The sequence below is a fragment of the Diabrotica virgifera genome, chromosome 10 (genome assembly GCF_917563875.1).
Source record: "Diabrotica virgifera virgifera chromosome 10, PGI_DIABVI_V3a".
NCBI lineage: Eukaryota > Metazoa > Arthropoda > Insecta > Coleoptera > Chrysomelidae > Diabrotica > Diabrotica virgifera.
Window position 1 is genome coordinate 39,218,505 of NC_065452.1, and position 1,153,433 is coordinate 40,371,937.

General features: G+C 33.3%; 5 protein-coding genes and 2 long non-coding RNA genes across 8 annotated transcripts; 5 read left to right on the forward strand and 2 right to left on the reverse strand.

The window, feature by feature from the left end:
- Window positions 1-116,978: 116,978 nt before the first annotated feature.
- LOC126878641 (homeobox protein dve-1) lies at window positions 116,979-605,232 on the reverse strand. The gene is made up of 5 exons (XM_050641470.1): window positions 604,974-605,232; window positions 376,503-376,698; window positions 176,643-177,079; window positions 135,819-136,628; window positions 116,979-118,858 (listed from the first exon to the last, which is right to left on the reverse strand). Exons 1-5 carry the CDS (start codon window positions 605,061-605,063, stop codon window positions 118,229-118,231), a joined length of 2,163 nt encoding a protein of 720 aa, XP_050497427.1. The 5' UTR covers window positions 605,064-605,232; the 3' UTR covers window positions 116,979-118,228.
- Window positions 295,840-299,862, forward strand: LOC126878645 (uncharacterized). The gene is made up of 2 exons (XR_007695720.1): window positions 295,840-295,980; window positions 299,627-299,862. It is a non-coding gene; the product is annotated as an uncharacterized LOC126878645 (long non-coding RNA).
- Window positions 362,663-364,787, forward strand: LOC126878643 (uncharacterized). The gene has a single exon (XM_050641471.1). The coding sequence runs from the start codon at window positions 362,999-363,001 to the stop codon at window positions 364,547-364,549; it is 1,551 nt and encodes a 516-aa protein (XP_050497428.1). The 5' UTR covers window positions 362,663-362,998; the 3' UTR covers window positions 364,550-364,787.
- LOC126878644 (uncharacterized) lies at window positions 588,706-589,606 on the forward strand. The gene is made up of 2 exons (XR_007695719.1): window positions 588,706-589,054; window positions 589,327-589,606. It is a non-coding gene; the product is annotated as an uncharacterized LOC126878644 (long non-coding RNA).
- A 319,092-nt stretch (window positions 605,233-924,324) lies between the features above and the next one.
- On the forward strand, window positions 924,325-996,548 carry LOC126893477 (solute carrier organic anion transporter family member 74D). Of its 2 annotated transcripts, XM_050663734.1 has the most exons (7): window positions 924,325-924,930; window positions 939,553-940,002; window positions 949,745-950,065; window positions 958,472-958,832; window positions 976,702-977,088; window positions 991,279-991,382; window positions 996,271-996,548. In XM_050663734.1, the coding sequence occupies exons 1-7, from the start codon at window positions 924,654-924,656 to the stop codon at window positions 996,480-996,482; spliced, it is 2,112 nt and encodes a 703-aa protein (XP_050519691.1). In that variant the 5' UTR covers window positions 924,325-924,653; the 3' UTR covers window positions 996,483-996,548. The 2 variants fall into 2 exon arrangements, with proteins under 2 accessions (XP_050519691.1, XP_050519692.1); XM_050663735.1 differs by lacking the exon at window positions 976,702-977,088.
- An 8,052-nt stretch (window positions 996,549-1,004,600) lies between these two features.
- LOC126893476 (solute carrier organic anion transporter family member 74D-like) lies at window positions 1,004,601-1,056,534 on the reverse strand. Its single transcript, XM_050663733.1, has 7 exons — window positions 1,056,213-1,056,534; window positions 1,042,139-1,042,330; window positions 1,032,952-1,033,263; window positions 1,027,210-1,027,365; window positions 1,010,566-1,011,083; window positions 1,007,372-1,007,630; window positions 1,004,601-1,005,484 (listed from the first exon to the last, which is right to left on the reverse strand). Exons 1-7 carry the CDS (start codon window positions 1,056,496-1,056,498, stop codon window positions 1,004,775-1,004,777), a joined length of 2,433 nt encoding a protein of 810 aa, XP_050519690.1. The 5' UTR covers window positions 1,056,499-1,056,534; the 3' UTR covers window positions 1,004,601-1,004,774.
- A 59,185-nt stretch (window positions 1,056,535-1,115,719) lies between these two features.
- On the forward strand, window positions 1,115,720-1,129,342 carry LOC126893479 (DNA-directed RNA polymerase II subunit RPB1-like). The gene is made up of 3 exons (XM_050663736.1): window positions 1,115,720-1,115,791; window positions 1,122,696-1,124,024; window positions 1,125,725-1,129,342. Exons 1-3 carry the CDS (start codon window positions 1,115,767-1,115,769, stop codon window positions 1,126,096-1,126,098), a joined length of 1,728 nt encoding a protein of 575 aa, XP_050519693.1. The 5' UTR covers window positions 1,115,720-1,115,766; the 3' UTR covers window positions 1,126,099-1,129,342.
- Window positions 1,129,343-1,153,433: the final 24,091 nt, after the last annotated feature.

Genomic DNA, 1,153,433 nt, shown 5'->3' on the forward strand with positions numbered 1-1,153,433 from the left:
GTGTGCATATTGAGTTCGTTCGTACGCGATTAATTTTTAATATTTTTCAATGCCTATTGGCTAGGTAATATGTAGATTATTTGGATTAGGGAAAGAAATTTTATTATTAAATATTAATTAATAATATATTTTCTTATATCGACGAATAAATAGGGAAGCGGCGCTTCCCCCGCTTCCATGGACCGCACGCCTCTGAAGCGGGCCTAAGTATTAGATTTGGTAGTTGCCTCATAAGCTTCATTGCAAGATTGTTAGGTTGGCTAGATTAAAACCTCTCCAAAATATTTACATTAGATCTGGACGCTGATCCCCACAGGTGAATCCCATAAAATCATATGGTTTTATGACTGATTTATTAACCAATATCTTATACAGAGAAGCCAAAAGCAGCAAATAAGAACCCGAGAAAAACAACAAAAATATAAAGACCTTAGAAGAGAAGAGAAGTGCATTCATAGAAGAAAAAAGAGAACTTATGAAAATAGAATACTGAAAGAACTTGAAGCATTAAAACAGGAAAATCGAACAAGAAAATTCTATAAAACTCTGAATAATGCAAGAAAGAAATTTAAACCAAGGCTAAGACTATGTAAAGATAAGGAGGGGTACATACTCAATACAAAAGAAGAAATATTGAAAAGGTGGGTGGGTGGTAAGAACTACTTACCATCGAAGTAAAAGATCCAAATCAACCACCTCCAGGAGCAACCAACAATACACCATTAGAGCCTCCATCAATTCAAGAAGTATGGGATGCAATAAAACACCTAAAAAATAATAAATCTCCAGGAAGTGATGGTATACCCGCGGAACTTATTAAATATGCAGTTGCTACTCTGACTAATCAAATATATAAAATAATACTGAGAGCCTGGAATGAGGAACAAATCCCGAAAGAGTGGTGTGTTGGAATTGTTTGCCCACTACACAAAAAGGGTGATCAATTGGAATGTAGAAACTATAGGGGAATAACTCTCCTTAATACAGCTTACAAAATATTTTCGAGTATCTTATATGGTCGCCTAAGTGCACATTCAGAGGAGCTTCTTGGAGAATATCAAAGTGGTTTTAGGCCTGGTCGATCAACAACAGACCAGATCTTTGTGCTAAGGCAAATACTAGAAAAACCCAATGAATTCAATATCGACACATACCATCTTTTCGTAGATTTTAAATGGGCCTATGATAGTGTCCTAAGAAATAAATTGTATGAAGCCATGGATGAATTCCACATCCCTGATAAACTGATAAGATTGGTTAAGGCTACAATGCGTAAAGTCGTTTGCAAAGTCGAAATTCAGGGTCACCAATTTACTGTTGATAACTCTACCTTTGAAGTGGTGGACTAATTCACATACTTAGGCTCCCTGATCACCAAGGAGAACGTCATGACGGAAGAAATCAAGCGAAGGATAATTCTAGCGAATAAATGCTATTTTGGACTGAGTAGAAATATATGAGAAGCAGAAACTTAAGCCAAAAAATAAAAATAACCATATACAAAACCCTTATACAACCAGTGTTGATATATGGATCGGAGACATGGACCATCTCCAAGGCAGATGAAAACCTTCTGCTTATATTTGAACGAAAGATCCTGAGAGGAATATTCGGTGGCATCTGTGAAAATGGTATTTGGAGGAGGAGGTACAACTACGAGGTATACCACAGATATAAACATATTGTTATGACAGTTCCGTAGATTGTTCCTACATAGAAAGAGTCCCTCGACGTGAAAGAAGAAGTAGTCACGTACGAGAATGTTCTGGATGTCATGGAATAACCCAGAAATGTCTGGTGACGTCTAGAACGTCAGAAAACTATATAAACATTGTGTTTGACATTTGATAGTTTAGTTGTATTTTGAGATTTTGAGTATTTAAAGTTGTCAGTTTGTTCAAGTTGTTAACGTATTGTAATATTGTATTGGAGTCTAAATAAAGTATTGTAAAGAACTTGTAACATTGGTGACAGCGGTGGGATAAGAAGACATTAAGTAATTTGTATATGGTCAATACAAGATCTACTAAATTCGAGAAAGAAATGGATACATCCGGACCACCAGAATGGTTTTTAAAAATGGAAGAGTTGAAAGAGAAACGTAGGCAAGCAGAGAAAGAAAATGAAGAGAAACGTAGGCAAGCAGAGAAAGAAAATGAAGAGAAACGTAGGCAAGAAGAGAAAGAAAATGAAGAGAAACGTAGGCAAGCAGAGAAAGAAAATGAAGAGAAACGTAGGCAAGAAGAGGAGGAGAGGCGTAGACAAGTAGAGGTAGAAATAATAAAAAGTTTGTCACAAATTCAAGAAAATTTTACATTAGAGGTAAGTCAAATTAATAGTAGAATTGACACATTAGAAGAAAAACAAAACTATTTAGATAATAAACTAGAACAGCAACAAAATGATTTAAAGCAACAACAAGATAATTTAAAATCTAGTTTAGAAAGACAAATAGTTATGTTAGAACGAAAAATTGATACCCAAGCTTCTTTATCTCGTATTGTTTCAGTAACGAATGTCGAATCTGAAACAGCCCCTTCATCTTCACATCCCCTAAATCTTCTTGAATCAGGCACAATCAGAAATAGCAAAATTTTGAAACCACCCACCTTCGATGGCCAAACAGCATGGGAAACGTATCGTTTCCAATTTGAAGCTGCAGCAAGAGCAAATGGCTGGACTGAGAGAGAAATGGCAGCTTCCTGGGTGGTGTCGCTTCGAGGCCAGGCAGCAACCGTCCTTCAATTTCTTCCTTAGGATTCACCTAGTTACGACTCACTTGTTCAAGCTTTAGAAACAAGATATGGCCAACAACATCTGAAGCAGGTTTTTCAAAGTCAGCTTAAAGTTCGGAATCAAAAACATAACGAGAGCCTACAAGAATTTGAAGCTGATATTAAAAGATTACTACATTTGGCATACTCTCAGGCACCTAAAGATTTTCTTGAACAAATCGGTATACAGGCATTCATAGACGGACTACATGATATCGAAATGCAACAGGCTCTCCGATTACAACAACACAAAACGCTAGATAAAGCACTAATATCAGCTCAGGAGTACGAAGCGGCGAAAAATATTTCTAGATCTCTTCCACAATTAAAAGAAATAAGATTTACAGAAAATAAGCAAGTCACAACCACAGATAATGAACAACTAGTTTTTTCCCAGATATTAAGCTTACTACAAAATATCCAACAAAAACCTCGAAATGAAAACAGAAGATGTTTTAACTGCGGAAGAATGGGACATCTAAAATCCAATTGCAGAAGCCGATCCCAAGCACGAAAAGAAGAATACAAGAATGAGATCAGAAGGTCGCCTAGTTCGACATCCAGAAGCCTGTCGCAAAGTCTCACTAGAAATGATGGTAGATGGTCACTAAGAAACAGATTTCCTACAACTGACCATAGAAGGGAAGAAAATACACTGGAAATTGAAGTTAGCCATTTGAAGGAACAACTAGCGATTAGTAAAAATAAAATAGAAAGATTAAGAGAACAGGTGACAATATTGCAAGAAGAGTGTAAGGTAATTCAAAATAATGCAAAAACTACACAGTCCAATCTGGAAAACGAATGTCAAAAACTGATGAAAGAGAAGAATGTGTTAAATAAACAATTTCAAGAATACCAAAATGCATTAAATGAATTACAAGTTCAAAGCCAACGTCAGCTAGCACAAAAAGAGAATGTAACCGAAGAAGTTAGTCTGCGGATGACCACAGCTGAACAGCAAGAAGATAATGACCAGATTTCTCTGGAAAACATTAAGAAGAGTCAAAAGAAAGATAACGACTTAAAAGTTATACGAGATTGGCTTAAAAATGGAGTAAGACCTCTTTGGCAGGAAATATCTAAATACAGTCGAACTATAAAGGCGTACTGGGCTCAATGGGAATCCTTGCATCTTTCGAATGGTTTGTTATATCGGAAGTGGGAAAGTTCCGATGGAGTACGTATAGTTCAACAGGTGGTACTGCCAAAATCACACATTAAAAGTGTGTTGGAAGACCTTCATAGCAGCCTGTCTGGAGGACATTTTGGGGTAAAAAGAACACTGGCCAGGGTTCGAGACAGATTTTATTGGATCAATTGTCGCCGAGATGTAGAAGAATGGTGTAAGAAATGCGACTTGTGTAACGGTAGAAAAGGCCCTAGAACAAGAAGTCGTGGTAAAATGGCACAATATCTTTCCGGAGAGCCTTTTGAACGACTTGCAGTTGATATTCTCGGTCCACTTCCAACGACAGAGAGAGGTAACAAGTACTTAATGGTTGCAATGGATTATTTTTCAAAATGGCCTGAAATTGCACCTCTTCCTAATCAAGAAGCGACGACTGTAGCGGAAGCATTCATAACACACGTCGTATCAAGACATGGAGTTCCTTTAGAGTTGCATTCTGATCAGGGACGAAATTTTGAATCCGAATTATGGCAAGAACTAATGAAAATCTTGGGTATTAAGAAAACTCGAACTACGCCTCTCCACCCACAATCAGACGGAATGATCGAAAGACATAATAGAACTATTTGTCAATACCTCTCAATGTTTGTTGCTGATAATCAAAAAGATTGGGATACCCTAATACCTCTATTCCTGTTAGCCTACAGAAGTTCTGAACATGAAGCAACCGGTTATTCTCCATCAATGATGATCACCGGAAGAGAAATGAAGCTTCCTCAAGATCTTATTTTCGGAAAATTGCCTACCTGTGAAGAAGAACCTTCATCCCTGACGTACCTAGAAAGCTTAAGAGAAAAACTGGAAAAAGTCCACGAATTTGCTCGTAAAAGTTTGAAGCTTCAAAGTGATAAAGCCAAGTCCAGGTTCGATGTGCAAGCTACTGGGACAATTTTCGAAAGGGGTGACCCAGTATGGCTATACAATCCCACACGCAAGAAAGGACTTTGTCCGAAACTTCAACGAAACTGGGAAGGCCCGTACACCGTCTTAAAGAAAATAAATGATCTAGTCCACCGCATCCAGTTTTCAGCGAGAAGTAAACCCAAGGTAGTTCACATTGAGAGATTAGCCCCATATCATGGAACTGATCGACCCTGTTGGCTTCAACCAGACCCTGATAGACCAGTTATTCGAGGCGAATAACTATAAAGGAGGGAGCAGTGTTATGACAGTTCCGTAGATTGTTCCTACATAGAAAGAGTCCCTCGACGTGAAAGAAGAAGTAGTCACGTACGAGAATGTTCTGGATGTCATGGAATAACCCAGAAATGTCTGGTGACGTCTAGAACGTCAGAAAACTATATAAACATTGTGTTTGACATTTGATAGTTCAGTTGTATTTTGAGATTTTGAGTATTTAAAGTTGTCAGTTTGTTCAAGTTGTTAACGTATTGTAATATTGTATTGGAGTCTAAATAAAGTATTGTAAAGAACTTGTAACAATATATTTGGTGGTAAAGACTATCTCTTATAAGAATAGGAAGACTAAGATGGGCAGGACATCTAGCAAGATCACAGCATAACAACCCTCCTAGAAGAATCCTTATGTCACAACCTGTGGGAAGTAGAAATAGGGGTAGGCCAAAACTTAGATGGAAGGATGGTGTCGATGAGGATGGGAGAAAAATAGGCGCAGCAAACTGGCAACGGTTGGCAATGGATAGGACTGACTAGCGTAATAGACTTGGGAAGGTTGAGGTCCCTTCATAGGACTGTAGCACCATTGATGATGATGATTGATCTTATACAGAGATAGTTGTGATCTTTTACCTAATAGTAACCAGTAAATTCTGCTGAGCTTACGGCACAGTTGTTTCTTTTCGTGAGTAGATGCTTCCTCCATGTTAAACGCCTGTCGAGATGCATATCCAAGTATTTGATTTGACCTTATTATTATAACTCTTGGTTATTTAAAGACACTGGTGGGAATGTGTTTTTTCTATTAGTTGATGTTATACGAAGCAACGTCGGGAGTTAAGTGTGAGGCTAAAATTGATTTGTTGTCTGCGTACCTTGCTGTGATGACGTTGTTGCTCGTAAGTAGATCGGCTGTAAATATTAGATGAAGAACAGGCCTCAGAACAATACCTTTTGGAACCCTGGTTTGAATGGATTTAGACTTGTGTACTGATCGTAATGTCTTACTAAGAAATGTCGTTCATAGAGGTAGGACTTAAGGATAAGGAAATAACTTAGGGGAAGGACTTATCTAAGTTTGTACAGTAGACCAGTGTGCCAAATTCCATCAAAGGCTTGAGAAGTATCCAAAAAGGCTGCTGAGCAGTATTTTCTTTCTTGTAGAGCTTCAAGAATAACAATACAGATAATACTTGCTAAGTGGTGGCATGTTGTTGTCTGAATCCAAACTGGTGGTTAGGAATTATGTAGTTGGCGTTCTGCTAGAATTGGTTGGAACCTATCCAACAATAGTTTTTCAAAAAGCTTTGACATCATTAGCTGTAGGCTAATTGTTGTATATGATTTAAGGTCTTCTGTAAGTTTACCTACTGCGAAGTTTCTGTGAAGAATGTGGACTAAAAATGAATATAAACAATACCAAACACATGATAATAACTAAGAAAACAAACACACAAACAAGCATACATTTGGGAAATGTACCGATATAAAGGGTTGATAAGTACAAATACCTAGGAACCAGAATTTCAAAGAAAAATGATCAAACAACAGAAATAAGGACCAGGATAGAAATAGCAAGAAATGCGTTAGTAGAAATAAAAATGAAAACAATTATCTGCAACAAAGACTTTAGATTAGAACTGAGAGTAAGAGCTTTGAGATGCTACGTGTTTGAGATGCAAGAACACATAAATAAGCTACAGTCATTTGAAATGTGGTGTTACAGAAGGATGCTTAGAATAGCATGGACACAGAAGAAAACGAACACGGAAGTATTGCGAGTAAAGAGCAAAGAATGTGAAATAATAAACACAATAAAGATAAGAAAGTTACAATATCTGGGGCACGTAATGAGGGGACAGCGATATGAAATGCTAAGACTGATAATACAGGGAAAGATAAGAGGCGGACGGAGTATAGGAAGAATAAGGGTGTTATGGTTGAAGAATTTAAGGGACTGGTTTAAATGCAGTTCTATACAACTCTTTAGAGCAGCGGTAGATAGGGTAAAGATAGTGATGATGATATCCAATCTCCGATTAGGAGATGGCACTTAAAAAAGAAGAAGAAGTAGGTTTACCTGGCTTAGGAAGTGTAATAATTCGGGCCACTTTCCAAGGAATAGTGTAATAGCTCGTTCTTAGGATTACATGGAATATATGTGTTAAGTAGAGGACTCCTTTTTTGGAAAGTTCTTTGGAAGTTTTTTCGATATCGCTCTGTATTCATTAGTTTGTTCCAAAAGTTTTATGTTATTTTTTTGCTTTGACTCACAGTCCAAGTGCTATACATTTATCCATGGCATACGATATTTTCTGGAAAGGGGTGTCTTATTGCCTTTTTTATCTTTGATAGAGATTCAAGTGTTTTCAGGATCACTATCATCTTGATCTAAAGACTGGTTTTCTTCGAAGTCTAGTTGGAATTAGTTAATATTTCAGAAGTTTAGGTACATGATCTTTCAAGGGTCTCCTTTTAAGGACTTTTGTATATAATAAATTATAATAAAATAAAATATAATCAATTTTAAGCATATGCTGTCAGTTATAGTGTTAAAATTGCGCCGCAAGACAAACATTTAATAACACAGGCGTGACATATTGTTCTTTTGAATAAAATTACTAAAATATTGGCATCAAATACATCATTGTAAACCTTTACGTGCCTTTACCAAAATATTTGTTTCTTCTATTAAAAAGGATTTCATGTTTTTAACGCATCTTTTGTTGGTGTTTAGCGGTGGATTTTCCTCGTATATACAAAGCGCATATAAATAAGAGTTTCAATTACTGTAAAACAGAGACATCAAATAATATTGAAAAGGTATAATAAGCTTACAAAGCTTGGAGTTCCTCCAAGCTTTGTTAGTCACTAACATTAGGTAACTACGAACACTGAGGATCCTAATTATTATTCGTCTGCAAGATAATACTTTTGTATTTCTATCTAATAACATAGGCGTAGGTAAACACGATGATAACAGGATTTAGATCTAGAGCTTTGGGAAATTTATAACATTAAATTGAGACTACTAAACATGAAACGACGATACTAAAGCCAGAAAGTCCACTAGTAGTAACCAAATAACAAAATCATCAAAAGAATTCACGTAAAAGTACTTTCCAAATTTCTCATACATAGCTCAGGAATACTTTTGAGCTAGCAAATATTCTTGGATTAGGGATGTGGAAATTGGCTGATGAGAATTTACTATGTTGGAAACATTTGAAATATGAGGCTATCGTGGAATTACGAAAATATTTCAGACAACACACACTACCAACAAAGAAGTGAGGAGTATTTTTGGAAGGAGTCTCTTAAACAAATGTTGTATCAACTTCCAGAAACCGCCTACAATCAGCCACTCAAAAATGACCAAAATAATAATCGGAAATTACGCTTTTCTTTAACGAATGTGTTAGAGTTTTTCAATTTTTTAACGAATGTGTGAGATTTTTGTATATTTAATCTGTCTAACAGTTTGTTTCGAATAACCCTTCGAGTTTGAATTTTTTTTATTTTTTTGCTTTTTAGTTGATTTTTTTATATTTTTAATTTTAGTCACTAGTAACTAAAGAAAAGCGTTTCCTAAAAATTATTTTTTCATATTTTTTATTATTTTTAAATTATGATATTTTGGCATATTATATCTAATATAAGTGACATCCATCTGGGCGTGATGACGTAATCGATGATTTTTTTAAATGATAATTATTCTCTCCCTATTATAGGGGTCGTGTGCTAGCTCATTTGAAAGGTCATTAAATTCTCTATTCAGTAATATAAACATTTACATACTTATTTATACAGGGTGTCAGAAATATTCTTTTAAATTAAATTTGGCAAAAAAAAGAAGAATGTGTGTAACTTATTAAATTTAAATTAAAATACATTTTACTGCTGTCAGAAACCAGACAAAAATGTTTATATCACAAGTAATCATTGCTTTTCGCGTAAATTAAATGTTAAAATTTCCAAGAGGTAGGTGGCTGGCGGAAGCTGGCTTGAATATTTAATTTAATCGAAAAGCAATGTTTATTTCTGAAATACACATTTTTTCTGTTTACGGGCAACTGTAAAATGTATTCTGAGTTAAATAAATTACATACATTCTTCTTTTTTGTCAAATAATTTAATAAAAAAATTGTTTTTGGACACCCTGTACAAATAATTATATAAATTTTTATATTACTGAATAAAAAATTGAATGACCTTTCAAATGAGCTATCGCATGTCCCCTATTCTCATTTAAAAAAATCATCGATTACGTCATCGCGTCCAGAAGGATGACGTCACTAGTATGACATATATGCCAAAATATCGTAATTTAAAAATAAAATCGACCTCTTTCGGGATTTTTCCTTAACCCTGGATTGCTACACTTATTTTCTAAACTCAATCTGCTACATCGAGGTACAGTGGTACCCCAAATAAAATCGACCTAAAATATTTATATATGTATGTTTTAAGAACTTATGACAAAAACAATCTTAAGATAACATGCTAAGAATTTATTTTGTATACAAAAATATTTTATTATATTATTATTCACAAGTTTATTTTCATATTTTCTACACCCACTACTGCAAATTGGTGTAACTTACAAACAAGGTTGGGGTACAAGTGTACCCCAGGTAGCATTCCAGGGTTCAAGTCGTCTTTTTACGAAATAACGAATTTATTCCTTTCACTTGCATCGTACTGTATAAACAAATATATGAGTGTTCAAAATTTAAAACTTTATTGTTTATTTATGACGCATACCGTAAACAATTAACGTAAAAAGTGAAATTATGTATAGATTATATCATTAGCTACATCCGTAAAAGTTTCAAGTTTCTACATTGTAAAAAACAAGAGAATTTAGGCCTTTTTCCATTAAAATCGTTTTTTTTTATTTAAACAATTAATAAACATAAACAAAAATTTTTTGTTGTCTATTCGTGTATTGTCACCGCGAATGCATATGTCTGCAAATTTTCATTCATTTGCATGGAAGAAAAGGTAGTCAAATTAACATCCAAAAATTTGACGCAATCTATTGAACTAAATAAAAGCGTTTAAAAAGTAAGTGAGTTTCGCTCAACATATTGTTGGTCCCTTTTATTTTTTGGTAAAAAAATCGCGAAACTCACTTCCTAATTAGCATCACAAATAAATTTGATCATTACCACTTCACAAGTTACTTTACTTATCTATTGTTTATATGATCTGTAAGTTTCATCGGTTCAAAGTGCTTATTTTTGAAAAAGCTGTAGTTAAAATGGTTTGAACGAGTAACTTTTCACGAGTTTAGGCAAATTTTGAACAGCCATAGCATAACCAATTTTTGTCTAACAAGAAAACAAAACAGCAAAAATATTCAGAAAAGCAAAACGTACAATTTATTACTCCTTAAGATTTTTGGTATTACTAGTAATTTTTAAGTTAATTCCATGAACAATTCCATTTTTTTTTCAAATTAAAAAAAAAATGTTTGATTTTAAACCCAATTTTTTTTTAAAGTGAGCACTTTGAACCAATGAAACTTATAGATAATATAAAAAATAGATAAGTAAAGTAACTTGTGAAGCGGTAACGATTAATTTTATTTGGGAAGCTAATTAGGGGGTGATATTCGCGATTTTTGTACCAAAAAATAAAAGAAACCAACAATATTTTGAGCGTAACTCACTTATTTTTATTGTCAGTAGTTTTTTTTTAAACAAAAATAAACCTTTTTTAAACACTTTAAAAAAGTTGTAATGAATTTTCCCCGAAAAATGCTCTGTTTTTTGATTATTTCACATTAAAATATTCCATTTGTAATTTGACGAAGAAGAACCTACTTTTCATTAGCTACAACTCTGATACTACTGTAGTCTAAGAGCTAGTGAACCCTCCGACTAACGGTCGTCCTGTAAGGCTACAAATTTGTCTAGTGATAATTCATAGCACACCCAGGCTAAAAACCATGACCTGGCAGGCATCAGCCGTGCACGTGTATCTACCAGGTGAATCGAAAGTGCAAATTTAGGAGGTAAAATAAACTTTCTCTTTTCTAAAAGATTAGGGGTTTTTCCTAAAATTATTTTTTCTGCATCGAAAAAAGTTTTTTAGGTTTTTTTGAATCATTCCAAACAGAAAAGGTCTCTAGTAATTTTTCTCTTAGGTTAATAGTTTTTGTTATATAAGCGATTAAAAATTTTGAAAATTGCGAAATCGGCCATTTTTAACCCTAAATCGGACATTTAACTAAAAATTTCAATGTTGCCAAGGTAGGTAGATATTCTTTAAATATTGATTGATGAAATCCCGAAGAGTTTTTTGCAATACAATATCGAAAACCCCTTTGTTTTTTAATTGCTAATCAATCGGGCGATCACACCGTAATATAAGTGACGACGTTTGAGTGTGCATAAATTCATATCTCGAGAATGGGCAAATTTAAAGAGAAATCCTCAGACAGGTCGATTTTTATTTTTAAATTAGGCCTTTTTGGCATATATATAATAATAGTGACGTCATCCATCTGGGCGTGATGACGTAATCGATGATTTTTTTAAATAAGAGTAGGGGTTGTGTGATAGCTCATTTGAAAGGTTATTTAGTTCTCTATTCAGTAATATAAACATTAACATAATTATTTATACAGGGTGTACAAAAATTTTTTTTCTTCTTTTTGTCTAAATTATTTTAATAAAAAAAAATGTTTTTGTACACCCTGTATAAATAATTATGTTAATGTTTATATTACTGAATAGAGAACTAAATAACCTTTCAAATGAGCTATCACACAACCCCTACTCTCATTTAAAGAAATCATCGATTACGTCATCACGTCCAGATGGATGACGTCACTATTATTATATATATGCCAAAAAGTCCTAATTTAAGAATAAAAATCGACCTCTCTGAGGATTTCTCTTCCAATTTGCCCATTCTCGAGATAATGAACTTATGCAAACTCAAACGTCATCACTTATACTACAGTGTGATCGCCCGCTTGATTAGCAATTAAAAAACAAAGGGGTTTTCGATATTGTATTGCAAAAATCTCTTCGGGATTTCATCAATCAATGTTTAAAGAATATCTACCTACCTTGGCAACATTGAAATTTTTAGTTAAATGTCCGATTTAGGGTTAAAAATGGACGATTTCGCAATTTTCAAAATTTTTAATCGCTTATATAACAAAAACAATTAACCTAAGAGAAAAATCACTAGAGACCTTTTCTGTTTGGAATGATTCAAAAAACCTAAAAATAATTTCGGAAAAACCCCTAATCTTTCCCCTCGCCTGGCAAGGTCTTGTGCTCTTCAGAATCACCTGTCATTGTACACATTTCTTCTAAATGACTTACTCAAACACATGCTTAAATTTAAACTTTACAGGAGAAAGTTTATTTTACCCCCTAAATTTGCACTTTTCGATTCACCTGGTAGATACACGTGCACGGCTGATGCCTGCCAGGTCATGGTTTTTAGCCTTGGTGTGCTATGAATTATCACTAGAAAAATTTCTAGCCTTACAGGACGACCGTTAGTCGGAGGGTTCACTAGCTCTTAGACTACTGGGTCTGCAGACCTCACGCGTACACAATTTTTTCCAATTTTTTATAAGCTACACTGATCGGCACAAAAAATGGCCACCCCACAAAATGGGTAATTTTTGATGTCGTGAATTTTCTAAATCTGTTATCCGATTTAAGTGATTTTTTTAAACATTTTATAGCCTTATTCTTTAACAATGTCGCTGTAGTAAAATTATTGCTAGACTGGTAAATGATCATTGTATACCGGGTGTACCAATCAAACTGTGTTTTATTCTCAAAGTTCACCACACCCTGTGTAATATTTTAGCATTTATAAAATATTGAAACTAAAACCCAACTATAGCCACAGGTTTTCTTAACATTCTGTTTTTTGATCCATTCGCTTATGTGGGATAATAAAAGAGTTAGGTACTTTAGCAACTAGCCATGTTCTTCATTAATTCAGGGTGTTTCTAAATAAGTGCGACAAACTTTAAGGGGCAAATCTGCATAAAAAAATAATGGCCGTTTGCTTTATAAACACATGTCGGCAAATGCTTCGTTTCCGAGATACTGGATGTTGAATTATTTTCTTACAAACTGACGATTTATTTATTGCTCTAAAACCGGTTGAGATATGTAAATGAAATTTGGTAGGTTTTAAGATACAGTTATTGCACATTTTTTGACATGCAATTAAGGATTTTATATTCTCCATTGGCGCGCATACGGGTAATATGACTGGTAATATTACCCGTATGCACGCCAATGGTGAATATAAAATTGTTAGTTGTATGTCAAAGAATGTGCAATAACTGTATCTTAAAACCTACCAAATTTCATTTTCATATCTCAACCGGTTTTAGAGCTATAAATAAATCGTCAGTTTGTAAGAAAATATTTCAAATCCAGTATCTCGGAAACGAAGCATTTGCCGACATGTGTTTATAAAGCAAACTGCCATTATTTTTTTTTATGCAGATTTGCCCCTTAAAGTTTGTCGCACTTATTTATAAACACCCTGTATTACTGAAGAACATGGGTAGTTGTTAAAGTACCTAACTTTTTTATTATCCAACATAAGCGAATAAATCAAAAAACAGAATGTTAAGAAAACCTGCGGCTATAGTTGGGTTTTAATTTCAATATTTTATAAATGCTAGAATATTACACAGGGTGTGGTGAACTTTGAGAATAAGACACAGTTTGATTGGTACACCCGGTATACAATGATCATTTAACTGTCTAGCAATAATTTTATTACAGCGATACTGCTAAAGGATAAGGCTCTAAAATGTTAAAAAAATCACTTAAATCGGACAACAGATTTAGAAAATTCACGACATCAAAAATTACCCATTTTGTGGGGTGGCCACTTTTTGTGCCGCTCAGTGTATATTGTTATAACTCGAAAAGTATTGACTTAGTGAAAAAACTCTGTAGAACAAAAGTTGCTTAGAATTAGTCATATTATCAAATTCCGGGCCTATTTTGAACGTATATTTTTTTACTCTTGAGAAAATATTTTTCACCGCGTATTTCCCAAATTTTGTAAAATGGAGGGGATGTAGAATTGTAAACTTTTTCTTATATAATAATACACAATTTCAACTACCTATTCCCAAATTTTCATCCTTCCTTTATTTTTTTGGAGGTTTTCGTAAAATTTTGTGTTTCTTAATCGGGCTAGTAGCTAACATGTTAAACAAAACAAGTGATATTGTCCCGATGTCTGTTTTTACCCTGGGAGTGAGTTTCACCCCTTTTCTGGGGTGAAAAAAGAAACCTTTAAAATAAGTCCCGAAGTGGATAAACTGATTAATTCTAAGCAACTTTTGTTCAATAAAGTTTTTTCACTAAATCAATACTTTTCGAGTTATTTGGTTTTTTTGCTGAAAAATGAACATATTCACTCGCAAATAACTCGAAAAGTATTGACTTAGTGAAAAAACTCTATAGAACAAAAGTTCTGGGGTTTCTGAAAGAAACTGGGGAAAACTCACCCCCAGGATAAAAGCAGACATCGGTACAATATCACTTGTTTTGCTTGACATGTTAGCTACGTGCATGCCAAATTTGATGTCATTCCATGTGATTTTTTAAAATTTAGAGCAAAAACCGTAAGTAAACGTACTATAAACCGTTATTTTTGCAATAATTTATTAATAACAAAGTCGGAACGTGGTTTAAGCTATCACGACTAGTGACAATCGATTTAGCGTATAAAAATACTATGAAAAAGACTACAAACTTGCTGTAGATAACGCATTTCGAGCTATTTAGCGAATAAACAATTATTTTGTTATTAACAAAATAAGAACATATTTTGAATAATCGCGACTAGTCGCATTCAGTTCAGCGACCAAAAATACACCAGAGAAGACCTTAACATTATCAATTTATTTACAGGGCTTCTAATAATTCCTGAAAAACCCCTAATTTTACCATAATTTGTTAATAACAATTAAACGGACCACATTTGGGCTTCCAGACCACTTCCATTGGATTCAACGACCCAAAAGTCCTATAATACCACCATCAAAGTTTTTAGCTCGTATAGAAATATTGAGAATACAAGTGCATTCGCCAATCTTATCCTGATTTTTTGAGAGATAGATCTGCCTTTTCAAATTTTAGTTAGGCGACCTATCGCATTTTTGAAATATCAATACGTCTCCGAACTTCTGCTTCGCAGTTGCCATTGTTAGTTATACTAGATCCGAGATAATTGAAGCTGGCTAGTAGCTGGTATTCCTGCAAGGATTATTCACCTGAGTAATAACAGAAGAAGGTAGCACAAAATGAATAATTGCAATATAAACAGGAGTGTCACAAGGCTATAGAGTACCCTGTCAACCATACTATTCAGTATAGCAGTAGACATACATAGTTCTTATGGCAAGAGACAAATAAATATTAGAAGCAGTAACAACCCTGGCCCATGAAGCAAAAGAGGTCTAGAAATTAACGAAGGAAAAACAAAATATCGACTCTGCCCTAGAAGAGAAGATAACAAGAGGAAAGAAATCAAGATATAAAGTTAGACTTTTGAAACAGTTTAACAATTTATATATTTGGGAGTAATTGTGAATGGCAAAAATAAGAGAAGTGAAGACGTAACAGAGCGAATACTAGCAGGCAACAAAACATACTGGAGATAGCATAGCGATACCTAAACTCCAAAACCTCTCAACTGTTTTTGTTCGTTTTTCATATTTTGGTCTTTTTTATGTATCAGAACTCCTGCAACCTTTTGTTAATGCATTGTGCATTAAGTTAAGACCTTAATAAAACAAACAAGATATATCTTTTTCGTCAATTTACTGCTATAAATAGTTTTTTGTCCATAAAGTACAATTGAAGATTTTCAGTTGAGAGGTTTTGGAGTTTAGGTATCGATTGGCTAATGAAGGACAAAATAAGAATGTGTGTGTAGGGGAAGGTGGGGCAAAATGATCCCCTTATGGAAAAAAAATATGTAAAAAGGAATCTGCAAATATTGTAACATCCGCCTTTTACTCAGGACGAAGTACACAATTTATCTACCTAAAACTCTATATGATTTGGAGGAAGTTTAATTAATACAACAAAAAACATCATGTTTTCAAAAAAGTGCGAAAGGATCGTTTTACCCCTAACGTGCGGGTAAAATGATCCCTATGAAAAAGAATCGTACAAAAAGGAACATTAAGCTTTTTACGTAACAGGACATGCTAAACACTAAAGTAATACAAGTAGAAAAAGTTATAGACTCAGTGTCCGTCGAACCTTACCTAAAGGTGAGTCAGAACATATGTCACACACAAAAGTTGAATCTTCTTCGTCGACTCCAGCGCACTGATCTATGGCCCACTTTGAACAGGTGGAACACTGGATCCATCCTTCTCCTCCTGCAGATCTAGAATACTCCTCGGAGCAATATAGACATATTGCATTTTGATCATCATCCTCTGTATCTGAAGAACTAGAAATATTTTGTTTCTTCGCCTTCACTGTTGTCTTAGCTACCTGAATGGCCCTTTTCTTTTTTCCTTTTGTTTCTTTCATCTTAATGTTATCTTCAAGTGCATCTTTATACGGCGTGCAGGTTAAAACTGAACTTCCATAAAACTTTCTTTGGGTGGTGTTGCGTTTGCCTTTAATTTTTGGAAGCGGATGGCAATCTTGAGGTGTTACAGAAAAGGACAAATTTGCTTCATCTCGAATCAACTCGTCCGCGTGATGCGAACTAGGTACTGGTATTGGATTTCTGAATGGATCATCAGGTTGAGGTAGTTCTTCAAGTGTCTCTTCGGTTACTTGTGCAGCTAAAAAATCACTTTCCTGGAAAACTTCAGGTTCATATGGAAAAATTCCTGTTTTACGGAATCCGTTAATTCCGTTGACTGGTATACAGGCTTTTAGATAACCTTCGTAGAATATTTGACTAATTTGAAACACGGTAACCGTTCTTCCAGGGTGATTATTTAACCACTTTTCCAGTGCCTGGTCTAAATAAGCACTTCTTCTTCTTCTTTGAGTGCCTCTCCTATCGGAGATTGAATATCATTAGGGCGATTCTAATTTTATTTACTGCTGTTTTGAACAATTCGTTAGTGGTACAGCTAAACCACTCTCTCAAATTTCTCATCCAGGACATTCTTCTACGGCCTGGATTTCTTCGTCCTTGGATTTTTCCTATATAAGCACTAATAGGACCCATAACTGCAACATCCAGAGGCTGGAGCTTGTGTGTGCAGTGAGGGGGAAGACATAATATAGTCACAAAATTTGCTCTGGCTTTCAAAATAACATCAAGATTTCTTGTATGCGACAAATGCCCATCTAATATGAGCAGAACTGGATCAGTCTCACTGGGTTTTACAAAGGACAGAAAGTGATCAAACCACTGTGTAAAAACTTCTATTCGCATCCATCCACTATCATTGCACGTAAAAACAGTACCTGGAGATGCACCATCTGTTAGCTCTGCCTTCATCCGTTTTCTGTTAAAAATCAGCATCGGTGGCACAAGAAAAATTTAACGACTGTGATTTAATTAAAAATAAAAAATGTACACTTTATGAGATACGGGGTAAAATGATCCCACTCGCGAGCAGGATCATTTTACCCCGCAGTAGAGGGATCATTTTAACCCATCATACACCAAATATCCTAACTTTGAATATAGCCTAAGTTATAACAATAATAAAATAAATGAACTTACACTTCAATACAGCTATTTAACCTCAACGAGTAATGCCCAACACAATCAGTTTTCAATTATTAAATAACTAGATATTAATCGTAAATTTAACAGCTTTTTTAGATCGGGGTGGAAAAATTTTAACTTTCGCTTGTGTTTTTTCGCTTTAATTTTCGCATTGTTGCTTGTCTGGTCGGAACTAAATCCCGGTCGGCTGAACCGCATACTGAAAGGTGGTGCAAGCTGCATAGTTGTTGTCATATCTCAGTACTTCGGTAGATTTGCGAATATGGCCAGAAAACGAGGGATCATTTGACCCGAAGGGATCATTTTACCCCACTCTCCCCTACTTTGTACGCACGTAAGAAGTTATTCTTCTATTATATAATTTTAACGAAGTAAATATATTTAACAGGTTATTTGTATTTCATTTAAATATTAAACTAACTTTCTTATCTACCACTCTCAAAAATTTTTTATTAAAACAACTAAAAATTAAAAAAATATATATGAACCGTCCAGGATTGGAAACCGCGACCTTCCGTGTGCTTCCGTTCTCTGACCCACCGCTCTACCAACTACGCCAGCGAGCCACTTGAATTGACACGTAAGTTTCGGATATAATTACAAAACACGGTGACAAATAGACATTATAAAAATGTTTACCTACATAATATTTTTTTATCTTACTACAGAGAAAGACAAATCCAAAAATTATAATAAATAATACATGTACTAAAAACACTAATATTCTTTTAATGACTTATTTGCGTTGATACATAATATACATACTGTTATGATCTGCTTTTTATTACTTTCATATCAATTAGTCTTTATTTGATTACTCCAAATAATTATTCAATTAATTATCCAATTGTTGCAAATCATTCAAAAAAAATTAAGAAAAAATCTCAGGGTGCCTTTTTTATAATACAAAAAAATATCTAAATTATCTTATGTTATACTTATCTTCTCTCGTGGTTTCAGTATCTCTTAGTTGATTCTTATCGGGAGAAAAATAGGAAAGGGAAATAAATAGAAATACATAAATAAACATACAGAAATATCTTTTATTATCAAATTCAATACTCTAAAAATAGATCAATTAAAACCTGTGGACATAGCTGTCCGAATGAAATTTTTACCACTTAAATTTATTCTAGTTCAAATAAAAATTTATCGGTTTGTTCCCGATGACTTTGATATAACAAGCTAAACAAACAAATTTAGGTATTCGCAAAAATTACTTATACTTCCTATTTAATTTTTGAAATATTGGAATCTTAATTCAAATGCTTTTACTTAAAATTTTAGTTTCCGAACATAAAAAAATCTTTCACATAAATTGACTGACCTTTTGCTTCACTCACAATGATGTCTCCTCTTGACCCAAACAGCTCTCCCTTGATGACTATGTTATGCTACCCATCAAAGCCCTCTCCGTTCTCAAGCTTCAATCCAGCAGCATACCAGCACTAATTCTCCAAAGAAACAACGAGCCAGGCCTCTTTTAACCAGTACTCGATTCAAACAACTCCAAAATTCTCTCCTCTCCTTCTCACAATAATACAGAATCAAAAAGGTATTTCTTCTCAATTTGATCTGTCTCTCGTTCCACTTTTCAGCTCCACTCTCCACTATCAAACAACCACTGGTACTTGCTTTTTAACTATCCACGAAAACGTTGACTGCTCTTCAGCGATGCCGATCACATAATAATTCCTCTTTCCAAAACTATCTGAAAATTCAACCTTCTCTCCTTCCCATTCCAAATTGCCAAACCAATCAGAGACATTTCTTCTTCCCCATTCCTTTTTTCATTCAAAAAAAACCCACGCATTCTTTCAAAAATATTCCTACCATCATAATAATTACTTTCGGGAAATTCTACAAAATTAACTCGGGGATAAACAAAAAGAGATTAAAATTCCAAACTTCCTTTTACATTATTTTCTAAAGATATCATTACCTGTGGCTTTTGGCCTCGTGCATAACCAAGCACCGTTATAATCTCCAAATACCCTGAACAATTATTGTCTATTCATATCACTTTCAGGGAAAAAACTCATTAACGATAACCCACTTCTTAAAAACTACTTATAATAAATAGTTACAAATCAATATACAGGGTGTATCAAATTTATGTGCCCGCGTTATATTAAAATTAATAAAGTTTTATTCTATATTTGATTGATAAATTGATACACAATAATACATACCTATCTTGAAAGATTAGCAACTAAACGCCATACTGTCTGTGTGCGCATGCGCGCAGATTTATGAAATTTTACTCTCAACCGCGCCAAAGAAGAATAACTTCAAAAACTTATCCAGAAATACAAAACTAAAAATATACAGAGTTACAATCAGACCAGGAGTAACATATGCAGCCGATGCAATATACCTCACAGATAAAGAAAAATTAAGAATATTCAAAAAGAAAATCCTCAGAAGAATTATGGGTTCTATAAGAATGGACCACGGAGAAATGAGAAGAGGAATGAACTATTAACTCGAAATTTATAACGGTGTAACTTCAAAGAACATATTGGAAAATTAAAAAGAAAGTTGTGGGATTCATTAGAAATACAAAACTTTATTCTAAAACTTTTATTGGAAATTGAATTCTCTAAAGTCAGAGTGTAATGTTACAAAACTGACTTGACTTTTTATGATCTTTTAGGCACTAATGTTTAATTTTACCTGACTTTATTTATTTTTAATAACTTACAACTAAACAAATGAAAAACACTGAATTTATATCTTTTATTTTACAAACTACGGTATCTAATTTATTTATTACACTTTATTTATATTTATTTATTACGATATCTACTAATTTATCTAATTTCAAATTCAAAAAATATACCGCGCCCGTTACATATCAAAGTACACCGACGGTTTCAAATTCACAACTGAACTCTAAGTCCAAAAATGTCTCTATTTATACAGGGTGATTGATTAGTGTAAGGAAGCTCAGTAGATCTGTTATAGTAAAAATTACAAAAAAAAGTTATTGACAAAAATTGTAGGCAGCTTTAAACTCCACATTTTAAAATTAGTTACAATCTTACAGGGTGTTCCATAAGATGGTGGCAGACCAAACTTATGTTTTTGTAAATAGAACAGCCTGTATTTTATTTTGAATTTGAAATCTACTTCACTTCCACATCACAACAATATAAAGTTTTATTATGTTATATCGGGTATTAAGTTATAACCAATATTACCTAAAAATCGTATCAAGTTTAACTCCCTGTATAATTAAAAAGGAGTATAGGAACATTGATCTATTGCAACCATAGTTTTTTAATAATTGTTAAAAATTGTAAAACATATTCGTTTTTATAATATTAGTTAAATCAAATACAGGGTAAGTTAAAATGCTAGTACATTATTTTCTTGGTAATTTTAAATAGAACACGCTGTATTTTATATCACTATCGAAAAGTACTAATATCGTACTTCAAATTTTATGAAGTACTCCCTATACCAAAAGTTATCAGTTTTCTAAATATTTTTATTTTTCCATCAAAGTATTAATTTGGTAGATATTTTAACGTTTACCAATAATTATTGTGAGCTGGCCATGATTGATTTGTCAGAAACTGACAGTTTGACATTAATTAGTAATTTTAACTTATCTTACTTAAGTAAGGTGTTCAAAATGACCTCCCAAAACATCTATGCATACTTGAAAGCGGTCATTAAAAGAGTTGCTTACATTACTAAGCATTTGTAAAGAAATATTTTGAAATGTAATTCGGATTCTATTTTTCATATCATCCCTTGTTGTTGGAGGTATTTTATATACTTCGTTCTTAACGAAACCCCAAAAAATGATTTTATTGAAATCTGGTGACCTAGAGGGCCACCTTACCGGTCCATCCCTTCCGATCCATCTTTCACCAAACTGATCATTAAGTTCACCACGTACTAATTCGTTGTGGTGCGCAGGAGCACCGTCATGTAGAAACCACATTTGTTCACGTATATTAAGTGGAACCTCTTCTAATAATATCGGTAACTGATTTACGATAAAATCTAAATCAATCTCACCATTTAAGTTATCTTCAAAAAAATAAGGTCCTATTACATGGTTACCGGCGATACCTCCCCACACATACCCTCCCCTACCCCAATAGTAGTGAAAGTTATGCCTATTAACAGAACCGTTTCGATGAAATGTAGCTTCATCACCCAATAGGACATAATCAAAAAAATCTCTCTGCTCATTAATTTTTTCTAAGGCCCTTTCACAAAATACTATTCGTTTCTGAAAATCATCATTATTTAATTCTTGGTACTTTTGAATATAAGGGTGCATCTTGTTTCCAGATAGAATGTTTTGAACAGAGTAGTAACTAAGTTCTTGTTCATTGGAAATACTCCTTATACTTGTGTGTGGGTTTTCTGTAACTGCCATCAACACACTCATTTCGTTTTCCTCTGTCACACTAGTTTTTGTTCGTTTATGTTTTTCATAATTCACTGAACCAGTGCGGTTAAATCGATCTTTCAATTTTTCAAATGTATCTTGTCTAGGTTGCCGCCTATCTGGAAACCGTTCTTGATAAATGCTAGCTGACAGTAATGAATTTTTATTGCATTCCCCCAAAATCCAGGTCATATCTACCATTTCATCAGTAGTAAAATTCATTATTGCTAATTTAAATTGAATTAATTACTGACTTATTAAATAATAATTGTTGCTTATTTACGGTGTATCTCAATACTGAATTAATAAACAATATTGTCAAACTGTCAGTTTCTGACAAATCAATCATGGCCAACTGACAATAATAATTATTGGTAAACGTTAAAATATCTACCAAATTAATACTTTGATGGAAAAATAAAAATATCTAGAAAACTGATAACTTTAGGTATAGGGAGTACTTCATAAAATTTGAAGTACGATATTAGTACTTTTTGACAGTGATATAAAATATAGGGTGTTCTATTTAAAATTACCAAGAAAATAATGTAATTGCATTTTGACTTACCCTGTATTTGATTTAACGAATATTATGAAAACGAATATGTTTTATAATTTTTAACAATTATTAAAAAACTATGGTTACAATAGATCAATGTTCCTATACTCCTTTTTAATTATACAGGGAGTTACAACTTGATACGATTTTCAGGTAATATTGATTATAACTTTTTAAATACCCGGTATAACGTAATAAACCTTAACATTGTTGTGATGTGGAAGTGAAGCAGATTTCAAATTTAAAATAAAATACAGGGTGTTCCATTTCAAAAAACATAAGTTTGGTCTGCCACCATCTTATGAAACACCCTGTAAGATTGTTACTGATTTTAAAATGTGGAGTTTAAAGCTGCCTACAATTTTTGTCAATAACTTTTTTTTTGTAATTTTTACTATAACAGATCTACTGAGCTTCCTCACACTAATCAATCACCCTGTATAGTTATGTACAATTAGTCTACTGATTTCCAGAAAAATCGAAAGGTAAATATTATTTACAGAACAATAAAAAAGGTTATGCGGCAAAATAAACAGTACTGGAATGCATATGCCTCAAATTTATATGTGTCAGGCGCCGAAACGTACCAAATGGTTTTCGAAAGTCGTTATAACGGATGTGAATGTCCTGATAATGTTAGATGCTTCGGAATGGTTCTCAGTTTTGCAGAAAAAATGTTTATGGTGGAGTAGTATGTTCGGTCATACGGAAAAGGTCACGAAATCCGCCCAAGCTTAAAATCAACAATGATATCAGCAGGACGGGACAACCTGTCACACTGCTAGGAAGTCTCTTCGAATACTGCGCGATTATTTTGGGAGTTACTACTTACCAGACCTAACGCCACCAGATGCGTGCATATGGGGAATGCTGAAGGAGTCTGTCACACACAGATCCACCGTCTGTCATTTCGGTATTGCGGACTAGAATTAAAGATTTTTCGTGGAGGCAATGGTGGATCCAGAAATTTACCTTGGGGGGGGGGAAATTTGCATTAGGAGGTACCTTCCAATGAGAAACCAAACAAAATATATAAAAAGATAAACTCAGATTACAGAAAAGACATAGATAACAACTTATAGGCATTAAGTTCCCTTACAACTTATAAGCATTAAGTTCCCTTAATTTTCCTAACTAACGTGTTTATTGGGTTGAATTTGCCTCTCTATGGTTTCGGTTTCATGTCAGCTAATATATTTTTGTGTTTGACTCAGGGCTGGATTTAAGGGAGGGCAGTCTGGGCAGCTGCCCGGGGCCCCCATATTCCGGGGGCCCCCACAAAATCCCAAACATTAAAAAGTCAGCACATTATTTATATAAAATAATTTTGGTTTTATGCAAACATCGTCATCTTGACTTGGCACTACGCCACTGAGTATAATAACATTGATCAAAACATTGCTTACTCCACATTGATAAAGTTGGAACTTAAATTTAAGCCAAACTTGCCTCTTACGCCTAAAATAATTTATTTGTCTTCTAAATCATATTTTACATGATGCTATTTTTGAATACCCTTTTTGCATGGATTGCAAAATATTCAGAATATAATCCAGTGGAATTCAGTCTTTTTTGTTGAGTCATAATTTGGTTACGAGTTTGACCTTAAATTATCCCGTTGACAAAAATTGTGGCATAAGCAAATCTGAAAATCTGGCACTAAACCACTCACACTCATTTGTTTTGTGACTTTGTTGCTACTTGCAGAAAGAATAATAATTGTCAGCTGTAATACAATTTACGATAATCTAGTAAAACAGCAATATTACTCAGCTGTTTGTATTACTTCGTACTGTTACCTCTGTTGAAAAAGGTAAGTTTTTTCTTTATTTTTGTGATAGCCTAGAAGTTTCCTATCTAGTATTTGGAGGGTTGGAGACTTTTAAAATATAAAAATTTAAATAAAGTCATGCTACTCATACAAACATGGTCAGGCCAGGCCGGAAAATATTTAAGTTGTACATTGGATTGGGATACAAATTTAAATGATAATTTCTAAAATCATTCAAAAGGTGCGTATTAAATAAAATTGTGCTGTGTGCTCTCATTGTTACTGGTACCTATAATAGTCCATTGGCTCCCGGTTTTTTCTGAAAATTTTAAAGAACCGCTTGAATTGACATGAAATTTGGCCAATGAATCCATCTCGAGGGTGGAAATTTTTTATTTTATTTTGACCGCAAAAGTTGGTAAACACATTCATTCTAAGCAAAAAACGTTCTATACATTTTTTTGATAAAAGTAATAGTTTTTGAATTATTCGCTATCGAACGTGTTGGTTTAAATCGCAAAATCATTGTTTTTAATCAGTTTTCTGCTAATAACTCAAAAAGTTTTCGTCCTATCAAAACAAGTTTTCTTAACAAAAATGTACCTTTTGAAAAAATAAACAAAACCGTTTTTTATAATTTGCTTTAAGACTAATAGTAATCGAGCTATACTTTATTATATGCTAACTCTTCTTCGTAAAATGCTAAATATTGTAGTTTCAAAGTCAAAAGACGGGAAAACTATGCATTTTTCGAGGATAACTTGTTCAAGCTAATTTAAAGTAGGTATTTAAAAATATCTATCTCCAGAAATAAAAAAATAGTCCCTAGCTCAAAAATGAAGTGACTTATAGTAAAAAGAATGTCAGTCCCTATTTTTTTTTCAGCGAAAAAGTGATCGGAAACTTCCCCCTACCTTCCACCCTAATTAAAATTGGTCATTAACCTTATTTGGTCTTCTTGATTTATGTATTATTAATAGGTTCTAGAGGTTTGACCGGCTTAGAATGATTACATAGTTTTAAAAAAAACTTGAGTTAAAAGCGAAAAACAAATTTTTGTAGTTTGGTAAAAAGTGCCTTTTCCTTCAGAATATAAAGATTAGCAACAGAGATACGAAAAAATATTTAAATATAAAATTGTAGCTTATTTAATTCCCAAGAACTTGGTTTGCAAAAATTTTTTCTACGGCAAAAATTGAGTGAGCTATTGAAAATTAAAACTTGTAATATCATGCAAAAACCATCTTTACTAACCCTTTCAAAGTCACCTCTTTTTGCGAATGACGATTTTAAAAGGATTTAATATTAATAGACTTATAGGTCCTGTAAAAACCTACAAAATTCTTTTTTAACAAACTTTCTAGGATAAAACAGTTACGGTTAAAAAATGAAAAAACCATCTTTACTAACCCTTTCAAAGTCACCTCTTTTTGCGAATGACGATTTTAAAAGGATTTAATATTAATAGACTTATAGGTCCTGTAAAAACCTACAAAATTCTTTTTTAACAAACTTTCTAGGATAGAACAGTTACGGTTAAAAAATGAATATATTTTTTTGAAAAAAAAAGGAGATATCCAATTGGAGGCATAATAATGTAAGTTAGCGGTGCTCTTAGTCATCAGCCTCATTCATTCTTCTTTATTTATGTATTATTAATAGACTCCAGAAGTTTGACTGGCTTAGAATGATTAGTTTTAAAAAAATGTAGTTAAAAGCGAATAACGAATTTTTGTAGTTTGGTAAAAAATTCCCTTTTCTTCAGAATAGAAAGATTAGCGTCAGAGATACGAAAAAATATTTAAATATAATATTGTAGCTTCTTTAATTCCCAAGAACTCGGATTGCAAAACTTTTTTCTACGGCAAAAATTGAGTGAATAGTAAATGAGTATAATACCGAAAAACATTGTGTTTTTTCGATATAAAACTAACACTTTTGACAGCGAATAAATCGAAAACTATTAATTTCATCAAAAAAATGTATAGAATATTTTTTGCTTAAAATGAATGTTTTTATCAACTTTTGCAGTCAAGATATAATAAAAAATTTGGTAAAAGCGCCTTTCGGCATTATATGGATTTTGATCCTTGGACTATCCACTATTTATTCTCAAATTTTCAAGCAAATCGATCCATTCTGTAAAAATTGCCTGGTGAAAAGCTTCGGTTCCTGGACTAAATATTTATTTTTAATATTTTACGGTAACAAGTTACACCTCTTGTATTTTTTATTATTTAAAAATATATTTATAAATGTAGATCAATATTTTTTTTAATTTTTAAATGGGAAAACTCTATACAGTGGAAACCCGATAAGTCAGCCTCCGATAACCCGGAAGTCCGGATAACACAGACCGATTTAATCAGACAAAACAAACATTTTTTCACTTTGACTGAGTTTTTTTACCAAGAAATAAACAATACCGTATACAACTGTACGTAATGTATGTACATGTACTGTGCATATGTATTTCATATTTTTGCAATTATAATCGAGTTTATCTGTAAGTATATTATTAATTATTTTTTATTTTATTTACATTACATTATTTTATTAATTTTTACCATATTTTCCGGCTAACCCGGATTTTCGATAACCCGGATCGGCCACGGTCCCGATTAATCCGACTTATCGAGGTTCCACTGTATTTGGCTGTATACCATAGTTACAACAACAATTTTTTAATGGTAGGAGGTAGGGTCCCAAACCAATTCTGCCCAGGGGCCCCCACTGCTTTAAATCCGGCTCTGATTTGAACAATTTTTTTTTTCGTTAATTTTATACTGTGGGACTTTGCACTTAGGGGGAAAATTTTCGTATTTTTCATCCCCGTAGATCCACCACTGACCAGAGGGCATCTTTAACATATATTTTATCGGGAACGTGCGTCGTCGTGAATAATGTTTGCAAGGCTATATCATGTATACTTGATATATAAATAATCATAAACATTTTCAAATATTCATTTCAGTACTGTTTATTTTGCCGCATACTAAATTTACTACATCGCAGAGACTGAGATGGCTAGGACATATAAAGATAAGGAAAAACGACCTACTGATTAAGGTCACCAGATGGAAGCCAGAAACTGAAAGACCAAGAGGAAGAGCCAAAGAGAGATAGGAGGACCTGAAAAGCGCCAAACATTCCATCTAGAATGAAAAACCTTGCTGATGATGAAATAACTATAATTGTGGCAAGTTTATGTATCTTTCTAAATAATTGTATAAATAATCAAAGAAATGATGAAAAAAAATGTATTGTATAGTCCCTTTTAACCCTACCATCAACTACGCCCTGGTTTAAGTCGAATCTAAGAAATCGTTTGTGCATAAAATCGCGTATTATTTCACAACAACACAAGTAAGGATCTTCTTGTATATAAATATTTGTCTTATTAAGCTATAAAAGCCGACGTTCCTCATTCTTAACAGATTCAAGCAAAATTTTAAACCAGCAATTCAAACAATGGAAGCAAGCCAATCCGCTTTGGCCAATTAAAAATGTTTTAATTCAAAATTGGCTGCCGCTCATATTCGTCTAAGAAACTGATGATGATTTCTAAACGATAATTTAATTCTTGGGATGAATTTTCTTATTTATTTCAACATAAACGATGTTAAAAACGTCGTGATTATAGTATTTATGTGGTATTATGTTTAGGTATACAGGGTATTTCATTAATAATTGTCCATATAGTAACTGGAGAAACCTTAGCACAAAATACGAATATTTAACCTAAAACACTTAAATAAATGTGGTTCCTTACTGAGTTACAGGGTGTTTTATCTAAAAATTTAAAAATTATTTTTGCTCATCATTTTAAAATAATTATTCGACGTATCCTTTTCATACTTTGCAAAAAGTGCGACTACTATACACCCTACTAAATTATGATAAACAAACGTTTCTGGCTATTACTAGAGGCGTACGACGGGGAAAGTCAGAGCCTATTTTACTTCAAATCGGGCCCGAGGCACTACACAATTTTCGGGCCCCTGAATATAATGTAATAATAATAATAAGTTTTTTAAATGTATTAATTATTTAATAGAAATATAGTTGCACAAGAAAATTAAATGTTTATTAACAATAAATAAAATTTATATTTAAACAATTAAACATTGTTTAAGGGGATAGGCGCCAACTTTTGCCTTCAATGCTATATAAATGCATTCGTTTTTTTTCGATGCCTGAGAAAACTAATAAGTATTTTTGAAAAATTTAAACGCAGAATGAAAGATTACGTTACTTCCGAGAAATCTTCGATAATGTTTATTTTAATAAGTTACAGGGGTGAAAAAAAGAGAAAATTGAGTGTGATTTTTAATTTTAAATACATATGTGATTCAAAAGAAACTTCTTATTTATTCTAAAGGATATTCGGCCCCATAGGCGTCATTTCACGAATTTCATTGGGGTGGCAAAACCTACCGGGGGGTTTGGGGAGTTTCCTCCCTCGGGAAAATTTTGTAAATTTTGATGCCAAATAGAAATGTTTAACGCAATTTATTTACTATTTTTTTATAACTATACACACTGGCTGTACACATCCTGATTTCCGATTTTTTTACAATATCTGCCCCAACCTTGTGTATCAACCTAGGATTCTACTGGATACAGGTCTATATCTTATAAATTCAATATAATAATTCAAATATTTAATAGGCTTCTATTTACAATAGTATTTTAGTAAGATAAGAGAAACAATGTGTGTTTTAGAGGTGATGGATTCAAATCTAAGTTAAATGAAGTCCTTTTCCGAATATTAAAAACATCAATGACACTTTCAATATCGATTGGAATTTTCCTTTCAATGTCTAGCCCCAATGCAGACATTCGTTCCTGGCCGCTAGCATTTCTGGTGTAGGTTTTTGATCTTCTCAGGCATGAAAAGGTCCTTTCACACCCAGCTGAGTTTAGTGGTATCGTGGAAAATAGCCTGAATATTTCAAACGTCATTTTTTAGAGCCTTTTCCACAAAAAATTACGATTTTTATTCAACTGTTTTGTTTCTCATTTCTTTCATGTTATAAAAAATTTTCATTTCGCAGAAAAATAAATCCTCGTCCTAAGATTAGTATGTATTTTGAAACAAACTTGATGCTTTCAATAATTTATTTATAAAATTTAGTTTTATGGGTCGATCTTTGGGGTGGCAAAATAGGAGGGTGCAAAACGTTGGGGTGGCAGCTGCCACTCCTTGCCACCCCCGAATTACGCCCATATTCGGCCCTCGGTAATAATGTAATCTTTCATACTGCGTCTAAATTTTTTAAAAATATTTATTAGTTTTTTGAGGATTCGAAAAAATGAATGCATTTAAAGAGCATTGAAGCCGAAAGTTTGCGCCTATCCACTTAATTATAACTCTTATGGTTATCATTTATTACTGCCTGTTCGTAAAATGAAAGAATTTTGAAAATTTGTTTTGTTATTGTAATAAACATGTTTTGTTTGGTGATCTTTCTGGGCCCCATTCAAATACGGGCCCGAGGCAGGTGCCTCACGGGCCTAGTGGTAAAATAGGCCCTGGGGAAAGTGAATGGTTGACCCTATCCAAATTCTACGCCACTGGCGGAATTGCTATTTTAGTTCAATTTTTGGATGCTCCAATACTTTTTATGAAAATAATATAATCTTCATTCGTAACGATAAAGTCATTAGTTTTCGAGATCTTTGAAGTTAAAAATGAAACGACACGGTTATTTTGATTAACGTATTGTGTCGCTTCATTTTTAATTTCAAATATCTCGAAAACTAATCATTTTATCGTTACGAATGAAGAGTATATTATTTACATTAAAAGTATTGGAAAATCAAAAAATGACACTAAAATAGTAATTTTGTCAGTGGCGTAGAATTTGGGAAGGGTCAACCAGTCATTATCCCCTACCGTACGCCTCTGGTAGTAGCTAGAAACGTTTATTTATCTTAATTTAGTAGGGTGTACAGTACCTACACTTTCTGAAAAGTATGATAAGGATACGCCAAATAGTTTTAAAGTACTGGGTACAAATAATTTTTAAATTTTAATCATATGAATTGTATCGTAAATTAAACAAAATAACTGTGATGTTTCATATTTAACTTCAAATATCTCGAAAACTAATGACTTTATCGTTACCAATAACGAGTATATTATTTACGTAGATAGTACTGGAGAATCTAAAATTGGAAGTAAAATAGTAATTCCTCCAGGGGCGTAGAATTTGAGAAGGGTCAACCATTCACTATCCCCTGTCGTACGCCTGTGGTAGTACGCCTGTAACTCAGTAAGGAACCACATTTTATTAAAGTGTTTTAGGTTACATCTTCGTATTTTGTGCTAAGGTTTCTCCAGTTACTATATGGACAATTATTAATGAAACACCCTGTATAATGGGCATTTATTGTGTTATTAAGCAGATTAAACACACAATATTCGTTAACAAAAGGAAAGAATAGTTGGAATATGCCAGGTGGAGAGTTTTGTTTTTTGGTTCTGCAATTTCCTTCTTCTTCTTTAAGTACATGGTCGTGTCGTGTCAAGAAAGGAATGACAGCGAGTAAGACAAAACATTACCATAAACGATCATAATTTTGAGGTTGTCAAAGAATTCAATTACCTAGGAACAACAACTACCATGACAACACAGGAGAACGGGAGGTCGAAATGAATGAAGCAGCAGATACAACAATTAGGGATGGCGGTTTTTGACAAAACACCGGTTTTCGGTTATACCGTTTTTTTTGCTTGCGGTTTAACCTGGCGGTTATAACCGGCTAAAAAAACCGATTTTTGAAAAAACCGGTTTTTGGTTTATTTAATCCAATAGTTTACAAAGTTACATTTACAATGCACTTTAGTTTGCGATACTCCATTCGACTCGATATCAATATGATCAGAATTAGTACTATCGAAAGGACATCAATATCAATATAAATAAAATACAATTTTTAATAAAACCATTTTATTCTATTAATTAATACATTTATTATTTTATTATTATTATTATATATTTATTGATTATTATTAAATATAATATAGCGTAAGATTAATACATACATTGGATCGAAATAAAATTTGATTTGTGTGAATCCCAAAGATTTGTGGATTTCAGTAGTCAGATGTAGAGAACAGTAAACCAAAATTATTATACTACTGCTCAACAGAGAGCGCTGAAATAATTCAGGTTCTATCGCCATTGCATATTTATGAGAGTAGAATATAATATGCAATTATTGTATTCAATTAATGATGCAAATTTAATTTACCATTTAAAAATATAATCCTCTAAAATACCCATCAATTTTCCTCTCCCTCCCAAACCCAAAAAAATCTCCAACCATTTCAACTTATAAAAAATTTCCCAGACTCTTTGAAATGGGATTTATAAAAAATAATATCAACATAAATATTTTACTTAATAATAAATTGGGTAATGCAATTTATCTTTTATTTTTACTGCCATCAAAAAAAATTATCATGTATTACTTTTAACACGTTTGTATATTTGTAAAATAGGTACATTTTAACTCATTTAATACTTCTTGTAAGGGTGCATCGTTTTGAAAACGTAGGAAAATTCTTGGAGATTCGTATTCGTAATCAGTAATTCGATATTCATAGTCAGAGCATTATTTTTGGTAATCAGAAAAATTCATTCACCCACTTTCAATTGTAACGGTCACGTTACGAAATTAGCTCTTTAATTATTATTATAATTATTTTCCCTCGGTCTCCATTTAAATTCTCTAATTTCTCGTATAGGACTACTGAGGTGACGTCATACCTCGGTGATGGAACGTACTCCACCTATCGAGAATTATTTTGTGTTCTGAGAGAATTTGACGTTCATCTTGGCGGAGAAACGTCTCTCGTTCGTCACTTGGTTTGTGGCTGCTAAGTGGGTTGGTTTGGTACTTGGTACTGGTACCATGAAATGGCGGATGAGTTCCATACACCCTATTTTATAACATCGATCCAGTTTTTAAAGTAAAAAGTTACCAGCAAGGGTTGTCTGGAGTTAGGGAGACATGTGTGTGACAACTCCTGTTGGAGCCTAATAGGAATCATTCGGTGAGATTTATTTTTTTTGTAATAATTTTTTAATTAGCCATTGTCATGCGTTTTTTGTTGTGGAATATTTAAAATATTAGTCCCATTGTTAAACTTTCTTAGTCAATCTATTAAGGGAAGGGTGTAGATGATTTCGATCTTTATATTATCTTTATATCGATCTTTATATTAATGGGGTTTTTGGTTTTACATAACCAAACATTTTTGGAAGTCCTCAAATTAATATTGGAAATAATTACCATTTCTCTGTAGGTTTTAAATTTATTGAACATCCAATATTTTATAAATTCAATATATTTTTACAGATATTTCCTCAAATAAATCATTTCAATGTCATTTATTCATGTCTTCACACTTAAAATAGTTCAAGGTTACCTGAGATTGGTTTTTTGTTCCATATTTAATGGCCGGTTTTTCTATACTATTGCTTCTAAAAAGTATTTCTTCTTCCCTTTACTTTTTGCTCATGTTTAAAATGGGAAATAAAACTGGGAATGTTTTTAGCCATTTGGAAGAAACCCTAACATGAAACCGTAGCCCTTTGACCACCCAGGGAAACCACTGCAGCCACGGCCAAGTCACCATTGGGAGTATGTCTAATTGGGAGCAAGCTATGGGAGCGTTCCAGCTCAATTTTCGTCTTGGCACCTGGGCCTACAGGAGTCATGGGGTCGCACCATCCTGGTGCATCATTTTCTAGGATGCAACCGCAACCTCGTTTGGGAACATTTAGTGAGGTGTTTTAGTAACTATTGGTTTTTTTATATTTCAGACTATCTGTTAAATACACTATGTTTTTTTTCCAGATTTAGGTTACCTCTGGTTTTTTTTGACATATTTGTATATTAGATTATTTGGTTCCCAAACTTTGTATCTACGGTAACTTCTTGTGCACAGGAATAAGCCTAGAGAAAATTAGGTTTTTAATACTTTATTATTGCTTTGATATTGGTTTATGTAATTCGGGTAAATTTATATTTTAATATTACTAGCTTGTTTCCCAAATATTTTATTGTTATTCGCTTTATTCCGTTTGTTCGGTTAATTTAGGTCATCGTCGGTATTTATCTCAACTTCATTTCTACTTTAGTCAATTGTATATTTAACTTTATTTATTCATTATTGTATTTTCCCTTAGTGAGGCTTGGGCCTATTTATTTGTAGTATTTTCATCTTTGTCAGTTTCCTTTAGTTGTGCGTAGCGGGCGTACTTTAACCATTTGGTAGAAGACTTAGGTAATTTTGTACCCTATATGTTAGTGAGAGGTACTTATACCTGTAATTTTGTAACAGATAACATTATTGTTGTTATCTTAGATATAACTTTTGTATAACTTATGTCATTTTAGAGTCACATGATATGCACTTTATGTAACTCAGAGATTGTCAAAGATCTAGCAGTTATTTTTAATAAATATGTATTTATTTTGTATATCAATTATTTTATTACTCCTTTATGTTCATTATTACAGGTTTGATATATTTAATATTTGACAGCAGTATAAGATACCTGGGAAAATGATCGAAGATCATTTTCATGGCGCCCATGATTTGTTAGATTTATTTATCTTGTTCGTCTTTAGCAATTATCCATCTTCATTCAGTTTCAGTACATTATTCTTATTTTATTATTTCATCTTTTAGTCATCATTACTATCTATATAGAGCTACTGTTCTTCGACAGGCATGCAAACGAGCCGTATCCATCCTTGAGTGTCAAGTGGTTTTCTTGCATCTCTTGCTAGCCAACTCTATTCAGTTTGCCTCTGTCTCTTCCCACTTCTACTTCTATCCCTTCTAATTCCTCTTTCTTCAGTACTACTGCACTTTAGTAGTATTTTTTTTTTATTTTTCCTATTGCGGCTTCTCAACGTAGAAGTCACTTCACCCTTTTCTTTACACACCGCACATTCTCTTCTTTTCAGCCACAACTATTTAGTTACCTAGTCTTTTCTTTTTTTTCCTTACTTCTGTTGGAGTACCTATATCTTTCTTTTTACTTTCACTCCAACAGAAGTTTTCTTATTTTTGTTACACTGGCTGCCCAATGCGTGGTGCCAACCGTTTTATGGTTCTAAGACAGTAGTTCTTTTAGTTCAATTTTCTTTTATTGGAATTTTCTGTTTTATTAACTTTTTGATATCTTTGTATACATGTTACTTCTGATTTATTTTTGGTCTTTAAAACTTTACGAATACTAAACAGGTAGACTTATGCTGCTTTTGGTTTTGATTAGTTTATTTCGATACTTCATTTTTAGTTTTAGTGGTACAGCTCATATCTTAGTTTGGATTTTGTATTTTTATTGGAAACTTATTTATGTATTTAGATTGAGTATACATAACTGACATTATGTTCTATTAGTTAAATTTTTATTCCTTCTACCAATGGTAGTACGTTTGCGCGTACAATTAATCGTTGAATATATGCATATTTTTTTTTCTAGTGTGGTTATATTTTACACCTAACTAGAAATTATTTTCAGTATTTAGGTATTTTATTTACTTTATTGATTTGATTATTTATATATTTTGCTGGCATTTTGATTTGTTGGTGTGTCGCTAATATTTTCTCCATATGTATCTTTGTCTTACAAACTTTAGATTATATTTTATATTTGTTATTTTTGATATTTGGGTTGTTTGGTAAAACAGGCACACACCACAAAGCAATATCAGTCCAGAAAATAACTTCTATACATGATACGTTGAATTCGCATGGTTCGGATGATTCGGATGGTTACAGATGGTCATCCAAATTATTTTTTTTTTCTTTAATTGGTAGTGTTAAACATAACGATTATAATTATTGTATGGTAAAGTAGTTCCATTATCCATCTCATCTTCTAGGTTGTTAATTTTGATAATATTATTATATCAGTGTGGGTACCATAATATAATTACTGCTATTATAAATAAGATAGATACTTTAGGTTGAGATTTAAATATAAATTCTTTATTAGTTAGGAAACATTGGTACTTTTTCTATTAAGTTTTAGAATAATCTTCAGAAGAAGATTACCTTAACAGTGTTGTTCAAGCTAATTCCTTCTTCTGTTTGTCTTCAGCTTAGCTCAATCTTTAGTATGGTTATAAATTTTAGTCCAATATTTTTTTTTAATCATCTGATAATGCAGGTACCCACATATATTGCTTGATTTCATCTTTGGCTTAGTTTTGATGACTTTTATTTATTACTTATTAATTTAATTATTATGTAGTACTTTATGTATGAGTTTATTTTTTTTTTTGGTATTAGGTATGGTGCATTTTAATTATTATTATGAGTCAATATTATTAATTGCTAATCCTGTCAGTAGGATTATACAATTAATAAGAACTTCACTTGTATTTTTGTCTAGTTTTTGCACACCTAACCCCTAAGTTAGAAGGGTTGTTGAGTATTATATATTTATATATTTGGATAGGTGAACTCATACAAGTACCTACTCTTGGTTAATATGTATATTATGATGGAACTATGTTACACTACCATATCTCAGGTTATGTGTTATATTATTTTGAATATTTGATTACTTACTAATTTTTTATTATTTTTATATCTTGTTATTGGATTTGCCATTTTGGAAAGATAGTGTATTTTTTAATTTGTTATTGGGTTACTCTATTGACATTTGTCTCCAATATCTTAAATGCTTTATAATAATTCAGATCCTTAGTTTCTACACAGTATGATTCTGGAATTAGTTTGGAATGTTGATGTATATGTGAATTCTTGAGTCTTCCATATTTCTACTTATGAATTAGTCTGTTGATACTCTGATTTGTGAATGCGTGGGTTCGAAGTTGTTGTTCGGTAACTGGCCAGTGCTGTTCGATTAAATTTCGTAATCTATGTCTTTCATGGCTGAGTATGCAGATGTTTATTTATCATAATATTTCTGGTCAGGAAATGTCTGCAACAGGTCCTAACCATTCTAGTGTTAGTCCAATTATTCCAGTTACATTTTTACCATTTGATAGGGAAGTGTTTAGTTGATACTACGTCTCGTACTTCATAGTATGTCTGTTTGTTGACTATCCCTATACATCGTCGATCCCTTAATTTAGTATTTGAGGTGTTTAGACAAATGAGTTGTTCATTTGAGTATATTCCCATTTCTTTCCTTAGGCATTAGTTTTGTTATTTAGATTTTGGAACATTTCCTGAATAATTCCATGTATGTGAGAACGCATGAATCTGCAGTTTTATTTAAAACTTGTTGCTCGTTCTCGTCAATTTTTTTTCTTATCACTTATCCTATTTTTTTTCCTATCACCTATCATATATTTTTTTTTGCCTATCACTTATCATAGTGTCATAGAACTTATGAGTTCATCATGTATTCTTTTTCTTTCTTACTTATTCTTACGTTATTAGTACTTTATCTGTGTCTGGTTATTCTCAGACATCTGTTGTAGCAACATGCTCTAGTTCGCGAATACCAGCATGAATTAAGTTATGTATTTTCTAGAATACTTTAGTCAATACACTTTAGGTATTTATCTTACCTTTAATTTAGTTTGGTTACATCTCTGTTACTTAGTCTGTTAGTAATTTTTTTTCTGACTTATTTTGATTACTTAGTTTGGATAGGTTCATATTACCGGATGAGGGGTATGTAGACCTAATTTATTTATTTTGTTCAGTATTAGTTACCATTGTATCCAATAATTTAGTTTATTTAGTATTAGTAAGAATTGGTCCATAAATTTGCCTGATCGTTCTTCTTTGGATATACTCCTATATAAATCTGGTGTCCATTGATAGTCCGATTCTGGATAAGTGTCCGATTCTTCATTTATTTTGTGTATTTGGTTGGATAGGTTCGTATTACCGGATGTGGGTGTACGTAGACCTGATCTGTTTATGTGGATTAGTATTGGTGTGAATTGGTCCATAAATTTGCCTGGTCGTTCTTCTTTGGATATGCCTTTTATGAATCTGGTGTCCACTGATAGTCCGACTTTGGATTAAGTGTCCGATTCCACATTTATTTTGGTTATTGAGTTTTGGATTCCTTTGGTATGTTCAGCATTGGTATTATTTGGCATTAGTGAGAATTGTTCCATAAATCTTCCTGATTGTTCTTCTCTGGATATACTATTATGAATCTGGTGTCCATTGTTAGTTCGGTTTTGGATAAAGTGTTCAAGTCTTTACTTATTTTAGTTACTGATTTTTTTTTTAATTTCACTTTGGTATATTTACTTGTGATGGTTCGAATTGGCTCACACCTTTTCCTGGTTGTTCCGTCCTTGGATATACCCTTTATAAATCTGATGTACATGGATAGTTCAATTTTGGTTTTGGTGCCCAGTTCGACACTTAGCATTATTATGAACTTTAGTGCAATATTTAGTTCTGTTTTGACTTTTAAGCAATATTATGTCAATATTTGGTAGCAGAGAGTAACATAGTAACATTTTAGCATGAGTTTGAGTCATATATTTATTTATTTTTCCTTGATCATTAAATTATGCTTATTGGTAATCTTGCGAATCAACGTGGATTGGTAGACCATTGTAAATTTAATTGTTAATATTTTGATATTTAGAAAAAAAAATTTTATGGATAAAATTTTTTTTCCCGAGTAGAAGGGGATTGTAACGGTCACGTTACGAAATTAGCTCTTTAATTATTATTATAATTATTTTCCCTCGGTCTCCATTTAAATTCTCTAATTTCTCGTATAGGACTACTGAGGTGACGTCATACCTCGGTGATGGAACGTACTCCACCTATCGAGAATTATTTTGTGTTCTGAGAGAATTTGACGTTCACCTTGGCGGAGAAACGTCTCTCGTTCGTCACTTGGTTTGTGGCTGCTAAGTGGGTTGGTTTGGTACTTGGTACTGGTACCATGAAATGGCGGATGAGTTCCATACACCCTATTTTATAACATCGATCCAGTTTTTAAAGTAAAAAGTTACCAGCAAGGGTTGTCTGGAGTTAGGGAGACATGTGTGTGACAACTCCTGTTGGAGCCTAATAGGAATCATTCGGTGAGATTTATTTTTTTTGTAATAATTTTTTAATTAGCCATTGTCATGTGTTTTTTGTTGTGGAATATTTAAAATATTAGTCCCATTGTTAAACTTTCTTAGTCAATCTATTAAGGGAAGGGTGTAGATGATTTCGATCTTTATATTATCTTTATATCGATCTTTATATTAATGGGGTTTTTGGTTTTACATAACCAAACATTTTTGGAAGTCCTCAAATTAATATTGGAAATAATTACCATTTCTCTGTAGGTTTTAAATTTATTGAACATCCAATATTTTATAAATTCAATATATTTTTAAAGATATTTCCTCAAATAAATCATTTCAATGTCATTTATTCATGTCTTCACACTTAAAATAGTTCAAGGTTACCTGAGATTGGTTTTTTGTTCCATATTTAATGGCGTTATAACCAGGACAAAAAACAACCGGTAAAACCGGTTATTGCGAAGTAAAAAAACTGGTAGGTTTTTCCCATCCCTAACAACAATTAGAGACTCTCTTCTCTTTTATGTATCGTGCGATACATAAAAGGCAATAGTCACGTGGTACCTAATAATGACGACTTGACGACAGACTGATTAGCAATGTGTTTTGGGAAAATCCAGACGCCAGAAGACCGGCAGGAGGGCCTAGAAAAAGGTGGGAAGATGCAGTTAGAGAAGACCTGGAGCAGAGCCGGATTAAGGCAGTGGGGGCCCCTGGGCAGAATTAATGTCGGGCCCTACCTCCTACGCAATAAAAAAATGTTGTTATAACTATGATATACAACCAATAACAGGGCTTTTCCTTTTAGAAATAAAAAAATGTTGATCTAGGTACTTTTATAAATATATTTTTAAATAATAAAAATATTAAAAGCTGTATCCTGTTACAGTAAAATATTAAAAATAAACACAATAAAATGTATGGTTAAAGTGCGGGTAATTTTTGAGATTTTTTAATTGAAAATTCCTTGATTATATCGGGCATGTCTAGTTGCTTTAAGAAGACATCGTGTTCAATGCTCATTGTAGGGAGATGATTCAAACGCTCATGGCGCATCATAGACCGAAGTCGATTTTTAATTAACTTAAATTTTGAGAATAATTCTCTCCACTCAGTTAGTTAGCATCAGAAATAAATATAAACGAAGTGTCATCTCAACGTTTGGAACCTCATCATTCACATTCTTCTCTTTTAACAGTCGGTACATTTGAAATTCTTAACTTATATTAATTTGATGAGCCGATTTCCTCTTTAAATAAATTGAAAATTTGTACATATTGTACCAGTCGACCACTAGATTTTCATCTTAATCATTGCTATAAGGTAAGCTTCAGTGAGTGAGCAGTGAAGTCAGTCGAATATTCTTAAAAGGAGTATAAATTCTTTAAGTGATTTAAGTGCCGCCACTACTGAATTAAGGTCAATAATTGGATTTTGGGGAATACGAATTTTGCTGTTTGTCATCTCTATTCATTCCAAAATATTGCGAATATTCCTGTTTCCAGTAAACAAATTCGATTATACAAACCATTTACATCGCTACGAGTTTTAAATAATTATTGTTGCTCATCGTCTTCTGAAATTTTGGATATTACTCCTTTAATCTGATTATAACCTTTAACTAGTGCTTTTGCGGCATCATTTCTAGATGATCATCTAGCAGTAGTATTTACTCTTTTAGGAAAAGTAATATTTCTGCAACGGTCGGCGTTGCTTTCTCTTAAAGGCGCAGCATTTAAACATCCGATTAACAAGATGTATATCTATGTAGAGGAAGTGAAAAATATATATAGTTCATATAGTTCTTCTAAGAAATCAAAGGATGCAGTGACAGCAGGACAACCCTCAGCTGCAGTTTTGCAACAAAATTTAGAGAGTGGACGACACACGGAATCCACGCGTTGTCGTAGGACTGTCCCCTGCAGCTTTTCAAATCGGTATCATGTTCTTGCAAGAATGTCATTATAGAATTAAATATATCTTCTGCTTTATGACCGTGATTTGGCAAAAATATAAGAAACCTTTTAACAGCAGTGAAACCTTTCATGTACCGAAATATCATAGTTTATCAATTCACAAAAATTATTATGTGTGAATAATTTTTTTTATTTATTTAATAAAACTCCAACAGGAATCTTATCGTTATTGCTATCTGATCATTGCTATGATCAATAAGCAAGTTAGTTCTATATACAAAATATTATAAAAAACTTCTCTAAGGTCATATTCAACAATATTGCTTAGGCTCTAATACATTACAGTGCTACTAGCTAACGTGTACACTTTAGCCGCACTTTGCTCTGCTTTTTCACTTTCACGCATTTGAACATTGCACTAACTCGAACGGCTTCGTTCTCTTAAGTCTTCTTATCTGGTTGGCGTTGTCTAGGAGATTGATGGCCTCGACATTCACATGGTTGGAGAGCCTTTGTTCATGACTCTCGGCAAACTTACTTATTGTCTGGATAACCGTATCCATCTGGAGGTCTCGATGACGATCACAGTTTCTGACGTACCATGGAGCTTTGACGATGTCCCTTAATACTTTATTCTGATATCGTTGTATAATTTGGATGTTACTTTCTTTTGTACAGCCCCATAGCTGTATCCCATATGTCCATATCAAGAATAAATAATCAAAATGTCAAAAAATGAAAAAAAAAAATTCAATTTTTTTCTTCGTTTTTTTATTATAACTTTAAAAGTATTCATTTACGAGAAAAGTTGCACCAACATAAAAGTTGCGCAATTAAATTTACTACTATATAGAATTGATCAAAAATTTTAAAAATTGTCACCTTTCGTTGCAAAATAGCAATATATGCGAAAAAACCATAACAAAACAATTATTCGAATTTTCCGTTTTTCAACCATTTATGCAACACTTAGGACATTCATATTTAACCCAAAAAATCTATATGATATAATAAAACAATACTGCAAATTTCATTAAGATTGGTTTAATGGATTTTACAAAATAAATTTTGAAATCCAGCTTTCGCAAAAAAAAATCGTTTTTTCAAAATGTTGCAGGACTGAAAATAAAGCAGACACCAAGTTGAATTTTTTTCCATATAGAAGAATACTGTACCTTTCATCTGCAATTTGCAAAATTAAAATCGATTAACTACCACGGCGTCAGGATTTTTTTTAAATAAACATTAATTTTTCATGCTACGAGCAGGACAGCGGTGTTCGATTCACACAAGTTGATTTCCACTAAAATTTCTTCCAACCTTTATCTAATATATTATTTTTTACTCTATATTTTGTTGTATTGTAATATTTTAATTCCACAAAAATCAAACTAATTTGATTATTGTTTGTGAAATATTATTTAAACAATTACATATGTTTAAAAATAATAAACTATTATTTTCTAAGTTAAAATATGAACAAAGAAAGATTTTGCTAAAAAAGTGTAATTTGAAAGGACAGAGTATGTGTTTTTATTATGCAATAAACAAATTTATTTATTTATATCGAAATGTACTAAAAATTAAAATTTATCAATCATTATCAAAAGTCATTGGAATGCCCAATCAGAGCAAACGTATCCGCTGTCCTGCGCGTAGCACCAAAAATTAATGTTTATTTAAAAAGTTACTTCGCCGTGGTAGTTAACCGATTTTAATTTTGCAAATTGCAAATGAAATGAACAGTATTCTTCTATATGTAAAAAAAAATTCAACTTGCTGTCTGCTTTATTTTCAGTCCTGCAACATTTTGAAAAAATGAATTTTTTTTGCGAAAGCTGGATTGCAAAGTTTATTAAACCGATCTTAATAACATTTACAGCATTGTTTTACTATATCATAAAGTTTTTCTGGGTGAAATATGAAGGTCCTAAGTGTAGCATAAATGGTTGAAAAACGTAAAATGCGAATACTTCTTTTTTTATAGTTTGCCGCAATTATTGCTATTTTGCAACAAGGGTGAAAATTATTAAAATTTTTAAATAATCCTATATTGTCGAAAATTTAATTACGCAACTTTTATGTTAGTGCAGCTTTTCTCGGAAATAAATACTTTTAAAGTTATAATCAAAAAACCAAGAACAAAATCGAATTTTTCCTTCGTTTTTTAACATTTTGATTATTTAAACAATATTCCGGACCTGTTTGAGTGGGAGGATAACTCAAATACAGTAGAACCTCGATTATCCGTCAGTGCACCGGAACAAGGGTATAACGGATAATCGAAAAGACGGTTAACAGAACATTAAAAAAAATTAAAAATTCATAGTACAACTCTCAAATTTCATGTGTATGTTCTGTTTGACAATATAAGAGTAATTTGTGTGCGTACAATCGAATCAATTTAAAATATTCTGAAATCTTTGTTTGTTTTACTGTTGCTTCACATTTTGCCACGGCTGAATTTCTTAATCGGCATAAGATCGTGTCGTAATCTACTCATCAATCTAATTTATTGGCTTCTTCTTGTTGAGAATACCACTCGATGAATTATTGCATGTGCGATGCAGCTTCTCTAGATTATTTACGCAAATCTTTGTCAGTTAAAATAGGTTCATCAACATATCTACAGTCAAATTCCAAGTCTCTGTCAGCTTCTGAATCTGTTTGGTCCGCCTTTGTTACCATTTCAACGATTTCTTTATCTGTCAGCCATGGATAGCCGTTTGTGTCGTCATCACAAATCAATTTAACTTTTTATTTTTTATTTTTTTTATATTAAAATATTTGCTTATATAGTCAATACTACGTCTGTATGTACCCTGACGGTTAACAGAGGTGACGGTTAATGGAGAGACGGATAATCGAGGTTCCACTGTATTATTATATGAGTTACTTTCAAGCAATTTCTGCAAAAAAATATGAGTCACCTCTCAACATCCAAATGTACTAATATTTTTACAGATGCGCCCTGTTCTATTATGTATATAATATAATATTGAAATGTAAAGACTGAAATAGTTTTGTACACACTTATGAATACAGGTAAATAGGGAGAAGTGTACTTTTGAAGTGTGTAAATTAAATAATTCCTAGCTGAGCGCTTTCGGCTTATAAAGCCATCTTCAGAGCCATAGTCAAAAGGTTCAAAATACCACTATGAAGAGAGATGGATCCTATGTATGATATAAAAATACTTCTATTTTTTATGCAGTTTTTTAATTGATGGAAAAAATTGGAAAAAACCTTGTCTGATTGTTGAAAAATGCTCAACCTAGCTATTGTTTTGAGGTCAGAAAAGTTAAAAACATCTATTACAAGCACAACGGACTTTCACACGAAAAATTACATTACATAAAACGAATATTTGATCATGGTAAGGTCAAGAAACCTTACCATCTGAAGTCTACGGTGTCAGCATGCAGAATATTCTGCATCAGATTCTCCGGATAAAATCTCCGGATTTTACAATATATATTGTAAAAACAATTGTACTCCGGATTTAAAATATTGTTTAGTATATTTTTATTTGAATTATTCTAATTGTTTAAGAGGTAGTAAACTTTGTATCTGGGGCTTTTCGTTGTTTTCCTAGTAATACGAGAGATGTCGCTAAATTGCGTCTCAAAAGGTGGGTTCATTGCATTGCGATGGTTTGCCTTAAAATAGGCAGAATGTTTATATTTATATTTCCTTCAGAGTTGTGACTGCATAAGCTTCACCGATGATGCATAAGGATGCTGCAAAAGCTATATGGAGATGGTGGTCCAACTCTGAATCAAATATAAACAAATCTTGCCTTGATCTTTTTTATCTTAGAAGTATTTTTATATCATACATGGGATCCATCTCTCTTCATAGTGGTATTTTGAACCTTTTGACCATATCTCTGAAGCTGGCTTTATAAGCCGAAAGCGCTCAGCTAGGGATTATTTAATTTACACACTTCAAAAGTCCACTTCTCCCTATTTACCTGTATATAATATTGACTCCGTATAGCGTGATTGTTTCCTATATTTTTTCAATTGTTGTTATTACTTTTGTTATAACAGCAAATACAACATAGTTTTTTATAACAGAGGTCCGCCAAGGAGGCTTTCTTCGTAGCGGAGCGAAGACACAATATTATTTTATTTTATTATTTTAATTTTAAACTGTATATGAATATCCCCAATGTATCTCAATACATTTGTTTCATTTTAATCTGTGTTTTACTGAGTCTGTTGTTATGAAAGAGCTACCCGTCATAACGTATTCTGTCTGATCACTGGCTCAGACTGATTATAGGACCCGTGTTGAGCTGCCCCCCCCCCACTTGCAACAATTAAAAAACAAATAGCCCCCCCCCTGCTTAAAAATAGGAATATTGAATCGATTTTTACGGCAGAATTACGAGCTATTTATGAGCTCTTAAAATGATATAGTTTCGATTTTTGAGCTCATCCCCTTCACCCCCAAACAACCCTTTAATTGATTTAACTTAAGAGAAAAATGCTGAGAAAACTTCAAATATATCGTATTGAGGATATAATTCCTATAGCTTTTATATTCTAAGAATAAACTATTAAATCACCTGCATTTCGATTATTGAGCTACAACCCCTTCCCAAGAAAACTACCCCATCTTCCCGGCTTAAGAGAGAGTTGTACTTAAAATGCATTAAATTAATTATTTGGCGACTACATATCATTTAATAATTTATGAGCTCCCAAATTACAGGCATTTAGATCAGTAAATTACAATTTATTTTGTATAGTGCGGTCACTGAAGGTAAAAATCAACGATTACCTTGAATTTCGGTGAACCTTCATCGATTTTCACGAAAATTGGTCAGTGGTTAGAGGATAGATCAGGAAACAAAGGTGACATGGTGCCACCTTGAGCCTTTACCCTGAGGGTGGATACCGCCCCTTCTCGGGAGTGAAAATTATTTTATAAAAAATAATTGCACAAATCAATAAAAGGACAAATTATAAGCAACATTTGTTATATAAAGTTATTAAAATAAGTCAATACTTTTTAAGTTATTAAAGATCAAAAATTTTAATTATTCTTGAAAAAAATACATGTTTTAAAGCGGTTTTTCGTAAATCACTGAAAAACTGTAAGTTTTTACAAAAAATTTAATAGTAGTTTAATTCGTATAACTTATATTCTAAGAATAAACTCTTAAATCACGAGCATTTCGACTATTGAGCTACAACCCCTTCGCAAGAAAACCATCCCATATTCCCGGCTTAAGAGAGAGTTGTACTTAATAGTTATTTATGGTATAAGTGTTAAAAGTACAATTTTAAGGCACGCATGTAAAAGTTCAACATGTAATTCACATGAGTGCCTTAAAAATGTACTTTTTAACACGTATATCATACAATATTTTTTCTACAAACGTTATAAATTTATAAAATACAATATTTTTGTTAATTTCTGAAACCATGAAACCTATGACCCGTAAAAGGTAGAACTGTTTGTCTACACTCAAGGGGAATGTCTAAAAATTCTTAGCGAAAATATTATACTATAACATAAACTTGTTTTTTCTACAAACGTGTCAAAAATGCAATAATACAGTTTAAATTAAATTTTAAAAAACCTTTTAAACCACCTTTTTCAAATTGCGCAAGTTGTACTATTAATATTAATGTTAATAAATGAAATATAAATATTTTGACGTTTCACAATTTGACAATTCACTTTTAGCTGCAGTGCCTTAAAAATTTTAAAGCAAAGCACTAGTGCCTTAAAGTAGCATTTTAACGCTCCTATGGAGTAGGGATGGGAAAAACCTACCGGTTTAAACCTAAAACTGGTTTTTTTACTTCGCAATAACCGGTTTTACTGGTTGTTTTTTGTCCCGGTTATAACCGATTTTTTCTTTTTAGTAAAAGCCGGTTATTAGGTTTTTACGGTGATTAGGATTAGGTTAGGTATTATTTTGGATCCCAATCATAATTATTATTCTCAAGTAATTATTCCAAACAAAACCATAATTCAAATTTTATTTTATTTTATAAAATACAGAAGCAAACTGAAAGTGCAATCTCACATCAGCCAGAAACAATTATTAAGTTTTATTATAATATTTCCTTGAAAAGGTATTTGTAATCATAATATTTACATAAGAAGTGATCTGGTTGAATTAGACGCAAACATCATCTATTTTTCACACTTAACTCTTGACATTGAAAGTGGGTGAATGACTTTTTCTGATTACCAAAAATAATGCTCTGACTATGAATATCGAATTACTGATTACGAATACGAATCTCCAAGAATTTCGCTACGTTTTCAAAACGATACACTCATACAGGAAGTATTAAATGAGTTAAAATGTACCTATTCTACAAATATACGAACGTGTTAAAAGTAATACATGTTCTTTCGATAGTACTAATTTTGATCATATTGATATCGAGTCGAATGGAGTATCGCACACTAAAGTGTATTGTAAATGTAGTTTTGTAACCTATTGGATTAAAAAAACCGAAAACCGGTTTTTACAAAAACCGTTTTTTTTTTGGCCGGTTATAACCGCCAGGTTAAGCCGTAAGAAAAAAAAACGGCATAACCGAAAACCGGTGTTTTTTCAAAAACCGCCATCCCTACTATGGGGCTCTGCCAAATTCAGTGAATACCTAGATCATCCAGAGATTCCAGAATAAAGTGTTAAATAACATCGTTGTTGCTCCTTGGTATATCATAAATGTCAAACGTCACAAGGACCTTGAGATGGAAGATGTAGATAAAGCTATCAAGAAGATGGCAGGTAGTCGTGAACAACCGCTCCATAGTCATGTAAACATCGAAGCCATCCAGCTCCTCGATAATACTGGGTTAGAAAGAAGACTCAAACGAAGAAAACCATTTTAGCTAGTGCAAAGTGTTAGCTAGTGTAAAAGCAGAGCATAGTGCTATGTTGTGTGTTAGCTATAGTGCATACTTGTTAGATAAAATAAGAGGACCCCATAGGGTTAATCTTTTAGAATTTATATATGATTTAGTAATTTAGGACAAAAAAAATTGGTGATTGGTCATCTGTAACCAGATTTTAATAGTGTAAACACAGTATAGGTGTTAAATAAAAAATATTGTTTTGTACAATAAGTTCTTTCTTAAGGTTGTGTATTTTTACGTATTACAGATGTAGCTTCTCCTAATTGATATAGCTGAAGATGACAGTCAAAGCTGAGATGTTGAAACTTTTTTTGGATTGAGTTGGAAAGTTTCTAAACCGACTAGGGAAGGTGTCCCTAGTACTATTGTATTCGATCCGGAAAGGAACACACGCTAGCACATAGCATCCAAAAATATAGATTACATGCGCCGAATGCAGCCCTGCCCAGTCGTATACCAACTAAAATCACCCCCTCTTCCGACAAGGCACACCCGGACGAGCTCAATCGGTGAACGAAACATTGGGATGCTTTGCGCTGTCTGAAAAATTGGAGAGAAGAAACTGGAAAAAGGTTCTTACCTAGAAGCGATAAGAAACCAGTCAAACTAACGCAAGGACGGTATCTATTGTAAGAAACAAACTACAGGGATGATCAAGAATACAGTTGTATGGGACCTGACAAGGGGGAATGTCAAATAAAAGAGAGGATGCACGAGGTCGTAAAACTATTGTACGTCATAACTACGCATTACAGATGTAGCTTCTCCTAATTGATATGGCTGAAGATGACAGTCGAAACTAAGATGTCGAAACGCATCCTGATTTTTTTTTAAATAAATATAGTTGTCCAATATCAAATATTCAGTATTCATATCCGAAATTGGACAGTATCATTTTATCACCCAGTAGATCGAATGCATTTATTTGTTATTAAACACACACACGTAATTAATTAAATTACATACACATTTGGTCAATTAACAATAATATAATTTGGACATCAGCCAAAAGTTGCTGACATAAGATAAACAATTTACCTTAATTAGATACACAAAATCACGCGGGGCCCGTGTTTACATTGACCCAATTTAAACTTATATAAAACTAAGATCTCTTGTCTAGAAATTCAATTATTATTAATTCATTAACGCGAGTGATTGTCTTCAACGCTCATCATTTAAGTCTCTACTCAAAGTACCCCGGGTCAACATCCATAGTGTAAGTCTCATCAATAAACTCTGTTACTATTATTTGGTGTTTTGGATATTGTTCATGGTCCTATCGAGAAAAAGAATACTTCAAGGAAGTTTGAGAAAGCCTATACAGTCCACACCAGCAACACCCTCAGAGAGAGACCACTAGACCCGGGAGAACGAGAGCCGATTGCAGAGCTAAGAGCAGTACCAAAGCCGAGAGCCGATTGCAGAGCAAAGAGCAGTACCATAGCCGAGAGCCGATTGCAGAGCTAAGAGCAGTACCAAAGCCGAGAGCCGATTGCAGAGCTAAGAGCAGTACCAAAGCCGAGAGCCGATTGCAGAGCTAAGAGCAGTACCATAGCCGAGAGCCGATTGCAGAGCTAAGAGCAGTACCAAAGCCGAGAGCCGATTGCAGAGCAAAGAGCAGTACCATAGCCGAGAGCCGATTGCAGAGCTAAGAGCAGTACCAAAGCCGAGAGCCGATTGCAGAGCTAAGAGCAGTACCATAGCCGAGAGCCGATTGCAGAGCTAAGAGCAGTACCAAAGCCGAGAGCCGATTGCAGAGCTAAGAGCAGTACCAAAGCCGAGAGCCGATTGCAGAGCTAAGAGCAGTACCAAAGCCGAGAGCCGATTGCAGAGCTAAGAGCAGTACCATAGCCGAGAGCCGATTGCAGAGCTAAGAGCAGTACCAAAGCCGAGAGCCGATTGCAGAGCTAAGAGCAGTACCATAGCCGAGAGCCGATTGCAGAGCTAAGAGCAGTACCAAAGCCGAGAGCCGATTGCAGAGCTAAGAGCAGTACCATAGCCGAGAGCCGATTGCAGAGCTAAGAGCAGTACCAAAGCCGAGAGCCGATTGCAGAGCTAAGAGCAGTACCAAAGCCGAGAGCCGATTGCAGAGCTAAGAGCAGTACCATAGCCGAGAGCCGATTGCAGAGCTAAGAGCAGTACCAAAGCCGAGAGCCGATTGCAGAGCTAAGAGCAGTACCATAGCCGAGAGCCGATTGCAGAGCTAAGAGCAGTACCAAAGCCGAGAGCCGATTGCAGAGCTAAGAGCAGTACCAAAGCCGAGAGCCGATTGCAGAGCTAAGAGCAGTACCATAGCCGAGAGCCGATTGCAGAGCTAAGAGCAGTACCAAAGCCGAGAGCCGATTGCAGAGCTAAGAGCAGTACCATAGCCGAGAGCCGATTGCAGAGCTAAGAGCAGTACCAAAGCCGAGAGCCGATTGCAGAGCTAAGAGCAGTACCAAAGCCGAGAGCCGATTGCAGAGCTAAGAGCAGTACCATAGCCGAGAGCCGATTGCAGAGCTAAGAGCAGTACCAAAGCCGAGAGCCGATTGCAGAGCTAAGAGCAGTACCAAAGCCGAGAGCCGATTGCAGAGCTAAGAGCAGTACCAAAGCCGAGAGCCGATTGCAGAGCTAAGAGCAGTACCATAGCCGAGAGCCGATTGCAGAGCTAAGAGCAGTACCAAAGCCGAGAGCCGATTGCAGAGCTAAGAGCAGTACCATAGCCGAGAGCCGATTGCAGAGCTAAGAGCAGTACCAAAGCCGAGAGCCGATTGCAGAGCTAAGAGCAGTACCAAAGCCGAGAGCCGATTGCAGAGCTAAGAGCAGTACCATAGCCGAGAGCCGATTGCAGAGCTAAGAGCAGTACCAAAGCCGAGAGCCGATTGCAGAGCTAAGAGCAGTACCATAGCCGAGGGCCGATTGCAGAGCCTACCAGAAGCGAGGGACCCTAGACGTCTAAGAAAACAAAAAAAAAACGTAAGTTTTTGAATAATTACAAAATCTTCCAACTGTTACAATCGTACAATTTAACAAGTTTGTATTTTATTATAATTCAACAATCTAGAACAACAATCTCCACTCTATCAATAGTAAAATAATGTACTTTAGAATGTATACCATATAAATAATAAAGAGACAAAAAAAATATATTTGAAAAATAATTTGAGAAAAAAAAAAAAGAAACGTTCATAAACATATAGCTTGCTTTAATTTCAATTAAATAATTTATTTCGAAAAAATTAAAATACTACGTAACTTATAGAACGATAAAAGTCCACTCTATATAATAATTTCAGTTAAATTTTCACTATTTTAGAAAATGAAAATATTTTACCTACTTCTGTAAAAATTAATCACATAGATATCTAATTGCCAAATTTGAATAAGATTCCAGTAGTAATATTAAATATATCATTTACAGATCTTTTATAAATACAAAGGTTCATTACATTATCCAACCAAAGAATTTCAATTTTAGCGTTAGTGAAATCGTAATACTATTCAGTTTATTTACAAACAGAAATCACTTAGTCAGGCAAGCGACCTACGGTAATGTTGAAAAAATTGCAAACTTGACAAGGGCATACAATTACATTTTTAATTATATACATTCTGGCTTACGAGAGAGCGTGATAGTACAGGTATAGAAAATTAATATAAGTGTTAATAAGCAGATATTTTTTTGTGTGAATTTGATGGCCTTGGACTAGCCAATTAGCCAGACATTATAGGCATATTTAAGTACATTGCTTAATAAATAAAATACAGTTCATATTGTTTAATATATTTACCGCTGAATTTAAAATTTTATAAAAATAACCATGGAAAGTGTATACGTTAAGCAAGCGGAGATAGGAGCAGAATTAGCGAAACTAGTTTCTAATACTAAAAAGGATTCTCAATCTCGGAGGACTCAACAATACATCCGGGATAGGCAGGAAAAATTAGAAGAATATTGGGCAAAATTTCTGAATAACCACGAAAAGCTGCTAGAAGGAGGTATAACGAAAGAAAAATATTTTGAAACAAAATACCATGATCAGGTATTTAAGACATATATTGAGGGGAAAACCCTGTTGGAAGAATATGGAAGGGTGCTGAAAAGAGGAAAAGCACCGAAAGTAAAGGAGATACAGATAAGGAAGCAAAGAATCGAGGAATTATTACGGCCAGAAAATGAACAAGATTTGCAGGAGGATGAAGAGCTGCAGTCAGAGTTAAGAGAATACATGAAAAAGGTGAATACACTAATAATTGAAGCAGCAGTAAATGAGGAACTAGACGCTATAGATAATGGAGAATTAGAGAGAATAAATCAACTAAAGAGGAGAGTCAGGGAAACCTTGAAGAAAATAAGGCCAGGAATGCAACGGCCAGAAAGCACACAGAGGAGGGACGGTGTGACATTACCGCAGGTAAAAATCCCTGTGTATGAAGGCAGGTATGAAACGTGGAGAACTTTCCACGATCTGTTTACTAAAGTAATACATGAAAACGACCAGTTATCAAACGCAGAAAAAATGCAGTACCTAAAAACTCAACTAAGAGGGGAAGCCAACAGAATGATACAACACTTAAACATATCCGAGGCCAACTACGAAGTGGCCTGGAACATGCTAAAAGATAGATATGAGAATCCAAGGATGATATTGTTTAAATTGATAGACAGGATGCTACTAGCACAGGAAGTAAAGGAATCTTCTGCTAGAGCATTGAAATCACTACATGACACCTTCCACGAAAGTCTGGAAGCCATAGGAGGGTTAGGAACAGACACGGAAGCGTGGAGCCCATTGGTAGCCCGAATTATCATAACGAAATGGGACAATGAAACCAGGAGGCTGTACGAAAACCACGTTGGAGACAGTAGAGAGATACCGACGTACAAATCGACACAAACATTCTTACAGCGAAGATTCCAGACACTGGAACTGCTGGAGTCAGAAAAAAGACAAGAGAAGCAAGGAGGATCTGGGAGGAAACCAAGAACACGTTGCGTGATATGCAACGGAGATCACGGAGTACCGAACTGCAGAGAATTTCAGGAACTCAATGTAAGAGACCGAAACAGGATGATAAAAGAGAAAGGATTGTGTGCAAACTGCCTAGCACATAAAAAAGAAAAACAATGTTATGTACAATATAGGTGCAGACACTGTGGCGGAGACCATCACCATATGTTGCATTATGAGAAAGGAACCACAGGCAACAAAAGAAACTCCAATGAAACGAAAGGAGAACAAACACAAGAAAGAAATGGAAGAGATTCGAATAATAGAAGAAACGGGTATCAAGCTAATAGGTACAGAGGAGGAAATAATAATCCATACAACGCCAGAGAACAAAATAACGGAAGGCGAGAAAATACACAAGATACCAATGGGCATAGGAATATCAACGACCACCAAAGAGGGCAGAATTCAGTAAACTGTGCAAGCCATAAGGAAGGTGAAGCATTACTAGCGACAGCTGTTGTACGCATAAGAGATGCGAAAGGAGATTCACACATAATGAGAGCATTAATCGACCAAGGGTCACAATGCGCATTTATAACGGAACAAGCTGCGACGACGCTAGGAACAACAAGGAAGCCTATACAGGCGACCATATCCGGGATAGGCTCGTCAGGAGAAAAAACAGCCAATTGGAGTATGAAACTTTTAATCGAAACTCATTACGAAAGTGACTTCGAGATGGAAATAGAAGCACTAGTATTACCGAAGATAACAAGGAATTTACCGGAACAGGATATAATTCTACCGGACTATAACGAGAAAAATGCAATACTGGCAGATCCAAGATATTACAAGGTAGGGAAAATAGACTTACTACTAGGAGTAAAAGAATACAGTTACATATTGACAGAAGGGATGCACAGAATAAGTAATGGACTCCTGAGTCAAAACACCAAACTAGGATGGATAGTTTCGGGGATAGCACGAGAGAAGGAGACTACAAAAGCAGAAGTATGCTGTATGATATCCAGACAAGAGATGGACATACAAATAAAGAAATTCTGGGAATTAGAAGAAGTAAATCAGGAAACAAGTTTGTCAGTAGAAGAACAAGAATGTGAAGAAATGTATCGACAGACAGTAAAAAGAGATGAAGACGGGAGATACGAAGTGAGAATTCCGTTTAAGGAAGACGTAACAAAGCTAGGAGAATCTAAGCAGCAGGCATTCGCCAGATTGATGCAACTAGAAAGAAAGTTTGCAAAAGACAAACAGTTAGAAGCGAATTACAGACAATTCATGGAAGATTACGAAAACCAAGGTCATATGGTAATAGCAGAAAACCAGGGAGATGGGTACTACCTACCTCATCATCCAGTGAGAAAAGAGGACAGTACTACAACGAAAATAAGAGCCGTGTTTGATGCATCAAGTAAAAGCTCATCGGCAGTAAGCCTGAATGATATTATGCACACAGGGCCGAAATTACAACAAGATTTGACAAATATACTATTACGATGGAGATCCAATAAGATAGCATACTCAGCGGATTTGGAAAAAATGTTTAGACAAATCAGAATGGCAGAAGAAGACCAAAAATATCAAAAAATTTTGTGGAGAAAGGACACAAAGGACCCAATACAAGAATATAACTTAACGACGGTGACATACGGCACGGCCGCAGCACCATTTTTAGCGTTGAGAACAATACAGCAATTACAAGAAGACGAAGGAGCGAGGTTCCCGTTGGCATCGAAAATTGTAAAAGAAAACATGTATGTAGACGATATACTAGGAGGAGCGGAGACAGTGCAGGAAGCAGAAATAGCCCAAAAGAAATTAATACAACTGTTCAGAAAAGGAGGTTTCATTCTCAGAAAATGGTTGAGCAACGAAGAGAAAATAATGGAGAACGTACCGGAGGAAATGAGGAACGTAGACTCCAAGGCATTCAAACAAGAAGAAGTACGGAAAACGTTAGGAATACACTGGTCCCCTAAAGAAGATATAATCACATTCAAAATAGGGATAACGACAGCAAAGAAAATAACGAAAAGACACGTACTGTCAGAAGTAGCAAAACTATACGACCCACTAGGGTGGATAGCACCTGTAGTAATTCAGGCGAAAATGTTCATACAGGAATTATGGGAGCAAAAAACCAGTTGGGATAAAGAATTAATTAGTAACCAACAAAGCAGGTGGAATACATACCAGGCGCAATTAGTAAATCTGGAGAAAATAACATTGCCCAGGTGGAACAACTTAAGCAAGACAAACAGAGTAGAACTACATGGATTTGCAGATGCATCTATGAAAGGATATGGAGCGGTAATCTACTCAAGGGTGTTAGGCCCAGAAATCAAAACGAATCTAATGATAGCAAAATCGAAAGTCGCACCATTGAAAGGAAAAACGACATTACCGAGGCTCGAGTTGTGTGCCGCGGTGCTATTAGCAAATTTAATGAAGAAAACCCTACAAGCATTGAATAGGGAAAACATTGAGGTATATGCATGGTCAGACTCAATGATAACCCTGGCTTGGATAAGGGGATCATCAAAAAGGTGGAAAATGTTCGTCGCCAACAGAGTAGAGGAAATAAGAGGCGTTATAGGACCGAAAAATTGGCATAAGGTAGATACGAAGGAAAACCCAGCGGACATCTTCTCACGTGGAAGTACAGCATCAGAATTATTAGAAGCAGAGCTATGGTGGAAGGAACCAACTTGGCTGACTAGTAACAAAACTTTAACGCAGGAATCAGAAGAAATACCAGAGACAAATGAGGAGGAAGTCAAAACGAAAATAACGGTGCACACGACAACGATAAAGGAGGACATATGCGAGAGATTCTCAAATTTAGAAAGAATGAGAAGAGTACTTGCATACTGTAGGAGATTTGCAGACAAATGCAGAAAAAAGAAGGACAGTGGACAAAGTCAGCTGACAGTCCAAGAATTAGAGGAAACGCTATTAAAGGTGATAAAGCACACACAGCACGCCTACTTCAAACAAGAAATAAAGAAGCTGGAGAAGAAACAGCAGTTAGACAAGAAAAATAAATTAGCGTCATTGGTACCATTCCTGGATAGACAAGGAATTCTAAGAGTCACCGGAAGACTGAGACACACGAATCTAAAGTACGGAGAAAAACATCCGAAGGATAGTGCATTAACAAAGTTACTTATAGCAGATAGTCACGCAAAAAATCTACATAGCGGATTACAACAAACACTACAGTATATAAAAAGGAAATACTGGATAATCAACGGCAGAAGAACCGTGAAAGATCATCTAGCAAAATGCTTAAGGTGCAGGAGGTATAAAAGCCAAGCAGCACAACAATTAATGGGAGATCTACCGAAAGACAGAGTGAACCCGAGTCATCCTTTTACTAACACAGGGATAGATTATGCCGGACCAACAAAAAATAAGTACCACGAGAGGCAGAGGACAGAGGAGCTATAAGGGCTACATCTCAGTATTTGTGTGTCTGTCAACGAAGGCAGTACACCTCGAAGTAGTAAGCGATATGTCTACGGATGCATTCATCGCGGCGTTCAAGAGATTTACGGCACGCAGAGGACAGTGCAACAACGTATACAGCGATAACGGAACCACATTCGTAGGAACAGCAAATTTGTTGAAAAAAGAAAATCAAAAAATAGATGACGAGATAAAACAAGGATTACTGGCACTAGGTACCCAATGGCATGTCATACCTGCATATGCACCACATTTCGGAGGACTATGGGAGAGCGCAGTGCGGATAATGAAATATCACTTGAAAAGAATCATCGGGGAAACAGTTCTAACATATGAAGAATTGAGTACGGTGCTGACACAAATAGAAGCATGTATGAACTCGAGACCATTATGTGGGTCATCAGAAGACCCTGAAGGGAAAATAGCCCTGACACCAGCTCACTTCCTTATAGGGAGAGAAATTATATCACCAAATCGGGAAGAAGAGCTTACGACTTATTTGAAGATGCCGACGAGGTGGAGATTATTGGAGAAAATAAAAAGAGACTTCTGGAAAATTTGGAATCAGGAATACCTGCACCAATTACAACAGAGAAATAGATGGCATAAGGCGCACTCTAACATAAAAGAAGAAGAAATAGTTATAATAAAAGAAGAAGATACACCTCCAGGCAGATGGCCATTAGCGAGGGTAACAGAAACACACCCTGGAGCGGAGGGACTAACCAGAGTCGTAACAGTGAGAAAGGCGAACGGGAAACTGACAAAAAGACCCATACATAAACTAATACGACTGGAAGAAGAGAAACAGGAAAAGCCGAAGAAGGCAGCAGCACTAAGATGGAAGAAAATACTAGTAGCTATAATGTTTTTAACGATGTTAAAACCCATAAAGGCAGAACCATATAAAATATATAATCCGGAACCAGGATTTTTCACAGAAGATCTTGGAGAGGTCGTTATAGACCGGGGAACATTTCGAATAAAGGTGTTACTAGAAAAGGGAAGAATTCGAACAGAGCACCAACTAATAGGAAATATGATACAAGGAGTACGAGAACTGTGTCAGGATATAAAAATCGTGAATTGTAATGATATAATAGGGAAGTTAGAGGAAGGACAAAGAAAGGCGGAATCAGTAAGCGAGGGGTTGACAGTAGAAATAAAAGCAAGGGAAAGAAGAGGAATATTAGGAACAATATTAACCTCAGTATTTGGAGTCAATGACGAAGCCTACAGTAACATTGAAGCATTAGACAATAACCAAAAGGAGCTAATAAAGGGATCACAGCATCAAGCGAAGATAATGTTAGAAACAATAACATCAATCAATCACACAGAGAACAGGATAAACGAGCAAATGAACAAGTTTAACAAAGCACTAATCACAGGCCTACAAGAAATACCTAAAGGACTTAACGAAGTAGAAGACAAAGCACAGAGACTAGAAACCGAATATAGCACGTTGCGAATACAAACGATAGCGTTGCAAGTTATGGAATTCATAAACGAATATACTCAATTTTACGAGGGAATATTAAACCTTCACTATAACCACGGACACTTCATTGATATAGTGAAACCGGGTGAGATAACCAAATTGATAGAGAAAGCAGGGCAGATACTGCCACAAGGGGTCGAAATACGACGACAGCCCATTATAGAAACAGAAGTCAGTCATGACGATAGATATATAACAGTCATCGGCTATTTCATAGTGACAGGGAAAATTAAGTACAGCATGCTGAAAGTCACGGCCATACCACTTAACGTTGAGGGGTCGGTGTTGCGCACATTTGTCGCCCCAAGGAATCTACTGGTCGTAGATTATAACACACTGCACTACTTCGAATTGACCGCAGAAGATAGGGAAAGATGTTTACTGTTGACAAAGACGCAGATAGCGTGCTCACCAACGGCTATAAGGAACAGGGATACCCAACCAAACTGCATACTTGAAGAAATTTATGAGCGATCTAAGAATAGCACATGTCCAGTGGTAGCCAGGACAATACAGACAGCTCAATGGAGTAAGATGGGTACCCCCAACCTCTGGCTCGTTATCACGCCAGTCACGATACACATATCCATTATTTGCGATGGAAATCGGAGCGAAAGAGTACTGGAACGAGTCACATTCCTGAAACTTTCACCCAAATGTATCGCCCAAACGAAAAATATTACATTACTCCCCACTAGCAGTGGGATGGAGAGAGCGGTAACAAGCTACCTGAAGGCGCCAATCCCTCCCGTGGCCCAATTGGTGGCGAGGACACCCCGCAGGTTTAACATGCCTCTAAACACCTACCTGGACATACCAGGAGGAGAGCTACGTCACGCGTTACTTGAGGAGGAAAGTCTAGAACAAGAAATGACGCATACGCAGTGGCAATCGATTCCAGAATCTAATTGGCATTATTTTGTAGCCACCGGGACCATTACTATAATGGTAATAATTGGGATACTCACGTTATGGAAATACCGTCCTGTTGTACGACTATGTCGTTCAGGGAATCCACATACTCAGACTAACGAACAGGAAGTACCTGTATTAAGTAGTAATCGGCATAACAATGTACCGTCGACTTCAAAGGCCGACCTCCCACTCTCCACATTTTCATCCAATTGCCCTAATTTTAATCTAGAGATAGAGTCGGACATTGATAGCTAGAGTACGGTTGGAAGATTGTTGATTATTCTTAAACTATTTATTTATTAACATGTTTGAATTTGACTATTTTATGTAATACTTATATGTAAACTTTGAGTATTGACACTTGGGCCAGTTTTTGCCCGAGTCCGCAGTATGTCCAATATCAAATATTCAGTATTCATATCCGAAATTGGACAGTATCATTTTATCACCCAGTAGATCGAATGCATTTATTTGTTATTAAACACACACACGTAATTAATTAAATTACATACACATTTGGTCAATTAACAATAATATAATTTGGACATCAGCCAAAAGTTGCTGACATAAGATAAACAATTTACCTTAATTAGATACACAAAATCACGCGGGGCCCGTGTTTACATTGACCCAATTTAAACTTATATAAAACTAAGATCTCTTGTCTAGAAATTCAATTATTATTAATTCATTAACGCGAGTGATTGTCTTCAACGCTCATCATTTAAGTCTCTACCCAAAGTACCCCGGGTCAACATCCATAGTGTAAGTCTCATCAATAAACTCTGTTACTATTATTCGGTGTTTCCATCACAACTTAAAGACCATCTACACTGAGCCAACGAAGGATATTGTTCAATAGTTTTTACAATTTCTGAGATTTAGGGTAAATATTGTTATTTTACTTATAGATTGACAATCGTTATCACTAAAATAATTTTGCTATCCAAGAATCCTTAAACACATAACACACTACCCGATATACCCGATATTATCCGATATAAGCATTTTCCAGCAGCCTATTTCTTTCAACGTTTATTTTTGAAGAGACGAAAATAAAAAAAAACATAAATCCTACACGTCGATAATCTCCTCTCGATCTTTAAGCCTAAGGATCCGTGGCACATATTACGAAAATCCGGATAAGGTATAACTGTAAACTGTATATTCGAGTATTTGCTGAATCTGAGTAGACGAAGTTAAAATTCAGAGAAAAATCCCTAGTAAATAGATTCTCTTCGAAAACCGCACTTTCCACTCAACATGAAAAAGTTTTACTTAACAGAGATGTGACTTTATTATTAGGTGCAGTTCCTATAACTTCTTCGAATCAATAGAGATCATATTCAGACAAAAATACGCTTTGATAAATGTGTAAAAAATTGTATTTAGACATTTTTAAATATTCTATATTGATATAAGTTTTCAGGAAAAGCCTGTCACAAGAAATATCATCCTGATTTTGATATCTGCTCTAGAGTTGCAAACATAAAACTCGACTCACTCGATGAATTGTAGTTTATGCTTAGTAATTTCACGTTGTCTTCTTTGAATTAAAATGTGGTCGTCTCAGTCACTTTTCAAACGTTGACGTGTGTGTTCACTTCGAATCTCAGTTAAGTCAATATTTAATAAATAGATTCTTCACCAGTGAAGACGGTCCGGTAATTGCATAATTACGAGAGCGCTATAGCCAGTGAACTGTCGCCCGTCGCCTCCTTATGAAGCAGTCTGGATTCTAAAGGCTTATCGTCGATACCAGGAGAGCAGTAGCTATAGTCGACGACCAGGTTCAGATCGGCGACGCACGAAAAAAAATTTAGTTCGTAATATTGATTAACAGTGCTTATTGAATAGTCTTTCGTTGTAACAACAATTTAATTTTTTGTTTCAACGAACTTTTAGACAATGAAGAATGTATTTGGTTATTGTCACAATGATTGAATAATAATTGTGAAAATAACTAGAGTACATTAATCAATAACACTCAGTTTATTCAGCCAATAACTTAGCTTCGTATATTTAATAAATAATGTTAATTCTGACAGTAACTGACTTTCTTGATTTCGTAGATGACAAGCAATTACCTTGGTGTATCGTGACAACGTACAGATTTCATTAAAACAATGTACAAATGTTGTTAATATAGAGTAATATGATTATTGTATAGATGTGAAATGATTGTTGTGACAACGAATGCATTAATCAATCTACTACTGTGTTTAATAACCACAATCAATGCGTTCATGGTGACAATAAACGTAGTTGTTTGTAACGACTTTTCCTTATCGTGATACCCCTAGCTTCTCTGTGTTACCATTGTTTAAAAAATAATTCTTTGTTAAACAATGCTGTTACCTCTGCCGAAGTGCCGCATAATAATTTCATTTCGTTTCCAAGTGTAGTCAGTAGTAGAAGGAAGTTTTCGAGTGTCTATTACCGTGACATTTCGGTCTAATTCTTTTTAAATTTTTTTCGAATCCTGAGAAAACTAATTAGTATATTTGAAAATTTAAACACAGAATAAAATATTACAGTATTATCAAGGGTCTGAAGTCCCTGAGAACTTCTATAATGATTATTTTAATAAGTCACAGGGGTGAAAAACAGAAAATTTAGTATGATTTTTAATTTCAAATATACTATTCAAAAGAAACTTTTTGTTTATTCTAAGGGACTTTCAGCCCTCGGTAATAATGTAATTTTTTATTCTGCTTTAAATTTTTTAAAAATACTTATTAGTTTTCTCAGGATTCCAAAAAAAATGAATGCGTTTAAAAATAATTCAATCGAAATTTTGCACCTGCGCTCTCAAAAAGGGTTAAAGTGTTATACATTTTTGGAATCACTATTTCAAACGTTTTTAAATGAGCTGTCACATGATGTACTTTCCCATTTAAAAAAATCAAATTTATGCCTGTCACCTGAAGAGGGATCGTGTAAAGTTCGAAACATTGATGTTATAATATACTTTGATTATTTTAAAAATCTACCTGTCCGAGCGTTTTGCTTATGTGCTAAAAATAAATAAGATAATACCGGGGGGGAGTGTAACACTTATTCCAGCGTACTGTATAAGTGAAATCATAATATTTTATGATTTTTCATATTATGAGAAGTCACACAGTGTAAAGTCCATTAGGTTTAGGACAAAAAAGGGGAATTTAAAAAATAATTATTAATAAATATCATACATTGGGCTAATGCATTCAGTAATTATTCACATAAAATACGTTCATAGTAGGAATGAACGGAATTAATTGTAAGAATAAACGGAAATAATTGTAGAAATAAACGAAATACGTTAGGAGAAATAACACTGTTATTGACACAACGAATAGTCTTCGTCGGTCAATTAACGACGTTGTTGTTTCAATGAATAGTGTTCGTTGACTCAATGAACAGGGTTCGTAATATCAATAAAGTGATATTATGGTATACATAATGAATGTTCATCCATTCAATAAACGTAATACATTGGCTCAACTAACGAAAATAATGAATTGATGAACATCGCTTTGTTGTTCCAATAAAACCAAGAATTGGACAAATTTTAAGTATTGCGTTTGTTGTCTGAATTAAAATTTTTATTGATATTACGTACCTTTTTCGTTGAGTGCGTGTAATGCCGGAGAGGGATGAGTGCGTGTAATGCCGGAGAGGGATGATCGATTCATTGTCCTGAATGCTTTACGGAATCGGCACGCGACCGTAGTTAAGCTTCGACAATCCTTGAGGAATGTTCGAGGGGTTACCGTCACTCAATGAATAGTTAGGAAAAGACTTACAATTAAGGCTGCCACTGTGTCTCCCAGACAAACTAACACAGGGCCCAAATTGAACACACGTCAAAAACAATCTCAACTTCAGTTTGCATTTGCCAATGGGGATCTTGGCCAATGGAGCTCCGACGAGAGTCAAATGTGCTTGTAAAGCAATTGCAGAAGACGACGCGTCTATCGAAGGCCCAGAGAACCATTTGCATAGTGCTGCAGTGTCAAAACAGTAAGCTACGAAGATGGTTCATGTATGTTTTGGGGTAGTATATCTTTAGAAGGAAAAGCAGAGCTTGTGTTCGTACCCGGTGGTGATTGCGGAGGGGATTTGGCAGTGGATCATTACATTAACCAAGGAAATTGGATATTCTCCAAGACCATGTTGTTCCTTACGCTGTCTACATAGGCGACGCGACGGATTCATGCTGGTGCATGATACCGCTCGATGTCACACATCGCGGATTAAGGAAGATTACTTAGCCCACACCAATATAACAAAAATGGACTGGCCTCCATTGAGTACGGATATGAATCCCATTGAGCACCTATGGGATGAACTCAAACGCAGCGTTCGGTACTCTACACCCAAACCAGACGCTAAATACCGGCGCAAATTGATCCTAAGCAGACACAACCTGGCACTGGTGAGTTGCGTAGACCGTTCTGCGCATCCTACTATCAGTTCATGCGTTCGCAGGTCGAGCTTGGGAAGGTTTGTCATCGACGTATAGTTTTCTTGGGCTTGGGACGGGTGACTCAGCGCCAGATGTTAATTTTTACGTGTTTTTGTTTTGCGAGATGGAAATATCTGAAATGAATAAGCGGCGATATATTTTACACTATCTTGAATGAATAACATTTTATTGCTCTGTTGTATCAATCAGCACTACTCTACAAGTTTTCGTTTATTTGTTTTAATATGTATTTTATTATATAATATAGTAGGCGCAATAGTAGGGAATATAATATATCTGATTAAAACAGTGAATTTTTTACATGTTAAGTATTTTAAATTTCTTGTGAAGTATCTAGTTAGTGTGGCTTTAGCAAATAAATCAAAGTTATGCGTTTACAAGTGCATATTATTTGAAAAATAAGGAGTACCATAATGTGTCATAATTATAATCTCCTTTATACAGATCAAAAAATTGTTTAGTATGTATTTCTAAATCCACACAATCATTGGAAAATGATTCATGGTAAAAAATATTTATTAATGACACTGTTATCGACAAAGTCGCTCAATTTTAAACTTGTCATCATATATTTATTAGACTTTTGTTTATCGTTAAAAATTAAACGATGGTTGGGAATTGTATTTTTTGTGTGATTTAATATTTTATCAAAAACATAATCAGCAAAAGAACCGTTTTTGCAATCACAATCAATGCAGTGTTTAACTTATGCTTGTTATTATAAAGGTATGTAGAAATAGAATACTCAGTGTAAGATATCTTTTTATGCACCCGCTTATGATCAAATTCGATGTTTTCGAAAGTCATACCACTACGACTACTAGGGACATGTAAGATATTTTTAAAACGTTACTAGTTACATGTACGGAACTACCGTTTTTTAGTTGCCTACTCAATTCAGTACAAGGAACAGATACATCAGTATTTTGTAATCAGTACCACTGAGAACCAGTATCAATAGTAACCGCTACACGTTTGCACTTATTTTGCCCGGCTCTATTCGTCACGGCGACAGCCGATGGTCAGGTTAACTTGTGTTCAATATGCGGCACGCTAGAAAAATAACTGCACAGGTCACCCGTCCCACCGGCGCAGGTTGTGACTCGCTTAGGTTCAATATACGCCGCGGCTAAGTGCCGGCGCAAATTGATCCTAAGCGAACACAACCTGGCACCGGCGAGGTGCGTAGAGAGTTCTGCGCATCCTAATATCAGTGAATACAGTGCCAGGTATAGCATGCGAACGTTTGTCATCGGCGTACAGTTTTCTGGTGTCGTGGGACGCGTGACTCAATTCTCAGTTGCGGTTTTGTTTTCGAGATGGACGTAGAAAAGCTAATAGAACTCGTTCGGAATTACTATTATTATGAACAACACTGATTGTGATTGGATTGTCGTTGCAAAAACTGCTTACCTATTACATATATTTATATCTTGTCTACATATTTTATTTTTAAGCATGAACAAGCCCGGTATGATGACACATTTTATTTGAGGGTTGTGTGATATTCACAGATATGCTTAACGGTTTTTAATGATAATGTTGTGTAGATTTAAGAAATGAATGATATTTACAAAAATTTTATATCTATGGAAAAGGGATTACGCCATCATGTGTGACATTGTTTTTCTAGGCCTGGATCCCGCGTACCAACAAAAAGTTGATTAATAGCAGGCTGAAAATTTGTTAATAGCTTAACGGTGTCTCGTCAGACAAACTTTGATGTACGGGAACACTGAAACAGGGGAAGTTTTAATTGTGGAAAAGGTTAAAAATTTGGAACGTCAGACTACAAAAACGTTCCATATATTTTGTCGGACAGAACTTCCAATTGATTTGTTACCATTTCATTAAACTCTCATGGAAAAATTAGACTGGTGTTTATCACTAACTGGGCATTTTAATGAGTCAAACAGAAAGAACATGTCAAATAACAGGAATAATGTTGGTTAGTAATAGCAGTCTGATTTTTGAATGAGAGTTTAATGATAGGGTAACAAATCGATTGGTTGTTCTGTCCGACAAAATACATGGGACGTTTTCGTAATGTGACGTTCCAAATTTTTAAACTGTTCCACTATTAAACCTTCCCCAGTTCCAGTGTTCCTGTACATCAAAGTTTGTCCGAATAGACACCGTTAAGCTACTAACAAATTTTCAGTTTGCCGGATCCAGGTCTATAAAGTATGTTTTGCTTTTAAAATAAAAGGTTTCCTTCATTTTGTGTAGGTTCATTTAATAAAAATAAAAGTTAAGTTTCTGTAATACTAAAGAGGCGGCATTTCGAAGACTTGCATCATATTGAAAAGATGTACCGCACGGCTCTGTAGTTAGTACGGCTTTTGCCAATAAATCAAAGTTATGCGTTTACAAGAGCATATTATTTGAAAAATAAGGAGTACCATAATGTGTCATAATTATAATCTCCTTTATACAGATCAAAAAATTGTTTAGTATGTATTTCTAAATCCACACAATCATTGGAAAATGATTCATGGTAAAAAATATCTATTAATGACACTGTTATCGACAAAGTCGATCAATTTTAAACTTGCCATCATATATATTTATTAGACCTTTGTTTATCGTTAAAAATTAAATGAATGTTGTGAATTGTATTTTTTGTGTTATTTAATATTTTAGCAAAAACATAATCAGCAAAAATCTTATTTAAAACATGCGAACCGTTTTTGCAATCACAATCAATGCAGTGTTTAACTTATGCTTGTTATTATAAAGGTATGTAGAAATATAATAATCAGTGTAAGATATCTTTTTATGCACCCCGCTTATGATCAAATTCGATGTTTTCGAAAGTCATACCGCTACGACTACTAGGGACGTGTAAGATATTTTTAAAACGTTACTAGTTACATGTACGGAACTACCGTTTTTTAGTTGCCTACTCAATTCAGTACAAGGAACAGTTACATCAGTATTTTGTAATCAATATTTGTACTCAGTACCACTGAGAACCGGTATCAATAGTAACCGTTACACGTTTGCACTTATTTTGCCCGTCTCTATTCGTTACGGCGATAGCCGACGGTCGGGTTAGCTTGTGTTTAGTATGCGGCACGCTAGAAAAATAACTGCACAGGTCACCCGTCCCACCGGCGCAGGTTGTGACTCGCTTAGGTTCAATATGCGCCGGGACTTAAGTGGAACTGGGCAGGGCACTTAGCTAGAACACAAGATGAATGGTGGACAAGACGAATCATGGAATGGAAGCCCAGAACTATAAAAGAAGCCAAGGACGAACACCGATTAGATGGACCGACGATATAAGAAGAGTAACGGGAAACTGGCTACAAGCAGCATAGTGTAGAGAAAGAAGACTGGAAAGAACTGAGGGAGCAGCAGTGGACGCGATTGGCTGATTGATGATGATGATTCGTCACACCTTCAGTGGGTTCTATGAGAAAATTATTAAAGAAAAGATGGAGGCACATCTGGACCGAACTTCCGAAGAATTGAGTGGTTTTCGTCCCGGACATACAACTCACATCAATGAACCTTTCTTAAATTTGAAAATAAAAAAATATGAAAAAAATTTTTAAGAAACGCTTTTCTTTAACGAATGGGTTATATTTTTTCAATTTTTTAACGAATGTGTGAGATCTTTGTATATTTAATCTGTCTAACAGTTTTTTTTTGAATAATCCTTCGAGTTTGATTTTTTTTTTATTTTTTGCTTTTTAGTTGATTTTTTATAATATTTTTAATTTTAGTCACTCGTAACTAAAGAAAGGCGTTTCTTAAAATTATCTTTTCATATTTTCTTATTTTTTACTTTTTACTCTTACACTTTTCAAACATTAAAATATATCTTCATGTTTAAAAAAAAAGATGAATATGATAGACACATTTTTTGCATTGATTTCAACATTTGATACATACCTACATTGTACATTTTCTGTAATTCCTTCATACATTTCTTAAATCAAAATCATTATTTACAACTACTACAGTTTTCGCAGTCTTTCCATCTCTTCTAATGCTTTACTATTGCACGGTGTAGACCCTGTTAATTTCTCGCGAATTACGAATTCTAATGTTAAAAACATCTCTATCGGTGGTTTTTCGAAGACTACGTAAAAAACACGAATTTTTTAAATTCTGAGTTTTGGTTGAAGTTTTGTTTCGTATCGTATTGAAATTTGACACGAATAAGCGCCGATGTTTATATAAACAAAAATATGAGCGTTCAAAATCGTCGCCGCTTAGAATGTTTATAAACATGATGTACAAACAAAAAAAGTAGTCGGAGTCGGCAAAAAGTTTGAAACTATATTGTTTATTTATGAAGCATAAAGTAAACAATTAACGTAAAAAGTGAAATTATGTAAAGTTCATATTATTAATAGCTATAAGCTGTAAAAGTTTCAAGTTTCTAAATTGTAAAAAACAGGATAATTAAAGCATTTTCCATTAAAATCGTTTTTTTATTTAAACATAAAAAAAAATTATTGACTATTTGTATATTGTTCCCGCGAATGCACATGTCTGCAAATTTTCATTCATTTGCATTGAAGAAAAGGCAGTCAAATTAACGTCTACAGATTTGACCCAAACGATTGATTGAACTAAAGAAAAGCGTTTAATAAATAGTTTGCATCTCCTCAAGAGTGAATCGGCATCATTTTAAGTTACCCTTTCCGAAGACCTGAAGATGGAGAGCGAATTTTAATGTCCGAAATCGGTTGTCCTAAGTTCAATAAAATAGATTGCAAGTAAGTCTTAATTTTATTTCAACAACTCATTTGAAATGGACTCACATGCGCAACCCTTTCATCATTTGACTAATAAATAACTTTAAAATATAACGGCTCCATCTCTGTTGATTAAGAGGCCAAACACAACCGTCTTCAATCCTGGAATGATTTAAAATTCAAATCAAGACTTGTTTCTATAACCGATCATTTGCCTCTAATTTCATTCCCTTAGCATTAAGCATTAGCCCCTTATCTGGCTGACATAACCGCGCTTGTACTCCAAATGAATTTTTCTTTCCTTCAATGTTGCCACGTGCCGTTCGTCACGAGGGACATCTCAACATCAGAACATAAATACATACAGACATATATATGTTGCTGATATAAACACTAAAATTTCTGTTTACATGATGTACTAAAAAAGAGAAATATTATTTGTATAAAATTCATAATGTCCACGAAATCAATAAAATTAGGGAATTAAGACATATTCCAGATGAATAATAATTAAGAAGCAATAGAGTAATATTTATTTACAAAATCAAAGGAGATATACAACATTGCACAAACTCTCTCTGTGTCTCTCTCTCTCTCTCTCTCTCTCTCTCTCTCTCTCTCTCTCTCTCTCTCTCTCTCTCTATCTCTCTCTGTCTCGCTCTCTCTCTGTCTCTCTCTCTGTCTCTCTCTCTCTGTCTCTCTCTCTCTCTGTCTCTCTCTTATGGCACTACAGCCCAAGTCGGGCCATGGTCTCCCCCAGCATCCGCCTCCAAGTGTCTCTTTCCTTTGCAGCTCTCTTCCAGTTACCACCATCAATACCTCTTTAGCACCGGTTCTCACTTCGTCAATCCACGTCTTCGTTGGTCTTCCTACTGGGCCACGTTCCATCATCGTTCCACTAGGTGTTCTGTCAGTACTCATTCTTATGAGGTGACCTGCCCAGCACAATCTTTATATTTTTGCACAATTTGGTACACAACTCGTGGTTGAACCTTCTCCACATACCGTTGTCGTACACTATCTATCTATAAGCGAGGTTCCTACAGCCTCTGTTGCTTCTCGCATTTCGACCGCCATCGTTTTCGGTCCATCCATTCGTCTTCTTTGATGGCTCTATCTTTCATGATGTGCCTTACATTTTCTTCCCAGGTAACTGAAGGTCTTCCCCTTCTTCTTCTTTGGTGTGGTAAGTAATTTCAAGCTTTCTTTGGCCATCTATCTTCATTCATTCGTTTCACGTGACCATACCACACTAGTTGTCTAGTTTCAATTCTATCTACACTGGAATATACAGTATGTGTCCTCCTTCTAATATCTTCATTCCTGATGTGATCTTTTTTAGATATACCACACGCTCTCCTTAGATAATCCATTTTTACTACTTCTATTCTTTTTCTATCTTTTTTTGTCATCTGCCAAACTTCTGCCCCATAAGTCATAATAGGCTCTACCAAGGTACGATAGATTGTCAATTTCGTTTTTTGTCTTATATCTTTAGACCACAGTAGAGAGCTTAGAAGGTTTACCGCTTTTTTGCCCTGTTGCGTTCTCTTTTCGATGTCTCTTTTGGTAGTGCCTTCTTTGGATATTATAGATCCGAGATATTTATATTCATTACTTCTTTTTGTGGTTCTAATTTCTAATTCTGGATCTTCTTCATCATCCCGTATTTTAAGATACTCTGTCTTTGACATATTCATATTGAGGCCACATTTTTCATATTCTTTCTTTAGTGTTCTAAACATGTAGTCCATGTCTTCCTCATCATTCGCGACAACTACCTGATCATCTGCAAAAAACAAAGTTGTTAGACATTTATCACTGCCATGTCTATTCCCATTCTGGATACTTGTTTCCTCCACTGCTCTAGCGATGATTGAATATATATTTTCAATAAAGTCGGAGACAGACAACATCCTTGTTTAAGCCCCTTTGATATAGGGAATGATTCAGATATAAAGTTTCCTTCTTTAACGACACTTCTTGCATTTTTGTATATATTTGCGATAGCATCCACATACTCTCTACTGAGACCTACCTTAATCAATGTTTGAAACAGTTTTTTCAAAGGTACCGTATCGTATGCCTTCTCCAAATCTACAAACAATAGGTGGGTAGGTAGATTCCTTGCCTTCCGTTTTTCTATTACCTGCTGCAGAACGAATATATTATCAGTGCACGATCTTCCTGCACGAAATCCACTTTGTTCTTCCATGTCTTCGTATTCTGATTCTATTCTTTTTTTTTATTATTCGACCGTACAACCTCCCTACTGAGCTGGTAACAGTTATTCCTCTATAATTAGATCATATGCGTTTATCCCCTTTCTTGTATACTGAGCTGATGTATCCAACATTCCAATCATCAGGGATATTTTGTCCTTTTAAGCATTTATTAAATAGTTGAACCAACATCTCATGTAATATGTTTGGTCCGTACTTTACCAACTCAATTGGGATGTCTCCAGGTCCTGCTGCTTTACCGTTTTTAGGTCTTTTGAGGGCCTTGCTTAACTCTCCGGTTGTTATCTCAACTATTTGTGTATGTTCGGATAAATCTTCCATTTCGATCTCTTGGAATTTACATCTATCTTCTCTCAGTAAAATCTCATAATGGTTTTTCCATGTTTCAGATCTATTAACTTTATGTAAGATTTTTTTCTTTACTTCCCTCCGGAGAGACTTAATTACCTTCCACGCTTGCCCAACTCTTGTTCCACCCATATACCTATCCACTTCTGCGCATTTTCGGTCCCACATCTCATTTTTACTTTTCACTACTTCTCTTTTTACATCTCGATTTAATGCTGCATATCTCTTTTGATCTTCCTCCTTTCTTGTTGACATCCATTTCTGATAAGCAGTTTTCTTCTTGTTTACTAAGGCAAGCCGCATACCAAAGAAACATGAAACGAAAAACATGAAACATGAAACGAAAAACATGTTTCATGAAAAGAAAACACTGCCAAACAAATCTCAAAGTCCGCCTACCAATGAAACGAGTGTGATCCATGCTCATGACACATTTTTATTTTCGGAGAGTTTAATAAATGGCCGGACGTATATTTGTTTAGCAGTGGTTTATTTCCATGAAACGTAATTTACGTTTCATGTTTCTTTGATGTGCCTAACGTTTGCATATTCTCCGACCACCATTCTTTATTTTTTGTTTCATGTTTGTCTTTATACCCCAACGCTTCACTTGCAGCCTCATGAATGTATTTTTTAATTTGCTGGTATAATTCTTCCGCTGTTATATTTTCTCGTCCCACATTTTGTAATTTTGTGGCCAGTCGTAATTTATAAAAAAAATTCGTTGAATCTTCTTTTAAGCTTTCTAGGTTATATTTAGGAGCTCTTACTTCTTGCCCCTTTTCTATATTCTGTACCTGAGTATGAAAAAATATTGACAGTTTGCTTTATAAACATATGTCCGCAAATGCTTTGTTTCCGAGATACGGGATGTTGAATGTTTTCTTACAAACTGCCGATTTATTTATTGCTCTAAAACCGGTTGACATATGCAAATGAAATTTGGTAGGTTTTAAGAGGTAGTTATTTCACATTTTTTGACATACAACTAAAAATTTTATATTCACCATTGGCGTGCATACAGGTAATATGACGGGGTAATATGACCCGCATGCACGCCAATGGTGAATATAAAATCGTCAATGTTTTGTATGTCCAAAAATGCGCAATAACTGCCTCTAAAAACCACCAAATTTCATTTGCATACCTCAACCGGCTTAAGAGCAATAAATAAATCGTTCGTGTGTAAGAAAAAGTTCAACATCCTGTACGGTCATTATTTTTTCATGCAGAATTGCCCCTTAAAGTTTGTCAAACTTATTTAGAAACACCCTGTATTGATGAAGAACATGGCTAGTTGTCAAAGTACCTAACTTTTTCATTATCCAACATAAGTGAATGAGTCAAAAAGCAGAATGTTAAGAAAGGCTAAGGCTACAATTGAGTTTTAATTTCAATATTTTTTAAATGCTAGAATATTCCACAGGGTGTTACCAACTTTCAGGAAAAAACACAGTATTATTGTTACACTCGGTATACAATGACATTTACCTGTTTAGCAACAACATTACTACATCCGTGTTCTTAGAGAATAAGCCTATAACATACTATAAAAATCACTAAAATCGGACAACAGGTTTAGGAGCTTCGAGACATCAAAAATGATCCATTTTTAAGGTGTCCCAATTTTTTTGGCCAGGAGTGTAGATGGGTGACAATATCCTTCTTAATATATTTTTTCAAAAGTATTGATAAGGTTTACTATCTTTTCTGCAAATTATAACATTAGCAGAAGAACAAGGTTTTAGGTCGGGAAGATTATGCACCTACGCCGACGCTATATTTATAATGAGGCAAGTTATTATTATTATTATTATTATTATAAATCAAATAAGGGCAGAGGAGCGAGCTCCTATTATGCCCAAAAACAAAGAGAAATATCATTTTACAACTAATACAAATTAAGAATAAAGTTAAAAATTAACAAACATCAAATAAAAATATTGAAACAATAAAACAATGTCGCCCTAAAACAATTCAATCCTGTAAAGCTCCCATAATGTTCAAAACAAAGAAAAATATCGTTATAAAACTAATAAAAATTTTAAAGATTACAATTTAAAACAAAATTTTGAAACAATAAATAATGCCCTCCTAAAATTATTCAGTCTTGCAAAGAAAATAAAGAATTATCAAGTCTATTTTTAAAAATGTTAACACTAGTTGCCGATATGGTGTCTTCATCTAAGTTATTCCAGATGTTAAATATTCTGTTTGGTAAAAAGTTCATTCTGGATCTTGTTGTCGTCTGTTCCCTCTTTAATTTATAACGATGACCTCTTGATCGTTCGTCTAGATTTAGCGTAAATATTGTGTTAGGGTTTCCAAAATTATATTTTAAAATACGGAAGGATATAATTAGGTCACCTCGAAGACGTCGATGTTCAAATGTTGTTAGATGAGCCAAGGATAGTCTGTCTTCATAATTAGGTCTTACACGGCCAAATGCCAGTCTTGTGGCTTTACGTTGAACATTTTCAAGTAAGACTTTATCACGGTTAAGATCTGGACTCCACACTGGTCCGGCAAACTCAAGAATAGGTCTGACGTATATAGAGTAAAGTTTACTCATTGAGGTTAGAGATATTCGTGTAAAACATTTGCGGATTAGAAACAGTTTGGAATTTGCACGTTTACACACGGACACTATATGGTCAGACCAATTTAAGTTACTGTTAACTATCACTCCAAGATCTTTGTGGGAGGTTACTGACTCTATGGGATGCCCATTAATAAAGTACGGTAGTAATGGGTTATTTTTGCCAATATGTAGTATGATGCATTTTTCAATATTCAGTGGAAGTAACCACTCTGAGGACCATTTGAATATTGCGTCAAGGCCGGTTTGAAGAACATGTTGGTCAATAATTGGATTCACATATAATTTAGTATCATCTGCGTAAATGGAAACCTTACTGGATACAACAAGAGGAAGATCACTAGTGTATATACAAAATAGTAGTGGTCCAAGTACTGATCCTTGTGGAACTCCACTCTTGACTGGTTTGTCCAGTGAATAAGCTTCCCCAACACGAACTCGGAAGTACCTGTCTGATAGAAAATTTTGAATCCAAAATTTAACTTTCCGCGGATACCATAGTGATCCAATTTAGCTAGTAATCGAAGTTTGGGAACACGATCGGAAGCTTTGGAGAAATCTAAGTAGACTACATCAACAGGATGTCGATTGTTTAAAGATGAAGACCAGTCACTTATACAATGAAGTAAGTTTGTGATCGTTGAACGACCCTTGATAAAACCATGCTGCTGGTGAGGGATGACATTTTCTTGAAGGAGGAATTCAGACATAGCTTCAGAAATAATGGATTCCATGACCTTGCCGACAATAGGAACTAGGCTGATTGGACGATAATTATTGCAGTCAAGTTTATTTCCTTTCTTGAATATAGGAGTAACCGAAGCAAATTTCCATGACGAGGGAAGAGAACCCTGATTAAAAGAAGTATTCATTATAAAGGATATAGGAATGGCTACAGACTCTGCACACTGTTTAAGGAAAAAGGAAGTTAGTCCATCTAATCCAGGTGATGAATTATTGCGTAGTTTCGACAAATGTTGTTTAATAACATCTGTAGTGAAAGAGATATTATCAAGAGTTATAAGGAGACGTGGACTCATTATTTGAGGAATGGTGTCATTTGGTTCGTCTGTAAAAACCTGAGAAAAAAATAAGGATAAATATTCCGAACATTCAGTTCAAGAGAAATCGTTAGAATACAACAAACCGACACATTTATGTTTCGTGGACCTTAAAAAAGCATTTGACAGGATCAAATTAAAGGTCGTTATCCATTTGTTATACTAAAGGGAGGTACCTGTACGAATAATTAAAACGATCGAATAAATCCAGATCTACCAGAACAACACAAAAATAAAAGTAGAAGATGAAGGCAATTGAAGCTGGCAATGAGATAGTAAGACAGGGGGATTCCTTGAGTCGTTTATTATTCAACCTGATCATGAATGAAATAATAAAAATTTAAGAACTAAAAAAGGATGCCAAATGGGAGAAAAACGACTTAAAATAATCTGCTATGAAGACGATGCAATAATAATCTCTCAAAGTGAAGATGATTTACAACGTAGTCTGCACCAATTTAATATAACCGCCAGAAAATGTAACATATCTTAATTTCCCAAAAAAGACAAACATGGCTCTAACAGCAAATCAAGTAAGATGTAAATTGGAACTGGAGGATCAGATAATAGAACAAGTGTTGGATGTTAAATATCTTGGCATCACATTACCTAGCTAAGAAAGCTCGAAACAGAAGTGGAAGATCAAGTGAAACAATACGAAGAAATAAAAATATCTGAAAATATTTTTTTTTTGTTTTGGCTTTAAGGTAAAACCCACACAGCCAGATACAAATTTTGTAAAAGAGAGGGCAAGGATTTGACACAAGGATTACACTCTTCTCGCCCAGAGGCCGATCAGGGCATTTTATAAACGATCAAAGGTAGGCCTCGGATCTGAAAAGAAATGAAAGGCAGAATTTACAAAACAGTTATCAGACAAATAATGACATACGCGGCAAAAACACGACCTGATACAGAGAGGCCAAAAGAATACTAAAAAGCAGCAGAGATCAAAACCTTTCGAAAAATCGATTCTTACTTTACTTTATCGTGTCCGGATATGTCATTTATAAAATTTCGGCCCAGTATCGGGCTACGTCGGTTCCATAATCGTTGGCGAGCCACAAATCTTCGAGGCTACACCGATAAGGAGAGTTTCTGCATGTAAAAAGATGTTCCATATTCTGCGTTTCTCCACAGTCACAGTTTACATCATCTTAGTCTATTTTCCCCATTTTACCATGTTTGATTTCACTGGAGCGACCCCCGTTCTTATCCTATTCATAGTTTTCCAAGTTTTAAAGTCTAAAGACTGGCCGGTCCATTGAACCTGAGGAAGAGGAAAATACTCAGGCGGTTCATCCTGCACTGTTCCAAGGAAGCTTTTCCTGGATTTTAGTCGCTTTCGTGGTGTTCGAGCTTTGTATAGGGCATGCCGCTCGTCCGCAATCTGTTTGATTTTCTCTAAGCACTCTGCAACGCCTCTGCGTGTTGAGCGTTCTGCAAAACCGGCTGCTTTATATAAGCTTGAGAGTGGTGTTGGTTTCATGCACTCCGTTACTATCCTGCATGTTTCATTTAGCGCAGTATTGACTTGTTTAGCGTGGGTAGATCTGCCCCAGACTGGGCACGCATATTCAGCAGTTGAAAAACACAGTGCCTGTGCCGTTGTCCTTAAGACGCCAGGACATGCACGCCATTTACTTCCCGTTAGCTTCTTGAGTATGCTGTTCCTAATTGTTACTTTCCCTCTAGTTTTTATGCAATGTTGTCTGTAGGTAAGGGACCGCTCCAGAGTTACTCCAAGATATATAGGTTGGTCTGTGTGCTCTAGTATATTACCATTCCACACAATTTGGAGTTTTCGCTTGGCTTCCTTTGCGCGAAGGTGGAAGGCGCAGACTTGTGTCTTAGAGGGATTGAGTCTTAGGGAATCTTGCAGATAGTACTTTGTCATTATTTTTAAGGTAGTTTCGAGCCTCTGCTCCACTTCTTCAAAGCTATTTCCTTGAGCACATATTGCGAGATCGTCAGCATAGAGGAAATGCTTGGTTTCAGGGTCGTTTGTAAATAGATTGAAAAGCATTTGTGCTAAAACACTTCCCTGTGGGAGGCCGTTCTTTTGGACTTTCCACCTACTTACTTTGCCCTCCAGCACAACGAAAAAACGTCTGTTTTGCAGTAAATAATATACGACCTTACCCAGATGGTGGTCATTGAGAGTGTCGTATAATTTGCGGAGTAATGTTTTGTGCCTTACTGTGTCATAGGCTGCTGTCAAATCTACGAAAGCAGCCCCTGTTATAAGTTTTTCTTCAAAGCCCTCTTCAATGTGTTTTGTTAGTGCGAGGACTTGACCGGCGCAAGATTTGCCGGGTCTGAATCCTCCTTGTTGTGAGATGAGGTGCTTGTCGACATTTTTTTCTATTCTGGCGAGGATAGGAGCAAAATCGATGCTAAGACACTGTGGGACAGAGCAGGAAATACAGATATACGATGGAGATACAAGGTGGTGACCATTAATACCTGGATAAAATACAGAAGAGTAGAATGGAATGACGACATCGGTCGGTTCCCCAATAGGAAGACGATTAGAGGGAAGACCACGAAAACGATGGAACGACAACTTGTTGGATATATTTTCCTTAATTACTTATATTACTTTCCTTTTCGTTTATAGTTTATAGAATTTTTCTTATTTTGTGCTATACGCTAAATACTGCCAAAATAAACAGTACCGAAATTAAGAGGGCTGTGAAATTTTGCCTTTATCATATTTGGTATACTTGTCATTAGTTGTCAATATGTTTAATGGTCTTCAGAAACGTTATGAAGCTTGTTTGCAATGCTATGATGCGCATTTTGAACATTATGTATTATAAAAATTAATTCATAAATATATTTTTTTATATTCGGTACTGTTTATTTTGGCGGATACTGTAAAATAACGTGATGTTATAATAAATCGAATCAAAGAAACATTATTAGTATTTATGTACCTTTAATAATAGTATTGGGGTAAACGATGATTTACAGCGAACGCGGCAACACGGCGTGGTGCTTTCTCGCCCTATTATCCCTAATTTTTATTGCCATTTTTATCATTACCGAGATTGCGTCGGTGGGGGCGAGTTAATCGGATCACAACTCGCCTCCTTAAGAACGTGATCAGGAGATGCGAAGGATTTGCTCTCTACGCCTGTCTTCATCTTAGTCTCACATATCTCTCGAAGTTACCGCGAAAACGCGAAAACGCGAAAAGCATCTTCGCCTTCGCTCTTGGCCGTGCCATGCCCTACCTCACCTCTTTCCGTCGCCTTTTTTCTTAGTCCCTTCCTTGTTTTCCTCCGCTCTTTACCCACGATTCCAGTGCCGAACTAATTATTATGCATCATGTATGTAAACACCAAAATGTTCCTAACAAGGTTTAAAATTTCTTATTAAGAAATTAAAAAATCTAAGAACTAAATACAAATCAGGGATGGGAAATTAATCTTTTTGGCATGTGATACGATACTGGGAATATAACTGTGGACAACAATAATATAGAAAAGGTTGAGTCGTATATACAGAGTGTCCAGAAACTCTACCGATAAACCAAGACAGGAGATTCCTTAGATAATTTTAAGATATTTTAACCCAATTGACCTAAAGGAGCTCTTTGAAGATGGCGTCTTCTAAGTAGTTTTTCTTAAATAACTCCAGAACGCTTCTATTGAGAACAACGAAAATTAGTACACATATTTATCTTCCAGAGATAAATCGACTCCATGCATTGCGAATTTCTAGTACCGGTCATAGGCGTCCGTTTTGGGTAGGGCAACAATTATTTTATCGCATAACTTTTTTATCTTAAAGTTTTAAGCATTTTTGACTCTGGATTATTAAATTGTGAGATATTCTACAACTAAAAGGTACTCTTGTTTTAGGTCGATAGAATACACCGTTTTCTAGATAAATCGATTTGAAAATTTTTCTTTTTCTGAATTTCCAAAAAAAAATTAAAAAGAAAAATATTTAGAAATCTGAAAACTGGTACGTTTATTTATATTTCAGAGATGAATCGATTTCATTAACTGCGAATTTACGTCTATTTACCTTTATAAGGTCAACGGTTATTTTATCGTATAACATTTTCGTCTTTCATTTTTAAGCATTTTTCACTCTAGATTATTAAGTTATGTGGTATTCTAGTACTAAAAGTTACTTTTGCTTTAAGTTGATAAAATACACCGTTTTTTTTTTTAAATTTACTTTTCAATTTCTATTCAAATTCAAAAAACGAAAAATTTTCAATTCGATTTTTCTAGAAAACCGTGTGTCATACGGACTTAAACCAAGAGTACCTTTTAATACTAGAATACCTCACAATTTAATAATCTAGTGTCAAAAATGCTAAAAAGTTGAAAACAAAAAAGTTATGTGATAAAATAACCGTTGACCTACCCAAAACGGACGCCTATGATCGGTACTAAAAATTGGCAATGGATGGAATCTATTTATCTATGAAAGATAAATATACGGTATGATAAATATTCTGGAGGTATTTAAGAAAAACTAATTACAAGAAGCCATCTTCACAGAACTCTAGCTCCTTTAGGAAATCAACCTTTAGGAAGCATTTTCGGACTAGGCGAATTGAGGTAAATTGTCGTTCTGGAGGTATTTAAGAAAAACTAATTACAAGAAGCCATCTTCAAAGAACTCTAGCTCCTTTAGGAAATCAACCTTTAGGAAGCATTTTCGGACTAGGCGAATTGAGGTAAATTGTCTTAAAATTATCTGAAGAATCTCCTGTCTTCGTTTGTCGCTAGAGTTTCTGGACACCCTGTATACGTAGGACAAAATATAGAACTGTCAAATCTTAACCTAAAGGCTGATTTAAATAGAAGATGTTCCTTAGCATGGACAGCATTTGGTCGATCACAAAAACAGTATTTAAATCAAACTTATCAAATACTTTAAAGTCAAAAACGTTCGATCAGTACGTGTTGCCAGTTCTAACATACGGAACTGAAACTTGGGCTTTTAACAACAGTGTAGTCCACAAATTTAAAGTGACTCAGAGAGCTATGGAACGGAGAATGCTCAACATTAAGCTCAGTGATCGCAAGTCCAATGAAGAGATAAGAAAACGATCAAAAGTAACAGATGTAATCCAGAAGATTGCCATGTTAAAATGGAACTGGGCAGGACACATAGGAAGAATGGAAGACAACCGTTTTACAAAGTGAATTCTGGAGTGGCGACCATGGGCAAGCAAAAGAAGTAGAGGCAGACCTCAAATAAGATGGACTGATGACATCAAGCGAATGGCTGATAACGAATGGATGCAAAAAACAACGAACAGATATGAATGGACACACCCAAGGGAGGCTTACATCCGATGATGGATGGAATAGCTGTTGATGATGATGATGACCATATTTGTCATAAATATACTAAAGAGATATTGAGGGTGAGTAGCTAGGGAAAGAGATACTAGAAGGCTGATTCTGGGGAAGGCCAGTGCCCGACTTGGACTGTAGCGCCACAGAAGAGAGAGAAAGTTATGGGGACAATATGAAGGCAGATACGTACGGATCATTTAGAGCACATGGAATCCGCTGCTATGGCATGAAACCGACAAGAATCATAACCAAACAACATACATATGATGAGAAATCAGCCCAATTTGCGGTGAAAAATACGAGATATGGACAAAGTTCAGATTTAAGAGAACTTGAATCCAGAAGCTGAGAATAAAAGGCAGAAAGAGGAATGAATCGAGAGGATGAATTGAACAGACCAAGGCCCAATGAGGACTCTTGAGTCAATAGTCTGTGCTTTCTGAGTCTACTGAATATCCTCAATGGAAATAATGTTGTTTGCTTTTGAATCTATTTAGAATATCCCATTTTTACTTTCAATTTTATATATATAGTCCCAAAGTGGACTATAGATCAGAGAATATCGAAAAGAACTGGACATACTGACAGAATATAAGAGTGTCACACGTATATGGGCACCAGGTCACTAGGGAGTAGAGACAATGAAAGAGCTTATGATATTGCCAGAAGAGGATTAGTTACGAAATAATTCGGTCTAGATTTGACCTTATGAGTGTCAATAAGTACCGTCAGCAACCGGAAAAAGGCTGGACCTACAGACAACATAACTCTCAATAGGCATATTGGACTGACATGCCTTAATAAGGCTGAAAGGAATAGATTTTCGTGATTTTTCTTGAGATCCTTTGGGATCTTTAATGTAGTCGTTTCCCCTTGCCTTCTACATCCTTATGCCGTTGACCATGATTTTGGTTCCTCCACCTTCGAGGCCGATTTCTCAATCCCAGGGTGCCCTACCACTTTCTAACTCTCCGCCCAAAGCAATCAACCAGTAAGTGGGGGATTGCTTATACCGGCAATCATTCGGTAATTAGAGTGTGTAGTAGAAGGAAATATAGTGACCCATCTGCCCTCGGAAACCTAATAGCAATAGCCATTCGGGGTCGCAAGGAACAAGAGTTAGCCAAGAGAGGCTGATATGAAAGATTAAAGACATTTTACTCAAGACAAGTTGAAAAAGAATAAAATGTGAAGGCACTTATGACCCACCAAGTGCGTTTCATAAGCGTATGAGTATTAATACACTTTGTGTTCTCGCTCAGACTTCGGGATGTTGACTACAGATTGTATGGCTCGTCCAGCATGCCATAACATGAGGAATAGGGTGCACGTCATTTTCACAATGTAGGCACCCCACATGTCCGACATGTAAAAAAAAACATCGTATTTGGGACATATACTTCGAAACGATAAACACTTTCTGTTACACGTCATCATGCAAGGAAGAGTAGAGGGGAAAAAGGCTTGGGAAGAAAGAAGAAATCTTGGCTGAGAAATATCAGACATTGGACCAACCTCAGTGTTAAACAGAGATTTCACTTTGCAAAAGATAGAGAAGCGTTTAAAGAAGTGATCGCCAACCTTCGTCAGAATACGGCATAAGAAGAAGAAGAAGAAGAAGAGGAATAAATAGAAAGATAAATTTGGTCCTAGTTTCTATAGTAACCAACTATTCATAGCAGTTTATTTTTGAACACCATTCAATATACCTTTACTTTGCAAGTTGCTATTCTCTTAGTCCTCTGACAGCAGTCTGTCAGGCTCAATCCCCATCACCAGTGCCGGCGCTAGGGTATAAGGTGCCCGCCCGCAAAACTAGCACAGGCGCCCCCCACTCCACACACATACACACAGATACTCATGCAACCCCAGCCTCGGGAACATTATGTGTGTTCAAATGGAACAGTAAGACCCACATGTCCGAAGATCAAACCGGTTACACTGCGTAACCTGACCCCGTATCAATCTGAACCCCAAGCTGTACCACCACCACCCTTCCCCATCGCAGTACATAATGAATAATGAAGCTTTGTACTGAACGTTATACCTTGGATGACCTGGGTAATGGAACATCCTCGGTATTGCTTTATGTGGTTAAACCACCTGATTTTAGGGGTAGCTAGAAGAGCTTTTCTCCCTATTAATGACTTAATTTTGGACTTATGTCCTAAAAATGTGTGTTCCTGGCAGCGAGGCACCGACTAAGTCGGTGTCCCGCTATCCGCAAATGTCCCCGGTAAATAAAGTTCAGTTACAGTTTTATTGGACCCATCATCTGACAAAATAACTTCACTTTACCTTTTTCAAGAAATTGGCTAAGAGAACTAAGATTGTTTTTTTATGCCATTTCTTCTTTTTCGATTTGTGCCCCAGATATTTTTTTTGAATCCATTTTTATTTAACTAAATAAAATAATAACTTAACCGTAAATTAATAATAGTACTGAGTAGGTACTTCTTCTTCTTCTTCTTCTTCTTCTTCTTCTTCTTCTTCTTCTTCTTCTTCTTCTTCTTCTTCTTCTTCTTCTTCTTGTAATAGGACTATGTCCTGTTTCTTCTGTTACAGTCTTTGCTGCGATCCGGAGCTCCAACTCTCGTACCATCGTTTTTTGGGTCTTCCTATGGGTCGCTTGGTGTTGGGCTTCTGTGTTTTCGCCCAATTCGCCATACGTTCAGGGTCCATCCGATCTACGTGGTCTCTCCACATGCGTCGTCGCGCTCTTGTCCATCTCACTACGTCTTGAACGCCTAGCTCTCTCAATGTGTCTTCGTTTCGTATTCTATCTCTGAGTGTGATACTTCTTATGGATCTTAGGGTTTTCATCTCTGTTGTTCTCATTATTTGTTTGGTCTTTGTTGTCTCGGCCCTTGTTTCAGCTGCGTATGTCAGTACGGGTCTAACACATGTCTTATAAATGCGGACTTTGCTTTCGGTGCTCATATATTTATTCCGCCAGATTATATCCCTCAGGAAACTAGATATTCTCGCTGCTTTCGTTGCCTGCTGTTTTGATTCTTGCCACAGATGCCTGTCGCTAGATATTTCCACACCTAAGTATCTGCAATCCATTACCTGTTCGATTATATGGTCGTCCACTGCTAATTTACATCTAATTGGGTTCCTGGATATTACCATCGATTGGGTTTTCTCGTTGGATAGTGTCAGGTTATACTTTTCGGCAGTTATTTTGAATTTTTGTAGTAGGCGTTGTAAGTCATCTTCGTTTTCGGCTATTAAGATTGCATCATCTGCGTAGCAAAGTATTCTCATGGTTCGGTTACCCATTTTGTATCCCTGATTCATTATGTTAACACTACCTATAACTTAATCCATTATTAAATTAAATAGGCATGGACTGAGACTGTCCCCTTGTCTAATGCCTGCATTGATTTTGATTTCTTCCGTGAGCCCGTGTGTGGTTTTAATTCGTGTTTTGTTGGATCTATTGAGCTCTTTGATTATGTTTCTATACCTCTGACCTATGTTTTTCTTTTCAAGGATAGTGAGCAGGTCCTTTAATCGTACTCTGTCGAATGCTTGTTTCAGATCTACAAAGCATGTGAACATGGGCTTGTCGAATTCTATTGATTTCTCAACTAATTGTCGCATTATGAAAATAGCTTCTATTGTAGATCTGTTTGGGCGAAAACCCTGTTGTTCTTCTGATACACCGGCTTTCTTATATATTTTTTGGGATAGAATTTTTGTCAATAGTTTTAATGTAGATTTGAGTAGTGTAATTCCTCGGTAGTTGGTAGGATCTGTCTTTACGCCTTTCTTGTAGATTGGTATTGTTATACTCTCTCTCCATTCCTCTGGTACTGTCGTTGTTTACAATTTTTTGGAATAATGTTGTTATCTCTTCTATTATTTTTGTACCTCCATATTTAATTAATTCATTTGGTATATTATCCGGACCTGGTGATTTTCTATTTTTTGATCTTTTGATTGCTTCGTTTACTTCTTCTTGGGTGATGTTGTCATTCTCTGTTTCTTCTTGGTGAATGTTTTGTAGGTCATTTCTTTGTACTTCATTATTATCGTCGTTATCGTCTTTGTATAGATTCTCGAAATGAGTTACCCATTCTTCTGGTTTTATTGCGTTAATTTGTAATTCTTCGGTAACCGGCTTCTTCCTGTTCCTCAACATGTTCCATACCTTCCTTTGACCTCCTCGTAAATCATGTTCCATGTCATTTGAGAATTTTTCCCAATATATTTGTTTTAGATCTTTGATTCTGTTAGTTGTTCTATTTCTTTCTGATTTATATCTTTGATACTCTTCTGGGGTCCTATTGTTAATATATCTTACGTATGCATCTTTCTTCTCTTTTGCTAAATCTTTGACTTCCTGTATGAACCATGGTTTTTGGTTTCTGCCGCTGTTTAAGTCAATTGTTCTTTCTCCAATGGCTTCTTTTGCACTACTAGTTATATGATTTTTTATTTTTTCCCATGCTTCGTTTATATTGTCTGTGATTTCAATAGGGCTAAGATTGATCTTTTCCTCAAGTCTTTTTTGGTAGAGATCCTTAGTACTTTCGTCTTGTAGGGATTCTATGTTGAACTTGATGATGTAGTTAGGTGGTTTCTTTCTCTCTATTATGTACGCGTGACGGTACTTACATATAACCATTCCGTGTTGCGTTCCCACATTCGCAGACGTCATTGTGCGTACGTCAAGTACTTCCCGTGGGTGAACTTTTCTGTTGGTTATCACATAGTCAATCATCGATCTGTGGCCCCTTGTGTTAGTGAATGTGAGTAGTACTTAACAAATATAATTTTATATTAATTGAATGCTAGATTCTTTAACTGCAGAGTACAACTGATAAACTATTCTGTATTATAATCACATAAAATAATACTAAATCGACTAAAATCTAAAGAGCTCTAAAATAAGTTTTATGTAAAATGTTTATTTTAAATATTATGTTGTTATGGGATTAATATATACTTAACTTGATACCTATTAATAGGTAATAATACTTTAGACAGGCGCAGGCGGCAAGAAAACAGTATCACAATCTTGTTTATTTTACTAGAAATCATTCATTTCCTCTCATAACTGCTGTTGATATAAAACAAAACTAACAACTTGCAAGGAATTTTAAGAACATAAACAAAGTGAGTAGTTGTTTGGTTGAAATATGATATCTTTGACCAATAAATTATATTGCTACCGATAAATTTAAACCACATTTAAAAAATGAATTTTTCTATTTTAATATTTTACATTTACATAATACCAGCAGAAAAAAAAGCTCATTCTGGCGCCCCCCAAACAGGGGCGCCCGCCTGCAATGCATCCCTTGCAGGCCCGTTATCGCCGGCCCTGCCCATCACCACGACAAGGTGGATTAGCACAATGGAGAATATCTAATGATTATTCTATTTATTAGAAGTAACTTCTTCGATCACTTTAGATAAGTTCAGTTCAGAAATTTTTAACTTACTACAATTATATGTGATCTACTCTATTTAACAGAAAAAATATTTGGAAAGCGAGTTACACGAAGAAGATCATCCTGGTGAAATAACCTCAGAATCTGGTTCAGCACAACATCTGTGATCATTTAGAATCCCTTAGAATCTTTAGGTCTTCTTTCACATCATCAATCCATCTTTGTCCTGGTCGTCCTCTACTTCTTGTGCTCCACGGATTAATGCAGAGTAATTTTTTCCCTTTGGGCGATTCCCTTCCTGGCTAAATCTCAATCCCATCTCGAAAAAAGTGTTAGCTCAGTAACTGACGAATTATTTTTATACATACCTCTTAACTTTAACTCTCCAATAAAGACTAAGCCCCAGGTTTTCATTTCAATTCCGGATTTATTTGATGCAATTTAAAAAAATGAAATATCCTTGTAGAAGCGATAACCCAGATTAGACATATAAGCAGAAAAACGTTAAGAGAATTTGTGGTTGAAGGTTGGTTAGGGATCACAAGGAAATAAAGGAATATATTTTGGATACTTATACAGGGTATTTCATTAACAATCTGCAGAGCAGATTTTCGAAAATTGGGAGAGATCAGGCATTAACAATAGATTGTGTTTACTGGTTTTTTGTTCGTAAATTTCAAGGTACGGATGGGAACGACACATTATGGCCAAGATGATTAGCTGCCATATAAACAAGTAAATTACTGAACGATTTATTGCCTAGTCCTAGAATTTCTTGTTTTGGTACTCAGATCATACAAATTCAAACCGTTAGCCTTTTTGTCTTTGGATTTTCTGAAGCTTATGCTATCAAGTTCACGATCTTCTCGCTGTAGATCAAGAAACTGATTGATGTTTTTATAAAATTCGCCATTATAGAAAAAAGGCAAATAAAAATAATAGAAACATATATTCATGTAGATCATTCTCCCTGGAGATCAGGAAGCGGATATTGATGTTTTTATAAAATTCTCCCATATTTATCCAAAATGGAAATGGAAAATACCGATAAAAAAGTCAAATAAAAATAATAGAAACATATATTCGTCATCAAAATTGTAATGATTAAAAATCAAGTAGGGGTAGAAATGAATAGATATGATTATAAGATTCGAGACTGTTCTGGGGAACTAAGAGAGAAATGGCATTTTTATACAGGGTGTTTCGTTAAAAATGTCCAATCTCTGAGTTGATAGATTCTAGATCTCAAAATATTAAGATTTAACCCAAATCACTTAAATAAAATGTGGCCCCATACTGAGTCGTGGGGTGTTTTATTTAAAAAAAATTTAAGAATTATGTTCGCTCAGTATTTTAAACTAGTCGACGTATCCTTTTCATACTTTCCAGTAAGTGTAGGTACTATACATCCTATGGAATTATGTTAAGTAAACGTCTCTGGCTATTACCAGAAGAGTACGACAGGGGACAGTGGATGGTTGACCCTTCCCAAATTCGACGCCACTGGCGGAATTGCCATTATAATGAAATTTTTAGATTCTCCGATACTTTATCTGTAAAAATATACTCGTCACTCGTAACGATAAAATCATTAGTTTTCCAGATATTTGAAGTCAAGCATGTAACGGCAACTTCGGTAATGATAGTTGAAGGCAACCTAGAGGGCAGAAGATCCAGAGGAAGATCTCCATTACGATGGTCGGACCAAATAATGATTGCTCATCCTCCGAAGCAAAACAACACGCGCAGGAGAAAGAGGATTTGACAGAAATAGTCAAACGACTTACATGACGCTACTACATCCTTACGAAGGAGAAAAGATAGAGGAGGGATGTAACGGCACAGATATTTTGATTAATTAAATGTATTGTGCAGCTTAATTTGAAATTTCAAATATCTCGAAAACTAATGATTTTATCGTTAAGACTGAAGACTATACATTATAACCGATAAAATCAGTGGTCAGACCATGGAGTTTAGGGTGTCTACATTGTAAAAATGACGTGAACCTTATCCTTCATGCTATGGCATGCTGGACGAGCCATACAGTCTGTAGTCAACACCCCGAAGTATGAGCGGGAACACAAAGCGTACCAATACTCATACGCTTATGAAACGCACCTGGCGGACCATAAGGGCCTTCACATTTTACTCTTCTTCAACTTGTCTTGAGTGAAATGTCTTTAATCTTTTATATCAGCCTCTCTTGGCTAACTCTTGTTTTTTTCCGACACCGAATGGCGATTAGGTTTCCGAAGGCAGACGGGTCACTCTATTTCTTTCTACTACAGATTCTTCCCATACACACCTTTTTTCCCTCCCCATCTTACCCAACAAAATATGGAGAAAACCAGATGCAAAAAAATCCGTGAATTAAGGTGGAAGCTATCGTGCTAAAAACTGAAGGGTCGCACGTCACGCGGTCGCTAACGATACTCTTGGGACACCGGGCGAAATCTTATTGAAAATTAGCCTTGTTCCTGTACGCGGGGCTCTACAGGAATCGACAACGATCCCCAGCAACTCGTGGGAATAAATATGAATACTCACCAACATGCAAGGCAAGCACGGTGTTTAAATGCCACAAACTCGACCAGTGTAAACCAACCCCATTCAAAGTGCGTCAAAAAATATAAACCTCAACATCGCCACATATAATGCTCGGTCGCTCTCTACCGAAGAAAGGTTCGAAGAAATGGAGGAAGAACTTTCAAAAGTGAATTGGGATATTGTGGGTATCAGCGAAGTTAGAAAAAAAGGAGAGAATCTTATCTCACTCCCATCAGACCGTCTGTGGTACTACAAAGGAGAAGAAGAATCGACAGTCGGAGGTGTCGGCTTCTTCATTCACAAGAATTGCGAACAGAATTATGTCAATAAACCAAATATCAACAAGGGCGGCCTATTTAAACATCAAAATGAGTACCAGATATATCCTAAAGTTCATTCAAGTGTACGCACCTACTACAGGCCATTCAGACGAAGAAGTCCAAATATTCTACGACCAAATATCCTGTGCAATCAAGGAAAATCCTGGCCACTTCTTAATAATAGGCGGTGATTTCAACGCCAAAATAGGTACCAAGGAAGACCCCTCTGAAATAATATTGGGAAATTTTGGAAGCGAAGGCAGAAATGATAGAGGCAAACAACTATTAACTTTTCTTTTGGAAAACAATCTCTATCAAATGAAAAGCTTCTTTAAAAGAAAACACACAGAAGATGGACCTGGGAAAGTCCTGATGGAAAAACAAGGAACCAAATCGACTATTTCTTAACAAACAAAAATAATTATTTAAAGACGTAAATGTATTAAACGAGTTCAGTACAAGCAGTGATCACAGGTTAGTAAGAGCTAAAATAACGATATCGATCGAAAAGGAAAGACTCAAAATGATAAATAAGAGACACCCAAATAAATGGGCAAAACCAACTAATATTCAGGAGTTCGAAAAATATATTGATGATACATTGAAAGATACAACAACAACAGACATTAATATATTGAATAAACAAATAATCACCACAATACAACAGGCTCAAACTAAATATTGTCCAACAAACCAAAAAGATGAAAAACTAAGTCAACCTATTAAAACCCTTATAGAACTAAGACGACAGATGAAAGGAGATACCAGCTCCAGCAAAGAAGCGCTAAATCAAATAGATAAGACGATCACAAAGGCAATAAGAAAAGACTAAAGAAACTACAATGTAGAAAAAACAAAACAAGCAATAGAGCAAAATAAGAACATGAAAGTTTTGAAGAAAAGCGTACAAAAATGAAAAATAGAAATCAACAAACTAAGAAACAGAACTGGAAAAGAAACTACAAACAGAGATGAAATATTAACAATAGTCGAAGAGTTCTACACAGAGTTATACAAATCAAGAAAAAAGATGACAATACGCAACCTCCAATTACAGTAAAAATTGGGGTATTAAATCAAGGATCAGATTTAATGCCCGATATAACAAAATCAGAAATCAAAGAGACTCTGAAGAAAATGAAAAATTATCGAACCCCAGGCAAAGATGGAATAGTCTCAGAAGCACTAAAAATTGGAGGAAATATACTACTTGAAAAAATTAAACTACTTTTTAATACCTGCCTTCACAACGCCAATATTACAACAGACTGGAACAACGCTACTATGATTCTATTACACAAAGCAAGAGACAAAGCCAATTTAGAGAACTACAGACCGATTAGCCTCCTCAGCCATTTATATAAGTTATTTACGTGAATAATAGTTAAGAGAATGGAAAGAAAGTTAGATACTTATCAACCAAGAGAACAGGCAGGATTCCGAAAAAGTTACGGAACAAATGACCATCTACAAAGTACAAAAATTTTAATAGAGAAAACAGTGGAATACAAAAAACCTCTAGTTCTAGTTTTTATCGATTTTCATAAAGCCTTTGACACAGTTGAGCTTAGCAAAATATTAGTCCCTTAAAGAATGCAGGCTAGATTATAGGTATACAAAAATTATTACACAAAATATACTTACAGGCAACAACCACTGTCAAATTACATACTAACAATAATCGCATAAAAATAGAACGGGGGGTTAGACAAGGAGACCCAATGTCACCTAAACTTTTTAATACGGTTTTAGAACATGCTTTCAAGAGGTTGGATTGGATGACAAAGGGAATAAAAATAGATGGAGAATACCTAAACAACTTACGCTTCGCCGATGATATAGTCATAGTAGCTGAGGATCTAGGTAAGAGAACAAGAACTCGTTGTGGCTACAGAAAATGTAGGTTTAAATATAAACATCTCGAAAACAAAAATTATGACAAATTTGGTACCCAACCAGTACATCAGTATTGTTGGGAAGAAAATAGAACTCGTAGATAGATATAAATACCTGGGACATGAAATTACGTTTAACAGGGATAACCAGACTCATGAACTGAAGAGAAGAATAGGTCTTGGGTGGACAGCATTTGGAAAACTGAGAGAAACTTTTAAGAGTGAGTTGCCCACATGCCTAAAGAGAAAGGTATTTGATCAGTGCGTCCTCCCAGTCTTGACATACGGATCAGAAACACTTACCTTAACTAAAGCCTCGGCTACCAAACTAAGAGTCACGTAGAGAAGAATGGAGCGGTCAATGTTAGGAATAACTCTGCGAGACAAAATCAGAAACAAAGAAATCAGGAGAAGAACAAAGGTGACTGACGTCATCGAGAGGATAGCCAGGTTGAAGTTGAGATGGGCAGGACACATAGCCAGAATTACAGATGGGCGATGGACGAAGAGGTTATTGGAATGGAGGCCAAGAGAAGACAAGAGAAGCGTCGGTCGACCGCCTACAAGATGGACTGACGACTTAAGAAAGGTAAATAAAAACTGGATGAGAGCGGCGCAGGATAGATGGGGTTGGAAACTAGGTGAGGAGGCCTATGTTCAGCAGTGGACTTTTGAGGCTGGATGATGAACGATAAAATCATGAGTTTTCGAAATATTTGAAATTAAAATTTAAGCGGCACAATACATTAATCAAAATAAATGCGGTGTTATATGTTTAACTTCAGATATCTCGAAAGCTAATGACTTTATGGTGACGAGTGAATGGTACGTTATTTACATAGAGAGTATTGGAGAATTGAAAAATTGCGCTGAAATAGCAATTCCGTCAGTGGGGTAGACCAGTGACGTAGACTTTGGGAAGGGTTATTGATTCACGGTCCCCTGTCGTATATCTCTGGTAATAACCAGAAATGATTATTTAACAAAATTTCATAGGATGTATAATACCTATACTTCCTGCGAAGTATGAAAAGGAAATGTCGAATAGTTTTAAAACACTGAGCAAAGATACTTTTTAGATTTTTAAATAAAACACCCCGTAACTCAGTAAATTCTTATTTAATTTAGGTTATTTTCCTTTCCTTTTTATTAATTCAATTGAGACCTTATCTAGTCCTTTGACTTTCTTGTTTTTATTCACTGTTTTTTTATTCTTCATATAGAAATTTTTTGCATTTTAAATTGTTCTCCCTTTAATTTTTTGCTTTTTCTTAGCCTTAAACATATTTTTAGCACTTCTGGACTATTTTGAGATCTACTGATCTTATGATTTACTGATCTATTGATTTTATCCAATGGTACTTTTTTATTGTGTGCTTTTTTCGATTTAAATAATTTTATTTTTATTCTATATGACTGCAAGAATCTAGATCGTAGTTATAAGCAATTTTTGAAGACTACCAAGTAAGTGATTCTATGTGGCATGTGGCCAGTGCCTGCGAAGCTAGGACAAATAATACCCGGACAAATAATCCCGGACAAAAAATCCCTACGAATTATCCCTGAGCAAAAAATCCCCACAAAATATCTCGGGCAAATAATTCCCACAAATTGTTTAGGACAAAATATTCCCACAAAAAATCCCGGACAAAAAATCCCCAAGAAATATTTGCTGCCGAATAGTTCTCTAAAAGTTTTCCCGAAATTTCGAATTCCAATTCCATGCTGAACTTCATATTTGGCAGAAGAGTGTGAGTTTTTTCAAAAATCGTGGAAGATATGGGGAATGAGCTAAGTCCCCGTTCTCATGACAGTCGCTTATCGCACGTTTGATAACGCGCGATTACAACTATGTACTTACCTACATTTTACTTGAGACCGTTCATATGCTAACGTGCGTTTTAGGTCATTAAAACGCGTCTTCACTAAAATGTATGTAGTTGTAATCGCGCGTTATCAAAACGCGCGTTAAGCACCTGTCATGAGAACGGAGCCTTAGCTCATTCCTAGTGTGACCAACTAGTCCGAAAAATCCGGGACATGGCCCCGAAATAAAAGTCGTGTCCCGGCGTCCTGGACAAATCTTCCGGGTCATCCGAATTTTCAACGTTTTCTTAAAAATCTATTTTGAATACGTTATTCTTCAAATAATTCACAGCAAATTGAATTGGTGGGACGAAAAAAGTCGACAATTTCTAGAGTGTAATGCTAACACTACATTCAAAACCGCATGCATTTTATATTCTGGTATTATTATAGTTCTACGAAAACTAAAACGGTGGAATTTTTTTCGTTTCTGTATTTTAATTTAATTTTAATTTTTCTCGAACGACGGAAAGCTACACTTAGATATTGCAAATAGGACAAAGAAAGCTACGAAAATATATATTATGCGATTAATAATACGATACTTGGAAAAAAGAAATCAGCCAGGAAACAAAAATACATGTAGGTATTATATTACAATCACAGTACCAACTCTTCTATATACAAGCGAGACATGGGTTAGAAATACAAGACATGAAAGTGCCACAAATGCAGCAGAAATGAAGCAGCTGAGAAAAATAGCTGGAAAGATGAAGCTGGACAGGGAAAGGAACGACAGGGAAAGACAGGAAGCAATAGAGAAAAAAATTGAAAAAAGAAAACTGAATTGATTTGGACATACATATAACTAGAATGAACGAGAACAGACTAGTAAAGAAGGAGACAGATGCGAAAAGACAAGGAAAAAGATGAAGGGGCAGACCTAGAAAGGGGTGGATGGAACAAATTCAGTAAATCGGGACCAAGAGAGGGAAAACAGTGCAACAGATTAAGGAAGTGGCAGGAGACCGGAAGGCGTGGAAGAAATGGGTAAAAGATAATTATAAGTATTATAATTATCGTCTCCTGAAAAAAACAATGGCCCGGTTTTCATTGAAAAGTCCCGGATTTTAGGTATTTTTTTCAGCCTTGTCCCGGATTCGACTGAATTGGAGTTGGTCACACTACTCATTCCCCATATTTTCCACGATTTTTGAAAAAACTCACTCTCACAAAAAACTCTTTTGTCCAGTAAAATTTGAAGTTTTCAGCATGGAATTGGAACTCGAAATTTGGTAAAATTTCGGGAAAACTTTTTGAGAACTATTCGGCAGCATATATTTCTTGGGGATTATTTTTCCGGGATTTTTTGTGGGAATTTTTTGTCCGGAGATTATTTGTCCGTGGATTTTTTGTCCGGGGATTTTTTGTCCAGGGATAATTTGTGGGAATTTTTTTCCGGGATTATTTGTCCGCGTATTATTTGTCTGGACCCTGAGGCTAGGACAAATAATCCCCGGACAAATATTCCCGGACAAAAAATCCCCACAAATTATCCCTGGACAAAAAATCCCCAGACAAAAAATCCCCACAAATAATCCCCGGACAAATAATCCCCGGACAAAAAATCCCCACAAAATTCCCGGACAAATAATCCCCAAAAATTTTTTTGAACAAAATATCCGCACAAAAAATTCCGGAAAAAAATCCCCAAGAAATATTATTTGCTGTCGAATAGTTCTCTAAAAGTTTTTCCGTGAATGCAATCAACTCAAATGGTTTTCAGCCTCACTGCATGAGAGTTATAGCAATCGCCATGAAACTTCTTTTCAGCACGAAAATAATGATTAGCAGAAAGACCTCTTCCTTTTTGGTAATTTAACGTCAAAAATATGTAGTCATCATCACGGTACACAGAGAACCGGTATGTTCGCACGCATGGAAGGCGAACGCGTGACGTCATATGGGAACCTTAATTTTCATCCGGCAATGCTAAATGAAGCGGTAATATTGTTTGAATTTTAAAATTATGTACCTATCATTGCTTTTTACATAAGAAATTGTATTGTATATTCTTTTTACTGTCATTTTCCAATGTGAATTTAATTTAAACATGAATTTCCGTTGAAAAATAAAGATTTTAGGTATCTGTTGTCCAATATACATTCACCATAGTATATTAAAAAAATAAAACAGAAATGATATAAACATTCACTTTACTACTGGGTCTGTAAAAATGTTTCACATAAAATTGTGTATACTTACTGTTATTCTAGATTGTTGAAAAAAATTTGACCAAAAATAAAAACTTCAAAAATAAACTAATCAATTAAGAAATTTGAAGTTTTCGATGAATAGGACCAATTACTTGATGACTTTCAAATTTTATTTACAAAATAGAAAAATGTTGATTTTAAGTTAAACCAGGTTAGGAATCTAAAATCAAAGAAAACAGTCCACCTCGATATTTGGCAGTATTTATTAGATTTTAAGAAAATGACGAAACAGGTCGATTTTTGATCTAAGTGGGACACATTTTTACGGTACATACATTGGTCATTTGTCAACCCCCTCCCTTCCACTCCCCCACACCTTATTTTTAAATAGGGAATAGGGGTCGTGTGCTAGCTCATTTAAAAGGTTACTATTCAGTAATATAAACATAATTATTTATACAGGGTGTTCAAGAAAAAATATTTTAATTCAATTAATTGACACAAAAAGAAGAATGTAAGAAAAAAATGTTTTTTGATAAATAAACATTGCTCTTCGCTTAATTTCAATATTCAAGCTGCCACCCATCTGCCTCTTGGTAGGTTGAATATTGAATTTAAGCGAAAAACAATATTTATTTATCAAATAAACATTTTTCTCTGTTTTCTGTCAGTAGTAGAATGTATTTTGATTTAAATAAATTGCATACATTCTTCTTTTTCTGTCAATTAATTTAATTCAAAATAATTTTTCTTTGACACCCTGTATAAATAATTATGTCAATGTTAATATTACTGAATAAGGAATTTAATAGCATTTCAAATGAGGTAGCACACGACCCGTATTCCCTATTTAAAAATAAGGGGTGGGGGAAATGGAAGGGAGGGGGTTGACAAATGACAGATGTATGTACCGTAAAAATGTATGCCCCTTAGATTAAAAATCGACCTGTTTCTTCATTTCCTTAAAATCTAATAAATACTGCCAAATATCGAGGTGGACTGTTTTCTTTGGCCCACTCTGTATATGTATGTATAAAATGTTCGCACTTTAAATTTACAGATTCCTAACCTGGTTTAACTTTAAATCAATTATGTATATTAATACTATGTATAATAAATATTATGTATATTATTAAAAAAACAAATTTGCGGGAAAAGTTTTATTAATAATATTAGAAGTAATATCTATAAATAAAATCATTTTTTAAAATTAGAAAATTTAGATATCTTTTTGTCAAGTGATCTCTGGCAGTTTTTAAAACTTTTTTCTGTTAATATCCCTCATTCTAATATATGTTCATATTCTGCACATGCATATATCACCTCAAATGGCATTATAGTCTCGGTTTTAATAAATTACTATAAAACTAATAGTTATATTATAATAATTTTAAAAATACACAGTTATGCTAATAAACAACAATTTGTAACTAAAATAATATAGAATTACTTCAATCGTTAACAGCTTAATATTTTAAAACCGCCTCAATCTATTCACTTTCAACGCCACCACATACGAAATAATGCATCCAAACAATAAGCAAATATCTGTTAGGTTCCCACGTGACGTGCTGCGCGGCCGAAACCAAATTTAGCGACGACAATCGGCATACCGGTTCTCTGTGTACCGTGGTCATCATCATCTCCAACTCTGTGTCATAACTCTTCCAGAATCTTTGCCGCGTTTACTATTGCCTTCCATGTTTGTCGGTTTTGTGCCACTATTTCCCATTGCCTCACTCACATGTTCTCCAGATCTCTGACTAAATCTTTCCACCTTTTTCTAGGCCATCATACAGACCTTCTCCTATCTGGCCTCTCCCCGAGCAGCTAATTTTAAAAGTTTATGGATTTATGGATGCACACAGATGCTTAATTACGTTTTTTAAAAACCGGATATCGAATAGTTATGCCCAATTTGTTCCCAAAGGCACCAAAAAAGTCAAAAAAATCGAAAAGCTTTGTATGAAAAACTTTCTTCGCGATGCGTGGTTCTGGCATTGGAATTGAAATTAGTGGAAAATTCAATTGTTTTGAAACATACACAATCTTAAACAAATATATCAGCTCTCATGCACTGAGGCTGAAAAACATTCAGCAGCAAATATTTCTTGGGGATTTTTTGTCCGGGATCTTTTTTGGGGTTATTTTGTCCAAAAAAAATTGTGAGGATTATTTATCTGGGATTTTTGTGGGGATTTTTTGTCCGGGATTATTTGTCCGGGGATTATTTGTCCTAGCCTCAGGGTCCAGACAAATAATCCGCGGACAAATAATCCCGGACAAAAAATTCCCACAAATTATCCCTGGACAAAAAATCCCCGGACAAAAAATCGACGGACAAATAATCCCCGGACAGAAAATCCCCACAAAAAATCCCGGAAAAATAATCTCCACAAATATTTTTTGACAAAAAATCCCCACAAAAAATCCCGTACAAAAAATCCCCAAGAAATATTTGCCGCCCAATAGTTCTCTAAAAGTTTTCCCGAAATTTTACCAAATATCGAATTCCAATTCCATGCTGAAAACTTAAAATTTTACGGGGCAAAAGAGTTTTTTGTGAGAGTGAGTTTTTTCAAAAATCGTGGAAGATATGGGGAATGAGCTAAGGCTCCGTTCTCATAACAGATGCTTAACGCGCGTTTTGATAACGCGCGATTACAACTACATACTTTTTGTGAAGACCGTTCACATGCTAACGCGCGTTTTAGGTCATTAAAATGCGTGTTGGCATGTGAACGGTCTCAAGTAAAATGTATGTAAGTACATACATAGTTGTAATCGCGCGTTATCAAAACGTGCCATAAGCGACTGTCATGAGAACGGGGACTTAGCTCATTCCCCATATCTTCCACGATTTTAAAAAAAACTCACACTCTTCTGCCATGTAAAATATGAAGTTCAGCATTGAATTGGAATTCGAAATTTCGGGAAAACTTTTAGAGAACTATTCGGCAGCAAATATTTCTTGGGTATTTTTTGTCCGGGATCTTTTTTGGGGATATTTTGTCCAAAAAAAAAAATTGTGGGGATTTGTCCGGGATTTTTGTGGGGATTATTTGTCCGGGGGATTATTTGTGGAGATTTTTGTCTGGGGATTTTTTTGTCCAGGGATAATTTGTGGGAATTCTTTGTCCGGGATTATTTGTCCGGGCCCTGTATGGAAAGTAGGCCAATTGGCAGCAGACTAAGACCGATATAGAACCGAGAGCTTCCAGTGAAAATATATTATTACATATTATTGTAATTATTAATATTTTGTATGTACTTACTTTTCAACAATTTCCTTTCTCTATAACTGCTAATTTTGTGAAAATGACACTCTTTATATTTTGAAGACTCCTCAAACGTTTTATCTTTTATACTTTCTTCTAACCAAATATTTCTTCTTCTTCTTCTTTTTATATAGATTTGACCCTGTTTTTCAATGTGCCTATAGTAAGCTGTCGCTCCATCGTTTACATGGTCTTCACACTATTGGAGAACCGTCTGTCGTCATTTTTACTGTTCTATTTGTTGTCATTCTGCTTATGGTGCATCCGCATTGGTAAAAATTTGCGTCGAACAAGCTGATCGTCGCAAATATTTGCGTGCTCGGAGTAAAATTTGCTAGTGTGGACATGTTCGTCGCATAAATCGGACGCAAGAATTTTCGACGCACACGCTCCATCGGTTGTCGGTCTTCGAGCGAAGATCAAATGATTTTAGCACCGCGTCCTCATTAGTAAAAATTTGCGACGCAAATTCTTGCGACGAACCATTAGATCAATACGCACGAAAAATTTACCAATGCGGACGCGCTATTATATGATCGTTTCAATCTACTCTTCCCTTTCTTAACCAGTTGTTAATGTTCACTTTGCATCTCCGTCCTATATCTGTACTTTTAGCTCTGTTCCATAGTGTCTTACCATCGATTTTTCTAAAAGTTTTCATCTCTGCATTCTTTTTGTTCTGCCTGTGTCAGGTCGTGTTTCTGACAAATATGGATTTATTATTTCATCCATGATCAAGGTATATATATTTATTCTTACTTAATTTAGGTTCTTTTTCTTGTCTTCTTATTAATTCAATTGAGACCTTATCTAGTCCTTTGACTTCTTTGTTGGCATGTTTTTTATTACTCCTATAGAAATTTTTTGCATTTTAAATTGTTTTCCCTTTCATTTTTTGCTTTTTCTTAGCCTTAAATATATTTTTAGCACTTCTGGACCATCTTGAGATCTCTTTTAACCAACTCCTTTTCTTATTGTGTACTTTTTTCGGTTTAAATAATTTTATTTTTATTCTGATGTTTAGTTTTAGCTCTGATATTGGATCTACGCAACCTGAGTGAATGGTACGAATGTACATCAAATGAACTTCTCAGAGCTCTCTCTCTCTCTCTCTCTCTCTCTCTCTCTCTCTCTCTCTCTCTCTCTCTCTCTCTCTCTCTCTCTCTCTCTCTATTTAATCCTGACCTCCCGGGGAGAGTGTAGTGGTCGACGAGTGTAGTGGTGATATCGTGTATTGTTGGTCTCCAAGATCTCTGTCTCTGGTCATTTCGACCATCTTCTTGGGGATCTTCCTCGTGATCTTCGGCCTTTCACCTTTTGTTGTATAATGAGTCTTTCCATGTTTGCTGTGTTTGCTCTCATAACGTGTCCAAAGTATTTTAATTGTTGGATATTGACTTTACTGGAGAGTCGTTGGCTAACTTTAAGCTCTCTTAAAATTGAATTATTTGTCCTATGGTCGGTCCAAGGAGTTCTTAACATTCGTCTCCAACAGAATATTTAAGTGGCGTCTATATTTCTTCTTTCTGATTGTCTCAGGGTCCAAGATTCACATCCGTAGGTCAGCATTGGGAATATGAAGCAGTTGACAGAGCCGCCGTCTCTAAAGTTCGAATAGCTATGATGATTGCCGAACTCCGTCGCGGAAATGGCACTTAAAAAGAAGATTGAATCTAGAGCACTTTATGCTAAAGTTCCTTGAGTCCTAGTTGTTCTAAATTTTATTTCTTTTCCTTTAGGGTTCAATTCTCTTTCTACACTCTTCTTTTTTTATTTCGTGGTTGTTTTTTCTTGAGATGCCTGTTGGGGTATTTTAATTCATTACACTTTTTCTGGATGTTATCATATTTTGACGGTATCAAATGGATTTTCATATCTTTGGAGTATCTGTTTTTATATGAGCAATCATGTACAGTTTCTAGAAATTCCACATTTTTCCTCCGCATTTCTTAGCCTTTATTTTATTTTTCATGAAAATATGGTGTTTTTTGATTAATCGTCACTCACAATTCATGTAACTTTTTAGGTAATGCTTTCCTTCTGTTATTCCATTTTCTTTTCCTCGATTTCTCCTCGTTTTCCTTTCCAATATTTATTTTAGTTGTTTTAGTTTTGGTTAAAAATTTGTAAATTTGTAAATTTGTGCTTCCGTTATTGGTGTTTGGGATGAATAAATATAAGGACTGAAGGATTCTGTAATTGTTTATTTACATACATACAGAATTACAAATGTTCAACATAGATATAACAAAAATTTGAAATGTACACAAGTAGACATTTTGTTTTATTGACTACAACATACACGACAACTAGTAAGTATGGAGAATAATACAAGTTTTTAGTATATTAGATATACTAAGTGTCAAGAATCGATTCTCGAGATTTAAGCTATTAACAATCTTTGGTACAATGCAAAAATAACACGTAAAGCTGGAAAGAGATTTCTATCTACTTAGTTATATACACAACACCATCGAAGAAGCCAAGAAAGGCGTATACAATTTATTATTCAGTTAAATAATGTGCTGTATGTACAAGTGTAATAGAAGAGTATTAAATACGGCGCATTACTAATACTAATTTTAACAATAGTCGACTCTATGGTTCAAATTAAGTCCAATATTGTGTAGAGGTGTATGAGCTGCGCTGTAAATGTAGTTCTTTTTTTTTAAGGTATCGAGATTTATAGGCTGATGTAGATTTCAGCTTTCATCTGAGACTTCAAGTAACACACGCCGGAAACTGCTCGCTATATACGTTAAACGTGACGGTAGCCATATTTGGCGAGAAAACTGAACATAGTAGAGTACAACAAGCTTCCATTGTTATATCTCAGACAAAAACAGTGCAGTGGTATCTACAATAAGGTTTCTCCTGTTCTCGGAGCCCAAGAGTAGGCAACCCAAAGGAGGCCAGGAAGACTCAAGAGAGTCAGACTCAAAGATATCTTTTGTATGACGAAACAGTTTACTTGAATATAATAAAAACTATTCAAAATATCTACCAAAACAAAAATACGAAAGTCAGAATAGATCGACAACGGCTCTATACTCCTTAACTCAATCATTAATGAAATAATCAAAACATCAACAAAGGAAGAGGATACAGAATAATGAACACAGAAGTCAAAACTCTTTCACAGTTGCAATAATAATAACCCAAGATGAAGACTGTCTACAAAGACTATTCTATAGACTTAATACAAAAACAGAAAATGTAAAAGGTATGACGACCTCATCTCAAAAAACCATGACATTGTAATTAGTAAAGAATCAATCAAATGTAAATTATAAATCGATGTCACTAAGTAAGTCATCTCCATTATTAATGCTGCAGTCCTATAGTAGTGGTGCCCTCTACCTTCACAAGCCAGCCATTGCCAATCATTGCCCATTTACTGCACCTATTTTTCTAGCAGATTCATCTACACCATCCTTCCGTCTAAGGTTTGGCCTACCTCTCAGTCTACTTCTCATTGGTTGTGACCTGAATATTCTTGGAGGGTTACTTTGCTTTTATCTTTCTAGATGTCCTGTCCATCTTAGTCTTCCTATTTTTAGAGAAAGATAGCAGTTCTTTAACACCAGATATTTGTTTGTATTTGTAGTATATCTAATAGTGGTAACTTCTCCTCCAAATACCATTTTCGAAGATGCCACCGAATATTTCAGGATTCTTCGTTCAAATATAAACAAGAGTTTTTATCTACCTTGGTTATAATCCATGTTTCCGATGGTAAGTTAAAACCAAGTGATCAGAATGTGGCGATTTCTGCAGACGTGATATCATCCTTCCAAGCAATTAAAAAATGCTCTCGGGTAATCCTCTCGTGAAATTATTACAAGACATGTGTAATAACTTACAAACCATGGGGTAATTAACACTATTGTCTGAATATCTGTACATTTTCAAGAGAAGAATCCACGATAAATGGAAATCTCACTTGAACACAAGTGTGAGGAGTCATTTACGTGATACACAGTCAATTATATCTTCGTCAAAGCTACCATCTATGTCCAGGAGAAACAAAATCATTCTAAGAAGACTGGGAATTGAACATACTATGCTTTCACATGGTTTTCTCATAGTATTGCAAGCAACAACCATCGCAACAGCACTTTAATCGTCAAGCATATCGTGAAAGAACGTTAACATTATTCTACGAAAAGAAAACATCATCAGAATTCAAAAAATATTGAATTAACACACGAACCACACAAATCTGTTCGAATACTACAGGGTATTCACATAGTTCATAAACTTTTAGAGTAAATATATAAGTAATAGTTTAATATCTATGCAAAAAATTAGTAGTTTATTGTAATATTCTAATATAGCACCATATTGTGATCGTATCAATTACCTCAAATAATATTTAATAATATAATATTTAACATTATAATATTTGGATATTATTTGCGACAAAAACAAGTCGTAGAAAAATATTAATAAATATTATATTAATTATACATGACGTATATTAATAAATATTAATGGAAATCGACTTGCCGAAGAAAGAAAAGAAGACTTCGCAAATCATAGAACATATAAATTAGTTAATCTACGCAAAAAGGAAATATGGAAGAAATTACATAGGTCTTCCAGATACGGAAACAGCTTCAGCAATAGCTGCAACAAACGAATAAGATAAAAAGATAAAATAAAAATTAAAATTTATGACCATTATTTATGTTAAAATATTAAAATCCGTAAAAATTGTGGTTCCATGACATCTCGTATTGCGCAGTTCGTAACCCCAAAAATAGTGACGGACAATTCGTAACGGCACCAATTCGTAACGGCGACCCTTCGTAACGGCGACAGGTCGTAACTATGCCTATTCGTAACGCCAACATTTAGTTTTTTTTAGCAAATTTAGCATTATTCAGTGTATAAAAATAAATGTATTTTGCCTACACTAAAAGTAATAGTAGGGGGAAGGGGGGCAGAACCGGATATCGAGGCACAACCGGATACCACTGCGATTTCTATACGCGTGCTTCTATCTGGTAGTTAGTAACTGAAATATGTTGAAAACAGCCTTGCCGACAGTCTACAGCTAGATTGTGAGTGCACGTGGCGAGTTAGTGTAGTGAGACGTTGACGTTTTGAACAATTTTTAAGGTATTTAATCTTATTTTAATGCATTTCCAAACGACCTGCAAATGGTGATGGCTGTAGTTAATATTATTTGATTCATATGTATCAATTAGTAGATCATTTGAACTTACTTTTCTTGTAGTATGCCAGTAAAATTAGGTTAGAATTGGGAGTAAAAATGTTCAAGTTTCAAATTTATATACTCTGGGGCAGAACCGGACGGGGCATAATCGGATACTATCCGATTATACCCCACAGCTATCCCTTATGCCTCATAATAATCGACTGGTATTCAGTTCAATCTTAACATGATGATCATTTTAATTTTTGTAATTCATGTCGCTTTACAGGGTAATACTCGATGCTTCAACATGCGTAATTATCAGAGGAAAACAGAAAGATAAAATTGGGATTCCGAGAACATGCGTTGAGCACTAGAAGCAATGCAGAGAAATGAAATGGGTTTCAAAAAAGCTTCTACAACTTTCACAGTGTTCCTAAGTCTACTTTAGAAGACAGACTCAAAAAAGTGAGAAATGGGATTAGCGTAGAAGAAGCCTGTACTAAAGGTAACAGACTATATTAGAAGTATTAAGTTTCATTGAATATTAATCACAGTGTAATTTTAGGAATGGGTAATTTCAGAAAAGTGTTTTCGGATGCCCAGGAAGTAGAATTAGTCAGTTATGTAAAACTGATGGAAAGCAGGCTGTTTTTTTTTTCACCACTAAGGATTTGAGACGCCTAGTCTTTGATTTAGCTGAACGGAACAAATTGAAACATAATTTTGCTACAAATGGTATTGCGGGTTTGGATTGGCTCAAGGGTTTCCTGAAACGTCATCCTGACCTGTCTTTGAGAAGTCCAGAGCCTACATCTGCTACCCGTGCTATGGGATTTAATCGAACAGCTGTTGCAAAGTGCTTTGAAAATCTTATGGAATGTATAAAAATGTACAAAATTAAACCTCATCGTATGTACAATGTCGACGAGACAGGAATAACAACGGTACCCAGAAGTCAATCAAAAATAATTGCTCAAAGGGGACGACGTCAGGTTGGAACACTTTCCTCTGCTGAGAGGGGGCAGACAGTCACAGCAGAACTGTGTATGTCCGCGACGGGGCATTATATTCCACCCCTCCTTATCTTTCCGAGAGTGCGGATGAAGCCTGAACTTTTAGACAATGCTCCAGTAGGCACTCGGGCTATATGCCATCCCTCGGGTTGGATGCAAGCTAATATTTTTTTGGAATGAATGAAGCATTTTAGAGCTCATGTGAAACCCTCTCCTGCAGACCCGGTTTTACTTCTCCTGAATAGTCACGCGACCAATACCAAAAACATAGAAGTGATTAACTATGCCCGTGATAATTCAATTGTCATGTTATGTTTCCCACCACACTGCACACACAGGTTACAGCCTTTGGATGTAAGTTCATGGGACCCTTGAGCACATTCTACAGACAAGAGGTGAAAACATGGCTCCGTAACAATCCAGGCAGAGTCGTAACCTAATTTCAAATTTCCAAGTTGTTTGGTTTAGCGTATGAGAAAAGCGCTACGGTCAAAACCGCATCGTCAGGATTTCGAAAAACAGGGATATTTCCAACCGATCCTAACATTTTCGGAGATGCTGACTTTGCTGCTGCTGAAACAACCGAAAGACCAGAAAGAAGTGAATTAGAAGATAATGAAATACAGCCTGTAGAAGGATTGGTTGTTGATCAAATAGAAGCTGAACAGAAAGCAAAACCAGAAGTGTCAAATAGTTCAGAAGAAGAAATTCAAAATGAAATACAAGTGCAAACTGACCTAAACCGTACAAATTAACAGCCAGGGCCATCAGGACTACAAACTTCAAATCGTAGACCTTCAACACGACGGCCAAAATCTCCAGTTTTAGAAACTTCCTTTGTTATATCACCACGAGAAATTATTACCGTACCTCATGCAATGAGACCTAGTGCCACAAACAATAGAAAACGAGGAAAAACTGTGATCTTAACCGGGTCGCCTTATAAAAATGAACTGTTAGAGGCATTAAATAAAAAACCAAAAAAAGAAAGTAGTTGCAGTAAAACGAAAGATACTGACTAAACTCAAGGTTAATAGGACTAAGAAGAGCAAGAAGGCTGGCGATTCAGATACCAACGAAGAAACAGAAGGAGAGAGCGAAGAAGACACCAAGGACGATGCACTCTGTATTTATTGTATGGAACGATACACAGCGACGAAAAAGGACGACGGATGGGTGCAATGCATAGGCCAATGCAAACAATGGGCGCATTCACATATGTAACAAGTGCTATGGGGTTTTCGGAGAATGAAGCATTGTACGAGTATGCAAGTTTCTATGCAATATTTGGCTTAAGTATCCGGTTTTGCCCCCCTTCCCCTACTTTTTTAAGACTACTTCTGTTTAAATATATTTTACACATATTTTTGTAAATATGACAACTAAAGAATGTAGGTGTTTTAATATTTTTCATTCTGAATTACCACTTTCACCCTTAACTACTGACATGGATGTTTCAGGACCTAAACTCTAGCATGCGGTATGTCATACCGTTGCCTATTCTCCTTTGTTTTCTATATTAATTTGCCTTATATCACTGTATTTGTTTTTTACATCAACTACGGAATGATTATTCACACTGCTGTCGAATAAAATACTGCTCCAAATAAAATAAACTTAATATTTTCAGGAAAATTATGAACGCATGCATAATATTAAAAAAAATATTGAAGGTTTTTACAAAATCCTTTATAAACTGAATTACAAAAAAACTTGAGTATTGGTAACTCAAAAATAGTAAAATAATGCTTTCCACTTGAAGGTAGAACAACTGGATGAACTTGCTGCCATAATAATAGCGAAAGAATCCACTAGACTGCTTTTAACCCTTAAGTACTAACACCCCGTCTCTCAGACGGCATCGCTTGTCGAAAGTAGGATATTTCCCTTCCTAGAAAATTTTAAAGGTCAGCAGTTTATGACTTTTCAAGTTGGGTTTTTCATTAGTAGTATTGAATTCGGCAATTTGCGGAAGGTTGTTATTCGAAAGATATTTAGGATCAAAGTGTGATTTCCGTCTAATAGACGGGGTATTAGTGTTTATGCCCAGTTCGTCATTACACATAACGTGCCCCAGTTTTGAAGTAGTTTGCTGAGGTAGAAGACGGCATAAGCGAAGTGGAATCAATTTGTGATGAAAATGTTGCCACTGACTACCATTGCTACACTGTACTAACTGTAGTACCTACCAGTTTTTTTTGTTTTAACATTTTTTTAAAACCTTTTTATTTTCATTTTTCTTGCTCGTTGTTTAATGATTATAAATTTTTAGATTCTTTAATTTGTATAATTTTTATCACACTTTTTTTCAGGAGTAAAAAGGTACACAAACAATCCTTCCATTCTTGCTAAAATGTTTTTTATTTTAATAAATACAGAAAAACTAGATCAATTACTGTCTTTTTAGATAATCAATACTTTCAGTAAGTCATCGAGATATTTTTTTGCGTTAAAATATTTAACAAAAACAAAAATTGCCACTAAAATGTTAAACCCGTCTGTCAGGCGGTTAGTTAGTGTTTACGTCATTGATTTAAGATGTTAATACTTAAGGGTTAACTATAGAAAAGTAAACATTGACATGTGATCACTACGTGATACCTCAAGAAAACTTTACGTCTACGTAGCTCAAAGACTGAACCATTAAAACTGCAGCAATTGGGAGCAGGTACAATTACATACCACTTGAAAGTACACAGATGGTGTTCTAGAAATCTTTTATAAAACACGTTTTAACCCTTAAGTACTAACATCTTAAATCAATTACGTAAATACTAACTAACCGCCTGAACGACGGGTTTAACATTTGACTGGTTATTTTTTTTTGTTAAATATTTTAATGCAAAAAAATATTTCGATGACTTACTGAAAGTAACACTTATCTAAAAAACACAGTAATTGATCTAGTTTTTCTGCATTTATTAAAATAAAAAACATTATTTTGCTGACTTTTTATTGCTGAAAAAAGGTGTGATAAAAATGAAACAAATTAAAGAATCTTGATAAAAATTTATAATCGAGTTAAACAAAGAGTAATAAACATGAAAATAAAAAAGCTTTTAAAGATGTTAAAACAAAAAAAACTGACAGGCACTAAAATTTGTACAGTGTAGCAATGGTAGTCAGTGGCAACATTTTCATCACAAATTGATCCTACTTTGCTTATGTCGTCTTCTACCTCATCAAGTAATTTCAAAAGAGTTTCTTCATAGTCTTTGTCCCCTTTAAAGATTGCAAATCCAGCAAGTCATGCTAAATCCAGCAGCGCGGATCCGCAAACTTGTCAAATTCGAAATAAGTTACTTAATGTCTTCATTAGCCTCTTTATTCAAAGCTGTGAGTCAGCAACTTGCCATTCTATCGCGCTGGCAGTAGCTCAGTATGCTGGAAAGTTTCTATAGCTTAAAAGTTTGCATCGATAAAGCGTTGATATACATTGATTCTGCGATAAAATTCTCTGCTGGCGAGTGGTCAATAAAATCAATGAGTTAATAGCCACTTTTAACCGGCTGTAGAGGCTCTTTACAGAATTGAGTCCACTTTGATAATGGCCGACACAACCATGAAATTTGTCTTAGACAAATTAAATACCCAGGACTTTAGCCTTAATGCTGATCTATCGGAAGCACTACGCAACAGAATCACGGAACGGCGTCTCTATGAGATTACAGGTACATTAGTGTATTTACAAAATTAAAATAAGTATGACGAAGGGCTAAACAATCCTGGTTACTTCCGCATGCCGAAAAAGAATGCAATGCGACAAGAGATGAAAAATTTGTTGATTAGTATAAATAAACAAGTAACTGTGGAACCAGTGCAAGAGATAATGGAAGAAGATAGGTCCTAAGAAGATAAGAACTAATCCGGAGTCCGTGAATTTTACTTTGGAACAAGAACTTGAGATTGAATTGAAACGAGAAAGAGAAAACATTTGTAGCCAAAAAACTGGTTTTCAAAAGGATTACGAAAAGATTTTGGAAAAGAATATAGCGGTTTATGAGCCCGAAGGAATGAAAAGCGAAAAATGGTCTATAACAATTTGATGCGGCTTTCTCCGCAACCAGCTATATGTGCAGTTCTGTGCGAAGTAGGTAAGGCATCATGTTTTTAAGGTATCACTTTCATAAAACTAAATAATTCATGTTTCTGTTGTTTACAAATTTAGCATACAGACAAAAAATCATTAAAATCATGTTTTTAGTTTGATTCCATATTTTGCTGGATCCGCGCTGGATCCAGCTGGATTCAGGCAAATCTTGCAAAAATCCAGCTGGATTGAAAATGCTGCTGGATTGCAATCCCTAATCCCCTTATTTGAACTTTTGACGAACTGGGGCACATTATGTTTAATGACGAACTGGGCACAAACACTAACGTATATTAGACGGAAATCACACTTTGAGTCTAAATATCTTTCGAATAACAACCTGCCGCAAATTGCCAAATTAAATAATACTAAATAACAACCCAACTTGAAAAGTCATAAACGGGTGACCTTTCCCATTTTCAACAAGCGATGCCGTCTGAGAGACGGTGGTGTGTTAGTACTTAAGGGTTAAAACAACATATATTTTCGGCAAGGTATGACCTATCGCATGTCAGTGGTTAAGGTGAAAGTAGTAAAACTACTGTTACCGGTAGATTATATTCTTTTTATAACACAAGTTTCAAAATAGATTTCTCCACGAACTAGGAGATGTGTTAAAAATGTTTATCCTGATGTTGGTTAGTTGAATTGATAAGTAATTTCAATTGCAAATTTAATAAAAGTTCGTTTCCACGTTAACCAAAAAACAGATAATACGAATAGATATAGTTATAGATCAGTGTCGCCGTTACGAATTGTCCGTTACAATTTGTGGGGTTACGAATTGTCGCGTTACGAGATGCCTTATCACGAAAAATTGTATACGTCTTTCCAGTTCACAGCAAAGTGCGTTGGGTTAGCTACCTCTACTATATTACAGAGTTAATAACGTTTGGTAGTTGTATCACTTTTGGCACTACATACAAATAACCATCCAATCCAAATACTGAAATATTAATTATAGTAGAAACCAGTACCAAATAAAATATAAAAAACGAACTCATTGGTACGTAATATTATTGTCTTAACACTAATCAGAATGTTTTTCACCGCTTAAAATCTGTTAAAAAGCTCAAAATGTTGAATACTGTTCGTTAGCAAAGTTATAACATAGGATAACATATTTTAAAATATACAGCCCTTATAATTTTCTCAAAGTGCGTACTGACTGGAGAATTTTATTCTGAACGAACCAAACGAACCGAACAAGCCGATCGCGCACAGGCAAGCAAATGCTTAGGTTATTCGAAATGTTCGTTCTATTCGCCGCGTTCCTATGTTCTGCTCTTTTTATTTCAGTGTTCGTCCGACCATGAAAGCAGAGAATCTGGTTATGGCTGCTGGAGCTTATTTTATTCAATTTATTATATTACAAATAGCAGGAAATTAAAGAAAAACATCAAAAAGACAATAGATAAGGAGGTTGTTTTTAAGTAGTAACAAAAAACTCTGTTAAGAGATATGGACTGTTTCATTTTAGAAATTTCACTCGAATGTCTGCAGAAGACTTTTAAAAATTACTATGTCTGGTAGGTCCTACAATTGCAAGAAAATATACAACGTTTCGAAAAGCTAGGAATCTTAAAATCGCTTACTTTGCGGCTGTTAGCAATAGGAGACTCATATTCGAGTTTAGAATATTTATTTGAAATTTCTAAACAACGTATTGATGGCATCGTGATAGAAACATATTAAGCCTTAATTCAAGAACTGAGGAATGCAATAACGCTAAAGTTATTGTCCTGTATCCGTAGATTTGTTACTATTTGCCTTTTATCTTCGGAAACTGGCAAGCCAACTATCATTTTTTTGATGGATTCGACCGTTACTTGATGGAAGTTCATTTTATCTAACAATAAAACACTGAAAACATTTGTTTGCTATACTTCCACAAAATTTATTACAACTATGTGGCTACAGCTGTTTCGGCAAAGTGCCTTTCTCAAGTGATTTAGTTTACAATGGTTTGCCTATTTAAAGTCTTTAACTGAAAAGGTTAAGGAGTGGGGAGCTGTTTGTCTCGAGTTGGTAATTCAGAATTATATCTGTATTTTTCAATTTATTAATTTCCATAGATTCTGATAAAGATAGCTTAAGGCCTTTATTTTGAATATGCAAAATTTGAAACTGTTCATTAAAAGAATGATTATGATCTAGAAGGTGAAGTGCGTATGTAGAAGTGTCTGTTTTTATATTGTTGAAAGCCCTTTTGTGTTCTGCTATCCGTTTGTCAAAAGTTCTGCCAGTTTGATCGATATAAGTTTTCGGACAGTCACCACAAGTTAGTTTGTAAACACCACTCTGTAGTTGTTTTCTTTTTCGGCTCTTATTGTTCTTAATATATTTGCTTAAGTTGTTGTTAGTTCTGAAAGCTGGTGTTATTCCTTTCTTTTTTATGTATCTGGCTATTTTTGTTGTTATCTTGCCAGTATATGTGATAGAGCAGAAGGTACTGGGTTCTTTCTGTGGTGGTCGATAGACTAATTTCAGGGCTTTCTTATGGAGTTTTTGGTTTAAAATTTTGTTAATTGTTTGTTTGTTATAGCCACTGTTTACTGCTATTGGTTTAATGATGTTCAGTTCTATCTCGAAGTTACTTTTTAACATGGGAATTTCTGTCAGTCTATGTATCATGCTATGGTAGGCTGCTAGTTTGTGTTGTGTAGAATGGGATGATGAATTGTGTATAGTTGTGTCAGTATGGGTAGGCTTATGATATACGGAGAATTTATATATACGGAGTTTATGATATAGGTTTATGATATACACAACAAACATGAGTTCTCCGTATATCATAAACCTACCCATACTGACACAACTAGACACAATTCATCATCCCATCCTACACAACACGAACTAGCAGCCTGCCATAGCATGATACATAGACTGACAGAAATTTCCATGTCAAAAAGTAACTTCGAGATATAACTGAATATCATTAAACAAATAGCAGTAAATAATGGCTATAACGAACAAACAATTAACAAAATTTTAAACCAAAAACTCCATAAGAAAGACCTGAAATTAGTCTATCCACCACCACAGAAAGAACCCAGTACCTTCTGCTCTATCACATATACTGGCAAGATAACAACAAAAATAGCCAGATACATAAAAAAGAAAGGAACAACACCAGCTTTCAGAACTAACAACAACTTAAGCAGATATATTAAGAACAATAAGGGCCGAAAAAGAAAACAAATACAGAGTGGTATTTACAAACTAACTTGTGGTGACTGTCCGAAAACGTACATCGGTCAAACTGGCAGAACTTTTGTCAAACGGATAGCACAACACAAAAGGGCTTTTAACAATAGAAAAACAGACACTTCTACATACGCACTTCACCTTCTAGATCATAATCATTCTTTTAATGAACAGTTTCAAATTTTGCATATTCAAAATTAAGGCCTTAAGCTATCTTTATTAGAATCTATGGAAATTAATAAATTGAAAAATACAGATATAATTCTGAATGACCAACTCGAGACAAACAGCTCCCCACTCCTCAACCTCTTCAGTTAAAGACTTTAAATAGGCAAACCATTGTAAACTAAATCACTTGAGAAAGGCACTCTGCCGAAAGAGCTGTAGTCACATAGTTATAATAAATTTTGTGGAAGTATAGAAAACAAACGTTTTCAGTGTTTTATTGTTAGATATCAATTTTTTCCATGCTTCTTCCCAGGTACAACCTACTTCTTCATCTCTCAATATCCATGTACCATTTTTTTATTTATTATAATATTGCCCGTGTTTTGATTCCATAATAAAGAGAGCGTTCATATAAGTCAATCGGATCTAAACAATTTTCTCTGTTCCATTCCAATTTTTGGTGTGCAGAACGAATCAAAGTTCTTTTTTAAATAAATATTTGCCACGAACACAACGAATATACTAAACGCCTGTACCCACTGAGCATCAACCAAAAATGCTTTTGATTTTTTCACGGTTTCTGACACTCCTCTGGAAATGACCGGCTCGTTCGCTTAGGCAGAATTTTGCTCACGAACACGTTAGAACAGACTAGAGCAACTTGTTACAGCGCGCCCTGCTCGTTCGGCTCGTTCGGAGAAAAAGTCTCAAGTCAGTACGCATCTATGGAGTTTTACTTTTACAAGTACGAGTTAACCTAAAACACTGATCTTACTGTTCAGATTTGCAGATTGAAACAAATATTAAGGATTTATCAGATGCATGATGTAACAACATGGTAACGTTATTGAAGAAATGGATCATGTACAGTAAAAAAATTTGTACCTAAAATGCTCAAAATATTTTTATGGTTTGATACGCCGTGACGCTAGCAGTGATTCGTGGTTATTCGTTAAAAATATTAAAGATTCTTCTTACATCATTGAGTGGCAGTTACGTTCTACCTATGTTAAGACCTACCTGTTCTGTGATTTAATTTTTCATATCTCCGGGTTTCCGAGACAATGATATATGCATTTCCCGATTAAGTAAACATAAAATTTAACAATTTGCTTTACAACACTCTCTAATATTAAGACCCTTGATCTACTTTGTCGTTATTATTTATCTTTTCTACGTGCGTACAAAAACACAATTTGATTGAACTTTATTTTAGTGAGAAAACTCAATCTTTATTGCACTAGTGTCATAAAAGTTTTATGCTTATTTGTCATTCTAATACGGTGTTCTGTGACCATCACAAACATAAACCATTCCAATTGACGCCATATTCAGTCCATTTTATGTTATATTTTCAACAAATACGTAGTTTAAATTATTTTCAATCATATTAATTACATAATAAGTATATTACAAAATTAGTAGAAAATGGAGTTCATTAAAATTTTATTAATATTATTAATTAATTGATTAATTAATTAATTTATTAATGTGTCATACGCCCCCATAGATAGTACAGTTCTCTTTAATAATGCAGTTATAGCAACCTACAGTTATAGAGCGGATTTAAATCTAAAAACAATTTCAGGACAGCATTTATTACAGGCTAGAGCAACCAGATCTCAATTATTTAGATCCAAGTGGACACGTGAAGGGGCGAAAGAGCTAGGTGGGAAAAAAAACTATGGTATGTACATATTAATATGCATGACTGCTGATAGATAAACGGAATATAACATGATAGGGGTTGTAAGCACGAAAAATACTGTCAGTGTAGTGTTAAGTCCTTATAAACAAAATCACGTATTACAGTCAACAATATGGACTCAATATAAACGTAAAGAAGACAAAGCTTATGATTATTAGCAAAAAAAGATAACAGAAGGTCAACTCTACATTAAACCCCTGTAAAAAGAGTAAAAAACTCGCATTCTTAGAAATCTCATTGATATGGAGTATAGGGAAAAGAAGAAGAATAACAGGTTGCTTTCCGTGCTGGAAGGACTTGCACAGATAATGTCTTCTGTCTAAAAGAATTAATTGAAAAAAAATTAGCAACCAATCAAGAGACCCATCTCATGTTTGTTGACCTGCGTAAAGCATACGACAGCGTTCCCGTGACTAAATTGTGGAAATCACTACAAGAAACTAACATCAGCTACACTATAACCAAAGCCTTAAAAAATCTGTATGAAAATTCTACATCACAAGTAAAAATTGGCAACACACTATCTAAAAATTTCATCGTTAACAAGGGTCTGCGCCAGGGCTGCTGTATTTCACTAACTTTGTTCAAGATATATGTTGCAAAAGCACTAAACCAGTGGAAACGTAAATGCCACGGTATGAGTATAGACCTCGGAGAGGTTTGGTTATATACCTTACAATTTGCTGATGACCAAGTCATCATAGCTAATGATAAAGACGATCTACAGTATATGGCTGGAGAACTAAAGGAGGAATATGAACAGTGGGGCTTGAAAATTAATGTGGAAAAAACTAAATACCTACCCATAGGAGCTGAGTTAACCAATATCGAACTAGAGGATAATAAAGAAATCACATCCTGTAGTGAATACACGTACCTGGGAGTAATTTTCGATAGGACGGGAAAAGACGATGAGGAAATAAAGAAAAGGGTAACACAAGCTAGAAGAACAATTGGCTGCTTAAATGGAATACTTTGGAGCTCCGAAATAGAAATACAGCAAAAATACAATATCTATGAAACACTTATTAAAAGCAGCCTACTTTACGGAGCAGAAAATTGGAGAATAACCGAGAACAACAGAAAAAAATTAGAAGCTGTAGAAATGGATGTGTCGTTAGTTATATACCGTATTGAAAGAGTTCGAAATGAGGAAGTAACACGACGAATTGGAATAGATGGTAACTTAACAACAGACATTGAGAGCAAACAGTTGATTTGGTATGGTCATGTTCAAAGAATGGAAGACACAAGATTGCCCAAAAAGATCATACAGTGGGTACCACCAAACCGCAAAAAACGAGGGAGACCCAAAAAGACATGGAAAGAAGGGGTAACCAAAGCAATGAGTGCAAGGGATCTTATAGAGATGGCCAATGGGATGATAGAAGGACGTGGAAGTTAGGCATCGGACCGATAGGCATTAAAACCGATACATATATAACTATCAGCTGGACAATAAGTAAAGGTGTTTTACTACAATGCTAATCCTTCAGACCTTCATTTGATTAAAAAATCTTTGTAAGCAGAAGAAAAGCAATGGCCAGTCAAATTATTATCAGAAAGATTCACTGAATTGGTACTTATGTTAATTTATCATAGAAAATGGCGGATCTAGATATTTGCCTTCCAATGGAACTTCCAATGAAACACCAACCAAAAGACATAAAAAAGATAAACCCAAAACTACAGAAAATATGTACATAAATAATAACTTATATGTATTGTTTTTATACTTATATCTTTCTAATTAGTGTGATTATTGATTTTTTTTTCTTTAATATTGGACCTTATTACGGGGGAAGGATTTTGGAATTTTCCCTGCCCGTAGATCCGCCACTGATCATATAAAAGTAAAACAAGTAGGGAAAACTGATGAAATTATTACAAAACTGTCCAGAAAGTGTCAGGTGTCCAGATCCAGATCCTTTGTAAATTATAATTTGTGACGACATACACAACATGAACAATCCTAAACAATTTTTTTACTCAAATTATAAATCCTTTTCAAATAAACTGTGCGGCCTTATAATGTATCCCTAAAAGGGGAATTAATATTGCATAATTTTAAATAATTTTCGAAAAATATATTTCCTACAACAGTTGTACATGAATTTTTTGAGTATTCTTATAGCATATTCTTTTAGACGTAAATCTCTTAAGATAGGCAACACTCAATACGCAAACGTATGCTTAGTTGCGTAAGTCTAGAGTAAGAATTGGTTAAATAATTATATAGAAAATGTTTATTTATTATTAATTAAACGTAGAGTAAAGTATTCTCAGCAACATTGTAATCCTAGCACTCCATTAAGGTCGGTAAAGGTACTGCTCGGCATAAGTCCCTCGTGATTTTGCAATTTTTTGTATTTTTAACAATTTCTTAGAGCTGTCCTCTACTAAAAATGAATTATTTTAAATTATTAACCTGCTTTAAGAAATAAATAAAATTTTAATGTCTATTAAATAGAGCGAAAAATAATATCAATAAAAATCAGTACGTTTGGAAATAAATATTTAGGTACCTACCTATCCTATAAGACTAATGAACAGTATTGATGATTACTGACTGATAGTTAACTACGTTTAAGAAACTGTAACATTAGGTTTACTTTCAACAAAAATACCATTTGTGGCGTGAAGATTATAAATTATTTAATGAAGTTTTATTAATTTGTAAATAATTGTTTACAAATTTAATGGGAACCCTAATTCGGTATAGATATGGCAACGTATTTTGAAAAGATAAAAACGAGTAAGAGACAAATGGAATTTGATTGAAAAACGGACTAGTTTTTTAAAATATTGTTTTCCTAAATGAAAAATACTGAAAACTATTTGCCATTTTACTTGATACTTACTGTTATCTCCAATGGATTTCAGTTTATGGAAATATGAACAGGTAGTGTTAGTGATATTGTTTTTGATTTTTTTTTTGTTACTTTTTCTACCTAATTTGTTCAGTAGAATGAGTAGTCAAACATTTATTTTACTTATATCAAGTCCAGAAAAGAGGAAAACGGTCCAGGGTCACAAAACAGACAAAATAACCGAGAAATTATACAAATCCTCATGGAGGTTTCTCGAATGATGAACATGACTAGAATATGGAAAAGAATTCATTCTGCGATTAGTCTATCCTATTGTATTAGATAAACAGATATAAGAGATAGAAAAGAGTATAAATAGAGGCTTTAAATATGACCTGATGAAATAGGTACCTGTAGAGGTTTGAAAGGCTTTAGAAGAGGAAGGGATTGATGTGTTGTGACATGATGAGTAAGATATATAAGGCAGAAGGGATTCCCAATGCAAGGAGGGAAATCGTGATAGTTCACTGTAAAAAGATAAAGAACTGTTGAGGACGACGGTCTTGTTTAATTTGAGAGAGTTGATAGAGAAATATTTAGAGAAAAAAGATAATTCGAAGCTGCATTTGGTATTTATAGATCTTAAGAAGGTATACAACACACTTCTTAAATAAGAGCTCTTAAGTACGTAAGGCTCGTGAAGAATTTGTATGAAGGAGCGTCCACCAAATAAGGACTTGATCCGTGTCAGCTTGACCGAAAGTTTGCCAGTGACAGTCCATTTACTTCAAGGCTCTTCATTGAGTTCTACCTGTTTAATCGTGTTATGGATATACTGACAGAGAAGGTAAGAGAGGTGGCTCGTAACTCATTACTCTTTGTAGTTGGTATCGTGTTAGCGATGATGAGCAGATATCGGAAAGGGGGAACTATGTAAGAAGAAGGATAAAGCTGTTGAAAGTTGAGGAAAATAGATATAGGGGACAACTAAGGAGAGGATGAAAAAACTGTATGGTAGAGAGAGAGGTTTAAAGGAACAGGATGGACAGAAATGAGTGGGGAAGATGAGCAAGAAACAACGTCCACTGAAATGGGACAAGCTGAGGAAGAACAAGAAGAAGACTATATAATCCATATTTTCTTCTGTTCTTTTCTCATAGTCTATCATAGTTTTCTCCTCTGCTTCCCTACCATACGTTTTTGGAGTCACTTTTTAGCCTCCAAAAAGTGTTGGAAATCTTTTAATGATGCACGTATCATGGTATCCTTCATAGATTGAGAGTATTTAACACACAAAAGCATATAATTGCCGAAGCCCATTTGGAGTTTCTGGGAGAGAATACTGGATGTAAATATCTGATACCTCAATCTCTTGATAAATTATATATTTGTAATTCTTTCTTATTTTTTTAACACCTGTATCATAGGTTATGGCTTCTTTATGTTTATTGCTTATCCATGTTTCAGTATTAACTTCATTGTATCTCACAATCCTTCTTGTAAGTTCCTTATTCCGATCAGGATAAGTGGCCTAAGCAGAGCAGCTTTTTGAAAAATGGGAGAGATCAGACCTTATCAATAGATTGTGTTTACTGGTTTTTTGTTCATAAATTTCAAGGTACGGATGGGAACGACACATGACCAAGATGATTAGCTGCCATAGAAACAAGTAAAATACTGAACGATTTATTTCCTAGTCGTAGAATTTTCGTATTTTGGTACTCAGACGATACAAATTCAAAACGTTAGTCTTTTTATCTTTGGATTTTCTGAAGCTTATGCTATCAAGTTCACGATCCTCTCCCTGTAAATCAAGAAACTGATTGATATTTTTATAAAATTCGCCCATATAGAAAAAAGTCAAATAGAAATAATAGAAACATAAATTCATAACCAAAATTGTAATGATTAAAAATCAAGTAGGGGTAGAAATGAACAGATATGATTATATGTAAGATTCGAGACTGTTCTGGAGAACTTAGAGAGACATGGCATTTTTATACAGGGTGTTTCGTTAAAAATGTCCAATCTCTGAGTCGTAGATTCTAGACCTGAAAATATTAAGATTTAAGCCAAATCACTTAAATAAAATGTGGCTCCTTACTGAGTTACAAGGTGTTTGATTTAAAAATCTAAGAACAATTTTTATTCAGCATTTTAAAACAATTCGACGTCTCCTTTTCATACTTGGCAGAAAGTGTAGGTACTACTTACACTATGAAATTATTTTATTAATGTTTCTGGCTATTACCAGAGGCGTACGACATGGGACAGTGAATGGTTGACCCTTCCCAAATTCTATGCCACTGACTGAATTGCCATTTTAGCGCAATTTTTAGATTCTCTAATACTCTCTATGTAAATAACATACTCTTCACTAGCAACGAGAAAGTCATTAGTTTACGAGATATTTGAAGTTAAACATGTAACGGCACATACATCTATATTAATGTATTTTGCCGCTTAATTTTAAACTTCAAATATCTCGAAAACTAATGATTTTATCGTTAAGACTGAATAGAATTTTATTCATTCATAAGGATAACATTATTGGCTTTCGAGACATTTGAAATTAACAATTAAGCGGCGCAATACATTAATCAAAATATCTGTGCCGTTACATGTTTAACTTCAAATATCTCAAAAACTAATGACTTTATCGTTTCAAGTGGAGAGTATATGAAGAGTGGAGATATAATAACGGGCCAAGTGACAAAAAATCAATATTTCTTTTTTTTTTCATTATACTGGTCTATGTAACAATGCCGTTAACCTGTATTATGGGACGAGTGAAAGTTGCATTAGAAACAGCTCTAAATAATAAATTCAACAGATAGCGTCCGCCGTTAAGTATAGTGTTCCGTTTCCTGATAAAAACTCATTTTTCTCGATTCTGTATTTTTGTCACTTGGCCCGTTATATATCTCCACTCTTCATATTATTTACATAGAGGGTATTGAAGAATCTAAAAATTACGCTAAAATGGCAATTCCGTCAGTGGCGTTAAGTATAGTGTTCCGTTTCCTGATAAAAACTCATTTTTCTCGATTCTGTATTTTTGTCACTTGGCCCGTTATATATCTCCACTCTTCATATTATTTACATAGAGGGTATTGAAGAATCTAAAAATTACGCTAAAATGGCAATTCCGTCAGTGGCGTAGAATTTGGGAAGGGTCAACCATTCACTGTCCCATGTCTACACCTCTAGTAATAGCCAGAAACATTTGTTTAACATAATTTCATAGTGTGAATAGTACCTACACTTTCTGCCAAGTATGAAAAGGATACGTCGAATTGTTTGAGAATACTGAGAAAAAATATTTATTAAATTTTTAAATAAAACACCATGTAAGAAGCCACATTTTATTTAGTGATTTGAGTTAAATCTTAATATTTTGAGGTCTAGAATCTACAACTCACAAATTGGACATTCTTAATGAAACACCCTGTATATACTTATATATGGCACTATGGATGTTTCTGTTGAAAGAAAATCTTGAAACAGCTTAGTTAAGTCAATATGCTTATTATAACTATTTTAAAATACATTTAATCACGATCATTATGGTGGTAAGTACCAGTTTGACTATCAAACAACGACATTTTGAGCCTCTTACACTTAGCCCTTCTATTTTTAAACCAGAATTGAACGTTTTTTGGCTCTAACCTAGGAAATTTCTGTCGATAGGCCATACAATTTAATTCCTCGGTATATTTAAGAATCAAATTGTGTGAGGGGTGTGTATTGAGTGCAAACCACTGTTCTAACCTTGGAACTTCGGTAACAGGATCTATAAACGTGCGATTCCTCTTCCTTCGTTCGTCAGCAGTTAAACTGGCCATGGCGAGGGACGAGCTGGGAGGGGTGGTGGCCGGGTGGGATAATCCCGGCATATAATGACTCATATACATAATACTATGGCTAAACATGGAGTTCGGGAGGACCGGGAATCCGGCGGCTAATCTATCCAAACCGTCTGGGGTTCGGGGTATAAGCTGATTATCCACGTCCGGCGGCGGGGAACAGTATCTCTGCATCAACGGCCGATTTCCTGCGGGCGATGGCGACGATTCGATCTCTTCGTCTTCTCCGTCCGACAGAGACGTTTTGGGGTTGATGTGGTCTCCAGGTTGGTTAAATGTGGGCTCGTCTTTCGGCTCTTCTTTGCAATTTTCAATCTGTAACAGTCAGTTGCTTACTTTCCGAGCTGCACAGGGAGCTGTAAAAGGGAGCGCTCACGTTATTGCACTTATTAACAGCCGTTTAGCTCTTAGAATGTTTCCACGATTCATTGCTTACAAAATAATTAAAAAAATATAATTTAAATAAATTTATATTTGCAATATTGGTGCATTATATTGTTGATCATTTTTGGAGGCAGAACTCTTTTATAAATGTTTAATTTCATTTAAAATTTCTACTTATACAATTATAACAATTATAAATTTTTAAAAATTAATAAGTTATTACCAAAAATTTTCACCAAACATTTAAAAATATATTTAGATGAGGCAACGAAGCATTAAACCTAGGAATTTTTTACAGTAAGATGAATCGTCATGCAACTTTTTGCATTCGATTCGTGAGAGTGTCAGGCTATTTTGTGAACTAAATTGATCTCTGGCAAAAAATTTTTTGCATTAGAAAAACCATATTTAAAGTGCATCTCGAAGGGATGGAAAATAAAAATTTAGGACTCAGGAAATATTTACGGAAATGAGTTCAATTTTTATACTTAAGGGTTTTGGAGGTCACTGAACACGAATTTCATGACGGCGATGGTCTCCGAGGTACCTGGTACCCAGGGTGGAACTCGTCGCCTGGGACGACTGAATATATCGCGGGACGATCGAATAATTCGCGAAATGAAAATTGGATCGAAAAAGTGAAAAATACGTGTTCAATATTTTTCAAAAATCTATCGAATGACACTAAATACAACCACCCCACCCAACCCCTGGAGGTGGGGTGGGGGTAACTTTAAAATCTTAAATAGAAATCCCATTTGTTATTGCACATTTGGATTGCTTACGTGAAAGTAAGCAACTCTTATTCAAGACATTTTTTAAAATTGTGCATAGATGGCGCTATATTTGGAAAAAACTATATTTTCGTGATACCATAGGTAAATTATAGAAACGGTCTAGTATCTCAAGAAATACACTTCCAAATAAAAAACCAAAAAATACGTATTTTATATTTTTTAAGAACCTATCGCATAACAAAGACGACCCTCCACTCCACCCCCTGGAGGTTGGGTGGGGTGTAACTTTAAAATCTTAAACAGGAGCCCCCATTTTTATTGCAGATTTGGATTCCTTGCGTAAAAATAAGTAACTTTTATTGGAGACTTTTTTCGAATTATGGATAGATGGCGCTATAATCGGAAAAACACTATTTATTAGCGCCATCTATTCTTCTTCTTCTTCAGGTGCCATCTCCGCTACGGAGGTTGGCAATCATCATAGCTATTTTAATTTTTGAGGTAATAGCTCTAAATAGTTGTTTTGAGCTGCATCCAAACCATTCTCTCAGGTTCTTCAACCATGAAATTCGTCTTCTTCTCGCCATACTTCTCGCCCCTCATCACATGTCCGAGATACTGTAGCTTCTTTTCTTTAATTTCTTTAACGTCTATTAACAACTCTAAAAAATGTTTCGAATAAATATTGCCATGCCATCTATTAACAACTCTAAAAAATGTTTCGAATAAATATTACTTATTTTTCATGAAGAATCCAAATCTGCAATAAAACATGGGGATTCCTATTTAAGATTTTAAAGTTAAACCCCACCTCACCTCCAGGGGGTGGAGTGGAGAGTCGTGTTTGATGTTATTCGATAGGTTCTTGAAAAATATTACATACGTATTTTTTAGTCTTTTATTTGGAAGTGTATTTCTTGAGATATTAGACCGTTTCTATAATTTACCTATGGTATCACGATAAATCGTTTTTCCGATTATAGCGCCATCTATCCACAATTCGAAAAAATTTCTCGAATAAAAGTTGCTTATTTTCAGGTAAGCAATCCAATTCTGTAATAACAGATAGGCGTTTCCGTTTAAAATTTTAATTTACCCACCCCCCACCTCCAGGGGATGGAGTGGGGGGCCTACTTTAGTGTCATTCGATAGATTTTTGAAAAATATTAAACGCATATTTTTCAGTTTTTCGATCCAATCTTCATTCCTCGAATTATTCGATCGTCCCGCGAATTATTCGACCGTCCCAGGCGACGAGCTCCACCCTGGGCTCCAGGTACCTCGGAGACCATCGCCGTCATGAAATTTGTGTTCACTGACCTCTAAAACCTCCAAATATAAAAACTGAACTCATTTCCGTCAATATTTCCTGAGTCCTAAATTTTTCATTTTCCATCTCTTCGAGATGCATTTTGAAAATGCATTTGCTCATGCACAAAATTTTTTGCCGGATATCAATTTAATTCACAAAATTGGCTAACACTCTCTAGAATTGAATGCAAAAAGTTGCATGACGATTCATCTTACTGCACAAAATTCCTAGGTTTTGGGCTGTTTAGTGCTTCGTTGCTTCGTCTAATTAGTTATCTCTAATTGACAGTAAAAATTCAGTCCATCAATTAGTGTATTTACATTCGAATAATAGTATTTGTTAAATGCATTAGAAGTCAAGTTTAGAGAAAAGGAAGGGAGGAAAGAGAGAGGAGAGAGAGAGAGAGAGAGAGAGAGAGAGAGAGAGAGAGAGAGAGAGAGAGAGAGAGAGAGTAAAACATCACTTGATAATCTGTCTGGATATGTAGAAGCATCTATATGGAAAAATCCAGAAATAATTTAAATTACGAAAAACCAGTCCTACCAGCAGCAAAACAATAAAACCATTTTGAAACCAATTAATATACTATCATCATCATTATTGGTATGCTATAGCCTACAGTAGAGCCTATATTAATATAAACGATTTATTCTGCTGCGATTTTTACTTACGTCTTTATCACCAGGTATATTCTGTTTGTATTTTTTGTACATCTTATAGTTGTACCTCTTCCAAATAACGTTTTCACAGATGCCATCGAATATTTCTCTCAGGATCCTTCTTTTCAATATGAACAAGAGATTTTCATCTGTTTTTGGAGATGGTTCATATTTCCGATCGATATGTCAACAATGACAGTAGGTATAAGGGTTTTGTATATTGTTATTTTTATTTTCTGGCTTAAGTTTCTATTATTCATGTATTTACGCAGCCCAAAATACCATTGTTTGCTAGAATTATTCTCCGTGTTTGATTTCTTCCGTTGTGGAGTTATCATTGGTCATCAGGGAGGTATCAGGATGTCAATTTGTCCACCACATCAAAGGTAGAGTTATTAACAGTGAAATGGGAACCGATGTTTCTAGATCTGTTGTTAGGTGTTGATGCAATCCTTTTAGTTTTTTCCTTATTTGCTGCTAGAGCCATATTTTTTGAGCCATTTAGAAAGTGGTGTACATTTCTTCTAGCTAGCCTGTCGTACTAGGTTTAGATCATCTGCGTAGACCATAATTTATAACAATTTATTAGAGATATTTTCGCATGGCTTCATACAATTTACTTCGTAGCACATTATCATAAGCTGTTTTAAAATCTATGAAGAGGTGGTAGATATCGGTATTGACTTCGTTGGGTTTTCCAATATCTGCTTCAGCACAACAATATGGTCCACTGCTGATCGACCAGACCTAAAACCAATTTAATATTCGCCAAGGAGCTCTTTCTATCTAAATGTACCACCAATCATATAAAAACGTCTGAAAAAGTTTTGCTATTGAGAATAGAGACTATTTCAGTTATTGAGCACGCTACAAGACTTTTAGTTTACGAAAAATACAGTAAATAGAAGATAGGTAATGCTGTTCTTGTATTTTCTTTAATTTTACACATCGCTTCCAGGAGTTTTTTTTTCTCCAGAATCAAATATCAGCAATCTTTTATAATAAATCAGAAAAAATCCTCCCGCGTTTTTTCTGGATCCTAAAAACCTGGATCCAAGTCTTTATGCCACCATGGCTTAGTGAATAGGTACTGGCTTAAAAATCGGGATGGCCAGGGCCGGGATAATCTAAACTGGTATTTCGCACGAAATTATTGATGCACTTGTCTTGTTTTGACATATTCAGAGATCGACCTATCTTCTTTTTTGTCAAATGAGGACTTGGTCTTTTGTAGTTTCTGCCACATCTCCAAGATGTAATGCCCATCTATTGCATGTCTATATATTGTTACTATACTATCTTGTCTTTTCCAGGATCTTGCGTTTGCACACCAAAATTGGCTCATCCTAACGGATATTTTTAACCAGGGATCACACCATGGTACCTACATAAAAGTGTTATTTACGCGAGCCCTTATAGCCCAGTAAAATAAAATATAATCAAAATGTAAATCCGTACAGGTTGGAATAAATTTTTTATCAGATATTTTCAAGAAAGTATATGATCCATATGAGGGGATCATTGTTTAAATAATTAAAAATGGGTAATATTTGCACAAAATTTACTTTTTTAATTGCTGCGGTAATTCATATTTTTATTAAGGTTTTTACAATTTTTTTCTGTAAAGCTGAAGAAACACCCTTTTTAATAAGACTTGCTAAATTAAATTTGACCCATAATTTATTTAAATAATGTTAAATCAAAATTGAAAAACAAATTTCCAAAAAAATATTATTTTCATTATAAATAAGCACTATAAAACATTTTGTTTTACATAAAAAGTTGGGCTAAGATATGCTGATGTATAAGCTGAAAAAAATTGGTTGATAAATTTTAAGTAGTTTATGAGAGATTTAATTTGTTTATAAAAAATTACAATTTTTTCAATTGCAAAAACGCGGTTGTTGCCGATGGAATATACAAGTTTTTAAGGTCTCATTTTTTTTGGCTTTTATACATATTTTCGATAAATGTATTGACAGATCAAAATTTCAATTAAACATTCCTCCAAAATGGCGTTTGAAAATTGGTGTAATTTGTTTGAAACTTGTTTTTTTAATACCATCGCCGGGGTTAAAAAATTTGAAAATATTTTCGATATTCGTATTCCTGGTAGTTTTTGACACATTCACTAAAGAAAAAAATTTTTAGAACCGTTTTTTGCCAACGAGATAACTTCCAAGTTTAGAAATTCATAATTTGTTTATTTATCAGTATTAACATTTAAAAGTGCGTGAGTACATAATATTAACATTAGTGTACATTGTGAGTACATTAAAAATTGTAGAATATTTTGAACAATAATGATTTTCGTAGCGACCTTAAATGAAAGCTTTTTGCATGAGCATGAGCTTTTTGCAGTAGTACTTTGCAATATATTCGTTAATAATGGACCAATTTCGATGTTTTTCTTTTTAGTTTAGGGTAGCATATAAAATAATACCATACAAATACACTTTTACAATAAATATTTGTCAGTTTGTTATAAACAATTTTTTTTTACTTTTTTTCTCTAGATCTGATAAATAAAAATCGACACAAAAGATTTTTTATAAACAATTAACAAAATAATACTGAACTATCATTAAAATTGTGTTAGAGACTTTGTTCTTTGTACAATATTAAAATATATATGATGTATTTTACGTTTAACTTTATAATCTTTATAACAGATAATACCCTAAAAATTTTGTATATACTTATTTGTTAATTTTTATTCACTTATATATACAATATTTGAGGTTGTCCTCCTTTTTCTATTATTTTTTTTTGTATTCACATTAACTTTGCGAGATTTTGCTAATGATTTGTACAAAGAAATAAGTTTTTATGTTTCTTTAACAAAATTTTACTATTTTGTTTAATTTTTAAAATAAACATTTGCTTTAATACTGTTTTGTGGTTATCTTAGGTGCTAACTTTTATTTAGTATCACAATATTAAAGAAAAAAATTATTGAAAAAAATATTGTTTATAACAAATTAATGAATATTTACTGCAAAAAGGGTCATACAGATGTTACTTTTATATGCTACCCAAATTAAAAAAAAAAACATTGAAATTGGCCCATTGCAAAGCCCAGATATTGCAAACAACTCCTCCGCCAATTTTCAGACAAAAACTTTTCATTTAAGGTGCTATGAAAACCATTATTTTTTAAAATATTCTACAATTTATATTATGTGTATAAACGACATTGTTAAGTAACAAACTTAATAGATGTACTCACGCACTTTTAAATGTTAATATTGATAAATAAACAAATTATGAATTTTTAAACTTGGAAAAGTTATCTCGGCAAAAAATGATTCTAGAAATTTTTTTTTATTTGGGAATGTGTCAAAACTACCGGGAACACGAATATCGAAAAACAATTTCAAAATTTTTAATCTCGGCGATCTTATTAAAAAACAAGTTTTAAACAAATTACACCAATTTTCAATCGCCATGTTAGATGAGTGTTTAACTGAAATTTTGATTTGTCAATACCGATATCAAAAATATGCATAAAAGCAAAAAAAGTGAGACCTTAAAAATTTGTATACTCTATCGGCAAAAACCGCGTTTTTGCAATTGAAAAATGGTAATTTTTTATAAACAAATTAAATGTCTCATAAACTACTTAAAATTTATCAACCATTTTTTTTTCAGTTTATACTTGTATTATAGCGCAACTTTTTCTGCTAAACAAAATGTTTTATAGTGCTTATTGATAACGCAAATAATATTTTTTTGGAAATTTGTTTTCCAATTTTGATTTACAATTATTTAAATAAATTAAGGGCCAAATTTAATTTAGTAAGTCTTATATAAAATATTGTTTCTTCAGATTTGCAGAAACAAATTATAAAAACCTTAATAAAAACATGAATTACCGCAGCGGTTAAAAAAGTAAATTTTGAGCAAAAATTACCAATTTTTAATTATTTAAACAATGATACCCTCATATGAATCATATACTTTCTTCACACTATCCTTTGTTTTGACCTAAACTTTGATAAAAAAATTATTCCAACCTGTACGGAATTACATTTTGATTTACATGTATTTTAATTTTATTTGATCGGTCTACTAGAGCATTCGGGATTAATAAATGAGCATTCACTCATAATTAAACGAAATTAATCATAAGCAGTCCTAAAGCTATATACTGTAGTCGATAAAATAATAAACCAGGGAGTGAAAAATAAAACAAACATAAAAATTCCCGCCAAAAACAACTTAATAGAAACACCAAGGCAATAGGCCTTAATCAAGCACTCATAAAGATAATTGAATTATTAGATGAGAATCAAGTCGGAATATTTTTTCATTTATTTAACACAATATATTTTATAAAACACAAATACCAAAAGAATGCCAGCGTCGGGGTCGCTTAAAAATCTAATAAATTTAACGAAGGCTGCGTTCAAAAGTAAAACCTGTCACATCCGGATCAATGTGGCGACAGACCGATCCGGATATGAAAAAATCCGGATATCAAGAACATTTAAAAATATGTATCTGTAAATGGTCTGAAATTTCTACAACAGTTTATAGCATTTTAGGCATTTAGCATCAGGACTAAAATACGGGACATACATACATTACATAGATAAGAAAGGTAAAACAGAAACCTAAACATCATAGCTGTATTTCTGTTTTTATAAACAAAAATTAAACGTTTATAAATTTAGTACATGCATCCCCTTCGTTGTTATAAGTTTTTATCATCATTCTTGCACACCATGTTCAATACCGTTCATTCACCGTCTGTTAATTAGTTCTGTTCATCTGCTCTCAATCACTTGTTAACATCGTCTTCCTTTATTTTTTCACATCTATTTCGTTGGATGTTTCACTGGTACCTTTCTCTCCCGTCCATTCATTAGATGCTTTCTGGTCTAACAGCTTCCTCCATAATCTTACCATTGTTATTGGTTTTATGTCATCCCATGCTTGGGCCACCCATATCACCACATCCAACATGTCCAATTTTTTTAGAGTCTATGTAACGTTTTCTCCTTCATCCATTCCAGCAATCAACGCCATCAGTAACTTTCGTCGATAGCACGTTTTATAGATTCTATAACAGCTTGGTCTATAGGCTGACAGAGGTATAAAAAATTTAGGGGCAAAAAGCTTGCAAAATCACTTCATTTCGGCATCTGTTCTTCTGGGTCGGGATGAGAGGGTGCGTTGTCCAACGGCAGGACTGCCTTTCTCGGCAGATCCGGACAGTAGAACCGTCCGGATATGGGGAGGTCCGGATATGACAGGTCCGGATGTGACAGATTATACTGGATTAAGATAATAAGATAACGGAAAAGAATACAAGCACGGAACAAGAATTAGAGGAGTATCAGGTAGAGTTGCGTTGTGTATTGCCCCTTATTCTATACCTGCATTAGGGGAAAATAATTCCATCAACATCTACATCTATATCTACATCAAAACTATACAATTTTCAGATCACAGAGTCCTAGTAACAAAGTATTTGGATTTTATAAGATATAAGATAAAAAGAACATAGTATGTATACGTTGATAGCAAAAATACAGAAACCTTAAGAGTTTAAGAATATAATATGCTCTTGAAAGCTATATCAATATAGTCTGTATGGGTACACATAAGCGCACTTAACAGTTATACAAATTTGTATAACTTAACAATTATAATCATTTAAGGATATCTCCTTCTACACACTTTTTTTATAATAACATACAGTTAGTAGTAAGTACACATAAATAAAAAAGAAATTAAAACGAACATGAAAATATACCGTAAACATAGTATTTATGGTTTATTCCATGTGAAATGAATCGTGAAATTAGTCTAAGAGTCAAACTTTTGCAATATCGTTGTCGCTGTCCATAGATATCGACAGTAATCCAAAAAAAATTTAAAAACGTAATGTTAGTAAGGCCTCATACATATAAGGGCGGTTTGCCAACGTTGACGTCGCGGTTTACCTGAAAACTCCAACCGCCGCAGTTCAAGTTAACATAGAAACAAATGCAACCGCTCAACTTCCTACATATGCAACCGCCAGTTTACCAGCGTTTAAACTGGTAAATCGCGGCGTCGACGTTGGCAAAACCTTGACGTTGGCTCTTATATGAACAAGCCCTCAGGATTAGTATAATGTTAGGTTAACTCTTCATAGGTTAAACGTAATGCTAACTAGTAAATGTATTAGAAATTATAGTTAAACTGTTATTTGGCTATTGGCTACTTTTGATTTGAGATAAGTGAGAGATAGGACTGTTTATTCTCTTTGTGTTTTTCATTTATCATTTGATAAAGTGAGAAGTTTTTTTAGATAAAATATCATGTAAAAAAGTGGTTTAAATTACATCATTTTTAATTTTGGGAGACTTTCTTAGTCTAGTCGCAACATACGGGATTCCGTGGGAAATTGTAGCTTGCCGTGATTTGCTGGTGGTATTATAGGTTTTTTGGGTTGCTGAATCCAATGGTCTGGAAGTGGTCTGGAAGCCCAAATGTGGTGCTTTAATTATTATTAACAAATTATGGTAAAATTAGGTATTTTTCAGGAAATATTAGAAGCCCTGTAAATAAATTGATAGTGTTAGGGTCTTCTCTGGTGTATTTTTGGTCGCTGAATCGAATGCGACTAGTCGCGATTACTCAAAATATGTTCTTATTATGTTAATAACAAAATAATTGTTTATTCGCCGAAAAGCTGGAAATAATGCGCTATCTACAGCAAGTTTGTAGTCTTTTTCATAGTATTTTTATACGCTAAATCGATTGCCACTAGTCGTGATAGCTTAAACCACGTTTTTACTTTATTATTAATAAATTATTGCAAAAATAACGGTTTATAGTACGTTAACTCACGGTTTTTGCGCTAAATTTTAAAAAACTTCTTGGATTGACATGAAATTTGGCACACACGTAGCTGACATATCAAACAAAACAAGTAATATTTTGCCGATGTGTGCTTTCTCCCTGGGGGTGAATTTCATCCCTTTCCGGGGGTGAAAAAGAAACCTTTCAAATAAGTCTGGAAGTGGGTAAACCGATTAGTTCTAAGCAACTTTTGTTCTATACAGTTTTTTCACTAAGTCAATACTTTTCGAGTTATTTGGGAGTGAATATGTTCATTTTTCAACAAAAACTCACGTTTTTGACGGTTTTTCGCAAATAACTCACAAAGTAAGAATTAAAAAAAAATTCTTAGCAAAAATGTAGACTATTAAAATGTGAAAAAATGGTGTATGTGTGAGGTCCGTAAACCCAGTAGAAACGGAGTTGTATCTAATGAACAACAGGTTCATATTCGTCAAATTCTAAATCAAATATTTGAACATAAAATAACCAAAAAATTAAGCACTTTTTAAAGAAAATTTATTTAATTTTTTTAAAGTTTAAAAAAAATTTATTCTTGTTTTTTGAAAAAGTATCCAGTATCAAAAATAAGCAGGTTACGCTCAAAATAAAGTTGGTCCCCTTTTTTTTTGTAAAAAAAAACTGGAAAATCACCCCCTAATTAGCATCTCAAATGAAATTAATCGTTACCGCTACACAAGTTGCTTTACTTATGTTGTATTTATATGATCTGTAAGTTTCATCAGTTAGAAAGTGCTTATAAAACAACCAAAAGCGCGTTTTTTTTGTTGAAAAATGAACATATTCACTCGCAAATGACTCGAAAAGTATTGACTTCGTGAAAAAATTGTATAGAACAAAAGTTGCTTACAATTAATCAGTTTATCCACTGCCGGATTTATTTTAAAGGTTTTTTTTTCACCCTCGAAAAGGGGTGAAACTCATCCCAGGGCAAAAGCACATATTGGCACAATATCACTTGTTTTGTTTGACATGTTAGCTACGTGTATGCCAAATTTGATGTGGATTTTTTATAATTTAGAGCAAAAACCGTGAGTAAACGTACTATAAACCGTTATTTTTACAATATTTATTAATAACAAAGTCGGAACGTGGTTTAAGTTATCACGACTAAGGCAATCGATTTAGCGTATAAAAGTACTATGAAAAAGACTACAAACTTGCTGTAGATAGCGCATTATTTCGAGCTTTTCGGCGAATAAACAATTATTTTGTTATTAACAAAATAAGAAAATATTTTGAGTAATCGTGACTAGTCGCATTCGATTCAGCGACCAAAAATACCACAGAGAAGACCTTAACACTATCAATTTCTTTACAGGGCTTCTAATAATACCTGAAAAATACCTAATTTTACCATAATTTGTTAATAACAATTAAACGCACCACCTTTGGGCTTCCAGACCACTTCAGACCATTTGATTCAGCGACCCAAAAAACCTATAATACCACCATCAAATCACGGCGAGCTAGAATTTCCCACGGGACCCCCTATGTTGCGACTAGGCTATCTGTCTTGTGCTTCTGTTTGATGAAAAATCTTCAGTCAAAACAAGGACTCTGTGTCACTAATACTTTAGAACTTTATCATCATCATCAATCTGTAAGCGTCCAGGTAGACACAGGTCTCCCTCAGTTCTTTGTATTTTTGTCTGTAGTCAATATCTGCACAGACCGCTAACACGGGATTTTGCAAGAAAACTTTTGATACGTTTTCATTAAACTTATTCCAGTTAAAATCACCACTCTGTATTCGATATAAGTCTTCTTTACCACTTTAATTTTTTTTCACGTTCGTTGTCAGCTTTTTATGAGTTTTCTTTTATAATTTTTAACATGTTTTCTTCATTCATAGCGACCTTAGAGCAGCATTTGACACCATAGACAGACGATTTATAGGGAAATGCTTGAGGAAAATAAATGTACCAAACACACTGATAAAAATTATAGAAGGTACTACAAGGAGATAAAAGAAAGAGTACAAATAACAGAGGGACGACCGCAAGAATTTAATTGGAAAAGAGGTTTAATACCTAACAAGGAAATAGTCGTAGTCCTTTGCTATTCATAATAGTAATGAACGAATTGATGCGAAATACTAGAGTAAGATCCAAACAACCATAGACAATAATAGGATACCATATTATATTACAACCAGTAACAATAGAGTCTTTAATGTATGCGGATGACATAGTACTAATAGCATATTTCGAGAATAAAATGCAGAAACTAATAGATATATTAGACGAGGGCATTTAGCACAAAATAAATAAATCTTTAAATACAGCACCTAGAGACTTGCAGTTTTTTCATTATGTTCAGGATGACGTCAGGAAAAAAGTCTACTATTCAAAAATTGGTGGAAATGAATAATTGCATTATAAATGCATAAAATGCATCCAATTGAATAAATATAAAAATAAAGTCAAAATCGGTATACTAAGGAACAAAGTTTATTACTTTAGGGGTGTTTGGGGTCACTGAATATGATTACGCCATCAGAACTTACCACCGGATCACCTGGTGTCCAAGGTCCGTGCAAGAGACGTCATCTTCTGGAGTTTCGATGGTTTTCGGCAGTAAATTGATGCAAACGGATTACTCACGAATTTTAGAGGTCACTAAGTACTGATATGCCATCAGAATTGACCTTCGGACTACCTGGTGCTCAGGGTCCCTACTAAGGCACTTAATCTTCTGGAGTTTTGAGGGATTTCGGCACTAAATTGATGCAACTGGACTATTCGGGGGGTTTTTGAGGTGGTTAAACACGAATATGCCATCAGAACAGACCTCTGGATCACCTGGTGCCAAGGTCACTGCAATGGACGTCATCTTCTATACTTTGGAGGGCTTTTGGTATTAAATTGGTACAAACGGATTATTAGGGGGATTTTTGAGGTCGCCAAACACGAATATGTCATCAGAATAGACCACCGGATTACCTGGTGCCGAAGGTCACTGCAAGAGACGTCATCTTCTGGAGTTTGGAGTGCTTTCGGTATTAAATTGATGCAAACGGATTACTTACGAGTTTTTGGGGTCGCTAAACACGAATATGCCATCAGAATTGAATTCCGGAGTACCTGGTGCCCAGGATCGCTATTAAGGCACGTAATCTTCTGGACTTTCGAGTATTTTCGGCATTAAGTTGATGTAAACGAATTACTTACTGGTTTTTTGGGGTCGGTAAACACGAATATGCTATCAGAACTAAACTCCGGAATATAGGGTGCCCAGGGTCGCTACTAGGGCACGTCATCTTCTGGGGATTCGAGGATTTTCGGCATTTAGTTGATGCAAATGGATTACTGGAGGGTTTTTGAGGTCTCTAAACACGAGTATGCCATCAGAATCGACACCCTGTGCACCTGGTGCCCAAGGTAACTGCAAGAGACGTCATCTTTTGAAGTTTTGAGGGATTTCGGCATTAAATTGATGAAAATGGATTAGTCGGGGGTTTTTAAAGTCGTTAAACACGAACATGCGATCAAAACAGACTATCGTAGCACCTGGTGTCGGCGGTCACTGCAAGGGGCGTCATCGTCTGGGCGAGGTTTTCGGTACTATATTGACGCAAACCGATTATTTATAGGTTTTTGGGGTTGCTGAATACAAATATGATATCAGAACAGACACCGGATCAGCTGATGCGTAGGGCACGCCATCTTCTGGAGTTTCGAAAGTTTTCGGTACTAAATTGAATCAACGGATTAGTCATGGCTTTTTAGGGTTGCTGAATACGAGTAAGCCGTTAGAACACACACTTTAGAGTTATCGGTACCAAATTCATGCAAACAAATTACTTTTGGGTTTTTGGGATTGTTAAACACGAGTATGACTTAGATGAAGGATTCTGAAGTACCTAGTGATTACGATGATCAATAATAACGCCAACACATAATAAAATTGTTCTATTAGAATATAGTAAATTGATCTGGAGATTCTGGAAATATATAAATTTATAGTATTATATTATATTAAATTTTATTTATATATACATAAGTAAGACAATTGAATAGCACAGTGACGTCCCTTGCAGCGACTATGGTCACCAGGCGCTCCGTGGGTCTATTCTAATGGCTTATTCGTGTTTGGTGACCTCAAAACCCCCCCGAGTAATCCATTTACATCCATTTTATGCCGAGAACCCTCGAAACTCCAGAAGATGACGGGCCTTAGTAGCGATCCTGGACAACAGGTGCTCCGAAATTAAATTCTGATGACATATTCGTGATTGACGACCCCAAAAACCCGCAAGTAATCCGTTTAAATCAATTTAATACCGAAAGCCCTCGAAACTCCAGAGGGTGACGTCCCTTGAAGTGAAATTGGGCACCAGGTGATCCAATGGTCTGTTTTGATGGCATATTCGTATTTAACGACTAAAAAACTCCCCGAGTAATCCATTTTCATCAACTTAATGCCGAAATCTCTCAAACTCCAGAAGAGGGCGCCCCTTGCAGTGAGTTTAGGCTCCAGGTGCACAGGGAGTCAGTTTTGATGGCATATTCGTGTTTAGCGACCTCAAAAACCCGTAAGTAATTTGTTTGCATCAATTTTATACCAAAAGCCCTCAAAACTCCAGAAGATGACGTCCCTTACAATGGCCTTGGGCACCAAGTAATCCTAAGGTGTGTCCTGATGTCATATTCGTTTTTAACCACCTCAAAAACCCCACGAGTAATGCATTTTTATCAATGTAATGCCGAAATATCTCAAACTCCAGAAGATGACGCCCCTTGGAGTGAGCTTGGGCTCCAGGTGCACAGAGAGTAGGTTTTGATGGCATATTCGTGTTTAGCGACCTCAAAACCCGTAAGTAATCCATTTGCATCAATTTGATATCGAAAGCCCTCGAAACTCCAGAAGATGACGTCCCTTACAGTGACCTTGGGTACCAGGTGATCCCAAGGTCTGTCCTGATGGCATCTTCGTATTTAACCACCTCAAAAATCCCTCGAGTAGTCCAGTTACATCAATTTAGTGCTGAAATCCCTCGAAACTCCAGAAGATGACGTGCCTTAGTAGCGACCCTGGGCACCAGGTACTCCGGAAGCCAATTCTGATGGCATATTCGTATTTAGCGACCCCTAAAATCCCTGAGTAATCCGTTTGCATCGATTTAATGCCGAAAACCATCGAAACTCCAGAAGATGACGTCTCTTGCCGTGACCTTGGGCACCAGGTGATCCGGGGGTCAGTTTCGATGGCGTAATCGTATTCAGTGACCCCAAAAACACCCCAAATAATAAATTTTGTTCCTTAGTATACTGATTTTGACTTTATTTGTATATTTATGCCATTTTGGATGCATTTTATACACTTTATAGTGCAATTATGCATTTCCACCTATTTTTGAATAGTGCACTGTTTTCCTGACGTCATCTTGAACATAATGCAAAAAACTGCAGGTCTCTAGGTGCTGTATTTAAAAATTTATTTATTCGGGTGTTTTTAGTGCTAAATGCCCTGGTCTATATGGGTAGACCAAATAGAAGAACTAAAAATGAAAATAAACGAGGAAAAAAGTAAGATAATGATAATCAGCGGCAAGGAAGATAAGGAAGAAAATAAAATTAAGACAAAATGTAAAAATACAAAACTGGAAACAGATACAACTTACGAATACCTGGGCAGTATAATTCCTAACGGCGGAAAAATAGACTGCGAAAAAGTAGAGCAAATAAATCAAACAAGTTATATTATGCTTTCGCCCCAGTACTGGGGAAAAGAGGACTTACAAGAGAGACAAGGATACAAATATATAATAGTGACACCGACTGTGCTCTATGAAAGTGAAAACAGGACAATTTTGGAAAACATAACAGCAAGAAAAATGCAATGGAGATGTGACACCTAAGAAGGATAGTTTTTTTTTATGGCCTTGGCATAGCCAATTAGCCAGAAGAAGGATAGTTGGAAAGACAAAATGGGATAGATTAAACAACGAAACTATTAGAAGAATGGCCAACCAAGAACCAATACTGAATAAAATAAAAAAGAAACAAATGAACTGGTATGGGCATTTGATGAGGATGAAACCCAACCGAATTACAAGAAAATTCCTAGAAGCAAAGAACATTGAAAAAAGAAAAAGGACAGACCACGAAAAAATGCATATAGCAAGCAGTAGAGGTGGGAAAAGTTAAACCAAAATTACTCGAGGAATTGAAAATAATGGCAGGAAACAGAAAATAATGGAAGAGGTGAGTGAACGGAAATTAAAATAGCTAGCCCAAATCCGATACCATGACAGGGTAACAGGAAGGGGAGAAAGAAAGAATGTGCTTTCTTGTTTTTTGCTATTTTTTACACTCCGTCCTCTTTTTTATTATTTTTCTTATTGTTCAATATAGTTTTAAGTTGACAAGGATAGGAGACAAGGATGCTGTATCTCCCTATACTTTGCAAGATTTACCTAAATGTCTATACAAGAAATGTAGCAAAATGATAGAAAAATGGGGGAGGAATTTTGTGAAGGACCAGCTTGTTTTGACGATTTTATATATTTGGTTAGAAAATTAGCAGAAAAAACACTAATTGGTATGAAATTAAGATATAGAATAAAGTATATGGCGGTAGTATGTGCAAAAAATATTTAATAAATGTGAATGGAAACGTGATTTGAAATACAAATATCTGAGAGCGATTGAAGAGAGAAACGATTGTAAAGACATACTGCTTAAAATAGGTAATCTGATCATCACAAGTCAGCTAAGCTCATTATTATAGGATATAAACACATATATAACACATTAATGGATGCCTAATGAGTAATAAAGTCCGAAGTTTGAAAATAAATTTATAAATATCAAAAAAATAATCAACGCAGTGAAAACCATATTTTGGCGGAGGTGCTGCGCAAATACATTTAAGTTCAAATAATAAAGAAAGAATCAAAGACATGGCATACGAAGGCAACCCTCACAGACACCATAGAAAGAAAATAGCTCTAGCTGTCTTTATAAGGCCATATAAGAAGAAAACCTGATAATAACCAATCGTAAAGAGATTAAGAGACTAAGAAGAGGGAAGACCAAAAATGCTTTTCGTGAATTGCTCTAAACTATATGTCTCGCTTTTTCGTCCTCGATTCTTAGATTGCTCAATTTGTCATTAACTTCAATTTCTTTCTCCTATTCATCATTAGTGCTTTTTTCTCTAGCCAATAAAACGTTTAGCATTCGCTCATGATATTGCTTGTAAGCAATCTTATTTTTTAATTTAAACTCACGTCTTTTAAAAACAAGATGCGTGTTTTCATTTACCTTGTGTTACTAAAGTTATAATTACCAAAAACAGTAACGTAGGAACATACTACCTACTTGTATGTCCGGTGGGGGTGGAGGGGTAGAAGATCGAGGGCTAGCCTCCCTGGAATCCTTGCGGGTGGTGAGCGACAAGGGTCCCGTGGGACTAGAAGGTTGTACCTCGTTCATATCTTCGTCTTCCATATCGGACCCGGCGTTGGAAAATTCGTCAGATGTGTGGGAATTTTGCAACTGTCTTCTAGTCAGGCTATTTTTCAACCTGTGTTCAGCCAGCCTATCGGAATTTAGATAGCTGTCAGCCAACAGAAACCCTCCGCCATTGGTAGGACTGTGGTTGCTATATCCATTCACACCCATGTGACATTGCAAATTTGGGGTCGACACATTCCTTATTTCAGCCCTTTTCTGAGCAGCTCTAGCGTTTTTAAACCAGTAAACAACATTATTAATGTCCAATGGTTTCCTACCCCTACGGGACTCCAAGCTATTCAATTCCTTAACATATTGCTGAATTTGTTGCCTACTTGGATGCTGGTTCTCTGTAAACCATCTTTGCAATTTTGGAAGCTCTAGCTCTGGATCAAAACTCGTCCTCATTCTTGTCTTTTGCGTTGGAAATTGACTGTGTACAGTTTGCATTGCTGGGTGGGTTTCAGGCAACCCTCGCTCCATTGGTGTAGCAGCCTGAGGTGGAACTGAATACTGGTTAGGGTAAGATGGCACGAACTGGGATCGTCCAGCAGGTGACTGGGGATTTATTTGTGTTGTCCACCACTGATCAAACTTGCGACGATTTTCTTCCGAGATCTCTGGAAGAGGGCCTGCTGACGGGTTTGTGCTCCGGCAGAGTTGAGATAGAAGAATCTGAAACAAATATCCCAGTTCAGTTCACTTCATTTTTAAATAAAAAAAAAAGAATAAACTTTTAGAAATTAAAAGGAACGAGAAATCTAAAAAATAATTATCTAAACGATTTCTTAAGTCGGAAACAAATTCTGATTTTTACATGTAGATAAAGATCAACAAATTTTGATTCCTAGTACCCTTTTCGTGAGTAAGAACGAAGGTAATACCGTTTTAGAGACCACCATCATCTGTTTACGTACCTTTCAACCTCTTGGTTTCTTCAGAAGAGCCCGGAGTGTGCTCTTTAACTGTCATGTAATCGGAACTAAATTAACTATCATGTAAGCAAATTAATAAGAAATAATTTGAAAATGGACGCAATAGCGACATCTATTAAAAGCAACGAGAAATCTATAAGAATTTAATTAATTTAAACTAAAAAGGGGTAGTTCCCTGGGTTAGCTGTATACCATATAGTTAAAAAACTCTAACATCGAAGTAAAACAACTTTTAAGTAGTAGGTATAATTTAATAAAATGCTAAAAAATCTAAAGAATTGCATAAAAATGTTCAAAACGAACATTTTCGGTCCTTTCAGTCCATCATCAGTGAACCCAAAATAGAATAAGTAATCCCACTAATAAAATTGATAAAGATGGTTGAAATTTTGAATGTTAAAAATGTGGTTATGATTACTTACTCGTATACTTGCTAACTAGCCCGAGAACCAAACAATGGTTATAATTTTCTACATTATCTACAATAATCTACATTCTAAAGTAGTAAAATTCAAATGTCTTAACTCCGATGTTAGTAGATAACCTCCGGGAACGTGATGAAACCCTAAAGGGAAAATTTACACAACCATCTCGGGCCACGAATGTCTGCCAAGTGTCAAAAGTTCATAAGGAAGTACTTGAAGTATCGGTGACAATTATAGTACAGGAAGAAGGTAGTCGATTTTAAAAGTTTTTAACAAAATGACTATGATCGCAATACTGGAGATCCCTCCTTTACATATAACAATAAGAGGTGAGGCGAGAATGGGATATTATAAACTGCGAGAAAAGAAACGTACCAGTTAAATCAGGACATAGTAGAATAACGAATGAAACTAATGATGCCGAATGGATGATGACATGATATATGACCATATGATGAATGACCATATGACATTAAGATACAAGCCTGAAGTACCTTTTCAAGTGGACATTTGCCCACGAGACGAATGGGAAAGAGGAAACTCTCGACCCAGACTGCAGGGTTACACCTGGTATACGGTCGGGTCTAAAACTGCAGACAGTTCGGGCGCAGGAATATTCGGTAGTAGTGGAAATTTCAACATTTCTATTCCACTGGGAGAATATACCTCCGTATTTCAGGCAGAGATTTTTGCAATCTTGCAATGTGCAAGAGAAAACAACCTGAGGGCATTCGAACTGCAGCGGGTTAGCCTATGCACAGATAGCCAAGCAGCCATTATAAAGCCTAAGATGAACTCTAGGCTGGTGTGGGAATGTCGACAAGAACATGACAGACTGACACAACATAACAGTGTTATACTGGTATGGGTTCCAGGTCATCGGGGCATATACGGCAATGAAAGAGCTGATGCACTTGCCAAGAGAGCATCAGCTACAAAATACCTGGGTCCAGAGCCGGCCGTGGGAGTGCCAAAAAGCACCGTCCGCGAACGAAAAAAAAAAGGCTGGATCCGAAGCCAACACAACTCACACTGGGAGAGTGTACCCGGTCAAACACATGGCAAGATGTATATCGGACGGGCATGTGTTAGTAGGGATGAGTTACTGCTGAAAACAAGCAGAAATCAGCTCAGAGTCACAACAGGTTTCCTCACTGGACATGCGCCAGTTAAGGGTCACCTGCATACAATGGGGCCGTTTCATGGAGACTTGAGCTGCAGACTCGGTAACAGAGATCGGAGACGGCAAACACTTTTCGGAGACATCGAAGTGACTCCAAATATATATGGCACCCACCCACTGGACCTGTACAAGCTGGTACAGGGTTCCAGAATTCTGGAATGGGTTTCATAAACAAATGGAAGATGTACGATAAGCCAAGTGGCTGCAGTACAACTGGTTCACAACAGACGGCTTCCAGGAAAAAAAATGATCGCAATAATGATATGATAAAATTTGTTTTATATCTGCAATTGTCTATCATTAAATCTATTATAATTAAAAGAAAAAGAGAAACTTTGTTCTACACAAATTTAAATTTATAATTGTTGATTAACTGTTGGCTATAAATTGACTATAAAATTAAACTGATTAAATTAGTTAAAAAAGAAGAAACGTGAACTAATTAGAAATATTGATGAACACGAGGATAAATGAGATGGTTGTGAGAGAAAAGGCAATTAATTAAAGTTAAATTGTGGGCTAGTATACTATTATAGAGAAAATACAATGAAAAAAGCCTGATGTAAACCTTGTGTTGTTGGTTGTATATATTAAGGAGGAATTTATATGGAGTGTAGATATAAACTAGAGTGTAGATATAGTCAATCGTATAGTAGGAAATATATAGTCCCTCCGTTATAACTTTTCCCATGAGGTACGATTCATTTTCAATCAAATTAAGTCAAAATATAAATTGAAACGAACGTTGATTTGTTGATTGAACGTACATTTTGTATACTGTATACTATATACTACACACATCGGCGAACGTTTCACTTTCTGTTTTGACTTAATTTGAATGAAAATGAATCGTACCGCATGGGAAAAGTTATAGCCGACGGACTATATACATATAAGTATGCTAGAAAAGATTGCAATGCTTAGGAAAAATTTTGTATAAAAATTATGGAAATTCTTGTGACAGTGTGGTGGGTGTGTAAAAAATTTAATCTGAAAGATTCCAAGATTGGAGATGAGTCCAGTTGATACAGGAAAGAGAATAACATTAATGGTGCAACAAGTGTAATGAATACAATAAAATACAATAAAATAAAATTAATAAAACAAAATTAAGAGAGAAAATTATTGACATAATTTTACTGTAATAAATGTCTGAGTTAAATGTGAGAAATTAAATTGAATGGTAAAATGCTGAAAGAAAAATATAAGAGATTATATTCGGAAATAATCAAAGACAAAAAGTATACGAAGTTGTAATGTAAAGTCAAAGGTAAAGTATAATTTGGACTGATAGGTACGAACACGTGTTACACTTAATGTAAACATTAATGTAGCATGTTTAATTTGTGTTTAAGTTTAATTTCAAACTTCTCAATATATTTCTCATTTTCAAATTTTATTTACCCGTTGTCGTCATATACTAGGCACGGCCAATTCTCGTCGATTAACTGGTTCCGTTAATACATAGATCGAAATAAATTATTTTAAACAATTTTATTCGGAGCTTTAGTTGTTCAGTCTGTGTTAGCTGCTCAAAGGCGATTGCAAGTACCTATTTCCAGCTTCGTTTTTTCCTTCATTAACCTTTAACTACCCGCGCATCAAGTTATAACATAACTACACGCGTGGCGTACTTTATACGTCACAAGAAAATACACTTAAAAACAGCGAATTTGTTTATTTTTTTTGAAAAAATACACTTAGTTGTTTGTTATAAACCTTATTCGGCATCAGTGATAGTCCAGGGCTCATCTGTTTTGAGATGGACGTTGAGAGGTGACTCAAATTTTTTTGCAGAAATTGCTTGAAAATAACTCAAATAATAATATTTGAGTTATCCTCCCTCTCAAAAAGGTCCGGAACATTGTTTAAATAATTAAAATGTCAAAAAATTCGATTTTTTTCTTCGTTTTTTGATTATAACTTTAAAAGTATTAATTTCCGATAAAAGTTGTACTAAGATAAAAGTTGCATAATTAAATTTCCTGCATTATAGAATTGGTTAAACATTTTAAAAATAGTTACCCTTGTTGAAAAATAGCAATAATTGCGAAAAAAACCATACAAAAACAAGTATTCGCATTTCACGTTTTTCAACCATTTATGCTACACTTAGAACCTTTATATTTTACCCAGAAAAACTATATGATATAGTAAAACAACACTATAAATTTCATTAAGATCGGTTTAACAGATTTTGCAAAATAAATTTTGCAATCCAGCTTTCGCAAAGAAAAATTCATTTTTTTAAATGTTGCAAGACTGAAAATAAAGCAGATAGCAAGTTGAATTTTTTTTGCTTATAGAAGTGCACTGTATCTTTCATTTACAATTTGCAAAATTAAAATCGATTAATTACCACGGCGTCAGGAAATTTTTTAAACAAACATTAATTTTTGGTGCTACGCGCAGGACAGAGGTGTTCGATTCAGACAATTGATTTCCACCAAAATTTCTTCCAATCTTTATCTAATATATTATTTTCTTAGTCTATATTTTGTTGTATTTTTATATTTTAATTCCACAAAAATCAAACTAATTTTATTATTGTTTGTGAAATATTGTTTAAACAATTGCATATGTTTAAAAATAATAAACTTTTATTCTCTAAGTTAAAATATATAAACAAAGAAAGTTTTTGCTAAAAAAAGTGTTATTTCAAAAGATAGAGTATGTGTTTTTATTTTGCAATAAACAAATTTATTTATATATATCGAAATGTAATAAAAATTAAAATGTATCAATAATTATCAAAGGTCATTGGAATGCCCAATCAGAGCAAATTATCCGCTGTCCTGCGCGTAGCACCAATAATTAATGTTTATTTAAAAAAATTCCTGACGCCGTGGTGGTTAATCGATTTTAATTTTACAAATTGCAAATGAAAGTTACAGTACACTTCTATACGCAAAAAAATTTCAACTTGCTATCTGCTTTATTTTCAGTCCTGTAACATTTTGAAAAAATGAATTTTTTTTGAGAAAGCTGGATTGCAAAATTTATTTTGCAAAATCTATTGAACCGATCTTAATGAAATTTACAGTGTTGTTTTAGTGTATCATAGACTTTTTTGGGTGAAATATGAAGGTCCTAAGTCTAGCATAAATGGTTGAAAAACGTAAAATGCGAATACTTGTTTTTGTATGGTTTTTTTCGCAATTATTGCTATTTTGCAACAAGGGTGACTATTTTTTAAATTTTCAACTAATTCTATATTATAGTAAATTTAATTACGCAACTTTTATTTTAGTACAACTTTTCTCGAAAATGAATACTTTTAAAGTTACAATCAAAAAACGAAGAAAAAAATCAAATTTTTCCTTCATTTTTTGACATTTGACAGTGAGTTTATGGCTATCTCTACTTCCTGAAAACTGATTTATATTTCGTGTTTTAATTCAGGTACGTTATTGTGTTGATTATTATATTCCTGTCCCTTAAACAGTTCCGTCATTAATGACAATGATATAAATATTTATTATAAGCATAAATCAAAACGGTTTCTACTTTTTAGTAACCATATGTGGAGGATTACTATAAAGATATGTTTACAGAGCTCTACTATAACAGACATTGTTGCATGTAGAAGTTTTTATAGCTTTTAAACACTATGTTGATATGCAGTTGAAATTTCCTTGAAATGCACAATGTAGTTAGTGAGATTAGCTAAGCCTAGCTATTAGCAACGACGTCAGTGGCTTGTCCTAGTAGATACCTTAAAGTAAAATCAATGTTACCTGTTGTAGACAGATAATTTTGTCTTGAAAAATTACATTTGTCGATAATCGGTTTGTCAAGGTTACAACATGTCGAAACAATGTTGCAAACAAATTAGAATCTATTAGAGAAATACATTTCGTTTATATAAATACTGTTTACATATGTATAGTTATATTTTTAATACTACCAAACACTACCAAAACATAAATTGACACCTAATCCACAGATCTACCTATTATTTTCAATACATGGTCAATGGACAAACGGTTAAGGCACCTATCTCAAGTAGCACCGAACGGGTTTATTAAGTATTTAAGGATGCTTTAAAACTGTAGAATAAAACTAAAATTGAAACCATGTGGTTTTTAAGTAAACCTTAAGGTTGCAATAAACCCGCTTTCACCATTAAAGGGCCCACACTGAAGGAGGCCAATAAATCCAAAAATAAAAACCTCCTTAAAACTTTCAGTTTCCTTTTGCTACTTTCCTTTGCTTCCTTTTGCTACTTTCAGCAAAGAGACAGAGCATGCAGAAAAAAGTAAGAAATTAGCCAAAAAAGGTAAAAAGTGCGTATGGAGATAAACATGAATAAAACTGAATTAATGAAGATTAACACACCGAGAGAAATGGGCATACAAATAGAAAACCAAGAGTTGAAATCAGTGGAAAGAGTTAATTACCTAGGAAGTATACTGAACACGACAAGAGGAGCAGAGGAGAATATCCATACACGAATTTGCAAAGCACAGACAGCATACTATATGTTAAATAATATATGGAAATCTAATGAGATAAAACTGGACACCAAAATAAAAATCTTCAATAGTAATTTAAAGGCAGTACTATTATACGGATCACAAACTTGGAGAATAACAAAACACAACACTGGAAAGATTCAATCCTTCATCAATAAATGCTTACGAAAAATTGTAAGAATATTTTGGCCCAATAGACTCACAAACTCAGACTTACGGAAAAAAACGAAGCAAGAACCAATACATAAGAAATAAGAAAGAGAATATGGAAATAGGTGGGCCATACTCTGCGAAAACCAGATACAGACATAACAAAACAAGCATTGGAATTCCAACCTCCAGGAAAACGGAAACAGGGGACGCCGATAAATACATGGAAGAAAACAATTATTAAAGAAGCAGAAAACGTCGGCCTAACCTGGAAAGAAGTTAGAGAAAAGGCACAGGATCGGCAAAAATGGAAAATGAGAGTAGATGCCCTATGTTCCAGTGGGAACGAAGAGGATAAGTAAGTAAGTAAGTTTTATAGCAAACTTAAAAAAGTTTCTTAAATGGAGACTTTTAAAGACAATTTACCTTATTATAAACATAAACTCTAAATTAAAATTATTCTTTAAAACCATATACTTCATATAGGCCAAAAATGTTGGCATGTGTTATGGTAGGTAGGTACGTATTTCTAACCACGAAATAATAAAAAGTACGTAGTTATCTCGAACTGTCAAGGTAGAAAAATACTTGCGCACCCAACTTAATGTTGTTGGTAAGGTTAACAATAGGTCTAAAAGACCCACGATCTCTAAAATTTCTGACTTTTGACGATTAAAAAATAATAATAAAAAAAATTAAATCCGAAAAATATAAATTTGAAAGAAAAATAATTTTATCTACAATTTTAATATTTTAATGTTAAAATAAATCGATTTTATGTTCTTAATACCTGGTTGCACCAACAGATCTTAAGCTCCAGCTTAGCTAAGCTCTACTTATAGATAGGGCCTCCTTGAGTATCACTTACGTTGCACCATAATTTTAGATTCTTACCTTATTATTAATTATATCTATTATTATATTATGGTATTCTTATTGTAATATATTATAATTATATTATATTAATTCTTATGATATTCTCGACTTAAGCCTAAGATATGTTGGTGCAACCGGGCATAAGTTACTTATTTATAATTTTTATGTAAGTCTTATGTTGTAATCTATCATGGCTTTCAGAATCTCGAGAAAGAAATATGTCCGAAAACAAAATAAAACTATTTAGTCTATCGACATAGAATTGTTAAGATCAAAGAGTTTTATTTTATACCTTTCCAAGAGCATACATATATCCTACATAAAAGCATTGTTGCCTTGGAATTAAAACCTTGTAGTTTTAATGCTGCTGTCAATAATGCCACTCGGTTATAATGTAAATCTAACCTTAAAATCGAGGCGTCGTCGTAATGCTGTGTGTGTTGTATTCTTTAAAAAATAAGCCGTAATGACCAGTTCGTTTATATTTTACGTACTTGAGACTTATTTTTTCCATACTAACTGTACTTCCACTTTTTACAACACACTACACCACTGTTTCGCTCTAGAAGAAATGGCCGACCATTTTGGACATGAAAGAAGAGGGGATGAGTTTAGTTTTATTATTTCTAATAAGAAGTATACTTTAGTCTTTACGATAACCACATTGATTCAGTTAAGAGCGTTCGGTTTTAATATAGCCCACTAATTGCAGCAAAGACAACTAAAAAATAGTTTTAAGGTATATGATTTAGGTACTGACATAATAGTCTTGAGATCAAGTAAACTTAATAATAGGTTTCATTAGTCAGATAAGGAGAATCTTTAAAACTGCAAAAAAACTACAACGTCACGAATTAAAATCTAATAAAATCAAACAGTCCGAAAGTTCTTCATAAAACTGAATAGTTTTAAAGCGAATTGAGAATAAACCAATTTAAAACTACAAGATAAATTATCTATTAAGATTAATTAGTGTTATTTGATAATCTAGGCTCCCTGATCACCAAGGAGAACGTCATGACGGAAGAAATCAAGTGAAGGATAATCCTAGCGAACAAATGCTATTTTGGACTGCGTAGACATATGAGAAGCAGATACTTAAGCCAAAAAACAAAAATAACCATAATATACAAAACCCTTATACAACCAGTGTTGACATATGGATCGGAGATATGGACCCTCTCCAAGGCAGATAAAAAGCTTCTGCTTATATTTGAACGAAGGATCCTGAGAGGAATATTCGGTGGCATCTGTGAAATAGGTATTTGGAGGAGGAGGTACAATTACGAGGTATACCACAGATCTAAACATATATTTGGTGGTAAAGACGCAGTATCTCTTATAAGAATAGGAAGACTAAGATGGGCAGGACATCTAGCAAGATCACAGCATGACAACCATCCTAGAAGAATCCTTATGTCACAACCTGTTGGAAGTAGAAATAGGGGTAGGCCAAAACTTAGATGGAAGGATGGTGTAGATGAGAATGGGAGAAAAATAGGCGCAGCAAACTGGCAATGGTTGGAAATGGATAGGACTGACTGGCGTAATAGACTTGGGAAGGTCGAGGCTCTTTCATAGGGCTGTAGCACCATTGATGATGATGATTAGATACTTAAAAACTAGTGCCAAAGAAATAGATCCTTCCATTCCATTCATTCCGGGCCTCAAAGAAATGGATTCCAAATGCCTCATGGCAATTTTTCGTGATGCATTTGGAAAAAAAAGGGATTTGAATCACCTTTTTTTACTCTTGGTAAAAGTGTTTGACTACAAAAACGCCACATTATTATTCAAATAAGATAAAGTTAAATTCATAATTTATTTGTCCAAAATGTTACACAAAAAAACTCTCAAAAGAATGTAAGTATTTTTCTGAGATATCCCAAACAAGAAACATCTGGACATGAGTACGCCACGCTGAATACGGAATTGGTCGCTAAATGAGATTTTCTCTCACGGTTTCAGAATATTGCATACAACTTTGTTCCTGGTAAATTGCACATGCTGTAGTTCCTTCTAGTCTCCTAATTATTCTTCCTCTACAATCGAATAGACTTGTCTGCTCAGATGGTGGTTCAGTTGACTTAGTGTGACCCGATTGTTAAGTCAGTGCACTTCACGTGAGATATTCTCTCATCGCGCGACCACCGTATATATTATTTAGCATTATTTTATAGCATTATTTAATATTGTAGCATTATTTTATTTTGTATTTGCAATATGAATCGTGCAACGATGCTTTTAGGGCTTGCCCTGTTGCAGAACAATAAAATAAAGGTACTAATAGTACAAATTTTAAATTTATATTGAAATATTAAAATTAATATTATTTCTACATTTTTAGATTAGATTAAAATGTACAAGCATATCAACAGTCACTTTGTGTAAAGCTAATAATAACTTTAAGTTTAAAATCTATTTTGAAAATTTCATTTCGTAAAAAAGGCAAAAGTTGGATATGTGAGACAAAATCTCACGCGCGACCACTCACGTAAAAATCAATCTATCGGCCAATGCCCGGTTAAAGATTAGAAATCAGCTGTCACTAAATTATTTATGTCTTCTCAGTATGAAGAAATATACATGAAAGCGAAACATGGGTTTCAAAACAAACTGAAACAAGAACAAAATAAATGTAATACTCCGGTCAACTTACACATCCGAGGTTACAAAAATTACCATCAAGCTGAAACTTGGCAGGATTGTTCAAAATACGATCATAAATGAAATCGAAAAGTCCTCATAAATCCGACCCGAGCTAAAAAATTTACGCGGGGTCAAAGGTCCTAAATATAGTTTTTAGCGATTTTCAGCGAAACGGTAAGTTTTATCATAAAATTAGTTGTAACAAAAAATGTAGATTAGATAATTATCCATAAAAAATGTTTTATTACTTTTTTACTAAGAGCCACCGTTTTTGAGATACAACGATTCAAAAAGTTGTAACACGTTTCCACACCACCTTTGAGGTAGTCCACGGATCTGTTATGATTCTGTTGAATTTGAAGCTATTGAATAATTGATATTTTCAAGGGTTAAAAATCATAAAAGTTATAAAAAGCGGTATGAATTAAAAAAAAAGGGAAATTTATCCAAGTGGTTCATAATTTTCTAATACTTCTGCTTCCTCTTCTCCTTGATCTTCTTATTCTTCACCTTCTAGTTCTTCTTCTTCTTTTTCTTGTTCTTCTTCTTCTTGTTCTCCATCTTCTTGTTCATCCTGGGTGCAAGTAAATTGCCCCAATAATGACACATCGCATGGCTCCTCGATAGAATCAGATGAATCCTCAATTGTTGGTGATTCAAAATTGGAGCACGACCGGTTTTGACAATTAGTGCATGCTACCGACCAAAACAGTCCAACTTTTTTGCAACCACATTTAGCGCTACATTCCTTTTTACAGTTGCAAAAAATTGTATTCAGAAGTTTTCTGGCGCAGCGTGGGAGTAAAGTTTGAATTGGTTCTAATGAACTGTCGACTAATTTCCATCCCCAGTCTTTTGGACCTAGCTGATAACCAAGCCACACTTGAACTTGGTAATATACCCGAAAAAGATGTTGATGCGCAGCCGCTGAGGTTGGAGGAAGACAAGATAATTGCACTTGTTATTTATTTCGAGTATTTTTAAAGAAACATGCATATCGAAACTTATCTAAGCACGTAGTTTTTTAGGCGCTCCACACATAGAGAGAAGAAAGCTTATTCCGTTGTAAATATCTTCTTGTGGAGTTGAATTAGTTTTTTTTTTAAAACTTCAGCACATTCAAGTAATATAATTAGGTTTAACACGTATTTTCACTCCGGAGTAGTACTCAAAACTAATTAATACCTCGAGGGTTCATCTACCTGAAGGATTTCGCCACCCAGGAAGATAACGGTGTAATTTGCATAATAGTAAACAAACTAAATTTGCATAAAGTTTATTGTATATTGAAATATTTATTAGTAGTTAGCAATAAACATTTTGCCTAGAAAGTTGGCTTTCATTATTATGTTCAAACCCTTATGAGAAAAGAATAGTTAGGGTGATTAGATTAGCAGAAGTACCGATAAAGCGTGTTTCGTCCGACTAAACCCATCTTTACAAATTGAATAAGACGCATAAGTAAGAGTAATTATTATAAGTGAATACTTTGTCATAACAATTTACTATTTTTGTTGGGAATAAGCGATAAAATTGAAATAATAATTCTTATTATTTTCGCGTTACATTCACTTTGTAATGATTTTTTTGTTGGAACTGTAATATAATACAGCTTATACGTTGCATCCCTCGGTAGACCGCAAGCTGTATAGTAGAAACATTATCATATTTATAATATCTTATATAATTACATGTAATGTAATTTAAGTTGAGCGATAGACTATTATGTTTACTTGTATTATAGCTTCAGTGATATATATATATATATATATATATATATATATATATATATATATATATATATATATATACGTGGTATACTAATACATATTATTATGACGATTAGAACTCTTTTAACTTTTTGAATCATTGTATCTCCAAAACCGTGGCTCTTACGAAAAAAAGTATTAAGATATTTTTTATAGATAATTATCTATCTAATCTACATTTCTTGTTACAACTAATTTTATGATAAAACTTACCGTTTCGCTGAAAATCGCTAAAAACTATATTTGGTGACCGTTGACCTCGCCTAAATTTTTTATCACGGGTCGGATTTATGAGGACTTTTTAGATTTCATTTATCACGGTATTTTGAATAATCCTGCTAATTTTCAGCTTGATGGTAATTATTATAACCTCACTCCTATTTTTGAGACTAACTAGGCCGGTCTATATAGAAAGAAAATTTTTGTAAATAATTTTTGGAGATATTAAACAAGCAAAGGGTAAATAATCAGCGGAAGTACGATTAAAGGACCTAGTTGTTCATAATATACATGTATTTATGACAGTATATGTCGTGGAGAACGATTTATCAGCCTTTGTATTTTAAATTGGAACCAGAACCGCACTTTGAATTTCGTTCTCATTAGAACTCATCAGGTACAGATTTCCGAATACAACCAAAGCCCAACAAACGTCCCCTAAATGTTTCCCACTCAAATGGTAATCCTACAATGGCGCCATCTACTTCGATAGTTGTGAACGAAAACATTTATTGAATATCACTTTTTTTTTAATTTACTGACTTGTTGTGGTTTAAAATTTAAAAAAAACATACCATTTGTTAACACCCTCTACAGTTGTTATGACTAGTGATACAAACCGCTGGATTACAAATAAAAACAAAGCATTTATAATAAATCCTTCCATTTGTTTCGTACATTAGAGATTAATAGACTAGAGCCACTCTGTTTTTGGAACATTTCAGCGGCTTATCCCATTCCTTTTTATCCACAAAGCTGCATGAACAGATTCAAAAATCCGTGGAACAGATATTCGAGCAGTGGAGCAACGAGTGGGCTAACGACGAGCTTATAAATCATAACACTTTGTGCTTTTCATTTGAATAGTAGCTGAACCTGAGATAAATCCGGGAAATAGGGTTTTCAACGTCTGCTTTTAAGCACCTAATCTCGCTACACATAAACATTTGCTAATATATGCTTCTTATTATTCCCATCTTATCTTCAAATCTCTGTTAACCGACTAATTCGGGAGTTTTCCTCATTTTAATCTTCGTAATTATATAAACTTTACCCTTGTGTATACGAGGATAACCTTTTCGAATGTGAAGAATAAGTTTAATAAAATATCTTTGTTGAAAAAGGTTTTATATTTTAAAAATACAGGAAGTCACAAAAGTAACGGCAAATACGAACATATTTTAATTAAACAAATTTACAATACCCGTTTTTTATTTTAAAAATCATAAAAACCATATACATCATAACTGGTATGCAGTTATGATATCGTCGGTCGCCTCAAAGCAACAGTAGGATATGTCAAATATTGTAGTTTCGAGAAAAACGCAATTGAAATTTTTACGAACTTTTCATTACTTAATAACTTTTTTATATTTGAATGGATTTACATGGAATTTTGTTTGAGTATATAACTTTACAGGCCTTACATAAATAATATTTATATTAATTCATAAAAAAGTTAAAAATAATTGGAAAAAAAGTTACTTGTCCTACTGTTGCTCTAAAGGTTAATCTGTTTTTTAACGATATCCGTAAATATGTGTTATAAAGTGTGCACGTTTGAGTTGGAATAAATTCATTATATGTAGAATGGGAGCATTTGGAGAGAAATCCTGAGACAGGTCGATTTTTATTTTTAAATTATGACTTTTTACCATATATATCATACTAATGACGTCATCCATCTGGTCTTGATGACGTAATCGATGATTTTTTTTAAATGAGGGTAGGGGTGGTGCGATAGCTCATGTGAAAGATTATTTAATTCTCTATTCATTAATATAAACGTTAACATAATTATTTATACAGGGTACCTAAAAAAAATTTTGTTTATTAAATTAATTGAGACAAAAAGAAGAGTGTATGTAATTCATTTACTTTAAAATACATTTGAGTCCTGTCAGAAAACAAAAAGAAATGTTTATTTCATAAATAAACATTGTTTTTCGCTTAAATTCAATGATAAATCTGCCACCCACCTGTCTCTTAGCAGCTTGAACATTGAATTTAAGCGTAATGTTTATTTTTGAGATAAACATTATCACCTGTTTTTCTGGAAACAGTAAAATGTATTTTTAATTAAATAAATTGCTTACATTCTTCTTTTTGTGTCAAAATAATTCAGTAAAAAAATATTTCTTGAACACACTGTATAAATAATTATGTTATTATTTACATTACTGAATAGAGAATTAAATAACCTTTCAAATGAGCTATAACACAATCCCTACTACCATTTAAAAAAAATCATCGATTACGTCATCACAACCAGATGGATGACGTCAGCAGTAAGATGTGTATGGCAAAAAGTCATAATTTAAAAATAAAAATCGAACTGTCTCAGGATTTCTCTCCAAATTCACCCCTTCTCGAGATAATGAATTTATTACAACTCAAACGTCCTCACTGTATGAACTTATTGTACTGAAGTTTTGTTTAATTTTACACATTTTATTATAAAAAACAAAACAACTTTGTTGTTCAAACATTTTATCAGATAAATCAAAAACTCAATATACATGTTATCCGACAATTTTAAAACTTGACAACGAAAATGACAAACAAAAGAGAATGAAAAATTAATCAGAATTAGTTGTGGTCACATCGGATGCAGATAACGATGTGAAAAAATTATGGTGTCTCTTTGGTATTCAGTAATCGTTGCACAAACTCACCAAATCATTCTTTTTTGTAATCGGTATCGGTGGTGCTTGCTCATAGGCAAGAATTAAATTTGGATTTTCTCTCTTGCCTCTTAACTTCTTGGTAATATTGATAACATCAAATTCTTCCTGTTTGAATGAAGATCTTATAGAAAATTTTTCCAGGTTCGCATTTCTTGACTTTAATTCATTTGATGTCGTTGATTAAAACTTTTTGGCCTTTTTCATTAACATTAAAGTTCGCTACCATGTCTTTGGCTATTTTTTTCCAATCAAAAAATTCTTCAGTTGATATCTCAGTAACTTCATATGGCTTATCTTTCTTTTTAGCTGACTTAGCAATGGTGGCCAATTCAGATGGAACATAAATTGGACCATTTTTAAGTATTCTTGTTCTTTCCTTTTCAATAAAATACCTATACTAAATATTGACTTCTACATGATATTTTAGATTTTTTATAACTTAAATTGGCTGATGCTGAATTATTCATTTTTATTGTCACAATACAACTTTTAATATGAATGTAATAGTAGAACTGTGGTAAGATTTCTGAAGATAATAAATATTGTGGGTGCAAGCCGTTTAATATAAACAAAGACAAATATTCGCAATCCGGCAATAACTACATTAACAGTAGGATGTGCGTGAGATAACTTAGTGTTGCATTAATATTTTGTGACCAAAATTAGTAAACGACAAAATACAACAGTAGGATATGTATGTTGTCTTAGTGTTACATTATAGCATATGAGTTAAAGAGAATTAAGCTACACAAGGATATGTAATATTGTGAAAAAAGTATTCCACTTTTTATTTATCTTAGTGTTACACTCAACAGAAAGGCTTATTTCCAATCATTTGAAATGGTTATCCCAAAAGTCATTTTTTTACATATCCTATTGTTGCTTTGAGGCGACGATATGCAAAATGTCCTCAGTCTAGAATTCAATTTATTTATTTTTTTTTTCGTTCTACATGATTAAAAAATAAGACTCAGCTTAATTTTAGACCGCAAGCCCTGCCACTCTCAGTATCATTTTCATTTTCCCGTTTTTATTTTTGTCGGTGGGTTGCAATAAATTAAAAATTTTCAAAAAATTCACATGCATCTGATACTTTTACAAAATTTATCTATTTTTTTAGATCTTTAGCTTAATAAGACATTACCTAAAAATGCATTTTTTTTCAAAAAAAAATATTTGGAGATGGCTGCAGGTTTTTTATTTTGTGTATTTTTTCAAAAAAAATATTTATGATTTTTCCGTAATGTGGGCCACCTCCGTGGGCTTACCTAAGTTTGCAAAAAAACTGGTTTTTAGGGGTTCTTGGGGATTTTCCCCATTTTATATACTTCAGAATAGATTAAATCACCGTTTGTTATAAGTTATATACACTGACCGGCACCAAAAACGGGCACCCCACAAAATGGGTCATTTTTGATGTCTCGAATTTCCTAAACCTGTTGTCCGATTTAAGTGATTTTTTTAATATGTTATAGCCTCATTCGTTATCAATATCGCTGTAATAATACTGTTGCTAGACAGGTAAATTGTCATTGTATACCGGGTGTACCAATCATACTGAATGAATACTGAAATTAGAACCCAACTATAGCCTCAGGTTTCAAAAAAGTTGGGTACTTTAACAACTAGCCATGTTCTTCATCAATACAGGGTGTTTCTAAATACGTGCGCGTGCGACACACTTTAAGAGGCAATTCTGCATGAAAAAATAATGACCGTTTGCTTTATAAACACATGTCCGCAAATGCTTCGTTTCCGAGATACGGGATGTTGAATTTATTCTTACAAACTGACGATATATTTATTGCTCTAAAACCGGTTGAGACATGCAAATGAAATTTGGTAGGTTTTAAGAGGCAGTTATTGATCATTTTTTGACATAAAATTAAGAATTTTATATTCACCATTGACGTGCATACGGGTCATTTTATCCGGTCATATTACCCGTATGCACGCCAATGGGGAATATAAAATTCTTAATTGTATGTCGAAAAATACGCAATAACTGCCTCTTAAAACCAACGAAATTTCATTTGTATATCTCAAACGGTTTTAGAGCAATAAATAAATCGTCAGTTTGTAAGAAAAATTCAACATCCCGTATCTTGGAAACGGAGCATTTGCCGACATGTGCTTATAAAACAAACGGTCATTATTATTTCATGCAGAATTACCCGTTAAAGTTTGGTATTTTATAAATGCTAGAATATTGCACAAGGTATGGTGAACTTTGAGAAAAAAAAACACAGTTTGATTGGTACACCCGATATACAATGACAGTTTACCTGTCTAGCAACAATATTATTACAGCGATATAGTTAAAGAATAAGGTTATAACATATTAAAAAATCACTTAAATCGGACAACAGGTTTAGGAAATTCGAGACATCGAAAATTACCCATTTAAGGCGGTGCGTTAGTTTCTTAGAGAAGTGTATATTATATTTATAGTTTCTTTAAAAAATCACTTAAATTGGACAACAGGTTTAGGAAATTCGAGACATCAGAAATGACCCATTTTGTGGGGTGCCCGTTTTTCGGGCCGGTCTGTATAATTTCAAGTAACTGAGTTCTTTAGGATATTCAAACATTTAGTAAAGCGCCTTTATACCTCCCAAAAATCATGTTTTTACGGGTTTTTGCGAGTTTTTTGGGGGTTAATAATATTTTTTGAGATCGATACAATCTGAAGCAATACTTCTCCAGTCTTATATTAAAAAAATATATAAAAGTGAATTATTTCAGGCCTAAAAGAAGCAAATGCAACATCGCTTAAGCGAAAAACAAGGTTTTCAAGAATTATTCGGGAATTTTTACTGGATTGATCCAAGTTTTTTTTACCTTTCTAGGTACCTCATTAACCAGTTTTTTTATAAACATAAGACGATGTATTTCCCACATTCAGAGAAGTTAAAGAGTTCTTAAAACAAGCGAAAATTTTATTTTAATAAGATTAAATTAAGATTAAAAATATAATTTTATTGGGACCAAGTTTTCTGGTAACACCCTTGTGGTTTCTAAAATTTTCAAACCAACGAATGCTAGAGCAAAGAAGGCTGAGGGAGATCTAAAAGTTGCATCTCACTTCCCGCCTGTACAGTGCGGTAAAATTGCAACGAAAAATGGTCTCGCATACTCAGTTAGGAGTAAAACTAATAGAAATAAATAATCATTTCGTTGTAAAACGAAACAAGAGCTTTCTTATATTTCAGTTCGTTCAGAGAGCAACATAAGCGCCTTAACCGGTTTCGAACCTTGTTATGTTCTCACCAGATGTAGTGCATAATATACAGGGTGTCCAGAAACTCTACCGATAAACGAAGACAGGAGATTCGTCAGATAATTTTAAGACAATTTAACCCAATTCACCTAGTCCGAAAATGCTTCCTAAGGGAGGTAGAGCTATTTGAAGATGGCTTTTGGTAATTAGTTTTTCTTAAATATCTCCAGAACGCTTCCATTTAGAAAAACGAAAATCGGTACGCGTATTTATCTTTCACAGATAAATAAACTCCATGCATTGCGAATTTCTAGTACAGGTCATAGCCGTCCGTTTTGGGTAGGGCAACGGTTATTTTATTCCAGAACTTTTTTGTCTTTAAGTTTTAAGCATTTTTGACCCTAAATTATTAAATTGTGAGGTATTCTAGCACTAAAAGGTAGTCTTTGCACTGTTTTCTAGAAAAATCGATTTGAAAATTTTTCGTCTCTTGAATTTGAAAAAAAAATTCAAAAAAACACTAGTTAGAAAAATGAAAATTAGTACGTTTATTTGTACTCCAGGGATGAATCTATTTCATTAATTGCGAATTTCTAGTACTGGTCATATGCGTCCGTTTTGGGTAGTTCAACGGTTATTTTATTCCATAACTATTTTGTCTTTAATTTTTAAGCATTTTTGACACGAGATTAGTAAATTATGAGGTATTTTAGTACTAAAAGTTACTTTTGCTTTAAGTTGGTAAAATATACCGTTCTTTTTTGATTTTTTTTTAAATTTTGTTTTCAAATTCAAGAAATGAAAAATTTTCAAATCGATTTTTCTAGGAAACTGTGTGTTCTACCGACTTAGAGCAAGAGTACCTTTTAGTACTAGAATAACTCACGATTTAATAATCCAAAGTCAAAGATGCTCAAAACTTAAACAGAAAAAAGTTATTGAATAAAATAACCGTTGCCCTAGCGAAAACGGATGCCTATGACCGGTACTAGAAATTCGCAATGGATGGAATCGATTAACCTCTGGAAGATAATTATGCGTACCAATTTTCGTTTTTCTAACTAGAAGCGTTCTGGAGCTATGTACGAAAAACTAATTACAGGACGCCATTTTCAAAGAGCTCTAGCTCCCTTAGGAAGCATTTTCGGACTAGGAGAATTTGGTTAAATTGTCTTAAAATTATCTGAGGAATCTCCTGTATTCGTTTGTCGGTAGAGTTTCTGGACACCCTGTATACAGTGTGTTTGGTAAAGAAAGGGCTATAACATAATCTTAGATTCATAAGCTTAAAATAGGTCCATTTAAGCTAACTTACCTTAGTACAAAAGTTGATAATAACCGAAATACAGGGTGTTAAATTTAAATTTTTATTTTATTTATTTTTGAATATTTCCCGACAGGCATGGGACAACAACACGAAATTTGGTAAGTGGTGCTGGTACTGCACACCCTACTAAATTATGTTAAACAAATGTTTCTGGCTACTACCAGAGGCGTACGACGGGGGAACGTGGATGGTTGACCCTTCCCAAATTCTACGCCACTAGCAGAATTTCTATTTTAGTACAATTTTTTGATTCTCCAATACCTTCCATGTAAATAATATATACTTCATTCGTAACGATAAAGCCATTAGTTTTCGAGATATTTCAAGCTAAAAACGAAGGAGCATAGTACATACATTAATCAAAATAAGTGTGCCTTTTTATTTTTAACTTCAAATATCTCGAAACCTAATGACTTTATCGTTACGAATGAAGAGCATATTATTTGCATAAAAAGTATTGGAGAATCTAAAAATTATGCTAAAATAGCAGTTTAGTAAGTGGCGTAGAATTTGGGAAGGGTCATCCATTCACTTTCTTCTGTCGTACGCCTCTAGTATTGACCAGATACGACTGTTTATCATAATTTAGTAGGGTGTACAATACCTAGACTTTCTGCCAAGTATCATATGGATATGTCAAATAGTTTTATTGTACCGGGCACACATATTTCTTAAAGTTTTAAATAAAGAATAAATTATTATAAAACAAGAATACTTTAAAATAATTTAACATATCCGTGTCATACTTGGCAGAAAGTGTAGGCACTGTACACCCTACTAAATTATGTTAAATAATCGTTTCTGGCTACTACCAGAGGCGTACGACAGGGGAAAGTGAATGGTTGACCCTTCCCAAATTCTACGCCACTAATGAAACTGCTATTTTAGCATAATTTTTATATTTTGCAATACTTTCTATGCAAATAATATACTATTCGTAACGATAAAGTCATTAATTTTCGAGATATTTTAAGTTAAAAATGAAAACGCACACTTATTTTGATTAATCTATTATGCTCCTTCGTTTTTATGTTGAAATATCTCGAAAACTAATGGCTTTATCGTTACGAATAAGGAGTATGTTATTTACATAGAAAGTATTGGAGAATCAAAGAATTGCACCAAAATAGCAATTCCGCCAGTGGCGTAAAATTTGGGAAGTCAACCATTCACGTTCCCCCGTCGTACGCCTCTGGTAGTAGCCAGAAACGTTTGTTTAACATAATTTAGTAGGATGTACAGTACTAGCACCACTTACCCAATTTCGTGTTGTTGTCCCATGCCAGTCAGAAAGTATTCAAAAATAAACAAAATAAAAGTTTAACTTTGACACCCTGTATTTCGGTTATTATCAACTTTTGTACTAAGGTAAGTTAGCTTAAATCGACCTATTTTAATCTCAGGAATCAAAGGTTAAGCCACGGCCCATTCTTTACCAAACACCCTGTATATGACTATTTTAAACATGCGTATTTATATTTCTTTAAAATGCGAAAATCCCGATTTTCAAGTGTTTGTATGTTTCTGAAAAACATGAGATGGTCTATTTTCCAGTTGTTGTAGAGATACGCAATCTCATCATATGCGAAATACCTAGTTTTAAAATGTTTTCGGAAGTTTTTACTAGATTTTTACATCTTTTATCACCTTGATATACTTATTGATTATTGTATTTTATTTTTTTTTATCCTACCCAAAATATGTAAAAATGACATATCCTTATTTTATACAAAAATATAGTAAGTAGATATGTTAAATTATTTTTTTAAAATGTAGTTTAATATAGTATAATATACTGAGTAACAGCTATACAACTTAATAGGAGGTTTTGTATAAATATCGGTACTTCAATAGAGGCCTAAAAAAGGTTGAAAACATAACCTCAAATATTAATATAAACGTGAATGTTCTCAATCAGTGCCTATGTATAACTCCATAGAGATTGTAAATTTTTCTTCCTGAAAATATTTATTCTACACATTTTTTATAATCTATAAACGTTATGTTAATGCAAAAAAGAATGAAAAACTCAAACATCATGAAACAGTTTACTAAATCATTGTGAAAAAGGCAAATTTTAATAGGTGGGACAAGTTCAATTATTTTGAAAAAGTCCTCATGTTTTGTAGTCAGATTCTTTGAAACTCACGCTGCTTAGTAGCATATTTACATTATAAAAGTGATAAGAGATGGAAAAATCAGTAAAATCCTCAAACACAGTTGAAAATCGGATTTTTCGCATTTTTCACGAAATCTGGCTTTTCTGAGAATGGGAAATACATCGTCTCATGTTATTTTATAACAAACTTGATAACATACCGTTTAATGATGTATAAAGGTAAATAAAAATAGGTAAATCCAGTAAGAACTCCCTCAGGCTTTATACAGGGTGTATCAATATTTTGCGGAATTAACATCGAATCGAAAAACTTACGTGTTCAATATTTTTTAAAAATCTATCGAATGATATCAAATGAAAACCCCTACTCCACCACCTGAAGGTGGGTTTGGGGGTAACTTTAAAATCTTAAATAGAAACCCCCACTTTTTATTGCAGATTTGGATTAGTTGCGTAAAAATAAATAACTTTTATTCGAGATATTTTTTCTAAATGTGCATAGATGTCGCTATAAACGGAAAAATCGATTTATCGTGATACTTTATGAATCACTATAATTCCTCAAATGAGAAGAGTGATATCATCGTTTAAAAGTGGAATCACCTCAAATTTAAATGTACACAGCGGCCCACGAAAACTACCTGCTTAATTTGCGTTTTCTCATAAGAAATCACGGAATGTATAATTACTACATTTATTTGTGCTTCTCTATAGCAGAATTGGTTTGCTATGGCCATAAAAACCCTGAATTTTGCCGACCCATCGATTATTACCGTCATAAAAATATCAAAAAAACATGTTTTTTACAATAGTAAAAATTAGTAAAAACTGACGCAATAAATCACGAATCCATAGATAAAAGGGTTAAGTTACAAAAAAAAACAGTTATTCTTTACCTCGTTCCAATAAGAGTAGCAATACACGTTCATTTACATATGCGGTTCTGTGGGAGTTGAATTTTCTGATTATTTATAGTGAATTTTTAATTATACATATTCTGTAATTATAAATAAATATAAATACAATGTGTAAATTATAAATACAATGGACGAACAACCGAATTGTTCTAAGGGCAGCAGCACTGCATTTTCAGATTTAGACAGCGATTAATATTTTCTATTAGTTTAGTAAGTTTGTAGTGCTTAGTGTTTGTAAAATAGGAAGTGGTTGAATGCTCAATTATATTAAATTTACGGAAATAAAAGGCAGATATCGAGCACTGAGTTTTATTAAATCTTACCCAAGTATAGTTTCGCTCCTAGAGCATCTTCAGGGGCATTTCGTTAAAAAAGGAAGGTATCATCGAATGTTATTAACATTAGTTTGAATTATGGTGGCATCTTATAACATATACATAAGTACTTAACATACACTAGCCACTAGACGAAAGACCAACAGATAAAAATCGATTGCCGGTACTTCAATATGCAGAAGTACCCAAGTATCGGCAATCAATTTTTATCTGTTTGTCCTTCGTCTAGTGTATGTTAAGTATATGTTATATTATGTTAAGTTAAGTTCCCACCATAATTCAGACAAATGTTACAATATATTAATTTATTTACATGTTTAACTTACTGACGTTTCGATCTCTACTCCACAGACTGCTTTCAAAGTTAAAAATAACATAGGAATATATAAATATATAATAAACAAATAAAATAAATATAACTATCATTTATATAATGAAATTAGTCTATCCATCATCACAGAAAAAACCCTGTATGGTATGTTTAACAGTAAATGGTTGAGTTCAATTAGTTACCACTATAAACATCCTGGATTAACCGATATTAGTATAATAGGCCCGGTTTCAGGTAAAATTTATTTCAGGCTTTATTATGGGAGTACCGTCTAGTCAGTGTTAATTGCAAAAGACCAACTCTGTCTACCTCGGTGGCTTATCGCTCCGGGTGGGTCTTAACAATGGGCCAGGTCAGATAAATTTAATAATATTTACGACCGCACTAATTGAACTCAACCATTTACTGCTAAACAAACCATACATTCTGCTCTATCACATAGGTATACAGGCAAGATATCAACAAAAATAGCCAGATACATAAAGAAGAAAGGAATAACACCAGCTTTCAGAACTAATAACAACTTAGGCAAATACATTAAGAACCATAAGAGCAGAAAGAGAAAGCAATTACAGAGTGGTGTTTACAAACTGGCATGTGGTGACTGTCCAAAAACTTACATCGGTCAAACTGGCGGAACCTTTGACAAACGAATAACAGAACACAAAAGGGCTTTCAACAATAGAAAAACAGACACTTCTACATACGCACTTCACCTTTTAGATCTTAATCATTCATTTAATGAACAGATTCAAATTTTTCATACTCAAAATAAAGGCCTGATAAGCTATCTAGATAGATATATTAGAATCTAGGGAAATTAATAAAATGAAAAATACAGATATAATTCTGAATGACCAACTTGAAACAAATAGCTCTCCACTCCTCAACCTATTCAGTTAGAGACTTTAAAATGCAAACACATCGTAAAATAAATCACTTGAGAAAGGGACTCTGCTGAAACAGCTGTAGTTACATAGTTTAAAAATAAATTTTGTGGAAGTAACGAAAACAAAAGTTGTCAGTGTTTTATTGTTAGACATAATTTATATCTATGAAAACGGTCTTTGGATATAGAGATCGAAACGCCAGTAAAAACCTGTAAATAAAAATATATTGTTACCAATTTTTACAAATAATATTTAAAAAATATAATATAATTAACGTTGAAATAATAGTGAGTGTACGCCACTGGATCTTCATTCGTCTTTCCGCGCTTCCCCACCTTTAAAGGATGATATCACTTTCCCCATATTCGTAACTTAAGCATAGGTAAATTATAGAAACAGTCTAATATCTCGAAAAATACACTTCCAAATAAAAAACCGCTAAACACGTATTTAATATTTTTCAAAAACCTGTTGAATGGCACCAAACACGACCTCTTATTCTCCCCTGGGAGGTAGGGTGAGAGGTAATTTTAAATCCTAAATAAGGACTACCATTTTTTATTGCAGATTTGTATGCCTCATGAAAAAATAAGTAACGTTTATTCGAGACATTTTTCGGATTGTGTATAGGTAGATGGTGCCACCATCACGATAACTGGTTTTTTTTTCATTATAGCACCATATCTTAACAATTCTAAAAAATGTATATATAGAGTAAAAATGTATAAAAATGTATAGAGTAATAATGTATTATTAGAGTTCCTAACTCTAATAATGAGTTTTTAGATCTACTATTTTCGAATGTGGAGAGTATTCTAGTTTCATCTGCAATATATCCTATTTTTTCTGAATCTACCCATCACAAACCATACTCCTTTGGTTTACCTATATCGGACATTACAAATAATTTACTGTGCCAAGAATTTTACTATGATTTCAGAAACGCTGATTATATTAGCTTACAGAATTTTTTGGGACCTATCAGTTGACACAAGTATTTAAATTTAAATGACATAAATATTGCAGTACACAATTTCTATCATATTCTGAGTATGGCATTAAATCTTTTTGTGCCCAAAAAGAAAAGTAAGGTATCAACTTTCCCAAAGTGGTTCAATGCTGAGTTGAGATATTTAATCATCCAAAAGAAAATAGCTCACAAAAATTACAAGAATACTGGCAATCGCTGTTATTACATTATAGAGTTTTCAAGGTTACGTAGTCAATGTAATATTTTATCTAAAGAATGTTTTGTGAATTACAAAAAAGACCTTGAAAATAATTTTAATACCGATCCCAGGTCATTTTGGAGCTTTTTTAGCCGAAAAAATAATCTATATGATGTTCTTAATAATATGTATCTAGCTGATAAAAAAGCTGTGAATGGTGATCAGATAAGTGAACTTTTTGCTCTTTAATTCTCTGAAGTTTATGTTTCTTCCCTGGATGTAAGTTATCATGACACATTTAATAATTATTCATTTATAAAGTTTGATTCTTTGACAGCGGAAGTTATTTATGACGGTTTGTCAAAACTTTCTAATAATGTAACAACTTAACCGGATGGACTTCCCGATTTTTTCTTGAAAAACTGTGAAAAATATTTTCACGGCAAACCTAATAAAATTTCACGTACTTTTTGTTGCAATTAATTTTTGGCTTAAAGAACTACGAATAACTTACAAATCAAAGCAGATAGGTATAGGAAATGCTTAAGAAATAAAAAAGTACTATAAAATATCATTTCATTACAATACTAAAATACAGGGTGTTCCATTTAAGAAAATTCAGAAAATACTCATTCCGAGTTTCAACCAACCCTGTATAGTAAAATAAAACATTTCGCTATATTAATAATTTTTAATAATAATAGACTATATTAAAAATCACCTGAATATAAACGGAGTTTTTGATATCAAATCACTACAATTCTACAGGGTGCGAAGTTTGCTACAAAATTTATAAAAAACCGTAATTATCTTTTAAACTACCCTGTATAATATTACTAAGCCTCATATTTTAAGAAAGAAGACGTCAAGCAGAATCCAAAAATGTAAAAATACACAGGGTGTCCCATTAAAAAAAACGAAGTTACAGTCAACTTCCGGTATAACCGGAAGTAGCAAAGAGGCCAAAATATTTTCATTAAATAGTTCATACCTCAATACCCCTGTGTTCCAATTCTTATGATTCTCATGCCTTTAGTTCTCGAGATATTTCTAATAGGCCCTTTATCTTCCTCACCCTATATATACATAATATCTTTAGAATTAAATTTTATGTATGTTTAATATTGTGAAAATATCTGAAAATATTTTTTTAGCCCGGTATATGCGTTACGAGTCGAGTTAAGAAAAAAATCAAGTTAAGCAGGATTTTCCTTGGTGTATGATGTAAAAGGCTTTTGATCTCATTAATACCATCAAATAATGCTAAATAATCTTATTAGAAGCAGGGTTACTGCCATTCTCTGCACCCTTAATACATTCGTTCTCATATTATAATTCTTAAGGCGGCGCGATGCGCGAGCCCGCTATAACCAACTCCTTTGGCATAATGCTCTCTCTATTACAATATGCACATTATTAAAGAAAATACTAGGCTTCAATTTGCAATTCCTTATGCATTTATGAACAGCTACCATCAGACCTGGCTTATTGTACTTTATCAAACAAAATGCACTATAATATATCTCGACATACTCCACCTATAGAAACGTTCAAAAAGTAGAAAACATAATCTGCACGATTTGCGTCCTTACGTTACGTTGCAATAAGATAAAAAGTGATATTTGAGTGTCTTTTAGTATGCAACACATGATGTTTTCATATAACCGGTTGGTAAAAAATGTATTTAAGTAACATTCTTTTGTTTAAACTAAGGTATGTATTGGCAATAGTAAAAAGGATGCACTATTGTCAAATAGCAGGAGCATAAAAACTTACTTAACCACGTAAGCTATACCGGGTGGTGAATTGGAAAACGGGCTATAGGAAACTCAATGTAAAATTCTAAACTGTTGAATTCCTGCTTCCCTAATTATTTTACATCAAAAGACATTAGAAACTATTCGTAGAGGATTGAAATATGTATTGAAAACATTTGTTAAAATTTTTCAACGAGTTAAACATATTCCACAATTTTGTAAAAATGGAATACATTTTTCAGTTTTTCAGCCCAAAATTATGCCACACACAGTGCAATAATGTGTCACAATGAAGTTATTATTTTCACATGTTTGAACTGTCAATATTTTTTTTTGTCATTTATTGTTTAAAAACAATACAGTTGATAAGATACCCTCAGTTGCGGAGAAAGTATTAATAATAAAGATTTTTTATTCAGTCAATGGTGTGAGCCCTGTCAGTTAATTCACTTTTGATTTTAATGCAGATTTCAATTCTCTACAAATATTCTCTCATGACTTTTGATGTAAAACAATTAGGGAAGCAGGAATTCAACAGTTTAGAATTTTACATTGAGTTTCACATGTCCCGTTTTACGATTCACCACCCGGTATATTGTATTTATTTGCGATTTAACCAGAATTTATTTTATTATAAATTACATTTTATCCAATCTCTCCAATACTCCAGAGTAATAAGCTAGAAATAGACCATGTTCTGGACACTCAAAAATCCAGGTAGCTGACTACTTTTTTAGTTATAGTACACCCCCTATAGGATGAAAACCTACCTGTTTCCTGCCTAGGGTTCGCGTCCGTTTTTTAATTATTAACAATTTAGTGCAAAAATCGCGATTTTTTCTATTTTTTGCACCCCATTCAAAAGCTAAATAGTTAACATAAAATTACAAAATTTAATTTTTTGGAACATTAAAAAAACTTCAAACTGCCGATTTTTGAAAGTTAAAAAATTAATTTGTTGCTACGCAAACTGCAAAATAAATGAAAATCGTTATTTGTTAATAACTTTTACTAAAACTATCTTAGAGCTTTATTGTTTCACCCAAATTTGGGTATTGGCGTACTTAACAAACACTCAAAATTTGAGACCGATCCATTAATTAACTTACGACTTATTCTAATTGTTTATCCCAGAGACCTTTATTTTGCAATAACATAAGACAGAAAATAATGAATATAGGGCAATTCTGCGTATGCCAAATGAAAGTAGAAAACTGATACTATCAAAATGTAACAAAAAATGATAAAAAAATTATCTATGTAATATAGTCAAAAATCCTAATGCCAAATCTGTGAAATTTTGTAGTTAATAAACATTTAGAATAACTTTAAAAATATTGTCCGTAGAAAAAGTCATATTTTACATATTAGAAAAGCTGGTATTTTACACGAGTTTTTAAAAATGTAGTTCAATTGGTGACTAGTCGTGGTAAGTGAAGGGGGAGCTGGGAGCCGACAAATGCACGAGTTCAAAAACTAAAAAAGGCAACTTAAAACTACTATCATTTTCTATATCTCGGGATCTACTTAATATTTTGATCGTTCTTTTTTAATTCGTATGTAATTTTTCTGTACATTACAAATATGAAATTTGTCTAGACATTTATTAATTAATAAACAGTCTAATTTGTTTAAACAATTTTTGAAAAAATATTTTTTTCCCAAAAATCCATGATTTTAATCATACTATCCCTATTAATCATAGAAAAAGTTAAGGTATACTTTAATAAATAAATTATCTTCAATAAATAATTATCTAATAAAAATCATATTTTTATATAAAGTTTACTTTAACTTTTTCTATGATCATTAATGATACTATGATTAAAAAAATAGATTTTTGTAAAAAAAAATATGTTTTCAAGAATTTTTTAAACAAATTAGACTGTTTATTAATTAATAAATTTATAAACAAATTGCATATTTGTAATGTAAGTAGAAATTAAATACAAATTAAAAAAAATGAAGATCAAAATTCATTGAGTTGATCCGGAGATACAGAAAATTGTATTAGTTTGAAATTGCTTTTTCGGTATTTTCACTCGCTGGATTTGTAGGTTCCCCCTAGTAATCGTTTGCACTACATTTTTGAAAAACGTAGAGGTGATGTGAAGGTATAATGTTTGTGCAAATTTTTTAAGAAAAAATACAAATCCCATTCTTTAAAATGGCATTAATGATATTCCTTAATTATTATAAGCAAATTAGCTGTGAATTAAAAAAGAACAAATTGAAGAATCTCAGATGCAGAATCCACCAATTTAATAAGAATTAAAATGGTAAATAGTATTTTAAAACTGAGATTTTTCGTGTTGAAAGTTCTTACTCGTACATCCTTAATCTGCGACTTTTTCAATTAATAAGACAGCAGACGACGAATATAGAAAACGAAAGGGAAACGATCACATTCCGCTTTCATTCGTCTAAGAAAAACGGACAGCAGAGGAACTTTCAGTACTCAAATCCGAGTAAAGGAAATAAAAATAATAAATGATGGTTTTGCTTGTTTTCGATTCAGAGGGTTGAACACCAGCTAGACAGGCTGTTTCTACCATTTCAGGCGTCCTCAGTAGCACTAACGAAAGCTACTGAGGACGCCTGAAATGGTAAAAACAGAGCCTGTCTAGCTGGTGTGCAACCCTCTGAATCGAAAACAAGCAAAACCATCATTTATTATTAAAAAAAAACATATGGCTAACTTTGTCCCAAATAAGCCCAGGCTAAATTTTTTTATTTTAAAATTCGTGTTAAAATACTATCTTTTCGAATACATAAAAATATTGTTTCTACGGACAACATTTTTAAAGTTATTCTAAATGTTTATAAACTACAAAATTTTAAAAATTTGGCATTAGGATTTTTGACTATGTAACTATTTTTTTATCTGTTTTTAATACATTTTGATACTATCACTCTTCTAATTTCATTTTGGCATACTCCGAATTGCTCTATCTTCATTATTTTCTGTCTTATCTTATTGCAAAATAAAGGTTTCTGGGATAAACAAATAGAATAGCTCTTAAACTAATTAATGGATCGGTCTTATATTTTGAGAATTTGTTAAGTACCCCAATACCCAACTTTGGGTGAAACACTAAAGTTCTAAGATAGTTTTAGTAAAAGTTATTAACAAATAACATATTTATTTATTTTTCAGTTTGCGTAGCAACAAATTAACTTTTTGACTAAAAATCGGCATTTTGAAGGTTTTTCAATGTTCTAAAAAACTGAATTTTGTAGTTTTATGTCAACTGTTTAGCTCTTTTGAATGGAGTGCAAAAAATCGAAAAAATCTCGATTTTTGCACAAAATTGTTAATAATTAAAAAGCAGACGCGAACTTTAGGCAGAAAACAGGTAGGTTTTCTTCCTGTAGGTCTACAATAACTAAAAAAGTACACTGAAAAAAATATTGTACATAGTACCAATGAACGCCAATCATTGACTTTTTTTACATTGATTCAATGAAAATTTCGTTAATACTATAAACATGTAGTCATTAAGTAACGACCATATTCATTATTACAATGTAATTCTATTCATTAAAAAATAATGAATAGAATCATTATTCCAATGAATCTTTTTATCTATCCAATGACTTTTTTCATAATACTAATAATTTGTTCATTATATATATGAAATTATACATCATGATTATGCGGTTAAATTAATGAATATAAAACGTTGCACTAATGCACAGTGTTCTTTAAATTACGAACTCGTTTATTGAATCAATGTTTCCGTAACATCAAATCAATGTTTTCGACTTTGATTAATAACTCGATACATTGTTTTAATGTAACGCAATCATTGTATTAATGTAATATACCTGAATCAATGATCAATTCATTCTAGCAATGATCTTGTACATAAACCTATACATTTCTTAAAACTCTATAAGTGTTTTTATTGGTGTAAACAAATCACGTGACAACAGTTGCAGCCTCCTAGCAGACAGTCACCCTGCAGACTCTGAGGAGCGGTGTTTGGCACTAGTGATTTGGTTGATTTTTCTAAGGTATGTATTTACATATATTTTTAACTGTTTATAAATTATTTTGTTGGATTTCTATAAAAATAAGTTGTACTTCTAGTTCCACTTTTGCAGATTGATGTGGACTTTGGAGTGGCATTTGGAAATAGAAATGGACTTATTGATGGATGAGACAGCAATAATTTCGAAAGAATTATCTCCTTTCTTCGGTTTGAAAGTCATATCAAAAATAAAACAAATAAATTTTTATTTGAAAAGATTTCCCATGAAGACATTACGGAATGTAAGTACCTATTTCATTATTCAATCCTGCATATTTAGTATATTAATTAATTTTTGTTCTCTGTAAATTTTTCAAAAGCTAATTCGACATATAGGTAAAAGAAAATATGAACCATTTGAAAATATTTCTAAATGGTATAATCTTATAAAAGATTAGTAAATTAAATCTGTGATTAAACGTTAATCTGTGTACGGTGATTAAACCGTAAATAATTGAAAAATATTATTAACTCTTGGAGTCGGTAGTATCTATCAAAGAAAAAATAAACATCTCAACATCAAGCAATTTTTTTCAGGATAAATTAAAATATTTCTATAAAAAAAGTGATACCCAAAAATAGAACCATGTTCACTATTTAGTTAGATTTATTTTTTTTATAATAATTATTAATATAAATTGTAGATGGCTAACATGCAGTTATTCTTTGGGTTCTACATCGATATTTTGTACGAACTAATAAAATATACCATCAGAGATTTCCAGTAATCATTCTTACATCGGGAAGACCCAGCAAGAAGTCGAAGATCATATTAGATTTTTGAAATCAAAGAAAAATGCCATTCAACCATTTGTTTTTTGTATGGGTGGTGATAATTAATCCCAGAGAGATGTTGTATTTATGGAGATGTTATTGTAGATGTATTTATTTTCACGATATCAGGTATACATTTTTTATATAATATAAATATATTTTTATATATTTTATAAAAAGAATAAATTTCTGTTATATTTAGTTATTCAGTTTTTTCCAAATTACATTATAAAAAGTTGTTTGTGTTAATTAAAAATATATGTTTTTTTTTCTTTAAACTTATAGATATTACTTAACATTAGTTTGAGAATCGGCAAAAAATCGTTGCTTCAACCTATATTTGTAATATTTATGTAGATATTAAGTCGTCATTTTGTTTACTTATTAACTAATTGTATGTTATATACAAATATACACGAAGATGACATTCACTGAACCAAAAAAGTACGTAAATATAATGAAAAAATATTTATTCAAAAACGGGGAGCATTAATTTTCGTCCAATGATCAGTATCGTTGGTCCAATGTAAGTAGATACATTAACTAATGCCCAAAAACATTGATTTTTATGAATTAGTACGTTCATTCAATGTACTTTCGAGTTAAGAATTAATGTACCGATACATTGATTCAATGTACCGATACATTGATTCTTAACTAGAAAGTACATTGAATGAACGTACTAATTCATAAAAATTAATGTTTTTGAGCATTAGTTAATGTATCTACTTACATTGCACCAATGATACTGATCTTTGGACGAAAATTAATGCTCCCCGTTTTTGAATCAATGTTTTTTTCATTATATTTACGTACTTTTTTGGTTCAGTGTAGTCAGCTACCTGTATTTTTGAGTGTCCCGAGAAAATCCTTATTACCCTGGACTACATCCAGAAAACGTTTTTAAAAATTATTCTAAATTAAGAAATTATTTTGCTTGTAAATGTTTATCAAATGGCGCTTTGTGTCAACCAAATTGACAGTTGACTTACTTGGCCTTGGTTTTGCAGGCTAATTTGCAATTAGCCACGTTCTGTGGGTGATTATATCAAATTCCGATTTTGTTTGTGTGATTATCTAGTTAATATAAGTCAAAATACCAAAAAACTCATAAGTAAAAGATAACAGCTGACGGAAAAATACGACTCCAACTACACAACAATGAAAACATTAACCCATTAACGCCCAAGTTTTTTTTTATTTAAAAATCTTTACTTTTAGGGTCAATTCGATGAAAATGTTAATAATATAATCCAAAAAACAAGTTTTTCGGTTTCCTGTCTTTTTTTTAAAAAATTATATGGTGTTACCATATGGTAACGCTGGGCGCTTAAGGAATTTTAGGATCGTTGAAACCAACATTTTTAATTTTTTTTAAATATTTATTTGAGAATATTTTCATCGTCTGGTGTGGTATCCTATAAAACAATTAACACACAAACCAACGTTGCATTTTTTACACATTGTTCGTTCAGATGTTGTACATCTGTCTCCAGCACATCGCCTTCTACTGCTTGATGTAACAAATGGTCGACGCAAGCAAAAGAAAGATCTGACAAGTTCTGTCTATGTAGACTAGGTCTTCCTGTATATAAGGGACGACATCCATATCTTGCGAGAAGAACTTGGGCCAATTCTCTCCTAAACGATAGCAAGGATATATATTTTTTATATAAATGCCATGAATTATGGACTGCAACATCCAACAACAATGTTACAATTTGCCAGTACCATTTTTTACTGCAAATTGCTACTCGGTAGGTTGAAACACCTTGACCCATCCAGTCGGTACCCACCATATTTTGTTGTATTCAGCAATATAGTGAGGCCGAGTTACTTGAATGTGGCCTTTTTCTTCATGAGAAAATCTTTTTACCGTGCCCAATGCTGAACCATCACAACTCGTAGATGCTATTGTAACAACAGAGTTATATTTCCATCGCTATCGCTTCTGCTAACAAAAATCCACGACTGAAAAAAAAATAAGATTATGACTCCGTAAGCGCCCACCGCAACCATATGGTAACGGCGTACTTTGACTATTCCTACCGAATTCGCTACATTTAATTGTTGATAAAATACAACGATTTATAATAAGTTGGGGTATTATTAACTTAGTTTTTTTTTTAAATATACAAATATAGTTACTAGAAGACTATCAAAAATTGCTTACGCAAAACGGACGTCCATCTTTTCCTATAAATTTAAACCACACTGTCATATGATTATCTCTCGACGGTTGAGAAAAGGCTAAAAAACGAATCCGTTACGTTTTATAGGTGCCTGAAATATTCCTAGAAACGATAGTTCTCAAAATATGTGCCTGACTAATTCCATGGGCATACCGCAGAATTTTTAAAAAGCATGTGTTTTACGTTACCATATGGTAACGCTGGGCGCTAATGGGTTAAATAAAGACATCCACCGATTAAATAGAAAAGACACAAAGGAAAACAATACAAGAAAGATAATAAAATAATTCAAGAAAACAAAAGTTTTGGGGCGGAATACAAAAAAACATAGACAACAAAAATATGTACAGAATAAGAAAAAAAGATGGAAACATCATTACGGATAGAACCAAAATCCTCGAAATTGTCGAATCCTTTTATCGCGTGATGTCTGAGAGAGCACCAACGGAAGACAAGATCGGCCCCTGCCCAAAATCGGCAAATTAGGGATAAGAAGGAATGTCAGAAATAACACCATGCGAAGTCAAAACGACTCTTTTAGAAACCCCTTTCCAATGGAAAAAGCTATCATTGTTTTATTACACAGAAAAGGAGACGTAACATACCTAAAAAACTAACATCCTATCAGTTTGTTATCACACATATACAGGGTGAGCCACCACTAACGGGACGGAAGATTACAGCGAAATGGTAAAAGATTTGAAAACATTTTTAAATTAGTAGTTTGTAATTTGATAAAATCTACATTTTAAAATTATTTTGAAATATACAGGGTGTCCCAATAAATGGCGGCGTATCAAAGTTTTATTTTTTCTTATGGGACACCCTATATTTTATTGCATTTTTTAATTGTCCGCAGAAAATAAGGTATAGTTTCATAAGGCTTCCCTATACCTATGTACGGAGTGTTCTGAGTTATGTTGACTTTTCTTAAAATGTAAAGTTTTAAAAGAAGGCTTATTCTCAAGTTATTTAAGAAATTATAAAAAAATTACTTTTATATTTAAGTATTTGGATATTGGTTGAATGTATTTCATGATTAATTATTACACATTTATTTACACGGTGTTCAAAATTTACAGTTTCATTATTAGATTATTCAATGTGCCACATGATTCTTATTTTAAATGGAACACCATGTATATTAATAAATAAATATACTAAACAATTTTACCTCTTTCGAATGGTATATGGATGTCATATACCTAGGTCTCATAGTTTTTGCGTAATTTAAAATTATTTAAATTCTTAATCTGTAAATCGATTTTAAAACAAAAGATGTAGTTAATTAATGGCATTGTATGACATTGTCACCTTATGAGAGTATGGTCTGATTTTTATTTTATAATTAATGTATTCCGTGATTGATTATTACACATTTATTTACAGGGTGTTCAAAATTTACAGTTTCATTATTGGATTATTTAATGTGTCATGATGCTTATTTTAAATAAAATACCATGTATATTAATAAATTATTGTACTAAGCACAGGTTCCTCTTTCGAATGGTGTAGGGATGTTCTATAACTAGGAGTCATAGTTTTTGCGTAATTTACAATTTTCTTAAACGGTAAATTGATTTTAAAAATAATATTTATAGTCACTCTCGATTTTTAAACAGTACGAAATAAATGTTTGTTTACTCTATCATAATGAAATAAAAATTACGTCTATTTACTAGACCATTATTATGAAAAGTAGGTATATTGGTCTGTATACAATACATTAAAAAAATCAGGATCTTCTATAAAGTCTAAAGTCCATAAACGATAAGTTAAATATTTATCATAATACTGTTTGGTCTAATACTGGTGTAGTTGAGTTTTATACGGATAATAATGGTTTTTCTTAAGTATTCTAACAGTCGTTTGACTGATTTACAATTCACCCGAAATTTTTTCTTTACTAGTATTTGGGTTTTCCGTAACAGAAAGCAGGACATCAGGCTCCTTGACGTCATCTAAAATAACTGGTTTATTTTTATTTAACTTTCCGTATGCAACATTTCCAGTAGCACGGAATCCATTGAAATCTCTCAAAAACGTCCTTTTTGGGTGTCTTCTATCAGGATACTTTTGAGCGTAAACTTAAGAAGGTAAGATACAATTTTGCAAACACTCCCCAATGCAAAGTAAGTACCATGTCTACTTTTTCGTAGATTATTCATTTTTAGGAACAATTAAATTTGAATTTCATACACGGATGTTTATATTTTTGATAATTACCAGACCGTACTGTCATAAAATGACGATGTCATACAATGAGATACATCTCTTGTTTTAAACTCGATTTACAGATTAAGAATTTAAATAATTTTAAATTACGCAAAAACTATTAGACCTAGGTGTGGGACATCCATATACCATTCGAAAGAGGTGACTCCGTTTAGTATAATGGTGTATTAATATACATGGTGTTCCATTTAAAATAAGCATCATAATATGACATATAGAATAATCCAATAATGAAACTGTAAATTTTGAACACCCTGTAAATAATTGTGTAATAATTAATTATGGAATACATTAAACCAATATCCAACTATTTAGATGTAAAAGTATTTTTTCATAATTTCTTAAATAACTTGAGAATAAGCCTTCTTTTAAAACTTTACATTTTAAGAAAAGTCACCATAACTCAGAACACTCTGTACATAGGTATAGGGAATCCTTATGAAACTATACCTTATTTTTTGCGGAAAATTAAAAAATGCAATAAAATATAGGGTGTTCCATAAGAAAAAATAAAACTTTGATACGCCGTCATTTATTGGGACACCCTGTATATTTTAAGATAATTTTAAAATGTAGATTTTATCAACTTACAGAATACTAATTTAAAAATTTTTTCAAATCTTTTACCATTTCGCTGTAATCTTCCGTCCCGTTAGAGGTGACTCACCCTGTATACACTTGTCACTAAACCTATCAAAAAAAGACCTGAGTCTAAGTTAGACTTCTTGAGCCTAGAGAAGAAGCTGGATTTAGATCGGGACCACTACTAGCATAGGCGTAATTCGGGGGTGGCAAGGGGTGGCAGCTGCCACCCCAAAGATCGACCCATGAAACTAAATTTTATAAATAAATTATTGAACGCATCAAGTTTGTTTCAAAATACATACTACTCTTTGGATGAGGAGTTATTTTTCTGCGAAATGAAAGTTTTTCATAACATGAACGAAATGAGAAACAAAACAGTTGAAGAAAAATCGTCATTTTTTGTGAAAAAGGCTCTAAAAATCGTCTTGCCCATGACGTTTGAAATATTCAGACTATTTTTCACGATACCACTAAACTCAGCTGGGTGTGAAAGGACCTTTTCATGCCTGAGAAGAATAAAAACCTACACCAGAAACGCTAGCAGCCTGGAAAGAATGTCTGAATTGGGGCTAGCCATTGAAAGGAAAATCCCAGTCGATATTAAAAGTGCCATTGATGTATTTAATATTCGGAAAAGGAGACTTCATTTAAGTTAGATTTGAATCCATCACCTCTAAAACACACATTGTTTCTCTTATCTTACTAAAATACTATTGTAAATAAATGCCTATTAAATATTTAAATTATTGTATTAAATTTATATTAAGATATAGACCTGTATCCAGTAGAATCCTAGGTTGGTACACAAGGTTGGGGCAGATATTGTACAAAATCGAAAATCAGGATGTGTACAGCCAGTGCGTATAGTTATAAAAAAATAGTGTATAAATTGCGCTAAACCCTTCTATTTGGCATCAAAATTTATATAATTTTCCCGGGGGAGGAAACTCCCCAAACCCCCCGGTAGGTTTTGCCACCCCAATGAAATTCGTGAAATGATGCCTATGCATACTAGTGATAAAGAACTTGGTAGAGTAGCCTGCAGAATACAATAAAACATTGGTACTAATATTAGTGAACTACGAGAATGTTACAGAAGTTAAAAGCATTGACAGGATGCCGAATAGACTATCGCTACACTAACATAATACATTCAACATTTCTACCAAAATGCCACGGCTAACGTTATACAGGATGCGGCAAAATAAACAAAATGAATATTGAAATGTTTATGATTATTTATATCTAATATACATGATATAGCCATGCAAACATTATTCACGACGACGCACGTTCCCGATAAAACAGACGTTCAAGATGCCTTTGGCTAGTGCCGGATCTACGTGGAGGGAAAATTAAGAAATTTTCCCTCCTAACAAGGTCCAAAATTAAAGAAAAAAAATTGTTTAAACATAAAAATATTATATTAGCTGACACGAAATCGAAACCACAGAATGACAAATTCAACCCAATAAATATGCTAGTTAAGAAAATTAAGGAAATTTAATGCCTATAAGTTATTATTTATGCCTTTTATGTCTGAATCTATAAATAAAAAAAAGATAAATCTGATATATCTTTTTTATGTCTTTTGGTTGGTTTTTCATTAGCAGTTCCCCCCTAAGGCAAATTTCCCCTCCCAAGACAAATTTCTACTGCCTCTGACACGAAAAAATCTTTAAAAATTTCATACAGAAGTAAAAACTTCAAATTGTATTCTGGTATAAAATCGTTTATTAAAAACTATCTAAAATGTCATCCAAATGTGCCTAGAATGAAGTATTGCTACGTTAGATTAAAGCCAAAACTTAAAATTGTGACTTAGAAAGAAAAAACATGTGGGAATACTTACATTCTGCTGAGTAGTTTGAAACTAGCACACTATTTAAAGTGGTAACCCCATAATATATACCTCATACCATATACTATATACCCCATAATTACCACTTTAAATAGTGTGCTAGTTTCAAACTACACAGCAGAATGTAAGTATTACCACATGTTTTTTCTTTCTAACAGTCACAATTTTAACTTTTTGCTTTAATCTAATGTGGAAATACTTCATTCTAGGCACTGAAGATGTTCTGAATTAGAACGAAAACGTTTTGAAATCCATTTGGATAACATTTTAGATAGCTTTTAATAAACAATTTTTTACCAGAATACAATTTGAAGTTTTTATTTCCGTATGAGTTTTTTAAACTATGGCATACAGCCAACTATTGGGATTTTCCCATTAATTTTTTAATTCTAGTCCGCAATTCCGAAATATCAGACGGTGGATCTGTCTGACTCTTTCAGCATTGCCCATATGTACGCATCTGGTGGCGTTAGATCTGGTGAGTGGCAACTCCCAAAATGATCGCGCAGTATTCGAAGAGACTCCCTGGCAGTGTGAGAGGTTGTCCCGTCCTGCTGAAACCATTGTTAATTTTCAGCTTCCATTTTCGTGACCTTTTCCGTATGACCGAAAATAGTACTCCACCATAAAATTATTTTCTGTAAAACTGAGAACCATTCTGAAGCATCTAACATTATCACGACATTCACATACGTTATAACGACGTTCGAAAACCACTCAGTACGTTTCGACGCCTGACATACAAATTTGAGACATACGAGTTTATTTTGCAGCATACGGTACTATCTGAACAAAATATAAATAAATTCTGTATAAAGCGAGGAGTACGGCAAGGAGACACCGTCTCTCCAAAGCTATTCACAACGCTGTTAGAACATACTTGTAAGAAGACAGATCTGAACGAGTATGGTATGAACATAAATGGAGAGAAGTTCAGTCATTTGAGATTCGCAGATGACATCGTCCTTGTAGCCGATCGTATATAGGCAGTGAATAAAATTAAGATAGCTATGATTGTAACCAACGTTCTGAAAGGACATGGTACATGAAGAAAATGCAGAAGTGACTCAGAGGGCTATGGAGCGCTAAAAGTTGGGTGTGTCTTTGAGAGACCGAATCCCAAACAAAGTCGTAGAACAAAAACAACAAACGCTATTAAAAAACTCAGGTCGCTAAAATTAAATTAGGCAAGGCACGTCGCTAGATTATCTCAAAAATGATGGATAAAAGGTATTGTTGAGTGGAAGCCAAGAGAAGAAGCAATACGGAGCAGGGGCTGCCCATCAACCAGATGGACCGACGACCTGAACTGTGTTCAGGTAACAGGATGCAAGCAACACAAGATAAAGACAGATGCAAAGAGATGAGGTATACCTATGTCAAGCAGTGGACGCGTAAAGTTTGATGATGATGATGCAGTGTATTGCAAATAACGTGTTTCTGACCTTCTATTAATTCATTAATCTTGGTATATTCTTATTGCTGGCTTTTTCTTTCAGCAGTAATTACATTTTAGTGATTTCAATAACAGCCAACAAACAAACCAAAATTTTTGTACAAATAAAAATCACTTACCTCATCCAAAGGGCATCCAGAAGATAACAGCAATCCGTGTGACTGCAGCAGCAAAAATCTAAGCAGCTTATCCTTAATCTCGTTGAGAACCCCAGGTCTTCCTCTAAACACCTGTATTCTCAGTGTAGCTACGGTGGAAAGTTCCCCCAATATATCCCCAACTGTAATAAGAGGGTCATCAGAAATCTGATCAAAGCTGAGGGCTTTCCAATTCTTGATAAGTATCGAGCCTTTGGCTGCAGCTGCACTTTCTGAGGAGTATCCTAAGCGGAAAAGAGCTGCCTGTACTAGATTATGGAAAGGAGTTCCTACGGGAATTATGACGTATGTGTCTATTTCGATCATTGGGCGCCTTCTCCAGACTCCATGTTGCAATGTCCGGCTTTCTTCTAATGAACATATCGCTTCTACTATGCAGTGGACTGGTAGAGACTTTGCTGAAATAAAAAAGGATGTTAAAACATACTTCAGTAATAAAACTAAATAAAAAAATTTTGTCAAGGAGAAAGAAATATATCCATCTTGGTGGACGAATGAAATTAAAGAATAAGTAAGAAAAAAGAAGAAAATATGGAAAGAATATTTAAATAATAGAACAGAAGCAAATTATGCAAGTAACAAGGAACAGAGAAACATAGTAAAACAAATGGTAGTGAGCGAGAAACAGAGAAGTTGGACAGAACCTAAAAAAAAACGGAAAGGGATAATAAATGTAATCAGAATCTATTCTATAAAGTTCTCAAAAATCTTAGAAAAGAAAAAGTAGATATAAATACAACTGCAATAAAAAACGAAATTGGGGAGATACTGATAGAGAAGGAAGAGATAATGGAAAGATGGAAAGAATACTTCAAGAATTTACTAAACACAGAACAGAAAACAGAAAATCAAGATAATGAATTGGAAGAGGAAGAATGGAATAGAGAAAGGGAGGTACTAAATGAAGAGATAACTAGAGAAGAGTTAGAAGAAGCAATAAGGAGTCTAAAGAACGGCTAAGCACCAGAATAGATAATATAACAACAGAAATTATAAAATATATGGGAAATAGTACAAAACTAGTATTATTGGATATATATAGACAAGCCTGGAGGGAAGAAACAACGCCTGAAGATTGGAGAATGGGCCTAATAATGCCAATACACAAGAAAGGTGATAGATAACAAAGATTGCAAAAATTATAGGGGACTAACATTATTAAGCACAACAACAAAAATATACGAGAAAATAATAGAGAAAAAATTGAGATTGATCACAGAAAACACATTAACAGAATCTCAAAGTGGATTTAGGGAAGGTAGATGTACACAGGATCATATATTCACTTTAAAAGAAGTTATTAGCAGGAAGAGGATGGCGGAGTAACCCATATATTTAGCCTTTATGAACATAGAAAAGGCATTTGATAAAGTAAATAGAGCAACAATTTGGAAATGTTTAAAAAGGGAAAATATAAATCAGAAACGAATAAGGGTAATACAAAGTTGATGTAAAGAAACAAATAACTGTGTAATAAGATAAAATATGATATCAGAAAAATTTGCTACAAATTCAGGAGTTAGATAGGGAGGGGGATGGAGTCCGCTTCTATTCATAATATTTATGGATGAAATAATAAGGGAAACTAAACAAAGAACTAAGCCAATATACATAGGATATAGGAAATTAGAACAAATAGGGATGACAGAATATGCATTTGCGGATGATGTAGTTTTTACAGCAGGAAACGAGAAAGACCTAAGAGAAAGCTTGATAGTATGGAATGAGGTATTAACAAAATACGGTATGAAATTGAATAAGAGTAAGACAAATACAATGGTAATAGATAGAAATAGGAACAGGATAAATATGAAAATAGATGGAGTAGAAATAGAGTAAGTCAGTAAATATCAATACCTAGGTGTAATATTTGAAGAAGAAGTAAAACAAGAAATAGATATAAACTATAGAATACAAAAAACAAATAGACTATATTATGCAATAAATCGTGGAGTTGTAAATAGACGAGAAATATCAAGAAAAACGAAAATGAGTGTATACAAAACTGTGTATAGACCTGAACTGTGGATGTAAATCGTGGATATTGTCAAAAAGGGATAAAAGTAAATTACAGGCAATAGAAATGAAATATCTAAGAAGAGTAATGGGAGTGACAAGAAGAGATAGAGTTAAGAATATAAAAATAATAGAAGAATTAGAAATAGAACAATTAGAAACTTATATAGAAGAAAGACAGCTGGGTTGGTGGGGACACCTTCAAAGAATCAGTGATAATATACCTGTTAAAAGAATTTGGAAAAGTAGAAATATAGAAAGGAAAAACGTGGTAGACCATGAAAACAATGGAATGCAGTAATAATAGATATTTTGGAAAAGAGAGGAACAACATGGAACGATGCCCAAAAACTAACAGAGAACAGAAAGATATGGAAGAAATTTGCGAAGAACAAAAAAGAATGAAAGAGTCAGAAACAGATCCCTACACCTCAGGGTAGAAGGGATAAATATTAGGTATATATATAACATCTCAGAATTAGGAAACCAGCAATTCAACCATCTTAAGTCTTTTCTATTTTGATTACATTTATTAGATTTCTTTTTATATCTTGGAATAGTTAATGAACGAATATCCAAACTAATTACATACGCAAGGAATTATTTTTACTGAGTATTTAAAGCATGGAGAAACAATCACCGGCGGTGGTTTCGCCAAGCGGTCGATGAAGACGATGTAAAAAATGTACGAATTGGGCTGTGAATTGCTTTCGCGTCCACCGTATAGTCCAGATCTAGCCCCGCTCGACTTCCATCTTTTTCCCTATCTAAAATAATGCTCTGTGGTAAGAGATAATACTCCAATGAGGCAGTAATCGTCGAAACTGAAGCCTGTTTTGAAGGCAAAGGTAAATAGTCCAGGGTAATAAAGCAGAAATAGACCATGTTCGGGGCACTCAAAGATCCAGGTAGCTGACTACTTTTTTAGTTATTATAGACCTATAGGAATAAAACCTACCTGTTTCCTGCCTAGAGTTCGCGTCCGTTTTTTAATTATTAACAATTTAGTGCAAAAATCGCGATTTTTCCGATTTTTTGCACCCAATGCAAAAGAGCTAAACAGTTGACATAAAACTACAAAATTTAATTTTTTAGAACATTGAAAAACCTTCAAAATGCCGATTGTTTAAAGTTAAAAAGTTAATTTGTTGCTACGCAAACTGCAAAATAAGTGAAAATCGTTACTTGTTAATAAGTTTTACTAAAACTTCTTTAGAGTTTTAGTGTTTCACCCAAAGTTGTGTATTGGGGTACTTAACAAACCCTCAAAACTTGAGACCGATCCATTAATTAGTTTAAAAGTTATTCTATTTGTTTATCCCAGAGACCTTTATTTTGAAATAACATAAGACAGAAAATAATAAAGATAAGGCAATTCTGCGTATGTCAAATGAAAGTGGAACAGTGATACTATCAAAATGTACTAAAAAAAGATAAAAAAATTATCTCATATAGTCAAATATACTAATGCCAAATTTTTTAAATTTTGTAGTTTATAAACATTTAGAACAACTTTAAAAATATTGTCCGTAGAAAAATCATTTTACATATTCGAAAAGTTGGTATTTTACACGAATTTCTAAAAATGTTGTTCAGTTGGTGACTAGTCGTGGTAAGTGAAGGGGGAGCTGGGATCCGACAAATGCACGAGTTCAAAAACTAAAAAAGACAACTTAAAACTACCATCATTTTCTATATCTCGGGATCTGCCGAATATATTTTGATCTTTCTTTTTTAATTTGCATGTAATTTTTCTGTACATTAAAAATATGTAATTGGTCTATTTGCAATTTGACATTTATTAATTAATAAAAAGTTTAATTTGTTTAAACAATTTTTGAAAAAATAATTTTTTCCCAAAAATCCATGTTTTTAATCAGACTATCATTATGAATCATACAAAAAGTTAAGGTATACTTTAATAAATAAATTATCTTCAATAAATAATTATCTAATAAAAATGTTTTATTTATTAAAGTGAACTTTAACTTTTTATATGATCATTAATGATACTATGATTAAAAAAATAGATTTTTGTAAAAAATATTTTTTCAAGTATTGTTTAAACAAATTAGACTGAATATTAATTAATAAATTTATAAACAAATTGCATATTTGTAATGTACGTAGAAATTACATACAAATTAAAAACAGAAAGATGAAAATCCATTGAGTGGATCCGGAGATACAGAAAATTGTATTAGTTGAAATTGCTTTTTCGGTATTTTAACTGGGTGGATTCGTAGGTTCCCGCTAGTAACCGTTTGAACTACAATTTTGAAAAATCGTAGAGGGTGCTGTGAAGACACATTGTTTATAAAAATTTGTTAACAAAAAATACAAATCCCATTATTTAAAATGGCATCAATGAATTTCCTTAATTATTATAAACAAATTAGCTGTGAATTAAAAAAACACATGGCTAACTTTGTCCCTAATGAACCCAGGCTAAATTTTTTTTGTTTGAAAATTCATGTTAAAATACTAGCTTTTCGAATATATAAAAATATTGTTCCTACGGACAATATTTGTAAAGTTATTCTAAATGTTTATAAACTACAAAATTTCAAAAATTTTGCATTAGGATTTTTGATTATATTGATTAATTTTTTTTATCTTTTTTAATACATTTTGATACTATTACTTTTCTACTTTCATTTAGCATACTCAGAATTGCCCTATCTTCATTATTTTCTGTCTTATGTTATTGCAAAATAAAGGTCTCTGGGATAAACAAATAGAATAACTCTTAAACTAATTAATGGATCAGTCTCAAATTTCAAAAGTTTGTTAGGTAACCCAATACCCAACTTTGGGTGAAACACTAAAGTTATAAGAGAGTTTTAGTAAAAGTTATTAACAAATAACGATTTTCACTTATTTTGCAGTTTGCTTAGCAACAAATTAATTTTTTAACTTTCAAAAATCGGCATTTTAATGGTATTTCAATGTTCTAAAAAATTGAATTTTGCAATTTTATGTCAACTATTTTGCTTTTAAATTGGGTGCAAAAAATCGAAAAAATCGCGATTTTTGCACTAAATTGTTAATAATTAAAAAACGGACGCGAACTTTAGGCACGAAACAGGTAGGTTTTCTTCCTATAGGTCTACTATAACTAAAAAAGTAGTCAGCTGCCTGGATCTTTGAGTGTCCCGAGAAAATCCTTATTACCCTGGACTAAAATTGTTTTACGAGAGCGGCATTGCAAAATTAGAAAAGCCTTAGATTGAGTGTATCGCCGCTAAATAAGATTATTTTGATGAATAAAGAATAACTTTTGCAAAAAAGATAATATTTTACTATTTATGCCCGGAACTTATTGACGGACGTATCTATTAATTAGTTTTTTAATAATAAAAAAATATTTATCTATTAAAACCTACCATCAAAAAAATTATTATAAATGATTTCTGTTTATATGGATAGATTGATTTAGAAAATAATATTCGGTTTAAAACATGATATATATTTCATTTTATTATTAAAACTCCCAACTCGCGGTTTACACTTATTCAAACGACAATTATTTATGTGTCATATTCGCCGAATACGCCGCCTCCTTTGCATCCCAAAATGCCGTCTCCGTCTGCTATCAATTGATCGTCCTCATTAAGGGGTTACTTCTCGTGGTACAGATTCCATTAAATTCAGGTTGAGCCCCGAAAGTATCGAATCATCTGCCCTTATGCCGCCTTCTTATTCTTTATCTTTCCATCGACTTTTTACTTCATGATGACGGATCATTTGCTAACTGAGATATGCCACTGCATGAATTAATGTTTCTTTTTGGACAGGGGCAAACTGGAACGTAGAGAATCTTTTAAAATAAATGAGTATTCATTTAGAGGTTTCACGTATAATTATTAGTATCTACTGTAAAATTTTATGGGAAAATTTTGGAAAATAAATTTATATCAGAGACCACGAGATCATAGATTTTCATCGCCCTGTATATGACCAAAAATTATAAATATTTTAATTTAGCTAGTAACTAGTGTTTTCGCGGAAAGTGAAATCGTTAAGTGATTTGTTAATGGTTCTTTGACCGGATATACAATTATGCGGTAAAAATTAGAAAGTATATTTATTTCGCGTTGGAATCGACAATAGGACATTTGTAAATGATTCGTAGAAGGAGAGACAATAAACAAATTTATTGAGTTTAGAATATAAAGTTTTTTGTTTAGCATATTGAAACTACGAAAAGTAATTTGGTATCTCCTAGAATTTAACAAAATGGAAAAGTTGTATACAAAATAAATGGGTTCTTAAGAAATGAAAACATGGATGTAGTGGGTAGACAGGATGTTTGTGATTGGCAGAGAATAATGGATGGAAGGGATGAGAGTTTTGAGTCTGATTTTGAGGAGAGAAAAAATGGTCACTGTGTAATTAATATCTGGAGAAGACAGTCCAGTTTTTAAAAAGTGAGAAGTCGGTGTAAAGTGGTGAAATTGGCCTTTGCGAGCAGATCGTGGTGAAACGAAATCGTTGACCGAGTTGAGAAATTAATTTTCCTTGTGTCCGAGGAGATTCCTGTGTTCTGTCTAGAACGAGTAGCAGCTGGGTATCAATTTGCACAAGATATCGAGCAGATAAAAAACCGAATAGAGATTTTGAGCGAGTCCCGTTGTTTGTTTGTTGGTGAAGCAGTTTGGACAGAAGGACCTTTTGCTACATCCTAGGAGCAAGTGTGAGAGAATCGAAGGCTGCGCAATCCAGGAAGAAGAAGTAAAGAAGAAACAAAAAGGTTAGTCAGAATTTTTGTGAAACGGAGAGAGTTTGTTTTATATCCACACCATATTTGTTTATTTTTTTATTGAGCATTTCTATAGCATAATTTAGTCATTCCAAAATTTAAAGAAGAGATAAGTAACCCATTCAAAAGGAGAAAAGTAAATTTTAGTATTTTTGTAAGATAGTCTAACGAATTATTTAAATAAAATTTTTGTTAAAACAAAGAAGATATCAGAATTAAAGCTTAATTTATTAGATGAGAAAAAGTTGCAACAGAATTAAAATTTAGTATAATTTTTAAATCTTATATTTATGGTATATTGGATAAATAAAAAATATTTATAACATTTATATGACATCGAGTGTGTTTAATTTCTCTGTTTTGTCCCTGAATGAAGTAAGCAACTAGAGATACTAGATTAGATTAGATTTAGAGAGGTGGCTTTCTGGCCTATTCCACTGCGACCTTTTCAAATCTATTGTGGCCCTCTAGTCCTAGATAACATTCTCTAGCCTGACCCTTTTTAAAAAGTCTAATATCTTCGAGACTGAACCTTCCATGTAGCTATTTGCCGTTGGATTTTGCTCTCCTAATGCAAAGAACCGCACATTTGCCAGACTGTCACAATGACATAAAATGTGCCCTGCTGTTTCTTCTTCGAGGTGACAGAATTTGCACAGGTCATCATCTGTCAATCCCTTCAGCTTTAAGTGCCTATTCAGCTTACAGTGCCCTGTTAGCAGACCTACTATGGCTTTGACTGTTTTCCTATCTTTGCTTATTAGGTCTGCCGTAAATTTTGGCGAATGTTCTGTAATGAACTGTTTGGCCTGTCTTTGACCTGGTGAATTTCTCCACCATTCCAAAGATTTGTGAGCTACCCACTTTCTTGAAGCCGTTCTTGTAACTGCCTTTGCAACGCCGCAGAAGGGTTCCGGTCCAACGAATTGCATTGATGAGCCTTGTTTGGCCATTTCATCTGCTTTTTCATTGCCCTTATGACCCTCGTGCCCCGGTACCCAGGCCACCGTAACCTTGCTACGATATCCTAGTTTATTTAGGGTACTCACACAATCCCATACTAGAAGATACTAGAAGCCACAAACCTAAGATAATGCATTAAAATTAAAATAGCCCTGAGAATAAAATTTATTAGAGAATTCAATTTAATTTTGGTTTTGTTTTACATAAGTAATAATTAAAATAATTAGGTAATTAATCAAAATAAGAATTTGCTGATCAATCTCATAAAAAGAGAGAAATACAGAACATAACACTACGTAGACACATTTTTTCTTCTTCAGACTTTCTTCAGACTTTTCCTGTTGTGTCAAAACCCTGTAAATGCCTTTGATAAAGTCAATCACGAAAAACTAATAGAATGTTTACAAAAAAGAACATCGATCCCAATGATATAAACATAATGTGTGAAACCAAATAAAAATAGACGGTTTCGTTTCGATTCAATTCGAGTCTCTTGTCATCCGCTGACACGTGTTTCTAGGTTTACCCGTTATCAGAAAGGCTTTGTAAGAAGACTGAATTAAACCAAAACGCAACGACTCGTTGGTAAATATATTTAAATATTCTCCAACTTATGCACTGAAAAAAATATTGTACATAGTACCAATGAACGCCAATCATTGAGTTTTTTTACATTGATTCGATGAAAATTTCGTTAATACTATAAACACGTAGTCATTAAGTAATGACCCTATTCGTAATTACAATGTAATTCTATTCATTAAAAAATAACGAATAGAATCATTAATTCAATGAATCGTTTTATCTATCCAATGACTTTTTTCATGATACTAATAATTTGTTCATTGTATATATGAAATTATACATCAGGATTATGCGGTTAAATTAATGAATATAAAACGTTGCACTAATGTACAGTGTTCTTTAAATTACGAACTTGTTTATTGAATCAATGTTTTCGTAACATTAAATTAATGTTTACGACTTTGATTAATAACTCGATACATTGTTTTGATGTAAAGCAATCATTGTTTTAATGTAATATACCTGAATCTATGATCAATACAAGTGTTTTTATTGATTTAAAAAATCACGTGACAACAGTTACAGCCTCCTAGCAGACAGTCGCCCTGCATACTCTGAAGAGCGGTGTATGGCACTTGTGCTTTGTGATTTGGTGATTTGGTTGATTTTCCTAGGGTATGTATTTACATATATTTTTAACTATTTATAAATTATTTTGTTGGATTTCTATAAAAAATGTTGTACTTCTATTTCCACTTTTGCAGATTGATATGGACATTGGAGTGGCATTTGGAAATGGGAATGGACTTACTGATGGATGGGACAGCAATTTCGAAAGAATTATCTCCTTTCTTCAGTGTGAAAGTCATATCAAGGATAAAACAAATAAATGTTTATTTGAAAAGATTACCCATGAAGACATTACGGAATGTAAGTACCTATTTCATTATTCAATCCTACATATCTCGTAATAATTAATTTTTGTTCTCTGTAAATTTTTTGAAAAGCTAATTCGACAAATAGGTAAAAGAAAATAGGAACCATTTGAAAATATTTCTAAATGGTATAATCTTATAAAATATTAGTAAATTAAATCTTTAGGTGATTAAACCGTAAAAAATTGAAAAATATTATTAACTCTTGCGGTCGGTAGTATCTATCAAAGTAAAAATAAACATCTCAACATCTAGCAATTTTTTTCAGGATAAATTGAAATATTTCTTAAAAAAAGATACCCAAAAATACAACTATGTTCACTATTTAGATTTATTTTTTTATAATAATTATTAATATAAATTGTAGATGGCTAACATGCAGTTCTTCTTTGGGTACTACATCGATATTTTGTACGAACTAATAAAATGGTTAAAAAAGATCTTAATGGACAACCAAATATAATAAAATATACCATCAGAGATTTCCAGTAATCCTTCTTACATCGGGTAGACCCAGCAAGAAGTCGAAGATCATATTAGATTTTTGAAATCAAAGAAAAATGCCATTTAACCATTTGTTATTTGTATGGGTGGTGATATAATTAATCCCAGAGAGATATATATTTATTTTCACGATATCAGGTATACATTTTTTATATAATATAAATATATATTATATTTTTATATATTTCATGAGAAGAATCAATTTCTGTTATATTTAGTTATTCAGTTTTTTAAACGCTTTTATTTAGTTCAATAGTTTGCGTCAAATTTTTATTATTAGACGTTAATTTGAGTGCCTTTTCTCCAATGCAAATGAATAAAAATCTGCAGACATATGCATTCGCGGGAACAATACACGAATAATCAATAATTTTTTTTTATGTTTATTAATTGTTTAAATAAAAAGAAACGATTTAAATGGAAAATGCTTAAATTTTCTTGTTTTTTACAATGTAAAAACTTGAAACTTTTACGTGTTGTAGCTAATGATATGAACTTTACATAATTTCACTTTTTACGTTAATTGTTTACGTTATGCTTCATAAATAAACAATAAAATTTCAAATTTTTTGCCGACTCCGATTACTTTTCATGTTAGTAAAAACATCATATTATGTTTTATACATATTTTAAGAAACATGACGATATATTTTAATGTTTGAAAAGTGTAAGACTAAAAAGTAAAAAATAAAAAAATATGAAAAAAAAATTTAGGAAACGCTTTTCTTTAGTTACGAGTGACTAAAATTAAAAATATAAAAAAATGAACTAAAAAGCAAAAAATAAAAAAATTGAAAAATCTAACACATTCGTTAAAGAAAAACGTGGGGCGAAAACCGTTTATTCGATGAAGACGCGCTACGGTTTTCTTTGACGAATGTGTTAGATTTTTTCACTTTTTTTTTATTTTTTGCTTTTTAGTTGATTTTGTTATATTTTTAATTTTAGTCACTCGTAACTAAAGAAAAGCGTTTCCTAAAATTTTTATTTTCATACTTTTTTATTCCAAATTACATTATAAAAAGATGTTTGTATTGATTAAAAATATATGTTTTTTTTTCTTTGAAGATAGATAGATTTTTTCTTATAGATACTTAATATTAGTTTGAGAATCGGCAAAAAATCGTTGCTTCAACCTATATTTGTAATATTTATGTAGATATTAAGTCGTCATTTTGTTTACATTAACTATTTGTATGTTATATACAAATATACATGAAGATGACATTCACTGAACCAACAATGTACGTAAATATAATAAAAAAAACATTAATTCAAAAACGAGGAGCGATAATTTTCGTCCAAAGATCGGTATCATTGGTCCAATGTAAGTAGATACATTAACTAATGATCAAAAACATTAACTTCTAGGAACTAGTACGTTCATTCAATGTACTTTCTAGTTAGGAATTTATGTACCGATACGTTGATTCAATTTACCGATCCATTGATTCAATGTACCGATACATTGATTCAATGTAGGGGAGACCGGGGTTGGTTGTTACAGATTTGGCTAAAAGAATAATATAACAAAAACTATTTTTAAGAAATGTGTTTTAAGTAAGTCAAACAAAATTTTAAAACTTCTTTTACTTATTAAAGAACTGAAATAAAACTTAAACACTATTGAGTTAGACAAAAAGTGTAAAATATATGCTGACGACAAACGTAACAACCAACCCCAAAAGCATGGTTTGTAAAAAATGCTGAATAACTTTAACAAAACTATATTTATTGAGCAACTATATAATAAAAAAGTAACATAATATACTGATGCATTTACAAGTCACAAGAATATTAATATCATTATGTATTACCAAAGATATTAATACTTACTTCGGCACATTAAATTATTTTATTCGGAGGCATGAAAACACATAACCACACTCTACGGGATTAAACGATGGACTGGCGCTGTGTCGTTTGGATATATTATAGGTAACAGACATGCGCAAAATTCTTCAGATTTGTTATGGAGTCAACGACTATTCGTAAGTAATAAAAGCGTCTGTAACAACCTGCCCCTGTAACAACCAACCCCGGTCTGCCCTACCGATACATTGATTCAATGTACCGATACATTGATTCTTAACTAGAAAGTACATTGAATGATTGTACTAATTCATAAAAATTAATGTTTTTGAGCATTAGTTAATGTATCTACTTACATTGGACCAATGATACTGATCTTTGGACGAAAATTAATGCTCCCCGTTTTCGAATCAATTGTTTTTCATTATATTTACTTACTTTTTTGGCTCCGTGTGCCTCCAGCGACCTCTAAAGAGGTAAGATGAAGTGAGTGTCATAAAAGATATGACATAAAAGATGAAAATACATTTACTAGAACGGAGATGGGGTCAACGAGACCATAAAAAGCCAAAAATAAGTTAGACAAGGTTGTATACTCTCGCTATATTATTATTCAACCTGTACGCAGAGGAACTATTTGCACGAATTTTGGATGAGGCACAAGAAATTATTATATAGATTAAGAAATGAGTGGAAATGAAGTAAGATATAATAGTCTACATCGAACAGAAGAGATTAACCTGGTACGGATATATCAGAAGAACAGACCAAAATTGTTGGAAAAATATAATAACGGAGTGGAGCTCGATGGGAAGAAGGAAAAGAGGTAGACCCCGAAGATCTTTCAGAGATAAAGTGGATCCTTCAGAGATCTTTCAGAGATAACGAGGCACTGGAAAAAATAAATCTGCAGGAAAGGGACGGGCACAACAAAAAAAACTGGAGAGAACGGTTGAGTGAAGGAATACAGTGAAAAATGTGGAAACCCTTAGTATATACAAGAAGGTATTAAAGTCAACGAAATATTTGTTAATAACATTCGATATGCTGACGATACGGTATTAATTCAAGTGAATAAGAACTACAAAATCTGCTGAAAATGTACTCCAAACATCAAGATATTAATAAATGACAAACTAATTGAATAAAAGAAACAGTTTAAATATCGAGAGACCCTAGGATGAAAATTAAAGGAAAAATAGAAGTAAGTGGTCGACGACAAATAACCAGGATTCCTAACATCAAAGATTGGACAGGACTAGACGTCCAAACTTTAATAAGTAAAGCAAAGAATACATATTAATATGCAGATGTTATCGCCAACCTCCACTAGAAACGGCACTTAAAGAAGAAGACCCTTTGAAGATCGTCTTTATTCTTCACAAGCAGGATATTTTTAGTTTGCATAAAATAACATAGTTTCACATTCTCATTCTCAATTCGATATCATTTTTCTTTGAGCTCTTCCATTATTTCCTCATCCAGATTGATATTAAACAGCAATGATCTAAGTAAGTGAATCACTTTGTCCACTGTACAATGGGAGAATTTATCATGTAAATTTCCATTGTGCATATAGTAATTTAGTACCATCCTTTAGCTCAATTCTATCAAAGTGTAAAGCCTTGGTTTCCTCGAAAGCGACACCGACAAATTGCGACCGTAACACTGCGATTAAGGGCGTCAGATTACGGTGAAAAATTCAAGGTTCTTCACTGCGGCAATGAAATGTCTAAACTCAGCAAGCGGTGGCTTCCAACACATCCTTGGAAACCTCTTCTATTATTTTGCGCGGTACAGTTTTTTATGACGTCATTCATCGCAGTGTTACGGTCGCAGTTGGTCGGTGCCGCTTTCGAGAAAACCCAGGCTTAAGACACGACTAAATTTTCTACTGATGTACAGTTACGGTCATTGAATAGCTTACAAGCTTACGTATCTAGGAGCCGATTTTTTAAATTTTTACCTCGTTTAAACGCACCTTTTACGTTAAAGTGACGTTACCAGTGGTGCACATAGAATAGGTTGATTAAAATTAAAACATCACAATAATATAAATATATTGTACAAAATTTAACAAAATGGAAAGTATAGAAAGCAGTTTTTTTGAATAAAATGGATTATGGTCTTAATAACGAAAATAAGTAAGTCTGGTTTTAAAATATCCATTTTATTTTAAATCTATTTTATATTAAATAACGATATCAAATGATAAATAATAAATAATAATTAATATTTGGTTACTGAGAATATTTTGGCCAAACAAAATCACTAATGACGAATTGTGGAGAATAACAAATTAATAAAGGATACAAAATCACTAATGACGAATTGTGGAGAATAACAAATGAAGAAAGGATACAACATACAATAAACAAACGGAAATGGAAGTGGATAGGATACACCTTACGAAAACCAGCAACAAATATTACTAGACAATAGGGTGGAACGAAAAATTCGAAGTCATTATTTTTTATGGGGCTAGTGCGAAAAAGTTGTGTTTTGATGTATAATAAAACTGTAAGAAATCTTTTTTGTTTTGGACCCTATCTTCAGGTTCCATATTAAATTTAAATTTTTGGGAATAACAAAAAAAAATTTAAAAACTTATTTTTTTATCAGTTCTTTGAAATCTAAATAATTGTTTTATGATGCAATATACTTTTTAAGATTGGTAGTCTGATTTTGTGTTAAAAAAAGGCATAATATTTCTAGACTGCAACCTTGAACAAATAAAGCCATCCCTTGATTCTGGTCCACAAACATCAGCTGATACTTCAGTTGCTAACTTAACAGTTCTTTCCACGGATTCTGTATGACAAGGGCAGTTTAAGACCTCTATATTGTTGTAATTCCCAGAATCAATCATATCCCTTACATCTTCATTGGAAATATGTTTTAACAACGGGGGAGCCGTAACTTTGAATCCACAAATAGAAATTAAGTCATTATAATCTGCAGCACTAAAATTTAATGTTGGTATTTTGAATCTCAGGATCTTTTTTCTTTCTGACTTTCTCTAGCTTTCGGCACTCTGCGTAGTCCTAGCTCTCGTATATGTTTTCGTTCATCTTTTATCATACCGAGTAATACATTTTCGAGATGGGCAAAATAAGCATTCCTTTGAATAACGGCATCAACAATTTTTCTTTGGTCAACTGGTAGAAATCGTGAATAATGGATCATTCGCCATAAATGTCTTGAACCATCAGAACAGCTAGGATACAGTTTTATATAAAACCAAACTGGTGCATACACTTTTTGGATGGAACTTACTAACATAATTAATTGGGGCTGGGACATTCAGTTCCAACATACAATCTAAGCAACCGATTATCAACTGTCAGCCACCTTGCGTGTGATATTTTCCCAGGTTTTTTAAGGCTCAAATAATTAGGACATTTTACCGCAGCAACTGCTTGACTGATTTGGTACAAGTACTTCTGATCGGTACTAAGGTCTGTTGTTTCTAATAATATTGCTAGGTTGTTATCTATTGCGACAAAATTGACAACAGCCTTCTCTTCACAGCGTTCCAGAAGTTTCCCTATTTGCCCTGAAAAACCAAGTGGTCCAGTGGTGCGTCCATCTAACTGTTGAATTAAATGACGTAGAGGTAGCTCATTGCAATAAAATAAGCATACTAGCCATTGAAGTGAAGTGCCGCAGTATTTGTGACGTAGATGGTTGGAATGTAACTGTTGACAAAGGAGCAATGAATTCTTCTTCATGATCATCTGCATCAGAAGAATTTGAGTCAGACAAGCTGCTACTTATGGAAGGATTAGAGGAATCAACGGTACATGCTTTAAGAACAACTTCGTCAGTATTATATTTTTGAGAACTTGCCTTTGCTTTCATGGTTCTTTCCATTTTCTTCCTTTTTGCTGCAGATCCTGCAATATCCACTGGTCCAATTGCTATTTTTCGACAGAATCGTTGATCTTGAAGAAAAATTCGCTCATTTTGTGGTACTTTCTTGATTTTATCACAAGTACACATACACAGTTCCAGTCATGTTGCACTTGCAAGCCGCGATATTCAATAACTTTTTACAATCCTTTCGAAACTGGCAAATCTTTTCTATTTATGAATCAGATGCTTGCTGAGTTTTTGTGTACCTATCGCTTAAAATTTTGATACTCTGTATAAATATTTTTAATCATATAGTCGAACCCGCTTATTAGAATACCGGTTAAAGGATTATCCCGGTTTAAGGAATAGAAATTTGAGGTCCCAAAACGTTTTTACTAGGCTTATATGATCGGTTATTAGAATATCCCTGTTATAAGAATACTTTTTCTTGGTACGACAGCTATTCCAATAAGCGGGTTCGACTGCATTGAATGCACTTATGCGATAATGTTGGAATAGAAGCTTTTATTCATATTTGTTCTACTTTCTTTGCAACGGCATTCAAGACGTCGGCGATAGATGGATCTTTATTATTATTTGTCAACTTAAGTTCATTACGAATAAAAAGAAAGCACTTTAGAATGCCCCATTAGTTGGTAAAACACGATCATTGAAATTTGATCAGAGCCATATTAATTCTTTCGACAAAAATATTTTTTTTGTTTTTTCATTTTTCAAATCCAATATGGAACCTCAAGATATTTTTGTATTTCAAAATGCTCTCGCACTAATTGTTTTCATCATCTGACACAACTTTTAAACGATAGCCACAAGAATTTTTCTTTTATTTTATGTTTTTGACCTTTTTCGTTCCACCTTACTAGACCAGCTCTATATTACAATGCTCAAGGCAAAAGAAGAAAAGGTAGACCATCTTATACGTGAAAAAGAACAATAGAGAAAGAACTCAAAGAAAATAATTTAACATGGAACGATGCAAAAAAGTTATCAAAAAACAGAAGGGAATGGAGAAAACTAGTAAACAAAATTGGACGTAACTCAACAGTTGATGCGTGGGACTAGCAACCTCACCATCATACCGCATACTGCTACTTGAAACACCGCAAGGTGCCCTTTGTTCCACTTGGAGATGCATGATTATGATGAAGTCATGATGAAGTCACGCAGTCTTCTGTTCATAGATAGCACCAATCCCCTTATAGTAAACAACATTGCGAAAGACACCTACATAAAAACCAGTTTGGATTTAGGAATGTGCTGGGTATCCGTAAGGGTACAAAGCGCATTATTTTAATACAAAAGATTACTCCTTTGGAGTAAAAATCAACCTGTTTTAGCATTTTCACAAAATCCAATGGATATTGCCAAATAGCAGAGTTGACTCTAGTGAGTGGGCAACCCTGTATATAATTTTATATTTTTTATTTAACACACTTTATTAGTTTTCCAAAAGTAGTAATATTTAAACACATCGGACAGTTTTTCTTGGCTGTGAAATTTTTATTATTCATTTGGAAAAATTTCAAGTCCGGTCCTTTACGAGGAATTGAAACGGAGTCATTACTTCTTTTATGATGTTTGCATATTCCTTATCCCCGTGGTTGTTAGGGAGGCACAGGCACAGCAATCTGAATTTCATCCAAATCAAATTTTCTGCTTATCGTTTTGAGTAGAGCCATTTATAATTTTCCTAACAGCTAAGTCAATAAAATTGTCGTATTTAGAGAAACTTGCAGTTGCGCTTAAATGTACTTGGTTGGGTATTTATTTATTTATCTTTGGAATGCCAGAGTGCTGTAATTTACGAATATTTACTCTTTTTACCTTTAGTTACTGTAACTTTGTTTATTTTACTATTTTGTTTATAATATTCCTCTTCCATTTTATTTGTAAGTCAATTTAATTTTAGCTTTTTTAGCATTTTTAGTATAGGTAAATGCTTTAACACTAATGAATTTTTTTAATCTCTTATAATTGATTAATATATCTTGTATATACAGTATGGTGCAAATGTTTGGAATAAATTCATTATTTCGTAAGCCAGGGACTTTAAGGAAAAATCCTGAAACAGGTCGATTTTTATTTTTAGATTATGATTTTTTGACATACCTATATCTATATATCATACTAGTGATGTCATCCATCTGGACGTGATGACGTAATCGATGATTTTTTAAAATGAAAATAGGGATCGTATGCTAGCTCGTTTGAAAAGTTATTCAATTCTCTATTCAGTAATATAAACATTAACATAATTATTTATGCAGGGTGTCCAAGAACAATTTTTTTGAATTAAATTAATTGACGTGACTATTGACGTAATTATTTGCGTTTAGCGTGACTCTCCACTTACAACACCAATCCCCGACCCCGTCCAACAGAGCCTGGGCTCTTCTGTGGATGAGTAATGGGTTGTATCGAGAGGTTGTCGTGAGTAGAGCCGTGTCGTCTGCATAGAGAAACAGCCGAGTGCCTGGGATATTTTGGTTTGTGATATCGCTGTTGTAGATGATGTACAACAGTGGTGCTAGGACTGAACCCTGGGGAACTCCAGCTTGTGGAGTGAAGGGGGTAGATTTTGATCGCTTATTTTCACTCTGACAGTTCGGTTGTGAAGGTATGAGTGTACAATTTTGGTAAATTGTAATGGTAGCCCGATGTCCAGAAGCTTCCGAACAAGTCCGTCGTGCCAGACCTGATCGAAAGCCTTGTGCACATCCAGGAATGTGGCTATGGCGAATGAACCATCGTTGATGGTTTGAGTAACTTTAGTTGTGAAATCTATTAATGCATGTTTAGTAGATTTACCAGACTGGAATCCGTATTGGAATTTTGGGATGATGTTGTGATTTTCGAGAAAGTTATTGAGCCTTTCTTTTAGGATTAGCTCAAGAACTTTACCCAGAATGTTTATTAAAGAGATTGGTCTGTAGGATTCCACGTCGGTTGGGGGTTTGCCTTTTTTCAAAAGCATGATGGTATTGGCCACTTTCCAAGGAGTAGGGAAGTGGCTGTTTTTGAGACATGCATTGAATATTTTAGTTAGAAGAGGGATGATACTCTCTGGAAGTTTTTTGAGGCACCTTCGGTTGATGCCATCAGGTCCGGGAGCGCTGTTTTTACCCATTTGGCAAAAGCTCTGCGTTTCACTGTTTGTGAGGGGGTCCATGATAGGATCATAGACTGGAACGTGGTAGTTGAGAGTAACATTTACTATGTATTCTGTGTGGAGTTTAAATAAGCGATCAAAGTTCGGGTTGTCTGGAATTTGAAAGTTGTTTTGAAGCGAATTTCTGAATGCTTCAGCTTTCCCGTCTGGGGAATTGACTATGTGATTGTTGACCAACAGATGAGATGGTTGAGATAGTTTTTGTTTTGTTAGGACTTTGAATTTGTGCCAGAATTTACTTCCGTCTCTGTAGTCCAGTTTTGAGGTAGCATCTTCCCACCGGCGAGCCGTTAGGTCAGATATCTCTCTCTTTATCCTGGCGCAGATTCGGTTGTATTCTGTTTTGATTAGTGGATTTCTGTTGGCCTTGTATTGACGTAGAATACGTCTTTTTTGTTGGATTTTGGCTATGATGTATTGTGGAAGTGCCGGAGATGTATGGGTTATTTGTTTAAGTGGGATTGCGTGCGTGATCGCCTCGGTGATGAGGTTCTCAATTTCTGTTGCACTGGTGTCGATACTATCGTTAGTATCGAGTTCGCCTAACATAGGGAGATTTTGCGTGATAAAATTTTGGAATTCAGTCCAGTTAGCGTGACGATAGTCTCTTATAGTTCTACCGCTTACAATACCGAGCCAAAGTCTCAATACCGGTATTTGGTATTTAAAATTTCAAATACCGGGATCCCGGTATTAAAACCGGTATTATGAATAAAAAATATACACGTTATATTTATACTATCCTCAGTTGTTATATCGACTTGTTATTAAATAATATATGAATCCTATTAAATTTTGTTTTGAAATGAGTAGATGTTGTTTATAACATTACATATAGAATAAAAATAAATAGATACAAAAAATGTGCAAATAGAAAAACTATATATTTGATTCTAGGATAAATTTTGCATAACAGGATAGTACTTTTACTTATGAAATTTGCTATTTGTAAATTAATTTAACTTTAAAATATATTAATACAAAGATTAACTTACTGTGACCAATATTTTATATGGAATACTCTGTATTTAGACCGCTATATATTTTCAATTATTAATAATTCAGAAAATAAGTGAGCCTAATTTATACACCACAATACACAAAAAAATGAAAAGTAGATCTGAAAATGTAAAAACAATTCTGATTAATAAATCTTACGGCTTACTTATAAAATAAAGTAGTCTAATTTTAAATATTTAAGAATTTTTGTATAACTCATTTTATGTATTTCTATAGATGAGATTTAATAATTTGGTTGTAGAAGCTGATATAACCCTTCGCCTTAAATTAACGACATTCACGCTTTTAGAAAGTGCTATACTTGACTTGTATGTGTAGTTAACGTGTTTTTCTACGACCGTTTAATAATATGCTCATTATTCGCTATTTTTTCATAGATAACAGCACCCATTACTGTACCCGTGAGTAATAGTTTATTACTCAAGGGCAGAAGTTACTCACAGGTCATTACTCACGGGCTGAAGTTAGATTCAAGTGGCGCATGCCATTTTTAGAGCAGCTGAAGATAGAGACCAATGGAGAAACATTGTTAGGAATATTGGAAGAAATCACGATTCTCAGTAATGGGGAAACGACAGGAGAGAGATGCCATTTTTAATATTAATCGTATATAAACTGTAAATAAAATTACTTAAACTTGTTTATTTATTACAATAATTATTGTAATTTATATCAATAATTAACTTTGAAAAATTTTTAAAGGAATTTTAACTGTAACAATGCCAGTATATTTTTGACGTTTATATATTGTTTACTAAAAATTTTGACGTTCATCATTTATTTTAGTGACAGTGACATTAGCGCCATTTGTTTGTGTTAATTGGAATTTATAACATAATATATACTGTTATTATGAAATATGTTATAACATAATATATACTGTTATATTATTACATTAGGTATATATAGTTAAATGTAAATAAACATTATAACCATATAAAATACTTAATACGTCCACCATTTCCTATTTATTAGATTCACTGACAGTAGGTACAAATTTATGCTTATAATTATTTTTCGGAAACGAATAGAACTTGGATTGACTATTTCTTGTTGTATTTTTACAATAAATAACAATTTGATAATAGTAGGCGACCAAATATTCAGCCACGTACTAGGGGTAAATAGCATTTAGGTATTTTTGTAAATTATTATAATTTAAATCTCGAGTAGTTGACGATTATATTTTTACTAATTAAAATAAAAAAAAAGTCGTAGAAAAAGTATAGTATTCTACTCGCATGTAATTAGGCGAGTGTCGTAATTCATCAGAGTGAGTAATAGCCATCATTACATGCTCGTTGAATAATATACTAATAATAAATATTTTTTACAATAATATTGGTTGTTTATCTTCAAAAATAATTTCTTGTAATAGCAAAAAATATCTTAGAAGAAAGTTTATTGTGCATCAATTCACTTTTTATAAATTAAGCTAATACCGAAATACCGGTATTTTTATTATAAATACCGGTATCGAATACCGGACAAAAATTGTCCGGGATCCCGGTATTGTAAGCTTTAATTTCGGGTCCGTACAAATACATCATACCGAGCGATAAGAAGTATTCACTATTCACTTCAAAAATCTAATTGTTATATTTTTATATTTTAATTAATTATCTAATTGTCCGTTTTTATTAGGTGCTAGTCCATTATACCGGACTACCTCCATCAAATAACTAATAAACCCACACGAAGATAAAGGAATTAGGCCTCCGGCAGTGTCGGTCTGGCCTGTCCTGTCTTCGTTAATCTCGTTAGGTTAAGAAGGTTTCTGCATATTAGAGAGCTTTAGCAGGAGAAACCTACGACCTAGCCTCTTAGCCCCTTTAGCCCCTTTAGCCCCGTAGCTTCGTCTTAAGGATTAGTTCAGTAGACTGAGCCTACTTGAATAGATGCCAAACAAAGGAGAGTATGTATGTGACGACGGTAAGTGAATGTATCAACCGGATTTCGTTCACCGACTCTTCGCTACACCGAGAAAAACTCATTTATCGCGATCAAAAAGGAATTGTCGATATTTTCTATATTTAAATGCCTATTTGGAAAATCAGATTTTTTATTTAAGGAACAATTAGAAAACTATTTTATTAAGAAATATTTATTTTTCGACTGCTCTTTATTTCAAAACATCAAATAGGTTTCGTAATAATAGACCAGATAAATTAGCAATTAAATGGCCTCTCTCGTGACATCCGTTGATACAGCTATCAAAGAACTGCTTTGGGTAAATTTAGTTACAACAATATCCAATATAAAAATTATGCAAAAGATTTACCGTACTTTTTAACTTATAAACAATTAAAAATCGCTGTATGGTCTTAAATACAAAAGGTGGAGACCGGTAAATTATATGAAATAGTGACACAATTTTTCTGAAGAAGCATAGAAAATTCTTTAAAATGAGAGCTTGCAAAGTTATTTTTGTTAATTTGTTGCTTAGTTATTGGGAAAATAGCTCCAAAAGTCTATTATTTGAGAATGATTAATAACTTTTCTAAAAATAAACAAAAAAATTTAATTTTGCGTCAGAGTAGGAACAATGTTACAAGCATTTTGTTATTAAAACTTCAAGAAGGTTCACTTAATAGTTATTGCAAAATTGCATTTGTTTTTCCCAAAAAGCTTTTATATACGTCTTTATGCGTAAACTGTTAGGTTTACATAAATTCTAAAGACACCAAAGTAAATAAAAAAGATCATTTTATTAAACTGAATCATTTAATGGTTGAAAAATGTATGCTAAACATTGTAAAATATTTTTGAAAAAGTGGTATGATTTTAAGCTTATAAACAATTAGAATAACTCAGACGCATTAACATGTAGCATTAATATTTTTAATTTGACATGATGGCATTTTCATACAAATTAAAACAAAAAAATAATGCCCTAAGGCCCTTAAGACCCGAGTTAACCATTTTTTTCTTCAAAAATTCACCGTAGCTTTGTTTATAAACATTAGGAAACTTAAAAAGTAACATTTAAAAGAATAGAAGTTCAAATATAAACAAAAAAATCAAAACGATTCTTCTAAAAGTGAGCCGTCCATGATGCGCCAAAAATGCAAGGTTTAAAAGCAAAACAATTGTTTGATTTTACTGTCGAAAAATGAATTCACAACTACACATTTACAAAAGTCGCAATAACTCCGGTTCTAATCAACGAAAATTGATGTTCTTTTTTTTAATTTGGGGTGCCTCGGTGCATATATTATAAAAATACGATCAGCTAATTTGTGATTTGTTTATTTAAGCCAGTATTTTGTTGAGTTAAGTGAAAATACACAAATTAATTCTTTGACAAGATTGTCAAAACCACCCTTTCAATGTAATGGGTTACCACGACGACGATATTGGTTTCCATGACGACCGACGATTCAATACCATGGTAATTGTCTACTGATCTGCCTTTTAAATATTATAAATAATTGTATTTCATCGGATTATCGAGCTAATTTCATTAAAACATGAACACAATAAGCTAAATTTGAAATAAATTAGTAAATAATATCTAAATATTATCTAGTTTATTGCATGTATTATAATACACTATATTGCCATATTACAAGGTATTTTACTTTCCCGCACGCCGTGCGGGAAAATTTACTTTCACGCACACCGTGCGGGAAACTTTCGGAAACGAAATGCGTGCGTGAAAATGGCTCTTTTAGCATGGCCGTAGAAAAATTAATTTTTTTTGTAAATTTTATTGTTAACCACTTAATGCACACATTAATTTCGAAGTGACTGTCAAAAAATGATTTATTTTTTTCATTTTATGATACGGTTATGCATTATAAGGTAATTAAAAAACAATTATCAGGGGCGTAGTAAGTGTATTTTTCATGACAAGGGCGTATTAAAAAAAATTAAAAATTGTTAGTATTTTTAATTTGGTAAATTAAATATATATTATATATTTTAAGTATTTTTATAGTACAAAATTTAATATTTATATACAATTAAAAGCAAAGATTTATAGGGGCGTAGAATTATAGTAAAGGCATAAATAAAAAAGGTTTTATTTGAAGTCTGATGATAAAGTTGTAAAAAGTTCAAAATATTTTGTGCACCGCTCTGTAATACTGTAAACACTGCAATTGTAGATAATACAATAAAGATCTACTACCTGACAGTAACAAAAATAAAATAAACTGTAAATATTGCAAACACACTACAAGAAACATTTACCAGCTGACAGAAACGAAAATAACCTAATAAATTCGTTATAAACCAAAAACGGACCTTAAAACATTTCAACGAAAGTACATTACCATTAAAGTTACCCAGTTTCCATCAAAAATAACATAATAAATTCGTTATAAACCAAAAACAGCCATACAATATTTGAATAGCGCTGTACTACGGTAGCCTGTGTGAGACACGTGCAAGTCCCAAATTTTTCGGCAAGCTGCTCCGTGTCAGACCCGGTATAATGCATCAAATGGTTAAAAGATATTATTTATAACTGTTATAGATAAACTTTAGGATATTTTTAACTTAACTTTTAATACTACTAATAATAAGAGAGATGCAAAATTTGGCAAAAAAAATATATTTTTTAAATGGTTTAAACAAAATACTGGCTTAAATAAACAAATCACAAATTAGCTGATCGTATTTTTATAATCTATGCATCGAGGCACCACAAATTAAAAAAAGAACATCAATTTTCGTTGATTAGAACCGGAGTTATTGCGACTTTTGTAAATGTGTAGTGGTGAATTCATTTTTCGACAGTAAAACCAAACAAATCGCTTTGCTTTTAAACCTTGCATTTTTGGCGCATCATGGACGGCTCACTTTTAGAAGAATCGTTTTGATTTTTTTTTGTTTATACTTGAACTTCTATTCTTTTTAAGTTTCCTAATGTTTATAAACAAAGTCACGGTGAATTTAAAAAAAAAATGGTTAACTCGGGTGTTAAGGGCCTTAGGGCATTATTTTTTTGTTTTAATTTGTATAAAAATTCCAGCATGTCAAATAAAAAATATTAACTTCCTACATGTTAATGCGTCTGAGTTATTCGAATTGTTTATAAGCTTAAAATCATACCACTTTTTCAAAAATATTTTACAATGTTTAGCATCCATTTTTTAACCATTAAATGAGTCAGTTTAATAAAATGATCTTTTTTCTTTAATTTGGTGGCTTTAGAATGTATGTTAACCTAACAGTTTACGCATAAAGACGTTGTAGATAAAAGCTTTTTGGGAAAAACAAATGCAATTTTGCAATAACTATTAAGTGAACCTTCTTGAAATTTTAATAACAAAATTCTTGTAACATTGTTCCTACTCTGACGCAAAATTAAAGTTTTTTGTTTATTTTCAGAAAAGTTATTAATCATTTCCAAATAATCGACTTTTGGAGCTATTTTCCCAATAACTAAGCAACAAAGTAACAAAAATAACTTTGCAAACTCTCATTTTAAAGAATTTTCTATGCTTCCTCAGAAAAATTGTGTCACTATTTCATATAATTTACCGGTCTCCACCTTTTGTATTTAAAATCAAACAGCGATTTTTAATTGTTTATATATTGTTTATAAGTTAAAAAGTTAAAATTTACCCAAAGCAGTTCTTAGATAGCTGTATCAACGGATGTCACGGAAAAATCCTTAGTTCTCTGGCCTATAATGAGACCAATAATAGGGTAAATGAATGAATGGGAAAAGAAAAGTATTTTAGAAGTGTGTAAAAAGACACTTCTTAAAATTTTTCTAAATTTTAAATTCTTTTAATTTTTTTACATACTTCTAAAATTCTTTTCTTTTCCCAGTCATTCATTTGTCATCAGTTTGTAGGTACATATTAAAAAAAACAGCACATACTATGAGTTTACAAGTTAATGTCTCAAAGATAAATTACATGAAAACAACTCGGGAAAAAGTACAAATAAAAGTCACTCATATATCATTGAGCGGAAAAATATTTGAAAGAGTAGACCATTTTAAATATTTAGAATCAATAGAAGGAAATAAAACAGTGATCAAATAAAGCTAGAATTTCACTCTACAGCCCACAGAATATTATAAAGCACAAATTAGTATCCTTTGACTCAGAAATAAAAATATACACTACAGTTAGGAGACACGTAGTAACGTGTTCATCAGAAACATGGACTTTGACTGGTGAACAAGAGAAACAACTTCTTAAATTTAAAAGAAAAATTTTAAGGAAAATATATGGATCTATATAAGAGAGTGGGTAATGGTGTACACACATCAAAATAATCTAGCGGACAAAAACAAAATGCGAGATTACAGACGGATTTCAAATAATTTATTTCAAATATTTAAAAAAGAGGTTATAAACAAGTGCCCCGAATATAAAATAAACATTTTTTTCTTAGAATTATCGCAACAGCTCTTAGAAAAACTAAGAGAGAACTCCAGAAGTCAAAAAATGCTAACATAAAAAAATTAAAAAACGAATTTATTGCCCCTCAACTCCCAACAAAGCAGTCTTTAGGTTAAGTTAGTATAGTGTATGACCTCTACGGTTGTTGATTACTGCCCTACATCTGTTAGTATAACTTATGATCAGATGGTCAGTGTTTTTCTGCGGTATTTTACTCCACTCCATTGAAAGGCCCTCAAAACAGTTACTGTCTTGTATTGAACGCTATATTTTGTTGTAAAATGCATCAGCCCAATATGTCCCATACATGCTCAATTGGGTTTAAATCTGGCGATTGTGTATGTATATAAGCTGTACACTCCCGTGGAAGTTATAGCTGTTTTTCACTTTAATGATCCGTTAAGACATGGGGGATCAGTCCACTTCTCTTCTAATCTATCACCTTAAAGCTTCTGGTGTGTTTTCGTTTCCGTCACTACTTTTCTCCACTCATTTCGGTTCTCGGTCTTTTTTTTCCAGTTTCGAATTCCCATAGTTTCCATCTTGCTTTTGGTCTGCCTCGTGCTCTTGTCTCAGGGGTATCCAGTTGGTAATGACTTTAATGGGATCATCTTCAATTTTTCTACTTATATGACCATACCACCTTATTCTTCATGCTTTTGCTTCTTTCACTATGTTTTCTCCTTCCATCCATTGTTCTATTTCGTGGTTCATCCAGGGTCTTCTTTCGTTTTCATTTATTACTTTTGGTCCCAGAATGCTGCGCATTATTTTTCTTTCAAATACTTTCAGCTGTTCTTCTTCTTTTAACGTTAGGGTGTTGGTTTCTATGGCGTACATTACCACTGGCCTTATGGTAGACTTATATATTTGCATCTTTGTATTTCTGCTTAATTTTTTATCTTTTATTATTTTTTTATTTTTGTGGTAAGCTCTATTTCCTGCTTGTAGTTTCTGTTTCAGGTCTATTCTTTCATTATCTCTACTAATAATCGTTCCCAAGTATTTGAATGTATCTACTTCCTCAAATCTGTAATTATCTATTATCATTTGTGTGAGTCTTGTTTTCTTGAATCTGCTTGCGCTCATGTACTTTGTTTTTTCCATTTGTGAAATTCCAATTTCCGATTGTGTAGGTCATGATAAACCTCAATTTCATTACCTTTGAGGAATGATTGCAAGACCCTGGCATTATGTGGACGCGCATTGTCGTGCACTAATTGAAATTGGGAACCAGCTTGTTATGCAAAGGGTACAACAATAGGTTCGAGAATAATATCGCAGTAGTCTGTTGCATTTTATAAACCGTTCCAGACAAACGAGATTGGTTATTACACCAAGAGTGATACCACCCCATACCATTATGCTGCCGCCTTGCTGACTATGAACCTCCTGCGCGGCGACCAATGGTTCAGCATTGCCAGATCGTCTCCAATTTCTTGTGAGTCTCGTTTCTGGTGGAAATCCAAATCGAGACTCATCTGTGAACAAAGTAGAGGCCCACTCACTTCTAACCCAATTTGCTTGTTCTTGTGCCCACTGAAGTCTTCGAGAGCGATTTCCTCTGGATAACACAGACACTCTCACAGGTTTACGAGCATGTAAACCTACTTCATGCAGTTTATTTCTAATAGTTTGGCAACTTACAAACACCTGATTGGTCTCTTGCAGCCTTATTTGTAATTGTGATGCAGTTATAGTGTGATCTCGCAAAGCCTGCAACCTAAGAAAACAGTCTCAAATCTGGTTGGTTATCCTTATACGGCCTGTATGACGTTCAGCAACGTCACCAGTTTCATTAAACCTTAACCACAAACACTTAATGATATTACTGTTCGTGTGGAGGACCTCAGCAACGTCTCTTTGACTTCTGCCAGGTCTAAGTATCCCGACAGCACGCCACTGAATCGCGATATAAATTGTATCTCTTCATTATTGGCAATTGCAAAACTAAATAAAAATTCACATAGACATCGAAAATCAAGTACCAATAACGAAATATTACTTCTTAGCTTGTAGACAAAAACGCATACTGAAGTTTTGCCATTCTTCTCGGCATTACCGGTCAAGTTGTTCTTCAGCATTACCATAATCGAAAAAATAACAATAACTATTCCAAAAATAATCACGACTTTTTCTCCAATAGACCTCGTACCGGAAAACCTTATTACATGCGAATAAGATCAATTTTAAATGAACTCGATGCAACAATTCCAGACGTGTTTCACTGTAACATCCAATATCCAACTCCATGGTTAATAGACATCCCAAATTGCAACACCTCTTTACTAGAGTTCTCCAAAAAATACACTAACACCTTACTTATAAAAAACAAACTGAACGGGATTCTTGACCGAGACTACCTAAACTGCACAAACATCTTCAGCGATGCCTCTAAGTCCAGTGAAGGTATTGGTTGTGCATTTGTAACTCCAACGTCTACTTTTCAATTTAAACTACCGCCTAGTTCAAGCGTTTTCACCGCTGAACTATTTGCTTTGTATCGCGCCCTAAAACATGCAAACCTTTCAAATATTTCAAAGCCTCTGTTTCTCACCGACTCGCTCAGCTCTCTTCTCGCAATCCAGCATCTGTATCCTGAAAGTCCTTTAGAGAAACTAATAAAAATTAAGCTACAAATTGCCCAAGAGAACAACACAACTCCGAAATTTATATGGATCCCATCACATATAGGGATTATGGGCAATGAAGAGGCAGACAGAAGTTCTCGTAATGCAGCAACAAGTGCGATGTCCGAATTAGTGCGCGAGTGTGTATCTAAAGATCTCAAAACGTTTTTTAAACAAAAAGTGATCGGTCAGTGGCAACGCGAATGGTTTCTATCGCAATCTAAACTAAAATCGGTAAAACCAGATACACGACAGTGGAAAACAAATATTAGTTCGAGGTTTATTCAAACGGTTCTAACGCGCCTCCGTATAGGGCACACCAAGATTACACACTCATATTTACTCTCGGCCAGTGAACGTCCCATGTGTGACCTATGTGCTACGCCTCTTACCGTCACCCATCTGTTAATCGAGTGTCCAAAATATCAACGTGAACGTTCAATGAACAATCTACCAAACACTCTACTAGCTTTATTAGGAGAAAACTGTCCAGTAAAAGACTTACTAACTATCTAATTTCTATCAATATTTTGTATCAAATCTAGTTATTTTTTTTACTTGTTAAAATAATTGTTAACCTTTGTTTATCAAGTAATGCCGCTAATAACCTGTTGGTGGATGCGGTAATTTTCTTTAATAAAAAAAAACAATAACTATTAAAATCATAAATTTATTTTTGTATTTGTAGCTAACATTGATTTAATGCTGTTAATGTGTGTCCTAGATTGTTTTGATGTGTGTATAAGAATTACCCACGAAATAAGTAGAATATTGAATAGACCGACTATCACAAAAAAAATAATTACGAAGTAAGCAACTCAGTTGGTTGGGACACGTAGAAAGAATGGATTATACTAAAACAGTACTTAGAAAAGAATTAAACAGGAAGATACCGAGAGATAGACCCAGAAAGAGACGGATTAATGGAATTAACCAAGATTTAAAAGAACTAGGAATACGAGATGGGAAAAACAAGCAAAAAGACGAAAAACATGGTCAAATATAGTCAAGGAAGGAAAATATACATGACACTGAAGTGATCTCCAAGAAGACCAACTAAGAGGGAACTATGTTAGATATAAACGTTGGACTCTTTGGGAAGTAATGCTTCCACACGATGTAAAAATTTAGAGCCTAGAAACTAGAGCGCGAACTCTTTTAGAAGAGACATTTTAAATTTCTTGGGAAAATCAAAAACAATCCAAAATGGCCAAAAATTACAAATTAACTGAAGTTAAATACACCAAAACATAGAAAAAAGTGTTGTGTGATTTGGTAGAATGCGATCTTACCCTTCAAAAAATATGTCACGTATTTCAGCACCTGGAAAATTGGAAGGATACTACAAATCTGGCCTCCACATAAGTGGTCTGTAGCTTCGACATGATAGGTGTGAAATTTTAAACGTTCTTGCTGTTGATTGGATAGGAAGGGTAGCGTTATCTAGCCTCCACGCTAGGTACACCATAGCCTCCATACAGTACTTCCAATATTTAATATTATTTTATTCAAGTGGACAATAAAGGTAAAACACAAACAACTTTTGTTTCTTAATTATTTATTTATACAATAATGTGACATTTTACATAGAAATATGAGTATTTAATTTCGATTAAATATATGTTTACTTGTTGAATTTATCGGCTGCACACAACAGCTGATCGGCCATTAGACCCAACAACAAAACGCGAAATAAAATGTGTATTTTAAAACTGTTGGATAAACAGTACCTACAATCAGAAAAACTTACCTTTAAAAAGGTACTCGATTATGAAATAACAAAAATATCAAAAAACACGACTGAATATCAGCTTTTTATGGTGACACAAACTAAACACAAACACCAAACACATCACATAACCGACCATATAAAATAAGTGAACGACAACGAACGAACACGAACACAGATTACAGATTCACAGATAGCCCAAGATTTGTCAAAAGTCATGTTCCACCAATCACAATGCCGACATCAGCGCCTCTGACTAAACGGAAGGAAAATAAATACGATTACATGTTTTTTATTAGAGTTAGCGGGGCATGCACCAAAATAAACTTTATCTTTCTTGCGAAAAAAAAGAAAAAAAATTCAGTTAAAGAAAAGATAACGTGGTAAAAACTTTATGACATGCATATACATGGTGATTCATTAAAAACGTCCAATCTCTAAGTTGTAGATTCTAGACTTCAAAATATGATTTAACTCAACTCACTTATATAAAATGTGACTCCGTACTGAGTTACAAGGTGTTTTATTTAAAAATTTAAAAACTCTTTGGTACTTTAACACCATTTGACATATATTCTTGCCATACTTGGTAGAAAGTAAATTCAAATATCTCGAAAACTATTGACTTTATCGTTTCGAGTGACGAGTATATTATTTATATAGGGGGTATTAGAGAATCGAAAAATTGCGCTAAAATAGCAATTTCGCCAGTGGCGTAGAATTTGGGAAGGGTCAACCATTCACTCTGCCCTGTGGTACGCCTCTGGTAGTAGCCAGAAACGTTATTTATCACAATTTAGTATAATGGATAAATAGTACCTAACGGCACAGATATTTTGATTAATGTATTGTGCCGCTTAATTTTTAATTTCAAATATCTCGAAAACTAATGATTTTATCGTTAAGACTCAAGAGTATATTATTCACTCTTAACGATAAAATCATTAGTTTTCAAGATATTTGGAATTAAAAATTAAACGGTACAATACATGAATCAAAATAACTGTGCCCTAATATGTTTAACTTCAAATATCTCGAAAAATAATGACTTTACCGTTACGAGTAAAGAGTATGTTATTTACATATACAGTATTAGAGAATAGAAAAAATGGGCTAAAATGGCAATCCCGCCAGTGGTGTAGAACTTGGGAAGGATCAACCATTGACTATCCCCTGTCATACGCCTCTGGTGGTAAGCAGAAACGTTTATTTATCACAGTTTAGTAGAGTGTACAGTCCCTACACTTTCTGTCAAGTATAACAAGGATATGTCAAATATTTTTAAAGTACTGGGTACAAATAGATTTTAAATTTTTAAATAAAACACCCTGTGCCTCAGTAACTCAGTAAGGAGTCACATTTTATATAAGTGATTTGAGTTCAATTTTAATATTTTTAATTCAATAATTTTAATATATTTTATGTTTTCATTCTGGTGGGGTGTAGAATAGCATTATGTTGTTTTATATGCCATTAGAGTGAAAACTTAGTCTTTTTGCTAGCAGTTGCCGCTAGGGCATCTATGCCATTTCGTTCGTTGCAATCCGGGACTGCACGCTAGGGTTTGTTTTGGTTGGATCGGGGAGAGCAGCATATGTGCCTCCTGATGAGAGACTAATAAGTTTCGAAACCGGTGGGGGTGCTTGCAGCACTCTCTGATTGGACTAGAATATGGATCGGCTCTGTTTTCGTTTTGCAACGAAATTGAAAATGGTTATTCATTTTTAATATTTTGAAGTCTAGAATCTACAACTTATACATTGGACATTCTTAATGAATTACCATGTATAGCGTTGAAGGCACTTACAGAATAACATTCTTTCTGCCCTTAAAAAAGTATAAAAAACACTGAGACCCGTTGATTTTTATTTATAAATGTGCCCTTTTTAGATACAAATTTAAATGTACAGGGTGATTCATGCAAGCCTAGCGTAGTTCATAAGCTTTATGGACTACGCTAGGCTTGCGTGAATCGCCCTGTACATTTAAATTTATGTTTAAAAACGCACATTTACATATAACAATTGACGTGTCTCAGCTTTTTTTATAATTTTTTAAAACAAGGAGAGAAATAAGTTTATTCCATAAGTGCCTTCCACACTGTATATTTTTAGATAAGACTTACTACAAGAAATACTAAATAGATAACCGGACACACAGTGTTAAATTTTTTGGCCATCAGTATATTTTGAAACAATTACATTCATTATACTTGATTTGGAACACATTAATGTTGTTCTGAAGCTATTTTCTTGTGGCATTTTTACAATTTTAACTATTTAGAATGGGAAATAAGCCACAATATTATTAAAAAATGATTTTTATTAACGTTTCGACGTCCAAATCGGGTGCCGTTGTCAAAATACAAAATACTATTAATATAAACAAAAATGTTGTTGCTTAGTAAAAAAATTCTTCTAATAATTTATTTAATTTGACTCATTTATATCGGCAATTCAGATACATATGATACATTTTAAAGTAGAAGACTTTAAAATGATATTGCCAATATTTATGAGTTGCGTTCCTGGGACGACTTTACTGAAAGATAGTTCATTCGATTACATGAAATCAACCCCAACTCAAGAATATCCGTCACAAAAAAATCATAGCATGTGATCTGTCTTTAAAAAGACAACCACATGCAACGGTGACATTAAAATTCTCGCGTTAGAGATCTCATAGTAAATCACGAGGGAAAACCAGGATATAAAAAGATATAAAAAAACCAGATCATAGCAACTCATAAATATTGGCAATATCATTTTAAAGTCTTCTACTTTAAAATGTATCATATGTATCTGAATTGCCGATATAAATGAGTCAAATTAAATAAATTATTAGAAGAATTTTTTTACTAAGCAACAACATTTTTGTTTATATTAATAGTATTTTGTATTTTGACAACGGCACCCGATTTGGGCGTCGAAACGTTAATAAAAATCATTTTTTAATAATATTGTGGCTTATTTCCCATTCTAAATAGTTAAAATTGGAACACATTATTGATTCAACCTTTCTTCTACGCATCGCAGACACTGTAGCAATATTCAGACACTTTTTAGCAAAGGTAATATTATAATACGAGTAATTGTCTAAGGTGTAACTAATACTGAATTTTAACCAAAAAGAAATTTACCCATATCCAATTATTCCCTAATCCTAGAATAGATCCTTCACAATAACCGATCGGTTCTCGATTCCCACCTGTTGGTCGGAGTAATCGACAATCCTCTTAGACATTTAGTTGTGATTTGATATTTGGCTGGATTGGATTAATGCATAAATGGTAATTAAACGAGTTTAGAATTTCATCATTGCTGGCGTTCAATCCAAATGAGCTTACGTGCTAAGCACGGGGATTAACGCTTGCAACTTAATACTCCTTTTTATCCAAACATTAATACCAAGATGAATGTGTAACTGCTAAATGTCTCTTCGAGGTATTACTGAAGCCATTCATGTTTGTTTAAAAGTTTGTAGCTGCATATTTTATACAGAGTGTCCCATTAAGTATAAAATAAGATGTTTTAACAAAAAATTCTTCGGTAGTTACTGATGACTAGAGAGCGGAATATATGCAAAGTGCATATAGATGCATATATTGCATATTTTCAGACAACAAACACAACATTGCATATTTAAGCTAAACACGATTTATTTTGCATATTTTAAAAATAAATTATATAAAAGTTTAAAATTTTCCTCTCTTAGTTGGAATTTTATAACTTCGATATGAACGAGCTCGTTATTTATCTGTATATCGCTCATTATTATCTATCTGGACTTTCCAATTACTACCTGAATTTAACAATTATGGGTGTTCCCAGAAAAATATTATTTTATTAGCGTAGCAAGTCGTAGGTACCTACCTGCTTTTAAGGGTCTAATATTTATTTTGTCAGTTTCCGGCCAACATTTGTTTAAAGTAAACGTTGTATCGTATTTAGTGTTTTTGAAGTGATTGGGATATATTAAATTTAAATATGTCTACCATTCAAAAAGGTGCTTGGATAAAGTGTTTTCATGAGTTAAAGCTAAGTGGAGACAAAGTATTTTGCAAGGCCTGTTCCAAAATCGTAAGTTACATTCATTTTCATATTTCATTTTTTAAATGAGGAACTGACAAACAAAAGCATCATGTCCCACAAAAGAAATTTTTCTGGAAAGAGTGTTTTTATTCAACAAATTCGCTTTTACTTAGAAGATCTTACGACTTGGCAAATTAGTTTACTGCCTAAATTAAAATATTGTCCTATAACATCAGTAGATGTAGAACAAACTTTTTCTGTGTCCAAACACGTTTTTAGTGATAGCAAAAGTTGCTAGTTGAAAATTTTAAAAAATATTTGATTATAAATTCATACTATAATTTAGATTCTTAATTTAATTATAATATCAGTTTTTGTGTGTCATTTCATTTGTTTTTATGTGAAAAGTAAATATGTATTAAACATAAATGTAGGTTTAATTTTTTAAACATAAATATTTATATTTAATATATTGTTTTATTTTTGAGTATTTTTAATATGCATTTGCATATTTAGACAAATTTAGAAAAAATACCTGCATATTTGTAGTAAAAGTAATGCATATATATGCGCATATTTTGGTAATGTTGTGTTGCATATATTCCGCTCTCTACTGATGACACTGGTCAACATGAATTTTGAGTCTGAGTTCTGTACCTCTGATTTTGATTACTTATGCCTAACTTTCTTTCTTTAGAAAGAAAAATATTTTTATTTAATAAAGTTTGCTTTTGTACTTACCAGAACGAAATTTCAAATTTTATGAAAAAGCTCTATTTTTTAATTTAAATTATTTTTAAAAGTACCTAAACAAATTTTTAATTAGGTATATATTTTTATTAACTTTAATTATAAAAGACGGCATATTTATAAAACCCCTGAATAAAAAAAACAATAAAAATAAGACTTTAAAACATGAACAGTTTTGGTATTTCTATTGTGTAAACAAGGACTGTCTCGTAGGAGCCCCCAAACGTACATAGTTACCATCATGTTCTCATTATATTCTCCTCGATACCGTTGATCGAAGTGCATTACATCTTAGTAAAGGCATTTCATCTGATTTTCTGAATATGCACCCAAATTATCTTTAACCTGACCCAAGTGAGCATGTAGCATGTGCACTTTAAAAGACATCCTGCAACCCATGACTTTGAAGCGAAGCTGTCAACCATATTAGAAATAAGCTCTTTGTAACTGTCAGCCTATAATAGTTTCGGAAAAATGTTTTAAAAATTGAAAGGCCTGAGAATCTTGACGAAGAGCCTTTACGAACTGCTTCATGTGACTTAATTTTATATGCAATGGAAGTATTGAAGCATGATGGGGATCCATATTTGAAACTCGCTCCGATGAGACCATGAGTACTGCTGGTAGTGAAGTACATCGGCTTTACTATCGTATAAGCAAAGGTAATATGGATATTTAGTGTGTCCGCCTTGCATTCACACTAGAAAACCAACCATGTTGAAATCCCTTATCACTGGTCAGACGTACTCTTCATATTTTAAAACTTAAAGCACCATTTTATTAACGCTCTCGTAATTTTCTTTAAGCAATACAAGGCGGAAAAAAACTACAACGGAAAATATACTACCTAATAATAAGGATTTGAGAAGAAGAAAGAATGCCCGAAGAATGGAAAACTGGATGGATATTTCCGATTCTTAAGAAAGGGGACACCACAAAATGTAACAACTATAGAGGAGTAACACTGTTAAACAGCTGCTACAAAATATTGACATCATTAATCAGACAAAAACTCTCAAAACACGTTGAAACTAAAATAGGAGACTACCAGTACGGATTTAGGGAGGGAAGGTCAACAATAGACGCAGTTCACATAATCACATAGTCAATTGAGAAATGTTACGAACATATCGACTTACACATCCTTTTCATAGACTTCAAGCAAGCCTTTGACAGCTTAACAAGACCCGACCTAACAGAAGACATGAAAAACCTAGATATACCAACGAAATTTATAAAGCTTACGAAAATGACAATGAAAGGATCGACTGCAGCAATAATTACAGATAACGGAATCACCAAAAATATAGAAATTGCAAGTGGAGTACGACAAGGCGACTCTCTATCAACGTCACTATTAATTTAATGTCGCTATAGAAGGAACAATAAGAGCTACAGAAATAAAAGGTACGATTGTAACATCGACGTCGTAACTTGTGGCGTATGCTGAGAACATAGCATTAATTAGCAGAAACCTAAACAGTTTAAAGGAAGAATTTACGAAGTTATGCAAAGAAGCATCCAAAAGGGGTTTAGAAATAAATCAAAACAAAACAAAATACCTAATATGCTCAAGAAAAAACCCAGTTAATATGATGAGCTTAAATATCGGTGAATATGAATTTGAAAAGGTAGAACATTTTAAATATCTTGGAGTCTCAGTCAATGGAACTAATGATAGAAGTATCGAAATTAATGAAAGAATCCAGGCAGGAAACAGAACCTACTGGAAATACAGTAACTTCCTCAAAGATAAGAAGCTTACTCAGAATACAAAACTGAAAATTTACAAAGCAGCAATTAGACCAGTAATCACATATGGTGCTGAAGTAATGTGTCTGACACAGAAGGAGGAAGAAAGATTGAGGATCCTAGAAAGGAAAATAATTCGGAGGATAGCAGGACCACTAAACTTAGGTAATAATGAATTTAGAAAACTCATGAACCACGAAGTAAGAGAACTTCTGAAAGGAGAAGACATCGTCAGATTTATTAAGGCACAGAGACTCAGATGGATGGGACATATAGAAAGGAGGAATCCAGAAGCCGTTATCAAGAAAATTGCCCAATGGAGACCTGTATCAGACACACCACGAGGAAGACCCAAAACTAGATGGGAGGACCAGATAGTGGAAGACATTAAGAAGATGGGAGTCAGAGAATGGGTAACCAGAAGCAAAAAGAGGAACGAATGGAGGAAAATTGTAGAAAATGCCAAGTCACACAACCAATTGTAAAACGAAAATGTTAATGCGGATTGATTCACCGCGATAAACGAATCGGAAGGGACCAAAGAGGGCGGCAATCACTCCGCTAGGAGTGTAGATGCCATGATGATGATTACAGAATGAGCCAGAGGAAGAGATGGAAATCTATTTCCATTGTGAAGAACTGTTTTAAGCTTCTTGTAGGCTCCCACTTTAATGGATTCGCCACAATTATAGCAAAAACAGCCCACGTCATTTTTAAACTTTTTGGAAAACATTTATAGGACTTGCGTCACATAAAATACGTTATTTCACTGCAATGCTCACGCGTACACTACCATGTCAGTGTGACACTTCTCGCTTTACACCCACAGTCCCCGCTCACCCCTTTCTTGCATCTTAAATACAACGGATCCTCAAAAAATCTGCCAAAACACAATAAGAATTGGCCATAGTAAATGCCATTGTACGTCATCGAACAGTTTTTCCTATTTTTCGATAAGCTCAAATTCAAAATTTTTGTCCGGCTTTTTCAAGAGCTATTTGTCTGGTGGTAAATTGATCTAATCTTCTGTGAATTATCTGTAAAAGGGTTTTACTTGCATGTGTTATAAATTAGATTAATCTATAATTGATGCGTTCTGTGGTGGAACTATTTTATGCAAAGGATCAATTACAGAAGTTATGCAATCATTAGAACATTTTTTAAGAGTTGTGCCTATGTGTACGACTTTTAAACCTGTCACACCCTTAGTTTTTAAAACTTCACATGAAAGTCAATTTTGAAATTCACTATGTATTGCAATAATATACAGTGCACTGGAATAAGTGTTACCCCCCCCCCCTATTGACTTTATTAATTTTTATTTTTAGCACATAGTGAAAATGCTCTCACAGGTCGATTTTTAAAAAAATCCTAGTATATTATAGCATCAATGTTTTGAACTTTACGCCATGTGATACCTCATTTAAAAGCTTTTGAAATACTGATTTCAAAAATGTTTTGTTCGAAGATTTACAGAATTTAAATTACGCGAAAAAGAATTTTGATACATACCTTACAACTGAATGAATGAATGAATTTTTGTCCGTTTGAGTTAATATTTTTTAGATGATAAAAGAGATTTTGCTTTAAATAGAAGTAAAAATTATTTGTTACAGTCTAAAGTCTAAATTATTACAACTAAGTTAATGATTCAAGATACGTAATGTACTGCAAGTTACAACTAATACTGAATAAACAAATTGCAGAGTAATTAGAAGTTAAAACTTATTTTAATGTCAAAGGTGTTCAAATTTTTTCCCATTTACTTCTTGGCAGTAATACAGTATATTTCTTGTATCTTCTCAAACGTTTTGCAACGTTCTCTTATTAATAGTACGGCATTCTGGGATAATTCTTTGGCGTAGTTGGTCAATTCTAGCCGATTGTGTCCGATATACATTGGATTTTAAGTTACCTCAAAGAAAAAATCTAATGAAGTTACGTCAGGGGATCGTGGTGGCCACTCTATATGTCCCGTCGGCCAGTCCATCTTACCGGAAAAACATTATCTAGATAACTTACTAAGGAAGTAAAACTTCACTTGTAGGTAGATGGTATATAAATTTATTAAAATTTTTATCTAAAATGATCCAAATTGGATTGAAGTGGGTACATCTATAGTACAAAAAACACACAAACGTTTTCAGACCAATCAGTCCATCATCAGGTAGAACCCTAAAATAAGCAAACCACTGTATTAAAAAAGGCCAAGATGAAATTTTGACTGTTAGAAAGTTAGCAAAAATTAAAACATGTGGTTACTTACTTTAGATCCAAAGTAGTTGGAACTAGCTACATAGTTAGGTCAAAAGACCTTAATATTACAATAATTAGGCCATTTAGGCTACAACAATGTCGACAATAAGTCGATGTTTAAAGAATTTAGAAATGTAGTGGTACTATAGTGTGGTCTTCATCTTGGCTTCAAACTGACAGACTGAAATATGACATTGAACGAATATTGACAAGACCTTCTAGGTAGGGAATTTTATGTGTATGCAGTTATTTTATATTTTAGAAATGCAAAAAATATTTTTTACTTAAATAAATGAATTTAATTGGCTATTAAATAAATGAGTGAGAATAAACAATTTGAATTATTAATAACATAAAATTATTTATGATAATTTTATGACGATTGAAAGCGAAAATTTTGCCAACAAGGTAATGACGTCACTTGTTCGAAAAGAAGAACAGAATAAAGAGAAATAAACTAAAGAAAAAAATAGTTTATTTATCTTTATTCTGTTCTTCTTTTCGAACAAGTGACGTCATTAACTTGTTGGCAAAATTTTCGCTTTCAATCGTCATAAAATTATCATAAATAATTTTATGTTATTATTAATTCAAATTGTTTATTCTCAATCATTTATTTAATAGCTAATTAAATTCATTTATTTAAGTAAAAAATATATTTTTGCATTTCTAAAATATAAAATAACTACATATGGGCAATTCCACGAACATACGTCTGTTTTGGATTACTTCGACAACGAATATTTTACTGTGCAACATAAGAAGTACGAAAGTAAGTGGCGCTAATAATTATTCCAATAAACCACAATGCAATTTGCAATTTACTTTCGTTCTTCTTATTTTGCACAGTAAAATATTCGTTGTCGAAGTAATCCAAAACAGGCGTATGTTCGTGGAATAGGGTATACACATAAAATTCCCTACCTAGAAGGTCTTGTCAATATTAGTTCAATGTCATATTTCAGTCTGTCAGTTTGAAGCCAAGATGAAGACCACACTATAGTACCACTACATTTCGAAATTATGTAAACATCGACTTATTGTCGACATTGTTGTAGCCGAAATGGCCTAATTATTGTAATATGAAGGTCTTTTGACTTAACTATGTAGCTAGTTCCAACTACTTTGGATCTAAAGTAAGTAACCACAAGTTTTAATTTTTCCTAACTTTCTAACAGTCAAAATTTCATCTTGGCCTTTTTTAATACAGTGGTTTGCTTATTTTAGGTTTCTACCTGATGATGGACTGATTGGTCCGAAAACGTTTGTGTGTTTTTTGTACTATAGATGTACCCACTTCAATCCGATTTGGATCATTTTAGATAAAAATTTAAATACATTTATAGGTGTACCATCTACCTACAAGTGAAGTTTTACTTCCTTAGTAAGTGTTTATTATGGTATACAGCCAATGAGAGGAATCTTTTCCTTTATAATATATTATCTTGATAATTTCGCACCCTAGCGGCATAGTGGGGCGTATCTCTATCTTGCTGAAATATGACGTTTTGAGGGAACTCTTGCGAATGATTTGTAATTATTATATCATTGATTGTCACCGTTATCTAGGTCTCCCAACATATCTAGGTAAGTTTCGCCATTTAAATTACCGTTAAAAAATATTGGCCTACAATATAGTTACCTAATATTTATGTCTGCCCAAACATTTAGTTTTTGTGGAAATTGCGTGTGACCTTCTCGAAATAATCTAGGATTTTCATCAGACCAGTACCTAACATTTTGACCATTCAAAAAATGTCGCTTCGTCATCTATATAGATGTGTTGAAGGTAATTAGGATTCTGTGCAATATTACTTATCATGGCTTCGCAATTTTTCATCCGTCTATTTGGGTCAGCCTCTGTTAATTCTTGAACCATTGATTTTGTAAGGATGAAATTAATTTTTTTTTCACAATCTTTAAAGTTGTTTTCGGATCTATTTCACAAACGTGAGCAACAGTAACAGTTTTAGTAGAGGTAGACTGATTAATGACAAACTGACAACACAGAAATCTGTTTATCTTAGGATAGACGTTTTCTTCCTGCCCGTTTCTTATTTTAAACACTATCAGTCTCAAAAAATGTTCTTTTACAACTGACTTATAATAGTGCCTATCTATTGGACGGTCAGCAGGATAGCCTTCATTAAAAATGTATACCGACTCACGGTAATTCCGGCGAGATTCACCATAAATTGTGGACATTTGGTATTTTTCTTGTAAATTACAAGGTTGTACCATTTTTAAAATTCACAATAAACAAATTTCTTTTGAAATAGCAACAAAACTATAGGTACTGTTACTATAACTATACTATTTACTTATGATAGCTGTTAAAAACAATTTAGTTACTATGCAACGGAAGAAGATCATTAGGCAAGTTTTTTGACCAGATCTATACTGAATTTACACAATCAAGATGCAGTAGAAATAAACAAACCAGGACACGTTAAATGCTACTAGGAGCACTCCCGAATCATAATTTACAATGTATGAAGTTTGGAAATCATGGTTTGGGATTTACAATGTATATAAATTGTAAATTATGATTCGTGAGTGCTCCTAGTAGCATTTAACGTGTCTTGGTTTGTTTATTTCTACTGCATCTTGATTGTAAATTTAGTATAGAGGTACGTAGCTCTTTCTCACATTATTTGGATTTTGTAAATTTTAGAACCAAAGTATTATACATTTTGTAAATTAATATTTCAAAAGCTTTTAAATGAGGTGTCACGTGATGTACTTTCCTTTAAAAAAAATCAAAGTTATGACTGTCACCTGAAGAGTGATCGTGTAAATTTCTAAACGTTGATGATATAATATACTATGATTATTTTAAAAATCGACCTCTCCGAGCGTTTTGCTTATGTGCTAAAAATAAATAAGTTAATAAGGAGGGATAACACTTATTCCAGCGCAGTGTACATGTTACAGTTCAAGTTGATTATCCAGTTGGAGTAGACTATTCCTAGTTCGAGTCAACTCAAACGGCTGGTTAGTAAAAGTTGATTATAAATATAAAATGACGATTGTTATTTAACATTTACTAGCAAATGTGGACTCCAACTAGAAAGAGTATACTCTTCACAATGTCATTTAGTAAGAGTTGATTCACACAAACAACCGATTCTAGGAATTAATGTTACTGGATTTGTTCAAATCGTGATAAGTAGTTGAAACGGTCAAAACAAAGAGACGCACACTCATCAAAAAAGCACGTGATATTATACTCGTATAATCTACATTTACTGAATCTATCCAGCAATAGTCGACTCAAACTAATAATAATATTTGATTCTATTTTCCCGCGATCTCCTTTTACTAACAAAGGTTAGGAAGAGTCTATTTCAGCTAGTAAAAGCCAAATTGAATTTTTCAAATCAACTCTTACTGCCCGTTTTAGTTGGAGTTGACTCGAACTAGGAATAGTCAACTCTAACTAAGAATCAACTTAAACTGTAAGATATAAGTTCACTAAACACAGCAATATAATAACCCTTCAGGAGCATTCAGAAGGTGACGAAATAACTGGAACCATCATTAATAATATAAAATAAAATATGCTGATGATATTGTGACATTAGCTGCATCAGAAGAACAACTAAAATAGCATTAATAAATATATTGTCAAAACGAGTACAAACAATTTTAAATAAATATTTAAAATGTTGTCGAAAGAACTTGCTAGCAAGCCCATATAAATAAAAATGAAATTAATCTTAAAAACCTAATGCAATTTATTATATCTCCACTTGCGGCGCTTGCTAGAGTGCTCTTGCGATTTACAGGCGAATTTTTTTATTAAAAAACTAAAACTAAACAAACTACTCAACCTGCTTTATTTAAAAAGCCAGTTCACGTTGAAGGCAAAAGCTGTTCAAATGTTAAGAATCACTAGTAATATTCGTCTGCGTCGATACGAAAAACTTTAGGGAAGGTAACGTCACAGCAATCTGGATTATATCCAGAGCAGGACTCCTGCCAGGGTTTAGACATTTTATAGCAAAGTTTGTAGATTAAGTATGGAGTTTTGGAGGATATGGAGTTTTAATCAAGTATGCACCTTTAATGCAGCGATATAACTCAATGCAACTCAATTTACATCCCACGTGTTAGGAAGGTCCATAACTTAGCTAAGGCCATTATTACTTTTTATCTATATCCATCCTATGGAGTTTTAATCAAGTATGCACCTTTAATGCAACTATATAATAGTGATGTTGATTATAGTTACTTTCGAGTATTCGTTACAAATCGTTACTTTTGTATAAAGTAATCATTTAGTATTCGTTAGTTTGATTACTATGATTACTTTTGTTACTTTTGTATTTGAGTACCGGTAATCGGTAATCATATCGGCAATGGTATTTTTCAGTAGGTAGATATTTTGTATAGTTATTCCGATATAACAACGACCTTCACCGATCTGTTTAAGGGATAAAAATGATTTGATTCCTTTGATTACTTTTGTTACTTTTGTATTTGAGTACCGGTAATCATATCGAGAATCGTATTTCCCAGTAGGTAGGTATTTTGTATAGGTATTCTGATATAACAACGACCTTCACCGATCTGTTTAAGGGATAAAATGATTTGATTACTATGATTATTTTTGTTATTTTTGAATTTGAGTACTGGTAATCATATCGAGAATCGTATTTCTCAGTAGGTACAGTTGAGTCCCTGAATCTTTACCCGTGCGTCATCATTTAAAGCATACGTCGATGATAAGTCAGAAATTGAAATTTACTAAAGGAAACAGCAAGTGACAGTAAGTGACTTGCTGTTGCGTTTAGTAAATTTCAATTTCCGACTAATCATTGACTTATTTCGTATGCTTTAATAGATGACGTAGGGGTAAAGATTCAGGGACCCAACTGTAGGTATTTTGTATAAGTATTCCGATATAACAACGACCTTCACCGATCTGTTTTTACTCGCTGGGATACGATTGGTAGAAAGTAATCAAGTATACAATAGTCGTTACTCGCTCTGATACGATTGGTACGAAGTAACGAAGTAATCAAAGTAGATACAATTAGTGTTGCCCAAAATCGGTCTTGGTCTTGCAGTCTTGGTCTTGTTCTTGCGTTTTCGCAAGACCAAGACCAAGACCGCTTTATTTTAGCAAGACCAAGACCAAGACTGACCGTGCACGTCTTGAGCAAGAACAAGACTAAGCCTGCGAGACTCTTGCGTCTTGCAGTTAGGATTGAGTGTCATTTTAGGGAATATAGCAGTTCGGATATATGCTTAGAGACTATAAGACGCAAAAAAATATGTAACAAAAATTTGTAAAATTGGATTTATATGGATTATGAGCAATACAATAAACATACATAGCGAATCAAAATATTCATTAAAACAACACTTGATATATTTATATGACACGTACTCAGAGGTCATAATAAATTATTACAATGTAAAAATAAAATATTTTGTAATACATGCTTTCTTAGCAGACGACGGCGACGCCTTCGATCTGAAATTAATTGTAATTGTCTAAATTTTGAAAATAGCTGTCCTTTCATAAAATAATCTGAGTCGTGATGCCGACAGTAATATTCTATTGAAAAACATAATACGACACACACTCAATTGTTTTTCCTTATCAGTTAGTAGGATTCTAAATACCACATTGTCATCGTAAAGATTAAACATCGTACTTGTATACTTTCTGCAGAGTGTGCAATTTTACATCAATAGGTCAAACAAAATTCCTTTCTAGTAGACAGAGAATGTTCTTTAATACAGTCAAGTTTATGTCATTTACTTTGTTTTTTTGTTTTAACCATGTATTAGCACATATAATAAATGTAAGGTTATTAAATGAAAATGTTTAAAGAAACAAACTGACTCCCGTGGGATATGGTAGATAGCTCAGTTAGTGAGAGTATAGGCAGGGATAGTTTAGTTCGTGGGTTCAAACCCCACCCGATGTGAGTTGTTTAGACATTCATTAATTTGGTTGGTTTTTACTATGGCTAAAGGGTGAGGCAGACAAATATCCAATTAGAAATATCTCGAGAATTAAAGGCAACAGAATCATGAAAATGGGAACGAAGGGGTTTTAAAGAGTGATCTATTTAATGAAAATATTATCATCTATTTCCTTTTTCCGGTTATACCGGATGTTGCTTATAGGTAACTTCGTTTTTTTTAATGGGGCACCCTGTATATTTTTACATTTTTAAATTCTCCTCGATGTCTTCGTTTTTAAAATATAAGGTTTTGTAATGTTATATAGGGTAGTTTAAAAGAGAATTACATTTTCTTTCTTAATTTTGTAGCAATATTCACACCCTGTAGAATTGTAGTAGTTTGACATCAAAAACTCTATTTGTGTTCATATGATTTTTAATATAGTCTACTATTGTTAAGAATTGTTAGTATAGCTAAATTTTCAATTTTAGAATAAAGGGTTGGTCGAAACCCGGAATGAGTATTTTCTGAGTTTTCTTAAATGGAACACCCTGTATTTTAGTATTGTAATGAAATGATATGTTATGGTAGTTTTTTATTTCTTAAGCATTCCCTATACCTAACTGCTTTAGTTTGTGAGTTATTAGTGGTTCAAGCCAAATATTAATTGCAAAAAAAATACGTGAAATTTTATTAGGTTGGTCGTGAACATATTCAATGGCAAATATTTTTCGGAAATAGATACATATTAATCTAGACTGATCCTAAAAATTACCAATAATGGTTGAGCTATTAAAATACCTACGTAGTTAAAATTATTAATGGTGCGATTAGCAGTTAGGTATAGGGAATGCTTAAGAAATAAAAAAGTATCATAAAATATCATTTCATTACAATACTAAAATACAGGGTGTTCCATTTAAGAAAACTCAGAAAATACTCATTCCGAGTTTCGACCAACCCTGTGTACTAAAATTAAAAATTTTGCTATACTAATGATTCTTAACAATAGTAGACTATATTAAAAATCATTTGAACGTAAATAAAGTTTTTGATGTCAAATAACTACAATTCTACAGGGTGTGAAAGTTGCTACGAGATTAAAAAGAAAACGTAATTATCTTTTAAACTACCCTATATAATATTACAAAACCTCATACTTTTAGAAAGAAAACATGGAATAGGATTCAGAAATGTAAAAATATACAGGGTGCCCCATTTTAAAAACGAAGTTATAAGCAACTTCCGGTATAACTTGAAGTAGGAAATAGATGATAATATTTTCATTAAATAGATCACTCTTCAAAACCCCTTTATTCCAAATTTCATGATTATGTTGTCTTTAGTTCTTGAGATATTTCTAATAGGAAGGTTATCTGCCTCACCCTGTATGTTAAGTCAAGCTGAAAATGTACCTATACTCTTACGTTGTTCTAAGATCTAAAGTAAAGTTTAATAAATAGCAATATGCTGGTGGGTAACTGCGAGACTTGCAAGACTCTTGCTGCAAGACCAAGACCAAGAGCAAGACCGGGAGTGCAATACCAAGAACAAGAACAAGACCAGGTGTATTGGTGCAAGACCAAGACCAAGACTCTCTAAGTCTCGTCTTGGTCTTGCATTTGGGCAACACTAGATACAATAGTCGTTACTCGCTCTGATACGATTGGTACGAAGTAACTAAGTAATCAGAGTAATAAAAGTAACGATTTGCCTGTCTGTATAGTAATCGTTACTTTCGGTATTCGTAAGTAACGAGTACTTTGTAATGAATAGATACTTTTCCACCATCTCTACTATATAAAATTTAAAGGTTTTTTACCCTAGTATTTCTTTGGTGGCTCAGCTGGCATCCAACCTGTTTTAACACTAATGATGATTTTTAATAAAATTGAAAACAAATAATGAATGGATTGCATGTGTGAGTCCATACTATTGTAGTAAAGAAAAGAGAGACGTTCTCACAAACAATTTATTTTACAACTGACGACCGGTTTCGCTATCTACAATATTCACAGCATCTTCAGGTCACGGTAAAAGTAAAATTAAATGCTACAAATAACAAAAAACCAGAGTTAGTTAAGTGGTCTGGTTGAAATCAAAAGGGTAATGATCAAGCCAATATTAAAGTATATATAAATTTATGCATACATATAAATACTAAAATGTACGTAAATATGGTTTAACAACCCTCACACTCACATACATGCAAGCATTCAAATGTAGTGGCAACTAAAGTATGTCAAGTATAAGTATAAAATGTACACTTACTTTCCGGTATAAGGGAAGAATATAGTAGTATTCAATATCATACTTTTTCTCCAAATTATGCTAAAGGGAGAGATGGTAGAGGGACAGATTTGATTGTAATGCACAAACAAAACAAAATAAATTGGCAGGATCTTGAGGGGATTAGTAAGGGAACACGACATTAAACCGTGAAACCAAAAATTGTTAGTTATATATAAAGTGATGTTATTTTTAAATTTTTAAATTAATAGTGTATATTTGTAATAGTGTACATTTTTAATTTTATTGGGATTATTAGATGTTGTTCTGGATGTTCAAGAACTGAAAGATGTAAGATTGGTTGTGCAATTTTCTTAAACCAGAATTGGTCAGTTGTGTATTAGTTGTGGTGTGATTGTGAAAAGTGTTTTAATTTTGATTTGTTGGAGACATTGAAATTAAACTGAACAATAGTAAATAGGTAAATTTTCTAAAATTTAAAAGTGTCAAACAATAAAATCATTAATAAATAATTCAGAATTAAATTCAAACGTGAAGGTAACTAACTGTACATGAAATTAAATTTATAGTAATATAAAGTTATGATGATTTGTGCAGCAATGAATGAGATTTTATGAGATATTACTAAAAAGTTAGAAAAAGGCAAATATGAAAAAATAGATGAAAAATGATTCATTTATGTTAATATCTGTTGAATGTAAAAAATAGTTGAGTAGATTGAAAATTAATCTCAAAAAATCTTTGAAAAAGTTACCTGGTTGAGCTGAATTATATGGTTCCTTTGTAAAGTAAAAAAGGTTTTGAAATATTTTTTGTTTTAAAGTCGATAAAAATAATAACACATAACAGATTCTCGAACGCACACAAAGGACGTGGACACAACGGGAGTTTGAGAGTTTTTTTTTTTTTGATGCGGAAAGCAAACTGTGTATTACTACATCTTATTTCTTTTTGATTTTTAAGAATTGTAAAAATTCCTCTAATTTGGTTTTATTTACAAATCTAGTAGTAGATCTTAGAAAATGTTTGAGTTCATAATAAAACACGTGTTCAGCAATTTAGTACAGTCTGAATGGGAATTTTTTGTATATTTAAATGGAATTCGAAAACATGTGCAGCTTCAATTCATGCAGTTACCAATGACAACTAAGTCTGATCAAACTCTGTAATCACAACCTCTGTTAATTCAACCATTTGGCACGCAATTCGGTCGATACAAGTCAAGTTTCCGTACCAAGGCTTTGAGTCTAATTTAATTTTAGTTTGTAGATAATGATAGATAATTCAGTTATATGTCAAGTAGCTCAGCACGTGTTTCCCATCCGGTGGTCTACGAAGAAAATTTGATGTACAAACTTGAGAAATTTTCAAGAAAAAACCCTTTGCATATCCAAATTGGTTAACCACGTGGTCCAAAATTGAAAACGTTCAGTTATGTTGCCCTTCAAGGGATTTTAATAAAATTTTATACCTTTTACAAATGTTTTTTTTTCCAATTTTTATTCTAAAGTGTTTTTAAAATGACCAATCTTGAATTATTGGCCTCATGGGCAAAGTTCGACTCTGCTTCGCAGTCAACAATCATTGGGTTCAGTGCGAGCCATAGAATTCATTGTTTAGATGAGCGCGTTTTTACGTACGACTCAAAAGTATGTCGGATTTCGTTCGACCACTCATTATGGATTATAAAAAATCTTGCTTTTAGTAATTCTCCTACAAAGGAGATCGCTCCAGATCCTCCTTATTCCTCCGATGTTCTGTAAGCTGAATGCAATCTTTCATCCTTCCACTTAGAGGCTTATCGCTGTCGATAGTCTATTTTTGTGTTGTTGAAGGTTTGTAATGTTTGTCCTATCACTCCCTCGATTTTTGATATTGCGGGATGTTTTTTGCTTTTGTCCTTTAATACGTATATTTTTTCAGTAAATCGTATTTGTCTTTTGCGTAAGCAAATCCCAGGATTGCTTTCAAAGCTAAAACTTTTGATGTCAGGTTAAATCAGAAATAAATTTTAAATCACAAATCGAGCTAAACTGAAATACGCGTGGAGCACTGAGAACTTCATAGTGGATTGTATTTTTATTGATGACCTATTTACTAGGACGTAAAAAAGTATTTCAATAATAGCAATTCCTACTAACATAATATATATATGTTACAGTTCAAGTTGATTCTAAGTTAGAGTTGACTTTTCCTAGTTCGAGTCAACTCCAACTGAAACGAGCAGTAAAAGTTGATATGAATAATTTAAATCAACTTTTACTAGTTGAAGTTGACTCTTCCTAACTCTTGTTAGTAAAAGTAGATTATACAATTTATACGAGTATAATCTCAAGTGCATTTTTGATGAGTGTGCGTCTCTTTGTTTTGACCGTTTCAACTACTTATTATTCCAGGCTCTAACGTCGCCCCCGTTAGGTAAATTATTCTGATTCGATTTTTTTGCACAAACTTACTCAAACAAATACATCCTTATAACAAATACACAATACACAGTGTCAGGCGGTACCGCGGTCGAAAAATTGTTTAACCAATTTTTGTTAACCAAATTCACAAAAATAATTCTTATCTACTCTACCTCATATTATGTATAAGTTTTTATTGTGTGAAAATTGTAAATATAGATAGCAGTACATGAAGGGTTTAAAGTGTGCCTGAAGTAATAATGTATTTTAAATGGGATTTACTTTTTCGCACTGTTTTTCAGCACACTTTCATATAATCAAATATCCTTAACTTTCGCCTTGTCATTGGGATGACATGTGAGCAATAAATTACAAAAAAAGTTTTGACAGTTTTGTGGTTTGACAGAAGTTTGAATTTTTAAATGTCAAAGTTCTAAAAAATTGTAAAATAGGAATGTATTTTGTTGTGACGAAGAGTTGCAGTTTTTTTATTTGTTTTTTGGTAGATAAAATATTGCATGAAACTGTGCGTGAAGTACTTTTTGCGCACTTAGGTGATGTATAGCACTCGGCCCGCTCGTGCTCTAAACATCGCGTGCGTGCGCAAAAGGCATACTTCACGAACTGTTTTATAAATAACTAAGTATTTCACACCGGACAAATTTTTTTAGATTATTTTGGTCATTCGGAGCAAAAAAGGTCTCTTACTTGGGATTTTTCTCTAAAATTGATAGTTTTTGAGTTATACGCGATTTAAAATTTGAAAAATGCGAAATGACCATTTTTAAGGCTTAATAACTCGATTAAAAACTATTATTATGAAAGTCAGAAAGTCACCTAATCAAAGTTTAAAGCCTCCTAAAACCTCCCCCCCCCCCCTACAGGATCCTGAAGAAATTTTTGTCATTATTTTATTACGAAGCTGTTATTTTTAATTATCAACATCATCATCATCATACAACCTCTTCTGTCCACTGCTGGACATAGGTCTCTCCCATTCTTCGCCACTCTTCACGGTTCTGTGCTTCTTGTTGCCATTTCTTGGATATTCGTTTAATGTCGTCCATCCAGCGTGTTGGTGGTCGTCCTCTGCTGCGTTTGTCTTCTCTTGGGCGCCAGTCAATTAGTTTTCTGGTCCATCGTGAGTCTTTCAGTCGCGCTATGTGACCTGCCCAATTCCATTTCAGCTTGGCTATACGTTCAACGACATCAGTGATACCTGTTCTTTTCCTTAAGTCTTGGTTCCTTATTTTGTCTTTTTTTGTCACGCCGAGAATCGATCTTTCCATGCGCCTTTGTGCCACTCGCATTTTTAGTGCTGTTGTTTTTGTGAGCGTGAGAGTTTCTGCTCCGTATGTCATAATAGGAAGAACGCATTGGTCAAATGTCTTCCGTTTCATAGCTGTCGGGATGTTGCTCTTAAAGATGTCTCTTAGTGATCCATACGCCGCCCAAGCAAGTGTTATTCGTCGTTGAAATTCGCAGGTCTGATTGTCCTTGCCTATTCTGACTTCATGACCGAGATATATGTACTTTTCTGCCAATTCTACCACTTGATTTTGGATGGTTAGGTGTTCGCTGGGAACTAAATTTGTCATAAATTTGGTCTTACTGATGTTCATTTTTAGACCTATTGTTGAAGACACGTTTTCTAATTCTAGTAGCATTTGTTGTGCTTCACCCAGATCTTCGGTAATAAGTACTATATCGTCGGCAAAACGCAGATGATTGAGCATTTCTCCATCTATCTTTATTCCTCTATTTTCCCACTTTAGCATTTTAAAGGCGTATTCGAGGACCGCTATAAATAATTTAGGTGAGAGAGTGTCGCCCTGTCTCACACCTCGCTTGATATGAATTTCTCTGGTAGTATCATGTAGTTTTACACGCATTGTGGCGTTTTGGTATAATGTTTGCACTAACTTTGTAAACCGGTAATCTATTCTACTATTGTTCAGAGCAGTTATAATGCTGTCTAATTCCACAGTGTCGAAGGCTTTGTGAAAGTCTACGAAGATAAGTACCAGTGGTTTGTTATATTCTATCGACTTTTCTATTAAGGTTTTTACTGTTTGTAGGTGATCGTTCGTTCCGAATTTTGAGCGGAATCCAGCTTGTTCTCGGGGTTGGTAGAAATCTAACTTTTTTTCTAGTCTTGTCGTAATTATTCGGGTAAACATTTTATAGATGTGGTTCAATAAGCTGATTGGTCTATAGTTTTCTAGGTGCGCCTTGTCTCCTTTCTTGTGTAGTAAAATTGTTACTGCATTGTTCCATGTTTCCGGTATGCAACAATCTGTTAGACAAAGGTTAAACAAAATTTTTATTTGGTTGAGAAGGACACGTCCACCCATCTTTATAGCTTCTATTACGACTCCATCTTCTCCTGGCGCTTTGTTGTTTTTCATCCTTTTCATTGCGTCCTGGATTTCGCTTAGTGTGATCTCTGGCATGAGCTCTGAACCCTGGTTGATAACTTTGCGTGATGCAGCGGCTTCTAAATTCTTTTGGTCTTCTCTTTGGCTTGTATATAGTTCTTGATAGAAGTCTTCAACTATGTGTAGTAGTTCTTCTCTATTTGATGTGGGGACTCCTTCTTTGTTCTTTAGTTTGTGTATTTCGCATTTTCCATTGTTTAGCCGCCTTCTCAGGACTTTCAGACTTTTATTCTCTTCTATAGTCCGCTGGACTTTTTCATTCTTAAATTTCCTTAAATCTTTCCTTATAGCTTTTGATACTTCTTTGTTTATTTTTCGCAGTTCTTCTTCGTCAGTGCTTTCGTTTTCTTTGATTTTTCTTCTAGTTTCCATTAGTTGCTTTGTTTCAATGGTTATTTTTTCGTCTTGGCTTCTTTTAGGACAGCATTTTACTTGAGCCTCTCGAATAGCTTCTACGATATTTTCGTTTAGGGCATCTACATTATTCATGCATTCATTTTGTTGTAGGATTTTATTGATATTGCCTTGGTATTCATTTAAATTCGTTGGGTCAATCCATATGTTGGGTCAATCTTAATTATCAACAATGAGCGCTAAAAGCGTATTGAGGCGGCCGTCAATGTGAGTGCGAGTAAGATCCTCCATTCCGACCGTCCAATGGTGCATCTCAGTCGCACTCACATTGACAGCCGCCTCAATACGCTCCTAGCGCTCATTGTTAATAATTAAAAATAACAGCTTAGTAATACAATAATGACAAATATTTCTTCAGTACCTTGTAGGAGGGTCGTTAAAATTTGATTTGGTGCCTTTCTGACTTTCATAATAATAATTTTTAACTGATTTATTAAGCCTTGAAAATGGTCATTTTCGCATTTCTCAAATTTTAAATCGCGTATAACTCGAGAACAATAAATTTTACAGAAAAATCACAAAAGACCTCTTTTGCTCCGAATGATGTAAAAAAATGTCTGAAGTGAATTTTTTTTGTGAATTTGTTTAAAAAAAAATGTTAAACAATTTTTCGATTACGGTACCAACTGACACCCTGTGGATTCGTTATAAGGACCTCTTTTTGAGTAAGTTTGTGCAAAAGTATCGAACTGGAATAATTTACCTAACGGGGGCGACGATACAGCTTGGACTATAAATATCACGATTTAAACATAATATACAGTAACATTTAATTTCTAGAATCGGTTGTTTGTGTGAATCAACTTTTAATAAATGGCATTGGGAAGAGTATACTTTAACTAGTTGGAGTCTACTTTTACTAGTAAATGTTGAATAAAATCTTCATTTTATATTTTTAATCAACTTTTACTAAAACCAGCCGTTTGAGTCGACTCGAACTAGGAAAAGTCAACTCCAACTGGATAATCAACTTGAACTGTAACATATAAATCCCAATGAAAAATTTTGCAAAAAAACTGTAGTATTCTAATGGGATATCTTATAAGACAGAATCAGATCTCACAAAGCAGATTATGAGATCTCACAATCAGTATAGAAACCCATTGTTTGTGGAGCTATATTTGAAAGTGAAATTCATCGAGACATATCAACGATACAGATAAGAATGATGATGAGCTATCAGCTTGAGCATGGACAGAAAAAGGATATTTTAAACTCATCCACCAAGAGTTAGGATCATTGATCACAACGGTAAACAGATCGTCTTCTTTTTGTGTAGACATGGCTCTATTTGTTTTTCAATGTGCCTCCAGTAATTTGTCATTCCATCGTTTTCGTTGTCTTCCCACTGATCGTCTTCCTATTGGAGAACCGTTTCTTGCCGTGTTTACTAATCTGTTTGTTGTCATCGCCGCCAGTTCATCGCCGCCGTTTCGATGCCGCCAGTTCATCGCCGGCCGATTCATCGCCGGCCGATTCATCACCGGCCGATTCATCGCCAGTCAGTTAATCGCTATCTGATATATTTCCGAATTTTCGACAGTTACATTTATTATTTATTTTTAGTATTAATTAGGAATTCTAGGAAATGCGAGATATGACCATTCCCGTTGCCATACTTGCCCGTTGACATACGGGATTGAACTGTGGGGAATTGCAGCAAATAGCAACATAGCCATATGAGAGCGATTTCAATCTGATTTAATATTATTGGTTTTAAAACCCTAAATATGAATTTATTCGTGATTTTATCTAGCAGTGTACAGAAAAATTACACAAACATTCTGAGAACCCTGTATTATAAAGAAGTCATATCTTGAAAGCCAAACAAAATGCCAGAAGATTATAGTATAAGAACATCGATTAAACCCTTATCCAGAGTCTACAATTTGTATCTGCCAACCTTGTAAGACTCTCAGACATTCCTTAATGCCTGAGTTGCGCCTTTTGACCGCTCTCGGACTACCAATATTTTGGAAATACCCCGGAAGGCACCGGTTCAGGAACAAGTAAAGCTAAACGGCCGGCACACAGCAGCATGCATTTCGTGTAAGTTTGAGTAATTTGAGAGAAGCAGTAAGGGTGTGCTAGAAGCCGGAAGGGGTTAAAGTAATTTCAGGGATGTTTCAGGTTTAGTGTTGATGTTAATAAATATAGTGTCATACGAAAGGGTTTTAGAATGATCAGGGGTAATCAACGCAATGGAGTCTTTTATTTCTTTTAAGGCGGTTAGTCTAGATTTTCTTAAGTTATACTGTGAGGCATCAGTTAGGGAAATGAGAAAATTATGCTCATTTTGATAGTTGATTTTCTCGTGAACATAATAATGGATTTCGCCAGTTTTTTTTATTATTTTAGATTTTGCTTTAGTATTTACACTGTTGTGCAATTGTTTACTCAAATTTCTTTTTTGTATTTGTACTTATACCGGGTGGAAGGGAAGAAGTGTTTTTCTTATATTAACTTTAAAACACCCTGTAGCGAGGACAAGGTACAACTGTGAGTATACATCGGAATCGTATTTTAATCTTCCGTTTTGTGAAAATTTTGTTTTTTTGGATATCCTAATATCTTTAAAAAGAAAATAGACGGTTTTTGTCTTAAACATGTATTTTACCGAAACAAAAATTTGAGACCCTCTGTAGGGAGGAAAAGGTACAAAAGTGGATATACATCGATATTATATTGTAATCTTATATTTTGTAAACATTTTATTTTTTTAAGTTCTCCGATATCTTTAGCAACAAAGAGACTAGACGGTTTTACTCGTTTATACCGGTTTTAACTGACGACATGCGATACCAAGATGAAACTATTTCCTATATATAGTGCGAAAGGAACAGAGTATTCCAAGAACAAAAATCTGTGTAATGTACCTCTCATTATTTAAAGAACCCCCACGTAGACACCAAATCCTTACTTACTTTTAAGGAAATTCCACCTCAAAATATCACAGAGCCTCCATTAAACAATCTCGTCTCTCGTATGTTGCGCTTTGCATACCGCTTAACCAGGTAGGCGAATAACTCTTGTATGTGTCAATAAGAACTGTTTATGTTATGTGCCTTTCTGTTTGTAAAGTTTTCTTAACTGTTATTTCTTATTGTTAATTTAGATTAGTTTTAGTTAATACACATCTTAATAAGTAAAACCACCTATTTTCTATATTTCTAAAGATATCAGGCACATTCAAAACAGAAAATGTTCACAAAACCTAAGACTACAATACGATTCCAATATATACCCACATTTGTACCTCGTCCTCCCTACAGGGTGTCATAAACTTAACATAAGAAAAACACTTCTTTTCTTGCGCCCGGTATAAATCCAAAAAAAGAAAAAACACTGAAAACGTTTGTTTTCTATACTTCCACAAAATTTATTACAACTATGTGACTACAGCTGTTTCGGCAGAGTGCCTTTCTCAAGTGATATAGTTTACGATGTGTTTGCCTTTTTAAGTCTTTAACTGAAGAGGTTGAGGAGTGGGGAGCTGTTTGTCTCGAGTTGGTCATTCAGAATTATATCTGTATTTTTCAGTTTATTAATTTCCGTATATTCTAAAAAAGATAGCTTAAGGCCTTTATTTTGGATATGCAGAATTTGAAACTCTTCATTGAAAGAATGATTATGATCTAGAAGGTGAAGTGCGTATGTAGAAGTGTCTGTTTTTCTATTGTTGAAAGCCCTTTTGTGTTCTGCTATCCGTTTGTCAAAAGTTCTGCCAGTTTGACCGATATACGTTTTCGGACAGTCACACAAGTTAGTTTGTACACACCACTCTGTAGTTGCTTTCTCTTTCGGCTTTTATTGTTCTTAATATATTTGCTTAAGTTGTTGTTAGTTCTAAAAGCTGGTGTTATTCCTTTCTTTTTTATGTATCTGGCTATTTTTGTTGTTATATTGCCAGTATATGTGAGAGAGCAGAAGGTACTGGGTTCTTTTTGTGGTGGTGGATACACTAATTTCAGGGCTTTCTTATGGAGTTTTTGGTTTAAAATTTTGTTAACTGTTTGTTCGTTATAGCCGTTGTTTACTGCTATTTGTTTAATGATGTTTAGTTCTATCTCGAAGTTATTTTTTGTCATGGGAATTTCTGTCAGTCTATGTATCATGCTATGGTAGGCTGCTAATTTGTGTTGTCTAGGATGGGATGATGAATTGTGTATAGTTGTGTTAGTATGGGTAGGTTTATGATATACGGAGAACTCATGTTTGTTGTGTAGTCTGGTAATCGTTACATCTAGAAAGTTTATGGAGTTATCCTGTTCTGTTTCTATTGTAAACTCAATACTACTATGAAGTGAATTAATGTATGATAGAAATTGGTCAAGTTGTCTGTTAGTTCCTGTAAAGCATACTAGTATACCATCCACTCCATACCATAGCATGATACGTAGACTGACAGAAATTCCCATGACAAAAAATAACTTCGAGATAGAACTAAACATCATTAAACAAATAGCAGTAAACAACGGCTATAACAAACAGTTAACAGACTATAAACAGTTAACAAAATTTTAAACCAAAAACTCCATAAGAAAGCCCTGAAATTAGTGTATCCACCACCACAAAAAGAACCCAGTACCTTCTGCTCTCTCACATACACTGGCAAGATAACAACAAAAATAGCCAGATACATAAAAAAAGGAATAACACCACCTTTCAGAACTAACAATAACTTAAGCAAATATATTAAGAACAATAAAAGCCGAAAGATAAAGCAACTACAGAGTGGTGTGTACAAACTAACTTGTAGTGACTGTCCGAAAACGTACATCGGTCAAACTGGCAGAACTTTTGACAAACGGATAGCAGAACACAAAAGGGCTTTCAACAATAGAAAAACAGACACTTCTACATACGCACTTCACCTTCTAGATCATCATCATTCTTTCAAGGAAGGGTTTCAAATTCTGCATATCCAAAATAAAGGCCTTAAACTATCTTTTTTAGAATCTATGGAAATTAATAAACTGAAAAATACAGATATAATTCTGAATGACCTACTCGAGACAAACAGCTCCCCACTCCTCAACCTCTTCAGTTAAAGACTTAAAAAGGCAAACACATTGTAAACTATATCACTTGAGAAAGGCACTCTGCCGAAACAGCTGTAGTCACATTGTTGTAATAAATTTTGTGGAAGTATAGAAAACAAACGTTTTCAGTGTTTTATTGTTAGATAAAATGAACTTCCGTCAAGTAACGGTCGAATCCATCAATTACAAAAAAAGAAGTTTGAGTAAACATTTGCACAACTTGTAAACACTAAAGACAAATCTAAAATAATAAAAAGAAATTAGCAGAATCCGTTTATCTGTTCACGAAAAAATCTAGTACGAAAAATGAGCATAATTTTCTATATCCCTAACTTATGCCTCGCAGTATAGGGAGTTATCCATTGTCCCATTATGTTTTTGTTAGTTTTCTATCGTCCGTTCAATTGTACATGTCCATACTTAATTAAGGAGAGTACAGTCTGGGGGAAGATCATAAAAGAGAAGAGCGATTGTTAAAAATTTTGCCAATATAACAATATGGCAGCAACAACGCAGTTGCTTTCAATTACTCGTAGATTACACAAGAAAAGCAATAACAGTATAATATGATCTTTAGTAAAATTCAAATTATTCATACGGCCATTACTATAAATAACATCGTCATTCAAATGGTGAATAATTACAAATAACTGGGAGCTACGATAAAAGAGAAAAGTGATCACAATATCGAGAACAAAAGATGTATTGAAATTGTTCCATTGGTCCATTTTCATAAAAATGGCTGTTTAATAATCGTGATATCAGTCTTTATTTACGAATAGGAATGTGTAATGTTAAGAACATATACAGTGTGGAAGGCACTTATGGAATAAAATTACTTCTGTTCTTGTCGTAAACAATTATATAAAACGCTGAGACCCCTCGATTTTTATAAATGTGTGCTTTTTAAACATGAATTTAAATGCACAGGGTGATTTACGCAAGCCTTGTATAGTAGGGTGGTCGAAAAAAATGTTTTATTTTTTAATCACTATACCGCGAAAAACTTGCCTTTGGGTATATAAGTAAAATTCAAAGTCAAATAAAGTTATATATTTAACCCCCAGCTAGCGCATCATACTTAAAATTTAGTTTTTTTCAGAAATAAAGACATTTTTATATTATTTTTACAATCTATAGCCAATAATATTTGAACGTGCTATAGAGAAAACTGTTTAGTTATTCCTTTAAAAAATTGGAAATAAATTTGAAACAGACAATATCTTTTAATTTGCGGTAGCGCAAAATATTCAAATATTGGTAAAATTCACATATTAGCACCTTAAAAGAAGGTGTGGTCTAGTATGTTGTGTTGAGTGTTAATAGCAAAATCCATGTTTTGTTCTTTTATTTTACACTCCATTTAATTGAAATAGAATTATTATAGTGTGTTTAAAGTTGTAAAGGATATAAATAAAACAACTTATAATTTTAATAACATGTTTAATTGAAACAAAAAAAAAACAAATTGTAGCCAAACAATGTCAACAAATTAAATGAAATTTTGACTTTAGAAAGAGTCTTTTACTCACTATTTCTGAGTGGATACGTTGAAGCTGCGATTGCTGTCAAATTTTGGCTTCGAAGCTCTGGAGGCTACGGAAACCAGCTCGTTCCTTAGCACCGACGACTTTTTTTAGATGCTTCAGTCACTAACTTGACGTAGCGTTCCACGGCTTGAGTATGACATGGAAATTTTCCAAAGTTGCAATCTTCGGGTGTTTCATCAGCAGTGATTTTAGCCCAAACTTCATCATCAGAGACTCCCCCGTAACAGTGGTGGTGGTGTAATTTCAGTTGTGTTTCAATTAATTAATTCAGTATAGTCAGTCGCAAGAAAGTTGATTTTTGGAGGTCGAAAAACCCTAATTGTTTTTGTTTTTGTAGCTAACATCCTTGCTTTGATTATTCTTTGGAATCCTAATTCTCTTATGTGCTTCCTTTCATCAACTATCATCCTCAGTAGCAAATTTTCTGGGTGGGAAAAAATGCATTTTTTTCGATTACAGGATTAACTACTTTAATCAAATTCTCTGATAGAAATCTGGTTGATTTGATAGCCTCAAGAACGTATTCAGGTCCATCTGTTATGTATTTGCTGCTCTTTATTTTGGACCATACAGGCATGCATGATTTAAGAATGAAGGAGACTAACAATTTATGTTCAACTGAAGGCGTCTCCACACTTACATACAGTCTCAAAACTCTGTTAGCCATCTCTGCAGTCAACCATCGAGAGTGGGAAAGTGGACCCGATTCTCGAACAGATAAGTCCACAGCGCAGTTGCCTGACTTTATTGCACAAGTTATGGCTAGAAGATACTGTTGATCTTTACTCAGAAGATTGCGATTAATGTCCGGTAATTCACAATCAACACTTACAAAATCAACAATTGGAAGTTTTTCACACTTACTAAGCTATTTGCCAATTAAGTGACTTTGGCCCAGTTGTTTCACCATCAAGGGTTTGAAATAAATTCCGGAACGGCACCTCGTTGCAATACAAAAGGCATTTTGCCCACTGCAGGGGTATTTTTACGTTTTCTTCAATAGAACGAATCACACCATTTTTCCAACCCGTGTTAGTAAGGGTACTGTCACACCCCATTACGTTAAGTTCATCTAAAAAAATGTCACCACCTTCAGTCATATAAGAGGTAAATACTATAAGCAATATTTTGAGCAGATCCACTTGAAGGTGTGAGATGGCAACAACAGGTTCTTGTATTATCGAATAATGTTCTTCTTTTATTGTTCTTTTAAAATGTTTTTTGTTGACTTTCCCAATTACAAGGGTGTTATTCTTCCTTATATTGAAGTAAAGATCGTGGAGGGATTTACGTTATTCTGTGCTCTGGTTTTGAAGTTCTCTGCGTTTACCTTTTCTTCCTTTTCTTATTTTACATTAATCCACACATGGAAGTTGTCATCATCAGTTATGATACCCATAACTTTCAGCACTCTTGAAGCTACAGTAGCTGCCGCTCTATCCGAAACACCAAAGCGCTCATAGGCCAAGCATTGTTCGTCATTTTTATGCGCATCTGCCAAGGTTTGTCTGTTTCATATTTATTTCCTATTTGTTAAACTATTAACTAAACAGTTTTCACTATAGCACGTTCAAATATTAAATGGCTAAAGATTGTCAAAAAGTCTTGATTTCTGAAAAAAACTAAATTTTAAGTACGATGCGCTAGCTGGGGGTTCAATATATAGCTTTATTTTACTTTGCATTTTACTTATATACCCCAAAGGCAAGTTTTCCGCGGTAAAGCGATTAAAAAATGAAACATTATTTTTTTTCGACCCACCCTATGTATAGTACATATTATGCTTTAAATTTAACGGATATTTTTATATTTTTAAAAATCTGCTTAACACCTGATAACAATAAACCATATCCTGTCGGGCGTATCATAAATAATACAGGGTGAAATTTTGAAATTATAAAATATGGAAACCACTTATGGAATGAAATTGTTTGTGACCGTATTTTCGAAAATTATAAAAAACGCCAGGATACGATTCAAGCAGTTCTAGCCTAGTCCATGATCTTTAGTCTTAGTGGAAAACCCTGTATATTTTTATGTTTTCAGAAGCTACTCATCACTCTTATCTCAAAAAAGTTTATTGTGTAGTGTCTACTATGAATAATACAAGGTGAAATTTTGAAATTAATAATTTATCACTCTTTAAATAAGGGTATTTATTATATTTTAAATTAGCTAAATAAAGACATCGATTTTCCCAAGTATCAATCTATTCCCAAGTAACCAATCTATTGGGTTTTGTATGTAATGTCTTGACGAAATTTATAAATAATTTTAAAATTTTACCTTGTATTATTTATAATAGACCCTTAATAATAAGCTTTTTTGAGATGAGGTTGTTAAAAGTAACTTCTTCAAACATCATCAGAAATATACAGTGTTTCATCAAACATAAAGATCATCAAGTATGCTAGACTTGCTTAAATCACCCTGTACATTTAAATTTATGTTTATAAAAAGCTCACTTAAATTTAAAAGTTGACGTATCCTATCGTTTTTTAGATTTTTTGAAAATACGGGCACAAACAATTTTGACATGATTTCATCGTTGAAATCAGGTTAAGCAGCTTTTAAAAATATGAAAATATACATGATGTTCCATTAAAAATAAAGCTTATGGACTATACTAGGCTTGCGTGAATCACCCTCTACATTTAAATTCATGTGTAAAAAGCATACATTAATATATAAAAATCGACGGGTCTGAGCGTGTTTTATAATTTTTTAAGAGGACATAAATACTTTTATTCCATAAGTGCCTTTCACCCTATATGTATTTAGTATATTGTTGTACGGCGTGGAAGTTTGGACTGCCAAACAGAAATAATACAAAAAGCTTTGATGGTTTTGAAATGTGCAGATATCGACAAATTATGATGAATAAATTAGGTCGACCGAGTCACAAATGAATACCTATCACCGATATATTTTCAGAATCCACGCTAATTTAGTTGTTGTTGGTTAGTATCCTGTTATGTCTAATCGAGGGTTATGTTTGTGTTCCTCTCTCTCTCTCTTTCTCTCTTTCTCTCTCTCTCTTTCTTCTCTCTCTCTCCCTCTCTCTCTCTCTCTCTCTCTCTCTCTCTCTCTCTCTCTCTCTCTCTCTCTCTCTCTCTCTCTCTCTCTCTCTCTCTCTATCTCTCTTTCCCTGTCCCTCTCTCTCGCTCCCTCTCTCTTCCTCTGCCTCTTGACATTATATTCATTTTCCTTTTTTGCCTTTTTATTTTATATTATATATTTTAAAAAATCCACGAGGAAAATAAACTTACTGTAGCTGGCTGTATACCATAAATCACAAAAATACCCAGTTTTTTGTAAAGGTATATATTAAAATACCCTAAATAAGGGTCACAATACAAAACGTTTTCGGATTAAGAAATCCATCATCCGTGTTTAAAAGCCAAAAATTGCATGCCTGAGCCACCAAAATGTATTTTTTTTTTAATTTTTGGTATTTTTTTGTTCTTTCTAAAATTAGTTTAATATTTAAATACAATACAAGAAACTGTTTAAAGTAGATAGGTATATTGATTTCGTTGAAATCATAATATGAAGTTAGATTATATTATAGTAGAAAGTTCTTACGTGCGTAAAAAGTACACACACATTCTTTTTTTATTTTTATTTTACTATGCTGTGGTGCATATCTTTTTTTTCTACGTGTAGATAAAACGACACAAAATATAACGATATAAACAATGTTATATTATTTGTAGACTTTAAAGCCGGCTCTACTATTGATGTCAGAAAATGGTTGTGTTACTTATACATATAATGATACATTAGCCACAAATTGAGTTATTGTTGTGTTTGAAGACTAAGAAAGTTCAGGCACGTGCTCGAATTTCTTAGCGCCGTCCCTGCGGATGCAGATGCGGCGGGCCACTGGAGAGAACAGAGGAAAATCTCGGAGATCCCGTTTCGAATCCAGGCCCGGTCCTAATCCCATCGGCTTACCGCGCTCTGTATAGTCCACTACTCGCTAATCCCACTAGCTCTAATCCAGGACGGCTGACCAGCGTCTTAACTGGGGCTCATATTGCCTTCCGGTCCTTTGTTCAGTCCCGCTTGATCAATAATGCAACCTTATAAATAATAAGACCGACTATAATAACTATGCCAGCCGTCCAGAACTTATTAAGCCAACGCCGAATTCGGCGTGCAATTGTTTAGCCATGACTCATTTACATATTACCCTTACGACTAATTATCCTATCTGCTTTGATAATTTCATTAACCTACGTCTTGTAGTTTGTGAACAATTTCTGAGGTGAAAATCAAGACGTCAAATATGGATTTTCAATTAACCTTCTGGTCGATTCCCATTAAATAAAGTTGATAACTAACCCAGATAGCACGTAAACTTGTGGCAAGTTTGATTCTTCTTTGATTTTAAATGGCTGCATCAAATATGACGAGGCAAGTTTGTGTCAAGTTTGCTGCAATATTGTTATGACAAAGATGATGATTCAAGTGTGTTGCAACTTTGCTGCAAGCTTACAGTCGCAAAGCCACGTCACGCGTGCCATCTATTTGGTTGACTTACACGTTACGGTCGGTTCGGTTCGTTTTCGTTCGGTCGGTACCCTGACTGATGTCACGCCCACGCCAACGAAAGTGTTGCCACCGGAGTGAAATTTCCCTTTTTGCGAGAATCTTCAACATAAAAGGGAAAAAGTTAACTTATAAGGGAAGCTGTGCTCCAGTCCAAATTGTAAAATATTTTAAAAAATCAAAATATTTGAAAATAATTCAACATATTTTCACAGATTTTGTAAATAGGAGAGACTTTTATCATAAAAGTGGGAATTTTTAAGGTACGTTGAGGGAAAAAGCTTACTCGACAGCTGCGGCTGGCAACACGGGAAAAGTAACCTGTCCGTCAACTACCAAGCGCGGTGATAATTTGTGGTTATGTCCTATCCTATGTTGTTATATTTTTCTTTGAGTTTTTTACAACTTTAATTTACCGTACAATTCTCCGGGACTATTACTTTAATTATTATTACTAAGCTGAAGCTTCTTTTATTCCGTTTTTTATTCCGTGAAGGCGTTTATTACACCCGCTGCAGGCACCAGGTACTTTGCACATTCTCGCCGACCTCATATTCATTTTCAGTGACCCCAAAACCCCCCCTCCCGAGTTACAAGTTTGGGCCAATTATTTAACAAATTACCATAATACTCTGAGTACTTTTTTGAGCAATGTACTCGGTACTCTGTACTCATTCCTCAAATATGAAAGGTACCCGGTACTCTGTACCCGAGTACAATTTATCAGTACCCGGCCCAGATCTGTTTCTATTACTTGCAAAACAAACGAACGATGAATGAAAGAAGACAACGGAAAAGACTAAAAGTTGCACTTCACTACTTGTCTATTCATCATGGCCAAATTCCAACAAAAACTTGGCTCCGATACTCAGTTATGAGTAAAACTAATACAAAATAATTCGCTGTAAAACGAAATTAAGAGAAATCTTATATTTCAGTTTGCTCAGAGAGGACCATAAACGCCCTTACGTACAGTTCTATGGCTACCTCTAAGGCAGGGGTCACCAATTAGTTTTCCTGAGGGTCCGTTTCGAAAACCGATGACACTTCCGGGGTCCGGATTTATGCTGCGTGCGTCTGGCTGTTCTGATTCGGTTTCTTTGTGGATTGTTGTTAAAAAATATCCCCTATAGAAAAATCAGAAGGGTGTCGGGTGAAATTTCTGGGCAGAAATTGTTTAATATATTTTTTTTACAAATTCAAATTCAATCACTTTTTTGCCCGCGAAAATATGTTTTTAGCATTTTTGGGTCATCTTAAATAAAAAAGATCTGTCATTTTATTAAAACTTTTCAAGCATCGCAAATGCATATTTTCGCATTTTTCATATTTTAAATCGCTTATAACTCGAAAACTATCGACTTTTCAGAAATATGACAAGAGACCTTTATTGTTTATAATTATCCAAGAAACCTAAAATACATTTTTCGATGCAAAAAAGTAATTCTGAATTTGCTTAAAAAATTGTTTCACCAGGCACCCTTCTGATTTGTTTAAAGGGGACATTTTTGAACAGGAATCCGCAAAGAAATCGAGTCAGAAACATTTTTCATACGAAAGTGGCCTCACACATGGACTAATATGGAAAGGAAAACTAATAATATCTGATTGTTTTTTGGTTACTGTATACTTTTCTGTAAGTTTTCCTGGTACAATAAATAAAATATAAAGTCATTGTGTATTGTTTTGATGTTATTATCAGTATATTTTGAAAACAGCAGTATTGTTAATTGTTACTGAGAATATTTTAAAAATCAGGAATTTATATTTTGAATGCTAATGAAGTTTTTAGACATCTTCAATTTTGTAGAAAGGAAACTGAGGAATTTAAAATAAATAATCATATCACAAAATGCTAATTAACATGTTATATTTTCTACATTAGTTTCAATGCAAGGTGTTTGTTGCAAACTTTTTAAATCTGAAAATTATTTTAATTAAATGCACATCTAAAAAGTACTCCTATTTAACATGTAGTAGAGTGGTAATGGATATAAAAAAATGCACATGACAATTTTATATTACAGCTTACTTAATTTCAAAATTAATGATTAGTAAGTATAACAATAAGGGGGAAAACTCTTTACAAAATTAAATTATCAGAGAGAAAAATGACACTTTTTTATGTACAACCTGTCTGAAGTTTGGAGTGAGTTTAGTGCAACTGAGTTTCATTAGGGAGTTGAGATATTCATCCGTTAAGTGATATCTCTACCGATTTTTAATAAAGGTCATTCTTGATAAAGCGGCTTTGCACACATAAGCTGAGCCAAACATAGTACACAATTTATTGGCCAAACATTTTCAAAATTTCCAAACACTAGGTATATTCTGAATTTATTGACGGTCCGCACAATGCGGATGCGGACTTCGGTCCGCTGATTGGTGACCCCTGCTCTAAGGTACTCAGAGTTATTTTTTAAAATTTTATAGTTTCTTAAAAACTCCATGAGATTTATACTAAAATCACAATAAAGATGCACTAGAAATAAACAAACCAAGACACGTTATATGTTACGAAGAGCACTCTCGAACCATGATTTACAATGTATATGTTACAGTTCAAGTTGATTCTCAGTTAGAGTTGACTCCAACTAGTTGGAGTCAACTCCAACTGAAACGAGCAATAAAAGTTGATTTTAAAAATTTAAATCAACTTTTACTAGTTGGAGTTGACTTTTCCTGGATAGATTCAGTAAATGTTAATTATACGAGAATCTCAAGTGCATTTTTGATGAGTGTGCGTTTCTTTGTTTTGACCGATTCAACTACTTATTAGTACAGTCTGTAATGTCGCCCCCGTTAGGTAAATTATTCTGATTCGATTTTTTGCACAAACTTACTCAAAGAAATACATCCGTATAACAATCCTTATAACAAATACACAGGGTGTCACGCGGTACCGCGGTCGAAAAATTGTTTAACCAATTTTTGTTTACCAAATTCACAAAAATAATTTTTATCTACTCTATCTCATATTATGTAAAGCAGCGGTTCTCAATCTGTGTTACATGTACCACTGGTGGTACATATCATTATTTGCGGTGGTACACAAAACACACAAAAACTTAAAATAGTAGTACATAGTAAGTCTTGATTATACAATCTAAAAATATAGAAATATAATAACACAAACTTTAGATGGTACATGACTCAAAAAGATTGAGAACCGCTGATGTAAAGGTTTTATTGTGTGAAAATTGTAAATATAGATAGCAGTACATGAAGGGTTTAAAGTGTGTCTGAAGTAACAATGTATCTTAAATGGGTTTTACTTTTTCGCACTGTTTTAGCACACTTTCATATAATTAAACATCCTTAACTTTCGCCTTCGGGAGGAAATCAGACACGCCCTTGCAACGGCAACTGAAATGCTCACAAAACAGCGACCACAGAAGCAAAGATGGATGACAGAAGAAATATTGGATTTAATGGATGAAAGAAGAAATTGCAAACAGCACAAAGCAATATACAAAGTAATAAATAGAACCATTAAACAAAAAATAAAAATTTCAAAAGAAAAATGGATAAAAGAACAATGTGAAAAAATCGAAAACTTATATAAAAAACATGATGACTTCCATCTGTATAAGAAACTCAAGGAATTCACAGGCACGACATACTCACAAGGACCAAATAATCTAATCAACGCAGAAGGCAAACTGATTTCAAGCCCTGAAGAACAAATAAACATGTGGGAAGACTATATAAAGGAACTCTTCTATGACATCAGAGAACCTCCTACATTAAATACCAGAAACGACAAAGGTCTTCCAATACTGAAGTCCGAACTGGAATATGCTCTACGTCAACTAAGAAACAACAAATCTGTAGGAAAAGATGAAATACCAGCTGATCTATTGAAGTTAATCAACGAGGAAAACTTAGACCTTCTTCTTGGACTATTTAATAATGTTTACAATACAGGGACTATCCCTAAAATATGGCTTGAATCAGTCTTCATACCACTGCCTAAAAAGAAGAACGCCAAATTATGCCAGGACTTCCGCTTTATAAGTCTATTAAATAACATTCTGAAGCTTTTCTTGCGTATCATACAGAACAGAATATATTATAAAAAATGTGACGAGGTCACCGGTCAAGAACAATTTGGCTTCAGGAAAGGTATGGGGACACGAGAAGTAATATTCTCTCTTCAAACTCTGGCACAAAGATACAAAGATCAGCAAGCAGACCTTTTTATTTGTTTCATAGATTTTGAGAAAGCGTTCGATAGGGTGAAGCACAAGACCTTGATAGAAAAATTGATCGACATCGGAGTCGACAAAAGAGATTCTAAAATTATAGAGGCTATTTATTGGAATCAGACAGCAATCATAAAGGCCAATGGTAATACGTCAAGGCCGATTGAAATACAACGAGGTGTTAGACAGGGTTGTGTACTATCACCCATACTTTTAACGTCTACTCTGAGGTAATATTTGCGAACTCTTTATCGCACTATTCAGAAGGAATCAGGATAAACGGTCAGAGACTAAATAACATCCGCTATGCAGACGACACAGTATTAGTGACTGATTCGGACCATAGTCTGCAGATACTGTTGGATAGGGATACTGAGAGTTGAGAAACTCTCAGTAACTACTGAGAACGGGTTACTAATCGCGGCAGGTAAAGTAACATTCTTCTTTCAATACAACAAAGTGTTACTTTACTGCCGAAAATGAGGGCAAATGAGTACAATAATGAATGATTTTAGTGACGTTTGGCGATAAACAATGATTTTAAACAAATTCGCAAAAATAATTTTTTCACTTCGTACAAATTTTTTTTTAGATATTTGGGGCTTTTTTTCTCTAAAATTGACTGTTGTCGAGTTATTAGCGACTTAAAATTTGAAAGACGCCAAAATAACCATTTTCAAGGTTTAATAACTCGGTTAAAGATAATTATTGTGAAAGTCAAGCGAGCAGCCGTGGAGTAACGGCATAATCGCTGGCCTCATACGCCAGTGCACGTGGGTTCGAGCCCTGCCAAAGACAAACCATTTTCATTTACAATAATGACACGAGCCGTCTCACCGTGCCTCGGAGAGCACGTTAAGCCGTCGGTCCCCCTGGGCTAGTGTACATCGACACTAGTTACTTGAAACAGGGTTAAATATGTAATTGGCGCCGGAACTGTCCGAAAGGCAAAAATGCCATACGATATTATGTATTATGAAAGTCAGAAACTAAAAAAGAATCAAAGATTTAAGCTACCTCTATAAGATCCTCAAGAGATTTTTGTCATTACAGTCGAACCCGCTTATTAGAATACCGGTTTAAGGAATAGAAATTTGAGGTCCCAAAACGTTTTTACTAGGTTTATATGATCGGTTATTAGAATATCCCTGTTATAGGAATACTTTTTCTTGGCACGACGGCTATTCCAATAAGCGGGTTCGACTGTATTTCATTAATAAGATATTATTAACGAACGAGATATTATTATTTCATTAGGAACGAATTGGAAATATGTTGCTCAGGATAGAGACCGATGGAAGGAGTTGAGAGAGGCCTATGTCCAAACGTGGACGATAGAAGGCTAAGAAGAAGAAGAAGATATTATTTTTAATTATCAACAATGAGCGCTAAGCGTGAATTGAGGCGGCCGTCAATGTGAGTGCGAGTGAGATTCACCATTGGACGGCCGTAATGGTGCATCTCTTTAGCACTCACCATTCTTCTTCTTCTTCTGTCACTCCTATCGGAGATTGGAAATCATCAAGGCTACTCTGACTTTGTTTACAGCTGACCTAAAAAGTTCATTAGTGGTGCAGCCAAACCACTCTCTCAAATTCCGCATCCACGACATTCTTCTACGGCCTGGATTCCGTTTTCCTTCTATTTTTCCTTGCATTATATTTTGAAGTAATGCGTATTTATGACCTCTCATTAGGTGACCCAAATACTCGAGTTTTCTTCGTTTTATCGTTAACAAAATTTTTGGGTCTCTTCCTATCCTTCGTATTACTTCAAGATTTGTGATTCTTTCAACCCAACTTATCTTCAGCATTCGATGGTAGCACCACATCTCGAAACTTTCAATATTTTTTATGTTGTTCTGTTTGAGAGTCCAGGCCTCTACACCGTACTCACCATTGACGGCCGCCTAATACGCACTTAGCGCTCATTGTTAATAATTAAAGATAACAGCTTAGTAATAAAATAGTGACAAACATTTCTGCTGGATCTTGTAGAGGAGGCTATAAACTTTGATTTGGTGATTTTCTGACTTTCATAATAATGGATTTTAAGTTAATGGAGTTATTAAGCCTTGAAAATGGCTATTTTCGCATTTTTCAAATTTTATATCGCGTGTAACTCGACAACAATCAATTTTAGAGAAAAATCACAAAATACCTTTTTTGCTCAGAATAACCCAAATGATCTAAAAAAAAAATATTCGAAGTGAAAAAATTATTTTTGTGAATTTGTCTAAAAAAATTGTTTAAACAATTTATCGATCAAGGTACTGCCTGGCACCCAGTAGATTTGTTATACGGACCTCGTTTTGAGTAAGTTTGTGCAAAAAATTCGAATCGGAGTAATTTACCTAACGGAGGCGACGATACAGCCTAGACTAATTTGAACATATTCAGTAACATTTAATTTCTAGAATCGGCTGTTTGTGTGAACCAGAATCAACTTTTACTAAATGGCATTGGGAAGAGTATACTTTCCTAGTTGGAGTCTACTTTTACTAGTAAATGTTGAATATAAATCTTCATTTTATATTTATAATCAACTTTTACTGAAACCAGCCGTTAGAGTTGACTCCAACTAGTTGGAGTCAACTCCAACTGGATAATCAACTTGAACTGTAACATATATACACTTTGTAAATCGGGAGTGCATGACTTGGACGCTAAATTTAAAATTCGACGCTGAAAAATAAAATTACCTGTTTCTGCATACACGATTTGGACGCTGGGTCTAATTGAAATGTAAATGGAAAGTCAGGTAATAAAATTCTAGAGATTAAGCTTGATAAGGTTTATTTGTCACTTTGAAATAAATACGACATACATTTTACGAAATGGTATCGATCGATACAGTTAGTTTGATACTCATGTATCCTATCTCTAACGAACATAATTTTTTTCTACTCTTTGGATGTTTAAGTCTATTACTTTCATGGACACTATTAATGTTAATGTAAGTTTCAGTTTCAAAATTTTTTTTAACGTCTTTAACAGTCATGTGGCTCAAGCAATCTACATTTTCTTTCAACGCACTATGTATGATTTTGGACGGCCTTTCGGTCAAATTATCCTTAGCCTTCCTTTTGGTACTGCTACGCACAATCTGTCTATTAAGTGTCTTGATATCACACTCGTGATTATGTTCTAGATTACTTCGGATCACTAACTTTTCTGGCCCTTTCGTGAATATCTTCGCTTTACACGACCGTTTTACGCACCTCCAATACGTTTCTCCCGATTTTAGTACTTTATCTTGAGAAAAAGTAAAACTGTTCACTTTGAGCAAAATTTTACCACGATTACTTACTAACGTTGAAATTTCCATATTCACTATTAGTTTATATTCCTGTCTAGTACATGAGTTATTGTAAATAGACACAGGTTTATGGATTACAAACAAATTACCAGTTTGTTTTTTGCGGGAAACGAAAGTAATTAGTTTCGGTAGTACCATAAATAAATTATCAATATGTCATCAGATGTTTCTATACAGAATGTCTCACCGAATAAATCCTATTCTACCTCTTACTCTACATCAGTGGAATTTATACAACCAGTTGGATGTGCATGATTTGGACGCTAAATTTAAAAGACCCAAAGGAGGAAGACCCAACCCTTCGGTCCTAACTTTACTTTCTGGCAGCGTCCAAAACACGGGTACTTTTAAGACCCTCAGGTACTTTAGCGTCGAAAACATGCCCGCCCTGTAAATCATGGTTTGGGAGTGCTTCTCATAGTATTCAACGTGTTTTGGTTTGTTTATTTCTAGCTCGTCTTTATTGTGATCGTAGTATATTTATTTCTTTGGATTTGGTGCTTTGGGTTTTAATCTCTATATTTGTAATCTATTATTATTCACATAATTCATTACAAAGAAATATTATTGAAATAGATCTTTGTACCTACTTACATGAAATTAAAATAATAAATATATATCTAGTAATGTTTTAATAGTGTTACTAATAATTTGATAATAGGTTTATTCCAAGTAACTCTTACTCCATGTTATTTTAACAGAAATGATTAAAAGCAATTTAAGAAATTAACCTACCTGTTCGTTGCCTAGAATTCGGAGCCGTTTTTTAATTATTAACAATTTAGTGCAAAAAACGCGATTATTTCGATTTTTTGTACCCCATAAAAAACCTAAACAATTAAAATAAAATTGCAAAATTTAATTTTTTAGAACAATGAAAAACCTTCAAAATGCCGATTTTTTAAAATTAAAAAGTCAATTTGTTGCTTCACAAACTTGAAGATAAGTGAAAATCGTAATTTTTAATAACGTTTACTTAAACTAACTTAGGAGTTTGACCCAAAGTTGGGTATTAGGGTACTAAACAAACTCTCAAAATTTGAGACCGATCCATTAATTAGTTTAAAATTTATTCTATTTCTTTATTCCAGAGTCCATTGTTTTGCAATAACATAAGACAGAAAATAATAAAGATAGTGCAATTCTGCGTATGTCAACTGAAAGTAGAAGAGTGCTAATATCAAAATGTATTAAAAAAGATAAAAAAATTACTCAACACCAAAAAAATCCAATGCCAAATTTTTGAATTTTTGTACTTCATAAACATTTAGAATAACTTTAAAAATAATGTCCGTAGAAATTTTTTTTTACATAATATTCGAAAAGCTGGTATTTGACACGAATTTGTAAAAATGTAGTTCAAATGGTGACTAGTCGTGGTAACTGAAGGGGAAGCTGGGAGCCGAAAAATGCACGAGTGCAAAAACTAAAAAAGCAACTTAAAACTACTATCATTTTCCATATCTCGGGATCTACTCAATGGATTTTAAACTTTATTTTTTAATGTGTATGTACTTTTTGTGTAAATTACAAATATGCAGTTTCTCTAGATATTTATTAATTAATCAACAGTCTCATTTGTTTAAACAATTTTTGAAAAAATAATTTTTTCCCAAAAGTCTTTTTTTTTAATCATACTATTATTATTAATCATAGAAAAAGTTAAGGTTTTCTTTAATTACTAAATTATCTTCAATAAATAATTATTAAATAAAAATAATTTATTTATTATTGTGTACTTTAACTTTTCTATGATTATTAATGATCATTAGCAGAAGAACAAAGGTTTTAGGTCGGGAAGATCAAGCACCGACGCTATATTTATACTGAAGCAGGATCAAGAGAATTTATCATCAAAATACAACAAACCTGTATATTTATGTTTAGTGGACTTTAAGAAGGCATTTGAAAGGGTAAAAACTTTGAGGACATTATCCATTGATTGTACGCAAGGTACCGCTAGGAATAATTAAAACGTTAGAAAATATCTACCAGAACAATACAATAAAAGTAAAAATAGAACAAGAACTAAATGACCTCTAGTGTTCCTCTAGTCCTCTAGAGGAACACTAGTTCTCTAGAGAAGTCCTCTATTGTTCAACTTGATCATGGATCACGTTCAACTTAAAAAAAAACAAGAACTAAAAGAGGATACCAAATGAGAGAAAAACAACTTAAAATAATCTGCTATGCGGACGATGCAATACTAATCTCTCAAAGCGAAGATGATTTACAACGTATGCTGCACCTAATATAACCGCTAGAAAATTTAACATCCTAATTTCCCTAAAAACGACCAAATTCACGGTTAAACCAGCAAATGTACTAAGATGTGCATAAATTAGAGTTGGAGGGTCAGATAATAGAACAAGTCATGTAGTTTAAGTATCTAGGCATCACAGTATCTAGCTACAGAAAGCTCGAAACAGAAGTGGAAGATGAAATGAATAAAGCAAACGGAAAATTAAACAATATGGTGTCAGAAAAGAAATAAAAGGCAGAATTAACAGACAAAGATTGCTAGAAAAAGCAGAGATGAAAACACTTCGAAAAATCGATGGTAAGACACTATGGGATAGAGCTAGAAGTACAGATATACGACGGAGAGGCAAGGTGGACAACATTAATAACTGGGTAATAAACAGAAGAACATATATACAATAGTATAAGGACGGCAAAAGACGGTTTCGCAATAGGAAGACGATGAATGGGAAGACCACCAAAGCCATGGAATGACAACTTACTGGAGGCACATTGAAAAACAGACAGAGTCATGTCTACATAAGTAGAAGAAGAAGAAAAAGATGTCGCTCTTACAAAAACGCTGCGGAACTAATAGAAGACGGTAAAAACCCTCTATGAAAAGCCTTACATGAAATTATATGTAACGTCTGAAATAATAATAATATGTGCTTCTATGGAATGCCATTATATACTTCAGCTGGGAAATTATCGATTCTGGGTGATTTGTTCCTAGCCGAATCTTCAACTGTATCTTTAATTTCAAGAATCTGTTTTTGTTCTGTTCCGATTAGCTCATCTCTTTTGTCTTCCACGTTTTTTTCTTCTTACTCTGTATTAAGGACCCAGTTAAAGTATTCCTCCCATCGATTCACTACAAATTTCCTTGTTGTTAATGGGTCCCTTTTTTCTCTCTATTAAGATTTTCTCTATATTTAAGTTCCTTTATATAGTTCCTCAACCACACCCCGAGTGTTATATGAGTCCTTTTGACCGTGTTTGAGTGGATGGGGTCCATTTTGCGCGGGGGGTGTGTGGCATGTACATGTCGCGCACCATACACACAAACTGCGTAACTTGCGCCTCTCCCCATTCACACACTCCTAAATTCCTCAAACTCTGACCGGAAGGTCGATAAACGTTCCTGACGGAGGGAAACAGTGACCGTCAGTACCAAGTTGAGGCGTATAGGAAATTATCCTGAACCGGCTTATCATTGGATTTTCACAAGCGGAGCTGTACCAACAGAAACGTTGTGATACTGCGATGAAATAGGGCAGGGGAAACCATTGCATAATCATTCCCAAGAAAGTTATGCGTGATGTCGTCGAATGAAATGCCGGGGATGTTGTCACGCAGCCCGGTTGACGACCGGCGCTACCGTGAGTCCGGGTCAAGTAGTGCAAAATTGGCCACCGGCCACGCAAATGTTAATGACCAGGCATCGTGTGGGAATTCAGCTACTGGTCTGCAAAAAGAAAAACTGAAACTCAGACAGATATTGAAGGTCGGTACATGGAACGTACAAGGGCTAAAGACGATCACAAGTAAGCTAGCAATTATTGAAAACGAGCTAGTAAGATACAATATAGAAATCTCTGGACTAGCTGAAACTCATTGGTTAGGAGAGGGCCATTTCAGAACACATAATGGCAATTATATTTACTTCTCTGGTGCTGAGACCCAGAACTATACAGGTGTTGCCATTCTGATCTCACCAAGATTACAAAAGTCTGTCGTCGAATTTAAATCTGTGAGCGATAGGATAGTTCTCCTTAAACTGGAAGGCAAACCACATAAACTTAATATCATACAAGTTTATGCGCCAACCAGCACATCAGATGACATAAAGATCGTGGAGTTCTACGAAAAACTGGAAATGACAATCGCCAACATACCAAATAAAGAGCTTACTTTAATATGTGGCGACTTCAATGCAAAAGTTGGCAACACTACACAGAATGACGACATTAAGAATGTACTGGGGAAGTTCGGTATAGGCCAGAGAAACGAAAGAGGTGACCGTTTAATCGAGTTTGCTATCACAAACAATTATTTTATCATGAATACTCGATTTAAACACCATGTACGTCGACTTTATACTTGGAAAAGTTCTGGAGATAGGTCTAGAAATCAAATAGATTACATCCTTACCAATATTCGCTGGAGATCGTCAATTCAAACAATCAGATCATATCCAGGGGCGATATGCGGATCCGATCATACTCTACTCGTAGCTAAAGTAAAGCTTAAACTTAAAGCGCCCAACAAACGAAAAGAGACAAATAGGATAGAACTCAGAAAGAAGGACGACCTTCTCCAGGAAGTTCATAAAATAATGCCCTATATTCCTAACGGCACATCACAAGAAATATGGGAGACTTTTAGACATTGTGTAACAACACCAATTGATCATCCAAAGATAAATAATCCTGTGAAACGAAAACACTGGATAACAGATGAAACCTTTCAAATCATTGAGAATAGAAGAAATCTTTGTCAAAGTGGCGTGCATAGTGAAAGGGAAAAAGCTAGTTTAAGAAACCTCAATAGAGAAATAAAACGAAGATGCAAGACAGACAAACACCAGTGCTACCAGGGTATATGCAAAGAAATTGAGAGACATGATCAGAATAATCAGCCGAGAGATCTATTTAGAAAAATTCGCTACTTAACAAGAGACTTTAAAGCCAGAACTTGGGCCATTGAAGACAACACGGGAACTCTGAGAACAAACAGAGAAGATATAGCAGAGACATGGAGATCGTATTGCAGGGACTTATATAAAGATGATCAACGCCAAGAACCTGTTAATTAAATCTCTGACGAAGTGGAAGAAGAACCTGATATACTTGAAAATGAAGTAAGACTCGCGATCAGTAAGCTCAAATATAATAAAGCACCAGGTCCAGATATGATAACAGCAGAAATGCTCAAAGCCACAGAAGAAACTGGCGTAAAACTACTTCATCTACTCTGTAACCAAATATGGCATTCAAAACAATGGCCTGAAGACTGGACAAAATCTACAATAACCACAATTCATAAAAAAGGCAGCTTCCATAAATGCGACAATTATAGAACTATTTATCTTATATCACATGCCAGTAAAATAATGCTACATATAATCAACGAGAGACTAAAAACATTCCTTCAAAGAGAAATTCCACAAGAGCAAACTGGATTTACCAAAGGTAGGGGTACTAAAGAACACCTGTTAAATATAAGACAGATAATTGAAAAATCTAGGGAATTCAATAATCCACTGTACATATCCTTTATAGATTATCGTAAGGCGTTCGACAGGGTCAAGTGGAGACACTTATGGCAAATACTAAAAGAAGTGGACGTACCCCAACACCTTATTTCGCTTATAACTGAACTATATGAACACACTACTGGATCAGTTAAAGTGCTTGACACACTTTCAAACGAATTTCATCCAGAACGGGGTGTCAGACAGGGATGTATGCTATCGCCACCATTATTCAATATATATGGAGAGCATATTATGAGAATAGCACTTGAAGGATGGGAATAAGTCATCTCAATAAATGGTCATAAAATAAACAACCTACGTTTCGCAGATGATACAGCCCTTCTTGCAAATAGTCAAGCAGAGCTGATTGATCTTATATGACTGGTTGAAAACGAAAGTCAAATATTTGGTCTGCAATTAAACATATCAAAGACAAAGATCATGATAGTGGATAGACTACATAACATTCATCCACATATAACCACAATTGATCGGTTTGAGGTTGTGAACTCATACTTATATCTGGGATCATTAATCACAAACACAGGGTCACTACAGGAGGAAATAAAACGTAGATGTGATCTAGCAAAAGTCGCCACAGCAAAAATGACCACAATATGGAAGGACTGTCAAATTTCAAGAGCGTTAAAGATGAGGTTGATCAACTGCTTAATATTCAAAATACTGACTTACGGATGATTTATCGTGATACCATAGGTAAATTATAGAAACGGTCTAATATCTCGAGAAATACACTTACAAATAGAAAAACAAAAAAATACGTGTTTAATATTTTTCAAGAACCTATCGAATAAGATCAAACACGACCCTCCACTCCACCCCCTGGAGGTGGGGTGGAAGGTAACTTTAAAATCAAATATAAATCCCCTTGTTTTATTGCAGATTTGGATTCCTCGTGAAAAAACGAGTAGCATTTATTCGAAATATTTTTTAGAATTGTTGATAGATGGCGCTAGTAAATATTTTTGTTCCCATTATGGCGTATTCTGTCCATAATTCGAAAAAATGTCACGAATAAAAGTTACTTATTTTTACGAAAAAAATCCAAATCTGCATTAAAATTGGAGGCTCCTATTTAAGGTTTTAAAATTACCCCCCACCACACTTTCAGAGGGTGGAGTGGAGAGTCGTGTTTGATGTTGTTGAATAGGTTCTTGAAAAATAATAAACACGTATTTTTTGGTTTTCTATCTGGAAGTGTATTTTTCGAGATATTAGACCGTTTCTGTAATTTACATATGGTATCACGATAAAATGCTCAAAATATAGCACAATGGACAAAAATGAGGTAAGTCTATGTCCAGCAGTGCAAAGGGCTGGATGATGATGATGATCACGATAAATCGTTTTATTTTAGATTGTAGCGCCATCTATCCACAATTCGAAAAAAAGGCTCGAATAAAAGTTGCTTATTTTTACGTAAGGAATTAAAATCTGCAATAACAAATGGGGATTTCTATTTAAGGTTTTAAAGTTACCCTTACCCCACCTCCAGCAGGTAGAGTGGGGGAGTCTTGTTTAGTGTCATTCGATAGATTTTTGAAAAATAATGAGCACGTATTTTCCAGTTTATCGATCCAATCTTCATTTCGCGAATTATTCGATCGTCCCTCGAATTATTCGATCGTCCCAGGCGATGAGTTCCACCCTGGGCACCAGATACCTCGGAGACCATCGCCGTCATGAAATTCGTATTCAGTGATCTACAAAACCCCCAAGTATAAAAATTGAACTCATTTCGGTCAATATTTCCAGAGTTCTAAATTTTTCATTTTCCATCTCTTTGAGATGCACTTTGAAAATGCATTTTCTTATGCACAACAATTTTTGCCGAAAATCAACTTAGTTCACAAAATTGCCTGATACTCTCTCGAATCGAATGCAAAAAGTTGCATGACGATTCATCTTACTGCTCAAAATTCCTAGGTTTTGGGCTTTTTAGTGCTTCGTTGCTTCGTCTATTATGGGTCGATCATTTTTCAGATTCGCTTTATCACTGATTTTCTTTTATTTCATTACTTTGTTTAGTAGTACATTAAAATATTATGTATTTATATAAAAAATACATACTCTAATATTATTAAGGGATATACTATACTTTTTAAGATAATTAAATGAATAAAGAAAAATAAAATGAGTCTGTGCAATATTTCTGCTCTTACAGCAAATAGAAAATGAATCAATGGATTTGATAAATCTCTAATGTCAATATCTATTAATTAAATGATGGCTTCGCGGTCGCTATCAAAGAAATTGAACGGAGCCCTCAACTTTCTTTATACACTCATTTTTGGTCTTAAACTGATTAGGCTTTTATATGGCTTGTTACCAAAAATCCTCTTAACTTTAAGACTTTCTTTTGTTTCTTTTCCTTAAAAAGCTTTTGCAAGCGAAATGTTAATTTGTGTATAATACATTTTTTGAAATATTCCTTCCCTGTTAACTTTATCTTCTTTGCTAAGAGAATCGACTTCCATCTCGGATAATGATCTCCAAATGCAGGAAGTTTAACACAAAAAACTTCTTAAATACAAACTGGATTCGTTTTAGAAACACAAAAGTATTTGAAATAATTATCAGTGTTTTCAGTTGCTCAAAAGGTTCTGTCTGTTTAAATCTTCCAGTAATGAGCAAGCGGTTTCTTACATTGTTCCTCGTACGTTCTAATACTCGGAAACAGGGTGATATTCTCCTTAGTTTTTGTTAGGATTTGGTAGTAGTTCATTTATCAAATTCATACAGATGCCTTTAGAGAGTGTTTTAAATTGCTGGTCATTTCTTGATAAAATTTTAGAACAGTTTTACTTATTGAAAAGTTTTTGAACGGAGGACGACCGCAGGTTCAGTCAATTGGCTGTTCTTTACTCCAGGTAAGTAAGCAAGAAATAGACCATGTTCGGGACACTGAAATATCCACGTAGCTGATAACTTTTTTACTTATTGTATGATTGGATGAAAACCTACCTGTTTCTGCTAGACTTCGCGTCCGTTTATTAAATATTAACAATTTAGTGCAAAAAATGCGATTTTTTCGATTTTTTGCACTCCATTAAACAGATAAATAGTAGATAAAAAGATAGATAAATAGATAAAAACCTTCAAAATGACGATTTTTAAAAGTTAAAGGAGTGTAGGAAATAGAGGTTGAACCTCGAAAAATGGACACAAGTCCGGTTTTATTTTTTTTATGCAAAATGAAGTGGACTATATTTCCTACTATTTATTTCCAGACAAAATATGTCTATCACCCACCGTTTAGCGGGGTGGGGGGGTGCCTTACAGTTGACAAATTTTTAAAAAAGAAAGGAACTCTGCGGCAATTATTAATCACAAATAAGTGGTAGGTCTCATTTAAGGGCAATTGCCCATTTTTTAAACCTTATAAAAACTCCTTTTTATACAACCTGAAGCGCTTATGCTAGAGTAAAAAAAAATTCAGCGATTATCCATGTACTGGTGTTATTTACAAATTTGTAACATGTACCCCCTTTTCCCCGGAACCACCCAAAAAAAAGGAGAATTAATAAAGAAAGAGACTTTCTTGGAATCCTTTACACACCATGCCTTTAATAAAATGTTTTATAATATATCATTTTGTTAACGTTCTTATTACCGATACATGGGACACCAAAAGCGATTTCTTGATGCAACTCCTGTAGCCAGAAAAAAATAAAATGGGGGTTAAAATAATTTTTTTTTGCTTTTTGACCCATATGGACATATGCTCCATCAATAGGGTTTTTCATAAATATATATGGTTATTGCAACATCCCTGCGTAAAATACCCCTATCCTTAAAAATAAACTGCAGAAACTACCCCTATCCGTTGGCCAGCATATTTTTACGATTTTCTCATTACCTATGCATTTTTTTGAAACAAAACTTACATAGAATTAAAGACCATTATTTTCTCTACAAATAAGGTCTACGCATTTTTTTCATATAAGCAACCGTTACGGCACAGTGGCGCCGTAAACCTCAGCCCCATACGTAAACGTACTTATGGAAAATAAAAGAACACACTGTCTGCTACACATTGTGACTTATGCATATTTTACTTTCTTTGCACCCTAAAGCCACATTATTTGTGGCCCGAAATAAATTTTTAATTATTTTCTTTATTAATTCTCCTTTTTTTGGGGTGGTTCTTGGAAAAATATGGGGGTGCATTATACCAATTTGTAAATAATACTTGTACATGGGTAATCGCTGAAAGTTTTTTTACTCTAGCATAAGCGGTTCAGATGGTATAAACGAGGATTTTTTAAAATGTAACACCCTGTAATTAAAAATGGGCAATTTCCTTTAAATGAAACCTATATCAAAAAATCAGACACTTATTTGTGATTAATTGCCGCATGGTTTCTTCTTGATTTCCATTAGAGTTAGGGGAAAATATTTTTATTTAAAAACATCTTTTTTAAAAACTGGCCAACTTTGGGGCGCCACCTCCGCTAAACGGTGGGTGATAGACATATGCTGTCGGGAAATAAATAGTAGGAAATATAGTCCTCTTCATTTTACTATTAAATAAATTTTTTTGCAAAACGTACAGAAGGCCTACGTTTCGAAAAACCACAAATTACCCCGTTTAAAGGGATGAAAAAGGGGGTTCCGGGGCGGGGTGAAATTTTTTAAGAAAAAGTTGGTCTCATAATTGGCACCCCTTTATATACCAGAAAAAAAAAATAAAACCGGACTTTCCGTACTGTCCATTTTGCGAGGTTTCACCTCTGTTTTCTACACTAAAAAGTTAATTTGTTGCTTTGCAAACTGCAAAATAAGTGAAAATCATTATCTGTTAATAACTTTTACTAAAACTAACTTAGAAACTTAGTGTTTCACCCAAGGTTGGGTATTGGGGTACTTAACAAACCCTCAAAATTTGAAACCGATCCATTAATTAGTTTAAAATTTATTTTATTTCTTTATCTCACAGACTTTTATTTTGTAGTAGCATAAGCCAGAAAATAATAAAGACAAGTGCACTTCTGCGTATGCCAAATGAAAATAAAAGAGTGATGCTATCAAAATGTATTGAAAAAAGATTAAAAATTATCTAATGTAGTCAAAAATCCTAATGCCAAATTTTTAATTTTTGAAATTTTGTAAATTATAAAGATTTAGAATAACCTAAAAATTTTGTCCGTAAAAAATTTATTTTTACATATTCCAAAACCTGATATATCACACGAAATTCTAAACATGTAGTTGAAATGGTGACTAGTCGTGGTAAGTGAAGGGGGAGCTGGGAGCCGACAAATGCACGAATTAATAAAACTAAAAAAGCAACTTAAAACTACTATCATTTTCTATATCTCGGGACCTAGTCAATGGATTTTGATCTTTCTTTTTTAATTTGTATAAAATTGTTGTCTATACATTTATTAATTAATAAACGTCTAATTTGTCTTAACAATTTTTGAAAAAATAATTTTTTTCCAAAAATCCATTTTATTAATCACACTATCATTATTAATCACAGTAAAAGTTAAGGTATATTTTAATAAATAAATTATCTTCAGTAAATAATTATTTAATAAAAATAATTTATTTATTAAAGTGTACTTTAAATTTTTCTATGATTATTAATAATACTATGATTAAAAAATATATTTTTGAAAAAAAAATATTTCTTCAAAAATTGTTTAAACAAATTAGACTGCATTAATTATTAAATGTACTTATAAACAAATTACATATTTGTAATGTACGTAGAAATTACATACAAATCAAAAAAAGAAGATCAAAATTTATTAAGTAGGTAGATCCGGAGATACAGACAATTGTATTAGTTTGAAATTGTTTCTTGGGTATTTGAACTCAATGGATTTGTAGGTTCTCCCTAGTAACCATTTGAATTACATTTTTGAAAATTCGTAGAGGGTCCAGTAAAGGTACAATGTCTGTGCATATTTTTTAACAAAAAATACAAATCCTATTCTTTAAAATGAAATTAATAAGATTTCTTAATTATTATAAACAAATTAGCCGTGAATTAAAAAAAAACTCATGGCTAACTTTGGCCCAAATAAACCTATACTAAATTTACAATCAAGATGCAGTAGAAATAAACAAACCAAGACACGTTAAATGCTGCTAGGAGCACTCCCGAATCATAATTCACAATGTATACATACAGGGTGAGCCACGCTCAACGGGACGGAGCCTACCGGGAAAACGGCTAAACGGCTATAATACGTAGGTCAGTACCGGCTACAAATTTAAATTTGTAAAATATATACAGGGTGTCCCAATTTAGCGTAATGATATAAAGTTATATATTTTTAAATGGAACAACCTATATTTCACTTTAATTTTGAATTCTACTGAACAAAATAATGTTATTTTATTCAACATTCCCTATACCTATTCTTGACAGATTTCGATTTATTTGGGTTTTTCTGAAAATGTACTATTCGCGAAATTAATTAATTACACATTATCGCATGGATTTTAATTAACGTCTTTTTGTCACTTAATTGTCAACTGTCCATGCTTTACATCAGAATATTTACCATTTGCAACTAATCTACAGAGTGTTCGCAATCTGAAGTGTCAATGCTGTACAATATTTTGTATAATTACTTTCTTAACTTAAATGGGACACCCTGTATTTTACTTTAATTTTGAATTCTAATCAAAAAAATAATATTACTTTATTAAACAATCCCTATACCTATCTTCGATAATTTTCGATTTATTTGCGTTTTTTTTGAAAATGCACTATTCTTGAAATTAATTAATTACACTTTATTACATAAAGTTAAACAAAACACACTGAAAAAAAATAATTTACATTCAATGTTCAAAATGGTGTCAATTTTCTTCAATACATAACCTCACTCTGTGTTCAAAATTTTGTTTTACTTTTCTTAACATTTCAGGAGTAACTGTTGCAAATGCATTACGAATACGCGTTTTCATGTCTTCTGCGGTTGTAGGTGGAGTTTGATAAACCAAACTTTTAATATATCCCCAAAAAAAACTACATTGATGTTAACCCAGGTGATCTAGGAGGCCAATTGACAGCACCACCCCTACCTATCCACTTTCCGGGAAATTTTCTGTCTAAATATTCTCTAACATTACGCGTGTAATGTGCTGGAGCACCGTCTAGCTGCAGAAACATTGTTCTTCTAATATTTAAAGGGATATTTTGCAAAAGTATGACTGTATGACTGCAAAAGTATAACGGATTGAATAACTTCTAATTCGGTATTTTCATCTTCAGTTATGGGATTTATCAATTTTCGTTTAGTATAAACAACACTGCCAGTTTCACGAAACCTTGTTAAAGACTCTTTCAAATACTTCTTTACGAGGATGACGTTTTAAGGGAAATCTCTCATATCTCTCATATCAGCATAGACTCTTGATGCTAACAAACTGTTTTGATCACATTCACCATGTATTAAAATCATATTTACTCGGTCTTCAATTGAATAATCTGCCATTTCTATTAATTGAGAACAATACAGTTAATAATGTGACTATTAGTTTGACAGCTAGGTACCTTTTGTTTTTCATGGCATTCTTTTTAATGTATAATGAGCTATGTAATTAACGACATTTAATGTTCCAGGAAACATAATGCAAATAGATCTGAAGATACTAGATATTAATAAAAATTTTATAATAGTTTCATTATAATAATTTTTACAGCATTCAAATATAGGGTATTTTGTTTAAGTTAGAACTTTATGTACCTAATAAAGTATAAGTAATTAATTTCTAGAATAGTGCATTTTCAAAAAAATGCAAATAAACCGAAAATTATTCAAGATAGGTATAGGGATTGTTTAATAAAGTAATATTATTTTTTTGATTAGAATTCAAAATTAAAGTAAAATACAGGGTGTCCCATTTAAGTTAAGAAAGTAATTATACAAAATATTGTACAGCATTGACACTTCAGATTGCGAACACTCTGTAGATTAGTTTCAAATGGTAATTATTCTTATGTAAAGCATGGACAGTTGACAATTAACTGAAAAAAAGACGTGAAATAAAATTCATGCGATAATGTGTAATTAATTAATTTCGCGAATAGTACATTTTCAGAAAAACCCACATAAATCGAAATCTGTCAAAAATAGGTATAGGGAATGTTGAATAAAATAACATTATTATGTTCAGTAGAATTCAAAATTAAAATAAAATATAGGTTGTTCCATTTAAAAATATATAACTTTATATTATTACGCTAAATTGGGACACCCTGTATATATTTCACAAATTTTAATTTGTAGCCAGTACTGACCTACGTATTCCCACGGAAGGAATTTTTAATATCTTTAGCCGTTTCCCCGGTAGGCTCCGTCCCGTTGAGCGTGGCTCACCCTGTATGTATACATTGTGAATTATGATTCGGGAGTGCTCCTAGCAGCATTTAACGTGTCTTGGTTTGTTTATTTCTACTGCATCTTGATTGTAAATTTAGTATAGGCTAAATTTTTTATTTGAAAATTCGTGTTTAAATAGGTACTAGCTTTTCGAATGTATACAAAGATTTTTTCTACGGACAATATTTTTAAAGTTATTCTAAATGTTTATAAATTACAAAATTTCAAACATTTTATTGAAGTAAAACTTTCGCTTGTCGTAAGCAGATGCCGCCACGTCACCCGTATCGCGTTATTTTGCTATAATTCGGTACTAGCAGTCGTACTTGTTTTGGTTCATTGAGAGAAAGTCATATTATACCAGTGTTGCCAACCGCCTTTCTCTAGATTATCCGATGATCGTTCGAAAAAGATCCGATTTGTCACGAAAAGATACGCTCATAGGCGTATTTCTCTAGATTATCCGATGATCGCTCGAAAATATCCGATTTGTCACGAAAAGATACGCTCATAGGCGTAATCAGGTGCTTTGACCTCTCTACGCTTAACACCATTACTATTCCATACGTCCATTCCTCTCAAAGGGGCGCGACCCAAAATAGTGACAATTCTACCTTATCGATAATAGTCTACGAGAAGTGCATGGTAAATTGAAGATGAAATTAAAAAAAAAATGTATGTCTTTATACTCACTTTATATTGATCAAAAAGATACAGGATCTGGATTTCAATGCATATTTTTTATACTTCTCTTATCAAAGTTGCGCGTGAAGTTAGGCGTGTTAATGACAGTAGCGATATTGGGGGCGACCCCGCCCAGAGACCGTCCAGTAGTTGTAACCCCCCCCCCCCATTAGGATCATCTCGCAGAGACCATCCAGTAGTCGTAACCCCCCTTTAGGATCATCCTGGTTTCTTTTATCTTTTTTTATATTGAATACATTACTGAAAACCATTTGTACTCCAACAAAAAAAACCAACAAAACTCTACACTATCGTTTGAAAATGGTAGAACGAATAGCAATGAAAATACTTTTTTTAAATTAGGAAATATATATTAGCTTCATTTGTTAATTTTACCATTTATCCATTAAAAAAAATATTTTCAGAAACCAAAACTTATTTCAACAGACGTTTACTTAAGCATTGCACTACATAAAATAAAAATAAAACTAAATCGTGCAGTAGCTACCAAAGACTAAAAGACCCATAAATAAAATCGGACGGCAGAATCCCTTTTTTGAAATTTGAATTGGATCAATATGCTTTAGTGGAAACATTTGTGCATTCAAATTCTAAACAAAACAATTCGGACAGGGCCCTTTTGCCCCTTCTTATCTTAGATAATTACCATGAAAAGTATCGGATGTCGCTAACATTCATCCAATTATAGGCTATTTATAGAAATTTGGGTGGAACCAAAGAAAATTAATGTGTTGTTGGGAATATATGAATGAGAAGCGGATTTTTTTAAGTTTATTTTTGTTATTAGTTTGTTGTAGTAGATTGGTAGATACACTGAAAAATATACGCAAATATCCAATTTATTTAAAGATACGAAGAAGATACGACAACGCTCAAAAAGATACGCAAATCGGATAATTATACGCCGATTGGCAACACTGTATTACACTCTATGATGATAGCTTAGGTGCTTGAAACCGGTTAGGGTGTTTATGGCACTCTCTGAATGAATTAAAATATAAGAGGTCTCTAGTTTTCGTTTTACAGCAAAATAATTATTTATTTCTATTAGGCTGTGGTCTATAATAAATGCAGGGCCGGATTTACCACTAGGCCGACAAGGCACTGGCCTAGAGCGCCAAATTTTTTAGGGCGCGGAACGGGCGGATTTTGTTCGCATTGCCTATCTCCGAGTACACGCTGGCACAGTTTACCACACATTAAAAGTTTAAAAAATATAAAAGCGATGGTTTAACATACCACTTTTAAACATACCTTACCGTGAGAATGTATTATTTAATAATTCTGTTACATTCTTTACGATATACCTGTAGACCGTGTCACAGCACAGGTAAGATGAATCCCGCTCGCTTTGCTATTTTTTGCGTATTATCTGTCTCATTAGTTATCGCCCCTGCCAACTGTCCCTCCAACCCCTCATTCTCCTTCCCGTTCATCGACATGACACTGCCTGCAGCTCAGGAAATATGTTTGTTTAAACCTGATTGGGCAGTCTTGGTATTTGTCTGTATCGTGTGTGTCGGTCGTGCTATAGCATCAGAGGTCGAGTTGTGTTTATTTTTCGAGTTTCTGTTGTTGCATTCTGAGAATGAGGGCGCTGTTATTTGTTTGATTTCGTTGTACAGTAATTGATTTTAATTTAGTTAATACTTATTTATTTATTTTTATTTTTTGTAGTATTATGTGTTATATCCAAAATGAGTTTAAGAAAATTCAGTGCTGTTAAAAACCAAGTGGTGCGCAGTACAAACACTCAGGCTAGAGCGGGAATTGAATAAAGAAAAATTTCCTAAACTAACAAAATTTTTTTCTAAAGAAAAAGAGCAAATAATGAGAAGGAAGAGGCCGGCCCGAGTGTTTTATCAGTTAAACTAGTGGTTTATCAGCTAAACAGTAGCGGTAAATGAAGAGGACAAAAACGATCAAGCTACGAAAACGAAAGCACTGTATTTATAGATGATGATACGAAGTGTAACGTATTTGTTGATTATGATGTTGGTGATAATGTCGGTTCTGATAACCGACGACAACATTATTAATGAGTTTGCTGCTGCAAAAAGTAGAAGAAAGCCCATAGTCTGATCTGTAACTTGATTTATAGCTACTGTAGGTTTAAGTTACAAACATTTTAAGGTAGCCATATTATTTATGTGTTTTTCAAGGAAACTGTAAGCACTCTCTGTGTATTATTTTAAGTTATATAATCACTATTAACTGTTATTATTAAAACCTTAGAATTAATTACGGTAATTTTGTATTTATTATTTTCAATCCTTAGTACACTTCTCTTTTATAAGCATAGAACCAGAGATCAAGGCGTGGGGCGCCAGAAATATTAATGCCTAGTCGGGTTCAACATGTAAATCAGGCCCTGAATAAATGCTGTAGATTGCGTACAATGTCACGCCGTAGGAAAATTGTTCATTTTCGCTACTTTTAATAAACTTTGAAGAACAAAAACTATCTTACAACCGAAAATAGTTAAAAAAAAAGAGTAATTCTAAAACAAATTCAAATTACGGGGTGAATTGTAGTGACCACCGACTTAGCCGGTGGTATCCAATATACGCCGTAGGCTGCGTACAGCGTGTATTGGAGACCACCGCCTTAGGTTACTAATAACAAAGACGTGGGACCCAGTTTTCGTTGAAATTTTTTCCACGCTGAGCAGGCAGGAAGTGAGATGCAATTATTAGATCTCCCGTAACCTTCTTTGCCTCAGTATTCGTATGGTTTGCAAATTATAGAAACCTCGAAGGCCTTTCCAGAAAATTGGTCTCAATAAAAGTTTTATTTTATTATTTTTTTTAAATTTTATTGAAGTAAAACTTTTGCTCTTTGTGAAAATTAATGAACCTCATAAAACCATTGCTAGGTATAGTCCAATAAAATAAAATAAAATCAAAATGTAATTCCGTACAGGTTGGAATAAATTTTTATCAAAGCTTAGGTCAAACAAAAGATATTTTCAAGAAAGTATATGATTCATATAAGGGGATCATTGTTTAAATAATTAAAAATGGTTAATTTTTCCACAAAATTTCCTTTTTTAACTGCTGCGGTAATTCATGTTTTTATTAAGGTTCTCACAATATTTTTCTGCAAAGCTGAATAAACGATCGTTTATATGAGACTTACTAAATTAAATTTGACCCTTAATTTATTTAAATAATTGTAAATCAAAATTGAAAAACAAATTTCAAAAAAAAATATTTGTATTATAAATAAGCACTATAAAACATTTTATTTTACAGAAAAAGTTGCCCTGTAGTACCAGTAAAAAAGTATAAAAAATTTGTTGATAAATATTAAGTAGTTTATGAAATATTTAATTTGTTTATTCAAAATTACCATTTTTACAATTGCAAAAACGCGGTTGTTGCCGATAGATTATACAAGGTTTTAAGGTCGCATTGTTTTGGCTTTTATGTATTTTTTCGATAAATGCATCGACAAATAAAAATTTTTGTAAACTCCCCTTAAAAATGGCGTTTGAAAATTGTTGTAATTTGTTTAAAACTTTTTTTTAATAACATCACCGGGATTAAAAATTTTAAAATAATTTTTCAATATTCGTGTTACTGGTTATTTTTAACACATTCACAAAAGAAATTTTTTTTCTAGAGCCGTTTTTTACCGAGATAGCTTTTTAAGTTTAAAAATGTATAATTTGTTTATTTATCAATATTAACATTTAAAAGTCCGTAAGTACATCTATCAACCCTACTACTCAACAGTGCCATTTACACAGAGAGTAAAAATTGTAGAATGTTTTAAAAAATAATGATTTTCGTAGCGACCTTAAATGAAAATTTTTGCATGTAGAGTGGTACAGTAGTTGTTTGCAATATCTTCGTTAATAATAGACCAATTTTAATGTTTTTTTTTTTTAGTTTATTGTAGCATATAAAAATAATAACATCTAAATGATCCTTTTTACAATAAATATTCATCAATTATTAAATTGCTATAAACAATTTAAAACTAAATTTTTCTCTAGATGTGATACTTAAATAAAAATTGGCACAAAAGATAACCCCAAAATAGTATTAAAATAAACTTTTTTTATAATACAGAATTAGCATTAAATTTGTTAAAGAGGCGTAAGAAACTTTTTTCTTTTTATAATAAAAAAATATTTATGAATTTTATATTTAATTTGTGAATTTTTGCCAATGATTTGTACAAACAATAAAGTTTTTATGTTTCTTTAACAAAAGATTAATTTTATTAAATTTTTAAAATAAAAATTTGTTTGAATACTGTTTTGCGGTTATCCTTGGTGCCAACTTTTATTTATCACAATATTAGAGAAAAAAAATTGAAAAAAAAAATGTTTATAACAAATTAATGAATATTTACTGCAAAAAAGGTCATGTAGATTTTGATATGCTACCCCAAATTAAAAAAGACATTGAAATTGGCCCATATTATTTACGGAGATATTGCAAATTACTCCTCCGCCAATTTTCAGGCAAAAAGTTTTCATTTAAGGTCGCTGCGAAAATCATTCTTTTTATAACAATCTACAATTTTTACTCTACAATTTATGTATAAATGGGATTGTTGAGTACTAGGGTTGATAGATGTACTTACGCACTTTTAAATGTTAATATTGATAAATAAACAAGTTAGGAATTTTTAAACTTAGGAAAGCTAACTCGGCAAAAAACAGTTCTAGAAAAATTTTTTCTTCTGTAAATGTGTGAAAAATTACCAGGAACACGAATGTCGGAAAATCATTTCAAAATTTTTAATCCCGGCGATGTTATTAAAAAAACAAATTTTAAACAAATTACAACAATTTTCAAACGCCATTTTGGAGCGGAGTTTAATTGAAATTTTGATTTGGCAATTCATTTGTGGAAAATATACTTAAAAACAAAAAATGAGACGTTAAAAACATGTATGCTCTATCAGCAACAACCGCGTTTTTGCAATTGAAAAATGGTCATTTTTAATAAACAAATTAAATATCTCATAAACTACTCAATATTTATCAACCATTTTTTTACACTATATACTGGTACTACCGTGCAACTTTTTTTTGTGAAACAAAATGTTTTATAGTGCTTATTTATAATGCAAATAATAATTTTTTGGAAATTTGTTTTTTAATTTTGATTCACAATTATTTACATAAATTAAGGGTCAAATTTAATTTAGTAAGTCTTATATAAAAGACTGTCTCTTCAGCTTAGCAGAAAAAAATTGTAAAAACCTTAATATGAACATAAATTACTGCAGCACTTAAAAAAGTTAATTTTGTGCAAAAATTACCCATTTTTAATTATTTAAACAATGGCCCCTCATAGTGATGTGAGTCGAGAATATTTCCAAGCGAATATTCGCGAACATTGGAAAGTTTCCGAGAATACTCGCCTAAAAAAAATGGAAATATTCTCCTGACCGCGAATATTACCGGAAAATGTCAATGGAAAATTCTCGAGAATATTTCCGAGAACTTTCCATAATATTTCCGAGAACTTTTGAGAATATAAATCATTTACATTAGGCATTCAGTGTAATGGCTGGTCAAATATAAGAAACCAATCTGTTATTAACTTCTTTAAGGGCGTTTAGACGCCGCGATACATGCGAGCAATTTATTGTGACGATAAATTGCTACAATTTATTGATTTTTTAAAGCTATTTAGACGCTGCGATAAATTGTTGCGATCAATTAAGTGGCGTTGAGGCGCCATGACAAATCCGAGAAATTTATTGTGACGATAAATTGCTACGATTTATTGATTTTTATAAAGCTGTTTAGAAGCTGCGATATATTGTCGCGATTGATTATAAACTAAAACAACTCGATCGTTACAATAAATTGATGCAATCCGATAGGTACCAACTCCAATCCAATTTCAATCCCGATAAATCGCTGCGATGTACCGTTTACGCACAACGATAAATTGAAACAACTTGATTGACATCGATAAATTGCACGGATTTATCGCTGTATCTAAACGCTGTCTTATAAACTGAAACAACTCGATCATTACAATAAATTGATGCAATCCGATACCAAATCCAATCCCCCAATTCCGATAAATCGCTGTAATGTACAGTTTACACTCAACGATAAATTGAAACAACTCGATTGATATCGATAAATTGCTGCGATTTATAGCGGTGTCTAAACGCGGCTTTACAACACCTGAACCAGTAATGTGTATACTTAACACTTTTTACAGATTGTGAAAGGCACACAGCTGAATATATTTCACAAGAAATAATAAATAATATAATATAAAGGAAGACGGCCCAGAAATATTTTGTGGATTGCCAAAGGCAAAATGATCGATAAAAAAACAAATATAATTTTATTGAAGCATATTCCTGTGTTTCTCATACATTAAATTTGTTGATGTCTGATTTGATGAACCTACATTCTTTTAAAAATGTTGAGGCATGTTGTAAAGAAATTGTTAAAAAGGTAACTAATTCCCACATATCTCTTGCCCGATTTAATACAATCTAGCTTCAAAATTACAATAAAGTTATATCATTAACACTTCCTGTAAAAACTAGATCGGGTTCAATCCTTAATAATTGTAAAATAGTCTTATTGTGTTTGAAAGTGCTTTACAAAAATGTTTATGGTCATAAAGGGAGAAAATTTAAAATTTTTACGGAATTTTAAATAAAACTGTTTGGATGATGAAATATTTTGAACAAAGTTGCAAAAAGTAGCAGTTTTGCAAACACCAATAATAATTGGAAAATGGATTACTTTATTGGAAGGTAATATGTTTAAAATATCCCAGGTTGTCGAGGCATTTAAGGACATAGCAAATATTTTTACTGAGAATATTCCATTACTTCCAATCAGTAAGCCCGAGGAAAAGGAATGCTTATATCTAAATTAGAAAAAAAATGGCAGTGAAGCCTGTGCACTATGCTGCAAACTTACTTGATTCTTTTAACAAGACAAAGCATCACTGGTAAAGAGCATAATATGCTATATATAGCATAATATATAAAGAGCATATATGCTATAATATAATATATTATATTAGCTAAGCAGTGTCTAGACAAAATATTAACCAACCATCCCAAGTTTATTGACAAAAAGAAAACTTTTTACAGAACTAACATACAATAGACATACAACATACATACAATACACACTAACATACAATAGACTAACAAGAAAAAATATAATATTTCCATAAGTTTCCGAAAGTTTCCAATATTCTCGGAAAGTTTCCGGAAACTTTCCGGCGTTTGAATCTTCCCGGAAATTTTACGTCACTAGCCCCTCATATGAATCATATACTTTCTTGAAAATATCTTTTGTCTTGACCTAAAGTTTGATAAAAAAAATTATTCCAACCTGTACGGAATTACATTTTGTTTTACATGTAGTGTAACTTTATTTGATCGGGCTAGTATTACACTGTACAGCTATGGAGACGTTAAATAAAAAGTAAGAGATCAAGTATAAAGATTATAAGTAAGAGATCAAGTATAAAGATTACAAGTAAGAGATCAAGTATAAATATAAAATCTTTTTATCCAAAAATTACGAACAAAGATGCTCAAGTAACATATTTATGTATATTTTTTCAGGATTTATACCTTAATCCTGTTTATCCCGTCGGCTGACCCGTCTCTCACGAGATTTCAATACGCCCGATAATATTCGCTTTTACTTTTGATAGAACTTTTCCAAAAAGTATCTGTCTACGTGCAAAGAATTAATGCTTTCTCCACTAGTCTGTATGTGAAAAATTCACCATTCGACGGATTATTTCATCGGAGAGGTTTCATCTGTTTGATTTCGTACGAGTGGTCGTTAAACTATTAACTTTGGATCTTTTGATCACTGAGTGTGTTTCAAAGATCTACATCTTATGTTTTTAAACATATATTTTACTTACTTTAAGTAATTAGGGAATTAAAACTTGAGACTGTCATTTTCGGATTTGCCGTAGATTTACGCTCCTTCTATGTCTAGGTCTCGAATGTTGTTTTTTGATTGGAATGTGTCTAAAGATATTCAACCTCTCATCTTTACTGATGAGCCCAGAGAAGTTGAAGAGGGCGAAACACATTTCTAAGAACTGGTGTTTGGATCTTTGATTCTATTCGAAAAATTTTTCCCAGCCCGAAATGGTGGATGTGTGAATTGTTCGTAAGGGGATTTTTCCACATTCTATATTTCATCTGTTTGATTTCGTACGAGTGGTCGTTAAACCATTAACCTTGGATCTTTTGATCACTGAGTGTGTTTCAAAGATCTACATCTTATGTTTTTAAACATATATTTTACTTACTTTAAGTAATTAGGGAATTAAAACTTGAGACTGTCATTGTCGGATTTGCCGTAGATTTACGTTCCTTCTATGTCTAGGTCTCGAATGTTGTTTTTTGATTGGAATGTGTCTAAAGATATTCAACCTCTCATCTTTACTGATGAGCCCAGAGAAGTTGAAGAGAGTTGCAGCTACGAGAGATTCAGTTGAATCAGAACAAGATTTTTTGTCACATACACCTGCACAGAAACTGTTCCATAAACAGATGCAAGTGCAAGAAGACAATGCTATTCCACAATTTTAAGTGTCACCAAAGCATTCCATGAAAAAATAAATAAATTTTTTTATAATTGAGGTATAATTAGTGTTTTTATAAAAAACCACTGATTATTTGGACATCTTGGATTTTAAAGCACCCTAATATGTCTGTGTAGATATTGGCATTGAATCCGACCCGGGCCGACCGTCACATGTAACACCGTTGCCGTATCCTCTATTTTTTCATACTATCACGTTACAATTTTTTGTGATATTATATTTGTGTGTGAAATGTATAATTTTTGAGTATTTTAGGTATGTTCTAATATGTTATGTATATATAGGTTTTTACTTGATTATTTTAGCTAGAAACCTTGTAATATTGTGTACCTAATGTGTTAAAAGTAAGTAGTTTTGAAACACCAATTAAGTAAAGTTTATTATGTTGTTGTTTTCACCAATTTTGAAAAAATGTGAAAACATTGAATTGTCCACGTCCGTCTGTCCGTCGGTCCGTCTTGTCTGTCTGTTTGCAAACTCAACTCCTTCGTCATAATACCAGGTAGAATGACAAATGAGGTGTCTAATGACAGCTTATCCAAGGATGGTACTAAAGGTGAGAAATTTAACCTAGGCTGTCTGTCCGTCTGTCTGTCCGACCGCGTATATGATTCCTTCGTCACTGTACCAGGTAGAATGACAAATAAGGTGTCAAATGAAAGCTTATAATCCAAGGATGGTACTAAAGATGAGAAGTTTGACATAGGCTGTCTGTCCGCCTGTCCGCCCGACCTGCTATAGTGACGGAGGAGTTATATTTGCGGACAGACAGACAGACGGACAGAAAACCTAGGTCTAATTTCTCACCTTTACTACTATCCTTGGATTATAAACTTTCAGTTGACACCTCATTTGTCATTCTACCTGGTATAGTGACGGATGAGTTATACTCGCGGTCGGACGGACAGACGGACAGACAGCCTACATCAAATTTCTCACCTTTAGTACCATCCTTGTATTATAAGCTTTCATTTGACACCTCATTTGTCATTCTACCTGGTGTAGTGACGAAGGAGTTATATTCGCGGTCGGACGGACAGACGGACAGACAGCCTATGTCAAATTTCTCACCTTTAGTACGATCCTCGTATTATAAGCTTTCATTTGACACCTCATTTGTCATTCTACCTGCTATAGTGACGGATGAGTTATATTCGTGGTTGGACGGACAGGCTGACAGACAGACAGCCCATGTCAAATTTCTCACTTTTAGTACCATCCTTGCATTATAAGCTTTCATTTGACACCTCATTTGTCATTATACCTGGTATAGTGACGAAGGAGTTATATTCGAGGTCGGACGGACAGACGAACAGACAGCCTATGTCAAATTTCTCACCTTTAGTACCATCCTTGTATTATAAGCTTTCATTTGACACCTCATTTGTCATTCTACCTGCTATAGTGACGAAGGAGTTATATTCGCAGTCGGACGGACAGGCGGACAGACAACCTATGTCAAATTTCTCACCTTCAGTACCATCCTTGGATTATAAGCTTTCATTTGACACCTCATTGGTCATTCTGCCTGTTATAGTAACGGAGGAGTTATATTCGCGGTCAGACAGACAGACGGACAGACAACTTAGGTGTAATTTCTTACCTTTAGTGCTTTCCTTGGATTATAAGCTTTAATTTGATACCTCATTTATAATTATACCTAGTATAATGACGGAGAAGTAAATGTTATTATTCTATTATTCTTGTAGGTATATTTAACATTGATTGAAATTATGAAAGAAATATATAGAAAACAGCATGGCAACACTGTGATGCACAAACATAAAAATGCAGCCACATTCAGCTGTGCCAGCTGTGCGTTACATAGGGTGCTTTAAAATCCAAGATGTCCGATTATTTTTTATGTGACTGTTTGTATTTCCAATTATTGTCCATTAGTTTATGCCGAATCATTATAGTTTTAATAAAAATGATTGTCTTACATCCAATTAAATACAAAGTATTTTTTTCAGTTTATTTATTTATTTTGGTTTATATCAGGTATACTATACTATTTATACTAGGCCGTGCTACTCTATCCTGCAGTGTCCATATTAATATTAGGATAAACTACTTTGGCCTAGGCTAAACTAGTTTATCCTATCCCGTTTAGAACAAACTAGTTAAGCCTAGGCCAAACTAGTTTATCCTATCGCGTTCAGGACAAACTACATAATTTGGCCTAGGCCACACTAGTTTGACCGGTAACATATAAATTGTGACGGACTAACATTCTAAGCTGTAAGATTGCATTCAGGATGGAAGATTCTCATCCTTGACACTGATATATTACCCTCTGTAACTTTTAACACACTTTATGAACTAACAATGAACAAGAAAGAACAAAGAATTGTATTTATAAAATACCTTGTGAATGCGAACAATTTTATTTATGTGAAACACCAAGACTATTAAACGTTAGAATAAGTGAATATCAATCTTATATTAAAAATAGAAGAATCTGATATATCTCAAATATGTAAGCACGCTTTGGACCACGAACATAGAGTTAAGTGGAAAGATATAGTCTAGAAAACAGAAGAGATGGTAGAAAGAGAAAAAGTAAAGAAGCGGCTCTAAGTACATTAAATAAAACCAATTATTTCGCAAGTTCCTCGACAGAATGCAGTAAGATGTGGTTACTCATATAAAAAGCGGAAATCAATATTAAGTTAATAACGTATCAAGTTTATGTCATCTATATTTTAAAATAACATAAAATCGAAGTTTGGTGTTAATTTTGAGAGTAAACTAAATGTAAGATCAAATACTTACAATGTCGCTATAGTTTCATGAGATTTTTTCCTTGTGATTTACTAGGAATCAGTAACACGACAATTTTACTGTCAAAACAAAATGATGCGAACCATCGTTGATACACCTTTCTACATCCCTAATAGGGTAATTATACACGACGTCAAGTTGGAATCCATCAAGGAAGTGATCTACCAGTTCAGTGTTCGATACAGTGAAAGAGTGTCACTGCACCTTAACGTTTTGGCCTCCACGTGGTGCACCCTTGGTAACGCTAAATGGTCTATCAATTTTAGGACGCCAAACTAGCCGCTGAGCTCTCCTGGCAACCAGTACGATAAAGAAAAGCAAGAAAAGGAATCTCCATATAGGAATATGGAAAACTACAAAGGTGTTTATGGACACCACTTGACGAGACGTATCGGACCAACCCTCCGTATATGTCAAATAAACATAGAGGGAATTAGTAGATCAAAATCTGAATTTCTTTCAAAATTACTAATCCAAAATAACGTTGGCATCATAGCCATCCAAGAAACTCACGCACCATCAGAAATCGAGCTTCTTAAGAGGGGTAAAATTCCGGGATAGAGCATGATTGGAGCCACTTACAGCAATGTTTACGGCACTGCAACTTACGAGCATAACAGTATACAAAATTCCAACGTGACGGACTGCAGCTGCGAAAATAGTGTATCCATAATCTCTACAGCAGTGAATGGCATAACCATAAAGAACATCTGCAAACCACCATTAACTAAATGGCCAATCATCATCATCAATGGTGCTACAGACCTATGAAAGAGTCTCGACCTTCCCAAGTCTATTAGGCCAGTCAGTCCTATCCATTGCCAACCGTTGCCAGTTTGCTGCGCCTATTTTTTTCCCATCCTCACCTACACCATCCTTCCATCTAAGTTTTGGCTTACCCCTATTTCTACTTCCCACAGGTTGTGACATAAGGATTCTTCTAGGAGGGTTGTTATGCTGTGATCTTGCTAGATGTCAATGGCCAATAAATGTAATCAAAGCTGAGGACAACCAACCTACAGTTTACATAGGGGACTTTAACCGTCACCATAACAAATGGGGGTATGAAAACAATGATGAAAATGGGGAAAAACTCCTGGAGTGGGCCAAAGGAAACAATATTCACCTTATCCATAGTCTAAAAGATAAAACTACGTTCTTTTCTAGAAGATGGCGCAAAGACTACAACCCCGATCTATGCTGGGTTTCGAGTAACTCACAGTTGCAACCACTCCCAAGCTCCCGAGCTGTACTGCCTAGTTTCCCCCGCAGCCAACATCGACCTGTCATAATCGAAATAGGCATACAAATTCCTATCGTTGAATCCACGCCGAGACCCCGTTGGAATTTTAACAAAGCAAATTGGCCTGAACTGACCAACCGAACGGTTCAACTGGCCGCTTATGCTGATGATATTAATATTATGAGTAGAACATCAACAGGAGCACAGGAAACATATGCAGAGTTAAAAACACAAACAAAAAGGCTAGGTTTGGAAATTAACACAGAAAAAATAAAAATAATGACTCAGACGAGAAGAAATATAGTCCCAGAAAACATTATACATGAAGATGACATTGAGACGGTTGGAAAGTTTACATACCTGGGAGTAGAAATATATGCCGACGGATCAGAAGATAGAGAAATACGGAAGAGAATAACGCAGGCAAACAGAGCTTATTTTGCCCTCTCCCATATATTTCGGTCTAAAAGTGTCCACCGAAATACAAAGATGAGAATCTATAAAACCTTAATTCGACCAATAACATGCTATGGCAGTGAAGCCTGGGTCCTGAAAGAAACATCCAAAAACAAACTCGACACATTCGAAAGGAAAGTACTTAGGAGAATACTAGGACCTGTGAGGGAAAACGGAATCTTCAGAAGTCGATGCAACAACGAGCTTTATCAACTTTATAAGGAAACGCCCCTGTCAGACTTCATTAGAATACAAAGATTGCAATGGGCCGGACATGTGATAAGAATGGGAGAGGATAGGCTACCAAAACGAGCACTGAATGCTAGAATGCAAGGAAAGAGACCGGTTGGGAAGCCATGAAAGCGCTGGGAAGACACAGTAAACAGCGACGCACAAGCCCTTTTAGGAGTCCGTGTATGGAGAAGAGCAGCCACAGACAGGCAAGAGTGGAGGCAAAAAATAAAGGAGGCCAAGGCTGAATTTGGGCTGTAGTGCCGTAGAAGAAGAAGAAGAAGAAATTGGCCTGAATACACCAAAGAGCTGGACACCTGCATTCGCTTCATTGACCCGAAGGCCAACAATTATCACCGTTTTTTATGAATGGTTATCTCTATCGCCAAAAAACATATCCCCCGAGGTTTCCGAAAGGAGTACATCCCAGGCTGGACGGAAGAAAGTCAAAAACTATATGACGAATTTTTGAAATCAGAAGATCGCGAAATTGGTGACAACTTACTCAAGTCACTGGATTCAACTAGACTTAATAAATAAAAGTCTACCGTAGAACATATTGATTTCTCCCGTTCCAGTCGGAAGGCATGGGGACTGGAAGAACACTTAAACAAATCAACAATTGAGCCAAATAAGATAGCCAATAGAATAATTGAGAACTATCGAGCTCCATCTGAGGAAACTCATACATCGACGGTAAAAAGCTCTCTTAAGCAACTTAAAACAAATACCCCGCAACATCAGAATACTCACGTGCCTTCTCATTGGATGAAATAAACGAAGCGCTTAACCAAACCAAAACGGGAAAATCAGCTGGTTTCGATGGAATATATTCTGAGTTTATAGTCCACACTGGTACAAAAACAAGAGAATGGCTCAAAGAATTCTTTAGCGACATTGTGACTACAGCTATGCTACCCCCAGAATTCAAAAGAACAAAAATTATCGCAATCCAGAAGATTGTCAAAGACAACAAGCTGCCTGAAAGTTACCGGCCTATCGCCTTACTCAGTTGGTGTTATAAATTACTAGAACGACTCTTATATAATAGACTATGTAACACCATTGAGGACGCTGTACCAATTGAGCGAGCTGGATTTAGAAAAGGACGAAGCTGCTGTGACCAAGTGCTGTCCTTAACTACATTCATCGAAGCTGGCTTTGAAAAACGTGAAAAATCTGCCATAATATTTATAGACCTTTAGGCTGCCTATGACACTGTGTGAAGAGAGGGCCTTATTTATAAGTTGATGAAAATCATACCCTGTCTCAAAACTTGTCAGCTGATAAACAATCTACTAACTAACAGACTGTTTCAGGTATATATAAATGATGCACGAAGTAACGGTTAAATAATAATTAAATAACTTAATAACGGCATACCTCAAGGCTCAGTGCTAGCTCCTTTATTATTTAACCTTTATACGGCAGATATACCTGAAACAAAATCGAGAAAATTTGCTTATGCAGACGACCTGGCCACTGGCTTCCAAGATAATAGTAAGAAAGCTGGAGAACGAGCTCTAAACGAGGACCTAACTACACTAAGTAACTACTTTAAGAACTGGCGCTTACGTCCTAACACAAACAAAACTGAACCTGTCGTTTTCACCTCTCGAATCAACTTGCAGGCGATACTCTCAATGTAACTCTAAATGATGCAGCTATCAAACATAACAACAACCCCAAATATCTAGGCATCACACTTGAAGGAACACTGCAGATACTCTTCGGACCTCTGCTCTAGCTTTGTTTTTTTCAGTGGCAGAATATTGTGCACCAGTATGGCTAAATAGTGCACATACAAAAAAAATCGATGTCCAACGTAATCAAACCATGAGAATAATCACTGGAACAATAAAATCAACTCCAGTGAGATGGCTATCTACTTTGAGCAATATTGCTCCACCAGATCTACGCCGTACAGCAGCATTAGTGAGAGAGTACCAGAAAATTGTAGCCAACATACAATTACCAATCCATCAAGATATACCAGACATCTCAAAAGAGCACCAGCGACTGAGGTCTAGAAATCCTCCAATCAGATCTGCCCGAACAATTGGTGATTCTTATGATATACAAAGGCAATGGTCCACAAGATCGATGCCAACAATAGCAGCAGACTATATTCAGATATCCAACCCAACCCAGGGTTTCATCGGATCGGGTCTGCCCCGGTCCACCTGGCCGAGGCTCAATCGCATACGTACCGGACATGGTAAATGTGCTGATTCTCTGTTCAAATGGAGTCGTGCGGAAAGTCCACAGTGCGATTGTGGATCACCTAGACAGACCATAAGTCATTGTGTTTCAGTTTGCCTAAATCGTGCCTACCGTGGAAACCTCCAGGACTTTGTGGAATGCTCCCCAGAAGCAATTGAATGGCTATGTAAATTGGACATTAATATTTAGATTCATTCATTATATTTTAGCGTTTGAATAATATATTATATTTGTGTATTTATCGTACTGTGAAAGTCCATACGCTAAATAAAAACAACGTGTTGGCCAACCGCCTAAATGTGCCCGATGTCAAAGAAGTGCATAGACTTGGATGCCTGCTATCTGCCGATCTGTCTACAGGACTCGGATAACTTTTAGCTTCTAAGGACATATAGACACCAATAAGTACTTTCATTGTCAAAATAACACTAAATTTAAATTTAGCTACTTCTTTAAAGGAAATCACTCACTGGAGGAATACTCTACATGTCAATCTCACATTCGTCAAAACAAACGCTTATTGCCCTTCCGGCAGATTGCAGAATCCATTAGGGGTTATATAAAAAAAATCATTGCATGTGGTTGTCTTTTCAAAGACAAATCACATGCTATGATTTTTCTGACGGATATTCTTAGGTTAAAATAGATTTCATGTATAGTCTAAGAGCTAGTGAACCCTCCGACTAACGGTCGTCCTGTAAGGCTAAAAATTTTTCTATTGATAATTCATAGCACACCAAGGCTAAAAACCATGACCTGGCAGGCCTCAGCGGTGCACGTGTATCTACCAGGTGAATCGAAAAGTGCAAATTTAGGGGGTAATATAAGCTTTCTCCTGTAAGGTTTAAATTTAAGTATGTGTTTGAGTAAGTCATTTAGAAGAAATGTGTACAGTGACAGGCTATTCTGAAGAGCACTAGCCAGGCGAGGGGAAAGATTAGGGGTTTTTCCTAAAATTATTCTTGTTGCATCGAACAAATCTTTTTTAGGATTTTGAATCATTTCAAACAGAAAACGTCTTTAGTGATTTTTCTCTTAAGTTAATAGTCTTTGTTATATGAGCGATTGAAAATTTTGAAAATTGAGAAATCGGCCATTTTTAACCCTAAATCGGAAATTTATCTAAAAATTTCAATGTTTCCAAGGTAAGTAGATATCCTTTAAACAATATGGATGAAATCCCGAAGAGTTTTTTGGAATAAAATATCGAAAACCCCTTTGTTTTTTTAATTGCTAATCAAGCGTGTGCGACACTGTAGTATAAGTGAGGACGTTTGAGTTTGCATAAATTCATTATCTCGAGAATGGGCAAATTTCAAGAGAAATCCTCAAACAGGTGGATTTTTATTTTTGAATTAGGACTTTTTGGCATATATATAATACTAGTGACGTCATCCATCTGGGCGTGATGACGTAATCGATGATTTTTTTAAATAAGAGTAGGGGTTGTGTGATAGCTCATTTGAAAGGATATTTAATTCTCTATTCAGTAATACAAACATTAACATAATTATTTATACAGGGTGTACACAAAACATTTTTATTCTATTTGTCAAGTTTAATCAAAGTTAATTTAATAAAAAAAATTTTTTTGTACACCCTACATAAATAATTATGTTAATGTTTATATTAGTGAATAGAAAATTCAATAACCTTTCAAATGAGCTATCACACAAACCCTACTCTCTTTTAAAAAAATCATCGATTACGTCATCACGCTCAGATGGATGACGTCACTAGTATTATATATATGCCAAAAAGTCCTAATTTAGAAATAAAAATGGACCTGTCTGAGGATTTCTCTTGAAATTTGCCCATTCTCGAGATAATGAATTTATGCAAACTCAAACGTCCTCACTTATACTACAGTGTCGCACCTGCTTGATTAGCAATTAAAAAAACAAAGGGGTTTTTGATATTTTATTGCAAAAACTCTTCGGGATTTCATCAATTGATGTTTAAGGAATATCTACGTAACTTGGCAACATTAAAATTTTTAGATGAATGTCCGATTTAGGGTTAAAAATGGCCGATTTCGCAATTTTCAAAATTTTCAATCGCTTATATAACAAAAACTACTAACTTAAGAGAAAAATCACAAAAGACGGTTTCTGTTTGGAATGATTCAAAAAATAAAAAAAAAATTGTTCGATGCAAAAAGAATAATTTTAGGAAAAACCCCTAATCTTTCCCCTCGCCTGGCAAGGTCTTATGCTCTTCAGAATCGCCTGTCATTGTACACATTTCTTCTGAATGACTTACTCAAACACATAATTAAATTTAAACCTTACAGGAGAAAGTTTATTTTACCCCCTAAATTTGCACTTTTCGATTCACCTGGTAGATACACGTGCACCACTGAGGCCTGCCAGGTCATGGTTTTTAGCCTTGGTGTGCTATGAATTATCACTAGAAAAATTTCTAGCCTTACAGGACGACCGTTAGTCGGAGGGTTCACTAGCTCTTAGACTATAATCGAATGAACTATCTTTCAATAAAGTCGTCCCAGGAAGGCAACTCATAAATATTGGCAATATCAGTTTAAAGTCATTCACTTTAAAATGTAAGTATAATATAATATGTCTGAATTGTCAATATGGATGAATCCGATCAAATTAAATAATTAGAAGGATCTTTATCTTTTTGAACCATTCCACATATACCTACTCTAACTGAAATATGACCTGCTTTCTAATTGGCTGAAATATGACAGACAGGTTTAAAACAAATGATTTTTGAAAAAAAAATAACACAGTATCCAACTTCATACATCGCCAAGCGTGACCTTCATATAAATGCCCTTCACGACACAGGAATAAAAATTCTAGTATTATCGGGAAATAGCTATTTGTATAACAAGGGAGGAAAGTGCTACATTTCCTCCCGAGAATGAAGTTTACTGCCCGACGCGTAGCGGAGGGCAGTAATCATTCAAGGGAGGAAAAGGCACTTTACTCCCATGTTATACATATGGTTTTTCCACCTTCCTCAAATACCAAGTCATTTTTTCATTTTTACTTAATTTATATATGTAACTAACCAACAAAATTTATTAGAACTAAAACTAACAAGTAGTTACAATATAACTGTCAACTGTCAAATATAAGTCAAATTATTAATGTAAACATTGTTAAATCCAAATAACAATTTACTGTTTTTTACCATTCTGCAAAATACAGGATGTTTTATAAATAAACGTTAAAATGTATAGATACTCCGTAATAGAAAATAGATATACAGGGCGTCAATAAGTTATATTTCATGAATGAAATACCATGACGTCACTTTTACTTTTCCTCCCTAGGGAGGAAAAATATTTTCCTCCCTAGGGAGGAAAAGTACAACTTTGGTCCGTACAATCCGGTCCTGAAAAGTTTACTTTCGGTAGAGGTAGGTGGAAAAAATATTTTCTTCATTTTTATTAAACACATAAAAAACCGAAAATATGAAAACTGCGTTACAATAGCTGTAGATAAATACTGGACTTTTAAATTCTGGGAAAAGTTGACCTGCTGACCCCCCTCGAACACGCTTTGGAGTCTGATATCGTGCGACCTCAACATATCTCTGGATTAGTGGTACGTCCGATCCCAACTCGGCGCGCAATTTTATTCGAACCGTACACACGGGGCTTAAATGTCGTCAAGGTGATTTTTCTCTCTTCTTTTTGCAACACAGGGGGACGAGGCCACTAAAAAGGATTAAACACCTATATAGATATCTAGAGTTCGATTTGATACAAGCATTTCAATGAGTTTCTCATCTGTATCAGAGCGTTTGGGTTTTGCATACATCAAAATTAATATACGCTTTTAAACTGTAGTGTTGCCACAATCATCAAGTACACACGCAATACACAGTGAGTTTTATAATGGAACGTCTCAATTATCTCGGAAACGGCGCAGCGTGCACAATTTTTATAGGTTTTTGCGAGTAAGGGTCTTAGTTTAAGATACGATATAAGGTCGATTTGCACCGATCTGTTTAATGGATAAAATTATTGGATATGTAATTTAGCTTGTTAACAATTACAAAAAACAAGGGTTGCCCGAACTAATCTTGTTCTGACTATAATTAATTAATAATTAAAAAATGACATTTTTTTATAAATAAAAAAAATTAGGCCCGGGCAGATATTATTTCAGATTTTTTAAGTCATTCTAAACAAAAAAGGTTTTTTGTAATTTTTCTCCAAAGTTGATAGTTTTCTAGTTATAAACAATTTAAAACTGAAAAAAGAACGAAAGATGACGATTTTCAAGGCCCAAAAACATAAGTATAGAATATCATTTTTGAAATTACGAAGTACCTAAATTTAAGTTCAAACCTTATTCTATCAGTTCTTGATAAGTCTTTGGACTTATTTCATTCTGAAATTTTTAGTTGTTAATGTCCGTCTCTCCATAAGAAACCTTCCTCATTAACAAATAAAAAAATATGTTTTAGAATAAAACATGGCTAACATTCTTATCGAAATCTGATAGAAAAGGTTTGAACTTGAATTCATATTATACTTGTTGATAATTACAAAAATGATATTTTTTACTTGTGTTTTTGAGCCTTGAAAATTGTCATCTTTCGTTCTTTTTTCAGTTTTAAATTGTTTATAACTAGAAAACTATCAACTTTAGAGAAAAATAAAAAAAACCTTTTTTGTTTAGAACGATCTAAAAAATCTGATGTAATATCTGCCCGGGTAAATTTTTTTTAATTCATAAAAAGAATGCCATTTTTTAATTATTAATTAATTATAGTTAGAACAAGATTAGATCGGGCAACCGTTGTTTTTTGTAATTGTTAACATGCTAAATTACATATCCAATATTTTTTATCCATTAAACAGATCGGTGCAAATCGACCTTATATCGGATCCTCTACTAACTTGTGAAGCGGGCGATATTATGGTGGCATTTATATTGTTGTCAGATCTTATCTTTTTCTGAAAATCTAATAAACTTTCTTATTTTAAATGGAACACCCTGTATAGTTTGTGCGTTTTGAAGTCCTTAAGAAATACTGACTATTTTTCATATTCCCTAAATGCCATAATTTCTGAGTTATTGGTAAGTTTATTTAAAAATTCTTTTTTAAACAAATTATAAAAATCAATTTTTTCGGCCCGGTCAGATATTCTTTTAGGCTTTTTGGATTATTCGGAACAAAGATTATTGTTTAATTTTTCTTTAAAGTTGATGGTTTTCGAGTTATAAACAAATTAAAACTGAAAAAATTAACTAAAAATTACGATTTTCAAAGCTCAAAATCACAAGTAAAAAATATTATTTTTAAAATTATGGAGTATTATCAGTTCAAACCTTCTACTATCAGTTGCCGATAATAATTTTTGGCATGTTTTATTCTAAAACATGGTTTTTTGATTGTTAGATAATGAAGCGCTTATGAGAGATCGGGCTGCATTAAGGACTAAAAAACTATGTTTTAAAATAAAATAAGCTCAACATTCTTATTAGAACTAATAGAATAACGTTTGAACTTTAATTAGGGCACTTATGGGCACTTTAATTAGGGCACTTCGACTCAAACTTCAACAAATGTACTGGATCCTGGGCAGACCTTCAAGACTGTCAATTGAAAATAAATTAGTGGTATACAAAGCCATACTTAAACCCACATGGACCTATGGCATACAGCTATGGGGCTCAGCCAGCAACTCTAACTTGAAACAATGTTTTCAAAATAAAGCATTAAGAGCTATAGTAAACGCTCCATGGTACGTCCCCAACGCAATAACAGAGAGACCTGAAAGTTCCCAGCATCAAAGAAGAAATCATAAAATACAGTGAAATGTATGAAAAAAGATTTAGTGCGCATCCAAATGATTTCGCGAGTGAATTATTAAAAACGGAGGGTGAAGTTCGCAGACTGATGCGTTATAACCCAACTGACCTACCAAATAGATTTTAGAAAAATTAGAACTATGTATTATAAATGTTCATTTATTTTACTAGCAGTACTATCTATATATTAGTTGGTAATTTAGAAAGGAAAGCTTTCATTGGAATTCTTACCTAATGTCATAACCTAAGAAAGTCATAACTTTAACTGATTGTTCCTAACGGAACAGATTGTTAAATAAAATGGAGTAATAAAAAAAATTAGCTCATTTCGTAGTCTCAAAAACTATATTTTTTACTTGTGTTTTTAAGCCTTGAGAATCGTCATTTTTCGTTTTTTTTTTTATTTTAATTAAACGCTTTTCTTTAGTTCAATCGTTTGGGTCAAATCTTTAGACGTTAATTTGGCTGCCTTTTCTTCAATGCAAATGAATAAAAATTTGCAGACATATGCATTCGCGGGATCAATACACGAATAGTCAATAAAAAAAATTTATTTTTATTAATTGTTTAAATAAAAAAAAAACGATTTTATTTGAAAATGCTTAAATTCTCTTGATTTTACAATGAAGAAACTTGAAACTTTTACAGATTGTAGCTTATTATATGAACTATACATAATTGCACTTTTTACGTTAATTGTTTACGATATTCTTCATAAATAAACCATAAAGTTTCAAATTTTTTGCCGATTCCGACTACTTTTCATGTTTGTACATCATAATATGTTTTATACATACATATTTTAATAAACATGCCAATATATTTTAATGTTTAAAAAGTGTAAGACTAAAAAGGAAAAAATAAACAAATATGAAAAGACATTTTTAAGAAACGCTTTTCTTTAGTGACTAAGATTAAAAATATTATAAAAAAAATCAACGAAAAAGCAAAAAATAAAAAAAATCAAACTCGAATAATTATTTGAAAAAAACTGTTAGACAGAGTAAATATACAAAAATCTCACACATTCGCTAAAAAATTGAAAAAAACTAATACATTCGTTAAAGAAAAGCGTGGGGCGAAAACCGTTTATTCGATAAAGACGCGCCCCACGCTTTTCATTAACGAATGTGTTAGATTTTTTCAATTTTTTAACGAATGTGTGAGATTTTTGTATATTTAATGTGTCTAACAGTTTTTTTCGAATAATCCTTTTGAGTTTGAATTTTTTTTATTTTTTGCTTTGTAGTTGATTTTTTTTATAAAATTTTTAATTTTAGTCACTCGTAACTAAAGAAAAGCGTTTCTTAATTTTTTTTTTCATATTTGTTTATTTTAGTTTTAAATTGTTTATAACTCGAAAACGATGAACTTCAGAAAAATTACTAAAGGCTTTTTTGTTCCGAATAACCCAGAAAATCTTAAATAATCTCTGCCTGGGACCGAAAAAACTGATTTTCATAATTTTTTTAAATAAAGTGTTAAAATAAAAGTAGCAATAACTTCGAAATTACGGTATTTATAAGGAATATTACATGGAAAATAATCGATATGTTCTAAGGACTTCAAAACGCAAAAAATATACAGGCTGTTCTATTTGAAATGAGAAAGTTCATTAGATTTTTAGAAAAACAGAAGATACGACAACAATATAAATACCACCATAATATCGGCCGATTCAGAAGACTACACACTGAAAACCTACAAAAATAGTGCAAGCCGTTTCCAAGATAATTGAGGAGTTCCATATTTATAAAACTCACTTTTGTATCACATTGTTCACAATTTTGTCAGTATATTTTGTGTACTACTTCATGTTTGTCTGCTTATATCTGATTTTAAAACAGAAAACTAAGAATGCTGTTTGTCATTTTTTCACCTAGAGATCTCTAGAAAATAAATTAGTTCATATATTTTAAAATTTCTAATTATTGTCATTACAAGATATAGTAAATTTTATTTGATATTGGTGGTTGATATTTAAGTGGTCCTTCCATGGACATACCTATTCAAAGGCGTATAGTTTATTTTACTAGATTTTTCCTTTGAATGGACATTATTAATTCAGAATTAAATAAAAAACAAGTTCAAAAGCGTACTAGATAAAACTAATATCAAGTAACTTTGTAAGAATAATATTGAAAAATATTTAAAATATTACTAAAAGATTTTTAATTGAAAATATATTGGTCCATTTCCCTGGTAACACCTCCATGGCTTCTAAAAATTGAAAGCCAGATGGATGCTGAAGTGAATAAGACAAGAGGGAATTCAAAAACTTACAATTCACGACCCTGTCTGTTCAGCTGGTAAATTTCAACGGAAAATTGACCTAGGATTATATTTCTCTTTTTCTTCCTTTAAATAAGCAATTTTCCTTGTTATTTAATTATGATTATTTGTTGTTAATCCAACTCTTGCTGATAGGTACTACTTTATCATGTAGTGATTTGTCCCTTGATATTTAACCGAGCCTTGTGTCCACGATTCTACTGATGCAATTGTTAAATTATTTTTTTCTATTTAGTGTTCACTCATTTATACCCTGTATATCATTTTGTTCTCATCTCGTGACATTTTATTCGGTCTCTGAGCGTGTTTCCTCCGAGGAATTATTCTCAGTTTTCGTATATCTGCTGTTTCCAGCATTCTCTGTATTTTGGATGTCTCAGGTTTTTTTCTGATGGGTATCTATGTCATTATTGGTTTTATACTGGTCTTATTTCTTAATCAATAATCTATACGAATGAAAGTTTTACTTTCAATATTAACAATATTGAAAATAAAACTTTATTAGAACTAATTTTCTGGTTACACCATTCGTGGCTTCTACAATTTGCAAGCCAACGAATTGCCGGAGCTAAGAAGGCCAAGCACGGTAAAATTTCAACAAAGATCCCTAACAACACAAAACATTCCAGGAATGCACTATCAAAGTTCTATTAATGTTTGAATGTCCTGGACATTCAAGGAACATTCGGTGAACATCTGATTAAGTTATTCGTGGAATGTTACCACAAGACATTCTATGAACATACTACCAATGTGCTATATGTTAAGAGAGGCCATTTACTATTCAATTTGCATTCATGGTCAAATTTGCCGCGCGTGTATATTATGTATTTAGGCAATCCAAACCACGTGACTTCTGATTCTGGTTGGCATGAATTACAGGTTACAGAGGTTATGTTTGTAATATCATTTCATTTCATTGTTTATCCTCGTATTTTGTCTATTTTGGATTCATTTGGATTTTGTTTGCTGTATTTTGTGAACTTTATAAACTTTACCACACTGCAAAGTGATTATTTAAGGAAATTATTGCAAACTCCAGATGTTTGGAGAAAGGTAGGGGAAACAATTTTTAATTACTGTTTATTTTTCTCTGATATTTATCAATATTGATGAATTTTGCAAGCAATAACATTATTTCTTTTATTATTTTAGATATTTATTGAAGCTGAAAATAATTGGGGATTTAGATCCATATACAATTCAGTCAGAATTGGATTTTACCATAAATTGCATTCCACCAAATGACTATTATAGATATTTATACATATCTGGTGGAGTCTTGCAGTTACTACTCTAAGCAGCAGATGAAAGCATACAAAAGCCTTCAGGCACATAAATATTTTACAGCTGGATTTGTTTTTAAAGTTAGAGCAAAGTTGCAAGTCACAAGCAACAACTTCGCAAGTACCTACAAGAATATTGAGGAAATCCAGCTCCTCGATACTACTGGGCAAACTAGAAGATTGCAGAGGACAAAGCCTTTTGAACTAGTTTGAGTGATAAGTGATAGTGAAAAGCAGAGCATAATGCTTGTGTGCCTGTGTATGTTAGACTAGTGCGGTTAGAAAAGCAGAGCATAGTGCTTGTGTGCCCGTTAGATTAGATAAGAAATGCTATGGGGTAAGCTCTTAATTTTAAGGAATAGTAGTAATTTAGGTTAAATTAAAATTGCTCATTGGTCAGAGTTATGACCAGATTGTAATTGTAATGTACAATTCAATACAACGAATCGTCATCGAAGTGATGATTATGGAAAAAAATATATGACAAGATTTTGTGCAATAAAAATGTTTATATTTATCAAGGATGTATTATTTGGTATGGCCACATATACTTCTGGTATATCGTCGGTGATGTGACAATACCTTCTATCTGCTTTTTCATGAATTTTGTAGGAGATGAAAGTTTGGACCACTTCCTGTTTTCATATATTTTTTGACTTGTTTCGTAGCAAATTCAACTATCTATTTACTACAAAAGGAGTCAAAACTTACGTATGAAAACAGGAGATGACCTTAAAAAATGTTTTTCGTCTCCTGCAAAACTCATGAAAAAACATATAGGAGGTATTGTCACATCACTGACGATATACTTCAGAGAATGTCTAAAAAATATACTTTGAATGTCCTAAGAACATTCGTAGACATTCATGGAATGTTTCAACAAGACATTCAGTCTAAAAAATGTACTGTGAATGTACAAAGAACATTCGTAGACATTCATGGAATGTTCCAACAAGACATTCAAGGAATGTTTAAAATGCTGACACAGCACTTTCCTGGGACTTTCCATGGACGTTCATGTGCTTTTAGGGACATTCCAGGAATCTTTTCAATGTCCTGTGTGTACCTTCTAGGAACATTCCTGGAATGTTTTGTGTTATTAGGGATTAGTTCCCAATACTCAGAATAGGAGTAGAACTACTTAATAAAAATAATAAATAATCATTTCGTTGTAAACCAATATAGAGCCGTCTTACTTTATTTACTTCAGAGAGCGCCAAAAGCACTCTAACTAGTTTCTACCCTTATTAGGGTTTCGTCAGAGAGCGCATATTTGATTCTCTATGAACAACTAAAATTCAGGCCGCCAGCCTCGATCCAAAAACGAAAGATCATGATGACATGGATGCCGTGGCGGCTTCTGCTAAATACAAATGAAAGTTTTGCTTGCAATATTAATATTAACAATATTGCTTTCAAAATAACGTATTATGCTTCTTTGTTCGAGTCGCATCTTCGATATGGTCTTCAGTTTTGTGGTTCTAGTACAGCTGCCCAATCCGATGATATTTTTAAATTACAAAAACGAGCAATAAGATAGCTGTTTGGCCTCAGAAGAACAACACATTGCAAAAGCTACTTCAAAGATCACGGGATTTTAACACTTCTTTCTTTACATGTTTTAGTTTTGCTGTATCTGTTTGCTTAATTCCTAAACATATACATGTCTTTCCAGAAAAACCTAATCATGACTATTCCACTAGAAATTCTTCCTTTGACGTTTATTTACCGATCCCGTCCACCGAGTTATTAAAGAAATATATATTATACTCTCCAAAAAACAACCATCTCCCTCTTCAACTTAAATCTGCAACATCTTTCCCCACGTAACGTAAAATGACAAAAGTCTATCTATCTGAAAGACCATATTATTCAGTAGAAGAATTTCCTAATCAATAACTAAGAAATTACAGTACTCTTACGTAAAAGTAGATAGTATTTTATCTATATTTGAGTATCATAGGTAGCAGCTTCACTTATTAAAATTATTAGTTGTTAAGGTTTATTATTTGCAATTTATTTAAATTTTGCAATATATTGCTTTTGTTTTACTTATTTTTTTTAATTCTATTGAAGATTTATGTAATTTTAGTAAATTGTATTTGTTATTGTTTTGTTTTTCGATTGTTTGCAAGCTTTGTCTATAATATTGTACAATTTTCAACGACAATAAAGCATATTTCTATTCTATTCTAGATTATAAGTTAAAATGTTTAAAATAGCTTCGATGTCTAAAATAATTGGTTTCAGGAATGAGTTTGAGATAGTGGGCCGGAAAAACTTGGTTGGCATTATTTAGGGAAATAAATTAGTAAAAAGGTTAGCCAAAATTATATAAATAATAAACTTTTCTGATGATTGTCTATGTGTTTCCCTTTAATTTTTTAGCTTATATTTTACATGGCCTGTATATTTCATTATTTTCCTGTGTTATATTGCAATTATATATTGGCCATCCAATGGGAAAGACATACATATTTATATTAACAGCTTAATATCTTTTGTGTGACAGGAATAAAAGAAGGAAGAATTTTAAATCCCAGGCTAAGTTTTTACAGTGGATCAAGTAATTTTTTTCTTAAAAGGATCAAGGAGTTGTCGGAGAAAGGAACAGGAAGTAGCACACCGTATAATAATATAATAATAATACATAATGTACCACTCTCGAACAAGCAATAGTCGGACTAACCGGCCGCAAAACTCCGCAAACGAGGGCAAAGCATCTTACAAAACAGCTTATTTCTATCCATTTTCTTATTAGCTTAAGTCTTGTTAGTCGAAAGTTTTAATTCTCGCAAGTTGTGAAGAGTCGACAGTTGGTCCGGGGGTCGGGGTCTTGTATAGTTAAGTTTTAGTGAGTGCTAAAGGGTCTTCGAACCCGCAATACTGTTTACAATAAGTCCTCTACTCTGGCTCTATTCTGCTCTATGCTGTTCTCCTCCGTTCTGCCTTCGCACTAATATGATTTCATGCCGGATTTACGATAAGGATTTGGAAGGAAGAGCAACTTGGATTTTGTTGAAACGGCGAGACGCAAACTCATCCGTCTTTGCAACATTCAACAAGCTCTTTTCGTTATTTATTTCCTGAAACTATGTCAAACTTCAAATATTTAAATCTATATATATATATATATATATATATATATATATATATATATATATATACAGGGTGGTTCATATATGTATACAGGTTGGTTCATCTTATCCGCATCGGTCTCTGTACGGAAAACGACTTGATATTTAAAAAAAAATTCTTCACAGAAATATACAGGACCATTAACACTACAATATAAAATGAATATGAATTATACAGGGTGCTTCACAAAAGAGTGTTATATCAGAGTTATATTGTTTCTTGTTTCTTATGGAACAACCAATACCTGAGATTTTAGAATTGCTCTTAAAAAATAAGGTATACTTAAGCTACGGGGATATACTTAGATATCCTGTACAAGATAGTGTCATTAATAAAATTTACATTTTTATCATTTAATCACACAGAGTGTTCTTATTTTAAATGACATACTCGGTATTCTATTCTTTATAATGAAATGCATTTAAAATATCTTTAATTCCATGTAAATGTTCTCAATACCCATGGTTTTCTTTAAATACCTATTGTTACATATTTTTGTACAAAACGCTCGTTTTCGTTAAAGTAGCCATTGAATTTAATTGTTTATAATTGTCTATTCCGTTTGTGCTTCAAGAATACAGCAATAATATAGAATATAGGGTATGCAGTTTAATAATAAAAATATTATTAAATGTCACATGTAGGCCAAATTCAACTAAAATAATACAATATTCTATGTGATTAAATGATAACAATGTAAATTTTATTAATGACAGTATCTTGAATAAGTATATTGCCGGTGATGGTGGTGTGTTGTATGTACATAACCACGACATTCTAATTGTTAAAGCTTACAAATGTAAAATCTTTAAATATTTAAAGAATGAAGGGAGACAGGTATAGGAAACCCGAATAGAGATTCAAAGCTAAGTAAATTTTCCACACGATAGACTAATAAAATACTGGTATTTCATTTAAAATAAGTACGTTATTACAGCTTGAATTTGTTAATAGAACAATCTAATATTTTGACCACCCTGTGCAAAGATAGGTAAAGGAAACCCTAATAGAAATTGAAAGCTAAGTAAATTTTCCACACGATAGACTAATAAAATACAGGGAGTTTCATTTAAAACAAGTACGTTATTACAGCTTGAATTTGTTAATATTTTGAATAATACATTAAACATCTATTTAAATATGCTGAGTAGTCTGAGACAGTGGACTGTAAATAGTCCCCCTTTAACAATACATTCAACACCATCGGACGATACCATTCATGTTTCAAATTAGCAAAATCTAAAAGAAAAAAGACCAATAAGTTGGCAAAAACAACCATAGTGTGTTCAAAATGCCAGAAGTATGTATGAATGCGGTAAGCACAGCAAGAAGTCACATGTTTCTTTATCCTACGATGATGCCAATTCCACTGAAGGCGAAGACTACGGGTAACTTATTAGGTTTGTTCCAACTCTATACAAAACCGTTCGTGAATCGTTGCACACATGCGCAATAACGAATAAATATGCGCAGTAACATATTTTTCGTTATTGCGCATACTCGTAACCGTTCAAGAACGGTTTTGTATCGAGTTGAAACAAACCTATTATAAATTTTTCTTTTTAACTGTTCCATTCTTGTCTAGGAATATTTTTTTTATTTGTAAAAGTGTTATTTTTAAATTAGTTTAAACAAAGAAGCATGTTTTTGATTAAATTATGTATGTATGGACATTTATTGACCCTCCCCTTGGTCCTCGTTTTTTCTAAAAAAAGGTTGGTCCTGCAAGGGTTAAGGCAAAGAATTATCGATGAATCCACATCAATTCTAGAGAAAAATGGAGAAAAAAGAAAAACGCATCCTACTATTGTTTAGGATACTGTCAAATTAACAATGGAGGACACTTGGAACACATGATTAGACAGACATTAATTTAGCAATGTAGTAAACTTTTAATTATGTTGAAATGTAAAATTCAAAGTTCAAAAATTATACATGTTTTGATTCAAAAAATTTATTGAGACGATTAGACATTTCTAGGCTTTTATTTTATCTTTGTAAGATGTTCCTGACTACATAAAATTGAAAGTATTTTGTATGGTTGAACTGGTAATGAGGTGGAGATTTCAATAAAGGTACAATATACAAGGTGTTGTATTTAAAAAACCAAAGTGACTAATGATTTCAGAAAAATGGTATATCTGGTAACGTTACAAACATCAAATTTCCAAGCTTCATATTACAAAATAGGTATATCATTGTTTTTGTATAATTCTGATTTAAGAGATAGGTAATTAGGTATTTTCAGACTTTTGGTCTACTCTGTATAAATGTATATGTACATATATCTAATTTTTTAACCGGCTAAACTGATATGCCCGTGCAGTTAAATACTTGGAACCTTGAATTCAGATTATTGAACAAGATAATGGATTGGAAAGGATCATCACTGCCGGAAAGCGATAAACGTCAGCTGAGGATCATAGGAGGTGGGACCATGCTCTACCCACTGGATTACCGATAGAAAGATAACCAACAACTTCCTCTCTTCGCTGATTATTTATAACTATGAAAGAAGATATTACAATATATAATTCGTTTAGTGAATAAATCCATAAATCAAATATTAATTTATTGATTTTTATTGGATATTTTCTTATTAATAGATAAAAACGGTTTTTTAAACATACCTTTAATAATAGTCTTAACATAATGAATCTGCTAATATTAATAAATAATTTTTACTATATGATAACACTCAACCTGAATTCGACGTCTAAATAATAAAATAAAAGGTACAACAGCAAGAATCGGCTTAACTTATATGAAACCTTTATGAAGAACATCATTGGCAACATTGGCGTGATATGTTCGTCTAATATAATGTGTCCTAGCAATAATGAATCATGATACGAGAAATGCGATATGGAGGAAGAGACTTAAACCAACCTTAAAAAAGTTGATAACTTTAATCAAGATCTGAAGGATTCTTGGTGGAGTTTAATAAAAGGAGAGCAGTGACCAGTAGTGTCTTGGCTATTCTCAGAAGAAGAGCATCTGCAAAATAGTATATAGTCCGTCCGCTATAACTTTTCCCATGCATCACGACTTATTTTCAAACAAATAAGGTCAAAACCTTTATGCAAACGCTTTAAGGCGGCATATGACAGTGTCTTAAGACGAAGTCTTTACAATGCTATGAATGAGTTGGGAATTCCAAAAAACTCATATATATGATAAAAGTGACAATGGCGAAGATGCTATCAGCAGTAAAAATTCAAAACGACTCGTCAACCCCATTCGAAATACATGAGGGGTTAAGGCAGGGAGATGCGCTGGCGTGTCAGCTTTTTAATGTAGCCTTAGAAAAAGTTGTACGAGACGCTAATTTAGATTGCAGAGGAACAATATTTAATAGATCAGTCCAAATTCTTGCATATGCAGATGACGTGGACATTATAACAAGAACCAGGGCGAGAACTGTGGAAATCCTAACCGATCTAGTAGCAGCAGCAGAACTAATGGGGTTACATATAAATCACAATAAAACAAAATTCATGGCGACCAACACAAACACAAGAGCTGGAAATGTTGATGCAGATCTAATCATCAATGACCAAAACTTCGAAGCGGTCAAAGAGTTCATATATCTAGGGACATCGGTTAACCCCAATAATGACACATCTGAGGAAATAAAAAGGCGAATAATACTTGCAAACAGGTGTTATCATGGTCTATCAAAGTACTTATCTAACAAACGTCTGTCTCAAAAAACTCGTATAAGGCTCTATAGAACATTGATAGTCCCCGTTCTCACATATGGTTCAGAGGCATGGACGCTAACTAAAACAGATGAATCCGCTCTATCAATTTTTGAAAGAAAGGTACTGTGCAAGATATTCGGAGCGGTTTGTGAGAACGGAATATGGAGGCGTAGATATAACTTTGAACTGCAGAATATCTACAAGCAAACGTTTGGTGGAAAAGATATTATCACCATAATTAAGCGAAATCGCCTGCAGTGGGCAGGACATGTAGCCCGAGCCCCTGAATCGAACATGATAAAAAGGATTCTAACAGCTCAACCCGTGGGAATGAGAAGACGGGGTAGATCAAAGTTGAGGTGGATGGACGGGGTAACACAAGATGCCGAGAAGATCGGAGTCGGCAACTGGAAAGTGCAGGCAAGGGACAGAACAGAATGGCGTAGAACGCTTGAGAAGGTCGAGGCCCTCTAAGGGCTGTAGCACCATGATGATGATGATGAAGGTCAAAACCTAAAGTGAAACGTACGCCGATGTGTGTAGTGTATAGTATACAGTATACAAAATGTATATACACATAGGCGTTCGGTTCACTTAAGGTTTTGATTTAATTTGTTTAAAAATAAGTCGTAACGCATGGGAAAAGTTAGATCGGACGGACTATATATGTGAAAATATGTAACAACTTACTGAAGATCTGTTAGTAACGAACCAGAGCCTATTTTACGTCAAATCAGACCCGAGGCACTACACAATTTTCGGACCCCTAAATATGATTTAATAATAATAAAAATATCTATTTTAAATGAATTAATTATTTAATAGAAATATAGTTGCACCAGAAATTTAAATTGTTATTAACAATATACAAAATTAATATTTAAACAATTAAACATTGTTTAAATCCGCATTTAAGATGCGTATTAAGATGCATTTAAGATGTGTGTCGCATTTAAGATGAATTTCTATACAGTCTGTTCCAACGAAAATTTGCCCCCCTCTAAAACTCAGAAACCAAGAGCTTTTTCAAAATTTAAAAATACACGTCAATTTTTAATGGAAGGGGGACGAATTTTCATGCAAAAATCATGCCCTCAAATGCAACCCCCTACTGCCCCTCATCGACATTTCCATGAAAATTCGCCCCCCCCCCCCCTCAATACAAATTGGTCATGGTCATGGGAAATGGTCGCATCATGAATCTGAGCTTGTCTTATACATTCCTCCCTGATTTTGAGACATTTCTACATCTGTGTCTCCCCCATTGTGATCTTTTATGTTACTTCCACATACTACGGCAACTTCCAACCATTCGAATAAAATCGAGAACTTGATATCAACATAAAATTGCTTTTCTAAACCCTAGATGTCCACATAAGAGGGCTTGATAACGTTTATTAAGTTTTCGTTCTAACGTGTAATGTGGTTTGCCTATCTCTTTCATTACAAATATTCTAACTTTTACATCAAGTTCATTTTCATTTTAACAGATTATTTACCATAGTGGGAGCGACTGTTTTTATTGTTAATAATTTAACAAACTTTAAAATAAATATTACAAATCCAACAGGGAAATTTTAACTTCCTGTGGAACTGTTATTTCTGTCATGTCACCATTCAGGATTTCCGCTATCAAAGTCACTTGCTTCCACACAGCCAAGATGTGAACAAGTTAAATTTAGCTGAATGGTACCTCGAGCGTGAAACATTGGATATTTTATACATTGGACATTCTATACAATTTTAAAGGGTTTTTACGCAAATATTTTTTCTTTGGTGGTTAGCATGTTTGATTCAAGTGAGTATAACATATACCTTTTTAAAATCATAGTCAAAATTTTAAATACTTTGCATCATTTTATCAGGTTATACACATTTTAGAAAACACAGATGATGATCCGTCAACCGATTGAAAACTAGTTCTGTTTGTTTTATGATGTAGCTCTGTATAGGGATTTTAACAAATATACCTTTAATAACGGATTTCATGGATTTTTGTAATAAATGGTATACAGCCAACTACAGGAAATTTTTTTCTCGTGGATTTTTTACAAATTGACATGTTTTTTTTTTAATTCTGAAAAAACTCTTGGTTTCTGAGTTACTGGGGTGTGGGTCAAATTTTGGAACAATCTGTATTTCAGATAGAAAGACAGCTCTATATTCCGGCTATCAAAATAAATACAGAATTTGCAGTTTTGAACAGTCATACAGGTTGAAGGTTGACATTTTTTAAGATACTCAACCAAAGTTTAAATTAAAATCGCTGCTTACTAACTGAGAATCCACAAACAGGGTAAATTTTCTATATTTTGCTTCGCGTTAGAGTAACTAGAGAATGCTCCAATAACGGACTTAACATAAATGCAACAAAGACAAAGTTACTTGTGGTTAGTAAACAAGACGTCCGTCGGCTCTATGCAACTAATTGTCAGTGATGAATCAATAACAAAAGTTAACCATTTTTAATACCTAGGATGTTGGATAAACGAGACACTAAATCCGGATGAAGAAATTAAAACTCGTATAGAAATTGCAAGAGGAGCATTTATGAAACTTAGATCTATTCTGAGCAACTCTCAGCTGAACTTACAACTAAGAATCAAGTTCCTAAAATGTTATGTGTGTCCTGTATTACTATATGGATGTGAAACTTGGATCATGAAGGTTAACATGATGAACAAATTAGAAGCCTTTAAGATGTGGTCGTATCGTAGAATGCTCAGAATATCTTGGGTTCAATGCATTTCAAATAGAGAAGTCTTAAACAGAGTAGGCCAAGGCGAAGGTGACTTAATGAAGATGATAAAAAAGAGAAAACTTGAATATCTGGGGCATATAATGAGAGGTAGCAGATACAGGATGCTGCAGCTAATACTCAATGGAAATATCGACGGAAAAAGAGGAATTGGTCGAAAGAAATTTTCATGGCTCCGAAACCTTCGTCAATGGACTGGCTTTTAGCAGATCCATTGTTACATGCCGCACAAGATCAAGAACGATATCGGCAAATTGTTATGGAAGCTACCCACGCCTAAATTTGGGCACGGTACTTAAAGAAGAAGAAGTTAGAGATATCGGAAAAAATTATTTGAAAAAGTACTTCCAAATCTTATTCTAACACCACCTACCAAATTGCATGGCAAAATTCGAATTTTTAGTTTTTTTTAGCATTTGTAGTCAGGACCCTAAAATTCGTCTATCCCAAGATGCATCTCGGGCCAGTCAATTTTAGGATCTTGATCCTGAGTACAAAATAATGAAAACACTAAAAGTCCGTATTGTGTCATGAAATTTGGTATCTGGAGTTAGAATAATATAACATCTTTTTCAAATAACTTTTTCCGATATCTCTAATGAGAAGCAAAATATCAAAAATTTACTCTGTTTGTGGAGTCACAGTAGGCTGCGTTTAAAACTTAAATTTCAGCTGGGTACCTTAAAAAATGTGAACATGCAAAATATATGACTGTGCAAAACTTCAAATCTGTATTTATTTTGATAGCCAAAATATAGGGCTGTCTTCATCTTAAATGCGACACACTGTCTATGTCATCTGTTTTTGTAAATAATTTGGTTGTTGAACCATAAAAAGACAAACCGTTCTTGGACAAAAATTTAATTTTTTTTTAATAATTAACTATGAATCTCTCTACCTCTGCTATACAGGATGTTCTACCTGTTCAAAATTTTTTGATATAAAAATTTTTATTTTATCAATATTATTGTATAAAAAAAACAACTATAATGATTTATAAGTAACAAAATTGATTGAGGTTTGAAGATTTTATAATAGTGAAATGTGTAGTTTAATATGCACTGTGGTATTTAATACGCAAAACCATACATTAATGTCTCAACAACAAAAAATAAAACTGACCTTTGCTGATGATTCGACAATGTCTTGACACAAAACACGTTTCCTTCTTTGCTGGTGTTGCGATCCAAAGAATCTCGTCCACTTTTTCCAATAATCTCCCTGCTCCTCTGCAAACTCGTTCTCCCTTTCCTCACTATGCCTCGTACAGTACTCGTTCCGGCTTTCTCCTGATGCAGTATTCCAACTTTTTGAAATACTTAAACAAACACTGGATACTTTAGACTCGAGGAGTTATATCATCTCTCGACTTGGCCTATTACTCGTTCCACGATATGATGCTTGTCACTTTTCCAAAAACAAACCGGCGTTTTATTTTTTTTGTGCACTACCCCCAAAACTGGACTCTTCCTTTCGATCCAGCAAAACAGACTGCCTCTTTCTCCTCATTCATTCTCATCCTTCCAAATCGTTCCCCTCCAGAATTAATTTTCCAACCAATCAAAACAACTTTCAATCATGATGTATTTACCAAAAAACTCTTTCCTTTTTCTAAACATGTCTTTATGGATTTCCAAGAAAAAATAATATTCCGATTATTTTAATTCTATTTTCTACACTAATCATATTTTTATCTATATACACAGGTATATTTAAACCATCTATTATGTACGGTGCGGCTAATGAATTACCTACCCGCATATCTTGAAAAACTTAATGACCTATTCTTTTGTTTAATAAAATATATTGTCTGTGGTTTTGATAAACAGTTCAAAGACCACTTTCTTAAAACCAGCACCCTAATTGCTTACTTAATGCATTGTTCATGGGGCTAGTAAAAAATTCTGCGAAAACACTTTCTTAAAAACTAGCTATAACTATTTTTACAAAATTTGTCTTATACAGGGTGTTCAAAATTTATATGCTCGTGGTTGAGAACTATGAATAATTTTATTTTAATTTGAATTTTAAATCTAAATATAGTCTTTTATTTCTCATGTCAAACAGGAATATAACAATACGTATTAAATACTATTTTCAGTCTCCATAAATTTGGTCCTTTGATGATGATGAGTATGTCGAAGAATTATTTAACTGTAAAGAAATATTAAAACTAAAATCGTAAAAAAAATTAAAAAATTAAAACAGTTAAGTGGGGTTAAGTTGAATTAACTTGTCAGCTGATAATCGCTCTAGTGCTTTTATTGACAACTCATATTATACAAAATCCATTTGATGATAATTTTCAAATTAAATTCATTGGTTGCTATGGAAATCAGTCGTTAGAATATGCGAAACATATTAATAATTACAAACATAGGTAAAATGTGTTTCAATAATAGTCATTGAATGTAATCCTAATACCGATATTTGAATTATTAGGCCGGTAAAAATCAACAAAAGGCTCCTTAACGGAGGCCTTAAAGAAAAGACAAACATGTATACACACGAACTACTACTAAATCCACTCTCAAACATCTATTTGTACAGTCGACGCCGTATATCCATCTTCTCCAGTGCATCATTATTGATGTTTTTATTTGTTAACTTTCAGTTTTGTTTTACACTTTTTCTTCTAAACATATTTAACGCTCAATTCTTCTATCAACTAAATATTCTGTTTCAGAGGCGGATTTAAGGCAGTGGAGGCCCCTGGGCTGAATTGGTGTGGGGCCCTACCTCCTCCCATTAAAAAAATGTTGATCTACTTTCATAAATATATTTTTAAATAATAAAAAATACAAGAGCTGTTACGTGTTACTGTAAAATATTAAAAAAAAAGAATGTGTGTGTACTTTATACGCACGTAAGAAGTTTTACTTCTATTATATAATTTCAACGAAATAAATATACTAAACAGTTTACTTGTATTTTATTTAAATATTAAACTAATTTTAATACTTACCTACCACTTTAAAAAATTTTTATTAAAACAATACTAAAAATAGAAAAAAAAAAGAATATGAATATTTCAGATTCGAACCCGGGACCTTTCAATCTGTGGTAGAATGCTGTACCAACGAAGCTACCTAACGAAGCTGTTTACTTGACATCTCGGACATAATTACAAATCACGGTGACAAATAGATCAAGTGAAGTATAAAGTTGTTATAATAGATACTTATTATCTTACTCCCGAGGAAGGCAAATCCAAAGGCACAAAAATTATAATAAATAATATATTTACTAAAAACGCTAATATATTATTTGCATAACTTATTTGCGCTGATACATACATAACTTGAAAGATTAGCGAACTCCACACTGTCTGTGTGGGCATGAGCCCAGAATAATAAAACTTCACTCTCAATAGCGCCTAAAGAAGTATAACTTCAATAAACATAGTAAAATGTATGGTTTCCGGATGCTTTTCGAGATTTTTTAATTGAAAATTCCTTGATTACGTCGGTGTTGGGCCGTTGCTTTAAGACATTGTGTTCAATGCTCATTATTCTTCTTATGGTGCCTATCCGTTACGGATGTTGGACACTAACATGGCTATTCTGACTTTGTTGACTGCTGCCCTGAAAAGTCCGGTAGTGGTTAAGTTAAACCATTTTCGCAGGTTATGCAGCCAGGATATACTTCTTCGTCCTGGACCTCTTTTCCCATGCACTTTACCTTGAGGTATGGTCCGAAGTAGGTCATATCGTTGTTCATTGCGCATTATATTGCCCAGGTATTCCAGTTTATGACGTTTTATGGTTACGACTAGTTCGCGCTCTTTAGCCATTCTATGTAGAATTTCTTCGTTAGTAACTCTGTCTATCCAGGAAATCCTCAACATGTGTCTATAGCACCACATCTCAAATGCTTCGAGTCTCTTCAGTGATGCTTCAGTTATGGTCCATGACTCCACGCCATATAAAAGAACGGAGAATACGTAGCATTTTAGTAAACGAACTTTTATTTCCAATTTTATATCGTGGTTGTTAAAGATTTTTTTCATTTTGACGAAAGCTGATCTTGCCTTCTCGATCCTTATCTTAATTTCCGTCGATTGGTCCCATTGTTTATTTAAGTTTCCACCCAAATAACAAAAGTTGGTGATTTGTGTTATAGGTTGTTGGTTAACTAGTAATTGACCAGGTCGTATCCTATTTTTGCTTATAACCATGTATTTGTTTTTTTGATGTTAAAATTAAGCCCAAACCTGCTACTTACTTCTGCCACCCTGAAGACAAGTGTCTTCAAACCTTCAAAACTGTCTGCAAAAATGACAGTATCATCAGCATATCTTATGTTGTTCAATCGTTCTCCGTTTATAAGTATTCCCTCGTCTATGTCCGTTAGCGCTAGGTTCATAATGTGCTCTGAATATGTATTGAACAATAATGGGGACAATATACATGCCTGTCGCACACCTCTTTTTATCTTTATGTCGTCTGCTAACTGATCCCCTACTCTAACAGCTGCAGTTTGTTCGTAATAGATATTGTTTATTATACGGCGATCTCTGCTGTCTAGACCAATTGAATTTAATATTTTCATCAGTTCGTCATGTTTTATTCTATCGAACTCTTTCTGGTAATCAACAAAACACACATATATATCACAATTCACGTCTCTACATCTTTGAAAGAGAACTTGTATTGCAAAAAGTGCCTCTCGAGTACCCAATGCATCCCTGAAGCCGAATTGTGTGTTTGTCATGTGTTCTTCACACTTTTTATATATTCTTTTATGTATAATTTTTAAAAAAGTTTTCATGAGATGGCTCATAAGGCTTATTATTCGATAATCTTCACATTTTTTGGCATTGGGTTTTTTAGGGATTGTTGATCTTAGCCACTGTTGGGGTATTTTTCCACTTTGGTATATATTGTTGAAGATCAAGGTAAGTCTTTTTACTTCGTCTTTATCCATAATTTTCAAAAATTCTGAGTGGAACTCGTCTGGTCCTGCGGCTTTTCCCTCCTTAATGTTGTTTATAGCAGCTTCTACTTCCGCTTCGAGAATAGGTGGTCTGGTATCGTCATTTTTATTTTGTGTGATGGTGACATTCCTATCGTCTTCAAATGTTGTTGTCACATAGTTCATCTATGTTGTTTTTCTTTCTTCAGTATCAACTATTGGATTTCCTAGAGCGTCTGTTAAGTGTCCCGGCCTTTTTGATTTATAGATGCCTGCTGCTTCTTTGATCTTTTTGTGGAGGTTGAAGTAATCGTGTTTACGTTCCAATATCTCGATTTCTTCACACTGTTCTTCCAGATATCTGTTTTTAGCTTCTCTTTTTATCTTTTTGTCTAGAAACTGATATGCAACGTAGTCTTTCCGCTTGGATTCTCTTCTTCTGTCCATCATCTGTAATATACCGTCAGTCATCCATGGTTTTTTCTTTTCTGTCTTTTTCGGTCGCAGGTATTGGTCTAATATTTCCCTACCAATGTTTTCTAAGTGGTTTATTTCTGTATCAACATCATTAACTGCTTCTGACTTAGATATGTTGTTTTTTAGATATTCCATTACTTCTTGCTTTATGTCATCATCTCTTAATTGTTTGAGATCGTATCTTACAGGATTAGGTTTGTGGATTTTTTTAAATTTCAGACAAAACTTACCGACAAGTGGATTATGGTCTGACTTAATATATGCACCAGGGTAGGTTTTCACTGATGTTATTGAGTTTTTGAATCTTTCATTTATTAAATCATGCTCATTACACTAGGCAACAAATAAACAAAAAAAAGTTGCGACTGATGTTAAAATGGCTGTACCGGGGATTAAAGCGTCCTGAATGCGAATTCAAACACCAAAATGTTCCACCACGTATACATTTTGAGTTATCTTTTTCTCAAAGTGCCGCGCATTTCTGCGTAGGCGTCCACAGTACATTGTCTGGTCAGGTGAAATGTTAGATTTGGAGTTATAGAATGCATCAAATATTGCTGTTTATTATAAAAATTCTTATATACTATATACACATAAGTTCAGAACTAGAAACAAAAACTATAGTACATAACTCTTTTGTATACTAACAATTTTCCCATAACACTATTTGGGTTAACACACACACACATTTTATCCTGCATAGTAAAAAACGAAGATAGCTCCTGGTTACGGTTCCTAAATATTATAAGTTGTACTGGCTAGTAAATTCCATTTAAAAAGATCCATTACTGTAATCTTAAACCTAAGGATTAAGCATGTCCTTTGGACAAGTGAAGGTCTGGAACTAAATCATGTAATTCGGCTTGTTGGATGCAATAAGGTGCTATTTCGTCACTTTCGGGAAAATAAGAATTATTATTTTCTGATACATCATCAGATTCACTTTTATCACCATATATTTCCAAATATTTCTCCCAATTTGCCGAGGTCCTGGAACTGGTAAATCTTCTCCATGAAAAACTGGTTATATTGCTGAGGTAATATCTGAATATTCAATTTTATGCTTGCTCTTCCTTGAAAACCCAGGCACTTTTGTCATGCAGGAGTAACAGTCGTTAAAACGGTTTAGAACTATATACTATATAAGTTTAAATGTCTACGTTTACTGATTAAGGATTGCCTTTGGTTTATTCTTTATTTAAATGTTAATGTGTTATTCGTAGACATTAGATATCCAAATGTTGCCAAATTATGCACAATTTTTAGTAAAAACGTTAATTTGAAAAGATCACGCCCCAAGATATTACAAATGACTGTTAAAAAAAATTAGTAAAATACTCACAACTTAAAAATCATAATTCATTTTTTTTGAAAAAATCATAACTCAAAATCTTACGTGTTAGGAATTTTTTACCATCATAATCATATACAGAGAGCAAAAATTAACAAAAAACAGCATTTTTCATTCGAGTCGCAAATTGGTTGTAAACTAGTGTTATTATACGAAGCAATAAAGCAGTAAAATCGGCCTTACCTCCGAAAATAAAAACGACAAGACAAATCTTAATAATTGTTTATGCATTCGATTCATGAATGTGCCAGGGAACTTTGTGATATCTAGCCATGATATAATATTGAAAAACTGCATACAAAAATCCATACTTAAAGTGCATCCCAAACAGAAAATGAAAAAAAATTCAGAACTCGTCAATTATCAGCGGAGATTAGTTCAATTTTGTTATTCGGGGGTTTTTGGGGTCGCCGAAAATGAATATGATGTCGTAAGTGATCTCCGGAGTACCTGGTTCTCAGGGTACCTACTGTTTACCTCATCCTGTGGAGTTTTCGGCAAATTCATTAAAAAATTAGTCAAAAATAATTACTCGGGGGGTTTTTGGGGTCGCTAACGACGAATATAACATCGGAAGTGATCTTTGGAGTACCTGGCGCCCAGAGTACCTACTGTTTACCTCGTCTTTTGGAGATTTCGGCAAATTCATTAAAAAATTAGTAAAAAATTATTACTCAGAAGGTTTTTTGTCGCTGACGACGAATATGACATCGGAAGTGATCTACGGAGTACCTGGTACCTAGGGTACCTACTGCTTACCTCGTTTTCTGGAGTTTCCGGCAAATTCATTAAAAATTCATTACTCGGGGGGGGGGGGGGGTTTTGGGGGTCTCTGGCGACGAATATGACATCGGAAGTGATATTCGGAGTATCGGGTGCGCAGGGTACCTACTGTTTACCTCGTCTTCTGGAGTTTTCTGCAAATTCGTTTAAAAAATGGTTCAAAAACCATTAGTCACGAGATAAACAGTAGGTACCCTGGGCACCAGGTACTCTGGAGGTCACTTCCGATGTCATATTCGTTGTCATCGACCTCAATAAGCCACTGAGTAATGATGTTTGACTAATTTTTTAAATAAAACTGAAAACTCCAGAAACGAGATAAACAGTAGGTACCCTGGGCACCAGATATTCCGAAGATCACTTCCGATGTCATATTCGTCGTTCGCGACCCCAAACCCCCCGAGTAATAATTGTCGACTAATTTTTTAATAAATTTTTTGCCGAAAACTCCACAAGATGAAGTAAACAGTAGGTACCCTGGGCATGAGGTACTCCGGAGATCACTTACGACGTCATAATATTTAACATCGACTTGGAGTCGCTACAATTATCAGATTCTCTCTCTTCAATCCTGACCCCCCGGAGAGAGTGTAGTGGTCGACGTGATGTCGTGTGTCGTGTATTGTCCGTCTCCAAAGATCTCTGTCTCTGGTCATTTCTTTTAATTCATGCATAGGTCTTTTGCATATTCCTGTAATCTGATCGATCCATCTTGTTGGGGATCTTCCTCGAGATCTTCGGCCTTCCACCTTTCCTTGTATAATGAGTCTTTCCATGTTTTCTGTGTTGGCTCTCATAACATGTCCAAAGTATTTTAATTGTTGGAGATGGTCTTTACTGGAGAGCCGTTGGCTAACTTTTAGCTCTCTTAAAATCGAATTATTTGTTCTATGGTCGGTCCAAGGAATTCGTAGCATTCGTCTCCAACAGAACATTTCAGTGGCGTCTATCTTTCTTCTTTCCGAATTTCTCAGGGTCCAAGATTCACATCCGTAAGTCAGTATTGGGAATATTAAGCAGTTGATCAACCTCATCTTTAACGCTCTTGAAATTTGACAGTCCTTCCATATTGTGGTCATTTGTGCTGTGGCGACTTTTGCTAGATCACATCTACGTTTTATTTCCTCCTGTAGTGACCCTGTGTTTGTGATTAATGATCCCAGATATAAGTATGAGTTCACAACCTCAAACCGATCAATTGTGTTTATATGTGGATGATTGTTATGTAGTCTATCCACTATCATGATCTTTGTCTTTGATATGTTTAATTGCAGACCAAATATTTTACTTTCGTTTTCAACCAGTCGTATAAGATCAGTCAGCTCTGCTTGACTATTTGCAAGAAGGGCTGTGTCATCTGCGAAACGTAGGTTGTTTATTTTATGATCATTTATTGAGATGCCTTTTTCCCATCCTTCAAGTGCTCTTCTCATAATATGCTCTCCATATATATTGAATAATTGTGGTGATAGTATACATCCCTGTCTGACACCCCGTTCTGGATGAAATTCGTTTGAAAGTGTGTCAAGCACTTTAACTGATCCAGTAGTGTGTTCGTATAGTTCAGTTATAAGCGAAATAAGGTGTTGGGGTACGCCCACTTTAAGTATTTGCCATAAGTGTCTCCACTTGACCCTGTCGAACGCCTTACGATATGTAAGGCATATGTATATAATATGTAATATATAATCTATGAAGCATATGTACAGTGGATTATTGAATTCCCTAGATTTTTCGATTATCTGTCTTATATTTAACAGGTGTTCTCTAGTACCCCTACCTTTGGTAAATCCAGTTTGCTCTTGTGGAATTTCTCTTTGAAGGAATGTTTTTAGTCTCTCGTTGTTTATATGTAGCATTATTTTACTTGCATGTGATATAAGAGAAATAGTTCTATAATTGTCGCATTTATGGAAGCTGCCTTTTTTATGAATTGTGGTTATTGTAGATTTTGTCCAGTCTTCAGGCCATTGTTTTGAATGCCATATTTGGTTACAGAGTAGATGAAGTAGTTTTACGCCAGTTTCTTCTGTGGCTTTGAGCATTTCTGCTGTTATCATATCTGGACCTGGTGCTTTATTATATTTGAGCTTACTGATCGCGAGTCTTACTTCATTTTCAAGTATATCAGGTTCTTCTTCCACCTCGTCAGAGATTTGGTTAACAGGTTCTTGGCGTTGAGCATCTTTATATAAGTCCCTGCAATACGATCTCCATGTCTCTGCTATATCTTCTCTGTTTGTTCTCAGAGTTCCAGTGTTGTCTTCAATGGCCCAAGTTCTGGCTTTAAAGTCTCTTGTTAAGTAGCATATTTTTCTAAATAGATCTCTCGGCTGATTATTCTGATCATGTCTCTCAATTTCTTTGCATATACCCTGGTAGTACTGGTTTTTGTCTGTCTTGCATCTTCGTTTTATTTCTCTAGTGAGGTTTCTTAAACTAGCTTTTTCCCTTTCACCATGCACGCCACTTTGACAAAGATTTCTTCTATTCTCAATGATTTGAAAGGTTTTACCTGTTATCCAGTGTTTCCGTTTCACAGGATTATTTATCTTTGGATGATCAATTGGTGTTGTTACACAATGTTTAAAAGTCTCCCATATTTCTTGTGATGTTCCGTTACGAGCAGATCATTAACATGTAAATAATATTTCTCGATTTGCAGTAATAAATATTTATAATAGTTACCAAAAAGGAGAAGAAGTTACCAGAATTACAATTCATACATAAAAAAAGAAGATGGAACACTCACGAGTGAAAAATAATTAGTGATGTGGATATGGGTGAGAAACATCAATCTACACGTAAATAATAAGACTATAGAACGAGTTCAGAATTATAACTATTTAGGGACAAACATTAATGAAACACACGATTATACCAAAGGAATCGGGGTTATAATAGAAAACGCTAGAAATGCATTCAATATATAAAAAAAATATTATGTAGTAGAGACCTCAGCCTAAATCTTAGAAAACGAGTACTAAAGTGTTATGCATTTTCTGTTCTTTTGTATGGGGTGGAGACATGGACTCCTAATAAACAATGTCTGAAAATAAACAGAAGAAAAAAACAATGTGAATAAAGAGCAAAAAACGGGAATGAATTGGGAGAATAGTAAGTCATTTTTTTCTAAAAGGGATCTTAAAGAATTATTAAGAAGAATTTTAAAAATTGTGATAAAATCTAGTGATAAATTATTGAAAACTACTTTAGTAAGTGGATATACTATTTAAAATTATTAAAATTTGTAAAATACGAAAAATGTTGCAACCAAAAAAATTTAAAAGATACCTGCCGTATGTGTACATTTTCTTCTCCCCCTATCCTATATACATACATACTACTTTTCTGACCGAGCTTTTTCGATCTAAGTACCTATATTTTCTTTAATTGCATATAGATATTAATTTTTTTTTTTTCGTTTATTGTGTCTCAACAACAAGGTTACTGACACTGGGCCAATTTTGTTACATAAGCTATTACATTCGATTATTGTTTACAATAGAGAGAAAATACCTAAAAAAGAAACCTTAAATTTTATAGTACAGATTTGTTTCACGCAGAAAGTCAAGTACATTCTGAACATGTTTCAAGTCACTGAGAATCACATTAGTAAGACCCTGTATCGAGTATTTTTTTGTTCTTGTTCGAACCCGGTGCACTGAGTGAGAATATGCTGAACGGTTAGCGATTCACTGCACTTTTCACAAACATTTGATGTCTCTGAAGCCATGAGGTGTCCATGTGTCAACCGTGTGTGACCAATTCTCAACCTGCGAATGATTACCTTGTGTCTTCTGCTTAAGTTAGGTAGCTGAAAGGTTTCGACAGTAGGTTGTATTTTGAATAATTTCGAGGTTGATCTCTTCCATTGGTTTTGCCAGGATTTTTTGATTTGGGACCTGAAAAGTGGTTTTAGATTTGATGCTAGTTGAACGTGTTTGATGTCTGATTTGGCTGTAATTGCTTCTTTTGCAGCAGTATGGGCGGTCTCATTGCCTATTAATTTTGTTGATTGATTAATGGAAAATTTAGAGTATACAAAAACAATTTGAACAGTGCTAGGGTCTCTTTTTACTTTCGGTAAACTACCTAGGTAAATGAGTAGCAAGAAGGATGAAAAATATTCAAAATAAAATCGATTATTTGAACAGTTTTAAGCTACCGGCTAGGCTATTATTCAATCTATTTATTCGCGGAGAGTGGGTGGGTAAAAGGCTGTAGTTCAATTGAACGTAAGATCTATATTATTTAACATTTACTGGTTTACATGGTATTATTTATAATTTAGGTTACAAAAATGACAAGAATAAGTGGCACCTGATAGTGTTGTTACATACGAAAGAGGTTATGTGATTATGGAAAGTTCCTCAAAAGTACTTTTGGGATTACACTGGTCTATTGTAGATTAAATATTGAAATTATGACTAAATGAATTCGAAATACAAATATATGTTTATAAATAAGGATGTTAAAATATAAAATATGATGTTTATAAATAGGGATATAATTTGCCAGGTAAGCCAAATGTTCCTCACTGATTTTCACTGTGTAAGTGAACAACAATACACTTCAGATCTCGTAACATTGATATCAAGAAAACAGGAAAGGTCTTACTTGAGTTTCTGATGTTGGTTATATATTGATTTTAGTGATGAGCGAGACTGGTCTTGGTCTTGCGGTCTTGGTATTGGTCTTGCAGCAGGACTAAGACCAAGACCAAGACCAAGACCGCCTTTTGGTTGCAAGACCAAGACCAAGACCAAGCTTGCAAGAACAAGACCAAGACCAAGACCGAACCTTGCAAGACCACGCAAGACCAAGACCAACCTGCAAGACTCTTTCACTTTTTTGAGAAAAATTGGTTTTTATTATTTAACTTTATTTTTTTAGTTCAATAATATATACTGACATTGTAAGAAACCTTAAACAATATCGAATTTTTAAAATACATAATATTTTGGTTATATTTTTAAGTCGTTTTGATTAAGTCAAACGGTTTGCATTTTCTCAACCTTCAAAGTATCCAGAAGGCAAGTTTTCAAACGGTGACAGTTTAAGGACAATTGAAATTACTTGTAAGACAAAAAAATGTAATTATAGATAGGGTAATCCATTTAAAAAAAAAATGCAATTAAAAACGGTTTTTATGCACCAGTAGTTTTCGCTTTTTGTCTAATAAAAATACTGACACTTATTTAAATTCTTTTCGCATAATCGAGGAAAAATGTAGGTCTTTAAATTTAAAATTAATACAAAAAATATCAAGCTATATATGTCAAGCTTGGTATCGCAAAATCCAAAGCTTAGGTTCAATTTCTGAATATAATGACAAAAATTCCGATACTGGGAAATTTTTAAAATTATTTTTTGGATTAATTTTTTACAATCAACGAAAATTGGAAGTTGAATTATTTGTGAAAATCCCGGATGACAAACGCGTAAAGAATTTTACTGATTTCATAGTTGAAAACTATTTGGAAGAATCTAGGTTTTCCCCAAAAAGGGCCAGTACTACAAATAGTATGTGCCGCACTTGAAATGCATGCACATCATTTCAGTGTGTTCTCAATTCTAGTTTTTACTACCCACATCCGAATATTTTCAACTTTTTAAATGTCATAATGGGTATTCAATCCAAAAATATGTGAAAATAAAAAGTGCGAATAACTCGTGTTACGAGAGCAATGTAGTTTAAATCAAATTAAAGAACTGCAAGATAACAAATTACAGAATTAAGCGTTTATAACTCCCCATTAGGTTTAGTTATTATGTTATAGTATTAGGTCTATAGATAGGTATGGTAAATATGTACGTATTTACTAAAAAGTATGTTTTAGTTCATTTATAAAAAAAGTTAATTATATTAAATAAGGATTAAATAGAGTAAAAAATATTTGATTTTTGTGTTCTCTTAAAAAAATTTAATTTATGTTCTTAAATTTGACCCTCGTAGGATAAATACTACAGTGTTCGAGTGAAAGGAGCAGATGATTATATGTTAACAACTATAAACCGTTTATCCCTTTTCGTAAAATCTGTGAATTGAAGGTCCCCGACCATTTGTGGCACCTTTAAGAAGCTCTTTTTCTTTAACATTTTATTAAAATACAGGGGCAATAAACAATAATCCAGACTCAAGACGTGGTCTGAATGCAGGCGGCAGGTATCGACAGCATGCAAAATACAACGTGACAAAACCGAAGGCTGGCAATTGCAACAAGGGTTGTAAATGCAGGTTTTTCCTACTGATAAACATTACCATTATAAAAATATACTGTAATCTCTTTATATAGAGAGAAATAATTAGGTCATTAGGTGAATGTATAATGTTAAAATTGGTATCCGTTTGAAACTACATTCTACATTCTGTTAAAATTTTAAAGCAAAAAATATAGTTTCATTCTTCACATCTTTATTTATTTTAATGTACATTTTATTCGAAATTGTTTGGTTCAAATTATTACTACCAAAAAAGCAAGACCAGCAAGACTCTTGCAGCAAGACCAAGACCAAGAACAAGACCGGCAAGTGCAAGACCAAGACCAAGACCAAGACTACTTTTTAGCTACAAGACCAAGACCAAGACCAAGCTTGCAAGAACAAGACCAAGACCAAGACTAGCCTGGTCTTGATCTTGTTCTTGTTTTGCTCATCACTAATTGATTTATTCCTTGCTCCCTGTTCAGTCTCCTGTTTGAGCAGCTAAGTCGTCCACTGCGACCATAGACGGTATTGGACTTAAATATTATTGTATGTAAGGTGGAAGATGGTGACCAAATTACAAGCTGTCAGAAATCTACCATGTTTCCCATATGATCTTGTATGGTAATGTTGTTGGTATCGGAACCAAAAGAATGAGAAGAAAGAAGAAAAAGTCTAAAAAGAATTAATAATTTTATATGCTGTGGCTGTGTCGTTACAACCACGGCTCAACAGTTTTACGGTAAATTAAATCGGAAAGACTTCCCGTAGATGGTAGATGACCTATTGACCTATAAGTGGGTTTTTATGTCGATAGGAAATGTATATCCATGTATCCCATGAATCCTATAATGTCTAGGAAATCCCTGATCTTTGCTGTGTCCTTAAATTCGCAGATCCATAAAATATGTAGGCAATAAACTTAATTTTACCATGCGAACTTAAGTCTGAAAACGTGACAAAACCAAAATGGATTCACCTGCCGGAAGTCACCTGTTGTAACGGCCTTGAAAGGTCAAGTAACGGATTTTTGACATTTACTCTTTGGGTCATGGTCAGAGAGGCTGACTGAACGTTCAAACAGAAAAGACCTGTTACCAGTGAGCAAAAGATTGAGCGCTTTAAATTAAATATTACTGTTATAAATGAAATTTATTTACTATTTTAAATGATTATTATTATTATTTTCTATTGCTGATTTTATTTATTTATTTAATATATGCAAAGTAAAAAGTGAACCGTAACAACAGGCCTACATAATAGTACTCTACGCGTTAATTCGTTAATACAATATTACTATAATCTTCAATACAATCCAGAATTCACTATTCGCAGTCGCAATACACATCAGATTTATCAGTCGGTCGAGCCTCGAGTGATCAAAAAATACATAATGGAATAAATTTTAATAAACAGAATTACGTTAAGCTTTATAATCCGAGATTAACATGATAATCCCGCACATTGCTTTTGCATCACGGCACGGTTTCTTGGTAATGTCCCGAATTATAGAAGCTGTTAATCCGGCAGGGATAAAATTTATAAAATTTGCTGTTGTTCTGTTCACTCACTACTTGAAAAAGATGGAGAGTGCACAGACTACAGACGTGAAAATAAATGTGTAGTATGGTTGTGAACATTTATTTTTGTTATTTTTATTGTTGAAATGTGTCTATGGAGGTGTTTGGTTTGTGTTGTTTGTTTGGGTTAAATGACTGCGGACACTAAATCCATTCGCCAATTTTACAATTTTTATTTATTAACCATTGTTCCCTATACATCATTATCTGTTTTGAGTCACTACTGGACATAGGCTTCCCGTAAATAATTCCATCGTATCCGATCTTGAGCACCCTGAATCTACACTGCGCGTCTGAGAAAACGGGCACCCCAAAAAGTGAGTCATTTTTGATGTCTCGTATCTCCTAAACCTGTTGTCCGATTTAAGTAATTTCTTCAATATGTTATAGCCTTGGTTTTAGCAATATCGCTGTAATAGTACTGCTGCTAAACAGGTACATTTTTATTGTATACCGGGTGTATGAATTAAACTGTGTTTTTTTCTCAAAGTTCGCAACACCCTGTGGAATATTCTAGCATTTATAAAATGTTGAAATTAAAACCCAACTATAGCCTCAGGTTTTCTTAATATTCTGTTTTATGATTTATTCGCTTATGTTGGACAATACAAAAGTTAGGTACTTTGACAACTAGCCATGTTCTTTATCAGTACAGGGTGTTTCTAAATAAGTACGACAAACTTTAAGGGATAATTCTTCATGAAAAAATAATGACAGTTTGCTTTGTTAACATATGTCCGCAAATGCTTCGTTTCCGAGATATGGAATGTTAAATTTTTTCTTACAAATTGCCGATTTGTTTATTGCCCTAAAACCGGTTGAGATATGCAAATGAAATTTGGTAGGTTTTAAGCGATAGTTATTGCGCATTTTTTGACATGCAATTAAGAATTTTATGTTCACCATTGGCGCGCATAAGGGTAATATGACCGATCACACTACCTGTATGCACGCCAATGATGAATATAAAACTCTTAATTGTGTCAAAACATGTGCAATAACTACATCTTAAAACCCACCAAATTCCATTTGCATATGTCAACCGGTTTTAAAGCAATAAATAAATCGTCAGTTTGTAAGAAAAATTCAACATCCCATATCTCGGAAACGAAGCATTTGCGGACATACGATAATAAAGCAAAATGTCATTGCATTTCTAATGCAGGATTACCTTAAAGTGTGTCACACTTATTTAGAAACACCCTGTACTAACGAAGAACATGGCTAGTTGTTAAAGTACCTAACTTTTGTATTATCCAACATAAGATTTTTTTTTAAATTTACTCAAGTCCTGAAGCTCAAACTTTTTTTACTTAAAGTAGTATGTACGTATGTCTTTTACAGAAAAAAATTACAAACCAGTATCGGCTTGCCTTATGCTGTTAAAAAAATGCTGAAAATGGAATTTTATCAGTTTATCTTTTCAAACTTTGAGGTTCATTTAAGGCCTTAAGGGTAGTTTGACATTAAATACTGCTATAGGCCGCTTTTTAAAGCACAATTTTTTAAAAAGTTTGGTTTTTGATTTATTGTTCTAGGACAAACCTCAGTGAAAATATTGGCTATAGAGCGAAGCTATGTTCTCCGTGAAAATAATCGATACGCTTACAAAAATGGCCGTCATGGGCAAAATATTTTTTTTTAAATAAAATGAATGCAATTTTGTATTCTCTATAGGCTGAAGTTTAAAAGGTAGAAAAATAAAAAAAATTAAAAATAGTCAAGCAACCAACTTAATTTATATTGGACCACTTGGCATGGATTGACCCCTTAAACACGTCGTTATTGACGTCTTAAAACCCATCAAATTTCATTTGCACATATCAACCGATTTTAAAGCAATAAATAAATCGTCAGTTTGTAAGAAAAGTTTCAACACCCTCTATCTCAGAAACGAAGCATTTGTGGACATAGGTTTATAAAGCACACTGTCATTATTTTTTCATATAAAATTACCCCTTGAAGTTTGCCATACTTATTTAAAAACACCCTGCATTGATGAAAAACATTACTAATTGAGTACTTAACTTTTTTAGGGTCCTACATAAGCGAATGAATAAAAAAACAGAATGTTAAGAAAACCTGAGTTTATAGTTGTGTTTTAATTTTAGTATTTTATACGTGCTGAAATATTCCACAGGGTGTTGCGAGCTTTGAGAAAAAAACACAGTTTGATTCGTACACCCGGTTTGCAATAAAAATTTACCTATTTACTTAAATCGGAAAACAAGTTTAGGAGATACGAGACATCAAATGACCCATTTTTTGGAGTGCCCGTTTTCTCTGACGCGTAGTGTAGTTGTGCTAGATTAGGGTGACCAAACGTCCCATAAAAACGGGATTGTCCCGTTTTTTAACGATTTGTCCCGGAGTCCCGAAAAAGTATCTCGGGACGCCTAAATGTCCCGTATTTGCTTTGGGTTGAGTTTTTTATCTGACTATATTTTCTCTCTTTAATTTTTCTTCAATTTCTGCATTTGTTTTCATTCTTATTTCTCCCTCTTTTATTACATTGTGGCCCAGTATTGTTCACATTATTTTTCTTTCAAATTTATAGAAGGCTATCTTCCTCTTTCTTGTTAATCGTCGTTGTTTCCATCCCATATGTAACACCAAGTTTTATTAAGGTCTTATATAGGTTCATATTATACTTAGAGTGTTGCTTCTCAGCAGATTTCTACCGTGTAGATGTTTTTCTGTACTTCAGAATTCTTTCCTCTGTTCTCTCTTTTCCGGTTTTCCCTATTTTTACGCCTAAGTAGCTAAAGGTGGATACAGTTTCAAATTTATGGTTCTGTGTTATTAGATATTTCTTAGTTGGCTCATCTTTCCCTATCGCCATGTATTTTGCTGTGAGCTGGTTTATCTCTAGTCCTATTATTCTCTTCGCTTTCTTATGTAATTTTCCAACTGCAAGTGTTATCTTCGTCTTCGCTGTGATGACTGAATCATCTGCATATGTTACTATTTGAAGTTGATCTGTAATAATGTTTTTGTTTGCAAGTTTGTCATCCTCATGATTACAGATTATGTCAATATCTGATATTGTCAATATCAGATTAAATACTGTCGGAGAGATAGAGTCACCTTGTTTCACGCCTTTGTGTACATTAATCTCCTTAGAAGTTGTTCCGTTGAAACTGATCCTTGCTCTGGTGCTCTTTAGGCTCACTGTTAGCATATTACGTCTAACTTTTTCTGGGATTCCAACATTCTCTAGCTGCTCCATCATTTTTGTCCAATTGGTTGTATCAAAAGCGCTTTTAAAATCCATGAATATTAGGTGCATTTCTCTGTTGTATTCTCTCGATTGTTGAATTATTTGCTCCACTGTATGTATGGAATTAATCGTAGACCTCCCTCGGTCCGAACCAGTTCTGGTATTTTCCTAATATTCGTTCAGTGCATGATTTAAGTCTTATGTTTCGTATATTTTCTAGAATGTTATAATATGTGTTGTTTAATAAAGTTATTGCTCTGTAATTCTGGCACTCCTCTAGATCTCCTTTTTTATATATAGGTACCTACTATGTATAATACCTGCGTTTCAATCGGCTGGTAGTCTGTTTTGTTCATATTTGTTGTATTGTCCTTTTCATGAGCATTATTCAGTGCGTAACAAATGATAGGAAAAAGGATAAGTCCGTGATAATACACATTTATGACATTTATTCTAACATGACATTTTAGTTAAATCTGACAGTTGTCACATTTTATTTTCAATTTGGAATAAAAACAAATCAAATGTGTTTCTTGCATTTATAAAATGGTATTTTCTTTGATTTGTATAGTCTTATAAATATACAGATTATATTTGTAATATTATTATCTAATTAAAAAAAAAATTATTTTTTTTATTATGGCGTCATCTATCGACAACTAGAATAACTAGAATAAATGTTGTAAATGTCAGTAATCAAGGACGTGCCTTTTTTTCTGTCACATACAATTTAATGCGTTAGAAAGAAATCGAAAAACTGTGACGCACTGAAAGATGATCATGAGAAAAAGAATATTAGCTGGTTTATTCCTTTACGTAATTCTCTTCCTCCGTATTTTCTTTCACAGTTATTTCATCTTCTGTGAAAATTTTTTATTCGTCGTTATCTTGTACGGCCTTACTTCTTCATTGCAGTGTATTTCCTTCACAGTGAATACCATTTTTTCGTAATATCCTTCCCATATTTTGCTGATCTGTCTGTCTTCAAACAAGGTTTTCCTTTTTTGCTTTTTTAGTCCTCTTGTTTTAATGCTGGGCGTATTTTTTGCTGCTTTGACTTTTGATAGTTTTCTCTGTCTTTTTCAATATCCTCCAGCGAAACCAGTCATTTTTCTTCTTTTTCTTCATTTTATTTGTCGAGTTAGCTTTGTTTCTCGATATTTTGTATTCTTCCCTGTTTTGTTCTGACGGGTTGTTGATCCATGCAATTCTGGCGGAGTTTTATAGTTTTCTGTTTCGCAAACTAAAAGACCATGTTTTAATTTACCTACCTGTTTGGGTATCGCTCCAAACAGGTAGGAGCATATGAAAAATATACAAAAAATCGTAGGAAAATATAACATGTCTTTCACAAACAATACAAAAAAATTCGACGCCCAACCAACCCTCTCCCCCCAGAGAAAAATTCTAAGTGCGCCACTACTCCTTGGATGTGTCCCGTTTTTTCAAGTTTATGATTTGGTCACCCTATGCTAGATGCCCTTGATGTCGTCTTACTACCAGTGGCGTGCTGTAACTTTTCAAGCGGCCCGGTGATTTTATAGAAAAGCGGCCTCCCATCATTTTACCTTCTATTATCAGGATGTTTTATTGTTATTTATAAAATCAAAAAAAAACAAAAATATAAATTATTTTTAAATCAAACACAACTTTAAACTCAATGATTTTTTTAATTTGATATGTTTTTTTATTTAAGAATAAGCAATAATTTTACAAATAATAAATGACATGTATGCCAATATTGTATGCAGTAAGGCAAAAACCATGATTTCCTGAATAAATATAATATGAGTTTGATGTAGTAATTAAGATAAAAGTAAAATAAAATTTTGAGAATTTTTCAATCATATATTAAGTTGAATTTTAGTAAATCGATTATACAAGAGAGTACAAATACAAGTACAGTGCAAATACTTTAATTCAACAATAATTAAAATGTTAATACAATGCATTAATCTAAACATTCTTTTGCAATTATTTTATAAAATAATAACTTAAGTCTCGACCAATAATTTCCGGACTAAAGTAGATTTTTGAGCAAATTCGTCGATTATTTCATCATTTTTAAGCTCATATAAAGTTTCTTTTTCTATAGCCATTAGTATAAAAAATGTTTCCAAGTGATCTTGTGTTAAAGTACTTCTTAACTGATTTTTTTATGTATTTCAACGTTGAAAAGCTTTTTTCGCAAGATTTCTGTGTCACTGAAAGAATTAATAAATGCTTATATACTATTTTAATTTGGATAAGTACACTGATATAAGTTGTACTTATGGAAAACAGCGTAACAGAAAGCTATACAATCTTTATACTTATTAGTACCACACGGAGGTGAAGTTATCACGATATCAACAACATTGTCATTTGTTACTTCATGTTCATTATCACTTAGATTAATAATATCATCCTTCATAATTTCTATAGACTGAACATATTCCTCATAAACTCGATCTTCTATAATTTCAGAATTTTGCAAAATCCTATTTTTTAATACAATCCATTTATCAGCACAATCCATGAGTTCTCTAATTGCAGTCGCAATTATGGTTGGATAAAAATTTCTTAATTTTTCAGTAAATGATTTAAATGCCGTTAAAGGTCATAAAGGTATACCATTTTTTATTGTCAAAATTTCTAGGATGTAGGGTGCATATAACATCATAAATTTTTGGATTCACATCACATCATTTGTCTTGATCAAATCGTTTTTCAATACTTCCAATACTTCGGAAACAATGTGGAAGACATTTTTTATTCTGCAGAGTACATACATACATGTTTTAAGAAAATTGGAAAAATGTAAATTTTTTTGAAATGTTTTATTAATATTATTAGCAAAATTAAAATTAGAAATTAAAAAATATTTTTTTTGTTACATCTAAAAATTTTTGTGAAAAAATCCTATCTGACCGGCCTCTCGCTGATTGCACCGATTCATTTATATGGCCAGCACGCCACTGCTTACCACCTTGTTGAAGCCGGCTACTCACGATAGTGTCGTTCGACAAAAATCATCGATGATATAAATTCTGCAGTACTACAGCATAGAAACCAGTTTCTCTGTGGTAAAATTGTAACGACTTTGTTGGATGCACGGTCACACATGATCAAAATTTTTATCAATTAGTCGAATTCGATAAAATTGAACGACGCCGCAGTATCGTGAGTGGCCGGCTTTAAGGATGTCCTGGATTACGATAATCATCGTGTCTAGGTCTTCATTCTAGAATTCTCTTTGTACGTCTTCCATCTTTGAATCTGGCAACATGTTCAACCCAGTTCCTTTTGAGCGTTGTAATTCTTGGAACTGCATCCGTAACACCAGTTTTTCACCTAACTATTGGATTTGAAACTCTGTATCTAAGTGATATATTTATTCAACATTGATCTTTATGCCACTTGTTTTTTTATTGATTATTTTTCTGGCAAGGTTCTGCTCCAAACGTTAGAACTGGAATTACACACTGATCAAAGACCTTCCTTTTAAAGCACATGGGAATATATGATCTAAAGACTTTTCCGACTAAAGACTAAAGTTTTCCGTAAGCTGCCCATGCCCGTGATATTCTCCTGTCTAACTCTGTTGTTTGATGATCTCTTCCTAATTCAATCTCGTTGCCCAGATATTTATAGCTATACACTTCAATTTGCGTACCATTAGTTGAGATGTTTTTGGCCAGTAAAAGGTTGGGCATGTATTGTGTTTGGGAAAAGTTACTTTTAAGTAACTTATGTACAAGAGCTTTGAAGGTCTTGAAGAAGTTGGCAGGCATGACCTACCCGGTCTACAATAAGGACTATGTCGTTTGCAAATCTCAGGTTGTTCAGAAACTCCACATTTATGTTGACTTCAATATTTTCCCAATTATTGTTTCTCATTTCCTCAATTCAATCTTTTAGAATTTGTTTGCATTTTTATAATATAAAATAACTGTATACACATAAAATTCCCTATCTAGAAGGTCTTGTCAATAGTAATTCAATGTCAAATTTCAATCAGTCCGTTTCCTGTGGTCAACATAACGATGTAGTTTGAAGCCAAGATGAAGACTCAATTATAATTACACTTCATTCTTATATCATTGACTTATTATCGCCATCGGTGTAGCCGAAATGGCTTAATTTTTATACTGGTAAGGTCATTCGACTTACCTATGGAGCTAAATTCAACTACTTTGGATCTGAAGTAAGTAACCACATGTTTTAATTTTTCCTAACTTTTTAACAGTCAAAATTTCAACTTTGCCTTTTTATACAGTGGTTTACTTATTTTAGGTTTTAACCTGATGATGGACTGATTAGTCCGAAAACGTTTATTTTAATTGTACTAGTGATGTACCCACTTTAAGTCCAACTTGGATCTTTTTTAGAAAATTTTAAATAAATTATATACCATCTACAAGAGAAGATTTTTCTTCTTTAGTAATTTTTATTATGGTATGCAGCCAATGAGTGGAATTCTTTCCTTTTTATATTTTATATCAGTCAAAACTATTGTTACACCCATTGTTCTCAGTGTATTTTAATCTTTACTAATCTCTGTCATACACAGTCTCTCTATCTATTTTGAATTATATATTTATAAGTTTTGATTTATTGTTAATACATTAAAAAACCGTTACAAGACGCCACGATATACGTGTATATTTTTAATACTGTGCAGGAAGTTATGTTGGAATTTGATTTAATTATGAAATCTTGTGTTACGTTAGTAGAGGATCTTTGTGTGCACAGTAAAAACATGATCGGCCAGCTTAGTACACTTGCATGCTCTATACGAGTAGACATCGAAAAAGCATTTGACAATGTTCGGTATCAAACTCTTGCACAAATATTGACAGCAATGAACAACGACAGGATAAATATCATGACCATGACAAATATTATCAACAAAAGAATAGCAAATTATGGTTTCCAAAAAAATGTGGCTGAGAAAAAAATGGCAGCAATGCAAAACTACTGTGAATAATTTACTATTTTCGTTGAGAATAAGCCACAATTTAAGTTTGGAATTAAATTTATTTGAAGTTTTGATTTTCACTTCGGGAATCACTATCAAAATACTTCTTCTTTCTCATAATCCTTAGTGCCATTCAGGGCGTCGGATGTCGGGTTCCGCCTTTTATCCACTTCTTCCAATTGCTTTTATTGGTGGCCAGGTTCTTCATATCCCTCATACTGATGTGTCTCCTTTCACCTATATCTTGGATCTGGTCCATCCATGTCTTCCTCGGCCTTCCCTTTTTTCTTTTGTTTCCCATTTTGGCTTCATGTACCTTCTTTGTAAGTCTATTTTGCTCCATTCGTTGTATGTGTCCAAACCAGCTTAATTGTTTGTTTTCGATCTTCCTAATTATCGGTTCTTGTTCCAACTCTCTTCTTATATCTTCATTTCTGAATCTGTCAAACTTCGTAACTCCGGCTATTTTTCTCATGTATTTCATCTCCGTCGCGTTTATCATTGATTCATGTTTCTTTTGGACAATCCATGTTTCCGCCCCATATGTCATTATCGGATTTACTATGCTGTTATATACTCTGAGTTTAGTTTTGTTGCTTATTTCTGACTTTCCAAAAATTGTATTATTTAAAGAGTAATACACGCTAGTTGCCTTCTTCAGTTTATTACTTATTGCCAAGTCCGTTTTCCCATCATCTGTTATTATATTTCCCAGATATTCAAAAGTAGATACATGTTCTATTACTTTTTCCCTTACTATTAAATTAGTATTCCTTTCTCTTTTCTCATCTTCATTTATTATCATAAGTTTTGTTTTGTTGAGGTTCATTTCCATTTTTAATTTATGTATCTCTTTTTGCCAAATATCTATTAGTTTCTGCATTTTCTCTACTGTGTCTGTGATTAGAACTATATCATCAGCGTATAGAAGGGAGTTGATCTTTATTGCCTTTAAGTTTTTATATCCTACTATGTATTGAAGGTTTCTTGTTTGATCTTTGGTATTTTTGATTAGAGTATCCATGACTATTATAAACAAGAGGGGGCTTAGTCCATCTCCTTGTTTAATTCCCTTATCCCATTTAAAAGTGCCTGATCTTTCTCCATTTATTTGTACTTGGCCTTCTACTTCCATATATATAGATTTTATGACTTTTATCATCTTTTTTGGTATATTATAGCTCTCAAATATTTTCCACAATATTTCTCTGTTTATCGTATCAAATGCCGCCTTCAGATCGACGAACATGAGAAATAGTTCATTCCCTTTACGGCATTGTCTCTCTATTATATTTCTTATGATGTAGACTGTAACAAAGATAAGAAAACTTCTGTTGGAGTGAAAGTAAAAAGAAAGATATACTCCAACAGAAGTAAGGAAAAAAAAAAAGAAAAGAAAAGACTAAGGTAACTAGTTGGGGCCTCTTATGAAAATAAAAATGAAGGGGCTTCAGCGGTTGAGCCGAAGTAGGAAAAATAAAAAATACTACTTTGCAGTAGTACTGAAGAAAGGGGAATTAGAAGGGATAATAAGTAGACGTGGGAAGAGACAGAGGCAAACTGAATAGAGTTGGCTAGCTATAGATGCAAGAGAGCAACTTGACACTCAAGGATGGATACGGCTCGTTTGCATGCCTGTCGAAGAACAGTAGCTCTATGTAGATAGTAATAATGACTAAAATATGAAATAATAAAATAAGAATAATGTACTGAAGAGGAATGAAGATGAATAATTTCTAAAGACGAACAAGATAAATAAATCTAACAAATCATGGGCGCCATGAAAATGATCTTCGATCATTCTCCCAGGTATCTTATACTGCTGTCAGATATTAAATATATCAAACCTGTAATAATGAACATAAAGGAATAATAAAAATAAATGATATACAAAATAAATAAACATATTTATTAAAAATAACTACCAGATTTTTAACAATCTCTGAGTTAAGCAAGTTCATATTATGCTGTGACTCTAAAATGGCATAAGTTATACAAGAAGATATATATATTTTAAAGATAACAACAATAATGTTATCTGTTACAAACTTAAATATAAGTACCTCTTACTAACATATAGGGTACAAAATTACATAAGTCTTCTACCAAATGGTTATAGTACGCCTGCTACGTACAACTAAAGGAAACCGACGAAGATGAAAATAATACAAATAAATAGGCCCAAGCCTCACTAAGAGAAAATACAATACTGAATAAAGCAAAATTAAATATACAAATGAATAAACGTTATAGAAGTGAAGTTAAGAAAAATACCGACAAAATGACCTAAATTAACCGAGCAAATGCAATGAAATAAAGTAACGACGAAGTAACCGAACAAACGAAATAAAGCGAATAAATACAATATTTGGGAAACAAGCAAGTAATGTTACAAAATAAATTTACCCGAATTACATAAACCAATATCAAAGCAATAATAAAGTATTAAAAACCTAATTTTCTCTAGGCTTATTCCTGTGCACAAGAAGTTACCGTAGATACAAAGTTTGGGAACCAAATAATCTAATATACAAATACATATGTCAAAAAAAAACAGAGGTAACCTAAATCTGAAAAAAAACATAGTGTATTTAACAGATAGTCTGAAATATAAAAAAAACCAATAGTTACTAAAACTCCTCACTAAATGTTCCCAAACGAGGTTGCGGTTGCATCCTAGAAAATGAGCATCACTATGATGCACCTCCATGCCCCCCCGTAGGCCCAGGTGGCAGGACGAAAAGGAGCTGGAATGTCCCCCAAAAAGCTTGTTCCCAAAACATACTCCCAGTTTGACTTGGCGGTAGCTGCAATAAGGTCAAGGTGGCTTCCCTAGGTAGTCAAGGTGGGTACGACATCACATGAGGGTTAGTTTTCTTCCAAATGGCTAAAAACATATACTTCGTTTGATTTCTCATATAAACCGGTAAACAAAAGTAAAGAGAAGAAGAAATAATCGAGGAAAACTTTTTAGAAGCAATAACATAAAAAAACAACCATTAAAAATGGAACAAAAACTAATCTCAGGTAACCTTGAACTATTTTGAGTTTGAAAACATGAACAAATAATGGCATTGCATTTGAAATAGGAATATAAAATATGACTTATCTGAAATAACATGAGATTAAGATAGTAATAGCCATCTACATACATTTTATATACCTTAATGAAATGGTATTGAACCAGACAAAGATAGTTACATGACAATTTATAGATATATTGGAAATGAAAATTTATAGATATATTGGATGTTCAATCGGTTTAAAACGTACAGAGAAATGGTAATTATTTCCAATATTAATTTGAGGACTTCAAAAATGTTTGGTTATGTAAAACCAAAAACCCCATTAATATAAAGATCGATATAAAGATAATATAAAGATCGAAATAATCTACATCCTTCACCTAAGGGACTGGCTAAGAACATTTAACAATGAACCAACTATTTCATATATTCAAGGTTAACTAAAAAACATTAGTAGAAAAAACGATTTACCGGTTAATTTTTTATTCCTCTTCCACTGATGGTACTCCCATCCTTACTCCAGGAAACCCGTACTCCAGGAAACAAGTGGTGGTAACTTTTTACTATACTTCCAAACTTAGTTGAAATAAAAATTAATTTCGAAGAAATTAACCGCCATTTACGGTACTAACCACCAACACCAACCTGTCAACCTCGCAGCCACCGGCCAAGTGCCTCTCATTCCTCCCACAGTCAGCGAGGAAAACGTCAAACTCTCACGGAACACGAATTAAACGACAAGGAACGGTTCAACAACTATGTTCCGTACAGTGTGACGTCACATGAGAAGTCCTTTACGATAAATTAAAGAATTTAAATGGGAGGTCAAGAGAAAATAATTATTTTTTTAAAAATAATTACAGCGCTAAAAATGATAATATAACGGGTGGACCGTTACAATCCCCTCCTACTCGGGAAAAAAAAATTTTTAACAAAAAAAAATTTTTTTTTTTAAACTTCAAAATATTAACAACTAAATTTACAATAATCTAACAATCCACGTTGATTCGCAAGATTACTTCTAAATATAAACTAATGGTCAAGGAAAAATAAATCAATACATGACTCAAACTCATACTAAAATGTTACTATGTTACTCTCTGCTACCAAATATTAACATATATTGCTCAAAAGTCAAAACAAAACTAAATATTGTACTTAAGTTCATAATAATAACTGAGTGTCGAATTGGGCACTAAAACCAAAATTGAACTATCCATGGACATCAGATTTATAAAGGGTATATCCAAGAACGGAACAACCAGGAAAAGGTGTGAGCCAATTCGAACCATATCAAAAGTAAATGTACCAAAGTGAATAAAAAAAATCAGTAACTAAAATAGGTAAAGAATTGAACACTTTATCCAAAACTGAACTAACAATGGACACCAGATTCATAATAGTATATCCAGAGAAGAACAATCAGGAAGATTTATGGAACAATTCTCACTAATGTCAAATAATACCAATAATAAACATACCAAAGGAATCCAAATCTCAATAACCAAAATAAATGTGGAATCGTACACTTAATCCAAAGTCGAACTATCAGTGGACACCAGATTCATAAAAGGCATATCCAAAGAAGAACGACCAGGCAAATTTATGGACCAATTCACACCAATACTAAACCACATAACAGATCAGGTCTACGTACACCCACATCCGGTAATACGAACCTATCCAACTAAATACACAAAATAAATGAAGAATCGGACACTTATCCAGAATCGGACTATCAATGGACACCAGATTTATATAGGAGTATATCCAAAGAAGAACGATCAGGCAAATTTATGGACCAATTCTTACTAATACTAAATAAACTAAATTATTGGATCCAATGGTAACTAATACTGAACAAAATAAATAAATTAGGTCTACATACACCCTCATCCGGTAATATGAACCTATCTGAACTAAGTAATCCAAAATAAGTCAGAAAAAAATTACTAACAGACTAAGTAACAGAGATGTAACCAAACTAAATCAAAGGTAAGATAAATACCTAAAGTGTATTGACTAAAGTATTCTAGAAAATACATAACTTAATTCATGCTGGTATTCGCGAACTATAGCATGTTGCTACAACAGATGTATGAGAATAACCAGACACAGATAAGGTACTAATATAAGAATAAGTAAGAAAGAAAACAGAATGAATAGTGAACTTACAAGGTCTATGGCACTATGATAAATAATAGGAAGAAAAAAAAAAAAAAAATATGATAAGTGATAGGGAAAAAAAATTGACGAGAACGAGCACAATTTTAAATAAAACTGCAAATTCATGCGTTCTCACATACGTACATAGAATTATTCAGGAAATATTCCAGAATCTGAATAACAAAACTAATGCCTACGAAACGAAGTGGGAATATATTCAAATGAACAACTCATCTGTCTAAACACTCCAAATACTGACTTAACGAACCTACTATGTATAGGGATGGCCTAAGCATTGATTTATAAACAAGTGCGCAAGATATTTATCCATGTTTACTCATCAACTCAAAGTACAAACATACTATGAAGCAAAAGGCCTAATATGAACTAAATACTTCCCTATTAAATTGTAAAAAAACTGAAATAAGTAAACTGATTACAGAAAAATGTTTAGGAAATGTAATGATGAAAAGACATCTGCCTACTCTGCCATGAGGACATAGATTACGAAACCGGACAGCAGTGATCAGTTGCTGAATTTCGAACCCACGTATTCACCAACTTTGAGCATCAACAGACTAAGTAGTTTCTAAGGAGAAATATGAAAGACTCAAGAATTCATACATACTTACATCAAAATTCCAAACTAATTCCAGAATCATACTGTGTAGGATAGAAGGATATAAATTATTATAAAGTGTTTAAGATATTGGAGACAAATAATGTTAATAGAGTAACCCAATAACAAATTAAAAACCACATCTTTCCAATATGGCAAATTCAATAATAAGATATAAATATGATCAAAAAAAAATTAGTAAGTAATCAAATATTCCAAATAATATAACACATAACCTGAGATAAGTAGTGCATAACATACAGTTCCATAATAATATCCATATTAAACAAGAGTACCTACTTGTATGAGCTTACCTGTCCAAATAAGTATATAAATATATAATAATTCAACAACCCTTCTAACTTAAGGGGTTAGGTGTGCAAAAACTAAACAAAAATACAAGTGAAGTTCTGATTAATTGTATAATCCTACTGACAGGATTAGCAATTAATAACATTGACTCATAATAATAATTACAATGCACCATGCCTAATACCAAAAAAAAATTAAACTCATACATAAAGTACTACATAATAATTAAATTAATAAGTAATAAATTAAAAGTCATCAACAACAAAGCCAAAGATGAAATCAAGCAATGTATGTAGGTACCTGCATTATCAGATGACAAAAAAAATATCAGACTAAAATTTCTAACCATACTAAAGATTGAGCTAAGCTAAAGACAAACAGAAGAAGAGATTAGCTTGAACAACACTGTTAAGGTAATCTTCTTCTGAAGACTGTTCTATAACTTAGTAGGAAAATAGTATCAATGTTTCCTAACTAATAAAGAATTTATATTTAAATCTCAACCTAAAGTATCTGATTTCTATGAGCATTATATTATGGTACCCACATTGATATAATATTATTACCAAAATTTAACAAAACTGGAATATGAGATGGATAGTGGAACTACTTAACTATACAATTTATCATTGTAATGTTTAACACTACCAATTAAAGAAAAATAATTTGGATGACCATCTGTAATCATCCGAACCATGCGAATTCAACGTATCATGTATAGAAGCTAATGTTCTGGACTGATATTGCTTTGTGGTGTGTGCCTGTCTTACCAAACAATCCAAATATCAAAAATAACAAATATAAAATATAATCTAAAGTTTGTAAGACAAAGATACATATGGAGAAAATATTAGCGACACACCAACAAATCAAAATGCCAGCAAAATATATAAATAATCAAATCAATAGCGTAAATAAAATACCTAAATACTGAAAATGATTTCTAGTTATGTATAAAATATAACCATACTAGAAAAAAATGTATGCATATATTCAACGATTAATTGTACGCGCAAACGTACTACCATTGGTAGAAGGAATAAAAATTTAACTAATAGAACATAATGTCAGTTATGTATACTCAATCTAAATACATAAATAAGTTTCCAATAAAAATACAAAATCCAAACTAACATATGAGCTGTACCACTAAAACTAAAAATGAGGTATCGAAATAAACTAATCAAAACCAAAAGCAGCATAAGTCTACCTGTTTAGTATTAATAAAATTTTAAAGACCAAAAATAAATCAGAAGTAACATGTATACAAAGATATCAAAAAGTTAATAAAACAGAAAATTCCAATAAAAGAAAATTGAACTAAAAGAACTACTGTCTTAGAACCATAAAACGGTTGGCACCACGCATTGGGCAGCCAGTGTAACAAAGATAAGAAAACTTCTGTTGGAGTGAAAGTAAAAAGAAAGATATACTCCAACAGAAGTAAGGAAAAAAAAAAAAGAAAAGAAAAGACTAAGGTAACTAGTTGGGGCCTCTTATGAAAATAAAAATGAAGGGGCTTCAGCGGTTGAGCCGAAGTAGGAAAAATAAAAAATACTACTTTGCAGTAGTACTGAAGAAAGGGGAATTAGAAGGGATAATAAGTAGACGTGGGAAGAGACAGAGGCAAACTGAATAGAGTTGGCTAGCTATAGATGCAAGAGAGCAACTTGACACTCAAGGATGGATACGGCTCGTTTGCATGCCTGTCGAAGAACAGTAGCTCTATGTAGATAGTAATAATGACTAAAATATGAAATAATAAAATAAGAATAATGTACTGAAGAGGAATGAAGATGAATAATTTCTAAAGACGAACAAGATAAATAAATCTAACAAATCATGGGCGCCATGAAAATGATCTTCGATCATTCTCCCAGGTATCTTATACTGCTGTCAGATATTAAATATATCAAACCTGTAATAATGAACATAAAGGAATAATAAAAATAAATGATATACAAAATAAATAAACATATTTATTAAAAATAACTACCAGATTTTTAACAATCTCTGAGTTAAGCAAGTTCATATTATGCTGTGACTCTAAAATGGCATAAGTTATACAAGAAGATATATATATTTTAAAGATAACAACAATAATGTTATCTGTTACAAACTTAAATATAAGTACCTCTTACTAACATATAGGGTACAAAATTACATAAGTCTTCTACCAAATGGTTATAGTACGCCTGCTACGTACAACTAAAGGAAACCGACGAAGATGAAAATAATACAAATAAATAGGCCCAAGCCTCACTAAGAGAAAATACAATACTGAATAAAGCAAAATTAAATATACAAATGAATAAACGTTATAGAAGTGAAGTTAAGAAAAATACCGACAAAATGACCTAAATTAACCGAGCAAATGCAATGAAATAAAGTAACGACGAAGTAACCGAACAAACGAAATAAAGCGAATAAATACAATATTTGGGAAACAAGCAAGTAATGTTACAAAATAAATTTACCCGAATTACATAAACCAATATCAAAGCAATAATAAAGTATTAAAAACCTAATTTTCTCTAGGCTTATTCCTGTGCACAAGAAGTTACCGTAGATACAAAGTTTGGGAACCAAATAATCTAATATACAAATACATATGTCAAAAAAAAACAGAGGTAACCTAAATCTGAAAAAAAACATAGTGTATTTAACAGATAGTCTGAAATATAAAAAAAACCAATAGTTACTAAAACTCCTCACTAAATGTTCCCAAACGAGGTTGCGGTTGCATCCTAGAAAATGAGCATCACTATGATGCACCTCCATGCCCCCCCGTAGGCCCAGGTGGCAGGACGAAAAGGAGCTGGAATGTCCCCCAAAAAGCTTGTTCCCAAAACATACTCCCAGTTTGACTTGGCGGTAGCTGCAATAAGGTCAAGGTGGCTTCCCTAGGTAGTCAAGGTGGGTACGACATCACATGAGGGTTAGTTTTCTTCCAAATGGCTAAAAACATATACTTCGTTTGATTTCTCATATAAACCGGTAAACAAAAGTAAAGAGAAGAAGAAATAATCGAGGAAAACTTTTTAGAAGCAATAACATAAAAAAACAACCATTAAAAATGGAACAAAAACTAATCTCAGGTAACCTTGAACTATTTTGAGTTTGAAAACATGAACAAATAATGGCATTGCATTTGAAATAGGAATATAAAATATGACTTATCTGAAATAACATGAGATTAAGATAGTAATAGCCATCTACATACATTTTATATACCTTAATGAAATGGTATTGAACCAGACAAAGATAGTTACATGACAATTTATAGATATATTGGAAATGAAAATTTATAGATATATTGGATGTTCAATCGGTTTAAAACGTACAGAGAAATGGTAATTATTTCCAATATTAATTTGAGGACTTCAAAAATGTTTGGTTATGTAAAACCAAAAACCCCATTAATATAAAGATCGATATAAAGATAATATAAAGATCGAAATAATCTACATCCTTCACCTAAGGGACTGGCTAAGAACATTTAACAATGAACCAACTATTTCATATATTCAAGGTTAACTAAAAAACATTAGTAGAAAAAACGATTTACCGGTTAATTTTTTATTCCTCTTCCACTGATGGTACTCCCATCCTTACTCCAGGAAACCCGTACTCCAGGAAACAAGTGGTGGTAACTTTTTACTATACTTCCAAACTTAGTTGAAATAAAAATTAATTTCGAAGAAATTAACCGCCATTTACGGTACTAACCACCAACACCAACCTGTCAACCTCGCAGCCACCGGCCAAGTGCCTCTCATTCCTCCCACAGTCAGCGAGGAAAACGTCAAACTCTCACGGAACACGAATTAAACGACAAGGAACGGTTCAACAACTATGTTCCGTACAGTGTGACGTCACATGAGAAGTCCTTTACGATAAATTAAAGAATTTAAATGGGAGGTCAAGAGAAAATAATTATTTTTTTAAAAATAATTACAGCGCTAAAAATGATAATATAACGGGTGGACCGTTACAAGACGTTATCGTTTGTTTGACGGTTTGATCTGAATGCAGCCTGTTCGTCTTCCAATTCTTTCTCTATCACTGATCTTAGACGCTTCTCTATAATTCTCGTGTATACCTTGAAGGCGACCGATGACAAGCATATTGCTCTATAATTCTCGCATTCATCATGTTGTCCTTTTTTGTATATTGGTAGAACTATGTTCTTCTTCCAGTCATCTGGGATTTTCTCTGTACTCCATGCTTCCTTGCATATCTGTAATAGCCAGTCCTCTCCTTTTTCACCCATCCATTTTATCATTTCTGGATCTAGTTGGTCCTCTCCTGCCGCTTTTCCAAGTTTAATATTGTTTATAGCTTCTTCCAGTTCTTCCTTCCTTATACTCTCTGGTTCCTCTTCCTCCTCCAGTTCTGGTCTATTTATTCCTGCTTCATATATTTCTACTTCTTCGTGTTTGAATTTATCTTCGTAGTATTGTTTCCATACTTCTACTATTTCTGTAGTCTCTATTTTCAATTGGTTATTTTTATCTTTGATTCCATACTGTTCCCTACCTTTTTTCCCTCTTAGACTCTTTATACGGTTCCAGAATTTTCTGTTATCTGTTTTGTAATTTGCTTCCAATTCTTTTCCGAATTCTTCCCAGCTCATATTTTTCGCTTTTCTTACTGCTATCTTTGCTCTATTACGTTTCTCCATGTATTCTACTTTGTTATTTTCATTTCTACATTGTTGATATTTTTTCCAGGCTTGCTTTTTTCCTTTATTATTTTCTTTAGTTCTTGACTCCACCATTCTGTTCTCTTATGATATTTATTTATTGACTTTTTTCCACAAATTTTCTCTGCTGTTTTATATAGTGTGTCTTTTAGTATTTTCCATCTTTCTTCCATATCCAATTGCTCTCTTTCCAGCTCCATTCTTTGCAATTCCTCATATATTTCTTGTTTATAGTCACTTTTCTCTTTCTCTGTTTTCAGCTTCTTAATATTTATCTTAGTGTATGACTTATCGACTATATATTGCTTTTTCTTTGTAGTCATTTCGGCTACGAGTAGCTTGTGTTGAGCATTAAGTTCTGCAAATTTTTCTGTTTTTATATTTTTGATAATATTCATTTCTGTAGGAATCACGATGTAATCTATTAGACTTTTGGCATTTCTTTCCTGTGCTTCAAAAGTGTATCTGTCCTCCATATTTTGATACCAGAATGTAGTTCCAATTTTTAAGTCGTTATTTACACAAAATTGTATCATCTTCTTCCCATTTCTGTTCTCAGCTTTTTCTCCATACCGCCCAAGGCTTCCAAGTCCCTTGTTGATGTCATTTCCAACTCTAGCATTCCAGTCTCCCATAATAATTATGTTCTCAGTATCTTCTCTCACTTCGTCTAAAGCTGTTTGGAGTTCGCTATAGAATTGAGACATTTTCTGTTCTTCTGTGCCCTCGACTGGTGCATATATTTGTATTATGCTAACTAACTCGTCTAGTTTTATACTTACGGTAATTATTCTAGAGTTTATTGCTTGGTATTTTACAACTCTCCCACTCAGATCATCCGTGATTATAAAACCGACTCCCTCTTTTGCTCTTTCCATTTCTTGTACACCTGAGTAGAAGAGCTTGTAACCATCGCCACATCTCATATTTCCTCTTCCCTTCTTCTTCGTTTCACTCAGGCCTAGGACGTCAATGCCGTATGTTTTCATTTCCTCTGTCAATTCGAATTCTTTACCATAAAGACTTGTGATATTCCAAGTACCTATTATTGTTGTTTCCTTTCCATTATTTTCGTTGTCCTTTTCCATTTGCGTTGTCTTTTTTACTAGTATCTTTGCAGTTTTTGGTGCCTGTGTTTTCAGTTTTTTGAGTTATATGCTCCCCCTTCTGCTGTTCTTATTGATTTTGGTATTTGCTGTATTTCGTTTCCTGGGGATCTTTCACTCGCTTTTCTCCCCTTTGTTTTTTGTTCCTCTGCTCCATTTTCAGGTTGAATTTCTCCATTGTTATCATTTTTGTAGCCCAACTGCTCCGGGGTATATATTTCTCCATCTATTTTGAGCCCGTTATAGTTTAGGAACGCTCTGTAACCTTTATCTCTAGCCAATTTCAGTTGGTGGATTAGAAATTTCCTTTTCTGTTGGTATTCTTTTGAGTAGTCTTCCGTAATGAATATTTTGCTGCCCTTGAGTCTGCGTGTTTGGCTTAGTATCTCTATTTTTTTCGACACATGTTTAAGTTCTATTTTTATAGGCCTGCTTTTATTATTTTGGTTTCCTACTCTATAGATATCTTGTATCTCCTCGTTTTCGTCTATTGAAATGTTCATTTTATTAGTTATTTCTTTGAATTTATTTTTTAGGATTGCTCTATTTTCATTTGTTGTTTCGTCTACACCATGTATCACAATGTTTTTCTTTCTTACTTCTTTTTCTAGAGCCTCGATTCTTCTTTCTTGCAATTTCATCTCCTCTTTGATTTCCAGGTTTTCCTTTTTGATCAGTTCATTTTCTAATTTTAGCTTATTGAGTTCGATTGATATAGCATCTATTTTATTTTCTACCCTAATCTCTCTCTCTCTTCCATTTTATTAAGTTTTTCTATTATTTCTTCCATTATTTTTTCCATGACGATGTATTTGTTTTTACCTTTCCCTACACGACCACTCACCGATGAAGGTTTATCCCAAGTCGACCCTGCGGAGGAACCGCCTTTCCTTGAGTGGTTAAATGTAGTTTGTTTAGATTTTAAATCAAATATTTTATTTTTAAATTGATTTTTAAGTTGATTTTAGTCTTACTTTATTTATTATGGTTTAAAGAATATTTATACTATTATAATCCAATACTTTAACCATCCAACCGTCCAGAGGATCCAAAATCTATTTTTAATAATAAAAATATGGAATATTCTTACCTTGAATTGTTACGCCTATGTTTATGTTATTGTTATTTTTGAGTACCTTATTAAATTCTGTCACCACGCGTCTTACTTGTTTGTAGGTTAATAAACTAAATTTACACTTCCACAATAAAATATTATGAATTTTCACTATGTAAATATTTTAAACCATTTAACTATTAATTAAGTTTTATTAATTGTTGTTTATAAGTTTTAAAATTCACTTTTTACCACCAAAAACTTGATTTTTAGACGATCGATCTAATTATACGTATCTTCTAATATATAGCCAGTGACGGAACCCATTATCAAAATACAAAACATTAATATTTAAATTTAATTTGAAACTTAAATTGTAGCTTCTTCCCAACTAATAGTAAATTGCATAAGATGCCACAAGAAAATAGCTTCATAAGAGAAATTAAAAAATTAAACACGAATCAATAAACAAATTCTTAAGGGAGCTTACCTATAAAAACGATAATGATTACTGATTATGAAGAGCCACGAAGTGACTCAAGAAGCCAATTAGACAAAATCAATCTATTAGAAAATCTGATGGTGCATGGGCTAAAAATAATAAAGAAAAGTGGATCTATTTGCTGATCATTTGGAAAATACTTTTAAACCGCATGATATGTAATCTGACAATAGATGAAAATATTACAGAGACAATGTAAATATTAACAACTAAAAAAATTAAAACAGAAATACTAACAAACATCACTCTTGAAAAAGTTGATAAAATGGAGAAATATCGGAAAGGTTGCTTAGAAAAACAATAGTAAACCTATCAAATGTATGCAATTCTTCCCAAGATGCTGGACGGTGCGGAAATAAGTACATAGCAAAACCTAGGAAGCCTTTAAATGAGCTAATATCAAAAATATCGGCAAATATCGTTGCTGCCTGCGATTTAAAAATTGTTTGAAAAACTCCTATTAAAAAGATTAAAACCTGCAATAGAACAAAAACGTATTATCCCTCCACATTAATTTGGGTTTAAAAATAATCACTCAACACTAGACCAGTTCCACATAATCACTGATCACATGGAAAAAGCTCTAAAGGAAAAAAAGGGTATGTTCGGCAGTTTTTCTGGATATTGACCAGGCTTTTGATAAAGTTTGGCATGATGGGCTAGAATACAAACTGGATTTAGCTTAACTTAAGAACATAATCAATTACTAAAATCGTATATTAGTAAAACATTGTTTAGAATGAAATATGAAGTCTGTTACTCTTACTTAAGAACAATTAGTGCTGGAGTACACCAAGGTAATTTTATAAGCCCATTACTTTATCGCTGTATGCCTACGATATACCAATATTAAACATAACAACTGCTTCGTTTGGCGACGATAGAAATATATTCGCAGATGATTATGATGAAATTGAAGCAAAAATAAAGCGCTAAGAGGCACTAAATGAGGTTAATGCATAGAACAAGAAATGTCGTATAAAATTCAATGAGACTAAATCAATACATGTAGATCTCACCAACAAAAAATAATTAAAATACTAATAGAGTTAAATGGCACTACTATACCATAGGTATACAAATATAACAAAATATCCGGGCATAAATCTAAATGTCAGGCTAAGATGGAAAGAACACATCAAAAAGAAAAAAATAGAATTAAACATCAAATATAGAAATCTATACTATTGGCTCATTGGACAAAAATATGAGCTGTTAATATATAAATATGTTACCGGCCAAACCCAATTTCAGGACAAACTAGTTTGGCCTAGGCCAAACTAGTTTGTCCTAAGCGCGTTAGGATAAACTAGTATGGCCTAGACCAGGGGTGGGCAAATACTTTTAAGCGCGGGCCAAAATGAAATTTTCAAAATGTCTCCCGGGCCGGAGGACTACACATACCCAGTATGTAAGTACGCTAATGTTTTGGTGGAGGTTTTTCTCTGCCCAAGAATTTTTTTTGAAAAAAATACTATAAGTATCATTTTGAAGCATTTGGAGAAAGACATTTGACTGTTAATAATAATAAATTGTCCTTCTGGTGTGTACATGCGAATAATTTGTTCCCAGTAAAATTACGAAATTTTTAATATGGTCCATTATATTAAGCCATAACAAGGATCCAGATAAAAAATGAACTTCAGAAATTTAATCAAGAATAGAGAAGAGCAGCCTTTTTGAAGATGAGGAAATTTCTGAGTAACCAAAGATTCAATCTGCAAATCTAATATCGAATGGTAAAATGTTATGTCAAGTTAACCACAACGGCGGATCCAGCAACCTTGCAAGGAGGGGGCAATGAAATAAAAATTTTCTCGTCCCTCGCATACGCAGGATGCTTTTTCGGTATGGGCTGTTACTTTATTTTCCTTCATGTATCATGTCCTTTCAGAACGTTGGTTACTATCATAGCTATCTTAATTTTATTCACTACCACCCTAAATCAACCACGAAGTGCTTTTTCGTCCTGGACTGCGTTTGCCTTCTATTTTCACTTGCATAATATTTTGTTGCAACCTATATTTGAAACTTCTCATTACATGTCCAAAACACTCCACTTTTCTCTTCTTGATGCCTTCTATAATCTCAGTAGTCTTGCTGAGACGTTCTAGTATTGTGGAGTTTCGAATCTTCTTTACCCAAGATATTTTTAAAATTCTTCTATAGAACCACACTTCGAAAGCCGCGATTTAGGGCGATTTAGGTAAGTAGATCGATTTTATTCACAGTCCAAGACTCGACACCATACAGTAAGACCGAGAACACGTACTTTGGAGAAGGAATTCTGTTTTATGTTTCATTTCGTTATTCAGTTGTCAACAGGACACAAAACTCACTATTTCTTTTCAATCGTAATTATCTCTTTCTTAAAAAAGGTGACACCAGGCGAAGTCTCAAGGAGGGGGCAATTGACCCCATTGGGCCCCCCTTGGATCCGCGCCTGGTTAACCATCATAGACGAAATTCAAAGGAGACAACTGATCTGGTATGAACATGTGCGACGTCAATGGACGACGACAGGCTGCCAAAACAAATTTTAAAATGGACGCAAAGGGAAAGAAGGAAGAGAGGAACGCCGAAACAATCCTAGCTAGGCGACATTCAGAAGGCAATGTCGGAAAGGAACCTTCACCCTGACGAATGCAACGACGGACGAAGCTGGAAACTGGCAACCGGAAGACGGAGAACGCTATAAAAAACCGGGATAATAATAAAAATGTTATGTCCACTCTATTTTTCTTTTTTGAATTGTTAATGCTGACTTAATGAAAAAGCTGCAAGCTTTTGAGATGTGGCTTTTTGGGGGAATTATGAAAATACCATGGACGGGAATTATGAAAATACCATGGACCGATCATATTACGAACGAAATGGTGTTGCACAGAATGGAAAAGGAACAGAGAACTTTTGACCATCATTAAAAGGAGAAAGATATAATTTGAAATTAAAAATCACACTAAATTTTCTGTTTTTTTTTCACCTCTGTGATAAACATTATAGAAGTTTCCAGACATATTAGGCCCTCGGTAATAATGTAATATTTCATTCTGCGTTTAAATTTTTAAAAAATACTTACTAGTTTTCTCAGGATTCGAAAAAAATGAATGCATTACGCTCTTAAAACAAATTGCTTGCGGGATTTCTCAATGGACCGGATAAAGTAAGCAAAAGGGCCGGGTCCGGCCCGCGGGCCGGCTTTTGCCCACCCCTGGCCTAGACCAAACTAGTTTGTCCTATCGCGCGTAGGCCAAACTAGTTTGTCCTAGACCAAACTAGTTTATCCTGATATAAATACACACACTTCGTGCCAAACTAGTTTGGCCTAGGCCAAACTAGTTTATCCTGATATAAGAAAGACTGACACTTCAGGATAAACTAGTACGGCCAAGTCTAAACCAATTTAGCCGAGTCGAAAATAATTTAGCGAACATGTAAGAACTTTTATATGCGGAGAATTTCCAAGTCACGTCCCAAGAGGGATGGCAAAAAAAATTATACATCGATATATTGTATCATATGATACATCGACTGAAGATATTGATACATGCCATAAATCAATATTTATATTCTTATATAATTAAATAATATAAAAAATAATAAATAAAAGGATGAGGTTTTCTCCAAAAATTAAAAGAAAAGATACACTTACGAATAAAATAGAATACGAATTAATATTGTTTTCACCAATTTTGAAAAAATGTGAAAAGGTTGAATTTGCCACGTCCGTCTGTTCGTCCGTCCGTCCGTCTGTCTGATTGTCCGTGAACTCAAATCCTCCGTCATTATACCAGGTAGAATGATAAATGAGGTGTCAATGAAAGCTTTTAATCCAAGGATGGTACTAAAGGTGAGAAATTTGACCTAGGCTGTCTGTCCGCCCGACCGCTAATATAACTCAATATTATTGTTTATTGTTACGAATAATTATAATTTTAATAAAAATGTTTATTTTTCCAAGAAAAAAGTATTTTATTCAATTTATAATTTAAATTAAGACGTACTATTTCGCTGAATTACTTTCTTTTTCTTGGCTTTTTCCCATTATGAGTTTGTCGTTTTCGTCTTCCATAGCACTCTATTCTCCCAGTCGCCATCTCTGAGGTCTCTATCCATCATAGCATTTCCTATGTGAGTTTTCCATCTCACAGTAAGTCTTCCTCCCCGCGGGTCCCAGTCCAGGTCCCAGTCCATCTTTTCGGCCACCTGTGCTCCGGCAATCTTTGTACATGCCCGTACCATTTCAGGGCTCTACTTTTACTAACACAACTTTTTTGTAATTGAGCATTCTACTTCTATTCTGTTTCATATTTCCGCTGTTCTTATTTTATCCTACCTGGTAATTTGTAGACACCTTCTCATAAACTCCAATTCAACTGTTCGTATTTTATTTTGTATTTTTGTTGTCACTGGCCATTTTTCCGCTCTTGTAGAGTAATATTCAGCACTATGCCCTGAAAAATCCTTTTTTGTTTTCTTTAGTTAGAGTGTTCTTCCATATCACTCCATGGAGTGCTTTCGTGGCTTATTCTCTCCGTATTATTTTCATTTCTACATATACTTTTCATACAAGTGCCATTTCGGTTTATCATTAACCCTAAATGCTTAAAAGTTTTATAACTCTTAATAGTGTATTCTAAACTTACGTTTAATTCAGCAACTAATTTGTAATTAATTACTAGACAAGATTAAATTGGTTTAGACTAGGCTAAACTAATTTATCCTAATATAAAAACATACACTTCAGTATAAACTAATGTAATATATTTTAGCCCTAATTTGAGGGTGAATATTACAAACTATAAATTACTAAAATAAAACACATCTTTCTACAAAGAAGGCTCATTTAATACTCATTTAGCGAATGTACTTTTTACAATAATAAGAAATGTGTTACTCTGATAACAGTTGCTAGGTTTTACAGAGTGGTCTACTAAAACTATATTTACAATATCCAACATCTCCCCCTAAAAAAAAATTATTTTTTACTAGTAAAACAAATATAAGTATTTACAAAATAATCAAAAAGAAATTACTTATACGTTAAACGATCTATGAGTTTGACCACTCTTTTAGGCCGTTCAGTACTTTCTTTACTTAAATTCTCTTTATTTACAATATTTACATCAGTATCTACAATAGGAGAAGCTTCATTTGAACCACTCAGTAGTGAAGATTCCACTATATGAAATTTTTTAATTTGGTTCAAATGACGTTTCCAGTTAACATCATTTAGTTCAGGAATTTTAACAACATATGTTACTTTTCCGATTTTCCTTAAAACTACGGCTTTTATCCACTTAACCGTATTTTTTTACGATAGTCGCGCACAGTCACTTGTTCACCAGGCTGAAACACTAAAAATATCTTACCGCTAGAATACATTTTTTGTTTATTTTGTATTGTAGTTACATGATTTCTTAAATTTTTTCGATCACCTGGTAATATAAAATGTCAAATCTTGTCCTTAAGTTCCTATTTAACATTAATTTTGCAGGACTTACCTTAGTTGTGCAATGAGGAGTGGAGCAATAATCGATGAGAAAATTATTTAATGCTAAATTAAGGTGTACATTTTTTTTATCACCTAAAAAATTTTTTAAAGCATTTTTTACTGTTTCCACAGCATTTTCTGCAGCGCCATTAGAGGAAGGATGATATGGGGGAGTAGTAATATGAACAATATTATTATTTTTTTAAAAATTTTGAAACTCATCCGAACAAAAAGGACTACCATTATCGGTTACCATTTGACACGGCAACCCAAAACGTGCCAAACATGACCGTAGAACGTCTATAGTCATGGCAGAAGTTATTGAACTCATGGGAAATACTTCTATCCACTTACTATGAGCATATAATATTATTAAAAAGTTTTTATTCAAAAATGGAGCCATAAAATCCAAGTGAAGTCTTTCCCAAGGTCGTTCCGGCCAAGGCCAAGATTGAATTTCGGTTTTTTCAGGTACATTCTTAAATTTTTAAACAGTTTTCACAAGTTTTACATATTTCTTCAATTTGTTTTCCTAATCCAGGCCACCAGATATAAGATCGCGCTAAGCTTTTCATTTTAACTACGCCCATGTGTGATGAATGTAAACTTTGTAAAATTTTTTGTTGTAATTTAGACGGAATTATAATTCGATTATTCCAAATTAAACAATCTGACTCGATAGATAATTCATTTCTAGTTTTATAAAATGACTTAAATTTAATATCTTTTGCAAATTTTTTGTTTATAGACCAACCCACATCAATAAATTTACGAACCGCAGATAAAACCTTATCATTTTTGGTTGCCTCCATAACTTCTTCTAATTTAATAGGAAAATTACAATTTTCTGAAAAATACTCAACATAATTAAATTCAACATTTTCAACTCAATTATTTTCAATACGTTGCGGAAAACGTGAGAACATATCCGCTGGATTATTTTCACTTTTTACTACTTGTACATCATATTGATAACTAGATAGAATTATGGCCCACCTTTGCAATCTATTAGCTGAATATTCCGGTATTTTTTTATTTGGATGAATAATATATGACAATGGTTTATTATCCGTGACTAACGTGAATTTTCTTCCATATAAATAGTTATGAAATTTACATAACCCAAATACAACCGCTAATGCTTCTTTTTCTAATGTACAAAATTGTTTCTCCCTGTCTAATAGTGTACGTGAGGCGTATGCAATTACTTTTTCCGTACCATCCTGCATTACATCAGAGATTAACGCTCCAACCCCCTGCTCACTAGCATCAGTTATTAATTTTAGGGGTAGTTCGGGATTATAATGTACTAAAACCGGTGCTGACACTAAAATTTGTTTAACTTTTAGAAATACATTTTGGCAGTCAACTGACCAATTCCATGATACCTTTTGTTTTAATAAATTATAAAGAGGATTTAGCACGGTAGATTTTTTAACAAATTTGCCATAATAATCTATTAACCCTAAAAATGACTGTAAACTGTTCACATTAGTAGGCGTCGGCGCATTGACAATTTCCTCGATTTTAGATTCAGAGGTATGTAAACCATCTTTGTCAATATCGTAGCCTAAATATCTTCTATTTTCTTTAAAAAATTCGCACTTATCTACAGATAATTTTAAACCTGCATTTTCTAACCTAAAAAGAACTGTCTCCAGCCTTGATAAATGCTCTTCCTTATTTTTACCAGTGACGAGAATATCGTCTAGAAAACATACCACACCATCAAGACCCTGTAAAAGTGATTCTAAAATTTTTTGAAATTTAGAAGGTAAACTTGCAATCCCGAATGGTGCTCTAGTATAACGAAATAAACCTTTATGTGTAGAAATCGTTAGAAGCTCTTTCGATTTTTCATCTAAACATATCTGCTGGTAAGCATTAGATAAATCCAATTTTGTAAAATGTAACCCCCCGTTTAATTTTGTAAACAAGTCTTCAATTTTAGGTAAAGGATATGAATCAATTTCTATTAAAGGATTTACGGTGACTTTAAAATCACCACAATTCGAACAGACCCATTTTTTTAATACAGGAACAATAGGCGTACCCCAATTTGAAAAATCTACAGCTTCAATTACACCTAGTTGTAGTAACTTGTTTAGCTCATTTTCTACCTTTTCCCTCATCACGAATGGTAAAGGACGAGCTCTAAAAAATTTAGGACTTACAGAATCAGATTTTAATTTTATTGAAATTACACATTTGGTAAATTTACCCAAACCAGGCGAAAATAAATTTTGAAATTTATTTAATATATCATTCAAATCTGACGGAAATGCTAAATCGTTTACGTTAAAAATGGTAAGATCGAACAGATTATAGAAATCTCTACCTAGCAATGGAGGTCCTCCTTTACTAATAACATACAAATCTAACATAGCATTTTTCTCTTTATATTTAACCTCACAATTTACGAAACCTAAAAGTTTTAATTTGTCCCCATTATAAAGATAAAAATTTTGGAGGTTGCCTGCAAAAATTTTTTTGCTAAAATTTAAATTATAAAAGCTTTCTGAAATAACACTATAGCTGGCGCCAGTATCCAACGTAAATGTAAACAACTCATTATCAATTAATAAATCTATTAACACAGGATTCGTATTATATTGTAAACTATATAAATAATATTCTTCAGAATCTAGAAAATTGTTTTTATTACCTGTTTTATTAGATTTATTATTTTTATTTGAACATATTGGTGCTAAATGCCCTTTTATATTGCAAATGTGACAAAAACATTCTCGATAGGCACACTTATCTGAATTGTGGTTTTTACGTCCGCATACCAAACATTTAGTCTTGGTGGAAGTTCCAGCTGTTGAAGATTGGCTCCTCCCTCCTGCGTCGAAGTTGCTTTTCTAAGATGTAGATGCGCGAACATGCGCTGACTGTTTAAATTTGGAAGAGCTTCTGCCGGCGAAATGGATTTCTGGTTCCTTTTTTACAACTTGTAAATTTGAAAAACTTACAGATTTTGCTGAAGTTATTTCCACCACCTCGGAAAACTTTACCGTGGATTTCTCCTCGTAGAGACGATCTTTTACTGTGCCACTATCATAGCCTATGATAAATTGATTTACTAACGCCTGTTCGATTTCACGGGCGCCACCAAACTCACACGACACTACCAAACTACGTAGACGTGCTGCCCATTCTTTGGCACTTTCGTTGGCCATTTTGCGTGCTATAAAAAAATGTTTCCTGTTACTAAACACTGATTTAATCGGTTTAAAATGTTCATCCATCAAATCAACCAACTCTTTGAACGTTTTTATCTCTGGTTCGGCTGGAATACACATATTGAACAACAATTTATACGCTTCTTCATTTAATAAACTTAAGAGAATAGCGCGTTTCCGATTTTCGTCACTAATATCATTTGCAGCAAGGTAATTACTTAATCGTTTCTTATACACTGTCCAATCTGAGTTACCGGGCACGAACTCTTGAATGGTACCGGTAAACGGAACATACGATGACGTTTTTGGCACGTCCGGCATTTTTAATATAAAAAATGCGTTAACTACGACAAAAAGTCACTAGTCTGGTTCGTAATACTGGAACAAATGTCCATAAAACTCGTCGCCACTTTGTAATATATTTTAGCCCTAATTTGAGGGTGAATATTACAAACTATAAATTATTAAAATAAAACACATCTTTCTACAAAGAAGGCTCATTTAATACTCATTTGGCGAATGTACTTTTTACAATAATAATAAGAAATGTGTTACTCTGATAACAGTTGTTAGGTTTTACAGAGCGGTCTACTAAAACTATATTTACAATATCCAACAACTAGTTTGGCCTGAAGTGGATAAACCAGGATAAACTAGTTTGACCTCATACTTGTTTATCCCAACGCGCTTAGGACAAACTAATTTGGCCTAGGCCAAACTAGTTTCTTCTTCTTGACTGGCTTTACAACTCGGGGTGAGTCTTCGCCGCATTCAGTATGGCCCTCCATCGTCTGCGATCTTGCGCTTCGATTTGCCATTGTTGTACCCCAATCCTAGATAGATCGGTTTCAACATCATCCTTCCATCTTTTTCTGGGACGGCCCACTGATCTTCTACCGTCTGGTCTCTCGAAGAACACTCTCTTTAGCACTCTGTCTTCCTCTGATCTTACTACATGACCTGCCCATCTTATCCGATTAGCTTTTATATGTCTGACGATTTTTTCAGTACCATATAGAGTCACCAATTCAGCATTGCGGCGCCTTCTCCGCTCTCCTGTCAATTCATCTCTTTGAGGACCAAACTAGTTTGTCCTGATATAAATACACACCCTTCAGGCTAAACTAGTTTATCCTGATATAAGGACGCACACTTCAGGCCAAACTCGTTTATACGGAAGTGTATGTTTTTCTATCAGGATAAACTAGTTTGTACTGAAATCGAGTTTGGCCGATAATAATCTCATGATATAAACAAGTACTGAAACCGAAAAAGACATTTCGCTCTGAAGATGTGCCAGTGCAACATCGAAATGATTCAAAGTTTTCGGTATAAAGTATTTATGAAAATTGTAAATTCTCATGGTACATAATAAGCAGCGACCTACAGAGAGACCTAGGTGTGGAAATAGCAGCTGTGATTAGTAAGTATTTGCAAAGAAGCATGAAAACAGACTTCACAACCTTGCAAAGATAGCTTTCAACCATGCAAATCCATCTCCTGGGCCAGCATGGAATTGTGAGAAGACGCAAGAAAACTAAACGTTTCTTGTTTGTGTGAAACATTTTGAGAAAGTGTAAATAGTTTATATTTAAAGGTCCTGTGTATGTTAAGTGCTGTTTAACCCTTTAAAAAATTGAGGAATGCCATTGGGGACAACTTAACGAACATTAGTATTAAGATTTTTAATAAAAAAAATTTGCTCGTTAGTGTAAGCTTTTGTGACTAGTTGTAAATAACTAAGGACCACTTAAGTGTTTCTTTAATTAAAAAAAAAGTGTGTACTTTGTACGCACGTAAGAGGTTATACTTCTATTATTATGATTTCAACGAAATAAATATATTTTAAACAGTTTAATTGTATTTTTATTTAACCTTCCGATGACCAACCTTTTTTTGTTACACGGATGACCAAGGGGGGAAAATGACCCCAGGTCAAAAATGTCAAAAATGACAATTAACAAAAAAAAATAATTTTTTTTTTATTTTATTTTTTTTTTAATTTATATGGCATGGACTTTATGTCATTCAGCCAGTCACAACATGAGTATTAGTGTCATGTGTAGTGTGTATGTTGAGTAAGTGTCTTGTTACTTTGCAAAGTCAACGTCATTAGCATAAAACTACTTGGAATTACACATAATAGACGGTATTTTACTAAACATCAACTTCAGAATATATTTTTTATTCGTAAAATATAGGGAATTTTTTTTATTTCAAAATATGAGGATATCTAGAATGATATTAAAGTCAAATAAAAAAATATTGAGTTAAAAATTAAAAATACTTTTGAATTTATTAAAGAAAAACATACGCTGGGGTCAAAATTTTTCCCGCTTGGTCATCCGAAGGTTAAATATTAAACTAATTTTAATACTTAAAATTATACCAAAAATTAAAAAAAAAAATAAGGCTACAATATGAGGTTTTCCCAATCCCCAAAAACGTACATATTATGCATCGGTGCAAATGTAGAGAAACCTACAACAAAAATTGGTGACCTCTCACTGCTCGCACAGCCGCTGTCATATGTCGATCTAAATTTCGTAAACAAAGGACAACACAGAAAATTTAAAATGTTGCTGAGTTTTAGCAATATTTATTTATAATCCAGTATTCTAATATAAATTATGAAATATTTCGACCTAATATAAAATAAATAAAGGGTTAGTAGTAGGTAATATATACTTCCATTTCATAAAAATATGTCTCAAATTAGCATGACAGTTACATTTTCTGGCACTATGAATTATTTTGACATATTGTACAAATTAATAATAATAAGATTGTTTTTTAATCTTCTTTTCATCCTATTTTAATATTTTTTATCCTATTGGTTTTTCCAATCGCGCCAAAAGAAGTATAACTTCAAAAAATATGTAGGCAAAAACATAATAGTGTTTCATTATAAATATTTGCCTAAAGAATGATTTTTTCTTTCTACTACTAAAAGTAATTTCGGACTATTTTATTGATTACTGGCTATAAAAATAATATTTAGTGTGTACTTTGTACAGAAATATATTTTTACTTTATTTTATACTGATAGTTAATCCGATATAATAAAAATTGATTAATAAATCTATTAAAACTCAATACGATATTTTCATTCACATAATATCATGTACTTTCAATCTTCCAGGCAAGACAAGATGATCAGAATGAATAAAACAAAGTGAGATAAAGAACAAGCTCCGAGGGTTAACTTTTTCTCAGTCCACAATAATCAGAAACGTCATCGCGAGTCTGTTTTCAATTTTTTTTTACTTGATAACAGTAAATGCTAATCTCTCGCGAGATTTAATCTCCAGCTTCCTGTCTCAAAAGCGGGAGGAAAGGCCAGGGTCGCTCTAATCCCGGCTTCCTTTAATTCCGTACCTTCAGCTTAATCCAGCTTTAACTGGCCTACCACCGGCGTTTAGTTGCGTGGCATGGATGCTTGTTATTAGCTACTTGTCGTGAGGTTGTGAAAAACTTGGTACATTACATAAAAAAATTATTTACGGTTGTATTCAATATTTATTTTTATTATATTTTATTATATTTAAATCTGGAGATAAAAGGGAGTGTAAAAACTATAGACGTATCTCTTGTGCTCGACGATGAAACTGTACGAACAATAGTTATTTATGTACCAAGTCAGTAAAGTGACTCTTTATCGAACGAGTCTGATATTATGAGCAGAGCGAGCGGTAGCGTGCGAGGCGAAAACAGACGAGTTCGATAAAGAGTCTTTACTGACGTGGTGCATACAAAATTTTATCGCCAATCATAAAAAACATTAACACTTACTTAATACTTACTAAATTACATCCTTCTAATGACAAAAGAGTGTGTGTACTTTGTAAGCACGTAAGAAGTTATACTTATATTATTATGATTTCAACGAAATAAATATATTTTAAACAATTTAATTGTATTTTTATTTAAACAACTAATTTTCTTAAAATAATATCTACAGAAAATTAAAAATATCGTTAATAGTTACGTCATTGTTTATGAACTGGCTGTATATCCATGCGCAGTTGCTTTTCCCTTGATGAATCGTAGACGTCGTAGACAATCTAAATAAATATATTTACTAACAAATTATCAATAAATATCTATTACCGTCCTATATAATATAACCGAATTAACAAAAACACAATTTGACACTTTATTTGCATTAGTATTTAACTAACTTAAAAGATTTAAGAATTTTATAAATTTTAGACGTAATAAAAATTTTGTATGAGAATGACAGTAATGACAGAATGCCTTTGCATTATGGGCGGTTTCGATATTTAATCGATAGTTGTCAATATTGAATACCTAATTACTAATTTTGTAAAGTTTTGATTTATTTTGTACGAATATAATTGCAAAATAATACAGAATTTCACTTTTTGACATAAATTTAATTAATATTCACGTAAATATTGTACAATATTTTTATTAATTAAAGTAAATAAATTTTAAGTTCACCCAAATAAATAATCGATTACTGCCATCGGCCACTTACATTCAATCTCGGTTAATTTGATTAATCGCGGCAGGTAAAGTAAAATTCTTCTTTCAGTACAATAAAGTGTTACTTTACTGCCGCAAATGAGGGCAAATGAGTACAATAATGAATGACTTTAGTGACGGTTGGCGATAAATATTATTACAAGAAAAGCTGACAAAGATAGTTGATAGATTAGCAGAATATCAAAGTGGCTTAGAAAAGGAAGAAGTGTGCAAGACCATATCTTCACTATTAAACAGATCATTGATAAAACGAAACTCAGAAGAGGAAAAGTATATTTTGCGTTTATAGACTTACAGAAAGCATTTGATCTCGTTCGTCCGCAAAAAGTATGGTCACTTCTGGAACAAAGACGAAAAACAACCAAATTAAGGAAGAATATCTAATGATACGACGAATTGTGTTATAACTAGAAACATCAAGTTAGAAAATTTTATAACAAAAGACAGGAAGGGCGTTTACGTTAAGTCCAACATTGTTTACGTTAGTTATGGACGAAATAATTAAGAAATGTAATCAGAGAACAAAACAACTATTTGTAGGATACAAAAATTTGCAATCGGTTGAAGTATCAGAATGTGATTTTGCAGATGATATCGTTATCATGGCGGCAAAAGAAAAAGATCTCCAAGAAAATTTAAAAACGTGGAAAGAAATACTAGAATAAAATGGCATGAAACTAAACACAACAAAAATAAAAGTAATGATAGTGGCTGAAGCGAAAGAAAACGTTGAATATACAGATCAACAGTATTATACATAAATATTAAACAAGTAGAATGCTTCGAATACCTGGGTGTAAAAATAGAAGATTCAGGACAACAAGTGTTGGAAATCGATAAACGTATAGAGAAGGCAATAAATTCATATTATGCAATGAACAAATCTTTTATAGGAAAAAAGGAAATAGCGCGGAGTACAAAAATGAAAGTATTTAAGGCAATATCTAGACCTATACTCACTTTCGGTTGCGAATCGTGGGCATTAACAGAGTAATAAATAGGAAGATAAGACAAGATCTGGAGGTGGAATCAATCCTAGAATTCATAGAAAAAAGACAAATCAGCTGGTGGGGACATTTACAACGACTAGACAATAGCAGATTTTAAAGTTTCAAGCAAGATAATCTCCTTGCCGACAAATAATCATTTTTTACTTCTTCTTCTTTTTGTGTAGACATGACTCTGTCTGTTTTTCAATGTGCCTCCCAGTAAGTTTTCTGTCCATCGTTTTCGTGGTCTTCCCACATAATCGTCTTCCTATAGGAGAACCGGCTAGTCTCTCGCCGGTTTTACTACTCTATTTGTTGTCATTCGTCTTATGTGGTCGTTCCATTCTACACTTCTGTTCCTTATCCAGTTATTAATGTTGTTTACCTTGTATCTTCGATTTTTTACTTGTCTTCTTCTTTAAGTTCCGTCTCCTAACTGGAGATTGGATATCATCATCACTAGCTTTACTCTATCCACCGCTGCTCTAAAGAGTTCTATAGAACTGCATCTAAACCAGTCCCTTAAATTCTTCAACCGTGACTTTCTTCTCCTTCCTATACTCCTTCCGCCTCTTATCTTTTCATGTATCATCAGTCTTAGTCTTTCATATCGCTGTCCCCCCATTACGTGTCTCAGATACTGTAACTTTCTTATTTTTATTGTTTGTGTTATTTCGTATTCTTTGCCCATTTCTCGCAATACTTCCGTGCTTGTTTTCTTCTGTGCCCATGCTATTCTAAGCATCTTTCTGTAACGTAACACCACATTTCAAATGACTGTAGCTTATTTATGTGTTCTTGCTTCAATGTCCAGCTTTCAAGTCCATATTATATTGCTGTATCGAGAACACGTAACATCTCAAGGCTCTTACTCTCAGTTCTAAGCTAAGGTCTTTATTGCAGAGAATTGTTTTCATTTTTATAAACGCATTTCTTGCTATTTCTATCCTGGTTCTTATTTCTGTTGTTTCATCATTTTTCTCTGAAATCCTGGTTCCTAGGTATTTGTATTTATCAACCCTTTCTATCGGTATATTTTCCAAATGTATGCTTATTTGTATGTTTGTTTTCTTAGTTATTATCATGTATTTGGTCTTTTTATATTCATTTTTAGTCCATATTCTTCACAGAAACTGTTTATTTTGTTTAGTAGTAATTGGAGTTGTTCAGCAGAGCTTGCCATAATCACGGTGTCATCTGCATATCTTATGTTGTAAATAGATCCTCCGTTAATTATTATTCTTTCACTTTGAGATACTAATGCCTCTTCAGAAACGGCTTCACTATATGAATTAAAGAGTAATAGAGACATAATATATCCCTGCCTCACTCCTCTCCTGATTTCAGTTTCTGGACTGGGTTCGTTATCTATTACAATTTGTGCTCTTTGATGCCAGTAAAGGTTTGTTATTATTCGCAAGTCTGTTACGGTTTTTAATGCAACCTTCACAATTGATTTAAATACATTTAATTTCCAATTTAATGTATTTAAATACATTAAACAATGTACATGTAGTGTACAAACGTAATGTACACTACAAAATGTAGTGTACAAACATAAACATGTACACCACATTTAAATACTGGCGCCAAACTGGCGCCCAACGTGTCTCTTTTGTCTATGTTTTTTGTCTTTAGAATTTGGACTAATTTTTCATGTACTTTTTTACTTGAACTGTGTGTATTTTTAAATCATAATTTTTAAAGATATAGCTTTTATAACATATACATATTGGTTAATCTTTGAGTTTGTCACCTAGATTCACCTTTTGAATCACCTAGATTAGTAACTGGAATCTAGGTGAACATGTCATAATACTGCAACTTGGTTTGCTCACTTCTTATATATTTAGACTGTTATTGGTATATTCGTCATTTGGTCTGTATCAGGTATTTTTGATTACATACAGGGTGAGGCAGATAAAGGGCCTATTAGAAATATCTCGAGAACTAAAGGTAACAGAATCATGAAAATTGGAATACACCGGTTTTGATAAGTGATCTATTTGGGTCCCGGTGAATTCGTAACTATTTTAATCCCCCATCCTAATTACAGGCCAATTGGTAACTCTGACCCTCTCAGGTAATTTTTCGGTAACCGGTCAACTACCGGTGAATTCGTAACTAAATAAAGGTATAATCTTTTAGACTTGAAATAAACATATGGAAAATCTCTTTGCTTTTAAATTATCAGATGGATTTAAATAATTTATCATTGCTAAACATCTAAAAAATATTAAATTTACAATTACTTGATAAAAACCAAGCTCGTGTAGAGCTATACTTGATGGAAATAATATTTTAACACGTGTTAATGAAACACTATAATATTGTTTCAATTATTTTATTAAGATATTTAAATTTTTGCTATTTTTTATAGGTACATATAGTACAAATATAATGTTTTTAAGCAAACCAAGAAACATTCGGTTTAGATTTAAGGTATTAGATTTAATCAATGGTTTCGAATTCACTTGAAGAACGTTTCGGGTTGACAGGTCAGGTAAAAAAAAGTTACGAATTGGCCGGTGTACATTTTGATTTGAAAATTGTTGTCATTAAAAGTAACGAGTTGGCGCGTGTCCATCTATTTAATGAAAATATTTTCATCTATTTGCTACTTCCGGTTATACCGAAAGTTGCTTATAACTTCGTTTTTTATTTGGATAGAACACCCTGTATATTTTTACATTTTTGAATTCTCCTCAATGTCTTCTTCCTTAAAATATGAGGTTTTTTAATGTTATATAGGGTAGTTTAAAAGATAATTACGTTTTTTTTTCTCTTAATTTCGTAATAATATTCACACCCTGTAGAATTGTAGTAGTTTGACATCAAAAACTATATTTATGTTCAATTGATTTTTTATATAGTCTACAGTTGTTAAGAATTATTAGTAGAGCTAAATTTTTAATAATTGTAGTATACAGGGTTGGTCAAAACTTGCAATGAGTATTTTCTGAGTTTTCTTAAATGGAATAACCTGTATAGTATTTTAGTATTGTAGTGAACTGATATTTTATGGTACTTTTTTATTTCTTAAACATTCCCCATACCTAACTGCTTTAATTCAAGCCCAACATTAATTGCAACAAAAAAAAATGGGAAATTTCATGAGGTTGGCCGTAAAAATATTCAATTACAAATAATTTTTCGGAAATAAATACATATTAATCTAGACTGATCTTTAAAATTACCAATAATGGTTGAGCTATTAAAATACCAACCATTAAGCACAAATTAAAGAAGTTAGAAATAGGGAATGCTTAACAAATAAGAAAGTACTATAAAATATCATTTCATTACAATATGAAAATACAGGGTGTTCCATTTAGGAAAATTCAGAAAATACTCATTCCGAATTTCGTATAACGCTGTATACTAAAATTCAACATTTAGCTGTACTAATAATTTTTAACAATAGTACACTATATTAAACATCATTTGAACATAAATAGAGTTTTGATGTCAAACTACCACAATTCTACAGGGTGTGAAAAGTGATACACGAAATTAATAAAAAAACGTAATTATCTATTAAACTTCCCTATATAACATTACAAAATCTGATATTTTACGAAAGAAGACATCGAGGAGAATCGAAAAATGTAAAAATATATGGGGTATCCCATTTAAAAAATCGAAGTTATAAGCAACTTCCGGTATAACAGGAAGTAGCAAATAAATGAAATTATTTTCATTAAATAGATCACTCTTCGAAACCCCTTCATTCCAATTTTCATGATTCTGTTGCCTTTAGTTCTCGAGATATTTCTTATAGGCAGTTTATTTGCGTCATCCTATATACCACATGAAGTGTTGTAGACCATATAATTTTCTAAAGAAATGTTGTTTTTAGGGTTTATCCGATTGTATTAAGATATTGTATGATGCGACGATGTCGTGTTTGACTAACAGCCTCTCAATTGAAATTTACAGTTTTTTTGATGTAGATATACAGTCTTTTTTATACGTTTAACAACAATGTTATCTGTCATAACGTAGCAGCACAGACAATGTGCCTGCCTGTAGTCCGTTCGCTAAACTCAGACCCAACTGGCTATAGTGATTTAAGCTAGTAATTTTGCAAATTTGATAAAATTGCCAAAAAAATTATTACTAAATAGTTAATAATTACTAAATATTTAGTAATTATGCAAATTTTGTCAAAATTGGCAAAAAACAAAAAAGTTACGTACTAAAATCTTTAGCCATTTGCGTCTGAGTTTAGCAAACCGACTATAACAGAGACGAAGAAAAGCTAAGAATAAAAGAAAATGCTTAGAAGAATTCTTAACCCAAAAAAAAACAAGACGGAGAGTTTAGACGATTGTTTGACAACGAGATAAATAAGCAGATAAACGGAGAAGATATAGTCATATTATGTAAAGGCTGAAAGGTTGAAACGGCTCAGGCATGTACTAAAAAGAGAAGAAGATCAATTAATAAACAAAATATTAGATTGCAAGCCTACAAATACACGACCTAAAGGGAGACCAAGTACAGAGGGAAGATCAGATCAGAGAAGATGTCAACAGAATGAAGATACGAGCTGGAGAAAAAAAAATAGAAAATAGAAAGGAATGGAGCTTAATTACCAATTAGGCGAAATCACATAAGAACCTCTCCCAAGATGAACAATACGAAATTCGAACATTCTTGCTACCTAAAACTAACTCTAGCAAACCAAACAATCAGCTTTATCTAATCCACAGTCCTTTATTAAATTACAAAACAGTAATAAATTAAGTCAAATAGATTTTCATAATAAAGAAGCAAAATAATATGCTTTTATATAACAGCATTATCTTTATCTTAGCATACATTATTATGTATGTCTTTACTTAACACAATGAGTTTATCTTATTTATTCAAATACGTTACTTTTTCAGATTTATTTGTATTAGCCGTCAGCAAATAAATGTGGAATTATTGTTTGTCGTAAAATTGGAACAAAAAACCTAACCTCGTCTGTTAGTACACACCTCTAATCCCAGGGGATCAGCAGGTATCACTTACAGACAAAAATATCATTAAAGACATATCACTATTTTATTCTATATAAATATCTTCACAAATACATAATTGTAATATATTCTCTTTTCTTATTGACGTTTTATATACTCATAATAGTCAATTAACTAGTCGTTTCTACTTCGTATTTTATAATTGCACTCCTGGTCAAAGAAATCCGGACACCTTAAATATGGGTCATTTTTGATGACTCGGACTGTTGTCCGATTTAAGTGATTTTTTTAATATGTTATAGCCTTATTCTTTAGCAATAATGCTGTAATAATATTGTTGCTGGACAGGTAATACCAGGTGTACCAATCAAACTGTTTTTCTCAAAGTTCGCCACACCCTGTTTAATATTCTAGCCTTTACAAAATACTGAAATTAAAACCTAACTACAGCCTCAGGTTTTCTTAACATTCTGTTTTTTTATTCATTCGCTTATATTGGACAAAAAAAGTTAGGTACTTTAACAACTAGCCATGTTTTTCATCAATACAGGGTGTTTTTAAATACGTTTAACAAACTTTAAGGGGTAAGTCTGCATGAAAAAATAATGACAGTTTTCTTTATAAACGTATGTCCAAAAATGATTCGTTTCCGAGATACGGTGTTGAAATTTTTCTTACAAACTGACGATTTTAGTATTGCAAATGCTGAGATATGCAAATGAAATTTGGTGCGTTTTAAGAGGTAGGTATTGCGCATTTTTTGACAGACAACTAAGAATTGTATATTCACCATTGGCGCGCATACGGGTAATGGTCTGAATTTTTAAAGAAAAAAATAGTACGCAACTGAGACATTACAAAATCATTTTTGAATTCCTCGTTCAATATACAACAAAAATCTTTCTTGCCTTTTTTTCATACGAGGCACTGTTTTTATACAAAAAATAAAACATCTTCACGCTTACGAAGTATTCGAGGTAGTTTCCATATGCATAGAAACTTATTTCAAATGTTTTGTAAACGTTAGATGTGTAATTTTGTTGCATAAAAACTGGCATTAAAAAATGATTTTTAATTTTAAATATCTCAGTGGTACTAATTTTTTTTATAAAAATTCAGATCATTACCTGTACGGGTCATATTACCCGTATGCGCGCCAATGGTGAATATAAAATTCTTAGTTGTATGTCAAAAAATGCGCAATAACTACTTTTTAAATTTTACCAAATTTCATTTGCATATCTCAACCTGTTTTAGTGCAATACATAAATCGTCAGTTTGTAAGAAAAATTTCAACGCCCCGTATCTCGGAAACGAAGTATTTACAAACATACGTTTATAAAGCAAACTGTCATTATTTTTCATGCAGAATTATCGCTTAGAGTTTGTCATACTTATTTAAAAACACCCTGTATTGATCAAACATATAGGTACCTAACTTTTTTTATTATCCAACATAAGCAAATAAATCAAAAACAGAATGGTAAGAAAACCTGTGGCTATAGTTAGGACAGTAGAACCACTCTCCGAAAAATTGGAAGTAAAATCTGTACTCGCGCATGGCGACCGCGCAATGTTCTTAGTCGCTTTTGCCCCACTCTCGCATTGCTAGTCGCATAGAAACGTACGGATTTTAACAGGGAAAACCCGCATCCACCACTGATGAACTACCAATTGCGTACTGCCGGTATTACTTCTTGAGATCAAAGCGCCGACAGAGGAGTGGTTTTACTATGTTTGGTTTTAATTTCAGTATTTTACAAATGCTAGAATAGTCCACAGGGTGTGGCGAACTTTGAGAAAAAACACTGTTTGATTGACACACCCAATATACAATGACAATTTACCTGTCTAACCTGTCTAGCAACACTATTATTATAGTGAGATTGTTAAAGAATAAAGCTATAAGATATTAAAAAAATCATTTAAATCGGACAACAAGTTTAGGAAATTCGAGACATCAAAATGACCCATTTTTAAGGTGTCCGGATTTTTTTGACCAGGAGTGTAGTTATAAAATATTTGTAGGCATAGGCTGTATAAAAAATTTACAGAAAGCTAGATGATGAAACTAGTGATCACCAATAAATAATTAGGCTTTAGAAACTGCAATTATTTGGCACAAAAAATGTGTTCATGAAAAAAAACCTTGACATAAACCAAGACATTATGTACACAACGTTTATTGATTTCGAAAAAGTATTTGACAAGGTTCAACATGATAAACTAATTAATATCTTAAAACTGAAAAACATTTATTAGGTATGGGTCTACCCCAAAATCCCGACAGCCAAAATCCCGGCGGCCAAAATACCGACACGCCAGAATTCCGACAGGCCAAAATCCCGACACGCCAGAATCCGGACAGGTTTAATAAGTTCCTTTTTAACATATAATTACATTTATTTCTGGTTTTTTGTTTATGGCCATAAGTATTTACCATTTAATATGAACTAATTTTCTAAATAAAATTTCTAACATGGGTATATGAATTAAATTTTTTTTTGCCAATATATAGTCCAATAAATATATTTATGTACAATAAAATCCTGAAATCAAGTTTACTTTCATATAACAGGTATTATAATGTCACTTACCACCTTCCATTTCAGCAAGTATAGCTTTTATATTATAAAATGAAGTGTTTAATGATTTTTTCTTTTAAGATACATAATAATTAGTACCCGTACTTATTAGTAAGTAATTAATTTTTCAATTTCAATACTCTATAATATTATTTGGTATTGCATTTGAAAAGGAAACAATAAATATTCAAAATGTAGTTGTCGGGATTTTTGCTTATGTGAGGATTGTTGCATGTCCGGATTTTGGCCTGTCGGGATTCTGGCGTGTCGGTGTTTTGGCCGTCGGGATTTTGGCTGTCGGGATTTTGGGCGCCACCGATTAGGTATGTAGTAGAGACCTAAGAATGGATCTAAGAATAAGGTTGTTGCGCTGCTACGTTTTTACAACTTTGTTTTACGGATCTGAGTCCTGGGCATTGAAGCAATAATTAGAGAGTAAGACATTGCAAGCTTTTGAGCGTTGGTATTATCGAAGAATGCTACGAATATCACGGGTAGACAAGATAAGCAATATTGAAGTCCTTAATAGGATTAATAAGAGGAAAGAAATTATACGATAATTAAGATGGAATTTTAAGAAGAAGAAGCCGACAGCATATAAATGTGGAATTATCGTTTGTCGTAAAATTGGAACTAAAAATCTAATCTCCTCTGTTAGTACACAGATCTAATCATGGGGGATCAACAGGTATCACTTACACACAAAAATATCATTTAAAGGCACACAACTATTTTATTCTATATAAATAAGTATCTTTTGCAAATAAATCAATTTTATGTATTCGTAATATTCAATTTACTACTCGTTTGTACTCCTAAACATTCTTCAAATATTTGTAGGCTACTTCGCAGAACTTCTGACCATACAATTAGAAGAAATATTTTGTTTTAGTGTTTTTCAGAGTAAAATATAAATATAATAATTATTACAGGTACGCCGAAGCAATAGCTGTTTGACAATAATTTATTACTTGATACCAAAACACAACCAAAGTTTAACAGGCATAATTTAATACCGTAGCTATCTATTTTCTTAACCGGAGTAAAACCTAACTATTTTTCCTAAAAGTTTGGTTTGATCCACAGGGTTCTATTAAATAACTTATGGGTCAAAATCTCGGTAAAAAAAGGGGGCAATATATGAAAATTAAACTTGACTGAATATAAGAAAATTTTAAAAGATCTCGCTTATCATGGAATAATAAGTTTCGGACTTGCTTTATCAAATTGAACTTGTAACCAAGCAAAATGATTGTTTTCAATTATTATGACAGAGACATAGATCATTTCTAAAACGGACGACTTTTAAAAAAGATCTTAAAACATATCAATTTTATATTTTTAATGGCCATCAGCTTCTAGATATGTATAGAGAGGTTAAATATAATGGAATAAATTCATTTTTTCGACAGTAGGCCAATTTGGAGAAAAGTCCCGAGACAGATCGAATTTTATTTTTAAATTATCATTGTTTGACATATATATGCCATAATAGTAACGTCATCAATTTGGGCGTGATGAAGTAATCGATGATTTCTTTAAATCGAAATATGGGTCGCCCATTTCAAAGGCTATTCAATTCTTTATTCAGTACTATAAACATTAACATCATTATTTGTATAGGGTGGCCAAAAAATAATTTTTGAATTAAATTAATTGGCGCAAAAAGAAGAATGTATGCAATTTATTTAACTCAAGCTAAGTTTTACTGCTGTCAGAAAATATAAAAAAATGTTTGTTTCATAAATAAATATTGATTTTCAGATCATAAATTAAATCACATATTTTGGGACCAAAAATAGTTCGATTGAATCTAACTTTACCTTAGTACAAACCTCACTTACCTGTATACAATAGTGCACATAAGAAAAGTTACAGCCCTTTGAAGTTACAAAATGAAAATCGATTCTTTCCAATATATCGAAATTTGTTAGATATTTTATAGAGAAAATGGACATATGGCTTTCTTATGGCAGGAATATCTTTAAAAAAATGACAGTGAAATTTGTGCACTCCATAAAAATTTTATGGGGGTTTTGTTTCTTTAAACCCCCCAAATGTTTGTGTACATTCTAATCAAATTATTGTTGTGGTACCATTGGTTAAGGACAATTTTTAAATCTTTTTTGCTCTTAGTACTTTTTCGATAAGCCATTTTTAATCGAGATATTTTGAACATTTGTTAAATCCACCCCATATTTTTTGTTAAATGGTTAACTGAGATTACACATAGAGACCTGGTAATAATGTGAAAATTTATTTATTTACAATTTACATTTTGTTAGATATTCAGACATTTTTAAACATATTAAAAAAGAAGCCGCATCGCGATAAAAACCGGCTTATCGAAAAAATACTAGGACGCAAAAAATATTGCAAAATATTGCGTTTAACTAATGGTACCACAATAATAATTTAATTGGAACTTATACAAACCTTTGGGGAGTTTCAGGGAACAAAACCCCCATAAAATTTTCATGGGGTGCACATATTTCACTGTTATTTTTGTTTAAAGATGTTCCTGCCATAAGAAAGCCACATGTCAATTTTTGATATAAAATCTCTAACAGTTTTCGATATATTGGAAAAAATCAATTTTTAGTTTGTAATTTCAAAGGGCTGTAACTTTTTTCATGTGCACATTTGTACTCAGGTAAGTTAGGTTCAATCGAACTATTTTTGGTCCCAGAATATGTGATTTAATTTATGATCTACCACTTTGTTACACCCTATATATCTGATATATAGGGTGTCCAGAAACTCTACCGACAAACGAAGACAGGAGATTCCTAAGATAATTTTAATACAATTTAACCCAATTCACCTAGTCCGAAAATGCTTGCTAAGGGAGCTAGAGTTCTTTGAAGATGGCGCCATGTAATTAGTTTTTCTTAAATACCTCCAGAACGCTTCTATTTAGAAAAACGAAAATTTGTATACATATTTACTTTCCAGAAATGAATCGATTCCACCCATTGCGAATTTCTAGTACGGGTCATAGGCGTCCGTTTTGGGTAGGGCAACGGTTATTTTATCGCATAACTTTTTTGTCTTCAACTTTTAAGCATTTTTGATACTGGATTATTAATTTGTGAGGTATTCTATACTAAATGGTGCTCTTACAATTAAAAGAAAACGATGTATTTTACCAACTTCAAGCAAGAGTAACTTTTAGTACTCGAATATCTCATGATTATCTATAATCTGAATAATCTAGTGTCAAAAATACTTAAAAATTAAAGACAATAAAGTTATGCTATAAAATAACTGTTGACCTACCCAAAACGGACGCCTATGACCGGTACTAGAAATTCGCCATTAATGAAATCGATTAATCTCTGGAATATAAATAAATGTACCAGTTTTCATCTTTCTAAATAGTTTTTTTTTTAATATTTTTTTTGAAATTCAAAGAACGAAAAATTTTCAAATCGATTTTTCTAGAAAACGGTGTATCCTATCGACTTAAAGTAAGAGTACCATTTAGTAATAGAATACCTCACAATTTAATAATTCAGAGTCAAAAATGCTTAAAAACTAAAGACAAAAAAGTTAGGCGCTAAAATAACCGTTGCCCTACCCAAAACGGACGCCTATGACGGGTGCTAGAAATTCGCAATGGATGGAATCGATTCATTTCTGGAAAGTAAATATGCATACCAATTTTCGTTTTTCTAAATAGAAGCATTCTGGAGGTATTTAAGAAAGACTAATTACATGACGCCATCTTCAAAGAGGTCTAGCTCCCTTAGGAAGCATTTTCGGACTAGGTGAATTGGGTTAAATTGTCTTAAAATTATCTGAGGAATCTCCTGTCTTCGTTTGTCGGTAGAGTTTCTGGACACCCTGTATAATTTAAAATATTGTTTGTTAATTATCTAATATGAAAATTGTTTTGCATAATTTGAATAATATTTTTTTAAATTTTAAATTAAAAAAAAAGAAGGGTTAAATACAATTTTTGGAAGCATTGGCGCGTATTTACCAAGACTAACAGCTTTATCCACGGCACATACTATTAAAACTCTTGTGATTGTGAATAGTAGGAAAGACCACTCATGAACTGAAGGCTAATCCTAACGACGCATAGTTTCGTCTCTCTCCTCTCACCCTCGCACAGTGGGCCGAAAAATTCAAAAAGCGGCCATAAATCGATTTCGATGAAAGTATTAGTCTGGCTTTCAGAATTTGTAGGTACTCCGAGAAATAGATAAATAATGTTTTCCTAGAATTTGAAGCAGGTAGAAGGCATATTGCGGCAGCCATCGGTTCTCAAAACCAGACTTTTGTGTTAGGATCATTTCTTTGCGAACATTCATTTAGTGTACTACTAAATGTCAACTAGTGAATGTGTGTTATAAAGTGTCTGACTCAAGTGGTTAATTGTACAGAAAACTTTCTCAAGGTATGTATTTTCATGTTATATAAATACTTATGAATCAAAGTTAAATTAGTATACATATAGATATAATTACTATGTAGTCGATTTTATTGAAAATTTTATATTATACTTTAAAATTATGTTGAGATATAACATATTTTCCGATCCGATCCGGCTTTGAAAAAATATTAAAAAAATAGCTTGATCATTCCCTAATAACATACTAAAATTTGATAGGCGCCTTCAAGCGCCTTTTTGAGATATTTTGGTTTTGCTTATCGATATGCATGAACCATATCCAACGAATGTATTCTGTAACCATAACAGCACATTTTATTTTGTTATTTAAAATGTAACACCTAGTAATTTCTATTTTCTTGTTGCGTTACTTTATTTACCTTGATAGAGAATATAGTTAAGTTTGTTCGTAATGGTGGTTGTAAGTCTTATTTCATTTGCGTCTTCAAAAAATTTTTTTTATGTAATGTTTTTCTATATTTTTCACAGTGAAAATGGTCACCAGAAGGCAACTGTTTGACGTTTTGTATGAAAAGGATAAGTTACAACGTTCCAGTCGCACAGAATATCTGTTCAAGTATTTGGTGAGACACTACAAAATTGAAAATGATGCAGACGCCATGTTAAAAATGAGGATTTTCACTTCAAAGTTTTGCAACGTCGTTTATGCAAAGCTTGATCAATGTGGGAGAAAAACGGATAGATTTGTGAAAAATATTACAGCGTGGTTAAGTGTATGCCCACATAACAATTTCATGTTCTTAGTAGATTCATAGAACATACTTTTCAGAAAAAGTATATACTGAGAATGTGCGTAATTACCATTGCGAATGTGCAGAGCAGATACTGAGTATATACTACATTACAGTACTTAAACGTTCTATGTATATACTTAGAATGTACTACCGCACTTCTTTTCAGTATATACCAAGAATGTTCTTTTTAGAACATTCCAAGGACATGCTATAAACCTTCTATGTGTATACTTAGAACATACTACCGCACATCTTTTTAGTTTATACCAAGAAGGTACTTTTTAGAATATTCCAAGGAAGTGCTATAAACCTTCTATTTATATACTAAGAACGTACTACCGCACATCTTTGTATGGGAAGAATATTATATTTTTAAGAATATTCTAAGAAAGTGCTATCAAGTGCTATATTGCTTAGAAGTATGTTTTCAGCATCACCTAATCTCATCTTAGGTTCTACTGGTTCTACCAAATATCTATTTACATATTTTAATTGCAAATGAGAATGTAGTTAATACCTACATTCTACAATATTACTTAAAAAGTAAGTATATATTTATAAATTTTAGTTATTTATATAAATCATTATATAATATTTAGCTAAACTAAACTATGCATAATAAGTAACTAAAATTTATATAATACTTATATGTACTTACCTATTTAAGTAATATTGAGTTATCAAAATAGATTATATATGTATTTTGAAGCACCGCAAACAAAATAAACAGATTATGTATGTTCTTTAGTCCTAGTACTACATCATTCGCCTTCATCCTTAACACTGCATAGTATAGATCCATAGATGATACAAATAATGAAATAATGCCTGTTTTTTTTTTCATATTTTACGGTTTTTTCCTATCCCTGATCCATTCAGGTAAGAATAGAAATGGTCAGAATATGGGGGGGGGGGGGGGGTTATGAATGTATTGTGGAATAACAAAATCGGTGGTCAGTGTTGCCAAACGGAGAGAAATTTCCCTTTTTGCGGGAATTTTCAACATAAACGGTGATAAAGGGAAAAAGTTAACTCCAAAGGGAATTATTGTTCCAGTCCAAATTGTAAAATATTAAGAAAAAATCAAAATATTTGAAAATAATTCACATATCTTCTCAGATTTTGTAAACAGGAGGGAAGTTTTTTTTATAAAAGTGGGAATTTTTAAGGTAAGTTGACGGAAAAAGCTTACTCGACGGTTGGCAACGCCAAATCCTTTGGTTGCTTTGGTTGTGCAGTTTGGCACGTTTTGGTTCTGCGAAATGGTCTATTGAATTGAATGTACCTAAATTCAAATTCCAAGGATGTAAAAATACTAATGATTCATGATAAACTCGAAATGGTAAAGTCATTTTAATTATGAAAACGAATTTTTAATAGTATCTATGTAAACGTTAATACAATTACCTAATGTTTAAACTTTTTTACCCTACAAAAATTTTGAAATGAAATTCGTCCAATACTACCTACATACATAAATTTTATTAATTATGTATTCTAAAAAATAACGAAGTTGATAATATGTAAGGCTAATATTATACTTCCTATACATACAAATTATTTTTAAGATATTTTAAAAGTATCTACTTATAAGTATGTGTTAAGAATATTCGATAAAGGTATATTCTAAGAATAAACTTTTACGAATATTCCGAGATCCTACGTACACGAATATACTTAGTATATTCGGTACGAGAATATACTTTGAAGTATATACAAAGAACATGAAATTTAGAATGTTTTTTAAGGTAGATGCTATGCTTGTACTACACATATACTAAAAAGAATGTACTCCGACGAATGTTGGTAGGATATGCTTAGAACATGATGCGAACATCATTGTTATGTGGGTGTGTATTTGAAGAAACTGGATTAGAAATTGATCCGAATGCTGAGCCACAACCAGGAACTTCATCTGGAGGTAGGCGTGGTCGTCCAAGCAAAGAATTTTCTGCGAGTAGTGTAAGATCAAAACGTCGAAAGACTTCAAAGCTGTCATCGACGTTCGAAACCGAGGAGCTTACTTTAGCTGCAAGGAGAAAACTAAAGACTGAAGGAAAAGACGATGCCGCAAAACTTGTCTCTGAAGCACTTTTGACTCCGACTCGAGCCGGTAAAATTAGGACAGCTTGGCAGAAAACTCAGAAGTCAAAAAAAATAATTCCACTCACCCCAGATGAAGCGCTATCAGTAATGATTGAATCAAAAGATACCAAACATTCATATCTTGTTCACAGACGAATAGCAAAAGAACATTTTGCTGATATATATCCGTCTTATCACAAGCTTCGAGAAGCAAAATTACGCTGCTATCCCCGAAAAGAAGGACAAACTGTAAGTGAGTCATGTGCAGAAATATTATTACAGGACCTCTTAGATCATACAGTTAAACGGATAGTAGAATTGCAAAAACCAGTTCTTCGTTCATTATCAACTGAACTTCTAAAGAATTTGAAACTGTTGCTGAAATGGGGATGCGATGGAAGCACCGGTCATTCACAATACAAGCAACTTTTCTCCGATAATAGTTTTGGTGATGGCGATTTATTTCTTACATCCATAGTGCCATTACAGTTATATGCGGAGCAACCTGGACAAGATAAAATTATTGTGTGGCAAAATCCCCGTCCATCGTCAACTCGATTTTGTAGACCTATACGCTTTCAGTTTAAGAAAGAAACGAAAGAGCTGACGGTACAGGAGACATCATATATAGAAAATCAAATTTCAGAACTTCAACCCACTATTGGTATGCTGGATAGTGAAGAAATTGCAGTTTCTCATGTTTGTGTGATGACGATGATAGACGGCAAAGTGTGTAATGCAATAACGGAAACAGCTTCTTCACAAACATGTTATATATGTAAAGCAACCCCCAAACAAATGAATGACATCGAAAAACTATTAAAGAGGGAAGTTGTCCAAGAAAATTTGAAATTTGGATTGTCAACTCTACATGCCTGGATCAGGTTTTTCGAATGTTTGCTGCACATTTCCTATAGATTAGAAGTTAAAGTTTGGCAAATTCGAGGAAGTAACAACAGAGCAGTTTTTGAAAACAAGAAACGTACCATACAACAAATTTTCAGAGACAGAACAGGTTTGCTTGTGGATATACCTAAGAGTGGAGGTAGTGGAACTACTAATGACGGCAACACAGCTCGACGATTTTTTGCTGACCCCTCACTGTCTAGTGAAATTACTGGCATAGATAAAGATGTCATTATGCGATTTGGTATTATATTACGCACCTTATCTTGTGGCTATGCAATCGATGTGCGAGCTTTTGAAGAGTATTGTTTGGAAACCGCAAAACTGTATGTCGCTAAATATTCATGGTATTATATGCCTTCTAGCGTGCATAAAATATTACTCCATGGAGCCATAGTAATCAAGGAGGCTATTCTGCCTATCGGTCAATTGTCAGAAGAAGCCCAAGAATCAAGAAATAAGGATCTCAAAAGTTTTAGGGAGAAACATACACGAAAAATTTCGAGAATATCAGGAAATCAAGATTTGTTAAACAGGCTCCTTATAACTTCAGATCCAGTAATTTCATCTTTGCGGCAGTACCCACTCCGAAAAAGTTTAAACATATCTTCTGAAGTTGTATCCTTGTTGAAGGCGCCCTCGTTAGAATCAATGGAAGCAGATTCTCTTAGAGCTCTACAACTTAATATGGAAAGCCGCCAAGTTTCTTCATCCGACGAGGAAGACGACAGCGCGAGCGACGTAGATTTTTAGTGGTAAGCATACTATTGTATTTACAAGGGCGGATCTAAGGGGGCCCAGGGGCCCATACCCCCCTTGGGATTCACATTTTGAACTGATTATAAAGTTAAAAATTAAATTTTAGTATTTAAGTATATCAAAGTAAGTTATAAGTATAATCTTTTAAGCACTAATATATTAGATTTTAAATAGACTTTATTTCATGCCATTTTTACCCCCTCCCTTGCTAGATTTTTCTATCGCTATGCCCCCCCCTTGAGACTTTTCTGGATCCGCCCTTGTTTATTTATTTAGAAGCTAATAAACTTGTTACAGAGCGGAATTTTTATTTTTATACCTATTACCAAACATATTTTGATAAATTTCTCTAAGTTTTTTCGAATTTGTACCTAAATAATTTATAATCTTACTATACTTAGTAACAAGTAACGTATTTTACGGTAATTCATTTTATTTTGTTAATATTTTTTAACCATATAAACAATTAATTGCATAAAGATCGAAAAGTCTACTCAATGTAATTATTAACCTTATGGCCCCCCTAAAAGTTACGCCTGGGTAGTTTAATTTTTTTTATTATTTTTTCCTTTAAAAGACTACAATTTTAAAGCCCTTCAGCCCATTTTCAGATTTTTGACCGCTTTTTGCATTTTCTGGCCCACTGTGCCTCGGCGGCTCGGATTGAAGAGGATAGTGTGGCGTTAAGCAGATTATCTTCCCATGATTGATGAAACGGCTGCACTGGATAGTCTGTACAGCTCGATCCAAAAACGCTGATCGGATCAGGTATGCAGACATTTGCCCATATGCCGCCAGTAGACTAACTCGTATAGTCGCGGAGCTTCTTTTATAATATTTTATACTTCAAATCTTTTGAGTTTTGTTAAATTTATATAATTATTCTTTTGTAATTCAGTCTGCACATGTTAAATACCTAAATATAATTTTCATATATTTTTATTTGAGTGCAATTAATTTGTTCCTGTTCTTCATTATAATATTTAATTTCCGAACATACTTCTAATTCTTGTATTTTATCCGATGTTTACATGACTTATTTGCTGATATTTCGTTTTTTGGCTTGACATATTTATCTATTAAGACAAGGATGCGTGTTGTCACCTGACTTATTTAACATTTATGGTGAACATGTCATGAGGATGGTTTTAGAAGGATGGGCCGGTAAAGTAACAGTAGCTGGTAGGGAAATCTCCAATTTAAGATTTGCTGATGACACTACACCTATAGCAGCAAATGAACAAGAAATGTTTGATCTTCTGCGAAGAGTTGAGTACGAAAGCAATAAAGTTGGTCTGAAAATCAATAAAGCTAAGACAAAAATAATGGTGGTCGACAGATTCGACACTATTCAACTGACTAACATGTTACTGGAATACCAGATAGTAAACACCTTTACCTATCTCGGGTCTAGTATAACTAACGATGGTAACTGTGAAGCAGAAGTTCGGAGACGTATTGGTATGGCAAAAAATGCGATGAGTCGCCTAACTAAAGTTTGGAAAGACAGATCTATCTCTCAAAATATCCAGATGATACTGGTGAATGCCCTTGTATTCTCAATATTTCTATACGGAGCAGACTTGGACTCTTCGCGCATGCGAGCGCCAAAAAATTGATGCCTTTGAGATGTGGTGCTGGAGAAGAATGCTGCGCATACCTTGGACAGCTCATAGGACAAACGTTTCCATTCTAAACCAACTCAATATTAAAAAAAGGCTGTCCACAACATCTCTGCAAAGAATTCTGCAATTCTTTGGTCACGTGGTTCGCAGAGGTGACGACAGTTTGGAGAGATTAATTGTTTCTGGAAACGTTCCGGGGAGAAGATCAAGAGGGCGATCACCAACTAGATGGTCTGACCAAATAAAGCATTCAGCTGCAAACTCATTCTGCGAAGCTCTTAGAGCAGCTGAAGATAGAGACCAATGGAGAAACATTGTTAGGAATGTTGGAAGAAATCACGATCCTCAGTAATGGGGAAACGACAAGAGAGAGAGAGAGAGAGAGAGAGAGAGAGAGAGAGAGAGAGAGAGAGAGAGAGATATTTATCTATGACCCTATTTTGTCTCTTCTAGCTTAGTATTAATTTATTGGTCTTCAACAGATGGATAATTCTTTCTCCTGCTAGATATACACATTGGAAATAACGGTGGAATACGAGTTGTGTTCGATTTTTGGGCTAAGGTTGTTTCTTTTCAATTTCTGTGTTCAGATTTAACCAATGCTTTCCATGTTTGGTCTCTATAAGGGCGCCATCCCTATTGATGAGACTCCATATTGGATTATATTTCTATGTCTTCTGTTATTGATCTCGTTTGACGAAACGTGCGACCTATATCATGATGATAGTAGTTTCAGAAACTTGTTAAAAATGAAACTGTTATTATACCTACATGTGTTTGCTAAATTATTTGGATACAGGATATGTCGGAAAGATAAGGATGTTTATATTCCACATTACACATATAAACAACATTAAACCCTCCAAAATATCACTTATATCTAATGGGATTCATCTTTTTTCTTAAAATTAGCAAGAATATTTATATTAGTAAGTTCTTTGCATTTTTTATTTAATCTGTCATCTGATTTTGGTGTTGTTTTAGACTTTTCAAAACGAGGTTTATTTTTTTCGTATTTTCATTTTAAATCTTTAAACTTTACTCTTAAAGAAGATTTATCGAAGCTTTGTACGACACCAAAAAGTCATTCTACTAAACAAGAAACAGCTAAACAACATCAGATATGTAGATGACACCATAGTATTTGCGGACAACTTAGAAGACCTACAAGCTCTTATGAACAAAATCACTTATTACAGTCAACAATATGCACTCAATATAAACGTAAAAAATACAAAGTTCATGATAATTATGAAGAAAAAGATAACAGAATGTCAACTCTACGTCAACCAAACCGGAACAAACAGAGTGACGTACTACAACTATCTCGGTACAATCATAAACGCAGAATGGACCAACAACCAGGAGATAAGAGCGTTCATCGGAAAAGATAAACCCACCTTCAACCAGATGAGGGCCTTGTTTCAGAGCCATACCCTCTCTCTTGGTATAACAATAAGAATGCAGCGATGCTACGTATTCTCTGTCGTTTTTTATGGCGTTGAATCGTGAACGTTTTAGGAAGATACGTCCAGAAGATTGGAAGCATTTGAGATGTGGCAACATCGGAGAGTACTTGAGATTCCGTGGAACGACCGTTTCATAAATGAGGAGGTCCTCAGTGTAATGATATGATGCCAGCGATGGGCCGGTCGACCCGTCGACCAGAGACAACCGCAGGAGCAGCGGTGTTGGCGCATAGCACCGCTGGGGGAAGCAGAAGGAGTAGTGGCATCGAGAGCATATTTAAGGCGAGCCAGGAAAATGAGAAAATTAGTCGTTGCTAGCGTGTTGAACTAGCAGTGGCTCGACGGCGTGTTGAAATAGCACTAGCTGGATGGGCAAAGATGCACCGTCTGTGAGGTGGAACTATGCCTAGGCCGATGCCACCGTGGTGAAGTGGAGTCTTGCCATGACCGTTATCGCAGTAGGCGGTAGTAGCGAGGAACGAGTGACTACGTGCCGCATTGAAGTGAAATGCGGTATATCCGGATAGGAATATATGGCTATGTTGATTTAACGTAGGGAGATCGTTATTGTATATATTGTGCTGTTTATCGTATCATTTTAATGTTGCTATTATGATCGGATGACTATAATAAAGTTTAATATTGTTTTTCCTTTGCAGAAGACGGAATTATGTTTTATCTTATTTGTTTTAAACTGTATATAATTATCTTAAATATATTTACTTTATTTTTAACCTGTGTTTTACTGAGTCTCTCGTCGTGAAAGAGCTACCCGTTACATCAGAACAATGAAGAAGAACCGAGAGGTACTTACCAACATCAAATCTCGAAAATTACAAAACTTCGAACATATTATGCGAAATGAATCCAGATATGGATACAAACTATCCTGCAAGGAATAATATTTAACAATCCATCCAGGAAGACGAAGAACATCCTGGTTATAGAACCCGGTTCAACACAATATATGTGCAGCTTTCCGCGCGGCTGCAGATAAGACAAATATTCCCAGGATGATCGCCTTAGGGCTTACAATACCGGGATCCCAAATATCGGAATCCCGGACGATTTTTGTCCGGCATTAAAAACCGGAATTTATCTCAAAATACCGGTATTTTGGTATTGAACATGAATTTATGCACAATATAAATCTATTTTTTTTTTGAAGATAAACAAACAATTTCGTTGTATTAAAATCTATATCAGTCATTTATACATACCGAGCCAAGTATGGCACCATCGAGAAGCGGCGGTGTCGGCAATATAAAGCCATTGTTTATGTTTTACGTCTACTACCCAATGCCACATTTTCTTTCGAAATGCCACATTTTGCAAGAAAAATTAACCCTATGGAATTTTGGAAAAAATACAAATCCACTTTCCCTGATTTTTATTATTTGGCTATAAAATATTATTTTTGTCAATACCTGCCACATCAGTACCTTCCAAAAGAGAATTTTCAAAGTCTGAGCAGTTAATAAACCTAAGTATTTTTTAAAAATTGGACTAGACCTTAGAATACCGGTTTTAATACCGGTATCCCGATATTTCAAATTTCAAATATTAAATACCGGTATTCAAATTTTAGTTCGGTATTGTACGCCCTAGATCGCCTACATTCGTCACGAAAAGATTAAGAAGAAGAAGAATCACACATCATGCGACATTGGTGGTCTTGTAACTAAGAAGGAAAATGAGTTTTCTAATAGAAGATCTGCGGCAACTAATTGAGCTGTTTAGCAAAACTTTACATTCATAATGTTTTTAAAGCACATCTTCATCGAAGAAATTATGAAGAAAAATCTAAAACTCGTCTTCTTGATTCAGCAAATACTTTCCTATTATTATAGACACCTTGAACTCCTGTAAATACTTAATACTTAATAAAACAACAGGTTAAAAGTATTTCATAATCAACGTGTCTGATTTATGCAATGTCTGTTTATATGTCTGAAATATATACAGTGTAAAATTTAATAAAAAATTTTGGTCTTGGTAAAAGGTATATTATTTTAAAAAGCCCTATAGGGCTACAAACATCGAACAGAACGTTTTCGCTCTAAAAAGAGCATCATCAGTGTTGCCTAAAATAAGTATAACCATATTAATTATCAAAATGTTGAACTTAAAGTGATGACCAAGGTAGAATCAAAGTTTGGTTATACTTACAAGAACATGGTGAGCCAACCAAAAAATACGAAGGTCAAAGCCTTTCAAAAATGGACTAAAAGTCACATCAAAATGCTAACATAGCAAATTCCAAAGGATGGATATAATCCCTAAGGATATGGCCCTAGGATAACATATGACTCCCACACGTTGTAAGTGGGTCAAAGGTAACAAATTAGGTCATTATGTTACAAGAGCTGACAGGCAACTAAGATGTGAGATATCAAAAGCGAATCTGTCTGATGTCAAGACAACAATTGTCAATGGAACTTGAAGTATCATGAAAAATTGGTTACACAGCTACTAAATTTATAGTTGTTTATAGTACAAGCAATGATAACAGCTAACATCAGTGTGTTGGAATTATAAAAATAAAGAGTTAGTGAGAATAGATTATCTAGATGTAAAATAGAAGGGGGGAATTTGAGTACCCACAATCATCAATGAAGTGTACGTAAATTGATGAAGAAAGGTAGGCAAAACAACATACAGATAATGTAATGTATGGTTTATGTTTTGAAATTAGATAATTTATATTTGTGAACCAACACAAATGATGGCTGAGAGACTGGCTGAAAAACTAGAGACAAAATAGGGGTCGTGATATCAAATGCTGAAAAAGTTGTAAATGCAAAATCTTATTTATAAATTAATAAAATATAGATGGGTTCATCAACACAAATTTACAAGACTGAAAAGGTTGTATTACAAGCTTATATTATGTCCTTTTATGTTAAATAACATCTAGGGCAAAGAAAAATTAATAACTTGGATAAAAGTGTCTAAGCTACAACTAAAGTGGGGTCAGATGAAGATAAGTGTTGAGTAAGATTATTGAGTATATGAGAAAATTAAAAATTGTGTTTATTTGAGATAGATGAGTTTGTGGTATATAAAGTAAATTTGACATCACTATTGAGACTAATTAACATTATTGAGAGACTGGGGACTCCAGAGACCAGGCAACCAAACAAACCAAATGATGAATGAAAGGTTGGCTGAATGGAATAACTACTAGATGTGTGAAACTTGAAAGATATATTGTACAGTATTATTGGTTGATTTAGTTTAGAATGAAATAGTTATGATTGGACACTAAACGAAAAACGGTTTGAAAGGATGATGTGGAGAGAATGGGATATATATTGAATAGATATAGTTGTGTACAAGTTGTGACAAATGGATGTTGCGGATATAGTTGAAATTGCTTTGTTTGGGAGAAGAAAAATTTTTTTTTTGAAGAAAGGATTAGATGATTGTCGAAAATTGAGTGAACATGTGGATGTGTGTGAATAAGAAGAGAAAAGAAAGAAATAGAACAATATTGGTAGATGCGAATAATTAGGAGAAATAAAGTAATATAAGAAACAGATTTATAATGTAATTTATGAGAAAAGTTGACGATGTAACGGTTGAAAGTCACGATTGAAAGACACATGGCGATTAACACAATTTGGACTTCTCTGTTTCTCTTTGACTATTTCAAGATCCTCGTATAGGTCCAATCTCAGAAAGTTTTTATCGGGTATGTTATGTATTAGGGATACGTTATCAGGGATATTGAGAGTATGGTTGTTTTGTTTAAGATGTTGAGAGAAGGTTGATGTATTCTCTCTTTTAGTATGTTCAAGTGAACGGGAGGCAAGTGACCTACAAGTTCTCCCTATATATGTGGCATCACAATCAGAGCATTGCAATTTATAGACACCGCTACGATTCATGTAGTTAATAGGGTCTTTGGAGTTGGAAAGGCACTGTCCTAAATTACTTGATACCTTAAATGAAATTTGAATGTTATCAACTGATCTTTTAATAATATCTCTAATATCTCCAGACAAACGTTCATGATGATATGGTAAGGAAGTGTAAATGGGTTTGGTGGTCGAATCTCTGGGGAACGCAGCCTCTCTCAAGACTCTCAGTTGTCTCTTATGGATAAACTTGTCTATGATGTTAGGTTCGTAACCATTATTGAAGGCTATTTGTTTGAGAATGTTCAATTCTTTGTTGTAATTGGATTGTGATAGAGGGGTAGTTTCTAAACGGTGTATGAAACTGTGAAATGCTGAATATTTGTGTGAAATGGGGTGATTAGATGATAGGGGTATGACATGGTCCGTCTGTGTTGGTTTCCTATAGATACTGAAATCGAAATGGTCATTTAATCTGGTGATAGTGAGGTCAAGAAAGTTAATGGATTGGGATGATTCTAGTTCCATGGTGAACTTAATATTAGGATGGATTTGGTTGATTTTAGAAAGAAGTGAATCAGCTAAATTAGAATTCCCGGCTATGAATAACAAACAGTCATCCACATAACGAAACCAGTGTAGAATCTCCGGATTTTTCATGATCTGTGTGGATTCTAGATGATCCATGAAAATATCAGCTAAGAGAGGGGATAGGCAACTACCCATGGCTAAGCCATCAGGTTGTCTGTAAAATTTGTTATTGAAAACAAAAAAGTCTTGAGCTAGACAAAATTGTAATAATTGGATGATGGAATCTGTAGTAGACATGGTGATTGAACTGGCTCTAAGAAGAGAGTGTACCAGATTAATAGTTTCTTGTTTAGGGACAGAAGTGAAAAGATTGCTAACATCAAATGAAAGCATAGTAATGTTAGGACGAAGATTTATTTGTTGGAGTTTATTGACTAGATGACTAGTTTACTCAACACTTATCTTCATCTGACCCCACTTTAGTTGTAGCTTAGACACTTTTATCCAAGTTATTAATTTTTCTTTGCCCTAGATGTTATTTAACATAAAAGGACATAATAAAGAAATTTGGACTAAGCTTGTAATACAACCTTTTCAGTCTTGTAAATTTGTGTTGATGAACCCATCTATATTTTATTAATTTATAAATAAGATTTTGCATTTACAACTTTTTCAGCATTTGATATCACGACCCCTATTTTGTCTCTAGTTTTTCAGCCAGTCTCTCAGCCATCATTTGTGTTGGTTCACAAATATAAATTATCTAATTTCAAAACATAAACCATACATTACATTATCTGTATGTTGTTTTGCCTACCTTTCTTCATCAATTTACGTACACTTCATTGATGATTGTGGGTACTCAAATTCCCCCCTTCTATTTTACATCTAGATAATCTATTCTCACTAACTCTTTATTTTTATAATTCCAACACACTGATGTTAGCTGTTATCATTGCTTGTACTATAAACAACTATAAATTTAGTAGCTGTGTAACCAATTTTTCATGATACTTCAAGTTCCATTGACAATTGTTGTCTTGACATCAGACAGATTCGCTTTTGATATCTCACATCTTAGTTGCCTGTCAGCTCTTGTAACATAATGACCTAATTTGTTACCTTTGACCCACTTACAACGTGTGGGAGTCATATGTTATCCTAGGGCCATATCCTTAGGGATTATACCCATCCTTTGGAATTTGCTATGTTAGCATTTTGATGTGACTTTTAGTCCATTTTTGAAAGGCTTTGACCTTCGTATTTTTTGGTTGGCTCACCATGTTCTTGTAAGTATAACCAAACTTTGATTCTACCTTGGTCATCACTTTAAGTTCAACATTTTGATAATTAATATGGTTATACTTATTTTAGGCAACACTGATGATGCTCTTTTTAGAGCGAAAACGTTCTGTTCGATGTTTGTAGCCCTATAGGGCTTTTTAAAATAATATACCTTTTACCAAGACCAAAATTTTTTATTAAATTTTACTTGTAATTAATGGTATACAGCCAGCTACAGGAAATTCTTCCTAGTGGATATACAGTGTGTCTGCGTAACTTTGCACCATATGGGAAACTTTTTTAATATCAATTTTACGAAAAAAAGTCATTCTTTATAAAGTGCTCTGCATAGTCTAAAACTTAAGATGCAATCATCAGATATCAAATTTTGTCAACAGTATACGAGGTATGTCAAAAAATATTAATTTCGCTCAAGAGCAAACTACCTTTATACTTCAAAATATCAAAAAATTTTATTATGAAAAGTTATTTGTAATTAAAAACCATATTCAAATATGCAATAACAGCCTTCTACCTGAAAAAAAATTCTGAGATTTTCCTAAATTACCGATTCCGAACATCATTTTTATTTATTAGACATGTAATAACTCTTTTATTAATAATTTTAGGAAAAAAACTTATTCTTCATAAAAATCTGTGCATGGTCTAAACCTCATTACCTCATATGTTTTTCATTATATAAAATGCATTTTGTAAAATGGTTTTGTAAAAACTTTATTTGTTATTCTAATGAAGTATCGTATTGTGTATCGATATCGGCAAACTTTCTTATAAAAATATCGTATTGATATTGATTTCGATGCGATATCGATACAATACTCGATAAAATATCGACATAAAAAGCATTAAATTAATCAAGAAAAACAATTCTTTATTAATTCCTCACTCTCTTCATTAAAAACATCTCTTTACAAAAAAAATATGCAAGAAATAGGATAAATTACATTATAACCTCATAAAAATATTATCCTTTAGAGAGCTCTCCATCCATCTGTTCACCAAATGAGTTCTTTGATACGTTTATCTTTTAAAGAGCATCTTTTATTTTGTTAGTACCAGCGCTGCTTCAGAAAAAAGCCACTCGACTGGTACGGACGTCGCTTGGACATACAAAATATCCCTAGCTAACCGAGATAAAACGGGAAAATCTCTACTAGGTATATGATTTCCACCATAATAAAATATTTGTGTCTGGTCCAGGTCTGGGAGATTGCAAGTAGTTTTCAATTTCCTTTTCAACCTCGATATTATCTGATGATTTTAAAAATAAAATAACTAAATTGATTGACTTATTGGGTTCATCGTCCTCTTCTGTCGCAATAACGGAGAGCATACGCGTTTGTGCGTCTTATAACTCTTATATTGTTTTAACTGTAGAATAGGTCTTATACAGCAGTGGTTCCCAACCTTTTTCCCATGATCGCCCCCTTAGACAGGTTTTACTAGTTGTGAATACTATAATCACCCCCCCCCCTAATTAAATTGAAACAAATAATCAGTAAAATTTTTATGTATTTTTACATTTCGTAAAATGGTAAATGGTTAGTAATAATTGTTAATTTCTCATTTGGGCCTGGTGTCCCTCACATAATTTTTTATGTCTGGCTCAATGTTGGTTAATAGCAACCTCAAAACCCCTCTGTCTATTATGTCGAGCCTATTTCTTTGTTTGTTTTTCAATATACATACAGAACTAAAACTTATCCGCGGCCAAAATCTTTCATGCCCACACTCCCGAAACAGACTTTCAGAAGGACATGGCGTTTTAACATCCACGCTGAAAGGATCGATAAATCAAGTTGGCATTTTCAGACTAGTCAAATCTTGGAATCGGGACTGCAGATATTCTTTCAATGTTTGATGGTGGAGGCAATATGTTTGAAGATCTTCAAAATCAGCACAAGGGGATTTCAAGTTGGGGAATTTGGTCAGATCTCTTCTCTGTATATTTTCTTCAAAAATAGATAGTTTGTCAATGAATGCTCCGACTACTGCTGGCCATATTTATGTTCTTCCCTTATAGTTGCAGGTTCGTTTCATTTAATTTTGCAAAAATATCTGATGAGTAAGTGATGTCATTTCACTTCTCTTGTTGGTCTGTACTCAGTGTGGGGTTAGGGGTCAGTATTATTAAGAAATTCAATAACAGTATCCATGAGACTGAAGAGCTGCTGTAAGTAATTACCTTTGAAAGGCAGCGGACTTCCGTATGTAGTAGTAATGTATTAAATATATCATTTTCTTCACAAAGTGTACGAAATATTCAATCATTCTTTGGTTTGATTTAATTTTATTTACTGCATCTATGACAAGACGACCACAACTTCGGCCATTCGCTTTTTGTTCGAGTCAGATCAGCAGAGTCGGTACCTACTTTCATCATTCTTATCCCACTTCTATCTCTTTTTCTTTTGTGCAGATGTTCGCACAATGCGAAACCTCGATCAAAGGAAAATGCAGAATTTATTATAATGTATTACTTACCTATAGAATTAAATTGTATCATGATTAATACCACTCTGTTACTAGACGAGATGTTTCTGTTATTATTACCTGCATTGGTATACATATATTTACTTTTTATTATCCTATGGATATCCAATCGAAAGTATTGTATTTTTTCTCAATTACCCATTTCTCATTTCCCGGATGCTAATCGCCCCCTTTTCTCTATTGCCCCCCATATCGCCCCCTTTGCTCTATCGCTCCCCTGAAAATTTTAAATCACCCCCAGGGGGGCGATCGCCCCCCGGTTGGGAATCACTCTTACACAGCACTCACATTGCGTTATATTTTTTTTTCTCGATATCTATATTCTCAATAATATCGAGGCAGTCGTATCGACAATACAAGAAACAAGAGTATTGTATTGATTTCAGATAATGAGTATCGTATCGACATTAATATTGCTAAGGTATGTATTGTATCGATATCGTATTGATTTTTGATACGATATCAGCACAATATCGATATTTTTATCGAATATCGTGAAGCTATAATTATTTTAACGAGATCTGCTATCTTTATTAATTTTCCAACACATCCAACAACTTATAGTTAAAGATTAACAAAGCAATAGGAGCAGTTTAATGAAACCTATTTGTGAGTGAAATTGTTTTCTATTTTTTTTATATATTTAAAGATCAACAACACTTACCGGAAGAAGTCTTGTTTGGATCAAAATCTTCCTTGATTGACTGAGGAGACACCGTGTTTTCCAAAGGAGTGGCCGACCTGGCTACGTTTGGGGTTAGCGTCCTTTCAGCCGACTCCCGACTTGATCTCTCGTTGACACTGGCAGCAGACGTTGGAGGAGGTGTTTTGCAGTTTCTTGTTAAAGCTAGAGCTTGGCTCTGTAATAGAGAACACACAGTTAATATTAAAATATTTTTATATAACATCCACAAGGGAAATTAATTCCTTTAGCTGGTTGTATACCATTAATCACAAAAAATTACTAAAATCCTTTTAATAGTATTTTGTTATTATTAATTATTAATACAAAATACAATAGTATTTTGTATTTTGACAACGGCACCCGATTTGGGCGTCGAAACGTTAATAAAAATCATTTTTTAATAATATTGTGGCTTATTTCCCATTCTAAATAGTTAAAACTAAAATCCTTGATAAAATATATATTTTATTTAAAATCCCTGTAACGTTTTGGTTGCGTTGTTGCTCCAGGTAACTAAATCAGTCGAAGAAAAGAGTTCGCTTTTTAAGCCATTTTTATTTGGAATCAAAACATACAAAAGATAAGATAATTAGTCTTAAATACTCGTTAATTTCGCTAATAAAACATATTATTATAATCTACGCATCGAGCTTTCTGCTCGGGCCGATGTGACGATATTTTTCCCATGAATGAATGATTTTGATGATCGCGTGAAATAGGAATTGCTTTTATTAATACGACATGAATGTATAAGGAAAGGGAAGAACGGGAATCTCGCTCAGCTCGCCAGATGAAAAGACATATTAGGAATATACGATCACCGCTCGTATAAGGATAGGTAAAAGGATAGATAAGAGGAAAAATAAGAGGAAAACTGTCGGATTCGCTCAGCTCGCCAAAACGACAGCGGAAAATGGTCGGGAATTACTACCTACATAAACTCACCTCTTATACCTCGCTGCTGTTTATTATTCTTTGATTAACACTCCAAGAATAATTAACAACTAGGCTTTTCGATCCGACTTTTATATCGTCCAAGACGGTAAAAACCACGTTTTACTTAATTCATTGGCGTACTCTAGAGGATAAAATTATATTATCGTCACATCCCTTAAAGGGCTGCATCATAGACAGTTTTCGAACTAAAAAGTTCATCATCAGTGCTTTTTACAGGTTTTTGGCATGCTTGAGCCACCATTATAAAATATGAGTGAAAATCCTTTAAATCGTATAAAATTGTATAATTTTTACATCATGATGTTACAATGATTAAAGTGATGTTTAAAATATTTCTGGATATAACATTAGGCACCATAAGACTCCCCACGAGAAGTGTATTGCTTTGTCCGGAGGATAGATCCTCACATTACGGACAGTAACTAGCAAATCTAGTTAGCTAGGATTTTCAACCACATATCTTGGTTGGTCAAGCATGTCAAAAACCTGTAAAAAGCACTGATGATGAACTTTTTTAATTCAAAAACGTTTTGTCATGTAGCCCTTTAAGGGATATAAATAAAGTATACCTTTTACAAAGGATTCTGGTAAGTTTTCTTTATTTTTATACCAGTGTAATTAGCATCTAAATGCATAGTAATTTGATATTCCTGTCTGAGATGTGTTCAGGTCAACTTAGGACTATGTGCTTCTCATCAAGAATACAGTGAGACACAAACGTTAATACAGAAATACTGGGTAGTTACTTTTGTATCTAATGCACTTCTTCTTCTTCTTCTTCTTCTTCTTCTTCTCATATTAGGCCTCTTGGCCTGTTCTTAACCGATTTTGAGCTTGTATTCGTAGCTGCGATGTTGACTGCCAGCTATCTCGCCACATTTTAAAGGGCCTTCCTATTGGTCTCTTGCCTGTTGGCTTCGAACCCCTGAATATACGGGCTATTCTCTCGCTGTCCATTCTCGTCACATGCTGATTCCACTCTCATCGTCTCTGTTTTCCCCACCGTACTATATTTTATATGTTACAGAGATTTATTATTCTGTCGTTCAGTATTCTGTCTCTCAGTGTTTTTCCAGTTATTGACCTCAACGTTCTCATTTCTGATGTTCTCAGTATCCTCTTGGTTTCTGCTGTGTCACATCTTGTTTCTATCGCGTACGTCATGATCGGTCTTACACATGGTTTGTATATGCGTACTTTTCCTTCCAATCTCATATCTTATATGCGTTTATCATATCTTTGTTTCTCCAGATGCCATCCCTCAGACATCCTGACACGTAATTGGCTTTATTTGCTTGCTTTCTCTCTCTCTCTTTAACATCTCCATAACTACATATTTCGACTCCCAGATATTGGAATCTCGAGACTTGTTCAATTAGTTCGTTGTTAATTACCAATTTGCATTTTATGGGTTCCCTTGACACTACCAGGGATTTTATCTTAGCTGTTGTTGTTGTTATATCTAATGCACGAAGGAAGTAAAATTAAACTTAACTTAGATTTCATAAAATTAAAAACAGATCCATTGTCGAGGCCTATTTATCCTCAGAACTTCAGATTTTCCAAAAATAATTTAAAACTAATAACGAATGTTATGCGCCCTGCTTGAAAGCCACACTTTTCTTATACTCTCTAATGTTCTAATCTTTGACATTATTAAAAATTTATTAAAATTTTTTTTATAAAAGGGCTACATCAAAATTACAGAATTTTCGATCTAAAAAGTTCATCATCAGTGCTGGTACAAGTTAATCATATGATGAGCCACCAAATATACATGGGTAAAAACCCTTTATATGTTTTAAAATTATAGTTTTTTATTATTATTGTATACTGCTATCTACAGGAAAATTTTTCCTTGTGGTCTTTGACATTATCTCACTAATACCTATTACTACAATACCTTTCTAGTTGTATGGGTTGTTTTTGTAGTTATTCTTGGGAGAAGGAGTAATGATGCTACTAATTTCTATGATCTTCTTTTAGCCCATTTCTATCCAACTTTGGACATAGGCCTTCCCCAAATCTTTCCATTTCCGTCTGTCATTGGCTGAGTTTTTCCAGTTAGTTCCTGCAGCTTTTACAATATCGTCCTTCCATCGCATCTGAGGTCTTCCTCTTCCTCTTCTTCCTGTCCACGGTCTCCAGTTTTGTATTTCAGCATTCCATCTTTTATCTTCTGTCTCGCGTTGTGGCCCACAAATCTCCATTGTAACCCTGTTATATGTTCAGTTACATTTTTTACTTTTGTTTTCTCTCTTATCCATTTGTTTGATTTTCTGTATTGTAGATTATTCCCAACATGGATATTTCCATTTTTCTCTGATTTATTTAAATTGTGTTTATGTTGGCCTTTGTTAATGTCCATGTTTCTGAGCCATACCTCAGAAAAGAAAAGATGCACTGGTCAAATACACGGGTTTAGGTACTGTTGTATCTTGTACTTTTTAGTATCTAAAGAGAGTCATAGTTACGACCGCACCAGGGGGGCTTGGGGGGGATGGTAATCCCCCCCAAAACCAAAAGAGGCTTTTGATCCCGTAAGGACCCCCCGTAAACGTTCGAAAGTCTTTGTGGAGACAGATGCGGCCTCCTCCCGTACTCGCAACTTGCCCGCAATACCGACCACTCCTCCCCGGATGTCCCGTTACACCATTCCTCGTTGCTAAATGCCGTGGCAAGTGCTCCAAGTGGCAGGAATTGGAGTGCGGCGCTACGCCTTGGATGGCCTTTCCAGGAGGAACTATGGACTATGTACAGACGATCTTCCGGTCTGTGAGCGGCACCGTCGCACGCGTCCCTCGTTAGAAGGACGCACCTGCGCGTCAGTGTGGGATTAGAAGTCGATGGAAGCCAAGGAGACCCATCAACCCCCTGCCCTACTAAGGATGTCGTGTCAACACAAATGGATAAAAAAGGATGGATAAAAGGATGGATAAAAAATGGATAAAAAGATGCACTGGTCAAATACACGGGTTTAGGTACTGTTGTATCTTGTACTTTTTAGTATCTACCTTAACTTTCCAAATGCTACCCACGCCAATCGGATTCTTCTCTGTACTTCAATTGTTTGGTTCTCTTTATTAGCTTTGATTATTTGATCCAGGTATATATGTTCGTCAACAGCCTCAATATTGACATTATTTATATTTACATTTATTCTGTCGTTTGTATTTTTCATGATTTTGGTTTAACTCATGTTCATTTTTAATCCTATTTTCTCCGATGCGTGTGCTAGTTGAGTCAGCATTGTGGCTAGTTCTTCTTGGTTGGTTGTAATAAGTTCAGCATCATCGCAATATCTGAGGTGATTTAGATTCTTCCCGTTTATGTTGATACCCATGTCTTCCCATTCCAGTTCTTTAAAGACATCTTCCAGAGCTAAGGTGAAGAGTTTTGGGGATATTGCATCTCCTTGTCTTACGCCTCCACGTATTTCTATGGGATTAGTTTTGTTTGTTTTATTTTCCCATTCGACTGTCATATTTGCTGTTTTATAGATGTTATGTAAGAGTTGCCTGTACCTGGAGTCTATTCCGCTGTTATTTAGAGCTTTTTCTATCACCCATATCTCGACACTATCGAACGCTTTTTCATAGTCTTGAAAGACTAAACATAAATCTAGGTTATATTCGTTTGCCTTCTCTATCAATATTTTCATAGTGAGGAGATGATCTATGGTACTAAATCCTTTTCTGAAATCTGCTTGTTCAACTGGCTGATAACTGTCCATTTTATTTGTTAGTCTATTGGTTATAATTCTAATAAATAGTTTGTTCTGCGACATCAGTAATTCTGCGACTGATGTCGCAGAACGTATAGCAAGGCTCAAGTGGCAATGGGTCGGACATGTTGCCCGAGATAATCCCGAAAAATGAACACAGAGACTAACAAACTGGAGACCAAGAGAAAACAGGCGAGGAGTAGGCAGACCGCAGAAGAGGTGGGCAGATGATATCAAACAAGTCGCGGGCAAACAGTGGATGAGAATTGCCAAGAGTAGAAATCGATGGAAGAAAATGGAAGAGGCCTATGTCCAGCAGTGGACGAACACAGGCTGAAGAAGAAGAAGAGAAATAGTTTGTACATTTGTGAGAGTAGTGAGATAGGTCTGTAGTTTTTTAAGTCTCTTTTGTCACCTTTTTTGAATAGCAGTATTGTAATACTCTTATTCCAGTCGTGAGGTATTTCTACCTTGTGTAGACATAGATTAAATAGGAGTTTTAGCTCCTCTATAATAGCTTGGTTACCTTCCTTAAGCATTTCAGTAAGGATACCATCTGGACCGGCAGCTTTGTTATTTTTCATTTGAGATTTCATGGACGTCTATATCGGGTAGAATTTCAGAGTTGACATTTTTAATTCTTCTTTTTAGACTTTCTTTTGAGTTATTATCAAGCTCCTGTTTTGTATCATATAATTCGCTATAGAAAGATTCTACTATATTTGTTATTTTCCTTAAGTCGCTTTGCTCTCCATTTTTGTTTTTAAGTGATATTGTGACGTTTTCTTCCTAGTGATGGGTTTAGACATTTTACTCCAAGATACTTTTCTATTACTTTCTCTACTTCTGTTTCATTATATTTTCTGATGTCTTCTGTTACCTTCCTTTTAATGGTTTTGTTTAATTCTTTATATTCTGTGCTGTATCTACTGTTTGTTGCTAGAAGTTGTTGTATTTTTTCCATAAGTTTTCTCGTTTCTCTGCTTATTTTGTTGTCTCTTTGTTTTGTTTTCTTAGCAATTTTTATTCCTGCTTATATAAGATTATTCTTTCATGTAGTGTTAATCGCATTAATGTCTGTTGTGTCACTTAATATTAGATTTTCCTTAATGATTTCTCTGAACGCTGCGCCATTTTCTTTTAATTTTTGTTGGTCTATTATTGGTAAGAGTCGATGGTCACTTCCCGTGGTGAAAGAGTTCAACGCTGTGATGTCTTCAAAGATATGTTTTTAATTTGATAGGAAGTAGTCTATCTCATTTTTTGTTCTACCATCTGGTGATGCCCACGTCCATTTCTGGTTTGCCTTCTTCTTAAAAAAAGAGTTTATGGCATACAAATTTTGTTCTTCTAAATATTCAGCTAGTTTACGACCTCGTTCATTTTTTAAACCAAATCCATAGTCTCCGATTTTTGTTTCCATTTCATCCATTTGACCTAGTTTTGCATTAAAGTCACCTAATATGATAGTGTAATTCACGTTTTGATCCTCTATGGCTTTTGTTATTTATATGGTACTTTTTATTAATTCAAGTATCTCTCAAATAATTTTTTGAGCATTTTTATTAGTGTCTGAGCTTCATAGTTTACTAATTTAGATTATATTTCTTCTGTTTTAGATGTTTTTTTTTTATTGCTGTACCTGTTTTCTTTATTTAATTGGGTTTTTTGTACATATATTTAAAAAAAAAATTAATGTTGTTCTGAAGCTGTTTCCTTGTGGCATTTTTATAATAAACTATTTTCAATGGGAAATAAGCCACAATTTTACTTATTATTAATAATACAGTATTATTTTGTATTTTGACAACGACTTGGGCGTCGAAACGTTAATAAAATAATTTTTTGGTAAAATTGTGGCTTATTTCCCATAGAAAATAGTTGATTTTTTTTAACTATTATATTGGAGAGAGACATTTTTAATGCTCAAAATTCAGTTTGGAATGAGGAATATGACGATATATATGGTAAAGTTCTTTATTTCTTTCTATCGTTATGACACTCACTTCATAAATCCACCAAAATCTGGCTAATCGATCTTAACCAAAGCCATTAATAAAAAAAAAAAGATTAAAAAAAACAGTTTACAAAATCCATGATCAGCGGTAATTAAACCTAATATTTTGTAAATGTTTCTCCGTTATTGCAGAGTTCAAAAAAATTATGTAAGTTAAATCTATTAAAAGTGCTAATACCAAAGCAATTATTTTCATGTAAAATCAGTTTGCGGCACAAATAGTTAGGCTAATTATACATATCAATCCTATAATAATAACTGAGTGATAAAACTTGACCTGTTTTATTTAACAGAGTTAAAACAATGAACCATCAGCTGTAATGATTTGAGTTTAAATACAAAATTATAGAATACTAAAATACTAAAAATGAATGCTCAAAAACTCGACATATTATCAGCAACATATCATCAATATTCCGACTATAGTTTGCCAATAAATTTGTCAGCCGAATATATAGTTCTAAACCCATACAATATTTTTTATAATATTTTTTATTTGAAACTTTTCTTCTGAGCTTATTTTACTAATTATAATTTATAAATACTACACTCTACACTCTACAGTATGCAGATGATCAAATGGTACTTGCACAGGACAAGGAAGATCTTGAATATATGGCAAGGAAACAAATAGATGAATATATAAAATAGGGTCTAAAGGTAAAGACTAAATAAACACAATATCTATGCATAGGAAAGGAAGGAAGAGAGAACATGAACCTGAAACTTCAGTGCAACACATATTTATCCGTTTAACCATTAATTTTATTCAATCATTAACATTCAATCTTTTCCCTCTAAAATCTGTCCCTTTTTTATGCTTCGACACTGGTCCTTTAATTTCTAACCTGTATAATCGTGATAAGAGAAACTCTGAGTAAGTGGATGACTAGTTTAGATAAAAGAAGAAAAAGGCCTTATTGGTGTTGGGAAGAGATCACTAATAAGAGGAATGAAGACACTGCCGTCAGAAGACAGGATATGAAGGTAAGAATAATAGGTGAAGTAATCGAAGCTATCAGAAAAAAGGAACTGAAGAGGAAGAGCCAAAAAGAAGAGACAGTGGAGAGAAGAGCGTGACAAATTGGATAAGCACGTATGCGGTCAGGGGTACGAAATTGAAATAACCAATACAATCTGTACCTTCTGTATGAGATGCCACTGATATATAGATAGTTTATTTAGCTATAAGTTACATAATAATGTTTATAGCTAGTCAGTAAATAGTTATATAGAAGTATAGAACAAACAAAATTAAGTATTTAAAGCATGAAAATTACATACAAAAACATACAATATAAACAGAAAACGTAATAAAAATTAAAATAATTAAAGTAATTATTGTGGTAATTGTGTTACAGCTTGGGCATTCACACCATCATAATACTCACCCAGTGTATACGGACACATGGTCACTAAGTAATCTTTAACTTTGGTTTTAAACCCAGTAGTTGAATTTATATTTTTTAATTTTTGAGGTACATAATTTATTAAACAATTGTAAACCACAAACAGGGGATGACTTCCTGCTTAATTCTAGATGTCGGTATGGTACAACATATTGTCTCTCATTTCGTGTATTATGTGAATGAATATCGCTGTTACATAAAAAAGTTGTTTTATTCTTATGAATCAGTAGCAGTAACTCGAAAATGTAGATTCCATATACTGTTAATATATTTAACTCCTTAAATAGGCCTCTACATGATCAACCATACGAAACACCGGCAAGACATCTCACAATACGCTTTTGGGCTTTGAAAACATCCTTTATACCAGGAGAGCCACCCCAGACAGTTATACCATAACTCATTGTGGACTGTATTTCAGCAAAATAAAAAAGACGAAGATGGTGCTGACTAAGTGTTCTACTCAAGTTTCTCAATTGATAACACTTAGAGTTGAGTTTTTTACATACATTCCAACAATGAATCTTAAACGATTAATGAGAGTCAAAGGTCGCTCCCAAAAACTTCACATCACTACAACTTATAATACTCTCACCATTGATGGCAACACTTAGATCAGGTTTAGTAGAGTTTACACGGCATGTAAATGATACAAATTTAATTTTTTAAACATTAAACAGAAGCTACTGATTACTGGACCAGCCAGAGAAGGTCTTTAGTGAATTTGTTATTTTATCTTGCAAAGAATTTATGTCCTTATTACGAAATAGCATTGTAGAGTCATCTCCGCATAAAGTGATACAAATGCATCAGACATTACATAAATATGGTAGTTCATTAATATACAGGATAAATAATATCGGGCCCAATATGGAGCCCTGTGGTATTCCATTCTTATTGACAATCGGATCAGATATTGAAATTTTGGAGTCATGTCTTATTTTAACTATTTGGTGTCGGTCTTTCAGATAGGATTCAAACCAACTATGGGCAACTCCCCTAACGCCATATCTGTACAATTTATCGAGGAGCACATCGTGTTGTACACAATCAAAAGCACGACTGAGCTCACAAAAAATGGCAGTCGGATTTTCACTATTTTCAATTGAAATTAAAACTTCCTCATAGAAATTGTTAATGGCTGTGGAAGTAGAAAATTTATTTCGAAATCCATGTTGATGTTTTGTGATAACTTGGTTGATATCTAAAAACGACAAAAGTTGATTTAGCATTGCATATTCAATAATCTTAGATAGCACTGATTGACAGATAATGGTCGATAATTTGACATTAACTCAGAATCCCCTTGTTTTAATACCGGTGAAATAATGGACGTTTTCTGCATACTAGTAAAAACACCAGTACTGAAAGAAGCATTTATAATGTGAGCAAGTGGAGTCAAAATGTGAAAAGCAATTTTCTTTATACCTTATCTATATACCTGATATACTTATATAGCTTTCTACTATATCTGATATTTCATCAAAACCACACGATGCTTTATTTTTAATTTTATATTTAATATTGTCTAAGATTTCTTCTTCTGTTATATAAGATAGGAATAAAATATTTTGATCAAAATCATTGGATAACTGAAAATTAAAATTTGGTTTAATTATTTTACTAATTAAATCTTCTGGTGCATTTATAAAATAAATATTAAATTTATTTGATATTATATCCGAATCTGTGATTTTAGTATCTTCTATTTTTAGACAGATATTTCTGTGAGATTTTTGTTTGCCATTAAGTTCATTTATGACAGCCTATGTGGTTTTGTTTTTGGTAGAATATTCAGAGATCTTGTTAAAATAAAACTGACATTTTGTTGTCTCAACAAGAATTTTGTGCTGATATTTTTTTTGTCTATATAGAGGTTTTAGCTCAGTGTATGATTTACTCAAACTATACAAATCCTTTAGACTATTTGAAGAAGATTTTACTTCTTTTGTGACCCATGATTTTTTGTTTTTGTAAAGTTTGGTTGTTTTCATAGGACAACTAATATTGAAATAGAACTGTAATTTATCATGAAAGGCATTATATTTACTCTCAAAATCAGTTGCATGATAAACATCTTGCCATGTCTCTTTACTTAAGAGATTGTTGAATGTATTTATAGCGGCCTCATGTGTTACTCTGAAAGTATTTTGCACTGATGTCATAGTTAGTTCAATAAACTTTAACCTCAAAAGAAATATATCGTGATCCGATTCAGTATTTACATTTACAGTACCTGCACAATCATCACAATTTGTAAATACCTGATCCAAGATATTTCTGCATGTAGAAGTCGACTTTGTAGGTGTAAAGTTCCTAGGAGACAATCCATAAGGTGATAGGAGAGCAGTAAATTTGTGTGAATTGCTAATTGTCATGGAATTTACATTAAAATCGACCGTCAAAAATAAGAATTGATGTGGTTTAAAATTTGAATTCAAAATAAGATTCAGTTTTTCATAAAATACCTCAAAATTACCTTTAGGAGATCTTTAGCATACTAAGATTGTGTGTTGATCTGAGTTATAATTCCACTTTAGTCCACATACCTCAATGTCTTTTTCAACACAGAAGTGATCGAGTAAAATGGAACTAACCTTCATATCATCTCTTGCCCAAACTGCAACGCCACCACATTTATGTTGAGATCTACTAAAAGAATTTACAATTTTAAAGTTTGGAAAGGTATAGTTAATCACCTCGTCATCCACAGATCTACCAAAATAATTTACAATTTTAAAATTTGGAAAGTTATAGTTAATCACCTCGTCATCCATTGACCACGTCTCAGTAATACAAAGAAATTTTAAATCAGTCCTTATAATCAGCATATAAACAATCCATTTTAAATTGATTTAGTCCCTGTATATTTGACAGAACGAGATCATACACATCCCTTCCTTTTTCCTGTTTAACGGTCGTTTCTTCATCCTTCATTTTATTTGAGTATGTGTTGGACGCTTCATAAAAAACCTGCTTACATAAGAGCCTACGGGCCATAGTTTTGGGTCCATCGCTAAACCAAAATGTTGTTCAAAAATTGAGATTTTAAAGGATGAATATATGTTGGGATGCTTAGCCGTTAAGGACGTACATATCACTTCTGGAAAGTGTTTTTCTAACATCTTCTTAAGATTATTTGCCTTGTATGTTGGTTTACTCTAGTAATATGAAGATGGCTAAATTTTGGGACACCACTGATTTCAGAGTTTTCATTATTGCCAATAACAATAGGTCCATTCCTTCTTTTATGTCTAACAGTTTTCCATTCTTGTCGATTATTATTTGGAACTGGAACCGAATTTTTACTCTCAGTATTTATCAAATTCTCATCGTTTGTTTAATTAATAATGTCTGAACATTTTGCCTCCGTTTGTGTTCTTAAAATATCAGCTGATAATTGTTTATTATTTTCGATTAAGGAAACAGCTTGTTTATTTTTATTGGTACTATTTTTAAATAGAGTTTTTGTTGGGGAACTCCTTTCTTTATCAACAACTAGACTTTCATTTACAGCAACATTTTTTGCGGGTGTAGTGTTTTCGTTGTTTGGATATATTTTACTGCTAGACTGTTTCGGTCGTTCAAAATTTGGGTCTCTGTTTGAATGGTTGATTAAATTCGTATTTTGTTTTGTAGATGGCGACTGATCAGTTAATTGCATATATTTAAATAAATCTAGTTGTTCCTTCAATAAATTTATCGTAATTTGTTGAGTCGATAGTATTGTTTCATTCTGATTAATAATTTTCTTTAAGTACCTGATTTCAGTTAGTCTCGGATCCTCATCGTCAGCCTCACTATCTAAGGTTTTGTTTGGTGGATCACTTAACCTCACACTTTTCTTACAGCATATAACTGTCTCATCATCGATATATTTGATAGATTTTAATTGCTTCAGGCAGCCACTATGGGATAACGTTCCACAATTCGCACATAATAGACCACTTTGTGCAACTTTATAACACTTTTTACAACACTTAACTTCCGAGTCGTAAACACGACCGTTTTTCTGAGGCGCCATGTTTGGGTTTCCCCCAACTGGATAAGAAGCTTGAGGTTACTTGAGAGCTGTTCTCGCCCGGCAAATGGCATGGAGTGCAGTGGGACGCCGAAGCTGAACGAGCTGTACCTTTTACCATAGACCAACTCAATGAAGCCTTGAGGGCCCTAAAGATACTAGAGGCTTCAAAGCTCGATGTGATACCACGAGAAGCGGCGAAACCTACCGATAGTTTGGAGCTGACGTGATTTTTCGAACACATGCAACCAAATATACTTAAAAATCTAGTTGGAGCAGTGATTAAGTATCCTGCTTTGTATTCTCACATCAAAACACTCAAAATATTAGACTGTTTGCTGGTTATATGTTTTTAAACCATCATTAGCAATGCCTATTTTGCAATACACACTGCTTGGTGATGAGCTGTTTACTTTTCCCTATAGTATATAGAAGTAATATTCGTTTATTACTGATATGTTGGGATTTTTACTTAACTTTCCCAAAAATGTTTGTTCAAAATAAAAGCTTAACCAAATTTTACATTGAGAATGTCAAATATTGGCAGAAGTTGACAGCATGTTGCATTCAGACTATGCTACTATCGACCCGTAGAAACAACAGATTCCATGTCTCTCTCTCTCTCTCTCTCTCTCTCTCTCTCTTACATATGGGGATATTGTTTAATAAATTACCACTTACATTTTCTACAATATAAAATATAGTAAATACTCAATATTCAATAATAAATTAACGGGTATACTTAACTTAAAATTACTGATGTTCTATTAACAATTGGATTTTCAGTTAAAATTATTTATAATCCTGATAAATCTCTAAAATAAATTGAATGGTAGTTTGACTGATAAAGTTTGCTGCTTACCTCTGTTTTGGATAGCAATACAATGAGAGTTATACAACTGAAACGTCGTTTATAAAAATATTGATGAGGACTACGGAAATGAAAGCATTAAGAACCATACCAGGAATTTTTCTAAGAGATAGAATAAGGAATGAGGATACATAAAGAGACACAGGAGTCCAGGATGTTGTAAGATCAATGATCAATGTGACACGAGCACGAAGCCCAAATTGGCAGATCATGTCATAAGAATGGACCCAGTAAGAATCGTGAAATGAACAAAAACACATAAACCCCATACAAAAGAACCACCAAGAAGACCGTCGAAGAGGTAGTATGACAGCTACTGTTATACTCCGTATGATAACTATTAATAGCCCAATTTTATGAAATAGCTGAGAATCGGTGGCACCCAAAATCCCGACAGCAAAAATCCCGACGGCCAAAATTCCGACACGCCAGAATCCCGACACGCCAGAATCCCGACATGCCAAATTCCCGACATGCCACAATCCTCGCATAAGAAAAAATCCCGACCACTACATTTTGAATATTTATTGTTTCCTTTTCAAATTCAGTACCAAATCATATTATAGAGTATTCAAATTGAAAAATTAGTTACTTACTAATAAGTACGGGTACTAATTATTATTATTATGTATTTTAAAAGAGAAAATTATTAAACACTTCATTTTATAATGTAAAAGCTATACTTACTGAAATGGACTGTTGTAAGGGACTTGATAATACTATACATAATATGAAGGTAAACTTGAATTGAGGATTTGATTATAAAATATTATGAACTGTATATTGGAGTCCCGACACTGAAAAGTAAAATGGATTTAAAAGACTATATACAGGGTGTTTCATTAATAATTGTCCATATAGTAACTGCAGAAACCTTAGCACAAAATACGAAGATTTAACCTAAAACACTTAAATAAAATGTGGTTCCTTACTGAGTTACAGGGTGTTTTATCTAAAAATTTAAAAACTATATTTGCTCAGCATTTTAAAACTATACGATGTATCATTTTCATACTTGGCAGGAAGTATAGGTACTATACAAACTACTAAATTATGTTAAACAAACGTTTATGGCTATTACCAGAGGCGTACGAGGGTGAAAGTGAATGGTTGACCTTTTCCAAATTCTACGCCACTGGCGAAATTGCTATTTTAGTTCAATTTTTGGATTCTCCAATACTTTCTATGAAAATAATATACTCTTCATTTGTAACGATAAAGTCATTAGTTTTCGAGATATATGAAGTTAAAAATGAAACGACACGGTTATTTTGATCAGTGTATTGTGTCGCTTCATTTTTAATTTCAAATATCTCGAAAACTAATCATTTTATCGTTACGAATGAAGAGTATATTATTTACATAAGAAGTATTGCAAAATCAAAAAATTACACTAAAATAGCAATTTCGTCAGTGGCGTAGAATTTGGGAAGGGTCAACCAGTCACTATCCAATGTCGTACGCCTCTGGTAGTAGCTAGAAACGTTTATTTATCTCAATTTAGTAGAGTGTACAGTACCTACACTGTCTGCCAAGTATGATAAGGATACACCAAATAGATTTAAAGTACTAGGTACAAATAATTTTTAAATTTTAATCATATGAATCATAATGTCATAAATTAATCAAAATAACTGTGCCGTTTCATATTTAACTTCAAATATCTCGAAAACTAATGACTTTATCGTTACCAATGAAAAGTAGATTATTTACGTAGAAAGTATTTTAGAATCTAAAAATGGTACTAAAATAGTAATTTATCCAGTGGCGTAGAATTTGAGAAGGGTCAACCATACACCATCCCCTGTCGTACGCCTCTTGTAGTAGCTAGAAACGTTTGTTTATCATAATTTAGTAGGGTGTCTAGTAGCCGCACTTTTTGCCAAGTATAAAAAGGATACGTAGAATAGTTTTAAAAAACTGAGCAAAAATAATTTTTAAATTTTTAGATAAAACACGCTGTAACTCAGTAACGAACAACATTTTATTTAAGTGTTTTAGGTTAAATCTTCGTATTTTGTGCTAAGGTTTCTCCAGTTATTATATGCACAATTATTAATGAAACACCCTGTATAAATAATATACTATATATTGGCAAAAAAAGTTAAAATAATTTAATTCATGTACCTATGTTCGAAATTTTATTTCGAAAATTAGTTCATATTAAATGGTAAATACTTTTGTTTAGTAACAAAAAATAAAAAACAGATGTCCATAAACAAAAAACAGAAATAAATGTAATTGTATGTCAAAAAAGAAATTATCAAATTTAATCTTGACCAAAACACAGTATTTTTTATTGGATTATAACCTACAATGAACTGCCAAATAGTTTAAGAGAATTAAATCTAAACATGTAATAAAATTAAGTTGGATTATATTTGTCGGGATTCTGGCGTGTCGGGATTCTGGCGTGTCGGGATTTTGGCGTGTTGGCCGGGATTTTGGCGTGTCGGGATTTTGGGGTAGACCCGCTAAGAATCTCTAATGCAATAAAATAACACAAACGTCTAATTTTACTCCAGTGCAATTAAAGTGTCATATAACAGTGTATTTGAAGACTGTAGTGTTAAATGTATATAATTCTCTTATACATAAACACCCCACTAGTATTGTTCGGAGTATAGGTCCTAAGTGTTTAACCATGATCTGAGTTAGATGAGGAACCATTTATAGAGTTTTGAAACAATGAAAACAAGGTACTATTAAAGGCTAGATGAACAGAAAGAAAACAAACAAAGAGCACGTGCAAAATTGAATTCTCTAATCCCTCAATTGCATAGAGCGTTTGAGATGTGGTTGCATAGAAGAATGTCTGTATACTGTTGACATCTCTGAACAATGAACAAATATTAAATAGAGCAAATCGTCGTCGTTCCGGCAAAACTCACTAAGTCCACTTGTGCCAAAATTGAGCTAAGTGTCCTGATCGATTCACAATATCAACTTTCATAGTCTGTCAGAAATAACGAAGTACTAGAAAATACGTAGAGTTGGTTACCCAAGTCACTGAATATGCGTAAGTCCAAGTCCAAAATTACCATTTTGTTGTCAGGCAGAAGTCACTAAATGTTCATTCCCTCAAATCTGTTATTTTGGACTTAGTGACTTTTGCCGGAACGTCGATGAAATTATATTTGTGAACAAATAAAAACTATTAAAATAAGAAAGATATATCGTACCTATGGTAATCTTCAACGCTAAAATCCTGTCACTTATAATGAAAGGTAAAACCGAACATGGCAGCAAAAAAAGAAGATGTACACAAAGGAGAAGATGTACAGGACCTGTTGAAATCTACAACTTATCTATTTTTCCAATATACAAACATAAGTTTTGTCAAGCAGCTGTCAATCCCAAGCCAAGATAAAGGAGAAGGTTAATAGGGATACGTTAACAGTCGTCTGCAATACATAAAAAATTAATAAATAATGTGAACTCAAAAAGAATCGGTGAGAGTGGTTACTTGGAACATAAAAACCCTTAATAACAATGAAGAGAATTTAGAATAGTATATTATGCAACGAGCATTTAATGATGGTCGTTATGATGCGAGTATGACGTATACGAAACCAGCCGCGAGACGGCGAGTTTCGTATAGAATACGAGCAGCATAATGATAATTAAATGCAAGTTGTATGCAGGATTATTTCTATGATCATAAACTAGGCATCTGCGGCCTGGAGAAAATAAATAGGAAAGGTAAAGGACAAACGGTGATGGAGAATATTTGCTAATATACAGTGGAGTTCCAAAACCAGAGAGCAAAGGAAGATGTATAAATATTAATTAAAATGAATTTAATCTTCTACACCAGAAGATAGCAAACCTAAAAACGATGAACTGAAGATGAATTCTTTGATGAGCTCCAAACACTAGCGGAACACGAAGTAGAGCATAATGAACTACGCATATTATTATGTGATTTCAAGGCCATAGTACGAGATGAAGTAATACCTGCAAGAAAACAAAGGTTCAACGACAAAATCGGCTATCAGAACGGGAACAGAATGGTGGTCATCTTCACAATAAACGAACTAAGAATAAGCAACATATTGATGGATTATAAAAATCAATATAAATACACACTTGAAAATTACTAGAGGACAAAATTAATATTAATGTATACTATGCCATCACAAACAAAAAGAGACCATAAACAGATAGTGTCTGTAGGTATGTGAGAAGCCTAACGTCGCGCGTCGCATCACCTAATGTTGGAAGCGATCACTCTTTGGTACTTGGTAAAATCAAATTCACTGAAACATGGAAAGAGAAGATTGAACAAAGGAAGACAGAATAAATAATGATAAAGGCTAGAGCAGAAGATAGAATTGCAACATATCGAAAATGAAAGAAATTTATACTAAAATCACAATAAAGATGCACTAGAAATAAACAAACCATGATAAATTGAATGTTACAAGTTTATACACTGTAAATCATGATTCGGGAGTGCTCCTCATAACATTCAACGTGGCTTGCTTTCTTTATTTCTAGTGCATCTTTATTGTAACTTTAGTATAGAAATAAGCTGACGAAAACTGAAAAAAAAAATATTCTGATGACTTCTATGTTACGACGAAGACGTCATAATAATGGCAGAGAATGAAGATGACCAACAAAGATTAAGTAAAGTTCAAAGATACAGAGCTCATATACAATATGGTAATTTAAACAAAGAAAACTAAGTCGATAGTGATATCGGCGAAACTAAAAAGATATAAACTGATTGTAAATAACAAAATAATAGAAGTGCTGGAAACGGAATACTTGGAATCAAATTGTCGAAATACGGGAAAGCAAAAGAACAAGTACAAAAATAAATCGTAATACAAATGAGGCTATTAGACCAGCAATATATCTAAACAACAAAATATGGTGTGACAAATACCATACAATACAAACGATAACTGGGATATACACATCAACAATAAGACCAATAATGATATACCAAGCGTAAACAAGGGTAGATACGATCAAAACTTAAATATTATTGGAGACAGCAGATATTACAATTTTACGAAAAATAGCAGAACAAACGGTAAGAGAGAGAGAGAGAGAGAGTAAGAAGTGAAATTAAGAGCGACATGAGGACTAGAAGAAATAAACCTGTGGACAAAAAAAAAGAAAAATAGAATGGAATCAACATAGAGAAAAAATGACCAAAAGAGTACGAATTGCAAGAGACACATTGCCAATCGGAAGAAGGACGTTCGAAGGATCGCGAATCGCAATAGGACGTTCGAAGAAAAGGTGATCCGACAACATCAGTTGATGCTAAAAACCGAAGGAAAATTGTTTTGTTTTGTTTTCTTAACTTTTTATAAGCTTTGTCGATAAAATTGTACAATTTTCCATGACAATAAAGCATATTTCTATTTCTAAAGGGCCCTACTCACATGCGTATTTGTCCGGCGGATATGTCCGACGGACAGATCCGTTGTTAGGTATATACAGGCAGATGTGTCTCCAGACAAATTCGTTGGTGCTACACATTCACGGACAAATCTCTCAGTTGCACTGGTTCCCGAGTTGTGTGTTTATCTGATTTTCACTGTGCTACGAATAATAAAAAGCAACTAGCAATAATTGGAGCAAATTTCTTGGCATTTTCCACTAATTCTTCATATGAGTTTTTTCGCAGTTGCCTGTTAAAATATTCTTTACTTTTTACATTCCAGAAGCATGGCTTCAACTTAACAAAATAAAACTTTCCCAAAATACTTTATTATCCGCAAATGTCATTTTAATGTAATATAAATACACGCTTACTACCGTGGTTTGAGTGAATATTGATACAAATTTAACAGATACTCTTCGTCCGGCGAACAAATCCTTTAAACTAGCGTTTCCCAACCGGTGGGTCGCGACCCACTAGTGGGTCGCGGGCAGATTCTAGGTGGGTCGCGGCGTGGCTCTTACAGTAGCTGAATAACGTACGTATATAATGTTACCGTTAAAACCCGATTTCAGTTAAAACCCGAATGTACTAGGAAAAACTAGTTTTAACTAAGCGCTTTAGACAATTCTAGTTTTAACTAGTCAATACTAGATTTGACTGCTAAATTCAGTTAAAACTAGAAAGCCCCAAACAAATTTCATTTAGAGTAGTTTATACTAGTTTAAACTAGTTTTTACTGGAATTATTAGCGAATACCAGTTAAAATCACTGCGAAAAGAGACATACGATTTGGCGTTTTCGGGGTAGGGTTACAAACGGTAACACACTAGTGTGTGCAACTGTTGATTTTTCTGCATCGTTTTTATTGGTTATATTACCATTATTACATTACTGTGTATTATTTACCATGAGTGATATTGTCGTAGATTAATTTGAGAGCAGAGATATAAGAACTTGAAAAGAACGTTTTTTGGAAAAGATCTTACAAAAGGAACAGACCGAAAAGAAAGAAAGGCATTACAATTTTGTGACCAAAGCATGTATAATAAATTAATGCCCTAAGTACAAGATGCGGAATTGTCTGCCCAGAAAACACTAAAACGATTTAGAATTGTTGAAGTTGGCGAAATAAAAAAATTGGCTTCTACAATTGAACCCATCAAATATTATGTACCTGCTGAAGACATTTTTGACATAATTGAAGCAGCCCACGTTGCTATTGGCCATGGAAGTTGGGATAGGTTGAAGACTGAAATCGCCAGAAAATATGCAAATATAACAATTGGTATGTTCAATAATTTTATATCAATTTCTGAGACCTACCAACGCAAGAAGAGTAAAGCGAAGAGGGATCTTGTGTCGAAACCTATATTGCAATCAGAAATAAATAGTCGCTGTTAGGTAGATTTGATCGATATGCAATCACAAGAGGATCACGGCTACAAGTTTATTATGGTTTATCAAGATCATTTAACAAAATTTGTTTTGTTGAGACCATTTTTTTGCCCTTGGGAGCTATGCCCATTTAGCCAACCGCTGTTGAGACCATTACAAAGTAAGAGGGCGGAGGAAGTTGCTTATCAATAATTAACGGATAATTCTTGACTTTTTACATTCATGCATTTTACTTTCCGATAATGGCCGAGAGTTTGGTAATGCAGTTATAAATGCGGTAATGTCATACTGTCCTAAGGTGAAATTGGTTCATGGAAAACCAAGGCACAGCCAGAGTCAAGGTTCAGTAGAGCGAGCTAACCAAGACATCGAGAAAATGTTAGCAGTCTGGATGCAAGACAATAACAACAAGTGGTCAGAGGACTAGCGTTTTTTACGTTAACGATCTTGTCAAGTATTTTACTTTTTAAAGAATTTATTTACAAATAACCAGAGCAGCAAATTGTTCACCGAGTTTTAGTTGAATCTAGAAATTACTGAAAAGTTTAGTAAAAACTATTTTTGGCTGAAATATGTTTAGTGGTAACTAGAATTAACTGAAAATATTTGATAGTTCTAGTTTTCACTAGTTAAAACTAGAATTATCTAAAGCTCATAGTTAAAACTAGTTTTTCCTAGTAAATTCGGGTTTTAACTGAAATCGGGTTTTTACGGTAACATATACACTTATAATAACGTACGTATATAATCATGGGTGAGGGATGGGTCGCGAATATGAAAAAACATCAGAAGGTGGGTCACCAGACATAAAAGGTTGGGAACCACTGCACTATTCACACACATGCGCATATGTCTGGCTCGCTGTCTCTGCTCGTCGTCTTGTACCACAGACGGCGAGCAAGATACACACATGCGGATCTGTCCGGAGTATCTGTCCGTTGGACATATTCTCCGGACAGATACGCATGTGAATAGACTGCTTAAAACAGGCATGTCCCTATCAATAAATCAGGAAAAAGAAGACTATAAATATTGAACAAATCCAATCTTTGGAGTTAGAAAATCTGGAAAATCAATAGTATTATTTATTTTTAATTTTTACAGTTTTATTTTAAGGTTAAATAAGAATGCGGTAAAATTACACATAAATATATGTATGAAGTTGTCCTCATTATTTATTTTAGAACTGTCCATTTTCTGTACCTGTTGACAAAAACATGGCGGAAGACAATGTCTTTAATTTATTAACAGATACACCTTTATACGGGATAAGAAATATTCTTCGCCGTTACATCCTTAAAGTATAAGATTGACTTATATAACGAAAAAGATTTAATTACACAAATCAGCTTATGGGATTTTTTTAAGCCGGCTTGTCAGATTTAGATTATTCTAGTTAATCCTAGTGTAGTTGGATTTTATTCTGATTTTAATCCATAAGGACTCACAATATGCGTCTGTTCGTTTCAAAAAATGTTTCAGGAATCATAACGGATTTGATTTCTATATACCTACAATATATTAAATATGGAGAGGTTCAAAATTATGGAATGAATTCATTTTTTCGAAAATAGGCCACTTTGTATGAAAATACCGAGACAAGTCGATTTTTATTTTTAATATTTTTCTGAAGCTATTTCTTTGTGGCATTTTTGTAATTAACTATTCTAATTGGGAAATAAGCCACAATTTAACTTGAAAAAATAATTTTATTAACGTTTCGACTTCCACATAGGACGTCGTTGTCAAAATACAAGATATTAATATTTTTATTTTTAAATTATGATTTTTTGACTATATGCAATAATAGTGACGTCATCCAGTTGGTTGTGATGACGTAATCGATGATTTTTTTAAATGGGTTAGGGGTCATGTGGTAGCTCATTTGAAAGGTTATTTAATCCTCTATCAACAGTATAAACATTAACATGATTGTGATTATTTATATTATATTCAAAATCATTAAGTATATAATATGACAATGCAACATCACAAATAAAAACAGAAGGAAAAACAGAAAAGATAAAACTGCAAAGAGGGATTAACGAGGAGATTCTATCTCACCACTATTTACCTTAGCTCTAGAAGATATGTTTGGAACTTTAGAAAGGGGAAATAAAGGAATGACGATAGACCGCGAAAACCTAAACCATCTGAGATTTGCCGATGATGTTACGCTAATAGCAGAAGACAGAAAAGAATTGCAGGAAATGCTATTGGACCTAAATACCAAATCAAAAGAAATAGGAATAAAAATAAATCAAGCAAAAACTAAATATCTAACCAACGAATCTCTAGATATAAATGGAAATATAACTCTGGACAACAATAATTTAGAAAAAGTTAAGTGGTATATATACTTGGGACAAAAAATAAAACTGTCAAAGCTTAACCTAAAGGCTGATTTAAATAGATGTTCCTTAGCATGGGCAGCATTTGATCGATTACAAACAGTACTTAAGAGGTGCGTAATAGAGGCCCCCGCAGCATGAAGCTTGCGGGGGGCCCCAATATGTCAGGGGCCCTATCTTGTCGTCTAATTTATGAATAAATGTGTTATTGTTATATTATTTTGCGCATACATACGCAACGTTTCTTAAGCAATGCAGTATTGAAAATGAAGTTACCCATCAGATAAACACAATTTATCGTATGTAATATGTATTGTATATATTAATAAAATTGTAGATATATTCGCTGATAGTAGTGCACGAAGAAAGTTGTTCATCTCATAGAATAATACTATGTAATAATGTTTTCCTCTATTAGTTTTCTTTCTTTTTTTTCTATACCAATAAAGATGAAAAATGTAAGTTGTCATAAACAGTGCATGAATACACTAATAGCCTAGTAAATAACCATTTTGGAGTGTAATTATCAGCGCCACGACGTATTTGCTTGGCAATTTCGATTTAGATTCTACTTATCCTCCACTTCAAAGTTGGAGTGGTGCCGTTGGTTGCTTTTACTTGGGGGATAAAAGTCACCCCTTCCCGGGGGTGAAAAATATTTAAAATTAGTCCGGAAATGGAGAAATTGACTAATTATAAGCAACTTTTAATACATACTTACATAGATACATAGTTACATACATAAAAGCAACTTGTTCTATAGAGTTTCTTTATCTAAGTCAATACTTTTCAAGTGACTTACGAGTGAAAATGTTTATTTTTAAACAAAAAACCACGTATTCAGGCGGTTTTTTGCAAATAGCTCAACAATTATTATCGAAAAAATATTTTTAGCAAAAATGTAGCTTATAAAAAACAAAAAAACAAATGGTATACCTACCTATTCATGAAGTCTATCGAGACAGTAAAAGGGAAATAACCATCAAACGAAATACTTTTGGAGGGAAAACTAATTGAAACATTTTGTAATGTTTAAAAAAGAGCTTTATTTTTATTTTTTATAGCATTTTATAACAAGCTTCTAGCATCAAAACTAAGCGAGCTATGCTCAAAATAAAGTTGGCCCATTTTTTGCTAAAAATAGAACGTGAAAATCTCCCCCTAATTTGGATTGGTTCGAAGTTCTTATTTTTGAAAAAAATTGGTTTTATACCAAAAAAAGTTTTTTATTTTAGAAAAATGCCCTTTTTTCAAAATAACTTAAAAGTATTAGCTAGAGCGGATCCAGAGAACCCCCCACCTCGAGAATTTAAAATAATAAAAAATTAAATATTTGCAGTTCAAATTACTTTAGTTTCAAACACATATCCCGCTTGCTACGAGAAAAATATTTTTAGCTTTGTCCTGAACGGTAGTAAAGGTTGTGTTGAACGAGTAACCTAAACTATGCATGTATCATAAAAAAAGTTGGATCCGCCCTTGAGTATTAGTGATAGGAAAAATCTCAAAGAGTAAAGAAATGTAGATTTTGCTTTTATAAATATATTGGTTTTATTTTGTTTTTCTGTAAGACAAAAATTGGTTAAGATATGGCTCATCAAAATTTGCATACACTCGTAATTAGTGACTTGTTAGAGCCCTCTCAAATAAAACCCATTCAAAAATAAGAATTTTAAATCGGTGAAATTTACAGGTCATATGATAAAAAGTTAAGTAATTTGTAAAGCGGTAACGATTAGGTTCATTTTGGGTGCTAAATAGAGGGAGATTTTCACAATTTTTTACCAAAAAAGGCTTTAACTGTATTCTGAGCATAACTCGCTTAGTTTTGATGATAGAAATTTTTATAAAAAGTAAAAATACCTAAAACTTTTTTTAAACACTTTAAAAAAGTTTTAATGAGTTTTCCCCGAAAAGTGTTTCATTTTTTGGTTATTTCAAATTGAAATATTCGATTTGGAATTCGAAGAATAAGAACAATTTTTCGTGAACGACAAATTTGCATTTACTTGGTCGATAGACTTCATTCTTGTATAAACTACATTTTTGCTACATACTTAAGAATACTTACTTTTTGAGCTATTGGCGAAAGACCGCCTGAAAACGTATTTTTTTTGGTTGAACAATGTTGAACATTTTCACTCGTAAATAACTCGAAAAGTATTTCACGTTCATTTACTGTGCTATAACACATATACGTTTTTGTTAGACATGTCGCATTTAGTAATTTTTTAAAGGGCCTCCATTTCCAATTCTGCGGGGGGCTCCGACGGATTTTGTTACGTCACTGGTATTTGAATCAAACTTGCCAAACACTTTAAAGGCAAAAAGGTTCGATCAGTACGTGTTGCCAGTTCTGACATACGGAACCGAAACTTGGGGCATAGTCCACAAACTTCAAGTCCAGGCACGTAGCCAGGAAATGTGCTTGAGGGGGGTCCAAACATAACTAAAATTTTGGCGCTCTCTGAACTAACTAAAATAAGACTGCTCTTGTTTCGATTTACAACGAAATGATTATTTATTATTTTTATTAGTTATACTCCTATTCTGAGTATTGGAAACTAATCTTTGTTTGAATTTTGTCGTGCTGGACAGGCGGGTAGTGAGATGCAACTGATAGATCTCCCTCTTTACTCCGGCGATTCGTTGGCTTGCTAATTTTAGAAGCCACGAATGGTGTAACCAGAAGATTAGTTCTGATAAAGTTTTATTTTTAATATTGTTAATATTAGAAGTAAAACTTTCATTCGTCTTCAGCAGATGCCACCACGGCATCCATATCATCATGATCTTTCGTGTGTGGGTAAAGGCTGACAGCCAGAATTTTAGTGGTTCAGAGAGAATCAAATATGTGTTCTCTGAAGAGACTCTAACAAGAGTCGAAACTAGTTAGAGCACTTCTGGCGCTCTCTGAACTAACTAAAATAAGACTGCTCTTGTTTCGAATCACAACGAAATGATTATTTATTACAACTCAAATTTTTTGTTAGATTAGACGTTAAATTTTTCAAATTTCGCCATTGTATCTTTGATATCATTTTAGCGTCTCTGATGATGTTAGTCATCACTAGAGACTGGAAAATATGCACTAAAAAATGTCTAAAATATGCATGCAATATGCATTTTAAAACAAGCTGAATATGCACAATTAACATGCAAATATGCATTTATATATGCACTTATTTTTATATGAATAATTTTATGGTTTACGTTAAATACATAAATAAATAAAAAATAATAAAAATAAATAAATAGGTTTGAATTTAAACCAAATTGTATTATTATTTCTTAATATATTTTTTTAACTTCAGGTTTTGTGACAAATAAAACGGCAAAATATTTTATTTTGACCACAAGATAAATAAGAGTACAATAAAATAAATGTACATATTTTTATTGTTACAATATTGATTCATATTTTCTAAACTAATATTATAAAAAGAGTACAATAAAACAAATTTACATATTTTTATTGTTACAATAAATAATCATATATTGATTCATATTTTCTAAACTAATATTATGTCTTCTATCTGTTAATATTTGTTTATAGGCAGAAAAAGATCTCTCAACGTCACAAGATGTAATTGGGGCATATTTAAACTTTGCTATTAGAGACGGATCCATATTAATATTTTCATCGAAGTTTCCAAAATTGATTATATTATTTATTGAACGCAATAAAGTGAAACCCTCATTTTTGTTTAAAACGTCATCAAGTTTATCTTTAATTTTTACTCCAATTTCCCCATTCAGATTTGTTATTTTCTGTTTAACCGAATCAACAATAGACATACTATTGTGAAGACATAAATTTTGAGCCTCTAATTTTGTAATTGAACTTTCAATGATATCGAAATTCGATTTTATATACAACAATTGATTTTTAATAGACTTTTCTTTAAAAATATTTTGACAGTTATCAATAGCGGTACAAGTCGGATCAAAACTTGAAATAACGCTTTTGATGTCGTCGTAGTGTTCAGATAAAAATATAGCACTTTTAAGCCAAGTTCCCCATCTGGTTAATACTGGTTCTGGTGGTAAAGGAATATCGGGAAGCATCTCCCTATATACCTGTACACGTAGTGGTGCTTTCAGAAATACTTTTTTTACATTATTTATTAAGGTGTTTACATTGGGAAATTCAATTCTAACTTTCTCTGCAACTCTGTTTAGGCCGTGCGCCAAACATGTACAGTGAATTAAATTAGGGAAAAAGATTTTAAGATTGGATGCAGCTTTCATCATATATGAGGCGGCATCACTAAGCATTAATAATATTTTTTCAAATGGTACTTGATCAGGTAAAAAAAAATTTGTTAGGGATTCGTTAACAAATCTAGCTATTGTAGCATAGTTTGTTTTTTCCAAACATTTTACACTAATTAAGTATGAGTTTTTAAAATCGCCAGAGTCGTTAAGAACTCCAACAATTAGATTCGCAATTTGTCGACCCTTTGTATCCGTTGTTTCGTCGACGGAAATCCAAAGATATTCGGCTTTTAACTGATTTTTAATACTCGTCATCACATCTTTGTAACATGCACTGACATATTTTTTCCGAAGAGTTGAAGAACTTGGTATTTGAGCTGGTTTATCTTTAATCTTGCAATAAGTTTTTAAAAAGTTTTGACACGATTTATGTTCTAACTTGTGCAGAGGGATATTGCAGTTCAAAAAAAAATGGCATAAATCCTTTGCAAAGGTTTCTTGCCCAACTGACGTATTCTCAATCTGCAAACTGTTCTGTAGAATCTGCTGGCGAGGTTTATTATCATTTTTTGATAGCTTAGTTTGGTGAAGTGAAGCTTTTATGTGTTGAACTACTTGGAATTTCTTTTGACATGGAATCTGGAATATAATGATAATGATGTTTTAGATGTTTTCGTAAATAGATACCTACATTAAAATGATCAAACTTTTTAAACCTCCCCCAATTTTTTTTTATTTCTCAAAGTGAAATTGAAATCGTCAAACAATAAAGTACAGTCAGTGTACCGTAGTATACAGGGTGGGCCACTCTCAACACCTCGCTCTGTATAAGCCAAACCGTTGCGAACTTTAAAAAACAGTTTTTGAAGAAATGGGACGGTTTGTCATTTTAGAATAGACAGACACATAGATGTGCAAAGAAGTTTGATAAGTTTAAAAATCTATTGAAGTGGAGAACTTACCTTTTTATCACAAATGGTGCAAAACATACTTTCACTGTCGATAACTTTTAGATGATTGTTACTTCCAATCCAACTTCTGAGAAGACTTGATTTTTCCCTTGCTACTTTAGGCATTTTCACAATAATAATAAAATGATTTTTTTACACAGTATAGTCAATAACTTGCAATCACAAAAGTTGAATAATCGGCGATTGATTTAAGACTAACCATTCATAAAATAAAATAATCTATCCTACCCTTAAAATGCTTAAAATTTCGTTTTGGTTGGTTTTCCCAGAATAATTCATAGTTGGCCGACACCAGCAGAAAGTACAGGTAATATTTGTAATGTTATTCAAAATATAATCGGTATTTACTTAGGTAATTTGTAAATTCTGAGAAGTCTATAAATCTTAAATATCCGGATAATGATACCTGCAGCTATAAATAACGCCCATTATGTTTATGGGTACAACAACAAAGGAGCTTAACAGCAAAATATTTACTTTCACATTTTATTTTAATGGATGTTGATGTTACTAATATATACCTTATTTTTAAATGGGGTAGAGTAAATTCCCATCAAAATATGCATTTATATGCTCTTAAATCTCCAAATATGCAAGGCATATGCATTTATGAAAAACATGAGAAATATGCAGCATATATATGCATATGCATTTTGCATATAATCCAGTCTTTAGTCATCACATATAACAGGGTTAAAGTGGAGATTTGCGGGTCACAATGCCAGACAGGAAGATAAAAGATCGAATGCTACAATACAAAACTGGAGGCCGTGATAGGAAGAAGAGGAAGAGGACGACCTCAGATGCGATGAAAGGACGATATTGTATAAACTATAGAAACTCACTGGAAAAGCGCAGCCAAGGACAGAATATATGGAAAGATTTAGGGAAGACCTATGTCCAAAGCTGGATAGAAATGAGCTAAATAAGAAGAAGATGATGATGTTGTTAGAGACTACTATGTATAACGAAATATATAATTCCATAGAAAAGAGTACATCTGGTCTTCTATTCAGTTGTCGACCCACTAATTTTTGGTTATTTGATAAAAAATATACTTGGTTTTAACTCAACATTCCAATGAACGAACCAAGGAGCCAATAAAATGAGTCTTTCGCTTTCGTTTCCCATCTTGTTTCCGGGTGAAGTTTTTACTCGATTCATTATTGAGAACGAAAGTTTTACACTGGCCGTTGTGACAGGGATAGTTGCCAAAATTTTAAGGAATTTGTAAATTTTTGAAAAAATATATTACAATGTTCATTACGCGTAGACTTTCGGTATTTGGTTCCAAAGATGATATTGTGTTACAGTTATACCATAACATATATTTATTCAGCTTTTATTGCTGTAAGAGAAAGGTCGTGGGAGTAATAGGCAGACAAATTTTGTAGCAATTTTGCTTTTTCCGTAGAATCCAGGTAAAAGAATTTAAAATGTTGATAGAATATTTTTCCTCGTGGTAAATCTGATTTTTAAACTGTATGTTGAAACGTACACTGACTAAAAACAAATAATCCTCGTAAATAATAATAATAATTTCGTTTACTTTTTCAAAAATAATAATAATAACTTGGGGATAAACTTGCTGCTTTGGTACCAAAGCCGAGACAGTTTTGGGAGGGGTCCGGACCCCATGGACCCCCCCTTTGGCTACGTGCCTGTTCAAGTCACTCAGAGAGCTATGGAATGGAGAATGCTCAACATTAGGCTCAGTGATCGCAAGTCCAATGAAGAAATAAGAAGGCGATCAAAATCAAAAGTAACAGATGTGATCCAGAAGGTTGCCATGTTAAAATGGAACTGGGCAGGACACATAAGAAGAATGGAAGACAACCGCTGGACAAAGCGAATTCTCGAGTGGCGACCAAGGGCAAGCAAAAGAAGTAGAGGCAGACCTCAAACAAGATGGACTGATGATATCAAGCGAATGGCTGACCACAAATGGATGCAAAAAGCATCAAACAGATATGAATTGACACACCTAAGGGAGGCTTATATCCGACGAAGCATTGAATAGCTATTGATGATATGATGATGATTATTTATACAGGATGGCCAAAAAAATAATTTCTGAATTAAATTAACGAAAAAAGAAGAATGTATGTAATTTATTTAACTCAAAATACATTTTACTGCTGTCAGAAAATATAAAAAAATATTTATTTGAAAAATAAACATTACTTTTCGCTCAAATTAAATGTCAAACAGCCACCCACTAGCCTCTTGGCAGTTTGAACATAGATATAATTTAAGAAATAAGCAATGTTTATTTGTCAAATAAACATTTTTTTGTATTTTCTGACAGCAGTAAAATGAATTTTCAGTTAAGTAAATTACATAAATTCTTCTTTTTGAGTCAATTAATTCAATTAAAAAAAAATTGTGGCCACCCTGTATAAATATTGATGTTAAGGTTTATATTATTGAATAGATAATTGCATAACCTTTGAAATGAGCTACAACACGTCCTCTATTTCCCTTTAAAAAATCATCGATTACCTCATCACGTCCACATGAATGACGTCAATATTACGGCATACATCTCAAAAAATCATAATTTAAAAATAAAATCGACCTGTCTTGGGATTTTTCTCCAAAGTGGCCTATTCTCGAAAAAATGAATTTATTCCATAATTTTGAACCTCTCTGTATATACGGTCACGTTAACCTTCGGATGACCAAGCGGGGGAAATTGTGACCCCATCGTATGTTTTTCTTTGATAAGTTCAAAAGTATTTTCAATTTTTAACACATTATTTTTTTATTTGACTTTAATATCATTCTAGATATCCTCGTATTTTGAAATAAAAAAAATTCCCTATATTTTACGAATAAAAAATATATTCTGAAGTTGATGTTTAGTAAAATACCGTCTATTATGTGTAATTCCCAAGTAGTTTTACGCTAATTATGAATGTTCTTTGGAAAAACACTTTTTTAAAAAAACTGAACTTCACAATTAAAACTTTTATTTCGACAAACAAAGATTTTAGTTACAACTCAATAATTTAAAATCAGACTTTACTTTAACATTTAAATTAGACTTTTATTTAGAGATTTTAATCAGACTGAAAAATATTGATTTTTACATGGTGTTTTATAATTTTATAATTGCTGATCTTGCTGTCCAATACGTCGCAATTAGGTCCAGAATGTTCAACGCTGCGACGCGGCGTAGCCTCGTGTTGATTCCACGTGGTAGAATATACTGGATGGTAGCGGTCGTTGTACTATAACTACTCCATCCCCTGAAGAAGTTTTGTAAGGGATGAACAAAACTTTTGGATTGGCATCTCTTGGAATTTCGTTGCTAGAATTTGTTTTTTGTATCTGTAACATATACAAGGCAAATAATTTTAATAAAAATCTATACAGGAGTTAACCAAAAAATGGCTATGGCCATGGTTCCATAATTTTGGGTTATTTCTTCTGGATGTTCTTCTTCCTTCGGAGAGTTTATGGAATTTTTCTAAAGGGATGTGGTCTATCCTGAATGGTTTGAATTTCTGTAGTCCTAATTTTTGGGAAGTATTCGCGATTTATCTGGAACGTTTGCTCTTGAATTTATTAACTCTGGATATTTTGAAAAGTTAAATTTATTTTTTTCTTTATCATTTTTTTTTTGTTGTCTGTTAGTAATCTAAATCCTTGCTTGTCCCAGGTTGAGGGGAATTATTTCTGGTTTGTTTTTCAGTTTCTTTATCTTCAATTTCTTTCCTATCGTCTGGCTGATCTTGTGGGGAAGGTTCCGAATTAGTTTTTGATTTAGGTTGATGTTTTATGTTCTTCTTATGTACCGTAGCTTTTGATGTTTTTACAGTAACTTCGTTATTTTTCTTTATAAGTTTTGCAGAATATCGTGGAAGTAATTTATTCCTAGTGACTGTTTTTCGGGTATAAATTTTTGTACTTGGTTTATACGTAATAGGGTCTTGTCTCGATTTGTTTCTATTTTCGATGACTTTATTTTTATTTTCTTGTATATGCTGATTTACTTCCTTGTATAATTCCTTTGTTATCTCTCTATGATTTTGAATATAATTATTCAGTATTACTTTCTGTATGTCAACGTCAAAGGGATCTTTTGCGTCGATATGGCCGTTTAATATGTCAATGGGTCGTAACTTCGTTGCGGAATGTATGGAATTATTGTACCCAATTATAGCGTAGAGCATTTGTTCTTTTATCGGGAGCTTTGCCTTGGTGTTCCTTAGGATTCGAAGATGTTCGATTAATGTAGAATGAAATCTCTCAATCATCCCGTTGGATTGCGGATTCTCTGGTGTCGTATAGTGGATTGAGATTTTATGAGAGTCTACAAATTCTTGTATTACTCCATTTTTGAATTCTGTACCATTATCGGCTACTATCATTGTTGGGAGTCCATGATGGGTTATAAAAATTAGTAGGGCGTTGAGTACATTGATTGCGTTTCCTCCATTTATTGGATAGGCTTGTCCATACTTCGAAAATGCGTCTATTATGGTTAGAAACTTCTGTCCATCAGCCTGGAATAAATCGATGTGAACTATTTCCAGTGGTTTAGTGGGAGTTGGTGTAACCATAAATTTTGGTTTGGGAGGAAGTCTGTCATATTTATTTTCTTGACATATATCGCAGAAGTTTATGATATCTTCTATGTCTTTCTTCATATTAGGCCAGTAATATTTTCTTCTTATTTGGCTTTCTGTTTCAGCTATTCCTCTATGGTTCGTTTTACCTTCATGATAGTTTTTTATAATTTCCTTTTGTTGTTCTTCTAGGTTAACATCTTCCAATAAAAGATTACATTTTACTAAGTCATATGCGTTGTTTTTAAAAGTTTTTCTGATAATTTCGCAAATTTCTGCAAAAATTTCTTCTTCTGCTTCAAATAAAATTGCATACTTCTTTTTCGGGTTGAGGTGTTCCTTAAAAATTTTTATGGTATCAGCTTTTAGCTGATCTTTCGATAGCTGGATATGGTAACGTCTTTTATTCGGAAAGGTTTGTATAATTGCTGGAGGTCGTGGATTGTAGTTGACGATTTTGACTATAATTTGGTTATTGTAGAAGTTAAGTGGTTTTTCCGAAATAGGTATACCAAGAATTGGGTTTTCTACTGCTGTATGTATTGTTTCATTTCCGTCTTCATCCATGTTTTGATCTTCGTTTTCAACATTGTCTTCTGGGATGTTTTGATCTTCGTTTTCAACAGTGTCTTCTGGGATGTTTTGATCTTCGTTTCCAACAGTGTCTTCTGGGATGTTTTTTGGGATTAATTCTGTTGCTTTTTCTTCTACAATCGCGTCGATTATTCGATCTGCATCTGGATTATTAGTCGTTGACCATCCATCGTCTTCCATGTCTACTAAGTCGTCAAAGACTTCCTTAATTTGTGAATCGATGTCCTTAGTTTCCTTTGTGTGAATTTCGATTCGAGACAGTGCGTCGGCATTGGTATTAGCTTTTCCTTTTTTGTAAATTACCTCGTAGTTAAATTCTTCTAATTTTAATCTCCAACGTACTAGTTTGGAGTTGGGTTCCTTTAGGGAAAATAGATATTGCAAGGGACGGTGGTCTGAAAGTATTTTAAATTTCCTTCCAAATAGGTAGGGTCGGAAATACTTAGTTGCCCACACCATTGCTAGCATTTCCTTTTCTATTGTTGAGTATTTGGTCTCAGTTTCATTTAGTGTCCTGGAAGCGAAGGCAATTGGTTTATCATTGCCAACTGGTCCTTGGGAAAGTACTGCTCCGATAGCAAAATTGCTGGCATCTGTTGTGAGGTTAAACGGTTTGGAAAAATCTGGATATTGCAATAAAGGCTCATTCATTAATAATTTCCTGCATGTTTCAAAGCATTCTACAAATTCGGGTGTATGTTCGATCTTTGCGTCCTTTTTCAAGCATCTTGTTAGAGGTTTTGTGATTTTTGCGAAGTCTCGAATAAATTTTCTGTAATATCCCAAGAGTCCAATGAATCCTCTAATTTCTTTTGCTGTTTTCGGTATTGGATATTTTTCTATTGCTTCAATTTTCGCTGGATTCGGTTTTATTCCTTCTTGTGTGACTACGTGTCCCAGAAAATTAACTTGCTTTTTTAAGAATTCGCATTTGTCAACTTGGATTTTTTTTTTTTTAAAACTGAACTTCACAATTAAAACTTTTATTTCGACAAACAAAGATTTTAGTTACAACTCAATAATTTAAAATCAGACTTTACTTTAACATTTAAATTAGACTTTTATTTAGAGATTTTAATCAGACTGAAAAATATTGATTTTTACATGGTGTTTTATAATTTTATAATTGCTGATCTTGCTGTCCAATACGTCGCAATTAGGTCCAGAATGTTCAACGCTGCGACGCGGCGTAGCCTCATGTTGATTCCACGTGGTAGAATATACTGGATGGTAGCGGTCGTTGTACTATAACTCGCTAATGACGTCGACTTTGCAAAGTAACAAGACACTTACTCAACATACACACTGCACATGACACTAATACTCATGTTGTGACTGTCTGAATGACATAAAGTCCATGCCAAAAAAAATTAAAAAAAAAACTTCATTTTTGACATTTTTGACCTGGGCTCATTTTCCCCCTCTTGGTCATCCGTGTAACAAAAAAAGGTTGGTCATCGGAAGGTTAAAACTGATTGGTTTTTTCTTGAGTTTTCCGAATATGAAAGAACATTTTTACAATTTTTATTATGTTCCACACCTAATAATAATATTTTGGTTTTCACCCATTTGACAACATAAAAAAGGTGAAAATTTTGAATTATTCCTGTCTGTCGGTCTATCTGTCTGTCCGTCCGTGAACACAACTCCTTGATTATTAGAACAGAGAGAATAACAAATGAGCTGTCTAATGAGATATTATAACACAAAGATAGTATTAAAAGTAAGAAATTTGACCTCATACTTCCGGTTCTAGAAATTCAACTGGAAGTACTGTTTTTAAGTCGCCGAAATAGCATAAGCGATATATTCTTCGACGCGCATTAGCAAGAAGAGAACAAAAATATATACTTCCGGGTTTTATATCATTTCCGATTAAAAAATTATGCACGAAAGTTTCGCAAAAAATCTCACAATTAGTGAAATCGTATATCAATCGACACAAAGTTAGACGAAAAATATTATTTTGTCAATAAAGGTCTTGACACATTGCAAGGTGATCATTAATTTGTATTATAAGCGAAAACAGAAACCCTAGAAATTGCGTTTTACATACTACTGTTTCTGTTACAATCTATTGATGTTATGTTAAACAAAAGCTGCCTAGATCTTATTTTAAACTAGGTTCTGGGGTTCTATAACTATAGACGAAGCAACGAAGCATTAAACCTAGGAATTTTGTGCAGTAAGATAAATCGTCATGCAACTTTTTGCATTCGATTAGAGAGAGTGTCAGGCAACTTTGTGAACTAAATTCATCTGGGGCAAAATTTTTTGTGCATAAGAAAATGCATTTTAAAAGTGCATCTCGAAGAGGTTAAAATGAAAAACTTAGAACTCGGACAATATTGATGGAAATGAGTTGAATTTTTATAATCGGGAGTTTTGGGGATCGCTGAGTACGAATTTTATATCGGCAATGGTCTCCAAGGTACCTGGTGCCCACGGTGGAACTCGTCGCCTAGAGTTTTACGCTATATTCATTAAAAATCAGTCAATATCCATTACTCGGGGGGTTTTGGGGTTGCCGGCCACGAATTTAGTGTTGGCGATAGTTTCTAAGGTACCTGGTGCCCAGGGTGGAACTCGTCGCCTGGAGTTTTAGGTTATAATCATTCAAAATCAGTCAATAACCATTACTCTGAGGGTTTTGGGGGTCGCTGAACAAGAGTTTCATGTGGTCGATGGTCTCCAAGATACCTGGTGCCCAGGGTGGAGCTCGTCGTCTGGAGTATTATGTTATAATTATTCCAAATCATTTAAAACTATTACGCGGGGGTTTTGTAGGCCGCTAAGCACGAATTTCATGACGGCGATGGTCTCCTATGTACCTGGTGCTCAGGGTGGAACTCGTCGCCTGGAGTTTTATGTTATAATCATTCAAAATCAGTCAATAACCATTACTCTGAGGATTTTGGGGGTCGCTGAACAATAATTTCATGTGTTCGATGGTCTCCAAGGTACCTGGTGCCCAAAGTGGAACTCGTCGTCTAGAGTTTTATGTTATAATTATTACAAATCATTTAAAACCATTACTCGGGGAGTTTTGGGGGTCGCTGAACATGAATTTCATGACGGTGATGGTCTCCAAGGTACCTGGTGCTCAGGGTGGAACTCGTCGCCTGGAGTTTTATGGTATAATCATACAACATCAGTCAATAACCATTACTATGAAATGAAGGTTTTAGGGGTCGTTGGGCATCAATTTCATGTTGGTGATGGTCTTCAAGGTAGGTATACAATAATCTAAAAAATACGTGTTAAATTAAATGTTAGTGCACGTATTCATAATCAATTTATTTGTATAATATAATGAAAAAGTTAAAAAAAGTAAAATAAAATAAAAAAATATATTTACTTACTTGAAGTTACACAAATTTCTCTCTTCCGCAATTTCGAAAACCAAAATTATAAAACAGCGTAGCTATAGACTGTAGATAATGAAAATTCCTTTAATACCGATCTTAAGCAGCTTGATATTATAATATTATTATTTTTCTGTAATTAACAAAACTAATAAGTATAAAATATATGACTTTTTTTCAAAACACCAACATTAAAAACTTACTTTGCTTTAAATACGGTATCACTTTTAGATGTTTTTTTATAATTAATTAAAATTTTTTAAAAGAACAGATCTACATAAAAGTGTAGCTTGGAGGTATTCACATGCTTTGTTTTTAAACCAGGAGCAGTAAAATAAAAAGACAGATTCACACCCAAGAAAGTCAATAGAAAAATCACCATATACATCTTCTTTTTTGGTTGATCATATCGGCCTTCGACGGTAATCCATCAACATTATATTATACTAATACGTCGCTAAAGAGTTCTAAAAACCACTGTTTTTTATATAAAAGCGGACTAGAAATCTAAAAATTAAAATAATACCGCAGAAAACACAAAAAATCGCTGATATAACTTAATTACCCTTGAAATGCCAATTATGTCAAAATTTCATAAATGTCATTAGTGTCAAAATTTAACCACAACTGCTTTAAAAGCGACAAAATTTTAAAATAATTTTTAAATAGGTGATTTTTTAGGATATAATATAAGTGTTTTAAGAAAAATTATTAATGAAAAATATATTTAGCGACCCCCCAAAACAACGAAATAATGGATATTGACTGACGTTGAATAAATATAACTGCAGGCGACGAGTTCCACCCTAGGCACCAGGTACTTTGGAGACCATCTTCGACATGAAATTCGTACTCCGAGACCCCAAAAACCCCCCGAGTAATGGTTATTGACTAGTTTTGAATGGTTACAACATAAAACTCCAGGCGACGAGTTTCACCCTGGGCAAAAGGAAACTTAGAGACCGTCGCCGACATAAAATTCGTAATAAGCGACCCCCAAAACCTCCAGATTAATGGTTTTTCACTGATTTTGAATAATTATGACATAAAACTCCAGGCGACGAGTTGCACCCTGGGAACCAGGTACTTTGGAGACCACCGCCAATATTAAATTGTGTTTAGCGACTCCAAAAACCCCCCTAGTAATGGTTATTGACTGATTTTGAATGGTTATAACATAAAACGCTAGGCAACGAGTTCCAACATTTGGCACCAGGTACATTGGGCACCATCGCCGACATAAAATTCGTACTCAGGGACCCTCAAAACCACCAGGGTAATAGTTTTTGACTAATTTTGAATAATTATAACTAAAAACTCCTGGCGACGAGTTCCACACTGGGCACCAGGTACCTTGGAGACCATCGCCGACATGAAATTTGTACTCAGCGACCCCCAAAACCCCCAGGGTAATAGTTTTTGGCTGATTTTGGATAATTATAACTAAAAACTCTAGGTGACGAGTTCCACCCTGGGCACCGGTATCTTGGATGCCATCGCCAACATTAAATTCGTGGCCGGTGACCCCAAAAACCCCCCGACTAAGGGATATTGACTGATTTTTAATGATTATAACATAAAACTCCAGGCGACGAGTTCCACCGTGGGCACCAGGTACCTTGGAGACCATCGCCGATATGAAATTCGTGCTCAGCGATCCCCAAAACCCACGAGTATAAAAATTCAACTCATTTCCGTCAATATTTCCCAAGTTCTAAATTTTTCATTTTCACCTCTTTGAGATGCACTTTTAAAATGCATTTTCTTATGCACAAAAATTTTTGCCCTAGATGAATTTACTTCACAAAGTTGCCTGACACTCTTTTTAATCGAATGCAAAAAGTTCCATGACGATTCATCTTACTGCACAAAATTCCTAGGTTTTGGGCTTTTTAGTGCTTCGTTGTTTCGTCTACTAAGATATTCTACTTTTCCTGGACCTCGCTTTCCAAATGTTTCCTTGCAGGGTGACTTTTAGGAGGGCATATCTGGATTTACTTCGCAGAATGCGTCCGTAGTAATGTAACTTTCGAGATTTGATGGTTCATCAAATTGATGGTTCTTTTTTAAGAATAACCTCTCGGTTCTTCTTAATTTTTCTGAAGACCTCATTATGTGTGACTCGGTCAGCTAACGGGATCTTATATATTCTCTGATATATAGCCATATTCTGTAACTTTTAACAAATCGAATAGAAATGACCAAGTCTAATCGTAATTACCCAAAACCGAAATGTTGGATATCTATCGCATCGTTTTCGTGTTTGGATTGGCATTTTGTAACTCACAACGTAATCAGTGTAAATCGAAAACGCCAACTTCTATTTTACGCGCTCAGGAGGTGGTGGCAACCCCGCATTGAAAAGTGAAATAAGTGTTCTGTGACGTCATGCTACTAGAAAGGCTCGTGAGGCGCGAAGAATTCATCAAAAAAAGAAGAAATTTTGTTTTTTTTGGTTAAGTTTGAAAACCAAATTCAACACAAGAATAAAAAATAGCAAGCGGATCACGAACACCAAAGAAAAAAACATCTGCTGAGTATTTAAATCACATAGTAGACTTTATCTCTGAACATAAAATAATAAAATAATATTGCACGGTAAAAGTAAGTTTTTTCCTTAAAAAAAAATTGGGTTTTCGTTTGAAACACAGTAGATACGTTCAAATCTACACATTCTACCAGTAAATTAATTAGAGTAGTAATTCTTAAAATGATTAATGATTTGAAGTTCCCCTTCCTTTCCTTCTGGTTTCGGAGAGCGCGCATAAATCTATTTTGTGGGTGTTCATTTCTATTAGTATATCTTGGTCTCTCTTTGTCCATGACTTAATGTTCCAGCATGCTATTCTTAATTCTTCCTTTTTCGTAGTCCTATTCTTTGCTAGAGTCGTCTTGAAAAAATGTTTCTGTCTGGTATCCGAGGCTTGGTGATCGGTTCTATGAGCATTTGCGTTTTTACCGTGGTAGGTCGCTAGCCTCATCCTCGAACCCTCCTCCTTTATCCGGGCTTGGGATCGGCAACCCGCTGCTGAGCTATTCAGTTCACCCAACAGTGGATAGGCGGAGTTATCAGCGGAGTCAAGAAATAATATGTAGCTAGCTTGTACCAGACCATTGGAGGAAGAGTATAACAATACCTATATACAAGAAAGGAAACAGCAAAGACCCTAGCAACTACCGTACCATCACCTTGCTGAGCACAACTCTTAAACTGTTAACAAAAATACTTGCCAATAAAATAAATAAAGAATACACAATTAGTGAGGAACAACAAGGTTTTCGGAAAAATAAGTCCACAATAGACGCCATATTCATAGCCAGACAAATCGCTGAGAAAGCACTGGAATATAACAAACCTGCATTTATGTGCTTTATAGATCTGACTAAGGCCTTCGATTGTGTAAGATTGGAAGATGTGCTAAGATTGCTAAAGGAGAAAAATCAGCCCAACAAGATGATAATGATAATTAAAGACATTAATACGAAGAACAAAACCAGAATAAAAGTCGAGAATGAACTAACATCGGAAGTAGAAATCAACTCGGGAATCAGACAAGGGGATAGCTTGAGCCCATTGCTTTTTAATTTAGTAATGGACAAAAGCATAGAAAACATTAAAGGTACTGGAAAAGGATATAATATGGCGGAAAAACAAATAAAAATACTCTGTTATGCTGACGACACAACCTTAATCTCCGATAACGAGGATAACCTACAGCGAATGGCACAAACTTTCAATACAGTGGCAAAGAACTACAACATGAAAATATCAACAGCCATGCAAGACAAAATCCCTGGTAGTGTCAAGGGAACCTATAAGATGCAAATTAGTAATTAACAACGAACTAATTGAACAAGTCTCGAGATTCCAATATCTGGGAATCGAAATATATCGTTATGGAGATGTTAAAGAGAGCGTCCGAAAGCAAGCAAATAAAGCCAATTACGTGTCAGGATGTCTGAGGGATGTCATCTGGAGAAACAAAAATATGAGGCTGGAAGGGAAAGTACGCATATACAAATCATGTGTAAGACCGATCATGACGTACGCGATAGAAACAAGATGTGACACAGCAGAAACCAAGAGGATACTGAGTTACTGAGAACATCAGAAATGAGAACGTTGAGGTCAATAACTGGGAAACACTGAGAGACAGAATACCGAACGACAGAATAAGAGATCTCTGTAACATACAAGATATAGTACGGTGGGGAAGACAGAGACGACGAGAGTGGAATCAGCATTGTGACGAGAATGAACAGCGAGAGAATAGCTCGTATAGCCATGGAATCGAAGCCAACAGGCAAGAGACAAATAGGACGGACCTTTAAAAGGTGACGAGATAGCTGGCAGTCAACACCACAGCTACGAATACAAGCTCAAAATCGGTAAGGAACAGGCCAAGAGGCCTATTATAAGAAGAAGAATAAGAAGAAGAAGATTAATGATTTATATTAACATTGCTGCTATATAATTATTGGTAAATAAAATGAAATATACTATCTAAATAAATAACAAAAGAAACGTCAAAACAACAATAATGATACCAATGCTCAAGCGTTAAGACCAATTTCGATTTTCTACCCAACGATCCGATTTGTTGACCTCATTTCTATTCCGACTTGACTCATTTCTATTCAATTTGTAGTTACAGAGTAGACCTGAATGTTACATCCCAAACGCTTCCAATCTTCTGTACACATCTTTGTTCAACGTCCATCATTCAACACCATAAAAAAGGGCAAAGAAAAGATGGCATTGCAGCAATCTTACTTTTCAACCAAGAGAGAGATTGTAGCTCTTTAAAAGAATTACCATCCGGATGGTAAATTTAGCTTTTCCAGTGCGCGCTGTTATCTGGTTTGTTGGTCCATGCTTCATTTATTTATAGTGCCGACGTAGTTGTAGTGCATTACTGTTTCTACTGGGGCGTAAAGTTGACGTAGGGTTAACCGGACATCTTGGATTTTAAAGCACCCTAATATGTCTCTATGATGTCTGTGTAGATATTGGCATTGAATCCGACCCGGGCCGACCGTCACATGTAACACCGTTGCCGTATCCTCTATTTTTTCATACTATCACGTTACAATTTTTTGTGATATTATATTTGTGTGTGAAATGTATCATTTTTGTGTATTTTAGGTATGTTCTAATATGTTATGTATATATAGGTTTTTACTTGATTATTTTAAATCATTGTGACGTTTAACTTGCTAGAAACCTTGTAATATTGTGTACCTAATGTGTTACAAGTAAGTAGTTTTGAAACACCAATTAAGTAAAGTTTATTATGTTGTTGTTTTCACCAATTTTAAAAAAATGTGAAAACATTGAATTGTCCACGTCCGTCTGTCCGTCCGTCCGTCTTGTCTGTCTGTTTGCAAACTCAACTCCTTCGTCATTATACCAGGTAGAATGACAAATGAGGTGTCAAATGAAAGCTTATCCAAGGATGGTACTAAAGGTGAGAAATTTAACCTAGGCTGTCTGTCCGTCTGTCTGTCCGATCGCGTATATGATTCCTTCGTCACTGTACCAGGTAGAATGACAAATGAGGTGTCAAATGAAAGCTTATAATCCAAGGATGGTACTAAAGATGAGAAGTTTGATATAGGCTGTCTGTCCGCCTGTCCGTCCGACCTGGTATAGTGACGGAGGAGTTATATTCGTGGACAGACAGACAGACGGACAGACAACCTAGGTCTAATTTCTCACCTTTACTACTATCCTTGGATTATAAACTTTCAGTTGACACCTCATTTGTCATTCTACCTGGTATAGTGACGGATAAGTTATATTCGTGGTTGGACGGATAGGCGAACAGACAGCCTATGTCAAATTTCTCACCTTTAGTACGATCCTTGTATTATAAGCTTTCATTTGACACCTCATTTGTCATTCTACCTGCTATAGTGACGGATGAGTTATATTCGTGGTTGGACGGACAGGCAAACAGACAGCCTATGTCAAATTTCTCACCTTCAGTACCATCCTTGGATTATAAGCTTTCATTTGACACCTCATTTGTCATTCTACCTGGTATAGTAACGGAGGAGTTATATTCGCGGTCAGACAGACAGACGGACAGACAACCTCGGTCTAATTTCTTATCTTTAGTACTATCCTTGGATTATAAGCTTTAATTTGACACCTCATTTATCATTATACCTAGTATAATGACGGAGAAGTAAATGTTATTATTCTATTATTCTTGTATCTATATTTAACATTGATTGAAATTATGAAAGAAATATATAGAAAACAGCATGGCAACACTGTGATGCACAAACATAAAAATGCAGCCACATTCAGCTGTGCCAGCTGTGCGTTACATAGGGTGCTTTAAAATCCAAGATGTCCGGGTTAACCTATGGTTACCTTTATCTTGCTAATTATTATGATCTTTGTCTTCTTTACGTTTATATTGATTCCATATTGTTAACTGAATAAGATTGAATGAATTACCGATCTTTTTTTATTTTAGTGTAGTTAAAGTTACATTAGTCACCGACTAGATCGTAGCAACATTTCTATAGAAATTAACGTTAAAAAAATTGTTTACCTGATTAATGACTAAACGGAATTTAATAAAACTAAGAACAAAAACTGTGAAATTATATTGCTATATAATTATATGTAATTAAAGTCTTACTTTTAATTATAACTAGAATGAGTTTAAAAATCTATAATTGGTACAAAAGGCATTTCTGTATCTACAAATTTAACGAAAAATTTATTTAGTAGATCAAGACTGTTAAAAATGACTTATTAAAATTGACAATAAATGCAAATTTTAAAAACATGGAGAAATTAACGAAAAAAGCATGACAAAGTATGGCGTTTAAAAGCAATAAATAACTAATAATTAAATAAACATAGACGGTTGCGTTTTGATTCAATTCGAGACCATGCTCCGACACGTGTTTTTAGGTTTACCCGTTATCAAATAGCCTTGTAATAAGACTGAACTAAATCAAAAGGCACCGAATGGTTGGTAAATATATTGAAATATTATACCAACGCAAGCTTTAAGCGACCTATAACGAGTAAAGATAAAGTGAGTATCGATAACGATTAAAGTAAACTGTAAACCCAAGGCTTAACCAAGCCATTGGACGATGCTAGGAATCTATTCCACTAATGCATCAACAGTTTACCCATCTAAACCGCTATCATTTTGTACTCTGCACCGAGTATATCCAATTCGAGTCTATTACCATCCTCTGACACGTCCTTATTTTTACGGCTAACGGAATTTATTTACTTATTAGATTGTCATCCATTCTGTTTATATGTTATTTCCATTATGTTGTGTATTTTTTTATTTTATCATTTATCTGAATCTTCAGTTCTTGTGTCTTCATGTCTCTGTCTATAATGTTTCTTAATGTTTTAACTCATTTCACTGGATTCCATTGTAGTTATCTCTTTACGTAATCTATGATAACGACAATAATATCAAAAATAGAATATCTGAGACTGATTATGGGCAATAACCACGGACTTTTCAACTAATTTTACAAGGTAAAAGGGGGATCCAGACACAAAGGATTTTGTAACCAGACCAGCAGATTAGGCACTTTCCTCAGGAAGGAAAACAAACAAAAGAAAAGTTTGCTGTTCCGAAACAAGAACTGTCATTAGCAAGTGACGTTACTCTTTGCACACACTGTGTATATACTCCGTCTAGAAAGTATCCGGAAAAAAGAAAGCAGGATTATAATTTTACGGTATTTATTTCTATGACTTGAAATATAAAATTTCAATAAATAATTTATCTCATTTACTTATACAAACTTCATTTAAATCTAAACACTTAACTAAACTTCCAGGTACATCCGAAACAAGGTCAAGGCCATTATTTTCGGTAATGATGTTCCAGGCCTGTAAAACTGACCGAATCAAACTTTCTTTTTCTCGTGGCACTGCTCCTTCCACTTCAATCTTCATTAGTCCCCATATGTTTTCAATTTGGCTAAGATCTGGAGATGCTGCTGGCCACGGAATTGTTACCAATTCGTGTTCTTGCATCCAAGCTTGAGTATAAGCAGAAGTATGGCATCTTGCATTATCTTGCTGAAAACGCCACCCCTCTGGATATAAAACATGAGCCGTTTCAAGAAGAAAACCATTTAGGATGTCACAATATTTCGCACTATCAACAGTACCATTAACTATACAGAGAGGTGTAGCACCACGCTGAGATATTGCTCCCCAAACCATTATTTTAGTGGGAAATTTGGAAATTTGAACGGTAACATTTTCTCTTAATAGGACTTTTAGATGATTTGCACCAAGCTGGAAACAACTTTCATCAGATATAAAGACATTATTAAAATTATCTTCTCGAAAACGTTGACAAAAATCTATTTTTCTTTGCCTTTGCAGAGGTGTCATTGTAGGGATTTTTTTTTGGATTCCTTGATATGTAGCCTTGCTTTTTCAGTGACATGCGGACAGTTTCTGGGCACACTTTTATTCTTCGTTAATTTCCAAATCTGTTCGCTAATTTTCGAAATCCTAGGCGCGGATTTGTCGTCCTAAAGTCACTAAAGCATTTAAATTGTTTCCGCGAATCTTATGCGGTCTATCCAAAACTGGTCTATGTCTCATATCTATGCCATTTTTTATCCTCTTTATTGTCTCATACACTGCGCTTTTTCCGAGTTCAGTCAATTGCACTAATTTTTTAACGTATCGGACATCCTTTCTATACAAATATTCCACCACTTTTCTTTTTTCTACTTGCGACATTATTTCACAAATCTTAAGTCTGTTTACAAACAACAATATTTGACAGCAGATGGTGTTGTCATACGATTTTGTCCATAACCTACTATCGGCACAACCTACTTGATGCATTACTTTTGTCTTAAAATGTTACAAAAAGAAAATCTATTAAAATTAGGAAAAATATAAAATTCCGGATACTTTCTAGATGGACTATACACTTTCTAGATGTACACACTGTATATATATTCCACACTGTTAAACTTTACGGCTCAAAGATGTGGGAAGTTACCAAAGCTAATAGAGGACTAACTTATGACTACCGAAATAGACTATTTGAAATAAAGCTGAGACAAGAAAGAGAGAACGCCCCATTATAAATATATATAATTGGGGGTGACGCAATTAAAGACGTACTTATTGATAAGTAAAAGCCCAAACACATGTTTTGTTTTCAGTGCCGGATTTAGGGTACTTGCGGCCGTAGGCCAAATTACCCCGATCGGCCCCCGATAACTTCACGATTATGTAATTAAAGCATAAAGCACATAATATTAATACTTACATAAGGTTTATTTTAATTTTACTTTTTAAAATTGGTACAACATTGGTACCTTCTAGAAAAAATACAATTGATAAATCACATTGAACATTTTGACAGGCGACATTTTGTGCCTCTGCCCTTAATTGTTAAAATTAAGTAGAATTTGTTTCATCCGGGAGAAACGTAAATACAGGTGACAGCAAAAGACAAAAAAAGCCGAGTTGAAAAGACATTATAAGTAAAAGAACAAGCAAAATAATATGAACTCTATAACAGTAATACCCTAAGGTACTGAAAAATAAAAATATTTAAGAATACCACAAATAAACTTTTAGATCGTTAAATTAAAACGTCAATGTCATGTTCTTAATTTGGATAACGTTGACACTCACTCCACTCCATACTCATAATAAATCTTATATCTAAACTCTAAACACTTACTTTTATAGCTTTTTTTGTTGCAAAATCTTTAATCAAATCGTTAAAGTCTAAGGCTTGCAAAAGCTCTTAGCATTTGAAACAAAACTAACTAAACTAGACAATCTAGAATCTTCGTCAATTTTTTATTCTTTTCAACACGCTGAATGATCTTTCTCCAGAAGCATTAGATGTCAGCATGCATAGTAGAATGCGCAAAGCCGGCAAAGACGGCTTTTTTACACATTTTTTTTACCAAAAAAGGTTTTTTTTGCAAAACGCTGCGGCCCCCTTTTGCTTGCGGCCCTAGGCTGCGGCCTAGTCGGCCTAGTGGTAAATCCGGCACTGTGTGTTTTTAGTATCATTCTGTAAAATAGAATTAGAATGTAATATTAATCTAAATTTGACTCTTCTGTTTGAATTTATCTGGAATGATCGAGATAGGAATTAAATTACATTGCACGTACTTATTTTTTTAGGTTTTTTATCCTCTTCAATTTTCTATGATATTCCAGGAATTTTATACGATTCCCTGTATAAACGCGGAATTGCCTGTGGATAATAGCACTCATTTATCTCTAATATGTATCACTTACTGACATATGTGAGACATTTTTAACGGATACAGACCTCAAAAGAATAATGTCTCTATTAGTGTCGATAGAATCGAGCCTAGACAATAAATAGGCCAGTAGTTGATATTAAAAACAAAAAAATAGTTGCTTTAAACAGTATAAAGATTAATTATTGATAAATTGTTTATATTATTAGCTATACCTGGTTTTCGGCCTATCTTTTTTTTTCTTTTTCTTTCTTCCTCTTCCTCCAGTTAGAAGTTAGTATCTTTTGGCATCCTTTGTATATGTACCAACCATCTCAGTCTTTATGATTTTATGATCCCTACGATATTCGGTTCCCCATAAAATCCCTACGATATTCGGTTCTCCATACGATCTCTGCGATATTCGGTTCTTTTCTAGTTCTATATTTGGACTTTTTATCCAGATTCCATTCAAGAGCTTTCCTCCAAATATTTTCCTGAGGACTTTTTTTTTGGAGTTATACTTCTTTAGGCACGAGGGTGAATTTTTACATTCCCCGGCGCATGCGCACATGGACAGTATGGTATTAAAAATAGTCGCTACATCTTTTAAGTTATGTAGCGCAACTAAGGTGTACATGAAAAAAGAATATATTATTAGTGTTTTTAGTAAATATATTTATTATAGCAGCAGGTAGTAGGTAAAGCAGCAGGGATCGACGGAATAGATGCTGAATTATTGAAATATCTTGGACAACAGGGTAAACAAGAATTACATGACCTACTAAATTTAGCTTGGATAAACAAAAAAATCCCAGAGGATTGGAACATTTCAATAATACTACCTATACACAAAAAGGGAGACACTAAAGAGTACAGTAATTATAGGGGTATATCACTTCTCTGCTCAGCGTTGATATTTTACGAAATTATTCTAGAAAAGAAACTACGAGAAATAGTTGAGCCTCGATTGGCAGATATACAAAGTGGATTTAGACCATCACCCCGCGTACAAGATCATATATATTCACACTACAGCAAATTACTGAAAAAATATTGTTAAAAAACGATACACTGTACCTGGCGTTTTTAGATATGAAAAAAGCGTTTGATATGGTCAATAGAAAAGGAATATGGCAAAGCCTGATAAACAACGAAGTAGATGAAGAACTTGTAAGTGTAATAAAGAGTTTGTATGTCAACACAAAAAACCAGGCCAGGACAAGTAACTTAATCTCAGGCGAATTTTCGAACAACGACGGGGTTAGACAAGGTGGAGTGCTGAGCCCACTGTTATTTATTTCTGTTATGGATGAAGTTATTAAAAAGTGTTGGAAAAAATCTAAAAAATGCGATGTAGGGTATAGAAATTTGCAGCAAATAAAAATTGAAGCCTGTGCATTTGCTGATGACATTGTATTAGTTGCAAGAACTGAAAAGGCTCTCGCAGATAACATAGGAATCTGGGCCGAAGAACTAAAAAACTACAACTTAATAATAAATACGTAGGAAACTAAAGTAATGACAATAGCCAACAAAGAAGCAACTGTAAATATTGAAATCGAAGGGCAAAAAATCGAGCAAGTAGACCTCTTTAAATATTTGGGAATAATGTTAAACAACAAAGGTACACAAGAAGATGAAATTGGCAGCAGAATAAAATTGGCAACGAGAACTTATTATTCACTGTATAAAAATGTCCTAAACAAAAAAGAAATATCGAGAAAAACCAAAATGATAGTATATAAAACCGTATATATGCCAATTACAATATATGGGGCAGAAAACTGGGTACTCAATGACAGACAAAGAAAAAGATTACAAGCTACAGAAATGAGATATTTAAGAAAAGTGGTGGGAGTAAGAAGATTGGACAAAAGAAGAAACGAAGATATAAGACATGAATTACAGGTAAAATCTCTCAACGAAAGAGTTGAAGAAAAGAAGTTAAAATGGGCTGGACACATGATAAGAATGAGTGGCGACAGACAAGTGAAAATGACATGGGAGGCCAAAGCAGTGGGTAAAAGCACGAGGGGCAGACCAAGGAAAAGCTGGAACACTAGTGTAAACGAAATACTTAAGAAAAGAGGAACATCGTGGCCAGAAGCAAAAGTTTTAGCTGCAGATAGGAAGAAGTGAATAGAAGTGAATAGAATGATAAAAGAGGCAATCGATTATGTATGTATGTATGTATTTATTATAATTTTTATGTCTGTGGATTTGTCTTCCTCCTAATAAGTATTATTGAAAATATTTATTTTCATTTAAAGTATCTGTCACCGAGATTGTAATTATGTCCGAGAAATGATCCACTGAATACAAAAGCCGTGGTAGCTGATCGGTAGAGCATTCGCCTAAGGATCGAGAGGTCTGTTCAAATCCGGACAAAGTCATATCCTATTTTTTTATTTTAATTTTTGGTATTCTTTTTGTTTTTTCTAAAATTAGTTTAATATTTAAATACAATACAAAAAAACTGTTTAAAGTAGATAGTTCATAATATGAAGTTAGATTATATTATAATAGAAGTATAACTTCTTACGTGCGTACAAAGTACACACACATTCTTTTTTCCTACACTTGGAGCATGACTTGCTCGGATTTGTTCATCGTCCATGTTTCACTGGCATATAATGTTATAGGTCTTATTACTGTCTTATATATTCTTATCTTAGCTCTCCTATATATATTTTTTACTTCTGAGTAACTTATTAGAGCAAAGATACAACGGTTAGCAGCCATAATTCTAGCTTGGATTTCTTCTTTTATATTTGGTCTCCTAGTGAATCTCGCTCCTAAGTACTGGAATCTTTCTACTTCTTCGAATTTATACACTTTTTTCTGTAAATATTGTCAGGTATTGTTCTTGCATGTATCGTCGTTATGTCCATTCCACATATTTGGTCTTCGTTATTTATGTATATCCCTTTCTTTCTCGATTTAGATTCTGGTCTTTTTAGTATTTCTTTTAATTCTTGTTCACTTCTAGGTATCAGTACACTTCCTGCCCTGTTGATTCTTTCATTTCTTTTCCATTTATTTTAACACTATTTTGTTTTGCTGAGTGTGACTTTTATCATTCTTACTAATTTTTCACTAATTCCGATTTCATATAGTGCCTTGTATATTTCAGTGCCGGATCCGGGGGGACGATGGGTGCGATCGGCCCCCCTCCTAAACCAAGTAATTTTTTTTTTAATTATATATAAAGATTATAAAAATATTCATTTATTTTTATAGAAATTTAGCCAATCGCCCCTCCCTCTTACTATTTTTTCCATTTTACTATGTCAAAGGATTGTTTGAAATCAATGAATAGGCCAATGTAGATGTTCCATAGTCGTAGCTGTCTGCTTGTATTTGAGTAGCAGGAAAATTTGATCTACTGTGCTACTCTTCTGAATCCATATTGATATTTTCCAATGTAATATCTATTTCTTGTGATATTTTACCTTTTATATGTACTACATTTTACATACAACTTAAATTAAATGATCTTACAATTGTAAAGACGCAGGGGGACATAAAAAAATTGAAAACAGAATAAATGCGATGGAAATTTTTTTTAAGAAGTAGCTGCACATAAACACTAATTTCCAAAGTGCGAAATGAACGAATTAGAGAACTAATAAATGTGAAAGAGACACTAAATGCCGAAATAAAAAAACGAAAATTATTTTTCTATGTAGGTACATATGCGAAGGATGGACCAGACAAGAACACCGCTGAAAAATCTGAAATAGAAACCAAACAGAACGAGAAAATAGAGGATGTCTAGAGATTTAAAATTTCCGGAAAAATTGGGTGCAGGAAAAAAGACCTGTTTTTTTCCCGGAAAAAAACAGGAAAAAATGGGAAAATAGGGAAAAATTGACATTTGTTACAATATACTAAACAAATTCTGCATTTCGTATCAAAATCGAACAATTTAGTAGAACTCGATAGATCTATATTATCACAAGTGCCTTTTGTCTTTACGTAGGTATACAGTGCGTAAATCGTTCAGCTGGACATAGGGAACATACATTGTGTATATTTAGATACATAAATACATACATTGTATTATATTAAGATAATTGTGGCAACTTCGCTCTCTCAATGACAATATAGTTGTTAGCATGAAGGGGCATTAACCTCAAAATTGACAATTAATTTCGGGTGACACAAATAAACGTCAAAACATGACATTGTAGTAGAACTATTTTTGACCTAATGGGAAAACTGTGTCTGTTTAATTTGGAAATTAATTTTTAAATAAAAGATATTTTAAAAATTAAAGTAAAATTATTAATTCATCAGTCATAATCTTTGTTTTTGATGTATTTATTTACTGTATTGCATTCAAAATCACTCATTCTATTCGTTCTAACAGCTCTATTGCACCAGAAACTCGTACTCAAACAGAAGTTTCAACTAACACAGGTTAGCGCAGTTGCCACAATGGTCTCAATGTATATTCCCTATGTTCAGCAGAACGATTTACGTACTATATAAAAGACAAAATATTAAAAAATATTCCCCAACAAGTTAACCAGACTAGTTCTCTTATCGAAAGCTTGCTAAAATATGTATGTTGAAAAACGCTACGAATTTTGTCTGAAGCTTTTTCACTTTGCAGCCTCTTGGTGCTCGCTTTAAAGAAGAATAATTAAATGAAGGCCAACTAATGGAAGCCATAGACTTCATTTCTGAAATGACTTGTTCACGAAGGCCCGGTCTTTTCACCTCCGAATAACTAGTTATCGGGAAGTTTATTTGACAGATTTACATGTAATCTGCCGGAGAAACTTCCCGATAACTATTTATTAGGAGCTGAAAAGACTGGGCCGAAACCTAGATGTAGGGAATGTGGTGGCAAATATAGCCCAATTTAGAACAAAAACTGGATTTTTTAGTCGAAATTCTTTACGGGATAGTGCAAATATGTAGTACTGATCCCGTTATAAGGTAGCAAGGTTTATGTACATCGAAGCCACTTATGCCAATTGCCTCCCGGATTTTAAATGTACCTCCATCTTCCGCCTCTTCAGAAAGAATCTGGTCTTTACATCGCCTCATATATACAAGCAAAAAAAATATGTTATCACAGGATAAAATTTATAAGTTGTTGCTATTCATTTAAATTTGGTTAATAACGAAAAACAGATATTTATTTACGATACTAGACCAGATCCATTCTTAAAAGAGACTGACAAAAATCATGTTGTGTTATCCGTTCAGGATGGTGAAGCGGAGATCGAGTCTGTCTGAATCAGATGCTTGGGCTGAAGATTCAGGTTCAGACTCAGATAAAAATATACCACTGAGCAATTTGGTTAAATAATGTGCTTGCTACCTTTGAAGTTTCGGTTTTGACACTTACAATTAAAGTCTCTTAGTTTAAGTACACTTAAGTCTCAATTAAAACATATTTTCAAATTTTCCCATTTTTTCCAATTTTTTCAATGGTCTAGAAAAAAACGGAAAAAACCTATTTTTTCCCAATTTTTCCGATATGTTAATTCTCTAAGGATGTCCTAGATTACAGTAGAATGAACAAATTAAAACATCAATGGAAAAAAGATACCTTACTCAAGAAGATATAAATGATAAGGAAAAATGGGAAAACCATGGATAGCCAAGAAAATAGGTAGAAACATAAACTTTTCTCAATACACTCATAATACTCATTCATATGTATTAGTATTCTACGCATGTTAGTTAAACATGTGTAGAAAGGAAAAAAGCGATTCAGTCTGGCCTAAAACGTCGGTTCGAGGTGTTGAATAAAACTAAGATTACAATTAATTCGCAAAGATTTGTTCCCAATTGCATGTCGTAATAATTGATAGATATAACATTCAGGAATTCTGTCGCTTTTTGACCCCACTTAACCCAGATTAAAAGCGTTGGCTATGGGCTACTCACTGGCCAGATTTGAGCGACGGACGCATACAATTAGGGTTGCATTAAATTGGCCGTTCGGCAAATGGACAACAAGCAACTACTGAAGGCTTACACCGTACCAGGACCACTCGATATTTTTCGTAATAATCGAAAATTCCCAAAAAACGGAGCTAAAATCCTAGAAGAAAGAATATTCGTTGTTAATATGCAGTCTACAATATAAACTGCTCGTCAAAAGTTAGGGATATAGAAAATTATGCTCGATTTTATAGTTGATTTTTTCGAGAACAGGTTAATCGAAAGGAACGGATTACGCTAATTTTTTTATTATTTTAGATTTTTCTTTAGTGTTTACACTAAAGTTGTGCAAAGGTTTACTCAAACTTCTTTTTTGTATCTACTTATACCGGGTGGAAAAAAGAAATGTTTTTTATGTTAAGTTTGAGACACCCTGTAGAAAACACGAGGTACAAATGTGAGTATACATGAAAATCGTATTGTAGTCTTATATTTTGTAAACATTTTGTTTTTGAATATCTCAGATATTTTTAGAAAAAAGAAAATATACAGTGTTGTAGTTTAACATGTGTTTTAACCCTCGTAAGGCGGTGCTTAGATTTTTACGTAAACAACGGTGCGGGGTGCATTTGCACACCATCGGTATATCCATTTTTTATATGTAAACGTCGGGATAATTGATTTAAAACATAATTAGGACTTGTTTATTATTCTATGAAACATAATTTTACAAAAAAGTACTCATTTCTTCTATAAAACAATTATTATCGTTGCAAGACAAACACAAGAAATTTTTCACAGAGTGAGCAACACAAATTTTTACAAACAATACAGTTAAGCCGGGACTTTCGGTCTTTTTTCTCTGACATAAATAACACCGACCTTGTCCCTTAACTCTGTTAGCTCCAGGTGGAGCATCAGAAACGTCCAATTCAGAATATGAAATATTCATTATTTGTATCCTACAATCATTTTTCCAAAAAAGCACTTAAACGCTAAGAGTTTTAAACGGTCTAATGGGTGGAATGCGTTTAGAACTGAATTTAATGCGTATAAAAAAATGGACAAAAATCAAAAAAAAATTATTAAAAAGACAGGTGAGAAAAACGAGGCCTGGGTGCATTTGCACCCCGCACCGACTTACGAGGGTTAACTGAAACAAGAGTTTGAGACAGCTTGTAGGGAGGAAAAGGGACAAAGGTGGGTATAAATCGATATGATGTTGTAGTCTCATATTTTGCGAACATTTTGTTTTTTGAAGTTATACTTCTTTAGATACGAGGGTGAATTTTTACATTCCTTGGCGCATGCGCACACCAACAGTATGTTGTTAGTTGCTAAATCATCCAATTTATGTATGTATCAGCGCAACTAAGGTTTGAAAAGAATATATTAGTCGGACGAAGTAGAAGTATTTTATTTTAATATATTAGTGTTTTTAGTAAATATATTTATTATAATTTTTGTGTCTTTGGATTTGCCTTCCTTGGGAGTAAGATAATAAGTATTTTAAACATTTTTATATTTAATACTTCACTTGATCTATTTGTCACCGTCCTTTGCAATTACGTCCCAGAAGCCGTAAAAACAAAACCCTGATGGGTTATTGGTAGAGCATTCGACTACATAACGCGAAGGCCCCGGGTTCAAATCCTGACACGGACGATTGTTATCCTTTAATTTTAATTTTTGGTGTTGTTTTAATAAAAACATTTTGAAAGTGGTAATATCAAAATTAGTTTATTAATTAAATAAAATACAAATAAACTTTTAAGTATATTTATTTCGTTGAAATCGTATAATAGAAGTAGAACTTCTTACGTGCGTACAAAGTACACACATATTCTTTTTTTATTTCTTTCATATCTATAATAACAAAAAAACTGGACGGTTTTACTCTTTAATATGTATTTTAACTGGTGACATGCAATACGTGAGGAGACCATGTCCTATCATACCACTAAAATGAAATTATTTCCTACATATAGTACAAAAGGAATAGATTGTTCAAAGAAAAAAATCTGTGTAATGTACCTCTCGCTATTTAAAGAGCCTCCACGTAGACAACAAATCCGTACTTATTCTCAAAAAAATTCCACCCCAAAACATCACAGAGCCTCCATTAAACAATCTAGTCTCTCTTATATTGCGCTGTGCATACTGTTTACCTGGTCGACAAATAGCTATTTTAGGTGTCGATACGAACTGTTTACCTTATGTGCCTTTCGGTTTTTAAAGTTTTGTTAACTGTTATTTTTATTGCTATTTTAGTTTTGTTTCAGTTAAAACATACGTTAAAGAGTAAAACCGCCTACCTTCTTTATTTCTAATGATATCACGCAAATTCAAAAACAAAATGTTCACAAAACACAAGACTACACTACGATTCCGATGTATACTAACATTTTTACCTCGTCCCCCCTATATGGTGTCACAAACTTACCATAAGAAAAACATTTCCTTTCTTACACTCGGTATAAGTACAAAAAAGAAGTTTAAGCCAACCTTTGCACAACTGTGTAAATACTAAAGAAAAATCTGAAATAATAAAAAAAATTAGCGGAATCCGTTAATCTGTTAACGAAAAAATCAACTATGAAAATGAGCATAATTTTCTATATCCCTAACTTTTGACGAGCAGTTTAGTTTAAACTATACCAGCACACTGAAATTTGGCTATAGTTTTCGTGGAATTAAAAATAATATTCAGATAATCAGAACATTATAGAAAGTCGTGCAAGATAAAACCAATATTGAACATCTCAAAGAAACGTTGATGAACATCCTAAAGAAGGCACAAGACAAGCAAAGAAGAAAAAATGAAAAACTCGTAGAAGACACAAAAAACCTAATGCGAAAAAGAAAGGAAATGAAAGATAAGCACACAATGTACATGGTAAAGCTAAGGAACTTAACAAATTTCATGAGCTGCAAGTAAAGACATAAGAAACTTTAATACTAAAGAAACAACTAATACCATAGAACAAACCACAAGCCAAAAAGTTCTAAAACGAATTTGAAGGTAGGGACGAGAAATATTTGCGATGTAGAAAAACATGGTGATCAGAAGCATACAACTAAAACAAAAAGAGATATAGGTAGATACAAAGGTACGCGGGTCTGCCGAGATGGAAGGAGGGTGAATTAGATATATTGAAATTGAGATTATGATTGAAAGTACATATTAAATACCATTCAAAGGGTAAGAAGTATGGGAGGAGCTGAAGTTGATTCGGATCATTACCTGGTTAACCTTTAACTACACGCGCTGGCGTATTTTGTACGCCAGATATAAGAATTCTACTGCAAATATATTTAAAAATTTAATTTTTGACCTTGTTTATCTCTCTAACCTATCACTGGAATGTGCTTTACAATTTGGTTTTAGTTTCGTTATAATCGGCGTTCTGGGAAGATTGTAATTTACAGTTTATTATTTGTTGTTTCCGGTGGTTGACAATATACGCCACGATTATATTAATATAAGTAGAAATATAAGTACATATTTCATTTGTTTTTTAGTCATTATGGCACAAAATATATTTTTCTTTATAAACAATACTTTTTCTCCTGAAAAAATCACATTTCAAAAAAATTTTTATTAGTAATTTTATTTATCATGGAATCCTGTTATTCCATGATTTCAGTTATAAATCCCAATTGGCTTACTGAGAAGGAACTCCAAGTATTCACTGATGCCGAATAAGGTTTATAACAAACAACTAAGTGTATTTAAAAAAAATAAAATAAACAAATCCGCTGTTTTTAAGTGTATTTTCTTGTGGCGTATAAAGTACGCCACGCGTGTAGTTATGTTATAACTTGATGCGCGGGTAGTTAAAGGTTAAAGTCCCAGGTGGGAGGAGGCAGGAAGAAAAAATGAAACCGGATAATAAAACGAGAGGAAAGTACGTACCTAAAATATTAAAAAACTTAAGAAAAAAGAAGTAAAAAATAAATATGAACAAGGAATAAATAAAATTCTCCAACAATGTGACCAAAATTTATAAACAGAGCAAGTGAGGGAAAAAATTAAATCTGCCGTAAGAGAAGCTAGCGAGAAAATAGTTAAGGGCGAATTCAAGAGAAGTATAAACAAGGACTAGTTTGACAAAGAGTGTCAGGCGATTGCAAAGGTAAAGAAGAAGACCAGACAACAATTATTAACAGATAGAGATTGTAAAAAAAAACAAGAATACAGAATAATTCGAGAGAAACTATAATAAGCTTTATACCTCGGAACCATAATGAGTTGTTAAGAAGATGGACAAAGGTTACCAAATACACTTAGTTATACGAAAGGTAAAGACGGAAATTTAATTAGTTATCTGGTAGAAATAATGACAGAGTGGAAAAACACTTCGAAGAGCTGTTGAATGATGAGGTGGAGCCTGAAGCAGTAGACAACTGGGCAGTTGGAGAAGATAAATAGTTGAAAGGCTGCCAACATAAGAGGACATGGTTAAGAATACAAATAAGGTGGATAAGTGGTAAGAATACAAGATAAGGAAGTGGATAAGGTGGATAAGGTGGATACAAGAAATGAAAAATAACAGATATCCTGGAAAAATGACATGTACGTAGAAATAATCAAGTTTTGTTGAGATCAACTGCAGAGAAGGATAAATATATCAACTAATAGTGCAAGTACAGAAAATGAAAAAAATGACAACTGATGGGTATGAGGCCCGCATATGCCCGCTGTATGAAAGAGGAAAAAAACTGAAGAATGACAACTATAGAGGTATAGCCTTAGTAGATGCTGTGTACAAAATATTGGAGAGAATATTGAGAAATAGGTTAAATTACTATATTACAAAAAGAATCCTCCAGGAGTATCAGGCCGGCTTTAGAAAGGACATAATATACAGGGTGAGGCAGATAACTGGCCTATTAGAAATATCTCGAGAACTAAAAGCAGCAGAATCATGAAAATTGGAATACAGGGGTTTTGAAGGATGATCTATTAAATGAAAATATTTTCATCTCTTTGCAACTTCCGGTTATACCGGAAGTTGCTTATAACTTCGTTTTTTTAAATGGGACACCCTGTATATTTTTACATTTTTGGATTCTCTTCGATGTCTTCTTTCTTAAAATATGAGGATTTGTAATGTTATACAGGGTATTTTAAAAGATAATTACGTTTGTTTATTAATTTCGTAGCAATATTCACACCCTGTAGAATTGTAGTAGTTTGACAACTAAAACTCTACTTACGTTCAAATGATTTTTAATATAGTCTACTATTGTTAAGAATCATTAGTATAGCTAAATTTTTAATTTTAGTATACAGGGTTGGTCGAAACTCGGAAGGAGTATTTTCTGAGTTTTCTTAAATGGAACACCCTGTATTTTAGTATTGTAATGAAATGATATTATATGGTACTTTTTTATTTCCTAAGAATTCCCTATACCTAACTACTTTAATTTGTTCTTAATTGTTAGTCCCACCAACAATCTTAACTACGTAGCTATTTTGATAGCTAAACCATTATTGGTAATTTTAAGGATCGGTCTGGATTAATATGTATTTATTTCTGAAAAATTGTTTGTGATTGAATATTTTCATGGCCAACCTAATAAAATTTTACGTATTTTTTGTTGCAATTAATGTTTAGCTTGGGTCACCAATAACTCACAAATTAAAGCAGTTAGGTATAGGAAATACTTATAAAATAAAAAAGTACTATGAAATATCATTTCATTACAATACTAAAATACAGGGTGTTATATTTAAGAAAACTCAGAAAATATTCATTCCGAGTTTCGACCAACCCTGTATACTAATATTTCAAAATTAGCTATACTAATGATTCTTAACGATAATAGACTATATTAGAAATCACTTGAATGTAAGCAGAGTTTTTAATGTCAAATTATTACAATTCTACAGGGTGTGAATATTGCTACGAAATTAATAGAAAAAACGTAAATCTTTTAAAATACCCTGTATAATATTGCAAAATCTCATATTTTAAGAAAGAAGATATTGAGGGGAATCCAAAAATGTAAAAATATACAGGGTGTCCCATTTAAAAAAACCAAGTTATAAGCAACTTTCGGTATAACCGGAAGTTGCAAAGAGATGAAAATATTTTCATTTAATAGATCATCCTTCAAAAGCCCTTTATTCCAATTTTCATGATTCTGTTGCCCTTAGTTCTCGAGATATTTCTAATAGGCCAGTTATCTGCCTCACCCTATATACTATAGACTAAATTTTTACATCAAAGGAGATACAGACAACTTGTTACGAAGGTTAAATTCCTCTTCATATTTTGTTTGTGGATTTTAAACAGGCATATGATAGAGTTGATAGAGTCAAAATGTATCGAGCAATGGAACATTTGGGTACCTATACCAAAAAAATTGATCAGACTAGTAAAAATGACACTAAATAACTCTTCCTATAAAATTTCTTGGCACGATCATATTTCAGATCATCCATAAGGAAAAATTTCCTGTAGCTGGACGTATACCATTAATTACAAAAATTGAAGAAAAAGATCATCTGTGTAAGAGGTATATTTATTTGAAAACCCCAATAAAGGACCACATTAAAAACCAGAACGTTTTCGCTCTAAAGAGAGCATCATCAGTGTGCTAAGCAAGCTCTACATGCTAAGCCACCAAAAATACATGAGTTAGAACACTGATGATGCTCTCTTTAGAGCGAAAACGTTCTGTTTTTAATGTGGCCCTTTATTGGGGTATTCAAATAAATATACCTCTTACACAGATGCCTTTTTTCTTCAATTTCAGATCAATTTAAGGTTGCAAAAGGCTTAAGACAGGGAGATCCTTTATCCATTACATTATTTTAACTTAGTGTTAGAAATTGTAATCAGAAAATGCAGCATGAAGGTGGTAAAAACAATCACCAAAAATGAGCACCAGTGCATGGCATTTGCTGATAATCTAACAAGTGATTCTCTTAGCAAAAACCGCGAAAGAATTAAAAACATAGGTGAAAAAAATTATTGAAGAAGCACAGAAGATCGAATTCGAGCTAAATGAACACAAACCTAAATATATATGGAAGAGACAGAAGAAAAAATAGAAGAAGACGTTAGTGTAAAGTTTGTAAGTGGTAAAAGCGATAGTTATAAAAGGATGGACAATTGGCACAGGGTGTAGTATTCCATGAATATGGGAAAAACCAATGGGTTTCATGCCAGAATAATAAAAGGGAAATAAAATAGGCAGCTTAAGAACCCATATGAATTTAAAATACGTTTAAATTCATAAAGATACACTAGACAGAAACAAATAGACGGAGAGCTAGAGCCGAAAAATCATCGTCATAAGTAATATAGAGATTTTCCTGTGAAATTTGTCCATTGTATATTGACAATTATGACCTCTTTTAGGCTGACACCTCAGTGGATACAGGAAGTAGCAATAAGGGATGAAAGGGGAAAGTTAGTGCAGTCATTAAAGGTTTTCACCTCCTATTTTGTTAAACCTTCATAGATTTGCATGAAAATTGGTGACTAGTTAGAGCATACCTCAAGAAATAAAACTGACTTGTTGCTAAATTTCACTTTTATCCTAGTGGTGAATACCATCCCTTCCCGCGGGTCAAAACAATTTTATTAAAAATGACCCCACAAATCGATAGAGGGACAAATTTTGAGTAAAATTTGTTATATCATGTTATTGAGTTATTAAAGATCAAATATTTGTCTATTTAAGAGCATATGCGTGAAGTTACGGATTATAAAAACAACATTAATTAATTGTATGTTAGTAAAATGTTTACATTACATATTTCGATATTTAATTGAATGTTTTCTATCAATATAAACTGAATATGTCCAGAAACTGGGGGTGTCCAATAATGAGTACATTTGACATATTTGAATACACTATTGCTAAATTTATAATATCGAAATAATATAAAAATAATATTTTTATATTATTTTGATTTCAATTCAGTGCCTCTACCCAGGTGCTCCGAAGAGGAAACGGTTATTCCGAAATACGTATAAGCGCATAGTAGAGGCTCTGTACTGTAATCAAATTTGAACCATCTTTTCTTTTCTTTTAATTTATACTGTATTCACCTTTGGTGGATATTAAAGGAAATAGTTCGGTAAAATTATTATCACGGTGAATGACAGGACGTGAAATGCAATTTATATTTCCCTTGTTGAGTATTTTGCCACTCTGTTATGCTTTATTTTTTCCAACTTAAAAAGCTCAGAGGAATTGTATTTCCTGACTTATTAGACTTTTGATTCATAGATGGTGCTAGTAGCATCTTTGGTAATTATTTTGATAATTACCCGGAAAGGATGAAAGGATTTGATTTCAGTTCAGTGCCTCTACCCAGGTACTCCGATGAGAAACCGGTTATTCCGAAATACGTATAAGCACATAGTAGAGGATTTGTACTGTAATCAAATTTGAACCATCTTATCTTTTCTTTTAGTTTATACTTTATTCAGCTTTGGTGGATATTAATCAATTAAAACTCAGTTTAAAGAAATTAAATCTACTCTAGACGGTAGAACCTAATTTTATTTTTTACTTTTATTGTTTAACACATTCGCTGCCCTTCAAAAACATTCGGAACACCATACAATTTGCAGTTTTTGATATTTGCCACACATTGCCTTGTTACAACCGTGGCAATGATTGGAAGTATGATTTCCTTTACAAAATATTTTCAACTAACATTTTTTTCGTTTTTGGATAGTAACAGTGATAGTTGTTGGTAGACCTTGTGTTGCTAGACGTAGTTCCAGATTTCGGGAGACAAGGTAGGGGGCCCATAATTCTTCACACAGCCGAAGAATAAACTTACGAAAACAGAGTGTACTTCCAGTTATTTCTTTATAAATAATCCATGCATTTATTGCTTCCAAGTCAGTATTATAAAACACGTACATAGGCCATCGTCTTGAAGTTACTTTTGTAGTATAAAGACGCGTCATTTGGTTCTCTACACCAACAATTGCATCTTTGTGTTCACTTCTGTTCGCCAACAATTGTATTTTTATTACGTAGATGATCAGTACCAGTATAAGGGTAACCATTTACAATAAACATACATAAATATAATTTTACCCATTCGACAGGAATTTGAAAGACAGGATGGTCGAATTTCCCAGAAAACGATAATAACTTACACGGGGCCAATTTGGCCCCTTTAGACTTCTATGGTAGATTTGTTAAAAAAACCATTAAGTAAATTTAGTAAACAATATTTTTTTGTTTTAAATAAGGCTTTATATCAAAATATTAAAAGTCATAAAATATGAAAATATTATTGCCTCAAATAAGAAAACTACAATAACTTTAAATCGCAACAGGGGCCAAATTGGCCCCTCCGACTTTCTAGTGTTAAAGAACGAAAGAACGTGGGGCCAAAATGATCCCTTCCGGCTTTCTAGGTAGGTATGCTAAGCCAGACTTTCTAGTGTTACAGGAAATAGTTTACTAAAATTATTATCACGGTGAATGGCAGGACGTGAAATGCAATTAAGATTTCCCTTGTCGAGTATTTCGTCACTCTGCCTAACTTAAAAAGCTCAGAGGATAAATAATTTCGAATTTTATTTACGGACTTATTACACTTTTGATTCATAGATGGTGCTAGTAGCATCTTTGGTAATTATTTTGATAATTACCCGGAAAGAATGAAAGGATTTGATTTCAGTTCAGTGCCTCTGCCCAGGTGCTCCGGTGAGGAAACGGTTATTCCGAAATACGTATAAGCGCATAGTAGAGGCTCTGTACTGTAATCAAATTTGAACCATCTTATCCTTTCTTTTAGTTTATACTTTATTCAGCTTTGGTGGATATTAATCAATTAAAACTCAGTTTAAAGAAATTAAATCTACTCTAGACGGTAGAATCTAATTTTATTTTTTACTTTTATTGTTTAACACATTCGCTGCCCTTCAAAAACATTCGGAACACCATACAATTTGCAGTTTTTGATATTTGCCACACATTGCCTTGTTACAACCGTAGCAATGATTGGAATTATGATTTCCTTTACAAAATATTTTCAACTGACATTTTTTTCGTTTTTGGATAGTAACAGTGATAGTTGTTGGTAGACCTTGTGTTGCTAGACGTAGTTCCAGATTTCGGGAGACAAGGTATGGGGCCCATAATTCTTCACACAGTCGAAGAATAAACTTACGAAAACTGAGTCTACTTCCAGTTATTTCTTTATAAATAATCCATGCATTTATTGCTTCCAAGTCAAGAGTATTATAAAACACGTACATAGGCCATCGTCTTGCAGTTACTTTTGTAGTATAAAGACGCGTCATTTGGTCCTCTACACCAACAATTGCATCTTTGTGTTCACTTCTGTTCGCCAACAATTGTATTTTTATTATGTAGATGATCAGTACCAGTATAAGAGTAACCATTTACAATAAACATACATAAATATAATTTTACCCATTCGACAGGAATTTGAAAGACAGGATGGTCGAATTTCCCAGAAAACGATAATAACTTACACGGGGCCAATTTGGCCCCTTTAGACTTCTATGGTAGATTTGTTAAAAAAACCATTAAGTAAATTTAGTAAACAATATTTTTTTGTTTTAAATAAGGCTTTGTATCAAAATATTAAAAGTCATAAAATATGAAAATATTATTGCCTCAAATAAAAAAAACTACAATAACTTTAAATCGCAACAAGGGCCAAATTGGCCCCTCCGACTTTCTAGTGTTAAAGAACGTGGGGCCAAAATGATCCCTTCCGGCTTTCTAGGTAGGTATGCTAAGCCAGACTTTCTAGTGTTACAGGAAATAGTTTACTAAAATTATTATCACGGTGAATGACAGGACGTGAAATGCAATTTAGATTTCCCTTGTCGAGTATTTCGTCACTCTGCCTAACTTAAAAAGCTCAGAGGATAAATAATTTCGAATTTTATTTACGGACTTATTACACTTTTGATTCATAGATGGTGCTAGTAGCATCTTTGGTAATTATTTTGATAATTACCCGGAAAGAATGAAAGGATTTGATTTCAGTTCAGTGCCTCTGCCCAGGTGCTCCGGTGAGGAAACGGTTATTCCGAAATACGTATAAGCGCATAGTAGAGGCTCTGTACTGTAATCAAATTTGAACCATCTTATCCTTTCTTTTAGTTTATACTTTATTCAGCTTTGGTGGATATTAATCAATTAAAACTCAGTTTAAAGAAATTAAATCTACTCTAGACGGTAGAATCTAATTTTATTTTTTACTTTTATTGTTTAACCCATTCGCTGCCCTTCAAAAACATTCGGAACACCATACAATTTGCAGTTTTTGATATTTGCCACACATTGCCTTGTTACAACCGTAGCAATGATTGGAATTATGATTTCCTTTACAAAATATTTTCAACTGATATTTTTTTCGTTTTTGGATAGTAACAGTGATAGTTGTTGGTAGACCTTGTGTTGCTAGACGTAGTTCCAGATTTCGGGAGACAAGGTATGGGGCCCATAATTCTTCACACAGTCGAAGAATAAACTTACGAAAACTGAGTCTACTTCCAGTTATTTCTTTATAAATAATCCATGCATTTATTGCTTCCAAGTCAAGAGTATTATAAAACACGTACATAGGCCATCGTCTTGCAGTTACTTTTGTAGTATAAAGACGCGTCATTTGGTCCTCTACACCAACAATTGCATCTTTGTGTTCACTTCTGTTCGCCAACAATTGTATTTTTATTACGTAGATGATCAGTACCAGTATAAGAGTAACCATTTACAATAAACATACATAAATATAATTTTACCCATTCGACAGGAATTTGAAAGACAGGATGGTCGAATTTCCCAGAAAACGATAATAACTTACACGGGGCCAATTTGGCCCCTTTAGACTTCTATGGTAGATTTGTTAAAAAAACCATTAAGTAAATTTAGTAAACAATATTTTTTTGTTTTAAATAAGGCTTTGTATCAAAATATTAAAAGTCATAAAATATGAAAATATTATTGCCTCAAATAAAAAAAACTACAATAACTTTAAATCGCAACAGGGGCCAAATTGGCCCCTCCGACTTTCTAGTGTTAAAGAACGTGGGGCCAAAATGATCCCTTCCGGCTTTCTAGGTAGGTATGCTAAGCCAGACTTTCTAGTGTTACAGGAAATAGTTTACTAAAATTATTATCACGGTGAATGACAGGACGTGAAATGCAATTTAGATTTCCCTTGTCGAGTATTTCGTCACTCTGCCTAACTTAAAAAGCTCAGAGGATAAATAATTTCGAATTTTATTTACGGACTTATTACACTTTTGATTCATAGATGGTGCTAGTAGCATCTTTGGTAATTATTTTGATAATTACCCGGAAAGAATGAAAGGATTTGATTTCAGTTCAGTGCCTCTGCCCAGGTGCTCCGATGAGAAACCGGTTATTCCGAAATACGTATAAGCGCATAGTAGAGGCTCTGTACTGTAATCAAATCTGAACTATCTTTTCTTTTCTTTTAAATATGAAAGCCTGTGTCACTGTTTTATCAGATCACGTGGAGATTCTCATGTTATAAAAATTATGCATCAACAATGTTCAACCAAACTAAAAGTTAAAAAGTTTCGTTATAGGCGTGAGTTGTTGAGAAAATGGATCGACGCTGAACAGTGTAACTTACAACAAATAGGGCCCTACTAGGAAATTTTTATCAAGGGAACAGGTGACATATACACATAATGCCCATTGCATTCTTCCGGGCGTTACACATGAAAAAATTCACCGGTTCATTCTTGGTACCGATACCGGTCGGATTATACAATAACATACCAATGCGAATCGACCAAAGGTAGGGACTGTGTTTTACATAAATAGACTGCTTTGTTGAAGTACACCCCCTCTAATATTCTAAACGACGGATAACATAGTTTTTCGATTAACTCGAACAACTCATTTCATTCTATTCTTATAACTATCTTCCTTTAGTCTTTATTTAATTTATACTTGCTAGTAATAGTTTCTTTAATTTTATAAAATAACACATAAGTTTTTATACCAAACTGCCACGTAAAATGCACTGCACTTGAAGATCTCCTACAGACAACAAAGACCGTATCGCCAAATAAACTATACAGGGTGATACATTAAGAAAGTCCAATCCCTGAGTTGTAGATTCCAGACGTCAAAATATTAAGATTTAACCCAAATCACTTAAATAAAATTTGCCTCGGTGTTGAGTTACAGGGTGTTTTATTTAAAAATTTAATAACTATTTTTACCCAGGGCTTTAAAACTATTTGACATGTCCTTGTCATACTTTGAAGAAAGTGTAGTTACCATACACACTACTAAATTTTGATAACCAAACGTTTCTGACTACTACCAGAGGCGTACGACAGGGGACAGTGAATAGTTTACCCTTCCCAAATTCTACGCCACTGGTGGAATTGCTATTTTAGCACAATATTTCGATTCTACAATACTTTTTAAGTAAATAATATACTCTTTATTTGTAACCATAAAGTCTTTAGTCTTCGAGATATTTGCAGTTGAAAATGAAACGCCACAGCTATTTTGATTATTGTATTGCGCTCTTACATTTTTAACTTCAAATATCTCGAAAACTAATGATTTTATCGTTACGAATGAAGAGTATATTATTTAAACAGAAAGTATTGGAGAATCTAAAAATTTTGCTAAAATAGCAATTCCATCAGTGGCGTACAATTTGGGAAGGGTCAACTTTCCCCTGTACGAATCTGGTAGTAGCCAGAAATATTTATTTAACATAAATTAGTAGGACGTACAGTACCTCCATTTTTTGACAAGTATGATAAGAATATTTCAAATGCTTTTAAAGTACTGGGTACAAAAATATTTTCAATTTTTAAAAATCAAACATCCCTATTACATAAGTATTAACTATTTGTATCCAGTACTTTAAAAGTATTTGACATATATCCTTATCATACTTGGCAGAAAGTGCAGGTACTGTACACCCTACTAAAATATGTTAAATATAAACCTTTCTGGCTACTACCAGAGGCGTACGACAGGGGAAAGTGAACGGTTGACCCTTCCCACATTCTACGCCACGGGCGGAATTACTATTTTAGTGCAATATTTCGATTCTCCAATACTTTCTATGTAAATAAGATGTTCTTCTTTTGGTACCGATGAGATATTTGAAGTTAAAAATGCAGGGAGACAACACATTAATCAAAATATTTAGCTGTGCCGTTTCATTTTCAACTTCAAATATCTCGAAAACTAATGGCTTTAACTTTACGAATGGAGAGTGTATTATTTATATAGAAAGTATTGGAGAATCCAATAATTGCACCTTCCCTTTGGGAAGGGTAAACCATTCACTGTCCTCTGTCGTAATCCACTGGTAGTATCCAGAAACGTCTGTTTATCATAATTTAATAGGATGTACAGTACCTACCTACATTTTCTGCCAATTATGACAAGGATATGTCAAATAGTTTTAAACCACTGGGTAAAAATAGTAATTAAATTTTTAAATAAAACACCCTGTAACTCAGTAAAGAGCTACATTTTATTTAAGCGATTTGGGTTAAATCATAATATTTTGAGGTGTAGAATCTACAACTCAGAGATTGCACATTTAATGAATCACCCTGTATATAAGTGAAAAATTGATACTAAAATTCAATCAAAGCAGTAAAGGCGTACCCTGGAGCAGATGTCAACACACACCATAACCCGCTGATAGAAGTAATGCACGTGAAACTCAAAAAGATTGTAAGACGTAAAAATAAACCAACATTTGATTATACAGAATTAAGAAAAAAAATACATCAAAAGGTGATTCAACAAGTCAATTCAAATCTAACACAAGTAAGCGAAGGAATTTTTACATCAGAAGATGTCAATAAAAAGTTGAATAATATGCAGAAAGCATTGCTAAAGGCTGGAGAAGAAAATTTAAAGCCTAAAAAGACAAATAAAAAGCAGAAGTGGATGACTTCGGAAATTCTAGCATTAATGGAAGAGAGGAGAAAGGCCAAAGGGAGAAATAAGCCAAAATACAAAGAACTACAAAGTAGAATTAAAGTGGAGATAAAAAAGGCCAAGAAAAAGTGGTTAACAGATCAATGCATAGAAATAGAATCAATGCATAGAAATGGTAGGTAGGTATGTATAGTGTACAGTCCTAAATTTAGTTGTGTTTATTGTTACGTTTGTAAACTGATTTGCACGAAAATTATTGTTCTTCTAACTTTCGATGGGTATAATGACTGGAAAAATATCAATAGGGCAGTTATTCAACATACTATCTCCATATTCATATCTCCTGAACATATTTCATCAATTGGCAGATACTTTAGTCAAGAGAAGCAGTACCTACTGCAGGACAAATTGTAACATTAATGGAAAAAATATTTAGAAGAAAAGGAACATTGGGGAAACGTTCTTCAACGAATAGTAGCAACCATTAAATTTTTGTTCAAGTTTTGCACAGTCATACAGGTTGAATGTTCACATTTTTTAAAATACTCAGCTAAAATTTAAATTTTAAACGCAGCCAACTCCTCAAACAGGGTAAATTTTCGATATCGGAAAAAGTTCCAAATATTATTTTCACCCCACATACAAAATTTCATGACAATGTTCGCCTTTCTCGTTTTTCGTAATTGGTAGTCAGGACCCTAAAACTTAAAATTGGCTGGATGCATCTCGGGACAGCTGAGATAATTTTTGGAGGTCTGACTACAAATACTGAAAAAAATAAAAGTGCTAATTTTGTCATGCAATTGGTATGTGGGGTTAGAATCTGTCTTCATCTTGAATGCGACACACTGTATTTACACAATGTTTAATTGTTTATATATAAATTTCATATTATATTTCTATTAAATAATTAATTCATTAAAAACAGTTTTTATTATGAAATCATATTTAGGGGCCCGAAAAGTGTGTAGTGCCTCGGGCCCGATTTAAAGTAAAATAGGCTCTGTTCATACCTAATCCAAAAGGGTCGCAAATTCCCAAAATATACAATAGTTAATTCTAATTCAGTTTTATTGATATCTTACGATTGATTAAAAAATTGAAATATACGCGTATAATAAAACATATTCTTACTGAGTTGTTTGTAGACAGAGATTTTTGTGAATGCGAGTGATATGTTCGAACGTAATGTCATTCGTAATCCAAAGAGAATACGGTTAGAGAAGATTATTTCTGTAAGTCTGTACTAAAGTTGAGAGACTGATGAGCTTTATTTAATTTTCAAAGACTAAGAATGCAGCTTAAAAAACGGGAACAGAAATGCTTGTTATATACGGATTAAAGGTATTATGAGTCATGCAGATTTAGTTTTAGATCTTCTTATATCTGGGAATACACAAGGCGTATTATGTAGAAGGGGAGATTTTAAGAATTTGCTGGTAGGGTTACCGAGTATACAATTGCTCTTTTGTGTTTTCTGTCTTTCTTAAACGATTTCCAACAGGGTCGCTGCGCGCCCTATCTCGCTAATTATCCTGGCACGCGGCCTTCCTGTTTATATTGACATTTTACCTGGATTGGCTGGGAGAACTAAGTTTTATATACTCGTGCATCCCTAAATAAATGTTCAAAAGGTGTACCCTTGCTTGTGCGTAAGAGTTTTACCATTTTAAACAGAGCAAAAGAGATTGAAATAAATCAATCAATTCGATTGCAAAGATAATTAACCCTTAAGTACTAACATCTTAAATCAATGGCGCAAACACTAACTAACCGCCTGACAGACGGGTTTCACATTTTACTGGTTATTTTTCTTTTGTTAAATATTATAATGCAAAAAAATATTTCGATGACTTACTGAAAGTATTATCTAAAAAAAGTAATTGATCTAGTTTTTCTGTATTTATTAAAATACAAAACATTATAACAAGAATGGAAGGGTTGTTTGTGTGACTTTTTATTCCTGAAAAAAAGTGTGAAAAAATGAAACAAATTATGGAATCTTGATAAAAATTTATAATCGAGTTAAACAAAGAGTAACAAACATGAAAATAAAAAAAAAATTTAAAAATATTAAAAGAAAAAAAACCGACAGCACTAATATTTTTACAGTGTAGCAATGGTAGTCAGTGGCAACATTTTCATCACAAATTGATCCCACTTCGCTTACGTCGTCTTCTACCTCATCAAGTTATTTCAAAAGAGTTTCCTCATAGTCTTTATCCCCTTATTTGAACTTTTTGACGAACTGGGGCACATTATGTTTAATGACGAACTGGGCACAAACACTAACACCCCGTCTATTAGACGGAAATCACTCTTTGAGTATAAATATCTTTCGAATAACAACCTGCAGCAAATTGCCGAATTCAATACTAGTAAATAACAACCCAACTTGAAAAGTCATAAACGGATGACCTTCAAATTTTTCTAGGAAGAGAAATATCCCACTTTCAACAAACGATGCCGTCTGAGAGACGGTGTGTTAGTACTTAAGGGTTAACGAATAAATGCACATTAGAAAAAATATAAAAACAATTTCTGGGACATATGACTTTCTTTAATATTTCTGACAACCTTTATTTTTCACGTTTTTATTCTTCCTATTTTCTACATGATGGGTTTTATGGGTTTTTGTATCTCTGAAAAGTAGGTCATAACCAGCTACCAAACAGTTGAGTTATAAACTAGAAAATATTGTTAATCTTTTTATGTAAAATAAATAATTATTTATATATTCCCTCTTTATACAGGGTGTTTCATTGGGAAAGTAACATACGTTAACTACAGAAAGAGGACACTTAGGCGGTCTCAAAAATACCATACTTAATGGGTCTTACTCTATTAATAACAAAGATACTGAGTGTTTTATCTATTTTGCCATTTTCTTTATTGGTTCATAACTTTTTAACCACACTGTATATTTATTTTATATATGGCACGCAAGTATCGTTTAAGGTGTAAAATAAATTAATTTATTTACAATTGTAAAAAATCCAGGTCCGGACTAAAAAAAATTGGAAAAATATTCCAACCCAAAAAAAAACACCCTGTACATTAAATTTTTTTAAAATGGATTTTTCAGTTGAAAAGAGGATGAAAAACTAAATTTAGTGGTATACTTTGAATTTTTGGCAAAATGATTTTTCTGGTCAAATTTTGAATTTAAATTCTCAAATTATGTGAATTTCGAGAGATCTAAGTAGAAAAAAATTGAAATACAGCTTACAACTTGTCAACCGCACTGTATATTCATTTTATATTTAACACGCGAATATTCTGTTAGGTGTCCAATCAATTAATCAATTTACAAATAAAAAAATCCAGGTCCGGATTAAAAAATATTGTATAAATGTTTCGACCCAAAAAAACACCCTGTATATTAAATTTTTTTAAAATGGATTTTGCACTTGAGAAGAGGATGAAAAAATAAATTTAATGGTATACTTTGAATTTTCGGCAAAATAATTTTTCCGGTAAAATTTTGAATTTGAATTCTGAAATTATGTGAATTGCGAAGCTCAAAGTAAAAAAATTAAAATATGATTTAATTTTAATTTTACCATTATTTAATCTAAATTGGTAAAATATTAACATTTTGACACATAACAGTAATTTTTGATGGTGGTAATTTTGAATAAGTACTTTAGTTTTGAATAGTTATGCTGCATATTTTCTCTGTTTTGTTGTAATTTTTAGATACTTTGTTGATTAAAGTGATGTATTCTTTATTAACTCTTTATTATTTATTCATTATTTAAAGATGAATATTAGCCATAAACTATTTGTCACAGATAATAAAAAAACAGTGAAATGTTTTTACATTTTACCAATTTAGATTAAATAATTGTATTGATTAAAATTAAGTCGCATTTTAATTTTTTCTACTTAGAGTTCTCGCAATTGACATACTTTCAGAATTCAAATTCAAAATTTTATCAGAAAAATCATTTTGCCGAAAATTCAAAGTATACCACTAAATTTAGTTTCTCATCCTCTTTTCAAATGCGAAATCCATTTTAAAAAAAAATTAATATACAGGGTGTTTTTTGGGTCGGAACACTTTTACAATATTTTTTAATCCAGACCTGGATTTTTTATAATTCTAAATAAAATAACTGATTGGACACCTAAAATAATATTCGCGTGTTAAATATAAAATAAATATACAGTGCGGTTAACAAGTTGTAAGTTGTATTTAATTTTTTTTTCTACTTAGTGCTCTCGCAATTCACATACATAATTTCAGAATTCAAATTCAAAATTTGACCAGAAAAATCATTTTGCCGAAAATTCAAAGTATACCACTAAATTTAGTTTTTCATCCTCTTTTCAACTAAAAAATCCATTTTAAAAAAATTAATATACAGGGTGTTTTTTGGGGTCGGAACATTTTTACAATATTTTTTAATCCAGACCTGGATTTTTTATAATTGTAAATAAAATAATTGATTGGACACCTAAAAGAATACTCGCGTGTTAAGTGTTAAATATAAAATAAATATACAGTGCGGTTAACAAGTTGTAAGTTGTATTTAATTTTTTTTCTACTTAGAGCTCTCGCAGTTCACATAATTTCAAAATTCAAATTCAAAATTTGACCAGAAAACTCATTTTGCCGAAAATTCAAAGTATACCACTAAATTTAGTTTTTCATCCTCTTTTCAACTAAAATATCCATTTTAAAAAAAATTAATGTACAGGGTGTTGTTTTTGGGTCGGAATATTTTTCTAATATTTTTTAATCCGGGCCTGGATCTTTTACATTTGTAAATAAATTAATAATTTATTGTACACCTTAAAGGATATTTGCGTGCCAAATATAAAATAAATATAAGGTGTGGTTAAAAAGTTATGAACCAAATAAGAAAATGGCAAAATAGATAAAACACCCAGTATCTCTGTTATTAATGGAGTAAGACCCATTAAGTATGGTATTTTTGAGACCGCCCAAGTGTCCTCTTTCTACAGTCAACGTATGTTACTTTCCCAATGAAACACCCTGTATAGTGCGTTTATTTCATAGCGCTTTTGAAATAAAAATTGTCATCACTCGTTTCTGTATAGTAGTGTCAAACCCATGTTGTAAGAACTATCTATTTATCTATCTATCTAATTAGCCTTCTTCGGTCCATCTCTGGACATAGGCCTCCCCAATCCTTATCCATTCTTCTCTGTCTGTCGCTACAGTCATCAACCTAGAGCCCACGTGCTTCTTGATTTCATCTGTCCATCTCATTTGAAGAGCTATTTCAGGTCAAATCAACATACTTTCAATTAATTTTTTTCCTGGCCTATTTAGATTTTGTTAAAATTTAGAGTACTCATAGTTGATGATTAGATGAAAAATACAAAATTTTAAATTTTTATCTCAAGCTGTTTCCGAAATATGGTTATGTAAAATTGTCCAAAAAAATCCAAAACATCGCGACCATACTTGGTGTCATTTTGCAGCATTTTTAAAGCTCTTTACAGCGATATTTATATATATATACAGCATGATGTTATGATAAAAAATTTTCTCAAACAAAATAAAAATATATTTTGATTAAATTTTTTTACAAAAAGTACATAATCCAAAATTTTCATAATATTCCTACATATACATAGTACTGTTTTTAATAACATATAAAAATTGTATCGTCGGATGGTGATGGGTTCAATATAAAAAAATAAATTTTACACATACAGTATGCAGCAAATGAAAGGAATAAATTATGTCGCAAGCTGGCAACTTTAAGGAAAAATCCCGAAACTGGTCGATTTTTATTTTTAAATTGTAATTTTTTGGCATATATATCATACTAGTGACGTCAGCCATCTGGGAGTAATGACATAATCGATGATTTTTTAAATGAGATTAGGTGTCGTGTGCTACCTCATTTGAAAGGTTAGTCAATTCTCTATCCAGTAATTAATAAAAAAAATAATATAATTATTTATACAGGATGAAAAAGAATATATTAGTGTTTTTAGTAAATATATTTATTATAATTTTTGTGTCTTTGGATTTGTCTTCCTTGGGAATAAGAAAATAAGTAAAACATTTTTACATAAATTATATACTTCACTTTATTTATTTGTCACCATCGTTTGTAATTACATCCGAGCAGCCGTCAAAACAAAACCCTGATGGGTTGTAGGTAGAGCATTCGACTACGTAACACGGAGGTCCCGGGTTCGAATCCGGACACGGACGGACGATTGTTATTCATTTTTTTTAATACAAATAAACTGTTTTAAGTACCTATATTTATTTCGTTGAAATCATATAATAGAAGTATAACTTCTTACGTGAGTACAAAGTACACACACATTCTTTTTTTTTATTAAATTAATTGACAAAAAAGAAGACCGTATGTAATTTATTTAATTTAAAATAGATTTTACTGTTGCCAGAAACAGATAAATAACATACTTTTTTTGTCAATTAATTTAATTAAAAAAACTTTTTTGCCACCCTGTATAAATATTTATGTTATTGTTTATATTACTGAATAGACAATTAAATAACCTTTCAAATGAACTAACACGCGACCTATAGTCTCATTTAAAAAATCATCGATTACGTCATCACGCCCAGATTGATGACGTCACTAGTATGATATACAGTATGTCCCTGTAAGTTGTATCCATATGGAAAACTTTTTTAATATTAGTTTTAAGAAAAAAAGTTATTCTTCATAAAAAGCTCTAAGATTCAACCATCAGATATCAAATTTTATGAATATTATACGAGGTATGTCAAAAAGTTTGAATTTCACTCAAGAATAAAGTAGCTTTACTTTTCACAATATTGAAAATTGCTATAATGAAAAGTTGTTTGGAATTAAAAACTATATTTTAATATGCAATTACATCTTTCTAATTGAAGAAAAATTTTTTTTGAAAAATTATGGACAACTCAGTTATGTCAATTCTGATAACTCTTTTATTATTAATTTTACTAAAAAAGTGATTCCTAATAAAAAGTTCTGCATGGTTTAAAACCTAAAATACAACCATATTATGTCAAATTTTATCCATTTTATACGAGGTATGTCAAAAAATATGAATTCCGCTCAAGAGTAAAATACCTTTATTTTTGACAATATCGAAAATTGTTATTATGAAAAGTTATTTAGAATTAAAAACGATGTTTCAGTATGTAATTACATCCTTCTAATTGAATTATTCTGAACTATAAAGGTACTTTACTTTTGATCTAAATTTATCTTTTTTGACATACCTCGTATAAAATTGATAACATTGGATATAAGATGGTTGTATTTTAGGTTTTAGACCATGCAGAACTTTTTATTAAGAATAACTTTTTTTCGTAAAATTAATAATAAAAGAGTTATCAGAAATGAAATAACTGAAAATAATGTTAGTTATCCATAATTTTTCAATTTTTTCAATTAGAACTATGTAATTGCATATTATAATATGGTTTTTAATTCCAAACAACTTTTCATTATAGCAATTTTCAATATGGTGAAAAATAAAGCTACTTTACTCTTGAGTGAAATTCAAACTTTTTGACATACCTCGTATAATATTCATAAAATTTGATATCTGATGGTTGCATCTTAGGTTTTGGACCATGCAGAGCTTTCTATGAAGAATAACTTTTTTTCGTAAAACTAACAATAAAAAAGTTTTCCATATGGATACAACTTACAGGGACATACTGTATATGCCAAAAAATTACAATTTAAAAATAAAAATCGGCCTGTTTCGGGATTTTTCCTTAAAGTCGCCAGCTTGCGACATTACGAATTTATTCCTTTCATTTGCACCAAACTGTATGTGTAAAATTAATTTTTTTATGTTGAACCCATCACCATCCTATGATAAAAGTTTTATATGTTATTAATAACAGTATTATGTATTTGTAGCAAATATTATTAAAATTTTGAATTATGTACTTTTTGGAAAAAAGTTAATCAAAATATATTTTTTTTTGTTTAAAAAAAACTTGTTTATCATAATATCATGCTGTATATCACTGTAAAGAGCTTTAAAATTACTGCAAAATGACACATCTCCCAGCATTCTAGCTCAATTGGGACAGCTTCTACAACCCTTGCAATAAAGTATGGTAGCGGTGTTTTGGATTTTTTTGGAAAACTTTACATAACCATATTTCGGAAACAGCTTGAGATAAAAATTAAAAATTTTGTATTTTTTTTCCCTTATTAGCCACTATGATTATTTCAAATTATAACCAAATCTGAAGAGGGGTGGAAACTAGGTGTTTTGAGTTGATATGGAATGACCCTGAGGCCTTCCTCTGCTTTGTTTATATTCCTACGGTCTCCAATTTATAATAATTTTGTTCCATCGGTATTCTTTCAGACTTATATTGTGTCTGGCAAATCTTTATTTCAGTTTTGCAACTTCTTGTCTAACATCCCTAACTTTTGTTTTCTCTCTTATCCACTTGTTTCTCTTCTTATCCATTAGTCTTATGTGCAACATTTGTCTTTAAATGGTTCTTTGCGGTTTTCTGATTTTATCCATATTTGCTTTTGTAACCGTCCACGTTTGGGAACCATAAGTGAGAACAGGGAGTACGCATTGATTGTATACCTTGGTCTTAGGATGTTGTGGATATCTTTTGTGTTTAAGGATCTTAAAGCCAATTTTTTGACATACAATTAAGAATTTTATATTGCTAATGAAATTATTTATTACGGGATATTGCGCCAATGGAAAATATGAAATTCTTAATCGTATCTATGTCAAACAATGCGCAATAAAGCCTTTTAAAACCTACCAAATTTCAATTGCATATCTCAACCGGTTTTAGAACAATAAATAACTCGTCAGTTTGTAAGAAAAAATTCAATATCCCGTATTTTGGAAACAAAACATTTGCGGACATTATGTTTAAACAGCAAACTGTCTCCTTATTTTTTCATGCAGAATTACCTCTCAAAGTTTGCCGCACTTATTTGGAAATACGCCGTATTGATCAAGAACATGGCTAGTTGTTAAAGTACTTAACTTTTTTATTATCCAACATAAGCGAATGAATAAAAAAAACAGAATGTTAAGAAAACATGAGGCTATAGTTTGGTTTTGATTCATGTATTTTATAAATGCTAGAATGTTCCGCAGGGTGTGATAAACTTTAAGAAAAAAACACAGTTTGATTGGTACACCCGGTATACAGTGACAATTTACCTGTCTAGAAACAATTTTATTACAGCGATATTTTCAAAGAATTAGGCTGTAACCTATTTAAGAAATCACAATAAATCAAATTAAATCGGATAACAGGTATAGAAAATTCGAGACATCAAAAGTGATCATTTTTTAAGGTGGTGCATTAATTTATTCGAGTGGTGTATACATTTAATGTATGTATATGTTACCGTTAAAACCTGATTTCAGTTAAAGCCCGAATTTACTAGGAAAAACTAGTTTTAACTAAGCGCTTTAGACAATTTTAGTTTTAACTAGTCAAAACTAGATTTGACTGCTAAATTCAGTTAAAACTAGAAATCGCGATCGGATTTCATTTAGAGTAGTTTATATGCGATTCTCTTGTGATTGCATATCGATCAAATTTACCTGAGAGCGACTATTAATTTCTGAATGCAATATAGGTTTGGACACAAGACCTCTCTTCGTTTTTATATTTTTACTCTTCTTGCGTTGGCAGGTTTCACACATTTTTATAAAAGTATTGATCATATGAATAAAAAGTTATATTTGCCTATTTTCTGGCGGTTTCAGTCTTTAACCTATCCCGATTTCCATGAAAAATAGCAACAGCTTCAATTATGCCAAAAATATTTTCGACTGCTACATAATATTTGATGGGATCAATTTTAGAAACTAAATTTTTTATTTCGCCAACTTCAACAATTCTAAATCATTTAGTCTTCGATGTTGTAATGGTGTTTTCTTGGCAGACAGTTCCGCATCTTGTACTTCGACCATTAATTTATTATACCTATATGGTTTTGATCACAACAATGTAGTGACTTTCTTTATTCTCTGTCTCTTCCATTTTTAAAATCATTTCCAAAACAGGTTCTTTTCACGTTCTTATATCTCTGCTCTCAATCTGATCTTCGATACAATCACTAATGGTGAATAATACACAGTGGTGTAATAACCAATAAAAACGATGCAAAACAATCAACAGTTTCACACACTACTTTGCTACCGACCGGCCGCCTTCGTCATTAACACTACCCCGAACAAGCCGTAATACATACCTACTTGTCTCTTGCAACAATTTTAACTGGTATTCGCCAGTAATTCCAAAAAAGCCACTTTGAACTAGTATAAACTACTCTAAATGAAATCCGTTCGGGATTTCTTGTTCTAACTGAATGTAACAGTCAAATCTAGTTTTGACTAGTTAAAACTAGAATTGTCTAAAGCCCATCGTTAAAACTATATAGTTTTCCTAGTAAATTCGGGTTTTAACGGTAACATATTATATAGGGTGAGGCAGATAACTGGCCTATTAGAAATATCTCGAGAACTAAATTCAACAGAATCATGAAAATTGGAATGAGGAGGTTTTAAAGGATGATCTATCAAATGAAAATATTTTCATATCTTTGCAACTTCCGGTTATACCGGAAGTTGCTTATAACTTCGTTTTTTTTTTTAAATGGGACACCCTGTATATTTTTACATTTTTGGATTCTCCTTAATATCTTCTTTTTTAAAATATGAGGTTTTGTAATATTATACAGGGTATTTTAAAAGATATTTAAGTTTTTTATTTCGTAGCAATATTCACACCCTTTAGAATTGTAACAGTTTGACATTAAAAACTCTGCTTACGTTCAAGTGATTTTTAATATAGTCTACTATTGTTAAGAATCATAAGTATAGCTAATTTTGAAATTTTAGTATACAGGGTTGGTCGAAACTCGTAATGAATATTTTCTGAGTTTTCTTAAATGGAACACCCTGTATTTTAGTATTGTAATGAAATGATATTTCATGGTACTTTTTTGTTTTATAAGTATTCCCTATACCTAATTGCTTTAATTTGTGAGTTATTGGTGATTCAAGCTAAACATTAAATGCAACATAAATACGTAAAATTTTATTAGGTTGGCCGTGAAAAAATTTAATCACAAATAGTTTTTCAGAAATAAATACATATTAATCCAGACTGATCCTTAAAATTACCAATAATGGTTTGGCTATCAAAATACCTACGTAGTTAAGATTGTTGGTGCGATTAACAATTAAGCACAAATTAAAGCAGTTAGGTATAGGGAATGCTTAAGAAATAAAAAAGTACCATAAAATATCATTTCATTACAATACTAAAATACATTTAAGAAAACTCAGAAAATACTCATTCCAAGTTTCGACCAACCCTGTATACAAAAATTACAAATTTAGGTACACTAATAATTCTTAACAATATTAGACTATATTAAAAATCATTTGAACGTAAGTAGTTTTAGATGTCAAACTACTACAATTCTACAGGGTGTGAATATTGCTACGAAATTAATAAAAAAACGTAATTATCTTTTAAAATACCCTGTATCACATTACAAAACATCATATTTTAAGAAAAGACATCGAAGAGAATCCAAAAATGTAAAAATATACACGGTGTCCCATTAAAAAAAAAACGAAGTTGTAAGCAACATCCGGTATAACCGGAAGTAGCAAATAGATGAAAATATTTTCATTAAATAGATGAGTCTTCAAAACCCCTTAATTCAAATTTTTATGGTTCTGTTGCCTTTAGTTCTCGAGATATTTCTAATAGGCCCTTTATTTGCCTCACCCTGTATATACAGCGTGTCCAATTAAGTCGGCATCATATGGGAAACTTTTTTATTCTTAGTTTTATGAAAAAAAGTTATTCTTTATAAAAAGTTGTGCATGGTCTAAAACTTAAAATACAACCATCAATTATTATCAATTTGTTTAAGCCGTATACGAGGTTTGTCAAAAAATATGAATTTTCCTCAAGAGTAAAGTAGCTTTATTTTTCACAATATTGAAGATTGTTATAATGAAAAGTTGTTTGGAATTAAGAACTATATTTTAATATGCAATTTCATCCGTCTAATTAAAAAAAAAATTGAATTTGTTTTTTAATTATGGATAACCAAAATTATTTTCAGTTATTTCAATTATGATAACTCTTTTATTATTAATTTTACGAAAAACAGTTATTCTGTATAAAATGTGCTGCATGGTCTAAAACCGAGAATACAACCATGTTATATTAAATTTTGTGAATTTTATACGAGGTATATAAAAAAATATGAATTCGCTTAAGAGTACCTACTTAAATAAAATACCTTTATTTTTCACGATATTGAAAATTGTGATTATGTAAAGTTGTATAGAACTAAAAATCATGTTTCAATATGTAATTACATCCTTCGTATTGAAATATTCTGAACTATAAAGGTAGTTTATTCTTGATCGATATTCATATTATTTGACATACCTCGTATAAAATTAATCAAATTTGATATTAGATAGTTGTATTCAAGGCTTTTGACTATGCAAAACTTTTTATAGATTATACATTTTTTTCGTAAAATTAATAATAAAAGAGTTATCATAATTTAAATAACTGAAAATAATGTTGGTTATCCATAAAAAAAATTTAATTATTTTTTCAATTAGAAGGATAAAATTGCGTATTAAAATATAGTTCTTAATTCCAAACAACTTTTCATTATAACAATTTTCAATATTGTGAAAAATAAAGCTACTTTACTCTTGAGTAAAATTCATATTTTTTGACATACCTCGTATACGGTTTAAAAAAATTGATAAGTGATGGTTGTATTTTAAGTTTTAGAACATGCACAACTTTTTATAAAGAATAACTTTTTTTCATAAAACTAAGAATAAAAAAGTTTCCCATATGATGCCGACTTAATTGGACACACTGTATATATATACATATATTCTGAATTATTAAATATTTCGGCTGTAATTTTGACCACTTTGGCATTTAACAGTTAAAGTCTAATTCTAAACTATTTTTGCGGTTATTGTTAAATTATATTGATGACCCTTTGACGATTCCCAAAATGATACATGATTTTGTGATTTGTATGGTATTGAAACTGTAAACCAGCAAGAGCTTTAGATTTGGGAAACAAGTAAAAACTAATTAATTATTAATTAAAACAGTCATATGGATTCGCGGTATTTATTATCTTGGAATGACAAATCCAGCATTACAAATTTTCAACGGTATTATTTTTAAACACCAATTGTACCAGTATTGTTAAAGTTTAATTAATTAATATCTATGACAATATCAACTGCCAATAACGTTAAAACACAAGACTAACGATATTATGTTATTAACAATTACAAATTTAAACCTTTTCAGTAATAATTAAATCTTTTACATTAAAATGTTTTCGTTTTATTTACTAATTTACATAATTGAACAATATAAATTATAAAGCCATAAAAACATTATCTATTAGGGTAGGGTAGTTATTAGGTTAGGTTATGTAATAAAAATTAATTTAAATAGGAAATTTTCACACATCAAACACCGGTACATGATGTAAACATACAGCATGTACTTATAGTCTGGAGAAATAAGGATTTTCTCAGGACACTCAAACACCCTGGCAGCTGACTACTTTTTTAGTTATTGTAGACCTATAGGAAGAAAACCTACCTGTTTCCTGCCTAGAGTTAATTATTAACAATGTAGTGCAAAAAACGCGATTTTTTAGATTTTTGAACCCCATTAAAAAGCTACATAGTTGACATAAAATTACAAAATTTGATTTTTGAGAACATTAAACAGCTTAAGCTCTTCGAGCAAGCCCCAAAAACCAGTGGGCTGTTACCTCCGCCTTCCAGACCGTTGTGAAGATTTTCCTCTCCGCCCTGGATGCCGTTGTGGGCTTCATCCGTGACCCGGGTCACGGTGACCCAGGTACTAGTTTCCCGGGCCAGGAAACACCTGGAATCTGCGGAAGGCAGGAATTGATTCACTTTCGCTGATAGGACTATCCAAAAGGAGTTCCTACCCGCTACCGGTCTCAAAATTTAATAATAATTTAATAATACCTCAAAATTTTAATACCATGTACCATTATGGGGTACCAGGTACCATTTTAATAACCCTCATTTAATAATACTTCAGAGAGAAGAAGAGGTACGACAAGACAGGAGTACATAGGACAAGAAAATATGGACTAATTTACCTCATTTCATTGGATAATATGAATTCAACATTATTGAAATATCTATATAGTTTTAAAAGAAATATAATAAGAAATAATATATTACAAGAAATATATAGCGGGTGTTTCAATGAATGTCCAATCTCTGAATTGTAGATTCTAGTCCTCATAATATTAAGATTTAACTCATATCACTTATATAAAATGTGGCTCCTTACTGAGTTACAGGGTGTTTTATTTAAAAATTATTTTTGCTCAGAATTTTAAAAATATTCGACGTATCCTTTTCATGCTTGGCAAAAGTGTAGGTATTTACTATGCACCCTATGAGATTATGTTAAATAAATGCTTCTGGTTATTACCAGAGGCGTACGACAGGGGACAGTGAATGATTGACCCTTCCCAAATTCTACGCAACTGGAGGAATTGCCATTTTAGCGAAATTTTTCGATTCTCCAATACTCTCTATGTAAATAACATATCCTTCACTCGTAAAGATAAATCATTAGTTTTCGAGACATTTGAAGTTAACCATGTAACGGCACAGATATTTTGATTAATGTATTGTGTTCCTTAATTTTAAACTTCAAATATCTAATATCTCGAAAACTAATGACTTTATCGTTACGAGTGAAGAGTATGTTATTTACATAGAGACTATTGAAAAATTGTGCTAAAGTGGGAATTCCGCCAGTGGCGTAGAATTTGGGAAGGGTCAACCATTCACTGTCCCCTGTCGTACACCTCTGATAATAGCCTGAAATGTTTATTTAACATAATTTCATATGGTGTATAGTACCTACACTCTCTGCTAAGGATGAAAAGTATACGTCGAATAGTTTTAAAATACTGAGCAAAAATATTTTTAAATTTTTTAAATAAAACACCGTATAATTCAGTAAGGAGCCACATTTTATTTACCGACGTTCTACACCTTCGTTGAGGGGTATGCCTCTCAGAGGAAAGGGGGGAAACTTATATGCAAGCGAAAGTTGGTAACAATGCATTTATAGCAGAATACTCAAATCATATGTTTCAGTATTGAATATACTTTATAAAAATAAATTATAATAAATTACGGAAATTACGGAATAAATTACGGAATTAATTATAATAAATATATTAAAAATAAATGGTACGGTAAACAATCCTCATTTTTTAATATGTTATTCCTTACAAAAAAAAACCTTTAATTTAAGCACAAATAATTAAAAATCGTAAATTTGGGTCAAAAGTTATTAACTTTTTAAGAATTCCCATAAGAGCCCATGTTAAAACTTAACTTTGACCCTTAATAGTAATTAAACGGCACGGTAAAATTTTTTTTAAAAAATCAAGTCTTACTTTTTTGAAGTAAACTATAACATACTAAAATTTCATGCAAATCCTTAATTCTTTGCCGAAGGTGTAGAACGTCGTTAAGTGATTTTGGTTAAATCTTAATATTTTGAGTTCTAAAATCTACAACTCAGAGATTGGACATTCTTAATGAAACACCTGTATATAAAGACAACCATTATTGCGGAGAGTTCAATAATGTACTATATTTGTGTGTGCATTTGTTAATATAAAATGTAGATATGTATCGAATTGTTTGGAATTCATCCCATAATATTAATATTATCAGGAGATAATCCACAATCATATTCTGCATCCGGTGAGTGGGATTACCACTATTTCCGCAATAGTATCATATATATTATTTCTGTCAATATTATACAAGTTGTTGATAAAATCTATGCATCTTTAGCTATCAATCGCATCCGTGCTGTCTCTACAGGATGTCTCTTTTTCTTTCTCGTGAAAGTTCGAAAAATATTTCATATACACTGGCTGTTTTAACTTTGTAATCGTTGATTGATAAATAAACTGCTCGTCAAAAGTTAGCGATACAGAAAATTATTTTTTCCGCATTTTCTTCAAGCTCCACATAAAGTTTTGTGATGTCTCCTGCGATAAAAAATAGTAAATTTTGTGGGGTTTACGGACATTTTTCTTGTAACAAATTCCAGTCGGTGCTAGCCCATCTCCCTGTTTTAGCCTTTTAGTTATCTGGAAGGGATCTGTGAATTGACTATGAACTCGTATACTTGCGCTTCTGTGTGAGACATGGTTGAACTAACCAAATTCTTGAATTATTAAATATATTAGATTATTAATTAAATTATAGGGCATAGCTTTAATATACGAATTAAGGATAATATTACAATCGTTGATTGGTAAATACACTTGTATATAAACTGCTCGTCAAAAGTTAGGGATACAGAAAATTATCTATAGTTATCTATATTTAGACTAACAGATTTCGCTAATTTTTTTATTATTGTTAATTTTTCTTTAGTATTTACACAGTTGTGCAAAGGTTAACTCAAACTTCTTTTTTGTACTTATACCGGGTGGAAGAAAAGAAATGTCTTCTTATATTAAGTTTGAAATACCCTGTAGGGAGGACGAGGTACAAATGTGAGTATACATTAGAATCGTATTGTAGTCTTATGTTTTGTGAACATTTTGTTTTTTGAATGTCCCTACTATCTTTAGAAACAAAGAAACTAGACGGTTTTGTAGTTTAGCATGTGTTTTAACAGAAACAAAAGTTGGAGACACCTTGTAGGGAGGAAAAGGCACAAAGAGGCAATACATCGATATTATGTTGTAGGCTCATATTTTGCGAATATTTAGTTTTCTCAATTTCTCTAATATCTGTAATACCAATAAAACTATACGGTTTTACTCTTTAATACGCGTTTTAACTGACTACATGCAATACGCGAGGAAGCCATGTCTCATCATACCACTAAGATGAATTTATTTTCTACATATAGTGCGAAAGGAACAGAATGTTTAAAGAAACCAATATGTGTAATTTGCTCTCGCTATTTAAAGAGACACCAAATCCGTACTTATTCTCAAGGAAATTCCACCCTAAAACGTCACAGAGCCTCCATTAAACAATCTCGTCTCTCTTATGTTGCGCTGTGCACACCGCTTACCTGGTCGACAAATAACTCTTATAGGTGTCAATAAGAACCCTTTACTTGATGTGCCTTTCTGTTTTTAAAGTTTTGTCAAATGTTATTTTTTATTGTTATTTTAGTTTTGTTTCAGTTAAAACGCATGTTAAAGAGTAAAACCACCTATCTTCTTTGTTTCTAAAGATATCAGGTACATTCAAAAAACGAAATGTTCACAAAATATACGACTACAATACCATTCTGATGTATACTAACATTTGTACCTCGTCCTCCCTACAGACTGTCACAAAGTTAACATAAGAAAAACATTTCTTTTCTTCCACCCGGTGTAATTACAAAAAAGAAGTTTGAGTAAATCTTTGCACAGCTGTGTAAATACTAAAGAAAAATCTAAAATAATAAAAAGAATTAGCGGAATCCGTTAATCGGTTCACGAAAAAATCAACTATGAAAATGAGCATAATTTTCTATATCCCTAACTTTTGTCGAGCAGTTTGTATACAAGTGTATTTACCAATCAACGGTTGTAATATTATCCGTAATTCGTATATTTAAGCTATGCCCTATAATTTAATTCATAATCTAATATATCTAATAATTCAAGAATTTGGTTAGTTCAACCATGTCTCACACAGAAGCGCAAGTAAGAGTTCATAGTCAATTCACAGATCCCAGATAACTAAAAGGCTAAAACAGAGAGATGGGCTGGCACCGACTGGAATATATTACAAGAAAAATGTCCGTAAACCCACAAAATTTACTATTTTTTATCGCAGGAGACATCACAAAACTTTATGTGGAGCTTGAAGAAAATGCGGAAAAAATAGAGCTAGCTGTCAACGTAGATAAAACTTAAGCCCCAATACAAGCAAGAAAACAACGAAACTTGCAGAATTTGACAACAGACGAGGTTAAGATTGACGCAGTAAAATAGTTGACATACCTACCTGAATGTAGAGATAACTGAGGACAGCAGCAAGAAGGAGGAACAGGGGCGTAACAGAGGCCCCCGCAGCATGAAGCTTGCGGGGGGCCCCAATATGGCAGGGGCCCCTTCTTGTCGTCTAATATATGTAAAAATGTGTTATTGTTATATTATTTTACGCATACATACGCAACGATTTTTAAGCAGTGTAGTATTGAAAATGAAGTTGCCATCAGGTAGATATTATGTATTAATAAAATTGTAGATATATTAATAATTGTAGATAATTGTTCAACTCATATAATAATACTATGTAATAATGTAATCGTTTATTAATTTTTTTTCTATTTTATTCTATACCAATAAAGATAAGTTGTCATACACAGTGCATGAGTACACTAGGAGCCAACAAACGAACCTTTTTGGAGTGTAATTATCAGCGTCACGACATGCGACACCTCCACTTCAAAGTTAGACTTGTGGCGTTGGTTTCTTTTACTTGAGGGGTGAAAGTCACCCCTTCTCGGAGGTGAAAAAAATACGTTTAAAAAATAAGTCAGCAAATGGATAAATTTACTAATAATGCTAACTCTAAGCAACTTTTGTTCTATAGAGTTTTTTTATCTATGTCAATACTTCTTGAGTTATTTGCGAGTGAAATTGTGTATTTTTCAACAACAAAAAAAAACACCTTTTCAGTGGATCTCTTCCAAATAACTCAAAAAATAAGTATTTTATCGAATTAAATATTATCGAAACATTATCAGCAGTAATTACACGAGAGCTCTAAAATTGTCGATTTGTATCCCGAGTGACACTTTGACAGTTTTAATTATGTCAAAGTGTCACAAGTGCAAAAAAATCGACAATTCTTATGAGCTCGAGAGTAATTCGTTTAGTAAGATTATTTCATGAATAAAATTGTCTTTTAAATCATTTTAACTAATATTTTATTGACCTCTTCACCTGAATATTTGCTAAACCTGTTTCTTTGTGTTCTCTATGACAAGTTGTAAAACATTAATTTTCATTAATGTCACTGAATGTATTTTTGTGTAGAGACGAAGGGCATCTGACGTAATACTTGACGACGGGAAATTATCAGTAGTAATTGCACGAGAGCAGAGTCACAATCTCTATGAATGAAATAATCAGTAGTAATTGCACAAGAGCTCTAAAATTATCGAATTTTTCCCGAGTGACACTTTGACAGTTTTAATTTCACGACCCGAAGGGGAGTGATATTATGTCAAAGTGTAACGAGGGCAAAAATTCGATAATAATTTTAGAGATCGAGTGCAATTTGCTGCGATTATTTCATGAATAAAACTGTTCAAAATCAAAATTTTATTGTAATTTATTTATGTAAGTACAAATTAGTACAATTAAACACACAGTTGTTATAAATATTTGACGGTTGAAAGTCATCACTTTTATAATTTTTCAAACAAATTTTCATTAATGTCACTGAATATATTTTTTCCACCTACCTCTACCGAAAGTATACTTTTCCGGACCTGATTGTAGGGAGCAAAGTTGTACTTTTCCTCCCTAGGGAGGAAAAGTAAAAGTGACGTCATGGTATTTCATTCATGAAATATAATTTATTAACGCCCTGTACAATATCTATTTTCTATTACGTAATATCTATACATCTTAAAGTTTATTTATAAAACACCCTGTATTTTGCAGAATGGTATAAAACAGTAAATTTTTATTTTGATTTAACAATGTTTACATTAATAATTTGACTTATATTTGACAGTTGACAGATATATTGTACCTACTTGTTAGTTTTAGTTTTAATAAATTTTGTTGGTTAGTTACATAAATAAATTAAGTAAAAATAAAAAATGACTTGTTATTAATTTGAGGAAGGTGGAAAAACCATATGTATAACATGGGAGTAACGTGCCTTTTCCTCCCTTGAATGATTACTGCCCTCCGCTATGCGTCGGGCAGTAAACTTCATTCTCGGAAGGAAAAGTAGCACTTTCCTCCCTTGTTATACAAATAGCTATTTCGTAGCAACGAAAGGCATCTGACGTAATATACTTGAGGACGGGATATTATCAAAAATTATCAGTTTAATTTTTATTTCTCTAGCTTTCTATTGGTCAGAATCTCCTATGAATGAAATAATCAGTAGTAATTGCACAAGAGCTCTAAAATTATCGAATTTTTCCCGAGTGACACTTTGACAGTTTTAATTTCACGAACCGTAGGGAAGTGAAATTACGTCAAAGTGTCACGGGGGCAAAAATTTGATAATAATTTTAGAGATCGGGTGCAATTTGCTGCGATTTTTTCATGAATAAAACTGTTCAAAACCAAAATTTTATTGTAATTTATTTATGTAAGTACAAATTAGTACAATTTTAAACACACAGTTGTTATAAATATTTGACGGTTGAAAGTCATCACTTTTATAATTTTTAAAACATTAATTGTCATTAATGTCACTGAATGTATTTTTTCGTAGCAACGAAGGGCATGTGACGTAATACACTTGACGACGGGATATTATTAAAAATTATCAGTTAAATTTTTATTTCTGTAGCTTTATATTGGTCAGAATCTCTTATGAATGATATAATCGCTGTAATTTTTATATCCGTAGCTTTCTATTGATCAGCATCTCTATGAATGAAATAATCGAAAAAATATTTTTCGCCAAAATGTAGCTTATACAAGAACAAAAAAAATGGTGTATTCACGAAGTCTATTGACACAGTAAAAGCAAAGTTATAGCTCATGAAAAATAATTGTTCTTATTCGTCCACTTCCAAATCAAATATTTCAACGTGAAATAACCAAAAAATGAAGCACTTTTTGGGGAGAACTCATTAAAACTTTTTTAAATTATACAAAAGCTTTATTTTTATTTTTTATAACATTTTATAGCATCAAAACTAAGCGAGCTATGCTCAAAATACAGTTGGCCTCTTTTTTTGGTAAAAAAATGCAGAAAATCGTCCTACTACATATTTAGCACCCGAAATAAAAGAAATCGTTAGCGCTTAACCATTTACTTTACACATGTCTTGTTTATAACTGTGAGTTTGACAGGCTCAAATTTTTGAAAAATTTTGGTTTTATAGTAAAAAATAATTTTTTGTTTTGGAAAAATGCCCTTTTTTCAAAATAACTTAAAAAGTATTAGTGATACGAGAAATCTCAAAGAGTAAATAAATGCAGGTTTTGCTTTTATAAATACTTTCGTTTTATTTTGTCTTTCTGTAAGGCAAAAATTGGTTGAGATTTGACTGTTCAAAATTTGCATACACTCGTGATTAGTGACTCATTCAAGCCCTTTTAACTAAAATCCTTTCAAAATTAAGCACTTTGAACCGGTGAAGCTTACAGGTCATATAAAAAAGTTAAGTAATCTGTAAAGCGGTAATGATTAGTTTCATTTGGGGTGCTAAATAGCACCCTCTGAAAAACCGCCTGAAAACGTGTTTTTATTTTGTTGAACAATAAACATTTTCACTCGCAAATAACTCGAAAAGTATTGATCACTTCGGTATTGACACTGAAAATTATACGTTAATACCGCCGTATTTCACGTTCCTTTACTGAGCTATAACACATAAGTTTTTGTTACACTAGTCGCATTTAGTAATTTTTTAAAGAGGCCTCATTTACAATCCTGCAGGGGGGGCCCCGACGGCGTTTGTTACGCCACTGAGGAGGAAATACGGAAACGAATAATGCTTGCTAACAAAGCATACTTCTCTTTATCGCGGTTGTTTGGACCCAAAGACATCCATAGGGAATTAAAATTTAAAATATATAAAACCATCATATGACCAATAACAACATATGACGTAGAAACATGGACCATGACAGAGAAGACAATAAACCTTATTTATGCATTTAAAAGAAAGCTATTAAGCAGGATATTGGGACCTATTTTCGACAATGGTATATGGAGAATAAGGTTCAACCACGAGTTATATCAATATTACAAGGAACTCTCTATAGCAAATTATGCAAAAATACAAAGATTGCGCTGGGCAGTTCACCTTATAAGAATGGATAACAACAGAACACCTAGTAGAACGCTTAGTGGAACTATTGTGGGACGTCGGCCAAATTTGTCTACTGTCGGGCATAGGCCTCTTCAAGATATATTAACTCTTCTCTCTTCTATGCAGCTGCAATACAGTTTGTCACTATTTTTTTAATGTCGTCGGTCCATCTGATAGGTGGTCTTCCACGACTTAGTTTGTCTGCCATTTCCGCCACTCTAAAATCTTCTTTGTGCATCTGTTGTCTCTCTGTCTTACGACGTGTTTTGACCATTTCCACTTCAACTTCGTAATGCGTTTTATGATGTCTTCCACTCCAGTTCTTCGCAGTAACTCATCATTTCGTATTCTGCCTCTCAAAGTTAGGCCAAGCATGGATCTTTCCATTTTTCGTTGTGCTACTTGTAATTTTCTTATTGATGCTTTTTCTCATTGATGCTTTAATTTTTCAATTACTGAATTATGTAATTAAATAACGTTTCAAATGAGCTAGCACACGACCCCTATTCACATTTAAAAGAACCATCGATTACGTCATCACTCCCAGATGAATGACGTCACTAGTATGATATATATTGGGAAACGACCGGCTTACGAAATAACGAATGTATTCCAAACATTTGTACCATACCGTATTAACCATCCGTTTGAAGGATAACTGGACAATATCGAATTACAAAATACAATAATAAATGAAAGATTAAAAATTATGTACAATCAATCATACAAAAACAACAAGATAAAAGCCCAGAGCATTATCGCTACAACGTAGTCACCTCTATATGCATGTAGAGTAGTTATTGAGTATGGTACTATATAAAAAGCTATTGAGTATGGTACTTCAAATAATCGTAAGTTTTGCATATCTAATTTAGTTAACACTATTAAGCATCGAGTTAAAAATCAGTGGAGTCAATCATGGCGAGATCTTTGTAAACAATCCAGATCTCAGTAATTACTGATTCAACCTTCTGTTCCAAATATATATTGGCTTAAAAATTATGTAGTACCTCGAAGATATATAACAACATTAATCAGAATAAAGTTTGGACATGCATGTTTCCCTCTACATCTAGCAAGAATTAAAGTTTTTGATTCAAATCTTTGTACTGAATGTCAGAAGGTGGGTGATTTGAATCACACTTTCTTTGAGTGCACAAAATACATTCCATACACCTATAATTTAATCGAAGATTTAATAAAATGTAAGGTTTTTTCACGTTTCAATATATCCTATCTATTGTCTCTGAACAGCATAAATATAATATGATTGTTTAATGAAATTTATCTGTAAAACTAAAATTAACCTCCAAATTTATTAATCCTGATAATTTGATATATTATGTACATATGAAAAAAGAAGAAGAAGAAGATGTATAATGGAGAAATGTGGTGAGCAACTTGGATAGTCCATAGCGGCCAGCTGCAGCTTTTGAACTGAGTAGAGAGCTATGGAACTCTAAGGACCTCATTGTCTTCTTTATGTATGAATAGAAAACAAAAAAGTTGTGACTGGTTAATTGACACCCAAGTCAATGCCATAAAACAAAAAAAAATGTAGGGTAGTTTCACGCCGCAGTCAGCTAATAAGAAATCGCATCAATTATTTATTATATAGAGAGAGGTAGAGAGATAGAAACTTTCATGGCTGCGTAATATTAGACAATGGTGTGGCTGCACAGTAGAAGAATTATTTCGCGTAGCAGCCGATAGAAAGAGATTTCAGGAAATTGTAAACATGATGACGGCCAACGTCTGAATACAGACACGGCACCTAAAGAAGAAGAAGAAGAGACATAGGGAGATGAATCTGAAAGCGTAAAGACGAAGAAAAGCCATGCATTCAATAATTGCTCAGCAAAATATCTTAATATTATTTACTACACAACATATCTTAAATGTAATATAGTAAAAACATTTAGTCAATTGACACTTATCATTTTATGACAACATTAAGGGCCGGTTGTTCGAACGCTAATCAACAATGATCACTATCAAATATTTAATTACTGTCACAACTGTCAATGTCAACTTTGGTTGGGTTGCTGAAAACATAATTGATTATAATTATGAGATTAGTTAATCAATTAACATAACAATTATTAACATAATTGATTAAATAATTTCATAATTGTAAGCAATAATTATGTTTTTAGCAACTAAATTAAAGTTGACATTGACAGTTGTGACAGTAATTAAATATTTGATAATGATCATTTTTGATTAGCGTTCGAACAACCGGCCCTAAATCTATCTCCCAACACGATAATTTGTGCTGTTATTAGATGTTCATAAAACTTCAGCTGGTTTATGACAATTGGGAGACAGCTCAATAAAGACTAGGTCTACTCTTTTCTACGGAATACTATATTTCGTCAGCACTCGCTAACATCCTCAGGGATGTAGTTTGAAAATGTCGTCATATAGACGTTAAAAATATAATCATACGTAGTATATAACATGAACATTGTACATTGAAAATTATTTAATTAAAAAATATATAAAAGCTATAAAAATATATGTTAAAACCACTAAATGTTGAGATATTTCAAACGTATGTACAGAGAAATTGTCTGCTAACTTACACAATTTCTCTGTGCATACGTTTGAAATATCTTAACGTTTAGTTGTTTTTAACACTATATTTTTATAGTTTTTATATATTTTTTAATTTAATAATTTTCATGGTACAATGCTCATGTTACATACTACGTATGATTATATTTTTTATCATCTATATGACGACATTCTCAAACTACATCCCTGACGATGTTAGAGACTGCTGACGAAATATAGGATGCCGTAGAAAAGAGTACAACTAGTCTTTATTGAGCTGTCTACCCAATAATTTTAGTGATAATATGACAATATATATGGCATTATATTATAGGTATATAATGCGTGAGAATCGACTTAAAAAGAATTTGCTTTACTTTTAGTGCAAACCATTGAATGACAGGTTGGCCATAACTTAAGCTTCTACGAATTGGCCGGGCAAAAAATCGTCAGTGGCTGTGTAAGTATGCAGGACCACAATATCAGATCATCGACCTGCTGCTTCGCCATTGGCGTGCCACAAAAAAATATGTCAAAATCAAGACCAGACTAGTCAGATCACGAGAATGTATCTTAAACATCATACGAATTTTTATTTTTATTATGATACTTATCTTATATAAGATTTTGAAGCAAACAATATAATATTTGCAACAAGAAACAAAAACTTTACACTGCGTTTGAAAATTATTGATACCACCACAGTTTTTTGACACAGCTAATAATTTTGAACGTAATAAGTTATATTTCATGAATTACAATCAGGTCCGGAAAAGTATACTTTCGGTAGAGGTAGGTGGAAAAATATTTGTCTCAAATGTTACAGTATTTTTAATAAACCAATAACGATATATACAACAGTTTCTTAAGGAGAACCTAAATTTCTTATGGATACAGGGGAGCCATGACTAAACTGATCTCCTCCTACCTAAGCTGCCAAAGGTTTAGGCTCTAGATAGGACCAGTTGTGTCTGAACAAAGGAGCACCAAAAGGAGCGGTCTTTCACCCCTTTTGTGTATTAATCCTGCAAGAGATATTATGGCATGATGTGTTCCATAGATGGAAACACAGAAGCTCAAAACAGCAAACATTAGCAAATGTCTAATAAAGCCTAGATAATATTGTAGCTCTATCAGAAGAAGACATCATACTCGATTTGGGGCATCGTACTTGTTATAACATAATTTCTCTGTTCAGACATCCCTCAAAAAATACTAATAAAATTCCGCAGCCACCAAAAAAATTACTAACAAAAGGCGCAAGCTACAAAAAAAAATACTAACCACACCTAGAGAAAAGGCAAGGAGTGCCACATACTCTAGCGCCGAACTGAGCCGAACAGCGCCTCACGCTGTCCCGCATGACTCAGAGAAAGATTATCATGTGTACCCAGGAGAGTTCCTGTACCCAGGACACCCACATCGCAACATCGCAAGCATTTTGACGATTAAAGGCTTTTGCTTGCTTTAAGGTACAAGTTTTGTACGAAATTAGGGGGGCGGTAGTTATGACTTGTCTGGACACATTCTGTGTACTGTACTTACATAAAAAAATAGGGCCTGTTGCTTAGGCACATGAGACTAAAACTCCGAAGAAGAATTAATAATAGCAGCAAATGTCTGGAGTTTCTAGAGAGCCATGGTAACTTCTTGTGCTGGGAATGTTCTTTATGCAGTGCTCCCATACATTCCCTTAATACAAAAAGGCGTTTAGGAAAACCGCGATGAAGCTTACCAATTTCATGGATACAAAAAATCACCAAGGACGACGTTTTTTAGCGCATTAGTAGCTAGAAATATTACACTAGCGAAGAAACGAAAATACAATCCTGAGTCATGTTCTAAGACGTAAAAAATACAAGCTAATTGATAGAATGAATGATGAATAGAGGGTGAAAAACAGGGTAAACGGTACATTAAGACTAGGTGTCTGTTGAAGGTACTTTTTGGATAGTAAGTGATTAAATGAATTATCGTAAAAGGTAAAATAACAATGCCATTAGTAGATTTAAAGCTGGAATAGCGTGGACTACAATTCCAGAATGCTATTATTATTATGTCCATAATTTGGCAACATTGCAAACACTCAATATTTTGGAGCGTAAAAGTCGCTGAAATGTTACCAAAAGTCCTTTTGCGAGCATTTGGTCATGGTGATAACTTTATAATTTCCGAAAAACTTTCACTGTGAACTTCGTAGCACGCCCATAACAAGCATCAAATTTCAGTAGTACCGAAATAGACCGGAGTATTGGTTCTTGAGTATTTTATTGTGCAATCGATGATGTGTTTAAAGCATAAAGATTGTAATTTGCAAAAACCTCCATCTGAATCGACGACTAACGCGACTGAAAATAAATCAAAATTGGTGTGGTATTGTTGCTTGCACTAATTTTACTACTGGAACTTCCTTTTTACAACCGGTCATTTGGAAATAACCTCTAATTAATATTTAAGAGTTTTATAGGAAAATATGTGCATACTAAACTAGCTAATAGATTCCCCAGTACGACTGTTTAATTCGTTTTGTCTAGTCCTTTAGTTCGTATCTACTCGGTGTTTCATCCTAAAAGTACATTTTAAATGCCAGTTATATAAATAAATATAATAATGTAATCGTCATTTACATTTCGTACCAAAAAAAAATTCAACAGGTACATATAAACAAAAATGTAAAATAAGGAGATTGTAAAGCAAAATAAGAACATTCGTATCACGAAGAATCAGCTATTTGGAATAATGGTAAACAACAGACCGACAACAATAGTGCAAATATATAAGAGAATAATATTGATAAATAATACCGAAGATGGAATTCAAAAATCCGAAATATTGAAGTTGCTGCTGCTTGGAAGAAACAGGAAATGAAGACGAATCCAACATAGACACAGAACTAGAAATCACAAAAGAAGAAATAAGGAATAACATACGTAAATTAAAAAACAGAAAAGCACCAGGACCCGATGGGATACCAAATGAACTCCTGAAATACGGAGGAGAAACCTTAATCGAAAACATAGAGATCCTTTTTCAAGAAATAATATGTAGCCAGCGTGTACCAGACCAGTGGAGGACGAGTAATAAAATACCTATACACAAGAGGGGAAACAACAAAGACCCTAGCAACTACCGTACCATAACCTTGCTCAGCACAACTCTTAAGAAAAATACTTGCCAATAAAATATATGAAGAATACACAATTAGTGAGGAACAACAAGGTTTTCGGAAAAATAGGTCCACAATAGACGCCATATTCATAGGCAGACAAATTGCTGAGAAAGCACTGGAATATAATAAACCTGCATTTATGTGCTTTATAGATCTGATTAAGGCCTTCGATTGTGTAAGATTGGAAGATGTGCTAAGATTGCTAAAGGAGAAAAGTCAGCGCAACAAGATGATAAGGATAATTAAAGACATTAATACGAAGAACAAAACCAGAATAAAAGTCGAGAATGAACTAACATCGGAAGTAGAAATCAACTCGGGAATCAGACGACAAGGGGATAGCTTGAGCCCATTGATTTTTAATTTAGTCATGGACAAAATCATAGAAAACATTAAAGGTACTGGAAAAGGATATAAGATGGTGGAAAAACAAATAAAAATCCTCTGTTATGCTGACGACGCAATCTTAATCTCCGATAACGAGGATAACCTACAGCGAATGGCACAAACTTTCAATACAGTGGTGAAGAACTACAACATGAAAATATCAACAGCCATGCAAGACAAAATCCCTGGTAGTGTCAAGGGAAACCATAAGATGCAAATTAGTAATTAACAACGAACTAATTGAACAAGTCTCGAGATTCCAATATCTGGGAATCGAAATATGTAGTTATGGAGATGTTAAAGAGAGCGTCCGAAAGCAAGCAAATAAAGCCAATTACGTGTCAGGATGTCTGAGGGATGTCATCTGGAGAAACAAAGATATGAGGCTGGAAGGGAAAGTACGCATATACAAATCATGTGTAAGACCGATCATGACGTACGCGATAGAAACAAGATGTGACACAGCAGAAACCAAGAGGATACTGAGAACATCATAAATGAGAACGCTGAGGTCAATAACTGGGAAAGCACTGAGAGACAGAATACCGAACGACAGAATAAGAGATCTCTATAACGTACAAGACATAGTACGGTGGGGAAGACAGAGACGACGAGAGTGGAATCAGCATGTGACGAGAATGGACAGCGAGAGAATAGTCCGTATAGTCAGGGATTCGAAGCCAACAGGCAAGAGACCAATAGGAAGGGCCTTTAAAAGGTGGCGAGATAGCTGGCAGTCAACATCACAGCTACGAATACAAGCTCAAAATCGGTAAGGAACAGGCCAAAGGCCTATTAATATAAGAAGAAGAAGAAGAAGAAGAAGAAGAAGAAGAAGAAGAAGAAGCTGCTCCTTCTGCTATGTAAGTGTGTGGTCACCAATAAATGCCGTAGGTTACGTACAGCGACAAGCCAGACGTTGCATACAGCCTTTGTCAGTCACCAGCAACTTTACGTAGTCAATACAAAACATAGGCCATGATTATCAATAAACACCGTAGGTCGCGTCCTGAGGCCACCAATAAATGTCGTAGGTTAGGTACAGCGTTTGCCAATCGCCGGCAACAACATTCCGATCGTTTTTATTATCAGTCAAGTGCGATATTTCAACTTGTTGATAAGCAACTCGTCTTGTTCTTTTTTACTAATTGTTTTACTCATTTCGCTAGGTTAAAACCTGTACCAGCCGTACGTTGCAGTGCTCGAAAATAACTAAAAACGCTGCTTCCAACATTTTAAGTCGCTCATAGCAGATAGACACTGCGTTCGACATCCAATAGAGACCGTATCCATTATTTATTGTATAAAGCGTACATACGCAACCTACTGCGTGGTAGTGTAGGCAGCGTACGGCGTTTATTGCTGACCACGGCCTGTGAAGCCGTGTACAGCAGTTTGATGCTACGTTCGGAGTACGATAAAAGACCGCAGCTATTATTTATTGCATTAAGCATACAGACGCGATCTACGGCGTTACTCTGTACGCAATCTACTGCATTTATTGGAGACCACAGCCTAAGAAATTTGTGTGACTGCAAGATAACATAAACTTTTATTTTCAATTGGAATATCAGAATAAACGTAGACTTTGCTATACAACGATGGTCTCTTATTCTGTCTAAACTGCTTAACATTGAAAAAAACCTGGAGAGCAATTCTCGAGAACGATCGTTCCCTGAGCATACACGCTCGCAAACGAATGAAATTGAACGTATGTATATGTCTCGCAATGTTAATTGTCGAGGATATTTTGAACTACTCGTTTCAACGAACGTATTCCCTCATTTTAACAGATCTATAGATTAATTTCCTTCTAGTACTGGTAGCTACCAAACTAAAAAAATTCCAATGCTACCAGTACCTAAAAACACAATTTTATTTAGATTTTAACATTTATTATTTTATATATTCGCCTTATAGTCCAGGGCGCATCTGTTTTGAAATGGACGTTGAGAGGTGACTCAAATTTTTTTGCAGATAAATCAAATAATAATATTTGAGTTATCCTCCCTCTCAAAAAGGTCCGGAACATTGTTTAAATAATCAAAATTTTAAAAAATGAAGGAAAAATTCGATGTTTTTCTTCGTTTTTTGATTATAACTTTAAAAGTGTTCATTTTCGGGAAAAGTTGTACTAACATAAAAGTTGCGTAATTAAATTTTCTACAATATAGAATTAGTTGGAAATTTAAAAAATAGTCATCCTAGTTGCAAAATAGCAATAGTTGCGAAAAAACCATAAAAAAACAAGTATTCGCATTTTACGTTTTTCAACCATTTATGCTACACTTAGGACCTTCATATTTCATCCAAAAAAACTTTATGATACAGTAAATTAACACTGTAAATTTCATTAAGATCGGTTCAATAGATTTTGCAAAATAAATTTTCCAATCCAGCTTTCGCAAAAAAAATTCATTTTTTCAAAATGTTACAGGACTGAAAATAAAGCAGATAGCAAGTTGAAATTTTTTTTGCTTATAGAAGTGTACCGTACCTTTCATTTCAAATTTGCAAAATTAAAATCGATTACTTACCACGGCGTCAGAAAATTTTTTAAATAAACATTCATTTTTGGTGCTACGCGCAGGACAGCGGTGTTCGATTCACACAAGTTGATTTCCACCAAAATTTCTTCCAATCTTTATCTAATATATTATTTTCTTACTCTATATTTTGTTGTATTTTAATATTTTAATTCCACAAAATCAAACTAATTTTATTATTGTTTGTGAAATATTGTTTAAACAATTGCATGTGTTTCAAAATAATAAACTTTTATTCTCTAAGTTAAAATATATGAACAAAAAAAGTTTTTGCTAATAAAAGTGTTATTTCAAATGACAAAGTATGTGTTTTTATTTTGCAATAAACAAATCTATTTATTTATATCGAAATGTAATAAAAATTAAAATGTATCAATCATTATCAAAGGTCATTGGAATGCCCAATCAGAGCAAACTATCCGCTGTCCTGCGCGTAGCACCAATAATTAATGTTTAATTAAAAAAAATCCTGATGCTGTGGTGTTAATTGATTTTAATTTTGCAAAATTGCAAATAAATACAGTACAGTACACTTCTATACACAAAAAAAATTTCAACTTATATCTGCTTTATTTTCAGTCCTGTAACATTTTGAATAAATGAATTTTCTGTGCGAAAGCTGGATTGCAAAATTTATTTTGCAAAATCTATTGAACCGATCTTAATGAAATTTACGATATTGTTTTACTGTATCATATAGTTTTTCTGGGTGAAATATGAAGGTCCTAAATGTAGCATAAATGGTTGAAAAACGTAAAATGCGAATACTTGTTTTTGTATGGTTTTTTCGCAATTATTGCTATTTTGCAACAAGGGTGACTATTTTTTAAATTTTTAACCAATTCGATATTGTAGAAAATTTAATTACGCAACTTTTATGTTAGTACAACTTTTCTCGAAAATGAATACTTTATAAGTTATAATCAAAAAACAAAGAAAAAAATCGAATTTTTCCTTAATTTTTTGACATTTTGATTATTTAAACAATGTTCCGGACCTTTTTGAGAGGGAGGATAACTCAAATATTACTATTTGATTTATTTCCAAGCAATTTCTGCAAAAAAATTTGAGTCACCTCTCAACGTCCAAATGTACTAATATTTTTACAGATGCGCCCTGGTCTATTAGTTTGTTTGTACAAATCATGATATCTCCTAGAAGGTGCTAGAAAGGGATGTAACATCTGTATTAGCTTTCTCATAATTTCTTTGATCTAACTTAAATCTATCATAAAAATGTCTTTCACGGCCGTCTTTCACTAAAATTCCAGCGTCACTAGCAACATCCAACATATTTTATAATGGCCGCCCCCTCATTACTTTTGTAAAAAGTTGTTTGTCAACATATTCGAATTTTGTTAATTATATGTTAAATACAATGGATGTTAAGTTATTAATTTAATAAAAATATATCATAGTGTAGTATCAATATTTCAGATAAATATAAGTTGTTTATTAGCCTGTTAATTCGGGGTTCTCCACACACATACGATAATTAAATCCAATGAACATTTTAAATATCAGGAAATGAAACAACATAGTTGAAAATTCCACGGCACCAAGGAGCATACCTTCGTTTATTTCCTAATCCATTGTAACACACAAAACGGATAAATATTATAATAAATAATAGTATAAATAAACACAAAGTTTGTTTACGGTTCGTATAATTTATAGGCTATGTTGTTGAATTAAATCATTGTTTCTACTCATGCTCAAAAATTCCGCTACGTCGATTTATAAATTGGCATATTATTTTCTTACGTCTCCAGTCCGTTTCTTCCGTCTCCGTTGCGTCTACGTCTACTTTACGTCAAACTATAAATCCAACTTAACACTGCATACTAACTCTGGCTTTTACTTTAGACACCATTAATAATGGGCATAGTGTAATCGTAATCGGCGATTTCAATTCAAAAATTGGGAATAATATCATACCAAGAATTGGGTGTTTCATTTAAAATAAATACGTTATTACAGCTTGAACTTGTTAATAGAACAATGTAATATTTTGACCACCCTGTACAAAATTTTGTTACTATAAACAATTATTTAAATATGCTGAGTAGTCTGTTATTAAGATCCAAGAAAAAATTTGTCAATGATTCTTAGATTCGTAGATATTTATTTTTTTCTAAAATCTTACATTTTTATAAAAATCGAAATAAATCAAAACACCCTATATGTATTTAGGTACAGGGAATCCTTATAAAAGTATACCTTATTTTTTAAGGGCAATTCAAAAATGTTATCAAATATAGGTTATTCCATAAGAAAAAATATATATTTGATATAAGTACCACTCTTTTTTGGAGCACCCTGTATAATTCACATTGTCTTTAGATTGTAGTGTTAATGGCCCTGTATATTTCTGTGAAGAATTTTTTTTAAATCATGTCGTTTTCTGTACCGATACCGAGGCGAATAAGATGCATATATAGGGCTTTTCATCGATTGCCATTTGTTTCGAGCTTCTGTCATGTGTCACATAATATTAATATATCTACGTCATACGTCTCTAGTTTGTATCATTGTTATATACCAATAACGTATGACGTAGATATATTAATATTATGTGACACATGACACAAGCTCGAAACAAATGACTGTGAATGAAAAGCCCTATATGTTACCGGCCAAACCCGATTTCAGGACAAACTAGTTTGGCTTAGGCCAAACTAGTTTGTCCTAAACGCATTAGGATAAACTAATATGGCCTAGGCCAAAATAGTTTGTCCTATCGCGCGTAGGCCAAACTAGTTTGTCCTAGGCCAAACTAGTTGATCCTGATATAAATACACACACTTCAGGCCAAACTAGTTTGGCCTAGGCCAAACTAGTTTATCCCGATATAAATACGCACACTTCAGGCCAAACTAGTTTATCCTGAAGTGGATTGGTTATATTACTGATTGGTTGCTGATTTAAACGTAAGTTTAGAAGACACTATTAAGAGTTGTAAGACTTTTAAGTATTTAGGGTAAATGATAAACCGAGATGACACTTTTGTATGAAAGATATAGGAATGAAAATAGTACGGGGAAAACAAGCCACGAAAGCACTTCATGGAGTGATATGGAAGAACGCTCTTCCATTTTTGGACATTTTTGTATGAAAGATATAGAAATGAAAATAGTATGGGGAAACAAGCCACGAAAGCACTCCATGGAGTGATATGGAAGAACACTGTAACTAAAGAAAACGGATTTTTCAGGGCATAGTGCTGAATATGACCCTACAAGAGCGGAAGAATGGCCAGTGACAACAATAATACGAAATAAAATACGAACAGTTGAATTGGAGTTTATGAGAAGGTGTCTACAAATCACCAGGTAGGATAGAATAAGAACAGAGGAAATATGAAACAGAATAGAAGTAGAATACTCAATTACAAAAAAGTTGTTGTAGTAAAAGTAGAGCCCTGAAATGGTACGGACATGTACAAAGAATGCCGGAGCACAGGTGGCGGAAAAGATTACTGGACTGGGTCCCACGGGGAAGAAGACCTGCTATGAGATGGAAAACTCACATAGGAAATGCTATGATATGCCTCAGAGATGGCGACTGGGAGAATATAGTGCTATGGAAGACGAAAACGGCAAACTCATAATGGGAAAAATCTAAGAAGAAGAAAGTAATTCAGCAAACTAGTACGGCTTAGTATAAATAATAAAGTGAATAAAATACTTTGTTTTTGGAAAAATTATCATTTTTATTAAAACTATAATTAATCGTAACAAACAAAGAATAATATTGAGTTATATTCGCGGTCGGACGGATAGACAGCCTAGGTCAAATTTCTCACCTTTAGTACCATATTTAGTTCACACCTCGTTTGTCATTCTACCTGGTATAATGACGGAGGAGTTGAGTTCACGAAAAGACAGAAAGAAGGACGGACGGACGGACAGACCGACGTGGATAATTCAACGTTTTTACATTTTTTCAAAATTGGTGAAAACAATATTAATTCGTACTCGATTTTATTCGTAAATGAAGTGTATATTTTCTTTTAATTTTTGGAGAAAACCTCATCCTTTTATTTATTATTTTTTATATTATTTAATTATACAAGAATATATTGATTTATATATAGCATGTGTCAATATCTTCATTCGATGTATCATATGATACAATAATATATCGATGTATAATTTTTTTGCCATCCCTGTTGGGACGTGATTTGGGAATTCCCCACATGTAAAAGTCCTTACATGTTCGCTAAATTACTTTCGACTCGGCTAAATTGGTTTAGAGTAGGCCGTACTAGTTTATCCTGAAGTGTGAGTCTTTATTATATCAGGATAAATTAGTTTGGCCTACGCGCGATAGGACAAACTAGTTTGGCCTAGGCCATAGGTACTAGTTTATCCTAACGTGCTTAGGACAAACTAGTTTGGCCTAGGCCAAACTAGTTTGTCCTGAAATCGGGTTTGGTCGGTAACATATACATTTATATAATATTTATACTATTATGTATAGTGAGTATATAATTGAAAAATATCTAAGACTATAAAAATAACACCCTGCATAATCGATATGGACCGGCACATAATTCTTTGGACCATAGAAGAATCCATCGTTTCTGATTAAAGATAAAGACAAAAAGACAGCTGTACTCTCATTACTACTGTTTTTGATAAAAGCTCGTTACTGCGATGCTATAAATACATTATGTTTATCGTTAAAATAATATTGTAATCTTGAATACGACCTGACTCTTTTAACTTATCTTTCTTAATTTCAAACAAGATTTTTGTTTTATTTGCTTATATTAGAATATTACCATCTTTCGATTAGATTTTATAATCCCATTTGCCTCAATGGAATCTCGATTGGTGTTTGTTTCAGACGAATCAGTATTATTGATTTATAGGGCAGCATTTTTACTCCAGGGAAATAAGCTAGAAATAGACCATGTTCAGGATACTTAAAGATCCAGGTAGCTGAGTACAATTTTAGTTATTGTAGATCTATAGGAAGAAAACCTATCTGTTTCCTGCCTAGAGGTCGCGTCCGTTTTTTAATTATTAACAATTTAGTGCAAAAATCGCGATTTTTTCGATTTTTTGCACTCCATTCAAAAGCTAAACCGTTGACATAAAATTACAAAATTTAATTTTTTATAACATTGAAAAACCTTCAAAATGCCGATTTTTGAGATTTAAAAAGTTAATTTGTTACTACGCTAACTGAAAAATAAGTGAAAATCGTTATTTGTTAATAACTTTTACTAAAACGCCCTTAGAACTTTAATGTTTCACCCAAAGTTGGATAGTGGGGTACTTAGCAAACCCTCAAGATTTGAGATCGGTCCATTAATTAGTTTAAGAGTTATTCTATTTGTTTATCCCAGAGACCTTTATTTTGCAATAACATAAGATAGAAAATAATGAAGACAGGGCAATTCTGCGTATGCCAAATGAAAGTAAAAACTGATGTTATCAAAATGTACTAAAAATAGATTAAAAAATTATCTAATATAGTCAAAAATCCTAATGCCAAATTTTTGAAATTTTGTAGTTTATAAACATTGAGAATAACTTTAAGAAATATTGTCCGTAGAAAAAATCCTTTTACATCCCCAACAAGATGGATGGATCAAATTACAAGAATATGCAAAAGACCTATGAATGAGTTAAAAAAATAAATGACCAGAGACAGAGATCTTTGGAGAGATCCCTCCGGGGGGTCAGGATTGAAGAGAGAGACTCCAATAATAGAAGGTGACGAAGAAAATTGAAGAAGAATGACGAATGAAATTTAATAATGTGTATGTGATATTTGATTGTAAATATAATAAGAGCGTTATATTAATTTTATGTTTCGATTATCATTACGTAACTCGCATCAAATTTTGCGATCCTTAAGATTTTTATGGCAATTTTGGCAATGAGGGGCTACTTTTAACCCTTAGAATGAATTTTCAAAGGGTTTAAATATTTAAAAATTATACTTAGATCACCAACAGATCATTATTCAATTCATCTTATCAACATTACACTGTTTATAAACTTTTTTGTTTGTTGAGCTCGGAATGCAGGGTACTTTTCACTGTTAAAAAATACATTTTTAAGGGTTAAAATTCTTTCTTAGAAATTATATTAAGAATATTAAACCATTATAACCTAAATCATTCCATCCAAATTTTATCCTCCTTAGCTTTTTTTTTTATAAATATGAGCAATTCATAGTAGTTTTCACTCATAAAAATGAGCTTTTAAAGGGTTGAATTAATTATAGTTAGAGTATAAGACAATCATTATTTAATTCATCTGAACAAATTTCACTCTTTTTTAGCTTTTTGAAGTTATACTTCTTTAGGAGCGATTGGGAGTGAATTTTTATTATCCTGGGCGCATGCGCACACAGACAGTATGGAGTTCGATGCTAAATCCAAAGAATATATTTACTCTCCGTCTATATTCTTTGCTAAATCTTTCAAGTTATGTATGTATCAGTGCAAAAATAAAGGTGTGGAAATAATATATTACTGGTTTTAGTAAATATAATATTTACTATAATTTTTGTGTCTTTAGATTTGTCTTGCTCGGGAGAGTAAGATAATAAGTATTATGAAAACATATTTATTTTTATACTTCACTTAAGTGAGTAAATGTTCTCTGAAAATTGCTAGTCTATTCTTGGCAGCATAAGACTATGAGGATATCTCAGATTCAGATTATGAGCATCTCCACGAAATACTAATTTGTTCCTTAAATAAATAGGATTTAACGACGAAATAAATCGATTTATCAAAGAGGCGAGGTGATATTTGTATAACTTATCTATGGTTAACCATTGAAGTTCTTTTATTTTTCATGATACACGATCATATTTTCTTATGCCAAATAGAATTTTTTTCAACCTTAATTTCGTAACTTGATCTAAGCAAGGATAAAATACCAAGAGCCCATAATTAAGAATTGGCATTACCATAGTTTCACAAAGTGACATACGCAATTTAAAGTTTAAAATGCCTTTACTTCTATACAGTTGACGCATATCTAAATAGCACTTTTTTACTAAAAGGGTGACCTGCTCTTGAAATCGTAGCGTACAGTCATATTATATGATTCCTAAGTTCCTGCAACTATTAACATTTTTTAGAGGTTCATTTTTTATAATTAGTTTTAAGTTATCCTGAAAAGTGGCTTTATATTTTTTTTGAACAATATAGCAAATAATTGCATTTTTTAGCATTTAGTTTAAGATTATGTCTAGTGGAATAAGTACAAATAGCTTCCAAATCCTGATTTATTTTTTGTGACCGTTGATTTACAGAGTTAAGTTCAAAAGAGAAATACAGTTGTGTGTCGTCTGCAAAAGAGTGCAATTTCAAATTATTTAAAGATTTATACAGGTCGGAAATATATATTGAAAAAAGAAGAGGACCAAAAACCGAACCTTGAGGCACCCCTGAAGTGACAGATGCAAATGCTGATGAATTATTATCGATTATGACCTTTTGATAACGATTTACCAAATAAAATTTGAAAAACTGTAAGGAGGTATGATCAAATCCAAAATATTTCAATTTAGCACACAGAAGAGCATAATAGAAGTATAACTTCGTAAGTGCGTACAAAGTACCTACACACACATTTTTTTTTTCATAGATTTTGGCAATAAGGTGTGGATTTCACCCTTAAAAAAATAAAAAGCGCCCGTCGGTCGGCACAATATAGATTTTGAAGTAGAGGGTAAGGTGGACTTAATCCCAAATTTTTATACAAATGGGTGCACTATGTAAAAATTGCGAGGTTTTCTTCTGATTTAAGCTTCATTTCTTTGACTAAATACTTGTTTGCTATTAGTTGAAAGCACCCTGTAATGCGAAGTGCAAAGCTGATTTTTCCCAACAACGTTTCCGTCGTGAGACCGCAAATGCTTTACGTTTTAGGTCAAATATTGATAAGTCGTGTGTCTTATCCTTAAAAGAAAACTATAAAGTGCGGATGAAGGTAATCTTATTACCTACTCTAACTTTCTTAAATAGAGTAAACTCCCCGCAGTGACAAACACAAAGGAATCAGAGTACCTGTTGAAGGTTCTGCAAGTATAAATTCCCGAATTTCTATACAGAACGTCCTTATAACTTCACCGAAAATTAATTAACCGGTTAGTTTTTCTATAAATCTTAGTTTGTAAAATAATTCGTAATTTTATTCATATTGCGAATAGTTTATTCGTATATATGTTACAGTTCAAGTTGATTCTCAGTTAAAGTAGACTATTTCTAGTTCGAGTCAACTCCAACTGAAACGAACAGTAAAAGTTGATTTGAAAAATTTAATTCAACTTTTACTAGTTGAAGTAGACTCTTCCTAACAGTGGCGTAACTAGTCTGACCTGCGCCCCAATGCAAGTATTCCTCGTGCGCCCCTATTTCAAGACTTATTTTCCACCCCCCCCCCCCCAACCTCCAACGAAACTAACGACATTTCTCCAGAGAAAGATTATACAAAGAAATATAACAGTAATTTTGAAGTTAATTATTAAAAAGTTATTATTCAAAAAATTAATTGAAAGTAAAATTAAGGGGCTATCCTAGTGTAAAAGTATGAAATTCACATACTTTTTTTTAATTTCTAAAATAAAAAGAACTGTACCAATTGTTTTGAAAATTTGCATGAGCATTGCACCGTGAAAATAAAAACACATCTCCACTGCTGCAGTGATTGGGACTAATAGAGACCCTGAAACATGAAATTTCAAAGTTATTATTGAAATATAAGTTATTTTCTATACCATCAACTAGGGGTATTTGATCGGATAAAAAATGCCAATTTGGCGGTTTCTGAAACTGCAAATGTTTTAGCTAATTTTAACAAAATTTTCAACACTTCGTCATTTTCCCAAATTTTAATATTTTTCAAAAATCATAGTTGATGGTATAGGAAATAACTTATGTTTTTTATTTTCACGGTGCCAGTATCTGGCGCATAAATCGTTTAATTTTTTAATATTTTTTAATGAAAATTGTTTTACTTCTTTTTATAGTACATGCTTATGCCAATTTTCAAAACAATTGGCTACCTACAGCTCATAGGAACAACACTGTACGTTAATTCCTATGACAAAGCCCCTGCGGCTCTTTGTTTCTAGGAACAGTCTTGCTAACTTTTCTGCATCTAAAGACCGAGCTCTTTCATGTTCAATACTAATTACACTAAGATAACACAGTCTAGTATTGGACATAGAGTTCCTTAAGTAGTTCTTTATTATTTTTAGTTTAGAAAAAGATCTTTCACTACTTGAAACAGTTACGGGTAATGTAAGAAACATTATTAATGCTGTACTTGCGTTTGGAACACTTGATGCAATAAATTTATTCCTAATCAATAGATAATCAGCCAAGTGGCTGATTTTGCTTATTTTATATCTTTTGATATCGTCTTTGACTACATTTCTAAAGCAAATTACTTCATTGGTCAAAGCATGAGTCACATCAGATTCATATTTTTTACAAAACTCAGAGGCTGACTTTACAAGTTGTTTGTCAGAAAAATGTAATAAATTATCTGGGTTTAAAAAACTGAACGTGTAAGTTATACATACCATAGATTTAAACCTTTCGTTTAACTGTGAAATAAGAATATCAACAGCTCTCCAAAAAACCTTAACTTTAAAGCAATGCACAGGATCACTAAACTCATAGTCACTAGAAAGTTCGTCAAAAAAAGTCTTTACTTTTCTTTTGCGTTTGGAGGTCATTGAGGAATCAATATTCCACTTCGCAGCTAACTTTCTGGCTGGATCCAGGACATCGTCGAATTCTCCTCGCAGTTCGCTCACAGTCTTTAAACACTTCTGAAGGAGATTCGGAATAAAATACCACGAATATTATTTTTGTATTTTTTATTTTCGGGAAGCTACAGGGAGTTTTGCTTCAACATATTTTTTTGCTAAAATTTTTCCAGAATATCAGTTTTTTGCGCCCCCTAAGGCCTGCGCCCCAATGCACCGCATTGGTTGCATTGGCGTTAGTTACGCCACTGCTTCCTAACCCTTGTTAGTAAAAGTAGATTATACGATTTATACGAGTATCATCTCACGTGCTTTTTTTATGAGTGTGCGTCTCTTTGTTCTGACCGTTTCAACTACTTAACACGATTTGGTCCAGGCTGCATCGTCGCACCCGTTAGGTAAATTATTTCGATTCGATTTTTTTTTCGCAAACTTACTCAAAAAGAGGTTCTTAGAACAAATCCACAGGGTGCCCGGCGGTACCGTGGTCGAAAAATTTTTTAATAGTTATTTATGTACCAAGTTATTAAAGTGACTCTTTATCGAACGAGTCTGATATTACGAGCAGAGGGAGCGAAGCGAGCGAGGTGAGTAACAGAAGAGTTCGATAAAGAGTCTTTACTGACGTGGTGCACACAAAATTTTATTGCCAATCATAAAAACATTAACACGTGACAGATGACTTTTGCATGATGGTCGGTTTCGATGTTTAATCGATAGTTATCAATATTGAATACCTTATTACTAAATCTGTAAAGTTTTGGTTTATTTTGTATAAATATAATGGCAAAATACTACAGAATTTCACTTTTTGACATAAATTTTATTGTCATCATTCTCTTTGCCCTATCTCTATGCGGGGTCGGCTTCCCTAATTGCATTTCTCCACACAATTCTATATTGGATCATATCAACGTCAATCCCCTTTACCAACATCTCCTGCCTTATCGTCTCCCCCAGGTCTTCTTTGGTCTTCCTCTCCTACTCCTTCCAGGAATCTGCACTTCAGCTATTCTTCGTATTGGGTGATTAACGTCTCGACGTTGAATATGACCAAACAATCTTAACCTATGCTCTCTCATTTTAGCATCAATTGTTGCCACACCTAGACTTCCCCTAATATACTCATTTCTAATTTTATCCTTCTTTGTCACTCCACTCATCCATCTAAGCATTCTCATTTCCGCCACATGCATTCGTTGTTCCTCTTTCTTCTTCACTGCCCAACATTCAGTTCCGTACATCATAGCCGGTCTTGTGGCTGTTTTATACAATTTTTCCTTCAGCTTAATTGGAATTTTTCTGTCACACAACACACCACTCGCTTCTTTCCACTTCATCCATCCAGCCCTAATTCTACTGCATGCATATTCATCTATATCTCCATTACTCTGTAATACCGATCCCAGGTACTTAAAACTATTGCTTTTTACAATCAGTTCACCATCCAAAGATACCATTTTATTTGTAGTAACTCCATCGTTAAATGACCATTCCAAATACTCTGTTTTTGTCCTACTAAGTTTTAAACCTTTTTCTTCCAGAGCTTGCCTCCACTGTCCCAGTTTTTGTTCTAAGTCTCTTTCACTATTTCCTACTAACACGACATCATCAGCAAACATTAAGCACCATGAAATGTTACCCTGTAGTTTCGCTGTTATCTGGTCCAAAACTAATGAGAATAAATACGGGCTAAATTTTATTATTTAACGTAAATTTAGTACAATATTTTTAATAATTAAAGTAAATAAATTTTAAGTTCACTCAAATAAATAATCGATTACTGCCATTGACCACTTACATTCAATCTCGTTAATTTGATTAATATTAATCGGGGCAGGTAAAGTAAAATTCTTTTTTTCAGTACAATAAAGTGTTAATTTAATGCCACAAATGAGGAAAAAACGAGTACAATAATGTATGACTTTGGTGACGGTTGGCAATATCAATTTTTTTTAACATATTCGCCAAAATAATTTTTTCACTTCGGACACATTTTTTTTTAGATTCTTTGGGTTATTTTTTCCCTCTAAAATTGCCAGTTAAAATTAAAAATTTGAAAAACGCGAAAATAACCATTTTCAAGGTTTAATAACTCGGTTAAAAATAACTATTATGAAAGTCAGAAACTGACCAAATCAAAGATTAAAGATATATTCGCTATAAGATCCTGAAGAAATTTTGTTATTTTTAATTATCAAAAATAAGCACTAAGCGTGTATTGAGGCGGCTGTGAGTGCGAGTAAGATGCACCATTGGACGGCCGGAATGGTGCATCTCTTTCGGACTCACCATCGTCGGCCGCCTAATACGCACTTAGCGCTCTTGGTTAGTAATTAAAAATAACAGCTTAGTAATAAAATAATGATAAAAATTTCTTCAGGATCTTGTAGAAGGGACTATAAACTCTGGTTTGGTCACTTTCTGACTGTTATAATAATTCTTTTTAACCGACTTATTATTTAATTTTAAATCGCATATAACTCGACAACAATCAATTTTAGAGAAAAATCACAAGATACTTTTTTTGCTAAGAATGTTCCAAATGATCTAAACCAAATTTGTTCGAAGTGAAAAAATTGTTTTTGTGAATTTGTTTAAAAAAATTGTTTTAGCAATTTTTCGACCAAGGTACCGCCTTGTACCCAGTGGATTTGTTATAAGGACCTCTTTTTTAGTAAGTTTGTGCAAAAAAAGGCGAATCGGATTAATTTACCTAACGGGGCGACGATACAGCCTGGACTAATTTGAATATACTATCCAGTAACATTTAATTTCTAGAATCGGTTGTTAGTGTGAATCAGGATCAAATCTTACTAAATGGCATTGGGAAGAGTATACTTTTTCTAGTTGGAGTCTACTTTTACTAGTAAATGTTAAATATAAATCGTCATATCAACTTTTATTAAAGAAGCCGTTTGAGTGGACTCGAACTAGTAACTAGTAATAGTCAATCCAACTGGATAATCAACTTGAAATGTAACATATATATACCATAAAAAACTATACCTATTATACCATAAAAATCGAAACTATATGTACATAATATACATAAGAGATAGGCCAGGGTAATAAGGCAAAAATATACCCTGTTCGTGACACTTCAACAGCTAGGCTACTGAAGCGTTTATTCGACAGGTAACACCTAGATATAAGAACAAATTGTAACTATTTCCTGCGTAGGATCTGGCGGCCATTCTTATTTATAAACATTTTAGTGTCAAAAAACGACTTTTCCTTCTTTTTTTTTCAAGTTAATGGAAAACAGTTAGACTTACGGTTTTCTTAGTATAAACATCTTGATTAGAAAGGTTTATACTCATTTATTGTTAATGTAGTTGCGAAAAAGGTCGAAATTGCAAAAAAATAATTTCGCAATAACTATTGTAAAAAATTAGTGTACAGCTTTGAAATTTTTGTCAAATGAGGGTTCTTTGGTGCTTAATATGTGATAAAAATTTAAAAGCGATTCATTGAATTGTTTAAATTTTATTTAAATTGTTTATCAGACAATAACATAAGTCAGAAAGAAATTATTTTAGAACCATTCTACAGATGACAAATGAAGGAACATGAGCTAAACTTTCAAATTGGTTTAAAAAAGTGAATAAAAATGCATTTATTAGTAATAAATAATTGTGCAAAAGTATCGTCAATTTTTTATTATAAACTTTTTGAATATCTTTTTTCAAAAAAATCTATTTTTTACCGTGTTTTAGAAAAACACGGTAAAACGGTGGGAGCGAAAACAAATTAATGGCTTTGTACAAAGAACCACCATCACTAGGCTCGTTAAGTCGCAAAGGATCAGATGGTTAGGGCATGTAGATAGAACGGCAGCGAATGAAAATGATATCTGAAGCGGAAATCGAAAAATCGAACATTAGTTAGGTAAAAATATTGTAATTTTCATTACAATCAATTCTGGATTAATCCCATTCAAACAATCATATTTAACTTTTACTTTATTGTTAATTCCAAATTCCAATTAGATAAAACCTAAGGCACCAGAAAAGAAGAATTCATTCAACTATTAGAACTACTCTCTTTTGGCTTAACACAACAACGAGGAGACAATCTTTATAACATGGAATAAAAAATTTCTTAGAAAACACTGCATATTATGTTTTACCTGCTTCTTGGTATACATAATAATGATTAATAGATTAAGGAACCTCACCGTTACTATGAGATTAAATTCAATTTAGAAAGACATTTGAAAATGACTTAAAATATTTTTAGTAAAAAAACCAAGTGAGCTGAGCTCTTTATTAAACTAATTATCTATTGTTTTATATACAGGGTGTCCAGAAACTCTCTCGACAAACGATGACCGTAGATTCCTAAGATAATTTTAAGATAATTTAACCTAGTTCATCTAGTCCGAAAATACTTCCTAAGAGAGCTAGAGCTCTATAAAAATGGCGTCTTATGATTAGTTTTTTTTTTAATAGCTCCAGAACGCTTCTAGGTAGAAAAATGAAAACTGGTACGGCCATTTATCTTTCAGAGATAAATCGATTGCATCAATTTCGAATTTCTGGTACCGGTCATAGGCGTCCGTTTAAGGTAGGACAACGGTTATTTTATTCCATAACTTTTTTTTCTTTAGGTTCTAAGTACTTTTGACACTAAATTATTAAACTCTGAGGTATTATAGTACTAAAAGGTAGTCTTGCTTTAAGTCGGTATGATTTACCGTTTTTTAAAAAAATCAATTTGAAAATTTTTCATTTTTTGAATTTGAAAACTTTTTTCTAAAAATAAACTATTTAGAAAAACGAAAACTGGTACGTTTATTTACAGATATAAATCGATTTTATCAATTGCGAATTTCTAGTACCGGTCATAGGCGTCCGTTTTTGGGTAGGTCAACGGTTATTTGATCGTTTTATCGGTTTCGTCTTTACTTTTTAAGCATTTTTGATACTAGATTATTAAATTGTGAGGTATTTTGGTACTAAAAGGTACTCTTGCTTTACGTCGATAGAATATACCGTTTTATTTTAAAAAATGTTTTCAAATTTTTTCATGTGGTTCTAGCTATTTCCTTGTGGCATTTTTTGTAAACAACTATTCTAAATGGGAAATAAGCCACAATTTAACTAAAAGAAAGAATGTGTGTGTACTTTGTACGCACGTAAGAAGTTATACTTTTATTATATGACTTCAACGAAATAAATATAGGTACTTAAAACAGTTTATTTGTATTAAAAAAGAAAAAAAAAGGAATAACAATCGTCCGTCCGTGTCCGGATTCGAACCCGAGACCTCCGCGTTACGTAGTCGAATGCTCTACCTACAACCCATTAGGGTTTTGTGTCGACGGCTGCTCGGACGTAATTACAAACGACGGTGACACATAAATCAAGTGAAGTAAGTATATAATTTATGTAAAAATGTTTAATACTTATTATCTTATTCCCAAGGAAGACAAATCTAAAGACACAAAAATTATAATAAATATATTTACTAAAAACACTAATATATTCTTTTTAAACCTTAGTTGCGCTGATATATACATAACTTGGATGATTTAGCAACTAACAACAAACTGTCTGTGTGCGAATGCGCCGAGGATTATAAAATTTCACTCTCGATCGTAAAGAAGTATAACTTCAAAAATAATGTTTGTAATCAACTATTCTAAATGGGAAATAAGCAACAAGTTAACTAAAAAACTGATTTTATTAACTTTTCGACGTCCACATCAGATGTCGTTAAAATACAAAATATTACTTATTAATATTAATATTTTGTATTTTGACAACGACATCCGATGTCGACGTCGAATCGTTGATAAAATAATTTTTTTAGTTAAATTGTGGCTTATTTCCCATTTAGAATAGTTTTTTTTTTTTTTTTTTTTTTATTTAAATTTATTTTGCAATCTGTTGAGTGTCAACAATAAACAAAAGTAATTACATTGACTAAGGACAAGAAAGATTTTACCCACTGGCAAAATCAATTTAGAATAGTCGATTACAAATTTTTTCAAATTCAAAAAACGAAAAATTTTCAAATCGAGTTTTTTAGAAAACGGTGCATTATACCGACTTAAAGCAAGAATACCTTTTAGTACTATAATACCTCAGAATTTAATTATCCAGTGTCAAAAATACTTAAAAGTTAAAGACAAAAAAGTTATGCGATAAAATATCCGTTGCATTACCCAAAACAGACGCCTATGACCGGTACTAGAAATTCGCAATTGATATAGTCAATTTGTATCTGGAAGATAAATAAGCGTACCAGTTTTCGTTTTTTTTTTTTAATAAAAGCGTTCTGGAGCTGTTTTAAAAAAAACTAATTACAAGACGCCATCTTTACAGAGCTCTAGCTCCATTAGGAAGCATTTTCGGACTAGATGAATTGGGTTAAATTATATTAAAATTATCTGAGGAATCTACGGTCATCGTTCGTCGAGAGCGTTTCTGCTCACCCTGTATAAATATATACCTAGTAATAGTCAGACAATGCTAATAAATGTTCAGGATGGGTTATATTTCAAATAATGGCGACAAGTTGGGGTCTGCTTTATTCCAAGAGTAGCAAACATGATCCAAGCTGTGCAAAAGCATAGTTATTTGCCTACTAGATCGAGGCCAAAGTAAGGCACCTGTCCAGTTAGAATAATATAACCGCTAGACAGCTTTTGGTTATTTATAGTAATATCCCACTATTTTTACTTTATCGTACTACATACGTAGTATAGTATAATAGATAAAGTTATAGGATCGTGCAAAAAAAAATTTTTAGATTTCACTTTTTTTCGACGTTTTGAGTCCCCCTGAGTCTAAAAAGCAAATAAAAAAACATGTCGGAAGTATGTACGAACGTATGTCGCCACCGCCCAGCAAAAACTACCGGACCGATTTCGATGAAATTCGGTATGAGTAAGTTTAAGAGAATTTTGTCGAGAAACCAAGCTTTTAAAAAAAATCTCTCAAAGGGGGGCCGAAATAGGGGGGTTATTTACGGCCCATTTTTGCAAATTTTGATCGAAACGAATGAAATTTAACTCAAAGTTAGCTCATTTGACATTTCCAAATTCAAAATGGCGGCCAACATGGCCGACGGCCCACCCGACATATTTCCCTACCTATCTAAAAACTTGTTTAAGATAAGTTTAATTTGAAAAAGTCGTTATATAGCCTAAGGATGGGGCTATAAGAAGAATATTATAGTTTTTCAGAAGAAGTTATGGGTTGCCTATATTTAAGGGGTCAAAATTTGACATAATTTTGAATTAGATTTTCTCAAACATGGCTCCAAGGAATTTGTTTATTTTTTGATATATTTTTGACATCCTATCGGTAAATTGAATGACAGTCAGATTTCTTAACTCCCCATAGGAGGGGAGTTATGAATTTTTTATATAAAAATATTCGAGTGCCCGTAACTTTCCCGTATTTCGAATAGAGACTAAAATTTGAAATTTTGCAGACATATATGGTACTTTATTATCTATTATCACAAAAAATTTTATCCAAAATATGGCTTCCGAAATGAAAAAAAATCTTAAGTTTTTTAGATACGCCCTATATATTTTTACTGATTTTGGAAGAACGCAAAATTACCTTTCTAATGACATAAAACTCGTCGCTGTAGCTCAAAAACTCGAAAAGTTACAGTAAATAGAAATTTTGCTATAATCTTGTGTGTGTCCTCTCTCAGGCTATCATAGCAGAGCATTATTATAGGGCAGTCAATGAGGGTATTTGGCTCCGAATTCTATCTTACTACATCGATGTACTTGATATTTTCACAGTAAGTAGGGAATATCTCAAGAAACAAAATCTATCCTATATACTATGGCGCTTTTATCTTGGGGCGGTTCCCACCCCTTTAAGGGGGGTGGAGAATTTGTTGGTCAAAATAAGCACGGAAGTGGCTAGAGAACCTATTTCTAAGCAAAAACTGGTCTATACTTTTTTTTGAGAACTCAATACTTTTTGAGTTATGCGTAGTTGAAAATTGGCCATTTTCATTGAAAAATGACACCTTTTCGAACGGTTTTTTGTGAATACCTTAAAAACTATGTGTCGAACTAAAAACATTATATAAAACATTTTTTAGATTATAAATAACAAAGAGATTGGTTCCTTCGTAAATGTTCTATTTATAATAAAAAAAGATATATGGTAGGTGAAAAGAGTTTGTTTTCTGGTGCATGCTCAAATTGGTGTATTCAACTTGAAATGACAGAGAAACGGTAGGTTTTAGGTGTATAATGCTACCAACGCCTTTTGTAATGTTTGAAAAGGCCTTTAAAACGAGTACCGTTAAATGTCGGTTACATTCAAACTAAGCGAGATATGGTGCAAAAAAATATATGACTAATGTACTTTAAGGGAAAATGAGAATTACATACATTTAACCCCTCATCCACCAGAATTTAAATGCATTGTTTTTCTTCTGCAATACCTTTTAATATAGTGTTATTTCCACTTTCAAAAAGTTGAACGGGTTTAAAATGAATGGTTTTGGTAAAAAAATGTGATCAAATTATAGAATGCATTTTTAAATTTTCTTAAAAATCTTCCTTTTTCTCCATGTAATTCGAAAATAAAAATGTTCCACCCCGAGAAGTGGTGGGAACCGCCCCCATGATAAAACCGCCATAGTATATATAGGATAGGCATTGAATTAGGAGATTGGGCTACTCCCAAAATTTTATTAAAATCCATGCAGTAGGATAGAATTCGGAGGTAATATCTTGTTCTTAATCTCGCGCATTGACTGGCGTAATAGAAATAGAATCAAATGCAAATATTGTAAACTATTAATTTCTCAGAAAAATGAACTAATTTGAAATGAAAGTATGACTATAATATTCTATTCATTTATGCAACAATCTATACATCTATAGTGTGTCCTCGAAATATGGCATCGAACATTTTCTCAAATGCAGGAATTAAAGATGCGTAGAACCATAAAATATTTTCAGGTATACAAGGTGTTTCTAAAATGTCAAGATAACGAGTAACTTTATTTTTATAGAATGACAGTATTTAGTACGATAACGATAATAGATCGGTACGATAAAGTTCTCGGGCGGCCCTTCCGTCCAGCGTTTTTGAAATATGTACTATTTTTAAAAACGTTTTTATGAGTGGAAACGACATATTTTGAAGACTTGTTGCTGGTGATTAATCTAGATATTTGGTGATTTTCTCTGAGTGGAGAAAACGATACTCACTGTGATGTGTTTTTCTACAATTTTCCACTGATCACATGAACTACTATCCTTTAGTTAGTAAACTATATTATAATCGATGTATTTTTTGATATATATGAAAGTCATTAAAAACTAAGTAGTATACAAATACTATAATTATTCATGGAGCTACGGCTATCCGTTATAATCAATTAGTGCGAGCACCTTAGAAAAAACATCATTAAACTCCACGGACAAGCCACAAGGTAGCTGGGTGTTTATTAAATGACAGTAAATAATTTTTACATTAATTTTAACTTTTGCACATTTCGTTCGACATCTACGTAACAATGGTACTGAAATATTTGACTAACCATGGAAATATGGACCCACTTTTCAGTTGCTCGTCCGTTTCAAGTTCGTCAAATTAAAGAATATTATCAAAAATAAATAACCATTTTCAATTTCAGATGGGACGTGAATTATAAATTGTAAAATTCCCTCATCTTCCTTAGTCTCAGCATCCGTTACGGCTGGCAAATAGAAGCCTCGGAGGTGTTACCAGAGAAGGTTCCCATTGTTTTCAATCTGGTAGGATGTAGAGTAACATTTTTTGATGTTGTTTTATGTGCTATTAGATTGAAAACTTAGTTTTTTGCTAGCAGTTGCCGCTAGGGCATCCCTGCCATTTCGTTCGTTGTAATCCGCGACTGCACGCCGGGGCTTGTCCGGCGTTGGGTCAGAGAGAGCAGCATATGTGCCACCTGATGAGAGGCTGATAAGTTTCGAAACCGGTAGAGGTGCTTGCTGCACTCTCTGATTGAAATGTAATAATGATGCGGCTGTAGTTTCGTGTTGCAACGAAATTGAAAATGGTTATTCATTTTTGATTTACCTACATGTTTATGTTTACTCGGATTAGAGTACGAAGGGGACCATTCTCGTTAGAACTTTACCGCGCTGAGCAGATGGGACGTGAATTATAAGTATTCAAATTCCCTCATCTTTCTTAGTCTCAGCATCCGTTATGGCTTGCAAATTGTAGAAGCCTCGGAGGTGTTACCAGAGAAGGTTCCCATTGTTTTCAATCTGGTAGGATGTAGAGTAACATTTTTGGATGTTGTGCTATATGTTATATGTGCTACTAGATTGAAAACTTAGTTTTTTTTAAAGAATATTATTTTGCCTACATTTAGGACATGTTAACACGGACAAGTTTTTAAAAAATTTGTGCAACGTTCCTTTAGGAACGCAAGAGATTACGCAAGTTATATGGAGGAGCAAGGACAATGCCGATGTATGAAAAAGAAGAACAAATAAGGAAGTAATAGAACTCTACAATCAACCAGGCATAATACAAAAAGTTAAACACAACAAATATTAACAAGAGGAATGGGCGGAAAGCACACAAGAAGAATACCAAAAAAGAAGTGGTTAGTTCTCTTAGGCTGTGGTCTCCAGAAAATGCCGTACGCTGTCTACAATGTCACGCTGTAGGTTGCGTATGTATGCTTTATACAATATTGATACCTCTATGGTAATAACCTTCAAACAATGTTTTCAACCACACACTCGCTGTGGCCTATAATATCTAGACCAAATATGTCAAATTTTTAAAAAGACATATATCAAATCTATGTAGGTTAGTAACAAATCTATATTATAAAATCTTCCCAGAATTTATTAAAATAATCTTTTTTGAGAACGATTTTCTCAGTGGAAATCAAAACGTCAACAAACAAACGTAACATTTAGTTAATTAAAAATGCAATTTTCATTACACCGATAGTAATTAAATCCCATATAAACATAATACACTGCGCGTCTGAGAAAACGGGCACTCTATAAAATGGGTCATTTTTGATATCTCGAATTTCCTAAACCTGTTGTCCGATTTAAGTGATTTTTTTTAATATGTTATAGCCTTATTCTTTGATAATATCGCTGTAATAATATTGTTGTTAGACAGGTAAATTGTCATTGTATACCGGGGGTACCAATCAAACTGCCTTTTTTTCTAAAAGTTCGGAACACCCTGTGGAACATTCTAGCATTTAGAAAATACTAAAATTAAAACCCAACTATAGCCTCAGGTTTTCCTAATGTTGTTCTGAAGCTATTTCTTTGTGGCATTTTTGTAATTAACTATTCTAAATGGGAAATAAGCTACAATTTAACTAAAAAAATGATTTTATTAGTTAAATTATGGCTACATACGTACGTACGTATATACGTACGTACATACTTCCGACATGTTTTTTTTATTTGCTTTTTAGACTCAGGGGGACTCAAAACGTCGAAAAAGGTGAAATCTGAAAAATTTTTTTTTGCACGATCCTATAACTTTATCTATTATACTATACTACGTATGTAGTACGATAAAGTAAAAACAGAATGTTAAGAAAACCTGAGGCTATCGTTGAGTTTTCATTTCACTATTTTATAAATGCTAGAGTATTCGACAAGGTGTTACGAACTTTGAGAAAAAAACAGAGTTTGATTGGTCCACCCGGTATTTAATGACAATTTACCTGTTTAGCAACAATATTCTCACAGCGATATTGCTAAAAAATAAGGCTATAACATATTGAAAAAATCACTTAAATCCGACAACAAGTTTAGGAAATTCGAGACATCAAAAATAACATGCCACAAAAAACAGTTTCAGAACATCTTTTAAATGCCAACTATTTTTTAAGTGTCATTTTATGAGTGAAATTAAAATATATTGATTAAAGCAGCTAAAAATCAATATTTTTTTAATTTATCACTAAGTGATTTGTAGTGTAGCTGCGATTTATTATCACAAAGTGTAAATACATACTTAACAAATAAATGAAGTAGATAATAACATATAACCGAAACTACTGAGTACCTACTAATCGCATATATAGAGATTATAAAAATCCTTGTAAATAGTACTTATATACACGGTGTCCAAATACTTCAGTAGGGGATAATATGCAATAAATTTTCTCTTGTTATTTTAAAGTTGCCTCAAAAACAAAACAGTTTTACAACATATTGTAATGTTTTCTCCTTCATCATTTTTGTATATTCCTAGTCAACTAAAAAATAGAACTTTAAAGATCAAAATGGACAAACAGAAGAGTATACATTAGAAAATATCCGAGCTTTGGCTGTCAAATCATCAGATAATAAAACAGGCAAAGAAATTAAGCTAGAACTGCTGTATCATTGTAGATATGAGATGCAGAAACTTTAAAAGAAAAGAAATTGGGGACGTAGTCCAAAAATCTCCAGATCTATCATGTACTTAAAATAAAGCGACTAGAGATCCTAAACTTCCTAGGAGGAATAAGGAGAATTTCTTAATGAGAAGCTACAGTAAATATATAACATTATTCTTCTTCGTCAATTATGTTTCATCCACTCCTGAATGTAGGTCTCTCCAAGTTGCTTCGATCTTCCTCAATCTTGCTCTAATCTAATTCACTGTTTGCCTGCTAGTGCTCTTACGGCATCTACCCATCTCATTTGAGCTCTTTCCATGCTCCTTTTTATCCTCCTTGGTCTCCATTTTAAGATTCTCCATGTCCACCTGTTATCATCATATCTGGCTATGTGACCTGTTCTAATACGTCTATCCTGTCCTAATACGTCTTATCTCGGTGTCTCAATAATATTCCAAGCATGATTGCTCTTTTCGTTTTTTCTAGTTTTTTTAACAGATTTTTTGATAAATTCTACGGTCTCCAAGCAGTAGGTACAATCTGGTAGTATTAGTCTAGTCGCAACATAGGGGGCCCCGTGGACACTTTTAGGCCGCCGCGATTTGATGGTGGTATTATAGGTTTTTTTGGGTCGCTGAATCCAATGGAAGTGGTCTGGAAGCCCAAATACTGTGCGTTTAATTGTTAATTAACAATTTATGGTAAAATTAGGTGTATTTCAGGAATTATTAAAAGCCCTGTAAATAAATTGATATTGTTAAGGTCCACTCTAGTGTATTTTTGGTCGTTGAATCGAATGCGACTAGTCGCGATTACTCAAAATAAGTCCTTGTTTTGTTAATAACAAAATAATTGTTTATTCGCCGAAAAGCTCGAAATGCGTTATCTGCAGCAAGTTTGTAGTCTTTTTGATAGTATTTTTATACGCAAAATCGATTGTCACTAGTCGTGATAGCTTAAACCACGTTCCGACTTTGTTATTAATAAATTATTGCAAAAATAATGGTTTATAGTACGTTTACTCACGGTTTTTGCTCTAGATTAAAAAAAACAACCTGGAATGACATGAAATTTGGCATGCGCGTAGCTAACATGTCAAACAAAACAAGTGATATTGTGCCGATGTGTGCTTTTGCCTGGGGGTGACTTTCACCCCGTTTCGGGGGTGAAAAAAACCCTTTAAAATAAGTCCGGAATTGGATAAACTGATTAATTCTAAGCAACTTTTGTTCTATACAGTTTTTTCACCAAGTCAATACTTTTCGAAATATTTGTGAGTAAATATGTTCATATTTCAACAAAAAAACAAAAATAACTCGAATAGTATTGATTTAGTGAAAAAAAAACAGTATAGAACAAAAGTTGTTTAGAATCAACCAGTTTATTCACTTCCGGACTTATTTTAAAGGTTTCTTTTTTCACCCCCGAAAAGGGGTGAAATTCCCCCCCAGGGTAAAAGCAGACATCGGCACAATATCACTTGTTTTGTTTGTCATGTTAGCTACGTGTGTGCCAAATTTCGTATCAATCCAAGTGGTTTTTTAAAATCTAGAGCAAAAATCGTGAGTGAACGTAGTATAAACCGTTATTTTTGCAATAATTTGTTAATAACAAAGTCGGAACGTGATTTAAATTATTATGACTAGTGGCAATAGATTTGGCGTATAAAATACTATGAAAGAGACTACAAACTTGCTGTAGATAGCGCATTTCGAGCTTTTCGGCGAATAAACAATTATTTTGTTATTAACAAAATAAGAACATATTTTGAGTAATCACGATTAGTCGCATTCTATTCAGTGACTCAAAATACACCAGAGAAGACCTTAACACTATCAATTTATTTACAGGGCTTCTAATAATTCCTAAAAAACACCTAATTTGACCATAATTTGTTAATAACAATTAAACGCGCCACATTTGGGCTTCCAGACCACTTCCATTGGATTCAGCGGCCCAAAAAACCTATAATACCACCATCAAATCGCGGCGACCTAAAAGTGCCCACGAGACCCCCTATGTTGTGACTAGACTATATACATGTATTATACAACACAGACATTTATAGTTTTTATAGGAACGAAAAAAAACTATTTACGTATTATTTATTCAGTTTTTTTAGTACATCATATTGTTTATTCAACTGTAATTACAATAAAAAATACATAAAAACTTGTTTTAATTTGCTAAAAATAACTATTATATTATTAATTAGACTTATAGAACTAAATTTATTTAACGATCGTTTTAATATTTGGTTCAATGTTTGTAATTGCTAAGTATAATGCACGCGGCATTATAATAAGTTTCATGCATCAGAAACAGAAATCGGTTTTTGTATTTGAACTTTAACAATTCTCAGAAAACAGAGACCGACAAGACCTATTTGTATTTTTTCTCATTTGAGTTGACCCACACCATGATCGGACGATCAGTCAACTGTTGACCAATGACACTCCGACTTCATCGTCCGATCTTAACTCCCACTCTCATTGGCCAGTTCACTTTGAAATTTCATCATTTTTACTGACGGCCCCAAAACTAATTGTAAAGGTAGAGCAACTGCAAATCAGGTCAGTCAGTGTTCTATCAATACGAATTTAACTCTTGAGGCTCTAGGATTCCATCCAGCTTGGGTTCTGTCCATCTACCATGACAATTAGGCTAGTTGCGCAGTTCCTTCTACAATCCCTTGTTTTATTTAACTTCAAAAAGAAAAGCTCGAGGAAACTAAAGCATTTCTAGAGCGACTACTGGAAGTAACAAGTACACCGCATAAGTTTTCAACCCTTTGAACACCACTGCAGTACAGTCATATGGGGCCCCACGTTGGGCGCCATATCTTCCAAGCAGACGCCGAGGATTGGGATTTGACCATCTCTTTACTTGATCGTGTCGTGTAGTTTTCCAAAGCGTTTTGGTAGACTTCTTGAAATTACGAGCTGTTAGATGATATTTGACGAGTGTTTAATACCATTGCCTTCTTCATGAGTGGTTGATTGTATAGAAATTCCACAGGCAAAAGTTTTGTAAAGGAAAAAAGTAAGCTTACAAGTGTATACGCTATTAGTCAAGCTGAGTAGCCCATCACAAAAAAAACAATAAAAAAATAGAAAGAGAATCTAATATATAAGAAAGGTAAAATAAATCACAAAAAGCGGGTGGCAGTTAGGGTACCAAACAACAGATTCATCAATCTTCAAAATACGAGAACTAACTGGTGTAGACTTGCGATTTCAAATTTACGTCTTACTGAAAATTCACCACATTTAATCCTCTAGATTTTATTTTTCTCGCGGATTTCTCAAGGACGTGTGACATTCTTGAGACAGGAAACCAAGGTGCTGCCGAGTATGATGCAGGTAGTTCGATGGCTGATAGGCAGGATACTGAAAGTACCTAATATTGATAAAAACGTGCCATCTACTCTGATGGTCATGAACGATTAATTATTGTTAGCTGTCCTTTGCTCTAGTGTAAATGTGCAAAATAAATCTTCCAGAGAAGCTTTCTGTAAAATAAACTTACAAGCATAGATAGTTATGTATCCATTTTAAAATGGAGATGGGCAACACACTTCATCAGAAGAGAATACGAGACATGAAACAAAGAGATACCTATCTAGAAACCGAGAATAAACAAAAGAAGCAGGTCCACATAGTGAGATGTCATGACCAAAGGTGTCGGAATACATTGGTTGATGGAAAAGTCCTCAAAGTGACAGCTCTAATGCCCTTTGAAAACTTGGGATTAGACTGGGAAAATACACTCAGGTCCGTGGACAGAGGAATATGTTATGTTATACATTCTCGATTTAAATTGTCGTTATATTCATCAGAACATTGAAGAAGCTCTGGTAAAATGAAGTAGTGTGTACTTTGCATGCGTTAAAAGTACGTCTATCTTTTTGGACGGTCTAGGAATAAATATGTAAATCAGATTTCTTTTTTAATAGAAATAAATATGTCCTAAGTAATCCGATAAACAAATCAGACAAAATTCTTCAATGCAAAATAAACAAAACACAAAAAATAAACACCTTATTGGTACAGAGATAAACCGAATATACCACCGTATATGAGTAAACACCACACTGAATATACATATTTCATTCTTATCTAAAAATATATTTATATATCAGTTTAAATACAATATACAAAGGCGGTATTTGAAGTTAATCTCAATTCAATAATCTCAAATCTTCGATTTTGTTATATCCGTAATACGTATTGGGAGATAAAAACCTATCAAAAAGATTAAATATTTACCGACAGTGCTGCGATAAAGTAGTTTCTAAAAATCACTAAAGGTAACCGAATTTTAATAACAAACAACTAAGATTAAACTTTCAGTTGAAAACAAACACTACGATATTAAAAAAAGCTGATAAAATATACTGACTTCCAAGACGTTTTATGTGCTAAGTACATTGTTATAATGAATATTATGACATAGAGCTTAGCGCTAACCAGATCACAAGGCGCCCACTTTTTGTTTTCTGACTTCTAGAAGGGAATATATAATCAGATGGTTCCCATTGCCTGCCTAAAATGCTGTTGATGCATAAGTATTCTTTACATCCATGAGTTCTACCACGTGGAGTTGCAGATTTTGATTTTTTCTTTCATTGACGTGAATACGCTTTCGTCGTTTCCTAATCTCTCCAATGTAGAAGTATCTTCTTAAGAGCAGTAAAACTGAGATTACAGTAAACGGTAATTCAAGCACACTATTCTATTTTATCACATCAATCGTTGCATGGGTGGTGAAGACAACAGCAGCAAAAACTAAAAGCCATAAATTGGTCAAATCAATGCTGGAAAATAGACTGATTCTAACAGATATGTAAAGAGATGAGATTTTGGCTAAAATTTTCAAGACGAGCTCACAAGGGGAGTGCACTCCTAGTGAATGACTTGCACACCTAGAAGTGCACACCTATGTGGATGATCGAGTAATTATGATAAGAAAAAATAATTTGCGAATTACTGTACCTAACCTAACCTAGTGCACAACCCGGAAATAAAAATTTGTATGAATGTAACCTCATTAAGTAAACACAATTTTAACCCGGCACCTGCCACGTGGGGTGCTACCAGCACCCCATAACACATTTTTATCAAATATTTGGTATTTCAAGTTTGGTAACGGAGCTGTGCGTCATAGTAGCTTTCTATAATATTATATAGCATAGATGTGTTAGTGTTTGAAGTGGTTATTTAGTGTCATTCTGAACTTCTAGCTCTAAAATCGAATTGGGATGTCATCATCTGGCACTTTAAGTTTTAAATTTTTTTTGTATTTTTGATAAACAGGTCAAATTTACATTTTTTATTGAAATAACTGATTAATATAGACTCTATACTCACTAAATCTTAATTTTTTAGATAGTGTACTTGACTTCTAGAAACTGACTAGAAACGTAATACTAAACGACACCACAATAGAAGCGGTTAATGATTATATATATTTGGGACAGATTATAAAAATAAATAAGGAAAACCAAACAGCGGAGGTAAAAAGAAGGGTCAGATTAGCCTGGGCAGGATTTGGAAAATTAAAATGGGTCCTAAAGAATAAAAAAATACAACAATACTTAAAAACAAGAGTGTTTGACCAGTGCATACTCCCAATTCTCACATACGCATGCCAAACATGGACCTTGACCAAGGCAAACATGGATAAAATAATAAAGACACAAAGAGCCATGGAGAGAGCAATGTTAGGAGTAAAATTGACAGACAAAAAGCAAAACAACTGGGTCAGAAATAGAACAAAAGTCAAAGACGCAGGTCAACATATAACCAGGCTAAAATGGAGCTTCGCAGGTCATAACGCTAGACAAACGGACAATAGGTGGAATAGCACGATACAACAATGGAGACCATGGACAGGAAAGAGAGCAAGAGGACGACCCCAGATGAGATGGGGAGACGACATTAAAAAGATAGGAGGAACGCACTGGAAACAGAAAGCACTAAACAGAAGCGAATGGAGGAAACTGGGGGAAGCCTATGTTCAGAATTGGACGAATTAAAGGGCAAAAGAAGAAGAAGTACTTGACTTCATTTATTATGGCTTGGTACTTGCTAATTTGCATATAACACCTTTTTCATTTTATTTTTTAACGTTTATAACATATTAGTGGCTAATAAGTTAATAAAACATGTTTTTTTTATATTCTTGTGTTACTTAACACATTATTTTGTTTTTTAAACAAGTAGATAACAGAAAATTTTTAAGGGGTGCTGTGAGCACCCCACGTGGCAGGTGCCGGGTTAATAAAGAATTCCACATAACCTAAAACTATTTTATCAAATATTATTTATCGTTTGATTTTCAAGTAGTGGAATACTTTTGCACTGACCCAATTGTAATTTTGTATGATTTTGATTAACAATATTATGTAACAGATTCTTAAATCGAGAACAGTTACCACAGACATGGAAAGAAGGATGGATAACATATTATATACATGAGAAAGGTAGTAAACAAGATCCAAATAACTACAGGGGTATTACCGTAACTAGCACACTAAAGGTGGTTGTATATTATCATGCACGTAGCGTTTCCAGCACGTAGCATAGTCTCCGAAAAACCTGATTTTACTGAAAGGTGTCTGATACGATACGTTCTAAACAGTGTGAGTTGTTCATATTTAAAACCATTTAATCATATTTTTCGGAAACTAAACGCTACGAGCTGGAAACGCTACGTGCATGATATTATGCAGCGACCTTAAGTCGACTGTACGGAAGATTTTTAAAAGACCTCATATGGGAAGAGTACCATCCATACGAATCAGAGGAACAAAGCGCCTGTAGGGCAGGTGTACACGTAACATTTTCTGTATAATTCAAGTGAAAGAAAAAGGCCGTCAAGTGTCCAAGAGTTACATTTACTCATGGTAGATCTAACGAAGGCATATGACACGGTCCAGACTATGGGCAGTACTAGAAAAGACCAATATAAATGCATCGATTATACACGCACTGAAAAAACTGTATAGAAACTTGACGTCCAAAATTTAAACTGGAAATAAATATCAAAAGGTTTCCTGGTCACTAAAGGAGTAAGGCAAGATTGCTGTGTATCGCCAGTAATATTCAATATAAATATTGATGAAGCCCTAAGATAATGGAAGAAGAAGTGCAATAAAATGGGACCACCGATAGGAGATACGCTGTACTATGCAGATGACCAAATTGTAATTGCACAAAAAAACACAATATCTATGCGTAGAAAGGGAAAAAACGGAGAACCTGAACCTGGAACAGAAGACAATTGCAAGCTGCAATGAATACACATATTTAGGAATAAAAGTAACGAGTACAGCACGAAATAAAGAAAATATTCAAGAAATGACAGTAAAGGGAAAACAGGTGATAGGAGCCCTGAATTCGGTATGTGGCAAAAAATATAAGAACAGAATATAAAAAGCGAATCTACGGCACAATATTAGAACCAGTATTAACCTATGGAGCTGAAGTCTGGCAATTAACCAAAACGTACAACGATAAATTACTAGTACCACTGAGACGGATTTTTGGAGAAGGTCAGCAAGAAGATCTAGACTGCAGGGCTGCTTTATCCATTAGGCAATATAGGCAATTGCCTAGGGCGGCAAATTGTGAGAGGGCGGCAAAAATACTGTACAAAAAAATATTTGTACATAAAAATTAAAATCGAATAACAAGTATGTATGTTCATCCATCAATGAAATAGAAGTGGGAATTGATTTCTAAATAGAATAAAACAAATTGCCGTCATAACAAAAAAAAACAAACATAGCATTCTGCTATCTTAACACTATTCATTCAAAAAGGACGGAAGTCATAAATTTAGTGATTAATAGGCCGCCGGCAGCTCGGCAAAGGCGGTGGGCCATTGAACACTTCAATATTGATCATTTTGCAGAAACTAAAGATTTAACTTGTCTACAGTAGGGCATCGAGTTAGAGTTGGGATTTTCAAACTGTATTATTACAAGTAGATAAGGTTCGTGTCGTCACACAGATATACTCCAGCCAGGGAACTAAGCAAGAAATAGACCATGTTCTACACTGAAATATCGAGGTAGCTGACTAATTTTTTAGTTATTGTTGACTGTTGACCTATAGGATGAAAACCTACATGTTTCCTGCCTAGAGTTCGCGTCCGTTTTTTAATTATTAACAATTTAGTGCAAACCCTCAAAATTTGAGACCGATCCATTAATTAGTTTAAAAGTTATTCTATTTGTTTATCCCAGAGACCTTTGTTTTGCAATAACAAATGACATATTACGAGTGCAAATTATTCATAATCATAATTTTTCATTATTGGTACCTAGCATGTAAAACATTATTTGTTCACTGGTATTTAAATAGTGAATTCATACTGTGATTTTTGTTCTATTGAACAATATTTTAGCTATTGAAAAATTGATAAAATTTTACACAAGAAACCTTATATAAATATTTTTCTAAAATTAAAACTACAGCTTTTATAACGCTCAAGTCGCCCCTCTCACAAACATTGGCGCACTAATATTACAGCGTTCTGCGGTTCTGCTAAGCGCGCGTTTAAATTAATTTACCATAATTTTTTAACTAATTGATCAATCTAAATTTTGCACATCGGAAATGAAAGAAAAAATTAAGGCTATAAAAAAATTATGGGCATATGTACGGTGTGAGTGGAAAGTGAGATTTGCATGAATTTTGTTTTAAAATGATTTAAAGATGTGTAACTAATACAAATTTACCTACAAAACTCTCAAATTTACACAACTTAGCTTACAAACATCTTACTAAACTACGCTTTATTAAAAAAAACTTAAAAATTTAATTCAAATTAATTTAAATTAATTGAATTTAATTAAATTAATTTAAATTAAATTAATTTTTGAAAACTTCGAAGTTTTGAAAACTTCGTAGTTTTATAGAATTACTACCACTTTAAGAGGATATTACTCAAGCTTAAACACGGATATATTACAATTTTAAAGGTCTTTTTTTAATCTTAAGATTTAGTCTCTAAAATTCACCAAATTATTTTACTTTAAAAATGAAATGAAAATTTTTGAGAAAATTACAAGAGATGAAAAAATGTTATACAAAAAACGAAAAATATCAGTTAAAAAATGTTTGTACAAAGTCATCAAACCAACTTTTTTCTGTACCTACAATTTAGCAAAAATATATTTAATAATAGGCTTAAAAATATTAAATGTTACAAATTTTTTTTTGAACTCTTATACAGTATATCTGGGTAACTTGGAACCTATTGAAAACTTTTTTATTATTAACTTTACGAAAAACAGCTATTCTTTATTAGATGCATCGTATTAGAAGCATCATATAGAATCTAGGATGCAAGCATCAGATATCGTATTTTATTAATTTTATACCTTTATATTTCAAAAGTACCTGTATATTTCACAATATCGAAAATTGTTACTAAAAACTTATTTGGAATTATTTGGAAAAACTATGTTTCAATATGCAATTGCATTTCGTCCTGTCGCCCGGGGGGTCGGGGCGGGGTACAACGGCCTACTTTATTCAGATGGACTTACCCAAGTTTTTATTATGTATTTTGTCCCGTAGAACAGGAATTTTTTTGTTAATAGTTGATCCGGATGTCGATAAGATTGTTATACACAAAGAACTTGAGGAATTACATAACAGCGATTCTTAGCAAAACAAATCTTTTTTTCTATTTTCTTGGGTCATTCTAAACAAAAAATGTTGTTACAAGTTTATTCGTAGGATACATAGTTTTCGAGATAAACACGGTTGAACTTTCAAAATACCGAAAAATTGCAATTTTTGAACCCGAATAACTTTTGATTAAAAAATAAAATAGCAATTCCGCTTACCGCATTTGAAAGTTCATGTCAAATTATACCGGTTTTGATTATTTGCATTGCTAAAAATTAATTTTGTTGTTGTTAAACATAGCTATAAACACATAGTGCTTGAGTAATGTTTTCAATGCATCTCATTTAAAATCGAACGAGTAGGCGCGCCTACAAACAGGCAATTTATACGTATCATGCATTAAAACGCATGCATTGGGCACAGGTCAAAACGCTCAAACATACTTATAATAGCTATAATAGTAATATGCAACATTACGCCTGATGTAAAATAAAGAATATTTTTAACACATTTCCAAACATTATTTAAAGAACTTAACATTCTTATTTAAATAAAAAATTCTCCTTACATTTTTTTCGCAAAAACGCATGTTTGAAGGGCGGCTACTAGAGAATTGCCTAGGGCGTCATTTGACCTAAACGCGGCCCTTAGACTAGAACACATAAGAAACGACGACATTAGCTAACATATGGGAATAGAAAGAACAATCATAGATGATATCGAAAAACAACAGCTAGACTAGCATACTAAGTATGGTACGGACACGTAAGCCCAACGAAAGAAAGAAGAATCCCAAAAAAGTGTTGAATGAACCCCGAAGAAAAATGAAAACGAGGAAGACCAGCAACTACATGGATAAAGCGTATCTCCAAGGCCATATCGGAAAGAAATTTGAGAGAAGACTGTCACAATAGAGAGGAGGGGCGATTAGGAACGGAAAAGCGCAGAACGCTATAAATACTTACGGTTTAATATAATATAAATATTTTTGAAAATGAAAGGAAACGCTGATCGTTCAATTATTTATGGCTATGACGCTGATACAATCATTTAGATAATATGCGAATTCATCGCCAAATGAATAATAAACGCAATAATTATTTTTGTTAATTTTATCTATTTACACAATTCTTCAACAATGTGAAGCTACCAGAAATGAGTTTTATGTCTGGGTTAAGTGCAAAAAAGTTTAGATAAGGATTTGTATTAGGGATATGACTATTAACGTAGTGGGTGATCAAATTATTAGAGCCACCTAGTAAAATTCATTTTTTTACGAAAAGGGTATATACTTGAGTTGTACAATATGTATGTATATTACTGCGTTTGTTTCCATTTGATTATCTTTTAACACTTTATGAAAGTACAATAAAGAGTCTGGCAAGAATGGCAACACAGCGGGCGTGGTAATACGTGACTCAGATGCCATTGTTTGTCTTATAGCTCAATTACATACCATTACTAAACCAAAAGTAAAATTTTATGGGATGGCTCTAATAACTTGATCGCCCACTGTAGATAAAATAGTTTTTTTAGACATTTTAAAGCATCTGTTGTCGTTGCTATTTGTAGATTTTTTTCTCGATATTTCGGCACATGCCTTCGTCCAGATTTTTCATTAAGTTTCTACTACTTATTCGGTGTTATTTTTCTTATTTTATTTTACTTTCTTTTCTCTGGGTCTTTCCAATTTTACAATGCTTTCGATAATCGCTTTTGGTCCAAGTCGATTAGGCGCCTACACTATTTCAGTCGATCTTTTTCTACGTCCTCTATAATTGTCATTTCTCTATTGTTTTGGTAGGGTTTTCTACAAGATTTGCACCATAAAAGATCTAGCCGGTTAAGATAGTGAAAAATGCCCCCAGCGATATACCAAAAATAAAAATACTAAGTTGTTATACATCAAGAAGTATTCGACCAAAAAAAATTTTAGACACCTAGCCCCACCCATAACCCCCCAAAAAATTAAAAGGTGTTTTTTTCGTTTTTTGGCGATATCTTGGGTTCTAATCATCATAGAAACTTATTTTTTCTTTTATTTTTTAGGTTTTTTCATTTCTACAACACATTATTTTTTTTTCAAAATTTTTGGCAAGAAATTCAATTTTTTTGTTATTGAAACTTTTAAATTTCATTTAAAAAGAATTGGGCCAAACAAAATGTCGAGAAACATATATTACTTGTTGGATGTTATGTTATGTCCATGATTTTTTTTCATATTTTTCTAGGGTGGGCATCATGGTCAATATAACGAAAAATCATCATCAAATCAATCATAACAAAAATGAATTTTCGTTATTTTGACTATGATACCAATCCTACAAAAATCTATGAAGAAGATAATTTGACATCTAGCAAATAATTTTTTTTCGGCATTTGGTTGGGCCTAATTTTTTTTAAACAATGTTTAAAGTTTTCCGAAGCAAAAAAAAATTTGAAAAAAATGTGTTATAGAAAATAAAAAAACTGACAAAATGAAAAAAAAAAGTTTCTACGATGATTAGAACCCAAGACATCGCCAAAAAAACGAAAACAAACTTTTTAATTTTTTGAGAGGTTAGGGATCTAAAATTTTCTTGGTCGAATACTGTTTGATGTAGAACAGCATGGTATTTTTATTTTTGGAATATCGCTGGGAGCATTTTTCACTATCTTAACCGGCTAGACTCTTTATTTTCAAAGGGTTTAGTATTCTATTGGTTTATTTTTATTTATTTCCAGGTTTCAATATGTTATATTTTGAAGAAATGTGTAATATGTATAATATAGGTTTACTTTCTTCCTGTGATCTTTGTGTCACCAAACAGGACATGTAGTAATAAATAAACCTAAAAAGTCCTATTTTCATAAGAAAAAAGAGCCCCATATGTAAAAGAACAGTTACAGTATACAGGGTGTCCAGAAACTCTTCCGACAAACGAAGACCCGTGATTTTTCAGATAATTTGAAGGTAATTTAACCAAATTCATTTAGTCCGAAAATGCTTCCTTAGGAAACCTACTACTAAAAGGCTCTTTTGCTTTAAGTTGGTAGAATGCACCGTTTTCTAAAAAAAATCGATTTGAAATTTTTTCGTTTTTGGAATTTTAAAAAAATTTAAAAAAATGTTTTAAAATAAAACGATGTATTTTATCGACTTACAGCAAGAGTAACTTTTAGTAGGGCAGTCCGATAAGTACTTAGCCTACAAAAGAAAAAGGAAAATTTTGGAAAAGTGGCAATTTATATCTCTACATAGTCTCCTTTTAGCTCCCCGTCTGAAAATACCTTTTCTCGAGGTCTGCAAAATAGGCTTCCGTGGCGGCGATGACCTCCTCATTCGACTTAAATTTCTGCCCAGCGAGTGTCTTTTTCAAGTTTGGAAACAAATAGTAGTCGCACGGGGCCAAATCTGGAGAATAGGGTGGATGTGCATTGGTTCGTAACCCGATTCGACCGATTTGGCCATGGCGATGGCGGAGGTGTGAGCCAGTGCGTTGTCATGGTGGAAGAGCACTTTTTTCTTTGCCAAATGGGGTCGTTTTTTCTTCAATTCGGCATAATAGGGCCCTGCGATCGTTTTGCCCTTCTTAAAGTAGTCGATATAGAAACACCTTGTGAATCCCAGAAAATGCTGGCAATCACCTTTCCGGCCGATTGGACAGTCTTGACCTTCTTCGGAGCATGTTCGCCGGGTGCTGTCCGCTCTTTCAACTGTTACTTGTTTTCTGGTGTATACCAGTGAATCCATGTTTCGTCGACGGTTATAGAATGACGTAAAAACTCCTTTAGATCACACTTAAATAGCATCAAACTGCTCTGAAGTGGTCTCACGGTAGTGATTATTGTCTGAAGTGAGCAAACGCCGCACCCGTCGCGCCGACAGCTTTCTTATGCCCAAAATTTCATGCAGGATATGACCTATACCATGGTACAAAGACGCCAGGTACGATATTGCGCATGCGACTATCAGCTGATCGCGTTCTGTCGACGTCACAATGAGAGTAGCCGCTGTTGGAATAGATACGTTTATATGGGAGTTTTATCGATTGTTTGGCTTTTGGGGAGATTTTTGTGAGATTTAAGTTGATTAGTAGGCTTGTTAGTGTGAAAGAATTATTATTTATCCCTTAATGTATTGTCTCCAAAATTAGTTTATTTAAAAAACAACTGAAGGGCATCTTAAAATAAGTTTGTTGTAATTTAATATTCTGAGATATTTGATAGTTTAAAATTTATTGTTTATAAAGTATAGCTTTCTTAAAACTCTTGTAAATGGATGCCGTTAATAAATAAATAATGTACAAATTAGTTTTGAAATTTAATTCGGTCGACAAATTATTGAATTTTACAGAAATGATTGAAATTTAAAGATGGATAACTATATAATTATGTATAACATTGGTGATTTGATGATTTGATATACTAAATAAATTATATCCAATGTTCTTAATTATAATTTACGCTATATATATCGGTATATACCTACTCAATATTTTTCCCATGCTATATAGTTAAAATTTCAAAATTGCTGTGGTAAGTATTTTACATTGAAGACCAAGTAGATGAAGACCATCTAAACCAAGATGTACTTGAGAATTTTTTTGGCAACATGAGAAGGGCTGGTGGCTTACATGACCATCATTTCGATGCGGTGGAATTTCGCTACCGCATAAAAAATTATATTTTGAGAAGGAATAAAGGGAGTTTATCCGAAGCTGGTAAAACAGAAGCTGATGAGGTCAGGGATGGTCCAATCGATAATTTAGGTGAAGTTTTGTTATGCAAAACATACTTTTCAGATTTATCTGACGATGCAGAAAAAGAAGAAGTGGCTGCAGACATCGAATAATTAAACCAATTACAATATGATGCATTGGAATAAATATGTCAGTGGGTACATCTGCAAGAAGTTAGATTTGCCTGAAAGGATACTTCCACTTACACGTGGATTGACAAGTCTCCGAAGGGGGCCTAAACAAACCTCCAGAAGAATTGGTGGTAAAAATGCATCAACTGGATACTATATTAATTTAATAATTTCAATGGGTCTGGACTTCAGTTAAAATCAGGGAAAAATTATTTGCAAAGACTGATTGATTTGTCTGAAAAGATTGAATGTGATTACAAAACCAAACACCTGTTCTTTCGGTCGTGAATGTATTTTAGGATTAAGAAACTAAACTTAACACTTACAGAAAATATGAGAAATAAGAGAAAATGATAACTTAAAGTCTTGTGTTTTATTTGTTTTGTGATTTTGTTTCAGACCGTTAATAGTCAATTATTTTCATCTGTTTACGTGCAACTAAATGAAGGCTCGATTCATAGGCGTCCATACATATGGGTAGGGGAAGCTGTGGTCCCCCATGGCTTTTCGGCCATTATATATTGTCATCCAAAGTATACAATATGTAATGTGCAACATCTTCACGTCTACACCCCTAAAAATTTTTATATGTACGCCCATGGCTCGATCCCCTCCTTAACACTGACGCCAAATAAGATAAGCCAATCAAAAACAAGCTTGTAAATTTTATTTAAAAAGCGACGAATACAATTTTTTTTAAATATAACTCACAAATTTATTTTAGAAATTTATTTTTGTTCATTGTATTGTTAATTAATTTTTTAAATCAAAATAATAAAACACCTACATTTCAATAAATCCGAAATAGTCAATCAGAAATTATATTTATCTATTAAAATGACTCTTTATGACCAATTGAAAACTAATTGTGTTCCGAGCGCTAAAGTTTTAAATGGGGAATATTTAAAATCACTCTCATTGTGACGTCATGCGCGAACTCATCCGAATTTCGGATATTCCGGCTATCGTACCTGGCGTCTTTGTACCATGGACCTATACGGATCCGTCCACGTTGAAACTCATTAAACCAATTTTTGACAGTTGTCATCGAAGGAGAAGAGTCGCCGTACACAGTATCCAAGCGCTCTTTGATTTCGCTGCGTGATTTACCTTCCAAAAACAAGAATGGCATCACCGACCGATATATATTGCTCTTTTTTCATTTTATTAAAATCCGCGGACACGCTGACTTTCAGACGCAATCACAACAATACTATAATTTCGATTTGGCTAAAATTTTGACATTAGCCGTCTACGTGAACGCATTAAATGACAGTACACTTCATTTGCGATAATGGCGCCATGGGGCGGAGAAGCTAAGTACTTATCGGACTGCCCTAGTACTAGAATACCTTATAATTTAATAATGTAGTGTCAAAAATGCCTAAAAATTAAAGACAAAAAGTTCTGCGATAAAACAACCGTTGACCTAACCAAAACGGATGCCTAGACCGGTACTAGAAATTCGAAATTGATAAAATCGATTCATCCCAGGAAGATAAATAAACGTACCAGTTTTCGTTTCTCTAAATAGTTTTTTTTTTTATTTTTTTCAAATTTAAAAAACGAGAAATTTTCAAATCGATTCTTCTAGAAAACGGTGAATCATACCTACTTAGAAAGAGTACATTTTAGTACTAGAATACCTCAGAGTTTAATAATCCAGTATCAAAAATATTTAATAGTTAAAGACAAAAAAGTTATGGGATCAAATAACCGTTGCCCTACCCAAAACGGACACCTATGACCGGTACTAGAAATTTGCAATTGATGAAATCGATTTATCGCTGGAAGATAAATAGGCGTACCAGTTTTCGTTTTTCTAAATAGAAGCGTTCTGGAGCTATTAAAAAAACTAATTACAAGACGTCATCTTTAAAGAGCTCTAGCTCCCTTAGAAAGCGTTTTTGGACTAAATGTTTTGGGTTAAAATATCTTCAAATTATCTGAGGAATCTCCGGTCTTCGTTTGTCGAGAGAGTTTCTGGACAACCTGTATAAGAACAATGAGAGTTATGAATTTATGTGCACCTATTTGTGTAACTAAAAGCCATAAAATTTTCAACATTAATCAACATGTTTTAATTTAACAAAAGGTATAATAATTAGATTATTAACCAAAACCACTAATAGGAAAACTAATTGGAAAACGGTAAAACCACAAAGGCTTATGTTTTATTCTAAATAGATTATTGAGAATCATAGTTCCCACTTCAATACAGGATAAAGAATATCAGAATCAGCAGACAGGTTTGTGTCAGCGTAGGGCGGTATATTTGAATATTTATTTGATATTAGATTTATAGTTATATCAATAATGAATATGGTGAGGGAATACAAATTATTAAATAATATGTAAAAATAGGGAATAAATTATTGTCTTAAATTGCAAATACTAGCTGATTAATTAAAAGAGCTGGATTTTTAAGAATTTGAAACATCTTCAACAATTATTGTCCCTTAGATGGATATCCTTTGAGACGGACTATTACACAGCCATCAAAGTAGATGGCACTTTTGTGGTTTCTCATTGAAACTGTGTAGTTCCAGGGCACATCGATTCTCTTCTGCTTGTGAGTTTGTATTCTACTCGGATGGCTGATGATGTGGAGACACCGAAACATGTATCATCCTATTGAATACCAATTCACAAACAGAGGGTGTAATCGAATTGTGCTCTTGTACCATTTATTTGGTTCAAATATATTATATAATTTATAATATACATATCTAACGTGTTGTACAATGAATAAGTGTGGATGTGGTGCTCCCCCGATCGCCCTGGAACTATTTTTGTCGAAGTTAGAATAGGCTAGTTTTGGGACACACCTCGTATACGCAAAGTAAAAAACAATGATAACAGCAATATAAATATAATAAAGAAAGTATATTGCGCAGTACAAGTAAGTATGTGTGGGATAGATCCAATAATTCGGTGATTGTCTACTAACATAAAATAAATTAAAGTATACTCCGAGGCATAAGTTAGGGATATAGAAAATTATGCTAATTTTCATAGTTGATTTTTTCTTGAAGAGATGTACTTACGGATTCCGCTAATTTTATTTTATTATTTTAGATTTTTTTTAGTATTTACACAGTTATGCAAAGCAAAAGGTTTACTCAATTTTTTTTTCACTTACACCGGGTGGATTAAAAGAAATGTTTTTCTTATGTTAAGTTTGAGACACTCTGTAGGGAGGACAAGATACAAGTGTAAGTATACATTGAAATCGAATTGTAGTCTTATGTTTTATGAACATTTTGTTTTTAAATGTTCCTGATATCTTTAGAAACAAAGAAAAGACGATGTTACCCTTTAACATGTGTTTTAACTGAAACAAAAGTTTAAGACAGGAACATGTAGGTAGGAAATGGGGCAAAGGTGACCGAGTATACATCGAAATTATGTTGTAATCTCATATTTTGTGTGAACATTTTATTTTTTTAGCTTCACTTATATCTTAATATAAAGAAATAACAAAGAATCTAGACGCTTTTACTGTTATTTGTTATTGTAAACTGTTTTTATTGTTAATTTAGATTTATTTCAATTAAAACACATGTTAAAGAATAAAACCGTTTATTTTCATTTTTTCTGGAGATATCAGGGATATTCAAAAAACAGAATATTCACAAAACATAAGACTACAACAATATTCCGATATATACTGATATTTGCACCTCGTTCTCTCTATAGGGTGTCTCGATAAAATAAGAAAAACTTTTCTTTTCTTCCACCCGATATAAGTACAAAAAGAAATTTGAGTAAATATTTGCACAACTGTGTAAATACTAAGGAAAAATCTAAATTAATAAAAAAAATTGCCGAATCTGTTAATTGGTTTTAAAAAAACAACTATGAAAATAAGCATCCTATTCTATAAACCTAACTGCTGCCTCGCAGTATCTATATATGAAACAGTTTTTTTTTAATTTGTAACCGACATCGACACTGGAATTAGCCATTATTTATTTACATCTGGACTCTGATAATCAATTAACATTTAATAAAAAAATAATTATCGTTAACCTGCGCATCATACACAAATAACCCCATTGACGTTCTAATATCATTTAGTACTCAGAAAATAATTTGTTGCTTTAATGAGATCGAAGTTGTCACTATTTATATTTTTATAATTACACTTGCTTTTAATATGGGATCACATAATAAATATCCCCATAATTATTATTTATTACTTTAATACTACAAATTCGCGCTTACCTTTGATCCGTACTCATCAACACACTTAAACGAGGTTACTTTCAAGGTGCCATAGATCGAAAATAATATCGTCATTACTGCTACTAATGTTTGATATACTTACACACCTTATGTCTAAACAAATTATATGAAATTGAAACATCAATAAATATTTCACACTGTTTTCGCTCAAATTATCTAGGGAGGACGTATCAGCAGGTTGACACGGGCAGTTCTTTTCTTTTATCGGTGTCTAGCTGTCTCATGTTGTTATTGTTCTTTCAAGTTCTATCTTTTATCGAAAGTTAATAATTATTAGGGTTATAAGGATCTTGTTCTTTCTCCTCATTTTATACAGGGTGTAACAAAACTACAGGTCATAAATTAAATCACATATTCTGGGGCCAAAAATAGTTCGACTGAACCTAACTTACCTTAGTCCAAATGAGCATACAAAAAAAGTTACAGCCCTTTTGAAGTTACAAGATAAACATCGATTTTTTCCGATATAACGAAAACTATTAGAGATTTTTTAATGAAAATGGACACGTGGCATTCTTATGGCAGGAACATTTTAAAAATAAATTATAGTTATATTTGTGCACCCCAAAAAAAATTTATGGGGTTTTGTTTCCTTAAACCCCCCAAACTACGTTCCAATTAAATTATTTTTGTGGTACCATTAGTTAAACACAATGTTTTTAAAACTTTTTTGCCTCTTAGTACTTTTTGAAAAAGCTAGTTTTTTTCGAGATATTTTGAATATTTGTCAAATCCACCACATATTTGTATACTGTTACGTACGATTGTAGAGACCTGGTAATAAATATGATTTTTTTTATAAATTACAATTTGAGGTATATTTTGAACCATATTAGAAAAGAAGCCACATCTCGATAAAAGGTGCCTCATCGGAAAAATACTAAGAGGCAAAAAAGTTTTAAAAACATCCTGTTTAACTAATGGTACCGCAATAATAGTTTAATTGGAACGTACACAAACATTTGGGGGGTTTAAAGGCACAGAACCCCCATAAAATTTTTATGTAAACATATTAAAAGAGAAGCCGCATCTCCATTAAAACTGGTTTATCGAAAAAATATTAAGAGGCAAAAAAGTTTTAAAACATTGTGTTTAACTAAGGGTACCACAATAATAACTTAATTGGAACGTACAAAAAAGTTTGTGGGGGTTTAAGGGAACACAACCCCCATTAAATTTTTATGGGGTGCACAAATTTAACTATAATTTATTTTTAAAATGTTCCTGCCATAAGAATGCCACGTATCCATTTTAATTAAAAAATCTCTAACTAGACAAGGCGAAAACTACGGGTTCGTTGGGAAAAATATTCCCATGAGATTTTTTTGCATAATTACATTCGTGAAACATCCCAGAATAAGGTTCAAGAAGTCGCCCACGTGAAAAGTGGGCCAAATTTTTTTTAACAATTTTTTTTAATCATATTGCAAAAATTATGACTTTTGGCCCGGACAATTTTTTTGTACAATTGGAAAAGATGCACAATTGGATTGCCGGAGTGGCATCTCTCTCGCACTCAGCATTTACGGCTGGCTACCACGTGCATGCCGCTCAATATTTTTACTTAAAAATACCAGCTTAGTAATAAAATAATGACAAAAATTTCTTCGGGATCTTGTAGGGATCAAAATTAAATCAAAAATTAAACTTTGATTCAGTCACTTTTTGACTTTTATGATAATAACTTTTAACCGAGTTATTAACCTTGAAAATCGCCATTTTTCGTTTTTTTCAATTGTAAATTGCTTATAACTCGAAAACGATCAACTTTAGAGAAAAATTATAAGAGACCTTTTTTATCCAAAATGGTGCAAAAAACTTACAAAAAAATTGTCCGGGCCAAAAATATTGATTTTTGCAATTTGATTAAAAAAAAATTTTTTTAAAAAATTTGGTTCACTTTTCACGTGGGCGACTTCTTGAACCTTATTCTGGGATGTCTCACGAATGTAATTATGGGAAATCTCATGGGAATATTTTTTCCAACGAACCCGCCGTTTCCGCCTTGTCTAAAAAGTTTTCGATATATCGGAAAAAATCGATTTTTATCGTGTAACTTCAAAGGGCTGTAACTTTTTGTGTGTGCATATTTGAACTAAGGTAAGTTAGGTTCAATCTAACTATTTTTGGTCGCAGAATATGTGATTTAATTTATGACCTATATTTTTGTTACACCCTGTAGCTCAGGTTCATGAGCTCTCCTAATCCATTTCATCCGGTGGATTGATCCGCATGAGCCCTCTTCGTTATCATTTATGCATTTTCGTTTATTTTTGTGTTTTTTTGCTTTCTTGGTGATCTGTTTCCATTCTTTCCTATTCTGTATTTATTCTCTCCAGCCTGTAATTTCCATATTGGATATATTCTCTCGCAGTTGATCTTCTTATCTTATTTTCGGTCTTCCTCTAACTTCGGTTCTAACTAGTTTGGCCTAGGCCAAACTAGTTACAGTATACCTAGACATATACAGTAGATCGTCGATTATCCGAACTTCGATCAACCGAACGACCGCTTATCCGAACTCCTGCCTTGTCATGTAAAAACTCGGTTGAAAATTTAAAAACTCGGTTGAACCTAAACTTAAGTATATTGTTCTTTCTATGAAAAATAAACACGAGATTAACAAACGGTCAGAGGGAGGTGAATCTGCTACCAATTTATCCAATGAATACAAAGTTGGTAGGCTGGTAAGACGGATAAAAAAAACAAAAGACGGACATAAGGGCGATGCCACATTATGCGTTTTGACCGGATGCGGTGAAAACGCATCCGTTTCCAAAGCAACCGGACCGACCTGTCACACTATGCGTTTAGTCTGATGCAGTTTGTAAGCGCGTAGCGATGACTCAAAACGCATCCGTTTCCAACGCAACCGGAGCGATCTGTCATACTATGCGTTTTGACCGAATACGGCGGAATAATCTGACATCGGCCTAAGGGCGATGCCACATTATGAGTTTTGACCGGATGCGTTTCCACCGCATCCAGTCAAAACGCATAGTGTGACAGGTCGGTCCGGTTGCGTTAGAAACGGATGCGTTGTGAGACATCGGTACGCGCTCACAACTGCACCAGACTAAACGCATAGTGTGACAGGTCGGTCCGGTAGCGTTGGAAACGGATGCGTCTCCACCACATCCGGTCAAAACGCATAATGTGACATCGCACTAAGTAACTTTATGTTCCGGCTTAATTCTTCTGACGGATCCAAAAATCGTAATACAATAAAACTTGCCTTAAACACGGATTTAGATGATGCTGTATATAAACGGTTTAGTCAAAACTTAAAAAAAGATCCCGGGGAGAACCTATTTCTCCTCCCAAGATAGCTTTGTTGCATATAATTTGTGATGCCACAGTGACACCGAAAATCAAATTTCACATTTTTTAATCCATTCTGAAATACTTTGCCTGACACATGGTTAAAAAACACGTAACCCAGCCGCTCGTAAACAGGTAGGATTGCTTCGGCAGAAGAAAATTGAAGATTTTTTAATGCTTAAAAATCTTCATTTTGTTTAATTTCTATCCTATTTGTCACTGAAGATATCCTTCGGAGTACGGAGATTATTTGACTTACTTAGATTACGAAGATGGGTCAAGCGTGACCCATTCTCATTTTATTTATAAGGATGTTTTAAATAGTCAATATTATTAAACAGTATCTTTAATTCAACAAAAAACAAAAAAAATCCTAAATTATTGTATTTAAATTTTTTAAGATAGTTACTCATGGGCATATTCTAGTTCGCTCCGGCGGCCAGATTTTAATACCTTACAGAAAACGGGCATGGGTAAATTTGCTCCGGCCATATATTTGAATACAGTGGAACCTCGATAAGTCAGATTAATCGATACTGCGGCCGATCCGAATTATCGAAAATCCGAGTTAACCGGAGAATATAGTAAAAATTAATAAAACACGGTATACTTACAGATAAACTCCATTATAATTGCAAAAACATGAAGTACATAAAATATGCACCATATGTACATCTAAATTAAGTACAGTTGTATACAGTATTGTTTATTTCTTGGTAAAAAACTTGGTCAAAGTGAAAAAATGTTTGTTTTGTCTGATGAAAATCGGTTCGGGTTAGCCGGACTTCAGGTTATCGGAGGCCGACTTATCGGGGTTCCACTGTACGTATACCCGTAAACAGAGACGGTTGCGATTTACGTGTACCTACAAACATATTGAAAATATTCTTCGAAATCCGAAGACCGGGTCAGGACTGACCCGGCATCATAGATGTTACGTAGAGGAAAAACTGTAATTTGCATGTTCACGAATTATATACGAAAAAATAGATTGAAACAAATAAGGAGAACTTACGATCAATCGGATTTGTAAAAAAATTATTTCATAAAATATTAAGAAATAACTGAATTTCGGGTCACGCTTGACCCAGTCTTCGTACTCCGAAGGATATACATTTATTATGTATGTATGTATGTAAGTATGTAAAGATGTATGTAAATACAGTAGAGCGTCGATTATCCGAACTAATTGGGGGACATGGGTGTTCGGAAAACCGATTCGTTCGGATAATCGAACTATATTGAGATTGTCATACATATTTATCCACAAGTGAATAAAAACCATATTTATATAACTGTATATTTGTTTATACGTGCAGTCTTTGCAACAACATATTTTTGGATACACAATTGAGGAAAATTGAAGATATTTTAAGTGTTAATTATTAACGCTTGCTCAGTACTCGAGGGCGGGGCGCGTGAGTCGGGAGTTCGGATAACCGGTCGTTCGGTTGATCGACGTTCGGATAATCGACACTCTACTGTAATGCTTTTATTTGCCTATGGATAAATAGTATTCCTAGATCAATACACTTCGATTATCCGAAAAAATCGATTTTCTGAACACCCCTGTCCCCCAATTAGTTCGGATAATCGACGCTCTACTGTATGTATGTTTGTGTGTGTTTACACCTCTGAGTCATAAGAGACACACGCTAGTCACTTGCACATAATGAGAATGTTTCGTGGCACTTAGACTGCAGAGTCTGTGGCAGAAAACCTGTAACTGTCAATAATATTTTGCATGGCAGCGATGTATATAATCCTAGTAGAAAAAATTGCAATAAGCACAAAATGGCAAACCATATGATTACCAAAACAATTACTGATTTATATACACAAAAATGATTAAATATGTAAACCAAATCAAAGCTGGATAGACATTGTAGAAATAGAAATAAGTTATCTGCAAAACAGTCTATGGATATACAGAAAGGATGGAACACTCGATGAAGTAATACTTGAAAGAAATATGAAGGGGAGAAGGGCAATATCAATGTCGAACGGAGTCTTACGGGATAAAACAGTGAACAACAAAAACAAAAAGAGAATATACAACATTATAGGATAATAATGTATAACTGCGAAATATGGCTATCGAAAGAATGAATCGAACAAAAATTAAGAGCCAGAGAGATGGATTACTCGAGAAGAGCGGCGGGAAAGTCGCGTCGAGACTGGGTTACATGGTTACAAATGAAAGAATCAGACAAGTGATGGGAATAACACATGACATCACAGACGAAATACGAAGTAAACAATTAATATGGTACGGGCATGTAAAAAGAATGCGTAATAATAGAATCACAAAGAAAATGTTACAGTGGAACCCAAAAGGAAAAAAAAGGCGAGGAAGAGCACGGAAGAGTTGGCGAGGAGGTATTGATAAGGAGATGAGAAAAGGAGACCTGGAGGATGACATGTGGACAAATAGGGAAGAATGGAGATTAGGAATCGCAAGACGTCAGCGTATATAGATAGAGAGAAGTATACAATATATACAGTGTGGAAGGCACTTATGGAATAAAATTATTTCTGTCCTTGTATCAACAAATTATAAAAAATGATGAGACCCGTCGATTTTTAAATAAAAATGTGCACTTTTTAAACATAAATTTAAATACACAGAGTGATCCTTGTAAGCCTAGCAGAGTCCATATGTGTATAACTTTTAAATTCAAATGGGCGTTTACAAACATAAATTTAAATATACAGGGTGATTCACGCAAGTAGGTAGCAAGTAGGTAGCATAGTTCATGATCTTTATTTCTAATGGATCACCCTGTACATTTTCATATTTTTAGAATTTTCTAAACAACCTTATATCAAAAAAGTATTATGTAGGGTCCATTATGAATAATACAAGGTGAAATTTTGAAATTATTTATAAATTTTGTCAAGACATTAAATACAAAACCCAATAGATTTAATACTTAGTTTAGAAAATGTATGCCTTTATTTAGCTAATTTAAAATATATACCATTAGTTAAAATATGATAAATTATTAATTTTAAAATTTTATGTATATATATACAGGGTGTAACAAAAATACAAGTCATAAATTAAGTCACATATTCTGGGACCAAAAATAGTTCGATTGAACCTAACTTACCTTAGTACAAATATGCACATAAAAAAAGTTACAGCCCTTTGAAGTTACAAAATGAAAATCGATTTTTTCCAATATATCGAAAACTGTTAGAGATTTTTTTTGAAAATAGACATGTGGCATTCTTAAGAAAAAATTATAGTGAAATTTGGACATCCTATAAAAATTGTATGGGGGTTTTGTTCTTTAAACCCCCCCAAACTTTTGTGTACGTTCCAATTTAATTATTATTGTAGTACCATTAGTTAAACACAACATTTTAAAAACTTTTTTGCCTCTTAGTACTTTTTCGAAAAGTCAGTTTTTATCGAGATATTTTGAATATTTTTCAAATCCACCACATATTGTATATGGCTAAGTACGATCATGGAGACTTTGTAATAATATGAAAATTTATTTATGATTTACATTTTTAGGTATATTTTGAACCATATTAAAAAAGAAGTAATATCTCGATAAAAAGTGCCTTCTCGAAAAAATACAAAGAGGCAAAAAATTTTTAGAAACACTGTGTTTAGCTAATGGTACCGCAGTAAAATTTTAATTGGAACATACACAAACATTTGGGGGGTTTCAAAGAACAAAACCCCCATAAAATTTTTATGTAAACATTAAAAAAGAAGCCACAACTCCATAAAAACTGCCTTATCGAAAAAATACTAGGAGGCAAAAAAGTTTTAGAAATATTGAATTTAACTAATGGTACCACAATAATAATTTAATTGGAACGTACACAAAAGTTGGGAGGGTTTAAGGGAACAAAACCCCCATAAAATTTTTATGGGGTGCACAAATTTCATTATAATTCTTTTTTAAGATGTTCCTGCCATAAGAATGCCACATGTTCATTTTCAATAAAAAATCTCTAATATTTTTCGATATATTCGAAAAAATCGATTTTCATTTTGTAACTTCAAAGGGCTGTAACTTTTTTATGTGCATATTTGTACTAAGATAAATTAGGTTTATTCGAACTATTTTTGGTCTCAGAATATGTGATTTAATTTATGACCTGTATTTTCGTTACACCCTGTATATATATATTATATATATATATATATATATATATATATATATATATATATATATATATATATATATATATATATATATATTGCATTTGCGTCCCTCGTGGCTTCTGTATAGTTTTGACTCTTCGTGACTTCCGATCAATATACAGCGTGTATATTAACAAGAATGATTCCATACAGTTAGCGCTCGCTTTGGCATCCGTTATACTGGCAACAATGTACTATGGTATCAAGTCAAATATTTAACCTTGGTCGTGTTTACGTGAGAATTTAGTTGAAGAACCCAGACAAATTATATTTATAACTTTTGCCAACTATGTGGTTTGCTCGGATATATGATAAGGATTTGCTGTAAATTCTTTGTTTCCGTTTTTATACTCTTAAATCAGGTTAGAAAAACTTATTTCTTGGGTGTAGTTATGAATAATGTATTTTCTAGACTTTAAAATTTTCTATTTTATTTTGATGGAAGAAGATTATGGATTTCGAAAGATTTCGATGGAATAAGTTATAATGTAATATACCTAACAATACCACTATATACCCTTGACAAATGTTTTTTTTTAGTTAATAATTGTTTGATGAGCCTTTCGATAGGTTAGGTTTGGTTTATTCTTAAATTTTATTTTGATAAATAATCGGTATTGTTTCTCTCTCTCTCTCTCTCGTTCTCTCTCTCCCTCTCTTTCTCTCCCTGTAATACCTTCCCTTATTATGAAGTATTGGGCGCTCTTGCGTTTCTTAGCCAAAAATCAAAGATGACTGATTCGCAGGATTAGCGCATCCTTTTCTGTTTTATTCTTTCGAAATTTGCTATACAAGTATTTTCCATTGCTCTCTGTTTCTCGCTCTCTGTTTGACTTCTCTCCATCTCAATGCCAATTCTTTCATGATCTCTTGTTACAGTTCTTCTCCAGCAATTAATATTTTGATTTTGGTTAATTCTGATATATCGCGTGTGTTCCAGATTTTCCTTAGGAGGAAACAGTAGCGATCAACGGGTAGCGAAAACGCGTTCCAAGATTGCGGCTGTAATTTTGAATATTTTTTCGAAATATTTGGCACACGTATTCGTAATATAATAAAGAATGGCGGTACAGAGCCAATTTGAAAAATATATTAATATGTGGAAATTACTCTGTAATTAAATACAATATTAAAAAAACGAGCCTGTACCGCCATTAAGAAGACCAAAAAAAAAAAACACTTTCTTCAAATAAACTTTTTTATCCGATGCCTAGATTTTGTGTAATTTTGGAACTACTAAAATTTTTTATTTCATTAGTAGTTCCAAAATGACACAAAATCTAGGCATCGGATAAAAAAGTTTATTTGAAGAAAGTGTATTTTTTTGTTCTTCTTAATGGCGGTACAGGCTCGTTTTTTTTTAATATTGTATTTAATTACAGAGTAATTTCCACATATTAATATATTTATTAATTTGGGCTCTGTACCGCCATTCTTTATTATATTATGAATACGTGTGCCAAATATCTCGAAAAAATATTCAAAATTACAGCCGCAATCTTGGAACGCGTTTTGGCTACCTGTTGATCGCTACTGTATCACCTTAATGCATTATATGATTATATAATGAGTGCATATTATTGTGCCTTTACTATCCTTTTTTCTACATCTGCTCTATTAGAGCCTTTTTTTCCATGATCGATCCCAGATATGTAAAGTTATCTACCTCCTGTATTTGTCTTCCTTGTATTTTAATTTTAGTTTCTTGGTTGCTGTTTTTTTTTTAAGTTTGTTTTTTTTTTGTCTTTATCTTCAGGCCCATTATCTTGGAGTATTTTGCAAGCTTGTCGATCTTCTTTTGCTTATGGCTGCTATGTTCGGTTAGGGGACAAATGTCATCTGCGAACTACAAATCGTCCAACTAGTTATGCAATTTCCATCTAATACCTGTTTTATTATCGCTTATTTTCTGCATGATCCAGTCCGTTATTATTATAAATATTGTCGGGGATAGCACACATCCTTGTTTAACTCCGCTTTGTATAGCTATATCTACTACCATTTTTCCCGCATGTTGTAATCTGGCTCTATATTTCTTGTAAAATAGTCTGATTAAGTTGATTTATTTTATCGATAGTCCATATAGTTTTAGAATCTTCCACATTTGTTCTCTGTTTATACTATCGAAGGCCTTTTCAAAGTCACAAGTTTATATTTTTTTGCCATTCACCAGCTTGTTCCAAGATAATTATAGAGTACAAGAGATACAGAGGTACAGATAGAGTACAAATGTGGTCGATAGTGGAGCGTTTTGCGCGAAAACCTTCTTGGTTGCTTCTTAGTCTTAGTTTCTTGTCTATTTCTGGCTTCAGTCTATTCAATATGATATTTGACATTATTTTGAATGTGGCACTTAGCAGTGTTATTTCTCGCCAATTCTCGCATTTTTTTGGTATCTTAATGGTTAAACCCACGTTCCATTTCTGTGGGAGCTCCTGGTCGGCCCATATCTTGTTAAAGAGTTTGTGTAACATTTCTACTGATTCGTTTGCGTCCGCCTTTATTAAATCTATCGGTAGTTTGTCGCTTTCAGCGGCTTTGCCATTTTTGTTAGTTGATTCAGTGTGTTTTGTATTTCTTCTTTCGTAATTTCAACTGTTCTAATGTTTATTTCCTGTATTACATTATCTCCGTCTATATCTGGTGTTTGGAGTATATTTCCTTGCAGTGTTCTTTTCATCTTTGTATTATTTTATGTTCTGATTTAATTATATTATTTCCTTGTTTATCTTTGCTTTGTTTATTACTGTTTAGCGTTTTCTCTGTCAAATTTCGGATGATATTGTATTGTATTTTCATATTTACCATATGACTTATGTCTTTTCTGACTTGCTTTTTAACCGCTATATTTTTCTGTGTATTTCCTTTCTACTGCTTTTCCTTCTTCGGTTGCTTCTTTTTGTAACATTTCTTCTTTAAGTTTCTTTCTTTCTTCTCTTAATTGCAATAGTCCAGAAAAATAAGGTTTTTGTCAGGACACTTGACCAGCCAGGTGGCAAATGGTTTTTTGGAGTTATACATATTACATTATAAATACAACAAAGCCCGTCACAGTTCGGACGAGAATTTTAGTTATTAACAAATAATATATATATAAATATATATAAATTCTTGGTTGCTTCTTAGTCTTAGTTTCTTGTCTATTTCTGGCTTCAGTCTATTCAATATGATATTTGACATTATTTTGAATGTGGCACTTAGCAGTGTTATTTCTCGCCAATTCTCGCATTTTTTTGGTATCTTAATGGTTAAACCCACGTTCCATTTCTGTGGGAGCTCCTGGTCGGCCCATATCTTGTTAAAGAGTTTGTGTAACATTTCTACTGATTCGTTTGCGTCCGCCTTTATTAAATCTATCGGTAGTTTGTCGCTTTCAGCGGCTTTGCCATTTTTGTTAGTTGATTCAGTGTGTTTTGTATTTCTTCTTTCGTAATTTCTACTGTTCTAATGTTTATTTCCTGTATTACATTATCTCCGTCTATATCTGGTGTTTGGAGTATATTTCCTTGCAGTGTTCTTTTCATCTTTGTATTATTTTATGTTCTGATTTAATTATATTATTTCCTTGTTTATCTTTGCTTTGTTTATTACTGTTTAGCGTTTTCTCTGTCAAATTTCGGATGATATTGTATTGTATTTTCATATTTACCATATGACTTATGTCTTTTCTGACTTGCTTTTTAACCGCTATATTTTTCTTTGTATTTCCTTTCTACTGCTTTTCCTTCTTCGGTTGCTTCTTTTTGTAACATTTCTTCTTTAAGTTTCTTTCTTTCTTCTCTTAATTGCAATAGTCCAGAAAAATAAGGTTTTTGTCAGGACACTTGACCAGCCAGGTGGCAAATGGTTTTTTGGAGTTATACATATTACATTATAAATACAACAAAGCCCGTCACAGTTCGGACGAGAATTTTAGTTATTAACAAATAATGGTCAAATATGACAGTTTTTTTGTTTAAATGGCTACAGGTAAAATTAACGTACTTGTAGATATCTTTTAGTAGATAAGCAAAGGTTTAAAATGGAAGTTTTTGAGTTTTGTTCTGATTATTTGTTACTTCGTAAATTTCAAAATAAAACTAAATTTCGAAAATAAAGAAATTGCTATAACTTTTGCAAAAATGAACTTAAGACTTTGATATTGCATGAAATGTTGAGTCAAACAGTCCACATAATGCACAAAAAATTGCAAGACAATTTGTCAATTAGTTTAAATTGCATTCGATTTGTTTATCACAAAGAGCTTTTTTGCAATGTTGTTGTTCAGAAAATAATAATGATACAGCAATTCTGTGAAAACCACAGGAAAGAAGAATACTTACATTTTCAACTTATTTAAAAAATCAATAAGAAGTCATTTTTACCATTCTGAAAACATTTTACGAAAGTAGAATCATTTTTGGCTTATAAACAATTTGAATAACTATATTAACATATTGACTAAATCTGCGTTGGGATTTGAAAAGCTGATATTTTTATACGAATTTTCAAAAAAAAAAACTTTCGCCTAGGTTAATTACGAGCAAATTTAGCCACTTCTATTACTTATTTAATTTACAGTTACTTCTATATACATAAAATTCTCCTGTAACAGTGTTGGTTATCATATTCCTCCGAACCGGCTTGACCGATTCTTATGAAATTTTGCAAATATATTCTGTAGGACTGAAAATAGATTGTAATCTATTATTTATACCCATAAGTAATAAGGGGGGTTACCCTCTGCCACTTTTTTATTGTTTTAGACAAAATTGTCTACCTTAATTTTATAGTATGTACCATTAAAAATATATATACAACCCTTAATTTTCACCCTTCTATCACCAAGACCCTATTTTTTAATAGACATCTATTTATTTGCGTTTATAAAATTCTCCTGTCGTAGTGTTAGTTGCCAATTATTTTAGTGATGACAACTTTGGCATGGTTCTGATTAGTATTCGTTCTATAAGAAATAAAACTGATGAATTATTTTTGTTTCTGGAGGAATTAGGATTTCCTCCGATAGTTGCGGTTACAGAGCACTGGCTTGAAGTTAACGAGCCTTTTTTGTAGAAAAATATACCACAATTGCCAGGTATGATCGTCCAAGTTCGGCTCATGGAGGCATCCTGATTCTCTCTAGAAATAATGATTTTTCTCTGGTAACAAAATATGACTTTTTGTTAAGTGAATCCTTCTTTGAGTTTTCCTTAGTTTATAATAAAAATCTTAATCTTTACATTATTTGCATTTATAGATCACCTGATTCTACCGTGGAACTATTTTTTCAGAACCTGCTAAATTTGTTAGATGACCTGCCTCATAAAAGCAGAAAAATTCTATGCGGTGATTTTAACATTAATTATGCTGCTGCTAGTGCTACCCAAGTGTCCCTGGCAAACATATTTGAATCGTATGGTCTCTCAATGCACGTTAATTCTCCTACAAGGATTACAAAAACTACAGCTACCATAATCGATAATATTTATATTGTCTCAGATTTCTCACCCCTTGATGTCTGCTCTACAGTTATTAATGCGGGACTATCTGATCATGAAGCAGTGTATACGAAGTTTAACATCTTCAGCAAACCCTCCTCAAAAACCCGACGTTTAGGTAGGATTTTTTCCGCCCAGAATTTTCGTAAATTCCAAAATTTATGCTTAACTTCTGAGTGGCAATTTCCTTCTATAGACGTGGACTATAATTTCAATGTTTTTCTAGATAAGCTTCTCCACATCTTCAATAAGGCATTTTCTTTAATTCCTATTAAGCCAAAACATCGGAAACCTTGGGTTACGAAAGGTATTCGCATATCAGCTAAGAATATGCGTTCACTACTATACATCAAGAAATTTACTACCAATGTTGCTGTCACTGAATATATCATGAAGTACAGGACAACATATCTAAAACTTGTCAGGTCAGCTAAAAAGGCCTGTTATCAAAATCGTCTGGGAAGCTCTTAAAGTGTTGCAAAAGAAACTTAGTCTATAATAAACGATCTTCAAAATAAAACTCACACAGCTCAATCATTTTCCCTTCCAAATCCTGAAAGTCTAAACGACTACTTCGTTAATGTGAGTAAAAATATAACATCAACAATTTTGCCGCAACAAGATCCCATTTCCTATCTTCCTAATTCAAGACAGGTCTCGAATTCATTCTTTTTACGACCAGTCGATAACTCTGAACTGATCCAAACAATCAATAGTATCAAAAGCAAATCATCCTGTAGTACTGATGGACTATCTATAAAAATTTTCTCTAATCTCACAGAAAATGTGTTGGAAATCCTCCTCTCACTAATTAATGATTCCTTCGAAAAAGGTAAATTTCCAGAGTGCCTAAAGACAGCCATTATTATTCCTCTTCATAAGGGTGGCGAAAAATCTGATGCCTGCAACTATAGACCTATTGCCTTACTACCGGTACTCTCCAAAATTATTGACTCATTAAAACTCGACTTATATCCTTTATCGTTGATAACAACATTTTATCACAAAATCAGTTCGGCTTTTTAACAAATAAATGTACCACTGATGCCATGTTTTCTGTACTACATGAGGTTTACCAAGCACTAAACAATAATCTTTATACTGCCACTGTTTTCTGCGACTATGCCAAAGCTTTTGATTGTGTAAATCACGACATCTTGATTACAAAACTAAATTTCTAAGGAATTCGAGGTATTTCTTTGAATTGGTTCCAATCCTACTTGAATAATCGGAAACAACTAGTTAGAGCAAATGATACTGACTCTAGTCTCAAAAACATCGTATGTGTAGTACCACAAGGTTCAGTATTGGGTCCTATACTGTTCCTTATCTTTATAAATGACATCACTAATTTAAAAATCAATGGGAAAATTTTTCTTTTTGCTGATGATACCAGTATCACTTGGAGCAACTCAACTATTGCATCTCTTCATGAAACTATAACTTCCGATCTACTGACGATAAAGACCTGGTCTGACTCTAATTTACTCTCTTTTAACGTAAATAAAACAGTAGCATGATCCTATAAAGGAGCTCTTCAACCTTTGCCTCTTAATAACAGCCAGATCAGTACCGTTGATTCTGTAAAATTTCTTGGTATTTTTTTAGACAGCAACCTCAAATGGTCCCTTCATATCGATTCGTTAAGTAAGAAACTCGCCTCAGCTTGCTATGCAATACGATCTGTCTCAAGGGAACTCAATTTAGCATCTTCTAAAATAACATATTTTTCGTTGTTCGAGTCTCATCTTCGATATGGTCTTCCTTTTTGGGGTTCTAGTACAGCTGCTCAATTTGATGTCATTTTTCGATTGCAAAAAAGAGCAATAAGATATTTGTTTGGCCTCAGAAGATCTACACATTGCAGAAGTTACTTCAGAGATCGCGAAATTTTAACACTTCCATCTTTATATATTCTAGAAACGGTTTGTTTAATTCGTAAACACCTTCATGTCTTTCCATCAAGGCCCAATCATCTTTACTCCACCAGAAATTCAATCTTTGATATTTATTTACCGATTCCATCCACTGAGTTAGTAAAGAAATCTATATTATATTCCGCAAAGAAACTGTACAATCATCTTCCGTTACAACTTAAATCTGCACCATCTTTCCCTAAGTTCCGTAAAATGACAAAAGCTTATCTATCCAAAAGACCATATTATTCAATAGAAGAATTTCTTAATGAATAACTAAGAAAATTGGGTTCCATACGCAGTAGCATAAACTTGTCAGTTTCTTATGTTGTACCTATTTTATTTTATTTGTTGTATGTTCAATTTGCAATTTATATATATTTTGCAATAAATTGTTTTTGTCTTGGCTTTTATATCTTATACTGTACATTATTGACGATTTATCTAATTTTAGTAAATTGTAGTTGTTATTTGTTATTTATATTATGTTTTTCTTTTGACTGTATGTAAGCTTTATCCATAAAATTGTAAAAATTTTCAGTGACAATAAAGCATATTTCTATTCTATTCATAATCCTCCGATACCGCTTGAACGATTTTTATGAAATTATATATGTATACCGGAAGGTCTTAGAATCATAATTATCGGCCCCATAACATTTTGTATTGTTAGGTAGGTATATGTGTACATAACATACTCTACAAGACTACAAGAAGTATATATAAATAAAAAAAATGATCAAAATCCATCAACTATCTCTGGAGATATTAAGAGCAACATATCTTTGAAAAATAAATTTCATTTTTTGAATGCACAGATTTTAATAATTCCCCTCCACCGACCACGAGTCGATTTCGTTAGGGCGTTATTTTTAAAGATATATTAACCACTCTGTTCAAGTTTACTCAAACTTTTACATATAAACTATATACATACCTTGAACTCCAAAATAGCGCTAGTTGGCTTTCTTAATTGTTATGAACAAACTAGCTGTGCATTAAATAAAAAAAGTGGCTAACTTTGACCGTAATTAGCCAAGGTGAAAGTTTTTTTAACATTTGTGTAAAAGTACACATCGAAAACAATGTAATAAATACATGGGTATTTCCTGTACACCAACAATCAGCAAAATATACGAAAGGATCTTAAAAAACCGACTAGAAGACGAATACAAGAAAATGGAAGCAGAAGAGCAAGCAGGATTCAGAGCCGGAAGATCTACAATTGATCACCTTTTTGCAATCGCACAAGTCATGGAAAAGAAAACAGCGATTAACCAAGAGATTCATTTCGTATATTATATTGATCTGAAAAAGGCATACGACAGTGTACCTTCGGTAAAGTTATGGGAGGCAATGGAGAATACAAATATAAACATAGAAATGTGAAAATTGAAAACTACCCCTAACTGTAAAAAATTATAAAACAACATTTTTAGCTTTAATATTGTCAACATTTGGTTTTTATTAGGTAAATAATGATTGTTTTATGCTTTAAGATATACTATCATAATATTTCAACCCTTAAAACCACCCTTGCTGGAGCTATATATTAAAAATTTACTTATTCTAAAAGAATCATTTCAGCTTGCGTCGATTTACATAAAAATTTGGGATTAGGATCACATCACCCTGTACTTCATATTCTATATCATGCTTAAGGGCGTTGATTATTTTAGGGGTGTAACCTACCCCCTATTGACAAAAATTATATAAAAACATTGTAAATTTTAATATTGGTAAAATTTGGTTTTGATTGGTTAAATAATGATTGTTTTATACTTTAGGATAAAATATCATATTTCAACCCTTAAAAACCACCCTTAATAACATCACAATTTTTATAAGTAGATAATTTAATAGATCTATACAGAAAATAAGTAGAATTAAAGAATTACAAAAACATTTATTTACACAAAAATACGAATTTACAAATATGTACAAATACAAATAGTTTTTTAGTCATCTTCCAGTATATCAACCGGTTCTGTGGTATTATACATATATTGAAAATTATCCATAAGCGGACTATTCGATATTTAAAAAAATAATCGTTTTCTAAACATGGCTCCTTTATTTTTGACGATAAAAAGTTTTTTCAAAAATAATTCTGTAGGATTTTTGAAGAGTTCTAAGACTGTGAAAACTAAATTCTGTAGGATCCCTTAGTTTTTAATTGGGGTGAGTTTAAAAGACGCGAATAAGGGGGTGTTTGCTCGTAAATAGAGGTTTTAAATAGCTATAGTATCTCTCTAACTGTTCACTGTAATGAAAATCTATGCACAAGAGAATTTTACTTATTAAATAATAAGCGACAATTTAGTAGTCCATAATTTTTTTCGTATCTCCAGTATTTTCGGAGATATTTTGAAGTAAAAGGTGACAAATAGGCCTTTTAAATAGGTCACACTTCTTGGGTGTATTGATAATACGAATATAAAGGGAATTACAGAAAGGTGAAGACCAATTTTTAATCAGTAGGGTAGTTAGGGGGTTGTTTTCACTGATTTTTTCATACAGAATAGCAGGTACCGACCTTTTTTTGATCATGAGTCGCTTAATTTTCATGCTAGGAGCTTCATATTATTATTTTTTGAAAGGTCTAACAGTATACTTAAAAGATTATTTAAGTTTAATTTAATTTGTGTTACTAAAAGATGCATTTTTGATATCCACAGTTTTTTTGATTAAATGCATATTTTTCGAGGTATTCTCAAAAAACCATCTAAAAAAGTCGATTTTTTCGTCGAGAACTTTCAAGCGCGAATAACTCGAAAAATACTAGTTTTACGAAGAAAATGTAAAAAACATTTTTTTCTTAGAATTCATTTTTACATCGATTTACATGGTTAAAATATAATAAAAAAATCCCCGTCTCCGAGATGGGATGGCAACCACTGCAAGCTTTTAACGTACCGCGGCATGATATAGAAAATGATCCTTGGACCATTCCCTACCTTCTGTGAAAATTTTAAGTAAATCCATGCTGGACGAAAAAATTGCGAGCCAAAATGCTTCATTTTCTCGACTATAGAAGGAGGAGAAACAATCAGTAAATGTAACCAATATAAATACCTGGGTATGAAAATCACGAATGATAGAACACTGGACGGAGCCATTAAAGAACGAAATATTCAGGGCAGGAAAGCTCCTAAACTCAGTACTCTGGGACAAGCAGATAAACAACCAAAACAAGAAAAAAATCTATAACGCCGTAGTGAAAAGCATTATAACATACAGCTGCGAAGTATGGCATATGAAGGAAAAATCAAAACAAATGTTAGATGTCACTGAAATAGATTTCTGGAGAAGAGCTGCAGGAAGACCAAGAAGAGAACATGTCACCAATGAACGGATACGAGAAATAATGAAGGTCACACATACAATAAATGACGAAATCAACGAAATACAACTACGATGGTTTGGTCACGTACAAATAATGCATGAAGACAAAATCACAAAACAAGTGCAAAACTAGAAACCGCAAGGTAGAAGAAGATGAGGTAGACCGCGGAAAATTTGGCAGGCAGGAATAAACAAAGCCATGGATGAAAGAGGTCTGCAAGTAGATCAATGTGCGGACAGAGAGGAATGGCGAACGGGTATCGGAAGACGGAGAAGGTTATAAACCGATAATACAATAATAATGTAAAAGTACCAGCTTTTTAAATCCTAAAGTCTAGGGATGGTGCATGGCGGTTGTTGAACAAAAAACCGGGTTTCGGTTATACCGTTTTTTTACTTACGGTTTAACCTGGCGGTTATAGCCGGTCAAATAACCGGTTGTTCCAAAAACCGGTTTTCGTTTTTTTAATCAAAAGCAAATACTCAATAGGTTATAATGTTACATTTATATTGCACTTTATTTTGCTCAATTTTCCTCCCGAAAAATTCCCCAACCAATTCAACCAATAAAAATTTTCCCAGGCGCTTTCAAATTACCCTAAAAATGGGCGAAAGTACCCCAATATCTGATCCGTCGCTAGTTGTAGACGGCTTCGGCGTATATTGCGTTGTGAATAATTGGGATATTCTCAAAAATGATGATCGTACCGATCTACCCGAAATGTCCCTTGGATCTATCAAGTTTAGAAAAATATCCAAATGACTTATATTTTACTTAAAAATAAATTCGATAAACCAATTCATTATTTACTTCTCTATTGCCATTAAAAAATTTCAGTAGGTAATATTTTTTAATACGTTTGTATAATAGCTACCTTTTATTTCCTAATATTTAAAAATTACATATTGGAGATTCCTAATCGTATTTCGGTATTCATATTCCATACAAGAGTCTCAAGTACTCAAGTATAAACAATTTTTTAGATGATGGTTGGAATATCGATTTCAAGCAGATCACTTACTTTTTTATGTAAATATATTATCATCTAAAACTAAATAACTATTCCCAAAATTGTTTCATAAAAGCTGATGTGACAATTTCGTCCAGTTCTCTATTAGTAAAAAAAAGTTGAATTATGGTTGTTTGTGTTAATTACTTATTACTTCGCATATTATTTATAATACATATCATTGAGATCGAAGATAGATAGAAATTCCTTCATTTTTCTCTAAACAAATTTTTTTCCACAGGTAACTTGTTCGATTTTCGCCGGTTATTACGTTAAAAAGAAAAAACCTGTTATAACCGAGACAAAAAAAACCGGTAAAACTGATTGTTTCGAATTAAAAAAACCGGTTTTAGGTTATAACCGGTAGGTTTTTCCCATCCCTAAGTCGATTAATTTAGTTTGCAGTCATTACTAACAAAGTTATTCAAATTGTTTTTATAAGCCAAAAATGACTCTACTTTACTAAAATATTTTCGGAATGATAAAAATGACCTTTTATTTTTTTTTAAAAACTTTGAAAACATAAGTATTCTTTTTTCATGCTGTTTCCACAAAATTGCTATATCATTATTATTTGATGAAGAAAGCATGCTTCATCATTGCAAAGAAAAGCTTTTTTTTATAAAAAAATTGAATAAAATGTAAACTAATTATCTGCACTGGAGATGGACTGTTTTACCCAATTTTTCATGTAATATCAGTCTTAAGTTTATTTTTGAAAAAGTTATGGCAAATTTTTTATTTTCAAAATTTAAGTTTTATTTTGCAACTTCCGAAGCAACAAATAATCGTACCAAAATTCAAAAACTGACATTTTTGACCCTTATTTGTTAATAACTAAAATTATCGTGCGAACTGTAACGGACATTTTTGTATTTATAATGTAATAGGTATATAGTATCCAAAAAATCCATTTGCAACCTGGCCGGTCAAGTGTTCCGAACGTATATTTTTGCCTTATTTCCCTGGAGTACAATGTGTCTCCGGTTATCCATTTCTTTTCTCTTTTTTTTTTTCATCCCTATAATTTCGTTTGCAGTTTTTGCATAATGTCCTTGAAGTTCTTCCATATTTCTTCCACTGTTTCCTCATGTTGGGGCAGTGCCGTTCGGTTTAATTTCAGTCTTTTTGTGAATTCGATTCTTGTTTTTTCTTGTTTAAGAGCTTCCACATTGTATCTTCTTTGTGTGTTCGTATAGTTCAGTTATAAGCGAAATAGGGTGTTGGGGTACGCCTACTTCTTTTAGTATAATAAGTGTCTCCACTTGACCCTGTCGAACGCCTAACGATAATCTATAAAGCATATGTACAGTGGAATATTGAATTCCCTAGATTTTTCGATTATCTGTCTTATATTCAACAGGTGTTCTCGATTACCTCTACCTTTGGTAAATCCCGTTTGCTCTTGTGGAATTTCTCTTTGAAGGAATCTTTTTAGTCTCTCATTGATTATATTTATGTAGTATTATTTTACTGGCATGTGATATAAGAGAAATAGTTCTATAATTGTCGCATTTATGGAAGCTGCCTTTTTTATGAATTGTTGTTATTGTAGATTTTGTCCAGTTTTCAGGCCATTGTTTAGAATCCCATATTTGGTTACAGAGTAGATGAAGTAATTTTACGCCAGTTTCTTCTGTGGCTTTGAGTATTTCTGCTGTTATCATATCTGGACCTGGTGCTTTATTATATTTGAGCTTAATGATCGCTAGTCTTACTTTATTTTCAAGTATATCAGGTTCTTCTTCTTCCTCATCAAAGATTTGGTTAATAGGTTTTTGGGGTTAATCATCTTTATATAGGTCCCTGCAATACGATCTTCATGTCTCTGCTATATCTTCTCTGATTGTTCTCAGTGTTCCAGTGTTGTCTTCTATGGCCCAAGTTCTGACTTTGAAGTATCTTGTTAAGTAGCGTATTTTTCTAAATAGATCTCTCGGCTGATTATTCTGATCATGTCTCTCAATTTCTTTGCATATACTTTGTTACTACAGTTTTTTTCTGCCTTGCATCTTCGCTTTACTTTTTTATTGAGGTTTCTTAAACTAGCTTTTTCCCTTTCACTATGCATACCACTTTGACAAAGATTTCTTCTATTCTCAATGATTTGAAAGGTTTCATCTGTTATCCAGTGTTTCCGTTTCACAGGATTATTTATCTTTGGATGATCAGTTGGTGTTGTTTAAAAGTCTCCCATATCTCTTGTGATGTTCCGTTACGAATAGAGGGCATTATTTTATGTACCTACTTCCTGGAGAAGTTCGTCCTGCTTTTTTAGTTCTATCTAATGATCTATCTGATTCTATCTATGATACAGGTGGTGACATTATAATTGATATATTATAGTATGAGAATAAAAAAATTATATTATTAAAAATATTGTAATAAAGAATTTTATCTATACAGGGTGTTCGGTAAAGAATGGGCCATAGCTTAACCTCAGGTTCCTGAGGTTAAAATAGCTCGATTTAAGATAACTTACCTTAGTACAAAGTTTATAATAACCGAGATACAGGGTGTCAAAATTAAACTTTTTTTTATTTATTATTGAATATATCCTGACAGGTATGAGATAACAACATGAAATTTGGTACGTGGGGGTTTTTTGGGCCGAGAAAACTAAATTCCCTACCAAAAATTATGTATTCCCCAGAGGGCGCCACATACGCCTTTCAGCACTCATTTATTACGTTCATTTTTTTTATCCCTCACTCTGTATAATTTTGACATTAAATTTTTTATTCTTCTATTAGTTTTACTTAAAAAATGTATAGTTCTTTCATCTCCCTAAACTCAACCGTTTTCGAGATAAACGCATTTTAAATCTGCGATACACCATCATTTTTAGCATAATATCATGTACACCCGAAAAATAACTTAAAACCATAAAATTATCCAAAAATGTATCGCAAATTTCTTCAAGTGGAATTTGCGATGCAATGACATAAATTTGAGAACTGGCACAATTATTATGGTTTTAAGTTATTTTTCGGGTGGAACTACAATGATATTATGCTAAAAATGATGGTGTATCGAAGATTTAAAATGCGTTTATCTTGAAAACGGTTGAGTTTAGGGAGATAAAAAAAGTATACCTTTTTTAAGTAAAACTAATAGGAGAATAAAAATTTTAATGTCAAAATTATTCAGAGTGAGGGATAAAAAAAATTGAACGTAATAAATTAGTGCTGAAAGGCGTATGCTCTGAACAATACATAATTTTTGGTAGGGAATTTGGTTTTCTCAACCCAAAAAACCCCCACATACCGAATTTCATGTTGTTATCTCATACCTGTCAGGAAATATTCAATAATAAATAAAAAAAAAAAGTTTAACTTTGACACCCTGTATCTGGGTTATTATAAACTATGTACTAAGGTAAGTTAGCTTAAATCGGCCTATTTTAATCTCAGGAACCTAAGGTTAAGCTATGGCCCATTCTTTACCAAACACCCGTAAGCGAGGTTCCTATAGCCTCTGCTACTTCTCGCATTTCGACCGCTATCTTTTTCTGTCCATCCATTCGTCTTCTTTGATGGCTTTATCTCTCATGATGTGCTGTACATGTTCTTCCCAGGTAACTGAATATTCTTATATTATAATTTTATATTATATCTTCCCCTTCTTCTTCTTTGTTGTGGTATGTAATTTAAAGCTTTCTTTGGCCATCTATCTTCATTCATTCGTTTGACGTGACCATACCACACTAGTTGTCTCGTTTCAATTCTATCTACACTGGAATATACAGTTTTGTCCTCCTTCCTGATGCGATCTTTTATATACCACACGCTCCCCTTAGATAATCTATTTCTACTACCTACTTGTATTCTCTTTTTATGTGATCTGCCAAACTTCTGCTCCATAAGTCATAATAGGCTCTACCAAGGTACGATAGATTGTCGTTTTTTGTCTTATCTCTTAGACCATCGTAGAGAGCTTAGAATGTTTACCGCTATTTTGCCCTGCTGTGTTCTGTTTTCGATGTCTCTTTTGCCTTCTTTAGATAATATAGATTCGAGATATTTATATTCTTTAAATGTATTTGTGGTTCTAATTTCTAAATCTGGATCTTCTAATAAAGAATTAAGAATAAAATCTAACACTTCTATAATATGTTACAATTGAGCAATTCGACCACCAGTTTCGGCAACTGGTTATGATAAATTCATCAAGTTTAATGAACATACTTTTTAATTGTTTTTATTTTTGCAGTAAAAATACACTGTTAATTATACAAAGAGAATATCATTAATCTGTCACAACAATAATTGTTTTAAAATACTACAATAATTATTTATAAAAATATCCGAAGTCTAAATACCAACATTTGAGGTGGCAACAGCGTAGTAGAAGCCATGAGGACATAAACTGAAATATACGGATTCCGCGACAACCTTAAAATGAATAAATATATATTTGGACGTCATCAAATCCGTTAAAGTGATTTTAGATATACAGCAAGCAAACGTGGCGCGCCTGACGGCAACTGCGCCAAGTAATGTGTATATTATTATACAGATAACGTGTCTGAGGACATCCGGCTAATATTTTGTTCAGGCATTGTAGGAAGTGGTACCTTTCACCTGCGATAAATTTTAGAGAAAATCCTCGTGGCAACCGTATATCGGAGTCCACGAAGACCTGGACGCCACGAGAGACTATAGTTTAACATGGGGGGACGTCATGAGATGCTAAAAATAAATATATATATATATATATATATATATATATAATATAGCTCAACAGGCCTTAAAGGCTCATGGCTTGGAATTTCTCCACGGTTTTTCTCCATTTTCTCCTGTCCATGGCCGCAGTTCTCCAATTTGATATACCGATTGTTTGCAGGTCGTCCTTACATGCTTCCAGCCACTTTTTCCTGGATCGTCCTCTTCTCCTCTTTCCTTCCCCTCTCAGTAGCGAGTCATTTGCCCACCTTCCGTCAGCCATTCTCGCAAGATGACCTAACCAACTTAGTCTCTTTGTTCTGACCATCTGGCTTATTTCTGGTTTCCGGTACAGCTCTCTGATCTCTGCATTTGTTCGTCTCCTCCAAACGTCTTCATCGTTTTTTACTCCCTCGAATATCTTCCTTAGGACACTCCGCTCCCAGATGTTCAGCATATTTTCTTGATTTTTGTTCATGACCCATGTTTCGTTCCGTAAAGAACTGTGGGCTAGATCACTGTTCGATAGAGTCTTAATTTTGCCTCTCTAAAGATGTTTTTGAGTCTTAGTAGTTTGTGTAAGGCTCCGACTGTCTTTCTTCCTCTCGAGATTCTTTTTTCAATGTCCTGGCTTTCTTCCCCTTTACTTGTTAGCGTTACTCCTAGATACTCAAACTCCGTCACCTTTTTGAAGCAATACTCTTTATTCTCGTTGTTTGTGGTAGTTTTCAGTTGTGTGTCTTCATCTGAGGTCTGCCCCATTTCCGTATACTTTGTTTTTTGCTCAATAATTCTCAGTCCATACTGCTTAGCCTTTACTTCAAAGAGTTTAAAAATCCTCAGCAGTTCCCTTTCCGTTCGGGCCATTAGCACTACATCGTCCGCAAAGGCCAGGACCTGGTTTCTGTTGTCAAAGATCATACCTTTCGTTCGTATTCCACTCTCTCTCAATATTGCCTCCAACAAGAAATTGAAAAGTACTGTGGACAGAGGATCTCCCTGCTTTAATCCCCTTTTAACTTCAAATTTTCCTGATAGGCTTCCTTCTATCCTTACTCTGTTATCTGTCTTCACTAAGGTCATTTTTACGAGTCTGATCATCTTTTCCGGAATTCCAAGTACTCTTAGGGGCTGATACAAAATTTTATGTAGGTATTTAATATCTTGCCGAAAATTACACATAATTTTAAAATTTCACCTTGTATATTATTCATAATAGGCCCTACATAATAGGTATATACTTTTTTGATATGAGGTTGTTTAGCAGATTCTAAAAATATAAAAATTATAGGGTGATCCATTAAAACTAAAGATCATATATGCTGTACTTGCGTGAATCCTATGTATATTTTAGTTTATGTTTGTAAAGCGCCTATTAGAATTTAAAAGTTGACATGTTCCAGTATTTTTTATAATTTTTTAAAGTAAAGACATAAACAATTTTATTCTATAAGTGGTTTGCATACTCTTTAATTTCGAAATTTCACCCTGTATTATCCATAATGCACCCTACATGATATAGTTTGTTGAAATCAGGTTGTTAGGCAGCTTTTAAAAATATAAGAATATACAGGGTGTTCTATTAAAAATAAAGCTTATGGACTCTGTTAGACTTGCATGGATCACCCTGTACATTTAAATTTATGTTTAAAAAGTGAAAATTTGTATTTAAAAATCGACGGGTTCATTCATTTTTTATAAAATGAAAAAATTCATTTTTTATAATTTTTTGAAACAAGGACAGAAATAATTTTATTCCATAAGTGCCTTCTACCCTATATGTAACACAAAAACGTTTGGCCAAGCATAATACAAGATGTGATGCACTTAGGATATGACCAAATGGTGGAAAACATATTATCTAAATAAAGACAAAGAAGTAGGAAAAATATATTTTCCCAGCCGTAGGCTATTTCAGTATTTTTTGATATCAGCATTGTATATATTATTTTAATTGATACTATATAGTAGAAAATAAATAATCCAAATGTAAATAAATAAAAATTGTTATCATAACTATATCTTAATCGGTTAATTATTGATATTAGTCATCTTAATACTTCTTAAAATAATTATACAACTATCATCATTTGCGCTCATAATAAATAAATTTGTTATTTATTTACAAATACTTTTTAAAGAAATTGAATATTTCAGTCATGGTTTCTTCACATTGCCTTGTCGGCCCTAACAACCTCATAGTCGATGCTGTATACTCGCCCCCGTTAGGTAAACTATTCCGATTCGTTTTTTTTTGTTGCAAAAACTTACTCAAAAAGAGGTCCTTATAACAAATCCACAGGGTGCCAGGCGGTACCGGAGTCGGAAAATTGTTTAAACATTTTTTTAAACAAATTCAAAAAACCAATTTTTTCACTTAGGACAAATTTTTGATTCGTTGGATAATTCTGAGCAAAAAAAGTTTCTTGTGATTTTTTTCTAAAATTGATTGTTGTCGAGTTATACGCGATTTAAAATTTGAAAAACGCGAAAATGTCCATTTTCCAGGCTTAATAACTCGGTTCAAAATTATTATTATGAAAGTCAGAAAGCAACCAAATCAAAGTTTAAACCCCCTTACAAAATCCTGAAGAAATTTTTGTCATTATTTTATTACAAAGCTGTTATTTTTAATTATTAACAATGAGCTCTAAGTGCGTATTGAGGCGGCGGCAGCCTTCTAATGGTGCATCTCTCTCGCACCCTATTGAACTGCCGCATGCGGCCTCAATAAGAGCTTAGCGCTCATTGTTAATAATTAAAAATAAGAGATTTGTAATAAAATAATGACAAAAAATTCTTCAGGATCTTGTAAGGGGGCTTTAACTTTGATTTGAATATCTGTTCAGACAGCCAAGCGGCCTTGAGGGCTTCAAAGAACCCAAGGATAACCTCAAGGCTTGTATGGGAATGCTGCGAAGAACCTAACACCCTGGCGGAACATAACGAGGTAAAACTCATTTGAGTGCCTGGACATCACGGGATCGCTGACAATGAGAAAGCTGACGAACTTGCTAGACGAGGATCAGCAACAAGATACTTCGGTCCAGAACCGGCACTGGGACTGTCCAAAAGCACAATCAGAGACCGATTAAGAGGCTGGATACGAAGACAGCACAAAGAATACTGGGAAGAAATTCCCAAGCAAAAGCATGCGAAGAGATTTATACCTCAGACATGCGCAAAAAGAGCTGAAGAACTGTTCAACATGAACAGGAATCAGCTCAAAATCACTACAGGTTTCTTAACTGGACACTTTCCAGTAAAAGGACAGCTACACACGATAGAACTATACAATGGAGAACTTAGTTGCAGACTATGCAATAGAGAGACCCAGACAGTCAGACATTTATTGTGCGATTGCGAGGATCTGGACCGCAAAAGACAAGCAATATATGGAGACTGCAGACCAAGTCCGGAAGTATATGGCACTAACGCAATGGACCTTTGCAGGCTAGTGAAGGGCACTACTATATTGGATTGGGTGTTTTAAGAAGACATGGAAGAAACCACAATAAGCCGAAAGGCTGCAGTGCGACCGGGGTGCATGCCCGGACGGCTTCCAGAATAAAAAAAACGAGTTATTAAGCGTTGAAATTTTCCGTTTTTCAAATTTTAAATCTCGTATAACTCGACAACAATCAATGTTAGAGAAAAATCACAAGAGACATTTTTTGCTCAGAATGATCCAAAGAATCAAAAAAATTGTCCCAAGTGAAATAATTGATTTTTTGAATTAAAAAAAAATTGTTTTAATAATTTTCCGACCGCCGTACTGCCTGGCACCCTGTGAATGTGTTATAAAGACCTCATTTTGAGTAAGTTTGTGCAAAAAAAAAACGAATCGGAATAATTTACCTAACGGGGGGAATATACAGCGTGGACTATCAGTTATAATTAGGAGATAATCACTTAGCCGTAATTATTATCACGATTATGTTCCAAATTAATAAAAATACAGAAAATTATGCTAACTGGTTTATATTCATTGTATTTTGCGTCAGCTGGTAGTTAAACAAATCAGAAGATTAACGTTTTATAGATAAGAAAATTGGGAAAACTTATGTACTTTCCAAATTGATTTAATTATATTTTATCAATTTTATAATTGATTAGGAAAATAAGGGGAAAACCCTTCCTATAACGCATAAAGAAGTGATAAAACCATGTCAGTGATATTATTAATAATTAGACCATCGAATTTCAATACGAAGTTCAACCACGATTTTATCTCTTATGCCTTTTGTGTACTTAAAATGCCATATCGGTCATATCGGTCAAATGTCATAATTAATGGATCGGTCTCAAATTTTGAGGGTTTGTTAAGTACCCTAATACCCAACTTTAGGTAAAAACCTAAAGTTTTAAGTTAAATTTGGTAAAAGTGATTACCAAATAATGATTTTCACTTATTTTGCAATTTGCGAAGCAACAAATTGACTTTTTAACATTCAAAAATCGGCATTTTGAAGCTTTTCGATAATTTTAAAAAATCGCGTTTTTTGCACTAAATTGGTAATAATTAAAGAATTATTTACGGAAGAATTAAATTAAAGAACGGAAGCAAACTTTAAGTAGGAAACAAGAAGGCTTCCTTTCCTATAGGTCTACAATAACTGAAAAAGTAGTCAGCTACCTGGATATTTCAGTGTCCTGAGAAAATCCTAATTTCTCTGGACTAGAAGGTTCAGTGCCATTCAGTGGTATTTCGTCTCTGGCGACTGGATTATAGAAACAATTTTAAACATATTTAGAAGAAATCTGGTTTTTTATAAATTTTTTTTAAATATCCAAATAAAATCAAGCAATATCTACCTATACAGGCACGGATACAGGGGGGGGGTCAACGGTCCATGGACCCCCTATTGTATTTAGTCTATAAGTATTTTTTTTATTATTTATTATTTTTTTCTGTTTACTCTAAACTTTAAGCCATCAGTTCAACACTAAATTTTACGACAACCGCTTCCAAAGAATTGAAAGAAGCCATAAAATCTAATAAAACACCCTTCTCTGAAAAATAATCTGCAGGCGCATTTGTTTGGGTACCGGTGGAACCATAAACAACGGAAATATTTTTCTCAATTCAAAGAATAACAAAAATGATATTTTATAATGCAAATACATTACACTGGGTATAAACCTTATATCATGAAAAGTCACGTTTCAAATTTCCGATACAATAAAGATATAACAATTTGTATTTTACTAGATAATCCATGCGTACCTACCCATTGATGGTAGAAAGGTTAATCTTTATGGTAAAGAACGACCAGTGAGATTAATAGTCGTGAATTGTCTATCAATCCTTTTGATAGCGTATGTATCTGGGATTATATAGTGTATTTTATCCTTAGAGTAAGTGTGAGTCGTATGGCTAAATCTAGAAAATATAATATTTGAGAAATTTTAGGTAAGTCTGTCCCCCCCTATTATGAATTTCTAGATCCACGCCTGTACCTATACATTAAATAAAAAATACTAGAAATAAATTTACCGTTTTAAACTCTACAGCAAAATAATCAAACTTTTCACTTTGATGTTTTAAAATATTTTGTATGTGTATGTATTTCTATGAATCACTATCATCTGATGCAGTATTTTTTGTTTCAGAACAAACAAAAACTGATTATCTGAATCGTCATTTTCAAGAATGATAATAATTTCATCCATTGCTGTATATTTCGTTGGATCCAAATTAAAAAATTCTTTGCCAAATTTGATAGCAGGTTGGTGACAAATTCATTTCACAAATTTTTAACATCTGACATTAAAATGTGGCGTTTTAACTTCCAACGCATTGTCTAAGCGAAGCCCAAACAAGTTCAGTTGGATTAAGATCCGAGTGATAAGGTGGTAACCTCAAAGTATTAGGTTTGTTCTAGCGTCAGTTTCAAACGGTTTGAAACCATCAGGAACATGCGCATTTGTTTGATGGCGTTCAAGCAAACAGATTACTAGTTTGAAACTACTGGTCGGGCGTTCCAACGACAGTAAATTTTGATTTGGAAACTGGCGTCAAACGGTCAAAAGAGTTTGCGGATTTTGTCCGGATTTTAAGTTTGTACGTTGCGCAGTGGAATTATTTGTTTGACGTTTACAAATTTTAAATGAAAGTAATAGGTTTTGACTATGTCACTTAACATTATTTACGTTTGTAATATTAATTTTTAATATTTAGCATAAATCTTGAAAATTTGGATACTTATAAGAAAAATGTATTTCTAATCTAACCTCAAAATTATAAATAAAAACCAACAATTTGACGTTGGTATTTTACTCCGATAAAAAGCGTTCTAGCAAAAAACAGTTTGTTAACAGTTTGTGGATGGAACATGCGCAATAAAGCAGTACAATAATTTGGTGTCAAACCATACAAAACTACATGTTAGAACAAACCTATTATGACCATGTTCTAGGATTTTATCAAATTCTTATGTTTTAACATTCGACTGTACAATGTATAAATCAGGTTTTAACACATCCTAAATTTGGTCTGACGCCACCAGTTATTGAATTCTATTTATTTCCGTATGCCCATGCGTTTAAAAAAGTATTCCTACTGTCAGAACAAGATCGATGACGTTTCGAAAAGATCTCATTTGGTAAATTCGACAAATTAAATGTTTTCAAGGTCGTCAATGTGTTCAAATTACTTTAACTTTAACTCCTGGTCTACTGGTGTAAGAGAATAGACGCGTACTATCTGGACAGATAATTTTAAGACCAACTGCTGTATTGTGTAGGTATTGGGGTAAGCTGATCCCATCTCTTATACTCTTTTAGAACATGGCTTTCTTTATTGTTAGTAAACGTTTTCCTAGACATTTCCTGTATTATTTCTTTACTTCATATTCTGTTTATCATTATGATTCTAAAGTATCTTTTAATAATAACACATTTGTTGCAGTTTTGCTGATGCTATTTCTTTTCTTTATCGTCCAGTTGTCTGCATCATACGTAGTAATAGTCACGTTCATGCGTCTATCCTGTTAGACGGTTGTTGGCTAGGTTGTTAAATCTCTCCTGTTTTAAAGAGCCGTTGTTTAATTTTTTTATGTTGGAGATTTTTTCTGTATTATAAACCTCAAGTTCAATTAGCTTATTTTTTGTTATGCTTTTGTTTGGCTGTTATGTTTTAAGATCTGTGGTTTTTGCTTAGTCAGCTTTGCTTAGCTTGTTAGTCAGTATTCTTCATAAATTATTAGTCTAGCCGCAACATAGGGGGTCTCGTCGGAAATTCTAGCTCGCCGTGATTTGATAGTGGTATTATAGGTTTTTTGGGTCGCTTAATCCAATGGAAGTGGTCTGGAAGCCCAAATATGGTGTGTTTAATTGTTATTCATAAATTATGGTAAAATTAGGTATTTTTCAGGTATTATTAGAAGCCCTGTAAAGAAATTAATAGTGTTAAGGTCTTCTCTGGTGTATTTTTAGTCGCTGAATTGAATGCGACTAGTCGCGATTACTCAAAATATGTTTCTATTTTGTTCATAACAAATTAATTGTTTATTCGCCGAAAAGCTCGAAATAATGCGCTATCTACAGCAAGTTTGTTGTCTTTTTCATAGTATTTTTATACGCTAAATCGATTGTTACTAGTCGTGGTAGCTTAAACCACATTCCGACTTTGTTATTAATAAATTATTGCAAAAATAACAGTTTATAGTACGTTTACTCACAGTTTTTGCACTAAATTTTAAAAAACCACTTGTATTGACATAAAATCTGGCATACACGTAGCTAACATGTCAAGCAAAACAAGTGATATTGTGCCGATGTGTACTTTTACACTGGGGGTGAGTTTCACCCCTTTTCGGGGGTGAAAAAAAAACCTTTAAAATAAGTCTGGAAGTGGATAAACTGATTAATCCTAAACAACATTTGTGCTATACAGTTTTTTGACTAAGTCAATACTTTTAAAGTTATTTGCGAGTGAATATGTTCATTTTTCAACAAAAAACCCACGTACCCACCCAATTTGTTAATAACAATTAAACGCGCCATATTTGGGCTTCCAGACCACTTCCATTGGATTCAGCGACCCCTATATAAAACCTATTATATCACCATCAAAACGCGGCGACCTAACAGTGTCCACGGAACCCCCTATGTTGTGACTAGACTATAAAGTTAGTATGTTTTCAAAAAACATTTTAGACATAACTAGAGGTGTGGAACCTACCTGTTCCACAAGAACCATTGTATTGAACTTCCTTATGAGTCTCTTTGCCGTGTTAATGAATTGTTTAATCAATCTTTTTTTATTTTAAAGCATTTTTTATTACTGTAAAAAACAAATACTTTTATTTAGGTCTCTTTGTTATTATGTTGCCACTTACCTGCAATTCTTGACCCTCGTCTTCGTCTTCTACAATAACAGTTGCGAGGTATTCTGTTTTTTCTTTTGTAAAGCTTTTGTGGGTTGTTTTGTGGTGTATAAGTAGGTTCTCATAATTCCAATATCACCTCTTGTGCGTAGCCTACCAAAATCTTCTTATTTTCATTTACTCATGTTTGCTTTTGCCAGGAATTTCCTGGCTGGTATTTAAGTCACCTATTATAATTTTAGTGTCATATTCTGGTATTTTATTATAAATAAGTTCAATATTACCATAAAATTTCTGTTTTATATTTGGATTTGCATAAGATAAGTAAATAAAAGGTACACACGTCACACTAAGATAAGTATAAATCTTTCATAATTCAAAGAAAATTGGAGTAAAGCCGATGATGCATCTAGTAATGTAAAATAATTGAATTAAATTGAACGTTAGAAACGTTTGATTAAAGTTTTTTTTTAATTATAAATAACACACCAATCTGATGATGGTCACGCTGCTCCCCGAGTAGTATAGAATAACGTCTTAATGATGGCTTTGTCCAGCACTGAGCCATCCTACTACGCTAAGACTACACTCAACGAAAAAGTACGTAATATTAATAAAAACGTTAATTCAGATAACAAAAGCAATACTTAAAATTTGTCCAATTCTTTGTTTTATTGGAACAACAAAGCGAAGTTCATCAATTTATTATGTTTGTTAGTTGATCCAATGTATTACGTTTATTGAATGTATGAACATCCATTTATTAATATTACGAACACTGTTCACTGAGCCAACAAACACTATTCATTGAAACAACAACGTCGTTAATTGACCGACGAAGACTATTCGTTGTGTCAATAACAGTGTTATTTCTCCTAACATATTTCGTTTATTTCTACAATTATTTCCGTATATTCTTACAATTAATTCCGTTCATTCCCAGAATAAATACGGTTATTCTTACAAGCAATTCTATTCATCTCTACTATGAACGTATTTTATATTGATAATTACTGAATGCATTAGCTCAATGTATGGTATTAATTGATTAATAATAATTTTGCAAATCCCCTTTTTTGTCCTAAACCTAATGGACTTTACACTGTGTGATTTCTCATATGATTTCACTTATACAGTGCGCTGGAAAAAGTGTTGTCCCCTTATAACTTATTTATTTTTAGCATATAAGCAAAACGCTCGGACAGGTACATTTTCAAAATAATCAAAGTATATTATAACATCAATGTTTCGAACTTTAGAACTTTTTTTTTCGAACTTTTTCGAACTTCGAAGTATACCGATTTCGAGTCTGTTAATTTCCAATGCTACTGTAATGAGTTATCCAGTTTTTTCTAGCGTTCGTACATACCACATTCCAATACGATTTATGGTTTTGGTTTTCACCCGGCGATGCTTAGCACTGCTTTTCCATTGAGGAAACATTGAGCGACATCTTACGATATTCATAAGGATCTTTAATATAGTGTTTTCTCTTTGTCTTCTATATCCTTACGCCGCCATGCACCGTTGACCAGTTCTTGGTTCATTCGCCTTCGAAGTCGATTTCCCAGCCCCAGGATAAAAGAGTGTCTTGCAAAAGAATCATAGGGCAGAGGAACAACGCAAAGAATGTAAAAGTAAAGAGCATTATAAAGCCAAATACAGGTAAAAGGAGAGAAAATTACTGGAAAAACAACTATAAATAATAGAAGATAACTGTGTCGAAAAAGAAGTTAGGGTACTCGCAAACACAGCCACTTGTGGTCACCGAGATTTCAAGTAACGAGAACCGGCCACCACCATAGCACAGCATAGAAAAAACAACAGCAGTGACACACTAGAAGGAGGAAAAGTTTGCTCACTATTACTGCGCAGATCGTCGGCTATTTTTAGCGTAGTACCAGACAGTGTAGAATATCGACAGTCTTGCCGATTTGTACGCAATTATCAGATTTACTTAACTTTTATGACATTCTGATAATTGTCGACGTTTAAATGCGATCTGTGGGCAAATATTAAATTAGTGTTAGCAAAAGTGAAGGAGTAAAAGAATGTTGCTCCTTTCAAACAGACAAAAAATGTTAAATTATTTTAATCATATAAGTCTTCATTTTCACAAGATGAGGATGAGGAAATTTTATTTGAAAGCGTTCCATATGTAGTTTTATTATAGTATAATATATTACATATAATTTTGTTACAAGTATTCTTGAATTAACAAGTTGAATAAAATAACTTTTATCTTAATGTATTTTTATTACCCTTAGAAACTACAGTAGAACCCCGATAAGTCGGCCCCCGATAACCCGGAAGTCTGGCTAACCCGGACCGATTTTAATCAGACAAACATTTCAACAATAAAAATGTACTATCCGTTGCAAGGTAATTCGGATGGAATTCCCCAGATTATTTTGTGTTTGATATCGGCCCAGTCTCTTAATCTGGGGAATTCCATCCGAATTATCTTGCAAGGGATAGTATGTAATATAATATTTGAGAGATAATGTGTATTTGTGTAATTTGAACTATGTATACGATAGTAAAAATGACTCATGGCACACGGCGGCAGAGCGAGTGTCATTGTCTCGGATTTATCGGAAACAACAGGCACCTGTAATTCCTTTATTTATTTCAAACTGTCTTAGCATTGTTTAAAAAAGACTAAAAGACTATTTAAAAAATTCTTTTTTAAACAATGGTCTTAGTTTTTACTGTTCATAAGATCATTCCGATTGTGACTGTATTGTGTGTAGTACAGTCTTGTATTGTTTGCTTCCGTTTGCTTAGGTTTGTGTTTGCGTGTTTTTAATAATTTAGATGTGTAGGTACTGTGCATATATATATATATATATATATATATATATATATATATATATATATATATATATATATATATATATATATATATATATTTCATGTTATTTCAACTTTAACAGAGTTTATCTGTAAGTATACCGTATTTTATTAATTTTTACCATATTCTCCGGCTAACCCGGATTTTAGATAACCCGGATCGGTCGCGGTCCCGATTAATCCGAGTTATCGAGGTTCCACTGTACCAAGATAAACAATTTTAACATAATTTTTGGCAAAATCTGATCATTTTAGCAGTGGCTTAATATAATTTTATATAGTGACATCGGCAACACTGATGAACGAACACATCACATCACCACTGAGATGTACTACGCGAAAAATGGCGACTCTGTACTTTTCAACTTCAAAGGCGGCATCGGGGAGTGTCCTTGCTGGTCTAGTTTATTATGCTGTGACCATAGCTTGTCGCTAGAAGACTACCGGAAACGCAGTGTGTGCGCCGAGTCCATTTAAAATACTTACAAACATCAATCAGCAGCGTATAGCAGCCACCGGTGCGGCGACCACAAGTGGCTGTGTTTGCGAGCGCCCTTAACCTTTCGGTGCTCGCGTTCAGTTTTAAAACACAATTGCTCGCGTGCGGACTGAGAGTCCTCAAGTACAAATCGCCTGTTTTTTTGTCCCATATTTCCTCAGTATAATCGGCTAGATTTGAGAAATCCTGCTAGATATAATAACCCAACCAAAGCATTGATTTATATTAAATCTGTGTTTTCGGCATCTCTTTCACATAAACATGGTTAGAAAAAAAATAGTTCCAAATGTTTAACTCCGTTTTCAAATTCTTTAGTGACATTTACACCAGGTAGATGTTTTATTAAATTCTCTGCTCTAGTTCTACCGTACCTGGGTATAGAATATTTGGCTCATAGTGTGTTGTCTTTGCCAATAAATGTAGGAGTAGGAATTTCAGGCATTTTATTTTCTTCTAAATCAGAAATTTTCTTCTCCGTATCATTAGAAATGTCGACTTCAATTTCATCAACTTCATTCAAATCTTCTTCTTCGTCATCGAAATCAATTGGTTCTTGAATATCATTTTCAGTTAAGACTTCCAACATAAAGCTGTTCTAAACATTCTGTATATTCTGTTCATAAAGCTGTACCATTTCCAACAAAAAATAATATTTTTTTACAAACTATTTATAAATAAAAATACTGTAAAAGTGGCCTATTCTCGAACAAATCAATTTATTCCATAATTTTGAACTTATCTGTATATAATTTTGTAGGCTTACTTTTCAGTTACTCTTTTTTCTGCTCATTTGATGGCCATTTCTGTTTTATTCTTTATATTTCCTTGTTGAGGAATATCTTTAATTTCTTCTTTTATAGCCTCATATCCTTTTGGCTTTATTATTTCAAATAAATAAGTAAAATAGTCATTAGGTGAATAGGACATACAAGTATGTGTCTTAGCGCAAGAATCTACTAAAGACTTTAGAGGTAATTATTTTTCTAGCGGATTTAAATACAAAATGTATTTCTACAAGTTAAAAATTAATTATTCTATTTTAAGGTTCTCCCCTACATTACTTTCAATTTCTAGCATTCTGTCTCTATAATTTTTAAAATAATTATCATTATCATCATTTTACAAGCATCAATTAATCATTTTTTTGCTGTCTGTCTTTTCTTCCCATTTTTAGTGACATTCGCCATTTTATTAATTTTGCTATTAGGTACTTATTTCATTTTCAAGAATTTCTATATATCAACCAATCTACTTTTTGTCCCTTTATAAAGATTGTTCTGTTTACATAGATGTTATTATTAAATTTTTATTTCTTGATTTGTTCTTCTTCTCCACCCAATTTCTGTACATATTCCTCCATAAATTGCTGTAACCGTTTCTGCAGATATTTCCAGCTGATCTACTTTGCCTTGAATCTTTCTGCACATACCATCAAATTAAACTAAGAATTATTGGTGATGGATTTCGACCATTACCTGAGGAAAGTTATTAAACCATTTGAAAACCATTTTATCTAATAATAAAACACTGAAAACTTTTTGTTCATTACTTCCACAAAATGTATTACAAATTAATATCACTACAACTGTTTCGGCAGTCTCAAGTGATATTATTTTACTATGCTCCTAAATTTTATGGTCGTAACTGAATAAGTTAAAGAGTGGGGAGCTGTTTGTCTAAAGTTGCTCATACAGAATTATATCTGTATTTTTTAATTTATTAATTTCCACAGATTCTAATAAGGATAGCTTAAGGCCTTTATTTCGAATACGGATAACTTGAAATTAGCCATTAAAAGAATTATTATGATCTAGAAGGTAAAGTGAGTACGTAGAATCATCATCATCATTCTCTTTGCCTTATCCCTATGCGGGGTCGGCTTCCCTAATTGCATTTCTCCACACAATTCTATCTTGGGTCATATCAATATTAATCCCCTTTACCAACATGTCCTGCCTTATCGTTTCCTCCCAGGTCTTCTTTGGTCTTCCTCTCCTACTCCTTCCAGAAATCTGCACTTCAGCTATTCTTCGTATTGGGTGATTAACGTCTCGACGTTGAACATGACCAAACTATCTTAACCTATGCTCTCTCATTTTGGCATCAATTGGTGCCACACCTAGACTTCCCCTAATATACTCATTTCTAATTTTATCCTTCTTTTTCACTCCACTCATCCATCTAAGTATTCTCATTTCCGCCACATGCATTCGTTGTTCCTCTTTCTTTTTCACTGCCCAACATTCAGTTCCGTACATCATAGCCGGTCTTATGGCTGTTTTATACATATAATTTTCTCTTCAGCTTTATTGGAATTTTTCTGTCACACAACACACCACTTGCTTTTTTTCCACTTCATCCATCCAGCCCTAATTCTACTGCATGCATCTCCATCTATTTCTATATTACTCTGTAATACTGATCCTAGGTACTTAAAACTATTTCTTTTCACAATCATTTCACCATACAAAGATACCATTTTATTTGTAGTAGCTCCATCTTTAAATGAACATTCGAAATACTCTGTTTTTGTCTCACTAAGTTTTAAACCTTTTTCCTCCAGAGCTTGTCTCCACTGTTCCAGTTTTTGTTCTAAGTCTCTTTCACTATTTCCTACTAACACGACATCATCAGCATACATTAAGCAACATGGAATGTTACCCTGTAGTTTCGCTGTTATCTGGTCCAAAACTAATGACAATAAATACGGCCTAAGCACAGAGCCTTGGTGCAATCCTACTTTCACATGAAATTTATCAGTCTCTCCCACACCTGTCCTAACACTAGTCGTTACTCCCTCATACATATCCCTCACAATCTTTACATATTCACCAGGGACTCCTTTCTTATTGAGTGCCCACCACAGAATCTCTCGAGGAACATATGCTTTCTCAAGATCAATGAATACCATATGAGCGTTTGTTTCTTTACTCCTGTATTTTTCCATCAACTGCCTTATAATGAAAATTGCATCTGTTGATGATCTACCCTGCATAAAGCCAAATTGATTCTCGGATATTTCGGTCTCTTCACATATCCGTCTATCAATTACTCTTTCCCATATTTTCATGGTGTGACTAAGCAGTGTTATAGCCCTGTAGTTTGTACATTGTTGTATATCTCCCTTGTTTTTGTAAACAGGTACCAGTATACTGCTTCTCCATTCGTCTGGCATTTGTCCGACTTCCATAATTCTATTAAATAGACCTGCTAGCCACTTTGTTCCTGTCTCTCCCAATGCTCTCCATACTTCCCCAGGATTATCATCTGGTCCCACCGCTTTTGGTTATTTTGGTGACCATTGCTGCTACTGTCTCCGTTGACTCTACAGGCTGTCTGTCAAAATCTTCATTTAATAAGCTGTCAAAGTACTTTCTCCATCTCTTTTTGACATCCCTTTCGTGAACTAGTATTTTATTATTTTCATCTCGGATACATCTAATCTGATTAAAATCTTTTGCTTTCTTTGCTCTCTGTTTGGCTATTTTATATATCTTCGTTTCGCCTTCCCTGGTATCAAGTTGATCGTATAGGTTTGAATATGCTTCTGCTTTGGTTTTTGCTACTGCTACTTTCGCTTCCCTTTTCGCCACCATATAGTTTTGAATATCTGTGTCGGATCTGGTTTCTTGCCACAAAGTGAGTACGTAGAATATGTTTTTATATTATTGGAAGCCATTTATGTTCTGCTATACGTTTGTTAAAGGTTCTACCAGTTTGAACGATGTAAGATTTTGAAGAATAATTTCAGTGCTTTCTTATGCAGTTTTTGGTTTAAAATTTTGTTCATTATTTGTTCCTTGTATCCATTATTTACTGCTATTTGTTTAATGATATTCAATTATACATCGAAGATATTTTTTGACATGAGAACTTCTGTTAATCTATCTAACATGCTATGGTAGGCCGCCAACAGGCAACTTGACCAATGCTTAGCTTACATTAATGCGCTCCATAGTCACATTGAATTTACAATAGGAACGGAACAGAATTGATCCATTATATATTTGCTAGACTTAAAAATTCTCACACTTGAAAACAAACATGACTTCTCAGTATTTCATAAACCTACCCGTACACAACTCATCATCCCATGGTACATAAAACAAATTGGCTCCCTCGGACATAAACATCTACTTAATGCCCTTGCTACATGAATAACCATTATGTCTCTCATTAAATGAATTTAGTGTTCATTTGCTTACTAACTTATAGTCTAGTCGCAACATAGGGAGTCCCGTGGACACTTTTAGGTCGCCGCGATTTGACGGTGGTATTATAGGTTTTTTGGGTCGCTGAATCCAATGGAAGTGGTCTGGAAGCCCAAATATTGTGCGTTTAATTGATATTAACAAATTATGGTAAAATTAAGAGTTTTTCAGGAATCATTGGAAGCCTTGTAAATAAATTGTTAGTGTTATGATCTTCTCTGGTGTATTATTGGTCGCTGAATCGAATGTGACTAGTCGCGATTACTCAAAATAAGTTCTTATTTTGTTAATAACAAAATAGTTGTTTATTCTCCGAAAAGCTCGACATACGTTATCTACAGCCAGTTTGTAGTCTTTTTCATACTATTTTTATACGCAAAATCGATTGTCACTAATCGTGATAGCTTAAACCACGTTCCGACTTTGTTATTAATACATTATTGCAAAAATAATGGTTTATAGTACGTTTACTCACGGTTTTTGCTCTAACTTTAAAAACCCACCTGGAATAACATGAAATTTGGCATGCACGTAGCTAACATGTCAAACAAAACAAGTGATATTGTGCTGATGTGTGCTTTTACCCTGGGGGTGAGTTTCACCCCGTTTCGGGGGTGAAAAAGAAACCTTTACAATAAGTCCGGAATTGGATAAACTGATTAATTCTAAGCAACTTTTGTTCTATACAATTTTTTCACCAAGTCAATACTTAGTTATTTGCGAGTGAATATGTTCATTTTTCAACAAAAAAACAAAAATAACTCGAAAAGTATTGACTTAGTGAAATAAAAGAATGTATGTGTACTTTGTACGCACGTAAGAAGTTATACTTCTATTATATGATTTAAACGAAATTAATATACTTTTTATTTATATTTTGTTTAAATATTAAACTAATTTATACTTACTACTTCTCAAACATTTTTATTACAACAGTGCCAAAAATTAAAATAATAAAAGAATAAAACACACACAAACACATTAAACAAGCCACAAATGATGTCTGAATATTAATTGTCGAAAATTTTTTTAACTAGTTACGTATTTTCTGAAAATACAATTATATAATAAATATACTTACAATCATAAAATGTATTAAAAAAAAACAAAAAAGAAAGTTTCTATTGGGACTCGAACCAGCGCTGATAAGAGCGGTTGGTATTGGAATTCATTCGCCTTCTCCGCTTAGCCATGGACACTATGTGTCATTATTTACGAAGATCGACTAACTAAACGGTATTTTTATACCGACAACGACTAAAAATACATCAGAGAAAACCTTAACACTATTAATTTATTTACAGGGCTTCTAATAATTCCTGAAAAACACCTAATTTTACAATAATTTGTTAATAACAATTAAACGCACTACAGTTAGGCTTACAGACCACTTCCATTGGATTCAGAGGCCCAAAAAACCTATAATACCACCATCAAATCGCGGCGACCTAAAAGTGCCCACGGGACCCCCTATGTTGCGACTAGACTATTAGTACTTACCAAGTAAGTCTTATTGTATTTACCTACTTTGTATGATTATTAATAAACATATTTGATAAGTAAACATAAAACATAAAGCATAAACTAGTGGTTTAATGTTTTGGGAACATATAGACTGAATATAAGAGTTGCCAGATGCGTGTAAAGTTGTGCTCACAACGAGGCGCCGACCCTCGCTCCCTGGTATCCCTCGTACTGCTCGTACCATATTATCGATCGCCAGATGCATTATTTTAAATGCGAGCGTTCACCAAAATGAAGAGTAGGATACTAAGCTCTATACTAGGATACGATGCGATGGTCTCCGTAGTGAACGCACCCTAAGATGAATTGTGAGCAGCCTATCGAGATGACTGGCGAGCAGAAAGTCTTTCGTATATTCTTGCGCTTACAAACTAGCTAAGTGAGTGGCCATCACACGTCTATTAGACTGATTGAGCCGCACTCACTTTACCCCAGGCTGTGGGTAAAAAATAGGTCGATTTCAGGATATAATTCAGGAATTTTTGAAACCTATCAGGTGTTGTAAAGGACGATGCCAGGAATAACTTCTACTAAAATGTAACCAAAAATATTGTGCGCTTTTTTTTAATTGCGATTTTCATTTGTTAAATTTGCAATTTTTAATGATTTTTAATTTTGCAGCCTAGGATATTGTATTTAGAGAAAAACTTTTTAATAGAAAGTTGTAGTAAATGAAAAAACCTACAATTTGAGGTATGGTAAGTTTAATTTGGTTAATTGGTTATTGCAAAACAGCCTGCGAAAGGTGCAAAATGGCCGTTTTTTACAATTGCATTATTTATTGTACAAATAATTTTTTTTTATTTTTTAAAGCTTTAAAATGAAGATCTTTCAATTTCAAACATAAAAAAAATTGTAAAGCCACATTAACGAATTTGTTGCTTAGATATTATAAATTGTTTATCCCAAGAGGTCAAATGTCGAAGGCTATAACTTTTTGAAACAAAATCGTAGAGAGTTGGTGAAACATCTAATCTCCTTCTAAAGAGTTGTATTTTCATATTCTGATGTAAATAAATGCGTAAAATATTTTTAAACCTCTAATTTTTGTGTTTGAAAATAAGGGGGCAAATTTCGTTATAAACATTTAGAGCTGAAGCGGCCCTGTACATCCTATGAGTTTTTAACTTACAGATTATTATTGCTAAAGATGAAACAAAGGTTTATAAAAAAAATAAAAAATTTCTACGACCAACTGAAGACGAGATAATGTTTAGGTTTGAAAATAAGGGGGCAAATTTCGTTAGAAACATTTAGAGCTGAAGCGGCCCTGTATATCCTATGAGTTTCTAACTTACAGATTATTGTTGCTGAAGACAAAACGAAGATTTATAAAGAAATAAAAAAAATTTACAACCAACTGAAGCCGAGATAATTGTTTTTTTTTTTTTCTTAAGTCGTAGTGCCTTTATTTATAACAATTAAATTATTATTTTACAGTCATTGACTAAAGAAAGACTTATATTATCTTAAAATAAAAATTATTATAAAATATAATTACATTTAATTATTAAAAATTATTTTTAAAATCGGTGCTTTTGCGAGCGGCCGAATTTTGCAAATCGCCCGGCTCGCTTTAAATCCGCGCGGTCGGAAATTTTTTACGTAACTTGTATTAAATTTTGACAGAAAACAATTTAATAATATTACCATTATAATATACGGTCTATTTACCACTGTATTTGTTTTTCTTGATAAACTTTTATATGTGAAATTTCATTTCTGAAGATATAATATTACAAAAATGATACATATATATGAAATATATAACAATATTTTTAATTTTTTCATTGTTATATAAATATAATAATAATAATGTTACTTCTTACTATAATATACAATATAAAACTTTTTCTTCTTGTAGCGACTATTCTTTTTGGATTTCACATATAAAAGTTTATCAAGAAAAACAAATACAGTGGTAAATAGACTGTAGATTATAATGGTAATATTATTAAATTGTTTTCTGTCAAAATTTAATACAAGTTACGTAAAAATTTTCCGAACGCGCGGATTTGAAGCGATCCGAGCGATTTGCAAAATTCGGCCGCTTGCAAAAGCACCGATTTAAAAAATAATTTTTAATAATTAAATGATATTATATTTTATAATAATTTTTATTTTAAGATAACATAAGTCTTTCTTTAGTCAATGAATGTAAAATAATTTCTTAATTGTTATAAATAAAGGCACTACGATTTAAGAAAAAAAAAACAATTATCTCGGCTTCAGTTGGTTGTAGAAAAATTTAATTTTTTTATAAATCTTCGCTTCGTCTTTAGCAGCAATAATCTGTAAGTTAGAAACTCATAGGATATACAGGGCCGCTTCAGATCTAAATGTTTATAACGAATTTTGCCCCCTTATTTTCAAATCAAAAAATTAGAGGTTTAAAAATGTTTTACGCATTTATTTGCATCAGAATATGAAAATATAACTCTTTCGAACGAGATTGGATGTTTCACCAACTTTCTATGATTTTTTTTCAAAAAGTTATAGCCTTCGACATTTGACCTCTTGGGATAAACAATTTATAATATCTAAGCAACAAATTCGTTAATCTGGCTCTACAATTTTTTTTTATGTTTGGAATCGAAAGATCGTCATTTTAAAGCTTTAAAAAATAAAAAAAAATTATTTGTACAATAAGTAATGCAATTGTAAAAAACGGCTATTTTGGAACTTTCGCAGGCTGTTTTGCAATAACCAATTACGCAAATTAAACTTACCGTACCTCAAATTGTAGGTTTTTTAATTTACTACAACTTTCTATTAAAAAGATTTTCTCTAAAGCAATATCCTAAGCTACAAAATTAAAAATCAATAAAAATTGCAAATTTAACAAATGAAAAGACGCAATTAAAAAAAAGCGCACAATATTTTTGGTTACATTTTAGTAGAAGTTATTCCTGGCATCGTCCTTTACAACACCTGATAGGTTTCAAAAATTCCTGAATTATATCACGTCTTTCACCCCACAGCCTGGGGTACTTAGCAATTCCGGCACATAGCAATGCAAGGAGAGAACTTGTTCGTGAACAATTTAATTTAAATATTTGTCAAATTATGAATGTTGTAACTTAATAAACAGGGTTATTAAAAAAGCAATAAAATAACTAGATCTAGGTAAAATACTTGTTTTTAATTTTTGTTACCATATCAATAGATCATTGTCAGTTTTATCGTTACATTTATATAGAATTAAGGAACATTATACATAAATTATTTAATTTGCAATAATTAGACCAATCACATGCTTATACGCACATCGTGAATAACAGCAAAGTTGTCTAGTACGTTTAGCAGATTTACAGGGTCATTCAGAAATAAAGTAAAATAAACTTTTCGTCAGGTTGTGTTTTTTATAAGGAATACCTTTAAAAGAAAATAAGGAAAGGGTAGGTGGAAAACTTCCCTGAGTAATAGTACAATAACTGGAGACACACCTACAAGAAAAACTGATTTTGAGTCATGATTCTTGTGCTTTTCTATATTTACAGTTTCCTATCTAATAGACAAAATTATTCTTCTTCTTCCTCTTGCAGTACTGCCACCTATCGGAGGTTGGCTACCATCACATCAGTCTTAAGTTTGTTGGCTGCAGCTCTGAACAATTGTATTGAACTGCACCCGTACCACTCCCTTAAATTTCGCAATCAGGAAATCCTCCTACGTCTCCCATTTTTTGTTCCCGAGATTTTCCTTGGATTATGAGCCTTAGCAGGGAGTACTTTTCCCTCTCATTCTTCTTCTTTAAGTTCCATCTTTTATCGAAGGTTGGAAATCATCATGGCAATGCGGACCCTGTTGACTGCCGCTCTAAATATCTCTGCACTACTGCATTCGAACCATTCCCGTAAGTTCTTAAGCCAGGATGTTCTTCGTCTTCCCACATTTCGCTTTCCTCGGATTTTGCCTTGCATAATAAGTTGTAATAATGCGTATTTTTGCCCTCTCATCACATGTACCAAGTACTCAAGTTTTCGTCTTTTGATTAGGGATGGCGGTTTTTGATAAAACACCGGTTTTCGGTTATACCGTTTTTTTTTTTTGCTTACGGTTTAACCTGGCGGTTATAACAGGCCAAAAAAAAACGGTTTTTGGAAAAACCGGTTTTCGGTTTTTTTAAATCCAATATGTTACAAAGTTACATTTGCAATACACTTTAGTTTGCGATACTCCATTCGACTCGATATCAATATGATCAAAATTAGTACTATCGAAAGAACATGTGTTACTTTTAACACGTTTGTATATTTGTAGAATAGGTACATTTTAACTCATTTAATACTTCCTGTATGAGTCTATCGTTTTGAAAACGTAGGGAAATTCTTGGAGATTCGTATTCGTAATCAGTAATTCTATATTCATAGTCAGAGCATTATTTTTGGTAATCAGAAAAAGTCATTCACCCACTTTCAATGTCAACAGTTAATTGTGAAAAATAGTTGATGTTTGCGTCTAATTAAACCAGATCACTTCTTATGTAAATATTATGATTACAAATACCTTTTCAAGGAAATATAATAAAACTTAATAATTGTTTACTTTCAGTTTGCTTCTGTATTTTATAAAGAAAATAAAATTTGAATTATGGTTTTGTTTGGAATAATTCCTTCAGAATAATAATTATGATTGAGATACAAAATAATACCAAACCTAATCCTAATCACCGTAAAAACCTAATAACCGGTTTTTACTTTAAAAAGAAATAACCGGTTATAACCGGGACAAAAAAACAACCGGTAAAACCGGTTATTGCGAAGTAAAAAAACCGGTTTTAGGTTTTAACCGGTAGGTTTTCCCCATCCCTACTTTTGATAGTTAGTATTATTTCCGGTTGATTTCCTATCCTTCTAGTTACTTCCACATTCGACATTCTTTGAATCCATGATATTCGTAGGATTCTTCTGTAACACCAAAATTCAAAGGCGACCAACTTATTCAAATGGACTTGTTTCAACGTCCACGCTTCCAAGCCATAAAGAAGAGTAGAGAACACGTAACATCGAAGCATCCTTAGGCGTAGTTCTAACCTTATATCCCGACAACAAAGAAACTTTTTAAGTTTAATGAATGATGCACGTGCTATTTCAATACGTGTCTTAATTTCTTTGGTTTGGTCTACATTTGATGTTATCCATGTTCCTAAGTATTTGTAGTTATCCACACTCTCAATCACAGTATCTTCAATAGTTAATTGGATGTTTACGTGTGCTAATTTAGTTATGATCATGCATTTAGTTTTCTTTAAATTCATCTTCAGTCCGTACTCATGACAGCGTTCATTAAGGCGTTGCATTACGTTCTGTAAATCATTGTTGTTATCTGTTATTATTAGTGTATCGTCTGCAAAACGTAAGTTGTTCAAAACTTCTCCATTGATAGATATACCTTCTATTGAATTTGAGAGCCCTTCTTGAAATACCGCTTCACTGTAGACATTGAAAAGTAGTGGAGACAGCACGCAACCCTGACGGACTCCTCTCTGTATTTTGATATCTTGGGTGTCCTGGTTGTCAACTCTTATCTTGGCAGTTTGATTCCAATATATATTAGATATAATTTTCATGTCACGACTGTCAATATTTTTGCTTTTTAATATATCTACAAGCTTTTTATGTTGAACTTTATCAAATGCCTTTTCAAAGTCTACAAAACATAAGTACATATCCTGATTCATGTCCATGCATCTCTGGGCCAGCACATTCAAGCCGAACAAAGCATCTCGTGTGCTCATACCATTTCTAAAGCCAAATTGTGTGTCACTGATTTCATATTCGAGAGTTTTAACAATTCTACTGTGTATTATTTTCAAAAATGTTTTAAGTGTGTGACTCATTAAAGATATTGTTCTGTGATCCGAGCAGGTTATTGCACTTGACTTTTTGGGAATTGCTACAAAGGTCGATTGCAGCCATTGTTTGGGGATTGTGGCAGTCTGATATATTAGATTACAGAGTTCAACCATTACATCAATACAATCTTCATCAATAAGTTTTAATAATTCGATGGGCACATCATCTGGTCCAGTAGCTTTACCCTCTTTCGTGTTTTTAATGGCATAGATGACTTCGTCTCTTAATATTGGTGGTCCGATATCCTCTGTGATTTCTAATGACAGTTCTCCTCTTTCATCATTAAAGAGTTGTTGGATGTAATTGGTCCATTGACACAATCTCTCCTTCACGTCAGTAATAATATCCCCTTTATCATTTTTAAGGGTATTCGTTCTTGTGCTTTTTCTAGAACCTGTCATTTCTTTGATTTTTTTGTGTAAATTAAAGCTGTCATACTTTTTATCCAGGTCTTCTATTTCTTTGCATCTGTCGTAGAGCCACTTCTCTTTTGCCTCTCGAATTTTATTTCTGATGTTTCTCTGAATTTCTTTGTATTTATTCGGGTCTTTTGTTTTATGTTTTCTTCGTTCTTCCATAAGTTTAAGAATTTCTACTGTCATCCAAGACTTTGTTTGTTCTCCAAGTGGTTTGAGTGTTTCTTTTCCAACTGATACTAAGGCATGTTGAATTTTTCCCCATTTTTGGTCAACAGTCAGAGTTTCCGCACTATCTTCTTTGACTTTCCTTAAGTTCTCGTTTATTTTAAATTTCGTTTTCGCATAGGTCTTGTCTTGTTTGAGCCGCCTTGTATCCATGATTTTATTGGAGCTAGGGCTCTTTACCTTCTTTAGTTTCACTCTCATAGACAAAACAACCGGGTTGTGATCGGAGGATATGTCCGCTCCTGGATAAGTTTTAGATGATATTATAGAATTTCTATATCTTCTGTTGACGATAATATAATCTATTTGATTTCTGACTATTTTGTTGTTATTGTCAGCTGGTGACTTCCATGTATATAGTCTACGTTTAGGAAGTTTGAACAAGGTATTTGAAATTATGAGTTCCTCATTGATACAGAAATCAACAAGCCTATCGCCACGTTCATTTCTTTCCCCGAGTCCATATCGCCCCACACAATTCTCCACTTCTCCTTGACCGACTTTAGCGTTCAAATCGCCCATTATAATATTTATGTCATGTCTTTTAGTTAGCTTTAAGACATTGCCAATTTGTTCGTAGAATGCCTCTATGGTGTCTTCATCCTTGTCTGCAGTGGGTGCATATACTTGGATTATATTTATTTTACGATTTAAATGAGAGTTGAGAGACAGCATTAATACTCGATCAGAGTAAGGAACAAAGTTACAAACGGCTTTCCGAGAATTGTTATCAACTATAATTCCAACTCCCTGTTTGTGATTGGGGTCGTTGTTTCCGGAATAATACAGTGTTCCATTTCTGGTGTTACATTTTCCTGATCCAGGCCATTGTATATCGCTAAGGTCCAGTATGTTAATCTTCATTCTACACATTTCCGACACAGCGTTATCGAGTTTGCCTGATTGGTATAAACTTCTTACGTTCCATGTTCCAATTTTCAATGAGTTATTCTTATTTGTTTGACAGGGATTTACCTTGATGACGACCTGAGAGGCCCTGTCGTCTAAATCTGATTGTCCTCCCCTGATCCTCTCATTATGTGACCCATTCCAGTTTTCTCGTTTGTATGATTTTATGACTTAGCATTCCTTCCCCATCTTCAGCAAAACATCTTGGTTTGTTACTCTCTCTGTCCATGGTATTTTCCATATTCTCCTGTAGCATCACATCTCGAATGCCTCAATGTTTTTGATGTTTATCTTTTTCAGTGTCCAAGCTTCCATGCCGTACAACAGAACGAAGAAAACATAGCACCTTAACATTCTCGTTCTTAATTTCAGATTTATGTCCCGGCAGCATACAAACTTTTTCATTTTGATAAATTATTTTCTCGATATTGGTTAAATTCACATTTGTGTATAGCTTCTTTATTACAATCATAAATTTAGTCTTTTTGATGTTCAGTTTTAGACCATACTTGTTGGCATGACTGTTTATGTTTTCCAGCAAATACTGTAAATTTGCTAGATTATCTGTTACTCTTAGCATGTCATCAGCGTATCGTATATTGTTAATTAATTCTCCGTTAATGTTCATACCAATGTTTTGCTCTAGGAGCGCTTCCTGACATACTGAATATAACAATGGTTTCACAAGAAATCCGATCTATCATGATCTGGTGGACACCAGGAGGGGTAGTAACTGCCTAGACATAAGAGGGGCGGGTGAAGGCACTGATTATTTTCTGGTAAAGGGAAGGTGAGAAAAAGAATATCATCCCAAAAAATCCACATCAATTCTCTCACAACAGTATGAAAAACCAAAAATTTGCAGGACGATGAGATAAAGGAGAAATTTCAAAACGTCATACAGATAACGCTAATAAAGACAGAAGAATATAATAATCTCTGCTCGGGAGAATATAAAATTAACTTTGACAAGCGTATAAGATGATACACTAAATGTAAAAGGAAAATAGTAAAAATAAGTTTCGATGATGATTGCCTGAAATCCACAGAAATAATAAATATGGTTAGAAGGGATATGCTTTCAAATCTGTAGGACAATAAAACTAAAAGGTATGAAGAGACAAGACGGAGACAAGAAAACTAACTAACTAACTAGAATGAAAAAGATGGAGTACCAGCAACACCAAATTAAGGATGAAGGAAACTTTTATTAGGGTCCAGAATGAAGCAGAGAGTATGGAGCTCCTAATCAATGAAAACAATAATATAAATATACAGGGTGAGTCATGAGGAACTTTACATACTCCTACCTCGTATAGAGGCTCCTATGGGGAATAACAAATGACCATTAAAAAGTGTCTACTCCCATTGTTTAATAATATACAGGGCGAGTTTCGCATTTTGACCGAAAATTTGTATTCGTCATAATTGTTGAACAGTCAGATCGATGTGTCTCTTATTTTGGTCAATCGTTACATACACTATTACCACCTAATCAACTGATTTATTCAAACTAGAAAAAAATCAGGTCCGGCTTCAAAAAAATTAGTTCGTTTGGGTCTTAGAAAAAAGTTCACCCTGTATACGCTTTTTGAAAACTATAATATGAATTTTACAAATAAGACAAATAAGCAATTAAAATGACATATTTATTTTTTCCCCACATGATTACTTATTTTTTTATAAAAAAATCAAATTTGACTATGAATTAAAAGTTTGGTAAAGTGAATCATAGATTTAAAAAAAATAACTTTTATTACAAAAATTAATTTTTTTTGAACAAATATTTAATTTATGTTACCACCTAATCAACTGATTTATTCAAACTAGAAAAAAATCAGGCCCGGATTTAAAAAAAATAGTTCATTTTGGTCTTAGTAAAAATTTCACCCTGTATACGCTTTCTGATATTTCTAATATGAATTTTAGAAATTAGAAAATAGGCAATTAAAATGGCATATTTATTTTTTCCCCACACAATTACTTAATTTTTTATTAAAAAATCAAATTTGTCAAAATCGTAATTTTAACCCAAAAATGAAAAAAAAAATGAAATCACGGTTTAACTCGCTACAACTCTGTTCCGGTTTAATATTTTTTTTTTGCTGAAATTTTTACAGCACATATCTCCTACCATTGTGAAGACTATGAAGATTGTTGTAGACTTTCAGTCTTCTTCTCATAAAAGTTATGAATTTTTAAAAATGAAAGATACATATTCATTAATTGCAAAGTTAAATCGCAAAAATTAAGTGAAAAAATTTAAAATTTATCTATTTGATCACGTCTATGTTAAACTATAGAGTCCAAAGAGAAGTGTTATGGGTTTTAGATCTAGACGTGGTATAGAAAAAAAATGGTGAAGCTTTTAATTTTAAGAAAAACGTTGTTTAAATTTTTTTTATTTTTATGGTTAAATTCCGATTTTGACACATTTAATTTTTTAATAAAAAAATAAGTAATTGTGTGGGGAAAAAATAAATACGCCATTTTAATTGTCTATTTGTCTAAGTTGTAAAATTCATACAAGAGTTTTCAAAAAGCCTATACAGGGTGAAATTTTTTTTAAGACCAAAACGAACTAATTTTTTGAATCCGGGCCTGATTTTTTTTCTAGTTTGTATAAATTAGTTGATTGGGTGGTAACATAAATTAAATATTTGTTCAAAAAAAATAATTTTTTTAATAAAAGTTATTTTTTTTAAATCTACGGTTCACTTTACCAAACTTTTAATTCATAGTCAAATTTGATTTTTTTATAAAAAATTAAGTAATCGTGTGGGGAAAAAAATAAATATGTCATTTTAATTGCTTATTTGTCTAATTTATAAAATTCATATTACAGTTTTCAAAAAGCTTATACAGGGTGAAATTTTTTCTAAGACCCAAACGAACTAATTTTTTTGAAGCCGGACCCGATTTTTTTCTAGTTTGAATAAATCAGTTGATAAGGTGGTAATAGTGTAACGATTGACCAAAATAAGAGACACATCGATCTGACCGTTCAAAAATTATGGCGAATACAAATTTCTGTCAAAATGCGAAACTCGCCCAGTATATTATTAAACAATGGGAGCAGACACTTTTTAATGGTCATTTGTTATTCCCCATAGGAGCCTCTATACGAGGTAGGAGTATGTACAGTTCCTCATGACTCACCCTGTATGTATATTATGAGCCGCAATAACCGAAATAGAGATACAGTTGGACAGATCATCACATCGACGACTTTAACTTTAAGTGCGTTAGAATATTTACGTATCGTATAAAAACAATAAGTATAAGACAATAACCAATTACAAAAAATAAATCTTTAGTTCCTTCAAAACTTTCAAATCTTTAGTTCCTAAAGTTGAAACAACTAATCATGCGCACAAACGTAAACATATATAAAGACCAGTAGTAATGTACGGTAGCAAGACGTGGACGATAACCAAGGCAAAATCCTATAGAAGATCTCAGACCTCAATAAATATATAAAAATGATGAACTTCAGAAGACTCCAGGATGTCTCAGAAGATACTCTTGTGAAAGAACAATAAGACTGGTATGGGAAGTAGTCGCAACTGGAAGAAGACCACATTGACGACTTGAAGTTCCTGTGGCGAAATAATAGCAGGAGGTCCTAAAGTTATAGGCGTAGAGAATTGAATGGAGATTGCACAAGACAGAAAAAATGGAGGCATGCTGTTAAGTCGGCTAAAACCCACGGAGGGTTATAACCGCACGGAGTAAGTAAGAGTAAAGTGGATATCACGCATCCCTGGTGGAATACTGTTGTATTAAAATTTTGTCAGTTTCGTCTTATTATACCCTTACGGATGCTCTCTGTTTCCAATATAAGTTTTTTTAAAATTGTTATCTAGGCCCCTTTCTTGTAGAATGTTAAAAACACTGTGCGATGGTAAAATAATACAGTCCTTGATCTAGTTCCTTCAGCTCCAAGCACCTAGTTAACAACCATAGCTCTCTTGCTTTTTTTATAAAACAATGAAGAAAATAAAAAAAAAACAAAATAGCAACCTATTAGAAAACGAAAGTAAACAAATAGCGAGCAAAAGTCAATAAAAAAAAAAAACGAAAACATTCAATGGAAAATTACTCTGCTAAAGACAAGATAATCGATAGTATGACAACAATAAATATAGTCGAAGCAATAAGCACTGAACCTCCGAAAAAAAAAAACGACAAGACGGATCTTAATAATTCTTTTTGCATTCGATTCGTGAATTCGCCAGGAAACTTTGTGACCCCGAGATATAATATAATGGGTCTCGGTGAATTCGTAACTATTTTAATCCCCCATCCTAATTACAGGCCAACTCGTAACTCTGGCGCGCAGGTAATTCTTCGATAACCCACTAACTACCGGTGAATTAGGAACTTTCATTTTTAAGTAATGTTGATAATTTAATACCGGTATTCCAGGTATGTACTGGTAAAAATTACTCTCTTTGAAGGTGGTGTAATCATCATTTATGTGTTGTCTCTTGGAAGAGTTACTAGAGAAAATCCAAATATATTTTGTGAAAATGACTGAAATTCTTGTAACAGATAACAGATTTCGTAATGAGTGCACGTGGGTGTAAGATATTGGTGGTAAATAATTTTAAATTTCAATTAAAGAAAGTGCTAAAAAGTGGAAAACATTTATGGTACTATTCTGCATCTGGTTGCATGGCAACCTGTTATACCGACGGAATCATACGGCCTGCTATCATACGGCCCCTACTCTCATTTAAAAAAATCATCGATTGCGTCATCACGCCCAGTGATGGTATACATGTCATACTATCACTAGTACGATATGTATACCAAAAAATTAGAATTTATAAATAAAAATCGACCTATTTCGGGATTTATCTGCAGAGACGCCCATTCTCGAGAAAATGAATTTATTCCAACTCAAACGTCCTCGCTGTATTTGTTTATAAGCCAAATAATTGTTTATAACTTTAAAACAGTGCTGAGGCCGCTTAGATAATCCGATCTTAATTCTGTAAAATGTATTAGATAGGTAGAGAGCCTCTTTATATGTGAAAAAATTAGCAAACTTCTAAATGGTCTACTTTCTGTTCAGAAAGCTTTTAAAAAATTTAAACTTCTTTAAAAAAATTTAGATTGCAAAATTATTATGCAAAATCTATCAGGTCGATTTTAATAAAATTTGGTGGACGATTTAAGTATGTTATAAGGATTTTCTGTGCGAATTACTAAGGTTCTAAGTGCAACTAAAGTTGTTGAAAAACACTGAATAAAAAGGCTTATTTTGCCCCCTTATTTTGTATTTATTGCTATTTTGCAGAAAGGGTAATAATTTAATACATTTTTAACTAAGTCGTATATCATAAAAAATTCAATTATCTTTATTTTAATTCTGTACGAGTTTGCTCCAAAATGAATCGTTTTAAAGTTATAAGCAAAAAATATAGAAAAAAATTAATGTTTTTCGAAATTTTTAAATATTTTAATTTTTTTATTAATGTTCCGGGAATATTTGAGAAGGAGCATAAGTCAATTATTATTATTGAAGTTGTCACCTAACTTTATCTGCAAAAAGCCGAATTCCACCTCGCACATCCACAAATAGACGTTTTTTTGCAGTTCCGCCCTGGTATATACATATAGTATTATTTCAATCAAAAGGGATTTCAATTTTTGTTATTTTTTATAGGTACATATAATACACAACATGTTTTTAAGCAAACCTAGAACCATTCGCTTACATAATAATATGCTATATGCCCCGTGTTGGCTTAATCCGTTACTGTTCAAATTTATTTCTTACCTTTTAATCTAACAACCAACTATGGTATTAGAATTAACTGGTCACCTGTATAAAGTTGCAATTTGTTCAGGTAGTAGAAAAGTTACGAATTGGCCGGTGTACATTTTGATTTAAAAAAGTTTGTCATTAAGAGTTACGAGTTGGCGCGTGTCCAATATAATATTGAAAAACTGCATACAAAAAAATGCATTCTTAAAGTGCATCTCAAACAGACAATAAAAAAAATTCAGAACTCGTCAATTATCGGCGGAAACGAGTTCAATTTTGTTACTCTGGGGTTTTTGGGGTCGCTGAAATGAATATGACGTCGAAAGTGATCTCCGGAGAACCTTGTGCCAAGGGTACCTACTGTTTACCTCATCATTAAAATTCATTAAAAAATTAGTCAAAATCATTACTCGAGGAGTTTTTAGGGTCACTAACGACGAATATGACATCGGAAGTGATTTACGTACCCTTGTGCCCAGGGTACCTACTGTTTACCTCGTCTTGTGGAGTTTTTGGCAAAAAATTTAATAATTGATGGATTCGACCGTTACTTGATTGAAGTTCATTTTATCCAACAATAAAAAACTGAAAACGTTAGTTTTCTATACTTCCACAAAATTTATTACAACTAAGTGACTACAGCTGTTTTGGCAGAGTGCTTTTCTTAAGTGATATAGTTTATAATGTGTTTGCCTTTTTAAGTCTTTAACTGAAGAGGTTGAGGAGTGGGAAGCTGTTTGTCTCGAGTTGGTCATTCAGAATTATATCCGTATTTTTCAATTTATTAATTTCCATAGATTCTAAAAAAGATAGCTAAGGCCTTTATTTTGAATATGCAGAATTTGAAACTCTTCATTGAAAGAATGATTATGATCTAGAAGGTGAAGTGCGTATGTAGAAGTGTCTGCTTTCTATTTTTGAAAGCCTTTTGTGTTCTGCCATCCGTTTGTCAAAGGTTCTGCCAGTTTAAACGATGTAAGTTTTCGGACAGTCACCACACGTTAGTTTGTACACACCACTCTGTAGTTGCTTTCTCTTTCGGCTTTTATTGTTCTTAATATATTTACTTAAGTTGTTGTCAGTTCTGAAAGCTGGTGTTATTCCTTTCTTTTTTCTAAACATCCCGTATTTAAACAGTTCTTATATTGGTTGAGATACGTGGATGATATACTAGTATGCTTTACAAGAACTAACAGACAACATGACCAATTTCTAACATACATTAATTCACTTCATAGTAATATTGAGTTTACAATAGAAACAGAACAGAATAATTCCATAAAATTTCTAGATGTAACGATTACCAGACTACACAACAAACATGAGTTCTCCGTATATCATAAACCTACCCATACTGACACAACTATACACAATTCATCATCCCATCCTACACAACACAAATTAGCAGCCTACCATAGCATGATACATAGACTGACAGAAATTCCCATGACAAAAAATAACTTTGAGATAGAACGAAACATCATTAAACAAATAGCAGAATACAATGGCTATAACAAACAAACAGTTAACAAAATTTAAACCAAAAACTCCATAAGAAAGCCCTGAAATTAGTGTATCCACCACCACAGAAAGAAGCCAGTACCTTCTGCTCTGTCACATATACTGGCAACATAACAACAAAAATAGCCAGATACATAAAAAAGAAAGGAATAACACCAGTTTTCAGAACTAACAACAACTTAGGCAAATATATTAAGAACAATAAAAGCCGAAAAAGAAAGCAACTACAGAGTAGTGTGTACAAACAAACGTGTGGTAACTGTCCGAAAACTTACATCGGTCAAACTGGTAGAACCTTTGACAAACGGATAGCAGAACGCAAAAGGGCTTTCAACAATAGAAAAACAGACACTTCTACATACGCACTTCACCTTCTAGATCATAATCATTCTTTCAATGAAGAGTTTCAAATTCTGCATATTCAAAATAAAGGCTTTAAGCTATCTTTTTAGAATCTATGGAAATTAATAAATTGAAAAATACGGATATAATTCTGAATGACCAACTCGAGACAAACAGCTCCCCACTCCTCAACCTCTTCAGTTAAAAACTTAAAAAGGCAAACACATTGTAAACTATATCACTTGAGAAAGGCACTCTGCCGAAACAGCTGTAGTCACTTGGTTGTAATAAATTTTGTGGAAGTATAGAAAACTAACGTTTTCAGTGTTTTATTGTTAGAAAAATTTTTATAAAAAACTAGTCAAAAATCATTACTTGGGGGTTTTGGGGTCGCTGACGACGAATATGACGTCGGAAGTGATCTCAGGAATACCTGGTGTCCAGGGCACCTACTGTTTACGACGTCATCGCGAGTTTTAGGTAAATTCATTAAAAAATTAGTCAAAAATCATTACTCAGGGGGTTTTTGGGGTCGCTGACCACGAATATGACATCGGAAGAAATCTCAGGAGTACCTGGTGTCCAGGGTACCTACTGTTTATCTCGTGACTAAAGATTTTTGACTAATTTTTTAATGAATTTGCCGAAAACTTCGGACGACGAGGTAAAAAGTAGGTACCCTGGGCATTAGGTACTCCGGAGACCACTTCCGATGTCATATTCGTCGTCAGAGACCCCAAAAAACCCCGAGTAATGACTTTTGACTAATTTTTTAATGAATTTGCCGAAAACTCCAGAAGACGAGGTACCCTGGGCACTAGATATTCCGGAGATCACTTCCGATGTCATATTCGTCGTTAGGGACCCCAAAAACGCCCTAAGTAATGATTTTTGAGTAATTTTTTAATACATTTTTTGCCGAAAACTCCACAAGATGGGGTAAACAGTAGGTACCCTGGGCACCAGGTACTCTGGAGATCACTTACGACGTAGGTCAACCCCAGAGTAACAAAATTGAACTCATTTCCGCCGATAATTGACGAGTTCTGAATTTTTTTATTGTCTGTTTGGGATGCACTTTAGGAATGCATTTTTTCAATATTATATCATGGCTCGGGGTCACAAAGTTTCCTGGCGTATTCACGAATCGAATGCAAAAAGAATTATTAAGATCCGTCTTGTCGTTTTTTTTTAGGTAAGGCCGATTTTAGTGCTTTGTTGCTTCGCCTAAAAAGGATGCAGAAAATCATGAAATTTTCAAAATGGTAGAGGATCAGAAGAAAAGTAAAGTACGCGACTACATTTACTTTGGCCAGCATACAATGTTGTTATTAAGTATTAATCAGTATGTTGTTAAATTAATTTACTAATAATGTTTAATTCTTTTTGCTGTATAAAAACGTGTTTTTTATATCATTGGCTAATTTCTTTGATAACGTTATTCGTCAGACAAGTGGCTCATCGTCAAACGTACTAGTGTTAATTCTTGTTATCTTATAACTATGAACTTTGGCATTATGTTCTCATAGTTCATGTAATGCGTTTTAGCTCAACTCCGGCTTTTACACTAATAAAAATATATATATTTGTAATATTATAAAAAAAACTGCAAATATAATAATATATTCTACATGAAGGACAAAATACACACATCAGAAAAGTCTAAGGATATTTTATAACATAATAATATTAATAAAAATAAAATCGTCTGACCGTTTAATTTCAATTGAATTTGTAGAATTGCTTATCCAGTAGATTTTTTTAACACTTAACGACAAAAGTGGTAATGAATATTTGACAAAGTACTTTACAGGAGTGGTAACACTATATGTTTTATACTGTTATTGTTTACTTAGTGTATTGAAAATATTGTTTTTAAACGCTTTTCTTTACTTCAATAGTATGCATCAAATCTTTAGACGTTAATTTGACTGACTTTTCTTCAATGCAAATGAATGAAAATTTGCAGACATATGCGTTAGCGGGAACTATACACGAATAGTGAATAATTTTTTTTTATGTTTATTAATTGTTAAAGTTTTAGAATTCCTAAAACTTATGGATGAACAAGGAATAAAATGGATAACAACCGTATTCAACAAAATATACGTAACTGGAAAAATACCCCAAAGCTGGTTAAAGTCGACCTTCGTAACTTTACCCAAAAAAGTAAATGCCAAAACATGTGAAGACTACAGAACAATTAGCCTAATGAGCCACTTACTCAAAACGTTTCTGAAGGTGATACATGGCAGAATATATAAAAAATGCGAACAACAGATATCATGGACGCAGTTTGGATTCCGCGATGCCTTAGGCACCCGAGAGGCTCTATTCGCTGTCCAAGTGCTTATGCAAAGATGCAGGGATGTTGACTGTGAAGTGTATATTTGTTTTATCGACTACAAAAAGGCGTTTGATAGAGTAAAACATGATAAACTCATAAACATCTTGAAAGAAGCGGGAGTAGATGATAGAGACTTGAGAATCATATATAATTTGTATTACAACCAAACTGCCAATATTAAAGTGGAAGACCAATTAACAGAGGCAGTCTCCATAGATAGAGGAGTGAGGCAAGGATGCATCCTGTCCCCGGTGCTGTTTAATATATACTCTGAATGTATCTTCGAGCAAGCGCTGGGAGAACTACAGGAAGGCGTATTAGTCAACGGAGTGCGTCTGAACAACATTAGATATGCTTACGACGCTGTAGTTTTTGCAGACAGTCTAGATGGTTTGCAAAGAATAATGTCGCGCATATCAGATATAAGTAGAGAATACGGACTTGATCTCAATACGAAAAAAACAAAGTATATGGTAGTCAGTAAGCGCGAAATATTAAATACACAGCTTTTGGTTAACCAACAACTAATTGACAGGGTCGACAGCTACGCATACCTTGGTACCAACATAAACAGCCAGTGGGACCACTCAAGTGAAATAAAACAACGCATAGGAAAAGCGAGATCAGCGTTCATAATGATGAAGTCTCTTTTCAGAAGCCACGATTTACCTCTTGCTACCAAAATCTCTATCATCAGATGCTATGTATTTTCTACGTTATTATACGGAGTAGAGGCCTGGACACTTTCCGAGGCTTCTTTGAGAAAACTCGAGGCATTTGAGATGTGGTGTTACAGGCGCATTTTGAGAATTTCGTGGGTGGATCGTGTGACTAATATTGAGGTTCTACGTAGAATAGGCAAGGAATGCGAGATTATTAACATAATCAAAGAGCGCAAACTAGAATATCTTGGCCATGTTATGAGGAATGAACAGAGATATGGCTTGTTGCAACTCATTCTTCAAGGCAAGGTATTTGGAAAGAGAGGACCAGGGAGAAGAAGAATATCTTGGCTTCAAAACCTGAGAAAGTGGTTTAATACATCGACAACCGGACTATTCAGAATAGCAGCAAGCAAAGTTAGGATAGCCATGCTGGTCGCAAACATCCGGAACGGATAGGCACCTTAAGAAGAAAAAAAGATTAATTGTTAAAAAAAACGATTTTAATGAAAAATGCTTAAATTCTCTTGTTTTTTATAATGTAGAAACTTGAAATTTTATGGATTGTAGCTAATGATATGAACAATACATATGTAATTTCACTTTACGTTAATTGCTTACGTTATGCTTCATAAATAAACAATAAAGTTTCAAATTTTGAAAGCTCATATATTTGTTTATATAAAAATCGGCGTTTATTCGTGTCAAATTTCAATACGATACGAAGCAAAACTTCAACCAAAACTCGAAATAAAAAAATTCGTGTTTTTATCGTAGTCTTAGAAAAACCACCGGTAGAGACGTTTTGTGCCACAATTAACATTAGAATTCGTTTTGTCGTATTAATTAATTAAACGCTTTTCTCTAGTTCAATCGTTTAGGTCAAATCTTTGGACGTTAATTTGACTGCCTTTTCTTCAATGCAAATGATTAAAAATTTGCAGACATATGCATTCGCGGGAACAATACATGAATAGTCAATAAAAATTTTTTTTGTTTATTAATTGTTTAAATAAAAAACGATTTTAATGGAGAATTCTTAAATTCTCTTGTTTTTTACAATGAAGAATCTTACAGACTGCTCAGACCTTCAGACTTTGACTCACAGCCAGCTGAACAGTTTCCCTGAAAACTTAGGTGACACAACTGAGGAGCAAGGTGAGAGATTTCACCAAGAGATAAAAACCATTGAGGACCGCTACCAAGGAAGATGGGACACCCGTATGGTGGCAGATTTTTGCTGGGATTTGAAGAGAGACTGTTTAAAAGTTCATTCCAGGAAATCACGCAAGCGGAGCTTTCGTTACGTCAAGTAAAGTTTGTTGAAGTTATACTTCTTTAGGCGCGATTGAGAGTAAAATTTCATAATACTGCGCGCATGCGCACACAGACAGTATGGCGTTTAGTCACAATCAGTGCAAGAAAAGGTGTGAAAAGAATATATTAGTGTTTTTAGTAAATATATTTATTATAATTTTTGTGTCTTTGGATTTGTCTTCCTCAGGAGTAAGATGAGTATTATTAAAACATTTTATTGTATATTTATTCACCTTGTCTGTTTGTTACCGTGAATTGTCATTAGATACGTCCGAACCGATACAGTCACAGTCCTCGTAGCGTATTTGGTATAGCATTTAGTCGAGGCATTGAAGGATTGAAGTGTCGATTTTTCGAAAGTTTTGTATAAATTTACCTATTTATGAATGTTTCTTCTAAAATTTAGGAATATATTAATTTTATAATACATTTAAGTATGTAGTAATTTTCTTTACAATTTTTACTTACCTATTTGTTTTTGTTTATACCTAATATCGCCCGTGTCTAGCAAGTGTCTGCGTAGGCTAGCGGTATGTGTATCTAGTTACGGACGTGTTAGTACTTGGTTCGATTACCCATAAGGAAAAATTTTTTGTTTATTATTAATGGTTATTGACATCTTAGACTATTATATGGACTTAAAAGTGATTAAAAATAAATAAATAATTAATCGGGATGTTGCTTAACTATTTACCGAGTTGCAAATTTATAATAATTGCCTATTTTAAAATGCACTTTTGAAATGCATTTTTCTTATGCACAAATGCAATTTCAGATTTCTTATTCATTACATTAGTTCACAAAACTTCCTGACATTCTCACGAATCCAACGCACCAAACTGCATTAAAATCCGACTTACTGCGCCAAACATCGACAGTAAGGCATTTTTTTGTGTGTTTTGTGCTTCAACGCCTCGACTAATTCGGCCAGAGATCGAGAGGTCTTGAGTTCGAATCCAGTGCAATCCTATACTTTTTTTATTTTTTTGAAAGCGGTAAGCACAAAATTAGTTTGGTGTTTAAAAAAAATTAAAACAAACTGTTTAAAGTATATTTATTTTTAAGAAATCATATAATAGAAGTATAACTTCTTACGTGCGTACAAAGTACACACACATTCTTTTTTTTTTTCTATTTTGTTAGTATTTTTCTCAAAACTAATTGTATATCTGTTTCACTGTACAATGGGTTTTATTGTAGTTAAATGGCTTAATTCGCAGACGACATAGTTTTGTTCTCTGACAATCTCAAGGAGATATGTGCAATGCTACATGAACTTCAATTACTGTGTGCCAGTGTAGGTCTTAAAATAAACATATCCAAAACAAATTTCATGACAAACCTATTACCTAGCGGAACTATCAATATTGGAGACAACGAAGTAGAGCTAGAGGAAAAATACATATACCTTGGACACGAAATAAAGATCACAATTGACAACCCAACCTGCGAACTACGAAGAAGAATAAGCCTAGCATGGGCAGCCTATGGAAAACTGAAAGACATCTTTAAAAGCGATATATGTATCAATTTCTTTAAAATGTAAAACATGTGACCAATGTGTGTGGCCTGTGGTGACTTATGGTGCCGAAATTTTGACATTGACAGCTACAACTTCTAAAATGCTGCAAATAGCTCAGAGGAAAATGGAAAGGTAAATGCGGAGTATATCGCTTCGTGACTGAATTGGAAATTAAGACTTAAGACTAAGAACATGAGTTACCGATGTAATTTCCCGAATTGTCACCCTGAAATGGAACTGGGCCGGGCACGTCACCCAAATCAGTGATGGGAGGTGGACGAAGAGATTACTTGAGTGGAGGCCGAGATTAGACAAAAGTAGTAGAGGAAGACCCCCTACTCGTTGGACTGACGATCTCAAGAAAATGTCAAGAAATTGGATGCCAAGTGCTCAAAATGGAGCGCAATGGACAAAAATGAGGAAGGCCTATGTCCAGCAGTTGACGCAAAGGTCTGGATGATGAGGATGAAATGGCTTATAATATACTTATTTTTAATTGTGTGGTTTTTATTTCAATTTAGTATAATATCCATATCAGCATATTCGTATTTTAATGCATAAAAGCTGACATGACCTAAGTTATCTTGAAAACTAGAGCTGATAGCGCAAAACGAAAGCCATATTCGGAATCAGCACTCCAAATATACCTAAAATTAGCACTAAACACTATGGCACCAAAAACTTTGTAGGCCTGTGAATTGGATGACTTCAACAATTCAACCATAAGTAAAGGAAAATACATGAAGAATTATAACAAATATATAAATGAGAATACTGTAGTAAAATGGACCAAAGACTTAATCTGTATCTTATTTTTGATGTAATATCCCTTTGTAGCTATAGACCTTTCATATAATCAGCCTCAACCAGTTGTTACAAAGATAGGAAAATCCGAAGATGTCCGCTTATCGAGAGAATAGCACGGGATTACTTGGATGAAGTTGGAATTCGTTTATTACCATGGCCCCCAAGGAGTGCAGACCTACATATATCCAATAAAGCATGCATGGGATATTCTGGGACGACGTATTCGACGTAACCAGGGTGAGTTTGAAACCATGAATAATTTGGAGCAAGCAGTTCGTGACGAATGGGAGCAAATCCCTCAGGCAGCCTAATCCAAAGAATGTGTGATCAAATGAGAGCCATGATTAGGGTTCGTGCAGGTAATACATCCTATTAAATATCGTTTTTCATAAAAAAATATTTAATTTTAAAAGAAAAGTTAATTTTTGTTTCTTTGCACATTTCCAAATTCTTTGAATTGTTTATTATTTTTTTCTGTGTAATGTTCTTAATTAAGTTGTAATAAATTTAAGTTTTAAATTTTGTTTATTATTAAATATTCAATTGAAATGAAGAATTTGACAGACGGCCTGTAGAGTCAACGGAGACAGTAGCAGCAATGGTTACCAAAATAACAAACGAGGAAGTGGCTCAAGCGCTTCAAAAAATAAAGAAAGGAAAAGCAGTAGGACCAGATGATATTCCTGGGGAAGTTTGGAGAGCATTGGGAGAGACAGGAACAAGGTGACTAACAGGTCTATTTAATAGAATTATGGAAGTTGGACAAATGCCAGACGAATGGAGAAGCAGTATACTGGTACCTGTTTACAAAAACAAGGGAGATATACAACAATGTACAAACTACAGGGCTATAAAACTGCTTAGCCACACGATGAAAATATGGGAAAGAGTAATTGACAGACGGATACGTGAAGAGACCGAAATATCCGAGAATCAATTTGGTTTTATGCAGGGTAGATCAACAACAGATGCAATTTTCATTACAAGGCAGTTGATGGAAAAATACAGGAGTAAAAAAACAAACGCTCATATGGTATTCATTGATCTTGAGAAAGCATATGATAGAGTTCCTCGAGAGATTCTGTGGTGGGCACTCAATAAGAAAGGAGTCCCTGGTGAATATGTAAAGATTGTGAGGGAAATGTATGAGGGAATAACGACTAGTGTTAGGACAGGTGTGGGAGAGACTGATAAATTTCATGTGAAAGTAGGATTGCACCAAGGCTCTGTGCTTAGTCCGTATTTATTCTCATTAGTTTTGGACCAGATAACAGCGAAATTACAGGGTAACATTCCATGGTGCTTAATGTATGCTGATGATGTCGTGTTAGTGGGAAATAGTGAAAGAGACTTAGAACAAAAACTGGAAGAGTGGAGACAAGCTCTGGAGGAAAAAGGTTTAAAACTTAGTAGGACAAAAAGAGAGTATTTGGAACGTTCATTTAAAGATGGAGTTACTACAAATAAAATGGTATCTCTGGATGGAGAAATGATTGTGAAAAACAATAGTTTTAAGTACCTAGGATCAGTATTACAGAGTAATGGAGAAATAGATGGAGATGCATGCAGCAGAATTAGGGCTGGATGGATGAAGTGGAAAGAAGCGAGTGGTGTGTTGTGTGACAGAAAAATTCCAATGAAGCTGAAGGGAAAATTCTATAAAACAGCCATAAGACCGGCTATGATGTATGGAACTGAACGGTACGGCAGTGAAAAACAAAGAGGAACAACGAATGCATGTGGCGGAAATGAGAATGCTTAGATGGATGAGTGTAGTGACAAAGAAGGATAAAATTATAAATGAGTATATTAGGGGAAGTCTAGGTGTGGCACCAATTGATGCCAAAATGAGAGAGCATCGGTTAAGATGGTTTGGTCATGTTCAACGTCGAGACGTTAATCACCCAATACGAAGAATAGCTGAAGTGCAGATTCCTGGAAGGAGCAGGAGAGGAAGACCAAAGAAGACCTGGGGGGAGACGATAAGGCAGGACATGTTGGTAAAGGGGATTAACATTGATATGACCCAAGATAGAATTGTGTGGAGAAATGCAATTAGGGAAGCCGACCCCGCATAGGGATAAGGCAAAGAGAATGATGATGATTCAATTGGGAACATTTTAAATTTTTTTAAACGCCAGTTTTTAGGAAAAAATCTGAGTGTCCGGTAATTTTGCACCCCGGTGTATTTTGTTTCTTTTCATGTTTTCAATCCTTTGTAAGAATTCTTCACGTATTTTCTGATTATACTCTTGGTTTATAGTTTATATGTATATAACTCAATTGTTGAACGATGAAAAGAACTATAAATCCAATCGATTCGCTAGAATTTGCACTCATATCCGGTAACAGTAATCTCAGATTAGTAAAATCCAGGATTAAGCAGGATTTCCAGCGGACGGATGTAGCCCTGGTTTATAGGGACTGGAATTTATCAGTACTCCAAAAATGAAAACTCTACCATTCCATTATTAAAGTAAAAATTATTGTCTGAATATTGGCAAGACTGGAATTGTCAGTCGAAAGCTGGAATTATTTTTATCTAATGGAAATACCAGACTTTTGTACCTACTGGATTGAGAGTCAACAGTTATTTTTATCGTAAATGACCTTATAGTGAATATGCGTTTTAATTTGGTATATACAATACAGTACAGGGTGACGCAGATAAAGGGCCTATTAGAAATATCTCGAGAACTAAAGCTAAGAGAATCATGAAAATTGGAATACAGGGGTTTTGAGGTATGAACTATTTAATGAGAATATTTTGGTCTCTTTGCTACTTCCAGTTATACCGGAAGTTGATTGTAACTTCGTCTTTTCAAATGGGACACCCTGTATATTTTTACATTTTTGGATTCTGCTCGATGTCTTCTTTCTTAAATATGAGGTTTTGTAATATTATACAGGGTAGTTTAAAAGATAATTACGGTTTTTTATAAATTTTGTAGCAAACTTCACACCCTGTATAATTGTACTGATTTGATATCGAAAGCTCCATTTATGTTCAAGTGATGTTTAATATAGTCTATTATTATTAAAAATTATTAATGTAGCGAAATGTTTAATTTTAGTATACAGGGTTGGTCGAAACTCGGAATGAGTATTATCTGAGTTTTCTTAAATAAAACACCCTGTATTTTAGTATTGTAATGAAATGATATTTTATAGTACTTTTTTATTTCTTAAGCATTCCCTATACCTAACTGCTTTAATTTGTAAGTTATTCGTAGTTCTTTAAGCCTAACATTAATTGCAACAAAAATTACGTGAAATTTTATTAGGTTTGCCGTGAAAATATTCAATCACAAATAATTTTTCGAAAATAAACACATATTAATCTCGACTGACCCTTAATTTATTAATACTGGTTGATATATCAAAATACCGTAGTTAAGTTTGTTGGTGTGTTTAATATTAATAAAAACATACAATATTATATCTAGTTGGCTATGACTGACACTGAATATTATGCTTCTAAAACATTTGCTTTGCTTAAACATTCTACCGTTTTTGAAGTTCCAGTTGCTTTGCTACCAGTGCTAATATGAATTTTTTTAATGAGGAACTGATTCAGATATTTTTTTGTTCTAGGAGAGTATAACAAATAAAAATGTGCTACTAGCCATAAGAGTTTATCATCAGCAATTCCATTATTGATGACAACCAAAAAGAGAAACTTTTCAAAATTTACTAGAGCGGTTTCAACGAACTGGAAATTTAGATTACGAGAAATCTGATCGAAGAAAAATTATTTTAAATGATTAAAATGAATTAAATTTTAATGTCACTGAGAATCTGCATATTAGTATGAACGTTCTCGTAATCTAAGTGTATAGTACGTCGAAACTATTCTAGTAAACTTTGAAAAGTTTCTCTCCTAAACTTTGAAAAGTTTTTCTTCTTGGCTGTCGTCTATCAGGGAGTTGCAGATGATAAATTCTTATTGCTAGTAGTACATTTTTGTTATACTTACTCTCCTAGAACAAAAACTTTACTATTTACAAAAACTAAAAAACAGTTCCCCATTACAAAAATTTATATTAGTAATGGTAACAAAGCAACTGGAACTATAAAAATCATATACAGTCGGAAAAATTAAAGAATACCCATGAACGAACATATAAAACACGCTGTATTTTCCTGTCACCGTGTCACAAAGAAAATTGTCCAGTGCAAGTACATGTAACAATAATTATTACATGTACTTGCGCTGGCCAATTTTTTGTGTGACACGGTGACAGGAAAATTCAGCGTGTTTTATATGTTCGTTCATGGGTATTCTTTCATTTTTCCTACTGTAATGTCTAATGTTTAATCAAGTTTAGTGTCAAAGCCATAGCCAACTGGGTAGAATATGGTTTGTTTTTATTAATATTTTATACACCAATCTTAACAACATAGGCATTTTGGTATCTCATCCAATATTAATAAATTAAGGATCATTCTAGACTAACATGTACTTATTTTAAAAAAATTATTTATGATTAAATATTTTCACGGCAAACCTAATAAAATTTCACGTAATTTTGGTTGAAATTAATGTTTGGCTTAAGAACTACGAATACCTTACAAATTAAAGCAGTTAGGTATAGGGAATGCTTAAGAAATAAAAAAGTACTATAAAATATCATTTCATTACAATACTAAAATACAGGGTGTTCTATTTAAGAAAACTCAGATAATATTCATTCCGAGTTTCGAACAACCCAGTATACCTACTAAAATTAAATATTTCGCCATATTAATAATTTTTAATAATAATAGACTATATTAAAAATCACTTGAACATAAATGTTTTAGTTTTTGATATGAGTTTTTGATATCAAATCACTACAATTCTACAGGGTGTGAAGTTTGCTACAAAATTTATAAAAAACCGTAATTATCTTTTAAACTACCCTGTATAATATTACAAAACCTCATATTTTAAGAAAGAAGACATCGAGCAGAATCCAAAAACGTAAAAATATACAGGGTGTCCCATTTGAAAAAACGAAGTTACAATCAACTTCCCGTATAACCGGAAGTAGCAAAGAGCCCAAAATATTTTCATTAAATAGTTCATACCTCAAAATCCCTGTCTTCCAATTTTCATTATTCTATCTTTAGTTCTCGAGATATTTCTAATAGGCCCTTTATCTGCCTCACCCTATATAGTGTGTACCAAAAATATCATAATTTGCTTACATTTAGCTTTTTAGTTTAAGTGCAACAAAGCAAAGGTTTAAATGTAATTTTAAATTTTTTTTTCAAAAATCTTATCTGCAGATGTTTCTGTAACGTTTTCAAAGAATATGCTTAGGGCGCGGATACAAGGGGGTCAACGGGTCCATAGACCCCCCTATTGTATTTAGTCTATAAGTATTTTTTTATTATTTATTATTTTTTTTCTGTTAACTCTAAACTTTAAGCTATCAGTACAACACTAAATTACACGACAACCGCTTCCAAAGAACTGAAAGAAGCCATAAAATCTAATAAAACACCCTTCTCTGAAAAATCTGCAGGCGCATTTATTTGGGTACCGGTGGAACCATAAACAACGGAAATATTTTTCTCAATTCAAAGAATAACAAAAATGATATTTTAAAATGCAAATACATTACACTGGGTATAAACCTTATCTCATGAAAAGTCACGTTTCAAATTTGCGATACAATAAAGATATAAAAATTTGTATTTTACTAGATAATCCATGCGTACCTACCCATTGATGGTAGAAAGGTTAATCTTTATGGTAAAGAACGACCAGTGAGATTAATAGTCGTGAATTGTCTATGAATTTATAGGTACCTATCTGGGATTATATAGTGTATTTTATCCTTAGAGTAAGTGTGAGTCATATGGCTAAATCTGGAAAATATAATATTTGAGTGAGGTAAGTCTGCCCCCCCTCCCTATTATGAATTTCTAGATCCGCGCCTGAATATGCTGAATAAAAAACGTTATTTTTTTGCAGACTTTGCAGAAACTTTGAATGATTGTTACATTTCTTACTTTACATAAAACTTTTATAACTTTGCCGAAATTTGCCGAAGAGTTAATCAATTTGTATGCAGACTTAGGTAAATATGATGGGAAAAACATATTAGCTTTTAGAAGAATTTTAGCAAGGATGGTTTTACTAGAGGAACACGGTAGAATTAAATGTAAGTTACAACTACTTCTTAGAAACTCTGAAGTTTCTTTTACAATGGATTTATGGACAGAAGAATATTCACAAGACGAAGATGACCTGTTTTATGATGAGAAAACTAGGACAGGAATACACAAAGAATGGGATAGAAATAAACCTAAAGAAACTCAATACCTAACAACGAAGAATATAGAAAAAAGTGCTTTTTCTTCAAGTGCCATCTCCGCAATGGAGGTCGGCAATCATCATAGCTATTCGGACTTTGGAGACGGCTGCTCTGAATTGTATACATGAAAAATTCCAAAACCAAGAAAAAAATCAGCTGTAAGATTTAAATAAAAACGATTCAAGATGCGTCGATATTTGTTTTCATTTTAATTTATGCATATATATGACGTAGCTCGTTGCTCACGAGTATATTAGTGGAACTTCCGGGCGTGAGTAAAAAGTAGGCGTGAGCGGACGTAAACGAAAATGGAAAACCACTAACGCGTCCATTTCTAGAGGACATTCGTTTAAAAAAATTTCAAAATAACTACACATATATGTTCATTCTTGTTTGAGTCTTCTACAGCATAGCACTCGTTAAATTTGTTTTTCATATTCTTTGCGATGCTATAATAATGGGCATATAGTAAAATTATATAAAAACATACATGACATAAAATCAAAAATAATCGGTCCCAAAGCTTTTTCCGATCATTCTCTGACAACATTTGTAAACTTCGTGCACTTGGTTAAAGTTAAGTATTAAAATTTTATTTTTTTCTCTATTAATACTTATTTGACGCTTAATTTGTTAAATGTTGAAGAATATAAAAAAATAAAATATTATGGGTGCTGTTCTTTTGTGACCAAACTTCCTAATTTTAATATCTTTTGCGAATAAATTAGAAACTACAAAGAGTTTTCTCTATTTAGATGTATAAATTAAACTGGGCCTCCAATGACGGAATGACACGGAACCAGATCGACCATGCACGTATTGATGGACGACATTCTAGAAACATCAAAATCATGAATAGGTCTGAAAGGGGCTCCGGCAACTTCCTGGTAAGACCAAGATGGAAGCAAAGCTAAACACGAAGCGGTCAATAGAGCCCTCGAGGTAAAAAGTGGGATGTTAAAAGTCTTGATCTGCCTGATATTGAACATACAAAAATATTTTAAGCAGAAGAATTATTTATAAGAATAGTCCTCCAATTCAAGGTTGACCATAGACCAGAAATTGTAAAATATATGAAACGTCATAGAAAGGGCTGCAGCAAAAATCATAACAAAAGAGAAAAAGAAAAAAAGAACATTAGTTCGACCAATAGGGTAAAAAATGCAACATAAAGACAATAAAACATTGGAGTTACTAACAAGACCTACAGAAGGGAACATAGAAGATTACAATAGAATTAGCGTACAAACGAGGAACAACACTCTAAGGGGAAACATAAAACCGTTCAGTTTTACAAGAAGCTAAAATCAATAAAGGGCAATGGTTTTAATAGCCAAAGATTTATGAAAGATGGTGACAAATGATAGCCAGATAGTGAGAAGCCAACTAACACATGAACACAGTCACTTCCAGTTAGCTGAACCTGAGATAGCAATATCAAAGCTGAACAAAAAGACAGTACTTTTGTATTTAAAAATAATGAAGCTCCTGACCCGGAAGATATTCAGGCGAAATAACTTCGAAGGGAGGGAGATCAGGGAATCTTTATCTGGAAGTCTATCGTTTCACAAATTAAATCTAGCAAAGCAGAAACAGTGGCATGGAAGCCATACAGTACCTATCCTCCTAAGGGACATAATTACACATGTAGTAATTATAGAGAAATTCCTTATATAAAGTAATGTCTATAATACTACTGAGAAGATTAATTTCCTACGCAGAAGATATAAGGCGAAGGATAGGAAGGAACGGAAGCTGATCCTAGAACATGCAAGACCCACTATGGGTTGAAGAGCTAATGATGATGATGACCACTAAAGCTTTAGACTTAGAAGATCAATAATATACCAAATTTATGTCCTATGCCAGATTATGAAAATAACTACAAATAAGCGTACAATTCTGTAAGCAGGGATGTATTGTGGAAGATTTTGGTTCCTATGAGTTCCTAGAAAATCGGTACGATTAGCACAGGTGTACCTGGATAACTTATTTGCATGGATCAAAATTGGTAGCACCACATCAAGAAAATTTCTTATTAGACCTTATTCGATACCTTAGCAAAGAGACTTGCTTTCCTAATGATGTAATGCCTTTCAAATACCTGGGAATTATTCTATCAGCCGACAACAATATCGAAGCAGAGGTAAAAGGCCAAATAATTAAAGCCAGTAGAATGGCCGGATGCCTAAATGGCACAATTTGGAAAAACAAACACCTAAGAGTGAAAACAAAGGCCCGAATAATAAGTCAGTTATTAGGCCAGTTATGACTTCCACGGCCGAAACAAGACCAGACACAATCAAAACACAACGACATCTGGAGACCAACGAAATGAAGATCTTAAGAAGGATTGCTCGAAAAGGACTACAGGACATTGTAAGAAGTGAGGGAATCAGACGCATATGTGGGGTAGACAATATAAATACCTGGGTAAAGAACAGAAAAAAGAGTGGAATAAACACATAAGCAGAATTTCTGAATCGAGGATAGTAAGAATAGCCAGGGACAAGTCACCGTTAGGCAAAAGAAGCATAGGATGCCCAAGGAAAAGATGGAATGACAATTTAGGGACAGAATAAAATGAACCGTTGAAGAAAAACAGGCAATACTGCCTATATAAAAGAAAAAGAAGAAGAAGAAGAAGAAGAAGAAGAAGAAGAAGAAGAAGAAGAAGAAGAAGAAGAAGAAGATATTATTCTTAAAACATAAATGTACACCGTAGATCTTCCAAGAAGTCATGCAAATAAATTACTTAGTAATAAGAAGAGCAAAATGAAAGAAGTCTCTACTAGGCAGAGTAGTATATTATATTAGTATATAAATACAACCTTCTTTTGATTTTTATAATTTTCATACATAAATTAGAGAGAAATTTAGTTTTTTAATGTTAATTATCAAATAATCGGTGGAAATTCTAATAGACACGGAAATCAGTTCATAACACAGTATGGTAGCTACTTTATAATGATGGTAAAAACTTACAGGGTTATTACCATTAGAATTTTTTTTGTTTGGTAATAACCAACTCCATTGCTGCTCTGCTAAATTTGAGATTACGTGGAAAAAATATCTAAAATATGTAATATAAAATTCTAACATATATCTAAAATATAAAGTTTGCTTAATTCTAATTTATATGAATAAAAAAATTTTTGTTATGCTACTCAGTATTATTATTATGCAAGGTTTATTTATTTTATTTTGATAACGATTTCCGAAGTGGAAGTCAAAACGTCAAATAGCAAGAGTGGTTGATTGGTGTCAATCTGCAGTTCTTGACCCTTTCGTTGGAGAACTTTAATTCATTTCGTAATTGATTAATATCTTGAAGCGCCTTTTCATTAATAAGTTTCAGTTCTTCCATTTTCTTTCGCTATTCTTTTTGCTGGAATGCGAGAGTTACTGAAAAACAAAGAAGCCTTTATCGAAGGGTAAGCTATATTAATATCGTCTTAATATTTTATTTCTATAGCTCAGACCAAAATAAAAATATTTATGTTGATCTGAGTTTTATAGTGAAATATTCGATTTTTTACAGTCGAATCCAGGGGCAATACGTAATCGGTTTCAACAAAATGTTTATTGCATATACGTGCATTTATTGTCGGCAGATATTTCTCCGTTATTATTTCTATGATCCACTTTTTTCTCATCAGAATATCTTTGGGAAACCTGTATCCTGATGTTCTCAATAAGCACAAAGGCACAGCACAACATTGAGGCATTTTATTTTCTCAAATTAAATTCACACAGCCAAACAAATATGCAATATTTACTTAGAAATAGATTGATTTGAATAGTCGACGTAAGTTGACGTGACCTTCAACTACACAAGCGCCACCTACGTTGAGCTTTCCAGATTAGCTGCCATTACAGGCACATCCCAGAGTTTGTTGGCCACTGAGGTGCATGGATACATTATTAATTGAATTACCTCTGTAAGTTTTTTCAATCATATCGAAATTTTGTTCGTGAGTTTATTTTGCTACCCTGTATAATTGTACAAAATATTTTCAAAATATAGTAATTTATAATGGGTGTTCTGATTTTTATGTCACTTAGTAGGTGTAGTTAAATATTAACACGTAAATTTGATTCAAATGTTTGCAATAAAACAGCAAAATAACCATATTTGAAGATAAAGACAGAAGCAGTCTCGATAGATAGAAGAGTGGGACAAGGATGCATTCTTTCCCCGGTGTTATTTAATATATACTCTGAATATACTGTAACGTTACAAACGTCACATCTTTGATATTTTATTTTAAAATACTTATTTTACCTTATTTTCTTTAATATTTCATCAATAATTATCTTCTTCTAATTGGTTTACCCATTTTCCCCTTTAAAAATCGGTTGGCGCTCTCTTTTATTACCCTCTTTTATTATCTTCTATTTAATATATCTCTTTCATTTAAATCATCATACTGAACATACCTCATATATTCATACTCTCCAAATATCTGTATTTTCAATACGGAACATGCCGCTACTTCATAGTACTTGGTTGTCATTTTAAATGTCGTTTTCAATGACAGTGTCACTTCATCGACTTGACCCCCTACTCCCTGACATACACTGGAAGGGAAAAATTAATCCTTAAAAAGGCATGTAATTCGAAAAATAAATCATTTCTATTTCAACAAATCATCTTCCTCTTGGGGTAAGAATAATATATTGTAATTATATTTCTCCATCTAACAGTTTTTCTAATGTTTTTTTTTATCTAACCTTCAAATGTTCAACCATGTGTTTGATTTCTATATTTCTTTTCATCTATTAATATGCACGTTTAGTAATCAGAATTTTAACTATTCTCATCTAAATTTCATTTGATTTATTCTTGTCATCTGCTACTCTTTCTGACGATTAGAACGGCAGATGGCACACGTTGGTTTTTCTTCTTGATGATTGATATGTGTCTCTATTTTATAGTTTTTTGGAAAGAAATCACTTTTCTCCCTTTGGGAGCTTCAAGCCATCCACACCGGTGATGGAACTAAGGCTGACACAATGGGGACTTTGACATCCAGACTCCAGCATCCAACACCTTTAGCTGCAGGGGCCTAGGGCCGAAGATCCGCCCAGGCCTACGAGAAGTCTACAACAGCAGTACCATACGACATCAAGAAGATACCATCAGCTACCAAAAGCCATAAGTATAATCCAGAATTGTTAGTTTTTGGCAAGAATTTAAATACATTTGTTAATGCAAGTTACTAAGTCATTTTATTTATTATATCTTTATGAACAATAAACATGATTGGTTAAAAACTATGTTTTGTTTGCTTCCATTCCAATTTTCATAGTTCATATCTGAGGTTAGGACAAGACGAACACACACCTGAGTGACTGAGCTAAGCTAAGGGTGTAACGATGGCTATCTTGGTTAGTTGAGGTAATATTTTCGAATATTATTTCAATTAGCGGGGTAGTCCATCGCATACTCGTTTCAATACCTTCAAGCAAACGCTGGGAGGACTACAGCAAGGAATATTAGTCAACGGAGTGCGTCTGAACAACATTAGATATGCCGACGACGCAGTAGTTTTTGCAGATAGCCTAGACGGTTTGCAAAGAATAATGTCACTCATATCAGATATACGGCGAGAACATGGACTTGATATCAATACGAAAAAAACAAAGTATATTGTAATCAGTAAGCGTGAAATATTAATACACAGCTTTTGGTTAACCAACAAGCAATTGACAGGGTGAACAGCTACACATGCCTTGGAACCAACATAAACAGCCAATGGAATCACTCTCTAGTGAAATAAAACAACGCATAGGAAAAGCGAGATCAGAGTTCATAATGATGAAGTCTCTTTTCAGAAGTCACGATTTACCACTTGGTACCAAAATCTCTATCGTTAAATGCTATAGGTATATTTTCTACGTTATTATACGGAGTAGATGGCTGGACACTTTCCGAAGCTTCTTTAAGAAAACCCGAGGCCTCCGAGATGTGTTACAGACGCCTTTTAAGAATTTCGTAGGTAGATCATGTGACTAATGTTGAGGTATTATGTAGAATGGGTAAGGAATGCGAAATTATTAATACCATCAAAGAGCGCAAACTAGAATATCTTGGCCGTGTTATGAGGAATGAACAGATACCTATATGGCTTGTTGCAACTTATTGTTCAGGGCAAAGTATTTGAAAAGAGGGAACAAGAGAGAAGAAGAATATCTTGGCTTCAAAGCCTGAGAAAGTGGTTCAATACATCGACGACCCGACTATTCCGAATAGCAGCATTAGGATAGCATAGATATGCTGATCGCCAACATCCCGAACGAATATACATTGTAAGAAGAAGATAATTAATTTACAATTTTTGAATTTATTTTAGGCTATGCACAAAGCGCGACTCGCAGAAAAAGTTTACATTCTTTTTTTTTCAAATATATTCTCTAGCACAGGGCATGGGAGTTCTGATCTGCTTTTTTGTCAATTAAACAAATAATTATTCATCGAAATATCGAAGTTAATTTTGCACTCCAAAAATAAAATAACTAATTAAAACTTCCCTCCCTAAAGACCTCCCACTAGTCTAGTCGCAACATAGAGGGTCCCGTGGGAAATTCTAGCTCGTCGTGATTTGATGGTGGTACCTATTATAGGTTTTTTGGGTCGCCGAATCCAATGGAAGTTGTCTGGAAGCCCAAATGTGGTGCGTTTAATTGTTATTAACAAATTATGGTAAAATCAGGTATTTTTCAGGAATTATTAGAAGCCTTGTAAATAAATTAATAGTGTTAAGGTCTTCTCTAGTGTATTTTTGGTCGCTAAACCGAATACGACTAGTCGTGATAACAATTAAAATTGATTACTAGTACTCAAAATATGTTCTTATTTTGTTAATAACAAAATAATTGTTTATTCGCCGAAAAGCTTGAAATAATGGGCTATCTACAGCAAGTTTGTAGTCTTTTTCATAGTATTTTTATACGCTGAATCGATTGTCACTAGTCGTGATAGCTTAAACCACGTTCCGACTTTGTTATTAATAAATTATTGCAAAAATATCGGTTTATAGTACGTTCACTCACGGTTTTTGCTCTAAATTTTAAGAACCACTTGGATTGACATGAAATTTGGCATACACGTAGCTAACATGTCAAACAAAACAAGTGATATTGTACTGATGTGTGCTTTTACCCTGGGGGTGACTTTCACCCCTTTTAAGGGGCGAAAAAGGCCACCTTTAAAATAAGTCCGGAAGTGGATAAACTGATTAATTCTAAGCAACTTTTTGTCTATACAGTTTTTCACTAAGTCAATACTTTTTAAATAAATAAATAAATAAATACTTTATTTTCTTTTAGACAGACAGAGTCTGTATAGAATTTGTCAAAAGTAATACATTAAGTAAATATAACAAACAAATAAACAATTTCACTACACAAACTAACAATAAAAATACTAAAATTGAAGAAATTCTTCAACCGAATAAAAAATGTGTGTCATCAGAAATTCCTTTAAATTTAGTTTAAAGCTTGTTTTGAGTTATTTGCGAGTGAATATGTTCATTTTTCAACAAAAAAACCACGTTTTTTTGTGGTTTTATAAGCCCTTTCGAACTGATGAAACTTACAGATCATATAAATACAACATAAGTAAAGCAACTTGTGAAGCGGTAATGATTAATTTCATTTGAGATGAGATTAGGGGGTGATTTTCCCGTTTTTTTTACCAAAAAAAGGGACCACCTTTATTTTGAGCGTAACTTGCTTACTTTTGATACTAGATACTTAAAAAAAAAACAAGAATAATGTTTTTTTAAAGCTTTAAAAAAGTTGTAATGAGTTTTCCTCAAAAAGTGCTTTAGCTTTTGGTTATTTTATGTTGAAATATTCGATTTGGAATTTGACGAATATGAACCTGTTTTTCATTAGCTACAACTCCGCTGCTACTGGGTCTAAGGATATCAAACAAACATCATTTGGTTCACTTTTTATAGTATATATTTTTGCTAAGCATTTTTTGTTTTTAAAAATACTTACTTTTTGAGTTATTTGCGAAAAACCGTCTAAAAACGTGGGTTTTTTACCCACGAAAAGCGGTGAAAATCACCCCAAGGGTAAAAGCCCACATCGGCACAATATCATTTGTTTTGTTTGACATGTTAGCTACGTGTATGCCAAATTTCATTTCAATCCAAGTGGTTCTTTAAAATATAGAGCATAAACCGTGAGTAAACGTACTATAAACCGATATTTTTGCAATAATTTATTAATAACAAAGTCGGAACGTGGTTTAAGCTATCACAAATAGTGGCAATCGATTTAGCGTATAAAAATACTACGAAAAAGACTACAAACTTGCTGTAGATAGCGCATTTCGAGCTTTTCGGCGAATAAACAATTATTTTGTTATTAACAAAATAAGGACATATTTTGAGTAATCGCGACTAGTCGCATTCGATTCAGCGACCAAAAATACACCAGGGAAGACCTTAACACAATCAATTTATTTACAGGGCTTCTAATAATTCCTGAAAAATACCTAATTTTACCATAATTTGTTAATAACAATTAAACGCACCATATTTTACTTCCATTGGATTCAGCGACCCAAAAAACCTATAATACCACCATCAAATCACGGCGAGCTGGAATTTCCCACGGGACCCCCTATGTTGCAACTAGACTACACTGGCTATAATATATCATCCCGTGTAATACTGTATATGCAATTTTTTGTCAATAAAACAAATTATTTATGCAATATTGAAGTAAATTTTTGTACTCCAAATATTAAGATAACTAAGTTATCAAAAAATTGCAAAAATGATAGCGCGTTAAATTTTTGTTAATGGTAAGTGTCCTGCTATATTTATGTTAAAGTTTCCTGTTGATGCTCTTGTTTTGTAAATTGTTAATTATGGCATACAAAGTAATTAACTATATTAGAAAATCGGAAGTTTTAGCATGGTACACAAAAAATCCTCTATTTGGATACAGATGGATATAGTGCCAATACAAAATGCTGACTACACAGATTTAATTTAAGTTTTTTAAGCTTTTTCTTTTCTTAATTATCAAACAGATGTCTGAATTGCAATAGCTCATATTTACAAAACAATGACCAGATATATTATTGATAATAAGATTAGAAATAAAATTCGACCAACAAAACATAATGGAATCTATTCAAGCAGATATCGGTTATTGGACAAAACACGATAAAAGGTATAGATATACTCAAATGAATAACTTTACCATTTCACAGTTAATATTTACATGTTATATTTACACTTATACATACATACACTTTTTATAAGTACCGAATCTATCAGAAGAGAAATCAGAAATTTCAATAAACGTTAAGAAACTCTTAGGATGCAGTTACATACTTAAACTTTATTTAGAATTGAGAGGGAGAGAGATACTCACTGTCAAGTGAATATTTTGATACACTGCCAAGATAAATATTACACTAATTATTTCAGGATAAAAATTTAACAAAAGCTAAAAATAATGTTTGGAAATGAGTAGAGAAAATAGAGCTATTCTGAAGATGCTGAAATTAAAAGAAAAGCAAAATTGGCGTTTGCCACATTCCGAAATGGTGCCGAACTTGCATACTATAACAAGAAAAAGGTATATAACACATGAATACCTACTAACAGTTTGTACTCAAGGTTTGAAGACCGTACCCCTTACCAGGAAATCTGCTAAAAAACAAAGAAACGAGGTAAAGGACAATGGAGCGCATCATGCTTGGAATATCACTGACAGACAAGATTAGAAACACAGAGACAAGACGCAAAACAAAGCATAGTCACATATACATACATACAAACACATAGTCAGAAAAAATAATAACAGGTGGACACCGAGAATCTTATAATGGGTATCAAAGGGGATGACAAGAAGTATGGGAAGACCTCAAAAGAGATAGGTAGACAACATAAGAACAGTGTCAGGCAAACACTGGATTACATTGGCTTAAAATAGAGAAATGTGGAGACAATTATTGGGAGAGACCTACATCCAGGCGTAGATGGAAAATGGTTGACAAACAAGAAGATACATTTTGGTACTTCTATATATTATCATCATCATCATCAACCCGTACGCGTCCACTGCTGGACATAGGTCTCCCTCAGCTCTTTCCATCTTTCTCTGTTTTGTGCGGCTTGCATCCAGTTGCCGACAATACGCTTCAGATCGTCAGCCCATCTGGTTGGTGGTCGTCCTCTGCTCCGTAGTGCTTCTTCTCGTGGCCTCCACTCGACAATACGTTTTGTCCATCGGTTGTCTGACAATCTGGCGACGTGTCCTGCCCAATTCCACTTGAGCGACGCGATTCTTTCGACTTCGTCCGCTGTTTTTGTTCTACGACGTATTTCTTCGTTTGGGATTCGGTCCCTCAGGAAGACACCCAATATCTGGCGCTCCCTAGCCCTCTGAGTTATGCGAATCTTGTTCACTACCTTGTTTGTGAATGTTAATGTTTCCGCTCCATAAGTGAGTACAGGCAATACACACTGGTCAAAGATTTTCCTTTTCAGGCATATGGGTAAGTCCGATTTAAATACATAGCTCAGTTTACCAAACGCTGCCCAGGCTAATCCTATGCGACGTGGGAGCTCGCAAGTCTGGTTATCACTTCCCAACCGAATTTCATGTCCCAAGTACTTATAAGATGCAGTCTGCTCAATATCCCTTCCATCAACAACAATATTACGATTTAACACCAGATTAGTCATTATTTGCGTCTTGTTGATGTTAATCTCTAGTCCGACCTCTAAGAAGCGTGATATAACTTGTTCAACATTATTATTGCATCATCCATACGATCGGGTATAAGGACGATATCATCTGCGAATCTCAAATGACTGAGCTTCTCTCCATTTATGTTGATACCATATTCGTTCACATCTGCCGCCTTAAAACTGTGTTCTAAAAGGGTTGTGAACAGCTTTAGTGTGATGGTGTCTCCTTGCCGTACTCTTCGCTGTATACAGAATTTATTTGTTTGTTGATCAGATAGTCTTACGCTAGCCGTTGCGTTGTGGTAGATATATTTTATCATGTTAGTGTAGCGATGGTCTATTCGGCATTCTGTCAATGCTTTTAACATTTTCTGCTGGTTTATGGTATCGAACGCTTTCTCGTAGTCCACGAATATCAGTACCAATGATTTGTTGTATTCCGCAGACTTCTCGATCAAGTTTTTTATTACCAGTAAGTGGTCGTTAGTGCTATATCCGGATCTGAAGCCAGCTTGTTCTCTAGGCTGATAGAAGTCTAACTTAGCCTCCAGTCTTTTTTTGATAATTTTTGTGAAAAGTTTATATATGTGTGATAGCAGACTGATAGGACGGTAGTTTTTTAGATCTGTTATGTCACCTTTCTTGTGCAATAAAACAATGACTGCATTGTTCCATTGAGAAGGCGTTTTTCCTTGGTAAATGCATTCGGTGAAAAGTTTGGCTAAAACCTGGATAATTTTATTTCCACCTTGTTTGATTGCCTCAATCACTACTCCGTCATCGCCAGGGGATTTATTATTTTTCATTTCTGAAAGTGTGTTTTTAACTTCGTATGGTGGTACTTCTGGCATTAATTCTGATCCCTGGTTTGTGATTTTGGACAGGAGCTGATCTTGCCTTGCGTTGGTGCTCTCATACATTTCGCGATAAAACGATTCGACAACCTTAAGGATTTCGGCTCTATCCGTAGCAATGCTGTTGTCTTTGTTTCTTATTCTGTACATATTTTTATTGCCAAAGTTTTTCGTATTTCGCCGCAAAACTTTTAAACTTGTGTTTTCTTGAATTATTTGAGTTATTTCTCTTGTATTGTTTTCTCTTATGTCTTTTGGGATTGACCGGTGGATATCTTTATTTAATTTCTTCAGTGTTGTGTAGTTGGAGTCGTATTTTTTCGTCAGTTGTCTTCTTTTACTTATTAACTCTTTGGTATTTTGGCTTAATTTTTCTTTATGTGTCACGAACGTCGGGCAGCACTCCCTTTCGGTTTCTTTTAGTGCCTTCGTTATGAGATTATTTGCTAGTTCGATGTCTTCTATTTCGTTTTCTAAGTCTTGTATACGTCTGGTTAGTATATCTTCATAAAGGTCGTTGTTTTCTGTGGGAATCCATTTCTTCTTTCGTGATTTGAAGATCATCTTTGTTCTTTCCAAGTTGACATTTAATTGTATCCTTGCTCGGATTAATCTGTGGTCGCTTCCTATCGAAAATTTGTTAAGTACTTCAATATCTTTAATTATTTCTTTTCTGTTCGTTATGATAAAATCTATCTCATTTTTGACACTGCCATCTGGGCTTATCCATGTCCATTTACGTTGAGACTTTTTATCGAAAAAAGAGTTCATCACGGATAAATTTTCCTGGTGTAAGAAGTTAAGCAGTTTTTGCCCTCGTTCATTTCTTTCGCCGTACCCATACTTGCCCATTGCTACTTCTGCATCATCTTGTTTAAAGCCCATTTTCGCATTAAAGTCGCCCATAACTATTGTGTAGTATGCTGGTGTAGTATGTAATGCTGTTTGTAGGTCGTTATAAAATTTTTCAGTTTCTTCATCTGAGTGACTAGTCGTTGGAGCATATCTCTGGATTATCTTAAGGTTATATCTTGCATTTAGTTTGAAGATGAGGTACACAATCCTGGGACTTATACTGTTAATTTTAGTTATATTTTGGGCGTGCTTTCTATGTATAATGAATCCTACTCCACCATTTGAAGTGTCTTCTTCTCCTCTAAACTGAAATAAGTGTCCCGATTTTAGGGTAATTTTCTATATATTATAGTTCCCACTAAATAAAATGTAAACTTTGCCGTTGCTCATTGCTGATAAGTATTTATGAGACGTAAGATACTTGAGAATATTTGGATGAGATGCATTTATTGCATTTATTAAAATAAATCTCTAAAGAGAATAGATAAATGACCATCTCTGCATGTGTTTATCTCAATGCAGGCTAAAGTAACTTTATAGTAAACGTAGCATTGGTAGATCCATCAAAATTAACAGGCTGCGGTGGCTAGGCCACTTAGAGAGAATGAACAAGATTAAGGAATATAATTAACATTGTTAATAGTCTCATGGATGTTCTAACAAAAGCCCAAATGGATGATAAAGACAGACGTATAATAGAAAATTTATACTAGAACCAATCAGCCACAATAAGAACGAATCTTGGAGGTGAACCAACGGAAGCGATCCAGATTCTACGAGGCGTTAGACAAGGTTGTATACTTTCACCTATATTATTTAACCTATGTTCAGAGTAAATATTTAGTGAAGACTTGGAAAATTGCGAACATGGAATACTTCTAAATTGAAAACGCTTAAACAACATCCGCTATGCAGACGACACCGTTATTTTCGCAGACAGTTTGAACAATTTACAGCAACTAATAAACACAGTAAATGAAGTAAGTAAAAGATTTGGAGTTCAAGTAAATATATCAAAAACTAAATTTATGATCACCAGCAAAAATAAAATTAGAGACGCCCAACTACTTATCAATAATAGACCAGTCGAATGAGTAAAACAGCATAACTATCTTGGAACAATAGTAAACGAACAATGGGATCACTCACAAGAAATAAAATGTAGAATAGAGAAGGCTAGGAGTGCATTCAATAACATGGCTAAACTCTTTAAAAGCCACAACCTTAATCTGGAGATAAAAATAAGGCTCCTACGATATTATATCTTCTCAATATTGTATTACGGAGTTGAATCCTGGACACTCACTAAAGCAATGGAGAAAAAACTTGAAGCCTTCGAGATGTGGCTCTACAGGCGAATCCTAAGGATATCATGGACGGACAAGATAACCAACGAGACCGTATTACGAAGAGTGGGCAAAGAAAGATAGGTGATGTATACCATTAAAAGGAGAAAGTTAGAATATCTCGGACACATAATGAGAAACGGAAATAAATACAGATTACTGAAGGTAATCCTTCAAGGTAAAGTATTCGGAAAGCGGGGAATTGGGAGAAGAAGAATATAATGGTTAAAGAACCTGAGCAAATGGTTCTCCACAACAACAACTAAACGATTTAAAGCTTCAGTTAATAAAATAATTATAGCCAGAATGATCGCCAATATTCGAAACGAATAGGCACTAAAAGAAGAAGAATAGTCTCATAATTAGTGAGTCATTAAGTTCATTATCCTCTCTAAATAAACTTTTTACTAAACACCATATCCTAAAAGGCTTTGCTCACTACGGAGAGCAATGGATTGTATCCTCGCTCCGACCCTTGCTCCCTGGTATGTATTTATATTCGTGAATTCTCGCATTTAAAATAAATACATTATTTTAAATACGAGAATTCACGAATATAACGAATATAAATACCAGGGAGCAAGGGTCGGTCCAAAGAATGGAAAGGGTATTTCAGGGACCTTCTAAACATCATATAGAAAGAACAGCACAAAGAAGAGATCTATATAACAGCAGACATGAGAATGAACAGCAAACATGAAATAAGCTGAAAAATCACAAAGCGCCGGGTACGGACGAAATACCAGCAGAATTTCTGAAATATGGTGGAGAAACACTACATCGCCAAGTCCACGAATTAATAACATAGATGTGGTTAGAAGAAAGGATACCAGCAAGATGGAAGGAAAACATCATAGTGCCCATCCACAAAAAAGTGGACAAAACAAAATGCGCGAATTACAGAGGAATTTCACTCTTAAACACGGCATATAAAAACCTCTCAAACATCATTCTTAGTAGACTAACCCCTTATGCTGAAAATGTCCTAGGAGAATATCAAGCCGGTTTTAGGGCAAACAGATCCACAAAAGATCAACTATTCACGCTGAGACAGCTTCTAGAATAGGAATGGGAGTATAACAGACCCATACACAATCTCTTCATAGACTTTCGACAGGCATATGACAGCGTAGAAAGAAGCCAAGTATGGAATGCCATGGCGGAGTTCTCAATACCAAAGAAACTCATTCGGATGATTAAAGTCTGTATGTAGGGAGGAATATCAAAAGTACGTGTAAATAATAAACTGTCTGACAGCTTCGAAATCAACAGTGGAGTTAAACAGAGTGATGCGTTATCTCCACTACTTTTTAACCTTGTATTAGAGAAAGCCATGAGGTCGGCCGAAATAAAAACCGAACTGCTATCGGTTCAAGGTCCCAAGTTATTACTAGCATACGCAGATGACATTCATCTCGTTGGAGACTCCATCCTATCCACAAAAGCCATTTTCAACAAGGTGGAAGGAGCAACAAGCAAAGTAGGGCTGAGGATTAATGAAGAGAAGACGAAATATATGTGTATAAATAGAACGACACGAAGAGACAGGATAGGACATAATGTGACGGTCAACACCTTCAATTTCGAAAGAGTACAACGTTTTAATTATCTGGGGGCCGTAATCACAGCTGACAACGATGTTACTGAAGAAATAAAAGTCAGAATCCAATCAGCAAATCGCTGTCTATTCGCACTGGATAAGCTTATAAAATCAAAAAATCTTACAAGAAGTTCCAAGATCAAAATCTATAAATCCATCGTCAGACCTGTACTAACATATGGTTGCGAAACGTGGACCATGACCAAATCAAACGAAGAAAAGATCAGACGTTTTGAACGAAAAATACTTAGAAAAATGTTCGGACCTCACCACGATATTAACACAAACCAGTAGGTATAGGATCAGAACCAACTTCGAATTAAAAGAACTCTACAATGATACCGATATTGTCCAAGAAATTAAATCACAGCGACTAAGATGGGCAGGCCACGTTCACAGACTTCATAACGAGAGACTTGTAAGACTAGTATGGTAAGACCACTCGGACGTCCCAGAATGCGATGGAGAGATAACATCCAAGCAAATCTCCGAAAAATGAACATCCCATTTGACCCTAGGTTGATGGAAGACCGAACAAATTGGAAGAAAGTTGTACGGTCAGCCAGGACCCACCCAGGGTCGTAGCGCTACGTGATGATGATTATGAAGGGTTGGAGCGAGGATACAATCCATTGCTCTCCGTAGTGAGCACAAATTAAGTTTATTTAGGTCGCAACTCATTAAATGCCAAACCAATCATCGAACTGTTCAGTTTTTTGGACCCCTCCACATTGTGGAGTACAAGGCAATGAAAGAGCTGACAACGTTTCGAAACAAGAAATTGCGAAACCAATTTCATCGTCCATATCTATTTATTACCACCTACGGAACTTATGAACAAATGGCAGGAAAAATGGGACGTCTCTAATTCTAAACTTAGATCCATAAACAAACTGTTCTACCGTGGAAGCTACCTATGAAAAGAAGAGATCAAGTTATCATCTCCAGACTTTGATTAGGGCACACCAAGATCACACATGATTTCCTACTGCAGAAGCAACCCAAACCTTTGTGTTACGCGTGTGATATTGATCTAAAAGCGCATCACATATTAGTGGAGTGCCCGTTGTACGCATGGGAAAGACAACGTGTACAGTTACCTACAACAAAAAAAATTCATTCTAAGTGAACATTGTGACCATAATCGTGCCATCCTTTTTTTGGTTTCCTCAGGACTAATTAACAAAATCTAATTGTATTCTCTGTTTTTCGTATTTATGCTATCTGAATATTATTATATTACATATAATTTCTATGCATCTGAATTTTTTTTACTGGAGTTTTAAATTTTAACGTTGATTTTAACGTTAATTTTTTGATAATACAGCATAATGCCTGTCATTGAAATTACACGTTTTCTGTTTTTAACGTTTCGAATTTTAACCGGAAATCCTTTTCAAAAATAAAATTTATATCATAAAAGAATTAATAAAAACTGTAAAATATGTTACAGGTTGTATTTATGTATAATATATATAATTTAAAGGTTATATAAAACTGTCTACAGTTTTTTTTTTGGAAAATGATTTTCAAACTAGAAGCTGAAACAGCAAAAACAGGGTTATTCTGACTTATTCCCAAAAAAGAAATATATTTTGCAAATTTGTTCGGTCTATAATATTATCTAATCTCAGTAAATTTGGTATATATGTGATATTTAAACTAAAACGCATTGTATCGATATGTGTTACATCTAAAGGATTTAAAATAAAAGTTACCCCTTAATAAAATTACTAACTAAAAATATGAATGAATCAAACAAACTTCTTCAATATTATTATCAAAAGTCCACAATCTGTCTTCCTCTTTTTTTATGTGATTTACGACATAGGTTCGGTTTCTTTTGTTACTTTTTTTAATAGAATAAAAGTTGCCTGACATCTTTCAATCTAAATGCTGTATTTTTTGTCACCTCTTCCCTTGTACTTAAACCCATATTTAGGTTTACTTGAACATGATAATGTGACAAATGCAATACCGTTGTTCTTTTTGTTTGTGTTGTTTCACCAATGACAAATTTTTCAAAAAGTTTAAGGATAGTGGTAACATACGGTATTTTCTTCCGTTGGAGCAGTCAATAATATCTATTAATTTGTCTCCATAAAACCGTCGGTAATTTTTCTATTAATTTTCAGTTTTAGTGGTTTCTGGCGTTATCGAAAAAAATGACAGCATAATTTGGTAGAAAACTCAATACCTGAGGAAAATAATCGTTAAAAACATCACAGTTCATGCCCTCATAGTAACCTTTAGTTCTCAAATATTTCCTTGGTCAGCAAACAATTTTTCTGTATCGTTCAATATGGGTTTTTATTATGAATTTTAGAGCGAAAATTGATTTTTTCGAAAACTTCTAGCGAAAACTAGGAGAAATTTAATCTTTAATTGTGTTTATTATTTGGTCCAATGTTGTATTGTCCATGTTTCAAGAGAACGAATGAACTTGTCTTATTATATTTTTTTCCTTCATTACCTACCCTTATTATCAGTTTAAAATATAATCCATTTTAATTTGAAATAAGGTATCCTAATGACGATCTTAATGGTTCTCTTTAAATACTTGGCAATTATTCATAGAGAGACATTGTCTGACAAGTAATTTTTCTTTATTATAATCGGTTTTAAACAGGAAATGGATTATTGTTGATAATTAATTAGTAAAATAAGCCCAGAAAAAGTTTCAAATTAAAAATATGAGCATTACAAACGATATAAATAGTTTTCTATTTCATTGGGTCTTTTTAAAAGTATGTATATTTATGTACCTACATAATTTAATGCATAACTGGAATTTAAAAAATTGTTTAATTTACATCTGCACTACAGTCATATGACAAATCAGCTGTTTAAAGATTTGTATTTTGTAATGAGCTGTCAATTTCAACCAAGTAGGTAGACTATAAGAAAAATATGGTTTATCGAAATTTTTAGAAAAGCATCGATTTTGGTGGCTGAAGTTTCTAATGTCAGAAATATACTTCATTGAAGGAAGACAGTTGTTAAAAGTTAAGAGAATTTTACGATTAGAGAGGTTGAAAATAATGTCAAAATCAGATGTTTCTAGCCCGAAAGCATTACTCTTGGAATGTTGGAGCAAGGGAAAGATATACTTATGTTACGATATATTATTAAGACAATTTAAAAAATATTTTGCGTCATTATACAGGGTGTCCCGAAAATATTGGTCATAAATTATACCACAGATTCTGGGGTCAAAAATAGGTTGATTGAACCTCACTTCCCTATATACAATAGTGCACACAAAAAAAGTTACAGCCCTTTGAAGTTACAAAATGATAATCGATTTTTTTCATATATCGAAAACTCTTAGAGATTTTTTATTGAAAATGGACATGCGGCATTCTTATGGCACCAACATCTTAAATAAAATTAAAGTGAAATTTGCGCACCCCATAAAAATTTTATGGGGGTTTTGTTCCCTTAACCCCCCCCCCCCCCAACCTCTTGTGTACGTTCCAATTAAATTATTATTGTGGCACCATTAGTGAAACACAATGTTTTTAAAACTTTTTTGCCTCCTAGTACTTTTTCGATAAGCCACTGTTTATCGAGATATTTTGAATATTTGTCAAATCCACCACATATTTGTATATGGTTAAGTACGATTATAGAGACCTATTAATAATCTGAAAATTTATTTATAATTTACATTTTTAGGTATACTTTGAAAAAGAAGCCACATCTCGATAAAAGGTGACTTATCAAAAAAATACTAAGAGGCAAAAAAGTTTTAAAAACACTGTGTTTAACTAATGGTACCAAAAAAATAGTTTAATTGGAACGTACACAAACATTTGGGGGGTTTAAAGGACCAAAATCCCCATAAAAATTTTATGTAAATATATTAAAAAATCAGCCGCATCTCGATAAAAACTGGCTTATCGAAAAAATACTAAGAGGCAAAAAAGTTTTAAAAACGTTGTGATTAACTAATGGTACCACAATAATGAATGAATTGGAACGTACACAAAAGTTTGGGGGGGTTTAAGGGAACAAAACCCCCATAAAATTTTTATGGGGTGGACAAATTTCACTGTAATTTTGTTTTAATATGTTCCTGCCATAAGAATGATACATGTCTATTTTCAAAAAAAAATAATTTTCGATATATTGAAAAAAATCGATTTTCATTTTGTAACTTCAAAGGGCTGTAACCTTTTTATGAGCACATTTGTACTAAAGTAAAATAGGTTCAATCGAACTATTTTTGACCCCAGAATGTGTGGTATAATTTATGACCAATCTTTTCGGGACACCCTGTATAATCACTAATATTATAGTCGATTCGCTAATCGGAGACACAACTGTCTACACTACAATCACAATAAAAATGCACTAAAAATAAATAAGCATGGGGAGCGCTCCTCGAACATTTAACGTGTCTTGGTTTGTTTATTTCTATATAGTGCATTTTTATTGTGATTGTAGTGTAGACAGTTGTGTCTCAGATTAGCGAATTGACTATAACTTAAAGTTAATAATATTACCTAAGTAATAAAAAAACTTTTAGACTTGACCGACCAAGGTAATTTTAGGAACGCTAAGAAAATTAGGAAATTGTTTATTACTTGACAGTTAAATAAATAGAACATAAAAAAGATCTGGTTTTGCACATTGGAAAAGAAATTTTATATAGTTTGAACTAACATTTCCTGCTAACAGTGGGAAATGTATATATTATAACCAATTGAATTGAATGATTTTAATATCATTTTGGTATTTTTGAAGTGTCTTTCTGAAGTAACTTCATTTAAGGAATTTTCTGAAGTTTCATAAACGAAGAAATTTAGAACAATACTTACTACAATAATGATTACATACAATATTTTGTCTATAGAGAAGTTGTGATTTTGTACATCATTTACTATTTACAATAGTTTTTGGATCAAAAATGATTATTAAAACATAAAAAATTAAGCAAACTTGATATTTACAGAAAAAGCTAATCAAATGGAAACAACCTGTATATTATTTTATACTAACTTTACCTTAAAAAAAATTAAAAACTAAGAATTTCCACCAAATACTTGGTCAACTAAATTTCAAAAAACATTGTAAATTGTTTTGGCAATTGTCGTATGTTTTGTAAATAAAACAGAAACATATAAATATTGGGCAGTGGCTCTAATGTAATTACACTATTGTCTTGCTTTGAAGTGAGTAGAGAATGTTGTTTATGTACCTGTGTAGCAATGTCAGATAGGGGTGCCCCCTTGGTGTTAGCAGCAACCCAAGCCTCAGCAAAAGTTTCCATAGCACTTTGAAAGTCCATTGTCTTAAACGTAAAAACTGAATAGAAACCAACACGAGCGTTTTTACTTCATGTCTGATGTCAAAAAACGAAAATTCATTACCAGTTCCAAGAAATCGTCAACAACGTGACCGGCCTGCCGAGCAGTGGTTCGACACGATGTTTCACCGCGAAAGTTTGAGCGCGACTAGTCGACACATGCATGAATGGAATACGTAGCGTAGCGCGTAGCACTTCCACTCGCTAGCGCTGGCTACTTTCGCACCACCCCTAACATGCGCTTAACTATCAAGACGTTTCGGGTTTTTAAAAAACGATCAAACTCAAGGCTTTTTCTTAATGAACACGGCCGGCCCACTAACCAACCAGATTTGCTTGGCTCAATCTTCATCGGTAATATTTTTCGATCAACAAAATCTTATATTTTTGGGGTGGGATGGCGCCGCGGGTGTCGCAGGGTAATTAGCCCTTCGGTGGTTTATCTACACAGGATCATTTTCTCCTGGATTTTTTTACCCTGCTGTGCAACTATTCTTACAGGTACATACAATGGTACCTGTTACACTTTCATAATATAAGTTATTTAAAATCAAAAACAACAATAAAGTTAACTTCATTTTATGATTGTGCTATACTTTTTTCTTTCTCTTCCGTGTAAGATTTTTGTTCCATAAAGTATTTTCGCTAATCATTACCGTATTGACCTATAGAATGAGGGGTTCGTTATTGAAATAAAATTTAATAAAGAATATTTTGTGACCATAGAAAACAAATTAAAAATCACAAAAGAAGATATAAATATATGCATGTAAGGACTGCAAGACAAGAATTAGTAAAACTTTGAGCCAACAAAGTGAAGAGAATAAAAAACGACACCAAACTGTCAGAAAAAAACCCAAAAAAAAATAAGTTATGGATGTTAAAAAATGAGAAAGAAGGTATATTCAGGGAAAAATAGTAGAAAAAATGTGTTATAACATGAGAGGAAATCTTCATTTAATTTGGAGAATGATGACGAGTATCGTTAAAGATGTTGCATTTTTAAAACTTGGAAAAACATCAGAAAAGAAGTTTGAGAATAAAGAGACCTGGCTGTGGTCAAACGAAGTTCAAGAAAAGAAAAAAAAGTGTACAAGCAGTGGCAAGAACATAGGTCGAGCACAGATCTTCAAAACTATATGGTCGCCAAAAAGGAAGCAAAAGTAGCAGTGGCAAAAGCTAAAGCAGAAACGCATACAAATTATATAATACGATCAACTTTATACCAGCTCAAGCACTTCAAGAATAAAGAAAGGTTTACTTATTTAGCGTATGGCATAAAAATGAATCAGTAAATAAAACATTGCAGTGTATGGAATACAAAAAAATATTTAGCTAAATAAAAAACTATTATAAGATTCACTTCCGCTCTCCATTCAAGACAGGAATGTATGGTATGGAAATAGTCCTTCAAATTTCCCTAATATGGTCTCAGTTCACACTATGTGGTCAATTATTGTTTGGTTTGAATTGCCGCAGTCGCTACCAGGGTTTGGTCGATCTCTCCAGTTATGGAGATTGTGGGCACACACCGTGTCCTCTTCGAATACAGCTAAGGTCTTCTAGATATGCCGTGTTTGGTTGAAGGCATCGTGTTTTACGACTGGGTTAATTACATTTCGTATATATTTCCACTCGCTAGCGCTACTTTTGCACCACCCCTAACATGCGCTTAACTATCAAGACGTTTCGAGTTTTTAAAAAACGATCAAACTCAAGGCTTTTTGTTAATGAACATGGCCGGCCCACTAACCAACCAGATTTGCTTGGCTCAATCTTCATCGGTAATATTTTTCGATCAACAAAATCTTATATTTTTGGGGAGGGATGGCGCCGCGGGTGTCGCAGGGTAATTAGCCCTTCGGTGGTTTATCTACACAGGATCTATTTTCTCCTGGATTTTTTTACCCTACTGTACAACTATTCTTACAGGTAAATATACACTTTCCCGTACCTGTTACACTTTCATAATATAAGTTATTACCTCTCGATGACCAACCTTTTTTTGTTACAAGGATGACCAAAGGGGGTAAAAAATGACCCCCAGTAAAAAATTACGATTGACAAAAAAATTAAGTTGTTTTAAGAAATAAAATAATCTATTCGTAATTTATTGTTACTCTTGTGCCAATAAATGATAAATAAATATTAGTAAAACATATTTTTAATTACAACTAAACAAAAACAGGGATCATCATTCTGAACTTTTAACTAAAGACATTTTCAAAATATACACTAATTTACGTTGCCCCAGGTTTAACAAACAATTTTTTTAATATTGGCAGGGCCGCCGAGAGTGATGAGCGGGCCTCGGTAAGAAGTGAAGAGCGGGCCCCCGGCACAAAGTGAAGAGCGATAAAATTGTTTAATTTTTGTAGAAATAAAATTGTCAATAATAAATGATAAGAAACATTTCAAATATAACTATTTATAAATAACTATTTATAAACTATAAATTTATAAATACCAGTACCTCTTGAGTTTTTTGATTGGCCAAGATGTCTATAATTTTCGAAAAATCGCATGATTTTACCAAATCATTCTCAATGCAGAAAGTTGCTAGGCCAGTTAACCGACCCTGTTTCATTGATATGTAGGTAGATCTCATAGCATTTTTTATGCGAGAAAGAAAACTGAAGGATATTTTCTTTTTTGCGACTATCACCGGTAATGTGCAAAATATTATTGACGCTATAACGATGTTAGGAAATAATGATTCAAATTTGGGATGTTTAATTTTATTTAGTAAATCTATTGGAGAAAGTTGAGATTCTCAAATATTTTCCTTGTATATCGCTCTATCGTTTTCTTTATAAAACTCGCGCAATATGTGCGTCAATTTTTTTTCTTAATATTTTCAACGAAAACATTTCGTTTATAAATTCGCAAAGTCTGTGTGTTATTGCGTTGCCGGTCCTGCAATACTCAGATCAGATTTATCGATGGATTTTTGTGTAGTTTTTTCTTCTGAATCCAAATCTGAAAACGGCATTTCGATATTTCTAACCGTCTTCGAGATGATCGACCCCAAAGTCTAAAATGTGACGTCACAATCGTTTTATTTTCTGCCGACACACTACACGTCCAGCTGAAATCGTTGCTATTAAGTAGGCTGGTTTTTTAATCTCGATTTGTTAAGCAAAGCATAGGTTATTTACATTTGAGTTTGACACTTCGTGAATGTCAAACTAAATGTTAAATTAAGTATTAATAAAACATCAATGACATTTGATAGTAAATTTAATTATTATAGGTATAAAATAAATAAAATGTTCAAAAATACAATTTGAGTATATTTTAAAAGCAATGATTTATTAACAGCTTTAAAAAGATTTATACGAGTAACCAGCCTCCCCTTTATGATAAATGGACTGTTCCATTTGCTATGAAATTAAAATATATAATAGTCGGTTCGCTACACTCGACACAACTGGCTAGTGATTTTAGTATGTAATTTTTTGTTTTTTGCGAATTTTGCAAAAATTGGCAAAATTATTAATTATTTAGTAATTATTAACTAATTAGTAATCACTTTTTTTTGCCAAATTGGCAAAATTATTGACTAAAATCACTAGCCAGTTGTGTCTGAGTTTAGCGAACCGATAGTATATGAAATAATATTGTTTGGTATAAAAAATTATGGTCTGATTGTGCAATTACATTCTTGTAATGGAAAAAAATATTTGAAGATTTTTCTCAAATTATGGATACCAACAACATTTTCATTTATAACTCTTTTATATTTAATTTGGCGAAGAAAAGTTATTCTTCATAAAAAGCTTTTCATGTTTTAAGATTTATGATGCAGCCATCATATATAAAATTTTATTAATTTTATACGAGGTATATAAAAAATATGAATTTCGATCAGGAGTGAACTACTTTTATAGTTCATAACATTTAAATTAGAATGATATAATTGCACATTAAAACATAATTATTAATTCTAAACTACTTTTCATAATAGCAATTTTTCATATTATGAATTAAAATATGTAAATAAACAAAGTTTTCGTTATGATAATGCTCGCATTTTCAGCTTGTTAATATTAATCTTAATCTTAATATTATCTTCATCTCAGAATGTTCATAAAATGTTAATAGCGAATGAATTTCATTTGCCGCATTAAATCTTCTAGTTAAGTCATTTATATTACAATCTATGACAATATTAAATATTTCACAGCGAAATATTGCGTTGGGCTCAAAATTATAAGTCGCCTCAATACTACGCCCTATATTTAAAAATAGAGGTAAAGGTCATATTAAATATAGCTAAGTATTAATTAAACCCATTATGCACATAACGTAAAGAACAAAAAAAAAAACGGGAAAAATTACGTCTTTGGTCTGGTCGACGCCGGGCCCCTTACATCGCCGGGCGCCGGTAAAATGTACCGGCTGTACCTCCTTCTCGGCGGGCCTGAATATTGGAATCTTCTTCTGAAATTCTTACATGCAATTCCACATGATAGACGATATTTACCTAATATAAAATTAGAACATGGACGGCCAAAGGCCATCTTTGACCCAAAATTAAGAAAATATTTTTTTTCGTAAAATATAGGGAATTTTCTTTATTACAAAAATATGAGGGTACCTAGTATGATATTAAAGTCAAATAAAAAATAATGAGTTTAAAATTGAAAACATGTCTGAATTTATTAAATAAAAACATGCATTTAGGTCAAAATTTACCCCCCTTGGTCATCCGAAGGTTAAAGTCAAAAACAACAATATAAGTTAACTTCATTTTATAGTCTTGCTATATACTTTTCTATTTCCTTCCGTGTCAGATTTTTTTTCCATAAAGTATTTTCACTAATCATCAACGTATTGACCGACAAAATGAGGGCTTCATTATTAAAATAAATTTAAAAAAAAAATATTTTGTGGCCATAGAAAACAAATTAAAAAATCGCAAAAAACTTTGAGCAAACAAAGCGAAGAAAATAAAAAAAAACACTAAAATATCAGAAAAAAACTCAAAAATTAAGTGCTGGATGTTAAAAGATGAGAAGATGGTCTACTCAGGGAAAAATAGAAGAAAGAATGTGTTGGAACATCCTAATATAATTTGTAGGATAATGGCCAGTACCTATCATTAAAGATATTGTATTTCAAATACTTCAGAAAAAGTTTTAGAACCTGATTGTGGTCAAAAGAAGTTCAAGAAAAAATAAAAAGAAGAAAAAAGTGTATAAGCGGTGTGTTGGACACAGATCTTCAAAACTATAAGGTCGCCAAAAAGGAAGCTAAAGTAGCAGTAGCAAAAGCTTATGCAGCAACGCATACAAATCTATACGATCAATTTGATACCACTTTAAAAATAAAGAAAGGTTTTTTATTTAGCATAATATGTTATAAAAATGAGTCAGTAAATAATGCAGTATATGGGTTCAAACAAACATATAACTAAATATAAAGACTTTTATAAGATCCACTTCACGTATCCATTCAGGTCATTATGGAAAAAGTCCTTCATATGTCCCTGATATAGTCTTAGTTCACACTCTTTCACTATATGCTCAATTGTTTGCTTTGTCCTGGTCAAGGTCTTCCAGATATGCTGTGGTTTGTTGAAGCTATCGGTTTTTACGGCTGGGTTATTATATTTATATCGAGTGGGGCACTTTGACACCCTAGGCCTCAGAGTCTACGTCTGAGTTGATGTTGAAGTTATCTGGTCAGTTATTAAAGAAAGTAAAAAAGAGAGGTAAAGCAGTTGAATCAGATATCCTGGGAAAGTTGTGCTTTAGGAAATAAAGGAACAAGTTTGATAACAGGATTATTTTTAATAGGATTATGAAAATGGGATAATAATACCAGACAAATGGAGAAGCAATATGTTAATACTTGGTCAAAAAGACAGACAAACATATACAACAATGCTACAGAACCATAAAACTATTTTTCATGGTATACTAAAATCACACCATGAAAATATTATGAGGAAGAATAAATAATTAGACGGAGACATGATAAAACCAAAACATTCGAAAATATTTATGCAATACAGATCAATACCAGCTGCAGTTCTCATTTGAAGGTAGATTATGAAAAAATACGGGCATAAAAAATAAGCGCTAATGTGATATTGTTCATTGATCTTGAGAAAGCATATGATAGGGTTCTTTGTAGTTGGTGCTCAATTACAAAGGAATATCTAATAAGTATATGAAGATTGTGACAGATATGTCTGAGTAAATAGCAACTAGTGTTAAGGGGATGCGATAGAGATTGATAAATTTCATGTGAAAGTTGGATTGCATCAGGGCTAAATGTTAAGTCAATATTTATTCACATTAGTGTCGGGTCAGACAACAGAAACACTATAGGGTATTATTCCCTGGTGCTTAGTGTAGGTATACTACATGTTAGTGGTATATAGAGAAACAAATTTTAAACAAACGTCTCGAAGAAAAATGTTTATAACGTAAATCAAACTATTTGGAATGTTGAATCCAATCCAATCAGATGAAACACATTTAATAAATAAAATAAAGAAAGGAAATACAATAAGCTAACAATTACAATCAATTATAATATAATTATATAATATAATATAATATAATATAATATAATATAATATAATATAATATAATATAATATAATATAATATAATATAATATAATATAATATAATATAATATAATATAATATAATATAATATAATATAATATAATATAATATAATATAATATAATGTAATAGAGCGATGATATTTTATTACAAGCAACTAAACACCAAATCTTTACAGACATTGTGCTCTCCGTTTCACTTTATGATGTCGAGTCCTGGACTGTGAATAAAATCGATCTAAATCGCCGTGTGGCTCTCGAAATGTGGTGCTATAGAAGAATTTTAAAAGTTTCCTGGATGGAGAAGATTCGAAACTCCACAATACTAGAACGCCTCAGCAAGACTACTGATATTATAAAAAGCATCAAGTAGAGAAAGCTGGAGTATTTCGGACACTTAATGAGAGGTCCCAAATATAGGTTGCTGCAAAATATTATTCTAGGAAAAATAGCAAGCAAAAGCAGTCCAGGACGAAGAAGAACCTCATGGTTGAACAACTTGCGAGATTGGTATTGTGTTGATACAAGCATGCTATTTAGCGTGGCAGTGAATAAAGTTAAGATAGCTATGATAGTAACCAACGTTCTAAAAGGACATGGTACATGCCAAAGAAGATGAGATACGCACGTTTGGAGACGTCGCAGTTTTTTTTTTCAGCTCTTGAGTATCTTTTCTAGTGATACATACTGTTGCTTATAATCAGTTACGACAACTGTCTGACAACCACCTAAGATATTGAATTGTTTTTTGTGCGTGACTAACATAATTTCCTGACCTGAACTACTTCGACGCTATATAGTCAGTTCTGGCTGACTTCAATAGAATACCATCCATATAGAAATATCTTGATCCAAGGTGCGCGTTTTTTCCTTTGCTAGATGCATTGATATTTTATATCAACGGATCGATGATCGTGTCATTTATGGTGCAGATTGCGCGACGAAAGAATCACACTGCTTCTGGAAATAAGTTATTAAATTAGCAAATAAATTTTCTAAATCCTCTTCTTTCTAAATTGCCGGCTGTTATTTTTCTTTATATTACACTTGGACTCTGATATTTAAGTGGCTTTGTAAAAAGTATTTTTACTTTTCGCTTAAGTTTTCCTATATCTTTAGTACTTTTATTTAACACTATTACTATTGTATTTCATTTGAGTGCGAATTCAAAAGTTATTGTGTTTTTTGCAGTATTTGTTCCGTGTATTTCCGTTTTATTACGTGGACCCTGTATGTGGACTCCATAAAGGAAAACTTAATGAAAATTTAGGTTTGTTTTCATATCGCTAACAAAAATGTAAATAGTAGGCTTAATACGCAAATAGTATCATAATTTATTCCACCACCAACTTTCAAGTCCCTAGTGCAATTCAAGTTATTCATACAACGCTGTCACTACAAAAGGTCTCTTCCCTATTATCAGTAGAAATTGATAAATTTTAAAAACTAGCATGGAAGTTTTAAGAGAATACCCAACATATTTTCATTTCCGGAAATCATCTTCAAATGTACAATCTTTTAAAAAACTATAAAAATTCTTTTGTTATTTGGAAATAGGTAAAACATTTCTAATATGTAGTTTATTTTTAATAAATATTAACGCGATAATTGGAGATGAAGTTATAGCGGAAATGAAAAACCAACTCAACGGAGAAATTATAAACAAGAGTGGTGAACAAACTATGTATGTGTATGTGTAAAAAATCAACTCAGAATGAAGAATACCTTCTATCCACATAAACTAAAACATAAATATATTTTCGAAAATACACGAGGAAAAGCAACACTACACTACATACTCACGAACAAAAACTTTCATCCATCAAAAATAGAGGGTGTAAGATCGCTAGTTTCAGCAAACTGTGGAACCAATCAGAACCCTGTGATGGTAAAAATAAAAAAAAACTCTGCAACGATTCCATCATAAACCCATCGAATCTTATGTATCGAATGACGTAAATAACTGTATCAACAAAGGCTAATTGAAAGAATTTCTTCTAATAAAATATACGAGAGTCTGATGATATTGAAACGGCATCGACAAAAATTTAAGAATCAATTCAAGTCATTTTTTCATTTTTAAATAATTTATTTATGTAACTAACTAAAAAAATTTATTAGAGAACTAAAACTAACAAGTAGGTAGGTACATTATAACTGTCAACTGTCAAATATAAGTCAAATTATTAATGTAAACATTGTTAAATCAAAATAACAATTTACTGTTTTTTACCATTCTACAAAATACAAGGTATTCTACAAATAATCGTTAAAGTGTATAGGTACTTACGTAATAGATAATCGAATATTGTACAGCGCGTCAATAAGTTATTTCATCAATGATATTCCATGACGTCACTTTTAGTTTTCCTCCCTAGAGAGGAAAATAACGACTTTGCTCCCTACAATCAGGTCAAGAAAAGTATACTTTCGGTAGAGGTAGGTGGAAAAAGCCTTGGTTCACACCACAAGTTCAAATATTAGTTTAAGAGAAATGAAAATCATATTTACAATTAAGATCAAATACAACAATATATAATGAGAACATATTATGATGAAAAAAGTTAATTAAAGCATCCAAGAAATTAAAAACGAACAATGGCAAAATTTTTCGAGAGATATGGAACATGACCTAGCCAAAAGAAAATATGTAATCTATTGACAGGCAGGACAAAACTAATGGATAATGAAATGAGTAAAGAATGGGAAAAGTATTTTAAGTTTCTCTATAGACCAACTGAAAATAACACTACAACACAGGACAGATACCAGCAGAACGAGATCCAAAAACCATGTAAATTGGACCATTCCCTTAAAGAAAGTAAAGCAAACGCCGAGAAACCTATAGAAAAGAAAGGCATAAGGCATCGATAAAATAACCAATGAGTTGCTAAAATAAGGGGTCTTCTTTTTATTAAGGTGCCTATCCGTTCCGGATGTTGGCGATCAGCATGGCTATCCTAACTTTGCTTGCTGCTATTCTGAATAGTCCGGTTGTCGATGTATTAAACCACTTTCTCAGGTTTTGAAGCCAAGATATTCTTCTTCTCCCTGGTCATCTCTTTCCAAATACCTTGCCTTGAAGAATGAGTTGTAACAAGCCATATCTCTGTTCATTCCTCATAAAATGGCCAAGATAGTATAGTTTGCGCTCTTTGATTGTGTTAATAATCTCGCATTCCTTGCCTATTCTACGTAGAACCTCAATAGAGTTGCACAAATTTGACTTGAATGTTTGAACTTGACTTGAGTTTGACTTAATTTCAAGTCAAACTCAAGTCAATCCTTCTGACAAATATTTCAAGTCAAGTCAAACTGGTCAATCGTACAGGTTTGAAAATTCAAACTGTTTGTCAAACTAGTTTGAAACAGTTTGAAAAATAATTTATTTAGTAGATATACTTTTTTGTCGAGATTGACATGTTAGTTGCCAATTAAGATAAGAAAATTAATAATACAATGAGTGCCACATAAAAGTAACTTAATACGGGAAGCGATTATAATCAGAATAGGATCGTAAATTTAAATTTCTTGAAAATGATTCCTGAATGCTTAAACTGCTTGCTGGCAAGTTTCGTTTTATCCATATAACTTTTTTATATCTGAGTGTTACTAGATTAAAACAAAGAATTCGTTGGATAGTTTTTTATCATACAAAGTGTAATTTAATCTACTTTGGGAGCGTTCAGGTTCAAGTATTACGTAACGCAAGTTGGGGGGAGTCATGTAAAACGTTACGGCGCGTTACACGGGGAGGGGGTAGGATGGTTCGAACAGCGCATTACGTAATAGTGATGTAACAAATGTCATTTTTTGAACATTCGCGAATACGAATGCGAATATCTAATAACGACATTCGCGAATGCGGATGCGAATGCGAATGCTCAGTTTTTTTAATTTGTTTTTGAAATGTTTTCTAAATTTGTAATGAGAAGTTAATTGATATTTAGTGTAAATCAATCTGAATCTTAAGCTTTATTACATTATGCCAAATAATAAAACAACGTGAAGGCTGATAATCGGATTATACGAGGTTAAGTTACCTTGTTTTAATAAAAAAGATGAGAAAGAGAATGGATTTTGATTTTATTAATCTAACTTTATTTTCAAATTATTATTTCTCTTCTCTGATATTTATATTCGCAAAACATTCGAACAAATTTTGCGAATGCGAATGCGAATGCGAATGCGAATATGCAAAAAGATGCGGATATTCCCGAATGCGAATACGAATACGAATATTCGTTACATCACTATTACGTAACATTGTTTTTTTAACTTTAATAAAAAAAACTACCGAATCACAATCTTCCACCTTTTCAACTTTCGTTTATATTTTACATAGAACCCCTGGATTGTATTATATTGCCCCCTCACCTCCGCTGATGTTACAATAGGACAAAATAGTATTTAAGTGAAAAAATCTTAAAATTTGTATTTAGCAGTCAAGCACAGTAATATGTGTCTCAATGGACAGCTCAAAATAAAATGATTTGAAATTTTTATGACTTTCTTTTATTAAAAAAGGCATTTAAGGACCAGTTAGAAAAACATCTGGTTACATACCAATCTGCTAGTTCACTCGAAAATACAATACAAACGTATTGCTGTATATTTGTTGGTATTTCTTTAAAATTCAAAACTAACCATTGGGATATTAGACCTGGATCCTGCGTACCAAAAAAAGTTGATTAATAGCAAGCCGAAAATTTGTTAATAGCTTAACGGTGCCTAGTCGGACAAACTTAGATGTACGGGAACACTGGAACGGTGGAAGTTTTAATTGTGGAACAGTTTAATAATTTGGAACGTCAGATTACGAAAACGTCCCATGTATTTTGTCGGACATAACATCCAATTGATTTGTTACCCTTTCATTAAACTCTCATGCAAAAATCAGACTGCTATTACTAACCAACATGATTCCTGTCATTTGACATGTTCTTCATGTTCCACTCATTAAAATGCCCAGTTGGTGATAAACACCAGTCTGATTTTTGCATGAGAGTTTAATGAAAGGGTAACAAATCAATTGGATGTTAATCAATCGGAAGTTCTATCCGACAAAATACATGGAACGTTTACGTAGTCTGACGTTCCAAATTTTTAACCTATTCCACAATTAAAACTTCCCCTGTTCCAGTGTTCCCATACATGAAAGTTTGTCTGACTAGACACCGTTAATCTATTAACAAATTTTCAGCTTGCTATTAATCAACTTTTTTTTGGTACGCGGGATCCAGGTCTATATGGTTTTACCTACATTTATCTACAATTTAAATTTCTTTTCGACTTTGACTTTTATAGACGTCAATTACAGTCATATAAAAAACAGCTCCTGAAAATTACTATTTAAATAGTAAAATAATATATTTTGGGCTTGTAAAACTCGATATATTACATCCTTAATAGTTTTTTATTCCCCGTGACCAAGAAAAACCTAGAAGTTAATTGTATTTGAATTTATTTTACCCCATTTGGGGTTTCCGTTTGGAGACGTCAATAATTGGAAGTGACAAAGTGTTCAGTTATTAAAAACTTTAAAATTTAATATGGACTATGCAGGGAAACCTCCAGATAAACCTCCAGATATTAACAGTATGGATCAAGATGATAATATAGAGAAAAGTAGCATCAATATAAATAACACATGGGACGGTAAATCAAAAAATAAAGGAGAAACTGTAAGTAATAAATCTGATATTTCTACAGACAATATAAGAGAACATTTTCTATATCAGAGCAGTGACGTAGGACCTTTCCATATATATATATATATATAGAAAATAATACTCCAAACTTTAAAGGTCAGATTAATGCTATCAAAATTGGCGACATTATACTCTCTAATTTTTCGAATTTAGATAACAAAATTACTAGTATTGATTCAATAGGCAAGAATAGAATTAGAATTAAATTTAAAGATTATCAATCAGCCAATTTTTTAATCAATCAAAAAACTTGCTCATTGTTTACAAACAACAATTTAGATGTTTACGTTCCGAAGTTTATACTCCATAGACAGGGTATAATTAGGGACATAGATATAGAATTTTCAGAAGAATATATCAAAAATAAAATTAAACAATACGATATGCACTGTAAGTTCGAAGTAGTTTCGGTTAGAAGAATAAATAGAAAGGTAGAGAAACATATCGAAGATAAAACAATAATAGACAAAGTTCCAACAAAATCATGTATTGTTAATTTTAAAGCACAAAACTCTTCCTAAATATATCACAATCAATAAAGTGATCAAAGACGTTGAACCCTATGTTCAAAAAGTTCTATTATGTTTCTCTTGTCTTCGTTTTGGACACCTTGGATTTAATTGTAAAGCACGTCCCAGGTGCAACAAATGTCATGATTTCCATAATACAAAAGATCATACAATAAATGAATATACTCCAACTTGTTTCAGCTGTCAAGGTAATCATTTGACTACACACCTAAGTTCATGTCCTGAATTTTCTAGACAGAAACAAATTAAGAATACGATGTCATCATTAAATCTAAATTTCTTTGATGCATGTAAACAAATTCCGAAAGTTTCATATGCCAATATTGCTGCCAGAAATAGTAGTTCTTCCTTGCCAACCAATTCTAATCAGAATGAGCAATCTTATCAAGTAATTCCAAATCAATCAGCTTCATCCGCAAAGAAATTCTCCTCACAAATGTTCTTCAGCAGTAATAACCCAGAAAAAATAAATTTTAAGCGACACCGGCCAAGTTCTCCCAATACTTTGGAATCAGCTAGAAAAGAAATACTTTCTCAAGAAAATATTCCTAGACAAAAAGGTGGTATTTATAATACGTCTAAATATACAGAGCATACACATACAACAAACTTGAAAACACAAGGAGTACCATCACAATTAAATAATGTAATTTTAGAATTGGTTCTTAATATAATTAGTTCATTAAAACTCACTGAAAATTTAGACAAATCAAAAACAGAGATTATACAACAAATTAATAGATACTTAAGTACGGCAGCGATCTCACAAGAAGACTTACTATCTCAAACATCATGTCAGACACAACTAACCCTTTAAACTTTTTACAATGGAACTGTCGCTCAGCAGTTTCTAATAAACCAAATTTAGAAGCCTTACTTATTCAAAAAAATGTATATGTGGCCATGTTATCAGAAACATGGTTTAAACCAGAAAAATTTTATAACTTCTCAGGATATAATTGCTTTAGGTCTGATCGCCCTGATGGGTACGGAGGCACAGCAATTTTAATTAAAAATAAAATAATTACAGAAGAGATACATTTATTGGATAATTATAATTTTACTTATACTTGCATGGCTGTTAAAATTTCGTGTATCAAGAAACCAATACATATAATATCCGTATATAAAGAACCAGGTATTAGAGTAACGGTTGAAGAATGGGTCAATTTTTTTCAAAACATTCCTTCTCCATTCATCATTGGAGGGGACTTCAACGCTCACAACATGGCATGGGGTTGCGAAAATAATGATACTCACGGTAAAGTTTTATTAGAGGCGATAGAACAATGTAATCTATTATACTTAAATGATGGTTCTCCAACTCTTGCACTAACTTCCAGCCCATCAGCAATCGATATAACAATATGTACCCAGGACATTTTATCTAAATTAACTTGGTCTGTTATTCAAGATCCACATGGTTCTGATCATCTACCCTTGATCATAGCCTTGGAAAACTCGGAACAAGCAATACAACCTGGTGACAATACACACAAAAGATGGAATTTACATAAAGCAGATTGGAATTTGTATTCATCGAACTTTTATTCGGGAAAACAACCACAAACTTATGAAGAATTAGTTACCGAAATAAACCGATGCGCAACCATTTCAATTCCAAAATCATACAACAATAACAAATATCCTACAAACAAGATACCAAAACCATGGTGGGATAATAACTGCGAATCAGCTGCAAATAACCGCAAAACGGCATATAGACATTATAAAACAAATCCTAATCTTCACAATCTAATTGAATACACAAAATTAGATGCCTTAGCAAAGAAAACTTTTAAAATTAGAAAAAAACAAACTTGGATAAATTACTGCGAAAGCTTAAACTCCAACACTCCAATCAGCGACGTCTGGAAGAAAGTAAATCGCTACAAAAACCGAAAGCAGTCCAATCAACTTCCGATAAACACCGAAGCTGCATGGATAGAAGAGTTCCATTTCAAGATTTCACCTCCTTGGGTTCCAAGTCAGATAAATGAAGCTACAGTTACCGTACCCAGAGAAATCTTCAATCTAGAGAAACCATTTGAATTATGGGAATTAAATCATGGACTCAAGCAAAATAATAGTTCATCTCCAGGGATGGACTGTATATCATATTCTATGCTATATTTTCTACCTACAGAATATAAACTATTATTACTACACATTTTTAACACTATATGGCAAAACAAAAATTTAATTCCCAAAGCATGGAAGAACTATATTGTATTACCTATAAAAAAGCCAGGAAAGCCAGATAACAAAGTTGAATCTTACAGACCTATATCTTTAAGTTCCTGTATACTAAAAACTCTAGAGAGATTAATCAAAAATCGGCTTGAATACTGGCTTGAGTCCGAAGATATCCTTCCCAAATCTCAGTACGGCTTCCGAAAATCCAGGTCTACACAAGATGCTCTCACTTCCCTAGTCTCTTCTTTACAGGTCAATTTTACAAATCAGGCGTCGACAGCTGCAGCATTTATAGATGTAACTTCAGCGTTTGATAACATAAATTTAGATATTCTTTATAAAAAATTAGTAGATCTTGGAATGCCACTTAAAATTTCAAATTTCATTGTATCCTTGTACAAGAATAGATGGACTTACTTAAAAATAAACGAGAACCTTTTACCACCAAGGTTAACGAGTATAGGTATACCACAGGGTAGTATTTTAAGTCCACTTCTCTTTTCATTGTACAATATAGATTTAGAACATATAGTACCTCCACACTCTAATATTTTACAATTTGCAGATGATGTTGTGTTGTACACCTCCCATTCTTCCCTAGACATTTGTAGACGTCAACTTGAATTTACATTAGATTGTGTAAAAAATGATTACCATTCTCTAAGCTTATCCATATCAACCACAAAGACTGAAATTTGTTTTTTCTCCAAAAACCGCCAAATTCCTCAAGGCACCTTCAAATTAGGTAGAATAGAATTTCCGATAAAAAATTGTGTTAAATATCTTGGGACGTATTTGGATCGTAAATTGTTATGGAAGGATCAAATTCATTCTATTATAAAGAAATCAGAAAATTCTATGAATATCCTTAGAGCTTTTTGTAGAACCGGTTGGGGAGCTGACCCGAATATTGCATTGCTATTCTATCGCTCAATGATTCGACCAATTTTCGACTATAGTTGTCATTTATATGGGTCTGCGTCAACAGGATATCTTAATAAAGTTGAAATCCAAAGGAATAAATGTTTGAGACTCTGTCTCGGTTACTTAAAATCTACTCCTATTACTACTATTGAGATTGAAGCTAAGGAACCACCACTTACTCTACGTAGACAGTTTTGTACAGATAAGTTTGTAGCTAGAGCTATCTCAAAAAACGTCAGCTACTTAAGGACTATTCGTAACTTGAATATATTAGATTTAAGCCATAAATATTGGTGTACTAAAAAAACCCCCATATACGTTGAAAGCTACAGGAAGTTGACAATGAATGAAAACCAAATGTACAAAAATAAAATACCTTTAATTTACACTAAACCTCCTGAAACTCTCTTTTCCAAGGTAATACAAACAAACTACATGGATTCAAACCTTCCAGGCAATATTATCAACAAAATAATTAAAGACAGGTGGCCTATGTTTCAATATATTTTTACTGACGGCTCCAAAATTCAAAATAAAACCGGATGTGCAATATATCACTGGAATTCTGAATACAAAGAATCATGCCGATTGCCTAATGAAGCTTCAATATATACTGCCGAATTATCAGCTTTATTACTTGCGTTAAAATATATAGCCTCTGTTGGTATGGACAATTATATCATTTTCACCGATTGTAGAAGTATTGTGGACAAACTCACTTCTATCCAATCGACAAAAAATCTAAACCACATTGAGATAGAAATTAAGAGTCTATATTATGATTTTACTTCCTCGGGCAGTTCAATTATTATTTGTTGGGCGAAAGGACATTCTGGAATATTAGGAAATGAAGAAGTCGACAAATTAGCTAAATCTGCAGCTTTAACCAAACAAAACATATGCAACATACTTCTACCAGTAACCGATATAGATAATATCAGTAAAAACCATTGCAAACAAAATTGGCAACGTGTATATAACCAAAGTACAACGGGAATAAATTTTAGAAATTGCCAGCCACTAATTCCCAATGAGAGATGGTTTAAACAAGAATCAAATAGGCTATTTATAAAAACAATAAACAGAATGAGGTCAAATCACGCACTAACCCCAGCATACAAACACAGCATAGGTATCAGTGATAACCCATATTGCGCCTGTGGTGGAATGGGAGATCTACAGCACCTGATATTGGAGTGTGGACTGTACAGACAAAATATTATAGTAATGTATGAAAAGTTAGTTGATCTAAATTGTCCTTTACCTTTCAATTTAAACGAAATTCTTTTTCCAAAAAATAAGCAGACGTTACAATGTCTTTACGAATATGTAACGTCCTGTAAATTTAAATTTGAAATAGGCTTAGATAATAAAATTTTAAAATTGTAAAAATATCACACAAAATTGAAAAATGTATCCATTAAGATAGTATAACACTCTGTAAATTTAGATAATAAGTAGGCTTAGATATTAACTTAAAATTGTTATTGTAATACCATACAAAAAAACACAAATAGTCTGGCTAATTGGCTCTGTCAAAGCCATTAATAAAAAAAAAAAAAAAAAAAAATTTCTTTCGGAGACAGGCTACAAATGTTGGGTTTAAATTTTTAAAAAATTAATGTATAAATATGCATTAATAGTATGGTATAACTTATAACTAGACCCAAACCCAGACATCCAAAGTGAAAGTTATCCTCCAACACCAAATTGTTCTATATGGTCCACATAATGGTAAGAAAAAGTCACACACACCATTTTCAGCGTCGGGTTTGAGGGAAGAGGGGGAAGAAATCGGTAAATTCGGCGATTTTTACGTTTTTCGTCAATATTTCTAAAACTATGCGGTTTCTAAAGGATTCTACATAAAATTTAAAACAAAAAGGTCCTATACATATATGTTATAAAATCAACGGTTCCAGAGTTACGGAGGGTGAAAACTAGAAGTTTTCGATACTTTTTATATTTTCTGGGAAATTTATAATATTATTACTGATGAAAGAAATTTTCTTTAACAGGATTGTGTTTTGTAAATAAAATTTGATATTTCAGTGGCATGTTAGTGATAAGCCCTCGAAGAAACGTCAACCTCACCACCCAAAATCATCATCAATTGCCCAAAAAATATAAAAAATATCGAAAACCTCCACTTTTCACTCTCCGTAACTCTGGAAGCGTTGATTATATAACAATTATATATAGGACCTTTTTTGTTTTAAATATTATGTAGAATTGTATAGAACATTGTTTACGCTAAAGTATAGTTTTAGAAATATTGACGAAAAACGTAAAAAAAATACTAATTTACCGATTTCTCACCAATCTCCACTCCAACCCGGACGCTCAAAATGGTGTAACTTTTTACTGCACAATATGTGGACCATATAGAACAATTTGGTGTTGGAGGAAGACTCTTTCTTTGGATGTTTGGGTTAGGCCTTTTTTTGACCAGTTATACTATACTACTTCCGTAACTTTGGAACCGTTCATTTTAGAAGGATTATGCAATGGGCCTTTTTTATTTCAAATTGAATGTAGAACATTTTTGTATAAAAGGTTGTTCATGCTAAATCTCATAGTTTTAAAAATATTGACGAACAACGTAAAAAACTACGAATTTACCGATTTCTCCCCCCCCCTCTTCCCTTCAAACCCGACGCTGAAAATGGTGTGACTTTTTTCTGAACATTATGTGGACCGTATAGAACAATTTGGTGTTGGATGATAACTTTCACTTTGGATGTCTGGTTTATGCCATTCTTTGGATCAATTGTATCATACTATAAAACGCTATAAGCTTTCTTAATAATTATCCTAACTGGCGCGCTTATTGGGTTTTATTTGTCTGTCTGCGGTTTAAATATATCAGCCAATACATTTCTGTTTATTGAAATTTGTCAAAAAAATTTTTTTGGACCTTGTTGGGATTGGGGGATTTTCCCTACCCCTCCCCCAACCATTACTCCCCCCGTTGATCCGCCACTGAACAAATAAACACGTTGCGTAATATTCAAACTTTTCAAACTGTTTAAAGATGTTTGAATTCAAGTCAAACCTAAAGATATCGAAATCAAGTCAAGTCAAACTTTTTTATACAAAGAGTTTGATTTTCAAGTCAAGTCAAGTTTGTTGAGTAAAATCAAACTAGTTTGACTTGATGCATCTCTAAACCTACACATTAGTCACACGATCCACCCACGAAATTCTCAACATGCGCCTATAACACCACATCTCGAAAGCCTCGAGTTTTCTCAAAGAAGCCTCGGAAAGTGTCCAGACCTCTACTCCGTATAATAATGTAGAAAATACATAGCATCTGATGATAGTGATTTTGGTAGCAAGAGGTAAATCGTGGCTTCTGAAAAGAGACTTCATCATTATGAACGCTGATCTCGCTTTTTTTATGCGTTGTTTTATTTCACTTGAGTGGTCCCACTGACTGTTTATGTTGGTATCAAGGTATGTGTAGCTGTCGACTCTGTCAATTAGTTGTTGGTTAACCAAAAGCTGTGTATTTAATATTTCGCGCTTACTGACTACCATGTACTTTGTTTTTTTCGTATTGAGATCAAGTCCGTATTCTCTACTTATATCTGATATGCGCGACATTATACTTTGCAAACCATCTAGACTGTCTGCAAAAACTACAGCGTCGTCGGCATATCTAATGTTGTTCAGACGCTCTCCGTTGACTAATACGCCTTCCTGTAGTTCTCCCAGCGCTTGCTTGAAAATACATTCAGAGTATATATTAAACAGCACCGGGGACAGGATGCATCCTTGCCTCACTCCTCTATCTATGGAGACTGCCTCTGTCAATTGGTCATCCACTTTAATATTGGCAGTTTGGTTGTAATAAAATTATATATGATCCTCAAGTCTCTATCATCTACTCCCGCTTCTTTCAAGATGCTTATGAGTTTATAATGTTTTACTCTATCAAACGCCTTTTTGTAGTCGATAAAACAAATATACACGTCACAGTCAACATCCCTGCATCTTTGCATAAGCACTTGGACAGTGAGTAGAGCCTCTCGGGTGCCTAAGGCATCGCGGAATCCAAACTGCGTCCATGATATCCGTTCTTCGCATTTTTATATATTCTGCCGTGTATCACTTTCAGAAACGTTTTGAGTAAGTGGCTCATTAGGCTAATTGTCCTGTAGTCTTTACATGTTTTGGCATTTACTTTTTTTTGGGTAAAGTTACGAAGGTCGACTTTAACCAGCTTTGGGGTATTTTTCCAGTTACGTATATTTTGTTGAATACAGTTGTTATCCATTTTATTCCTTGTTCATCCATAAGATTTAGGAATTCTACATAAAACTGGTCAGGCTCTATAGCTTTACCATCTTTAGTTGTTTAATAAGGGGTGATGCATTATAAACCGAACTGAATATCCTCTTAACTAAAATAATTAAAGTGGCAAATACCACCTCAGTGGAAACAAAGTATTGATTGATAGCAATTTTTACAAATTAAGAAAAATTAACCCACAAAATTAGCGAGGTATGAGTTTGATGAGTGCGGTAATAACCAAAATTCTAGCAGAAGTAATGTCAACAGAAATCTGTGAAGAACAACAAGATTTCAGAAACAATAGGTAGACTATAGATAGATGCAATATTTGAAATTCGTCAAATATTAGAAAAAACCAAAGAGTCTTACCAGTTAGCTTTCATGTGTTTTATTGTTAATTATTTACTTTAATAATATAATATTATTTTATTAATATAATAAAAAATAAGTGGAGAATTAAAAGTCAAAGTAAAATAGGCACCGTTCAGATACAGGTAATAAAACGAAAAATGTATGAAGAGGAAGACGAACAATTTAATTTAATTTTTTTTTGTCATTTTCTTATTTTGACATTAATAACTAGGTCCTCCCATATTCTACTCTGAAGCAGAGCAGCATCTTTGATGTCACTTTTATTAATTTTCAGCTAAAATATTTACCTGATCACGATCATCTTATTAAAGCAACTAGTAAGCGAATAGGTCAAAATGAGTGCAGATTTTCAAGCACATCATTAAGCGAGTAGATAACAAGAATGTAAGAACAAACAAAATCGCAAATGCCACAAAACGTGAAAACGTCAAAATATACAAAAATCGAAGCACAAACAAAGTATGTAACTAGAAATAATATAAAATTATCCAGATAACGTGAGGAAAAACGGTATACTGAAATTGGATGCTACACTTATCGATAGAAAAATACGTTACAACATCCAACGATCCAACAAGAACATTTGACTAAAGTCATCTACTTTAAAATATATAATGTAGATAATTTTTGTACTACTATGTAACACAACAAAATAATTTTTTAGTTTGTATTTAAAAAATGACTGCCGAAATCGACATCGAAACGTCAAAATAAACAAATCTTGGACCATCAGAGACTCATACAACTCTCACTTTCTTTAATGTAAAATTTACTCATTCCAGATACCTAAGATATCAAGACAATTGAGCTTTGGAAACAATTTTTCTGTAATAAAGACCTAGGTGACCACTGTGACCAGGTTTACTGGATTATATCTCATAAGACCTGAACAACACCGCTCTTTATATGATTTTATAGAGATTTTCAGTAACACCTACTGTAATACATCTTAGAAGATTCTGAGAAATGACACCCGTAGGTAGTAAAGAGGTATCATCTATGTATTTTCTATTCTCCATTGTATCTTTGTTCTTCTTCTTCTCATTGTCTTTAACAATGTGCCACTGGTTGGTCTGTGAGCACAGAATTTTTTTTTTTTTTATTTGCTAAGTGCTACAATCTGGTCTTTGACCAATGAGTAACTTTTTATCTATCCTATCTTACTAACTACCTAATATCTAAGAGTCACCCTTTGATGTCTTCTTAGTTGTCTTTATTATTACTGGCGCACTTTTTGATTGCGCACTATCACACAAAGCTCTGCTTTTCACTTTATCACGCACTACACCAACACGTTGCTTGCACACTAGTCGCGCAATGCTCCGCTATTAGCTTTGTCGCACACTACACCATCTCGTGAGGTTTGGTCCTCTTCAGTCTTCTTTTCTGGTTTGAGTTGTCCAGGAGCTGGATGGCCTCAATATTTTCGTGGAGAAGAAGTCTTTTTTCATGACTTTCTGCGTGTTTTCGGATTTCTTTGTCGACGGGCTCCATTCGTAGATCCTTGTGGATATCGTCATTACGGATGTACCAGGGTGCGTTAACTATGCCCCTTAATACTTTGTTTTGAAAAGTTTGTATTATTTTCAAGTTTGTCTTTTTTGTACATCCCCACAGTTGGATACCATACGTCCATACTGGTTTTATAACTTGTTTGTAGATTAGCATCTTGTTATACGTTGACAACCCTGAGTATCTTCCCAGTAGCCAGTACAATTTTTTATATTTAATATTTAATTCTTCCTTCTTTTTCTTTACATGGGCTTTCCAGCGAAGCTTCGTGTCTAGGGTTAAGCCCAGGTATTTGGCTGTGTTGGCATACGGAATGTCTTGTCCATTAATTTTTATTGGTGCGTACAGAATTTTTTTATTAGTGAAATCAACATGTACTGATTTGCTTTCATTCAATGTAATCTTCCACGTATTAGTCCATTTTTGGAATTTGCTCATCGCATTTTGTAGTTTATTGGCTGTTTCTACGTTATCTTTACCTACTGCTAATATGGCGGTGTCGTCGGCAAAGATAGCTAAACAGTAGTTATCGAATTCTGGTAGATCACATGTATAAAGGAGATATAGGACCGGGCCCAATACGCTACCCTGGGGGACTCCGGCTTTTATTTCTTTAAGTTCAGAATAAGCATCATCTTGCTTGATTCTGAAATATCTATCAGTTAAGTACGATTTAATTATGTCTGTGTATGATTTTGGAAGAATAGTCTCTAATTTATGAAATAGTCCTTCATGCCAAACTCTGTCAAATGCCTGGGCAACATCTAAGAATAAAGCTGAACAAACTTTTCTTTCCTCTAGTGCATTTTCTATAATATCGGTGACTCTGTGGAGTTGGTCTATAGTTGAGTGTTTTTGCCTAAAACCAAACTGGTGATTTGGAATTAATTTTTTGTTTACTATAATTGGTTGCAATCTTCTGAGGAGAAGTTTTTCAAATAATTTAGACATTGTGGGTAGCAGTGATATTGGTCTATAAGAAGAGGTTATATGTGGTGGTTAGTGAGCACAGAATAGTCCCAATATCGCTTATAGTTGTGTTATTTTAAATATACTGACAAGAACCGTTGATTGATGATTAATATTTCAATCAATGCAAGAACATTTATTGATAATATATTAGATAATTATTTTGAAAAGTCTCAGATTTTAAATTATCTCTTTATAGAGTACCTTCCCTAGTCTTATCGTTATTTATAGCCAGTTTCGACAAAAGCCTGGCAGCCTTAGGTATGTAACGCGGTCGTTGCGTTGTTGCTTCAGGTAACTAAATAAGTCGAAGAAAAGAGTTCGTTTTTAAGACATTTTTATTTGTAATCAAAACATACAAAAGATAAGATAATTATCCTTAATTACTCGTTAATTTCGTTAATAAAATATATTTATAATCTACACATCGAACTTTCTGTTCGGGCCGATGTGACGATATTTTGTACATTATTGAATGATTTTGACGATCGCGTGAAATAGGAATTGCTTTTATTAATACGACATGAATTTATAAGGAAAGGGAAGAAAGGGAATCTTGCTCAGCTCGCCAGATGAAAAGACATATTAGGGATATACGATCACCGCTCGTATAAGGATAGGTAAAAGGATAGGTATAGAGGAAAACTGCCGGATTCTCTCAGCTCGCCAAAACGACAGCGGAAAATGGTCGGGAACTACTACCTACATAAACTCACCTCTTATACATCGCTGTTGTTTATTATTCTTCGATCAACGCTAATAATCAACTAGGCATTTTGATCCGACTTTTATATCGTCCAAGACGCGTTTTACTTCATTCATTGGCGTACTCTAGACGATAAAATTATATTATCGTCACAGGTTAGTTTAATGGTTCTTGGGCTTGACATCTATAATGTCGTCTTTCACTTGATGGTTGATGATATATTTTAGGTAATTTTTTCTGATGTCTCTCAGTTTTGTGAGTGGTGTTGTGTCATCTACTGCGTAAAATACGCGATGTAAAGTAGATGAGTCAGAGTGCTTTTGCAAATAAGTTTTTAAATTATCAAGCTATTTTCTAATTGGTCATCTTTATCCGTAGTCTATAAATTATTATTTATATTATTGATGATAAATTTTCTTTATAAAAGGTATATTTATTTTAAAAAACCCTAAAAATGGCTACAAATACAACAGAACGTTTTCGCTCTCTAAAAAGAGCATCATCAGTGTTCTTGCAAGCTTTACATGCTAAGCCACCAAAAATACATCCGTTAAAACCGTTTAAATGTCGACTGAATGTCTCACATTAGAATGTTAAATATTAAATCCAAAGGATGGATGAAATCCCTAAGGATCTGCCCTAAGGCATTATATGTCTTTCACCTTTCTCAATGTGAAGACATAGAATTTTACTCAACAACACACATGCATGTGGAAGGTCATATAATGCCTTTAGTTTAGGCAGATCCTTAGGGATTTCATCCATCCTTTGGATTTAATATTTAACATTCTAATGTGAGACATTTAGTCGACATTTAAATGGTTTTAACCGATGTATTTTTGGTGGCTTAGCATGTACCTAAAACTTGCAAGAACACTGATGATGCTCTTTTTAGAGAGCGAAAACTTTCTTTTGTATTTGTAGCCCTTTTTAGGGTTTTTTAAAATAAATATACCTTTATAAAGAAAATTTTTCATCAATTTTTCATCAACCTTAAATAAATATACTTAGAAATAAACATTTTTATTCAACAGTAAAACATTTGAGATATTTTTGAAAATGCTCTGGGTTGTATCAGCTCAAAAGATCAAGCACAATGTTGGGAATGTTAACCATTTTTTTTCTTGTCTTATCCATTACTCTTTCTCTAATTTTTTTCTGACCTTATTACATTCCACCTCTTAGCATTCTGGGCTCTACTTAAAGTTGCTATTCATTACCCTTCTTCTCGTGGGATCAGAATGGAGCAGAAACAAAACTTGCAGTCAGAAACTATGTAACTATGTAATTCCAGTCTATACGAACGAAAGTTTTACTTTCAATATTAACAATATTGAAAATAAAACTTTATTAGAGCTAATCTTCTGGTTACACTATTCGTGGCTTCTAAAATTTGCAAGCCAACGGGTCAGGGGCGTCATTTGGGCGTCCAGGGGGGGCATTTGCCCCCTCCTGGCCCTGAAAATGACTGAAATTTACAGAAAATACATCAATATTCATCATAACATCATATATAATGTATTGTATATATAGTGCTTGCCCCCCCCCCAAACAAAATTTCAAATGACGCTCCTGCAACGGGTCTATTGAATAAAAAGAAGTATTTGCTTTTACTTCCTCGTATTAAAGTATTTACTTAATAGTAATTGAATAAAGCATTAAAGAAATGACTTTATTCAATTAGTATTAAGTAGATACCTTAATACTTGTAAGTAAAAGCAAATACTTCTTTTTATTTAATAGACCCATTGAATTGCCGAATCTATTATAACTGACGAATCTAGACTTTCTAAGAAGAAAAAAAACCACTGAATAGTGATAAGGAAAACGGCGATGAACCTCAGAAACGGCCAAAAAACATCCAGTAAGCAACCATGAATGTTGAATAGCAAGAGGTATGAATTCCATTGGCAAAATACAAAAAAGGATTGCAGATTTAGTTGGTATAAACAACTGCAGAGGTAAAATAGTGCAGTCACTGAAGCGTAAAATACATGAGCGATTTACATGAGATTTTGGAATTAGGCTTATCTTACCCTTAACTTCAAAAGTGATATTGACGCGAACTCCGTTTTTTATTTTTAAGGGGTGAAAACAACCCCTTAATAGAAAAATTGACATTGAGCCATTTTATCGCCAGAAAACGTGTTTAATAATAAAGAAGTGTTTGTGAAGTGTTTTCTAACACAATAACCTCATGTTAAACTCATTTTCATCCCCTTGAAAACCGTAAAACCCTTACAAACAACCCCTACATCGAAAAAATTTACAACATATTAATTTAGTATGCCATAAAAAGATTTAAATATAGAGTAAATGATATTTTACGTTCTCTATCTTAACCCATTAGTGCCTAGCGTTACAATTATGTAACGGCAAAGTGGTGCCATCTTAATAGATCCTCTGTCGCATACGTCGCAAATTTTCAGTTGAAAGCAAATCAGTCCTTGCAAGGTTATAGTGTTTACATTGTTTGAAGTCTTCTATTTCATTAGAACTTTGTTTTGAGTCTGTGCCTCGATAAAATATAACAAAACAAATAAAGCTTCAAATAATAGACTTCGTTGATAAAAAGTAATATAAATCTCATTTTGTATAATAAAGTTAATATTAGAAAACAAATAGTAAAAGTAAATATAAATACATATTTTTTGTGTAAAAAAGCTTTGATATTTTTTCAAATAAAAAAGTTGCTAAGTTAGGAAGTTGACTGTTACATATTTGTAACGCTAGGATGTAATGTAAGCATATTCTACAGTTATTTTGTACCGACGTATTATGGGTTTTGTTTTCATTGTATGGTATTTTTAGTAACATTTTTCGAAGTATTAGTACACAGAGTGTTTATAGAACTTAAGGATATTTAGAAATGCAGTATGTACCTACTAAGTTGTTTTTTTATTTCAGAGGCCTTGCTGCAGTTCTTCAAAGAGGCCTGACTGTTCAAGAAGCTATCGATATAGCCTTTGGAGAATACGAAAGGATAGATGACTCTATAGAGGAAGTAATATACTTTGATAATTTATTTACTACATTCAGTTTATTGTCTTATTTACGTTTGAAAGGATACGGAGGCACGGGGACTATAAGAGAAAATCGTTTACCTAGGAGCTGTCCTTTTTTGGCTATAAATGATCTTCAGAAACAGGAAACGGGATACTATGAAAGTGCTATTAGTAAGACAGATGGACAAGTGTGTCAATAATTCCGTAGTTTGCATTGCTTCCAATAGATATAGTATCATCCAATAACAAATGTTTAGACGTTATTAGCAAAAGGAAAAAAAACACATACAAGTTAGCAGACCAGCAGTACTTGCAGAACATAGCAAAAAATGGGTGGTACTGATCGAATGGATCAGAACGTTGGACAGTACAGGATTCAAATTAGAAACATTAAATGGTACTGGGCATTGTTTACATGGCTTCTTGATGTTTCAGTCAATAACGCGTGGTGTTTGTATCGAAAATCAAACAACTCTCAGATGTCCCAAATAGACTTTCAAAAGGCTATCCTGCCAGTTTATTTGAAGAAATATTCGTCACTGCCCAAAGGCATGGGCAGAACTCCATCTCCATCTTCTAATGCGCAAAGAGCAGTCAATGGAATTAGATATAATAGGATGGAACACCTAGTGGATAAAATTCCAAACGACAAAAGAAGGCGCTGTGTTGGAACATCTTGCAAAAGTTCAACACGCACGATGTGTAGGAAATGTAACGTAGGTCTTTGTATTGATTGTTTCGTTACCTATCACATCACACAAACCAAAATGTTTAAATTCCTTTTTCTTTATTTTCCGTATTTAAATAAATAAAACTGTCTGCAGTTATATTTTGTATTTTTTGCACCCATTAGCTCCTAGCGTTACATATACAGGGTGAGTTTTTAGTACGGGATCGGTCGATAACTCCATTATGGTATAAAATATCGAGAAAAGTTATTTAAAAAAAATGTAGGCAATGGTATTCTCCACGCTTGGAAAATATGTCCATTTCTACAGGGTGATCAGTAACTGCGTGGTATATCAAACATATATTTTTTTAAATGGGACACCCTATATATTTTTTCATATTTATATTTCCCTCATAATTCTTGTTCATATAATACATGGTTTTGCATTACAATACAGAGTATTTAACAAGTTATGACCATTTTTATTTCGGAATCACTATGAGATTAACACCCTGTATATAAAGAAGTAATTCGTATACAATAATTTGTTTTATGTAATAAGATAAACAATATACTGTAGTTTTTAAATTAAGTCAAATTCACATCATTGACGAATATTTGTATACAGGGTGAACTACAAAACCAAATTACGATTTTCTCTATTTTTTTAAATGGATCACCCTATATTTTATTTTTCAACATTATTGTATTTAATATACTCTTTTATTTTTATATAGCATTCCCTATATCTAAACTGATTACTTTCCGAGATATTTTTAGCTTTCTTCAAATTTCGGGAATACATTCAATTTTTCTAGTAGAAATAAGTTAGTATTGAGTGATAATTAAACAAAATTATTTTTATTAGGTAAATAACTAAAACAAAGTATAAACCATAGCAATATGCAGTGAATATACCAATAAATGTGATATTAAGAAATTATCATATTTCCCTAATATACAAGAATCGTAAAATTCCTACAAAAAAAACTTAAACTTGGTATTGTATATAATAATATAACAAGATTATTTTTATTCAATAAATAACTTACATGAAACATAAATCAAAACAATATACAACTGATGTAACAGTTTTTAGATTGGTATATCAACAGCATTCTAAGCCAATAATTTTTAAGTAGAATATTCATTTTTATAAGCACTTTTAAACTACAAAACAAAATTACGATTTTCTCAATTTTTTTTTTAATAGATCACCCTATATTTTATTTTTTGAAATCTTGTATTTATTATCTTTCACTATTATCTTTCATTTTTATATAGCATCTCCTATACCTAAACTTATTAGTTTCTGAGATATTTTTAGTTTTTTTTATTTGCCAGGAATACATTCAATTCTTAAAAATATAAATAACTTAACAAATAAGTATTATGTAATAATATAACAAATATTTTCATTCAATAAATAACTAACAAAAAAATAATAAACCATAACAAAATTTAATGAATGTACCAATTAATGTTATGTTAAGGATATAAGTCTAAAGTAAATGTTGAAAATGACCACTTTCAACGTCTGCAATTTTGTAACCGATATTCAAATGACCGAGCCACATTTCTAACATTTTTGTAAGTCAATATTATTAAAAGCTTCTTTTATTCTATTTTTCATATCATCAAGCGTTGTTGGATGCTTCTGGTATACAAGGTTTTTTATATAGCCCCACTTGAAAAAATCAATTTTGGAAGAACTGGAGCACCGTTGTATAAAAACCTCAACCGTCAAAAATGTGGACCAATCACATAATCTCTAACAATATCACCTTAAACATTTATAGATCACCTAGTTGAGTGTTAACAAAGTAGGGATTTCTTGATGCATATTAATGAAATGTAGTATGAAAATTATATTATTAATAACTGCGGGTCACAATCTGCAATTAGGAATGTTTTACTAAAAACTTCTTGGCTTAGAATGCTGTTGATATATTAATCTAAAAACTATTAAATTAGTTGTATATTGTTTTGATTTATGTTTTGTGTGAGTTGTTTATTAAATAAAAGTAATCTTGAAATTTTATTATACACAAGATACCTATATTTTTTTTGTAGGAATTGTATGATTCTTGTATATTATGGAAATATGATAATTCCTTAATATCACATTTATTGATACATTCATTGCATATTGCTATGGTTTATATTTTGTGTTAGTTATTTATTGAATAAAAATAATTTTGTTTAATTATCATTCAATACTAACTTATTTCTACTAGAAAAATTGAATGTATTCCCGAAAGTTGAAGAAAACTAAAAATATCTCCGAAAATAATAAGTTTAGATATAGGGAATGTTATATAAAAATGAAAGAGTATAATAAATACAATATTTTTGAAAAATAAAATATAGGGTGATCCATTTAAAAAAATAGAGAAAATCGTAATTTGGTTTTGTAGTTCACCCTGTATACAAACATTCGTCAATGATTTCAGTTGGACTTAATTTAAAAACTACAGTATATTGTTTATCTTACTACATAAAACAAATTATTGTTTATAAATTACTTCTTTATATACAGGGTGTTAATCTCATAGGGATTTCGAAATAAAAATGGTCATAACTTGTTAAATACTCTGTATAGTAATGCAAAACCCTATATTATATGAACAAGAATTATGAGTGGAATATAAATATGAAAAAATATATAGGGTGTCCCATTTAAAAAATTATATGTTTGATATACCACGCTGGGATTGATCACCCTGTAGAAATCGACATATTTTCCAAGCGTGGAGAATATCATTGCCTACATTTTTTTTAAATAACTTTTTTCGAAATTCTATACCGTAATGGAATTATCGACCGATCCCGCACTAAAAACTCACCCTGTATGTAACGTCATATATTGAGTGATCTATAAATCCGAATGCATAAATTCATTCATTTTTATGTTTTTTAATCAAACTGCTCCCAAAAAAATATTAGCATCACATTAAAAACTGGAAAAAAATAATCTGGGCACTAATGGGTTAATTATCAAATTGTTAACCCCCTTTCAAAACAACACCGAAATAGAAAAAATTTACAAAAAATTAATTTAGTATGACATAAAAAGATTTAAATATTATAGAGTAAATGATATTTTACGTTCTCTATCTTAATTATCATATTTTTAACCTCTTTCAACCCTTAAAAACAACCCCTAAATAGAAAAATTTACAAAAAATTAATTTGGTTTGACTAGAAGACTTAAATATAGAGTAAATAATATTTTACGTTCTCTATCTTAATTATTTAATTGTTAACCCCTTTCAACACTTAAAATCAACCCCTCGATTAAAATTTGTATAAAAAATTTCTTCTTCTATAAAGTAGAAAAACTACTTTAATTTTGAAGCTATCAGAACTTATAAAGAACCATTTTGAAGGTAATTAAAAGAGCTACGACTTTTTTCATTATACTCGTAATATGTAGTGAAAAACCTTTTATTTTGAAACGGTAAAGGGTCAAAAGGCACGAGAGAGGCTGTGGTTGCGCTACCGCGTGCTCTTTAATCAATCATATTATCTTCGTCAATTTTTGTGTGATAGGAAAAACAAACAAACCAAAATTATTGGCAAAAGAAACCTCTTTTTTTATTATCACACTTTTTTACATATCTTTCATTATTTTTGATATATTATGAAAATAATGTGGTTTTTTTTTAAATTCGAAAAACGTTTTTTCTTAAAAATCGTGATTTTTTCAAAAAATATGTGTTCCAAAGCAGCGAAACTGCTAGAATCCATCAAACTCTTTATATTAAGGTTGATTCTACACGGAATACGATAAATTTTAATTTTGGTGGAAATGGCACTTATGAAATCCATTGATTTAAAAAAAAAACGTTAGATATTCCTCTTTTTTTCGTTACAGCTCACTTATTTTACGTACAAAAGACTTTTAACAGTGCTCATTTTAAAGCTTATTTTAAGTACTATAAAATCCTTTCTCATTAGCATGCATACAATTTATTCGCTCTCCGCTAGATGGCATTGAATATGGCGATTAAATTACACACAAAATAAAAAACGGTTTTGATCTTCAATATATCGCTTAATATTGCAGCTAGAACACTCTTTAAAAAACCAGTTTGTTCATTTTTTGTCTTCTACAATTTTATTTATTATAATATCGTTAAAATTCATATTTTTGGAGATATTACCAAAAAACTGTTGAAAATCGTGAGAAAATTCCGAATTTTCAATTGCCAATAACTTGAAAAGTATTGGGTTTTTGAAAAAACTTCATACAACACGTTTTGCTTAAAATTACGTCTTCTATCGATATCTGAGGTTATTTTGAAAAAAAAATTTCCACCAACGAAAAGGGGTGGCAACGACCCCCAGGATGAAAACGGAGTTCGGGTCAATATCACTTTTGAAGTTAAGGGTAGGATAAATCTAATTCCAAAATTTCATGTAAATCCGTTCATAGAAAAAAATTTCTGAGCTACAAAGCTTCAATGACTGTACTAAAAATATTATCAAGCAAGGAGAGAAAATTGAAGAACGGAATCTTTCGTCCTTGGATACAAAACATAAGAAATTTAAAACAAAAAAAAACGATACATATTTGATGTCGGTACAAAAATATTGCTCTAAGAGAAAATACATGGAAAAAATGGAACTTATTCTTCGGAACTGAACTTAGAAATTGAACTAATATTTTTTTAATCTGTGGATCCTGCAAATAAAATCAGTAAGTTTAAAAAAGAAATGATGGCAGCTTTCCAATGTGCTGTTTGTGCCTTTAATTTTTTTTATAATTTGACTTTTAACTTGTTGGTTTTGATATGTGTATCTAATAGTAGCTCAGATTTTACCATATCGGTAGAATTTGGAGCGTTTGGTCATGGTAATAACTTTAAAATTTCTAAAAGTGCTTTCGTTGCGTACCTTGTAGCACGTGTGTAACAATCTAAATTCAGTAGTACCATAACATACCAGAGTATTGTTTCTTGAGTGTTTTAGTGTGTGGTCTATAGGGCTGTAATTTGTATAATTCGCCATCTGAATCCACTGGCGCGACTGAAAATAAATTAGGATTCGTGATGGTGTTGACATTTTCTGCATTAATTTTATGATTTCCAGTTCATTTTTGCAACCAGTGAACTGTGAATAACTTCTAATTAATATTTAAAGACTTTCTACTAAAATATCGACTTTCAAAACTAACTACTACATTCACCAATATGGCTATTATGTATTTTATTTAGTCAAGTCTTTGGCTTACACCAGAGGCTCACTTAGAACATGCTTTTAAAAATTTAGATTGGCTGACAAAGGGAATAAAAATAGATGGAGAATATCTAAACAACTTACGTTTTGCCGATAATATAGTTATAATAGCTAAGGATCTAGAAAGAGCAAGAGAGATGGTACAGAAACTCGTTGCGGCTGCAGAAAATGTATGTAGGTTTAAATATAAACATCTCGAAAACAAAAATAATGACAAATTTGGTACCCAACCAAAACATCCTCGTAGATAAATATATAAATACCTAGGACGTGAAATTATGATTGTCAGGGATAATCAGACCCATGAGCTGAAGAGAAGAATCGGTCTTTGTTGGGCAGGATATGGAAAACTGAGAGAAACTTTTAAACGTGTCCTGCTCACATGCGTAAAGATAAAAGTATTTGATCAATGCGTCCTCCCAATGTTGACATACGGAGCAGAAACTCTTACCTCATTTCAGAAGTGGACATCTACGGTCAAAGAATAAATAACTAATCCCAAGTAGCACAATAAAAACATTTTAGTTTTATTTAAGGTTTATAAAGGTTTTATTGTGGTAAATAAGAAGATAATGGTTTTAAAGTTGCCTTGTAGATATACTGCCAGAACTTTAAAACTGTTAAGCATTTGTCACTAGTTTTAAGTATCTAATAAGAGTATCAAATAAGACTAATTTATCTTAATAGATAATTTGTCTTAATGCAGGTTTAAAATGGTTTATTCTCAGTTCACTTTAAAACTAATCAGTTTTATGAAGAACTTCCGCACTGTTTGGTTTTATTAGATTCTAGTTTGTTACCTTTTAGTTTTATTGCAGTTTTAAAGATTCTCCTAATATTACTAATAAAACCTATTATTAAAACTCTTGATCTTAAGACTATTATGTCAGTAAAACATATGCCTTAAAACTATTTTTTTAGTTTTCTTTAAAGTTGCTTTCTTAAAAGCAATTAGTAGGCTATATTAAAACCAAACGCTCTTAACTGAATCAATTTGGTTATCGTAAAGACTAAACTATGCTTCTTGTTAGAAACAATAAAACTAAACTCCTCCCCTCTTCTTTCATGTTTAAAATGGTCGGCCATTTGTTTTAAAGCGAAACAGTGGTGTAGTGTGTTGTAAAAAGTGGAAGTACAGTTAGTATGGAAGAAATAAGTCGCAAGTACTTAAAATATAAACTGAACTGGTCATTTTAAAAGAAAAATACAACACACACAGCACTACGACGCCTCGATTTTAGGTTAGATTCACATTAAAACCGAGTGGCATTATTGACAGCAACATTAAAACTAGACGGTTTTAATTAAAAGGCAATCTTGCATTTATGTAGGATATATGCTCTTGGAAAGGTATAAAATAAAACCATTCGATCTTAACAACTCTTGTCGATAGACCAAATAGTTTTATTTGAATTTCGGCCATATTGCTTTCTGGAGATGCTGTAAGCCATGATATATTACAATATAAGGCTTACATAAAAATTATAAATAAGCATCTTAAAGAGATAAATTCGATTTATTTTAACATTAAAACATTAAAATTGTAGATAAACGTATTTTTCTTTCAAATTAATATTTTTCGGATTTAAATTTTTTTATTATTTATATTTTTTAATCGCCAAAAGTCAGAAATTTTAGGGCGCGTGAGTTATTTAGATCTATTTTTGTTAACATTATCAATAAAGTTGGGTGCGCAGGTGTTTTTCTACCTTGACAGTCCGAAAGAACCAAGTACTTTTTATTATTATATGGTTACAAATACGTATCTTTCTATCATAACACATGTAAAAAGTTGTTGGCCTATATGAAGTATATGGGTTTAAAGAATCATTTAATATGATAAATTGTCTTTAAAAGTCTCCATTTAAGAAACCTTTTTAAGTTTGCTATAGAACTGCACTTAAAGTGTCTTTTAACATGGTTTTAAAAGCACTTTCACAGCAGCTTTAAAACCAGTTGCTTAAGAAAACAAGGTTTTAAGAAGGTTTTTATTTTTGGTTTTATTGACCCCTTTTTGAGAGTGGGTCCTTTTATGCTGAAAGCGGTTTTATTGCAACCTTAAGGTTTACTTAAAAACCAAATGGTTTTAATTTTAGTTTATTCTACAGTTTTAAAGCATCCTTAAAAGACTTAATAAACCTGTTCGGTGCTACTTGGGATTTACACATCTTTTTTTTTTTTTCATAATTGTCCACACCAAAAGAAGAAGAATTCATTTTTGAGGCTGCTGCACTATATTTTTTATCATAAGTGTTGTAAACGCCAAATTTTAGTAGTAACTGGACTATTTTTATATATTATATCGGTAAAGAACATCCATAAACTGCGTCCTAGAGACGGGGAAGGGGGGACTTTGCTTATTACGATACTTTCGTAAATAGAATGTTAGAAAATAGAGTTTTAGAAAATCCAGAATTGAATTGAATTGAATGTTTTTTAATCACTGAAAAGGGGGGTCATGAGTTGTTATTGCGACGTCGACATGAGGGGGTGGCTCGACTGTAGACAGACTACCAAGCGGTGGGAAGATTATTAAAAAGTCTAAATTTTTTACGATGTAGTTTATAGATGTTCCCTTCCCTTAAGTATCAAGAGGGGTACCTTAATTTATCGATTGGATATCAGATCCCGACTATGGATACCACAGGATATTCCTCCTCCAAACAGTGATGGAAAAGTTTGGTCTAAAATATTGTGATGGTTTATAGGACCCAAGGACCCAAGGACCCAAGTTTCATAAAAAGCGTTGTTTTTGAATAAAAAATTACTAGAATTACTAAATTACTATACTAAATTTACAATCAAGATGCAGTAGAAATAAACAAACCAAGACACATTAAATGCTACTAGGAGCAATCTCGAATCATAATTTACAATGTATACACATTGTAAATCCCAAATCATGATTTCCAAAGTTTATACATTGTAAATTATGATTCGAGAGTGCTCCTAGTAGCATTTAACGTGTCTTGGTTTGTTTATTTCTACTGCACCTTGAATGTAAATTTAGTATAAGTTATTTCAAAAAAATATTAAAATAATTGGAATGTCACGCAGGTCCACCGTTATATCAATAGATTAATACGTTTTTCCCTCTTTACCATCTACTATAATTAATGGGTAACAAATGACAAGCTACCTACTTTATACAAAAATAATTCTTTACTAAAAAAGATAGCCAAATCAAATAGCAAAAATTTATTCTAACGAAAAAAGAAAAATCCATTATACAAGAAAATCAGTAAAAACGTAGCCTTAACACTAATCTTCACATATATGGTACATACTGGATTATTAGAATATGTCAACAAATACTACGGAAAAATTACTCAGAGATAAAAATCAAAAATTATTCGTCAAATAGTAGACGCTCTATAATATATACTAAACTAATACAGCCCAAGAGCCCAGCTTTTCAAGAGTCACAACCTTTCTCTTGGTAAAGTGTAAGAATGCTGAGATGCTACGTCTTCTCTGCCCTTTTTTATGGTGTTGAATCATGGACCTTGAACGAAGATATGTGCCGAAAATTGGAAGCATTTGAGATGTGGCTATATCAGAGAATTCTTAAAATTCCATGGACTGATCGGATCACTAATGAGGAGGTCATTAGAAGAATGGGGAAGAACCGAGAAGAACCACCATCAAATCTTGATAGTTGGAATACTTTGGACACATTATGCGAAATGAATCCAGATATTCTCTCCTACAAGCCTTTCTGCAAGGAAAAATATTTCTAAAGCGAGGTCCAGGAAAAAGAAGAACATCCTGGTTAAAGAACGTCAGAACCTGGTTCAACACAACATCTGTGCAGCTTATTTCCGCATTGCTGCAGATAAAGTGAAGATTGCCATGATAATCGCTAACATTTGTCACGGATAGGCCCATCAAGAAAAAGAAGAATACAGCTAAAGACAATTTCCTCATTGCAATAGTTCTGATATTTATAACATGATTTACTGCAAAACATCACCAATTTGCACAAAATCAACTTATTATTTTAAGATACTATACTGCAATCACAATAAAGATGCACTCGAAATAAACAAACGAAAACACGTTGAATGTTACGAGAAGCACTCAAAAGTCATGATTTATAATGTATATACATTGTAAATCCCAAATCATGATTTACCAAGTTTATACATTGTAAGTCATGATTCTTGAGTGGTCCTCGTAACATTCAACGTGTCTTGGTTTGTTTATTTCTAGTGCATCTTTATTGTGACTTTAGTATAGCTCACTTTAGAATTTTCAAAAAATCAAAAATTTTTTTGGATTTTTTAATTTCTTAGGTATTGCTTCAAAAATAAGTTAGTAATATATTTTGGTAAAATTCGAAATTTAAAATTTACGTAACGCGATTTTTGAAGATTTTTGACCCCCCTCACCCCCTACGTAACGCACTCTAATGGGCGTTTAACTATTGCGTAACGCAATTTTTGAAGATTTTTGACCCCCCCCCCACAATCTGCGTTACGTAATATTTGAACGGTCCTTTAAGTGCACGAATGTTTTGGTTTCGGCTCTCTCGAGGTGCTCGCGCAGTTGCCGGAGGCAAAGCATATTTCCATATGGTAAATTAACGGTTTCTTTTATATGTTATAGTCAAAGCCCGAATTTCAGGCACTCCTAGGTTTGACTAGGCAATCCTCAGGTCTGACTGACGATCTTAGTCAAAGTCCGAAATAAAGTTACAGTTTCGGCCTTTGACTAGTCAAACCTAGGAGAGACTAAGTTGGTCAGGCAAAGGTCGAAATTTAATTTTATGAAATCGGGGTTTGACTAGTCAAACCCCGATCAGCTATTAAAATGTCGTACTTTGTTAGATTAGGTTTATAAAACGTCATTTTTTAATTTTATTGCTTATTACTTTTATATTGTCGTAATTAAAATAATTAAACTAGTGTTTATTCTCACATGTTGAGGCATTATGGCATTTAGTTTTTCTTAAATGTCCCCAGAACACTTCTATTTAGAAAAACGAAAACTGGTACGCTTATTTATCTTCCAGAGATAAATCGATTCCATCAATAATTACGAATTTCTAGTACCGTTTAAGGCGTCCGTTTTGAGTAGGGCAACGTTTATTTTATGGCATAACTTTTTGTCTTTAACTTCTAAGCATTTTTGACACTGGATTATTTAATTATGAACCATTCTAATACTAAAAGGTACTCTTATTTTAAGTCTATAAATGAACCGTTTTCTAGGAAAATCGATTTAAAAATTTTTAGTTTTTTGAATTTGAAAAAAAATTTCAGTAGTAATTGCACGAGAGCTCTAAAATTATCACTTTGTTTCCCGAGTGACACTTTGACAGTTTTAATTTCACGATCCGAAGGGGAGTGAAATTATGTCAGTGTCACGAGGGCAAAAATTCTATATTAATTTTAGAGATCGAGGGGAATCCGCTGAGATTATTTCATGAATAAAACTGTCATTTTAAATAACTTTAACTAATATTTTATTGATATCTTCACCCGAATATTTGCTAAACGTGTTTCTTGGTGTTCTCTGTGACAAGTTGAAAAACATTAATTGTCATTAATGTCACTGAATGTTCATTTTTGCATAGTAACGAAGGGCATCTGACGTAATGCTTTACGACGGGATATTATCAAAAATTATCGGGTATAATATCACAACAGAGTGAGAATAAATTGAAAATATTGCGACAGTTTTTCGAAAATTTGTTGTCTGACAACAAATAATGACAACAAATTTGAGTAAAAATGAAGCATTATTTTCTTATTTATTCTTACTGTCGTGTGATATTCGTAAGATTATTTTTTAATACGTATATTATAGATATTTTCTTAAATGTGACAGTTGTCAAAACTAGGAAACTGGTTGCCATTAAACAGAAACAATATACTTAAAAAAAATCTATCGGTAATTTTCTACAGTAGATAATTCTCAGTATAATTTTAATCTGATTGGTCAGAATTAAACACGTGATCAAATATCTTACTATACGATTGGAAGTTAAAAAAATCATCAAAAAATAATCACTTTAATTTTTATTTCTATAGCTTTCTATTGGTCACAATCTTCTATGAATGAAATAATCAGAAAAACGCGGTGTATTTGACCGACTTAAAGCAAAAGTAGCTATTAGTGCTAGAATACCTCATAATTTAATCTTCAGGTATCAAAAAAGCTTAAAAATTAGAGACAAAAAGTTATGCGATAAAATAACGTCGACCTACCCAAAACTAACGCATATGACCTGTACTAGAATTTCGCAAAAAACGTACCAGTTTTCGTTTTTCTAAATAGTTTTTTTAATGTTTTTTCAAATTAAAAAAAATCAAATCGATTTTTCTAGAAACGGTTCATCCTACCGACTTAGAGCAAAAGTATGGTTTGTTCAACAGTAAATGGTTTGAGTTCAATTAGTGCGGTCGTAAATATTATTAAATTTATCTGACCTGACCCATTGTTAAGACCCACCCGGAGCGATAAGCCACCGAGGTAGACAGAGTTGGTCTTTTGCAATTAACACTGACTAGACGGTACTCCCATAATAAAGCCTAAAATAAATTTTACCTGAAACCGGGCCTTTTATACTATTATAGGTTAATCCGGGCTGTTTATAGTGGTAACTAATTGAATTTAACCATTTACTGTTTAACATACCATACATTTTAATACCTCACAATTTAATAATCCAGTGTCAAAAGTGCTTAGAAGTCAATGACAAAAAAGTTATGCGATAAAATATCCGTTGACCTACCCAAAACAGACGCCTATGACCGGTACTAGAAATTCGTAATTAATGGAATCGATTTATCTCTGGGAGAATAAGCATTAAAGTTAAGCGTTTTTCTAAATAGAAGTGTTCTGGAGGTAATCAGCACTAATTTTTTATTTTAATTACGACAATATAAAAATAATAAACATTAAAATTAAAAAATGGCGTTATATTAAACCTAATCTAACTAATTACGACATTTTAATAGCAGATCGGGGTTTGACTAGTCAAACCCCGATTTCATAAAATTAAATTTCGACTTTTGCCTGACCAACTTAGTCTCTCCTAGGTTTGACTAATCAAAGGCCGAAACTGTAATTTATTTCGGGCTTTGACTAAGACCGTCAGTCAGACCTGAGGATTGCCTAGTCAAACCTAGGAGTGCCTGAAATGCGGGCTTTGACTATAACATATACACTATAGTATAATATGTTCGAGTTTCTCACGTGTTATCAGTAACAAATCACTTACCTATAGATACTTCACGACAAAGCTTTATTTGGATATTCAGCCCTCCAAGATATTTGCATCGGACCTCACAGTGGAAGTGGAAGCGAAAATAGGAGGTTTGTTGTGTGTTTCCTGGTACATGAAGACATAGAGCAGGTAAAACGAGTTGTAACAAAATCTAAGAGAATGTGTGCAATTAGAATTAAAGGAAAAGAAAACATGTTATCACTAATAAATATACACGCTCCAACAAAAGAAAAAGAAGAAGTGAAAGATAAATTTTGTGAAGAACTAGAAACATTGACTGAAGAAATGCCCAGACAAGATATTAAAATTATTGGTGACGCTAATGCAAAAGGTGGAGAAGAAGACATATATAAAAGTATAACAGGGGCGAGAGTAAACATATGAATACAAAAGATAATTCACAAAGATTGATTACATTTGCAATTGAAAACAGGATGGAAACAATGAACACGCATTTCAGGCGAAACAACATATATACAAGGGAACATGGAAAATTCCAGGATCAAAAGAAACTAACCAAATAGACCACATCTTAATACCCGTTCTCCAATTTGATAACAAATGTGAAAACGTGCAGAGGGGTAGACGTAGATTCTGATCATTTTCTAATTAGAATTAGATTAAGAGATGCAATAATTAAAAATCATAAACCGAAAAAGAAAGTTGAACATAAATTTATATTTGAAGAGCTGCAAAAATCTGAGGTAATACAGGGTTACCAAAAGGATATAGGTACAGGAAGGCTATGCCTAACAAGATGGTACTAATATAAATAACATAGAACAAAAATTGTTGAAAATGACAAAAACTATAAAGAAGAACATAGCAAGAAAAAGAAGATTTAAAAAAACCATTGGTTTGATGAAGAATGTAAAACAATTCATACATAATAATATATACCATACAATATACAACATACATCCAATCAATAAAGGCTTACGGAATACCATAATCTATATTGGAAACAGTGGTAAAGAATTACAAATAAACTAAAGTAACTTACCAATTCGCTTGTAGATTCTCTTCACTACAAGCTGTAGAAGACTGACAAAATTGTAGCAGTACCATGTTCTGCAGTTGATCGGCATTTGTTATTATTTAGCTAAAGGTAGCCATAATACATATTTTATATCACTTCACAATCCAGTAAAACAAAAACTCACAAAAAATAATCTCGGTTTCACCTTTTGACGACGGTGAAACATAAACTGACTAAACGAGCAAAAGTAAATACAAGACGATAATTTAAGTTAAATCGAAGTACTAAAAATATTTCTGAATGTTGGTTACCCTCATAACAACCCTTAAATGTTAAATTAGTAATTAAGAATTAAATGACAAAATTAATAAAAAAATATAAAAAAACATTTTTTAGGAAACGCTTTTAGATACGAGTGACTAAAATTAAAAATATTATAAAGAAATCAACTAAAAAGCAAAAAATAAAAAAAAATTCAAACACAGTCGTCAAAGAAAAGCGTGGGGCGAAAACCGTTTATTCGATGAAGATGCGCCCCACGCTTTTCTTTAACGAATGTGTTTGAATTTTTTTTATTTTTTGCTTTTTAGTTGATTTCTTTATAATATTTTTAATTTTAGTCACTCGTAACTAAATAAAAGCGTTTCCTAAAAAATGTTTTTTTTATATTTTTTTATTTTTTACTTTTTAGTCTAAAGGCCGCGTCCCACCATCAAATAATTTGATCCAACTGGTTTGAGCAAACTGAAAGTGACAGTTAGTGACGTCACATCCTGAGTGTTCATTGTGGATAATAATGAAAAATTTTAATTTTAAATAAAGTACAAACAAGTTAGACAACTCAATACAAAAAATTTGATCAAACTAGACTGATAGTGAGAGCACAGATTTTTAGAATTTCAAAAAAACTGCAATTGTGACGTCACTTTGACGTACTTCCCGAGTTTGCTCAAACTGTTTGATCAAATTATTTGATGGTGAGACGCGGCCTTAACAGTTTTCAAACATTAAAATATATCATGTTTATTAAAATATTTGTATAAAATATAACATGATTAACAAACATGAAAGTCGGAATCGGCAAAAAAATTTAATCTCTATTGTTTGTTTATGAAGCATAATGTAAACAATTAACGTAAAAAGCGAAATTATGCATACTTAGTTCATATAACTAGCTACAATCTCTAAAACTTTCAAGTTTCTTCATTGTAAAAAACAAGGGAATTTAAGCATTTTCCATTAAAATCGTGTTGTTTATTTAAACAATTTTTTATTTAAACATAAATTTTTTATTGACTATTCGTGTATTGTTCCTGCGAATGCATGTGTCTGCAAATTTTCATTAATTTTCATTGAAGAAAAGGCAGTCAAATTAACGTCTAAATATTTGACACAAACGATTGAACTAGAGAAAAGTGTTTAATAATAAATTACATACCTTTTTCTTTTTTGTCAAATAATTTAATTAAAAAAATATTTTTGGACACTCTGTACAACTAATTATATAAATTTTTATATTACTGAATAAATAATTGAAATGACCTTTCAAATGAGCTATCACATATCCCCTATTGTCATTTAAAAAAATCATCGATTACGTCATCGCGCCCAGATGGATGACGTCACTAGTATGACATATATGCCAAAATATCGTAATTTAAAAATAAAAATCGAACTCTTTCGGGATTTTTCCTTAAAGTCGCCTTTTTACGAAAAAACGAATTTATTCCTTTCATTTGCATCGTACTGTATAAACAAATATACAGTCGGAAAAATGAAAGAATACCCATGAACGAACATATAAAACACGCTGTATTTTCCTGTCACCGTGTCACAAAGAAAATTGTCCAACGCAAGTACATGTAATAATAATTCTTACATGTACTTGCGCTGGACAATTTTTTGTGTGACACGGCGACAGGAAAATACAGCGTGTTTTATATGTTCGTTCATGGGTATTCTTTCATTTTTCCTACTGTATGAGTGTTCAAAATTTAAAACTTTATAGTTTATTTATGACGCATAACGTAAACAATTAACGTAAAAATTGAAATTATGTATAGGTGATCTCATTAGCTACAATCCGTAAAAGTTTCAAGTTTCTGCATTGTAAAAAACAAGTGAATTTAGGCCTTTTTCCATTAAAATCGTTTTTTTTTTATTTAAACAATTAATAAACATAAACAAAAATTTTTTGTTGTCTATTCGTGTATTGTTCCCGCGAGTGCATATGTCTGCAAATTTTGTCTGGAAGAAAAGGTAGTCAAATTAACATCCAAAGATTTGACGCAATCTATTGAACTAAATAAAAGCGTTTAAAAAAGTAACACCTTTTGTTGCATCTTCCAAAAGGATCAATATTGTGACAAATTAAGAAATAACACCATTTTCTTAAACTAGTTTGTTCATGAATTTTCCCCAACATTTGTTGGTGCTGCATGTTTATTTAACTAATAGAAGAAAATATTCTGAACGAAAATATTCAAAACGTATTAACATTAATGCTTGGTTTAGTATTTTCTCCTAAAACGTTAATATAGTCACAGAAATATACGAATTTACATAGCTCTGTTTAAACTAAATTTTGCGTTCCCGATTTTCCCAATTTGTACCTGTTCGTCCTATATGCTAAACGGTCCCGAAAGTCACAATATGAAATACTGTAAACATCTATTAAGTTCTACAAAAACATCAAAAATTATGATAATTGACCGAGAAAATATTTCTGAGTGACAATTTGACAATCTTCAAAAAAAACTATACTAACTATAATTTTTTCATATAGTATAAGTATTTATTTTCTTTCACTAAGAGACCAACACTGTGACGTAAATAGAGAAACTAAGGTCCTCCTGAAAACAAATTCGTGTTCCCGATATTCCGGAAGTTCCGTTCATCCTAGATGTTGTAATCTATTCCAGGATCCTGAATGTTAACAGTCTTAAAAATCCTAGAATATTGCAAGGCATAAAATTCCAAAATAAAATTAAAAAAACATCATAAATTAATAACAAGTTTCTTGGTTAAAAAACATTCGTGAATGGACTCATATCAAATGCAGGACAATTCTTCCATGTTACAGAAGATCGAGAAGCCTTAGCAATGATGATCGCCAACAACGTCGGATAATGCTGATATGGCATGTGAAGAAGAAGATTAACAATAATTCTGGGTTTAGTATTTTCTCCTAAAACATCAATATACACAGTCGACATATTTATACAAATTACATAGTTATGTTAAAAATAAAATGTTTGTTCCCGATTTTCCCCAATACTGTAAAGCACGAGATCTACAAAAACATCATAAAATAAGATAATTTATGTTACAGTGATCGAGAAAATATTTCTGAATGGAAATTTGAGTATGTATAATAAAAAATATAAAAGAAAATCTTTAAAAAAAACTACTGACAATAATTTTTTTCTGTAAGAGACCAATACTGTATCATAAATAGAGAAACTATACTAAATTTACATTCAATATTCAGTAGAACTAAACAAACTAAGACACGTTAAATGCTACTAGGAGCACTCCCAAATCATAATTTACAATGTATATACATTGTAACAGAAGTCAGCAACCGATATGGACTAGCTCTTAACATAAAGAAGACCAAATTTATGCAAAACATCGAAAGAGTTGAGCAATATACATATATGGACACGAATTTAAATAGCCAATGGGACCACTCAACAGAAATTTGCGAATAATAAAAGCGAAAGCAGCATACGTTAGAATGAGACCCATTTTCAACAGTCGGGACATATCATTAAAAACAAAATATCGTCTGTTGAAATGTTACATATTCACAGTTCTGCTCTACGGAATGAATTCGTGGACACTAACTGCTGCATCTATAAATCGGATCGAAGCTTTCGAAATGTGGTGTTATAGGCACATTTACTAATGTGGAAGTCCTGCGTAGAATGGGGAAAGTGTTTGAAATTTTCATAACCACCAAAACAAAAAAATTAGAATATCTAGGACATGTAATGCGAAATCAAGAACGTTACGGCCATCTCCAACTGATTCTCCATGTGAAGGTAAATGGTAAAAGAGGACCGGAAAGAAGACGCATTTCCTGGCTTCAAAATTTACGAAAGTGGTATAACGCGACTACCACTGAACTGTTCCGAGCTGCGGTAAACAAAGTCAAGATAGCCATGATGATCGCCAACACCCGGAACGGATAGGCACTCTAAGAAGAAGATACATTGTAAATTATGATTCGGGAGTGCTTCTAGTAGGATTTAACGTGTCTTGGTTTGTTTATTTCTACTGCATCTTGATTGTAAATTTAGTATAAGTCGTCCTCATGCAAATAAATTCGTGTTCCCGATCTTCCCCAAGTCCCGTTCGTCCTAAATGCTGTAATCTATTCCAGGAAACTCGAAAAAGTGTTCTGTGCCAGCGATCTCTCCCTATCGGCAGCTCGTCGCGTTGTGACCAGCTGTATACGAGTATTCACCGAGCTCGTGCGCTCTTCGGCCGAGACCTGCGTCGAGGCGCCAGAAGGGGAGGAGCACCGACGGCTGGATAGGCGTTCCGACGCTTAGGTATGGCCCACAAGCAACAAAGGGTTCCCAACAAATTATTCATCCCCAGAAAATCTGCAGAATGGAATTGATGTAACATGATTGGGACCCACATGTGTTTTCTATATTCTTAAGTAGTCAATATGCATGTTGGGGGTTTTCCTAACACATTATAGCCTTTCTAGGATAATTTTATTTCTGTGGGATGTATTGAGAAATGACAATGACGTGCCAATGATATTTGTTAAGGGCTAGCATGTTAGACCAGATGTGCATCGAATTTTTTTTTAACAGTTTACATAATATTCAAATCGGTATAATATATTTTATAGTCAAAGCCCGAATTTCAGGCACTCCTAGGTTTGACTATGCAATTCTCAGGTCTGACTGACGGTCTTAGTCAAAATAAATTACAGTTTCGGCCTTTGACTAGTCAAACCTAGGAGAGACTAAGTTGGTCAGGCAAAGGTCGAAATTTAATTTTATGAAATCGGGGTTTGACTAGTCAAACCCCGATCAGCTATTAAAATGTCGTAATTTGTTAGATTAGGTTTAATAAAAAGTCATTTTTTAATTTTAATGTTTATTATTTTTATATTGTCGTAATTAAAATAAAGAAAATAGTGTTTAGTCTCAAATGTTAGGGCATTATGGCATTTAGAGTTGCACAATACGTTAGACCTTTTACACTTACGTGATTTGAAAGAGCATTTCTTATTGCAGTAGCATTTTATAAATCCTTGTCTTCCAAATTTAGAATCTTTTGTACTAATTTCTCTTAGAGACAGAGACAGCTTACCGTCTGGAACATCTTCGAAATTAGTAAATTTCTCTTTGCAATCTCTTATTTGATTTCGTGAAAAAAGTATGTTTATTGTTCCGTATTTCGTACAAACTCTATATAAACCGTCAATTGTTTTATCCTGTATGCTACTCAAAATCTTTCGAGCATCCTCTTTGGCTCTATCAAAGCTGGGGATAGGTATTGTTACAGTTTTTCCGATCCAAATTGGAGGACATGTTTTTTTCACTTTTTAATTGTTTCATAGCATTAGCCTGGTCATAAAGACCTTCAATCGCATTTCCTTTATTTATTTTAATCTTTTCTGTCTGTGCACAACGCATGCTCGAACGCGTGCCAAGGAGATGCTCGAAATATTTTGGATATCATACAAGGTAAAACAATAATTGACGGTTTATATAGAGTTGGTAGGAAGTACGGAACAATAAACACACTTTTTTCAAGAAATCAAATAAGAGGATGCAAAGAGAATTTTCCTAATTTAGAAGATGTTCCAGACATTAAGCTGTCTCTAAGAGAAATTAGTACAAAAGATTCTAAATTTGGAGGACAAGGATTTATAAAATACCACTGCAATAAGAAGTGCTCTTCAAAACCATATAAGTGTAAAAGATCGAACGTATTGTGCAACTCTAAATGCCATAATGCCTCAACATGCGAGAATAAAGCAAATATATGGACACATTACTAACACGTGTCGTGTTAACACGCCTTAACACGTGTCATAGAAATATCTATTACGTTATTTTTGATAGATCTACACATATTATTGTGATGTGCCGTCAGAAACCGACAACACGCTTTAACACGTATTAACCCGTGTTTTCAGTATCTAACGTGGTTAGATTTTCGTCAGAGTGTTTCGTCATATTTTATAAGTACATTTTATACGTTTAAATATGGAGGAACAATTATTAGCAGAACATGATATTCAGGAAATTCGTGTCTACGTTCGTTTATTGGATGAACCCAGTACTCTCTGCATTCATATCGTAGCATAAGCAATGCCACAGAAATAGCTACCATTTCCTCTTCTTCGTCTAACCAGTCCATCTCTTCTTGTAGGTGCTCCATTATATTGTAAGTACTATTTCACTAGTTTAAGAACATCAAAATATATAATCGTAACATAATCGTCAGCATAACACACGATTTGCAACACAGATGTATGTCCGGCATATCTGATATGTCGCATTCTGACGTGCCGTGTTGACACGTGTTAACACGACACGTGTTAATAATGTGTCCTTAGCTTTAACACTAATTTTTTTATTTTAATTATGTAAATATAAAAATAATAAACATTACAATTAAAATATTACGATCTATTAAACCTCTATCTATATAACCGGTTCTATAGAGTTCTACACCTTCCGGTACCGCCAAGCTTGTCGATCTAGCCAGTTAAACCTCTCTATTAAACCTAACCTAACAAATTTTAATAGCTGATCGGGGTTTGACTAGTCAAACCCCGATTTCATTAAATTAAATTTCGACCTTTGCCTGACCAACGTAGTCTCTCCTAGATTTGACTAGTCAAAAGCCGAAACTGCCTAGCAGAGGCCCGAAAATTTATTTCGGGCTTTGACTAAGACCGTCAGTCAGACCTGAGGATTGCCTAGTCAAACCTAGGAGTGCCTGAAATTTGGGCTTTGACTATAACATACATTATATGTGAAGGTGTAGCCGTAAAGTAAAGTAAGGTATTTAGAGTAAGAGGCACAACTATGAGATAAACTACACATACAAAGAGATATCTAGGAAGATTATCATAAAAATGAGAAGTCTAAGATAGGTAGGACACCTAGCAAGAACTCAGCAGAACAACCCCCTTTGACGAATTCTCATATCACAGCATGTAGGAAGTAAACGGAGAAGTAGACAAAAACTTAGATGGCAGGATGGTGTAAATAAAGATGCTAGAAAAGCAGATGCAGCAAACTAGCAACGGTTGGCAATGACTGGCAAAATAGACTTAAGAATATTGAGGTTCTACAGTATTCTGTACTTGATGGAATATAATCACAGCATTATTGAGCAAAAGGTAACATTTGATCATTCGGAGTCTGAGCTCCAGGCTGTTTGATCTTGTATAAAATGTTTTCATTTTACGTGAGGGTTTTCCTAGTTTGTTCGATTCTTGGTAGAATTTATTTTATTGGATGACACTATACTAAAGATGCACTACAAAAAACAAACCAAGACACGTTGAATGTTACGAGAAGTACTCCCAAATCATGATTTACAATGTATATACATTGTAAATCCCAAATCATGATTTACAATGTATACAATGATGAGCGCGCTAATAAGCGACAGAATAACGCAAAAGATGGAAAACATAATATATTACGAAGTAAAGGGAGATGTAACTTGTAGAGGTGGAAATTATCGATATAAACGTATAAATTAACATTACATTACATAGTTTCCCACGTTTAGACTAGTGTTGCCCAAATGCAAGACCAAGACGAGACTTGGACAGACTTGGTCTTGGTCTTGCACCAGTACACCTGGTCTTGGTCTTGGTCTTGGTATTGCACTCCCAATCTTGGTCTTGGTCTTGGTCTTGCAACAGGAGTCTTGCAAGTCTCGCAGTTACCCACTAGCATATTGCTATTTATTAATAAACAACTCACATTAGGTGGGTTTGAACCCACGATCTAAACTATCCCTGCCTATACTCTAACTAACTGGGCTATCTACCATGTCCCACGGGAGTCAGTCTGTTTCTTAATAAACGTTTGCATTTAATAACCTGACATGTGCTAAAACATGGTGAAAACACGAAAAATCAAACAAATGACATAAACTTATCTGGACTGTATTTTAAAGAACATTATCTGTCTAGAAAGGGATTGATGGACTCTCACATTAGGTATATGAAATGAAATGGAATAAAAGGGTTCTACAATTTGCCATTTATTCAAATAAAAAATAAAAAAAATACAAATTAAATTACAGCACAGTACGCAATAGCTTTGACACTATTATTAGTTGAAAATTTTTGTTTGCTATTAGTTGAAAATTTTAAGATTGACTTTTTTTTAACAAGAATTAATACAAAGTAATACACGCAGTTTAATTATATAACATTTATACAGAGTGAGTTTTATGTATGAAACGCCTCAAATATCTCGGAAACGACTTGAACGATTTTTATAGAATTTGGTGAGTAAAGGTCTTCTAATGCGGCCGATATTATAGTGGTAATTACAGATTGTTACCAGATCTTGCGTTTTTTTGAAAATATAATGAACTTTAGTATTTCGAATAGAACACCCAGTATATTTTTGCATTTTGAACCATAATAACTACTAATTAATTTTCATGTAATATTTCCTATACCGAAATGCCGTAATTTCTGAGTTATATCTATATCTATTTAAAAAAAAAATTAAACAAATTATAAAAATCAATTGTTTCAGCCCTGGCAGACTTATTTTAGGTTCTTTGAATTATATGGAACAAAAAAGGTCTTTTGTAGTTTTTGTCTAAAGTTATTCGTTTCCGAGTTATAAACAATTTAAAACTGAAAAAAATCGAAAAATGACGATGTTCAAGGCTCAAAAACACAAGTAATAGCTATTTGTATAACAAGGAAGGAAAGTGCTACTTTTCCTCCCGAGAATGAAGTTTACTGCCCGACGCGCAGCGGAGCGACGCGTAGCGGAGGGCAGTAATCATCCAAGGGAGGAAATGGTTTTTCCACCTTTCTCAAATAACAAGTCATTTTTTCATTTTTACTTAATTTATTTTATGTAACTAACCAACAAAATTTATTAGAACTAAATCGAACAAGTAGGTACAATATAACTGTCAACTGTCAAATATAAGTCAAGTTATTAATGTAAACATTGTTAAATCAAAATAACAATTTACTGTTTTTTACCATTCTGCAAAATACAGAGTGTTTTATAAATAAATGTTAAAATGTATAGATACTTACGTAATAGAAAATAGATATTATACAGGGCGTCAATAAGTTATATTTCATGAATGACATATGCCGTTACTTTTACTTTTCCTCCCTAGGGAGGAAAAGTACAACTTTGCTCCCTACAATGAGGTCCGGAAAAGTATACTTTCGGTAGAAGTAGGTGGAAAAAAATATTATTTTCGAAATCTCGAAGTGCCTAAACTGAAGTTTAAACTTTATTTATCAGTTGTCGATAAGTAATTTGTTTATTTCATTTTAAAAAACATCGTTTTTTAGTTTTTAATGCAGCCTGATCACCCATCCTCTCATAAGTTATTCATTAACAATAAAAAAACAATGGCCAAATCACACATCGGCCAATATCTCTTTTTATATAATAATAAATATCTCTTTTTTGAAATTTGAAGGTTTTTTAACATTTTACTGTGCGGGAATGGGCTATACATGGTAGCCAGGCATTATCTTATCTAGTGCTTTTTCAACAAAAAATTTTGTTTGGCCGATTGATCTAATATCTAATTGCAAACCCTGCAAAAAGTAGGACGTTTAGTCTTTACGATATGGATAAGGAAAAACAATTGAGCGGTTGTCCGTAACAGTGAATATGGTATTCGTATTATATTTTTATCACCTTATAGGCGACATACTTCTTTAAAAGTTTCAATGCGATATTGTTATACACACAACACAAGAAGATTATTTTATGAAAGGTTGCTATTCTCAAAATCTAGTCAATTGCTCAATTGTAATTAATTTCGGAGCGAAGGCGTCGTCTGATATTAGGAAAGAATGAAATATTTTATTTTTACATTGTATAATAATTTATTATGACCTCTGAGTACGTATCCAATAAATAAGTGTTCATATTTTTAATTCGGTATGTATGTTCATCGTATTGTTCATAATGCGGATAAATCCATTTTTCCAAATTTTTGTTACATATTTTTTTGTATCTCATAGTCTCTAAGCATATACCCGAACTAATATACAGGGTGTAACAAAAATACAGGTCATAAATTAAATCACCTATTCTAGGACCAAAAATAGTTCTAATGAACCTAACTTACCTTAGTACAAATATGCATATAAAAAAGTTACAGCCCTTTGAAGTTACAAAATGAAAATCGATTTTTTCCAATATATTGAAAACTATTAGAGATTTTTTATTGAAAATGGACATGTGGCATTTTTATGGCAGGAATATCTTAAAGAAAAATTATGGTGAAATTTGTGCACCCCATAAAAATGTTATGGGGGTTTTATTCCCTTAAACCCACCCAAACTTTTGTGTACGTTCCAATTAAATTATTATTGTGATACTATTAGTTAAATTCAATATTTTTAAAACTTTTTTGGTTCTTAGTATTTTTTCGACAAGGCAGTTTTTATCGAGTTGCGGCTTCTTTTCTAATATGTTTACATAGAGATTTTATGGGGGTTTTGTTCTTTTAAACCTCCCAAATGGTTGTGTACGTTATAATTAAACTATTACTGCGATACCATTAGTTAAACACAGTGTTTTTAAAACTTTTTTGCTTCTGTGTATTTTTTCGATAAGGCACATTTTATCGAGATGTGACTTCTATTTTAATATGGTTTAAAATATACCTTAAAGCATTGTGTTTAACTAATGGTACTACAATTATAATCAAATTGAAACGTACACAAAAGTTTGGGGGGGTTTAAAGGAACCAAACCCCCATAAAATTTTTATCGGGTGTCTAAATTTCACTATAATTTTTTCTTAAGATACTACTGCCTTAAGAATGCCACATGTTCATTTTCAATAAAAAATCTCCAATAGTTTTCGATATATTGGAAAAAATCGATTTTCATTTTGTAACTTCAAAGGGCTGTAACTTTTTTTATGTGCACATTTGTACTAAGGTAAGTTAGGTTCAATCGAACTATTTTTGATCCCAAAATATGTGATTAAATTTATGACCTGTATTTTTGTTACACCCTGTATTATTCCATAAAACGACACTCAAACTGCAAGACGCAAGAGTCTCGCAGGCTTGGTCTTATTCTTGCTCAAGTCTTGCACGGTCAGTCTTGGTCTTGGTCTTGCTAAAATAAGGCGGTCTTGGTCTTGGTCTTGGTCTTGCTAAAACGCAAGAACAAGACCAAGACTGCAAGACCAAGACCGATTTTGGGCAACACTAGTTTAGACGTATCGAAGGAATATGACAACTGTCACTGTGACAGGAGAATTTTATAAAATACTCTCGGCAGAGACGTCTAAAGGTGGGAAACTATGTAATGTAATGTTAATTTATACATTTATACCGATAATTTTCACCTCTACTAGTTTCATCTCTCTTTACGTCGCAATGTATTATGTTTTCCATCTTTTGCGTTATTCTGCCGGTTATTAGCTCGCTTATTACTGTATACATTGTAAATCCCAAATCATGATTTACAAAGTTTATACATTGTAAATCATGATTCGGGAGTGCTCCTCGTAATATTCAACGTGTGTAGGTTTGTTTATTTCTAGTGTATCTTTTATTGTTATTTTAGTATATGTGTTAATATTAATTTTGCTCCCAAACGTTTTATGGAGTTACTTGTTCTATTATTTGTCCAATTGGATACAAATGTATGTTTATTATGCCTGGTTGTAGCAATAAATCTTAAGCTCCAGCTTAGCCCAACTCAGCTTATAAATAGAGCCGTCTTAAGTCTCACTTAAGTTGAACCATAATTTTAGATTCTTATTTAAGCAATTCACGTGGCAATCAATTGTGGCAAGCTGAAAATTGATCTAAGACTCAATGATGCAACGAGTATATTTCGTAAGCTGAGTTTAAACCGCGTCTTAGTCTTAAACTTAAGATATGTTGATGCAACCAGGCAGTGGCGTACTAAGCATGGTTCCGCGGGTTCTGTGGAACCAGGGTCCGAGCCCAGCAGGGGCCCGCTCTAACGCGCTTTTCGCTTCTTTTGTTTTCAATTTGATGGGGGCATTTTTGAACTACACAATTGCACACTAGGAAATGTAACTACTTAATAAATTTTAATTTTTGTATAGGTACTTATAAATAAAAACGAAGAATACCTATTTATCAAAAAATTTGAAAACAAAATTTTTTAAGAAACACAGGGAACGCTTTTGTAAGGTTCCTTACTAATTTTACCTGCTTACCGAATCCCTTGTTTCAGCACTTGTTTAAAGACTAACCGCCGGTGCCTGTCTACACGTACTAACTCAAACAGTTGTATTTTTTATATTAGCACGATTCATGAATAAGTTGTAGGTAAACTACAAAAGTGCAGTAATTATTAATAACTGAAATTAAATTCTAAATATAGACAGTATTTAGTGGTAAGGATGTTGGTACCTTTTTTTTTGTTGGTAAAAAAATCATAAACATCACCCTCTAATTAGCATCCGAAATGAAATTAATCGTTACCGCTTCACAAATTACTTTACTTATGTCGTATTGTTTATAAGATTCGCTGGTTCAAAATGCTTATTTTTGAAAAGGCTGTAGTTAAATGGGCTTAACCCCTTCAATAAGGTGATGCACCCGTGTGCATCATGCTTGACTACTGTCACACTGTGACATTCACACAGGTGTATCATGAGTTTGTGTTCGCCATATACAGCGTTGCAGACGTCTGCATCATATTTAAGGTATTTTTGTTCGATCCGAATGTAGTTCGATCATATTCAAATCTAGAGGTGGGAAACCCACCTTTAATTAGCTGTATCCGTATATAGGTGCGACTTGCCGTATGACGGTCTGGCGCGAAGGGGTTAAACGAGTCACTAATTACGAGTGTATGCAAATTTTGAACAGCCATATCTTATATAGCCAATTTGTGTCTTCAGGAAAACAAAAAGTCCAAAATATTCGCAATAGTTAAACCTATATTTTTTTAGTAGTTGAGATTTTTGGTATCACTAATAATTTTTAATTTATTTTGAAAAAAAAAATTAAAAAGTCTTTTAATTTAAAATCAATTTTTTTTCAAAAATGAGCACTTTAAACCGATAAAACTTACAGATCATATAAACAATACATAAGTAAATTAACTTGTGAAGAGGTAACGATTAATTTCATTTAGGATGCTAATTAGCGGGTGATTTTTACGATTTTCTTACCAAAAAAAGGGACCAATTTTATTTTGAGCGTTACATGCATAAAGATTGATGCCAGAAAATAAAAAAAAACAATAATAAAGCTATTTTAAAAACTTGAAAAAGTTCTGATGAATTTTTCCCGAAAAGTGTTTTATTTTTTAAATATTTCACATTGTAATATTCGATTTGGAATTTGACGAATAAGAACCTCCTTTTCATTACCTACAACTCTACTCCTCCTGGGTCTAGAGTCTTCGTATATACACCATTTTTTTCACGTTATTATAAGCTATATTTTTACTCAGAATTTTTTTCGATAAAATACTTTTTGAGTTATTTGCGAAAAACCGTCTCAAAACGTGTTTGTCTTTTTGAAAAATAAACATACTCACTTACAAATAACTCGAAAAGTATTGACTTAGTGAAAAAAACTCCATAGAACTAAAGTTGCTTAGCATTAGTCAGTTTATCCAACGTATGTTTATCTTGAACGTATGTTTTTCACCCCCGAGAAGAGGTGAAACTCACCCGAGGCAAAAGCAGACATCGGCACAATAGGTATATTTTTTTTTGACATGTTAGCTATGTGTATACCAAATTTCATGTCAATCCAAGCGGTTCTTTAAAATTTAGAGGTTTTACAATATTTTACCGTTAAAGAACGGTAAATCTTAATCCGAGTGGTACTTTAAAACTCACAGTAAAAACCGTGAGTCAATGGACTATAAATTAGCTTGAGTTTTTATAAATATATTATATGATATATTTAATGTTTATTACATTTTTACATTACAATTATCCATTTAATGTTTATTACAAACTTTTGATATACAATGTGTGTTTATATTGGGCGGGCGGACCCGCATCCCAACTGGAACCAGGGCCCGCTGCTCTATCGGTACGCCACTGCAACCAGGCATTAGTGTCTTTGAAAATACCAGAATTTTAGTTTTGGAAACATTTTGCTATGACGAACTACTGAATTTATTATATTTTACCATTCTTGTGCGTTGCTTGCTATTAGGATGGTATCATTAGCGTACAGAGGTGTGCGGTCCATGGAAGCGGGGGAAGCGCCGCTTCCCTATTTATATGTCGATATAAGAAAGTATATTATTAATTAATATTTAATAATAAAAAATTTTCCCTAATCCAAGTAATCTACATATTACCTAGGCAATAGGCATTGAAAAATATTAAAAATTAATCGCGTACGAACGAACCCAATATGCACACAATTCAACTATTTGGTCCACTCCTGACAGAAGCGCATCTCAAAATCGCCGCTTGTCATACAGTTGTCCCGTTTAAAAAGTGGTCAGGGTTCAATGACCGCATCCACTAGTCGCGCGAATTTTGGTACCATGGAAGCGCTTATCCTATCGCCTTCGCGAAAGTGAGATGCTCCGACTGTTACTGCTGCTAAGGGGTGCTTAGGTATTACATACATTCGCTTAAAGAATATTTCGATTTAAATTTTTTGCAGAGATTTTTCCTTTTACTGATCTTTTATTTGACATTTTACAGAAATCAAATGGTATGGCATTTTGTATAAGACAAATTGATGACTTTATTAATACGATAATTAAAAAAAACGAGAGCAGTTTAAAAATATTTGGGATAAAACTGAACATGGGGTTTGAATATGAAAGAAAAATAATGAAGATTGATAATTTCGGAGACAGAGAGACAGAGAAAACATAGGAAACAAAGAGACCTTTTGATAATATTCTACAACAAATGAATTCTAGCTTTCAAAATTTTAACGATTTAAAATTTGTAGAATTATATACAGGGTGTTTCATTAATAATTGTCCATATTGTAACTGGAGAAAGCTTATTACAAAATACGAAGATTTAACCTAAAACACTTAAATAAAATGTGGTTCCTTACTGAGTTACAGGGTGTTTTATCTAAAAATTTAAAAACTAATTTTGCTCAGCATTTTAAAACTATTCGACATATGCTTTTCATACTTGGCAGAAAGTGCGACTACTAGACACTCTACTAAATTATGATAAACAAACGTTTCTAGCTACTACCAGAGGCGTACGACAGGGGATGGTGGATGGTTGACCCTTTTCAAATTCTACGTCACTGGAGGAATTACTATTTTGGTGCCATTTTTAGATTCTACAATACTTTCTACGTAAATAATATACTCTTCATTGGTAACGATAAAGTCATTAGTTTTCGAGATATTTGAAGTTAAATATGAAACGGTACAGTTATTTTGATTAATTTATGATATGATTCATATGATTAAAATTTAAAAATTATTTGTACCCAGTACTTTAAAACTATTTGGCGTATCCTTATCATACTTGGCAGAAAGTGCGTGTACTGTACACCCTACTAAATTAAGATAAATAAACGTTTCTAGCTACTACCAGAGGCGTACGACAGGGGATAGTGGCTGGTTGACCCTTCCCAAATTCTACGCCACTGACGAAATTGTTATTTTAGTGTAATTTTTTGATTTTGCAATAGTTTTTATGTAAATAATATACTTTTCATTCCTAGCGATAAAATTATTAGTTTTCCAGATATTTGAAATTAAAAATGAAGCGACACAATACACTGATCAAAATAACCGTATCGTTTCATTTTTAACTTCAAATATCTCGAAAACTAATGACTTTATCGTTACGAATGAAGAGTATATTATTTTCATGGAAAGTATTGGAGAATCCAAAAATTGAACTAAAATAGCAATTTCGCCAGTGGTGTAGAATTTGGAAAGGGTCAACCATTCACTTTCCCCCGTCGTACGCCTCTGGTAATAGCCATAAACGTTTGTTTAACATAGTTTAGTACCTTCTGCAGTACCTATACTCTCTGCCAAGTATGAAAAGGATACGTTAAATAGTTTGAAAATGCTAAGCAAAAATAATTTTTAAATTTTTAAATAAAACACCCTGTAACTCAGTAAGGAACCACATTTTATTTAAGTGTTTTAGGTTAAATCTTCGTATTTTGTGCTAACGTTTCTCCAGTTACTATATGGACAATTATTAATGAAACACCCTGTATATAATCTTAATATTTCTAATTATAATTCATCAAAATTTCCCACAGAGGAATTTATTTCATTACGATTAAATAATGAAAATTTTTTGATATCCCAGCTTTGCATTCTCAGTTAAGTCTCATTTATGAAACAACTGACATTAATGATAAATAAATACCCAGAAATCTGGGATTTCTTTATAACTAATGGTTTAAACAAGTCATTGTGTGAAGTGGTCAAGTTGTGTGAATTAGTACTACCAACTATCCCAGCCACAAGTGTATCAGTTGAACGAAGTTTTGCAATATTAAGATGTATTAAGAGTTTCAAATTAAGAGTTTAAAAGAAATTCAACAATCGAAGACAGACTTTGAAAGTTAGCCCTATTATCCATTGAAAAAGACTGCATTCAACAATTATCAGAAGTTGATAGGAGAATAGACCTCGAGTATAAATAAGTGTCATTTTAGTGAAAGTTGTGTGTTGAGGAAAATGCCTCGGAGTATAATTTTTTTTTTTAATAGGATTCTTCTTTAGAAAACCAAGCCCGGCGCGAGGACTCAAGGCCCGAGCTAGCAATACAGATCAATGATAGGTCACTAGTCACTAGAAATACCGGGAATAGAGTGCCTCATGCATTCACGCGTCACGGATTTAGTGTGTGAGTCCTTGTACGCAGGACGTCTCACATAATTAAGTACTTTGCTGATAGAGAGCCCCTGCGCATCAGAGTGTTATCAGGTGGGACGTGGCTCGACCGTCGACCCTTAAGAAAATATTTTTATATCCTTATTGAATCGCTTCCCCTTTCAAAAAAGTCACCGCACGCCACTGTTAGCGTACCTGATGTTGTATTGATTGATTCTACCTTGGACCTTTTCTAATGGTTCTCTGAATATAGTTTCCGAACACAGATTAAATAATAGCAGTTATAAGACCGAGCCCTGTCGCACTACTCGTCTGATTGATATATTTTTGGATGTTGTGTGTTCTACTTAGATTATTGACGTTTGGTGCCAATATGGTTCAAGTTAATTCACAAGTTTTGGCATCAACTCTAGTTGTTCTCAAAATTTTAATATTAATATTCAGACCAATTAATGAGTATTTATCATTAAGGCGAATAATATTAGTAGCAGTAGACAAAAAAAAAATGAAAATATGAAAAAGAGATATATATAGAGAGATGTAAGGCAAATCAAAAACAGCCACATATTTATAAGAATAATGAGGCTATCATTATAAGATAGCTGATGGAAAATGGTAGGAATCAAGAAAAAAGCTCATTAAGTCATGAAGCCACCTAAAAATAATATTAAATTACTTATTAGGATCATCACCATTAGCCGTTTGAGTCCACTGCTGAATATAGGCCTCCCGTGAATAATTTTATTGCATCCGATCTTAAGCACCCGGAATCCAGTTCCTACCTAAATTTACCGGAGTCCTTGATTTCCATATTTATTGGCAAAAAATACTGCAGGAATTCTATAAATAGCTAACAAAGTTTTGTACCGTCTGCTTTTTAAAATTATATTATACCGTCTCTGCGTTAGCTGACAATGATCACAAAGTTACCGCCATGTAAGAAATTTAGTTAACCAACCCTTCGTTTCGCCGTTCTGCGCCGCTATGGACAGTTTTTGGTTCTCGTCAATTTTATCTCAGGAACGTGGTATGCTTGCAGAAGTTTTCTTTTAGTGAAGGATTGTCGCAGAATTTTGTTGGTCTCTTTATTTTATTAACTTTTCAGTAAATATACCTACTTAAATGTGAAGAGCTGAGGTTAACTAATTTGTCCAATTACATTACATATTATACTCGTAATTACAATTATTAATTATACATTATGCAGCAAAATAAACAATACTGAAATGAATATTAAAATCTTTATGATTATTTAGGTATATATCTATAGTATACATGATCCTGCAAACATTATTCACAACGACGTTCCCGATAAAACAGATGTTAAAGATGCTCTATGGCCAGTGCCGGATCTACGGGGAGGAAAAATGAGGAAATTTGCTCCCTAACAGGGTCCAAGATTAAAGGAAAAAGTGTTCAAACATAAAAATATATTAGATAACATGAAACCGAAACCACAGAAAGACAAATTCAACCCAATAAACGCGCTAGTTAAGAAAATTAAATTAACTTAATGCCTATAAGTTAATATTTATGTCTTTTATAATATAATCTAAGTTTATCTGATCTTTTTTATATCTTTTGGTTGGTTTTTATAAAGTGCTCTAAGCAAGGAAAAATGCGAACCTAGATGAGTAATTCTCTGCACGGGCGACATCTCAATAAGATCAGTCAAGAATATGTCGGCAATATAGCGTCGAACTATTGGTTGATATCAGGAATGATGTTTCCCGAAACAGAGGGTTTCCTACTGGCAATTCAAGATCAGGTTATTTCAACTAAAAATTACCTGAAATATATAGTCAAAGACCTTCAAGTCCCAAATGACAAATGCCGATATGGATGTTAAGCAAAAAGAAACTATCCAACATCTTACAGCAGGCTTCCAGGCGTTAATAGATACTAATTATAAAGAACGCCATGACTCAGTCGGAAAGAATTAACCAATAAACTGGGACTTCTCCAAACCGACCATCTCCCTTGTTATCAATACATCCCTGATAGAATGCTTTAAAACGACAACTACAAGCTATACTGGGACCGCACTGTGCTCAGAGCCTTAGAGGGAGCGTGAGCCGTATGGCTAAATCTGGATAATAATAATATTTTTGGGAAGTCTAGCGCCCCCCCCCCCTATTATGAATTTCCAAATCCACGCCATTAAAATATATAAAGAATAGTAGGAAAATGTAACATGTCTTTCACAAACAATACAAAAAAAAATCCGTGCCCAAGCCAACCCCCTCCAGAGGAAAATTCCTCTGCGCCACTGTTACTACAGTTAGACAAAGGGAATAAAAAACCAAAAATATTTATAGTAGACGAGTAGACATAGTTTTGGACATAACGTGCTAGGACTACCCCCTTACCATTGTGAATTCAATCACATATGGTACTGAAAGAGTTTTTTTGTTTCACAGAAACATGGCAGTATAAAATTGATATATTGCTACACTATAATTTCAATTCTAAAATACTATTTCATTTATGTAAGTAAAACTGATATTTTGCTAAGGTATTCTCCTATATTCATGAATTCGAAAATATCATGTACAAAAGACATCATTAAATTAATATTTAACAAAGAAAGAAATCTACTATTGTTCGCAATAGTTCCATACGGTGAAATATACCAGAGAAATACTAAACAAAGTGAATAATGGAAATAAACAATGCGTTTCTATAGGACGATGCAGTCCTGGCAATTAAATCGAAAGAAAAAATATTAATATTCGTAAAGATTGACATAAAAGAACTGAAAGAAATGAATATTAAAAACCAATAAAAAATGAAATTAGTGGTAATCCTACAGTATTGTGCGAAATGGAATCATTGTGCGAAATGGGATCATTGTGATATTTTTCAATACTCACAGCTGACAGTCAAAAAATGTTTTATGGATGTTTTTGATGCATGGGGGTTGCATCTTTGGTACCAATCGAAGGCAAGATGAATAGCCAAAAATACAAATCCATGTTGGAATGGCGTTTGGACACAGAACTCCAAAAATGTCAGCCCCAAGTAGGAGCGATTCTTCAATAGGACTCTGCTCCCTCTCACAAGTCAAAACAAATGATGGAATTTTTCAAAAATAAGAAGATTAATAATGTATAAACATTCTCAATCTCTTTGCAACACGAAAATGCAGCAGCTGCATAATAATATAGTCAAATCTGAGAGTGCAGGAAGAGTATATACCGGTTTCGGGGGTTGTTTCCCCCTCATCAGTAGTTCCATATCCTCTTCTCTCAGATTCTTCCACGTACCACACTTTAGGCCCTACCGAATTGCAAAGAAAGAAATGTCACGGATGAACTAGGGCCACCTACCGAAAAACAAAGTAAGTTGTCAATCGAAGTAGCACAGCAAACGACAAAAAATATCTTCTTCATACCACCAGATTGACAACAGGTGGAATACCTACTTTCTTTGGTTACACCTCCTGAGATTTTCAAAATTTATAAATCATACAGGATGCCGAGGAAATTAATATGAGAGAATTTTAAATAATTCACAACTCATCTGCTCAGCGTGGTAAAAGCTCCAACAAGAAAGATTCCTTAATACTCAATCAAAAGAGTAAATGAATTAAAAATGTATAAACATTCTCAATTTCTCTGCAACACGAAAATGCAGCAGCTGCATAATACTATGGTCAAATCTGAGAGTGCAGGAAGAGTCTATACCGGTTTCGGGGGTTGTTTTTCCCTTATCAGTAGTCCCATATCCTCTCCTCTCAGATTCTCCCACGGAAGGGCCTAAAGTGTGGTACGTGGAAGAATCTGAGAGAAGAGGATACGGGACTACTGATGAGGGGGAAACAACCCCCGAAACCGGTATAGACTCTTCCTGCACTCTCAGATTTGACCATAGCATTATGCAGCTGCTGCATTTTCGTGTTGCAAAAAAATTGAGAATGTTTATACATTTTTAATTCATTTACTCTTTTGTTTGAGTATTAAGGAATCTTTCTTGTTGGAGCTTTTACCACGCTGAGCAGATGAGTTGTGAATTATTTAAAATTCTCTCATCTTAATTTCCTCGGCATCCTGTATGATTTATAAATTTTGAAAATCTCAGGAGGTGTAACCAAAGAAAGTATTCCACCTGTTGTCAATCTGGTGGTATGGAGAAGATATTTATTGTCGTTTTCTGTGCTACTTCGATTGATAACTTACTTTGTTAAGAAGGTTAATGTTTTAGATTAGCCCACTAATTCGCCAGACCTTAACCCCATTGAAAATTTATCGGCCATTTGCAAAGCTAGACTGCGCAAAATCGACTGTACTACAAAAATAAAAATGAAAGAAGCGGTCATTAAGGTTTGGTTTCGAGATTAAATGATATCTGGGAACTGTCAGAAGCTCGTAGAATCTATGCCAAAACGGGTAAAAGCAGTAATTGCAGCCAAAGGGGGACATTATTTCCTACTAATTGATGTAAGTTAACCTTTATAGTTTTGTCAAAATATATTTTTGAAGTTATACTTCTTTAAGCGCGTTTGGGAGTAAATTTATATGTGCGCAAATTCATCAAAAGTCTTGGTCCTGGGCGCAGCTGAAACGTTATACATGCTATGATTGGATATTAAAATAACCTGTCAATAATTGTTCAATATGGAGGTTATAGATAAAAAAATGGTGTGTATATTAGTTTTTAATGTTGTGATAACAGAGACAAAAGCAAGTTTATAATTGTAGTGACTTTTTAAATAGTTTTTAAAGACAACATGTACGTAATTGTAAATGTTCCAGTATTGTAATAAAAAATTACATACCTATTTGGAAAACGTAAAATGTACCTCTCTCTCTCTCTCTCCTGTCGTTTCCCCATTAATGAGGATCGTGATTTCTTCCAATATTCCTAACAATGTATCTCCATTGGTCTCTATCTTCAGCTGCTCTAAGAGCTTCGCAGAATGAGTTTCCAGCTGAATGCTTTATTTGGTCAGACCATCTAGTTGGTGATCGTCCTCTTGATCTTCTCCCCGGAACGTTTCCAGAAACAATTAATCTCTCCAAACTGTCGTCCCCTCTGCGAACCACGTGACCAAAGAATTGCAGAATTCGTTGCAGACATATTGTGGACAGCCTTTTTTTAATATTGAGTTAGTTTAGAATGGAAACGTTTGTCCTATGAGCTGTCCAAGGTATGCGCAGCATTCTTCTCCAGCACCACATCTCAAAGGCATCAATTTTTTGGCGCTCGCATGCGCGAAGAGTCCAAGTCTCTGCTCCGTATAGAAATATTGAGAATACAAGGGCATTCACCAGTCTCATCTTGATATTTTGAGAGATAGATCTGTCTTTCCAAACTTTAGTTAGGCGACTCATCGCATTTTTTGCCATACCAATACGTCTCCGAACTTCTGCTTCACAGTTGCCATCGTTAGTTATACTAGACCCGAGATAGACAAAGGTGTTTACTATCTGGTATTCCTGTAATATGTTAGTCAGTTGAATAGTGTCAAATCTGTCGACCACCATTATTTTTGTCTTAGCTTTATTGATTTTCAGACCACCTCTATTGCTTTCGTACTCAACTCTTCGCAGAAGATCAAATATTTCTTGCTCATTTGCTGCTATAAGTGTAGTGCCATCAGCAAATCTTAAATTGGAGATTTTCCTACCAGCTACTGTTACTCCACCGGCCCATCCTTCTAAAACCATCCTCATGACATGTTCACCGTAAATGTTAAATAAGTCAGGTGACAACACGCATCCTTGTCTAACACCTCTCTCGGTTTTGAATTGGTTTGAGAACTTCTGATCTAGTCGTACTGCCGCTATATTAGACTGGTACAGATTTTTAATAAGTGTCACCAGGTGCATTGGTGCGCCCATTTCTATTAAAATTGACCACAGATTTATCCAGCTTACACAATCAAATGCCTTTTGGTAGTCAACGAAGCATATAATCATAGGTACTTGAAATTCTCTAGACTTTTCAATGAGTTGCCTCAGGTTCAGGATTTGTTCCCTTGTACCTTTACCCTTTACAAACCCCGCTTGTTCCTGGGGTATTTGGTAATGTAGATAGTAGCTATGTACCTATGTACCTATAAATAGTAGGTAATGCTTTGATTTACATAATTTGATTACCAACAAAATTTCTACTAATCTTCATCTAATATTATATTGTTTTCTTACTCTATGTTTTGTTGTATTTTAATATTTTAATTCCCCAAAAATCAAACTAATTTAAAAATCAAACAGTTTAAAACATTCAGCTCGTGTATTTTCATCCACGTCCCTCATGTGTCTAAGTGGCTAAATTGTAAAGTGCGTAGATTTGAAAAATAAACAACCCTAATACACGCAGGTTCGATCCCCAATGCAAATTTTTATTTTTTTATTTATATTATAAATTTTATGATTGTAAGTATATTTATTATATAATTTTTTTTTCAGAAAATACGTATTTAGTTAAAATTTTTGCCAACAATTATTGTTGAGAAATAATTTCTTTGATTCATTTTTCAGTGAGTTTGTGTGTGTTTTATTCTTTTATTTTTTAATTTTTGGTATTCTTTTAATAAAATTTTTTGGAAAGAAGTAAGTATTAAAATTAATTTAATATTTAAATAAAATATAAATAAACTGTTTAAACCACCTATATTGATTTCGTTGAAATCATATAATAGAAGTATAACTTCTTCTTCTTACATGCGTACAAAGTACACACACATTTTTTTCTATTCGCACAGTACTGTAACTTCTACTAAAAAAACACAAAATTAGCACACGATGATAAGTATAACGATTTAAAAGTAAAAGTTTAATAAGTGACATAGAAATTCGAACACCCATTATAAAAAATTAGTAAAATCCTTTATAAAAGGTACATTTTATTTAAAAATCCCTTAAAGGGCTAGATCTCAGAACGTTTTCGAACTAAAAAGTTCATCATCAGTGTTGTTTACAGGTTTTTTTAACATGCTTGTGCCACAAAAATATATAGGTTAAAACTCTTTAAATGTTATACAATTATAGAATGTTTACGTTTTGATGTTAAATTGAAAATTACACTCACCGGCACAAAAAACAAGCACCCTAAAAAATGGGCCAATTTTAATGACTTGTATTTCCTAAACCTGATATCCGATTTAAGTAATTTTTTTAATATGATATAGCCTTATTCTTTAGCAATATCGCTGTAATAATATTGTTGCTAAACAGGTAAATTTTCATTGTATACAGGGTGTACAAGTCAAACTGTGTTTTTTTCTCAAACTTTGGAACACCCTGTGGAATGTTCTAGCTTTTATAAAATACTGAAATTGAAACCCAACTATAGCCTCAGGTTTTCTTAACATTCTGTTTTTTGATTCATTCGCTTATGTTGGAGAGTAAAAAAGTTAGGCACTTTAACAACTACAGGGTGTTTTTTTCGTCAATACAGGGTGTTCTTAAATAAGTACGGCAAACTTTAAGGGGTAATTCTGCATGATAAAATAATGACAGTTTGCTTTATAAACGTATGCCCGCAAATGCTTCGTTTCCGAGATAGGACGTGTTGAAATTTTTCTTACAAACTGACCATTTACTTATTGCTCTAAAACGGTTTGTGATATGCAAATGAAATTTGGTAGATTTTAAGAGGTAGTTATTACGCATTTTTTGGCATACAATTAAGAATTTTATATTCACCATTGGCGTGCATACGGGTATAAACATTTTAGATATATCATTAATTTAAATATGTCAGGATGTGATTTATAAAAACATTCGTTAAATTTCGAGTGAAATGATTCACATGAGTTTGTAGTAAATGTAAGAGATGATCACTTTGAAGCCCACATGTAATATGAAAATGTTGAACCTTCCGTTAAATAATTATCAACTAGGTAATCACAAAATTGCAAAACTCTGTCATCTTCTGGCATAATATTAAAAAGTTCATCAGAAAAAAAGTCACCAACATCATTTGGATCTAAACAAGGAATGCCGAAAAACAATTTTAAATATTTTCCAATAACAGTTTGATTTTTATATTTCGAGGATAAACCTAAATTTTGAATTTTTCGGTACCAATTTTGTGTTAAATGAAATTTGCAGCAAAAAATAATAATGTCGGGCCACACTAACTTGGCTGCATTTTGAATTGCTATTTCAAAATCAGAAATTATTCGCTTCGGTTTGAAATTTTAATTTAAATATGTACATATTGTTATTAATGTATCAAAAGTACTTTTGTACGATTGCTGTGATTTCTTTGGTAACAAACAAAATACTAAAGGAACATAAAACCATTTTTGTAGCCATGTATAGTAAACATCTGACAAAAATATTTAGAACAGTATTGAAAAGTTCCATCTACATACAAAGAATCTACATTACACAAAAAGTAAAGATTTGTGAAACAACTAAAAATTGCGGAATTATTTTTCGTAGATAACAAAAAGTTTTCACCTGTATTTGTTTTTAAATTTAAGTTCACTAACACTTGTAGAACTTCTTCCTGTGACTTGGGCAAGGATGGTGTGGATTTTCGTCTTGCAGCATAGATATTTCTTCGAACGCAAGAAATGTCTTTCGTCGTCAGCGGTAAATTGCTGAAATTTTCCTTCCTCAATTCCTTGTGGACAATCTTTAAAGGTTTTTCACATATATCTTCTACAGCTTTCCTCTTTGTAGAATTACTAAAAATTTGCCGGTCAACGTGGATATCTGGAGCATGATTATGGTCCACCGATGCTTTTTCAAGAATAACGTAATTTTCATCACCTTCCTTTGTGTACACTTTTTGTTGACACCCTTTTTTGATGCATCGCCATCTAACTTTTTCATCTTTGGAGACATGGGCCTTTGAATATTTATATTCGTTAATTTATTAATAAAAGTTCTCACTTTTGACTAAACATAGTCGTTGAATTCGCCATTTAAAAGTTAAACACTAACGGACAAAACTGGACCTTATACCGTAATACTTGCAACTGAAGTGAATAACTGAAAATATTTATATTCTTACTTTCAACTATAATCAAATTTGGAATTTTCTGTCATTAAGACTTAGGTAATCCCCAACTTTCTCGGCGATGGGGCAGCAGGTACTTGGGATTAATGGGGCCAGGTAGTTCGTGGGGCAGTTAGATAAAGCCGCTAAAATCAAAACTTTACATCCTTTGTAAAAAACTGTTTTTTATTGATAATATTTTGTACATACTTGAAATTATTATGAAGGCATCCACATTACTGGTTTATTAAAAGTACTGCAACATTTTAACAACAAACATTTTAGACATAATAATTTCCAATAATTTTGAAATTCTTTATCACACTTTTAAGACATTATATTGGGAATTACAAAGACTTTGCTATCAACAATCTTCAAACGGAGTATAGAACACTAGACTAGAGGAATAATAAACAAAAACCGCGGTTAAGATCATGGTGAAGATCGCGGTTAAGAAAGAGGAGAAAATGGAGAATAAAATGAGGTTAGTTTAGATTAAAAGAAATCAAATTGTCACAATATACAAAATTATCCAAAAATTTACAGGAATCGGAAATATCAAAAGAAGGACTGTAACAAAGCATATTTTATTAATTAAATGTATAATTATTAACTTACGATCCATGGAATATATAGTTTTACTGATTGGCTAAATAATAAAAAAAACTATAATAATTTATAATATAATGATTACTGATTCCTAAAATCTATATAACCAATCAACCTTGTAATGAACCTACATAATAAACCCAGAATCGTCTGTTTTCTATAATGTATATAATCATTAAAACTTAAAAAATGCCTTAATACCGTTTTCCCATACATGCTCTAGCACTAATCATTTCCGGTTATTTTATATCCAGCTTATAAACCCACCCTAATAGGTATATTAGTGTTGTGAAGCCCGATCGTCTTCCATAAGTATCAAAGTTTCATCTCTCTCGGAGTTAAACCAAAGCAAGAATGTGCTAGCCTGTCGACAGAATCCAGGTAAGCGGATTATCCGCCAGTGGCAGAGTATTTAGGGATATGTATAATATATCAGAGTTTACTAAATTTTATAACGAGCGATCCACAATTATTTTCATCAAAGCTATCCGAGCAAAAGATTATCTTGTTTTAATCTGAATTTGTATCATTGCATTGGTTTATAAATCAATTTTGATTAACACTGTAAAATATAAAAAAAAAATCAGCCAAAACCATTAATACAGAATTTTAATAAAAACTCAAAAAAAATTAACAAAATTATAAACAACAATGATAAATAAAATCAAAGAAGATGCTGTATATATCCACCACCAACATCTCTACATAACGTAACTCTTCTTCTTATTGAGTCTATCACATTGCTTAGGACCCACGGAGTATTATTTAGTATTATTTAGTTCTTCAATATGACTCTCTATTCTTTGTATAATCGGAGTTTTCAAAATCGAATTTTTTAAATTTCGCCACAGAAAGAAATCGCAGTGAGTCAAATCACAGGGCTAGGAGGAATATAATAGTCGCATTTTTAAACTTTGACCCTATTGTAGAACAAGTCCATAATAAAATTAAAATTTTGCAGCGTTTCATGAACTATTGCCCCGTCTTGCTGAAAATATCCTTCTATTAATTCATCATCCATCAATTGATTTTTAAATGGAGTTAAAATTTCTTGACGGTATCTTTCATCATTTAGAATCCCTTCGCGAAATATGGGTCCTACAATACGTCACTTGCTTATAGCAGATCAAATAAGTTTCTGTGGATATAACGGCATAGGAATAAAATAATTCGGGTTATATGCACTCCACATCGTCATATTCTGAGAATTTGTGTACAAAGAAAGATGAACCTAATACATCATCATTATTATTGAGATTGTTCAGAAACCAATTACAGAAAGCTTTGGGGACAATCGTTTAGGGTGATTTTATGGAAGGCTTGTTAACGGTGCAGATGAAAATGTAAATATTGCTTAAGAATACGCTGGCAGGTTCCATATGAAAGATCTACTTGTTGATGTAAATGCCGAATTGATGTATATAGTTGATCTACAATAGCTGTTCCGACCAGTTCGATGTTTCCTTCAGTTTGCACTTTATGCCTGCTGGACCGTGGCTTGTAAATTATGCTTCCCGTTTCTCTATAAATATCTACAATGCGACAAATAGTTCTGCAAAAGACGTCATAATGAACCGTAACATGTGGAAATTCTTCAATAAAATCTTCAAAAGCATCTTGGTTAGAGTAAGCTCATTATCCGTTATATTTGGCCATTTCTTAAATAAATTTCAAGCATAGATCGCTTTAGTTTATCGATGAAAACCATTTTTAATAATAATTTTGTTTACTAAAACTTGAAAGTCAAAGTTGTCGTAAGCTGACATGTATATCTCATATCTCATCATAGTCAAAGTTAACGTAGACTAACAAGTACAGTCGAACCCGCTTATTGGAATAGCCTTTGTGCAAGGCAAAAATATGCTTATAACCGGGATATTCTAATAACCGATCATTGGTGGCTAGTCGAAATAAGTGTTACCGAATATACGTAATAATATTATTTACATAATATGCCAATGTGTAGTTTTACATACTATGCCAATATGTAGTTTTATTACATACTATGCCAATATGTATATCATATATGTACCTACATAATCAGTGTATGTAAATGGTTTTAGGTCTTTTTACGTCAATAATACAGTAGTGTAACTAGTACTTATCTATGTATGTGTTAAATACCAAATTACATTACATGCATGTGAATCAGTGGCGTGCGGTGACATTTGCGGAAGGGGAAGCGATTCAGTAAGAGTATAAAATTATTTTCTTATGGGGGTCGAGATCAAAATATATACTATGTGATAAATATGTACGGATTAAAAACAAAAACTATAAAAAATTACCTGTAAAACGAAGCAAGCAAGGAAGCAATAGTGTTTAACCCAGACTGAGAGACTTGCACGCCGCTTGAGAAAGACATTCGGGTGATACAATTCATTGGGGAGAGGAGGATTTACTCCTAGAAGCGGCCGTCACTCCATCCCGCCCCAATGCTCCAGACTATCCACTTCCCCCCCGATAGCACTTTGATGCGTTATAGGGGCTCTCTATCAGGAAAGTGCTTATCATGTGGGAGTCCTGGATACAAGGACTCACACACGAAATCATACCCCGATCAATGCAGGCCAGCGTGAGTATTGCTTGCTCGGACCTCGACTCCGGGCTTGGTATCTTTAAACTTAAAAAGAAGAGTTCCATTTAAAATTGTTATTATATTCCGAGGCATTTCCACAAAACGCACCTTTTAACACTTATTTATATTTGAGGTCTATTCTCCTATCAACCAGTGCAAATTTGTCTATAACATCGTCGTAAAATTTTGGATTTTCTGACAATTGTTTAATGCATTCTTTTTCAATAGATAATAGGGCTAACTTGGAAAGTCTGTCTTCGCTGGTTGAATTTCGTGTAAAACTTTTAATGCGTTTTAACACTGAAAAACTGCGTTCAACTGATGCACTTGTGGCTGGGATAGTTAGTACTAATTCACACAATTTGACCACTTCACACAGGGACTTATTTAAACCAGTAGTGTTTAAAAAATTTAACAGATTCCTGGGAATTTCTTTTTCACTAATGTCACTTGTTTCATACACGACACTTAACTGAGAGTTCAAAGCTGGGACATCAAAAAAATTTCCATAATTTAATCGTAGGGAAATAAATGCCTCGGTGGGAAATTTTGATGAGTTATAATTGGATATATTAAAATTACATAATTCTACAAATTTTAATTCGTTAAAATTTTGAAATTGAGAATTCATTTTTTGTATGATATTGTCAAACATTTCGATGTATAATCGTCGATAGGAGGTCTCTCTATCGCCGACATTAGCAATCTTTATTCTTTTACTTTCAGGTTCTAAGCCCATAGTTACAGTTTTCTCCCAAATATTTTTGAAATGCTCTCGTTTTTTAATTAGTGTATTTCGAAATTCATCTATTTGTCTTATACAAAATCCAATGTCATTTGACTTCGTCTGTAAAATGTCGAATAAAATATCAGTAAAAGGAAAAATCTCTACAAAAACATTTAGCAAAAAATTGAAATCGAAATTTTCTTTAAGCCAATGTAAGTACCCCTTAGCAGCAGTAACAGTCTCAGCATCCCATTTTTCTTTATTATCCTAAACGTCTTGAAAAAAGTCTATCAATGAATCACGGTATTGAAACACCGTTTGCACTAAGCGTCCATTGTAGTTCCATCTCGTCTGAGAAACTTTTGTAAACCTTTTCTGAACGTGCATATCCAAAGCATGCGTTCTTTTTGATGATTTTGAAAAATAGGATGCCAAGCCACTTAGCGTCGAAAAGAAAACTTTAACGTCTTTAATATTGTCCATGCCTCGAGATAAAACTAAATTAAGTCTGTGTGCTAAACAGTGAACAAAAATTGCATATTTAAACTGTTCCTTTACTTTAGCTTGAAGACCTGCTAACTGACCAGCCATTACTGCAGCACCATCATAGCTCTGAGCGACAAGCTTGGAATTACATTCTAGCTTAGAAATAGTATCACACACAATTTGAAACATAGCCTCTGCAGTCCGATCGCCAGTACTGTTCACGAATTCTAAAAATCTCTCTTGAGGAATACCATCAACCACATATCGCACAACAATGGGTAACTGACAAAAATTAGTTACATCTGTTGTTTCATCAAGTGCAATTGAAACAAATGGAGCTTGTTTTATCTCATTTTTAATATGATCCATTACTTCGTCAGCAGTACATTTAATTAAGTCGTTTTGGATTCTGTTTGAGGTACCTCGGAAAACTGTGGAATTGATAAAATGATTTTTTAGGGTTTCATCATATTTTGCCAAAAATTTACAAGGTCTATATAATTTCCTCGATTGGCCGATTCACTTGTTTCATTATGACCTCTGAAACTTAATTCATGTTCTCCCAAGAAACAAGTTACATCAATCAACCGTTTTAACACATCCCTATTTTTCTTAACGCTTTCATTCTGAAGTCTATGGCTTATTTTTAAATGATTGTCCAAACTATGTTCAATGCGATATGCCCCGAATATTTTTTCTTTAATTGTAGAACTTAAATGGCACTTACTATTTACATGTCGCTTTACACTTTTATGAAAATTATTTAAATCTGTAACGCCGACCGAGTTCCAATGTGTTTTTTCGCTTGTATTAAAAAGAATACAGGGCCAACAAAATAATTTTGATACAATTTTGCAGCCAGTTAACCATTCATATTTTTCATAAAAACCCACATGGAAATGTCTGGTAAATTTCTTTGCCGATTTTTCCACTTTTGTCTCCAAATTAATGGGCTCCTTTGACCTACCAGACTTAATAATGTCCACTTTCTCTTGATAACTTCGACTTGAAAATCCTTTTTTTAATAAACTACACACAATACAAATACAAACACAATTTTCTATATTATTCATAAATCCACAGGACGGTCCACTCGCTCCTTCCATTGCAGAAAAAGATAAACGACAGCACAAAATTTACAATTTAAAAAAACGTCGCCTCGTATACCTACGAATTTCGACTGACTTATAAGTAAATGCTGGCGTAAGGCGTACATCAAATCGCTTCCACTGTAAGAAAATTCGCGCGAACTCAATATGACTTGTCAGTGCGGTCATTAAACCCTGACTACGCCGGCCAACATTTTCAATGGATCAACTGCGCTGATTTTGAAAAGAGCTTCCATACAGGCACGGCTCTCGGTATAGGATGCGTTAAATTGTATGTATTTTTTTATATTATTATTTGAGTTCGTTTATGCGATATATTTTTAATATTTTCGATCCTATTGTCTACATAATAGATAATTTAGATTAGGGAAAATTTGTTGATAATTAAATATTAATTAATAATATATTTTCTTATATCAAAGTATAGGGAAGCGGCGCTTCCCTCGCTTCCATGGACCGCACGCCTCTGATGTGAATGAATACATTAGGTAATTAATATGAAATGTATGCAATATGTAGATATGTAAATATTTTCTTATTAAAATGCATATATAACAAAATTATTTTTTTTTCTCTAGAAATTATTGGTAATTATAGCTTTTTCGTCCTTAATCCGTGTGGTCATCCTTAATCCATTGGTTGAATAGAAGTTTTATTGGCGTCAAGAAATGGATTGTTACATTCTTGTTCTTTTCTCTTCTTTTCGAATTTAACAAAGCCATAATTCACATCTTGCAAACAAGTAGGTACTCTCTGAGTGAATTCTAAATAAACGGCTTCTAACAATTTTATAACAGGCAACAGTGCCTTTGTGTAGACAAATAAAAATTATTTTATGACCCATGCATTTGTCGGCCATGCTAAAGATCGAATTGGTATTCGTAACAAAGTAATAAATATTTATTACCCTAATAATATCTAATCCAGCACTACAGGCCGTTGACGACAAACCATAATACCAAACATAATTTAAATTTTTAGTAAATTGTAAAAAAAATATTCTTTTACCTGCAAAATATGCTAATAAGCGGTATTATCTAGTTAGATCCTATTCCAATAAACAGATAAATTTATTAAGGAGTAAATGGAAATGTTTCGGGAACTTGAATTTATATTCCATAAACCGGGATATTCTTATAACAGGGATTCTAATAAGCGGGTTCGACTGTATATATGAATTAATGATAGGCATGCGCTGTCCTTCAGAGCCCACTATTATGACAATAATTTTGGAACAGTGGATATAGTTATAAGTTACAGTACTATTTTGATTACTTAAAACTATCTTAATATTAGTTTATGTTTAATAAACCAATAAATGACGAAATAATCACCCATCCACTTTCTCTGGAGGAAGTAAAAAATAAAATAAAATATTTAAAAAACGGTAAGAGTCAAGAAAAAGTCGAATAAAATCAGAAATAAAACAAATTGGGGGAGAAAAATTAGCAGAAAAATTACATGAGCTCATCAAAATTATATGGGAAAGGGAACAAATGTCTGCAAATTGGAACAAGTCACTCTTAATACAGGAATACAAAAAAAATAAATTCTTAAATAAATAAAGTTCTTAATCTAGTAGTACATAAACCGACAATAAAAATCGTTCTACATACCACCAGACTGACAAAAGATGGAGACCTCTCTGGTTACGACCTCCGAGGCTTTTAAAAATTATAAGCCATGCGGATGCCAAGACGATCAAAAGATGAGGAAATTTTAAGTAATTCACGTCCCATTTGCTCAACGTGGTATAAAGCTTCAACGAGAAGTTCTCCTAAGTACTGCAAAAAAGTAAATGAATTAATAATTAAACATATATAAACATTTCCAATTTCGTTGCAAACCGAAACTGAAGCAGTACTATATTATAGTTCAATCAGGGAGTGCAGGAAGAGTCTATACTGGTTTCGGGACTTTTTTGCCCCATCATCAGTAGACCCATATCCTCTTCTCTCTGATTGAACCAGATACCTCGACGCGTGCTGTCCCGGATTGCAACGAACGAAATGTCTCGAATATCGTAGCGACATCTGCTAAAACTAAGTTCTCAATCTGGCTTATACGTTTTAAAAGCATCGGAGGTTGCAACCAGAGAGGTCTCCATCTGTTGTCACGTTGTCAGTCTGGTGGTATGTAGAACGATATTTATTGTCGGTTTATATACTACTAGATTGAGAACTTAGTTTGTTTCTTAGCAGATGTCGCTACGATATCGAGACATTTCGTTCGTTGCAATCCGGGACGGCCCGCGTCGAGGTATCTGATTCAATCGGAGAGAAGAGGATATGGATCTACTGATGATGGGGCAAAAAAGTCCCGAAACCGGTATATACTCTTCCTGAACTCTCTGATTGACCTAGAATATAGTGCTGCTTCAGTTTCGGTTTGCAACGAAATTGAAAATGTTTATACATTTTTAATGACAAAAAATATAGACCAAGACTGTTCAAACTATAGGGAACCAGCCTTTCTGGATACTGCATTCAAAATATTAGCGAAGAGTATTCAAGCCAGATTAGAATACATACAACAAATAATAAAAGATTATCAATGCGTTTTTCGAAAAAGCAGATCATATTTTAACATTGAGCCAACCGAGATAGCTCAGAGATAGCAGTTTGAACAGAACAGTAACTTTAAGAACAGATATTGGCTTATGCGGATGATGTTGCAATTCTCGCTAGATCTGTAGATGTATTGAGAGACGTACATAATATACAGGGTGTCCCCGAAAATAGTGCGTTCCTTAAAGGTATAGGTAGAAGGCACAATGTAGAGCAAAAAAGTCTCATAACATTTGTTTCTAAATTCATCCGTTTGACCAAAAAACGAAAATACATTTGGATATGCAAATTGAAGTCTGGCAACAACGCGCAACTCAAAAGTCTAGATTAAAAAAGTAGGTTTGTAGGTCAGTTGCATATGGTAGGTAAAATAATGTAAATATCAACCAAACCCATATCCATTATTTTGCAGGTAGGTACCTACGGTGTCAACAACCCCAAAAATCACACCTTAATAGTAAATAAACAAAGGGTTATTGGGTTAAATTTTCAGTCACAGCAAGTTCTTCTAGGCTACGTTGCCATGTCATTCAAATTTATGAAAATAAAAATTCACTTATTTGGAGAACAATGTAATTTTTTTCTTGAGAACGGTTAACTTTAGAAAAAAATGTTACAGGACTTTTTTGTTCTAAATTGTGTACAATATACATACCTTAAAGGAAGGCACTATTTTCGGGGACACCCTGTATAGTGTATTGCAGACCTCAGCAGAAAAAATTCACCTACATACATGAGAGCGGGAAAGGTGACTGTGAGCCTGACGCAAGAATAGATAAAGAAAGTGTTAAGGCACATTGCGCTAAAATTTGACATGCATGCCTGAGAAAGTTAGATTTTCTAGAACTAATGTTTTTTTGAGATCGCAGTCGCAGCGCTCTAATCTTCGAAGAAAGTTAGTTATCACACCACCAGATATGTGATATCATCAGGGTCTATTTTACCACTAGCCCATGAGGCACCTACCTCGGACCCGTATTTTAATGGGGCCCGGAAAGATCACCAAACAAAACATGTTTATTAAAATAACAAAACAAATTTTCAAAATTATTTCATTTTACGAACAGCCAATGATAAATAATAACCATAAGAGTTATAATTAAGTGGATAGTCGCAAAGTTTCGGCTTCAATGCTCTTTAAATGCATTCATTTTTCCGAATTCTCCAAAAAGTAATAAATATTTTAAAAAATTTAGACGCAGAATGAAAGATTACATTGTTACCGAGGGCAGAAATAAAAAGCTTCTTTTGAATAAGATATGTATTTAAAATTAAAAATCACACTCAATTTTCTCTTTTTTTCACCCCTGTAACTTAAAATAAACATTATCGAAGATTTCAGGGACTTTCGGCCCTTGGTAGTAACGTAATCTTTCATTCTACGTTTAAATTTTTCAAAAATACTTATTAGTTTTCTCCGGCTTCGAAAAAAAAACGAATGCATTTAAATAGCATTGAAGCCGAAAGTTTGTGCATACCCCTTTAAACAATGTTTAATTGTTTAAATATAAATTTTATTTATTGTTAATAAAAATTTTATTTTCTTGTGCAACTATATTTCTATAAAATAATTAATATATTAATATTAATAAAATAGTTATTTATGAAACAGTTCGAGAAGTATGCTTTTTGCGAACGCACGCGTTGTTTAGAGCACGAGCAACATCGGAGCGAGTGCTATACATCGCGTAAGTTCGCAAAAAGTAGTTCACGCACAGTTTCATACAATATTTTATCTACCATAAACAAATAAAAAAAAACTGTAAAACTTCGTCATATCATTTCGTCAATTCGTTAATTCGTCAATTTCGTCAATTGATTTCTATTCTACAATTTTTAGAACTTTGACATTTAAAAAATTCTTCTTTCAAACCACAAAACTGTCAAAAATTTTGTTGTAATTTATTGCTCCCATGTCATCACCATGACAACGTGAAAGTTAAGGATATTTGATTATAAGAAAGTGTGCCAAAAAACAGTGAGAAAAAGTAAATCCCATTTAAAATACATTGTTACTTCATGCACACTTTAAATCCTATACTCACTGCTATCTATAATGACAATTTTCACAAACTAAAAACATACATAATTTGAGATAGAGTAGGTAAAAGTTATTATTATTATTAAATTATATTTAGGGGCTCGAAAATTGTGTAGTGCCTCTCGCCTGATTTGAAGTAATATAGGCTCTGGATATCATCAGCGAATATACTAATGGTCACATATAAATCAAGAAAAATTGTTGAGAATACTGTTTTTCCTTACTACTTCTACTCCATAATACTAACTAGCCCAAGTGGATGATCAATAATTGAGTGATTTTGTTGTGATCCAAATTAGTATCTGGAATTAGCAATCTGGAAGAACAAACACCTAAGACAAGACACAAAAGCAAGAATCTATAAAGCAGCAATTAGACCTATATTGATATACACGGCGGAGACAAGACCTGACACATCTAAAACGAGACGACTACTAGAAACAACAGAGATGAAAATATTCCGACGAATATAGAAAAAGAAACATGCTTTAAAGCCTACATACAAGAAGGAAGAAGAAGAAGAAGTCATATTTATAACTTTTTTTACTAAAAATATTGTATTAAATTTTTTATCTTATTGTCTGTTTTGTGCGCCTCTGTTCACAAAGATTTTACCTGACCAACTAAGGATACAATTTATTAATCTCAACTCAAATAACTTTTTTTATTATATATCAAGAAGGTAATCCCGAAGATGCAGGGAAGAATATATTGGGGTCAGAACGAAAAATCTATTAAAAATAATGTCTCAAAAATGACGTCTTACGGTAATCATTGCCTTCGAGCCAATAGTGATCCTGAAACAATTTTTGAGTTGTCCATTATTTATTATGTAGTATATTGATGATCGCTAATGTATTTGGTTTTCCCGAAATTGTTTTAAAGTGTTAGTGTCTCTATGTCTTATTTTTTGAGCTAGATATCCTCGCCCTAAGTTTTGTGGGTCATGACAGAGGAAATCAAGCGAAGGATAATTGACGCCATGAGAGCCAGAGTGGCCTAACTGATTTTAACATTACTATAATAAAAAAATGATCAGAAGTTAACAATTATTGGTCAACATACAATAGGGCTTTTAATTCACAGTCATTTGTTTCGAGCTTCTGTCATTTGTCATATAATATTAATATATTATCTACGTCATACGTTATTGGTATGGTATATAACAATGATACAAACCAAAGACGTATGGCGTAGATATATTAATATTATGTGACACATGACTAGAGAGCGGAATATATGCAAAGTGCATATAGATGCATATATTGCATATTTTCAGACAACAAACACAACATTGCATATTTAAGCTAAAAACGATTTATTTTGCATATTTTAAAAATAAATTATATAAAAGTTTAAAATTTTCCTCTCTTAGTTGGAATTTTATAACTTCGATATGAACGAGCTCGTTATTTATCTATCTATCGCTCATTATTATCTATCTGGACTTTCCCATTACTACCTGAATTTAACAATTATGGGTGTTCCCAGAAAAATATTATTTTATTAGCGTAGCAAGTCGTAGGTACCTACCTGCTTTTAAGGGTCTAATATTTATTTTGTCTTCAACATGGCCATTTCCGGCCAACATTTGTTTAAAGTAAACGTTGTATCGTATTTAGTGTTTTTGAAATGATTGGTATATATTAAATTTAAATATGTCTACCATTCAAAAAAGTGCTTGGATAAAGTGTTTTCCCGAGTTAAAGCTAAGTGGAGACAAAGTATTTTGCAAGGCCTGTTCCAAAATCGTAAGTTACATTCATTTTCACATTTCATTTTTTAAAGGAGGAACTGACAAACAAAAGCATCATGTCCCACAAAAGAAATTTTTCAGGAAAGAGTGTTTTTATTCGACAAATTCGCTTTTACTTCTATAAAGACGGGCATAGAGAGAAGCATCAAAATACAAAAATCCATCAAATTGTAGACAATTTGAAAAATATTTGATTATAAATTCATACTATAATTTAGATTCTTAATTTAATTATAATATAAGTTTTTGTGTGTCATTTCATTTGTTTTTATGTGAAAAATAAATATGTATTAAACATAAATGTAGGTTGAATTTTTTAAACATAAACGTTTATATTTAATATTTTGTTTTATTTTTGAGTATTTTTAATATGCATTTGCATATTTAGACAAAATACCTGCATATTTGTAGTAAAAGTAATGCATATATATGCGCCTATTTTGGTAATGTTGTGTTGCATATATTCCGCTCTCTACACATGACACAAGCTCGAAACAATTGACAATCGATGAAAAGCCCTATTACTAAAACATTGATAGCTTCTGATCATTTTCTTTGATTATGTAAAGTAATGCTAAAATCAGTTAGGCGACTCTGGCTCTTATGGCCTCAATTCTAGCAAACAAATGCTATTTTGGACTGAGTAGTAGACATATGAGAAGCAGAAACTTAAGCCAAAAACAAAAATAACCACATACAAAACCCTTATACAACCCCACATACAACCAGTGTTGACATATGGATCGGAGAGATGGACCATCGGGTCTTGGTGAATTCGTAACTATTTTAATCCCACATCCTAATTATAGGCCAACTGGTAACTCTGGCTCTCAGGTAATTTTTCGATAACCCATCAACTACCGGTGAATTTGTAACCTTCATTTTCTAAGTAGTTCTTAACGATGTTGATAATCTAATACCGGTATTCCAGATATGTTCCTGTCTGTATAGACTGCCCTCTTTGAAGGTACTGTAAAAGGTATTCATCATTTACGTATTGTCGCGTGGAAGAGTTATTAGAAAAAATCCAAATAAATTTTGTTAAAATGGCTGAAATTCTTGTAACAGATTTCGTAATGAGTGAACGTGGGTGTAAGTTATTGGTGTAAATAATTTTAAATTTTACTTAAAGAAAATGCTAAAAAGTGAAAAACATTTATGGTACTGTTCTGCATCTGAATACCTGAGGTATAAGATTTAAGCAATGGTTTCGAATTCACCTGTAAATGTTTTGAGTTGGCAGGGTCCGATAGTACAAAAATTTACGAATTGGCCGGAATACATTTTGATTTGAAAATGTTTGCCATTAAAAGTTGCGAGTTGGCGCGTGTCCGGACCATATCCAAGGCAGATGAAAACCTTCTGCTTGTATTTGAACGAAGGATCTTAAGAGGAATATTCCGTGGCATCTGTGAAACTGGTGTTTGGAGGAGGTACAATTACGAGATGTACCACAGATATAAGCATATATTTGGTGGTAAAAACGTAGTATCTCTTTTAAAAATAGGAAGACTAAGATGGTCAGGGCATCTAGCAACCTCACAAGATCACAGCAGAACAACCCTCCTAGAAGATTTCTTATGTCACAACGTCTGGGAAGTAGAAATAGTTGTAAAAACTCAGATGGAAGGATGGTCTACATGAAAATGGTAGAAAAATACGCACAGAAAACTGACAACCGTTGGCAATGGATAGAACTGACTGGCGTAATAGACTTGGGAAGGTCGAGGCTGTTTTATAGGGCTGCAGCACCATTGATGATTAGTGATGAGCAAAACAAGAACAAGACCAAGACCAGGCTAGTCTTGGTCTTGGTCTTGTTCTTGCAAGCTTGGTCTTGGTCTTGGTCTTGCAGCTAAAAGGCAGTCTTGGTCTTGGTCTTGGTCTTGCACTAGCCGGTCTTGTTCTTGGTCTTAGTCTTGCTGCAAGAGTCTTGCTGGTCTTGCTTTTTTAGTAGTAATATTTTGAACCAAACAATTTCGAATAAAATGTGCATTGAAATAAATAAAGATGTGAAGAATGAAACTATATTTTTTGCTTTAAAATTTTAACAGAATGTAGAATGTAGTTTCAAACGGATACCAATTTTAACATTATACATTCACCTAATGACCTAATTATTTCTCTCTATACGGGTGTTTCATTAATAATTGTCCATATAGTAACTGGAGAAACCTTAGCACAAAATACGAAGATTTAACCTAAAACACTTAAATAAAATGTGGTTACTTACTGAGTTACAGGGTGTTTTATCTAAAAATTTAAAAATTATTTTTGCTCAGCATTTTAAAACTATTCAACGTATCCTTTTCATACTTGGCAGGAAGTGTAGGTACTGCACAAACTACTAAATTATGTTAAATAAACGTTTCTGGCTATTACCAGAGGCGTAAAACGGGGGAAAGTGAACGGTTGACCCTTTCTAAATTCTACGCCACTGGCGGAATTGTTATTTTAGGTCAATTTTTGGATTCTCCAATACTTTCTATCAAAATAATATTCTCTTCATTCGTAACGATAAAGTCATTAGTTTTCGAGATCTTTGAAGTAAAAAATAAAACGACACGATCATTTTGATTAATGTATTGTGTCGCTTCATTTTTAATTTCAAATATTTCGAAAACTAATCATTTTATCGTTACGAATGAGGAGTATATTATTTACATAAAAAGTATTGGAAAATAAAAAATTTACACTAAAATAGCAATTTAGCCAGTGGCGTAGAATTTGGGAAGGGTCACCCAGCCACTATCCCCTGTCGTACGCCTCTGGTAGTAACTAGAAACGTTTATTTATCTTAATTTAGTAGGGTGTCCAGTACCTACACTTTCTGCCAAGTATGATAAAGATACGCGAAATAGTTTTAAAGTACTGGGTACAAATAATTTTTAAATTTTCATCATATGAATCATATCATAAATTAATTAAAATAACTGTGCCATTTCATATTTAACTTCAAATATCTCGTAAACTAATGACTTTATCGTTACCAATGAAGAGTATATTATTTACGTAGAAAGTATTGGAGAATCTAAAAATGGCACTAAAATAGTAATTTCTCCAGTGGCGTAGAATTTGAGAAGCGTCAACCATTCACCATCCCCTGTCGTACGCCACTGGTAGTACCTAGAAACGTTTGTTTATCATAATTTAGTAGGGTGTATAGTAGTCGCCCTTTCTGCCAAGTATGAAAAGGATACGTCGAATAGTTTTAAAATGCTGAGCAAAAATAATTTTTAAATTTTTAGATAAAACACCCTGTAACTCGGTAAGGAACCATATTTTATTTAAGTGTTTTAGGTTAAATCTTCGTATTTTGTGCTAAGGTTTCTCCAGTTGCTATATGGACAATTATTAATGAAACACCCTGTATAAAGAGATTAGAGTATATTTTTATAAAGGTAATGTTTATCAGTAGGAAAAACCTGCATTTACAACCCTTGTTGCAATTGCCGGCCTTCGGTTGTGTCACGTTGTGTTTTGCATGCTGTCGATACCTGCCGCCTGCCTTCAGACCACGTCTTGAGTCTGGATTATTGTTTATTGCCCCTGTATTTTAATAAAATGTTAAAGAAAAAGAGCTTTTTAAAGGTGCCACAACTGGTCGGGGACCTTCAATTTACGGATTTTACGGAAAGGGATAAACGGTTTATAGTTGTTAACAGATAATGATCTGCTCCTTTAACTCGAACACTGTAGTATTTATCCTACGAGGGTCAAATTTAAGAACATAAATTAAATTTTTTTAAGAGAACACAAAAATCAAATATTTTTTGCTCTATTTAATCATTATTTAATATAATTAACTTATAAACTAACTAAACCATATTTTTAGTAAATACGTACATATTTACCATACCTATTTATAGACCTAATACTATAACATACTAACTAAACCTAATGGGGAGTTATAAACGCTTAATTCTGTAATTTGTTATCTTGCAGTTCTTTAATTTTATTTAAACTACATTGCTCTCGTAACACGAGTTATTGGCACTTTTTATTTTCACATATTTTTGGATTGAATACCCATTATGACATTTAAAAAGTTGAAAATATTCGGATGTGGGTAGTAAAAACTAGAATTTAAAACACACTGAAATGATGCGCATGCATTTCAAGTGCGGCACATACTATTTGTACTACTGGCCCTTTCTGGGGAAAACCTAGATTCTTCCAAATAGTTTTCAACTATGAAATCAGTAAAATTCTTTACACGTTTGTCATCCGGGATTTTCACAAATAATTCAACTTCCAACTTTCGTTGATTGTAAAAAATTAATCCAAAAAATAATTTTAAAAATTTCCCAGTATCGGAATTTTTGTCATTATATTCAGAAACTGAACCTAAGCTTTGGATTTTGCGATACCAAGCTTGACACATTACAATCGACAACCAGTTATTTTTTATTCAGGCCACAATGCTTTGACAGCATTGTGAATCCCTTTTCAAAATCTATTATGATATTTTTTGTATTCATTTTAAATGTAACGACCTACATTTTTCCTCGATTATGCGAAAAGAATTGAAATAAGTGTCAGTATTTTTATTAGACAAAATAGCGAAAACTACTGGTACATAAAAACCGTTTTTAATTGCATTTTTTTAAATGGATTACGCTATCTATAATTACATTTTTTTGTTTTACAAGTACCTAATTTCAATTGTCCTTGAACTGTCGCCGTTTGAAAACTTGCCTTCTGGACACTTTGAAGGTTGAGAAAATGCAAACCGTTTGACTTAATCAAAACGACTTAAAAATATAACCAAAATATTATATATTTTAAAAATTCGGTATTGTTTAAGGTTTCTTACAATGTCAGTATATATTATTGAACTAAAAAAATAAAGTTAAATAATAAAAACCAATTTTTCTCAAAAAAGTGCAAGAGTCTTGCAGGTTAGTCTTGGTCTTGCGTGGTCTTGCAAGGTTCGGTCTTGGTCTTGTTCTTGCAAGCTTGGTCTTGGTCTTGGTCTTGCAACAAAAGGCGGTCTTGGTCTTGGTCTTGCTGCAAGACTAAGACCAAGACCGCAAGACCAAGACCAGTCTCGCTCATCACTATTGATGATGCTGAAGTTTTGTGGGTGCTACTCTAGTATGTGGTCTACCGTCGCTTTTCTGCTATAGCTGGCGGTCTACCGAGGGATGAGGTGTATAACCTGTTTTATATTACACTGCCGGTAAAAAAATATGGGGCCACTTTAGTATGCTGTCTACCATCGCGTATCTGCTGTATCTTCCAGTCTACTTGTGCGGCTAAACAAAATCATACTCTTTTCTCAAAAGAGTTTGCACACAATATTGAAAAGCAGCCAACTGCCTACAGTTGTTTGTAGGTAAAATGTTTATTGCTAAGTACTAACAAATATTTTCAGGAATATATAATTAATATTTTAATAAACTTATTTCTGTAGTCTTATATACATAACACCATAATTTTTTTGGTTAGAGTCCCTGCATGACTTTTTTAAGCTAAATCATTGACTGTCTTTCTCTCTTAAATTAAGGTGCAGAATTTTTTCTTTAACACGTTGACGGACAGTGCTTCAAACGTGTAAGCAAGTGTTGTGACACAATACAAATTTTGCAAATTAGAATAGGGAAATTGCTGAATTTCTTTTAGCGCTTATAGTTTATGGAAACAATATGTTTTTTAACATCTTTCGTGTCACATTTCATATGCATTTGTAGATGTAATATAACAAAAATCTACCGATTTTTTGTCACAATTTAAAAATGTCGTCTATAGACGTTCTGTCCGGCAACGTGTTAATAATAATTAGCAGTGGCGAAGCGTCCATGTAACCACTGTTACCATTGGTAACAGTTACATATCTTGCAAATAAATATTTTATGACTACTACGAAATAATTCCATTTATATTTTTTACCAACAGAAATACTTGTTATAGTACCTAATTCAGTAAATACCCAACTAGACGCACGAAAATATTGGCGAGATATGTGAATCTATGACACGTTATCATATGCCGTTACCAATACTGGCACTGGTAACTGTAACGCAGGAGAAACCTCGCCATCGCTCGGGACTAGCTCTGAAAATTTTGAAAGACCGCGACGGGTCTAGAGACGGCGCGCGGGTACGCGGTGCATATCAGTATTGTTACCATTTTGAAAATTGGTAAAACGTTGGTTTAGTATGTTTAGTACCTATTACAGATTACACTGTGCGTGCATTTAAACATGGAAGAGTGTTGCTACATATTGCGTAATTGATCAACTACTTGAAAAGTCATTCTACTTGTATATTTTTTTATATATTATTTTAAAGAAAAAAATGATATTGAAAATGGAAGAATTAAAATATAAACAACAGTTTTCAACATCTGTTCTTTTTCCTACTTGTTCATTTTTTATGTTAATTTTATGGTAGAATAATATGTTTAGTTTGTTTATTATTTATTGTTATACCTGTTACATATACAGAGAGAGTATGTAATTTGGAATAAATTCAATATCTCAAATACTAATTGTTTTTTTGAAAAATGCTTAGACCCGTCGATTGGTGTTTCAAATTGTCCTTTTTGACATACAATAATAATGTATACAGGGTGTCCAAATTTAGAGATATGACGTCATCGTTGATTTTCTTAAATGGCAACACTGTCATTTTGATAGCTATTTTGATAGGTGTGTTAAGTTATACACAACTGCAAAATATCAAATTTTTATTCTTCACCATTTACAAGATAATAGAAAATAACAAAGTTATGTCTGTAATTTGGAATAAATTCAATAATTAAAATACTAATTGTTTTTTTGAAAAATGCTCAGACCCGTCGTTTAGTATTTCGAATTGTCATTTTTGACATACAATAATAATGTATACAGGGTGTCCCAATTTAGAGATATGACGTCATCATTGATTTTCTTAAATGGCAACATTGTCATTTTGATAGCTATTTTGATAGGGTGTGCAAAGTTATACACAACTGCAAAATTTCAAATTTTTATTCCCTACCATTAACAAGATAATAAAAAATAACAAAGTTATGAAAAATAAGTAATCAAATAATAATTGAATTTAATTATTTCAATTAAGCAAATGTTCATAACGTTGCCCATTGACAATTTGACAATAATTGGGGGCAACATTATGAGTATTTGCTTAACTGAAATAATTATTAAATTCAATTATTATTTGATTACTTGTTTTTCATAACTTTGTTATTTTTTATTATCTTGTATACGGTAGGGAATAAAAATTTGAAATTCGGCAGTTGTGTATTTCTTTACACACCCTATCAAAATAGCTATCAAAATGAGAGTGTTGCCATTTAAGAAAATCAACGATGACATCATATCTCTAAATTGGGACATCCTGTATACATTATTATTGTATGTCAAAAATGACAATTTGAAATACTAATCGATGGGTCTAAACAATTTTCAAAAAAACAATTAGTATTTTAATTATTGAATTTATTCCAAATTACAGACATAACTTTGTTATTTTCTATTATCTTGTAAGTGGTACAGAATAAAAATTTGATATTTTGCAGTTGTGTATAACTTTACACACTCTATCAAAATTGCTATCAAAATAACAGTGTTGCCGTTTAAGAAAATTAACGATGACGTCATATCTCTAAATTGGGACACCCTGTATACATTATTATTGTATGTCAAAAAGGACAATATGAAATACTAAGAGACGGGTCTGAGCATTTTTCCAAAAAACAATTAGTATTTGAGATATTGAATTTATTCCAAATTACAGACTCTCTCTGTACATAATTACATACATTTATAATTTGGGAATAGTGATTTTTTTAATTTTATCCCACAGGATTGAAAACAAAAACTTATACTTGGGAGGTTCAAAATATTTTTTTAAATAGGATTTTTTTACATCTTGTTTTGGTAACACTTTAGAAAAAGTCACGCGTCGCCACTGATAATTAGGCTGTATCATTTGTAAATAATTAGGTTACATATTATTTTTTTGTGAATATTTGGGATGCATCTTTTTGTAAATTATTAGTACCCCTTCATTTTACATTTATATTCTTCCAATTGTTTATTACTTCTGAAAAAATATTTTTTTCTACAAGAGTTTTCTTGCATTTAATTATTTTGGGCAAATCCTTCAAGAATTTTCAGATTGAGATCGGTACACCGCACACTATAATATAGCTATATGTACAGGTAGACTGCATCCTTGGCAGGGCTGTGCCGTCCACGTGTGCAATGTGTGCGGCGCACACATGCGCCAGCAATTAAGGGGAGCCACTAGAGTTGTTACAAAAATTTTACGCAGGTCAAAACAACACTTACCCATTTATATTTCCATTACGTTGCATATCTCAACTTCAAAGGCAGGTAAATTACGTATTGATTTATACAATCTGCATAAACAAGGAAAATCCTGTAAAGACATGCAGTCACCGGTCCAGCAGAATTTATGCTTTAAAGCCATTGCACAAAAATTTGATAGAAATGTATGATGCTTTATGTCATATAACACATTCGGATAAATTTGATCTTAATTCAAAATATCAAGCTAGATATTTAGGAGATAGGTATTATAGGCATTATAGGTATGGTATGAAGTTCTGATGAAAGTTAACTTCGTTAGCAAAATTTTTCAATCAAAAACCATGAATATGCAGCCTACCTTAAATGCTTTAAAAGAGTTAAGGAGGTATGTGTTTTAAATTCATTTATTTTTTTTTTCAAATTTTGAGAAAACTAATAGGTGTTTTTGAAAAATTTAAACCTAGAACGAAAGATTGCATTATTACCGAGGGCCGAAAGTCCCTGAAAACTTCTATAGTGTTTATTTTATTAGGTTAGAGGGGTTAAAAAAAATTATTGTAATTTTTAATTTCAAATATATCAAACTTTTTGGTTATTCTAAGGGACTTTCTGCACTCGGTAAAAATGTAATCTTTAATTTTGCGTTTAAATTTTAAAAAAATTCATACTAGTTTTCTCAGATTTCGAAAAAAAAAAAAATGAATTCATTTAAAACATATTGGAGCGAAATTTTGCGCCTATGCCCTTAAAACAATTCTTGCTATAGTTTCGGATAGATAGCAAATTTAATGATGTTATTATATTTCTACAGCAAATGAAACTGCAGAGAAACTGGATGTGGAGCCCAGTTTTCAACCAGATACACAGTTCGGCGTCGCGCGTCGGAATAAAAGCAAACAGTTCGATTACGAACATAAAGACGAACCGATTTTGTATCCTAAAATGTCATACAAAGTTCATTTCTTTTATTGCGTTCTCAGCCAAGCATTAATTTCAGTAAATGAAAGATTTTCCATATTGGAAAATGCTGTTGATTCTTTCAAATTTTTATATAATTTAAACGACAGTATAGAACACACAATTAAAAGTTTTGTGTAGAGATTTGTAAAAAAAAATGAGATTTAATGATCATCTAGATCAGTGATACTCAACCTGCGGCCCGCGGGCCGCATGCGGCCCTTTGCGTTTTTTATGCGGCCCGAAGTCTAACTAAAGGGCCCTGTGATCAAACTATTTGTCAAATTTCACGTGTTTTTTCAAATTATTTGATAGTGTGCCGATGCGTTTGAGGCGTGTTTGGGAGTAAGGCAGTCAATTTAATGACTTTAATTTTAAATTATATTGAAATTTTTAAGAAATCTGATTAAAAAGCAAGGTATAGTCGGTTCGCTAAACTCAGACACAACTGGCTAGTGATTTTAGTAGGAAATCTTTTTGTTTTTGGCCAAAATTACTTACTAAAATCACTAGCCAGTTGTGTCTGAGTTTAGCGAAAAGACTATATTAATAACTTTTAATAAAAAATTATTAAAGTTAATGAACAAATACTCATTTTAAAAATAATCAATACTTATGTATTTACTACATTTAAACGACCCATTTATTAATCACAAGAAAAATTCAGGTCCGGATTAACAAAATAAATTTAAAATAATTGTGACCTTAAAACAACACCCTGTATATTCAAATTGTCAAAATTCGTCTGCAAGTTTGAAAAGAGCACAAAAACTAAGTTTAATTGCTCGCTTCAATTTTTTGCGCAGGCAATTTAATGACATTAATTTTGAAACTATATCGAAATTTTTGTTTTGAAAGTTCCGAGTTCTTAAAAATTTCGACATAATTTCAAAATTAAAGTCATTGAATTGTCTGCGCAAAAAATGGAAGCTCCATTAAAGCTCTTTTCAAATGTGCAAACGAGTTTTGAAAATTTCAATATACAGGATGTTGTTTCCAGGTCACAATAAATTTATAATTTTGTTTAATCCGGACCTGGATTTTCCTTGTGATTAGTAGTTGGGTGGTTTGGGTTCTAAATGTGACATATGTGTACCAAAAAATATACAAGGTGGTTCTAAAGTTATGGTTCCAGAAAAAAATGGGCAAAATCGATAAAACACCCTATAACTCTGTTATAAAGTCGGTGGAGCAATAAATTTATTATGTCTAGAACCGCCTCATTTACCTCTATTTACCATTCAAGTATTTCCGTTTCCCAATAAAACACCCTGTATAATACTTAATCTTGATTGCGGCCCGCAATCTGTGGCAATAGCTACTATGTGGCCCAGGAAAGAAAAAGGTTGAGTATCGCTGATCTAGATATAGGGGGAGAAGACGATTTAATTGAAAAAATTATACAGCTTCAGCCTTTGTTAAAAGAATTAAATAATGTTTGTAAAATTTTAAAATTTATATTTTTAAACGAATTTGCTGCAGTTTACCCAAACTTAGCAATAGCTCTTCGCATTCTGCTCACTCTGGCCATATCTGATGCCACTGCTGAGTGATCTTTTTATAAACTGAAACTTAAAAAATTATTTGAGATTGACCATCAGTCAAGCGTGGTTGATAAATTTATCTACTATCTCTATAAAGTCGTCATTATCAAATCAAATTGATATTCACCATATTATAAACAGATTGTTCGAACTGAAGACGCGAAAAGTTATTTTTTTTTATAAAATAGCTAAATATTTCATGTTTTCCTACCTATATCTTTAGATTTTTATGCTGTTATGTCAAAGATTTATTTTTACTTAATTATTTTAACTTACTTTATTTTCCTATTGCATGCGTAAGAATTTTAGTTATTTTTTTTTGGTTACAATAAATAATTGTTCATTTTGGGCGCCATTAAATGATTTGCACACAGGCGCTACCACGTGCTGGCGTGGCTCTGATCCTTGGGGTAGACCGCATACTATAGCAGCAGCTAATAATCTCTGTCGATATTACTTCCTTCAATCCACAGTGTCCACCAAACCATTCCGCAGTTAATAAGTTAAAAAAGAGAACTAATCTTCGAATAAAAGCGTCAATTTAAAGTTGAAATAAACGAGTGTTTTTACTTGCCCCAAGAAGAATTATCCGATTACTTTGTTTAATCGATTATTGTCAAACGTTCTAGAAAAAATCGTGAAAGTAAAAAGTGGTTTTTATGCAAGACACGTGTCCATATTCGCACGATTCTTCCAAAAAGTAACAAATGTCAATGGTCTTTAAGCCAGGACGTTTGGTCTTAAATATTCCACCAGAAATTAAGAAATCTCGAACATAGAATGTGCTTAAAGAATAAGTGACATCCAGAAATCTTTACCAGAACATTTTTCGTGATAAGAAAATAAGGTTTCCACTATAGTATGCAGTCTGCCACGAGGATGCGGTCTACCCGTGCATATCTATTATAGTGTGCATAATAAACAATAACCCACATAACAATTTCATGTTCTTAGTAGATTCATAGAACCTACTTTTCAGAAAAAGTATATACTTAGAATATGCGTAATTACCATTGCGAATGTGCAGAGCATATACTGAGTATATACTACATTACAGTACTTAAACGTTCTATGTATATACTTAGAATGTACTACCGCACTTCTTTTCAGTACATACCAAGAACATACTTTTTAGAAGATTCTAAGGAGGTGCTATAAAGCTTCTATTTATATACTTAGAATGTACTATCGCACATATTTTAGTATATGGGAAGAATATTCTAAGGAAGTGCTATATACCTTCTAGTTATATACTTAGAATGTACTATCGCACATATTTTTAGTATATGGGAAGAATATTCCAAGGAAGTGCTATATACCTTCTATGTATATACTTAGAATGTACTATCGCACATATTTTTAGTATATGGGAAGAATATTCCAAGGATGTGCTGTATTTCTCAGAAGTATGTTTTCAACATCACCCAATCTCATCCTATAGGTTCTACCTACTATTATATTTACATATTCTAATTGCATATGAGAATGTAGTTATTACATTCTACAATATTACGTAAAAAGTAAGTATAAAATATATAAACTTTAGTTAGTTATATAGGTACCTATGTATAATAAATATTATATGGGTAAGTAGCCTATATATAAAATATAAGTAATATATTTAGTTATTATGTGCACATCAAAATAAAAATGCTGCTTATATAATTATATAATAGCCAAATATATTATAATATGTATGTAAATTAATAACTAAAATTTATAGGTATCTATATACATTATACATACTTTTACTTACTAGGTATTTAGGAAATATTGAAGTACCAATATGAATTTATTATTTTCAAACTGCTTTTTATGTTCTTAAAATGTTTTAGTCCTTGTAATAGCTAGAAATACTTGGTCCTACCTAACAGCGTGCGTAGTCATAAATGCATAACTGTTGGTTGGAAACTATTTTCATATTTTGCTCTTTTGTTACTTACCCCCTTCCCTTGTGCAGGTATAAAATGCAATGCAAGGGTCAGAATGACATTGAATTGCCGTTTCCGGATTCCCGAAAATTATAGGTAAAAATACTTATGGTATAAACTCAAATCAAAATGGTATATTCATTTCAACTGAAAACGAAACGAGAATTTCTCATTTTTCTTCACAATAGAATTAAGTTTTAAACTTTTTACCATACAATTAAAACGGATTAAAAAAAATGAATTAGATAGTTCAGTAGTACCTACTAAAATACATAAATTTTATTAATTATTCTTAACGCGAAGTTGATAATCTATAGGCTCACATTATTCTTCTTCCTATAGGTACGTACATACAGTATATTATTTTTAAGATATTTTAAAAGTATATACAAGTAGGTATGTGTTAAGCATATACTTTTGCATATACTTACGCATATACTAAGAATATTCGATTAAGGTATATTCTAAGAATAAACTTTTACGAACATTCCGAGATCCTACGTACCCGAATGTGCTCAGTACATTCGGTGCAAGAATATTCTTTGAGGCACATGCAAAGAACATGAAATTTAGAATGTTTTTTATGGTACATGCTATGCTTGTACTACGCATATACTAAAAAGGATATACTTCGACGAATGTTGGTAGGATATGCTTAGAACATGATGCGAACATCATTGTTATGTGGGAAGGTTGTGGCTAATTCCCCATTAAAATAGTAGATCGATATGACAAAGTATTAATTTGTAAAAGTAAAATAATAATTCTTCTGCCTTATTCACTTTGTAAAGATTTTTACTAATATAGGTTGTATATTATAGTTGTATAATAACCCAGACATCCAAAGTAAAACTTTTGCTCCAACACCAAATTATTCTATATAGTCCACATATTGTTCGGTAAAAAGTTACACCAATTTGAGCGTCCGGTTTGGAGAGGAGGGGGAGATGGGGAGAAGTCACAATCCTGTTAAAGAACATTTCTTTCATCGGTAATAATATTATAAATTGACCAAAAAATATAAAAAGTATCGAAAACCTCCACTTTTCACCCTCCGTAACTCTGGAACCGTTGATTTTATAACAATTATGTATAGGATCTTTTTTGTTTTTAATTTTCTGTAGAACATTTTTCTATAGAACATAGTTTACGCTAAAGTATAGTTTTAGAAATATTGACGAAAAACGTAGAAAAACTACTAATTTACCGACTTTTCCCCCATCTCCCCCCAAACCGGACGCTCAAAATGGTGTAACTTTTTATTGAACCATATGTGGACCATATAGAACAATTTGGTGTTGGAGGAAAACTTTTACTTTGGATGTCTGGGTTAGCCCTTTTTTTGGACCTATACTTGGACCCTCTTTGGATACTATACTACCTCCGTAACTTTGGAACCGTTCATTTTAGAAGGATTATGCGTAGGACCATTTTTATTTCAAATTTAATGTAAAACATTTTTGTATAGAAGGTTGTTCATGCTGAACCTCATAGTTTTAGAAATATTGACGAAAAACCTAAACAACTACGAATCTACCCCGATTTCTCCCCCTCTGCCCCCCCCCCAAACCCGACGCTCAAAATGGTGTGACTTTTTTCTGAACATTATGTGAACCATATAGAACAATTTGGGGTTGGAGGATAACTTTCACTTTGGATGTCTAGGTTTGAGTCTAGTTATACCATACTATCCGGAAATCTTCTAATTCCAGCGGTGACCAACTCATTCTGACATATATGCACACCATCACCAAACAGTTTCTATTAGTAGGCCATCAGATTGTTTTAAAAAAGGATTTTGATGATTTCTAATCAATTTACTTGTACTGCTGTTATTTTGCAATTTTGTTGCATTTTAGCGATTCCATCTTCTTCTCCTCTTCGTTTATCTTGGTTTATCACACTTTTTCATTTCCACTTTCTTCTTCGTACCGAAATTCCTTCTTTAGACAACTTTTTGGCTGCACCTGGATCAGCCTTGAACAACTTACCCCGGCCTCGAAAGACTCACAGGTTAGTTACGCTTATTGACCACTTAGAAACTGTCAATGGTCCACTCTTATATCTCACATTTATCAAAATATCTTACTCTGTGGAGTCCCTACCTTTAATAGATATTTCAATAATTGATCTTAAGTTATATTATATTATTGTCATTATATCATTATTATGTATCATATCACCTTAAATTATTATACTTATCAGTAAAAATTTTATTTCGTTTTATATTATATATTTAAATATTTATGTATCTTCTACCTCCACCAAAGACATACTCTTACCTTTACCGATAATGACAACCCGACAACCCCTATTTGTTGGAGGGATGATTATTTATTAAAAATCAAGATCATATTTGAAGTAAGAAGGTTAGGTGAGCGAATGGTAAGACAAGTTAGCACGCGACAATATCTGCTTGAACAAGGTTTATCTGTTTTAGTTTCACCTCTTCAATGACTTCTTAATGCTTCTCACGTTCCATGTAGTTATTTTTATTATTGACAAGCTAAAGACGGTACCCCATAGAACGTAGCGTGGCACTCTTCATAATTTCATGTCGGCAAAGAGAAATAGAAAATAGATCATAGAGAAAAGAAAAGAGAGCACATTTGTCGTCTCACATTATTGTGAAATTAATAAATATTTATCGGTCTCTCGAGGGTACACCACCAGTGTTGGCGGTAGGAATTTTAGCAAGTTGGTTAATTCATAAAATGATAACAATTCCAACACAATGTCGTTAGATCACTCTATAGTAAAATTACCACGGCACTGACTATCCCAGTCCCTAGCCGAGTCAGAAGGGTAAAAAGGTACGTAGTACGTACCTAATCTGTATCAGCTTCTGACTCCCTTTGAACCGTGTTCAATAACCGAAAAATGATGGGAGACCTCGCGCCGATCCGCAACGGCCATAAATAGAGGGTTATGTCCTAGCCCAAGGATCATAAATCACTAATTTTGAGGGAAATAACACCACTTTACATTGCGTTGATTCCCGTCTTTAGTTTTTTTTTTCTATTACATACATATATTCTGTTTCTCTTGGCATGTCACGCCACGGTCCATGGAATCCCAGCTTAATACTTAAAAATCTTATTCTTCGGTTTGTTATAAATTCTGTTGAAACTATAACGGGATAAGATGGTCAAAAATGCCCCCGCACCGATCAGCCTCGCTACTTATGTTTTTGATAAAGGATATGAAAAGATACCCTCATGCAAATTTTTAGCTTCCCAGAGGTCCTAAAACTTTTTAAATCGAGAAAAGAAGAATTTTTAGGTTTTATTTTTTTGTGAGCGCAGTTTTACTTTAAAAAATCTGAAAAAATTCAAGAGGTTGTATCTTTTGAATACAAAACAACCTGATTTTTTTCAGATTTTTGTAATAAAAAATGAGCCCAGGAAAATTTTTTGAAATTTTCAAAAAATTTTTAGGTTATGATATGATTTGGCCAACTTTTAAATAGTATTTTTTTGTGTAATTTTTGCCGTTTTTTTGAATGGCAGAGCCAGAATTTTTAATATCTGAGCGGAAAGAACGAAAAAATCGAAAAAACCGTTTTTGGCTGTCACGAGATGCATCTCGGGACAGCCAATTTTAGGATTTAGGATCCTGACTACAACTACTGAACAAGAACTAAAAGTGTGAATTTTGTCATAAAATTTGTTATATGGGGTTATAATAATATTTGGAACAACTTTTCCAAATACCTTTTTTCGATATCTCTAACGCGAAGCAAATCGAATCGCATATCGAAAATTCACCCTATTTGTGGATTCGCAGTAGGCCGCGTTTAAAATTTAAAGTTCAGTTGACTATTTTAAAAATTGTGAACCATCAACCTCTATGACTGCAAAATTTCAAATTTGTATATATTTTGATAGCCGAAACATAGGGGTGTCTTCATCTTAAATGCGACACACTGTATCTTATCCATTCGATAATTTATTGCAACTACATAACATAGTCGTATTTTTTACAGATTCAAAATATACAATGAAAATACTGACTAATTCACTAATTTTATCATAAAAAAGTTCAAATTGATTGCATTGAAATATTGAACCAATTAATGCGTATTAATTTAATAATATTATTATAATTATTATAATATTATAATAAAGTGAGTTTTATGTATAGAAACCCTGAAGTATCTCGGAAACGACTTGCACGTTTTTCATAGGTTTTGGTGGGTAGGGGTTTTCTAATGCAGCCGATATTACAGTGATAATTACATTGTTGTCAGATTTTCCGTTTTTCTGGAAATCTAATGAAGTTTCTTATTTCAAATGGAACACCCTGTATATTTTTTGCGTTTCGAAGTTTTGCGTTTCGAAGTCCTTAAGATATACTGATTATTTTGTATATTATAGTCCCTATACCTAAATGCCATAGTTTCGGAGTTATTGCTACATTGATTTAAAAAAATTTAAAGAAATTATAAAAATCAATTTTCTAGGTCCGTGTAGGCATTATTTTACGTTCTTTGGATCATTGGGAACAAAAAAGGTCTTTTATAAGTTTTCTCTAAAGTTAATCGTTTTCAAATTATAAACAATCTAAAACTGAAAAAAATCGAATAATGACCTATTTTCAAGGTTCAAAAACAAAAATAAAAAATATTATTTTTTAAACTGCGGTGTACCCAAATTCAAGCTAAACCCTTCTTCCAGGAGCTCGCTATAAAATTTTTTGGCACGTTTGATTCTAAAACATTGCTTTTTAATGAATGTTAATGAAGCGCATATGAGAGGACGGGCGATCGGGCTGCATTAACAACTAAAAAACAATATTTTAGAATGAACCAAGCTCAAATTACTTATTGTTAACTGATAAAATAAGGCTTCAGCTTGAATTTCTGTACTTCGCAGTTTCAAAAATAATATTTTTGATTTGTGTTTTTTAACCTTGAAAATCGTCATTATTCGATTTCTTTTCAGTTTTAAATTATTTATAACTCGAAAACAATTAACTTTAGAGAAAAATTACAAAAGAACTTTTTTGTTCCCAATGATCCAAAGAACGTAAAATAATTCCTACACGGACCTAGAAAATTGATTTTTATAATTTCTTTAAATTTTTTTAAATCAATGTAGCAATAACTCCGAAACTATGGCATTTAGGTATAGGGACTATAATATACAAAATAATCAGTATATCTTAAGGACTTCGAAACGCAAAACTTCGAAACGCAAAAAATATACAGGGTGTTCCATTTGAAATAAGAAACTTCATTAGATTTCCAGAAAAACGGAAAATCTGACAACAATGTAATTATCACTGTAATATCGGCTGCATTAGAAAACCCCTACCCACCAAAACCTATGAAAAACGTGCAAGTCGTTTCGGTCATAGTCCGAAGAACCTAAAATAATGTCTGTTCAGGCCAAAAAAATTGATTTTTATAATTTGTTTAAAAAGTTTTTTAAATAAATGTAGCAATAACTCCGAAATTATGGCCTTTAGGTATAGGGAATATAACATGGAAAATAATCAGTATTTCTAAAGGACTTCAAAACGCAAAAAATATACAGGGTGTTCCATTTGAAATAAGAAAGTTAGTTAGATATTCAGAAAAACGGAAGATCTGACAACAATGTAAGTATTACTATAATATCGGCCACATTAGAAAACTCCTACCCACCACAATCTATAAAAATCGTGCAAATGATTTCCGAGATAATTGAGGGTTTCCATACATAAAACTCACTCTGTATATTATATTATATACAGTCGGAAAAATGAAAGAATACCCATGAACGATCACATCAATCAATGATTTTGTATTTGCTGTCTTTTTCTATAACAAACATTTGTTATTTATAGAAAAATACCGCAAATACAAAATAAGTGATTGATGTGATCGTTCATGGGTATTCTTTCGTTTTTCCGACTGTATTAAGTATTACACATTAATTGGTTCAATACTTCAATGCAATCAATTTGAACTTTTTATGATAAAATTAGTGAATTAGTCAGTATTTTGATTTTATATTTTGAATCTATAAAAAATACGGTATATTAGTTGTAATAAATTATCAAATTGATAAGATACAGTGTGTCGCATTTAAGATGAAGACACCCCTATGTTTCGGCTATCAAAATATATACAGATTTGAAATTTTGCACAGTCATACAGGGTGATGGTTCACAATTTTTAAAATAGTCAACTAAACTTTAAATTTTAAACGCGGCCTATTACAAACAGGGTGAATTTTCGATATGCGATTCGATTTGCTTCGCGTTAGAGATATCGAAAAAAGTTATTTGGAAAAGTTGTTCCAAATATTATTAAAACCCCACATACCAAATTTTATGACAAAATTCACACTTTTCGTTTTTTTTTCAGTTGTTGTAGTCAGGATCCTAAATCCTAAAATTGGCTGTCCCGAGGTGCATCTCGTGACAGCCAAAAACGGTTTTTCGTTTTTTTCGTTCTTTCCGCTCAGATATAAAAAATTTTTCCTCTGCCATTCAAAATAACAGCAAAAAGTACACAAAAAAATACTATTTAAAAGTTGGCCAAATCATATTATCATAACCTAAAATTTCTTTGAAAATTTCAAAAATTTTTCCTGGGCTCATTTTTTATTACAAAAATCTAAAAAAATCAGCTTGCTTTGTATTCAAAAGATACAACCTCTTGAATTTTTTCAGATGTTTTAAAGTAAAACTGCGCTCACAAAAAAATAAAACCTAAAAATTCTTCTTTTCTCGATTTAAAAAGTTTTAGGACCTCTGGGAAGCTAAAAATTTGCATGAGGGTATCTTTTTATATCCTTTATCAAAAACATAAGTAGCGAGGCTGATCGGTGCGGGGGCATTTTTGACCATCTTATCCCGCTATAGCCTTTTATACTTATCACTATCACCTATCCTTTTTTAGATCTAGGCTAACTTTTGGTGGAAAAAATCACGGACTCTTATCAAACGATTCTAAATTTTCAACGGTTTTAATTGTTAAATTCATCTAAATGTAGGATAAACTTAATCTCACAAAAAACAATTAAGAAGCTATGTAAATATTTTAATAATCTTTATAATAGTGAGTGTAACAATGACTACGCAGTAATCTTAAGCTGTTATTACTCTGATAAGGATTAGAACAGAAGTCAGTAGCGGAATTTGTTAAGATAATTATATAACACATAAAAGGTAGACGAAGATAAATTATAGCGCATAATATATATCTTTTGCAAAGAGTTATTTCAACCGGATATACTGTTTATTTAGGAAACCGCAGAAAAGATCGTTTTAATTTTATTTTGATTAAAAAAATAACTAATAATTAGGTATACAAATTTAAATTCTGAACAATAACGTACAGAACAAACAACACACGATAGAAACAAAGAACTTTAAAAACATTATTACAGCGGATAACAAAAATGTAGAGTAAGTTAAATCTTGTTCTGAAGCTATTTCTTTGTGGCATTTATGTAATTTACTATTTTAATTGGGAAATAAGCCACAATTTAACTTGAAAAATGATTTTATTGACGTTTCGACTTGCACTTCGGAGGTCGTTACCTAAATACAAAATATTAATAAATTAAACAAATGGTTTTGCCTGATAAAAAATTTCTTCTAATAATTTAATTTAATCTGACTCATTCATATCGGCAATTCACACATATATTATATATTTTAAAATAGAAGACTTTAAAATGATATTGCCAATATTTATGAGTTGCGTTCCTAGGACGACTGATTGAAAGATAGTTCATTCGATTACATAAAATCAACTTTAACTTAAGAATATCTGCTACAGAAAATCATAGCATGCGATTTGTCTTTAAAAAGACAACCACATGCAATAGTGACAGTAAAATTCTCGTGTTAGTGATTCCATAGTAAATCGCGAGGAAACACCAGGAAAAAACCTCATGAACTATCCTGACATTGTAAGTATTTGGTCCTATATTCAGTTTACTCTCAAGATTAACACCAAATTCTGATTTTGTATGTATGTTATTTTAAGATATAAATGATATAATCTCGATATGTTATTGATTTACTAATCGGGGTATTTTCTTTCTATTGACTTGCTCTTTTATATGGGTAACCACATCCTACTCCATTATGTCTAGGATGGACAGATCACATCAAAACAGATGAACTTATAGCATTTACCAAATTGCTACTCACAAATTGATGAAATGAACAACCAACAGAAACGAATAGATACACTGAAGGAAGGATCATATTCGATTACAATCTCTTTTTTTTTCAGTTTCATCATTTTTACCAGTTACGGCTTCATTGTATGTTTTTTCGCTTTCTACATGCTGACTTTGCAGGTGAAGTTAGTCTCTGTGGTTGCTTATATGCAGGCACGTAGCCAGGAAATGTACTTGGGGGGGGGGGGGGGTCCAAACACAACTAAATTTTTTTGTTAGATTAGACGGTAAGGTATTGAAAGAAATGTGTAAATTTTAGATTCATTTGCAAAATTTGAAAAAATTATTTTAATATTTTAAAAATTGCAATTTGTTAATATTTTCTTATTTAATTAAAAAATATTTTTAAATTTAAATTATCTAAACCATGTAAAACTTACATTTTAAAAAATTTTCAAATCACTTTTACAGCACATTCAGTTTCACTTTGTATTTGAAATTTTGATGAGGGAAATAGTCTGTAAATATGAAAATGATATCATCGATAAACTTTAATTAGACAAAATTCTATAAAAATCCCATTTTTCTACTTTGTGTTGGTTGTTACGCCCTCTAGCGGACGTTTGACAAACTCGAAAATAATTTCCAGCAATTTCTGTTGGCGACTTTTATCATGATTTTTTTTCTCAAATCTATACGACCAATATCTTATGAGATATGGCCGCTCGCTACCCTTAACTGATCACCCTGTACATAACTACTATTATAAAATACGTTACTTACCAATTTCCACTGGTTTCACATGAAAAAATTTTGTAATTTTTCTTTGAGAATTCTCTTGTGGTGCAAATCTCTACATGATAATAAGAATACAAAGTCAAGACTAAATACAGAGTTCACTAAAAAACACACTAAAATTTTAACTTTTAACTATGTACCAACAAACAGTACTAGGTCTGGATCTCGCGTATGAAAAAAAAGTTGATTAATAGCAAGCTGAAAATTTGTTAATAGCTTAAGGGTGTCTAGTTGAACCAACTTTGATATATGGGAACACTGGAACAGGGGACGTTTTAACTGTGGAACAGGTTAAAAATTTGGAACGGTCAGAACACGAAAACGGCACATTTATTTTGTCCGACAGAACAGACTTAAACTCTCCGAACAGAGATTAAACTCTCATGCAAAAATCAGACTGCTATTTATCACCTGTCATAATTCCTGTCATTTGACATATTCTACATGTTCCACTCATTAAAACGCCCATTTGGTGATAAACAGCAGTCTGATTTTTGCATGAGAGTTTAATCTCTGTTCGGAGAGTTTAAGTCTGTTCTGTCGGACAAAATACATGTGCCGTTTTCGTGGTCTGACCGTTACAAATTTTTAACCTGTTCCACAGTTAAAACGTCCCCTGTTCCAGTGTTCCCATATATCAAAGTTTGTTCAACTAGACAACCTTAAGCTATTAACAAATTTTCAGCTTGCTATTAATCAACTTTTTTTTCATACGCGAGATCCAGACCTATACAATCACAATTGTTTGAAAAACACTTCTTTCATGTAGAAATATTCTTATTTATATATGTATAACAAAATATCTTAATTTTTATTTCTAACTCAAAAATACAAGTGCGGTCAATGTTTACCCTCGCCTCGACTGTTTATCTTTGAATGACCTGAAATCTGAAATACGGAAAAGAAAATCACATGCAAACAATATTTCATCGTCTGTGAAACAAATCTTTTCAAAAAATGAAATGCATAGCAACTAGCCACTGTTATCTAAACGGATCGAATTACAGCTTATGCATGTTAAGAGATATGGCAGGGTTCGATACTTTAAAGTCAAGTGGATGCACAGTCAAAGAAATATTTTTTAGTCGAAGTTTTGTTACAATATGCTGATGATTTTAAAAATTAATATACCGTACACTTTACATGATATAAAGGTATAATCTTTCCTAGTAAATAATAATAATTTCGTTCACTTTTTCAAGATAATAATAATAACTTACTGTCTTGATACCACAGCCGAGACAGTTTTTGGGAGGGGGGGTTCGGACCCCATGGACCCCCTTGGCTACGTGCCTGCTTATATGGGTTGTGCTTTTTGAATATACGTTTTGTCGAAATTTTTATATTTCTTTTTCAACCATACACCCTCTCTAGTTAGATGGATGTTTGTCTCCACAATGTACCCATTTGGGTCTGTCATCCTTAGATTTGTCAGACTCTTCTGTTAAGGTTTGTCAGTGCACTTGTCGCACCTTGGATCTTTGGCGTAGTACTTTTGAGTGTATTCATATGCCTGACACCTCTTGCATTGTGGTATCAGGCGGTTTTTTCTGAGTGCCACCACTTCTACTTCTGCGCAAGTAATAAGAATATTAATATTGCTCTATATTTTGTCTACGTCTTCATTTTGACTTAGCGTCAATAAGTACATATTCAACGGTTCCTTGATTTTAAATTTTAACTATCATTCTTCCTGGTCTGTGGAATGGCCTCCATCTAGTGGAGGATATGTAGAGGAGGCATTATGCCTCGTCTACATATCAGCAGACGCGTCTACGGAGCCATCTGCGGATGCATCTGCCGATGTATCTGATGCCTCCTCTACATATCAGCAGACGCGTCTGCGGATGCATCTGCGGACGCATCTGCCGATGTATCTGATGCCTCCTCTACATATCAGTAGACGCGTCCGCGGATGACATCTCCGTATGCATCGGCAGATATGTAGATGGGGTAATTTAGTCGTCTGTTGTTTATTTTTTGCATCTGCCGACGCGAAAAATAAACAACAGACCATCAACAGACCAACACATCTGCGGATGCATACGGGGATGTCATCCGCGGACGCGTCTGCTGATATGTAGAGGAGGCATCAGATACATCGGCATATGCGTCCGCAGATGCATCCGCAGACGCATCTGCTGATATGTAGAGGAGGCATCAGATACATTGGCAGATGCATCCGCAGATGCATCCGCAGACGCGTCTGCTGATATGTAGAGGAGGCATAAGACAGAGTAATCATCTTGGTGCCTAATAATGCTAGAGAAGCAAGATATCTAAAACCAAGAATATATTAACTAGCATGCGGCGTCAGTTTACGAACGCTGAAAGACGCAGCGATCGTTCCCAATAATTATGCCTATCTCACCAAAAAGCCCTCATCTGATTTTACCAATCACTGACCAAATATTTGAAGGGCCTCAGGCCCTTACTGCCACCTTCCAAGTTTACAGCATAAGTCACAGCCACCAAATGGTCAACGACCAAGATATACAAAGATACATCAGACCTGAACTCTGAGTACATTGAAAAAGCATCACCCAAAAATTATCCATCCTTTATCCTGTTTACCTCACCACAGTATGGGGTAAGTAGCTACACTGAGGAACACCAAATCAAGAGAAGTAATTTTCGATAAAAAATCCCCAATTCGGATCGTGAGCCGCCGTGACTAGGGGATGAATGGCTGAGCAGAATGAAAGGGGATAAAAATCTCGTCTCTTTTATGTTGTGCTGTACATAATAAATTTGCGCTTACCTGGTCGACAAATAACTCTTATAGGTGTCGATGAGAACTACTTACCTTATGTGCCTTTCTGTGTTTAAAGTTTTGTTAACTGTTATCTTTTATTGTTAATTTAGCTTTGTTTCAATTAAAACACATGCCATGTTAAAGATTAAAACCACCTAGTTTCTTTGTTTCTACAGATATTAGGGACATTCAAAAAACAAAATGTTCACATAACATAAGACTACAGTACGATTTTGATGTATACTAACATTTTGTACCTCGTCTTCCCTACAGGGTGTCACAAACTTAACATAAGAAAAACATTTCTTTTCTTCCACCCGGTATAAGTACAAAAAGAAGTTTGAGTAAACCTTTGCACAACTGTGTAAATACTAAAGAAAAATCTAAAATAATAAAAAAGAATTAGCGGAATCCGTTAATCTGTTGACGAAAAAATCAACGATGAAAAAGAGCATAATTTTCTATATCCCTAACTTTTGACGAGCAGTTTATTATGTTTATATGGGATTGAGCCACAATTATTGGTGTAATGAAAATTACATTTTTAATTAACTAATGTTTGACGCAGTGGCGTAACAAAATCCATCGGGTCCCCCCGCAGAATTGAAAGTGGGGCCCCCTTTAAAAAATTACTAAATGCAACATGTGTAACCAAAGCTTATATATGTTATAGCCCAGTAAATAAACGTGAAATACGGCGATACCATGTAATTTTCAACGTCACCACCGAAATGATCCAGTCAATAATTTACGAGTCAATTACGAGTGAAAATATTCAACAAAAAACAACGTTTTCACGCGGTTTTTCGCAAATTACTCAAAAAGTAAGTATTCGTAAGTAAATAGCAAAAATGTAGCTTATACAAAAATCTGAGTCTGTCGACCCAGTAAATGCAAATTTGTAGCTCATGAAAAATTGTTCTTATTCGTCAAATATAACCTGTGAAAAAGTAAGAAAAAAAGTGGTGTATACTATATTAGGTCTCTATACCTAGTAGAAGCAGAGTTATAGCTAATGAGAATAGGTTCATATTCGTCAAATTTCATATCGAATATTTTAACGTGAAATACCCAAAAATTAAGAACCTTTCGGGAAAAATTCATTAAAACTTTTTTTAAAGTGTTTTAAAAAGTTTTAGGTATTTTTACTTTTTATAAAAATTTCTATCATCAAAACTCAGCGAGTTACGCTCAAAATACAGTTAAGCCTTTTTTGGTAAAAGAATTGTGAAAATCTCCCTCTTTTAGCACCCCAAATGAAACTAATTATTACCGCTGTACAAATTACTTAACTTTTTATTATATGACATGTAAGTTTCCCCGGTTTTTTGAACCGGTGAAACCGGTTTAAAGTGCTTATTTTTGAATGGATTTTATTTGAAAGGGCTCTAACGAGTCACTAATCACGAGTGTAAGCAAATTTTGAACAGCCATATCTTAACCAATTTTTGCCTTACCGAAAACCGAAATAAAACCAAAATATTTAGAAAAGCACAACCTAGTTGTCTTTACTCTTTGAGAGTTTTCCTACCACTAATACTCAAGGGCGGGTCCAAGACCGATTTTCGGGGGGAGCCATGAACTTTTTTTATGAAAGATGCATAGCTTAGGTTACCTCATACTTTACCTTGTTCAGCACAACCTTTATTACCGTTCAGTACAAAGCTAAAAACATTTTTCTCGTAGCAAGCGGGATATGTGTTTCAAACTAAAAACATTTGAACTGCAAATATTTAAATTTATATTATTTTAAATCCTCGATGGGGGTTCTCTGGATCCGTCCTTGCTAATATTTTTCAAGTTATTTTGAAAAAAGAGCATTTTTCTAAAATAAAAAAACTTTTTTTACCATAAACCAAATTTTGTCAAAAATAAGAACTTCGAACCGATCCAACGTAGGGGGAGATTTTCACGTTTTTTTTAGCAAAAAAAGGGGCCAACTTTATTTTGAGCGTAACTCGCTTAGATTTGATGCTAGAAGCTTGCTATAAACTGCTAGAAAAGATAAAAATAAAGCTAAACATTAAAAAAAGTTTTAATGAGTTTTCCCCGAAAAGGCTTCGTTTGTTGGTTATTTCACGTTGAAATATTCGATTTGAAATTGAACGAATAAGAACACTTTTTCATGAGCTACAACTTTGCTTTTTCATGAGCTGTGTTGATAGACTTCATGAATAGGTACACCATTTTTATTTGTTTTTTTATAAGCTACATTTTTGCTAAAAATATTTTTTCGGTAATTTTTCGATAACATTTAATTCGATAATATACTTAGTTTCTGTTGATTTGAGTTGTTTTTGAGTTATTTGCGAAAAACCCTCCTGAATACGTGTTTTTTTGTTGAAAAATAAAAATTTTCACTCGCAAGTAACTTGAAAAGTATTGACTTAGATAAAGAAGCTCTATAGAACAAAAGTTGCTTATAATTAATCAATTTATCAATTTCCGGACTTATTTTACACGTATGTTTTTCACCCCCCAAGTAAAAGCAACCAACGGCACAAGTCTTACTTTGAAGTTGAGGATAAGTAGAATCTAAATATAAATTGCCAAGCAAATCTGTCGTGACGCTGATAATTACACTCCAAAACGATTATTTACTGCTTACTGGGCTATTAGTGTATTCAGGCACTGTTTATGACAACTTACATTTTTCATCTTTATTGATATAGAATAAAATAGAAAGAAAATTAATAAACGACTACACTATTACATAGTATTATTCTATGAGATGAACAACTTTCTTCGTGCACTACTATCAGGGAATATATCTACAATTTTATTAATAAATACAATACATACATACAATACATTGTATCTATCTGATGGACAACTTCATTTTCAATACTGCATTGCTTAAAAACGTTGCGTATGTGTGCGCAAAATAACATAACAATAACACATTTTTACATAATATCAGACAAGATGGGGCCCCTGATCGATTGGGCCCCCCCGCAAGCATCATGATGCGGGGACCTCTATTACGCCCCTCGTTTGACGCTTCGATTTCCACTCCAAAAATATTTCTCAAAAAGATTATTCTAAAAATTCTCGGAAAATTTTCTGGATTTAATAGGATATGTATGCAGTTTTAGAACTCAGAACCTTAATTAAACTTTTGATTTATTAATGGCATATATTATATTTTATTAATATTTTTGATCCATGTTTCTATTTGCTTTTGTAAACGTGTGAATGTTAAACATATTTATGAATAAATAAAAATAAAATTGGGGTGCATTTGTAACCACTTTGGTAGTTGATGTAAGTTGTAAGTTTTTGACCTGGGGTTTGAAGGTTGATGAAAATATACGTAATAAAATGAAGAACTGCTGGTACATTTCTGTGCCAAAACATAAATTACAAAAAGCAACACAATTATACTTTCAACAACACATTATTTTTTGTTTACCGCCAATTGTCAGCACAAATATACTACTGATCATTAGAGAGCGGAATATATGCAAAGTGCATATAGATGCATATATTGCATATTTTGAGACAACAAACACAACATTGCATATTTAAGCTAAACACGATTTATTTTGCATATTTTAAAAATAAATTATATAAAAGTTTAAAATTTTCCTCTCTTAGTTGGAATTTTATAACTTCGATATGAACGAGCTCGTTATTTATCTATCTATAGCTCATTATTATCTATCTGGACTTTCCCACTACTATCTGAATTTAACAATTATGGGTGTTCCCAGAAAAATATTATTTTATTAGCGTAGCAAGTCGGTACCTACCTGCTTTTAAGGGTCTAATATTTATTTTGTCAGTTTCCGGCCAACATTTGTTTAAAGTAAACGTTGTATCGTATTTAGTGTTTTTGAAGTGATTGGTATATATTAAATTTAAATATGTCTACCATTCAAAAAAGTGCTTGGATAAAGTGTTTCCCGAGTTAAAGCTAAGTGGAGACAAAGTATTTTGCAAGGCCTGTTCCAAAATCGTAAGTTACATTCATTTTCACATTTCATTTTTTAAATATTGTCCTATAACATCAGTAGATGTAGAACGAACTTTTTCTGTGTCCAAACACGTTTTTAGTGATAGAAGGCAAAAGTTGCTATTTGAAAATTTTGAAAAATATTTGATTATAAATTCATACTATAATTTAGATTCTTAATTTAATTATAATATCAGTTTTTGTGTGTCATTTCATTTGTTTTTATGTGAAAAATAAATATGTATTAAACATAAATGTAGGTTGAATTTTTTAAACATAAATGTTTATATTTAATATATTGTTTTATTTTTGAGTATTTTTAATATGCATTTGCATATTTAGACAAATTAAAAAAAATACCTGCATATTTGTAGTAAAAGTATTGCATATACAGGGTGTCCCGAAAAGATTGGTCATAAATTATACCACAGATTCTGGGGTCAAAAATAAGTTGATTAAACCCCACTTACCTATATACAATAGTGCACACAAAAAAAGTTACAGCCCTTTGAAGTTACAAAATGAAAATAGATTTTTTTTCATATATCGAAAACTCTCAGAGATTTTTTATTGAAAATGGACATGTGGCATTTTTATGGCAGCAGCATTTTAAAAAAAAATTTAAGTAAAATTTGGGCACCCCATAAAAATTTTATGGGGGTTTTGTTCCCTTAAACCCCCCAAACTTTTGTGTACGTTCCAATTTAATCATTATTGTGGTACCATTAGTTAAACACGTTATTTTTAAAACTTTTTTGCCTTTTAGTACTTTTTCGATAAGCCAGTGTTTATCGAGATATTTTGAATATTTGTCGAATCCACCACATATTTGTATATGGTTAAGTACGATTATAGAGACCTGTTAATAATCTGAAAATTTATTTATAATTTACATTTTTAGGTATATTTTAAAAAAGAAGCTACATCTCGATAAAAGGTGACTTATGAAAACAAGACTAAGAGGCAAAAGTTTTAAAAACACTGTGTTTAACTAATGGTACCACAATAATAGTTTAATTGGAACGTACACAAATATTTGGGGGGTTTAAAAGAACAAAACCCCCATACATTTTTTACGTAAATATATTGAAAAAGAAGCCTCATCTCAATAAAAACTGGTTTATCGAAAAAATACTAGGAGGCAAAAAAGTTTTAAAAACGTTGTGTTTAACTAATGGTACCACAATAATGAATTAATTGGAATGTACACAAAAGTTTGGGGGGTTTAAGGGAACAAAATCCCCATAAATTTTTTATGGGGTGGACAAATTTCACTATAATTTTGTTTTAAGATGTTCCTGCCATAAGAATGATACATGCCCATTTTCAATAAATAATCTCTAATAGTTTTCGATATATTGAAAAAAATCGATTTTCATTTTGTAACTTCAAAGGGCTGTAACTTTTTTTATGAGCACATTTGTACTAAGGTAAGTTAGGTTCAATCGAACTATTTTTGACCCCAGAATGTGTGATATAATTTATGACCAATTTTTCGGGACACCCTGTATATATATATATATATATATATATATATATATATATATATATATATATATATATATATATATATATATATATATATGCGCATATTTTGGTAATGTTGTGTTGCATATATTCCGCTCTCTACTGATCATCTAGTTATTAGAATTTGTAAACCGATTTTCAGAGTATAACTTTAAACTTCAATGAAATAAATGTAATTTTAATTAGATAGGTACCAAAAAAATACTGTAGCCAAAAAAATTATAATAAATTGAGCTTATTTTGAAAATACCCCTATATAATCTAATACCAAAATAAATACATAATTTAGACATCAAGAATACGTTCGGTTAAATATTTAGCATCCAGTTATCAATAAGTAACAAAGTTTGCATTATTCCTAGAAGGATTTGGGAGAGAAGTTAGTAACGGAACTTTGATCTGTCAGTGGTGTCCGTAGTCCTACATAGAGTAGTCTAGCCAATTCCCAAAGGTATTTATATTCCATTCATGCTTTGAAGGGATTATTTAATTGATCGACGAATTTCCTTAATAGGATGCATAAAGGAAGTTCTCTTACCCTTATTCTCTTACCCTTACTTACTATGAAATTATTACTGTCTAATATTTCCGCTACGATCCCACCACCTTCCTTTCCGACAGCGATCAATTTAGAATTATCCTCTAGCGTTCTATTTTAGCTGCAGTTTACAATTATTATCCCTTTCCGACGCTGTATAATAGAGTATGCTTTCGCTACATTTCGAACTCTATTCTCAATCAATTACAAAGTGAATTACATAAACATAACTGCACTTTTCCTTTAATAGTCCAATAATACATTATATATTATCAGCAACATCATTTTTAACAACAAAACACTGAAAACGTTTGTTTTCTATACTTCCACAAAATTTATTACAACTATGTGACTACAGCTGTTTCGGCAGAGTGCCTTTCTCAAGTGATTTAGGTTACTATGGGTTTGCCTTTTTAAAGTCTTTAACTGAAGAGGTTGAGGAGTGGGGAGCTGTTTGTCTCGAGTTTGTCATTCAGAATTATATCTCTCTTTTTCAATGTATTAATTTACATTGATTCTAATAAAGATAGCTTAAGGCCTTTATTTTGAATATGCAGAATTTGAAACTGTTCATTAAAAGAATGATTATGATCTAGAAGGTGAAGTGCGTATGTAGAAGTGTCTGTTTTTCTAGTGTTGAAAGCCCTTTTGTGTTCTGCTATCCGTTTGTCAAAGGTTCTGCCAGTTTGACCGATGTAAGTTTTCGGACCGTCACCACAAGTTAGTTTGTAAACATCACTATGTAGTTGTTTTCTCTTTCGGCTCTTATTGTTCTTAATATATTTGCTTAAGTTGTTGTTAGTTCTGAAAGCTGGTGTTATTCCTCTCTTTTTTATGTATCTGGCTTTTTTTGTTGTTATCTTGCCAGTGTATGTGATAGAGCAGAAGGTACTGGGTTCTTCCTGTGGTTGTGGATAGACTAATTTCAGGGCTTTCTTATGGAGTTTTAGGTTTATTATTTTGTTAATTGTTTGTTCGTTATAGCCATTGTTTACTGCTATTTGTTTAATGACCAGTTCTATCTCGAAGTTATTTTTTTTTCTGAATCTGAAAAGAAATCTGAAAAATCTGAGATAGAACTGAACATCATTAAACAAATAGCCGTAAACAGTGGCTATAACGAACAAACAATTAACAAAATTTTAAACAAAAAAAAACTTACTAAGGAAGTGAAACTTCATTATTTGTAGGTAGATGGTATATAAATTTATTAAAATTTTTATCTAAAAAGATCCAAATTAGATTGAAGTGGGTACATCTATAGTACAAAAACACAAACGTTTTCAGACCAATCAGTCCATCATCAGGTTGAAACCTAAAATAAGCAAACCACTGTATAAAAAGGCCAAGTTGAAATTGTCACTGTTAGAAAGTTAGGAAAAATTAAAACATGTGGTTACTTATTTTAGATCCAAAGTAGTTGGAGCTAGCTACATAGTTAGGTCAAAAGACCTTAGTGTTACAAGAATTAGGCCATTTCGGCTACAACAATGTCGACAATAAGTTAATGTTAAAAGAATATAAAAATGTAATGAGACTATAGTGTAGTCTTCATCTTGGCTTCAAACTGACAGACTGAAATATGACATTGAAGGAATAATGACAAGACCTTCTAGGTAGGGAATTTTATGTGTATGCAGTTATTTTATATTTTATAAATGCAAAAATATTTTTTACTAAAATAAATGAATTTAATTAGCTATTTGAGAATAAAACAATTTGAATTAATAATAACATAAAATTATTTATGATAATTTTATGACGATTGAAAGCGAAAATTTTGCCGACAAGGTAATGACGTCACTTGTTCGAAAAGAAGAACAGAATAAAGAAAAAACTAAAGAAAAATAAAAGGAAATCTATTAAATGATAAATATAAGGTAAAAGAATTAGTCATTAAATCTAGAGTTTGACTGTTATGATATGCAATTTAAGTTAATAAAAATCACAGAGTAGAGTTAGAGTATAACTGGTTGCCTGAATTCGTGTAAATTAGATGGGGTGAAGAAAACGAAATTGACAGTAAATTACTATGGTTTAAGGTAAATGAGATTAAAGTACTAAATGGTTGTATTTTTTATGTGAAAGTAAAATTAAAAATTAAAACATAATGATATGGAATGAAATGAAGTGGAATTTCGGTTAGTTTAAAAAATTAAAAAATAATTAGAATAATGATGTATAACTGGTTGACTGAATTTATGTAAATTAAAGTGGAAATACAAACAATAATAAGAGTAAGTTGATATGCTGTGAAGTAAATGAGAATAAGGTACCAAATGGTTGTATGATTTTATGTGAAAATAAAATTAAAAATAAAAATAATAGAGGAAATAAAATGAGGTTGAAAAGAAGATAGAAATGTTGCATTATAGAATAAAACAAAATATTAAACATTGAATTAATGGTTGTCTAAATTGAAGAGAAATTCAAAATAATAATAAAGAAAAGAAAATAAAGTAAAGTTATAAAGAGAATGAATATTTTATGTGGCCAATAGACCAACCGAGTCATGAGAACCTAAGCCTACCTCGACAAAGGATAGGAGGCACGCACAAAGGCACACACATATCTGCCAGCCCAATGATCATATAATAATCATGACGAATTGGCAAAATTGATCTCAGAATTACATTATAGGTGATGGTGTGATAAATATATAGTAAAAAGTAAAATAAAGTCTTGCAAAGATTCAGAAATTAAATTGATAGAATAGGTTAAGTTGTTATGTATAACCTAGTTAATAAAAATCAGAATAAGTATGTTTGTGGTCAATAGACTAACCGAGACAAATATGCCTGAACTTACCTCCACAAAAGATAGGAGGCATGTAAAGGCACATACATATCTGCAAGTCCAATGATCACAAACACTAATAATGACAATTTGAAATTTGGGCTTAGGTGAACTAAAGGATTGTTTATTAGAAGTGTCCAATAACCACCAGAAACCGAGTCACAACAAAAACCAGTATATAATTGAAATAAAAGGTAAAATAGTTGAGAAAACTATATTGTAAATGAATGGAGGGTTTGTGAAATGTTTATTGTATCACATGCAAAAATTAGGTGAAATTTGTAAATTTGGAGTTGTAAAGCTGAGAACTTAAGAATGTCCTAAAAGAAAAAGATGAAGAGAGATATCATGTGAAGCATGGACCCTGTGGAAATAAGAATAAATATAATTTCAAAAATTATGAATTGAGTGAAAAAGGTAAATTATAAACTATGGAAATAATTGACGGTGAATAGGAGTGAAGTCACGATTTAACGAAGTTTGACGATTAACACAATTGGGGCTAGTACGTATGTCCTTGACTGACAATCTCCAAATCTTCATACAAATCTAATTGGAGTGTATTTTTATCTTGAATGTTGTGGATCAAAGAAACCCCTTCTGGAACCTTAAGATGATGTTTATTTACTTTAAGATGATGGGAAAAAGCAGAAGTATTGTCACGTTTAGACAGTGGCGTAACAAACTCCGTCGGGGCCCCCCGCAGAATTTGAAATGGGGCCCCTTTTAACCCGGGAGCAGTCGCGCCGTTAGAAAAAATCCAACTTTTTATCATTTTCCGTGATAACTTAATGAAAAATTTTGCAACATAACTTTCCACTTGTAAGTGCCTCGAAGAAGATTGTAGTAATGCGTAGGATTTTTTTTAAATTTTTTAATTTCATTTTTTATTTTTTTTTGTGGAATTGATGGCTTTGGTGGGAACCAATTAGTTTTAAAATTGTTAGAAATAGATATTTTTAACATAACAAGCCAACAAAAATATTAAAAAATTGAACTTTGTTTTAAATTCGTATTGTTAGATTTTGTTCTAGGCGCGACTGCTTACGTGACAGAAGTGAGCGCGACTGCTCCCGCGTTAAACAATTACTAAATACGACTTATTTAACAAAAACTTTTTTGTGTTAGCGTTATCATTCACTGTTCATAACAACTTACATTTCTCATCTTTATTGGTATACAGACCCATTCCAAATAAACAACTTTTGTTGTTTTCTGTACAACTTACCTACAATACATTTAATAACCAGCTTTAAAAATAGTAAATGTTAAAGCAATTCTTTCTTGATTTCTTATACAGTGTGTTTGCGTAGCTTGGAACCTATGAGAAACTTTTTTATTACATATCTATATTACGAAAAAAAAGTTGTTCTTCATAAAATGCTCTGCATGGTATAAAACTTAAGTTGCAATAATCAGATATTAAATTTTATTGATTTTATACGAGGTATATCATTCGCTCAATAGTACCTATACAACCTTTATATTTTACAATATTGAAAAATTTTATTATAAAAAGCTGTTCGCAATTAAAAACTGTTTAAATATGCAATTATATCATTTCAGTTGAAATATTGTGAACTATAAAGGTACTTAACACTTAGAGAGAAATTCATATTTTTCGACATACGTCGTATAAAGTTGGTAAAATGTGATATATTACGATTGAATCTTCGTTTTGAGATAATGCAGAGCTTTTTATAAAGAATCTGATAAGAATTTTATAAAGAATTTTTTCGTAAAATTAAAAAATTAATGATAAAATAGTTATTATAATTGTAATAAAATGATGTTGGTTATCGGTAATTTGAGAAATATTTGGAAAAATTAATTTTTTATTTACAAGGATGTAATTACATATTCAACTTAAAATCGTATATTGTTAAATATAAAAGTACTTTATCCTTGAGTTAAATTCTTATTTTTTGACTTACCTCGTATAAAATTGATAAGCTTTGATATCTGATGGTTTATCTGGCTTATTTTGTATCTCAGATTTAAGTCCATTTAGAGCATTTCATGAAGAATAACTTTTTTCGTAAAATTGATAATAAAAATGTTTCCCATATGGTTCGAAGCCACGCAGACATACTGTATAAGTGCTCAAAAAAATTTATTTTGAATTTTCAAATTGTAATGGCTGACAGGGCCGTAACTACCATTGGGGCAACCGGGGCAGTGCCTCGGGGCCCCCGGCGAAGGGGCCCCGCGATTGTAATCGCGTTATACTGCCTATAGGCAATATAACGCGATTAAAAACCTGCATTATAGCCGAAGAATGTAAGTAACATTATATGTAGTATATTTTTTATGAAAACAGAAAAGATGTTATATTAATGGTAAATATTTAGCTTAAAATAATGTGATTTCGAATTTTTTTTGTGTTGGTCAACTAAAATAGCAATATGTAGGTAGGTACAGGAAACTTCAGTCATGGAGTACATTAAAATGCGTTTTCAAGTGGTTAAATATCAATTTTCCCGGACTCCTTCTACTGGGTGATTAACCCCAGACCCCCGGTAGGGGCCCCCAGATCACGTTTGCCACGGGGCCCCCAACATCGTACTTATGGCCCTGATTTAATAGACCAGGGCGCATCTGTAAAAATATTAGTACATTTGGACGTTGAGAGGTGACTCAAATTTTTTTGCAGAAATTGCTTGAAAATAAATAATAATAATATTTGAGTTATCCTCCCTCTCAGAAAGGTCCGGCACATTGTTTAAATAATCAAAATGTCAAAAAATGAAGGAACATTTCGATTTTTTTCTTCGTTTTTTTATTATAACTTTAAAAGTATTCATTTCCGAGAAAAGCTGTACTAACATAAAAGTTGCGTAATTAAATTTCCTACAATATAGAATTGGTTAAAAATTTAAAAAATAGTCACCCTTGTTGCAAAATAGCAATAATTGTGAAAAAAACATACAAAAACAAGTATTCGTATTTTACGTTTTTCAACCATTTTTGCTACACTTAGGACCTTCATATTTCACCCTGAAAAACTTTATGATACAGTAAAATAATACTGTAAATTTCATTAAGATTAGTTCAATAGATTTTGCAAAATAAATTTTGCAATCCAGCTTTCGTAAAAAAAATTCATTTTTTCAAAATGTTAAAGGACTGAAAATAAAGCAGATAGCAAGTTGAAAATTTTTTTGCTTATAGAAGTGTACTGTACCTTTCATCCGCAATTTTGCAAAATTAAAATCAATTAACACCACGGCGTCAGGAATTTTTTTAAATAAACATTAATTATTGGTGCTACGCTCAGGACAGCGGATAGTTTGCTCTGATTGGGCATTCCAATGACCTTTGATAATGATTGATACATTTTAATTTTTATTACATATCGATATAAATAAATAAATTTGTTTATTGCAAAATAAAAACACATACTCTATCCTTTGAAATAACACTTTTATTAGCAAAAACTTTCTTTGTTCATATAAATATTTTAACTTAAATAATAAAAGTTTATTATTTTTAAACATATGCAATTGTTTAAACAATATTTCACAAACAATAATAAAATTAGTTTGATTTTTGTGGAATTAAAATATTAAAATACAACAAAATATAGAGTAAGAAAATAATATATTAGATAAAGATTGGAAGAAATTTTGGTGGAAATCAACTTGTGTGAATCGAACACCGCTGTCCTGCGCGTAGCACCAAAAATTATTGTTTATTTCAAAAATTTTCTGACGCCGTGGTAATTAATCGATTTTAATTTTGAAAATTGCAAATGAAAGGTACAGTACACTTCTATAAGCAAAAAAATTTTTAACTTGCTATCTGCTTTATTTTCAGTCCTGTAACATTTTGAAAAAATGAATTTTTTTTGCGAAAGCTGGATTGCAAAATTTATTTTGCAAAATTTATTAAACCGATCTTAAAGAAATTTACAGTATTGTTTTACTGTATCATAAAGTTTTTCTGGGTGAAATATGAAGGTCCTAAGTGTATCATAAATGGTTGAAAAACGTAAAATGCGAATACTTGTTTTTGTATGGTTTTTTCGCAATTATTGCTATTTTGCAACTAGGGTGACTATTTTTTAAATTTTTATCCAATTTTATATTGTAGGAAATTTAAATTCACAACTTTTATGTCGGTACAACTTTTCTCAGAAATGAATACTTTTAAAGTTATAATCAAAAAACGAAGAAAAAAATCGAATTTTTCCTTCAATTTTTGACATTTTGATTATTTAAACAATGTTCCGGACCTTTTTGAGAGGGAGGATAACTCAAATATTATTATTTGATTTATTTTCAAGCAATTTCTGCAAAAAAATTTGAGTCACCTCTCAACGTCCATTTCAAAACAGATCCGCCCTGGACTATAATGACATATTCGAATTCAGCATAATCAAATAGCAAATAAAAACATTTTTGAACAAAGTAAAATGATGAATTCACCGATATCTTTTAAAATTATTTAATATAAAACAGTTTTATTGTTTAAAGAATTAATAAACAATTAGAGGCATCTGTGAGTAGAACTTTTCACTTTAAGATAAGGTATATAAACTAACAAAAAATGTTTTAGAAAAATATAAGCTTGTTTGATTTTTTCCGAAACCGAAACAAAGTTTTTCTACATTAACTTCCCTAAAGCGTAAGTGTTATAATTTCCTTATCTTACCGTTTATCTGTTGAGAGATTGTCCAATGATTACACAAGAAAAGTCGTTAATAATTGTTAAATAAATGCGTACCAAACTAATGCAACTATAACCGTAAAACAACAGAAACATAAATAACATTCAATGCAAACACCCAATATGAAATTACTGGCGATAATATTGTATCGAAATACTAAAAGTAGGTAAAGAACAGAGAGAAAGAAAACCCATTTTTAGATTAGAAATATTGTTCTTAAATTCGGCAAATTGCAATTCTAATATCTTTCAATAGTCACGTACAAAGCATTATATAGTTTATTGTCGCTGCCATAAAATTTCGGTAGGCCGGAAGGGATTAAGTTTCTAGATATTATGAGATGATTCACTTTGCAAATACGTATAGTTAGAAATTTTTACGTTTTTAAATTTAAACAGACAACGTAAAAATAATATAACAATAACAGATTTTTACATAATATCAGATGACAAGATTGGGGGCCCTTAAGCGATTGGGCCCCCCCGCAAGCTTCATGCTGCGGGGCCTTCTGTTACGCCCCTGCGTTTAGAGTGTTCAGAAGTTCGAACTGTAAGAGACCTAAAAGTTCTGCCAACTTTCTGTGGCATCACAGTCGGAACATGACAATTTATAAACACCACTGCGATTCATATAGTGGATGGAATCTTTGGTGTTGGTTAGGATTTTCCCAAGAGTGTTATGTACTTTAAATGGAATATGAATATTGTCAGAGCCACTGAGAATATGTTTAATCTTTTCAGAGATTGATGAGTTATGGAATGGTAATGATCTGTATAAAGGGGGGATGGTTGGGTTAGAATTGTAAGCCGATTGCCGGAGGAGATTGGACTCTATAATATCAGGACTATAGTCATTGTTAATAGCTATTTGTTTAATTATATTGAGTTCTTTGTTGAAAAAAATTTTAAACCACAAACTCCATAAAAAAGCCCTGAAATTAGTCTATCCACCACCACAGAAAGAACCCAGTACCTTCTGCTCTATCACATATACTGGCAAGATAACAACAAAAATAGCCAGATACATAAAAAGAAAGGAATAACACCAGCTTTCAGAACTAACAACAACTTAAGCAAATATATTAAAAACAATAAGAGCCAAAAGAGAAAATAACTACAGAGTGGTGTTTATAAACTAACTTGTGGTGACTGTCCGAAAACTTACATCGATCAAACTGGCAGAACCTTTGACAAACGAATAGCAGAACACAAAAGGACTTTCAACAATAGAAAAACAGATACTTCCACAGACGCACTTCACCTTCTAGATCATAATCATTCTTTTAATGAACAGTTTCAAATTCTGCAGAGTCAAAATAAAGGCCTTAAGCTATCTTTATTAGAATCTATGGAAATTAATAAATTTAAAAATACAGATATAATTCTGAATAACAAACTCGAGACAAACAGCTCCCCACTCCCCAACCTCTTCAGTTAAAGACTTTAAAAAGGCAAACCCATAGTAATCTAAATCACTTGAAAAAGGCACTCTGCCGCAACAGCTGTAGTCACATAGTTGTAAAAAATTTTGTGGAAGTATAGAAAACAAACGTTTGCAGTGTTTTATTGTTAGATAAAATGAACTTCCATCAAGTAACGGTCGAATCCTTCAATTAGCAACATTTAAAAAAAAACTAATTGCCAACATTTAACAAAATGAGAAAAAAATGTAGAAACCGTCAAATAAAAGGGTTTTTAAATATCTTTCAAACGAGCATTTTTTGCAAATTAAAATCCTGCATATTCCAAGATACAGCTGTTTAAAAATAGCCAGATTTTAAAAAAACGAGCTTTTTGTCATTTGTAAACTGATAGTACTTTTACCTGAAAATATTAAATTGCCTAACAATTTACGTGAAGGTAAAATGCTTACAATATAAATACCGTTGCACGTCATCCCCAGAATTATTGAGAGAATCAACTCTCTGAACAGGAACTTCACATCTAAAGTAATCAACGGCCCCCTCTCTGACACCCAACAATCTCTAAAATGTTCCTGCTCTTCTCTCGGCCACGTATTCTGCCCCCGAAAGCCCAAACGGAAAAACTTCACCCATCGTCGGCTCTAATGCAAACTTGCATTGACGTACTCCCTGCAGAATACGAAGAAATCCTTGAGGCTACCCCGCTAGCGTACCGTACCCTCCTTGTCTAACTCCTCTTCCCTTTCCCCGAACAGTTGAGAAGTTGGGTTTTTGCGGCTTCCCAACTTCATTGGACAATTATACCTGTTCGTCCTAAGAAAATAGCCGCAACTATTTTCTACCACTTGAACGCTCACTGTCCACGCAATGTCTAAAGCCACCTCCTGACCGCCGACGAAGACTGCAGGCTTGCCTGTCCAGTGTAAAATGGTTTCTAGGGAGCTTGGTCGAGGGCAAAGCACGGACAGTACACACACATGTCAATGGAAAGAACACCACATTCCATCAAATTTTCTTCTCTGATCTCTGATAGTCAGCTAGACCAACACGGTCCAGCAACACACAGGCCACACAACACCTTGCCGCCCCAGCGTTTATTCGGACTGTCTGCTTTTGCTGCCTGCTAACAAAATTCAACACACACCCTGAAGAGGACAAAGTCCTAAACGGGGGCAACTCAATGTAATCCTTTCAAATAAAGAAATCCTTTACCCTCCCTCATATCATATATTGAGAAGATCCGCGTCATAGCAAGTGACGTCACATGATACCTGTAATATATGCCTCTTTAGGACTGTGGTACATAAGGGATGAAACATAACATTACTTACCATAGGTTTTATTACGATTAACATGATTAGTATCAGTTGTAACTCTCAATGTAACTCTAAATGATGCAGCTATCAAACATAACAACAACCCCAAATATCTAGGCGTCACACTTGATAGAACACTTACCTTCAAAAGCCATCTTACAAACGCAGCCGGTAAACTGAGAACAAGAAACAATATACTAATAACAAAAGTTGCTGGAACAACTTGGGGTGCTTCTGCAGATACTCTTCGGACCTCTGCTCTAGTTTTGGTCTTTTCAGTGGCAGAATATTGTGCACCAGTATGGCTAAATAGTGCACATACAAACAAAATCGATGTCCAACTTAATCAAACCACGAGAATAATCAGTGGAACAATAAAATCAACCCTAGTGAGATGGCTGCCTACTTTGAGCAATATTGCTCCACCAGATCTACGCCGTACAGCAGCATTAATTAGTGAGAGAGTACCAGAAAATTGTAGCCAACATACAATTACCAATCCATCAAGACATACCAGACATCTCAAAAGAGCACCAGCGACTGAGGTCTAGAAATCCTTCAATGAGATCTGCCCGAACAATTGGTGATTCCTATGATATACAAAGGCAATGGTCCACAAGATGGATGCCAACAATAGCAGCAGACTATATTTAGATATCCACCCCAATCCAGGATTTCATCGGATCGGGTCTGCCCCGGTCTACCTATGCCAGGCTTAATCGCATACGTACCGGACGTGGTAAATGTGCTGATTCTCTGTTCAAATGGGGTCGTGCGGAAAGTCCACAGTGCGATTGTGGATCACCTAGACAGACCACAAGTCATTGTATTTTAGATTGCCTAAATCCTGCCTACCGTGGTAACCTCCAGGACTTTGTGGAATGCTCCCCAGAAGCAACTGAATGGCTATGTAAATTGGACATTAATATTTAGATTCATTCATTACATTTTAGTGTTTGAATAATATATTACATATATTTGTGCATTTATCGTACTGTGAAAGTCCATACGCTAAATAAATAAAAGTATCAGTTTATTAGTATCAGTATTATTTCTTCTGAACGTTATAAGATTCCGTTCTAAGTTATTCTGTGGCTCTAGTTATGAAAAATGAAACCAATGGTGTCGCCAATTCCTCGGTAGAATGCAGTAGGATGTGAAATTTATATTTTAGTATTATTTATATATCTATGTATATGTATTATTAATATTATTTATATTTTAAAATAACATACATATAAAATCAGAGTTTGGCAGATCCGGATTAAGAATCTTGAGGCCCCTAGGGAATCCAAGCTATGAGGCCCCAGGCTTTCTCCATTTTTAATAATTTTCATTTTTGAAAATGTCTGTTCGCCTGTTGCGATATAACCCAAAATTACTGTGAAGCAGGAACCAATTGCTTTGTCTATTCTCATACTATAAAATATCAATTAGGATGTCGCTACCTGTATCACAATGAACTTCATTATGATACAGATTTTTAACCAATAGAATCGCGATAAAAGTGGTACACGCGCAGTAACCAATGGCGAGTCAAATACATACGCTTTGACAGTTCTCAATATGTAAACAAACTGACAAACTACTTAATTTGTTTGTGTTACAAAATTAATAAATTTGAATATATTTTTTGTTGTGAATAATCATAGAAAAAATAGTGTATACAACTTGCATTTAATTATCATTATGAAGCTCGTACTTAATACGAAACTCGCCGCATACAGCTCGTTTCGTATCCCTCATACTCGCTTCATAATGACCATCATTAAATGCTCGTTGCATAATATACTATTACCTATAAGTCTTGAAGCTGGGCTATAAAATATTTAAACTGCTCTAGTTCATCTTCAAATTCAGATTCAACATCATCAGGATAGTTTTCCTGTAGTTTTGAAGCACACTTCTTTATTCACTCAATCTTGGAAAAACGCAAAAGACCAAATACTAAGTTCACTGACCCGTACACTGTCAAACGACTCAGCTCAGTTATTATCTTATCGAACATTGGTAGATACGTTTCAACCTTTAACTTTTGTCGATCCTGTAGAAACATTTTATTGGAATTAGCATCATCAAAATGTAGTTTTATAGCTGGCTTTTTGTTTACTCGAGTTGAAATATTCAGGCATTCTGCTCGCAGTAAGCAGAATTAAGTACCTATCTCTTTGGTATTTTAAGAGCTCCAAAAGTGAATTTAGAAGCTGAACTGCAGTTTGACGTTTACTCTTTGTAATGATTTACTGACAGCGTTCTAAAATTGTTGACCAAAACTAATTCATTATGAATATTTCTTTTTTGGCATTTCTTTCAACAAACACTTATCCTCATGAATTGTTTCAGCTTTCTGATTAGTGTCCTCAGTAAGAGTATGAAGAGCAGATTTAAAAGCGTTATAACCTTTAGAGAAAAGAAATACGAAGCACTCGATTACAATACAAATGAACTAGTGGTGGCCAACACCAGTTGCTCAGTCTAATAGGGTCCATATAACATAATGCCCCGGCTTGGTGGCGCCACCAGACCCGGTTACCCGGCTGGTGGACTGGTTCGGCCACCAGATCGACAACAATTTCTGGTGGCGCAACTAGTTGCCGTAGTCTAATAGGTCTCATTTACTTAAATGCCCCGTGACGTCATGAGTCACTGGTGGAGCAACTTGGTGGCGTCATCAGTTGCCTAATATAATAGCGGCCTTAGACAAAGGTCTTGTTGCATGTGTTCTTGCAGTCCATCTGCGCTGCTTGATCTTTTAAGGACTAGATCGTGGCGAATGTGATCGCTTAGTGGAGTTTCATTTAAGCATTTGATCGTAACTTCCCAATGGTGGGTAGAGGCTGACAAAAAGTTGTACACGGACTGAACAAACCCAAAATATGATATTTCACTTGAGGGAGAATACGTTTGCCAATCTCTTTTAATTTTTGTTCCACTGATATGTTTTCGAAAAACCGTAGATTGTGTAAAAATGGTAATGCCTTTAAAATTTCTTTTTTATGCTGAAAAACTTCCTTCAAAGTTTTTACATTATGAGGACCTTTCCCAATCCAAACTTTCCGTACTTCTTCAGTTATTGTATTTCGTAATCCTATGTCGTTTTCCGAATTGAGGACCCAATTTATCTTTTAACTTCAATTTCTATCTTAGTTTTGGTTTCTGATTCTTTAAGTCCTTGAACTGGAATAGAAGTCTCGTTACATGTTTTTCATCTTCTTTAGTTACGGAGGTTATGCCTCCCTCAGTAATTTCTATTTCATCATGTGTATTTTCATTGGCTGCAGCTTCACTAGCTATGGATTTCTGTGTGAAACTGAGTTTAAATAAATTTTGGTTCTGTTTTAGATTTTGCTTAAGGATCTTTTCTTTCTCCTGCTTTTTCTTGCGTTTTCTGCTCCACTCTCGAGTTTTTTTCTTATTTCCATCTGTATTACTGCTCCTTCTACCAAAAGGCATTTATTAGTGATTTATTCTCACAGCATAGACTTTCTATGTGAATAAAAGTAGGCATTGTGATGTAATTTTATACGTCCACCATCACTTTTATGGTGTTGCGCTATATTTGAATTTTTCAACATAAGTATGATTTATAGTTCTTATTTAATTATAATTATTATTTTTGCTCTTTGGGCCCTGCGACGCCACCTTTGGGGTCGAGGCCCCTAGGCAACTGCCTACTTTGCCTAATGGTTAATCCGGCACTGGAGTTTGGTGTTAATTTTGAGAGTAAAATAAATATTAGACCAAATACTTACCATGTCGGGATAGTATTATGAGGTTTTTTCCTAGTTTTCCTCGTGATTTACTATGGAATCACTAACACGAAAATTTTACTGTCACCATTGCATGCTAGTCTTTTTAAGGACAAATCACATGTTATGATTTTTTGTGACGAAGTTAAAGTTTATTTCATGTAATCGAATGAACTATCTTTTAATAAAGTCATCCCAGGAACGCAACTCATACATATTGGCAATACCATTTTAAAGTCTTCTACTTTTAAATGTAAAATATATGTCTGAATTTCTGATATGAATGAGTCAGATTAAATTAAATTATTAGAAGAATTTTTTTACTAAGCAACAACATTTTTGTTAAATTTATTAATTTATTTTGTATTTTGATAACGACGTCCGAGGTGGCAGTCGAAACGTTAATAAAATCATTTTTTCAAGTTAAATTGTGGCATATTTCCCAATTAGAATAGTTAATTACATAAATCGTTAGGCCAGAATAACAAGGTCCTATCTGCAATTTTTGTCTAAACTGAGATTTTTATGTAACTTGGTTTTATTTTATGTTCTTCACCTTAATATGATACTAGCACCGACATCTATTAACCGGTTGCTGAAATACGTAAGTTACAAGGTTCTATCTCAGAGAATTTTAAATGTTGATAAGTTAACAAGGTTCTAAATGACATAAAAATCAGTCAACTAAGTAAAAAAGGTCCTATCTGCAAGAACTAAAAGTGTTTATAAGTTAACAATAAGACTTTATCGAATAACTTCAAGTTGTTTTAATATATAATAATTGTTAAACAAGTGTATATGTGAAAGATAAACCTTTATTAAATAAGTTTAAATCAGTTCTCAAATCAGAACTCCTTTGTAATAACTACTGAAATAACCTTTTAGGGTCAATAAAAATATATTAATTTTTTTTTGAATTTACATTGTTAACACATACAGGTGGCGACAATAGTAGAATAAATACATAACATAGAATCTTTTAACAGTCATAAGTCATAACTAAAAATGGCACCTGAGGCAGATAGAACTTTGTTATTCCAATGCAACGAAATTCCACAAAGAAATATGGCATCAGAACAATATCAATTAATTTAATCCAAAAAAATTTTATGGACACCTTGTATAAATAATTATGTTTATGTTTATATTACTGAATAGAAAATTGAATGACCTTTTAAATGAGCTAGAAGACGACCTCTATTCTCATTAAAATAATCATCTATTACGTCATCACGCCCACATAGATGATGTCACTACATAGTAAGTAGGATATGTACTCCAAAAAATCATAATTTCAAAATAAAAATCGACCTGTTTCAGAATTTTTCCTTATAGTCGCCGGCTTACGAAATATCGAATTTCCAAACATTTCCACCATACTGTATATTAAGTACGTTAATTTCAAAATAATTCATATTTTGTCAATGAGTATATTTTTAGCAATCTAGAACTATTATGGTTAATAGAATTTATTTCTATTTTTGTTATTATCAGAACAGACTAACTTTATTTATTATGAAATATCAGAAGCATTTAAAGCATTCGTTGAGTGGCTGCTATTTCACCTACTGCTTGCGCTTTTGTCCACTTATTGATTTAAGATAAAATCCGGGAGTATCAATTAGTTGATTTACTTAACAAAATCTTAGAATAAAATGATTATCTGCTTTTAAGTTCGCCGATAAATCTTATCTTGTGTTCGATAATCGGCGGTTTACTCGATTAATGGATTAGTTTTGTTTGATTTGATCTCAAAAAATATAAAAATATATCAAACGCTTCTCGAAATTTAAATTTTTGTATTTTATTTTCCTTGACTTTATGTAGGTAAATATGTTTTGCTTATAATTTTTAAATAATCCTAAATAATTTAATAGTTCTTATCGTTCATCGATTCAGTTTTTGTTTATTACTTTGAAGGTTTTATTCTTTTTGGCCTTCGCCAGTTATTTGAGTAACCTCTTATAGTCCATGTGGTGAGACCGCTCCCGTCTGAAAACAATTTCTGATTCGTTTTTTTTTGTGGATTCCTATTCAAAAATGTCCCCTTTAAACAAATTAGAAGGGTGCCGGGCGGAATTTTTGGACAGAAATTGTTTAAATAATTTTTTTTAACAAATACAAAAGATTATGTTTTTTTGCTTTGGAACATATATTTTTAGATTTTTTGGATCAATCTAAACAAGAAAGGTATCTTGTAATTTTTCTCAGAAATTGATAGTTTTGGAGTTATAGGCGATTTAAAATATGAAAAATGCGAAAATACGCATTTTCGAGGCTTAAAAACTCATATTTAAATTAGTATTATTGAGGTTTCCAGATACTTAGATTGAAGACTGAAGATTTAGCTTCAAGATTCTGAAGAGTGATCGCGTCTTATTTTAATTAATACCGTTGTTTTTTAATTGTTAAATATGCGTGTTTATCCGATTTTTTTGGTGGTGCGGCGAGTTCCATTTCAAAAATCTCCTATTTTCCCCCGAAAAATATTTTTTCAGATTCTTTGGGACATTCTAAATAAAATAAATTTCTTGACATTTTTCTCAAAAGTTGATAATTTTAAAGTTATAAGCGATTTAAAATCCGAAAAATGACAAAAAACGCATTTTCGGATTTTAAATCGCTTATAACTTTAAAACTATTAACTTTTGAGAAAAATGTCAAGAAACTTATTTTATTTAGAATGTCCCAAAGAATCTAGAAAAAATGTCTTTCGGAGGAAAATAAGAGATTTTTGAAACAGAGCGCGCCGCACCGGTAAAAAAATCGGATGAACACGCATATTTAACAATTAAAAAATAACGGTATAAATTAAAGTTAGGCATGATCACTCTTCAGAATCTTGAAGCTGAATATTTAGTCTTCAATTTAAGTATCTGGTAACCTCAAAAATACTAATTTGAATATGAGTTTTTAAGCCTCGAAAATGCGTATTTTCGCATTTTTCAGATTTTAAATCGCCTATAACTCGAAAACTATCAATTTCTGAGAAAATTTACAAGATAACTTTCTTGTTCAGAATGACCCACAAAACTCAAAAATACATGTTTCTGAGAAAAAAATGTGATCTTTTGTATTTGTTTAAAAAAATTGTTTAAACAATTTCTGCCCAAAAATTCCGCCCGACACCCTTCAGATTTGTTTAAAGGGGACATTTTTGAATAGGAATCCACAAAGAAACCGAATCAGAAATTTTTCCGGACGGGAGCGGTCTCACCGCATGGACTATTAGTCCATGCAGTGAGCCCACTCCCGTATGAAATAATTTCTGATTTGGTTTGTTTGCTGGTTCCTGTTGAAATATGTCCCCTTCCCTTTACAAAAATCAGAAGGCGACCGGGCGAAATTTTTGGACAGAAATTGTTTAATCAGTTTTTTAAGCAAAACTAAAATCAATGGAAAAATTCCAATAGCATTTTAATTATTATAATGGAATTCCAATTGCATTTTATACCAGTATACAACTTGAAGTTTTTACTTCTGTATGAGTTTTTTTAAACAAATTCAAAATATCACTTTTTTTGCTAAAAAGAAATATTTGGTTAGATTTTTTGGGTTATTTAAAAAAAAAGGTCGGTTTTCTACTGTTTCTACTGTTAACTGTTTCCTACTGTCTTCAACCCAACCATGAAGTTTGAAGCTAAGATGAAGACACCATGTTGATTTAAAATAATTTATTCTATTAACATCGACTTATTGTCGTCAGGGCCGCGCCGTCCACGTGTGCAATGTGTGCAGCGCACGCAGGCGCCAGCAATTAAGGGGCGCCACTAGAGTTATTTTAGAGAATTTTTAGTTATTTTTTGGGCGCCATTAAATTATTTGCACACAGGCGCTACCACATGCTGGCGCAGCACTGATTGTCGTTTTCAATGTAGCCTAGTGGGTTAAAATGTTACATTTGAAAGATCATTCGACCTAACTCAGTAGCTAGTTTCAACTGCTTTGGATCTGGAGTTTAACCTGATGATGGACTATTCCGAAAAGATTTGTTGGTACTTTGTGATGTATTGTGATTATTCTATTAACATCGACTTATTGTCGTTTTCAATGTAACCTAGACGGCTAAAATGTTACATTTGAAAGATCATTCGACCTAACTCAGTAGCTAGTTTCAACTGCTTTGGATCTGGAGTTTAACCTGATGGTGGACTATTCCGAAAAGGTTTGTTTGTACTTTGTGATGTACCTACTTTGAGTCTAACTTGGATCTCTTTTAGAAACAATTTTTAAATAAATTATACAGGGTGTTTCATTGGGAAACGGAAATACTTTAATGGCGAATAGAGGTCAGAGAGCCGGTTTTAGATATAATACATTTTTTGCCCTACCGACTTTTATAACCGAGTTACAGGGTGTTTTATCGATTTTGCCCATTTCTTTCCTAAGCCATAACTTTAGAACCACCCTGTATATTTTTTTGATATTTGGTACACATATGTCTCATTCAAAACACAAACGACCGACATTCTAACAATAAGAAAAATCCAGGTCCGGATTAACAAAAAAATATAAAGTAATTGTGACCTTAAAACAACACCCTGTATATTGAAATTTTGAAAATCTGTTTGCATATTTGAAAAGAGCACAAAAAAGTAAGTTTAATGGTTCGCTTCAATTTTTCGGCCAGACAATTTTATGACTTTAATTTTTAAATTATATTGAATTTTTTAAGAACTTTGACATTAAAAAGCAGATATTATTAACTTTTAGTTATAAATTATTAAAGTTAATGAATAAATACTCATTTTAAAAATAATCAATATTTATTTACCACATTGGAACAACCCAATTACTAATGACAAAAAAAATCCAGGTCCGGATTAAGAAAAAAATACAAAGTAATTGTGACCTTGAACCAACACCCTGTATATTGAAATTTTACAAATTTGTCTGCGCATTTTAAAAGAGCATGAAAAACTGTGATTAAAAGCTTATTTTAAATTTTTCGCCGTTGATTTAATTACATCAATTTTAAAATTATATTGAAATTTTAAAGAGCTCTTAGATTAAAAACCAGGTATTTTTAACTTTTAATAATAATTTAATGTTAATGAATCAATACTTATTTTAAAAATACTTAATACTTATTTACTACGCTGGCTTCATAGATTCTCTGGATTTGGAGCTATATGCACATCATTAAAAATTAGAATTGCGAGAATTGGGATATTGTAATGACTTAGTAAAGAATTAAAAAAACTGCTACATCTAATAAAACAAAAATTCGTTACAATTCAACAATTTAACATAAATTAAAAATATTTTAACTATAACAGTTGCTCAAAATGTCCGCCATTTTGCTCGATGCATTTCCTTGCTCGTTTTAAAATATTTCGAATCGATTTTGTAAGTACATTGGGATTGTTTCTCATTTTTCTGGTAGCTTCTTGTGACCTTGACAGAATTAATCAATATGATTTCAAAATTGCCTAATTAAATTATCTGCGCAAAAATTTGACATGTAGCTTTTAACGCAGTTTTTATGCTCTTTTAAAATAAACAAACAAATTTTCAAAATTTCAATATACAGGGTGTTGTTTCAATGTCACAATTACTTTCTACTTTTTTCTTAATCCGGATCTGGATTTTTCTTGTCATTAGTAATTGGGTCGTTCCAATGTGGTAAATAAGTATTGATTATTTTTAAAATTAGTATTTATTCATTAACTTTAATAATTTATAACTAAAAGTTAATAGTATCTGCTTTTGAATGCCAAACTTCTTAAAAAATTCAATATAATTTCAAAATTAAAGACATAAAATTGTCTGGCCGAAAAATTAAAGCGAGCCATTAAACTTACTTTTTTGTGCCCTTTTCAAATATGCATACAGATTTTCAAAATTTCAATATACAGGGTGTTGTTTTAAGGTCACAATTACTTTATAATTTTTTGTTAATCCGGACCTGGATTTTTCTTATTGTTAGTATGTCGGTCGTTTGGGTTTTGAATGAGACATATGTGTACCAAGTATCAAAAAATATACAGGGAGGTTCTAAAGTTATGGCTTAGGAAAGAAATGGGCAAAATCGATAAAACACCCTGTAACTCGGTTATAAAAGTCGGTAGGGCAAAAATTGTACTATATCTAGAAGCGGCTCGGTGACCTCTATTGACCATTAAAGTTTTTCCGTTTCCCAATGAAACACCCTGTATAAGTACCATTTACAAAGGAACACTTTTACTTCTTAAGTAAAAAAGGTCTCTTGTCATTTTTTCAAAACTTTTTTTTTGTTTTCGAGTTATAAAAAATAGAAAATTTGCATTTTCGAGGCTAGAAAACTCATATGTCAATTATTATTTTTGAGGTTATAAAGTACCTGAATTGAAGTTTAAACATGCAATTGAAAGCTTATGATGAATAATCGGGGCTCATTTCAATTTAGACCGTTGTTTTTTAATTTTTCGCGGCCATTTGACTTGTAAGCTGCCTCCACTATACATACGTTGCGCCTCTGTCGCACAATATGATTGTTGTATTTAATTTAAACATTGGCAATAATTAATTGAATAAATAAGTTATTAAAAAACTATGTTAATAATAAATTATAAGACTTAAATAAATTTTAATAAATAAAATGGTTTTGTTGGGAATTTTTGCGTAAGTACGTACCTACTTATAATATATATACATGAGCCCTATAGAGACGCGCCCTATAGAGCGACGCACAGCGGCTTAAAAGTCGTGTGGACGCGCATAATTAACAATTAAAAAACAACCAGGCCTGGATTCCGCGTACCAAAGAAGTTGATTAATAGCAAGCTAAAAATTTGTTAATAGCTTAACGGTATCTAATCGGACAAACTTTGATGTACAGGAACACTGGAACAGGGGAAGTTTTAATTGCGGAACGTGATTTTAATTCTGGAACGTGTCATCCTGACAAGTTTATGATTGTGAAAACTAGCAGATTGTTTTTAAGTTTACTTAATATCAAACTTTATATAATATATGAAAAAATGTTTATCCGAAAAATATGTTGGGCATTTTAATAAGTCCGACACGTAAAACATGTCAAATGACAGGATTTATATTGGTGGTAAATAACAGTCTGATTTTTGCATGAGAGTTTAATGAAAGGGTAACAAATCAATTGGAAGTTCTGTCCGACAAAATATACGGGATGTTTTCGTAGTCTGACGTTCGAAACTTGTAACCTGTTCCACAATTAAATCTTCCTCTGTTCCAGTGTTCCCGTATATTAAAGTTTGCCTGACTAGACACCGTTAAGCTGTTAACAAATTTTCAGCTTGCTATTAATAAACTTTTTTTGGTACGCGGGATCCAGGCCTAAACAATCTAACTTGAAATATGCCCCGATTACTCTTCAGAATCTTGAAAATGAACGTTTAGACTTCAATTTAGAACCTTGCCAGCCTCAAAAGTAATAATTTATATATGAGTTGTCAAGCATCGATAATGCCAATTTTCACATAAGTCTAGGTTGACAATGAGTACTAGAGTTAGTATGAGTAAATGAAAACATGAATGCTTGGAGTTACTAGTAACTACCGACTGGTATCTTCTTGCTAGTTTCATGCTGGATGGGGGGACCCCGGTTGCCTCAGCCGCACATGGGTTGCACGGGATGGTCGTCTTCACTGGCCAGTCTCTTGCGAGGTGTGTGTGTGTGTGTGTGTGTGTGTGTGTGTGTGTGTGTGTGTGTGTGACGGGGCAGCTAGATGGTCACTTGATCTGCGGAACGCACGCGAAAAGTGCCAGAGGGGAGTTGGGAGTAAGGTCGACGGGTCAGTGTATATACTCGCTAAGAGTGGTCCCAGACCCATCGGCTGGAGAAAGAGGGGGTGAGTTTAGTTGGTAGGCGATCCGTAACAGTGAAGCGTGGCGGATTGAATCCAACACACCTGGGACATTCTCACATCCAAAAAAAAGGTTGACAATGAAGGACTCATCAGCCAGAGTTAAAACAACCGAAAATGGTACAAACAACATCATTATAGAACGTGACGTCAGAATAAGGGAATATGTCTCTGTGGGAGAGGAGAGCTCTCAACAGCGCCATTTAATATCATAGTAGAAGGAGTAATCAGAGACAGAGAGCTGAAAAAGACAATTATTCAAAGTTCAACACAAATCATAGGATTTGCGGACAATCTAACATTAGTAGCGCGTGAAAAACAAAAGCTAGAAGAAACACTTCCTAACGTTAGTAAGAAAAGGAAAGAACACAAGACTAATAATCGGTTATAATAAAACAAAATACTCAATAAGTACAAGAGACGATGTAAACAGACAAACATAAATAAAAATAGGTGAAAATAAATTAGGGGTATTGAAAATATCATCATCATCAGTAGCTCGACAACCCTTTTTGGGTCCTGGCTTGGTCCAGGATTTCTCCAGTGTCTCCACACTTTTTCACTACCCTGTATAGAGCAGCAATTAGATCGGTGATATCATATGGAATTAAAGTAATATCTCTTACACAGAAAGATGAAGAAAAACTAGGAATAATTAAAGAAAAATTATAATAATAATAATAATAATATTTATTCATCCTTTAAGACATACAATGTATAGGACATGTCATTAGTTTTACAAACAAACAAACAATAAAATTAATACATTTATAAATTTTATAAACATTTTAAGGTAGATAGAATTGATAACATTTAGGTAATATTTCTGTCCGAAACAAACTCTTCCACAGTATAATAACATTTGGTAAGCAATAAGCTTTTAATGGATTTCTTAAATAAATATTTATTCATTGTTCTATATTTTTTTGGTAAAACGTTAAACAATCTAATGCTCATATACTTTACTGACATTTCAAATTTACTCGATCTATGACCAGGTACCCTCAGCAAGTCGCCACCTCGTGTCGAATAATTGTGGAAACTAGAATTTCTGTCATACATATGAATATTATCAACAGCATATAGTAACATTCTGAAGATATAAATACATGGAAAACTTAAAATATTATTCTTAATAAATATGGGCTTACAGCTCTCAAGAGGTCTAATTCCAAACATTTTTCGTATTATACGTTTTTGTGTTATAAATATTCTGTCACTGTTGACTGCATTCCCCCATAAAACTATGTTGTAACAAAGTCTACTATAAACAAGGCTATAGTATACATTTAAAAGCGCAGAGATGGGCATAATATTTTTAATACGGGATAATGCATAGTACGACTTATTAAGGGACTTACTGAGCATGTCTATGTGAACTGACCATTTTAATTTTGAGTCGAGATGGATACCTAAAAATTTAGTATGATTTGAGGAATCCAGTAGTACATTGTTAAAACTTAGATGTAGTACAGGATTAACAGAATTTAAGTTATTAAAATATATTACTTTTGTTTTGTCTACATTTAAAATTAGGTTATTAGATCGACACCAGTCATTAAACCGAGCTAAAAAACTATTGCAAGTAGATGCCAATTTCTCATAGGTCTGTGCTGAGACCACAAGAGAAGTATCATCTGCAAATAACGTCAGGTCCAAAATATCAAACTGGTTAGATGCATCGTTAATAAACAACAAAAAAATCAGGGGTCCTAATACAGAGCCCTGTGGAACTCCCAGATTAATAAAACGTTCCTCCGAAATAGCTTCATTGATTTTAACAGAAATGATCCTATCTGATAGATAATTGATTAGCCAATCTAAAAATATGCCTCTAAAACCAATATTATACAGTTTATTGCTAACAAAACGACTATCAAGACAATCAAAGGCACGGGTTAGATCAAAAAAGAGACCTGCCACATATTCACCTGCATCCAAAGATCTGTAGACCCTTTCACAAAATCTGCAGGCAGCAGACTGAGTGGATCTACCGGTACGGAAGCCATGTTGACAATCACTTACAATTTTAAATCTACCCAAAAACTCAGACATACGGTTATACACAATTCTCTCAAATACTTTGGAAAGTACACACAATAAGGAAATAGGTCTATAATTTGAAATGTCTTCCGGATCGTCTTTTTTGTAAATAGGAATAACGATTGCTTTTTTTAGAATACTTGGAAAGACTCCTTTACCTATTGATAAATTTATCAAATATGCAATGTGGTTTATTATATCAGATGACATAGCCTTTAATACTCGTATCGAGATAGAATCAAATCCAGTACTTTTTTTATTTTTTAAATTATTGATCACATTCATTACCTCATTACCAACAACAGGTCTAAAGACGAAACTGTTTTTAAGAATAGTAGAAGATGTGCAACTATTAGATCGAGAATTCCCAAAATGATTTGACAGTTTCTCTTCGGTTACTGTAGCAAAATAATCACAAAAAACTTCAGACAACTGCTTAGAATCAGTACAACTTTCACCATCTATATTTAATGCTATGTTTTTTTGGATAGACTTCCTGCCAGTTTCCTTGTTAACAAGATTCCATAGAGTCTTATTTTTATTACTTGAATTATTTATCAATTGATCATGGAATTTTAATTTATATTTTTGTAATAGTTCCGCGTGGTCTTTCTTAATTTTGTTATAATTTGCAAGAGAATTGGCATCTTTTAGTTCCTTATTAAGCCAGTAAGCATTTTTTAAATGAACACTAGACTGCTTAACTTCCGGAGTAATCCATTTTTTATTGCAAGTCTGTTTACTGATATTATACCGTTTTACTGGACAGCAATAATCTAATACATATATTAAACTACTTATAAAATTTTCAAAGGATTTATCAACATTATCGGTTAAATAAATATCGTCAAAGTCAGTTACAGATAGCACAGAAGAAATTTGTTTAAGGTTGTTGTCAGACAAGTCTCTAAAATATTTATAATTAGGCTGGTCATTAGATTTAGTACAGCTACTATTAATGTCTACTACAAATTCCAAACTGATTGCTCTATGGTCACTTAAATGCGCTTCAAAAACATTAGAATTGCATTGAAGTATATTAGCTGTATTAGTTAAAATATAGTCAATCTTACTGATAGAAGTTTGGTTCAAACAATTTGTCGCTACCCTTGTGGGAACCATAGAGGTTATGCTAAGATTGTAGCTCATTAGAACATCGTTAAAAAGAATTTTAAATAAACTATTTTCTAAATAATCAATGTTTAAGTCACCACAAATAAAAATATCGTCAACATACCTATTACAGAGTTCAATCGTATAGGAAAACTGCTTCAAAAACAAATAAAAGTCTCCACTGGGAGGCCTGTAGATACTGATGACTGCAACTTTTCTTTCACAAAACATTATTTTTACCGCACTGCACTCATAATGCATCTCCACAGCGAACTGGCACACATTGATGATCTGATATTCATACCCACATTTCACATACAGAACTGATCCGCCATGCTCATGGATAGATCGACAATAACTGGTTACAAGATCGTAACCCGGAGTAACCATTAGAGATATTTCATCGTGCTTACACCAGTGCTCCGCAATACTGACGACAATGGGATTTTCTTGGTCAAACAGAATTTCCAACCTTTCAAGTTTGTTTCTAATAGACGTTGTATTTAACTGTATAATTTTAAAAATTGCCGTATGTTTTGTTTCATTGTCGATAGATACTTCTACTCGATTTGCTCTTTCTTTTTCCTCAATTGAAAAAAATTTCGTATACAGGCTTTGTTTGGCCAAATCGAGGCATCCAACGCCTTATTGTAGTTTGCTTTCGAGATTTCCACTTTGAAAGAAGAATATATATCAGGACGACGAGATGGAAGAGCTGAGCAGCTGGCTTCTGGCAGTTTTTTTGATAAAAATGATTGAAGGTCTTCTGCAGATGTTTGCGGTTTCAGATTAAATACGTGTAAAGCAACTGTTTGATCCACTCCTTCTACATTAGAATTTCCAGAATAGTTACCCACTAATAAGTTTTTTTTGGGTGTTCTTTTTTTGTAAATCACTTTCTGCCAATCAGTAGGACTGTTACTGCTTATTTGCATGTTGGCATCTCCAGTCTTTTCGGTTCGGCTAGATGCAGGTATTATATTTTGCGCTCGGTTTATGGCTTCGCTGACATCTTTAGCGCTAATTGAATTGTTTTCCTTATATTTCTCCTGGCCTATTGTTGACTCTGGTGAATTGAAGACTTGTTTATTGTTATCAGCTTTGTGTTTAGATTTTTTAAATAAAGAATAGTCAGTTTTTTCCGGAACTTGTTTTGTTTCTAATTGTTTTAATGAGTCAATTTGGGTATTTAATAGGAATATTTTTTCCTTTAGTTCTGATATTAAGAGGTCTTTTTGTTTGATAATATATTTAAAGATGTGTATATCTACCTTATTTTCTGTCGACGCAGCTAAGTTTTCGATGGCATCGAAAAATTTGTCATCACAGTCGCCGTTTGCTTTATCTTCGGTTTTTTCACAACATTTAGTAAAAACTTTGTCAAAAATTTGTAACTCCAGTTTTTTGGCACAACTGGGATGATAACAGCTATCACATATTATACACTTTACCGGTGAAACTACTTTAGATTTACATTTTCTGCAAACTATATTACTACTGATATCGGCAGTGTTATTTGAACGTGCTTCTCCTGCCATGGCTACTGACTGAATTGAGAAGACATATGAGAAGAATACATGACCCAATAAAGACACAACAAGAAAAATATAGAAGACTGACGAGCCATGAAATAATAGAGTGAAAATTATAAAAAAAAACAAAGACTGAGCTGGTTTGGATAGATATAAAGAAGAGAAGAAGACGCACTAATTAGGAAGATAACAAACTGGAAACTATTAATAAACAGACCAGCAGTAAGATGTAAACACGAACTACTCTAGAGGATGTATCTAAGATAGGGAATACAAACTAGAGAGAAAAGATTCAAGACCGGGAGAGTAAAAAACAAACATAATAAGAAAATGATAAATGGATTGCATGTGTGAGTCCATTGCATATGGGTTGAAGAAAGAAAATAAAACTTTCCAATCCACCGCCAGTGCTAATTCAGTGCCAGCGAGGTTCATTAACGTCATACTTTGCCATTGTCTAGCGCCGGTGAAGTTTTCGTACGTCATAAGTAAACTTACGCTCTGCACCTCCGCAAGGGCTTGTCCATATGTGGGCGGTTTGCCAACGTCGACTGCGCGATTTACCTGTTTTACTTGATCTCACCCTAATACCAAGAAAAACAGGGGAAAAACAGGTAAATCGCGCAGTCGACGTTGTTAAACCGCCCGCATATGGCCAAGCCCAGGTCCATGTCACCAGCCCCCCCTTTTTCGATTTGAGGGTCAAAAAAAAGCTCATTCGTTTGTATTCCGTTAGTACTGGATTGTATCACCCTTCATTCGTTTGTACTGCCCCCACCCTTTTAAATCTGCCTGGAGGGGCTGGTGACATGCCATCCCCCCTTTTTCGATTTGAGGGTCAAAAAAAAAGCTCATTCGTTTGTATTGCGTTAGTACTGGATTGTATCACCCTTCATTCGTTTGTACTGCCCCCACCCTTTTAAATCTGCCTGGAGGGGCTGGGGACATGCCATCCCCCCTTTTTCGATCTGGGGGTCCGGGATGGGTATGTTCGTTTGTACTACGTTAGTATCGGATTGTATCGCCCTTATTTTGTTTGTACCGCCCCCACCCGTCTAGATTGGCCTGGAGGGCCCGTGACATGCTACCCTTCTACTATGTATTCTTTGCCATCTGAATGTCAAAAATAGGCTATTTCGTTTGTACTGCGTTAGTACTGGATTGTACCGCCCTTATTTTGTTTGTACTACCCCTACCCTTCTACATTTAAACAGAGAAGGATTAGTGCTAGGAGTAAGGACACAAAATCAGCCAAACCTTGCACATAGTAACACCGCGGGTGTAAAATTTGGTAAATTCGTCAAAAATGAAACGAATTAAATTTTGAAACTGAAAAACAGGCTTGCAAGCCACTCTCCACTCTCCATGGGGAATGGAAATTTACCCCCTCAGATGGATCTCGGAGTAGTAGCGATTTGAAAAATGGTACATGTATTTGTTGGAGATATTTTGAACACCATTTTCAATCAGAAATCAGAGCAGCGACCTTGTCTTTTCTTACTAGGAAGAAATTTATTCATCCCCTCAATAAATTTTACAGTTTCAGACGCTATCGATATGAAAATCAAAGATCTTATGCGGCGCATTCCAAAATGCACTCTTCGTTGTACAATTTCAACCTCTCTGGATAACTGATTAACTGAAACATACATACGGCAGAATTCATTGGAATCGAAAATTATTAAAAGTATTTGGAACATTAAATGAAGAATTCCCACAATCAATATCTTTCTTAGCATCTAATGTCAGAGACCAGATAACAATAATTGCCGCTGCTATATGTTATTGTAATTTGTTTTCTAGAAAGGTTTGTATTGTTCGTTTATGACTGCAATAAGATTCAGAATTTCCGTATTTCATTTGTAAAATAAATATAGTGTCATAAACTTGCTTATACATTTGACGCACTGTCCGTCAACGTGTTAATTGACTCTACAGATTCAGTGCCAAAACGAGACATTTTTATAGAAAAATATTTGCAAGTATATTAAATGCCAAACTGACCTATTAAATAAACAATGACATTGCAATTTTCGATTTCTACTATGGAATTATCGCTGTATAGACCAGGGCGGATATGTTTTGAGGTGGATATGAGAGATGGCATTCCGATTTTTGCAGATAAAATTAGGTGACAACTTCAGTAATTATAATTGACTTATGCTCCTTCTCAAATATGTTTGGAACATTATTAAAAAAATTTAAATATTTAAAAATTTCGAAAAACATCGATTTTTTTCAACTTTCATTGCTTGTAACTTAACAACGATTCATTTTGGAACAAAGTTATAGGGAAATAAAATAAAGATAATTGAATTTTGTATGATATACGACATGACTGGTATAAAATATATTAAATGATTATTCTTTCTGCAAAATAGCAATAAATACAAATTAAGAGGGCAAAATAAGCCTCTTTTTATTCAATGCTTTTCAACCACTTTGGTTGCACTTAGAACCTTCGTATTTTAGTTAGAAAATTCTTACAACATACTCAATCCGTCCACAAAATTTCACTAAAATCGACATACTAGATTTTGCATAATAATTTTGCAATCTAAATTTTTTTAGAAAACTTTAAAAAATTTTAAAAACTTTCTGAACAAAAAGTAGGCGTTAGAAGTTTGCTAATTTTTTTACATATCGAGAGGTACTTTACCAATCCAATACACTTTACAAAATTAAAATCGGATTATTTAAGCGGCCTCAGCACTGTTTTAAGGATACAAACAATTTTTTGCTTATAAGCAAATATAGTGAGGACGTTTGAGTTGGAATAAATTCATTTTCTCGAGAATGGGCAACTCTGGAGATAAATCCCTAAACAGGTCGATTTTTATATTTAAATTATAATTTTTGGGATATCTATCATACTAGTAACGTCATCCATCTGGGTGTGATGATGTAATCGATGATTTTTTTAAATGAAAATGTGGGTAATGATCTAGCTTATTTGAAAGATTATTCAATTCTCTGTTTATTACATAATTACTTATACAGGGTGCCCAAATTTTTTTTTAATTAACTGAGACAAACAGAGGAAAGTATTTAATTTAGTTAATTCGAGATACATTTTACTGTTGTCTTAAAACAGAAAAAAATGTTTATTTGATAAATAACAGAAAAATAAATTTATTAACTCAAACGTCCTCTCTGTATTTGTTTATAAGCCAAAAAATTGTGTATAACTTTAAAACATTGCCGAGGCCGATTAAATAAACCAACTCACAGAACCAAGTTCTGTAAAGTGTATTAAATAGGTAGGGCGTATCTTTATATGTAAAAAAATTAGCAAACTTCTAAATAACGGTCTACTTTTTGTTCAGAAAGTTTATAAAAAATTTTAACTTTTTAAAAAAAATTTAGATCGCAAAATTATTATGCAAAATCTATTAAGTGTATGTTATAGTCGTATATCATAAAAAATTCAATTATCTTTATTTTATTTCCCTACGACTTTGTTCCAAAATGAATCGTTTTAAAAACGATTCAAAAGTTGAAAAAAATCGATGTTTTTCGAAATTTTTAAATATTTGAATATTTTTATTAATGTTCCGGGCATATTTGAGAAGGATCATAAGCCAATATAATTACTGAACTTGTCACCTAATTTTATCTGCAAAAATCGGAATGCCACCTCTCACATCCACTTCAAAACAGATCCGTCTGGTCTATACAGCGATAATTCCATAGTAAAAAATCGAAAATTGCACTGTCATTGTTTATTTAATAGGTCAGTTTGGCATTTCATATATTTGCAAATATTTTTCTATAAAAATGTCTCGTTTTGGCACTGAATCTGTAGAGTCAATTAACACGTTGACAGACAGTGCGTCAAATGTATAAGCAAGTTTTTGACACTATATTTATTTTGCAAATGGAATACGGAAATTCTGAATCTCATTGCAGTCATAAATGAACAATACAAACCTTTCTACAAAACAAATTACCATAACATAGCAACGGCAATTATTGTTATCTGGTCTCTCGCATTAGATGGTAGGAAAGACGGGTCTAGTACTATTCGGCGCCGCCGGTTCGGCGCGGCCGGTTCGGCGCCGCCGATTCGGCTTCGGCCGGTTCGGCGCCGGCCGGTTCGGCGCCGGCCGATTCGGCGTCGGCTGTTTTGGCGCCAGATTATACCTACGTTACTTTTTTAGAAATTTAAGAGGCTCTTGATTTATATCTATACCACACTAAAAAAATATATTAAATGTTATTTTTTCCAACTTTTGTAAATGTAAGCTATTTAATTGCACATAATTAATTAAAAAATTAATATATTATATATATTATATATTATACAGTACAATTTTCAAAGGAGGAAGACCTAACCCTTCGGTCCAAACCTAACTTTCGGGTATTATTTTACATCTTCTAAAATTAAAATGTCGAAAATTGTTCTCCTGACTCTACATTTTTTGTTAAAGAAAATTTCAGACTATCATACATTAACAACTATTTTTTTTCTCTCTCACTTTGCCAAAGTATCTGTCGCCGAATCAGCCGGCGCCGAATCGGCGGGCGCCGAATCGGCGGGCGCCGAACCGGCAGGCGCCGAAACGCCGACGCCGAATCGCTGGCGCCGAATCGCCGGCGCCGAAACGGGCCATCCCCAGGAAAGACACTGATTGTGGGAATTTTTTATTTAATGTTCCAAATACTTTTAATAATTTTCGATTCCAATGAATTCTGCCGTATGTATGTTTCAGTTAATCAGTTATCCAGAGAGGTTGAAATTGTACAACGAAGAGTGCATTTCGGAATGCGCCGCATGAGATCTTTGATTTTCATATCGATAGCATGTAAAACTGTAAAATTTATTGAAGGGATGGATAAATTTCTTCCTAGTAGGAAAAGGCAAGGTCGCTCCTCTGATTTCTGATCGAAAATGGTGTTCAAAATATCTCCAACAAATACATGCACCATTTTTCAAATCGGTAGCGTAGAACTACTCCGAGATCCATCTGAGGGTGTAACTTTCCATTCCCCATGGAGAGTGGCTTGCAAGCCTGTTTTTCAGTTTCAGAATGTAATTCGTTACATTTTTGATGAATTTACCAAATTTTACACCCGCGGTGTTCCTATAATAGTTTGGCTAATTTTGTGTCCTTACTCTTAGCATTAATCCTCCCCTGTTTTAAATATAGAAGGGTAGCATCTCACTGGCCCCCCAGGCCAATCTAGACGGGTGGGCGGTACAAACAAAATAAGGGCGATACAATCCGATACTAACGCAGTACAAACGAACATACCCATCCCGGACCACCATATCGAAAAAGGGGGGAAGGCATGTCACCAGCCCCTCCAGACAGATCTAAAAGGGTGGAGGCAGTACAAACGAATGAAGAGTGATACAATCCAGTACTAACGCAGTACAAACGAAATAGCCTATTTTCGACGTTCAGAAGGCAAAGAGTGCAGAGTAGAGGGTAGCATGTCGCTGGCCCCCCCAGGCCAATCTAGACGGGTGGGGACGGTACAAACACAATAAGGGCGATACAATCCGATACTAACGCATTCCAAACGAACATACCCATCCCGGACCCCGTGATCGAAAAAAGGGATCCCCCTCCAGTCAGATTTAAAAGGGTGGGTCAGTACAAACGGATGAAGGGTGATACAATCCAGTACTAACGCAGTACAAACGAAAAAGCCTACTTTCGACGTCAGATGGCAAAAAGTGCAGATTAGAGGGGTAGCATGTCACTGCCCCCCAGGCCAATCTAGACGGGTGGGGGCGGTACAAACAAAATAAGGGCGATACAATCCGATACTAACGTAGTACAAACGAACATACCCATCCCGGACCCCCATATCGAAAAAGGGGGGCTGGCATGTCACCAGCCCCTCCAGGCTGATTTAAAAGAGTGGAGGCAGTACAAAAGAATGAAGGGTGATACAATCCAGTACTAACGCATTACAAACGAAATAGCCTATTTTCGACATTCAGAAGGCAAAAAGTGCAGAGTAGAGGGTAGCATGTCACTGGCCCCCCCAGGCCAATCTAGACGGATGGGGGCAGTACAAACAAAATAAGGACGATACAATCCGATACTAACGCAGTACAAACGAACATACCCATCCCGGACCTTCAGATCGAAAAAGGGGGGATGGCATGTCACCAGCCCCTCCAGGCAGATTTAAAAGAGTGGGGGCAGTACAAACGAATGAAGGGTGATACAATCTAGTACTAACGCAATACAAACGAATGAGCTTTTTTTTGACCCTCAAATCGAAAAAGGGGGGGATGGCATGTCACCAGCCCCTCCAGGCAGATTTAAAAGGGTGGGGGCAGTACAAACGAATGAAGGGTGATACAATCCAGTACTAACGCAATACAAACGAATGAGCTTTTTTTTGACCCTCAAATTGAAAAAGGGGGGCTGGTGACATGGACCTGCCAAGCCCTAAGCGATTGGCACGCAGTGAAAAACCCTAGGTTACGGCGAGGCATCCAATGAGTTAAATGGATTAAAAGAGCTTATGGAATATTGAACGACCTATATTCTACCAAGAGTCATCGGCCCTGTATATAACAGTCTTTTTTGTGTTTTATGTGTACAGTAGAACCCCGCAAATCCGAACTAATTAGGGGGACAGCCTGTTCGGATTCCGAAAAGTTCGGATTATCCGAAAGTTAACTTTAATTCAAAACTTTCGCAGTCATCTGAGATTGATGTCACTGTTAACGGCCATTGGCAAATCTAAAAAACCACGAGCTTTGAATGACATGAACGCTTTGCCTGTTTATTATAGGGCTTAAAGGAAAACATGGATGAATACTGCACTTTTTAAGGAGTGATTTGAAAAACAAGTTGAACCATCCGTTTTTATATATTTAATAAGGAAAGGGGGCTTCCCAAAAGAGCCCTACTTTTCTTATACAATGCTACTTCACACCCTGAAGTAACGGAGCTTATATGTAATGAAATTAAAGCTATTTCCTACCACAAAATGTGACCCCGTTACTGCAACCCATGGACCAGGGTATTCTGCAGTTTATAAAACTGTACTATACAAAAAATTTCGTACGGACTGTATTAGATGGCGAGGAAACTTTCGTTACTGACAACTTGAAAAAAAAAATCACCGTAAAAGATGTTATTTATTGGGTGGCTGACAGGACAACTGCCCTGATATTTTAATTAGAAAATCGTGGAATAAGTGGTGGCCAGATAAGCAATTTAAAGAAGGTCCATTTTTCCAAGCTCCTTTACAAGGGGACCTCTTAGAAGTCGTACAACAACTTCCAGGATGTGAAAACGAAGAAGAAATTGCAATTACAGAATGGATTAAAGCTGACGACAATGGGCACCAAGCATTTACGGATGAAGACATTGTAGACTTGATTCAACTTTAAGGCAACGAAGATGAAGAAAGCGAGGAAGAAGTTTCCCTGCCAGATCGAGTGACAAACGCAAATGCCACTAAAGCTCTGGATGTGGCTCCACGTTACGTGGAGCAGAACTCTGCAGCGTTACCGATCGATGTAATGTTCGTAAATGGTTTAACATCGCTGCGTCAAATCGCTACACCTCCATACATCAGAAGAAATAGAAATAGAATAGAAAAAAGCTTTAGTTTTAGGATTCACAAGTTACAAATACAAATTGTCAATAGAGAGAATGGTGTCAATTACGATTTATAAGGGTTGCTGAAACAACCTACACTTAACATAAAAGTAATATTAAAATATAATAATAATAACAGTGACATTTAGATTCAGATAAGAGCCCTCAGTCTCCCTACAGGTCAGCTTGAAGGTATTCTTCCACTTTGTACGGTTCTACGTGTATGGGCAACTGTTGAACAGACTTTCTATATTTATTTATGTCAGTTTCTATTTTGATGCTGTAGGGCAGTTTATTAAAGAAATTAATACAGGCATATTCTGTGGTTTTCTCAGATGTTGTTAGTCTATGTATTGGTATATTATAGTTTATGAGATTGTTTCGTGTATTAGTATTATGGTTTGTTATGTGTTTCAAGAATTTATGTTTATTTTAAAAAATGAAAAGTAAGCATTCATATAAGTATGTATGTTCCAGCCATTGTTAGTATGTTGAGCTTTTTGAAATTATCTCTACATAAATCCCTGTATTTCAAGTTAAGTAGAGTTCTGATTGCTCTTTTTTGTAATATGAAAACCTGTTCAGCGTTACTACTTCCCCCCAGAAAATGATTCCAAATCGCATTACAGAATGAAAATCTGAAAAATATACAACTCGTTTACATTTTTCGTCCAAATAATACCGTGACCAACTTCTTTAAGAATGCGCCTTAGGGCTCCAAACATTCTCTTAAGAGTGTGGGCAATATTTTTGAACATACATTTACTAAAAGAGAACCGACGTAAGTTGATGTTTAACCTTTATAAGCATTACGTATAAAGTACGCATTTATTTAAGACATTTTAAAAGTCCTATTAATCCTACATTGTACAATTTTCTGGCTTTACTCTCTATAATAATCATGTTTTTAAGTTTATGTCTTGAATTTTTTAATTTTTTTTCACTTTTCGTCGGTTCGGATTTGCCGAACATTCGGATTAGCGGGGTTCGGATTTGCGGGGTTCTATTGTATACGTCATTCGATAAAATATATTTTAAAAACATTCCATAAATTAAAATCCTTAAATGTGATCAGAATCAGGAAGGGCAAGTGCGACCCTGTGCAATATATCTTTGATATTTATGATCTAGTGCAAGTTCTGTAAATAGATCTGTTAATGTAAAATTGGGCATCCGTGTTCGGTTTGGAAAGGCCAGAGAATCTGTGATAGCGAGGAGGCAGTATCAGAAGACGAGAGTCAACTCAACTCGAACCCTTCTTAAAATCCATTAGTCTTCAATAATAATGTCCGAAGTCTTACAAAGAGCGATCAGGTCGTTTCTAAGAGCCGGAGCGGGACTTAGCACGAAACGCTATATGCAACAATTAACTCGAAAGACTAAGTATATTACTCACTAGTTACCTAAGGGCTTTAAACTGTAAACTCAATTTACAGGAATTTAATGCGTAGATATAGAACCTTCTTCACTTTATTAGTTACTTTACGTTTACCTACCTGCCTGGTTTACTTTTTGAGTTCCTATATGTTTTACAAATTGTATTAAGGCCTCAAAGCGACTACTTTATTTTGTTCATTATATCTACCCGATAAAAGCTTCGATCGCAACATTGAAATATGTTTACGGTTAGAGCGAAACAACTTTTTATCAGTTACTCCAAACTGGTGGATTTTAGATTAAGCAAAAGGAAATAAAGTCAGTGCTTATTATTTTACAAACAAGAAAAAACAACATAGGTCTGGTAATGCAAATAATACTCATATACCATATGCCGATACCGCAAAACATTGTGGGTATTACATTTGACGCTTGGCTTCGCTGGAGGCAGTGGCGTAGCGTAGTGGGGGCGGCAGGGGTGGTCCGCCCCGGGCGGTACTTTTTAGGGGGCGGCAAAATTTAACAATAAATAATAAAAATATTTTGTATGTATTTGAACAATTTTATATTTTTATCGGAACTACAAATTCGGACCGATTGAAATTTTCATTGCTTACATACCTTACATTTTGTGACGAATTCGGAGAATTCCTTTTCTTTGAATGACATTTTGTAGCGACTGGCAACAACGTTTATACTGACTTGTGGGAATTCTCCATTTATGACTAACAATCAACGAGAATGTCTTCTATTACAAACATCGGCAATTATTTTACTACCCTATACGTTATTCAGTGTGTGGAACAAAGAAAACACTTAATTGTTTGAATATGAGTGAGACACAATCCACTCATGTTGCGGACAATCACTCAAGTCTTTTGAAAATGAGTTGAGACGAAAGCTGTTTTCTTCGTGAGATAGAGTTATTGTAGAAATTCGTGAGCGTTTTCTACAGCTACAGAATTTAACGGATAAGTTTGCTTATCTAACGCCGGCCATATTATTAGATCCAGGCAACACTGAATGTAATCTAGACTACGCATCTGACGAAATTGACGAGCAGGATTTCAAACTGGAAAGACTTCGACTGCGGACTTTCGTTGCTGCTACAGGCAACGAAGATAAATTGATTAATGCAGACTCACTTGAATTATTTACATTTATTGTTAAATCCAAGCTAGAAGATACTTGTCCAATATTTTAATAATGTTGCGAATATTTTTCACAGTTGCTATAAGCAATGTCAGCTGTGAGGGAAGTTTTTTAAAATTGATGTTGATTAAAAATTCTTTAAGATCGACAATGAGTACTCTAAGCCTAACTAATTTGGCTATTTTGTCTATTGGGCAAGAGGTGTGTGATGCGATAGACGTTGACGGTACAATAAAAGACTTTGCTCTTAAAAAATTACACGTATGAATTTTTAATTGAAGACGGAAGTTTTGTTTTTAATTCTAACAAATACTTAATATTACTTTCCAATAAAAATAAAAATATAACATTGAAGTATCCTTCTAGTTCTAATTAAAAATTGATTTTATTTAATGTTGTCAATCGTCGAGGTGTACCTAATCTTAAGTGATAGGTACCTAAGTTATATCAATGTATCTAATTGGTTAAATTAAAAGAATTTTTGTATTAATAAACGTAATTGTAAAACTTAGATACATTTTTAAATATAAAATCTAGCCTATACAATGCAAAATAATGATGAATGTTCTCGCCGAAAAGTTCTCTATAATGTATGTAATGTATAGTATATATTAATTTAAAATACCTAAATAAGAGGGAGGCAAAATTGTCTTCTGCCCCGGGCGGCCGACACTCACGCTACGCCACTGGCTGGAGGGCCTATGTTAAAAAGAAAAGAGAACAGCTAACGTCAGATATAAAAAATGTACCTATTGGCTATTGGGGAGATAATCCGCTCAATCAATCTACAACAAAATACTTTGGTATAAACAGATTCTAAAACCTACATATAGAACATATATCATCCAGCTGTGGGGTTGTGCTAGTAAGAGTAGTGATGAGCGAGACTGGTCTTGGTCTTGCGGTCTTGGTCTTGGTCTTGCAGCAAGACCAAGACCAAGACCGCCTTTTGGTTTGCAAGACCAAGACCAAGACCAGGTATTCAAGACCAAGACCAGGTATTCAAGACCAAGACCAACCTGCAAGACTCTTGCACTTTTTTGAGAAATTTATTTTTTATTATTTAACTTTATTTTTTTAGTTCAATAATATATACTTACTGACACTGTAATAAACCTTAAACAATATCGAATTTTTAAAATACATAATATTTTAAGTTAAAAATCAACAATTTTGATACATACTTTGATCGGTAGTAAAACAGATTAAGGGGAATTAGTTTAAACATTCCTCTTCTAACTTTTCTAGCGTTATCTTATACTTTTACAACAGTAAGTACAGGGTATTTAACGTAAGCAGGCCACTTAAATAACAAAAAAAGCAATCGCACGTCAAAAAAAGGGGAGCACAATCGAATTAAAAAAAATGCTCCGTATTAGACTGTCGTATAAGAACACATTTTATGAAAATAATACTGATGACTTCGTTTCTGTAGTACCCAAAAATGACACTTAAAAAATCGTATATGTAGAAACAGAAATAAAATTATTCCTATGACATTTCAACAGCTTCCAGTAGGTATAATAGATTTTCCGCCATATTTGTTTCTAATTGGAACTTAAAAGCTAAAATAATGAAATTTTTTTGAGTGATACTGGATTCTTCGGAAAATGATTTTCTTTAATTTTTCTATTTTCAGTTATTCTCTATTATGAACAGTTTCCGAGATATCGAGCTTTGTCACACTATACAGCACCCCTGTATATGCAGAATGTTTACTAAGTATGTGTACAAACTTTATAGGTTAAACGTTCATATGAACTGAAAATAAATTTTTTTTAATGAGAAATCAGTGTTCACGTTCGATATATCATTTCAATAGGAATTGTACATCTGGTTGAAATTGAAGGTTTTTTAAATTTTTTTCTCCACATAAAAAACACAGTTTTGCTTTTGCCTTGTATACAGTATGTATAAGTATGTATAATTAAATAAAGCGCGTATTTCCTCCAAATAAAATAAAAAGTAACTAATAACTTTTTCTTTTTTCTTCTTTTTTTTCACTTTTTTTTTCTTTTATATCATATGCTATTGAATGTATAAGAAGCAGGTTGTGTCTCAATTCAACTTAAAATTGAAATTTGAAAATAAACCTTTATATTTGAAACATACTTTTTAATCAAATAATTAGGTGAATGTATAATGTTAAAATTGGTATCCGTTTAAAACTACATTCTACATTCTTTTAAAATTTTAAAGCAAAAAATATAGTTTCATTCTTCATATCTTTATTTATTTCAATGTACATTTTATTCGAAATTGTTTGGTTCAAATTATTACTACCAAAAAACCAAGACCCGCAAGACTCTTGCAGCAAGACCAAGACCAAGAACAAGACCGGCTAGTGCAAGATCAAGACCAAGACCAAGACTGCCTTTTAGCTGGAAGACCAAGACCAAGACCAAACTTGCAAGAACAAGGCCAAGACCAAAACTAGCCTGGTCTTGGTCTTGTTCTTGTTTTGTTCATCACTAAGTAAGAGTAATTCAGACATCATCTGGCGATTCCAAAACAAAGTGTTAAGAAGCATTGTCAACGATTCTTGGTACTATAGGAATACCTCCATAGGGACCTAAAAATTGATACTTTTAACAAGACTAATGAAAAATCTACAAAGAGCCACGAACAGCGACTTCTTCAACACGTCAATATTGAGGCCATCGAGCTCCTTAACAACACTGACCTGGAAAGATCCTTTTTTCTTCAGTTAAGTGAAAAGCAGAGTATAGTGTAAGTGATGGTACAGGTTAATATTTGTGCAATAAATTAACAGAACCTAAGGGATACTAGTAAGTGTCCTTAGTCTTAAATTTTTAGTAGTAATTTAGGCTAGACAAAAATTGTTTATTGGTCATAGTATTAATGTTCAAGCATCTTACTGGTGTTTATTAAATAATGAAAAAATCATTACAGATAAAAAAGCTGAATGCTTTAAAGAAATCAAATATTTCCTGAAGAATGGAAACTAGCCAACGTTTTACTCATATACTCATTCCAAAACCTGGAAAAAAAAATAATGTGTGTACTTTGTACGCACGTAAGAAGTTATACTTCTATTATATGATTTCAACGAAATCAATATACTTTAAACAATTTTAACTATTTATAATGGGAAATAAGCCACAATATTATTAAAAAATGATTTTTATTAATGTTTCGACGCCCAAATCGGGTGCCGTTGTCAAAATACAAAATACTACTAACATAAACAAAAATGTTGTTGCTTAGTAAAAAAAAAATTCTTTTAATAATTTATTAATTTGACTCATTTATATCGGCAATTCAGATACATATGATACATTTTAAAGTAGAAGACTTTAAAATGATATTGCCAATATTTATGAGTTGCGTTCCTGGGACGACTTTACTGAAAGATAGTTCATTCGATTACATGAAATCAAACCAACTCAAGAATATCCGTCACAAAAAAATCGTAGCATGTGATCTGTCTTTAAAAAGACAACCGCATGCAACGGTGGCATTAAAATTCTCGCGTTAGAGATCTCATAGTAAATCACGAGGAAAAACCAGGAAAAACCTCGTGATACTATCCCGACATCGTAAGTATTTGGTCTTACATTTAATTTACTCTCAAAAATTAATACCAAATTCTGACTTTACTATAATTTTGTTTAAATTATAAATAATATCAATAATACATGGATATATAAGTAATACTAAAATATAAAATATGTACTAACTCGACTATTGACTTACTAATTGTGGTATTTTCTTTCTATTGACTTCCTCTTTCAGTATGGGTATTCACATCCTACTGCATTCCAACGAGGAATTTGCGACACAATTGGTTTCGTTTAGTATAATTAGAGCCGCTTCTTTGATTTTTCTCTTTTTACTATCTGTTTCTTTTAGGACTATACTTGAATCTCTCCACTGAACTCTATGTTCATTATCCCATGCGTGTTGACATATTTGAGATCTATCAAATTCTCTATTTTTAATATAAGATTGATGTTCACTTATTCTAACGTTTAATTGTCTTGATTTTTGTTTATGTTAGTAGTATTTTGTATTTTGACAACGGCACCCGATTTGGGCGTCGAAACGTTAATAAAAATCATTTTTTAATAATATTGTGGCTTATTTCCCATTATAAATAGTTAAAATTGTAAAAATGCCACAAGAAAATAGCTTCACCATACTTTAAACATTTTATTTATATTTAATTTAAATATTAACCTAATTTTAATACTTACTACTTTCTAAAAAATTTTATTAAAACAATACTAAAAATTAAAAAAATAAAAGAATAAAACACACACAAACGCATTGAAAAATACCACAAAGAAATGATTTCTGAACAATAATTGTTGCCAAAAATTTTAACTAAATACGTATTTTCTGAAAAAAATTATATAATAATATACTTGCTGGTTGAAAACTGATTTGTTTCCAAATAGGTATTATACTAATTTGGTAGGTTCATTTTAAATTTTCCAAATAGGTAGGTACCTATGTAATTTTTTATTAGGATACTGAAATATTAACAATAATTATTACGTACCTGTCGCTTTTAAAATCTATTTAAAAAGTCACTACAATTATAAACTTGCTTTTTTCTCTACCATCACAACAATAAAAACTAATATACACAACATTTTTGTTTATCTATAATCTCCATATTGAACAATTATTGACAGATGATTTTAACACCCAATCAGATCCCGTATAACGTTTGAGCGACTAATGTCGGTGTGCGCATGCGCCAGGGAATGTAAAAATTTACCCTCGTGCTTAAAGAAGTATAACTTCAAAAATCGACGAAAAAAAGAGTGTTTAGAGCTAATAGTAATTCTAGGTCTAATAAATACATAGGACAAGCTCATAGAAATACTAATTAAAAATAGACTTGAAAAAGGAGCAACAAAAACTCTTTGCTTGATGTCAACTTTGTTTTTTGTTCTAGTACACAGTACACTAATAATTTTTTGTTGTACTCTATCCATAGTAACTCTTGACTTATTCGCTCTTGTAACCTTTTTCAATCCAAGTCTTATTTCCCTTCCACAATATTGTATATTTTATTTATACGTATGAAGTCTATTTGGTTACGAACTATTCGATCATTTATGTCGGCTGGTGATTTCCATGTGTAAAGACGACGCTTTGGGAGTTTGAACTGTGTTTATTATTACTAGTTGCTTTTCTACACAAAAGGATACCAACAGACCTCTTTCATTTCGTATTCCCAGAACATATTGTCCTAATTTATCTTCCTGTTCTGACAGGGTCAAATTAAAGGACGTTATCCATTTGTTCCACAAGGCCAACTCTACATCAACCAAATTCCTGTAGAAAGAGTGAGGCACTACAACTACCTCGGCACCATAATAAATGAAGAATGGATCAACAACCAAGAGATAAGAGCGCGTATCGGAAAGGCTAGATCAAACTTCAACCGTATGATGGCCTTTTTCAAAAGCAACAACCTTTCTCTTGGTATAAACGTAAGAATGCTGAGATGCTACCTCTTCTCTGTCCTTTTTTATGGTGTTGAATCCTGGACCTTGAACGAAGATATGTGCCGAAAATTTGAAGCATTTGAGATGTGGCTATATCGGAGAATTCTTAAAATCCCATGGACTGATCGGGTCACAAATGAGGAGGTCCTTAGAAGAATGGGGAAGAACCGAGAGGTACTAACCACTAGTGATGTTGAAAAAGTAACTATTCGTTACAAAGTACTCGTTACTTACGAATGCCGAAAGTAACGATTAATATACAGAGAGGTAAATCGTTACTTTGATTACTCTGATTACTTCGTTACTTCGTACCAATCGTATCAGAGCGAGTACCTATTTTGATTTTGAGTATTGTATCTACTCAGTTGATATCGGAGTCCGACCGGTATTCCACGAGTGTTAGGTATCAGTACAGTTAACTAAAATGTTATCTATGAACGGCGAAGGCTATGAAGAGTTTTACAGGATTACAGGGCGCTGAGAAGTAGCTGCAACAGAGGGAGGTATAGGTATCATTTAACAAAGCATGCACCCAGAAACAGATGTCTATACGATTTGTCGAGGTAGATAATTCACAGAATTTCACAGATGTTAGTTCTTTTGAAAATAAAAATGCAACACATTAGATTTTAATAACAAATAATCATTCCTATTTCAGAAGTCAACGAGTAAAGTTCGCTTCGATTATCGCTTCTACTAATAGTATTTTATATAAAAACTAGTTAGTTAATGTGTTGTGTTTACCAACTTAAAATACTGGTAAGTCGATTTTAATTAACAGCGACTATCGACAACCAAAAAATTAGGCCAGTTCTTACTGGCCATACATATTTAATATTTTGGCATCCAGAATATTAAAATAAAATTATGGCATCATCATCATCACAATCAGTACAACCTAGCTTCGCTGCAGTAACCAAAAACACACCGAAAAAATCTACAACAGCAACATCATGTCCCAGTAGAACTTTCGCCATCGTTATGAACGCTCGTCCAGACGTCGTGCTATCTGATTACATCAAGGCAATTGACGAAATTGTTACCCCTATAGAAATAACCTTTGCTTCACGAATTTCTAACCAGCGTATATGCATCTATCTTTCGTCCTTATCCGTAGTTGATAATCTTCTGCAAAATTATCCGACCATTACTGTTAAAAATCAAATAATACCCATTCGCAGACTTATTACACCTGCAAAGAGGCTACTACTGTCCAACGTATGCCCTTCGATCCCGAATTCACTCATAGAGCAAGCACTTAAAGACGAACTTAGATTACAACTTGCTTCTCCTCTCTCTTTTATCCGATGCGGTACACCTGACGACGAATATGCTCACATTTTCAGTTTTCGACGCTCTATCTATATTATACCGGATAAAGAAAACTTTGAGTTAAACACCTCAATTGTAATATCGCATGAAAATACTAATAATAGAATCTTTATCATTTCGGATAAACTTGAATGTTTTTTATGTAAACAATCTGGACACACTGCAGACTCCTGTCCTCACCCTTAAGAAGCATCTAGCAATCCTTCTCAAAATACAACTTCTAGCATAATCCCATTTGAACCTCCTTCTACTATATCTCCTCATTCCTCTTCCTCAAAACGAAATCAATCCAACTAATACCGACTTAACAAATCCAAACGAACAGTCTCTAATGTCAGTGTCCTTGCTTTCGAATCCTTGCATCAAAAGAACTTATTCTACTGACACAAGTCTCGAATCACCCACTTTGTCGGTTACTGCTAACCCCCCAGACTTAAAACCTATAAATTCTCAATCTACCACAGCCTTTGAAACTCCTAAATCATCTCCTAAAAAGAAATTAAAAACTGATGACAAAGAACTTGGTAAAATTACTCCCTCTGCTCAATCAACTATTGAACAATTAATTAGTGCTAATCCAGAAAAATTTTCATTGACAGCATTACAACTTATTGTCTTCCCGGAAAATTCCTTTGGTAGCAGTGATCCTCTTAAAGAAGCTCATAACTTTACCACCAACATTAAGTGTCTTTTAGAAGACCTTACGCAAATATATCAAACTGTATCTGATAGATCGCTTAAAAATTGCATTACAAGATTATCTAAAAAGCTAAAAAACACATTAAATCCGGTAGACGCTGATGAAGATGCCAGCCTTACGTCCAACAATTCATGTGACTCCAACACCAATGATACCGATCTTTTCTAAAAATAAAAACTATCTTTTCACTATTTTACAATAGAATTGCGACGGATATTATCCTCGCCTTGAACACATACAATATCTTACATAAATTTACCATCCAGATTTTATTTGTTTACAAGAGACTAATTTTACCACAAATAATATTCCTCACCCTAAATCCTTTTAAGGATACCACTTCATTAGGACGAACTGCATCAGAGCTAGTGGAGGTGCATCAGTTTTTGCTTCCAGTGAAATCTACTCAACAATGCTACCTTTAACAACGAATCTTGAGGCAATTGCCATAACTACATTTTGCCCTAATAAGCTTACTATCTGCTCCATATATATTCCTCAAAATCATCCTTTAAAAGAGGAAGAGCTCCTAGACTTTATATTCCAGCTACCACAGCCGTTTATACTCACAGGAGGCTTTCACGCGCATAACATTATGTGGGGTTCAAAATCTACATTTGGTCGTGGAAAAATAGTTGAAAATATTCTAAACTGCACAAACTCATGTCTACTTAATACAGGATCTAATACTCACTTCAACATCTCCTCTGGATCATTCTCCGCTATTGACCTTAGCATTAGTGACCCTAAATCAGCACCTTTTCTATCCTGGCAAACAGCTGATGATCTCTTTGACAGCAATCATTACCCTATAATAATTTCCAACAACTGTAGTGGAGCTTTATCTTCCAAAAGTTATTGGCGCTTAAATAAAGCTAACTGGTCAGAATATTCAAAATCTGTTGATACTCTCTTGCTCGCAAATGAACATCCGACAACCAATGATGTTGACTACTTATTAACGTCAATATCAGAGAAAATTCTCTCGGCTGCTAAGATTCACATCGGCAAAACAACATTCTCTCCAAATCATAAGGCAGTTCCTTGGTGGAACTCTTCTTGTGAAGAGGCAATTCGTCTATCCAAAAAAGCTCTAAACAAGTACCAATAAAACAGAAGCCTTGAAAATTTAATAAATTACAAAAAATTTAAAGCCAAAGCCAAACGTATAGTAAAAAAAGCAAAAAATCATCCTGGCAGGACTACGTATCATCCATTAATGAAAATTCCAATCCTAGTCAAATTTGGAAAAAAATACGGAAAATTCAAGGTCACAAAACTAATAACAAAATTACTCATTTAATTTCAAATGGTATAGAGATCACTTCACATGAACTTATTCCTAACACCGTTGCTAAACATTTCGAAGATAAGTTCAGAAACAAAACTAATCATATTAATATGTCTCATCATGAAATAAATCCACACAGATATAACCTGATATCTTCTGAACATAGTAGACCCCTTAATTCTTCTTTCACTATCCATGAGCTTATATCTGCCTTGGCTAATAGCAGAAACACCGCAGCTGGGCCCGATGATATTACTTATGCATTTCTAAAGCACTTGTCTAATTATGGTCTTAAAAAACTCCTAACTTTATACAATATAATCTGGAGCTCACATAAATTTCCATCTCAATGAAGCAAGTCTATTGTTAAACCTATACTCAAGCCAAATCAGCCAACTAGTTTTCCACAATCTTACAGACCCATCTCCCTCACATGCACTATGTGCAAATTAATGGAAAAAATTATTAACAAACGTCTTCTATGGTATTTTGAAAAATACAAGATTATTCCACAGGAACAATCTGGCTACCAAAGACAGCGCCCCACAAGAGATAACCTTGTACTACTTCAAACCCATATATCTAACGCGATTAATAGCAAACATGATCTTATAGCAACAATCTTCGATATATGACACCATCTCAAGAAACGCAATTCTTGACAAACTTTTTCAATGTAACCTCACTGGTAACATATACGCTTTAATAAAAAACTTCCTAACATCTAGAACATTCAGGGTTTCTGCCAATAACTTTCTTTCTTCTCCACATGTCCAATACGACTGAGTTCCTCAGGGTTCAGTTTTAAGCACATCTTTCTTCATTCTTGCGATTAGCCAGTTAGGTCACAATATCCCTCCACCTATCAAATGCTTATTATATGCCGATGACCTAATAATGTACTGCCAGGGTAAATCCAACGCTACTACTAGTAAAATTCTGCAATCAGCAGTAAACGATCTACAAATCAAAGTTGCTTCCCTAGGACTTACTCTCTCCCATTTTAAGTCCAAAGGTATTAAATTTAGTAGAAGAATCAATTCTTTTAACCCTGAAATCACCCTCAATAACTTTAAATTACCGGTCGTTGGCAATTGCAAAATATTAGGGCTGATATTTGATTCAAGATTAACCTGGAAACAACACATTCAGGAAACTAAAGGAGCGTGCCTTAAAAGATTAAATATAATTAAAACACTCTCACATTATCATTGGGGTGCGGAAGAAACTACGTTACTGAAAGTTTACAGATCACTAATCCGTTCCAAGCTTGACTATGGATGTTTCATCTATATGTCTGCATCTAAGTTAAACCTAAATTCACTAAATACAGTACACACCACGGCTATCCGCCTATGTCTTGGAGCATTTCGTTCCAGTCCGGCAGAAAGTCTTTACTGTGAAGCTAATGAACCTCCTCTGTGGCTTAGACGAGAATACCTGCTTTCCTCCTATGCTGCTGCAATTTCTTCCAATCCCTCAAATCCAGTGTATCCTTTAATTACATCATCATATCAACCTCATAACAATGCTCCTTGTAACTTAATTATACATCCTTTTCCTCACCTTCTACAGCCGTTATTAAAAGATATAAATTTGTCTGAAACCAGAACTCTACCATTCTCCAATAATCCTTATTGGACCAACCTACTCCCTCATCATGATATGTCCCTCACGAAATTTAACAAGGAAGATGTCAGTGTTAATACATTAAGAAATCTCTTCCTAGAACTCATAAACAAACATAAATATAACATAGTTCTCTACACTGACGCGTCAAAATCTGAAAGTGGAGTTGGATATGCTCTAACTACTCTTCAACAGCCTATCGAACTCTGTAAAATTTCCCCTTGGTGTAGTATTCACACTGGCGAACTGCTAGCTACCTTGTGTGCTTTCAAACATGCTCAAAAATATCCAAACACACACATAGCCATATGTACTAATTCACTTTCCTCTATACACTCCATCAATACTATAATCACCAACCATCCTCTTGTCCAAGATATTCATGTCATTTATCAGCTTCTTATAAATCAAAATACAAAAGTTACTTTATTATGGGTACCATCCCATGTTGGGATTAGTGGTAACGAAAAAGCCGATTGCCTTGCCAAAAAAGCTGCAATACCATACTTAATATACAAATCTGCAATGACCTAAATTCCAGACTGAAGAAGCACAATCTATCCACCTGGCAAATTCACTGGAATAAAATTACTTCAGCGCTGCATGAAATTAAGCCCTCAGTGAACCTATTTACCTGCCCTAGCTTATCTCGGAAAAACATGGCAATGGTACGGAGACTGCGTATAGGACATACCCGTCTAACACATGGCTATTTGATGACATCATCCGCACTACCAAAATGTCAACACTGCAATACTACTCTCCGAATCAGACATATTATACTTATTGACTGTCCTTTTTATGCCAAAGAACGCCAACAGCTTGGTATCAGTCCTAACTTCAAAGATGTCCTCAACAGCACAGACCAAATCAACAAGGTTATCAAATTCCTCGAGAAGAATCAACTGTTAAACAAAATATAATTATTGTTAACTGATTTTTTTTACTTATGTTAAATAATGTTAACTATACTATTTGTAATTTATAATAAACTGTAACTCGTGCTAATGACCATAGATGTCACATGCACGTTAAGTTAAATAAAAAAAATAATAATAAATCCACACTATTCTTATCAGGCCCAGAAAAAAATAGCTTAGATTGACCCGAAAATATGTTAGTCCATTCATTAACGGTAAAATATTGCAAAACCTCTAAATTTTAAAGAACCGCTTGGATTGACATGAAATTTGGCAAACACCTAGCTAACAAGTCAAAGAAAAAAAGTGATATTGTGCCGATATGTGCTTTTGCCCTGGGGGTGGTTTTCACCCCCTCTTGGGGGTGAAAAAATATTCGTCCAAAGAAAGTCAGGAAATCGATAAACTGGCTAATTTTAAGTAACTTTTGTTCTATAGAGTTTTTTCACTAAGTCAATACTTTTCGAGTTATTTGGCAGTGAATATGTTCATTTTTTCAACAAAATAACCACGCTTTTAGACGGTTTTTCGCAAATAACTCAAATAGTAAGCATTTTGTCGAAAAAACATTCTTAGCAAAAATATAGTCTGTAAAAAATTTAAAAGAATGGTGTATATATCACGGCTCTACACCTAGTACAAGCAGAGTTATAGCTAATGAAATATAGGTTCATATTCGTCAAATTCCAAATAGAATACTTTAACGTGAAATAACCAAAAATGAAGCACATTTCGGGGAAAACTCATTACAACTTATTTAAAGTGTTTAATAAAAGCTTCATTTTTGTTTTATAGAAAAAAATTCTAGTATCCAAATTAAACAAGTTACGCTCAAAATAAAGTTAGTCCCTTTTGGTTTTGGTAAAAAAATCGAGAAAATCACCCCCTAATTAGTATCTTAAATGAACTTAATCGTTACGACTTCACAAATTTCTTGACTCGTGTATATATTGTTTATATGATTTGTAAGTTTCATCGGTTCAAAGTCCATATTATTGAAAGTGCTGTATTTAAAAGGGGTTGAACGAGTCACTGATCACGAATGTATGCAAATTTAGAAACACCAAACCTCAATAAATTTTTGTCTAACAGAAAAACAAAAAAATACATGATATTCAGAAAAGCAAATCTGGCTTTTTTGGTTTTCGAGATTTTTGGTTTCTCTAACAAGTTTTAAGCTATTTTGAAAAAAAGCATCTTCTTCAAAATTTAAATTTTTAAAAATTTTACTTTGAAACCAAATTTTTTCAAAAATAAGCACTTTCTTTAAATCGATGAAACTTACAGATCATGTAAACACAACATAAGTAAAATAATTTGTGGAGCGGTAACGATTAATTTCATTTAGATTGCTAATTAGGGGGTGGTCTTCCCGATTTTTTTTTTGCAAAAACAAAAGGGACCAACTTTATTTTGAGCGTAACTTGCTTAAATTTAAAGCTAGAAAATTTTGTAAAAATAGAAATAAAGCTTTTTTTAAACACTTTAAAAAAGTTATAATGGGTTTTTCCCAAAAAGTGCTTAATTTTTTGAATATTTTACGTCGAAATATTCTATTTGAAATTTGGTGAATATGAATCTATTTTTCATTGGCTATAACTCTGGTTCTACGAGATCCAGAGACCCAACGCGTACTCAATTTTTTTACTTTTTTATAGGCTATATTTTTGCTGAGAACGTTTTTTTTTTCACAAAATACTTACTTTTTGAGTTATTTGCGAAAAACCGTCTAAAAATGTGGTTATTTTGTTAAAAAATGAACATATTCACTCGCAAATATCTCGAAAAGTGTTGACTTGGCGAAAAAGCTCTATAGAACAAAAGTTACTTAAAATTAGTCAGTTTACCCATTTCCGGACTTATTTTGGACATATATTTTTTCACCCCCAAAAGGGGGTGAAAGTCACCCCAGGGCAAAAGCACACATCGGCACAATATCACTTTTTTTCTTTGACATGTAAGCTATACGTATGCCAAATTTCATGTCAATCCAAGCGGTTCTTTAAAATTTAGAGCAAAAACAGTGAAAGAATGGACTATGTAGAAATGATAATATTTCTAGACTATGATCATCAACTTTAATTTTACATGTAGGTATGGCATTGTTTTATTAGACCAGGGCATTTAACACTAAAAACACAGGAATAAACCTATTTTTAAATATAGTAGGTACATAGAGACTTGCAACTTTTTGCACTGTATTTAGGATTAGAATGACGCCTGGAAAAAAGCCTACAATACAAAAATTGGTGGAAATGCATTATTACATTTTACAGTGTATTAAACGCATCGAAAAATGCATAAACATGTTAAAATCAGTATATTCCGGGCCACATTTTCTTATTTCGGGTTATTTGGGGTTACTGAATACGAATTTGCAATCAGAACCGACCTCCGAAGCACCTGGGTGCCCAGGGTTACTGCTAAGGTACGTCATCTAGAGTTTCGAGGGTTTGTTTTTGGCACTTAATTGATGCAAACAGATTACTCGAGATTACTGATATTGTGGAACAGCAATGACAGAACAGTTACATATCATTTAATTTCTATCCATTAAATAGTTCGGTGAAGATCGTTATATCGGATCTTATACTTATACGAAATACTGAGAAATGCGATTCTCGGTATGATTACCGGTACTCAAATACAAGAGTAATCATACTTAGTAATCAAAGTATCCTACTAATACTAATACAAAATATGTACTGAGAAATGCGATTCTCGATATGATTACCGGTACTCAAATATAAAAGTAACAAAAGTAATCAAAGTAACGTATACTTTAAATGATTACTTTATACAAAAGTAACGATTTGTAACGAATACTCGAAAGTAACTATAATAAACATCACTACTAACCACCATCAAATCTCGAGTGTTGGAATACTTTGAACATATTATGCGGAATGAATCCAGATATGCTCTCTTACAAGCCATCCTGCAAGGAAAAATATTTGGAAAGCGAGGTGCAGGAAGAAGAAGAACATCCTGGTTAAATAACCTCAGAATCTGGTTCAAGACAACATCTGTGCAGATTTTCCGCATTGCTGCAGATAAAGTGAAGATTGTCATGATGAACGTCAAAATCCTTCACGGATAGGCCCATTAAGAAGAAGAAGAAGACCCATTTGCTATCCATACTCAAGAGCCGTACCTCTAGGAATGATTCAAATGATCGAAAACATCTACCAGAACAACACAATAAAGTTCTAAACTTGCTACAACTATATTTTTGATACGCAACTTAGTTTTCATGATCTCTAAAAGTACCCTTAAAATGATCTACTTTGCACTATTCCATAGCCATTTAAAGTACGGAATAACTGTTTTGGGTGGCTCTTGTCACGCAGACAGAATTTTTAAATTACAAAAGAAAGTAGTGAGGATACTTGCAGGAGCAGAGTATAGGTAACACTGTAAACCTTTATTTCAGAAGTTAGATATTATGTCATTACCTTCACTCTATATGAGACACTGATTGAAATTCATTACAACAAAAGTAAGTTTAACATAAACTCCAACTTCCATGATCACCATACTGCCGTCCTAAGCCAAAAGGACGTATCTCAAAATTTTTCAATTTTTATATTATGGTTCTTAAGGACACCAAATACAATGTTTAACCAATTTCCTAACTGAAAAAGACGCATGTGCCTAAAAATTGGTATTAAAATTAGACGCATCTTAAAAAAAATACAAAATCCTACTCCGATTCGACGTATCTCAATTTCCTAAGCGAATATGACGGTTCTGTAAGATGCGCCTTTTTCGCTTAGGATTTTTGGTAATTTTAAGCACAGTGCGCATTTAGATGCGTCCAAATTAGTTATGTTTTTACATCGTAGTTTCTGTGTAATGAGTTAGTGGTGGTAAGAACACACGAGCAGCTGTTATCGGCTATTCTGCCGTCCGTTAGCTAAAACATCACTAAGCCACAGAGACCAATTTTGAGATATTATGAGCAAAAAACGGGGGAAAATTTTCAAGACATTGCTACTTTACAACTATTTATCGTAGAAGTATGTATGTTACTTCGAAAGGAACGTGTTTTAATTCTCTTCCAATTAAATAGAGTTTCAAACAAAATTTACTTATTTTATGGTATAAAAAAACAATAGAAGTGGTTTTAGCTGTGTCATTTATTATTTATTACATATGAAAACCTTTACTAAAACATCGCTAACCGTACTTTAATGACTTTTTAGTTTAGTATTTTGGAACAAATATTTGATACAATTTTTACATAACTAAATTATCAATAATTCCGACACTATAATATCGCTACGGTATTTAATGACGTTATAGTTAAGGTTTTGATTTAATTTTTAAAACAAAACCTTGTCTAAAACATCACTAAAGGTGTTTAATTGTTTATTGGCTAAAATAGTTTACTCCAGTAGCCATTTTTTATATTATATGCTTAACTAAAACATCACTCTTTTGATAACCTTTCCTTAGTAGCGATGTTTTAGCTAAGTAATAATGCCTTAGGTTTGAAGCAATACAGCAAAATGTCGTTAACCAACAAAATAAAACGGCAAACTTTGGACAAGAAACATTTATTATTATTAAAGAAATGAAGAAGGTAGGTATAAAAACAAAGTAGCAGTCATAGGCAAAATAAAAAATCGAACAAAAAATAAAACTTATCAAATGAATATCAAATTCTTAGATGAAAAGAATGTAATTATTTATGTACTTAATTTCGTAGACTGGTTTAAGAAAAATAACAAAACACATAAGGGATTGAGTGGATATGATGGATAAGATTTTGATGAGACATACAGTAGGAAAAATGAAAGAATACGCATGAACGAACATATAAAACACGCTGTATTTTCCTGTCACCGTGTCACACAAAAAATTTTGTGTGACACGGTGACAGGAAAATACAGCGTGTTTTATATGTTCGTTCATGGGTATTCTTTCATTTTCCCTACTGTATTTCGCGTGAATCCGAAAGCACTAATAATATAGTACTTATACTTGTTTCATGAATCAGGAACTAGATTTATTTTTAAATGTCGTATTTTAAAACATTGTTATCCGTCCTCTCCTTCCGTCTCCCAATCATAGAAATTGTTTATCTTTTAATATTATCATTAACAATATTTAAAAGTTATCAACGTTAACATAAATCTAGTTTCATTCCCCTCCTCGTCATCAGTTTTTGTTGGCAATGTTTTCCAAAATGTCAATTTATGTGGCGGTACTATAGGCGTTAATTTGTCAATTGACGTAGTTTTTCGGTTAAGTTCAACGCCTTTTGGAGAAGTGCTAAATGTGAGAATCATACAACTTGGATTTTTTAAATATCTGTCAGTCATAAATTGCAGATATATAAAATCTTCATTAAAATTATTTTTATATAGTAACCCAAATGAATTTCGTTTAAAACAAACATGTTTCATATTTTATGAGTGACCTCTTGGGTTACTTTTTTGTATACGCCTCTCACTTATCAAATTTTGAACATTAACTAAATTTTGTGGTGAAATAGATTTGACTATCACTTTGGAGTTATTTATCGAAGCAACTGCGTCTTCGAAATCGGTAAAGTCATACAGATTACCCTTCTTCTTCATTGCAAGTTCTACCTGATGGTGAACTTGATCAGCGCTCATAAACGTATGATCAGGTTAAAAATAAAATAAGGAAATTTCTTCTGTAGATATTAAGTCACTGTTTACCATATGAACTAATTTAGATAAAATTAGCCAATTCTTATTTTGCGCTATACAATTATCTAGCCATATATTAATGTTCTGGATATCGCGATTTTTCATTAAACATACATAGAAGGCGCTCATTATATCTTCTTGTGTCCGTCCAGCTATGCCATCATGCCACAAAACGGTTAACGGTTTTTAATTAGATGTTATTGTTCCCAGTGGAGCAAAAGTTTGATTGTAAGTAATTAAACGTGGGCAAAAGATTATACTTTTAAAGGATTCTAATCTTGGTAGCATTATGATCTTTTCTAAATCTGAAGGTATATAAATTACATTGTCACTTTGAGCCAGATTTTTATGCTTAGTATACAACTCCCTGGCTTGTGTATACTTAAGGCGATGTTTTCGAAATTCGACACAAGGATTGCAATCTACTACAGTATTACAATCATGTGATGTTTGCTTTTTATGTAAATTAAAAGACTCACACATTTCGCACTCCTCATTACCAAGTCGAGTGAATGAAATATTCAAAGTTTTGAGTTGTTTGCGATAAACCTCATAGGACATATTTTATTTTCTTCTGGATATTTTGAACAAAAATCTTTGTACATAGAAGTTATATTGATATCTCTCGGTAAATATCGTCTCAATGACGCGTGCTCGCGTCTGTAGTGCACTATGCAGGATTGAATGATTGTTTGTGGTTATTAATTAACTGGCGATCTATACGAGGCGTTTTCTGGTGTTTTCCACGCATGTCGGAATGAATGGGATTTGTAACATCAAGTGACCTCAATATCGCGTCGTTATTTTTTTTAACCCAAGGTAGTCAAAAAAAAATTTTACACACGGCAATAACATATCCACTTCTTTTCTTCTTAAACGCAAAACATATTTTCGGCTTTCTTTCAGGTTCACTTGTGTATTTTCTTTTCTGAACTGCTACAGCCACTTGAGACATAACAAAAACTCTTCGCTGTTCAAAAGACAAACTCCAAAAATCAGAGTTTAACTGTGCTCTATCTTGCTCAGTATTCTAATTGCTTTTTAGCTCTCTTCTCTTTAATCCGTTCACCTAGGCCAGTGTCATACTTCTTTCGTTTCTATGGTTGGACATCAAGTTCACTTCTCCCCGTACCAGTGCTTTTTGTTTGCATAGTGTGACTATTTTTGTTTTTATTAGTCCAATCTACAGAGTGTTTTCTTGGCTCTTTTTTTTTTCCCATTTTAAATGCATGTTAGTTCTCGAAAATCTGTCGTAACGCGTCTTTTTTTATGTTTATTTGAGGACAGTGAATTACGGAATGTATGAGATGGTGAAGATTTGGTGAGTGTAGCTGTATAAGTAGAAGGCTCAGTTAAATTTGTAGGAAAAGTTCGTAATTGACTTTTCTTTGGCAATTTTCGGCGCGAAGGAACGTTTTCTGGCAAATTTAAATCGTCTGAATCTTCGCTTGAATCCGGAATATAATCTTCGTCAAGAACTGAGTCGTCTGAATTAAAATCTAATATATTAGGGCATAATGATGGTTTTGTATTATTATCAGGGTGAAAAGAATTATGTTGGATAGAATCAGGTGCATTATCAGAAGGAAAATCATCTGCTGGCATTTCTTCATTACAAAACATATCAGTGTTTTTTAATGATAAGTTGTGAGAGGCTTTGTTTAGCATAGTAATTTCGTTTATCAAATTTCGGGATTGGTAAGATGTTAAACTATTTTGAATCTCACTAAATTTGTTAAAAACTGCCGACGTCATGGAATATGGTCGAGCATACAAATTGCTTACAAATTATGTTTCCTGTTCGCATCTTAAAGTAATCCGAACTTGGTATTTTTGGCGTTACCATTCTAATATGAGTTGAGATCGCCGGGAAATTTTAGAACTGCAAAAAACGAAAAATTACATTTACTAGGAATAATAATAGGTATTATTGGAATAGGATTAGAAAACAAGTAAATATTTCTTAAACAACATAAACTGTCATACACACAAACACACTATCATGAAAACATAAAAAATATACAATCGTTCATCTTGTACAGTACAAGTAGTAATTAAGATTCCATTAACTTTTAAGCGCATTTGTTAAAAATTTTAGTAATAATAGCAAGGAGGAACTTACTAAGAAATTTTCTTAGCCATATTGATGATTTGGCGTGAAATATCCTGTTCACCAAAAGCGCGTGACGTACTTTCTCCGACCAACAATAGAATACTGACACTGACGATATACGATATGACATATGACCGCAGTGTAGGACAGGTGAGACGGTGAGTGGGAGGTCGCCTAGTGATGTTTTAGCGTAGTATTGTTACTTAAAGGTGTTTTAGTTATGGAACTTCTAGGAAATTATTTATCGCAAAACACGCTAAGGGAGGTTAGCGATGTTTAAGTTTAACATCGTACAGCAATATTTTAAATGTTCCTTAGCTTTAATATCGTTAAGAAAGTTTATCGATATTTTAGTGTAGTAATTGTGTATACCGGGTTTTTAGTTAAGTATTGTTTCGCGATGTAGTGAAATAAACCTTGACTAAAAAAAAGTTAAAGTATGTTAACGGTCTTATAGTTGTATAACTTTGGGCAACGTGGTTTTAGCTAAGTATCTTAAATGAAAATTTAAACAAAATACTATCATTGAAGGCGGTTCCTGATGTTTTAGTTGAGTAATGTGGATAAACGTAGTTTAAGCTGTGTAAAGTTAAATTTTTGTTGTAGATAACGATGTTTTTGCTTATGCTATCTTTGAAACTACAAAACTTAGAAATACGAATCCAGGACAGATCGATAGAGAATTTTTTTTTATATAGTGTGGCATCTATAACTCAAAATCGGCCTATGGTGGCTTAGCGATGTTTTAGCTAACGGACGGCAGTATTTGTAACCTAACTTTTATGTGAATTGTAGTAATTGTTGTTTCAACAAATTTGTTTTATCGGGCTGATAAACTGTGAGTAGTAGCTAAGAAAATGAATATTTCCCTAGCAACTCTTGGACACGAAGAATGTGAAAGTTGTGAAGAGTTTTCTCTACATGATAAAAGTCACACAAAAGATAATCTTGACGAAACCTGTGATAATTGTAACAGTTGGAAAAAACATATAGACAGAGCAACAAAGTCGCGTGAAAATTACAGAGATGATGGTAGTCAGCCAGAAGAACCAGGTAAGATTATATACTGCGCAGACCTTGAAAAAGTTATTATGCTGCCAAGACTGGAAACGTTTAAAACTGCAATGTTGACAAACAGATTAACAGTTTACAATGAGAGCTTTGTACCAATTGGCAAAAAAAAAGAATGACTAAACGTTTGCCGCTGATTGGCATGACGCGTTGTTTAAACGCATTAAAGATGAATTAATAAGTACATTTTACCAGTTTTTCCTGCTGAAAAGAGACGCTGTCAAAATAACATTATGGCTTGATAATTGCTCTGCACAAAATAAGAATTGGTCATTCTTTTCATTTTTGCTCTTCATTTTTAATTCCCATGAAATTAATGCAAATGAAATTATTATAAAATATTTCGAGCCCGGCCATACATTTATGGCCGCAGATTCGTTTCATCACAAAGTTGAACTATCAATGAAAAAGATGGGCAACAAACTAGGTATACGATTTTGCAGATTTTGTTCAAGCCGTAAAACAATCCGCACGGCAAACTGAAGTTCTGCCAATGGAGTTACAGCATTTTTTTCTTTGGGAATTTTACACCTCTCAATATAAACTTAGTAAAATTAACCCCCGGCCATATGTCAATGAAATAGTCCAGGTATCTGTCCAAAGGGGTTCCCATATAATGACATACCAAAATGACTTCGATGGTCCAAAAATTGCACTTGATTTTCTTACTGTCAAAATTACAAAAATAAAATACTGCCCCCGCCAAAAAACAACAAAAAGTCCTTGGAATTTCATCTAAAAAGAAAGAGTTAATAATAAAAAACCTCGGTGCAATAATGAAGAACAACAGGCTTCAGTTTTGGAAAGAACTTCCAGTTTCCCAAGACGATGACTCAAACTAAAATGTTAGTATTTTTTGTAAGCTGATATGTTAAATTTATTCACTTTCAATAAACCTTTGTTTAAAAAGTATGTAATAAAGGTGGCCATTTCTTTTGTAATATTAGCAAATATACAGGGTGTCCAGAAACTCTACCGACAAACGAAGACAGGAGATTCCTCAGGTAATTTTAAGACAATTTGACCCAATTCACTTAGTCCGAAAATGCTTCCTAAGGGAGCTAGAGCCCTTTGAAGATGGCGTCATGTAATTAGTTTTTCTTAAATACCTCCAGAACGCTTCTATTTAGAAAAACGAAAATTGCAATGCGCATTAACTTTCCAGAAATGAATCTATTCCATCCATTGCGGATTTCTAGCACCGGTCATAGGCGTCTGTTTTGGGTAGGGCAACGGTTATTTTAGCGCCTAACTTTTTTGTTTTTTATTTTTAAACATTTTTTAATCTGAATTATTAAATTGTGAGGTATTCTAGTACTAAAATGTACTCTTACTTTAAGTCGATAGGATACACCGTTTTTTAGAAAAATTGATTTGAAAATTTTTCGTTCTTTGAATTTCAAAAAAAAAAATAAAAAAAAACTATTTAGAAAGACGAAAACTGTTACATTTATTTATATTCCAGAGGTTAATCGATTTTATTAATTGCGAATTTCTAGTACTGGTCATAGGCGTCCGTTTTGGGTAGGTTAACAGTTATTTTATAGCAAAACTATTTTGTCATTAATTTTTAAGTATTTTTGACACTAGATTATTCAATTATGAGGTATTCGAGTACTAAAAGTTACTCTTGCTTTAAGTTGGTAAAATACATCATTATTTTCTGAAAATTTTTTTCAATTTTTTTTCGAATTCCCAAAACTAAAAATTTTCAAATCGATTTTTCTAGAAAACGGTGTACCGATTGAAAAGGAGAGTACCTTTTAGTACTAGAATACCTCACAATTTAATAATCCAGTATCAAAAATGCTTAAAAGTTAAAGACAAAAAGGTTATACGATAAAATAACCGTTGCCCTACCCAAAACGGACGCCTATGACCGGTACTAGAAATTCGCACTGAATGGAATCGATTCATTTCTGGAAAGTAAATATGCATATAAATTTTTGTTTTTCTAAATAGAAGCGTTCTAGAGGTATTTAAGAAAAACTATTTACATGACGCCATCTTCAAAGAGCTCTAGCTCCCTTAGGAAGCATTTTCGGACTAGGTAAATTGGGTTAAATTGTCTTAAAATTATCTGAGGAATCTCCTGTCTTCATTTGTCGGTAGAGTTTCTGGACACCCTGTATAATAATAATATTAGCAAAATGCAATATCCTTCTTGACGTATCTGAAATTTGTACTAAAATCCTAAGCGGAATAGACGCATCTCATTTTTAACTAAAAATCACTTTCTAAACAAATAAAACTTCAAAATTATTTATTACTCAGACACATTACTACAAATAACTAAAAAAAAAGAAATTCAAAAATTAAATAAACACGAGTGCTGTAATGAAAAACCGATAAATCGCAATAACTCAAAAACTTAAAATATTGAGATGCGTCTTTTTGGCTTAGGACGGCAGCATACAAGATCGCGAGATGATATTAGAGCACAACGTTTTAGGTTGACAAAAAGTATAAAAAAAACTCGACTGATGTTAGTTTGTACAATTTTTTGCCATATGAAGTAAAAGGTGTTCATTTACAGTCGTTTAAAAATAAAATAAAATCATACTTTTTAAAACACTGTTTTTACATAAAGACAGAGTACTTAGGTACCACTTTTATTTGATAGTACTAGTTTGGTCAGGGTTTTTTGCCGATTATGACGATATTTCATGTTTTCATGTTTATTTCATGTCTTTACGTTTGTATTGTGTTAAATTGTTTAAATTTGTTAGTACCCGTTTGTATATCTTTTCGTTATAATTTATAATATTTAACTTTTAAATTTTGTCAATATTTTGTACTGTACGTTATTCTTTTGACTTGTCAAAAACAAAAGAAATTTTGTATATTTGATTAAATAAATTCTATCCTTTCTATTCAATAAAAGTAAAAGTAGACGATGAACTAACTGACCCAATTGAAGCTGGCAATGGGATAAGAGAGGGGGATTCCTTGAGTCCTTTACTGTTCAACCTGATCATGGATGAAATAATAAAAAGAGTAAGAACTAAAAAAGGATACCAAATGGGAGAAAAACAACTTAAAATAATCTGCAATGCAGCTAATTTCTCTCAAAGTAAAGATGATTTACAACTTATGCTGCACCAATTTAATATAACAGCCAGAAAATTTAACATGTTAATTTCCCAAAAAAAAAAAAAAGTCAAAATGCATAGTTATAACTAAAGACCGGATTATATGTTCCTGTTTTGAATGAAATATGTGCATATATATGTCTGAAATATGAGTAAAATATGTTGAAAATATTCCCTAAAAGTTTAAAATATGTTCCAAATATGTGGAATATGTGAAAAACATTTTAAAGTAACAAGAAAATATGCATTAAAAAAAGTATAAAAGTTTTATTAAATAACGGTAAGTACATATATTGACAAAATTAACCTAAATATACGAATGTATACCTATTTAGTACCTATTACTATTACTTACGTTTCTACATTTTATTCCTTCTTATAAAAACAATTCACAATCAAATGTTTTTAAATATTTTCAATAGTAAAATTATGTCGCCTATCCGTTAGTAGTAATTTGTATGTTGAAAATCTTTGTTCAACATCAACTGATGTGATTGGTGCAAACATTAACAATCTCCGCATTTAAATTGGTATTGACATCAAAATCGCCACAAATAATTTGGTTTGCTTCCTGTAATAATAATTTTAAATCACTATTTTTCTGTAAAGTTTCAATCCATTTTTTATTTATTGATTGTCCAATTTTTCCAGAAACTTCTTCAGCGTTTTCCTTAAATTTCTGAATTAAATTAAGGGACTCTTGTAGTGGAAACGATTCAGTTTCAAGATTGAGGATGGTTTTATAAACAAATTCATAATTCGATTTAATAAAACAAAGCTCATTGTGCAGTGATCTGTTTTCTAAACTTGATTTGCATTTTGAAATCGCACCAATATTTGTTTCTTCAAAACATAAAATTAGTTCTTTTATAGGGAGAAAATGTTCCGCATAAAAACAGGCAGCTTTTAAATATGTTCCCTAACTTGTGATTATAGGCTCCGGTGGCAAAGGAGTATTTGGTAATTTTTCTTTATATATCTGAATCCTTAAAGGCGATTTTACAAATATTTTCTTCACGTTGCTAATTAAACTATTAAATGTAGGAAATGAATTTCGAATTTCTTCCGCCACTCTGTCTAAACCATGCACCAAACACGTCACATGAATTAAATTGGGATATAAAACTTTTAGTTGTTGGTCAGATTTGACCATGTATGACGCAGCATCGGAAACCATAAGCAAGATTTTGTTAGCTGGAACAATGTCGGGAAGGAAAAGGTTCATGAATGCATCATTTATAAACCTAACTATTGTTACATGGTTAACTGTGTCAAGCTGTTTACAGCCAAAAATATGTCAAAATATGCCAAAATATGTTAAAAATATGCCAAAATATGTCAAATGGTCGAAAATATGTTCAAACCATCAAAATATGTTAAAAAACCGAAAATATTCTAAATATGTAAAATTAAATTAGTGTCAAACGCCTTTAATTATCATAATTCGTCCACATCCTGAAGCGTTTGATTGTATCTTTGATGGTTATCGATATGCAAAAAAAATATAATCCGGTGTTTAGTTATAACAGCAAATTTAATACGATGTAAAATTGGTGATGGAGTGTCAGATAATAGAACAAGTGATGGAGTTTAAATATCTAGGCATGATATTATCATCTAGCTACGAAAAGCTCCAAACAGACGTGGAAGATCAAGTGAATAGACCAAACAGGGCCACAGGTTGCCTAAATTATACAATAGGAAGAAATTAAAATATCGGAAAAGAAATGAAAGGTAGAATTTAAAAAACAGTCATCAGACCAATAATGACATACACGGCAGAAACAGAACCTGAAACAGAGAGGACAAAAATATTGCTCGAAACAGCGGAGATGAATATCGTACGAAAAATCGATGTTAAGACTCTATGGGAGAGAGCCAGAAGTACAGATGTACGACGAAGATGCAAGGTGGACAACATTAATAACTGGGTAAGAAACAGAAGTGTAAAATGGAATGACCACATAAGACGAATGACAATAAATAGAGTAGTTAGGAAAGCGAGAGACGGTTCCCCAATAGGAAGACGATCAGTGGGAAGACCACGAAAACGATGGAACGACAACTTACTAGAGTCACATTGAAAAAAAAAACAGACAGAGTCATGTCTATACCAAAAGAAAAAGAAGAAGAAGAATAATAAGAAGAAGAAGAAGATCTTCCTGTTCTCCTTCGCCATTCTTTGCATTAAAATCTCTCATTGGAATATTGAGCTCGTGTTTCTTTGTAGATGCTAACACTATTTCTAATTCATGATAGAATTTCTTCTTCTTCATAGACTTGTGTGGGTGCACATGCTTGAATAGTTTTTACTTTGCACATATTTTACTTGATCCAAAATATTTTCACATATCTAATAAAATATAATTTTATCCAGTACATTTCTTAACATGTTCGGTTCTTAGTTAGCTATAACAGGAAAACGCTGCTTTTCGACCATCCGCCGTATATAGCAGAGCACTTAAGTAATTGGCTGGAACTAACAATATACCAACGGACGTTTAATCTGTCGTAGGAGCGAATGAAGGGATCTCAGAGGGCGGCAAAATCGGTGGAGAGCTAAAGCTAGAGCAGTCAATGAGTTAGCTGTCGGCTGCTCTGACCTATGGTCACCGCAGAAAGTAAGAGAGGCCAATGACGGCCCCGATATTTTCGAATAAAAGGGACTTATCGATATTAAAATTATATTTTAATGATGAAGTTATGATAATTGACGAATAAAACTAAAGACACTAAAAGAAAATTTTTATTGAAAAAACAAAATAAATTTTCAAAATTATTTCATTTTACGAACAGGAAATGATAAATGATAACAAATTAGGTTAGAGTGATATTCATAAACCATAAGTCCATAAACCATTCTTAAACCATAGACCATCATAAAACTGCAATAAGAGTAGGTATAATAGATTGCCTTGTCGACACCAATAACAATAAGCAAAATTTATACACCACTCCGAAGGAATAATAAGAGGTAGGATTAAAAAGAGCTATTGTCACGTATTGTCATATTTATTTAAAATACACTTTTAAATTTAATATTTAGTTTGACGTTTAATGCCGTTTTATGCAAAGATAAGGTATTGCTTGCTTGTATGTATCAGTTTTCAGTCCAGTGCTTTTTAAGTTAGTTCAACTAATCTATTCATTAATCATTAGTCGTTTTATTAAATTTCTTTAAACACCTATTTTTCTTATCTATGTAACCGTTTCGTTATTATCATTAGTTACAATTAAATAAGTGACAGTGAAAACGAAAAAAAGCAAAAATTAAGAGAAGAGCGGCAGGCACAAAAAGATGCAATATTATCTTATTTTACAGCTCAAAACAGTGCGCAAAAAGGAAGTTCGTCCTCCCATTATGTTCTTCTTTTTCTTGTTCTATGGCACTACTCCTTTATTTTTTGCGTCCACACTTTTTTATCTATGGCTGCTCTTATCCATACACGGACTTCTAAAAATGCTTGTGCATCGCTGGTTACTGTGTCTTCCCAGCACTTTCTAGGCTTTCCAACCTGTCTGTTTCCCTGCATCCTATTGTTCATTGCTTTTAATGGTAGCCTATCCTCACCCATTCTTATCACATGTTCAGCCCATTGCAATCTTTTTATTCTAATGAAGTCTGACAGAGGTGTTTCCTTATAAAGTTGATAAAGTTCGTTGTTGTATCGAATTGTGAAAATTCCGTTTTCCTTTACAGGTCCTAGTATTCTCCTCAGTACTTCCTTTCGAATGTATCGAGTTTGTTTTCGGATGTTACTTTCAGAACCCATACGTCACTGCCATAGCATGCTATTAGTCGAATTAAGGTTTTATAGATTCTCATCTTTGTATTTCAGTAGACACTATTAGACCGAAATATATTGGAGAGGACAAAATAAGCTCTGTTTGCCTGCGGTATTATTATCCGTATTTCTCCATCTTCTGATCTGTCGGCATATATTTCTACTCCCAGGTATGTAAACTTTCCAACCGTTTCAATGTCATTTTCAGATATAATGTTTTGTGGGACTACATTTTTTCTTGTCGTCTGTATCATTATTTTAATTTTTTTTTCTATGTTAATTTCCAGACCTAGCCTTTTCGTTTGCTTTTTTAACTGAACCTATGTTTCCTGTGCTCCTGTTCATGTTCTACTCATAATATTAATATCACTGGCATAAGAGGCCAGTTAAACGGTTTTGTTGGTCAGGAGCTTTCCTCGTCCAGTTTGCATTTGCCTAACCGCATACTCTAGTGCCAGGTTAAACAATGTTGGGACCAGCCCATCTCCTTGCTTAAATCCCTGCGAGACTTTAAAAAAGTCTGTCCGGTAATTTTGTACTCGTACACATGCCTGAGTTTCATACATTGTGGCTTTAATGAGTCTAATTAGCTTGTGTGGAATTGCCAATTCAGCCAATACATGAACAGCTTATTTTAGAAAGGGACCTAAGTCAGTCTTTTGTTATTTTTTGTTAAGAGTGGATTCATTCACTATGATGGTAGACATATAGTTTATTGTAGAAAAGAACCAGGTTAAATATATTGTAATAATAGACAAATCGTATGGCGTACTTTTCGTTTACTACAGAAAAGCAGTTTATATCCAGACATATACATATCTCGAAAGTTAGTTAACATCACTCGAGTCCCTTTCTAAAATAAGCTGTTCATATAGTATAGTCTGTTCCTTTTGACTCGTATGCCTGTTTGAAGTCTACAAACATGTTGTGAACATGAATGCCTGTCCAGTGATTTGCTCAAGACCTGCTTGACTGTAAATATTTGATCCATCATTGATCTTCCCCGTCTGCATCCCGTCGATACTCTCCAATTAATATTTTCTACTAGTGGTTGGAGCCGCTGGTTTATAATATACTTACGTGAGGACTTTATTATAATATGCTCTACATAGTAGAGAAATTCCATGGTAGTTTTTGCACTTTAAACAATTCAACAATGTTAAATATACATTTTATTTATTGTTTAAATTTAAATTTAAATTTAAATTTGTGGTGCAACTATATTTCTATTAAATAATTAATACATTTAAAAAATTATTATTATTACTATTAAATTTTTGTTAGGCGCCCGAAAATTATGTAGTGCCTCGGGCCTGATTTGAAGTAAAATAGGCTCTGGGTGTACAACTTTTTCCTCTGTTTTTATTTGCTTAATCTTTACATCACTTTTCTTTTTCCTGCACAGTCTGTTTAAACTTTTTCTTTCTTCCGTAATATAATTTTCTTTGTTTTATTCAATATCTGATTTTAAACTGGCTTTATTCTTGTTTCTGTTATTTGCATCTATTCTTCATCAAACTACTACTCATTTCTTCTTTTATATTGGATTGTACCCATTTATTTTGTGCTGCTTTATTAATACATTACCTTATTTCATTTCACTTTTCTTTAATTCTTTATTTGTTTAAACATTCAATGATTTTTTTGAAGTTTCACCTAAATAAAATTTTTCGCATTCACAATATTTTTGTTTCGTTATTAAATGACAAAGTATAATCTAACTTCCATAAAATATTTGGAAGTAAAAGATCAATAGACAATGTAACCCAAAAAAAGAAATTCTATCAAGAATCGAACATCCGCCCGAGGCAAACAATCGTGAACAAGAAAAATTTTTTTAGAAAATAATATCTTTGTCTAGAACGCAGAATCCGAATGATAAGATATTACGTTTTTTTCTGTCTTGCTTTATTGCTTCGAAATTTGGACAATGCACTCAGAAATATAAAAAAGAATAGATGTATTATATACATCTCAAAGTTATAAATAGCAATTCCATGGATACAAAAAGTTACTAACGATGAGGTACTTCGGCGAATGAGTACACAAAAAAAATACTAAGAATAATCAAAGAGAGGAAATATACAATAGAAGCCAAGATGAAGACTCCTTTATAGTCTCATTACATTTTTATATTCTTTTAACATCGACTTATTGTCGACATTGTTGTAGCCGAAATGGCTTAATTCTTGTATTACTAAGGTCTTTCGACCTAACTATGTAGCTAGTTCCAACGACTTTGGATCTAAAGTTTTCAACCTGATGATGGACTGATTGGTCCGAAAACGTTTGTGTTTTTTGTACTAGTGATGTACCCACTTCAATCCAATTTGGATCTTTTTAGATAAAAATTTTTAATAAATTTATATACCATCTACCTACAAGTGAAGTTTTACTTCTTTAGTAAGTCTTTTATTATGGTATACAGCCAATCAGCTGTATAATACAGCTTCAGTACAAGTGACCACCTTTTAACGATGAAGATATTAATCGAAAAAGCTAACGAATATCATATCCCGCTATATAATGCATTTATTGACTTCGAAAAAGCATTTGATAGTGTGGAACACTGGGCAGTAAAGAATTCCCTACAAAACAGCAGAATAGACTACAGATATACCGACTTAATTACAAATATATATGATAAGGCAACAACAACTATCAAGCTAATGAAACAAACGGAGCCTATTAAAATAAACCGAGGAGTAAGACAAGGAGATACCATCTCGCCCAAGCTATTCAACCAAGCGCTAGAAGATGTGTTCAAACAACTGCACTGGGATGGTTTGGGTATAAACATAAACGGGCAATATCTGAATCACTTACGATATGCTGATGATATTGTATTAATAGCAGAAAGAAGTGAAGAATTACAAAGAATGATGGAAGAACTAGATAGAGAATCGACAAAGATAGGACTGAAGATGAATTACAGTAAAACAAAAACCATGACCAATCAACAAGAAGAACTAGTAATTACAGTGGCACAAACAAGAATAGAACAAATAAAAGAATATATATATCTAGGACAAATCACTAGATTAAATAGAGAAAATCAGACCGAAGAAATAAAGAGAAGAATAAGGTTGGCCTGGGCATCATTCGGAAAACTGTCTTATATTCTAAAGAACAGAAAATACCCGCAATACCTAAAAACAAAAGTCTTCAATCAATGTATACTCCCTGTTTTAATATATGGCTCTCAGACATGGACGTTTACAAAAGAGAATATGGAAAAAATAGCAAAGACAGAAAGAGCCATGGAAAGACAAATGCTGAACATTAAATTATCAGACAGGAAAAGAAACGAATGGATCCGTAACAAAACAAAAGTGAAAGACGTCTCTACCCAAGTAGCAAAGCTTAAATGGAAGTTCGCCGGACACACCCTACGGCAGAAGGATGAAAGATGGACTAAGATGGTAATACATTGGAGATCATGGAACCACAAACGAAAAAGGGGAAGACCACATATGCGATGGTCAGATGGCCTGAAGAAACACACTGGGTCAAAATGGATGCAAATTGCCCAAGATAGAGAGGCATGGAAGAAGGAAGAGGAGGCCTATATCCAAGGATGGATGTTTAGGGCTGATTAGATAGATAGATACAGCCAATGAGAGGAATCTTTTCCTTTTTAAAATATACAATACTTGGGTAATGTGTTGAAAAGTGAAAGGTATGAATTACCCCAAATCATATGGGAAGGTAAAGTGCGGGGTGTAAGATCGGTAGGAAGACGCTAGAACTCATGGCTGAAGGACCTGAGAAGATGGTATGACCACCCATCCGCGAAAATCTTCCATGGAGCAATTTCCAAAGCTACAATTGCCATTTTGATTGACGACGGCGCAATAGGAAGAAGATTGGGAGTACCTAGGAAAGAAGTATAGTAGATGTTGTTTAATCGTAGAAGTAGGTGCATTGTTTTTATTTGACAATAAAAAACATGTTTCTATGGCAATTAAGGCTCCATGTCTAACTTTTCTTCTTCTTTCTTTAGTCTATTTTGCCCATTCTTAAACATAGGCCTCCCCTTTTTCTTTCCAGGATTCTCTGTCCTGGGCTATACTCTTCCATTTGGAACCAGCGTGTTTTTTGATGTCGTCGATCCATCTCATTTGAGGTCTTGCTCTTTCTCTTCGGTATTTCCAGGGTCTCCAGTGTAGTATTTGGTTATTCCATCTGCCGTCCTTTTGCCTTGTATTGTACCCAGCGAATTTCCATTTCGGTTCTGCTATTTTTTCATTTACATCTTTGACCTTAGTGATTTTTCTTATCCATTCGATTCTTTTCTTATCCTTCAGATTTACTTGTAGCATTTTTCTTTCCATGGCCCTTTGTGTTTTTAATACCTTATCCATAATATCTTTTGTCAGTTTCCATCTAGTTTTCATTAGTATTAGCCATTGTTTTTGTTTTCTGAAAGTTAATTTTTAACTCTATATTTCTCGCTTCTGTATCTAACTCTTTCAGCATTTTTTTTTGAGCCCAATTTTGTCTTCATCTATCAGGACAATGTCATCTAAGTAGCGAAAGTGATTCGGGAATTGTCTATTGATGTTAATTTCTGTTTTTCCCATTTCAACTTCTTAAACACCTCTTCCAGAGCTTGAATGAACAGCTTTGGCGAGATGGTATCACCCTGTCTGATTCCTCTCTTAATTGGTATTGGTTCTGTGTTTTGTTGTAATTTTATTATAGTTTTAGCTTTCCCGTATATGTTGCTTATCAAATCAATATATCTTTGGTCAATCCTGCTTTTGTGCAATGAGGTTTTTATCGCCCAGTGCTCAACGCTATCAAACGCTATCTCAAATTCAATCAAGGCCACAAAAAGAGCTATATTATATTCGTTTGATTTCTCTATTATCGTCGAATCGAATATCTATTCCACATATTTCAATTACAGACTAACTAATCATACAAGTACTACTTTGTATTTTCGAATATTTTTGGTACATTTTCATAAAGTATTTTTGACTTAAATGTTATAAGGATCAGTGGCGGATCCAAGGGGGTGTCACGGGGGTTATGATCCCCCAGACAAAGTAAATAATATCAATTCAATAATTGAAATAAATTTGAATAATCTTAGAGGTGGTAAGTCTAAGTGACCTTGCATCAGAGAAAAGTAATTAAATCACCCTCAAGATCCATAATCCCCCCCAAAGAATTTCTGGATTCGCCACTGATAAGCATATACAAATAAAATAGTTAGGTAACCTTATTAGGTTTTAATTTTGTGAGATGATTCATTTTAAAAATATCTTCCTTGCAACTTCAAAGCGTATCAAATCACTGATAAACCTTACTAATGATTTGCCTTCCAATCATAAAAATCTTTTCTGGAACGGCAAAAAGCGTAAACGAAATATTCTTTGAAAGAATTAATTGCTCAGATTTCAGTTCAGTGCACTTTGTCATTAAATATTTCTTATTCAAATTATACACAATCCGATTTCCTCTTATAAAAAATACGTTGATACCTTTAAAAGAACCTTCGGAGTCTTAATCTCCAATACGTTTTAATAATTTCCTATTTGATCTTTTACGCGAATGGTCGCAAACACTCCTTGTATATTAAATCACCACCCTTGCTAATTAAGAGGGTTTTTCTCCATTTTTCTCGATTTTTCTCTTTGCTTAACTTAGTTTCATGATACCTACCCATCGTCGGGTCGGTTGGCCAAACTGTTCTTTAAATTTTCAATATATAAGCGGCAGCAATTTTTGATAAACTAACTGTCCTTTAAATTTTCAATGTAAAAGCGACAGGAATTTTTGATAAATTGTTCTTTAAATTTTCAATGTATAGGTGGCAGGAAATTTTTTTCTTGTATAAGCGGCAGGAATCATTGATTTGTCTACGCTTTTAGAAAGATATTAAAAATATTATTTATAATCTACGTGGTAACGCTAAGGTCCTATCTTTTATTTATTTACGTTTAAACTTATATTTGTTGGTACTAGATTGCAATAAACTATTTTATTATTTTATCTAAAAGTGTATTATGCAACAGGCATTTAATTATTGTCCTTATGACGCGAGTATGACTGATACGCGCATATAATACGAGCATTCTAATGACAATTAAATGTAAGTTAAATACATGATTGTTTCTATGCTTCTGCAGTGTGGATATGTGAACGAGGCTAAGCTACAGGGTTAAACAAGGATATACACTATCGCCACTATTGTTCTCCATACTATTAAATGATATAATGAGGAAAGCATTACATAACAAGGAGAGAGGAATACAATGGGGATTAACGGAAAACCTTGAAGATCTAGATTTTGTAGACGATATATGTTTATTATCGCAGAACAGGCAACACACATAGGAAAAGATAGAAGGGTTAGAAACAGAAGCGAGCAAAGTCGGTTTAAAAATAAACAAAGGAAAGACCAAATCGATGAGGTTGAATACGACACAAAATATAAAACTAAGAGTAGGAGAAAGAATTATATAAGAAATAGACGAGTTTAACTATTTAGAAAGTTCTATGTCGAAAAAGAATGGAGAAATAAGATATGGCGTACAAGCATCCGGACAACCCATACCAAAATAAACGTATTTCAATCAATGGTTAAACCGGTCTTACTCTATGGTGCAGAATCGTGGACAATTACTAAAACAATAGACAAAAAACTCCAGGTTTTCATAAATAGATGTATAAGAAGAATATTTAAGATATGGTGACCCGAAGGTATGAGCAACCGAGAGCTATGGACCCGAGCGGAAGAAGAGGAAATTGGAAAACAAATACGCATACGGAAGTTTGGATGGCTGGGACATATTTTAAGAAAAGGCGAAAACGAAATTCCAAAGAAAGTCTTACATTGGAACCCACAAGGAAGAAAAAAGCAAGGGCGGCCAAAGGAAACTTGGATTAGAAGTACCCAAGCAGAAGCCAATATGACCTTGAGACAGATGAGCTATATCGCGAAAAACAGGCAGAAATGGAAACAAATTTCGACTACCCTATGCCGATGCCCACAGGGATAATGAGTTTCATACATACATATATTATACAATCTATCTTTACCTTTTCCAAAATACACTTAGTATCAAAAGTCGTGACCTGTCAAAATAGCCCGGTCAAAACAGCCCCGTTAAAAATAGCCCCGGCTAAAATAGCCCCGGCTAAATAGCCTCTTAGAAAACACTTCCAATAAAAAGTTTTACCTTTTAACGGAGTACCATTTATTTTAAATTACTATTCTAATTGGGAAATAGGCCACAATTTACTTAAAAAAATTATTTTATTAACGTTTCGACTCCCGCTTTCGGACTTCCACTTCGGACGTCGTTGTCAAAATACAAAATATTAATAAATTAAACAAAAATATTGTTGCCCAGTAAAAAAATTCTTCTAATAATTTAATTTAATCTGTCTCATTCATATCGGCAATTCAGACGTACAGTATGGTGCAAATGGAAGGAATAAATTCGTTATTTCGTAAACCCGCGACGTTAAGGAAAAATCCTGAAGTAGATCGATTTTTATTTTTCATTTACGATATTCTGTTATATATGTTATACTAGTGACGTCATCCATCTGGGCGCGATGACGTAATCGATGATTTTTTAAATGAGAATAGGAGTCATGTGCTAGCTCATTTGAAAGGTTATTTAATTCTCTATTTGGTAATATAAACAATTACATAATTATTTATACAAAGTGTCCAAAACCTTTTTTAATTTAAATTATTTGATAAAAAAAAGAAGAATGTATGTAATTTATTTAATTTAAAATGCATTTTACTGGTGCCCGAAAACAGAAAAAAATGTTTATGCCACAAATAAACATTGATTTTCGCTTAAATTAAATGTTCAAACTTCCAAGAGGCAGAGAAGACAGGACTGGAGTCCTCTGAAAAGACCATTTTTATTTAATGTGGTTAAGATAAACATCTGAATAGAGGATAATTACCATTTCCAAAAAAATGTATTTTTAAGGAATTATTTCATGATGAATTCTGAAGGGAGCTTTTTTGTCGGGGCTATTTTGTTGGCGGGCTATTATTCCGCGGCTATTTTGTCTGCAGGCTATTTTGTCGGAGCTATTTTGTGTGCGGGATATTATGTCGGATCTATTTTGTCGGAGCTTTTTCGAGAGGGCTATTTTGACGGGGTACCATCAAAAGTTAAACATCACCCCCGTATTACTTACTTACTTTACTCCTCTTGATTCCATTTGGAACATAGGGCCCCTACAGTCCCTTTCCATTCATCTCTGTATCTGGCCAGGGCTTTCACCTCTTTCCATGTTAACCCATTGTCTTCTAGCTCTCTGGTAATATTTCTTTCCAGGATGTCATTGGTCTGCCTTGTTTTATTTTTCCAGTTGGTTGGTAATCCAGGACTTGTTTGGTTATATCATCTTCATTTTTCCTTAATGTGTGTCCAATAAACTTCCATTTGCGTCCATTTTTGGTTTGGGCTATCGGCTCTTGATTAGTTTTTCTCCAAAGTTCCTTGTTACTTATCCGATTTGGCCAATATATTTGCAATATTCTTCTAAGGTATCTATTTAAAAATGTTTAAACCCTTTGTATAATCTTTTTCTCTATTTTCCAAGTTTCTGCTGCATATAGCAAAATTCTCTTTACATTTGTATTAAATATCCTGATTTTGGTTTTGTTTGTTAAGTTATTGGACTCCCATGTCTTCTTCAGTATATAGAATGCATTTTGGGCTTTAGTTAGCCTTCCATTAATTTCCTCTTCTCTTCCACCGCTAGCGTCAATCATTATGCTTCCCAGACAGCAAAACTTCTGTAAATTTTCTACTTCTTCTCCTTCAATAAATATACCCATTTCTCTTTTCGTATTTATCTTCATAAGTTGGATTTTTCTTGCTTCTTTTGTCACCTTTTCTGTTTTTTTCTGCATATGCTGTCTTTTTTCGGACACCAGACATATATCATCCGTAAAGTCTAGATCTTCAAGCTGGCCGAAAGGATTCCATTTTATTCCTGTTTTATTTTTCGTTGCCTTCTTTATGACCCAGTCGATTAAGATCAAAAATATGGTTGGAGAAAGAATACAACCCGTCTGCTGACTCCACTGTCTATGTTGATTGGTTCTGTGAGTTTCCCATTGTGCATGATTTGTGCGGTATAGTTTTCATGGAACATTTTGATAATTCTTATGTATTTTAATGGAATTCCATATCTCTTTAATATTTCCCACATTTTTCTCTGTTAACTCAGTCAAAGGCTTGTCTACAGTCAATGAAATTTATATAGATTTTGCTCTGCCATTCTATTGTTTGTCCTACAATGTTTCTTAATGTCTCAATATGATCTGTAATGCTTTATTTTTTTCTGAAGCCCGCTTGGTTTGGTCTTAACAGCTGGTCTATAGTTTCTGTCATTCTTTCTAGTATCATCCTTGCCATGACTTTACTCACTGTAGAAAGTAGTGTTATTGCTCGTCAATTGTTGCAAATTATCTTTACAATTATACCTTTTTTCCAATCATCAGGTATTCTCTCCTCCTGAAATATTTTGTTTATTAGTACATACAGGATTTCTTCTGATGTTTCTCTATCTACTTTCAGCAGTTCTGTGGTAATGTTATCTATTCCAGCTGCTTTCCCTCTTTTCAGCTGTTATATTGCTTTACTTACTTCTTTTCACCCCCGTATTAATGATTTTTAAACTTTTATAAATCAGTATCTTTATCACATATTTAATGAGCCTCTTTTATATAAAATACACTTTTTTTGGTTTTTTATTTTATGTAAAAACCCATTTAACTTATCTGGTTTTTCCAAGGTGTAAGCGAACATTTGAAAAATTGATTCTGATAAAATTTTTATAATGAATATTTATAATGAATCGTAATTTAATTTCTAAATTGAACTGTGCAAGAGTTATCGCTTTAGTTAAAGAAGACCATTCACAGCGGTTCGTGGTAGAAAGAGTGAGTGTTATTCAGAGTGATGTCTCACGAATATGGAGCAGGTTTCTAAAAACAAATATGATACAGAATAAAGATCGCTCTGGTGGATCCCAAGTTACCAATGTGCAACAGAATAGATATATTAGAATTTCAATTCGTAGAAATCCTTCTATGTCTATACCAGCCTTCCAAAGAGACTCCAGGCATGCTGCGGGAGTTAGAGTAGCGTTGGCTACAATAAGAAAAATAATTTAAGAGTCAGATTTGAGGGGTCGTCGACCAATAAGAGTTCCTAAGTTACAACTTAGACATGTTTTTTATCGCCTCCATTGGACTCAAGAACACATAAAGGTCTCTCAAGAGTTTTGGAATTTTTTGCTTTTTTCAGACGAGACCAGAATCTGTTTAGATAGTGATAGCTGGCGAATTCGTATTTGACGAGAGCCAACAAACAACACTCAGGACTCTAACAGGACAAAGGTATATCTCAGGGATGTTAGAACCTCATGTGAGATTCTGGCGAGGAGCTGTGATATTTATCTATAACAAAAATGCCATGATCAAAGAAAATATGTATTTGCATTCTTCGTGGACTTCGAAAGGGCATTCGGTAAAGTGAAGCAGGGAAATTAATGCAAATGTTCAAAATGCAGGAATATATTACAAAGATATTCGTGACATTAAAAATTGGTTTTGGCATCAAACTGCTATCGTAAAAATTGTAGTTACATGTTGTCCTCAACATTTTTCATGTTTACTCAGACCAGTAATTTAACAAGACACTTAAGAGACAACTATAAAGAATAAAAATCAATAGGGAACTACTTAATATAATTAGCTACACGGAGACGATACAGTAATTATGTCAGAAAATTTTGAAAGTCTCCAAATTCTGCTTGATCGTATTCACGAAGTAGAAGAGGAAATGGGGATTAAAATTAAATAAAATCCCAAATCCTTAGTCTTTAGTCGTAACCTATATCCAGATATAGAGCTTCAATTAAATGGAGTCCAAGTTGAAAATTTCACAAAATTGCATATTTGGAAAATGTCATGACGAACCAACTAATTCCAGATATAGAAATAAAGCGCAGAATAGCAATAACTAAAACTTCTTCTTCTTTTGGTACCTATTCGTTTGGAATATTGGCGATCATTCTGGCTATAATTATTTTATTAACTGATGCTTGAAATAGATTAGTTGTTGTTATGGAGAACCATTTCCTCTACCATTTACCCTAACTAAAACTACTTTTCCCCCTGCTCCTACTATTTGTCCCCTTAACTCGAAAAAATAGCGACCACACGAAAAACTTAATATAAAAGTAATTGTATAAAATCGTATTTTTAGTAATTTCAGTTCTTACCTTTTTTGTCGAAAAATTGAAAATGGCAGAGATATTGAGCAAAAACCGTTCTCCTTTAAATTCAAGATGGCGCCTAACGCAACGGTGGAATTCAGACGCGATTTTAAATTTACTAATATAATCTCCTCTGTCTTTTTAACTGCCAAACATTCAGTTCCGTGAATGGTATTATGGATGTTTTATAGAATTGTCCCTTCAGATCATTAGGATTTTTCTGTCGCATAACACACCACTTGCTTTCTTCAACTTCATCCATCGAACTCTAATTTTATTGCATGCATCTTCATCAATTTATGCAATACTCCCTAATTCCGATCCTAGTTACTTAAAACTATTACTTTTCACAATCATTTCACCATCCAAAAATATCGTTTTATTTGTAATAAATTGATCTTTAAATGAACATAATAAACAAGTTTATATTATATATGATTTCAAAGGTGGTATACTATACATTGAAGGGCGAAAGGGATTTTGACTACGTGTGTAAATATATTACTCAATAATTAACTATTTTATTGGGAAATAGGCCACAATTAAATTGAAAAACTAATTTTATTAACGTTTCGACTCCCAAATCGGATGTCGTTGGCAAAATACAAAATAATAGTAATATTTTGTATTTTGACAACGAAATCCGATTTGGGCGTCGAAACTTATTTTTTTAGTTAAATTGTGGCTTATTTCCCAAAAATTACCATAAGAAATTATAAAAATGTCATAAGAATGCTTCAGAACGACATATTATTCAATGATACAATGCTTATATTTTTTTTTTGTATTGATCTGATCATATTTTTGATTTTTCAAAACCTTATAGTGACTCGAATATTATGATATTCGAACCTTCCATTTTCGATGGGCGTGCTACCACCGTCCTTAAGCCTACCACAAACGATAACATTTAAAAAATATGTGTACATCTAATGATTCTGCTAAAAGCATCACTCAACCACCCCACCTGATGTTGGTCAATATCAATCAGATTTAATTGAATTATGTAACAATTTAAGAGATGCTTTTCCCAGATATTGAACGGAAGCCCCAAAGGGACCTTTATTATCCTTAAATGTAAACAGCGATGTCGAAGAACAAATCAAAGAGCTTGCTTCGAATGTGTAATTTCTTGCAAAAATATTTAAATCTCTTAATAAACTGCCAGGCATAAGTAGCCCGATCAAGGAACACAAAAATTTACGAAATCCTCCAAAAAAATAAAGGAAGGATGAAAATTTGGGAATAGCTAGTTGAAATTGTCTATTTTATTATATAAGAAAAAGTTTACAATTCTACATCCCCTCCATTTTACAAAAATATAGGGGATTACCCCTTCTCGGGAGTGAAAAAATATACATTCAAAATAAGTTTGGGACTCGATAAAATGACTAATTCTGAGCAACTATTGTTCTATAGAGTTTTTTCACTAAGTCAATACTTTTCGAGTTATTTGCGATGTTCATTTTTAACAAAAAAAAAAACATTTTTTTGGACAGTTTTTCGCAAATAACTCAAAAAGTAAGGATTTTATCGAAAAAAACATTCTTAGAAAAAATATAGCCTATAAAAATGTGAAAAAAATGGTATACGTGTGAAGTTTGCATACCCACCAATAGCGGAGTTAAAGCTAATGAAAGCTCGTCCAATTCTAAATAGAATATTTTAAAGTGAAATAATCAAAAAACGGAGCACTTTCCTGGGAAAACTCATTATAAGTTTTTTAAAGTGCTTAAAAAAGTTTAATTTTGTTTTAAATAATAACTTTTAACCGGAGTAACCTAGTTGAGTCCCAGAATTTATAATCCGTCTTTCCAATAGCCGAGTTGATGAGTTTCCAATGAAAGAGCTGATGCACTTGCCAAGAGAGCATCAGCTACAAAATACCTGGGTCCAGAGCCGGCCGTGGGAGTGCCAAAAAGCACCGTCCGCGAACGAAAAAAAGCCTGGATCCGAAGCCAACACAACTCACACTGGGAGAGTGTACCCGGTCAAACACATGGCAAGATGTATATCGGACGGACATGTGCTAGTAGAGCTGAGTTACTGCTGAAAACAAGCAGGAATCAGCTCAGAGTCATAACAGGTTTCCTCACTGGACATGCGCCAGTTAAGGGTCACCTGCATACAATGGGGCTGTTTCATGGAGACTTGAGCTGCAGACTCTGTAACAGAGAACCTGAAACAGTCAACCATATTTTGCATGACTGTGAGGCATTGGATCGGAGGCGGCAAACACTTTTCGGAGACGTCGAAATGACTCCAAAATTATATGGCACCCACCCACTAGACCTGTACAAGCTGGTACAGGGTTCCAGAATTCTGGAATGGGTTTCATAAACAATGGAAGATGTACAATAAGCCAAGTGGCTGCAGTACAACCGGTTCACAACAGACGGCTTCCAGGAAAAAAAAAATAGCCGAGTTGAGTCCCGAAGATGGGTAAATTGAGTCCCGTGTCTACCTGGGGTTTAGTCGGTGTACGTAATGATTTCTAGGAATGAGAAAACAATAATTTATTTTATAACATATAATTTTATTACAAAAATGTATACCTAAAATATTTACAGTAAACAATATGCTATGCTTAACATTTACATGCTAAGTAAGGTATTTAAATGCCATTCTATGTACATGTATGTTTTTGTTTTCAAATAAATGTGTAATGTAATATTCAAAAGTTCCATCTAAGTATATAAATAGTGTCCAAACCTGCTAAAAAATGTAAATTGTTGTTGCAGGAAAACATAATAATTTGGTTTTCTATGTCGTTTACCATTAGAAAATCCTCGTTTTTGTTGGTTTTCACTGGAAATGTTTTAATGTTCATGAGCTTCTTCCATACTTTTTGGCAATTTAAACAGAAGAGATCGTCGGGCGTTATACACATATTTTTCGGACCAATTCCACATCTTTGGTAGTCAACGTACTAATATCGCTATTTCGTAAATCCTCATGCAAAATTTTCATATCACCCATTTTTATAGGTCGTTCACTGATATCTTTTACGGTCTTTCGCTTCAAGAAGTTACTTAACATTTGACAATTGAGTACATCTTCGTTTAATTCACTATGATTGTGGTCATTCATAATTTCCGTCACTAAGTTGTCCCCTTGGGTTTTAAAAATGCTTTACATTTTTCTTTCGTCTGCGCACAACAAATCCAACGCTTGCCGTCATTTTTTAAAGATTTGTGAAAACGATATTTGAAGCCAAGACATTCAACATAATCAATTGTTGTTTTCCTTTTTCACTAAGAACAATTATCACATAACTCATTTTGACAATCAACTTAACACCGTATCGTATATGTACAGATACATCGCACTCTAATAAATATTTTGTGGTGTACATATTACTTTTTGTATTTGATTACCATAAATGCAGAACCAATAAAATACTTTCAAATTAAAAAGCTATTAAAAGGTAATTAGAAGGATTACGATGCCCTCGGACTCAATTCGACCATCTAAATATTTTGACCCTTCTTAATTCAGGTATACGGGACTCAATTTACCTATGCCCCTTTTAACATTAAAAGTAAGTGAGTTAGGCTCAAAATATTGTTGGTCGCTTTTATTTTTTGGTAAAAACACCGCGAAAATCACCCCCTAATTAGCATCCAAAATAAAATTATTCGTTACCGCCTCACAAGTTACTTTGCTTATGTATTCTTTATATATGATCTGTAACTTTCATCGGTTCAAACTGCGTGCGTTTGAAAAGGCTGTATTTAAAATGGCTTGAACGAGTCACTAATCACGAGTGTATGCAAATTTCAAACAGTCATAGCCTAACCAGTTTTTGTCACCAGGAAAACCAAAAATCCAAAATATTCACAAAAGTAAAACGTACATTTTATTACTCCTTGAGATTTTTGGTATTACTTATAATTTTTAAGTTATTTTGAAAGAAAAATGTATTTTTTTTTCAAAATTAGAAAAAAAAATTTTTTTATACCTTTTTGTTTAAATGAACACTCTGAACCAATGAAACTTATATATCATATAAAAAATACATAATTAAAGTAACTTGTGAGGCGGGTAACGATTAATTTTATTTTGGATGCTAATTAGGGGGTAATTTTCGCGATCTTTTTACCAAAAAATAAAAGCGACCAACAATATTTTAAGCGAAACTCACTTATTTTAATGTTAAAATTTTTTTTAAAAACAAAAATAAACCTTTTTTTAAGCACTTTAAAAAAGCTATTATGAGTTTTCCCAGGAAAGTGCTCTGTTTTTTGGTTACATCACTTTGAAATATTCGATTTGGAATTGGACGAATAAGAACCTACTATTTTTCATTAGCTATAACTTCGCTGCTGGTGGGTATACAGACATCACGCATACACAATTTTTTTCACTTCTTTATAGGCTATATTTTTGATATAATTTGATATTTTTTTCGATAAAATGCCCCTTTTTGAGTTATTTGCGAAAAACTGTCCAAAATCAGGTTTTTTTTTGTTAAAAATGAACATATTCACTCGCAAATAACTCGAAAATAGTAACTTAGTGAAAAAACTCTATAGAACAAAATTTGCTCAGAATTAGTCATTTTATCCAATTCCGAACTTATTTTGAATGTATATTTTTTACCCCCGAGAAGGGGTAATCCCTCCATTTTTGTAAAATGGAGGGGATGTAGAATTGTAAACTTTTTCTTATATAATAATAGACAATTTCAACTACCTACTCCCAAATTTTCATCCTTCCTTTATTTTTTTTGGGTCAGATTGTTCTTTGATCGGGCTAAAGTTAGAAATATTGAAAATTATGTTCATTTTCATAGTTGATTTCGTGAACAGATTAACGGCTTAGCTAATTTTTTTTTATTATTTTATATTTTTCTTTAATATTTACACATTTGTGCAAAGGTTTACTCAAACTTCTTTTTTGTACCTATACCAAGTGGAAGAAAAAAATGATTTTGTTATGTTAAGTTTGAGACACTCTTTAGGGAGGACGAGGTACAAATATGAGTACACATTAGAATAATATTATAGTCTTAGGTTTTGTGAACATTTTGTTTTTTGAATGTCGCTGATATATTTATAATCAAAGAAAATAGACAGTTTTGCAGTTTGACATGTCGTTCATTTGGAAGAAGAGGGTTATAACTAAGAATTTTCACTTTTCAGTATAAAGGATTTAACATTAATATTAGTTTATTTCATTTATTTTGTGCAGTGTTTATTGATATTATAGGATTTAATGATTGAGTATGATAGATTTGTTATCTTTTTATTGCTCTGACAAGAATTTTCTTTTTTACGATATCAGGTTTAAAAAAGAACTTAGATATACCTAACCTTCTTGAATAAAGAAATAATATTATCTTTTTAAAGCGCTATGTTTGCTAATAAAGTTACATTTAAGAATTGTTTTAATAAAGTATTATTAAAAATGCCATTATATTAATTATGATTTAATCAAACTTATTAATAAAACATTAAAAAAATAGTTAGATAGTTCGTATCCCTTATACAACACAAAATGAAACATAAAGCAATAATAGTAATACCTAATTGTTTTTCTTAAGAGCAAACAGTAGCGATCAACAGGTAGCAACAAACGCGTTCCAAGATTGCGGCTCTAATTTTGAATATTTTCTCGAGATATTTGGCACACATATTCGTAATATAATAAAGAATGGCGGTACAGAGCCCAATTCCAGAAATATGTTAGTATGTGGAAATTACTGTATAACTAAATAAAATATTGAAAAAAGGAGCCTGTACCGCCATTAAGAAAGACAAACAAATACACTTTCTTCAAATAGACATTTTTATCCCGTCTCTAGATTTTGTGTCACATTGGAACTACTAAAAATCGATTTTTTTTATAACAAGAAATCGAACGTCACTGACTTGGCAACATTTCGCGACTATATGTATAAAAATTATTGTTTTTGATAGTATAAACGTCATTGTCAGTCATTGTCAGTGTCGAATTACCGACGCACTGTTGCCTCACTTTTGAAAGTTCGCAGAATTTTCGCAATTTTGGACCGCGTTTGTTGCTACCTGTTGATCGCTACTGTGTGCTCTTAATCCAGGCAAACATTGCGTTTCTCTATTAAAGACAACAAGCAGTTGTTAAATTAAATTAATCCTTAAATAATACTACAGTTTAATTTATAATAATTTACCCAATGCAAAAAAAGGTAATTCACATACCTATAACAAAATAACTTTGAAGAATAAGGTTACATTTCACAAAACTACTTTTTACTCACATAATATTGCTTCTCACAACTAAGAAAGTATCCTTCTATTAGAACATACTGTTCACTTTTAGTGTTATAATTTTTAAGAAAAATGGTTATATCTTTACTTACAACTCTATATCGCAAAAAGAAATCACACTTTTAATTAAATTACCTTATTTTTGTCTATTATATTCCAAGATATCACTGTATTCTCTAAAGCGAATAACGTTCTGTAGAGAAAGTTAGGGGAAAACCAAAGAGTTACATCTGCCACCTCTCGGAGACTTGTGTACTTACACATGTAACTATTTTTTCCATAGTAGAAGTCATTATTTGGAAGGCATTGATGCAATAAAAGAAACTTTAACATTTTGAGATGTAACCCTCTTCTTCCAAATGAACGATGTGTTTTTAACCAAATACTTTAGTAAAAAATCCAAAATATTGGGGATGTGAGCTAAATGAAGAATAGGATTGCAGCATTAAAATAAACGACGCAAGCAGATATCCAGATACGCCTTCAATAAGATGAAAACAGTGTAATGCAATGGAAAACTGGGAATAGAAATTAGAACTAGAGTATTGAGATGCTAGAGTAGAGTATTCTCTACCTTTGTATTTTGAAGCCTGGACGATTACGGACGCAACTGAAAATAGACTGGCTAGCCTTGAGACGTGGTATTATCAAAGAATGCGGAAAATATCGTGTACACAATACGTAAAAAACAAAGCTACTTTGGTTACATACTAAGAAATGATACGTATGAGTTGATGCGACTGGTTTTACAAGAGAAAATGAAAGAAAATGGAAGACGACGCACGTCCCAGTTAAAAAATTGAAAGCAGTGGATTGGAAAAACAACAATAGAACTAACTCTTCAGAGCTGCTGCAGACAAAGTAAAATAGATCGTGATGATGGTCATTGCTCACTTAGATAGTTTCTCTGTAAAATGTACAAAGTAGACAAAGCAACATGTAGGTTCTGAGTAAATTCATAAAAAATAACCGAACATATTTTCTGCTACTACAGTGTGGACCATGAAGAAACATGGATCGCTCCAGACAGCACAACACGCAACCAAATCGACCACGTCCTAGTGGAGAGTAAGCACGCGAAATTAATAACAGATATTAGAACTTACCGAGGAACAGACGCAGATTCCGATCACATACTAATGATTACGAAATTAAGGGAAACTATCCCAAAGGTCAGAGAAAAGAGAATAATAAATAAAAAAGAATATGTGTGTACTTTGTACGCACGTAATAAGATACTCTTCTATTATATAATAGGTAATTTAAACGAAGTAAATATACTTAAAAGGTTATTTGTACTTATTTTATTTAAAAATCAAACTAACTTTCTTACCTACCACTTTCAAAAAAGAAGAATATCTTCAAAAATTATATAATAATATACTTACAATCATAAAATCTATAAAAAAAATAAAAAAAATAATAACTTGCTTGGGGCTTGAACCCACTTCACGTCTACCGCGCCGTACGAAAGTTGACGCCATTTCAAACTGCACCAAACTCTCGTATACGTCATGTGGGAATATCCACAAACTAAACGTTTACACCATAAATTTATATGAATTTAATAAAATTATTAGTTTGATTTTTGTCGAAATAAAATACAACAAAATATAGAGTAAGAAAACGATATATGAGATGAAGATTTGTAGAAAGTTTGTTCGTAATCAGATTATGTAAATTAAAGCATTGCCTCATAGGTAACTACATTATTTTGTTTACATTTTCCAAATAGATAGGTATTGAAACTATTAGGTATTTCCAACTGAAACATTTAGAATTACGTACCTGCTGCTTTTCAAAACTATTTAAAAAGTCACTATAATTATAAATTTGATTTTATTTCTGTCTACACATCAATAAAAACTAATATTATACAATATTTTTGTTTACCGATAACCTCCATATTGAACAATTATTGACAGATCATTTCAAAATTTCAACACCCAATCAGAGCCCGTATAACAACTAATACCATACTGTCGGTGTGCGCATGCGTGCGGATCAATCAAATTTTACCCTCAATCGATTCGCCGCTAAAGAAGAATATCTTCAAAAATATGACGTTGCCAAACAAAAGAACAAAGAAACCGCCGAAAACTTCCAGGCAGACGTGACAGCAAAACTACTTCAGAGCGAAGAGCAAGGTGACATTGAAATAAAGTGGGGAATAATAGAAGAGGCTATGAAGGAAGCAGCTCAAAAGCAGTTAGGTCAAGTTAAGAAGGGGAGCGACAAAGAATGATTTGAAACCGATTGCAAGAAAAGTCTTAACACACGGAATGAGGCAAGACTAAAATATATGGATAAACCAAGTGAAGAAAACAGGAATGAATATGAAGCGGCGAGAAGAAACGTGAAAAAAGTGTGTAGGAGTAAGAAAAGGGAGCATATGCATAAAAAGCTTCAAGAGATTGAAGAGCATTATATTAATAAAAATGTAAGAAACTTCTACCAGGAGGCGAAAAGGAGCAGTGAATAATGTGCAAGAAAACAGAACTACTACAAGAGCAAGGAAGGGCACCTAATAGGAGAGAAGCAGGGCTACTTAATGAAGAACCTGATGGAAGTGATGAGGAGCAAGTGGAAATGGTAGAGAAAGTCAGAGGCCCGGCGGAAACAATGGAGACTCCAACCGGGGAAGAAATAAGAGAAATTATACATAGTATGAAAAACAACACAAAAGTGCAGGCAGAAATGGTATTAATGCAGAATTAATCAACTATGGGGGAGAAGCACTTATAACGCGAATATGTAGCCTGTTGACGAAAATCTGGGAGCGAGAGGAAATTCCGGAAGTATGGAGAGAGGCCATAGTATGCCCCATTCATAAGAAGGGAGATAGAGCAGTGTGTGAATACTATAGGGGCATCACTCTCCTAGACGGAACATATAAGGTACTCGCCAGAGTCGTAAGAAGCAGACTGGAAAGGCACTTAAACGAGCAGGTTGGTGAATACCAGGGAGGATTCAAAAAGGGCAGATCCACCATAAATCAAATATTCGTGTTGAAAATGATTCAGAGCAGTACATACGAGCAACAGTTAAAGTTAAACCCCCTCTTTATAGATTTCAAAAAAGCCTACGATTCTGTGATAAGAAGGCGTTTGTAGCAGGCCCTAAGAGTACTTGGAATTCCGGAAAAGATGATCAGACTCGTAAAAATGACCTTAGTGAAGACCTACAACAGAGTAAGGATAGAAGGAAGCCTATCAGGAAAATTTGAAATTAAAAGGGGATTAAAGCAGGGAGATCCGCTGTCCACAGTACTTTTCAATTTCTTGTTGAAGGCAATATTGAGAGAGAGTGGAATACGAATGAAAGGTATGATTTTTGACAACAGAAACCAGGTTCTGGCCTTTGTGGACGATGTAGTGCTAATGGCAAGAACGGAAAAGGAACTGCTGAGGATTTTCAAACTCTTTGAAGTAAAGGCTAAGCAGTATGGACTGAGAATTAATGAGCAAAAAACAAAGTATATGGAAATGGGACAGACCTTAGATGAAGATACACAACTGAAAACTACCACAAACAACGACAATAAAGACTATTGCTTCAAAAAGGTGACGGAGTTTGAGTATCTAGGAGTAACGCTAACAAATAAAGGGGAAGAAAGCCAAGAAATTGAAAAAAGAATTTCGAGAGGAAGAAAGACAGTCGGATCCCTACACAAACTACTAAGGGCCAAAAACATCTCCAGAGAGGCAAAATTAAAACTCTAACGAACAGTGATCCAGCCCAAAGTTCTTTACGGGGGCGAAACATGGCTCATGAACAAAAATCAAGGGGATATGCTGAATATATGGGAGCGAAGTATTCTAAGGAAGATATTCGGGGGAGTAAAAAACGATGAGGACGTTTGGAGGAGACGAACAAATGCAGAGATCAGAGAGCTGTACCGGAAACCAGAAATAAGCCAGATGGTCAGAACAAAGAGACTAAGTTGGTTAGGCCATCTTGCGAGAATGGCTGACGGAAGGTGGGCTAAGGACTCGCTGCTGAGAGGGGAAGGAAAGAGGAGAAGAGGAAAACCCAGACAAAAATGGCTAGAAGCATGTAAGGAAGACCTGGAAACAATCGGGATATCAAATTGGAGAACTGCGACCATGGACAGGAGAAACTGGAGAAAAACCGTGGAGAAATTCCAAGCCACGGGCCTTTCAGGCTTGTTGAGTTATATTATATACAGTGTGGACAGGTGTACGAAGCCAAACTACCCGTTTGATATTTACAACGTGCAATCTATATTTATAGGTCTTGGGCCCACACTTAAAAAATGTATTATCTCCCTCATGAGACTTTTTTATTTAATTAATAATGAGTCGGACAATTTTTCTATTTCAGAAAATTTTTGGTAGGGGGGCGTTTCGTAAATATATAGGTTTGCGTCCGACAACTGGAGTACCTACCCTTAAAAATTTGTCGGACACTATTACCAGTTAATTGTTAATATTTTTATCAAACAATCTTTATCAACAGTAAAAATCAACTGTGAGGGTATAAATTTTATCACTATTTATGATGCGTGCGCCCCCTACATGAGTGGTGCACTATGGAGTCATAAATGAAGATTTTTTGCAGAATTGTTTGAAAAGAATACTTACAATCAACTGGTAATATTGTCCGACAAATTTTTAAAGGTACTTCAGTTGTCGGACGCGGACGCACTAAAGTTTAGCAACCTTTACTTATATTTACCAAACGCCCCCCTCCCGAAAATTTTCCGAACTAGAAAAGTTGTCCGACTCAACATGAATAACTGAATTAACAAAGTCTCATGAGGGAGATAATACTTTTTTTAAGAATGGGCCCAAGGTCTATTTACATTAGCTGTTCCAAAATAAATATTTTATAAATAATAAGTTAGCTCTAATCGTTCAAACGTCTATTCCCTTCTGTTTCTTTACGTCTATTTTCAAAATCGTCGAAACTCAGAAACTAATTTAAACCGATTATACATCCATCCATTTGCTGTAAATCCCGCACAGTGACAATAAAAGTTTCCTTCATATTTCTTATTAGCAGCAAACAGACGATATCGAGTAGATATAGGTGTTCCACTAGCAATTCTAATGAAATATATCTACTTAGTAGACAAGTCTTAAGTAAATAGACTATTAGGGGATTTGTACATGCCAATTTAATTGATTTATGTCTCACAAAGAGTACACCACGATCTGATCGATATTTAACAGGGAATTTGCGAAAGGTATTAGATATATTTAGTTTTTAAAGATTAATCAACGGAAAAATGCCCAACCAGGAATGTAAAGGAAGTAAAACTGGTTGATAAAAAATAGAAAAAAAATTGCAATATCTCGGACATGTGATGAGAGGCGAAAGATATAACAGCTTTCTTTCTTTCTCCCCTTCCTAATACCATTTCAGGTGTCGGATTTGGGTTTAGTTTAGCTACATATTCACCCATCTCTTTAATTCTATTCTGTCTTGTGCTATTAGTTTCATTTCTTCTAGCGTTTTCTGTTTAATTTTTTCTGCTTCTACTGTTTGCTGTATCCATTTTTCCTCGGTCTGCCTTTTTTATTTTTTGTAATATTCCTTGTTTCGTGAATTTTCCTTGTTAGTCTACTTGGTTTCATTCTCATTAGATGTCCATACCAGTTTAATTTTCGCTTTATTATTTTATTCATTATCGGTTCCTGTTTAGTTATCCCTCTTATTGCCTCATTTCTTATTCTATTCCATTTGGTCTTTCCGGCTATAGCTCGTAGATGCCTCTCAATTGCATTTATGCTACTATTATGCTTTTTTTGTAAAGTCCAATTTTCGCTCGTAAACAGTATCGTCGGAATCACAATCGTATTATATATTTTAATTTTAGTTTCGTGGGACAATTCTTTTTTCCTCAGAACTGGTGCTAGTGCGTAGTACAGTTTGTTTGATTTTTTAGTTTTGTTTGTTATTTCGAGGTCTATTTCCCCATCATTGGTAATTATACTTCCAAGATAATCGTATGCGGTAACTATTTCCTGTTGAGTATTTTTGCATTTTATATTTACTTCATTTTCTTCCTTTTCGCCAATGACCATTATGTTACTTTTCTCTATGTTTATTTCCATTTTTAATTTCTCTATTTCTTCTGTCCATATGTTCATAAGTTTTTGCATTTTTGTCACGGAATCTGCTATAAGGACTATGTCATCCGCATACAATAAGGCTTCTATTTTTCTTGGCTGTAATCTTTGGTATCATATTGTTGTCTGTATTTGGTTTCTTCTTTCCCCAGTATTTCTAGTCAGTTCATTCATGACTATTATAAATAGTAGCGGACTAAGACTGTCTCCTTGTTTAATACCTCTTTCCCAATTGAATTCTTCAGATCTTTCTCCTGCTATCTGTACACGTCCTTTTACTACTCTGTATATACTTTCAATTATTTTTATCAGTGTAATTGGTACTTTCATGTTATGCACCATATAATTTTTCTTTCTATAGGGTCGAATGCTGCCCTTAGATCTATGAATGCTAGAATGAGCTTTCGCCGGAGTCAATACTTCTTTCTATTATATTTCTAATGATGTAAGTAAATGTTATCGTTTGTCTGCCTTTCTGGTCTAAACGCTGCTTGTTCTTCTCCCAGTTATTTTTCTACCTCTTGTCTTAGCCTCTTCTCTACTATTTTCGTGTATATTTTAAAACATGCCGATGATAACTATATTGCTCTATAATTTTCGCAGTTGACGTGTTCACCCTTTTTGTATATTGGCACTATAAGGTTACTTTGCCAGTCTTTTAGGATTTGCTGCTTTTCCCATGCCCCTTTGTATATTTTCAACAACCAGTTTATCCCTTCTTCTCCCATGTACCATTTCCGGGTCTATGTCATCATCCCCTCCAGCTTTACCTATTTTTACGTTTCATACTTCCTGTATTACTTCTTCTCTACTTATTTGTTCTAATTCTTTGTTCTCATTATCTTGATATGTTTCATTTCTATCATCTATTGTTTCATTTCTAAATTTGTTTTCATAGTATTCTTTCATTACTTTAGCTATCTCTTCTGGATTTGTTTGGATTTGGTTTGCTGTATCCCTTACGGCTGTTATTTCTTTATGTTTTCCTTTCTTCATATGTCAGAAGCTTCTATTATTTGTTACATAGTTTTCCTGTAATTCTTCTCCAAACTCTTCCGACGTCTTTATTTTTGCTTGTCTTACGGTGTTTTTCGCTAATCATCTCAGCCTTTTGTATTCTTCTTTATCTTCTTCCAGCTCGGTTTCAATGTATTTTTTCTATGCTATTTTCTTTTTCTTCACTGCTGTTTTAACTTCATTGTTCCACCATCTTTTTCTTTTATGGTGTTTGTTATGTTTTCTGATTCCACATATTTCTGTTGCTGTAGACTTTATGACTACTTTGAAGGCGTTCCATATTTCATCCAGTGTCCATGCTTCTTTACGGTTTTCTAGTTGTCTTAATCTTCTATTTGTTTCTTTTTTTTTAATGTTCTCACACCTGTTCTAATTTGAGCTTATTTACTTTTACTCTTTGGTAATCTTTTCTTTCCACCTCCTTTACTTTTTCATCCTCTAGTTTTGCAGTAACCATCCTGTGCTCTGTAGCTAGTTCCGGTTCCTTTTCAGTTAAGACGTTATGTATTTTATCTTCTAGGTTTCTCGTATAAACTATGTAATCTATTAAACTTTTCGATCTTCTCTCTTCCGCCACGAACATATATTTGTCTTCCATGTTTTGGTTTGTAAATGTGTTTCCTATTAGCAGGTCATTTTCTTGGCAGAAATCTCATTTTGACTCCATTTCTGTTCAAACATTTCTCTCCGTATTTTCCCATGCATCCTAATCCTTTGTTAACATCCTTGCCCACTCTTGAATTCCAATCTCCTAAAATTATGATTTTCTCTCTCGATTCTCTTAATTTGTCTAGTGCTCTTTGGAGTTCATTGTAGAATTCTGTCATCGTTTCTTCATATCTGCCTTCAGTTGATGCGATTTACATGTCTGCTCAGATGGGGACAGGGTTAGGAATAACTACAAAGATACTGGGGGTCGAAATGGGCTAAAGTAGAAGAAGCAGACACGCAAACCTTCATTGCGAAGGGCGCTACAGTTTGTTGTTCGGAGAGCTGAGTCGTAGATTCGTTAGGGAGCATGGGAGGGTTTTAGAGATGACTAACTACCATAACCAAATAAGCAAAGGATACTAACACAGACTGGAGGATATTTCTACTATTTAAAAATGGACGCCGTTTGAAATAAATCCTCTGGTTCATTACTGAGTACTTACTGGGCATATTCTGTACTTACGGGTACCAATTGGGGACATTCATCGGAGATTCCTCTGTTGGGTTTAATCGGGCTTCTTTATCCTCAATATGGGCTTCTATGCCAAATTCCTTTTTTTTCTCTACCCTAAAATTTATACAGTTGCATTAGAAATCTGGTTAGTAACTTTCCAAAGGGTTAAAGAAAATAAAAATAGGTACATTTTCAAAATTTCTATTTCAAACCTCATTTTTATTTAAAGAAATATTCTTTGACAGGAAATGAATGACTTTATCACAGGATAAAATATGAACAACTACAACTTTTATATGATTTTACAAATACAAATATTTTGACTTGGTTGAGCAGTGTATCTCAAGCAAAAATTTGACTTATGCTGTCAAATGTCACTGCCACTGTATTTGCTTTACATAATATGCAAATTTATTTTCAAACTAAATTTTCTTAGACATCTTTCATAGCAAAACAGGACTTTAGATATTAAACAAACGTTACAAAAATTAAACCATTATGAAAGCAAAATATCTTTATATAAAAAAAACATTAAAAAATTTACCAACTGTAAATTTTATTATTTACTCGGGATTTATTCATTTTTAGTAACAGAATAAATACAGTACCTTTTTTAAAACGACTTTTCACACATGAACAAAGCAAACACATTCATGTGTCAATCTACAGGTGGGTGGGGTGGGCATTTCATAATACAAAGGAGCTCTGGGAAACTGGAAACTTGAACACAGGAACATAAAACAAACATCTCATCGGGACATCAATAGGGGAACAGGAACATAAAACAAACGTCTCATCGGGATATCAATGGGGGAACAGGAACAGAACACACACTACCATACCGGCTAGGTACAACGCGTCACGCTATTTGTACTGCAATTTTCACCTTTCAAATCCAACTTTAAGGGGCAAAATTTTGCACGGATTTTCTTCAATGGTTATAGAACAAAAGATAACCATCCACTGGATCTAATATAGTGACACAAGACAATTTTTAAGCCGGTAGGTAGCGGTCTCTGGAGCTCCACTCGGCTGACGTGTTATCAGTTAAGTGGGTGCTTGTGGAACTAACTCTCTTCGGCGGGGTACCTAACCTTCACCGATTCTTCTGCGTACTTGTAAGCGAAATTCGCCCTTAATGATGCAACTCTACAAATTTGGGACCAGTCCAATAGGTTTTTTGAAGAGGAAACAGGTACTTTGTAAATATTGTGTAATATTTTGTAATACTCAGAAGCAGGGACGGTTCAGAATTTTTATGGTAAATTACTTCATAAAATAAATTGGAAAAATAGATATTTTTCTTGAGATAGGATATAAAATTAATGAATGCTATTAACAATTCATTGTAGCGGAAATCCATCTGCTACACAGTTGGTCCATATAATTGGTTGGTTATATAAGTTGCTTAATATAACATCTTAAGACTCATAATTCACGGAAATATAGAGGGTGGGAGAAGCGTAGGAAGGAGACGCGTTTACTGGTTGAAGAACCTGAGAGAAAGGTTTGGTCGCAGCTCAAGGAAACTGTTCAGAGAAGCTGCCTAGAAGGTCATAATAGCCATGATGATTGCCAACCTTCGTCATGGAGATGGCACTTAAAGAAGAAGAAGAAAAAAAAATAATAAACAAAACAGTTAATACACAAAACATATGTTTTTGGAGTACCTGTAACGTTGTCGTTGTATTTGATGCTCCAGGTAACAAAATACAGTCGAAGACAAAGGTTCGCTTTTTAAGACATTTTTATTTAGAATCAAAGCATACAAAAGATAAGATAATTAGCCTTAATTACTCGGTAATTTCGTTAATAAAATACATTTATAACCTACGTATCGAATTTTCGGTTCGGGTCGATGTGACGATATTTGGTACATGAATGAATACTACTGACGATCGCGTGGATTAGGAATTACCTTTAATAATATGAAATGGGTTTATAAGGAGAGGACATCTCGCTCAACTAGCCAGGGGGAAAGACATGTAAGGAAATACGAGCACCGCTCGTATGGGATATGTAAAAGGAAAAACCGTCGGATTCGTTCAACGCTCCAAAACGACAGGAGAATATGGTCGGGATAACTCACCTCTTATACCTTGTTGTTTATTATTCTTCGATCAACGCTCCATATTAACTAGGTTTTTCGTTCCGTCTTTTATATCGTCCGAGACGGTATAAAAACACGTTTTGCTTAACTCGTTGGCGTACTCTAGACGATAAAATTATATTGTCGTCACATACGACAAATCCACATTGGTTTCAAGAAGGTTATACCAAGTGCCTCACAAATTGGTGGGGCTAGAATTTTTGGAAATCGGATAGTGGGTCCATATTTTTTCGATAGCAAATTTGAATGCAGTAGTTATTACTTTACGTGTAAGAAATCATCACTGTATCCTTATTTCTTGAGCCATTATTAAGACGTTATCTTGCTGTCTAAATATTGTTATCTTGCTGTGTCCATTGGTTGCGATCCTATGCCAGATGGACGGCTTCATAAAAATTGTTCGCCAATATGTAAATAAAGGAAACTACATGTTTTATGATATTTACATACATGCCACGGTATGCAGATAGGCCAGTGATCAGTTTGCAAATCTCTCCGGGTCTATTTTAAAATACTGGTTTTATTTCGGTGATGAGTTTGTAGTGTCTAAAAGTACATACACACATACATAATCGATTGCGTCTTATTCCCATAGGTGTCGAGGTTTCTTCCTTTATATGCTACTGTTTGCACATTGACGCCACTTCTTCCTATCTGCTGCTAAAACTTTTGCTTCTTGCCACAATGTTCCTCTTTTCTTAAGTATTTTCGTTTACACCAGTGTTCCAGCTTTTTCTTGGTCTGCCCCTCGTGCTCTTACCCACTGCTTTGGCCTCCCATCCCATTTTCACTTATTTGTAATTACTCATTCTTACAATATGTTTAGCCCATTTGAACTTTTCTTCAACTTTTTCGTTTAGCGATTTTACCTGTAGTTCATGTCATATCTTCATTTCTTCTTTTGTCTAATCTTCTTGCTCCCACCACTTTTCTTAAGTATCTCATTTCTGTAGCTTGTAATCTTTCTCTGTCATTCATTACCCAGTTTTATGCCCCATATATATTGTAATTGGCACATATACGGTTTTATAGACTGTCATTTTGGTTTTACTCGATACTTCCTTTTTGTTTAGGACATTTATATACACTGAATAATAAGTTCTCATTGCCAATTTTGTTCTATTTCCAATTTCATCTTCTTGTGTACCTTTGTTGTTTAACATTATTCCCAAATACTTAAAGATGTCTACTTGCTCAATTGTTTGCCCTTCGATTTCAATATTTACATTTGCTTCTTTGTTGAATATTGTCATTAGTTTCGTTTTCTCCATATTTATTATTAAGTTGTAGCTTTTTAGTTCCTCAGCCCAGATTCTTATATTATCGGCAAGAGCCTTTTGAGTTCTTACAACTAAAACATGTACTCTAAGAGTACATATTAATGTAATTGATGATGAGTTTTTATGTTTACGTGTACCCAGTTTACTTAGAGACCTGTCGTATTAAGCATTAAAAATTTGCTGTAGTAGATTTGATGGATAGATGGTGTAGAAATTTGCAATTTGTAGATGCAAAGGACCCCGCAACATTTCTTATGGAAAAATGGCCCCGGTCAAATTTAACGAGTGTTCGGTCAATGATAGTTCGAAGTTAGTAGATTAAAAAAGTCCATGGGACCTAGGTCCGAAAATCTATTATTCTGAAGCTACAGCCTTATCAAGTTATTGGATAAAGGTGATCGGTTTACGTTAAGTTCACTAATTCACGGTCAAGTGATCGAAAATATTAATTTACTATTTAAAGAAGAGAGAATCATTTTCTTTATCCATATTTGCGTGTTACATATGAATTTGTGGTCAAAAATAGATGCATTGTTTTTTATTATTCAGAAAACCTCCGAGAAGTTCTCAGAAAACTGAGGAAGTGCGATAGAAAATATGCTGCTATAGCGACATATTAATCATCATGTTTTCATGAATGCTTTACACTTATCCAATACCAGCATAGCTGCAGAACTTGTTGAAACAAAAAATACACTAGCTGACATGAAACTTGAACTACAGACAGACAAATTCAACCCAATAAACTCAATAGTTCGGAAAATTAAGGGAACTTATTGCATATAAGTTATAAGTTATTATCTATGTCTTTTATGTGGTTTGGGTTTATCTATTTTATGTCTTTTTGCGTTTTATTGGAAGTTGGAAGTCCCCCCCAAATATTCCGCCACTGGTACTGAAGCGCCTTCAAAATACTGAGGAACAACCGCAACAAGTGCTGCTAGAGTAGCACAAGGCATGTTACATTTTCACGTATGCTGAATAGCGTGCATCTAAGAAGCATTAGATATGCCGACGAAGCAGTAGTTTTTTCGAATAGCTTAGATGGTTTGCAAAGAATAATGTCCCGCATATCAGATATAAGTAGTGAACATGGACTTGATTTCAATACTAAAAAAAACCAAAGTACATAGTAGTCAGTAACCGCGAAATATTAAATACACGGTTTTTGGTTAACATACAACCAATTGATAGGGATGATACCTTGATACGAACATAAATAGCCAATTGAACCTCTCTATGGAACTAAAACAACGCACAAGAAAAGCAAGTACAGCGTTCGTAATGATGAAGTCTCTTCAAAAGTCACGACTTACAACTTGGTAACAAAATCTCTCTTATCAGATGCTATGTATTTTCGTATGTATTAAAAAAATGTATATTCTACGTTATTATACGGAATAGAGGTATGGATACTTTCTAAAGCTTCAGGTCCTACGTAGACTGGGTAAGGATTGGGAGATTATTAACACAATCAAACAGCGCAAATTGGAATATATTAGCCATGTTATACAGAATGAACATTTTTAAACGTGGCTTATTGCAACTCATTCTTCGTGGCAAGGCATTTGGAAAGAGCAGACAAGGAAGGAGAATATCCTGGCTTGAAAACCTGAGAAAGTGGTTCAATACATCTAGAACCGCATGATTTCTAATAGTAGCAAGCATTCGGAACCATACTGATCGCCAACATTCGAAAGGGATAGGTACAGTAAAAAGAAGAAATTAAGGTAAATTTGAATCGTTTATGGAAAAATGGGTTTATGGCTCTTCAATTATCTGTACGTTAATTTATTATTTCTTTAATTTTGAACCATGTAGGGGGAAGGGGAGGGGAATTTACCTTATCTACCCGTATATCCGCCACTGTTCTGTAGCTTACTGAAGATAAGCCGTAACTACAGCTATAGGTACTGTTATTGAATAAGTCTAAAGCATTCGTGAAAAATAATTATTATGGGTATTGATAAATCATGACCTTTGAATAGCTTAGCCATTTTTTAAAATGCAGATCTTGATTTCTCTATCCTACATTTAATTTCTATGGAATGGTCCCAATCCTCATTGACGTTCGTACCAAGGTAGGTGTATGTTTTTACTCTTTCTATTTGTTGACCGTGCACACTCATTCGTCCAAATTGCTGTTTGTTCTTAGAGATAATCATATATTTTGTTTTCTTAGTGTTTAGTGAAAGTCCGTATCTCTGGCTGACTTCTGTGATTCTGTTCATTAACTCCTGGAGGGCTTCAAAACTGTCAACGAATACCACCGTGTCGTCTGCCTATCTTATGTTATTGATACATTCTCCGTTAATCCTAATTCCGGCTTCAACATCCTCCACTGCCTTTTGAAAGATTTGCTCAGAGTAGATGTTAAACAGCAGTGGTGATAGTATACATCCCTGATGCACCCCTCGTTTGATTTTAGTATCGTCGGATTCTCCTGCCTCTGTCCGGATAGATGATGTTTGATTCCAGTATAGATTACTGATAATTCTTAAATCATAGGTGTTTATTCCAATAGTGTTTAGTATCTCCATCAGCTTGTCGTGCTTTACTGTATCAAACGCTTTATGGTAATCAATGAAGCATGCATAAATATCGCAATTTACGTCTCTACATCGTTGAAATAGCTCTTGTATACTAAAGAGAGCCTCTCTCGTACCCACTGCATTCCGAAAACCAAACTGTGTACGGCTGATTTTTTCTTCGCACATTATATATTATCGTTTAGTGTATCATTTTTAGAAATAATTTTAAAATATGGTTCATTAAGCTGATGGTTCGGAAATCACTGCACGATATGGATTTTGTTTTCTTTGGTAAAGCAATAAACGTCGACTTCAGCCATGTTCTGGGTATTACTCCGCTCAAATATATGTCATTAAATAAATTTGTTAGGCGTTGAGCACCGTCAGTATTAAATAGTGTTATGAGTTCAGCATATTTATGCATTGTAAGGTCCAGGAGCTTTGTCATCTTTTAGTTGTGATATTGCTTTTTCAACTTCTTCTGATGTGATTGGTAAGTGGCCATCACATATATGTAGGATGGAGGTTGTTCGGATCTAATATCATCAAAGAGTTCTTGTATGTATTTTGTACATATGCAGATTTCTTGATTTTTTCTGTGATGATATTCCCCTGTTGGTCTCGCATTTTGCTAACTGTGTTGGATTTCTGAAGACCAGCTGCTTGTTTCACCTTTTTATGCATGTTAAATGTATCATGTTTTTGTTCTAACAACTCTATCTCTTCACACTGTGATTTTAACCAATTTTCTATGTCCTTTCGTATTTCAGTTCTTATTTGTTGTTGAATCGTGTTGTACATTATTTTGTTGTTCTTTGATTTTCTTCTTTGTTCCATGAGTTGTAATATATTGTCATTCATCCAACTTTTACTTTTCTCTTTCTTTTCTATTAGATGTTCTTCTCTGATCTTGTTAAAGGTTTCACATATATTTTGCAGTGATTCTTCGGCATTATATGTTTGCTCCATATTATTTAGCTTCTCTGAAAGAATCTGTGCTTTTGTTTTCTGACTGTCTCTTTTGTTTTCTTATCTTTTAGTCTTCTCATATCGCACTTTTTGTTGCTATTCCTTTTTGCAACCTTCTTGAATCTAAACCTAAATTTACCAACAAGAGGGACATGATCTGATGATACGTCAGCACCAGGGTAACTCTTAACTGATAGGCATCCATTAAGGAATCTCTTGTTCACCATTATGTAATCAATTTGATTCCGTATTACGTTTCCTGGTTGATCTTGCGGGGACACCCACGTATACAAGCGTCTTGGTGGTAGTTTGAAGAATGTATTTAATATTGTAAATGTTTCTTCCTCTACAAACAGTTTTAACACTAGAAAGTCGGAGGGGCCGATTTGGCCCCTGTTGCCATTTGAAGTTATTGCAGTTTTTTTATTTGAGACAATAATAAATTCATATATTTTATGACTTTTAATATTTTGATACAACACAAAAAACATTGTTTATTAAATTTATTAAATAGTTTTTCTAACAAATCTACCATAGAAGTCTAAAGGGGCAAAATTGGCCCTGTGTAAGTTATTATGGTTTTCTGGGACATTCGACAAGCCTTTCCTTCAAATTCCTGTCAGATGGGTAAAATTATATTTATGTATGTTTATTGTAAATGGTTACCCTTATAAATACTGGTACTGATCATCTACGTAATAAAGATAAAATTGTTGGTGAACCCAAAGATACAATTGTTGGTGTATAGGACCAAATGACGCGTTTTTTTACTAAAAAAGTAACTTCAAGACGATGGCCTATGATGTACGTGTAGCAACACCAGGTCTACCAACAACTATCACTGTTACTATCCAAAAATGAAAAAAATATCAGTTGAAAATATTTTGTAAAGGAAATCATACTTCCAATCATTGCCACGGCTGTAATAAGGCAATGTGTGGCAAATATCAAAAACTGCAAACTGTATGGTGTTCCGAATGTTTTTGATAGGCAGTGAATGTGTTACACAATGAAAGTAAAAAATAAAATCACATTCTAACGTCTAGAGTAAATCTAATTTCTTTAAACTGAGTTTTAATTGATTAAAGAACGTGGGGCCAAAATGATCCCTTCGGGCTTTCTAGGTAGGTATGCTAAGCCAGACTTTCTAGTGTTATTGTTTCTCCCCTTTCGTTTCTCTTCCCTAGACCAAAATCACCTATGAATTCACCACTTCTTTTTTTACCAATTTTCGCATTAAAGTCACTCATAACAATAGTTATATCTTCTTTTTTAAGTCGTTTAAGTCAAGACTAAACAACGATGCATCTATTTTTGATCACGAACTCATAGGCAACATGCAAATATGCATGAATAAAATTACTGTCTCTTGTTTCAATAATAAACACTTCCGTTGACTTGACCGTGACTTAGTGTACTTAACGTAAACCAAGCGTCTGAATCTAATAAATTCAGAAGGCTGTAGCTTCAAAATAATAGTTTTCAGACCCAAGTCCCATGGACTTTTTTAATCTACGCACTGAAAACTATCATTGACCATAATAATATATTACAGTCGAATCCGCTTATTAGAATACCGGTTATAGGAATATCCCGCTTTAAGGAATAAAAATTTGAGTTCCTGAAACGTTTCTATTAACCACTAATGATCTGGTATTAGAATATCCCGGTTATAAGAATACTTTTGCTTGGCACGAAGGCTATTCCAATAAGCGGGTTCGACTGTATATCGGTTTCGCCACTCCTTTCTATTGTGGCAGTCTTCCTCTCTTAAATTTCTTTCCGAGATGTCCTTGGAGATGCCCTTTATCCATTATCGTCCTCCTTTTTGTTTTTTTGGTTCGGGTCCATACTAACACTTTTTTGGGGATTCTCCTTTCATCCATTCGTCTAACGTGTCCGTACCATACTAGCTGTTGTCTTTCGATGTCATCTATGTCATCTTCTTTCTACTTCCATTTGTTGTCTAGTGTCATCATTTCTTAAGTGTTCATTCTTATGTATCATTGACCAAACTTTCGTTAAATTTGACCGAGGGCACTTTTCTATAGGAGTGTTGCAAGTTTCTTTGTAGATCTGTCAGTTGAACCATCCTATATATATATTTTTTTTAATTTGCTGTTTATTTTCAATACATAATTTGAGAACTTCACCCTGTATTTAATATATATTCAAACTATCATAAAAACTGGAAGCTTGAATTTATCTCAATGTTTCCGAAATCCTTCTCAAGGCAGTATATCACTTTTGCAAATTCTCAGGATAAGCTGACCTTTTAAAAAGTAAATAAACTGGCCATATATATTCGATATCAAGAATATTCTCCGTCATCCTCGAGATATCGGCAGCGGATGACATTATTTGATTTACTGCAGAAAAGACGTGCTTAGTGTTTATTCTTCTTGCAATAGCTCTGTGTGCAAACTTCATTAACTTTTTGGATTTACTACCCCAGGTTATGACACTATATCAGATCTGCCGGGTAATTTATAACGCAAGAGGGTTAAACCACTTAAAAGTAGGGTCGGAGAGATCCGATTTGATTAAAATTTTTGTAAGATTCACCTCAGATTAGACGAAATCTCATTTTTCATCACACAATGTTTATTTTCCATTCAAAAATGCAAAATCATGATTTTCAAATAAATTATACTAGATAGAAAATTTGATCTTTTTTATTGAAATTCCCTTTTTATCATTAGGTCACACAGATTAAAGAATGCTAGGAATCAGTTATTTTGTTTATTAAATAGCATGAAAAATTTATTTTTGCTTTAATTTTTTAATGGACAAAGAAAGATAGTATTCGTTCTAAAACTGAAAAAAGACTTAATTAACTTATTACAATATTAATAAATGAAAAAACATTAAACCCAGATTAAGAACAAATTAACAAGAGTGACTCATTTAATCTTCTTGTGTTTAAAGTCATTATAAACCAAACTATCAACAAGACTAGAAATACAGGCACATGATATAAAATCGGCGAAAAAATTATCTCTATTATATTCAATACAGACAGACGGTACTCTGCTTATTACAAACAATAACGATGTTGAATTTTTTGTTCCTCCTCAGTCCTGGGTCACCAGATTTGTCTCCCCTAGATTATTTGTGGGAACACCTAAAAGGCACAATCTTAGATCATCACCCGTATCTTTAAAACATTTATGTCAACAAATTGTCAACGAATGCCTCCGTAAATGATTTGGAATATGGAAGAAAGTTTCGAACAAACCTTGGTCATTGTATGGACGCCGGCGCGCCGGAGGTCATCAGTTTCATGATAGATAGTTTAATGATAATAATAATACAAAAGTATCTTTTACAAGTCAGATATAAAAAAATGTCAATATAGTCAATATAGTCAATATAGTTAACAATCAGACCGAATTAAAATTGGAAGTAAAATACTCCTGAAATGAAAAATAGGTATTCACTATAAGGTAACTCTTAATTTTTGCCTTAAACTGATGAAAATTAAGAGCTTTTAGTCTAGCTGGCACTATGTTGTAAAATTTTATGGCTAAATGGCTAAATAAATACCTTGAACCATTTCTGGATCTCTCAAGTCGGCCAAATTCTGGTATAAGATTATTGTTGTATCTGGTAGGATAATTGTGAAAATCTACATGCGCATTGTATTGGCTAAGATTTTGTTTAATGTGCAACAAACACTGCGTAATATATACACACGGTAAAGTTAACATTTGAAACGCTCTAAAGGAGTTTATACAGTCTGCTCTATAACCGAGTCGAGAGATAATACGAACACACTTTCTTTTTTGCCCCAACAGTTTATCAATATGACAAGAGTGACCCAAAGAGAGAATAGCATATTATGTAAGATGAGAATAGAAATTACTATGAGAAGCTGAAAATTTGTTCCTGAAAAGTTGTCGGGAAAGCTTTTTCGATGAATTAACTAGATATATGTTGTTCCCAGGTTAATCGTGCATCCGAATGTACTCCCAGAAATTTTTCCTCGGTTGCCCATTGTGGTAGAGCAATGTTTCCAATACCAGTGTTATTTCTTAAAGTAAAATTAACACTTTGTGATTTAGAGTTGTTCAAAAAGAGACTGTTAGTTCAAAGAGAGACTGGTCGTATTTGGCGGCTCCAAAAACCCCCGAGTAGTAAATTTTAAAACCATTTTGGTCAATTATTTCTGAATTAAAAATGTATTATGTTTCATCACTTCGTAATGTTCTTTTTGGAAAATGCGTTTTCCACGTTCAATATTGCAATTTTCATTGCAATATCATCACTTTAGTTCACAAAAATTTCTTAACGCTCTTACGAATCTAATTCAACAAGTTTCACTGAGATCCATCCAATTGCAAAAAACTGGTAAATTGCTTCATTGCCTCTCCTAGAAGGTTTTTTCTTTTTTCTGGAGATTGTAACCATGGATTTTGAACTTCGTACATAATTAACCTTTTCTTAAGGATTAAACAAAATTCCCAACTATTGTAAGATCAGTAATCATAAAAGGAAGGATGGAACGAAGTTTCACAACGGAATTGGCAACGAATGCCTAATTTCTGGAATGAAAAGATCTATTCCTAATTGTGTTGTAGTTAACGAATAAGATCACAAATAAGTAAACAATAAACAAAAAAATTGCTAATAGGGTAATTCCTCGCAACATAATATCTATTTTGCTAGTAAATGTACTGAATCTGGAAAGGACAGAGAAAAAGAAAAAGACGGATTCCAAATATCTTTAATCGTATACGCAGTAAAGATACTCAATAAAACTTATCCAATAAGTTAGATGATTCGGGTAAAAGTAAATCGAAAGAATTCTGAAACTTTGGTAAATAATTATAAGGAAAATTTTCAATAACCGCAATGCTAGAGAACTGAATATTATCCAAATACTAAGCTCCAGAGACTCTGCTAATAGTACCTACGTAAACAACATTGTCTAAAATCAAAACGCAGAGGCGTACCAACATATAATTTAAAAAAATATATAATTTATATGAAGACTATTGTATAAACCCCAAAGTTATTAGTTTATTACAAATGTAATTTTGTACGTGTGTGTAAAAACAAAACTCTATTCAAATATATCGCTACATTGGAAGAAGACCCTCAGATCTCAAAAAAACAGTAAAAAATGAACTATACTAGTGAACAGATTTCAAATATTCTATATTTTTTATGTGATAACGTCATAAAGTTAGTTTATGCCTATGGTCGTCAGATGGCAGAAGTGTCGTTATTGTTATTCGAAAAGTTGGTTCGACATTTTGCATAACATTGTCATATTTCAGTTGTTTCTCAGATAAGCTAAGTAAACGTAGTTCTTTTGTGGAACACTGCACCTTTTGAGTTATGTCAGTAATAATAAAAACAAGTATTAAGTATTATAATAGTTAATTTAAAGGACAATGTACTATTTTGAAATATGCCATCGCTTGTCAAAAACACAATAATATAATACGATACCTCTTGTGAAGAATACCTTATGCATTATATTTAGTTGTGTCTGTTATGTAAAGAAGTTAAGCTTACGTTTAAAATATGTTGTAATATGGTATGTCATTGTTTTAGAAAATTATTAAAACTTTTTAAATTTGTTAACCCAACTATCCACAAAATATATCACCTTTTTAAAAAATATATGACGTTCTAAAAAAAATAAATCCAGTTAGATTTTATTTCAGAGTATAAAAATGTCTCAATGATGTGGGGGTAGATTCATGCTAAATTTATTTCTGCCAAAAATAATGAAGAGGGGTGGAATGCTTATGAAAAGTTAAAGAAATAATTTTCAAATGAAGACAAATATTGTTTAACGATAATTTACTGGAGAACGAGAGTATTTTTTTAATTAATACACTGTATCGTATTTGTTCTTATTTTGTGACCAATATCTATACATTTGTAGGGCCCGCGCCTAGCGCAGGCAGTAGTATGCTTGCCTCGAGTGCTGGTGGTCCGGAGTTCAAATCCTACCGCCGGCAAGAACAACTAGACATTTTTAAAATGTCTATAGGCCCCAGGTCGACTCAGCCTGAATAAAATGAGTAATCTTGGGTAAACCAGGGGTAATAATAGGCGGTTGAAGCGTAGCACTGGCCCTGTTTCCTTCCTTGTATACCGTAGGCCCTAGATATATAGCAGACTACCCTGCTATAATCCCAAAGCCGCGTCAGCGGTATAAAACGGGAGACTATTATTATACATCTATACATTTGTAAAAAATATCAAGCAAAACAATTTTAATAAAAAAATGAAATATCTCCAATCCTCTGATTAATAATCCTAAAATAGGATTAAGAGGTTATAGGATTGACTATAGCCTTTTACAGGCTAATACACACCAAAGCCAAAATATTACCCTGTTTGCAGTTATGGGACAAGTTTTTTGATATTTTTAAATATGTCGATTTTTAAATGGTTATTTCTGAAAATTTTCATATTTTAATAAAACAGTCTTCTTCTAAGGTAGCGATATCTAGACAAACATCTCGTTCTTTATTGGACCAGTTCAATATAATTTTTATGCACTTTTTTTATTTTACTGCAGCATCAGCTTGCAAGCTGAAATACTTGAAATTGATTTGGTTTATCGTGGAGTAATACTAAATTCACAATCAAGATGTAGTAGAAATAAACAAACCAAGACACTTCAATGTTACGAGGAACACCCTCGAATCATGATTTACAATGCATAAACTTTGTAAATCATGATTTGAGATTTATACAATGTATATACATTGAAAATCATAATTTGGTGCTCCTCATAACATTGAAATGTCTTGGTTTGTTTATTTCTTCTGCATCTTGATTGTGAATTTATTATAGGATTCTTATCAATTGTTAAATTACCACAGTAAAACATGGACAAAAAATTAAATTTAATGACTCATAGTGATATTGGTGTATTATAGTATGTATATGGTAACATAATTATTTGTAACTATGCTGTCTTAGTATACAATAACGTCCATTTTATTCAACGCAAATCGTAAGTATTTAAGTCCATAATTTTAGAAAATTAGAAGGTATAAATTTAACACTGAAGAAATTTGGTGCAGAAATATATTTTTTTTAAACTCATACAGAAGTAAAAAGATTCGATTTGTATACTGGTATAAAATAGTTTATTAAAAAACTTCTTAAAATGTCGTCCAAATTGCAAAACGTTTTTTACTTCCTACTTCTCAGTTGGTCTGTTCCCATTGGACTGGCAAGAACCTAGCATTCTTTCTAGCAGGGAACCATGTTGCCCTTTGAACATTCATAGCATAATTTAATCCATTAAAATCGACTTGGAGTCGCTATATTTCATAAAATAATACTATGTAAACCATATATTTTGAGGTTACCAATTTTAATAGTGTGCTGGTTTCATCTACTCAGAACAATGTAAGTACCTTCCACATGTTTTTTTCTTTAATTAATAGTCACAATTTTAACCTTTTGCTTTAATCTAACGTGGAAATACTTCATTCTAGACAACGAAGATGATCTAATTTAGATCGAAAACGTTTTGCAATCCATTTGGATGACATTTTAAGTTTAAGTTTTTTAATAAACTATTTTATACCAGCATACAAATCGAAGTTTTTTACTTCCGTATGAGTTTTTTAACTATGGTATACAGCCAGCTACTGGGATTTTCCCATTGATACTATATTTTTTTAAACGCTGTATTTAAACTGCCGTCAAGCGGTCTTGTACTATAATGCCGTTAACAGCTATGACGTCATTCGTATAATGCGTTTGACGGCATTTTCTTCGGCTGCCGTTGTGCCGTTCGCTTTCACTTGCAGTTCGGCATATATACACAATACACGTGGTGAGTTGACGATTTTTTAAATAACACAAATAACCGCCTGGAATCTATTAACGCTAAATTAAAATCAGTTATAACCAAAAATAGTCGTTTGGAACAGTTTATAAACAGCTCGTTTACAATGATTTCAAGTTTAGAGACAGAGAGGGATCATAAGGCAGTTTATGGTATTTTAAAGAAACCCGTCGATATGTTTCCGGAAGATTCTGATGAAAAAAAAATTTTTACATTGCTCACACGTGAAGCCCCGAAGCATATTTTAAGAGAAATTCGTAATTCTAAACAAATCAGAGATATTACAATTTTTGCAGACGGTGATTACATTACATCATTACCGATAGTCAGGGTTCCACAAATACTTCCGTTTCTTCGTGTAACTGTATAATCTATGATTCAATGATTTTATCTTGCAAGCATATTTTTACATTGAGACGGCATTTGCAATTAGAGCTTTTTGATAAAATGATCGTAAATCATAGATGGAAAATGGACTATTATAAAAATAACCAAAGAACATTAACGTCTTGGATTGAAGAAAACGAATCAACAGAATATGAGTTACCAAGTAGATCTAATGATAATATGTCTATATCATTGACCACACAAGGGTATCGACCACCAAGTTCATATGCACAAAGAAGAAAAAAATGTCTTTTGTTTAGTCAGATGTCAGATTTAGCTGCACAACGTACGGGCATGTTATTTGAGCAAAGGTTTACTCTATTAAAAAATCTCAAAACACTGCGGGCCAATCAGTGGTACTGCTGTTCAACTTACACCTATAGATGTTACAGACGAAAATGACACGCAAGTTATTATTGACAGTAATGATGAAGTTGTATTTGAAACTGACACTTAAGTTATTATTGAAAGTAATGATGAAGTTGTATTTGAAAATGACACGCAAGTTATTATTGAAAGTAATGATGAAGTTGTATTTGAAAGTGAAAATAAGCTTGTGTGGTGAGGTGGTCCGTCAAGAGATAAGCAGGGTAGATAACGTGGAGGGGAATATACGTCAAGTCCAGAAAATGAACTTCCTATTACTCACCAAACTCTTCAAGTGAACGATGTTGCTTTGTCGACAATTAAAAGGCCAGTGGCAGTAAAGAAACAAGGACGCCCAAAAGTACAGGGCCTGACAGCAATAGGACTACCAAAGAAAAAGAAAAGGAACCCCAAAACATTTCCAAATAGATCAAGTGTTCCATTCCAAAGAAAGGATTACATTTCTATAATTAATTTTTTTGCTTAATTTACAACAGGTTTTACAATAAATAAAGACTAATTTTATTATGTATTTATTATTACCCATAATTAAAATACGTTTTAATACTTCACTTTGTTTTCTTTTTCGTTTATATGAAAATCTTCTAATATTAATAAATTCTTTATCAGAAATTGATACTAAGTTGGCCAGCCTCCAAGCGAAAAGCAGCCGAAGAAAATGCCGTCAAACGAATCATAATAATGACGTCATAGCTGTTAACGGCATTATAGTGCACGACCGTTTGACGGCAGTTTAAGTACAGCGTTTTTTAAATCTCAGCTTCACCTCAGTTAATATAATTTACTATTTTACTGTTGTTCTGAAGCTATTTCCTTGTGGCATTTTTATAATTAAGTATTTTCTATGGGAAATAAGCCACAATTTTATTGTATTTTGTATTTTGACAACGAAACCCGATTTGGGCTTCGAAACGTTAATAAATTCATTTTTTAGTAAAATTGTGGCTTATTTCCCATAGAAAATACTTAATTGCTATTTTACTATTTTTAATTTACTAGTTTAAACTACACAAATTTTGGTTTTGTTTAATAATTTAATTTTATCTCACTCATTCATATTGACAATTTAGACATATTTAAAATTTAAAATTTAGACATACATTTTAAAGTAGATCACTTTAAAACGATATCGACAAGACAATATTTTTGAGGTACGTCCCTGGGACAACTTTACTGAAAGATAGTTAGTTCATTTGATTATATGAAACTTAAAGAGCACCTCAGAAAAATTATAGCATGTGATTTGTCTTTAAAAAGACAACCACATGCAATGATGACAGTGAAATTCTCTTGTTAGTGATCCCAATTGTTATTTCCAGATAATTCTTCTTGTTTTCCTATTACTCATGTATACTGGTGATCTATACTGGTGATGTATACAACAGAAATAAGGACCAGGATAGAAATAGCAAGAAATGCGTTTGTAAAAATGAAAACAGTTCTCTGCAACAAAGACCTTAGCTTAGAACTGAGAGCTAGAGCTTTGAGATGCTACGTGTTCTCGATACTACAATATGGACTTGAAAGCTGGACATTAAAGCAAGAACACATAAATAAGCTACAGTCATTTGAAATGTGGTGTTACAGAAGAATGCTTAGAATAGCATGGACACAGAGGAAAACGAACACGGAAGTACTGCGAGAAATGGGTAAAGAATGCGAAATAATAAACACAATAAAAATAAGAAAGTTACAATATCTGGGACACGTAATGAGGGGACCGCGATATGAAATGCTAAGACTGATAATACAGGGAAAGATAAGAGGCGGAAGGAGTATAGGAAGAAGGAGAGTGTCATGGTTAAAGAATTTAAGGGACTGGTTTAGATGCAGTTCTATAGAACTCTTTAGAGCAGCGGTGGATAGAGTAAAGATAGTGATGATGATATCCAACCTCCGATTAGGAGACGGCACTTGAAGAAGAAGACTGGTGATCTACGGCTATTTGAATTTTACTAAAACCCTTATAGAACTAAGAAGACAGATGAAAGTAGATAACAGTTCCAGAAAAGAAGCGCTAATCAAATAAATAAGACGATCACAAAGGCAATAAGAAAAGACATAAGAAACTACAATGTAGAAAAACAAAACAAGCAATAGAGCTAAATAAGAACATGAAAGTTTTGAAGAAAAGCGTACAAAAAGGGAAAATATAAATCAACAAACTTAGGAACAGAACTGAAAAAGAAACTACAAACAGAGATGAAATATTAACAATAGTCGAAGAGTTCTACACAGAGTTATATAAATCAAGAAAAAAAGATGACAATACGCAACCTCCAATTACAGTAAAAACTGGGGTATTAAATCAAGGATCAGATTTAATGCCCGATATAACAAAAACAGAAATCAAAGACGGTCTGAAGAAAATGAAAAATAATCGAACCCCAGGCGAAGATAGAATAGTATTAGAAGCACTAAAAATTGGATGAAATTTACTACTTGAAAAAATTAAATTACTTTTCAATATCTGCCTTCACAACACCAATATTCCAACAGACTGGAACAACGCTACTATGATTCTATTACACAAAGCAGGAGACAAACCCAATTTAGAGAATTACAGTTCGGTTAGCCTCCTCAGTGATTTATATAAGTTATTTACGTGAATAATAGTTAAGAGAATGGAAAGGAAGTTAGAGACTTATCAACCAAGAGAACAGGCAGGATTCCGAAAAAGTTACGGAACAAATGACCATCTACAAAATATAAAAACCTTAATAGATAAAGTAGTGGAATACAATAAACCTCTAGTTCTAGTTTTTATCGATTTTCATAAAGCCTTTGACACAGTTTGAGCTTAGCAAAATATTACAGGCGCGTAACCCTAGAATACGGGTAATTCGTAAATTTTACGAAGCTCATAATACATTGGGCATTTTTATCCACTCTCGTTTATTTTAACGATTTCCCCAATTGAGTATCTTCCACATTAGTATTGAGCTTGATAATGTAGCAGACGGTTGTTATAATTTCCAATTCTAAGACCATTTTTCGTCGCTTGGTTCGTAAATTTTACGAAAGTCCCGTGTTTATGTCATATAACAAATCAGCTGGCTATTATTGTTTGTATTTTGATTTTAAGTGTTTTAGTAACAAAAAATTAAGGTAATAGTTATTTTCCTAACTAGTGCGGAAAGTAATACTTTCACGCACGAGACTGCCGTTGACCCGAACGACGCGATAGCGGAGTTCGGGCAAGCAGTCGAGTGCGGGGAAGACACTTTTCGCATGAGTTAGGAACAATATTTTTTCTAGGGCCGTACGTTTGGAAAAAAGCCACAAAAAATAGAGTCATATAAATTTTTATTAAGAAGTGAAAATACACAAATTAATTCTTTGACAAGGTTGTCAAAACCAAACTTTCAATATCATGGGTTACCACGACGACGATATTGGTTTCGATGACACCCGTAGAAAAATTGTTTTTTCATTCTCATTGCATAATATACTATTTAATATTTGAGCTTTTCTTATTAGAATGTTAAATACAAAGTTTTTGTCCGCAAAACAAATGGAGGAGGAAGCGGCACTTATTATGAACGGAGAAGAGAGTGATCCAGATCCGTTTGAAGATAGTGATAGTGACTGGGAAGAGGACAATTTGGAAACTGAATCCTATCGCTCCGATAGCAGTCACAGCCATGGCGATAAACATATCCCCGCAAGTTTACGTCGAAATATTCGCCTGAAGACATCGCCGAAAGACATAGCCGAAATCCTCAACATAACTAAAGGAGATGATGCGAATATGACCCAGAAAAAGATGAGGAAGACTTGTTTCTACTGTCCAGGCAAAAAAGGTGCATGACCACCAACTATTGCAAGGAGTACAAAAAGCCAATTTGCGGAGAACACCGAGGAGATATTTTGTACCATATGTTCCTAAAAATGCCCAAATTATGTTTGTTTCATAATTTTATGCTTTTATTTTTATTCTAAGAATTTTAATTGTTTTCTGTACACTGAATAAAAAATTCAAAGTAAAAATTATAGGCTTTTTTCTATTAAGTAGTAAAATTTACGATAATCCCTTATTTACGTTTTGCAAAAACGGTCCCGTATTCTAGGGTTAAAGAATGCAGGCTAGATTATAGGTATACAAAATTATTACACACAAGATATACTTACAGGCAACAACCACTGTCAAATTACATACTAACAATAATCGCATAAAAATAGAACGGGGGGTTAGACAAGGAGACCCAATGTCACCTAAACTTTTTAATACGGTCTTAGAACATGCTTTCAAAAGTTTGGATTGGATGACAAAGGGAATAAAAATAGATGGAGAATACCTACAACTTACGTTTCGCCGATAATATAGTCATAGTAGCTGAGTATCTAGGTATGGCAAGAGAGATGGTACAAGAACTCGTTGTGGCTTTAGAAAATGTAGGTTTAAATATAAACATCTCGAAAACAAAAATAGTGACAAATTTGGTACCCAACCAGAACATCAGTATTGGTGGGGAGTAAATAGAACTCGTAGACAGATATAAATACATGGGACATGAAATTACGATTGGCAGGGATAACCAGACTCATGAACTGAAGAGAAGAATAGGTCTTGGGTGGGCAGAATTTGGAAAACTGAGAGAAACTTTTAAAAGTGAGTTGCCCACATGCCTAAAGAGAAAGGTATTTGATCGGTGCGTCCTCCCAGTCTTCGGTTGCCAAAGCCTCGGCTACCAAACTAAGAGTTACGCAGAGAAAAATGGAGCGGTCAATGTTAGGAATAATTCTGCGAAACAAAATCAGAAACGAAGAAATCAGGAGAAGAACAAAGGTGACTGACGTCATCTAGAGGATAGCCAGGTTGAAGTGGAGATGGGCAGGACACATAGCCAGAATGACAGATGGGCGATGGGCGATGGACGAAGAGGTTATTGGAATGGAGGCCAGGAGAAGACAAGAGAAGCGTCGGTCGACCGCCTACAAGATGGACTGACGACTTAAGAAAGGTAAATAAAAACTGGATGAAAGCGGCGCAGGATAGATGGGGTTGGAAACGAGTGGAGGAGGCCTATGTTCAGCAGTGGACTTTTGAGGCTGGATGATGATGATGACGGCTATTTGTAAGATCTCCCTCAACATACTTGAAAGATATGAATTACTCCAAATTATATTAAAAGGTAATGTACAGGGCAAAAAACCTCTAGGAAGAAGCCAGAACTCGTGGCAAAAAACCTGAGGAGATGATTTTACCGCTCATATGAAGAAATATTTCATTTATCAGTTTCCAACGCTACAATTGCCAGTTGGATCGGCAACATTCGAAAGGTGGAAGGCCGAAAGGCGCAATAAGAAGAAGACAACATACTTATCTCCTTTGCTAGTTTCAGTTACTTGTGATAATTCTTCCCAGAAACATTATTTTCGTTATGCTTTTTTATGATCGTTCGGTCCATCTTTTTCTTCTTAAAATGCCGTCTCCTCAATGGAGGTTGGCTACTACAACTGCAAATTCTCCTCTGTCTTCAGCTGTTATTAGCTGTTAAAAACTTAGTTTTGTCCATTATAGGATATTTCTGAGCCACGATAGTCTTTTTCTTCCTAGTCCTCTCTTTTCCTGGGTCTTTCCTTTTACTATAAGTTGAGAATATCGGTACTTACATATTATTTCTCAGTATATGGCCTAGGTAAGATGTTTCTCTAACTTTCACTGTGTTGAAAAGGTCTCTTTCCTTGCCTATTCTATGCGGCACTTCTTCGTTTGAGGTATGCGATGTCCTCGAAATTTTGATGATTCTCCGGTATATCCACATTTAAAAGACCTCCAATTTATTTACGGTTGATGTTTTAAGGGTCCATGTCCCAAATGCATAGAGAAGAGTGGACCAGACGTACCATTTTGATAAACGTAGTCGAATTTCGAGTGTTATTTAAGAATCACAAAGCAGTTTTTTGTTTTTTTTTTGAAAGATTTTCTGGTCTGTTCTATTCTCGAGCTTATTTCTAGATCAGGGTTTCCCTGCTATCGATCCAACATCCCAGGTACTTCTATGGATTTATTCTAGATTTATTTATTCTAAATCTATGGACTTATTCTAGAATGTGCCCATTTATTGTGCAAGGTTCACTGAAAAACATATTGTACATAGTACTAATGAACGCCAATCATTGACTTTTTTTTACATTGATTCAATGAATATTTCGTAAATACTATAAACACGTAGTCATTAAGTAGTAATGACCATATTCATTATTACAATGTAATTCTATTCATTAAAAAATAATGAATAGAAACATTAATCCAATGAATCGTTTTATCTATCCAATGACTTTTTTCATAATAATTTGTTCATTGTTTATATAAAACTATACATCAGGATTGTGCGGTTAAATTAATAAATATAAAACGTTGCACTAATGTACAGTGTTCTTTAAATTACGAACTCGTTTATTGAATCAATGTTTTCGTAACATTAAATCAATGTTTTCGACTTTGATTAATAACTCGATACATTGTTTGATGTAACGCAATCATTGTATAAATGTAATATACCTGAATCAATGATCAATACATTGTAGCAATAATCTTGTACATAAACCGATACATTTCTTAAAACTCTATAAGTGTTTTTATTGGTGTAAAAAATCACATGACAATAGTTGCAGCCTCCTAGCAGACAGTCACCCTGCAGACTCTGAGGAGCGGTGTTTGGCACTAGTGATTTGGTTGATTTTTATAAGGTATGTACTTACATATTATATTTTTAACTATTTATAAATTATTTTGTTGGATTTCTATCAAAAAAAGGTCCACTTTTGCAGATTGATATGGACTTTGGAGAGGCATTTGGAAATGAAAATGGACTTATTGATGGATGGGACAGCAATTTCGAAAGAATTATCTCCTTTCTTCGGTGTGAAAGTCATATCAAGGATAAAACAAATAAATTTTTATTTGAAAATATTATCCATGAAGACATTACGGAATGTAAGTACCTATTTCATTATTCAATCCTGCATATCTAGTAATAATTAATTTTTGTTCTCTGTAAATTATTTCAAAAGCAAATTTCTAAATGGTATAATCTTATAAGAGATTAGTACATTAAATGTTTAGGTGACTAAACCGTAAATAATTGAAAAATATTATTAACTCTTGCAGTCGGTAGTATCTATCAAAGTAAAAATAAACATCTCAACATCTAGCAATTTTTTTCAGGATAAATTAAAATATTTCTATAAAAAAAGTGATACCCAAAAATACAACTATGTTCACTATTTAGATTTATTTTTTTATAATAATTATTAATATAAATTGTAGATGGCTAACATGCAGTTCTTCTTTGGATTCTACATCGATATTTTGTACGAACTAATAAAATGGTTAAAAAAATCTTAATGGACAACCAAATATATAATAAAATATATTATCAGAGATTTCCAGTAATCATTCTTGCATCAGGAAGAAGTCGAAGATTATATTAGATTTTTGAAATCAAAGAAAAATGCCATTCAAACATTTGTTTCTTGTATGGGTGGTGATAATTAATCCCAGAGAGATGTTGTATTTATGGAGATGTTATTGTAGATGTATTTATTTTCACGATATCAGGTATACATTTTTATATAATATAAATATATATATATATATATATATATATATATATTTATATATTTTATAAGAAGAATAAATTTCTGATATATTAAGTTATTCAGTTTTTTCCAAATTACATTATAAAAAGTTGTGTTAATTAAAAATATGTTTTTTTTTTCTTTAAACTACATACTTAACATTAGTTTGAGAATCGGCAAAAAATCTTTGCTTCAACCTATATTTGTAATATTTATGTAGATATATACAAATGTTATGTATGTTATATACAAATATACATGAAGCTGACATTCACTGAACCAAAAAAGTACGTAAATATAATGAAAAAACATTTATTCAAAAACGGGGAACATAAATTTTCGTCCAAAGATCAGTATCGTTGGTAGAATGTAAGTAGATACATTAACTAATGCTCAAAAACATTAACTTATTTACCTATTTATTTATTTATTTATTTACGGGTTTCCCCAATTTCATAAAAAATATAGATATATAAACAATAAGTAGAACTAAAAGTAGTAGTAGTAAAGTCCAGTAAAACAGTAAAAATAAAAAAAAATTAAATAAATTAAATGAGAGTGTGACAGCATAAAACTGTAGTAAGTACATTACAATAAAACTAAATTTAACATACACACAAATCTACTGAAAATATAATATTAAACATTAAACATAAGTGCTGACCGGAAAAATTGATTTTAGTCGGTTTTTAAATACTCTACTGGAAGAAGAGAATAAATCGATGTCCAAATCATTCAGGCGACTCAAAGTTCTATCTATTGGTGAGTTAAGACCATAGTTTGTTGAATGATGAGGTACATGGAACAAGTTATTATTTCTCAGATCATGGTTTGGAATATTAAAGTTTATTAATTTTAATAAATCAGGGCAATTTATTTCACTATTTAATAGTTTATAAATAAAAGCTAGATCATTTATAATTCTACGGTCTTTTAAGGAGTGCAAATTGAGATCCCTACGGATGATGGTATAGTTGTGGTTTAGTTCAATAACATTATATCCCAATCTGTACGCTGCAAATCTTAAAAACTTCTTTTGAACTCTCTCGAGACAAACAACATGAACATTATAAAATGGTGACCAGACAATAGAGGAGAATTATAATATAGATATAACCAATCATGAGTAAACAGCCTTTATTTTATTAAGGGAAAGATCAGCACAACTGCGAAGTATATAACCCAATACTTTTGAAGCCTTTGCTGTCACATAGTTAATGTGATCCACAAACGTTAAGTTTTCATCGAATATTACTCCTAAATCTTTTACTGTTTTAACATAAGAGAGCGCTTTACTGTCGATGACATATGATGATTGATATTTTTTGCAACGTTGTGGAAGCTAATGAAATGACATTTATTAACGTTTAAAAAGAGTCTGTTTTTGTTACACCACTCAACTAAATTATTGAGATCGTTTTGAAGGAGACTACAATCTTCATGATCTTTGATAGATCTGTACATCTTTAACTCATCAGCAAATAGCAAGTACTTAGAGTGATTAAAACATTAACTTATGTCGTTAATAAATAGATTGAACAGAAGGGGCGAGCAATGAGCACCTTGTGGAACTCCAGATTTTCTTTGTATTGCATCTGACATAAATGAACCCAGTTTGAATTTTTGTGTGCGACCTATTAAATAGCTAGCAAACCACTTTAACAGCTGATCGCTGAAACCATATGCCTTAAGTTTATGTAACAGTAAGTAGTGGTCAATCATATCAAAGTCTTTTGAAAAGTCTGTGTATACACAATCTACCTGACATTTTCTTTCCAGATCTCTGATAATAGATGTTTCATAAGATAGTAAGTTTGTAGTTGTTTTTTTGTGCATAAAGCCATGTTGACAATTATTTATTAATTGTTGACAAGTAAAACTAATATGGTTATAAATCAACTTATCAAGTAGTTTAGGAATGGTCGATTGTTTAGATATACCTCTGTAATTTTCTATATTTTCTCTTTCGCCAGATTTAAAAATTGGAATTAAATGGCTAGTTTTCCATTTATCCGGAAGAATGCCTAATTTCAATGATAAGTTATATAGAACAAACAATGGTTGAGTTAGACTGTAAACACAGTTTTTCAAGAAAAAATCGGGAAGTCCATCCGGTCCAGCTGTTACATTATTAGAAAGTTTTGACAAACCGTCATAAATAACTTCCACTGTCAAAGAATCACACTTTATAGATGAATAATTATTAAATGTGTCATGATAACTTACATCCAGGGAAGAAACATAAACTTCAGAGAAGTAAACAGCAAAAAGTTCACTTATCTGATCACCATTCACAGCTTTTATATCAGCTAGATACATATTATTAGGAACATCATATAGATAATTTTTTCGGCTAAAAATCTCCTGGGATCGGTATTAAAATTATTTTCAAGGCCTTTTTTGTAATTCACAAAACATTCTTTAGATAAAATATTACATTGACTACGTAACCTTGAAAACTCTATGTAATAACAGTGACAGTAATAACTTCTATGAATTAGTACGTTCATTCAATGTATTTTCTAGTTAAGAATTAATTTTCCGATACATTGATTCAATGTACCGATCCATTGATTCAATATACTGATACATTGATTCAATGTACCGATACATTGATTCAATGTACCGATACATTGATTCTTAACTACAAAGTACATTGAATGAACGTACTAATTCATAAAAATTAATGTTTTTGAGCATAAGTTAATGTATCTACTTACATTGGACCAATGATACTGATCTTTGGACTTTATAAGAAGAATCAATTTCTGATATATTTAGTTATTCAGTTTTTTCCAAATTACATTATAAAAAGTTGTTTGTGTTAATTAAATATATATATTTTTTCCTTTATAGATACTTAACATTAGTTTGAGAATCGGCAAAAAATCGTTGCTTCAACCTATATTTGTAATATTTGTGTAGATATTAATTCGTCATTTTGTTTACTTATTAACTATTCGTATGTTATATACAAATATACATGAAGATGACATTCACTGAACCAAAAAAGTAAGTAAATATAATGAAAAAACATTGATTCAAAAACGGGGAGCATTAATTTTCGTCCAAAGATCAGTATCGTTGGTCCAATGTAAGTAACATTAACTAATGCTCAAAAACATTAACTTCTATGAATTAGTATGTTTATTCAATGTACTTTCTAGTTAAGAATTAATGTACCGATCCATTGATTCAATGTACCGATCCATTGATTCAATGTACCGATACATTGATTCTTAACTAGAAAGTACATTGAATGAACGTACTATTTCATAAAAATTAATGTTTTTGAGCATCAGTTAATGTATCTACTTACATTGGACCAATGATGGTGATCTTTGGACGAAAATTAATGCTCCCCGTTTTTGAATCAATGTTTTTTCCATTATATTTACGTACTTTTTTGGTTCAGTGTTGAGGTACGTTTTGGTTTTTTCGGACTGACTTTGATCACGTTGGTTTTTTAATGTTTATTTTCATTCCAAATTGCTTAGGGTCGAGTTGGTCTTGTCGATGAGTATCATCGGCGTATCTGATGCTGTTGATATTTACGCCATTCACCTTGACTCCATCCTTGGAATCCTTCAGTGCCTCTTTAAATAGAAACCCGGAGTAAACATTATACAGCAGAGGAGACAGAACACACCTCCCCTCGTAATTTCGACTTCTGTGAAAGTGGAACCGTCGATCCTAACTCTGGCGTTTTGGTTCCAGTACAAGTTTTTTAGTAATTTTATGCCTTTTCCATCTAACCCGACCTCTTGCAAACGTTCTAATAGACCATGTCTTACTATATCAAAAGCTTTTTCAAAATCTATAAAGCATATAAATACCGGGTGGAGTAAAAGTCGGTTAACGCTATCAAAAAAAGTCACGCGCATGTTTGCCGCGTCTCCAAGAAAATATATCATGCTCTGTGAAGGGCCTGGCAAATAATACACGGTTACAAGGTATTCGATATTTTCAGCAAGACGCTGCACCACCTCATTACGGATTACAAGTTCATGAGTTTCTAAATGACCAGTTTAGTGATTGGATAGGGAAAGAGACACAATTGAATGGCCCGCGTGTTCGCCAGATTTGACGCCCTGTAATTTTGCCATGTGGAGAGTACTTAAAGATACAGTTTTTGCCAATTTGAAGTTCTCCGTGCTAACTGGAAGTCTGTAGAAAGACTTGTTTCACTGTGTATAAGCGTTGCCAAAAATGTATTGATGAAGGTGGTTTACATTTTGAATATAAAATGTAAAGCATGCACTTCGTTGTACCTACTTATTTACAAAAAAACAATAAAGAATAAACGTGTTTTTACTTCAGTTATTTTGGCTTTTATTAATATACAAAACGGTAACTGACTTTTGATCCACCCGGTATATCTTTCTAGTGGTCGTAGCATTTTTGGGTGAGAACTAGTAAATTGAAGAGGGCTTCTCTCGTTCCCATGCCGGCTCTGAATACAAACTGATCGTCGGTCCATAAGCAATGATTAAGTTCTTGGTTTGCTGAATATATTTAATTTCAACTATCACTATTCTTTTTGAAACAGCTTCCCATTTCCAAAAGAATTTTCTTTTATTGGCATGTATTATACAATCTGCATCTCACGTTTTATAGTTCCATTTTCCATTTCTCTTTTGTCTTTCTTTTTCATTTTGGTAGAAGCTAGGAAACCTAAAACTGCCTTTTTTACTCTAATTCCAATTTTATTTTTAATATTTTCTATTTTTTATTATGTAATCTTTTAATATCCCAGGTTTCTAAATCAGTAACCATTCTTGCTTTCCTATTTTGTATATTTCCCTCGGTGTTTCCTTTCACGTAAGCCTTTTCTTCGTTCGTGCTTTCGTGCTTCGTGTTTCTTAATTTTCCCTGTATGTCTCCTCCTTTGTTGGACATATCATCATGATGTATATTTTCCCCTGTATTTCCTTGTAAATTGCTTTTGTTTGTCATTACATTATATTTTTCCATATCATTACTTAATTTTATCAGGCTCGCTTTATTTTCTAATCTCTTGGCGTATACCTGTATATTAACATTTCAATAATAATCCACAAGGAAAAAGTTTTCCTGCAGTTGGCTGTATACCATGTAAGACAAAAAATAGTAAATCCTTTATAAAAGGTATATATTTAAAATCCCTAAAAAGGGCTACATCACAATCACATAACCAGTTCAAACCAGTCGAAAACTAGTTATGTGATTGTGATGTAGCCCTTTTTAGGGATTTTAAATATATACCTTTTATAAAGGATTTACTACTTTTTTTTATTTTTTTTATTTTTTTTATTTCAATAATAATTATTGATTATTATTTTTATTTAAATAAATTATAAAAAAAACTATTTAGTCCATCAAAAATGTCCTCGAAATTTTCGATGTATGTATACCTATTTATTTTTAATGACTTTTGTACAAAAAAAAAATTAAATCAACCCGGAGGGGCAGTGGGTCCTAAAATAATTGTATCGCCACCACTGTCAAGGGACGCATTCCACAACGTTGATCTGTGGTCGTATTACTGAGTTAATTTGCCATCACGTCATGATGAAGAGTGCCTAGGTTAATTTCACTAATAAACATCTATATAGTTAGAACTAATATTTACTCAACTAGATTCGACAAACATACGTAGATCTGGTAGATGCAAGTCTTCCACTCCTTGCGGCGACTTCAAAGAACTTTCATTCGATAATCGTTTGTCGTTGATTAACCACAATAATCTCCCTAGTGAGCTCGTCAGCTGGAATATCGTATCCTCGACATACTGTCAACATAATTTGCATTGGGGTAAATAGATACTGATGGAAGTGAATATCGGCCAAACACATAATACCAAAACAAAATTAATAATTAATGTGTTAATTGGGAATTTTATTATTGAAAACTGATTTTTTTTTCCAAAAAGTTTTGCTGTAGTTGGCTGTATACCATATAATACAAGAAACAATACAATCCTTTATAAAAGGTATACATTTAAAATGCCTAAAAAGGGCTACATCACAGAACTAGTTTCCGATTAGTTGACCAATCGTCATCAGTGGACTTGATCTGACATTAGGGTGGGCCGAAAAAACTAAAATTATTTTTTTCAAGTCGTAATACCGCGGAAAAGTTGCGAATGTATGAGACTAAAAAGGGGTAAGAATTTAAAAAATATCGGTTTATATCTTCCGTTCGCGCATGAGCCATAAAGTTTGCCGAGATTGGTAAACAACTGATTTTTTGCGATAATTTTTAACAGATTAAATTTAGCGTGGATACGTTTGTAATAGCTCATTTTCTCATTCTTAATAACCATACTAACTAAATTTAACCGTGTTATTAAAATCTCTTATCATTTTCCGTTCGCGCATAAGGCATAAAAATAGCCAAAATGTGACAAAATTGCATATTTCATACACGTTTAATTTTTCGTAATTAAGAGTTTAGTTGAATGAAAATAATACTCACATATACATTTTGTTAAACTTGTATTGAGAACACTTAAAATAAACACACTTTAAACACATCATTTTCAGAAATTTAGTAAGCTATTATTTAAAAATATTGTTTGTGAATATAGAAAAAACCAAATTTTTTTACGAGATGCAAGTTTTCAATTCGACAATATGGTCCAATGTCCACCAGTCCATTGTCCGTCCAGTCCATCTTGTATTATTTTAACATCTTTTTGCTATTACATAGTAGAAGGCACTTTGAACTGTGATTTCTGTGTAAAGTCCGGCATTGCAGACCTTGATAACTATGTTGTTCTTATGAAGCCGTCGAGATTCTCGGCTTCGCAAACTTTTCCAGCGGCTTCTGTTACGAGTTTTACACATCGTTCTACTGCCTGTGTATGAACAGGAAATGACTTTAATATTACATCCCAGTTAGGGGCTCAATCACTCTGAATAATTAATGTTATTTCATCATCATTTATACCTTTTAATAATGGAGGAGAAAATAAGTCACAGTCTAACCAATGAATGATTTCTGAATAGTCTCGACATTCAAAATTTAGTTTTGGCGGTTTGAATATTCTAATGTTAGATGTTGTTTTATCTAGTTGTCTAGCTTTCAGAATTCTGAGAAATTCAAGCTCTCTTATATGTTTTCTGTTATCTTGTGTCACGGCCAACATCAAATGTTCTGGATGGGCGAAAAAAGCATTACGCTCAATAACAGAGTCAACAATATTACGCAATTCTTAAGGCAGGTACCTTGTAGTTTGTATTGATTGGTGTACAAGTTTTGGTCCATATGTAAAGCTGTTACTATTTTTTAACAAAACCACATGGGCAAGTATGTTTTCAATATAAATTGAACGATTTATTTGAGATCAGAAGTTGGATTTTATTCACCTGTAACTATAACCTGAGGGTTCGGTTTGCTGTTGTCAACCACCTAGAATGCGACAAGGGACCAAGATCTCGTATGGACAAGTCTTCTTTACAGATCCCTGAATATACTGCAATTGAAATATCAAGCAGATATTGCTGATCCTTGCTTAGTCGACTTCTGTCAATTGTAGGTATCTGGCATTCAATACAATTGAATGCAACTACTGGACGTTTTTCACAGTTAACAAGCTTTTCTCCAATCGGTCCTTTAACGCATTTTGGTCCCGTTGATTTACCATCTAGGTGTTGGAACAAATGCCAAAATGGGAGCTCATTGAAATGAATGAGGCAAATTGCCCATTGTAACGGTTTCTCTAAATGTACTTCGATGCGACGAATTACGCCACTTTTCAAACCGGTATTTACAGCAGCGCCGTCACATCCAGTAACAATTAGTCAATCAAGAGAAATATCACGACTAGACAGATAAGAAACAATACATGTGACAATATGTTCAGAACTTCTGGAGGTTGGAGTAACATGTCCGATATATTCTGAACTAGGTTCATGAATTAACGAGATGTGCTTTTCTTTCTTCATTCTGCGAAATGGTTTGGAATGAGCTACTTCTATCTTTAAAGTGTCGTCCTTCCTCCCATCAAAGTATATGCCTTCAATTATGTGCCTTCAAGTATATGCCTTCAATTACGCGACTGAATCACAACACAGCGGGGAAGCTACTTTAAGCTAATACGGCATGTTTTGAACTATTAGGTTCAGAAAAACTTTTAGTACGAAAGATTTAACGTGTATGAAATATGCAAATATTTTACATTTTGGCTATCTTTACGGTTTATGCGCGAACGGAAAATGTTAAGGGATTTTAATAACACGGTTAAATTTAGTTAGGATGGTTAATAAGAATGAGAAAATAAGCTACTACAACCGTATCCACGCTAAATTTAATCTGTGAAAAATTATCGCAAAAAATCAGTTTTTTACCAATCTCGGCAAACTTTATGGCTCATGCGCGAACGGAAGATATAAACCGATATTTTTTAAATTCTTACCCCTTTTTGGTCTCATACATTCGCAACTTTTCGGCCCACCCTATCTGACATGCTTACTACCAAAATATAATATTACAAAAATATGTGGGTAAATACCCTTTAAAAGTAATCCGTCAAGGAGACATCGATGAAAAATGTGAACTTAAGCATGAATGTTTAAAATATTCCATTTAATATGCTTTAGGTACCATCTGAGCTCTGATTCGACTTGTTCACATGATAACAGTATGGTAGCAAGTGCCTTGCTACGTCTTCACTTGCTACCATATTGTCATCATGTGAACAAGTCGAATTAGAGCTCAGATGGTACCTAGAGCGTAATAAATGGAATATTTTAAACATCGATGCTTAATTTCGCATTTTTCATCGATGTTTTCTTGACGGATTACTTTTAAAGAGTTTTTACCCACATATTTTTGTAATATTATATTTTGGTGGTTAGCATGTTAGATCACGTAAGCATTGATGATGAATGGTCAACCAATCGAAAACTAGTTCTGTGATGTAGCCCTTTTTAGGGATTTTAAATATATACCGTTTATAAAGGATTTTATTGTTTTTTGAGTTTTATTTATTTTTACAAAATCCACGAGAAAAATAAACTTCCTGTAGCTGGCTGTATACCATAAATTACAAAAATACTAGATTTTTTGTAAAAGGTATGTTTTAAAATACCCTAAATAAGGGTCACATTAAGACAAAACGTTTTCGTATTAAGAAATCCATCATTAGTGTTCTAAAAGCCAAAAAATAGCATGCCTGAGCCACCAAAATGTGTTGGGTAAAAACCCTTTAAATGTGAACGGTTATGTTACGTTACCTATTTATATAATGGTTAAATGATGTTCCAGATATGCCTGGATGTTACCCAGGGCAACACAGGACTCTTCCCACGCGGTTGGAATTTTTTTGGAGAAATAAAACCTCACATATTGGATTTCAATGGCCAACTGTTGACCATTTGTTGACCAGCTGTTGACAACAGTTGGCCATTGAAATCCAATATGTGAGGTTTTATTTCTCCAAAAAAAATATTCCCACCACGTGGAAAGAGTCCTGTGTTGTCCTGGGTAACATCCAGGCATAACATCCTGGGTAACATCTACCTTTAGGTTATTAGCTACATTACTGTAGGTAACAAATAAATTTTATGTAGTACAATAACAAGTTCTCATAGAGTTCAGTTAAATTTTATGAAAACTTGAAGAGACAAATACAATATGCGGCTTACGAATCATTGGGAGAACGAAACCGAGATTGCAAGAAGAAAAACCTATGGTGAAGTGATCGTATCAAAACACTTGTCAACGAAAAGCACTAACTATACAAGAAACCGCTGGTAACAAATGCTCCAGATAACCGGAAAGAATACCTTAGGTCCAGAAGAGAGACAAAAAACAACAAATAGAGAAAAAAAGACATGTGAGAAAAAGATACTCTGAAATAAATAACTCTAAGGAAAACCATTCAAGCCAGTAAATCATGAACAATATTAACATACCTTAGAACAGACAATGGGGCACGAAAGGAGCATCCACGTAGATTGTGATCACTTGTGAAAACAATCGGGCGTAACCTGGAAACGAGTAATGTTTGCTAGTCCTGTGGCTAGACTACTTCAATTAATATTGAAGGAGTATCAGTAAACAAAGAAGTTCTATTGTTTAATATGTATAGAGAACATAGAACAGAATAGAGAACAATAAATTTGGACCAAAAACCGTAGTAAAAATGATGAACTGCTGCATCCATACATTCAGAAGCCGCGAAATTTGGTGGCCCTTGTAAAACCAGGAAAGGATCCGGCGCAACAGAGAGTTTTAGACCTGTCCCTCTCTTGTGTCACCTTTTCAAGGCGTTCGAAAATATTATACTGAACAGAATCGCCGAATCCGTGGAGACTATAATTATTATTCCAGAACAAGTAGGGTTTAGACCCGAAAAATGCTACTGTAATAAAATCCTTATCCACACCCAACATAGTGAAGATGGTTTTAAACGGAAAAAAATAATAGCGTTCATAGACGTAACTGTCGCCTATGACACAGCTAACCATGAACAGCTGCTGGCAAAACTCTACGAAACTACAAAGGATTTCAGACTTACAAGTTTAGTGAAATGTCTCCTCCAGAATAGATGCTTCTACATGCATAACACTCCAGTTCAAGAATTGTCGGCGTAGAGACCAAAAAAATTTACTCTCATAGGGAAGTGTCCTCGCGCCGATTCTATACAACATACCAACGACCAACTCATAAATCAACAAATAAAACTATTTATTTACGCTGATGATACAGAAGTGGCAGCTCAGAGAAGAATCTTCAATGAAGTCGAAGTAACACTGACAAATGCCTTTGGAGACTTAGCACTATATTATGACGAAAACCATCTGAAATCCAATCTCACAAAAACCCAGATGTGTGCTTTCCACCTTATAAACAAGCATACCCGAATGATGCTGGAGGTGAAATGAGGTGATCTGTTGTAGGAACGTAACGAGATGTCAAAATACCTCGACGTTTATCTAGATAGAACTCTGTCATCGATATCACTGTCAAGCTGTTAAGAACAAAGTAAGCGTCAGAAATAATACCATCCGCAAACTAACTATTACAAAATGGAGAGCACAACTATACACTCTCCTTAGTTTTTCGGCCGCTGAGTTTGGAGCACCGGTGTGGGCAAACTCTGCTTTCGCTAAAACGTCGACGTGGTTTTAATTGGAAAGCTGAAAGGCTCAAAGATCAGAGGTGAAGGAATTAATAGACCCGAAACAGATCTAAAGGATGCATGAATTTATTATCTAAAGAAGTTAAAGAAGAGCAACAACAAATGACGTCGGAACCACAAACACCAGAAATTACCATAAACGAAGAAATTCACATAAGCCAACATGAAGTACAAAAAAACACTTGAAAACTAGAGCACAGAAAATCTGCAGGTAAAGATGGGATATCTGGCTAATTGGTCTTTACCAAAGCCATCAAATTAAATAAAAAAAATGGGATATCAAATGAATTGTTGAAATATGGTTGAGCCGCAATGATGGATCAACTGACAACATTAATTAACAAGATTATAATATACAATAAAGTATAGTCTAATTATTATTCAAAAAGGGCGAGAAGAAAAGTACAGAGGCATAAATTTGCTAAATACTATCCTGCAAATCATAACAACTAAAATTGATTTTCTACACACGCTATATACAACAACACAGGTCAACTGCCTGCATTTGAAATATTGTCTTACATATTTGAATTATCCCTAATTGGGGACAGAATACATTTATTCAAATGTTTTAGTGCCAAAATGATTTTCAAAACGGAGAAACTTTTACAAATTGAAATTGGAAATGGCTAATGGGTATATATCATTTGAAACATACACGCACATAGTGCTTTTGCCGGCAAAGAAGATTTTGTGGGATTGAATTGATTTGTAGTTATGAAATAATATTGTTTCTGTATCGTTTGTTCAAATTCTAGAAAATGTAATGGATTCGCACAACCCCTTGAGGGTAGTTTTGTTTGATATATATACTCCGCGTGTTTTCAATTGGCGGGATTGATCCTAAATTTTGTACATGCGAGACAAAGAAGCCCAATAAACTTCTATAGCATTTTTATTATTCCGTCCCGAGATTGTATAAGTAGGGTGGCTTTTATTTTTATTTTGCTACAATATCTTTATTATAGATAGGTGAAGCTCATGGAAAATTATGGGGTAGTCAATATTACATTGTTTTTTGGGGTACTTTTCTTGCAGAAACTGTGAGACAAAAAATCCAGACAATTGCAAATTTTAACTTTTTATAAAAATATAATCAGAGATTTACTAATATTTAGGAAACCCCACGAAACAAACTTGAACATAAACAGATGTGATGATGGTCAAAGCAGTGCAAGAAAAAAAAACAAAAGTTTGTGACATGGTGACTTATTTGACACTGTGACATTGATTTTCATGGTTATAAGATCACCAAAAATCTAAAGAAAGAGCTAAAGCATAAGCCTATAAAAATCTGTAATACGAATTTGATAGAGAGAGGGTAAAAGGAAGATATATAAATTTGATAAACAGAGAACAAAAAGGGAAAAGTTTTTAATATGGTTACATGCACCTGAGAAGAAAATAATAAAATAATAGACCACAAAAAAATACCACAAAAAATTTGATAGAATAGAAAGATTTTCAAAAAAAAAACAATACTACGGAGACAGTCATCAGGGTCGCCTTCCCTAATTGAATTTCTCCGCACACTTCTATCTTGGGCCATATCAATGTTAACCCCATTTACCATCATGTCCTGCCTTATCGTCTCCCCCCAGGTCTTCTTTGGTCTTCCTCTCCTACTCCTTCCAGGAATCTGCACTTCAGCTATTCTTCGTATTGGATGATTAACGTCTCGACGTTGAACATGACCAAACCATCTTAACTTATGCTCTCTCATTTTGGCATCAATTGGTGCCACACCTAGACTTCCCCTAATATACTCATTTCTAATTTTATCTTTCTTTGTCACTCCACTCATCTATCTAAGCATTCTCATTTCCGCCACATGCATTCGTTGTTCCTCTTTCTTTTTCACTGCCCAACATTCAGTTCCGTACGTCATAGCCGGTCTTATGGCTGTTTTATAGAATTTTCCCTTCAGCTTCATTGGAATTTTTCTGTCACACAACACACCACTTGCTTCCTTTCACTTCATCCATCCAGCCCTAAGTCTACTGCATGCATATCCATCTATTTCTTCATTACTCTGTAATACCGATCCCAGGTACTTAAAACTATTGCTTTTTACAATCAGTTGACCATCCAAGGATACCATTTTATTTGTAGTAACTCCATCTTTAAATGAGCATTCCAAATACTCTGTCTTTGTCCTACTAAGTGTTAAACCTTTTTCGTCGAAAGATTGTCTCCACTGTTCCAGTTTTTGTTCTAAGTCTCTTTCACTATTTCCTACTAACACGACATCATCAGCATACATTAAACACCATGAAATGTTACCCTGTAATTTCGCTGTTATGTGGTCCAAAACTAATGAGAATAAATACGGACTATGCACCGAGCCTTGGTGCAATCCTACATTTACATGAAATTTATCAGTCTCTCCCACACCTGTCCTAACATTTGTCGTTACTCCCTCATACATGCAACTATGCATGCATATGCATAAAATGCAACTATGCATGCTATAAATAAATGTATAGTGGGCACTGAACATGAACTCCCTGCCGATATGGAAGCTGCCGTTTTTTATGTATGTATTGTCGTTAGCGAAGACGAGTGACAAGTTTACGCCAGCAGCAGCCGTAAAACGAACTTAAGGTTCCGCGGAACGGAATAGGAATAGCCGAACTGAACCGACTACGTACAAGTCCTGTAGTCGGTTCAGTTCGGCTATTCCTATTCCGTTCCGCGGAACCTTAAGTTCGTTTTACGGCTACTGCTGGCGTAAACTTGTCACTCGTGGAGCCGTTACTGTATTTGACTGATTTTGTCATCACGTTATTGTTTGGAACGCTATATTTTGTTACAGAGTAAGTGAATCAGTTTTATTCCGGTTTCGTCTGTGGCTTTGAACGTTTCTGCTTTTATCATATCTGGACCTGGTGCTTTGTTACCAATCTTGATTTGTTTACTTGTCGCCAGTCCTATTTCACTCTCGAGTACATGATGTTCTTCCATTTCTTGAGGGATTTGGTAAATAAGTTCCTGACGTTGATCATCTTTATAGTAGATCCTGGCAATGTAATCTCCATTTCTCTGTTACATCTTCTCTGTTGATTTCCAGGCTTTCTTTTTGTTCTTTAACTGCCCAAATTTTGGTTTTAAAGCCTCCTGTTATGTAGCATACTTTTCTAAATGGATCTCTCGGCTGTGATAGTATTGTTGTTTATCAGCCTTGCATCTTCCTTTTACTTTCTTTGTTGAGGTTTCTTAAACTAGCGTTTTCCTTTAACTATGTACACCACATTGACCAAATTTCTTCTATTTTAAAAAATCAGCATATACACACAACCAAACTTATATGGAATTATCTGATATTTCTTATTATTTCGTGCGAATTTAAAAAAACGAACACACGAAGTTAAACAATATTTATTTTATAGCAATTTAGTCATAAATACGTAATATTTAAATAAAGTGGTAAAGTATTTAAAAAACAAATCGAAACTAGTTGTTTAAAAGTCAATAGCATAAAAAATTTCAATGCAAAACGAATAATGTTTAAATTGTTTTTATTTATTTTTATTTTTTTGGTAGTCAGTGTTATCACCTCTAGTCCTTATGCAAGCTTCAGTTTGCGTGGGCACGCTCATAATCAAATTATCAACATTACGTTTTGGTAGGTTGCTCCATTCTCCAAGAGCAGCTTGTACTAGCCGTGCGGTATTTTGTGGATTATTCCGGCGGGCTCTAATTTTTCTTTTAAGCATATCCCACAAATACTCTTTAGGGTTAAAGCTCGGGTGAGCAAGCAGGCCAATCCAAACAAGGGATACCTTCTGCTCCAATGATGTCTCTAGTCACTTTAACGATATGTGGAGGTTCATTATCATGCACGAAAATTAAATTTTCTCCTGTTGCACCTCTCCAGAGCCTAACTACAGGTTATAAACATACCTCTGAGCAGTTAAAGTTGATTGGATGAAAATAAAAGAGTTTTTAGGGACCACAATTCCTCCCCAGAACATTTCACTTCCTCTTTTATATTTGTGAACAGATCTGACAGTTTTCGTTCTTGCTTGTCTTCTTCGACGTCTAAGTACACGATTTCGTCAATAATCTGATTTTACACAAATCCTGACTTTTCCTGAAAATAGCACATTTTGTCAATTCCCAATGTTCCAGTTTTGGTAGTGAAGACACCAATTTAGGCAATCAATCTTGTACTGCCTGGATAACTCGGGAATCCATAACTGTCTCCGGCTGTATACTTTTTGGCACGAACTCTTCTTCTTCTCGTTTCAACTGAAACAGTTACACCTGTAGCTTCCGAAAGTTACCTTTGGAGCTGCAGGTGAGTAATGGTTGGGTGTCTTCCAGCTGATTGGACAATTAAACGATCGTGACGAGTCGCCATTACTATTTGGCGACTTTCCCTTGCTTTATTTTTGAGTTTTGCTAGGTCTTGTTACCTAGCATAGGTTTAGGACAGAACGCCCTGTGTTTCGCCTAGCTCTGCAGCTATGTCCCTCTGAGAACATTACTTGCTCCACAAGACCACATGAGGCATATTTTCGTTTTTGGACGCAAAAGTAAATTTATTTATTTTCGTTCAACTTTCAACTCAAGCAAATAACCTATACCGTACCGAGCTGTACTATCTGATTGTATTATAGATTTGTTTATTTTCGTTAAAAACCTTTATTCTCCGCCACAAGTTTTTTGAAAAGAAATAAATATTAAAAATGAATAACCATTTTCAATACACAGCCGAACCATATTCTAGTCCAATCAGAGAGTGCTGCAAGCACCCCTACCGGTTTCGAAACTTATTAGTCTCTCATCAGGAGGCACATATGTTGCTCTCCCTGATCCAGCCAAAACAAACCCCAGCGTGCAGTCCCGGATTGCAACGAACGAAATGGCATAGATGCCCTAGCGGCAACTGCTAGCAAAAGACTAAGTTTTCACTCTAATGGCATATAAAACAACAAAATGCTATTCTACACTTCTACACCCCACCAGAATGAAAACAATGGGAATCTTCTCTGGTTACACCTCCGAGGCTTCTACAATTTGCAAGCCATACGGATGCTGAGACTAAGGAAGATGAGGGAATTCTACAATTTACAATTCACGTCCCATCTGCTCAGCGCGGTAAAGTTCCAACGGGAATGGTTCCCTTCATACTCCACACAGAGTAAATGTAAATCAAAAATGAATAACCATTTTCAATTTCGTTGCAAAACGAAAACACAACCGAACCATATTATAGTCCAATCAGAGAGTGCTGCAAGCACCCCTACCGGTTTCGAAACTTATTAGTCTCTCATCAGGAGGCACATATGCTGCTCTCCCTGATCCAGCCAAAACAAACCCCAGCGTGCAGTCCCGGATTGCAACGAACGAAATGGCATAGATGCCCTAGCGGCAACTGCTAGCAAAAGACTAAGTTTTCACTCTAATGGCATATAAAACAACAAAATGCTATTCTACACTTCTACACCCCACCAGAATGAAAATAATGGGAATCTTCTTTGGTTACACCTCCGAGGCTTCTACAATTTGCAAGCCATACGGATGCTGAGACTAAGGAAGATGAGGGAATTCTACAATTTACAATTCACGTCCCATCTGGTCAGCGCGGTAAAGTTCCAACGAGAATGGTTCCCTTCATACTCCACACAGAGTAAATGTAAATCAAAAATGAATAACCATTTTCAATTTCGTTGCAAAACGAAAACACAGCCGAGCCATATTCTAGTCCAATCAGAGAGTGCTGCAAGCACCCCTACCGGTTTCGAAACTTATTAGTCTCTCATCAGGAGGCACATATGCTGCTCTCCCTGATCCAGCCAAAACAAACCCCAGCGTGCAGTCCCGGATTGCAACGAACGAAATGGCATAGATGCCCTAGCGGCAACTGCTAGCAAAAGACTAAGTCTTCACTCTAATGGCATATAAAACAACAAAATGCTATTCTACACCCCACCAGAATGAAAACAATGGGAATCTTCTCTGGTTACACCTCCGAGGCTTCTACAATTTGCAAGCCATACGGATGCTGAGACTAAGGAAGATGAGGGAATTCTACAATTTACAATTCACGTCCCATCTGCTCAGCGCGGTAAAGTTCCAACGGGAATGGTTCCCTTCATACTCCACACAGAGTAAATGTAAATCAAAAATAAATAACCATTTTCAATTTCGTTGCAAAACGAAAACACAACCGAACCATATTCTAGTCCAATCAGAGAGTGCTGCAAGCACCCCTACCGGTTTCGAAACTTATTAGTCTCTCATCAGGAGGCACATATGCTGCTCTCCCTGATCCAGCCAAAACAAACCCCAGCGTGCAGTCCCGGATTGCAACGAACGAAATGGCATAGATGCCCTAGCGGCAACTGCTAGCAAAAGACTAAGTTTTCACTCTAATGGCATATAAAACAACAAAATGCTATTCTACACTTCTACACCCCACCAGAATGAAAACAATGGGAATCTTCTCTGGTTACACCTCCGAGGCTTCTACAATTTGCAAGCCATACGGATGCTGAGACTAAGGAAGATGAGGGAATTCTACAATTTACAATTCACGTCCCATCTGGTCAGCGCGGTAAAGTTCCAACGAGAATGGTTCCCTTCATACTCCACACAGAGTAAATGTAAATCAAAAATGATTCACTCTCATTCAATGATTCATCAAAAATCACTCTCTGATTGGACTAGAATATGGTTCGGCTGTGTTTTCGTTTTGCAACCAAATTGAAAATGGTTATTAATTTTTGATTTACATTTACTCTGTGTGGAGTATGAAGGGAAGCATTCTCGTTGGAACTTTACCGCGCTGAGCAGATGGGACGTGAATTGTAAATTGTAGAATTCCCTCATCTTCCTTAGTCTCAGCATCCGTATGGCTTGCAAATTGTAGAAGCCTCGGAGGTGTAACCAGAGAAGATTCCCATTGTTTTCATTCTGGTGGGGTGTAGAATAGCATTTTGTTGTTTTATATGCCATTATAGTGAAAACTTAGTCTTTTGGTAGCAGTTGCCGCTAGGGCATCTATGCCATTTCGTTCGTTGCAATCCGGGACTGCACGCTGAGGTTTGTTTGGCTGGATCAGGGAGAGCAGCATATGTGCCTCCTGATGAAAGACTAATAAGTTTCGAAAACGGTAGGGGTGCTTGCAGCACTCTCTGATTGGACTAGAATATGGTTCGGCTGTGTTTTCGTTTTGCAACGAAATTGAAAATGGTTATTCATTTTTGATTTACATTTACTTTGTTTGGAGTATGAAGGGAACCATTCTCGTTGGAACTTTACCGCGCTGAGCAGATGGGACGTGAATTGTAAATTGTAGAATTCCCTCATCTTCCTTAGTCTCAGCATCCGTATGGCTTGCAAATTGTAGAAGCGGCGGAGGTGTAACCAGAGAAGATTCCCATTGTTTTCATTCTGGTGGGGTGTAGAATAGCATTTTGTTGTTTTATATGCAATTATAGTGAAAACTTAGTCTTTTGGTAGCAGTTGCCGCTAGGGCATCTATGCCATTTCGTTCGTTGCAATCCGGGACTGCACGCTGAGGTTTGTTTGGCTGGAGCAGGGAGAGCAGCATATGTGCCTCCTGATGAAAGACTAATAAGTTTCGAAAACGGTAGGGGTGCTTGCAGCACTCTCTGATTGGACTAGAATATGGTTCGGCTGTGTTTTCGTTTTGCAACGAAATTGAAAATGGTTATTCACTTTTGATTTACATTTACTTTGTTTGGAGTATGAAGGGAACCATTCTCGTTGGAACTTTACCGCGCTGAGCAGATGGGACGTGAATTGTAAATTGTAGAATTCCCTCATCTTCCTTAGTCTCAGCATCCGTATGGCTTGCAAATTGTAGAAGCGGCGGAGGTGTAACCAGAGAAGATTCCCATTGTTTTCATTCTGGTGGGGTGTAGAATAGCATTTTGTTGTTTTATATGCCATTAGAGTGAAAACTTAGTCTTTTTGTAGCAGTTGCCGCTAGGGCATCTATGTCATTTCGTTCGTTGCAATCCGGGACTGCACGCTGGGGTTTGTTTTGGTTGGATCAGGGAGAGCAGCATATGTGCCTCCTGATGAGAGACTAATAAGTTTCGAAACCGGTAGAGGTGCTTGCAGCACTCTCTGATTGGACTAGAATATGGTTCGGCTGTATTTTCGTTTTGCAACGAAATTGAAAATGGTTATTCATTTTTTATTTACATTTACTCTGTGTGGAGTATGAAGGGAACCATTCTCGTTGGAACTTTACCGCGCTGAGCAGATGGGACGTGAATTGCAAATTGTAGAATTCCCTCATCTTCCTTAGTCTCAGCATCCGTATGGCTTGCAAATTGTAGAAGCCTCGGAGGTGTAACCAGAGAAGGTTCCCATTGTTTTCATTCTGGTGGGATGTAGAATAGCATTATGTTGTTTTATATGCCATTAGAGTGAAAACTTAGTCTTTTTGTAGCAGTTGCCGCTAGGGCATCTATGCCATTTCGTTCGTTGCAATCCGGGACTGCACGCTGGGGTTTGTTTTGGTTGGATCAGGGAGAGCAGCATATGTGCCTCCTGATGAGAGACTAATAAGTTTCGAAACCGGTAGAGGTGCTTGCAGCACTCTCTGATTGGGCTAGAATATGGTTCGGCTGTATTTTCGTTGTGCAACGAAATTGAAAATGGTTATTCATTTTTGATTTACATTTACTCTGTGTGGAGTATGAAGGGAACCATTCTCGTTGGAACTTTACCGCGCTGAGCAGATGGGACGTGAATTGTAAATTGTAGAATTCCCTCATCTTCCTTAGTCTCAGCATCCGTATGGCTTGCAAATTGTAGAAGCGGCGGAGGTGTAACCAGAGAAGATTCCCATTGTTTTCATTCTGGTGGGGTGTAGAATAGCATTTTGTTGTTTTATATGCCATTAGAGTGAAAACTTAGTCTTTTAAATAAATATTACTTTGAAGTACATGGTGATTCCATATAAGTTTGGTTGTGTGTACTTTACCAAAATTACTGCCTATACTAAAATCGAAAATAAAATATGCAATACAGAAATTATCCTTTGTGGTTATAAAATAAAAATTTATCATTAATCTGTAAAAGTTCCAAAAACACCCTGTATGGCTGATAGAACTAACTTAAATGACGAAAAAAAATCATTTATTTTGCGTCTTTCTTGGTATTAGACCGCGAATGGAAGAGATTAAATTGTCGTATTCATTCTGACAGCTTAAGTGCTTTCTAATATTCTTCAGGAGGTAAACCAAAAAGAAAAACGACGATAGAACCTCCTTAAAAAGCAATTGTTATGCAAAACTGGCAAGGAGCCAAATTACCACCTGTTCGGGAACGGGAGACCCTTCATCCTCATCAAGGGACTTCTTTCAGAGTCCGACAGTCTAAAGCCAATCTTTTGTATTTGCTCTATTTTGAGGCGAAGGCTCCGCATTACCGGCTTCTTGGCCTGGAAAGAATAGCTATCTAAAAGGTTTAATACCATAGTTAGAATAATTGCTGCCATATTTAAGTCGCAGTCTAAAATAAAGACCGTCACAGTCACAGAGGCGGGGCGGATCGCTTTTTGTATTTTCCTAATTAGAACAACGCGTGCCAACCTTTTTATATCTCCCGGCGAATATCGGCAACCCTTAACCACTCCCTTCCCCCTCACTACTTTTTACTGGTTTATTCAGATCACACAGAGAAAACACTTAGATCAGAGTATGTACAGATATACAGTGTGTACAAAAAATACAGTTATTTATAAACTAATATATTAATTTATAATAGTATACAAAATAATAGTTATTTATATACCAAGTCAGTAAAGAGTCTTTACTGACGTGGTACATACAAAATTTTATCGCCAATCATAAAAAACATTAACACTTACTTAATTACACCCTAATGAAAAAAGAGTGTGTGTACTTGGTACGCACATAAGACGTTATACTTCTATTATTATGATTTCAACGAAATAAATATATTTTAACAGTTTAATCGTATTTTTATTTAAATATTAAACCAACTTTAACACTTAAAATAAAATACCAAAAATTAAAAATACCATTAATAGTTACGTTATGTTTGTGAAGTGTAGCCTACCCTACCGTAGTGCAGTTGCTTTTCCCTTGATGAATAGTAGAAAATCTAAATAAATATATTTGCTAACAAATTATCATTAATATCACTGTCACCGCCCTATATACAATATACATATAATCCAATTAACAAAAACACCATTTCATAATATACAATTTGTATTTGCATTAATACAAAACTTAAAATATTTAAGAATTTTATTAATTTTAGACGAAATAAAAATTTCGTGTGACAGTAATGACGATGACAGAAAGCTTTTGCATGATTTCGATGTTTAATCGGTAAAAATCCACAAGAAAGAACTTCGTGTAGTTGGCTGTATACCATTAATTACAAGTGAAATTTAATAAAAAATTTTATTGGCTTTAGGATTAGACCATGCGGCCAGAAACAAAGTAAATAGTACATACATAAACATAATATATCTTATCTAAACTATCTAATTAGTAATCTAAGTTAAGGTTATCTAAGTCTGACCGACCTTTTTGTTAAGAATAGATATAATAAACATTTTATTTTCAAAGTGAATTTTTGCTAAATTAATCTTAATAAAAATTTTGGGATAAGGACAAGGGTCACGCTTTTCTCATTCAAGGGTTTTTCTTTTTTCTTAATAATTATTGATTACCTATATACCCACCCCACACGGTAAGGCAGGCATGTAGGCAATCAAAAGTAAAGACACTTAAGGTTACAAGCCTAATCTAGTCATTCTATAACTTAATTTTACAGTCATATAGGAAAAACAAAATAAAATCAAAAATACGTTTATCACGCAGTGCTAAAAGATACATAACATTATAGGGAGCGTAAGCGTTTAAACTTCTTAAATTTTTTATCAGAATGTCCGACTGATGTGTGTACTTCTTACAATTAAAAAATATATGATCCAAGTCTGCCGTTTCATTGCAAATATCACAAAGATTGTTATCAATTATTTTTATTTTGTATAAATGTGCCGGATAGCAAGCATGTCCAAATTTCATCCGAGATATGGTTGTTATGGAACTTCTCGGATAATCGTAATTTTTAAACCAGTAATTTTTTCGAATATCGGGTTCTAGCAATGTATATCTTGTGCCTTTTGTCAAAATAAAATGTTTGTATTGTTTAGACAATTTTTTATATAAATTATTATCCTTAGCAATATTTATTCTCTCATCTAATGTTAATAAGGGTGAAACATCTTCTCCTAACTGTATGCTTTCTTTAGCCGCTTTATCAACTTGTTCATTGAATGTGATACCTGAGTGTGCTTTCACCCACACAAAAATAAATTTTCTAGTTTTTTGCATTTGAGAGAGCAAAGTTTTCAGTTTGGCTATGTAAGGATGACTATATGCGGAGTTGATTTGTAAATGTGATTATAAACTATTTAAAACGGAAAGTGAATCAGAAAAAATTATGGAGTATGAAATGTTATTTTCCATTATAAATTCTATAGCTTTCAAAATAGCAAACGCTTCTGCTGTAAAAATGCAAATTTTCCTCTTGGTAAAAGGTATATTAGTTTAAAAAGGTGACTAGGTCATTATAGCAAAAGGTGACTAGGTCATTATAGCCAAAGGTAACTAGGTCATTATGTTATAAGAGGTTACCACCTCTTATAACATAATGACCTAGTTACCTTTTGACCCACTTACCACGTGTGAGAGTCATATGTTGCCCTAGGGCCGTATCCTTAGGAATTTTATCCATCCTTTGGATTTTTCGATGTGTTTATTTATATAAGACTTTTGTCTGTTTTTTGAAAGGCTTTGACCTTTGTATTTTTTGGTTGGCTCACCATGTTCTTGTAACACTGATGATGCTCTTGTAACAGAGCGAAAACGTTTTGTTTATATGTTTGTAGCCCTTTAGGGCTTTTTAAACTAATATACCTTTTACCAAGAGGAAAATTTTTTATTAAATTTCACTCGTTTAATCGATAGTTGTTATCAATATTGAATAAGTACCTAATTACTAAATCAGTAAAATTTTGATCTGTGTTTTATGAATATAATTGCAAAATACTGCAGAATTTCAATTTCTGACATAAATTTAATTAATTATAACGTAAATTTTGTACAATATTTTTAATAATTAAAGTAAATAAATTTTAAGTTCACTCAAATAAATAATCGATTACTGCCATCGACCACTTACATTCAATCTGAGTTTATTTTGATTAATCGCAGCAGGTAAAGTAAAATTATTCTTTCAGTACAATAAAGTGTTACTTTACTGCCGCAAATGGCGTCAAATGAGTACAATAATGAATGACTTTAGTGACGGTTGGCGATAAAAATAATTACTTATTTAATAAAAGCTTATTTTCGAATAAACGAAGATATTTGGAATTAGGTAGTTGGTACTTTTGGGGGATGTCACACCACGGACTATTCATTATCAATAGCTATTTCATCGATCGTCGGATGTAAGCCTCCACTAGGGATGTCTATCATCTCTGTTCGTTATTTTTTGTATCCATTTGCGGCTAGCTATTCGCTTGAGTTTACCAGTCCATCTGTTTTGAGGTCTGCCTCTACTTCTCTTACTTGCTCTTAGTCCCTTGGTCATCATTCAACACTTCGCTTTATCCAACGGTTGTCTTCCATTCTTCCTATGTGTCCTGCCCAGTTCCATTTTAAGATGGCAATCTTTTGGATTATATCTGTTATTTCTTATATCTTTATTGAATTTGCTATTGCTGACCTTAATGTTGAGTATTCTTCGTTCCATAGCTCTCTGAGTTACTTGAAGTCTGTCGACTAGGTTGTTGTCAAAAGCTCATGTTTCAGTTCCATATGTCAAAACCAGCAATACGTACTGATCGAAGGTTTTTGTCTTTAAAGTGCATATTTTGTAAGTTTGGTTTAAATACTGTTTGCAATCTTCCAGTTGCTGCCCATGCTAAAAATATCTTCTATTCAAATCAGCCTTTAGGTTAAGTTTTACAGTTCAATATTTTGATTAAATATTAAGTCTCTATATTATTGTCGTTCCGAAATATATCTAGAGATTTGTTTGCTAGATATTCAGTTTTTTGCTAGATTTATTTATAATCCTTTCTTTGGATTCTGTACTTAGGCCTAATAGCATTTCCTGCAATTATTCTTTGTTTTTGCTATTAGCGCAATTTCATCCTCAAATCTCAGATGGTTCAGTTTCTCGCCGTCTATCGTCATTCCTTTATTTTCCCATTCTTAAATTCCAAACATATCTTCTATGTAGAACTAAAGTAAATAGTTTGGGTGAGAGAGAATCTCCTTGTCTAACCTCGGTGTGTGGTTTTTGTTTTGGGACTATTCTTGTATTAGAGAGATTTTGCACCTCTTCAAATAACCGCTGATTTTGGCTCCGCTATGGTTAACTTTATTAAGCATCAGTGGCGGCTGGTCTGTAAGTGAAGGGGGAGGTCATATCCGGTGGTTCAAGATTTTTTTGGAAAAACAAGACCTACAAATCCCATTTTAAATAATTTCTTATTCCATCATCTGTATCGGTTTCTTATAACTTATTTTGCAATATGTTGTTTAAATTTAAGCGGATCTTTATTTGACAAGTAAATATGAAATAAGTAAAAGGAACAAGTCTTCATTACTAATTGTCAAATAAATCAGATAAATAGTATGATATAATATGTAATTATAACAGCCAGAATATCAACAAACTACTTAAACTCAAAACCTAAAATAAATAAAAACTTACATTTTTATGCGGATTTAAAAAGTAAATCGATTCTTCCGACCTTAGATTTTCCGAAATGATCGATCACTTGCTCGTTGAAATTTGTGATCGTTCGAATATCTACCGCTCAACAACGAAAACGATACCTACAGTCTACGGTAAATGACCACGATTTAGTACCAACTTCCATATAAGTGCGTATTTTCGTGAACGTTCGGATTCAAAGTACTGTATTCTCACAGTGAGGTCAAATAAATTTCTTGACCATCGTGTATGTTCGTATTTAGCTGTTTAAGAGTAATATTGCGGTAGTTTCAGTCAAAGATAAATTTGGCTATTCGATACCGTCAAACAGCTCGTATTTCATGTTTATTTATCGGTAATCTTCTGGCGGCATCTTTGTCGCTATATTTTACAACAACAAAATGACTGAAAAGTCAATACAATAAAAGCAAAATTTAACTTTGAACGATACTATTGTATTCCGAACATTTTTAATACAGAAAATTTTCTTTTTTTAAGGAAATAATTACATTATAATCGTTTGATTGTACAATTATTACAGGGAGGTCATTGACCAATTGACCTAAAGGGATAACCGCCACTGTTAAGCATAACTCTTACGGCAACGTTAAAAAGCAGAGTTTTTGCAGCCTGTCAAGTAGGTTTTTCGTGTCATCGTTATCGTTATGTAAGCATAACCTCACTTCACAACGTTATTGTAATTTTAAGCATATACTTGAACAGTTTTTGATATTTTAATTTATATGTCATCAAAATTAGAATCTATGTAAATGTAATGTTACTGATTTTTTACATTCTGGCAACAAAGCAATTTAACCATTACTATAACGATAACGATAAGCACTACTTTAAACCTCCGTAAATTACGGAATCCCTTATGTTTAATAACGATAACGGATCATATATTCGCTACTGCGCAGACGTAGTATAACAAGAACCATAACGAAATTGCAAAATAAAAGGTGCAAAATCTCTCTAATATCTGATACTTCCCAGTAATAATACAGACTTACTAATTTCTTTCTGTCCCAGTCAGTTTAGTATATGGTTTTTTTAAGCCAGTTCTTCTTCTATCTACTATGCTTTGCAATACCATGCTCTAGAATTCCTTAGGAAGTAGCAGTTTGGATTTATTAAAAAGCCCCATGGCCCCATGGCTGTTTAGCTATAAAAATAAATATAATGATCTTAGCCATCGCAAACACATATCGCAAAAGAATAGAATGGATCAGACAGAAAATCCAGGTCACTGACTAATCATATCTCTAAAATGGCAAAAAGAACTGACAATAGATGAACGATATAAATAATGATATAAATAGACAAGCAGCCTATGTCAATAGACTGAATGATATAAATAAACAAGCAGACTATGTAAGGCAGACTGTGAGGTGAGGTAGAACGCTCCTTGTTGGGCTTGAAGTTTATTCGTTAAAGTGCAACAGAAATCAGTAGAATAAAACAAACCAGCATATTTATGCTTCCAGTACTTTAAGAAGTTAAGACGTTATCAACTTTTTGTACGCAAGAGAGATAACTCTAGGAATAATTAAAACAACAGACGACGCAATACTAATCTCTCAAAGTGAAGATGTTTTACAACGTATGCTGCACCAATTTAGTATAACCGACAGAAAGCTTAATTTTATTATTTTTCCCAAAAAAGACAAAATGTATTGTTATACCAGCAAATCCATTAAGATGTAAATTGGAGCTTGGGCTCATATAACAGAAAAAATGATGAACTTTAAATATCTAGGCATCGCAATATATTATAGCTACGGAAAGCTCGAGACAGAAGTAAAAAATCAATTGAATAGAGCAAACAGAGCCGCAGGCTGCCTGAATGACACAATATGGAGAAATAAAAATATCGGACAAGAAATGAAAGGCAGAATAATCTACAAAACAGTCATCAGACCAATAATCCAAGGTCATACGCGGCAGAAACACCACCTGACACAGAAAGAACAAAAAGAATTCTAGAAACAGCAGAGATGAAGACCGTTAGAAAAATAGGTGGTAAGACACTATGAGACAAAGCTAGCGGTACAGATTGGATGGAGATTCAAAGTGGAGAATATCATTGACTGGGTAAGAAAGAGAAGAGTAGAATGGAACGACCATATAATCCGAATGCCAATAAAAAATATAGTAGTAAAGACAGCTAAAGGCTGTTCACCAATAGAAAAATGATCAGTGGAAAGTCCATGAAAACGATATGTATTAAATAGTGTGATGTTACTGCCTTCTAGGTCGTAATTAATTAAAACTCTCTTCTTAGTTCAAATACGTTATATTATTTACACTCAACTCCATCAATGACTAACCATAACAATCTGTTTACATATATCAGTAGCGACCTACCTTACATTAATTAAATACTGAGTACAATAATCTTTCTCCACCGAGTTAATATTTATATACACATTTAAATAATAACAAAGCATGACAATTCAATGTTACTTGCGGTTATTGATACAAGAACAGATACTACATGGATTAATGACTTTGAATGAGTTTTAAACATATTTTGTACAGGGTGATATTATAATACCACACCTCCCCGTTTTGTTAAAATTACATATTTTTAAAATGTGATGCTCCTCTTTCCCTTTTACAAAAATGTTTATGGTTACCTAATACTATTTTGAAAAATTAAATTTCCTAACTATGCTAACTAACTGTAACATGGTACGTTTCAGATCAATCAATTTTTCCCTAAACATGTATATTCTTTTTCCTATTTTACACAAAAGTTCATATTTTCCCTATACTAAACTGGTATTTTATAACCTATTACTAGTTCACGTACTTTCACGTCGTGTCTTTTCGTCCTTTTTTTTTCGTTCACTAATTCACTTCATCAAAACAGTGTCCACAGTGAATGAAATTGATCCTTACTTTTAAATAGTCTTTTAGTGCCTATAATCCGTAATTAATCTAATTGTAATAAAATCTCGAATTTAATACTTCCTAAGCTAAGCTAAATATTACCTAAACCTCTATTAAATGGTATATAAAAAAAAAGAATTTAACGTTACTTTACTATTTCATCTTATTATTTCAGTCTTATTTTGATTTATTTATATACGCCTTACTAACTTTAAAATATTGTACCTATAATAAAAATGTAATCTCTCTAAAAAACTTCTAATGTGTCTCTAAAAACTTCTAATAACTCTCTTGTACCTATAATAAAGATTTAATCTCTCTAAGAACTTCACTTTTTGCGTCCCTTTACTTACTATCTACTAGCACTATTGTAAGATATTGTCTATCCTTAATTCAAATACTTCCATTTTTCGCGAAAATTTAACCTGAATTCATTATCTAGGTTTAAAAATAAGTTATTTATAATTTACATTACTTTAGAGAAAAAAAATTTTCAGCTTTAATTCTTAGACATAATTCAATGATTAGCTACTTATTTGATATTATTCTTAATTTTGCTTCTTTTCTTGCAATTTTATGTGTCTTCTTTCATTTTTCCCACATATTTTAATAAAAAATTATCCTTTTTTCTCTTCTTCTTCTTGTCTGGTACTACAACTATATTTCTTCATTTTCTCCACATAATAACACTTCTACAGTGTACATAATTCATCTTCATATACATATTTCATATAACAATCATATATCATTTATCTCATATATCATTTCACATAACATCATAATTATCACTTCATATACTAGCTCCGATACCTTCGTTTTACCTTAATAAAAGAGGTTTCACTCGGATTTCTTAGTTCTCCGCCAATATTAACCCGAATTTTCGCCCTGATCTGTACGCACCATTTAGGTGGTATAGTTAACTCAAAACACGAAATAGGTAGTTTATGCGGTTCAAATTCTTCTAAAAATATCACAACCTCAATCCCTTGCTTTGAGGCCGTTGTTTATTCACGAATAATCCTGAATAAAATAGGTACTCTCAAAACACAGAGTGGGTCTCTAATAAGCTTTCAAGCTTCTATAAATCACTTAGTACCTTCCCAATTTGACAAGAGCAGTGGGTTTCTTATTGTCTCAAGTTGTCTCATAATATTTAGCTTATAATATTGTTAGTTCTTCTTCTTATCTATATAGTTCTTCTCCAAATTCCTTATCTCGACGCATCAGGTCGGTTCGTTAAAAATATATATCTTCCTTATAGCAATGTTTATCGTATGTCATCACTAATCATTATTTATTAAAAAAATATCATTTATCACTCAAAAAAATATTAATTCAGGTTCATCTCATACAAAATTTAACACAAAATCGATTAAAATGTATCTATAGAATCAATAAATATCAATAATAAAAACAACTGGCTAATAAAAATTCAATAATAGGATACATATTCGTCAATAAAAAAATAGCATATGCAAAAGTTAGATAAAACTATTCAAAATAAATTTATATCTCAAACTTCGATAGAAATTTTTGGAAAAAAATTCGATATTCCATAAAATATTCAAAAATAACCGTACTAAAAATCGAAATCGAATAGATTTTTCAAATAAATTCAATAAAAATTCAAAATTCAATAAAAATTCAAGAATAGCATATATAATAAACTTTGATAAAAAATATTCAATTCAAAAATCACTTCATGTTTCAAAATTCATAGATATTCTTAAAAAAAAATCGATACTTCATAAATTATTCAAAAATCAGCAAAGATAAATATTCAATGTTCAATAATAATATAAAAACGAGGGAAGCATTTTTAATAAAGATAGACATTCTTACTTACATTTTATCACTTTGTCTTTGTTCCCTGGGTTCTCTGCATCTTCGTCCTGGTCCATCTTCGCCGTCTCCGTTTCCAAGCTGGTGCCTCCATCTCTGCTCCTTTCAGAAGACCTCCTCTAGTCTGCAGGATCGCCATGTATTAAATAGTGTGATGTTACTGCCTTCTAGGTCGTAATTAATTAAAACTCTCTTCTTAGTTCAAATACGTTATATTATTTACACTCATCTCCATCAATGACTAACCATAACAATCTGTTTACATATATCAGTAGCGACCTACCTTACATTAATTAAATACTGAGTACAATAATCTTTCTCCACCGAGTTAATGTTTATATACACATTTAAATAATAACAAAGCATGACAATTCAATGTTACTTGCGGTTATTGATACAAGAACAGATACTACATGGATTAATGACTTTGAATGAGTTTTAAACATATTTTGTACAGGGTGATATTATAATACCACAGATAGAATGACAACTTACAGGAGGCACATTAAAAAGCAGACAGAGTCAGATCTGCAGAAAAAAAAAGACTGTGTGTACTTTGTACGCACGTAAGAGGTTATGTTTCTATTATATGATTTCAACGAAATAAAATACTTAAAACAGTTTATTTTTTTTATTTAAATATTAAACTAATTTTAATACTTATCACTTTTCAAAAATCCACAAATTAAAAAAAAATAGAGCAATTGTCTGCATTTGAACCCGGGACATCTCGATCTCTAGTCGAACGCTCTACCAATGATCCACCAAGACATTGTTTTGACGCTTTCTCGGACATTATGACAAATCACGCTAACAAATAGATGAAAAGTGAAGTAGTATACATATAAAAATAATAATGTTTTAATATTACGTATTATCTTACTCCCGAGGAAGACAAATACAAAGACACAAAAATTATAATAAATATATTTACTAAAACCACTAATATATCCTTTACACACCTTTTTTGGACTGATACATACATAACTTAAAAGATTTAAAAGATGAAGTTTTCGATCCTAATTGCATTATTAATAATATTTAGAAAATATTAAAATATTACTAAAAGATTTTTAAATCGAAAACTTATTGGTCCATTTACTTGGTAACACATCCAAGGCTTCTAAAATTTGCAAGCCAAATGGATGCTGAAGCGAAGAAGACAAGAGGGAATTCAAAAAACTTACAATTCACGACCCCGTCTGTTCAGCTGGTAAATTCCAACAGAAAATGGACCTAGTTACTCGAAGGAGTAAAGACCAATATAAAAATAAAATAAAAATTTTATTTTTAATTCAGTTGCAATGCGAAGGCAAAACAATCTTACTTTTCAATTAGAATACGGAGCGCAGTCCAGTCCCTTGAATCGCGATTTTCGGCTCTTATTGGAGCCTCATCGGAAAGAACGTAGGCTTGTTCTCTATATCCCAATTGATCTGTACTGAGAGGTTTCCCCACCCATTGTAACTGAAGTGAAAACATTAGGTGACTAGCGTCATCAGGCAATTAAAAGATGAAGTTTTCGATCCTAATAGCATTAATAATAATATTTAGAAAATATTAAAAAATTACTAAAAGTTATTATTGAATATTACTGAATTAAAAATAAATTTTTTTTTTATTTTTATATTGGTCTTTACTCCTTCGAGTAACTAGGTCCATTTTCTGTTGGAATTTACCAGCTGAACAGACGGGATCGTGAATTGTAAGTTTTTTGAATTCCCTCTTGTCTTCTTCGCTTCAGCATCCATTTGGCTTGCAAATTTTAGAAGCCTTGGAGGTGTTACCAAGGAAATGGACCAATAAATTTTCGATTTAAAAATCTTTTAGTAATATTTTAATATTTTCTAAATATTATTAATAATGCTATTAGGATCGAAAACTTCATCTTTTAATTGCCAGATGACGCTAGTCACCTAATGTTTTCACTTCAGTTGCAATGGGTGGGAAAACCTCTCAGTACAGATCAATTGGGATATGGAGAACAAGCCTACGTTCTTTCCGATGAGGCTCCAATAAGAGCCGAAAATCGCGATTCAAGGGACTGGACTGCGCTCCGTATTCTAATTGAAAAGTAAGATTGTTTTGTCTTCGCATTGGAACTTAATTAAAAATAAAATTTTTATTTTATTTTTTTAAAAGATTTAGTTGGATTTAGCAACTAACGCCATACGGTCTGAGTGCGCATGCGCGCAGAATAATAAAAATTCACTCCCAATCGCGCCTAAAGAAGTATAACTTCAAAAAGAAAAAACGGTGAAAAATATTTCAAATGTCCGATATTTCTATAACAAAATACTATATTTCTGATAACAAAAATACTATTTGTGTAACTGTTCCTAAGATGTTAGTAATATTCCATATTCATCTCAAGGTGCTGAAAATCAATTCTGATTTTCAAGCTTCTCCGCCTCTGTGAAGATACGCCAAAAGAACGGGTCGACTCTACAACATATTTCATACGCGCGATTAAATAAAGTTAAAAATCCAAGAAAGAGACTTTCTAAAGCAACCGAAAATTGTAGGAATCCTTTGAAACTTCCTTAATTACTTCACAATTAATGACGCATTTGAGGAACGTAAAGGTAAACCTGGAGTGAAATAAATGGTTAGTGTACTACCTACAGGAAGTAGTTGAAAATATCCGGCAGCCTAAAATTACTTTGAAACCACTCAAACTATTTTGATCGTGATCGGACGAAATACGGGTACCTAAAGAAAATCTAAGTAAAAATTTTTATAAATTGCTGTTTTATAGAAACCTTTTTAAAGAATCTTTAAATAATAATTATGAATCTTATTGTGAAGATCAGTAATACCTACATTCGAAAAATTAATAAAGAAACATAATATGGAGTTAATTACCAGTATGCTGTTGACACTGTAATAATGGCTAATAATTAGAAAATCTCGAAAGAGCAATGGATAAAATATTAAGGTGTAGTAGAGAATAATAACTCTTCTTTAATATAAAAATATTCCACATAAAATTGTGATTATGTATGATGAAATGAAGAAGCACTATTTCCTGATATTGTGACATTTGTGTGTAATGGTACAGAATATCCAGAAAAAGTTATTTAGAAAAAATGTAGGCAAAGATATTCCCATGCTTGGATAATATGTTACATCCTACAGGGTGATCAATAACTGCGTGGTATAGCAAACATACATTTTTTTAAATAAGACATCATGTGTATTATTTCATATTTAGATTCCTCTTTGTGGAAGTTTTTGGGAGAACATGAGCTTTTTACATTACTCTGCGTGGTATTTAACGAGTTGTTCATTATTTTTTTTTTTCGAAATCTCCATAAAATTAACTAACTGTATATAAATACCGAATGAATAAATAAATATTCATTTTACTTAAGGTAAGCAATATGTTCTAGGTTTAAATTAGGTTTAACAGAAATTCTTAACAAATATTCATATGCAGGGTGAACTAAAAAAAATAACGATTTTCTTATATCGTTTAAATATACTTATTTTGATTTTTTCAGAAAATTGCACTTTGTATCTTTTTTGTTCACTATATGTTAGATCATGTTTCTGCCACGTATGACATTACATATTGGTCTGATGTCTGTTTTGTAAATTGTACTTTTCTTTTCTTTCCGATCTTTTCAATTATTCATAGTGTTTCATTCAGGCATCATGCAGCTCTGTTTGCTCTATTTACTTGATTTTTACAATTATGGTGTTCGTTTTTGTCATGTCCGTAAAATTACTTTCAACGATAATGACTGATTTTATATTTATAATGATGATTTCATAAATTATATGCTAAATACTACGGGATTAAGCCACAATTGATTGTACTAAAAATTTCATTGTATAATTCTTGTTTTCCACTCCGAAAATAATTTTTAAAAAAGATTATTTGAAATTGGGAAGTTGTTTTCTTAACCTATAGTTGTTTTAATAGATGAAAATTCTGAGGGTGTTTATACCCTCAGGATGCCATCAAATTCTGACTTGTTGTGTATTTATGTGTAGTGTAGAATGTAGGTGATGTGTCTCTGACTTGCTATTAATCCATTAATGTTGGTATATTCTTGTTGCAAATTTTTTTTAGCCTTGGCAACCAGAGCCTGCTACATTCTACTAATAGATTTGCTAGACACTTTTCTTCATTGGGTAAGATGAGGGGTGCCTCTTTCATTTTTCTCTTTTTCATGTACAATTACGATCATTGAATAGTTTACAGGCTTATGTATCTAGGAGCCAATTTTTTTAAATTTCACCTCGTTTAAACGCACCTTTTACGTCAAAGTGACGTTACCAATGGTGTACCTAGAATAGGTTGATTAAAATTAAAAAATCAAAATAATATAAATATATTTTAAATGTAACAAAAATGCCAAGGGCCATTAGTTGTCGAGGCATTAAACTAAATAAAAAAATTAACAATATGGAAAGTATACAAAGAAGTTTTTTTTGGAGGAGTCTGATATCGATCTATTTTATTTTTCAACACGCGAAATTTTTGATAAGAATTAACTTTTTGAAATTTTTTGACTTTGACATTTATCAGATCCGTACGACACTGCAACTTTACAGTATTACAATATAAAAATTAAAGTTTAAACTATTCAGTGATTGTAACTGTACATATGTTTCTTTCATATCTGTAATTTGTCGAAGTGTCTGTTTTTGATACAGTAAGGTCCTTTTTTATGCGGATTATTTTTATGCGATTTTGGAGTTATGCGGTTGGTATTTCATTCAAAAATGTCTATTATTAACAATTAGTATAATTAATATTAACTATTCCCATCCAGTAGTCTGAGAGTTTGCAATTCGGGTATTCCCCTTGTTACATGATGTACCATGCGCAGCTATTATATCAATCTGAATTTCGCATTGAAAGGTATTAGGTCTGGATCCCGCGTATAAAAAAAAGTTGATTAATAGCAAGCTGAAAATTTGTTAACAGCTTAAGGGTGTCTAGTCGGACAAACTTTGATATATGGGAACACTGGAACAGGGGAAGTTGTAATTGTGGAACAGGTTAAAAATTTGGAACGGTCATACCACGAAAACGTCACATGTGTTTTGTCCAACAGGACTTCCAATTGATTTGTTACTCTTTCATTAAACTCTAATCCAAAAATCAGACTGCTATTTATCACCAAATGGGTATTTTAATGAGTGGAACACGTAGAACATGTCAAATGACAGGAATTATGACAGGTGATAAATAGCAGTCTGATTTTTGCATGAGAGTTTAATGAAAGGGCAACAAAACAATTGAAAGTTCTGTCAGACAAAATACATGTGACGTTTTCGTGGTCCGACCGTTCCAAATTTTTAACCTGTTCCACAATTAAAACTTCCCCTGTTTCAGTGTTTCCCTATATCAAAGTTTGTCCGACTAGACACCCTTAAGCTATTAACAAATTTTCAGCTTGCTATTAATCATTTTTTTTCATACGCGGGATCCAGACCTATATAACCTGTAATTGTTTTGAAATTAAATTTAAATGTTGCTGATTTCAAGTTGCAGTATAATAAACAGCACATTTTGATTTCTGGATTGAAACATTTAATTAAGTGTCGTAAAGTTTTATGTTCCATTAGAAGAGGTTTTTGCAATCTCCATAGCGTTAATCTGCGTTTTTAATTTCTTCTTTAAGATTTTATTTGGCCCAATGAAGAAAAAAAAGCCCTACTTTTCAATGCAAGTAAAGTCTTTTTTTTATGCGATTTTTTTATATGCGGTTTTCTGAAGAACGTATCCACCGCATAAAACGAGACCTTACTGTATTTATGACCGTCTATCCTGAAACTTAATAGTATTGCGGTTACTCCCACGTAAAAAGTGTTGCATTCATAGGGTATTTTATAGATGCAGTTCTATGATCTGTTTCGTATATTTTTAGGTTTGGTTTTGAACGGAATACCTAAATCTCAGTGTTTTTTTATTGTTGGTGTGATGGTCAAATCTTTTTAGTTTTTTTGATAAGCTCTTTACATAGTATTATTGTCATCTTTAAATCCCTTTTTGTGAGCATTTCAGGATTGCTTACGGCGTTTTGTCGTTTCCTTTCTTTCATCGTGTTAAACACGAATTAAACAAAGAATTTCATAAATGTAGATATTTTTTTGAATATCGTCTTATAAGTTTAATGAGCCACCCCTTTAAAGTGTTCTTGCGTATTATCCATTCCAGAGGACGAACAAAATTCGAGCAAGGTATATGTAAAACACAGTTCGGCTTTAGATGCGGTTTTAAAACGCGAGAGCCCGTCTTTGCAATCTTGGTTAAAACATGCATGGATCAACAAAAAAATAATATTTACGCCTATTTTATCGACTACCAGAAGGCGTTCGATACTATCAAACATGACAAACTTTATAGAGCTATTACGTCTTTCAGGACTTGACACTAAGGATATCTAGATTTCTAGATTATTAAAAATCGGTATTGGAACCAAATAGCCCAGATAAAGTATGCACATACAGTGGGTAAAAAATTACATTTCTAAAGTTATACAGCTGCCAGTGCTTTTCAACGTATACATGGAACAAATATTTCTAGATGCTCTGGAAGATTACAACATCAAGATGATCTTAATTGTTCCAATAAGTAATCTGCGTACCAATGAGTAATCTTCGATATGCAGATGATACTGTTGCTCTGGCCGATAACATCAAAGATTTACAGGTGATGCTCAATAGAGTACATACTACAGGGAACCAATGTGAACTGAAGATGAAAAGAAAGAACATTAAATGTATGGTGATTACTAAAAAGATCATTTAAAATATCGACCTGCATATTGAAACCGAACATTTTGAAAAAGTACACCGATTCAAATATCTGAAATACACAGTAAATCATAAGTGGAACGCTGGCATAGAGAGTAAGATCCCAATTGAAATAGCAAAACCTAGATTAATAAAAATGAGAAAGCTCTTAAGCAACCGCAACCTAAGCATTAGCATCTAATGGCGCACCATGAAATGGAGTACGAGTACGAGTTACGGAGTAGAAGGGTGTACGTTAACAGCAGCAACGATAAAAAAGTTACAGAGTTTAAAAAGGTGCCCGTATCGACGCATACGGAGACCTAACACCTTAGACACACAGTGTGACCAATACATGGGTATTGGGCCGAACGGGTAAAGAGATGGAATTGGTAACAACTGTTTAAAGCAGGAAAGCTGGTCATAGATGAACCAGTGCTTACTCTATAAATGTACTTCCATTTCGAAATAACGGGTTCATGAAAAACCTAAATTTATGAATTTTATTTTTTGTTGTTCGTCATTCTGATAATTTTTAATACATTTTATGAGAACAATTTTGAAATCTTAGTTTGGGACGCAAAGGTGTAAATATTTTACTTAATAATATTGTAAAGTCGACTTGTATCTACTACTCTCAGGAAGACGAAACTTACGGCATCAAATTCACGTTATATTTTTCCTCCAGGTTCACTGACTATCAATGTATTACTGAAAAGGATGTCAAACTATTAGTTTTAATATTTAGTTCCTTCTAGATACAGAGAACTGGGTAATAATTAAATTAATTATTCTTAAACGTATTTTAAGTTCATTAATATAATATGAAGAATTATACGTAATAAAATCAACCGTGTAATGATGTTTTAGGGTCTTTTAATGTACTGCACTGAATATCTGAGGCTATATAGCTGGGATTAGACGTAATGAAGGAGAAAAGCAACAGGAAGAATAAGCGGGACAGAAATAAGAGGATAAAGGACATGATAAATATTTATTATTTGTATAATTGTAGCAACTTGATGGATACCAAAGTATTACAGGAAGATTATTTTGGGAAATAAAGTAAGATCTCCCAGTTTTTATATCTTAAGCCAAACGAATAAAATAAAATACCGCTTGTGTTTTATACAGGGTTATTCAGACGAAACTATAATTGCCAATACCAAAATTATTCAATAAACCTGTTTTTATATTTGGTAGTTAAACAATTTTTGCCATTTTAATACTCTGCACAAAAATTAGGACATCCTAAAATTAATATTTTTAATTTTCTACATTAGACAGTTTGCATCCACTCTTGGACAAAGGCCTCCCCATGAGTTCTCAATTCTTCTCTTTTCTGTGCTATTTGGTGCTTGTTTCTCCCCATTTTTGCTTTGATGTCGTCTAGCCATCGTTTTTGGGCTCTTCCTCTACTATGACTGCTCGCGTGGTCTGCAGTGTATAATGTTTCTCGTCCACCTTTCGTTGTTTTGCCGTGCCACGTGTCCTACCCAGTTCCATTCGTTTGCGCATTTCTTCCAACTACATCTCCTCGTTCGTCCTACTTCGCACGTCCTCATTTCATATATCGTCCTAGAGGTAAAACTCACTATAAAATTATAACTACACTTTTCAGATAGTGGAGAAAAATCGATTTAAAGTTACAAATTGTTTTTTAAAATCACCTAACTTGAATATTGGAATTTTTTAAGGCAACTTTAAAGAACAAATAAAAACAGATATTTTAAGCCATGTTTCGTCACAGTAACTATAATATAATCAATATTAGATCAATTTTGCACTCACTAAGTAAAACTCACTAACTACACTTTGTACTTAATGAGTTTTTCCATGAATACAATTATTGGACATGGAGAAGTTAATGAGTTTGTCTCCATAAAGTACCATGACGTTGGTATTCAAAACGAAGAAATAAGTAACAAAAAATTTAAAAAAAATTACACTATGTTAAACCTAAAACAGATTATCTAACCTGTAACGGAACTAAAGCTGTGAATCTGGTAATAGTAATGGATAAAAAGTTAATAAACAATAAGTTTATACAAAACAGTTTATTATTTAAAAAATGAAAAATAAGTTTCGTTCTTTGAAAATAAATGCAATTCTTTCGGCATTTATGACAGCCCCAAAAGTCGCCTGTTTAATCGCAAAATAGATTATGTTACGCTTTATGTAAGCTATCTGCTACAAAGAAATAACTTAAACTCATTTCTTTAATCAATCGCCGAATAGATAATGCACACAAATAATACAGTTACGTTTACTAATGTATTGTTTGAAAGATCACTTAGTACCGATTCGACTTTCCAGATTGTAAGGAAAAATTCACTAAGTGCAATAATAAGTTTTAATGAGTTTTACCCTGAAACCAAAATTCACAAGAGTGCACTCCAGATTGTAAGGAAAGTTCATTAAGTGCAATAATAAGTTTTAGTGAATTTTACCCCGAAAACGAAATTCACAATAATGCACTTAGTGAATTCTACCATAAATTATCTCAGCAATTAGAAGGGTTAGAGCCCCAAGTGACTTCTCCAGGGCTGGGCAGTACCGTATTGAGTTCAAATTGATAAAATATCAAAATCTCAAAAAAGTGCACTTAGTGAGTTTTACCTCTAATAGGACGATATTCTCTCTCAGAGATACTAGCTCGTTCGATCGCTCTCTCTATCGTTCTCAATCTATTGACTGATACCTCTGTAAGTGTCATAGTTTCCATTTCATAGGTCAAAACTGGTAGAATACGACTGTTGAATACCCTCTTCTTTAAGTTTATTGGTATCTTTTTGTTTTTCAACACATCACTGAGTCTTCCTTTGTAAGTTTATACATCTGAAATTCTTTTTAATTTTACTTTTATTATTTCCATGATCTTGTAATGTATCATCGCTGCATTTTCGGTGAGACACAAGAGATTAAAGAAATAAAGAATACTAACATTGTACATTACGTAATGAATCAAACGTCAAAATAAACGTTTTAAGACAATAAACTTACATACAGCTATGAAGTACGGGTGCTAACACGAAAGGAAGGAAGTACATGCGACTAAAAAGAAAATTTCTTTATAAATATTTTAGATATTTGATATTTGAGAAGAATAAAAAATGTTTCACGATTGTAAGTAGATCAGAAGTTATACACTGTGCGTCACAGAAAACGGGCACCCCAAAAAATTGGTCATTTTTGATGCTTCGTAACTAGTAAACATGTTTTCCGATTTAACCAATTTTTTTAATATATTATAGCCTTATTCTTTAGCAATATTTTTGTAATAATATTGTTGCTAAACAGGTAAATTTTCATTTTATACTGGGTGTATGAATCACACTGTGTTTTTGTCTTAAAGTTCGCAACACCGCACCGTATGGAATATTATAGCATTTATAAAATACTGAAATAAAAAACTAAATATAGCCTCAAGCTTTCTTAACATTTTGTTTTTTGATTCATTCGCTTATGCTGGATAATACAAAAGTTATGTAGTTTAACAACTAGCCATGTTCTTCATCAGGACAAAGTGTTTCTAAATAAGTGCGACAAACTTTAAGGGGTAATTCTGCATGAAAAATAATGACCATTTGCTTTATAATCAAATGTCCGCAAATGTTTCGTTTCCGAGATACGGGATATTGAATTGTTTCTTACAAACTGACGATTTAAGACCTAGTTATTGCACATTTTTTGACATACATTTAAGAATTTTATATTTACCATTGGGGTGCATACGGGTAATATGATCGGTCAAAAATGCGCAATAAATATTTCTTAAAACCTTCCAAATTTCATTTGCATATCTCGTATATTAGAGCAATAAAAAAATCGTCAGTTTGTAAGAAAAAATTCAACATCCCGTATCTCGGAAACGAAGACTTTGCGGACATGTATTTATAAAGCAAATGGTCATTACTTTTCATGCAGAATTACCCCTTAAAGTTTGTTGCACTTATTTAGAAACACCCTGTACTGATCAAGAACATGGCTAGTTGTTAAAGTAGCTAATTTTGTACTATCCAACATAAGCGAATGAATCAAAAAACAGAATGTTAAGAAAACCTGAGCTATAGTTGGGTTTTAATTTCAGTATTTACCTGTTTAGCAACATGTTATTCCAGCGATATTGTTAAATAATTAGACTATAACATATTAAAAAATTACTGAAATCGGACAACAGGTTTAGGAGATATGAGACATCAAAAATGCCCCATTTTTTGGGGTGCGCCTTTTTTCTGACGCGCCGTGTAGTGCATGAAGAGTTGAAATATTTGAGTTGCTCCAAGTGATACTGGTATACATCAGCAAAAAGAAAGATTTTTCCATCGATTTCTCAACTAGTGTTTATGTCATTAATAAAGATAATGAAAATTAGAGGACCCAATACTGAGCCTTGAGGTACCCCACATACAATGGTTTCGAGACTAAAGTCTGTATCATTTGCTCTAACGAGTTGTTTCCTATCATCCAAGTAAGATTGGAACCAATTCAAAGAAATAACTCGAATTCCGTAGAACTTTAGTTTTATCAAAATATCGTGATTTAGACAATCAAAAGCTTTGGCGTAGTCACAAAAAATGGTGGCAGTGTGAAGATTGTTGTTCAGTGCTTGATAAACCTCATGTACCTAATACAGAAATCATGGCATCAGTGGTAAATTTATTATTTAAAATCCGAACTGATTTTGTCATAAAATGTTATTTTCAACGAGAAAGGACATAAGCCTGGCTTTTATAAGTCTCTCAATAATTTTGGAGAGTACCGGTAGTAGTGCAATAGGTCTATAATTGTAGGTATTAGATTTTTCACCATCCTTTATGAAGAGGAATGATGATGGCTGTCTTTATGCACTCTGGAAATTTACCGTTCTGAAAATAATCAATAATTAATGAGATGAAGACTTCCAACACATCTTCTGGGAGATTTAAAAACATTTTTATCGATAGACCATCAGTACTACAGGAATATTTGCTTTTGATACTATTTATTGTTTGGATCTGTTCAGATTTATCAACTGGTTTTATAAGGGATGAATTCGGGACCTTTCTTGAATTGGGTAGATAGGAAATGCGATCTTGTTGTGGCAAAATAGTTGACATTAACTAACATTAACAAAGTATTCATTTAGATTTTCAGGGTTTGGAAGGGAAAATGTTTGAGCAGCGTGGGTTTCATTTCGAAGATCGTTTATTATGGACCAAGTTTCTTTTGCGACACTTTTCGAGCTTCCCAGACAGTTTTGGTAGTACACGTTTTAGCTGATTTTTTAACTTTAAGGTACGTTGACCCTGTACTTGGTGATATATTCAGTGACACAGACGTTGATATGTCAAACGTTTTGACATTAATGTAAGAATAGGATAAGAAGTAGGAAAATTAAATACCATTATCGAACCACTTGGAGATCCAAAATTCAACGAAAATGGGAAACTACACACATCGGAAAAGTCTAGGGATATTTTTATAACATAATAAAATTAATAAAAATAAATGCATGTGGTTGTTTCATTTCAATTGAATTTTTATAGTTACTCATCGTGTAGATTTTTGTGAGTAAAACAAAACAACAAAAGTGATAACGAATATTTGACAAAGTTTTTAACAGGAGAGGAAAAAACTGTAGTTTGTATACTGCAGTAAATACTCTGGTAGTTTCGATTTTGTTTATTCTATAAAGTTCTTGTTTAGTTAGTGTACTGAGAATATTGTTTTTTTTCAAGGAACGACTCCATTTAACTTTGAATGAGATGATAGGGCCGTAGGCCTTCTTCAAGGTAACATGCGGCAAACTAATGTAGCTGAGTGCATGGGAGTCTACCAGAGTGTTATAAGTTGATTGTGGTGAAATTTTTGTGACATTAGAAGTCCAGCCGAATGTCATATAGGATATGAACGCTCTGCAACTACAGCACAAGGCCGATTTTTAGTATTAACCGCTAGAAGACAACAATTACAGCACTTGAACTGGTAATACAGCGGTATAACAGCGAGCATGCTTGGTAACCATAGCCCGTGAAACTGTAAGAAATCGTCTTCATGAAGCCAATCTTTACAGTTGAAGGCGATTGAGATATCCACCTATCTCTAGAGGCAATCGCGATGCAAGAAGTCTTGCGGAGGATGAATAGGGAAAAAGAACTCATGTTTGTTGTGTAGTCTGGTAATTGTTACATCTAATGGTTTATGATATACATCTGGTTTATGATATACATCCATATATCATAAACCTACCCATACTGACACAACTATACACAATTCATCATCCCATCCTACACAACACAAATTAGCAGCCTGCCATAGCATGATACATAGATTGACAGAAATTCCCATGTCAAAAAATAACTTCGAAATAGAACTGAACATCATTAAACAAATAGCAGTAAACAATGGCTATAACGACCAAACAATTAAAAAATTTTAAACCAAAAACTCCATACGAAAGCCCTGAAATTAGTTTATCCACCACCACAGAAAGAACCCAGTACCTTCTGCTCTATCACTTATACTGGCAAGATAACAACAAAAATAGCCAGATACATAAAAAAGAAAGGAATAACACCAGCTTTCAGAACTAACAACAACTTAAGCAAATATATTAACAACAATAAGAGCCGAAAGGGAAAACAACTAGAGAGTGGTGTCTACAAACTAACTTGTGGTGACTGTCCGAAAACTTACATCGGTCAAACTGGCAGAACTTTTAACAAACGGATAGCAGAACACAAAAGGGCTTTCAACAATAGAAATAGAGACACTTCTACAGACGCACTTCACCTTCTAGATCATAATCATTCTTTTAATGAACAGTTTTAAATTCTGCATATTCAAAATAAAGGCCTTAAGCTATCTTTATTAGAATCTATGGAAATTAATAAATTAAAAAATACAGATATAATTCTGAATGACCAACTCGAGACAAACAGCTCCCCACTCCTCAACTTCTTCAGTTAAAGACTTTAAAATGGCAAACAAATAGTAAACTAAATCACTTGAGAAAAGCACTCTGCCGAAACAGCTGTAGTCACATAGTTATAATAAATTTTGTGGAAGTATAGAAAACAAACGTTTTCAGTGTTTTATTGTTAGATAAAATGAACTTCCATCAAGTAACGGTCGAATCCATCAATTATTCGTGTCTAGGAAAGTTAGTCGACAACACTTCGTCGACGGAAAATTAGTCGACAACATTTGGTCGACAAACAGTTGGTCGAATGCACAATTCATCGAATGTACAATTCGTCGACGAACATTTGTTCGAATGGATTTCGTCGACAAACTCTTATTTATCTTTAGGATAAAGGGATTAATGGTGACAAACGACGGATTATTGGTTTTTATTTTGTTAACTGGAATATTGTATTATACATATCTGAATTTATTTATTTTTTTGGGGTTTTGTTATTTTTTTTTTCTAAATCTTAATTATTTTTAAATTTAATGAAAAAATTGGCTGCGGTGGGACAGCAGATAGCAAATATAAACCGATATTTTAATTATTGATGTTGTACCATTCTTCTTTTTGGTGTCGGCGCACTTGCGAACGGAGCATTTCCGGACAATTAATACTTATGAACATTTTAGACTACAGCAGAAAATTTAAACAAAATCTTGAAAAAAAAAAATAAAAATCAATAATCCGTCATTTGTCACCATTATTCCCTTTGGGTCTTTGTCGACGAAAAATCCATTCGATCAAATGTTCGTCGACGAATTGTACATTCGGTGAATTGTGCATTCGACCAACTGTTTGTCGACCAAATGTTGTCGATTAATTTTCCGTCGACGAAGTGTTCTCGACCAACTTTCCGACACCGCAATTATTCGAAGGCACAATCAATAGCTAAAGCGTCACAAGAAGAAGACGCAACTCTTGGCTTAAAAACCTACGACAATGGACGAAGATGACCTCCATGTATTCAAGGCGACTGAAAATAAGATTAAATGGGCAAATTTAATGGCCAACGTCCTTGATGATCAAGCACCGTAAGAAAAAGAAGATGCCAATGATTGGGCTGCAGTTTTAATCTTTGGGCGACTCTAAATTTGGATTTTATCTAGATTCTCGTCGAGCAACAGTGTGGAGACGATCTTGAAATGTAAAACGGTTAAGACATGTCCAGAAAGCCTATACATAAAGAGGTGGTACAGTAATGGTATGAGGTGGAATAATAATCAGTGGCAGAACGGACCTCATTTTTCCAGACCGCTTCCTTACAGCTCAGCAGTACCTCGACACCGTTCTTCAACCTATTGTTCGTCAGTGTGCTGGTGCTGTTGGTCAAAACTTCTCCCTCATGAATGATAATGCTCGTCCACAGGTTACACGACAGTAAGAGACCAATTTAATAGCTTGCCAACGAAGGTATTGATGTTCTGTCTTGGCCAGCACAATCCCCCGATCTGAATTCCTTCGAACGTGTATAGGATATGCTTAAAAGAAGAATTACTCCACATATGGGTAACATATATACACTCTGTTTTATTTTCGCAAACGTCTAATAGAAGAATGAGCAAACGTACCTCAACAGGATATCAACAAACTCATTTTGTGTATGATCGACAGATGTAGAATATAGAGATTTATTAAACTAGGGTAGACACCATACTTTGTATTAAATTTGTTTGTGTTTATTACGAGCATATTTTGTGATGACCTAATTTTTACTTTTTTATTGTACTTAAAGGTATCCACTTTATTTTTGAGATTTTAACAAATTTTTATAAATATATTAAATACGTACCACTAATCACTACAAATCGATTATTATTTATCCAAAACAACTATTAAAGAAGAAATTACGTCTTTTAAAGGAATATGAAGCCATTCAAAACAAAAGTGTGTAAGTGTTTAACATTACGAGTAAATATAAAACTCCCCTCGTATATTATATTGGGCTTGTTTCTTAAAAACTTTCAATAAGTAGACGCTGCATCCATCCGATTGAGAAGTAGAACGGTTTCTTGTCAAAAGAAAGGCCCCAAAATGGAATATGCCTAATCCCCGCGCACATAGTTGTTTGGTTAAGAGGAAATAAAGTTAATGGAGTCGAAAAGAAAATCTGGCGAAAGAGGAATCCTGAGTGGCGCCAGACCTCCACCTCTCCATCTCCATCTCCATCCCGATCTGCATCTGATAATCCTCTTGCGGAGACATCTGAACCGCGCCTAAGACGTAACAGCGACACGCGTTGGCTAAGACAAGTTCGAGACAAGGTATGATCACATTAATGCTTTTACTGTGCTCCAAAATACCGCAAGGGAGAGGGAATTAATTCGGCTTAGAATTGTATTATGTCTAATATGCGAAAACACATTTGGCTAATTCGTACGAGACATGTACCTCTCTTCTACCACTCTGCCTCTCCGGCAAATTCCGCTTCTTATTACCATGCAACAAAAGTTACCTGCATGCTCACCTACACACAACCAAACTTATATGGAATCATCTGATATTTCTTACTATTTCGTGCGAATTTAAAAAAACGAACACACGAAATCAAACATTATTTTTTATTTTATAGCAATTTAATAACAAATACATAACAATTAAATAAAACAATAAAGTATTTAACAAACAAATTGAAATTAGTTGTTTTAAAGACATTAGCATAAAAATTTCAATGTAAAACGAGTAATGTTTAAAATTGTTTTTATTTCAAAGTAAGTTATCAATCGAAGTAGCACAGAAAACGACAATAAATATCGTTCACATACCATCAGATTGACAACAGGTAGAATACTTTCTTTGGTTACACCTCCTGAGATTTTCAAAATTTATAAATCATACAGGATGTCGAGAAAATTAAGATGAGAGAATTTTAAATAATTCACAACTCATCTGCTCAGCGTGGTAAATGTTCCAACAAGAAAGACCTCCGAAACCGGTTTAGACTCTTCCTGCACTCTCCGATTTAACCAGAGCATTATCTTCTTCTTAAGGTGCCTATCCGTTCCGGATGTTGGCGACCAGCATGGCTATCCTAACTTTGCTTGCTGCTATTCTGAATAGTCCGGTTGTCGATGTATTAAACCACTTTCTCAGGTTTTGAAGCCAAGATATTCTTCTTCTCCCTGGTCCTCTCTTTCCAAATACCTTGCCTTGAAGAATGAGTTGCAACAAGCCATATCTCTGTTCATTCCTCATAACATGGCCAAGATATTCTAGTTTGCGCTCTTTGATTATGTTAATAATCTCGCATTCCTTGCCTATTCTACGTAGAACCTCAATATTAGTCACACGATCCACCCACGAAATTCTCAAAATGCGCCTGTAACACCACATCTCAAATGCCTCGAGTTTTCTCAAAGAAGCCTCGGAAAGTGTCCAGGCCTCCACTCCGTATAGTAACGTAGAAAATACATAGCATCTGATGATAGAGATTTTGGTAGCAAGAGGTAAATCGTGGCTTCTGAAAAGAGACTTCATCATTATGAACGCTGATCTCGCTTTTCCTATGCGTTGTTTTATTTCACTTGAGTGGTCCCACTGACTGTTTATGTTGGTACCAAGGTATGCGTAGCTGTCGACCCTGTCAATTAGTTGTTGGTTAACCAAAAGCTGTGTATTTAATATTTCGCGCTTACTGACTACCATATACTTTGTTTTTTTCGTATTGAGATCAAGTCCGTATTCTCTACTTATATCTGATATGCGCGACATTATTCTTTGCAAACCATCTAGACTGTCTGCAAAAACTACAGCGTCGTCGGCATATCTAATGTTGTTCAGACGCACTCCGTTGACTAATACGCCTTCCTGTAGTTCTCCCAGCGCTTGCTCGAAGATACATTCAGAGTATATATTAAACAGCACCGGGGACAGGATGCATCCTTGCCTCACTCCTCTATCTATGGAGACTGCCTCTGTTAATTGGTCTTCCACTTTAATATTGGCAGTTTGGTTGTAATACAAATTATATATGATTCTCAAGTCTCTATCATCTACTCCCGCTTCTTTCAAGATGTTTATGAGTTTATCATGTTTTACTCTATCAAACGCCTTTTTGTAGTCGATAAAACAAATATACACTTCACAGTCAACATCCCTGCATCTTTGCATAAGCACTTGGACAGCGAATAGAGCCTCTCGGGTGCCTAAGGCATCGCGGAATCCAAACTGCGTCCATGATATCTGTTGTTCGCATTTTTTATATATTCTGCCATGTATCACCTTCAGAAACGTTTTGAGTAAGTGGCTCATTAGGCTAATTGTTCTGTAGTCTTCACATGTTTTGGCATTTACTTTTTTGGGTAAAGTTACGAAGGTCGACTTTAACCAGCTTTGGGGTATTTTTCCAGTTACGTATATTTTGTTGAATACGGTTGTTATCCATTTTATTCCTTGTTCATCCATAAGTTTTAGGAATTCTACATAAAACTGGTCAGGCCCTACAGCTTTACCATCTTTAGTTGTTTTAATAGCTGACGTGACTTCTTCAATGGTAATCGGGGGTCCTGTTTGGCATTCAATGTCTTCAATGGTATTCTGCCTTTCATCTGCAAAAGTTACTTCCACATATTTCTTCCACGTGTCTAGTTTTTCTTCCACACTTAACAGTGGTTTGCCTTGGTTATCTGCCAAACACCCAACTCTTCTAGGTTTGTATAAGCCTGCAGCTTCTTTAACTTTTTTGTGCATATTGAATGAATCGTGTTTATGTTGCAATTGCTGGATTTCCGCACACTGTTCTCTTAGTCGTGTATCCTTAGCTATTCTAATTGCTTTTTTGATATCTTTATCTATTCTTTTGTATAATGACATGTCCTGATCTTTGGACTTTCGCCTCTCTTCCATCATATCTAAAATCAGAGCATTATGCCGCTGCTGAATTTTCGTGTTGCAAAGAAATTGAAAATGTTTATAAATTTTTTGTTTTTATTAATTTTTTTTTTGTTTTTTTTTTTGGTAGTCAGTGTTATTACCTCTAGTCTTTATGTAAGCGTCAGTTTGCGTGGACACGCCCTAATCAAATTATCAACATTTTGTTATGGTAGGTTGCTCTATCCTTCAAGAGCAGCTTGTACCAGCCGTGAGGTGTTTTGTGGATTATACGGGCGAGCTCTAATTTTTTTTAAGCATATCTCACAAATAGGGTTAAGCTCGGGTGAGCAAGCAGGCCACTCCAAACAAGGGATACCTTCTGCTTCAATGATGTCTCTAGTCTCTCTAATGGTATGTGAAAGTCCATTATCATGCAAGAAAATTAAATTTTCTCTTGTTGCACCTCTCCAGAGACTAACTACAGGTTATCAACATAACAAGTGAGCAGTTAAAGTTGCTTGGATGAAAATTAAAGGAGTTTCTTTACGGATCACAATTCATCTCCAGAACATTACACTTCCTCTTGTATATTTGTGAACAGATCTGACAGTTTTCGTTCTTGCTTATCTTCCTCGACCTCTAAGTACACGATTTCGTGGGTCATCTGATTTTACACAAATCCTGACTTTTTCTGAAAATAGCACATTTTGTCAATTCCCAATGTTCCAGTTTTGGTGGTAAAGACACCAATTTAGGCGATCAATCTTGTGCTGCCTGGATAACTCGGTAACCCATAACTCTCTCCTTCTGTATACTTTTTGGCAAGAACTCTTCTTCTTATCGTTTCAACTGAAAGAGTTACACCTGTAGCTTCCACAAGCTGCCTTTGGAGATGCAGTTAAGAAATGGTTGGGTGTCTTCCAGCTGAATGAACAATTAAACGATCGTGGCGAGCCGTTATTACTTTTTGGCGACTTTTCCTTGATTTATTTTTGAGCTCTCCTAGTCCTGTTACCTAGCATAAGTTTTGGACAGAACGTCCTGTGTTACGTGTAGCTCTACAGCTATGTCCCTCTGAGAACATTACTTGCTCGACAAGACTAATAATCTTTCCCCGTTGTAAGTTTTATAACCCCATTTAGTGTGACCAACTAGTCCGAAAAATCCGGGACATGGCCCGAAATAAAAAGTCGTGTCCTGGCGTCCCGGACAAGGCTTCCGGGCCATCCGAATTTTCAACGTTTTGATAAAATTCTATTTTGAAATTTTGAATACGTTATTCTTCAAATAATTCACAGAAAATTGAATTGGTGGGACGAAAAAGTCGACAATTTCTAGACTAACACTACATCCAAAACCGCATGCATTTTATATCGTGGTATTATTATAGTTCTACGAAAACTAAAACGGTGGACTTTCTTTCGGTTCTGCATTTTAATTTAATTTTAATTTTTCTCGAACGACGGAAAGCTACACTTAGACATTGCAAATAGGACAAAGAAAGCTACGAGAATATATATTATGAGATTAATAATACGATACTATGAAAAAGGGAAATCAGCCAGGAAACAAAAATATATGTAGGTATTATAATACAATGACAGTACCAACTCTTCTATATGCAAGCGAGACATGGGTTACAAATAAAATACGTGAAAGTGCCATAAATGCAGCAGAAATGAAGCAGCTGAGAAAAATAGCTGGAAAGATGAAGCTGGACAGGGAAAGGAACGAAAACATAAAAAACGTGCTAAGGCAGGAACCAATAGAGAAAAAAATGAAAAAAGAAAAATGAATTGATTTGGACATATAACTAGAATAAACGAGAACAGACTAGTAAAGAAGGTGACAGGTGCGAAAAGACGGGGGAGTAAATGAAGGGGTAGACCTAGAAAGGGGTGGGATGGAACAAATCGAGGAAATCGGGACCAAGAGAGGGAAAACAGTGCAACAGATGAAAGAAACAGTAGGAATCCGGAAGGCGTGGAAGAAATGGGTAAAAGATAGATAGGTGATAGCAAAATCTGATGCTCTTATTCGGCATAAGGACAACGAGAAGAAGAAGTATTATAATTATCGTCTTCTGAAAAAAACAATGGCCCGATTTTCATTGAAAAGTCCCGAATTTTAGGTACTTTTTTCAGCATTGTCCCGGATTCGACTGAATTGGAGTTGGTCACACTACATATGATGCATATATTCGTTTTTGGACGCAAAAGTTAGTTTATTTATTTTCAACTCAAGCAAATAACCTAAACCGTACCGAGCTGTACTATCTGATTGTCTTATAGATTTGTTTATTTTCAATAAAAACCTTTATTCTTCGCAACAATAACAAGTTTTTTCAAAAGAAATAAATATTACTTTGAAATACATGGTGATTCCATATAAGTTTGGTTGCGTGTATATGGGATAAAGTTCTTATAAGAAATTTTTAATACTAATTGGCTTTAAAATTGAAAGGACAAATATGTTTTGTAAACATCTATAACAACTGAAAAAATCGAAAAAACGTATTTTTGAAGTTTGTAAAATTTGTTTGTTTTCGTGACTGAGCGCTTTCCGCTTACAAAGCTATCTTCAGAGCTATGCTACAATAAAATATTTTTATCGCCAACCGTCACTAAAGTCATTCATTGTTGTACTCATTTGCCCTCATTTGCGGCAGTATATAACACTTTATTGTACTGAAAGAAGAATTTTACTTTACCTGCCGCGATTAATCAAATTAACCGATATTAAATGCACATAAGTGGTCGATGGCAGTAATCAAATGGCGAGTATTCGAGTGAACTTAAAATTTATTTACTTTAATTATTAAAAATATTGTGCACAATTTGCGATATTATCAATTAAATTTATGTCAAAAAGTGAAATTCTGTGGCATTTTGTAATTATATTCATATAAAATAAATTAAAACTTTACCGATTTAGTAGAAATTATTCAATATTGATAACTATCGATTAAAAATCGAAAACGGCCATCTTGCAAAAGTTATCTGTCATCCCTGTAATGAAATTATTATGACGTCTAAAATTTAAAAATTTCTTAAATTGTAAATTGCAAGTAAGTGCTAAAACTAATATCAAATTATGTTGGCGATAAAATTTTGTATGCACCACGTCAGTAACGACTATTTATCGAACTCGTCTGTTACTCGCCTCGTTCGCTACGCTCGCTCTTCTCGTAACATCAGACTCGTTCGATAAAGAGTCACTTTACTGACTTGGTACATAAATACCTATTAATAAGTAACTAATTTTGAGATTTTACAAAGTTTAACTTACATCAACGGTTTAAAGTACATACCACCAAACAGAGAGTGGGATCTCATTTGTATTGAAAAAATTACCTGTGCAGTTTTTTTAAAACTTTGTCCGGAGGTTGAATATTTTAATAAATGTGTAATAATTGTAAAAAACTAAAAAAACATTCACAACAGCTTAAAACCTAATATCTTAAGTAGACGCAACCGGCGGAATGAAGGCAGAAGGAACTGACAGGCGATTGAAACAGGATGTGCTCTCTTAAATGTTCTTCTTTTTCACAATAAGTGACAGTTGACGTATGTCATGTACAGGAAATTAAAATATTTAAATGGTGAACATTTGAGAAAAATTGAAAATAAAAAATTGAGAAATGTCTTGAAGACTGTCTGAAATTAAGTTACATAAACCTTTTTTTGTTTTATTTTTAATTAAATGCATGTTAAAAAATGACTGAAGGTCTAAAATAAGTCAATAATTGTCTCATCTCCAAAACAAAATTCAGATTATTTTTAAATGTAAAGGACAAGAAGAAATTTGATGGCAAAGTTATCAGTTATCATATTATTGTTAGTTAAGCGAATAAAATTTTTAAGTGATTGACAACAAACAAACAAATTGAAAAACATTAAAGAGATTGCATGAAATCATACTTCTTACTCTAAAGTCTCTCACAATAATTTGAACAGAGGTTTGTACTTGAGCAATTAAGATAGATTTGAGTATTTAAGCAAAAATCAGGGTTTAATTTTATTTCTTTAAGCCGGACACTCACGGTATTGCGGCGTCATTCAATTATGTCAAATTAGACTAACTGCCAAAAATTTTGATCGTGTTTGACCGTGCATCCAACAAAATCGTACAATTTGACTATAGAGAGACTGGCCTGTCTGCTGCAGTACTTCTTCTCCATCTTCTTCGTCTAGCCATTCACGTCCACATCTGAACATAAGCCTCTTCAGGTCTTCCTTTCCATTGTTTCTTGTTGTACGCTACTTGTAGCCAATTTTTCCCGGAAGTTCGTTTCAGATCATCTGTTCATCTCATAGGAGGGCTGCCTCTGGGTCTTTTGTGTTGGTATGGTCTCCAGGTTAGAATTGTTCTGTCCCATTTCTTTAGATCGCACCTAGCTACATGTCCAGCGTATTCCCATTTCAGTTTTAATGATTTTTGTACCACATCGGTGACTTTGGTTTTCTGTCTTATCCATGTGTTTGTTTTCCTATCCTTAAGTGATATGCCAAGCATTGCTCTTTCAGAGGGACTCTGATTATGTTCATATTCTTATTTGTGATTTTCCATGTTTGTGCCCCATATGTTAATATCGGAATAATGCATCCATCAAAAACTTTAGATCTAAGATATAGTTGAATTTGCTGATTTCTGAGTATCTAGTTCAGTTTGCCGAATGCTGCCCATGCTAACTTTCTTCTTCTTTTTATTTCTTCCGTTTGAATTTCCCTATTTAGTATTATTTTTTGTCCTAAGTATATATATATATTTTTCAACTTTTTCTATAATTTTTCGTTTATTATTTTTACGGTTTCTTCGAAGTGCATGACTTTTGTTTTGTTTAAATTCATTTTCAGTCCTATTTTAGAAGATAATGTGTGTAGTTCTGAAAGCATGGTTTGCAGTTCTTGTAGGTCAGTAGCTATCAGGATTATGTCATCCGCAAATCGTAGATTACTGAGGTAGCGGCCATTGATGTTTATTCCCTTATATTTCCTTTCTAAAACTAAGGTGAACAGTTTAGGTGATAGAGTGTCTCCCTGTTTGACTCTCCTGTTTAATGGTACAGGGTTCGTGTATTCATTTGCATTTAGGTGGTATGAAGCTGTAGCTTGGTTCATAGTTTCTTTTATTAAGTTGATATATCTGCTGTCTATTCTACAATTTTGCATTGCGTTTATTACGGCCGTGTGTTCTATAGTGCCGAAAGATTTTTCGTATTCTACAAATGCTATATGAACTGGAAACTTGTATTCACTACATTTTTCTATTCATATTTTTGTGGTTTACAGGTGATCGGAAGTTGAATAGCCTTTTCTAAGACTTTCCTGTTTATATGGTTGGTATTCATCTAATTTTCTTGCTAGTCGGGTAGTTATGACTTTGGTGAGTATTTTAAACAGGTGTGACAGTAGACTGATGGGCCTGCAGTTTTCCAACTTTCGATTATCACCTTTCTTGTGTAATAATATTACTTTAGAGTTATTCCAGCTCTTAGGGACTTTGCCCTGGTGTAAACAACTGTCTATAAGCTTAGTTACAATTACAATGAGTTCCTTACCTCCTTCTAATATCATATCTATGGTAATCCTATCTTCTCCTGCAGCTTTATTTCTCTTCATGTTTTCAATGCTGTAGTTACCTCAGAAATTGTTACTTTTGGCATTATTTCCAATCCAACATTTTTTATTAATTTCCGTGCTGGTCTCATTTCATCGTCTTGTTGATGTGTTCTGTAGAGTTCCGTGAAAAATTTTTCTATTGGTTTCAGTAAGTTTTCTCTAGTTGTGATTTCATTTTCGTCTTTTCCCATTAATGATATTATCTAACGTCGTCCTAGTGTCGGTTTGAGGCATTTCATACCCTTATTTTTTTTCAATATTTGTTGTTATTAATTTTTCTTCTTCTTTTCTTTTTTGTTTTCTGATTCCTTTTCTAATCTGCCTCTTAAGTTGTCTATATTCTTCGGTTCCCTTTTTGTTAGATTTATTTATGATCTTTCTTTTTTATCTTTTTATTAAATTCACTATTTTTTATTTCTTCAGATGCCCATTTGTATCTTTTTCATATATTCTTTTTCTTTCTAGTTTTTTGTTTATTACTAGTTTTGTTCTTATTACTCTATGGCCGCTTCCTAGGTCAAACTGATTTAATACCGATACGTCTTTTACTAGGTTTTTATTTTTCGTTAAGATATAATCTATTTCATTCTTTGTCTTTTATCGGGGCTCATCCATGTCCATTTTCTGCTTGATTTTTTATTGAAAAATGAGTTCATTGAGTACATGTTATGTTCATTCATGAAATTGAGAAGCATTTCTCCTCTATCGTTTCTTTTCCCCTAGCCATAATTGCTGCAGTACTACAGAATTGATATCACCGACTGCCTTGTCGAATGACATCGTTTAAATATGATCGGTCATATCACTCCTTTGCTCGCCAATGGTGAATATAAAATTCTTAATTGCATGTCAAAAAATGCGCAATAACTATTTCTTAAAACCTACCAAATTTCATTTGCAGATCTCAACCGGTTTTAGGGCAATACATAAATCGTTTGTAAGAAAAAATTCAACATCCCGTATCTCGGAAACGAAGCATTTGTGGGCATAAGATTATAAAGCAAACGGTCATTATTTTTTCATGCAGAATATAATAACCCCTTAAAGTTTGTCTCACTTAGTATTTTATAAATGCTAGAATATTCTACAGAGTGTTCCGAGCTTTTAGAAAAAAACACATTTTGATTGGTATACAATGAAAATTGACCTGTTTAGCAACAATATTATTACAACGACATTGTTAAAGAATAGGGCTATAACATATTAAAAAAATACTTGAATTAAATAACAGGTTTAGAAGATACGAGACATCAAAAATGACCCATTTTTGGGGTGCCCGTTTTCTCTGTCACGCCGTGTATTTTTGTTTCCATATTTTACGCGCGCACTGTATGACTTATTTTTAGCTTTTTAGCCGTTTTGTAAATCTAAAATCACTCCCTCATTTTATATCAATAAAATATTTATTTATTTTGGGTTATCAGTACTTTGCTAATATAGTTAATTATGTTCTAACATTAGCACGTTCATCACTATAAAAAAAGGGAAAATATCCCTACAAACCATGACTTCTTATGGCAAAAAGTAACAGAAACCACGCAGTTTCGCTCATTTTCAAAAACGTAACAAGCTAATATAAAGGATAATGATCCAGGGCTTAGGTTTCGGTATAAAATATCGAAGCACCTGTACCTTAAATAAAATAGAATGGCCTAAGGAATAATCGTTGCGAACAAGGGCCAAACTTTAATTTTCTCAAGACGTGTAAGAAAAGTAGAAGGCAGAGGTGAAAGATTAGGTGAATATAATTTATATAACAGTTTTGGGCTAAGACCGTGCGAGAAAAAGTGTCCGACGACCCTCTGAGGTCTCTGCCATACTGTTTACCAACTCTGACACAGAAATATTATATAATATGTATATAACTATATAGTTTTTAGTTCATAACTTCTCTAACTTCATTTATATATTTTTTGTTATCATTCAAATTTGGATAAAATTAAATGAAAACTGTTTTCTGGTATTTGTTCTTTCAGAATTCTTTCAAACATGTCATGGTATAAGTATTCAATATTATTTTTTTTTATATTATATTTCTTTTATTTTAAGAATTGCAGTTTGTATACTGTAGGTTTCCAAAGTTTTCCACCAGCAACACGAAATATTTTTTATGTATACCCTTTTTTCATGTTTTATTTCAAACGATCTACACTTCTAGGCAAGGTTAGGTTTAATATGAGTGGGCGCCACTTCCAATCACCTTCCACTCGACCTAGGAGGTCATGCCTAGGTTAAAGTTATCCCCCCATTCCAGTCTTTTAAGTCAACTCTATTATAGCCTTAGATGATACTTCTATGAAGTCGTGTGGCTCTAGTTGATAATGAAGAATATGATATCCAACGACGGATAACGGTCCTGGAACTAGAAGAATAGAAGGGGTGTCGATGTAGGATGCTACTTCTTATGTACCAGGAAGCATTTATAATGTCCGTCAGTGTAGCAAAATTAGGACACTCCATATAAAATATGGTTTAAGTTTTAAATAACTTTAAATAACTTTTAAATAAATCAAAATATAATAACAGGGTATTGGCCCGATACGAACACACTGGCATTTGACCGTGAATTAGAAACGTGATGTATTAATATTATGTCGGGTATAAATGCAGTGTAGGTGAATTTAGTATTAGAGTTATTATTAGATACTTGAGTTATACAAATGTATTGGTATAGGTTATGTGATATTATTGTAAACAACAAATAGTTGAATCACCGTTTATTCGATTTAAATATAATGTTAGCTGAACAACAGTGTTTAAATTAATTGGGACCTAAAAGGCATTATGGACAACTTATTTATGACATCAGTACTTCATTCTGAAAACTTTGAATCATTTTGATGTTTCTGGCACATTCCCAGAAATGTTTACCATATATCTATACCGGCTTCAGCACTTGTTTATATATCATCAACTTATTATGTATTGACAGCTCCGATTTTCTTCCAAGGGGCCAGTAAAGATTACTATGTTAAATCCTATTTTTTCTTTTTGATATTGTGTTATTTCCATCTTAGCCAGACATCTAGATTTATGACCAGATATTTTGCTGTATTAGCATATGGCATAGTAATGCCATTTAATCCTATTGGTGTTTCATTTATTTTTTTGTTGGTGAAATCTACATGTATTAATTTAGTCTTATCGAGTTTGATACTACATTTCTTGGTTCATGCACTAACCTGATTGAATGCATCTTGCACTTTTACTTGTGCTTTAATTTCATCATAACAATACAGCAGATAAAGTACTGAACCTAAAACACTACCTTGGAGTACTCCAGCACTTATTATTTACAAGTGCTGCGGATAATTATTGAATGTTTTGCATTAAAATCTCCACCAAATCTCTCTCCTATAAATAAATGGATTTTACTTTTGTTATAAGTGCATACATTTTGCATAGTTTCGCGTGAAAATTAATAAAAGTTATGCAGTAATCTTTAATTCAATTTAATATTAAGATATTTAATACGCATCGAAATAATAGTAATTTTGTTATTGTAGTTCATTTATTCTGGGAGATAGTTGGAGAGCAGTATGCCACTAAGTGTTCTTAAGGAGAGCTAGATGAAGTTGAGCACCTACCCTTAACGAACGTGCAATTTTTCATTACGTGATAAGATCAAGAGCGAAGACGTGATCAGATTTCGGGGTCTGGCGTTCGATCCAAGTCGGCTATGACCACCCCGTTGACATCGGGTGGGCAGCACCCTCCCTTCCCTCCATTATAATTTTTAAGCCCCAATCTTTACCATTATACATTTAGCTCTAGTCCAGAATCGCAATTTTTCCGGAGATGGCACGCCTTAGCGGGCTCAATGCCCGACTAAATGCTTAAATCAACACGAAAAATAAGATATTCAAATTAAAAATGTAATTTCAGCGTGCAGCAAAGTTATTACATTTTAATCCTCGACCCCTGATACAGCTACCAAATGCGAGACTCTTAAAAATATTAAGCATCCGGAACAAATCGACAACCTCTCGTTGTCTTTTGTGAGAAGCAACGATGGAGTTAGATGCCCCGACTCCTACCAACCGAAATGTCTTCTGAATATATTACAAGATCAACGAAAGAGTTGTTTTTCCTTTTCCTTTTCCTTTGCTTTTCCATTGTTTGGCGCTCTTCTTTCGATCCAACTTACCGAGTATTAGCAGGGGTGCCGAGCAAGAGATTATATGATTAACACCAGGCATGCAGCCGAATATTTTTTTCATTACCATTTTAATCTAGGCATAAATCCACGACGAATAAAGATAACATTAAACTAAATAACGAGAAACTTTTATAACAGTCTCTATACATATTTATACAGGATTTTATCCTTCATTCTAATAATCTGAAAATGGATTGTATTAGCATTTAATTTTCACAGAAACATTTATTTAACATTGTATTGAATTATTTTGATGTAGTGTGTGTTTTTAGAGGTATAGAACATTGAACTGGAATAAAACAAAGATGTTTTTTTCAAATGACGTAAAATCAACTTTTTTCGAAAGATAATCTTTTGGCATTATAATTTAAATATGATTTCTGGTCTATTATGACCACCACGGCTGGCTCTGACATAATTTAATTTAGAGGTCCAATTTTCGACGATAAATTTTTTCCGTGACCGTATATCGGCAATAACGCGATTAATGTTGTCCTCCAAGTGGTCAATCGTTTCAGGCTTATTGGCGTATTTTATTTAGCGTATGGCTTAAGTATATCACAGAATTTATTTAGATTTATGCATTATACAATGCATCACAAACAGATGTCCAGTTTTTTTATATATTCGATTAACTCTTCGGTTGCCACTACAAAGTCTATAGGGTCGCCTGTGTATGCTCTGCATGGGCAGTCCTGAACAATGTAACTGATCGTCTGCCTTGCAGCGCCGCAGTCACAAGAAGGCGAGGGGTGTTTACCCCATCTCTAGAGGGAGTCGGCGCATCTTCCACAGTTTGTTCGAATTCGATTAAGGGCTGCCCAAATCTTACGGGGACGATCAAATTCGCCAGGTTTTCCTGTGATGTCCGGTAGACTATGGTAATTCGGATCTGTCCTACTTTCCCAATCTTCTCTCCATCGGGTATTTAAGTCAAAGTTGGATTGCTGCAGCGCTTTAGAAGATTGCAGAGGGGGTAACCTGTATCGGAGATGTTTTCCAAGAATATCGGGGATATTTGTGGACTAGAAGCTGGCGACTGTCCATTATTTTGTTATATTCTTTAACCAATGCATGTTCACGGCGTAGGCATGTTCCCCTATATTACTAAGGGTAGGTAGCCACATTGTAGAGGTGGGCTTAATTGTGCCTGTTATCATACGCATAGCACGGTTTAGTTGGGTGTCGACCAGGTGGATATGCCTGCTATTTAGCCACACTGGTGCACAGTATTCTGCCACCGGATATATCAGGCCAAGAGCAGAGGATCTTAAAGTTGATGCTGTGGACCCCCATGTAGTGCCGCAGAGCTTTTGTATTATATTGTTGCGTGTTTTCCATTTTGCTGCTGTTTTCGTCAGGTGTTATCTGAATGTGAGCGTTTTGTCTAGAGTAACCCCAAGGTATTTCGAGTATTTATTGTGTTTTAATAGCTTGTTATTAAAATACACTCGCAATTCTCTGTTTACCAGCTTGTTGTTGAGATGAAAAGCTGATACTTCAGTTTTTGTGGTACTTGGTTGTAGTCTCCATTTCTTAAGGTATTCGCTGAGGATGGATAAGTCATTCATGAGAGTGATTTCTGTAGTTTCAAAAGATTGGTGGCTTGTTGCAAGGGTCTAGTCGTCAGCATATCCAAACTTCCGAGATTCGCTTTCAGGCTTGTGAGCAATATAGAGGCTGAAAAGTAAAGGGGCAAGGACAGAACCCTGTGGAAGACCATTGCTAAGTTTCATCTGTCTACTCGTCTCATTTCCCATTATAAACTGGAAGGCTCTGTTTGTCAGCATGTTGTCAATGAGGTTAATTATCTTTGTGCAGGGGATAATACCGGCCAGTTTATATGTTAATCCCTGTCTCCAAACAGTATCATATGCTGCTGTTAGATCTATAAATACTGTTGCTGTCTTTCGTTTTTTTAGAAAGCTAGCTTCAATAAAGTTGTTAATGACAGCACTTGGTCCGTACAGCTTCGATGAGGGCGGAAGCCAGCTTGTTCAATGGGGACATTTTCTAGTATCCTGTGACTAATTCTGTTGAGGAGAAGCTTTTCTAATAGTTTATATACTATGCTGAGTAGAGCTATTGGGCGGTAGTTTTCTGGCTTATCTTTTGATTTGCCCGGTTTCGGAATTGCAATTATCTTTGTTCGCTTAAGTGAGAAAGGAATGTTACCTGACTGAAGTATATCATTAAAGAACATTGTAAGCCACTGTTTTGTGTATGCACCACTGTGTATCAAGAATTCTGGATGGATACCATCAAACCCAGGTGCTTTACCTGATTTCATTTCTTTCAGCGCATGTGTGATTTCAGAAATAAGTATTCTTGCTGAATATTCGGAGTTCATTCTGTTCATTTGTTTTAATGCCTTTAAGTCTCTTTTCGCGTTGGTAGTATGTGTTCGATCTCGTGGAGCTCCGGATAGAGATACTATATGGAAGGCAACCTTGTTAGGAGACATTTTAGACTCTCTGGATTCCAGCTGGTTAGCTCCTCCAATTTTCCGCAACAGGGACCATGCCTGCCGGCTTGGTTTTTTGAAGTCAAGGTTTTAGACAGTCTTTATAAATTTTTGGCGTCTAGCTGTATCGATGTTGTGTAAAAGCTCGTCGGCTATTTCTCGGTCACCACTTTCGAGAAACTTCGCGTATAAGTCTTCACATGTTTATTGGCGTAGACTAGCAACTTCACATATCTCCTCAGAAAATAGTCTAGCAGTGTTAAATTGCATGATATTGGAGGCCAATTCACAAGTCCAAAACGTGAAAATTTCCGGCTATCAAATTATTCTTTCAATAAATCAATTGTGGTATTGTGGTAGAAAATGTGTAACACATTGCGCCATCTTGTTGAAACCACAGCTCATGCATATCACGGTTGTTTAACTGAGGTTGTTCAATTGAAGAATGAAAAATTGAGTAATTATAGCTCCACAGCGATTACCATGGACTGTAACGTTCTTGTCAGCATCGTCTTTGGAGAAGCACGGACCAATGATTCCACCAACTCATAAAGCACAATAAACAGTCAGTTTTTCTGGTGTCTCAGCATCATCATCATCAATGGTGCTACAGCCCTATGAAAGAGCCTCGACCTTCCTAAGTCTATTACGCCAGTCAGTTCTATCCATTGCCCACCGTTGCCAGTTTGCTGCGCCTATTTTTCTCCCATCCTCATCTACACCATCCTTCCATCTAAGTTTTGGCCTACCCCTATTTTTACTTCCCACAGGTTTTGACATAAGGATTGTCCTGCCCATCTTCTATTCTTATAAGAGATACAACGTCTTTACCACCAAATATATGTTTATATATGTGGTATACCTCGTAGTTGTACCTCCTCCTCCAAATACCATTTTCACATATGCCACCGAATATTGCTCTCAGGATCCTTCGTTCAAATATAAGCAGAAGGTTTTCATCTGCCTTGGAGATGGTCCATGTCTCCCATCCATATGTCAACACTGGTTGTATAAGGGTTTTCTATAGTTATTTTTGTTTTTTCGCTTAAGTTTCTGCTTCTTATATGTCTACTCAGTCCAAAATAGCATTTGTTCGCTAGGATTATCCTTCGCTTGATTTCTTCCATCATGACGTTCTCATTGGTGATCAGGGAGCCTAAGTATGTGAATTTGTCCACCACTTCAACGGTAGAGTTATCAACAGTGAATTGGTGACCGATGTTTCTGGCTCTATTGTTGGGTGTTGATGCCATCATCTTAGTTTTCTCCTAGTTTATTTTCAGGCCCATATTTTTTGAGGCATTTGAGAAGGTGGTATACATTTCTTCTAGTTTGCGTGTTGTGCGGGCAACTAGGTCCACGTCATCTGCATATGCCAAAAATTTCAACATACCTTTGAGGATTATCTTCACTCTATATATGGTAGTTTGATTTTTGACGTAGCCGTTCAACCAAAAGTCAACTTCATCGCTAGACAAAATTCGATTATAAAAATCGGAATCAACGGCAATTTCGGTTTGGGTCAATTCACCGAATCTACGTCTTGCTAGGTGATCGTGTATCTTCAATTCTTCGTATATCTTCAATAATATTAAAACCAGGTTTGATGTTGAGAAGAGGTTAATCGGTAAAAAATGGTATGTAGGCTTCACGAAATGACATTCAAACATAAGTCCTCGTCTACTTGAAGCAACTTCTCAAGCTGAAGCTACATACGTTAATAAAACTGTTATTCAGAAGGGTTTTGACGTTAATGAGAAAATAATTAAGGAAAATTGTGTTACGGCAGATCGTGTCTTTAATGCCGATGGAATATCTCATACTGTTATCCAGAAGGAACATAAAATAATCGCTGAAAGGGAAAAACACCAGTTAGATGCCATAACGGCCGCCTAAATAGGCTAAAATATTATTCGAATATACACAATGAGTTTCACCAGCATCTACATTGCACCTATACTTATTTTTTACAGAAAACGCATGAAAGAGAATTTAACATATGGAGCAACTCCAGGAACTCTATTTTAACTATGAAGACAAAGAGTTGATGAATGCTGATGGATTTTATCATTAGTTAGGATACTTTATTAGTATTAGTTATGAAACCTTCTAAAACAAGCAAGGTATTAATTGTATTAGATGGACACAGTAATCATACTCAAATCATAAAATCTTTAGAATTAGCTTCCAAATACCTACTTCTTCTCCAGCAACTACAACAAAATTATATAACAGGCCCTAAGAACGGTTAACTGTTTAACAAAACACATAAAGAAAGGATATATAAATTAACTACTAAAGAATCTGCATACAGAGAGAGCAATAAATGACGCTAGAACCAGAACCAGCACCAGAAATAACCACAAACGAAAAAGTAAATATAAACTCTTAAGAAGTTAAAGAATAGAAAAGCTTTAGGTAGATATAAAATATGTTAAATGCTTTAGTATTTGAGAGATATAAGAGACGAGAGTGCTAAAATAGCAAGAGATTAACCATCAAACTCGTAACTAATGATGTTTGACTAATTTTTTAATGAATTTGCCAAAAACTCCAGAAAAGGAGGTAAACAGTAGGTACCCTGGGTACCAATTACTCCGTAGATCACTTCCGATGTCATATTCGTCGTCAGCGAGCAAAAAACCCCCCCGAGGAATGATTTTGGCTAATTTTTTAATGAATTTGACGAAAACTCCATAAGAAGTAGGTACCCTGGGCACCAGGTGTTCCGGAGATCGCTTCTGATGTCATATTCGTCTTTAGCGACCCCAAAAACCTCCGAGTAGTTATTTTTGACTAAATTTTTATTAAATTTTTTGCCGAAAACTCCACAAGAGAGCTAAACAGTAGGTAACCTGGGCACCAGGTACTCCGAAAATCACTTCCGATGTCATATTCGTCGTTAGCGGCCCCAAAAACCCCCCGAGTGATGATTTTTGACTAATTTTTTAATGAATTTTAATGACGAGGTAAACAGTAGGTACCCTTGGCACCAGGTACTCTGGAGATCACTTTTGACGTCATATTCGTTTTCAGCGACCCCAAAAACCCCCGAGTAACAAAATTGAACTCATTTCCGCCAATAATTGACGAGTTCTGAATTTTTTAAGAATGTATTTTTTGTATCCAGTTTTTCAATATTATATCATGGCTCCGGTTTACAAAGTTTCCTGGCACATTCACGAATCAAATGCAAAATGAAATATTAAGATCCGTCTTGTCCTTTTTTCGGAGATAAGGCCGATTTTAGTGTTTTATTGCTTCGTCTATAAAGGAACAAGACGGATTAAAATACGATACGATGAACTTATACCGTGAAGACGAAACATATATATAGAAAATAGAGATGAAAATGAGAAAATAGTAATTTACGAAAAGGTTGTTAAAAAGAGATGTAAAAAGTTCTTTGACAGAATATTAAATGAAGAATTTGATAAAAAACTAGTATAGTTAACGGAGACACGAACAGCAATGGTCACCAAAATAACAAGTGAAGAAGGGATTCAAGTATTTAAAAAATGAAGAAAGGAAAAGTAGTTGGACCAGATGCTATTCCTGGGGAAGTGTGTAGAGTGTAGAGCATTAGGAGAGACAGAAGCAAGTGTATATTATTAGTACTAATAATATGCAAGCAGTATATTAGTACTCGTTTAAAAAACAATCGAGATATACAACAATGCATAAACTACAGGGCCTTAAAACTACTTAGTCACACCATGAAAATATGGGAGAGAATAATTGATATAGGGATACGTGAAGAAACCGAAATATCCGATAATCAATTTGGCCATATGCAGACAGATCAACAACAGATACAATTTTCATTATAAGGCAGTTGATGAAAAAATTCAGGAATAAAGAAACTAGCGCTCATATGGTACCTCTTCATTGATTTTGAGAAAGTATATGGTAGAGTTCCTCGAGAGATACTGTGGTGGGCAATCAATGAAGAGTCCCCGGTGAATATATAAGGATTGTGAAAGATAGGTATGAAGGAGTCACAACTAGTGTTAGGACAGGCGTGGAAGAGACTGATACACATGTGAAAGTAGGATGGCACCAAGGTTCGGTGCTTAGTCCTTAGTAGTTATTCTTATTGGTTTTGGATTACGTCACAGCGAAACTGAAACAGTGGAGACAAGCTCTTGTGGAAAAAGGTTTAAAATTTAATAAGACAAAGACAGAGTATTCGGAATGTTCGTTTAACGATGAGTTACTACAAATAAAATTATATCTTTGGATGGTGAAATGATTATGAAAAGTTATAGTTCTAAGTACCTAGGGTCGTCATTACAGAGTAATAGGGAACAGTAGCGTACTGATAGTTGAGCGGGCCCTGGTTCCAGTTGGGATGCGGGCCCATCCGGCCAATAAAAAAGCACATTGTATATAAAAAGTTTTTAATAAACATTAAATATAGGTATAGCATCATATGGTGTGTATGAGTGTGTTATAGAGGTAGCACCTTTTATTGGAACGACCACATCAAACGTCATAGACGGGAGATGGTTTTTGATAACTGGTCCTCATAAGGCACTCAACTCTCACTTATGGCTCCACGTGCCATATCCCGGGCAACTGCATTGGTCTGCAGGCTAAACTAAGTGAGGGTAGCCAGACATGGTGATAGGTTGGACAGTGGCAGCTGGCTGTTACAAAACTGACCATGCGGCGAGAATGATAGCCACAGAAACGGCACATATACAGCGGTGCAGAAGGCAAAGGGAAACCACTGCACTATTTTCCCAAGAGAATTTCTTCCCATAACGATGACAATTTCGGCAAGTGAAGATGGAATGTGTAGCGACCCGACTCACGCTCGGCGCCATCTCGGTTCCGGGTCGGATGGTGTGAAATTTGCTACCGGCTGCCAAGGTGTGAGGGATCAGGCACCTGGCAGAAATTGTGCGACTGAATCCAAATTTTCATTTAATTTAAGAAAATGTCAGCGAATTGGTACATGGAACGTCCAGGGACTGATCCAAAATCCTGAAAAGTTACACATAATTGAAAAAGAAATGGAAGACCACAATCTTTCGGTACTGGGACTCTCAGAAGCTCACTGGAGAGGAAAAGGGCATTTTAAAACAACTGCTAGCAACGTCGTCTATTTTTCAGGCCCAGATAACAAAAGTACAAATGGAGTCGCAATAATTGTACCCTCTAAACTTAACGACTGCGTAATTGGATATAATACTATTGATGACAGGATAATATCCCTTAAAATGAGAATATCCACCAATACCCTACACCTTGTCCAGGTATACGCTCCTACAACAGCTGCACAAGAAGAAGACATCAACAGGTTCTATGGTTGTTTAGAAGAAACTGTTCGCGCTATTCCGAATCGTGAACTCGTCATAATTTTAGGAGATTTTAACGCCAAAGTGGGGTCATCTAATGAAAATATTGAAGGAGTGCTGGGCAAAAATGGACTAGGACAGAGAAATGAGAATGGTGACCGTCTAGTGGAGTTCTGTGTAGAACAACATCTTACAATTACAAACACATTATATCAACATCATCCACGGAGATTATACACATGGCGCAGCCCAGATGGACGAACAAGGAATCAAATAGACTACATCCTAATAAGATCAAGATGGAAATCGTCGTCCATCAACTGTAAAACATATCCTGGCGCAGACTGTGGAAGCGATCATCAACTCTTGGTATTGAACGTTCGACTTCGTTTTAAAGTCCCCAAAAGAAGACCCCAGAGAAAAGTCATGTTTCTAAGTCCATCAAAAATCAATGACTTCCGACAAAACCTAGAAGATGCTCTTTCTTTAGACCAAGTAGATAATGACCCTGAGAGCACTTGGATCTATCTCAAAGATAAGGTAATCGAGGCTGCAAAAGACTGTGAGGCAGCGGTTTCCACTGGCCGTAAGCCATGGATATCCGATAATACGTGGACTGTGATTCAACGCAGAAAAGCACATAAAACTAGATACGGAACAAACGATGAATACAGAGCGTTATCGAGAGAAATCAGAAAACAGTGCCGCAAAGATAAAGCTGATTACATCTCTCAAATATGCAGAGAGATAGAGGAACATGGCTGTCGAAATGAACCGAGTGACTTATTCCAGAAGATCAAACTCCTTACCAGAGAGTTTAAACCTCAAACGTGGTCTGTAATAGATAAGGAAGGTAATTTAAAGACCGATACTGATGAAATATTGGAAACATGGCGAAACTACTGTGGCGAGCTATATAAAAATAACGAGGTATCAGCAGAAAATCAGTGGCCTTCTGACTACCCTAGAGAACCTACTGTCTTACTCGCTGAAGTCAAATATGCAATTAAATCACTAAAGGGAAATACATCCCCAGGCATTGATTCAATACCATGTGAAATACTACAGTTACTAGGTGACAAAGGATTACATATCATCCATTCTATCTGTGTCGCTGTTTGGAATTCAGGAAAATGGCCATCTGATTGGTGTACCTCAATTTATATCCCACTACACAAAAAAGGAACTACTACCAGATGTGAAAACTACCGCACACTGTCACTAATAACACATGCTAGTAAAATCTTGTTGCATATCATCAAAAACAGATTAAAAACCTATCTACATTACCAAATACCTCAGGAACAAGCGGGGTTTGTAAAGGGTAAAGGTACAAGGGAACAAATCCTGAACCTGAGACAACTCATTGAAAAGTCTAGAGAATTTCAAGTACCTATGATTATATGCTTCGTTGACTACCAAAAGGCATTTGATTGTGTAAGCTGGATAAATCTGTGGTCAATTTTAATAGAAATGGGCGCACCAATGCACCTGGTGACACTTATTAAAAATCTATACCAGTCTAATATAGCGACAGTACGACTAGATCAGAAGTTCTCAAACCAATTCAAGACCGAGAGAGGTGTTAGACAAGGATGCGTGTTGTCACCTGACTTATTTAACATTTATGGTGAACATGTCATGAGGATGGTTTTAGAAGGATGGGCCGGTGGAGTAACAGTAGCTGGTAAGAAAATCTCCAATTTAAGATTTGCTGATGACACTACACTTATAGCAGCAAATGAGCAAGAAATGTTTGATCTTCTGCGAAGAGTTGAGTACGAAAGCAATAGAGTTGGTCTGAAAATCAATAAAGCTAAGACAAAAATAATGGTGGTCGACAGATTTGACACTATTCAACTGACTAACATATTACAGGAATACCAGATAGTAAACACCTTTGTCTATCTCGGGTCTAGTATAACTAACGATGGTAACTGTGAAGCAGAAGTTCGGAGACGTATTGGTATGGCAAAAAATGCGATGAGTCGCCTAACTAAAGTTTGGAAAGACAGATCTATCTCTCAAAATATCAAGATGAGACTGGTGAATGCCCTTGTATTCTCAATATTTCTATACGGAGCAGAGACTTGGACTCTTCGCGCATGCGAGCGCCAAAAAATTGATGCCTTTGAGATGTGGTGCTGGAGAAGAATGCTGCGCATACCTTGGACAGCTCATAGGACAAACGTTTCCATTCTAAACCAACTCAATATTAAAAAAAGGCTGTCCACAATATGTCTGCAACGAATTCTGCAGTTCTTTGGTCACGTAGTTCGCAGAGGTGACGACAGTTTGGAGAGATTAATTGTTTCTGGAAACGTTCCGGGGAGAAGATCAAGAGGACGATCACCAACTAGATGGTCTGACCAAATAAAGCATTCAGCTGGAAACCCATTCTGCGCAGCTCTTAGAGCAGCTGAAGATAGAGACCAATGGAGAAACATTGTTAGGAATATTGGAAGAAATCACGATCCTCAGTAATGGGGAAACGACAGGAGAGAGAGATAGCATCATATATCTTAAAATATATCATATCAAGAAGTGATACCTATTGTGCCGATGTGTGCTTTTGCCCTGGGGGTGAGTTCCACCCCTTCTCGGGGGTGAAAAACACACGTTCCAGATAAGTCTGGAATTGGATAAACTGACTAATTCAAGTTCTATAGAGTTTTTTCATTAAGTCAATAGTTTTCGAGTTATTTGTGAGTGAATAGGTTCATTTTTCAACAAAGAAAAACACGTTTTGAGACGGTTATTCGCAAAAAACCTCAAAAAGTAAGTATATCGAAAAAATATTCTTAGCAAAATATAGCCTATAAAAAAGTGAAAAAAATGGTGTATATATAAAGTCTGTAGAGCCAGGAGAAGCAGAGTTGTAGGTAATGAAATGTAGGTTCTTATTAGTCAAATTCCAATTTAAATATAACCAAAAAACGAAACACTTTTCGGGAAAAACTCATCACAGCTTTTTAAGATTTTTAAAAATCTTTATTTTCGTATTTTTTTAGTTTCTAGCATACATGTACCGCTCAAAATAAAGTTTTTGGTAAAAAATCATAAAAATCACCCCCTAATTAGCCTCCCAAATGAAATTAATCGTTACCGCTTCACAATTTACTTGACTTATTTGTTGTTTATATGATCTGTAAGTTTTATCGGTTCAAAGTGCTCATTTTTGAAAAAATTTGGTTTTAAATTTTTTTTCAATTTTGAAAAAAAAATTTTTAATAACTTAAAAAATATCGGTGATACCAAAAATCTCAACTAGTAAGAAAATATTGGTTTTACTATTGTGAATATTTTGGACTTTTTCTTTTCCTGAAGACAAAATTGACTAGGTATATAAGATATGGCTGTTCAAAAGGACATCGCACACATCTTATGGAAAATATAATGTCACTCAAATTCAATAAAATTTATACGAATAGATTCGTTTTAAATTAACTGTCAATTCTTATCATTGCGCCAACTCTTAATTATGATTAATTACGGCGCAAATTGCAATTAAAGTTTATCGAAATCACATTTTTGGAGTCTATAAACGTGTCAGTTATAATCACTATTGCTCTGGGTGCTATTCAAAACAGCTTAAACCCCGCTGGGCCTAAGCGGATTAGTGAAACTATTATAATAAGATGCTTAAGAGCTCGAGAAGATTTATGAACTAACTATAATTTGGGTATTTTAAAATATTTTTTCTCTCTCTAACTTATGTACTTACCCATTTGATTTCAGATTGATTTATATCAATTTCTGCTCTTATTATTGAAAATTAAGAGTTGGCGCAATGATAAGAATTGATCGTTAAATTGAAACGAATATATTCATATAAATTTTATTGAATTTGAATGACATTATATTTTCCATAAGGTGTGTGCGATGTCCTTTTCAAAGATAAGCATTTTGAACCAACGTATCTTACATATCTTATAAATAAGACATAAGTAAAGTAATTTGTGCGGTAACCATTAATTTCGTTCTGGATGCTAATTAGACGGTGATTTTCACGATTTTTGTTTACAAACCAAAAAAAGATCAACATTATTTTGATCGTAACTTACTTACTTTTGATGTTGAAACTTTTTTTTTTTTTAATAATGTACTGTTAAAACAGTAAGTTAATATTAATCCTATCGTTTTTCATACTGACATGACTGATCAATTTACGCCAGCCGTTTTTATAAATAATGGAACACAAAAATTTGTTATATCTAAATCTCCAGTCATAATTAAAAATCTTATTATCGGAAAACTAAAACAGCTTTTAAAAAATGAACATTGGAATGAAATTTATATCAACAAAATAGATTCTCAAATTGCATATTATGATACATTTATAAATAAGTTAAATAATTACATACAGACCTCTAGGGAGATAAAACGGTTAAATAAAAAAATATAAAAAAACCCTTGGATAACGGTGGGGTTGATATCTTTTAACAAATGACTAGATTTTCTTAAAAAGAAATTAGTGTCTATATTTATCCTTATTATCCTTACCACTACATATTATCTATATTTAGAATTTAATTTCAGTTATTAAGAATTATCTAAAATACAGGCTGAAGGATGAGGGTGCTATAAACACGAGTATCGAGCATCGAGCCTATTGTATTGTTACATTTCCTAGTGAGTACTTGTGTAGTTAACAATGTCCCCATCAAATTAGAAACAAAAGAAGAAAAAATCGCGTTAGAACGGGTCCCTGCGTGACGCGGGCCCTGGTTCCGCGAAACCCGCGGAACCATGCTCAGTACGCCACTGAGAGGGAAATAGATGGAGATGCAAATGGGTGGAGCTGCATGCCATAGAATCAGGGTTGGATGGATGAAATGGAATGAAGCCAGTGGTGTATTGTGTGACAGATAAAATTCAATGAACCTTAAGGAAAAATTCTATAAAACAGCCATAAGACCGGCTATGATGTACGGAAATGAATGTTGGGCAATTAAAAAGAAAGAGGAACAACGAATGCATGTGGCAGAAATGAGAATGCCTTGATAGATGAGCGGAGTAACAAGAAAGGCTGAAATTAGGAATGAGGATATTAGGGGAAGTCTAGGAGTGGCACCAATTGATGCCAAAATAAGGGCATGTTATACGGTATGGTTCAGAGGCAATTGACCCAAAACGAAGAATTGCCGAACTGCGGGTCCTGAAAGAAGTAGGAGACGAAGACCAAAGAAGACCAGGGGAGACGCTTAGACAGGACATGTCGTTATAGGGGACTGATGTTGATAAGACCCAAGATAGAAACTTATGAAGAAATGCAATAAGGGAATCCGACCCAAGAGAATGATGATGAGCAAGAGAAATTTAAAAAATTCTATTGTAATTTAGTTTAATTTGATTACCATTTACATAATGCGCTAATTTTTTTGAGAAGTTGCTAAGATAATCTAGATCGTGGTTAATATCAGTTGAAACGCCACTGCACTGACACAACCATTATACGAGGATTAAAGCGAAATCACAAGCGAGCGCGACCTAAACGTCCTTAGCTCCGGCATTGTTTCGGACCGAGTCGTTTGGAAAAACGAATAAATATCTCCGAGATACCAAGATACTTCTGCCATGCCGACTAATTCCACGCGATGTGCCATAAGACTATTAAAACTCTAAACGCAATGCGAACCGAGCTTTCATTATTTGTAATCTAACGGGACTTATGGAAAAAGTTTCCATTTATTTTTAATTCCCTATATTCCACCCTTTTATTGAAAGCCGAGGACGACGTCTTACCTAAGGCCTTCAGTAAACCCTCTCCGTTGTAGAGTTACAGACTTTTAAGTGCGCCAAACCGTGCCAAATTAAAAATACCTCTGCTTTGCAAAATGAATTCCTTTCAAAACGAGTTACACTTCTTTCCATTCTTTCCATTTTTCAACTAAATTAACTCACGCCATTTCTAAATTGATACACACCTTTCAATACTTCTTTGCTTGACTTAATTTTAGTTCCTAAGTGCTGAGATTAAAAGAAAAAATTACAGTACGAAATTATTTTACTTCCATCTTGAATCAATTATATTTACATAAATGTCTTCTAGTATCTCCTAAATTAGAAAATAGGGATGAAAATGCCCAATCACGTCGATTTTTAATTTCAGAATTTTCCCCCATTCTACATCATTAAAAAAATGGTGAAAACGTTGAATTATCCACGTTCGTCTGTCCGTTCGTCCGTAATCACATCTCCCCCGTTACTATAGAAGATAAATAAAAAAAATCCATATGTTAAGAGGTATACATGAAAAATGTATTGAATATAACATACCAATTTATAACTTGTATTGATGGAGTAGATAAACAAAAGATGTTAAAGCAACTATCTCTGTTAGGGATACTCAATAATTTAGTTGAACCTGTACGAATGACTTTGGAGGATTCCAAATCCATGGTGAGAATAGATGGAAATAATATGATAGAAGCATTTGATATTGAAAATGAGATGCCTTATCAACAACACTTTTTAATCTAACTTTGGAAGCTGTTGTTCGAAAATTGGATATGAACGGCTATATTATACTAGATCTATTCAAAGATGCGCATATGCTGATGATGTTGCCATAATAAGCCGCAACAAAAGGGTATTAACCTTTGTCGGGAGGCATAGGTACAATTTTAACTTTTGAGTTTTCAAATTGTGATAACTTTCTTTTTCAAAGAGGTAGAGACTTGAAACTTTGTGATATCTCTACATTTATCCAGTAGATTATGTGAGCCAAATATAACAAAAAAATATTTATTCAGTTCCTAGAAGGAGGCCTAAATAGGTCCGACCCCCATAAAAGACGGCATAGGTACATTTGTACCTTGTTAATTTTTTTAAATAAAGGTTATAAAAAACAATATATTTTGTTATTAGATGATAGTTTATTTAAATAAAAATACAAAACTGAATGTTATTGTGGATTTTCGCAACACATACATGTCGTTTTAGACAAAGAATGTTCGTCACACACATGTAGAGAACACACTACACAACTTTTCCTCGTTTTACGCTGTTTTTTCCGTTTGTTCCGACACACATGGCAACTTCCGGTTATTGGCGTAGATCCACGAGTGCTGTGAGATACTTGAGGTGGAGCAACTACAGAAAATATTATGTTTCGACCAAGGACCATTTCTACAGCACTACGAAGAAAATGACTCCTCATCATCATCCGGTTTTTACTTCGAGATTGAACTGAAGGCAAACAAAGATCTTCAGCAAGATCCTTCAAAAATTTCCTGCGTTGGTCCTTTGTTTTTAGTGATGGATTGTGCTCTCGATATATAATGTAGGATGCTAAGCCAGTGACGTCAATCGTATTATAAAAAAAGGCCAAGGGCCAACGAAATATTCGACGCTTGACCGTATACTCACTCAGAATTTTATCCATGGTATCAACCCCCCTTTGGTTTCATTGTAGTACTTAATTATTTCCGGCTTCGCTACTTCAGTGTCTTCTACTTTGCCTGTAGTATGTATGGACGAAAGTAACACTACTGCTTTATTTTTCTTTGGCACATAAGAACATACAGTAGCATAAGGATTGTATGCGAAATTAGTAGAAAAAACAGCTCTTTCCTTATTTACTTGCACATTGGTGGGTAGAAATCTTTTGTTCTTTCTAACTGTGCCCACTAAAGTCATTTGCCATGAGTTCAAGACTTTAGCTAGTTCAAAACTGGTAAAAAAGTTATCTGTTGTACCATTCCTACCAGCACCTTTACAAGATGTGACCAGATCCAAAACTGTTCGTTCGCCAACGTTAACTTGTCGTGAACCATTTGCTGCTTTTCCAATATAAAGCTGACCTTGTAACGGATACGCATTTGATGCATCACAAGCCTAAAAAAACCTTAATACCATATTTAGCGGGTTTGGAAAGTATGTATTGCGTAAAACTTGTACGGCCTCTATACGGAAACAATAATTGTTCGTCGATGGTTATGTCTTCGAATGGTTTGTAGCCTTGTTGCAAATTTTTATTTAGCATTGTCCAGATATCTCTTATGGGTGCAGCCTTATCGGTTTTTTTGCGTTCTTCCCGGGTAGTTTCATTGTCAAATCTGATAAATCGTAACATGGTCTTGAAACGATCACGAGATATTGCTGCACGTATTAATGGCAGAGAATCCATACTCCACATTTCACACAAGTTTTCTTTGTTACTTCTATGTACACCAGTACACCAGCAACAATTAGAATACCAAAAAATGCGTTAAGCTCACATTCAGCAAATGGTTCAAATTTTTTTGTGGATGCCGTCTTGAAGCATTTGGGAATCTTTGCGCCAATTCTTTGTTAAAAGCCTCACAGATTCTTTTGCATTTTCTGTTGGTTTCACGAAAAATTATTTCACAAATTTCTGGGCTCATAATTGACATAAATACTTCTTTAGGTGTAAATAAATTACTCTTAGCTGCAGGCCCACTTTTTGTCGTAGAAGATTGCGAGGTTTTGTTTGAGCACTGCGCATTGGATCATTACTCCATTCAGTTCCATTCTTCGATATCAAAATGTTGCTTGAAGATTGAGGTTCATTCTCTATATGCTCGTCGTCTGCCTGTTCTATAATAAATTCATCTTCAATGTGGGACTCCTCAGAATTTGCTTGTGGAACATAGCTTTCATTATCAGGTGCAATAAACACTTCTTCATTTGAATCGGATTCTTCAGCCAATTTTAGTAGTTCAGCGGACGTTAACCTGTAACAAAACGTTACATGTCATGTTATGTTAATAACCTAGTGTGTCGGATATCTAGACTTGATCGCATCCCAAACGAAGAAATAAGAAGAAGAACAGGAAGAATGTACAATAGCGCAGATACAATAGAATACAAACAGCTTTTATGGTACGGGCATGTAATGCAAATGAATGATGAACGATGGCCAAAACAGGCTTTAAACTATGTTCCATGGAATAGAAGAAGGAGAGGAAGACCAGCACTGGAATGGAGAGAAGAAATCAGAGAAGTAATGAGAGATAGAGCCATAAATGAGGAAGAATGGACCGACCGAAAAAGGTGGAAATGCGGGATGCTGCAGAGGCTGTAGGATCCCCGTATATATATATATCTGTTAATAACTTTTATCATTATTTACCGTCATTTTGTGTACTATAATATCAAGAAAAAATATAAATCTACTACCAACCTCTTTCGTCCATTTCGTAACTAGATGTAGAATCACTATTATAATAACTCATGATAAATTTTAGTTACAAGCATTTTGGCAAACAACAACCAAATAAATGTAGATAAAATATCTACGTTTTCAATCGAAATACATACAATACAATTCTACTCTTCATAGAATTTGCTTGTAACGTCTATTTCCAAGTTTATTTTTGCAGCAATTTTAATAATTTACTATAGCTATGCCTGGTCACGTAAAAGCGGCTTTTAAGCTTTGTTAATGGGTACAAGATCAAATTACCTTATATTAGTATTTATTTATGGCAACGTTCAATAATTTTTACCAGTTTTACCAGTATGATACTAATAAAATAATATTATCTTATAACTAACACATATTTCCCTTTAGATTAAGGAATTTTCAAGAAACTATACAGGGTGTAACAAAAATACAGGTCATAAATTTAACCACATATTCTGGGACCAAAAACAGTTCGATTTTACCTAACTTACCTTAGTACAAATGTGCACATAAAAAAAGTTACAGCCCTTTGAAGTTAAAAAATGAAAATCGATTTTTTCCAATATATCGAAAACTATTAAAAATTTTTTATTGAAAATGAACACGTAGCATTCTTATGGCAGTAGTATCTTAAGAAAAAATTATAGTGAAATTTGGACACTCCATAAAATTTTATGGGGGTTTTGTTCCTTTAAATCCCCCCAAACTTTTATGTACGTTCCAATTTAATTATTATGGTAGTACCATTAATTAAACACAATGTTTTAAAAACTTTTTTACCTCCTAGTACTTTTTCGAAAAGTCAGTTTTTATCGAGATATTTTGAATATTTGTCAAATCCACCACATATTTGTATATGGTTAAGTACGGTTATGGAGACTTGGTAATAACATGAAAATTTATTATTTATGATTTACATTTTTAGGTATATTTTGAACCATATTAAAAAAGAAGCCACATCTCGATAAAAGGTGCCTTATCGAAACAATACAAAGAGGCAAAAAAGTTTTAAAAACACTGTGTTTAATTAATGGTACCGCAGTAATAGTTTAATTGGAACGTACACAAACATTTGGGGGGTTTAAAGGTACAATACCCCCATAAAATTTTTATGTAAACATATTAAAAACGAACTCGCAACTCGATAAAAACTGCCTTATCGAAAAAATACTAGGAGGCAAAAAAGTTTTAAAAATATTGAATTTAATTAATGGTACCACAACAATAATTTAATTGGAACGTACACAAAAGTTTGGGAGGGTTTAAGGGAAGAAAACCCCCATAAAATTTTTATGGGGTGCACAAATTTGACTATAATTTTTCTTTAAGATGCTCCTTGTATAAGAATGCCACATGTCCATTTTCAATAAAAAATCTCTAATAGTTTTCGATATACTCGAAAAAATCTATTTTCATTTTGTAACTTCAAAGGGCTGTAACTTTTTTTATGTGCATATTTGTACTAAGGTAAGTTAGGTTCATTCGAACTATTTTTGGTACCAGAATATGTGATTTAATTTATGACCTGTATTTTTGTTACACCCAGTATAATGGGTACAGTTGTACCTATGCCGTCTCTTAGCGGGGTAAGATTATGCCGCTCGACAAAGGTTAAGCGAAAAAGCTATAGAGGTGAAACGGGAAGCTACTACATTTTAATGTATGGTAATGTATGTGTTACAGTTCAAGTTGATTCTCAGTTAGAGTTGACTCCAACTAGTTGGAGTCAACTCCAACTGAAACGAGCAGTAAAAGTTGATTTTAAAAATTTAAATCAACTTTTACTAGTTGGAGTTGACTCTTCCTGGATCGATTCAGTAAATGTTGATTATACGAGAATCTCAAGTGCATTTTTGATGAGTGTGCGTTTCTTTGTTTTGACCGTTTCAACTACTTATTAGTATAGTCTGTAACGTCGTCCCCGTTAGGTAAATTATTCTGATTCGATTTTTTGCACAAACTTACTCAAAGAAATACATCCGTATAACAATCCTTATAACAAATACACAGGGTGTCACGCGGTACCGCGGTCGAAAAATTGTTTAACCAATTTCAGTAAAGTCAGTCAGTAAAGTGACTCTTTATCGAACGAGTCTGATATTACGAGCAGAGGAACAGACGCGTTCGATAAAGAGTATTGAGGTGGTGCGTACAAAATTGTATCGTCAATCATAAAAAACATTAACACTTACTTACAACTTTGAGGAAATTATTTTAATTTTAGACGAAATAAAAAATTCGTATGACAGTAATGACAGATGAAGTTTTGATTTATTTTGTATGAATATAATTGCGAAACACTACAAAATTTTACTTTTTCACATAAATTTTATTAATAATAAGATAAATTGTGTACAATATTTTTAATAATTAAAGTAAATCAATTTTAATTTCACTCAAATAAATAATCGATTGCTGCCATTGACCACTTACATTCAATCTCGGTTAATTTGATTAATTATCGCGGTAGGTAAAGTAACATTCTTCTTTCAATACAACAAAGTGTTACTTTACTGCCGAAAATGAGGGCAAATGGGAAAACAATACATAATTAAGCAGTTGAGATCGTTTAAACTGTTGTACTGTGCAATGGTGAGGCCAATCGTGGAATATGCATCTTGCGTCTGGTCACCCGCCTATGAGACATACAACTGTAAGATTGAAAGGATCCAGCACCTATTCCTTAGGTTCGTCGCATTCAAAACAAACCGTAGAGACTGGAATTATATGGATCTTGAACTAGAACTTAACATTGACACCTTATCAAGCAGACGGAAAAAGAAGGACATGTACATGTTGTATAATATAAATTCAATTCACGACTGCCCTGAGCTCCTGGAGGAAGTAGGTTTACATATTCCCTCCAGAATCACACGTTCAAGATCTACGTTTCATACTCCCATCAGCAGAACTAACTTCACTGCAAATTCTTTCATCTCGAGGGTTTCTAGACAGGCAAATGCTTGCTCCAATTGTGTGGATTTCTTTGCGGATAGTTCGCGATTTTTAAAAACGCTAAAGGATTGCACCCTCTAGTTTTATGTTCTTGAATATTTTAAACTTGTGATTATATATCTTTACCTGTTATTTTTACTTTTTGACTTGCTTTATTGTCGTAGTGTTTATTGTATCTTATTGTATTTTACGTATATTTGTAATATTTTGTTAGTTCTTCATATCTTCTGTAATGTTTTATTGCAATGAGCTTTGCTCGTAAATATACAGTGGAACCCCGATAAGTCGGCCTTCGATAACCCGGAAGTCCGGCTAACCCGGACCGATTTTCATCAGTCAAAATAAACATTTTTTCACTTTGAGTTTTTTTACCAAGAAATAAACAATACTGTATACAACTGTACGTAATTTAGATGTATTGTGCATATTATGTATTTCATGTTTTTGCAATTATAATGTGTATTTGTTTGTTATTTATATGTATTTTATTAATTTTTACTATAGTCTCCGGCTAAACCGGATTTTCGATAACCCGGATCGGCCACGGTCCCAATTAGTCCGACTTATCGAGGTTCCACCATATATAAATAAATAAATAAATAAATAATTTTTTCACTTCGTACAAATTTTTTTTAGATCCGTTGTGCCTTTTTTTCTCTAAAATTGACTGTTGTCGAGTTATTAGCGACTTAGAATTTGAAAAACGCCAAAATAACCATTTTCAAGGTTTAATAACTCGGTTAAAGATAATTATTGTGAAAGTCGAGCGAGCGGCCGTGGAGTAACGGCATAATCGCTGGCCTCATACGCCAGTGCACGTGGGTTCGAGCCCTGCTAAAGACAAACCATTTTCATTTTCAATAATGACACGAGCCGTCTCACCGTGCCTCGGAGAGCACGTTAAGCAGTCGGTCCCCCTGGCCTAGTGTACATCGACACTAATTACTTGAAACAGGGTTAAAGATGTAGTTGGCGCCGGAAATGTCCGAAAGGCAAAAATGCCATACGATATTATATATTATGAAAGTCAGAAACTAAAAAAAAATCAAAGATTAAAGCTACCTCTATAAGATCCTTAAGAAATTTTTGTCATTATTTCATTAATAAGATATTATTTTTAATTATCAACAATGAGCGCTAACCGTGTATTGAGGCGGCCGTCAATGTGAATGCGAGTGAGATACACCATTGGACGGCTGGAATGGTGCATCTCTTTAGCACTCACCATTGACGGCCGACTAATACGCGCTTAGCGCTCATTGTTAATAATTAAAGATAAAGCTTAGTAATAAAATAGTGACAAAAATTTCTGCTGGATCTTGTAGAGGGGGCTATCAACTTTGATTTGGTCACTTTCTGACTTTCATAATAATGGATTTTAACCGAGTTATTAAGCCTTGAAAATGGCTATTTTCGCATTTTTCAAATTTTAAATCGCGTATAACTCGACAACAATCAATTTTAGAGAAAAATCACAAAATACCTTTTTTGCTCAGAATAACCCAAATGATCTAAAAAAATATTCGAAGTGAAAAAATTATTTTTGTGAATTTGTCTAAAAGAAATTGTTTAAACAATTTATCGATCAAGGTACTGCCTGGCAAACAGTAGATTTGTTATAAGGACCTCTTCTTGAGTAAGTTTGTGCAAAAAATTCGAATCGGAGTAATTTACCTAACGGGGGCGACGATACAGGCTAGACTAATTTGAACATATTCAGTAACATTTAATTTTTAGAATCGGCTGTTTGTGTGAATCAGAATCAACTTTTACTAAATGGCATTGGGAAGAGTATACTTTTCCTAGTTGGAGTCTACTTTTACTAGTAAATGTTGAATATAAATCTTCATTTTATATTTATAATCAACTTTTACTGAAACCAGCCGTTAGAGTTGACTCCAACTAGTTGGAGTCAACTCCAACTGGATAATCAACTTGAACTGTAACATATGTAATGGAAGTAAAATAAAATATATGGAGTGCACATAGTCGAATCAAGATGAGAATCTGAAGATAGACAACCATACCTATGAACATGCCTCCACTTTTTCCTACCTAGGCTCAATAATAAATAACAACAACAAGGCCAGTCAAGAAATACAAGCACGGATTCTTAGAGGTAATAAGTGCTATTATTATGCATACAAAGACTTGATGAAAAGTAAGTTACTGAATCGTGAGTCTACGCTTAGAATCTACAAAACAGTAATTAGACCAGTGGTCACATATGGATGCGAAAGGTGGACCCTCTCAACCACTGATGAAAATGAGCTGATAATATTTGAGCGCAAAATATTAAGAAAGATATTCGGACCAACCTATTGCAGCGATGGTTCGTGGAGAATTAACATGAACTACGAGCTGGATAAACTAATGCAGAGCACAGATATTGTTAGATTTGTAAAGTTACAAAGACTAAACTGACTTGGTCACTTAATAAGAATGCCAGATAATCGAGCTGTAAAAGTAATCCAGAGATGGAAGCCTCAAAGAAATAAAACAAGAGGAAGGTCCCGCAAAAGAAGAATAGACGACATAGAGGAAATCTTCAAACCAAGAACATCAGGCAGTGGAGAAGAAAAATGTCCGACAGGGCAGAATGGAGTACAATTATTAAGCAGGCCAAGACTCACAAAGTGTTGTAGCGCCATTAGAAGAAGAAGAAGAGGAAGAAAATATGCCACCCTTTTATTGAAAGCCGAGGACGACGCCTTATCTAAGGTCTTCAGTAAACCCTCTCCGTTGTAGCCGGACATACTTTTAAGTGCCAAATTAAAAATACCTCTGCTTTGCAAAATAGCACCGTGATTATGTCTTCATTTCAAAACTAGTTACTCTTCTTTCCATTCTTTCCACTTTTAAACTAAATTAACTCACGCCATTTCTAAATTGATACACACTTTTCAATACCCGTTGCTTGACTTAAATTTAGTTCCTAAGTGCTATGATTAGAAGAAAAAATTACAGAGCGAAATGACTTTACTACAATTTTCAATTTATCGCATTTATTAGTATCTCCTGAATTAGAAAATAGGGAAACAAATGCTCAAATACGTCGATTTTTTTCCTCAAATTCGGTCTAGACAAAAACTTGGCGATCATAAACACAAAGTTTTGGCATAAAAGAATACCGAAGACCACTAGAGAAGTTAAATAAAGAGAATAAATAGAATAAAGTTAAATCATTGACTACATTATAGTACAAAATACAGATAGGAAGTGGTTAGGAAATGTCAGAGTACAAAAAGCTATCAAATAGGCAGTGACCTCTACCTACCCTACCTTTTAGTTAAAAAGTTAAAACAACACACACACATGCTCGTATCAACCCCAGCCCCGGGGGGCATGTGTGTTCCAATGGAAAGATGGAACCCACATGTCCGAAGCCGGTCACACCCCGTAATGGAGTGGTACCTATCTGACCCCCAAGCTATACCTCCACCCCTCCCCATCGAAGGACATACCAAATGGGGAGGCGCTGATCTTAATGTTACTTTGGATGCCCTGGGTAATGGGACATCCTTTGTATTACTTCATGTGGTTAAGCCACCTGGTTTTAGGGGTAGCTAGAAGAGCTTTTCTCCCTATTAATGACTAAGTTAATTTTTTACTTTACTTTGGACTTGTGTTCTAAAAAGATGTGTTCCGGGCATCAAGGCACCGATATAAATCGGTGTCTTGCTGTCCAGACCGTGTGTGCTCAGTCACTCAGCCGGCGAATTGGCAAAATAAATTTTGTTCTCCTCGACGGCTGAGCGCCCGAAAGGTGTGGCCATCAAGCCCACGTCTGTCGGTACGTGACCTCGATGCTCACATTCCGCGGCTATGATCCATTTGACCCACCTGAAGGGCGACATTTGTGTTTCGATATTCTGTGGCTATATCAATTTTTCATTCTTAAGGGTTTCCTCTATATCCAGCTAACTGCTGTCTAGGCCGTCTATGTACCGTTCTTTGGTTTTCGTCGTAGTTAGTCAATTCTCTTAATAATCTTCTAGGATGGTTTCTGATATTGTTAAATATTTCATGTGCTCTTTCGCCTATCATTCTCAGGACTTTCTTTTGTTGCGTATGTCCAAATACGTATCTTAATGGGACATATCTAGGTATATTCAGAGCTTCCCTGATCATGTGGTTTTGGATGGTTTGTATTTTTTTCTTGTTGGTTTTACACGTGTGCCCCCATGCGGCTGAGACGTATGTTAGTGTTAGCAAAATTATAAAATTTGCCATCCTAATCTTTGTCTTAAATCTCAGTTTACTCTTTCCACCTATTAGCGATGACAGTTGACTCCTAAGGGCTTTAGCTTTGTTGATCGTTTGTTTTACGTGTTCTGCAAAAGTCAGTCTTTTGTCCAACATTACGCCTAGGTATTTGGCTTGATTTGACCATTCAATTTGGGTATCAAATAGGGATAGTACCTCATTTGGCCTGCCTCTTCTTTTTTTGGTACATGACGGCCTGTGTTTTGTCAGGATTGACAGCTATTTTCCACTTCACACACCATTCTTGTAGTTCGTCAAGAGCTCTTTGCAGATATCTTGTTGCAAAATCTGGGTGGGTACTGCTAAAAGCTATCGCTGTATCATCTGCGTATAGACTTAGCAACGATCTGGGTTCAGTTGGGGCGTCTGCCGTATATATGGTATATAGATATGGCGACAACACTGCCCCCTGTGGCACACCAGCCTCCATAGTCCCAACTTCGGACAGGGTTGGCCCTATCCGAACTCTGAACCTCCTGTTAGAATAGAATAGAAATATGCTTTATTGTCACTGAAAATTTTTACAATTTTATGGACAAAGCTTACATACAGTCAAAAGAAAAATAATATCAACAACAAATAACAAATAACAACTACAATTTACTAAAATTAGATAAATCGTCAATATACAGTAAATATGATATAAAACCAAAGACAAAAACAATTAATGGCAAAATTTATATAAATTGCAAATTGAACATAATTACAACAAATAAAATACAACATTAGGAATTGACAGTTTATGCTACTGCGTATGAGACCCAATTTTCTTAGTTATTCATTAAGAAATTCTTCTGCTGAATAATATGGTCTTTTAGATAGATAGGCTTTGGTCATTTTACGGAACTTTGGGAAGGTGTTGCAGATTTAAGTTGTAAAGGGAGATGGTTGTAAAGTTGTTTGCGGAATATAATATAGATTTCTTTACTAACTCAGTGGATGGGATCGGTAAATAAATATCAAATATTGAATTTCTGGTGGAGTAAATATGATTAAGCCTTGCTGGAAAGACATGAAGGTGTTTACGAATTAAACACACCGTTTCTAGAATATATAAAGATGGAAGTGTTAGAATTTCGTTAATTCTGAAGTAACTTCTGCAATGTGTAGATATTCTGAGGCCAAACAGATATCTTATTGCTCTTTTTTGCAATTTAAAAATAACATCAAATTGAGCAGCTGTACTGGAACCCCAAAAAGGAAGACCATATCGAAGATGAGACTCGAACAACGAAAAATATGTTATTTTAGAAGATGCTAAATTGAGTTCCCTTGAGACAGATCTTATTGCATAGCAAGCTGAGGCGAGTTTCTTACTTAGCGAATCGATATGAAGGGACCATTTTTGAGGTTGCTGTCTAAAAAAATACCAAGAAATTTTACAGAATCAATGGTACTGATCTGGCTGTTATTAAAAGGCAAAGGTTGAAGAGCTCCTTTATAGGATAATGCTCCTGTTTTGTCTATATTAAAAGAGAGTAAATTAGAGTCACACCAGGTCTTTATCGTCAGTAGATTTGAAGTTATAGTTTCATGAAGAGATGCCATAGTTGAGTTGCTCCAAGTGATACTGGTATCATCAGCAAAAAGAAAAATTTTCCCATCGATTTTTAAATTAGTGATGTCATTTATAAAGATAAGGAACAGAAGAGGACCCAATACTGAACCTTGCGGTACTCCACATACAATGTTTTTGAGACTAGAGTCAGTATCATTTGCTCTAACTAGTTGTTTCCTATTATTCAAGTAGGATTGGAACCAGTTCAAAGAAATACCTCTAATTCCATAGAAATTTAGTTTTTTAATCAAGATGTCGTGATTTACACAATCAAAAGCTTTGGCATAGTCACAGAAAACAGTGGCAGTATAAAGATTATTGTTTAGTGCTTGATAAACCTCATGCAGTACAGAAAACATGGCATCAGTGGTACATTTATTAGTTAAAAACCCGAACTTATTTTGAGATAAAATATTGTTATCAACGATCAAGGATATAAGTCGAGTTTTAATGAGTCTCTCAATAATTTTGGAGAGTACCGGTAGTAAGGCAATAGGTCTATAGTTGCAGGCATTAGATTTTTCACCACCCTTATGAAGAGGAATAATAATGGCTGTCTTTAGGCACTCTGGAAATTTACCTTTTTCGAAAGAATCATTAATTAGTGAGACGAGGATTTCCAACACATTTTCTGTGAGATTAGAGAAAATTTTTATAGATAGTCCATCAGTACTACAGGATGATTTGCTTTTGATACTATTGATTGTTTGGGTCAGTTCAGAGTTATCGACTGGTTTTAAAAAGAAGAATTTGAGAATTTTCTTGAATTAGGGAGATAAAAATCGGGATCTTGTTGCGGCAAAATAGTTGATGTTTTATTTTTACTCATATTAATGAAGTAAACGTTTAGACTTTCAGGATTTGGAAGGGAAAATGATTGAGCTGTATGAGTTTTATTTCGAAGATCGTTTATTATAGACCAGGTTTCTTTTGAAACATTTTTAGAGCTTCCCAGTTTTAGATATGTTGTCCTGTACTTCGTGATATATTCAGTGACAGAAACACTTGCAGTAAATTTCTTGATGTATAGAAGTGAACGCATATTCTTGGCTGATATGCGGATACCTTTCGTAACCCAAGGTTTCCGATGTTTTGGCTTAATAGGAATTAAAGGAAATGCCTTATTGGAGATGCGGAGAAGCTTATCTAGAAAAACACTGAAATTATAGTCCACGGCTATAGAAGGAAACTGCCACTCAGAAGTTAAGCATAAATTTTGGAATTTACGAGAATTCTGGGCGAAAAAAATCCTACCTAGACGTCGGGTTTTTGAGGAGGGTTTGTTGAAGATGTTAAACTTCGTATACACTGCTTCATGATCAGATAGTCCCGCATTAATAACTGTAGAGCAGACATCAAGGGGTGAGAAATCTGAGAAAATATAATCGATTATGGTAGATGTAGTTTTTGTAATACTTGTAGGAGAATTAACGTGCATTGGGAGACCATACAAATATGTTGACCAAGGACACTTGGGTAGCACAAGCAGCAGCATAATTAATGTTAAAGTCACCGCATAGAATTTTTCTGCTTTTATGAGGCAGGTCGTCTAACAAATTTAGCAGGTTCTGAAAAAATAGATCCACTGTAGAGTCAAGTGATCTATAAATGGAAATAATGTAAATATTAAGATTTTTATTATAAACTAAGGAAAACTCAAAGACGGATTCACTTAACAAAAAGTCATATTTTGTTACCAGATAAAAATCATTATTTCTAGAGAGAATTGGGATGCCTCCATGAGCCGAACTTGGACGATCATACCTGGAAATTGTGGTATATTTTTCTACAAAAAAAGGCTCGTTGACTTCAAGGCAGTGCTCTGTAACCACAACTATCGGAGGAAATCCTAATTCCTCCAGAAACAAAAATAATTCATCAGTTTTATTTCTTATAGAACGAATATTAATCAGAACCAGGCCAAAATTGCCATCACTAAAATAATTTGAGGTTTCTAGTCCCTCAGAATACGTCGTGTTGTTTAAAAATTTCGCTTTGGAGAGCCAGTGGAATAATAACTTCGGTGACATTCCCTTGACTTTTGTAGGTGTATAATTCTTTCCGAACTGAGATAGGACCTATAAGCGGCAAGATCAGCTTCCACTTCAGCTGGACCAATTCCGTAGGCATGGTTAAATTCTAGAAGAACTTTTCGTAGTTCTTCGGTCTTAGTAGGTAGTCCTTCGGAAGCAAAAAAGTCTCACGCTGGTGTTGGTGTATCCATCATAAAATACAGAAGAAGGCTGGTCGTGTAGAAAAGCAAGCTGTAGTTTAATTGCTTTTAAGATATCCGGTTCCCTTAATCTTGGAAGAAGATATCGACTGTTCGAGTTATTAGTTAGCCTAATTCTTGGTGATGTTAAAGGATTCAAATTTACGGATGGTTCCAGAGTATCTTTCTTAATAAAATTAATATGGGAACGGAAAGGCTCTTTTGGCTAGGTATGACGAGTGAAGACACGTCATCGCCTCACTATAACCATATTGGCTCATTTTATACAGCAGGCCGTCGTGCCACATCCTGTCAAATGCTTTACTGACGTCTAGAAAGGCGGCCGCTGTATATTTCTTTTCGTTGAACCCTTTCCTGATATATTCTGTTAACCACAGCACTTGAAGTTCACACGAGTGCTCATTAAAACAACATTTAACAATAAATTAAAATAATTAAAAAGAGAATATTGGTCTTTTCAATATTACTATTTTTAATTCATGTTCTCAAATTATTAAGGAAGATAATACATGGTCGTATAAATAAGAAATTGGAAGAAGCAATAGATGATAATCAGTTTGGGTTCAGAAACAATCTAGTAACTAGGGATACGTTATGTACTTTTAATGTGATAGCTCAAAGATGCATGGGTCTGCATTTGGATGTTCATGTTTGTTACATTGATTTTTAAAAAGCATTTGACAAAATCCAAATTCTAAAGACAAAAAAACATAGACAATGGGACTTATGGACAATAATAAAACTTTACTGGAAGCAAAGAGCAGAAATTGTACAAGACACCGAACCCAATTCCGAAATTGAAATTAGGGGAGGAGCTAGGCAAGGATGTATTATGTCTCCATTACTATTCAATATATATAGTGAATCCATTTTTGAAGACGCAATACTATCTGAATGTGATGGAATAATAACTAACCGAAGAACTATTAACAACAAGATATGCAGATGACACCGTGATCATGACAGAAAATCATTATTAAACAATAGAAATTAGGGCCAAAATAGAAATAGCAAAAACTGCATTTGTAAAAATGTAGTGAGAGCTCTGAGATGTTACCTGTTTTTCATACTACAATAAGGACTTGAAAGATGGGCACAAGCAAAAACACATAAATAAGATACATTCATTTGAAATAAGCTGTTATAGAAGGATGACTAGAATAGCATGAACATAGAAGAAAACAAACACGCACGTATTGCGAGAAATGGGCAAATAATACGAAATACTCAACACAAAAATAAGAAAGTTACAATATCTTGGATACATAATGAGAAAAGAGCGATATGAAATGCTAGGACTGATAATACAGGAAAAAATAAGAGGAGGAAGCAGCAGAGTGTCATGGTTAAAAAATTTAAAGGAACTGGCTGAAACGCAATTTCATAGAACTATTCAGAGCAGCGGTAGATAGAGTAAAGATAGTGATGATTAGGGAGCGGATTTTATGCTAAATGCATATTGCATGCATATTTCGCATATTTGAGAACTTTATCAAAGTTTGCATATTTTTAAAGAAACATGCATATTTTGTGCCTATCTAAAAACATTTAAGTCCAAAAAAAAATTTAAATTTTTTAATTCGACACAAAATATCTGTGGCTTGGTTCTAAAAGGGCCAATGACGCCAATGTCAATATTTTACTTTGTTGTACAGCTTTATTTAAAATTTAATATTGACCAAACAAAACGCAAAAAATTGACATTGGCCATTTTAACAGCAAGCCACAGTATCTCATTTGGTGCTAAAATGGCCAATGTCAATTTATTCCGTTTTATTTTGTCAATATTAAATTTTAAATAAAGCTGTACAAAAAAGTAAAATATTGACATTGGCCCTTTTAGAACCAAGCCACAGATATTTCCCCGCACATGCTGTCCTATCTATTAATTCGAGAACTACCTGAAGAGAGACGGCTTTATTCAATGCCTTTTCATTTTTTCTTAGAAAATACCCGATCTTTACACAAAGTACTTATAGTGCTTATAATACGCCGTTATAAAATGATTGTAGGATGTTAAAATGATGAAGGATGGTTTACCGGGAACTACGAATTTTATTTACTTTTATTATATTTAGTACAATTTGTATCCCAATTCTATAATTCTGGTGATACTTTTAAATCGCCTATTGTTAAGAGAATTAACACCTTTAACCATAGTTTTACGATTTTCTAACGGAAATTGAAATATTCATGCTTTAGATCAGATCCCGTCTTTAAACGGCTTTAACACTTTGGAGGACATAATATGCGAAATTTTTAATGGGAATTTTGCAATTGATTTTGGTGCAGAATTTTCGGCTTTAACAAGTTATTTTAAATACGCCCCAATTACTTCTGTTGATGTTGGAAGGAGTTTTTCTAGTTATAAAAATATTTTATCTGATCAAAGAAAATGTTTCCTCGTAAAAAATTTGGAAAAACACATTGTAGTGAATTATAATCGAAGATATAATAGTGATATTGTTGTTTTATTTTAAATAGGTAACTATTGGTATCAGTTTTTGAAAAAAATGTGAATAAATTGCATATATAAAAAGTAATGATTTTATTTGAAAGATAATAAATAAGATTGCCGCTCCCCCCTTTAAAAGAACCCCCTAGAATAAAATAGAACAGATAAGTTGTGGTTTCTCGATATGCGCATTTTTTGAATTTTTGTGCATATCTTGCGCATATTTCGTAATTTTTTACTGCATATATATGCGCATATTTCATCAAAATTGATCGCATATAAATCCGCTCCCTAGTGATGATGATATTCTACCTCCGATTCGGAGGTGGTACTTAAAGAGGAAGAACTTGTATGCTCTTATATTGAATCTGTGAAGTAGGCGCTGGAGGTCATCTTCATTTTCTTCCATGATTATTGCTTGTTTCCGATTAAAAAATAGTTAATTATAAAAAGTTGATTATAAGAATGCCACAAGAAAATAGTTTCAGAACAACATTATAATTATTGCATCATTCGCATAACAGAGTATACTCGGTTTCCTATTTTGTAGGCAATGTTGGTTTCATTTAGGCTTTCTATTATCTTAGCAAAAGGTACCGCCACCAGAGAAAAACCCAGTACTTTCTGTTCGATTACATATATGTACAGGCAAAATATCAACTAAAATAGCCAGTCACATAAAAAAGATAAGAATCCCAAGTAGCACCGAACGAGTTTATTAAGTATTTTAAGGATGCTTTAAAACTGTAGAATAAAACCAAAATTAAAACCATTTGGTTTTTAAGTAAACCTTAAGGTTGCAATAAAACCGCTTTCAGCATAAAAGGGCTCACTCTGAAAGAAGTCAATAAAACCAAAAATAAAAACTTTCTTAAAACTTTGTTTTCTTAAGCAACTGGTTTTAAAACTGCGTAGCCCAGGGCCGAAAAATAAAAATGGGAAAAAAATCAATACAGGTATTTGAAGGTGCTAAATCGTAGGGGGGACATAGTTAATTAAAAATACATACAGAGGTACTCGTAAATCGACCTCATTTTTTTTATAAACAAAGGCCAAAGTCAGAAAATATTGTTTTTTGCCTATAGCATTTTAAGTATCATATTTACAGCAAAAGTTGTTTTATGAAAGTTATGTATCATAAAAACAAGATTATTTTGAATTTTTACAAGCTAAAATTCATAAAGAATTAACCGAGATAACTACAAAAAACCACGTTTTTTGCACTATTTTGTAAATGTTGATAACTTTTACCAAATAGGTCGTAAGGAACTTTTTAGACCTTGATCATGAGGCAATTAAGTGCCTTTATCAGTGTACAAAATTTCAAGAAGGTCTCTTTGTCAGTTTACGAGTTGTGTTAAATATTTATCCCAGACATCGAATGTTTAAACAATAATTGTTGCCCTAGGAGTATTTTCAGAGCTTTTTGGCAAAGTGCAATGAGTTCCTAAAGACTAAAAGTACTACGAAATTTAAAAAGAGAATATATTTGTTTCTTAATTGTTGTTGAACAGGTCGATAAAGAATGGTGTTTTTTCCTTATAAACAATTAAAATATCTTTCTTATTTTTTCTGATAAATAATTATAATTGGTTGTATCAAAAAGCTGGTAAAAACACATATTAAAAAAGAAAAAACAACTTTTTAGGACCAATAATAGCCAAGTTATACTTTCTTTTTTGAAAAATCACATCTCGATTGTTTATAAATATTAAGAGTTGAAATTTTTGAAGAATGATAGTAAATATCTATATTTTATATTTCAATTGATAAGTACGGAATATCTTCTATTCAAAACGAGTAATAACCCTTTAAAGTGTAGTTACTCACGCTGACTGAGCTGGGACCATGTGATGGGGAAGATGGTCGGAGTCCAGTTCCGCGCGTCGAGATTTTGCGATAGAAAGTGCAATTTGGAGCGCTTGAAAATTTTTATAATATCTCAGCTTCCAGAGAACGTAGAGCCTTCATTTTTTTTAATTCGGGTAACTCGACAAAAGAATAACAACTAGCTAATTTTTATTTATCGGAAAAATCGGAAAATTCTGGAAAATGGACTTTTTTTTCAACATCCATTTACAATGTTAACACTAATATATTTTGATAAGTATTTTCATAACATATTATAAATTTGTAAATAAATATTAAAATATGATTATAGTATATATCTATTTATACAGGGTGGTTCATTTTATTCGCCTCGGTGTCTGTACGGAAAACCATTTGATTTAAAAAAATTTCTTCATAGACATATACAGGGCAATTAATACTACAATCTAAAAATAATGTGAAATATACAGGGTGTTACAAAAAAGAGTGGCATATCAAAGATATATTTTTTATGTAACATCCTACAACTGATGAAATTTTTAAATTGCCCTTAAAAAATAAGCTAGACTATATCTAAGTGCAGGGTATTTTGATTCATTTAAATTTTTACAAAAATATAAAATTTTAGAAAATAATAAATATTTACAAATCTAAGAGTCGCTGACAAATTTTTTCCTAGATCTTCATAATAGAATATTCAGCATTTTTAAACAGAAGTTTATTGTAACAAAATTTATAAATGTTACTTAATAGTACATTTTTAGATTTAATTACTAATTGAAAACAAAAACCTTCTCAAATTGAAAAAAAAAGTGTCTATATATTATAATTATTGATCTTCGTTAATTCTGCACAGTTTATGTACAGGTTCATTAATTTCTTATTTGTTCAACATTATCCCTAATTTTTTGAAACAAATCTTCTTCAACTTTTAATTTCGTCATCTATAATAACTGTCAAAAGTTTGTAGCATCTTTTTTCGCCAGTGTCATCTTTGCAATTTATGCAACGCTCGGTACAATTGATTTATTTCAAGAAATTATGGATAATGTGGAAGAAAAAATTAATGAACCTGTACAAAAACTGTGTAGAATTAATGAAGATGAATAATTATAATCTATACATAATATTTTTTTTTTAATTTGAGAACGTTTTTGTTTTTAATTAATTTTTAAATATAAAAATGTACGATTAAGTAATTATAAATTTTGTTAATTTGTTTAAATATGCTGAATAGTCTATTATGAAGATCCAAGAAAAAAATTGTCACTGATTCTTAGATTTGTAAATATTTATTTTTTTCTAAATCTTTACATTTTTCTAAAAATTGAAATAAATCAAAACACCCTGTACTTAGGTATAGTCTAACTTATTTTTTAAGGGGAATTTAAAAATTTCATCAGGTGTAGGGTGTTCCATAAAAAAATATATCTTTGATATACCACTCTTTTTTGAAGCACCCTGTATAATTCACTTTATTTTTAGATTGCAGTGTTAATGGACCGGTATATTTTTTATGAAGAATTTTTTTTAAATCAAGTCGTTTTCCGTACAGACACCGAGGCGAATAAAATGAACCACCCTGTATATAAATAGGTATATACTATAATTTTATTTTAATATTTATTCACAAATTTATAATATTTCATGACAATATTTATGAAGTTATATGTGTTAACGTTGTAAATGCATATTGAATATAAAAGTGCCTTTTCCAGAATTTTCCGATTTTTCCGGTAAATGAAAATTAGCTAGTTGCTATTCTTTCGTCGAGTTACTCCAATTAAAAAAAAATAAGGCTCTACGTTCTCTGGAAACTGAGATATTGTAAAATTTTTCAAGCGCTCCAAATTGAACTTTTTATAGCAAAATCTCGACGGGGGAATCTGGACTCCGACAATCTTCCCCATCACACGGTCCCAGCTCAGTCAGCGTGTGTAACTTCACTTTAAACGGTTATTGCTCGTTTTAAATAGAAGATATTCCGTACTTATTAATTGAAATATAAAATATAAATATTTATTATCGTTCTGTAAAAATTTTAACTCTTAATATTTATAAACAATAGAGATGTGATTTTTCAAAAAAAAGTATAACTCGACTATCATTGGTCCTAGAAAGTTGGTTTTTCTTTTTTAATGTGTGTTTTTTACCAGCTTTTTGATACATTCAATTATAATTATTTATCAGAAAAAATAACACAGATATCCTAATTGTTTACAAGGACAAAAATTTACCATTTTTTAGCGACTTGTTTAACAACATTTAAAAAACAAATATATCCTTTTTTTTTAATTTCTTAGTACTTTGAGTCTTTAAGAACTCATTGCACTTTGCCAAAAACTCTGAAAATACTCCTAGGGCAACAATGATTGTTTAAACATTCGATGTCTGGGATAAGCATTTAACATAACTCGTAAACTAACAAATATATATTTTCTTAAAGTTGTGTACACTAATAAAGGCACTTAATTTCCTCGTGATCAAGGTACAATAAATTCCTTACGGCCTTTTTGGTAAAAGTTATTAACAGTTACACAATAGTGCAAAAAAACGTGGTTTTTTGCAATTATCTCGGTTAATTTTTTATGGATTTTAACTTATAAAAATTCAAATTAATCGTTTTTTCATGATACACAACTTGTGTAAAACAACTTTTGCTGTAAATGTGATACTAAAAATGCTATAGGCAAAAAACCATATTTTTGACTTTGACCTTTTTTTATAAAAAAATGAGGTCGATTTACGATACATACGATACATGCAATACATACCTCTGTATGTATTTTTCATTAACTATATCCATCCTATCATTTAGCACCTTCAAATACCTGTATTGATTTTTACCCTGAAATCGCTGATATTTATTTTTCTACCCTGGTCTAGCTGTGAAAGTGCTTTTAAAACCATGTTAAAAGAAACTTTAAGTGGAGGCAGTTTTATAGCAAACTTAATAAGGTTTCTTAAACGGATACTGTTAAAGATGATATACCATATTAAATAATTCTTTAAACCCATATACTCCATATAGGCCAACAAATTTTTACATGTGTTATGATAGGTAGATCCGTATTTGTAACCATAAAATAATAAAAAGTACTTGGTTATTTCGGACTGTCAAGGTAGAAAAACACTTGCGCACCCAACTTTATTGATAATGTTAACAAAAATAGGTCTAAATAATTCACGCGCCCAAAAATTTCTGATTTTGGCGATTAAAAAATAAAAATAATAAAAAAATTTAAATCCGAAAAATATTAATTTGAAAGAAAATTAATTGTATCCGCAATTTTAATGTTTTAATGTTAAAATAAATCGAATTTACGTCTTTAAGTCGCTTATTTATAATTTTTATGTAAGCCTTATATTGTAATCTATCATGGCTTTCAGCATCTCCAGAAAGCAATATGGCTGGAATCCAAATAAAACTATTTAGTCTATCGACAGAGAATTGTTAAGATTAAATGGTTTTATTTTATACCTTTCCAAGAGCATATGTCCTACATAAAAGCAAGGTTGCCTTGGAATTAAAACCGTTTAGTTTTAATGCTGTTGTTAATAATGCCACTCGGTTTTAATGTGAATCTAACCTAAAATCGAGGCGTCGCGTCGTAGTGCTGTGTGTTTGTGTTTTATTTTTCTTTTAAAATAACCAGTTCGTTTATATTTTAAGTACTTGTGACTTAGCTCTTCCATACCAACTGTACTTCCACTGTTTACAACACACTACACCACTGTTTCGCTCTAAAACAAAAGGCCGACCCTTTTGTACATGAAAGAAGAGGGTATGAGTTTAGTTTTATTGTTTCTAACAAGAAGCATAGTTAAGTCTTTACGAAAACCAAATTGATTCAGTTAAGAGCGTTTGGTTTTAATATAACCTACTAATTGATTTTAACAAAGCAACTTTAAAGAAAACTAAAAAAATAGTCTTAAGACATATGTTTTACTGACATAATAGTCTTGAGATCAAGTAGTTTTAATAAAAGCTTTTATTAGTCATATAAGGAAAATCTTTAAAACTGCAATAAAACTAAAATGTCAGAAACTAGAATCTACTAAAACCAAACAGTCCGGAAGTTCTTTATAAAACTGATTAGTTTTAAAGTGAACTGAGAATAAACCATTTTAAAATTTAAGACAAATTATCTATTAAAATTAATTAGTCTTATTTCATACTCTTATTAGATACTTTAAAACTAGTGACAATTTCTTAACAGTTTTAAAGTTTAGGCAATACACCTACAGGGTAACTTTAAAACCATTACCTTCTTATTTACCACAATAAAACCTTTATAAACCTTAAATAAAACTAAAATGTTTTTATTGTACTACTTGGGCAACGCCAACCTCCAAGACAAACAAAAACTTAAGCAAATATATTAAGAACAAGTTTGTATACACAATCTGGTGTATACAAACTTGATGTATACAAACTTGCATGTGGTGACTGCTCAAAACCTTACATCGGTCAAACTGGTAGAATCTTTAGTAGAAACAGATTCTACGTACGTAATTCACCTAATAGATCATAATCATTATTTTAGTTAAAATTTCAAATTCTCCTTATTCAAAATAAAGGCCTTAAGTTATCCTTATTAGGCTCTATAGTAATTATTAAACTAAAAAATACAGATACAATTCAGAATGACCAACTTGAGACAAAATTCTCCCCCTCCTTAACTTACTCAGTCAATAAAGTGTAGATGCATAGTAAAAACATATCACTTGAGAAAGGCACTCTGCTGAAACGGTTGTCTCTTCTTCTTAACGTGCCCTATCAAGTCCCCTTGACATTGGCGATTAACATGGCGAGACTGTCTCTATCTCGAGCTATTCTAAATAGTTGCTCTGCCTTCTTTATTCCTGTTCATTCCCTGGTATTCTTCAACCAAGAGGCCTATTCTTTTCTTAAGGTGCCGAGACCGCCTGTCGATCGTTGGCTCTCATGTTGCCCAGCATATCAACAATCACTGTCTTATTTACAGCCGCACGAAATAGTTCAGTGCTAGTTTTCCCAAACCATTGGCATAGGTTTTTAAGCCAAGAAGTTGTACGGCGGCCCACACTTCTTTTTCCCATTATTTTACCTTGCATGACAAGGTGAAGTATGTCATATTTTTCTGGGTGACGCATTATATGACCAAAGTATTCCAATTTGCCCCTTTTAACCGTGTTCACTACTTTGCAACTTTTATTCAAACGTTGCAAAACCCTTTCGTTTGTGACTCTTTCTACCCAACTGATCTTCAGGATACGGCGGTAGACACACATCTCAAATGCTTCTAGGTTTTTTAAAAGCGATTCTGTCAGAGTCCATGCTTCAACTCCGTAAAGTAGTACTGGGAATATATAACATCGAACCATTCTTATGCGAAGTTACAAATTTAGATCATGACTGCACAGGATTTTCTTAAATTTCATAAAACTTGTTCTTGCTTTGGCAATTCTACTTTTTACTTCTGTACTAGGGTTCCAGCTTTCATTAATATGAGTACCCAGATATACAAGATTACTCACTCGTTCAATTGAGTCATTACCGATTGTTAAGTTATAGTTATTATTATTTACGGCTGCCTGTTTACTAATAACCATAAACTTTGTTTTTCTTGCGTTGAGTTTGAGTCCATATATCGCGCAGAACGCCACCATTCGGTTAAATAATGCTTGAAAATGTTCAATTAATCCTGTCACTGACAAGTTGTCATCTGCGTATCTGATATTGTTCATAAGCACACCATTAATGAGTATGCCCTTTTTTGTGTTTTCCAACACTTCATTTAAGATTGTTTCAGCGTAAAGATTAAACAACATTGGTGACAATATACAGCCTTGTCGAACTGATTCCCAGCCCTAATACATGCAGCCTGGCCCCAATACAAATTTGCGATTATTCTAATGTCCCTACCGTCCAGACCGGTAGTCTTGAGAATATGTAACATTTTTTCATGGCGAACTTTATCAAAGGCCTTTTCAAAATCAATCGCACACATGAAAACGTCATGATTTACATCTCTGCATCTTTGAATTAAAACTTGGGTTGCGAATAGTGCATCACGCGTTCCAAGGCCACAGCGAAAACCGAATTGAGTACTTGAGATCCTTTCCTCAATTTTTCTATATGTTCTTTGATGAATTATTCTGAGAAAAGTTTTCAATACATGACTCATTGGACTGATGGTGCGATAGTCGCTGCATTTTGTGGCTCTGTGTTTTTTGGTAATACAACAAATGAGGATTTAAGCCAATCTTTAGGAATTTTTCCGATTTCGTAGAATAAGTTGAATAATTTTGTAAGTATCTTATTGCCCTCGGTACCTAAAAGCTTTAGTGTTTCTACGTAAATTCCATCTGGTCCGATCGCCTTTTCATTTTTTGCGTTCTTTATAGCGTATTGCACTTCTTCCTTAGTTATTGGAGGACCGCTTATGTCATTTGGCGTTTCTAGTTCGCTTCTTTCATAATCGAATAATTCCTTTATATATTCAGTCCATCATATTAGTTGACCTTCGATATAGATTATAATTTTTCCGTTTTTATCTTAGATTAGTGGAGGTTTACATTTTTTATTCAGTCCTGCAACTTCCTTCAGTTTTTTGTGCAAATTGAATCCGTCATAGATAGCTCGTAGTTTTCAATTTCTTATTGTTGTTTATGCCACTCTGATTTATCTGATCTTATTTTTCTTCGAATCATACTGTTTAGTTTTTTGTATTCTGTCACATTAGCATTCTTAAATTTTCTTCTTGCATCCATTAAATTCCAATATCTTTTCTGTCATTCACTGTTGCTTATTCCTATGCGGATTTTCCATTAGATGGTCTTCTTGGACTTTTTCCAATATTTCTTTGCCTGATTCCCATAATTGTTCTTCTGAATTTTTATTTCCCAATTTCTGAAACTTATCTTCTAATTTATCGGTTACTATTTATTTCACTTTCGCACTTGAAATTTTATCTTTGCTGATCCTAGGAGATATTTTGCGTTTTTTATTCTTTATAAATTTAAGTAATAAGTTTATATAAATAGGCCTGTTTTCTACCAATTCCTCTGCGTCCTTCGAATTAGAAAACAAAAGTTTTCAGATTCGAAACTGTTAGTGATATTAATTTGTAATAAAGTTTGTGGAAGTATTGAACACAAAAGTTTTCAGTATTTGATTATAAGATAAAAATAAATTTCCATCACGTAACGGTATAATCAATCACATATTTATCACTAATTTCTGTTCAGCAGTGTATTTCCCGTAAATTTATAGCTTTTAATCACAGGTGTTAAGAAAAAGATCTCTAAATATGATATTTTTCTTGCGGTAAACTGAGTTAATATTGTCCCTGATAAAAATAAATAGATATTATTCTATACGAAAGAAGAAACACTTGTATATTGTGAATATCCATATCAAAAAGCAAACAACGGTATTAAATACATCAAATATGTATATCTTCACATTGTTCTAGGCGACTTATCAATCAAAAGAGAAAAAACTATTACGTCATTTCACCATTTGTAAAATATCTAGCATTCCACACAAAATATTTATAAATTATGTAACAGGTAGAGGGTAGATATGACAGAAACTTTTCTCAGCCGATTGACTACAATGAGAAGACAGTGCTACAGTTTGTTTTGCATCGAGATATGTTTCTGAGCGCTGCATTGAAGCAAAAGTTTGTTTTGAATCGATAAATGTGTGTATATCATGGATGGAAATAAAGTGATCGCTAAAGAAGAGATCCAAGGAATTTTTCCGACTGTGTATAGTCAAAGTGAATTTCTTGAGGAGCTCTCTTTAACTGAAGAAACGTCGTGCGGGTTTTGGTTCATAAAGGGGGCCTTCTTGCAAAAGTTCGCTAATAAGAAAGCTTATGTGTTTTTATACGGAGTGTTAGGATGCGCTTTTTCAGCGGCATATGCCTATTTTAATGGGACGATTACAACACTGGAAAAAAGGTTTAAAATACCAAGCAGAACCACAGGTACACATTATGTTGTTATTTAGAGTGATACACGTAATGAGCTATATTGACACTATATTATTTTTATTTCTATTGTTTCTATATTTGTCTGTTTATGTTTTGGTATAGCCATTTTCACGTCTACCGTCCTGGATTTTTATTTATTTATTTTTTCACGGACAAACGCATATTTAAAATAATTCTGCTTTTCATTGGCGGATTGATGCCTCTATGAAAGTTGTCACTTCATCTTTTGCGCGGTCGTCCGATGATTTTTTGCGAATTGGTGATTTCTCTCTTGCTGCTTTGGCCACCAATTCTGCTTATGTGGTTACTCCATTCTTTTTGCTATTTAGTGCACATTAGTTTTTATGTACTCTACGTTACATTTTCCTAATGTTTTTACTCCTCTTTAGATCGCTTGTTTGCTGTAAGCTGTAATTCTTCACATTATTCTCATTTCTGCTGTTTCCAGTAGTATTTGTGTTGTGTCTGTGTCGAATCTTGTTTTTAATTCATGTGTCATTATTGGTGTTACACTGGTTTTATAAATTCTTGGCTTCTCAGTGATAATATGTAGGTTGTGCCCTATAGCGTTATTAGGGCGTCCTGCCAGTCTATTTGCTTTTGTGGAGATAATATATCACCTGTTTTTCCAGATCTACATAGCTAGACATTATAATTCTAAGGTATTTTATTAAGTTGAAATTATCATATTAAATTATTTTGCTCTTATACGTATTAAATCTGTGTACCGGTCTTTGCAGAATATCTTCATCTTGGGCTATCAATATTGCAGAGTAACAGAGTATTTTTACTTCCTTGTTTCCCATTCTGTTCCTCCTTCCTTTGTTGGCACTTTTGATGATTTCATCCATGAATAAATTGAAGGACATAGAGCTCAATAAGTTCCTGTTTAATTTCGTTGTGTGTGTCTTTAGGTTCTGTAAGTTATCAGTGTATTTTGAGTTCCATTTTCTTGCGTTGATGTTTTCAATAATTTTTATGATATTTAGGAGATCTTCTCTATTATAAAGAAGATTATTCATCTTCTTTTTTATATCTTTTTATACAGACATGACCCTTTGTGTTTTTTAATGTGTCTCCAGTGGCGTGCGGTGACTTTTTCGAAAGGGGAAGTGATTCAATAAGGATATAAAAATATTTTCTTAAGGGTCGAGGGTCGAGCAACTTTCCACCTGATAACACTCTGATGCGCAGAGGCTCTCTATCAGCAAAGTACTTAATTATGTGAGACGTCCTGCGTACAAGGACTCACACACTAAATCCGTGACGCGTGAATGCGTGAGGCACTCTATTCCCGCTATTTCTAGTGACTAGTGACCTATCATTGATGTGTATTGCTAGCTGGGGCCTTGAGTCCTCGCGCCGGGCTTGGTTTTCTAAAGAAGAATCCTATTTAAAAAAAATATACTCCGAGGCATTTTCCACAACACACAACTTTCACTAAAATGACACTTATTTATACTCGAGGTCTATTCTCCTATCAACTTCTGATAATTGTTGAATGCAGTCTTTTTTAATGGATAATAGGGCAAATTTTCAAAGTCTGTCTTCGCTTGTTGAATTTCTTTTAAACTCTTAATTTGAAACTTTTAATGCATCTTAATACTGCAAAACTCCGTTCAACTGATGCACTTGTGGCTGGGATAGTTAGTAGTACTAATTCACACAACTTGACCACTTCACACAGCGACTTGTTTAAACCAGTGGTTATAAAGAAATCCCAGATTTCTGGGTATTTCTTTATCATTCATGTCAGTTGTTCCATAAATGATACTTAACTGAGAATGCCAAGCTGGGATATCAAAAAATTTTCATTATTTAATCGTAATGACATAAATTCCTCTGTGGGAAATTTTGATGAATTATAATTAGAAATATTAAGATTATATATAATTCTACAAATTTTAAATCGTTAAAATTTTGAAAGCTAGAATTCATTTGTTGTAGAATATTATCAAAAGGTTTCTTTGTTTCCTCTGTTTTCTCTGTCTCTCTGTCTCCGAAATTATCAATCTTCATTATTTTTCTTTCATGTTCAAACCCCATATGTTCAGTTTTATCCCAAATATTTTTAAATTGCTCTCGTTTTTTTATTTATCGTATTAATAAAGTCATCAATTTCTCTTATACAAAATGCAATACCATTTGATTTCTGTAAAATGTCAAATAAAAGATCAGTAAAAGGACATACCTCTGCAAAAAATTTAAATCGAAATATTCTTTAAGCGAATGTATGTATGTAATACCTAAGCACCCCTTAGCAGCAGTAACAGTCGGAGCATCTCACTTTCCGGAAGGCGATACGACGAGCGCTTCCATGGCATACCAAAATTCGCGCGACTAGTGGGTACGGTCATTGAACCCTGACCAATTTTAAAAGGGACAACTGCATGACAAGCGGCGATTTTGAGATGAGCTTCTGCCAGGAGTGGAGCAAATAGTTGAATTGTGTGCATATTGAGTTCGTTCGTACGCGATTAATTTTTAATATTTTTCAATGCCTATTGGCTAGGTAATATGTAGATTATTTGGATTAGGGAAAAAATTTTTATTATTTTTTTTTTCTTGGGTTTGTATGACTGCGGACCTTAGGGTCCATTCGCCCATCTAACCGAGTTTGCTCATTTTTACATTAATTTCAACTACTCTATGTTTATTTTACTTCCCTATGTATACATTACAATATCATCATATCATTATTATTATTATTATTTTACATTCACATTTTTTACTTTTAGTTTTCATTATATTTTTCATCTTTTTATTCAATTATATTTTTTTTTCCTTTTTTTTGTATCTTTTTTATTTTTTTTTGTTATATATATTTTTTTTTTTGCTTTTTTTTTTTGTTTTTTGTTTTTTTTTTGTTTTCTTTTTTTTTTCTATTTGTTTTTTTTTTGTTTTTTTATTTTTTTTTTTTTTTGGTTTTTTGTTTTTTTTTTCCATTACGGTAAGACTAAAACCCGATTCATCCTCGCGGAGGTTATTCGTCTTCTTAATGGTTTCTGTTTTTTTTTATTACATTGTTTTTACATTTTTTTTTACAATATTTATCTAATTCTAAATACAGATAGTTAACCATAGCTACTCATATTTCCAGTTTAATATTTTTAATATGTTCACATAATAAAATGACCAGTTGTGGATTATTACTTTGATTTAATAAGAATTTTAAATTAATTGGATGTATGACATCCTTTAACTTATAAATTTTGTCCAAAAAGATTTTCACTTGAGCTTGTATTAGAGAGCAATTTAATATTTGATGCTCTGCGTCTCCTATTTCTCCACAATTGCAATATGGATCGGTTTTTAAACGAATTTTAAATAGAAATTTGGGAACCGGTACGTGATTAAACCTCAAACGACAAATTTTTCTTATTGCATTTTTGGAAAGATTCCCCTTTATAAACCATGGTTTTTTGGGAATCGTTTCTTGAATTTCTTTGTAATGTTTGCCTTTTTGATTGTTTTTATTATCTTCTTCCCATTTTGATTTCCAAACGTTGTTAATAACTTTTTTTATTTCATTTGTTGTACATTTGTATTTTGTTCCTTCTCCTTCGTGTATGGCCCTTTTAGCTAAGACATCAACTGTTTCATTGCCCAGTATTCCACAATGGCTTTTGACCCATATTAGATGTATTGTTTTGAAATCTTTATTTAATTCTTCAACTTTTTGTAATATTTCTAAGATGATATAATTTATTTTAGATGTAGATTGAAGGTGCTTAATTTTTTGCAAAGCACTTTTACTGTCAGAGAAAATATAAATTTTCTTGTTTGGAAGATGTTGGCAGTATTTTAGGGCTTCTAATATGCCTATTAATTCAGCTGAGTATATGCTACTATTTGCGTTTAATTTAAACATCTTACTCTCATTTGTTTGAGGATCGTATATTGCACATGCTGTTCCTTTAGTACTTTTGGAAGCATCGGTGTAGATTTGATAAGCATTTGATGATAGTTCTTTAATATCAGCTTTAAACATCACATCTCTAATACATGTTGGGTAATTGGAATAATCTCTTAGGAAGTTTATTTTTAAATTTTTTAATTGTACTGTATTAAAAATATAATTTAAATTAATTGGGGTTGTATGTAAAGTTTCTTTATATTCTGCCAGTTCTCTATAACATTCAGCAATACAGGGAGATTTCTTTTTTTTCCAATAACCTTTTATTAAATCATTTATCGAAAGCCAATGAATTTTATTAATTATTTCTGATTCTTTATGTGATAAATTTACTAAGAATTGACTACACAGTTTATTTCTTCTTAACCTTAATGGCATCTCTGCGCACTCCACATGTAGATTATTTATTGGAGTAGATTTTAAAGCACCTATGCAAAGTCTTAAACATTTATTGACAACATTTTCAATTTTTTGTAGATGAACATTTGCTGCATCTGCATAGAAAATAGATCCATAGTCTATTATTGATCTAATATAGGATCTATACATCAGTAAGGAAATATTAGGATCTGCTCCCCATTTAGAATGTGAAATGGTTCTCAACACGTTCACTCCCCTTTCTGCTTTCTTAACTGTGTTTTCTATATGTTCCTTCCATAAGAGTTTCTGATCCAAAATCACCCCAAGATATTTTATTGATTTTTTAACCGGAAATTTAATACCATCTATTACTTCTATTTCCTTTGGAATGCCTTTCCTACGTTTGGTAAATATACATGCTTGTGTTTTTTTATTTGAAAGGGACAGACCATTTTTAAACGCCCAATTTCTAATTGCAGTGTAGCTCTGTTTTACCTTTTCTACACCTGTATTTATTTCTCTTTGGTCACTATAAATTACCAAATCGTCTGCAAATTGTAATATTTTAGTATCTGTTACCGATTTTTCCAAATCATATGTATATATTAGGTATAAAATTGGACTTAATATTCCTCCTTGTGGTAATCCGTCTTGAGCTATTTGTGGTCCTAAGCGTTCGTTGTTAATTTGAAGATACAATTTTCTATTACTATACAACTTGATTATTTTTGTGTTAAAAGACTCTGGTAATCCAACTTCAATCATTTTATTATACAATATGTTGAGGTTAACATTATCGTATGCACTTTCAATATCTATAAATAGAGATGTAACTGATTTATTGTTAGTGAAGGATAAATTAATATCTGTTATTAAATGACTTAGATTTTCTGTACCAGAATAACCTTTTCTGAAGCCGAATTGGGTCATTGACATTTTTTTATTAAGTTCTAGCCACTTCTCCAATCTGATTTTAACCATTCGTTCAAAAGTTTTAGCAATACAAGATCCCAAAGAGATACCTCTATATGAATCTGGTGATTCAGGACTTCGATCTGGTTTCAGAAAAGGAACAACTAAGAATTCTTTCCAACTAGAGGGGTAACTTTCAGTTATCCATATATCATTGTATATTGCCAAGATCATCTCCTTTGCAGCCATCCCTAACTTATTTAGCATAACATAGTGTATATTATCTATTCCAGGAGCTGTATTTTTAGTTGTTTTAATGGATGACTCTAATTCGTCCATAGAAAATTTTTTAGTTAGACTGTGTCTTTCTGTATTTACTGGATACAATATATTTTGTCGCGGACCTGGCGGTGCAATTTTATTAAAGAAAGTTGTTGTCCATTCCCCTTCTATTGTTGAATTTATTGGTGGTTTGTACACATTCTTTAGCTTTTTAACCTGTCCCCAAATATTTTTAATATCTGTGTTTCTGTTTAAAGACATGCAAAATTCTTTCCACGTTTTCTTTTTATTCTGATGTATAATTTTTTTCGTTTGGGCTACACATTTATTATAATTAATGTAGTTTTCCATTGTTCCTTTTTTCTTGTACCGTCTTAATGCTACCTTTTGTTCTTCGACTGCCCTACTACATTCCTGATTCCACCAATGTTTATTAAATTTTGGATTAATCGATTTTCGCTTCTCTGGTATACTGATTGCATTGACCTCATTTAGTTTAGTAATAAACTCTGTATATCTGTGACTGCCTTTATGAGTTTGTGCATATTGTTCCATATGGTAGGAAAAAATCTCCCAATCTGCTTTATCAACATTCCATTTTTTCCAATTAGTTTTAAAATCTATATTACTTACACTAACGTTTATATTCATTTTCATACAAATTACATAATGATCTGAGCCTAGTGTTGTATCGTCTACATCCCATTCAAATAAATGAGCAATATCGGTTGTACAAAAGGTAATATCTATAGCTGATTTATTAAAAAATCCCGGCCTTGGTAATACCGTTTCTTTACCAGTATTTAAATATACAGTACCACTCTCATCGCATGCTTCTAATAGATTTTTACCCGCTCGATCCGTAGTACTACAACCCCAAGCAATATTGTGACTATTAAAGTCTCCACCAATTAAAAATGGTTTTTTTAAACTGGTAAAAAAATTTTCCAATCATTTTTAGATATAGATAACCCTGGTTTTACATAAATAGAGTATATATTTATCTTTTTTCCTAAATTTAAGTGAATGGTTACCTGTTTGCACATTACATTATTGATTTTATGAAATGCTGGAGCTGGAGAAAAACCTATACCTCCTTTTAGCAGTACAGCCACTCCTCCATATCCATCACCTCTATCTTCTCGAAAAATATTATACCCTGTGAATTTAATATTTATGTTTGGTTTAAACCAGGTTTCTGACAAAAAGCATACAGATATATTCTTGTCAAAAAGATATTTCTCTAAAGTACCTTTATTTGATAATACTGATCTACCATTCCATTGTAGGAAATTTAGATTAGCCATTTCTAGTAAGAATTTTTTCTATACTATTTTTTAAAACTAACAATGTATTTGCTTCTAAAGATTGATTTAAATTATTGAGAATAGTTGTAAAGCATTCCAAAATATTATCACACACATTTTTTTTATTTATTTGTAAATTAGATGAAATATTATGATACTGTGGTACATTATGAAAATTACTATAGACTGTTTGTGATTGTGGTTTCGGTTTACTTAGTATTTCTTTACGTTGTTCAAGCGTTGCCGTATCGTTTGTTATCGAATTAACACTTTCTGTTCTTCTACGTTTTGTTATTGTATAATGATTCGATGTTTGACTATTTTTTACTGCCGATGAGAAATTTTTTTGATATTTTGTTTTAGCCTCATAATAAGATATTTTTTCTACGTTCATTATATTTTTAATACTCTTTTGTTTTTCTCTTTCTGGACACTCAGCCCTTATATCTGTTGCGGAATGATTCCCGTTACATAATATGCATTTTACTGACTCTTTATCTAAACATTTTAAACTCTCATGTTCTCCAGCACAAAACCTACACCTGTCTGTTCCTCTACACTGAAAACTAACGTGTCCGTACCGTAAACATTTCAAACATTGAATTAATCTCGGTTGATACGTTTCTACTTCGTACACTAATTTTTCTATAACTACCTGATGTGGCACTATTTGCCCTTTAAATGTAACAATTATGGTAGATGTAGGTACAAAATCTGCATTTCCTTCTGAATTTATAACCTTTCTATTTATTCTTTTGACGTCTATAACATCAAAATTATATCCGTATCTTGGTTTAATTAATGATTTCAATTCTTTTGTATCTAAATCTTTATCTACCAACTTAATTACGCCCTTTTTTTGAATAAGAAAATTTGGTAAATACGCATTATAATTTTTAATAGCTAAATTTTCTGACAATATTAATTTATTTGCACTTGCTCCCGAATTTAGTTCTACCTTAACTTTATTTCTACCTATAACGGTTATTTGTTTAATATTATTTTGAATCTCCGGAACCGAATTATTTATAATTTTTGCTGTCCCAATCCGATAAAATTTTCCAATGTTGCCTAGACTATTTTCAATATAGACATAATAAGGTCCATTATCCGTTGCAGTATACAAGTTTTTGTTTGCGTTCTTAATTACCTGACTATTATTTACGCTCGGAGTGGTATTTACCTCACCTAACTGACTGTTATTTGTAAAATTAAATCTTTTTGATATTACTGTATTTTGATTAGAAATATTATTTTGACTTACCGAAGCCTCTGAATATTTATTTTTATCATGATTTTCCGTTACCTGCGTATTTTTCTGAATACTACCTAATCCGGGTGTTTCCAATTCCGTTTCCATAATCTCGCCTTCGTTGTTGAATTTTACATTTTTTCCTCGATCTGGTGGTTCAGGAGGTATATCGTTATCCATGTTATTATTGTCCATTAATGACTATAAAAAACCTGTATAATTTAACTCACTCGATACACGACCGATTCGTTTGAAATTTTAACACTGAATGAATTTTTATTATTAAATATTAATTAATAATATATTTTCTTATATCAACGAATAAATAGGGAAGCGGCGCTTCCCCCGCTTCCATGGACCGCACGCCTCTGTGTGTCTCCAATAATTTGTCCTTCCATAGTTTTCGTGGTCTTCCCACTGATCGTCTTTCTATTGAGGAACTGTCGCTCGCTACCCTTACTACTCTATTTGATGTCATTCGGTTTATGTGGTCATGCCATTCTACTGTTCTGTTTCTTACCTAGTTAATAATGTTCTCCACCTTGTATCTCCGTCGTTTATCTATACTTTTAGCGCTGTCCCATCATGTCTTAACATCGATTTTTCGAAGGGTTTTGATCTCCACTGTTTCGAGCAATATTTTTTTCCTTTCTGTGTCAGGTAGTGTTTCTGCCGTGTATGTCATTACTGGTCTGATGACTAATTTGTAAATTTTGCCTTCATTTCTTTTCCGATTTTTTATTTCTCCAGTGTGCCATTAAGGCAGCCGGCGGCTATGTTTGCTCTATTCACTTGATCTTCCACTTTTGTTTCAGCTAAATTTTGTTCCGTAGCTAAATCGTGTGATGCCTAGGTATTTAAACTCCATCACTTTTTCTATTATCTGACCATCCAGCTCTAATTTACATCTTATTGGATTTGCTGTTATAACCATGCGTTTTGTCATTTTTGGGGAAATTAACATGTTAAGTTTTTCTGACGGTTTTGTTAAATTGGCGCAGCATACGTTCTAAATCATCTTCACTTTGAGAGATTAGTATTGCATCGTCGGCATAGCAGATATTTTAAGTTGTTTTTCTCCCATTTGGTATCCCTTCTTAGTTCTCTTTTTTATTATTTTATCCATGATCAGGTTGAACAATAAAGGACTCAGGGAATCCCCCTGTCCTATTCCATTGTCAGATTCAATGGGGTCAGATAGTTTATTTTCTACTTTTACTTTGATTTTGCTTTTCTAGTAGATGTTTTCGATCGATTTAGTTATTCCTAGAGGTACCTCTCTTGAGTGTAACAAACGGATTACGTCATTTAATTTGAACGTGTTAAATGTTTTCTTAAGGTCCACGAAACATAAATATGTCGGTTTGTTGTATTCTGATGATTCCCTTGAATCTGCCTCATTATAAATATAGTGTCGGTGCATGATTTTCCTGACCTAAAACCTTGTTGTTCTTCTGCTAATGTTATAATTTCATTCAGTTAGTTTGTTATCACTTTGGTTGTCAATTTTAATGTTGTGTTTAATAAATTAATTCCCCTGTAATTCTCCGGGTCCGATTTGCCTCCTTTTTTGAAGAGAGGTATTAGGATGCTTAGATCTGATTATATGATATACAGAAGATTACATATTTGAATTTTACTCTCTCAAATTCTTTCTTCAAGTCAATCGTACGCAGAAATGCTGATCTACTGTACTCTATTGATACCTCAGTAATTTACTTTATAACGAAAATTTCATCTGTAGACGATATTCCAGTACAAATACCCTATTTTTCATCTCCTACACTTATCCTCTGATTCACAAGTTCTTGAAAAATTTTAGTTTTGAAATGTTAGAATAGTATTTTTAACAAGTTTATACCTCTGTAGTTTTGTGGCTGTTTAGTATTTTGATTATTGAATAGTACAATTAGTTAGCTATTTCTCCAATTTTTCGGTATTTTATTATGTTTTATAATTTTGCTAACTAATGTTGTTAATTGTTGTGTCAACGTTGCTCCACAATATATCAGTAATTCTTTTGGTATTCCGTCTTTACCTGCAGCTTTTCCTTCTTTAGCTTTTCAAGTATATTTCGAACTTCCTGTGTAATTATATTAACTTTTTCATTTGTAAAAATTTCTCTTGTTTCCGGTTTTAACGTCGATAACGTTCCGGGAATAAAACAGCAATATAATGAAAATATCATAAATGAAAACAAAGACCTTCTGACGGACCTCTGCAGTATAAATGAAATACGAATTAACAATACATTTTTCCTCACAAAGAACAATACAAATACATTTTTTAAAAAACTAGAGGACAAAGATCTACGATAGACTATATTCTGTCGAATAGAGAGTTACACCCGTATCTAATCTTGGATGTAAGAGCACTAACATCAGCAGAAATAAGAAGCGATCATAAATTGGTATTGTGCAAAATCAGAATGAAAACACATATATGTGATAACAAAACAGCAGAATACACCACCAACATTAAAGTCGAAAGCTTACAGGACGACTCCACAAGATACCTTTTCCAAAGAAGAATAACGGAAAAAAACAGCAACATGTATATCACAGAAAGTGACGGAGTCGAAGAAAGCTGGGCAAAAATTAAGTCTAATATCTTAGCCTCAGCCAAGGAAGTTCCTGGTGAAAAAAACATTAATAAAAATAAATCGCTTCCAAGACGAAGAACTCTATGGTTTTGTATAGAAGTGAAGGAAAAATGCAAAGAGAAGAAAAAAGCTTACCCAAAATACATGTCAACTAAAACACAAGAGGCATACGATAATTATTATAAGACTATAAGGAACGAAACACATTCAGTAGTAAGAAGAATAAAAAATGATCACTGGTAACGTTTTTCGAAAGAAATGGAACATTATTTTTATGTTCTCCAAAAGGAAATATGGCGCTTTTTAAGAGGTCAAAGAACGGAGGTAAAGGAACTAATAGAACCAAAACACATAGAAAAGGATACATGGATTGACTATTTAAAAAAGCTTTATGCAGAGGAAGAAAAAATGTTGCTAGAACAGGAAACACCAGAAATTACCACAAATGATGATGTTAATATAAGTGCACAGGAAGTACGAAAAACACTCGAAAAGCTGAAGAACGGCAAAGCTGCAGGTAAGGATGGAATACCAAAAGAATTACTGAAATATTGTGGAGCAGCAATGACAGAACAATTAACAACATTAATTAACAAAATCATAAAACACAATAAAATACCGGAAGAATGGAAAACGAGCGAACTAATTCTTCTATTCAAAAAAGGAGATAAAAATCAGCCAGAAAACTACAGAGGTATCAACTTGTTAAATACTACCCTAAAACTTACAACTAAAATCTTACAAAACGTAATAAATCAGTGGATAAGTTTAGCAGATGAAAAAGAGGGGTTTCGTAGTGGAAGATCGTGTACAGATGCAATATTCGTCATAAAGCAAATTACCGAGAAATCACTAGAGTATAATAGACCAGCATTTCTAGGTCTGATTGACTTAAAGAAAGCATTTGACAGAGTAAGACTCAAAGATGTAATCCATCTTCTGTATAATAGAGAAGTCCCTCTAGATATCATAAAAACTATTGAGAACATCTACCAAAACAACAAAATGGAAGTCAGAATAGAAGGACAACTTACAGAACCTATAGATATAGTCAGCGGAATAAGACAGGAAGACTCATTGAGTCCTATGCTTTTCAATTTAATCATGGATGAAATCATCAAAAACGTCAACAAAGGAAGAGGATATAGAATGGGAAGAAAAAGTAAAAATACTCTACTACGCAGACGACGCAATATTGATAGCCCAAGATGAAGATAGTCTACAAAGATTAGTCCACAGATTTAACGTAAGAGCAAAATAATTCAATATGACAATTTCATTTCAGAAAACCAAAACAGTAGTAATCAGTAAAGAACCAATCAGATGCAAAATAGAAATTGATGGTATCAGTATTGAACAAGTAATGGAAGTAAAATACCTTGGAATTACATTGTCAAGTTACGGAGACCTAGACAAAGAAGTGAGAAATCAAGTACAAAAAGAATGTGTGTGTACTTTGTACGCACGTAAGAAGTTATACTTCTATTATATAAGTTCAACGAAATAAATATACTTAACAGTTACAATACAAAAAATTAAAAATAATTACCAAAAATTAACCAAAACTTAACTATGCCAAATATTAAAAAAAAAAGTATGAATCGTCCGGGATTTGAACCCGCAATCTCGCGATTTCTCGATCTCTGGTCCAATGCTGTACCAACCAGGCCATCAAGGCGCATGTTACTGACGTTTCAGATATACATAATTACACATCACGGTGACAAGTGAAATATAAAAATAAATGTTTTATTATTTTACGCCCAAGGAAGACAAATCCAAACACACAAAATTATAATAAATAATACATTTACTAAAAAACACTAATATATTATTTTAATGGCTTATTTGCGCTGATACATAATTTGAAAGATTAGCAACTAAACGTCATACTGTCTGTGTGCGCATGCGCGCAGATTTATGAAAAATTTTACTCTCAATCGCGCCTAAAAAAGTATAACTTCAAAAATAAAAACTTGCATCGGGATTCGAACCCGCGAATTTGGGGACGCTTTGATTCGTAATCGAAACCTAGACTCACTCATCCAATTACTCATTATTTGTCATGTGGAAAAATAGGGCAACTGAACGTTTTACTGTTTGACAGTTATTCTGAATTTAAATCAAATTATGTAGTTTGATTTTTGTGGAAGAAAATGTTAAAATATAACAAAACAGTAAGAAAACAATATATTAGATGAAGATTGGTAGAACCTTTGTTGGTAGTCAAATTAAGCATGTAAATCAAAGCATTACATACCTACTAGATAAATAAATCTACGCCAAAAAATCATAATTTAAAAATAAAAATCGGACCTAATTTCGGATTTCTCTCTAAAATCCCCATTCTTGAGAAAATAAATTTATTCCAACCTAATCCAAATGTATAATTACAATATGATTATAATAAAAACTACTTACCAAATTAAAATGAGTCCTTGTCCAAAATAGTCCAAAAGTCCAAAGATATATATGAAAACTATTTAAAAAGGCAGTATAACTATTAACTAACTTTTGTTTGTTGTTTCTTTTCACACAAATTTCAAAACGCAACAACCATAAATAATCAAACCACAGCTTTGCCACAGCCGACATATTGAATAATTTTTGACATGTCATTTGAACATCCAATCAGAACAAAGTTATAATGCGCATGCGCCCGGATCGTAGGTTTTAACATATAAAAATTCACCCTCATATCGCCCGTAAAGAAGTATAACTTCAAAAAGCAAATAGATTGGCAGGATGCCTTAATAACACTATATGGCGAAACCGACATATTAACACTGAGATAAAGTCAAGAATTTATAGAGCCAGTGTAAGACCAATAATGACATATGCATCAGAAACAAGATCCGATACAGCCAAAACACAAAGAATACTGGAAACGGCAGAGATGAGAGTACTGAGAAGAATTTCAGGAAATACACTGAGAGATCGAAAGAGGAGCGAAGATATTAAAAGACAATATAACGTACAGTGTATAAACGAATGGACACTAAATAGAAAAAAATAATGGAACAACCACATAACCAGAATGGAGGACACACGTGTGGTCAAAATAGCACGAGATAAATCACCAATCGGGAGAAGAAGTATCGGCCGACAGCGCAAAAGATGGAGTGATAATCTTCCATAGAGGTATCAATCCGCCAACGAACAAGCAGAATTGCTTATAAAGAGGAAGAAGAAGAAGAAGAAAGTCGATTGTTCTTCTTAGTCTGAAGAAGAACATGGAGTTCTTCGTCTTGGGAATGATTTAATTTTATTTATATTGCTATCACCACAAACTTCCTTGAATGAGGCTAAAATATTAGATTTAATATTTGCCAAGCTTTCCTCAACTTCATCACTTTCCGTGATATATATGTTTTTGGTTCTTTTTATTATTCTTTTTTGAAACAGGTAAGCAAATGGTAAAGTGATAACCCTCCATAGAGGTATCAATTCGAAAGTGGATAAACACGTGTTGGTGGTCTTCCTCTGCTGTGGTTATCTTCTCTTGGGCGCCATTCAATTAATTTTCTGGTCGATCTTGAGTCTTTTAGTCTCGCTACGTGACCTGCCCAATTCTATTTCAGCTTGGCTATACGTTCGACGGCATCAGTGATACCTCTTCTTTTACTTAGGTATTGGTTCCTTATTTTATCTTTTTTTGTCACGCCGGGAATCGATCTGTCCATGCATCTCTGTGCCACTCCCAATTTTGGTGCTGTTGTTTTTGTAAGCGTGAGAGTTTCTGCTCCGTATGTCATAATAGGAAGAACGCAATGGTAAAATGCCTTCCATTTCATAGCTATCGGGATGTTGCTCTTAAATATATCCATTAGTGAACCATAAAAATACTATATTATTACATATTATATTTTGTTGACGTGCGTTAGAATGCGTTTTATTTTTAAGACTCATATAATTTACCTGAATTAACGAATAATGAATAATAATGAATGAATAATGAATTAAAAATTCATTTTTTTATTACTAGGTATTATAACAATAGGAAATGATCTCAGTCAGCTGCTGGTATCAGCAATCCTAAGCTACTATGCAGGACGAGGTCACCGACCACGTTGGATGGCTCTCGGAATGTACACCGTGGTTCTATTCTGCTTGATGTCAGCACTACCCCATTTTCTGTACGGCGCGGGTGACGACGCTCTCTCATTAACTTTAGAGCATAAAGCATTTGCTAATGCCTCAATGTATTCGAACGAGCATACAATAGCGGCCATGCTTCAGCAACAAAGGAAACATTTGTGTCAAGCAAAGCGCCAAGGAGGTAAGGGTTGCAAGTTTGAAGAGGGCAATTCTTCTCCACAACTCATACTGTTTGCTGCCCAGTTTATATCTGGAATAGGGGGTTCCTTGTATCATACACTTGGTGTTTCTTATATGGACGACAACATCAAGAGATCAAAAACACCGGCACTTTTCAGTAAGTATACAAATGTAGATTTACATTTGGAAATTGACCAGGTATTTTTTTTTTGCTTCAGTATTTATGTATCTTAAATACTCCTAGTTTTTAGTTTTTTTACAATTGGTTCCAATAGCTTACATCTAGTTAATTTCTTTTTTTTCCTTACTTGTCTTGTGTTGGAGTTTATTACTCTCTTTACTTACACTCCAACAGAAGTTCTTCTTATTTTTGTTTCAGGACCTGTTTAGGGTCCCTACGGATGAAGACCACAACGGCAGCCATGGCGGAGAAGAAAGAACACTTTCGGTACGGTATGGATGGCGGACGTGGCAGCCCCTTGATTTTAGGGTTGGTATGAGATCAAAGGGGTAGATAGAACTCCTCAGCCGTAGCGAAGGTAATCTATCTAAGAGAAGGACACTCTGATGTAAAATCCTGGCCCTCCAGTTTGGGGGGTTGAGGCATCGGGCTAAATCGTCGATACTGGGAAAAAATAAAAAAATGTTAAAAAACCCAAATCGTCTCGGAAAAGGATGGAAATACGGAAACGAACTTGGCAAAGAAAACGGACACTTAAATTTGGAACAAGGAACATTCAGGGAATCTCAACAAAGCAAACGGAAGTGCTCAGTGAACTAAAACACCAAAAAATTGACCTCGCGGTACTAACAGAAACCAAGAAAAAGAGCCAAGGAGCGGAAAATATAAAATATAGGCAGTTACGATCCCTTCTATAGCGGGGTCCCTAAGGAACAATATTCCCAAATATATGAATATCGGTGGAACGCAGCAGGACTTGATACTAGAAGGAGGAGAAACAATCAGTAAATGTAACGAATATAAATACCTGGGTATGAAAATCACGAATGATGGAACACTGGACGGAGCCATTAAAAAACGAAATACTCAGGACAGGAAAGCAATTACGCTCCTAAACTCAGTACTCTGGGACAAGCGGATAAACAACCACAACCAGAAAAAGATCTATAACGCCGTAGTGAAAAGCATCATAAGATACAGCTGCGAAGTATGGCCTATGAAGGAAAAAGCAAAACGAATGTTAGAGGTCACCGAAATGGATTTCTGGAGAAGAGCTGCAGGAAGATCAAGAAGAGAACATGTCACCAATGAACGAATACGAGAAATAATGAAGGTCACACATACAATAAATGACGAAATCAATGAAATACAACTACGATGGTTTGGTCACGTACAAAGAATGCACGAAGACAGAATCCCAAAACAAATAAAAAACTGGAAACCGCAAGGTAGAAGAAGAGGCAGACCGAGGAAAAGTTGGCAGGCAGGAATAAACAAAGCCATGGATGAAAGAGGTCTGCAAGTAGATCAATGTGCGGACAGAGATGAATGGCGAACGGCTATCGGAAGACGGAGAAAGTTGTAAACCGATAATATATATAAATACTGCTCAAATTGCTATACAAGGCAAACAACTGGAAGGGAGTAAATTGTAAAAAGAAAACAAGAAGTAAGAGTATACGAGGACAACTTAAAGTCAGGCTATTTAAATAAAGTGAGATAGAAGACGTCAAGATCTAAAAACAGCTGGAATGGTTAGTGCACACTGCACACCTATGATTACTACTAGGCAAGTGACAGAAATTTGTAAAGCAGATATTGATATTATAAGTACGAATACCAATACCATGAATCGACAGACTAAAACAGTTTTTGAGAAACGAGGAAAATTGACAAGAGATACTCAATTTACATTACCGGACAGAAAAAGATGGAAAATACGGGCAATCAAGGCATCCATAATCAAATCACAGTTAAAATTAAGTATTATATTATAATTACTATTGATTATCTCACGTTGTCTCACACAAATAGTAAATTCTGTATACCAAACATATACTAAACATACTTAGTTGTTTCTAAATAGTCCAATAAAATTGTCCAAAATAAACAAAAAAATTGCGAAGTGGCTGTAACTTGGTATAGACCTTTGAAAATGTATATATTTCAAGAAACCAAGGAGTCCCTAGCCATAAAGGGTGTGCTGAAGTGGCCACGCTTAACCTTTTGCAGTACAACGGGTCTCTCAGAGACCCACAAGTAAATAGTATAATTTTTTGATTTTTTTCATGTAAATATCACTATAAATATCCTCAAAGTCTGATTATAACATTACTTAATTCAGAGTCCGGCTCCGCGTAAAGCACTATGTCAACAGCAGTCATGTACAAGGGTTGATCAAACGTGACAAACGTGGTCTGAATTTGTAGTTGCTTGGATTTTTCAACAGCCATCATTAGGGACGTGTAAACGGTGTTGTAATCACTTGGTGGAGCTATTATAAACGGCAATAATTGTATTTTCGTCTGATCAAAAGATTCAGTAGACGTGATTATTTCCATATATCCTTGCCATCCAGCAATATTTTCGAATGTTTTCCATTTCCGCACATTTACAATACATCATACACACTTGGAACTTCATCGTATTTTTAAGAAGGAAACAGATCATCTAAATTCTCAAAAAGAACGTTCTGTAATCCCATTCCGTCTTTTTCTCAAATACACGAAGTTCAACAATACCTTTTTTATCGACAATTGCAGATTTCTTTAACTTTTTGCGTCGCTCAATTACATCTGAAGAGTATGCTATCGAGGTAGCCGGGATTATGCATTGAATACCAGCCAGGTTATGGAACGTATTGTAACCATCAATTGAATTAACGTTGAAATCGCAGTTATTAAGAACAAATTGGCAGAATGCTCTAGGCTCAATTACTTCTGGTGGAGCCATTATTAGTGATGCTTCGAGGATTTGCATGTCATTATAACTGGAGCAAATGCCCAGCTTGGATAGCATTTGCACTAAATTTTTGGAACTCATCTTTTTATAAATAAATGACGCAATACTTAGTTGTAAGGAATAATTAAAAGAACGGGGCTTAACTGCAGATATTATAGAATGTCCTATCGTAACACATTTTTTTAGTAACTGCGAATTAGATTTTCGTTTATCCATGAAAACTTTTTCCAAAAAAAAAAACACATTAGGGAATCAGGAACGTTGTCTTCAATGTTACTGAATCATTCGGTGCTCTGAGGATAAGATTTGTTCTCATAACTTCATTTCAGAGTTTTTCTTCAACTTCATCGACTTTTCGTGAATGATACCAAATATGGTCACTTAAAATAGCATGTAAAATATTTCGCAAGCAGACAGTGGCAGTTTGTTTACGGTTCATTGTTATAATTATGTCATCTCCATATTTTTCTTTCAATTTAAATTTTATGGTGGTTTTGCACATTTATTGCATTACTTATACGCACCTTGACATCTCTTCCCCATTTGTCATTTCTCTCATTAGCGTGTTTTATAATACTATTTTGGGTACTTACATTGTCGACAGTAGTGATTGACATTCTTCTGCTTACCGGTAATTTTTTCTGTTTTTCTTTACAAGCTTCATCTATTTTTTCCGTACAAAAAAAGCATGTAGGTACTTATCAAATCAAATGATGATTCAGATCTTAATTTTTTTTTGTTGGTGACAATTTTGACGTAGATGCTTCATCATCAAAAAATATCTTCTTCGCCGCTTTCACGTTGCTTGGTCTTGTATAATATTTCCTACAATTTCTGTGGACAATTATCAAATCACTTTCGCTGAGTAACTGGTGTTTGCCATCTCCTCTTTCTTTGATGCAATTGCTTAAAGTTTGTATGGCTTCTAGACCAACCGTTACAGCATCATCCGAAATGGGTTTTTCACATATAAAACACTCATTATTTTCAGTCATATTGAAAAGTGTTCATGCACATACCAACCCACCCAGAGAATGTTTAAAATGCACAATAATAATTGTTGATTGTAAGTTTTTCTAATACTGCTCAACCGAAATATCTTACAACTTACGATACTAGACGCACACTGTTTAAAAGAGAACTAACCAGTACGCAAGCATTTGGTCGACTGCCGGTGACCGTTACGTAGTTGAGGAGGGGAGCGCCGAGGTCTTTATACCTGGATTTCGGGTCGAGCACAACATTTAATGCTCGGGACTCATCGGATTTTTTAAAAGAATGTGTTTGTTTATGAGTGTAGAAAGTTACAGCCACTTCGCAATTTTTTTGTTTATTTGATGATTTACGGCTTAATTTGCCTGTATTAAAAGTCATTTATAAAATATGACAAAATTTTTGTTGCTTTTACGTTAATGCCTTACCTACACAATTTTCAAATATTGGTGAATTCGCCGGATTATCATCTTGACTTTATACACCAAAATGCTTCCAGGAGAAGTCACCTATGATATAAAAAATGTAAACTCGATTTGCAGTCAACCATTTGGATATTTTCTTCTATTACCGAGTATGTTTAAAAAAGTGTTTGATAATTTTCGTAAAAGGTAAAAAAACGTTGTCTTGTAGTTCTTTCAAGTTTTGTTCATTTTTATGCGACAACCTTTTCGAAAATAATATTATTTACAAAAAATATATTAGGACCTCGGAATGTGAGGAATATCTAGCAAGTAACGAAAAACACAAATAGTTATTAACCAGCAGAAAATAAGATTCTGTAAACAGTAAACACGAAGAAGGTAATTTGGTGAAGATGGAAAGCAATATTTTCAAAATATATTAAAGCAGAAAATTTAAATTTAGAGACAGCCGTAGACCATAACGTAGAAGTTTTGACAAGACGTATTAAACATCTTAACAATAACAGGAGTACAGTTACACCCGGAATTGTTAACAAGCTCATAAAGAAGGAAGACTAGGTACTGAAACCGGTTTATATAATAGAATTATAAAAATATTTGAAGAAAAAAGATAATTAGAGTAGTCAAAGCCAGCTTGCTCTATGGTGTTGAAGCCTGGACAATGTGATAAGCAACACAAAAAAGAATACAAGCATTCTAACTCTGGTACTACCGCAAAATGCTCAGAATATTCTACATGAGCCATACGACAAATGCGGAAATCTTGCGGATGGTGAACAAGGAAAGAGAGCTTATGCTTATAATAAAAGAACGGAAAACATAATATCTTGATCACATCGTAAGAATTCAAAAGTTTGAACTGCCCCAACTAATAATCGAAGGCAAATCAATAGCATAAGCGAACAAGGAAGAAGACGCAACTCTTGGCTCAAAAACCTTCGACAATGGATGAATATGACCTTCATAGAACTACTCAGGGAGGCTGCAAATAAGATTAAATGTGCAAATGTAATGGTCAACATTTTTAAGGATAAAGCACCGTAAGAAGAAGTCGGAGCCAATACTAATTCCAAAACTGAAAAGCAAGATGGAACAACTGTAATAACTACAGAGGACATGATTAAGTATAAAAGATACTGGTCATTCCTGATACAAATATGGGAGAAAAAACTACTACGTATGATATATGGAGAAATCAAAAAAGACGGAAGGTGACGAAGAAGAACAAATTACAAATTATTAGGTATAAATAAGTAATAGCTCTTCGATAAATGCCCAGATTAGATGCTAAGCAATAAGGTAGCTAGGCCACGTAAAGAAACTGCAAATGGAAGGAAATCTTGCAAATTCTTCACAAATTGTACGACACTCTCAATGACCACCTAGATAGGGTCATACAACAGTTTTTATTGCAAAACAGGAGTTTTTCGTCATGCTGGAGGGCAAAGTAAGTAGATGGATAGTTAAAAAAATTGGGCCTCCAATAGGGAAGTGTTTTAGCACCAATGCTTTACAATATATAATATACAAACGACCAACCCACGCCGACTGAAACAAAGCACTTACTCTATACTGTCGATCTCGCAATGTGTGTTCAGGAAAAGAAAAGATGTAGAAGAGAAATATCACAAGGAAAAATTCCTGTAACTGGTTGTATACCATAAATCACAAAAATTAAAAACCTTATCTTGCAAAAGGTATATTTAAAATCCCTAAAAAGGGCTATACCACAACAAAATGTTTTCGGAATCAATATTCCATCATCAACGTTATCACAGGTTTACATGCGTTAAGCCACCAAAATATACGGGTAAAAACCCTTGAGTTGTTTTTGAACAGTTGAGGTTACATTATATTATTTGATTTTAAAGGATGTTAAAAATATTTCCAGATTAACCCCTGGCATCATATGACATCAACCATATTTCCAACCAATTTGGTTGATGTCATATGATGCCAGGGGTTAATCTGGAAATATTTTTAATATAATGTAACCTCAATTGTTCAAAAAGGGTTCAAAAAGGGTTTTTACCCGTATATATTAGTGGCTTAAAGCATGTAAACCTGTGATAACACTGATGATGGAATATTGATTCCGAAAACGTTTTGTTGTGATATAGCCCTTTTAGGGATTTTAAATATACCTTTTACAAGATAAGGTTTTTAATTTTTGTAGAAGAGAAACTCGAAACGGCATTAAAAAATGATTGCGTACCACCTGTAAAATTCACTGAGATCCAATACTTCTTTAACCCAAGTCTGTACCTTCCATATTCGCGCAAAGGGACCAAAACTAAAACTCTAAATTATGTGGAATGGTAATACATTAGAACACATAGACCGACCTAAATATCTTGTAACTCTGGACCGGTCCCTCACTTACAGACAACATTGCATAAAAACGACGGGGATAGTAACAACTTAGACCAGCATACCTAATGAGGTACTGTTTTTTAACAACGACACAGGTACCTACTGTGTGTTTCAAACTGCTGAATGTAAGTGGATATTAAGCTATAAATGAGATATGCATGAAAGTAACGGGATGCATGAAATCAGCTCCACTCTCAAATCTATATAAAGCAGCGGGTATTGCATTTCCCAACACTCAGAAATGTAGTCATTTCTTCAACTTCCCGAGGTTCAATGGACCAGCCAATCCCAAGACTTTAAAAGGTGAAAATTATGAATAAAATAAGAACTGGGGTCGTCCCATTAACATGAAACATAGCAAAATGCAAAATAGCAAAAGAAACTTTAAAAAATAGATAAAATTAGATAGGATAAAAAATATAAATGAGAGAAAAGTGCCGATTTAAACGTAGAAAACTGATATTTATCTCATATTTTACTCATGGGATAAAAAACGAATACCATAATTATGAGTATCTACCATATTCTTCAGCATACTACAGTAGATTGAATCGAAAAAGTAAGCCGGGTAGAAGTTGAATAACGCAGCTAAAAATTCTGAGATATAAGACTAGTAAAACCGATAGTAGACTATTAAAACTATTCAGCGATACTGAAAACAAGTAGACGAGAATGATAAGAACGCTCCACTTTAGATGCAGTAATGAAAGAAAATGGCATAGATATAGAAAACATTTTATTGTGTACTAGACGATTATTCACTAAACTCATCACTCATAGTCTACTTGTTACTTTGTGTCCTAAACTGTCAAAAATACATTTACATGTAATGGTCAAGGCAGCGGTGTATCGCTACTTCTAATTCACTACAACACCAAATTTCTTCTTTTTATATTATGTATTATTTCCTGTTACTCCGTAAAGGAGCATAGGGCATCCACAAAGCTTCTCCATTGGACTCTGTCTCTGGCCATAACTGCTACCTCTCCCCAGCTCTTTCTCATACCTTTGTAGTCAGCTTCAATTGTTCTTCTCCAGGTCGTTGCGGATCGTCATTGCTTTCTTCGTCCTGCTACTGTCCATTTTAGAGCTTTCTTTGTTATATCTGCGTTGTCCTTCCTCAGGGTGTGTCCCAGCCAATTCCATCTTTTCCTTTTAATTGCAATTTCAATTGGCTCTTGTTTGGTTTTCTTCCAGAGTCCTTGATTTGTTATGATGTTGGGCCAATATACTTTTAAAATTTTTCGAGGCACCTGTTTACAAATACTTGGAGTTTTTTGAAAGTTCCGTCTGTTATTGCTCAGGTCTCGTATCCATATAGTAATACTGTTTTAAAATTACTATTAAATAGTCTTATATTGGTGTTTTGACTAATTTCGGTTGACCTCCATGTGTTTGAGAGGTTTGAAATGCTTGTTGTGCTTTTCTAAGTCGATGTTTAATGTCCGCCTCGATTCCACCATGTACGCCAACTATACTTCCTAGGAAGCAAAATTCTTGTACCTGTTTTACTTCTTCTTGATTGATATACCATTTTCCTGTCGGAATTGGCCTATTCTCATCTCAACTGTCTTATTGACGTTTATTCGGAGACCAATTTCTGCCGCCTCTTTCTCCAGTTTACTTAGCATGTTCTTCATATTATCTATTGTATGTGATACCAGGCATATATCATATGCATATTCCATATCGGCCAGTTTCTTACGTATCCCCTTAAGGGATTCTATTTTTTCTGTCTATGGTTTTTGTAAAATGTATTTGAGACACATATTGAAGAGTAGTGGTGAGTGTATATAGCCTTGCTTTACCCCCTTCTCTATTTCTATTTTGTCCGTCATTTGACCCTTATGTACCTGAAATGTTGTTCGGTTTTACATCATTTGTATTATTCTAATGATCTGAGGTGGCTTAAAATATTCCAAAGAGCTTTGTGTTTTATGCTATCAAATGCTTTGGTAAAGTCTACAAACGTCATTATCAGTGCTGCATTCTTTTCTTCAATTTTTTCTATGATGATACGTGATGTAACATTCTGGTCAATACAGGATCTTCCCCTTCTAAAACCCGCTTGTTCATTGCGAAAAATTTTTTCGATTTCGACGTTAATTCTTTGATGTACAATATAGGCTAGTCATTTATTTATAGAACATAATAGCGTTACACCTCTCCAGTTTTCGCATAGCTGCGCATCACCTTCTTTTGGAAGATTTATTACGATTCCATTATTCCACTCTGTAGGTACATGTTCTTCATTCCATATCTCTGTCAGCAATGGTGCCAGTAACTCCAATGTTCCCTCAATGTCAGCTTTCCACAATTAGGATGGGATATTGTCAATTCCCGCTGCTTTGTTATTCCTCAGGTGGCGGATTGCTTCACATAATTCTTTCTTCGTTGGGCTCTCTGCACTTATTTTTAAACAGTTTTCGATTGGTTCTGCTGCATGGTCTTCTTGCACAAACGGTTCGTTTTCTTGCTCTGCTATGAGTTCATTGTAGTACTGTTGCCATCTACGGGTCTGTTTTTCTGTCGGTGTGAGAAGTTGCCCTTCTTTGTCTCTTAGTGGTCTGTTATTGTTTGTGTTCTTGTTTGCCAAACGCTTGGTGTTTCTGTATAATTATCTTTGGTTATCTGTTGCTGCTGCTTCTTCTGCTGCTCGAGCCACTCCCTCTGCCCATTTTCTCTTGTCTCCTCTAGCACTCTTTTTGCCTGTTTATTTGCAGCTTCATATTCTTGGGCTATTCTAATTTTGTCGTCACTTCTTTGTGCTCTATTTAATGTGGCTTTGAGGTCCTTTCTTTTTCTAATGAGTTGCCAAGTATTTTCAATTATCCACTCTTTCCGTTCTTCTTTTTTGTATCCTAAGATTTCCTGCGCAATTTGATGTACGGCAAGTTTAATCGATTCCCATTTCTCTTATACACTTATCTGCATGTTGTTTATGGTTTCTGCATTCAGTTTTATTATATTACTCCATTCATTATGAGTTTCGCTATCTTTCAATTGTGTTATGTTTTATTTCTTGCGTTTTTTGAGTTGCTTATTGCTGTTTTTCGCATTAATTTTTTACTTTTATTTCCCCCAATAGTAGGTGGTGGTCACTCCCTACATCTGCTGATCGCTTATTCCTTACATTCAGTAGACTGCTTCTCCATTTGTTACTAATCAATGTTTCTTCCTTTTAGGCTTCACTTATTTCATAAGAATGTTAGGACCAGCTCTCGGTTACGCTCTAGCCTCCTTATGCCTGAAAATTTACGTCAACCCAAACGTTACACCTACTATAGACAATCAAGATCCCCGATGGCTAGGTGCTTGGTGGCTAGGATGGATTATCTTGGCAATTGTAATTTTCTTTCTTTCCACTTTACTTGCATTGTTTCCTAAAACTTTGCCAAGAGCAGCTGTGCGGAAGGAACTGCTAAAGCGACAGATGTCTAGACAACCATCCAAAGCATCTTCGATGAAAGCCGAAGAGGATAGTGACCTTCCAAGATCTTTTAAAGGTAAGTGAATCATTTTTATTGGTTTGAACATGGTTTGGTCTTATTAGTTAATAAAATACTACAACAATAACTAGAGAAGTGAGAATATTAATAGAAGATTTGAACGGATGAGCCCGAAAAGATAAAGGAATTGAAATATATCACATACAGAGTGGACTAAAAGTCTGGAAACATATATGTTTCTGAAATGGATGATCCAAATTACAAAAATCGTGATACTGCTGTTCTGAAATATGGGGATTTCAAATGTGATGCTAAAACTGTTGGCAAATATACCATTTTTCTGACATCACGTTACTTTTATATTTTAAGTACAACTCTGTATATTGTATTATTATTGAAATTTTCACTTTAATACGAGTTCAACCATATTTGAGCGAGGTATTTTATCTAGTCATAAAGGTTTTAAGTAAATAATAGTAGTGCCAAATAATAGTACCTACATATAGAACAGTAGATATCAATAGAGAAAGTAGAAATAACAGAAGAAGCAGTAAATATTGAATACTATGATTTCGACATTAATTCATAAAACTATCAATAGCTTCACGCTTGTTAAGAAGTTTTGTAAAATCAATTGTAGTAATAAATAAGTTAACAGTTGTTTTAAGTTGTTTTAAAATTTTTACAATACAGAGGGTTGAAATGAAAAAGGGCGAATTATTGTTTTAATCATGAGAGGCTACGACGATAGAAAAAAAACTTATAGTGAAGTAGCCAACTTGTTCTTCGATACTCTTCTACTTTTATACAGGGTGTCCCGAGAAGATTGGTCATGAATTATAACATAGATGTTGAGGTCACAAATAGGTTCATTTAACCTAACTTACCTTAGTACAAATGTGCACATAAAAAAAGTTACAGCCTTTGAAGATACAAAATGAAAATAAATTTTTCCAATATATCGAAAATAATTAGATATCTTTAATTGAAAATGGACATGTGGCATTCTTATGGCAGGAATATCTTAAAAAATTATTATAGTGAAATTTGTGCACCCCGTAATCATTTTATGGGGGTTTAGTACCCTTAAACTCCCCCAAACTTTTGTGTACGTTACAACTAAATTATTATTGTGCTACGATTAGTTAAACACTATGTTTTTAAAACTTTTTTGCCTGTTAGTACTTTCTCGAAAAGTTAGTTTTTATCGAGATATTTTGAATATTTGACAAATCTACCACATATTTGTATATGGTTAAGTACGATTATAGAGACCTGGTAATAATATGAAAATTTAATATATGTATATTCTATATTTTGAACCATATTTAACAGGAAGCCACATCTCGATAAAAGGTGCTTTGTCAAAAAATACTAAGAGGCAGAAACGTTTTAAAAATACTGTGTTTAACTAATGGTACCGCAATAACAGTTTAATTTTAACGTACACAAGCATTTGGGGGGTTTAAAGGAAAGAAACCCCCATAAAATTTGTATAAACATGTTAAAAAAGAAGCCGCATCTCGATAAAAACTGGATTATCGGAAAAATATTAAGAGGCAAATGTTTTAAAAATATTCTGTTTAACTAATGGTACCACAACAATAATTTAATTTAATTAATAATACACAAAAATTTGGGGGGATTTAAGAGCACAAAACCCCATAAAATTTTTATGGGGTGTACAAATTTCACTGTTGTTTTTTGTTAAAGATATTCCTGCCATAAGAATGCCACATGTCCGTTTTCAATAAAAAATCTCTAAGAGTTTTCGATATCCATATGAAAAAAAATCGATTTTTATTTTGTAACTTCAAAGGGCTGTAACTTTATTTGTGTGTACTATTGTATATAGGTAAGTGAGGTTCAATCAACCTATTTTGACCCCAGAATCTGTGGTATAATTTATGACCAATCTTTTCGGAACACCCTATATATTTATGTACAGAATTCACATTTTGGAACTAATAATAAAAATGTACAAATATCTATCAGTTAAACATCCTGTTCATCCAAAGTAGATTTATTCAAAAATAATTATATAGACATTTGTTTAAATAAATAATCTTACCTCATAGGAAGGGAGATATCAGCGACCTTAGAAACTACCGCCCCATTAGCTTGTTGTGGAAAGTATGTATAATATAAGCTATCCACAAGAGTCATTACCAACAGTATAATGATCAGTTGATTCCATTTTTGATTAGCGTTCGAACAGCCGGCCCTTTTTTTTGGTAGGTGAGAATCTTCAAAAGACCCTCTGGGAAGGTGTCCCAGGTATGTCGGATTCAGTCCGGCACGCTTCACCGCGGTCCGAGGCCGCCTACCGACTAAACTCACCCCCTCTTTCTCCAGCCGACGGGTCTGAAACCGCACTTAGCGTGCATATCTGACACGCCGACCTTACTCTTAACTCCCCTCCGGCACCCTTCGCGTGCATTCCATGAGTTTGGCGGCCTCCTAGCCTCCTCCCCGCAAGAGCCTCACGCCAGACCGGCCGGTGAAGTGACCGTGCAGCGCAACCCTCCCGCGGGATGCCCCCGCTCACGATGGAACTAGCAAAACAGAACCAGTTGGTAATTACGAGCAACGCCAAACATTCTTACTTTCATCAATGCATTCATTCAATACACACATTCATTAAAAATCTCAGACTTAAAACAAGGAGGCAGTTGGAGTAGGTTGGATGTAAAAGGTCCTCCCCCGCCAGCTGCCCCAGAACGGACACGGGTAGAACAAGGAAAACATAAATCAAAACAGAAACAAAACGAGAAACACAAGAGGCACTCAGCCTGAGTAGAAGGTAAAAGTCCCCTACTGAATGCCTCTTGAGACATGCACCACAGTTAAATAAGATTATAATCAGCCGGCCCTTAGTGTTAACACTTAATATCATAATATCAAATTAAAGGAAGATGTAAATGTTGTTATAGAGAAGAAAAAAAAAACAGTAAAAGTTTAGATCTGGAAAAGAACGACAATTTTCACAATATCCAGATCATATTTGTTAATTCTTCTACAGAAAAAATCATTTTTAAAGTTAAAGAAGCTGCGGTGTTCCAGAGAAGAAAAAAAGAGTAAAAGTTTAAATCTGGAAGAGAATTTCAAAGTATTCAAATCATATTTGTTATTTCTTTTACAGAAAAATCCATTTTAAAGTTACAGAAAAGCCACACAGGTCGATTAAACAGGAAATATTTAATATGAAAGCTGCCATTTTTCCAACCCTACTGTGTTACCGTTTTAACTGATACATTTCTTTCTTCATCTGATACTATTGATAGATTTCTTTCTTCATCTAAATTTTGCGTGTCCCTATACGTTAGCTCTTTAAAATATTCTTGCCATGTCTCCATTATTTTTTCATCTTCTATTGTCATATTTCCGCTTTTTCTTTTATATTCGTCGTCCTATGTCTATGTACTTTCTTTGTCTTAGTTATGTTAGAGAACCTACCATAGAAGAGTTTTTAACGTTCCCTGTAGTTTCTTGTCATTTTCTGCTCAAATTCCTCCTATGACCTCTCTTTGGCCTCTTTGACTACTATTTCGACTTCCTTTCGTGTTTTTTGTCATAGTCTCATAATTTTCGGATATTTTTGTGGTTAATTGTTTCTTCCATTTTTCTTTTTTCCTATTTTCCTTTTTATCTCTATTTTGCAAGACCCTTCTCTTTTATATTTCCGTATGTTCTCCGTCGGATTCCTGTTGTATATTTTCATATTTTTGTGTATTAGTTTTGTGTTGTATTTACTTTCTATCCATTTAATTTTTGTTATAAGTCTTTCACACATGGCACTGTTATCTTGTCGTGTTAATTCCGTCCCATCTTGTGACTCTTCAACCTCTGAGATTCCATCAATACTACCCTCTTTGGTTATCTTATTGCAGCACCTACATTCGAACGTGTACTGCTGAACATAGATCTGCTCTCATAAAATCTTTGTGCTGCTCAAAAGTTCGTTCATGCTTACATGGTCTAAATTGTAATACTCGCTTTGTCTATCAGCCCTCTATCATTTTCATTATATCTCTTGCCAATTTCTTTTAGTCTGGCTGCCATTTTAATGATGTCAGTTAAGTGATGTTTTAATTATTGTGATAGTTTATGATAAGCTGTCCATCCAAGGGATATAGGTATGTTTGTTCTTCATGAGTTTAGACATTTCGAACTTGTTTCAGCATCAAACTTAACTTCATTTTTTCGAGGAACATACTAGATTTCTTCATTCTCTCAGTGTTTAATTTAATATTTGTGTAGTTAGTTGTTTCTATCTTATTCTGTATTGATTTATTTTCTCACTGATCGGATAGATATCCAGCTCTTGTCTTACATCTTGATTTCTCTGTCTATCAAGTTTTACAATGCCTTTTGACTATATACTGATAACTTATCCAATAACGTTCAAATAATATCGTTGCAAAAGGTCTTTCTAATATTCAAGAAAAGAGGTTCAGCTAATAAATTCAAATTGAAGAAAAAGTTGAAAGGCAAACTTTAACGTGTGTCTTCCCCATGTTTGTAATTTCCTTTATAGTTCTATATATTATTCTTTACAGAAAAATGGTGCAATAGTTCTCCCTTGCTTTCTACACCGCTGTACAAACGCTGGTTATATGATTATCAATATTGATATATCCCTTTTTGGTTATGGTAATCAGTCATCTAAGAAGCCGTCCGATCACAGAATTCTAGAAAACCCATATGTGTCTATGATAAAAAGAAACTTTGAGATATAAATCAGGAAGCAACAGCAAATAGCAGTGATGACTACGAGAGAACACCTAGGTTTAGTTGATTGGGTGCTGCGTTATTCTGGAGAGTCTATCTATCTATCTAATTAGCCCTAAACATCCATCTTTGGATATAGGCCTCCTGTTCCTTCTTCCATGCCTGTCTATCCTAAGCATTTTGCATCCACTTTGACCCGGCGTGTTTCTACAGATCATCTGGTTATCGCATTTGTGGCCTTCCTCTATTTCACTTGTGGTTCCACAGTCTCCAATGTATAATTATCTTAGTCCATCTGTCATCCTTATTCCTTAGGTTATGTCCGACGAATTTCCATTTAAGCTTTGCTACTTGGGTTGAGACATCTTTTGAGAAACTTTTATTTTGTTACGTATCAATTCGTTTCTTTTCCTGTCTGTTAGTTTAATGTTCAGGATTTGTCTTTCCATCGAACTTTCTGTGTTTGCTATTTATCCATATTTTCCTTTGTAAACTTTCAGGTCTGGGAGCCATATATGAAAGTATTATGGAGTATACATGGATTGAAGACTCTTGCTTTTAAGTATTGGGGGTATTTTCTGTTCTTTATAATATAAAAGAGTTTTCCTAATGATGTCCAGGACAATCTTATTGTTCCCTTTATTTATCCGGTCTAATTTTATTTATTTGTATTAGTTATTTTTCCTAGATATATACACTGTGGGCCGAAATAAAGGAGTACATTTTTTAATTGAAAATAACTTTTTTGTTTTTTGGGCGATTTCATTTCTTTTTGCAGAGCTCATAGCATAACATGTCCTCAACACGATTGCAAATTTGGAAGCAAAAATAACGTACAGAGTCGGACTTATAAAAAAATTTATGTAAAGTTGCAAATGGAAACTGTTTTAGCTAAAACTGAACTGATATACTCTTTTGGTAGGTTAACTATCCAGAACACTTCAATCAAAAGGAAAGTTTTCAAAATTACCAGATTCGCTAAATATCATTTTTTTATTTAAATAATGTTCAAAATACGCCATCGCCATACAAATTTAAAAAATCCCGAATTTTTAACATATCATTTTTTTCTTAAATTAGGAAATCTTATTCGAGTACTTTTCTAATATATTCAACAGAACGAAACCTTCTTAACACTAAATTACATCTGTATCATATTAGCAGTAATTTTTGTTAGATGTCTTAAGAATTTCTCAAAAGCTTAAATACGCCAATTTTACTTAGTAAGCCATGACTACTTAGGTTGGTATGGAATTTGTTTGACATTTATAGTTAAATAAGTAAATTGGCCAGTTCATAATTTCACTTTTAAGCAAAGAGGACAGAATATCAATTAAATATTACCGTGAAAAATATAATTATGGTGCAAGAAAAATTTTAAATGCACTTCCTGAGAAAAATGGGCATATTGGAACGATAGGAAAGTTCTTAAGACATCTAAGGGAAACCTATGGGTCTATTGAAGACAAAAGTGGAAGATAAAGGAAGCGAAGCTCAAGAACTGAAGAAAATATTGCTAGAGTAAAAGTTGTTTTAGTAAATTTGCAACCTGGCCAATCTGTTGGAAAAAGGAAAATCGCAAGAGAAACTAGGATTTCCCGCACATCAGTTCCAAGAATCATTATAGAAAGTTTCCAACTTAAATCTTTAAAAAAGTTTACTGTCAAAGACTTACTGCCAACCTAAGGGAAAACGACTGGAAAGATGTAATTTGCTACTAAGAAAATTCCGCTCTCGTGAAGACATTAGAAAAATATGGTTTTCAGATGAAAAAATGTTTTTTACGGCCTCCAGAGAATACCTAAAATAATAGGGTGTATTCTGACGTACAATTTAAAAGAGAAATTCCTTTAGAGCATATTTTAATTGAAAAAGGTTATTTCTCAAATAGTGTAATGGTCTCTGTTACAGTATCCATGTTGGGAAAAGCTCGTCTGAGTTTTGTTGATGTCGGGGAAAACTTAACTCAGAAACATATCAAGAACAAATCTTGCAGCACCTATTACCTGAAATTAAAGAAGTATGTTATGATTTCACTTTCCAGCAGGATGGTGCTCCTTCGCACACTTCCCACAATACAAGGATATTCTTGAGTGAAAATTGCCCGGACTATATTGAGCCAAAGATATGGCCACCTAACAGCCCAGAATTAAATCCGGTTGACTATTCAATTTGGGGAATTTTCGAATAAAATTTGTATGACGGACAATGCAGTGTGTTTGGAACAAATTTAAACAAGGTTTAATAGATGGGGCTATCAATTTATAGCGCAGACGACTTCAAGAAGTGGTAAACAATAATGGTGGCCACATTGATAATATTTTAGTATAAGTTTTAAAATTATTAAACTGTTTTCATATTTGTTATTTGTTAAAATGTTATATTTTCCTAATTTAATAAAAAAAATTATATTTTACGAATCCGGTAATTTTGAAAAATTTCCTTTTTACTGAAATGTTCAGGAATAGTTAACCTACCAAAATAGCATATCAGTTCAATTTTAGCTAAGACAGTTTCCATTTGCAACAAGCTCAAATGCACCGTTACATAAATTTTTTTATAAGTCCGCCCCTGTACGTTATTTTTGCTTACAAATTTGCAGTCGTGTTGAGGACATGTTAGGCTATTAGCCGTGCAAAAAGAAATTAAATCGCCCAAAAAACAAAAAAGCTATTTTCAACTAAAAAATGTACTCCTTTATTTCGGCCCACGGTGTATACATTTTAACTTGTTCTATTCTTGTTTGTCGTGACCCGTCAAAATAGCCCGGTCAAAACAGCCCCGTCAAAAAATCCCCGTCAAAATAGCCCGAACACAAAATAGCCGCGACAAAATAGCCCGCAAACAAAATAGCCCCGACAAAATAGATCGCACACAAAATAGCCCCGGTCAAAACAACCCCGGGTAAAATAGCCCCGGCTAAAACAGCCTCTTATAAACAATTACATAATTATTTATACAAGGTGTCCAAAAACTTTTTTTTAATTTAAATTATTTGACAAAAAGGAAGAATGTACTTAATTTATTTAATTTAAAATGCATTTTAATGTTGCCCGAAAACAGAAAAAAATGTTTATATCATAAATTAACATTGATTTTCGATTAACTTAAATGTTCAAACTTTCAAGAGGCAGGAAAGACAGGACTCGAGTTCTCTGAAAAGACAATTTTTATTTAATGTGGTTAAGATAAACATCTGAATAGAGGATAAGTACCATTTTTTTAAGGAATTATTTCATGATGAATTCTGAAGGGAGCTTTTTTTTCGAGGCTATTTTGTCGGGGCTATTTTGTCGGCGGGCTATTATTCCGCGGCTATTTTGTCTGCAGGCTATTTTGTCGGAGCTATTTTGTGTGCGGGATATTATGTTGGGGCTATTTTGTCGGAGCTTTTTTGACGGGGCTATTTTGACGGGGTATCCTTGTTTGTAGCACTGCAAGTATTAGTTATTTTTTTGATTGGTCATGGTTTTTGTTTTACTGTAACTCATCTCTTCATTCCTATCTTTGTCGATTCTCTAGCTAGTTCTTTAATAATTCTTTGTAATTCTTCACTTTTGTTAATAATAATACAATAGCATCAGCATAGCATATTCATATTCAGATATTGTCCGTTTACGTTAACACCCCAGTTATCCCAGTGTAGTTGTTTGAACACATCTTCTAGCGCCTGGTTGAATAGCTCCAATTCAGGAGACTCACTCATACTAAAACAAACCTTTTTTTTTGTAGATATGATTAAAACATTCAAACGAGTCATGCACAACCGAACTTTGATGATGAACAACTTTGCAGCAGTGTTCTATTTCCTCGGATACATGCCTTACTGGATATTCCTCCCGAAGTACATAGAAACCCAGTACAGACAATCAGCTTCGGCTTCTAGTTTAATTACTGGAAGCATGGGACTGGTTTTTTCCGCCGTTGGTATTCTTTTGTCTGGTATAGTTATCTCGAAGTACAAACCGAAGGCTAGAAGTCTGGCTGCGTGGAATGTGCTCGTAGGCTTTATATCTGTAAGCGGGATAATTTCATATGCGTACTTGGGTTGTAGTGATATGGACAATAAGATCCCTTTATTACCAAACGGAGAGTAAGTATTTTTTCCTTTCCGCTTTTTAGAATAAGAGAAATGTTTAGGTGTATTAGGCCCAGGGGTCACCAATTAGCAGACCGCGGTCCGCATGCGGACCGTGGGCTAGTTTTGTGAGGACCACCAATAAATTCAGAATATACCTAGTGTTTGGCAATTTTGAAAATGTTTGGCCATGAAATTGTACACTATATTTGGCTCAACTTATATGTGTGAAGCCGCTTTATCAAGAACGAACTTTATTAAAAATCGGTAGAGATCTCACTTAACAGATGAATATCTCAAATCCCTAATGAGACTCAGTTGCAGTAAACTCACTCCAAACTTCAGACAGGTTGTACATAAAAAAATGCCATTTTTCTCTCTGATAATTAAATTTTTTAAGAGTTTTCCCCCTTATTGTTATACTTACTAGTCATTAATTTTGAAATTAAGTAAACTGTAATATAAAATTGTCATGTGCATTTTTTATATCCATTTCCCCTCTACCATATTATGTTAAGTAGGAGTACTTTTCAGATGTGCATTTAATTAAAATAATTTTCAGATTTAATAAATTTGCAACAAACACCGTGCATTGAAACTAATGTAGAAAAGATAACATGTTAATTAGCATTTTGTACTATGATTATTTATTTTAAATTCCTCAGATTCGTTTCCTTTCTACAAAATTTAAGATGTCTAAAAACTTCACTAGCATTCAAAATATAAATTCCTAACTTTTAAAATATTCCCAGTAACAATTTACAATACTGCTGTTTTCAAAATATACTAATAATAACATCAAAACAATACACAATGAATTTATATTTTATTTATTGTACCAGGAAAACTTACAGAAAAGTATACAGTAACCAAAAAACAATCAGATATTATTAGTTTTCCTTTCCATATAAGTCCATGTGTGAGGCCATTATCGTATGAAAAATGTTTCTGACTCGATTTCTTTGCGGATTCCTGTTCAGAAATATCCCCTTTAAACAAATCAGAAGGGTGCCGGGTGAAACAATTTTTTTAAGCAAATGTAAAATTACTTTTTTTGTCTCGAAAAATGTATTTTTAGGTTTCTTAGGTAATTATAAACAAAAAAGGTCTATTTGTGAAAAGTTAATAGTTTTCGGGTTATAAGCGATTTAAAATCTGAAAAATGCGAAAACTCTTAAGTTTTAATAAAATGACAGATCTTCTTTGTTTAAGATGACCCAAAAATGCTAAAAACATATTTTTCTACGGCCGTGCTAAAAGAGCCACTTTCACGCACGCATTTCGTTTCCGAAAGTTACACTTTATCGCACGGCGTGCGTGAAAGTAAATTTTCCCGCACGGCGTGCGGGAAAGTATAATACCTTGTAATATGGCATTATAATATATTATAATATATGCAATAAACTAATATTTAGACATTATTTACTAATCTATTTCAAATTTATCTTATTGTGTTCATGTTTTAATTAAATTAACGCAAAATTCGATGAAATAAAATTATTTTGACATAAATTTAAAAGTTAGATCAGTAGACAATTACAATGGTTTTGAATCGTCGTCATGGAAACCAATATCGTCGTCGTGGTAATCCATTATATTGAAAGTTTGGTTTTGACAACCTTGTCAAAGAATTAATTTGTGTATTTTGACTTCTAAATAAAAATTGATATAACTCTATTTTTTGTGGCTTTTTTCCAAACGTACGGCCCTAGAAAAAATATTGTTCCTAACTCATGCGGAAAGTGTCTTCCCCGCACTCGACTGCTTGCCCGAACTCCGCTATCGCGTCGTTCGGGTCAACGGCATGCTCGTGCGTGAAAGTATCACTTTCCGCAATAGTTAGGAAAATAACTATTTCCACCTACCTCTACCGAACGTATACTTTTCCGGACCTGATTGTAGGGAGCAAAGTTGTACTTTTCCTCCCTAGGGGGAAAAGTATTTTTCCTCCCTAGGGAGGAAAATTAAAAGTGAAATCATGGTATTTCATTCATGAAATATAACTTATTGACGCCCTGTATAATATCTATTTTCTATTACCTACGTATCTAGACATTTTAACGTTTATTTATAAAACACCCTGTATTTTGCAGAATGGTAAAAAACAGTAAATTGTTATTTTGATTTAACAATGTTTACATTAATAATTTGACTTATATTTGACAGTTGACAGTTATATTGTACCTACTTGTTAGTTTTAGTTCTAATAAATTTTGTTGGTTAGTTACATAAATAAATTAAGCAAAAATGAAAAAATGACTTGTTATTTGAGGAAGGTGGAAAAACCATATTATGTATAACATGGGAGTAAAGTGCCTTTTCCTCCCTTGAATGATTACTGCCCTCCGATACGCGTCGCGGTCGTGTAGTAAACTTCATTCTCGGGAGGAAAAGTAGCACTTTCCTCATTTGTTATACAAATAGCTATTCCAGGGCCAAAATAGTGATGTTTTGAATTTGTTAAAAAAAATTATAAACAATTTCTGTCCAATAATTTCGTCGGCACTCTTCTGATTTGTTATTATAGGGGATATTTTTTAACAAGAATTCGCAAAGAAACGGAATCAGAACAGCCAGACACAGGTAGTATAAATCCGGACCCTGGAAGTGTCATAGGTTTTCGAAACGGACCCTCAGGGAAACTAATTGTTGACCCCTGTATTAGGCTATACTTATATACAAGGTGTTAGTAAGTAAGTACGACAAACTTCGAGGGGTCATTCTGCATGGAAAATATTGACAGTTTGCTATATAAACGTTTATCGCACGTATAATGTACGTAAACGTATAACAAATGCTTCGTTCCCCAGATACAGGGTGTTTTTTTTTTAAACTGACATTCTATATAGGTATTGTTTTGAAGTCGGTTGAGATATGCAAATAAAATTTGGGGGATTTGAAGAGGAAATTTCTTGAAGGGGGGTTATTGCGCATTTTGTTGACATACACTAAATATGTTGACAGCAGTTAAATAAAATAACTGATAAATGTTGACAGTAGCCTAAGAGAAAATATGAAATAAAAAATACGCGTTGTTTTATTTTTTTGCATAAAAACTACGCCTGATCTGAGAAAAAGACCAGAGAGATTTTTTGTCAAAAATTAAGCAAGAAATTCAAAAATTGTTTTTAAATTGAAATATTTCAGTAGCGTACTATTTTTTCTTTAAAAAAATTGAGATTATTACCGGTATGCGCGCCAATGATGAATATAAAATTAATTATATATTATGTAAAAAAAATCAATACTTAATTTTATGTAAAAAAAGGTCTTGTGTGTAAAAAATCCAAAAGGCGTCTGGATCAGAGGAGTAAAGGTGACAAAACTCAAATGGAAATTTGCAGGTCACACTATCGGACAAGCAGATGAAAGATGGAACAAGCAAATAATCTACTGGCGACCATGGGAATATAAGAGAGTACGAGAAAGACCTCATCTGCCGGATCCAGATGGATGACCATAGGGCTGGATAGAAACCAGTGGAAAAGAAAAGGGGAGGCCTATGTCCATAGATGGATAGATTAAGGCTCGAAGATAGAGATAGATAGATGTAAAAAAACGCGCATTAACTAGTTTTTCAAACCTACCAAACATTTGTATATGTCAACCGGTTTCGGAGCAATAAATAAATTGTCAGAAAAAAATGTATACCCGATATCTCAGACACGAAGCATTTGCGGACATACATTTATATAGCAAACTCATTTTTTTCTTGCAAAATCACCCGCTGAAGTTTGTTGCACTTATTTACTGACGCCCTGTATTATATCCACAAATGAATTCTATATTTACTGCAAGATTTAAATATTAAAAAAAAGATATCTTTGGGCAGACGTCTTAAAAGGCATAAGGGCATTATATCGTAAATTTTAATTAACTTCTTATAAGATTTTTCCAGCCTGAGTAAGTCGATTTTTATTGTCTTTATAAAAAAAATGCCGAACAAATGGGACTCATCGTCCACTCTCCCTTATATTGAAAAGTTTCTCATTTTTGTTTTTACTAAAACTTTGTAACTTAACGCTAACACAATAAGTAATTTTAAAAAGTCGTTTAGCCAAAAATTATCATAAATTCAGTAACACATGGATAAAGAATATTTTTGATAAATATCGAGATTCGACTCTTGATATTCAAAAATCAGTATTACATCGTCTTTTACTTTTTAATTTATTTTTGAACTTTAAATATTCTTCTACTTTTTCATTAATTCCTGAACTGTGAGCCTAAAACCAGATTACTGAGCAACTTGTCAAGGAGATAGTCTAAAAGAAGAAGAGGAATAAGAAGAGCCCAAAAAGAACCCAAAACCGTTTAGGCTTCGATGGGCTAAAGTACGATAGTCACAATACTCCGGTGAACTTACAAATCCGAGGTGCCAAAAAGTACCATCAAGCTGAAAATTGGCAAGATTGTTCAAAATACCATCATAAATGAAATCTAAAAAGTCCTCAAAAATCCGACCCGAGCTAAAATATTTACGCGGGGTCAAAAGTCACCAAATATGGTTTTTAGCGATTTTCAGCGAAACGGTAAGTTTTTCATAAAATTAGCTCTAACGAAAAATGTAGATTAGATAATATCTATAAAAAATATTTTAATCCTTTTTTTTTAAGCCACCGTTTTTGAGATATAACGATTCCAAAAGTTGTCATCGTCATAATAAGCACACGTTTACACGCCGCCTTTGAGGTAGTATACTTAGCGCGTCTTTTTAACGTAGTTTCCTCAGTAAGCCTATTTCACGGATCTGTTATGATTCTGTTTCATTGAATAATTGATATTGGCAAAGGTTAAAAATGATAAAAGTTATAAAAAGCGGTGTAAATTTAAAAAAGGGAAATTTATCCAACGGGTTAATAATTTTCTAATAGCTCTGCTTCCTCTCCTTGTTCTTCTCCTTCTTCACCTTCTAGTTCTTCCTCTTCTTGTTCTTGTTCTTCTTGTTCATCCTGGGTGCCACTAAATTACCCCAATTATGACACATCGCATGGCTCCTCGATAGAATCAAATGAATTCTCAATTGTTGGTGATTCAATATTGGAGCACGACCGGTTTTGACAATTAGTACATGCTGCCGAACAAAACAGTGTTCAAAAGTTTTTCCGGCGCAGCGGGAGTATAGTTTGAATTGGTTCTAATGAACTGTCGACTAATGTCCATCCCCAGTCTTTGGAATCTAGCTGAAAAGCAAGCCAAAGTTGAACTTGGTAATATACCCGGAAAAGCTGTTGATGAGCAGCCGCCGAGGTTGGAAAAAGACAAAATAACTGAACTTGTTTTTTATTTTGAGTATTTTTAAAGAAAAACGTAGTATCGAAACTTATCTAAGCACGTAGTTTTTAGGCGCTCCATACATAGAGAGAAGAAAGCTAATTCCGTTGGAAATAACTTCTTGTGGAATTGAATTAGTTTTTTAAAAACTTCAGCACATTCAAGTAAATAATATTGTTGTTCAAATATTTTAAAAACAATCGTTTTACCCCTCCTGAAAAATGCAGATGTTCAGCCAGTTGTTGCGTGTAAAATAGTATATGATTTTGACACTTTACATATGTAGATAAACTTTTCGATGAATATATTTCCGATTGGTGTTGAGCTTTTCCAGGTTAAAAAAATTGTTTTTTCGATTGAAGTTCAAGCAGTGCGTAATACGAGCAAGTCTACATCTTTACCTACAACAACAATTGTAAGTAGTACTCAAGACTAATTAATACCTCGAAGGTGTCATCTACCTGAACGATTCCACCCAGAAAGATTACGATGTAATTTGTATAATAGTAAACAAACTAAATTTGCATAATCTTTATTGTATATTGTAATGTTTATTAGTACTTAGTAATAAACATTTTGTCTAGAAAGTTGACTTTCATTAATATGTTCAAACCCTTCTGAGAAAAGAATAGGTAGGGTGATTAGATTAGTCGACGTATCAACTGAACGTGTTTATTCCGACAAAACCCATTTTTACAAATTGAATAAGATGCATAAATAAGAAAAATTATTATAAGTTAATACTTTGTCATATCAATTTAATATTTTTGTTGGGAATAAGCCGTAAAATTGAAATAATAATTCTTATTCTTTTCGCGTTATATTCACTTTGTAATGATTTTATTGTTGGCACTGTAATATAATACAGCTTATACATTGCATCCCTCGGAAGACCGCAACCTGTATAGTAGAAACATTATCATATTTATAATATTTATATTATTACGTGTAATACATATAAGTTAAGCTGACCGATAGAATATTATGTTTACTTGTATTACAGCTTCAGTGATGTATATACGTGTTGTACTAATACATAGTATGACTATTAGAACTCTTTCAACTCTTTGAATCGTTGTATCGGAAAAACTGTGGCTCTTAGGAAAAAAGTATTAAGATATTTTTTATAGATAATCATCTAATCTACATTTTTTGTTAGAACTAATTTTATGATAAAACTTACCGTTTCGTTGAAAATCGCTAAAAACCATATTTGGTGACTTTTGACCCCGCGTAAATTTTTTAGCTCGGGTCGGATTTATGAGAACTTTTTAGATTTCATTTATAATGGTATTTTGAACAATCCTGTCAATTTTCAGCTTGATGGTAATTATTGTAACGTCACTCCTATTTTTGAGTCTAACTAGACCGGTCTATAATGTACATAGGAAAGTTAAAGAACTCACAGGTGAACTAAGACGGAGATAGAAAGGAAATATAGCCGATTCTGACGGAAACATCATTTTTAACAAACAAAGTAAAATAAGAACATGAAATATAGAGAAATATCAACAGAATTACTCAAGTCTGAGTTTATTGCACAGAATTACAAGTTCGGGTTTATAAATACTGTTGTATGAGAGAACTTTTTTGTTCTTAGCACACGTCTTATTCCAGAGAGGCAAACGTAAATTGCGACTTATACGCACGTCTGGTTGATTACGAGAAAGCGTTTAATCGAGTACAACACGCCAAGCTGATGCAAATACTAAAAGAAGCAGGAATTAACAACCAAGATCTGAAAATAATTAAAAAACCTTTACTGGAATCAGTAAAGAATCATTCTGAAAACACCGAATTATGAAAACCGTGTGAGGAGTGAGGCAAGGCTGTATTTTGTCTCCTCTAATCTTCAAATATCTACTCTGAAAAAATATTTATCGCATCTTTGCACGACACTGAAAGAGGCATTCATTCTACTAAACGGGTACTGGCTAAAGAACATCAGATATACAGACACCATAGAATTTGCGGACAACCTAGAAAACATACAAGTTCTTATGAACAAAATCACGTATTACAGTATAAAATATGGAGTCAATATATACGTAAAGAAGACAAAGCTCATGATTATTAGCAAGCAAAAGATAACAGAACGTCAACTCAACGTCAAACACCAGCAGAAAGAGTGACGCACTGCAAATCACTCGGCAGCATAATAAATGAAAAATAGACCAACAACCAGGAGACAAAGCATCGGAATAGCTAGATCCATATTCAACCAGATAGAGGCCTTCTGAAGAGCCACAATCTTACCCATGGTATAATAGTAAGAATGCTGATATGCTACGTCTTCTTTGTCCTTTATTATGTTGTTAACTTGAGTTGTGGCTATATCGGAGGGTAATTTAGTTTCCGTGAACTGTCTGAGTAACAATTGATAAGGTCCCTTGGATAATGAAGAAGAACGGAGAGGTTCTTCATACTGACCACCGTCAAATCTCGAAAGGAACAATGTTTCGGACACAGCATGCAAAATGGATTAAGATATCCCTCCTACAAGCCATTATACATGGAAAAATATTCGAGAAGTGAGGTCCAGGAGGAAGAAGAACAGACATACCGGTTAAAGTGTTGAAGAACCTCACAATCTGATTTAACTGTGCAACATCTGTGCAACTTTTCCGCGCTGCTGCAATTAAGATAAAGATTTCCATGATGATCGCCAACATTCGTCACGGATAGGCACATCTAGAAGAAGAAGAAGATGAACAGAAACGACTGGCGAAATAGACTGGGGAAGATCAACACTAGGGTTATAGTACTACTAATAATGTGATAATAATGTTTTAAAAACCATTGTACTTTGCCATCAAATCTGTGCTCTCATGCATTTTCAAATCGAGTATAATTGATATCGGCAAAATTTCCTGGAAAATATATCCTGCCATTAAATCCGGTCACTCACGGTACTGCGGTGTCGTTCGACAAAATCATCGATGATCAATTCTGCAGTACTGGAGCAGACAGGCCAGTCTCTCTGTTGTAAAATTGTAACGATTTTGTTGGATGCACAGTCACACATGATCAAACATTTTTTCAATTAGTCGAATTCGGATATAAAGTATGTCCCTGTAAGTTGTATCCATATGGAAAACTTTTTTATTATTAATTTTACGAAAAAAAGTTATTCTTTGTAAAAAGTTCTGCATGGTCCAAAATCCAAGATTCAACCATCAGATATCAAATTTTATGAATATTATACGAGGTATGTCAAAAAGTTTGAATTTCACTCAAGAGTAAAGTAGCTTTATTTTTCACAATATTGAAAATTGCTATTATGAAAAGTTGTTTGGAATTAAAAACTCTATTCTAATATGCAATTACATCCTTCTAATTAAAAAAAAATTGAAAAATTATGGATAACTAACATTATTTTCAGTTATTTCAATTATTGTGATAACTCTTTTATTATTCATTTTACGAAAAAAAGTGATTCCTAATAAAAAGTTCTGGATCGTCTAAAACCTAAAATACAACCATCTTATATCAAATTTTATCAATTTTATACGAGATATGTCAAAAAAGAAAAATCTAGATCAAAAGTAAGGTACCTTTATAGTTCAGAATATTTCAATTAGAAGGATGTAATTACATCGATTAATATCGAATCAACAAATTACGATAAATTTATTGAAGGAACAACTAGATTTATTTAGCAATTAACTGATCAGTCGCCATCTACAAAACAAAATACGAATTTAATCAACCATTCAAATAGAGACCCAAATTTTGAACGACTGAAACAGTCTAGCAGTAAAATATATCCAAAAAAAGAAAACACTACACCCACAAAAAATGTTGCTGTAAATGAAAGTCTAGTTGTTGATCAAGAAAGGAGTTTCCCAACAAAAACCCTATTTAAAAATAGTACCAATAAAAATAAACAAGTTGTTACCTTAATCGAAAATAATAAAAAATTATCAGCTGATATTTTAAGAATACAAACGGAGGCAAAATGTTCAGATATTATTAATTTAACAAACGATGAAAATTTGATAAATACTGAGAGTAAAGATTCGGTTCAGGTTTCAAATAATAATGAGCAAGAATGGAAAACTGTTAGATATAAAAGAAGGAATGGACCTATTGTTATTGACAATAATGAAAGCTCTGAAATCAGTGGTGTCCCAAAATTTAGTCATCTTCATGTTACTAGAGTAAACCAACATACAACGGCAGATAATCTTAAGAAGATATTAGAAAAACACTTTCCAGAAGTGATATGTACGTCCTTAGCGCTAAGCATCCCAACATATATTCATCCTTTAAAGTCTCAATTTTTGAACATCATTTTGGTTTAGCGATGGACCCAAAACTATGGCCCGTAGGCTCTTATGTAAGCAGGTTTTTTATGAAGCGTCCAACACATACACAAATAAAATGAAGGATGAAGAAACGACCGTTAAACAGGAAAAAGGAAGGGATGTGTATGATCTCCTTCTGTCAAATATACAGGGACTAAATCAATTTAAAATGGATTGTTTATATGCTGATTATAAGGACTCTGATTTAAAATTTATTTGTATTACTAAGACGTGGTCAGTGGATGACGAGGTGATTAACTATAAATTTCCAAACTTTAAAATTGTAAATTCTTTTAGTAGATCCCAACATAAATGTGGTGGCGTTGCAGTTTGGGCAAGAGATGATATGAAGGTTAGTTCCATTTTACTCGATCATTTCTGTGTTGAAAAAGACATTGAGGTATGTGGACTAAAGTGGAATTATAACTCAGGTCAACACAAAATCTTAATATAGTACAGATCTCCTAAAGGTAATTTTGAGGTATTTTATGAAAAACTTAATCTAATTTTGAATTCAAATTTTAAACCACTTCAATTCTTATTTTTGACAGGCGATTTTAATGTAAATTCCATGACACTTAGCAATTCACATAAATTTACTGGTCTCCTATCATCTTATGGATTGTCTCCCAGGAACTTTATACCTACAAGGTCGACTTCTACATGCAGAAATATCTTGGATCAGGTATATACAAATTGTGATGATTGTACGGGTACTGTAAATGTAAATACTGAATCGGATCACGATATATTTCTTTTGAGGTTAAAATTTATTGAACTAACTATGACATCAGTGAAAAATACTTTCAGAGTAACACATGAGGGCGCTATAAATACATTCAACAATCTCTTAAGTAAAGAGACATGGCAAGATGTTTATCATGCAACTGATGTTGAGAGTAAATATAATGCCTTTTATGATAAATTACAGTTCTATTTCAATATTAGTTGTCCTATGAAAACAACCAAACTTTACAAATACAAAAAAACATGGGTCACAGAAGAAGTAAAATCTTCTTCAAACAGTCTAAAGGATTTGTATAGTTTGAGTAAAGCATACCCTGAGCTAAAACCTCTACATAGACAAAAAAAATATCAGCACAAAATTCTTGTTGAGACAACAATAAGTTAGTTTTGTTTTAATAAGATCTCTGAATCTTCTACCAAAAACAAAACCACATGGGCTGTCATAAATTAACTTAATGGCAAACAAAAATCTCACAAAAATATCTGTCTAAAAATAGAGGATACTAAAATCACTGATTCGGATATAATATCAAATAAATTTAATAATTACTTTATAAATGCACCAGAAGATTTAATTAGTAAAATAATTAAACCAAATTTTAATTTTCAGTTATCCAATGATTTTGTTCAAAATAGTTTATTCCTATCTTATATAACAGAGGAAGAAATCTTAGACATAATTAAATATAAAATTAAAAATAAAGCATCGTGTGGTTTTGATGAAATATCAGGTATAGTAATAAAGAAAATTGCTTTTCACATTTTGACTCCACTTGCTCACATTATAAATGCTTCTTTCAGTACTGGTGTTTTTCCTAGTATGCTGAAAACGTCCATTATTTCACCGGTATTAAAACAAGGGGATTCTGAGTTAATGTCAAATTATCGACCATTATCTGTTCCATCAGTGCTATCTAAGATTATTGAATATGCAATGCTAAACCAACTTTTGTCGTTTTTAGATATCAACCAAGTTATCACAAAACATCAACATGGATTTCGAAATAAATTTTCTACTTCCACAGCCATTAACAATTTCTATGAGGAAGTTTTAATTTCAATTGAAAATAGTGAAAATCCGACTGCCATTTTTTGTGACCTCAGTCGTGCTTTTGATTGTGTACACGATGTACTCCTCGATAAATTGTGCAGATATGGCGTTAGGGGAGTTGCCCATAGTTGGTTTGAATCCTATCTGAAAGACCGACACCAAATAGTTAAAATAAGACATGACTCCAAAATTTCAATGTCTGATCCGATTGTCAATAAGAATGGAGTATCACAGGGTTCCATATTGGGCACGATATTATTTATCTTGTATATTAATGAACCACCATACGGAATGTCTGATGCATTTGTATCACTTTATGCGGATGACTCTACACTCTACAATGCTATATCGTAATAAGGACATAAATTTTTTGCAAGATAAAATAACAAATTCATTGAAGACCTTCTCTGACTGGTCCAGTAATCAGTCGCTTCTGTTTAATGTTCAAAAAACTAAATTTGTATCATTTACATGCCGTGAAAACTCTACTAAACCTGATCTAAGTGATGCCACCAATGGTGAGAGTATTTTAAGTTGTAGTGATGTGAAGTTTTTGGGAGTCACCTTTGACTCTCATTTATCGTTTAAGATTCATTGTTGGAATGTATGTAAAAAACTCAACTCTAAGTGTTATCAATTGAGAAACTTGAGTAGAACACTTAGTCAGCACCATCTTCGTCTTTTTTATTTTGCTGAAATACAGTCCACAATGAGTTATGGTATAACTGTCTGGGGTGGCTCTCCTAGTATAAAGGATGTTTTCAAAGCCCAAAAGCGTATTGTGAGATGTCTTGCGGGTGTTTCGTATGGTTGTTCATGCAGAGGCCTATTTAAGGAGTTAAATATATTAACAGTGTATGGAATCTACATTTTCGAGTTAATGCTACTGATTCATTAGAATAAAACAACCTTTTTATGTAACAGCGATATTCATTCACATAATACACGAATTGAGAGACAATATGTTGTACCGTACCGACATCTAGAATTAAACAGGAAGTCATCCACTGTTTGTGGTTTAAGATTGTTTAATAAATTACGTCAAAAATTAAAAAATATAAATTCAACTACGGGGTTTAAAACCAAAGTTAAAGATTATTTAGTGACCATGTGTCCGTATACACTGGGTGAGTATTATGATGGTGTGAATGCCCAAGCTGTAATACAATGACCACAATTACTTTAATTATTTTAATTTGTATTACTTTTCTGTTTATATTGTATGTTTTCATATGTAATTTTAATGTTTTAAATACTTAATTTTGTTTGTTCTATACTTCTATATAACTATTTACTGACTTGCTATAAACATTATTATGTAACTTATAGCTAAATAAACTATCTATCTATCTATCTATCTATCTATCTATCTATTATACTGTAACATAGTTTTTAATTCTAAATAACTTTTCATAATAAAATTTTCTATATTGTGAAAAATAAACGTATTTTACTCTTGAGCGAAAATCATATTTTTTGACATAACTCGTATAAAATTAATAAAATTTGACATAAGATGGTTGTATTTTAGGTTTTAGACCATGCAGAACTTTTTATTAAGAGTCACTTTTTTTCGTAAATTAATAATAAAAAATAGTAAAAAATTTTTCGAAAAAAAAATGTTTACAATTAGAAGGATGTAATTTCATACTAGAATATAGTTTCTAATTTCAAACAAGTTTTCATAATAGTAATTTTCAATATTGTGAAAAATAAAGCTACTTTACTCTTAAGTGAAATTCAAACTTCTTGACATACCTCGTATAATACTCAAAAAATGTGATATTTGATGGTTAAATCTTAAGTTTTGGACCATGCAGAGCTTTTTACGAAGAATAACTTTTTTCGTAAAATTAATAATAAAAGAGTTTTCCATATGGATACAATTTACAGGGAAATACTGTAATATACTTAGGATAAAAAATAATACTAAATAGGGAAATTCAAACGGAAAAAATAAACAGAAGAAGAAAGTTAGCATGGGCTGCATTCGGTAAACTGAACTATTTACTCAGAAATCAGCAAATTCAACTACATCTTAGATCTAAAATTTTTGATGCATGCATTATTCCGATATTAATTTATTGGGCACAAACATGGACAATCACAAAAAAGAATATGAGCATAGAGTCACTCAACACGCGATGGAAAGAGCAATGCTTGGCATGTCACTTAAGGGCAGGAAAACAAACACATGGATAAGACAGAAAACCAAAGTCACCGATGTGGTACAAAAATCATTAAAATTGAAATGGGAATACGCTGGACATGTAGCTAGGAGCGATCTAAACAAATGGCACAGAACAATTCTAACCTGGAGACCATACCAACACAAAAGACCTTGAGGCAGACCTCCTATGAGATTGACAGATGATCTGAAACGAACTGCCGGGAAAAATTGGCTATAAGTAGCGTACAACAAAAAACAATGGAAATGAAGACTTGAAGTGGCTTATCTTCAGATGTGGACGTGAATGCTTAGACGAAGAAGAAGAAGAAAGACGCAGAAGAAGAAGAAGAAGAAGAAGAAGAAGAAGAAGAAGAAGAAGAAGAAGAATAAGAAGTCGAGTTCGACAAAATTGAAGGACGCCGCAGTGTTGTGAGTGGCCGGCTTTAAGAGCTTCAGGATATTTCAAACCAAACGTGGAATTATTATTAGGTGCGTTCGCGGGAGCCTGTCGAGGACTAGTCGGCGACAAATTAGCAGCAAAACGCATGCGCACTTTAAAATTATATAATTAATATCGTTAATAGATAAATATACAAGGTATATTTTAATATTATAATTTAATAATTAGTTATTAATATTAATTAAAAGTACATATACCTTGTTTATGTATCTATTAACGATATTATTTATATTAAATGAGGTTAGAAATTGTCGGCGACAATTTGTCAACTGTACCCGCGAACGCACCTAATATGAAACCAAATGTGGAGTGGCGAATGTAGACAAGATGGGTGCTCTTTACTCGGCTTCTAGAATAACAAAGAGATGGCTGTGTGTCAGTTTCTACAGTATGATAAATATTGAAGACTGCTCAAATCTTATATAAATTGTTCTGTCCATCCGAGGCTGGACAAAGTCTTATACAAATTCCGATCAGACTTGCTGACCTCTATTCGATTTGACTCGTTTCTGTTCGATTTGTAGTTGCCGTTGTCAGTTATTTACATGCCAGAAACATTTTGTCACTGAGGTGGTTTGCAATTATTGTAAGGATGAGAACAGTGCCAGTTTATCCACTGGGCGCTTGGACGGGCCCGAAAGGACCCGTTTCTTTTATTAATAAAAAAAAATAAAGTTTGCTAAATAATCTAGGTACATATTTTCCGTAATAGAGAAAACGACGACAAAATACCTGTGATTTCAAAATAGTCTGATTTTAAGACTGATGATTTTATAAGAACTGTGATAACTTTTAATCCAAAAAGTAATTCCTTAAAAAATTGGAAAAAATGCATGAAGCTGGAGACAAAGCTTATTATAGAAGATTATATAGAAGTAAATGAAAGCAACTTTTATAGAATAAAACCCAATGAAGGTAAAGAGAAGAGTTGAAAGGCTGATATATGACGCAAGTGTTAAAGCTGTTTATTGTTAACGATGCAAATTATTTTGTATTGAAAAAAATAGTTTAACTGATTTTGGATGTATCCACTGGCAACATTTAAATAGATTACTCAAATCTCACGAAGAAAGTAAATTTCATCTGAACTGTATGGTTATATTAATAACAATAAATTAATGTCATCATTAATTGGAGTTATAGACGCTGGCTTGAAAGAGAAAATAGAACGCGAAGCTGACTATTGGGTAAAGGTCTTAAGAAGAGTTGTTGTCACCATTAAATTATTTGCTTTTCAAGGACAAGCTCTCCGTTGATCCCATGAGGATTTAACGAGTCGTCATAAAAGAAATTACTTAAGTTTTCTTTTGGCCTAATGCCCATTGACATGGTGATGGTACTGTATGGATTTTTTCAGTTAGGTACCTAGTGTAGTGTGTGTGTTGAGTAAGTGTCTTGTTACTTTTGCAAAGTCGACGTCATTGTCTTTGCAAAGAGACGCTAATTGTATCCGAACGTCTGCGGTCCCTCCGGTGAGTACCGATCCCACAAGGATAGAAACTATTTTCGTTCATTAATTTATAATAAAAGAAAAATTCTCTATCCTGGTGAGATTCGAACTCACGACCATTTGAACTTTCGATCCAAAGGTAGGCGCTCTTACCACTGAGCCACAGTACTTTTGACATCTTCTTATATGAACATTTACAGCGGAATGCGATTAAAGGAAAAGATTCAGTTAGCTGTCTGACCAAATTTGCAATGAATTCCAGTTAAGCAATAATAAAGACAAAAAATTAGCAGTTAAAATTGAAGCCAAGGCAGTGCAGAATAAAATGGATACTTTTGAGACAGCTCTATTGACACTGATTTGTCAACAGTCTGACAATTGACTGTCTACAAAACACTAATAAGACCAGTGCTAACATATGGCTCAGAAACTTGGTCACTTACTCAGAATGACCAAGAACTGCTCAAACGTTTTGAGCGAAAAATTTTAATACGAATATATGGTGGCATAAAAGAACAAGGTTTGTAGCGCAGGCGTTACAACTCTGAGTTGTATAGAAATTTTGGAGAACCTAACGTTGTACAATTCATTAAGGTAGCACGCCTTAGATGGATAGGTCATGTAATCAGGCGAGAGGAGGATGCCATAGTCAGAAAAGTTTTTGACTGAAGAGGGCCGATAGGACAACGAGCAAGAGGAAGACCGAGACTTAGTTACGAAGACAACATAGAAACTGATTTAAAATCTATTGGAATTAGAGCATGGAGAAGAGTTGCAAAAGACAGGGCGAATGGAGTATTGTTCTGAAGAAGGCTTTGGCTTATAAAGAGCTGTAACGCCACTGATGATGATGATGATGAATGCAACAAGTAAAACGTTAAAAACTGTGGACTTGAACGTGTCAATTGGAGTAGAATTAATGGCATCTGTTTTGAGCTTTGTTGGAGACGTAAGAAATAAGTTAAGCAAAATTGAACTAGAAGCCAAAAATATTTTGGCGGGGATATCTCAAGCATATCCTTTAGAATTAACCTTCAGAGAACAAAGAAAAGAGAAACATTTTTCGATGAAGCAGGTGAAAGTGAAACATTTTTAAAGGAGCAAGAGAGATTCAGAATTGAAGTATTTAATGTTATATGCGACAATATTACTCAAGATCTTTTAAAGAGAAATGAATGATACAGAGGTGTTACATCAGCTGTTAGATGTTTTTTGAGCTCAATAAGTAACGAAGAAGTCAATACGTCAATTGATTCTTTATGCGAGAAATATAAAAAAGATGTTGAGAAAACCAAAGAGAACTTGCACAATGAAATTGATCATTTTATAACGTTATGTCAAAATTTAAATAAACATTTGAAACATTTGGTTTGGTGTCATACAGGATGTAAAAACAATTTTTCCCTATATTTTAACTTTATTGAAAGTTTATTTTAAGATACCAATTTCTAATGCATTAGTCGAGCAGTCTTTTTCGGCCCTAAAAATATAAAGATATATTTAAGGTCAAATTTGGGTCAAGAAAACCTAGACGCATTATCATTATGGTAGTATAGAAAATAAAAAACTGGAGCAACTGAACGTTGATAGTATTATATAGCAGTTGGATAATCTCAAGTCATGAAAAAAAGTGATCTAATTTTTATCTTATATATTTTTTAGAATATGTTTGTTTGTTTGTCATGTGCTGTTTTGTGGAACTTTCTTTTTTATATATTTTTAAATAATTTTTTGGAATATTTTTTTGCTATTCTTTATGTTTTCTTTACAAAATGTATTGTATAGATTTTACAATAAACATTTATAGATAATGCATGTGTTTTCTTGTTAAAGACTGATAACGAATAGCAATGAAGGGGGCCCCTAAATATCCAGCGCCCAGGACCCGAAGTTAGGTTAATCCGGCACTGGATGAGAATGCAGATTCTGACCAATAGTCGAATCCTTTTAAAATATTATTATTTTTAAAGTGTTGTTTCATTTTTTTGTAAACAAAAGTAAAATGTGTTAGTTGAAAATATCGTAAAATATAATTTTTTTATATTCTTGTAAAAATTTTCCAATATTTATTTAAAGAAAACTTTATTTACAAAAAAACGTAAAATTTACGACACACGCAGGCTCATTTGAAATTAAATGGCGCGCTCGTTGGAAGGTTAAATCCTTTTTGCATAATTTAAAAACAATATATTCTACAAAGTGATTAGGATAACTCAATTTTTGTACGATATGTAATTGAACTACTTTTTGCACTGGCACAACACCATCCAAATAATAGTATTTCAATAACTACTTTACTTTTCGTGACCCATGTCATAAAATTAATAAATCGATACTATAAAATATAGCTTGTTAAACTTTCAAGTAGTGCAATTTCTCTTCTACAATTAAGTTAACTCGTTGTATGTGGTTTAATCAATTGTAGGTTGGATCCCATATCAGAGTGCAACTCTGCCTGTCAGTGCGAACATATCAAATACAACCCAGTATGTTCGGAAAACGGCGTGACTTACATATCCGCGTGTCATGCAGGTTGCCGGGATGTCATCAACGTAAATGGGTCAAGCGTATTTTCCGATTGTTCGTGTATTAGAACAGATGAAACGCACAGTTATAAAGAGATGACAAAAATCGAAGAGACAACTCAATTTGAGAAAGCATTGGACGATATGTCGAAAAATAGCGGCTTCGCCTCTCCGGGAAGCTGTCAGGTCGATTGTCTATACCAGTTCTATATCTTTCTTGCCGTAGTCTGTCTGCTGAAGTTCAGTGGGGCTACAGGAAGAGCTTCCAATTTTCTAGTTACTGTCAGGTAAGGAATATTGTTCGAGTATACTTTATTTTATCTAGTTTTAATTGAGTATTTTCAGTTTAAAAATAAAAAAATATGAAAAAAATATTTTTAAGAAACGCTATCTTTAGTTACGAGTGACTAAAATTAAACATATCATAAAAAATCAACTAAAAAGAAAAAAATAAAAAAAATTGAAAAAATCTAACACTTTCGTCAAAGAAAAGAGTGGCGCGTCTTCATCGAATAAACGGTTTCGCACCATGCTTTTCTTTAACGAATGTGTTAGATTTTTTCAATTTTTTTTTATTATTTGCTTTTTAGTTGATTTTTTATAATATGTTTAATTTTAGTCACTCGTAACTAAAAATCACGCGTTTTATAAAAATATTTTTTTCATATTTTGTATTTTTACTTTTTAGTCTTATACTTTTCAAACATTAAAATATATCGTCATGTTTATTAAAATATGTATAAAACAGATGATGTACAAACATGAAAAGTAGACAGAATCGGCAAAAAATTTGAAACTTTATTGTTTATCTATGAAGCATAACGTAAACAATTAACGGAAAAAGTGAAATTATGTAAAGTTCATATAATTAGCTACAATCTGTAAAAGTTTCAAGTTTTTCCATTGTAAAAAACAAGAGAATTTAAGCATTTTCCGTTAAAATCGTTAATTTATTTAAACAATTAATAAACAAAAATTTTTTTTATTGACTATTCGCCAAATTTTTAGTCATTTGCATTGAAGAAAAGGCAGTCAAATTAACATTAACAGTCCAAAGATTTGACCCAAACGATTGAACTAAAGAAAAACGTTTAATTAATTAATACGACAAAACGAATTCTAATGTTAATTGTAGCACAAAAGGTCTCTACCGGTGGTTTTTCTAAGATTACGATACAAACACGAATTTTTTTAATTCGAGATTTGGTTGAAGTTTTATTTCGTATCGTATTGAAATTTGACACGAATAAACGCCGATTTATATATAAACAAATATATGAACGATCAAAATTTTAAACTTTATTGTTTATTTATGAAGCATAACGTAAACAATTAGCGTAAAAATTGAAATTATATATAGCTCATATCATTAGCTCCAATCCGTAAAAGTTTCAAGTTTCTACATTGTAAAAAACAAGAGAATTTAAGCATTTTCCCTTAAAACCGTTTTTTTATTTAAACAATTAAACAACATAAAAATTTTTTTGACTATTTGTATATTGTTCCCGCGAATGCATATGTCTGCAAATTTTCATTCATTTCATTGAAGAAAAGTCAGTCAAATTAACGTCTAAATATTTGATGCAATATATTGAAGTAAAGAAAAGCGTTTAATAAAATACAATATTAAAAGAAATTTAATTGATCCTAGATAGAATGTTTATTAACGACTATTAACAAAATGTAGTTTTAGCCTGCTTAAAAAATACAATAAAATACAAAATATAATTTTTACAGCTTTTTTGCACTGCTGCGTTCTGTTTTAGATGTCTACTAAAAGAGACATCGAAAACAGAACGCAGCAGGGCAAAAAAACGGTAAAGATTCTAACAGCCGATTTCATAATCATTGGAAAAAGTGGACTTTAGTAAAAGGAGGCTTTATGTTAAAGTGGACTTTAAAGTGGCTGTTAACGATATTTGATTTCATAATTCGCTTTAAAGGATTCTTTTAATAAAGTGTGTTTTAATGAAATTTTATACTGTTGGTTAAACTGAATTATGTTAAATTTGAACTAAAATGGAAATAATGACATTTGAAATTTGAATGTCATACATTTTGCAAGTTTGTAGGATACTCCTCCTATAATTATTGTTTTTTACTACAAAAAGTTACTTATTATTACTTAATTATTATAATAATTATTATTACTTATCGTTATTACTACAGTGGAACCTCGATAAGTCGGATTAATCGGGACCGCGCCCAATCCGGGTTATCGAAAATCCGGATTAGCCGGAGAACATGGTAGATATTAATAAAATACATATAAATAATAAACACATACACATTATAATTGCAAAAACATGAAATACATTTGAAAAGTTTGTCTAAATTGCGTACAGTTGTATACAGTATTATTTATTTCTTGGCAAAAAACCCAGTCAAAATGAAAAAATGTTTGTTCTGTCTGATGAAAATCGGTCCGGGTTAACCGGACTTCCGGGTTATCGGAGGCCGACTTATTGGGGTTCCACTGTATTTCTATATATTTATTATCACTCTACTTTTCTTTTTAATCACCTAATACTTTTTAATTTTATTAATATTATTAAAACTACTTAATATGTAATGTATTCCAAAACACCCTCATACATCCATCCAATTTTAAACCTTTTCAATTTAACTCAGTAACTTGTTAAAAATATACCCTAATTCTTGAAACTTTTTTTTTTTAGTCCTAGATGTTTATGTTATATAAAAGGACCTATCATTTCTACCCAAGTTACGAGTTCAATTGATACCTTGTTTTCACTTCAATTTAATACACACACCTATCTTTAGCCAACCAACCTACATATCTTTATATCATATCAGCCTCCTCTTGTAAATTATACTACTTATCATAATTTCAACACTACTGTGATATCAGACCTCCACACACAATAGACTACCCAATTTACTCTTACAATTAGTACATTTAAACCATTTTTCATTCATAGTAAACTCAACTTTCATCAACACATTTGGACTCGATTCCATTTTAAATTCGAACCACAATCATCAACCTTTACACACAAATAAAACATTTTAGCAAAAGATTTTCCCACTTAATTACTGGGTCCCAGATGTTCCTATACATAAATGGATCCATTTCCGCTAAATTATTTATTTTCATTATTATTATGTATAGTTGGTTGCATACAATCTGGCTACTGCTCCATCCACATTATAAAATTCATTTAATACAACCTACAAAATTGGGGTAAACTTTATTATAGCCACATCTTTGTTGATGTTAGTTATTACTGTTGGAAAATTTTTTTAAAAAATATCATATCACAATCAGTTGGCTGAGGTAATACATGGTAACCATTATGTCACTTTGTTCGGTTTGATCTTTGACACCTTTCAGAAACATCACTCAACTTTCGTTCAGTTGCCATAAAGTCATCGAAATGTAAACTCAAATTTTTTTGCATCCCACATGTTGGGAATTTAAATACCTTACCTTAGGGCATTATTCCTGTTGCCTTTTGCCCATCACAAGGCATTTTAAGTAAATATGCATCTGTAAAGCATACATTTTATATTTGAAGGGTTATTACCCCTATATTTCTTTGGTGGCTCAGCTAGCATCCAGACTGTGAGTATAACCACTTGTTTTAAACCTTAGTCAGAATTTAAATATCAATTTTACATTAATAAAATAGGTTATACTTACTTTTAGGTCTTACACTGATGATGATTTTGTAATAAGATCGAAAACGTTTTGTTCTGATGTAGCCCTTTAGGGATTTTAATAAATTTTATACCTTTTACAAAGGATTTATTCCAATTTTTGTGATTGATGGTATACAGCCAACTACAGGAAAACTTTTCTTTCCTTGTGAAAAATAGATAGGTACGGCCCTGACCCCGTATCTTTGTAGTTAAGCGTTCTTCATAAATACATCGGTAGGTACCTACCCTACGTGGGAGTATATATGCGTCTCATTCTCACTTTCTCAAATTATAGCAGAAGCACTGCCTCAGATGGGTCCTTGTCTAGCATATTACGAAGCCGGCTGTGATCGGCCGGCCGCAATAAAATTTAAACTGAGAATAATTTTTGGAGCCGGGATTAAATATCCTTTCAGAGGCTGGCAAAAATATGCCTCTAGCGTGGTTTTGCAGTTTTAGTTAGGTAGTTTGTTAAAGCAGTTTTAGGCCAGGGTAATAAGACAAAAATATACCCTGTTCGTGACACTCGAGCAGCCAGGGTACTGAAGCGTTTTTTCGACAAGTAATACCTATAGGAACAAATTGTAACTATTTCCTGCGTAGGATCTGGCGGCCATTTTTATTTATAAACAATTAACTGTCAAAAAATGGCATTTTTCCCTTTTTTTTCAAATCAATGGAAAACAGTGAAACTTATGATTTTTTTAGTACAAATATCTTTGAGATTATGGAAAAAGCTTTAAAATGACATATTACAAAGTTTGGTATACTCATTTATTGTTGATATAATTGCGAAAAAAGGTCAGAATTACAAAAAAAAATATTTTCGCAATAACTGCTGTAAAAGTTAGTGTACAGGTTTAAAATTTTTGTCAAATGAGGGTTCTTTGGTGCTTAATATGTGATAAAAATTTCAAAGCGATTCATTCAATTGTTTAAATTTTATTCGAATTGTTTATCTCAGTGAGCATTTTTTTGCACTAACATAAGTCAGAAAAAAATGACGTTAGAACCATTCCACAGGTGTCAAATGGAAGAGCATGAACTATGTTTTCAACTTGGTTTAAAAAAAGCGAATAAAAAATGCATTTATTAGTAATAAATAATTGTGCAAAAGTATCGTAATCTTTCCTTTTTGAATAACTTTTTCCAAAAAAATTAACTTTTTTACCCTGTTTTAAGTGCACAACTACCAAGTAATGTTATTTATATCATAATTGATAAAAAATTGTAATAAATATATATATATATATATATAATTTCTTATATAACAAAATAAAAAGTTTATAAGGAAAGATTTACGATACTTTTGCATAATTATTTATTACTAATAAATGCATTTTTATTCGCTTTTTTTAAACCAAGTTGAAAATATAGCTCATGCTCTTTCATTTGACACCTGTGGAATGGTTCTAACGTAATTTTTTTCTGACTTATGTTATTGTAAAAAAATGCTCTCTGGGATAAACAATTTGAATAAAATTTAAACAATTGAATGAATCGCTTTGAAATTTTTATCACATATTAAGCACCAAAGAACCCTTATAGGACAAAAATTTCAAAGCTGTACACTAATTTTTACAATAGATATTGCGAAATTAATTTTTTTTGCAATTCCGACCTTTTTTCGCAATTATATTAACAATAAATGAGTATATCAAACTTTGTAATATACCATTTTAAAGCTTTTTCCATAATCTCAAAGATATTTGTACTAAAAAAACCATAACTTTCACTGTTTTCCATTGATTTGAAAAAAAGGGAAAAATGCCATTTTTTGACACTTATTTGTTTATAAATAAAAATGGCCGCCAGATCCTACGCAGGAAATAGTTACAATTTGCTCTTATAGGTATACCTGTCGAAAAAATGCTTCAGTACCCTGGCTGCTCGAGTGTCATGGAAAAAACCTTATTACCCTGGACTATTTGTTCTGGTTACGTGTACTTGGCCTTCTTACACTCTGGTTACTTACTATTAGTATAATTAGATGTTTAGAATATGTTATCATGCTGTGACTAGCTGTATGCCATTTTCCAAATGTCAATTAAATAAGTAAATTAATACAAAAATTAGAAATTATGATTTCTTTCATAATAATTTTACTTTTAAGCACGCTGTTTAATAAAAAATATAAAAAACCAAAAAAATAAAATTTAACCCTTAGTCTATTTAACATAAAAAATCAATCTTATAATATACCAGTAATTTGCTTACTTGCTTGTTTTTATTTCCTATATATTCAATACATTTACAATATAAGATTGGTTCCAAATGAAATTATCACGTGTTTGAAGGTATATTGATTGCGCACAATAATTTCATTTTGGCAAGTCAAATAATAAAAGAATCAGTCAACAGCGTAACCAGGATGACCCTAAGGGGGTATGGGTCTCCGGGGGTATGGAATTAAGGAGGATGTTAAGGGTATGGGGCGCTTATAACCCCTAAAAACCCGCTGGTTACGCCACTGAAATCAGTTGTACGTTCTTGTCATGTAGTATATAATGTAAATTTTGCTTAATATGACTATACAGGGTGTCCCAAATTGGTATGTTCTGCAGTGTATACCGAAAACTAGAGGAGATAGAAAAAAAGTAGTTAGGATTTCATGACTTCTTTTTTCGTTACGATTGTCCAATCAAATCATCAATAGCTCCTCACATTATCGAGATACTGGGCGATTGTTGAAAAATGTCGAAAACGACAGGGTTACTGATCTTCTTTATTAAGAAAAATTTTAAAAAACTTTATAGGAACTTTTGATAGATATATTATGGACGGATTCAGTGGCGTACAAAAAACTTTTTTAGGGGGTGTCGCTAAGGAAATATAAACCATACTTATGTTTTTTTTAATGGGACACCCTGTATATTTTGACATTTTTCGTTTACCTTTTTAATTCTCTTTCATCTGATATGACATATCATATATCTATTTTTAGTTGTTGGAGCTACCGTGCAAATAAATTGTTTATAGTTAACGTCAGGTTAAAGGCACTTAAAAATAAAACACTCGGTAACGTATTTTAACATTTTAATACTAGGGTACCAATCCTACATATTTTTATTTAGAAAAAATAAAATCAATCAACTTAAAAAATAGGAATAACGAATTTACCAACAACAAAAAACTACTCAAAACTACAAGAATTAATTTTACAAAAATAATAACTTTAACATAAACCAACAAACAACAATAATAAACAACGTAACAACTATAATTAATTTTACAAAAATATGAAAATTATAATAAATGTTCAAAATACTCCCAGTTTTGTTGTAATAATAATTGACACCTTTTTCTTACAGATCTTACACAATTGAGTATATGCAGTGCATATTATGCACTGGTTTTATTTTTCTAAATGGTTGATGAATGCTTTGCAATAATTCTTCCTTTGTGTTAAATTCAGTTTTATAAATGTTGTTTTTTAAAAATCCTTAAATAAAAAAATCAGGAGGATTTAGTTCTGGTGAACGAGGGGGCCACCTAACAGGACCATAAGTTCCAATCCACCGATTATGAAATTTTTCATTTAAATAATTTCCAACGAATTCTGCATTATGGGCAGGTGCTCCATCTTGTCGGAACCAAAATGTATTCCGATCAGCCAAATATTAGTCATCAGAAATGTTATTTAAATTAGTTTCTAAGATGTTAGTTTATCGTCAAATACGTGATAAACTAATTTATTATGCTTGACAAAACAACTAACGTTAAAACCGAATCTGCCTTGCCTCCTGATCCCTTGAACTAAGTGGGAATTTGAGTCATTCCAATATAGTTCATTGTGTCGGTTAAATATTCCTGCACTGGATATGCGAGCTTCATCGCTAAATATTACCTTTGAATAAAAATTTGGATTTTCATTACATTTTTCTATATACCATTCTGCAAATTGTATCCTACTCAAATAATCGTTAGGATATCAATATCGTGCCAATTATTATTATTACAACAAAACGAGGAGTATTTTGAACATTTATTATAATTTTCATATTTTTGTAAAATTAATTATAGTTGTTACGTTGTTTATTATTGTTGTTTGTTGGTTTATGTTAATGTTATTATTTTTGTAAAATTAATTCTTGTAAGTAGTTTTTGTTGTTGGTAAATTCGTTATTCCTATTTTTAAGTTGATTGATTTTATTTTTGATAAATAAAAATGTCAAGGATTGGTACCCTAATATTAAAATGTTAAAATATGTTACCGAGTGTTTTATTTTTAAGTGCCTTTAACCTGACGTAAACTATAAACAATTTATTTGCAGGGTAGCTCCAACAACTGAAAATAGGTATATGAAATGTTATATCAGATGAAAGAGAATTAAAAAGGTAAACGAAAAATGTCAAAATATACAGGGTGTCCCATTTAAAAACACATAAGTATGGTATATATTTCCTTAACAAGACCCCCTAAAAAAGTTTTTTGTACGCCACTGAATCCGTCCATAATATATCTATCAAAAGTTCCTATAAAGTTTTTTAAAATTTTTCTTAATAAAGAAGATCTGTAACCCTGTCGTTTTCGACATTTTTCAATAATCGCCCAGTATCTCGATAATGTGAGGAGCTATTGATGATTTTATTGGGCAATCGTTACTTTAACGAAAAAAGAAGTCATGACATCTTAACTACTTTTTTTCTATCTCCTCTAGTTTTCGGTATACACTGCAAAACATATCAATTTGGGACACCCTGTACAACGCTGATGAGACCAAGAAAGGACGAAACATCTGACTCACACTGTTTTGAGGTTTTGATATGTGGTATCATATTAATTATTTTTAGCTAAAAAAACAGCTAAAAAGAGTATGAACGATGTTATAGACTTAGAACTTTCGACTTTCTTTTGCGAATAAAATAATTGTTATTTAATATTGTTTGCAAGCCTTAAAATAAATACGGTGCCGTTTTGTGACATTATGACGCCACAAAATCGACCTTCCGGCTATTAAAGAAAAGCTAACCATAATAATACAGGGAACTCCCTCTATAACGAGAGCTGAAATGGCGTACTAATTACCTCGTTATAAGCGGATCTCGTTATATCAGACAACAATATTATGTAATATATTATGTTTAGGATGTAAAAGAAGAAGACCAACGACAGACAGATATCAGCGACGTAACGCCATTCTGGCTAGCGTCATGTAACTTGTAAGTTGTAGCTTCTTGATTGCTAATAAAGATTTGTATGAACAATACTGTTTAATATTTGATTTACATGACGAAAGGAACTTAAAACAGTACATATCACCACTACTGAAATGTTTTGAAGCCTCCTACATAGTTTATTAGGTGTCGATCATCGACTTCAACAATGAAACTTGGCCATCGCAAATTGTAAATTTCCTACGATATTCAATATCGGTTGACAGATAAATAGGAAGGAAGTTACAGGCGGTGGAATTTATTACAGCACTGGCCTCGGTAAGCACACAGATGTTGGACATATATATATAGAGAGAGTCTACTGTAATATTCCTCAAGCGTAGTGTGCCTCACCATCTTGTACTATCACGAGCCGCCCCTGGCATCCACCTCTAAAATAAATAAACAGCATTGTTTTTACTTAATATATATCAACAAATATTTAGTCACTTACCTAAAAGTAGGCAAAGTTATTTGGTTTTCTATTTAAGAAGGCACAAAACTGTTTGTTTTCAACCTAAATCTTAATTAAATAAATCTGGATAAAAATACAAATTATCATATTATTATTGTTCAAAACAGTTTGTTCTTAATCTGTTCTGGTTAACTTTTGATCTTCTGAATACAGTAAATTTCTTGAACTATTAGACGTTTCAAAATTATACATAATTGTGCTTTTAAAGTACAATTAATTAATCCTAGTAATAATATAATAATTATTATTGACTGTTTTGTTAACCTAAGATTGTACAAAAACAACATGAAAATGAAATCAACTGTGTTTTCAACTCAACAAAATAGGTTATGTACCCTTTAAAGGAGACTTTAGCAACTTAAAGGTCCGAAATCCGCACTTTAAAGTTAAAGAGGGCTTTTGATAAAAAGGGCCCTTTAACTTGATTATGAAATGAAAATCTCAAGTTAAAGGCAACTTTAAATTTAAAGCCTCCTTTTACTTCATTATGAAATCGGTCGTAAGCTCTCTACTATGGTCTAAAGATGCAAGAGAAAAAACGAAATTGACAATCTATCGTACCTTGGTAGAGCCTATTATGACATGACTTATGCGGCAGAAGTTTTGCAGATCACGAAAAAATATAGAAAAAGAATAGAAGTAGTAGAAATGAATTATCTAATGAGAGAGTGTGGTATATCCAAAAAAGATCACATCACGAATGGAGATATTCCAGTAGTAGTCTAAGAGCTAGAGCCGAAAAATCATCGTCATAAGTAATATGGAGATTGGCATGTGAATTGTGTCTATTGTATATTGATAATTATGCTCCCTTTCAGGCTGACACCTCAGTGGATACAGGAAGTAGCAATAAGGGATGAAAGGGGAAAGTTAGTGTAGTCTTTAAAGGTTTTCACCTCCTATTTTGTTAAACCTCCATCGATTTGCATGAAAATTGGTGACTAGTTAGAACATACCTCAAGAAATAAAAATGATTTGGTGCCAACTTGCACTTTTACCCTGGGGGTGGATACCACCCCTTCTCGGAGGTGAAAACGATTTTATTAAAAATAACCCCACAAATCGATAGAGGGACAAATTATAAGTAAAATTTGTTATATCATGTTATTAAAACAAATCAATACTTTTTGAGTTATTAAAGATCAAATATTTGTCTGTTTCAGAGCACATACGTGAAGATACGGATGATAAAAAGAAAATATTAATTAATTGTATGTTACTAAAATATTATTTTTACATTCTTTCGATATTATAAATTTAGCAAAAGTGTATTCGAATATGTCAAATGCCCCCATTATTGGACACCCTCAGTTTCTGGACATATTCAGTTTATAATGAAAAAAAAATCAAGTAAATATCGAAATAATATAAAAATAATATTTTACTAACGTACAATTAATTAACATGTTATTTTTATCATCCGTAACTTCACGCATATGCTCTTAAATAGACAAATATTTGATCTTTAATAACTCAAAAAATATTGATTTATTTTAATAACATGATATAACAAATTTTACTTAAAATTTGTCCCTCTATCGATCTGTGGGGTTATTTTAATTAAAATAGTTTTCACCCGCGAGAAGGGGTAGTATTCACTACCAGGGTAAAAGTGCAAGTGGCACCAAATCAGTTTTGTTTCTTGAGGTATGCTCTAACTAGTCACCAATTTTCATGCAAATCGATGGAGGTTTAACAAAATAGGAGGTGAAAACCTTTAATGACTGCACTAACTTTTCCCTTTCATCCCTTATTGCTACTTCCTGTATCCACTGAGGTGTCAGCCTGAAAGGGGTCATAATTGTCAATATACAATGGACACATTTCACAGGAAAAACTCCATATTACTTATGACGATGATTTTTCGGCTCTAGCTCTCCGTCTATAGACAAATACTGTATATTCCAGTGTAGATATAATTGAAACGAGACAAGTTATACCAGGAAAATAAGGCAAAAATATACCATGTTCGGGACACTTGAGCAGCCAGGTTGCAAATGGGTTTTTTGCGTACTATATACCTAATACATTTTAAATACAAAAATGCCCGTTATAGTTCGGACGAGAATTTTATTTATTAACAAATAAGTGTCAAAAATGGCAGTTTTTTCATTTAAATCGCCACAGGTAAAAATAGGGTAATTAAATATCTTATTTATAGTATGCTTCTTTTATGAATGACCTTATGAATGACCTTAAGAGTTTCAAATTGCATGAAAAGTTGAGTAAAACAGTCCATATAATGCACAAAAAATTTTAAGACGATTCGTCAGTTACTTAGTTTAAATTTTATTCAATTTGTTTATCCCAAAGAGCTTTTTTGTAATGTCATTGTTGAGAAAATTATAACGGTATAGCAATTCTGTGGAAACCACATGAAAGAAAAATTGTTATGCTATGTGCCTCCTGATGAGAGGTTAATAAGTTTCGAAACCGGTAGAGGTGCTTGCTGTACTCTCTGATTGGACTGGAATAATGATCCGGCTGTAGTTGCGTGTTGCAACGAAATTGAAAATGGTTATTCATTTTTTATTTACATGTTTACTCTGATTGGAGTACGAAGGGAACCATTCTCGTTGGATCTTTACCGCCTGAGCAGATGGGACGTGAATTATAAATTGTAAAATTCCCTCATCTTCCTTAGTCTCAGCATCCGTTATGGCTTGCAAATTGTAGAAGCCTCGGAGGTGTTACCAGAGAAGGTTCCCATTGTTTTCAATCTGGTAGGATGTAGTGTAATCTCGTTTGGTGTTGTTTTATGTGCTATTAGATTGAAAACTTGGTTTTTGCTAGCAGTTGCCGCTAGGGCATCCCTGCCATTTCGTTCGTTGCAATCCGTGACTGCACGCCGGGGTTTGTCGTAGTTGGGTCAGAGAGAGTAGCATATGTGCCTCCTGATAAGATACTAAGATGTTTCGAAACCGGTAGAGGCGCTTGTTTCACTCTCTGATTGGACTGGAATAATGATGCGGCTGTAGTTTCGTGTTGCAACGAAATTGAAAATGGTTATTCATTTTTGAAAAATAGTTATGTTTTCAACGTTTTTAAAAAAAATCATTAAAAAGTCATTTTAATCATACCGGAAACCTTTTAGTAAAGAAGACTCATTTTTGGGTTATAAACAATTTGAATAACTTTGTTAATATTGACTGTAGATTAAAACTGCTTTGAGATTTGAAAAGCTGGTATTTTTACACGAATTTTCAAAAAAAAACTTTTTGCCTATGTTGATTACTGTCAAAGTTGTCCACTTCTTTTTTATTTAATTCACAGCTACTTTGTTTATAACAATTATGCAACCTTACTACACCCATTTTGAACTTAAAGATATATAGTTTATGTGTACAGGTTTGAGTAAACTTTGATCTTCAACAGAGTGGTTAATAAAGGTTTAAAAATGACGTCCTAACGAAATCGATTCGTGGTCGGTGGAGGGGAAATATTAAAATCCGTGCACTCAAAAAATGAAATTGCTTCTTCAAACATATGCTGCGATTAATATCTCCGGACGTTGTTAATGCATTTTGATCCTAATTTTTTAAATTTGCATGTACTTGTAGTCCTTTAGAAAACTTTATGTATACACAGACACACCTCTACCAAACATTACAAAATGTTAGGGGGAACCCCCCTTATCACTCAGGGATATGAAAAATCGATTTCGACCGAATATAAGACCTACCGAATATACATATATAATTTCATAAAAATCGGCCAAGCAGTCTCGGAGGAGTATGGCAACTAACACTGCGACAGAAGAATTTGAAACAAGTAAATAGGTAGATGGCTATTTAAAAATAGTGTTTGGGATAGAAGAGTGAAAATTAAATCTTGTATGTATTTTTTAATGCTACATAATAAAAAATTAAGATAGACAATTTTGTCAAAAAAAAATAAAAAAAATCTCAGGGGGCAACTCCCCTTACAACTTATGGGTATGAAAAATACGTTAAAACCTATTCTTAGTCCTACAGGATATATGTGTAAAATTTCATAAAAATCGATCAAGCCGTTTCGGAGGAGTATGGTAACTAGCACTGTTACAGGAGAATTTTATGTACACAGAAGTAACTGTGGATTAAATAATAAAAATGGCTAAGTTTGACTGTAATTAACCTACGAAAAACGTTTTTTTTTGAAAATTCGTGTAAAAATACTAGCTTTTGAAATCCCAAAGTAGATTTATTCTACAGTCAATATTAACAAAGCTATTCAAATTGTTTAGAAGCCAAAAATGATTCTATTTTGGTAAAATGTTTTCGGAATGATAAAAATGACTTTTTATTGATTTTTTATTAAACATTTTGAAAATATAAGCATTCTTCTTTCAAGAGGTTTCCACAGAATTGCTGTATCATTATTATTTTCTGAACAATAACATTGCAAAAAAAGCTCTTTGGTATAAGCAAATTGAATAAAATTTAAACTAATCGGCGAATAATCTTGAAATTTTTAGAGCATTATATATATTGGTTTACTCAACTGTTCGTGCAATATCAAAGTCTTAAGTTTATTTTCGCAAAAGTTATAGCAAATTTTTTATTTTTAAAATTTTAGTCTTTTCGTGCAATTAGCGAAGCAGCAAATGATCGGACCAAAATGAATACTCTAAATAAGATATTTAATACCCCTAGTTTTACCTGTAGCGATTTAAACGAAAAAACTTCCATTTTTGACCCTTATTTTTTAATAACTAAAATTCTCGTCCGAACTGTGACGGGCATTTTTGTATTTATAATGTATTAGGTATATAGTACCCAAAAAACCCATTTCCAACCTGGCTGCTCAAGTGTCCCGACAAAAACCTTATTTCTCTGGACTAAGCAGTGTGTTAATGGTAATGTAAAACGAATGAATGAAGGTAGATGGCCAAAGAAAGCTTTAAATTACATACCACAACAAAGAAGACGAAGGAGAAGGCCTTCAGCTGTCTGGGACGAAAATGTGCAGCACATAATGAGAGATAGAGCCATCAAAGAAGACGAATGGATAGACAGAAAACGATGGCGGCCGAAATGCGAGAAGCGGCAGAGGCTGAGGAACCTCGCTTATGGGTAGATATATTGACTGAAAGATGATGTAGAGAAATATTATCAGACTTTGCCTATGCCTATATATCAGACTTTACATATTATCACTTCAATATTTTCTCTCTCTCTTTCTTACGTTGTCTGTTTTTTAGATGTGTTGAAGAAAAAGACAAGGCGGTTGCCATGGGCTTTGGATTGATGTTAATGAGTCTGTGTGCCTTTGTTCCGTCTCCAATACTCTTCGGCTTCATTTTAGGTAAGTATTGACTTATTTTGCTTTAAAATTAATAATAAAACTGCAAGCTTATTAACAGCAAGCTGAAAATTTGTCAATAGCTTAACGGTGTCTAGTCGGACAAACTCTGAAGTACGGGAACACTGGAATAGAAGAAGTTTTAAATGTGGGGCAGGTTACAGGTTTCGAACGTCAGACTACGAAAAAGTCCCATGTATTTTGTCGAACAGAACTTCCAATTGATTTGTTAGCCTTTCATTTAACTCTCATGCAAAAATCAGACTGCTATCTACCACCAATATAAATCCTGTCATTTGACATGCTCTACGTGTCGGACTTGATTAAAATCATAATCATCATCATTTGGCTCTACAACTCTATGTGAGTCTTGGCCGCGTTTACTATTTCCCTCCATTGTTTTCGGTCCTGTGCAGCTATTTCCCATTGCTGTACGTCCATTTTGCGTAGATCACTAGCTACTGCGACCTTCCATCTCTTTCTTGGGCGACCAACTGACCTTTTACCATCGGGCCTTTCCCAGAATGTTGCGTTCAGAAGTCTTTCGTCACTCGATCTTAGCATGTGACCCGCCCATCTTATTAGCTTTGCTTTAATGTAGCGTATTATATTTTCAGGACTTATTAAAATGCCCAACATATTTGTCGGACAAATATTTTTTCATATAGTAATATAAAGTATGCTATTGAATAAATTGAAATACAACCTGCTAGTTTTCACAATCATAAACTTGTCAGGATGACACGTTCCACAATTAAAACTTCCCTGTTCCAGTGTTCCCATACATCAAAGTTTGTCCGACTAGACACCATTAAGCTATTAACAAATTTTCAGCTTGCTGTTAATCAACTTTTTTTGGTACGCGGGATCCAGGTCTATGAAGTGAAAGTAGTTTTATTAGTATATAATTTTCACTGCAAGGGCCAGACCAGACGGGCCACTCTGTGGATCCAATCTGTGGATCCACAGAGTGGCTGAAACAGGCGATTTTCTAGCACCGGCGACTACGCTGCGGAGTGGATCGTTTGGAAGGGTACGGCGTTTAATGTAATGGGTGAAAAAAAAAACAGTAAGTTAATCAAATGATTAAAAACTTGCCGGCTAATATTTTTTTAAAAAAGTGTGTTCGTTAAAATCAGTGTTTGTAATATCCATAGTTTTAAATATTTTATAAAATTTCAACGATTTTAAAAAATACCAATAAACTCCATAAATGGAATTAATAAGAACCGGACAAAAACAGTTATATCACAGAAAGAAGCACATAAAAAATCAACCAGTACATCTGGTATCCTACAGGCGTATAATAGTTTAATACAACCTGCCAACTGAGTGAAAGTGAAAAACATATTAGTTTGCAACCCCCTTTTAACTGATATCTTATCGTTTTGTTTTCAACAACAAACAATAAAACCTTTTTTGACCTAGGATGGGACCCCAATATTTAATATAAATAAACAAACAAGATTGTAAGTATTTGTTTTGGTTCAGTTCAAATGCATCCAATGTATAATAAAATGTAAATATAAATAGAGAAAACATTGCTTATGGGATTTATTCTTTCGATAGGGCTACCTTCTTTAAAATCAGAAACAAATAATTCAAAGATGACGCCCCACGCTTTTCCTTTTAGTGCCCTATATAAATATGCCTTCGGGTTCTTGTATCACATATATTCGTTCTATTTTGCACTTCAATCAAAAACCGTTCCGAATCTAAATTCATTTTAGGTGATCACCCTATAAATTCTCGTAAACATCTGCGGCAGCTACAAAAGTGGTCCGTCTGAATGGCGTTTGCCACTAGTGGACGCCACTAGCAGTGAGGCTCGGCGACTGTGGCTCGCCTGGACTGCGACGTCTACTTCAAATAAGAACCCATGGTAAACCATCGGAAGTTGCTTTGTGGATCCACAGAGTAGCGCTGCAGAGTGGCCCGTCTCGTTTGGGCCTTAAGTGCCAGTTGAAATAACATTTTTCGAATTCTCTTTAAATCATCCAAGACAGAGATTAAACTTTAGTAGTTTGGTTTAATCTTTATGATTATTGTTTAATAACTCGCACTAATAAAAATCGGTCCAAGGTTATAGTTGTTAAAAAACAGGTTTTTCTGAAACCATTCCATTGGTAATCGATCGTAATTCTGCCGATTAGCTTATAGCACAACTTATCTCCTTCATGATACAAATTCCAGGATTTTGAAACCCTGTACTATCTCATGGAGGTCTAGTGGATGTGTACCATCGTGACCCGTCAAAATGGCCCGGTCAAAATAGCCCCGTCAAAAAAGCCCCGTCAAAATAGCCCGGACACAAAATAGCTTCGACAAAATAGCCCGTAAACAAAATAGCCCCGACAAAATAGATCGCACACAAAATAGCCCCGGTCAAGACAGTCCCGGCTAAAACAGCCACGGCGAAAACACCCCCAATAGAAAGTTTTACCTTTTAACGGAGTACCATTTATTTTCACTATTCTAATTGGGAAATAAGCCACAATTTAACTTAAAAAATGATTTTATTAACGTTTCGACTTCCACTTCCGACGTCGCTGTCAAAATACAAAAAATTACTAAATTAAACAAAACTGTGGTTGCTTAGTAAAAAAATTCTTCTAATAAATTAATTTAATCTGACTCATTCCTAATGGCAATTCAGACATGTATTATACATTTTAAAGTAGAAGACTTTAAAATGATATGGCCAATATTTATGAGTTGAGTTCCTGGGACGACTTTATTAAAAGATAGTTCATTCGATTACATGAAATCAAATTTAACTTAAGAATATCCGTCACAAAAAAATCATACCATGTGATTCGTCTTTAAAAACAACCACACGCAATTGTAACAGTAAAATTCTCGTGTAAGTGATTCCATAGTAAATCACGAGGAAAAACCAGGATTTTTTTTTTCTGGTTTTTCCTAACAGAAGACAAAGGGTCCGAGTTCTCTAAAAAGACCATTTTTATTTAATGTAGTTAAGATAAACATCTGAAGAGAGGATAATTACCATTTCCGAAAAAATGTATTCTTAAGGGATTATTTCATGATGAATTTTGAAGGGGGCTTTTTTGTCGGGACTATTTTGTCGGGACTATCTTGTCGGGGCTATTTTGTGGGCGACCTATTGTTTTGCGGCTATTTTGTCTGCAGGCTATGTTGTCGGAGCTATTTTGTGTGCGGGATATTATTACGGGGCTATTTTGTCGGAGCTTTTTCGACGGGAGGCTATTTTGACGGGGTACCGTGTACAATATATTTTGGTTGTCTCCCTAAAGTGTTTGCCGCCTACAATCTGGTGTCTTGCAGTCTTGTAAGATATTGACTGTGATTCCCTACCACAGAGTCTGCTACTTAAATCTTCATAAAATTATCCCATTGGATTTAGGTGTCTCTTGACTGTCGCATGTCCGGTAAGGAAACCTGTTATAATTCAGAGGTGATACCTACTTATTTTCCGCAATACTTACAAGGTAACCATATCAAGGTTGTAGGTTCATTTTTACAATAGTTCTTATCATTTATTTATAAATTATGAATTCTTTGGTTTTTCAAAAGTATCTATGCAGCAAATCAGTAAATTAATAAACATAAATCGCCATTTTAAATATTTAAAGGTGTTTTATCAAAAAGTTACCTGCAATTTTGTTTAAAATGTTTTGTATTTTACTGGTGGACGAAGTTACTTAAAGGGTCTCTCTTTGGTATCAAAATCTTCATAATAAAATCAATGGGAAAATCCCAATAGTTGGCTGTATACCATAGTGTAAAAAAACTCATACAGAAATAAACTGTTTTAATAAACGACTATTTTAGTCGCTTTCTGCATATACTGTTTATCTCACAATTCTCGAACCCTTACCATCTTGTTAGGCAACCAACAGTACATCTCATAAAAAACTCTTAAAATTCTGAATTTTTGGTTTATTTAGCTTCCTATTCTTCCACGTCAGTCCATTAATTGTTTAGTGTGTAGCATATATTTCATTTCATTTAACTAAATTTAACTTTCATCTTGTCATTTCACATTCCATGACGTCACACTTTGAACCATGAAATATACCCACATTAAATCTATAAAATCCATAAGTTTTTCTAGAATCGAGAGTTGCTAATTGAGACTTTACAATAGATTATAATATTTAAATAATTTAAATTGCATTTTCAGATATTTATTAACAACCTTTACATTTTACTAAAAATCCAAAATCAAACTACACTTTTTAAGCTTTAACCAAAAATTGGCTTTATCTTGTCATGTCGTGTCACTCTTGCTATATTGAATGTCCATTTCCTATTATTTCAGTTGGTCTGTGCCCATTGAACTGGAAAGTACCTAGCATTTTAGAGCAGGGAAACATGTTGCCATTTGAGCATGTATTCTATTATATCTAACAACATCGACTTGTAGTCACCATATTCAATTAAAATATAATATGTAAACCATATATTATAGGGTTACCACTTTAAATAGTGTGCTAGTTTCAAACTACTCAGCAGATTTCCCACAGAAGTATTCCCACATATTGTTCTTTCTAACAGTCACAATTTTAACTTTTTTGCTTTAATCTAACGTGGAAATACTTCATTCTAGGCACTGAAGATGTTCTGAATTAGAACGAAAACGTTTTGCATTGGATAACATTTAAGATAGTTTTTAATAAACGATTTTATACCAGAATACAATTTGAAGTTTTTACTTCTGTATGAGTTTTCTTTAATCTTCATAATCTTACAAATTCACCGAACCTATTGCAGGAAACATGGAGGTTTTAATTATTGAGGACTATAACGTTCAAAAACCTATCAGATACCTGTTTGGATCTTCTACTTCTAAGAGGGTATTTTTGACTTTATTTCCTAGTACTATTTTTATTTTTCTGTCTTTCAGATAAAGCCTGCCTTGTTTGGGGGAGAACCTGTTCCGGTACAGGAAACTGCTGGCTTTACAACGGAGCGGATTTAAGATCAACCATGAATTTCACAGCGGCTACCTTCGTATTCATTGGGGCTTTGTTCGATATAGGAGTCTGGTATTTCGTAAAGGATGTTGAAATATTCGAAGAAGATGTAGAGCTTGAGGATGTGATTGAGTTTAAATAATAGATTTTATATATAAATAACATAATTTTTATAAACTACAAATAAAATATATGATATAAAACAATAGTTCTTATTCTACTTTGTACAAATTTTAATTACTAAAAATAATATAGAGAAAATTGACAATGTTGACAATCTGCGTACCAGACTGTTCTTATTACCAATTAAAGCAGTTCTTGAAAAACTTGTAAAATGCAAGTAAACTAGATAAATCAATGCATCAAAGGATACAATACGTAGGTACTTCGGATGTTGCTATATTTGGCCGACAAAAGTGCTCTCTTTCATTAATAATCGGAATTTGAACCCTTAAAAGGCTTAGTTGCGTAGGTCAAGGAGGGTAAAGGTTAAAAGAACAAGAATATTAAATTCTTAAATTCATAATAGTAAGAATAAGTGCAAATGAAATGTGTGGGGAGCACGTGCGAGAAGCGATCCGGAAGGTTGCGAATAGTACTGCAGCGCTGCTCGCTGGATAGCATAATGCCCAACATTGCATTGGGAGACCCAAATCCGAAAGAAGGAGGGTTTTACGCGGTGTGGCCCAGTCGATAGTCCCCTAAGCAGAATCAGTCTGAAGTGGAGCGCAAGAGATACCGACCTACAGGAGGCCCATAATACGAGTAAACAGAATAAGGGTACGAACATGCCGTAGATACATGGATGATCGCGGTGTAGGTCGCGATCGCGGTCGAGGTTTACATCAATGACGGGCAGAATATACCAAAGATACTGCAAGCACCAGTTAACTTGGCGAGACGCATTGCACAGAGGCTTATGGGATGATCATCAGTCTTAGTGTCGTTGTGCGTATTCGCTGTCGCCAAGTTAACTGGCGCTTGAAGTACCTTCCTTTCAGTGTTCTTTGCGGTTTCCATATAACCAAGACTTGTTGATCTGAAGTTATTTCCTTGTGGCATTTTTATAATTAACTATTTAGATGGGAAATAAGCCACAATTAAATTGAAAAAAAAATAATTTTATTAACGTTTCGACGTCCAAATCGGATACCGTTGTCAAAATAAAAAAATATTAATAAATTTAACAAAAATGTTGTTGCTTAGTAAAAAATTCTTCTAATAACTTATTTATCTGACTCATTTATATCGGCAATGTAGACATATATTATATATTTTAAAGTAGAAGACTTTAAAATGTTATTGCCAATATTTATGATTTGCGTTCCTGGGACGACTTTACTGAAAGATAGTTAATTCGATTACATGAAATCAACCCCAACTCAAGAATATCCGCCACAAAAAAAATCGTAGCCTGTGATCTGTCTTTAAAAAGACAACCAAATGCAACGGCGACAGTAAAATTCTCGCGTTAGAGATTCCACAGTAAATCACGAGGAAATACCAGGAAAAAACCTCGTGATATTATCCTGACATCGTAAGTATTTGGTCTTAAATTTAGTTTACTCTCAAAACCAATACCAAATTCTGACTTTAATATACAATATACATGTTGTTTAAATTACAAATAATATTAATAATACTTAGATATATAAGTAATACTAAAATATAAAGTATGTACTAGCTCTATATGTTATTGACTTATTAATCGCGGTATTTTCTTTCTACTGACTTCCTCTTTCAGTATAGGTAACCACATCCTACTGCATTCTACCGAGGAGTTTGCGACACAATTAGCTTCATTTAGCATAATTAGAGCCACTTCTTTGATTTTTCTCTTTTTACTATATGTTTCTTTCAGGCCTATACTTGAATCTCTCCACTGAACTCTATGTTCATTATCCCATGCATGTTGACATATTTGAGATCTATGAAATTCTCTATTTTTAATATAAGACTGATGTTCATTCTAACGTTTAATGGTCTTGATGTTTCACCTAAATAAAATTGTTCGCATTCACAAGGTATTTTATACATACAATATTTTGTTCGTTCTTGTTCATTGTTAGGTTTAGTTTTAGATAGAATAGATCTCAATGTGTTTGTTGTTTTGAATGTTGTTGAAATGTTGAATTTATTTCCTATTGTTTTCAGTTTCTCGGATAGTCCTTTTATATATGGTATTGATATTTTCCTCGTATTATTTCTTGTGAATGTTGTAGGATCCCGTTCTAAGCTGTTCTGTTCCATTCGATGCAATCTTGACAATTCCTAACAATGAACACGAAAGAACAAAGAATTGTATTTATAAAATACCTTGTGAATGCGAACACTTTTATTTAGGTGAAACATCAAGACCATTAAACTTTAGAATAAGTGAACATCAGTCTTATATTAAAAATAGAGAATTTGATAGATCTCAAATATGTCAAACCGCATGGGATAATTAACATAGAGTTCAGTGGAGAGATTCAAGTATAGTCCTGAAAGAAACAGATAGTATAAAGAGAAAAATCAAAGAAGCGGCTCTAATTATGCTAAATGAAACCAATTGTGGACAACAATGGTCACAATGGACTACCAAAAATTAAATGTTATATCTATCTATAGCCCCGAGGACTGCAAACCTAAGAAGGAACGAGAGGCATTCTACGAACAGTTGCAAACCATCCTGGACGACATACCCCATGAAGAACACTTAATTCTTATGGGGGATTTTAATGCACGAATCGGAAATGAAATAGTTCCAGGAGTAAAACAAAGATTCAATGAAAACCATGTCAACTCAAATGGAGAACTCATGGCTAATCTCTGTGCTTTTAACGAACTGCGAATCAATAATACATTTTTCGACCATAAGCTTCAGTATAAATATACGTTTGAAAACTCCAGGGGGCACAAATCTATGATTGACTTTATAGTCACTAATAGAAAAATCCACCCAGAGCAGATTCTAGATATTCGAACTTTAAACTCGGCAGACGCAGGGAGTGAACACAAATTAGTCCTAGCAAAAATAAGAATGAAACTAACACCAAAACATTTTCCACAGGAAATCACCGAGGAAAAATTCAATGTAGAATCACTGTGGAACGATTCTACCAAAGAAATGTACCAAAGGAGGCTAGCACAGAAGATACAGCTGAAGCAGATAGACGACATCGAAGATATAAACGCGAGCTGGGAGAAAATTAAAAACAATATTGAAGAGGCAGCAACAGAAGCTCTAGGAAAACGCAAAGTCATACTCAACAAAAGAAACAACAACAATACACCATGGTTCAGAAAAGAAATAAAAGACAAATGTAAAGAGAAGAGAGACGCCTACATGAAGTATAAAACATCAAACACTCCAGAATCCAGAGACACCTATAGAAGAATACGAAATGAAACAAAGCAATTGGTAAGAAGAACAAAAAATGAACACTGGGAACAGTTTACAAAAAGGATGGAAAGCGACTTCTACGGAACACAAAAACAAATATGGAGATTCATAAGAAACCAACGGAAAGAAATGGCAGAATTGAAGGAATACAATAACATACCAGCAAACGAATGGGAAAGATACTTGACGGAACTGTTTAAAGGAAAGGAAAATCACAATCAAAATAATAACCTACCTGAATTAAGACACGAAATTGAAATCAGTTTTCAGGAAGTAGGGGTAGCCATAAATTCACTCAAAAATAGGAAGTCACCAGGACCAGACGGAATAACCAACGAGCTTCTAAAATACGGAGGAGAAAGTATAACCCTAGAGATGACAAAACTTATACAAAAACTAATATTGCACTGCAAGATACCAGACGCATGGAGAAACAGCATAATGATACCAATGTTCAAAAAAGGAGACAAAGAAGACCCCAACAATTATAGAGGTATAAATCTACTAAACACCGCACTTAAGCTAACCACAAAAGTCCTAACCAACAAAATCAATAAACTAACAACTTTATCAGATGAACAACAAGGAATCAGATCCGGAAGATCCTGCGTAGACGCCGTATTTGTACTTAGACAAATCACAGAAAAGGCCATTGAGTACAATAAACCAGCATATCTATGTTTTATAGACCTGACAAAGGCTTTCGATCGCATCCAAGTCGAAGACGTCTTACATTTACTGTATGGAAGAAACATACCAACCAATATTATACAAACCATCGAAAACATCTACTTTCATAATCGAATACAGGCAAAGATAAATGGAAAACTAACGCAGTTTATACCAGTACAAAGTGGAGTCAGACAAGGTGACTCATTAAGCCCACTGCTCTTTAATATAATAATGGACGAAGTAATAGAAGCAGTACGTAAAGGTCGTGGTTACAGAATGGGGAATAAAGAAATCAAAGTATTGTGTTATGCAGACGACGCCGCATTAATCGCCGAGACAGAAGACGATCTCCAAAGATTAACACACATCTTTAATACAACAGCCAAGAAATACAATATGATAATATCAGCAGAAAAAACCAAATGTATGACAACATCTAAATACCCACTACGATGTAAAATCGAAATTGATGGGAAAATAATAAAGCAGGAAGCAAGGTTTAGATATCTGGGAATTGATATAACCAGTTACGGAGATGTTGAAGAGGAAGTACGACAACAAAGCTTAAAAGCAAGTAAAGCGGCGGGATCTCTTAATAACACAATCTGGAAGAACAAACACTTAAGACAAGACACAAAAGCAAGAATCTATAAAGCAGCAATTAGACCTATATTAACATACACGGCGGAGACAAGGCCTGACACATCTAAAACGAGACGACTACTAGAAACAACAGAGATGAAAATACTCCGACGAATATCAGGGAAAAGTCTGTTGGATAGGGAGAGGAGCGAAAACATAAGAAGATCATGCAATATAGAAGACATAAATGGATGGGTGACAAAACGGAAACAGGAGTGGAACGAACACATTAGTAGAATGGCAGAGGATAGGATAGTACGAATAGCACGAGATAAGTCACCAAATGGACGAAGAAGTATTGGCAGACCAAGAAAAAGGTGGTGCGATAACCTAAACAATTTAGGAGGATAATATTGAAGAAGAAACAGGCTTTAAAGCCTACATACAAGAAGGAAGAAGAAGAAGAAGAAACCAATTGTGTTGCAAATTCCTCGGTAGAATGCAGTAGGATGTGGTTATCCATACTGAAAGAGGAAATCAATAGAAAGAAAATACCGCGTCAATAACATATCGAGCTAGTACATATTTTATATTTGAGTGTTACTTATATATCTATGTATTATTAATATTATTTGTAATTTAAATAACATATATATTGTATATTAAAGTCAGAATTTGGTATTAGTTTTGAGAGTAAACTAAATTTAAGACCAAATACTTACGATGTCGGGATAGTATCACGAGGTTTTTTCCTGGTTTTTCCCTCGTGATTTACTGTGGAATCTCTAACGCAAGAATTTTACTGTCACCGTTGCATTTGGTTGTCTTTTTAAAGACAGATCACATGCTATGATTTTTTTGTGGCGGATATTCTTGAGTTGGGGTTGATTTCATGTAATCATATGAACTATCTTTCAGTAAAGTCGTCCCAGGAACGCAACTTATAAATATTGGCAATATCATTTTAATGTCTTCTACTTTAAAATGTATAATATATGTCTGAATTGCCGATATAAATGAGTCAGATAAATAAATTATTAGAAGAATTTTTTTACTAAGCAACAACATTTTTGTTTAATTTAGTAGTATTTTGTATTTTGACAACGACGCCCGATTTGGGCGTCGAAACGTTAATAAAATTATTTTTTTCAATTTAATTGTGGCTTATTTCCCATCTAAATAGTTAATTAACCAAAACTTGTAAAATGATTACAACAAGAAATGAATAAATACACCAGCCGTATCTCCGGCGAATGTCACGTGGTTTAAAAACCACCAATAAACTTTAATTTACCACGTGACCAGCAGCTCGATCGCGTTGTAAAACAAACTATTTTGTTTTGGCATCGACATCGCTGTAAACCGGGATGATATGTCGCGAGGGTGAACGGGTGCCACATCCTTGGTATGTGCGATCTCATAAGAAAATGAACGTTTGTTTTGTTTGGTTTGTACACCGCGCACATCCATGTATCTTCGGCATGTTCGTACCTTTAGTCTGCTGAGAGTGGCATGCCCCTACAGGACTGTATATGCGGCAGCCTTGTAGGCATCACTGGATATATTCCGCTACATGTCTTGGCCGTGAAGAAAAAGACCCATATGAAAGAAGAAACCTAGGTCTTACTATGACCGAAAGAAGACAAGAAAGGGAAAGGTCAATTGAAAGATGGCTAAAAGAATTGAATAACACCGAGTATGTGGCACAATGGACAAAGATTCTGATCACGAACCTAAGAGAGAGGTCGCAGACTACTGATTATTTTCTAATGCTGTTACTCACAGGCCGCGAGTGTTCTGAGGGTTCTGAAAGGCAGACACGGATGAATGCCTATACTGCGGATACCCGGACACTCTGACACATACGATGTTAGAGTGCAACAAATGGACGGTAGAAAGGAACAGAATAGAAACAGATTTGAATTTTGCGAGAGTGAGAGAAATGATTGAGAAATTGCTGAACTAACGGTAAAAGTAAGAGAGGAAGATAGTGTAAGTTAACGGTATAGGGAATATATTTTGATAACAGGCGAACAAGTACGTTAGAGTGTGGCGAAAAAAGGAAATGGCCGCTTCTGGAGCATTGGGTAGCAGAGACGGGTCTCTTTTGAAGTACAGTGGAACCCCGATAAGTCGGCCTCCGATAACCCGGAAGTCCGGCTAACCCGGACCTATTTTTATCAGACAAACATTTCAACAATAAAAATGTATGTAATATAATATTTGAGAGATAATGGGTATTTGTGTAATTTGAACTATTTACTATACGATAGTAAAAATGACTCATGGCACATGGCGGCAGAGCACGTTCATTGTCTCGGATTATCGGAAAAAAAAGCATCTGTTATTCCTTTATTTATTTCAAATTGTCTTAGTATTGTTTAAAAAAGACTAAAAGACTATGTACAAATTTTTTTTTAAATAATGGTCTTAGTCTCCACTGTTATTAAATAACATAACATCGTTCCGATTGTGACCGTATTGTATGTAGTACAGTCGTATTTCAATTATAAAGAGTTTATCTGTAAATATACCGTATTTTATTAATTTTTAACATATTCTCCGGCTAACCCGGGTTTTCGATAACCCGGATCGGCCGTGGTCCCGATTAATCCGAGTTATTGATGTTCCACTGTACCTTGGAAAATATCGCTGGAACTACGAATACTTAATCCTGGACTAAGTTTAGTCAGGCGGCGTCCTGAACTGAGATGTATTTTAAAGATGTCAGAGCCCGCCCGCCTCTATAAAGACGAAAAAACAGGTACCTAGACTAATACGTTATGGAGACCTGTATATGACTAGGTTCATTACTGACTGAATAGAACGTCATTGAAGAATTAAAAAAAGAATAGTTCTAGTTAATAAGTATTACTACTATATAAAGTAATCTCAGATAGAACTCTGATTAGACCAATCTTAACATATAGAGAAGAAATGTGGTCTCTTACACAGAAGAATCCAGCACTACTGAAACACTTCGAGCTAAACATTTTAAGCACAATGAGTATATATGGAGAAATAAAAAGCAAGAATTATGGCACAGGCATAAGAATTGAGTTGTATAGAATTTAAAGAGAGCCTGCTGTCCCAAAAGTCATATTTTAGCTAGATCTAATCGGGCGAGAAGAAGATACAGCAATCAGAAGATTTTGGTCGAAGAGGATCAGTAAAAAGACAAACCAGAAGAAAACCGAAACTTAGGTACCTGGACAGCTTAGTAACTTTTAATCTACGTCTTCTGTAGAAAAATATCGCATTTTCTTCAGTCTCATAATCCTCAATTATTGCGTTTAAATCCTAGCGAGTTTTCAACATATTACAAATTGTAGTAATTTATTTTAGTAACGTATTACTAGTATGTATCCTTTCGTAGCTAATGTTTTGTATTTGTACATCTCATTGTTTTCCGGGTTTATATGTCTTACTATGGAATTATTTTTCCAGAAGTTCTCCCTGTAACTGCAGATATTAAAATTATCTCTCGCAATTTCAGACGAAAGGTAATGAAGAAATTAATAATTTCATGGTTTGTAAATTTCAAAAACCCTATATCATTAGAATAGAATACTAGTGGTTTCCAATTTGTAACATCGGAATTTGTCAAAATAAAGAAGCTAATAGAGGACTGTCTATAATACACCAGTAAACGATATATATGAATTACTACATAACATAAAATATTGATGAATTCACATGGATGGTTATTATCAGCACCTGGAGGATTCGTACTCCTTGTGTGTGGATTCGACTTAATCGTTAAAGAGAGCATCCAGAACAAGTTTTTATTAGCTCCTAGAAAGCCGTTTCAAAGACATCATTCTGGTCTGGCTTGACTTTGTTCTCTTGAGGTTCATCCATCTCGGCAATAGGTTCTTCTAGAAACCTTTTCGAATCTTGAGAAGAGTTATCTAAAATGTCCAGTGAATCAGCAAATCGGTCCAGAGAGGACATATCAGAATCAATGGATGCTGATGCTTTGGAGCCTATTTTATTACTAGAAACTTCGGATTTTCCGTTTAACATATCTAACGAATTAGCCTTATTGGCAGTACTGTTAGAATTGTCAGATTTGCCGCCTTCTGATTTAGACGACTGTTTAGAACTTCTTCTTTTTGGTGGAGGTTGTAATGGAGGAACCAACTCACCGTCGTCTATGTAAGATTGCATTCGTTCTTGTCTAGTCATTTGAGGAGTATGTCTTCGTGTTAAACTATTAGTTAGCTCTTGTATGAATGGATCTTGTTCCTGTGGTGGTAAACTATCCCCGGTATTTTGACTGTCATTGCGATCAAAGGTATTTACTCTAGAGTGGAAGTTATTTAGCTCATAGTCGTAACTAATCCTGTTCTTAAAAAGATTAATGTTATTGATGGTCATCAGTAAGAAGAGTGATAGGATCACTCCGCAAAACTCCAAAGTTATAGTTACAATGGATACTGCCAGAGGAAAATTCTCGGAAAAGTATTGACAGCCATTATCAGTTTGGATTTCGCAAAATCCCTCTGAAAATAAAATAATATATTAGAAAAAAAATTATTTCATTTGCTTACATAAAAAATTAAAAATTAATACTATTGTTCATCGCACAAGTAAATTTGTTTTTAGCAATTTGTCTCTCTAAATCACCAAAGTTGTTGAGCATTTTCCTTTTAGGAATTTTCCCATTTCTTTCCCTTTATTTATTTATTTCTTTTTCCAAGATTTTTGAAGTCTGCCTACTTTCCGTCTGCCTTGGGGATTCCAATTCAGCGCTGTTCTGGCAATATCATCAGGAGATTTACAGAGTATCTAGCCCAGTCAAGTCCATTTTCTTCTCCTTATTTTATTGGTTGTTATGGTTTCATAAATTTTCATTTGAGGTTCGCTTAGGTCAAAATACACGAAGGATTTTTCGTCCAATGGTCTATTGATGAAAACTTGTAGGATTGGTGTAATTGGTGTCCTATAATTGCTGACATTTTTTAGGTATTATACTATATAGTACTACCACTTTTACATTTGTGTGAAAGATTTTAAATTAAAAAAAAACAATAAATTCCTATATAAAAGGTATATTTGTTAAAATCCCTAAAAAGGGCTACATCACAGAACAGAACTAGTTTTCGATCGGATGACCGATCATCATCAGTGTTTATGTGAATCTAACATGCTAACCACCAAAATAAAAAATATGTGGGTAATAAGCCTTTACAATTGCTCCGTCATAGGGACATAGATAAAAAATGTGAAATTAAACATGGATGTTTAAAATATCCAATGTTTTATGCTCTAGGTACCATTGGATATTTTAAACATGCAAGTTTAATTTCACATTTTTCATCTATGTTCCTATGACGGATCAATTGTAAAGGGTTTTTACCCACATATTTTTTATTTTGGTGGTTACCATGTTAGATTCACCTAAACACTGATGATGATCGGTCATCCTATCGAAAACTAATTCTGTTGCAAGCTATCGTAAAGTTAGAAAACTGCAATATCTGGGAGATGTCATGAGGGGCAAGCCTTATAACTTGTTGCAATTAATAATACAAGGAAGAATACAGGGTGTAAGGAGTCGTGAAAGAAGACGCATCACCTGGTTAAACAATTTGAGAGCTTCATTTAACTGCACTTCTGCTGATTTCTTTAGAGCAGAGGTATCGAAAGTGCGAATTGCCATGATGGTTGCCGACCGTCTTAGAGAAAATGGCACATAAAGAAGAAGAAAAAGGTATCGTCGGCATATTTAATATTGTTCACGGTTACTCCATTCACCATAATACATTTGGTCTTTACCACGGTTGCAGTCATTATGCTGCCCAGATATAGAAATTCCACCAGGCTCTCAATTTTCTGGTTGTTGATCACCATGGGCTGGTTTTTTCTGGTGTTAAATCGCAGTTTTTAGGTTTTGTTAATGTTTATTTCTAGACAAACCTTCTTTGATCTTTCTTGTATTCTGCTTACTTGATGTTGCATGTCTTGTTTTGTATATGTTTTGAAGATTTTTTCACAACAAATAGCCCTGGAAGCTTAGTTCCTATTAAAGGCGGAAATATGATTGTTCAGATAGATTTTTATATTCACAATTCGAAATTGGTCCAAACTTTTATACGGGAAACTAAAAAAAAAGTGCTTGATTGGTCTGGTAATTCAGCAGACCTGAATCCAATTGAGAACTTATGGCATATTCTTAATAAATGCTTAGTTAAGATGAATTGAAATAGTTAAGGTGAAGTCAAGAGCATGTGCACTAAACTAGTGGAATCAATTCCAAGATGTGTTGGATCATTTCTGCTAAAGGACATTTATTTTTTTCTAATATAAATGGCGTGACTACGCATTATATTTAATATGTACATACTTTCTGGACATACTGCCTTTTATATTGTGAATAATGTATTTACCTGTTACAAAATGATAGATAATTTTAATTGGTATATATGGCACCAATCCTAAAAAAGTTAGCTCCAGTCCTAGAGCTGTGGCTTTGTCTTGTTTTGCTACTGACCTAAGACTAATCAGTACGTTGACAATAAGTGTACTAGCCATAATCGCATTTGATAGAATGTTGTTAACTTGACTCAAGGCCAGGATAAACTTACAATGGTCCTCGTCGCAAGAGCCTTCTGTTACTATCGATCCACATGTGCAATCATGGTATACCTAAAATTTAGAGTAGGTTTTTTTATACAGTGCTAGTCAAAAGTCCCCTCCCTCCCTCGTATTCTTTGGAACGGTTATACTTTTTTAGATTGAGGAAATAATCAGACGTAGGCTTTTTAAACAGTCAGAACAGGTGACGTAATAGTGACAGCTGACGTTGCAGAGCCACGTTGATCCATAATTTTAAATGTAACATTATGGCAAGTGATATCTCGTTGTAAAGGTATTGAAAACACCTATTCAATCGTACTAATTTTGTTTTGGTTTAAGTTGATTTTGATGAATAAATGAAATAAATATAAAATTATAGTTTCGCATTTAATTAAAAAAGATTTAAACGTCCGCCTATGGTTATTTGTTAACAAAGTTTTTGTTTTTCAATTCTTTAGTTGTTTTTACATTAACGTTAACTTTTTGAAAAATAACCATAGGCGGACGTTTGAATCTTTATTAAATTAAATGCTAAAATTCAGTTTTATATTTATATTTATTTATTAAAATCAACTTAAACTCAAACAAAATTAGTATGACTAAATAGATATTTTCAATACCTTTCAAACTACACTCACCGGCACAAAAAACGGGCACCCTAAAAAATGGGACATTTTTAATGACTTGTATTAAACCTGATATCGGATTTAAGTAATTTTTTTAAGTAATATGTTATAGCCTTATTCTTTAACAATATCGCTGTAATCATATTGTTGTTAGACAGGTACACTGTCATTGTATACAGGGTGTACGAATCAAACTGTGTTTTTTCTCAAATTTTGGAAAACCCTGTGGAATGTTCCAGCTTTTATAAAATACTGAAATTAAAACCCAACTATAGCCCCAGGTTTTCTTAACATTCTGTTTTTTTATTCATTCGCTTATGTTGGATAATAAAAAGTTATTCACTTTAACAACTACCCCTGTTTTTCGTCAATACAGGGTGTTTTTAAACAAGTACGGCAAACTTTAAGGGGTAATTCTGCATGATAAAGTAATGACAGTTTTCTTTATAAACGTATGCCCGCAAATGCTTCGTTTCCGAGATACAGGGGGTTGAAATTTTTCTTACAAACTGACGATTTATTTATTGCTCTAAAACGGTTTGTGATATGCAAATGAAATTTGGTAGATTTAAAGAGGTAGTTATTACGCATTTTTTGGTATACAACTAAGAATTTTATATTCACCATTGGCGTGCATACGGGTATAAACATTTAGGTATATCCCGTATGCACGCCAATGGTGAATATAAAATTCTTAATTGTATTCCAAAATTTCATTTACATATCATAAACCGTTTTAGAGCAATAAATAAATCGTCAGTTTGTAAGAACAATTTCAACACCACCTATATCGGAAACGAAGCATTTGCAGACATACGTTTATAAAGCAAACTGTCATTATTTTATCATGCAGAATTACCCCTTAAAGTTTGCCGTACTTATAATTAAAAACACCCTGTATTGACGAAAAACAGGGGTAGTTGTTAAAGTGCCTAACATTTTTATTATCTAACATAAGCGAATGAGTCAAAAAACAGAATGTTAAGAAAACCTGAGGCTATAGTTGGGTTTTAATTTCAGTATTTCATAAAAACTAGAACATTCCACAGAGTGTTCCAAAGTTTGAGAAAAAAACAACAGTTTGATTCATACACCCTGTATACAATGACAATGTACCTGTCTAGCAACAATATTATTACAGCGATATTGATAAAGAATAAATCTATAACATATTAAAAAAATTACTTAAATCGGATATCAGGTTTAGGAAATACAAGTCATTAAAAATATCCCATTTTTTGGAGTGCCCGTTTTTTGTGCCGGTGAGTGTAGATATCATTTCCCATAAGGTCCCATTTAAAATTATCGGTCAAAGTGGCTCTGTAACGTCATCTGTACTCTTACGTCACCTGTCAGGTATGACTATTTGGAAATCCTACGTCCGTTTATTCCCTTCCTCCAAATTTCACTATTATAAGTAAAGAGTACAGGGGAAAACAAGGAATGTCACTTTTTCATGAATTTTGGCTTTTTTGCCAAGTGGTAGCAAAAACTGAGTACTATCGACTAGACTATCGATTCAGGACAATAACCAGAAAAATCAGTTTACATAATTTTTTTAAGAATTTGTATCCCGGCGATGAACGAGGATTGTCCGCACGCCACTGGACAGAAATAAGGAATTTTAGTAGTTTTTTGCTGCATTATTACATGAATAGGTTAATATAGGTTACTATTATATTAAGATTATAGAATAATAATTGCTAAAACTCTGCTAAGAATCTCCTAAGTAGATTTTAGATAATATAAGAATTAAACCTTTATGGGTATGGGAACGTAAAATCCTTCAAGTGATATATGGCCCTTGCAGAGACAGCGTGACAAACGAATGGAGGCGCAGATACAATAACGAGCTAGAGTCTCTATTCGGAAAAGAAAATCTAGTCAGATATATAAAGGCCAATAGACTTAGATGGGCAGGGCATGTGATACGCAGTAACGACAATTGCCTTATAAACAATATGTTCTGGGAAAGGCCAGATGGAAGAAGGTCTGTAGGGCGGCCTAGAAAAATGTGGAAAGATAAAGTCAAAGAAGATCTAGAGAAAATAGGAGTGCGACAATGGGAATTAGTGGCACAGGACCGACAAACAGGGAAGGCAATAGTAAACGCGGTAAAGACTCACAAAAAGTTGTAGCGCCAGTGATGATTATGATGGGTGTTTATCTCAATATGTATAAAATGTGACATTCCTTGGTTCTCCCTTGTACTCTTCAAGTGTAACCGTCCAAAGGATACGAGGGAGGAGGGGACCTTTGACTAGCACTGTATATAGATCTTCACTCTTTAACACAAAAGTACTGTTTGTAGCAGAAACATAGTCGGCTTCAAACCAGTCTGAGAGACCCAGTTTTCAAGTTTTTTCATCGATACTTACATTTGTAGCTGCAGTGAAGTTTTTGCATCCAGCTACACATGGTGAAAAATAAGTACTTCCATCAACACAAACTGGTTGGAAAGGTTCTCCAGATGGACATTCACAGTTTATACTGCAGAAAGGAATTGTTATTGAGTGTTTATGCTCGTTCTTGATGCCATGGGTACAACTGAGAAATGCTGTACTGCAGAAAATTAAGATGACTAGAGCGAAGGCTACAGTGTTCCATATCACTAAGTTTCTTGGTTTTGGCTTAATTTTCGCTATGATTAATCCTGTTGTCAAAAAAGATACAGCTATTAACGGCTGCTTTAGAAGGTTTGTAGTCATCTGGATGATGCTTGGGTCTGAATATCCTGAAGAGTCTTTATCTTCTATAGATACGTGATATTTGGATTGATTGTAATACTTCTCAAAGAGCCCAAAGTTTATTATAGCTGATTGAACCACCACATATGATGCAATATTTAAAAGAAGAATTCTGTTTTTTAGTAGTCTCCACAGTGTCTGGAAATAACCTAAAACGTGTAAAGAACAAAATCCAAACAAATTTAAATTTAATAGTGTGAGAAACTTTGAATATGATCAATACCAACTTATTTTGTTCTACTACTGTATTTCTGTGCTGGCAGCACCACTAACAGTACCTGGTAGGAAAATCTCCAGATTAAGATTTGCTGATGACTCTACACTTATAGCAGCAAATGAGCAAGAAATGTTTGCTCTCCTGCGAAAAGCTGAGTACAAAATAATGGTGGTCGACAGATTCCACACTATTCAACTGACTAACATGTTACAAGAATACCAGATAGTAAACAGATTTGTCTATCTCGTGTCTACTATAACTAACGATGATATTTGTGAAGCAGAAGTTCGGAGACGTATTGGTATGGCAAAAAATGCGATGAGTCGCCTAACTAAAGTTTGGAAAGACAGATCTATCTCTCAAAATATCAAGATGAGACTGGTGAATGCCCTTGTATTCTCAATATTTCATTACGGGGCAGAGACCTGGACTCTTTGCGCCCGCGAGCGCTAAAATATTGATGCCTTTGAGATGTGGTGCTGGAGAAGAATGCTGCGCATTCCTTGGACAGCTCATAAGACAAACGTTTCCATTCTAAACCAGCTCTAGATTAAAAAGACTATCTACAATATGTCTGCAACGAATTCTGCAATTCTTCGGTAACGTGGTTCGCAGAGGTCACGCTAGTTTGAAGAGATTCATTGTTTCTGGAAACGTTCCGGGGAGAACGATCACCAACTAGACGGTTCGACCAAGTTAAAAATTCAGCTGAAAACTCATTCTGCGAATGTCGTAGACTAGCTGAAGTTCTATTGGAAGAAATCACAGTAATGAGGAAACGACAAGATAAAGAAATAAAGGCAGCACCATAACCTCATTTCAAGATTAGAATTATATCTTACCGAGTAATTGTAATAATTTCTAATATAAATATTAAACTTCTGGATTAAAGTATCAATTTTTGGTCTTCGTGAGTGACGATATTTTTTTCAAAAATATTACGACAATTACGAGGAGATCGACAGCTTAGTTGCTGGTCCTAAGCCTGTATAAAGGAGAAGGGGTGCTCCATTTAGGTTGCCACTTTTCAGATTTGAAATAAAATGACAAAAATGCTTCTAATCGATACTCAGAATATAAAATAATTAAACAAGCTTTCTCTATTCACTTATGCATTTCTTTCAGGTTCCTGTGACTTCGCCAAACCATATTGTTGGAATATTCCAGGTAGTCTATGATCTTCTATCTTTCCTTGGATGATAAGGCTCTCAATATCTTCTATGTCTGATCTCGTAATATATCCAAAGTATTTTAATTTTGATAGTTTAACTTTTCTGGAGTACCTTTTACTGATTTTTGGTTCTGTTAAAATCATACTATTTGTTCTATTCAGAGCAATTCGTAACATTTTTCTCCAGCATAACATTTCAATGGCATATAATCTGAGGTATAATGTATGTTAGTACATATAATAATACTAATAATAATTGAAGAAATGAGTTACAATTTATGAACACTGAAGTCCTACCCAATTATGTCGAAGCAGCTCAAACATTGGAGTATTTGTATATGTTGATCTACTGTGCAGCAACATCTATTGCTAATGTAATGGGCGTAAAGATCAGATCACGACGGGGTACTAACAACGGAAGGACTGGTGACAGAATTTTACCTTGGGAAAAACGGCTGCAAAGAAAAATTGAATCGTTGCGTAGGGATATTGGTCAAATAACGGAATATATTCGAGGAACAACCAGTAGAAAATTAATTAGAAGAGCTGAAGAAATAATGCGAAATACTCCGAGACACTCACAGCATGATCCGGAAAACAACACAGCTGAACATTGCCTGGAATTCAGAGAAGGCCTTTTATAGGAAACTCAACCCCACTGTAGAAAATGAAAATAAAGTATACCCAAGTCAAGAAGAAATTCATGAGTTTTGGGGAAACCAACTTTTAACTCCAGCTAGGGATGGGAAAAACCTAGCGGTTTTAACCGAAAACCGGTTTTTTACTTCGCAATAACCGGTTTTATCGGTTGATTTTTGTCCCGGTTTTAACCGGTTTTTTCTTTTTAAAGTAATAACCGGTGAAAAATCGGATAAATTATCTCTGAAAAAAAAATAAGGAATTCCGAAAAGAAATATTGTTTAGCTTATTCATCAACAACTCTTGATTTGTTTTATGTTATATTCGGTAATGACTCTCACACTCACCAAAATAATATGTTTAAGAATTGTGATAAGCTGTATTGGCTATTTTGATGAACTTGAGAATTAGCATCTCTTCTTTATTGAACTGGGGAATCTTAGCAAAAATAGATACCTTTAGTATCAATCATCTTTGCAGTCTGCATAGTTGTATTACAATTGTATAGAGAGGCTATACCGAAACAAGCGAGAATAATTTTATCATTAATGAATCCAGAATAAAAATCATTCCTGTGAAATCATTTAAACAAATGAAAAAAATAAAATAGTTTAGTGTATTTTGTGTAAAAAGGAATTATTGTTTTCAGAAATATAACTTCGCAAAAACATTTAGGACAATAATACATCCAATTCAGAATTTTAACAATGATTCATTATTTGTTTTTATTAGTTTTAAGTACTATTTTTGATGTTAGGTACATTTTTGTTTTTATAATTATTATTCATATAGGTACAAGTACATACACGATATGGTCTAATTTGCTTCATATTACGTTTATAGTTTTATATACAGGGTCAGTTTTTAGTGCCGGATCGGTCTATAATTCCATTACGGTATAAAATATCGAAAAAATTTATTTAGAAAAAATGTAGGCAATGATATTCTCCAGGTTAGGAAAATATGTCCATTTCTACAGGGTGATCAATAACTGCGTGGTATGTCAAATATATAATTTTTTAAATGGGACACCCTATATATTTTTTCATATTTATATTCTTTTTAAAATTCTTGTTCGTATAATATAGGGTTTTGTACTACTATACAGAGTATTTAACAAGTTATGACCATTTTTATTTCGAAATCCCTATGAGATTAACACCATGTATATAAAGAAGTAATCCATAAACAATAATTTGTTTTATACAATAAGATAAACAATATAGTGTTAAATTAAGTTTAATTGGAATCATTGACAAATATTTGTATACAGGGTGAACTACAAAACTAAATTACGATTTTCTCATTTTTTTAAATAGATGACCCTATATTTTATTTTTGAGAAATATTGTATTTGTCGTGTTCTTTCATTTTTATATAGCTTTCCCTATATCTAAATTCATCACTTTTCGAGATATTTTCAGTTTTCTACAAATTTCGGGAATAGGTTACCTACATTCAATTTTTCTACTAGAAATAAGTTAGTATTGAGTGATAATTTAACAAAATAATTTTTATTTAATAAGTAACTAACAAAAAATATAAACCATAACAATATGCAATGAATGTATCAATAAATCTGATATTAAGGAATTATCATATTTTCTTAATATACAAAAATAGTAAAATTCCTACAATCTTTTTTATAATAATATAACAAGATTATTTTTTTTTAATAAACAACTCACACAACAACATAAATCAAAACAATATACAACTGATGTAACCGTTTTTAGATTGTTATATTAACTGTATTCTAAGCCAAGAAGTTTTTAATAACATATTCCATTGCAGATTGTGACGCGCAGTTATTAACAATATAATTTTCATACCAATATTCATTAATATGCATCAAGAAATCCCTACTTTGTTAACACTCATTGTCCAACTAGGTGATCTATAAATGTTTAATGTGCCAATAGTTGGCGATTATGTGAATGACCTATATTTTTTACGGTTGGGGATTTTACACGACGGTGCTTCAGTTTTTCCAAAATTTATTTTTTCATGTGGGGCTATATAAAAAACCTTGTATACCAGAAGCATCCAACAACGCCTGATGCTATGAAAAATAGAATATTTTAATAATATTGACTTACAAAAATGTTAAGAAAATGTGAAAATTTTCAACATTTACTTAAGACTTATTTCCTTAACATCACATTAATTGGTACATTCATTAAATATTGTTATGGTTTATATATTTTGTTAGTTATTTTCATTGAATGCAAATATTTGTTATACTATTACACAATACTTATTTATTAAGTTATTTCTACTTATAAAAATTGAATGTATTCCCGGCAAATGAAGAAAACTAAAAATATATCAGAAACTAAGAAGTTTAGGTATATGAGATGCTATATAAAAATGAAAGAGTATCATGAATACAACATCCTTAAACAATAAAATATAGAGTGATCTATTTAAAAAAAAATGAGAAAATCGTAATTTTCTTTCGTAGTTTAAAAGTGGTTTTAAATTGAATGTTTTACTAAAAACTCCTTGGCTTAGAATGCTGTTGATATAGCAATCTAGAAACTGTTACATCAGTTGTATATTGTTTTGTTTTATGTTTTATGTTTTATGTGAGATATTTATTGAATAAAAATAATCTTGTTATATTATTATATTCAAGACAAATTTTTTTGTAGGAATTTTACGATTCTTGTATATTAGGGAAATATGATAATTTTTAATATCATATTTATTGGTACATTCACTGCATATTATTATGGTTTATAGTTTGTGTTAGTTACTTACTGAATTTGGTTACTGAAATTGGCACAAAATAATTTTGTTTAATTATCACTCAATACTAACTTAATTTTTAATACTAGAAAAATTGAATGTATTTCCGAAATTTGAAGAAAACTAAAAATATCTCGAAAAGTAATGAGTTTAGGTATAGGGAATGCTATACAAAAATTAAAGAGTGTCATAAATACAATATTCTTAGAAAATAAAATATAGGGTGATTCATTTAAAAAAATTGAGAAAATCGTAATTTGGTTTTGTAGTTCACCCTGTATACAAATATTCGTCAATGATTTCAATTAGACTTAATTTAAAAACTACAGTATATTGTTCATCTCATTATAGAAAACAAATTATTTGTATGAATGACTTCTTTATATACAAGGTGTTAATCTCATAGGGATTTCAAAATAAAAATGGTGATAACTTGTTAAATACTCTGTATATTAATACAAAACCCTCTATTATATGAACAAGAATTATGAGAGGAATACAAATATGAAAAAATATATAGGGTGTCCCATTTAAAAAATCATATGTTTGATATAACACGCAGTTATTGATCACCCTGTAGAAACGGACATATTTTTCAAGTCTGGAGAATATCATTGCCTATATTTTTTCTATATCATTTTTTTCGATATTCTATACCAGAATGGAATTATAGACCGATCCCCACTAAAAACTCACCCTGTAGGTACCTAATTTCACTACCTTTTGTATTTTGCAATTATTTGATATGATTTGGATCCGAAATTTTAATTGAGTTAGTTTATTTTAAAGGTAGGTCATAAATTAAATCACATATTCTGGGACCCAAAAAAGATCGATTTAACCAAAAAAAATTACAGCCCTTTGAAGTTACCAAATAAAAATAGATTTTTTCCAATATATCGAAAATTGTTAGAGACTTTATATTGAAAATAGACATGTGGAGTATCACAAACTAAAGTGCAATGTAAATGTAACGTTGTTATCAATTGAGTGTTGAATATTGATTAAAATAACCGAAAACCGGTTTTTGGAATAACCGGTTTTTTTATCGGTTATAACCCGCAGGTTAAACCGTAAATAAAAAAAAAGGTGTTTTGTCAAAAACCGCCATCCCTAACTCCAGCTACTCATAACAACAATGCTGGATGGATAGAAGACACGACGAACAACTGTCAACATTACAATAATATTCCTTACGAACCTTTCACCACATAATAAGTCTCGAATACTATCAAAGAGCTTCACAACTGGAAATCTCCTGGCCCGGACGGAGTCCAAAACTTCTGGCTAAAGAAGTTTTCGAGTGTTCATGAGCGATTGTCAATTTTAATTAAATATGTTATTTTTAATCCGCAGGAAATACCATCATTCCTTACTAAGGGGACCACTTATCTAATACCGAAGGATCAAAATAACACTCAAGATCCAACTAAGTACCGCCCAATTACTTGTCTACCTACATTGTACAAATTGGTCACATCCTGTGTAGCTCGGCGCATCTACCAACACTGTGCTCTAAACAATATCATAGAGCCTCAACAGAAAGGATGCGCTAAGGGTTCCATGCGCTGTAAAGTGGACTCGGTCATTTCTAACCAGGCATATATCAAAAAACGAAATCTCTTTACTGCTTTCATTGACTACAAGAAAGCGTTTGATTCAGTGCCGCATGCATGGCTTATCGATATATTGAAAATATATAAAGTCTATTATAATATAGTGACCATTTTAAAGCATATAATGACTGAATGGAAGACAAAAATTCACCTTCAAATACCTGGTGAAAACAATATCGAAACTGAAGATATCCCAATTAACCGGAGGCTTTTCCAGGGGGACCCCTTGAGTCCACTTTGATTCTGCCTAGCAATGAACCCACTATCTCAGCTACTGAATTCCACCGACTCAGGTTTTAGTATCAAAAATAATAATACTGTTGTAGCGAAGCTTAATCATTTGTTGTATATGGATGATTTAAAATTAATGGCTTCAACTCGAAAACACCTAGATCAGATGCTAAAATTTATAGAAACCTTCTCTAATGATATTAGTATGCACTTCGGTCTAGACAAGTGCCGTATCTTAAATATAGTCAAAGGACAGGTTCAGCCCGGTGGTTTCGATATGCAAAATGGCCAGAACATCGAGGCCATGGGTGAAAATGATATGTATAAATATCTCGGTGTAAAGCAAGCGCGAAAAATTGACCCCTGTTGAGCTGCCCCCCCCCCCCCACTTGCAAAAATCAAAAAACAAATAGCCCTGATTTATGAGCTATTTATGAGCTCTCATATTCCGCAAACTAAAAATTTTGAGCTCGTTCCACTGAGCAGGAATTTAATACTTTAGTGGGGGGGGGCTGATTCAGCCCCCCCCCCCCCCACTACTTAAAAATAGGAATATTGAATCGGTTTTTGCGGCAGAATTACGAGCTATTTATGAGCTCTTGAAATTATATAGTTTCGATTTTTGAGCTCACCCCTTCACCCCCAAACAACCCTTTAATTGATTTAACTTAAGAGAAAAATGCTGAGAAAACTTAAAATATATAGTATTGCGGATATAATTCCTGTAGCTTATATACTCTAAGAATAAACTATTAAATCACGTGCATTTCGATTATTGAGCTACAACCCCTTCGCAAGAAAACCACCCTATCTTCCCGGCTTAAGAAAAAGTTGTACTTAAAAGGCATTAAACTAATTATTTGGCGACTACATATCATTTAATAATTTATAAGCATCCAAATTACGCGCATTTAGATCAGAAAATTGCAATTTATTTTATATAGTGCAGTCACTGAAGGTAAAAATCAACGATTACCTTCAATTACGGTGAACCTTCATCGATTTTCACGAAAATTGGTCAGTGGTTAGAGGATATGTCAAGAAACAAAGGTGACATGGTACTACCTTGCGCCTTTACCCTGAGGGTGGATACCGCCCCTTCTCGAGGGTGAAAATTAGTTTATAAAAAATAACTGCACAAATCAATTAAAGGACAAATTAAAAGCAAAATTTATTATATAAAGTTAATAAAATACGTCAATACTTTTTAAGTTATTATAGATCAAAGATTTTAATTATTCGTGAAAAAAATGCATGTTATTAAGCGGTTTTTCGTAAATCACTGAAAAACTGTTTTTACAAAAAAGTTTTTACAAAAAAGTTAATAGTAGTTTAATTCCTATAGATTATATTCTAAGAATAAACCCTTAAATCACGCGCCTTTCGATTATAGAGCTACAACCCCTTCGCAAGAAAACCATCCCATATTCGCGGCTTAAGAGAGGGTTGTACTTAAAATAATTTAAATTAATTATTTGGCGACTACATATCGTTTAATAATTTATGAGCTTGCAAAATATACCCATCTCAATTATTGAATTGCCATGTTCTTTCTATAGTGCAGTCACTGAAGGTAAAAATCAACTATGACCTTCGATTTCGGTAAATCACCATTCATTTTTACGAATTGACAATAATAACTTGGGGTTTTAACCTGGGGTATATGTCACCCCTTCTCGGGGGTGAAAATTACTTTATTAAAAATAACCCCACAAATCGAGAGGGACAAATTGTAAGCAAAATTTGTTATATAATGTGATTAAAATAAATCAATACTTTTTGAGTTATTAAAGATCAAATATTTTAATTTTTGTGAAAGAAAATGCATGCTTTAAAGCGATTTTTCATAAATAACTCAAAAACTGTAAGTTTTTACAAAAAAGTTTTCATCACTACAGTTGAAGCTAATAAAAAATATAATAAATTGCTTACTTGAAAAACCCTTTAATGTTAATTTAAAATAAGTTATTGGTAATTAAATGTATATTTTTTTCTGCGACTGTTCAAATCTAAGGATTCAAGCTTAAATAACGGAAAAGAGATGCATTTTATAACACTTAGGTACTAAATATCAAAGTACTTAGAAATACCTATCAAAAATGAGCTCCAGAAAAAGTTGATAGCATCAAAATCCGCTCACCAATTTTCGTGAAAATGAATGGAGATTTACCGAAATCGAAGGTCATAGTTGATTTTTACCTTCACTGACTGCACTATAGAAAGAAAATGGGAATTCAATAATTGAGATGCTTTAATAACTTATTGACTAAGCAATGACTTATTTTAATAACTTTATATAATAAATTTTGCTTATAATTTGTTCTTTCATAGATTTGTGCAGTTATTATTTATAAAATAATTTTCACCCTCGAGAAGGGGCGGTATCCACCCTCAGGGTAAAGGTGCAAGGTGGTACCATGTCATCTTTGTTTCTTGAGGTATCCACTAACCACTGACCAATTGTCGTGAAAATCGATGAAGGTTCACCGAAATTGAAGATAATCGTTTATTTTCACCTTCAGTGACTGCACTATATAAAATAAATTGCAATTTACTGATTTAAGTGCGCGTAATTTGGAAGCTTATAAATTATTAAATGATATGTAGTCGCCAAATAATTAATTTAATGCATTTTAAGTACAACTTCCTCTGAAGCCGGGAATATAGGGCGGTTTTCTTGCGAAGGGGTTGTAGCTCAATAATCGAAATGCACGCAATTTAATAGCTTATTCTTAGAGTATATACGCTATAGGAATTATATCCGCAATACGATATATTTTAAGTTTTCTCAGCATTTTTCTCTTAAGTTAAATCAATTAAAGGTTTGTTTGGGGGTGAAGGGGATGAGCTCAAAAATCGAAACTATATAATTTCAAGAGCTCATAAATAGCGCGTAATTCTGCCGTAAAAGCTGATTCAATATTCCTATTTTTAAGTAGTGGGGGGGGGCTGACTCAGCCCCCCCAATAAAGTATTAAATTCCTGCTCAGTGTAACGAGCTCAAAATTTTTAGTTTGCGGAATATGAGAGCTCATAAATAGCTCATAAATCAGGGCTATTTGTTTTTTAATTTTTGCAAGTGGGGGGGGGGGCAGCTCAACACGGGTGAAAAATTGACCATAAACAAATGAAAACCGAACTAACTTCTGAATTTGTACGACGGGTAAGACAGCTTAATCGGTTATATCTCAATAGTAAACATTTGTTTAAGGCATTAAATACGTACGCCTTTTCCGCGCTTAGCTACTCATTTGGTATTATCAAGTGGTCAAAAACCGATATAGAAAGTCTTCAGCGGAAAGCAAGAACAGTTCTCACAAAGGCACACAACCATCATCCTCGCAGTGCAGTAGAGAGAACAACATTACCGCGGTATCTAGGAGGAAGAAGACTCATGGACATAGGTGAGCAATTGGATAAACAAGTGGCTAACTTAACCCTTAAACGCCCAACCTTTTTTAGGTTCCATGTACGCCCAAGGGTGGGTAAAAAATATCCACCTCGAAAATAGCTAATATATTTATTGAGAGTTGTTGGAAATTGATTAATTAGAATCTTATGCTTAATAAACACAGCATCTTCTAAAATATTAATATAAACAATTTACAAACCTTACAACAAAATTACAATGAACATCAAAATTAACATACCAGTAAAAGCTCGTAATTCAGATTTGTCGATTTTCTCCACATTCTTCCTTTCAGCCTCTTCGTTGGCAATTAATTATGTGGATTATGTAATTATACGTCGATAATTATATGGATTATGTTCCTACCAACGAGCAAATAAGTAGAACCCTTTAGTAACAAGTTTTACCAAGTGTGTACTTTTTATGCCCACCCATATTTAACTCAAGATATTATTTTATTTTCAAAAATATCTGTAGAACCAATTCAACATTCGATAAAAGGCTGTCTTTTTAACAATAAATAAATTTTTAAACACGTAATAATATGTTACAAGGGAATACGCATTAGGTGGACATTTTTTACCCACCCTTGGGCGTTTAAGGGTTAAGAACTTATTTTCAGGCACAGGCTGAATCATCTAATTTACATCGTGCAATCTGCGCAGTAGATGACTCAACGCCGCTTAAACTGAGGGAACAAGAAATGCGCCTAAACCACCTATTTAAGGACGAAAAAATGCGCACCTGGATGGGTAAACCACTGCATGGACGGCATCTCAATGAGGTCAACCAAGAATATGTCGACAGTAGAGCGTCGAACTATTGGTTGGTATCAGGAAAGATGTTTCCCAAGACAGAAGGTTTCCTACTTGCCATTCAGGATCAGGTTATTCCAACTAGAAATTACCTGAAGTACATTGTAAAAGATCCTCAGGTCCAAAACGACAAATGCCGATGTGGATGTCAAGCCCAAGAATCCATCCAATATTTTACCGGGGGCTGCCAGGCGTTTCTCGGAACTGATTATAAAGAACGCCACGACTCAGTAGGAAAGATTCTCCACCAAGAACTAGCTAACAAATTTGGACTTCTCCAAACCGACCATCTTCCTTATTATCAATACGTCCCTAATAGAATGCTTGAAAACGACATCTGCAAGCTATACTGGGATCGCACTGTGCTCACAGACCAAACAGTGGCACACAATAGACCGGATCTCATACTAGTTAACAAATTTACTAGGCAAACAACATTAACCTTCGGAGTACGAAGACTGGGTCAAGCGTGACCCGAAATTCACTTATTTCTTAATATTTCATGAAATAATTTTTTTACAAATCTGATTGATCGTAAGTTCTCCTCATCTGTTTCAATCTATTTTTTCGTGTATCATTCGTGAACATGCAAATTGCAGTTTTTCCTCTACGTAAAATCTATAATGACGGGTCACTCCTGACCCGGTCTTCGGATTTCGAAGAATTTTTCAATGTGTTTGTAGATACACGTAAAACGCAGCCGTCTCTGTTTACCGGTGAATGTATTTAAGGGCAAATGATTATGTTTGTAGAAATATTAGTGGATAGTTAACCTTGGGAGCAAATGTAGTGTCTAATAGGCACATGTCCATTTCTGATTTATATACCAAGTAAACCAAAGAAATACGGTATAAAGGCTTAGACCCATTGTGACGCTGAAAATTTTTATTGCTGTAACTTTGAGATATATACTGGAAAGATTGGTGATCAATCTGAACGTAACCAAGGCCCAAGAGTTGTCAAAACACTTGCAGAACATTGGTATAGGTCTGGTCGAAATATTACAACTGATCATTTTGTTACCGACATTTTTTTATCTGAAGAACTATTATCCAAAAATTTAACTCTTTTGGGTACTATCAGAAAAAATAGGAAGAGTTTACCCAAATCATTGCTTGAAATGACAGATCGCTCACTATATTCTTTAAAAATTTTGTTCACTAAAAACATTACCTTAGTTTCATATGTAACCAAGCCTAACAAGTTTGTTGTATTATTATCGACCTTACATAATGAACATGAAATTTCTGATGAAAACCAAAAGTTTAAACCAAAGATTATTTTGGATTACAACAAAACCAAAAGTGGAGTCGATATTTTAGATAAATTGATCAGAGAGTACACATTTAAAAGAGCAACAAGAAGATGGCCCTTACGAATATTTTTCAACTTTTTGGATATTGCGTGCTACAATGATTTCGTTCTCTGGAATACGAAAAATCCCGAATGGAACAGCCAAGTAAATATAAAACATCGCAGAAAACTATTTCTGGAGGAGCTTGGAAAACAGTTAACCTCGCCCAATATAAATTGAAGAGCGGAAGCAGTACAAGAAGAACCCACCGGATACCCTAAATCCGTAATCGCTGCAATAGAGACCACCAGTGTTAGTGTAAAAAAGCAACTCGAAGTGCCGCAATCTGCAACAAAACGAGGTCGTTGTTATTCTTGTAGGGGTAGTGACAATAAATATTCAAAGAGGTGTGACATGTGTAAAAGATTTGTTTGTAATACCCATTCAAAACGCGAAGAAGTCCATATTGTCAAAATTAAATGCAACTACTGCCAAAAAGACCAGGATGGTGAACCATCTTAAAAAATTTAAATACAAAAATTTAGGATTATAATTTTTATGTTTCTTTGTTTTTTGTTAAATTAAAGATACTCTTTAATAATACTGACTATTTAAAACATCCTTATAAATAAAATGAGAATGGGTCACGCTTGACCCATCTTCGTAATCTAAGTAAGTCAAATAATCTCCGTACTCCGAAGGTTAATAGAGGTGTCGATACCTAACAACAATAATCTGCGTGTTAAGCACAACGAAAAGATCGCCAAGTATAGAGATCCCGAAATACAAATAAGGAGACAATGGAGAATGGAAAGTACCCAGACAATACCTATTATTCTTTCTACTACTGGAGTCGTTCCAAAGAGCCTCATAGAAAACATAAAAAATCTGGGTCTAAATGAACATCTTTACAAGGCTATGCAGAAAGCTGTGCTACTCTCGACCTCGAGATGCGTGCGAAAATGTTTGGGAGATACTCCGGCGTACCAAGTTACCTAGGGCTCAATAACACGGAAAGAGTCCCACCAGGGCTCAATCCTTTTGATACCTTAGGTATCTGGGATGAGTGAATTTTCCCCTTAAAGGGAGTGCGGGCCGTATGACTAAATCTGGATTGAAGAAAAAATAGAAAACTGCCGAGACATAAGCACTCAAAAAAATTTAGCTCGTAATATTGATTAACAGTGATTACTAAATAGTATTTCGTTGTAACAACGATTTAATTTGTTGTTTGAACGAACTTTTAGACATAGACGAATGTATTTGGTTATTGTCACAATGATTGAATAATAATTGTGAGAATAACTAGAGTACATTAATCAATAACACTCAATTTATTCAGCCAATAACTTAGTTTCGTATATTTAATAAATACTGTTAATTCTGACAGCAACTCACGTTCTTGATTTCGTAGACGACAAGCAATTAGGTACCTTGTTTTATCGTGACAACGTACAAATTTCATTAAAACAATGTACAAATGTTGTTAATATAGAGTAATATATGATTATTGAATAGATGTAAATTGATTGCTGTGACAACGATTGCATTAATCAATCTATTACTGCATTTAATACCCACAATGAATGCGTGCATTGTGACAATAGTCGTAGTTGTTAAGACAATAAATGTTTTGCTTGACCATTTGAAAGTTAACGGCTCTTCCTTATCGTGATACCCCTAGCTTCTCTGTGTTACCGAAGTGCAGAATAATAATTGTATTTCGTTTTCAAGTGTAGTCCGTAGTAGAAGGAAGTTTTTGTGTGTGTATTATCGTGAAATTTCGGTCGAATTCTTTTTATGAAAGAAGTGAAAGAAGTATATTAAAGTGTGTAAATGTTTTTTAATTTCCTTAGCTAAGCGCTTTCGACATAAAAGTCATCTTCAGAGCTAATGGTCAATATATAAAAAGTACCGGCTACTTAGGAATGTATTTTCTTGCATCTCATTAAGAAATTTGTAATTCAGGTCCACCGTACAACTCCGGCTGATGAAAGCTAGTTTTAATTTTTAGTTTTTCTATGGTAAAACAATGAAAACAACCACTGGGACGATACATACATATAAAAATTTTTTCATGGTAAAGGTTTTACCCAACCATTTTGAAGTGATATGAGCTGGCGACTTCAAAATGGTTGGGTAAAACCTTTACCATGAAAAAATTTCTATATGTATGTATCGTCCCAGTGGTTGTTTTCATTGTTTTACCATAGAAAAACTAAAAATTAAAACTAGCTTTCATCAGCCGGAGTTGTACGGTGGACCTGAATTACAAATTTCTTAATGAGATGCAAGAAAATACATTCCTAAGTAGCCGGTACTTTTTATATATTGACCATTAGCTCTGAAGATGACTTTTATGTCGAAAGCGCTTAGCTAAGGAAATTAAAAAACATTTACACACTTTAATATACTTCTTTCACTTCTTTCATTCATTTCAAGTGTGTACAAAACCTATCAGTCTTTCAAGAATTCTTTTTAAATGTATTAATTTTTTCGAATCCTGAGAAAACTAATTATTATTTTTGAAAATTTAAATGCAAAATAAAAGATTACATTATTATCGAGGATCTGAATTCCCTGAGAACCTCTATAATGATTATTTTAATAAGATTCAATTAATTCAACAGAAACTTTTTGTTTATTCTAAGGGATTTTCTGACCTCGGAAATAATGTAATATTTTATTCTGCGTTTAAATTTTTCAAAAATACTTATTAGTTTTCTTAGAATTCCAAAAAAAATGAATGCGTTTAAAAAGAATTAGATCAAAATTTTGCACCTGCGCTCTCAAAAAGGATTCAAGTGTTATACATTTTTGGAATCACTATTTCAATCGCTTTTAAATAAGCTGTCACATGACGTACTTTCCCATTAAAAAAAATCAAAGTTACGCCGCGCCTGTCACCTGAAGAGGGATCGTGTAAAGTTCGAAACATTGATGTTATAATATACTTTGATTATTTTAAAAATCGACCTATCCGAGCGTTTTGCTTATGTGCTAAAAATAAATAAGTTAATAATTGGGTGGGGGGAGTTTAACACTTATTCCAGTACACTGTATAAGTGACATCATATGAAAAATCACACAGTGTAAAGTCTTTTAGGTTAAGGACAAAAAAGGGGGATTTGAAAAATTATTATTAATCAATTAATATCATAGATTGGGCTATTGTATTCAGTAATTATTAATATAAAATACGTTCATAGTAGGAATGAACGAAACTGATTGTAAGAATGAATAGAATTGCTTGTAAGAAAAACCGTATTTATTGTGGGAATGAACAGAATTAATTGTAACAATAAACGGAAATAATTGTAGAAATAAACGAAATACGTTAGGAGAAATAACACTGTTATTGACACAACGAATAGTCTTCGTCGGTCAATTAACGACGTTGTTTTTTTTTTCAATAAATAGTGTTCGTTGACTCAGTGAACAGAGTTCGTAATATCAATAAATAGTGTTCGTTGACTCAGTGAACAGAGTTCGTAATACCAATAAAGTGATATTATGGTATACATAATGAATGTTCATCCATTCAATAAACGTAATACATTGGCTTAACGAACGAAAATAATGAATTGATGAACACCGTTTTGTTGTCCCAATAAAACCAAGAATTGGACAAATTTTAAGTATTGCGTTTGTTGTCTGAATTAACATTTTTATTGATATTACGTACCTTTTTCGTTGAGTGAGCAGAAGACTCCTGAAGCCTCCAGACTCCAGAAGCAATTACAATACCAAGAGTGCACAATAAGTACTGAAGTTTTCGATGTAGTAATTGCACTTATAATGGAGCAAGTATAAATCCTTGCCTGACACCCTGTTTGAGTGGAATTAATTTATAAGTGTGTCGAGAACTTTTACTGATTTAGTGGTGTGTTTGTATAGTTTGGATACAACGGAAATTAGGTGTTGCTTTTTGCACATTTTTTCGTCTTTCTTTAATGGAATTGATGAGCCAATAGTCACATGAAAAAAAATAAAAACAATATACGATTTAAATTATCGAGATGTAACCTTTTTCTTAGAGGTCAATTTAATATTCCTTACGTATGATTTACTACCTGATTAGCTTTTAACATTTTAAAGTGCTGTCAAACGTTAAAAAATACATTATACCTACCATCAACGATCTCTTCTTCTTGCATTGGATCGCCACCTGCAGCAATGCTAACCAAAGAGTTAACTGATTTTCTTAGAACCATATTTGGAAGTACTTTTGGGAACATGGCCATTCCAGCCCCAATTAGGAAGGTTAAAATAATTACTATAATCCATACTGTAAAAAATACAATTGACTTATTTTTACATACAGTGGGATACTCCAAAGATTGATGATATTTCCGTTTTCAGGAGCAATGCAAAAAATGTTTCATTTGAAAATATATACAGTGCGCAGATTCTAAAGATGCCGCTGGGGGAAGGCGTCTATGCGCAGTAATATAGTCGGTGTATTAGAGAGAAAGTATTTGAAATAATGAAATAACAAATTTTGTATTATTATTTGTTATTGGATTATTTCAAATAGTATCTCTCTCATACACCGACTATAATACTGCGCATAGACGCCATCCCCCACCGGAACCTTTAGAATCTATGCACTGTACAGTGTTTCTCATTATATTTTGACCCCCACTTATTTTCCTTAATTTCGGGAATGCAAAAAAAGTTTCAAATAAAAGTTGTATTATTTTATCTGTACTGACCAACAGTGTAGCAACAGACCAAATTTTGTATACAGGGAGTGCCCAATAAAATGCATCTTCAATATTTCAAATGGGACACCCGTATTTTTTTATAGTTTTGAGTAGCCCTGCATTTCCTGATTACAAATATATGACATAATGTAGCATTAGTTTTGTTCTATAATGGCGTATGGTACCACAAAAGGGTAACCATAGGCTATGCAACTGATATTTCAAAATTAAACAATTATTAATTTATTATAAACTGTCAGTCCTCATACTGAAATGGGTTACACTTCAGATGAAAAAGTAGATATATTCTCAATTTATGTAAAAAATAATAAAAACAAGCAAGCAGCAAGAAGAGAATATAAGCTGATTTATCCAGATCGATAGACTCCTTCTGCAAATACATTTTTATATATTTATCGTCATGTCATAAATGAAAAAATGTTTGAACGTACTATCGTAGGAAATGATGATGAAGATCTTAATACTTTGCTTTACTTTGAAGGTAAAAATTAAATACTTAAATAATAGATTAAATCCATAATAACATTTTTATTTTAGACAATTCCGAAACTAGTCTAAACAATGCTACTAATGCATTAGAGAAAAGCCGTGCAACGATACATAGAGTTTTAAAAAAGCACAACTATAAGCCGTACAAAATATTACCGGTACAAGAACTTACCGATGTTCATAAGAAAAAGCGTTTACAGTCCTGTCAAGACATGCTTACAAATTTGAACAATGATCCTAATTATTTTTATAACATTTTATGGACAGATTAATCAAATTTTTTCAACTTCAGGCATTTTTAATAGAAGAAATAGGTATTCGTGGGAACAGAAAAATAATAGAAAAAGAAAAATTAAGCAAATAAAAAAGTCAGGAAGAAAATCAATAAATGTGTGGTGCGGAATATTTCAAAACAAAATAGTTGGACCATTGTTTTATGATTATAAATTAACTGGGGAATCATATCTGGACACAGTCATTAACGAAGTGGATGAGTTATTAAATCAAAATTATACACAAAATCAATTAAATAGTATAATATGGCAACAAGATGGAGCACCGCCACATAATGTCGTAGCCGTTCAAGAACATTTAAATATTCAATTTAATGTGTGGATCGGCAATAAGGGTACCATTACATAGCCACCAAATAGTCCCGACTTAACACCATGTGATAGCTTTTTATGGGGGTTTTTAAAAGAAAAAGTGTATTTTGATTCAAATACAGATATTAACACTATCACGGCAAAATTTCGCGAGGAAATTGAAAATTTAAATGGTCATAATAACACAAATTTCTGACGCATTAGAAAATTTGAGACGAAGATATTACTCGTACATTGATAACAATGGAGGGCACTTTGAGCATCTATTGTAATGTTAAATATAGTATTGTATCTTAAATGTAGTATTGTAAGTCATTATTTTGTTGACTTTCTAAATATATTTTTTCTAAATATATGTTTTCTTATCTTAGTATAGTATAGCAGTACCATACGCCATTATGCAACAAAACTAATGCTACACTACGTTATAAATATATTTGTGATTAGGAAATGCAGGGCTACTCAAAACTATAAAAAAAATACAGGGTGTCCAATTTGAAATATTGAAGATGCATTTTATTGGGCACTCCCTGTATACAAAATTTGGTCTGTTGCTACACTGTTGGTCAGTACAGATAAAATAATACAACTTTTATTTGAAACTTTTTTTGCATTCCCGAAATTAAGGAAAATAAGTGGGGGTCAAAATATAATGAGAAACCCTGTACATATATGTATATTTTTAGGTCATTTACAAATTGATAGAATTGTACACTTTTTGGTGTACAGTAGGGTGCATCGAAAAATGCGAAAAAAAATTTTTTTTTTTGGGATGGAAAAGTAATACCTCACAAAAGTTGCCCAATCAACTGTTAAGTATTTTGGTAAAATTTTTTCGAAATTGGAAAATATCTTCTGCCCTCCCCCCAAGACAGTTAAAAATTTTGAAAAAATGTTAACAGACGAAAAAAAATTTTTTGCGATGGAAAAGTAATACCTCACAAAAGTTGCCCAATCAACTGTTAAGTATTTTGGTAAAATTTTTTCGAAATTGGAAAATATCTTCTGCCCCCCCCCCCCAAGACAGTTAAAAATTTTGAAAAAATGTTAACGGACGAAAAAAAATTTTTTGCGATGGAAAAGTAATACCTCACAAAAGTTGCCCAATCAACTGTTAGGTATTTTGGTAAAATTTTTTCGAAATTGGAAAATATCTTCTGCTCCCCCAAGACAGTTAAACATTTTGAAAAAATGTTAACAGACGAAAAAAATTTTTTTGCGATGGAAAAGTAATACCTCACAAAAGTTGCCCAATCAACTGTTAAGTATTTTGGTAAAATTTTTTCGAAATTGGAAAATATCTTCTGCTCCCCTAAGACAGTTAAACATTTTGAAAAAATGTTAACAGACGAAATAAATTTTTTTTGCGATGGAAAAGTAATACCTCACAAAAGTTGCCAAATCAACTGTTAAGTATTTTGGTAAAATTTTTTCGAAATTGGAATATATCTTCTGCCCCCCCCCCAAGACAGTTAAACATTTTGAAAAAATGTTAACAGACGAAAAAAATTTTTTTGCGATAGAAAAGTAATACCTCACAGAAGTTGCCCAATCAACTGTTAAGTATTTTGGTAAAATTTTTTCGAAATTGGAAAATATCTTCTGCCCCCCAAGACAGTTAAAAATTTTGAAAAGATGTTAACAGACGAAAAAAACAACTGTTAAGTATTTGGGTAAATTTTTTTCGAAATTGGAAAATATCTTCTGCCCCCCCCCCCCAAGACAGTTAAAAATTTTGAAAAAATGTTAACAGACGAAAAAAATTTTTTTGCGATGGAAAAGTAATACCTCACAAAAGTTGCCCAATCAACTGTTAAGTATTTTGGTAAAATTTTTTCGAAATTGGAAAATATCTTCTGCTCCCCCAAGACAGTTAAACATTTTGAAAAAATGTTAACAGACGAAAAAAGTTTTATTTCGAAACGAAAATGTAATAACTCACAAAAGTTGCCTAACACACTATTTAGTATTTTAGTAAAATTGCGTTGAAATAAAAAAATATTTTCTGCCTCCCACGGCAACTAAAAATTAGAAAAAATACATTAATATGCGAATTTCTTTTGTAAGGGAAATGTAATACCTTATAGAACTTGAAAAATTAAATTCGGTTTAAATTGGAAAATATTTTCTGGTTTCACAAGGCAATTAAAAATTTTACTTAAGAAAAGTAGGTATACTAAAACATTCTTTTTATAACAAAATAGCCTAACTTGTCCGTCTCCCTGACGTCACCCAAGTTTTTTAATACTAAAATAAATAATATAAAGCAAAGTACAAAATTAGGTAAATAAATATTACAAAAAAATATGGTAAAAGCATTCTATTCGAAGATGTTTTCCGATTTAGCATTAAAGTGAGGCATACTTTTTCTGGAATCAATACGAATTTTTATAAATCCATCCCTCGAATACGCTACAAAAACTGATAGAGGAGCTTGTGTTACAAGCTTGACACATCGTTCTATTGTTTGTGGCAGTGATATTTCTCAATATCAATGTTAAAAGGGTCTAAGTTAGGATTCTTAATAAAATCTCGCCGATTGTCACTCGAAAATCTAGAGAATATGAATATAGGTGGTTCTGTAAGGTGATATTCTTGTTAGTAAATTAACTCGAAGTAGTCGTTTGAATCAAAATTTTTATAGGAGAAAGTTTGAAGACCCTCACGTTTTTTGATTTGGTCACTGGCAAACTTCTTTTGATGTCCAAGGGGTAGATCATTTGAATGTCGCAGACATACAAACCACTGAAGCGGTTTTTAAAGATGTTCTCCTAACAGCCGTATTACATCACCCTTAACGCCAGTATTTACGACTGTTTCGTCACATGCAATAGCTGGATTTGATACTTTCTGATATACCAGACCGCGGATACCCATATCCGAAATATTTGCACCCTGGCTCATGCACAAATGTTATGTGTTCTTCCACGATCGATTGACCATAAAACTTGGTACTGTTTTTTACTTGAGCTAAAGTTTTGTCTTTGCGTCGGTAACTTTCTTCTTTTACCTTTGTTCTCTCTGATTATATTTGTTTTTGTTTTCCCTATCAATCGAGCTTATCACCATTTTTCTGGGACGTCTTTGTTTTAATAGCAATTTGCGCTCATCCAGAGGCACTTTTTGAGATTTGCTACAAAGACAATTAATCAGAGTGTCACATTTGCATGCTGCAAGATCGAAACGTGTAGTATTACTTTTGTTCTTAAAGCATTGAATTTTATTTTTGTAAAATTCACTGTTTTGCTTGTTCTTAAATGGTTTCATAAGTTTCATATTTATATTTGTCATGATAGGCTTTTAAAAGCTGAATAATTCTTGTATGTTAAATTATTGGAATTAAAGCCTTTTTCCATATTTCCTCCAATTTAATTGCAACCGTGTTCGGCAATACCAGAAAATTCTGGCTCTTTCTTGCTGAGTTTTTTATCCCCTTGCAGCCACAAAACATCGCTTGTTTGTATTTCGGTAAAACATTTTCAGGTATATTTGGTGGTTGCCCAAAAATGGGGCGGTCCACAGCACATCTTGATTTTATTCTCCATGATCCTGGTTTATCTATTTTAAAAATCTTTAATTTACAAACAACAATAATAACAAAGTAACGCACCGCACCAAACATAAGCGAAAATTACACGCACGGACTCACGAAGCGTGACATTTCAAAGAGGCTGGGGAGACTGAAAAAACAAATCAAATTTTTTATATATCGTTTAAATTTGTAATTCACAACATTTTTAGTTTTCTTTAATTGATCTTAGATCGACTTAGCTCATATTTTATTCCAAATAATATAAATTGAAATTTCCATAAAAATCAGATATTTAATAAAATTCAAGGTCGTTGGGGGGGCAGAAAATTCGCTCAGAAAAAAAATAAAAATACTAATATGCTGAAAAATAACACTAGCAACTTTTTCGCGCTATTAGATATAATATTTCCAACTTTTATTTTTTCGATGCACCCTAGTGTACAGGTTGACCCAAAACATGTCAGTGTGAGAAATAAATCTGTAATAATTTCAATTTTGTAAAAGATTTTTATACCACTTACTTGGAGAGACAAATATACCATTAATATGCAGAACATAAGGCATCCACGCAAAGTAAATTCCTCCCTGTTTTCCGATTACGTGAGAAGCTAAAACCAGACCTATCAACACAGGGCTCTGCTTTGTAGATGTATGATCATCAACATAAGTTAAACCGTGGGAAAGGAAGGATATGATTACAGATCCAAAAACTACTTGGAAAATTATTATATACACAAGAATTATCTCATCAAAATAGTCTTGAGCCATTGTCTCGTTTGAGACATTAAATCTGTTGGATCCGTGAACTGTAAAATTGGTACATAAAGGTGGACCTAGAAAAAGATTTTTATTAGTCCTATGAAATTACCTCTTTGTAATCGTATGAGATAGATGGTAGTATTAAATGAATGATAAATATTAATGCACACTTACTATGAACCAGGTTTCAGCTTTAAACAAGGTTTGATCTTCGTTTTAATACCTGTTATAGTTCGTCCGCTATAACTTTTCCCATGCGTCACGATTCATTTTCAAACAAATTAAGTCAAAACATAAAGTGAAACGAACGTCGATGTGTATATACATTTTGTATAGTGTATACTACACACATCAGCGTACGTTTCACTTTATGTTTTGATTTAATTTGTTTGAAAATGAATCGTGACGCATGGGAAAAGTTATAGCGGACGAACAATATTACTTCCTCTATTACCATATTCCTAATTTCCTGTGTAGTTTTACTTAAGCTTATGTTAAATCACTTTCTATTAGGTACTGCGTTTTTCTTAGTTTAGTTTTATACTTCATAATAAATATTTTGTCCTGCATAATGTCAATTTTTGCCTTTGGGGTTTTAAAGGCAAAAAAAGATTTTTTATGGTATCAACATAAATGGAGAGAAGCTCAGTCAGTTGAGATTCGCAGATGATATTGTTCTTATAGCCGATCGTATGGATGATGCAGTAATAATGTTGAAATCAAGTATATTCAAATGGGAAATAAGCCACAATTTTACCTAAAAATGATTTTAGTGAAGTCGGGTGTCGTTGTGAAAATACAAAATAATACTAAATAAACAAAAATGTTGTTGCTTAGTAAAAAATTCTTCTAATAATTTATTTAATCTGACTCATTTATATCGGCAATTCAGACACGTATTATACATTTTAAAGTAGACGACTTTAAAATGATATTGCCAATATTGATGAGTTGCGTTCCTGGGACGACTTTACTAAAAGATGGTTCATTCGATTACATGAAATCAATCCCAACTCAAGAATATCCGCCACAAAAAATCATAGCATGTGATCTGTCTTTAAAAAGACAACCAAATGCAACGGTGGCACTGAAATTCTCGCGTTAGAGATTCCATAGTAAATCACGAGGGAAAACCAGGAAAAACCTCGTGATACTATCCCGACATCCTAAGTATTTGGGTTTACATTTTGAGAGTAAACTAAATGTAAACCCAAATACTTACGATGTCGGGATAGTATCACGAGGTTTTTCCTGGTTTTCCCTCGTGATTTACTATGGAATCTCTAACGCGAGAATTTCAGTGCCACCGTTGCATTTGGTTGTCTTTTTAAAGACAAATCACATGATATGATGTTTTGTGGCGGATATTCTTGAGTTGGGATTGATTTCATGTAATCGAATGAACTATCTTTTAGTAAAGTCGTCCCAGGAACGCAACTCATCAATATTGGCAATATCATTTTAAAGTTGTCTACTTTAAAATGTATAATACGTGTCTGAATTGCCGATATAAATGAGTCAGATTAAATAAATTATTAGAAGAATTTTTTACTAAGCAACAACATTTTTGTTTATTTAGTATTATTTTGTGTTTTGACAACGACACCCGACTTGGGCGTCGAAACGTTAATAAAATCATTTTTAGGTAAAATTGTGGCTTATTTCCCATTTGAATATACTTGATTATAAAAATGCCACAAGAAAATAGCTTCAGAACAACATTAATAATGTTGAACAAATTATAATCACGCTTCCTTAGAGATAACAAGACGCAAATAATGACTAATTGGTGCTAAATCGTAATATTGTTGTTGATGAAATGGATATTGAGCAGACTGCATCTTATAAGTACTTGGGACATGAAATTCGGTTGGAAAGAGATAACCAGACGTGCGAGCTCCCACGTCGTATAGCACGTCGTTCTTAGCTTGGGCAGCGTTTGGTAAACTGAGCTATGTATTTAAATCGGTCTTACCCATATGCCTGAAAAGCAAAATCTTTGACCAGGTTTGTTGGCTATACTCACTTATGGAGCGAAAACATTAACACTCGCAAAAAGCTAGTGAATAAGATTCGCGTAACTCAGGCTATGGAGTATAAGATTGTTCAGAACATCGAACAATATCTTTAATGAGCCATCTACTAAAGATATTTCTAAAAATCATCCACAACCGAGTTTATCAAAAGTTGGAGTCAGATATTAGTAATACACAGATGGGGTTCAAAAAAGGACTAGGTACTCGAGAAGCTCTCTTCGGTTTGAATGTTCTTACACAAAGATCTTCTTCTTCAAGTGCCGTCTCCTAATCGGAGGTTGGATATCATCATCACTATCTTTACTCTATCCACCGCTGCTCTAAAAAGTTCTATAGAACTGCATCTAAACCAGTCCATTAAATTTTTACCATGACACTCTCCTTTTTCCTATACTCCTTCCGCCTCTTATCTTTCCCTGTATTATCAGTCTTAGCATTTCATATCGCGGTCCCCTCATTACGCGTCCCAGATATTGTAACTTTCTTATTTTTATTGTGTTTATTATTTCGCATTCTTTACCCATTTCTCGCAGTACTTCCGTGCTCGTTTTCCTCTGTGTCCATGCTATTCTAAGCATCCTTCTGTAACACCACATTTCGTATGACTGTAGCTTATTTATGTGTTCTTGCTTTAATGTCCAAGCTTTCAAGTCCATATTGTAGTATAGAGAACACGTAGCATCTCAAATCTCTTACTCTCAGTTCTAAGCTAAGGTCTTTGTTGCAGAGAACTGTTTTCATTTTTACAAACGCATTTCTTGCTATTTCTATCATGGTCCTTATTTCTGTTGTTTGATCATTTTTCTCGGAAATCTAGGTTCCTAGGTATTTGTATTTATCAACCCTTTCTATCGGTACATTTCCCAAATGTATGCTTGTTTGTATGTTTGTTTTCTTAGTTATTGTCATGTATTTGGTATTTTTATATTCATTTTTAGTCCATATTCTTCACAGAAATTGTTTGTTTTGTTTAGTAGTAGTTGGAGTTGTTCAGCAGAGCTTGCCATAATCACGGTGTCATCTGCATATCTTATGTTGTTAATAGATCTTCCGTTAATTATTATTCCTTCACTTTGAGATAGCAATGCTTCTTCAAAAATTGCTTCACTATATGCATTAAAGAGTAATGGAGACATAATATATCCCTGCCGAACTCCTCTCCTGATTTCAATTTCTGGACTGGGTTCGTTATCTATTACAATTTGTGTTCTTTGATTCCAGTAAAGGTTTGTTATTATTGGTAAGTCCCTTTTATCTATGTTTGTGTCTTTAGAATTTGGACTAATTTTTTATGTCTTACTTTGTCAAAAGCTTTCTCAAAATCAAGGTAACAAACATGCACATCCACATTCATGTCCATGCATCTTTGAGCTGACACATTAAAAGCAAATAACGCCTCTCTGGTTCCTAGTCCGTTTCTGAACCCAAACTGATTCTCTATTCCTTCTTCGATATTATCTATTCCTTCTTCGAGTTTTTTATTTATACGACCATGTATTATTTTCAAGAATAATTTGAGAATGTGACTTATTAATGATATTGTTCTGTATTCACTGCAATTTTTAGCGTTTGTATTTTTAAGGATAGCACAAAAGGTTGAGAGTAACCATGAGTACACAAAGATGCCTAGACGTTAATCAAGAAGTACATGCATGTTTTATCGATTTTGAAAAAGCGTTTGACAGAGTACACCACGATAGGCTAAGAGACATTATTGAAAGAAAATACATAGACAATAAAGATCTGCGAATAATTCTCAACATATATTGGAATCAGAAAACTAACATCAAAATAGAAAATGAGATATCAAAACCAATAGAAATATGTAGAGAAGTACGACAGGGATGCATTTTGTCACCACTGCTGTTTAATGTATATAGTGAAAGCATCTGCTAGGATGCCCTTTTGTAAGCAAATGAAGGAATCGTAATCAATGGAGAGGTTGTAAATAATATTCGATGCGCGGACGACACTGTAGTAGTTACAAGAACAGTAGAAGAATTACAACGATTACTTACAAACATAAATATTGCTTGCAACAATTATGGCATAAACAATAATATCAAAAAACCAAGTATATGGTCTTAAGTCTTGGTCTTCTTCCAGGTATTTCTTTGAACTGGTTTCAATCTTACTTGTATGAGAGGAAACAATTGGTTAGAGCAAATGATACAGACTCTAGTCTCAAAAATGTTGTATGTGGGGTACCACAAGGTTCAGTATTGGGTCCTCTACTTTTCCTTATCTTTATTAATGACATGACTAGTTTAAAAATCGCTGGAAAAGTTTTTCTTTTTGCTGACGATACTAGTATCAATTGGAGCAACTCAAATATCGCAACTTTTCATGCCACTATAACTTCTGATTTACTCACAATAAAATCCTGGTCCGATTCTAATTTACTCTCTTTTAACGTAGATAAAACAGTAGCATTACCCTATAAAGGAACTCTTCAACTTTTACCCCTTCATAACAACCAGATCAGTATCGTTGATTCTGTAAGGTTTCTTGGTATTTTTTTAGAAAGCAACCTTAAATGGTCCCTTCATATCGATGTGTTAAGCAAGAAACTATCCTCAGCTTGCTTTGCAATAAGATCTGTTTCGAAGGAAATGGATTTAGCCTCTTCCAAAATAACATACTTTTCATTGTTCGAGTCCCATCTTCGATATGGTCTGCGTTTTTGGGGTTCTGGTACAGCTGCCCAATCCGATGTTATTTTTAAATTACAAAAAAGAGCAATAAGATATCTGTTTGGCCGCAGAAGAACAACACATTGCAGAAGCTACTTCAAAGATCACAGGATTCTAACATTACCTTCTTTATATATTTTAGAAACTGTTTGCTTAATTTGTAAACATCTACATGTCTTTCCAGCAAGATCTAGACATGACTATTCCACCAGAAATTCTACCTTTGACATCTATTTACCGATCCCGTCCAGTGAGTTAGTAAAGGAATCTATATTATATTCTGCAAAAAAACTATACAACCATCTCCCTCTACAACTTAAATCTGCAAAATCTTTCCCCAAGTTCCGTAAAATGACAAAAGCCTATTTATGTGAAAGACCATATTATTCAATAGCAGAGTTTCTTAACCAATAACTAAGAAATTACAGTATTCTTATGTATAAGTAGAATCTTAATCTATATTTGAGTGTCATATGCAGCAGCATAACTTATTAAATTATTTATTAAATTTCTTAAAGTAGATTACGCAATTTGCAATTTTTTTTAAATTTTGCAATAGATTGTTACTGATTTTTATTTCATTTTATTATGTTTTATTTACATTGACGATTTGTATAGTTTTAGTAAATTGTATTTGTTATTGTTTTTTTTATGATTTTTGTAAGCTTTGTCTATAAGATTGTTAAATTTTTCATGGCAATAAAGCATATTTCTATTCTATTCTATGGTCTTCAGTAAAATCATGACACAACCAGCACATATTAGTATAAACGACATTCAAATTGAAAAAGTATCAAGTTACAAATACTTGGGAACTTTAATAAACGAAACTGGAGACCAAAACAATGAAATAAAAAGACGTATCGAAATTGCCAGGGCCACCTTCATAAAGATGAGAAAATTCGTCTGCAACCGAGATATAAGCATCCCCCTACGATTAAGAATGCTAAGAGGCTACGTATTTAACACGCTATTATACAGTGTAGAGGCCTGGACTCTTAAACAAAACAACATAAAAAATATTGGAAGTTTCGAGATGTGGAGCTACCGTCGAATGCTGAAGATAAGTTGGGTTGAAAGCATCACAAACCTTGAAGTAATACGAAAGATAGGAAGAGACCCAGAAATTTTGTTAACGATAAAACGAAGAAAACTCGAGTATTTGGGTCACCTGATGAGAGGTCATAAATACGCATTAGGTACTTCAAAATATAATGCAAGGAAAAATAGAAGGAAAACGAAATCCAGGCCGTAGAAGAATGTCATGGTTGCGGAATTTGAGAGAGTGGTTTGGCTGCACCACTAATGCACTTTTTAGGTCAGCTGTAAACAAGGGCAGGGTAGCCTTGAAAATTTCCAATCTCCGATAGGAGTGGCACAAGAAGAAGAAGAAGGCTATGGAGCGCCAGATGTTGGGTGTCTCCCTGAGAGACCGAATCCTAAAGGAAGAAATACGTCGTAGAACACAAAACAACAGACGCTGTCGAAAAACTCGCGTCACTAAAGTGGTATTGGGCAGGACACGTAGCCAGATTGTCAGATAACGGATGGACAAAACTTATTGTCGAGTAGAGGCCACGGGAAGAAGTACTAAGAAGCAGAGCACGCCCACCAATAAGATAGACAGACGTTCTGAAGCATGTTATGGGTAACTGGATTCAAGCCGCAGAAAACAGAGACAGATGGAAAGAGTTGAAGAAAACTTATGTCCAGCAGTGGACGCGTCCTGGTTGGTGATGATGAATGTCGATTTTGTCGATTTGAGATATTCAATAGCCTAATATCACCTTATACACACTTAGTTCTTAATAAATTGGCAAAACATTTCAGCGATCACGTCAATTTAGATTATATTGAAAAAGGCGACAACATAGAAAATCACATTGCAGCATTAACAACAGAATAAGAGTTAAATTCCATCCAAAAAAGAAAACATAATAAAGTCCCAGGAATAGACGGAATCGGCTCTGAAGTGTATAAGAAAGCTGGTGACCATCATTTGGCAGTAATCCATAAACTGATAGTAATAACATGTCAGAACGAATTGATACTAGAGGAATGGCCAAAGGGAATAATATGAGCAAGATAAACTTGATTGCAAGAACTATAGAGTTATTTTTCTGCATACAAAATATTCGAAAACGTACTTTTAAGAGCCCTAAAATCTTTACAAAGCTTCTTATTGGGCATTACCAATGCGCATTCACTGCTAGAAAGGCAGCTATACACGAAATACACCCACATAGTTAAATTTTAGAAAAGTCACTAGAGTACAATATAGATGCCCACATCAAAGCACCATAATATTATGAGAATGTGTAACACAATGGTAGATTTTGTGATCATACCTAAGTGGGTTAAATTGACAGAACTAACAAAAGAAGGACCAAAGGTCTCACTACGGAGACCAAAGGATTGTATCCTCGCTCCGACCCTCAGCTGCTAAGAGGAATGACTCTGGGATGGGCAGCATATGGAAGACTACGTGATATTTTTAAAGGTGATATACCTATCAGTTTAAAAAGAAGAGCCTGTAATGAATGTGCCCTGCACGAAAGACACTTACTCTAACAAGGACCTCTGCACGAAAACTACAAGTGACACAACGTAGAATGTCATTGTTGGGCATAACGTTAAGAGGTAGGGTAAGAAACGAAGAAATTCGTAGAAGAAGTGGTGTAGAAGACATTATAAAACACATAGCCAAAATTAAATGGAAGTGGGCAGGACACGTCGCTAGAATGAGAGCTGATAGTTGAACTAAAAAAATCTTGGAGTGGAGACCGAGAGCGGATAGACGAAACCTGGGAAGACCACCCACAATATGGACTGACTACATAAAGAGGATTTGTACCAATTGGATTCCAGCAGCGCAAGATAGATCTGAATGGAAGTTTTTCGAGGAGGCCTATGTTCAGCCGTGGACGACTATGGGCTAATGATGATGATGATGATGATGTTTATAATACAGGGGCCCACAAAAGTTGTCGCGGGGGCCTCAAATCTTCAGCTACGCCACTGGCTCCCTGGTACATATTTATATTCGTGAATTCTCGCATTTAAAATAATGTATTTATTTTACATAGCGATCGATAATATAGTTTCAATCGCTATGTAAAAAAAATGTGTGTGTACATATACATTGTACGCACGTAAGAAGTTATACTTCTATATTATATGATTTCAGCGAAATAAAATATTTTTAACAGTTTATTTTTATTTTATTAAATATTAAACTGAGTTTAATACTTAATTACCATTTTCCAAATATCCTAAAATAAAAAAAAAGACAGCAATTGTCCGCATTTGAACCCGGGACCTCTCGATTCGTAGTCGAATGCTGTACCAACGAGGCTACGAAGTCATTGTTTTGATGGTTTCTCGGACATTATGACAAACCACGGTAACAAATTGACGAAGTGAAGTATTAAATAAAAATGTTTTAATAATACGTATTACCTTACTCCCGAGGAAGACAAATCCAAAGACACAAAAATTATAATAAATATATTTACTAAAAACACTAATATATTTTTCCACACCTTTTTTGGACTGGTACATATAACTTAAAAGATTAAGCAACGAACAACATCTGCCTCTGTGCGCATGCGCGCAGTATTATAAAAAGTCACTCTCTATTGCGCCTAAAGAAGTATAACTTCAATAAATACATTATTTTATATGCGAGAATTCACGAATATAAATACCAGGGAGCGAGGGTCGGAGCGAGGATAAAATCCTTTGTTCTCCGTAGTGAGCACACCCTTAGAATTCAAGTAGAAAACTCTGCTTTCTTTCATAAAAAATAATGCTCTAAGGCGTCTAAGGTATGGACAAAGCATCTACCTACTCTTATTTCAGTTTTATAATAACGGTTTATGGTTTATGAATATAACTCTATCCTAATTTGTTATCATTTATCATTTCCTGTTGGTAAAATGAAATAATTTTGAAAATTTATTTTATTTTTTCAATAAAAATATTCTTTTAGTGATCTTTTCAGGCCCCATTAAAATGCGGGCCCGAGGCAGGGACCTCATGGACCTAGTAATGAAATAGGCCCTTCCAGTATCTATTGATCATATTTATAAGATATTTATAAGATTTTTAAAATTTTTAGAAACCGTATACTATTTAAAAATAACCGACCAATCTGTAATTTTATATATATATTTCATTTTAAATTTCATATTATATAAATTGCAAGAATACAAACTTACCTGTAATAGCACTAGTTATCTCAACTCCAGTAAACGGTCTGTGAATTTCAGGAATTGCCAAAGTTGCACCAGATACCGCAATTAGCATAGTTAAAGCTCCCATCCAAGTGGCTCTATGTATGCGATTACCCCAGTATGATACACAAAGTGCTAACATGCCGACAAATATTTCGTTAGAAACTACAAGCCAACCTGCAACAAGATTTAAGATAAATGAGGATTCCTGCGTGTATTACATGTAAATAAATTTAGTTTATTTCATACTGTCTGATATATTGCACAACCGTCTTATACAGTTGCTTAAAAATAAACACATCGACATAAAAGACTTAAGAATAATAACTCATCTCTACTTTAACCGAAGAGCAAAAGTCAGAGTAGGTAAAGAACTTTCGGAGGAAGGAGAAATAAAAAGAAGCGTAAGGCAAGGTTGCATACCATTCCTCTTATTGTTTAATCTATATTCGCAAGGTATAATTAAAAAATCACTCGAAGAAGTAACAATTGGAATAAAAGTTAACGGCAGACCCATCAACAATATCAGATATGCCGATGATACTATACTAATTACAGAGAATATACAAGACCTACACACCGAGAGAACAATTTCTTTTCTCCTAAAACACTGATTTCTTTGGGCTATCTTTCTTAAAAGTTACCATATCATATTAACTTATACATACCGCTTCACATATAAAGAAACGAGTTTTTTAAACACAACTCAATAATTTCTTACAGATAATTTCTTCAATACTAAGAAATGCATTAATGGTTACATTTTAATTTTCTTATCCTAAAGTTTTTGTTTCTTAAATTGAAAACTACCAATAATTTGGAGTATAAGAAATATATGTTAAATTAATCCATATTTATATTTGTGAACAAGAAATTTTCTTGCAATCAAATAAATATTTTAAACAACAAGAAGTAATTCTTCAGAAATACCTTCTGTAGTAACTGTGGTTATTAAATAAAAACTTTATCATTAATGCCGAAATGTTACTTGCAAAGATATTTTCTTCCACAAAAGAATTGCGCAGTAACCATTATTCACTATTTGCTATTTAATCTCAGTGTTTGCTTGGCAAGATGGAGTGGAATTAGTCCATTTTCATAGATGGATTTTGAATTTTTTGGTTTTCTTTAAAATCTAAGGAATAGTTTGAAGGTAGGTACATGTAAGTATTAAATAAAAGTAAATTGATTAATTTAGGTAAGATGTAATAATAATATTGTTGCATATCCGAATATGTAGTTCTAAAAGAAACATAATATGTAGTACCTATCTTTATATGCATTTTAGATATCTATAATGATTATGGACAATTCTGAAAGAAAGGATCTTATTCTTACTGGGCAATAAGCCACAATTGAACTTAAAAAATGATTTTATTGACGTTTCGACTTCCACCTCGGAGAGAATAATATAATATAAAGATTCAGAACAATATTGAAAGGAGCTGCTAACCAACTAGGGGCTTCCATAAATGGTAGACCTTTATACAGGTAAGTACCTTTATAAAAATGTGTATACTTATGTATAAACTATAATATGTTTCTTGAATGTATCGCCTTCTATATACATACAATCCTACAATTCAACTTTATATCAAACATGGCGTGTACTTTATTTGTCATAAAGAAATATTAGTTAGTCTAAAAGAAACATCTTAACTGTTAAGAAACTTAGTTAGTAGGTATAAAATAACTTAAGATTTAAACTAATAATACTTTCCTGTAATAAAATTTCTTAATGATTAGGTTGGCTGTCTCTTTTAGATTATATAAATAAATAAAATTACAATATTATGTCTGCTTCAATGTTTTATTTGGGTTGTATTTTTCTTCTTGTTTCAGCTAAACAATGTCTATTGTGTGACTTAATATTATATAGATAAATAATTAATATCTCATAAATATACAAAAAGAACAAAATTAACAAAGATGGTAGGATAAATAAAGCCATGTTTGAACTAAATATGACTGATTATTATTTGTTGAAATGCCAAGAAATATTTTTGGATTGTAGACTATTTTACTGATACCTACCGTTCTTATACCAAAAAATTAATAGTTTTTATGTGGGCCCGTGTATTTGTTTTTTTTTGTATTTCCTTTTGTCAAGATAAGTATGTATGTACTTATATCCTTATAAAAAATTTTTTATTAAAATATGTTTACTCTCTCTACAAACGGTTTTGTTTTAGGTAATTGCTGATATACTCAGTGCTATTAACAAAAAGAAGGAGAAATTAAGGAAGTTGGATTTGACTCTCCCTCCATCCTTATTGTATAGAAGCCAGTGGTTTAAGAGTGAAGAAATTATTTGTATGGATTAATATTTAACGTTTTATATCCTGTTTTTATTATCTAATAAAGAATAATTTTACCTTAACAGAATGATTTATTTCGCCGTATGTAATATCACTTTATTTTTATGAAATGTAACTTAATTCTAAATATACAATTATATCTGCAAAATATATTTCTTAACATTAAATACATTAATTAATAATGGTAAGATAATAATATTCCTTACTAAGAAATATTACTGCTCAGAAAGAAGAGTTTTGTAATACCAAGAAAATATATTCTTATGACAAGTATAATTTCTTTCTGACAAATGTTTGCAGTTTGCAAGAAAGTGATAGTTCAATCAAGTTTAAGATATATTTCTTTGGGTATATTAAAATTTATTTAAAATATTTTAGAAAATTATGTCTTATATAGAAAGATATATTTCTTAGGCAATATGCCAAGTCGATCTTTCTTAAATATTAATAAAGTTTCTTTATGTCAAGAATTTTTTTCTCTCGGTGCAGGTACTCTTAGATAATGTAGTAAATGCTAATGAGGAAAGCTGACTAACGCTTAACGCTAATAAAACAAAATTTATGACAATTTCCCAAACACAACAACAAGACATTTTAAACAAAGTGGGTGCCAATGGAAAGTTAAAAAATACAGATATCTTCGTACAATGATTAATGAAAATAACGAGTATACAGAAGAAATAAAAATGTGAATTGGACAAGCTAGAGCAACGTTTAACAAGATGAGAAAAGTATGATGTAGTAAAGACTTAGTTTGCAACTCAAAGTAAGATTACGTTCATATGTCTTTTCGGTGCTGCTGTATGGGGTGGAGACCTGGACCTTAAAGAAAGAAATAAGTGATAGACTTGAAACATTCCAGATGTGGACCTACCGAAGAATAATAAAAATAAGTTGGGTAGACAGAATAACAAATGTTGAGGTCCTCAGAAACATGAAAGAGGAAAAGGAAATCATGAGTAAGATTAAGATAAGAAGGTTACAGTATCTCGGCCACATTATGAGAGGGGATAAATATGTGTTGTTACAAACCATAACAGGATAAAATAAATATAGGGAAAACGAAGAATTGGAAGAAGACGCATCTTCTGGCTCAACAATCTGAGAAAGTGGTACAATTGCTGTTCCATCGACTTGTTCAGAGCTGCAATCCCAAAAGTAAAAATTGCTGTGATGATTACCAACCTTCTTAGAGGAGACGGTACCTAAAGAAGTTGAAGATGTATTGTAGTTTGAAATAGAAAAAGTCCAAAGACGAAAAAGAAGACAAATTAAAAATCCTGAATATTATAAAAATGTCATCGGAATATTCCGAAATCTCTAGTAAGGTTTGGAACGTCAGAAAATATACATAAACAGGAAATTGACAGTTCAAGTAATACAAGTAGTAGTCATTAATAGGGTCCTGAAACTATTTTCTTGTACCCTGTTAAATATAGTTGTTCCATTATATCTTTGCACAAACGTCATGATTCATTAATTTGCAAACAAGTTAAATCAAAACATTAAATGAAACGTAGATCGATATGTAATATCATTGATATATACTGTCAATGTAATAATTAGGAAATGGCTATTACCGGTGGACGTATTTTATAAAGTTATATTGTACATTTATGTATATTTAACTATGTTATGATATATTTAACACACTATAACTTTATAAAATAAACAGAATATAAGTTATAAATTCCAATAAACACATCAAATGCGGTATTGTCACTGTCAGTGAAAATGATAAACATCAAAATTCATAGTAAACGAGGTATCAAAGACATGCCGTATTGACTATCATTGTTTAACTAACTAAACGCTTAATTTTGACGTTTTATGTGGCGTTTTTCCCACTGCATTCATCGGGTATTTTGTAGATGCAGTTCTTTGACCTCTCGTGTGTGCTGAATTTGATTTTGGACTGGATATATAGAGTGTCTTGATTGTTTTAAAGGTGTTTGTGATGTTGTACTTGTTTTCTCTGGTCAGTTGTATCAATTTATCAGATTGTACAGGTACCTATAACAATACCTAATTGTTTTCTACTACATCTTATTGATCAGCTACTCCGTATCCAGTTCAGCAGATTTATGTTCACATTTTGCCTATTAAAAAAAATGAAGAAGAAGAAAAAGAAGAATGGAAAGATTTGATAACTGAACGAAAAACAAATTTCTATTTTAGGCCGAAAAACTTAGTCTTACCGAAATAAAGAAAAAAGAAGTAGGAGAAATAGGAGAAAAATTTTTTATTATCCAATAAAATTATTTTTGTTTAAAATTTGACAGCGACTGTTCTTCTTCGTCACCCCATCAATAAGAAGTATCTACTGGTACCGTTAAAAAGCCGGTAAAAACTAGCGACAATAATTACTAAAACCAAAACTGCAGTTTGAATATCCACCTATATTGTCACTAATTCTTGCACATTATACTTAAAATTTGTTGCCATAATACAAGGACAACCTGTACAAATGTGACACACTTTTTCACAAATGTTCGTAGTCTTACTTTTGTTTAACTCTTTATCAAATTATGTGGGCATAATGCAATGAAAATGCAATTATTATCCTGCATAAAGAAAACAATAATAAATATATTCGGTCATTTGCATTCTGCATATTCATAGTAGAAATTTATTTAAAACGAAAAAGTACATACTGAATCTTTATCTTTGAGAGATTTTACTTTTTAGTTGTATAAACACAGACAGACAAAACACTAACACAGTTAATATAGTTCAGACATTTAATTAGTATCCGCAACCATCTTGATGATTTTAACTAGACCGTAAGTCACGAAGAAGACTTAATAACATCAGACCATCAGTCTATTTAAACGTCAAATTTTTAAAGACGCTCAACTGAAGTATTAATATCAAAATACCCTAAACAGGGTGAGCAGAAGAACGAATCTCCAGGAGCAAGAGAATCACTCTTGGAAAAAGATACATCTTGAGAACCCTCGAAGGCTCAAACTTCAAAGCAAAAGAAGTTCTAATAATGCTTTGTCATCATCGAGATTAAATACCAACTCACCAAACCCCATAAACAAGGTTCCATTCGCGTCATCTAAACACCTAAACTTAGTAAACTGCAAAACTTCCTGATACTTTGACACTCTTTAGAACAAACTCTTTTAGAACTCTTCCCTGGGTAGTGCAGCACTGCAGCACGTAGATGGAGTAGTTTCTAAAATAGCCATTCTTTGAAGAGCAGCAAGCCTAAACGAGGATACATAAAGACGTTGTATTAGACACTCACAAAGACACTTTTTAGACCATTAACTTGACAATTTCTCCTACTTATTTACGTTTCTTCATATTTTGCTTCCCAATATATTTCTCTTTAACGTTGTTTTTATGTAACGTGCAATGCTGAACATGAGCCATCGAGACCACATAACAAACCAAAACATCAGGCAAGGGGGCGACTACGAACTCCCCCACGCTACCTAGATTTTAATGGGTTCAGTTTTATAGTAGGATTAACAGCGACTACGAACTGCCCCACGCTACCTAGGTACTTAGATAATATTTTTGTGAACATATATAGTTTTTATTTTACTTTATTGCATTCAAAAAGGAACCCAATTAACAAAGCATGAGTGAAAATTTTAAATGATTAAATAATGAAACTATAACAATATAATCGAATAAAGTTTATTTATAAATCTACATTAACTTATATACAATAACAAAAACTACAGTTAAATAATAACAATGCTTAATTCTAATGTCTGATTAGTAATTAAAATTAGTAAAAGTGAACACTATATTTTAGATTTTAAAAGTTAGCTGCATAATAATTTATTGCAAACTGACTTAATGAAGTCTAATTTAGTAATAATGAATGGGTTGCATGTGTGAGTCCATACTATTGTAGTAAAGAAAAAAGAGACGTTCTCACAAACAATTTATTTTACAACTGACGACCGGTTTCGCTTTCTACAATATTCACAGCATCTTCAGGTCACGGTAAAAGTAAAATTAAATGCTACAAATAACAAAAAACCAGAGTTAGTTAAGTGGTCCGGTTAAAATCAAAGGGTAAAGATCAAGCCAATATTAAAGTATATATATTTATGCATACATATAAATACTAAAATATACGTAAATATGGTTTAACAACCCTCATACTCACATACATGCAAGCATTCAAATGTAGTGGCAACTAAAGTATGTCAAGTATAAGTATAAAATGTACAGACTTTCCGGTATAAGGGAAGAATATAGTCGTATTCAATATCATACTTTTTCTCCAAATTATGCTAAAGGGAGAGATGGTAGAGGGACAGATTTGATTGTAATGTACAAACAAAACAAAATAATTGGCAGGATCTTGAGGGGATTAGTAAGGGAACACGACATTAAACCGTGAAACCAAAAATTGTTAGTTATATATAAAGTGATGTTATTTTTAAAAAGTGATGTTATTTTTAAATTTTTTAAAGTGTATATTTTTAATTTAATTGAGATTATTAGATGTTGTTCTGGATGTTCAAGAACTGATGGATGTAAGATTGGTTGTGCAATTTTCTTAAACCAGAATTGGTCAGTTGTGTATTAGTTGTGGTGTGATTGTGAAAATGTTTTAATTTTGATTTGTTGGAGACAGTGAAATTAAACTGAACAATAGTAAATAGGTAAAATTTGCTAAAATTTAAAAGTGTCAAACAATAAAATCATTAATAAATAATTCAGAATTAAATTCAAATGTGAAGGTAACTAACTGTACATGAAATTAAATTTATAGTAATATAAAGTTATGATGATTTGTGCAGCAATGAATGAGATTTTATGAGATATTACTAAAAAGTTAGAAAAAGGCAAATATGAAAAAATAGATGAAAAAATGATTCATTTATGTTAATATCTGTTGAATGTAATAAATAGTTGAGTAGATTGAAAAATTAATCTCAAAAAATTTTTGAGAAAAAGATTTTTTTGAGATTAATTTTTCAATCTACTCAACTATTTATTACATTCAACAGATATTAATATAAATGAATCATTTTTTCATCTATTTTTTTCATATTTGCCTTTTTCTAACTTTTTAGTAATATCTCATAAAATCTCATTCATTGCTGCACAAATCATCATAACTTTATATTACTATAAATTTAATTTCATGTACAGTTAGTTACCTTCACATTTGAATTTAATTCTGAATTATTTATTAATGATTTTATTGTTTGACACTTTTAAATTTTAGCAAATTTTACCTATTTACTATTGTTCAGTTTAATTTCAATGTCTCCAACAAGTCAAAATTAAAACATTTTCACAATCACACCACAACTAATACACAACTGACCAATTCTGGTTTAAGAAAATTGCACAACCAATCTTACATCCATCAGTTCTTGAACATCCAGAACAACATCTAATAATCCCAATTAAATTAAAAATATACACTTTAAAAAATTTAAAAATAACATCACTTTTTAAAAATAACATCACTTTATATATAACTAACAATTTTTGGTTTCACGGTTTAATGTCGTGTTCCCTTACTAATCCCCTCAAGATCCTGCCAATTATTTTGTTTTGTTTGTACACTACAATCAAATCTGTCCCTCTACCATCTCTCCCTTTAGCATAATTTGGAGAAAAAGTATGATATTGAATACTACTATATTCTTCCCTTATACCGGAAAGTAAGTGTACATTTTATACTTATACTTGACATACTTTAGTTGCCACTACATTTGAATGCTTGCATGTATGTGAGTGTGAGGGTTGTTAAACCATATTTACGTACATTTTAGTATTTATATGTATGCATAAATATATATACTTTAATATTGGCTTGATCTTTACCCTTTGATTTCAACCAGACCACTTAACTAACTCTGGTTTTTTGTTAATTGTAGCATTTAATTTTACTTTTACCGTGACCTGAAGATGCTGTGGATATTGTAGACAGCGAAACCGGTCGTCAGTTGTAAAATAAATTTTTTGTGAGAACGTCTCTTTTTTCTTTACTACAATAATTTAGTAATGTTTTGATTAACGTAATATTCATTTAGCTTATTTTCAATAAAATCAACTTTAATTTTTGCCGTTCTATCAAGTTTTTTTTTCGAATCTATGTGCAGTTCTAATTTTCACATATACTTCTGCTTGAAAATTTAGCAAAATGTCTGTAAATTTAAATATGTCAGGATGTGATTTATAAAAACATTCGTTAAATTTCGAGTGAAATGGTTTACATGCGTTTGTAGTAAATATAAGAGATGATGAATTTGAAGCACACATGTAAGGTGGAAATGTTGAACCTTCCGTTAAATAATTATCAACTAGGAATCACAAAATTGCAAAACTCTGTCGTCTTCTGGCATAATATTAAAAAGTTCATCAGAAAAAAATCACCAATATCATTTGGATCTAAATAAGGAATGCCGAAAAACAATTTTAAATATTTTCCAATAACAGTTTGATTTGTATATTCCGAGGACAAACCTGAAATTTGAATTTTTCGGTAGTACAAATTTTGTGTTAAATGAAATTTGCAACAAGAAATAATAATGTCGGGCCACATTAAATTGGCTGCATTTTGAATTGCTATTTCAAAATCCGAAATTATTCGCTTCGGTTTGAAATTTAAATTCAAATCTATACATATTGTTATTAATGTATCAAAAGTACTTTTGTACGATTGCTGTGATTTATTTGGTAACAAAAAACATACTAGAGGAACATAAAAACCATTTTTGTAGCCATGTATAGTAAACACCTGACAAAAATATTTAGAACAGTATTGAAAAGTTCCATCTACATACAAAGAATCTGCATTACACAAAAAGTAAAGATTTGTGAAACAACTAAAAATTGCGGAATTATTATTTGTAGATAATGAAAAGTTTTCACCTCTATTTGTTTTTAAATTTAAGTTCACTAACACTTGTTTGTAGAACTTCTTCCTGTGACTTGGGCAATGATGGTGTGGATTTTCGTCTTGCAGCATAGATATTTCTTCGAACGCAAGAAATGTCTTTCGTTGTCAGCGGTAAATTGCTGAAATTTTCCTTCCTCAATGCCTTGTGGACAATCTTTAAAGGTCTTTCACATATATCTTTTACAGCTTTCCTCTTTGTAGAATTACTAAAAATTTGCCGGTCAACGTGGATATCTGGAGCATGATTATGCTCCACCGATGCTTTTTTAAGAATAACGTAATTTTCATCACCTTCCTTTGTGTACACTTTTTGTTGACACTCTTTTTTGATGCATCGCCCTCTAACTTTTTCATCTTTGGAGACATGGGCCTTTGAATATTTATATTCATTAATTAATGATTTTTTTAATTATTAATAAAAGTTCTCCCTTTTGACTAAACATAGTCGTTGGATTCGCCATTTAAAAGTTAAACACTAACGGACAAAACCGGACACTATACCGTAATACTTGCAACTGAAGTGAATAACTGAAAATATTTGTATTCTTACTTTCAACGAGAATCAAATTTGGAATTTCCGGTCATTAAGACTTAATCCCGAACTTTCTCGGCGATGGGGCAGCAGGTACTTGGGATTAATGGGTCCAGGTAGTTCGTGGGAAAGTTAGATAACGCCGCAGGCAAGGGCACTTAGCTAGAACACAAGATGGACGGTTGACAAGAAGAATCATGGAATGGAGGCCCAGAATCTATAAAAGGAACCGAGGACGACCACTAACTAGATGGACCGACGACATAAAAAGAGTAGGGGAAAATTGGCTACAAGCGGCCTATAGTGTAGAGAACACTGGAAGGAACTTAGGGAGGCCTATGTCCAGCAGTAGAAGTGATTGGCTGATTGATGATGATGATAAACGTTGTTTTTTTAACCATATTTTTTAAATTTTCCAAAATTTTTCCGTTCATCTATTTCGGATTTTATCAGTATCTTTTTTATCATTTGCCCATTCATCGTTTTTAAATGTCCCACTATAATACGTGTGACAATAATATAATTTTATCATCTAGAGTACGCCAATGGATTGTAAAACGTGTTTTTGTACCGTCTCGGACGATGAAAAAGTCGGAACGAAAAGCCTAGTTGATTATTATTCTTGGAGCGTTGATCGAAGAATAATAAACAACAACGAGGTATAAGACGTGAGTTATCCCGACAATTTACCGCCGTCGTTTTGGTGCGTTGAACGAATCCGACGGTTTTTCCTTTTACCTATCCTTTAGCGAGCGGTGGTCGTATTTCCCAACATATCTTTTCCCCTGGCGAGCTGAGCGAGATTTCCTCTCCTTATGCGTTCATTTCATATTATTAAAAGTAATTCCTAATCCACGCGATCTTCAATATCATTCGTTCATGTATAAAATATCGTCACAACGACCCGAACCGAAAGGTCGATGCGTAGATTATAAATATATTTTATTAACGAAATTAACGAGTAATTAAGGCTAATTATCGTATCTTTTGTATGTTTTGATTCTAAATAAAAATGTCAATCCAGAACCTAATCCAGATTTATGCGCCAACTGCTGACAAAAATGAAGAAGAAATAGAAAACTTTTATAGCGAACTCCAGAAAACATTACATCTCACAGCATCTAGAGACATAAGAGTGATCATGGGTGATTTCAACGCAAAAATTGGCGAAGGAAAATGCTACCCTAATGTAGGACCATATGGGCTTGGCGAACGAAACGACAGAGGGGATCACCTAATAGAATTTTGCCAGGAGCATAATGTTATAGCCGAAAATAAATTCTTTAAATTACCTAAGCGACGCCTGTATACATGGAAATCACCAGCTGTCAAAGAGCACAAAATTGTCAGAAATCAAATTGACTACATCCTAATAAAGCACAGATATCGAAACTCAATTCAGGTAGTAAAGGCATATCCAGGAGCAGACGTATCTTCTGATCACAGTCTTCTTATTGCTAGGTTTCAACTTCAACTAAAAAAGACGCAAAAAAGCCGAAACAACAATAAACTTAACATACAGAAACTAAAGTCAGAAGAAACAAAAGAAAATCTGAAACACGAAATCAACACAAATCTAGTCAGAAACCCAGGAAATAATTGCAACGTAGAACAGCAGTGGCAATTCTTCAAAACCTCGATATTAGAACCAAGTAAGAAAGTACTTACTGCAACCAAATGTAAGAAAGAAGAATGGATGACGGAGGAAATTCTAGAGTTGATGAATGAAAGAAGAAAAAACAAAACCATTAATAAGACCCGCTATAAACAGCTTCAAAACCAAATAAGAAGAAAAATTAGGGCGGCTAAAGAAACCTACTTCTCTGAAAAATGTAAAGCAATAGAAGAACTGCAAAACACATATGACAACTTCAACCTACATAAAAAAGTCAAAGAACTAGCCGGAATAGGAAATAGAAGAACCTCAAATATATTGCTCGACAAAAATGGAAATATTATAATGGAGACAAAACGAAAACTACGACGATGGAAAGAGTATATCGAGGAACTATTTCATGACCAGAGAGAAGCTAGTACATACGTAGATAGCCAAACGGGAGATGTAGGCCCAGAGATAACCAAATCAGAGGTTAGTCAGGCAATAAACTCTATGAAAACCAATAAATCTGCTGGTCCAGATGAATTGCCTAGCGAGCTGATAAAGTTGGTCAACGAGAAAAACCTGGACATAATAGTAGAACTGTTCAACGCTATCTATACTACAGGAATCATCCCTAGAGAAATGTTGACATCAGCCTTTGTGTGTTTGCCAAAGAAGGTGAATGCAAAAGAATGCAGTGACTACCGAACCATAAGCTTAATGTCACATACCTTGAAAATTCTATTGAAAATTATCCACGCCAGAATACACTCTAAACTGGAGCTGGATATTAGTGACACTCAATATGGGTTCCGCAATGGTATGGGTACCAGAGAGGCATTATTCTCCTTCAACGTGCTGACACAGAGATGTTTGGATATTAACCATCCTCTTTACGTCTGTTTTATAGACTACAATAAAGCGTTTGATAAAGTAAAACATGATCGACTCATGGAAATCCTAAAAAATAAAAACCTAGATGAAAGAGATTTAAGACTAATAACACACCTCTATTGCAATCAGCGAGCAATAGTAAGAATTGAAAAAGAAACATCTAAAGAAATGGAAATAAAGAGAGGAGTTAGGCAAGGCTGCATACTATCACCTCTATTATTTAACGCTTATCCTGAAGAGGTAATGCGAGAAACTCTGGAAGATGAAACAGTCGGCATAAGAGTAAATGGAGTCTTAGTTAACAACATCAGATATGCAGATGATACAGTAATAATAGCCGATAGTTTACAAGACCTGCAAAGACTCATGAGTAAAATAGTAAGGTGTAGTAGGGAGTACGGACTCTCTCTCTCAATATCCAAAAGACGAAGTTTATGAAAATTAGTAAAAACAACCATAATACTAACGAAATCTTGATAGTAGAGGGCCAGCAGATCGAAAGAGTAAAAAAGTACACTTACCTAGGAACACTTATAACAGAAAATAATGACTACACTGCAGAAATAAAAGTCAGAATCGAAAAAGCACGTTCTAATTTTATAAAAATGAAAAAGGTCCTATGTAGCAAAGATTTAACATTAGCTCTTAAAGTACGCCTAACAAAATGTTACGTCTACAGTGTTCTATACTATGGAGTGGAATCATAGACGTTAAATATAGAGACAATGAGACGACTTAACGCCTTTGAAATCTGAACCTATAGAAGAATTATGAGGGTTTCCTGGGTAGATAGAGTTACAAACAATGAAGTACTGAGAAGAATAGGTAAAGAGAAGGAAGTTGAACTTACAATTAAAGAAAAGAAGCTACAGTATCTCGGACATGTGATGCGGGGCGAGAAGTATGGCATCCTACGACTCATAATGCAGGGAAAGATATATGGCAGAAGAAGCATCGGAAGAAGACGAATTTCATGGTTGATGAACCTGAGAGAATGGTTTGGATGCAGCTCAAAACAACTATTTAAAACTACTGCCTCAAAAATTAAAATAGCTATGATGATTGCCAACCTCCGTAGGGGAGATGGCACCTGAAGAAGAAGAAAAATGTCTTAAAAAGTGAACCTTTTGTCTTTGACTGATGTTGTTACCTGGAGCAACAAACGCAACGACTACGTTACATACGAAAAATTGAGGGAGATTTCAGTCAGGGTGACACTAAAGAAGCATATAATTCGTATAAACCACTTAGAGAGGGATATAAACTACATATCAAAAACCTTCTATAGCAAATTTTGCAAACATACAAAGATTGCGCTGGGCAGGTCACCTCATAAGAATGAATAATAACACAACAGCTAGCAGAACGATTAATAACTATGGTGGGATGACGGCCAGTAGAAATACCAAGGAAGAGGTGAATAGACGAATTGAGAACTGATGCTAAAGACTTATTGATGATGAATAACTGGAGGAGAGCAGCAAGAGATGCTTGGAGGGCAGATGCGGGTCCGACTTTGAATGTAGTGCCATGGAAGAGTGAGAATATGTTGCTATAAATGGTAGCTAGATATGTAAAAACTTCAAAAAACAATATTATAATAAATTTTATGACAGAATAATATCCAGGAATCTTATAATAACATTATTTTATGCCCTACAACTTATGAATCACATTAATTTAAATATTATTTGCGATAATGTTTTTATTTTGGCAATTATTTCTTTAATAAAAAAGATAAACTATAAGAGAATCAACACAATCAGTTATTTTTATCTCGATTTAATATAAATTATAATGAATACTACCTTTTGGTAGCTTACCTTTGGTAGACCCCGGAAAATTGTAATGAGAGGTCCACAGTTGAGAAGTACCAGTGAAATAACTGTTGATAATCCCATGGGCACAACCCATCAAACAAAGCACTACAACAAAAACAGACAACTTTGCTAACTTTTGTAAATTCAGTCTGTCGCTCAGACATGGCAAGACTTTTATTCCACAGTCTATTTCGTTCAAATAGTTGCCCACTGGGGCAGAAAACTGAGCTCTTTCTGAGTTTGATCGCAGTAAATTCGATGGATGAATCATTATTATGGAAGCTAACATGTCACTGTGATCTCATTTTTGTTCTAGTTCGGATTACTACCTATAATATTCTAAAAGATAAAAATATGTGTCGAGAAGATAAAAGGCGTGATAAGATAACTGATAACAGGTAATTCTAAATAGATGAACGCTAGCTTAATTATTAAGGGTAATGAGACGTTGCTAGTAATATATTTTCAAATATTATCTTCTTAGAAGTATTCCACTTTACAACAGAAATTTAAAAAAATATTTTTTCCACCTACCTCTACCGAAAGTATACTTTTCCGGACATGATTGTAGGAAGCGAAGTTGTACTTTTCCTCCCTAGGGAGGAAAAGTAAAAGTGACGTCATGGTATTTCATTCATGAAATGTAACTTATTGACGCCCTGTACACTATCTATTTTCTATTACGTAAGTTTCTATACATTTTAACGTTTATTTATAAAACACTCTGTATTTTGCAGAAGGGTAAAAAACAGTAAATTGTTATTTTGATTTAACAATGTTTACATTATTAATTTGACTTATATTTGACAGTTGACAGTTATATTGTACGTACTGGTTAGTTTTAGTTCTAATAAATTTTGTTGGTTAGTTACATAAATAAATTAAGTAAAAATGAAAAAATTACTTGTTATTTGAGGAGGGTGGAAAAACCATATGTATAACATGGGAGTAAAGTGCCTTTTCCTCCCTTGAATGATTACTGCCCTCCGCTACGCGTCGGGCAGTAAACTTCATTCTCGGGAGGAAAAGTAGCACTTTCTTCCCTTGTTATACAAATAGTTATTTTTCGTTGCCTCGGAAATAAAAAACTAACTTTTATCGTTCTAAGTGTGTGGCTATAATCTTGCGCGTGTGGCTATTTAGGGATTATTGGGTTTGGAGTCATTAGGTTTGTTCTAGCAAACAGTCAAACTAGTCAGAAACCGTCAGCAAACAGTTGGTCAGTAAGAGAACATAATACAGTCACCAGTGCTATCCCCTCTACTCGCGCTGCGCTGGTCGACTATTCACTGATCGTTTCAAACCGTTTGAAACTGATGCTAGAATAAACCTAATGTCTACTCACATCTTAACTTATGCGAATATTTTGATTTTTTAATGCTTTTTTAATATCTCGATTTTCGAATACTATTCCACTTTACAACAAAAATTAAAAATAATATTTTATTTCGTCGCCTCGGAAATAAAAAAGTAACTTTTATCGTTCTAAGTGTGTGGCTATAATCTTGTGTGTGTGTGTGACTATTTAGGGATTATTGGGTTTGGAGTCAATGTCTACTCACCATCTTAACTTATGCGATCATTGTGCTTTTTGAATGCTTTTTTAATATTTCGATTTTCGGATACTATTCCACTTTAAAACAGAAATTAAAAAAAATATTTTATTTCGTTGCCTCGGAAATAAAAATAGTTATTTATGAAAGAGTTCGTGAAGTATGCTTTTTGCGAACGCACGCGATGTTTAGAGCACGAGCGACAGCGGAGCGAGTGCTATATATCGCGTAAGTTCGCAAAAAGTACTTCACGCACAGTTCCATACAATATTTTATCTACGATAAACAAATAAAAAAACTGTAACTCTTCGTCACTGGAATTAATTTCTATTCTACAATTTTTAGAACTTTGATATTTAAAAATTCAAACTTCTTTCAAACCACAAAACTGTCAAAAATTGTGTTGTAATTTATTGCTCAAATGTCATCACCATGACAATGCGAGTTAAGGATATTTGATTATAAAGACAGAGATAGCTATACAGTGCATGTCTATTCTTAATTCAGATATACTTTTCAGTTTACGTCAACTTTGCAGTGTACGTCAACTTAACAAGAAAAGTTAGGTTATGTAGAAATGTTGGTGGTGGACATATACAGCATATTGTTTGATTTTATTTATTATTGTTCTGAAGCTATTTCCTTGTGGCATTTTTATAATTAAGTATTTTCTATGGGAAATAAGCCACAATTTTACTAAAAAATGAATTTATTAACGGTCAAAATGCAAACTACTATTAAAATAAACAAAAATGTTGTTACTAAGTAAAAAAAGTTATTCTAATAATTTATTTAATCTGACTCATTTATATTGGCAATTCAGACGTATATTATACATTTTAAAGTAGAAGGCTTTAAAATGATATCGCCAATATTTATGAGTTGCGTTCCTGGGACGACTTTACTAAAAGATAGTTTATTCGATTACATGAAATCAATCCCAACTAAAGAATATCCGTCGCAAAAAATCATAGCATGTGATCTGTCTTTAAAAAGACAACCAAATGCAACGATGACAGTAAAATTCTCGCGTTAGAGATTCCATAGTAAATCACAAGACCATTAAACGTTAGAATAAGTGAACATCAGTCTTATATTAAAAATAGAGAATTTGATAGATCTCAAATATGTCAACACGCATGGGATAATGAACACAGAGTTCAGTGGAGAGATTCAAGTATAGTCCTGAAAGAATCAGATAGTAAAAAGAGAAAAATCAAAGAAGCGGCTCTAATTATGCTAAATGAAACCAATTGTGTCGCAAATTCCTCGGTAGAATGCAGTAGGATGTGGTTACCCATACTGAAAGAGGAAGTCAATAGAAAGAAAATACCACGATTAGTAAGTCAATAACATATCGAGTTAGTACAAATTTTATATTTTTTAGTATTACTTATTGTATATCTATGTATTATTAATATTATTTATAATTTAAACATATTAAAGTCAGAATTTGGTATTAGTTTTTTGAAGGTAAATTAAATGTAAGACCAAATACTTACGATGTCGGGATAGTATCACGAGGTTTTTTCCTGGTTTTTCCCTCGTGATTTACTATGGAATCTCTAGCGCGAGAATTTTACTGTCATCGTTGCATTTGGTTGTCTTTTTAAAGACAGATCACATGCTATGATTTTTTTGCGACGGATATTCTTGAGTTGGGATTGATTTCATGTAATCGAATGAACTATCTTTTAGTAAAGTCGTCCCAGGAACGCAACTCATAAATATTGGCGATATCATTTTAAAGTCTTCTACTTTAAAATGTATAATATACGTCTGAATTGCCAATATAAATGAGTCAGATTAAATAAATTATTAGAAGAATTTTTTTTACTTAGCAACAACATTTTTGTTTATTTTAATAGTATTTTGTATTTCGACAACGAAACCCGATTTGGGCTTCGAAACGTTAACAAATCCATTTTTTAGTAAAATTGTGGCTTATTTCCCATAGAAAATACTTAATTATTTATTATTGTTACTTATAATTTTGTTAATTATTTTTATTTCTGATTAAAGTTCTGTGTTAAAGGTTTTGACTGATTTTTATGTTTTATAATGTTAATCAAAATTAATTAATAAACCAATGATATAAATTCAGATTAAAACAAGACATACGTAATTTTTTGCACGGCTAGCTTTGATTCCAATAATTGTGGATCGCTCGTTATGAAATTGTGTCAAAAAACAGTGCGAAAAATAAACCCCATTTAAAATACATTGTTACAAAATCCCTTACAGACAAAGTGCAGGTCTTTGTTAACAAATGTCTACGAAGAATTGTGCATATTTTCTGGACAAACACCATCAGAAACGAAGATCTGCTACACCTGACCCAACAAAATAGGGTAGAAAATGAAATAAAATCCAGAAAGTGGGGGTGGATAGGTCACACACTCCGAAAAGATAGTTCCAGTATTGCAAAAACTGCCCTAGAGTGGAATCCCCAAGGAAAAAGAAAAAGAGGTCGCCCAGCACAAACTTGGAGAAGATCCATCATGGACGAGATAAGAAGTCAAGGAAAGTCTTGGAATGAGGTGAAGGCCCTAGCGCAAAATAGAACCCGATGGTGCGTTTTCACTGAGGCTCTTTGCTCCACTTAGGAGTTCAAGAACATTGTATATGTATATAAAATACATTGTTACTTCACGCACACTTTAAATCTTTCACGCACTACTATCTATAATGACAGTTTTCACAAACTAAAAACTTATGCATAATAGAGATAGAGTAGATAAACTAACTTTTATCGTTCTAAGTGTTTGTGTTAATCTTGTGTGTGTGTGTGACTATTTAGGGATTATTGGGTTTGGAGTCAATGTCTACTAGCCATCTTAACTTATGCGATTATTTTTAAGTGGAGCTCCTTGTAGACGGAGAGCTGGAGCCGAAAAATCATCGACATAAGTAATATGGAGTTTTATCTGTGAAATTCGTCCATTGGATATTGATAATTATAATCCCTTGCAAGTTAAAACCTCATTGGATACAGGAAGTAGCTATAAGGAGTGAAAGTGGAATATTAGTGCAGTCACTGAAGATTTTCACCTCCGATTTCGTTGAACCTCCATCGATTTGCATGAAAGTTGGTGAGTAGATAGAGGATACTTCAATAAACAAACGTGGCATAGTGCAAACTTGCGCTTTTACCCTGGGGGTGGATGCCACCCCTTCTCGGAAGTGAAAAGTATTTTATTAAAAATAACTCCACAAATCGGTATAGGAACAACTTTAAAGCAAAATTTGTTATATCAAATTATTAAAATAAATCAATACTTTTTGAGTTATTAAAGATCAAAAATTTGAATTTTTCGTGAAAAAAATGAATGATGTAAAGCTGTTTTTCATAAATAAATCAAAAACTATAAGTTTTAACAAAAAAGCTATTATTACCCAAATTGAAGATAATAAAAAATCGAATGGATTCGAAAACTTGGAAAACCTTTTAGAATTAATTAAAAGTTAGTTATAGGTGATTGAATGTATATTTTTTTCGGCTAGCACCCAAAAATAAGTAATCAAGCTTAAATAATGGGAAAACGATGCATTTAATAGAATATACTTACTAACACTTGTCAAAGTACTCAAGAATACTTATAAAGTAAGCTTCAGATAAAGTTGATATTATCAAAGCTAAGCAAGTTATGATGAAAATAAGAGCAGGCCTTTTGAAATTTTTTTGGAAAAAGTGAAAAATAAAACATTCGCTATTTCCACAAAAATTAACATTTTTACATAGTCCCTATACAACTTTGATTATTTTAGCATAAGTAATAACCTTGGTAGACTAGAGTATCTCCCAAAATCTCTCTTAATCATCTGAACATGGCGAGCAGTACCGTATTTTGGGTCATAAAGGTATTCACCGATTCGCAGTTGTTTAATTTCATCAAGGAGACTCTTGATAATAACTTCATTATTCAACTTCAACTATTATTTGATTATTACTTATTATATTTATTAGCCGATTCTATATATCCTGAAATTAAATTTTTTTAAAATAAAACTTTTCCTTAAAATATAACTACACTCGGGTGCAAAAAATCGATTCACTGAAAATTTATTCATTATTGATATCTCGAATTTCCTAAACCTGTTGTCCCATTTAAGTGATTTTTTAATATGTTATAGCCTTATTCATTAACAATGTCGCTCTAATAATATTGTTGCTAGATAGGTAAACTGTCATTGTATACCGGGTGTACGAATCAAACTGTGTTTTTTTCTCAAAGTTCGCATCACCCTGTAGACTATTCTAGCATTTATAATATATTGAATTTAAACATCAACTACAGCCTCCGGTTTTCTTAACATTTTGTTTTTAGGTTCATTCGCTTATGGTCTAAGAGCTAGCAACGTTTTCGAGCAACTATTTTAAGACGGCTGATTCTTTAATATAATATTCCCTAAGCATCCTAGAACACCTTACCGGCCATCTGGCTACTGAGACAGGTTGCGTTCATTACTGCGCAGCGCACCTGTGCAGGTAAATATATCGAATTTAAAATTATTTTAAGATGAAAAATTTTTTTGCCATTACTTTTTAAACATTATTAGAAATATGAATTATAATTGCCAGACATTTCTGTGGTTGCTAAATACGTGCCAGACGCTATAGTCTAAATGGCTCTCAACGTTTTCGAGAAAGTATTTTAAGACAGCTGATTCTTTAATATATTATTCCCTATGAATCCTCGAACACCTTCTCAGCCATCTGGCTACTGAGACAGGTTGCGTTCATTACTGCGCAGCGCACCTGTACAGGTAAATATATCGAATTTAAAATTATTTTAAGACGAAAAATTTTTTTGCCGTTACTTTTTAAACATTATTAGAAATATAAATTATAACTGCCAGGCATTTCTGTGGTTGATAAATATGCGCCAGACGCTATTTTTTATAAATAATAATTGAAAAATTTAAATCATTTTAGTATGTCTGAAATATTATGTTATTTACACATAAATAAATGCAAAATTAATTTGCCAGACATTAACTCGGTTGCAGTAATCAGCCAGATGGATTTAAAATCATTTAAAATGATATATATTTTCATCAAAACGTACGCTGGCTGTGTTAAGAAATAAGACAAACAAAAGATTCAGGTAAATATATTTGAAATTAGTTTAAGACAAAAAATTTTCTGTCATTACTTCTCAAACATTATTATAAACATGAATTATAATTGCCAGACATTTCTGTGGTTGCTAAATGCGCGCCAGGCGCTATTTATTATAAATAATAATAGAAAAATGTAAATCATTTTAGTATGTCTGTAATTATAATATTATATTATTAACACATAAATAAATGCAAAATTAATTTGCCAGACATTAACTCGGTTGCAGTAATCAGCCAGATGGATTTAAAATCATTTAAAATGATATATATTTTCATCAAAACGTACCGCTGGCTGTGTTAAGAAATAAGACAAACAAAAGATTCAGGTAAATATATTTGAAATTAGTTTAAGACGAAAAATTTTTTTATCATTACTTCTCAAACATTATTAGAAACATGAATTATAATTGCTAGACATTTCTGTGGTTGCTAAATGCGCGCCAGACGCTATTTATTATAAATAATAATAGAAAAATATAAATCATTTTAGTATTTTGTAATTTTGTAACCCACTCTGTTATTTTATCATATATCTTAACATCATTACAGGAATGTAGAATTTGTTTCTTACACTTCAATTGTTTTCTATCTTTTCCACAATAAAAACATATTCTTTTATTACCTGTGTCTGTTGACTGATGATCATCAATCGGCGGGATTTCAGGACAAAAGTTTGTTTCTTGGAAATTTGAACTGGTACATGAACTTGAAGAAGCCTCGTCATATCCCACATAACAATGATGTTCGCATCATGTTCTAAGCATATACTACCAACATTCGTCGGAGTATATTCTTTTTAGTATATGTGTAGTACAAGCATAGCATCTACCTTAAAAAACATTCTAAATTTCATGTTCTTTGCATATACTTCAGAGTATATTCTCGTACCGAATATACTAAGTATATTCGTGTACGTAGGATCTCGGAATATTCGTAAAAGTTTATTCTTAGAATATAGCTTTATCGAATATTCTTAACACATACTTATAAGTACATTCTTAACACATACTTATAAGTAGATACTTTTAAAATATCTTAAAAATAATTTGTATGTATAGGAAGTATAATATTAGCCTTATAGATTATCAACTTCGTTATTTTTTAGAATACATAATTAATAAAATTTATGTATGTAGGTAGTATTGGACGAATTTCATTTCAAAATTGTTGTAGGGTAAAAAAGTTTAAACATTAATTGTATTAACGTTTACATAGATACTATTAAAAATTCGTTTTCATAATTGAAATGACTTTACCATTTCGAGTTTATCATGAATCATTAGTATTTTTACATCCTTGGAATTTGAATTTAGGTACATTCAATTCAATAGGCCATTTCGCAGAACCAAAACGTGCCAAACTGCACAACCAAAGCAACCAAAGGCTTTGGCGTTGCCAACCGTCGAGTAAGCTTTTTCCGTCAACTTACCTTAAAAATTCCCACTTTTATAAAAAAAAACTTCCCTCCTGTTTACAAAATCTGAGAAGATATGTTGAATTATTTTCAAATATTTTGATTTTTTCTTAATATTTTACAATTTGGACTGGAACAATAATTCCCTTTTGAGTTAACTTTTTCCCTTTATCACCTTTTATGTTGAAAATTCCCGCAAAAAGGGAAAATTCTCTCCGTTTGGCAACGCCGATTTTGTTATTCCACAATACATTCATAACCCCCCCCCCCCCTCCCCCATCATATTCTGACCATTTCTATTCTTACCTGAATGGATCAGGGATAGGAAAAAACCGTAAAATATGAAAAAGAAAACAGGCATTATTTCATTATTTGTATCATCTATGGATCTCGATCTATGCAGTGTTAAGGATGAAGGCGAATGATGTAGTAGTAGGACTAGGACTAAAGAACATACATAATCTGTTTATTTTGTTTGCGGTGCTTCAAAATACATATAATCTATTTTGATAACTCAATATTACTTAAATAGGTAAGTACATATAAGTATTATATAAATTTTAGTTACTTATTATGCATAGTTTAGTTTAGCTAAATATTATATAATGATTTATATAAATAACTAAAATTTATAAATATGTACTTACTTTTTAAGTAATATTGTAGAATGTAGGTACTAACTACTCTCATAACTACAAATTCTCATTTGCAATTAAAATATGTAAATAGATATTTGATAGAACCAGTAGAACCTAAGATGAGATTAGGTGATGCTGAAAACATACTTCTAAGCAATATAGCACTTTCTTAGAATATTCTTAAAAATATAATATTCTTCCCATACAAAGATGTGCGGTAGTACGTTCTTAGTATATAAATAGAAGGTTTATAGCACTTCCTTGGAATATTCTAAAAAGTACCTTCTTGGTATAAACTAAAAAGATGTGCGGTAGTATGTTTTAAGTATACACATAGAAGGTTTATAGCACGTCCTTGGAATGTTCTAAAAAGAACATTCTTGGTATATACTGAAAAGAAGTGCGGTAGTACATTCTAAGTATATACATAGAACGTTTAAGTACTGTAATGTAGTATATACTCAGTATCTGCTCTGCACATTCGCAATGGTAATTACGCACATTCTCAGTATATACTTTTTCTGAAAAGTATGTTCTATGAATCTACTAAGAACATGAAATTGTTATGTGGGATGCCACTGTTTCACTTATACTAATTGAAGTTTTTGGTAATACTGTCTTAAAACTAGATGTATCAGAAAAACCGGTCGACGATAAATTGGAAAATTCATCACTATCTAAAACAGTGTCACTCACACTTGACAGCGAAGAAATTGATGTATGACGAAGATTTGACAAAACTGGATTAATGTCAGATATGTTACAATACTTAGCCATTAAGGCTGCAAAAGAATTGTAACATTTTTTATGGTATCCATCAGTGGTATTACTCACTTGGTCCCAGTGGTGTCATGGTGTGGGAACGCGTGGGAACGCCGTTCCCGCACTGGTCAAGAAAAGAAAAAAATAATAGAGAATTTGGGTTTTGTAAACAAAAATTAGCAGTGCGATCCGGCACTGCGTTCCCGCACTGCTAATTTTGCCATGACACCACTGCTTGGTCCGGTAACTGTACATTATTATATTTTAAATTGTATTTCATACGTGCACTCAAAACTTCTTTACACTTTAACAGTTTTTCATCCACAAAAGTTATTATATTCACGTTTTTTTCCTTGCAAAACACACATTGTATTTTATTTGCCATTATATTGTATCACAATTACTTTTCACTAAATAGAAACTCGACAAGAATCGTTAACAAACTGTGAATTTATTGCGACTGTGACTGACCATCTTAATAACATTTGCGGACAACATTCACCCCCGAAATTGTCGTATCTTTTGTTGGTCTAGTTTCTTAACCCAAGCAGCGTTCGTTTTGCTGAAAATACACATTATTTTTATGATTTTAAATCCATCTGGCTGATGAATGCAACCGAATTAATGCCTGGCAAATTAATTTTGCATTTATTTATGTGTAAATAATATCATATTAAAATTTCAGACATACTAAAATGACTTAAATTTTTCAATTATTATTTATAAAAAATAACGTCTGGCGCATATTTAGAAACCACAGAAATGCCTGGCAATTATAATTCATATTTCTAATAATGTTTAAAAAGTAATGTCAAAAAATTTTTCGTCTTAAAATAATTTTAAATTCGATATATTTACCTATACAGGTGCGCTGCTCAGTAATGAACGCAACCTGTCTCAGTAGCCAGATGGGCGGTAAGGTGTTCAAGGAAGCATAGGTAATAATATATTAAAAAACCAAGTGTCTTAAAATCACTTTTTTCCCGACGTTGCTCTAGCTCTTGGTCCATTATGTTGGATAATAAAAAAAGTTAGGTGCTTTAACAACTGGCCATGTTCGTCATCACTGTCATCAGTAAAGGGTGTTTCGAAGTAAGTGCGGGAAACTTTAAGGGGTAATTTTACACATGAAAATAATGACAGTTTGCTTTATAATCATATGTCCGCAAACGCTTCGTTTACAAGATAGGGATGTTGAATTTTTTCTTAAACTGACGATTTATTTATTGCTTTAAAACCAGTTGAGATATGCAAATCAAATTTGGTGGGTTTTAAGACGTAGTTATTGCACATTTTTTGACATACAACTAGAATTTAATATTCACCATTAGCGCCCAAACGGGTATTATGACCGATCATATTACCCGTATGCACGCCAATGGTGAATATAAAATTCTTAATTGTATGTCAAAATATGTGCAATAACTACGTCTTAAAACCCACCAAACTTTGAATTGCATGTTTTGACTGGTTTTAAAGCAATAAATAAATCGTCAGTTTGTAAAAAAAAAATTAAACATCCCATATCTCGGAAACGAAACGTTTGCGGACATATGATTATAAAGGAAACTGTCATTTTTTCTCATGTAATATTACCCCTTAAAGTTGGTCGCACTTATTTAGAAACACCCTGTACTGATGAAGAACGTGGCTAGTTGTTAAAGTAGGGGAGATATGCCTGAGACGGCATACTTTTTTTTAAATGTTTTGTAATCGATAATCGATAGAGTTAGACATGTAATAAAAATCAAAGTCAGTGCTAGGAACATTTACATAAATATAACATTATTTTTTAACAAGGTACATATTATAGTTTTTTTCTAAAAAAATAAATTGAAAAGTATTACATGTGCCATCTCACCAACATACATGTGGGTAAGATGGCATACCCTTGAAGTAAAGGCACTAATCTCGACTCATAAGTCACAAATAATTTTTTTTGTAGTCTTGGGTACACCGGCACATTTGGAATATGACCACTTGCCACAAATTTGGCAAGGTTAGTCATTTGGCACATCTTAGTCAGGTTTTTCGAGAACGAGATAATGAAAAGAGGCCATTACAAAAAATGCAAGCAGCATTTTCCTCGTCACTTGTCTCAACATCGACGGAATCGATTTTGTCGGTTCGAATTCCTCTTAAAACGACCCATAGCTGTAACGACAAACTTCAATCATATAACAAAATTAATGCAGTGTAAAAACGCATAAGCGTGAGATGGCATACCTATGCCATCTAATCCACCTGCTTACTATGCCATCTCAGGCAACGTTGCATTCATACCGTTTTTTTAACCTAATTTTTCTTAAGCACATTTTTAAGATATAAATCGATACTGGCGTGATAGGCATAAGGTAAAAGAACATCACAAAATTTAAAAACTTAACTCAGGTGTAAAGACTCGCGAATTATAATGTGATACAAAAAAAAGTCAAAAAAAATTTTTTCCTACTTAATTAACATTCCAAAGGCTACTGCTGTCAAAATAAAACTAACATGCATAAGTTCAACAATGTTGACACATTTTAACTTGAGGAACTGAAAACTGTCACACTAGGCACCAAATTTGGAATAGTTTACGAAAAACGCGTGATATGCCATCTCAGCCAGTATGCCGTCTCAGGCATACTTCCCCTACCTAATTTTTTATTATCCAACATAAGCGAATGAATCTTAAAACAGAATGTTAAGAAAACCTTAGATTATAGTTGGTTTTTAATTTCAGCATTTTTTTATATACGCTTGAATAGTCCACAGGGTGATGCGAACTCTGAGAAAAAAACACAGTTTGATTCGTACACCCCGTATACAATGACAGTTTACCTGTCTAGCAACAGTAATATTACAGCGACATTGTTAATGAATAAGGCTATAACATGGTAAAAATATCACTTAAATCGGACAACATGATTAGGAAATTCGAGACATCAAAAATGATCAAATTTTCAGTGGATCGATTTTTTTGCACTCGAGTGTATTAATATTAATTAAAGATCTATATAAAGATCTTTAGATTTTCTAGTTCTTGTAATTTAGTAATTACCGAAAGAAACAGTTCAGATATTACGACGCTCAAAGACTCAACTAATCAGAGTAATGCAGCCTTCGATATAAAATCAAATAGGTACCAGGTTAACTGATATCGGAGTTCGGAGACGGTATCAGTCTGAGACAGAGGTGGAGTAGAGTAGTTTTATCCCGTCTTTGCATTGCATGTAATTATAAGAGCTATTTTGTGTATTAGAAAATATTAACACATTTGCCTCGTAAGAAATTTGATTATAAGATTTTTTTTTATTTTTTCTTCTTTTTGTATTTATAGATTTTGCCTAATAATTATCGAAGAAGTGATAGAACAAGTGTCAAGATTCGAATATCTACGAGTAGAAATATTTAACTAAGTACTTAACATTAAAGGTGTAACAAAACAAAAAAATAAAGCAGATTATTTATCAGGACGTCTAAAAGATGTTATCTGGAAAAAACAAGAATGGGAGATTAGATTGGAAAGTACGTATCTATGTATATAAATTATGAGTAAGACCAATAATTACACATTCGATAGAACCTAGAGTAGATACAGCAGTAACAAACATATTACATACTTAGAATTAGAACGTCAAAGATAAGAGCCTTTAGATCAATAATTGTTGATAAACATTAAGAGGCAGGAATACCAAATAACTAAATAAGATATATCTGTGAAACTCAGATACTAGAGAGTTATTGCCACCGGCAAATAAAGGATCCTTTATTAGAGGATACTTTAATAAAGGACAAATACAGGACGGGTGTAAAAGAGTGGTATTGCAAACGCAGTTAAGGAATTTTTTATTTTGACAAATGACATGAAATATTTTTGTAAATATAAAAATAACCTATAAAATTGCATTTGTTGATAAAAATTAAAATAAGGTAATTGAAAAGACTAAAACGTTAAATTTAATTATTTTGTCATTTAAAGATGTTTAGAGAACAACATATTATATCCCATAATACTCATCGTTCAATAATATGGAAGTGCAATTGGAAATACTATTTTAGGAATTTTTAAATACTTTTGCATTATGGGTATTTAAAATGGGGAATTTCTGGAGAATAGATTATTAAGGAATAGTGGATATCCAGTCCTCAACTATAACTACCTAATGACACCATTGCAGAATATTCAGAGAGAAGTTGTGTTTATAATCAATCACAAATCCCTTCAAGAATTGTTGTTGAAAGAACATTTGGTATTTTGAAGAGATTTCCCATTTTAACATATGTAATGAGATGCAAGTTACCTTTTTTTCAAAGAATAATATCAGCTTGTTCAGTTTTATATAATATTGCACTAGATAATAGAGAAAACGTTGAAATACTGGCAAATGAGTGTGCTGTTGATATTGATATATTAGAAGCTGTGGCAGTACATTTTCAACCAGGAGCTAATCTAATGCAACTAAATTGTGTGTGTGTTTGTTTAAAAATATTGTTCGACATTTAAAGCTAGCTTAAACTAATTTTATTTTTATTGAACTGCAGTTTGTTAATAAATTTATAAATAAATATAAATATTATATTGGTGACTGATTTTAAGTATTTTATGATCATTAGCAGGTTTTAAATAATAAATTTATAAATATATACATGCTATTGGTGTTTGATCTTTTATCGTTTAAAATATGTTCATTACGATCCATTATGGTTTTTTCACCTCTGGATAACTAGTTATCAGGAAGTTTATCTGACAGATTAGATACTAATAAATATCTGACAAAGAAAAACTTCCCGTTAACTAGTTATCCGGAGCTGAAAAGACAGATACTAAGGATACTGTTATATAAACCTCCCAATAATTAGTTATCTGGAAATGAAAAGATCTCTAATATCTAATCTGTCAGATAAACTTCCCGATAGACAAAAATATAGTAGAAGAATTAAGCTTTATGGTGCTTTTTTATTAATTTTTTGGCAGTGTTTAAATAGGGCTTTTAAATAGGGCCATACGTTATTGGTATATACCAATGATACAAACCAAAGACGTATGACGTAGATATATTAATATTATGTGACACATGACAGAAGCTAGAAACAAATGACAATCGATGAAAAGCCCTATAAACAAATACGGATGACTAATGGCATGAAATGGATCACGAAGAAGAAGGTTCTAGGAGGAACGAAGAAATAATTAGAGATTGTGTTTACCATTAAACACATAAAACTGCAGTATCTGGGACACATAATAATATGAGAAATCAGCACTGTTACTCCCTTCTGCAGTACATATTGCAAGGTACAGTCAAAAGTAAGTGAAGACCCAGTAGAGGGACAATATCAATGGAACTGTTTCGAATCGTAGCTAGCAATAGGAATATTTCGATAGGAACCAAAAGAAGATGGCATGAAAATGAAAGTGTATTAATACTTTTGATTAAAAACAATATAGATTCTAATTTATAAAAGATTAAATTTTCAAAAAATAAATACTTGAACTTTTATTTTATTTTGTTAACCTGTTGTTATATTATATCTGTTGAATTGAACTCTATTTTGAATCTAGAATTTTAACAAATCCTAACTTTCATTAGAATTTTTGGATATTACCTCTTATATCTATAATAAATATTTATTTCTATACAAAAATGTAAAATATATTGAGTTTAAATGAGTTAATGATATTCTATGTCTGATCATTGTAATTAGGAACACTTTAAAATTATTTACATAATATTCCTTTTGACAACTTTTTGTAATCACTTAAGCTTCAATAAAATGTTCTTTTTTATATTATCAATAATCTATATCTGACAATAATACTTAGAGTCCTTTTTAATAAATAAAGCCCAACATACAACTTTAATGATGAAAGTTTAATTAAATATCAATTCCACAATACATAAATTATCAATACAAAGTACAAAAAAGCCACAAGATAAATTCAAAATACAAGTGAAGTTAGACCTTTCTTCACATTTTTGACACGTTATGTCAAAATAAAGGAACTTTTATTAAAAGAATGGTGTCCTCTAATTTTCCTTAAATACAGGCGGCCTGTTAAAGGACAAAAATAAAAGACGCAATACTGCGCATGCTTATATGTCAAAATAAAGGATCTTTTATTACAGGCCGACTTAAAAGACGTTGGCAATAACTCTCTACTATAAGAAAGGCAGAAAAGATAGTAAAACATCCAGTATTTTTATGTATACATATCTTTTTTTCCTATGAAAACTATTGGTAATTTTAAAGCCATTATATGTTGCGAGTTGTCGCGATTCTTGTCCGTTATTGTTTCTTGAATTTTCACCGATGATTGTGTCAACTATTCCTGGTATTGTTATTTTTCCTATTTTAGCGTTGAGATCTCTACTTACATTTAAGTGAGTGACTACATGGTAGTCAGTTTTCAGGTTTTATTTATTTTTAATATTCTGAGGTTTCTTAGTATTCGTAGTTTAATCTATTTTTAGCTACAATAGTATTTCGTAGTACCTATTTCAGTTTCTTCACTTTTCCCTTCTTCTAGAGTAAGAAAAGTCAATTATTAGACCAATTATTTCCAAGTACTTTCTATGTATCTCAATTATTTCTATCGTCAATTGCGACGTAGTACACCGGGGTAAGTGGAACCGCTAATTTAAGTACCTCCACTTTGAGCTGACTGAAGAAGAAATCCTGTCTCTTAAACTTGTTCATATTTGACAAGCTGACTACAGAGATATTACTTTAAGGATGTACCAGTATAGACAATTATCGTGGTTTTCAATTTTCTTCTGTAATATTTTTTATTTTCGGCGTCGTTGGGTTACACTTGCCCCGGTGGTATGGAGCAAGTGTAACACATGGCACTTTTTAGCCCTCAGAACTGAAGAGAGTTTGCTTTTGTATGTGTAAATAATTAGTCTTGTTACATGCTGCAAAACAAATTTATTACGAAAAAGAAAAGACCATTTAACCCACATTATAGGAGTCAAATCCAACGTTAAATATTATTTTTCCTCTCTTATACAGGGTGTCCAGAAACTCTACCGACAAACGAAGACAGGAGATTACTCAGATAATTTTAAGATAATTTAGTCCAATTCACCTAGTCCGAAAATGCTTCCCTAGGGAGCTAGAGCTCTTTGAAGATGGCGTCATGTAATTAGTTTTTCTTAAATAACTCCAGAACGCTTCTATTTAGAAAAACGAAAATTGGTACGCATACTTGTCGTCCATAGATAAATCGATTCCATCCATTGCGAATTTCTAGTACCGGTCAGAGGCGTCCATTTTGGGTAGGGCAACGGTTATTTTATCTCATAACTTTTTTGTCTTTAACTTTTAAGCATTTTTGACACTGGATTATTAAATTATGGGGTATTATAGTACTAAAAGGTACTCTTTCTTTAAGTCGGTAGGACACACCGTTTTCTAGAAAAATCGATTAAAAATTTTTCGTTTTTTGACTAACAAAAAAAAATTTAAAAAAAAAACTATTTAGAAAGACGAAAACTGGTACATTTATTTATATTCCAGAGATGAATCGATTTCATTAATTGCGAATTTCTAGTACCAGTAATAGGCGTCCGTTTTGGGTAGGTCAACAGTTATTTTATAGCATAACTTTTGTCTTTAATTTTTAAGCATTTTTGGCATTAGATTATTTAATTATGAGATATTCGAGTACTAAAAGTTACTCTTGCTTTAAGTTGGTAAAATACATCGTTCTTTTTTGAAAAAATGTTTAATTTTTTTTTCAAATCCCAAAAACGAAAAACTTTCGAATCGATTTTTCAAGGAAACAGTGTGTCCTATCAACTTAAATCAAGAGTATCTTTTAGTACTAGAATACCTCACAATTTAATAATACAGTGTCAGAAATGCTTAAAAGTTAAAGACAAAAAAGTTATGCGATAAAATAACCGTTGCTCTACCCAAAACGCACGCCTATGACCGGTACTAGAAATTCGTAATGGATGAAATCGATCCATCTCTGGAAAGTAAATAAGCAAACCAATTTTTGTTTTTCTAAATAAGAGCTTTCTGGAGGTATTTAAGAAAAACTAATTACATGATGCCATCTTCAAAGAGCTCTAGCTCCCTTAGGAAGCATTTTCGGACTAGGTGAATTGGGTTAAAATATCTTAAAATTATCTGATGAATGTCCTGTCTTCGTTTGTCGGTAGAGTTTCTGGACACCCTGTATATTGTAGGCGAAGGTAAATTAATAAAAATGTCCCCTTAATTAACAATGCTTCTGTCTCCAACATGAGGCCAATGAAATGTCGATGTCTTACCGATTCTCCTACAAAATTTTGCCTCCACACATGGTTCTTTCTCAGTGAGAAAGAACAACCACTCATCACCTTTATGCTTTCGGCTATTTTCCGTTCATCCTCATATGGAATGGTAGTGGGTCTCCCCATGCAGGAGCTTTTGACACCCGTTTGACCTTTAACATGTTTAAAATGGGTGGCTATAGGAATGCTGCAGCTCCTTGATGCTCTATATACCGTTCGTTATTGACTTTTCACAGCTTCAATGGCAGTTTTTAAGGTTTCCTTGGAGTATTTACCTGGCGGCTTCTTCCGAACATACGTCCTTACCATGTCTAGTAGAAATAAAAATAATTATCTTTCAAAAAAATAAAAGTAATTAACGCGGATTCAACTGGGTCAACTGGAATCTAACATAGGTTACACTTGCTCCACGTGTAATTTTTTAGAGGCAAGTGTAACCCATGTATGTTTTTTTATTGTGCATAAAAATATATTTTCCATAAGTTTAAAATGCAAAGAAGTATTGCTTGTTAGGTACTTACTTAAATAGATTCAAATGTATGGACGAATTCCTTGGTCGTAGCAAACGTAAACAACAAACACGTGCTAGCTCAATAAGCGAGGTAAAATGCCAACGTTCACGCCACTGCTTCTTTCGAACTGTAAATGTGTCCTGCTGCCTTCATTCACCACAGAACATCTGGTGGATGTGGTTGGGTTAGTGTACAATAGGTGGTGTTCCATTACAGAAAATAATTTTAACATAATAAGGTTGGGTTCCACTTGCCCCGGATTTCCACTTACCCCGGTGTACTACGCATGTCTGTGGATTACGATAAAGCGTTTGATCGAGTAAAGCAAGCCAAGATGGTGCAAATATTAAAAGAACCAAGAATTTACAACCGAGATCTGAAAATAATTAGAAACCTTTACTGGAATCAGACCGCAAATGTCAGATTTCAAGGTGAATACACTGAATATCTGAAAATCATGCATAAAGTGAGGCAAGGCTGTATTTTGCCTACTCTAATCTTCAATTTTTACTCTGAAAGAATATTTATTGAAGCTTTGCACGAAACTGAAAAAGGCATTTTACTCAACGGTACCGAGTAAACAAAATAAGATATGCAGATGCACCATGTTATTTGAAAACCTAGATGACCTACATGTCCTTATGAAAAAAATCAAGTAGTACAGTTAACAATATGGACTCAATATAAACGTAGGTATATCAAAGCTTATAATAATTTGCAAGGAAAAAGAGGTCAATTTTACGTCAACCAAATTCCAGAAGAAATAGTAAAGCACTACAAGTACCTCGGTACCATAATATACGAAGAATGGACCAACAACTAAGAGATGAGGGCACGCATGGGAAAAGCTAGATCCACTTGCAACTGGATGGAAGCCTTCTTCAAGAGGCACCTCTCTTTTGGTATAAAAGTAAGAATGCTTCGTCTTCTCTGTCCTTTTTCATGGTCTTGAATTGTGGACCTTGAAAGAAGATTCCTCAGAAGTGCTCAGTAGAATGAAGAAGAACCGAGAGGTATTTACCACTATCAAATCTCAAAACTTACAATACTTCGGACAGACTATAAGCAATCCAGCAAAGAAAAATATTTGGAAGGCAAGATCCAGGAAGAAGAAGAACATCCTGGTGAAAAGACCTCAGAACCTGGTTCAACAAAACATCTGTGCAGCTTTTCCGCGATGTTGCAGATAAGATCAAGATTGCCATAATAATCGCCCACATTCTTCAGGGATAGGCACATCAAGAAGAAGAAGACCTCTATCTATTTTAAGTTTTATATTTAATACTCTTTCATTTTTTTTCTAATAGTATTACGACCCCACTTTAAGCTCTTGTTAATACTATTCTGCTATAAATAAATAAAAAAATCCTGTAAACCTTTTGTTCCCTTTAATTTTTTCTTAGAGGGATAGCTTGAGCCCATTGCTTTTAATTTAGTAATGGACAAAATCATAGAAAACATTAAAGGTACTGGAAAAGGATATAAGGTGGCAGAAAAACAAATAAAAATTCTCTGTTATGCTGACGACGCAATCTTAATCTCCGATAACGAGGATAACCTACAGCGAATGGCACAAACTTTGAATACAGTGGCGAAAAACTACAACATGAAAATATCAACAGCTAAGACAAACTCCCTGGTAGTGTCAAGAGAACCCATAAGATGCAAATTAGTAATTAACAACGAACTAATTGAACAAGTCTCGAAATTTCAATATCTGGGAGTCGAAATATGTAGTTATGGAGATGTTAAAGAGAGCGTCCGAAAACAAGCAAATAAAGCCAATTACGTGTCAGGATGTCTGAGGGATGTCATCTGGAGAAACGAGGATAATATGAGGCTGGAAGGGAAAGTACGCATATACAAATCATGTGTAAGACCGATCATGACGTACGCGATAAAAACAAGATGTGACACAGCAGAAACCAAGAGGATACTGAGAGCATCAGAAATGAGAACGTTGAGGTCAATAACTGGGAAAACACTGAGAGACAGAATACCGAACGACAGAATAAGAGATCTCTGTAACATACAAGATATAATACGGTGGGGAAGACAGAGACGACGAGAGTGGAATCAGCATGTGACAGGAATGGACAGCAAGAGAATAGCCCGTATAGCCAGGGATTCGAAGCCAACAGGCAAGAGACCAATAGGAAGGCCCTTTAAAAGGTGGCGTGATAGCTGGCAGTCAACATCGCAGCTACGAATACAAGCTCAAAATCGGTTAAGAACAATTCAAGAAGCCTAATATCTGTACCTCAGAGTCAGACGAACATAAGTCCAATAATTGTGATTTTCGGGTTTTTGATGTTTTGTGTGTAAAATTTAATTCTACATCGAGCCATAATAACGTAACTCCTTTAAAAATTATACTTTCCAAATTAGCAAAGATTATAAGAGCGTAAGTCCTTACCCATATCAGAGAATGACAACGTAACTCCACTTACTACATTATGGCTCTGAGGTTTTGCTTGAAACCTGTAAAACGTAAGTAGAAGCTGGACCTACGCCACTGTGGCCCTACAGTTAATAATAGCGTATCAGACCCAAGTCCACCATTTTGCCGCTGGTACGTAGGCCTAGGCTTTTGAACAGCCCTGTGATGAATGCAGCTCAACTGGTCCCTTATAGTGACTCCGATACAGAAATACAAACGTAGGGAGTCAAGAAAAAGGCAAAAAGCGAGTAAGACATGAAGGAAAATGGAAAAAATATAAGGAAAAAGAATAGACTTGCTGGGAAGGAATTTGTTAACACAAAAATATGGTTGTTACAAAAATATCAATAAACCCCCATGTTATGATAAGTGTCGCCTAAAATGTAACCAGAGGTCTACAGAAGAAGACAGATTAAAAATACACTCTAAATATTGGAATGCTGAAAGAAACTGGGACTCAAAATGGCAGTTTGTATTGTATTGTCTTGTATAAGAACTAAGCCAGTTAATAGGCAACGTCAGAGAGACGGGACAAGAAAGAACAAATCTGAAAGTTATTCGTTTTTTTTAAATACCATAAAAAACAGAAAGTAATTTGCAAAATGTTCTTCTTAAATACATTTTCAATTTCAAAAAACTTTCATGAGAGTAGCCATAAAAAAGGCCGGTGCATCTGGATTGGTAACTACAGACCTTAGGGAAAAACATTTTCCAGGTAATAAAAGACCTGTAGATAGACTACAACGAATCAAAAATCATATTTTTAAGTTCCCTGTATATGAAAGCCACTACAGCAGGGAAAGTTCTCAACGAAAATATTTGGGAAATCACTTGAACATTTCTACAATATACGCATTGTATGAGGAAGAGTGTAAAAAAACAAGTTAAACCAGAAAAAAAGTGGATTTATTCCAAAATTTTTAATGAAGATTTCAACTTGTCTTTTCATTCACCAGACAACGATATATGTGATGTTTGTGATAGACTAGATTGTGAAATGAAAAATGAAAAAAATGATGAACTACTCAATAAACTGAAATTAAAAAAAAATAAACACCTCGAAGATGCCTCATTAGATATGAGTTAAAGAAAAAAACAAGCTTGAAAGAAGTGCTAACATAGTATCAAGAGTGATTATGTCAGATCTCCAAAAGTGCCTTCCAACACCAGCCTTAAAAAACACCAAAAGTTTTTACTCAAGAAAACTCTGGACGTTAAATAGTACTATTTGTGATGCAACAACTAATAAAACTTGGTGCATGATCTGGAATGAAGTTACAGCGGTTCGAGGGGAAATGAAATGGCGTCTTGCTTATTTACATGGGCAAATGAAGAAATTACTAATACTCAGCCTACTGATGTACTGACTATTTGGCCAGATAATTGCAGTGGACAAAACCGAAATATGAATATGTTTTTTATGTATTTGTGGCTTTTGGAAAAAGTTCCTACTGTAAAGACAGTCAACCACAAGTTCTTATTGGCCGGACACACCCACATGGAAGTTGATGGAAAACACAGCATAATAGAGAGAGAGAAAAACAAATAAAAACTGACACCATTTTCACTACAAATGATTGGGCAAACTTTATTGCTACATGCTCAAAAAAAAATCCATTTGTTGTCAGACAGATGTGCATTAAAGACTTCTTTGATTTTCTGCTCTTGAGGAGCAAAGACGCCCCATTTATATCAAGGAAGAAGAACACAAACAGCGAACCATTTCTAATATCCAATGCAGTGTGGTTACAGCTTCGAAAAGGGGACAGTAAGCTATACTACAAAACCTGTTTTGAGGAAGATTCATTCAAAAGTGTTGAACTGAAAAGAAATCGGAGGCAAGAAAGGATATATAAATAAAGGAAAAATAAGCAATGAAAAGTACAACGACCTCATGAACCTGATGCAATGGATCCCTGAAGAACACAAATCTTTCTTTGAAAACCTTCCACATGGTGAACACGAAGGCAACTTCCCTGATAATGACTCGACTGCTCTTGAATCATTTTTTTTTCTCCTTACCTCTTTGACAATAATCTTCAAAATTAATTGAAAAACATTGACTAAATGCTAGTTCTTTATCTAGGTTTGTTTATAATAATTACATGTTTTTAATAGTAGCATGTGAAATAAACTTCACATAGCACGTGAAGCTTATTTCTAAACACCTTTTCCTAGATAAAGTCCTATGAGGGATTTTTGTAGAGCCAAAATAACGCAAGTCTAGGAGTAAGTCCTACAGTAGGGTTTTGTGTGGAGCCACAATAGCATAAGTCCACTTTTTACAAAATGGGATATAATTTAGTAAAAAAAAATCAAACAATAAATAAAGGATACTTATTTGTTAATAATACAAACAATAGTTTGAAGGTAAATTAAAGTGACAGCTTTGTAATTAAGCACTTAGGTAACTTTTTTAGTTTTTGCGCTCTCCTGAATAGTTGGCTAAACGTGACTTACGTTTGTCTAGTTCTGAGGTACAGATATAAGAAGAAGAAGAAGAATTTTTTCTTAGTTTTACTTATGCCTATTGTTTACGCTTTTCTCTATGTTTATTTAGCTTCTCCCCTGATCCAATCGTTGTATCCAATTACAAATTATCTATATCTATCCTAATATATCAAAAATACCTATCTCAACCCTGAAATGATGAAGAGGTAGAATATTTCATATTTATTACTCGCCAATATTAAACTTATTCCAAAATATACAACCTAAAGTAATATGTTTTTATAAAATCAATATTTAGCATTTTAATTGATTTATCTCCCCTTGCCCCAGCGCTGCACTGTCTCGTATGTTCTTTTGAGTATTCGAGAGCCTTTTGATTAACCGCCCAATGCAATATTTGGGGTTGAATCTAAATGTTTGCTTCTCCTGGATAACCCCAAGTGGAAATGAAATAAAGGACATGCTTTTATCTTTAATTCTATCCCATCATGGGGTGAATAGATGTCAAGCACTCAAATAAAAATCAGACGAAATTAATGAAGCCATCAAATCTATCTGGCTTATCATTTTGCTTTATAATTTTACGGATCATTAATTATATTTATGTATAATATAAATATAACGAATAATTCCTTATTATAAAACAATATTTTTGAAAACGATTTCCGGAGTGAAAATCGAAACATCAAAAATAAAAGTAAAATGTAATTTTTATTACAATCAATTGTGGTTTAACCCTATATCTTCTTCTTCATGTACCATCTCCTCTAAGAAGGTTGGCAACCATCACGGCAATTCGCACTTTCGATACCGCTGCTCTAAAGAGATCAGCAGAAGTGCAATTAAACCAAGCTCTCAAATTGTTTAACCAGGAGATGCGTCTTCTTCCGCGACTCCTTCTACCCTGTATTCTTCCTTGCATTATTAATTGTAACAAGTTATAACGCTCGCCCCTCATAACATGTCCCAGATATTGTAGTTTTCTGACTTTAACTGTATTTAAAACCTCTTTATCTTAGAGAACACCTCGATTTTCGTGACTCTATCCACCCAACTTATTCTTAATATTCTTCTGTAGGCCCATAACTCGAAGGCTTCTAATCTGTCCGAAACATCCTTCTTTAATGTCCAAGCCTCCAACCCATAGAATAATACGGAGAACACGTAGCATCTCAGAAGTCTTATCTTTAAAGAAATTGTAATGTCCCTGCTACAGAGTACTTTTTTCAGTTTGTTGAAAGTATTTCTTGCCTGTCCTATTCTTGCTTTAATCTCTTCTGTGTACTCATTAGTTTCATTAATTATTGTACCCAAATATTTATATTTTTCAACCTTTTTAATTTGTTCTCCATGTACTGTTATGCTTTCTTGGCGCTGCTGAGCTTTTGTGATTACCATAAATTGTGTCTTTTTTGTGTTTAGGGACAATCCGTTTTCTTGGCTGACTTCTACCACTCTGTCAACTATTTGTTGTAAATCTTCAAGACATTCGGCTAATAAAATAGTGTCGTCGGCAAACCGTATATTATTGATTGGTTAGCCATTTACTTTTATTCCCGTGGTTAGGTCTTCTAGTGCTTCCTGGATTATTTCCTCTGAATACAAATTGAACAAAGTAGGAGACAGGACACAGCCCTGTATTTCATTTGAAAATGCGTTGTTCTCTTTTACCACAGCGATCTGATTATAATAGATAGCACTAATGATCCTGATGTCCCTCATATCTAAGTTTTTCTTTTCAAGTAATTCGATAAGGTGGTTATGTCTGACCTTATCGAAGGCTTTGTTGTAATCCAAGAAACACATATATACTGGCTGATTAACATCCATGCACCTTTGCACAAGTACATTTACAGCGAACAGGGCTTCCCTCGTTCTCATTGCATTTCTAAATCCAAATTACGTGTCGCTTATGTCCTGCTCAAGTTTGTTATGTATTCTCCGGTGTATAATTTTTAAAAATATTTTGAGTGTATGACTCATTAAACTTATTATCCGGTGGTCTTGGCATTCTTTTGCGTTTGGTTTTTTTGGCAGTGTTATGAACGTTGACAGCAGCCAATCTCTGGGAATGATTCCTGTACTGTATATTGTATTAAATAAGTCGACCAATATTCCAATTTGCTGTTCTTCTATTAACCGTATTATGTCTACAGGTATTTGGTCAGGACCTGTTGCCTTGTTGTTCTTTGTTCGCTTTATCGCCTCTAATACCTCATCTTCTGTTATGTCTGGGCCGTTGTCGAACTTTTCCTGCTCTAGTACTATCTCAGTCCGTTCGTCTTTAAATAGCTCTTGAATATATTCCTGCTATCTTTTAAGCCTTTCACCGACGTCTATAATTATTTTGCCGTTTTTATCCAGCAGTATGTTTGATTTTTTCTTAATATTTGTGCCTGTTATTTCTCTAATTTTCTTATGAAGGTTTAAGTTATCATGTTTCTCTACCAACTGTTCAATCTCTGCGCATCTGTCACTATACCTGCTTTCCTTTGCCTCTCTGATCTTTCTCCTTATTTCTGTGTGTATAATATTATACATGTTTTTGTCTTTGGTTTTATAAGATCGCTTTGCTTCCATGAGATCTAGAATCTCCTCGGTCATCCATTCATTTTTATTCTTAATTAGTTTAGGTGTTAGTGTTGTCTCACATGTGCGGATAAGAGCATCTTTTAACATGTGCCATTTCCTGTTCGCATCTTCAGTAGGAATAATTTCTATTTTGGTGAGCTCTTCTTTAATTTTTAGTGTGGCTTGCTCTTTTGTTGATGGATCTCGCAAACGAGATACTTGTATCGTCTCTACTTTAGTTTTAACCACAGGCTTCTTTAGATTAATTCTAAACCTTCCTACAACTGGGTTGTGATCTGATCTCACATCAGCTCCAGGGTATGATTTTACTGATTTTATGGAATTTCGGTATCGTTTGCAGATGAGAAGGTAGTCAATTTGGTTTCTGATGATGATTAACCCTATATAAATATGTACAATAAATTTAACTTATAGTACTGTACACTGTACGTTTTTTTTTCTGAGGAACTTTTTGTTAGTGGAATAAAATGTATCATCGACATTCAGACAATCACGTCCATTGCTGGACATAGGCCTCCCTCAGTTTCTTGCAATGTTCTGTACATTGGGCTGCTTGTTGCCAGTTTCCCGCCACCCCTTTCATATTGTCAGTCCATCTAGTATGCAGTCATCTTCGGCTTCTTTTATAGTTTCTGGGCCTTCATTCCATGATTCAGCTTGTCCACCGTCCATCTTGTCTTCTAGCTAAGTACCCTCTGCCCAGATTCACGTAAGTGTTGTGAATCCTTTGATGACGCCTTCAATGTCTGATCACTGTCTGATTTGTTGGTTTGTTATGTGGTCTCGAAGGCTCAAGCCTAGCATTGCAGGTTTCATGGCTCGTTGTGTAACTCTCGAGTTTATTTGACGATTTTTGCGTATCAAATACTCTGCTCCATAAGATTGTATGGGTAAACCGTATTGGTTATAAACCTTTCCTTTAAGATAAACGGAAATTGAACTTCTTAGACTATGTGTTAGTTTGCTAAGTGCTGCCGATGCGAGGCTTATTCGTTTTTGTATTACATATATGTGTTTGATTGTCTCTGCTTATTTTGATCTTTTTCCCCAGATATTTTTGTCTGTTTGTTGTATAGTATTATTCTCAATGGTTACATTTCTGCGCTCATTACGAGTTTTGTCATAAGTTTAGATTTCTCAAAGTTTATTTTTAATTCTCTCAGATCGAGTTTTAAACGCATATATCATAGAAATATCATAGATTATTTTTAGATTCTATCTATTGTACTACAAAAAACTAGACGAAAGTTTAACAGGAAACCAGCTGGGATTTAGAAAGGGCTCTGGCACTAGAGAGGCATTATTTATTATACTGTGACGTATTCATATGGATTGTTGACTTTGAAAAAGCCTTCGCCAAAATACAACACAGAAGGCTTGCAAATATATTACGTAACACAGAAACAGATGATCAGGATATGAGAATCATTACAAAGTACCCCGCAAACCTTATGGAAATTAGGTCCCAGTGGATTTAGTTCATACTTTGGGAAAATACTCTTTGAAGCATCCTGATAAAAAGTTCTCATGGGCACATCTCGATCGTATTGAGGATTTTCAAGATATAGAGGCACAAACTCGGAAAATTATAAGATTTACCGGGTATTCCAATTCCCTTGGTTATCTGGCAAAATGCAGAAGGTTGGATTAAATAAAAGTACTAGTAGTCTAGGATTTTTTCCTGGGTATCCAACGGCGACTTTTACTTTGACCTTGACCTTCAACGGACGTCATGACGTCATCTTCTAGAGTTTTCAGGGTTTTCAGCATTAAATTGATATAAACAGATCATTTGGGATGGGTTTTTGGGAACGCTAAACACGAATATGCCATCAGAATTGACCTCCGTAGGACGTGGTGGCCAGGGCCACTGCAAGTGACGTCATCTTCTAGAGTAGAGCTTTGATGGTTTTCGGCATTTAATTGATGCAAATGAATTACTGGAGAATTTTTTTGAGGTCGCTAAACACGAATATGCCACCAGAACCGACTCACGGAGTACCTGGTTTCCAAGGTCAATGAAAGGGACTCCTGGAGTTTCGAGGGTCTTAGGTACTACATTGACGCAAACGGATTACTTATAGGTTTTTGTAGCTGCTGAACACGAATACCCCATCAGAACAGACATCGGAGTACCTGGTGCCTAAGGCACGTCATGCTTTGGAGATTCGAGATCTTTAGGTACTAAATTAATGTAAACTGATTACTCACAGGTTTTTGGGGCTGCTTAACGTGAATACGCCATCAGATCCGACCCACGGAGCACCTGGTGTCTAAAGCTGGTCTTCTTCTAGAGTTTCGACAGGTTTCGGCATTAAATTGATGCATATGGGTACTACTCATTGGTTTTTGGGGCTTATGAACACAAATACGCCATCAGAATAGACACCGAGGTACCTGGTGCCTAAGACACGTCATCTTCTGGGGTTTCGAGAATTTTCGGTACTAAATTGATGCAAGAGGATTACTCTTGTGTTTTTGTGGTTGCTGAACACGAACATGACTTAGATAACAGACTCTGGAGTATCTAGTGACCACGATGAATAACACTATCAAAATAGAATATAATAAATCGATCTTAAAATAAATGAAGGAAAAACATTGTCAGATATAAATTGAGTTTATATTTATAAATAAAACAATTGAATAGCACAACATAGCAGTTATTTTAATAAAAATCTACAAAGAGCAAAATAAACTTTTCACCAATTTGTACGCTTTCTTTTAACCTCAGAAAACCTCCGAGTACTCGGTGTGTATCAATCCGTTTGCATCAATTTAGTATCGAAAACTCTCGAAACTGCAGAAGGTGACGTTCCTTAGGCGATAGGTGCTCCGGTGTCGGTTCTGATGGCGTATTCGTGTTCAGCAACTCCAAAAAGCCATGAGTAATCCATTCGTATCAATTTAATGCCGAAAACCCTCGAAACTCCAGAACACGACGTGCCGTAGGCACAATGTGATTCGTGGGTCGGATCTGATAGTGTATGCATGTTCAGCAACTCCAAAATCCTAGGAGTAAGCCATTTGATTCCTCCGAAACTTCAGAAGATAACCTGTCTTAAGCACCAGGTGCTCCTGTCTGTGCTGATCACGTATTCGTGTTCAGCAACCCCAAAAACCTATAAATAATCCGTTTACATTAATGTAGTAGCGAAGATCCTCGAAACTCCAGGAGCCCCTTTCATTGATCTTGGAAACCAGGTACTCCGGTTCTGGTGGCATATTCGTGTTTAGCGACTTCAATAAACCCCCCAGTAACACATTTACATCAATTAAATGCCAAAAACCATCGAAACTCTGGAAGATGACATCTATTGCAATGGCCCTGGCCACCACGTGCTCCGGAGGTCAATTCTGATGGCATATTCGTGTTTAGCGATCCCAAAAACCCATGAGTAATCTGTTTATATCAATTTAATGCCGAAAACTCTCGAAACTCTAGAAGATGACGCCCGTTGAAGGTTAAGGTCAAAGTAAAGGTCGCCATTGGATAGCCAGGAAAAAATCCTAGACTGCTAGTACTTTTCTTTGATCCAAACTTCTACATGTTGCCAAATAACCAGTCACTCAGGGAATTGGGATACCCAGTAAATCTTATAGTTTTCCGAGTTTGTGCCTCTATATCTTGAAAATCTTCAATACGATCAAGTTGTGCCCATGAGCACTTTTCATCACAATGCTTCAAAGAGTAGTTTCCCAAAGTATGAACTAAATCCACTGGGACCTAATTTCCATAAGGTTTGTGCGGGATACTTTATACCGATATCAGAAAGTCATAATTCGAGTAGACCAAAAAAATATAAAGATATTCCAATAAGAAAAGGAGTACGACAAGGATGTGTGGGTACCATCCCCTCTACTTTTTAATATTAGTATGTGCTCAGAAGAAGTGTTTAAAGAAGCACTAGAAAACATCAATTAAGGCATATCAATTAACGGAATAATAGTGAATAATCTCAGATATGCAGACGATACAATACTCCTTGCCGACAGCAGATAATGGCTACAAATTTTGGTTGATCAAACTACGCAATACTGCGAGACGTATGGAATGGCTCTGAACACAAACATATTAACACAATTAACACAGAAATATTAAGAAATTTGAAAAAAAAAAAAGAAATACTCAACACTATGAAGGAAAGAAAAATGAGCTACTTTTGTCACATACGAAGAAGTGAGAAATATGAGTTGATGCGATTAATTATACAAGGGAAAGTGGAAGGTAAGAGATGACCAGGAAGAAAATGTACATCCTGGTTGAAAAATTTAAATCATTGGAGTGAAAAAACAACAATAGAACTCTTCAGAACCGTTGCAGACAAAGTAAAATGGGCCATGATGATCGACAATGTCCTTAAATGATATGGCACATGAAGAAGAAGATCTCTTGTACAATCTTATATTTTTCTCAGATCTTGCGGAAATGTCAATACTCTGAAAGATTTTCTGTAATTTTCCAGGTATTACTTGACCTAATATAGGAGTAACACTATTCTGTTCTTTGTTAATTTTCATTCTCTATATTCATTTTATATTCATTTTCTATTCTTTATATACTTTTACCCTTAAATATTTGAAGATGTTAGTTTGTTTTACGGTGTTATTGTCTATACTTAATATTATTCTTTTTTATCTCATAGTAAAGACCACATAATATAAAAAGAACACAAAACAAAATGGAAAGAACATAATAAAGAGAATGGATAAAAATACCCAAATAAATACTGATTTACAAACTGAAAAGAAGACGAATATATTATACTAAAGAGTAATTATTACTAATTAATATAAAAACTTATAACGAACTAATTTATTCTTCTTCTTCTTCTTCCTTCTTGTATGTAGGATTTAAAGCCTGTTTCTTTTTCAATATTAACCTCCTAAATTGTTTAAGTTATCGCACCATCTTTTTCTTGGTCTGCCAATACTTATTCGTTCATTTGGTGACTTATCCTTTGCCATTCTACTAATGTGTTCGTTCCACTCCTGTTTCCGTTTTGTCACCCATCCATTTATGTCTTCTACATTGCATGATCTTCTTATGTTTTCGCTTCCCTCCATATCCAACAGACTTTTCCCTGATATTCGTCGGAGTATTTTCATCTCTGTTGTTTCTAGTAGTCGTCTCGTTTTAGATGTGTCAGGTCTTGTCTCCGCCGTGTATGTCAATATAGGTCTAATTGCTGGTTTATAGATTTTTGCTTTTGTGTCTTGTCTTAGGTGTTTGTTCTTCCAGATTGTGTCATTAAGAGATCCCGCCGCTTTATTTGCTTTTAAGCTTTGTTGTCGTACTTCCTCTTCAACATCTCCGTAACTGGTTATATCTATTCCCAGATATCTAAACCTTGAGATTTTCCCATCAATTTCGATTTTACATCGTAGTGGGTATTTAGATATTATCATACATTTGGTTTTTTCTGCTGATATTATCATTGTATTTCTTGGTTGGTGTATTGAAGCTGTGTGTTAATCTTTGGAGATCGTCTTATGTCTCGGCGATTAATGCGGCGTCGTCTGCATAGCATAATATTTGGATTTCTTTGTTCCCCATTCTGTAATCATGACCTTTACGTACTGCTTCTATTATTTCATCCATTATTATATTAAAGAGCAGTGGGCTTAACGAGTCACCTTGTCTGACTCCCCTTTGTACTGGTATAAACTGCGTTAGTTTTCCATTTATTTTGCCTGTATTCGATTATGAAAGTAGATGTTTTCGATGGTTTGTATAATATTGATTGGTATGTTTCTTTCTTCTATACAGTAAATGTAAAACGTCTTCGACTTGGATGCGATCGAAAGCCTTTGTCAGGTCTATAAAACATAGATATGCTGGTTTATTGTACTCAATGGCCTTTTTAATTAATGACCATTTAAATAATGACCATTATTTATTCTATTTATAAAAATATAATTCCTAAAAAGTTATAGAGAAACGTTAATAAATAAATAAATATGTTCTAATTATACTAATAATAATTATTAGAAACATATAAAAGACTTTATATAGTTTTTATATTATATATGTATTTATATTATTTGAGTGTTATTGTTTGACTGTTATTATTTGAGTGTGAGCCAAGAGTTTTATTTTCTGGTGATAATTATTTTAATATTCTTATTATTCGTGGTCGTATTTTTTGATAATAATTATAACAAAATTATAAACGACATAAAATAATTGTTATTTTATATTTTAGACATATGATTTGGTAGAGCAGTGTATTTTCACCTTTTAAATGAACGTTACTTCTCCGAGTACTTATTCTAACTCCAGCAAGAGCAGCTTCAAGTGTTAACTTGATTCACCAATTGAGTTATCTCTAACAAATTGGACATCAAAGAATCAAAGATACCCTCGATGGATCTCTATCCTTTCACTTTTTCAATTAACCCTTCCAATGCCTTCCAGAGTTCCTTGATGCATAGCGACGATTGATTTCGTTCTGCAACTACATTGTTCGTTAGTTACAATACGTTTATTTGTGTTAGTGTTTTTAATCAATTTCAAATCAAATTTATATCAAACGTTCATGATATTTTGAAACATATTTACATTTATACTTAAAAAGATATTTGAAAATCGTTTTCATCCGAAACTTTTTATTAAATATCAAACGGTTCAAATACCAAATCAATTTTTTTTTTCGTTTATATAAACAAACTTCAAGCCACGTTAAACGAGCAAGTGACTGTAATTAGAGACGAATCGAACGAAGAACAAATGATCAAACAGATGACCGAAATAGTTCAAAATGTAAAGGATAAACGCTTAGAGGCAGATAAATTAACCGAGAAGAAATCATGGATGACAGATGAGATCCTGAGACTAATAGACGAAAGAAGAAATGACAAAAATGACCCCCCGACACGTATAAAACAATCAATAAGAAGGAAAATTAGAGAAGCGAAAGAGAAAGAAGCAATGGAGAGATGCCAAGAAATTGAGACTCTACAGTCAAAGTACGATACTCACAATGTACATTGGAAAGTTAAAGAACTCACAGGTGGACTAAGGCGGAGACAGAAAGGAAATCTAATTGATTCTGAAGGAAACGTCATTATAGGTAAACAGAGTAGAATTAGAACGTGGAAAGAATATCCAGAAAAACTATTTGAAAACCAAAGAGTAACACCTTCGAGTTAGAAGAAGAGGTAAATGATGGACCAATAATATTACAGCAGGAAGTTTATTCTGCCATAACAAAGCTAAAGGATGGCAAAGCAGCAGGTCCCGATAATATGCAAGCAGAACTACTCAAACTAATGGACAACGAATCAATAGCAATAATCACACAGATATTCAACAACATATTCAATTCTGGAGAAATACTAATAGTCGAAGCATTGAAGCACAAGAAAAGGCCTTACTGTCGATTTTTGGCGCAGTAAGACGGATTTTAATGCAGTTTGGTGCGTTGGATTCGTGAGAATGTCAGGAAATTTTGTGAACTAATATAATGAATAAGCAATCTCAAATTGCATTTATGCATAAGAAAAATGCATTTCGGTAAATAGTGGGAAAAATTGCCTCAATTTTCTTACTCGGGGGTTTTTGGGGTCGCTGAAAACGAATATGAGGTCGGTGAGAATGTGCAAACTACCTGGTGCCTGCAGTGGGTGTAATAAACGTCTTCCTATGGAGTATTGTGGTAATTTATCATATAATTGGCTTAAACTCATTACTAGGGGGTTTTTGGGGTCGCTGAAAATGAAAATATGAGGTCGGCGAGAGTATGCAAACTACCTGGTGCCTGCAGCCGGTGTAATTAACGTCTTCCTCTGGAGTATTGTGGTAATTTATCATATAATTGGCTTAAACTGATTACTCGGGGGGTTTTTTGGGTCGCTGAAAATGAATATGAGGTCGGTCAGAGTGTGCAAACTACCTGGTGCCTGCAGCAGGTGTAATTAACGTCTTACTCTGGACTATTATGGTAATTTGTTAAATAATTGGCCCAAACTTGTTACTCACGGGTCTTTGGGGTCACTAAAAATAAATATCGCAACGACTAAATTCTAATTTCATATCATTTAAAGCAGTTTGAATTAAGTCGCAAGTGGATGATGTGGTTTTGCCTTGGGAGGAAATTACTAGATACAGAATATACTTAATGGCTATTGCCAAAAATAAAAAGATTGTCATTGATACATTTACCCAGCATTTAAAAAGGGTATATTTACAAACACAAATTTGGCTGCATGGAGAGGACATTAACATGAACCCAACCGATTGGGGATGGGAATTACAAAATAATGTATTAATTCCAGTTAGATTGACTCAGCCACCTGGTCCTCCAAACATTTTAAATTTAATATTCTGTAGTTGTAAGTCAGACTGCGGCAACTCATGCGGGTGCAAGAAGCATGGGTTAGTTTGTAATTTAGCCTGCAAACATTGTGTAGGCTCTGATTGCACAAATATTGGATTGGACTCGAGAGAGGAAGGCAATAATGAAGAAGAAGATGATAATGATGAAGAAAATAAATTTTAAAGATAAATTACGATAAATTTTGTATAATGAACTTTTTTAACGGTAAATATATTATAATAATAAAAATTTATGTTTATTTATAATAAAAATATCACCCTTGTCGATCACTATAGTTACATCGAAGAAAATAAATTACCCCAAAAACCCCCAAGTAACGAGTTTAAACTAATTACATGATAAATTGTAGGTACTTTGCACACTCTCGCCGACCTCATATTCATTTTCAGCGACCCCAAAAACCCCCGAGTTACAAGTTTGGGCCAATTATTTAACAAATTACCATAATACTCCACAGGAAGACGTTTATTACACCCGCTGCAGGCACCAGGTAGTTTGCACACTCGCGCCGACCTCATATTCGTTTTCAGCGACCCCAAAAACCCCCGAGTAAGAAAATTGAGTCAATTTTTCCCACTATTTACCGAAATGCATTTTTGAAATGCGTTTTTCTTATGCACAAATGCAATTTGAGATTTCTTATTCATTACATTAGTTCACAAAATTTCCTGACATTCTCACGAATCCAACGCACCAATCCGCATTAAAATCCGTCTTACTGCAAAAAAATCGACACTTCAAACCTTCAATGCCTCGACTATAACAGAATGGCTGAAGTCTGAGTTTATTGCACTTCCAAAAAAAAACAGGAGCCAAAAAATGCGAAGAATACCGTACGATAAGCCTGATGAGTCATCTCCTAAAATTGTTCCTAAAGGTAATCCATACGAGAATTTACAAGCTATGTGAAAGTCAAATTTCGGCCAACCAGTTCGGGTTTATAAATGCTGTTGTTACGAGAGAGGCTTTGATTTCAATACAAGTCTTATTCCAGATATGCAGAGGCGTCAATTGCGACGTATACACATGTCTGGTTGATTGCACGAGAAAGCGTTTGATAGAGTATAACACGCCCAGATGATGCAAATACTAAAAGAAGCAGGAATTATCAACCAAGATCTAAAAATAATTAGAAACCTTTACTGGAATCAGACTGCAAACCCCTAATTTTCAATCTTGACTCTGAAAGAAATTTATCGAAGCTTTGCACGAAACTGAAAAAGGTATTCTACTAAACGGGTACCGGCTAAATATCATCAGGTATGCAGATGACACCATAGTATTTGCGGGCAATCTTGAAGACCTACAAGTCCTCATGAACAAAATCACGTATTACAGTCAACAATATGGACTCAATATAAACGTAAAGAAGACAAAGCTTATGATTATAAGCAAGAAAAAGATAACAGAAGGTCAACTCTACATCAACCAAACCCCTGTAGAAAGAGTGAGGCACTACAACTACCTCGGCACCGTAATAAATGAGGAATGGACCAACAACCAAGAGATAAGAGCGCGCATCGGAAAAGCTAGGTCTAATCTCCAACCGTATGGGGCCATTTTTCAAGAGACACCTTTCTCTTGGTATAATAGTAAGAATTCTGAGATGCTACGTCTTCTCTGTTCTTTTTTGTGGTGTTGAATCTTGGATCTTGAACGAAGATATGTGCCAAAAACTGAAAGCATTTGAGATGTGGCTGTATCGAAGAATTCCTAAAATCCCATGGACTGATCGGGTCACAAATGAGGAGGTTCTTAGAAGAATGGGAAAGAACCGAGAAGTACCATCAAATCTCGAAAGTTGGAATAATTTGGACACATTATGCGAAATGAATCCAGATATGCCCTCTGCAAGCCATTCTGCAAGGAAAAATATTGGGAAAGCGAGGTCCACGAAGAAGAAGAAGAACATCCTGGTTAAAGAACCTCAGAACCTGGTTCAACACAACATCTGTTCAGCTTTTCCTTGTTGCTGCAGATAAAGTCAAGATTGCCATGATGATCGTCAACAGTCGTCACGGATAGGCACATCAAGAAGAAATAAATATATTTTACTTAGTCCTAAGCCTTTCTACTTTTTTTTCTACTTTTTTTTAGGTGTAAGGCTGGTGGAGTTGAGCTTGGCATTATAGTCTCCATGCTTTCCGATCTTGTGTTAGATTTCTTACACTTGCCAATGTCAATCCTTTCTTCTCGACTTCCTTCCTGATTTCATCTACCCACATAACTCTTGGTCTTTCTCTTTTGTTTTCCCCCTGCACTCACCTGTCGTATCGAACACGTATCAATGTGTGAATTTATTGAAAAATTTAGCAGACTAAAAGAAAATTTAATCATTTGTGGAGATTTAAATTTTGGAGATAATCCCAGTGTTCCATTTTACAATTTATTTTTTCAAACCAATCTAAACCAATTGGTAACAGAACCTACTAGATATCGTCAAGGTAATACACCTTCAGTTTTAGATTTGATAATCACTAATGAGGAAGAACTTATCAGTGAAATTCATTATTTCTCACCAATAGGTATTTCGGACCATGTAGTTCTTTAGACACAAGCTCAATTGGACATTACTGGAGCAATTAATGAAAAAATAGTTAAAGAGTTTAGTAAAATAGGTTATGTTAAATTAGATCAGTATTTTAGAGAGGTAATTTGGCCGGTTTTGGATAATTGTTCTTGTAATGATTCTTGGAATAAATATAAAGAAATTATATATACCCCATTCCACGAATATACGACCCTCTTGGATTATCGCGACATCGAATATTTTACTGTGCACTGTGCAAAATATGAAGAACGAAAGTAAATTGCAAATTATATTGTTGTTTATTGGAGTAATTATTAGGGCAAAATACTTTCGTACTTCTTATGTTGTACACTAAAATATTCGTTGTCGCGATAATCCAAAACAGTCGTATATTCGTGGAATACACCTACCTAGATAAATGTTCTTCAAAGTACACCCTTAGGACTAATCCCAGAAGCACTTGGATCGATAATCGTCTGATCGCAATGACTAAAGAAAAAACATTTTATGGAAAAGGGTAAGAAAAAATCAATCTGAAGAAAACATACGTACACATAGACAATTTTCCAATGAACTGACGACAAAGGAGTTGAGATTGTTGAGAAGTAACTATGAAAACAGACTTAGCTCCAGAGGTCCCAAATCTTTTTACACATACGTTAGGTCAAAATTCTGTACAAAAACTGGTATAGAAAAATCTAATGGCGAAATATATTTAAAAGAAGAAGTTTGTGAATTATTTTCTGAAAGATTTTCCAGTGCATTTACAGTTGACAGGAGGCTGAGTTTTCAGATTTGCCCACTACTGATAGAATAATGGAAAGTTCATCAACAATTGACATCTCTACTGAATTGGTTAGAGAGGTATTAGGTTCTTTAAAGACTACTGCGTCTCTTGGATCGGAAAATATTTCACCATTAATATCATAATTGTGCAGATAGTTTAGCGGCTCCCATGTCAGCTTTATTGGTCAAATCTTCAATCAGTCAAATTCAATACCAGCTTCATTGAAATCTGGTATAGTAACACCGATATGTAAAAGTGGAAATAAACTCCTTTCGTCTAATTATCGCCCAGTAACAGTTCCACCAACATTAGATAAAATAATGGAAAAATTAATAGCTAATAAATTAGTATTCTTTTGGTTAGAGCATAATGTTATTCCAGTCTCTCAACACGGATTTCTGCCGAACCGTTCTGTAACTAGCAACCTTCTTCACTCTCTTAATGAATGGACTTTATCTTTGGACTGATATGAACCGATGGACACTATTTATATAGATTTTTCCTGTGCATTTGATAAGGCACCCATAAAAAATTAATGTTGAAGCTAGAACATTAAAAATGGGCTATTCCAATAAATACGCGTAAGTGTTGTGTCGTTCAATGTGGATATCATAATCCATATATAACATATTTTTTGGATGGAGTTGTTTTTGAAACTCTATAAAAGTTATGTCAGACCTCACCTAGAATTTGCAATATCTGTTTGGTCACCTCATTTACAAAGAGATATTAATTTATTAGAAGGAGTACAACGAAGAGCTACTAAGCTACATTTTAATTATGAAAGATTAAAGTATAAAACTCGATTAAGAAAGCTTATCAAATTTTGTCAAATTTGATGTTCAAAAGAACATCAATTTTTTTTAACAGCAGCAAAGATGCTAGACTACGAGGTCATCACTATAAATTGAAAAAGGAATCTTTTAAAACTACTGTAAGGCAAAACTTTTTGGTTAATCGAGTTTTTGCTAAATGGAACAGTTTAAGTGATGATATCGTAGAAGCTATAGGGCTTTTCATTGATTGTCATTTGTTTCGAGCTTCTGTCATATGTTGTATAATCTGTGTATAATATTAATATACACGGATTATATGACATATGACAGAAGCTCGAAACAAATGACTGTGAATGAAAAGACCTATTAGCTTGAATAGTCTCAAAAGCAGGTTTGATGAGAACTAACTGCAGACATTGTAACTCTAATATGTGTAATGTTTGCAATGGTAACTTTAATATGTTTAGCAATTTTTGTGAAAATAGTTGTTATAAAATGTAAGGATATATTTTATGTTTTCTCTTTGTGAGAAAAAATTTTGTAAACTTTATGTATACTTTGTAATTTTTGTATCTTTTTTTAATTTGCTATTGTTGTAAGAAGTTTTGTAAAAACCAAGTATTTTGAATATTTATTTTAATTTAATTTTTATTTGGTAAGAATTTGTTTTATGTTATATTATTTAGGTTCAGACCTACAATTATTTTGTACTTTGAGCCATGTAAGCTTAGCTTTGGCTCGATATTATTGTGTAATAATAATAATAACACTCGTTTAGTTAGTCTCTCATTCGTCATTCTACACACGTACCCAAACCATCTAAATTTATCCTCTACTATTTTTAATTGATTGGTTCTAGTTTTAAGTTTTGTGTGATTGTTTCGTTTCGTATTTTGTCTGTTCTCTTTCTGTTTGCTACTTTCCTCAGGAACCTCATTTCCATAACATTGACTCTGGATTTTTGTCTTCCCGTCAATGTCCATGTTGCGCTGCTATACATGATTGTTAGTCTAACTACTCATCTAACGGCTGCCGTTTTTACTTTCTCCGGTATCTCTATTTTCCCCAAAAATGTTGTTTTCATAATGTTAAATAAGCTTCGTGTTCGTCCTATTCTCTCGTCTATTTCGATGTCTTGTTTACAATTTGATTCAATTATTCCTCCTAGATATTTAAAATATTCCACTTGCTCTAGTTCTTTTCCATCTAATTCTATTGCGTGTGTTTTCTTTGTATTTGAAATTATCATTGTTTTTATTTTCTCTACATAAATTTTCATATTTATATTTGATCGATCTTCTTCTAGAATTTCAAGATTGTTCTGTAAGTCTTCTCTGTTTTCTGCTATCAATATATAAACAAACTGTGTGTGTGAAAATCGTAGGATAACAAGCTTCAGAATTCTACAATGGATCATAAACAATAATGTCTAGGGAACTTTAGTCGTGCACCAAATTCTTATACGACAATCAAATTTGTAAATACAACAACACAAAAAATAGAGAAAACATCAATCCATATAATAGACAAGTGACAATAGATGCAACAATATAAGAACTAATCATAAGAAAAAATACGACAGTTGCAAAGTGCATAAAAAACTAAAATCAATGACAAACAAGATTAAATTCAGTAAGTCCCCCAACAGCTTAAAAAATAGCTATGGAAATCTTATCTTGGAGCCTGAAAGATCTTCTTCTTCTTCAAGTGCCGTCTCCTAATCGGAGGTTGGATATCATCATCACTATCTTTACTCTATCCACCGCTGCTCTAAAGAGTTCTATAGAACTGCATCTAAACCAGTCCCTTAAATTCTTTAACCATGACACTCTCCTTCCTATACTCCTTCCGCCTCTTATCTTTCCCTGTATTATCAGTCTTAGCATTTCATATCGCGGTCCCCTCATTACGTGTCCCAGACATTGTGTAGCCTGAAAGATATAGAACATGAAAGTATTACATAAAAAAATTATTTGCATCGGCTTCGACTAAGCGAATCGCTCCACGAGCGACAAGTTTACGCTAGCAGTAGCCGTAAAGCGAACTTAGGATTCCGCGGAACGGAATAGGAATAGCCGAACTGAACCGACTACGCACAAGTCCTGTAGTCGGTTCAGTTCGGCTGTTCCTATTCCCTTCCGCAGAACCTTAAGTTCGTTTTACGGCTACTGCTGGCGTAAATTTGCCGGTCGTGGAGCCGTAGCCTTATGATCAGTTATTTAGAGACGGAGAAACAGAACCTTCTATCCTTAAATCAGAGATAGAAGATGCCATCGCTGCACTAAAAAACAACAATGAAGTAAGTCCGGACAATGTACACTGTGAAATACTAAATAAAGATCATATGTAAATAGGAAAAACAATTCCTTGATAATCTAGTTGCACTTTTTAACAACATAATACTTAAATGTGAAAAATTTCCGGAAGACTGGTTGAAGTCTACACTTGTTACAATTCCGAAGAAACCAATTCTGAGAATTCTGAGTTAGTTATATCTGATATAACTAACTATTTTAAGCTTAAGGCCCAGTTCTCATGACAGGCGCTTAACGCGTGTTTTGATAACGCGCGACTACGACTACATATATTTTGGAGACTGTTCACATGCTAACGCGCGTATTAGGAAATTAAAACGCGCGTTAGCATGTGAACGGTATCATGTAAACTGTATGTAGTTGTAATCGCGCGTTATCAAAACGCGCGTTAAGCGACTCTCATATGAACGGGCTCTAATCAATCATATCACTAAAGCGTTCACCAAGATCATGCATAGAAGAATATAAATATTTATGTAAGTCAAATATTGATAGCAGTTTCCCCAGGTTCTTATACGGCGGTGTATAGACGTCAATAGATATGTGTATTTCTGCTTTGTGAACTTTAGAAAAGCATTTGGTAATGTCAATCATTAGCAACTGATAGATATTCTACGAAAGACAAGTATTGACGACAAGGGCATTCGGATTGTGGCAAATCTATATTGGGTGTCAAGCAGTAAGAGCAAAAAAAAGGAAATGAGGTTTCATAATATAGTGGTGTATCTTATCCCCACTGCTCTTCAATATTTACTCCTACAAAATACATATTTGAAATATGTATGGAAAATGCAACAGAAGGCATAAAAATAAAAGGTTACATAGCATATATAGATGACACAGTGATCATTTTCAAAGGTATAGATGAATCGCAATATGCAATGAAAAGGGATAATGCAGTCAATGAGAACTGCGGCCTAAGCCTCAAGTTCAAGAAAATAAAATGGATGCTGATAAATAAAATGCAACAACCTGCTCGACGGTTACGGATAAATAACATCCTAATTGAGTATATAGAGTTTTATTTTTACCTTGGCACCAACATAAATGCAAAATGGGAATATGCCACAGAAATTAGGGCGAGAATAGAACTAGCTAGAGCAAAGAGCAGCACTTGCAATTATGAAAAAGCTGCTCATAAAACATGATCTGTCTCTTTCTCTAAGACTACGTCTAGTTAAATACTACATTTTTCCGATCTTATTGTATGGTGTGGAGGCCTGGACGCTGACAGAGACGCTCACGAAAAAACTAGAAATATTCAAAATGTGGGTGTACTGACTACTACTTTGTATATCCTGGACCGCATATGACACCAACATACAAGTAATCCACCGAATTGAAAAAAAGATGAAAGCAATCGTGAGCACAATTAAACAAAGACATTTTCTGGACTACATATTGAGGCACGATAGGTACCGTCTAGATCAATTGATTATTCAGGGAAAAATAGACAGCAGGCGGGGAGAAGAAGACACTCGAAGACTTTGGTTTTTTAGGACTCAAAATTTTGTTTAAGTTTCTTTAGCTGAACTTGTATTTCTAATTGTGACTCCACCTGTGACAGAGTGAGTTTTTAGTCCACAGATTCAACATAAGACAAAAATAATTTTATACAACGATCTCAACTCAAAAAAGCAGAGACTGTACAGACTCAATAGGTACCTATAGTTGTCATTCTTACGTATATATCTAGAATTTCGCGATATTCGATAAAAATATCGATATTGTATTGATATCGTATCTAAAATCAATACGATACCGATACAATACACACCTTAGCAATATTAATGTGGATACGATACACATTATCTGAAATCAATACAATACTCTTGTATTGTCGATGCGCTTGCTTCGATATTATTTAAAATATCGATATCGAGAAAAAAAAATAAAACGCCACAGTTGTTTAATGATATTTCGTGGAATAGGCATTTAGATAAGTGATCTGCAACCCAAGCATCAACTGTTATAATATTTTACACTTGAGTGCTTGAAATTGAAGCTCTTGAGAGTGACTAAATGACTGTTATGATTACACTGTTTATATCATGTGACATTTGTGGCAATATTATGGAAGAAAAGGATGATGACGCAAAAATAATATTCAACAAAAATAATGAATTGCGATTTATTCCGAATCTCCGGGATTTCCCTATCTTTTCAAAAGTAGTTTTTAAACAATAGATACAAAATTAGTAAGTATTAGTCGTTTTAAAGAAGCATTCAGCCATATTCAATTGTTATAAGAATCTATGTTATAAGAAATATTTGTAATATTTTTGGAATAATGCTTATTTGCCAAGCATACAAAAGTGGGCATAAAGAGCCTACACAGCTCAGATGTATAATTATTCTTTTTATGTCGATATTTTATCGAGTATTGTATCGATCTCGTATCGAAATCAATATCAAATACGATGTTTTTGTAAGAAAGTATTGCCGATATCGATACTCGATACGATACTTCATTGGCATAACCAATACAATATTCAATACTTAAAAAGTATCGATATTGTATCGTATCGTGAAACTCTATATATATCTAGTATCAGGAGCATGTTGATAATCAGTTTTTCCAGTTTTCAGTTTTTCAGCTATCTCTTAGATATCTTTCTTACTGAGCCATATCGTTCCTTATGCTGAGTTACAACAGTTTTCTTATTATTATGATTCATAGTTTGTCTATTATTGTTTGTTATAGCCGTTTTAAGTTATTTCATTTTAATATATAGGTACTGTAAATTTATTATTCGATATTTTACAACAGTTTTATAGATACCTATTGCAATATATTTCTAAATAATTCTTTATTTAATTGTCGAATTTAGATTTTCCCTGTTAGTGAGTTGCCACCATAGCTTTTATCATTTTTTTATTTTTATATACTTACTATTAATACCTACTTATATTCCTATAAAATGTTTTCTTTTTGATTTGTGTTTGTTTGGGTCCTTTTACTTTCTTCCAAGCTAACTTCGTCATCCCACGAATACTCCTTTGGAAATATTTATATCTCGTGTATTTCTATACTTACATAGATTCACTATTAGATATATCTCCAATATTCAAAAATAGGAGATACTGATCCAATATTCTAAAATTGGAATTAAAGAGAATATTGATCTCATTTGTATTAGTTTGTAAACACGCTAATAGATGTCGACGCCTCAGGCGGGTTAAAATTGGGAGACTGTCCTGTGACGTAGAAAGCTTTAACTGTTTGGCAGTAGATGGCGCACCGACAATAAAAATTAAAATTTAATGAAAGATATGTCATACAAATGCATACTCAAAATATTGGTAGATATAGGACTGCTTCGGCTTCCAAAAGATTAATATATATATTCCAGGGTAACAAGGTTTTTTCCATAACACTTCCATAACAAATTATAACTATTTCCTGCGTAGGATCTGGAGGCCATTTTTATTTATAAACAATTTAGTGTCAAAGAACAGCCTTTTTTCCTTTCTTTTCAAATCAATGGAAAACAGTAAGACCTATGGTTTTCTTAGTACAAACGTCTTCGAGAGAATGGAAAAAGATTTAAAATGGCGTATTATAAAGTTTAATAAAAACAACTGCCACACGACTGGAATACCGGAGTAATTATTCCACTACATAAAAAGGGAGATCAGTTTAAATGTAAAAATTATCGGGTAATAACGCTACTGACTGTGGCATATAAAATACTGTCAAATATTGTCTATGAGCGATTGAGACCATATGCGGAACAAATAGTTGGGGGATATCAATGTGGTTTCTGCAGGCAGAAGTCCACAATAGATCAGATCTTCGTCTTGAGGCAAATCTTGGAAAAGACTAGTGAATTTAATATAGACACACATCATCTCTACATTGATTTTGAGAGTGCTTATGATAATATCCATCGAGAATTTCTGATCCACGCCCTGAAAGAGTTTGATATTCCAACTCAACTCATTGATATAGTAAAAGAAACACTTAAAGTACAGAGCCAAATTCGAATTCAAAACGCACTAACATAGATACAATACATGTTAGAACGGGCCTACGACAGGGAGATGCCCTATCCTGTATTCTATTCAACGTCACATTAGAGAAAATAATTAGAGAGTCAAAAGTCAACACCAGAGGAACAATAATGTTAACAAAAAGTGTACAAATATTAGCATTTGTATATGCCAATAGATGCGATAGAAAGAGCGGCACAAAACAGTGGCCTAAATATTAATGAAATAAAAACCAAATACATGAAGGCCAGCAAATCAACAGGCCAAAGAAACCTACAGAATTTGACAATAGGAGACTATAACATCGAAAGCGTAAAAATTTTTACATATCTAGGTTCACTAGTCACCGCAGATAACAATGTCAGCGAAGAAGTCAAGAGAAGAATACATATTGGTAATAAAACATATAATGGACTAATTAAACATCTAAGATATAACAACATCACGAGAAAAACCAAATGCAAAATATACAAATCCCTGATAAAACCGGTCCTTATAATATAGCTCGTCCAATTTACTTACCGCTGCACGTCATCCGCGCCATAGCCTGTGACACGATACCAACACGAAATATCTAGGCGGTAGGTGTGTTCCCCTTTAGAATCATTTTGATTCTAAAAAAGAACACACCCACCGCCTAAATATTTCGTGTTGGTATCGTGTCACAGGCTATGGCGCGGATGACGTGCAACGGTAAGTAAATTGGACGAGGTATATATGGATCAGAGACATGGACACTGTCGAAAAGCGATGAGAACTTATTAGGTACGTTTGAACGAAAAATCCTTAGGCACATATATAAGGGGGTGAAAGAAAATGACGTATGGCGCAGAAGATATAATTTTGAACTATACGCAGCATACAACGAACCCGACGTCATAACATCCATAAAAATCGGACGTCTGCGCTGGATGGGCCATGTTGAACGGATGTTGGAGACCGAAACACAAAACACATAATGAAGCAAACACCAGTAGGGAGAAGGTCAAAGGGAAGACCCAAACTTAGATACATGGAACAAGTGGAACAAGATCTGAAAACACTTGAGATTAACCACTGGAAGAACAAAGCAAGGAACAGAACAGAATGGAGGAAAATCCTAGAACAAGCCAGGACCCAAAAAGGGTTGTCGAGCTACTGATGATGATGATGATTATAAAGTTTAATATAGGTACTCATTTATGGTTAATATACTTGCGAAAGAAGGTCGAAATTTTAAAAAAATTAATTTCGCAATAACTATTTTAAAAATAAGTGTACAACTTTGAAATTTTTGTCAATTGAGGGTTCTTTGGTGCTTAATATGTGACAAAGATTTCAAAGCGAGTCATTCAACTGTTTAAATTTTTTTCTAATTGTTTATCCCAGAGAGCTTTTTGTTGCAATAACATAAGTCAGAAAAAAATAATGTTAGATCCCTTCTACAGGTATCAAATGAAAGAGCATGAACCAAGTTTTCAAATAGGTTTAAAAAAGTGAATAAAAAATGCATTTATTAGTAATAAATAATTATGCAAAAGTATGGTCAGGTTTTCCTAATAAACTTTTTATTTTTTTATATCAAAAATTATATATTTATTACAATTTTTCATCAATTATCATATACATACATAACATTACTTGGTAGTTGTGCACCTAAAACATGATAAAATAATAGATTTTTTTGAAAAAAGTTATTCAAAAAGTTTTTAAGGAAGAATTGACGATACTTTTGCATAATTATTTATTACTAATAAATGCATTTTTGTTTACTTTTTTTAAACCAATTTGAAAGTTTAACTCATGCTCTTTCATTTGACACCTATCGAATGGTTCTAAAGTAATTTTTTCTGACTTATTGCAAAAAAACTCTCTGAGATAAACAATTTAAATAAAATTTAAACAGGTAAACGAATCGCTTTGAAATTTTTATCACGTATTGATCACCAAAGAGCCCTCATTTGACAAAAATTTCAAAGCTGTACACTTATTTTTAAAATATTTATTGCGAAATTATTTTTTTTTAATTTCGACCTTTTTTCGCAATTATATTAACAATAAATGAGTATACCAAACTTTTTAATACGCCATTTTAAAACTTTTTCCATTCTCTCGAAGATGTTTGTACATACTTACTAAGAAAACCATAGGTAAGTCTTAATGTTTTCCATTGATTTGAAAAGAAACGAAAAAAGGCCGTTTTTTGACACTAAATTCAAATTGTTTATAAATAAAAATGGCCTCCAGATCCTACGCAGGAAATAGTTTCAATTTGTTCTTATAGGTATTACCTGTCGAATAAACGCTTCAGTAGCCTGGCTGTTGAAGTGTCACGAACAGGGTATATTTTTGTCTTATTACCCTGGCCTAATATGTTTACGGGATGAGACAATTTCTGCATTGTTGACTATTTACATTTTGCCACAAACGGTCCAGGAAAATGTTTTTCTGGGGACTCTCAATAATCCAGACTAATCCTTACTCCTCAACTCAATAATCCTGACTAATTTTTTAATTAATATTAACGTATAAAAAGAAGACCTATACCTTTTTGGCAAAATTTTCTATATTATTGTATAGTTATTAACAATTTCACGTACAAAAAATGATTTTTTTCGAATTTTTACACAGGTAGTACTACACTGGAAATAAAATTTAAAAATATCCTTTTGAAGCATAAAAAATACTTCAAACTTATTTTACAATAGATAATATTAATCAGAAAATAATGAATTATACGTGCACTATATAAAACTAGAGAAGTACCAACAATATGTATCAAAAAAGTCAACAATTTTATTTTTTCAATGCAAAAATTGACTGCCAAATGAGTCACACTCCATGTTCTCCTGTTGTGGTTTTTACCAGCTACTATTCGGTCTTTTTCTTCTTTGGTTTCGTCAGGTATTAGGTACTCGAGTGTGCTCAGCATCATCATAGGTTCTACGATCCATAAATAATCTATTCTAGGATCATCTTCCATTGTTTCTTATTCTTCGCCTTTGTTTTCCAATTTCGTACACTTGACACTCGTAGACCGTCTTCCACCTGGTCCTTAAATCGTGCTCTGGGCCTGCCTCTTATCCTCACACCATCCAGTCTTTGGTGATAATGTTCATCGACGGCTCCATCTCGTTCATTCTCTCTAGGTGGCCTAACCACCGCAGCCGGTTTATTTTGATGCACCTATATCCGTAAAGCTGTCGTTTTTGTGGTTTTATTTTTGATTGATAATAATAATTATAACTTTATATTGGGAAGAAAAAATCTTGAGTAGGTACCTACCCATTTAGAGAAAAAAATATATTTATAAAGGCACTTGGCAAATCCCAGGAACAAAGGAGATGAACCAAATACCTAGGTCATATGTATTGATTCAATACAAACACGCAACGCTTATTAAAAAGTGAGAAGTTCCACAGAAGCAGATAGTGATTCTGTTCATTTCCTATATCCTGTTTTAAAACCAGGAGGAAAAGACAGATTCACACCCCATAATGTCACTAGAAAAATTACCAAATACATCTTCTTTTTTGGTTGAACATGTCGGGCTTCGACGGTACCTACCAGAAATATTATATATTATACTAATATATCGCTAAAGAGTTCTAAAAACAACTTTTTTTTATATAAAGCAGAAAACAAATAGAAAAATCGAAGGAATAACGCAGAAAACACAAAAAATCGCCGATATAACTTAATTAACCCATGAAATACCAATAGTGTCAAAATTTCATAAATGTCATTAGTGTGACAATTTTATAACAGTGGAGTAACCTTGCCTGAGGTTGGACAAATTACAAACAAGCATTACGGCGCGGTAAATTTGAATTACTCCTCCTAGTTTAAAAACAGGGTATAGTTGTAGTTAATTTAAAATATCAATTAAGGAAGAGGTTAGAAAAAACTACGAAACACGTATTAACACTACATAAAGAGACGAAACAACAAAGAAAATATTAAGTACAGTGGAAGCAGATAGTAAGAGGAAAAAAGAAAGGCCCATAATGAGATGGTTGGATGACGTGGAAGACGACCTGAAAATTATGAATGTAAGACAATGGAGGAGAAGGGCACAAGAAAAGTCTGAATAGAAGGACATAGCCAGACAGGCAAAGACCCATCCAGGATTATGATGCCAAAAGAAGACGAAGAAGAAAGAGAGAACTACTAAAAAATACCAACAAAGAAAAAAAAAGGAAATGTAAATATGATTTGGTTCACAACCATTATAAAACACATCTTCAACTTAGAAATTACTCAGACAGACAGAAATACATACAAACAGAAAGCAAAGAAGACGAAAATAAATAACAAAAGCCAAGTCCGACAACAAAGAAAAACACTTAGAAGAATAAAAACGAGGGAATATAAAGAAAAACAATTAACAAATATGGAATAAAACCATAGAAATTTTGTGAAAAGTAAAGTCTGCGAACTAATAATTAAGAATTTGAGTAATGGAACAAATATTATAACGTTGGAAACAAGTTATTACCAATACATACATACAAAAGGGATTAAGATAGCTGCTAACAATAATTGTTTTGCTGAATTGTCTTAAACCATGTAGTAGGTACAGTGCAGGCTACGTTATTGAAAAGAAGATTTGATAATTTTTCAGAGAGAGTGTTGGGAGATTACCAAGAAGTATACAGGGTGTCCAGAAACTCTACCGACAAACGAAGACAGGAGATTCCTCAGATAATTTTAAGACAATTTAACCCAATTCACCTAGTCAAAAAATGCTTCCTAAAAGAACTAGAGCTCTTTGAAGATGGCGTCTTGTAATTAGTTTTTCTTAAATACCTCCCGAACGCTTCTATTTAGAAAAACTAAAATCGGTACGCATATTTATCTTCCAGAGAGAAATCGACTACATCCATTGCTAATTTCTAGTACCGGTCATAGGCGTCCGTTTTGGTGGTAGGGCAATGGATATTTTATCGCATAACTTTTTTGTATATAATTTTTAAGCATTTTTGACTGTGGATTATTAAATTGTAAGGTATTCTAGTACTAAAAGATACTTTTGCTTTAAGTCGATAGGATACACCGTTTTCTATAAAAATTGATTTGAAAATTTTTCGTTTTGAAAATTTGAAAAAAAAATTTAAAAAAAATTATTTAGAAAAACGAAAACTGGTATTGTTATTTATATTCCAGAGATGAAACGATTCGTTAATTGCGAATTTCTAGTACCGGTCAAATGCGTCCGTTTTGGGTAGCTCAACGGTTAATTTATCGCATAAATTTTTGTCTTTATTTTTTAAGCATTTTTGATACTAGATTATCAAATTATTAGGTATTTTAGTACAAAAAGCTACTCTTGCTTTAAGTTGGTAAAATACACCGTTTTTTTGAAAGAAATTTTTAATTTTTTATTAAATTCAAAAAAACAAAAAATTTTCAAATTGATTTTTCTCGAAACCCGTGTGTCCTACCGACTTAAAGCAAGAGTATCATTTAGTACTAGAATATCTCAGAATTTAACAATCCAGAGTCAAAAATACTTTAAAGTTAAAGACGAAAAAGTTATGCGATAAAATAACCGTAGCCCTACCCAAAACGGACGTCTATGACCGGTACTACAAATTTGCAATACATGGAATCGATTTATCTCTGAAAGATAAATATGGGTACCAAGTTTTGTTTTTCTAACTAGAACCGTTCTGAAGGCATTTAATAAAAACTAATTACAAGTCGCCATTTTCAAAGAGCTCTAGCTCCCTTAGGAAGCATTTTCGGACTAGGTGAATTAGGTTAAATTGTCTTAAAATTATCTGAGGAATCTCCTGTCTTCGTTTTTCGGTAGAGTTTCTGGACACCCTGTATAAAAGAAATAGAGAAATAACTGACCAGCTATTTTAAATTCAGTATTAGAAGAAATCGTAATAATCCAGGGTGCATCTGTTTTGAGATGGACGTTGAGAGGTGACTCAAATTTTTTTGCAGACATTGCTTGAAAGTAACTCAAATAATAATATTTGAGTTATCCTCCCACTCAAAATGGTCCGGAACATTGTTTAAATAATCAAAATGTCAAAATATGAAGAAAAAATTCGATTTTTTTATTGGTTTTTTGATTTATAACTTTAAAACTATTCATTTCTGAGAAAAGTTGTACTAACATAAAAGTTGTGTAATTAAATTTCCTACAATACAGAATTGGTTAATAATTTTAAAAAATAGTCACCCTTGTTGCAAAATAGCAATAATTGCCAAAAAAACTATACGAAAACAAGTATTCGAATTTTACGTTTTTCAACCATTTACGCTACACTTAGGACCTTCATATTTTACCCAGAAAAACTATATGATATAATAAAACAACATTGTAAATTTCATTAAGATCGGTTTAATAAATTTTGCAAAATAAATTTTGCAATCCAGCTTTCGCAAAAAAATTCATTTTTTTAAAATGTTGCAGGACTGAAAAAAAAGCAGATAGCCAGTTGATTTTTTTTTGCTTATAGAAGTGTACTGTACCTTTCATTTGCAATTTGCAAAATTAAAATCGATTAGTTACGACGGCGTCAGGAAATTTTTTAATTCAACATTAATTTTTGGTGCTACGCGCAGGACAGCGGTGTTCGATTCACACAAGTTGATTTCCACCAAAATTTCTTCCAATCTTTATCTAATATATTATTTTCTTACTCTATATTTTGTTGTAACTCCGCCTAGGACGGTCCCAAGCCCGGTTGAAAAAGGAGGAGGGTTGTGCTTAGAGTTAGCAACCCTACCACGTAAAGAACACAATCGCCAAAGAAACATCTACTGTTGGCCTCGGAAACAGGTCGGATAAAACGATGACGAACACAGCGAAAAAATAGACACGAGAAAAATGGATACGAGGAAAACAAAATATATAGAATGTTGGAATGTCCGCACGATGAGAGATATAACAAGAGCATTGCAAATAGCAAGTGAAGTTAAGAGATACAAAATCCAGATCCTAGGGCTAAGTGAAATAAGATGGAAGGGAAAAGGTAAATATAAATTAAACTCTGAAGAAACGATTTTGTACTCTGGCAAAGAAGGAAACGAATCAAACTATGAGAGTGGTGTAGGATTTATGCTAGATAGAGAAGCTACTGACGCGTTACTAGAATGGGAAGGAATGTCAGATAGAATAATCTATGCAAGATTCAATACAAGATTTCAGAGCACAACTATAATAAATGTTTATGCCCCCACCAATGAGAAAGAACTACCAATGAAAGAACTTTTCTATGAACAACTACAATCACAATATGACAAATTACTAAACAAACATAAGAGAGACATCTTCATATTTATGGGAGACTGGAACGCTAAAATTGGTGAAACAAATAAAGATAGAGAAACAGTAATGGGCACAGGTGATATAGGTACAAGAAATGAAAATGGAGAATTATTAATAGATTTCTGTGCCCAGAACGGGTTTGTTATAGGCGGAAGCCTTTTCTCCCATAGGAGAATACACAAAACAATATGGACATCCCCTGACGGAAAGACACAAAATCAGATCGATCATATTTGTATAGCAAAAAGGTGGAGAAGCTCATTATTAGATGTAAGATCGCAGAGGGGTGCAGATGCATCAACAGACCACACACTAGTACGAGCAAAACTGAAAATCAGACTAACTGCCAAAAAGAAGCACAAGGATAACAATAGGATCAGATATAACACGCAATGGCTTGACAATGAAGAAACAAGAAAAACATACCAGGATGAATTCGACAACAATATAGGAAGAAAAGAAGTAGTTAACGAAAATATCGAAGAATCCTGGACAAACTTAAAAAACAGCTATCAAAGATACAGCCGAATACGTCCTTGGCAAAAAACTCAGGAACAATAAACCATGGATTTCAAAGGATACTTGGGACAAGATTGTACAAAGAAGAGAAATTAAACAGAAAATATTAACAACAAAGGAAGATAGAAAAAACGAACTAAAAGAGGAATACAAGAGAAAAGACATTGAAGTCAAGAAGAGTTCAAGAAAAGACAAAAGAACATACTACGATAATTTAGCAACAGAAGCCGAACAAGCTGCAGCAACTAATGATATGTGGAAACTTTGTGAAAACACAAAGAAACTCGCCAGGAAATGGACACCACATTAGAGATAAAGATAATCAAATACTAACAGCAGAAAAAGATATAGCAAGATGATGGATGGAGTATTTCACTGATTTGTTTAACCACAATGTGAATTCATTAGAAAATATTGAGAAAGAAGAAAACCCGGAACCGTTAGATATTGATGTCTCCAATTTCAGCCGAGAGGAAATAACAGAGAGTATAAAACAACTCACAAAGGGAAAGGCAGCATGTCCAGATGATATTGTAGGTGAGCTGTTTAAAGTAAACACTGAAAAAATGATACATTTACTGTATAAACTATTCGAAAATGTATGGAGTCCAGAGAAAATTCCCAAAGAATGAACAGAAAGCATTATAATCACTATCCCGAAAAAAGGTGACACCTCAAAGTGCGAGAACTGGAGACCTATAACCCTCTTATGTGTTGCGAGCAAAATAATGACTCGTATCATGCTTAATAGAATGAAAAATAAAATAGACCAAAAATTAAGGCCAAATTAAGCTGGCTTCCGAGCAAATAAGTCATGTGTAGACCAAATCTGCACGCTCAGAATGATCATCGAGCAGTCAGTGGAATGGCAAAGTAAACTATATCTAAACTTCATTGACTTCAGAAAGGCGTTCGATATCGTACATAGAGAAAAATTGTGGGAAATAGTAGAGAGTTATGGGATACCGGACAAATTCTTAAGAATGATGAAATTGTTTTATGAAAACACCACAGCAAAAGTATTATACGACGGGAATTTAACAGAACCAATCGACAATAACAGCGGTGTAAAGCAGGGTTATATACTGTCTCCTACTCTGTTTATTATTTTCATGGACTGGCTTATGAGAAAAAGCAGTAACGGTAAAACTGGGATACACTGGAATACCTTTCAATAATTAGAAGATCTTGAATACGCAGATGATGTATGCCTACTTTCAGCAAAGAAGGTAATAAAGTGGGTATGGAGATAAACATGAATAAAACTGAATTAATGAAGATGGGCATCGGGATGAACACCGAGAGAAATGGGCATACACATAGAAAACCAAGAGCTGAAATCAGTGGAAGGAGTTAATTACCTAGGAAGTATACTGAACAGGACAGGAGGAGCAGAGGAGGATATCCAAACACGAATTAGCAAAGCACAGACAGCATATTATATGCTAAATAATATATGGAAATCTAATGAGATAAAACTGGACACCAAACAGTGCCGGTTTAACCTAACTTCGGACCCTGGGCGCTGAATATTTGGGGGCCCCTTAATTGCTATTCGTTGTCAGATTTTTTTACAAGAAAACACATTCATGTATTTATACCCGTAAAATCCATTCACAATTTTTAGCAAACAAGAAGAATAGCAAACTTAAAAATATTCCAAAAAATACATTTAAAAATGTATAAAAAAAATAGAAAGTTACACAAAACAACACATGGCAAACAAAAAAATATATTCTAAAAAGTACATATGACAAAAATTAGATCACTTTTTTGCTTAATGAGGCATTAGCAATCTGTCAGATGATACTATCACAATTCAGTTGCTCTAGGTCTTCATTTACTATACTATAATACAATAGTGATATGCGTCTAGATTTTCTTGACCCAAATTTGGCGTTAAATATATTTTTATTCTTTTTAAAGCCGAAAAAGACCACTCGCCTGATGCATTAGAAGTTGGTATCGTGAAATAAACTCGCAGTAAAGGTAAAATATTGGGAAATGTTACCTTTAGGTACAATATTTACATCCTGGATCATACCAAATTTTATAAATGTTTATTTAACTTTTGGCATAATGTTATAGAATGGGTAATTCCATTATGCAAGTTCTCTTTGGTTTCATCAACATATTTTTTTATATTTCACATATAAAGTATTAATTCACGTCTTGACTGCTTCTTTATCTACCGTAGAAAATCATCTAACAGCTGATGTAACATCTTTGTAGCATATATCCTCGTCTTCGAAAAACAAATATTTTTGGCTTCTAGTTCAATTTCGCTTGACATATTTCTTACGTCTCCAACAAATTTCAAAATATATTGTCATTAGCCATTATTTCTACTCCAACTGGCACGTTTAAGTCCACAGTTTCTTCACGTTCGCGTATTGCTTTTGCATTAATTCGTTCCAAAGTTTTTGTCAAAATCAGTGTCAATAGAGCTGTCTCAAAGATTTTATTCTGCAGTGTCTTGGCTTCATTTTTAATTGCTAATTTTTCGTCTCTGTTATTGCTTAACTGGAAAAAATAGGTTTGATGGATCCCTAGTTTTTAACTAAAGCATTTACAGCGTCAAAAGTTTCTACAAGCTTTGATTTCATTACTTCCAAAAATTCATTGCAAATTTGGTGAGACAGATAGCAAACTGAACCTTTTCATTTATTCGCATTCCGTTGTAAATGCTCAGCTAAGAAGTAGTCAAATTTAGCCAAGTATACAAGACAACTGTACTTTCCTTTATGATGACTCGTTAAATCCTCATTGCATCAACGGAAAGCTAGTCCTTGAGAAGCAAGTCATTTAGTAGTGACAACAACTCTTCTTAGGACGTTTATCCAATAGTTAGCTTCGCGTTTTACTTGCTATTTCAAGACAGCGTCTATAACTCCAATCAATGATTAATGTAACCATAGAGTTCAGATGAAATTTACTTTCTTCGTGAGATTTGAGCAAAATATTCAAATGTTTCCAGTGGGTCCATCCAAACTCAGTTAAACTATTTTTTCAATTGAAAATAATTTGTATGGGTAACAATAAACAGCTTTAACACTTGCGCCGTATATTAGCCAATCTCTCTTTTCTTTGCCTCCATTGGGTTTTGCTCTATAAAAGTTGCTTTTATTTAATCTTCTATAATAAGCTTTTTCTACATCTTCAAACATGTTTTTATAACGTTCTAAGAAATCACTTTTTGGTTTAAAAGTTCGCAGTTTTTATAAAGTCATCAGTCTTAAAATCAGACCATTTCGAAATCGTAGGTATTTCGTCGTTTTTTTTTCTATTTTGGAAAATAAGTAGATTATTTAGCGGACTTTACTTTTTTTATTAGTAAAAGGAAGGGGTCCGTACGGGCCCCTCCGGGGCCCGGGCCCCTGGGCGCCCGCCCCAAGCGCCCAGTGCATAAACCGGCACTGACACCAAAGTAAAAATATTCAATAGCAATGTAAAGGCAGTACTATTATACGGTTCACAAACTTGGAGAATAACAAAACACACCACTGGAAAGATTCAATCCTTCATCAATAAATGTTTACGAAAAATTCTAAGAATATTTTGGCCCAACAGAATGACAAACTTAGACATGGAAAAAAACGAAGCAAGAACCAATACATAAAGAAATAAGAAAGAGAAGATGGAAATGGGTGGGCCATACCCTGCGAAAAATAGACACAGACATAACAAAACAAGCATTGGAATTCCAACCTCCAGGAAAACGGAAACAGGGAAGGCCGATAAATACATGGAAGAAAACAATTATTAAAGAAGCAAAAAACGTCGGCCTAATCTGGAAAGAAGTTAGAGAAAGGCACAAGATCGGCAAAAATGGAGAATGACAGTAGATGCCCTATGTTCCAGTGGGAACGAAGAGGATAAGTAAGTAAGTAAGTAGTATTTTGTTGTATTTTAATATTCTAATTCCACAAAAATCAAACTAATTTTATTATTGTTTGTGAAATATTGTTTAAACAATTGCATATGTTTAAAAATAATAAACTTTTATTCTCTAAGTTAAAATATATGAACAAAGAAAGTTTTTGCTAAAAAAAGTGTTATTTCAAAAGATAAAGTATGTGTTTTTATTTTGCAATAAACAAATTTATGTATTTATATCGAAATGTAATAAAAATTAAAATGTATCAATCATTATCAAATGTCATTGGAATGCCCAATCAGGGCAAACTATCCGCTGTCCTGCGCTTAGCACCAATAATTATTGTTTATTTAAAAAAATTCCTGACGCCGTGGTAGTTAATCGATTTTAATTTTGCATATTGGAAATGAAAGCTACAGTACACTTATATATGCAAAAAAAATTCAACTTGCTATCTGCTTTATTTTCAGTCCTGTAACATTTTGAAAAAGAAATAATTTTTTTTAGAAAGCTGGATTACAAAATTTATTTTGCAAAATCTATTAAACCGATCTTAATGAAATTTACAGTGTTGTTTTATTGTGTCATAAAGTTTTTCTGGGTAAACTATGAAGGTCCTAAGTGTAGCAAAAATGGTTGAAAAAATTAAAATGCGAATACTTGTTTTTGTATGTTTTTTTCGCAATTATTGCTATTTTGCAACAAGGGTGACTATTTTTTAAATATTTAACCAATTCTATATTGTAGCAAATTAAATTACACAACTTTTATGTCAGTACAACTTTCTCGGAAATGAATACTTTTAAAGTTATAATCAAAAAAAGGAGAAAAAAATCGAATTTTTCCTTCATTTTTTGACATTTTAATTATTTAAACAATGTTCCGGACCTTTTTGAGAGGGAGGATAACTCAAATATTATTATTTGAGTTATTTTCAAGCAATTTCTGCAAAAAGATTTGAGTCACCTCTCAATCTCAACGTCCAAATGTACTAATATTTTTACAGATGCGCCCTGGTCTATAAGTGAATGCAGTCAGAAATGCACAATATTATCCAAAATTCATCAGTGTTAAGCATATGCAGATGATGTGGTTGCTATTGGAAACTACAGAATAAATGCGATAAAATACGAATCGCAGGAATAACAAAATTTGATAAAATCAGAAATGAAACGATAAAAGCCGAATTAGAACCGGACAACATAATAAATATACTAGAAAACAACCAGCTAAGTTGCTAACCAGATCACATTTGCAAAATAGATTACATTAGAACGAGCAAAAAGGTATACCAAGAAAAAATAATCAGAAATCAACGAAAAAAAGTCCCAGAAAAATATAAGCCTAACAATTATTCGAAATAGGCAATAAGGAAGGAAAAAACATATGCGAAATAAAAGAATTGACCAGGAAATGAAAGAAGTGGACAAAATTGTTTTAGAAAAGCTAAACAAGGATGTTTCTTAGGCTGTTTTAGGTGTTACTAGATGAAAGAAAGAGAATTGGTACTAGGGAGTATTGGGGACATATTATACTAAGATGTGTTTAGTAGAGTCAGAGAAGAATGGATAAAATGTAGCGAAGCGAAATGTAAAATTCTATAAATCTGCCATAAAATGAAAATACTTGGATGTATAAGTAGACTGACAAAAAATGGTAAAATTGAGAATGAGTAGGTATATTAGGGGAAGTAGTGAGTGGCAATTTATGCCGCAATAAGAGAGTTAGGTTAAGAAAGTTAGGGCAGCTTCAAGATCGTAATGATATCTACAGGGTGTTTAGTAAAGGATAGGCCATAGCTCAACCTTAGATTCCTGAGATTAAAATAGGTCGATTTAAGCTAACTTACTTTAGTACAAAAGTTGATAATAACCGAAATACAGGGTGTCAAAGTTAAACTTTTATTTTATTTATTCTTGAATATTTCCTGACAGGCATAGGATAACAACACGAAATTTGGTAAGCGGGGTTTTTTTGGGCTGAGAAATCTAAGTTCGCCACCAAAAATGATGTATTACCCAGAGGGCGCCACATCCGTCTTTCAGTGCTCATTTCATACGTTCAGTTTTTTATCCCCACTCTACATACTTTTTGAATCAAAATTTTTATTCTCTTTATATTTTACTTAATAAAGGTATACTATTGTCCTTTTCATGATCATTTTTCAGTGCGTAACAAATGATAGGAAAAAGGGTAAGTCCGTGATAATACACATTTATGACATTTATTCTAACATGACATTTTAGTTAAATCTGACAGTTGTCACATTTTATTTTCAATTTGGAATAAAAACAAATCAAATGTGTTTCTTGCATTTATAAAATGGTATTTTCTTTGATTTGTATAGTCTTATAAATTATACAGATTATATTTGTAATATTATTATCTAATTAAAAAAAAATTATTTTTTTATTATGGCGCCATCTATCGACAACTAGAATAACTAGAATAAATGTTATAAAAATGTCACCGACGAAATGTAATCACCGACGTGCCTTTTTTTCTGTCAGATACAATTTAATGCGTTAGAAAGAAATCGAAAAACTGTGATGCACTGAAAGATGATCATGAGAAATACTGTACATTCATCTCGCTAAACTCAACTGTTTTCGAGATAAAGGCATTTTAAATCTGCGATACAACATATTTTTGTGCATAATATCACTGTAGTTAGGCCCGAAAAATAAACTTGAAACCATAATAATTGTTCCAGTTCTTATATTTATGTCATTGCATCGCAAATTCCATTTGAAGAAATTTACGATACATTTTTGTAAATTTTTATGGTTTTAAGTTATTTTTCGGGTGTGACTACAATGATAATTATATGCAAAAAATTATTTTGCCCATTAAATTTCGTGTTATTATCCCATGTCTGTTAGAAAATATTCAAGAATAAATAAAATAAAAGTTTAATTTTGATACCGTGTATTTTGGTTATTATCAACTTTCGTACAAAGGTAAGTTAGCTTAAATCGACCTATTTTAACCTCAGGAATAAGGTTAAGCTATGGCCCATTCTTTACCAAACACCCTGTATAATCTACCAAATTGAGAAATTGTTGAGGTCAAAATTATTGCAAGCATATTATTGAATTACACTGCCTTCACCAGTTTTATTATGATGGACTCCCTAACTTACTACACTAATTTTTTTATAAATCTTTTATTTCCGTTATATACCACTTTAATTAAACGTCTAGATTCGCAATTAAATTTATCTGAGAGATTAAAAGAAAAGCATAAATGTTATGACAAAATTGTATCAATATAAGGGTACTCTTGCAAATAGCCCGCATTAACATATATAAACTTTCTTCATTGACTTTCTAGTGGTATTGCAAGGTAAGCCACCGGACAGGTAGCATGTGATGTGAGTTTTTGTGTAGGAGTGAAAAATGGCATTTAATATTACAGAACAATGTAAGTGTTTGAATAGATTATTCTATATAGTGTATCTTTGGAAAGCAACTTTTAGACCGGAGATTTTAACAAATGGCAGGAAAATCTGTCCAAGGAACAGATCTCTTGCTATATAATTTTATTTCTTGAGAAATTAAACAACATTAAGTAAATTAAATAAACTTCACCTTAAGAGTCACAATATACTTTTATTTCAGACAATCTAATTCTATCATATCTTCATTTAATGTTGTACCACTCTTTTAGACTACCCACTAAGGAATACAGGTTTAGTAATAATAATAATATTGAATTTTAAGCGTTTTAAGCAGAACATAAGATGCATCAATTATTGTAGATAATGGATCTTGTCAAAGTATTTAAATTGATTTAAAAAGTTATTTTGTTTTAACTTAGTAACGCAGTCTTAATTCAAACTTGGAATACGTGTGACCAGAATTAGTCCAGAGAAATACGGAAAAAGGACCCTATTGGAGACTTTGATCCGACAAATTATCTGACAAGTTTTTTTAGTTTTATGGACCTCTATATACAAAACCTCTATGTTGCCTGCCGTGGGTTCGGTGGACTTTTTAAATTATTAATGATCTAAGGCTAAAATTGCACCATTTTAAGAACTTTCGTCTACCAGTAAAATGTAAAGCACCTTTAACGAAAATTTGGAGATAATTATTTAATAAAATAAGTTTATAACTTTAAAATAATTATTAACTATAGTTCAAATTTTCAATAAATATTAATAATTATTGTTAAAATGAACCTACTCCATTGAAATTAAGTAGAAAGTTGGGTAGTATTAAAAATATATTTAAAATTTCAAAATTTTTTTAATTCAATTAGTTTAAAAGTTATTTACCTAGTTTATTTATCCCAAACAACTTTTTTGCAATAACATTATGTCATCTTACTTGTGTAATAAAACAATGACTGCTTTGACCCATTGAAAAATAATTTTTCCTTGGTATGCATTTGATGAAAAGTTTGGCCACAGCCCACATACTTTTATTTACACGTAGTTTGATCCAGGGTATTTCCTATTTTTGATTTCTAAAATTGTTGTTTTGACTTCGCTAGGGGTTATCTCTGGCAATAATTCTGATCCCTGGTTTGTGATTTTGGGCAGAAGCTGATATTGCTTTTCGTTGGTGCTCTCATACATTTCGCGACAAAAGAATTTGACAACCTCGAGGATTTCAGTTCTATACCTACTCTAAGGTAGTACCTAATGTTTCCATCTTTATTTCTTCTTCTGTACATATTTTTGTTGTCTATGCTTTTCATATTTTGCTTCAAAACTTTTAAACTTTTGTTTTCTTGAATTATTTTAGTAAAATCTCTTGTATTGTTTTCTTTTATAATTATATTTAATTTCTTCTTTGTTGTGTCTTTGTAGGCGTATTTTTCCGTCAGCTGTCTTCTTTTACCTATAAACTCTTTGGTATTTTGGCATAGTTTTTCTTTATGACTCAGGACTGACGGGCAGCACTCCCATTCCGTGTCTTTTAGTGCCTTCGTTATGCCATTTGCCATTATTAGCTTGTTCAATATCTTATATTTTGTTTTCTTGAATATGTCTGGTTAATGTATCTTCATACACGTCGTTGTTTTTGGGAGGAATCCATATTTCTTCTTTCGTTTTTTCAATATCATCTTAGCTCCTTCCAATTTGACATTTTTCTCGGACTAATCCGTGGTCGCATTCTGTCGAAGTCAAAAATTTGTTGAGTACTTTGATGTCTTTGACTATTTCTTTTCTATTCGTAATGATAAAATCTATCTCATTATTTATGGAGACGTTGACGAAGGAGTAAGAGATCACGTACAGAGTAGTGATGTTGATTATATTTACTGTCGAGTATTCGTTACAAATCGTTACTTTTGTATAAAGTAATCATTTACAGTATTCGTTACTTTGATTACTATGATTACTTTTGTTACTTTTGTATTTGAGTAGCGGTAATCATATCGAGAATCGTATTTCTCAGTAGGTAGGTATTTTGTATAAAGTAATCATTTTTTACAGTATTCGTTACTTTGATTACTTTTGTTACTTTTGTATTTGAGTACCGGTAATCATATCGAGAATCGTATTTCTCAGTAGGTAGGTATTTTGTATAGGTATTGCGATATAACAACGACCTTCACCGATATGTTTAATGGATAAAAATGATTTGATTACTATGATTACTTTTGTTACTTTTGTATTTAAGTACCGGTAATCATATCGAGAATCGTATTTCTCAGTAGGTAGGTATTTTGTATAGGTCTTCCGATATAACAACTACAATAATCGAAGTCGTTACTCGCTTTGATACGATTGGTACAAAGTAACGAAGTAATCAGAGTAATAAAAGTAATCAAAGTAGATATAATAGTCGTTACTCGCTCTAATATGATTGGTACGAAGTAACGAAGTAATCAGCGTAATCAAAGTAGATACAATAGTCGTTACTCGCTCTAATACGATTGGTACGAAGTAACGAAGTAATCAGAGTAATAAAAGTAACGATTTGCCTCTCTGTATAGTAATCGTTACTTTCGGTTTTCGTAAGTAACGAGTACTTTGTAACGAATAGTTACTTTTTTAACATCACTAGTAAAAGACTAAATAGATTAGCAGGATTCCTTAATAACACTTTATGGCGTAACCGATACATTTACTGTGAGATTAAATCAAGAATATATAAGGCCAGTATAACACCAATTTTACGTACGGATCAGAAACAAACCCGACGTAGCTAAAATACAGAGAATGCTGGAAACAGTAGAATTTAACGTACTCAGAATAATCACAGACAACACGCTGAGAGACCGAGTAAGAATTGACGGGATCAGAAGAAAATGTAATACACAGGGTATAAACGAATAGACACTACATAGAGAAAAAGAATGGAGGAATCACATCAGTAGAATGGCTGACACAAGAGTCGTTAAAAAAGATGTTAGGAAAGTCTTCCATAGAGGCAATAAGTCGAGACCAACGAAAGCAAAATTTCTTATAAATATATAAAGGGAGAAGAAGAACGTCAATGTTGCCAAAGAAAGCTGCAAAGTTAGACTTTGCTTTAATTAACTTCAGACTGTCATCTTTTAACTGCCAGTTAACTTCATTAAATTTAGTAAAGAAATCTATTAGATAAGCAATGTTTGGTTTTTATCTGATTACCATTTTCTTTCAAATAAAGATAATAAGTATCCAAAGCACTCCCAAAAAGTGAATAAAATCTTCCCAAAACATAATCTTGTGGACTCCCATTCACAACACTTCTTCTTCTTCTTCTTCTTATTCTTCTTCTTTTTGTATAGACATGACTCTGTCTGTTTTTTCAATGTGCCTCTAGTAAGTTGTCGTTCCATCGTTTTCGTGGTCTTCCCACTGATCGTCTTTCTATTGGGGAACCGTCTCTCGCTGTCCTGACTACCCTATTTGTTGTCATTCGGCTTATGTGGTTATTCCATTCTATTCTTCTGTTTCTTACCCAGTTATTAATGTTATCCACCTTGCATCTCCGTCGTATATCTGCACTTCTAGCTCTGTCCCATAGAGTCTTACCATCGATTTTTCGAAGGGTTTTCATCTCCGCTGTTTCGATCAATCTTTTTGTCCTCTCTGTGTCGGGTCGTGTTTCTACCGCGTATGTCATTATTGGTCTGATGACTGTTTTGTAAATTCGGCCTTTCATTTCTTTTCCGATATTTTTGTTTCTCCATATTGTGTCATTCAGACAACCTGCGGCTCTGTTTGCTCTATTCACTTGATCTTCCACTTCTGTTTCGAGCCTTCCGTAGCTAGATAGTGTGATGCCTAGATATTTAAACTCCATCACTTGTTCTATTATCTGACCTTCAAGCTCCAATTTACATCTTATTGGATCTGCTGTTATAACCATGCATTTTGTCTTTTTTGAGGAAATTAACATGTTAAAATTTTCTGGCGATTATGTTGAATTGGTGTAGCATACGTTGTAAATCATCTTCACTTTGAGAGGTTAGTATTGCATCGTCCTCATAGCAGATTATTTTAAGTTGTTTTTCTCTCATTTGGTATCCTTTTTTAGTTCTTATTTTTTATTATTTCGTCCATGATCAGGTTGAACAATAATGGACTCAAGGAATCCCCCTATCTTATCCCATTGCCGGCTTCAATTGGGTCAGTTAGTTTATCTTCCACTTTTACTTTTATTGTGTTTTATTCACAACACGTAGACCTTAATTCGAAATCAATTCCTGTGAGTCTATATAGACCGCTTTAGAAATCCATGGTCTAGCTAAACTAACACTAGATTTATTTTCGCTAAGAACAATATATTATACGAAATAAAATATATTATGTGTCGATCTAGACGGTCCAGTTAGCTGAGGCGCATTCGATCGACAAGTTTAGTGGATTTGCGATTTGCGATCGCTGGTTCGAGCCTCAGCTAGGTCGTGAAATTAATAAAAGGCCAACGCCGTAGTATAAAACTCAATAGAGTCTACGGCTTGGTCTGGAATAAACTGGCGTCTGATAGGCCTATGGAGGAGCGGTACGGCAAGGGATAAGGGCTTGCGGCTTGGTGATACTCCTCCATAGATCCCTACCGAAGGGCGTTGACGCCTATGAACGGTGTATATATATAAATATATTATGTACCTAACTTTGAATCTAGACATCACACTATCTAGCTACGGAAAGTTCTAAAAAGGAATTGGAATATCAAGTTAATTGAGCATACAGAGCCGCAGGTTGCCTGAATTAAACAATATGAAGATATAAAAAATACTTATCTGAAAAGAAATGAAAGGCAGAATTTACAAAACAGTCATCAGACCAATAATGACATACTCGGCAGAAACACGACTTATATAGATAGAAAAAGAATACTAGAAACAGCACAGATGGAAACCCTTCGAATAGTCGATGGTAAGACACTATGGGACAGAGCTATGCAAAATACAGAAATGCGATGGAGATGCAAGGTGAACAATACTAATAACAAGGTAAGAAACAGAAGAGTACCACCACGTAAGCCAAATGAGAGCAATGGGGAATCGTCTCTAGTCGTCCTTACTGCTCTATTAAATAGAGTAGTAAGGACGACTAGAGACGGTTCCCTAATAGAAAGACGATCAGTGGGAAGACCACGAAAACGATGGAACGACAACTTACTGAAGTACATTTAAAAAAACAGACAGAATCATGTCTACATAAAAAGAAGAAGAAGAATACCTTTGAATCTGCGCTGTTGTAGATTTATAAAAAATTTGTGTTTGTATACCGTATCATATTTATTGACACAGCTATGTAGTGCATATTTGACGGAAAAGACTTTACTTAGTAACCAGTAATTTATTTTGTTTAAGATACCATAGAAGTCTTCGGTTTATCATTTTTCCATTATTTGACATACGACATCTTTATATATCCTTATTTTTATTGTTAGTTTTATTCGTACATGTTAATGGAAAGAGCACAATGTATTGGTCATTTTAAATGTTTCTCTAATGATAAATTTGTATTTCCTTTTTAGAAGTTTTTCTGACAAGCGTTTGTGTGACAATGCTATAAGGCCTTCAAGTGTCTTATTTATTGTATTTATTTGCTTTTTTTCTATTTCCTAATGTGCTTTCTTTATAAAGGATAAAAAACCAGTCCTATTTACCTAAACAGATTTGATTGTCATTTTCTGCTGTAAAAAATTATTTTAGCTATTATAAAAAATTTTATCTTTATTAAATAAATATTTTTTGTTGTATCTTTTGATCAATATGATTTTGTGTAGAAATTAAACATTATTTAAATATGTATAGAATCCCTGAGTACTTTGGATTTTTAATTATTTCTCTTGTTTTTAATATAATAGTACTTGGGCCTAATTGTGTCCGTTTTTATGGTTGTAGTTGTAATTAAGAAGTAAAACTGTCAATAAAAAAGAGAGAAGGGATACAGAATGGGGATAAACGAATTGAAAATTATTTGCTATGCCGCTGATTCAATAATTATATCAGAAAAGAAGGATAGCACCCTGAGAATGTTGCATCAATTTAACACTACTGCCCTAGAGTATGTCAAAGTACTTCCACAGAACTACATGATCGTTTAAAAAAGGGTTAAGACTAATATCACCCCTAATTTAAGATTTATGCGATAATAGTTCGTTAACAAATCAATTGCACTGGTAAATCTTATAGTCCTTGGGCCCACCATTAAAAAAATGTATTACCTCGGTCCTGACTCCTTTTATTCAGTTATTCATGAAGAGTCTGGCCACTTTTCCAATTTTTTAAAATTTTCGGGAGTGTTTCATAAATATAGAAGTTTCTACACTTTGGCGAGTCCGACAACTGGAGTACCCAAAAATTTGTCGGACAATATTAATATTAATACTGTATTATAATAATTGTAAATATATTTATCAAACAATCCTAAAAAAAAATCATCATTTATGACTCCATAGTGCACCCCTTATAGAGCGGGGGGAGGGGGGCATACGCATCATAAAGAGTCATAAAAATTAATACCCTCACAGCTGATTTTTGCAAGATTGTTTGATACAAATATTTACAATTAAATGGTAATATAGTCCGACAATTTTTTAAGGGTACTTCAGTTGTCGGAGGCACCAAAGTTTAGAAACGTCTATATTTACGAAACGCCCCCTCCCGAAAATTTTCCGAAATAGATTCAGACTCAACATGAACAACGGAATAAAAAAAGTCTCATGAGAAAAGTAATCATTTTGTTAATGGTGTGCCCAAGACCTTTTACTACTAACTGAGCTATTCGATATTTAGAAGTGTACATTATAATAATTGTACTATGTATTTATATTTTTTTATTACAAGACCATCACCATTATAGCATTATACTACCTGTATTATATATATTTTCTAAAATACTAATCGAGTATACTTTTTATTCCAGTCATACCAAACCTTGACCATCCAGCAGCTCACCGTCAAGCAAGATTTGGTTACATTCCCCTGTTTGGACTATTACTTGCAAATGTACTTTCCAATAACGTGTTAGCTAAGTACGCGCCTCTTGGAGCTCTACGTCTTAGCTACGATCCAGTACCATGGATTCAAAAACAGCCTCTCCAAATACATGACAGCAATAACTACTGGAATTCGGTGAGCAATCCTTACGGGCCTCCTGCTCCTGTTAGTTCCTCTGAAACAACCGATGGTACCATTCAGCACGTTCACCACCATCACCACCTACCGACAGCAAATCAACAACAAATTGTGAATATCAATGAGAGACCGACAGAAATAATTATAGGGGAGGGTGACGAGGTCGAAGGTACTGAACAGACTGAAAATCCCTCCTCCCCTGTTATATTAACAGATGAAATTGCTCCTTTACCGATATTACGCAATAGTTTAGAGAAACCTCACCACGATGAACCTGTAGTTGCTGAATCGAAAACATTACCGGTAGGATTATTAGCTTTTTTGGCAAACTCTACGACACCAGTATCAAGAAAAGTAAAACGTGGTACAAGTAGGTATTCGAAACCTCGAAAAAATAACAAATATACTTCCCAGAAAAGGCGAAAATCAACAACTACAACTCCAGATTACTACTATGACAGCTACGAAGAAGAAGAAGAAGAACCCACTACAACAACAACTAGAAGATACCAGTCAAGACGAAAAATACCTCAACAGAAGAGGCCAATAGTTGACTCTTACGAAGAAAGCGAAAGTAGCATCAGTAATAGCTACAGTGATTTAAGTAGAGAAAGTCAAGATTACGACTATGAATCATATGAGTATACAACTAGACCACCTTATAAAAAGAAAAGACGTACCACCACCACACTCAAAACAACCACTAATAGACCAAAACGGTACCGAAACAAGTATAAGCCACGAAAACCACAAAAGGTTATTTATCATGATGAATATGATGAGGTTGAGTATGACATTGATAGAACAGAACCTTCCACGTCAAGTACGACTGACTCTTTAAAAGTTAGGCATCAGGAACTACTCTTAAGGCAGCAGGAATCTTTACAAAGACAGCAACAGCAACTGCAGAGGCAGCAAGAGTTACTACAAAGACAACAGCAACAAAACGACGAAACAACAACTACCAATCCAGCTCAAACTACTACTACAGCAACTACTACAGCGGCGACTACAACAGCATCTAGTACAACTCCTAGCACAACAACTATTATCACTATGCTAATTGAAGGGAATACTACAGGAACGGGGAATAATACTAAAAATAATACTGGATATGGTAAGTAAATTATCTTTTGAATTATATGAATATTTTTCATGTTATTGATAAATGATAAAGTTATCATCATCATCATCATCTGGGCTTTGCAATCACTAGAAGGGAATGGTCTTCTTCTTTATGTGCCTATCCATGACGAATGTTGGCGATTATCATGGTAATCTTTATCTTATCTGCAGCAGCTCGGAAAAGCTGCAAAGATGTTGTGTTGAACCAGGTTCTGAGGTACTTCAACCAGGATGTTTTTCTTCCTGGACGTCGCTTTCCTAATATTTCCCTGCAGGATGGCTTATAGGAGGGCATATCTGGATTCATTTCGCTAATATGTCCAAAGTATTGTAGCTTTTGACATTTGATGGTGGTTAGTACTTCTCGGTTCTTGCCCATTCTTCTAAGGACCTCCTCATTTGTGACCCGATCAGTCCATGGTAGTTTAAGTATTCTCCGATATAGCCGTATCTCAAATGCCTCCAATTTTCGGCACATATCTTCGTTGAAGTTCCACGATTCAACACCATAAAAAAGGATAGAGAAAACGTAGAATCGTAGCATTCTTAATTGTATAGAAATAGAGAGGTAGGCTTCTGAGGAAGGCCTCCAATCGTTTTCAGGCAGATCTAGCTTTTCCGAGTCTCTTATCTCTTGGTTGTTGGTCCATTCTTAATTCAATATGGTACCGTGGTAGTTGTAGTGCGTCTTTCTTTTTATAGGGATTTGGCTGATGTAGAGATGATCTTCTGTCATCTTTTTCTTGCTAATGATCATAAGTTTTGTCTTCTTTGGAGAGTATGTTTCTAGAGATTATAGTTTGCAATGCCTGGATCATTTTGAAAATCCTATTCCGGAGAAGAAGAAGATGTGAGGTGGATTATACCTTTTTATTGATCATTTATAACTTTCTATGTGCTTTTGCTGCTGTAGTGATTCTTTTGTATTTCTTCTGGTTTTTCTTTGAAATGAAAAATCTAAGACTAAGTACTAAGGCAACCTTCCAGAAATGAATTGCATGACCGGCCTATCAATACTAGAGAGCTAGGTGAAAGCGACTTTAGAACAGTCTAATACCGGGAAAACTACAGGAGTGAACGAAATACCAGCAGAAGTTATGAAAGTGATCGGTGACGTGAGCACAAAGGAGTGAAGTGAACTGTTCAACGCCATCTACGATTCAGCTAACATTCCAGAGTAATGATTGTTGCCCTGTGTTCAAAAAGTGTAGTACCTACTAAACAGGTGTGAATCGTGGCAAATCAACAAAACCTCGAAATGACGTATTTTAGCCATGAATAATATGAACATGGGTTCTTGATGAAAATCAGCCAGATAAGGGAAATTATAAAGGTGAGAAAAATAATAATAGATGACATCTAACAAAAACAATTAATTTGGTATGGCTATGAGGAAGGAATGTGTAATGAACACATTTCTTCCTGTAGAGTTGTCTGTTCGAAAACCGAGTTATTATTTTCCTATAAATACTTCTGTAATAGTTGTTAATCTACTAGAAAAGCTTTATTCTGTGTGACAAGAGATCTTCATATCTTCCACGTTTAATTGGTCTGCTTCTATTGATTGTTTTGTTTTTCAAAATTTGATCTTTAAAGAAATTATCTATACAACTGCTAGGATCATTATTATCATCTCTTGATTAGAAATGTTATATACCATCCAAAATAAATATTTTAGTTATAACTTTCTAGGTTATGGCCCATCCAACGGTTACGAGAGCATCAGCATAACTTACAGCCCCTCAGGAGTCGGTGCTGGACCAAGCTCAGTGGGATCATCGGTATATTCACCTCCCTCTCCAATATATTCTAATCCAAGTCAAACCTACGGTGCTCCAAGTCCTTCGTATGGACCGCCTCAGCCGACTTACGCTCCACCTAAACCTTCGTATGGTCCTCCGAGCAACACATATGGAGCTCCAAGTACTGGTTCAGGGTTCAGTCCATCGGTCAGTGGGTACTATCAAGTACCATTCGGAGATTGGTATAGTAATGAAGTTGGCAGGAATTCTATCGTTAAAAAAGTTCATGATATCGTTGGTTTTGACAATGTTTTTAAAAAATAGGTTTAGATTTAACGTGTACTCGAAACTACTTTAACACAATATTGATTACTGTTATTTATAAAAAAATATTTTCTAGATAGATACTGTATGAAAAGTATTTTTAGTAAAATTTTTTTAGGTGTTGGAGTTATTCTCATAATTTTGCTGATTATTAATATTTATTGTATCACCTCGAATCGTATTTTAGCTACCTATGGCTTATTTATTTATTTTCTTATTCCATTATTAGTAAAGAAAAAGATCATCAACAGCTTGCAACAAGTCTGACTTTTACCTTTGTTTCTCCTAATCTATATAACCTTTATCGTCTTGTTAAATACTCGTTTTATCTATCGCTATGTTGTATTATACAGTAGGCCGGGCCGAAAAATTGTTTTTCTACTTTTTCTATACGGCTAGTTGCCAAAAGTTGTGACTAGTATTTATATAATCCTATACCAAATTTGGGCCGGCTTAAACAATAATTAACCGGGCCCCCTGGCCCTTAAAATTTTTTTTGGGTCAAAATTTTTTTTTCAAATTCTTGTACAAGGCTAGTGGCTAAAAGTTGAATCTACTATTTATATAATTCTATATCAAATTTGGTCCGGTTTAAAAAGTAATTAACCCGGCCCCCCGGCCCTTAAAGAATTTTTATTTTGTAAAAAAAATGCTAGGGGCTTTTAAAAAAGCTTCTGTTGTCATATTATATTGTTAAGCGAAAGAAAGATAATACAGTCGACAGGAATAAATAATTAAGCTTTTAAATGCCGTTTTAGAAGTTCTAAACTAAATTTTCAAAGATAATACAACGCTGGTCATCGACAAAAATAAAATTTGTAGAGGAGTTAAGGAAAACAGAGGGCAACTCCAGCGCGAGAATAAAAATTTAAACAAGTCAATTAAAGGGCTATACTGTGATGAAAGAAAATATCAAACCACGGAAACGCGAGGCGAATAATTATGAAAACTGAAGACCATATAGCTTTAATCGAAGGACCCGGTAATTTATATTTTGGGTACTTAGCTCTTAGCCATTCTCGTGTCATAGATATTGTCGAAGGAATATCTATTATTATTTACAAAGCCATAATATAAATCTAAGCAGTTTAAGTGTTATGGGATGTGATGGTACAAATGTCAATACGGCTGGAAGGTGGAATTATAGAAAGGCGAGTGCATAAACCATTACAGCGGAATGTATGCCCGTTGCACGCTACTGAACTTGCCTTGCGATATTTTCTGCGAAAACTAGATGCGCACACAAAAGGTCCCTATTCATATTCTGAGCTGATTGGATCCCCTCTTCCCAATTGCGAAAAAATGCGAATAAAATTATTAAATTTAAACCCATAGAAGCTATCCTGCCTCTTGTAAACGAAAATGATCTAAGTCCAGATCAACAATATTTATTCAAACTATATAATTATATAGTTTTCTCCAACTATTATAATAATAATAATTTGAGATGGAATATGTTCTCAAAGTTTGGCAGAGAGAAGTCCAGAGAAGATGACACAAACACGTTGGTTCATGACAGCGAACCGCATTAGAGTTTATGTAGCTACAACTAATCCTTTGTGAAAGCTTAACGATTTTAGCTGAGTTTGTATTACAAGACAAGTATATTCTCGTATGAGGTTTGAGATAAAAACTTAGCCAAGATTAAAATATGGTGCCAGGCATCTATGGAAATTAATACAGGCCTCGAGAGATTTTCCGAATAATGTCTCATCAATTATCAATAAAGTTATTCAAGACAATGCTTAATTTGCACCCCCGGAAGTCATTCAAATTTGTATGTTAACAGATTCACGTTAACGTATTAGAGGGGTTGCTGTCACAAAAATTTTAAAATATAGGAAGGCTGGTATAAAAATTGCGTTTTCATAGTATCCCAAATCCCTAAATAAATTTCGATGCAGAAGATTACATACATCTCATAGTGGGCGGGTGGAACTCGCCATGCAGCTACCTCATTGTGATGAGTTCTGGATTAAATAAATAATAATATACAAAATAACGTTAAATACGTCCATAATAGTTCCATGTAACAACCTTTCGTGCCGAATATTGATTCAAGCAAAGAGCAGCACAGTTGTTCACAGCGCAAAAATAGTAAATAAATATGAATTATTTACCTCTCTTTTATATTTTTAATCCTGGGGGCTGGCTAAATTTTTTTAAATCATGATGAAAATTTCTTAATGAGATAGTAGCATCGATATTAATATTTTGGACACTAGCCCGCCCCAAAAATAAAGCAAAAAAAATAATTTTTTTAGGACCCCGGGGGCCCGGTCAAAAAGGTTTTAATTCGGCCTATGTTTGGTACGCAGTATTAGGACTACCATACACAACTTTTTTTTACTAGCCCGTTTAAAATTTCCCAAAAAAATTTTTTTGCCCTTTTTCGGCCCGGCCTATTATACAGGGTGAGGCAGATAAAAGTCCTATTAGAAATATCTCGAGAACTAAAGGCAACAGGATTATGAAAATCGGAATAAAAGGGTTTTGAAGAGTGATCTATTCAATGAAAATATTTTCATCTATTTGCTACTTCCGGTTATACTGGAAGTTGCTTATAACTTCGTTTTTTTTAAAGGGGACACCCTGTATGTTTTTACATTTTTGGATTCTCCTCGATGTCTTCTTTCTTAAAATATTAGGTTTTGTAATATTATACAGGGTAGTTTAAAAGATAATTACGTTTTTTTTTCTTAATTATGTAGCAAAATTCACACCCTGTAGAATTGTATTAGTTTGACATCGAAAACTCTATTTATGTTCAAATGATTTTTAATATATTCTATTAATGTTATTAATTGTTAGTATAGCTAATTTTTTAATTGTAGTATACAGCGTTGGTCGAAACTCGAAATGAGTATTTTCTGAGTTTTCTTAAATGGAACACCCTGCATTTTAGTATTGTAAGGGAATGATATTTTATGGTACTTTTTTATTTCTTAAGCATTCCCTATACCTAACTGCTTTAAATTCTGAGTTATGGGTGATTCAAGCCAAATATTAATTGTAACAAAAAATACGTGAATATTGGGTTGGCCGTGAAAATATTCAATCACAAATAATTTTTCGGAAATGAATACATATTAATCTAGACTGATCCTTAAAATTAGCAATAATGGTTGAGCTATCAAAATAACTACGTTATTAAGATTGTTGGTAAAATTAACAATTAAGCACAAATAAAAGAAGTTAGGTATAGGGAATGCTTAAGAAATAAAAAAGTATCATAAAATATCATTGCATTACAATACTAAAATATAGGGTGTTCCATTTAAGAAAACACAGAGAATACTCTTTCCGAGTTTCGACCAACCCTGTATACTAAAATTAAAAAATTAGCTATACTAATAATTCTTAACAATAGTAGAATATATTTAAAACCATTTAAACATAAACAGAGTTTTTGTTGTCAAACTGCTACAATTCTACAGGGTGTGAATATTGCTACGAAATTTATAAAAAAACGTAATTATCTTTTAAACTACCCTGTATAATGTTACAAAACCTCATATTTTAAGAAAGAATATATCGAGGAGAATCCAAAAATGTAAAAATATAGAGGGTGTCCCATTTAAAAAAACGAAGTTATAAGCAACTTCCGGTATGACCGGAAGTAGCAAATATGTGAAAATATTTTCATTAAATAGATCACTCTTCAAAACCCCTTCACTCCGATTTTCATAATTCTGTTGCCTTTAGTTCTCGAAATAATAGGCCAGTTATCTGCCTCACCCTATATACTCAATGACATTAGAAGTGTTACACCCAGAAGGAATCATTTCTTGAACTTAATTTTTTGGCAGCACAATGACTATATTTAAAGAATGCTGTGATAACAATATCAATGTTTTATCTTTTATAGTTTTTGTAAAAATAATGTTTTATTTTTAAATTTTTTTGTGAGAAGACTGATTTATGAAGACCGGTTGGTACAGAAATTTTCAGTTATTATTCCTCAGTACAATTGTATTCAGTACAAGAATAGGCCTCGAGTTTGAGTTCGAAGACACCAAAATTACCACAATTTTAGGGATTTTGACATTATTGCCTATGTAGATATATGGGTTTGTCGTGTCGCGAACTTGGCCGTCATGTTAATTGTACAACAATGACAGTTATGCGAGTATGTCGTGTGTGTACAAACAAAGATAGAGGAACACGAAGAAGACCAACTAGTCAACCGAGGTGTACCACGGGTCGTCAAGATAGGCGCTTTAGACTCCTGGGTCGGAGAGACCGTTTTGCTACTACGCGTCAAGTCGCTGACCAATGGTTTGGAGTAGAAGGTTGACTTGTTACTATACATACCCTATACCGTCCCCATATTGCTCGTTGAACTATGGACTTTCTCCAAGAAGCTGGCGTTAATTTTGTGCCGTGGCTACCCCGTTCACTGGGTTTAAAACCTATCGAACATATGTTGGGGATATGATGGGGAGTAGACTGTCCACTTTGCACCAGCTTGTACAGACTTTGGCACAGTTAATCCATGAAATTTAAGTTTCTTGGAACGAGGTGCCACAAGCAGACATCGATCATCTCATTTTGTCAATGCCTAGACGTGTACAGGAGTGTATTCAGCTATGGGGTCACCAAACAAATTATCAATTTTTTTTATTATATGTCAATAAAAAGTCTTGTCAATTTTAGCGTTTTATTCTTGATGAAAATGTGATGAAAAAATTAAGTTCCAGAAATGATTCCTTCTATTCTGCGTTCCGCAGTCACTTTGCAGTGTGGGCAGCATATCCCAATATAAAACTTATGGAACCTTGCAGCACAGTGTTGCCGGTTTTAAGCAGACGAACTTAAAGTCCGTCCAAATAGAATATTCCAGAAGTCCAAAACACCTTGATTTGAAAATCTGTGGGTTTTATTATTTTTAAATAATTCATAGATAGGTAGTATGAAAGATATTTATACGATATTAAAGATATATTATCGTTTGAATATTAATTATAATTAGCCTGTGATTAATATTATATTTAATAGTTATTTATGATATAAGTGTTAAAAGTACAATTTTAAGGCACGCATGTGAAAGTTTGCAGTTCATATGAGTGCCTTAAAAATGTACTTTTTAACACCTGTACTTTGTACGCACGTAAGAAGTTATACTTCTATTATATGATTTCAACGAAATAAATATACTTTCAACAGGTTATTTGTATTTAAAAATTAAACTAATTTTTACTTACTACTTTCCAAAATTTTTTATTAAAACAATACTAAAAATAAAAAAAAGTTAGATAACACACGGATTCAAACCAGGGACCTCTCGATCTCAGGTCGAACGCGCTACCACCGAGCTAAACTCCCTTTGCTTTGACAGCTTACAAGATTTCTCATACATACTGACAAATTTAATAGACCAAGTGAGGTATAAAAATACTTTAAAATTTATTTAATATAAATATTAATATCTCTTGGCAACACTGTTCTTCGTAAGAGTCTGTACTGAAAGGTGACCGTGGAACGCAGTATAGGTGTAACACTTTTAATGTCACTGAGTATATTTAGCTTATTATGAACATCCAGATTTTTGTTAAATTTTAATGCATCAAAGTCAATTGGTGTCTCGGAACTGGTAATTTTTCTAGTTTTTAATCTTTTTAATATCTTTTATTAATTATGAAGCTTTGTGAGCTTTTATACATTAATTTAATCTCTCGCTCTACAATATAATTTATTTTGTGGTTTGCGCCTCCTCTCGCATCCTAGCTTCCAGCGTCTTCTATCGACATCTCTTTTTTTTTTGTTTTTAAGTCGTTTAACCACCTCTTTAACTTCAGTTGAAGTCCCTCTTCAGATTCTTTAGAATCAGATTGCAAAGACAGTTCAAAATAACTTTTTCCGATTCGATTATAGTTTCTTTAATGCCGCCTGGCTATCAGACATAATTGTTATAGATCTGTCCCTCCAATTCCTCTTTATTAGTTCCTGTAGGCACATAGCATAAATAGTATAAAGGCTGATTCTCATTATAACGCAAGGCAAGTGCTCGGCATGGGCAAGGCACAGGCTCGGCAAGATACATTTTACATAAAATCTTATGCACTGCACGGGATGTAATTCACACTATGCGTGCCAGGCATGCGACGTTCTTTTCGAAACAATCTTTGCCGAGCACGTGCCTTGCCGGTTCCCTGCACGTCTAATGAGAATCAGCCTTAAATGTCCATTTGGAAGATAATGGAGTGATTACCTAAGATTTTACTAAGGCTTAGCCTTGGTTTCCCTCCGTATACCCTAGCTCCAATTTCTTCGTTGGTTGTAGAGCCATCTGAACAGCAGCATTGATCTGCCTTTATGAGACTAGATTTATTATGAGACTCCATTCGCACCTTCCTGGAAGGAGGACTGTATTTTTCTGGAGTCCAAGACTTGCTTGCTCATCTAATATGATAAGCACATCTGGGCGTATTATTCCTAATTATGGTCTCTTCTAAATCCTTCTAGATTATACATATATCTTGTTCAGAGGTTTGTAGCACTTATTTAGTACTGTCATCTGTAGTAAATTTACTCAAACTTGAAATAGCGTTGAGCTACACAGCTACAGGCTCCAATTGCATGGTACTCTATTAGGTTGAACTATTTTTATAAGTTCACCATTCACACTTTTTCTATATACATTAAGGGGTATTTATAATTTTATCTGGTGGAAAGACTTAGGTCTCACAAACTCTTTTATCTGTTTTAGAGTAGTACTTATACAGTTGAATTAAATAGGTAAATTAACAAAATCTCTTTTTTGTTGTTTTTACAGTACTGTACAATAATATGATTAAAAATGGGATGAAAATTAAACTCTTGTATTTAATATTGAGATATATTGTTTCAGTAATTCCCAATTCCAGATTCCAATTGCAGATTCAGACTTTAATGATGATTAATGCCTGCTCCAAAGCTAATGTTTTCCCTGTATTTTTAGAGTCCCAGCCTGAGTATTATAAGATTGAATGCATATAAATATCGCACAATGATAGAGGTACGTGGAGGTTCAAGTTGAATAACATAATATATCATAATAAAAACTAATGAATGTAAGAATAACGTGAAGAAATTGAAATATACAAATGTAATCAAATAGCTTGTTTAATCCTCATAAAAAAGGGTCGTAAACAGTGGAGAATATACGGGGAGGGAAAATGCGGAAATTTTCCCCTTTAATAAGGTCCAAAATCAAAGAAACCAATTGTTAAAATATAAAAATATATTAGCTGACATGGAACTTAAACCGCAGAAACAGACTTTAACACAATAGTTAGTTTGAGTCTATCTTTTTTATGTCTTTTGGTTGGTGTTTCATTGGAAGTTCCCCCACGCCCCTTAGGCAACTTTCCCCTCCCAAAGCAAATGTCTAGATCCATCACTGGTCGTAAAGAAGTCTAGATGCGAAAACATGAAGTTGGTTCCAATTTACTTCACTTGGCCTCTTCTACTCAAATCCGATTCTTACCTAGACGCTGGTGGCCCCTGTGAAGCCGAGAAATTCAACTGGGGCGGTGCGGTAACCAATCCGGTTGGAAACTTGGGTCGAAACTGACGAGAGCGGGTGAAATGGTCATCCAAAAATGGAGTTTAGCGTTGAGCTAACCAACCCTGGGTTGGGCTATTCAACCCTGAAAAAAACTTTGTTGTGAAAGCTACAAAGAAAGAAGCCAGATTAACAATTAACCTACGACGAACTCGCAAACGAAATATGGGCAATGATCTGAAAATTGGAAAGTTGAATGTAATAAGACTTTATCGACCTGAAGCTAAAACAGTTCTACTCATACAAGAAATGCATAAAGCCAAAGTAGGTATCATTGCGTGGCGAGAGATAAGATAGACTGCCTTGAGAATCCTGGAAAAAATAACTACAATATCTACTACAGCACTACCCGTCAATCATTTGGTACCGGATTGATTGTAAGCAGCAGAATTAAAACAGCATAATTAACTTCAAGGCTATTGATTTTAGAATATGTTGAACTATTCTTAATAGTCCAGGGTAATATGGTATTTTCAATGACACTTCAACAGCCAGGGTACTGAAGCGTTTTTTCGACAGATAATACCTATAAGAACAAATTGTAACTATTTCCGGGGTAGGATCTGGTGGCCACTTTTATTTATAAATAATTTAGTGTCAAAAACGGCCGTTTTTCTTTTTTTTCAAATTAATGAAGACTTATGGTTTTCTTAGTACAAACATCTTCGAGAGAATGGAAAAAGCTTTAAAATGGCGTATCACAAAGTTTAATATACAGTAAGGTCTCGTTTTATGAGGTGGATACGTTCTACAGAAAATCGCACATAATAAAAAAAGATTTTACTCGCATTGAAAAAGTAATACGTTCCGCAGTTTTCTAAAATCACATAAAATGGTGGACGTTTGTCCACCAAAAATTGTATGTCTGACGTTTTTTTCCTCCATTGGGCCAAAGAAAATCTTAAAGAAGAAATTAAAAACGCAGACTAACGATATTGAGATTGCAAAACCTCTTCTAATGGAACATAAAACTTTACGACACTTTAAATGTTTCAATCCAGAAACCAAAATGTGTTGTTTATTATACTGCAACTTGAAATGAGCAACATTTAAACTCTTAAATACTTAAAAATTTAAATTTAATTTTAAAACAATTACAGGTTATACCTTTCAATGCGAAACTCAGATTGATGTAATAACTACATGCTACATCATGTAACAAGGAGAATATCCGAATTGCAAACCGACAGATTACTGAAATCTGGATGGAAATAGTTAATAATTATATTAGTTGTTAATAATAGAAATTTTTGGAAGAAATACAAACCGCACAACTTCAAAATCGCATTAAAATTATCCGCTTAAAAAGAGACCTTACTGTACTCATGTATTGTTGATATAATTACGAAAAAAAGGAAAATTTCAAAAAAATTAATTTCGCAATAACTATTGTAAAAGTTGTATTGTACAGCTTTAAACATTTTGTCAAGTGCTTGATATGTGCTAATTTCAAAGCGATTCATTCAATTGTTTAAATTTTATTCAAATTGTTTTTATCCCAGACAGCTATTTTTGCAATAACATAAGTCAGAAAAAAATAATGTTAGGAGCATTCTACAGGTGTTAGTTTTCAAATTGGTTTAAAAAAAAGTGAATAAAAAATGCATTTATTAGTAATAAATAATTATGTAAAAGTATGGTTAATTTTCCCTTATAAACTTTTTATTTTTTTATATAATAAATTATATATTATATTTATTACACTTTTTTATCAATGATCATATTATACATACCATTACTTGGTAGTTGTGTACCTAAAACACGGTAAAAAAATAGATTTTTTTGAAAAAAATTATTCAAAATTTTATAACGAAAAATTTAGCATACATTTACATAATTATTCATTACTAATAAATGCATTTTTATTCACTATTTTTAAACCAATTTGGAAAACTAGCTCATGCTCTTTCATTTGACACCTGTAGAATGGTTCTAACATTATTTTTTTCTGACTTATGTTATTGCAAAAAACAGCTCTCTGGGATAAACAATTTGAATAAAATTTAAACAATTGAATGAATCGCTTTGAAATTGTTGTCACATATTAAGCACCAAAGAAGGCTCATTTGACAAAAATTTCAAAGCTATACACTTATTTTAACAATAGTTATTGCAAAATTAATTTATGTGAAATTTGGCAATTATATTAACAATAAAGGAGTATATTAAACTTTGTCATGCGCCATTTTAAAGCTTTTTACATTCTCTCGAAGATGTTTGTACCAAGAAAACCATAGGTCTTACTGTTTTTCATTAATTTGAAAAAAAAAGAAAAAAAGTCCGTTTTTGACACTAAATTGTTAATAAATAAAAATGGCAGCCAGATCCTACGCAGGAAATAGGTACAATTTTTTTTATAGATATTACTTGTCGAAAAAACGCTTCAGTACCCTGGCTGTTGAAGTGTCACGAACATGGTATATTTTTGTCTTATTACCCTTAGTCCAACTGTGGGTGAAAAATAGGTCGATTTCAGGATATAATTCAGGAATTTTTGAAACCTATCAGGTGTCGTAAAGGACGATTCCAGGAATAACTTGCACTAAAATGTAACCAAAAATTTTGTGCGGTTTTTTATTTATGACGATTTTCATTTGTTAAATTTGCAATTTTTAAAGATTTTTAATTTTGCAGCTTAGGATATTCATTTTAGAGGAAAACTTTTCAATAGAAAATTGTAGTAAATTAAAAAACCTACAACTTGGCCTATTACAAGTTTAATTTCGTTAATACATTATTGCAAAACAGCCTGCGAAAGGTCCAAAATGGCCGTTTTTGCAATTGCGTTATTTATTGTAAAAATAACTTTTATGTATTTTTTAAGGCTTTAAAATGAAGATCTTTCAATACTAAATATAAAAAAATTTGTAGTGCCCGATTTGTGAACTTGTTGCTTAGATATTATAATTTGTTTATCCCAAGAGGTCAAATGTCCAAGGCTATAAGTTTTTGAAAAAAAATCGTACAGAGTTAATCCAAGATCCACTCTCCTTCTAAAGACTTATATTTTCATATTCTGATGTAAATAAATGCTTATAACATTTTTCAACCTCTTATTTCGGGTTTGAAAATAAGGGGGCAAACTTCGTTATAAACATTTACAACTGAAGCCGCCCCTGTACATCCTATGAGTTTCTAACTTGCAGATTATTGTTGGTGAAGACAAAATAAAGATTAAAAACTAAATAAAAATTTCCTACGACCAACTGAAGCCGAGAAAATTGTTTTTGTTTTCTTAAATCGTAGTGACTTTATTTATAACAATTAAGAAATTATTTCACAGTAATTGACTAAAGAAAGACTTATATTATCTTAAAATAAAAATTATTTTAACCGAAAGTTACATTTACTTATTAAAAATTATTTTTAAAATGTAGTGGAGATTTATTTTTCGTTTCGAGTGTGATTTATTGTGTCGGTTGCCCTTAGCAACGGCTAGCAACTTATAATACATTGAATCACGGTTTTTGCTTTAAATTTTAAAGCACTGCTTGGATTGACATGAAATTTGGCAAACACCTAGATAACATGTTAAAGAATGAAAATGATATTGGGCCTCTGTGTGCTTTTGTCCTGGGGTGAATTTCACCCCTTATAAGGGGTGAAAAAATATATGTTCAAAATAAGTTCGGAAATGGATAAAACGTCTAATTCTAAACAGTTTTTGTTCTATAGCATTTTTTTACCAAGTTAATACCTTTCGAGTTAATTTCGAGTAAATACCTTTATTTTTCAACAACAAAAAAACACGTTTTTAGGCGGTTTTTGACAAATAACTCAAAAAGTAAGTATTTCATTGAAAAAAAGAGTTTTAATAAAAATATAGCAAATTAAAAATTGAAAAAAATGGTGTACACGTGAAATCTCTAGACCCAGTAGAAACAAAGTTCTAGCTAATGAAAAAGAAGTTCATATCCGTCAAATTTCAAAGTGAATTATTTCAACGTGAAATAACCAAAAAATCATGCATTTTTTGGAGAAAAATCATTTTAGCTTTTTTAAAGTGTTTAAGAAAATATGTATACCTGTTATTAAAAAAAGTTCATAGCATCAAAAGTAAGCAAGTTACGCTGAAAATAAAGTTGATCTCTTTTTTTTTGGTCAAAAAACTCGGGAAAGTCACCCCCTAATTAGCATCAAAAATGAAATTAATCAAATTTACTTCAATGTTGTTTTACTCGTGTATGTTTCGTTTATATCTGTAAGTTTCATCGGTTCAAAGTGCTTATTTTTGAAGGGGCAGTAGTTAAAAGGACTTGAACTAGTCAATAATCACGAGTGTATGCAAATTTAACAAAATAACAAATTTTTGCCTTCCAAAAAAAAAGCCAAATATCCAAAATATTCATAACAGCAAAAACTAAATTTTTTTACTCTTTGTGATTTTTGGTCACATTAATAAATTTTAAGTTATTTAAAAAAAAACTTTTTTTTTCAAAATTTAAAATTAAAACAGAAGTAATTTAAAACCATTTTTTTTTTTTCAATAAGCCCTTTGAACCGATGATACTTACAGATCATATAAATAATACATGAGCAAAGTAACTTGTGAAGCGGTAATGATTAATTTGATTTAAGCTGGTAATTAGGGGGTGACTTTCAAATTTTTTGATAAAAAAAAGATCAACTTTATTTTCAGCGTAACTTGCTTACTTTTGATGCTATAAACATTTTTTAAAAACAGATATACATATTTTTTTAAATACTTTAAAAAAGTTGTAATGATTTTTCTCCAAAAAATGCATGATTTTTTGGTTATTTCACGTTGAAATAATTCACTTTGAAATTTGATGGATATGAAACTTTTTTCATTAGCTAGAACTTTGTTTCTACTGGGTCTAGAGATTTCATGCATACATAATTTTTTTTCAATTTTTAATTTCCTATATTTTGGTTAAAACTCTTTTTTTTTCAATAAATTACTTATTTTTTGAGTTATTTGTCAAAACCACCTAAAAATGTGTTTTTATTGTTGTTGAAAAATTAAGGTATTTACTCGAAAATAACTCGAAAGGTATTAACTTGGTGAAAAAATGCTATAGAACGAATTTATCCGTTTCCGAACTTACTTTGAACATACATTTTTCACCCATTATAAGGGGTGAAACTCACCCCCAGGATAAAAGCACACTGAGGCCCAATATCATTTTTATTCTTTAACATTTTATCTATGTGTTTGCCAAATTTCATGTCAATCCAAGCATCGCTTTAAAATTGAAAGCAAAAACCGTGATTCAATGTATTATAAGTTGCTAGCTGTTGCTAAGAGCAACCGACACAATAAATCATAGTCGTAACGAAAAATAAATCTCCATTACAATTTAAAAATCATTTATAATAATTAAATGTAATTTTCGGTTAAAATAATTTTTATTTTTCGATAATATAAGTCTTTCTTTAGTCAATGACTGTGAAATAATTTCTTAATTGTTATAAATAAAGTCACTACGATTTAAGAAAACAAAAACAATTATCTTGGCTTCCGTTGGTCGTAGGAAATTTTTATTTGGTTTTGAATCTTTATTTTGTTTTCAGCAACAATAACCTGTAAGCTAAAAACTCATAGGATGTACAGGGGCGGCTTCAGTTCTAAATGTTTATAACGAAATTTGCCCCCTTACTTTCAAACCCGAAATAATAGATTGAAAAATGTTATACGCATTTATTTACATCAGAATATGAAAATATAAGTCTTTAGAAGGAGAGTGGATCTTGGATTAACTCTGTACGATTTTTTTTTCAAAAAGTTATAGCCTTGGACATTTGACCTCTTGGGATAAACAAATTATAATATCTAAACAACAAGTTCACCAATCGGGCACTACAACCTTCTTTTATATTTACTATTGAAAGATCTTCATTTTAAAGCCTTAAAAATACATGAAAGTTATTTTTACAATAAATAAGGCAATTGCAAAAAACGGCCATTTTGGACCTTTCGCAGGCTGTTTTGCAATAACGTATTAACAAAATTAAACTTTCCATAGCTCAAATTGTAGGTTTTTAATTTACTACAATTTTCTATTTAAAAGTTTTTCTCTAAAATGAATATCTTAAGCTGCAAAATTAAAAATCTTTAAAAATTTCAAATTTAACAAATGAAAAACGTCATAAATAAAAAACCGCACAAAATTTTTGGTTACATTTTAGTATAAGTTATTTCTGGCATCGTCCTTTACAACACCTGATAGGTTTCAAAAATTCCTGAATTATATCACGTTTTTTCACCCACAGCCTGGGGTACCTGGCCTATAAATAAAGTTTGCTAATATAAGTATTCACGCACCAACCGAAGAAAAAGATGACCATGAAAAAGACATATTCTATCAGGCACTGGATCGGGAATACCATAAGTGTCCAAAAAATGATGTCGAAATATTAACAGATGGAGAATAAGTTACAACCACGAGTTGTACCAATACGACAAACAAACCGTTATAGCAATTTATGCAAAAATATGAAGATTACACTGGCAGGTTACCTTATGAAAATGGAAAATGAATTAATGGATAGAACTCCTAGTAGAACGCTTAGCGGAACTATAGTGAGACGTCAGCCAGTAGGAGGAACAAGGAAGAGGCGTGGATAGATAAAGTAAGAACAGATGCTACAGAGATTGTGAGGAAGGATATCTGGAGGAGAGCGGCCGGGGACAGAGATACTTGGAGGCGGATGCTGGGGGAGGCCAGGGCCCGACTTTGGCTATAAATCCATAGGAGAGAAAACATTAACGTCATTAATAGCCAATTTAGAAGCTAACACCTGTAGCTGAGGCTTCTTAAGAAGAAACAGAGACAATATAGCCAAATCTGATTAAATGCAGACCAAAAAGCTGAATTCAGAGCTGAATTATCCACCATATATCATATATTTTATTGTGGATATATCACATATGCATGTGGATATAGATCACATTTACCCTTCAATTTAAAATTTCTAACTTTGGTAACATGTACCTGAGATAGATTTATATTTTCAAAAACTCTAAAAAGATAAAGGTATATAGGTTGATATTTTTCCACAACTATGTAGGTATGGACAACAAAAACACGACAAAATGCGTTCTATGAGACAGTAAATAAATTAGGTTAAATAAAGCTGTTTAAATTTGTTTGTTATAAATACCAACGCAACGGTAAGAAAAGAATTCCTCTGTCCACTGCCAAAAAATGGTGCCAAGAATTGAATAAAAAAAGGTCTTGTAATAGGTTAGACATTGCCAATGTACACTTGATTTGATGATTTATTTGAGAAATATATAGACGAAATACTTGTATTATACAGAATGTCCCGGAAAAACTTACACTGCATATTTTTTACTTTTGTATATCTTTCCACGCATCTTCTTCTATGAGTCGATCTCTCAAATCTTCGTCTGTTCCGATTTTCCAATGTTTTCGGGGTCTTCAGGTTTTCTTCTTTCACCTGGTTTCCATTCTATAATTTTTTTTTATTTAAAACACTTATACCACATCAACCACGCAGGGTTATTAGTGGGATTACAAACACAATATTTTTAATATGAATTACATTAAATAATATAATAAAATTTTATGTCCTTTAAATAATTCAATACATTTAAATTTTTGTCCGTCAGGATGGATTTGAGGTTGTCTGGAATTCCATGTATTCTTCTTTCATTTTGGAAACAAGGGCAGTCAAGTAGGAAATGTTTCACTGTTAATGAAGTGGAGCAGTTGTTGCAAATTGGCGGTGGATCTTTACTGATAAGAAATTTGTGTGTTACAGCTGTATGACCAATTCTTAAACGGTTGATGATCACTTGTTCTCGTCTACCAGTGGGGTTATTCATACAGCTGTTCACCTGTGGGCATATTGGGATTAATTTGTTTTCAGAATTTTCCCAGTAATTTTGCCAAGTGTTGTTGCAGTGAATTTTAATTAGATATTTCATATCACTGTAAAATAGGTTGTAATTTTTGTAGTATCTTCTAAGTTGATTCGGCTTGTAGTTGCTAGTTGATCTGCTTTTTCATTTCCCCAGATTCCAGTGTGCGATGGCACCCAAATGAAGGCTATGTCTTTTCCCATCGAATGTAATATTTCTAATTCATTTTTTACTGCTTATATAATGGGATTTGTTGTATAAATTTGCTTTAATTTCAATAATGCATTAAGTGAATCTGTAATGATGACGCACTTCATCGTGTTACTCGATTTGAGAAAAGTTAGGCATTCAATATAGCTGTGGTCTCGCCTGTGAGTATACTACACGTTGTAGGTAACTGTGTACTGTAGGAGTTTTCATCAGAATAGTACGCAGCAGCATGTCCATCAGGGGTTTTAGAGGCGTCTGTAAATATATGTAAGTGACTGGGGTAATAGGATATGATTTCTGCAAAAAGATTTTTAATTATTGAGAAGTTTGTATTTGATTTGGGGTACTTTTTTAGTGTTAGGTCAATGGTCAGAGGGTGGGTTGTCCATGGAGGAGAGACTGCATTTGTATATAACAATAAATTAAGTTAATCCATGTTGAAATTTGTGGCTTTTATTCTTTCTATTAGAGGTATACAGTTTGTTGATTTTTTAAAAGAGAGGATGCCAGGTTGGAAAATTTGAGAGAAAAGAGGATGTTGTTTTTGGATTGAAATTTTGGCAATGTAGTTTAGTGATAATTGTTGTCGTCTTATGGTCAGAGGAGGCTCCTTAGCTAGAACTTGTAGGCTACTAGTGGGACTAGTTCTAAATGCACCTAGTGCCAGTCTCAAAGCTGTAGATTGAATGCTGTTGAGTTTTTTTAGAGTAGTTTTGCTTGCGGCGTTATAACATATGCAGCCGTAATCTAGTTTACTTCTTATGAGTGATTTATATAAGTTTATTAATATTTTAGTATCTGAGCCCCAAACTTTATTAGACAGAATTTTGAGTATATTTAACCTAGATTGACAGGAATGTTGTAGTTTGTTTATATGTGAGTTCCAATTTAAGGTTCTGGTAAAAGTTAGACCTAGAAAATTAACTTCTTCTGATTGTTTTATTGATAAATTATTTAAAGTTAAGTCAGTAGAAAACCGAGATCTGCTTTTATTAAAAATTATTTATTGTGTTTTTTCTGTAGAGAAGTTAAACCCAGTTTTTAACGTCCAATTTTCAAGCCGAGTTATAGAATTTTGTAAGATTTTAGTTGCAGATTCTATATTGTTTGATTTAGTATAAACGACGATGTCGTCTGCATAGATACTGGCTTTAATAGGTGCTCTAATTCCATGAATAACACTATTGATAGCCACTAAGAATAATGTTGGACTTATTATGGAACCTTGAGGGATTCCATTTTCTAATGTTCTTGTTGAGCTTTTAAGGCCATTTATGCTAATTTCTATTGATCGACTACTTAAAAAATTGCTTACAAATGCTAGTATGTTACCTTGAACTCCTTTTCGCTTAGATTTTTCAAAATACAGTGTCTCCAAGTTCTTTCAAAAGCTTGGGTAATATCAAAAAATATTGCAATCAGTTTTTGGTTATTAGCAAAGGCTTCATTAATTGAGTTTTGTAAAGTAACATGGTTATCTGACGTCGACCTGCCTCCTCGAAAGCCGCTTTGATAGGGGGAAAGGAGATTATTGTTTTCCAAGTGCCATACTAAACGTGAGTTTAAAATTTTTTCCAAGATTTTACACATACTACAGGTAAGAGAAATGGGGCGGTAAGAAGAGGGATTATCTTTAGGTTTATTAGGCTTGATGATGGGAATTATTATTGCCTGGGACTAAAGCTCAGGAAATTTATGTTTTAGAAAATAAATATTAAATAAATCTAGTAAAACTAGTTTAGCTGTAAATGGTAAGTTTTTTATAAATATTGGTGGTATGTCATCTGGTCCGGCCGAGGTGTTTTTTAAATCAGAAATAGCAAATTCCAATTCTTGAAGATTTATGGCGATATTTAACGGATTATCGATATCGTTTATGGTGATAATAGAGGATTCTAGAGATTTCTTGTGCGTTAACATTTCCTGAGGTATATTATTATTGCTAGAATTTTGTTGGTAAACATCAGCTAATGTTTCTGCAATAGTTTTGTTACAAGTGATTAGTGTTTGACCAAGAGTTAAGGTGTTTATTTGTCTAAAAGAGTTGGAACCTTTGAGTTTACGAATTTTAGACCAAATGACAGCTGAAGGGGTTGATGAATTTATAGATGAGACATAATTTTCCCATGTATTTCTTTTGCTTTTTTATGAGATATCTCGTTTTTGCTCTAAGTTTTTTAAAATTGAGTAAATTTTTTTCCGTGTTCTGCTTTTTAAATTTATTAAACGCGCGTTTTGTTATAGATAGAGCCAGTGGGATTTCGCTGGTCCACCAAGGTACTGGTTGCCTATTACAAAGTTTAGTTTTACCGATATTAGTTAAGGCTGCTTCTGTTATGATAATATTTAGGGACCTAATGTCAGAGTTTATGTCACTGCTTAATTGGAAATTTTCAATTCTCTTTTGGATGTCGATTTGATAGGAATTCCAGTTTGCATTCTTTAATTTCCAAGATTGATATATTGGGAATTTAGGAGATTGAGATTTATTAAATGTTACATGAATGGGGAAATGATCACTGTCATGTAGTGATTCTAAAGTATTCCATACGAGATGAGTTGATAATGATTGGCTACATAATGTTAAATCTATAGCGGAAAATATGCCGTTATAAGAATTAAATCGGGTCGATTTACCAGTATTGAGTAGTATTAAATCTGAGGATTCAATGAAGTGATTCATTAGGTTGCCGAATTTGTCAGGTTTATCACTTCCCCATGCCGGATGATGGCAATTCATATCACCTAAAATTATTTTTGGATTTGGGATTTGATCTATAAGATTATTAAATTCTTGTAAATCGAGGTCGCTGGGATGAGACAGATATATATATATATATATATATATATATATATATATATATATATATATATATATATATATATATATATATATTGATGTGATCTTGATTATTGATATGAGATAATATTCTTATATGTCATTTAATTTAATCCATGCATTAATCATAATCTAATTAATTTACCAGATCACATATCAATATGTTTTCAATCTCAGGGCGAATTATAAAATTAATTACTTACTCTCGTGGCTTCTAAGTATTTCTTAATGGTTCCTAATCGGGATAGGAAAGAAAAGAGTAAAATAATAACACATATGGGTTACAATTGTAATCAAAATATTGTTTATTTTATTTAAATGGCAATCACTGCTTAATATTTGCTATATCTTATTATTCTTAAGCATAACATTTACACATGGAAATCTTATTTCCTTTTGGTTTCCAATTGAAAGTTTTTATTAACATTTAACTATTATGATTTATTAGCAACAATTCTATTTAAGTTTGATGAAGCTTTTCTGATATTATTGATTATGTTTCTTCAATTTTAAATGTGGTATTTAATACGAAAAACCCATACATTCATGTCCAAACAAATGAGACTGACCTTTTTCTGGTGAACTGAGAATGTCTTCACACAAGACCCGTTTCCTGCTATCCTTGGCTGCGATCAAAACCTCGTCCTGGCTTCCAGTAATGTTCTCCTTTGAAACTAGCTCGTATAGCTCTCGTTTCCTGCTTCTGTCGTGATGCTGTGTTCTACCTTTTTTGAAACTACAATCAGCTACCGGGAACTCTTGGCTCAAGGAGGTTCTTTTACTCTCAACCTGGCCTACCTCTCGTTCTACGATAGATACTCCACACTCACGGAACTACACAGGCTTTCTCACTCTCCGTACACTACCGTCTACTACTCGACTTCACTTCTCGACAGCTCAAAACATTCTGATCTCTATTTGTCATTCATTCCCCTACTTTCTAAATATCCCTTCCAGATTCACAAATCAAACTTCCACCACCAACTCTCATTCGCAGTATTCCTCAAAACCAATTTTTAATCTTTCTAAATATGCTTAATGGATTTCAAAAGAAAAATAGTTAATTCCCATTCTAAATTACTTTCTACTAATTACAAAATTTAATGATCTATTATCTACTTCCACTAAGTCTTATTTAGCATCGGCTAATGATCGAACGTTCCGCGAACAACGATAATGACCTATTATCGATTTCACTTGAGTCTTATTTAGCATAGGCTAATGATCGAACCTCCCGCGAACAACGACAATGGTACGCGACTTTCACTTTGTTCATTCTAAGCGCATTGTCCCGAGTTTCGTTTAATCACTTCTTAAAATTAAATATAACAATTTGTTGTATACAGGTTGTTCTAAATTTATATGCCCGTGGTTGAGAAAATTGAAAATATTTTATATTAAATTGAATTCTGTTTATAATTATCAAAATTTAATTTTCATATCAAATAGAAATATAACAAATCCCCGCCTTGTATTCGATAAAATTTATCTGCATTTTTAAATAAATTTTCTCGAGGCAAAACCAACTCCCTGTATATTTCCTTACTTTAATCTACGTCTTATACCCCTTCTTCTTGTATTACTCTAATTAGTCCCACCTGTAGAGTAATTGTTTCCTTATTTTCAGTGTCCTCATCCTGTGTTAGAGTGTCGGCTATTATGTTGTCTTTCCCTTTTTCCCATATCAATCTTCTGTCTTTTTCCTCAGATTTTTCACATACTTTTACCGTGTATTCTGCATCCTCGTTTTCATATGCCTCCTCTTCAAATGCCACTGTTTCGATCATATCTTTTTCGCTTTCATTTGTTAGCTTTATTTCTTCTTCTCCTGAGCTCATCTCTTCTTTTGAGGAATCCCAGTTTTCTTTTGCTTTTGATACTCTCAATTTTTCTTCTTCTGGGCTCAACTCTTCTTTTGAGGAGCCACAGGTTTCATTTTCTTTTGTCTTTTTCTGACTTTTTCTCCCTTTTCTTCTTTGTCCTTGCTTCGTTGCCAAATTCATTTCCACTGTTTGTTCTTTACCTGATTCGTCCGTATTTTGTTTCTCCTGTTCCTTGTTCTGTTCTTCTTCTTTTTCTTCTGTTAGATTCATCGTATTATTTTTAAAATCTATCACTACATGTTTTTCTGCCAATTCGTCAACTCCTACTATCATGTCATGTGACATGTTTGGCATTATTACACATTGTAGTGCATACATCTTCTTACCCAGTCGTACCATTACTCGTATGCCTTCATTTATAGTTGCCAATGTCCGTTTGTTTGCGCCCACTAAATTTACCCTAGGTATTTTGTAAATTAAATTTGTTAAGTTAACTTCTTCTATTAGTTTTCTGTTGACCAATGTTATTTCAGATCCAGTGTCTATCATAATTTTAATTGGTTTTTCGTTGATAAATCCATCCATAAATTTTAAATTAACTCCATTTTTCTTTTCGTTGTTTCTTGCCAATTTAATAAACTCCTTGGGGTTACAAAAGATTCCTGTTTGATTTTTGGTTTTTAGTGAGCGCCGTCGTGAAAAAACGCCGGTTGCTTATCGTAGTTTATTTTTTCGTCATAATGTCTCTCTCCGTCATATTCATCTGTCTGGGTATTATTTACTTCTCTTCTATTTTCTCTTGGTCTGTCGGATCTGTTTCGGTTTTCTCGATATCCCTGTTCATTTTGTCTACCATTATTTCTGTTTTCTTGATTTGCGAGTGTGGTGTTTCTATTCTGGTATTCTCGATTTCTGTCCTCATTCCATTGCCTATTTCTTTGTTCATAATTTCCTCTTCCGTTGTCTCTATTTTCGTTTTCCCTTCTGGGATTAAAATCTCGTCTTGTATAGTCCCTCCTATTTTGATTTCTATCTCTGTAATCTTGTGTTTCTCGGGGCCTGTAATCTTCTCGCGACCTTCTTGATTTTCTTTCTCTTAAACGTGATTCTCTTATTTGTAGGAATTGGCATAAACTATCTATGTCTTTGTAGTTTTGCAATGTGATATGGTCTTCCAGCGTTTCTTCGAAATGTCTTGCAATCAGTTCGACTAATTGTTCCGATGAGTAATTATATTGTAAATGCTTTGCGTTATAGTAAATTTGTAATGCATATGTCCTTTCTGATATACCCATCCTATCATTGTATTTCCCATTTTGCAATTCCTTGTTAATTTCCAATTGTTGGACTTTTCCCCAGAAATAATTCAAAAACTTTTGTTCAAATTGTTGCCAACTGTCAAATTCTTCTTCTTTGCAATCGAACCATAGGCTTGCTTCATATTTTAGATGATTTCTGATAGTTTCTTTTGCTGTTTCGAAATTTCCGATGTGCTGTATTTTCTTTTTCAGGCTATTTATGAACGGCACTGGGTGTAATTTTCTTACATCCCCGCCAAACCTTATCTTCACGTCATCTGTGCTATGTATAACCATTTCTCTTCTTTCTCCTACATTTTGTTGAATATTGATTTCCGCAATATTTCTTTCCATTTCTTCTCTGATTGCTTGAATAGCGTTTTGCAACTTGTTTTCCATATTTTCTAGTTCCTTTTTCTGGCCATTCGTTAACTCCTTTATTTTATCTTGAATTTTCATTTCATACTTTTCTATGCGTTCCTCCATTTTCTTGTTGTTCTCTTCTATGGCTTGTTTTGTTTCCTTCTGATTTTCTTGCATTATTCTTTTTGTTTCATCCATTTTTTGATCCAATTTTTGTTGTGTTTCATCCATTTTTTGTTGTGTTTCATCCATTTTTTAATCCACTTTATCCATTTTCTTTGATGTTTCTTCTTGATTTTTATCCATTGTCCTTTTTGCTTAATCCATTTTTTGTGACTGGAGTTGCATCAGTTGTAATATTTTATCTATTCCTGATAATTCTTGCTGTTCTGATGCCATGATTGTCGTGTCTAAAATATCTTCTTGGTCTGAATGTTCTTTTTGTTTTTTGTTGTCTTTGCTTTGGCTTCTTGTCACAGACATTTGTTTTCAAGAAGTACTGTCCCCGCCAAATATGAAATTTTACTAGTATGTTACCAAGACGACTTTTTCTCACCCAAATATTATAAATTGTCAATAAATATATGAAATGTAAATATCGTAAAAGTAAAATATTAAATCAGTTATGTAAAATTTGTACCTAAAGAGATCTAAAATTTTATGTTATCAAATGTAAGTATCTCACTTTTTACCACAGGCATATAAATTTTCAAATACCGGCTTTACTCTTTCTATCCTTCAAATTTGCCACTAGAAATACTTTACAATGCTTTCCACGTTGGACGACAGTTGATGTGATCTTGATTATTGATATGAGATAATATTCTTATATGTCATTTAATTTAATCCATGCATTAATCATAATCTAATTAATTTACCAGATCACATATCAATATGTTTTCAATCTCAGGGCGAATTATAAAATTAATTACTTACTCTCGTGGCTTCTAAGTATTTCTTAATGGTTCCTAATCGGGATAGGAAAGAAAAGAGTAAAATAATAACACATATGGGTTACAATTGTAATCAAAATATTGTTTATTTTATTTAAATGGCAATCACTGCTTAATATTTGCTATATCTTATTATTCTTAAGCATAACATTTACACATGGAAATCTTATTTCCTTTTGGTTTCCAATTGAAAGTTTTTATTAACATTTAACTATTATGATTTATTAGCAACAATTCTATTTAAGTTTGATGAAGCTTTTCTGATATTATTGATTATGTTTCTTCAATTTTAAATGTGGTATTTAATACGAAAAACCCATACATTCATGTCCAAACAAATGAGACTGACCTTTTTCTGGTGAACTGAGAATGTCTTCACACAAGACCCGTTTCCTGCTATCCTTGGCTGCGATCAAAACCTCGTCCTGGCTTCCAGTAATGTTCTCCTTTGAAACTAGCTCGTATAGCTCTCGTTTCCTGCTTCTGTCGTGATGCTGTGTTCTACCTTTTTTGAAACTACAATCAGCTACCGGGAACTCTTGGCTCAAGGAGGTTCTTTTACTCTCAACCTGGCCTACCTCTCGTTCTACGATAGATACTCCACACTCACGGAACTACACAGGCTTTCTCACTCTCCGTACACTACCGTCTACTACTCGACTTCACTTCTCGACAGCTCAAAACATTCTGATCTCTATTTGTCATTCATTCCCCTACTTTCTAAATATCCCTTCCAGATTCACAAATCAAACTTCCACCACCAACTCTCATTCGCAGTATTCCTCAAAACCAATTTTTAATCTTTCTAAATATGCTTAATGGATTTCAAAAGAAAAATAGTTAATTCCCATTCTAAATTACTTTCTACTAATTACAAAATTTAATGATCTATTATCTACTTCCACTAAGTCTTATTTAGCATCGGCTAATGATCGAACGTTCCGCGAACAACGATAATGACCTATTATCGATTTCACTTGAGTCTTATTTAGCATAGGCTAATGATCGAACCTCCCGCGAACAACGACAATGGTACGCGACTTTCACTTTGTTCATTCTAAGCGCATTGTCCCGAGTTTCGTTTAATCACTTCTTAAAATTAAATATAACAATTTGTTGTATACAGGTTGTTCTAAATTTATATGCCCGTGGTTGAGAAAATTGAAAATATTTTATATTAAATTGAATTCTGTTTATAATTATCAAAATTTAATTTTCATATCAAATAGAAATATAACAATATATATATATATATATATATATATATATATATATATATATTGCAAATGTTAATGTGTTTTTGATAGGTAACTGCTACAGCTACAGCTTCAAGACTAGTATTTATTGCGATGGGTTTAGCTTGTATACCAGTTCTAGTAAAGATAGCTACTCTGCCACTTGCATGGTGAGCGTTTCTGTTTTTTAGAAAACATTGATAGTTTCGAAGGTTTATATTGGTATTTTTAAAATGGGTCTCTTGAAGACATAGTATTTTAGGAGATAGTTCATTTATTAACAGTTTTAATTGTTCAATATGGGTGTAAAACCCATTAAGGTTCCATTGCAGAATAAAAGAATCTGACATTAGATTTCCGATTGGGATTACGGTTCGTCGGACTCTTCAATTGAAGATGCTTGATTGGGGTTTAGTTTCTTCTTTAAACGGGTGATGTTATTTTTTAGTTTTGAGTTATGGATGTAACAGTGGATGAAGTTAAGAATATCGATTAGTTCAGAAGGTTCATTGGAATAATTTTTGGAGATTAATTCAGGGTGTTGAGAGTACAATGTATTTTCTAGAAAATCGCAGATTTCATTATAATTTAGAATAAATGCAGGTGATCTATTCTCTATTTTCTCTTTTATTGATTCCAGAGAAAGAGTAAGTTCTTCGCGTGAGGTTTTATCTGATTTTTTGTATTTTTTCTTTGGTTTGTTTAAAGTAGGTGGCATAAAAGGTTGTGTATTATTGTCAATAATGTCTGGAGAGGAAGATATTTGTATTTTAACTTGATTGGTTTTACTGGGAACATTTATAGATGATGGAGACGTTTCTACTGCTAGAATTTTGGTAGAATTATCTGAGACTGATGATGTACTGGGAGGAGGGTTTTGGTTTGTGTTGTTTATAGGTGTTACTGGTGAGTCAGTTTCTATTGTTAAATTTGTTTGCTCATTTGATTCCTGAGCTTTTGTTCTAGGTTGGATAGTTTCTAATGAAGGGTTTAATGGGGTCAGATCAGTTCTATGAGGACATTCAGTTTCTTTGTGGCCTATAGTTTTACAATTTGAGCAGTTATATCCATCTATGAAAAGGAACAGACAATATAGGGTGTTGTCATGTGTTATAAGAAAAGAATCAGGGATAGACACATTTTCTAGATGATTGATAAATATTTGCCGTCTAAAACTGAGGACATGGCTGTACTCTGTTTCCGGCATACCTACCCTTAAAATAGTCATCTTAGACACGGCAATGATACCCACCATTTGTAGTTCTGTTTCTATAATGATGCTAGGAATTGTAGGGTCTACATTAGATACTACGAGTCTATCGGCTGGAATAATCAATCTTCTTATTTCTATCTCTGTTTCTTTTATATTTACAAATTTGTAGGAGTGGAGAAGTGAATCGACCATGCTTTTTGACGAAAGATAAATACAAATTCGATTGTTAGAAATTCTTGATGCGAAAATTACGTTACGGGGTCCTACTAGCGATCCTACTGTTATGATGTAGTCGTGTATTTTAGTATCTTCCATACTAGATAGGACAACAGCTTGGTCTTTTGTTGAGTGTTTAAAAGAATTTACTGCAGTGGAATATGACATTGGTGATGATTTTTTTGTTTGAGTCATGTTTAATGAAGTTGTGTTATTTAAAGTGATATCGGTTGAAGTCATTTTAATTTAAGGTGCCGTAAGTCCGGCCCTGTCGCCAGTTCGAAAACTGGTCTTCGTTCTGGACACAATCTTGTTTTATCAGTATTTTGCAGGTTATATTTCTGATACTATTATTTATAATAATTGTAATTTCAAGTACTCAAGTTTGTCTATATTCGTGTGCACTTGTGTTGCACTAGAACTTTTATGCACAGGTGAAATAACAATATTTGAAAGGTAATTTACCATTCAAAAATAATTTATTTTAGAACGGCTTGTAAACGTGGTATATTGTACCATAGTCAGGACCTCTATAATTTTGTTAGTAAGTATTGTATCAGATTAACTGTTTTTCTTTTATTTCATCGGTTACTGTGTGACTTATCTTTATTTGTCTCTCTAATTCTTGAATCTTTTATTCTATCATCTCCATCCTTGTAGCATTTTCATATTCAAACTCTCTTTTTTAATGGGCGATATTTCTGAACTATATCTGATTATGCTTTCTACGATGGTTTCGTATATTTTCTTTTTTTATTATATTTTTATCGGATAGTACTCCGTCATTCGAACTTCAAATAAAGAACTGCAGTTATAAGAAGAAGATTAACAAAAGACTTTGTTTCAGACCTACATAGAAGACTGATTTACCGTCAATCGAGAAGATATAAATAAAAAAGAAAAAACTGATGGCTCTCAAAATTGAGAAGTAAAAGATGCAATTAAAAACTCTAAAAAATGAGCAACAGCCCCGACCAAGTTCCAGTAGAGCTAATAAAAATTGTAAGCGAAGAAAATATAAGAGTATTATTCCGAAACCTGGACATTGTCAAGGTATAGTAAGGAATTGCTAAAATATTTCTAGTGTGGCGTGAATTTAGGTTCATGAGGGTTAAGAATGAACCCCGGAAATTCGAACACAATATCTAAATTACAAAACCTAGTAGGAGGAATAACAAGAGGAAGACATAGTCTAACACAGGGGTGGGCAAAGTGCGGCCCGCGGGCCGCATGCGGCCCTTTAGACATTTTTTTGCGGCCCGCGGAAAAAAGTGAATTATTTTCATTTAAAAATTATTTTTTAATTATTCCTAATATTGATAATTAAATATACTTAGATAGATAATGCAGCTATTAATTAACACTTTTGCAGCGGGTGATTTTTCCGCAAACTTTCAACATAACGCGGACAATTATTTGGGTTTTTGGCACAGATTTGTTGGCTCATCCATGAAATTTTAACAAATGGAAATTATATTTTCGAAATAGACAGGAACTGTGTGGAAAATTTTAAATTAACCCTTAACCACCTAGTAAGTGTAACAACTGACGGAGCACCAAATTTAAGAGGAACAAATATTGTAATGTTGAGAAAACTTCAAGAATACGTTCTTGAACAATTTCCAGAACATGATTTATTATTTTTTTTACTGCATAATCCATCAGCAGGCATTGTGCAAAAATGTCTTGCAAGTAGACAACGCAACGTCATTTCAGTTATAACTAATATTCAGCCCTGTGATGGATGGCCGAAGTTATCGTTAACGTAAAGTTATCCTGTAGTTATGTTA

Coding starts and splice junctions, on each gene's coding strand:
- LOC126878641 (XM_050641470.1), bottom strand. CDS start 605,063: ATGGACTTTCAAAGTGCTATGGAAACTTTTGCTGAGGCTTGGGTTGCT. Junction 376,699..604,973: donor TATCTGACATTGCTACACAG/GTACATAAACAA, acceptor TCTCTATTACAG/AGCCAAGCTCTAGCTTTAAC. Junction 177,080..376,502: donor TCCAAACAAGACTTCTTCCG/GTAAGTGTTGTT, acceptor TTTTTATTTCAG/CAAAGTCTCTACCAGTCCAC.
- LOC126878643 (XM_050641471.1), top strand. CDS start 362,999: ATGATTGAATCAAAAGATACCAAACATTCATATCTTGTTCACAGACGA.
- LOC126893479 (XM_050663736.1), top strand. CDS start 1,115,767: ATGGCATTTAATATTACAGAACAAT. Junction 1,115,792..1,122,695: donor ATTTAATATTACAGAACAAT/GTAAGTGTTTGA, acceptor TTTTTATTCCAG/TCATACCAAACCTTGACCAT. Junction 1,124,025..1,125,724: donor TAAAAATAATACTGGATATG/GTAAGTAAATTA, acceptor ATAACTTTCTAG/GTTATGGCCCATCCAACGGT.
- LOC126893476 (XM_050663733.1), bottom strand. CDS start 1,056,498: ATGTTAGCTTCCATAATAATGATTCATCCATCGAATTTACTGCGATCA. Junction 1,042,331..1,056,212: donor TTTTCCGGGGTCTACCAAAG/GTAAGCTACCAA, acceptor ATCTTGTTGCAG/GTTGGCTTGTAGTTTCTAAC. Junction 1,011,084..1,027,209: donor AGAAGAAGAGATCGTTGATG/GTAGGTATAATG, acceptor TACACGTTTTAG/GTTATTTCCAGACACTGTGG.
- LOC126893477 (XM_050663734.1), top strand. CDS start 924,654: ATGGATGGAAATAAAGTGATCGCTAAAGAAGAGATCCAAGGAATTTTT. Junction 977,089..991,278: donor AATTTTCTAGTTACTGTCAG/GTAAGGAATATT, acceptor TCTGTTTTTTAG/ATGTGTTGAAGAAAAAGACA. Junction 991,383..996,270: donor ACTCTTCGGCTTCATTTTAG/GTAAGTATTGAC, acceptor TCTGTCTTTCAG/ATAAAGCCTGCCTTGTTTGG.